Raw genomic sequence first — 1,153,433 nt, forward strand, 5'->3', positions numbered from 1 at the left:
TGAGTGTGAGATTTCCATAATGTCAAAGTGGAGTGGATGTATCGTTGGTGTGGGTGTCAGAGGAGTTATGGTGCCATGTTAGATATATTGTGTCTTTTAGATGGTATAGTAATGGCCATCTTTGACATTCTGCCTGTGTGCTTGACGTATTTCTGGCTATATTTTGCATAAAGGTGTCCTTGGGACACTGATACATATTTCTAATGAAAATCCCTGCAATATAATGGGGATCCCCGGTATTTGATGATGATACTAAAAATTTTCAAAAACAACAGAAGAGTGTGCCTCTTTATTAAATATATGAATAGAGCACAAGTGAAGAATCAGAGTAGGTCCTTAATAAAGCCCTCACTCACCAACCTGGTTGGTGACATGCTTCATCATCGGGCCCCACCAGGAAACGCCGAATGCCATCCTGGTGTGCTTCAACGCCAGAATTACAGCGGAGCTGTTTTTTTGTGTGTTCAGTGCAAGTGAAAGTGAGTTAAAAATGTCTAGATTGTGTCACAAAATAAATGTTATTAATAGCCAATCAGACATATACAAAAACAGAGTGTGGTATATAATTGCTAAATAAATTGTTCAGCAATATCCACTAGTGTTTGATCAACATGTTTCTGCTTATGTGTAATCATTAATGAGGGATTCGTCAGGACCGGAAAAAGGTGAACCTTGGCGGTGTGGGCGCGCTAAGGCCCACCCTGACCATAGGTTATAAATGTGAAAAATATTAACACAAAAATCGTTTTAGTCGGACTCGTGTTGCGAGGAGCCGAATTCACTAGGATCTCATATTGAGAGAAACCGAGTTTATCATTGGGTGTAATCATTAAATACACCATGGGTCTTGGGAGGGGGGTGGTAGCACAGTGGCACACCCCCTTCACTGCTAGGCTCCCGCTCGGTACCTGCGCAATGTCTCGTGTGACCAGACCCCGATGATACTAAAAGAACATGAAAAAGCGGACTATGTATGACAGTAGTACATAAAAGTGATTGTGAAAGTGGCAAGATGTTCTCAAAGAACAAACTCACTATTTCCAAAAAGAATATTAAAATCTGTTCTTTTTGTTAAAAGAATATGCTTCTGTTGGGGTAATTGAACTTATTTGTGCAAAAAGGAAGTTGGTTATGTCATGGTAAAATGTCTGTATTTTTGGAAACTTACAAAAAGATGTTTCAGACAAAATTATTGCATTTCTTAAAAATACTTCATGTTGTTATTGAGGGATCATTTCTGCTGAAATCGGGAGGCATACAGCTGATTTGTATTGCTTGGTACCAAAGTAAATTTAATGTTGTGGCTATTTCATGACCTGTTTTGTGTGGAGGTATTTCATCATGTATATGGATAAACCTTTTTAACTAATGCTGTCGTAGGCTTGGCCATGTGCAATTGGTCTAACTTGTCTGATCCAGTTAGATTTAGTGATGGATTTGAACAGCAGCATTGTATTTTAAGCCAGTAAGACTTGTTGAGCTTGTGTTTTTTGACCTGTGGTTGTGAAATTGGTATTAGTTGATTGTTCTATTTTGCCCCTTCTAAGTAGAAACTCAGTCATATTGAACATCTACACAGAAGAGGCAGAGTGGGAAGAATAACTAAAGCAAAATGCACCACTATAAGCCACCTGAATTTGCAATCCTATATTGCTTTAAACTGCTTTTAGTACATATAGCTCTTCAGGTAATTTTAGGGTAATTTTGCTGAAACATATATCATTTGTTTCAACACTTTCTCTGGAAGAAGTTCTCTTACTACCATTGCCTTACACACAACAGTAATGGAATTTTTCATTCAGGTTCTCCAAATTATTTAGCCAGTTTATTTGAAATTTGCATTGTAAAACGATCTGTTTTAGCCTTTTTTATTTTTGTTTTATTTGCTTAGAAGGAGAACTCCCCATTGTCTAGAAGAAGCTGGGCTTGTTCCCTTTGCTCACAGGCTCCATCCTATCTGAGATAGATGATTACGCCCAACTAGTTTTAAAGATCACCAGCTGCCACTGCTAGGGCCTACCTGAGGGGTGACTTATATGTAATTAAAGGGAAGGTTTGGGCCTGGCAAACTTGCCTGGTCGAAGTGGCAATTTAAATCTGCACACATAGGTTCTGCAATGGCAGACCTGAGCTATGCTTAAAGGGCTACTGAAGTGGGTGGCACAATCAGTGCTGCATGCCCACTAGTAACATTTAATGTACAGGGCCTGGGCACATATAGTGCATTTTACTAGGCACTCATAAGTAAATTAAACAGAGCATATGCACTTTAACACTTGTTAGCAGTGGTAAAGTGCCCAGAATCCTAAAGCTAGTGAAAATGAAGTCAGTAAAACAGGAGGCCAGAAGGAAACAAATTCAAGAGAAACCACACCAAGGAAGCTAGGTCTAACAGAAGTGAAGCTTGGCAGAAAGTTGGATGGACGAAGGGCAGCCAATAAAACCAGAGGGCCGTCACCTCGCCTGGCTGCCCCAGGTCTTCACTGGCATGTTAGGAACAGGCTAGGGTGGTAGCAGAAGTAGCGAATATCCATCAATGCAAACACAAGGAGATGATGGACGGAGTGCTGAAACTTTTCAGACACTCACCCCCAGTCACAGATCTGGGTTGAATCCATCATCGTTCTTTAGCTCAATTCGTCACCCCAGTTCAGACACAGCCATATGAAAATCAGTCTTGTCCCTGTGCCTCTTAGGAACAGTCCACATTTATTTATTTTATAAAGGTACTCATCTCAATGTAGACTGCCAGAGCACTTACATCACAAACATTGTACAGAGACAATAATTGTACAAGTGTGTAAATCAATGTATATGAAATGTTACTTAAGACAATAGGGACTAAAAGGTGTGCATTAAGAGTGCTTGGTCTTGAGAAACAAAGGGGCAGGATAACTTCATTTTTATGATGTAGTAAACTTACACTACTGCATGAAAAGGAGCGACCACAACAGCACCTTATCTTCTAAGATGTGGTTGGTTGCTCTCGCCTCTAGTGCTGATCTACTTAGGCTGTCTTGTGCCAATGCACACACTCTTGCTGCACATTACCACGGTGTTTTTGTAATGTCAAGCTTAGGTTTTATACTGGAAGGGTTCCCTTTCAGCATAAAATTATATGCTTTGTAAAAGGTGACCCTTTACCACTTTGATTGTGTGCTGTATAGGGCAATGTTGAAAAGCTTTGAAGAAAAGACAGATTTTTTCCAACTTTACACCTGCCTTGAGGAGATGTAATTTTTTATGCCAATCCCTTTCTACCAAAGTTAATAGATATTGCGTAGCATCAAAATCCATGGCTGACTGCATGGCAAAGTCCCTGTACCGCCCATGCTATGCATCCGTGATGTATAGTAGCGCACAGTGCTTCTTTATGTTACTTTAGGGCTATTGTCCAAAGCAGGATTTGTACTGGAAAGTAAGCCTCACAACAAGATTTTGCACAAAGTTTGCATCACTTTTGTGTTCGGCGTAAAGTGATAGTAAATCCACCTTATAAACATAACACAATGATTGGGATGTACTATTACAATAGTATTGAAACCCAAAGGAACCCTTTTTAGCAACCTTAGAATAATAAATCATTGAGCGGAAAAAAGAATAAGGTTCTAAATATGTGCCTTTAAATGTGCATGCATGACTTTGATGCCAGTTCAAACCCAGCCGCGGCCGGTAGTGGGAGTACCGGCCGGGCGGTGAAGTGGGGAGGGGGAGGGGCAGCGTGGGGGGTAGTAATGTATGGATTACGGACTTTAAAAGGTAGGTAAACATTTTTAAAAAACGAATTTCGTTGCACACACTGCATCGCATTTGGTGATGCAGTGTGTGCAACGAAATTCGTTTTATTTATTTTTATGTTTACTTACCTTTTAAAGTCTGTAATCCATACATTACTACCCCCTACCCTGCTCCTCCCCCTCCCCACATCACCGCCCGGCCGGTACTCCCACTACCGGCCGCGGCTGTTCAAACCTCAATGTGCTATATTGCAAAGATTGTTATGTATGACCACTAAGTAACCAAAAGAACTCTGCGACAAAAGCAAACAACCCACTGAGCTCTCAACATAAAATACTAATCTGTTGTCTGCATGTCACGTGTTTTGCAGCAGGAACATTAACCCTCTATGCTACTACATCATGAGTCAAAACTGTGACTAGACACATTAGAGATCTTTCCCTCAAGTGCATTAACCAACTGAGTTATCTTGCCGTTGTAATATTCAATGAAAAATTATGCCCATAATTTGATCTCTACCGGCTGCTCTTATCTCAGTTCAGCATGTCATGCAGAGGGCGTCCCCTTGACCTTGGTGCCCGGGGCGATGGCACCAGTCGCACCGCCCTAAAGCCAGTACTTCCTGTTAGCTAAAGTATTTAGTAACTGTACTTTTGGTTGCAGAAGTATACTGCCGTCTAGCTTGCTAGCAGTGGTGTATTCACACTGAAGGGGGTGGGGTAAAAAAATCATTACGATCTAACAGTGGTCACCCCGCACATTTCTTTGCTGTATGCAGTAGACATCAGACATGAACGGTATACATTTCTCTGCCCAGTACTACACGTGGGTAAGAGAGAAACGTTTTCGAGCAAGATATCTGTGGACTGTTTGTGCTCTGGGAACCTACGACCTGGCCAGTGTTGCTTTTGGCACTCCCCAAGTTCTCACCACCCTAGATAAACAACTTTTCTTGCCATCGCACTAATTTGAGGTTAGCATTTAATGCGGATGTAACCTTCTTTAGTGAAGTGTAAGTGGTGTGCGTCATCTTTCCTCGAAAAAACACCCCGTATAAAGGCACCTTGTCTTCCGTCATGTAATGGTCCTATATCCTAGCAGAGAACAGTCCGTGAGAAGCAGATCAGTCTAGAAAAGTTGTTTATTTTTAAAGGAAGTATTCATCCATACTTTCAAAGCAGGTCAGTCTTTTCTGGGACAATTTTCCCCAAAGGAAGTGTGACAAATACATTGAATCAGAAAACATAACAGGTGTACATTATACCCTAACTATTTGCATTCTTTGTAAAGGCATATAACATGTTTTGCAATGCCTTAAATTACAGTAAATCATAAGCTTCCCTTTAACATGCCAGGGCTTATACTGATGTGGTTTAAGGGCTAGAGCGGCCTACTTGGCAGCTGGCGAACCAGCTTCGAGTCTGTCAACAGACAAACAATTTTTGTGATTCTGGGCAAATCACTTAATCTCCCCCTACCTGAAAAAAAATATGAACCTGTCCGTCTGTAATGTAACTTCTGCTCATGTAAAGCTCTCTGATACCTGCTGGTCGAGTTCGTTCTGTGTAAAACGGCAAAAAATAAAATCGCATCCTAACTTCTGCAACACTTTTTATACGCTCTATGAGTAGGTGAGTGGAGTGCATATACAACCAACCCACCAATATCGGATCTCTAGTTGTTACCAGTGTCTGCCCCCCATTTAATGTGTTGATTCACTACTCCTGGTATGTCTTAAGTGTACATTATTTATGCAATAGTTTCTTTGGTATATTTCCTTGTATGCTTTTCAGCTACTCTTAACCTTACAACGGACTCATTTGTTGGTTCGCTGAAGAGTATTTTTTTTTATTGGGTCATGTGATTTTCAAATGAGGAATATCCGTTACTTCCTGGTTCATGTCCCTCATCCCTACTACATCTTTGTGTGGCTGGACTAAAGCTGGCGAGTCAACACGTGCCCTACTTGAACAGTCCCGTCATATATACCCGATTTAGGCGGAAGACTAAGATATTTGATGCCAAAAAGCTGTTACTTGCTTAAAATTGCCCCTGCTTTAATATAAGGGATGTATGACGTTACAACGCAGGCTATTACAACGCCTGCCTTTACAACGCGGTTTTTACATCGCATACCATTACAACGCATAGCGCTTTTGGGTGTTGGAGAGTGAATAGTTTAATTTACTATTCCAACTCCAGTCCCCGTGGACACTAGGGAAGGTTATTGGATAGTAAATTAACCTATTCCCTATCCTAGAGCGCCCCCCAGCGCAATGCGTTGTAATAGTTTGCGTTGTAATGACCGCGTTGTAATGGTAGTGCGTTGGAAAAGTTTCGTTGTAAGTGATGTTTACCAATATAAGTCAATAGTGAAAATACATTCCCACGATTCTTCTTTCAAAATCTCCCATACTCCAAATGTTAGCATTTATGGTAATTTGCCTATATTGCTAGGAAAATTAGCCTTGCTGAGTCTGTGTTCCAATTTTTTCTTCTTTCTTCATGGCCAAGACCTGCAGGAATGTGTTTTTAGGTATTGTTCCAGACCTACCCTATTGGTCCCGCTTTCAGTAATTGTATTTCGCAAGGCAGCCATTTTAGGGTGCCAGCGTGCTGTATACTCCTGAAAATGGCCTACTTTAAAGGAGCATTTTATTCGTTTTTTCCCTACCTCTCATGTCTGGAGGAGGGGATTCAGGATTAACACTTAGGCTCTAAATCGAGAGACAAAGGGCTTGAATCTTGATGTCTCCGTGATTTTGTTGGTATTGTGCTTGCTGAGAAGAGTAGGTGGCTGAGACTACGATAAGGGCTCCTGGATTTATGTCATTCATGTTTTTGACATTTTTGTCTCTATTTATCTATAGTTATTAGGAATTGTTGCTGAAACTGGTATATTTCTACATTTATTTAACCTATAAATGTACACTCGTACTTGAATGCCTGACGGGCTATAATGATATGGACAGCCTCAGATGATAAACATAAACAAAGAAGAGCACTGGGTATGAGGCAACAGCGACTGCACCTATCAATGATATGGTTTAAGTAATGACAGAATTAGGGTGCTATGGACTTGAAGCTCAATACCCTTAAGCTCCCAAGGGAAAATCCCACAATTTACAATAGAATACAATAGTCCAGCACTCCATTCAAACAATAATTATTAATGAGCAAAGTGTCACAAAAGTTATAGTCCATTGAGCAGATCTTTATGTAAATGTTCTTTATTTAAATTCTTCTTTAGGAATCACAAGGCAGTAGCCAACGCGCTTCGTCCATAAATACTTCTTCAGGGCTACAAGTAAGTATACAAAATATACATTATATTTACAAAACTATATACAAATATACAATTTAAAATCATACACTCTTTTTATATACAATCTTAATATATACAGTTTAAATATTCCTATATCCAGTATTCAAGTCACTGTTGGCATTTCCTGACTGTGTATATCATAAATATATGATACATCCCTAATTTATACAATTTTATAAAATCAGCTGCTAAATGAACATTTTCGAAACCATAGGTTATTATAACAGAAGGGATACAAAAGGAGGGGTATTCCTAATTCAGTTCACATATTCAGTTCATAATTCTACATTCTTTACGAATGAGCTTATAACCTGGAAGGTACTTCACTAAACGACTGAAAAACACTGCATTGCTAATCATGAGCCATCCATTCCCTGCTTACCGAAAAGGTGAATTTTAGGTATTATTGACTGTTCTTTTAACTTCTTCTTTTAGCTTGTGCTTTTCTTTGTTACGTAGCCACCTAAAAACTGCTAGCAGAACAAGAATACATCATTAGTCTCTAGTCCCTCTAGTCCCTATCTATTACTAGGTCTTTATATGACCAATTATTCAGTTAGTGACATTTAACTTACAGGCTCCAGGTCCATTTTGTGTCCTATACTAGGGGCTTATACATGAGTTGAATTTACCAATTAGGAATACACCAATTCAACCATGTCTAAAGGGGGATCACAGTTACTTTACTACTAGTTATCAGGGGTAAAATGCACATCAAACTTATAGGATCCAGTGAAAGGCAAAAAAAACAGGTGAGGCCTTGGAGAAAAGATGAATTGCCTATAATTATTATCCTCCTGGACTGTGGTGTTGATGCCAGAGATCTTGTGCTAGAGTAGCTGAATGGAGGGTCCATCCCCAACATAGCACATCAAGATTTGGCTGAAGGCATGCTTACCAAAAGAAGACCTCTCACCCTTCTTCATAGTTGACTGAGCTCCTGGTTCACGACCTGTAATCCCCAAGGTGCTCCACTAAAATCCTTGTTTGCAGAAATATTCAACTTTGCAGACAGGGATGAGACCTTGAAGGCAACCCAAACCATGCAAGACCTCCAATATGGTGCAACAAAAGGGAAAGTCATCCTGAACATAAACTAAAAGTCCAGCAACAATGTGTTTGGTCCTGGAGGTGAAACAGAATCTAAGGTCAATGCAAGTCAAGTATATGCTCCTGTTCCCAGCCAGGCTTAAAGTAATCTACAAACATAAAATATACTTCTTTGATGCTCCTGAGAGTGTCTGAGACTGGATCAAGGATCAACCTACACTGAAAATGAACAGGCCCGCAAAGACAGCTTCTCCCTGGACGAAAGAGGGGACAAAGGATTGGAAGCCAGAGGAGATAGAGACACCAGCCGGATGACCCAACATGGAGAAGTACTGAGCAACACCGCTCTCTCTCGCTAAGTGGAGATACAGCCAATGACAGCGCTGTGCCTTCCCAGCATAAAAGAATGGGTTGAATATAAAGAGACATTTAGTCCCAATTGAACACAGACAGACTAAAGTAAGATGTGTATCTGCTTCTCCACCCAAGAGTTTGATCTATTGAGTAAAATGTATTTCTCTCTGGTGTTGTTTTCTCTTCTGTTCTTTAACGTTTACCTGAATGGGACTCAGTGACAGATGCTTCAATATGGGAATTATGCCATGAGGTGAGTCGGGTAGAATGAGTCCAGGTTTCGAAGTTGGTTACTTGACACATTATCATAGATATCCCAGTATTCAGACCTGCAAACATCACATAGAAGATGGTAGACTTAAGTAGCAGGATAGATCGGGAGGGGTACAAGCTCTTATCCTTGAATGTAAATGGTCTAAACAACCATATTGAAAGGGAGGCGGTCATGCACTTTGCTAAACGACACATGTCTTATGTCCTGTTCCTACTGGAGACACACCTTTTTAGAAATAATATGCTGTTGTGAGAATAAATCTATTTTAGAGAGAACAAGGGGAACCTAATAAATGGCCTGGGACCATGGGTATCAAATATTTCAAGGAAAACAAGTGGTCCCCAGCATAAACAAAATAATTTTAGCAAAATAATATATAGACCACAATGGGCTGCTATATAGTATACAAAATCCCTTGCCCAGCCGGGCAGGGAATGTTTATTCAAGTAATAATCTGTCTAAATGTATGAATAAAACAAGTAACCAAAGACATCAAGGTTACTGTAAGGCACAGTCCTGTGCGATACAAAAAGGAAGAAGTGAAAGAGGACAGTGAGTGCAAACAATATCAGGCAAACAAAGTGAGCTAGCAGGCCACTGACATAAATTGCAATCAACAGTGTGACCTGGAGTTAGTCAACCATACGCTAATGCAATAAATTTCAAATATGGGACACTCTTAAAGCAGTCGACGGACGTTTCGATCCCAAGCTCAATTATAAAGGGATCATCTTCAGGACTTTCGTAATCAAAACTTTTGCCTGAATATAACCTTTTGACATAAAACCGCCAGAATTGTATCTGTTATTGGGGTTTTTTCATTGGATGTCTTCAATAGTTAGGGCAATAGCACGATATCCATGTTTAAAGGTTGGATTCCGAGCTGGACTTCAAATAAACACAGCAAGGATGAGGTTCTGGTTGTGGCGCCAATTTCTGGGGTCTGGTTGGACTTGGAATCTAGTCCCTCGGGATTTGTAATACTTGTCCCAGTGTTTTTGTGCTTTAAAAGGATTTTCTGCACAAAAATAACTTCTGTAAAGGGGTTGCAATTCGGAAATCAGCGCTGGTATTGGGAAGCAATCCTGCTGAGCACAACGCGCCATCGATGCACGAAAAACTACCGGTACCTCGAGCGGACCTTTAATTTTCGGGCCCCAACGAAGGATACCAGCGCTGATTTCCGAATTGAAACCCCAATTGGCGCCACAACCAGAACCTCATTCTTGCTGTGTTTATTTGAAGTCCAGCTCGGAATCCAACCTTTAAACATGGATGTCGTGCTATTGCCCTAACTATTGAAGACATCCAATGAAAAAACCCCAATAACAGATACAATTCTGGCGGTTTTATGTCAAAAGGTTATATTCAGGCAAAAGTTTTGATTACGAAAGTCCTGAAGATGATCCCTTTATAATTGAGCTTGGGATCGAAACGTCCGTCGACTGCTTTAAGAGTGTCCCATATTTGAAATTTATTGCATTAGCGTATGGTTGACTAACTCCAGGTCACACTGTTGATTGCAATTTATGTCAGTGGCCTGCTAGCTCACTTTGTTTGCCTGATATTGTTTGCACTCACTGTCCTCTTTCACTTCTTCCTTTTTGTATGGCACAGGACTGTGCCTTACAGTAACCTTGATGTCTTTGGTTACTTGTTTTATTCATATATTTAGACAGATTATTACTTGAATAAACATTCCCTGCCCGGCTGGGCAAGGGATTTTGTATACTATATAGCAGCCCATTGTGGTCTATATATTATTTTGCTAAAATTATTTTGTTTATGCTGGGGACCAATTGTTTTCCTTGAAATGTTGTGAGAATAAATGGCTTTAACTGAGTGTTCTATGCTGGATTCACCTCGAATTCTAGGGGGTGGTAATTCTCCTCCAGAGATTCTTCTCTATGACAGTGGACTGAGTGGTGCTAGACAATCTCAATATGTTCTGATATCGAGTATGATGCAGGGACAAGACTTGGTGTATGTCCCACCAACGTTATTAGACAACAAGATGCAGAGACAAGACTGGATCCTACTCTCAGTGTATGTCCCACCAACCTTATTAGACAACACCTTTAATCACCTTACCTCCCTGGTGGAAAATCCTTTCCCTGGCAAATTGATAATCGGTGGAGACATTAATGCTGGCTTGGATCCTGAAAGGGCCTGAGGATCCTGAAAGGGCCTGATGGGGCCTCAGTAACACCTGGCGAATGGCATTAAGGAGGCAGGCATATATATATTTTCCCATAGTTCATAACTCATTCTCATGGATCAATCATTTATTTTTCCCTTCAATTGATACTCAGTGTATAACAGCAGTAGACATCCTGCCCAGGGGAATTTTTGACAACTCGCCAGTCCTGCTTCATTTTTGAGGAGCACCAGCTTGCCCTTGAGTGTCTGGTGGCTTCTTGACAGCGACCTGATTGGAGATCTAAGAAACAATATAGAGGAATACTTCACACTTAACGAGCACTCTATTCACTCAGCGCTTATCCTTGGTAGGTTTATTAGAAAGTGGCAGGAGGGAAGGCCATGGCCCATGTTAAAACTAAAAGGAGGCTGAGTATCAGGGACACTACTCAGCAGCTAATGTAAATTAACTTCCAGGAGCTTCAATTAAAGAAGTGGTACATTTCTAAAAATTGCTTTTCTTAAATATTCATTAAAAATTCAACTTCACAAAATAATTAGTTTCCTAATAAATATGAATAACATTCTTGAACGACTATTTTAGCCATTTCCTGTCAAAAGTTATGAATTAAAGTTTATAATCTGTATGTTGACATTTTCTAGGAACCAGCCAGCACCTGCAAGTCAAAACAACCTTTGTGGTTTAGTTACTAGTAACATGGCAACTTAACTTTCATCCATGTTCCACTTTTAATATCAGGCACCCTACATTATGGGCGACAAGTTGTACTAAGTGGTGACTTATTCATATTTAAAAGTAGGGTTTCTTGTCTTTCAAAGAGGGATATTGTAAAAGGTTTGACAGCAGGTTATTGCTACAGTCATGTTACAGAGGGAGGCGTGAAGACATATTTTACAGGCCCTCTCTGTAGATGATACAATATGTGCTAGAGTTTACAGGTAGCATCTAACTTCCAGGCCCTGAGTGTATTTCTCACACAGTATAATAAGGAGTTACAGGCAAGTTAAATATGCCAATTGAGGGTAAGCCAATGTAACCATGTTTATAGAGCAAGCACAGGCACTTCACTCCTGTTTAGCAGCCCTAAAGTACATAGAGTTTTAAAAAGCTGCAAAAAAAGGTTCCAGAAAAAAAAAGTACTGGAGTGATCTTGCAGAGAAAGTATATTTGCTACAACGTGTGAAAGCTATTGTTTTCACCACAAAGTCGCCACAAGTTCAGTCCTTTTTACAGAGTGAAAAAATTGATGTTTTATCATTTTCATCTTTATTTCTGACTTCTGTTTTGCTCTGTAAGGAAGGTAGAACCATGGGCTTTTCCAGTGCTTGGGAAAACTGCAGAGAATAAGTAATAATAGTGTATATAAGACTTTGGCACACTACAGGAGCGAATCATCATGTTTTTGGCATTATTTGAGAAGGAGAATTAGTGTCAAATGACCTTTACATTTGATTGTATTATTGTGACATTGGCCCTGAATGCCATAGTGTGACTGAACTGTTTACAGTTAAATGTTTGGAGATGATACCACTGAGACAAATTGATATTGTGTTTTTCAGATAGGGGTTCCATTTGTCTAAGCGAGAAAACGTACTTTCCAGCATTATCCTTTTTAAAAAAAGTTATCTTTATTGACATTTTTCTCCCATTTTATGCAAGAAGAGCAGAAAAAATCATAGTATAGCTTTTACATACGCTAAATCACATAATACAATGCCAAATCATAGAGACACATATATAATGCAGTAATAAGAATAATACAGTAGATGATAAAGAAGAGAAACTTAAGCAGCCTAGTCTTTAAACCAATCCGTAACTGGTGCCCATATCTTCATACCCATAGCCCTTTTTTTTCTCAACCTTTCGTCCTATATATAGCAATTTCCATACTATACGTAGCCAATAGGCGGGCACGCCATGTCTCAAAGGAAGGAGGCGCTGGACTAATCCAATCATGCGTAATACAAGTACATATTAACGCCATACAGATAAATAAAAAGCTTTTCCTCTCTCCAGGAAGTATATCCGAAGTTACAACAATTAATACCAATTCCCCCGTTAAAGTAACCGTTGAACCCAGGAGTACAAGCAAGAAATTCTCACTAGAAGAAGACCAGTTTGTCAGTTGTGAGCATAAAAAAAACATAGGTAATGCATCAGCTGCAAATTCCCCACATCTGCTACACGAGGTGCCCACTGTCGTCCCCCATTTCGATATCTTAGAGGGGTTATAATAGAGGTCATATAAGGCCATAAAAAGCTGTGAGCGTGATCTCCCTGTAATCAATATTTTATTTGCTAAGCTAATGGATTCCTCTATATTAATTACCTCCCTGCCTAACTTTGTTGCCCATTTATTTTGGTATATCTCTATATCATCTGGACATGATAAAAGAATCAATTTATAGTAATGTCCTATCAATGTTTTACTAAACCTACTATCAATCAGGGGGATTCTCTTCAATTGAGATTCCGCTTGCACACCCAAGGAGTTAAAGTAACTGCGGATCTGCAAGTACTCAAAAAAATCATTTCCTGGCAATTTAAACTTATCTTGTAATTCAGTGAAAGAAACAAGATGACCATTATTCAAAACATCACCCAAATACTGGATTCCACTTATACGCCATCTATTCATTACAGAATCCTGAAAAATTGGGGGAAGGATTCTTGGAGCAGCGAATGGTACATAAGGATTAATTTTCCCTATACCAAGTTGTCGCTTAATTATTCTTCAGACAGTATAAGCTGATTTCAATATCTTGAATTTTTTTTTTTTTTAAATAACTAGGTTCTATTACCTTAACCAAACATCCGCGACAATCCTCCCCAATGCAAACTCGTAGATAGAGGGAGAATGACACAGTGGAATCTGTGCCCTTTCGCCGATTACCAGCGGAATGATAAACTATAAAACAGAAGCCAAATAATAAAAGAGAAAGTGTGGTATACCCCAGCCTCCCCTGTCCTTAGGCAGTATCATCTTTTTTTGTGCCCTTCTCTGGCGGCGATAACCCCATAAGAATCTTGCTGACATTCTTTCCAGCTTTTGAAAAGAACTAGAGGGAAATTCAAGAGGAATAGCACAAAACATATACAAAAACTTGGGAAGTACCAACATTTTTAAAACATTGGCACGTCTGAGTAAGGAAAGATGAAAATGATCTATTCTCTCCAACGAGGAGTTCACTTTTTTAAAGCCATATTTAAATTTAGTTCCGGAATTATAGAGACTGGTGATGTAATTTTAATACCCAAATATATAGCTTCTGTCACAGTTTTTATTTGAGCGGGAGGATCCTGTCCTACACATAGTATTTGCGTTTTAGAGATATTTAGCTTATATTCAGAAAAGGATCCAAACTGAGTTGCTAGATCCTCGATTATTGGAACTGCCCTCTGAATGTCTGTAGTTACTACGATGATGCCATCCGCATAAGCGAGTGCCCTATAATTCATACGAGAGACTTGTACAGGTGAGATATCTTCAGCATGATTTAGCTTATTTAAAAATATATCGATATATAGGGCAAACAATAACGGGGAACATGGACAACCCTGCCGTATTCCTCGAAAGATGGACAATAAAGCAGATTCCTGCCCAGCTAGTTTGACGGAAGCTACTGGGGAAACGTAAAGGGCCTTCAACATGGAAATAATCCTTGGTCCAAATCCCTTCTGATAAAGCAGATCCCATACCCTGCTGGATGCCTTTTCGGCATCCAGCAGGGTAATTCCCATTGCCGTCTTGGTCGCCTGAGCCCAGTCCATTAAAGCGATCAAGCGACAAATATGGTCGGTAGTATCCCGATTGGGAATAAAGCCATGCTGAGAGCAAGAAACAATAGATGAAATTATGCCTGACATTTGAGACGCTAAATTCTTTGAATAGATCTTGCTGTCAGCATTAATTAAAGATTTGGGTCTATAAGAGGCCGGAAGGGAGGGTGGTTTATCTTTCTTCAGAAAGGCCATAATTATTGAATGCCGCCAGGATTCCGGTGCATTACCTTTCTGCGCTTCTTGAAAAGTTAACAGCAAGTCCTCCTTTAACAGATGACGAAATATCCTAAAAAATTGCAGTGGAATGCCATCCGACCCCACAGCTTTTCCTAAAGCAAGAGAAAGAATAGCAGCTTCTATTTCTTCCCATGTTATGTCTTTCTCTAAGAATAGAGCTTGTTCCATAGTTATTTTAGGTATTCTCACATTACTGCTGAAATTCAAAATGCAATCTGATGAATAAGCTATTATTTCATCCTTATACAATTTACTGTAATATTGTCGAAACACCTCAAGAACCTCCTCTGATTTTACTTGACTTTGACCTGTCTCATCTTGAATGCTATCAATACAATTACTAACCGTTTTTTGCTGAATCTTTTTGGCCAAAATGCGACCTGCACTTTCCCCTACCTCATAAATTTGTGTGCGATAAACTCCTATCAGTTCCGCTAATTTCTTAGCAAAGATCTCATAAAGCCTCTATTTACATGTGGCCAAATCTGACATTATTTGTTCCGTGTCTAGAGATAACCTGATAGCTATTGCAAGTTTAGATTCACATTCCTTTAATTTCTCAAAATGAGCTGCTAATCGATCGCGAGATTTTCTTTGGTTGTTAATTGAATAAGATAGCGTCTCCCCGCGCATCCCTGATTTAAAAGCATCCCAGACCATTTGGACTGATGTGGATCCCCGATTAAACTCCAAAAATTCAGTTATCCACTTTCCCATATGTCCAATATATAGCGAGTCAGCTAATAATTTTCGTTCAAACGTCCATGAATTTCCTTTAGGGGTATAATTACAATTCAATTTTATCTCCAATAAAATAAGGTTATGATCGGAGATTATTTTAGGAAAAATCTCATACCTCACATTCTTAAGCAGCCTAGAGGGAATGAAAAATTGATCCAGACGAACAAACTTCTGGTGAGGAGCTGAAAAAAAGTATAGCCAGGGCCATCCATACCTTTAGCATAACCCACATCCGATAACCCAAATTCCTGCACTAGCCCACTCAAAGCTTTATAAACCTTCTTTTTTCCCCTAGATATATTCTGGATAGTCCAGATTAGAGCCATAAATAGAACAAATAGTCCATAGAGTGCCTGCAATACAGATTTCACATATCACCCATCTTCCATAGGTGTCAGTTTTTACCCGTTTACAGCTCCCCGCCCCCGTTATTTCAAGATTGCTACTCCTCTTGTAGTGGTCCCTTGCCTAGTACAACCCACTATGTCCATGCCCATATCATTAAGACAATGTCTATTATTCCACATTAAATGTGTTTCTTGTAAACACAAAATGTCGATTCTCATACCCTGAAGAATCTGTGATGCTATTCCTCTTTTCTTTTTATCATTCATCCCACAAATATTCCAGGAGCAAATTCTTAGTTTAGCCATCATCATAACTCAGAATATTTCTTAACAGTGAAACGAAAACAAGTTTTCTCTCTAACAAAAATAACGTAAGCCTCCACAGTAGAGAAATGTTTACTTGACGAATTACAGCAGTTTCTTATATTTAGAAAAACTGTTCTGCTCTTACTTGCCCCACCACCTACCCACCCCACACCCCCTCCTGTGCCCGCCCTCAACCCTCCTATACCCACCCTGACTCCCACCCGAAGAAGGCAAAGGGACTGTAAAGTCCCTCTTGGTGATGGAAAAAGAAGCATGATGCGTCTTGCCGTTCGCACCCAGCCCCCTGACTATACCAAAGCAATAGTCTCAAGGTAAAAAACAAAAAAAAAATAGAAAGAAGGAAAGAAAAAGGCAATCTATATAGTTTTGTTACACAAGCGTCTCGCACACATTTTACTAAATAGAAGCCAATAATTCTTTAGCAGTTTTCTCCGAGAGCATGTAATGTGTTTTCTCCTTGTGTATTATCTTGAGCTTGGAGAGATTCAGAAGGTATGCCTGTGCCCCTTTAGCCTGGAAGTGGGGTTAAAGCTGATGCAGCTGCCATCTCTGCTGGACCGTGGCCTGGCAATAGTCAGGACGAACAAAAAATTCCAGCCCTTTCCCCTTTCGTTTGCGGTCAGGCCTGGCTAAGTCATACAGAGCTTCTCGTGCAAGAAAATTATTCAAACAAATTAATATAGCTCTTGGCTTAACATTTGTAGCCCCTCTGAAATTCCTTTGTTGAAAGGGGAATCGGTGAGCCCTTTGTAATTGTATGTCCCACTGCCACTGGGTTTGTTCGGGAAAGGCTTCTTTAAAAAGTTCCGCAATGTATTGTCGGATATTAGTTCCCTCACTCCCTTCCGGAATACCCAGGATTCGCAAATTGTTTCTTCTCGATCTATTTTCTCGATCTACTAATTTCCAGTTAACATCATCGCGTAATGTCTCTAAGGAAGAGATCTGAGTTTTATATTGAACCATCTCGTCTTCAATTGCAGAGATCCTTCCTTCTGCCTCTACTACCCTGCTCACCATCTCATTACAAGTCTTAACCACTCGACGAACATTATTTTGAAGCCTTCGCACCGCTCCTTGAGTGCGAAGATTCTCCGCTTTCGTTTTTTCGCGATGCTGTAGCATTACTTGATATATGGTGTTTAGTGAAATTTCAGGGTCTTGATGTATCTCTGCCGCATCGGATACAGCAAAATGGCCTAATATTGGTGAGCCTTGATTTTGTGCTTCTTCCCAGACCCCCAGAGGGAGCCTGCCATCGCTCTCTGCAATTTTGCGTACCGTACTTTCCTCAGCCCCCCATTCTCCCCTCCTGGCTGGTGAGGCGTCCTCCTCCTCATCCTCTAGCTGTACAGAACTCATTGAATTAATCTAACTCCTATCCTCCCTCCACTCCCCCTCCAGGCTCTCAGAATCCAGAGCATTTTATAAGTCTGACATTGAGTAAAAATTGCCGGCGGAGTCTATAGATTCAGTATCTCCAATTACTTCCAGCGACTCAGTAAGTTCAGCCACTGTGCCACCTTTTTTAATGATTGCCAAGCCTTCCAAACTTTCTGCATCTCCGCGTCTTTTAGAGGTGATACTAGGTTGTACCAATACTGGGTGGCCCTCTCCGCCCTCCCCTAATGATATTTCAGCTCCTGACTGACTTTCTGGGGTCACAACAGTCATGGTGTTAACAGCGGTTACATTTCCATTAGTGCACTGAAGAGGGGGCAAAGCCTCTGTAGATTGGAGCCTACCTTTAGCTGTGTTTAAAATTTTCTTTTTAAACATACCTGGGATTCTGGGCGTGCCTCCCGCCACTCCGGTACCGCTGGTTTTACCCGTTGCTGCAGCCGCTACTGGAACTGCTGACGGATCCAATATCGAAGCCGAGGCAATATCTGCAATCTCAGCGCTCGTGGCGCTCTCCTGTACCACCAGAGTCTCAGGGGGCCCCTCCATAGCATCAGTCGTCGCACGCGTCTTAGGTTTTGGTTCCTTAGGTGGGTTATTAGCATTTTTAGGTGCCATTCCGTTTCGGCGTCCGCGGCACCTCCGAGCAGCCCGTTTCGTTGCTCTGTGAGAGCCAAGGGCCGCCTCCAAACCACGCGAGCCAAGCACAGCCCAGCGTAGCCCGCTGACTCAGCTTACGACCGTTCAGTTGTGAGACGCTGGAAACGCCAAGCAATTTGGGGAGCCCAGCGATAGTACCGGCACAAATCCAGAAGCATTCCCGAGGGCACAGCAGTTATCGAGGTATCAGACGTGCCTCACATTGGATCGAGGAACCGCCAGGTGAGAGGGGGAGTGAACGTCAGCGAGAAAGCATCCCGCGCTGCTAACTCAGATGCAGATGCATCCGCCATCTTGCTCATGACACTTTCCAGCATTATCAAGGAATTAAAATGTTCATAGAATGAAAGGAGGTATGCTTGTCTTTATGGGGTTTTTAAGAAGAACGTTGAGAGTACATGTTGTTTTTTGTAGCACAGCTACTTGGAATTACCATCAACTGTTGAGAAATTTGCCCAAATGCTGACAGGGCTCTAAAATTTTCCAAATCTATGCACGTATGACTTAAACTTGCCAGGTTTTTTTCTTGGCACCTCCTAATTTTCAAGAAATTCCAAAATGTATAACACCAGCCTGATAGGCCGAGGATGCTAAACCTTCACTTTAAGGAAATCGTAATATGCGAAAAATATAAGTCCCTGAAAAGCAAAAGAACCCGGTCCAAAAATTATTCATCAAAGAAAATGGTAGCAACATTCTATAATTCTTAAAATAATAGGATTTTTGTAAAAACAAATTTATAGAATAAATGGGAAAGGTGGTTAAGAGTGCTTAGGATGTCCTAGGATGCTTGTTTCCGGTCCAGGGAGGAACTGGCTTGGCAGTTCGGGCTGGACTGTTCCCATGAGGCAGAGGGTCAAGACTGATTTGCATATGGCCAGGTCTAAACTGGGATGGCATGGTAAGCAAAATAATGATTGATTTAACCAAGATCTCTTGACTCAGGGTGAATGTTTTGATTTGTTCTGCATTCCGTCCATCAATTTTTGTGTCTTTTGCTTTCTCGCCCTAAGTGCACTGGGTATGGCCAGGCGTGGGTCCCGGGCTCACTATGCCACTGGAATCAAGCTATCCTGGCTAAAGAGTGGTCCTAGAATGCTTGTTTCTTGTCCAGAGAGGACCTGGCTTGGCAGTTCGGGCTGGACTGTTCCCATGCGGCACAGGGTTAAGACTCATTTGCATATGGCCAGGTCTAAACTGGGGCGGCATGGTGAGCAAAAAAATTATGGATTTAACCCAGATCTCTTGACTGGGGGTTAATGTTTTGATTTATTCTGCATACTGTCCATCAATTTTGTGTCTTTAGCTTTCTCACCCTAAGTGTGCCGGGTATGTGCAGACGTGGGTCCCGGGCTCACTGTGCCACTGGAATCAAGGTTGCCTGGCTGAAGAGGGGTGAAACCCCGAAACCGGTCCTAGGATGCTTGTTTCCGGTCCAGGGAGGACCTGGCTTGGCAGTTCAGGCTGGACTGTTCCCATGAGCCCATGAGGCACAGGGTCAAGACCGATTTGCATATTGCCAGGTCTAAACTGGTGTGGCATGGTGAGCAAAAGAATGATGGATTTAACCCAGATCTCTTGACTGGGGGTGACTGTTTTGATTTGTTCTGCATTCTGTCCATCAGTTTTGTGTCTGACGAGTGCATGAAACACAGGGTGTGGTATACTCCTTTTTATGTCTAGTGTGAGCTGGATGGGAAGGAGCTCCAGAGGCCAGGCAGGAAAAGACAACACTGAAGTACTGGGTTTTTCAGAACCGGTACTGAACCGGTAACCCAGCGGTCCCAGGGACACACCCTATGACTTCGGGTCCTTCCTGTTTCAGACTACAGAAACTCAGAGTCTTCGGGTGAAGTCAAAGATCGAGTTTATTGGCTGCAACCAAGTAACAGGCGTCCTAGAAGTACAACACGGTGTATATTCTCAGGAGACTGCTCAAAATTACAAAGCCAGCCTTCTCTTTTTATACAAAATATTACGCTTTAGGCAAACATTCTTTGTTTTACAGTTGATCATTCACATATTTTCACTACAAAGAAAAAGCAGAGTCATGATAACAAGCCCATATATCAGTTTGTTCAGCCCACAATCAATTACCCGGCAAGGCCCAGTATTTTCATCAGATATCGACGAAACCCCAATAAAAACGGGCACCTCCTCCTAGTAAAGCAAGTCATAAAGAAAAAAACAGAGGCAGGTGTGTGTAAGATTAGGGAGGGTTTGTGTGCGATGAAAGAGTATGGCATGTTGTGCCTTGATACTATCTCGCCCGGCCACTGGGAGAGGAACTGACCAAACAGGTTTTGGCCTTGGGCAGTGGAGCCAGCTTGCCCAGGTCGTGCAGGAGTCAGCAAAGGTGTACGTGTCCTTCAGACTCGTTTTGGCCTTAGTCACCGGCCTATGTGAGGGCAATCACAAAATGGCTGCCGTTCACAAAATGGAACCCAAGGGTTCAGGACGAAAATGACGATTTCAGGGTGAAATCGTCACTCGAATATGACGAAAATGCTTGTGCACAGTGTACTAGCCATTCTCAGACTTCTGATATCAAAATCGTCATGATACGATGATGTTTATAACATGGGTCCAGAATTTCAAGTACTACAGCACACAAAAAAAGAAAAAAAGAGGCAAAGAAGAGGGGTTTTGGGATATATTTACATAGGGGGTTGGAAGACAGAGGTTACCAATAGTATACTGGTCAACAAAAATGAATAGGAAAAGGATGCAAGTAGTGGTCAAGGAAAGGAGGGGAAAAGGAGAGCATCGTACAAGAATAGCTAGGGAGGCATTTACAAATCAACCAATAAAATTGGGGAACAGTAAAGGGGCGTTCACAGTGGGAGTTGTTTATCACTCTACAAAGGGAAAAGAAGGCAGCGGATTGAGACGAAGTTAGAGAAAATCAAATATGTAGAAAACGCTTTTCATGGAGAAAAATATGAGAAGCCTGGACGTGAGTCACTTTAGATCTAGAAAATAAGATCAGATACAGATCCTATGGTTTGTGTAAACAGATACGCTGAATTAAAAAACGGGCACACCACATATGTCAAATATATGTTTTGTAGTTTCTAATCTAAATTATTTTGTGGGCAAATAAACTGACGTAAAGTCAAGTTTAAATGATTCTTGACTACTGAATGCATTTATTGAGAGCATTAGATCCCGCTTATCCTCTTTCTATAGATGCCTGGGCTGAGGCTTGTCTTGTCAATCCATGGTAGTGCTAACTAGAGATGATAGAGGTATTGATGAGGTTTCCATCCAGATCACCTGATCAAAAAACACAAAAGAGTTTGTGCAAAGAATGCTGTAATTTAAAAACAGTACAACGACAGCATCACTTTAGACAGGCATAACTAGTATAGTGCCCACATACCCCCTACACCTCACTGTGAGAACGGCAGTTAAGAAAGATTACGTGCTGAGATGTGATCAGCGTTAGTTACATTGAGAATAGCAAACTTTATTCTTGATTTTCAGTGTTTTTTTTTAAGTTTAGAAAGCTTTATTGAGCAAGATAAACCAAGTAAAACATCATTACAGAATCACAATCAATGAAGAAAAAGGCATTATAATAAGAAAGTGAAATATAAAAGGAGCAAAAACCCCAAAGGGGGAAAATAAACAATATACTAAGGGAAAAAGCATTTTTTGAAATTTTATGGAAATAGAAGAGGAAAGAGAAGGGGGGAAAAAGAAAGAAAAGGAAAAAAGGAGTGAAAGAAAGGCGAGAAGAAAAACGGGAAAGGAAGTGGGAGGATAGAAAGAAGGGAGGAAAAGAAGAAAAAGGAGAAGAGGCATATTAGGATAGGCGTCTAGAAAGTAAGTCTGTTAAGGGTAACCATAACAGATCTCTTTTGATTAAAAGGGAGGTGGTTGTAGCATGTGCACGATCAAGTCTGTGATGATGACATAATAAATTCCACCAGGCAGTAGAAGTGATCTTTGAAGTGTCTTTCCAGTTAGATGTGATAATCTGCAAAGAAATAGCTATAAACAAATCTATAAAATTGCGAACATTGCGTGAAACACTCCAAATAGGAGAGGAACCACCTTGAAAAATATGAACAATATCAAAGGTATGGTTTGAGTTAAGAATTTCATTCAGCTTGCACCAAATATGTTGCCAAAGGGAAGCTACCAAGGGGCATTGAAAGAACATGTGAAACAAGGTGCCATCAGGGTGAGAGCATGACCAACAATGACTGGACTCTGGGACCTTGAACTTAAAAAGGTCATGTGGAGTAAGAAAAAGTCGATTATAAAAGAAAAAAAGGGTCTGGGTGGTGCTAGCGGAACGAGAAACTGTGTGGATTTTAGACCAGATAGACTCCCACATAGGAAAGGAAAAATCCTGTGCTAGATCCCTTTCCCATGCAAGTTCAGGTTTGGATTTGGGGCGATCAGGAATAGGTCGGGAGAGGATCTTATAAATGGTAGCAGCTTTGAGTGGGGAAGTGAAAACTAAGGGAGTGGAGTCAGTTGGGACAACATCAGATAAGGTGGTATGAAATGAGGAGAGTGTAGTTAAAGATATGGTGAAGTCAGAAAATTGAGAAGAATGAGTGTTAGAAATATGAGATGAGGTGCAAAGAGTGGGTAAATCCAGTACAGAACCATCGACAAGGAGATCATCCAAATACATAATGCCCTTGTCAATCCATTCCTTCCAGAAGAGGGCCTTGTTATTAATCTTAAGAGAAGGATTATACCATAACGGGGTAAGGGAGTGTAGGTGCGCCTGAGAAAATGTAGAGCGAAACAGCGAAAGAGAAAGTGCCCTAGAGAGCTTAAAGGTGGGAGAAAGAAAATGTTTAGGGGGTTGAGACAAATGAATAGCAGCAGAAAAAGGGAAAAGCGATAATTGGGCTTGCTCTAAAGCACTCCAGGCAGTGGGAAAAAGGGGAGGCAAATCTGCAAGAAATGGCCAGATTTGTTTTAAAGTGAAGGAAGAATGGAAGCGAAGAATGTTGGGAACATTTACACCACCTAGATGCTTTGGCTGTTGAAGGCGGGAGATGGATAACCTGGGTTTACGGTTATTCCAAAGGAAACGAGTGAGAACACGATTAATCTGAGTGAAAAAATAAGCTGGAAGAGAAATAGGCAACATAGAAAGGTAAAAATTGATAATAGGGAGAAGCATCATTTTAACAGTCGCCAAACGACCCCACCAAGATAGGAATAAAGGGGACCATCTCTCTATTAAAGTATCAAGCTTGGAGATAATATCTTTAAGATTAATCTTAACAGAATCTTTAATGGACGAGGAATATAAAATACCTAAACATTTAATACTATTAGGGTTCCATGCAAAGCCGGAGCCATGAAACATATGAGCCAGACAGAACTTATTTAAGGGTAATACTTCAGATGTATCTATATTTAACTTATAACCGGAGACAGAAGAATATTCCGCGAGTAAAGAAAAGAGCGCTGGTAGAGAGGTGGCTGGATTAGATATATAAAGTAAAATATCATCAGCATAGGCTGTGAACTTGATATCTAATGATTTATAAACAAAACCGGTATAAGAGGAAGAAAGACGAATCTTCTCAAGGAGGGGTTCTAATGCTAAAATGAAAAGAAGGGGGGACAAGGGGCAGCCTTGTCGAGTGCCCCTGTGTAAAGAAAAATAAGACGACTGAGAACCATTAACCCAAATGTACGTGGAAGGTGAGGAGTATAATAATTGTATGAGTTTAATGATATGAGGGCTAAATCCATGCCAACGAAGGGCCCCAAACATAAAGTCCCAATTAACCCTATCAAAAGCTTTCTCAGCGTCAAGAGTGATAACTGCAAGGGGAGTTGTCATTTTGGAAGCAAGATGAATAATATTAAGGAGAGCTCTAGAGTTATCTGTGATTGATCTACCCTTAACAAAGCCTGACTGGTAAATGTTAATGAGGTCTGGGACAAAAGTAGATAGACGAGAAGCTAAAATTTTGGCATAGATTTTACAATCAGTATTGATTAGGGAAATGGGCCGATAATTCTTGCAAAGGGAAGGATCTTTATCTTTTTTGGGAAGTAAACATAGCATGGCCTGGGTAAAGGAGCCTTTAGATTCGCCAGCAGTAAGAAAAGAAGATATCAAAGAGGAGAGGTGAGGTATCAAACAAGTCTTAAACTGAAAATAAAAACGGACAGTAAAACCATCAGGACAGGGAGATTTGTCTTTGGGTAAGAGAGTAATTGCTTGTAATATCTCTTTCTCGGAGATGGGAGCATCCAGAGAAGAGAGGTCGAGAGTAGAGGAAGCGGATTTGGGTATGTTGAGAAAAAAGGAATCAATTTGAGAAGGGGTCGGGGTAGATTCAGGTGTATATAAAGTAGAATAGTATTGAACAAAGCAATCGAGGATCTTGTCATCAGTACAATGACGAATTCCGGCAGCATCTGAAATAACAGCTATTTTAGATTTTAGTTTTTTAATTTTAAGGTAATTGGCAAGCGACCTGCCCGCTTTATTGCGACCGCCATACATTTTGGAATTAAATTTTAAAAGATGATTACAAGCAGAGTCACAAGAAAATTTATTGAATTGGAGTTTAGCTTTAATAAGAGAAGAAAGAGCCTCGGGGGAGTTAGACGTATAGAAAAGGTGTTCTAGGTCTTTGATTTGTTTAAGGATAAGAGACGATTTAGATAAGGTCAATTTCTTTCTACACGAAACAAAATCAATAATGAAGCCTCTGGCCGAAGCCTTAAAAGCATCCCAAACGAAGTGGAATTGAGAGGTGGAGTCAAGATTAGTATGAAAGAAATCGTCCATAAAAAGGGTGAATTTTTCAACAAACTGAGGGTCCAAAAGAAGAGAGTTATTGAAGCGCCAACGGCGAGAGCTAGGAAGAGGGGAGGGTAAATCAATGTCTAGAATGACTGGGGCATGATCGGAAATCAGAATGGAGCCAATTTCAACGTTTGTCATGAATTGAAACATGTGTTGGGTGAGAAAGATATAGTCAATGCGAGAGTGTGAAGCATGAACAGGGGAAAAAAAGGAAAATTCCAAGGTGTCGGGGTAAGAGAGCCTCCAGGAATCAATTAAGCCTCTAGAGGAAATTGCAAGATAAAAGGACTTTTGCATTTTGTTAGGGATATACCTGGTCTGGGATTTGCGGTCCAAAAAGGGGTCCATTAACTGGTTACAATCACCTCCAACAATTAACTCGACATTAGTGTGCGAGGAGAGGAACTTAGAGAAATCATTCCAAAAAGCAGGATCAATACCATTTGGACCATAAACATTGCAAGAGGATAAATCAGCATCATTAACTTTTGACATCTAAATACAACCATCTACCATTTGAATCTGAAATCTCATTTATTAACTGAACAGACAACGATTTATGGAACAAAATGAGAACACCATTCTTATTATCAACTGACGGTGAACAGAAAACATCACCCACCCACTGTCTGCGTAAAGAGGAAAGATCTTTTTGTGATAGGTGGGTTTCTTGCAATAGAGCAACTTGGCATTTCAGTCTGGCTAAGTGTGATCAAACCCTTTGTTTTTTAATCGGGTTACGAAGGCCTTTCACATTCCAAGAAATGACTTGAAGACCATTCATTTAAAAATAAAAAGGAGAGATAAGCATAATTAACCTAAAAGTAAGAAGGACAAAAAAAAAAACCATAGCGCAATGTGAAGAGAGAAGAAAACAAATGAGAATGAAGACAATGAAGAATGAGCACAAAAAGATGCCTTGAAGAAAAGGAAAGAGAGAGGAGAAGAGACAGTAGAGGAGAAGAGAAGTGGGAGTGGGAGAACATAGCTCCCCTGAGAAAAAGAGAGAAGAGAAGTATGGCAGGAAACCAGAAGGGCTTCAGCCATACAGGATAGATAACGTGAAGAGCAATAGAGTGAGAGCGGGAGCAACAGGAAAAGATGACCGCACAATAAAATAAGACGCCAGAGGCGTGGTCTCAAGAACACTTAATAAGGAAAAAAACCAAGAAATAATACAATCAGAGGGGGAGACCAAACATGACGAAAAAAAACAAATGAAGGAAACCTTACCAAACATTTCTGAAGGGAGAGCAGCGAACTGGAACGAATAAGACGAACAACAGCACGGTACAGTAGGGAACGCAAACAAAACCAAAACACTTGGGAAAGAGACCTGAAAAACAAGATGGGAGAACAATAACACATTATATTGAGTAACAAAAAGACCAAAAGTCATACATCAACAGGAAAGGACATTAAAACATTAAGAACTGCTATGTTCCATGGAATCTTCTTTGTGGGTGTTGATGAATTTCCGAAGGTCCGCCGGGTCGTCAAAGCTAAAAGTTCTTTCTTTATAAGTAACCTTGAAAAAGAACGGGTGTATGAGGCCATATCTTGCATTCATGGAACAAAGCGTGGGTCTCAAATCCAGAAATTCCTTGCGTCGAGCAGCGGTCAGTTTGGAAACATCCTGAGTGAAAAAAAGTTTGTGACCAGACCAAAGAAGATGTTTATGTTGCTTAGCAGAATGAAGGATGGTCATGAGGTCAGAGTAAAGGAGAAAATATGCAATGATACCCCTAGGTTTCGAAGAGCTGGAAGATGATGTAGGACCAAGACGATGCGCCCTCTGAATGTTCACATCGAGGTGTTTTGGCAGTCCAGTGACAGGCAACAGCTGTGTTTTCAAAAATTGGATAATGTCGGACCCCTCCGAATTCTCCGAAACACCATAAATGCGAAGGTTATTGCGCCTATTTCGATTTTCCAAATCCTCAGAGGTTTTCTCGAGAAATTCGACTTCCTTAGTAAGGCTAACAACCTTGGCAGCAACATCTTGAACATCACTAATCTGTTGTTCAACGTCCGTTACCCTCTTATCCAAATTGGACCATTTATCGTCCAGACTCTGAAGAGTGGTAGTGGTGTCAGCCATAAAGGGGCGTATAAGGCGTAATTCCTCCATGATATAATCAAGGGTGACAGGAGATGGAGATTTAGATGGTGAGGGAGGATCCTTTTTAAGACGCTTACCAGGGGCAGCAGAGTCTTTGCGCGTGTTAGAAGCTGAGTTAGATGCCTTTGGGTGCTCCATCTTGACAGATGTTGAGAGAAGCAATGTAAAACAAGAAAGGAGGCAACTCGCAAAATGTAAAGTCGAAGAAATGCCCCAAAAAGTCACAACATTGTAGCAGAAAGTTTCGTAAAGAAAGATATGAGGCTTGAAAAGGCAGGCACCAACAGCGAATAAAGTGCGCACAATGCTGAGTGGAAGGATGTACCTCAAAAGCCAGTGACGCACTTGAAAAGTAAAACTTAGGTAAAAAAGAAGGCAAATTCAAGAAGAAACCATGTCACAGGCGCAAAAAAGCCTCCAGGGTCCATCATAAGAAGCAAAACACAGAAAAAATAAGTCCAAAGGACCAAAGTCAGGCATGAAGGGTCGAGTTTGACTAAAAAACGGGTGGAATGAAAAAACAAAATGGCGGCCGTAATGAAAAGTCAGCTTATTCGCATTTTTCAAGTGAAAAAAAAATGCGCAGATGAAGAAAAGCATACCCAGGCTAGGAGCAGCATTTCCGCCGCCAGAATCAGCCGTTTGCAGCCAAATTCGCTGCCTGGAAACGGGACCTTCGTAAGAGAAGCGCCCCCCCGAAATCGGGGAGCTCAGGGGGAGCGGCCATCTTGTCCGCCGCGTCGCGCGCCCTCCTTAATTTTCAGTGTTGGTGCGAAAAAATGTACAATTTTTCCCATGCCTTATCTGATGCCTTTCCTCCCTGTTCTCATGTTTTTTTCTAACCTGTAAAGTTTCTTTACTATCATTTTCACTGGAGAATTCTTTATGTCCACTGCTGATTTGGGTGGATATATTTTTTTTTATTTCCGTGGGATTGCATCACTTTCCTCCATCTCTCCACTGCCCTCCCCCAATAGAACCATTTTTTATTAAATATGAATAGGCTTCTGTGCGCATGCATGGATGCGCCTACATCGTAATACACTAGTGGCAATTTCTAATTTGCCATTATAGCATGGCCTGCTGCCGTTTCAGAATGGTATATTAAATATGTATTGGAAACGTTATTAAACCTTTCCTTTGATACCGGCTGCTAACCTATTGGCTTTGGCAATATTCTTTTATTTTTATTTTTCCGGATGGCAGCTGTGAATGTGCACACATGATTGGTAGTCATTTGTGGAAAAAAACATTTGTAAAGCAAATAGGTTGGCACACAGTAGGAAAAGAGAGACCTATTGGCTTTGCCACTGATTGTTTAACTCAAACATTTGTATGAGATTGTCAAGATTTTAGTTGCCATCCATGATTTTCTTTAGTTACTAAGTTTAGACATCCTAATTATTTCACTGAATACAATTTAAGAAGGAAAAGGAAATCATACTCTTTGTTTTTTAAGTTTGATCGGTACCCAACAAATACTTACACGTGAAGCACTTATACTGTTTAAAGTTCCACCATTTCTGTCAATAACACTTGCTGAACTATTGCTGCTGCGCTTGTTCCACTGTTTTTAGATCTGGCTACAGGAAGGTTTAGCTGTCTGACAAGACCCATGTTAGCATGCTGCACACCATATAGAACAAGATAACATACAGAAAGGGGCTTGAAACACTTGTCAGTTATTTTTATGTCTAGGCAAGCCCACTAGAGCGATATCTCTTTGTCCACCCTCGCAGGGGCATCAAAACTATGACCTTGATTTAGGGCCAGATGAACGACCGGGGCATTTACCGACTTGCAAATAGTGCTCAATTGCGAGTAGCAATTGGAGAGTCGCTAAATGCCATGTACAACAGTGTCAGAGATACTGTTTGCGATTCCCAATTGGGTCGCAAATTGCATGCCTCATCAATATACATGAGGCACTCGCAATTTCCGACCCCATTAGGAATGGCTGACCCTCCCAGGTATGGTGGCCTGCTGGGCTCAGCAGACCTCCATGTCTGGGACTGCTTTTCAATAAAGCAGGCTTTTTAAAAAAAATGCAGCCCGTTTTCCTTAAAAGAAAACAAGTTGCATTAAAAAAACAAATTAAACGTTTTCGTTTCATTTTTTAAGGGCAGTAGGTGATCCCTGGGACCACGGCCTGCCACTAAAAAATATTTTACCCTGCATTTGCATAGGGGAAGGGGTCCCCTTACTAATTGCGAGTCGCAAATCCTATTTAGTGATTAGAAAATAAATTGTGACTCATTAAATAGGGTTTGTACATGGCTCTATTAGTTTTTACATTTGCAAACAGGTCGCTAACCCGTTTGCGCATGCAAAAATAGGTCGTACAACTGGCCCCTAGAGTTTAACAGAGAAAGTACTCTATCACAAGTGTGACAGAGTACCCTCTCGCCAAACCCTCGATCCTTCCGCCTGATTTGCAAGCTAGCGCACCGGAAGTATGTCAGCCATGGCACTTACTCCTGCTCTGTTGCTGACAAACTAATCAGATTACTTTTTGGAATACAGGCAATTGGAAGTTTACATATAATGCCATCCATCCACTTTAGTAAAAAAAATATAATCACCTTTCACACAATAGGTAACAATTACTATAGTGTGAGGGTCATTAGCTTTTGCTTTTTTTCAAAAAATTTGCTTTGGAATCTTGTTTTAAAAAAAGAAAAAACTTGTTAAAAGTTTTTGGCAGGCAGCCAGCAAGTTTGACGGAGCCATCCATCAACCTTTAACAAATTGACCGAAACCACCATGACATCGGTTCCTGCCAATGTCCAGATATGTCTGCAGGGCCTGCGGACATCTATAAATGCGGAGAATGGGTGCTTCCTCAAGGCGATGGAGTATTTTACTCCACCACCCTGATGGAGTACTAGCCGTACTTCATGATTTAAATCAGACCCTCTCCTCGGGGTTCTGAACATGAGGGTTTTGGACTTGGCGTAACAGTGATCTTTGCTAGCAGCGGGAAGGACTCATGATTGTCTCCAGGGCTTGTTCTCTGGACACCCTTCCTTTAGCACCGTATGTGCTGCTCTGCACTGTGCACCACCTGTGCCTTTGATCCTTCTTCTGTGACTTCTGTCCTTGTCCGTGACTACACTTTTGGATGTAATAAGATGTGGGCAGGAGGGGCCGATGCTCCATCCCCAGTGCAAGGATGCATGGCTTCCTCAGCCTGAGGTTCACTTCTTCCTTCTCCCTTCTCCCCTCCTCACCCTCTCTTTTTCCTTTAGGATGCTCTGTGCAGAACGTCACTCAGTTATTGGTCCAGGGTATCAATCCAAAAAACAGTGTCATCACTGCCTAAGAAATACAAGCGCACAAAATCCAACTGACTTGATAATGAGAAAAAAAATTCCAAAAAGTTATTTGGGACACTTGTCAAATGATTTCATCCCCTGTTATGAAAAAAATAGTGGAAGCAGTAGAAGTATCTTTATCCTGCAGGTACATTCAGCATTTTGGGTGTAAGTGAACATTTCTAAAAGTAACTGGAAACGAAATTTCAATTTCAATGTATAAAAACTTAAAGTTATTTATAGTGGGTGGAGCTGCCAAAGAAACAACGGTGCAAGTGGGTGAGTTCGCAGCCTGTTAAAGTAAACCAAATGGCACATTTGTGACAAGACCCATATCAAAGCACTGAGGTGGGCAAAAGTGTCAGTAACCTGTTATTTATAGAGGCAGGGAGCCTAAAATACACCTTTATCATTATTGTTATTTTGATTATTATTACAATTATTATTATCATCTCAAATATACGTGGATAATTTGTAGATTACTTTCATTTACAATTTTTGTCTAGCGCTGCAAGTAGGTCTCAAACAGCCTGAAAACAAGGAAATATCATGTTCTCCTCTAAGCATGTGTCAGCATTTAGTACTTCTTGGTCACAATAGGATGATTTAATGCCATGGCCTGTATTTTAACAAACTAGAGCACCCTCCCTTGGAATGAGTGACTAGTGCATGAAAAAGATCATGGACTGGTGAGTGGAATACCATTTTCACTAAAAATAAGCATTAATAAAGCCTTTAGGTTTGGCATTTTGAGTCGTGAGCTAAATCCTTAAAATAAAGCCTACTACAGTGGAAAAAAAATTGCGAAAAAGAATTGCTTCCTGCATGCATCTATAAGGGACATAATGAAATGTGTCGTGATTAGGTGTACATTGGAGATGTAAAATATTCCCTCATGCATTGCAATGAAAGTGTTGCACAGGAGCCAGAATGATTAAACCAGCCAGTAGCTTTTAGTGAGGAAGAAGGGCTCCTCTGGGCGCAGCCAAAGTTGTGTCTATGAATATTTTAAAGAATTAGTAATGATAGATCTTACAGACAACTGTGCTATTGAGCCAGACCTGAAAAAGAGCAAACATAATCCTTTCCAACACTGATTCCAAATACTTCCAATGAAACATCTTGATGGAAGGGGCTGCCTGGACGCACTTCTCTATTCAGAACAACTCTGAGGTGTATTTGTTATGGAATGTTCTTAAAAGTTTGAGAGTCTAGGTGTGAGCCATAGCTATCAGACATGAACGCCTGGTATAACAGGGGGATATCCACCCCCCAGCAGCTTGAGAAACAGGGCTCTCCACTCACCTTCGACACACTCAAGCACCTGCACGACCTCCCAGACATGGAATTCTACGCATTCCTAAAAATTAAATCAGCAATAGCCAAGGCAAATCTTAGCTCAAACCCCCCATCCATCCTCGGACACATGGCGAACTTAAACAAGACGGGGCATCGGACAGCCCACCTTTACAAACTACTCAGCCCAGCTACATCGAGACTGAACAGCAAAGCCCTTGAACCCTGGGAAACAAAGCTGGGCAGAAACTTCAGCGACAGGGAAAAAACATCCTTATGGAACTCGGCAGCCAAAAATAAAGTAACACCCCAACTGGCACAAACAAAATACTGGCTGCTACACAAAGCTTTCTGGACTCCGGCTCGCTTAGACGCAGCAGGAATCCGGGAGAACGACACATGCTGGAACTGCCACAAGGAGAAGGGAGACCTCGAACACCTGATCCTCAACTGCCCCAAAGTCAGGGCTTTCTGGTCCAAAGTAAGAGAATTAATACGTAACACAGTAGGCTATCCCATTCAGGATAACTTCATAGGGTTGATCACAACATTCATGGCCCCAGAACCCCAATCAATGGAGGACAGAGACCTCATTGACCTCCTGCTCACCGCTGCAGTGAAAAGAATCCTCACAAACTGGAAGGACACCGGGAAGGCCACCTTTAAAAGTTGGCTTAACTGGATCACCTTCCTCATGGGGGCAGACAACATAACGGCAAACTACTCACCGAACCACTCAGCAAGAGGTGATATGTGGAGCGCCCTTGACAAACACTTGATTTCCTTCAAACCCCTGCAGGCGCCCTACTCAGTCACAACACAGAAGGCAGGACGCCTGAAAGGCAAAGATAAAACTGCCTGCTCTGTGTTCCCCCCGCCCCCCTCCCACACACCCCCTCCTTCTTTCATTCATTCTTTCTTCCTTACCTACCTGGGGGTAGTGCTGTAAATCGCCATAACTCGCCAGTCAGCTCACCGCGAAGGGGCACAAAACACAGCCCAGCACCATGCTCCTAAGATACGCCCAATGTAACCATAACGGCGTTGATTGCACAGCTGTACTACCCTCGCTGTATATACACTGTATTGTAATTATAATAATCTGTCAATAAAATTGTTTGAAATAAAAAAAAAAGTTTTGTGAGTTGGGCATTCCTTACTATTAGAGAACAGACTACTTAAAGTTTGAATCCTTTGTATGTCTGCTCCTTCTTTTGATCACTCAAGGTCCATAAAATGAGTACCATTGGATTGAGAAAGAATAATGTCCATCATTCTGGTGTTTAGAAGCAGTACACATTGCAATGAGTTCTATGTGAAATGTCTAACACAATTGAAAGTTACAATGCCACACTTTTTTCGTAATGATTGGTCTATCCTGTTGTCTTTAGATGTAGGCCGCTAGTGACATTTGGCACGTCCAAAACTAAAAATCTCAAGAATGCCTTAACAAGACACAGAAATAGTTTTTTGTTCTAAGTTATGACACACACTACAATTGTAATTTAGGAAAAAGCAAGAATTTAGGCATATTTAAACCTTTGAATGCGACAACTTCTGTTTACTTTGTAGGTACTAGTGGTGCTTTTCTATTTTTATTACACTGTTGTGAACCTAAAGGTGTATTTCCTATGTACAGAAAAGTGGTTTTGTCTCGTTGAAATAATTTGGCTCTGTAAATTGAAAAGCAGTATTTGTTTACTAAAGGAGGTGTGAAACTAGGGCCTAAATCTTGTGAGTTGCTGCTCTATCTTTCTGGTATTCGTACTTAATAAAATAAACAACTAGAAAGATAGTCACAGAAAGAAAGGTAACCAATGAGTCTCAAAGAGACCATACATTCAGTGTGCTTTAGAAGACAACATGTGATTTAGTGCCAGTGAGAAAAAAAGACTGCTCAGAAATTCACAGCTCCCCACATTCCTCTCCTAGGTACTTCTGTTTTAGGGACAGAGAAGGAGTTTCTTTAGTTTTAAAAGAACAAAAGTCTTCATTAAGGAGAGAGACAAAGGTTCCAATCTTCTTTTTTAAATCAGGCTCGACCTTTATTTAGACAACCTTCACGTTGACATTAGGCCCCACAAGGTACCAGAGGTTGAGACAGAAAGAAGGTGACACAAGCTTATAAAAAAAGGTAAAAAATTACTGACACAGGGCAGCGCTCCAGACTGATTGAGTCTGGCCCCCAATGACTTGTGGATAGCAGAATCTAGAAATTTCATAATGTAAAGCAACTACTTCAGATGCTTGGAAACTTAGTGTAATTTTATCAGAATATGCAACTCAGAGAGGCAGCATCCGAGACCCTCCCTACTAATGGGCCCTCTCAATCCCTAAGCGGGAATGACCTGCCCAATGGATCAACTGGACGTACTACCACCCCTCTTTCAAAAGTTGGGATTCCCAATGAACAATTGCATGGCTTGCCGACGCCCCTGATCCTCTCCGACATAGTCTCTGCTCAAAATAACACATCCAAAGTCGACTCCACTCTAATGACAAGCTGACACCCGGAGTATACTTCCCAAGGCTATTATGACATTTTGAATCGAGTAAACACCGTCAAACCTCCGGCCTCTCACTCAAACTTTCACCATTTAAACTCTAACAATATCGTGGGCATCCAATGTGTTCCTTCAAATATATTAGCCCATAAGGAAACAACAGCTGTGACTTGTTGCACTCAATCAATATGTGAAAATCACAAGATTTTAGAAGAATGGAGTATACTGATAACAGTCCCAATATGGCCCTGATAGCCACCAGCTCTTATTGAGAAGGATCCTGAGTGTGCTAACCACCAGACCCCCTTTTATCATGACAAATCCTGAAGCCTCAGCAGGCCAGCAAATCCCTAAGCACATCATCTCTTCTCAGAAGCGCAAGTGGCCCCCTTAACTCAAAAAGCCGTTATCAACTCACAGGCTCTAACCATTTCCTTCCATAACTAAGCAGAGATACACTGCCAGTTCCCTACTTCTCCAGCGGAAATGCCTCAAAAGGACTGGTGTTGTTGGCTTGCTGCCACCATGGCTGGACCCTTATACAACTGACTTGCATTTAAAGGCTATACCTGCGGCAACGCCAAACTTGAGGAATGAGCCCAAGTTCATAAGTGTACTTTCCTGGAACGTGGCTGGCCTTCAAAATCTCTTAACAGATTTGGACACAATGTCCATTTTTAACCTTCTTCTCTTCCGCCTCTAGACAGACCACCAATGGCCAAGCAATGGGCAGCCTGTCTAGCTTTGTGTTGGCCCACTGGGACTTTGCAGCCCCTGTGTTCGCCACTCAACTTTTCAGGTATAGAAGTCAAGAATTGGAGCCAGAATTCGTAAAAGGACATACTATTCTTGTTTCTTTTTAAATGGGTACATGAATCCGACAGACTCAGGGAAAAAGCAAAAGGCGAAGGAGCTGGAACTCCTAATTTCATAAATATGGTCCATTCATCCTAAAGCTCATCTCCTTTTAACTGGAGATTTTAATCTAAACTTACGTCACCATTTTTTTGCAGCCTCTCCACCAAAATAGCGGACTCTCAGTGGTTGATTCCATCGCAGATAACAATTCCAAAAAATCAGACTTAGTAGGTCATACTCTGATAGCTGCCTTAGAAGGGATGTCCTTGCGCGAACTGAGCGGGTGCTTCCCTGAAGATCAACCATCTCATTTAACACATTTTTTCCCAGTAAGGATCAGCTGTCTTAGATTACACCTTCTGTTCAAAATGACTGATCAATGCAATCAAGTCTTACTCCATCATCTTGCTCTGTGAAAGTGACCATAGGCCACATGTATCAAAAGTCCATTTTGCATTCTTTAAATATCGAAGTTTAGATAACACTATTTAAGGAATGCAAAATGGTATGTACGAAAATAGCGATGACTACATAGCGAATCCTAAAGATTTGCAATCACAATTTGGTAATCTCTATTAGGTAATACAACTCCATTCATTTCTACAGTATGAATGCTTTTGCATTACCTAATTTGGGGTTACCTAATTTTTAATCACAAATTAGGTAATGCAATACCAAGGCCCCCCTGAAGCACCCAAAACAAAGTGCACATGTAAAGCGCACACATTCCCTAGGGGCATGTGTACGCTACATGCCCCTTTAAAAAATGCATTTCTGTGCATTTTTCAAAATTTGCACATGGTTACCATCGACTTGGAGTCAATGGTAATAGCATTTCCTAAATGCACAGTTTGCATTCAGAAAAGGCTTAGTACATGTGCTAAGGGGATCACAAATTGTGGTTCCCTATTTATGGTCGCAATTTTAGGTAATCCTAAAATTGGAACTACAAAACTTATTACACATCTTGAAAAGCTATTTTGCGCTCACAAACGGGCAAATTAGCCGGCAAATTACCAATTTGCACTGTTTGCGAATGCAAAATTGCTTCATACATGAGGCACTGTTTGAAAGTGGATTATTAGTAGGGGCAAATATCACTGGCATTAAGGCCACTAACACCGTTTAGGGCTCAGATTAGGTCTTAAAAAATTATTCCTATGCATTTCAGTAAATAATTAAGACACAATGCCCAATAAAATTTGTATCTTTAAAATGACACCAAAATGACACAAATCCAATGTAAGGAAACGGATATATGAATTTTCAAAGATATAGCAATTTCTAGCACATAGAAACCTATAGCGCCTTATCGGGACATCTGGTCACGAAAGGCTGACCACGATGGAGCCCTGCTCGGCTATCCCTTGCAGTAGGTCTCGGTCACAGATTTTACCTTCGAACTTAGAAACTTTTCTGGAGCTTTTCTTCCCGGGGTCTCACGAAGCTCTCAGCCAGTCCGGATTCAGTGAGGCTTCGCCGGATTGCTTTGTGACGCGCTACCAGTCAAACTTATTAAAGTCTGACCTCCGAAGCGTTCCAGTGGGAAAAACCAAGGATCCAGGATAACATGCAGTTGAAGGCAGGCGGCTTGGCTTTCGCGGTTGCTCCCGGTCATCTTTTCTTCGTTCGGATTTAGAAACTTTTACAGAGCTTTTTCTAGGCCAAATTCTGTGAGGGTTTGCCGGCCTTGGATTTTGGCTACTCCAGGTCAAACTATGGAAGAAGGACCTACGGAGCTTTTCAGCAGGGCAAACCTGGACGGCAGGCCAGCTCACGGTTAAAGGCAGGCGACTTGGCTGGCCAGGTTGAGTCGGTCCCCCGATGGAGCTTTTTTTCCAAAGTTGCTCCAAAGATCCTTAATCTTCTGGAACTTCTTCCTGAAGTTCCTCAAAGGGTCTCAAAGTGTCTCAAACTCACTCCAAGGCTCTAGAAACTCCAAGATGGTCCTTGAAAGTTGAGGACTTCAGTTCCCATAATCCACTTGGACAAAACCCTTACAAATCCACTGGTAGTTCTCCAGGTTGAGGATTCTTGGTGGTTATGTTCCAGGTGAGCTCTGTTAACCTGTAGCTTGCAGGGAGTCCACTCTTTAGTACATTTACAGCAAGGTAATCCACAGGCTGAAGTTTCAGATGGTGCAGAAGGTGCAGTCTTTAGCATGCAGGCCCTAGGAAATGCACATTAAACTTCCAGGATGGCCGGTCCTGCTTTCTTAAGTTTCAAGCAGAAGATCTGAGGGACTCTGCCCTTCTCAGATACTTATTCCAATTTCTCTGGGTCAAGCAGGAGGACACTTCTATCCAATGGGCTGCAGGGTACCACCCAAAGATCTGACCAATTCCTGCAGAGTGTGGCACTATTTTGTCCCAGAGTGCACCAATTCTTCCAAATTCATATTGGCTGATTTTCCAGCAGGGAGAGAAGACCTGGCTAAACACACCCCTAGGATGGCTAATTTCCATAGTCTCTCCCCCTTGCATCTGCTCATTCGAGTTGTAATGACACATGTGTCTTCCCCTTCCCTCGAAGTCCAATGTTTATGACTCCTCCCCCTGCTCTGGCATTCCGGTGTAGCAGAACACTGCCCTCCAAGCAGAGCTGGTCAACCACAGGGGCTCTTTGTCACCTCTTCAAACCAGCCTGGCTAATCCACTTAACTCTGACCAATCAGGACAGACCACTGAAAGACTGAATCTGGGCTTACACACAAGAACGTCTTATAACTTCTTGTATGTACATTTTAGCAGAGATTCAACAATATCATATTGTTGAGTTTAATAATACTATTCTGGAAAGTCTTTGAATGGGACTTTTAGCCTTCTCCTATCAAGAGTTATTAGTTAATAACTCCCTGCCATGTTAACCTATGTGGCAGGGGATTTGCAATGGGAAAAATCACTTGGGACATTTTTCCAGCACCAGGGTGTATACAAACATATTTTATAAGTAATCTACATATATCAGCAGGTCCCCTACCCCAGGAACACCTATGGGAAACTGTAGAGGTTCTGAATATGTAAAAATATTGCAGCTTAGCCCTCCCCAGTGCTCCTACCACCAAAGTCGATTTTGGGCAGCACTTTATCATAATGTGGGGAGTGAAATGTGCAATTTCACTTAACCCAGGGCATACAAAACTCATTTTATAAGGGTCCCCCGTAAACATACCTGATTCTCCACCCCTGGGACATATGCCCAAACATTGTAGGTCAACCATTTTTAAGTGCCCCAAACACCAAAGTCGAGGCTGTGCACAATTTACTTTTTAAAAGCAGTCCGCCAACACAGAGCCACTTTTGAACTGATCTCAGGCTTCAGCAGTGCAAGAATGCAAGTGCAGAAAGGACTGCTGGCCACTATACTGCCATGCCCTATTATATACAAGGGATTGATAGGTAGTTTCAATATCCCTGCCCTATTATGTACTAGGGCCTTATAGGGTAGGTCATACTCCAACCCATAGTGTACCCAAGTGTATGTAGGTGTTTACACTGTATACTAAATGTGTCTCTTTCAGCATAGCACTGGCCCTGGGCCTGGTTAGGCAGAGCCCAGGGTCAGTCATAGTCAGTTACCACCAGTACCAGTCAGCAAAAATGTGGGTTGCCCAGGGCACAGGATGGGTTTCCAACAGGCCCCATACGCCCCAAAGCTTGTTTATAAAACATTAAAACAAAATGCACAACAATTTACGGACCACAGGCTCAAATGGCACTCACCAAAACTGGAACCTAATCAAATAGTGCTTGAGAAGACACAGTGAAATACATGGCATGGTAAACAACGTTGCTTAATCATAGCACCCTTTTGCGGCATACAATCCATGACTGGGAATTCTTCGTACAACACCTCCTCTCTGCCCTTGTCGAAATCTAACAGCTTTGTCCACCACCAAGGATCCCTAGACCTTCTCTGTTGCATCCCTGGTTCACAAAAGATCTTAAGATCCGGAAAAGATATTTGTATAAAATGATCAGATCACTGAAATATGTGTCTACCACCATTTCCCCAGAGGAAATACACAGCCTACGTGGAAGTTACACAAAAAAAGCGATATGAGGAAGCATTGCAGATTGAGCTCTTCCTGGCTTGTCAAAGCAAAAACTCAAATGAGTCTTGGATCATTGTGAATTGCCTCAATAGTGAGACCGAAAGCATTAAATTAAAATGGAAACAAAGTCACCTCTGAAAATTGGTTCACACATATTAGCGCACTTTGTAAAACCAAATCTGAAAGCTCCAACCTGAAACTAGGCGATTGAAAACTCAGCCTGGTACAGGGAAATTCTGAGGTAGCAGAAGCATAAAGCCTCTAATGCACTTCTACCATCTCGGCCAAAAGAATAGCGACTTTGATTAAGAATAGCAGAGCTGATGATGCCCCTGGTCCAAAACGGCACCCCCGCCTGAGTATACAAGCAGGACGCTATGAACTGGTCCAGACTGATAGAACAGCTGTTCATAACTTGCCTCACCACTGATACCATGCCCTCGTCCTGGCAAGGATTGATATTGCTTTCCATCTATAAAAAAGGGTCCAGTAGCGAGCCCCAACAGATATTGTCTCATAGCCCTTTTGAACATTGAAGCAAAATACTTGGCCTCTCTACTCCTGGAAGATCTGGACGCATGGGCAAACTCAAAACAACTGATCTTTCTCAACCAAACTGGATTTAGACCCATTTTGGATACCACCGACAACCTTGGGGCCATCAGAGTGATGGCGGCAAAGCAGATAAGGAAAAAACAGCTACCTTACTGTTGCATTGTAGATTACAGCAAGGCTTTCGATCATGTCAACCGCCAGCTGCTCAGGTCAAAGCTCAAACCCTAGGATATCCCTGGGGCATCACTTAATGGCATTCAACTGCTCTGCTTCAACACCTGGGCCAGACAACAATGGGAAATAACTCATCAGTTTCGGAAAAGATACAAATGGAGCGAAGCCTTAAGCAAGGGTATGTTTTTCCTCGATCCTTTTCAACTTACTTATGTGCAATTTGGTACCTGTGTTGGATTCAGTAACCAGCAACGCCCCTAAAGTGGCAAATCACCCTATCACCTTCTTGCTCCAGGTTGATGATGGAATCCTCCTAAGTCAAACAGCAATGGAGCTTCAAAGGCTGATTGTCGTTCTACATAAGGATAGCAGCACAAATGGAATGAAGGTAAACTTAAAAAATATTAATGTTGTGATATTTGGCCACAAAAAGAAAGAGAATGGAACTTGGCATCTGTTCAACAGCCCCCTGATTACAGTACACAAATACAAATATCCGTGATGCTGGCTGGACGACAAGGAGGCTACTTGGCCCATTTAAATTCACTAAAATCAAAATTAGCTTTATTACAATTCGCCTTTTAAACCATTCTCAAATGAACAAAACAGCCTTCCCTTGAACATCATTTGAAGAAAGTGAAGGTCAATCTCATCCCCAGATTGGGGTACCTCACAGAAGCTTTCTTTTGGAAACTGGGCCTTTTTCTGAACCATGCCCAGAGTGCTGTTTTCAGATCACTGCTTAAGCTTCCTCATCACACTTCTGCTGTCCAGATCAGGCTGGAATTCATCCTGAGCAAGCAACTTCTAGTACAGAAAGTAAGCCTCCACAACTATATGCACTCAGCATGTGCCGCAAAAGAAGGCTCACTGAAGAACCAAATTTGTCTGGAAGTGCTATCACTGAATAAGTTGGTGCCTAAAAATCTTTGGAAGATAGCTCTTTCTAAAGCCCTGGAGCTCAAAGGCACAGCAGCCCTCTGGAAAATAAATCCCTCTCACCAGCGGTTCAAAATCGCTTCAAAAGTAGCAGTTCATGATGAATCTTTTGAATCGGACCGTTGGACCCTTATGAGCAGAAAACATGTGGACCTTGGTATTAAGAACTACACCAAAAGAGGAGTCTAAAAATACATTATTGATACATTCCCCTCATACTACAAACCTACATTTTGCCTTATTCGCATGGGCAGCTTCTCCTCATTGGATCTTTTTCCTCCATGGGAGAGCCGCCCCATTAGTAACAACTGCATCTCCGCAGCTTGTTGCAGGAGTCACTTCTGCACTTGCTCGGTATCCGTCTTGTGCTTCCCAACGACCGCAGAAGGTTCCTCCACCATTTCCTGATTCAACAAGGGAAATAAACAATACAGGCAGCCATTGACTTCCCCTTCAACAATGATTATCACCAAGTAATTGTCGGCTTGATAAAATTTCGAGACAAAGCAGATAAATTGTTAATGAACTCAGGGCCATATGTATCAAAAAAGAATTTTGCGATTCTCAAATTGCGATTTTTACCGAATCGCAATTAGAGAATCGCAAAATGCAATGTATGTAGGATTTGCTAACATTTTGCGAATCCTAAATATTTCTTATTTGCGAAACGCAAATTGAGATTCGCAAATAAGGAATACCTTCCCATTCATTCCTATGGGCTAGGAGGCCCATAGGAGTGAATGGGAAGACATTCTCAATTTGCGATTACCAATTAGAGAATCGCAAATTGAGAATGCAATTTCAAGGTTGCCAAAAGGACACCCTGCTGCACCCCTGAAATATGCATGTGTGAACATTTTGCGCACATACATGCCCTGAGGGCATGTATGTTCTAAATATGGCACTTTTAAAAAATAAAAAAAGTGCTTTTTAAAGAAAATCGCAAATTACCACCAACTTGGAGTTGGTGGTAATTTGCACTTCCTTAAGGCCAAATAGCAAATTTCTTGTGCTTCCAGAATTGCATTAAAGGAATCGCAATTTGCAATTCCTTAATTGTCTTTGCAAAACCCAGAATCACAAATTTTGCAATTCTCTATTTTGCGATGGCCTTTTTGGGTGATACATCCCAAAAGGCTTTTTCCAATTCGCAAACGGGCTGATTCTGAGAACCTGCCTATTTGCAAACAGGAACAAGGCTTGATACATACTCAGTCTCATACCAAACTTCCTCAGGTTCATAGGGTTATGACCGTGGAATGCGCCGGTAGCATGAATTCTGTCCAAATGTGCTCAGAGTGTGTAAGTCTTAAGTTTGTTCACGAACAAGAAAACAGTATGAGCAGGATGCTAGGCGAACTCGGCAAATACGACACTGGTATAAGCTGTGTCTTTCCACCATTGCTTCTTGTTCTCAGTCTGAACTTTGCTTATCCTACCCTTCTAGTTTTCCACTGCCTAGTGCCTGATGTTGGTACCAGTATTTTTATATTACTGCTGCTAGTGTAATTATTCAGCACTTTTTAGCACATAGCACTTTTAATCTTAGCATTTTAGGAAGAAAGTCCTGGCAGTTGACCAACTTTGGTCTCTAAGCTGTATCAATATCCAGAAAACAGTATTAGGTTTGGTTTTAGCATCTTTACACCTACTGTCTGTATTTTGGATTGCTACCCACTTTTTACTATTCTCCCGCGAATGTTGATTACCCATCTCTCTTGAATCTTTCTGTTTATATCCCGATGTAGACAAATACATTTTTTAGTCCTGCTGCTTACAATTATTGCAAAAAGAACAATTGATGGACAGAATGCAGAACAATGTCATACATTCACCCCAGTACAGAGATCTGGGCCTAAATCCATGGTTTCTTTGCTCATCTTGCCATTCCAGTTTGGACCCAGCCATATGCAAATCAGTCTTGACCCTGCACCCAATGGGAGCAGTCCAGCCCTAACTGCCAGGCCAGGTCCTCACTGGACTGGAAACAAGCATCCTAGGACCGGTTTCAGGCTTTCAGCCCTCATCAGCCAGGAAAGCTTGACTCCAGTGGCATGTAGAGCTGGGCCCAAACTTGGGTGGTGTAGTGGGCAAAAGAACAATGGATTTAACCCAGATCTTTTGACAAGGGGAGAATGTTTGCATTGTAAGCATTCCTTCCATCATTTGTTTGCTGTAACACTTTTCGCCCTCAGTGTGATGGGTATGCCCAGACGTGGGTCTCTTGCTCACTGTGCCACTGGATTCAAACTAGCCTGGCTGAAGAAGGGCGACATACCCTGAAACCGGTTTCAGGATGCTTGTTTCCGGTCCAGGGAGGACCTGGCCTGGCAGTTCGGTCTGGACTGTTCCCATAGGGCACAGGGTCAAGACTGATTTGCATATGGCTGGGTCCAAACTGGGGTGGCCTAGTGGACAAAAGAATGATGGATTTAACCCAGATCTTTTGACTGGGGGAGAATATTTGCTTTGTCAGCATTACGTCCATCATTTGCTTGCTGTAACGCTTACAATTATAGGGTCGTTAATAGCACATGTCACTTTACGAATAAGCACTTTATCTTAGTTGCCTGGCCTCGAATCAATGTTTTAATTTAGTGCATTAACATGTTTGGAACACCTTGTAGCTTACATCTAGATGCTTAAAAGAATAGCAGTCACACAAGAATCCGCTGCAGGTCTTCAGGAACAGTATTTGGGATGTGTATTGTGCACAACAAGTATGACTTGGTCTGTCTGCTCTTATCGTTCTGTCATAATTTCACTGATAAATTTCAAGATATGTTTTTAGGTAATATGTATGTATGTATATATATATTCACTGAAAAAACCATAGGTTATAGACCATATATAGTTAGGAATTAGCATTTAAAAAACCTTATTTTACTCACACAAAACCATTGAAATTCCATATATAGTTAGTTGCACTAACTATATATCGCGCACCCGCAATCCACTGCTGATGATGTCACATATTACATCATTCATGACATGGTCAGTGACATCACTGATGACATCACTGATGACAACATCCAGTGATTATGTGTTTCTGTAAAGTTTAAATATGTTTTACATATTGAAGAATGAGTGGATGTATAAGTGTCTGAATGAAGGTTTTAGTAGGTGCGTGATTGACTGTATGAGTGAGTGATTAAATGCGTCTTACTGAATGCACGGGTTAGTGACTAAACTGTCTGAAAGTGTGCATCAGTATGTCTGTTGTTGTGCAAGCTGCTGCATGTGTTGATCAGTAGCTATATAAGTAGCTATATGGGTTATTGATTGGTTGCACAAGTATTTGTATGGGAGACTGAGTGTGTGTATGGCTGGCTGGGAGGTGTGTGACTCTGTGCAGATCAATGTGTACTTGTATCAGTGATTCTATAAGAGAGTAACTATGTGTTAGTATATGTTTCAAAAATGTAAGGTGTTCTGTGTTTAACTGTATAGATGAGAAAATGGAAGTGTGATTGATTCTTTTCAGGACTGACTAGGTGTGTGAGTAACTCCATGGATGAGTGGCAGAGTGTGAGTGTCTGTATAGGTGTATGAGTGCATATGATAGTGTTGTAAAGATGAGTGATTGTATGTATGAATGATTGTATGAGTGAATGTGTGTGTAGACATAGGAATCAGTGAGTGCGTATGTAGTAACTAGTATTGGTGTGTCAATGGTTTCAAAAATGATACTCTATTTAACACTGGGTGTAACGGAGGTTATATTACAGTGTGAGGAGATGCATTGTATTATCACATGAATGATATCATCAGTGATGTGATCATTGATGTAAAGTGAGATGTCATCAGTGATGTCATTTGAGATGTCATCAGTGATGTCATCAGTGATGTCACTGACCATGTCATGAATGATGTAATATGTGACATCATCAGCAGTGGATTGCGGGTGCGCGATATATAGTTAGTGCAACTAACTATATATGGAATTTCAATGGTTTTGTGTGAGTAAAATAAGGTTTTTTAAATGCTAATTCCTAACTATATATGGTCTATAACCTATGGTTTTTTCAGTGAATTTTCAAGGTTTTGTAAATGCTAATTCCTAACTATATATGGTCTATAACCTATGGTTTTTTCAGTGAATTTCAATGGTTTTTTAATAGCAAATATCATAAGCTGTCGAATGTCAAGTACGTGGTAAGTAAAAACATTTTCGTGTTTATGCACACTGATCTGCTTTGAATGCTGCCCCCACCCCTCATTTCTATTAGGAGTACTCTCTCTTTGCAGATAGTGAAGGGTAGTTAACGCAGCCCTTTGCCCCCTTTGTAATCCGTCGTGCCTGCTTCTCTCTCCATTTGATTGATTGTTCTCTTTGGTTCATTCTCTATTTACAAACAAGCACAGAGTCAAAATACTCTGTTTAGTCTTTGCAGATAGCGAAAAACCGTGTAAAAAAACAAAAGGAATCGAGCAAAATCAGTAGGCCACTAATGGGATCTCTTTTTGACCTCGCTAAAATAGAAACATTAGGAACAACCTGTTGAAAATAGCAATGCGTATGTACATAAGCGGCGTTCATTTGTGTTCACAGTACCCCTTGTTGATTGTTTGAATCGAGCATTGAATTGTTCGAAGTTGGTTCTCTTAAGGATCTTCTCTGCCTGCAAACGAGGAAGAATAGGAATATTCTCTCTCCCTTTGCAGATAGTGAAGGGTAGGTAACGCAAGCCTTTAACACGTCGTACCTATTTCATTCCTCATTGATTGATTGATTGTCCGAACATTGACTGTTTGGGAATTAGTTCTTTTTGGAGGTATTCCCTGTTTGCAAATAAACGTAGGAAAATCTTTGCAAGTAGTGAAAGGGTACGTAATGCGGACCTTTCTCCCCCGTTGTAATCTGTCATGCCTATCTACTCCCCACTGATTGATGCACCTGTTTCACCCGGACCATTTACTAGACATACGTCATCTGGCCCGACCAGAGAGCACCCCTAGTGAAAAGGACATATGCAATAATAACGAAGTGATCACTGTATCCTGTTAACAGAAACTTTAGCATGAAACAACCTGGAAAGAAAAGAATAGGAAATCGAAAATCAGTAGGCCACTGATGAACATGAACTTTTATTAAACAACGAACAAAGAAACGATAACATAACGTAATGATAAAACCTATTAATGTCCTAGAAACAAGAAAACGTTAGAAATATGCCAGTGGTGAGAGACCAGAAAAACAGTAAGAGAAACCAAATCACCCCTCGCTGTCCCACCGCCTGCCACGCCAAAAAAATCGATAGACTAGGGAAAATGCAAGTCAGTAGAACATCCGCCCCCACTCTGGAAACTTCCAAGGTGAGGCAGGGTTCCGGCTACGCCCAGCCGGGAGCAGCCCATATAAGGCAGGTCCTGCTGCCACGCCTCGGCCAGGAGATCCTAACGTAGGGTGTAGCCGGAGGAGAGGCCGAGACCAGCGGGACCCGGCCAGGGGATTGCCTTTACAACGCTGAACAGTTGCAGGGGGGGGGGAATGTCTCCTCGACCCTCCCCTCTCTCTCCCAGTCCGGCCGCGGTGGCCCTTGAGAGTTGCAGGTAGTCCCGCCACATGCTCTTCCGGTCCGGCCACCAACGGTCGGGGGGCCGAGGCCAACGGGATCCGGCTGCAGCCAATAAACCAAGAAACCCGTTCATGGGGCCAGAGCCAGGGGCGTCCGGCTGACATCTACCGGAAGCCCGGCCCGAAGACGGACGGGACACTTCTTCTTTCTTGTATAATTGCTGCAACAACCCTGGGGGGGGATGTCTTGCACATGCCTCCGACCCCCCCCCCCCTCGTCCTCATCGCCTGGTCCGGCCATAACAAATCTCAAGCGAGACGCCGTGGGGTGCACTGGGAGGGAGAGACGGTGCGAACAGGCCTCTCCCGCCTCCCCAGGTGGAGGCTTCCCAGCTGCACCCTCAGCGCTCCAGGCGCCCGGAAAAGGGTTCTTCCACTGTGGCCATGCTGCAACGTCTCGCCCGGCAGGGTGGAGCCTGTCCGCTCATTTGACCCCGCGATCGCCAGTAGCTACCGAACTCTCAAAATGGCGGTCGACCTGGCAAGAGCGGGCCCAGCATAAAGAAATGGCCCGGTCACTGGTTGACTCCACCACCGTAGTCCTCCACGACCTTGAAGATTCTAGAGGAGCCGCGGGAGTCTCCGACCCCCGATGGGGAATGACTGCCATGATCACCCGTGGAGTGACGAAACTGTATCCGCGGGACGTCGGCGCCAGCCTCACTTTGAATTACTAGAATCCTGCAGACCTCACTTCCGGTGAAAGCACAGTGTGACCCGGTAGGAAAAATTGTTGCACCCCCTCCCCTTTTTGACTGATAATTCAAACCACCGATCCTTTCCTTTGCCCTTTTAACGGAACTTTGGACTGCCTCCCCCTCTTTTACATTTTCTAGAGAAAACAAAACATTAACCACTACAATAACATAGCAGTTGACACCAGAACTGTTTTCAAATTGAAAACCAACAACATCTTCAACAGAATCCTTTTTGTTTCTGCTGTGACCCTGCTACAGCACAGGCATTGTCCCCAGCAGTAATTCTGCAATGCCGGTAAGAATAGCTGTGGTGCCTACTGGACTCACTCACCCCCGCGGCGCCCCACGCCGTTATTTGCTGGGCGGCAACTTGCTAGACATCACTTTCGTGCCATCTAGATTTCAGCGCGTTCTGCTGCCTTGGAACTATTCGCACAACAGACCGCTACTGACAAGAATATTTCATTATTGGTGCTGTCAATTTCAATAAATCTATTGGATAATTCAAAAGAAATTGCCACGGTCTCTTCGTTGTTTAAATGTTTTTACTGTTTTTGTTTTGTTGTATATATTTATATGTTATTAAAGTTTTATATTCCTACTACTTTGTTGGAGTGCTATATATTTTTAATGTGACACATAATTGTAAAAACTTTGATGTACAAAGAGTGATTCCTGGAATCTTCCGCTTCAGGCTCGGTCCCCTCCCCAATCACAATACAGGATAGTTTTCAGATAGTAGGAACACGTGTGGTGTGACGGATCTCATCGGGTGTGGGCCTTGATCTACTATAACTCCTTTGAAGAGGGGTGATTCTTTACAGCTGGGGCCATAAACTACATCTGCAGGGCTAGCTGATAGCCTGGACAATCGGACACAGAGGAAGAGGAGTGTCAGAGGGTGCGGTAGTGAATAGGGCGAAAGGGAGGTGTCGGGCGGGCACAGTGTGATTCTCAGGGAAGAGCAGCGCAGATGGGGGGAGGTTTATTGCCCATGCATAAGACAGAGAGCGGGGGTGACCAGTGCCTGGGGAAGATGCTTGCGAGGGTGAGGAGCCATGCTACGAATCGACAGCGTGCAGAGAGTGGGTCTGGTCAAGACATCTAAAATGGCTGCCGTGCACGACAAAAGTGTGGCATTTCAAAAAAGGCAAGATGGCGCAGACAATGTTTTTCAACACTTCCTCATTTCCTTCGAATCGAACGTTAACAGACGTTGGGGCATATTACCAAAGTTAAGCGATATTTATCGCTAACGATGCTTACCAACGAATTTTTTACCGCTAAGCATCATCAGAAATTATCGAAGATAAACCTTGCTATTATCAAGGTTTATCACAAATGCGATAATAAACGGCCGCAATGCATGAATATCGCTAAAAACTCAGCGATATTCATTCATTACCGAGCTAATGCTCTTAGCCATGTTATCCACCTCCCATTGGATAACATGGCTAAGAACTGCTCAGGGCAGGTGTTACTTTTTGGAGATATTCGCGCTTAGCGCGAATATCTCCAAAAGTTGGTAATAGGAGATAGATATCTTGCATGTTGTAATGCCAGTTATTGTGGTATATGGAACTCATACCATAATCTCTCAGGAAAGCAGAAACTGATCCTTTTGGGACCGCCTAAAAAGGCCTAGGGGGTGAGGAGTACTCTACTTTGCCCCCTTTTCACGTTCCGAACTATTTTATTTTACTCTCTTCTGTAATTACACAAAATAGCAGCGATAAGATGCATCGGAGACACACAGTGAGAGAAAGGAGGCCGGAGATGAAGAAGAGATGTCAAATACACATTGGAGATAATATAGTGGCAGAAGGGAAGTAAATATGAGTAAACTTACCATGTAACATAAAAATGTTGCACTCTATACTATAAGTCTCATTTTATACTACAATCACTTCGCTACAACCTCATAAATTAAAAATAAAAATGAATAATGTCTCAAACAATTTTTGATTTCTAAATATAAATTTATTCTTCAGAATTTTCTAAATTTGAAAGAACTAGTAACATGTCCTCATCAGCAATGTCCTCATGAAAAGTCTCCAATAATGATTCTTGTAACTCTATGGTCTCCAAACACTCGATAAATTCGCCATCAAGAGATTGATCAAAAAAATCATTCAAGTCATCTACTCCTTCTGACAATATTTCATTATTGGTGCTGTCAATTTCAATCAATGTAGTGGAATCATTCAAGTCATCTCCTCGTGACAATATTTCATTATTGGTGCTCTCAATTTCAATCAATGTAGTGGAATCATTCAAGTCATCTCCTCCTTGTGACAATATTTCATTATTGGTGCTGTCCATTTCAATCAATCTAATGGAATCATACAAGTCATCTCCTCCTTGTGACAATATTTCATTATTGCTGCTCTCAATTTCAATCAACGTAGTGGAATCATTCAAGTCATCTCCTTGTGACAATATTTCATTCTTGGTGCTGTCCATTTCAATCAATCTAATGGAATCATACAAGTCATGTCCTCCTTGTGACAATATTTCATTATTGGTGCTCTCAATTTCAATCAATGTAGTGGACAATTCAAAAGAAATTGCCACGGTCTCTTCATTGTGAGCCATTTTATTTTGAAATTGCTTGCTGTAAATTGCAGAAAAAAATAATCACTTTCATTTATCGTTTTTAGTAATACATAATATAAAACTAACTTTATCAAGTATTTAGTATAACAGAAGGACTGCAAATAAATAACAGAAAACATTTTTCAAATTATCTTCAAGTGTACAACATAGTTCCCCTTACAAATTAACAACTCACCTTTTTAAAAGTAGGAAAAGTGTTAGTACTGTGTAAATCAAACACCAGAAATTCACCACCAAAAATTCCTCACAAATGTACCTCAGACAGTAGTATCACAAAATGGCTGTGGTTTCCTCTCATTTGACATATATACATAACCAATTAACTTTCATCACACACAAATACAAAACCAAAGTAACATTTTAATTGGTTCTAAATTTCAACACTTTCAAATGTGTTTTCCCCATGCAATTTTCCATAGGACATTTACATACGTCTACAGCCTGAATGGCTGAACGGAATTACACCAAACTTGGCAAAATGGTACATCAAACCTAAGAGGTCAGGAAGGATCTACTATGCCCCCTTATGGTCATTTCCCCCTTCGCTTTGACCTCCTCTTGTCTCTCAATCCTACCGAGAGACAAGATGGCGGCCGCTACGGACTGTTTGGAATGTTGACAGACGCCGGAGAACCAATCAGCTTCGCAAAGCTCCGTAACGCGAAAAGTACGCGAAGCGGAGCGCTGTTACAGATATATATCTTTTTTTGAACGTTAATTTCTCAAAATCCACTGGAGCACATATATTGAGACCTAGCAAAGGCACATCGGGCTACCAGTCCCTAATATTTTACCAAGTTTCGTGCAAATCCATTCAGCCGTTCGATTATTATTATTATTTTTTTTTTTTGCCCCGCGGGGCCCTTTTAAAACCTCCACATCAAACCTAGGGGGTCAGCGAGGATCTACTATTCCCCCTTATGGTCATTTGCCCCTTCGCTTTGGCCTCCTCTTGTCTCTCGATCCTACCGAGAGACAAGATGGCGGCCGCTACGGACTGTTTGGAATGTTGACAGACGCCAGAGAACCAATCAGCTTCGCTTCACAAAGCTCCGTTGCGCGAAAAGTACGCGTCCTGGGCCGCTGCCCGGTCCGCTGTTACAGATATATATCTTTTTTTAAACGTTAATTTCTCAAAATCCACTGGAGCACATATATTGAGACCTACAAAAGGCACATCGGGCTACCAGTCCCTACAATTTTGCCAAGTTTCGTGCAAATCCATTCAGCCGTTCGGGCTAAAAGTGAGGCCAACCTACCTATGGAAAACTCAATGTTAAAAACACGTTTTGGGACCCCCCTTTTTTCTCGGCCCCCACTGGACGAACCCCCCCCAAATTTTCAAGGGCTGCTCAGAAACAAAATGTGCCATTTTCCTGAAAATTTCAGCCAATTCCGTCCACAAACGCCAAAGTTATTAGACATAGAATTTTCAAAAAACCCATAGAGAAAAAATCCTAACTATATATACCTACTGGCGACCGCCAGTAGGTAATATATATATATATATATATATATACATACATGACAGAATGCCCAAGAATTAACCACTAAAGTGCAGAATTCCCAAGGATTTTCTACTTAAGTGAAGATACAATTATGGAATGAGAAATCTAAGAAAAAAGGTTGAGGCGTTTCCCACATAAAATCGAACGGGCGGCCGGTAGACCCTTTTACTTGCTTCTATTTGGGGGTTACACAGAGAAGTACTGGGGATGTGAGAGGGAGATATCTGGTTTGGATTTACTGATGAGTTCCACCGAGCTGGAGGCTTGTACAAATAAAAATACTTCTTATGATCTCCCTCTTGCCCACCACTGTAGTAAAAGCTGAGGCTACAGGTAACCCAGGGTTATCCTGTTGATCCTTTGATATTTCTTTTTGTAGAACTATTGCCAGTGAGGAGGGGTGTGTACGATTTTTTTTAATTGCTTGAATGTCTGAAAATGTTGCATTGAGTCCCCACTTTAATAGTGTTTGCTAGCACGAAAATGTAGTGCATGGAAGTAGTGTGCACAGAAGTAATATTTAGTTTAGCTATGTATGTAAACTCATAAAATAAAATTCAGATTTTGCAGAGGGTTTTGACATCTTACTCGTAATTTTAGAAAATAATGAACAAAGGATGTATATGACCATATTAAGGAAACGGGAAATATTGTTTGTATAAGGTCAGGAGACGCCAAGAACTTTTTAACATACATCAATTGGTATTTTCTTCCTTGTAATGCATGGTCATACAAGTATTCTTCCCCCAAAAAGCTTAAATCCTTAATCTTTTTCTCCTTCATATAGCGTGATTGCAGAAAGTCGGAGGGATGGTCGGAAGCAGAAGCGAGGAGGCCGTATGGGGTCAATAATGGGAGTTTTTATTAAGGACTAAATACAATGGTTGGCAAAGAAATAGTTTGGTTAAATCAAAGAGTTTGGTTGTGTGGAAAGGAGGCTGACTCTGTGATACCAGGGTGTTGTAGGAGTGTTTCTCAGGGTCCTAATAGAGCTTGATGGTAGTTCTCCCCTCGTGGACTCAATAAACCTATTACGGGTTTCTCGTCTCTCCTGGGGTGCTCAAGAAACCTATTACGGGTTTCTCTTCTCTCCTGGGGTGCTCAAGAAACCTATTACGGGGTTCCCTGTTCTCCTTGGGTGCTCAAGAAACCTATTACGGGTTTCTTTCGGTAGGCTGGGATCCCGGGGTAGCCTCGAAAATAAAAAGAAAGAAGCCGTCAGAACCTTGATCCTTTTTTATCAAAGGATACCTTCACCAAACCACGTGGGGAACTTTAAGTAAGGCAGTGTTGGGATAAACAGGGTTAACATGGAGTCCTGAGGAAGGGTCAGGGCACTGAGGCTTCGGGCTGGGCGTGCATAGAGATTTGCAATTGTCACATCTATAAGGGGTAGCCTTGTATTAAGAGCACTCACCTACCCCGATTACTATCGTCTCTCGCTGCCCGTTTATCCTTCCCACCCCCTCCCTGAGTCCCTCCGTCTGCCACGTACCGCTAAGAGCCACAACTCTCCTGAGTTGTGGCGGCTTGCTCGTTCTCTGGGATCCACCACTCCTCCGTTCACGTCTTGGGGCTCTCCTCTTCGGTTTCTCCCACTCCGGCGTATGCGTTGCTATTCCCCAGCTCCTGGGTCCTTCGGCAATCTTCTTCCGTGTCGTCTCCTGCGATCGCGCCTCCTGTCTCGGCTCCGTCCTTTTTCTGACGTCCTCGACCTCCCAGCATGGCTCTGGATTGGTCGAGGGAGTATCCCGTCCCATCTTCCAGCTGCCGGACTGTATCCGGGTCGGCGTTCTGCGGGAGGAGGGAAGAGTCGGCTGTTAGCTGTGCCAGTTCCGCTGTTTCATAGTCCTCGCCAGGATAAGGAATCCATCCCATAGTTTGTGGGGTTTTACTGTTATGGGGGGGGTGCGCGTTCTGCCTCCCTCACATTGAGATACAGAAAAAATGCAGAATTTGTCGTGTGGAATTAAACACACTAACATAAAGCTAGTAAACTGATACTAAACATATTACCGTCAGTTTAATGTACGTCAAGTTAAAAAATAGATTGTTTATAATTTTGACTGCTGTAAAGCTGGTATTGAATTGGTCCTACAGCTGTATGGGAAATTAGGTTTAAAAAATGAGATAGTGACAATGCGATGGCAAATGAAGGTTTCGAGAGCTCATGGGGCCTGATGGTGTGCCAATCTCACTTATCAAATTACAATCTGAGAGCTGAGCTAACGTTTTGGAGAAACCTTTCGAAGAGTTTTTTCAGTCAAAACATTTACCAGTATCTTGAAAAATTAGATTTATAGTTCTGCATATTTTTTTTAAAGAGCTGTAGATGATCCTGCAAATTCTTAGATGTTTCTGGACATTTTTTTAATGAATGTGTTATTTAGGTAAATAAAGAATGGGCTGATAAGATCAGTTTGTTTTCATGGATTTTCATGAACGATGTTTTACAGTAGACAGTTCATTCGCTTTGAGGCTATTGATTGATAGATTTGTGGGTGGTCAGACACTATAGTTAGATACAGCATTCAGAGATTTTTTGCAGAAGATGTAGGGTGCTTTTATGACCGAAGTTAAATGATGTGAGAGTAGATGGCACTCTAATGGGACCACTAATTGAACATACAGCGGAAATTATGGTCAGATTCTGGCAGACGGTTCAAATAGAGATTCAGACAAAATTAAAATTGGTAAAAGTATTAACCTGTGTTGCACCTTGGTTCTTCTTTTATAGTAACTATGGGGCTTAGTTACAAGCCCTTTGCGACACTTCTGCGCCACCATTTTGTCACTTTTTGTGATGCTGCGGCGTCGTAAACAATGCACCAGGTTGCACCTTATTTACAAAGTTAAGCATCTAGGCAGATGCACCACCTTGTAAACCCCTGCTCCACATAATACCTGCCTCAGGTATAATGTATAATATATGCAGGGAAGGCGTTCCCCCGCAAGAAAGCCTTGTAGAACTGCGCCACTTCTAGGACGTCACTGTGTCAATACCTTACGCCTGCTTGGAGCAGGAGTAAGGAGTGACGCAGTGCAATAAGGATAGACCCCCCCATGAATTGCTGGAGTTGCATCAGGCATAATACAAAACTCCAGCAATGCGTGTGTTTTGCGCCGACAGGTACATCAGAATTTCTGACGCATCTGTCAATCCTCACGCCATAGTGTGCCATATTGTAAACACATCGCATCCATGATTGCACTAAGGTTTCTTTCGCAGGCACAAGAAAAATATTTCATTGCTGCTTTAACGCAGCAATATGTCAGTTTCTTGTAAATAAGCCCTTAAATACTTACAGGTTGGGAAATGTTCATGCTTTTCTCTTTATCTAAGGGATAATGCAATCATCATACTTGTGTATGCAGACAGCTTGGTTCTCATTGATTTGACACAGATAGACAAGCAAAAAATGAATGATTTGTCACAATATAATGAGCAAAACAATCTAGAAATAAATGCTGTGAGGAGGAAAGCAATGTGTTTTGGAAATGGAAGCAGGAGAATAAAAACTAATTAGTGGCTGGGAACAAATAAAGTACATGTGTCCAATAAACCAAATATTTGGAGTTGTTTTTGATTCCAATGTTAGACAGAAAATGCAATCACTCCTGGTTTCATTATGTGTTATCTTTTGGGGAAGGGCTCCTTTTCTTCCGTGGGGTAGAGACAATCTGGTTCACCTAGATATGAGTCAAAAATTCCTCTAGTCCTGTTATTTGGTTCAGAATGCCTACCGGGACAAGAGTTGGGAGTCTATACCAAGTTACGTTTTCGATCTGGGAACTATATTTAGAATAAAATTCTATGAAATTAGTTTCTTACTTTTAAATCCTATTTCTCAGCATTAGTAGATTTCTTTGATTCACATGCCTGCATTATTTCCTGTCATCATGCTGGGAATTCATGGGACTTTTAAAATAGCAAAAACAGTATTAAAATGGTCATGGGCCCAACAAGTGGTGTTTGTTTAGTAGCACGTCCACATCATTGTCCAACCAAATGTAAGTTAATAAGGTGGCCGTCCTTACCTCTGTACCCCCCTAGAGCTCACCATAGCTTCAATTACTTAGCAAAAATTGGAAGCATACCAACAATAGGGAGAGAGACTCTGGCCGGGGAAGAGGAAGGGTCGCATGTTAATTGATGAAAAATACCAATGCTGAAAAACGGGAGGTACAGGAAAGTAACACATTTCTTCTCCATCTTTGAACTTTTCAGAACATCACATGCTTGAATCAGAATAGCAAGCAGCATAACAAATATCTAACAAATGGGAAGTTGTCTCACATACAGTGAAACATGTTGCTTAGGACTACTTGACCCGCTAAAGTATCCCTGCTGTACTTAAGTCCAGGCAGTATTGCTTAGTGAGTGTATGCCTCCTCTACCATGAAATTGAACTTCAGATGTCTGCTAATATGTATCGGGTGAAATGCATGCTCACTATACCTCCAAGGCGGTGCCACTTCACTTTCTTGTGGCAGAAAGTGAAGGATGGAGAATCATCAGATGTTTTGAACTTAGATATTGCAACCAGATTGATCCTAACTGTGGTGTAATTTTGGCCTTACCTAGCTCTGCTTGAGTTACTACAGTAGAACTTGGTGTAGCTGTACTCTTGCACTGCTTGAAAGAAACGTTTCCTCTTGATGTTGTAGGTTTTAGTTGTAGTTGTAGCATGGGTATGTGCATGCACCAATATGTCCCTGCAATCTGAGGAAACATTTAAACGTCTGAAATTTAGGGGGTCATGAACCAACCTGCCAGATTCATTAACTCAAGTTGTGGTACAAGATCTTAGGTTGAAATGGGGGACCTGTATTTAGGTTGTCTGGGACTCCCTATCACAGCAGAGCCAGATTAAAGACATAGCCTCATGACCCTGTTACTTACTACCACTGGAGTTCTAATTCATGTTAGATCCTTCTCTTTAGATTGCAGCAGAAAAGAGTGAGTCCTATGCAGGGCGACATCACAACCGGAAGCATCTTGAATTTTCTTATTGATATTGTATTGTGCCTGCAGAAGTTTGTAGTCATTATTTCTGCTGGTGGTAATGCCTAGTTGATCTGTGTGTTCAGAACTGTTCCCTGATATTGCTATAATGTAGTTGGGGGTAGATGGACAGTTTTTTCCAGGCTTGAGTATCAAGTTGAGTCAAACGAACAGAGTAATGCAAGTTGTCATGGAGGTGGGAGTTTCCTTTGCTGAGTAGGATTTCACTAGTCAGTCATCCAGGATTGTGAATATGTGGTGGCCCTGCCTCTGACGAAATGGCACCACATGGACTAGACACAACAGGAATATCCAAAGGACAGTGTTACAATTTCCTTCTGTGGCAGCTGAAACAGCAGTTCCAGATGCAGAAAGACAGAAGAAATGAAGTCTTTGTGTCCCTGAGACTTCAGAATAGGAGGCAAGCTTTATTTAAAGCCCTTGAAGATGTTCTTCAAGCAGGGGACACAGCAAAAAGCAAAGACCTTCTCCTTTCCTTGGCAGCAAGTAGCCACTGCAGGCCAACACCAGACAGCAAACAACACAGAGGCAGTATTCCTCCTGAGCTTCTCGAGCTCTTCTCCTTGGCAAAGGTTCCTAGTGATTCCCAGAAATGGTCTAAAGTTCTGGGGTCTGGGCTCCAATATTTATACTACAAAATCCTGTGTTCACTGGTGGCAGAGAAGCCCTGTGCTCAGTAAAAACCAGTTCAGTCCTCTCTGGTGCAGCTTCCTGGGAGGAGGTGGAGCCAGCATTCTCCTTACCAGATCAGGCCCATTCAGGGGAAAGGACTTCTCCCCCCCCTACTCTAAATGCAGCCCAGGTCTATTCAGCCCAGCCCCGACTCATCAGGCTGTCTAGAGCCACTGCTCAGCCTTAGCCCCTGTCATCCAAAAGCTAGACATGCAATACACAAACCTAGCAGGGGCACACTGGATGGCTAAGCAAGAAAATTCCTACTTTCTAAAAGTGGTATTTTCAAACTCAGAATGAAAAAATCACCCTCACTAAAAGATGTCTTTCAATATTTTGAGTTCAGGCATACTAAACGTTATTTTTATAAGATGTTATACGCAACCTCCCCATTCTGTCCAATGGAAACAGGTAGCCTTGCAATGGTGACAAACAAAATTGGCAGTAATTCACAATCAGGACATGCCACAAAATATCAGGGCATGTTCCTACCTCTCACATACACTGTACCTTGCCAATAGGGGTACCTTGGGCCTACCTTAGTGGTGACAGACATATAATAAAAAGGAAGGTTTGGGCCTGGCAAGTGGACGTACTTGCCAAGTCGACATGGCAGTACCAGACTGCCCACAGGCTCTGCAATCGCAGGTCAGAGTTACATTTACAGGCTGCTTATGTGGGTGGCACAAGCAGTGCAGCAAGCCCACTAGCAGCATTTGATTTACAGGCCCTGGGCACACGTAATGCACTGTACTATGGACTGACTACAACATCAAAGAGACAATCATAGAAACACTAATCCATATTAATAATTTACAAAGGGAGCACTTTCACTTTGGCACTGAACAGCAGTGGCATCAGGTCCAAAGATGTAGACCAGCAAAACGGAGTCCAACACACAGCAAAAGACAGGAGGCAAAGACACAAAATGCAGGGGAGACCCACCCCAATGCTGCCAGGACTAACAAGTGTCCCCTCCAGCTGAAATGTAGGGAAAACTACCCACCCTCTTGGTAGTTCTCTTCACTAAGGTGGAAACAACTGGACAGACTATCAACATTGACGTGCTCTGCACCAGGGCAGTGTTCCACCATGAAGTCCATCCCCTGTATGGAAATGGACCACCTCAACAGCTTTGGATTCTCACCCCTCATTCGCATCAACCATCTAAGGGGCCTGTGGTCGGTCTGAAAAACAAAAGTGAGTCCCAAACAAGTAGGGCCTCAGCTTCTTCAGCTCCCAGACCACAGCAAATGCCTCATGCTCAATCACACCCCACCTCTGTTCCTGTGCAAGTAACCTCCAACTAATGAAGGCACATGTTGGTCTTGGCGATCTTCATTCAGCAGTCATTCAGTCCCCACACTATGCTCTGAGGCATCTGTCTGCACAATAAATTCCCTTGTGAAATTGGGGCCCTGAGCATGGGTGCTGTGCACATGGCAGATTTTAGGGCATGAAAAGCCTTCTGGCAGGCGTCAGTCAAGTTTACCTTCCTGGGCTGCAAGTCAGCTCTGTCAAGAGAGCAACAATGGTGACAAATCTCCTGTAATACCCTGTGAGTACTAAGAAGGCTCTCACCTCTCTCTGGGTCTTGGGTGGTTCCCAAGCCAGAATGGTATCAATCGTGGGTTGTAGGGGGTGCTACCTGGCCCCTCCCCACCTGGTGTCCCAAGTAAACCACAGAACCCTTCCCGATCTGGCACTTACTCGCCTTGATCATGAGGCCTGCCTTCTGCAGAGCCTTCAACACTTACCAGAGGTGGTGCAGATGTTCCTCCCAAGTGGCACTGAACACTGCAATGTTATTCAGGTAGGTGGCACTGAAATCCTCCAGTCCAGCTAACACCTGGGTCAACAACCTCTGAAAGGTGGCAGGGGCATTCTTCAACCCAAAGGGCATCACCCAGAATTGGTAGTGCCCCTCTGGTGTTGAGAATGCTGACCTCTCCTTTGCCCCATTAGTTAAGGCAAACTGCCAGTATCCAGACGTGAAGCTGAAGCAGCTCCCAATCAATCTATGAGCTCATCAGCTCTAGGATGGGGTGCACATCAGTCCTGGTGACCAAATTGAGCCCTCAGTAGTCCACACAGAACCGGAGTTCTGGCGTGGCACCGGGTGCGGAAAACTGTGGGTCCAAGCTGGCACAAGGGCTGTTTGAGGGCTCAATCACTTGTAGCGCTAACATCTTGGAGACCTCCTCCTTGATGCAAGCCTTGACCCTGTCAGTCACTCTGTAAATGTTGTGCTTTACAGGAGGACTGTCCCCAGTGTCAACATCATGGACACACCACTGGGTGACACCAAGGGTCAGGGAGAACAGAGTAGCGAACTGTCCCAACAGTTGGTGGCAGTCACTCTGCTGTTCAGGGCTCAGGGCGGGGAAGAGTGTTACACCGTCCACTGACCCATCGTGTTCCTTTGCAGACAGGAGGTCAGGAAGAGGCTCAGTCTCCTCCTCCATTCCAGCATCTGTTGCTAGGAGCATGCCTATTTTGGCCCTCTCCAAGTGGGGCTTCAGGCGGTTCACATGCAAGACCCGCAAAGTGTTCCTATGAGACTGCAAGTCCACACTTTACTCTTGCGCTCCACCACCTCAAATGGTCCGATCCACTTATTTTGGAGTGCACAAGGCTCCGCTGGGGCCATGACCCACACTTTCTGTCCAGGCTGAAACTCAATCAGAGTGGCATTCTGATCATACCAACATTTCATCTTCTCCTGGCTGGCTTCCAGATTCACCTGAGCGAGTTGTCTGAAGTGCTTAGTCTGGTTCCTGAAGGCCAGCATGTAGATCCTGGGGAGGGTTACTGGGAGCTTTCTCCCAGCCTCATTTGACCAGACTAAGACGTCTTCCTACAGGATGCCTATACAGAAGCTCAAAGGGACTGAACCTTAAGGACATCTCCTTTACATCTCTGTAAGCAAACAAAACGCATGGTAAGAGGTCGTCCCACTTACGCCTCATGGGTTCACCAAGACCTATAATCATGCACTTCAGGGTCCGGTTGAGTCTCTTAACCAGCCCATTAGCTTCCGGGTGGTCAGGAGTAGTGAACTTGTAGGTAACACCTCACTCCTGCCACAGGGACTTCATATACTTAGATATGAAGTTGGTATCACGGTCGGACATCACCTCTCTGGGGAACCCCACAAGGGAAAAATTCCTCATCAATGCACGACCCTCCACGGGGGCTGTCACAGTCCAGAGAAGGATGGCTTCCAGGTACCGGGTGGAATGGCCTGCCAAGACCAGGATAAACCTGTTGCCCACGGCTATCTTGGGTTCCAGAGACCCCACAATGCCAATACCCTTCCTCTTAAATGGGGTGCTGTCCACAGGGAATGGTTGGAGAGGAGCCTTACACTTCCTGCCACTTGCCTGGCAAGTTTGGCAAGACCGACAATGAGTATCAGAACTCTTACGCATTTGGTGCCAGTAAAAGTGGGTGACAAGCCTTTCAAAGGTCTTGTCTTGCCCCAAATGGCCTGCCAAAGGCACATCATGAGCCAGACCCAGTAGGAAGGCTCTGAAGCGCTGGGGTACCACGAGCACATGGTCTGACCCAGGCTCAGCAACCTTGGCTCGGTATATAGGAGACCATTCTCCCAGTAAATCCAATGTGATCCAGACTGATCACCTGCTGCCTGGTTTGCAGCCTGTTGCCACAAACTAACAAGAGAAGGGCACTTCTGCTGCTCCTTGCAGAATTCCTCAATGGTGGGGCCCCCTTCCTGCTGCCAATGTGTCAGCTCAAGCAGCTTCCCCAGTTCAGCCACTTGTTCCCCTGTTGGCTGCAGGGCATCCCCCTCAAGGTTTGCCTCCTCCTGGACCATGGGAACGTCGGGCCAGTTTCCCAGTCTCCCTGCCTCTTCTCTTTCTGGCAAGCACCTGAGCCACTGTTTCAGGCTCCAGGTCCTCTTGAATGCACCTACCAGCTAACATTGACCGAGTGGTTGCTCGCCCACTCAGGCAGACTCAACATCTCTAAATGAGATATCCGCTCCACCTCCACCCTAGGGGAGCTCTCCAAATCATTGCCTAGCAGATAGTCAACAGGCATGGCTGGCCTCACAGCAACTTTAAGATACCTGAGGACCCCCCCACTCAAAGGGAAACTGTCACACTTTGCAAAGGCACTACGAGTTGGGGACCACCTGCTCCTCAGACACCAGCCAACACCAGCTGTCCCACTGGCTCTGGTGTCTCTCAGAGCTTCCACACTATGGCCATTAATTGTCATCCACTGCCTGTACCTCTTAGTGTTATCAGGCAGATCACTGTCTCCGAAAAAGACCAGGGACATTTCTGCGGGACCCCACCCCTCTTGGTCACCCAACTCCTCCCCCAAGGCTACACTAGCCATTTCCCAGGGTGGTGCACCAGTGGGTGTGCTGGTAACCTTTTTGGGGCCCCTAGGATCCCCTTGGAAGTGGCCCACCTGACCATAACCAAAACATGCCTTGGAATCCCTATGAACAGGCTTACTTGTTGGGGCCCATGGCTTCTCAGTGGAAGGCTGGAAACCTTTACCTTGGTTCCCTTGAGGATTACTTTGGGGCTCTATTTGGAACTCCTTCTGTTTACCCTTGTCCCCCAACTCTTCTGTTGGGGACTGTTAGAAATGGGCATCTCTAGTTGGCACTGGCTGGCGCCACTGTCCCAATAGGGACTCTTTTTCCTAAGTCAGGGCAAGTGAGTCACCCCTTTCAATAACCCCTGCTCACCCCTGTGGTAATGTAGCACGAGCAGTTAGGCCTATCTCAGAGGCAGTGTGTGAAGTGTTTATTTATGACCACGTACAATAAGGCAGTAAGGACACCGCAAAAGGACACAACTCAGGTAGGTATAGAAAAATAATATCTTTATCTAACAGTTTAACTTAACTCTCAAAGCGCTTCCACAATGACAATGTTCATCAACCCGTAGGGACTCAAAGACATATCCATCAAAACGTAACACTGTCTGAGTTCAGGGACGGGGCCTACGTGACCCATTGTGCCCCAGATACCTGTTGTTTCAAGGGGGGACAGCATGCAGCTTCTCAAAGAAGCGGAGAGAGTGACAGGCGGACTCCAGCGACCACAATACGGGGCGGCAGAGGTCCGCAGCGTGCACCCACACTGACTCGGGCACTCGGGGACGGGCGGGCTCTCAGCAGCAGCAGCACGTGGCTGCGGTGGCCTGGGTTGGGGGAGGCAAGGACTCTCGTCGTGTCACTACCTGGTGGGTGCACAGCAGGAGCAGCTCTCTCTTAGCTGCGGCGGCCCACAGGACAATTCTGGAGGGGATGCAAAGTTGTTAAGGGTGCGGGCGCTCAGCAGCTGCAACTCTCAGCTGTGGCGGCCCTCTGGGCAATTCCAAAGGGGATGCAAAGTTGTCAAGGGTGCAGGCGCTCAGCGGCTACAGCTCTCTCTCAGCTGCGGCGGCTCGCGGGACAAATCACGATGGTGCACAGTAGCAAAGGATGTGGGCACTCAGCCACTACAGCTCCCTCTCGGCTGCGGTGGCCCACGGGACAAATCATGATGGGCACAGTAGCAAGGGGTGTGACACTCAGCGGCTAAAGCTCTCTCTCGGGTGCGGCAGCCCACGGGACAAATCACGATGGTGCACAGTAGCAAAGGGTGTGGGCCCTTAGCGGCTACAGCTCACTCTCTCGGCTGCGGCAGCCCACTGGACAAATCACAATGGTGCATATTAGCAAGACGTGTGGGCACTCAGCGGCTATAGCTCTCTTTTGGTTGCGGCGGCCCACGGGACAAATCACGATGGTGCACAGTAGCAAAGGGTGAGGTCACCCACCGGCTACAGCTCTCTCTCGTCTGCAGTGGGCCACGGGACAAGTCACGATGGTGCACAGTAGAAAACAGTAGAAAAGGGTGTAGACACTCAGTGGTGGCAGCTCTCTCCCTCTCCCACCTGGATCCTGCGGAAGGTTGGAGGGTACAGATTTAGGAGGGCTCACAGCGGTGGTGGCTCTCGTCTTAGCTGCAGCGGCCTGCACAGGTTCAGCAAAGAAAGGTTCAAAGGTTCAGAATTAGGCGGGCGCTCAGCAGCGTCAGTTCTCTCTGAGATGCAGCGGCCCGCACAGGTTCAGCAAAGAAAGATTCAAAGGTTCAGAATTAGGCGGGCACTCAGCGGTGGCAGTTCTCACTGAGCTGCAGCGGTCCGCACAGGTTCTGCAAAAGTTTCAGAAGATGCCCAGTCCGCGGCCCTTACAATAGAACTAGAAGCTCCTTGTTACTCGATGGGGGCCTCACCTGCAAGCAGAACTCCTCCCACGGGAATTCCAACAGCAGACTGGGTGAAGTCTGAAGTCCTTGAGATTTCGGCAGGAGGCACCCTCTATTTGGGCCCTCTGGTAGTTTCTTCGGTAAGATGGGTTAAATTTGCAAAGTCCTTTTCTCTGTTCACTCAGAGTCTCGTCTTGACATCAAGAAGGAACAAACTTGGCCAAAGTTCCAGCGCAGCATTTTATTCCTAAAAAGTCTTTGTTCTATAAGGTTGCAAATCACTGACTCCAGTCAGAACCAGATCGGTGGGGTCGGGGAGCACTTGGTTTATGAGGCGACATCCTGCCCTTTCAGAATGAGGGGGTCTGCTATCACACACTCAGTGGGAGGTAGAGCCATCATTCACCTTGCCAGGCACGACCCTTCTCCGATCAAAGTGTCACCCCTCCCCACGCTTAGAATACCGATCTCTCTCTCCAGCCAGGCCTGACCCAGCTGGCCCTGCTGCTCCAAAACCAGACGGCCAATATGCCTACTCTCAACAGCCCGCAGTAAAGCTTTAAACAAAAACACTACCACATTTTCAGGAAAGGCATTTCACAACATAAAATACCTAAACGGTCCTTACTAAAAGGTGGTCCTCGCCGGCCTGATCATAAACAGTAGTTCCTATCAGGTCCTAGGCCCAGATAGGGTGATAGAAAATAATACTTAACAAAACAGGCTATACTAATGTAAGCGTCAGAGTTATCCTTATTCACACAGTCATTTACATACATGGAGCATTCGCGCTGTGGCACTGAGTAGCAGTGGCAAGGTTCCCAGAACATCTATATCCAGCCAACATACAAGACAGGAAGAGTCGCAGGGGAAAGGAGACCTACGCCAATGATGCCAGGTCTAACAGCGACCCTGCCTACCTTTGGTGGGTTGAGTCTCCCACACAACCTTTTTGGACCCTGGTGCTGACCCAGCAGTCCGCCTCCTCAGCAAGCTGCCTGGGCTTACTGTCAATCAAATGCTGGGGTAACTCTGGAAAACAATTATCTGACAAGTGCTCCCATTTAACCAAATCATAGAGCGCCTGCAAATCATTCACCTTGCAACCCTTCACCCAAAAACTCCAGTGCTCTGCAAAAATAAGACCCATACTTGACTCCAGCTTCTTGCAATTTCTAAATTTCTGCCTGTACAGCTCTGGGGACAACCCATATCTTGCTATTCAGACTTCCTTCATGGGTGCATAGGACATCTGATCCTCAGTGGGCAATGCTAGCAATGTCTCCCTTCTTTCACTGATAAAGCGGCCCCACAACCCCGCTCCCCAATCTCTCTCATGGACTGGGTGGGACCTCATTGCTACCTCATAGGCCTTGAATCACTGACCAATGTCTTCATGCTTCATGAAATCCTTGGCGGTGTATACCTTCCCTTCTCCAGGCACTGATGGTGCGCTGACACCATTGGGATTGATCTCTAGACTTTTGGCTTTCAGATCCAACCCCCTCAACCCTCTTTCATGCTGTAAGAGTATCTTCTTTTCTTCCATGGCCAATTTCTTACTCTCCAAATCCAATTTCTTACTCTCCATGTCACACTCCTTCCCTTCCCCAGCCTGAGCTTTGCATGCTCCATCTCATGTACTCTACTTCTCTCCCTGTTCTACAACTCCTCTGTAGACAGACCCTTTGAAGACACACGGCTGCCCCCCTGGAAGGCAACTTCTCCCCAGTCATGCCCAATAGCCCCCCCTGCTGCCCATCTAAATTCTCTCCCTCCACCACAGGCTCCTTGGTATGCTCATTGGCATTCCTTGATTCCAACCAGGCCCTGACCGCCTTTTGGTATTCCTCCTTCCTGGTGAGGCCTCTCACAGAGTTTAAAAATGTTTGGCAGACAGCTTTAAGTTGTGGCACAGTGTAGGTAGCAACCCTTTCCTCTTTAAATTAAATATCCACAGATGCAAGTGATGCTGGCATACTCATGGTGAAAATTTACAGTTCTCAAGATGCAAAAAATTCCAAGGAAAAAAACTCTACCAAATATATGTGGTCACGTAATAGTCTGCACTCTACTAGTAGTATACACCAATCACTGTATGAAAGTCACAAATGCAAGTCCAGATCCTCACGGCTGACCACCAATGTTAGAAATGGGGATTACTAGTTAGCTTGATACGAGCAGAGAGGCAATGTGTAAAGCATTTGTGAACACATATGGTAATACAGTGAAAACACTGCAAATGGGCACCACAACAGGTTAGGGAAATAAGTAATCTTTATCTAAATCAAAACAAGACCAAGCGACAAAGATCTACAATACAGTTATCAAGATAAAACCAAGATGGATCGCACACCGCTAGCCTCTCCTCCGGGTCGCCCCTTAGCACTCTGGTACATGTAGTGCATGTAGATGGACGAGTAAAAAGTAGTTCACCACAGTTGGTGCGAGTGGTTACTTGTTATCCCCAAGATCTCTGGACCCGAGACATGGCCCGGGTTTCGGGACAGTTTCCCTCGTCAGCAGAGCAGTGTTTGGGGTGGATGAGAAGGCCGCCAAGTAACCGTCACAGGCCATGATGCCTCTCCGGCGCGCAGGTGCGTCTCCAAGAGCTCGTCAGCTCAAGGCTCACGGGAGCCATTTAAGTACGACGCACCTGCGTGCCGGTTCTGGCATCGAGGCCTTTGACTGTTGTGTGGCGGCCTTCTCTTCCACCCCTAACGATCTTTCTCTACTGATGAGGGAAGTTATCCCGAAACCCGAGACATGTCTCGGGCGATATCCTAAAACCCGGGACATGTATCGGGTCTAGAGATTCATCAGTCCAACAAGTACCGACTTGCACCCACCTGGGTGATCCACTAAAGAACTGCAAGTACCAGAGTCCCGAGGGGCGATCCGGAGGAGGGGCTAGCGGTGTGCGCCCCATTGATGACTAAACAGTTATCAAGATATCCTTAAAAATAGTTTATTCACTCAAATACATTTTGTAGCAACAAATAACTCCAACTGGAGTTATTATGACATTGTGGCAGATGAAAATCCCAAAGTACAGCGTCAACCGTGAGGTGTGCTGCTCAGGCACGGAGTCAAGCAGACCCGCAAAGAACAGGAAACTATTAAAGTAAAGATGGTACACAGCATTGGGGAGGTGAAGCTTTGTTGGTGCTGGGCGGCGTCGGTTCCTTACGACCCCAGGGGAGGTGAAATCTTGGTTCCTTACTGCAATCTCTGGACCCGAGACATGGCCCGGGTTTCGGGACAGTTTCCCTCGTCAGCAGAGCAGTGTTTGGGGTGGATGAGAAGGCCGCCAAGTAACCGTCACAGGCCCTGATGCCTCTCCGGCGCGCAGGTGCGTCTCCAAGAGCTCGTCAGCTCAAGGCTCACGGGAGCCGTTTAAGTACAACCAAGATGGATCGCACACAGCTAGCCTCTCCTCCGGGTCGCCCCTTAGCACTCTGGTACATGTAGTGTATGTAGATGGACGAGTAAAAGGAGTTCACCACAGTTGGTGCGAGTGGTTACTCGTTATCCCCAAGATCTCTGGACCCGAGACATGGCCCGGGTTTCGGGACAGTTTCCCTCGTCAGCAGAGCAGTGTTTGGGGTGAATGAGAAGGCCGCCAAGTAACCGTCACAGGCCCTGATGCCTCTCCGGCGCGCAGGTGCGTCTCCAAGAGCTCGTCAGCTCAAGGCTCACGGGAGCCGTTTAAGTACAACCAAGATGGATCGCACACCGCTAGCCTCTCCTCCGGGTCGCCCCTTAGCACTCTGGTACATGTAGTGCATGTAGATGGACGAGTAAAAAGTAGTTCACCACAGTTGGTGCGAGTGGTTACTCGTTATCCCCAAGATCTCTGGACCCGAGACATGGCCCGGGTTTCGGGACAGTTTCCCTCGTCAGCAGAGCAGTGTTTGGGGTGGATGAGAAGGCCGCCAAGTAACCGTCACAGGCCCTGATGTCTCTCCGGCGCACAGGTGCGTCTCCAAGAGCTCGTCAGCTCAAGGCTCACGGGAGCCGTTTAAGTACGACGCACCTGCGTGCCGGTTCTGGCATCGAGGCCTTTGACTGTTGTGTGGCGGCCTTCTCTTCCAACCCTAACAATCTTTCTCTACTGATGAGGGAAGTTATCCCGAAACCCGAGACATGTTTCGGGCGATATCCTAAAACCCGGGACATGTATCGGGTCTAGAGATTCATCAATCCAACAAGTACCGACTTGCACCCACCTGGGTGATCCACTAAAGAACTACAAGTACCAGAGTCCCGAGGGGCGATCCGGAGGAGGGGCTAGCGGTGTGCCCTCCATTGATGACTAAACACAATATGGCTCCCTTGAGCTTTGGGCCGACGGGCTCTTGGACGACGCACCTGCGTGCCGGTTCTGGCAGCGAGGCCTTTGACTGTTGTGTGGCGGCCTTCTCTTCCACCCCTAACAATCTTTCTCTACTGATGAGGGAAGTTATCCCGAAACCCGAGACATGTCTCGGGCGATATCCTAAAACCCGGGACATGTATCGGGTCTAGAGATTCATCAGTCCAACAAGTACCGACTTGCACCCACCTGGGTGATCCACTAAAGAACTACAAGTACCAGAGTCCCGAGGGGCGATCCGGAGGAGGGGCTAGCGGTGTGCGCTCCATTGATGACTAAACAGTTATCAAGATATCCTTAAAAATAGTTTATTCACTCAAATACATTTTGTAGCAACAAATAACTCCAACTGGAGTTATTATGACGTTGTGGCAGATGAAAATCCCAAAGTACAGCGTCAACCGTGAGGTGTGCTGCTCAGGCACGGAGTCAAGCAGACCCGCAAAGAACAGGAAACTATCAAAGCAAAGATGGTGCACAGCATTGGGGAGGTGAAGCTTTGTTGGTGCTGGGCGGCATCGGTTCCTTACGACCCCAGGGGAGGTGAAACCTTGGTTCCTTACTGCAATGCAGAGGAGGAGAAACGTCAGTTCCTTACGGATGTATGACGTTACAACGCATACTTTTATAATGCCTACCTTTACATCGCAAGTTTTACAACGCATACCTTTACAACGCATAATGCTTTTAGGCGCTGGATAGTGAATAGTTTAATTTACTATTCCAACTCCAGTCCCCGTGGATAGTAGGGGAGGTGTTGGATAGTACATTAAACCTATTCCCTATCCTAGAGCGCCCCCCAGCGCAATGCGTTGTAATAGTTTGCGTTGCAAAAGTTGCGTCATAAAGGCACTGCGTGGTAAAAGTTGCGTTGTAAATTTTTATTAGGGAGATTTATAGAGCGTCTGGTTACGCACACCGGCGTGTCCCCGCGCTATGATAAGTGGAAGTAAACAGTCCAAGCCACCCTCAAAGTCGCCTACCTCCCGTATAAGTGAGTTTTACGTTTTTTCCTGAAAATGGACTCTGACTCTGAAGGCTCCAAGCGTAACTCCAAAGGTAGGGCAATCCAATGCTTGGCGGCCAGATATCTAAAAGACCTCCCCCCCATTCGGGCCTTCTTTATTCTTGGAACCTTCAGTAACCCTGTACGGGAGGAGCGTAGATCACGCAAAGGCTCATAGCGAGTCACCAAATTCTGTAGTGGAGCGGGGGCTTTACCGCTCAGGATGCGGTGACATGTAAAGAGTGCCTTAAACTCCACCCTTCTCCCGACAGGGAGCCAGTGTAATGCGTGGACCGCTGCTTTAGAGGGAGATCTCTTAGGGAGCCTCAGGACTAAGCGAGCGGCTGCATTTTGCAGCACCTGGAGGCGGCCTATGGCCTTTCCCGTGGCCCCAAGATACAGCAAATTGCCATAATCTAGGCGCGATGTGACTAGGGCATGCACCAGCGTTCGGCGCGCTGTAATAGGTAGGAGATCTAATACCTTCCTTAAGGTTTTCAGGACACCGAAGCATACCCCTGCCACCCGGCCAATCTGGGGGCCAAAGGCCAGGTCAACATCCAGCCACACTCCGAGATTTCTTGCTTCTTGACAGGGGACTGGTGTTTCTCCCAGGCAGGAAGGCCACCATGCCGACGACCAATCAGATGGCCCTCCCCCCACCACGAGTACCTCGGTCTTGCTACCGTTTAGCTTCAAACAGTTGGCGGACACCCAGGTTGCTAGTTCTTGCATGCAAACTCTGAAAAGGTCCGCCGCAAGACCAGGCATACATGAGAGGGAGATGACCAACTGCGTGTCGTCGGCATAGGACACTAAGCGCAGACCATGTCTTTCTACAATTGCCGCCAGCGGGGAGAAATAAAGATTGAACAAGGTCGGGCTCAGGGACGAGCCCTGGGGCACGCCCTGGCCCAAACTAATCTCCCTGGAAAGGATGTTTACCGTTCCTTACTATGTCAGGGAGGTGATGTCCCAGTGGCGACGAGGTGTCGGTTCCTTACGGCGGTGCAGTGTCAATGGATTCAGGAGTCAGACAAGTCTAGTATCGGATCCGCGATGTTGAAGTACCGGCATCAGTGAAGTCGGGGCTGCAGTGTGAATCGGGACAGTGCGGTGTGGACGTCACTAGCGGTGTCGTCGGCTCCGGTGTAGGCAGTGGCCGCGGTGATGGCTTCGGAGAGGATCCGGCACAGTGTCAGCAGGCGTCCGGCCTACGGTGGAAGTCGGGGCGGTGTGTCGTGCTCTTCACGAGTGGTACCCACGGCTTTGGTGCAGGTTATGGCCTCACACACCAGCGTCAATGTTGCAATTACCTTCTGTGGCAGCTGAAACAGCAGTTCCAGAAGCAGAAAGACAGAAGAAATGAAGTCTTTGTGTCACTGAGACTTCAGACCAGGAGGCAAGCTGCTCTATTTCAAGCCCTTGGAGATCTTCCTCAAGCAGGAGACACAGCAAACAGCAAATTCCTTCTCTGTTCCTTGGCAGCAATAGCCACTGCAGGCCAACCCCAGACACCAAACAGCACAGTGGCAGTATTCCTCCTCAGCTACTCCGCCTCTTCTTCTTGGCAAAGGTTTCTCTTGATTCTCAGAAATGATCTAAAGTTCTGGGGTCTGAGTCCCAATATTTATACTACAAAATTATTTGTTCTCTGGTGGCAGAGAAGTCCTGTCCTCAGTCAAAACCAGTTCTTTCCTCTCTGGTGCAGCTTCCTGGCAGGAGGTGGAAACATCATTGTCCTTGGCAGGCCAGACCCATTCAGGTGAAAGGGAATCTCCTCCCCTACTCTAAATGCAGCCGAGGTCTATTCAGCCCAGCCTTGACTCATCAGGCTCTCTGGAGCCTTTGCTCCTCCCCAGACCCTGTCATCCAAAAGCCAGACATGCAATACACAAACCTAGCAGGGGCACACTGGATGGCTAAGCAAGAAAATACCTGCTTTCTAAAAGTGGAATTTTCAAACACAGAATGTAAAAATCCCCCTCACTAAAATATGCCTTTTAATAGTCTGAGTTCAGGCATACTAAACTTTATTTTCCTACCTTGTTCCCAGGGGTAGGTATGTTTATAAGATGTTATACGCAACCTCCCCATTCTGTCCTATTGGAAAGGGTAGCCTTGCGATAGTGAAAAACGAAATTGGCAGTAATTCACAATCAGGACATGCCACACACATCAGGGCATGTCCTACCTCTCACATACACTACCCCCTGCCCATAGGAGTACCTTGGGCCTACCTTAGGGGGGGTCTGACATGTAAGAAAAGGGAAGGTTAGGGCCTGGCAAGTGGGTGCACTTGCCCAGTCGACATGCAGTACCTACCTGCCCACAAGCACTGCCATGGTAGTCCAGAGTTACATTTACAGGCTGCTTATGGGGGTGGCACAAGCAGTGCTGCAAGCCCACTAGCGGCATTTACAGACCCTGGGCACACACAGTGCACTTTACTAGGGACTGACTAGTAAATCAAATAGCTAATCATGGAAACACCAATCCATAACAATAACTTACAAAGGGAGCACTTGCAGTTTGGCACTGAACAGCAGTGGCAAAGTGCCCAAAGCATCTAGACCAGCAAAACGGAGTCCAACACACAGCAAAAACACAGGAGGCAAAGTCAAAAAGTGCAGGGGAGACCCACACTAATGGTGTCAGGTCTAAGAATACTGCAAACAAAAAACATGAAGCTGCGCCCCTGCCTAAGAGACAAACCTGCTATTGAGGGGAGAAGGTTGTTTGCTAGAATACCAGAAGCAAATCCCTCCATAGCCCATCAAACCTCAGGCTCTCAAACAATACTTCACAAACAGTCTCCCTGAAACAAATGGGCTTGCTCTCACTAGCCCTGCCCCCTGTAATGATATGTAGATTTATTTCTTATGCCAGAATATCATACACAGAAATCTCATTTGACATCAATATTACTTTCTAAACATTGTTTACAAAACAACCATTCGATTGAGTGCACATTTTTAATTGGTCTGACGCGCTGAAATTGTTGTAGATGGTAATCAGAACACAATATTTATGTTAGAGGATATTCTGACCATGATATTCTGCTTCCACATCCTCTAGACACCTTCTTGCATGTGACTGATGTACGGCCTGCTCTCTAATTCTAAATATTTACTTTGATGAAAATCACTCTTACAGTTTATAATGCTACTGAAAATATAATATGAAATGTACATTTAGTTTTTTTTTTGCTGTGCTAGTAATCTGGAACATTCAGTTGTGCTCTTTGGAAAGTTTACCATTGACACTTACAAATGTTGTTGCATTCTGTTAAGATTACATTCACAATCACCTGACATATATTAAGTGAAGTGCTCTGCCACACCATTTTCCAGCCTGAAGAAGGAATGATTTCTTCTTAAACAAAGGTGACCGTGCGGGGCGCTACCGGCCCGTTCGTTTCTTTTGTGTATATATGTATTATATATTTATTTTTTTCAGGAACTTTCCTAATGGATATTTTTCCAATTATGACCAGAATTTTTTCTAAAAAAGCTCATCCATACGTGCCTAACCCCTTAAAAACCGCAACTTTTAACAAAACATGTGGCAGTGTGTGGCTCACTGGTTAGAGGCGGCAGGCCTGAGAGCAGAAGTCAGCCTGGGACCAGGGTTCAATTCCCGACGCGGCAGGGTCGTGGACCTTGGTCAGCGGACTCGATAATTCTCGCTTCGGTGCTTACTCTAATCAGGGGTTCCACTCGGCAACTCTGGGCATTAGCTTGCCTAATCTCCACAACGGCCCCACCAATTCCGGGGATGCCTGGCTCCACCTTGGGGACTCCCAGCAAGGGACCATCCCACAGGGAAAGCCAGGACGGGTTCCCCAGAGTTATACAGCGCCGGGACGCCCCGTTGCTGGGGCAGCTGTGCGCTTTACAAGTATACTACATTTACATTTACTACCTGCCCAGTTCTGACTCCTACCCCTTCTGCCATACAGCTCAAGCATGATCATCCTGTTCTGTTTGAAACAAAACCCCTTTTTTTCAGAATGCTGACTGATCATTTAATTTTCAAATGAAGCCCGTTTTTTTCAAATACATCTTTTTTACAACCATTAGTGTGATACCAGCCGGGTAGCAGGCACGAACCGGCAAAGCGAAATACGAGTAATCCAGGAAGTTGTGCCACCAATGGGCCGATATCTTGATTGGTTAGCGGTCTAGTTTACCGCTAACATGAGTACGCCGAGCACGAGACCGCCTGACATTTAACAGGATGGTCTCCACTCTTACATTAATCCATGGAGCCATGGGCACGCAGAGTATGCAGGGCGAGGGTGCAGCTCTGAGGATGTGAGTACGGCAGAGGCGATCTCCTTTAGACAACAAGCATTTTTCTTTTGAAATGGAACAAGCATATCTTTAAAAGTCTAACCAGCTTCTCGATCACATTGAAACTTTCCTTCTCTTTCAGTGTGTGACTACAAGCACCTCTTTCCTCCCATGCTGAGCTCATGGGGCAAAAAGTAGGCAATAATCATGTAGGTTGAATCAGTACTTAAGGTTCTTTTTCCACAAGAAAAGTGTGGAGAAGTGTGGCTCAGGGGTTAGAGGCAGCAGAGATCGGTCCTGGACCAGGGTTCAATTCCCCGCCTCGGCGGGTCTTGGGCTAAAAATTCCACGGACTCGATAATTCTCCCCCCGGTGCCTCCTTGACTCACAGGTTCACACTCTGCGACTCTGGGCAATAGCTTGCTTAATCTCCACAACGGCCCCTCGCGGCGGGATGCCTGACTTTCACCTTGTGGATACCCTGCTATCTCACAGGGGAATACCAGGAAGGGTTCCCTAAGCAAGCGCCGGGACACCCACTGCGGGTAGCTGTGCGCTATATAAGCTCAACTACATTTACAAGCACACTGTTTTATTTCAACTCGACAATTTGCTCACTACCAGTCATACATCCAACCTATTACACAGATGTATGGAGTAGCTACCCTATGTTCTCCTTTAGCAGATATAGTATACTATCTCTTAGAGTGTGTGATTTATTTTATATGTACTGTATTGTCTTGTTTGTTTTTTTCCTCTGGCAACACGACACTACAAAGGTTAAATGCAAGGATTAGTCATGCACGAGTGAAAAATATATCACTTTTGTTCCACAAGTTGGGGATGAGTTTTTTTAATACAACTTTATTGAGAAATTAACAATGACATAATGTCCTATCTCTCCAGATCTTATTCAAGAAAAATACCTACTAGGTGTTGTATTTGCATGATAATATTTTGTTTCACCTTAATATTGATTAATTGATTAAGAAAACCAATAGGGTATTGTTATAAGATTAGCACCAGGGATCATTTATTCTGGTCCTGATAAAAAGCCTTATGGGATAGGCTTGAAACATGTAGATCAGGAGATACACACCCACCACAGTGTGTTTCTCCTCTTCCTCCTTTTTGATAATAACAGCTACAGGATTTAATAAAACTTAGGAACCACGTAGCCAGGTATGTTTTAACTCACTTGTCTGACCCTTTGACTTCCATATCACTCATCATTTTATAGTCCACACCCTACAAAGTGCTTCCACGTCTCCGTCAGTCATAGAACGCCCCGTCCTTCAGTTGGGCGGGAAGAACCAGATGACGAAGCTTGCCACCAAGAGACATTTTGGTGGGTGAGGTTTATTTTTAGAAAACTTATTGTTTTTCGTAATACCATAAAGGTCTCTGGAAGGATAGGTATTTTCTTTATGGGTGATATGTATATTAAGATTCAATATATGAATGGGACGCACACCTTTTTTGTTGCTTTTTTTCTTTTGCTCTTCAAATTTATCCACCTATTCCTTTGAATGCGTGCAGAATGGTAAGTGCCAGCCCGTTGTGACACCAGATCAAGAACAAAACATATTTGTGGGGGCGTAGATGCACCCCCAACCACTCGCACAGCTCAGGTGGCCATTTTGGCCTTCATCCTTTCTTTGTTCTCATCAATGTACTCCTTACATGCCTTCTTCTTTTCCTCCTCTTTCAACATTTATTTAGGTAATCATCCACACGTGGAATTATATGCCATTATCCAAGTTTCTAATATTTATGATGTGTCCCTCCGGACCTCTCTACATAAATACGACTGAAGAAGGTTCGTCAAAAGGCAGCTTTTATTCTAAAAAAAAAATGCATTTCGGGTTGTAAGCTCCCTTCTTCGGGGGTCACTATAAAGAACAATAAAACATGAATGAATTTCCATTATGCCATAATATTGCATTTTGCTCTGTTAATCAACACAAATGAATATACAATTTATTGCAATGACAGTTAATATGAAATCTTTACTTGAATGTCTCCTTAAAAAAGCATCTAAAAGCAATGCAGCTAATTGCCCTCCGTTATCTAAACAAACCAATATTTCTGAACTCCATATTTCCATCATCCTTTCCCCTCCCTCCCTCTAGTTGTACCAAACGATTAGCTTTTCCCTACTTGCTACCGTAATTAATTCCTCACAGTGCTGTTATGATATGTATATTGTCACAGCATATGTAAAGTAAAACGTTGCTTACCTACAGAAACTCACCTTCACAATATTTTTGTCACGATAATTTGTCCCACGATATTTCTGTTTCCTATAGTCTGTTTAACACCGAAGGAAGCAAAGGGCTGTACCAAATCCTATTCCAATAAAGAAGTGTTCTGACTTTAGGCAGCACACATTCATCAGTTGTTATGTTCACTGACAAAATAAAAGCAACTACCATTGATGTTTTATGCATGGGCAATCATGGTTGACTATGGTTTACCATTGTTCTAGTTTCCACACTTGTTTTAGCTTTCACACTTTCCAAAGTCATCCTTAGAACCAACTTCTGGATTGCCCTGTTTTGATTTAGTCTCACTCTCTGGAGGTAATGGAAAAGAGGGATCTGCACATTGATTTGTAGTCCTGAACTATCACTGGAGAGGAAAGAGCTGAACTGCCCTTAGAAACACAGAAAAACACCTGAGGGTTGAAGCAGGCGAGTGGACAACTCTACGGTTCAACCTGCATGGACTTAAACCTTCTCGCTATCTCTATCGTTCAGTTCAATTTGCGCCTGTTATTAGTATTCTGTGTTGTTTTGCTTCAGCTCCCAGTCCTGTCATGGATTCTGCAGTTCCCAAATATTGACAATCACACTGACGAGCCTGTTGTGCAATTCTCTTTAGCAAAGTATGTCGATCACAGTTTGAGTAGTTCACCTGAGATGCTTGAGCCTCAGGCAATGCAAGAAATAATACCCGAGCCTAGGCTCTGAGTAGTGAGACTGACAATGACAGTATCAGGTGCAGGGTCACCAGTTGCATGTGAGGGAGATAGAGGTGTATGAGGATGATGAAGAGCCTGCCAGAGGAGGTGGCGACGAATTACATGGCTCAGCTTTTCAATAATACTCATCTGAGACTGAGACTTGTGCACCAGTATACAATGGATCCTGTGGGTTAGCACTTCCTGATCAAAGGGGGCTTAGTCCAAGCAATATCCATCTCTGGGCGGCCATGCGCAGGATGGATGTTATATCAGTAGGGAGGAGCAAAACATGAATATACAACCAAACCACATAGCGAACAATCAAAATGGAAACTCAAGCACCTGTTCTGGAGAACATTGACCTGTCTAAATACATCTGCGCTAAGGACTAAATTAATTTTGTAAGTGTTGGAGTATGGCCTAAGGTCCCAAACAAAGCATGCTGTAACTGTGTCTCTGAATGGAAGGTCCATCCAAGTGCTACAGGATTCCAGTGATACAATTATCTTAGGTGATACATTATCTCTAAGGAATGCAATACTAGAGAGAATAGATGGGGCGTCAAAAGCTAAAGAGAGTAGAACAAAGCTGATTTAAACCTGGTGCAGGTATTGAAGATCCAAGATGGGAACGTGAAAAAAGCATGTATCAGGGTTAAATCACATAGGGGAGGATTCACAATGTTATTATTCTTTGCATGCGTGTATTTACACCTGGTTTAGGCTAGGCTTAATCCTGAGTTCCCAGAAGTTAAGTCAAAGGGCTCAAACCAAGGCGGTTTAACTACCAGTGAGAACATCGGGCCTTGCATTCAACAAGCCAAAATACTGCAGATAATATTATCATCTCCTTTCATCGTAACCACCAACCACACTGAGCTCTGATTGCAGAGCTTCACCTAGTACCTTAACACTCCTTGGTTTACTCATAGGCTGCATTTATTAACAAATCTGCAACAGAAAACCCAGAAGGACTGTTCCTGTCACTGGAGCACATCACCTCTGGTAGAGAAGGAGCACACGGCTGATTAAATAGACAGTAACGTGAGAAGGCTAAGCAAACACAAGCTCTGTTTCCTGACCTGCAAATAAAAAGTTGAAGTAATAATTGCAAAGAGGTGTCCATCCAATTCACACTCACCTATGAACATAGCCTAGCACTGCACATGACGTAGGTTTGCACCTTCCTGGAACACCTTCACCATGGAAAATCATATCACCTGAGTAAAAGTTAGGCCTGGCGGGGTGGTCCAGTAGTGTTGCTGCCTTTGTAAATGCTTGTTTTATTGGAAGCTATAGTCCCGACCACCTTTCGCCAGGCAGTAGATGCAGTAACCACAAAAACTATTATATGGCACAAGGTACATTTGCAAAATTCAGTAGCTCAGCAGGGCCCAAAATGCTGCTGTGGTTAACACTTTATGACAAGTAAGCAGAAACAGTACATCAAACACAGAGCTTTCGTGTACCAAGGAACCGGTTGTGTACTCAGTGTAGTCCTACTACGCCTTCACCGCTGTGTGCAAAGCAATTTCGAGATTCGCTCAGGACGAGGGGAACCAGTTGGCACCATCCAATGGAAGTAGAATTAAAGTTCAAAACTGTATTATTTGCGAAATAGAGTTTCTGCTTCCAAGTGCCAGATTCGCTGGAACTCTTTTACTCATTATAACATATTCACAGGTGGATAACACAAGTGATTACGTTTTGAAGACATAAAAGAAGACAATCTAGTGAGATAGGTATGGAATTTGCTGCTCCTAGCCCAATTCTGGCACCAGGTCGAAATTCTGAACATGCACATGAATAATGAAATATAGATGTTACTAGTAGTCTGGCAACATGTAATATTGATGTTATTTCAATAGGTTTCCTGCAGCTCGCTCTACATGTCCTTGTCCTCTTTGGGCCTTTCAAATAGGAGTGATGCTCGAGAAAGACAAGTACTGATTACAGCCAGGTGTTACTTCACACACTTGTCACCACTGCCTATTGTCTCAGGGAATACTGAGTGGATTCGATAACTGGCTTGCTATGGAACAGAAGTGGCTACACCAACCATGGCCTCCTTGGTGGGTTTGTACTGAAATTGTCAAGGTGGGGGTATCACATGTGGGTGTCACAGTTAGTAAACGATTTTAAAATGATTCAGAAAGGCGGAATGGGTGGAGACAGTAGGGAGCAAGCCGTGCCTTATTACATCTTACTGTCCATTCAACTCACTGTCTAATGTAAGAAGACATGTTTTCACGCTCATTGTAGGTCAGCAGCCAAATAACTATGTTCAAATTCATGGCCCAGGAAGGATTGCTAGGGCCACCAAAGCCCTTCCCCTGCAGTAAAGATGTGTTTTTCCACCACTCCTCCCTATTCTTCTAGAAAACTAAAGAAACTCTACTCAACGATGCACACATTGATTATCGTATTAGCACAACATTCCTCCCTGCTAATATCTGTCCAAATATTCATGTCCTTCGATCTTCAATTGTGTTGATTTCTTAAGCATCTTGTTATTCACTGACACTGATGAATTTTCTCTTGAAGCATTTGTTGCCTCAATCACTGGCACACACATGGCCATCTCTGCTGCCACTGCTACTTGTGACAGGCGTTCACTGGTCTCTACAAACAATTCTCCCGTTATGTGTTGTCCTCTGCTAGGAGTTAATGCTGCTAGCAGAGACTGAATAATGTGGACCACTCCTGTGATGTGTATTTCTATATTTTAAATAAACTGAAAATGGCAATCCACATTCACCACTTTCAGGTAGGCCAGGGCCAGGTCACTGTTCCTGAATAATCCAAACTAAGCCTTGTGATGCATCTGAGCAATTACAGCAACGCAAGGGTGATTGAGCACAGCGCTAGTAAGTACTGTTTTGTCACACAACATTTCCACAGTTATTGCCTTCTCCCAGCACTTTAGTTATTACTTTAAACTGATACCCACGTTAAGGTCACTCAATTTATTCAGCATAAAAGGATAGAAGTCAGAGTTGGCCTTGTAGGAATTCGAACTGAGGCCAGCAGGCCACTGAAGATATTAGCTCACTGAACAGTCTCGCCAGAATATTCAGATGTTTTTCTGCCAAAGTTGTTTATTATTTATTTTAAACACTTTAACCCGTTCCATGCTGATGACGGAACCGCTCCGTCATCAGCTACGGGTGCGCTGTGCTGATGACGGAGCAGTTCCGTCATGGCCCGCCCAGCTCGATAGAACGCTCATGCGCGGCGCGAATTCCGCGCCTGCGCTGAGGGTTCTATTGAGCGGGGCGGGCCGTGACGGAACCGCTCCGTGACGAGCACAGCTCGATCGACGCTGAGCGGTTCCGTCACCAGCATGCGGCCGCCCCGCCCCCTTAGCACTGCGGCGGAATAGCCGCCACAGTAAAGGGGTTAATAGTGCGAAGCTTGCTGTAGCATCCTCCTCAGCCTGGGTATCGGAAAATGACTACTCCATACATGGACCTTAGTATTACACGTCTTTATTTGTCTGCGTGTAACAGCGACCTCAACATTCTAAACCTGCACTCACTTCACTACTCTCTAACACTTACATCAGAGTTCTACAGAGTCCATCAGGAGCCAAAAGGGTTCCGTCATTGCTACCTCACAGAACAATACATCTCCTCTTCTACTAAATAAAAAACGACACATTTCTTACAAATATATACACAATTTATAGCTCTTCAATGAGTCTTTCTTGGCACTCTGATTGCAAGCCCTGACCGGACCTTTGGAAATTGGGGAAAGGCTGTAGAAATGTCCGTGTTGGTGTATGTACGAACAATAGCAGTCAGGGGGTTTTCACTTGTCCTCTTAGACCCAATCTCTACATTGACATCAATACCTGACAAGTGATGAGCCACATGTTAGAAGTCCTTCATGGGCCACTTCAATAATCTGTTGTTGCAGACTCTCTGAAATAACATTTATTGAACCTCTCAGGATAATGCCTTCTTGAGTAACAGATAGTTAATCTTTGACATTTTGAAACTTCTGGTACTCACTGCCACTGGTAAGAGTTTGAGTGTGCTGGTCTCAAGGCTGAGGAGCAATAATGTTGTTTAGTTTTAAAATGACACTATCTTGAATTGTATAGAAAGCTGTTGTGCTATCGCATCCCAGACTCAAGCTGCACTGCCCGTTTAGGCAAAAGCTGGTAGTATTAAACTGTAGAGCCATTAAACATGTAGTAATCCAAAATAATTCACTTTAAACCAATTTCATAAATATTCACACTGAAGAATGCTGAATGTTGAATGCTGAAGAAATGCCCATCCAGGCTTTTTTCTGGAACACATTAAAATTCACTTTTACTTCTGGGTAACCATGCGAACATTTATCAAGTGCATTTTGGTCTGAACGCTCTTAGTCAGGGGTTACTTGGATGGAAAAGGGAAGCTCATCAGATTTATGTAATTGCATCTTCTTAAACATAAATTCACCATGAAATATGAAATAAGCCTCTATTCATCACGAATCATACTGAAATTGAATCTGGCATTAACTGCTGAAAGGAAAATTGTAATGCTAAACAGCGCAAACCATACTCAAATTTAAACTAACATGTGACAACAAAAAGGAAAATAATAATAATAAATAAATATATTATTTCCCTCGTACAAAACTGAATCATTAGTGGTTTAAGCTAAAGCAATAAAAAGAATAAAGAAACTTACATGACAACAAAATAAATGATCCTAATCTAGAGTGAAGCAACATTGTGGCCATCAGTGTGGCCGCTTCGTTTGACTTATAACCAACAATGTGGTACACAAACGCAACGAGTCCTTGATAGACCGTTGTGAACCCCTACTGAGAAACCCATCCTACATACCATGCTCATCTAGAAAACGTAAGTCCTGCTCATAATCAAAGCCACTTAATACATGTAAATGCACCATCAAAATAAACTCATAAATTCAACTGTAAGGCAAAATTACATATTCATGAATAAAATATTCTAAATGAAAAACAAGTCATGTGTTTTAAAGACTAACATCATCCTAAAAAACAGTGTTCTTGGCCTATGGCAGGGACAATTTGTTCCAGCAAAATAGTAGCTGGCAGCTGAATTTCACAATGAAATGTATTTAGTCATCGGCCATCTTGAAAGGAGTACCATGGCACTGTAGATTCACTTGTGAAAAGTAGTCTGCAAGCTTTTGGTCTTTCCATGGACGGTACATGGCTGTGTTGGTGTTTTCTTGGAATCATAGACCCCAACGTTCAATGTGAGGAGGCATCTCTGTCTTTGGATTGACAAAGATGGTCAACAATGCTTGATGATCTGTTACAAGCGTGAAATGCTTTCCATATAAAAATACATGGAAATGTTCACAAGCCCACATGACTGCTAAACATTCTTTCTCAGTTTGTAAATCAGCACATTCATCTTGGGACAAACTTCTACTTGCATATGACACAAGATGTCTTCAGCGGTACAAAAGGGGGTGGTGATGGACAAAGCATCCGAACCAATAAAACACTCACACCCAGTCAAAAGATCTGGGTTTAATCCATCACCGTTCTTTAGCCCACTCTGCCACCCCAGTTCAGACATGGCTATATGCAAATCAGTCTGACCCTGTGCCTAATGGGAACAGTCCAGCCCGAACTGCCAAGCCATGCCTTCCCTGGACCGGAAACAAGCTTTCGAAGACCGGTTTCTGGCATTACAGCCATCTTCAGCCCGGCTTGCTTGAATCCAGTGGCAAAGTGAGCAAGGGACTCATGCCTGAGCATACCCTGCCACACTTAAGGCGGCCAAAAGCGGTACAAAAAGGGGTGGTGTCCCATATCCGCAGCTGTGCTGTATCTTGAAGTACATGAATGGGTGTTTTTACTTTTGCTCTCCTGTGTTTCATCATTGCTACAAATGAATCCTGACTTTTTTAACTGTGTCGCTCAACCCATGTATACGCTTTGGTGTTCAATGGCGTAAGTCATGGCAATGGAGATAGTTCACTGTATTTCGCCTCAGGCAAAATGTTTAACGATGCATCACTACAGATAATAAAGGTATTGAGAAACCGTTTACATTTACTTTAATCTTCAGATAATGTTTGAATGACTTAGGTGCTTTTCCATTTTGACTTTTCTTTTCATTTTTTTACACATGGGCCAGACAAACATGCACATCCCTTTGCCGGGGTAAACATCGACATTGCAACCATCTTCTTTACTTTCTCTGGACTATGATACTAAAAAACTGTTTGACAATGATTTAGATGACGATCAACTCTGTTTGGTGTCACTTGCCTCAATTGGTGTTGTCGCTTGGCCATATGGGCGTGCATCAAACGTCACTTCTGGAACGTTCGAGCAGCCATTTTGTCCTTGAGCCGTGAAGCACTTACTTTCTCCTTCACCTTACAAACCATTAAAGAATGATTTTCCTTCCCACAGCCTTTGTATATCTGTCCAATGGTGGAACATTTACTTTTGTGTGGAAACAAAAACCCCACCTGAAGCACAACTTCTTTTTCCTTGGAAAAATCACTCTGTGTCCTTCCGCCAGATACTTTTGCTTACTTTTGACTTTCATGACTGACTCACTCTGGGCACCTCTGGCTTCCATTTTAGCAGCTTGTCAATCATCAAGTACTTCAGCTCTGAAAGCCATGAGAACTCACACCAGACTAAGAGTTTCTCTCAGCATTTCCCGTCTGAATGATTACGACAGTCATCCCTCAATAACTCGGAGACGTATAGCTTCCTCACCATGCAATTAATTGAACTTACAGTATTTGATGAACGTATCCAGTCTCTCAACAAATTTGTCAATGGTTTTACCAACTTCCTGTCATTCTTGACTGAAAATTTACCTTTCGTAATCTGCACATAGCATTGAATTGAATTTGAGATTCAAGGCTGCTTTGATTTGACATTATGTAATTTCGGCAGTTCGCTGCATTACCTTTATGACTTATTTCACACCTTCACTAGTAAGTTTCTTAAGGTTTTTGATAATCTTCTAGTTATCTGCTTCTTCTATCACATCAATAAAATCATCAATGTCTCTATCCAAGCAGTCCATCTGTCACCAATATTTTGCTTTTTGACTGTATCGAATGGTGGTGGTGGTTTTAAGGAAGGCGTCAACATTGTAACCATTTATGAGATTGGCTGCCACTGAGAGTGGAGTTCTCTCTCACACTGTCTGCTGTCCACTAGGATAAGCTTCATCCATACTATCTCCAAGATGATGTAGAGGCCAGGCTATGCTGGCCTCTAAGTCATCTTAGAGAGTCTGTGGAACCTTAACGTCCCTCTTAGTCTCCATTGGAGTCCTTCACTTTTCTGGAGACCATTGAAGTTGCTCTGAGCTGCCACCTGGCAGCTTTGGTGGTGTGCTGCTTCATGTATGGACAGCACCGAAAGCACAACCGCTGGTACTTCCTCTGGGGCCACTCCACCCAGCGCTGTGGTATGATGACTCTCTTTACTCTGTTCTGGTAAGCTGATGTCACTTTCTTGTATTTGAATGTCTTGGCTTTTAAGTGTCACTAAGTACTGTCTGACATCTGATTGATCTCTGCCTCACAAAGCTTATTATTGCAGCGTTATCTAGCAATTTGCTGTCGCTATTTGCTGCACTTTCAAAACCTGGTTGTATCTGTATTTAACGTTATCACTTTGTATGATGTAAAGCTTTAGGTTGTGTAGTAGAGCGGAACCTCTATTTACGGCCTTCCCAGCAGGTTTTTTGCAACAATGTGTAGACTTTTCAGTGAAGCGTTTGGTATATTCAAACTGCCTGGAGTTGCGCTTTGACTCCATATAAGCCAAGCATCGATTCTGCACTTCAACTGAGGCACATGTGGCTCGCATGAGCAGTTTGCTGGACCATGGCAAACTCTCTGGGACAGTACGGTTGATCTTTGAGTTTTTTATTGTTAGAATAGGGCTGTTTATGTTTACGCAGTACTTTGTGTAAGTTAGCATGCACTACACCATTTTCTATTTAGTCGCCATTTTAAGCTGTTCGAAACTAAACTTGTCCCTTTTCATAGAAATGGCCCCCATTAGGTTTCATTTCTCTTCTTAGGTTTTGCTTCAGTAATGAGCACAATGTTCATGTTAGCACATAGTTTTCTCATAAGACTGAGGCCCTCTCCCCCTTGTCTGGTGCCAGGCTCCGGATAAAACGGCCTTGGACTTCGCCACTTTGTGTAAGCTATTTTTTCTGTATTCCGCAGTTTGACTGCACCTGGTTCAAAAATTTCACTGTGGGCGTGTTTCCGCCTGGTTATGAAGCCTACCTAATGTTTCTATATGCTTGTCGATTTCAGTCCTCTCTGTAGCACTCTTAGCGACTGGACAGAGGAGACTCCATTCTGAGTGTATCTGAATAAATAATTATTGGTTTGTATTCTCTACTGTCCGACCAACTCTTCGTTTAGTACGGAAGGCTGAGAGGTGGTCTAACTGACCAGGGTGGCCCAAATCGGGTAATTTCCTTCAGTTGGCGATGGAACACGGACTCTTTCAGGTTATGCCCCACCCCATGTCCCTAGTCGGAGGGGACTACGAGAGCATTGTCAGGTCGGACTGAAGGCTCAGGGATACCTGCACAAACGGTTTGGTGCTCACAGCTGCACCTTCTGTGCTGCCGGATGGTGCCTCACCCAGAGGTCATCCTGACTGGAGTCCTGAACGGCGGAACCCTGGGATCTGACCGTTTGGGCTGAAGAGTCGGCTGTCAGTCAGGTGAGTATTTTTTGGTTCTTTGTGGAAATGGTACCGTTTGGGTTTGAGTTTGGTATGGTCTGCATGCTGTTTTGTTAGATAAAAGTTTATGCAAATACTTTGCCAGGTAACAGTATTGACTTTGTTTCTGTTTTAAAATGCCTGGGCTAAGCAAGATTTGGAAGTTGTGTTGTCGTTGTTGTTCTGCAGATGCTCGATTGGAAGAAGCTCGGCCTACGCCTCCTGAGGGCAGCCCTAATTATGGTACGTATGTGAAACATGGCCTTGGCCCTATTATGTTTAGTACATTATGGCACAAATATACGAGGGACACTGCCGAATTGCAGAGGTCTTTGATTGGCACCTTGTATAAAAAAAAATTATGTTTCTAGAGGAACAGTTATTTAAGAAAAGAAGTAGACAGTTTAAGTTTGATTCCCTCAGAACTTGCCAAAAGGAAGCTCAACAGAGGTGGTTAAAGATGGAAAGGGACGCACGAAAAGGGAAAATGCAAGCACTAACACAGAAAGCTCTTGTATCTTATGAAGCAAAATAGGAATCAGGTATTGAATGTGAGAATAGAATATTTTGGGTTGCATATTGATAAGTCCTATTTGGTTGAGTTGATGCTTTTGTAGAGGAGTTGTTAGACACCTGACCTCCCCTTCTTATGCCCTGCAGAGGAAACATCCCATTATTCCTTTGCAACTGCAGCCATCAGTTTCATCTGTTGTGGTTGATCCCGTATCTACGGCTATTACTGCTACAACTTTGGCCACTGCACCCTCGGTCTTTCTTTGTTCTCCCCATCCCTGACGACTGTGACTTCTAGTACTGCTACTGTTTCAATGCCTGTGTCCTCTGTTTTTTCTCCTCAGGTTCAACCACCGGCTACAATTGTGCCTGTCGGGTCTGTTGCTTCTCCTACTGTGGTTATTCATTCTACATCACTTTTGGACGCTGCCACACCAGATCGGTGAGACGGTTAGAGGGAAAAGACTGGGCGAACTTCAGGGAGCAAATGGGCCTGTTAATACTATCAGGGGTAAGGGATGAAGAGAAACAAGTAATAGCTGAACAGGCAGCATGGTGGGTTCGTAATGCGATCTATAATGTTGAAGATATTTGGGAAGTTATGCGAGATTTTGAACCCTTCATACAGCAACATGCCCTTAAACACATGTCAGCTACATTGATTGATCTCTGGCAAACACACATTGGGATGGAAGCGCCCCAAATTTTATTTGATATTAAAAATTGTGCATATGTTGCTGATTTGGAGCACGGACAAGTGTTTGGGAATATCACCACTTTAGTTGCCTATTGGGGTAGATTACATGAGAAGAGCCCTACCCCGGTAAATCAGTTTCTGATGTGAGAGGTTCATCCTATTTATCACTCGGAGATACCTGAAGTGATGGACCCGCATGGTGTTGTCACTCGACCCTCGGTGGTGGCTCATTTTTAGGAGCAATGGATTTATACTCAGTGGAAAAGGAGTGAGGTTTTAGCCAATAAGGCTAATTTGCCTGATCCTAGGAAACATAATACAGCATATTATAAGGAGTTAACAGAGGCTGACTCTTCTACTGTAATGAACCTCGCTGATAATTAAATGTTTTTTGGCCTTCTTGTTTCAGTTGATGTTTGGCAACAGGTTCATACTCAAGATCATATTGCAGAGTTAGGCAGTACATAGGATGTAATAAAAGGATGGGATCAGAAAAGGAAGCCAAGTGATACAACTTGTGCTGAGATACTTGACTTTGCCAGGTCGTATTATTACATATATGCATCCACTTATTCCACCTGAGAAGGTAAGCTGAGACAAATTGTCAGCTTATTGTCAGAAGAAGGATGAGAGTGTGTCTGATTTTTTTGCTTGGTTTGAAGATACGTTTTTGGATTAAAGTGGACAGGATATGCCTATTGAGGGAGGAGTCTGATTGTTTGTTGACATGTTCCTTTCCAATCTCCTTCCTGAAATTATGACTAATTATAGGCATCTGAGAGTACTTGGTCCACGTCTTCCCCCTCTGTTATTTTGAATATGGCCCAGTATTACAAACACCAAGATCAGGAGGAAAAGGATAGAACTGATAAGAAACATAAGGACTTGAAACCAAAAGTTTTGTTGTAGCAAGTGTTTAGGGGAAATAGTAGGGGAAGGGGTGGTCCTTCCAGATAGCTTCCACATACCAGCAGGCAGCCTTCAACGACACCTTTAGGGCCAAATCAGTGTGCGTATTGTAAAGAGGAAGGCCATTGGTGCAGCGAGTGCCCTGTACTTTTGCAGTTGGTTTCATCCCCACAAGGACAGGGTTCTGGTAATAGAGGTCATGGCGCAGGCAGACAACAGTATGATAATACAGCTTCCGTGGCCCGTTCTGACAAATATTTTGATAATGCCAAGAATGGTCAGTATTATAATGATGATTGTGACTTTGATGATGCGACTGGGATGTCTTACAGTTACGACAGCCAGGGACAGAGTGAGGGTCCAGTACCAATACCTGTGGATCAGCGCGGTCCTTATGTTAAGACAGATTTGCAGGGCTCACCTAAGAATTTCTGGTGGATACAGGTGCTACTAAAAGTTATGTTTCCCGCCATATGATCCCTGGGGCAGCTCTGTCTGGCCAGAATAATGTTTCAGTGGGTTTTTCAGGACTACCCGTTGTAAGCCCAATTTCATGCCCCGTTGCCCTTACCGTTGGTCCATTTACTGTAGATTCGCCGTTTCTTCTCAATTCTGACAGTGGTGAAAATTGATGGGTTTAGATTTGCTAAGAAATTTGCATGCTACTATATTATTGTTCCCCTGCAGTTGTTTATTTGACTATGGGACTGAACGCTAAGCAATGATTGTCTAAGGATGCGCCCCTTCCAGTTGAATTTCCTCTGGTACCACCCACGCTATGGGCTACAGGTGAAAAAGACATGGGTGTTGCATATACCACCGGTTTCTATATAAGTTAAAGAGAATGCTATTTTACTTTGTATTCCTCAGTGTAAAATACCGCAAGCAGGGGAATGAGTCCTTCTTCAGATTATTCAGGATTTTATACAGAAAGGAGCAGTTGAGGAGACATCTGCCAACATTTGCAATAGCCCTATTCTTCCGGTCTCTAAGAGGACACCTTCGAGTTCCCCTGCTGTCCTTGATGATGTTTATTGTTTCATGATTCATTTGCGAGGGTTAATAAAATTGTGGTTTAGCAGTTTCCAGTGGTTCCTGACATTACTGCACTCTTAACAATGATCCCGTCTACTGCTAAGATCTTTTCTGTTATTGATTTGAAAAATGCATTCTTTAGTATTCCTATTCATCCGGTTAGTAGGTATTTGTTTTGAGTTATAGTGGCCGGCAGTAGCTTTAGATTCTGTTGTGCTCCTCAGGGCTATACGCAGAGTCCTAGTATTTATAGTCTATTATTAAAAAGTAAGTTGGATTATTTCACGCTTCCTTCAGGTAATGTATTGGTTCAGTATGTCTAACGACCTGTTGATCGCTTTTATACGGAGCAAGATTGTCAGAATAGTACAGTTAAAATATTGCTACATTTGGCCCATCATGGACACAAAGTATCCCTTTCTAAATTTCAGTATTGTCGACAGGAGGTTACCAATTTATGTCACCTACTGCTGAAGGAGGGTAGGAGGTTGACCCCTAAGAGTATTGGCACTATTGTTAAAATGCCCATTCCACAAACTCAAAAAGATGTGCGCGCTTTTATAGGTATTACTCCTACTGTCGCCAGTGGATCCCGAATTACTCGCTACTAATCAAACCTTTGCTTGTACTAACAACAAAAGCCGTGAATGAGTCTTTGCCTTGAACGCTCGAATGTCAGCAGTCTTTTGAGCATTTGAAAACTGCGCTTTGTTCGGCTCCGGTACATGGCACACCTAATTACAATAAACCGTTTGTGCTTTACGTCCATGAGATGGCTGGCTGTGCACTTTCTGTCCTAACACAGAAATTTGGTGATAAACAGAGGTCTTCTGCTTATTTTTCTGCTGTGCTTCACCCTGTTGCTAGAGCCCTCCCGAGTTGCCTGAGAGCTGTCGCAGCTGTGGCCATTTTGATCAGGCAATCAGCTGGACTCATACTCGATACTGACCTCACAGTTATGGTACCCCATGCTGTGGATACATTTTTTAATAAGACAAAGTCACAGCACCTCACCAGTGCACTTCTTACTGACTATGAATTGACATTGTTTGCTAAACACATTGCAATCAAAAGATGTGCCACTCTGAATCCAGCCACGTTACTACGCCTCCCTTCTGAGAATGATGCAGTTGACAAACATGACTGTATTTTTCGGACGGAAGAGGAGATGAAAGGACGTGTAGACCTGACTGATGTTCTCTTATCTGCCCCCTAATGAGACATCACGTGTTCCCTATCAGTCAGATCAATCTGTGGAGCTTGTTACCCTTAACCGAGCTTACGAGTTAAGTAAAGGGTTGGTTGCCAATATTCATACTGACAGCCAGTAGGCTTTTGGGGTTGACCTTAATTTTGGGCGGCTCTGGGCAGAAAGAGGGTTTTTTAACTCCCATGGCACCAAGATCCAGCATGGGCACCTTATATCAGGACTTTTGTCCACTTTAACGCTTCCTAAAAAATTGGCAATAATCAAGTGCAGCGCCCATAGGAATATTACAGATGATGTGGGCAGAAGAAATGCTTTTGCATGTCAGGTAGCTAAGGAAACAGCTAGAAGTAAAATGAAACGCATGTTTGTTGCAGGTCCAGCTACGTGGGTTCCAGAGGTTGTTATGTTTGAAAATACCCTTGAAAGGAAATACAAGGTGAAGCCACGATAGAGGAACTAGTGAAATGGCAGGAGAGTACAGCACAGTTGAATGAGGAAGGGTGCTGGATTGATAAATCTGGAAAACAGAAATGGATGTTGCCCAATGCATATGTCCTCCCTGAGGTTACTATGGCACATGGTCCAGCTCATATTAGTGCAAAAGGCATTTGTAGATTATTAGTCCCTGTGTGGCATAAAGACAACATCTCAATGGCAACCGCACATTTGGTGAAATATTGCCTGGTCTGCATAATCCAGGGAAGTGTACCCCTACACCGCCCAGTAATTTTGAACCACCAACTTTTCCCTTTGAAGTCCGTCAAATGGACCATAGTGAATTGGAGAGATGCAAAAACCTGAAGTATGTTCACGTGGTTGTATGTGTATTTCGTAAATGGGTTGAGGTCTACCCCACAAAAGACAATGCAGCCATTACGTCTGCAAAGGTACTCCTGAAGGAGTTTTTTCCTCGCTTCGGCTTGCCCCGAGTTATCTGGAGTGATAATGGAAGTCATTTTAATGCAAGAGTGATTACATTGATTTGTAAGGGGCTGCACGTTAAACAGAAATTTCATGCTGCCAATCATCCACAGTCAGTGGGTTTGGTTGAGAAGTACAAACAATGGTCGCCCGACAAATGTCAGGGGCATTCGGCGGCCTCACCAGTTTTCTGATATTGAATACCCTGTGTTGTTTGATTATCTTGGCCAGTTAACCGAAAGTTCACATTCTGTTCACCAACAGGTGCGGGAGTCCCTGCCGCCTATACCAGAGGGACCAGGCCACGATATTCAGCCTGATGACTTTGTCCTTCTTAGGAACTTCCAGCGCAAAAAGAGTTTGGAGCTGCTCTGGAAGGGTCCTGAACAGGTTCTGCTGGTGACTTGGATGGCTGTAAAGGTTGCAGGTCGGAAGACCCAGGTGGCCTTAATCGGTTAATTTCCTTCACTATTCCTTATCTCGTCGACAGTTGTAGCATCCTCCCCAGCCTGGGTATGCACCAATGACTATGCCACACACAGAGCTTAGTATTTCATGTCTTTATTCATCTGCGTGTAACCGCAAACTCAACGTTCTAAACCTGCATTCACTTCACTATACTCTAACACTTAAATCACAGTTCTACGGAGTACATCAGGAGCCAATAGGGTTCCGTCATTGCTAAGTCACACAACACTACACTAGCCTCAAGGTCAAGGAAGCACTTATAATTAAGTGGAGTAACACTGCATCTTATGCACAGAAGTAGGAGTGAAGGTATAATTAAGAAAGACAATTAGCTAGAAATGCCAATAAAAAATAAAAATTAAAAAAGAAAGAAAATTAGCTAGGGAGGAATAGTTTCATGACCTGAATGTAAGAAGATCAGGATTCAGAATGATGGAATACGTGATCATGTTTCACCATATTGAAGCTAGGCAACAGAAGGGCAGCTTTGATTTTGACCTTAGCCTTTTCACATAGTAGACGGTTTGGTTACTGTGTTTCTTTTACAGTCTGTAATGTGATGTTATTCTTTCAGACAAGATGGTAGGTCAGTATATGGAAAGTTTTATATGTTACACACGGTATCTTGTATTTAATTCTAGTTTCCAAAGTTAAGAATATGGGCTGACCACCACTTTTGCAAGCCTGGTATAGCCTATAAAGAATGTGTCAGAACTTAGATATTTATGGTCAGATGTAGGTGGCCAAATACCGAGCGCCAATGCTGAAATTTGCCTAATTTCAGCGTTACCGACTGGTAAATAGCTATGTACAATGTAGGTAACACCAAACGCTATAGCAAAATAAGGAATCGCTAAAAATAAGGGAAACCAGTTAGCGATTCCTTAATTTGCAATTAGTACACACCGAATCCCTAAATACCGAATCGCTAAATAAGAAATCCTTAAAAGAATTTGCAAATCAATGTACCAAAAATCGCTATTAGTAATTTTTCAAATATTTATTATTTAGGAGTCGCAAATTACCACAGACTCAAAGCAGGTTGTAATCAGGTGCACTGAATTTAAACAGTCCCAAAATGCGACAGAGTGAACACAATGGCGGCCCTCTTTGTCATTGCAAGGTGGCTTCGGATGCAAGCAGCAAGACTGAGGATCTGGAGACGGGAGGAACACGTGCACAGACTGCGCATAACAATATTCCAACTGACTGAGGCTGAAATCCATGAGAGGTACAGGCTTATCCCACAGACCATCCCAGACCTGATACGGAACCTGCACCCACTCCTGCAGCATCAGACACCAAGGGCGCACGCTATACCACCACATGTCCAGGTGCTTTGTAGCCTGTACCTACTTGCATCAGGTGGTTACCAGGGTGTGATAGCTGTGGCAGGTGGTGTGTCACAGAGTTGTCTGTCCCATTTCTTCAACACTTTCCTGGATGCCATGATGCAAAGAATGCGCCACTGCATACGGTTCCCCAGCACACAGGCGGAACTGCATAAAACCAAGATGGATTTTTATCAAAAGGCACAGTTCCCACATGTAATAGGGTGCATTGATGGGACATACATACCAATCCGCCCACCTGCAGCTACAGAGTAAAAATATCGGAACCGCAAATCTTCACATTCCATCAACGTGCAGGTAATTTGTGATGCGGACCACATCATCACCGACATCGTACCCAAATTTCCAGGGAGCACCCATGAACTCTACATATTCAGGAACAGTGGGATCTACACACGTCTGGCTGGGGGCAAATTTGGGGAAGGATGCCTGCTAGGTAAATCAATGTGACACACCCTGATGTATAACTTGGATGAATGAGTCGGGGACTGTTATTAACGACTCTTCCTTTCTCACTCAGGTGATAGTGCATATGCCGTGCGGGCATTTATCCTGATTCCATATCTCAACCCATCTACCCCAAGTGAGAGGAGATACAATGTGGCACATAGATCTACGCACAATGTTGTGGAGCGCACATTTGGCCTCTTAAAAAGCAGGTTCCGCTGCCTCCACAAAAGTGGAGGTGCACGGCAGTACCGCCCTATCATCTGCTGTAAAATAATAGCAACATGTGCCATGCTGCATAACCTTGCCACAAAGAAAGGAACAGCAGTGGAACTAACTGACTCAGAGGATGAGGGTGAGGATTGTCCACAGCCAGAGCCCCACGCAGCAGGTGTGGCAGCAGCACCAGATGGGAGACACAGACGGGCTGAGATCACACGCAACTATTTCTGAGTAAGTAATGAGACAAAGCCAGTAACTGTAAATGCGTGACGGTGTTTTATTAACATTAACTCAGGCAATAGTACAGCACACCGCCACACCAAGAAAGCCTCAACCTGCCATGCCAATATGCACTAAACCTTCAAAATGTGGGAGGAGGAGCCTAGCTCGCGCCTAAGATGGCTGCGTAGATGAGCAGCTCTGCCGGGACGGAACTCTCACCCCACCATCCTGCAACTATCCTGACGCGCTGTCTCGCGTATAAGATGGGGGAACCCCGCGGCTGCATTTTCCTGCAACTCCGGTCCCGCTGCGATACCGGGGACCAGAGCACCACGCCTCACAATTCCTGGCCTCTGTGGAGCCCTAAGCCTGGGACTCGGGTTGCTGGTCTGGCCAGCCGCGAGTTCGTCAACACCCGCGGCCGTGACCGGAAGTGACCCGCTGTCCGGAACTCCGCCCGGCCAATTTCTGCTCCGATAGAGGCAGACCTCTGTGCACTGCTGGGGACCCTTCCGGGCTGCACCACTGCTGGCCAGAATATTATATGAGCGCAGGGGCGCCTTGCCGGCCGACTGGAGGTATCAGACAGTGGCGACTGGGGCATTGAGGCTCCGTGACGGGCCGTGAGGGTCGGGACCGGGTCACCGGTCCCGCTCGCTGTGCGGCTGTGCCCTGAGGCGCCCCCCCCTGGTGCGGACTTGGTCTCGTTGTGTTGTGGAGAGGCACCATGTGAGGACGTTGTGGGCCCACTAGATGCCCTAAGCCAGGGGCTGGATTGTGGGATGCGGCTGGCTGCGGCTGGAGGTGGCCGGTCCCCTTGAGGCGTGGTCGCTGCGGACACCAGAGTGAAGAGGGGCATTAACCGGGCTGGTTTGGGGGCCCCCGGGCCACGCTCGATTGCGGAGACACTGTTTGTAGACACTGGTGGTGCCCTGTGTGACGACTGGGCGAGATTTACCTGGCAGTGGCTGGAGCTTCGGGGCGCAGCTGTGAGACGTTATTGCAATCGCTAAGGGCCCCTCCTCGCAGGAAAAGTGAGAGCTGTGACGGTTGGGGAAGAGCCATGTCCCCCTGTACGGGGGAAGATGGGGGGCCCTAGGAGACGTTGCCCTGGCATTGCATGCGGTGCGCTGTAGGGGGACTCCGGCTGGCGAATGTGGCCCCTGGGGCGTGGCTGCACCTGGAGGGAAGCTTCTGTGGACTGTTGTTTGGAGCGCCTCCCCGGCGAGACCACTGCTTATATCCTGTCCCCCTCTGACCCCCCCTCCCGGATCACCTGGAAGAGAGCACTGGGTACCGGTAATGGATCAGTGACGATTCTGTTTGTAGATTATCTGATAGGATACCGGTTGGTGACTAGCCGTGTGTCGGGGGTGACGCCGGCCGACTGTCCCTTTGCCCTGGGGCCGAGGGTGCAGAGGGGCTGGGGCTCCGGACATATCTGCAGTGTTTGCCGGTGAGGCGGTGGATGTGCTGTGTATTGATTGACAGGAGTCCTGGTCAAGGTCTAATGTTGGCATCCAAACCTGAAATTGAGAATCTCCCATCTTGATCTTCCAGGGGCTCTCGCTACGTCCAGACAAACAAACTGGACTGCCACATGACGGCCAAGGGGTCCCTACAAGACTTGAGGATGATGCAGGACTCAGGAAGGAATCACATGGCCCGCTGACAGAGCCGACGCTTCTTGATGTTATGGCAGCTATAGATGGGGTCAGAACATCCCTGGGACAGAAAATGGAATCGCTTGACCATAAGTTGGATACAGTCTCCATCGAAGTCAATCTCATCCATGCTGATCTCACCAAAACCAGTGAGAAGGTCAAGTCCCTAGACATCAAAACAACGAGTCTGACAGACGACGTGGCCTCATTGCAGCTGGAGATGCGGGAGCTTAGGCGGGCTGGAGAGCTTGCCAGCCGGAAGCTTGACGACTACGAAGGGAGGGCTCTGAGGAACAACGTCAGGATAGTGGGGGTCCCCGAAAAGGAAGAAGGCCCGGCCCCTGATTTATTCGTGGAGTATCTTGTCCTTAAACACCTTCAGCCCAAAGGCCTGAGTAATTTCTTTACTGTTAAAAGGGCGCACAGAGTCTCGGGCGGAAGGCCGCGACCGGGGGCTCCCCCGCGCCCGCTGATCACGAGAGTACTGAATTTCAGAGACCGAGACACTATCCTGCAAGCCTCCAGATCGGGAGGCCCACTGAAATTCGAAAATGCTAATCGCTCCTTCTTCCCCGATTTCACACAAGCTGTCCAGAGACAACGTCAGGGTTTCCTGGGCATTAAAAAGCGGCTCAGGGAAAGGGGTGTGAAATACGCCATGATGTTTCTGGCCCGACTGCGAATAGAGTTTCAGGGGAACTTGTGGTTTTTTGACAATCCTGAAATCGCCTCGGACTGGTTGGACCCGCACCCTGGACCGGAATCTGAGACACCGGGGAACATGGAAGGAGATGAAGTGTTGGAGCAGGAATAGGGGCGGGCCCCTGAGAAGGTCCACGGGGTCTCCGATATATGTGTCTTTCATTAAGACTACCAGAGATGTGCGTAATCATTGAATTAGAGTTTAGGGGTGGAGGGGGGGGGGGTGGGAGGATGTCCGTCGGGGCTGTCTTCCTCCTCATTACTACCTTTAGTTAGTTGGTTAGTTAGAGTGTGGGGCGACGGGCACACTGCAAGTTGGGGTCAGGCGTAAGCCAGGAGCAGGGGTGCAGGTTGGGGGGAGGAGTGCTGGGAATGTTTTTTATTTATGTGTTTTCGTATTTGCTGTTGTAGGATTAGGGGGGTGGTTTGTTGTTATTTTTTGAACTCAGGTGATAATATTGTTGCGCTTTGTCTTCAGCATGGGCCCGGTTGCACAGAATAACTGGGGGTCGGGGATAAGAGTGTTGAGCTGGAATGTGAATGGATTGGGTGACAAGATTAAAAGGGGGATGGTTAGTCAACTTGTTAGGCGTCATTCCCCGGATGTGATTTTATTGCCAGAGACGTATTTGGTCGGGAATAAGTGTATGGCCCTCCAAAAGGGAGGATATAAGTTGGTGGCACACGCTGGATTCACTACCGGCTCTAGAGGTGTTGGTATCCTGGTCAAGAACTTGTTTCCCTTGTCGGTGCAAGCCACATGGATTGACCAACGGGGCATATATGCCGGTATCTCCGGACAGCTTGGGGGCCGGACGATTACCTTTCTATCTATTTATGTACCGCCTGGCCTTCAGACTGAGACCTTTCGGGATTTGAGTACTATATTCCTCACGCTGCCTCTTGGTGGTCTAGTCTTAGGTGGTGATTTCAATTCAGTGATTGATGGGGAGGTCGACCGGAATCCACCCCGGGCACTCAGACAGACGCAGAGATGGCTCTCAGAATTTCTTGACACGCTGGGACTGGTGGATAGTTGGCGGGTACGTAATCCGTCATTGATACATTACACCCATATTTTGGCTGCTCACGGCAGCCTGTCTAGGCTGGACTATTTGCTGCTCCCCGTGGGGATGGTGTCCATGATCCAGGAAGTGAGGTATCTCGGACCGGGAATTTATGATCACTCCCCGTTATTGCTTTCCCTCACCCTTGATATACCGACAGTGGGTATAGTTGCTCCCTTCGGTGCCTGGCAGCTAAAAGACCCTGTTATTAAGAAGGAGATTCTCCGGATGTCAGACCGTTATTTTATGGAGAACAAGGGGTGGGTGGATTCTGCACAGCCCCTCTGGGAAGCATATATAACGGTAGCCAGGGGTGAAGTGCTGTCTCTGGTGTCCGGGAAGAAGAGGGCGGGCCAGGAGGAGGTGGCACGGAAAGAGGCCGAAGTTATACTACTTGAGGAGAAGGTAGCTAGGTCACCCACATGTACGGAGCTCCATTTGTTGCGACTCCGGGAGGAGGAGTATACAAATCTTATTAGCGATAGAGCGATGGCTCAGCATAATGCCGTCCAGAGCCGTATCTATGAACATGGCAATAAAGCAGGTAAACTGATCGCTTGGCTCGAGCACCGGGAACGCGCATCTAGGTTCGTACCGGGGCTGGTAGGGCTAGAGTCACGCAGGATCACAGAAACGCAGGCTGTGGAGGACGAGTTTTCTGACTACTACCGGAAGGTATATACGGCTGGCGGTGACTACTCGGAAACCGAAAATGTCGAAATGATTAAAGACGTGGTTATGCCACGTCTGGAAGTGGAAGACAGGAGCTATCTTGATTCGGCATTAACTGACAATGAAGTGGCTCAGGCAATTCGGCAGTTGCGGTCGGGTAAAGCAACGGGCCCCACTGGGATACCCATTGAATTGTATAAGTTGAACGCTAATAAACTTGCCCCTTATATCCGTGCTATGCTCGTGGAAAGTAAAGAAAAGGGGGAACTCCCCTATGACCAGCGGGTGGCCAATATAGTGGTCATACACAAAACAGGCAAGCCTCCGACACAATGCTCCTCCTATAGGCCCATATCGCTTTTAAATGCGGAACCAAAGATACTTGCTAAACTCCTAGCCACTAGATTGATCAAAGTGATTACCACCCTGATCCACCCGGATCAATCCAGGTTTATGCCACGCCGTACCACGGCACTGAATTTGCGACGGCTGCATGGAGTCCTCAGAGGCTCCTCAAAAATTCATGAGCCAACGGTGTTGGTTTCTCTTGATGCCACAATGGCTTTTGATAGGATGGAGTGGAGTGATTTGTTTGCGGTGTTGGCTAAGCTGGGCTTCGGAGATGAGTTTGTCGGTTGGGTGCGCCTGCTGTATGCAAACCCCCTGGCGAGAGTGGTCGTTAACAATTGTAATTCCAGTGAATTTCCGTTAGGGAGGGGCACCAGACAGGGGTGCCCACTGTCACCACTGCTCTTCGTGCTCGCTATGGAGCCGCTGGCAGCCTGGGTTAGATGGGATAGGTCGATACGGGGTCTGCGGTGGACTTCTGACTGGGAAGATAAGATCTCCCTATACGCGGACGACGTTCTGCTTTATCTAACTCACCCCAAGGAATCCTTTCGCAACTTTCTTGATGTGCTTGTTGTTTTTGGCAGTTATTCTGGATTAGTTATTAATTGGGCAAAGTCGGTGCTCTTTGTGTTGGTGGGAGACCCGCCAGTGATCCCTGAGTCGTGCCCTATTCATATTGAGACGACAGCATTCAAATATCTTGGTATATATATCACATTGGACCCAAAGTTGCGGTATGATAATAATCTGGCTTCTCCACTGAGTAGATGCAGGAAGGATGTGGAGCGCTGGAAGGCTCTTCCACTCTCCCTGCTCGGACGGGCCGCCCTCTTTAAGATGATGGCTTTGCCTCGATTCTTGTATGCCTTGCAAAATTCGATGGACCCAGTGCCGGCCGCGTATTTCAGAGAAATAGAGGCTCTTCAGAGACATCTCCTCTGGGAAGGTGGGGCCCGAATCGCCTTCAATAAACTGACCCTCCCGTGGTATGATGGCGGGATAGGGCTTCCGGATTTGCGAAAGTATTATTGGGCCTCGCAGCTGGCAGCGGTAAATAACATTGTTTACGGACTTCCGGGTGATCTGGGATACGCTATGGATCGAGGCCAGGCCCAGGGTGGGATGTTGGATCGAGCTCTGTACACTAAGCCTGGGAGATTTCCCTTGACCGGCCCGACTGCACACGCGACGCAGGTGTGGCACACAGCCAACAGGTTTCTAGGGTGGGAGGGCAGATTGACACTCGCAACCCCCCTCTTAAATTCCAAAAAGTTGGGCAGTTTGTGGAGGACTAAGGAATTTAACAGATGGTATCTAATAGGGATTACCCAGCTTACAGATGTATGGGGTAAGAACTCAGTACTCACGTTTGAATCCCTTGCAAAGCAATATAGTTTACACCATAACGAGTACTTTCGTTACCTTCAGGTTAGACATGCTCTCACCACTCATGTTCCCAGGGGCACGGAACTTCCGGAAGCATCTCCTCTTGAGGACCGAGTGCTGGATGGGCTTATTCCCGAGAAAACCATCTCGTTGATATATAAGAAATTAGTCAATAACTCAGAGGACCCATTGGTGCGGCTCAGGTCTCAGTGGTGTGCAGATGGGCTAGAACTTGACGATTTATTTATTTATTTATTTAAGTAGCTTATACAGCGCACGGCTACCCCCGAAGGGGTGTCTCGGCGCTAAGACAGAAGGCTCAGAAATACGGAAAAGGATCAAGACTAAGTTCAGGCCTAAGTTCAAGACCTAGAGAACAGCCACGTTTTTAATTTACTGCGGAAGAGGGGTTCAGACGGGCAGAATCTAAGGTCAGATGGTAGGCTATTCCAGAGTTTGGCAGTCATTACGCCAAACCCTCTGACACCCATTCTGGATCGTCGGAAGCGTGGCACAATCAGGAGGCGTAGACTATTAGATCTCAGCGATCTGACTGATTGGGATACCACCACTCGCTTTTTCAAGTATCCTGGACCGAGGCCAACCACAGCACGAAAGGCGAGGGTAAGGATCTTGAATTGAATGCGGCTTGCAATGGGAAGCCAGTGTAGTTTTTTGCGATAGGAAGCAACCGACTGCCTATAAGGGATGTTACCAATCAGTCTTGCCGCCGCATTCTGCACAATCTGAAGTCGATCAATCAGATATTGGGGGGCACCGGCGTATAAGCTGTTGGCGTAATCCAGGTGCGAGGTAATAAGAGCCTGAGTGATGGTTCTGCGGGCATCTAAGGGGAGGTATGGAAAGATCTTTTCATTCATGCGAAGTTTCGCAAAACAAGCTGCAGTGACCTTATTAATTTGGGCTTTACAGGAGAGAGAATCATCAAACTGAAAGCCAAGGTTGCGTGCTGATTGAACAGGAATGGGCGGGGGGTTAAGCACTATGGGCCACCACAGACTAGGGGACAACAGAGTTTTCTGGTTGAAAAATAAGACCTCTGTCTTATCGGTATTAAGCCTAAGATGGTTGGTGGTCATCCAGGCACATATATTGTCCAAACAGTGACGGAAGTTGGCAAAGGTGGAGTCAGAGTGATCTCTGAAAGAGAACACCAGCTGAGTATCATCAGCGTAAGAGATCACTCTGACCCCACAAGACTCCACCACTCCAGCTAAAGGTGCAAGATACACATTAAAGAATAGAGGGCTCAGGGCAGAGCCCTGCGGGACGCCACAAAGAAGGGGTTTACCCTCTGATCTAAAAGGCCTGAGGACCACCTTCTGAGATCTGCCCATAAGGAATGATTCAATCCAGGACAGTACATTGCCACCAATTCCAGCTTGCCTCAGACGATCCAAAAGAATCTTGTGTGAAACCGTGTCAAAAGCGGCGGATAGGTCGAGGAGGACCAACATGGCCTCCTCGCCCCTATCCACACACTCACGGATCGTCTCGGAAACCTCCAAGAGAGCAGTCTCAGTACTGAAACCTGCTCTCTAAAACCGGATTGAGAATCGTGGAATAAGAAATTGCTTTCTAGATATTCTGTCAATTGCAACTGTACGGCCTTTTCCAAAATTTTTGCAGGTTTAGGGAGGAGGGAGATGGGGCGATAGTTACTAAATTTTGCAGGGTCAGCGTCCAACTTTTTCAAAATGGGGACCAGCAAAGCCTCCTTCCAAGCAGTCGGAAATTTGCCCTGATAAAGGGAGGCATTCCATATGGAAAGAAAGGGTTTGACCAATAAAGGGGCCAAGTCACCCATAACCTTGGCAGGGATTAGGTCAGAGGGGGAACCAGATTTGCACTGGGTGAACAACCTTAATGCGGTCTCAGAAGTCAGCTCGTTAAAAGACTGTAAAGATGCAGTTTCCGGGTCCCTAACAATAGGAGTCGGAGAAGTCTCATCAGTAGGAAACGAGGTTCTGATCTTATCAATTTTCTCTTGGAAGTAGTCGGACAGGCCATTACATAGTGCCTGGCTAGAGGGGTTCTGAGAGGCCCTGGCGGGAGGGTTGACAAAGTCCTTAACAATGCTAAAGAGGGTTTTTGAAGAATTTTTAGCATTAGTAATTTGTAGAGAGAAAAAGTCTCTCATAGTAACTTGTTTTAGTTTAAGGAACTTTTTTAGAGCAAACTTATAAATCGTTTTAGATTCAAGGTCATAGTTCTGTCGCCATTTACGTTCTAATATTTTGCAGCAGCTTTTTTCCTCACGGAGGGCCGGAGAGAACCAGGGAGCAGAGGGTCGAGTTCTAGCAGAAGTAATGGGTTGTAAATGGGTGATGGAGTCAATAGCAAGAGACAGCGCGGAGTTAAGTTTGGATACATTTTCATCAATGTCACCAGACAGAAGATCCGGCTGGTAGCAGAATAAGGGGTCCAAAGCCATACAAGTAACTTTATGCCATTTTCTTCCCAACTCTTTACCAAGAACAGCAGGTCTAGGTCCAGAAAGTAGATCTAGGTCAAAAGGAACAAGATGGTGATCTGACCAAGTAAGCGGGAGAGGAGAATGGACCTTAATATTCGAGAAGTTAGAAAAAATTAGGTCAAGTGTATGCCCAGCTTTATGGGTTGGACCCTTAATCAATTGAAGCAAATTCAGGCTCTGCATAGATTCTAACAAGTGATTGGCCTGCGTACAGAGTGAGTTATCCACATGAAGGTTAAAATCTCCAAGCACTATAAAGTGTTGGTGTTTAAGGGAGAGATCAGCCATCAGGTGAATTAACGTGGTTAGTGAGAGGTTCGATGCAGTAGGCGGGTTATAAACTAGAATACCCGCAAGGATTACCGCCGCTGCATCAGCAATGGTAAAATACATAGCTTCAATCATCCCCGTATCCGTAAGTTTGCTAATGGTCAGATTGAGGTAAGATTTTAGGATAATGGCAAGGCCCCCTCCTACTTTACCCCCTTCTCGATTGATACCCTTCAAAAGATAACCCGGTGGGGTAGCCAAATGGATATCAGGGTTAGAAGTGTCCCTAATCCATGAATCTGTAAGAAACAGAATATCCCAAGCATCAGAAACAATGGACGTCCAAATCTCGCTGGCATGGCGAGGCAGAGAGCGGCAATTAATCAATCCCGCTTTCAGCGTCGAAAGGAGAGTCGAACGCTTGGTCAAGCTGGGAAATGGTGAGGGGCGTATGCACCAGGGAGGGAGAGTGAAGTTACATTGAAAGCAATTGAAGGGGGCGTCCTCTAGGTGACAAGGGCAACAGCGCGTAGTGGGCAGACATGTCGCAGGTTTCAGTTGAAGTAGCTGGTCTCTATTCCAGCGAATACTACTGGTGTCCGGCCGACAGACAGGGGGACTGGCCCTAGGCACCGGCCAGGCGCGGACGGGCGCAGACGGGCTTGCCTTAGGCGCGCCATCGGCGCGCCTGCTGCGCCCGCCCGCTGCGCGGACGGGAAGCCCATCTGTTTAAATGCATGGAGAGGAGGGTGGGAGGCGTCCAAGAGCTGGACCGCTACCCTGCCTACCCCAAAGATGGCGGCTGTCCCTCTGTGTACCGGCGTCAGCGCCTGACTCGGCTGCGCCGGTGTGCAGAGCCCTGCCAAGCGACTTCAGTCTCGCCTGCAGGATCGCCTCGCTGAGTGAGATAAAATCGCACTATTTAAAATATTTACAGCTTTTAAAAAACGCTAACAGCTCACACGCATATCCAATGTAAATAGAGGGAAAGTAAGAGTGCCCCCGGCCTCCGCCTCAGGGGAAAGAGAGTAATCTGTCTACCAGTATTCAAAAGTTACCGCCTTAAGTAGCAGGGGAGGGCGGGAGGCGTCCAAGAGCTGGACCGCTACCCTGCCTACCCCAAAGATGGCGGCTGTCCCTCTGTGTACCGGCGTCAGCGGCTGACTCGGCTGCCCCGGTGTGCAGAGCCCTGCCAAGCGACTTCAGTCTCGCCTGCAGGATCGCCTCGCTGAGTGAGATAAAATCGCACTATTTAAAATATTTACAGCTTTTAAAAAACGCTAACAGCTCACACGCGTTTCCAATGTAAATAGAGGGAAAGTAAGAGTGCCCCCGGCTTCCGCCTCAGGGGAAAGAGAGTAACTGGACGGAGGCGGTGTCGTCCCCCAAGGTCGTAGCTATCCAGATGCGGCTCCTGTTGGTGCAGTTAAAGATTCTACATAGATCCTACATAACGGGGCCTCGTCTGGTACAAGGAGAGTGGAGTTTGCAGAAGAGGTTGTGGGGAGGTCGGTACGTTGATGCATATCCTATGGCATTGTGATGTTATCCAGACATATCGGGTGAAAGTTCATGAGAAGTTGAGAGGGGTTTTGGGAGCGGTAATGCGACCAGAGGCCCGGAGATGTCTGCTGAATGTGTGGGAGCCAACTGATTTAAATGAGTATCAGAAACAATGGGTGACTCTGGCTTATATGGTGGCCAAACGTAATATCGCTCGACTCTGGGGGGCCAGTCAGCCGCCCCAAATTAATCAATGGGCAGAGGATCTTGATTGGCGCATGTTCCGGGAGAGATCGGTGTATGTGGCTAGGGGTTGCCCGCAGAAATGGAGGAAGGTTTGGGGAGCGTGGAATAGTCACTGAGGGGATATTTGTGAGCCACCCGTGACGAGATCAGACTTAGAAGCACAGGAATCCCCTTGACCCTAACGTTGATTGTTGCTATTTGATCCTGTATTGTGTTGATTTGCTCCATGCTTTGGAACTGAATGCAATCACCTGAGAATTGATATTTTTTTCTTTTTGTAATGTTTCATTGTTTAATAAAAAGAAATTAAAAAAAAACCATTCAAAATGTGAAATGGGTTACATCACCCGTCTCACAATGCCGGGTGATGGCTGTCATGATTTTCTGCGCCCAGGCGCAGCACTGCCACGTTCCTTGGGCAATCTCTCCTCCCTGGCGGTCTGTCCTGTGGCAGCTCCGTGCCTTTCACTGCGCCTCCTGGACCCAGTTATCGGGGGTGTGATGCTCCTGCGGCTAGTTGCTTCCTCCCTCCCCCCCATCCCCTGCACCTGTTGCGGCTATTTTGTGGTCTGGAGCACTTCCAATGGAGAGGCGGTTCACCGCCTTAGTGTAGCCATCCAATTTTTGTCGGTCCTTGCGCCTCGCCACATGATCTTCATCCAGTTTGCTGCACAGCAGCCTCACAGCCTCTGATATGTCCCTCATGCCCTCAGCCACAGTGCTGTTCATGCTGTTTATGCCCTCCCTAATTTCCAGCATGTGTCTGTTCATGTGGACCATCTGGCTTTTCACTGATCTAATGGCTTTGCCTTGCAGGCGCTGTACCTTCAGCATATTCCCCTCGAGAACGGTGAATACTCTTGACTCCTCACCCTGTCCATCAGGACTGGCTGCCCTCGATCTGCGGCGTCTGACACCTGTGTGGGCGCGCTCTGAGATGGACTGTGTCCCTGCACTGTTATCATCCTCTACCAACGTGGAATGTTGGCCTACCGTGCTCTCCTCCTCGGACACCTCCATCTGCTGGAGGCTAGCCACTGTATGCCTCCTGCCTCTCGGTGGTGGTGGCGGTGGTGATGGTGGCAGTGGTGATGGTGGTGATGGTGACGGTGGTGGTGGTGGTGGTGTGTGCTCAGCAGGCGACAAGACCTCCTCATCCTGTGTGTTGTCTCTCCTGGGTACCTTTTCTGTGTCCCCTTCAGAAGTCTGGCATGCTGCCTCACCTGTGGAGACAGAATGTACATTTACTCACTTGTCTGGCAGCATTGGTGTAATAATAAATGTCATGACTGCCATTCAAACTGACTGTCTTCCGCTTGCTAATTACTGATGTGTGTCACATGCCTTTGGGTTCAGTGGACTACTGTATTGATATGTGTTACTTCTGACTACATCTCCCATAATGCAATGCTGTTTTTTTGGAAAACATGTACTGGAGTGGGAATCATACTGCCTCATTGGGGATTGAGGATTGGGGTTAGGGAGTGGGGGGCACAGCATGCTGTGCATGCATCTTACCTTGCCTGTTGACAGCTCTGGCTGAGCTGTCTGCCTCTCCAATCCCACTCACGCTCTCCGGCTGGAGGGTGGACTCCACCAATAGATCCAGGGCAGTTGGTGCAGGCGCTGTAGATCTCCCACCACCTGTCTGCCTCGTTTTCCTTCTCCTGTTGTCCATTTCTTTTGGGTGTGTCTGCAAGATGTTTGCAAAGCAGCTCCTGTGTTGTAAGGTCTGCTCCCAGCCTCTCCCACAGCTTCAGCCACAGCGTAGCAGCAGGTGACAGGCAACTTCCTGCTTGTGATGTCATCAGAATGCTCCGGAATGGCAGTTCAAATAGTAGCGATTTCCTAAAATACTGATTTGTTAATACCGATTTGGTGATACTTAATCACTATTTGCTAATCGGTAAATCTGATTCGGTATTTAATTTTACCGATTTTTCCCGATTTGCTCTTTTTTAACGAATTATTACCTACATCGGAGTTTGCCAGTTCTTAATAGCGAATCAGTAAAAATCGATATGAAGAACTCGCAAATTGTGTTTTACCTACTGTTAGATTTGGGGGTCTCTAGTTGGCACAGGTAGGTACTTGTGAAAATAGAGACCCTTGCCTCTAGTCAGGGTAAGGAGGTACACTCCTAAAATAACCCCTGCTCACCCCCTTGTTAGCTTGGGACGAGCAGACAGAGGCAGTATGTAAAGCTTTTGTGACCACATACAGTAACCCAGTGACAACACTACAGATGGACACCACACAGTTGTGTATTAAAAATAGTATTCTTTATATAGACTTAACACAAGACCACACACAACAAAAATCCACAATACTGTACTTAAAATGGTAGTTTTAGCTTAGTTCTGTTCAGTTATTAAAATGCGACACTTTAAGTCAATGTACCTTACGATGCGTTACGCTTCCACAACAAAAGTGTTGCAGAGATGGAAATGCGGCAAAGTTTCGGTGCAAAGAAATAAAGAGGTGAAGATCTTCCAGATGTGGCACGCTTCTCCGATGTTGCGAGAAGTCTCGGCTCGATGCGTCAGCAGCAGCGGCGACACCTTTGTTCAGAGATGCGACGACGATGGCTTTAGTGGCGACACTCTTCTCCCTCGATGCGAGACGCTTCCGCTTGATGCGACAACTGCAGCGGCGACACCCTTGTTCAGAGATGTGACAACAGCGGCTCCAACGGCGGCACGCTTCTCCATGGATGCGAGACTCTTTTCTTGATGCGGTGCAATGCATCGTCTACAGCAAAAACATCCTTGTTCAGAAATGTGACAGCAGTGGCTGCGATGGGGACAACCTTCTTCGGTGCAAGACGCTTCTCTTGATGCGGTGCAATGCATCAGCTACAGCGGCGACAACCTTGTTCAGAGATGCAATGGCAGCGGCTGCAACAGCAACAATTCCCAAGGAACTCTGGGGAGCTGGGTGTTGAAGTCTGTTGTCCCTGAGGCTTCAGCAGGAGGCAAACTCTGTTCCAAGCCCTTGGAGATTCTTACAAGTTGATGAAAGTACACAAAGCCCCTTTCTCCTTTTTTTGGTAGTCAGGCAACCACTGCAGGCCAATCCACCAAGCAGCACTTCAGCTTAGTCTCTCCTCAGTTTCTTCTTATTCCACTCTTCAGCAAAGGTTTCTTCTTGTTGTCCAAAAGTGATCTAATTTCTTGGGATCAGGGTCCCAATATTTATACCCCAAAATCCTTTGTCCTCTGAGGGCAGAGGGGTCTTTGCCCAGTCCAAACCAGTTCTGGAGCACTCTGTTTACATGACTCTTTCTTTCCTTTCAGAGTGCAGGGCAGAAACATCAGAAGCCCCACAGGAGGAGGAGCCAGCATTGTGGAGGAAAGGCACAGCCCAGGAGCACTCTGTTGACATGATTCCTTCTCTCCTTTCACAGTGCAGGGCAGAGACATCAGATGCACCACAGGGGGTGGAGCCAGCACTCTGGGGGGCAGGAACAGTCCTATTCAGGTCCAAGGTGCAACTCCTCTCACCCATCTAGATGAAGATCTCTCTATTCACCACTGGGCTGACTCATTCTGTCTCCTGGAATCCCCAGGCCTGTCACACAAACTTCAGACAAGGAATACACAACCTAGCAAAGACAATACCTACTTTCTGAAAGTGGTATTTTCAAACACAGAATGTTAAATTCAACTTCACTGAAAGATGTATTTTGTCATTATGAGTTCAGGCATACTAAACTCGAATTTCTACCATGTTCCCATAGTCAGTTAGGATTATAAGATGTAATAATCTAACTGCTCATTCTGGCCTATGGAAAACAGATAGCCTTGCAATAGTGAAACACAAAAATGGCTGTAATTCACTATTAGGACATGCCACACACAATCAGGGTTTGTCCTACTTTATACTTACAATGCACCGGGCCCTTGGGCCTAGCATAGGGGTGTCTGATGTGAAGAAAAGGGAAGGTTTAGGGACTGGCAAGTGGGTGCACTTGCCCAGTCAGCATGGCAGTACCAGACTGCACACAGGCTCTGCAATGGCAGGCCTTAGACACACTTTTACAGGCTGCTTCTGTGGGTGGCACAACCAGTGCTGCAACCCCACTAGCGCATTTGGATTTACAAGCCCTGGGCACACTCAGTGCACTGTACTAGGGTCTGACAAGTAAACCAAATCGGCCAATCATGGAGTCACTAATCCATACATCAATTTACAAAAGGGAGAGCATATGCACTTTAGCACTGATCAGCAGTCCAGAGTCATAAAACAGCCAACAACAGGTCAGACAAAATAGAGGAGGAAGGCAAAAAGTTCAGGGATGACCCGGCAAAAAGGGCCAAGTCCAACACCTACATATGGCCCTTAATGATTTTAAACACTATTATTGTCCATGATCATATTAGACCAGTACTGTACTAGACCTACTCCTATTCTTTACCTAAAGATCAATGGAAATATACATTGTGCATATTTCTTGTTCCTGTTTTTCAAGACAATTTCTTTTCTCATATGGCAAAATCATTTCCACTAAACCTCCTGACATTTTTTGTTTAGTACATAATCTTACCCAAAATTTACATTTACCCCACGCTTTGTTTTGAGTACATTTACACTGCAAATTTACAAATGAAAGGCATTAAGAATTTTCACAATACCCACAAAGTTATTACATACTAGGTGTTCACAGTGCTCATAATATGCTTTTACATCTCCCATGGGAACACATATTGGCATCTGTTGGACCTGGACCTCCCTTTGGAGTCGCCACCAAACCATTTTCCTTCATCCCTTCTGTTGTGCTGTATTTGTTTTTGTTTTAGGACTCTGTGCTCTTTATCACTGCTACCCAGTGCCATAGTACTTGTGCTCTCTCGCTAAAACATGGTAAAATTGGCCTACATCTGACTGGCACATTTGACTTATTTATAAGTCTCTAGTATATGGTACTACATGTACCCAGGACCTCTAAATTAAATGATACTAGTGCACCTGTAGCACTCCTTTTCTCACCCACTAAAGTAGCCCTTTAAAACGTGTCTCAGGCATGCCACTACCGCCTGCAGTGCAGTTTTAAACTGCCATTTCGACCTGGAAAATGAATATTTTGCCAGGCCTACACTTTCCTTTTAAATACTTATAAGTCACTCCTTGGGGGGGCCCTAAAGGCTCATGGGGCAGGGTGCACTGTATTTAAAAAGTAGGACATGTGTGTTTAGGTTTTACATCTCCTAACAGTGAAAAACTCCTAAAGCCATTTTGACTGCTGTAAGGCCCATCTCTGCCATTGACTAGTGCTGCGTAACCTCATTACATTTAATTAATGCTAACTTAATGCTAACTTTAGATTTTAGTAGATAGAGATATACTGTGCACAAAAAAATTAATTTGACTTTAAAATCCTTGTATTAGACCTGTCATCCTTATGGTGGCCTGCCCTGTTGGAACTGTGGTCGCCAATTCCAACACTGTAGCTTCGCGTGAGGCAGGAGGGCACCCGAAGGCAATGTGTAAAGCAGTGGTGCAGCGGCAGTGAGTAAAAAGTAAAGTCCACATTTGTAAAGCGCACAATCACCCGTAAGGGTCTCTAGGCGCTGGGGGCCGTCGGGAAGATTAAGCGAGCTATTGCCCAGAGTCACATGGTGCTGGGCTAACCTGCCGCCGGAGCCGGGGATCGAACCGTGGTCCCCAGATTCCAGCGTCAGTCGCCCTGGCCGCGGCGCCACACCTCTTCCAGTCTGGGGCAAATAGCGCTTAGAGGACACAGTGCTTGGCGATGAGGGCACCAGCAGGGCCTTGATTTGCCCCACAGCAGCGCCAGCAGGCAACGGCAGAAGGGCACAGCCTGAGCGCTCACAGGACACAGTTCTTTCAATATAGCGCTTGGTAGGCACAGCGCTTTACCTGGTGATCCCCCAGTAGCAGTAGCGCTCACAGGGTCCTCAGCGATTCAGTCCTAGTGCAGGTGGTAGTAGATGTTGGCTGTGGTTTCCTTGGTTGCAGTATCTTAGGGGGGAAGATGAGGGTTGAGTTGGCAGGCACAAGAGGCAGGGTGGTTCCTGCAGCACACTGAAGTTGGTCCCCTGGGTTTCCCCCTCACTGGGCAAGGTCAGCAGGCTGGCAGAGTCCCTCAGCTATCTTGGGTACAGCAGGGCCTAAGTTCAGTCAGTCTCAGTAGTGTAGGTTCCCCCCTAGGCCCAACCACCTATACTCCGGCAGAGGTCCCCCAGGTCCAGTGGTGCCCCAACTAATTAGTCAGGTTGCCCTCCTTTCCTTTTATACCCCTAGGTCAGGTGACCCTCCTGAAAGGCGGCAAAGCATAACTCCTCCCTGGGCTGGAAGGTTCCAGGAGCTTCTACATGTCTGTCTATGGGACAAACAGGCGGGACGGCAAGGATACAGTAGCGGTATGTCCCAGCCTGCTCCTAACTACTGGTGCGTGCAAGTACAATGGCCACTCCGCAGTAGCAGGGGCCTGTGGCAGCCATGTTATTAGGAGAGAGCACCTGCACCTCAGCACTGTTTGGCAGTGGTATGGCGCCCAGAGGCCTAGGTCCAACAACAATATGGTGGCAAAAATTAGGCGAAAAGGGAAAAAACGGGGTAAGACCACCCTAGGGCTGACAGGTCTAACATGCGTCCCCCCAGCCGAAAGTGGGGAGAGCTACCCAACCTCTAGGGAGTTTTCATCACTAAGGCGGAAGAACCGAGAGAGACCATCAGCCGTGGGGTGGTCTACTCCGGGTCGGTGTTCCACCCTAAAGTCCATACCCTGGATGGAAATGGACCACCTCAACAATTTGGGGTTTTCGCCTCTCATCTGCATGAGCCAGTGAAGGGGTCGGTGGTCGGTCTGAATAAGGAAGTGAGAGTCAAAGAAGTATGGCCTCATCTTCTTCAGGGCCCAAACCAAGGCGAAGGCTTCGCATTTAATAGTACTCCACCGCTGTTCCCTGGGAAGTAGCCTTCGAGAGATGAAAGGCCACTGGCTGGTCTTGGCCTTCCTCATTCAGTTGAGAGAGCAAAGCTCCAATGCCATGCTCAGAGGCGTCTGCACAATTAATTGTTTTCCAAAGTCTGGAGTCCTAAGCACCGGAGCAGTGCACATCTTGTGCTTGAGGGTGTTGAAAGCTGCTTGACAGGCAGCTGTCCAAATGACTTTGCGTGGTTGCTTTTTGAATGTTAGTTGGGTCGTTGGGGCCACGATGGTTCCATAGCCCTTGACAAACCAGCGGTAGTAACCCGTGAGGCTGAGAAAAGCCCGGACCTCCGTTTGGGCTTTAGGGGCTCCCAGGCCAATATGGTCTCGATTGCAAGTGGCCTTCGGGGGTGGAGAACGCAGTCTTCTCCTTCGCTTCGTCCACCATGGCAATCTGCCAATATCCTGATGTCAGGTCGATTGTACTCAAATATCGAGCTTCTCCCAGTCGGTCTGTGGCAAATAAATAAATAATACCCTATTTTTGAATGGATGAATGAATAACAGATAGCTCAATAAATAAGAGTCAAGATTCGAGGTAGTAGGAGTTTTGCAGGTTTAATACAGCATAAGGACAGGAACAGGACAACCTGCACGGGAACAGAATGGCAAGCCCTGGCAGCGCTGCCGGGTCAGGATCGGGGCAAGACTAACTTTTTAATAACAGTACATGAGCATATATACATAACGCAAACACATAGCATTACATTGCAATAGGCGTAGCAGTGGGTGGAGCAGAAGGCGTGACGCGTAGCAGTCGCGAAAGATAAGGGTGAAAAGAGGTGTAACAGGGCGTATACATAGACATGTGATGCAAACGTAACAGAATATGTCATGGATGGGGCGGAAACCATGGAGGGGGCTACCTGAGGAGCCGGGACCTCTAACCTGATGGTGCGCGCAAACTGGCAATGACGTATCACTAGGAGAAGCTGGGGGCTATGAACTCTGTGCTAGGAGCAGAGACTGAAGTCTGGAGAGTCAGGGCGACATGTACCTAAGCAGTATCTAGTATCTGATGTTTAGGGAACATGTTGATATAAACTAGAAGTCAGGAGGGGAAAGGCTAACAGACTCTAAGACTGGAGCATGCATTATTCTACATGTAGTGCGTGATGAAGAATATTAAATGACCATTAAATGCAGTATTTCTCTTACATAGAGACGTAAAAGCTAGACAATGACGGAAACTATTGATGCGATTCAGTAGCTTAGGAATGCAGAGAAGGAGGACTGAACTGATAACTGGAATCATAACATACTCTTGGCAGACTCAGAGGCAGAGCCAGGCTGAACCGGGCACTGTGAGGCAGGAAGTAAGTGAAGGGTCGAGGATACAGGTGGGGGCTGCATCGCTCCTCAGCGAGGGCTTCAGGAGACAGGAGCTGAATCTGGTGTCCGGGCCCTTTTGAGGCCTAGAAACAGGGACTTTACAATGGAATAACGTGCACACTGAGAAACGTGGCAACGTAGCTTTACATAGGCCTAATATTCGTAGTATTCACGAGAACTGGAAACTGGCATACTAGAGGTGGACACAACTATAATTGCGTCTTTAATCAAACATGGGGAATAACATATGCATATTAATCATGCACATATAACATATGATGGATGACACGTAGGGACACAGAACATGGCAAAATTTACTTTTCCACATTCCCTCCTTGTCACTACGTTTCCATCAGGAAACATCAATATTCATGATACCATCTATCATTTCATACAGTATCATTTGCTCGTCTCGAATTCTCTTGGAACGGGATTTAGAACGGGGCTTGGGACTAGGAATACATGATGTAGCACAAATGCCGCAAATCGCAGGGCCACATTGTATACAGAGGCAGCAGCTGAATATGATCGCTACTGCAATACCTAGAAAGGACAGGACTTTCCATCCCCAGACGGAAATTATATTCCAGAACCAACCGGACCATGTCCAGGTGCCTGGATTTTGGTGTAACAGATGGGCAATTTTATGAAGTCTGGTTATAGCTGAATAAACAGACGGCGCGTTATTTGGAATGAAAATGCAGCAACTAGATCCGATGACTCTACAGGCCCCGCCCCTATCGGCCAGTATGACGTCAAGGACGAGACGATTTTGCAAAACTACAAATCTCATAGCAGATTGCTCTTCGGTTAAGTTACCTAGAGCAGAGGCAGTCTCATTTACTACAGCTTCAAGGGTTCTGGTTAACCTGCGGATTAGCTTACTATTCTGGATAGGTCCTATAAAGAAGAAGAAACCTCTATTGAAATCTGTATACTGTTCTAGAGCAGTTTCAGTATAATCGACAATTGGGGACTCGATCTCCCTCCTATGTCTAATGTGTACTAGATGTGTGTTTCTATGATAATCAGATGGGGCTAGGAAAACAGGTGGCAGTAGGAAGGCAATGTAACAGGTACCCTCCCAATCGAGGGGCAGACGAATATATGCGGTTTGACCACAAATAAAATATGAATGACGTGAAGCTTTGAAAATAGATTTCCCACTGTCACTATAACTGACAATAGTAGTACAATCACTATGTCCCACATGTATGGAACCATTATTTCGGACACATAATTCGCCTTTGACTGGTAGTACTGAAATAGCAGGTAAGTCTGGAGTAGTATCAGACTGAACATTCAGGACCATGAAATTCGAAGAATAATTACCTAAATTGTAAACTTCATTTTCTAGATCTAACCCGGTTCTGTGGGGAAGACCTTGCTTGTCTGGAAAACATGTACTGTTAAGAAAAGACATATCTGTTGAGGATGACGTTAACGTGGACCATGCTCCACACGAACCATTATGTGAAAACGGATAAGGAAAGAGTGGCAGAACTCCCTTCGGTATCTGGAAAGGGGGGAGTCGACCACATACCCAACAATTAGTGGCATTGCTGGTCTGGTGTGAATGATGTAACATGCGGATAAAAGTATTATTACGCATAGCGAGGCGGTAAGAGAGTTCATGAGGAGGCAGATCACTAAACGTGTGCTCTACTGTAACATTAGAAGACTTATTTACATGAGGAACTGGAAGATACAGGTAAAATGCATAACTGGTGCAGGAAATCATAATGCTGAGAAATAAAACGAAACTTAGAAAAACGATACATCGGATTGAGTTTTGACTAACTCTCTCACTATGGGGGTCTATTTTATACATGTCAGAAACAGTCTAACCGTTTCACCTAGGGGAGGACTTAGACAATCAAACTGGCTGACTTATTTTACTAGACCGGAGTTTCAACTTATACTCCTGTTGCGGAGTTTTCTCTAACGGGGAGGGTGCAGTATCATTGTTCTTTGCGGGACAGTCCTTAAGAATAGTACTTTGGCAGTCCTTCAAATCCTGGGAAATGTTCTTTGAGACGGGTTTCAGTCCATAAAACTTCTTTACGTGCGAAAGGTGCACCCAGCCTTTGCGACCCTCCAACTTCACGGCTGTACGGGTGGCGAGGAGGACCTGTCGGGGCTCCTTCCAGCGTGGCTCCAGCGGACTTGAGCGATCAAAATTGCGAATTAAGACCATGGATCCGGGAACGATTTCATGCGGTGCCACCTCGGTATTGTCTGGAAATGCGGCGGCAACCTGTGAACGACAAGAGTTGAGGGCAGACATCAAGGAAGCTAGGTAATCTGTCAGCATATTACTTGAAACATCGGTAATACTTCGGGGTCTAGGAGTACCCCACATGTTAGGGGGGCGGCCGAAAACGACCTCGTACGGGGATAGACCTGATCTGGAATGTGCGACCATGCGCATATAGAACAAAGCGACTGGCAGAGCTACTAGCCAGTCCACACCTTTCTCTTTACATACTTTGGCGATGCGAATTTTCAGGGTCTGGTTATGTCTCTCTACGAGACCTGCTGCTTCAGGATGGCGTACACAATGGAACTTCCACTGGTATCCTAACAAAAGGGAAACGTGCTTCATTAACTCTGAGGAGAATGGCTGGCCGTTATCAGAATATACGACCCTAGGGAGTCCGTAACGGGGGAAGAACTCACGAACCAACTGCCTGGCAGTGGTCGCGGCTGTGTAATCTGGGACTGGATATACTTCTGTCCACCTGGACAAGGCGCATACAACTACAAGAACATACTTGAAACCTCGACATCGCTCCATCTGAATGTAATCCATCTGCAGGACTTCAAAAGGGTGGTCAGGAGGCTGGAATCCCCCTTGTTCCACCGGGACACTTTTACCTGGATTAAACTGACAACATATCATACAGGTACGGACTTTCTGCTTGGCTGCAGCTCGTAAATGCTTATTGAACCAAATGTTCTGGATACTGTCTAACATAGCTTTTTCTCCTAAATGTGCTGGACTATGTGCGGTGTTGATAATGACTTGAACCATAGAGTCGGGGAGAAACCATGTGGCTCTACCCTTCGTCACCCATCCTTGATCTGTCTGGACCCCTCCTTGTTCGGACCATTTCTTGATCTCATCGGAAGTAGCATGTAACTGTATGTCTATGACATCCTGAGTAGGGTCCTTAACTGTCATACAAGTAGTCGGTTCTAGAGTGGATGTCAGTGTCTTGTTAACTGGAATGTCTGGAGTCTGTGCTGTAAGCTTGGCTGTGCGATCTGCTAGATCATTACCCTGGGAAATAATGTCAGTAACTTTCGTATGTGCTTTGCATTTCATGATAGCAATGGATGTCGGTAAATGTATTGCATCTAACAGAGCTTGAATAAGGAGACCATGCTGAATCTTGGTTCCATGAGAAGTCATGAAACCTCTCTCCTGCCAGAGCACTCCAAAGTCGTGTACGACTCCAAATGCGTAGCGTGAATCTGTGTAAACATTAACTTTCAGGTTCTTGGCGTGTATACAGGCTTGAGTCAGAGCAACTAGCTCTGCTGCTTGAGCGGACAGAGTGTCAATACGGTGTGTCTCAATAACTTCGGTGTCAGTAGTCACTGCATATGCGGCGACTAGTTCTCCTGTACTTGTTCTCATACATGAACCATCCACATAAAGTGTCAGATCGGGATCTGGTAACGGAATATCTGTCAGATCTTGTCTTGGCTTTGTCGTAATATTAACTACTTCCACACAGTCGTGTGTGTCCGGACTTAAAGTAACTGATGGTAACAGTGTAGCAGGGTTCAGGATGTTGCAGCGTCTGATTTCTATGTGTGGCTGGAACAGTGTCAATTCATAACCTGTTAAACGTGCAATTGTCAAGTGCTGAGTCTGTGTTCGGTTTAAAAGAACTTCCACGGAGTGTGGGACTTGTACTGTCAGGGAGTGTCCTAATACTATGGAATCACTTTGTCTGATAGCTAGTGCTGTGGCTGCAACTGACTTGAGGCACGCAGGCAGAGCCTGGGCTACAGGATCTAATGTGCTCGAAAAATAAGCACATGGCTTGTATTGTCCTGCTTGATCTTGTGTGAGAACAGATAATGCTGTACCTTCACGTTCTGTGACGAAAAGTGTAAAAGGCTTACTGTAGTTCGGTGTGGCTAGAACTGGAGCTTGGCATAAAGCCTTCTTTAACTCATTGAAGCTAAGTGTATGTTCAGATGTCCAAGGGAGAACAGTCGATACGGCTGCCTCCTGTGTTGTTAACTGTATCAGTGGCTTGGCTAGAAATGCATATTGAGGAATCCATTGTCTACAATAAGAAGTAAGGCCGATAAAAGCACGTACCTCCTTCTGGGTCTTGGGCTGAGGAAGACTCGCTATTAACTGGATACGGTCTGGTGTCAACTGCCTACCCCTCTTGGACAGTAAGTGTCCTAAGTATACCACTTGCTGGACACAGAATTGAAGCTTCGAAGGGGACACCTTGTGCCCCATCTCGGCTAGGAAATACAGAACCGTCAGTGACGCTCGCTCGCAGTCACGTTCAGAACGGGCTGTGATCAGTAGATCATCGACATACTGGAGCAGGGCAGTGTCAGTTGGCATGTGAACATTATCAAGTTGTCTCTTAAGTGCTTGACTATAAATACTAGGACTTTCTGTGAAACCTTGAGGAGCTCGTGTGAACCTATAGCTCCTTCCATTTAAACAGAATCCGAAAAGAAACTGGCTGTCTGGATGAATGGGAACACTGAAAAATGCGTTCTTGAGGTCGATTACAGTAAAGAACGTGGCTTCGGAATCAATGGCTGTCAATAGGGAAGAGATATCTGGGACAACTGGGTACTGAGGAATAATACATTTGTTAAGTTCTCGTAGGTCAATCACTAATCGATATACTGGGGGTGCATTTGGATCAGTACGTTTCATGACTGGAATGATCGGAGAATTGCATACATTGGAGTCAGTTTCTACAACTACTCCTTGAGCGATGAGCTCGTCAATAATTTTGGATAAGGCTGCTACAGCCTCAGGTGGCAATCTGTACTGTCTGATTCGTGGTAACACTACACCTGGCTTGAGAGTCACACGATGGGGTGTGATTTGCATGTACCCTACATCAGTTGGACCTTGCGCCCATAAATGCTGCGGAACATTAGACAATCTGGGATCAAAATCTCGTAATACATAGTGACCCTTAAAGTCACGTAGGAACAGACGTATTCCCTCTGGGGAACAGCATATAACTGCACCTAACTCTTTCAGTGTTTTAATGCCTAATAGTTTTTCTGGACATGACCTAGTAAGTAACAGATCAGTAGTACGGGACAATGGACCTACTTCTAGAGTAACTGGCTTTGATATTTCATTTACGATGGGTTTTCCTGAAAATCCAAGGGAAACATTTCTAGAGCCTGAGAGCGGAGCCCCTGGAACTTCGGCATGACTAATTGTGGTCCTACTTGCCCCTGTATCAATCAAAAACTTTCTGTCTTTCCCTAATACTTGACTGTGAACATAGGGACCTTCTTGATCTACAGGTATCTCGATGAGAGGCAAGCCTACCTCCCTCTCTAGGCTGTTTCATGAATACTGTTGATACTCTGGATACTCGGACTGTGCATACTGATACATTTGCTGTGTAACATGCTGTGTTGCAGCAATAGGCTGCGGTACTGTAACTGTCTGTTGTGCATTCTGTGGCTGAGGAGTCTGTGAAACTTGTTCTTGTCTAGGCGGACGTGGTCTTTCTTTAGTCTTACCGGTAGCTATGTTGTGTTTCAGAACTGCACACTCGTTTATAAAATGACCTGGCTGTTTACAATAATTGCAGTTCCCTTTAACGGGAGCTGCAGGATGACTGGCTTGATTCGGACCCCTCTTCTGACTGTCTTGAGGAACAGATTGTGCAACTAGTACTTTCATTTTCGTGTCTTTCATACGTTTCCTTTCGTGGTCCTGTTCTTCTCTGATTCTATTCTGGTGGTATTGGAGCATCTGTAACATCTGGGACGGGGTATTAGCTTGCCAGGTACTTTCGACTTTCAAAACTCGATTCTTAATTTGTGGACTTGAATTCTCGACTAATTTAGTAACAAAAAGGTGAGGGTATGACTCACTACTTGTCTTGAGGCCACTGTTGATGCTAAAACATTTCTCAAATCTAGAATAAAAATCACTAATGTCTTCGTCTTGTTTCTGTTTACAGGCTGAGATTGCATCCCAGTCTTCCTTTTTCGTTGTTAACAATCTGGGTAAAACTTGAATCAATAATTCAGGTAATTCTTTACATTTCGCTCCAAGACCGGTACCTGGTACTCGTGCCTTATCTTCAGCTTCTAGAACTGCCCAATCGATCTTTTTCTCTCCCACCTCCCATTCTTTTTCCTTGAGCTTTTCATACACCCCTGCGGGCAACAGAACTTTTAACATTTTAATTATATCTGGATACGTGTATTCTCCCATACGGAGCATGTCTTTTAATTCTCGGTGGAACCCTGCTGGATCTTTATCATGACAGGGAATTAATTTTTTCATCTCTAAGAGTTCCATCTTTGTGATCGGAGTGTAAACAAACACTCGTTGCATTTCGCCACCCGTTCCTCTAACTGGGTGGACTTCTCGTAACGGGTTCTGTCTGTCTATGTAAAAGGGTTTACTTTCTGGGGGTGAGACATGAACAAAATGCGGGTTCAGAAACGTTCTATATTTATGGCGCTGCTCTAAAATGACACTAATTAAATCGGTACCTAGACCTTTCCATCTATACTGGAGTAACTCGTTCAGGATATCATGTAACGGACCTGGATCAGAGTGCTGACCCTCATACAATGTAATGAGGTGCTGGATCATATACATACCCACCAGTCGTTGCTCGGCTGGGGGCAGTTTCAGAAACATTTGTGCCACTATTTCGTCTGGAAAAGTGGTAGAATCAGTAATCCATCGGACTGCTGATCGGGCTAGTTCTTGTTCATGCATGGTACTTAACTCACTGTAACCGATTCGTGATTTCAGAATGTGATCGGTGGCTTGAAACACTTGTTCTAGAGAACCTTGTTCTGGTGCTGGGTGATGGAAAGTAGACTTGTGTTCTAGGCGTAAATGGCGATCTGGAAATCTAGATTTTCCTACATACGCTATTCTGGCGGGATTCTCGTCCTCTACCTCTTCAGTATCAGAGTTACTTTCTTTCTCGCTTACTTGTACTGCTTTACGCTGTTCGTGTAACTTTATTATTTCTTTACGGATTTTCTTGTACATACTCTCCATAGCACCGACGGTCTTGTGCTTACCCTCGGCTATATTATCACTCCACCTTGTCAGGATTTTCATTTCGGCCGGATCTTTAGACGGGTAATCTTGTTCTCTTATTAGACAGTTAATCAGAAACTTTAATATCATGAGCTGGATCTCGGCTTTCCTTTGAGACATGGCCTCGCTAATGCTTTCTGGATCATCCCCTGTACGGATGAAACGATATATTCTGTCTAGGTCTTCTTTCATATTCGGTAGGGTGACTAGATACTCGGCCACCTTTCTTACGCGGAATGAATATAAAACCATATTATCCTCGCCTGGGACTGGATCATAGCCGCATTCATTAAGGGCTTTTCTTATTTCTGCTACAGACTGATGTCTGGGCGTACGCTGTGACGCTTGTGCATGTAATTCGGCTGACGTTAAACGCTTGTGTGGCGGCGGGGTCTGAGGAGGACCTCCTCCTGCGGCCCCTAAACTAGAATCGTCGACTGATCCTCTTCGTACTAGTGTGGCGGGAAATTGAAATGCGGGCTGAACTGGTATGGCGGGCTGGACCAGGGGGGCCGTAGCAGGTACTGCAAGGGGTGCCCCGGTGTCTGGAGGAACGGGAAGTGCCTGATTTACAGGGACTGGCGGAGCGCGAACAGGATTTGCATATTCTGGGACTGTGTCGTCCAAATAGGACGAAATAAAAATATCAGCTGCGGTCGGTTTGTGACGTAGCTTGGTCGGAACTAATAGTGGCGGGAAATTACTGGATGCCTCCGGGGTCGCTTTTGGCAAACCCTCGGCAAGAAGAGGGTACATACCCTTGATAAGGGCATTCCTCCGTCTGTCTGACTGTTCAGCTTTAACTTGTTCACCTATCTCGATTAATTCTTTTTCTTGGGCTTGCTCTTGAGATTCTCTACTTAATTCTGACTTTCGGATTTCTTTTTCGGTTCTTTTATGAGCTTCTTTGCGCCATAACTCGATGGCATCTTTCTGTGACTGTCTGGCTTTCTTTTTCCATAATGCCTCTTCTACTCTCATGATGCACTCGGCATCCCACGTACCTGATACGGGCCATCTATACTTTTCTTCCAACTCTTTGGTATACTCTACCCATAAATCTAGATATAATATGGCACTTATGCCATGCTTCTGATACATAAAATGACCTGGACTGTCCCTAGGCGGAACTGGAACTGCTGCTTCCAGCAGACCCTTTCTAGTTTTTAACTGACGTAACTTAGAAAACAGGGGCATGACTGAACTGTAATCTAGACACAATACAATACACAATGAACACAATAATTACTTCGCACTCATACCACGACATAAAATACATGAAGAACATTTAAAATAACAGTTCGGACAGAATACTACCTGGAATACGGAACACAGAATACATGAATTTTCTCGAGAACAGAACTGACTAGAACAGAAACTAGATGCACTGCTGAAACAGTACGAAACTTACCGGTCTCACAAAGAGACACGTCAGGACCCGCATCCACCGAAGTGGACACTTCGCTTGTGGGTCTGTGTACCACCAACCCACAGACCAGAGTCAATTAGATTGACCCTGTCTAGATACTACCCCAGTAACGGTACTCACCGGGCAGCAAGAACGGAAGGCCTCGGACTGGACTGGACTGCTACGACGACGGACGACGAACTTCGGACTTCAGTTACGGGTGGACCTCCGGATACCTCGGACCTTGGACTCTCGGCTTGGGCTCTGGTCGGGACTCGCCGCGTTCCTCCACCGTCTCGTCTGGATGCTGGACCGCCTCCTCCGTCTCCTCCGTGGGCCTGAGGGATACTTGAAGCAGAAATATCTGCCGGTGCGCAGAAGAGTTCCGTCACGACTGCAGAGGGTCAGGGGGTCGGCGTGGCTTCACCGACGCGTGGGGAAAGGGCAAGTCCCTATTCGGGCGCCATTATGTGGTAAATAAATAAATAATACCCTATTTTTGAATGGATGAATGAATAACAGATAGCTCAATAAATAAGAGTCAAGATTCGAGGTAGTAAGAGTTTTGCAGGTTTAATACAGCATAAGGACAGGAACAGGACAACCTGCACGGGAACAGAATGGCAAGCCCTGGCAGCGCTGCCGGGTCAGGATCGGGGCAAGACTAACTTTTTAATAACAGTACATGAGCATATATACATAACGCAAACACATAGCATTACATTGCAATAGGCGTAGCAGTGGGTGGAGCAGAAGGCGTGACGCGTAGCAGTCGCGAAAGATAAGGGTGAAAAGAGGTGTAACAGGGCGTATACATAGACATGTGATGCAAACGTAACAGAATATGTCATGGATGGGGCGGAAACCATGGAGGGGGCTACCTGAGGAGCCGGGACCTCTAACCTGATGGTGCGCGCAAACTGGCAATGACGTATCACTAGGAGAAGCTGGGGGCTATGAACTCTGTGCTAGGAGCAGAGACTGAAGTCTGGAGAGTCAGGGCGACATGTACCTAAGCAGTATCTAGTATCTGATGTTTAGGGAACATGTTGATATAAACTAGAAGTCAGGAGGGGAAAGGCTAACAGACTCTAAGACTGGAGCATGCATTATTCTACATGTAGTGCGTGATGAAGAATATTAAATGACCATTAAATGCAGTATTTCTCTTACATAGAGACGTAAAAGCTAGACAATGACGGAAACTATTGATGCGATTCAGTAGCTTAGGAATGCAGAGAAGGAGGACTGAACTGATAACTGGAATCATAACATACTCTTGGCAGACTCAGAGGCAGAGCCAGGCTGAACCGGGCACTGTGAGGCAGGAAGTAAGTGAAGGGTCGAGGATACAGGTGGGGGCTGCATCGCTCCTCAGCGAGGGCTTCAGGAGACAGGAGCTGAATCTGGTGTCCGGGCCCTTTTGAGGCCTAGAAACAGGGACTTTACAATGGAATAACGTGCACACTGAGAAACGTGGCAACGTAGCTTTACATAGGCCTAATATTCGTAGTATTCACGAGAACTGGAAACTGGCATACTAGAGGTGGACACAACTATAATTGCGTCTTTAATCAAACATGGGGAATAACATATGCATATTAATCATGCACATATAACATATGATGGATGACACGTAGGGACACAGAACATGGCAAAATTTACTTTTCCACAGGTCAATAAGCTCATCCACCCGAGGGATCGGGTGAGCATCCGTCTTGGTCACGGAGTTCAAACCACGGTAGTCCACACAGAACCGAAGTTCTGGTGTGGTGCCCGGTGGGGCCGCTTTCAGCACCAACACCACAGGACTAGCCCAAAGGCTGCTGGAATGCTCAGTTACCCACAGCTCCAACATCTTTGCAACCTCACTCTGGATACTGGTTTTGACTTTGTCCGACAGCCGGTAAGACTTAGTTTTTACGGGTGGGCTGTCTCCTGTGTCAACATCATGGATACACAGGTGCGTGATCCCATGAGTGAGGGAGAACAACGAGAAATACTGCTCCAATACCAGGCGGCAGTCCCTCTGCTGCTCAGGGGTCAAGGATGGGGAGAGGACCACTCCCTCCACCGATCCATCCTTCTCTTGGGCCGCCAGAGGGGCTCGTTCTCTTCCTCTTTGCTCCCATCCATCAGCATAGGAAGAGCAAGCTCTGATCGCTCATGGTGCGGCTTCAGGTGGTTGATGTGGAACACCCTATGGGGTTGTCGGGGGGTCTTTGAAGTCTACTACATAAGTGGTCTGGCCTCTTTTCTCCAAAATTTCGTATGGTCCAGTCCACCTGTCCTGGAGGGAGCTAAGCTCTCCGGGCTCTAAGACCCACACCTTATGTCCAGCATCCGACTCCACCCTCCGAGCATTCTGGTCGTACCACTCCTTCATGACGGCTTGACTGGCCTCCAGATTGTCTGAAGCTGCCTTCCACAGCTTGGCAATCTGGCGGTGCAATGCACCCCACATCACGGGGAAGCTTCTTGGAAGACTTCTCCCACCCCTCCTTCACAAGACTGAGGGGCCCCTTAACAGGGTGCCCATAGAGCAGCTCAAAGGGGCTGAAACCGACCCCCTTCTGCAGGACCTCCAGGTAGGAGAATAGCAGACAGGGTAAGAGGATGTCCCACTTCCGTCTCAAGTCCTCTGGCAGGCTCCGGATCATCCCCTTCAGGATCTTGTTGCAGCGCTCTACAAGCCTGTTAGTCTGGGGGTGGTAAGGAGTGGAGAACCTGTAGGTTACTCCGCACTCCTCCCACATGGCCTGCATGTAGGCTGACATGAAATTCGCGCCCCTATCTGACACCACGACCTTGGGGAAACCCACTCGGGTAAAAATCCCCATCAAGGCCCGCGTCACCGCAGGTGCAGTAATGGTCCCCAAAGGGATTACCTTTGGGTACCGGGTGGTGTGGTCCATCAACACCAAAATGAACATGTGTCCCGAAGAAGTCGGCGGGTCCATTGGCCCGACAATATCAAGGCCTACCCTCTCAAAAGGGGTACCGACAACCAGGAGCGGTTCCAGAGGGACCTTCAACTTAGTCACAGTCATGCCACTCGCATGACAAGTCTTACAGGTCTTACAGAAGGTGTCATAGGCAACTTGCATTCTGGGCCAGTAAAAATGTGGGACCAACAGAGCAAAGGTCGTATCCTGGCCCAGGTGTCCTGTCAGCGGTATCTTATGTGCCAATTCCAGCAGGAAGGCTCGGTAGCATTGGGGGACCACTAAGGCCCTTGATGACCCATGCACAGAGCCTTAGGCTCACTGTAGAGGAGGCCATCCTCCCAGTAAATATGGTAATTGCTGGTTTCCTTGTCAGTCGCTTGGGCTTCGGCCTGCTGCCGCAAGCCTTCAAGCGTGGGGCACTTTCTCTGCGCTTGAAAAATTCCTCCCGGGTAGGCCCTCCTTCCACCTGCCACTCAGCAGGGGTTGGCAAGTCCCCCACGGGAACAACATCCACCTCCCCGGACTACTGGGTCACCTCTGTGGGCTCTCCATCCATCTCGCAGGGTGTGTCCTCCAAGACGTCCTCCTGTCCAGCATTGGGCTGGGCCATTATTCCAGGCTCCAACCCGGGTTGAGTTCCTTGCCAGGCAGCCATGGACCGCATGACCACATAAGTGTATCCTGGTAACCCCAGCATTTCGGTGTGGGCTTGGAACTCCACCTCCTTCCAGGTGGTATACTCCAGATTGTTTCTGAGCAGACACTCAACTGGCATGGCAGGGCATACTGCGACTCTCAACAGGCCCTACACCCCTCCCCACTCAAAGGGAACCTGGGCCGCAGGGTAGTGACCCACACTGTTGTCAGCCAACACAACCGGGTGGAATACGTCAGGGATCACTTGCTCCGGGGACACCAGCTGTCTTTTTACCATCGTCATGCTGGCACCCGTATCCCTCAGAACCTCCACCTCCTGGCCGTTAACCCGTATCCTCTGCTGGTACTTGGCAGTATTTGAGGGTAACTGCATCTCTGGGACCATCTCTCTATCCCCCAGTGAAACTACGGTCTCGCCTGTTCACTTACCCCCTCATCTAGGGACAACTCCTCCCCCAGCACTACACTAGCCACCCCGGGGCTCTTACCCCCTGTGGGGGCTGGGCTTTTCTTTTGCAACACTGGGGATCCCCCTTGTAGTGTCCAACCTCCCCACACTCATAGCACCGGAGAGTTCTGGGCTGCTGGCTCTTGTCAGGGTAAGTGGGTTTCTAGAATCCAGATTGGGGTGGGGAACCTACCCCTTTCCCATGCAGTCTATTTTGGGGGCCTTTAAAAAATCCTTCCTTTTATCTCCCCCCTCTCTCTTCTGGGGAAAACCCTATCCACCTTTCGGGGTGTGTCCCCCGGGTCCCTTGTCGGACACCCGAGTGCTGACCCAGGTATCCGCCTCCTCTGCAAGCTCCCGCAGATCGGTCAGCTTGCGGTCCACCAGATGTAGGCGCAGCTCTGGAAAACACTTATCAAGAAAGTGCTCCCTTAAAAACAGATTGTACAGCCCTCCATAGTCACTCACTTCGCTGCCACTCACCCAATCCTCTAATGCCTTCGAGCATAATCCAAAACATCCACTCAGTTCTGTGTGGGAAGCTTATGGCTGTTGCAGAATCTCTGGCGATACTTCTCTGGAGTGAGGTCAAACTTTTTAAGTAGCGCCTCCTTCATGACAGGGTAGTTTGTCTGGTCTCCTTTGTCTAAAGTTGAGTGTGTCCCTTACCACCGGAGGTATGTACCGATACAGGCCACCCCCCAGTAACTCTCGGGCTCCCCATGGGCCACCAAATACACCTCATACACCGCCAACCACTTATCTATGTCATCCCCAATACTAAAACTGGCCACCACCTCCTTAGGTAGGTAAAACTTAGCCTCTCGTGGAGCATCAGCGGGTACGCTGCCACCATTCATGTTGCCTTGCGCCCCCATCTGCAATGCTCGGAGCTCCAATTCCATGCGGAAGTCTCCCCTCCTCCATAGCTAGCCTCTTCTCTTCTCGCTCCTTCTACATTTTAGCAAGCTCTCGCCTCAATTGCCTCTCCTCCCTCCGGTCCTTATACTCCTCCGCAGACGCACTCCTTCCTGACCCAGTACTGCCTGCCCTGGAACCTCTTCATGGCAACACATTCTCACTGAGGTCTGCGTGCAATAGGTCTAGCTCTCCTGGAGTGCCCAGCTCCCCCTGTTCCTCATCCACTCTCCTCTCCGGGTGGGCCAAGACCCATGCACTCAAGGCTTTCTCTCTTGGCGCCTCGCTTGACGGACACCTCCATCCCCTGACAGAACTCCCTCAGATGTGCCACCGTATACATTTCTAGGTTGGCCAGCTCGAACTCCATCCTGACAGGTGGGGCCCCAGACAACTTAAGGGAAAATCACTAGGACGTAGGCAACAGGTTTAACATAGGAGCCTGTGCAATCAATCAGGCAATGAAGGGTGAATTATTAGGCTTGCGTTACAATAGGTATCCAGTTGCGGCGCACAATGAATCACTGGAGGGTGCTGCACAACCATAAGTCCTTATCCCGCAGGTGAATACTAATGGGGTCACCAATTCCGACACGATAGCTTGGCGCGAGGCAGGAAGGCGTCCGAAGGCAATTTGTAAAGCAGTGGTGCAGCGCCGGTGACTCTGGGGGAAATAGCGCTTAGAGGACCCAGCGCTTGGCGATGAGGGCACCAGCAGGGACTTGGTACGCCCCGCAGCAGTGCCAGCAGGCAGCAGCAGAAGGGCACATCCTGAGCGCTCACAGGACACAGTTCCTTGAATACAGGGTCCTCAGTGCTTCAGTCCTAGCGCAGGTGGTAGTAGATCTTGGCTGTGGTTTCCTTGGTTGCAGCATCTAAGGGAGGAAGATGGGGGGTTGAGCTGGCAGGCACAAGAGGCAGGGTGGTTCCCTGCAGCACACTGGAGTTGGTCCCCTGGGTTTCCCCCTCACTGGGCAAGGTCAGCAGGCCCTCAGCTTTCTTGGGTACAGCAGGGTCTAAGCTCAGTCAGTCTCAGTAGTGTAGGTTCCCCCCTAGGCCCAACCACCTATACTCTGGCAGAGGTTCCCCCAGGTCCATTGGTGCCCCAACTAACTAGTCAGGTTTCCCTCCTTTCCTCTTATACCCCTAGGTCAGGTGACCCTCCTGAAAGACGGCAAAGCATAACTCCTCCCTGGGCTGGAAGGCTCCAGGAGCTTCTACATGTCTGTCTATGGGACAACAAGACGGGACGGCAAGGATACAGTAGCAGTATGTCCCAGCCTGCTCCTAACTACTGGTGCGTGCATGTACAATGGCCACTCCGTAGTAGCAGGTGCCTGTGGTAGCCATGTTATTAGGAGAGAGCACCTGTACCTCAGCACTGTTTGGCAGTTGTAAGGCGCCCAGAGGCCTAGGTCCAATAAAAAGATGGTGGCAAAAATGAGGCGAAAAGGGAAAAAACAGGGTAAGACCACCCTAAGCATGTAATGACATGGATGAGTTCAAACTTTTTAAAGATAAACACAGAAAAAACGGAGGCCCTAGAGTTTGGGCAACTACCCTCGCTATGGAGCCAAGCCTGGTGGCCTCCTGAAGCAGGCACCTGTCCAGTCCCTGTGCCCAAGGTTAGGAGCCAAACCTGGTGGCCTCCTGAAGCAGGCACCTGTCCAGTCCCTGTGCCCAACGTTAGGAACTTGGGATTTGTGTTTGTCAAGGACCTTAAACTTGCCTCACAAATAAATCAAGTTTCCTCATCATGCTTTTTCACCTCTAAAATGTTACTGAAAATTCTGCCCTTCATTCCTCTGTCACTTTGAAAAACAGTGGTCAGATCCCTGGGTCTGTCACGAATCGATTATTGTAATGCCCTATACTTAGAGTTGGCAAGGGACAGACCAAAAAACTTAAATCACTCCAGAATGCAGCAGCTCAGGTTCTACTTGGCCTACCCAAATATCACCTAACACCAGCGGTGATTAAGGAGTTACATTGGCTCCCAGCCCATCAGAGAGTGAACTTTAAAGCCCTATGTCTACTGCACAAGGCTATATATGGAGGAGGGGCTGGGGACATTCAAACTTTGTTCTCGGTATACCAGCCCCAACGCTCTCTCAGGTTAGCCAATATAGGATTGGTTTGTGTCCCTAGAACAAATAGAGTTAGATGGGGAGGAATGGGTTTCTCCTACCAAGCGTCCTTCTTATGGAACTCCCTCCCCGTGACATTCAGGTTAGAATCCAATAGGGCAGTTTTTAGAAAAATGATAAAGACCTGGCTCTTCTCAAGGCTTTAAGATCTGGTGTTGTCTGCATTATATTCACCCAGCGCCAAGACGCCTCGGCATAAGAGCGCTTTATAAGTCTCTCAGTCAGTCAGTTAGGGCTGACAGGTCAAAACATGCCCCCAGACATTTTGCCTTTTAACTCCTGTTTTTGATGATTCCTTTCGGTGCCCATAGGACTCTTAGCACTTTACCACTGCTAACCAGTAATAAAGTGCACGCCCCACCCCCAAACATGATGACATTGGTGTATACCTGATTTGCATACTTGATTTACTAGTAACACCCTTGTAAAGTGGTATAACATACCATGGGCCTGTAAGTCAAATGCTACTAGTGGTCCTGCAGCACTAATTGTGACACCCACCTTTCAAACCTGTCTCAGGCCTGCGATTGCAGTGGCTGTGTGTGCATTGTACTGCCACTTGGACTAGGCATTTAAAATTACATGTCAAGCCTCAAACTCACTTTTTATTATGTATAATTCACCCTTAAGGTAGGCCCCAAGTAACCCTATAGGCAGGTTGCCATGTTTGTGTTTAATCTTTGTATGCCCTGTTAGTGACAAACATCATATTTCAATCTTCACTACTGTGAGGTATACTTCTCTCATAGGCCAGCTTTGAGAATTACTCAATACACTTTTAAGCTGTAATTCCTGATGTGAAAGGAGTTGCTTTTTCATGTTTCATATTTTTGGAATAGTAATTATAAACCTTTCTTACTCGTGAAGTTAGATTTAACATTGCTCTTTTAAAAATGCCAAGTTTAGAAAGTGTATAAAAAAAACACACATAAGTGCCCACACTCTCTTTGTTTATACTATACTTTTCATTGCGCAAATTACAAATGAAGCAAATGAATGCTTCATTTGTAATTTGCGCAATGTTCGTTTTGTTTTAAATGTAATAGTTATAGATGTGTAAATAGTGATTTTTGTGTATTGTACATATGTAATCCTTTCTTGCCTAGAAAGAAACTCTAGATAAAAAGGTTTTGTTAAAAAATAGAAGTGAAAGGTATAAATAAAAATACCTGACCAGATTTAATGAACTTTTTTTTCTGTCCGTATGAAAAGTATAGTATAAACAAAGAGAGTGTGGGCACTTATGTGTGTTTTTTATATATAGTTATAACGGTCAAGCCCACCCTCAGTCCCGACTAAGGACCTAACTTCTTTGTGTAAACAAGTTTAGAAAGTGGACATTTCACTGCACTAACTGTTCTGTGTGCCTGACAGCCTATTTACAATATACGTATGGAGGGGGGTTGACAGCTACACTTTGTGCATTCCCTCCAGACCGCTACAACACAGGAAGGATAGGTGTCTCTTAGTACACATCAACATACTTCTGCATTCTGATGGGCCTACCTGGGCTGGACGGAAAGGTGTGGCTAACACATCATTTGAATAGGCTGTGTCTTGTACCCACAAAAAAGACTGATTACCCCCCACAGATAGCCTGGCAGACAGGACTGGGTTGAAAGGGATCCTTTTGCACTTCCGAGAGCTGCTTTGAAGTCACCCTCCATATCAAAGCCAATTTTTGGTATAATTACTCGGTCTCCGACCCCAAAAAATCTGAAACTACTGGACTTGTTTTGTAACAATAGCTCTGCCAGAAGAACTGCTGCGCTGCTTAAAGGACTCAACTGGACTGCTGATCTGGAAGGCCTGTTTTCTGTTTCTTGCCCTGCTGCCTGCTGCTCTCTGAATTTGCTGAAAGAGAGCTGCCTTCTCGCCAAATAATCTCAAAGGGCTTGATGGCTTGCCTCCTGTTGCTTGAGAGTCAGGGATATGAAAGTCTCTGCACCTGCCATTAGCACACTGGAAGTGGCACAGGTACTTACAACATGGATTTCAACGTATCTCCTGTCTGCGTGTATCAGGACTGGTTCATTGACCTGGTTGTGGGTGTGGAAGTAAAATTGGCACTTTGCAACAGAACCAGCTCTTTGCCTCCAGAGATCGACTCTTTTTACAGCATATCGCTGCTGCTGCAACTTGGTGAGATTGGCACATCCCTTTGACTGTGTGGCAGAATCCAGCGCATCACTCAATGCCTCTCGACTCTGCACCCATCTTGGGAACTGACGCATCGCCTTCACTACATGGAGAAGATCAACACATTCTGCACCTGCAGGCCTCGACAACAACCCATCTTGATGTTTGCGACCAGGAAAGGTACTTGGCTTACCAGGGCCTGCGTGGTTCATGTAGCTCACTGGTGCTCCATCGCAGTTGGCCTGAACTTTGACTTTGCCTCGATTCAGCGGGCCTTGAAGTAACCTTTTTAGCACTTTTTAGTTTTAAGCGCTTTACTGCATTTATTCCTTTAAAATTCAGTATCTCAACGTCTATACATCAGAGTTTTGTCATTTTGGTCTTGTTTTGCTCGGAATATAATAATCTATTTTTTAAACCTATGTGGAGTCTTTTTGCGGAGTATTCAATATATTACTGTGTGTGTGTGTTGCACAAATACTTCACTCATTGCCTTTTTAGATAAGCCTCACTACACTCTGCCAAGCTTCAGAAAGCGTTAAGAACATGGGCAGCAGCCAAACCAGAAGGAGAAATGGATGAGGAGAAGGGATCTGAGTCTGACAATAGATCTGAACGGGACCTGACAAAGAGTCTTGCCAGGCAACCTAGAGGGGGGGGCGGAATGTTCTCCCAGGAATGGAAGTCTACTTTAGACCCGGCAGCAGTATTTCCTCAAAGAAACTGTGTACAGAGGGGCTGGCAGACAGGAGCAAGGAGAGGAAACTCAAACTAGAGCTTGCCAAGAATGATGAGGAGCAAACCCTAGGTAAGGTAGAGAAGGAGCAAGCTCCGGAAGTAAAGAGGCTTGCCATGGAGGAAAGAAAGATCACCAACGATTATAGCCTCAGAGAGCTGGATATCAGAGCCCTCCAAGTGGGGTCCAGCAACAACAATATTGGTGGCAGCATACCAGCAGTGTCTTCATATGAGTCCAGATTTCATATGCCAAAAAGATATGGTGCCCAGTTATGGGGGATGACATAGATAAATCGTTGCCAGTCTATGAAGTGGCTTTGAAAGTGTACAGGTTCACAAAGGAGTTCTGGATGTCGGTAGTTTATGGTGGTACATGCCCACAGTGAGAGGGATGCACTCCCTACATTAGAGGTGGGGTCTAGACCAACTACACTGTCATCAAGCTATTTTAGTCAGAAAGTTTGGGCTGATCCCTAAGAAGTACAGGCAATTGTTCAGGGCCAGTCACAAACTCTCAACACAAATATGGGTGGATATCTCGCACTATGCTGGTAAGGCACTAAATGTCTGAGTGAGGTGCAGCAAAGTTATTGATTAAGAAGGGTTGTACAAATTGTTTTTAAAGGAGCACCTTTTTGATACTTGTTTTCCAGACTGCGCCAATACATGGTTGGTAGAAAGCTTACTGACTCTAGGAAGCTTACTGAGGAGGCGGAACTCTCTGGGTCAGCACTAGAGTGTCCAGAAAGATATCTGTGGGACTTCCACCAAAAAAGGTAGGGGGAGAGAAAAAAAAGGTGTTCTCTTCAGACCCCCAAAACAACTCACAGGGGAAAGGGTCTGGTTCACATTCACAATGTGGCCACCAGAAGAAAACTTACCCTGACAAAGGTCAGTAGCCCAAGGTCGTTAAGTACTATCAGTGCTATGAGTATGGACACTACAAAGGGGATCACAAGTGTCCAAAAAGAGCACCAACTCCCATCGGAGAAACGATTCCAGGGGTGGCTAGTTAGTGCTTGGGGAGGTATTTGTCTAAGTTAATGGCAGTAGTATAGTGGGGTTACCCTTGTTTCCCTGGTAACAGTGAGATAGTTCCAAAGATCCAAGTGCGTGCAAATACAACAAAGTATAGGCAATGGGTCACCATTAATGGGCAAGGGTTTGAGGCTCCGAGGGATTCAGGAGCCAGTATGACTATGGTAAATTGTCAGCTGGTTTCCCCATAGTAGGTCATTCCCTTAGGTAATTCCCCATGCATTCACTTTTAAGCTGTAATTCCTGATCAGACAGCCGTAGCTTTTAACATTACTGTTTTAGAAATGCCCGTTTTAGAAAGGACTCTGTGTGCCCCCACATCAAAGGCACTTTTAGGCATAAATACTGCTGTGCTGCTTAAAAGACTGCTGAGCTGGAAGTCCTGCTTTTCTGTTTGTGACCCTCCTGCCTCTTACTCTCTGACTTTGCTTAAGGAGAGCTGCACTCTGCCTTCAATGCAAATGATCTCCAATGGTTTGTTGGCCTGCCTTGTGTTGCTTGAGACTCAGGGATATGAAAGTCTCTACCCCTGCTCCTGTGCCTGGGTCACTGGAAGAGATCCAGATACTTGCAACACAGATTTCCACGCATCTCATGTATGTGTGTAGCAGAAGCAACGCAGTAGTAAAATCTGCACATCACTTCGGAACCGGAGCTTTGCCTCCAGACATCAATGCATACACATCATATTGCCACTGCTGCAGCTTGGTGAGAGTGACGCATCCCCTCGAGTATATAGCAGAATCCGGCATATTGTCCGTCGCTTCCCAACTCTAGGCACCCGTCTTTGGAACTGATGAATCACCTTTACTGCAAGGAGAAGATCAATGCATCCTGCACGTGAGGGTCTCAACATCAACGCATTTAGATGTTTACGACCAGGAAAGGTATTGCGTGGTTTCTGTAGACAGCCGGTGCTCCTTCAGTTCAGCTCTAACTGTACTGCATTTGTTCCTTTAAAATGTAATATCTCAACTTCTAATTAGGGTTTTGTCATTTTGGACTTGTCCTGTTCAGAACATAATAATCTATGTTTATAAACCTGTGTGGAGTCTTTTTGTTGTTTATTAATTGAGTTCCTATGTGTGTGTGTTGCACAAATACATTACACATTGCCTCTTATGATAAGCCTGACTGCTCTGTGCCAAGCTACCAGAGGGTGAGCACATTTTATCTTTTAAAGTGGACTTAGCCTGCCCTGACTAGGGTGTTGGTTCCTGTCTGAACTGCCTGGGTGCATATTCCAGCCAACCAAGATTCCCAGGTCTAATGCCTCTTCTATGGTAAAGTCGGATTTTGAGTTACAAATCTGAAAATGCAACTTTTAGAAATGGGATGCAGCTCCAGTAATTATCAGTTGCTTTGATTAATTGAAGCATTCCACCCATCACCTTTTGTACACCTTAGTACTTTTAGAAAGTTCCCATGTTTTTATCCTAACTATTTGTGCCTTCTGACAATGTCCTGGGTCATATGACAGTGATGAACTCTATTGTCCTCCTAGACAGTCACACAAAGAGGACTAGAAGTGGGCATGATGGCAAGGGGTGGGGCTGGGGCCTGCCCAACTTGCACAACAAAGGGCTTGCCTCCAGCACACACAGAGGAACCTGACACAAGCTTTTTGTCTGGAAAGGTAGAACTTTCAAGAACAAGATGTAGGGGTAGGGCAGGATGTCACCCCACACACAAAGCATGGTACCAGGTATAAAGATTGGACTTCCAGAGCCACTATTCAGTACACTCCCAGACCTGTGGATATTGTAGAAGAAGAACTGACTTGCTGGGCTTGACTCTCCTGCTGCTTAAGGACTGCCTCGCTCTCTGGGAAAGAAAACAAGACCTGCTTCCCTTCATCCAGGCTAACCAGAGTGACTCCAAGGATCAGTTGTCTGATCTCCCTGTCTGAGCTGCAGGGACACAATAATCTTCAAAGGCCTACTTTCAACTGCCCAGCTCACCTGCTGCAACTGAACCTGCCTGAGTCCTGCTACTGGTCTCTGCCTGGAGAGAGTCCTGATTCCTAAGAGGTGTCCCAAGGGCCCTGGACTCTTGGCTGACATCAGAGTGTATTACTCCCTGCCTAACTGTGGGTTTCAAAAGAGCGGCTGCTGCACAATGCAACTCAAGCAGAACCTTCCAGCACAGCTCCTGATTGGTGGACTCATCAGAACCAAAGCAGCGCAACATAACTCGACGCAGGAAATTGCATTGCAGTTCCTTATCAGTGGCCTCATCTAAACTGATGCAGCAAAACAACACTCAATAGAGGACATCTCATCACAACCCTCACAGCTCCTCATCAGAAACAACACTGTGTGATGTAAATCTCACATCAAGCACATAGGGTACAATTCTCAGCAGGACTAACTTGATCACTATGTCTGGCGTACACTCCACTGCAGCCGGCCTGAGGTATTTTTACCTAAAACGTTTAAATTACATATCTCTGGTACTACTGATTAGATTTTTGTTCTTTCTGGTATAATTTAATTTGTTAATCTCTAATCTGGTTTCTAAATTGGTTTGGGATTTTTCTTCTGTTTTGTTTTTCACTTTTAAGCACCAGTTATTTTAGTGACTTTTCTGGTTCACTCTGATGAGCATTGTGGTTGTTGCGTGAGTGGGGCTTCCACTCACCTTAATCTATAAACCAATTACTTAAAGTATCTAGGTTCCAAAGCTTAGAAAAGTAAAAAAAACTACAAATTTAGCTGATGTTCATTTACCACAGATTTAATTCACAATTAGTAAACTTCTAAATCCAGCTTTATAATCCATATGTGGGAATTTGGACAAACACAATCCATTTTTTCAACCCTGCGTTGCATCATTGATCAGAAAAAGTGTTGTGAATTGGATCATAAACTCACTCACTTATGGCTGTGTTATCTTTTATTTATTTAATCATTCAGAGCCTCCTATGCATGGATGGAGCGCTCCACTCGACTGAATCAGCCCTCCTTTTTCCCACGGAACTATTAAGGAGTAGAGTTGACGAGGGGAAGACAGCCGCGCTCCTTTTGTTAGCGCGGCATTTGACACCGTCTCCCACCCCCTGTTACTCTCTCGTCTTAGCGAGGTTGGTATTGAGGGGCTGGCTTACGAGTGGATGCGTGCATTCCTGGCGAACAGACAATTTCAAGTCTGTTGCCCACCTTTTAAATCTAAGGTGCGTTCGCTCAAACATGGGGTGCCTCAGGGCTCTATTTTGAGCCCGACTTTGTTTAACCTTTATATGGCGCCCCTAGCCAAGTTGGTTGCTACATACGGGGTTGAGATAGTGTCATACGCTGATGACACCCAGCTGGTATGACACTGTCTCAGCCCCCGGAAGAAGCTGCAGCCAATTTTACAGCCTGTCTGAGTGGACTAGCGGGATGGATGAACACTAATTGTTTACGCCTCAACGCCAATAAAACCGAACTTCTGGTGTTGGGGAAATCCCCATCCATCTGGTCGTCAGCGTGGTGGCCCAAAGAACTTGGTACTGCTCCCAAACCATTGGAACGGGTTAAGAATTTGGGGGTCAAACTGGACGAGACTCTATCCTTTGAACACCACACTAGAGGGGTAGCAGGGAAATGCTATGGGATCCTTAAGACCTTCGCAAGACCCTGGACCTGCTCCCTGCAGTAAATAGAAAAACGCTAATTCATACCCTGGTGACGCCCCATCTCAACTATAGTAACGCTTTGTATCTAGGTTTGAGTAAGAAGGGTCTTCACAGGCTCCAGTGCGTTCAAAACGCAGCAGCTAGACTGGCGCTTAACCTCCCTAGAAGATCTTCAGGGAAACAAGCCTTGATGCACCTCCACTGGCTTCCCATGCGAGAGCGCATTATATTTAAAAGCATGTGTATAACCCACCGCATTGCCTATGATAGAGGTCCTGTATATCTTCAAAAATTACTCACCAAGTACTTCCCTAGCCGCTATCTACGATCTCAGGGCTGTATGCTCTTTCGGGTGCCCAGAATCCAGCGGGCTCGGATGGGTGGTAGGTCCTTTAGATACCTTGTCAGTAAACAGTGGAATGACCTCCCCATTGAGCTCCGAATGGAGCCATCTGAGGGAAATTTTAGACGCAAATTGAAAACTCATCTCTTTCCTAAACTCTGAGGTTCTGCACCCTTTCCTTCAGCGGTCTTTTCTTCGGGGCTTTTGTACTGGCAATTAGTTTTTAAGCGCGGGGACACACTGTGACTAGTGTAACCAGGCGCTATATAAGTGACATTATTATTATTATTCACAGTCTCCTTTGCTCAGTTACTGAATCGGATCACTGACATAATATCGACCTCACAAATATCGAGATACAAAAATATCGAGTCAAAAATATCGATTGACAAAATATCGACTCCCTATCTTCAAACAGGTAAGTACCAAAATATCGACTTACAAAAATATAGACTGTCAAAATATCGATTTTTTTAAATGTCTTAAAATTAAGTTAAAACTAATATAGTAATAAATATATTTAATATAAACTTAGAAATAATTATTAAAAAAATGTAATTTTAATAAATAATTTATATAATTAAAAAAATTATATCACCAAAAATAATACATATATATATATATATATATATATATATATAAAAACATATTATTAAATAAACATATATAACATTTTTAGCGTAGCATAGAAAATGGTTAAAATTTATTGTTACAACTATAGTGAGTTCAACATTAGCAAAAGTGTTGGATAGCGTAGAGGTAAAATTTACTATTCCCACTCCAGTGGGTGCAACAGTAGGGAAAGCGCTGGATAGCGTAGGGGTTAAAATTACTATTCCCACTCCAGGGATGTATGACGTTACAACGCATACTTTTACAACGCCTACCATTACAACAAAACTTTTACAACGCAAAAACTTTTACAACGCATACATTTACAACGCAAGATTTTACAACGCATATACCTTTACAACGCATACCATTACAACGTAAGTATTGGTAAGTATATAATAATTTGTTAATATAAATTAATTAAAAATATTATAATATAATTTAATTTTATTTAATTTTATTTAATAAATTTAATTTAAATGTAATTTTACTTTATTTTTACAAAGTACCCCAGTACCCCAAAAACCCAAAACTGACCCTGAACCCTAAAAATACCCCTTTACCCAAAAACTGAAAACTGACCCTGAACCCTAAAAATACCCCTTTACCCAAAAACTGAAAACTGACCCTGAACCCTAAAAATACCCCTTTACCCAAAAACTGAAAACTGACCCTGAACCCTAAAAATACCCCTTTACCCCAAAAACTGAAAACTGACCCTGAACCCTAAAAATACCCCTTTACCGCAAATACTGAAAACTGACCCTGAACCCTAAAAATACCCCTTTACCCAAAAACTGAAAACTGACCCTGAACCCTAAAAATACCCCTTTACTCAAAAACTGAAAACTGACCCTGAACCCTAAAAATACCCCTTTACCCCAGAAACTGAAAACTGACCCTGAACCCTAAAAATACCCCTTTACCCAAAAACTGAAAACTGACCCTGAACCCTAAAAATACCCCTTTACCCAAAAACCCAAACATATAACATTTAAAAAATAATTATATACTTACCAATACTTACGTTGTAATGGTATGCGTTGTAAAGGTATCTGCGTTGTAAAAACATGCTTTGTAAATGTATGCGTTGTAAAAGTTTTTGCGTTGTAAAAGTTTCGTTGTAATGGTAGTGCATAGTAAAAGTTGCGTTGTAAACGTTGCATACCCACTCCAGTGGGTGCAACAGTAGGGAAAGTGTTGGATAGCGTAGGGGTTAAAATTACTATTCCAACTTCAGAGAGTGCAATAGTAGGGAAAGTAAATACTTCACAAATAGATATAAATAACATAAATAGTAATACCAATTACAAATAATTAAAATATTTTACAAGTGTATAAAATATATTAAATATTTATTTATAAATACAAAATAAAATTATCTAATTATAAAAATTGCCTACTCATACTAATTAATTACCTATTAACAATAAATTAATTTACAATTTAAAAATTAATCAATTAATTTTAATTACAAATTATATTTTAATTTATTTCCTATTAATAATTAATTAACAATTAATTCAAAATAAATACCAATAAATTAAATGACATATTTAATTAATCAGAATTAAATTACTTCCCACCCTATTCCCCTATAAACCAACAACCCGCTACAGAAAATAAATTAATGAAATTAATATATTTATCAAGTAATCAATTAAAATTATTTACCAATTATATTTTAATTAAATACCAATTATTATTTAAGTAACAATTAATTCTAAATAATTAACAATGAATTAATTAACATATTTAATTAATTATAATTAAATTACTTCCCACCCTATTCCCCTATAAACCCACCACCCGCTACAGAAAATAATTTAATAAAATTAACATATTTATAAATTAATCAATTTTAATTAATTACCAATTATATTTTAATTAATAACCAATTATTAATTAATTACAAATTATTTCTAAATAAATATCAGTAAATAAATAAACTTAATTCCCACCCTATAAACCCACAGCCCGCTTCAGAAAATAAATTACCAAAATTAAAATATTTATCAATTAATAAATTATAATTAATTACCAATTATATTTTAATTAATTACCAATTAATAATTATTTAACAATTAATTCTAAATAAATATCAATACATAAATTAACATATTTAATTAATTATAATTAAATTACTTCCCACCCTATTCCCCTATAAACCCACAGCCCGCTTCAGAAAATAAATTACCAAAATTAAAATATTTATCAATTAATAAATTATAATTAATTACCAATTATATTTGAATTAATTACCAATTAATAATTATTTAACAATTAATTCTAAATAAATATCAATACATAAATTAACATATTTAATTAATTATAATTAAATTACTTCCCACCCTATTCCTCTATAAACCCACAGCCCGCTTCAGAAAATAAATTACCAAAATTAAAATATTTATCAATTAATAAATTATAATTAATTACCAATTATATTTTAATTAATTACCAATTAATAATTATTTAACAATTAATTCTAAATAAATATCAATACATAAATTAACATATTTAATTAATTATAATTAAATTACTTCCCACCCTATTGCCCTATAAACCCACAACCCGCTACAGAATAATATTACACAAAAAATTAAAAATATTATTAACTTACCTTAAATTGGATATTTTTGTCGTCTATATTATGTCTAGTCGATATTATGTCCATTCTATATTTTTGATTCGATATTATGTCCATTCTATTCGATATACATTTTTTCTAGTCGATATTTTTGTTGTCTATATTATGTCTAGTCGATATTTTGTCCATTCTATATTTTTTACTCGATATTCTGTTCAGTCGAAATAAAAAACTCGATATTATGACTGCCCACCACTGAATCATACACTCCTTTACTCACTCACTAATGACTGTCTGCTTTGTTGCTGACTCACTCCTACACATTCACCTATCCATTTACCCACTTACTCCTCCACATACTCACTCACTAGCTTCCTTACTCACTCACTAATGATTGTCCTGCTCTAAAACTCACTCACTCACATTTATTTATGCGCTTGCTCACTCCTTCATTCACCCACTCATTCAGACAACAAAGTAGCATAAACTGTTTTCTTTCATTAATAAAAAGGTGACAGAAAGTGGTGGTGCTGTTATTTTTTCTTACACTTGGAGGCATTTATGGTGATTTTTTTTTACCTTTTAATTCCAAAGCTTTTTGCTTTGGCACATGGATTCGGTGGATATTATGGATGTATTCCTTATTCTTTTTCAGCCCTTGGTTGGGTCGTTCTTTTGTAATAGTTACTGGTAATCCCGACATTTATGTATGTTATTATTTGAATTGCAAATTCTTTGATGGTTACTTTCAAATATTTGTCTTGTTTCCTGAAGATGATGACATTTGAGTGATAAGGTCAAAACTCCGTTGACGTTCCCTTTGGCAATTCAAGCCGGCACAGTCACTGTATTATTGATCCTGTAATTTAGTGGGCAATTGGTTATTATTCATCTGCCATTGTGTATGTTTGTATACACTGTAATTTTGTTTTTTATATCTTGATTATGTTTAACTCCAAGAACATCATGTTACATGTTTGTACTATGTGAGATCTTTATGTGATTTGCAATAAGTTATTTTAACAAGAAGTTGCTTTGAAAAAAAAATACTTTGTCTGTGGGTGTGTTTCATTAAAGAAACAATGAACAAAGTGTTTTTTTCAGCATTAAATTTCAAGTATGCAGCTTTCAAATCAGTTTTCCTTATCAAATATTTCCATAACAGGGGTATGATGGTTGTAAGGTTTATTTATCCGTACAAACAATGCATACACAAGACTGTATATTGTTTGAAGACTGCAATAGTTTTCTAAATTTACCATCTTTATAACAAAATGTAACTAAATTCAACATTTATGAAAATATAAATCTCTGTGTGGGTATTCCTTCCCAACAATACAAAGTTTACATAAAAACATTCAATAGGATCTATTAGTTGCAGACAAGATAAGAAAATCATTCAGTTCACTTGATATACTATATTGTTGTTTCAACAAGACATTCACACACTACTGTATCCTAGCTTGGCATTCAATTGTTAAGGTTCTACCAATTTGTGGCACATAATTCTAAACTTCCATAAAAACATGTATCACATGAAAAATATAGGAAATCTTTTAAAGGACATGCCTATGTTGAAAAGGTTGTGGACAAATTTTTGTTAAAATTCAAAAGTATTTTTTGCGTTACGTTCACTAACATTGCATTACGAGTGATAATGCTAGTCAGAAAGTTGGTAACATTCCTCACACAGGAAGTATAAATAAAACACATATAATAAGTTTTAGAAGAATCAAATTGGAATTCAATAGAACCTTTGGATATCTGTAAGTTTTCACTGAAAAGTTGAGGAAAAATACAGGAATTCTGCTAGTCCCAGAGTGTTTGATATTCTGGTCTGTGTACAACACAGGAAAGTACAGGAGTAATACTAAGGCAAATGTCTTCAAACATGATGTGTCAAGAGGCTCTCTTTCAAGAAAGCCTCACATTTTCAGGGACTTTTAACATATCATGTTGCAGAATGACACAAGAGGTCAGCAATTGAACACAAACATCTAAGTGGACAAGTGTTTAACTGTTCATCTGCAAACGTTCTTTCTCTTAGAAAACACATTTGGTACATCCAATTCTCATTTGCACTGTGCAATGCACAGAAGTATGCAGCATTACTGAGGAGCTCAGCAAGTATGGTCTGGTAAGTGTTTGAGTATCTGCTATCAGTCAGAAACTAGAAACCTTTCCATGAAATTCGGCAACAAACAATAGTATTCTGTAGAAGACTTGCACTTGCTGTGCTCCTCTCCGGATCACTCTTCGTCTGTATTACACTGCCTCTTTTCACTTATTCTTCTTTAATGCTGCATTAGGTGGAAAGACTGCCGCATATTTGCCATTGTGCATCTTCCCCCAATATATCTCTGCATCTCTATTACACACAGCTACATAATGTTCACCCCCATTGCACACTACTTGGTGGCTCCACTTCCTGAAAGCAAACAGCTGAACTGAATAACTTCAGCATGGTTCACCTTTCTATTTTCATGTATAGAAGTTGCACCTTTGGTAACAAAAATAAAAATAAACAAATAGATACAATGTGTCACACTGCAGATGTAAAAAAAACTATTGCTAGAACGTATTAGGGCATTGTCCATCCATTATTAATCTCTGGCCCAAGCAGTGCTCAAAATGTGGAAGGAAATTCTGCTGTCCAGTCTTTGAAGAAACGTAACTGTGTGTGTGTGTGTGTTTTTGTTTGTCTGTGTGCATGCATGTTCGTGCATGTGTGTGCTTGCGGGCATGCATGTCTACTTGTGTGTGCAAACTTTTTTGTCATTACTATAGGAACAGCTTGAGATACCAGTGCATCACTCGTTGTAGTCCTTAGACACAGCAAGTTTCAACAGGGCACATATGTGGCAATTCAACATATCTACTCAAGATACATTATGGGAGGATGCCATCAGTTGTCAGCTGTAACAGCATGCCCTCTGCAGTCTATCGCAGAACACATTTTATCATAGCAATAGTTGTACTTTTTGGATGGTGTTGTGTCTGCTGCCTCTCCAGAATCAGATACAGTAATTGGGCTATCCCTAGCAAAGACTTCAGTGGACTCTCTCCAGAGGCAGTCTGCTGTTGTCTTATAACTGTAATGAGTACACTTTGGTCTTGCAAGTTGTGTTTTGTTGCTGAAAATTTGGCGGCTGTTTGAAGTAGCGATTTTAATTTTCAGTGCAGCATCGACCCTATCTACTACTGTGTAGATGCTAATGCTCCCATCATCAAAGCCAATGATGATGTTTAAATGTCTTTGTGAGAGGGCAAGATATGTGGGGGTTTTGTAAAGGGAACAAGCACCTATACTCTTACCATCAGCAAGCCTCATAACGATTAAACTAGAGACGACACCATCATCCTCCTCATCTTCCCCAGAGCAATAACAAATATACACCAGGTAACGCCCATCTGGAGAGAGTTTCTGTTGCCAGATGATTCCCGACGCATGAACCACACGAAGTTTGCCACTGTGCAGATCCAAGACATTGATATTTTCATCCCCACGAGCTAGAATTCCTAGTTTTCCATTGGGAGATATTAGGAAGTCCTCCAAATTTTTCAAGAAGTTACTTGGAAGCTGAACTCTTCTACAGACTGCTTCTTCTGCGAGGCTCCATATATTCACAGTCTCAGTAGATGTTATGAAAAGCACTAATTCAGGACAGTCAGGGATCAGTTTGAAGTTGACAATAGTTGTGCCATCATCACAACAAAATTTCTTGGTAATGCTTCCTGTCCAGAGACTTACAGCTAGTAATTTATTCTTTGTCATCCCCACTAAAAATGTATTCGCTGATGTTATTGAGGCATTCTGTAAGGCTGTTAAAATATTGCAAACTTTGTGCCCTGTGGCCAGTCTCCATACCCTTGATGCATTTTGCTCACAAAGTGAAACCACAAACTGATCATTATGGGTAATCAGCAGCTGGGATATTCTTTGCCCGTTTATGCGGAAGAGATTTTCTCCGGTTGCAGTGTGCCACACATACTGGCTACACTTGTCATCTGATGTCACCATTAATTCACCAGATGCTGTTAACACACAATTATCAACAACACCTTCATGCTTGAAGATACTGTCAATGTATCCTGTACTAAAGTTCCACTTATACACAGCATCAGACCCATCGAGTATATAAATGAAGTCTCCTCTCCCTGGCAGAACCACTCTTTGGATAGCTTTCCCAGTTTTATCGATGTTGGACATAGCGGTTATGATATCCACATCCCAAATAGAAAGGACACCACTGGTGGTTAAGGATAGCAGCATGTTGTGATGATTTGATTTTACCAATTTGATTATGTTTCCTGAGATTTCCTGTAAACTTGCCATACATTGCCCTGTGTCTCTCCTCCAGACAAAAACAGATGAGGTATTTTCCATGGAAGCAATTATACAGTCACAGTTCTTGGACAGCACTGCAGATATGAAGCGCTCATTGCGTCTTGCTCGAAACTTTTCAGCTACCTTCCACATGCTAGTGTCCAGAAGTTCTAAACTCAGTGCCTTGCAAATTAAAATTGCACTTTGGTCTTCGGAAAGCTCGATGCTGACAACTTCGCTCTCTTCCCTCCTGCAGTCAAAGTCCTCTGTTAGTTGAGGGTTTGTTATTTCATCAGTATTCCAAACTGAAAGGCTGCCCTCATTGTCCACCATGACAACTTCTTGGGCAATATCGAGTACAAGAAGGTATTTCACAAATCCACCTGAAAACTCTGATGTCACTGTTGAGAGCTTTTCTCCACTCCCTAAATTAAATATTGTGGTGGTGTTGAGGTATTGTCCACAAAAGGCATACAGTCCATCAGGAGAACATTGAACACATGTAACCTCATACCAACAGTGGAAGTGGTACAGAGGCCAGCCATAAAGGAGGTCTATGACAGTCACATCTTTGCTTGCCTCAAGCCAAGCCAGTGCATGGGTGCTTGAAAGAGTGAATCCATTTATTACAGTGCAGGTTGCGCCTACTGCACCATGTTTAGACCCCTTTATTTCTACTTCCGATAAAAGACATGAATTCAAGTTGTCGTATATCAAAAGTGTGTTATTTGTTGTGGAAACAACAAGATACTTTTCATCCATGGTGAGTTTCATACCTAAAATCACAGACTGAGCTGTTGTAATTTGCCTTAGCAGCTGGCGGGACTCAACATCCCAGGTGCTGATGGACCCATTCTCCAGTGCTGAGATGATAGTACTTGGGTTATATGTTGGAAGAACCTCGGTAATATGCAAATGGCTGGATGACAGAGAGAGACGTTCAGGGCTGTATGTTACATCCATAGAAGAGTGCAAAGGAACGATCGAACAGTACTTGGGGCCGTCCTTATCACATTCCAAAAGCAGTTGTCTAAATTTTGGTAGTGAACTGACAACTGGAAGGAGTCTTTGCTGCAGTTCTGCAGAGAGTGAACCTGGAGATTTCAGTATCTTGAACTTTATACTGCGAAGGGTGGTTGCCAGAAATTTTAACTCTTTCTCTTGTGAGTAGTGGTATGCCATGTCAATGTCAGAAAGTGCTTTTTCAAACTGACCTATTTTGATCATGGTATAAAGCCAGCTAAAGTTCATGGTAATGCCGTACAAAAGATCATCTGTTTTTCCACTTCTTGTCAGGTGATGTAAAAGTTCAGTCATTTTTCTGTGATTGACAAAAAAGATATCTGGCTCTAAAGGATTGCACTGGAAAACCCAAGGTTGATCAGGGGACTGTCTGTCAAAAGATGTTTGATCATTATATGGTGTGTCTGGATCATTGGTACTTCTGCTTTCATTGTCGATGAAGTCATTAAAATACTGGGGCTCGTTGTAAAATGATTTGTTTCTTCCACCTGACCAAACACCTAGGAAATATTCAGCCATAATACTATGCATCTCTTGTAAATCTAGGTCATTGCTCAGATACAGTTTCTGGGCAATAAGATGAAGATGCCTATTTGCCCAGACAAGAAGAGTCACGTTTCGTATTTGCCGTTCTATGAGATATCCTGTTAAATCCTCTTTGAGCGTTGCAATGATTAGATATGGTATTCTCAATGGATTACGTGGTTTGACACTTGACAGCAATTCATTCATAACACTATTGTCAAGGGCTAAAATGTCCTCCAGTTCGATTTCACTAAGACCTGTTTTTGCCATAGTAATATAACCAAGGGCCCTTGATACCAGCCGTGGCCCACACTTGTTTTCAAGTGATATAAATAATTGTTCAATGTTTTCATGGACAGTGATACAAAGTGAAGAATCATCAACATCCTTATGAGATCTCCAGGTCCTAACTTCCCTGAAGGTTAGATTCACAAACATAGGCAGAGTGCACTTGGAGAATGCTTCATTTACGTAAATTTGCTGTCCGGAAGTGACCTTCCTTTTAACACGTAGCAGCTGATGTTTGAGTATTTGACTGCACATCTTCCGGTCTCTTGGAATCAGCTCTATATAGTTATCATCTTCGTGTATAAGGCACCTTAGTTTTTGCAGGATCCCATGTTTGTTTGGCAGTGTAGACAAGATGATCCGTACCGTTCGAGGCAGATGACTTGGAAGCCACCAAAGTTTTCTAGCATCATCAGCCTCTGGAAGCTGCTCAAGGCTGTCAAATATCAGGACAAGTGGTCTGTGAAACGAAGACTCATTTAACAAGTTTATGAAAAGTTCTCGAAGTTCCAGGATCTTTTTAGGGAAGCACTGTACTAGGCAACGATAGCTAATCGACAATTGTTCACAGATGCTTTGAAGTAAATTCTTCAGGTCTGTACACAGGTCTGTTGATCCAATAAATCTCACAAGCACGACCGGGTCAGATTCAGGTCCCAATTCATCCTGAAGCCAGGAATACGCCTGTAATACAAAAGAGAAATATCATTTGTTGCATACTATGTGCGTTAAGATTACAAAGTTATACAGACCAATCAGTATCTATACTTTAGTTTAACTAAAGCTTTATATATATATAACAATGTACATTTAGAGTAGTGCAAAATAATCTGAGAATAAGACTATACTCTCATCTGCAGAAAAAAGTGATGATACAGTTTGTATTGTTCTGAACGTGGACAATGCTTTTCTACTCATTTGAGGTTGTCTTATGAACCCTTCAATATCCTGTATAAATATATGGTCTGCATATATTATATAGGGCCTATGTACTAAAGGTCGGGCAGCAATGCAGGTGATGTTTTTACACAGCCTACTTTGTAACGCAATCTTCATTATATACTGCAACTGATGTACACATCTGTTACATTTCAATATGACCACAGAGCAGGATTCTCAGTACCCTGCCCTAATAATATTAAAAATGGAGGATTCATTGTAAGATCCACTGAAAAGGCTACAAATGGAGAGATGGATGGGTGCAAGGGACAACAGACCTCCATCTCTGCATTTTTATTATGCCTCTTTTTAAAATTCCAGCCCATATACCTGAAAAGAACAGGGATACACTCAAAAATAAAAGAGGCATTCTGTAAGTGTAATCAGGAAATATGCAGCTGTCCCCAGGACAGCTGACTTCAGCCTTTAATGCTGATAGCCCACATTGAGAAAGTAGAATCTGTTTCTTTGGGATGGTTTTTACTTTGTGAATGAATACTTCTAGACATTTGGGGGCAGATTTACAAGCCCCTTGCGCCTCATTTACGCCGCTGTTGTGTCACTTTTGTGACGCAGCGGCGGCGCAAATCCTGCTCCATGGTGCAGGGATACTTACAAAGTGACGCATCTGGTAGATGCGTCACGTTGTTATGCCTTGCTCCACATTGGCGTTCCTGTGCAAGGGGGGGCGTTCCGGCGCAGGAACGCCTCCTAAAAGTGGCTGAGTGAAATCTACAAGATTTCACTCAGTCACTTTTAGGCCCATGCTGCGTCAAAACCCTGCGCCTGCCTGAAGCAGGCGTAAGGATTGACGCAGCATTAACTAGATAGGGCCCCCAGAGCATTGTTTTTGCCCCATGGTGCTCCGCATTGTAAATGTGGCGCATCCATAATGGCGGAGCTGTGGCGCACAATAACCGGCGCATCCCTGCTGATTTGCAGGGATGCGCCAGTTATTGTAAATATGCCCCTTGGTTGTTAGTTGATTGGGGTTTGAGCTCTGGACAAGCAGCACCACAAATCTAGTCAGAGTAAGAGGAGGCAACACCTAAATTAATCCGTGCTCACCCTCTAGTAGCTTGGTACAGAGCAATCAGGCTAAACTTAGAGGCACTGTGTAAAGTATTTGTGCAATACTTCAACCAGTAAAATTGTGAAAACACCATTCACAAAGATCCATACCAGGTTTATATAAACAGTGTAGATTTTATTCAATAAAACAAGTGACAAAAAGACCAAAATCTAATTAGTAGAACTGGAGATATTGAATTTTAAAGTTCATAGTGAAAAACAGCTCAAAAAGAAAAAAAAAGCTATTGAAGGATACCTGGTAATGCTGGACCAGGAAAAAGTCACAATGTCCGACGACCACAATGGAGTGCGGGCCAGCTACAAGGACCCAGTTAAGCCCACTGTACAAAGTACCTTTAATCCTGGTTGCGGAGCTTTGTGTTGATTTGCTTTGAAGATTCATCAAGCAGCAGAGGCGATGCATCAGTTCAGAGATGCAGCAAGACAGTGGTGTGAGTTGACATCAAGGATCCTGTCAACGGGTCTTGTGATGTGAAGTCTGATGTTGAGGACACAGGGCACAATTGAGGTGATGAGTTATAACAAATATAAATGTCCAGTATTTGTAAAGTGCGAAAAATTACCCAAAGGTGTCAAGGTGCTGGGGGGCCTTGGGAAGATTAAGCGAACTATTGATCAGAGTCACATGGTGCTGGGCTGATCTGCCACTGGCACCGGGGATTGAACCGTGAGCCCCCGGGTTTTGACGTCAGTTGCCCTGGCGGCTGCGCCACACCTCTTCCACTTGGTTCCGATGAGCAGTGATTCTGCGACACGGAATTTCTGCGTCGACGAGGCTGCAATGGACGAAGGATGCAGGGAGCATGCCCTGCAAAAAGCGCATTGCAGCAGCGGTTCCAAAGGCGATGCTTCAGTCTCAAGATGTGAGAGGCTGCGGTGATGCAAGTCTATATCGACGAGCCCAATGCACACAATAGTGGTGATGCATTGGTTCTGCTTGGGGATGCATTGCTCAGCAGAGAATATGAGTCAGTTACGCTGGTAAACACCTTAGGCCCACTTAAAAGGGTCCAGGACTATATTGGCACCACTTGGCAGGGTAGACTCACAGATGGCAGAGTCCAAGTGCAGGTGTTGGAGGCCTGTTATGTCCCTGAGGCTTCAGATCAGGCGGCCAGGCAACTAGCCCTTGGAGTCACTCTCAAGTGCACTTGGACTCTGCCATCTGTGAGTCTACCCTGCCAAGTGGTGCCAATATAGTCCTGGACCCTTGTAAGTGGGCCTAAGGTGTTTACCAGTGTAACGGATTCATATTCTCTGCTTAGCAATGCATCCCCAAGCAGAACCAATGCATCACCACTATTGTGTGCATGGGGCTCGTCGATATAGACTTGCATCACCGCAGCATCTCACATCATGAGACTGAAGCATCGCCTTGGAACCACTGCTGCAATGTTCTTTTTGCAGGGCATGCTCCCTGCATCCTTCGTCTATGGCAGCCTCGTCGACGCAGAAACTCCGTGTCGCAGTATCACTCTCAAGTGAGTCATGTCATGTCCTTCTCACCCAGGCAGGGGGGTAGCATGCTAGCAGGCCAGTACAGCAAAGCAGGAGTTCAGTCGTGTACTGAAGTGGTGGTGTCTGAGGACAAGTAAGTATACCCAGTGGTGCCTTTGAAATGGCAGTGACTTCAAAGACATGCCTTTGAAGTGCTCAGAGACCCTTACTTCCTGCCCTTCCTCCAGACTCACCACAGAGGGGTATGCAGCCCTTTGTGTTTAGACAAGACAGAGCCTATTCAAGTGTAAGTGAGGCTGTTCACAGTTCCTCCCTCGATCCTGCCAGAGATTGCCCATTGACATACACCTAAGCTCCCGTTGTGTGTGGTGTCTACGAGGAACACACAAGACCAACTGCCAACTACACCTAGTCATATGACTAGAAACAGGCTACAGGCAATGAATGGCTAAAGCAGACCTTTTCAGAATGGCAATTTAAAATCCGACTTCGCCATAAGTTTGGATTTTAAGTTGTGATTCCAGAGACACTAAACGAGAACCCATTATAGCTTACAATTTGAAAATTACACTTAAAAAATGTAATAAGGTAATCCTAACATTATCGTATGGGAGATATAGGCCTTGCCATAGAGAAAAACGTTTTGATTTTTTTAATACCAGCATATGTAAAACTTAAAATAACGTTGTGCTTTTTAAAAACATTGCACCCTGCCTTTTGAGCTGACCAGGGCATACCCTTGGGGTGACTTATATGTATTAAAAGGGAAAGTTTGGGCCTGGCACGAGGTTTATTTTACCAGGTCGAAAAGGCAGTTCAACTGCACACACACAGGCTCTGCAATGAAAGGTCTGATTGCTGGTAAGAGGGCTACTTAAGTGAGTGGCACAATGAGCGCGGCAGGCACATTGTTAACATTTAAACCACAGGCCCTTGGCACATATAGTGCACTTTACTAAGGACTTACAAGTAAATTAAATATGCCAATTGGGGATGAACCAATATTATCATGTTTTGCAGACAGAGCACATGCACTTTAGCACTGGTTAGAAGTCCTAAGGGCAATGAAAATTTTAATATTGAGAACGTTGATATAAATATGAATATCAATACATTCATTTATAAAAACGAAAGTGCTCTTTATTTATGAGTTTGCCCATTATGAACTCCACGTCAGCCATGAATCAGAAACACTAGTTAGGCAGGCTCTGAGACCCAGGCTTGAGGCCACTGATTGATAAGTCAAGGGTGGGGTGGGGTGGCACATAGCAGAAAAACACACGAATGGGAAATCCCAAATCAATCCCATGGACAGTGATACCGCAGTGGTCCAGGGAGATTGGTCCCAGTAAAGAACTCTTGTCTGGAGGGGTATGTATGCTCCCAAGACCCCATAAAGTCAGATGCCACATAAAGTTAGGAACACATAGCCAATCAGGACACAACACACCCAGTACACACAGTGATCATGTGCCCCCCATGCTGGACAGGCTGATATTATCCACTGGCCGCATTATGTCCACGCAAGGTCGAGGTCCACCTGGATTCTCCATCAAATAAATCAGTTTATGCCTCCAAAACAGCAGTTCACATTCTTTACCAAAAAAGGTTCGCCAGAACTGTTTATTACATTCAATGAATTTTATACAAACCCATGTCAGATCTATCGTAAGTTGAGACAGTCCTCAGATCCAATGCCTATTTTTCCAAACGCCTCTTGTCTCTTGTTTTCCTCAAGTATTTCATGTTAAAGCAATAAACATACATTCAGCATAAAGTAGAAGGAGGAAGGCAAAATGTTTGGGGGTGATCTCACAAAAGGGGCCATTTTCCAACACAACCCCTTCCAGCTTTAAGGATGGGTAGACTAATCAATACCTTGATGGAATTCCCTGCTTAGTTGATAAAACGTGGACAATGGCCCTCTACTGCAGAGGAACTTGTCAGTTCTTTGCCCCTCTGAACTCAGTTTGATCCCTAAGATATACTCTCCTGAGCCACTGAACTGACCCAAGGAGAACCCTACTCCTCATGTATGGACCCCATCTGTGCAGCACCTAACCTGAACTTGCTCACAGATGCATCCCAGTAGGCTGACAGTACCACAATGGCCAACAAAAGTGATGTGGACCATTCCACTGCTTGGATTATATTTTGTCCCCAATCTAACGAAAGCTCTATCCATAAGGAAAATAACTAAGGGGGAGAGGATGTGGCCTTACAGCCAGAGCTGGTGACTTTAGAGCTGGATAACCAGGTTCGAGCCTCAGAGTTGTCTCAGCATCCTGTGATTCTGGGCACATCACTTAACCTCCCCACACCATTTATGGGATTCCATGGCCATAGGGTGGAAGAAGTCACCCTCGTGGTCCTGAGTCACCATAAACACCTGGCCGGTGTACTGTCTGGGGTCACTAGCCTTTCCACTACCATAGTCTGGCTAACACTGGTGTCCCTCAGAGCAGTGACTGGGACCCCATTCTTTTCCACCTGGTGGAAGAGACAACTCACACCCTCAGGGATTTCAGCTAAATGAAATGAAATGAAATGAAATGAAAAAGAAATTTCTAGAGCGCACTGCGGCCAAGCGGCTTCCTGGCGCTAAGGAACACATCGGTATCTGCCAAGGGCCCCAGGGGGTTTAGTCAGGGAAAGCCTGGAGAAAGAAGAAAGTTTTGAGGGCTTTACGAAAGTGTGAGAAGATGGGAATGGAGCGAATGGAAAGAGGGAGATTGTTCCAGATCTGGGGGGCCCGCACCGAGAAACGGGTGCCCCCAGTGCGGGACTTGCGGAAGCGGGGGACGTGGAGAAGAGAGAGGGAGGAAGAACGGAGAGAGCGACTGGGGGCATAAGAGGAAATTAAGGAGTTGATAAAGAGAGGGGCAGAACGGGCATGCGCCCGGAAGGCCAAGCAAGCAAGTTTAAACTGGGACCTGAAATGAACGGGGAGCCAGTGAAGGGTTTTGAGGGCAGGAGTGATATGGGAAAACTTGGGAAGGCGGAGGACGAGACGGGCCGCCTGGTTCTGGATGGCCTGGAGACGGCGAGCTTCGTAGGCAGGAATGCCTACGTACAAGCCGTTTCCATAATCCAGGCGGGATGTGATGAGGGCAGAAATAATGATTTTAAGGGCGTCAACAGAAAAAAAACGGGAAATTTTACGAATGAGGCGGAGGGAATGGAAACAGGAGGAGACAACGGAACTGATATGAGCATGCATAGATAGATCATTGCTGATCTTGATGCCCAAAGTCCGGACAGAGGGGACTGGGGAGGGGGGAGGACCAAAAGAAAGGGGCCAGTGAACTGAGGACCAGGGATTAGAGGGGCCACCGGTGAGGACGAGCTCTGTCTTGTCGGGATTGAGCTTCAAATGATTGAAGCTCATCCACTGGGAGATGAAGACAAGAGTGGAGCTGAACTTAGAAAGGGAGTCAGTAGAAGAGGAGAGATCGAAAACGAGCTGGAGGTCATCTGCGTAGTTATACACCGAGACCCCCAGCTCGAGAAGGGAAGAGACAAGGGGACGGATATAGAGATTAAAAAGGAGGGGAGAGAGAGAAGAGCCTTGGGGAACCCCACAAGTGACCGGGAGGGGGGGGTGCAGAAAAATCAGAGAGGTGAACTGCCTGTGATCTGCCCTGAAGAAAGGACGCGATCCAGGAGAGGGCAGTGCCCTGGATGCCCGCTGCGCTGACCCGGTCGAGATGAATGGCATGATCGATCGTATCAAACGCAGCGGACAAGTCCAAAAGGACTAAGGCCTGGGGGAGGTTGCTATCGGCCTTCCCTTTCAGTTCATCCAGGACCGCAAGGACCACACCCTCAGTAGAGTGGCCCGGACGAAAGCCAGCTTGGTGAGAGGCCAGGATGTTGTTCTCCTCAATGTAGGTAGAGAGGCAGGATGTCACGTAGCTCTCAAGAATCTTCCCTAAATAGGGAAGAAGAGAGATCGGCCTAAAGTTCGATGGAAGGGAGGGATCCAGGCCGGCTTTCTTCAGGATAGGAAGAACAATGGCAGATTTAAAGAAAGAAGGGACAGATCCCAGAGCCAGGGAAGAATTGAGAAGGGTCAGGGGAGGGGTGGGACAGCCAGTGTATAGAGTTCTGAGGATCCGTGCAGGTGCACAATCCGCAGGAGAGCCAGACTTGACCTTGACAAGAAGGTCAAGAAAGAGGTCAGGGGAAAGGGGTTCAAAGTGATCCAGAGCAGAAGGAAGAGAGTAAAAAAGATCCGGCAAGTCAGGTTGGGGCACGATCGGAATGTTGGCCTTGATGGTAATTATTTTATTGATGAAGTAGTCATTCAAAGAATGACAAAGAGATTGAGAAGGAGCAGGGGAAAGGCATGCTCGGTCAGAGGTGGCAAGGCTACGAACCAGTGAGAATATCTCACGCGATTTATTGGCCGAGAAGGCTACGCGCTCTGAAAAATATTTAGATTTGGCCGCTAAGATGGCCATTTTATAGTTATTAAGGAGGGCTTTGTAATTAAGGCGGAGGGTAGGACAGTAGTTACGGCGCCAACGACGCTCAGACCGCCTAAGCTCTAATTTCAGGGATCTGAGGTCGTTGGAGAACCACTTGTGGGCGTCATGAGTGCGGGCTGATCTGATCTTTTTAAGTGGAGCAGCCCGGTCACAAGCCGAGGAAAGCCAGATGTTAATGGCATCCACCTGATTTTCCAAAGAGAGGTCGGTCAGGATAGGAGCCGATGAAGACAGAGAGGAAGAAAGAGCATTAAGATCAGTCTTGTTCCAGCTCCGAGCCCAGATGTTTTTGGGCAGAAGGGCTTTCTCGGTTTGACCTAGGTGGATGGAAAAGGAGATCGAGAAATGATCTGACCAGACACAAGGGGAAATAGAGGTGGCCGAGAGATTACAACGTAAGGACCAGATCTGGTCCAAGATGTGACCGTGGGTGTGGGTAGGGACCAGGACGTGGGGTAAGAAATTAAGACAGCGAAGGGTGGCAGAGAAATCTTTAGAGGAGGAGTCCTCCCTCGGATCACCCGGCCAAAAATTGAAGTCCCCGAGCAGGAGAAGCGAGGAGTTATTTACAGACAAAGTGGCCAAGAGATCCTGCAGGGTGGACACGAATGATGGCATATTATGAGGGGGGCGATACATGAGAATCACCGTAAGGGGTACCGGGAGGTTGAGAGAGCGGGCCACCAGAAAATCAACACCAGAGAGGGAAGGATGCGGGAGAAGCTGGAATTGCAGAGGGCGGCGAACAGGAGATCATGGCATGTTCTATGACCTGCCCCATGGGACTACTAACCCCTAGAGCCATAATGGTCACCCTATAGCAGTCCCAGTGGTGTGTTGGTACTTTGGACAAACAGAACCCCCCTACTTGTGTCCTAACTGGAAGCACTCAAAGCAGCTGGGTTGGAAATGGGATACTCTAGGCTACCGCTTACTGAAAACACCCCATGTTTCTAAGATGGGGTAAGAGGGCCCTTTGTCCACCCTTACTCTGTTACTTGTCTGGGTAATTTCTAACCTCCACTCACTCTGCTGGATGGAACCTGAACCCCTCTTCTTGGGGTCGCTACCAAGTACCATCTAGGAAACCATGGTGGTAGCCTAGAGGTCTACCTACTCAGCAAGCTTCCACGGGGTCTGTCAGCTTACTGTCAAATAGGTGCTAGTGCAGCTTTGCAAAACAAAACCTGAGCATATGCTCTCTCATAATTAGATTGTACAACCCATTACATAAACATTTACTTTGCAGCCCATACCCAACCATTCAGTGCCTTGCTGTAGTAACCCACAAAGTATACCCGGGACTGGTTGGAGAGCTTCTGTCTGTCCCTGAACCTTTAGCAGTACTTCTCAGGGGTCAGCCCACACTTTGCAATCAAAATAGCTTTCTTTGGCGTCCCCAACCTTTTAGAAGTGTGCCCTGTTCCACAGTAGGCATGTTCTTACACAGAAAACCCTCCCCAATGCTCTTCTGGGAAATTGTGTACCCTCAGGGTTACCTCGTAGGCAGAAAATCATTTGTCTAGGTCATCTTCCACCACATATATAGGTGCCAGATCCCTTGGTGTACAAACTCTTTTGTCTCCCTTAGACACTGCGGGGATGCTGTCCCCATCACTATTGGAATCTGCCTGTCTGGCTTTGCTGTCCACCTCTTTTAGACTCAGTTCATGAGCCAGCAAGACATTCTTTTCCTCTATGGCTCTCTCTGCCTTTGCTTTTTTTGCCTCCAAGGGCTGGTTTCTTTTCCTCCGCCTCCATGGCCAGTTTATTTTCTTCCATCTGCAGTTTGAATTCCATCTCTGCCCTCCTCTCCAGCAGTTCATCTGGGGGCAAGTTTTGGGAAGATCCACTACTCCCTGCCTTGAAAGGGGTCTCCACTTCAGGGGTTATCTCGTTACCTTACACTGTAGGTGGTTTCTCAGAAGGGTCCTCCTCAGGCCCCCATCTCATCATCTTCACCTGTTTTTTCAATCAGTGTGAGGTGTGCTTCTGCCCAGGCCCTCAAAGCCTTTTGCAATTGCATCTTCCTGTTGGTGCACTTAGCAGAAAGCCCCCTCTCCTTGCAGAATTCCTTGAGCTTGGCCACTCTGTAGACGTCCATGTTGGCCAGCTAAAACTTCATCCTAGCAGGGGTAGTTTCGGGTCCAGCAGAGAGAAGCACAATTTTTGGAGAACAATCTGCCAATCAGGAAGAATTTTTAATTCAAATTGGTCTTGGATATGGGATGGTATTTTACACCAAATCACTTTATGGCACGGCAGAAACACAAATCCTTATCTAACTGCTGAACACCAATGTTAGAAATTGGATAGTTGGCTTACTGGGGTATAAGCCCTGGTCAAGCAGCAACCGCAGTCCTAGTCAGGGTAAAGGCCAGGAAAACCCTAAATTAACCTGTGTTTACACCCTGGTTGCTTGGTGGCAGCGTGTAAAGTATTTGTGCAACACTTCAAACGTTAAAATAGTGTAAATTCCACATAAAAAGAGATGCAACGCTCAGGAAAAGAAATGCATCAGTTCTGCTGGAAAGCAGATTAGGCCAATTGAGACACACCTAAGCTCCCTTTGTGTGTGACTGCTTAAGAGGAATACATAAATCCCAACTGCCAACTACAAGCAGTCTTGTGATCAGAGACAGGCTACAGGCACCAAATGGCTAAAGCAAGAAAATGCCACATTTTTAGAAGTTTAAACAGGCAAGAAATGCAAAACTGAACAAATCCTTTTCAATTTTACTTCATTTGTGACTGCTTTAATCAATAATAATGGTCACCGTTTATTTCTTTATTTTTAGGTATATATATATATATAAATATAATTCGACCAGATGCAAGATGCTGAGAGCAGCTCATGCAGGAATAACGTTTGGATGGCGGTTCTGCTGTAAACTCTGGAGGGCATAGACATGGTGTAATGTCTGGCAAACTGACTAAAGTCGCACCTCCAGGGCCCTCTACCTTCCATACTGTGGAAAGTACAGGTGTGCTTGACCTACATAACCTGGGGCTATGCCCTGACGTACATTAGCACACATCGGCAAATACCACACCAGAGGAACGTTGTTAGAGGAGATGAGAAAAGCTGGCCTTTTACTCCATAATAGCAAAGTCCTGGCCTATACACCACACCGTAATAATTCAAACTCAATGCTTAAACTTCCTGGCAATAAAGAGCAAACTTTGAGGCATGGCACCAGTCCATTCTCTTGTTCCCGACAAAACCAGAAGTGCAAGTAGACAGTAGGAGGTTTTTGGATAAAAGTAGGGACACATGGGGGCAGGCAGAGCAATATGGGGATGGTCATACTGGAAATGTTGATGAGTGGACAATTGCAAGCAAGTGGCACTAATAGCGAAAGCCTGGTTGCTGGGGAAGTAGCAGACTACTACACAAAGAAATAAAAGCAGGAAAAGTACCTGTCTTATCAATGACAAGTGCATCCAAACATACACGACATAGGGTTGGACTCTGGCTCGGAAATTTCTGCGCCTGAATCAGGCCAGTGAAGATGAACTGATGAATTTCATGCCTAGGACAGCTAATAATGTGGTATGAGAAGTGTGGCCTCGCTTCTTCTAGGAACGTGACAGGTAATGCCTTGCAATTGGTGGATTTAATTTAATTTTATTTAATTGCGGGTTTATATAGCGCTAGGAATCGACTCCCGGAGGAGTATCTCCACGCTTCGACCGCTGGGGAACCCGTCCTGGCTCACCCTGAGAGATGGTCCCTGATGGGTATCTCTAAGGTGCGACCAAGCATCCCCGGCGGTCTGGGGGGGCCGTTGTGAAAATGAGGCAAGCTGATGCCCAGAGTTGCCGAGTGTGGTTTCTGACTAGAGTAGGCACCGAGGCGAGAATTATCGAGTCCGCTGACCCTGGTCCACGACCCTGCCGCGTCGGGAATCGAACCCTGGTCCCGGGCCGTTCTCTGCTTACGGGTCTGCCGCCTCTAACCAGTGAGCCACACTTCTCCACCTACATGTGTGACATATGTCAAGTGTAAAGAACAGAGTGCTGAATTGTATCTGATGAGCATCTTGTAGTACAAGAGAATCATTGAGCTTTAGATATTAGCTACTTATTGGGAGGGATACCATTGTTTTACTGCTACAGAGGGATACTGTTGCTTTTGTTTTGTTAAGAGGCCTGGGGCTAGCATTAGACAAACTTTGGGGCAATGATCGCTTTTTGATGTAGAGATGCATAATGCTGTGAGACTCATACTGGATAGTGGAACTGTCACTGGAATGAATGGTGGGGAAGCAAATAAGGAAAGCTAACACTTGAAATACAGAAATATGTATTTATGACATGGAATATTCTGGGACTAAAAAGTGCAGCTAAAAAGCACATAGCTTATAAGTACAAGCATGGAAGGGCTCATCTTATTTTCTTGCAAAAACACATAACACTGAAAACTCATGTATTAGTTTGAGAATTCGATAAATGGGACAGATTTTTAGAATGCCATATTCTGCATATGCAAGAAGGGTTCTGATATGGGTGAGACGTGGCACACCATTTTTAATGTGTTATGCATATATTTACCATGATGGGAGATTTGTGGCAGTTGTTTAGAAGTTGTATGGTATTGATGTATTGTTGGCTAGTATGCACGACACAAATACCAATCAAGCACACATTCTTGATTATTTTTTAACATCTTTACCAACATTCTTAGCAGCCCATGCACATCTACTAAAAATACTGGGAGAAGACTATGGCTGTGTTGCTGATGTGACTATGGACGTGTTGCACACACCATTAACTGCTTCTTCAGTGATACAGTGAGTACCCTGAAGGAATGGTTCTATGAATATAGCTTTTGTAGACTGGTGGCAAAGGCACAATCCACTTGCAAGGGAATAGTCTTGCTATTCACATGCCCATGGCATGTATGTCAGGTTGGACCAAATGTATTATACGCTATCATTCAGTATATTGGGCTTATCTATATAGACCTATATCAGACAATAATCCCCTACTCGAAGGGATTACATAAGCACCCTTCAAGACAACATTCCTTTTATTGTGAATGCAACCCAAATCTCTAGAAGCCCCAAAATCTATGGGTATAATCAAAGAATTGATTCGCCGAGTGAATCATAGGAATTCTTGACTGGGAGACATTCAAGTCAACAGTATTCACAATTGAAAGGGAACTGTTGTCCACACACAAGAGATTGATTGTGTTTTATATAAGTATTATTCAACACTATAAAAGAATGACAGAGCTATTGATGGACAAGACATAAAGGAATTTGTAGACTGGTTAGAGATTAGCACTCTTACCCCTCAACAGACTGACTTGTTGAAGCCCCCTTAATAAAGCAGAAACTTTAAAAAAAACTATGAATGAGGTGCATGTTGGAAAACACCTGGTGCAAACACACAGTTTTATGTGACATGTATTGATTTGCTCTGAAACTACTGTAGATGTGCTTGGCAGCAAATGCTACCACCACCTTCCACTACAGAAGCAGTGATATCATCACTCTCGAAGCCAGATAGATATACCCAGGAGACAAGCTGGCACATGCATCAACATAGGTTTTTGCGATTCCTTAGTTGCGATAATTAAGGGATCGCAATTAGGAATCGCAAAAGCCTATGCATGTAGGAATTGCTATAACAATAGTGATTCCAACACATTCCTTAATTGTGAATAGCAAATTGCTAGTCGCAATTAAGGAATGCTGTCACATTCATTCCTATGGGCCTCCAGGCCCACAGGAATGAATTGGAGATTGCATGAGCAATTTGCAAGTACCAGGAGGTACGCGCAAATTGCTCATGCAATTTCAAGGGTGCAAGGGTGTCAAAATGACATCCTGTTGCGCCCCCTGAAATTGATCTGTGCACATATGTTGCACACGCACATGCCCTCAGGGCATGTGTGTACGCAACATGAAACTTTGAAAAATGCACAAAAGTGCATTTTTCAAAGTTCTTGCAAATTACCATGAAGTTCAACTTTATGGTAATTTGCTACTCCTATTAGTGAAATCGCTAATTTTTTTTACTTTAATGCATTGCATTTAAGGAATCTCAATTTGGGATTCCTTAAATGCAATTGCAATATAAGTAATCACAAATTATAGATTCCTTAAATTGCGATTTTAGCATTTGGAATGATGCATCCCAAATGCAAAAATACCGGTCGCAAAGGGGCAGATTCTGAGAATCTGCCCCTTTGCGACTGGTTTTTCCTTTGATGCATGTGCCTGTAAGTCCTACAGACTACTCTCCATGATCATTATAACATTTTCAGAAAAGTATTAGCCAACCTCTTGCTCCCCCTACTTTCTAAAATGGTGCATGTAGTTCTGAGGTGAGATACTGGGATGTAATGTGGCTTTATTTATGTGATGCAAAAAACTCCATCTGCAGTGATGTGGCAAGCGACACATTTGATTGGTTGGATACAGCTTTCTTCACTGTCAACTAGAAGTATATGGACAAATTACTCAAATGATTGCAAATTGGGTAAACAATGTTCTACTGGTTACCCCTTCCCTTTAGTGACCTGGTGATCAGACTCCATACTGGATATATTGCTTCTGAAAGATACGAGGTGGATAGAGGGATGCAGGATTTGCCATAACACTTTTTTGGGGGAGTTTTATATAGCGCAAACAAGACTCAAGACATTTGCGTATCAGAGCGCTTTACATGAGCACCAGTTTCATTACAGAAGGGCACATTCATTTTTGTTAGGCACGGGGAGATGACGTGATTTACATAGAATCTCAGGATGTTGAGCATTGTTGCCAAGACTCGAACCCGGTTACCCAGCTTCGAGGTCGACCGCTCTAGCCACAAGGTTACATCCTCTCCCCTAACTTTGTTCTTTACTCTTATCATGAAACACATTGGAAACTTAGTACGCAGTATGGGAAGAAAAATTGGAATTACCATATCAGGCACACCACAATAAATGTCATTATTTGTTGATGAGCGCATTGTGAAAGATCTACAGCTATCAACAGATGGGCTAGAATGATTTGGCAATGTGTCTGGGCTTTTTTTATATATCCGGTCAAGCATACACGGCTGATCAAATACCTTCCAAGGCATGTGACCTAGTCCACTGGAAATGGCACTTGTTTTAGTACTTGGGGTATGAATATTTTACAAAACATCTGACAGCATAGAGGAAAACATTGACAGAGCCTTTGGGACTAAATTATAGTATTCTGGGGATCACTTCCAATACATTATTTTACATTGAACTTATCTTATGCCATAGTGGATTGGTGCAAAATTGCCCCAGATGTGATCAATTAGGCTTGTACCATATGATGTCGACTTGTAAATGCATAGGAAGGTACTGGAAGAAAACCACCATAACATCAGCATGGTAACAGGGAGACTCAAGATGTTCCAGAACATTGTTTACTAGTCTTAATTTTTAGGTAAAAAAGTTAAGTCGTTATACAATGAATGGATTTAAAGGAAATTATGGCCAAAACAAACAGGATAGAAAAATGGAAAGCCATGACTGCCCCCTCAGTTGAAATATTGAAGAGAGAAGTGATATACTGGAAAAGATTGAAAACATACTTTTAAGCATAAAAAGGAGGAAATGGAATGTAAGGAAGGAAGCTGTGAAGGCCTAAGAGGATATAAAACTGACACTGGCAAATTGAAATCATGATTTCACAGCTCTCTGAACACTAAAAACACTAGGTAATTGCATTGTGTGATTTAAATGATTAAATAAACGTGGCCAGGCCACGCTGACACACCCAATCTTGATACCTGTGGAAATGGCTTACAGCTAATTCGAAACATAAAAGTAATAAGACGCTACGCCAAAACTACCGCACAATATGCCAATGTCTCTTTTGGCATACATTTGTCATATGAGAGTCCCTATCACAAAGGACCTGATTCTTAAAGGTAAATATACCCTGGTATATATTTGCTCTCATGTATATTTACCTCTATACCAAGTGGTAACTCTAAACTTCTTTGCTATTTAAAACTCCGAGTGGAAATTACACCTAGATGGAGAATTACGTCTCCACCTTTGCAAATGAAGAGATGGAGCCTCAAACAGCAGAAATTAATATCGTAGTTTTTAACCTGGAGAGTTCTGCCACCGGGGCAGCTATCACCCAATGGGAAGGTTTAGGGAAATTGAACACAGTTTATCATAAACAAAAACGTAGACTATGTTACTATATAAAGTATATGTACATTCCTATAAATTATATATCACTAACTTTGAGATCCTAATATAAAATATTAGATAAAATGACCTTACAAATAAAATTAAATAATTTAAATACGCTTATATAATTTATAAATATTATTTTGAAATAACATTTTAAGTACAATTTATGATCCTCACTAACATTTTTATTTTAAACTCCGTAAACTTGCTTAAGCGTTTTATGAATGAATCGTTTTAAATTTTTCTAAAAGTTTAATTTATGTTTACATTTTAAACTATGTTTATTTACAAAGTAAAATGGTTACTTTAACATTTGTTACTATGGGGTATTATTGTAATGCCTTATCTCTATTGTTTCTATGCGAGTGTGTTCCAATACCAGTTGACTATGTGGTGCTCTACTCACTCAAAGGCTGGCCCAGAGTACATTTATACCTGTTTTGATACCTTTAGGGATGTAGGCACTTTGCTGTGTTATTTTGTAAATTGCAATGTTCTTCATTTTTGTGGGTGTTTTGTATTAGCATTATCTTTCCCAAACCCCTGCTTAAATGTTCATAAATGCCTCCCATTTAGTAGTGCCATACCTCTCTCCCTGGTCTCTCCCACATCTTCTACTAATGCATGTGCCATTCTGTGAGGCAGTCTCTGCCACCGTGGTTGATATCCTTGCACAGAAAAGATTGGCAAGGCAGAGGTGGAGGACAGAAGTTGTAACCAGACCTTTTAATTTGTGTCACGAAAGTAGGGGCCTACTGACCCACTCATATAAAGTTCTGCATCTATGAATTAGCCCAGATACTTGTGGTTGTATCCCAAGGCCATGTGGCATGTGTGTGGATGAGTAAGCTGGAGTAATGGAGGCCTCGTTGTTCGACTTTGGAAGCCCTTGGCTTGCCTTTGCACACACGATAGAGGTGACATTTTTTAGCCAGACAGTGAGAGTGTATTGCTGACATTACTGAAGCTGGAAGTTGGAGACCTAGACACTGAAGTGGGGAAAGATGAGCCTGAGTGCCTTTAGAATTTACACCAAGATCTCGTTTGTTTTTGGCCACTGTAACCTTTGGATCGATACTCACTGGCCTGCCAAGATGGGACGGCATACGAGAATCATCTAACACAGAGAAGAGTCTAGGCATTAAGAATGATAGTCATCCATTTTTATCAGCTCGAGTCTCACCAGACTCTCCTCTAGCTCATATCATATATCATATCAACTTAGGTCGCTGAGAAGGAATCTTCCTGTCTTATCCTCTGAGGAAAAGCAGGTGAGAGGTGCTTCTCTAAAACGCTCCCACATAGATTATACTAACTCTTCAGAACCTGCACTTCCTCAATATCCTCTTCAAAAAAATGCACGTCAAGCAAAAAACTGCCACTTTCCTGTCCATATTGTTTTATGTATGTGGCTTGGTGCTCTGTAGCGTTTTTGAAGTCTAGTATCATACATATATGGTTGCTATATCAGTGCTGCGTAGTTAACTTTTACAAACATACTCCCTTGAATCTCTTCCCTAGAGACTAATGGCTTGAAAATCTTGATCATGTTTGCATTCTTGTGACTGTTGAATATGCGAATAAAATATGGGAAAAAGGACATCGCGATTTTACATGAAAGACCCTACCAGGAGTAGATAATACAGAAAGCTCAACCCTGGTCACTCTGCTCACTGCCAGCAAATAAAACTACATCATCTTGACTTTCTATGATGTCATGGACGAGCTAGAAAGCAAGACACCACTGAGTCTACACTGACATAATTGAGATGTTTGTATGTGTTTCAGAAGACATTCGTACTTAAAGAAATTGGTTCTGATTATTTTTTTTCACTAATGTTTTTAATCGGTTTGATTAAACGGATCAGGAGAAAACAGTATTTGAGAACTATTTGTTTGTATATGTTTTGTAAACTTCTTTAAGGGGGGACTTCACCCCCTCTTAATATCCACATTTTTTAAACGATACTCCCTTTTCCTCCCTCCTATCTTTCACCTCACTTTCCCTATCTTTAATTGTAATACGTCTCATAGCCTTAAACCCTCTTGCTTTACATCTATTAATTTTACATAGATTTTACCCATCTACGTTTCCCTCATGCTCATCACACCCTCCATGTTACCTTATTTCCTTTCGCTTGATGGCATATACCTTTTGCATTATAGCACAATATTTTTTGTGGAAAATGTAATTTGTCATGTTGACATTTCTCCAACATGATTTTTCAGCAGCTTGATTTCGACAGGCTAAATTTCTTCAGGATGGAAAATTGTCAAAATGGCGTATACCATCAAAACATATCAGGAAGGCTTTCGACCTGCAGATATAAACTCTAAAAAAGCTGCAACGTAGAAGTGTGCAGTCAGTATGCTCTAAAAATTTCAAACATCACAGTGGAGCTTATTTACTAGCCCCTTGCACGTCACTTTTTCCCATATTAAAAGTGATGCACCCGCGGCGCAAGGGGCTTGTAAATAAGCCCCACTGGGGCTTACAACCCGTGATCACCCACTCATGGTATCGTGCACACCTCACAGCAGCTCATAAGTAACATTTTATTCAGGTGTGGGATTAGTGAACTTTTATGTTGCGGATGTTTTGTGAATAAAATGTTTGGAAATGTAAAAGTGATCAATCTTTTATGTCTGTGAGTCGCAGAGGCCTTGCCTCTGCATTACCTTTTTGAAAAAATATCAGCACACCTAACCATTTAGCAAAACTAAAGGTAACATAGTACTTCTCCCCATTGGTACGACGATACTACAGAAAATGTTTCTAATTTGCGGGATGCCAATTTCCCGTATGTGTCTTTTGGAGCATAATAAACATTTACTTCTTGAAGAGGAGATTCACATATATCTTCCTTTTAATGAAACTCCTAGCAGATTGGGATTTATAAATGCAATCTTGATTCTAGTTATTGGTTCTTGTTATAAGGCAGTTCTGACACTCTGAGCCGCCTGAATTTTGCGCTTTTTGAGCACCTATTTGTTGAGCTTTTACTGTGGGAGAGCTTCACAAGTTGGGATTCACCCACAGTGAACGCATGATGAAAGAGACTGCGTGTGGATTTTACTGGTGTCCCCCTAGCTTGACTAGGCCGCTGCGCAGCAGCTGGAGTAAGGTGTAATGGGCTGGTTACATGCAGACACATGTGTACATGCATGTGCACACGTGTGTGGTCTGCGCAGGGGAGATTCCTGGTGTGTGCAGTCAAGGAGCAGCTACAAAGTGAATGGTGTGGCAGGACGTATGCAGAATTGGGTGGTGACATGGAATAGGCTTTATACAGTGGGAAGAAACATGCCAGGGAAGGTCAGTGTGCTTTACAGTGTTTATTCCATTATTCTCTTATGGGGATAGGGAGCACATTGGCTAGTTTTACTTTCCTAGGACTTACAAATTCCCGACACTCACCAAAGTCCACTGTAACCATGTGAGAAGAAGTATTCTGCAGAGTCCAAAGTCATATTTGTACTGCTTTTGGGTCATCCAGAAGTGTGATATTTCTCTGAGTCAGCTCATAAACTGGGCCTGGCTGAGGGCTGACCCCAGAAGCCCAGATTGATGACCTTCCCGCCAAGGAGAGAAAGATGGGTCGAGCTAGAGGCTAATCCATCAGCAGCTGACACCTGGTGCCAGGCACCTAGCTGCGCAAGGGAAAAGGCAGCTCTGGGATGAAGGGACTTTCAGAGACCATGTGGCAGGAGACCCTGGATGACACATTTTGAACAAACCCAGAGACCTGGGCAGGAAGGAGGGAGCAGGGGCAGAGAAGTGATGTGTCGCTGGGTGATATGGCAAACACAGACTTCCTTCCAGCCCCCTCCCAAAATCTTGCACAGTAAGAGAAGCTCTCTCTGGGGAGTGGTCTGCTGAGGCAGAGGGTGCTGGAGCCTAGCGCAATGGACAGTTGGAAGGAGGTACCCCCTGACTGTCCCAGGATCCTGAACAGCGCCAGGAGAAGAGACCAGGACCAGCGCGCAGAAGCAGGGGCCTCTGCGCCGGGAGAAGAGAGGCCCAGGAGGAATGCCAGGTGAAAGACTGGTGCAGGGAGCCAGTGAAGCAGCTCCCTGCTGAATGCACCCTCCTTGAGACCAGGAGGGCAAAGGAGAGTATTCCCAGTGGCTGGGGAGCGCTACCAGGAGCCAGAAGAGGCCAAGGTCTCGACAATCGGATGCCTGGGGGCTGAGATAGGACCCCTAGAAGGTAGTCGACCTATGACCCTTGGTCTACCAACGACGAAACACGTGGGGCTCCGCCGCCGGTCCAGAAAATGCCCTGGGTAGGTCAGGTCCCGGGGGCTGTCCCCAAGAGAAGATAAGTTGGGGAGCGCCATCGCGCTCACCGTAAAGGTGCCCCTGCGGGGGGCCAGGAGCCCACCCTGGCCCCCGGCAAAAATTAAGCCGGGGAGCACCGTCGCGCTCCCTGTGCAGGGGGAGGGGCCCAGGATCCCAACTCCGGGCCCCGTGTGCATGAGGAGGAGGCGGCACACCCCGTGAAAATGTTCCAAGGGGGCCCTGGACCCCATCCCCGGGCCCGAAGAGGGAGAAAATCAGTCAGGGAGCTCCGCATCAGTCCCCTGTGAAAATAGCCCCGCCCTGGGTGCCAGGAGCCCACCCTGGCCCCAGAGGTCTCTGGAGTGAGGGGAGCGCAGTCGCGCCCTCCTGATAGATGTTTGGGGCCGGGGACCCCATCTTGGGGCCCCAAATGGAGAAAGGAGGAGGGGGGAGTGCCGTCGCACTCCCCCAGAGACCCGCTGGGGCGGGGAGGCAGCCTCTTGTCTGCCCACCGGAGCGGGCAGACCAGAAGACGGGTGTGGGCTCCTGCGACAGCACGCAAGGGTGCTGGCCAGTCAGGGAGCAGGCGGGAGCCTCTGGGGTGGGCTCCCCTAGTGGCTTCCCATTGAGCCTGCAGTGAGGGGCCTTGTAGCAGCCAGGGGTAGGCTCCCCAAGCTGCCGTTGCTCACCTGGGGGTCCGGGTGGGACTGGGCCCCCAAAAGGGAAAAACAGCAAGAGCAGCCGGGGTGGGCTCCCCGAGCAGCAGGACTCACCTTGGGGTCCGGTGGGACCGGGCCCCCCACTGAAGCTGGGAGGATCTGCCCGAGGCCATCAGGGGCAGCGCGGCTCTCCCCGGAACAGCTGGCGCGCCGCTGCTATAATATGCAGCAAGACAGGCAGCAAGGAAAGCAGGCTATTCCGGTGTGTGGTGGCACCGCTGTTGGTGTACAAAGGTAAAGGGGGACCTGCAGGAGTACGCAGACTCCCCAAACCCGCCAAGGAGAAGGTCCTCCATAAGTCTCTGGGGACTAGGAAGTAATAACCCCTCAAGGGCTCAGCCAGCTTTTTAACACCTCCTGGGCTGGAACGTTTGTTCTGCAGCTGGGTGTGTAGTGAGAAGTGCACCAAGGGATGAAGAACTGAACTGGGGATGTCTGGAGCAGGGTATCCTCTGGAGGTGAAGAGGTGTAATTGCACCACAAATGTATTTAACCACGTTATTTCTTTTAGGGGGACTAAAAGTCATATGTGTAATGTGAAGTACCTGTGTAAGGTGATGTCATAAGCAAAGTGGGGTTATGTTGCCAGACATTCCTGCTAGGGTGTCTGGCTGTATAAGCTTAATCCTGTGATTTCATCTGTGATGCCTTTAGGGGCTGTAATTGCAATGCATTCTAATGACCAGCCAATGTGAGTACTGTCATTCTAAAGTGATGCTTAAACATGTATTCTTGCTTCTGCGCTTAGGTGAAGAACAATCCAGACTGTTCACCCCTAAGATGTAGAGGTGTATCCTGTATGGTCGGTGGGAAATGCTCAGTCAGGATTATGTGTCACCAGGGCAGGGTTACCTATTTTAAATGCTTGTTGAGGTAATGGGGTGGGTCGCCACTCGGATGGTGCCAGTGCACAGGGCTCTCGCTCCAGGTTATGTTCAACTACCTGCATTAGGGGGCAAGATGATGTGCATACATGGGAGTTGTGGCACTGGACCCCACCGCCCCACGGAAGGGGTGGAGATGTTATGCAATGTCACAGGCCTTGTTTAGGATTGTTAATGATCTTTCCAAGCCTGTCTGCGCCTCGAATACCATCTCGGCTTCTCAGGCTTTATGCGACGCTTTGGCAGCCGCATTTGAAGCTAAGATAGCTACAATATTGAGCGGTCTTACTCCGTCGGACTCCCAGCCCCGGCCACCCCGGGTTTTTCCATCTACCCTGGCCGACACAGAAGATCTGCTGGCCCAGCCTAGGTTGAGCAGCTTCTCTGTTCCCAATTCCGATGACTTTTGCCGACTAGCACTGACGGTGTCTTCGGGCTCCCCTATGGACCCGCTTCCTCATAAATTTTGGAAGCTTTTTCAGAAGGAACTTTTTTCCCACTGTATTCCATCTGTCTCCAGTCCTTTGAATCTGCTTTGGTTCCGGACTGTTGGAAAACAGCAGTGGTGTCTGCCCTCCTGAAAAAGCCCACCCTGGACCCCACCCGCCTGGAGAATTACAGGCCCATCTCGTTACTCCCTTTTCCGGTTAAAATCATGGAGAAGGTGGTTACCCAGTCTCTGTCCAGATACCTGGAAGATAACAACTGCTTGGACGTGGCCCAGTTTCGGTTCCGCCCAGCGCATGGGACGGAGTCGGCTCTGGTTGCCGTGCTGGACAAACTTCGTTCGCGAGTCGACACTGGTCGAGCAGCCTTTCTGGTGCTGCTCGATCTGTCGGCCGCGTTCGACACGGTCAGCCATCCGATTCTTATCAGGAGACTGGAGGAGGCTGGAGTAACAGGGCGGGCTCGAGACTGGCTAGTCTCGTATCTCCGTAATAGGCAGCAAGTGGTGGCCTTGCCGCCATACAGATCAGGCGTGCGGAAGGTGGGGCAGGGGGTGCCCCAGGGCTCAGCCATTAGCCCAATACTGTTTAATTTGTACCTTCGCCCTCTAATCCATCTTATCGGTACCTTTGGTATCTCGGTATTTAATTATGCCGATGATACCCAACTGATTTTCTCGCTGGAGGGCGGAGAGGCGGTTTCCTTAGAGACCTCTCATCGCTGTATGTCAGCTACAGCAGACTGGTTGTGTTCCAACTCACTCCAGTTTAATAGGTCTAAAACAGAGGTGCTGTACTGCTCCACTGATCGGGTTCCACGCTCCCTGCGACTCCTAACTTCTGTGAATACCAAAATGAATAAGTGCCTTCTGTGAATACCAAAATGAGTAAGTGCCTTCTGTGAATACCAAATGGTAGTAAATTTAGGATTTTGTCTTAAGTTAGTTCTGTGAATCGGGCCCTCTGCTTGGCTCATTGAGGCACCAGGCGTGAGGATAAGCAGAGGGTGACCCTCGTGGGAAAGGGACTGCCTCATCCTCCTGCTGGGAATCCCCACATCATCGCATGGTGGACTGAACCCATGCTCAGATCCTGGTAAGCCCGGTGGGCTCTGATGCCCAAGGGGTCCCTATTGCGCGGGTGGGGCCCAACGCTAATTAAGGAGCCGAAACAGCGGCGTGACAGTAGGAGGAGCAGCATGAGTGGGGGAGGCCCCTAGACTTCCCACATAGAAATACCTGGCTGAAAAGGAGAGGAGGCATCTGGCCCAGGGAGACAGTAAGTGGTGACATGCGAATACAGAAAAGCCATTCGTAATCCTGTGTGTGAAGGGCTCATCCCAGCGGTTAGACAGCCCAGGCAGAGCGATAGCAATGGATGGCCTAGTTGAGGGCAGGGCTGGGGGCTCATAACAAATATAATGCCCAGCGCAGCAGTGGCTTCCTTGTGTGGTGAGGTCCAGTGGGGGCCCCAGACTCTGCTGTTAGGAGCATGCCATATGTATTGTCCAGCGGGGAGCCCTATGGTGGTTTTGTATTCCTCACTATGATGTCAGCAGGAGAGCCAGCAGGCTGATGGACCTGGGCTGGGAATCGCCATCTTGGGACCTTGGAGTTCAGTGGGGCGGGACTGCCTGGGGACCTTACAGGCGTCGGACACACTGCCAGATAGAACACAAGTGCTGGGCTTGGGGTCCAGTTGCTGGAGGGTGTCTCCTTTTCATTCCCAGCAGGTGGCCATTGCAGTTGGTCCCTCTGGATGGGGATATTGGCCTTGAAGTGCCCCTATCGGTGCAGCCCGTGATTCAGGGATCCGACTGCTCGTGCCGCTCCATTGAGAATGCAGCGGTGGTCTGACGGTTTGGCTGCAGAGTGGAAAGTTTCAAACAACTAAGGAGAATACTGGTGACACCTGAATGGGATGGCCAAAGATAAAGCAGCACCAGGTGCTAATCAAAGCATGCCAGACAAATATGTACAGTTGAGGGGCCCGCCTCATCAGTGGGGATGGATGGACAGTCAAAGTCAATCAAAGATAATGTAGCACTTTTGGCAGCTGTTACACAGTCACAGGATGCCCTTAATGCCAAGATAGGCGGCGTGGGCTCGGATGTCACCGGGCTCTGCCAGGACCTATGAAATGGGATGTAAGACATTACAACGCATGCTTTTACATCGCAGTTTTTACAACGCATACCATTACAACGCATAGCGCTTTGGGGTGCTGGATAGTGAATAGTTTAATTTACTATTCCAACTCCAGTCCCCGTGGATAGTAGGGAAGGTGTTGGATAGTAAATTAAATCTATTCCCTATCATAGAGCGCCCCCCAGCGCAATGCGTTGTAATGGTTTGCGTTGTAAAAGTTGCGATGTAAAAGCACTGTATGGTAAAAGTTGCGTTGTAAAGGATGTTTCCCTATGAAATGCAGTGGAGCGAACTTACAAGGTGGAGACCTAAGTCTTGGTAGTTGAGGACTCAGTAGTGTCCCTGCAACAAACAGTGTCCAAACTCACCTCCTTCATGAACAAGGAACTCGCAGCACGGGTGGAGGATGCAGATAGTAAGGCACGCCACAACAACCTTAAATTCATTGGCTTTCTCGAGGGGAGTGAAAGACCCTCCATGGAATGCTCCTTGACAAGTGGCTACATGAAAATATACCCATGGAGCCCTTCTCCCCATGTTTTGTGATCGAGCTGTCACACATGGCTCTGGTGAGACATCCTCTCCCAGGGGCCAGGCCCGACCAGTCATAACAAAGTACTTGAACTATATGGACCCTGACTCCATCCTCAAACACACTTGGCTCCAAGGCAAAATCCAGTATCAGTCACATACAATAATGATTTTTCCAGATTACACCTGATTGGTGCAGTAACACAGTCTAACCATCAAAGCAGCCAAACTTGGGGCCATATGTACAACCATTTTCAGTGGTCACAAACAGCTAATCGGGCCGCTTGCGACAGCTTAAACATCCTGTAGCATGTATAAACCCTATTTTGCGAGTCAGGAACTTCTTACTGAATTTCAAAATAGTGTTTGCAAGTCACCATCAGGAAGGAGCATTCCAAGGGCATCACTTCCTAATAGAGAGTCGCAGGGGGACGTATGATAGTTTTGCAACTGGAATGTGGTCGCAAAATAATCGCAGTTTACAGCCTACTTCAAGTAGGTGGTAAGTCAGTCGCATACAGGAAGGGGTCCTCCGTGGACCCCTTCCTCTTTGTGATTGGCAGTGAAAACGTTTTATAGGAGCAGGCAGTGGTCTCACTGATGACTGCCTACTCTTCAAAAATAAAACAAAAACATTTCATTTTTCTATTTTTAAATGGATCCTGTTCTGCTTTAAGGAAAATGGGCTGTATTTCAAAATGAAAACTGCTTTATTGCAAACCAGTCACAGGCATGGTGTCCTGCCTCCTCCATCAGGCCAATATCCCTATGAGTGCCAGCCATTCTCAACAGGTCGCATATAATGAATATTAATGTGGCAGGTCCCTTATGACCCATTTTGGAATTGCAAACCGTGTCTGAGGCACTGTTGTACATTTCGTTGGGAATGAGGTCCTGTGTCTGGCCTTGTATGGGTACACACAGGTCTATAATGGAGGATTTGTAAGGGGTACATGGGGCATCAGCATACTGATTAAAAATACTGTCCTGTCCCCCCGCACCAAGACATAGGTGAGATAGATATGGTCGATACATAGCCATGACGGGCAGCATCTATGGCGAGACCCATACACTTTTGAGTGTATTTGTCATACCCCGGGCAATCCTATATTGACCCAATGACAAGAATATGGTGAGACCTTATGGGTGGATAGGTGGCACTTATAGGAGAGGCCCCCGGATACTTGGCGGACCCATCTATCCTCCTTTATAGCAGACTTGAGTTTGACAGATGTCTGGTGCGCTCATCATGCACTCGAGGGAGGTTACACATTTTTTTGGTCACTCACGGCTCCAATTCCCACCTTGATTACTTTTCAATTCCACGCTCATGTGTACACAGGATATCAGACATTATGGTGTTGTCAAGAGTCCTGTCCGACAACTCCTCAGTGGTGCTCGGTCTCCGAATGTGCCTCTGATGCCAGACCTTACTCTGGCACCTCTCACTGTGGACTTTCCGGAGTCCAAAATACTGTGCGCTCATGGAGCTCTCCATCTACCACTATTTTACACATGTTCGGGGCTCCCGCTGTCGATGAATGGACAGTCAGTCATATTTAAGATGGTGTCTCTACCCAGGCTCCTTTACCAACTAGAAAACCAACCATATGATGTTCTGCAGCGGTTGATCCGTGAGCTAAACTTAATACTTAATGCTTAATGCTTTCTTGTTTATGCCTTAGACAGATGGGTGATTGGGGGTGCTCCACTTGAGACCTGTATGATGGTGGAAGGATCTTCCCCAGCAACCAGGAACCTGTGGCATCCCTCCCTCCAGTGCATGAAGTGGTGGGGTAAATTGACAGAGCAGACACCTCTGGCTGCTTTCTCCCGCAGGTGGCCACATTAGAGAGATTCTGGAACTGGGAGCTTATCGGGATCTCCACCTTTGGGGACATGATGCAAAGCGCAGTCCTCAAAACGTTTAAGTCCCTACAGTCCGAGTATCAGTAACATCATAGTCAGTTCCAAAAATATCTTCAGCTCTGCCATGGACTGTCAGCTCCTGATCACTAATCATCCTGACACATTAGGTCCCCTACACACGGCATGGGAGGCAGACATAGGGGAGTAGGAAAACAAAGACTGGACAGAGATCCAGGGCACACCATGGGTGGTGGTGTCCTTGCCAAGACTGATCCAATTAAAATATATACACAGGGTATACTGCACACAACATAGGCTTTGGAAGATGGGGGTACTTGCCTCAGCTGCTTGCCTGCACTGTGGTGTGACAGAGTGCACCTTTTTCCACACTTTGTGGAGCTGTCCTGACTTTGACAACTGTTGGTAGGGAGTACTGACAAGCATGGGTAGGGTACTGTTCTTGCAGATTCTGAGGGACCTGCATCTTGCTCTCCTCCATCTGACTGAATACCTTGGTGGAGATAGGTACAAACTGACCCTGCTTTATCTAGGTCTGATACTGGCTAAACATGATATTGCTAGGGAATGGAGGGCGGCATCCCCCCTCCTTGGTCGGGTGGAACAAAAGGATAAACCACTGTATAGAGATATAAAGAGACCAGTTTACCCCATAAATACCATAGGATCCGGGGCCAACTATTTTCATTGGCACCTTACCTTAATTGACAAAAATGATGTTATATTACCACAAACTGAAGGGCAGATGGCAAAACCACAAGCATGGGCTGGCGCTGGAAGCTGCCTAGACGTGGGTGGGCAAGGATGGGCTTGCCTTTGGTGCGCCTTTGGGGCGTCAGCGGTGCATCCGCAACAGTGTAAATTAAATGGGCTGCAGAGGGGAAATAATCCCCACCCACTCTAAAAAGAGGAGCGCCACAACCACAAAATGGCACTTAAAAAATGTCCCAACAAGCAAGAATGAACTGTGAAGCAAAATTGTACCACACACGTTCCCCTTGTTGTAACAAAAAGTCCCCAGCAATTACAACTAAAATCACATTAAAATCAAGTTTGTAAAAGTACATCAGATTTAAAATTGCTGGATTGTCTGACACCCTTTGTCTCTGACCAGCTCGGAGTAGCCTATCTTTATTAATTAATTAATTCATTAATTAATTTACTTATTAATGACATTTTGTGGTTCAGCAACAGGGGATAAAGACATGAGAAGATGTTAGAAGACTACAGATAGATTCTCATATCTGGCAAAACATCATTTGCACTATGGCCAGTAATTCTAACAGGAATTCCATCTTCTACAAAGGTATGCCTGAGAAAGTCAATGCTGAAACAGCTTTTTGTTTGCCATTTGGCGTTATTAAAATAATTCAATAGTCATGAAAACCCCTCCAATACATTTTAAAATGTCTTCAATGCTATTTTAATAAAGAAACTAAGATCTGATCTGATAAAATTGCGTAGTTCATCAAAGCTGAAATCCTCTGCAAAATCACAACCGTTGCTAAAAAAGACTTTGTTAGACATGATTCTCACCTTCTTTGCGACTTCTGCTAGTAAAAGTGTTTTTCCAGTGCATGGACCTCCATAGACAACAAGAGGGTTGATATGTCCTGATTTGCTGGGCAAAACGTATTTCTGCACAAGGTTGAGGGATTCACACCTATACTCATAGAAGGAAGAATACGTCTTGCATAAGGACAAGTGTTGCAAAACTTCATCATAAAGTGGATCAGTTTCAGTATCAAAATTTTGCTGCACAGTTGCTTGAATTATATCAATCATGTCTTCGTAAAACTGTTTTCCAAGACCCTCTACATAATGGTTCTCTACATCTTGTGAATAGCCGAGCTTCATGTCACAATGAGTGACTGACGTATATACTCGAAGATTAGATGACGCTACAATAGTAGGAATAAATTCATCTCGAAGTTTTATCAGTTTCTCCAGAGCATCTGGATCTCGGGCCACCTTAGCGCTCACCGAAACAACGTCCATGTATCTTTCCATTTCTGGGATTTTAACATAGCGGTCGAGATTCGAGATTTTTCGAATGTAGCAAACACACTTTTTTAGGAATGCTGGTGTTTGTTTTCCCAAAGCAAAATCAAATTCATCTTCAATTGCTGAAAAAGACAGATGGAAACAATTGATGTGTTAGGTATATAATTATATTCAGCATCAGCATACAGTATTCAAACACGTTTTGAGTGCTAATATGAGTGAGAAATATCAAAAGGACATACTAAATTTGTATGTGTTAGAGCCACATGAGACCTAAAGAAACTGATGGAGCAAGGTGGAGAAAATAAATTTTGTGTACCCCTTGTGAAGTCACACTTCAATAACGTGTAACCTGAACTAATGGAGTGGTGCATGGACTAAACAATCTAGAATAAATCGTCACACACACACACCAACATGCGGGAAACTAATTCTTGCTTGTGTTGCAATCATAATGTACTAACTGTGTAATTTTGTCGTGTTCGGTATTAATATGCTGCTTTAAAATAATAGAATGAAGCGTAAATGTGCTTTTGTCCATGTACATGTGGCTGAAATTAGGGCTAAAGGTAAGTATATTATGCATATATGTAGCTTTTGCTAGGTAATTACTAATAGGGAAAACCTTAGCAAGGGGCGAGGTAAACAGAAGGGCAATTTTTCTCAAATGTAACGTTTATTTGTGTTTGTTTCTATGATAGTTCTCATTCTGGCTCGTAAGGCCTATTTAAAAAATGGAGTCGCTGGCCTGCTTTTACAGTGAAAGACAAGACGCATGCGCATCAATGATGACAAGAATAAATGCGAGCCGCCTGTGCCTGTGCGGAAGAGAGTTCAAGGTCGTGGTGGCCTGGAAGTCTAGATGGCTGCCAAGTGATGAGAACAGTGGTTCTGAACGTGAGAACTATACCCGAAGTTACAAAATGAAGAACTCGACTAGGCCGGACTGTAGAAAACAATGTGGGCATTTAAAACCCCTGACAGGAAGAAAAAAGTATAAATTGACGATGAGGTTATGCTCATCCACCCCTAAATTGACCAATGAGGACTCGACTTTTCTCCAAAAGTTACTCTTTTAGGTAGATAGAGCTTGTGAAAAAGGTATAAAAAGTGCAGATTTTACAATGGAAAAAAAAACGCTCTTTCGATTTCCTACTAGACATTCTGTCGGACTGCTAATTATTTGGACACGTAAGGAACTTGGGAAAACTTTAACTTTTCCTTTTCAGCAAATGCACTTTAATGAGGGATTCTAGTTAGAGAGGTTAGGAAAATGGACTTTGAGAACTATCAGTCTTTGCTAAGACTTGTGTTATGGACCTAAATTGCTAATGTTTATTTCTGATATTTTCTAAATAATGCTAATTAACTGTTTGAATAAAAGTTTTGTCTAAATGTCATTTGAAGAGCTAAAATAAATAAAGAAGATAAGTTTGGACATGTTAAAACTGCTTGAATAAAATTTGATAAATTGGAAAATTAAGCTGGCCTTGAGTTTTACTACGCCTAATTTCTTACTAGCAGACCTGTCGACCCTATGGCGATATGTCTAAATGTATATTTTCTGATGATCAAACCATGGTAAAATTCTGAAAACTGCAGATGTAAATAGTATAATGTTTAGTTTTAATTAGACATCTCGCTAACTGATACAGCAGCTCTCCATTAGATTCACTGATCCCTAGAATAGTGAGAAAGTGTGCGTGAGCAACTCTCAGTGATATGGGCCTCACTGGTGAGTAGCTGTATGTTCTGGTGTCTCAGGGATAAGTTAAATGGTTTCAGAGTTTATTTTTGGAGTAGCGCTGCATCAAAACCATAACCATTAACCAATACACCTCTTTACAGGCTACAAAGAAATATCCTTTAAATTGACGGATTCCCATCACTCACCATTGTGACATGCTTCATCATCTGGGTCTCTTCCCAGTAACACACTAGTGTCACTGAGGGCTGCAACCCTTTCAGAAGAAAAGGGTAGCTTGCGGATGTTTTTTTGCTATTCAAATGGTAGCGATAAAACACGCTCTTGTTTGTCCTACAGATGTGAGCAATCAATTCGTGTAGAGGTGATGAATGCAGTACAAATAATGAAAGATAGTGAGTTCAAATTGAACAGTCCTCCCTACTAGGCTCAGTGCCTTCCTTCTGGATGTTTAATTTTATTGTTTTAAGTGTGTCCGAGCACCCTAGCTCTTGAACTCCAACTAAGGGAACTAAGGGTGGCAGTTGAATCGGATTTTGACAATGCTGGAAAGTCAGTCAAAATACAACCGGGATCTTCTCCTGCAACTGTATGCCCAGAAACTGAGGGTTCTGCTCCTTGAGATGTCATTTCACTCACAGGTAGTAGCCTGAGTGAGGATGTAGATTCCCCTTCGATGAGAGCAGCCGGTATTTCTGCACAGACGTTTAGAATGAGAACTGGTGTCTTTGGTTGTGTGGTTGCACAACCAAAATAAACATGTGCACACCATAATATGTAATCATGCCAAATTTAAATGAAATATGACTTCTGGTTTTCACCCAATGCAAAATGTAAAAGCATACATTAAATATATTTGATTTGAGCATGTTTTGGGCCCCCCTTTTTTCTTTACACCCTCTTTAGCCAACCCAGCAAAACTTCTACACTTTCATAATCAAACCACTGGAACAATCTGTTAAAATGTGTGTGCATTCCTCAAAGGAGTGCAAAGTTCTTAAGCTTTGACATTTCTAAAAATCTACAGGTCGATAATGCATAGATTTTTCAAAACAAAAAAACATGAACCTATTACTAATTCATAAACGGTTAACAGTAATAAAACATAATATTTACCTATATATAACACCCTAACACAGAAGTCAATGAAACGCTGGCTGTACAATAATGCAAAATTGTCATAAAAACTGCATGGCTGATTTCTACCTTTGGTAAACACAGCCATCAACCAATCACATCACCAGTTCTAGGTCCCATGTACTGTGGTATACCATAATCGTTGCATGGTATACCATAGCACAATATATAACTACGTTTTATACAACGTATAAGTTTACAATTGCTTACGTTATTCATATATAAGCCAGGAATGTAACATGTATAATAATAATAATAATCCACATTTGTAAAGCGCGAACAATCACCCGTAAGGGTCTCCAGGTGCTGGGGGACGTCAGGAATATTAAGCAAGCTATTGTCCAGAGTCACATGGTGCTGGTGCTGGGCTAATCTGCCGCCGGTGCCGGGGGATCGAACCATGATCCCCAGATTCCAGCGTCAGTCACCCTGGCCACGGCACCACACCTCTCCCTTTAGATATTAAAAGTCATATTTTTCAGATATAACATTCACATAATTTTACAGCACCTCTCCCATTTAATTATACCATCCACCTTCTGTCACTCCAGTGTATAACATTTGACTATATGCCACTGCACTCTACGCCATTTACTGTATGCCACTCCACTTGATAACCCTCCAGTATATGCCATTAAATTGTACGCTAATCCACTGTACTTTGCTCCACTCTATTTCACCCAACTCCACTGTACGCCACTCCATTCTACACCACTATACTCTAAGCTATTATACTGTTCAACACTGTATTTTATTATAACCCACTTTATGGTACACTACTGGAGTGTAAACTATTCCAGTGTATGCAACTCCACTCTACAATACTCAATTATACTAAATCGCAGTATGTGCCACTGCAGTGTACCACAATGTACTGTATGCTTTTTCACTTTACAAAACTATATTTTGCACCACTCCACTAAACACTTCAGTGTACGTCACTAGACTCTACTCCATAACTGCCCAATTGAATTGTACAAGAATCTATTGTATGGTTCTCCAATTTAAATCACTACACTGTACGTCTCCATCTACATTATTACAGTAAACACTACTTAATTGTACGCTACTCTATTGTATGGAACTATACTTTAGGCTACTTGAGCAAACACGATTGCACTGTACCCTCTTACACTGTAAACCAATGTATTGTACAGTATTCCTCTTTGCACCACTGCACTGTAAGGCACTCCAAAATTCACCACTCCACTTTACACAATTGTACTTTACAACACTAGACTGTAATTTATGTAAGCCCACTGTTCACCACTCAAATGTACGCCACTCCACTGTATGGCTTTCCACTGTATCCCACTCCAGTGCACGCTATTCCAGTTTACGCCACTCTAGAATACCACACTCCACTGTAAGCCACGCGACTCTGTGCTATTTAAGTGCATGATATTCCAATATATGCCCCTCCACTATACAACACTCCACTCTATAACAATCCACTGAATGCCACTACAGTCTATGCAAATAAACTCTCCAATATTTACAGGACATATATCCACTTTACCACACTCCACTCTATGCGATTTCACTGTATAACACTTCACTGTGTACCACTACACTCTGTGTCACAACACTCTATGCCACTACACTCATTACCACTGTAATATACACCACTCTACTGTTTCCGACTCTCTTTTTACAGATTAATAATAAATAATAAATGAACACATGAAAAACAACTCTAAACAGTAGATTAAAACAAAATATAGAACTATAGTAATAATCACGCACTTAAAGAATAGGATTATTTATTGAAATTTAATACGATACAATAGTAAAAATTCTGATTACTCTCTTTCCAAAGTATAATTACTACTTTCATGTAAAAACACATGAAAAGTATGCTTTTACAATTTTAATGAACTTGGTGGGAAAATGTCTAAAAATGAGAGTCAGAAGAACTGAGGAGACAGACAATCGAATTCCCTGTCAGAATAATTTCCGCACTAAGGATTCAGTTATTTTACCATGTATACACTTTAAAAAAAACAATTACTTAAAAAAAATGTAGAAAAAGATCTGTTTTTGTTTTTAAACAAACCCTAGAAATTCACTAAAAAAACAAAGGCTAAAGTAAAGTTACAGTTAGGTAAATTTGTTCATGACAATATTAATGTTTTGAACTAAAAAAGACACAGTAATTCACCAGTTATAGTTAGCACTTCAGCTGCTGTCTTAAATGTTTCAGGCTGATTCACCAAGCGGGAGCTGAGAAAAATGGGGGGTCCCAAAACACATTTTCCACATGCAATTTCCTATGGGGATTTTAGACATGACAACAGCCAGAACCACTGAAAGGAATTACATCAAATTTGGCAGAAAGCTAGATCTTGGTCTGTAAACATCTCTTTTTGTAATCTGGTGTAAATCTGTTCAGTAGTTTTGGAGTTATTAAAGAACAAAGACTTATAGATATCTAGGAATGCAAATCTTCTGTGGATCTGACAGATCTCATTGTGAGATCTGAATGGCTGCCAGCACTTCAACCAGGAAGTGTTGGCAGCCATCTTGGTACTCAGACTCCCCCGACTGCCAACAAAAAACCCAAACAAATACATAAAAAGGCTGGGTATTATACTCTGACCCCTAGGTCTCGTGGTGGCGTCCCATATGGACCCTGCATGGGGCCAAAACTGTTTTTTTTTAATGTTACCACAAATTGGCAGAGAATCAGTGAAACCGCTGTAACATTTTTAAAAAAAGAACATGTGGACTCCCGCACTTGTTTTTTTCATGAGGGTGGGCCATGTCCCTATATAATAAGCATTAGAATTATATAATATGCATTAGAATTTGGGGAGAGGGGTTCATGTGGCCCATCCCCCCAGGCCAAATTCGGCTCCAGGGCCCCCTTTCCTGGGGGCCAGACTTAATGTAAAGTGGAAGGGGGCATCTGGCTAAGCTTAAGGACAGCTTCGACCCCCGAGACCAACACCACTCGGGGACCCGGCCATCAAAAATTAAGGAGAGGGAGGCACGAGGCCCCCCTCTCAGACCGATGGCCCCAAGGACAATCCACCCCCTGGGGCACCGCAGTATAAAAGGAAGAGGAGGAGAAAATGAGGCCCCCCTTCCTGGCCTTTTTTTGGCCCCTGGGACCCAGAGGTCTGCGGCCCAGCCATGTAAACAAATGGGAGAGGGCAATGCAGATCCCCAGCTGGAGAAACTAATGGCCTTGGGGAACACATACCCCAAGTCCGGCTCAAGCTATGCCCTAAGGTGTCCACTCTTTCTTGCACTTCGCTGCCTTATTTGCACTTTTCTCTCTCTTTTTGCCTTTTTCCTTTTGCCTTTTTTAGCCCGTTTTTCCCCGCTGCTGCTGCCCCTGCGGCCCCTCCCCCCAGCACAACCTGTGCGACCGGCCCAATCCAGCTCCTCACCCCGCTCCCGACTCCCAGCTGTCCAGCCTTCCCCGACCTCTACTTAATGGCGGCCACCGGGGCGCCAAAGGCAAGCCCGTCTGCGCCCGTCCGCAACCCGACTGCGACCAGCGCCAAGAACTCTGGATCTCTGCACCGCCAATGCTATGGCCCAGCGGCACTCCACGCTCTCAACCCAGGCCGCAACAACAACTTCAAGCTAGCATCACCAGCCGACACCTACGGAACCTTCAGCTGTCACCGCTGCCGGCACACCTGCAGCACTGCCAATACCACTGACCCGGCGCAATCCGCTTGCAAGAACACAACCAAACCGAAGACCCTGCAATGCATCCTCCTCAAAGTCCGATCCCTCCACAAACACGCCACTGAAATCTGGGACCTCCTCGACAGCACTACCCCGGATGTAGCATTCTTTACCGAAACCTGGACCAACACCACCTCGGGACCGGACATCTCCATTGCCATTCCCCAAGGATACAAGATCTCCAGGAAGGACCGCCCCACCCGGCATGGAGGAGGAATCGCCATTGTCCACAAATCCACCCCCCGCCTGAGCACACTACCCGACAAGCCCACAGACCTGATGGAACACCTTCACTGGCCAGCCCTACCTCCACCCTCTGTTGAAGCCTCTTCTACCAACATCCTGGACCCCGCAGACTTTTTGCCAACTCCATCACGGACATCATCTCCCCGCATGCATTGCGTCCACCAACTGCACCTTACTGGGAGACCTCAACTTCTACCTCGACAACCAACTGGACCCTAGCACCACATCCCTCCTGGACAACCTCAACAACACTGGACTCCGCCAGATCGTGACCAAACCCACGCACTCAGCAGGACACACTCTCGATCCACTCTTCACAACAGGAAACTCCATCACCTTCAGCCACACCCCCAAACTCCCATGGACTGACCATCGATGCGTCCACTTCACCTTCAGAACACCCACCATCCACAGACACCAGCACCTGCTCCCACGAAGAAACTGGACCAGAATCACCGATGACCAGCTAACCTTATCACTCAGCAACTCCACCCCCAACCATCGCTGAAAACGACGACGCCAACACCGGAGCCGAACCCTGCACAGATGGATCTCTGACAGCACCAACACCATAGCCCCCCTCAAGAAAAATAACAACACCCAAGCCAAGAAAGCTAGATGGTTCACCATTGAACTTCGAGAGTCCAGATGCACTTGCATCCACCAGGAAAAGGCCTGGAGGAACACCAAATCCACAGAAGCCCACAGCAACTTCAGAGCCGCCTCCAACGCCCACCACAGACTCATCATAAAAACGAGGAAAAAAGCGATTGAAGACAGAATCTCCACCCATGCACACAACAGCAAAGAACTCTTCAACATCATCGAGGAGTTCGCCCAACCCACTAGCGACTCCACTGACATCCCTCCCTCACAAGACCTCTGCGACAAACTCAGGACCTTTTTCCACCACAAAATCAAGAGCATCTACGACAACTTTGACGAAGACAACCAACACACTGAACCCTCACCAACCACCCCAGACACGCTGAAGCCAGCGATCGACAACTGGACAGCCCTCATCTCCGAAGACACACTGAAGACGATGAAGTCAATCCATTCCGGGGCCCCCACGGACCCCTGCCCCCACCACATTTTCAACAGAGCTGCCAACACCATCACACCCATGCTCTGCCACACCATCAACTGCTCCCTGGCAACCGCCTTGTTCCCTGGCAACTGGAAACACGCTGAGATCAACCCTGTCCTGAAGAAACCCTCGGAGGACCCCACTAACCTCAAAAACTACAGACCCATCTCCCTGCTCCTGTTTCCAGTGAAAGTCATCGAGAAAGCCATCAACAGCCATCTCGCCACATTCATCGCAGAGCACAACATCCCTGACTCCTCCCAATCCGGCTTCAGAAAAAAACACAGTACGGAAACCGCCCTCCTTGCCGCAACAGACAACATCCGTACCTTACTGGACAAAGGAGAAACAGCATACCTCATCCTCCTTGACCTCTCAGCGGCGTTCGACACAGTCTCTCACCGCACCCTAATATGCAGACTCCACGACACAGGGATCCAAGACAAGGCCCTCGACTGGATCCGCTCTTCCTCTCCGGCAGAGCACAGCCGGTCAGACTCCCCCCTTTCCTCTCAGACCCTACACCTACCATCTGCGGAGTCCCCCAGGGGTCCTCCCTCAGCCCTACTCTCAACGTCTACACGGCTCTGCTCACCCCCATCGTGAGAACCTTCGGACTCAACATTGTGTCCTACGCAGACGACACCCAACTCATCCTCTCCCTATCCAACAAACACAACACTGCCAGACACAACTTTCGAGAAGGCATGGAAGCCGTCGCCAAATGGATGAAAAACAGCTGCCTATAACCAAACACAAACAAAACTGGAGTATTCATCATGGGAACAAACCCAGATGCCTGGAACGACACCTGGTGGCCCCCCGCCCTCGGAAGCCCACCCACCCCCTTGGACCACGCACACAACCGGGGAATCATCCTGGACTCAGAGCTCAAAATGGACCACCAGATCAACTCCGTCTCGTCCTCCTGCTTCCACACCCTCCGCCTCCTACGTAAGACCTTCAAATGGATCCCCCTCGAACACAGAAAGACCGTCACTCACGCCCTGGTCACCAGCAGGCTCGACTATGGCAACGCACTTTTATGCCGGAATAAACAAAAACCTCACCCACAATCTACAGAACATCCAAAGCGCCGCTGCAAGACTGGTCCTCAACCTGCCAAGCCACCACCCCATCTCCCAGCACCTGTACACACTCCACTGGCTCCCCATCAAAGCTAGACTCACCTTCAAGATGTTAACCCACTCTCACAAGGCCCTCCACAACACTGGACCAGCATACCTGAACAGCTGACTCAAATTCCACGCACCCCAAAGGACCCTACGATCAGCCCATCTCTCCTACGCCGTAGTCCCCCACACCAGAAAGACCAGATCGGTAGACCGCTCCTTCTCCTTCCGTGTGGCCAGTGCCTGTAATGATCTTCCGCTCCACCTCAGACAGATAACATCGCTACCCAGCTTAGCAAGAAACCTCAAAACCTGGCTCTTCCGGCAGACCCCCTTCTTGATGGACTGGAACCTGCAAACACACCCCCAGCGCCTTGAGACCCTTACGGGTGAGTAGTTGCGCTTAACAAACACCTGATTTGATTTGATCTGATTTGATTTGGACCTTGAAATATGCTGCCATCGGCACATGGAAGGGGCTGCGTGTCCTCTCCCACATAAATCCAGTGGTGGGCCCTGGAAGATGGGGTCCCTGGGCCCAATAAAGTCCAGAGAGGGGGCCAAGTACACCTTCCCCTAAAAACATTTGGTAGGCCCCAGGGGGTGTGGTCCCTGGGGCAAAATGTGTCCAGGGAGGGGGGCTTCATGCCCTACTCCCGCCTTGGCTTGCCTTTGGGGAGTTGGCTAACCCCCGCTGTACATGGGCAAAGATATGTGCTGAGTGGGGTTCGATGCATGTGAGGGGTTGACAACAAGGCAGACCCTGTGACCAACCCCCTGCAGCACATGGGCAATAGCTGTGCATGGCGTGGGGTTGGATTAATGTATGGTAATTAAATATTACTCTAAGTTCAAATAAACCTAGAAGTTCACTAAAAACAAAGGTTACAGGGATGTTATAGTTAAGAAATAGCATAAAAAAAACAAGAAATTTACTGAAAAAAACAAAGGTTACAGGGACGTTATACTTAGGTTCAGATTTTATACACATAAAATCATAAAAATTCAGCAGTTCAATTAAAAAATTTATTCGGCAGTGTTTGACGAACAGAACAGAACTCATGCACTCAAGTAAGTAAGGTAAGTATAACTCGCGCTCTTGCCATGTATCAGTCATGACAACTTCTATGACATCATTGATATTATCACTGCAACATTTGCAACAAATTATTGATGAGAAACTGTGCATGGTGCAAGTGCAAGTTATAATTACCTTAGGGCAGGAATTATAATTTCTTGAGATAACTATAATTACAACTGCTGAATTTCTATGGTTTATGTGTGTAAAATCTGAACAAACCTATAACGTTTATCTTGGGAATACTTGCTTGTTATCACAATGTGTTCAAATCTCAGTGATGTGTTTTGTGTTGTTGATCTGCCAGTTTTCACAGTGTAAAAATCTCTTTGAAATCTTTTGGCCCTGGGGGGGATTGTGCTGTGTTTATGGAAGAGCGTGTAAACAGAAAGAAAAATGTATTTTTCTTTGGAGAGAGGCCCGGTAGCTCCCCAGCACGCTACTACCGACTGCTCGCTGCGGATTTCTTTCATTTTCTCCTTTGTTCATGATGCCAGCTGTCGCTTCTCCTAGATGAAATTGTTTTGAGCAGTCTGGACTTTCCTTCAACCATAGCGCTGTAGTTATTCAGTTGGTGGAAGCTAGGAGTTTAATGCTGGGTTTTCGAATCTCAACTGAGGTGCTTACTTTACATAAAATACTTTTGAAATCATTTAGATCATTTGGATCTTGTGCTCTGCTTTTTGAAGCAGTTTATAAAGAATAAACACACATCCTGCGCAGAACGCACAGCAGTATATAACACTCAGGCCCCTCCCCTCACCAGTGGCGTAACGAAAACTGAGGGGGCCCCTCTGCAAGGTACACGGAATGGGCCCCACTCTGGATTTAATCCGGAGCTTTATGGCCTAAGCACTGGGCTATGGGGTTCTCCTGCAGCTCAGGGCCTCACCGCACCGCAGGGGATGCGGGGGCCTGTGTTACGCCCCTGCCCCTCACGGATTCTATTGCTGAGCCCAGATTCATTGCCTTCCTCGCCTGTGCTGCAAACATACACAGATGCCATTTAACCGTTTCTTCCATAGCATGTTGGCGTGCTGACTGTATTACTTGAGAGGGATGTCTTAACGTACCAGTAGATTACACACCATCTAGTCTCCGCGTCTGACCAGGTAACATGTTTCTGGCTGCATTTGGAGCCCTAGTTATTGCTGCATTATGGATCCTGATGAAACTTACTTGTAGCAGATGGCCATACTCCTGCTCAGTAGCACGGAGTCCCAGGCCGATTTGCTGCTGTTTGTTTTCACCTATGTGTGTAGTCACTGATGGATGTGTACTCGTCAGTCAAAAGGGCCTGGCAATGTAACCTCTCTAACTCGGCAAGTCCTTTATACTTTTTTGGTTCCAGTGTTGTGACACAAGCCAATGATGCACAGGGGGACATCAGCCATTCAAGGCGCCTCCGACCCCTCAGGGGCCCCACTGAACACAAGGCCATTAAATATCAGCATGATCCATGAGTCTGAGGAGTTCATAATCATATTTTGCAGTGGGAGCCTCGTTATTCCTTACAGCAATGTCTGGCTCCTGGCCAGCATAGTAAAGCCAGGCTAACTGGATAATTTTAAAAATGCTGTGCACCCATCCCTCTCATTCCCTGGATGTTGGTTGGCCAAAGAAGCATCATCAGATAGTTGTTGAAGATTTTAGATCAACTTCATCTATGTACAAGAAATTGCCCAAGTCATAGCTCTAGCTTCACACAATCTCTGCATTTTCGTCTCTCTCCTTTACCCTCCCTCGTCATATGTATGTCACCTTTTCTCTTCCTTTTTCTTCCTGTCTCAGCTTCTCTCTTCCATACCTTTTTCTAGCTCTATCTCTCACTATTTCCTACTGTTTGTCCCCATCTATCACTTTCTTTTCTGTCCACAAGTCACATATTCTCTCATTTAGTCCATAAGAGCAGTTTTTATGTTTTCTCATTCATTCTGAAATATTTTCTCATTCCCTCACACTCTCCTTCTCCTACCCCACTTTCTCTCTCTCACTTTCTTTCCGCCTCCTCTCATTTTTTTCATTCTCTCTTCAGTGTCCGTATCAGGCATTCACACACTCCTTCCTATCTCTTCGACTCACTCTCTTCCCCTATTTCCTCTACTCCTATCTCTCTTCCCTCAGTCTTTCTCTTTCTTCAGATCTCTCTTGACTTTTCTCACTCTGCCTTTACGCTGTATCATATTCTTTCCCACCACCCCCTCCATACACATGCTCTTGAATGAACGAATGATTGAAAATAATTTATAACGCGCAAAACAATAACCCGAAGGTATCAAGGCGCCTAACAATAAAATCAAAAAGTAGAACCATTCATCCACTACACATAGGCTTGCCGGAAGAGGCGAGTTTTAAGTGCACCACGAAATGCCTGTAGTGTGGGTAGGGACCTGAGATCAAAAGGGAGTTCGTTCCACCATTTAGGGGCAAGTGTGGAAAAGGCCCTGCCGCCCCATTTAGCTTTTCTTATACGAGGGGCTGACAAAAGCAGTTTCCCGGAGGAACGCAAGTTCCTTCCAGGGATGTAGTTAGAAATGATGGAGCTTACTCCCGAGTCACTATTTTTTGAAATGACTCTATATGTCATGTACAGGACCTTGAACCGTACTCGGTATTCTACCGGAAGCCAGTGCAATGTTTTCCTGGCTAACGTAGCCGAAGTACATCTGGGGGCGTCCAAGACAAATCTTGCCGTGGCGTTTTGGACCACCTGTAAGCGCTGCAGGAGGCTCTTGTTCAGCCCCGCGTACAGCGCGTTACAGTAGTCTAACCGCGAGCCTATTAATGCCACAGCTACCTGCTTTCTGGATTGAAACGAGAGATATTTCCTGATCCTCCGCAGGGTGTGGATTAGGCCCCAACAGGTGGAGATGGTTCTGCTCACCTGTCCGTTCATATCCAGGACTGGATCTATCATCACCCCCAGGTTCTTAGCAGAAGTAGTGGGGGAAGGGCAAGCTCCAAGCGAATTGGGCCACCAGCTATCTGACCAGATGTTATTGTTCCCTCCAAACACCATCACCTCAGTCTTCTCCCCATTCAGTTTAAGAGAGTTCTGAATCATCCAGTGACCAACCGCCTCCATACAAGATCTAAACTTGGAGGCGGTCTGCACGTCTGAATGGGAGAGAGAGACGAGGATTTGGGTGTCATCAGCATAGGAAACTACCTCCATCCCGAAAGATCTTATAAGTCTGGCCAGTGGGGTCACATAGATGTTAAACAGGGTCGGACTAAGAGCCGACCCTTGAGGGACCCCACATAGCACAGGTCGGGATGGAGATAGAAACTCACCCAGTTTGACTCTTTGCTCCCTCCGAGCAAGGAAAGAGGTCAGTAGATCCAAAGCTGCCTCCCCCACCCCCACGTCCCTCAGACGAGATGTAAGTACTGAGGGGGAGAGGGTGTCGAAGGCAGCGGTCAGATCCAAAAGGACCAGGAGGGTGGTCTGGCCCCCATCCACTGCCCTACGGATGTTATCGAGCACAATGGTGAGGGCCGACTCAGTACTATATTCCCTCCTAAACCCATGCTGGGAGGAGTCCAAGCAGCCCGAGCATTCCACAAAAGCCGTAAGATGCTTGTTCAGATGTGCTTCAAGCATCTTAGACGGAGCGGGAAGCAACGAGATTGGGCGGAAGTTTTTTAAGACCTCCGGGTCAAGGGAGGCCTTTTTTAGCAGTGGTTTTACCACTGCCTTCTTCCACTCCAACGGGAAGACACCATTTCTTATAGCTAGATTCATTATCTCCAGCAGCGGTGGTAAAAGGGTCTCCCTACACTGCTTGATGATTTTCAGTGGGCAAGTATCCATGGAGGAACCGGATTTGATCTTATTAGTCAAGATCCTCAAGAATAAGAGGTGGTAAGGAGTCCAAGGAGCCCAATGAAGAAGAGTCGGTGGTTAGCATATTTATCTCAGCCATGACAGTGGGCACACTAATGCAGGCTCTTTGTTTTTCCAGAGCTAGGTGGATGTCCTCTATCTTAGTGTGGAAAAAAGAGGCAATCCTATCGCATAAGTCCTGCGAAGGTATGACAGGGTCAGGGGTCTGTAGATTGACGAGGGAATCAACAATTGTAAAAAGCTCCTTCGGCGAAGAGAGCGAGGATGTCAGGGTCACAAAGTAATCCTGTTTAGCCTGCACGATCTCAGCCTTATATTTCCTAGTAAGGAGTTTGTGAGCCTCTTTATTCTGGAGGTCCCAACTGGAGTGCCAAAGCCTTTCCTTCCTCCTTACCTCTTGTCTGAGGAGCCTAAGGGAGTCGGAGAACCACGGGGCAGATGGTTTCTTCCTAGCTCGGCGGCGGGTCAGTGTAGGGGCCAGTTCATTCATAGCCTCAGTGATAACATACTCAAAATGACCAGCTGCGGTCTGTACATTGTCCATGCCGGTGGTGGAAAGGCTAGCAGCCCAGGGCTCAAACGAGTGACTGTTAATATTCCTGAAGGTTCTAGCCGTTTCCACAACGTGATTTCCCTTTTTGCCTCCTTCCTCCCTGTCATACTGCAGGTGAAATGGAACTGCAAGGTGGTCAGACCAGGACAAGTGCAGCGGATCCTTTGTGGTAAGGCGGACGTCATTTGAGAAAATTCCATCTAACATATGGCCTGCCCGATGAGTGGCCCCGCGGACTAACTGCACAAGTCCACAGGACGCCAGCCCTTCAGTAAGATTTAAAGTATCGGAGACATCATGTCGTTCTAGGTGGTAGTTAAAATCGCCAAGGATGGTGAAATTCTCCCGACCAAAATATGGTTCCAGAACCTGCAAGAGACTGGAGGTAAAGCCAGTTCGCGGGCCTGGTGCTCGATATAATAGGATGCCATTAAGGAAAGGGCGTTGCACTTCCTTTATAGAAAAATAAAGTGCTTGAAAACACTCTGGGAAATCAAGGATGGGTACAATATGGCATTGTAGAGGATCTTTATAGAGGATCGCTATGCCCCCTCCCACTCGGCCCTGCCTATCGAGTCTAGCCAGGCAGTATCCTTCCGGGACAGCTTCGATTAAGTCAGGGCCAGACGACTCTTTAGCCCATGTTTCGGTGACAAATACAAGGTCAGGCGTTCTATCCGAAACCATCTCCCTGAACATTATCTTATTTTTAACAAGGGAGCGGGCATTAACCAGAATGCCTTCTACTCCCTTGCTCCTAGGTCTAATAGGATCCGAGAGACCAGGGGGAGAGTGTTGGGGGGGGGTTGATAGACCTAGGGTTGAGATAACAGCCACATTGTAAGGGGGAGCGAAAGTCAGCAGGTTCAAAGGTATGCATACATCCTGCAAACATATGCATACATCTTGCAAACTCTTCATACACATGCAGTCTCTCTCTTTGGGAAAAAAGCCTTTGCAACATGGGTATTGAAATATATTGACTTTCCCACACTTCTATTACCAATGCAAACCTTTAATAAGCATAGCCTTTAGAATGCAAGCCATTATCAATAATATCCCTTTACAGTACATGCCTTTACATCAAATACGTGTGTGTGTTCAAAAATATATTCACTGGAAAAACTAACTCACCCAAATAGCTACTCACACACCCACTTATATGCCTATACAGCCACTCACACACCCATACACAGAAGGTTACATAAGTCACACAGCCACTCACATGAAGAATGTTAGAAGTAGTATCACTCAGTAGTAGTGCACCTAGTATACTAATTTAACTTTTGTAGTAGGTTAGTATATATGTTTAACACCCATAAACGCTTAAAACACTTACACTCACTTGATGATGTCATCAGTGATGTCACTGACCATGTCATCAGTGATGTAATATGTGAGGTCATAAGCAGTGTATTGCGGGGTGTAAGTTAGAGTTAGCTCAGAAAACTGTAACTACTGAAATTTTACGGTTTTGTATGAGGAAAATCTGAGTCAAATTTTAACGTCCCTCTAACCTTTGTTTTTTCAGTGAATTTCTATGATTTTTAAATTATATGTCCTAACTATGGTAGTAATTGTGTTTTTTTAGTTTAGGGGTGGGTAGAGGTATTTTGTGGCAAGGGAGTCTTTATGGATTAGGGGTGGGTATGGGTATTGGGTGTTAAGGGTTTAGGGGTGGGTAGGATTATGAGATGGTAAAGGTAATTAAAGAATGGTGGTGTTTGGGGGGTTTCTCCCTATCAATCTATCGATCTATCTATCTATCTATCTATCTATCTATCTATCTATCTATCTATCTATCTATCTATCTATCTATCTATCTATCTATCTATCTATCTTTCTATCTATCTATCTGCATTGTAAAGGCTTGTGTGGTACAGGCATAAGCCTGGTACAAGCTTCTGTTGTAAAGGCAATGCGTGATAAAGCCACTGTGTGATAAAGCCACTGTGTGATAAAGCATACATTGAAGGGGCTTGTGTAGTTAACTCCATGCATGCGGTGCATTTTCCCGCAGTGCGCTGAAGTTTAAAAAAACCCGCGGTTCATGACGAGCTCAGCTCGTCATGAGTATACGAGAGGTGTACCTCATGACGAGCTGAGCTCGTCATGAGCATCGAAGGGGTTAAGACATACAAACCCCTCTTCTTCTCTCTTTATGACTATTTTTATCTTCTCTATCATGTGACAGTCATTAAGAACACTGAAGCCCAGATTTACTAGGAGTTTACACAAGACAGGACAGGAAGCAAAGTTGCTGTGCTGCGTTTCCTCAATAGAAGAGAGCAGAACTACGCTATATTTATAAAACAAATGGTGCAGTTCAGTTCTCTCCATGTAGTGGAACACTTTCTACAGCCATGCACCAACGCAGACACCTTTGTACCATAGTGCATGGATGTCTGAATTGTGATCTGCATAGTTTTTATACATGAAGATGCAGCGGCGGCTCATACAAGTAACAGAGGTGGGGCCAGGTGGGGCCAGGTGGGGCCAGGTGGGGAGGGACTTCGACAGACGACGAGGGAAAATGAATTATTTAGTAAATTTTTCCTCATCATCGTCTGTTGAAATCCCCCCCACCCAGCACCACCGCTCTTACCTCCACGAGCCACGGCTGCTTTAAGGCTATTTACTCTTAGTATGTGTGCTGCAGAACGTAGCACACAATAAAAAAGATTGAATTAGGACAAATAGAAATAATGCTACTTGCTACGCCTGCCTTGGGGAAGCACAAGATTTTGGTGCAAATCCATGTCTACAAGTCTATGTAGATACAGATTTTTCATCAAAATTCGTGGATGGAAGCAAGAGAACGCCAATGCACCACCCATGGAATGCCTCCTTGATGCAAAGTAATGCAAGTCAGCATATTGCAATGCGTTGCATTACATTTAATTACAACCCAATGCAAATACACATTGCTGTGACTTTGTAGATACCTATCAGGATTTTACGTCTGGTTTGTCTTAAAAAAGTAATGCAAACCGCTGCAAAATCTTCATATATCTGCACCTAGATATATGTCTTGGAAAAAAAACTGGGCCTAAATAAAAATAGGCATCAATGAGGACCCTTGTCAGGCATCTTCTAAACAGCCTGCCAGTTACTTCTGTGACTACAGCATCTTCTTTAAGCAAACACTTTTATACACCATGCTTTTAAATTAGAGACCAGCCCAGTCTTATGTAGTCCATGAGGGCATATCACCTATCCTTCTGTCTGAGGTTCATAAAATGAGTACCCTGACATTGGGGATATCACATCTACAGCACTTAAAAAATGCCTGACATTAGGTATAAATTGCACACAAAAAATAAGAAGTTATTGCCACTCCTCTTGCCAATTACCATTGAATAATATGCAATATATGTCAGCAGGGACTGCATTAATAATCTCCCCAGCTGCTAGACAGCACATGACAGCACATCCCTTCAGTTAACACTCTTCCTCTGGCTGAAAATAAAAAGATGTGGCAATTCTTTGTTTTTGCTTTGCACATTGCTACTGTCCTCTGTGTTGAATGGGGTGGAGATGCTCGGCTTACCAAAAACTGTGTAAAGTGCTCCATTTCCTGACCCGTTTGTCCACATCAAAGAACCAAGTACAAAAAAATAATAAACAAGGAGACCTTTCACCCTACATGTACTTGCCCTTTAGGTGGCCTTTGTCTGAGGCCAACCTGAGCGTTGTAAATGGATGGCTTCCAGACAAGGATAAACAAGTACATCAAGGCATGTCTCAAAGCAACAGCAACATAGTCCCAAGGAAGTAAGAACGTAGCTACCACATATTATTATTATTATTATTATTATTATTATTTTTATTATTATTATTATTATTATTACATACTGACTGCTGGAGAAGTATCTGTGTGTGGTGTGTGCATGTTCCATTTCTCAGATACTGGGGCCCAGATTTACAAAGGGTTTGCATTGGGTGTGTGTAACGTTTCTAATGCTAGTGTTCAGGTGGGAATTACTATCTATTACAACTTACTATTGTGCTGGATAGTGACCCAAAGTAACGCAAAGTTGCTCAATGCACTGCCTTGTGTTACTTTGCATCAACGGGGCATTCCATGTGAGCTGCAAGGGTGTTCCCAGACAACCACCCATCAATTGTGATGCAAATCCCTGTCTACAAAGAATTGTAGACGGGGATTTGCTACAAAACCCTGCACTTCCTCCAGGCAGGCATAGCAAGAAGAAATACTTTCATTATTTCTCTTTGAATGTGCGCGGCATTGTACAGAACATACACAAAGTGTGAAAAGCCCTAGAGGATGGTTTTTGTATTGAGAGGGACCTCTTCTACTACATAAACTATACTCAGACAATGAAGATGCCCTTGGACTGTGGTGCAACGGTACCTGCATTGGAGCATAGCAGAGAAAAGTGCACCAGAGCAGGGAGAGAAGAGAACCGTACCACATCTTAGTAAATATTGTGCTGGTCTGCTCTGTCCCTTTCATACAGTGCAGCACACCAACCTAACTTGCTGCCCTACATTGTGTGACTTCTATGAAAATCTGAACCTTGCTGTGTGTGTGTGAGGATAACTTTAATTATGCTCCCACCTTCATCTCATCACAACATAACTGCAATTAGAGCCCACACACAATAATGATCTTACACTCATTATACAGCACCCATTTCTGAGATGTTCTACTCATTATTCTTAGTGCTAGGTCTGTGCTATATTACATAGGTAAATAATTACCCAACTCCTTAAATACATACTCCTCACCCCGGCAGCTAAGAAGGACTAACCTCTGTCAGACTCTTTATTTCGCATGGAAAATGGCAGAATTGTTGGATAACTGGCTATTGAGTGAATGAGTGACTTCTTAATCCATCAGTCACTGTCTTACCCATCCATGCACCCCCTTATCCTTTCAGTATTTTTTCTTTCATCCATTCACTCACCCAGCCACACAAATGCACATAAACTCTCCTATGAACATGGCACTTCCGCTTATTTAAAAAGGCCAGACATATTGGCTTTGCCAATGCTTGTGTAGAGGTGTTTACTCTGTTAAGCACCAATATTACTTAATTTTCATAACTGTTGAAGCCCCCTTGAGTAAGCGTTGCAGGCCCCCAGGGGTCTACACACCACAGATAAGAACCATTGTGCTAGAATAGTGTGTTGCTTGTGTGCAGTTTCGATCAAGTTACTTTTTATACCACATTGTTGCAGAAATCAGTCAAATAAATGGAATAGTCATTAGAATTCAGGCACTAGCCACATGGAAGAGATTCATCCATATGCCACAGAAATGAATTGCTATGCACCAGCAGAGACAGACCATGACTTTGAATTGATGACGTGCAAATCTATAAAAAGTATAACTTTGATCACTGAGGTCGTCACTCTGCTGAATGCTTCCTCTAATTAACATTACGATAATAGAAATGAAAATGGACCATAATTGAAACTCCCATAATTGACTGCCAGTTAGTGTTGGTGCCAAGACTGAAAAGGAATACGTAATATCTATAGAAACCGACATGAAATACAATATGATCCGGGATAGTACAGGCTTTCCATGCTGAATTTAATTACTGGCTACAGTAAGAAGTGTCTTTCTGCGCAGATATTATGCCCAGGAAGGCCCTGTATACAGCTCAGAAGAACATTAATGCAAGTTTTTAACTTAGGACCAAAAGGAAATATCAATTGCACAAAGCTTAGTGTACTTGCCTGGGTCTGTAATTATGGCTTGATTATGCACATTATATATTAGATATAAAATGTGTTAACAAATGAAAATAGTTTATTGAGCCATAAATATTAATTGTGGGGTCTATTATATCATAAGCAAACAGTGTATTGCACTACAAAATCAATATCTATTGATATAGATTTGCAAGCAATTTCCACAACTAAAAGTGAGTATGCTCCTATCATAGACTAGATGGCTTAAAGGCTGCGGGAACACGTTTTGCCCTTATTCTACTCTTATACAGACACGGGGTACATGCTCACTTTATTTTAATGAATGAATGAGTGACCAACTTGTAAAGTACGAACAAATGCCCAGCGGCATCAAGGCTATGAACCACTGTCAGATGAATGAAATGAAAATTGGTTTTATATAGCACACTTCTACCCTGAGGCCTCGTGGTGGTCAGACCAGGTGGGTGGAGAACATAGCCAGACCATGCATGATTAGTGGAAGAGAAAGGTTTTCAGGAGTCTGCGGAAGATCTGTAGGTTAGGTTCACTGCATAGAGTGAAAGGCAAGGAGTTCCAGAAAATGGAGGCATTCCCGGAGAATGAACGTCCACCCCATCTGGCTCGGCGTACTTTCCTTGTAGTAGCCAGGAAGGCCGTACTAGAACGTAGGTTTCTAGAAGGATGATAGGGGATGACAAGAGAGCGAAGGAGGTGTCAAAACTCTAAGAAAGTTAAAGGGCAAAGAGCCAGTTCTTTAAAGATTTATGGCAGAGAAGGTGTGACTTGAGACAAGAGATCGATATAGAGAGGGTGTTCCAGAGATTAGATGCAGCCACAGCAAATGTTCTTCCTCCCCACCTTGCCCGCCTAAATCTGGGCACAACTAGCCAATTTTTGTAGGCAGATCGCAGCTGTCTAGTAGGGACGTAGCTTTGGAAGAGGAGTTTGATTCTTACTGGAACACTGAGTTGTGAAGTGGCCTATGAACAATACATAGGGCCTTCAACAGAATTCCTTTCTCAGATGGAAGCCAATGCAATTTCCGAGTGGCAGCAGAAATCGAGTGAAATTTGGGAAGTTCCAAAATAAGTCTTGCTGCGGCATTCTGGACAAGTTGCAGCTTATGGATGGGTCCCCTGTTAATGTCCAGGTAAAGAGCATTACATTAATTCATCCTGGACAGAATCAAGGCAACAGCTACTTGTTTTCGCAAAAAGAGAGAGAGAGAAAAGGGAAGATCTTTTCTCGAGGCCCTAATAACCCAGAGACAGGATGAGACAGTTCTATTAACCTGGGGATCAAAACTTTATTTTATCGAATAAGAAGTTATTATGTTTTAAGATTGTTTAATTCTAACATGATACTACCTGCTCAAAGCTGTCTTTCTAAAGTATAAATACTTGAAGCCGTTTTATGTTAAAAAATTGATACATTTGTTTTTTTACCGCAGAAAGTAGCAATGTCACTGATGTATTTTTAAAAGAGAAATATTATTCTTTCCACAGTTCTTTATTTGTTATTTCAAATGTACTTCTTATGTTTTATTTAGTGCCTTGAAAGAATTATGATTGCCTTGAAACTTTTTCCTGATAATATTTGAGCACCCAGAAATTATAGTCTGATGGATATCTATTTCAAGATGCAGTTAATAGCATATGTAGCATGTTATGCATTATGTAGAAACTATTATACTGTGGGTACTCTCTTCGACCATCCCTTTGTACTTTCACTAGGATGCTGTGGCTATCCAGTCCAGAATGCACCATAACACATAACTTGAATTACCATTCTTAAATATGTTCTAGCAGTTATATTAGAGACAAATTTTAACAATTCAGTACACTGGTGACAATATTATTATAACGCACTTGTAAAGTTATTCCTGTAAATTTTAATGTCAAATGATAAACTAATTAAGTGCTACATTGTGTATAATAATGCGCTTCCATGTTGGTCTTGCACCATAAAATGTGTTTCATATAAAGGGTAGCCCTCTGATTACTCAACTGTCCATAAAAGAGAAACTAGGTTATGAATGGCTTTTCCAGGTGTTTAGGCAAACTAATTGTTGGCCTGCTTCCTCTGCCCAGGTCAGATGGTCTGTGTCACATCACACCATGCTTGGCAGGTTCTCTCCAAGAGGTCAAAGCAGTTTCCTTCTTGTGGTGCTTTTGGGACCAGGTTCATAGATGTCATTCAGCAATGGTAGATAATCTAGTGCTAGAATCCATTTTACATGCATGCTGATAACAATGTGGTAACACCATGGAGAAAAGGCAACAAAGTGAGTCAGAGTTCCATTAGATTAGACTTTCTATCAGTTTGCATTTGAACTGACGGAGTCACAGACTGAGGACCGGATTTAAAACTCGGCCGACAGGTTACTCGATAATGGATATTCCAGTTGCCGAAATACAAATCCCATAAAATGTAATGGGATTATATTCCAGGGGACGGGATATCCATCACTCTTGTGAAGGAGTAACTCATCCGCCGAGTTCTAAATTAGGCCCTAAGTGCCTGATTACAGTCTTGACAGACAGGGTTAATCCGTCACAAATGTGATGGATATCCTGTCGGCCAAATCACATTTCCAAAATATCCTATGGAACTTGTAATAATGCCGATAGAATATCCATCATGGATAGTACATTCAGGTAGTGGGTGCTATCAGCATTCATTCACAAGTAGTCAGGACCCAATCATTGGTATAGCATGTACCTATCAGGTAGCTTCACCCAGGGACCACCTGGTGTAAGATAAGTATTCCAAAAATGTGACCAAAGGTAAGTACATAAAATCCTAGGGTAATGAAATCCCAAATTCTGGATTCACGTTGTGGATACAGGAAGTAAAGTACTGGGTTTTTATAGTATTTTCTTCTTTATTGAAAGCTAGTAAACACAAGAAGAGTCGACAAGTGTTTCGCCCAAAGGGCCAGCGGGCCAAGTGCTTTTGCAAGACAAGCTATGACAGCTTCTGGATGTAGAATCGTAATGTCACCCCTTAGGTATCTTAGGCATCCCAGAATGAGATGTGAAGGGCAGTAGTTCAAAATACTGAAACTAATATTATTGCATCTTTAATATCAATTCTATGTCCCCAAAAATTCGGTTAATGAACCAAGAGTAATAGTTATTCATAGGAGTTCTCAGCTGCTCAGCTGTAGTTTACCTCTGCTGAATTAGTGGTAAGTCTTAACAAGGTAAAGCACAAAAGTGAATTCACTCATAATTTATACTTACACTCTGAAAATGTTGAATATTCAGCATGCAGAACCAGATCTTCGTATAAAAATACATGATAATATATTTATGCATGAGGCATTTCAATTTACGAATGTGGGCATTACACAAGTGTGCGACTTTTTTGACAGGTCACAAAGGCCAATTAGTAGGTCCCAGAGAGTACCAGATGAGTGGTACTTTCCAGTGAGGGGACCATTCAGAGTTGAAATGAGTAAAAATACTTAGATCTCTGTAGCGCAGAGATATGTACATCCCTATCCAGTGAGTTATGATCCAGGCCTCTGGAATTATGGATTCAGCGGCTGCCACTTTTTGGCACATTTATAAATTTGCCACATTGGACACATAAGCCATCATCTCCTGCATAATCTTCACATTGTGACCAATTTGTGCGGAGTCAAAGGACCTTCACAAAGGTTAACTAGGCATCTTTCAGCTGCCTATTTCTGTATTTGGTTGTTAAAAAGGTACTAATAAGTTGAAATATTTATCCAGAATGTATTACCATGTGTACAAATCAATGCCCTATTAAAATAATAATTGTCTGGGCAGTGCTACCCACAGTGCTCAAATTGTAAAAGATTAAGTGCAGGGGCCCAAACCTTTTCTCAGAAGCCCACAGCTAGCGCTACTGAATGTTTGTTTGTTAAAAGTTGTGATTCAGCCTCATTCCTCATTAATCCAGCACCAGGCACTGGCTGCCCCTTTAATTCATTCTTGCAGGTTGCTGCATTCCGCCCTTTTTATTATGTTTTTCCATATTTCCCTTCCTACTTCCTTACCCCTTGTATCTTTTTCTCTCTCTTGCTCGTGGTAAAAGTCTGATCAGGAAAGGTGTGCGGGTCCCCCAAAATAAGTGCAGGTGGGCCCCTACAGTAGTGGAACAGGGAGGCAGTCATGGATGGTCGTCACTGTAACGCGTAGATTAGGCCAGGCATTGCAGATGAACTTTGCTGTAGAGCGAAGATCCTGTTGGTGTCCCAGAGGGTCGTTGCTGGAGCATTGCATTGGCAGTAATGCATGCTTTCACAAAGTGCAGATATCTCACATTGCTGGTCATAGCTGGCGGTCGCTGTAGCATGAAGAGTTGGTTCACTGGAGCTTCGTGTTTGTGATTGCCCCATGTGGTAAGATTTTGGTGCGAAGAGGTCTTTTCCCAGATGCGAAGAACCCAAAACTTCAGGATTTTTCTTTTCATATAGGAGGAGCTCCACTGAAGCCAGAGCAAGGTTCCAGGACCTGAGGGGCACCTCTTGGGAATCAGGAACTCAGCAGAGGCCCGCAAGGCTCAGGCCAGTCCAGTTTCAGGTTCAGTGCAGTAGGTCCGCTGGAACGTTGCAAGGAGCCCTCTGGAGTTTGTTGCGTTTTTGTAGCTCAGAAAAGGAGGTCAGTCAGCTGATGTACATGGGAATTTCCTCTTGGCTTGTATTGAGGAATTGGATTAAAGTGGACCAGATAAAGTTACGACCCTTGGATTGGACATTAGGGGCCTCATTTATGAAAAGTGACGCATCGCTGCATGAAAACAGCGATGTGTCACTTTTCAGAGCGCCCTCCTTGCGACACCAATGATGCTTCATATTTACAGTATGAAGCATCATGGCGCAAGGAGTTACAGATACGTCAGTATTTCTGACTATCTGTATGGCGCAAAAGTGACGCATTGCTGGAGTGTGTCACAAACGTGACGCAACTCCAGCAATGTGTCCTTTCACATGTGACAGGGTCTGCGTCAGTCTTACGCCTGCTGTGAGGCGTAAGAAATTGATGCATTTGTGTCCTAGAAGTGGCACAGTGAAATCTTATAGATTTCACTGCGTCACTTCTATGACCCTTTCTTGCGTCAGAATGCCCCCCCTGCATACATTATACCTGGTGTAGGTATAATGTAGCGCAGGGATTTACAAAGTGACGCATCTACCTAGATGCGTCACTTTGTAAATATGGTGCAACAAGGCACATTTTTTACGCTGCTGGTGCGTCACAATAAAGTGACGCACCGGCGGCATAAAAGGGACGCACGGCATTATAAATGAGGCCCTAGATTTGTAATACACGTGGAGTGCTCAATCAATCAATCAATCAATCATTTGTAAAGCACACTACATACCTGCGAGGGTCTCAAGGCGCTGGGGGGTGGTTGAACAGCCAGGTCTTGAGTATCCTCCTGAAGGCCAGCAGGTCTTGAGTCTGTCGTAGGTTCAGTGGGAGGGTGTTCCATGTCTTGGCCGAGAGGTGGGAGAAGGATCTTCCACCGGTGGCTGTTCTTCGGATGCGCGGGATGGTGGCGAGTGAGGGGTCGGCGGAGCGTAGCTGGCATTTGGGGATATAGAAGGAGAGCCGTCTGTTGAGGTAGGCTGGGCCAGTCTTGTGGAGTGCCTTGTGTGCGTGGGTGAGAAGCTTGAACGATATCCTCTTGTTGACGGGGAGCCAGTGCAGGTGAGGGGTGATGTGGCCGTGGCGTGGTACGTCGAGGATCAGTCGTGCCAAGGCGTTTTAGATGTGTTGTTGAGTCTGCTGCTGACGAGGGCCTGAGTGACTGTCTTTCTTGTATCTGTCGGGATCCATCTGTCTATCTTGCGGAGCATGCATAGGGTGTTGAAGCAGGAGGAGGAGACAGCGTTGACTTGCTTGGTCATTGAGAGTGTTAAGTCGAGGATGATTCCCAGGTTGCGTGCATGGTCAGTGGGTGTCGGGGCTGCCCCCAGTGCCGTCGCCCACCAGGAGTCGTCCCAGGCTGAAGGGTTGGAGCCGAGGATGAGGACCTCCGTCTTGTCCGAGTTCAGCTTCAGGCGGCTGTTCTTCATCCAGTTGGCGAAGGCCTTCATTCCTTCATGGAGGTTGGCTTTGGCTGTGATGGGGTCCTTGGCGAGGGAGAGGATCAGCGGCGTAGGAGATTATGTTGAGGTCATGCTGGCGGGCTACGTGTGCCAGCGGGCCATGTAAATGTTGAACAGCGTCGGGCTGAGGGGGGATCCCTGGGGTACACCGCAGATGATCTCGGAGGCTTTGGAATGGAATGGGGAGGCGGACGCTCTGGGTTCTGCCGGAGAGGAAGGAGGTGGTCCAATCCAGAGCCTTGTCTTGAAACCCTGTGGCGTGGAGGCGTGTGCGTAGTGTGCGGTGGCAGACGGTGTCGAAGGCGGCAGAGAGGTCTAGGAGGATGAGTGCTGTGGTCTCGCCGTTGTCCAGCAGGGTCCTGATGTCGTCGGTGGCGGCGATGAGGGCAGCCTCGGTGCTGTGGTTGCTGTGGAACCCTGACTGGGAAGGGTCCAGGATTCTGTTTTCTTCGGGGTTTCAGGTTAGCTGTCTGTTGACGGTTTTCTCGATGACCTTGGCTGGAAAGGGGAGCAGATAGATGGGCCACAAGTTCTTGAGGTCTCTTGGGTCTGCCTTAGGTTTTTTGAGTAGGGCGTTGATCTCGGCTTGTTTCCAGATCTCTGGGAAGGTCGCGGTCTCGAGGGAGAGATTGATGACGTTGCGCAGGTGGGATGCGATGGTGCTGCTTGCTCTGTTGAAGACGTGGTGCAGGAATGGGTCCGACGGAGAACCTCTGTTTACAGTTAACAAACCCCCTTTTGGAGGGTTACAATTGGGTTGTTTTGGTAGCTGACCCTTTTTCTAGCGCACCAACAATATATGGGACAATTTGCTACTCTCTCCCTTACATTTTGTAGAGTGCCCTGTTCTCTTTTAGCCTGGCTACCAATTTCCTGTTGTTTTTTCATTGAATGCCTAATGGTTTTCCCTGTTCCAGGGAGATTAACATTCACCTTGACCACTTGTTTTAGGCAGGTGGTAAAGGGGAGCTGGGTGGAAGGTGCAGGGCTGGATTGGAGGGAAAACAGTTTGGAGAGCATTGCAGGAAAGGAGAAAAGGGTGCCATGGCAAGAGGGAGCATTGCATGCTCCTCTCTTGCCTAATACACGCAGAAACAGGAACAGGGACAGGGACTTGACTGCTCTTGTAGCCAAAGCCATGTGTGATTTTAATGCCCTGACTTACCAGCTGGTATTTCTGGGTCTGGTGTTCATGTGAAAACCAGGTGCAGGAACATCAGGCCAGTCATGATCAGGTGAAGCGATATTCCACCGGGGCATTTTATTCCACATGACTCATAATGGGGGCCATAATGAGGAAAAGCTCAACACAACATCATCACATTACAATAACGTAGAACACATACAAAACAGAAGACAAAATACCAGAAAATATCATTACCACAACAAAGTTCCACTCAACAAATAAAAATGCTTTGTTATGCTGTTCCATGTCAGAACAGATAACACAGAGGGGACTGAGTATGAAAATCTATCAAGCTACCAAAGGTCTTTTACTGAGTGTCACCTAGATGTGTTATCAGTTTAATATGGAGATCTAGAACCCAAATACTGATTGACAGATTCAAGATTTAGGAATGGCCCACAGTATGGAATATTTTCTGTAGTTGCCTGTTTATGGGTAGCAGTGAGAAAAGGGAAATGTAGGGGAGTGTCAAGATGTGTGGCCATAGAAATAGACTGGTGCACACTTATTTGGTTTGATTATAACAAACCTGGAGGGCTACAGTAATCTACTCCTTCAAAAGAGAGTTTCAAGGGTTGAAAGAACATGTAACACTTCATTATTCCATGGTAGTGCAAAGGGCATTTTTTCACCTTAAAAAATGTTCTAAGTGTGAGAGCAAAAAATAAAAACGTACAAGTGATGATGTTCTTATCCGCCGTAGGATTCCCTGAGGATTGTTCACACTATATTGGCCATTTCCCTGGTGGGCTGAAGCCACTGGAAACCATTTTAAAAGCCCATGGTCACGACTGTTTCTTCTGTCTCTTTTAGCAGCTCCGTTAGGACACTTGCATCAAGCATAGAGGGGCTTTAAGTGAGAAGGAAAGAGGAGGAGAAAAAGAGTTCAGACAGGGGAAAGGTAGATGGAAAGAAAAAGAAAGAGAGAATGGATGGATGGAGGGCGAGAGAGTGAAAAAGAGCGAAAGAGTAAGAAGGAGAGAGAGGGACAGACAGAGAGTAAGAGAGAGAGCGCGAAGTGAGGAAGGTAGCGGGGCTTATTTGAGCCGTTTTGCTGGTCTGCTGTTGGTTTCCTAGCCCAGCCCTGGGGGTATGTATAGGTACGTAGGAATAGGCATGACAATGTGCAATTCTTTTGTTCTTTATAACGCCTAGACAAGTTGTACATTTATGTAAATTCTAGGAACAAACGTTTGATGCATAGATTTCAGAATTTAACAAATACTTTATAAATCACCCCCTTAAATGTATGTGGTATAGTAGACAATGGGTTTTATTTGGTGCTTTAGTGATTTGCACTTTAATCCTTGTAGGATTAATAAAACGAATAGTGTTGACCTGGAAATAACACGTTGTATGCTTACAAGAGACAGAAGACAAACAATTAGATTGAGTGGATTGAGAACGGTGAGAGCACAGGTAAATACCACAAGCCACATATGAATAATTTCAACAATAGGTTTGCATGACTTCCTAAATGATTTTTCCTTTTGATTGGGACTATAAAAGAAGAGTTCCAGTTAGTCCCTGGGATACAGCATTGACATCTTATTGAACCCGAAGGATAAAATGTTTTATTTCTTTCAAAGCCCTGATTTCCCAAAGTTCATGCTTCTAGATTTATTTAATGTTTTGCACTTTACTTCAAGTCTCTCCTTTTCAATGTCAGGCTTGAACATCCTTAATATGTCAGCAATTAAACATGTTCAGCTCTAACCATCTGCCAGTGGTATGTCAAGTGACTTTTGTTTCTGAGGTATACCCTCGGGTACAATTGTCACTCGAACAGCAAGTAAAATTGATTAAGTGAAGTTGGTGTCGTTTTCACAAAATTATGAATATTTTCTCCAAAAAAGTTTGTCATTTGTTCCCATTCAATGTACTACCCTTTGAGTGTGTATCACATGTATGTGTTGGAATTGAATGTTACCTGAAGACAGATATCTCTTAGTTTGGTTCAATTTCATTTTTCCATTTTCGTGCAGCATCGTAACAGCAGTCTTAAAAATCTTCTTTATCTCATCTGATATGTCTCTCCATTTCTTCTCATTCACAGAGTTTACGGAAGAATCCATCTGCAATAATCATAATCCAATATAATTTTAAGTCATCTGTTACTACACTTTTAAATTTATATCTGCTATAGTCCATAAATTGGTATTACAATCTTAATGACATTACTGCATTTCTCAACTTTTCCCACATACAGAGATATACATAAAGTATTCAGCCATTTCAGTGCAGAATGGCAAATATCAACAGCTAACTACCATCAGATTGCTCTCGTGGATGCACTGGGAAAGATCTTCACAGCCAGCATACTTGAACATCTTCAGGAGTGGGCAACTACCAAAGGAACTATCACAAAAGAACAGGCAGGCTTCAGACCTAACCATTCGGTGATGGATAACATTACATTGGGCAGACCCTAGTAGACAAATATAGGGTAAGAAAAATCACAAATCTTGTATAGTGCCTTCATTTATTTCTTGAGGACATTCGACAGTCAGCAGGCAAACACTCGGGAAGAAACTTAGCTCATTGGGCTTCCATCCGAGCTTACTGAGACTAGTTATAACACTACATTCCTATACGTGGAGTAGAGTGTTAATGAGAAGAAGTAAGGATCTAACTCTAAAAATACTGACAAAGAATGGCCTGAAACAATTTGAAAATGTACATATTTTTCCTCCATATGTCACATCTTATAATTTGCATATCCTGATCTATGCATGTGATGCGGTTTTATTTGACCTCACCTCACTTGATCTATAGCGTAATTTGAAAGTTTTGAACGAGCACGCAGGGAAATATCACTTAAAAATTAACATCACAAAGACTGAAATAATGGCTTTTAAAGAAATTATGCACTTATGGGCATTTAGCTGGCATGTTAGGGGAACACACTTGTAAATGGTAAAATTATACACGTATTTAGGAAAATAAATTTGCCAAAATCTCGATAGTAAATCTCACTACACACATTTGGGAAACAAGGCTATGGGGCACGCAGCTTTCCTGAACCAATTTAATAAAAACAAGAAAGAGGCATTTTAAGTATCTACAAAAAATATGTCCCCAAGACTTTTGCCAACTCTCATATATACTCTTGATTACACACCTATAAAGCAATGGTAATTTTCGGACCACTGTGAAGGGAAAATTCTCCATAAATTCGTTTCAGTAAGCCATTCAGTGCCTGTTCAGGCATTGCGCCCTGAATTTGACCTTACGAGTGCCTATACCACTGAAATGGCAAATATAGTGTGTGTGGCCTATAGTCTATGTCATGAAACAGAAGGCAAATGTAGGGATATCTTGAGACAAGAAATCTTTTTAAGACCAAAAAAAGATAACCTGTTTAATGAAACTTAAAATTGGTTGTAAATAATTAGAATGCAGAAGTTGAACTTCATGGTAATTTGCAATAACTTTGAAAAATGCACTTCATGTTGCGCACACACATGCCCTTAGGGTATGTGTGTGCCCTACATATGTGCACATATCAATTTCAGGAGGTGCAAAAGGGTGTCTTTTTGACACCCTTGCACCCTGAAATTGCATGCACAATTTGCGAGGACCAATAGCGCATGCAATTTCCCATTCATTCCTATGGTCCAGTAGGCCCATGGGAATGAGTGGGAAGCCATTCCTTATTTGCGACTCGCAATTTGTGACTCGCAAATAAGGAATGTGTAGAAATCGCTATTTTTACAGCGATTCCTACATGCATAGGCTTTTGCGAGTCCTTAATTGCGATTCCTTAATTGTCGCAATTAAGGACTCGCAAAATCCTACCTTGATGCATGTGCCTGGTAGTCATAATTTTGAAATATGATGTCCCAACAGTCTAGACCACAGACTTTATTTGGGTATAAGAGGAATTATGAGTGGACAGACCTTACAGTGACCTGGAACTATATGATATTTTTCCTAACAGTTTTTACTAATAAAATGCATAAATATAAACATTTTCTTACTGATACTATTTTAAAAAGTGATGTCTTAAATATAAAAGTACAACATTTCAAAGCATTTATAGGTGCAAAAATTGATTGTTTTGCATGTTTCCCAATTATTACATTTTTCATTAGTATACCTTTACATAGAGGTTAAAATATATTTCATATGGGATATACACTAACCATGCTATGTAAATTATAGGAAAATTATTATGAATTCAATTTTACACATATTAAATCACAAAGATTTTTTTGTACATGTATATTCGAACAATAAAATACACTCGGGGCATATTAACAATAACTGGCGCATCCCTGCAAATCAGCAGGGATGCACCAGTTATTGTGCGCCACAGCTCCCCCATCATGGATGCGCCGCATTTACAATGCGGCACACCGTGGTGCAAAAACGGCACAGATGCGTGACGCATCTGTGCCGTAAAAGTGACGCATTGCTGGAGTTGCGTCGTAAGCGCGACGCAGCTCCAGCAATGCTCTGGGGGTCCTATCTAGTTAATGCTGCGTCAATCCTTACGCCTGCTTCAGGCAGGGGCAGGGTTTTGATGCAGCATGGGCCTAAAAGTGACTGAGTGAAATCTTGTAGATTTCACTCAGCCACTTTTAGGAGGCGGTCCTGCGCCGGAACGACTCCCCCCCTGCACAGGAACGCCTACATGTGGCGCAGGGCATTACAACGTGACGCATCTCTCAGATGCGTCTAGTTGTAAGTACCCCCGCACAATGGAGCAAGATTTGCGACGCGCTGCGTCACAAAAGTGATGTAAGGGTGGCGTAAATGAGGCGCAAGGGGCTTGTAAATCTACCCCTATGTTTTCTACATGGGCAAATAATTTTTCTATCTTAAAATAATGTTCCTCAACACACCCAGTAATGTGTGGGGCTATCCCCTGTCATGTAGCTCCTGAATATCCTTATATCGTGTTAAGTTAGCATAGGCACATTTGAGGTTTAAACGCCATTTTCCATTTTTGCAACTTCTGCACACGACACTTAATTGTTGACTTAGCTTTCAACCTAGTAGTTTGCTGTGGTTTATGTGAGAATAATATGTTATTGCTCTGATATCAGCTTTGCTTAATAAACTATGTCTGCACGAAGAGTGCTGAAGTTTCAGGAACAACACGATATGGAATTGTTATGAGGTCTGATCTCCACGCCTTCATAGTCATAACACAAGTGCAGCCTTTGCCAACTCTGGCTTCAGGCGGGATTGATATTGCTTTGCATGAGGCACATAACAAACACTTGATGCGGTGCACATGCAGAGAGAGCTGGTGTATGTTGATGTGATTCCTTCATGCTAGGACACTAAGGTATGGGCCCGCCCTAAACCAACCCAAAGAGACCTTCTTAACAAATAATATAATATGTGTGTTAGGGAGGGTGAGATATAAGTGTTGTTAACTCTTATTCATTACAGCATGTTAACATGCTGTCACCATTCGCTTTTTATGTATTAGTAACTATGCTGGTAATTTTGCTACTGATAATATGTATACTTGTATTATCTAAGATACTGCGCCTGAGAAGACGGCATTAGTAAATAAACATTTCAAATGCACATGTGTTCTTCTTTACTCCATGTTCTGGTTTGTAATGATAATATAACGAAAGAGTGTTCATGAGTTCCACGTATCCTGAGGTACTGTAAGTTCATGTTCTGGTTTGTCTAAACATTGGGAGTTTGATAAGACCAATGAGACACTGTAGCTAGCTCGGTAAGGGGTAAGTTGGGTACTAAGGTGAGTTTTGGGTCACCCTAATTCGCCGAGGTTCCAATCCTCTGTGCACAGTTCTGTGTGAGAACAGAAACCCTGCGACATGGCGCCCAACGGTTTCGGTGGTCTTATATCATGACACTCGAGTAGTATATCGTTCAAACCTTTACCCCTTCACCTCCGTTTCCGGAAAACGGGGTGTCGGTGAAACCTACCTATTTTTTGAAATAGGTCTTATTCAAGCTTGATTCTTCTTAAACGGTTTCTTTGAATTGCTACCCAGTTGTGCTACAAAGTATTCTTTGTATTTTCTTGTTTCCAGTGTTATCATGGCGGCGGTGGCCATTGCGCAACATAGTCGCGTAGCGGTGCGCGCACATCTGCAGACGTACCAAGTCCCGGTGGACGGTATGGCTGTGATTTTAGTGGTGAGTGCAGATCCGGCGTTCCCTTTTGAGTTGTTTTACTCTTGGGTTACGTTTCCGGCAGTGGACGCAATTTCTGGTTTGTTCCACTCCTACACCGCCTCCGCTGTCCCGGCTGAATATACTCCGTACAGGGCAGTGGAAATACCTATTGATCATTGGCAGCATCGAGTTTGGTTTGATGGCGCCCTCCCCCACTCTTTGTCCGCTGCGAGGTTAGGTCCACTCTCAATTCCAGGTGCAAACTGGCCTGCGTTGGGTGGTTTTACCCCGCACCCGGATCACGGCGCTTGTACCCTTGCAGAAGTTCGTAGGCTACATGTGGTTTCCATTTCCGTGATTCGAGCATTAGTGCAATACATCGGTCGACATCTACCTGGTGGTCCCCAGGGGGGTGCGGCCGTTCCCTTAGATCGAGGCGGTATACGTCTTAATCCGGTGATGGTAAATTCGGTTTTTGGTGCGCGTCCAGTTGACAACGATGACTTCCCATTCTGGCTAGCTGAGAAGTTTGATCAACTGGAGGCGGTGTTTTCGAATTCTACTCCTGCTGATAAACATAGAATGTTGACGATCACTTTACCAAAGGATTTAACTCCTGAGCTTGTTGACTGTGAAAGCTGGGGGAAAACGTTTGCGGCCGTTTATACGAGGTGCTTTGGCACCCCGTCTATGAATGCACTGCCTGAGATCATTAAACGTGTTCAGAATGATCACGGACCAGAGGCAGCGGTTGAGTTGGGTATGCGCCTGTGTGGTTCTTTTGAGATTGTAAGTGATCTCATACTCTCCAATGTTAAAGGAGATGCGGTGAACTTTCAGGTGTCGAATGCTTTGGCTGCTCTGCCCGATGCCGATAAACCCCGACAGTTAGCAAAGATAGTTGTGGCCGCTTATAAGACAATTGGCCGCACAAGTAGAGGTCTGAAATATTTTTCAGTAAAGGAGAAAAAAACAACCTCAGGGACAATCTGCAGTGACAGATGTCCAGCCCAAGTCCAAAAAACAAAATTGGCCTAAAAAACAGACACAGGGGAAGCAAAATAAACAGACTCAGGATTCTTTTCCTGCACTACAAGTTCCTGCGCCGACAGAAAAAGTTTATGATTTGCGCGATCGCGCGATGATTAAATCACCTGATCGATTTCAGGTTTCTGATCAACGCTCTCCTCGTTCCTTTCAGGACACATCGGCCCCGAAGACCGGTGGAGGAGGAGGTGGACGTGGACGTGGTGGCCAACAAGGACGTGGCCAGCCCCGCCAGACGGACGGCGTAGTGAAGCAGGAGGATTCTACGCCTAAGCGTCCGCAGTTTGCGAAAAAGAAGGTCGCAGCCTTAACAGCGCATAGATATGCCACAGATAGTGAGAACGCGGCTTCGGAATCTGACGTGGGCTCTGACCTTGCTGGACAGCGCGGCGGAGATTACCATAGTCAGAGAGGCGCTCCGTCCACTACTGAGGGTGACAGCGACTGAAGTGTTCGTTGTAATAGAAACAGCCGATACGAGACTAGCTCCCCCTGAAAGACTTTATGAAATTGTCCTGTTAATTGAAGGTGACATACAGCGTACCGTCAGAGGGGTATTTTGGGAGAATCTTTCTTCTACGTATGACATTTTGCTTTCGGAGACTGACTGGCCCCCACCTTTTGTGCTCGCGGCGCCGCGAGGGGAGGAGGTAATCCTTCCCAGTTTCCCGAAAACTGTCTCTACAGAGCATGCGCAGCATTTTGCAGAAGAGTGGGCTAGGGCTCTTGCGCCGGTTCTGTATCGCAACCAATGTGGTTGGGATAAATTGTCTCCTTGCCACGAAATTCCGTTGCGGTCTCAGCCGCAGCCTCAGCCTCAATATCCTATACGGCGTGAAGCAAAAGCTGCCGTCGCAGAAATCCTTGAACAATTGGAATATCAGGGAGTTATTGAAACGTGTGTGTCACCGATGAATAATCCCCTTTTTACTGTGACCAAGCCTGACGGATCATATCGTTTGGTATTGGATTACCGACATTTGAACTCGCATTGCCGTAACTGTGCAGTACAGAATACTCACGGCTCTGCTCTAGTGGATAGTCTAGTGCGTAAGCGTTTCAAGACAACGCTTGACATTTCCAACGGTTTTTATGCCCACAGATTGGATAGCTTTAGCTCCCAATGGACACGTTTTACGTCCGCTGGTGTGCAAAAACGCTTCCGGCGACTCCCGAAGGGCTACAAGAATAGTCCTGGAGTTTTCAGCTCCCGAATAGTCACTCTATTAGAGAGTATCGATCCGGATGCATGTTCTTATGTGGATGACATTTATCTCACAGACGAGATTTGGATGCATCTGTGTCGTGTAAATTCAATAATTTGTAACTTTGCAGATATGGGTTACAAATTTAATTTTGCAAAATCGCACATTGCAGAACACACAGTGTTGTTCCTCGGATATGAGCTGAACAATGAAGGTCGAGGATTGGCTCCTCACTTCTTGGAGAAATGCGCACAGTTGCGTGCTCCTACAACACTGAAAAAATTACAGTCTTTGCTGGGCTTCTTGAATTTCGGCAGAACTTACATTCCGGAATATGCCCAGCGTATCAAGCCTTTGTATGCTTTGATACAACCAACTTTCTCAAAATCATGCTGGCTGCCTGAGCATGTGGCCATTTTGCAATCATTGCAGTCTGATCTGCCCGCCTCTAAATTCTTACTGACTCGTGATAACCACACCAACCTGGTGATAAGAATAATTCCAGGGGCGGTGGGTTTCACGTCCTTGACTTTTAATGAAGGTGACACAGTACCTATTGCTTACAAGTCACACTTGTACACTTTGGCTGAATTGCGGTTTCCCACTGTGGAGAAAGTTTTAACTGCTGTACAGATGGCGATTCTTAAAGAACGAGCTCTGTCACAGAGGAAGCGCATGTTGGTGGTAACACCCTGTCCTCATTTGGAGGCAGTCACGAAAGCCAGTGTACCGAATTCTAAAGCTTTGCACCCACGGTGGATTCAATGGGCAGCGTCATTGACGTCCACGAATGTCACGTTTATTTTTGACGCCTCATTACGGTCGCAAGAGTAGTTGCAGTATGAATTCGTTCATCCTGCTCCTCTGGCTATGCGACCTTTGGAGGACTTCCATTGCATCATTTACACTGATGGGTCGGCGCAGGTTGCGCATGGCTCTAAACATGCCTACGTTTCCGCATGCGCTATTGTGGTTGGTGCTATGTTGAACGATGAGTTCATTTCCAGGGAAGTACACACGTTGCCCCTGGGCGATTGCACTGCACAATTGGCTGAGCTTCGTGCTCTTTTACTAGCGTTGGAGTACGCAGATCCAAGTGTTACTACTCTGATTGTAAGTGATTCTTACTACTGTGTCCAGTCTTACAATGAGAACTTGTTCTTTTGGATTCAAAATGATTTTCATGATTCCAAGGGTAGCACAATAAAACATAAAATGATCTGGGTTCGAGTGGCAGAGCTTAAGGCTATGTTGCCACTCGTTTATGTGATTCATACTCTCGGTCATCAGCGCGTAGGAGTTCACGCTGTTGGCAATTCGCTTGCTGATGAGGCGGCGAAATCTGCAGTATCTACATACTTAGTTGCAGCGGTTACTAGATCCAAAACCAAGATTGATAGCGACATCTTGGCGGCAGTTGCTGCCTCTGAGAAGGGAAGTAAACATCCTGCGGGATTCCCTTCGAAGTACAAATACCACTTAAGTCCCGAGAAGGTTCCTTTTGTGACAATTCCTGAAGTTGGGGAACGGCTGATTCCCAACTCGGATCGCAGAGCAGTCTTGATTACAGCGGCACATGAAGGTGTGGCGTCTGCGCATGCGGGCGTCTCGGCCACTGTAACTCAATTACAACAACGTTTCTGGTGGCGGGGACTGTACAAACAGACGCGTGATTATGTCCTTCTTTGTGACATATGCCAGCAGATTAAACCTTCGACTGCTACGCGTCCGCCACAGACTCAGTTGTACATTTCTAATAAACCGCTAGGTTGTGTTTATTTAGATCACTGCGGTCCTTTTTCATCTGATACTGCGTATAAGTACATCTTAGTAGCAGTTCACTCATGCACACGCTTTGTGTGGGTATGGCCACATCGCAGCGCTGATTCACGGACTGTCATTAGAGATTTGCGTATCTTTATTGGGATTTTTGCCTGTGGTACCTTCCATTCGGATCAGGGTCCGGCTTTCGCCTCTAAGGCGTATAAGGATGCCATGACTTCGTTGGGGGTCCAAGTCAAGTTTTCGTCTCCCTACAGACCTGAGGGTAACAGTGTAGTTGAGCGAATGAACCGTGATTTAAAGCAATCTTTGACAGCCCGAGTTATAGGCACTGGCAGAAACTGGCTGGCTCACCTCTATGGCGTGCAGCGTGCTCTTAATAATCTCCCTAGAAGGTCTCTGGGTGGGCGAACCCCATACGAAATGCTCTTTGGCATCAAGATGTACGTCCCTGACCTTGACGGTCTAGACTGTGTGGTTTGCGCCACTTCCTTTGACGCAGATGAACATTGCAATGTTTTACAGAATCTACAAAAGACCAGAGACAGTCTTGCAAAGGAACATTTGCCCTCCACGTCGGATGATGCGTTGCAGATCCCCGTAGTTGGCTGGCTACCCCAAGTTGGCGAACTGGTTCGAGAGAAGATCGATAACAAGAAAGAATTTGGTCCTTCCTATCGAGCTCCGGTTCCTGTCCTTGGAGTGAAGGGCACAAGAACAGTCATTTTACCACCACTTCCTGGTCGTAAGGAAAACAGGTTTATTTCAATTAACAATGTCAAGATACACAGAGTGGCCGATTCTTCTTAGCATGACACCGGCTGTTTCCTGTCCTTCCATTGTGAGAAATTCAGTTATGCCCACTGCTTCTAATATTGAACCTGAGGTGGCCATCGACTTACCTGCTCTTTCCAGTCCTTTATTAAATAATTTACCCGGAACTAACATTGATGAGATAGACTATGCCTACCCCACTGATTTGTCCATGCTTGACCTGCAAGCACGTTTAGCCACGGAATCCAGATTTTCATTTGACTCTGCTTCCCTTGCCTCGAAGAAACCCTCTCGAATTGCAGTTTATGCTAGCCTGTTTAAAAAACATTTTTTGATTCCCCCTTGGACATACATTTGGCTGGTCCTTTTTTCAGTTTACCTTTTTATGTCAATTGGTTTTGTGTTTTATTTTTTTCGAATCATCAATGGACACTATGTCGAGGAAAGAACATGCATTACTCATTTAAATGGAACTTTGGCCCCGCTTTCCTCGTCACATTCTACACACAGATTTAAAAGAGACTTGACTTTGGTTAACATCACAGCATGGCCTGTCCTTGATGGAATCGTGTGGGATGCAGTTCGGTTTCAGATTCATGGCCCAACGGAAGTCGTTAATGTTCCTAATGTACTTAGAGTGAATATGGGGGATGTGGTGAAACAGAACATTCGTTCTGATGACTGGGATGTTAATGCTGTAGAAAGTTTGTTTTCTGATTTACAATTCTATGCTGCCTTTGATGCTGAAGATTTATATTTAGAATCTGCTAATTATGGTGAATTATTCTGCTACCAACATTATGGCAATCACTTCTTACACAAAACATCATCCCGAAGGGATACTGTTAATTTTACTCAGTGGGAACATTGCCCAGCACCTAAACAAGGGAGTTCAGAAACATTTCTGAATAAGTATACTTATTTCACTGACTTTAACCAGTCCAATCCCGAGTCCTTTTATTTTAAATTTCATAACAAGCCAATGTCCAAGGTTAGACTTACCGATACTAAATTGTTGTATTCGAAGGCCTTCCTTGATCAATTAGTTACTGGAGGCTATGAGCTATGGAAGGAAACAATAGACCTTAAATCAGTTTGGGGTTCAAGGGCCTGGCAGGTACAAGGCACTGAGGCTTTGCACCGTGCATGTCTCATCCCGAATCATATGTTGTTTTTAAATGAAACAATTTCCCAGACTACATGCTTTGGATTGGCTACTTCTAAAAAGTTAAACACCCCTACTTTCCCGGAGTTGGAGGAATATGATGGTTGGAGTAATTTTACTCAGTTGTCCATTAGAGAATTACAGGCTCTACTCCTTAATTCCTCCTTTAACATTTCCAGTATGAATCCTAAGGGTTGGCTGCTTTGGCACCGTAGTGCTGATTCTTGCCAAAATAGATTTTTGGGTTTAACTGACGGTTTTAAAACTGTTAGATCTGATCCCCGGTTTGACTTGGTTCACACTGTCACCTCTTATTCTGTAGGCAAATTGTGTCAAAATTGGCTGAAACATTCAACTTTACCTGCGGTTAAGAGTCACCTATCTAAACTGAATGCAGACGTGGATTTGAATGATTTCATTAAAGGCCCGGCTAGTGGCAGGTCGAAAAGGTGGTTATATGGGGTTTACAATGAAATTTGGAAACTATCACAGATTGAGGCTGCTACACGCCTTAGGGCTATTGATCAGGCGAATCTTGAGAAAGTGCTTGCAGTTGTTGACAATAGTATTAACGTGCTTTCCTCTAGAATTTACACATTGGATAATATTGTGTCGTCAGTTGTCGATATTGTGCATGATGAAGTGTCAGTATTATACCATGGTCAGAATCAATTACGATCAATCATGCAGTTTGCATGGACCGTTCAGACTCTGAAGAATGGTAAAGTTCCCTGGGGGTACATGAACGTTTCTTCTTTATTTGCACCATTTAATTTGACTGACAAACAACGCTTGCTTTCAATGCGCGATGCTTCCTTTTCTATGTTACATATTGAAAGGTTAGAATCTTTACCTTTTTCCGTGGCAGAAGCCACTGCTGCAACGTGGCTTATCCACGGTTTAATAACGCTGCCTTTTGCTTTATATAAGTTTTCAAATTGTATGAAATATGTACCCATTGGTCGTTATGAACCTTTAGGTAGCGGTTTCCTTCATGAAGTCTGGTCGCTTCCATACACATACAGATGTTTCAAGGATGACCAAGAAGTTTATCTGAATGGGGAGGAGTGTACTGAGACGCCAGATCATTCTTTAATGTGTAGACACATACAGTTATACGGTTCATGCAACAAAGACCGACCGAATATGGCTTGCGTTTTACAAGGCACGCCAGTTCCTGCTATCATCCCCACATTTAAATTATTAGAAAATGGTAGTTATTTAATGCTCAATAATGAAGACTGTTGTGGGTTAATTAAAGGTATAGCTTTCATCGTAACAGTAAGTGAGCGGGTTATTTGCTGCAGAAATGTGCTGTATCCTCCCGCACATGAACATAGGGAGTCTTCCATCTGGCCACAGATACCAACCTTGGGAGCAGAATTCAGCGGCATGGCAAGAATAAGGGCTCTTTTGTCCCAGAAAGAGGTGGCCTTGAGCTCGGCCCGTGAAACTTTCGTGCTTCACATTGCGAACACCCGTACAGAGGTTCAGGCTCTTTTAAATACTGATTTGCCTTTGCATTTCGGAGCGATGGTTCGTACTATCTTTAACGCATCCTCCACAAAAGGCCTAAGACATTTTTTTAAAATTGTTAGCAGTGGTCTCGTGACTTCCTTTGAAAAGATTTTTGGAGTCATCCCTGCTTTCTTCCATTCTATTTTTTCATCGTTGTTTGGAGGATTCCCATTTTTACTTGCATTAGCGGCTGGCGCTCTAGTGGTTTTCTGTCTTTTTAAATATGGATGTCCTTCCTGTGCAAGACCCCGCCCAACAGCTACTGACGCTGTTTCGCAATCGCATGCTTGAATATTATGGCACACTGCCGTTGGCGATATTGAGCGCGGCATATGGATTATCTTTTCGATTCTCCTATGTCACATGTGTCCAGCCTGTATTTCACTGCCTGACCTGTGATTTCCATTGGGCCATTGATTTGTGTCTCTGCGGACCGGTTTCTCCTGACGTCGATTTTAATCAGCTGATGAGTCCTATCATTGCTCACGAGTTGGTTTGTTCTGACGAGAGGATTATGGCCTTAGCAGTGGCGCATGGACTAATTGGTCCCTGGGATATATTGTCGGCAGCACAGAATTTCTTGGAACTGAGTTTTCTTGAAAACCCACCGAGCTGTCCTCTGATGGTTATAGAGGATCCGGTGCTGGGAGAACACGTATGTTCTTTTCATCTTTTAAATTGGATGGCTGAACTGTTTTCGAATGAAGACGGTGATTTCCTATTGGAGGCTGTTGCTACTTACTTTGCATATACAGTTTTGTCATAGACACTGCCTCGGATTGACATGCTGAGCAATAGCATTTCATTGATTTTATTGACTTATTTGTCAAGTTTTTTTATTATTTCCTTGCCTATTGGCTTGAGCCACTATATATTTTTGGGCTATTTTTTAGCATTAATTTTTTTCGATATTTTTAATGTTTAGTTTCGGATCATGCTCATTTACTGTTGAGTTCTGCTCTCATGAGATGGCACTTCTGTTATCATATTTAGTCCATTCTCGGATCAAGGGGGGGTGTCGTGTAGCTCCTGAATATCCTTATATCGTGTTAAGTTAGCATAGGCACATTTGAGGTTTAAACGCCATTTTCCATTTTTGCAACTTCTGCACACGACACTTAATTGTTGACTTAGCTTTCAACCTAGTAGTTTGCTGTGGTTTATGTGAGAATAATATGTTATTGCTCTGATATCAGCTTTGCTTAATAAACTATGTCTGCACGAAGAGTGCTGAAGTTTCAGGAACAACACGATATGGAATTGTTATGAGGTCTGATCTCCACGCCTTCATAGTCATAACACAAGTGCAGCCTTTGCCAACTCTGGCTTCAGGCGGGATTGATATTGCTTTGCATGAGGCACATAACAAACACTTGATGCGGTGCACATGCAGAGAGAGCTGGTGTATGCTGATGTGATTCCTTCATGCTAGGACACTAAGGTATGGGCCCACCCTAAACCAACCCAAAGAGACCTTCTTAACAAATAATATAATATGTGTGTTAGGGAGGGTGAGATATAAGTGTTGTTAACTCTTATTCATTACAGCATGTTAACATGCTGTCACCATTCGCTTTTTATGTATTAGTAACTATGCTGGTAATTTTGCTACTGATAATATGTATACTTGTATTATCTAAGATACTGCGCCTGAGAAGACGGCATTAGTAAATAAACATTTCAAATGCACATGTGTTCTTCTTTACTCCATGTTCTGGTTTGTAATGATAATATAACGAAAGAGTGTTCATGAGTTCCACGTATCCTGAGGTACTGTAAGTTCATGTTCTGGTTTGTCTAAACATTGGGAGTTTGATAAGACCAATGAGACACTGTAGCTAGCTCGGTAAGGGGTAAGTTGGGTACTAAGGTGAGTTTTGGGTCACCCTAATTCGCCGAGGTTCCAATCCTCTGTGCACAGTTCTGTGTGAGAACAGAAACCCTGCGACACCCCTTTCCCATTTCACACTGTAAAAAGATTTACTCTTTGCCCTTATCCGAGGAGTAAAAGGATTAGATTTGTGTTGAAAACACATGCATTTGTACGTTTGTTTGTGTGCACAAACTACCAGGCATCCCTACCATGTAACAGATACTCCCCACCGACTTGAGTGGACACACTTACATGTAAACGCCAATGTGAGTAAATCAGTTCTCAGGTTCCCTAAATTGGACAAAGAGTTTTGCACTTATTAATCAGGCTATTTGCACATGTAAATTTAACTTCAATGCGCAAATAGCTTCAGGAATAAGTAATATTATGTTCAAATAGATGCCCAATTTGCTAAATGGGCCAGCACAGCCCAAACCAAGTGTTTAATTTCTAAAAAGTAAGTGTCAGGGCCCAAGGTATTTCTTAAGAGGTCATTGCAGCCTGCAACAGTCACTGCCACTGCCAGAGGTACTAAATGTTCATACACACACAACTACTAGCCACCACCCTCGTAAAAGTGCCACCCAAAGCTGTAAGAAATATCTGGGAATGCTGGCAGTATCCATTTTTATGTATATTTGTTAAATACTCTGCTGATGTATTCACTTCAAAAAAAGACAAACAGTCCCATAATATGGTCAACTGTAATAAACGCTGGTCTTGAGAATTAAGTGGAGATGCAAGCACCAGCAAACATCAGCTTAAATTAAGCACTGGCCCGAACACTAATAGAGGCAGTAGCAGTCTAAAGCAACATGATGATTTGCATTCAGTTAAACATTCCAAACTCCTAGAAAATCATTTGAAATGTTTTCACACAAACTAGAGACTCAGATGAGTTTGGCAACAAATTTGATCAGGGCAGATGGAATTATTAACTTAGTGGTTTCTAGAAGGTGGTGGAACAAATAGACAAGTATTCTGATGATATAGGCTGTCGATCCAAAATGCTTTTCCAGACAATAGCCATGTAAGCTACAACTGCATTCCTTCTGTGCCACTGGTTAACAGGGCGCCCAGTCAACATCCATGAGATGCTATTTTACAACAAATATCACACACGCTATAGAAGTAAGGACCTTAGATGTACACAAAAACATGCTGAGTGAGGTTTTTTAAATTAAGAGTTATGTCTTTTAGGATGTCTGGGGATAATGGGTTTAGAAAGCAAAGGGTCTGGTTTAGAGTTTACTAAACAGGCTAATCCACTATAAATCATGCAGTACAATTACATATATAGTTATATTGGGTCATGGGATGAGGAAGTAGTCTGGCGACGTTATGGTTGGGGAAAGAAGTAAATGGGATCTGTTGGTGAAGGCCCATGAAAAGATGGAGGTTTACTAATGACGATGCCTCTACAGCACATAGGGGTGACATGAGACTAGTAAATTTGTATGAATAACAAATATGTCAACTACAAAGCTGAAAACGAGCATTTCTCTCTTATTTCTCTCTAGGAATTAGGCTAATTGCATCATATTTGCATGATATACTGCATCTGGGGGTTGCAGCTTATATATGTGATATTGATAAGGTATACAACCAGCAATGATGTTGGTACTTTAGGTCTCACTGAGTAGGGGGTTCTGTGTCAAGGGGCTTCTGCATTGTTGTGAGCAGACCTGCCTGTGGTTGCATGGTTGAACTGATGCTTTTCAATAAACTTCCACTTGTATAATAAATCCTAGTGTTTGGCCTCAAAACTGGTGACAAGGATGGGATCCGACAGTTTAAGGGAAGAGGGCAACTGAGAAAGAGCATTGTACAATATTTGCAACCCCAAATAGTGGGTAGAGAATGATGTGAAAGCAGTAGCGGTCGGCAGTCGGTGTTTCTGTAGGGCGGTGACGTGGGCAGGGGGAGGGGCAGGGTGGGGGGAAATAATGTATGGATTACGGAGTTTTACAGGTAAGTAAACATTTAAATAAATAAAACGAATTTCGTTGCGTGCACTGCATCACCAAATGTGATGCAGTGCGCGCAACAATATTTGTTTTATTTATTTAAATGTTTACTTAAATGTAAAACTCCGTAATCCATACATTACTAACCCCCACACTGCCCCTCCCCCTGCCCGCGTCACCGCCCTACAGAAACACCTACTGCCGACCGCTACTGTGTGAAAGGTCTGCAGAGGTGAGTGTGGTACACTGCTTTAAGCACAAAACGTTTGCGGAGTCCAGAGACGTAAGGCACAGTGTGTGGGCAAATGTGGAGCCCCTAGGTGGAGTGGTGCCAGAGAACCATTGGCACCATAATTGGAAGTTGCTGGGTAGCCATGAGCCAGCAGCTGCAAGCAATCAAAGTGATCATGAGGAACAGCTGAACAGGTTGCATGGCGTGAGTGTGGTCACTCAAACCATCAGCTGAATCTGTGGTGCTGAGTCACGAGCTATTGTGGTTGCAGTTGTGGAGAGCAATGGGGAGCTACTCCCTGCATCTTGTGCTAGTGCACAGTTGAGCAGTGCAGCTGGGAGGTTACTCATCCCATCATGTGCTGCTGGTTAGACAAATGCCAGTGACAGAGCTAGCAGCAAAGAAGAGACAGCTGAGAGAGCTGGGTGCTGCACAGAAAATGGTCGTGGCAGTGCCCTACGGATTGGCTGAATTGTAATAGGTGGAACCTCTGGTCTTCCTGGGACAAACATAAAGGAATGGCAAAGCAGAGGCTGGAAACTAAGAGCTATTGACAAGGACGAATGACTATGTTAAATAGGAGGAAAAAAATTATATGCGAGGAAGAGAGAAGCTGAATGGGATTGTGGTGACATTGTGAAGTCTATTGTTTGACGATGGTGACTACTTTGTTTATGTTGTGTGAAAGATTAATGGAGTAAGAATGTCAATGCATACTTTTGCTGTACCTCCAATGTTTTTAAAGGAACCCCAGCTTCCAGTTATGGCTTAGGAAGACTGGAGGAAGCATTGAAACATATCTTGAGGCCACTGGAGGAAATGTGTATGTGGCAAAAGGGAAATTGGACATGTTAAGGCATAATCTTGTGTAGAAGGAAGGAGGGTTTTAAAATGTAAATGTAAATGTATTGCGACTTATATAGCGCACGTATCACCCGAAGGTATCAAGGCGCTTGCTTAGGGAACCCGTCCTGGTATTCCCCTGTGAGATACCCCGGCAGGGTATCCGCAAGGTGAAAGCCAGGCATCCCGCCGCGAGGGGCCGTAGTGGAGATTAAGCAAGCTATTGCCCAGAGTTGCAGAGTGTGACCCCGTGAGTCGAGGAGGCACCGGAGCGAGAATTATCGAGTCCGTGGAATTTTAGAGCCCGAGACCCGCCGAGGCGGGGAATCGAACCCTGGTCCACGGCCGATCTCAGCTTCCGGGTCTGCCGCCTCTAACCACTGAGCCACGCTTCTCCACTCTGAGCCACGCTTCTTACCTGTGCCTATAGATGAAAGTGAAGAGTAAGATTAAGAGTCAGGAGCTGATGAGGTGTCTGGGGACGAGTATACAAAGGCCATGAGAGCTTAGGAGGCTAATTATGGGAGACAAATAAGCATAGTTGTTGAAAGACATACATTCTTTTGTCATGCCCAATTCCTGTGAGAGACCATTGAGCAGTATGTGGCAGTTCTAAAAAACCTAGCGGCCTGTAAATTTAGGGAATTACAAATAGAGATCATTAGAGAGTAAATGATAAATAGAACAAGTAACATGAAAATTCAAGAAATGTTATTAGGCATGAAAGATCCTTCCCGGAAAAAACAATTAGTATAGCAAAATGTATTGAAAATACATCTCATTATTTTAAAGAGGAAAATGAAGGGCAAGAGGATACTAAAATGTACAATGGGAAAATTGTTTGTGCTCTACAGAAAAAGGATATCGATAAGGTGTTAAGGACTCACTAGCTGCCATGAAGTGTATGAGACACAGCAGAATCCACTGCATGTCTGGCTGCTAAAGCCAGATGGTACAGGTGTAAAAGGTTGGGAAATTTTTCCAAAGTTTGCAAGGTGAGTGTGATGGATTCTGGTAAGTCTAAAATGAATTTGTTTGAAAATTATCAAAAAGGCAAAGCTGATGAGGCTGGGGACACCGATAGTGATGAAGTGAAGCTGCTGGTGTTATATGATGTTGACACCCAGGAGGAGTGTGTAATTCAACTCTGTGAAGTGTACCATTCATCTAAATCCATCACTGATTATAATGGAGTTGGAATTACCATGTGGGTGGATTTATGTTCTCCACGTACCTTGATCGACAAAGGCGACTGCGAACAAACCTCCACAGATGCAGAATCGAAAGGGTACTGTGGGATCAAACAGCTGGTCAAGGACTACTTTGATGCAATTTTGCTGTACACAAACAGAAAAGCTGTTGGAGGGTGTATGCAGTAGAGAAGGGCAAAACTCTGCTGGGCTGAAAGGATCAACATGCATTAGGGATTGTACTTGATCCTAATCATCCAGAGCAAGTGTTACCACCTTGCAAAACACAGCGTAGAAATGGAGATCTGTTTCCCAGGTTTTTTGCCCAGAAGTTAGGATGTTTGCAAAAGTTTGAAATTTTCACATTTTATTGGAAAGAGGAGCAATGCCTAAAGTGCACAGAGATGCAATGTTCCTTTGTTGTTTAAATCAGTCAATTAAAAGAAGAGTTGGGCCATTTGTGTAGAGAATGGATTATAGAGCCAGTGGAATCTTCGGAGTGGCATGGAATTCCAAAGGAAGTATGTGGAAGTGTGTGGAACTGAGAGATCTGAATGAGAGTATTTGGGTGGACAGACATCGCTTGCCCGAATCAATGAAATGTTGGCGAATGTGCGAGTGGACAAGTATTTTTCATCAATGAATGTCTATCACCATGTGTGGTTACATCCAGATTACAAGCAGATTACATCTTTTATCACACCTGAAAGGGCATTCCAATTTGTACGCAAGCCTTTTGGTTTGGTCTCTGTCAACAGTTTTTCAGAGGATTATGCAAGGTGTGTTGTGTGGGGCTTCAAATGTGTTTTGTTTCCAATATGAAATTTTGGTTTGGGGTTCTAATAAGGAGCAACATGACTCAGCTTTAGAAAAGGTACTGAAGAAGTCGGAACAAGCTGGGATGACCATTGGGGTAGACAATTGTAGGTTTGAGGAAGAGGTGGTAGAGTATCTGGGACACACATTATATTTTCAGGGGTTAAACCTAAGTTAAAACTAATGGAAACCATTAAGAAAGCACCTGCACTGAGGGAGAAAGAACAGTTAAGATCCTTCTTAGTATTAGCAGAGTACTACTCTAAGTTTGTTAAAACCTTTTCTGAAAAGGCTCATATTTTGCACTCCTTGAGTGAAGTAGGCAGCCAGGTCTGAATGGTCTAACGAGTGTCTAGTAGCATTTCAAGGATGCTTCTATTGTGATGACAGATACCACTGTGTATGGGCTTGGAGCAATGTTAATGCAGGTGGCCAAATGCTGTGAGAGAATTGTGGCATTTGCGTCACGTTCATTAAGGTGGTCTGAAAGAATGTGTTCTACCATCGAAAAAGAAGCATTGATGTGATGGTGGGGTACAGTATTTAAGAACATATGTGTGGGGTGCTCACTTCAAATTATGTATGGACCATTGACCCTTGATTGATCTGTTCACCTTAAAAGGGGCTAAACATAGCAAAATGGCTTTCTCACCTGCAAGAATTACATTCACTATCAAGTATGTACCTGGATCTAAAATATCAATGCTGATTGTTTGTTTCGGTTACTCTTGTACGACGATACCCGACTTGAGGAGGATGAGTGGATGGTTGCTGAAATCGATAATGTCTGTAAGGGAGGGTTCTATGACAGAAGCAATCATGGTTAAACCATGCATGCCTCAACAACACAGAGGCAACAACGAATGTGTCTTAATCAAGTATTCCTTTACTACGCATGCCTTTACCACGCATGCATTACAACAAATGTTGTTGTAAAGGCACGATTGCTGAAGGGATATGCATAGTAAATTACCACTACCCTGACCCCCTCCCCACCCTGAGCCCTAAAATCCTGCCCCTTCCTCACCCTCTAAACTACCCTTCCCCTGCCCCACCCTGAGGCCTAAAACCCTGGCCCCTGCCAAAAACCAGACCGCAGCACAGCGCAATAGAAAAGGGATGCATCCGACCGCCTAAACGGCTGTCACATCCTAATCTGACGGGTGGCACCTCCGACTACATGTCAGGCGATTCCATTCCTGCTACAATGGTGTTTGGGCGTTCGTCCGAAATTCATCGTAATCAGGCCCCAAGTGATACACAGCAAACCCAAGGAGATGATGGATGGAGCGCTGAAACTTTTCAGACACTCACCCCCAGTCACAGATATGAATTTTAATTCATAATCCTTCTTTAGCTCACTTTGCCACCCCAGTTCAAGTGACACACTCCACAAGTGGCATTTACCTTCCATGCTTTTGGTGTATTTTCTTGCATCGCATACTAGGATCTTACTATAAAGTTAAATAAGTCAATTGTGAATTTGCCAATTATACCATGTTATAGCACATGCACTGAGGTTAGACAGAAGTGCCCCAGTGTGCGGAGTTTAAATATCAGCAATACCAGTCAGCAAGAAATCGGGGTGCCGGTCCAAAATGAGACACTTTCTTGTAAAATATGTAGATGTTCATGATATTAATAAATGGATGTTAGAACAGTAAATCACTTTGCTGTTCCCAAAAGTGTGTCTTCTGAGAGAACTTACCCAAATGATCAAATATGCAAGTCAAGTGCATCTTTGCTCCTCAGAGCCCAAGAGAGAGTGGTCTATACTCATAAAAGAAGCCATCCTCTATTTTTAGTTGGTTGTTTAACCCCAAAAATATAAGTAAAGGAATAACAGAAGGAAAAGTGGTGGACTTTGGTGGGGTCAGATTTACTATTCCCACTGCATCGCAAGGAAAAGTAGGAAAATTGTTGGACTTTGAATGGGTCAGATTAAAACAGCACCTATATATTACGGGGAAAATTATATTCCCCATCACCCCCACATCCATCTGTTCCGGTGGGAATTTAAAATCAAAATAACACCTGGAAGACATGGGGAAACGCCACGAACATTACTGCTAAACTACATCTCCCGTCATTCCCGGTGCTTCATTATAACTCCTGGAAGACACAGGAATTGCTAGGAACACAATAGCGAAACTACATTTCCCATCACCCCCATGTCCGTTTCTTCCAGTGCGACATGACGCCCCAAGCCGGGCCGGCCGATCACGTGGGGCGTGAGCAAACGCAATCCAGGAAGTGAACAGCCCTTTTAAGATCGAGAACACAACCCGGGCGCTGTCTTCACGGTGATTCGGATTACAGGCCGAGACGGCAGGGCAAGCCCACGGAACAGTAAGGAGATGAGAGGGGGAAGGGGCACCACTGGGAGCGGTAACAGGCGCCTGAGGGCGTCGCTGTGTTGTGTTGGTGCCACAAGCGCGGACTAGACTATCAGTCCGGCATTTGCGAACAGGGGTTTACCGCTATATCCTTTTCTTACACTGCGATATAGGTTGTGCTCGTGGGATACCCTCCTGCCGGACACCAGTTCGAGTTTATACATTATATAAACTCGGTGAGTACTGATGCGGGCATAGTTGATTATGCCCGACTTTATAACAACGTGACAGGGAGCTGTGTGATTTGGGAAAGAGACGAGGGGATATGCAGTGTGTGTGTATTTATGCAGGATTTTTTGGCAAAACACCAGTAATAGCATTTACTGACTGTTTCGGATTCCGATACCCGAGGGACCATTCTCAAACCCGGGCCAGGAGTCAAGAGGGTGCACTTTCACTCCTCTGACCACATAGAGAACTTAAACAGATGTTTTTTGAAGTACAGGGATGAGAAGAGATCACCTGGGAGTGTAGCATGTCTATACTATCTCTTTTTGTTCTCTACCAGTTAATGTTCTCCCTGACTATTGGGAACATTCTCCACACATGACTAAAGGAGCTAGGATCCAAGCAGACCGGCTCTGACTTCGTGGCATACTAACCGAAATACGGTGGGGCCAGAAGTGGTACTGGATGCGACATCAGTCCTGAAGAAGACCAGGGTGACCTTTCGAGGCACAGTAAGTCGGTCGAAACATGTTGACCAGGAGGGAAGTCTTGAGAAGCCTCATCTTCTTATCAAGACATTACCCATCCTTTTTCTTTTTAATCCTGGTGGGGGAACCTTGAAATACATTTTTTGGTTGGTATCCTTAACCCCTTCTATGCTAATGACAAGGTCAACTCGTCATGCAGTACCAGTGGAGCTGTGCTTATGATGAGCTGACCTTGTCATGAACAATGGGAAAAACGAGTATTCAGCACCGGAGAAAAATACCCTGTAGCATACTAGCTGCACTTTTTTGTCGCATTATTAGTTTCAGTCACTTGGTGATTTGTACTGCTCTATCACTTTGTATGTTACGAGGATTGCGGTGAGTAGGCGGCTGCCTGACCCCCCAACACCCTCTTTGATTACCTTTTCGTTGCCTGACCCCCCAACACCCTCTTTGATTACCTTTTCGTTACGAGGATTGCGGTGAGTAGGCGGCTGCCTGACCCCCCAACACCCTCTTTGATTACCTTTTCGTTGCCTGACCCCCCAACACCCTCTTTGATTACCTTTTCGTTACGAGGATTGCGGTGAGTAGGCGGCTGCCTGACCCCCCAACACCCTCTTTGATTACCTTTTCGTGCTCTGCACACTTTTAACATTGGTGGCATTACTTCAGAGTGAAAAGCGCACAGAATTGATAGAATATGTTTTAAAATGTTGTGAAATGAATTACGATTTTTAAACTTCATTTAGAACTTGATTTTAAACTGCTATTTGCACAATACATTTCTAGTGCTTGGCTCCCGCCTCGTTCCCCGCAGCTCTCTGCTGTTTGAGTGGAGGGCGTGGAGACCTGCACCAGAACGTGCAGGGCGGTTCCGGCACCACATGGGGCGGAGCTGATTGCAAGCTCCGCTCGGCATTTAAGCTTGGTAAACTTCACTGCTCACCGAGGATTGCGGTGAGTAGGCGGCTGCCTGACCCCCAACACCCTCTTTGATTACCTTTTCGTGCTCTGCACACTTTTAACATTGGTGGCATTACTTCAGAGTGAAAAGCGCACAGAATTGATAGAATATGTTTTAAAATGTTGTGAAATGAATTACGATTTTTAAACTTCATTTAGAACTTGATTTTAAACTGCTATTTGCACAATACATTTCTAGCGCTTGGCTCCCGCCTCGTTCCCCGCAGCTGTCTGCTGTTTGAGTGGAGGGCGTGGAGACCTGCACCAGAACGCGCAGGGCGGTTCCGGCACCACATGGGGCGGAGCTGATTGCAAGCTCCGCTCGGCATTTAAGCTTGGTAAACTTCATTGCTCACCGAGGATTGCGGTGAGTAGGCGGCTGCCTGACCCCCCAACACCCTCTTTGATTACCTTTTCGTGCTCTGCACACTTTTAACATTGGTGGCATTACTTCAGAGTGAAAAGCGCACAGAATTGATAGAATATGTTTTAAAATGTTGTGAAATGAATTACGATTTTTAAACTTCATTTAGAACTTGATTTTAAACTGCTATTTGCACAATACATTTCTAGCGCTTGGCTCCCGCCTCGTTCCCCGCAGCTGTCTGCTGTTTGAGTGGAGGGCGTGGAGACCTGCACCAGAACGCGCAGGGCGGTTCCGGCACCACATGGGGCGGAGCTGATTGCAAGCTCCGCTCGGCATTTAAGCTTGGTAAACTTCACTGCTCACCGAGGATTGCGGTGAGTAGGCGGCTGCCTGACCCCCCAACACCCTCTTTGATTACCTTTTCGTGCTCTGCACACTTTTAACATTGGTGGCATTACTTCAGAGTGAAAAGCGCACAGAATTGATAGAATATGTTTTAAAATGTTGTGAAATGAATTACGATTTTTAAACTTCATTTAGAACTTGATTTTAAACTGCTATTTGCACAATACATTTCTAGCGCTTGGCTCCCGCCTCGTTCCCCGCAGCTGTCTGCTGTTTGAGTGGAGGGCGTGGAGACCTGCACCAGAACGCGCAGGGCGGTTCCGGCACCACATGGGGCGGAGCTGATTACAAACTCCGCTTCCTATATATCCAATGTGTTAGAGAACGCGCAGCGGGCGAGCGCAGCGGGCGTGCCGATGGCGCGCCAAAGGCGCGCCTAAGGCAAGCCCGTCTGCGCCCGTCCGCTCCCGGCCCGCGCCCAGCGCCGGTCACTATGCCCAAAATAACTCAATGGTACGCCGGTGCTGGTCTAGAGAAAGCCTTCTAGCTCTCAGACCCTTATCTGTTGATGACCACCCGCGGTACAACCCATCGCCAATGCCGCAAAGTTACACTTGCCCCAAATGCCTTTTTACCCTGCAACCGACGATCAACAACTCATGCAAGATTACCAACGAGAGCTGCCACTGCTCCTTGTTGCGTGAAGTAAAAGCGTGTCTAGTCAACTGCCGCTCCTTGCCTAAACACGCTAATGACATCTGGCTCTCCCTCTCAACGAATGCCTGGGACATGTTGTGGCGTCGTGCCTATGATCCACGTGCCAAAACAACGTACAGAGGGGCACTAAAAAATTTCAATAAACTTAAGCAAACGACCATGAGAGAATACTTTGCTAGTAAAATCAAAGCGGCAGATAATAGCGCCAAGGCACTCTTCCAAGTTGTAAAAAACTTCACTAACCCCTCGGCCCTTCTACAAAAGACAGAGCCGTGTCAAGAACTCTGCGACAAATTATCCAATTTCTTTCATGAGAAAATTTCTCTCATCTTTGCTACTTTTAACACAGGACTTAGCCCTGCTACGGATGTCACCCCCCTCACTGACATCAGCCCCGAGGACAAGAGACTCATGGCGTTCAAACCCATCACCTTAGATTCTGCACTATGCAAACTCCATCTATGCAAATCAGGCTCCCCCCTGGATCCGATGCCTGCTCACGTTTTCGCTACAGTTGCTCCTGCGATTGTGAATCCCCTGCTATCAATATGGAACTCCTCCCTTAGAACAGGACAATTTCCGGACATCTGGAAGCAGGCAATTCTCGTCCCCCTCTTAAAGAAACCTGATGCGGACCCTGCTGTTCTCAGTAATTACCGCCCGATTTCCCTGCTTCCAAAACCGGCCAAAATTTTGGAAAAAATAGTACAGGAACAACTAGCAGACTTTATTGAGAACCAGGACCTGCTGCATGACTCTCAATCCGGTTTTAGGACCGGTTACAGCACTGAGACGGCACTACTAGAGGTGGCGGAGACCGTGCGGGAGACTGTGGACAGGGGAGAGGTGGCTATGTTAGTGCTCCTCAACCTGTCTGCAGCCTTCGACACGGTCTCCCACGCCATCCTCTTGGGGAGACTCCGTGACATGGGGATTCACGGCACCCCTCTGGCCTGGATCTCTTCCTTCCTTACGGGCCGCACACAACAAGTCTGGTGCCGCCCGTTCTGGTCCAGAGACAGGAAACCACTTGACTGCGGGGTACCCCAGGGCTCTGCTCTCAGCCCCCTCTTTTTCAATATCTATGTTGCTCCCCTAGCAAAGGTAATCGAGTCCTTGGGGGTAAGAGTGATATCGTACGCTAACGACACTCAGCTTATATTTTCTTTTAAAGATCACTCACCCTCAGGTTTCGACAATTTCAGAAGCTGTCTTTCCAACATCGTGGCTTGGATGACCTCAAACACGTTAAAATTAAATACGGAAAAGACTGAGGTGCTATTCTTCAATCAGACAATCCCCCTACCCCCCTCTACATGGTGGCCTAGGGAACTTAACCCTCCACCGGCTCCGGTGAGGGTGGCCCGCAATCTCGGAGTTCAATTCGATAACGACCTATCTTTTAAGACTCAGATTCAGAAAGTCACCTCAGCATGCTTTGGGAAACTTCATATGATAAGAAAAATCTCCCCCTTTCTTCCTGCTCTTATCACGTCACACCCAGACTACGCGAATAGTCTGTACGTGGGACTTCCCGCCTACCTGCTTCACAAACTGCAAATTGTGCAGAATGCTGCTGCCAGGCTGATTTGCAAAGTCCCTTATCGTCACTCAATCTCCCCCCACTTGAAGAAATTGCACTGGCTACCGATCACGGCCCGCATTAAATTCAAGGCCCTGACACTCGCCTTTAGAGCTCTTAAGGGGAAAGGCCCAAAATACCTGAGCCTCAGACTAAAACCAGTGCACTCCACTCTTAACCTCTGATCGAATCACCTTCACCTGCTGTCAACTCCCCGATTTCGTTTTGCGAGAAAGGGTGGTAGAGCCTTCACAGTGGCAGTATCTAAACTGTGGAACTCTCTGCCCATCAGTCTCAGGATGACTGACACTGAATCTCAGTTCAGGGGCAAACTGAAAACCTTTTTATTTTCAGCCCACTAATGTCAATAATATAAATAAGCAACGGCCACACCTTCCTGCATTCCTCAGCGCCGGGACACCCCCGTTGGGGGTAGCTGTGCGCTCAATAAATGTCAAATAATAATAATAATAATAATGTGTTGAGTTCTGTGGTCGTACGTTGTGTGGTGTGGAATTTATTATTTTTTCCCCCTCCCTTATGCTCCGCCCTGAGTGTGGCTACACCAGGGCGTATTGTAAGCAGGCCCTATGATGAAGCATGTCACATACCTCAGTATGTGAGTGAGGGCAGTTTTTTCAAACAGATGAGTTTGTCTGTTTTGTTATATGTTCTGTTTTGTGCTCTCCACCCCTGTTGTGTGTTTACTTGAGAATTTATGGGGGTTCGGGGTGGTAGAGTATATTTTTAGACCCTCTCCCCTTCTATGTGTAAAGTCAGATTTACTATTCCCACTATAACCTGAGAAACAGTAGGGAAGGTGCTGGACTTAAGAAGGATCAGATTCACAATTCCATTTCCAACCTAAGCAACAATAGAGAAAATGTTGGATTTTGGAGGACTAGTGCTACTATTCTCTCTCAAACCTGGGCAACAGTAGGTAAAGTGTTGGGCTTGAGAGGGGTCAGATTTACAATTTAAACTCCAACCAAAGCTACAGTAAACAAAGTATTGGATTTTGGATAGGACAGATATACTATTCCCAATCTAACCTGAGCAACAGTAGGAAATATTTTAGTCTTTGGAGGAATCATATTTACTACTCCCACTTCAACGTATGCATCAGTACAGAAAATGTTTGATTTTGTAAGGGACAGATATAGTGTTCCCAGTGCAACAAACAGTAGGGAAAGTTTTGAACTTTGGTGGGGTTGCATTTACTAGTCACACTCTATAACATAAGCAAGGGTAGGGAAAGTATTGGACTTTAGAGGGGTCAGATTTACTATTTCAGCTCCTACCTGAGAAACAGTAGGTAAAGTATTACACTTTGGAGGGGTCAGATTTACCATTCCCCCTCTAAGTGTAGCAGCAGAACGGAAAGTATTGGACACTGTAGAGTTCAGATACAAATCCCACTTCAACCTAAGCAACAGTGTGGAAAGTGTTGAGTTTGGAAGGGACATATATACTGTTCCCACTGCAACGTATGCAACAATAGGGAAAGTTTTGGACTTTGGTAGTGTTACATTTACTATTCCCGCACCAACATAAGCGGGGCAGGGAAATGTTTGCATTTTGGAGGGATTCTCAGCTAAGTTTCAGCAAGAGAAAGCCAGAAAGGAAAATGTTAAACTTTAGAAAGCTCAGATTACATTTTCCCTGTTCTAAATTAAGGCAAAATAAAACAAATACATACATAACAAACATAAATTATATTTCCATAAATACCTAAAATATTTTTAGCATTACATCATTTATAGAAATTATTAAAAATACAAACACATTATTAAAAAATAGGATTAAACATTAAATTATATTTAAGAATAATATAAATTGACAGTTTAAAAAAATAGAGTTTAAATGCTTCTCAACATATCACCCTGAATAGTGAACAAACACAAAAAAATATTAAAAGAATAACATAAATAAAGAACAATGCACATTATTTAAAATAAATAATAACAATATTAAATTTAGTGCAATGCAAAACAAACTAACAGTATATAACATGTTATTTAGCAAATGAAATAAATATTTCAATCAATTATCTAATTAACCAAATAATAAAAAAAATATTTCCAAAAATTAGATACTAAATACCAAAAGATGTTTGTACATAAGCAAATACTTAATTAGGAACTTAAATCCTATAAAAATGTATAATCAATTACAAAAAATAAACATTTAAAAAGTTCCCACCCCATTCCTTTATAAATCCAACATGCTAGAAATATTGACCTAAAATTAACAAAAACTTAAAATATATGAACAAATTAACATTAATATACTTAACATTAAAATAATAACATAACACAAAAATGAATAAAACAACTCAATAAATAAAATACAGAACATATGTACAACTAAATTAGAAAAGAAACCTATACATAAGACTTAAAAAACAATATCCTTACCTATTATATTCTGTGCCACAATATTTTTGACAACACTGTATTAATGATGGACAAACATGTCTCACAATATGTTTGAAACAATATTTGGGCACAATACTGATACGGTGCTATGCATTTCAGGTTTATATAGCAAAATATGAAGATCAGGAAGATTGCTTACCAGTTTTCGAACCTCTTTTTGACAAATTTCCAAGGGTTTTAGTTTTTAATCATAACTATAGTACACCTTCAGCTGAGGATTTCAGGGCCATTGCTATGTTTTTTTCTTAGTAAATATGCTTTGATCTGAGTTCCTTGCACTGTTGGCCAGCGTATATGTAAATTATAGTGAAGGACAGGCTGAAGAAACATTTTTTAAATTATAATGAGTCATTTAGACTGCATATTTTCGTGGCAGCCGGGGTAACAGGAGCACAGCAACTGCTATATAAAATGCAAAGTGACATTTAATTTGTAACTTCCGATCAGATCAAAAACAAATTTGCAACATAGGCTAGCCTGATCTGAGATGATTATTGATGAAGTTACATTGCAACGGTCTTCTGCATGTTTTATTGAGTCACAATATATATTTTGCTTTCACTCAGTGGCAGTGCATTCTAATGAAATCCAAATTTCTGCATGTAATCACCCTCAATTTACACTTTAATTGCGTTAATTGATGCATTTTCAATGGCTCTATTTAATACAAGGCACAGGATTGATGGTGGTGGCTGCTCTGGGCTTGGCAAAAATCCTGTTAGTGAGTGTGTTCATCTTTAGTAGAATATGTCCTTCTGATTTGGCCTGATGTGGGAAGCATGGACCATGCGATTGCTGAGGGGGATTTTATCGGTGAGCTTTTTCAATGGGATGAACTGGGAAGGGCATAGAAATGCTGAGAAGAATGTGACAGCTCTAAACAGCTGAAACAATATTTCACCAATATAGATTGTAGATACCTTGAGTTGTGGGATGGATTTCATTCAACAAAGGGCCTTCCTACTGATCGAGCTTGAAAGCTGGTTAGTCTTTACATGACATGAAAATCAAACATGAGAATAAAAACACGTGCACACGTTTTAGAGAATGACAAAGATTTTGAGCAAATATTAGTGAAAGCACTGTGAAAGAGAGCTTAGATGTGTCCAAATAGAAACCCATTTTGCACTATATGTTTAAACTATCTAATAGTTGATTTTCAGATAAGAATTTAAAAATAAACTCACAAAAATGTATTTTCTGCAATCACTAAGAAATTAATATATGGCAAGTGCATTAATCAGCTTTATTTCCAAACTGTACAAACTCACATACAAATATATATCAGCTTGAGAAACTCTCTAGTTTTTAGTCTCATTATTATGCAGCACAGACTTAGAAAAGTTGTTGCAAAATGTATATGCAATTAGGAAGATGAAACTTTATTTAATGAATCTTTACATATAGTATCTTTGATTTCTTAAAATGAACTTTCTAGAAAGATGGGATTCTATATGCTACACATATACACTTTGGTAATGTAGTAGTATTACATACTTACTATTGGGCAATTTCATAACACGCCTTATGACACTTGACTACATTGATAAGTATGTTTACTGAAATTACTTTTGCTTATATCCACAAATATGCACACATAATTATGATGCACTGTCATTTGCTGCCTAACTTTGACTTTATTCTCTAGGCCTACACTTTCTCATGAGATATGTGAGAAAGGATCTTACTGTAACTTTACTCATGTAACTTTCTTGTAATTTTCCAAGACATTCTGGAGAGTTAAATGATACATTTTGCAATATCTATATGCATACTACCATGTGACATGAACTTTTGACACTAGCACATGGGAAGCTATAGCAATGAATAGCTTATTGTGGACTAACCTATGTGTCCGGAACAGACAATTGAACCCCATGTTTCGGGATGGGAAAGAATGTGTATTTTGCTACTTTTGCACCTTGTGAGCAGATGCAGACCACATGGGATCGGACGATGATGGCATTTCAATTGATGTGATCTCCAGACTTGTTGATCTATATTATTGAACCCATCCCTGAAAGGGGAGGGCAAGGAGCAGCAGAAGAGAGAAAAGTAACAGCAGAGGGCATACAGAGATTCGGCTGACGGACTGGTGACACTTGGACTCACTCAAGCACCTTCTCCTTTTTCAAGTGAGTAACTCTACCATTTAGCCTTACTGCCCTCTGAGTTCATGCTGGTAAACTTGCTGGCTTCCCTGGTCTGCCAGTTGCTAAGTTCTCTTTCCCTTGCCCTTAACTTGACTCTAGAACTTTGTGGACTTTTCCCTGCTGCTGGAAGGAACCCCTTGTCTAACGGACTCCTTAGTCTGCACCATAAATTCCCAAATGCCCTGTTGCAGCCCGATGTGTACTTTTTTCACTACATGTGTAACGGTATTTGTAAGACTCTTGATTGAGCTAATCGATGCTGGTTAATGCTAATAACTGCTTTTATTAATATATAAAATCCATTGAAAACTTGCAATTGTGTGGGTCTTTTGGGTTATGTTAATGTTTTTCCATGGAGACTGTACACACAAATCTGAGTTTCTAATGTATAGTCATAGATTATTTTCGGAACACCTAGTGCTATGACTGATGCAGAATTACTGATCTGCATGATATTGGTCCTACTAAACTTGTTCAGGAGATTTGGACTTCCCATTTTCATCCTCTACATTCACAGTATGGTCCTAAGAGTGATATATTTGAACCAAATTTCAAATCTGTAAATTGGCTACCAGTTATTGGTCCTTGTTAGGTGGCCAACATTCAACACTCTAGTTTACTCACCCCTCAATGCGATGAGCAAGATCCATTGGAGGACCAAGGCCACAATGGGTTTATTACATAATTGAAACAAGATAGACAGAAAAATAAAGGGGCCGATTATGATGGCAGACGGACCTGAGTCCGTCCGCCACCATAGAGTAGGAGGGACCGTCCGCAGGGGCAGCGGCGGTCCCTCCATACAGATTAGGATGTGACCGCCAGGGTGGCGGTCACATCCTCTATTTTTAACATTGCGGCAGGTGCAGCTGCACCCGCCACAATGTTAAAAATGCATGCACGGCATTTGCGTGCACAAAGCAGCAGGCACCGCGCGGTGCCTGCTGCTTTGTTCACACAAATGCAGGGGGCTACCATAGGTAACCCCCATGTGCACCCCCCACCCCCCTTCATCCAGGGGGCCCGCAACGGGCCCCTGAAGTGAAGGTCCGTATGCTTTTCCATGGCGGAAAAGCCGCCGTGGAAAAGCATACTTTTTACTCTATCATAATATGGCTGGCGGTGTCTGATAGACACCGCCAGCCATGTTAATGCTTTTCCGCCGCGGTCGGAAGGCGACCGCGGCGGAAAAGCGGTGGACAGATTCAAAGACCCACCAGCCATCCTAATTTGGCGGTGGGTCTTTAAAGCATCCGCAGCGGTTTTCCCGCATCCTCCGGGCCGGCGGTGGCTTCCGCCGGCCCGGAGGATGCGGGAAATCCGCGATCCTAATGAGCCCCAAAATGTGGGTCTGGTATCGTGCTGGATCACTAGAACAGGAAGTACATTGCATTGCTGAAGATTTGAGATTGGGAAGAGTGGGAATTTTATAAAGTCTGACTAACTATTGCCATCAATAGCCAAGTGATATATCCATTAAACTTGCATAAGCAAATGGTGAACCTACTTGGGGCAGATGAAGATTTTCCTTCTTACTGTACTAAAGAATTGCTGGCTGTCTGATAGAGATCATGGGAACTGTTGCCTCTAGGACAATTTTCCAGAATTGATATTCCAGGGAAATATCTTTGGATACACATGCTCCATTTGAACTCTCTTCTCAGAATATCCTCCCTGGTGGAGAAATGTGCCATAAGAAGCCTTAATGCTGTAGAACAGTGGAGAGTTTGCTTGGTATGAATATGTGATAAGTTGCTTAAGTACTGAGGGAAGTAATATGATCCTGTGCCCATACAGAGCTGCTCTGAGAGGTTCCAAATGTGGTGCTTGAATAGGTAAAATTAGACATGAAGAAATGGTAACTTGCACAGTGAATATTCCATTCCGTCTTTAAAAATAATAATGCTTGTGCCACAATGCCAATATGTACTCAGCAACCCTATTGCCATGTCCACCTTTTATGAGGTACTGAATCAGCAAGAGGTACTTGGCCCTACTCAGAGTGCACTGCATCCCTTATACAGGAGTTTGTATAACAGAATATCAAACAAAGAAATATCACCTGACATAAACAATGTGTTCTAAATATGGTTTACAAAAGTACTATCCAGATCATTCCTTGGAGTACGAAGGCAAGATGGCCGCTACAACGCTGTAGGGAGAAGTCGCACCCTACTCTCTCTCCTGCCCTCACAGTAAGATGTGGGTAATGGGAACGAAGTGATGTTCGCGCTGGATGGTCTGATCCAGGTTATCACAGACAGCGGCACTAGAAGGAGACGTCTCATACAAGCGGCGCTAGTGAACCTGCGAGGTTGGAGGAAATACTGGACTGATAGAATTGGAGTCTGGAGAATACCGACTGCCGCTGCCGTCATGACACAGCGAAACAGGGACAAGGAAAAGGAGAGGCTTGCACAGGCAGTCGGGATGAGCAAAGGACCAACAACGCGGGAAGCAGCCTCGGCTACAGGAGCAACGCCGAAGGTAGCTGTACCGGCAAGCAAAAAGCAGGCACTGGCGGTTACAGTGACAAAAAATCAGCAAAAGAAAAGCGAGGTCTCGGAGAGAAAAACCGAGTCATTGGGGATCGGCGCGGCTCAAGTACAGAAAGAGGCGCCGCTGGTTAATGCTCCGCTGGTGAAAGAGAAACACAGATTGCAGCGGGCAAACCCCCTCTCCCTCCCCCCCTCCAAAGATGGGTCTGTCATGAGACAGCCTACCCTTATTGAGTCCTTTTCCACCAGACCCGGTCCTGGGCTCGGCATGCAGATGCAGGCAGAGAACGAGGAGGTAACCGGCATCAAGATCCTGACGATACGCCGAATGCGGAAAGACTGGGAAACGTCCTCGAGGACGCAAACACCGCAGTTGCCGTGCAACCACCGGAGCCCCTACAAATTACCACGCATTATGCGGAGACTGCCAGACTGGAAACAGAGGGGACTCCAATATTTACGGTGAGCGGAGAGAAGACTGGGGGGTTGCAGGAAGAGGTGGGGGTGCTTGAAAGGCATAATAACATACAGATGATGGATGCACTGCTGTCAGTAGAGGCTGGACTAAACCTGGAGCCCAATATTGCTTCTAACAGTGCTACCAGCAAATCACAGTCAACAAAATGGGGAAGTCTGGCAAATTTAGACTTACAGCAGCAGGCAGAGATCAGAGGCGCTAGAGGGGGGTCTCCCGAGTTTTATTCTGTCAACGAAGGATCAGACTCTACAGATTTAAGCGATCAAGTGGGGGACAGTACAACGGAGCGTACCACCACTGGCTCTGGCTCAGACTCAGACAACTCTAGGCATTCAAGGGGCAAAAGCACTCAAAGGAAAAAGAACTCGGGAGCAAGAAGAAACGGAAGGGGCTCCAAGGGTGGCAGAAATAAAAGATTGTCACGGGAATATTCCGCCACCTCAGGGGTGTATCAAGAAACTGGACAAGGAAATGGGGCAGGAGCTGGTTCAGCAGGGAGAACTACACCTCAAAATATAACGATGGAGATGATGTTTGGTACCCTGAAGCAGATACAGTCTGAGGCTAGGGTGGAAAGTCGGAGAGCAAGGCGGGACACAAAGAAAATACAGGCATCAGTCAGGAAATTAAACAGGAAGTACGAGGTGGTTGAGGAGAGGGTTTCAGAGGTGGAGCAGAGAACGGGGAGAATGGAGGACGAGATGACGAATTAGCAAGGGAAAAAAATTGAAGATCTTCAATGGAAGCTCGAGGATTTTGAGAACCGTCAAAGACGGAATAATGTAAGACTCCTTGGTATAGAGGAAGGGGTGGAGGGCCAAGATCCGAGGGGGTATGTTATTAAACTCCTGAAAGGGGCCTTCCCTGACTCTCAGTGGCAATGGGAGTCTGAAGTTCAAAGAGCCCATAGATTTCCACTCACAATGAAGAAAAATCAAGGGGCTCAGCAGAATGCACTACCAAGAGCGATGCTTGTGTTTTTGGGGAATTTTCTTGCTAGACAGGAGATTATGGACAGAGCCAGGCCAGACAATAGGAAAAACTATGAAGGTGTTACATTCTTCGCCAGGCCTGGCTTCTGTCACGTGACAGTTGAAAGGAGATGGAAGTTAAGGCAATTAATTTCCCCTTTTCAGAAACAAGGAGCAGAAGCATATCTACTCTACCCAGCAAGATTAAAAATCATTAAACAAGGGCAGACTAGGGTGTTTGTGTCAGAAATTAAAGCGGGAGAATTCCTAGCGGAGCTCACGGAACAGAGCAGAGAGAAGAATAAAAGAGGGAGAACCCCACCAAAAACACCTTAAAAGGAGAAGGTATTAAGCAGTAGGCAGGGGCAGGAGAGAGAGGCGATGCTACAGCTATAGAGGTCACACATAGGTCAGGATTGACCTATTTGCCTGTAGATGGGGGAGGGGGGGGCACAGAGGGTGGGGAGAAGGAGAAGGGAGGGGGGGTGGGAGGGAGGGGCAGGGGGGGCGGTCACATGGTTGGTGAATACAACACACAAAGAAGAAACAATTAAAGATAAAGCACTTGAGATAAGAATAGTACAAGCAGGAGATAGAGAGAATAGAATCTGGCATTATAGTAAGGAAAGACACAAGATTACGCAATGACTTTTAGGATTGCCTCTATTAATATCTGTGGTCTAAATAATGGGGGAAAAAGACAGAAAGTAGCCGCATTGCTAAGAATGCTGAAACTAGATTTAATTTGTCTCCAAGAGACACACATAGAGGGAAGTAATAAATATCTACTCGAACAGATGGGATTTGAGGTATTAGCCTTTACCAAACAAGAAACGAAGACTAAGGGGGTAGCTATACTAGCTAAAAAAGGAGTCTTCAAAACAAAAAGAAAAAAAGAAGATCAGAGGGGGAGATGGGTTATAATTAATGGAGAAACAAATGCAGGACGTTATACTATAGTTTCTGCTTACGGATCCACAGAAGACGACCCAGAGGTCCTCGAATTTTTGGATCAGGAACTGTCTCTATGGCCGGAGCCAATCATATGTTGTGGGGATCTGAATATAAATGGGATGAATGGCTTGGGCATGAAGGGCATGACGGGAGGGGGGATGTATGCGGGGAGGAAAAAGAGGGTTTGCAAGGCTGTATGTGATCTTATGAGACATAATGCGTTAGTTGATTTATGGGCGCAGAGAAATCCACCTGGGACAGGCAGAACGTATTATTCAGCACCACACAGATTGGTTGTTAGACTGGATTACTTCCTGATTTCTAGCTCTTTAGCAGGTGTTGGTCAAATAGAGAGGTTACCTAGAATTTTATCCGATCATAATCCGCTTGTACTGACACTTCCACGGGTTACTGCAGGGGAAAGGAACTTCTATAACAGGACCTTTGAGAGAGGACTCTTTAAAGATGAGTGTTACGTGAACAGAATGAGGATTTGGATTGGGAAATTAACAGAGGAACAGCAGTATCTGGCATGGTTTGGGATACCTTTAAGGCGGGCATTAGGGGGGAAACCCTATGTTTTACGCTGCAAAGGACTAAGAGGGAGAAAGACGAAATGGAGATAAGGATAAGGGATTTAAAAGAACTAGAAGACTGTTTAATATTGGCAATTAGTAACCAAGATCCTTTGGAAGATCTACTGTTAAATATAGAGCTGAAGAAGGCAGAGGTAAGCAAAAGGGTTGTAAGGAGGGCTGCGGCCAATTACTTAGCCAAAAGAGAGGAAAGTTACGAGTATAACGAGAGAATCGGGCACCTTCTGGCTATTAGAACTAGGCAGAAGTTAGCAGCGGGGGAGATCAAGGAGATAAAAAACGAGGCAGGAGAAGTTGTAAATAAGGTAACAGATATACGGGATGTTTTTAAGAGGTTCTACATTAACCTTTATGAACAAAATATAAGCAATTCAAAATTAGAGATTACGGAATATCTTAAAACTATAACACACCCAGTGCTAGAAGATGGTGAAAAAGAAAAATTAGACCTTAAATTCACACTACAGGAAGTTTAGGAAGCTGTGAACAGCCTCCCCTCTGGGAAAGCTACCGGCCCAGATCAGATACCAGCAGAGTTTTACAAAAAATTCTGGGATATATTAGGGAGAGATATGTACGAAACTTTTATTCAGGCACAGAGGGGAGAATCTATACCACAATCCTGGGCAGGGGCTGATATTATTGTAATATTAAAGAAAGATAAGCCCCCCTTAGAACCCGGGTCCTATCGTCCAATAACACTTATGAATGCGGATGCTAAAATATTCACAAAAACACTTGCACATAGACTAAGCAAGGTTGTAGAGCACTTGGTTAGTACATCACAGCATGGGTTCATTCCAGGGAAGGGGACCACACAAGCAAATGATCACGATCTTGGATGCTATGGGGGTTGCAGGAGACCCTGTCGCGGTCATATTTCTGGATGCGGAGAAGGCCTTCGACAGGGTCTCTTGGGACTACCTATGGGAGGTAATGGAGTGGTTTGGTATTGGCAGAGGGTATATTAGAGCAATATAGGCAGTATATTCTAACCCCACGGCCAGAATAAGAATCAATAAAGGATACACTGAAACAATTCAGATAAAACGAGGGACACGACAGGGATGCCCAGCATCTCCGCTGCTCTTCGCCTTTTATATTGACCCCATACTACGAAGACTGGAGAAAAACAATAGCATTGCCCCAATCGAGCTATATGAAAGAAACCATAAAGTATTTGCGTATGCAGATGATGTGGCTGTTATTACCAACAATCCAGCCATAGCATTACCTGAGATAGAAAGAGAAGCATTAAACTTTGGGGCACTCTCAGGATACAAAATTAATAGTGGGAAAACCCAAATAGTACAAAACGTACACATGATATTCCAGGACACTAGAGTGGTTAGGGAAGCAACATACCTAGGTATAAAAGTTACGGCAGACCTTGATAGTCTAGTAGACCTTAACATTAGACCCCTATTAAATAAAATAAAAGAGAACACAGAGAGGACACACAGATTACATTTGACGCTGATGGGACGAATAAATGTAGTAAAAATGATTACATTTCCTAAACTACTATATTTGTTCAGAGCTATACCATTATACTTTGAACATATATGGTTTAACAAGATAGAAGCTACAGTAAATAAATTTATTTGGGCACATGGCAAAACTAGAAGAGCATATCGACATCTTACACTGCCAAGGGAAAGAGGGGTTTGGGGGGCTCCTGATTTTAGGCTTTACTATTGGGCCGCAGCTATGCAGTATTTTCAGGGATTAATTGGTGGAGGTGGTACAGAACGGGGAGCTAGTTCACAAGGGTTTCACAATGCATACACGGTGGTGATGGGGATGGGGCAGTAAATGGACTTTTGAATACTATTGATTTCAGTTAGTTTAAACACACAAGATTTAAATCTCTTAAAGCTGCCTACACTATCTGGAAGATGATCTCAAAGAAAATAGGCTTGGGAAGGTACAATATATATACACGGTTGTATACTAATAGATCTCTACCTGGGGAGATATTTAGGGATTCGGTGATGAAGGAATGGGATAATAAAGGGATTAAGAAAATTGGGAATTTATTGGACCAACAGGGGGGAATGCTGCAGTTTCATGAGATCCAAAGTATGTTTAAGGTAGGAAATAATAGTTTTTTTAAGTATCTTCAGATTAGAAGCTATTTCTTAAATAAGCAAGGTGGATCTTTGGGTTTTGGCTCATGCCGTATAATGGACTACATTGAGAACAGCAGACACTGTACAATCCGGTGCCTATATGCAGAATTGGGTAAATACAAAAGTGATGATAGAGACAAATTTACTAGGAAGTGGACGGAAAAAACTGATTTACAACCAGAGGGTTTCCAGCTATCTCTAGACTTGGGTCGAACAATTTTATGCTCTGCGACCCTACAGTCACGGCACTATAAGACCTTGTATTCATTATACCACACCCCAGCGAGGATTGCACAATGGGGGGGCACCACAGGCACTACGTGTCCCAAGTGTGATGCCACTGACGCAGATATAATTCATGTATTCTCAAAATGCCCTCAACTATAGTCCCTGAAAAAAGATATTGAAAAATGTATTGATGTATCGCTAGGATATAAGATCAAGCTTACTGATGAATTAATATTGCTGGGGGTGGTGATGGGGGAAGAGGAGATTCCTACTGAGTTTTTGTTTATGGTATCCGCAGTATATCGTATATGTGTTGCAACACTATGGCTTGATAGAGCACCACCAACTTTTCAAATGTGGATTGCACGGCTATTGTCAACCTACAACCTAGAAAAAGCAATCTATGGTAGAAAGGGTAAAAGAGGTAGATCTCTGGGTAAGAGGATTTGGTATCCAGTTGTAACCTGGAAAAACGGGATGATAAATCAGTAAGGGAAAGATGTCGTGAGGGTATATATATAGTCAAAGATACAATCTGAAAAGTATTATTAAGATAAAACTGCATTATTAATATGTCTTAATTTTCTTTGTATTTATGTTTATATTTCTACTTTGCCATCAAAAGAATGATGTTAGAATTGTAAGTACCTAAAAGATTGATGCGTGTTGTAACCCATTTATGTTTTCTTGAGAAAATAAGTAAAAATAAAAATATTTTAAAAAAAAACAAAAGTACTATCCAACTGAGTATATACTTTCTATTAGTAACTCTTTAGAATCATCTCTTCCATGTTTTTTAATGACAGAGCTGCAAGGCTGCATTCTGCATCTTGGAGCCCTCTACCTATTAACCTGACATCATTGATTTAAAAGGAACTATACGTTGAGCGTAACTGAATCTCTAGGTTAGTAGTGACAGGTTTTGGCCCTTCTTTTGTTCAGGCACTAGCCACGAATGTTTGCTTTACCAAACACATTCTTAATAAATACATTCATATACATGAGCGGATTTTAGTCAGCCTTCTTCATCCATTGGTTTGTTATAATATGATTTATATTTTTGCCCCACCAACCACATTGTACTCCGTGAGACAACGGATGAACCCACTTGAGTCATTGCCTCCCCTCACTGTGAATGATGGCATTTAGTTTGTGCACAATGCACATGTCTTCAAAAAAGGTAGTCCTCTTCGGTGCCAGGGATATTCTTTTTCCTTTTTAGGTCAAGCTTCTAACAACCTGTTATATCTGCTCTGTGGGGTTAGGTACACCCACCAATTGCCATTGGTTGTTTTATGTGGCATTCAGAAATGTCTTGTTATTTGGGTGGGACATTTCTGCAAATGTCCCTCCTTTGGGTGCTTCGCTCTCTTTCAAGCAATTTCCCTCAGAGAACATTGTGGTTGGCCATAACACTGAACAGCGTGTGATAGCCCAGGGCTCGAGAAATCTGAAAAATGGTACTAGTCCTGCAGGTCTAGTACTTTTAAAAAAACTCCTCGACCTAACAGTAACCTACTTGACCTCCGTCTCTGAAAGCAGAGCAAATGTGACAAGATAACAAGATTTAAAGGCATCTTTATTGCTCATTTGCTTTGTGAGCTATAAAAATAGCCTTTAAATCTTGTTATCTTGTCACATTTGCTCCGTTTTCAAAGATGGAGGACAAAAGTTAGTATGTTTTCCTACTCACCAGAAAGGGCGAGTAGGACTTAAAAACAGCTCGTCCTCATCAAATTTACCTCACAAATGCGAGCGGTCGAGTGGATTTGTCGAGCCCTGTAGCCCCTCCTCCCTTTTCCTGTATGGGCATTAATATTTGTTAAAAAGGATACATTCATTTTTGGTAGGCGTGGGGAGAAAACGTTATTCATAACGCATGAGTGGGTGAAGTCAGGACTGCTCTCACTACCTCTGTGACTCTAGTTGCTGCTCCCGCATTTTGTATTGCTTGCTGTGCCCACCCTGCTGGTTCGCATGGGAGTCTGCTCTTTCTTCACAAGGGTCGAGCAAGTACTGCTCTATGACCCCACTGCCGGACCCAGAAAAGACCTGGCAGTTCTTTGCATTTTTTTTTTTTTTTTTGATAGGCGCTATCTCAGTCCATAGGTATTGGAGTGCTTTACATGTGCACCACATACGTTACAAAAGGACACATTCATTTTGGTAGGAGTAGGGAGATTCAGTTATTTGTGACACCTGAGTGGGTGCAGTCAAGGATGCTCTCGCTTCCTCTGTGATTCCGGTTGCCATCCCCTTGTCGGGTATTGCTTGTCGCCCCCACCTTGCGGTTTTTTAGGGGCAGCTGGCCTGTCTTAACAAGTCCAGGTGAATGCCTTTCTATTATCCCGATGCCAGACCTGGAAAAGACCTGTGGGTTGTTTGTATTTATTAGTTTTTTTTATATATAGCGTTAACTCGATCTGTAGGTGTTGGAGCGCTTTACATGTGTACCAAATACGTTACAAAAGGACACATTCATTTTTGGTAGGCGCGTGGAGATACAGTGATTCATAATGCATTAGTGGGCAGAGTCAGGGCTGCTCTCACTACCTTTGTGACTCCAGTTGCCGCTCCCACATTTGTATTGCTTTTACATGATTACCATAGGTCTGGACTTCCTAAACTGTACAACAATTAAACATCATTTTAGCATCTTTGACACCCAAGCCTACTGTTTTTTTATTGCATATGATGTTCACAATCACTTCAAGCACGTGTTGTGATCATACTGCACTGCAAAGGATACATTTATTTGCAAGCAGTGGGAAAGTTGGCCCTATTTCGATGTGTCTAATTGAATGCTATCGAGTGATTATCAGTGTGTTGAGTCAATGTGAGAAGATACAACAAGAGATTGTACAGAAAAATACTGTTTTATTTTGGCAACAGAGTGGGCTTACATGATCAATTTGAGGCTCCTTTCATGAAGGCGTGGCCAAGCATTCACCCAGGGTGTGAGTCAGAGGAGGATCAAACAAAGACAAAATGGGAAGGTACTCATTCATTTGGCTGAGTATCCAAGGTACTGCATTATATTATATTTGTACCTACCCCTATGTTGGTTAGTGAATGAGAATTTTTAGACACGTGGAGCTAATGCAGGCCACACCTATATTATGCCTTTTGGTCGATCAGAGTGTGAAGAAACAACTTTAGATCAGAGAGAGTCTATTGTGTGCTTTCCCATTTTATCATACTATTGCCTGTGCAAGAGGACTGTGACCCCAAACTAATAAAGTAGCTATGTGCACTGGCAATTTTCCATACTACATCCAGTGGATGAGGATGTGGGAGAATATCAAAGTCTGACCACCATGTTGGATGGCAGGGAATGTGTGTTTGCTGCACATTCTTTGTTCCCCACCCTCCTCATTCATATTGTTTGCAAGACCTGAATCCACCCTGCTGTTTTTGCACTTCACGTCGCACAGCAGCACAGTCGGTACAGTTACGAAAAAATCATATTATGCAGTCAATGCTGGGCGCATTGTAGCACATTTTTTACTTTTTCATTATTCATTAAGTTGCTGTTCTGCTCTTGTCTACAATGCATGAATTGTCTCCATATATAAATATATCTGTTTGCTGGGTTATAACCCTTGAGTCTCAATGGTCAGTCAGATCACAGGGAGGTGTAGCAGCATCTGACACTTCAAGCATCTATAAAGTCTTTATATATTTATGAATATTTATACCAGTACGCTTTAGCCCAACCTCTTTTGGAATCGGGTTCAAAGTGTGTGATCTTCAAATCTGCTCAAAACAGATCTTCAGTTTACAGTGGGACTATATATAATCCCATACCATCCATTGCCAGCTCATGATCCTGTCAGTCAGGTGTTCGAAAGGTGCAAAACCACTCTGTGTTCCATAGACTTCTGAAATGGTAGTAGATTAGTTAAGGCAACTAAAAAGTCACTCTGAAATATTATTCTTATTTGTTTATTTTGCCCCGAAATCTTATATAAAAGCCTTCAGCCACCTGTGTGTGGTTATATATATATTTTTAAAAATAGGTAGTCCCTTTCACCTCCTATACATTCCATCCTACATTTTAAGATCCTTTTTTAATATGTGTATTCATCCATTCATGCCCCTTTACATTAACATAGCCATAGATTTACTGTACAGTTGCTATGAAAGCTTATATTATGGTATAGGGTGCACTTTAAAAAAACATTTACAAAGCCAAGAGCTCCAAGTCCAACAAATGCGAAACCTATTGCATTACAAATGCTTCTTTTATTTATTTATTTTTCTAAGTGAGAACTTATTAGCTTCCTAGACACTGCTACGAGGCATTCACTTCTGCTTACAACAGGACACATTTAAAACTATTGAAAGACGTCTGCTTGTGTTTGTGCATGCATGCATGAATGCTTGCACTAACAAGGGTCACCATCTTTGAACTATTTTTTGTTTTACCTTATCTAAAACGAGTCAACGATGGCCACCCGTGCTTGTGCATAAGAGTAAGATTACCAGCCATTATGATGCCCAAACTTAGCACATGTTATTAATACCTGGAGTACTTGGCCTTACTTATCACTATCTGGAATATGTGTGCTGCACCTTGAGATATAATGAGACTACTGCAGCAGACAGCAACCTTTCTATGCCACTATACTGAACTTTTCTACTACACATACATCTGCATGTTCAAACATAGATTTGTAAATAATATATCCAAACCTGGTACACAACAGCAACACACAAAACACAACAATCAACAAACATTGACTATCTGGGAAAAAACAGAAAAGAAGCAGAAAAATCCGAGTAAATGATAAGTTGTCTGACAGAGTGCCTGAGAAGGTTCAGAGAGGCAAGAGAACATTTGTAATCAGGCTCTAATGTAAATATATATTGATTTATTTACTTGGTTTTACGGGCTCAAATATGACTTCACGTGGGTTCTGGCTGATTTCATTAGCATACTTTCTAATATGCCGATTCAAAGGAAAAGGGTAAAACATATAATTCACCATTTATATAATCAATAGATATCTCTTGGAGTAGGAGTGTCTAATGCAATCACTGCTGAATTTACCATTCTGTGCTGAATGGAAGATGGGGTTAGACCTCGTTAACTCAAGATTGTTAGCCACATACACCCGGTTATGAACAGTTGATTCTTCTGGGTAACAAGGCTGCACATTCAATTTGAGAGTAGTCTCCCCACTACATCGAGTTCAGACTGGGATCTGAAAAGATTGCAAATGATAACTGTAGCTTGACCCAGAGGAGCTTGCTTTAGGTCACAGCCTAAGGGCAGGGCAGGGCAAAGGCTACAGGGACCTGGCAAGGGTTCTGGCTTTGAGGGCCAAGGCTCTGCCTGGGAGGGACTTGGAGGAGACCACTGATGGAGCTCTGTCCGTCAGCTTCTTTCTTTTTCTATCATTTTTGTCCACTTTCTGTGCTTCTGTCCTGATTTATTTCGTCTCTTTTCAACCAAGCCAACCTTCTTGTTGCCCTTACTTTCAGTTCTCTCCCCTCTATCCTGTTTGTAGTTGACCCTGGTCTTCACCAATCCCTTTTAGGGGACAATGTTTTGCTCTGTTGCTGTCTCTGTATCCCTGCTTTCATATGCTCCTACTGTTTCTATATAACGTGATAATACTCTTAAAAATCCACCAGATTTCAGAAATGTTAATTAAATCGAGGAAGCATTTTAAGGCAAAACTTTATAAACTCATGACATTTTTAAAATGACGTGTTTCTCTCGGCGTTGTTCTCTTTATTACATGCTCCTGCTGCTATACCAATAATCAGAAATCTTTAGAATAAGTGAATTGTGCAGGGAATAGCCTCTAAATTAAATTATTAGATATGTATAGCAGAAAGGTTGATGTATTATTGAATATGCAATTAGTAATTCGATGGTTTAGAATATAACAATGACTGAAAAGCAACCTACTGTATTATTGCAGTTCCTTAGCATTTCCGACTTTGCTTTCAAGTAATACGCTGGCGGCACAGCATTCTCATCTCTGCAGTACCATTCCTCCAAAAGCCTTGTCTCCAGTTTTGCCTCGATGGCTGCATCCAGGATCATTTCAAACTCAGAAGACTCAACCTCGCCAGGTATCCGGATGGTGCCGTATTTCTCTCCCAGAAGCCCCTGCGTTTGTAAAGAGAACATTTAAGAGTTACAGTAATTCACGACGGGGGGCCCAGATTGACAAATGCAGTTATTTCTGACCACTACTTATTCTAGAGAAGCTACTTTTTTTTTTAGCATGTAGTTTAATAGTTTCACATAGTTTGCAGAATGTAATTAAACAGATGTATCAAATAAAGACAATCGTAAACCCTGATTAGCATGCGAATTCGAGGGTTGCTCGTTGATGAGACCTGCATGGGCAATTTAAAAAGTCACTCACGCAGCTAGGATCAATTGATGTGCAAAAACGAGTACATTTGTCTGTGCAGAACCTCAAGGAATTAGTAATGGTGGCATTTCCCCTGACAATCTGGATTTCCGTACACAAAACTTCTCCAAGTATAAAGGACTTTCCATGTGAGAAAGTTGAATTCAAGGGGCATATTATCAAGACAGGCGATAAAATTATCGCCGTTTTAGCGGCAGAAAACTGCCGTTAAAACAGCGATAATGGGCTTGATAATACGCTCTATGGAATTCCAATTAAAAGCCCATGTTAAATGTGAAGGACATCTATCAAGGGCTTCAATTGGAATTCCATAGAGCATATTATCAATGCCTTATTCCTACCCGTGTGCCGCTCTAGGGTAGGAATAAGGCATTGAATTGAATCCGGTAACTCTACCACGTGGAATACCCTTCGCCTGCCAGCTCATGGGGCAAATAACATTTGTCGAACGAAGACCAAAATAGGTCATTATTTTTCACGATTCACTAAGGGCCAACTCAAGCCCAGAAGCCCAAACAGATGGCCGATTTTTGCTACCTGTTTGTAGGACAATAGGCATACTACTTTAGAACTGAGTACGAATTGGTAGGGACCGCTAGAGGTCCTGATGAATAAGCAGTAGGGGACTGCTTATGAAACATGTCGACCAGGTAGTGAGCTAATGGCCCTACCCCACAAACCCCTTTTTTAATGTTCCCAGCCAGAGAAGTTAATAAAATATATTTTTTCTACTTGCCAGGGAATTTTTACTTTTAATCTTGCACTCACTGAGTTATGGCCCTACACTCCACTGATCACACATACACTGCACTAACACATAGCCTTTGTCACAACAAATTAGTGCTCCCGTGTAGTTCGTAGGTCGTAGCACGCCCCGCCCCGTAGAGGGACGGGAAGACCCCAATGATGAAGCATGACACTAAGGGATTCTTAGTGTGTGAGGGGTATTTTAAAAGCACATAGTGCCCTCATCTTGTCACTCCAAGAGAGAGCCTAGTTCGTAATTCACGTATTAGATATTCACCAAAAGGTAAAAATTAAAAATTCACCACTACACATTGATAGAATCTCTTTGTTTATGTATACTAGTCAGGAGGGTGATTCTATCATTACCTCTACACTCCCTCTACTGTTGTTTTTAAGTTAATAGATCCACTGCAGAAATGGGGTTAGAGGTCCAATATTTATACCTAGTACCCACTTTGAAGTGGAGGAAGCCTCTAGAGGTTTTCACCCCTGAGGTGTCAGGCATCTCCTCCTCTTTGTCTTGACCACAGCTTGTCTGGGTTCAAATTGTACTAGTGACAACCCCTTTGTGAGCATGCTCGGGCAGAGCTTTTTTGATTTGAAGTATGGTAGGTGACAGCTCCTCCCCCTTGTTAATTTAGGCTGGCCCATTCTGCCCACACCTACGTTCCTTTTGTCTCACTGTTTAGCAGCAATGCACAAAGTAGGATAAGTAGAGAAGGTCCCTCAATCCAAGGGGACAGGACATGCTACTCGACTATTAAGTCAAAATAATCTGCCCTTGGAGTACAAACAAAAATACAAGTACTTTCAACTTTCACACCTCTCACCTTTCAACCTCATCCAGCCCTTTTTTTCAACCCCCAACTTCACGGATAATAACAAGGAATACATCCCCCCAATGGTGAATTTCTTGGATTTTTTTAGAGTTTCAGCGGCCATTATTTTATCAAGTGAGGTATTCCCCTAATCCGTTGTATTAAAAAGTCTCTGATTTGAAGATATTTAAAAAAAATCCCTCCATTCCAATTGATATATCTCTCTTAAAGTTTCAAATAATGTAACCCTTCGTTTGAAAAGAAACATCCGATGTGCGTGATTCCAGCTGTGATCCATCTATCAATACAGGCACCTTTAAAGATTTCAGGAAGGACCGGGTTATTGCCTAAAGGGGAAAAGAATGAGAATTGCCCTATACCCAGCAATCTCCTCACTGCTTTCCATGCTTTAAACCCCCCCAGCATGGTCTTAAGGCGGACCTTTTTGTGGTAACTGTCATAGAGAAATCGCCATAAATATCCCTTACTTTTATTGCCCAGTAACAGCTGATGAATCGAAGGTTGGGCCACCCCTGAGGTTGTCTCTGTGTTATCTGAAAGAAAAAGTTCATGATTGTATAATAGCATAGATGCCCAATAATATACTTTAAGGTTAGGGAGGGCTAGGCCTCCTTTTTCTTTGGGAAGGGTCAAGAACTTGTAGGCTCTTCGGGGTTGTGAATACGCCCAGATAAAACTCGTAAAGGTACGTTCCATCTGTTTAAACCAGTGTTCTGAGATTTCCAAATTGATTGCCCTGAACATATAAAGTAGTTTAGGAAAGTAAACCATTTTTAATGCATTTGCCCGGCCAATCAAGGATAAATGTCGGTTGTCCAAACGGCGGAGATCGTTCTTCATTTTATCTAACAGGGGAGTCATGTTTACATGAACCAATTCATCAAGCTTGGATGTGATACATACCCCCAGGTAGGTCGCTGTGGTTGTCACACATGGATCTAGCATAGTGCATTTATCATTTAAGACCACCTGGGTTTTACTCTGGTTGAGAGCGTAGCCGGCAACATTGCCAAAGTTTTTCGCCTCAGTTTCAATGATAGGTAAGGCTGATACCGGGTCAGGTGTGACTATGGCAATGTTGTCGGCATAGGCAAGGGTTTTGGTCATATATCCTTGGGTCAAGATGGGAATAATACCAGCATTGGATTCCAACCTACGAATAAAAGGGTTGATGTAGATTGCGTACAGCAGTAGGGAGCACAGGCATCCCTGCCGGGTTCCCCTTGATATTGTTAGGTCCTTAGATAACTTGCCATTTACCATTACCACAGCTTTAGGATCGGTATATAGTTTTTGTACCGCTTGGATAAATCCCTGTTTAAACCCCAATCGACCCATTGCCATCCACAGAAATGACCAGGAGACCCTGTCGAAGGCCTTTTCGGCGTCCAGGAGAATTAACGCCATTTGGTCTCCCGTAACCTCTGTGTCGTCAAATAGGCTGATCACTCTATGTATGTGATCTGTGGTTCCTCGTCCGGGCACGAACCCATGCTGGGATTTCGAGACAAGTTTGTGGATTAATGGTGCAATACGGTTCGCTATTAATTTGGAATACATTTTTGAGTCCACGTTGATTAAGGTAATGGGGTGATTGGAACCCATCTGATCTGGTTTTTTTTTTTTTGAGGAAGACTACTATTTTAGCTTTTGACCATGATCTTGGTGGTTGTCCCCCCTGAAATATGTGTACACAGAGATCTAGCAGAATTACTTTAATTTGATCTAGAAATGTAATATAAAATTCTAGAGGGATGGAGTCCAAACCTGTTGCCTTTCATCGAGGTAGAGCTTTAACTGTCTCTAGAATTTCTTCAAGAACTGGGGTCTCTTCTAGAGCATCACAGTCCTCTTCGATAAGTCTGCTCGGTATATCTTGGTCTAGGTATTTGCTCGAGCCGTTTATATCATACCCTCCTTCCTCTGAGTATAAAGTGCTATAAAAGCGCCAAAATGCTTCTCTAATCTTATCACTTTCTAAGATCAGACTGACCACTGGATCTGCTATTTCACGTATGAGATTTTGAGATGTTTGTTGTCTCATACAAATATAATCCTACTCACAGTGAGTAGGATTCTTTTTGTTTATGTAACAGTGCCCGTGGAGTAAGAATCCTACCTCTTTACTCTACCTCCCTTCTGTTGTTATTTTGTCTCATACAAATAGCCAATTGATGACCAACCAATTTGCTTACTTCATAGATTTTCTCACTATGAGCGGTGGCTTTTTTTACTGCCTTGGTGGTGAATGTATTCATGATAGCAGCTTTATTAATTGCCACCTGATATTGAATTGTTGTCAGTTCTTCTGTCGGTAAGGAGTCATGGGTTGCCCGAATAAGTTCTTCTTCAGATCTCGTTAGTTTTTCCAATAGCAGTCTAAATGAGTCTCAAGCCAATTTTTTCACCCTCATTGAATATTGTGTGGTTTCCCCGCGGATCCCTGCTTTTAGAGCATCCCAAACCGTATCAATGGTAGTACTCCCTATATTATCTTCTAAAAAGTTAGGAATCCATGCTCGCATATGGTTGCAATAGTCAACTTCATGGAGCAGGGATTTCTCAAAGGTCCAGGTTCTTGGTTTATTGCCGGTTTGGGTTAGCCCCAAAGTGCATACGAGGGGATTGTGGTCGGAGAGCACGCGGGCAGTTTTTCTATTTGTGTAGTAGATCTTAAAGTCTGTGATAAAAGAAAAAAATCAAGTCTCGCATGGACACGGTGTGGGTTTGAAAACAAGGTATAACCGGGATCCTGAGAATTGGATATTTGCCACCCATCCAGGAGTGCGTGTAAATGGCAGAGATTTTTTAAGGCTTTAAAAACTTTAGGTTTCCGTCCATGATACACCCAGTTATTATTAATTGACCAATCGGAGGGTAGGTTAATGTTGAGGTCCCCACAGATGAGCAATGGTAGTGGCCAATGTGCGAGTTCATTAGAGATCTTGTTGATCACCGTGGGATCATCACAATTGCTCCCATAGATTGAACAGATTGTGACAAATTGTGATTGTTCAATCTGGCATTCTGCTATTGCCCATCTGCCAAATTTGTTCGCTTTGCATCGGTTGAAACTGAGGCCTCCGCCTCTAGCTAATATTGCCACCCCCCTAACACGTGCGCCCTGAGAGGTGGCACAGACCAAATTGTATCCCAATGATTTTAAAAGGTGTATCTGTGAGCCCTCAATGTGAGTCTCCTGCATGCACACAATATTGGGGCCTATGGTTTGTAAGCCTACCGCAACAGGTTGTCTTTTTTTGATGTCATTTAGGCCGCATATATTAAGTGACATAATCTTCAATGCCCCCTTTCGTTTATCCAAAACATCCTAATCAAACATTCCTTAATCCAAGACCTCCAGAAATGACATTCCCACAAAGACAGAGTCTTAATTATGCTTTTATAGTTTCCTTTTTTATGTGATATTTGAAAATCCTGTCTAACCTCCCCCATGAACCTCCCACCCCTGAACCCCACCCACCCACCACGACCTCTGGAGGTTACCTGGCCCCAGAAGGGCCAGGGACGTGACATCCGCCGAGAGCACCCCAGTGATACCGCCGACCTCCCCCTAAAAAAAAAAAATTGCGAGAGAAAAGCACATATTTCCTTTTGTCAATGTCAAACCATTAGTGCCTATTTCAAGTTATTTAAAATTTCCCTATTTTCATCAAAGGTCTCACCAATTACACAGGACAGGCATCACCACCCTCAGTGAACCCGGGTCCTCAATTCAATTTATTCCCGGGGCATATACACATAAAATACTCATCTCTTACTCCAACACTTAAACAGCATGGGGGAGATCATTGATGACCTCTGGATTTGAGAGGTAGGGGCAGGGACACATGATGGGGCCAGGGGGGCTGGCATGAAAAGGAAAAGGCAGATCTGTACTCATTCCCCCTTCTATACCTCTTTTACAGTGCTTCCATTCCCTTATATATTGTCTCTGGGACTACACAGGATTGAGAATCCATGAGGTGTACAGTGATTCATCTGAAAACACAGTAAATGAACCCACATACCAGAAAGAGTGGTGAGTGCTGTTGCTTAAGACAATAATTTAGCTCAACATTTATGACATAATAAACCATGTCTGGGATGTGAGTGAATGATATTGCTCAGAAAGGTTTTTTATGGGTAACATTCAATGAATGCAGAGGATACAAACGTTGGCTGTGTTGGATTACCATGCTGTTGGAGTGTTGGAGAAAGAGAGACCTCTGAGAAAACTAGGGAAATTTTGCATATCTGAATATAGGCAATATTAGATTTGATATTGATGAAAGGAAATGTATTGATGCGGTAACCTTGGGTTTGTTGTTACATAGGAGCAGCTTATTTTTAAATATAGGCGTGTGGGAGAAATCTATCCATACAGAAGGAGGTGTTCGAAGTGTTGGGCACCCACTGAAATGTGACAATGCACAAATGGAGCTAACTCTCACAGGCATTGAGACAAAGTCGATGTTGGCTATCTGGAAATACTATGGGGCATATTATCAAGGACAGCGTTAAAAATTATCACCGGTTTAGCGGCAGAAAACTGCAGCTAAAGCGGCAATAATGGGCTTGATAATATGCTCTTGAGAATTCCAATAGAAGTCCATGCTTTGGTGTGAACATGGACTTCTATCTGAATTTTCCAGAGCATAATATCAAGCCCATTATCGCCGCTTTAGCGGCCGTTTTCAGCCGCTAAACCGGCGATAATTTTAACACCGTCCTTGATAATATGCCCTGCATGTGTCCTTAACAATGACCAAACAGATTAGTAACTGTAAAGACATATGTGTTTTCTTATGTGCTCTCCCAATTTGTAAAACTTTGTGTCTATGACTGTTGTTTTAAAGAAAAGGTCTTGTTTTTTTAATATATGTAATTCAAATTACTTTTAAATGGCTGCTATAATTTTTTTTAAATACTATACAATTCAATTTATGATGTGTAGGTGTAGTTTCATGACTGCTTTTTATATTGGATGCATTTATTAAATGGAGCATTAAAGATTTTTTCAACTGCATATAGGTGGGGTATCTACCGTCAGTGGAGTTGGGGGTACAAAAAAAGTGCTGGATTTTTTGAGAGACAAGATGTGTGAAAGTCTGAAGTACTTGTTATATTTTTGTTCAAACCTTAAGGGGAATTTGTTTTGACTTAATAGCAATTCACAAAGAGCAATTGCCAGATACATCTAGGCATGTGACTGAGGATCAGGCTACAGGCATCAAATGGTTAAGAAAGGGAAATGCACACTTTCTAAAAGTGGTATTTGCAGATAAGTGACTGCACATCTGACTTCACCATTAAAGAGGGATTTTAATTACAATTCCATGGACACCAAACTTCACAACTCCACCTGCTCCCAATTGAAAGTTATCACTTATTAAATGTAACGGACCCCAAAGAGAAGAGCCGTCCTCGCTCAGGAACGAAGAAGCACCCATGGTAGAACATAAATCAAGCTCGAGAATAATGCCGTATGACAGCCAAGAAGTGGACGAGGGACAAGATATCAGCCCCCCTACACCACCCTTGAGTAGAACACCACCACCATGCAGACGCTCACCCATAAACGCACCCTTGACAACACACTACGGAGCGATCAATGACGACACCCCCAATAGTAACGGAAGGAATAATCAAACAGGGGTTACAAATGAAAGGGATACTGAGAAAAGAACAGATCCAATAAAAAGAAGAACAAAATACAAGCTCCGGAACAATAGATCTGCCTACCCTAAGAAATCACACCAGAACAGGAAAGATGTTATTATGCTCCAGAATCTGGTAAACAAGATGGCACAAATCACTATAAATACCTCACAGACAATGGTTAAAATTGAGGAGACAATGATGAACATTCACTCCAAGGTCACGCACATCCAAAACGTGATACACCGCTCACAAAGAAAGAGTAACGAAACGATCTGGCAGTTGAAACACAATGACAACAGACCGAATAGGGCAAAACCGTTATCAAAGGAGGAAACTCTGGCCTTAACACGATCGTATGGAATACCGGAACATGAGAGAGAGGAAAGAATCGAAACAGTACCACTTGACTCAAACAGAGCAACGAGAAAGAAGGATAGAACATCTAACCCTCATAATCTACGACAGGTACAATTAACAGCCACAGAGAATAGGAATGGAGACCTCAGCAACATAGAAAAACCATTGACATGTCTACTACTCAATTGTCGGTCGGCAACAAAACATGCGTCGGATATAGCTGACCTCATCATCAACAAGGATATTGATGTAGCAGTCCTTACTGAAACATGGCTTACGGAATCCTCATCCCCGATCATGGATCTCCTAGTACCACCCCAATTCAACATTCTGAGACTCGATAGACCCATAAAGTTAGGAGGAGGCATAGCCTGCATTCACAGATCCGATATTGAGGTCAAACAAATCCAAGCTGACCCCTTAGAATCAAGCGAATACCTAGGTCTTAATCTCAGAACAACTACCAAACAAAGATTTAACCTCCATTCTTTTTATCATCCACCAGGAGACAGCGAAAAGTTTACAGAGGAGCTAATGGAGATCATAACGACCAACTCTAATGACGGCGTCAATAATATATTTCTTGGCGACTTCAACTTACACTGGGAAGACCACAACGACAAACTGGTCAAATCGCTGAAAGATTTCCTTGCTGAACTGAACCTTACTCAACTATGCACACAACCCACACATTCGAAAGGAGCGACATTAGACTGGGTTATTGCGCGAAACAAAGATACAACAATCCTCGCTATAACACCGTGCGACTGGTCGGATCATCATGCCATAACTTTCACGATACCTATAATGGTAAAAGGCACAACCAGACAACCCCTCAAGACCAAAAAATGGGTTAGAGACACAAGAGATGCAAACTTAGAGCTACTAGTGGAAAGCTGTGTAAGAGATCTAAAACCTCATAACAACCTGCAGAACGTAAACGAACTGACCGAACATTATATAACAACGGTCGAAAATATTGTCAATAACACCATGCCACTAAAACTGAAAAATATCTCGGAGAAGACAAAAAATCCATGGTTTAATGAATCGCTAAATGAAGAAAGACGTAAATTGAGAATGGCCGAAAGGAAATGGAGACAACACCCTTCATCCCCAGAGCTGAAAGCACTCAGAAATATCAGAGGCCAATACAATAAAATGATCATCAAATCAAAACAGGAATTCATTCGGTCTGAACTGGACAGTGCTAAAAACAGACCACGAAAGCTCTTTGAAATCCTAAAGCAACAATCAAACAAATTAGCCAAATCTGCCCATGAGAACTCAAAAACACCCTTAACTTGTGAAGAATTCTCTACATTTTTCACAGAAAAGGCGAAATCACTAGAAGTAGAGCTCAAGGACGCCGTGACAAACACTCCCACTGAACAAATACCTACCGCCGTTACAACGGAGAGCACCATAACAACAAAAAATGAGGCAAGCTGGGATACGTTCGAACTATATGATCAGCACAGTATCGCCAAAACGCTATCCAAAATAAAACCAAACAATCACTATCAAGATCCCCTTCCCGCAAAATGTGTAAATGAAATCAACCACGTTGTGATTCCAATATGGACCGAAATTGTAAATGCCTCACTATCACAAGGGATCCTCCCAGACTGCCTAAAAACGGGTCAAGTTGCCCCCATAATCAAAAAACCCACAGCAGATAGATCAGACCCAAACAACTTTCGCCCAGTGACCAACATCCCACTACTGGCCAAACTAATAGAAAAATGCGTACAGAACCAACTAAGCCAACACATCACCAAGTTCTCATTGCTTGACGAATGCCAATCAGGATTCAGAGCCGGACACAGTACGGAAACAGCGATCCTTCATATTGTTGACGATGCGCTACAGGCACTTGACCAAAACAGAGCATGCCTACTGATTCTCCTCGATCTATCGTCGGCCTTCGACACCGTAAATCACGAAGCATTATTGTCCAGGTTACGGGACAGGATGGGTCTGACAGGAATTGTGCTGAAATGGTTCATCTCTTTTCTACAGAACAGATCACAACGATTCCTGGTCAACCAATCACTTTCACCTCCATGCCCTATTTCAATCGGAGTCCCTCAAGGATCAACGTTATCCCCAGATCTGTTTAACCTTTACGTTGAACCGCTCACAGAAATTCTCCAACAAGCACAGATATCGTATCACATGTATGCAGATGACACGCAAATATATCTAAAGATCTCTTCCCTAAAAGATCTGGAACGAGTGAACAAGGCTTTAAAAATGGCTCTGCAATGGTTAATCACCAACCAACTGAAACTTAACGCCAACAAAACGGAGTTCCTACTAATCTCACCAGCAAGGAGCCGTACGGAAATAAAGGAGTGGACGAAAGTGGTAACTGCACTAAACTGCACCCCAACATTAATCAAGTCAGCGAAATCTCTAGGAATCACTCTGGACGAGAATTTAGACATGAAAGCCCACATCAACTCAATGGCCAAGAATGCCCGATTCCACCTGAACTACTTAAGGAAACTGAAACCATTCATCTCAGAGGCGGATCTCAAATTAGCTATCCAATCCTTAGTTATTTCTAGGATTGAATACGGCTGCACCACCTTAGCGGGATTACCAAAAATGTCCACAGCACCACTGAAAGCATGCCTAAACGCTGCGGCAAGAATTATCACCGGATCCAGGAAATATGACCATATATCGCCACACCTGAAAGCTTTAAATTGGCTACCCTATGAAGCAAGAATCCAAATGAAGATAGCTTGTATCACCCATAAAGCGCTACACCACAACACTCCAGGATACCTAGCGAAGAAAATCGAGCTATCGGGAGGGAATCGACCAGCGAGGAGTACTGGAGAATTTCTATTACGGCCAGCCTTTTTCCACAAGAAAAAAACTTATGATAGAGCGTTCTCAGGAGCTGCCCCCAGAATATGGAATTCAATTCCTCCTATCATCAGGAAGATCCAAAATGTGGCATCATTTAAGCGAGAAGTAAAGAGCTTTCTGATGAAGAAATACACTACCTAGAATAGATCAGTCATGATCTGACAATTGACCTAAATTTCATACTTGTTTACACATTCTATCTCTGATAGAAATAGTTCCACCTCTCCCTTTATTTATCATTTACCTCTTATTATCTACCTCTTACTTGTTTTCCGTATAACTGTCTGATATATATGTCTACCTAGAATAGATTGATCACGAAATGTCAATGACCCAACTAATGTGATAGAAGTATACCCACCATTGACTATATTCATCATCTACCTCTTATCATCTACCTCATATTTGTTGTCTGTATAACTGTTGATATATATGTCTTTCCCTACGCCTTCATATGTTATTCGTTTTGATGCCCATATAACTGTTTTAGATACATGTCTGTTGCATACGCCTATATGTTAAGCGCTCTGATACCCACGGGTCTTGTTCGCGCTATACAAAACTTTCTAATAAAATAATAAAATAAAATAAATAAGGAAACCCAATCTTATCCTATGGTACCGGCATGCCTTGCAGTGGTGAAAAACGAATGTAAGAGTTTTTCACTACCAGAACATGTAAAACTTAAAAATACATATCCAACTTTTTAAATACACTGCACAATGCCCTCTGGGCAGTTCAGGGCTTATCTTAGGGATGGCTTATATATATTAAAAAGGAAGGCTTACACTTGGCAAAAGGTTCATTTTGCCAGGTCCACATGGCAGTTTAAAACTGTACACACAGGCTGCAATGGCAGCCCGGGACATGTTTAAAGGGCTACATTAGTGCTACAGGCCCACTAGTAGCATTTAATTTACAGGCCAATTGTATGTAATCCAATTTCTGCCATGTTTTAAGGAGAGTGCACAAGCACTTTAGCACTAGTTAGCAGTAGTAAAGTGTACAGAGTCCTAAATGACAAGAAAAACAGGTTCAGGAAACAAGAGGGTGAAGGTAAAAAGTTTGGGGTTGACCCTGCAGAACTGGCGAAATCCAACATATCTATTATTTCTAAATCCAACACTAATAAAAGACATACAATAATTATTACTAAAACAAGTAAGCATACATGGTAGTACAAAATCAAGCACAATTTATAGCCACAAAGCAGACCTCCCTACCTCACACAGCACATTTGGGATATCAAGACAACTTTGGGGGGACAGGCAACGTCCTTCCTTCTCCAGAGAAAAGCCCAAAAGCAAGAGAGTCCCTTCCGCCTTGCAAACTGGGTCATCTCCTCTGAAATGACACCCACATCCTTTGTAATCCCTACTATATCACACTAACACATTATATCACAATTGAGGAAGGCATAAGTAAGAGCTTTGATTACGGTTCAGAGGGAACTGAAGGATGTGACACCCACTTCTGCCAGGTACTAAAAGCATTCTCACTATGGAGTTAACTCTTGGGGAGTGAGTCACCTCCTTAGAAGAGAGCGTAACAGGAAGGGCTTGACAAACCTCCTGACTGATCTTCGCTTTGTTCCCTCAATAGAGGGGGGGGGGGTTCTTCAGTCGAGAGGGATTCTTCAGACCTCCCTTCTTGAGTGTGACTTTTTTTGGCATAATAAACACCGTGGAATGTGAGGGACTGCTGTGCATTGTGAGGGCATACCTTGTTTTTGTGTCAATGCAGATTACAAGGGGGCCATGTAGTGTAAAGCAGTGGTATGCAACGTAAGGGTCTGCCTTGCCAAGTGAAAGTCTTTTGTGTAGTGTGAGGGCATACCACCGTCTGTTTATGGTGTTTAAGCATAGGGATACTATAGTAATGACACAGAAACAACCAGTGTGAGTGCTCTCAAATCCTCAGTCTCAAAATCACACTTAACAGATATGGGGTACACTGGAGTATACAGGCCCTGTGGTGACTATGCCGATACATGGGATATGATGTGTACGTGTATCCTAAAAGAAATGCACTATATTCAATAAGAAGATTTTAAGCCCTGAAGAAGTTCCTACAGAACAAAACACATTGGCTTTGGCTACAAGTGAAAATTTTCTGGAAATGTATTCATCAATAAAGAAAGACTTATTAATTGAAACTGGGAGCATTCTGATGCTTTTTGGAGACTATATCTTATTGTTGTGATATGTTCCTCATCTACTTTGTCTGATAATATAGAATATATAATTAGTACAAAATTATGACAATGAGATAGGGTGCTGGGCCACGTCCGTGTATAATTTTGTATTCCTCAACCAAGGGAGATATATAGTGTCTGCCTTCTCTGGTCCAGGTGCATCTAATGTGCATTGAAAGAACTGATCTTGGGGACAGTGGCATGAGCAGTTTTTGCAAAGCTTCAGTCATTTTTTGTAAATCCACCATTGCATAAAGCACATTATAGACAAAGTTTAGCAAAGCCAATAGGTCTGGGATTAGCTACATATCTATTTGCATTGACAATGCTTGATTCATTTAGAATTTGTTTGTAAAACTTTATTACAAATTCATTCAAAGATGTCCATTCATGTGAGCACACACAAGTGCATGCATGTCTGGTCATCTTGGAATGGTTTTTGTAATAATGTTTTGTAAAAACATGGATGCGCGTGGACAGCTATCTTGGAATGGTTCTTGATAAAGAAAACCAAAAAAGGTTCAGAGCAGGCCACTCATGCACATGCACTCACTGGCAGCCAGTTTTAATTGGCTTACAAAACTATTTTTAAGAGAATGATCGCTTGCAAAGCGCATGTGAGATGTGTCATTGAAGGCCTGTTAGCTGTGCCTCCGAGGTGGCTCATGCACAAGACAAATAAACGTTAGAAAAGGAAATATTTTATTTCAAAAAAAGGAAAAAGGAAAAAATAAGCCACTAGTTCAGCAATCGAGGGATCTATTTTCTGTGTGATTGATGGCATTGTGTGTGGGCAGGATGCCAACACTCAAACAGAAAGCAATGAAAGGTGTGCGACCCATACATAGGATATAATATGAGAAATCACAAAGCAAATGACATTACAACATGCCAGTAGATGAGGAGGACTGTCTTAAAGCACATTAATGTACTTACATTTTTGTTTTTTAAACAAAAAGACTTCACTAACACCATACCTAAAACCATTGGGCATATTTACGAGAGAAGTGGCGGAGCACGGCATTAGTCTTCTTGGCTTAACGCCAAGCTCCGCCACTTCTGAAATGCAGGGCTGCACCGTATTTACAGAATACGGTGTAGCCAAGAGTTTCTGCCTGTGCTGGTGCTAATTTAGCTGCCTAGCACCAACGCAGGCACCCTTGCACAATAGTGCAAGGGTGTCTGCGTTGCAGGCGAATGATTGTTCATGTGCAGGAAGGTGTCCCTTCCTGCACATAAACAATCAGTAATGGTGCCTTGTAACATCTGTGTGTGATGCTTAATGCAGCACACATAGAAGTTGCAAAACATCATATTTTTTCAATGATTGTGTATGTGCAGGAAGGGACAACTTCCTGCACATAAACAATCAATGGCGTTTTGCTTTTTCTATGTGTGCTGCACAACCCAGCACACATGGAAACAACAAAAACGAGGAGAATTAAAGCATTTATCCTCATTTTACCTGTTTAAGACCAGGTTTTCCCTGGTCTTAATTTTGGCGCTGTCTCCGTTTTATGCCACCTTGTAAATAAGGGGTAGCCGTTAAATCAATGGGTGTTGCGGTAGAATGCCAAATGCAACACTCATTGTTCTCCCCTTTCACCCTAAGTTTAGCATGAAGGGGGCCTTATTTACAAGGCAGCAATAAGCCACATTAAGTGGCTTAATGCTGCCTTGCAAATAAGGTGAAGCCCCTATCACCACCACAATATCTGAAAATGTGACATTATGGTGGTGATAGGGGCTTGTAAACATGCCCCATAATAAAAACATGAATATACAGGGGAACACAGTCGTGATAACTACAAAACGCTGACTAGGGGTGCAACACCACTGTGTGCTTGGAAAGTGAAGGAAACTGTTAACTGTCTGCTTATACATCTGTGGAAAGTTGAAATACATGTGCAGCATGTACTTGTATGTATTTGTATAGGGATTTGTAAAGCGCACAAATCACCCCCAAAGGGTTATATCCGCGCTAAAGAAGCAGGTAAGTCAGATAGTCACGGGCAGAAAGGTTTATGCTGTGAAAGATTCTGTTTTCATGAGTTTCCTGAAGCAGAGTTGATTGGAGCATCTGCGCATGTTCTCGGGCAAAGTGTTTCAAAATTTTGAGGCTAGATGGACAACGGTTTTGCCTCCGGTTCTAAACTTCTTAAACCGGGGTATTACCAGCAACCCTTTACCTTCCAATCTAAGATGGCGATTCGGACAGTAGATTTTAAATTTGTCTGACAGGTAGCTGGGGCTCGCACCATATAAAGCTTTATGGGTGAGACAGCAAAGCTTAAAATTTGTATTCTCTGGCAGATGGGGAGCCAGTGAAGTTGTTAGTAGGGACATATTTGCAGATGCCATTAGTGCATTACAATAGTCTAAGCGGCCAATGATTGAAGACTGAATCCGCAAGAAATAAAGATACATAAATAATACCACAAAAACACAGCTCATCAGGATATTTGCCATGTGCAACTCTATCCATTTCTCTGGAAGGCCCAAATCTTGCTAAAATTCAACAGCTTAAGCTTCGAAGCAGGCAGAGGAAGAACACCGCTAAATATTATCAATCAAGCACACAACCACTCATATTTTATGCGATATTAAGGCAGCAGAAAAACAGTTTCGGAGCTCAGTAGCTTGTCCTGTCCAAGCTTTGAATGCTCTTCTTTCTAGAAATAAGGGCCAACAGCAAAAAACCCAAGTAAGCTAAAACGACAAATAATGCTCGGTCTAGTGAAAAGGAGGTGATCGACCAAAAACCCTGTGATTGTTTAATTTTGTTTATATAAACCGAGCGGAAATATACAATTTGAAAGTATACATTTAGCTGTTCTTATTTCCATAATCCTTATTAAAAAAGAGAAAAAAATAAGCAACACACTTACCTAAAGGAGCACAGTGTATAATCTGTCCATAAAAGCATATAGTTAGCCTATATATGGATGTATGACGTTACAACGCATGCTTTTACCACGCATGCTTTTACAACGCGGTTTTTACATTGCATACCATTACACCGCATAGCGCTTTGGGGTGCTGGATAGTGAATAGTTTAATTTACTATTCCAACTCCAGTCCCCGTGGACACTAGGGAAGGTGTTGGATAGTAAATTAAATCTATTCCCTAACCTAGAGCGCCCCTCAGCGCAATGCGTTGTAATGGTTTGCGTTGTAAAAGTTGCATCGTAAAGGCACTGCGTGGTAAAAGTTGCGTTGTAAAGGATGCTTCCCCCTATATATGTATAAACACACACAAAGAATACCATTTCAAAAGTATTACTGAAAGAATGATATGTGTAATTCAGCCACAAGATGGCAGAATTATCCATTATATTCGAAAATAACTCCTATACTGTAGTGGATTTAAACCATTTCTTAAGTTTATTTCTACAGCCTTTTAGAGAAAGAAAAGAGGACTAAAATAGGCAATCATGAGCGCGAATGTAAAAAAATAAACATATATTTTTTTTAAACATCGTTTTATTAAAAAATAAACATATTTAAATGCACTTGAGACGTTTTGTCAGCGGTGAAAGTTTATTAGGGAATGCATGATCTACATTAACAGCTGATTGGCTAAAGTCAGCAAAGGCTGCTAATTGGATTTTATTATTTGGATTGGCCTGTTTGAACAAACCGGGCTATAGGAAAATTGTATAAAAGGTGGCATAAAGGAATAGCAAACATTGGCCAAAGTGAACATAGTAAGTTTGTTTTTTGAAGCTCGAGCACGGAATCACTTTAGGGAGTGTGTTTAAATGAGATGTTTTATAAAGCCGTCTTTCAGACAGTTTTACACACATGAACAATTTGCGCTATCAGTTGGCGATGATGGAGCAGGGTTTTGGGTAATAAAACCTGCTCAGATCAAACTTCTCATTGTGTGGATTATTAACAAAATGGTGTGAAAATTAACAGTGTAAAACTAAAAAAGAGGAGATGGAAGGAATCAGTATTTCCAGAGCTGTTCTTGTAGGTTGTAAATGTGACTGATTAATGCAGAAATAAAAGCCAAAGAAAATAATGATAGATGCCATAACTTTAAAAGAAACATAGTATTTTCCTTTTCCCTGTTTGAAAATTCACATAACGTGAAGAGAAATGCAAAACATTTATAGAAGCATTAATAGTGTAGTTTTGTAAAGTGACAACGATCATCACATGTGCATTTGTTTTTCCTAGAGCACATTTTACTGTTGGCAGAGAAGGCCTCAAGAGTCTTTTTAGGTATAATTTGTTTTCTAAAATGTAAGCTGCAAAGAAATGTGTTTTGTCCTTCGGGAGTTCCTGATGATGGCCAAAGCTGTGTGGAGGAAGTAATGAACGTTATTAATGGAATTTCCTTGCCGACCGGAGTATGGGGACACTTGTGCTGCGAGTTTGATACATTAGCGAGTTGGAGAAATGTGCAAGCCACGGAAGAGATTATCAGAGTTTCCTCTGCTGAAGGACAATGATGAAAGTTCTCTAAAGACAAAAGAATAGTTGAAAATTAGGTACACTGGAGTGGAGTGATTGGACACCAATTTTGTGGGTTGTTATAAATGAAGGGTTGGATATGTTGTGAATTATTTGGGTATAGTTACTACTGTTAGATTTTTTTGTTACACAGGCTTGGGAGTGAGATTTTTGACTTTGTGAGAGAAGAGAGTCGTGTTGCTGTTTCCTACCTTAACTGGCTGGTTGTTCTGCTGATCCTGATTCTTTGACTTTGCTTCTCAAACCTTCTGGCGGGGCCCTAGCTTACTCTTCTGGCCGGAGAGTAGCTTTTCAAACTACTAGCATTTTGTGATAGGTTCATATGATATTCTGAATTTGCATTGATCTTATTTGTAAATGTTCCTTACCCTTTTGTCACTTTACCTTTCCACTCTATCATGACACAGTTTTAAGAATGATATTAGGAATTACAGTATTGCTATTCTCTTGTGTGATGATCTATGATTCGAACTGTATTGTACTTGATAAACATTCACATTAATTTAGATAAAAGCATATTGATAAGTAATCAGAGTCTGTCATTATTAATGTCATGTGGGTAATATTAAATGAATTATTTCTTTAGTTAGGTCCTCATAGTTAGAATTCTGTCAATCCTTTGCCAATCCCTGTCAATTATACAAGATTCATCGGAGGAAGAGAGGACCAAAATAGATCATATAAATTTGGTAACATGTTTTAAACTCATGGAGCATGAAAGAGACTGGTATTAAATTGGCTCCTGATGGTAAATTTTGGCAAAAGCCTCTTCCGCTGCATCAGTGACAAGGAACTAAGTAAAACCGTACTTAAAACCGAAATATTATGTTTGGTTTATTTCAAGTGTAATACCTTTTGCGTATGTCTCACGGTGAAGTTTAAATCGAGTACCAACATGCTGGATGATTTATGTCACCATAAGTATCACTTACTTTCTCGACATCTTCAAAGCATTTTACAAACACTACAAACTCAGACGTTATGAATGAAAAATCTTTTTTCTTCTGGTTTAGAGCTAAACCTGACAGGTACACTTCTGAAGAAGAGCAGACCTATAGCTTTGTTGCACCCTCTTGCATCCTTGTTTTCACGAGGCCAAGACACAGAAGGGCATATTTACAAGGGAAGTTGCGGAGTGAGGCGTTAGCCTTCCTGGCTCAATGCCTCACTCTGCCACTTCAGAAACATAGGGCTGCACCATATTTACAAGAATATGGTGCACCCTGCGTTTACCCCTGGCTGGCTCTACACTTACTGGCACATGCATCAACATTGGAGTTTGCGATTCTTAATTGCGAAAAATAAGGAATCGCAAACTGCAATGCATCAAGAAATTGCTAAATAAATTGCGATTTCTTAAAATTCCTTAGTTGCAATTCTCAATTTAAGAATCGCAATTAAGGAATCCCTTCCCATTCATTCCTATGGGCCTATAGGCCCATAGGAATGATTGGGAAGGCATTCTCATTTTAGGAATCGCAATTAAGGAATCGCAAAATGAGAATGCAATTTTAAGGGTGCAGGGGGGGTCCAAAGGACACCCTGTTGCACCCCTGAAATTTGCCATTAAGTACATTTTTCACACACAAATGCCCCACGGGCATGTGTGTGTGTAAAATGACATTTTAAAAAATGCACTTTTGTGCATTTTTTACAGTTTTCGCAAATTACCAAGAAGGTCAACTTCATGGTAATTTGCACCCCTTATTTGCGAATTCGCAAATTTAAAAAATTTGATGCATTGCATTTAAGGAATCTCAATTTGAGATTCCTTAAATGCAAATCCGACAAATGGAAAAGGTACTGGCAGTTATAAAGACCAAAAATTAAGACTTAGAGTTGCGCTCCTGGCGCAACAACCTAAGACTCACCGGTTTGCTCGAGACCACTGCTATACCAAATATGGAACCCGACATAGAAACTTTGATGCGCGATCTATTTGGCTCGGTGCTGTCTCCCGTTATGATTATGGAACACGCACACCGCTCGCTGGGGCCCAGACCGCCTGTGGGAACTGCTCCGCGGCCCATGATAGCACAGCTATTAAATTACCGGGATTGAGATGCTGTGCTGAAGGCGGCCAAAGACCATGGCCCTATTACCCACCAGGGTAACTCCCTTTCCTTCTTCCCGGATTACACACCACTGGTGCAGGCCGCCCGTAAAGAGTTCCTGCCGGCAAAGCGCATCTTACAGCGGGCTTAGATCCAATATGCCATGCTTTACCCTGCCAAACTAGAGATTACGCATGATGGGGAGCCCCACTTCTTTACTGACGCCAAAGCAGCACTAAAATTTACAAAGCACATAAGTGCCAAAAGCAGTCCACCCGTTCCTCTCAACAACCTGGATCTGAGCAGGCTCTGAGTGACAATGACTGAGTACACCAAGGTGTGCCTATGGGTGCTTCTCCTAACTGTTCTGCACTACCAGTAGACTTATCTTGTCACTTCACTCTATTGTACTGTGCGTGGTGTAAGCTGGTGGTAATAGGCCTCTGTAACATTAACTTACCTGCAGCTCTGTTAATAAAGATTCCGTACACCTTAACATGACCCGCCGACCCTGCCATTAGGTAGGGGTGTATGATGGCTACCCAGGTCCCGCTAAGAGAACTCACTTGTTTCTTGATGTTTATTTGTACAAGGGAAGTACAGGTAGGGGTGGGCAGTGTAACACAACCTTGTAGGGGGATTGGTGTGGGTGGGGGGTGGGACAGGGTAGTTATTGAGTTTTTGGGAAGGGGGTGTTAATTCCGTCACAATCGGTTGAGATAGACCACAAACCAATCTACCCAGGCATGACGCACATTTTGTACCACAATCTGCTTCAAAGTGGCAGCAAATTTCTGAAATTAAATGTTCATCTTATTCTGCAAGGCTGTGCAGCACACAGCTCTCCATATAGCACAACAACCTTTACATGACTGAGGTAAAGTTCCTCACTTGGAACATAAGGGGGCTGAATGACTTCAGGAAAGCTAGACTAATACACCCATATCTAGGTAGGCAAATAACCTATATATGCTTTTTACAAGAAACGCATCTGAGGGTGGGAACAGACTCTAACATGAATTATAGTCACTGGGGGCACACTCAGCACCCTACTCCAACAACGCTAGAGGAGTGTCAATACTGATAAGTCGAGGGTTTGGCTGGACAACCTCCCACACACTAATAGACCCAGTGGAGTGGTACGTCATCCTAAGAGGTACACTGATGACAACCCAGGTGACGTTGGTGGCTGTCAATGGTCCGAATATGGATGATCCCAGTTTTTTTGCCAAGGTATGGTCTAAAGTTGTACTGCTGGGCAATGACACAGTGATATGGAGGGGGGGGTGACTTTAACACAAGCCTGCAGGACTCACTGGACAGAGTGGGATCGGCCCGTAAACTGCACCCCAGAGCCTCTCAGCAAATGCTCTCTATTATACATGACAACGGACTCATCGATATATGGCACCGTTGGCATCCGGACACTAGAGAAGGTACATGCAAAACATTGCACCATCGCATCACGCATCACTTGGTCCAGACTAGATTACTGGCTGGTATCTGGCAATTTTGCGGCATGGACCACGGACACTAGACACCTGCCACACACATTATCAGACAATACCCCTGTGCTGTTAAGCTGGAATGTGCCACACCCTCTCCCTTGTGCATTTAGCTGGCATCTCCCCCACATGCTCTACATGACACAGCCTTCAGAGAGGAGATACGCAGCAAACTCACCCAATATTTCTCTACCAATGAGGAATCGGTGGAGTCCCCTTCCACGCTATGGGAAGCCTTTAAGGCAGTAATAAGGGGTGCATGCATTGCTAAGCAATTGGGGGTCCTAAAGTCAATCAGACATAAATTGGTTAAACTAGAGCAGGACATTTGCGACGCCAAACTCCTATATTACCAATACAGTGCACCTATACATTTTGCAACACTGAGAGGGAAAATGTCAGAATTAGGGAAGGAGGCGGAGAGGGAGACATGCTTCCTGAGCAAAGATGCCAGAGCCCAGAGTTATGGAGAGGGCGACAGGCCAGGCAGAGATTTGGCAAACACGCTTAGGCAGCAATCATCCTCAGCATACATAATCAAACTCTTGGACATGGATTCCACTACAATTAGAGGACAATTGGCCACGCAAGTGCTTCTCACTAACTTCAATTCCTCACTATATATAGCAAACAGACTGACCCCCACCCTGGGCTACACACATATTTAGAGTCCATTGGGTTGATTTGGTTCAGCGAGGCCCACCTGGCCTATCTGGAAGAGCCTTTCTCCATGGAGACATTATACAGGTCATACGTAGTATGCCTAAAGAGAAAGCCCCTGGTATAGATGTCGACCTTATTCTATAAAACTTACGCAGACAAACTCACACCCGCCTCCTAGCAGTCTACCAAGAATTTCTAGATCGTGGTTCCCTGCCACCCACAATGAAAGAAGCAGCGATCACCTCGCTCCTGAAACCAGACAAGTCTGCTAATCTTTGCGATTTGTACTGCCTGGTCTCGCTCATTAACGTCAAACCCAAAATCCTCACCAAGTTAATCGCCAACAGGTTGCAGCCACTCCTTTGATATTTATGGGGTTTTATAAAGCGCGAACATTCGCTCCCAGGGGAGCATCTTGGCGCTGAGCTTGCGAACAGTAGGTAGATGAAAAATGAAGCAGGTGAAACGATGAGACTAAATGGCTGCCAGTACGAAGGTATCTGATTGTTGGTACACCCATGTCTTGAGGAGTTTTCTGAAAAGACCCTCCTTTTCAGTCAGTCTGAGGTTGACTGGTAGGTTATTCCATGCCTTGGCTGCCAAGACAGTGAAAGTTTTCCCACCCTTGGTTTTGTATTTAAATCTGGGAATCAAGATGAGGTTTGTCCCAGATGATCTCAGACATCGCGGAGGATTATAACGCACAAAGCGATTTGTAAGGTAGCGGGGACCTGTGTTTTGCATGGATTTAAAAACGGTGAGAAGCAATTTAAAAAGAATTCTTTTATGCAATGGTAGCCAATGCAGAGCTCTTAATGCTGCTGAAGCTGATGACCTTCTGGGAAGTTGTAGGACCAGTCTCGCCGCTGCATGTTGTATACTCTGCAGCTTCTTAAGGGTGGACTTTTTCACTCCAGCCATTAATCCATTGCAGTAATCAAGTCGGGAGAGTATTAAAGCTACCGCGACTGATTTTCTAGCTGCAATGGGGAGGAAATCAAAGAATTTTTTCAGTGATTTAATGAGACCAAAACAGCGTCCAGCCGTAATCCTGATGTGGTCATCGAAAGAAAGGAGTGAATCAAATTGCACACCTAGATTCCGAGCTGATGCTACTGCACTGGGGGGGGCCTCCGATCCCAAGGGCCACCAGTCTTTCGGACAGAAAGATAGATCTTTACCCAGCGGTATAATTTCCGTCTTCGCACTGTTGCATTTAAGATGGTTTTTGTTCAACCATTGGAAAACATCCGAGAGGCAGTTTTTAAAACGAAGGTCTGCATCCGGCCACTTTTTATCGATGGTAACGACAAGTTGTGTATCGTCGGCATAAGACGTGACAAGGATCCCATGAGATTCTATCACAGCGAGAAGGGGGGCCATATAGATGTTAAAAAAAAGACGGCTTAATATGGACCCCTGTGGCACTCCTGATGAAATTGATTTTTCGCTGGATAGATAGGGACCCAAGGACACAGTCTGGGACCTATTGGATAGAAACGAAATTACCCATGCCAAGGCTGTGTCTGTCACGCCAATCTCTCGCATTCTGTTAATCAGGATGGCATGCGAGATGGTGTCGAATGCTGCTGTCAAGTCAAGCAGGATGAGGACTGTCTGCCTTCCCTCATCCTGCAGAAACCTGACAGAGTCAGCTAGTTCGATCAAGGCTGTTTCGGTTGAATGGCCGGAACGAAATCCCGACTGCTGAGGATGCAGAATATTGTGGGCCTCTACAAATGTTTTGAGCTCATCATGTACTAACCGTTCCATGATTTTACTTAGAACAGGTAGCAAGGAAATGGGACGCATATTGCTAAGATCCGTGGGCGATTTATTCTGCTTCTTCATCAGAAGCTTTACAATGGCCTTCTTCCAATCATTCGGCACTAGCCCAGATTCAAAAGATGCATTGATGAGACTATTTATGTAAGGATTTACTGTCTCTATCAAGTGATGTAAAATGATAGGGGGACATAGATCAGTGGGGGCTCCAGATTTACAAGCCAGAATTGCCTTGCTTGTTTGTTGGAGAGAAACCGGTTTAAAAGCGGAGAGCAGAGGGTGGTTGTCAACAATCTCTGGGAGCTTATTGCCGCTTATTGCCAGAGTGGACCAATCCGGATTCATACCCGGCAGATCCACGATGCACAATCTGCGTACCTTCTATTTGGTTTTTACACCAGATCGATCCACAACTACTGGCCCTCGCGGCCTTCCTTGATGCTACAAAAGCATTTGATTAATTGGAGTGGCCATACCTGTTCACTATTTTTCCCAGGATGGGTTTCAGTCCAAACTTTAACAAGCTGATATATCTGCTATATACCGAGCCTATGGCGAGATAAAAAGCAAATGGGCTATTGTTGGAACCATTCCAAATAACGCATGGTATTAGGCAGGGATGCCCTCTCTCTCCGCTACTATTTGGGGTAGCCATGGAGCCCCGGGCAGCCAGAATATACCAACACCATACGGCGAGGGGTTTGGGTTCAGGGACAGAGGCCTAATAATATCAATGTACGCAGACGACATCCCGCTATACATTTGTAAGCCAGACAAGAATCTAAACCCAGTGCTGAGGGAGGTTCTCCAGTTCGGTGGTATGTGTGGAGTGAATGTGAATTGAGTCAAATCGTCGATTTTGCCCCTGACAGAAGCCCTGCATGCTACAGAGCTATAGTTCCCACTAACGTGGGTAGACGGATATGTGTAATACCTGGGCATATGGCTCAGCAGAGATACACTAGAAATTTGGTGTATGAATGATGGCGCTTGATGGAGTGACTGGAGCATAAGATGATGCTCTGGTCTCCTTTACCGCTGTGCCTGGGAGGCAGAATAGCCATAACGAAAATGATAGTCCTTCCCAAGCTACTGTATTTATTTGCAAACGTCCCAATCCCCCTCACACAAGCCTTCTTCAAGTCTCTCCACTCCAAGATGATCGCCCTGGTCTGGGCTGTGAAGCAGCCGCATGCTAATTGGGAACTACTGACACAACTACTTTTGCGTGGTGGGCTGGGTGCTCCAGACTTTGAACTTTATGCACTGTGCGCACAAGCTCAACATCTCCACTTTTGGGTGCACACGACCCCCTTTCAGCCACATGTGGCGGTTGAGAAAGAAGTGCTGGAGCCCACCCCACTACAGGTAGCTCTATACGAACCTTATCGCAGAACAAACGGGGAGATGAATACTGTAGAGATGCTGCGTTGGGCGTGGGAGGGTCTAAGTAGGCGTACTGACCCCCGTCGCTCTATGCGACCTCCATCCCACTGGTGCATCACCCACTCATCCCCCCTTTACAAGATAGAAGCGCCATCAATCGCGCCCACACAATAGGTCTTAACATACTAGGCGATCTATATCCAAATGGTACATTTTTAGTGAGGCCTCAAAATCAAGGGGATGCTCCAACACCCATTCTAGAAATGCTCCTTTGTCACCAGCTCAGAGCCATATGCAAAACACTACACATCTATTTTCCAGAAGCCCCAGAACAATGACAACATTAGGGAATGTATTAACTACCTCTTCACCCCGTACGCTAGTCACAAGGCTCCACAATTTAAGGCAAACAGCCACACCTCTCACCACATCTCGTGCGCTGGCGCAGTGGCGGGCGGATCATTGTGAGTACGCCACAGACGACCAGTGGTTCTACTGCTGTTCTCAGCTCAGGCACCTATCACCGAACTATAAGCTGAGACTCATCCATTTTAAATTCTCACACAGGTTGTATTTTATTTTATTTATTTATTTTTTGCTATTTTTAAAGCGCGCAAATACCCGTACAGGTGTCTCGGCGCTGGTGATCACAGAAGCTCCCTACACTTTGACGGGGTGGTTAGGCAGAAGAGAAAAGCCATGTCTTGAGGCTTTTTCGGAATTTAAGGAGCGTGCGGGCAGTTTTGATATGGAGTGGGAGGGTGTTCCACAATTTAGCAGTGGCTGTGGTGAAGCACCTGTCTCCCCAAGTGGCCTTTTTTGTCCGAGGGACATACAGCATGAAAGCTGTGGAGGATCGAAGGGTTCTGCGTTGCTCCAATGGGCGAAGAGCTTCTTTTAGGAACTTAGGCCCTGAGTTGTTAAGGGTCTTATAGGCTATACAAAGAGCCTTAAACTTTATTGGGCTCCTGATTGGGAGCCAATGGAGCTCTTTGATGTGATGGGAGACAGATGTGAATTTGGGGATAGAAAGTAAGGTTCTGGCCGCCGCGTTTTGCACAGTCTGGAGTTTGTTGAGAACTCCTTCCTGAGCATTAAGAAGCAGAGAGTTGCAATAGTCCGTTCTTGAAAACACTAAAGAACTAATAAGTGTTTTGCCGGCTGACTGTGGTAGGTAGGGGAGGATTTTCTTGATTTTTTTGAGGGTGTAGAAGGCGGATGATACGACAGCATTGGCGTGATGGTGGAAAGTCAGTTTATTATCAAAGGTAACCCCCAGGTTGCGGACCTTAACCACCGGTTGGGGGGGAGATCCCAGCTCCGGTGGCCACCATTGTGGGGACCATGTTGGTCTCAAGCTCCCGAATGTCATCACCTCCGTTTTATCGGAGTTAAGTTTGAGGCAGTTTGATGACATCCAGGAGCCTATTGCCTTCATTCCCTCCTGGAAGTTGGCTGCCACGCTAGCTCCATTATTGTACACCGATAGTACTAGTTGCGTGTCGTCGGCGTAAGTGGTAAGGGCAATACCATAGGATTTTATCACCCTCGCTAAGTCCGATACATAGATATTAAAAAGCGTCGGACTTAGCGAGGAGCCCTGTGGAACGCCGCAGGGAAGTGAGAAGGTCTGGGAGGTGTAGTTACCCATTTTGACAGTCTGTGGACGATTGGCGAGGAACGAAGCAATCAGATCTTTAGCTGTTCCTCCTATTCCCAGAGCTGCGACACGGTCGATCAGGGTAGTATGATCGACCGTGTCAAATGCAGCGGAGAGATCTAGGAGTATCAAGACGGCCGATCCTCCCTTGTCCATGGTTGTTCTGATTTCGTCTGCGGCTTTCAATAATGCTGTCTCTGTCCCGTGTCCCTGCCTGAAACCGAACTGTGTGTCATCGAGCAAGTTGTTGTCGTTGATGAATTTTGATAGTTGCATGTTCATGGACTTTTCAAAAATCTTTGCTGGAAATGGGAGACAGGCGATGGGTCTATAGCTTGCTGGGATAAGAGGGTCTAGCGTTGGTTTTTTCAGCAATGGTTTTATGATCGCCTCTTTCCAGACTGAGGGATATATACCTGTTGCGAACATAGCATTGCATATGGTCGTCAACGGAGGGGAAATTGCTTCCGGAATGCGGTTGAGAATGGAAGGGGGGCATGGGTCAAGGGGGGAGCCGGATTTAGTGCTGGCTACCAGACGTAGAATGTGATCCTGGTCCACTGAGTTGAAAGATAATAAGGTTGGGTGAGTGCTCGTAAGAAGAGGACTCGAAGATGGTAGGGGGGCAGAGTGAGAGAAAGTCTGGAAGATGGAGCTGACTTTTTCCTCGAAGAAGCTGGCCAAGGCATCTGCCAGTGATTGAGAGCCTTCTAAGGGCGGCGTAGGGGGGTTGGATAGATTGGCAACTACCCTGAATAGTTCTCCTGACGAGTTCTTTGCCTGATTGATTTGAGTGATAAAATAATGGCTTTTCTCAGTGGTTATCGCTCTTTTGTAGATGGAGAGGGCATTTTTATAGTTGGATTTGTCTGTGGGGCTGTAGTTGCGACGCCATTGTCTTTCGAGGTTCCTGCAGTATTGTTTCTGCATGCGTAGGGCCTCAGTGAACCATGGGGCTGAAGGTATTTTTCTGTTACGATGTGATGATTTAAGTGGGGCTAGCTTGTCGCAGGCCGTATCTAGGCTTGTCTGGTAGTTTGAGGATGCTTTAGTGGGGTCATGCTCATTGGGGGTATGATTATCCTGCATCATCTCTGCTAATTGGGTTATGTTAATGTTTTTCCAGTCTCTATATGTTGAACGAGCTGGTGCAGTGAGGCTCGGTTTAGTGGAGTTTGTTTGGACTGTAAAACAAATAGCTGAGTGGTCTGTCCAGATTAGTGGAATTATTTGGGTGATATTTAGAAGAGGACTGTTAGTAAATATACCGTCCAGTGTGTGACCTGCCTGATGAGTAGGGGAGTTGATAAGTTGCGTTAGGCCTGCAGCTGAAAGGTCTGCGAGAAGCTGCATGGTATCGTGGTTATTTGAAGTCTCAAGGTGAAAGTTGAAATCACCTAGTAGCGTAAAATGAGGGGCGTCGGCAACTGCTTCAATTATACTACCTATGTTTGCTAAAAACTTGGCTCTTGACCCTGCAGGGCGATAAATCAGCATTCCCTTGAAGGATGATTTTGCTGATAGGCCTAGAGTAAAGATGAGCGACTCATATTCTGGGCATGTATATGGTTTAGTCGTGAGTTTGAAGCGGCTTTTGTGAATTATGGCGATGCCGCCACCTCTTTTTAATGGTCTGTCTAATCTACAAACATTGTAGTTGATTGGAGTGGCTTCTGCAAAGTCGGGTCCTGAGGCGTCATCGCCCCATGTCTCGGTGACGAACAGTAGGTCCAGATTGTGCGCGTCGATCAGATCAGCGATTTCTATTTTGTGTTTGGGGAGGGATCTGGCGTTTATTAACGCTGCTTGAATTAATGGTAGGTTATTTGTTGAAGGTTTCCCGGTGCATTTGTTGCAAGTAGGGCATAAGAGTGGGCCCAAGATGTGATTAGAGTAGCTTAAGTGCGGGGGTGTATGTGGTTGGACCGCTAAATGCCTCAGTTTTAGTAGTTCGTCGGTGGAGTAGTTTAATCTCACCGTGTAAGTAGAAGGCTGTGGTGCCGGAGTAACAAGGGGGGTGGCCGTTGGCCCGTCCTCGGCGCGGACGAGCGCAGACGGGCTTGGCTTTGGCGCGGCTTCGGCGCGCAACCGGCGCGCCCGCTGCGCCAGCCCGCTGCGCCGTCTGGGGGGGTGACACATGATATAGGAAGGAGGAAGGGCGGGAGGCCGGCCCGACTTGAGCGCTGACCTCGCCTTCCTCACTCAAGATGGCGCCCACCGCCGAGTGATGGGAAATACAAAGCGGTTGGGCTGAAAGAAGAGGAAGTGAAGGTGTGTAGAGTGTCAGAGTGCCTGTTTACTCAATTCCCCTTATAGTAACAGCCCCCATGGTAAAAATACGGCGGAATTACCAAACATTAAAAACGCTCCAAATTATATTTTACAAAGGCTAAAACAATGGCTAAAACAATGCGCATAAGATCGTAATTTGTCCTGGCTCTTCAGACGCTCGCAGCCCCAGTTCCCCTCGCTAGGGAGAGCTTCTGTAAGGCAGGGAGCGCTGGGAAGGGCGCGTCTAAATACAGTGGGAGGGCGGGAGGCCGGCCCGACTTGAGCGCTGACCTCGCCTTCCTCACTCAAGATGGCGCCCACCGCCGAGTGATGGGAAATACAAAGCGGTTGGGCTGAAAGAAGAGGAAGTGAAGGTGTGTAGAGTGTCAGAGTGCCTGTTTACTCAATTCCCCTTATAGTAACAGCCCCCATGGTAAAAATACGGCGGAATTACCAAACATTAAAAACGCTCCAAATTATATTTTACAAAGGCTAAAACAATGGCTAAAACAATGCGCATAAGATCGTAATTTGTCCTGGCTCTTCAGACGCTCGCAGCCCCAGTTCCCCTCGCTAGGGAGAGCTTCTGTAAGGCAGGGAGCGCTGGGAAGGGCGCGTCTAAATACAGTGGGAGGGCGGGAGGCCGGCCCGACTTGAGCGCTGACCTCGCCTTCCTCACTCAAGATGGCGCCCACCGCCGAGTGATGGGAAATACAAAGCGGTTGGGCTGAAAGAAGAGGAAGTGAAGGTGTGTAGAGTGTCAGAGTGCCTGTTTACTCAATTCCCCTTATAGTAACAGCCCCCATGGTAAAAATACGGCGGAATTACCAAACATTAAAAACGCTCCAAATTATATTTTACAAAGGCTAAAACAATGGCTAAAACAATGCGCATAAGATCGTAATTTGTCCTGGCTCTTCAGACGCTCGCAGCCCCAGTTCCCCTCGCTAGGGAGAGCTTCTGTAAGGCAGGGAGCGCTGGGAAGGGCGCGTCTAAATACAGTGGGAGGGCGGGAGGCCGGCCCGACTTGAGCGCTGACCTCGCCTTCCTCACTCAAGATGGCGCCCACCGCCGAGTGATGGGAAATACAAAGCGGTTGGGCTGAAAGAAGAGGAAGTGAAGGTGTGTAGAGTGTCAGAGTGCCTGTTTACTCAATTCCCCTTATAGTAACAGCCCCCATGGTAAAAATACGGCGGAATTACCAAACATTAAAAACGCTCCAAATTATATTTTACAAAGGCTAAAACAATGGCTAAAACAATGCGCATAAGATCGTAATTTGTCCTGGCTCTTCAGACGCTCGCAGCCCCAGTTCCCCTCGCTAGGGAGAGCTTCTGTAAGGCAGGGAGCGCTGGGAAGGGCGCGTCTAAATACAGTGGGAGGGCGGGAGGCCGGCCCGACTTGAGCGCTAACCTCGCCTTCCTCACTCAAGATGGCGCCCACCGCCGAGTGATGGGAAATACAAAGCGGTTGGGCTGAAAGAAGAGGAAGTGAAGGTGTGTAGAGTGTCAGAGTGCCTGTTTACTCAATTCCCCTTATAGTAACAGCCCCCATGGTAAAAATACGGCGGAATTACCAAACATTAAAAACGCTCCAAATTATATTTTACAAAGGCTAAAACAATGGCTAAAACAATGCGCATAAGATCGTAATTTGTCCTGGCTCTTCAGACGCTCGCAGCCCCAGTTCCCCTCGCTAGGGAGAGCTTCTGTAAGGCAGGGAGCGCTGGGAAGGGCGCGTCTAAATACAGTGGGAGGGCGGGAGGCCGGCCCGACTTGAGCGCTGACCTCGCCTTCCTCACTCAAGATGGCGCCCACCGCCGAGTGATGGGAAATACAAAGCGGTTGGGCTGAAAGAAGAGGAAGTGAAGGTGTGTAGAGTGTCAGAGTACCTGTTTACTCAATTCCCCTTATAGTAACAGCCCCCATGGTAAAAATACGGCGGAATTACCAAACTTTAAAAACGCTCCAAATTATATTTTACAAAGGCTAAAACAATGGCTAAAACAATGCGCATAAGATCGTAATTTGTCCTGGCTCTTCAGACGCTCGCAGCCCCAGTTCCCCTCGCTAGGGAGAGCTTCTTGTACCGTACACCCTTACAGTTACATAAAATTGGTTTACGCCCAAATGTGGACTTCTGGAAATGTAAACAGGAACAAACAACATTTCTACATGCCGCATGGTCCTGTACTCCCCCCTCCCCCCATATCCCGATGTTGGGAGAGAGTCTACGACATCATATACGAGGTCACAGGATTTAGACTGCAATGCACACCGCTGGTTGCTCTGCTGGGACATGTTTGGGGGTCCCACCTGGTATGGGTCGACTCACAGCCATGATGCTGCTGCTCGCCAAACGCCGGTAAGCAATACACTGGGGTGCTAAAAAGGTCCCCAAAATAGATACTTGGATAGAAGATATCACGGTCAAGAACAGTTGGCTGCCTTTTGGAACCTAATGCCCCTAGCTTCTCGCCCGAAAAACATCTGGCAACTATTTATGGCATGGGCCAGGGAGCAAGACACAACACTTTCAGACCCCCACAAGGTGCAGTAGATACGTGGCAATCAGTACTTCGGTGCTGGATGCCGCTAGCCTGTCCTCTAGCTGCAGAAGCTCCCTGCGTGTAGCAAGTCACATTAGCCCATATCAAGTCTAAACGTAATACCACACAAGTTCATGCCTAATGCTTTGCCTGCGTAGTCTGATGGCTACTTTAACTGTTGCCTGAAAGTACAGTTTCGCCGCCTCTAAACAGCGGGTGCAGTGTTATTGCCCTTATATTATATAGCAATTATTCTGCAGCCGACTCACGTGAAGTATGATTATGATCGTTTAAGTTTTGCTCTACAATCAGACATGTTATACCTTGCTGTGTATTGTTACATGTAACATTGCGATTCAAACTTGCCTTGTAATGTTTATTCATATCTATTAAACAATAAAAAGAAGCTTAAGAAAAAAGATACATGCGTTCCAGTTGTGAAAGATACTTTCGTGTTCCAACTCGTCCCCTCCAGCCTCTCAGAAAGAGACGTGGAGCTCTCTCCGTTACTTCTGGGCAGCTCTTTTGCAGGGTGAAGACAGCCCACTCTACAGTTTTAGCGGGATTATTTTACTATCCAATTAGCCTTCCTTTAATTACAGAAGAATCATAATATAAAGCATTTTTATTGACTCCTGGGTATGTAGATAAATGCACTTCCTTTAGCAGACTGCAGTAATTTAATTAGCCAGTAGATGGCAGGCTTGCAATATGAAGATTACATCCGCTCATAGAGACCAGAATATTATTTTATCAATTACACACCCTCTCCAAGCTTCAAAAGATTAACTCTGCCCACGAGCAAAACACTTTTCTCTTAATTTCAGATGATACAGATTTCTTCAATGATGCAAACAACTTAGTATCAAATTAGCATTAAGTGAATTATTCTACCAAGTGCGTGTTTTTCAATTTAACTATTTGGGTGCCAGGGTGCAGGTTCACTCCCGTTCTTGGCTGGAACCTTTTGGTCTGGCTATAGTCAGCTTTAGCAGTGTCACAGAACTCATTTAATTAACAGGAAAAAATTGTGGGGAGGGAGGCAACCCCTTTATCCATTTGTTGTTTGGGGTGCGACCAGCAAGTGTGATTTTCCACTTAAATGTGGTTTTCTTCCAAAATCAGGATTTCATCTTAAATGCGATTTTGCTCCTAAATATATATATATTTTTTTTATGATTTTGTACGAAGTGTTATTTTGCAGCTCAATCTGTGACAACCAAATAAGATGTCCTACTGGAATATGTGACAGTATTCCGAGTGCGTTTACATAACAATTTACAACTGCACTTTCAGTCTGTACCTCTCCTAATTATCACCAACACAACCCTTGGGGAATTAAAACAGACACCATAATGTATGCATAAATAAAGGTAGTTGGATGGTATAATCTGGAACAAAGCTACTCCCTTGGTGAAGTGCACTAAATTACTGTCAAAGATCAATCTGGTGGTCCTTCCGGAAGCCATCGTGGCCCCTCCATAAAGCCTATCTTTGCCAGCTAACCTCCCAATTAGTTCGGCAACAGCATTACACAGAAGGGTTCCTCACAGAAGCACCTGATCACTCATTGCCGGGTTCTCCAAAGTCGGTCCTGGAGGAGGGCGGATCCATGCCAGATTTTTAAGATAACTACATTTATTTAAATGGGGATATTCTAAATATCTGGCATGGATCCAGCCCTTCAGGACCAACTTTGGCGAACCCTGACTCAGAAGTTTGACTCACATGAGAGGTGCAACTACTTGCATCATTACAGCCCACCACTGTTGTAAAGAGCGCTAATCGCATATCCACTCCCCAAAATGAAGTCACTGACATCAAACTGAGGCTTGCTCACCTGCGTGAGATTCAAACAATGCTGTAGTTCTTTCTTTGCCATAAACACTGTCCTCCTAGGCTCACATCCGCCAATACACTTCACTCGACGCACTTACCACAGAAGAGCCAAGCAGATCCCCCAACCTCAATACTTTGCATCATTCTTCATTGCACCTTAGCCGTAATGTCCCCCACACATGCAAATGTTTTCCAATTACAAATTCCACAACACATCCTATTACCACAATCTTGCAAGGTGGTATACATAAACACATACAAAGGTGACTGCTTAAGCAACAATGGAGGAATCGCCTCTCAGCTAAATGAATCACCCCCCCCCCCCACAATGAAACAAAATTGCCCTACTAAATTGTAGATATGCATTTTCTCATGCAACTTTAATATTTTCCTTGATCCATGACTCTGGCTTTGATGCAACCTGGATCTGCTGCTCCTTTTTACCGCGACCTTAACACCAGGATACAAGATCTTTCACCTTGATAAAGAAGGAAACACTGATGGACTGTTGCCTTTATCCACAAAAATTCCCCTAAATACAAACTGATTAACTCAATAAATTCCACATTGTTCTAATGTCTCACTGTGGAAATTGCACATTATAGCACTGATCAACTCATCTCCTCTTGCGATAAGATTTTCCAGAGAGATTTACCTCAACTGAAAAAAGTTACATGTCGCCGGTCATATCCTTTCTATTGGACAGTGACCTCCTACGACATTACACTTTCACTACTCACAATAGGGGCGGTACCCTGGGCCTGATTTTCATAAAGAAACATCAGACATTACAGGCCCTGAGCACACACGGTGCACTGTACCAGGGTCTTACTAGTAAACCAAATATGCCAGTCATGGATCAACCAAACACCAATACAATTTACCCAGGGAGCACTTGCACTTTAGTACTGGTCAGAAGTGGTAAAGTGCCCTGTGCCCTAAAACAAGCACAAATGAAATGCAGTACACAGTTGAAAACAGGAGGCCAGACCCTAAATAGACAGTGAAATCACGCCAAAAGATGCCAGGTCCAACACTGGTCATATCCTGTCTATTGGACAGTGACCTTCTATGGCATTACACTTTCCTTTCTTGCAATAGGGACTGTACCTTGGGCTTGATTTTCATAAAGAAACCTCAGATATTATGATCTGAAACCTCAGATATTATGATCTTAACACATTCGCCCACGATAAACTCAAGAAAGAAATGGTAAAAGCTAGTGATATCAAACAACATGAAAACATGCATTGTAAAAGCCATCGGTTTAGTATATAGGCAGATATGCAGAATGTAATAAGTTATTTATTACTATTGTTGAGAGTGTAAAGGGACAGTGACTCGCAAGAGATGAGCCTTGATTGGCTCATGATGCCTCTTCCCACCCTCAACAATGGTAAGGTAAAGCATGATAGGTTCTGAGCATCTGCAAATATGACTTATGCTACGACATTTTCAAGTTTATTTGTTTTAAAAATGCAATTAACAGAAACAAAGACATAAGGGATTAAAGTTGCTCTTGGGAGAGCTGTTCGGTTTTTCGCGATTTTTTTCTTTATACAGAGTAATGGGAGCATTGTTTATCCTCTTGTAAATTTCGCTGTACTGTGGTAATAAACTGGAATTACACCTTCTCGCTGTAGTCATAAATGTCTGAGATTGTGCATTTATTAGTACAGTCACGATATATACCGTGAGTACTCGGAATACATTTATTTTCACGCCATGGATAAATATGTAAATGGACTGCCTCGCCTTAGCCTAACAATTTTAGTTTTTTCCCACATGGGCTTTCGCCACTACAACAGCGTAAAATATCGCTCATTTCATTCCGATTAGGTGACTGATTAAAATGTCGCTGATGGTTGCTGGCAGCACGCACCAAGCTGTGGGACTAGTTTTAAGGGAAGAACGGTGGATATGGCCTACCTGGATTTCAGCCAGGCTGTTTGCACTGCTGTTCACTGATGGCCAATAATCAAGTGAATACGTCGCTGTGTACGTCACACATTGATGGAATGAGGTAGGCAGCAGCTGGGTTGCCATGGAATGTCTGACCTACTAATTTTTCATTCACTTGAGTGAAAGAGAGAAAAGTGACAGACAACATTAAAACGTCTTCATTGGAATATAAGGGGCAAGACTTTCCACCTCTACTATTGTGAGCATCTTCAGGTGGTGTTTAATGTTTATACGTAGTTTTCAAATTAGCCTCCAGAAAAATTATCGCTTAGAAATAACAGTCACTGTCGGCACTTGTAGATGTAACACTAACAAATGCCAGTTAGAGACTCCTGAACTTTGAAACCAATTTTTACAATTTAATGTATGCATTTTACACAAGGAGACGGTCCATGTTAGTACACTCGTGTAAACAAATGACCCTCTTAAACTGCCAATCTATGTGCTTGTATTTGTGTGCATGCGTGAGTGTGTGCCAGGCAGTGCTGAGCTGAATGAGTGAGTGTGGAGTGGAGTGGATTGTATGAGTGTGGCAGATGGTCATCGCTCATAGAATACAGTGGTGGCTCCTTCATAGGAGCGTTTGGGCATCACCCCACTATTTATTTTGCCCAAGGGCCAGGGCCCGGGCCCATGAAGTTGTCAGGTAACAAAAATATGTGTAATACTTACAATCACTCAACTCACTTAAAAACAATTCCGCCCGCCGCAGTCATCTGTTTTCTAAGCCGCGGGCATTACATCACGTCACTTAGTCTGCCTGCCGGCAGCTGGTTTAGTGGGTGGGATTGGCCGGAGTGGGACTAAACCAGAGGGTCAGAGCAGGCAGGCAGCCATGTGCATGTCAGGTTGGCCGGGTGCCTTTACCTGGCCATCCCGACATGTGCACTTGTAGAATTCTTTGCCTGTAAAATAAAGGATCCAGGGGGATCGAAGCCGCAGCCCCTAGGTGTCCTAAGGAGCGGCGAGTTATCCTGCCCAGGCCAATCCAAGTGCTGCTTTATCAGTGCCTGGATTGGCTGCTTCAGCGTCTGCATCTCTAGGCAGAGTACACAGAGCCTGTGACTGGGCATTGGCTAAGGAGCATGGGGACATATTCACCAACACAGCTTTATTGTAAAGCCGTGCAGTGATTGGTCCTTTGCTGCTACCCTGGTTCAGCTTCTCTCGACTGCTCTCCCCCACCCCTCTTCATGTGTGCACGCCATGCCCATTGCTGTTTGCCCACGGAAGGGAGTGGAGAGAGAGTCGGGAGGCGCACTCAGGAGAACTGAGCTCCACCTGACCTCGTTCCTGCAGCAGGCCTGAGGCCTCACGCACACTCCTGTAGTGTGCGTCACCTCCTTATTGGCAGCGACAGGCTGCAGGCACCTGGGCAATGTGAATATTGTCGGATGGATGTCCGACCTACTCCGAGCGAGGTTATGTATTTTTGTTGTTGTTGTAGATATGTTGATGCGACATGTGAGCGACGCTGTGTGCTCTGACGTTGAGCCATCGGAATCATGGCCGTAATGGTTGTCAGAGCAGAGCTGCCGACTTTGGTGACTCCAGTGCTTTAAATGGGTAAAAATAAGTTTAGGTACTCATTAAAATAGAGGTGTGACAAGTGGGCCGGGCTAGGGACGGGGCAAAAGGCAAAAGTATGATCATACATAATTACTTCTGTACCAGCTGCAGCACATATTAAAACAAAAACAGATTAACTCCTTACACAAGATAAAAGTCATGATGGCACTTTCACCCGAATGGTCGCTCGCACCTGAGTCACAGTGCAGGGTCTGTATAGAGACCCTGTCCTGTTAACACAGCGTGACACAAGCCCTCTCAACCCCCTGTAGTTTGGCCCATTCAAATGGGCGCTGCTGTAATCGTCGCCATCAAATCTGCATAAGGCTGCTTCAGCCGTGTTAATTACTAGCTCCTCAGAAGCAGAGTGGCCTCTGCCCTGGAGGAGAAACCTAACCTGAGCCTGCTGTGCTGTCGATCAGAGTACCGGTAATCTTCCTGGCTCCAGAGAAGTGCGGTACTGACGGCAAAAAAATTCAGAAGTGCCAGTACTCAGTACTGGCGAGTACCGGCCCATTTAAAGCACTGGGTGTCTCCAAAGTTGGCAGCTCTGCTCTGGCCATTACAGCCATGACTGCAGTGTACACAAGTCGCACACACACACTCTGCCCCCTTCAAATTCAGCAGCTCAGCTGTACTCTGACCAGCATTACGGCCATGATTCCAATGGCTCAACGTTTTATTGTGCGACCAAGTGTGCAGCAGGGTTCATGGGAACACAGACTGATTGGAGCAGACACTCGGAAATGTTTTGAAGCTAGGCCAGTCCTGCTGGCATGCTGCTGCATATGCTTCAGAGGTGCATGGCAGGGCCTAGCTTCAATCTAGGCCCTGCCGCGCACCTCGCTTCCGAAACATTTGAGAGTCTGTATCAGTCAGTCTGCGTTCCCACTAGAGAAGAATGTCATTAACACTCATTGAAGTGCAGAGTGACTTATTTAGCGGGAAACTCGAATCGGACTTCTGTTCCAATCCTCCCTCGCTTTGATGAATGTGGCCGCAGACCGTGCAATATAAATGGTGCTTGTGTAAAGCTGAGAGCCTCCACACCCATCTCTCTCCCACTCTCTTTCGTACTCTCTCTTACTACGGCAACTAGCCATAATATCGAAAACAATATAGAATGGACATAATATCGAAGTGCAAACAGAGAATGGACAAAATATCGAATGTACACAATATAGTAGTTAAAATACCGAATTGAATGTAAGTAATATCGATTGTCAAAATATAGAAGTCAAAATATCGAAGTATATAATATAGGCATTAAAATATATCGAATTTTTAATAATATCGAATTTTTAAAAGTGTTTTGTATGTTAGTATATGTGTGAAAAGTGTATAATATTTTTGTAATGTATGTTTGATTTATTTTAAGTAATGAATTTTAAGTTATTTAATTTTAAGTTATTTAATTCTGCAGCGGGTTGTGGGTTTATAGGGGAATAAGATGGGAAGTAATTTAACTATATTAAATTAAATATTCATTTTTTAGAAATTATCAATTATTTTTAATTTAATTTTGATTTTTAGTTCTGTAGTGGGTAGTGAGTTTATGGGGGAATAGGGTGGGAAGTAATTTAATTGTAATTAATTAAATATTTGTATTTATTTATTGGTATTCCTTTTGAATTTAGTGTTAATTAATTTTTAATTGGTAATACATTTTTATTAATTGATTAATGGATAATTATGTTAATTGTATTAATTTATTTTCTGTAGCGGGATGTGGGTTTATAGGGGAATAGGGTGGGAAGTAATTTAATTATACTTAAGTAATTCTTTTTTTATTTATTGGTATTGATTTGTAATTTATTCTTAATTAATATTTAATTAGTAATTCATTTTTATTGATTGATAATTCATTTGTATTCATTGATTAAGAATTATGATGATTGTATTAATCTATTTTCCATAGCGGATTGTGGGTTTATAGGGCAATAGGGTGGGAAATAATTTATTTGTAATTAATTACATGTTACAAATACTTTTTGTGTATTGATAATTAATGTACTGTTAATTAATTATTAATTGGTAATACTTTTTTTATTATTAATTCGTTTTTGTTATTGAAAATTAATTCGTTGTTTATTAATTGTGAATAGGTAATTACTTTGTAATAACTAACATTTAATTGTATTTCTAATTGATTCATTATTCCATAATATTACATTAGTAATTTATTTTAACACATTTTTTATTGGTATTGATATTTAATTAATTTTTATTAATATATTAAATCATTACTTTCCCTACTGTTAAATTCACTGGAGTGGGAATAGTAATTCAACATTTTCCCTACTGTTGCACTCTCTGGAGTGGAAATAGTAATTTTTACCCTCCCGCTATCCAACTCTTTCCCTACTGTTGCACTCACTGGAGTGGGAATAGTAATTTTTCCCCTACGCTATCCAACGCTTTCCCTACTGTTGCACTCACTGGAGTTAATAGTAATTTTTACCCCTACGCTATGCAACGCTTTCCCTACTGTTGCACTCTCTGGAGTGGGAATAGTCATTTTTACCCTCCCGCTATCCAACGCTTTCCCTACTGTTGCACTCACTGGAGTGGGAATAGTAATTTGTACCCCTACGCTATCCAATGCTTTCCCTACTGTTGCACTCTCTGGAGTGGGAATAGTAATATTTACCCCTACGCTATCCAACGCTTTCCCTACTGTTGCACTCTCTGGATAGTGGAGAGTAATTTTTACCCCTACGCTATCCAACGTTTTCCCCACTGTTGCACTCTCCGGAGTGGGAATAGTAATTTTTACCTCTACTCTATCCAACGCTTTCTCTACTGTTGCACTCTCTGGAGTGGGAATAGTAATTTTTACCCCTAGGCTATCCAACGCTTTCCCTACTGTTGCACTCACTGGAGTGGGAATAGTAATTTTTACCCCTACGCTATCCAACGTTTTCCCTACTGTTGCACTCACTGGAGTGGTATTAGTAAATTTTACCCTCCCGTCCTATGGTAACAATGTTGTATATTTTTTATTAATATAACGTTAATATATATATGTGTATTAAAAAATAAAATTGTATGTTTATTTTTTTAACTTACATTAATTATTTATTAATTTTAAGGTTATTTAAGTATTTTTAAGTATGTTTTAGTTAATTAGATTTATTATATAATTAATTTTAAATTACTTTTAAGACATTTAATAAAATTCAATATTTTGACTGACTATATTTTTTACAACTATATTTTTGATTCAATATTTTTGTACTTACCTGTTTGTAGATAGGAATTCGATATTTTTGCATTCTATATTTTGTCCACTATATTTTGGTAGGTCGATATTTTGGCATTCTATATTCTGTCAGTGATCCCTCTCTGTACCTCTCGCTTCCACTGCCTCTCTCACTCTCTCGGTCTCTCTCCCTCTCTCTTTCTTTGCATCGCTCTCTCTACTTCAACTTCCTTTATATGTTTCTCCCGCCCCCTCTCGGTTTCTCTCTCTGTGCCTCTACCCTTATCTCTCTATGGCTAGCTGCTATTACCCTTTCTCTCTTGTGTGTCTCTAATAATAAGTGCATTTTGGGAGAGTCTGACTTCTGCTTGTATAGCTAACTTGTCAGCTTTGAGTTGACATGTTCTAGCATGCACCGGCTTGCTTTATACCCGTGCCAGCATCTTTCATGCCACAGAACAACATACAAAGCTGTCATGTGTTTTGTTGACTACACAGAAGTCCTCCACCACGGGGCCCTAAACCGCCCAGTTTAAAAACAAATAAGATTTCTTGTGGATAGAAATGTTTCTGAAGCAAGGCCCTGCTAGCACACACCCCTAGAGGTGTGTTCCAGCAGGGTCTAGCTACAGAACCATTTCTATCTACAAGAAATGTTATGTTTCTAAAGCTAGGTCCTGCCAAGCACCTCTGAAAAGCATACACGCTGCGTGCCAGCAGGGCCTAGCTTCAGAGACATAACATTTGTAGATAGAAATGTTTCTGAAGCTATGCCCTACTGGCAAGCAGTATGTATGCTTCTCAGAGAGGTACGCAGAGAGTTTTCCAGCTCTATTCTGCAGTTTTGCCCTGATGACCTTCATAAACAGAACTTTTTGAATGCCATTTTCTTTACATTTATTTTTAATGTAGGTTATGTGGGAGACTAGCCTAATACAGACATTTTGCAGAGAAATTCTGTTTAGTTTACGTTTCATGCAACATCCTTAAAAAAGTTACTTTCAGATCCGAAAACAGTACCTCACACAAATGAGAAATGTGAGGGCATCATACATAGATTATTTGCATTATTATTAGTGAGCTGCTGTTGTCTTGCAAAAATGAAAACAGACATCATCACTATCCATGAATATTATATAGATGTAAACACACCTAGAATTTTGAAGGAGTGGCTGTTCACTGTCAGTGACCTGACAGTGCACAGCCACTTCAGAGGGCATGAAACAGTTAAAACTGGACCGTGTATTGAAAGCTGTGCCCCCTAAATACGTTTGATCCGGGGTCCCCAAAATCCTTAAGATGTCCCTGGTGGTTACCATTTGCACCCTAAGCCCACTTCCAGCATGTGGAAGTGTGTGTGCAGCCATTTGGTGAAGGTCTTTGGTGTGGTCTGTCTGCCATGATTGAAGGCTGCAGTGCTGCTGGAACACTTTTAAGAGTGGCGCCAATGTTGCATAACTGACTGAAATCATAGGGTTTGTGAAAATTACAAAGAATGAGTGTTTCTAATTTATGTGTTTGGTTGTCACTACTACTAATTATGTTATATTTTCTTTTCAGCATCTTGTAAAGGCAATGTGACATACTCTATAAAACTTTTGGGCAAACAACAAGAGGGTCCTGTACAGAACCCAACTTACTTTGCTGCTCTTGCACCCCGAAAACACAACTTCAGTGTTTAAGGTTAGAAAACTGATGCTATCTTTTTTTAAATAGTAGTTAAAGGCTATAAATGCAGTCTACATCGTGGGTGGGGTGGGTGCACAATCATCAGTATCAATTTGAGGCATGGAACTGTGTAATCAGTATTAAAAGATGGATTGGAATGTTGCGAGTTCCACTGAAAACAGTAAAGTGATTCAGGGATTATAATGGTAGGTGTCAGCTTTCAGCCTCTACTTCCCAATTCTTCTTTTACTGTTCCTCCATTTTTAATATTGAACCTTCAGTGGAAGGAATGTAATAATATGTTTACAGCCCAGCTGTCTCCGGCTAAACCATTTGTTAAAGGCCCTCTCACTTGCCTTGTTATAGACCCTCAACCTGTTGCACAAAATATGTCTGCTTCAGGGCCTTCCGCAACTAGTATGGCACACAGAAGCAGCAGGCTATAAGACTGTATTTTTAACAGTCATGTTGTGCAAAGGGGGCAGAAGATATGTGTTTATACGGAAATTTGATGTTTTTGCGCCAAACCTGAAAGGTAACTTTAATATTGGTAAGACACCAGGAATACTGAAGAGCAGCTTTTGCAAGGCCATTCGTTGGACTGAGACTTGAAGACAAACTAACTGTAAAACGATTAGGACCTGATTGGCCTCACCTAAAACTACAACAAATTTCCCAAGACAGAGGGAAGACTTACAATGTACATTCTCAAACACCTGGTACACAAAAGTTGATTGACTTAAAGGTTGTACTTCAACAAATTCTTGTTCTGCTTTCCCTACTTGCTGTTTGGTGGTGACATTCCTTGGACCAAAAAAGGAGTACCAGACTTGAAGCATTTGTCGTAAAAAGTAAAGAAGCATGCACACACAAGAATCCATATGGAAAACCTGACAAGATTGGGAATGTTGGGAGACACACCGATTGAAGCCCACATAAGCGACGCAATCCTGCAAATCTATACAGAAACAGAATGAAGCAGTTGATAGAAAATGACACAGAGCCAAAAATAATTAATTGCATTTGTTTCTGTGGTGCTTTCAAACTAGCATTACGAGGGCATGATGAATCTGAAAAATCCTTAAATCCTGGTATATTCAGAGGCCTTGTGGATTTAATAGCAAGCATGGACAATGAAATGGAAGCATATTTAGCATGTGCTACAGTCTTTAATGGCACCTCTAAAATGATACAAAATGAACTCCTTGAGTGTATGCTAGAAATTATGAGAACCTATATTGTCCAACAGTTCAAAAAAACAGACTTTTTAGCTATTCAGGCTGATGACACCACTGATGTGGCCACAAAAACACAGTCCACATTAGTCTTTCGGTACCTTGACAATGACAGTAACGTTGTGGAGTAGTTCTGTGGTTTCACACATTTAAGAGACTCTACTGCAGGAACCATTACTTTAGCAGTACTATGTGAACAGAACATGATTTTTCCAGAGCAGCCTCAAAAGCAAAAACTTATTAGACAAATCTATGATGGTGCATCAGTAATGAGTGGAAGCCTTGGTGGAGTACAGAAAAGAATTAGAGATGTGTACCCTAGTGCATATTATGTGCACTGTTAAGCCCGTCAACGTAATCTTATTATGCAATAGGCAGTATCAAAGATCTCAGAGGCACAAATTTAATTTTTGTATGTAGGAGGCATGCCAGCATTCTTCTCATGATCCCGCAAAAGAACGGAAGTACTTTAGAACCGTGTGGCCAAAAGGCTTCCAATGGGACCCCCAAATTGTTGGACCTTTCACACAAGTACAATCAACCTAATATTCCAATATAGGGATGATCTTGAGAAATGTTTTGACACCATGGAAGCCAATGCTGACTTTCAATTCAAAAGTCGGAATGAAGCCTGTCGCTTTGCTGGAACACTTCAAGACAGAGAGTTTCAGTTTTTTCTGGTTTTATTTTTTTTATTTCATAAAATAATGCCTCATCTCGACATATTATACAGCCAGTTACAAAAATGAGACATCAATACTGTCTTTTTCCAAAGAGCTACCAGTCTATTTGTCACCAGCATGAGCAAAGTGAGAGATGGGGTTGACAATTTAGACTGCCAAAGGATTTTACTTTCTCAAACCGAAGGAAAAACATCAACAGAACCCCTCCCCCCCAAAACCCGTCTTAGGTCGTTCGGGCTCGCTCGACGCGGTAAACTCCGGCACAAATGTTATGCCTCACCATGTTCAAATGTCACCAGCCACCACTGATCAGATCATGCCATAGGATTGACTTGATTACCCAGCAAGAGAAGGGAAATTATTATGCACAATGCAGCACCTCTGTGGCAGTATTATCTTGCTATTTTGTCATGTTGGTGTAAAGTGTGCTAAAAAAATCCCAAGGCAATGCGCGATACTAGGATATTTTAAGAATGACAATACATTTGCCAGATCCTATTAAAATCTGTATTCACCAACAAATCATGATTTTGTCGATATTGAAGCATAGGCAAATCATTTTATTAACACCATTCCTTTACACTCGTGGAATAAATTGGTTTACGAAAAATAAAGGACGCTCATCTTTCACGTCCCTTTATCATAACTTATCTTGTAGGACTGTCACAAATTTTGAGTTGTGACAGATGAATAAATAATGGACTGCACGGTTTAGGTAAAAAGATGAGTGAAGAAACACTGCGTTTAACTGGCAGTCTCACAGACAGCTGCAAAGTTACTGTCTTCAGGGGTGTCCTGGAGCTCTGGAATGGTACTTATTCTGGATACCCACTGAAAACCGCAAAAATCCTCTTGTGCGTTCCATTATCAGGCATTCCAGGCCTAGTACACATCAATTTCTCTTTTGCAATGGGCTAAAATGGAAGACTCTGTATGGCCCTATTTTTCAAATATGGCAGCCTGACAATCCAGGAAAGAAGTTTGCCACAGTTGTTTTTCATAAGGTCTGCTTTCAAAGTTGGATTCACTGCAGAATGCATCTTTTAAAATAAATGTAAACAGAATGGGTGTAAAATAATTAATTAACTGTAAATCCTGGACAGGATTCAGTCTTCTCAGAAAGCTAGAAATGTAGGTAGAGGTCTTGTCTCCCACTAAATATCCTGTTTGCCTGTTTACAATGGAAAGGATCCTTGTGGATCTGCTGGATCTCCTTCTACCCTTCTACACTGGAGCACAGATTTCCCTGGGTCTACATTCGGGTTCAGCTGGGCTGCGTAGAAGGCTTCACATTCAAGGCAGTCAAATCCATGCATCACTTGGAGAAGAGTGCGCAGACGGGCTGGGGTGGGACATATGCTGGGGAAGAAAATGCAGCTTATTCTGCTTGAGAAGTGAGAGGGCAGAAAGGCAGCCATGAAAGAGGAGCATCCCTGATGAATTCCTGATGAATTAAAGTGCTGAGCTGTATAAATAAACAGGTCCCAAAAGTCAGATTGGGTTTTTAAAGGGTCTTTCTGCGTTAAAAGTTCGTCTTGTCACCTAGAACAGCTAAGGCAGATTTGCATTTTTATGTATTTGATACTGTTTATTTGCGATTGGATATGGATTTATTTCTCACTTACACTTTCATTATACATATTTTATGCTATATCAACGTGCACATTTAACCTATTAATAATTAGCATTTTTGTATTTTTGGCCTCTAAGGAACAGACTATATGCTAATCTAGGTCTACACTCGGATGAGTTAGCTTCATCATAAAATGTTTTTTGGTATACTTTGAATTTACATTACAGTGATAATTTGTAACAAGTTTTCCTGGCGTTTGCGTATATTTAAAAGTAAGTCTGAACACTTTGGTGGTGGCTCTGTCTACGAGCTGGTTGTGTTATACTAGCAGAGTTAGAGTTAGCAAGTGACCTCCATGCAAGAGTGGGATATATATTTTTTCTTCCAAAATGTTTTTTTCTTACAAAATGTTTTATTACTTATGTACAAAAATTCTAAAGAAAAAAAAAAGTCCAAATGATACAGCACAAAAATAAAAAATAAACTCATGACTTAAATATCTGTTTTTGCACAACTATTCGGTTATTTAGTGGGATATATGTATTTCAACTGCTCTGCTAACAAGTATACTTCTTAGCTAACCTGAAGAATGCACTACACTAATATTGGTGGTGGTGCTGCGAGGGGTACTAATGCCTAAAAAGCGCCCTACATGCACAGGGAACTAGACTGCGACAACTAAACTCATTTCACACAACAGTCTAACCAATTACTGTCAAGTGTTGGGATCGGAACATGCATCAACTGAGATGAAAGGCTTATGACGGACTGTCGTCGAAGTGCATTGGCTCTATAAATTCCCAGGAATAAGCATATTTTCAAATAAATAAACAAATAAAAAACCTGATGTATTTTTCATCACTCTAACATAAAATATTGCTTTATGGAATTAATACACAGACGATCACAAACATTGCAAATAAATGCCAGCCATGCTACACCAGAGTTATCACAATACAGTAACAAAATAATTCACAAATGAAAAGGCGAGTGATCTGGACCATAGAGAGCATAACGCCCTGCATAGAGAGATGCAGGAAAAGTGTGTAGGGAGCCAAGGCCCACCTAGATGAGCCTGGAGGGGAAGAGCAGACGCACCAGGATTGGCAGAGCGGGAGGTGAGGGTGGGGGAGAGGGGCGTCAGAGGAGCATAGGAGGAAGTTGCAAGGTATAAGCAAGGCTTCAGTGGGGCGGTATGTTGCTTTAGGGCACGTCCAGCGGTCACCAACACCTTTGACGGGTAGTAAAGAAACCAGCATCCCAGTGGCAGAGAAAGGTGTAGTATAATGGTACTTGGCTTAGTAGAGTTAAAAGGAAGTAGAAGTGAGAAAGGATGTGTGTGTCCAGCAGCAGATGGCCATCAACTACAGAGGAAGAAGACAGAGCAGCACCTGTTATTCACCTTATCAAAAAGCAGAAGAGAGTGTGTAAAAAACACGATAGGTGAATAACATATGATTTGGGTATATAGTTGACCAGCGGACCTTTGGAACGGCCTTCTATGAGAGGGACGTCACAATACAGCACAATAAAGGTCAGATGAGACCACGGGCGTAACACGCAGACCCTTGCAGCACAGGGGCCCAATCCCTCAGTGGGCCCTCATTCATCCCAAGACCAATGAATATCTGTGAGACAGAGGAGACTGAGGGCCTCATTTATGAGAAATGACGCATCGCTGCGTGAAAGCAGCGATGCGTCACTTCTCAGTGCGCACTCCTTGCCACATACCTGATGCGTCATATTTAATGTATGACTCATCATGTCGCAAGGTGTTACAGATTCGTCAGTATTTCTGACGTATCTGTAAGTGCAAAAGTGACGCATTGCTGGAGTAGGTCACAAAAGTGACGCAACTCCAGCAATGCGTCCTTTCACATGGGCAAGCCCCATGTGAAAGGGCCTGCGTCTGTCTTACGCCTGCTGCAAGGCAGGCGCAAGATTTTGACGCAACGGCGTCCTAAAAGTGACATAGTGAAATCTCATAGATTTCACTGCGTCACTTCTATGAGACTTTTTGCGGGGGCACGCCCCCCTGCATACATTATACCTGATGCAAGTATAATGTCGCGCAGGGGTTTACAAAGTGACGCATCTGCTTAGATGCGTCACTTTGTAAATAGTGTGCAACAGGAGGCATGTTTTACGCCACCGATGCGTCACAAAAAGTGACGCATTGGAATCGCAAAACTGACGCAAGGCCTCATAAATGAGGCCCTAAGAGTCCCTGCATCACATTCCGTGGGGGTGGTGAGGGGTCATTTTGCTTTACACCACTGGATGTGCTAATATTCACACCAAACAGGAACTGAATGCATTCCATTCCAATGAAGCACCGACATATTAATCAAAGTGGACGGACTTAGAACAATTTGTGTGTCAGACTTTCACATTCATGATTTAACTGAAAATCAAACTTAGAGCAACTCTTCCCTCCATGCTGCGGAAAAATCTGTCTCATCACCCGAAAAATGCCATTTAGCAAAGCTTAGCACCTGGCATGCTGTAAATAAAATGAACTGTTAGTGCTGGCGCAGAAACATTGTGCCATATCAAACACGATTACAATGGTTCGGATTTCTAAGTAGGAAACTCCAGTGACTGTGTTTAGGTACACGATTCAATTACATTTCAAGCCTGGTCGGCGGCCTGGTGTCTCCCGTGTGTGCGCCGGCACCTTGAAAAGGCCGGAGAGAGAATGCTGAAGACATTATTTTCTTTCCTTGGACAAGCGCAGCGCCGGAGCATGGCGGGTACGACGCGCCATGGTGCGCAGGTGGGAGGGGGCGAGGGGGCGCCCTCGTCTCTTAGATCAGATTGCTCATGGAGCAGAGCTGGCAGCTTTGATAACAACTTCCTTTCGGAAACGCTGTTTACATGGCCTATGGCTGAAGGCTAGTCACTGGACTGGATAGAAGACGGCACCACACTTACGATTCAGTTCAGGGTCGGCTATAGCGCTGGTGGTGCCCGGTGAAACACTATTTGTTGCCCCCCCCCCCTTCCCAAATGTCAACCTCCGACACGGATTCCCTCACGAACGCCCTTTAATAGGGTCCCTCAAGTCTCCCTAACCACTCTCTGATGCATTTAATTCGTTTTATAGGGCCACTCATAAAAGAGTAGGGTCTCAGAACACTTTACATAAAACATTAATTACACAGAGACAATCAATGTGGTTTGAGGGCTAGACTGCTGACTTTGGAGTTGGGAAACCAAGGTTCGAACCTTGTGGCCGACTCCACATCCTGTGATTCTGGGCAAATCACGTAATCTCCCTGTGCCTACCAAAACAATAAAAATAAATGAATGTGTCATTGTGTAGTAACTGTTCCTCATGTAAAGCGCTTCAATACCTTCGGGGCGAGTTCGCGTTATATAAATCTGAAAAGAAAAAATAATCTATTTTTGTGTATATCAGTGTATAAGAAATGTTACATAAGACCAAGGATGACAAGGTGTAAGGGTCACATGTCATCCATACTGGTAGACAGTATAGCTTTAGAGTGCTGGATCTGAGAAAAAAGCTTCATAATTTAAAATGTAACACCATGGTTGGAGGTTTTCTTTAATAATAAGAATTGATTTGAACACAATGAACCCTTTTTTTCAACATTAGGATAATGAAAGATGGGAAAAAATCATAACTTTCTAATCTAAAGCTCTGTGGCACTTACTGGAGGTACCTGGTGGGCTAGTTGGCCCCCAGGGACCCCCAGTATTGAAGGGGAATTAATTGCCCCATTTAAAACGCGCCACAGGGCACGTTTGCAGAGTGTTTCTGTGATGGGGCATGGCCTCTGGCACCTTTGCTGTCTTTTTTTTTTTGTAGAAGGGGGGCTGAGTGGCCGCCCCCTTCTTTTAACTCTTTTTGGGCCCTGGGGACCCCATCCCCCAGGGCCTTATCCCTTTTTACGAAAGAAAAATGAATGGGAAGGGGACCCCGTGGGCTCCCCTCCCATGGCCAATTCTGGCCCCGGGGACCCCATCCCCCGGGGCATGGCCAAACAGATAGTTTTTCTATAGGAAGGGGGGCTGCATGGCTCCCCTCCTAAGGCCTCTATTTGCCCCGGGGACCCCATCCCCCAGGGCCCACCTTTATTTAATCTTTTTTGAGGGGTCTGGCCATCCTTTTTTTGTGAGGGAAGCCGCGTGGCCCCCTTCCTCAGGCCCAATATGGCCCCGAAGACCCCATCTCACAGAGCCTGGCGTCTACTTTTATTTTTTATGAAAAAATAAACAGGGGAGGGGGGCCGTGTGGCCCCCTCCCAGGCCACTTTTAGCCCCGGTGGACCTCCTCCCCCGGGGCTGTTCCTCTCCTTTGGGGACCGTGGGGGGAGCCCCAATGCCCCCACGGTCCCTGACGGCGATCCGCGTCCTGCAAGAGCCGGCATTGCTTTTTCACATGGGGAGATGCTAACATGCTGCTCCCCACGTGGACAAGCAATCTGCTTTGCTTCATTGAAGCAAGAACAGGTTTCCCTGCTCTCGCTTCAATGAAGCAAAGCAGTTTGCAATGCTAGGGCAGGAGCCGTAATGCTCCCGCCCTGTCATTGCAAACAGCATAGTCCCGGGGTGGGCACCCTGGGACACTACAGGAGCTGGCCCTAAGGGGTGGCAGTCCCCAGGACCATCACTGGCTCCATGAGGGGGGTGGCGGTCCAAAACAGCACCTCCTTCTCTTGCAACAGAGCTGAAACGGGCACTCCACGGGTTTTTCATTTAAGTACACACACGTTTTCACAAAATATCGACATTAAAAGTGGACAATTCATGCTTTAAGGGGAGACAAGAAGTTTGGATAATAATGGCGCAAATTTTGAGCACTTTTGTATTTCACAAGTTGCACCTTATTCATCATTGTTAGTACATTTTATACGCCTTTTAATATGTTTTACCTGAATAGTTCCATACAAATGCATAAATTAAAATGAGCGAAATACCTTAAAAGGAAAGTTCCTATTTTTTAAAGTGCATATGTGCTTACTGTTCCATAGCTGCCAATTTCCACCTAGACTTTCTAAGTGTATCCTACAGTACTACTCTCCTTTACCTAAAGTGCCAGTGCTCATACAACAACCAAATTTCTTTTTCTAAATTTTCTAATTTTATACTTTTTTTTTAATGATTTTTTCTCCATTTTTTATTTTCTAATTTCTTAAAGTGCTGGTGCTAATTCTATTTGATAATGATTTAAAGTGCTCTCTTACTTTAAAGTGCTAGTGCTTATGGTCCTCCTCTACTTTAAAAAAAACTAACTTACTCTCTTGAGTGTGCAAGCTCTACAACAGTTTTCAATATAGGCATGTGAACAAATCCTTGTCCACATAAAATTAATTCAGTTCTTTGTTGTCCTGTTCAAGGATATAGTATGTTTCTAACTTTTGTAATTCCTTTTCCCTGTTTCCACCCCTCCTTTTTCTAGGTACCTGTACTATGCAACTGTACAGAATCAATGACAAATCGTTTTGGTGTTCCTTCTCAAAGTGCCTAGCAACAGGGTAACTATGGTCTTTACTGATTATCGCTCCTCTATGCTGTAATATCCTTTTTTGAGCTGGCAATGTGGTACTCCCCACATATATCTTCTCACAGGGACATTTTAAAATGTACACTGCAAAACTTGTTCTACAAGTAAAACAACTATTTTTCTCACAGTTTTATTAAAAACCGTCTTAAAGTTGAGAGATTCTCCTAATGATTATAAGCTATACACTTCAAACACTTTCTAAAACCTTCTCTTTGCTGTAACCAGGTTTGAGATTCTGTATTCCCTAGATATTCACTCCTTACAATATGATCCTTCAAAGACTTAGATTTCCTATATGTTATCTAAGGATATTTCTTTGTCTGTGGTCCTATTGTAGGGTCCCCTGTGATAAGGTGCCAGTGCTTCTTTAAAATTAGTCTCTGAAATATGTTTGTCCCAGTTTTGAAAATATTTCAACCAACCCCAACTGGTTTCTGGACTATCTTGGCATAGTCTGCGCTTTTCAGGGGCTAGACGCACAGCAGGCTGGTTTCACTGCGAACAGGATTTGCTTGAGACAGGGTTCCCCCGGTCACAACCCCTTCCATGAAATGGCTGCAATCCCTTTCTTGCTGCAAATGCAGGACCAAATGTTCTCTTGTGACATGCCCTTCTTCCTCTGAAGAATGAAAGCAGTGGATAGAGTAACTTGCGATCTGCTTATCATCATCATCATTATGTCTTTATTTCGAATAAAATTCATAAAAGACGACATACAATACTAATACAATTAAAAACTACTACAGACATATCCCCAATTGACTAAAAAGAGTATGGCAAGCAAACACATGTAATCATAACAATTAATTTAAAAATATGTTCAATTTCTTTGTGCAGATCAACCACGCCCAACCCAGAAATTTAGCTACACAAATCACAGACATTTCGTTCTAATATCACGTAGTTTCTGCAGGGCTTCCCGATGTCCCCCACAATCCAAAATTGCACATAAGGGTTTCAGCCATTTGATTCGAGGGGAATGATATGCTGGACATGCAAAAAACAAATGACCAATGCTTTCTACCTGATCGGGACACCAAAAACATTTAATGCTTGCATTCTTTGCCCACTTTGTAGTAAAAGAGTTGATGGGTAATGTACCTATACGAAACTGGTGATACAGTTTGCGGTCTAGGGTTTTGCAGATCAGATCCCAGTAGGGCTCAAGGGACGGAAAGGCCTTGTGTGTTAAAAAGAGTCCCGTTAAATTATTGTCCGAGGATAGGGTGACCAGTATAGATTTTTTCGAGGCCCAGAAAAGATCCTTAAACTCTAGTTTTGAAGGAAAACTGGAGCACCCAGGGTTTATCCATAGCTCGGGCAGGCCCATTGTGTACAATATTTGTTTGACTTCCCTGAGCCATGGGATTTTGTGAGCACCCCACAGTGATTTGACCTCATCCAGTTCATGGGCAAAAAGGCTAAGCTCTGGAGTCGTCCAAAGCCGACGCCATAGTGCCACTAGACGGAACTGTGCCAGCTCATCTAAAGGTCTACAACCAAAATCTAATAGCAGTGGTTTAATGGGTGAGGATTGTGGAAGCCCTACCAGGTTCCGAAGGAACCTGTTCTGTGCAGTGGCCAAAACTGACAAGTCCTTATAACCCCATATGTCTGCTCCATACAAGGTTGCTGCATTGACCTTGGCCTCATAAATTTTTAGTGCTGGAGTGAGGCGTTTGGTCAGGGATTTTTTTTGTTCCTGCAATAAGCAGCCTGTAAGGCGGACGAATTTGAGTTTTAATGTCTCCAATTGGGGGTTCCAGCTAAGTTGATGATCAAGGGTCACACCCAAATATGTCATGACCTTGACCTGCTCAATTGGGACACCATTCAAAATAACCGAACTTTTAGTAGGGGTTTTCTTGCTAAAGACCATGAATTTAGTTTTATCAACGTTGATCTGCAAGTCGTTGTTCTTACAGAACTCTGAAAACCTATTCAGGGCTACCTGTAACCCGCTCCGAGTTTTAGAGAGGAGCAGGGTGTCGTCGGCGAAAATTAACATGGGATATTTTAATCCGCCCAGGGTAGGTGCGTCAGTCTGTGTATTGTTAAAAAATTGGACTACCTGGTTGATGAAAAGGAGAAACAGGGTAGGAGCCAACACGCAGCCCTGGCGCACCCCTCGTTGGACTGGAAAGCTGTTGGTCACCTGACCCTGCCTCCCCCATCTTACCTGAGCAAAATTATCCTCATGTAAACGCCTGACTAATTCCAGCAATTCTAGGGGAAGACCCATTAATCTAAGAGCCTCCCATAGTTTCACCCTTGGAACTAAGTCGAAAGCCGACTTGAGATCGACGAATGCGGCATAGATAACTCCACCACCCAAGAAAACCACCTTCCAATAGAGCATGGTGAGTCGAAACACCTGGTCTATGGTGCTGGTGCCTGATCTAAATCCTGCCTGCATAGGGGAAAGTATATTATTCTGCTCAATCCACCCCTGAATTCTTACTAGGACCATTCTTGATACTAGTTTTTTGGATCGAATCTATCAGGCTTATGGGGCGATAGTTATTAGGCAGTGAGCGATCCCCTTTTTTATATACTGGCAGTATCTCAGCCCCTTTCCAGGATTGCGGAATCCTTGCCCCTGCTGCGATATTATTTGCCAATAGCGTGATGTATGGGACCCATAAATCAAGGTTTAATTTAAAAAGGTCCGCTGGTATAGCATCTAAACCTGGAGCTTTACCAGACTGGACAGACTCTAGGGCATGTACCGTATCTAAGGCAGAAAATGTGAGTCTATCCCCAGAGTTTATAGGTATTGCCTTCATCACAGGTTCGGTTATCGGTTTATGCTCGGCGCTAGTGTCTTTGAATTGGGTTGAAAAAAATTCGACCCAGTCCAGAGCAGAAACATGGTTGACCGATATTTGGGAGTCAGAGTCCCTGCCCCATCTAACTATCTTCCAAAATTTCGCTTGATTAGATGACTCACAGGCTTTAAGGAGATCTAACCAGTAGGAATTGTCCCAGTCCCGCTTAGCAACCCAAAGGACTTGTTTATAAAACTGCTTAGCTTTCCTAATATCATAAGTAATCCTAGATTTGACAGCTGCTATTAATTTGCTGTGAGCTTCTCTACAGCTCTTATTATACCATCTTTTATGTGATTTAACAATCTTATTATTTGATGGCTTGGTGAGGAAGTTTTTGAGATCCGTAAAACACTTCTCATGAAGAGTAATGATTAAGGGATCAACCCCACCAGAGGGGGATAATGCAATCATCCTACCCCTTATGTCAAGAACCGACTCCTCTATTTTACCAATAAGCACAGGGTCGTCTATAACTCTAGACCATTTACCTCGTCTTCTGTTGTCACACAAGACTAAGTCAGACGTTAAATAGGTTGTTTCCATTTGACGATCACCCAGTCCAGGAACCCTGAGCCCCAAAGAAAGAGGGTTGTGGTCACTCTCTGGCCTAGTCTCTACCACCATATCTATTACATGTGACCAAGATTCTATATTAACCAATATATAGTCAATGCGACTTGCACTGAGCCCATTATCAAAAGTTGGCTTCCCCGAGTTGTCAGACGGAGTGCGGCCATTCACTGCCCGAAGGCCCCATTCCAGGCAGAGTCCCAGCCAGTGGAAGGCCGCCTCCGTGCCCCTAACACCCTTGCTTATGGTTAACGGGGGAATATTCCAAGCAGTATCCTCTTCAATTCCCACATCTTCTGCCAGACTAAGGATAGGCTCAAATGAGCAGTTCAGGTCGCCTGCTATAATGACAAAATGATCGCCTTTAAACTTCTTCAGAAGATATTCTAAATCATTCAGAACTGGTTGCTTTCTCCCACCCTGACAGCCTCGGGCGTAGATATTAATTAGGAGAATGTCCTTGCTGTTATCCTTACTCAGGCTAATACATAGGAGGTCGGCATTCTCTACCAGAATTTCCTTGACACGGAATCCCAGGGTATTTCCAATCCACACCGTGAGTCCTCCTGAAGCCCTACCCCTAGGGCCCTGTATGGCCGGTTTATGATAATTCAGGTAGCCTACTCTAAATAGGGGGACAGTTGTCCAGGTTTCCTGGAAAACGATGATATCATATGTGTCGATGAAATCGACCCAATCATCGTTGTCCAGGCGACCCCTTAGTCCTGCAATATTCCATGAGGCCACCCTGATTGTGTCCACTGGGCTACTAGATGAGATAGTCTGCGGTAAACCCAAATCCCCTGTCCTGGTCTTAGTAGGAATATTACCAAGATCCAGATTTAAACCAGAACCTTTGGGAGAGGTTAAACAATCCATACAGATTACCAGGGGGGTAGGGGGAGCAGTCACCTGTGGGAGAGTGGGTTCCACAGAGTGCAATAAGGCGTCAGTCCCCCCAAGTCAATCAACCTCATCCAAACAACCAAACATATTAGAAGTGGGCACCCCTTGCCACCAGTTATGTTGGCTTTGCCCACCATCCCTTCGACCTTTCCATCTGGTGTTTTGAACTGTTGACCAAGACCCCTCCATCTCAAACTGCTGCCGTGGTGGATAGAAAAAAGTAAGGGGTCTGACAACAATGGAAGGGTTGACATCTCGTGAAGACCATACACAGAGATGCTGAGTTGTATGAGGATCTGCAAAGGATACTACTATACAACCCCCAGCAATGGACTTGTGTGTAGGGCCTACCCAAGGTACTCTACGTACCATTAAAACCCGACTTCTTTGGTGATTAGGAAGCTGTTTATTTTCATTGAGCCAGTAGATAACTTTTTAGGGAATGATGGTTCTCTTGGGTTTGCGGACCCAGTGCAGGCACTCCAGCTAATACAATAACATAGGGCCCAGCTTCGGGTGGCAGATCAATAAAACCCCCACGAAAATTTGGACGACTGGGTTGCCGGGGTAGTATATTCACAGTTTCTGGCTGTTTAAACTGATGTGGAGCAGCTTGTGACCTTAATTTGGATGGGGCTATACTTTGGGGGGGACGAATGCTTGGTGCTGTGGATCTAGGAGTAGTAGCAGTGGGGTTACAGACTATTGTACGGGGCTTTGGTATGGGTTTGAGTATTGGGGGGGCACGGGCGGGGGTTCTAACGCCTGAGCCTGTGGGGTACAATCCTCGCCCTGGGGAGACTTTGCTTCCATTTGTTTTAGACTTAGACTGGCCAAGGTGACTATAGTCCTATCCATTTCAAGGAGGTTGTTTTCTATACGGGAAAGCCTAAGTTCCAGGGGGGTGAGTAGCTGTTTTAGTGTACTCCAAACAATTTTAAGAAATTCTTCATCACCCCCCCTATCCTTCCCTGTTTCACTCATCCTACCCTCAGTTTGCCTCTCTTTGATCTTAACTGGAGAGGCTCCCATTGTAAGATCTAACACAGCACTACGTGAACCAGAATCATTTTCCTCACCCAGAGTGCAAATGTTAGTTTTAGAGGCTTCTTCATTGACCCCGTATGTGACCAGCGGTCTTCTACTATTAAAAAACTGGGACCTCGCAATTTTAGCCTTTTTACGTGCATAAATGGATCTAGCAAGACATTTCTTTTTGTTGATAGCAACTTTCTTAGCACTTACTGATGACGTAGAAAAATTAGGTTTAGTAGGGGAGCCTATACCTGCCTCGCGGACATATGGTGCAGACACCTCAGTGGGGTTTAAAGATAGAGATGATGGAATATGAAGGGGCTCAGGTAGGGATACGGTTGGAGCATGGTGGATGTCTGCCGATGTTAACAATGGGCGAGGGCCTGATGTACGCTCAGGAGTTAAAGCTGAGGCAATATTGCCCAGAGATGATTTTTTAGAGAAAGCTAGGTTTTCAGAAAGCCTTCGTGCGGCTTCTAATTCCAGCGATACCCTATGCTGCATTTTACTGATCTCCACGTCAATGGCCAAATTGGTCTTGGTGAGGAAATCATCTAGGGTTCCATTGGACTTAATCGCTCCCTTAGCGGTTTTGCTGCGACTACCCCGTGAGCACATTATAAAGATTAGAGTGTACAAAGTGGCAGGGATGAAATATATCAACAACAGGGCAAGGGGGGTGGCCCAGCCCAGACCTCTCTGACCTCGAACGGCCTCAAACGGCCCGCTCCCGCGCTGCGGGAGTACAGAGCCTAGATATAATGAACGTAGAGGGCGTTGGGCGGGCCAACAGGGAGAGCGGACCGGAAGCTCTCACACGGTCACGCAGGGACTCCTGGGCAATGGAGTCCCTGCAACGCTCGCAGCCCCGCTGTAGCCACTAGCCCAAGTCCTGCACTGCTCCCTGCAGCGTCCAATGTCCTGCCCCTCACAAAGGCGGCGAGGTTCCGTACGGAGAGGTGATGGCCCAAGAAAGCAAGCACCTCCAGGTAAAAGCGCTAGAAGAGTTTTGGCGTCCCAAGGGAGAAGAGATCACAGCGGTTTAAGAAGCCCTCCAGTGGGCGGTGGGCGGGCCAACAGGGAGAGCGGACCGGAAGCTCTCACACGGTCACGCAGGGACTCCTGGGCAATGGAGTCCCTGCAACGCTCGCAGCCCCGCTGTAGCCACTAGCCCAAGTCCTGCACTGCTCCCTGCAGCGTCCAATGTCCTGCCCCTCACAAAGGCGGCGAGGTTCCGTAGGGAGAGGTGATGGCCCAAGAAAGCAAGCGCCTCCAGGTAAAAGCGCTAGAAGAGTTTTGGCGTCCCAAGGGAGAAGAGATCACAGCGGTTAAAGAAGCCCTCCAGTGGGCGGTGGGCGGGCCAACAGGGAGAGCGGACCGGAAGCTCTCACACGGTCACGCAGGGACTCCTGGGCAATGGAGTCCCTGCAACGCTCGCAGCCCCGCTGTAGCCACTAGCCCAAGTCCTGCACTGCTCCCTGCAGCGTCCAATGTCCTGCCCCTCACAAAGGCGGCGAAGGGGCACCCGCGGAGCGGGTGCGGCGAGGTTCCGTAGGGAGAGGTGATGGCCCAAGAAAGCAAGCGCCTCCAGGTAAAAGCGCTAGAAGAGTTTTGGCGTCCCAAGGGAGAAGAGATCACAGCGGTTTAAGAAGCCCTCCAGTGGGCGGTGGGCGGGCCAACAGGGAGAGCGGACCGGAAGCTATCACACGGTCACGCAGGGACTCCTGGGCAATGGAGTCCCTGCAACGCTCGCAGCCCCGCTGTAGCCACTAGCCCAAGTCCTGCACTGCTCCCTGCAGCGTCCAATGTCCTGCCCCTCACAAAGGCGGCGAAGCGCGAGGTTCCGTAGGGAGAGGTGATGGCCCAAAAAAGCAAGCGCCTCCAGGTAAAAGCGCTAGAAGAGTTTTGGCGTCCCAAGGGAGAAGAGATCACAGCGGTTTAAGAAGCCCTCCAGTGGGCGGTGGGCGGGCCAACAGGGAGAGCGGACCGGAAGCTTTCACACGGTCACGCAGGGACTCCTGGGCAATGGAGTCCCTGCAACGCTCGCAGCCCCGCTGTAGCCACTAGCCCAAGTCCTGCACTGCTCCCTGCAGCGTCCAATGTCCTGCCCCTCACAAAGGCGGTGAGGTTCCGTAGGGAGAGGTGATGGCCCAAGAAAGCAAGCGCCTCCAGGTAAAAGCGCTAGAAGAGTTTTGGCGTCCCAAGGGAGAAAAGATCACAGCGGTTTAAGAAGCCCTCCAGTGGGCGGTGGGCGGGCCAACAGGGAGAGCGGACCGGAAGCTCTCACACGGTCACGCAGGGACTCCTGGGCAATGGAGTCCCTGCAACGCTCGCAGCCCCCCTGTAGCCACTAGCCCAAGTCCTGCACTGCTCCCTGCAGCGTCCAATGTCCTGCCCCTCACAAAGGCGGCGAGGTTCCGTAGGGAGAGGTGATGGCCCAAGAAAGCAAGCGCCTCCAGGTAAAAGCGCTAGAAGAGTTTTGGCGTCTGCTTATATTTTGCACATGATCCTTAAGCCGAAGCCCAAAACGCCTAGCTCCAGTGAAGGGGAGATGCATGGGTAATGTCTTTAGGGAAGCATCTGTCCCATTCTGTGTCTGATCTGCCAAGTATTGAAAATCCTTCAACAGGGAATGAATTGTGTAGTTTGCATAAGTGCAAGCACTGACCAAAACGTTTGAAGCTGCATATGACCATTTAATTGCTTCTTTCAACTCTGTCTTTTGCTTCAATCTTCCAAGATTATGACCCCTTAGGAGAAAAGACCAGCCATAAGAGAATCAACTTTACCCGTCCATGGGAATTTTTCAGTAAAGTTCTGTAAAGGGTATCTGTGGACCAAAAAACCTTGGAAACAACTGACGGTCAACTGCCTTCCATTCAGATCCCAGTACTCTCTTTATCGAACAATGTGCTGGAAGTGATTTATGCTACTTACATTTGTAGGGGCTAGAGAAGAATCAAGAATGTCCTGTACCATCAGATTCTACCTTAAATGCTGTAACTATTGTGACAGCGCCTTGAACAAAATGTCCTCCCCATCAACACAATCTTGAGTATCGTCAACAGTGTCCATTTTTTGTTGTTGCAAATTTTATATAGCCCAAACTTGACCCAAAGGTATGAGAGAGCTTTACATGAGCACCAGTTGCATTACAGATGGACACATTCATTGTTTCTTTAGGCACTGGGATATTAAGTGATTTGTGAAGAACTGAAAAAAACCGGGGGTCTAAAGGCCAATAATCTGGCCGGATAACCTGAACTCCTCATAAGTAAGTGGGTACCCAAGTCACAAACAAGCCCAAAAAAACAGAACTAAAAGAAGGAAGAGAACGAAAGAGTGATAAATGGTAAGATCCAAGCCCGTATGTCTGGATTGCCATCGACGTAGATTATTGGCCTTTAGACCCCCGTTTTTTTTCAGTTGTTCATATTATAGTATATGGGGATGTGAACCTGGGCAGGTCTTTAAAATTTCCCTATGACCCTTTCTCTCTTGGTATTGTTTTTGTGGTATTAAGTGATTTGCCCAGGATCACAGCATGCTTGAACCTCCTACCAGACTCGAACCTGGTTTCCCAGTTTCAGGGTCAGCCACTCTAACCATTAAGCCATGTTCACACCTTGGGTACCTTAGGCAAAGAGACCCCTTCTCTGACTGTAAATGCAGCTTCCAATGCACTTGCTATAATTTTTTGGAAAGTTTTTAAAGATATGGAGCTCTGTTGTAAAAACCTGGATGTATTTCCTCCATCCGTGTGAGGGAGGCTCCACATTCTTCATATTTGTGGTAACGTTTGCCTCCATGTTGAAGAATATCACTAACAGGAAGAATTACCTTGAATAATGGCTGCCTAGCAAATTAATCTCATGTGAAACAAGAGTTTGACAATTAAAGAAAGGTGGGCTCTTAACTGAAGCTTTATACGTGTGAGTCGAAGAAGAAACACCAGAGTGTTGAAAAGGCCACTTTAAGAAATTTGGGCCTCTCGCCAACCCCACATCTGAGACGGAACATAGAAACATATAAGCTCTGTATTTGGGTGTGGGCTGATGGTGGAGAGCCGAATTTTGTAGATACACTCGGGCATTATAGGCAGACCTTACTGCATTGATGGGGTCATGCAAATTCCCACCCAGTCGAATCTATGGCTTATAAAAGGTTTTTAGAGTGACATATATCTTTTTGGTCCTGTCAAATGACTTTGAACTTTATTCTTTTTGGCAGAAACATGTTGACCACATAAGATAGAGTAGTTTCATTACTCCTTCCCAATCAATCTTTATCTCTATCCAATGGGGTACAGTAGAATAAAGGATAATTTTCGCCCACCACAAGATAGTTTAAGCGACACTATCTTTGCACTCTGACTCTCGCTATAGGACCTTCTACATTGCTCATCTTGATATACAAAACACCTCCACTCCTCACCTTTTTTATTTTGGGAAGTTGTAGCCGACACTGGGTATCTTTCGGTCTCAGTGTGAGGCAGCAACCCAATGAGGAAGCATGTCACCTTAGGATGAGCAAGGGTTCTCACCTTAACAGCAAAGAGCTCTCTTGCTCTTTCAGGTCACCTCTTGTGAAATCACTATCCTTTCACACTCGCACCACCTAGGCGTACATATTGTGTGTTTGCACTTTAAGCATACCAGGCACTAAGTAGCTGAGAGTAGGCATGTGGTGAGAATGGGTCGGAGTATAAGCAGTCTCGATGATCCAGCAAGAAGGCTAATTGAAAATTCAGGTTTTCAGCTTCCAAGATTTAGCGGCTTGGTAAGAGAATTATCGACCTCCCGTTTTTTTTATTCTGTGGGTGTGTGCAAGTGTACGTGATGCTGAGCGAAGAATGTTTGGTGGATTGGTGGAAGTGAACCCAGTGATTGAGCTATTATGTATCATAGCAGGAAGCAGTAAGCAGCCATTTTGGTGGTTTTATATGCAGCTTGCAAAGCAATTGGAGACAGGATAGAGCTCCACAAATAAGGTCAGGGGCAAGGAAGAGAAGGAGGGGTGGGGTGGCAATGGAGGTGATATAGCGTGGGTGGCAGGCAAAAGCTCTAATAAAGCTTGCCTCATTTTGGGTTTGAAGACCTTGGAGCAGAGCCAGACCTCTGTCTTGAGCCTTAGGTGGGTCCCCCACCTCTGATTAGAAGCCATGTTACTTTTAAAGTATCTGCATTGTCTGCTCTCCAGAACATAAGCTTCAAAACAGAGGGATCAAAACCCACAAGCAACACATCTTTGATTCAGCAGCGCTTCACCCAAAGTGCTTTTAGCAGGGAGCATTATTCAGCCCAATCTCTAAATTATCCACAATCTACACACTGATATTAAGTGTCTGTTGACAGAATTATGATATGTCATCTAAGCAGCATGTGGTACCCATAGCACCAAATGAACAATTTTTAGACAGAAAAAATCTGTAGAAGCGGACACATTCTAGGGTTTAGGAGGAAGGACTACATTTAGGTTTTTCCAAGGAAAAGGGGAGAAAGGCAAATTTTAATATAGGAAAGGTTGATGAATTCAGATAGTTGAGGTTATAATATGTCACTGTGTGTAGAGAAACTGGGATTGAGGATAGATAAATGCTTAAAATGGGTAGAGCTGAGCGCCTATTGGCAGAGTTTTGAAATAGAGCTTGAGGGAAGCAGAGAGAAGTCCTGCTTTCCTCATATTTAAATACCTGCATTGCCATTGTCAATCCGGAATAGTTCCAAACCCGGGTCCCTTCATTTCTGGGCGGTGCGTCGACTTCACGGCTGGACCGGCCGTGTGAAATATTCCCCAAACTTTGCCCTGCAAACACGTCCGCACTCCAACCCAGGTAGGTTGAAATATAAGTTTTATTTTGGATAAAGCGAGCATTTCAGTCCAGAATTCTCCGTTTTAATCTTCCTGACGCATTTCAGAGATAACAATCACCTTTTTCAAAGGCGATATGAGGTCACAAATCTAATTGGGACAACATTGCACAGCAGAACCACCGGCACCACAATGCATTTGAAAACTCACCTTGAGGCCCACTAGGGGCGAAATGTATTTTAATTGCAAACAGGTGTCTGCTCTGTTTTCCATTGCCATACTCGACATGGGCTTGTGAATGAGAGCTGTGTAAGCTAGAAACGCGTAGGGCCTGACTCTTTGAATCTGAAGGTCTTTGCTGACTCTGCTGGAATAAAGAGGAAATAAACCTGTTTTGGGAGTGCACTTTCGTCGAGGGCAACCTTTTCTGAATAACTAGAACGGCTAGGTAAGCCGTGAAACTAGTGCACCACTGCGCAAACCAGCAAACCTTGGGTGGCTTTGATTCACAGCCACTTTGTGGGAGGACAGGCTCTGTGGAAAATTAAGCAAAACAGTAATGTATTTTGTGGTTCACCCACAGTTTTTTTTTTACTTTGTGCTTTATTTCATGTAGACTTTGGGGCAAACCTATTTGGGACGAAATTGCACATCAGAACTACCGGCACCACAATGCATTTGATAAACTTACCTTGAGGCCCACTGGGGGCGGAATGTTTTTTTAATTGCAAACAGGTGTCAGCTGTTTTCCATTTCCTCACTCGACATGGGCCTGTGAACAAGAGCTGTGTAAGCTTGAAGTGCGTAAGGCCTGACTCTTTGAATCTGAAGTTCTTGGATGACTCTGCTGGAATAAAGAGGAAACAAACCTGTTTTGGGAGTGCACTTTCGTCGAGGGCAACCTTTTCTGAATAATATATATAGGACCATGTTTTTTAGAATGGTTTTTATTTAAGATACACATTAGAATAGGTATACCTACAGCACGATGGATATTTACACTATCATGTGTCCATTTTATTGTTGCAAGGGGTGGAAATGTATTGTTTACATCAAAAAGTACTGTATGTGGCACTAGCACTTTGCAGATATTTATGCCAGGATGGGGCATTTAAACCGTTATTTTTTAACTTGGCAAACATCAGGGATATTCCCTTTTATACATATGAGATGTGTGTTTTAATAAAGACTTCAAAAAATTGCTCTTTTACTGTACCAAATAAAGGTTTATTATTAACCCCATGGTTAAAACACAACCTGGCACATGCATCAACGTAGGCTTTTGCGATTCCTTAATTGTGATAATTAAGGAATCGCAATTAAGGAATCGCAAAAGCCTATGCATGTAGGAATCGCTATAAAAATAGCGATTCCTACACATTCCTTAATTGCAACTCGCAAATTGCAAGTCGCAATTAGGAATGCTGTCCCATTCATTCCTATGGGCCTCCAGGCCCATAGGAATGAATTGGAGATTGCATGAGCAATTTGCGAGTACCAGAAGGTACTCGCAAATTGCTTATGCAATTTCAAGGGTGCAAAGGTGTCAAAATGACAACCTGTTGCACCCCTGAAATTGATCTGTGCACATATGCTGCACACACACATGCCCTAAGGGCATGTGTGTGCGCAACATGAAACTTTGAAAAATGCACAAAAGTGAATTTTTAAAAGTGTTTGCAATTTACCATGAAGTACAACTTCATGGTAATTTGCTACTCCTATTAGCGAAATCGCTAATTTTTTTACTTTAATGCATTGCATTTAAGGAATCTCAATTTGGGATTCCTTAAATGCAATCGCAATTTAAGGAATCGTAATTTAGAGATTCCTTAAATTGTGATTTTTGCATTTGGAATGATGCATCCCAAATGCAAAAATACTGGTCGCAAAGGGGCAGATTCTGAGAATCTGTCAGTTTGCGACCGGTTTTTCCTTTGATGCATGTGCCTGTACATGTTTTAAATTGTTATCGACTTGGTATTTGTACCTGAATAGATATCAAACAAAATTGTTGGACCTTGGTGGGGATTGACAGTCTACACTGTTTACATTGAAAAAGTACTTATGCAGCACTAGCACTCTGGGAATGTTTTAGCAAGGGTTGGGTATACAAACTGTTATTCTACAACTCGGCAGACATTAGGGATAGTCCCTTTTACACCAACCACATGTATATGTTATAATAAAGTCTTTTAAAATCTGCTTTTCAAAATCTTCTTTTTGTGCTGTACGAAATATTGATTTTTACTGACCCCATAGCCACAACAAGATATGCCTCTAATTGTTATTGATTTGGTATTTACACCGGAACATACAACCAACAATGCTGAATAACTAAGGTGGGGACTAACAGTCTGTTTTCCATGTTTATGCAACTCCTTGCACATTTCAAAGCACTTGTCACTTTAAGAGCAATAAAAAGCAAAAAAAAGAGAAAAAGAGTAAAAGAAATGCTGGTAAAACGAGTTATATAAACCAACCATGTAACGTAGAGTGTGTCATGTAATCAAGACCCATCGGGGTTGAAACACGTCATGCTGCTGTGTTTGTTGGAACTAAATAATATTTAAATCTGCACTGAATCGTGGTCCGTGCTCCTGTTTTGCCATTCCCTACGAAAGCGAATGAAGATTGGAGTTTCGTGGATATATATATATATAGTTGTTTTTGAGAAGGTCTGGTGGTTTAATAAACCCTGGATTACACTGTTTAAAGGCTTGCTGTAAAAAGATGGAACACCTATTTATTTATAATGTTAAGAATGTAAGGTTTACAAGGAACACACTTTGTCTTGCTAAAACACATTATTTCTGTAGAACAAGTGAGCCTGATTGCAATTACAAAGTTAAGGATTAGCTTTCATGAAGAACAGAAAACAGTGATGAAGCTCTACAGAGTGACTCTAAGCACCCATTAGCTAAATGCATAAACTGGAAAAAAAGAAAGAAATCAGAGTAAAACTAGTTCTCCTATTGGATGAAATCATTGTTTCACAGGAATTAGGCCATATTCATGAAATAATAATGTAATCCTTTTTGAGAACATTCTGGCTGCTCAGACAGGAATCATAATCATGTCTTTGGATAGGGCAGAGGTTCACGGACACAAACTATGCTATGGCTAGTCCCAAGCTATCACCAATGACCCCACCAATGTTAACAAAGCAATGCCAAAATGAAACATATCCAAGGCAAGCAAATTCCTCCAATATCATATACCCTGTCAGTAGGAAAATATGCTTTCAAATGTAATGTCTTGCGTTGGCAAGACCTTTTTGATTTTACTAAAACTATATGTATAACATACTTATGTTTAGGACTTTTCAGTGAGCCCTCTTCATCCATTGGTCTGTTATTGTCATTCTGCACCCTCTAAGGCCTGCAACATAGGGCAATAGGTCAACCCACTTCAGCCACTGGTTAACTTTACCATGAGGGATGTGCTTTCACAAGGAGCACATCCAGCCACAAAGTATTTGCCTTCTGTGCCAGGAATTACTATGGTAAAGTGTGTAAGGCCAAACATTATTTTTGCTTTTAGTCTAGTTTTTTAAAATGTTTTTGAAGGATGAGGACCCAACAAAAGTTTGCAAAAAATGTTAAACAAAATAAGGGTTTACAGATGATGGCAAACAATGCTAGCCCTATTGGATTTGCCAATGCTTGTTATACGAAAAACAGCAAAAAGCTTGGCTTTGCCATTGTTGGTTGTACTGGAGGTGGAAAACTATACACAACGGTATGTCTTGCATGATAGTGTACACATCCTGCAGGAATGCTTTCTGCAATGCAACCCCCAGGCTCTCTCCATCAACAAGAAGCTCGTGTTCTGAGACTGGAATCAGAACATTAAGGACAGACATTGCTAACTTCATTTCCCAGCCTAGATTGGGGCTCAAATATATTAGTCCAATCTGTATACCGCTTTTGATGTTGAGGCAGATGTGATCAAAACTGTACACGTAAGATAAAGATTAAGAAGCTTCTCGCTTACAGGATAGAAATGAATATCATGTTAAGTTGCTATTTTGCCCTGCTTTACTTAAGAAAATTGAATTGATTAATGTAAATAATATATTTTCTGAACATGTAACCAGAAGCGCTACAAAAACATTCTGAACATTTTGGGGGAGCACAAGAATTGCCTCTCTCCAGCCTACAGGATTTGTACTATTGGAGAAATTGCATTACCATGGCGATTCTATGCTGTTTCTTATGAGAAATAGTTGTTTCTGGCAGATTAATTAAATTAAAACATTAGAATGCCATATGGAATGTTAAGGTCTTTGAATAATGATAATACCATGCTGGGAAACTGAGATAATGAAGGCTGAATGATATTTTGCTTAATTAAAGAGCACAGTATGCAAAAAATCCCTACTGTGCACTACACAGTGCAAGAAATGTCACTGAGCTGCAAAGTAGCCACACTTCTGCACTGCAGACCAACTTTGACAGTAAAATGTAAAGTGGTAATGTCATTTAATAACAAGTAACACAATGAGAGTAATGCTTTTTCATATTGGAAAACAAATGTAATACTACAGAATAAGGTACTGCTTTATTTCTCTCTCTCCATATTGAAATAGTAATTTAGTACCAAACAGAATCCAGAAGTATTACTTTGAACAGCTTTCGTCAACTGAGTTTGCATTCCGAAAGAGATGGAATTGATACACCGGCGTAACGGAAAGTGAGGGGGGGTCCCCCTGCACAGTACTCAGAGGGGCCCCCTCTGGGCTCAATCAGGCGCTCTCCGGCCAGAGTGCAGTGCCAAGTGGCCTCATGGAGCTAGGGGCCCCCGCACCGCGGGGGCTGCGGGGGCCTGTGTTACGCCCCTGAATTGATACTTTAAGAAAATGAGTTATTGGTTGAGGGGAAAGGCGAGTCCTATTCAAACAAATATGTCAATACTTTAAACCTGAGCTCCCCCCATGGTAGCCACGAGCGGCTGTTGTAAACAGGCTAGGGGGTGTGGCCCAGCTGGCAGCAGGAGGAGACAAAAAAGAAAGAATCAACACAATGAAGGATGAAACAAGACAGAGATCTGGGTGGAGTGTATCACAGACCAGCGGACATTAAAGCATACATTCAATTACATTGGAACAAATTTGACAAAAACATGGATGTACAAATGAATGCACAGGTTGTTGTCCTCTTCTGCTGGATTAAGGACACGGTTTTGTTTTAAAACTAGCACAGAACCCACTAACATACCCGACGCTGGTACTGGAAACCAGGGTTCGAGCCTCAAGGTCGAGTCCATATCCTGTGATTCTGGGCAAATCACTTAATCTCCCCGTGCCTGAATGTGTAATGTAAATACAGTGCTCATGTAAAGCGCTCCAATACCTTCGGGTCGAGTTTGCGCTATATAAAATATGCAAAAAAAATTAAATAAATAAGACATTTTCACGGTTCAGGTAGAAAGGAAGGCATCTGATATACAATTGAGCGAGTTATTCAGTATTTGCTTTTTACCACTGCATCAAATTTTCAATGCAATTCATACATAGAGGCATACTTGTCTCAGCCTTTACCATAAAGGATGAATGGAATGATAACTTGAAAAGTGATGTAGACAAGAAACCCACTGACAACAAAATAAAACCTGCAAAGACTGTGTCTCCATGTGAGGCACACAAAGCCATCTATTGTATTCATCCTTAGCACCATCAAAAGCATGGTCAACCGATTAAAACCTACTTCCTAAGTCTCCTGAAAAGTGGACACATGAGTCAACAGCTGTTTTGGATAGACACTCTGATAATCATTGCTCAGGCCTAAGGAGCACTAGAGGAATCAATAAATCTTTTGCAATTTGACCAATAATGCTAAATCCATTTAAAATGTTACTGTTACAATTCATGCATGCTTTTGACTCCTGCAGGGACATATGCATAAATATACTCTAAACATGTAGTAATCATAACAATGAATAGGACAGTTATATCTATGGGCGACTGTCAAGTGACATGTTTAATTTCTACTGTTCATTTGAATCATTGATAATAATTAATAATGGATTTTTTAGCTAATATGCCAGCTATGCCCTAACATTTTGGGCTTACATTAGGTCAATGAAGAGCCATAGATTCTGTAATTGCTGCTTTAAGTGAAATATATATATATATTTTGTTCAAGTCATTTGTATTAAAGTTTAAAGAAGTAAACAAAATACAAACAAATAGAACAGTCACATGAGTGACAATGGTAGGTGCCAATAATCATACAAAATGGCAAAAATGGTAAGAATGGTGGCAACCAAAGTGAGAGACCTAAGAAGTACAAATTAAACAGGTAAGTAGATAAATACATAAGTAAATGATTAAACAAAGAAAAATATAAGAAAAAATATAAGTTGTTCAGGTGCCTAGCTATGGAGAAGAAAGATCAACGTGACATATGGTTAGATGAACATGCACAGGACGCCAGGGAGAAGTCAAACTTGCACAATACAGTGTACAGTACAAATGCAATAAGCAGATATATTATTATATTGACGTGAAGGCAGTAAGTGATACAATACGTTATAGGATTACCCTCGAAGATGCTGTTACAACACTCCTTTTCGATTGGATGGATGGTTCAAGTCAAGGTTTATGGAGGGTCTTATGAGAAGGATGAATCATCAAGGGACTTCCACAATTTTCTATGTGTGTTCCGCCAGGACGAGGAATGTAGCGCAACATTATCTGCTCCCCTGAGGAAAGATAACCATTCCTGACAGATTTTCAATTTCACCTCCTTGGAGTTTTTCAATTTATAAAGTATGACTTTAGAGGCTAAAGTGAGCATGAGGTCAAGCCAGAATGGATCATTTATATCTTCAATCTTGGAATCTAGGGCACCAAGTATATCATGAGAGAATTCCCTTGGAGGGGTTACGTTGAAGGTTTGACTTATACATTCAAAAATCTTATCCCAATATCTATCCAATGTAGGGCAATAGAACAGCGTGTGTGCACGGTTGCCAGTGTGGGAATTGCAATTACAACAAGTCCGATTTTTGCAAAGTTTGAGTTTGTAAATTTTTTCGGGTGTCCAGTATGTTCTATTTATTAGCATAAGTTTGGTTTGCAATAGTATTGGCGATATCTTATTAGAGAATGGGGAGGAATGTATTTTCTCCCATTCAAATGGGATATTACTGGAATTGAGTTCAGATACCCATTTTGTTTCGCATTTCAGGTGGGATTTGCATGGCTTAGGAGAAAGAAGCTAATATATTTTAAATACAGTGTGCCCTGACTTTAGTAGCTGTACTAATCTTGAGACTAGTGTAGGATCAGATGGTTAGATGGAGCGGTTCAAGAGGGGAGATTTTAGTTTTAGGAAATTGTAGAAATCTATTGGTTTTAAACCGTAGCGGGCCTGGAGGGCGGAAAAAGGTAATGGTAGGTTCTCCCTAAAAAGGTTTTTCACTAGGTTTATGCCTTTTTCTGACCAATGTTCCCAATGGAGCATTTCGCCATCAATCCTCAGGTTCGGGTTGTACCAGAGGGAGGACAGGTTAGATTTATTGATTTTTATTATGGAGAGGTGTTCCAGCCGTATTAAAGCGCTCTTAGTGTTGAGCAAGATGTATTTTGAGTGGGGAAGACAAGATATGTCCATGGTGAGGAGAGCAGACAGAGGCATATTATTGATGATCGATCTTTCTATGTCTATCCAAACTGGGGTGTAGTCCGTTTGAGGGACTTAGCAGTAGGAGCTTTGTTTGCAAAGATATGCGGTTTGGTAGTTCCTAAATTTCGGAAGACCCAGACCACCCGTCTCTTTTAGTAATTGGAGTTTTTTCATTGATATTCTGGTCTTCTTGCCTTGCCAGAGGATTGTATTAAAAAGCTTATAGATTCTGTTCAGAAAGTCATTGGAAAAGGTCATTGGTAACATGCTGGCTGGATAGTTAACAAGAGGAGCAATCATCATTTTTAAAGTCTCAGCTCTTCCCCACCGGGACAGGAATTTGGGCGACTAACCATCTAACAGTGTGGAAATTGTTTTATGAAGCGCGTGCTCATTAACTTGAAGGGTGGTGATCAGATCTCTAGTGAAGTCCAAGCCTAGATGTTTGAAGCATTTAGGCTGCCACAGGAGGCCGGGGTCACCAATAATCTCTTTCTTACCAAGGTTATTTATGAGTTTTACCTCAGTTTTACCTTTGTTTAGTTTGTATCCAGATACCACAGAAAATTCCTCTATCGAGGACAGGCGTGCAGGGATGGCGGTTTCCGCATTCTCAGAGACAACTAATACGTCATCGGTGTAGGAGGTTATCATAACCGTACAATCATCAAAACGAATACCTGAAATCTGGCTGTTGTTTTTGAGGTGAAATAAAAAGGGTTCAATTGCAAGGAGGAATAGGGAAGGAGAGAGGGGGTATCCCTGTCTAGTACCTTGATCTAATTTGAAAGAAGGTGGGAGGCATCCTTCCGCTCTGACCCTGGCTGTCGGCAGGGCTGGCTTTAGGGCAGTGCGACAGGTGCGGCCACACAGGGTGCTGACCAGTGAAGGGGTGCTAACTTCAGGGGGCTGCGCTGTTTTTATCAATAATTAATGATTGGAGAGGATGGGCACTTTTTCCTGATGGTAGTGAGAGAATCTGTGCAGGCGGTCATGGGGTGTGAGGGCGCCAAAACGCATTGTCGCACCGCGCCACCAGTGATAAAGTTGGCCCTGGCTGTCGGCGTTAAAATATAGTGCCATTACCATACGTATAAAACCTTCACCCAGGTTAAATTTATTCAATGCCGCTTTCAGATAGTCCCAGTCCACTTTATCAAAAGCCTTCTCGGCGTCCAAAGTAATAGCGACTTTTGATAGAACAGCATGTGTGCAAGGTTGCCAGTGTGGGAATTGCAATTACAACAAGTCGGATTTTTGCAAAGTTTGAGTTTGTACATTTTTTCGGGTGTCCAGTATGTTCTATTTATTAGCATAAGTTTGGTTTGCAATAGTATTGGCGATATCTTATTAGAGAATGGGGAGGAATGTATTTTCTCCCATTCAAATGGGATATTACTGGAATTGAGTTCAGATTCCCATTTTGTTTCGCATTTCAGGTGGGATTTGCGTGGCTTAGGAGAAAGAAGCTAATATATTTTAGATACAGTGTGCCCTGACTTTAGTAGCTGTACTAATCTTGAGACTAGTGAAGGATCAGATGGTTTAATGGAGCGGTTCAAGAGGAGTGATTTTAGTTTTAGGAAATTGTAGAAATCTATCGGTTTTAAACCGTAGCAGGCCTGGAGGGCGGAAAAAGGTAATGGTAGGTTCTCCCTTAAAAGGTTTTTCACTAGGTTTATGCCTTTTTCTGACCAATGTTCCCAATGGAGCATCTCGCCATCAATCCCCAGGTTCGAGTTGTACCAGAGGGAGGACAGGTTAGATTTATTGATTTTTATTATGGAGAGGTGTTCCAGCCGTATTAAAGCTCTCTTAGTGTTGAGCAAGATGTATTTTGAGCCGGGAAGACAAGATATGTCCATGGTGAGGAGAGCAGACAGAGGCATAATATTGATGATCGATCTTTCTATGTCTATCCAAACTGGGGTGTAGTCAGTTTGAGGGACTTAGCAGTTGGAGCTTTGTTTGCAAAGATACGCTGTTTGGTAGTTCCTAAATTTCAGAAGGCCCAGACCACCTTTCTCTTTTGGTAATTGCAGTTTTTTCATTGATATTCTGGGCTTCTTGCCTTGCCAAAGGATTGTATTAAAAAGCCTATAGATTCTAATCAGAAAGTCATTGGAAAAGGTCATTGGTAACATGCTGGCTGGATAGTTAACAAGAAGAGCAATCATCATTTTTAAAGTCTCAGTTCTTCCCCACCGGGACAGGAACTTGGGCGACTAACCATCTAACAGTGTGGACATTTTGTTATGAAGCGCGTGCTCATTAACTTGAAGGGTGGTGATTAGATCTCCAGTGAAGTCAAAGCCTAGGCGCTTGAAGCATTTAGGCTGCCACAGGAGGCCGGAGTCACCGATAATCTCTTTCTTACCAATGTTGTTTATGAGTTTTACCTTTGTTTAGTTTGTATCCAGATACCACAGAAAATTCCTCTATCGAGGACAGGAGGACAGGGATGGCGGTTTCCGCATTCTCAGAGGCAACTAATATGTCATCGGCGTAGGCGGTTATCATAACCGTACAATCATCAAAACGAATACCTGAAATCTGGCTGTTGTTTTTGAGGTGAAATAAAAAGGGTTCAATTGCAAGGAGGAATAGGGAAGGAGAGAGGGGGGGCATCCCTGTCTAGTACCTTGATCTAATTTGAAAGAAGGTGAGAGGCATCCTCCCACTCTGACCCTGGCTGTTGGCAGGGCTGGCTTTAGGACAGTGCGACAGGTGCGGCCGCAAAGGACGCTAACCTGTGAAGGGGGCGCTAACCTCAGGGGGGGTGCGCTGTTTTTATCAATAACTTATGATTGGAGAGGATGGGCACTTTTTCCTGGTGGTAGTGAGAGAATCTGTGCAGGCGGTCAAGGGGTGTGAGGGCGCCAAAACGCATTGTCGCACCAGGCGCCACCAGCGATAAAGCTGGCCCTGACTGTCGGCGTTAAAATATAGTGCCATTACCATACGTACAAAACCTTCACCCAGGTTAAATTTATCCAATGCGGCTTTCAGATAGTCCCAGTCCACTTTGTCAAAAGCCTTCTCGGCGTCCGAAGTAAAAGGACTGTTGGCATGTTGGTGAGTTTGGCTTTCTCTAAGACATGAGCTAAAATCCGGCTAATGTCACTAGATAATCGGAAAACAAAACATGAAAAAAGGGGTCTAAGGGGAGTCTTCAACGACCAGCTTGCATCCTATCCCCCACTCTAACTATCAAAAAACACATCAGGGATGCTAAGGGTCTCATGAGAAAACTACAATAGTCCAGTATACTCAAAAAGTAGTAAGTGTAGTAGTTTGTATAAGAAGAGAGAATAGATGTGTGAAAAAAGTGTGTAAGGATACCCATCAGCCCACCCATTGGCGGAGTCTCATCATCTGGGTTTAGTTTAGAACTGGTATCTGCTGGGTACCTCACTGATTATAAGTAGAGGAATACTAGCAACAGATCCACCAGTGATAGAGAGCCAACAGGAAGTATTGGCGGGTTGAAGGGAAGAAAAAGTTGCAGTGCTCAGAAAAAGTGTTAGGTAGTGAATAAAGTGTGAAGTGGTAGTTAAGATTGCCTAGTGTGATGCCAAAAGAACGTCTTTATTGGGGAGAGGTCATCATACTGGCAAGATTAAAAGCAGAGTGAGGATAGTGTGTAGAGCAAATATCACTATCAGTTGTGGAAAAAATGGTCAACATGTTTCAGCCTTACAAGGCTTTCGTCAGGACCCGTTGGAATGACACTACTGCAACCATGAAAAAGTGAAAAGTATAAAATAAATAAATAAATTAAATGACCTACCAGTAGTAATTTATTTGAGTGGTGGTCTCACATCATAAGAATAAATTCTCCTATACAAAAAAATATATACACGGATGTTGTAAGCACAAAACTATAGTACAAGTATGTGTATGATTGTCTACATTTCATTTCAAAAGGGAAAAAAACTCACCCATAATTTTTACTCTAGTGATTGTTCTTCAGTTATAACTTTAACAGAAGCATACTAATTGAAACAAAAACAACACACTCATAGTTGACCAGTATTCAGTGTTCAGTATTCAGTATTCCTTGCTCAGTGTTCGTGTTCAGTGTTCTTTGATTCACAGTATTTCACAGTATCTCACAATATTTAACACTGATTACATTGCCCAGTAATAGCCTACAAGGCCACAGCGTTCACAGTGCTCTCACAGTGTGCCTCAGAATCATCACCTTCGTGGTGTCATCCACAGTTCCATGGGTGTTTAGATCACTTACACTCTTAATCACTTAAGCGACAGCCATCTTAAAGTCAGGCATCAGGCTGCAAGCAAAGATGAAAGTGAATCATTGAATAATCAATACGGGTGGCGTCATGCAGCAATGAGGTTGAAGTTACCCTCGATACCGCGGAACCAATACAAGGTTCATGATCTATCACGATATTGACCATCCTCTTGGTAAGCCATTCATACCCGCACTCCACTGTTGTAAGATGCCACTCCGTCCGGTCTCTCACCTACTGCCCCTCACACTATCACCCCCTTAACTCTTCCAATTACGAGCGTTGCACCGCAAGCTAGCCGCTTCAACCTCATTGCTGCATGATGCCGCCCGTATTGATTATTCAATGATTCACTTCGGTCCCCGCACTTTAATCATACATGTTGTCACCTTCTATTAAATGACAATTGTTGCGCCGCAAAACCCCTTTTAATCATGTCACCCTGCAAACTTATTGCTGCATCATGTATGACTGGTTCCATACTATGCCAATTATCACAGTATTGTTCGGAGCTCCACTTGACCGAGGTTAAACCACTCTTATGTGCCTTCATTACCAATTCTTCACTCCCAGTATGTATGTGAATTCAATACTGCTATGCACCGACTGTGCATGGAATGTATCTTAGCACCAATTGTTGTCTATATGTATCCTTAACCGTCTCCCACTACTTTTAATGCGAATGCCCATTTGCCTTTTTTTCCCCTTTTTTTCCACCCATTTTCCCGGTAGGCATAAGAGGCTTCAATTATTAGGCATAAGAATTATGTCCTGATGATGATGATCCGTGTACCAAGTTAACGGATCGAAACACCGTCGACTCCAAATAACACCTTATACAAAACTAAATATGTACTACTAAATGTAAAGGTGTTGATTATGTTCTGATGTACCATGACACTGTGCAAATTCTGGTACCTCAAACCTCACGCTCTTGCCTACAAGCCCTTTTGTTCTAGTTTTGTCAATGTATGTCAGTTGCACATGTGTTAAGCTGGGTGCAGGCTTGTACCCTACGTTGTGAACTGTTGTGTAACATTCTTAACAATCATTTATAAGTAAACACTAGACCGCTGTCCGGCTGGACAAGTCCCTATCAATATAGCTACGACTGTGTCTATATTTATTCATTGTGTATATTCCTCCTTAATGGGACCACTGATGTTTGAATAACTCAGGGTTAATCCAGCAGTCAGGCAACACACGCCGATCCATGCCATCAGAGCTGAAAGAGCGTCAGGTAGGATTAAGCATTGCGCGGGCGCGGGCTCGGTAATGAACGTAGGTAGCAGGCAGTAAAAAAAACAGCAGAGCTGTCGCTGACCTCGTTCTTGGCTGGAACTTCCCAAAACTTGCACCATTACATACGCCAGTAATTCCACCACTGATTACCACTAGATATGATAAAAAAGCAGGTGAAAATGCGAGTAATGGCATCACCACAGGAGGAGACAAGGGCTCACGCTGCCATCTTCACTGGCATCCAAACCACACATATTTTATGCAAAATATAATTGCAGGCTCAAATGTGTGGTTTCTTTCTGGTAAGAACAACTCCTAAAGAGTTTTGACAAGGCTAATAAAATTCCTGAGCACAAGTTCATTTTAGAACTAGGACATACTATGCTGTTATCTTTTGAGACTGCATGTAAGAGATTCACAAAACAGCGGTTTGGCCTTAGAGCACAGTTAAATTGCTGGAGTAAATCTAATGAATATCCTGTCAAAAAGGCATGTTTCATTAGAGGGGTTTGGGGAATCAAGCACATTTTCTGTTGTGTCACCATTTTGTCTGAGAACACAAACCCTTATCTGGCTTATCCGGTTATGCATTTCTTCAAAAGTTTTTTTTCTATGAGTTTACCATATAACTTATGAGTATTTAAAAGCCCACACATCATTGCAAATTTCATTTCAATTCAGCTATCCAGTTTGTAAAAAAATATGTTTTGTACATAGAATAAGCCTCAAAGTTACTTTATATCTTGACCCATGAAGTGCCCTCTTTTATAGAAAATGTACTGGACCTTGGAACCTAATGCACTGCAAATGATCACATGTTATTATTAGTTATTCAAAATAGAGATCTCAACACTTGCAGTGTTTGGATTTATGTCACATCCAGTTATGTATTTTTTACATGCATCCCAGTTTTTTATTTTCCGGATTTTAATCTCTTCCTCAAAAGGAAAAATTGTGTGCAGTGATCCAACTTGGTTTCATATTTTTACTGCACAACAGACTACACGTTACCAGACATGCCATAATTTGAATTTATTCCAAGCCCTATGCATGACAGTAACTTCATTATATACATTTAAGACATACATAGCCTTATGGATTTTAAGGCTTTTTTTTAGTTCACTCAGCCGTTTTCTAATCCAGCTTGTCATTGTCATAATATACAACACTCCCCTGATATGTTAACGCTGCACTAGCGAAGTGTTAATCCATATCAATTCCAATATGCTAATGGACTTTTAAAGTTGCCATTACATTTAATACTCTCTTGGCAGTACATTTGCATTTCGAGGACAAAAATAAAATCAACACTGTCAACTGGCAAAGTAGCGTTAGGCGCTGTATATTACTAATATAAAAATGTCAACGTGGCATTGTGTCTATACGTATTATGGCTTTTTATAAGAAGCATGATTTAAGGAGGAACGTGCTCGTTCAATTTCCCAAATCTTGCACTACGTTAATTATTCATCCTTCTTGGTATGTATGCATTTGTTTTTATATATGTGAATTCATTATGAAGGCATTATGAAGGCAAATAAACTGCGGAAAGTATTACAACTATTCATTCTTAGAAAGGTTATGCCTCAAAATGGATGCCATAAAGTCCCATAAAGTCAATTAAAATATTAAAACACCCACCTACGTCAGCATTATTCCAAAGAGATAAAATCAAAGCGGATTTGTCATCTTTCATGCTGTAGGTTCAATCTGGTACCAGAGAAGGTGCCCTCTGTGTTTTCAGGACATTTTACCTCCTGGTTAGTGCTCAGTTTGAATGATGCTCTCCAGGCTCAAGGTATATCTAACAATAACAATATGTTCATCCTGCCATGCTTGAGACAAAAATAATGATTTAAAGTACAGCTTGTCTTTAGGACAGTTACAACTTTGCCTTGGGAGTCTGGGAGACTGACAATGGCAGACATCACTTGTAAAGGACACGGAGCTTTTCTAAGCCGTGATGAGGAGAGAGGGAGGTCTTCTTACTGCAGGAGCCGAGCGGCGACACACTAAGTCTTAAGGGGGCTTATTTACAAGCCCCTTGCGCCGCCTGTGCGTCACTTTTTCCCATTTTAGAAATGACGCACCGGCAGCCTAAGAGGCTTGTAAATAAGCCCCAAGGTATCCAGAAGTGCGGCGCTAGCTCGGCACAAAACATAAATAAGATGGTGAGATTCAGGGGGAAATCCTATGAGCAGGAAAGCAGGCACCAAAAAAGGCAAGACACAACTGTATGGATAAATATAATGAGAAAACGGGAAAATATATCGCAATTTGCGAGAGCTACCACCCTCTCACTGGTGGTTAGTACTTCTGTGGAGATCAGGCACGGAGCATTTATGTGATGCAGACTTTACTAGAAGGGGTTGAGAGGCCTACAATTAGATAAGAAAACAGATGAAAGAAACAAAACACATCAGGGAAGGTTATGGGGGTAACTTGGCTTATCACACGCACAGAATAAAACAGTGAGAAAACGTTAATGGTAATTTTCATCCTTACATATTAGTGATAACGTTAAAAAAAGAATGGTCAAAGCTAATGTTGCCATGCACCTAACAATATTTTATTCATCCCTTCCCCACCTCTCCTCATTTATACATAGCTAGGTCAGTGACAGCCAATGATCTCACTGCAATGCTCAAAGCAGGGCTTCACTGATACTCAAGTCACACATATTAAAGACCAGGCCATCACTTACAATTGTTCTGTTCATTTTTGGAATCATTTGATTACACAGAAACGATTTGCTTTTGTTGACAAAAAAATGTAGGGACTCAAGCATATCTTTCCATTTGGAAATTACTAGTATAAAATGTAATAAGGTAGCTCCAATGTTATCCTATTGGAGAGATAGGCCTTGCAGTAGTAAAAAACTAATTTAAGAGTTTTTCACTATCAGGATTTGTAAAACTTACAAAGTACATGCCCAGCCTTTGAAACACACATTACCCTGCCCTTGGGGCTGCCAAGGCCTACCCTGGAGTGACATATGTATTCAAATGGAAGGTATGTGCCTGGCAAGAAGCAGAACTTGACAGGTTGATATGGCAGTTTAAACTTCACACACAGTCCCTGCAATTGCAGGCCTGAAACTGGTTTGAAGGGCTACATAAGTGAGTTGAACAATCAGTGATAGGCCCACTAGCAGTATGTAATTTTTACTGGGGACTTATAAGTAAATTAAATATTCCAATAATGGATAGGCCAATGTTACCATATTTTAGGGTGAGAGCACAAGTACTTTAGCACTGGCCAGCAGTGGTAAAGTATGCAGAATCCTAAAACCAGCAAAGTGAAGTCAGCAAAATCAGGCGGTCCAAAGGCAAAAAGTTAGAGAAAACCACACTAAAGATGCCAGGTATAACAGTAGCTATGTTATGTCAGTAACGGGAAGGCAATAAAAAGAAAGCAAGCAACGCAGAAGAAGGGAATATTACAAAAAGATGATTAATGGCCAGAGACTATACAGAAATGAAATAAAAGGAGAACAGCGCAGATTGGATGCCATTACAATGAATTATAGCATATTTGCTGAAAGAGTGGGAGCTAAGGGAACAGAGTAATTAGGTCTGAAGTGCTTGTGTGCACGAGCCTTGGACGAGTGGATGGATTTGATTCACAAGTTTTGTGAATAATGAGTCCAGGTCTTTGTAATCAAGCTTAATTCAGGAAACCAACTAGCTCCCTGTGGTATCTAGCTTAAATGTATTGTAAATGTTTGAATGACTCCATGGCACTGCCTATGCTCACCGGTGCTTCTACATATTCCTCTGTGCCCCCTGTAACCCTTTAACTCTTCCTGCCTAACCAGCCTGGCTGCCTATATCCCAATATTTGCTCGACTGGAAATCCTGCACACAAACTCAAAGGTCAGTAAAAAGCTAAATATATGCATTTCCAAATTCACCGAACAGATCTGTACACGTAACCCTGCTGCCTGTGGAGCAAATTGAACTGCAGACACCCGTTTGCCATATGCTACATATTGTGACAGTGGGCAAGGTCAGTGGTGTGCACATTGTTTTTTCACAGTGGTATGCACACAGCTCTACATCTGCCACAGACCCCATTTCCTCAAAAATCAACCAAATTGAGATTCACTGTTCCCCTCAAATGTTCAGGCTGAGTTTTAGGGTCTGTGATGTTAAGACTTTCAACTTTATGATGAAACAAATAGAATCACCAGGGTCGCAATTTGTACAGGTAAAGGAATATCACAATATTCAAAGAAAAATTAAATTCTTAGAGTCATTCTGACAAGCCAACAGAAACATCGAGGAAGAAGGAAGCCACTGCAATACCACTGCAAAAAACCTAAGCCTTCCTTTCTGTATAACTAGCTGGACTGTGTAGTCTCTGCACCATACAACAGATAATAAAAATAAAGAAAGCATTATAATAAGCAGAACAATACCAAAACACACACACTGAAAGGAAATACATGGAGCAATGCTAAAAATAAACACTACAAAACAAAATAAGGGGCGAAAAGATCTCTGGGACCCAGCTAGTTCCTAACTTGATTTCTCAAATTTGACCACAGAAAGCTGTGGTTGGAGATGGAATGCAGCAGGTCAATAAAAGTGACCAATTTTTAGCAGAAATAGTAAGAATAAATGGCCTAAATGAGATATAAAAAGCGCCAGTTAACATAAACCCATTAAACCAGAACAGCACATACAAACCTTTTTGCAAGTACTGCAAAACAGTCAGGAGTCAACCTTCATCAGCAAATGCCTCCTGAATGTCCTTCAATGTTTTTCTCAGCTCTTTACTAAGTCTTCTGCCCTTGCTGGACAAGGGTCACAACCTTCTGCATGATGTGCCTTAATGGGAGAACCCGTGTTTACTTCGTCTCTGGCCTCAAGATGAAAAAGATTCAATATTATTTTGTCTTTACTCAATGGCCTGATGATATGTTCTTGTGAACTTGGTAAGCAAAGAACATCCACCTAATATGGTCTAGGATGATTTCAGAGTCATCAAAGTCTTACAGGAACTGCTGTAACAGTCACTGAACATGACCCTCAAACTCATTTGCTACATCTCGGTTGGTGCACATAATACAGACATTACTCAGTGCAAAATTAATCTCTCCATCTTCTGTTATATCCTTGTGCTGAGGGCGCTAGGTGGCGCACAAGCGGAATGGCTGCCACTCTGTGAGGCTCCCACAGACAGGCTTAATAATCTGACATTAATCCCGCTCCCAATGAAGCAAATCGCCTGAAATTGCATGAGGTATGCAACCCCAAAAATCAGGCATGCAGCGGTGCTAGGTTTTGAGATGTTCGAGTTATCTGGTGACAAGAATTGTGAGGGGAAAGTGTTGACCGAGAGCAGCGACTGGCGATCCTGGAGCCGCCGCGCTGCAGGGCGAAGTACGCGAGGACCATGGTCCCCACCAGGAGGAAAGTCCTGAGTGCGTCAGCGGTGAAGAGAATCGCATTCTGATCGCCCTTCACAACAAGATGTCAGTCGCTGACTGCCACCGGTTGGCTCTACATAACACAAGTAAGAAAGACGAGCAACTTAACGCTCGGACTCCAAGCAGCGGGAGAGGAAGCAAGTGCTGGGGAGCGCCGCGGGGACGCCTTCTGCACGGCAAGGCGGAGTGCACGAGGACCGTGATCCCCGTGAGACTGCAGGGCCCGAGCAAGGTTGCGGCAAAGGAGATCGCATATGGACTACCCCATGTCGAGACGCCAGCCACTAGTTATCTCATTGGGCTCCACAAAAATTAAGCAAACAAGGCAGGCACTGTGAAGCCCGAGCTGTGAATGCCGGGGGAGGAAGAAAAAGCAGAACAGCGCTGCGGGGATAAGGAGGGAAAGCGAAGAGGCCCCAACAAAAAAGGACATATAAAGACTGGCCTAATCTGCCCACACTACAAAGACAATTGGAAACACGCTATAAATAGCCTTCACATTCACTTGCAGAGGGTATCAATAAGACGCGAGAGCGTTCTGCGCCATCAACACATCGTGGGATTACTGTGAGACATCATCCCCCTTGAACACTAGCATGCAGGAACTAGACAAAGGTGCGCGTATCGGGGGGCAACATCTGTGATCAGCACCCAAACTCAGACCATACCGTGCAACCACTCCTCCCCCCCCTGCAAGCTTATATATTCCCGTTATTCAACCTAGGGTCAGGACCTCTGCAAGAACCCTTATTACACAGCCGCAGAACTGCGATACACAGCCCCGCATATTGCCAAATTGGACAGGCAGCCGTGACACAACATATAGCACAAACGCCTCATAACGCAGAAATCGGGCGCAGACAAATACAGATTGCCACCAACAGCGACAGAGCCAAGATGGGGAAGCCAGTTGCCCGTCAACCGTGCTTGACATTTGACTGCAAAAAGTCAACGTGGCAGCAGCAAGCGGAAGTGGACAGCGGGGAAGAGGGTATCAATAAGACGCGAGGAACACCAACCATCACAGGAAAAGATGTACACTCGATTCTACTGGAAGTGTGGCAAGGATTTGCAACCATCGCACCAAAATGGACACGATGACCACACGAATGGACGTGATAGCCCGAAAGATCGAAGGACACGAAACGCGCATAAAGGAAGCGGAACAACGCATCTCAGATGTCGAAGACACTGCGACCCAAGTACAAAAAACAACAATGCAGATAGACAAGTTGCTCAAGATCATTGCAGCCAAAAATGAGAACATAGAAACGTGAAGCAGCAGGAACAACATACGCGTTTTGGGTATACCAGAGAGTACGAACACGGGCAAGATGGAAGAGTATATTGAGAAGTTACTAGTAGCAGTGTTGGTCGCTGACCTGCTCTCCTCTTATTTCATAGAAATGGGTTCATTGATCCCTAGGACCGCGACCACCCCCTGGAAGCACGCCTAGACCTATCATCGCCCATCTGCTAAATTATCGGGACAGGGATGCTGCTCTACAGGTGGCCAGGAAGAAAAAACAGCTGAGCTACGATGGGTTAACCTTCACCGTATATCCTGACTTCACGATGCATGTACAGGAGGAACGCTGTAAGTTTCTAGTAGTGAAACAAAAACTGAGACAGGCCCAGATTGACTATGCCCTATTATATCCAGCTCGCCTCCGCATCACTCACCAAGGAACCCAAACTTTTCTCACAAAGCCTCAACAAGTGGAATAATTTTTGAAGCAACTTAAAAAACAGAAGAGATGGACACCGACACCTGAAGGCTCACCACAATCTCACTCACCAGAAGTAGAATGAACGCTGCTGAAGGCTACCTCCAGACTCTGACAAGACATATCTCACAACCAGTTGGCATGGTCACGTTCGACGGATATTTTGGTATACCCATGGTATAATGCAAAAGAGATATGAGACCTTAGTGCCGAAGCACACACCGTAGGGAGTGTACAGCCACTCTGCAGCCGGACACCCTCGAAATCTATCCAGGGACTAATGACACGATGTGCTACACCTGGACTGATAAGAGGTATTCGTGGGCCACCCACCTGCATTACCCCAACTGGGAGAACCCCAGTATCGTTCTCGTATTATTTTTGCTTCTTACAATTCTCTTCTTCAATTCGGAATGGGAAGGAATGGATCTAGTTGTTATGATGAAGAAGCTACTTGGTGTTGGGGAGGGGGAGGGTTACTTGCAACTGACATGTTTGGGATGTTTCAGTGGGAGGGGGAGGCACAGGGATAGGAATTTAACAATAACAGTGAAACGAGTGCATGGACTACTTTTGGTATATATGTCTCTTTGTATACACAAATGCCAATATATGTATGTTCACAATCTATTAGTCGGATGGTAACAAGTTGGCACAATGACACAGGAGGATAGAAACACACTGAGGGTGGTATCTTGGAATGTCAGGGGCCTTGGAGACCCGAGGAAGCAAAAACAAGTCCTGGCCTATTTAGATAGACAGCAGATACAAGAGGCTTTAGCACAAGAAACCCATCTTAATCCAAAGGCCCTAAGCACCTTTGCCAGCTGTCGACTTTTTTCATCCTATTCATCTTACGCCTGTGGCACTGCAATTCTTTTTAAAAAACAAACCCCTTTTGAATTTGCGGGGGTGATAGAGGACCCACAAGGTAGATATGTCATTGAATGGGGGCGATTAGGCAGAGACTCGGTCACAATCGCGAACTGCTAAGACCCAACACGGATAGCCCCGAATTTTTCACCAATTTGTGGGGCAAAATAATAAACATTGCCTCCACTCACATTATTTGGGGAGGAGACTTCAATGTCACCCTGAACCCACTCCAAGACAGGTCTAATGTGGCCACGCACCACTACCTCAACACACAGAAAGCGCTGCGGGGTATAATTGAAGAAGGTGACCTGATAGATAGCTGGAGGTACACACACCCACAGGCACAGGAAGGCACACACTTTACGTCCCACAGAGGAACATGGGCACGGATAGACTATTCCCTTCTTTCCAAGGGATTAGGGCCAGCCATATGCAATGTGCTGCACTTAGCTAGGACTTTCTCAGACCATTGTCCAGTGAAGGTGTCGCTCAGCCCACCAGGCTACGACAGACCCAGGCCGGGCTGGAGACTGCAACCCACAGCCCTGTTAGATATAGTATTTCAGGCAGAACTAGGTGAGGAAATCAAGGATTTTTTTATCAGAAACAAGGGGTCTGTGGATAGTGTTGAACTAATATTGGAGGCTTTTAAGGTGACGATCAGGGGCTTTTGCATTTCAAAGAGTTTTGGGGTACTAAAAGTTATACAGAACACACTATACAAATTGGAGCGAGAACTACGAGAACTGGACAGACAAATGGGGCGAGGAGAAGCAGGGCAAGTGCAAAAAGATTTCCGGGAGAAATTATCTGACTATGAGGATACGGCACAGAGAGAATTGAAATTTAGAGGAAGATAATGGGTGGCCCGTAAATATGGAGAGGGAGAGAGGCCGGGTAAGGCGCTAGCTGAGGTGACACTATGCCCCCGCTTTAACGCTTACATATTAGAGATATAGGGGGATGAGGTGCTGCCGCAACGTGACACACTAACCATTTTAGACACTTTCATCACACAATACAAGATGGTATATACATCCCAGAGACACGGAACACTAGAATTAGACGATTTTATGGGAGAAATAGCGCTCAGATGGCTCGGTGTACAAAGGGAATTCCTAAGTCTCTCAATTTAGATCGATGAAATCAGAGACGCCATCATGCAACTAAAGAACTGGAAGGCGCCAGGCTCAGATGGCCTACCAGCAGAATTTTATAAAAGCTACATTGACATCATGGTGCCAGTATTAAAAGAAGTATATGAGGAATCCCAAGAGGTAGGCATACTCTCCTCCTCGATGAGGGAAGCAATAGTAACATCACTATTGAAGCCCGGGAAACCCCTGAGTCCTGCGACTCATACCGTCCATTATCTTTGATAAATTGTGACACGAAAATCTTAGCAAAAATACTGGCCAATCGCTTAACTCTCTTAATGGACAAACTGATACTACCCGACCAATCAGGGTTTGTGCCAGACAGGAACACGTCCCACAACCTCAGAACTCTGTTCTCCTTGATTCAGACAGCAGCACCCGAATTCCCACTCGCCGCAATATTCCTAGATGCCACCAAGTTGTTTGATTCAGTGGAGTGGGATTACCTATTTGGTGTATTACAAAGAATGGGTTTCCCGCTTCTTTATTTGTCCTGGATTAAACTATTATACCACCAACCCACTGCCAAGATTTTGATTAATGGCCACCTATCCCAGCTGATAACAATCTCTTGAGGCACCCGGCAGGGGTGTCCGCTATCCCCACTATTGTTTGCCATCGCGGTAGTGCCTTTGGCTTCTAGATTACGACAAGTCCACAAAGACAAGACATTCCGCTGCTTCTTACGCCAAATATTATTATCACTATATGCGGACGCCATGACGCTATACATCAGAGACCACCAACAAAACATAAACCCTATATTGCGAGAATTCATAAGATTTGGCAGGTTGTCAGGTATTAACATCAATTAGGGAAAATCGCAAGTCTTTCTTCTCATGTCGGCAGTGACTAACTTTCAACTTGACTTTCCACTAGAATGGTGCGACACAGACCTACGATTTCTCAGTATACAGATCACCAGAGATAAGGAAGAAACAATATAGGCAAACTATGGCACGGCTATAACACGACTTAACACCAACATTACGCGTTGGATCTCATTACCACTCTCATTAGCGGGACGGACATCCCTTATAAAGATGGACGCCATTTTTTTCATTATTGCGCTCTGAATTAATCAGAGTGTTTTGGGGGTGGGAAACAACCAAGGCTTAAATGGTCGACGCTAATACGACAGTACGATCAAGGGGGATATGAAATATACTTTTTATGCGCACAAGCGCACTACACCTACTATTGGATACATCCCCCCCATTATATGCCACAAATAGCAGTAGAGGACTGGCTCGGAGACCCTGTACCACTGAATGGCCTGATACCTTGGCCCACTTGCACATGCATGGCACCACCCACCACTATCACCAGCACGGTTGATGCATGGAGCCAGGTAACCTCTCTATTGGCCTCGCCCGTCCTGTACTCCCCCTCGACTCCCACTGACTTATCACCCTAGTCTATCACTATTGCAAGAGAAGGGATTTCTAGGGCTCTGTAAACGAGCTCATATTGACACATGAGGAGACCTTTTTCATGCAGGGATATTTCGCTCTATTGAGCATTTCTCTCATGGAATACAACATACACCTTTGGACGCATTCTTTTACGTGCGTCTAAGGCAAGGAATATGATTGATCATCCCTGATTTCCCACAAGAACCTCTATACCTTATTCCGTTACACCAAATGTCGGGATCCACTGATGGAAAACATCTAGTGTCAGGCTTATACAACAATATACGGACACACAGAGAAGGAATCACTAGCTCATCTCGCTTACATTCGGGGGAGGACCTAGGGCGTGAAATAACCGATGACCAATGGCAATTTGCTATCAGAAAATATTCCCCCTTGACCTCTATAATTCTAGCGGGATACCTCCAACATTTTGATTTTTATACTTTAATACATATGGGCAAACATCAAATTTTTTTTGAATTTATAGTTTTATTATTTTTTTCTTTTAGTTATATTTCATAGTACAAAAATTTCTCGTTTATCATTTTATCATTTCAATTTATCTATTTTCAAAAACACTTTATAAAAAACACACAATACTACAATGCAATCAATAAAAACCATTCCATGCAGAGAAAACAATATATGCAAAAATTATACATTCTCACAAATACATACACCCCATTCTTATCATTCATACTACATTCATTCTTGATTCTGCGTCTGAGGGATCGCAGATTGAAGTGCGAATTGATACGCAAGGTCGACGCGTTTCGGCAGTATAGAACCACCTTCCTCAGGACCTGTCTTGCAGAATACTCATGTATTCAAAACGATATTTTATAGATCCTGCATGGTTGGGTATCTTCAAGTTATCAATGGACTCATACCCTGCTTCAGTCCCAAGCTTCAGAGCCTTTTGAGATTAAATTTATGGCGCTTCCAATTTTATCAATTTTATCAGGTAGCGACTCTTCCAGTAGTTGCAAATGTGCAGGACTGTTGTATTTCTTTGTTTTAAAACCGATGTCTTATCTTGTTATATGGGTGCTTTAAATTCCTCCCGAAAACGTCTTTTGTCGGCGGGTGATTAGTGCGCACTAAGTCGTCACCGCGCCCTTCATTATTTTATCTCAGGGAGATGTGAATTTTAGTTATTATAGTGTCTCTCCCGTGGGGTCCGTATGAGTCCAAACAAAGGTGCCCTCGCGCTGCTCCGGTATTGACACATGAGGAGACCTTTTTCATGCAGGGATATTTCGCTCTATTGAGCATTTCTCTCATGGAATACAACATACACCTTTGGACGCATTCCTTTACGTGCGTCTAAGGCAAGGAATATGATTGATCATCCCTGATTTCCCACAAGAACCTCTATACCTTATTCCGTTACACCAAATGTCGGGATCCACTGATGGAAAACATCTAGTGTCAGGCTTATACAACAATATACGGACACACAGAGAAGGAATCACTAGCTCATCTCGCTTACATTCGGGGGAGGACCTAGGGCGTGAAATAACCGATGACCAATGGCAATTTGCTGCCTACAAACGGCACAGATCTCGGAGAGCTGTAGGCTGCGAGTGATACATTATAAATATCTACACCGCTTATACTATACACCGGTTAAGAAATATAAATTCAAGTTACAGATACTGATAGCTGCGAGCGGTGCAAACAATCAGGGGCAGGATTCTTACATCTAGCATGGGAATGCCCAAAAATACAAGAGTACTGAGAACAGGTTTTCGTGGCGCTCGAGAAAATGACTGACAGAGTACTAGAAAGGGATCCTTTACTTGCACTCCTAGGATACACGGCACATATACCCAAAACTCACAGGAAATACCTTGCTATATCATTATTATTAGCCAAACTAAGAGTGGCATGTAGATGAGGGAGGGGTCGAACCCCGAAATGTAAAGAATGGTTGACAGATCTAACATATTGCCAAGACCAGCTCACCACTTAGGCTGAGACATTGCCGCATGCCTCTAAACCCAAAGACATTTGGGGACCTCTTCAAGGATACCTACTATCACAAAACTCCAAAAATATACCTCTCACATCAATTGCAGATACATAGACAACATTAGATACACTCCAATATCCGTCCTCTTAATTATGACACATGTCCACCAAGCTTACTGGTTCTGACGGGCGAGTGGTTACCGAATAGCGACAAAGGGGGCTAGGCTGCCTATCCTTATTTATTCATAACTAGCAGCTCTTGACTTGTCCAAGTATATCACCGTATATATTTGTATCCTGAATACCCTCTGTCATTTTTGAATGCTCAAATGTATTATTCCATCTAATGTGTTGAAATCGAGGCACTTGACCACAAAGAGACTGTTGCGACTCTATAGTAATTCACTGTAAAATGCTTTAATTTTTTTTTTAAAAAGACTGTCCTTGTGCTAATTTTTAAAGGTGGACAATGTCACAGAAAGTTCATTATGTTCATCTACCTGATAAAATAGATTTGTTTTGATATCCTCAAGCAGAATTTTTGCGTGCTGTAGAATGTGGTCCAGATCTGTTAACTTGGAAGACTTGGTGAAGTCCTGCTGTAGTGTAGATATGTAATTTTTAAATTCCCGGATCGGCAGCTGTATGTCTCCTTGAGTGGAGCAAGCCCGCAAGGCGACACCGGGACATCCCTTACAGATCGAGATGGTGAAAATGCGTACTGAGCATCCCTCCTGTTAGTCTTCTGCTCAACTAACATAGCTTTAATTGACAGAGCCTTGGGCCATTTCCACCGCCCAATTCACTAGAGGGTTACTCATATAAAGTAAACTGCCTACCATGTTCAGAGTGAAAATCAAGCCAGGGTCAAATATAACAGTTCATTAAGGAGTCAGGACAAGATCATATTCAACAGCACTGTGAGGCCAGCTGATGACCATTAATGTGGTGTACTAAAGGGCAGGGAAATAACCAGCACCACAACCAAAAATGGTGGCCACCCACACCACCATCGTATTTTACTAGGCCATAGTAGTCAGCACTAAGTATCAAAATCCCTTAGAGCAGATTAGAAAAGTGCCACAAAAATTTGTTTTTGAGGACCTTTAGGACAAACTCTTGTTCCCCCTGCATGTTGATGGTAGTAATTATTTATTAGTTCTCAATTGGCTTAGCATAGGTCTTTGTCACAGATTATAGATCGAGAGTGGCGTTTTCTACATTCAGTGTATGGTCAAGAAGCACTGCTTCTGCAGCTTTTCTGTGCCCCTTTCATTTTGTTTTTCCAGGATCCCTGTGTTCCATGCATATCACAAACTCTCAGTCCCTCTGGACTTCATGTTCAAAGAAATGCTCCAATGGCTATTTAAAGTAGAAGAAAGTAAATGCAACCGTCTTGCACTCATTTAACTATGTATTCATACATTAAACCAGTCAAAATAGTTCAAACAAAATAAACAATTGCGTTCAGCGGGAAAAGGCTCTGCCGGCCTTTGTGAATACAAGAAGAGGAAATGTCAGATGTTGATCTGGCAAGCCCGATGCACTGCTCAAATCACTCAAGATTGGGTGTACACAATTAGTTAATCACATTGATTCAATTTGGTATACATTCATAGTGCTATTGCTATGTTTTCCGTTCCACCTCGACCTGACACGAAGCCTTATTGTGCTTGTTTTTCAGATTCTTGAATACTGCCCGTGCATTGAGCACTTTCCTTTACTTCTTTCCCGTATCGTTCGCGTTTGGTAAGTCCAACGCCGTTAAGAGACCTCGGGTTCTTTAACTTTTTCCAGCACATAATCATGTTTCTTAAACACGTCCATTTTTTCACAGAGATGCGTGCATATTAGACAGTTCCCTACATGAGTCTCCATCGCTAGCATTCACATTTGTTTACTGGTAAGACCTGTCGGATCTTAACATGTCTCTCCCCCCTTTTCCTTTACCCCGTACTTGACCACTTCTTGCATGATTCGACACAATGCATGCGCTCACTATAATAATTTTTTATGCCCGCACTACCAGCAATTTTACTGATCTTGGCCCCCTATTTTTCTCTGCAGTTTTGGTTACTTTGATGGTTGCACTAACTTTGTCATAAATCTCCCACTTTTTATACAAGTATGGTCACTGATATAAAGCACCTATTTGTTACACTGTTGTATATATACCTGCTGTTTTTGTATATAGAATCTACACATTGTTTACATTATCTTCCTAGATCCCCTGATGAAGGGCGACTGTTTTTTGCCCGAAATGCATTGGGATTGCTAACTTGAAGGGATTGCTAACCTGAATATGTCTTGAACTATCATGGAACTTGATCTCTGGAACATGTGATATCTAACAATTATCCAGAACCTGAAGAACGATTATAAAGAAATCTAATTTAAAGATTATGCGCCAATGGCTATTTAGGCATGACCTATCCATCCCACGTGGCAAATTAGTTTATCTGACCTCCACAATTTGTCAACTGCACAGCAGATGGTCAGATCTATAACTGTGCTCTGCATTGCTTTCTCTTTCAAGGCTCATTGCTATATTCAATGTAATGTTACAAAGACACAAGATAGGGAGCTTTTACAGGTGCCCACAGTGAAGAGTTCAACAGGCACACATCTTGTCAAATTATCACTTTAAATATGCCACTGACATTGGTTATTTTTTACTTCAACCTAGTGTACCAATTCAATCTTTGGGACTAAAGGAAGGATAGTTATTGGAAAGTGTGTTACTGATTGAGGGGGTGAAACCCTACTAAAGCACCACCCACACTCTCTGTCAGGATGAGTCACAAGCAACCCCCACATTAACCTGTGGTCAACCCTCTGATAACTTGGCACAAAAGAAGTCAGGTTTAAATTGGAGGCAATGTGTAAAGTATTTATGCAGCCCTTCAAACAGTAATAAAGTGAGAACACAATAGAAGGAAAATCCCACACCAATTTAGCACAATAGAGAAAAATGTAATACATTATTTGAGACCAAATCAACAAAAATCCAATCAGGACAACTGGAGGTATGCTATTTCAAAGATTCCCAGGTAAATATAACTTCGAAAAGCACAAAGTGCCACTCGTGGTTATCTAGTTGTGTGAGACCAGGTGAAAATCAGACGTTCAGGCCTACGGCAATTAGCATGGGCCAGATAGAGGGACCAGGTTTCTCCTGCTGAAAGAGTTATCTTCAAAGTCCAGATTTCCATTCGCAGTGGAAGGGCAGGTGAGAAACAGGGAAGGCATCAAAGATGGTCATCGATCTAGCGCGAGAAGCAGGCCGGGCGACCCGGACCATCAACCCGGTAGCACAAAGATCTTGCCAGACCATTGTTGCTGGTGTTTTCCATTGGAGGTAACTGAGAGCTGTAGATGTTGTCGGGCAAAGTGCAGGTCTCGCACTGCCCGGCCTTATTGGCAGTCGCTGTAGCGAGAAGACTTGGTTTCACCGACACTTCGGGTAGGCAGGGGGCACGGGTGGCTAGATCTTGGTGTGAAGAGCCCAAAACCTCAGGATTTCCCTTTTTTTTGGGAGACAAGCACACCTAAGAACACAACAAGGGTTCGGAATGTGAGGGTTACCACCGGGGGGTTAGGAACTCACTCCAGTAGAGGCCAGCAGGGCTCAGGCAGGTCCAGTTGCAGGCCCAGGCAGAAGATCAGCTGGGCAGTTGCAGGGAGCCTCTGGAGCTTGTTATGTCTCTGTAAGTCAAAATAGGTGGTCAGTCTGCCTGCTGACTCTTGGAGTTACTTCAGAATGGAAAGAAGGGTGAATGTTCAGTCTTCCTTCTGAGCTAGCAGGGCAGCAGATCACAAGGTAGCATGGCTGTAGAGTGCTAGTCCTTCTGGCAGCAAAGCAGCACAGCAGTCCCTTTTCTGTAGCATCCACAGTTCCAGGAGTGTGCTGAAGAGTAGGGTCTTAGCCTCCAATATTTATATCAGGTGCCGACTTTGAAGTAAGAGAAGGTTCTTTGGAATTCCCTTTGAAGTCTTTGAAGTTTCCTGCCTTCTCAGCTGTGGCTCCAAGCAGGCTGCATGAACAAGGCAGTAGTCACAACTCCTTTGTAGGAAGGCAGGGCACAGCCTATTCAGTTGCAAGTGGGACTGTCCCAGATCTGCCCCCTATTCCTGCCAGTTGATGGCCTACCCAGTAACACCTAATCCCGCTTTTGTGTGGCTATCTGGGAGATAAAAACAAAGTCTAACTGCCAACTACACCCAGCCATGTAACCCAGGAACAGAATGCTAGCACAAAATGGTTAGGACAAGAAATAAAAAAAATTAAAAAGTCACATTTTCAGAATTGTGACTTAAAATCATCCAACATTACTATTAAGGAGGATTTTAAATTGAAATTTCTTATACAAAAACATTACATTTCTACCGGCTTCCAAACAGTGGATTTCAATTATTAAATGTAATAAGGTAACCCAATGTTATCTTTTTGGAGTGGTAGGACCCTCTGTAATGAAAAATGAATTTGAGAGTTTTTTCCTAACAGGACATGTAAAACTTAAAAGTACATGTCCAACATTTTAAACACAATGAACCCTGCTTTCTGGGCTCGTTATTACCTATTCTAAGGGTGACTTATGAGTATTAAAAAGGGAGGTCGGGGTCTCGCAAGAGGTTTATCTTGCCAGGGTGAAATGGCATTTTAAAACTGCACACACAGCTGCTAAGGTAGGCCTGAGACATCTTCACTTGGTTGCTTAAGTGGTTGACACTGTCAGTGCTGCAGGCCCATTGGTAGCATTTAATATAAAGTCCCTGGGTACATGTGGTACCATTTTACTAGGGGCTTACAAGTAAATTAAATATGCCAGTTGGGTGTAAGCCAATGTTTCTATGTTTAAAATAGACAACACAAGCATGTTAGCACTGGTTAGCAGTGGTAAAGTGTGCAGGGTCCTAGGGCCAGTAAAAATAAAATCAGCAAAAACAGGAGGCTGGAGGGAAAAAAGTTGGGGGTAAAACCATGCCAAGGATGTCAGGTCCAACAAAAGTTTAGGATTGTGTGGCACTTTTGGAACTCTAATGGTCATGTGCTTTGTTAAAGCTTAATGTGAAAGTATCTATCAGAGGCACTTTTTCATTAACTTGAAGAAATCAGACCTGCATGAAATCTGTAACAATGACAATAGATTTATTTTAGACTGATGTTGCTGGGTTTTTTACTCTACTCTCTGGGGCACTGCTAATCAGGCCCAGTGCATGTGCTCTGACTGCTAAAACCTGATGTCATTGGCTAACTCCTAATTGGCATATTTGACTGTTCTATAAAACCATAGTATATGGTACATGAGTTCACCGACTGCTTGGAAAGTTAAATATCACTTGTGGACTGCAGCATTATTATGCCACCCACCACTGCAACAAAGGAAAACATTACTTCAGGGTGGTTCTTATTCATGTGGTTAATTGAGGGTTTCCAAATTTAGCAGCAGCAATATGTAACGTCACATTTTATATTTCTACAAAAGAGGAAGCTTAAAACAAAATATGTATTTATATCATTAAAAAAATCAAAATTAGATTTAACAAAATCCCACAAATTCTTGGCCAATTAGCTACATTGTCTCAAAATGAATCTGCAGTATTTCTAACAGAATAACAGACTAGGATGACAAAGAAGGTATTACATCACTCAGAACATCTGGGTCCTGAAAAACTACATAGGTTCAACCTATGTAAAAGAGACTGTAAAGATTAACTGTGAAAGCTCATTTGTCCTCACAAATATTATTTGCTACTCTTAATAGAAATAGAGGTAACACAAGTGTATACATGTTGTTCAAGCCTTGTTAAACTCCTGTAGGAAAGTTTTAAAGATTTTACTTTAAGGAAAACTATAAAAACATAGGGAGAGAGTTTCATGATCCTTGAACCCCCAACTCACATCCATGTGAAATAAAGCTAGAACTCCATGACAAAAATACTGAATAGGCTGTCAATGGCATGTTCAAGCAGCATGCTGTCCAATTGAAGGATATTTTCAATTATAAGAGCAGTCAGCCTTGTGGTGGTCGTACCCCAAACCATCTGCCTTCATCCCCTCCTATTTTGAGGCATTAGTTTTTGTGGGCCTTAGGACTCTGTGCACCTTACCACTGTTAACCAGTGCTAACATGTGTGTGATCTCTCCTTTAAACATGGTAAAATTGGCTTACAAATAATTGTCATATATTATTTACTCTTACGTTCACTGTGAAGTGATATACTATAAACCCAGGGCCTGTAAATGAAATGCTACAAGTGGGCCTGCAGCACTTATTGTGACACCCACTTTAGAAGACACTTATGCCCAACGCCTGCAGACTGAATGCAGTTTAAAACTGCCAATGTAACCCCTTTGCCAAGCCTTACACTGCCCTTTTTTTGTGTATACATTGGCAGGGTGGATTGTAATTAAAATGTTGGACATGTGCAATTACGTTTTAGATGTCCAGATCGTGAAAAACTCTTAAATTTGTTTTTCACTGCTATGAAGCCTACCTCTACTATAGGCTAACATTAGTTGCCTTATTACATTTAATAAGTGCTAACATTAGATTGGGTACAGGTAAGCATTTCATGATTAGTGTCTCAGAGATTGTAATTAAAAATTATCTAAAGCTGGATTTTAAAGCAAAGGTTTAAAAATGCCACTTTTAGAAAATTGATGTTTTCCTGCCTTAACATAGTTGGTGCCTAAAGCCTATCCTGGGTCACATGACTGGGAGTGATTGGGAGTTGGACTATTTTTATTCCTTCCTGACAGCTGTACAATAGAGGGATTAGGTTGGGGGAACCATACACAGCACCCACTTGCAACTAAATAGGCTGTGCTCTACCTTCACACAAAGAACTTGTCACCCCTGCATTGTTCATGCAACCAGATTGGAGCCAAGGCAGGGGAGTCAGGAAATTTCAAGCACTTCAAAGGGAATTATCTAGAGGCCTCTCTTACTTTAAGTAATGCCCCTCCATTCCTGGATAGTTGGTTGCGGAGCTGAAAGTGCCTAGATAGCCAAAATCCCAAACTTGGATTTAGAACATTTCTTGCTACAAACTGCTCTGAGAACAGAGAAAGGGTTGGCACCAACCTGCTCATCTATTCACCCAAGATGCATCGCAGGTCAGCCTGATTTCGCGGCAGCTTCCGGTAAGTTCTTCTCCACAACAGCAAATCCTGTTCAGCAGTCCTGCCCCAAAGGGGTATCCGGTCCTGTGGAGCTCTCATTAGCTACTGCCTTCTGCCTCATCCTGCTAGAGATTTTTGACTTCCAAAAAAGGGACTAAATCTGAATGTAGAAACCTTTACTGCAACTTCATCTTATGACACCTGGGTGGAAAATGTCATAAGCTGGCTGAGATATATAGATGATCTCTTTATTATCTAGAGGGGGATAGAGGAGTCAGCTAATGATTCCTCTCACTGGTCTGAAGGAGCCAAAGAAAATCAGGAAGCTCATGAATTGTAATACTCCCTACACAGTGTACTTTTTTGTATGCCCCTGTAAACTTCGCTATGTGAGGAGTACAATTTATCCCACGAAAGTGCGGATACTGGAGCACTTAAGAGCGATACCAAATTTCAACAGCTCTTATTCAGTATCCAAACATTTCCAGCTGTACCACAATAGCAACAGGAATTTACTGCAATACTTCTGTCTGGACCATGTCCCATTAGTGGTTACCGGGAGTTGAAGCTTTGACAACTAGAATCCAGATTCATAATTGATTTGCAAACAATGTCACCAAATGGCTTGAATAAAAGTGAAGAACTAGCGATCCACCTGTAAATCCCAGTTGAGCAGTTGATTTTCAGTAAGACATAGTAGGACATACAACCAAAATTAGGATAGAGTAGTGTCTAAGGTGCACTTCAGCATAGGAGTGGGTAAACACAGACCTGTAATCAAGCCCAGCTAGGGCAGAATAGACATTTAGGCTTTGATTGAGTTAGCAATGCAGGAGATGGCCTATTGCCAAGGCCCATGTAGGGCATAGTGATTAAACATACAATGGTATTGAAGCGGAGCATGCCCATACAGGGTGATATAACTTTGATGGGAAAGGTTCAGTCGTTGGCAGTAGGATCTAAATATACCGCATTAATTATTGAATATATGAATTTTATTTAACACTTGACATGCAGTGACAGCGAGACGTTATATCGCTGCCACTGCGTGGTAATGTCCATATTTATGAAATACTTTAAATGTTTAAAGATGGCGCCTGATATCACGATAGTAGAATACTGGTATCCTGTAGTCCTATGTTTATCTCAATGAATGTTTGTTCAATGATTTTTTCCAAAGAATTTGACCCTGAAGTATAAATGCGAACATGGCGGCACGCTGGCTGACATTGATAAATACAGTTTTGCCGAAACGCGTCTGAGCTTCTTTTGTAGACAAAGTTCTGACTTGTACCCCTGGCGAGTGCTGAATTAAGTTTTTGAAGCTGTGATATATATATCTATATATATATATATATATAATATATATAATGACTATTCTCAAAACAGACAATCTCTTAAAAGTCTTCTTCATACGCAGTGTTCCAATTTTTATTTTCTGCACTTGGGGCAAATTCACAAAAGCATTTTGGAGTACATAAAGCAATGCTGCTGTAGCAGGATTGAATGTACTTTTACAGGCCTTTGTGCATTGGCGTCAAATATATTAGGAATATTCATAAACAACTGGAACGAACTGAAAAGACTAGGCAGCCCCTTGCTGCACTTTTACTAAAAGAGAGTTGGACGTTTGGGGCTGATTGATGGCATGAAAGCATACGTAAAAGACTACCCGACCACTTCCTATACTTACCAATGCCCTTGTGAAAGTGCCGCTTTGTGTTGTGTGATTTTTCATCCAAATTAGCTTTTATATTTCGATACATATTCTCACCTTGAAATCCGAAGACTGCATACAAATGAGTTGAATCATCAACAATGAATGGTGTATTTGCAGGACTGAAATTAAAGCTACTTCAGTGTTACAAATAGGAAATGGCGTCTGATTACTATGCACAAAGGAACTTAATTCACGTTATTCTATTTTTGTACGCAGACGCCACGGGATTTGTAAGTCTGCAGTCATTGAAATTCTACCTCGCTTTAACATCAAGAAGAGGTCATGGAAAAGTCCGTGTTTATTTTAGACTGTTTTGTAGATTAATAAAACACATTTGAAAAAATTACATATTGTAACTGTTACCGATGGACTGATGTGTGAACGCCCAAAGCGCTACTTCTTTAAAGCCTACTTATTTGTCAGCATCTATATAAAAGATGTACTTTTCCTTAAGTAACTGAATAGTTAAAAAACCTATAAAGCTGTGCAAGTCAAGATGAAGTGAGATGTCAAAGTTTAAAATCGAAAACAGTTTGGTGATTTTTAAACATCTCATGAAATGTTATAATAAAAGCCAAGATGTAGCACTTGTAAAATGCGGGGATCGTGGAGATTCAGAGCCTATAAGAAATTCTTATTCTGCAAAAATGAAAGGAAGCCACATAACCTTATCAACAGCTGGAATCGCGTAGAGCGCGCAGCGGAAGAACTATGGGAGACCACCGGTGCAGCGCCTTTGCAACCTTGCCAGGAGGAAAATGCTGACGACTAAAAAAACATCCATGCCTGTCAGAAAGAGGTGAATTTGTAAAGACGATTGGCATATCTTGCAACAATGCTCTTTAGAAACAGCTGAGATTGTGTGCTAAAAATGTATTTATACTCTGTCTCACTACTCGCAAAGTAGTGCGTATACGTTTTACCCATGATAAAGCAATGAACCCAATAGACGCATTTATTTAATAAATTAGGCTACATAATATATTATTATAATATTAAAGATGTGTTTAACTTATTAACAAATCTAAAACATCAAGTATGTCTAGTAATCTAGATCATTATTATACTTGCATATTAAATGTTTTTTTTCTGAATGAGGACGACGAGCCTGCACGTCTTTATTTTTTCACACTTCATATTTATATCTGCAGTTGCCTACTGTAATCAAATACATCTTCTCCAGCGTAACTCCACCACAGTCTTTCACAAGTAGAGAAGGATAGCGTTAGAGGAGAAGTCTCTCAGAAGTGTATTCCTTGTCTTCCTTGATAATGCTGGACGGAGCACTGAAACTTTTTAGAAACTCACCCCCAATCACAGATCTGGGTTGAATCCATCATTGTTCTTTAGCTCACTTCGTCACCCCTGTTCAGACCCAGCTATATGCACAGTAGGCTTGACCCTGTTCCTCGTGGGAAACAGTCCAGCCTAAACTGCCTAGCAAGGTCTTCCTTGGACTGAAAACAAGCATCCTGGGACTGGTTTCGGGGTAACACCCCTCATCAGCCAGGCTAGCTTGAATCCAGTGGCAAACTGAGCAAGGAACCCACATCTGGGAATACCCTGTCAACTTACGGCAAACAAAGCAAACATAAGGAGATGATGATAGAGCGCTAAAACGTTTCAGACACTCACCCCCAGTCACAGATTTGGGTTGAATACAGCATCGTTTTTTAGCTCACTTCACCACCCGAGGGAAGGAAGATAACCGAAGAAACCCACTAACCCAAAGAAATGATCACAACACTCCAACTGGTTCACAGTAGAACTGAAAACCCAGAAACATGACTGCAGACAGGGAGAAAGAAGATAGCACGCCAGTAAGACCCTCAAAGATTGAAAACAATTCAAAGATGCCCTTAACCCATACTTCCACCACCTTCCAAAAACACGGCCCTAGCCACCCGCATACATGACAGCTCCAACAACAGCAAAGAACTGTTAAACGTAATCAAGGAGTTCACCAACCCCTCTGCAACTGAAAACATAATCACACCCTTGCAAGCGCTCATGGACTTCTTCCACAGCAAATCAACACCATCTACCAAAACCACACCCCAACCCCCCGCCGAAGACAATATCTACCTCCTCATGCCGAACGACACCCACCCACACCACCTCAACTTGTGGAACACCCTTACTGAGAAGAAAATATCATCCATCATGAGATCCATCCGTTACGGAGCCCCAGCGGACCCCTGCCCCACCACACTTTTAAACTTGGAAATCGACCCATTAGCAAAGAACTCAGAAAGGTCCTCAATGACTCGATCACCATGACCCACATTCCCCAGAAATGGAAACATGCCATCATGAAACCATTACAGAAGAAACCTTCAGCAAACCCAGGAGAACCAAAGAACTACTGACCCATCTCCCTGCTTCTCTTCCCAGCCAAGGTCATCGAGAAAGCTATCAACATCCAGCTATCTAGACATCTGGAGAATCAACTGTCTGAAACTGAAGACAGACAAGACAGAAGTACTCATATCCGGGAAAAGCAAGGACACCCTCTGGAACAATGAGTGGTGGCCACCCTAGCTGGGCCCTACCTCCGAACCCACCAAACACGGTACAAACTCAGCATCATCCTCAACAGCCAGCTATCTATGAAGAAGATGCCGGTCAGCACCGTCTCCTCCAGTTGCATGCTCACCCTCCAAATGCTCAGGAAGGTCTTCAGATGGCTCCCACCCAACACCAGGTGAACTGTCACGCAGGCTCTTGTCAGCAGCAGACTCAACTGCAGCAACCCCCACTACATAGGAATCACGACCCAACTCATGAAGAAACTCCAGAACTTCCGGAACACAGCAGCCAGACTCATCCTCGACCTCCCCAGACAGACATCACCCCTCACCTCAGCAAACTCCATTGGCTATCAGTCGCTAAGAGATGCCAGTTCAAGCTGCTCACCCACGCTTGCAAATCACTACACAATAAAGGACTGGCATACCTCAGCAAATGAGTGAACTTCCACCTACCTACCAGGGAAACTCTTTTCCAGATCCCGCTCCCTAGCAGCTACCCAACAAATCCTCTGGGCAAACTGCGGAAGCCGCTCCAATTCCCACCTTGCTGCAAAGACCTGGAACCCACTTCCTATGCACATCAGAGCCTCACCATCGCTTCAGCAGTTCAGGAAGGACCCCAAGACCTAGATGTTCAACCAGTTGGAACAGGCAGCGTAATTCCTCAGCATGATCCCACAGCACCTCGAGACCCTCTCGGGTGAAGCAGCTGTGCTCTACAAATCCTGACTGACTGATTGATTGAAGGAGTAGGAAACTCTCCTGACAACACCTTTCATATTGTTCACTGGCTGGGGTGGGTCCCTCAGGTCGGATTGAAACCTCGCAAACCGTGACAAGAAGGGAAGGGTGGGATCAAAGTCAGTGTTTAAGTATCTCATTGTTGTAACCCTCCTCCTCCACATAGAAAAAAGAGGTTGCCGAATGATATTACTGTAGGGAGTGCTGTATTTGCATTCCTGATGAAGACCTAGCAAATGGATGCTATCAGATTTAATTGGCAATTAAGTAGGATCTGGCTGGCAAGGGAATGCTTCTGTCACAATAATTGAGAGAGTACTTGTTCCAAAGAGAATAACATAGCCAGAAACTTAATGGGACAGAAGAGAGCAAGAGACTGAGGGTCTTGTGGATGGCAGACACACAGGTAGCCATGAATAGGCAGAGAAAAGAATCGTTGAAGCCCGAGCCGGGGAGTTACTGAGAGATATTCAGGTTCAGAGTGTCAGAAGAATGAGTGATAAATAGCGCCTGAGGGACACACATAGCCTGATATGCTCGAAGGACACAAGAGTCCCACTTCTTATTTACATTGATTCCTGCTTTAAAAGGCTGGATACTATCTAGGTCTTAATCTCAATACTTCTTTCTTTGATTGCTTTGATTGATTTCTGGCACTTCTTAGCCAATGTTGAAGGCATGTCCTGTACCCCACTCTAGCTTGTGTCCAGTGAGTGTTTGACTTTGCGAAATTCCCTGATTTCCTGCACTCAAATTGCCTAGAGGGCAACACAAGTCTGAAGTAAACAGGGGTGGCTGCTGATGCCCTCTTCCAAGGCAGAGATGGTGTACAGCTTCCACTATTGTAATGTGTGTTGCAAGGGCCACTGGTTCCTCACTCTATCTTCCTACATATTCTGAAAGACGGAAGTTTAATGAGCCACACCGTGACTCGCTGTACTACCTGTGTGTGTGTACAGCCTGGAATTTTGCACCTGTATTACTTCGGGGCAACTTGAGATTTTCTTTGTGTTCACATGTGTTTGCTTGTATATGAGAGAGCAAGCATGTATGTACATGTGGTGGTCTGTGTAAGATAAAGAGTTTGAGAGACATGGTGCGAATAGTTTGGGGGAATGCAAAAAGTCAAACATCAAGCAGAAACTGGGACAGAAATAGGAGGAGCAAGAAATGGAGTAGAGGGGCTGATAAAGGGCTACTTTCAGAAATAGGGAAGCATTGTAGATAACAGTGATTAAAGAGAGGTTGGGAGGATATGACAGAAGAAGATAGACAGTGATGTGGAAGGGTAAAACACAGAGGAAGGAATGAATGAATGAATGACTAGAGTTGTAAAGCACTCAGCTACTTAAGGGTGTTCTGGCGCTGCAGCAAATACAGGTTATTTGCAGCATTTTCTAGGCTGAATAGATGGGTTCTGAACAACTTTCGGAAGGAAGTCTCATCAGGCATAGTTCTGAATTGTAGTGGGAGCTGATTTCAGATCCGAGTTACTCATACCGAGAAGGAGGAGCCACTCTGTTTCTTTTTGTTAAATGCATGGAACCACGAACAGCCAAGCTTCTCCTGAGCACCCCTAGCAGGGCAATATTCTTGAAACCTAGCGCTGAGGTATTTAGGTCTCACTCAATGGAAAGTTCGATGAGAAATTGTTTGAGCTTTAAATGTGATTCTTTTGCTCACCAGCAACCAGTGCAGCTGCCTTCGGTATAAAGAAACGGAGGCCCATTTGAGAGTCTGCACAGAAGGCACACTGCGGTATTCTGTACCACTTGGAGCTGGTGTATTAAATTCTCCAGTAGTACCAAGTAAAGAGCATTGGAGCAGTCCAACCTGGATAGAATCAGCATATGGGCCACTATTTTCTTGCTTCCCATGGGAGAAAGTATATACATTCTTTGCCATGTTTAGAATCCAGAAACAGGATTTCACTACAGAAGAATTCTGGGCTTTTTTCATTTCAAAAGATTTTATTGTTATAAACAAGCAAATGAAGATACAGAATACAAATAAAGTGATACATTTGAGAGCAAATAAAAAGATAATCAGAGGATGAAATCCAAAAATGATTCATATTAAATGCACCCATAAATAATAGTATTCTGCTAGAAATAGAAACATGCATTCATGAAGGCCAAGCAGTTAGCTTATGCGTAATCTAATCACAAAAGTATCACTATCAGCTGGTAGAATCAGAGGAAGAGAGAAGAGGAAAAAGAAGAAAGAAAAAAGAGTATAAGAGGAAGCAGATGGAAAAAAGAGGATACAGAGAAGAAAGAGGGGAGATAGGAAAGAAGGATTTTCCAATGAATAAACCCGAAAAACAATGAATAAACCCGAAAAACAGGACGCCATTCAACCAGACACACGAAAGGGATATTGGTCAACCAACCCCTGTGATGACAAATCCATGTAGTTGTCTAGAGCGGTCCAAACCCCACTCGCAATCAACGGAGAGAGATGAGCATGATCGACCGAGGTATGGGCACTTCGTAAGAAGGAAACCCACGCCCACCAAGTGTGATACGAAACAGAGGAGAAGGATTTCCAATCCATAAGAATTACTTTCACAGCAACGGTCAATAGAAGATCTAATAACTGTAACTCCATGGGATCCAAGGGGAGAGGAGTTGGAGCAGCGAGAGGACCTAATAAAATTAATGGGAGAGAAAGTTGAAATTGAATATCAAAAATGAGCATAATATGCTTATGAATGAGGTCCCAAGAGGGTTGGAGTAGAGAGCAGTCAAAAAACATATGTGAGAAGTCCCCTGGCGATAAGCCACAACTCCAGCAAAGATTATCTTCTTTGAGATTGAGCGAATGTAAGCGAACAGGCGTCCAATGAAGAAGATTGATAGAGAAAAATTTAGATTGCATTAGCGATGGGGCGATTTTATTACGAAGAGAAAGTTTACCAATCATCTGCCAGGTATCTGAAGAAATATGCTCGATAACACCATGCTCAAAATGATGTAACCATTTTTGTTGAGCAACCGTATGAGGGGAAGGTGGAGTCGTAGATAGAAACTTGTACATTTTTGAGGCTACATGACCAGATTTAGTCCAAATTTGAAAAAGAGTAATCGTAGAGGAATTAGGATGAAGACATACTTTAGCAAGTGCCACTTTAATTTTGAGAAAAGTATAAAAATCTAAATTAGTTAAGGAGAATTGTTGAGCTAAAGAGGAAAAGGGTAAAGGCTCATCATTAGGACCATAAAGATGCTTAACCAACGATATCCCCTTAGCAGCCCAGTAGGAAATCAGGGAAGGATCAGTATTAAGTTTAATTTTAGAGTTCCGCCAAAGAGACGACCATCTAGATTTATGAAGTGGAAGCGCCACCAACTTGTCTACCTTCCGTACCGCAGTCAGAGTGTCTAGTATAATAGAGCGGGAGAATGGGATAAACAGGATAGACGCAGTGCAAAAAGATGCAGTCGGTAATGGAGAAGCCAATTCCTGCTCTATTAACAACCAGGAAGGAACATGACTAACGGGATAAGAAAACCAAAGAGCACCCTGGGAAGCCAAAAAGGCAGTTTGATATTTTCCCCAGTCAGGCAAATTAACCCCTTCCATCTCATAAGGCTTCCGCAAAAATTTATAAGCAATTCTCGCTCGTTTATCATTCCATAAAAATGTAGACGTCAAAACGTCAACTTCATGAAAAAAAGAATCTGAAAGTTTCACCGGAAGCATAGAGGATACGAAGTTAATAATAGGTGTGATCATCATTTTGAGAGTCTGAAGACGACCCCACCATGAAATGTGTTTCGGAGACCAAGTGTCCAAAAGGCGGCGAATTTTAAGAATAGTCTGGGCTTCATTATAGGAAATTGTATCATATAAAGTAGAACAGAAATAAATACCCAAATATTTTAAATGTTTAGACTGCCATTTGAAACCAGCAGAACCCATATGTGTGGAGAAACAATAGGCATTCAAGGGAAACAACTCCGTCTTATCCTTATTTAAGGTGTATCCTGAGACCTTCGAAAAAAGGGAAATCGTATCCGAGATAGCAGGTATGGCCAAGGCGATATCATCTGAAAAAATAAGGACATCATCCGCGTACGCCACAGTTTTAATGCGATGAGGACCAAAAGAAAAACCTTTTATGTCCGGATTTAGTTCAATCAATCTAAGGAGAGGGTCAATGGATAACAGAAATAGGAGAGGGGATAAGGGACACCCCTGTCTGGTACCCTGGCGAAGAGTAAAAAAGGATGATGTAGCACCATTAACTCGTATGTTAGCTCTGGGCTGGGCGTATAAGGACATGACCATGTTGATAAAGGAGTCACCAAAATTATGTGCATATAAGACAGCCCGCAGAAATGGCCAAGAAACCTTATCAAAGGCCATTTCAGCATCAAGCGCCAAGGCCGCAGCTGGGAGATGAGAATGTTTAGCAGCTCCAAGAATGTGACAAAACATACGAATATTGTCACGCGCAAGACGTCCTTTTACAAAACCCGTTTGAGAGGAATGTACTAGAGTAGGAATGAAGGATTCTAATCTTTTGGCTAAAATTTTAGCAAAGATCTTAGCCTCCATGTTCAAAAGGGAAATTGGGCGAAAATTCTTGGGATCTGAATGATCCTTTCCCTCTTTAGGGATCACTACAATCGTAGCATCCGCCGCAGTAACAGAAACAGATCCATTCTGAATAAAAGCATCTAAAACAGACTGAAGCTTGGGAACAAACACAGGAAGAAAGGTTTTATAAAATAGAATAGGGTAACCATCAGGCCCTGGAGCTTTCCCTGAACGAATAGCCTTAATTTCGGCAGTAATTTTGTCAGTAGTAATAGGGCCACCTAAAAAAGTATTATCTTCTACAGAAACCGATTTCACTGGTACGGATTTTAAGAACTCTTGACATTGTTCAAAAGAGGCCTGATCAGAAGGTGAGTATAGGTTATTTTAAAAATCACGAAAAACTTAAAGAATTTCCCCCGTCTGAAATTTTTTAACACCAAGATGATCAGTAATAGAAGAAATTTGGGAAGACTTAAAGGAAGAATCTTGGAATTTCAACGTAGCTGCGAGAATCTTCCCAGCTCGATTTTTTAACAATAGCCTTTTGGATTTCTGAGCTTGAACCCCAATATAAGCTCTCTTGGTAACTATAGTGTTGTATTTGTATTTTAGGTGCTTAATTGATTGTAGACAAGATTTATCTTTAGAATGTCGAAAGGAAGATTCCAGATTCTTAATGTCATTAGCGATATCCGCAAGTTTTTTTTTAATATCAGCATTCCTTTTAGACATACATTTAATAGCCTGGCCCCTGAAAGTACATTTAAACGAGTCCCAGAGGACAATCAGGGAGGAAACTGATCCTTCATTCTCCAGAAAAAAAGTGTCGATCGCACTAGAGAACTCTTCAACCTGAGCAGTGTCATATAAAAGTTCTGTGTTTAATCTCCAGGAGCTAGATTTTGCTTTGGGAGCAAAGGACAACAGAGTAAAAGTAACCGCGGCATGATCAGAAATCAGAATAGGATGAATAATCGGAGAGGAGGAAGCAGGAACAAGGGAAGAATGAACCAATAAGTAATCAATACGAGAAAAGGTAGAGTGAGGTGAAGAAAAGAAGGAAAAATCACTACCAGTAGGGTTATGAAGACGCCATATGTCTTGCAGATGAGAAAGTGAACACATATTAAGCATTTGTTTATGGGATTTTGGAGGACGAAATTGAAAAGCTGAATTCCTATCAAGGATGGGATCCATCAACAAATTAAAATCACCACCAACAACAAGATTACCACAATGAGGCGTATCATTTAATTTTTTGGCAATTGATTTCCAAAAGGACGGGTCATCCTTATTAGGGGCGTAGATGTTCATAACATAAAGATCAGAAGAACCATCAGACAATTTAGTTAATAACCATCGACCGTCAGTATCGTGATCAGAAGAAATTATGGACAGCCCTGAATGCTTGGAAACTAAAGTAACAACCCCATTCCTTTTGCCACACGCATCAGAGCAAACAACATCTGAAACCCATTCTTTCTTCAAGAATAATGCCTCTTTGGTAGAGATTTTTGTTTCCTGAAATAGGACTAAATCTGAAGAGAGAGATTTGCAATAATCTAAGATCTTGGATCGTTTCACAGGATGATTTAAGCCCTTAACATTAAGGGACTACACATTCAAACCTGGCATATAGTAGTATAGAAAACAATAACATAAGCTATAGATAATAGACAGAAAGCAACCAACATGAAGCCAAACATCCAAACATCAAACATTAATGTCCAAAAAGGAAAATCCATTGGGGAAATCCGAGAGGAAAGAAGAGAAAAGGAAGAAGAGAAAAGGAAGAAGAACCAGCAGAGGGGGTCTGAAAAAGACCAAATTCATACTAGGGGGAACGTGGGACGACCAGCAAGGGAGCCGTCATAAGGAGCAAATATAATAAAAATCAACAATCTACAACCCCAATATATAGCAGGACTAAGTATAATTAAATAGGGAAGAGAGACACTTGAACTATGGAATAGAATGAAGTAGATTATTATAAAAGAACTCGACATGAAAATCTATGAAAACAACCTGCGAGCAACATGCGTGCATCAATGTAATGGACAGGTATAAAGACATGTTAAGAGTAAATAAAGCACATCCAGAAAAAACAATAGAACTATCAGGGAAGAATAAATAGGAGGAGTTATATTATATAAGCAATATGCAAAAAGCGAGAGAGAAAAGCAAGTAATCAATTGATTGACGTAAGATACATAGAGCTGGTTGTGTTTAAGTTAGAAACACATGTAAGAGCATGCCAAATATATCTGAAAATACAGTAAAATACTAGGGAACTATATACTGCACTATTGACATAATCATTAGATCTAGTAGGGTGATACATTAAGGATAAGAAATAAGTAAGCAATCAATGAACAAGCATGAAATAAATAAGTGAATTAAACAAGTAGTAAAAGCTTAACTCTGGATACATAACTGGAAATAATAGATATCAATGAAGCAGTTACTATATCAATCCATAAGACAGTACCAATATGAAATAAATGATGAAAGATTCGAAATAAAGACCAGCAGGATACACACAAACGTATACCAATCAAAGTCAAATCAGATGGAGTGAAGGGAAAGAAAGGTCAGATACGAAAATGAAGACAAAGACATATCATGTACACTACAGAGAAGGTATGACCCGAGGTATAAATGAAGATAGGAAAGAAAAAATAAAAGCTGAAGCAGACCAATGGGAATCAAAAAGAAATAAGAACATGTAAGCACTAACAGGACAACAAGATTTAAATGCAGCTTAGAAAAACAGGCAGTACTACAAACGAATCGAAAAGGCATAAAGAAGGTATACCAAACACATTGACAGCCTACAACATAAAGGGGACAGGGGAACAGATAAGAAAAACGAAGAAAAGAAGGAGAAACACACCGCCGTAGTAAAGTTACAACTTCGTACAGAAACTAAGTAACAAAAAATAAAGAACAATAATTGTGTACGCTAATACCACCACGCCGATGAAAGAGACAAAATTAACAGATCTTAAAAAGAGCAAACACATTACATGTATAGGAACCGTCTCAGGTACAAAAGCGCCAGGAGTAAACGAAGCCTCCAGGTGCAGATCAGTCTGCAACAAGAAAAAGATAGGCACAGAACTAACAAACAAAATAGAAGCAATATAGAGAGACAAGCAACCCACAAAAGAGCAAAGAGAATATTGAGAGAATATCTAAAACGTGGTGGCGAATGAAACATAAGAAAGGGAAGAGGAGCAGAGAGAATGAAGGAAGGGAACATATCGCACAATGAAATGGCAACGTCAAACAGAAAATAACAGAAAACAGAAAAACAGTAAGAACGGTGGATCATCCTGCCACCACCCAGATCTAAAAAAGATAAACTTATGAGATCTGAGAGAGAACAAACACATTAAAGGCATGTAAATCCATCTCAAGTTCCTGAAGCACTGGGATTACGCGACGCTTCCATTTGAAGATCCATCTGTAGCTCCATCTGATTGTCCAAAAAAGATGCCAGGTCAGCAGGCTCATCGAAGATTCTGGAACGGCCTTTGAAGGTAATTCGAAATTTTGAAGGACCAGAGAAGGAAAAGGGGATATTCATCTCAGATAAACGCTTCCGTAGGTTTAGAAAACCTTTCCTTCTTATCACCGTGTCTCTGGCAAAGTCTTGGGAAATGGAAATACGATGGCCATTCCAGGAAACATTCTTAACCTTCCTCATGTGCGCCAAAATTTGCTCCGGGTGCTGATGACGCAGTGGCTTAAAAATTACAGCCCTTGATTGTGTGGCAGATTTGAAAAGGAAGGTGGGGACATGATGTGTCCGTTCTATTTCAAAATCTCTTTGGAATGAAATTTGCAACGTAGCAGGAAGCCAATTACATAAAAAAATCAATCATAGAGAGAGCCTCCTTCTCAACTTCCTCAGGAAGGCCAAAGATGCGTAGATTGGATCTGCGATTGCGATCCTCTTGCTCAGTGAGGTCTCTCCGCAATGCCGCCATTGAACGTTCTAGTTGGCCCAGAGATCTAGATTGTTTCTGCATACCATCTTCTGCACCACTAATACGTGACTCTGTGGCGGTGACACGAAGGGAGAGAGCCTTAAAATCATTCCTGATGGCAGACACCTCGACTTGCAGCATATCCGTGTTCGTTTTGGTAGACTGAGCAATGTCGTGAACATCATTCAAGCGCGTCAGAATAGTCTCTAGCGTGGACGCAGTGTCCTTCTGAGAAGACTCAGGCGTGGGAGAAGGTTGTTTCAATCTCTTTAAAGAGGCTTTAGTATCTTTTGTATTGGAGGGCAAGCCCATATTCTCAGCAATATAGGTAATGTTCCAAGAGCGATAAAGCAACAAGCACTGCAGGTACTCAAGAGCAGCAAAAAGATTAAGGAGAGTGGGAGGGAGCCCACGACAGGCGAATAAATTATCAGTAAAAAAAAATAGCAAAGCGCCTCCACAACCAACAGGGCAGAGCAAAATATACGAAGAAACTCATGTGAGGAAAAAAAAGAGAAAATAGAACATAACACCTCAAAGATATGCCACTGCGTACTAAAATAAAGCGCTGTCACAATGCAGCAGCTGAAAGGTAAAAAAGCATTGAGCAGATGAGAAACATTGTAAAAACAATGAAAAGAGTCATAAATAACCAACCAGTATCTGTTCAGACGTATTTCTGGCAAGTTTGTGACAAGCGCGCTGTCAGCTGAGGAGAAATTCCGATCTCCGTCACAGGAATGCAAGATGGCGGCCGCTCGTAAGGAATACCGAGCAGTGCTAACAACCGGAAAAAAACATCGCTCCAGCAGCTGTCTAAGACAGAGAAAGTCCGTAAACTGCACACGACGTGTTCATGCAGGCAGAGAAGTCTCTCTCGGAAGATGGGGCTCCTGAAGTCCGCCTAAAAAGCTCCGACGGACCTTGTTCGTCGCGGAGCTCAAGCGCAACCCGCCATGTCAACGCGGCGCGCAAGCCACGCCCCCGAAGAATTCTGGGCTTTAAATGAAAGATAACTGTTTAATAACACACCCAGATTCCTTTGCACTTATGTTGGGGAGAGGGGTGAACATTTACTTGGTTAGCAACCAGACCATCCTGGTGGTGGGCGTTAGCCAAACAGCAGAATTTATGTATTGTCTGGATTACATTGAAGGTTATTGTCTATTAACCATCTCATAACTGCCTTTATACATGGTGAAACAGTCTCCTTAGCTGCGGAAAAGAATAGCAACCTGATTTAGAGTTTGGCAGACAAGGTATTTTGTCACAAATAAACACCTAAATAAAGGGCTTACATTATTTCTATCTCTCTCCTTTATTTATCCATAGTCATCTTTTAGTTTGGTGACACAATCAAAAGGTAACTGAATTCAGCAATCCTAATATTCATCTCTGTCTTGGCAACAAGATTGGGCAGAAATACATATCCTTCAATGAAGCAAACCCACACATATTAACGCAGAGAAGAAGGCTCATTACAGTAATTTGGGTGTATATTTTGGGCTAACAAGCCTTGCACTTTACTCGATGGTGAAAGATGTTTTCTCATATGTGAATTTAACGTGCCCAGGCAAAAACTCAAGGAAGGCAATGGGTACAGAAAGACAGTCTTAGCACTTCAAATTATGAAAATATAAAATTTAATATATTGATGGGTAGTTCTTACAGTAAACAATTAGTACATTTCATCAACAGTATTTGGAATTAAAATATTTCAAATGTTCATGAGAAATTAGATAAAACAGCAGTTTATTTGGTGACCCAATGAATGTGGGAAAAACCGGGTGTCTTCATCAGGACAGAAATCATCTTAAATTGATAATCTAAAAATAAACGAACAGACTTTAGAACAATATTTTGACCTAGTCTAGTGCATAGGTGACTGTCTCATTCAAATGCAATATTACATATAACATTACATATAACATCGCCTTTGGGTATGATAGTGGTACATGATAAACCGCTCTGTTATATTATAGAACAACACATCCATCCATAAATAAATTGAACCTTGAGATATGGGGTTATACATTTTCTTTACATGATCATACATTTTTTATTTTTCAGATAAGGTGTGTGTACCATCTTAATTAGAACATATGATAACTGCACAACTGAAGAAGTAAAGAAACAAGGGATGAACAAGCATAGAAGAAAGTTAAGTAGAATTAGAAAATGGCTCAACTCCTAGCATATTCAGATGAAATCTCAGTGTGTGTTAACAGAAACACAAGGAAAGAACTATTACCTGCTGAAAATTGCTCGTAATAGTTCGTAGGAGCTACTGGTCTATTGGATAAAGTGGGTCCGAGTATACGATGTGTGGAGCTAGCTGAAATATAGAATAACACAAAAGGATTTGTAACTATGGAAAGTAATTGTGTGTCTAGTTGATGTGATAATGCAACACTTTTTATTTACCGTAGGCAATCTTATGCGCCAATGAAGGTTGCAGGGTGGCCGTCAAAAGCTATAAAGGGGGGTTGTTCTTATGATTACAGCAAGGTAGGCTCTGTGGTATGGAATAAAGTGTATGAATTTCAATACAGTGCACTTGTTTAACTGGGCTTGACATGAAAGAGACGCAAACATACAGAGCACGTATATTCGTGTTTATTTATATTACATATTAAATTGCAGGGCATAGTTTTCCAGTATTATGCATTAGAACGATGATGTACATGTTTTGTGAAGAAACTAGGTTAGAGGGTACCTTTCCGTGAAGGAAACTGTTCCGTAAAAGAAACTGGATGGGAATCTTGGCTAACTTGTAGTAATTATTCCATTCGGTTACTCATTGTTGGTTGTTGTTAGGGTCTAAAAAGATAAATAAAGTCCGCGAGTATATGTGGTAGCATGCTGTCTTTGTATTTTACATAACTGCAATTATAGGACTATCAGGCATTTTTGACTGAGGCATTCTCACCTGCATTCGTGGCTCTGCTTATTAGAGGAGCCGTAATGTGAAACTAATTAGTAACGACCGGGATGCACTAATTTTTGGGTGTCGGCAGGGATCACGTGGGTGAAGTAACGTGGCCCACTATGCTGAACCTGAAAAAATTGGGATGCATGTTAAATAATAAAACCGCACTGGAAACTGATATCGGGTCAAGGAAACTAATGGCTAGGTGGAGGATGGTGAAAATGCCGTGGTAGAGAAAAATACCTTGAAATATTCGAACTGAGATCCTATGGATACTTCCTTCTTTACGTGGGTGGAGTGACGTGGCCCGCTATGTTGAACCTAAAAAGATTAGGGCGCGCATTAAACAGGAAGACTGCATCAGAGACAGATATCGGGTCAGAGGAGCTAGTGACTCGGTAGGGGATGGTGCAAATGCCGTGGTAGAGACAAATACCTTGAGATACTCGAGCCGGGATCCTATGGATACTTCCTTCTTTACACGGACCAGCAGCGAAAGATGTGAGGTGGCTTATTGGCTGGTGGCTGGTTGGTTTATATACTGGGTGCATTGATTGGGCCTAATGACGGGTCCTATCTGGATTTAAAGCGCCAGATACCCAATGGGGCCGTCTTACATGGTAATGTGAAGAAGGTATAAAACCCTAATTGCTTTCGTAAATAAGAGTCATAGGTGAATAGACAATTCATTCTTTATTTTGTGGATGGTTTTATATGCAGAAAAGTATTGTAGGGGCGAAAATCAGCGTAAGGGGGAAGGAGATTACAAAACCTGTGGTTATAATATAATTATAATATTGCATTCTCCCATGGCAGGTCATTATTAAGGCCATGATGGAAAGTGTCAAGGGAAAAGATCCAAAACACTTCCCTTTTCTTTCGAATTTTATCACCTCCATTATTGTCAGGCGTATGGATCTTTTCCAAAATTCTCCATTTAATGTCCGTGGGTTTATGTTTGAACTGTACAAAGTGGCTGACAAGAGGTGCCGTCAGTTTGCCTGTCTTGATGGCTGACCTATGTTCATTGAGGCGTGTTTTGATGGCTCTGGATGTTTCTCCGACATAGCCGAGGTTACATGGACATGTAATAAGGTAGATGACATTACGCGTATCACATGTCCATAGTTCCTGAGCACAGATTTTAAAGTTGTTAAACATGAGGATCTCACCAGTGAGGATGTTGTTGCAGGAAAGACAAGAGGCACAGCGAGTGGTGCCTCTAACTGGGTTTGAGCCGTCTATCGTTTTTTGGATAAATGGAAGGTTAGTACAGTTCCCTGAGAATCTAGATCTTACTATGATGTCTTTTAAGTTTTTGTTGCGGCGATGGGCGAAAAGGGGTTTCGGTATCTTTTGTTGACTATGGTTCACATTCAAGAGATGCCAAATAGAGTTAATGACTTGTTTAACAGTAGAGTCTAGTGTAGAGTGTTTCGTGATGCATACTAGTTGGGGATCTTGTATGGGTTTAGTGGAGTTTAGAAGAGAATCCCTATCAAAGAAACGTGCCCGTTTATAAGCTTCTCTAATTAGACGGTGCGGGTAACCACGGTCTAGGAATTTCTTCTTCATAGCTACTGCTTGGGTGTCATAATCTTTTAAATTAGTACAGTTGCGTCTGACTCGAAGAAATTGAGAGAACGGAATGCCGTTCTTTTGATTTCTGGTGTGGTAGCTATTAAAATGGAGGAGGGTGTTCCTTGATGTTGGCTTTATGTATAGATCAACCTCCAAGGATCCGCAGTTGTGTTTGATCATTATGTCAAGGAACTCTACTTGCTGATGGTCAATGTGGGCTGTAAACCGGAGATTGGTATTGGTTAAATTCAGCCAAGTTAAGAATTCCTGCAGAGTCTGTTCCCCATCGGTCCATATAAAGAAGATGTCATCAATATATCGGTACCAATGGGAAACAGACTCGTAAAAAGGGGCAATTTCATTGTTGATATGCATGGATTCAAAAAGCGACATATAAATGTTCGCTATCGAGGGAGCAACTGTGGCTCCCATACTAACTCCTTTTGTTTGGAGATACAGAGTATCTCCAAATTCAAAAGCATTTTCCTTTAACACCAAAAGGAGACATTCTCGAATAAAGGGTTTGGAACAGGGTATATGGTGTAGATCAATGAACCACTCGACTGCATCTATCGCCTCATTTTGAGGGATGTTGCTGTATAGCGATTCAATATCTAGGGTAACTAGAATTTCAGAGGAGGGATTGAATGGAAGATGTTCAACTTTTGATATGATGTCTCCTGTATCTTTGATATAAGAAGCACTCATAGGGATATATGGGCTTAGAATTGCATCTACATATTTGGAGATTGCTTCAGTTGGGGTGCCTATGGTTGATACTATTGGGCGATAGGGGGGGTCTAGTTGGTCTTTGTGTATTTTAGGTACACCGTAGATGCATGCGATTTTCTTATCTGATTTATTGAGGAAATCATATTCTTTGTTGGTTATGGTTCCTTGTTCCAACGCCTTAGAGGTTATATTCTGAATTGTTTTGACTATTCTTTCAGTAGGTCTAGTTGTAATTTTTTGGTAGTAGGCTTGGTTATTCAGCATTTTTAGCATATTTTTTTCATAATCGGTCGCATCGACAAGGACAATGCCACCACCTTTATCGCAGCATTTGATTGTCAGAGATTTATCATTCTTTAGCGATGTTAGAGAGTTGAATTCATCTTTAGTGATATTATATCTAGGCTTCGCGACGAAATGAAGAGCTTGCTCTAGTCTATTTAGGACAACCTTTTCAAAGATTGCAACCTCAGGTCCTATTTGTTCCAACGTGGGAGTAAATGTGGAAGGGAGAGCAACTATATTGTTGGTAATATTATCTGAATCTAGATTTTCATTATTTGCGAAAAATTTCTTTAGTCTAATCTTCCTGAAAAAGGAGTGGATATCTTGGTAAAGTTCAAAGATATTGGTGTAGGAGTGGGGAACAAAAGATAATCCTTTTGATTAAAGTGATATGCTGGCCGTATCCAAATTATGAGATGATAAATTGAAAATAGGTATTAGTGCATTTGTTTCCAGTATTGCTTGTTGCGAGTTTCCAGATATTGCTGGGGTTCGGGGGAATATTGCTGGTTTTGGTAGTGGCCTCTGGACTGATTCTGAAATCTTACTCTTTGAGGTCCCCGTCTCGCACCGCGTTGGCCTAAAAAAGGTTGGCGGGTGTTTTTGCGACTATTTTGGGGGGTGTAAGATCCTGCATCATGATAGTTGGTATTTCCTTCTTCTTCTGACTCAGATGTTTCAGAGAAGGTATTAATTTTATGGAAATTAGAGTTAGGTTCTTGTTGGTAATGATCCTGTTTATAAAAGTAGTCACCTAGATATGGATACGTCCGTTCAATAGTATGGAAGCTTTTGTCTTTTATGAATTTGTCAGTTTTTCTTTTAGACAAATATTCAATAAAAGACAGAATGTATTTTTTGGCGTCTTCCAATTGTTTAGTAGCTTCATCTAGGGTATTTGATTTTTTTATTTTTTCTTCAGTTTCCTCTATTTCCTTTTTTATATCTACGGCTAGTTGTTTTGAGGTTTCTATGATGAGGATCATGAGATCTCGCGAGCATCTGCTCGCTATCATGCTCCATTTATGTAGAAATTCTTTAATGTCGACAAATAGGCCTGGAATATTCCGGACTCGCAGTCCCTGTGGGATGACACCAGCTTTTAAATAATTAAGCATGAACTCTCCATGGGCTTCTATTCTTGCCAGCTTTTTTTGGAGGTTCAGTAATTTATGTAGGTCATCACTACTGTGGGAATTAGTTTTAAGACTATTGCTAAAGGAGTTGCTTGTTCCTACTAAGGTAGCAAAGTGTTTTCTCTACAGCAGCATCCTATACAGATGGTAACTAAACGGCGACAAGATGGCCAGCAAGTGTCCAGTTACAGAGGCAAAGGCTGCTGAGGCATCGAGCCAGAATTGGTAAGCATGTCTGCCAGTGTGCAGCAGCCATCTTTCCAGTGCAAACATGTAGACCTGTATGGCTGCCATTTTGTAGTGGGCAGTACATTACATTGCTATCAACCCCACGGAGAAAGCATATAAATGGAAGATGGGGCAAACCCAATATTCTTAGGGACCTGGGTAGAACCTAATAGTTAAGGAAGGGGTTCCATTGAGCGCTCGAAAGGAGCAATTGGATTTTGAAACAAGGCGTCCTGAGTTTGTGTAAAACATGCAAAACCCTGTTGATTGTAAACTATTAGACAATGTGATTCAGTCAATGAAACTGTATTGTACAAATTGTAAACTGCTATAAAACAAAGTGAAGAGCTGGTCAAGTACTCATGTGTTTCATAAATGAACAATGGAGTATAGAACAACAGACAATGGACTAATTGTTGCCAATTTGATAAAGTATGAACAAAGTACATTTGTAATGATTTGATGACTAATAATATGGTGATCTAAATTCAGCAACACCTCTCATTGTATGCAGAGGCAATCTAATGGCATGTAAATAGACATGTGGACCCCTAGGCTGGTGGGTTATTTAATTGGGATCCTTGTAAGTGCATCACCCTCAAAGGTAGAAAAATAAGTTTTAACCAAAGGAAGTATAAAGTTACTATAATGACTCACACATTATGAAGTACTCTATAACACCTCAGATTAGACTCCCTTATGAAGCAATAGTCCAAACAAATTCCTAACTGGGTTCTGGGTAACCATTCGAGTCCTTCTAGATATCCTAGTTTGGATGAAGACCCAAAAATAATAACCTACATTCCTAGGGGTCAACTCCTTTTAGTTTTACTGTTCACATGATCAAAAACAGCATAGACATCTAGGAAGCAGCAGTACAAATCAGTTCCCTGCTGCCTCATAGAATCCTAGGTGCAATGTTCTAGCAGCACTCATTGGTCAATAGACAAGAGGGTTTTTGTACAACTTGTCAGCTCCATAGGGATTTTGGTCGAACAGTACCATCAAGTTCAATAGACAAATCTTACAGACGTCCTTGCCAGACAATTCAATAATGCGATTAACCTGCATTGCGGTTGTTTAGTCTTCTTAAAATATTGGATTACAATGCTTCCCATTCAGGAATCTGACACTACACCACCAAGATGTTATTATGCAGCAGAATTAAATTATATATAACTTAGTCCACCATTAAGAGCTATTCAAATGAACATATGAAATTCAATCTCAACCTAGACTGCCAAGCAATTTAGAGGCTCAGTCAGGTCCTGTATTTTCTTTATTTTTACTGACAGTTGAGGGAGGGTCTCCCCTCTCACAATATAGCCCCGAGAAGTCCCGAAGTGATAAAAGATATATGAAATAATATAGACACATTTACGCGTCTCATGTTACAAAATGTCTACAGCAACCATGATTAGTCATGCTGGTGAAAAAATTTAGAATTTACAGCAAAATATAATTTTACTTATTTGACTAGATCCCTAGGAAAGATATATTTATTTAAGAGAAGGGACAGGTACGACCTTAACTTTCAAGGTACGTAACAGAATTCAAATCATCAGTATCATTAGACAAAGACTATTAACACTGCCAGGCCCCCAAAAGGGTGACCCTTACAGTGATGTTTCCTACTCAACTGGGACACCACCATTTTACTTGAACAGTAGCGAAGAAATATCACATTGCTTGAACAAAAAAGAAATCATGTCAAATGAAATAGACAAGTAAATCTCGACAGCCCTCGTGTCTTTCCACCCTTCAAAAGTCCATAGTAATATATCGATAAAACAGAAGTTCTGCTGCTATGAGTCCTTTTCATCAAACAGAGGATCTTCACTCTTATCATCTATTCAATTAGCAAACCTACTCACTAGGCAGTTCCTGTTAACCTGTGAACTCTAATAAAATGTGCACTCTGAAGAGAGTGAACTTGTGCATTTGGAATATCCATTTCTAGAATGGGTCACAGAATTATCTCTATATCCACACTGTATTGCAACGACCCAGAATTAATCTAGTGAAAATCTTTCCTTCTGTAGAGATAAAAAGGCTAATGAAGGTTTTTGTTTTACGGCAATGAATTCCATGGTGAAACCCAAAGTAAAAAGCATACCACCAGACACCGATAAACAATGAAGACATGAAAAAACAACAGAGTTTTTTCTCTGAGGAAGCCTATGGATAGCAGAGACACCTCCAGCGAGGGACCATACACGCCTTTTCACCATGTATAATTCAAATCTTGGTGATACGTTAGAAGATAGACTGAAAATCTTCCAAAACAGATGCAAAACTTGATAGGGTTAATGAATAAAGATTGAAGCAAGTTGGGGGTGCAAGTAGATAAGAAGTCTGTAAGCTGCTGATGTAAGCTAAAGTGTATCTGGTTTATAATCACATTTGAATGTTCCAAAACTTGCATTACAGGTAGACAGGCTTTCGCATCCAACTGCCCTAAACCCGCATCGATTAATATGTAGTGAAAAGGGTAAACAGAACTTCTGCAGGTTTTTGGCAGATGTCCTGCAGAACTGATAACCCAAAAGGCAAGCGGAAATAGTGTGGCCATAGGGATCATTAACATTCAGAAACTTTGAGAAGCAGGATGATGTTATTAGAGCTGCAAGACTGAAGAGTCCACTGTTCTTTCAACAAATCAGAACATCAACAGATGAAATCAAGCCAACAGATGAAGGCAAAAAGAGCTGACTGTGACCTAACTGTCCTGTGATTAAGTGATACTCAGGTGAAATCTTTTCACTGGTGGAGCAAGTTGAAGCTCCACCTATGGTTTCCTGCAGTTCTTCCATCTCTAAATGAGTTTTGGAACTTTGGGTTTGACGGTTGGCTAAAAGACTTACTCCATTATACTCTAAATGAACCTCTAATAGTGCTAGTGTAAAGAAGGGTGGAAAATTCATGGGTAACCATTGCCTATTAATATGTTCTGAGACGTTTGTATTTGTTTAACTGCAATAAAAATTTTAATCTAAAAAATGGAGTTCAAGTAAGTGAACATTTCCTGGCCAGAATTTGTGACCTTTGTTGTTGATTGACAACAAACCTCAGTACAACTCAAACCACTTATGTATGCGGTGAAATGCTATCATCAATGTTAAAAGCATAACACTCACATCGTTCACAAATCTTCATTCCACCAAACTCCTGCAGGCTAGAAATAGCCCACTACATTCAAGATGGTGAACATCAAATCAACCTATGACATATATGCCACCACACATTTTTCCCAAACCTTCTCTGGCATTGTAGCCAGCTCAGAGTCCCATAGTGATATGATGTTCCTCCAAAAAAAGTCTTTTTAAACCAAAACAACAGAATTAATGAATTCTCCTCACACTGAATCCATCCTTGAACAATGCCTGATACCTCCCATGTCACATTTCACTCCAGTACACACATCTCCAGCCCAATACTCACCAACCTCCAAATAGGAATCAGATCAATCTACTATACATATACCTCCTCCTAACCCACACCACATCACTCTATAATCCCTAGCAGCTAATCTCGAGAACATCTCTCTGAAATTTTTATTTGGCACTCCTCTATAAATCATCTAATTTGCCTCCAACTAAAACAAATTCAATAGATGAACTTCCACTTTACCCAGATTCAGCGCACATCCCAGTCATTTAATATCCAAGACACCATCACCAACATAGCACAACACAATCTCAACTTTAGGTGAGCACTCCTAAATTGCAGATATATAGTTGCAAATTGCACCAAAACTGCAGCAACCATTCTTAATCATAACCAATATGTCCTTTGTCCAACTTCCATGTGGCTGAACCACACTGCCGAGCACCTCATTTACATTATCAGCCACCTAATTACTTGATCCTAAGAAATTTATGTGAAGACCAAAATGGAGGTCAATCAACCATCACCCACAAATCACGTTCCATGAGTCTGGATCAAAATTTCAAATCCTTTGAAATTCTACAAATTGAGGGCTTGTGCTTTTTCCCTCTTAAAACTGTGATTTGTCACCCTCTATCACCCTGAGGTAAGAATACCTTCTTAAGTAACTGAACTTTTCACAGCTAACATTCTCATCTCCACCAATACAGTTTTCATTGATGATTTCAACGTTAAATAAATCTTACATGGAACCATACTATAGAGGCTACTGTTTCCAAACGTTCATTATTTTGTTTCCTTTTGTGAAATGCCTGTCACAATACCGCATGAAATCTCCACATGTCAAATGAGCTGCACATTTTCCTATAATTCCTATCCAAAACTTAGTACAAGTATCAAATCCGATCCAAATAGACTGACTTGACCATTATTCAATTATCACCTTTACCGTTTCAGGACCTGAACTGTCAGAACACTCCCAATACATGTGACGATATTCCTGAAAAGCAGACAAAGACAATGAGTTCCAAGATTTCTCCCTTTTAGCATTACTCATTTGCCTCAAATGATGTACAGCCCTCTTCCAGGAATACATGCATCTCGATAGGACATAGTAATTTGGAATAAACTTTCATGGGGAAAATTATCAACAGTAGCAAATCCTCCATATGGTTTTCCATCACATTTAGGTAAGATAGACAGAAATTTAGAAAAGCTGAAAAAACATTGAAACATTCTACTCCAACAACTTTTCTTAATTGGTCCAAATGATAGCAAATCTATACAAAACACTGTCCACGTACTCAACGCCTTCTGTCTTAACTCTTAAATGAACAGACAGGGACACAGTCATTTTAAATGCAATGACTTTGCATCAATTTTCTTTTAAACCAAAGATGACTTCACAAACTCAAAGAATATAATCCCTAATACCTTTTCAATCAATCCCTTAAGTAATGTAATACTTGCAGTTCTTTTACCCTATTTTCATTGAACGTAGTTATTACTATGATTTATGAAACAAAGCCTTCAGTGTTCAATCATGACTTGCCCCTCAGCACAGAAATGTGCCAAAATGTGCCAAAACATGCCCCCAAAGTAGCACCTACTGACAAATGGCTCACTCCAAAATGACTTAGTGGCAGAATTTCTAAAATCAGGACACTCCTGAAAACAGCCAACCAATTTAGGGACTCCCTTTTATGACCAAAATGAATAAAAAATAGATTTCTTTATAATTGAAAGATAACATCCATAATGATGATCTTCTTGGAACATCCAAATCCATGTATATACCTGTGTATAGAACAGCAAATACCTTACTATAAATCATTGATGATATTTTGATGAGGGGCACCCCAATCCTGCTCATTCTATCAGATCAAATATTAGCCTACTATACCAAATTCCACAAAATCCTCATGGACACACTGGAAAATAAAATGGAAATGATTGGGAAAATCTTAAATGGTTCACAGCTTCTTGTCGTTCAAGACCTGTCAAGTTCAGAAAATCTTTTTTTCTGACAACATTCATGTGCCATATGGGTTGCATAAAAATCCATCATGTCACCCATACTTTTCAAGATCTGAAAGCGAGTTAATATCTGAACTCAATGTCGTCTTTTATCAGCATGCAGACAATATACAGCTGTATCGAAAACTTAAATCCCGAGGATCTGGCACAAAATTAAGATTGCTGTTTAGACACCATTCAGCAATAGACAGAACAAAGACATCTCAGATTTAGAGTTGCGAAGACCGAATTTCTCCTGATGATGAATCTCTAAAATAAAAAAAACTCTGCATACCACCCCAACAGACTTTGAAAATTGAAATTTAGTAGTCAAAATAGCTACCTTTCCAAAATTCCTTGGCTACCTACTCCATGAAAAACTCCACTTCACAAAACCCTTATAAGCAACAGCAAGGTCAGCGAGATGCAACATACATCAAGTAAAGAACCTCATACACTTCACTTCCCAACAATACTTTAAAAGAGCAATTGAAGTTTCAATCAATTCCTAATCAAAACACAATAACAGTGAGAATCCCTGCTCTACCATGCCTAAATCGGTTGCCTTTTGAAGCCAGATGATCCTCCAAAACAGCTGCTTAATTTACAAATTTCTCCACCTAAATATCTAAACAAGAAATTCAAAATATCAATATCTTACAAGCAGAAACAAACCCCGACTTTACACACCACATGTCAAAGATTATCCAGAGCAAAATACCACACAAATACGAAATCGTACTCCTAGACAAACCAGAAGTGTATACTCCTTCCCCATCATCCAAAAGGTACTGAAACACCTTAAAGCAAGTAGATAATCACCTAATCCCTGTTGAAATTCATTTTCAGTATAGAGCCTATCATTTTCAGCTGTCTGTCTCTCTTTCCTCAGTCAGTCCATCTCTCTGAAGCTGCCAAGTGCCAAAACTGGGATGCATTTAGCTGAGGAGGCTGAGTGAGGCACATTGTGGTTACTGATTAAATAGCCTAGTTTTGATTTGACTCTGAAAGTGTAGAACATTTCGTTGAAAGTTTATCTTGCTAAGAAATCTTAGAAGGGAAATTATCTTAGAAACTCACCTTGCTTCTAAAGAATCTTTGTACTGTAAATAAAACCATGTCCCAAATGAGGGGTTGGGGAGGGAAAAACCTCAACGCTTAAGTAAAGAATGACTTTACACCACACCTTATGTGAAAAACCTGAAATGTGAAAAAGAAGATGGTATTAAGTACAAGGAATAACATATTAATAGAAAATGTGTATTGTAAACTGCACTTGAGCATCCACGGGGTATTTCCAGTCTTATAGTATAAAACCCTCAAGGAATGCAATAACACTCCACATGTATTGCACACCCCTCACCCATCCAAGCATTTAACGCATCGCCTCTACTATATGAAGTCCTCCAACCCCAGAAAAACATCTCCAACAACCCCCCACCCCAAACCCTGCCGTGCTCTACCCTCTCTCTCCCTGCCAACTGCTGTGCCGGGTTATGTGTAATGGGCAGAAATCCTCAGATCCGAACAGAGACAACCTTGCCGGGCACACCTATCATTGCAAACCTGCTGCGTATTCCGACCAGCCCCGCAGTGGCAAGGAACCACTAGACCAACAGACACCATGTGGTGTTTATGTAGTATTTAGTTGGAAGCTTATTCTACAGACTTTTAATGGAATGTTCAGGTTTCCTAGGAGCCTGTATTTTGTATATTGTAGTGTTTAGAATGTGTTGGGCAAGAGATTAGAACACCAAAGTCAGTTGATGTTGTTCATGTGAGCCTTCATTACATGTATCCTGTTTTTACCTCATCTACAACATTAAAATCTACATGCGACTTAAGAAGACTGTTGGGAATTACTTCACACACTACCAGTTCCAAGCCACCACCTAGGCCTTTATAGCAACTAATCTGTCTCACCATCCCTGTCATTGTCCTCGCCTGCCTTCATTGCATCATTTAATGCCTCCCAAGCCGGTGCAAAGGCTATAGGCCTCTTGCCCTGGTGCGCTTCCATGAGCAATAGGCCCCCTTCCTAGTCCAGATCAGCACTCCACCTCTCAACTCTGGGGCCAGCAATGTCCTTCGTTATCTGCCGCTTGGCAAGCACCAGAGCCAAGTCAATGTACCTGAAGGTCCCTCTATGTTTCCCCGGTCAGGCATAAATCTCCAGCAACACACAGCCTAGGGGAGAGGTCCAGCCATCCATATGTTACCTCGGCAAGTAGTCGCAGCACCTCGGACCAATAAGAGGACACAGCTCGATAACATGTGAAGTTGATAACCACCACCCATGTAGCCCCTGGAGCATGCATGAACAGGAAGTAGGTATTACATTTTTGGGGTGTCAGATATGCCAGATGTACGATGCAATAGTAAATATTATTTATAATAATAATAACAATTATAATAATAATAATACTACGATTTATAAAGCGCATAGCTACTTTGTGCGAAGTGTCCCAGCGCTCGAGAAAGAGATTGCCCACCAAGCTGAATCAGTTCTGAACAAGACCCAAAAAGCCAGGTTGTGGATTTTCCAGAAAACAATTGTAAAAGTAAGAGAGTTACAGATTTTTGGCGCATTGCAGCTAAAAGAGCTGCCTCCACTTCTGACCCTTTTAAGTTTTAGAATAACGTTCCATTTCACTTTGACCGATCTCAGATTTCTGGATAGAACATAAGGTTAAACCATCGAATTAATTTATTATGAACCTTGAGAGGAAAGAGCCTTATAGCAGTAGCAGAATGCTTTGAAGGTGATTCTCTGCCTTACCGGGAGCCAGTGCAATTTCCTAAGTGCAGTTCTGATAGAGGCACATGTAGGCAGAATGAACAATACCTGAGCTGCAATGTTATGGACCCATTGAAGCCTGCTAAGGCGAGATTGAGACACACCTAATAGAAGACATTGCAATAGTCCAGTCTGGATATAACTATGGTCTGGACTACACTTTTTTGAACAGACACAGGTCACAAAAACTCAGGGATGGGTGATTCAATAGGAACCTGGCGCTCACTGGAAAGTTGCGCAATATCTAAACTGGTCTGGCCTCCCAAACGCGGTGCTTCTAAAGGAGGGAAGATTCACCTCACTCAATCACAAGATTGAAGGAATAATCATACAGCCTTTTGATCAAGCAACACAATTCAAATGATGGTGCTATATATAATCATCAACAACAGAATTTCTTTGATGGTTTTATTTTCAGCCCAATGACCCATTCTTTTTAGCTAACTTGTGTTTCATTGTAAATGGGTGTTTACGATGAAACACATGTTGGCTGAAAAGAAGGGGCCAGTGAGCCGAAAATAAACCAACCAGAGAAATACTGCTGTTGATGATTATGTCTTATACCATCATTTGAATGTTTTGCGAGGGCTTAAGGCGGTATAACGACTGGTAAAAAGTGGAGAATTTTCTTCAGAGATCTCAGCATACCAAAACATTTCCTTGCAAGTGCAGTAGTCTAGATATCAAAGGAAAATCTGTAATCTAACCAGATACCCAGATTCTTTACCTTAGACTAGGGAGGTGTGGGGTGTTTAAGGAACCAAAACTATCAGGCCACCAAGGGTGCATTGACGATCTTCTTTAAAGATCATGGCAATTCCAACTCCTCTCTGTGACTGCCTATACTGCCTAACAATAGAAAAGTCTGGTGAGATGGCCTGCAATATGTCTGGAGAGGTGTCCTCCTTTAGCCATGTCTCAGTCAGAAAGACTGCATCATTCATGCGCTCCTAAAGAAAGTCATGCATCTCCAGTCTGTGCTTTACCAGCGATTTACAATTATAAAGAGAAAGGTTTAGAGGAATGGTGAGGTTATGATGCAATACTTATTTCACCTAACAGCATCATGGGGGCCGGGACCAAGAAATCGCAGTGTTTATAACGTAAGTCTGCATTTCCAAGATACAGAAGTGCACTGCAGACATCAGGCAGGGTTAGTAAGAGACCCAACAATTCCTGTCTGGTGTATGAAATAGGCGCTGACCTGAAACGGCCAGGAGTCCTGGCCCCTGGCATCATCCTGGTGCAGCCTTGGGTCCACCAGTGGCATGCGGTCATGCACCCTGCATCTAAAAATAGCCCACCTCCTAAAAAGGGGTCGTGGCTAAGGTGTGAATACAAGCTGAAACACGGGAGGGGAACATAAATCTAAGGGGAGGCTAGCAACTCCCCTCCATACTGGAAGGCTTCCCCTCCAGGCAGGAGTACTGGTAAACAAATGTACAAAAATAGAACAAGATGGAGAGAAATGAAATAAAACATAAAATGAATGAATTTCTCCTGATGATGAATATCTAAAATTAAAAAAACTCTGCATACCACCCCAACAGACTTTGAAAATTGAAACTTAGTAGTCAAAATAGCTACCTTTCCAAAATTCCTTGGCTACCTACTCCATGAAAAACTCCACTTCACAAAACCCTTATAAGCAACATCAAGGTCAGCGAGATGCAACATACATCAAGTAAAGAACCTCATACACTTCACTTCCCAACAATACTTTAAAAGAGCAATTGAAGTTTCAATCAATTCCTAATCAAAACACAATAACAGTGAGAATCCTTCTCTACCATGCCTAAATCGGTTGCCTTTTAAAGCCAGATGATCCTCCAAAACAGCTGCTTAATTTACAAATCTCTCCACCTAAATATCTAAAGCAGAAATTCAAAATATCAATATCTTACAAGCAGAAACAAACCCCGACTTTACACACCACATGTCAAAGATTATCCAGAGCAAAATACCACACAAATACGAAATCGTACTCCTAGACAAACCAGAAGTGTATACTCCTTCCCCATCATCCAAAAGGTACTGAAACACCTTAAAGCAAGTAGATAATCACCTAATCCCTGTTGAAATTCTTTTTCAGTATAGACCCTATCATTTTCAGCTGTCTGTCTCTCTTTCCTCAGTCAGTCCATCTCTCTGAAGCTGCCAAGTGCCAAAACTGGGATGAATTTAGCTGAGGAGGCTGAGTGAGGCACATTGTGGTTACTGATTAAATAGCCTAGTTTTGATTTGACTCTGAAAGTGTAGAACATTTCGTTGAAAGTTTATCTCGCTAAGAAATCTTAGAAGGGAAACTATCTTAGAAACTCACCATGCTTCTAAAGAATCTTTGTACTGTAAATAAAACCATGTCCCAAATGAGGGGTTGGGGAGGGAAAAACCTCAACGCTTAAGTAAAGAATTACTTTACACCACAGCTTATGTGAAAACCTGAAATGTGAAAAAGAAGATGGTATTAAGTACAAGGAATAACATATTAATAGAAAATGTGTATTGTAAACTGCACTTGAGCATCCACGGGGTATTTCCAGTCTTATAGTATAAAACCCTCAAGGAATGCAATAACACTCCACATGTATTGCACACCCCTCACCCATCCAAGCATTTAACGCATCGCCTCTACTATATGAAGTCCTCCAACCCCAGAAAAACATCTCCAACAACCCCCCACCCCAAACCCTGCCATGCTCTACCCTCTCTCTCCCTGCCAACTGCTGTGCCGGGTTATGTGTAATGGGCAGAAATCCTCAGATCCGAACAGAGACAACCTTGCCGGGCACACCTATCATTGCAAGCCTGCTGCGGATTCCGACCAGCCCCGCAGTGGCAAGGAACCACTAGACCAACAGACACCATGTGGTGTTTATGTAGTATTTAGTTGGAAGCTTATTCTACAGACTTTTAATGGAATGTTCAGGTTTCCTAGGAGCCTGTATTTTGTATATTGTAGTGTTTAGAATGTGTTGGGCAAGGGATTAGAACACCAAAGTCAGTTGATGTTGTTCATGTGAGCCTTCATTACATGTATCCTGTTTTTACCTCATCTACAACATTAAAATCTACATGCGACTTAAGAAGACTGTTGGGAATTACTTCACACACTACCAGTTCCAAGCCACCACCTGGCTAGGCCTTTATAGCAACTAATCTGTCTCACCATCCCTGTCATTGTCCTCGCCTGCCTTCATTGCATCATTTAATGCCTCCCAAGCCGGTGCAAAGGCTATAGGCCTCTTGCCCTGGTGCGCTTCCATGAGCAATAGGCCCCCTTCCTAGTCCAGATCAGCACTCCACCTCTCAACTCTGGGGCCAGCAATGTCCTTCGTTATCTGCCGCTTGGCAAGCACCAGAGCCAAGTCAATGTACCCGAAGGTCCCTATATGTTTCCCCGGTCAGGCATAAATCTCCAGCAACACACAGCCTAGGGGAGAGGTCCAGCCATCAATATGTTACCTCGGCAAGTAGTCGCAGCACCTCGGACCAATAAGAGGACACAGCTCGATAACATGTGAAGTTGATAACCACCACCCATGTAGCCCCTGGAGCATGCATGAACAGGAAGTAGGTATTACATTTTTGGGGTGTCAGATATGCCAGATGTACGATGCAATAGTAAATAATATTTATAATAATAATAACAATTATAATAATAATAATACTACGATTTATAAAGCGCATAGCTACTTTGTGCGAAGTGTCCCAGCGCTCGAGAAAGAGATTGCCCACCAAGCTGAATCAGTTCTGAACAAGACCCAAAAAGCCAGGTTGTGGATTTTCCAGAAAACAATTGTAAAAGTAAGAGAGTTACAGATTTTTGGCGCATTGCAGCTAAAAGAGCTGCCTCCACTTCTGACCCTTTTAAGTTTTAGAATAACGTTCCATTTCACTTTGACCGATCTCAGATTTCTGGATAGAACATAAGGTTAAACCATCGAATTAATTTATTATGAACCTTGAGAGGAAAGAGCCTTATAGCAGTAGCAGAATGCTTTGAAGGTGATTCTCTGCCTTACCGGGAGCCAGTGCAATTTCCTAAGTGCAGTTCTGATAGAGGCACATGTAGGCAGAATGAACAATACCTGAGCTGCAGTGTTATGGACCCATTGAAGCCTGCTAAGGCGAGATTGAGACACACCTAATAGAAGACATTGCAATAGTCCAGTCTGGATATAACTATGGTCTGGACTACACTTTTTTGAACAGACACAGGTCACAAAAACTCAGGGATGGGTGATTCAATAGGAACCTGGCGCTCACTGGAAAGTTGCGCAATATCTAAACTGGTCTGGCCTCCCAAACGCGGTGCTTCTAAAGGAGGGAAGATTCACCTCACTCAATCACAAGATTGAAGGAATAATCATACAGCCTTTTGATCAAGCAACACAATTCAAATGATGGTGCTATATATAATCATCAACAACAGAATTTCTTTGATGGTTTTATTTTCAGCCCAATGACCCATTCTTTTTAGCTAACTTGTGTTTCATTGTAAATGGGTGTTTACGATGAAACACATGTTGGCTGAAAAGAAGGGGCCAGTGAGCCGAAAATAAACCCACCAGAGAAATACTGCTGTTGATGATTATGTCTTATACCATCATTTGAATGTTTTGCGAGGGCTTAAGGCGGTATAACGACTGGTAAAAAGTGGAGAATTTTCTTCAGAGATCTCAGCATACCAAAACATTTCCTTGCAAGTGCAGTAGTCTAGATATCAAAGGAAAATCTGTAATCTAACCAGATACCCAGATTCTTTACCTTAGACTAGGGAGGTGTGGGGTGTTTAAGGAACCAAAACTATCAGGCCACCAAGGGTGCATTGACGATCTTCTTTAAAGATCATGGCAATTCCAACTCCTCTCTGTGACTGCCTATACTGCCTAACAATAGAAAAGTCTGGTGAGATGGCCTGCAATATGTCTGGAGAGGTGTCCTCCTTTAGCCATGTCTCAGTCAGAAAGACTGCATCATTCATGCGCTCCTAAAGAAAGTCATGCATCTCCAGTCTGTGCTTTACCAGCGATTTACAATTATAAAGAGAAAGGTTTAGAGGAATGGTGAGGTTATGATGCAATACTTATTTCACCTAACAGCATCATGGGGGCCGGGACCAAGAAATCGCAGTGTTTATAACGTAAGTCTGCATTTCCAAGATACAGAAGTGCACTGCAGACATCAGGCAGGGTTAGGAAGAGACCCAACAATTCCTGTCTGGTGTATGAAATAGGCGCTGACCTGAAACGGCCAGGAGTCCTGGCCCCTGGCATCATCCTGGTGCAGCCTTGGGTCCACCAGTGGCATGCGGTCATGCACCCTGCATCTAAAAATAGCCCACCTCCTAAAAAGGGGTCGTGGCTAAGGTGTGAATACAAGCTGAAACACGGGAGGGGAACATAAATCTAAGGGGAGGCTAGCAACTCCCCTCCATACTGGAAGGCTTCCCCTCCAGGCAGGAGTACTGGTAAACAAATGTACAAAAATAGAACAAGATGGAGAGAAATGAAATAAAACATAAAATGAATGAATTTCTCCTGATGATGAATATCTAAAATTAAAAAAACTCTGCATACCACCCCAACAGACTTTGAAAATTGAAACTTAGTAGTCAAAATAGCTACCTTTCCAAAATTCCTTGGCTACCTACTCCATGAAAAACTCCACTTCACAAAACCCTTATAAGCAACATCAAGGTCAGCGAGATGCAACATACATCAAGTAAAGAACCTCATACACTTCACTTCCCAACAATACTTTAAAAGAGCAATTGAAGTTTCAATCAATTCCTAATCAAAACACAATAACAGTGAGAATCCTTCTCTACCATGCCTAAATCGGTTGCCTTTTAAAGCCAGATGATCCTCCAAAACAGCTGCTTAATTTAAAAATCTCTCCACCTAAATATCTAAAGAAGAAATTCAAAATATCAATATCTTACAAGCAGAAACAAACCCCGACTTTACACTCCACATGTCAAAGATTATCCAGAGCAAAATACCACACAAATACGAAATCGTACTCCTAGACAAACCAGAAGTGTATACTCCTTCCCCATCATCCAAAAGGTACTGAAACACCTTAAAGCAAGTAGATAATCACCTAATCCCTGTTGAAATTCTTTTTCAGTATAGACCCTATCATTTTCAGCTGTCTGTCTCTCTTTCCTCAGTCAGTCCATCTCTCTGAAGCTGCCAAGTGCCAAAACTGGGATGAATTTAGCTGAGGAGGCTGAGTGAGGCACATTGTGGTTACTGATTAAATAGCCTAGTTTTGATTTGACTCTGAAAGTGTAGAACATTTCGTTGAAAGTTTATCTCGCTAAGAAATCTTAGAAGGGAAACTATCTTAGAAACTCACCATGCTTCTAAAGAATCTTTGTACTGTAAATAAAACCATGTCCCAAATGAGGGGTTGGGGAGGGAAAAACCTCAACGCTTAAGTAAAGAATTACTTTACACCACAGCTTATGTGAAAACCTGAAATGTGAAAAAGAAGATGGTATTAAGTAAAAGGAATAACATATTAATAGAAAATGTGTATTGTAAACTGCACTTGAGCATCCACGGGGTATTTCCAGTCTTATAGTATAAAACCCTCAAGGAATGCAATAACACTCCACATGTATTGCACACCCCTCACCCATCCAAGCATTTAACGCATCGCCTCTACTATATGAAGTCCTCCAACCCCAGAAAAACATCTCCAACAACCCCCCACCCCAAACCCTGCCATGCTCTACCCTCTCTCTCCCTGCCAACTGCTGTGCCGGGTTATGTGTAATGGGCAGAAATCCTCAGATCCGAACAGAGACAACCTTGCCGGGCACACCTATCATTGCAAACCTGCTGCGGATTCCGACCAGCCCCGCAGTGGCAAGGAACCACTAGACCAACAGACACCATGTGGTGTTTATGTAGTATTTAGTTGGAAGCTTATTCTACAGACTTTTAATGGAATGTTCAGGTTTCCTAGGAGCCTGTATTTTGTATATTGTAGTGTTTAGAATGTGTTGGGCAAGGGATTAGAACACCAAAGTCAGTTGATGTTGTTCATGTGAGCCTTCATTACATGTATCCTGTTTTTACCTCATCTACAACATTAAAATCTACATGCGACTTAAGAAGACTGTTGGGAATTACTTCACACACTACCAGTTCCAAGCCACCACCTGGCTAGGCCTTTATAGCAACTATTCTGTCTCACCATCCCTGTCATTGTCCTCGCCTGCCTTCATTGCATCATTTAATGCCTCCCAAGCCGGTGCAAAGGCTATAGGCCTCTTGCCCTGGTGCGCTTCCATGAGCAATAGGCCCCCTTCCAAGTCCAGATCAGCTCTCCACCTCTCAACTCTGGGGCCAGCAATGTCCTTCGTTATCTGCCGCTTGGCAAGCACCAGAGCCAAGTCAATGAACTTGAAGGTTCCTCTGTGTTTCCCCGGTCAGGCATAAATCTCCAGCAACACACAGCCTAGGGGAGAGGTCCAGCCATCAATATGTTACCTCGGCAAGTAGTCGCAGCACCTCGGACCAATAAGAGGACACAGCTCGATAACATGTGAAGTTGATAACCACCATCCATGTAGCCCCTGGAGCATGCATGAACAGGAAGTAGGTATTACATTTTTGGGGTGTCAGATATGCCAGATGTAGGATGAAATAGTAATTATTATTTATAATAATAACAACAATTATAATAATAATAATACTACGATTTATAAAGCGCATAGCTACTTTGTGCGAAGTGTCCCAGCGCTCGAGAAAGAGATTGCCCACCAAGCTGAATCAGTTCTGAACAAGACCCAAAAAGCCAGGTTGTGGATTTTCCAGAAAACAATTGTAAAAGTAAGAGAGTTACAGATTTTTGGCGCATTGCAGCTAAAAGAGCTGCCTCCACTTCTGACCCTTTTAAGTTTTAGAATAACGTTCCATTTCACTTTGACCGATCTCAGATTTCTGGATAGAACATAAGGTTAAACCATCGAATTAATTTATTATGAACCTTGAGAGGAAAGAGCCTTATAGCAGTAGCAGAATGCTTTGAAGGTGATTCTCTGCCTTACCGGGAGCCAGTGCAATTTCCTAAGTGCAGTTCTGATAGAGGCACATGTAGGCAGAATGAACAATACCTGAGCTGCAGTGTTATGGACCCATTGAAGCCTGCTAAGGCGAGATTGAGACACACCTAATAGAAGACATTGCAATAGTCCAGTCTGGATATAACTATGGTCTGGACTACACTTTTTTGAACAGACACAGGTCACAAAAACTCAGGGATGGGTGATTCAATAGGAACCTGGCGCTCACTGGAAAGTTGCGCAATATCTAAACTGGTCTGGCCTCCCAAACACGGTGCTTCTAAAGGAGGGAAGATTCACCTCACTCAATCACAAGATTGAAGGAATAATCATACAGCCTTTTGATCAAGCAACACAATTCAAATGATGGTGCTATATATAATCATCAACAACAGAATTTCTTTGATGGTTTTATTTTCAGCCCAATGACCCATTCTTTTTAGCTAACTTGTGTTTCATTGTAAATGGGTGTTTACGATGAAACACATGTTGGCTGAAAAGAAGGGGCCAGTGAGCCGAAAATAAACCCACCAGAGAAATACTGCTGTTGATGATTATGTCTTATACCATCATTTGAATGTTTTGCGAGGGCTTAAGGCGGTATAACGACTGGTAAAAAGTGGAGAATTTTCTTCAGAGATCTCAGCATACCAAAACATTTCCTTGCAAGTGCAGTAGTCTAGATATCAAAGGAAAATCTGTAATCTAACCAGATACCCAGATTCTTTACCTTAGACTAGGGAGGTGTGGGGTGTTTAAGGAACCAAAACTATCAGGCCACCAAGGGTGCATTGACGATCTTCTTTAAAGATCATGGCAATTCCAACTCCTCTCTGTGACTGCCTATACTGCCTAACAATAGAAAAGTCTGGTGAGATGGCCTGCAATATGTCTGGAGAGGTGTCCTCCTTTAGCCATGTCTCAGTCAGAAAGACTGCATCATTCATGCGCTCCTAAAGAAAGTCATGCATCTCCAGTCTGTGCTTTACCAGCGATTTACAATTATAAAGAGAAAGGTTTAGAGGAATGGTGAGGTTATGATGCAATACTTATTTCACCTAACAGCATCATGGGGGCCGGGACCAAGAAATCGCAGTGTTTATAACGTAAGTCTGCATTTCCAAGATACAGAAGTGCACTGCAGACATCAGGCAGGGTTAGTAAGAGACCCAACAATTCCTGTCTGGTGTATGAAATAGGCGCTGACCTGAAACGGCCAGGAGTCCTGGCCCCTGGCATCATCCTGGTGCAGCCTTGGGTCCACCAGTGGCATGCGGTCATGCACCCTGCATCTAAAAATAGCCCACCTCCTAAAAAGGGGTCGTGGCTAAGGTGTGAATACAAGCTGAAACACCGGAGGGGAACATAAATCTAAGGGGAGGCTAGCAACTCCCCTCCATACTGGAAGGCTTCCCCTCCAGGCAGGAGTACTGGTAAACAAATGTACAAAAATAGAACAAGATGGAGAGAAATGAAATAAAACATAAAATGAATGAATTTCTCCTGATGATGAATATCTAAAATTAAAAAAACTCTGCATACCACCCCAACAGACTTTGAAAATTGAAACTTAGTAGTCAAAATAGCTACCTTTCCAAAATTCCTTGGCTACCTACTCCATGAAAAACTCCACTTCACAAAACCCTTATAAGCAACATCAAGGTCAGCGAGATGCAACATACATCAAGTAAAGAACCTCATACACTTCACTTCCCAACAATACTTTAAAAGAGCAATTGAAGTTTCAATCAATTCCTATCAAAACACAATAACAGTGAGAATCCTTCTCTACCATGCCTAAATCGGTTGCCTTTTAAAGCCAGATGATCCTCCAAAACAGCTGCTTAATTTACAAATCTCTCCACCTAAATATCTAAAGAAGAAATTCAAAATATCAATATCTTACAAGCAGAAACAAACCCCGACTTTACACACCACATGTCAAAGATTATCCAGAGCAAAATACCACACAAATACGAAATCGTACTCCTAGACAAACCAGAAGTGTATACTCCTTCCCCATCATCCAAAAGGTACTGAAACACCTTAAAGCAAGTAGATAATCACCTAATCCCTGTTGAAATTCTTTTTCAGTATAGACCCTATCATTTTCAGCTGTCTGTCTCTCTTTCCTCAGTCAGTCCATCTCTCTGAAGCTGCCAAGTGCCAAAACTGGGATGAATTTAGCTGAGGAGGCTGAGTGAGGCACATTGTGGTTACTGATTAAATAGCCTAGTTTTGATTTGACTCTGAAAGTGTAGAACATTTCGTTGAAAGTTTATCTCGCTAAGAAATCTTAGAAGGGAAACTATCTTAGAAACTCACCATGCTTCTAAAGAATCTTTGTACTGTAAATAAAACCATGTCCCAAATGAGGGGTTGGGGAGGGAAAAACCTCAACGCTTAAGTAAAGAATTACTTTACACCACAGCTTATGTGAAAACCTGAAATGTGAAAAAGAAGATGGTATTAAGTAAAAGGAATAACATATTAATAGAAAATGTGTATTGTAAACTGCACTTGAGCATCCACGGGGTATTTCCAGTCTTATAGTATAAAACCCTCAAGGAATGCAATAACACTCCACATGTATTGCACACCCCTCACCCATCCAAGCATTTAACGCATCGCCTCTACTATATGAAGTCCTCCAACCCCAGAAAAACATCTCCAACAACCCCCCACCCCAAACCCTGCCGTGCTCTACCCTCTCTCTCCCTGCCAACTGCTGTGCCGGGTTATGTGTAATGGGCAGAAATCCTCAGATCCGAACAGAGACAACCTTGCCGGGCACACCTATCATTGCAAACCTGCTGCGGATTCCGACCAGCCCCGCAGTGGCAAGGAACCACTAGACCAACAGACACCATGTGGTGTTTATGTAGTATTTAGTTGGAAGCTTATTCTACAGACTTTTAATGGAATGTTCAGGTTTCCTAGGAGCCTGTATTTTGTATATTGTAGTGTTTAGAATGTGTTGGGCAAGGGATTAGAACACCAAAGTCAGTTGATGTTGTTCATGTGAGCCTTCATTACATGTATCCTGTTTTTACCTCATCTACAACATTAAAATCTACATGCGACTTAAGAAGACTGTTGGGAATTACTTCACACACTACCAGTTCCAAGCCACCACCTGGCTAGGCCTTTATAGCAACTATTCTGTCTCACCATCCCTGTCATTGTCCTCGCCTGCCTTCATTGCATCATTTAATGCCTCCCAAGCCGGTGCAAAGGCTATAGGCCTCTTGCCCTGGTGCGCTTCCATGAGCAATAGGCCCCCTTCCAAGTCCAGATCAGCTCTCCACCTCTCAACTCTGGGGCCAGCAATGTCCTTCGTTATCTGCCGCTTGGCAAGCACCAGAGCCAAGTCAATGAACCTGAAGGTTCCTCTGTGTTTCCCCGGTCAGGCATAAATCTCCAGCAACACACAGCCTAGGGGAGAGGTCCAGCCATCAATATGTTACCTCGGCAAGTAGTCGCAGCACCTCGGACCAATAAGAGGACACAGCTCGATAACATGTGAAGTTGATAACCACCATCCATGTAGCCCCTGGAGCATGCATGAACAGGAAGTAGGTATTACATTTTTGGGGTGTCAGATATGCCAGATGTAGGATGAAATAGTAATTATGATTTATAATAATAACAACAATTATAATAATAATAATACTACGATTTATAAAGCGCATAGCTACTTTGTGCGAAGTGTCCCAGCGCTCGAGAAAGAGATTGCCCACCAAGCTGAATCAGTTCTGAACAAGACCCAAAAAGCCAGGTTGTGGATTTTCCAGAAAACAATTGTAAAAGTAAGAGAGTTACAGATTTTTGGCGCATTGCAGCTAAAAGAGCTGCCTCCACTTCTGACCCTTTTAAGTTTTAGAATAACGTTCCATTTCACTTTGACCGATCTCAGATTTCTGGATAGAACATAAGGTTAAACCATCGAATTAATTTATTATGAACCTTGAGAGGAAAGAGCCTTATAGCAGTAGCAGAATGCTTTGAAGGTGATTCTCTGCCTTACCGGGAGCCAGTGCAATTTCCTAAGTGCAGTTCTGATAGAGGCACATGTAGGCAGAATGAACAATACCTGAGCTGCAGTGTTATGGACCCATTGAAGCCTGCTAAGGCGAGATTGAGACACACCTAATAGAAGACATTGCAATAGTCCAGTCTGGATATAACTATGGTCTGGACTACACTTTTTTGAACAGACACAGGTCACAAAAACTCAGGGATGGGTGATTCAATAGGAACCTGGCGCTCACTGGAAAGTTGCGCAATATCTAAACTGGTCTGGCCTCCCAAACACGGTGCTTCTAAAGGAGGGAAGATTCACCTCACTCAATCACAAGATTGAAGGAATAATCATACAGCCTTTTGATCAAGCAACACAATTCAAATGATGGTGCTATATATAATCATCAACAACAGAATTTCTTTGATGGTTTTATTTTCAGCCCAATGACCCATTCTTTTTAGCTAACTTGTGTTTCATTGTAAATGGGTGTTTACGATGAAACACATGTTGGCTGAAAAGAAGGGGCCAGTGAGCCGAAAATAAACCCACCAGAGAAATACTGCTGTTGATGATTATGTCTTATACCATCATTTGAATGTTTTGCGAGGGCTTAAGGCGGTATAACGACTGGTAAAAAGTGGAGAATTTTCTTCAGAGATCTCAGCATACCAAAACATTTCCTTGCAAGTGCAGTAGTCTAGATATCAAAGGAAAATCTGTAATCTAACCAGATACCCAGATTCTTTACCTTAGACTAGGGAGGTGTGGGGTGTTTAAGGAACCAAAACTATCAGGCCACCAAGGGTGCATTGACGATCTTCTTTAAAGATCATGGCAATTCCAACTCCTCTCTGTGACTGCCTATACTGCCTAACAATAGAAAAGTCTGGTGAGATGGCCTGCAATATGTCTGGAGAGGTGTCCTCCTTTAGCCATGTCTCAGTCAGAAAGACTGCATCATTCATGCGCTCCTAAAGAAAGTCATGCATCTCCAGTCTGTGCTTTACCAGCGATTTACAATTATAAAGAGAAAGGTTTAGAGGAATGGTGAGGTTATGATGCAATACTTATTTCACCTAACAGCATCATGGGGGCCGGGACCAAGAAATCGCAGTGTTTATAACGTAAGTCTGCATTTCCAAGATACAGAAGTGCACTGCAGACATCAGGCAGGGTTAGTAAGAGACCCAACAATTCCTGTCTGGTGTATGAAATAGGCGCTGACCTGAAACGGCCAGGAGTCCTGGCCCCTGGCATCATCCTGGTGCAGCCTTGGGTCCACCAGTGGCATGCGGTCATGCACCCTGCATCTAAAAATAGCCCACCTCCTAAAAAGGGGTCGTGGCTAAGGTGTGAATACAAGCTGAAACACGGGAGGGGAACATAAATCTAAGGGGAGGCTAGCAACTCCCCTCCATACTGGAAGGCTTCCCCTCCAGGCAGGAGTACTGGTAAACAAATGTACAAAAATAGAACAAGATGGAGAGAAATGAAATAAAACATAAAATGAATGAATTTCTCCTGATGATGAATATCTAAAATTAAAAAAACTCTGCATACCACCCCAACAGACTTTGAAAATTGAAACTTAGTAGTCAAAATAGCTACCTTTCCAAAATTCCTTGGCTACCTACTCCATGAAAAACTCCACTTCACAAAACCCTTATAAGCAACATCAAGGTCAGCGAGATGCAACATACATCAAGTAAAGAACCTCATACACTTCACTTCCCAACAATACTTTAAAAGAGCAATTGAAGTTTCAATCAATTCCTAATCAAAACACAATAACAGTGAGAATCCTTCTCTACCATGCCTAAATCGGTTGCCTTTTAAAGCCAGATGATCCTCCAAAACAGCTGCTTAATTTACAAATCTCTCCACCTAAATATCTAAAGAAGAAATTCAAAATATCAATATCTTACAAGCAGAAACAAACCCCGACTTTACACACCACATGTCAAAGATTATCCAGAGCAAAATACCACACAAATACGAAATCGTACTCCTAGACAAACCAGAAGTGTATACTCCTTCCCCATCATCCAAAAGGTACTGAAACACCTTAAAGCAAGTAGATAATCACCTAATCCCTGTTGAAATTCTTTTTCAGTATAGACCCTATCATTTTCAGCTGTCTGTCTCTCTTTCCTCAGTCAGTCCATCTCTCTGAAGCTGCCAAGTGCCAAAACTGGGATGAATTTAGCTGAGGAGGCTGAGTGAGGCACATTGTGGTTACTGATTAAATAGCCTAGTTTTGATTTGACTCTGAAAGTGTAGAACATTTCGTTGAAAGTTTATCTCGCTAAGAAATCTTAGAAGGGAAACTATCTTAGAAACTCACCATGCTTCTAAAGAATCTTTGTACTGTAAATAAAACAATGTCCCAAATGAGGGGTTGGGGAGGGAAAAACCTCAACGCTTAAGTAAAGAATTACTTTACACCACAGCTTATGTGAAAACCTGAAATGTGAAAAAGAAGATGGTATTAAGTAAAAGGAATAACATATTAATAGAAAATGTGTATTGTAAACTGCACTTGAGCATCCACGGGGTATTTCCAGTCTTATAGTATAAAACCCTCAAGGAATGCAATAACACTCCACATGTATTGCACACCCCTCACCCATCCAAGCATTTAACGCATCGCCTCTACTATATGAAGTCCTCCAACCCCAGAAAAACATCTCCAACAACGCCCCACCCCAAACCCTGCCGTGCTCTACCCTCTCTCTCCCTGCCAACTGCTGTGCCGGGTTATGTGTAATGGGCAGAAATCCTCAGATCCTAACAGAGACAACCTTGCCGGGCACACCTATCATTGCAAACCTGCTGCGGATTCCGACCAGCCCCGCAGTGGCAAGGAACCACTAGACCAACAGACACCATGTGGTGTTTATGTAGTATTTAGTTGGAAGCTTATTCTACAGACTTTTAATGGAATGTTCAGGTTTCCTAGGAGCCTGTATTTTGTATATTGTAGTGTTTAGAATGTGTTGGGCAAGGGATTAGAACACCAAAGTCAGTTGATGTTGTTCATGTGAGCCTTCATTACATGTATCCTGTTTTTACCTCATCTACAACATTAAAATCTACATGCGACTTAAGAAGACTGTTGGGAATTACTTCACACACTACCAGTTCCAAGCCACCACCTGGCTAGGCCTTTATAGCAACTATTCTGTCTCACCATCCCTGTCATTGTCCTCGCCTGCCTTCATTGCATCATTTAATGCCTCCCAAGCCGGTGCAAAGGCTATAGGCCTCTTGCCCTGGTTCGCTTCCATGAGCAATAGGCCCCCTTCCAAGTCCAGATCAGCTCTCCACCTCTCAACTCTGGGGCCAGCAATGTCCTTCGTTATCTGCCGCTTGGCAAGCACCAGAGCCAAGTCAATGAACCTGAAGGTTCCTCTGTGTTTCCCCGGTCAGGCATAAATCTCCAGCAACACACAGCCTAGGGGAGAGGTCCAGCCATCAATATGTTACCTCGGCAAGTAGTCGCAGCACCTCGGACCAATAAGAGGACACAGCTCGATAACATGTGAAGTTGATAACCACCATCCATGTAGCCCCTGGAGCATGCATGAACAGGAAGTAGGTATTACATTTTTGGGGTGTCAGATATGCCAGATGTAGGATGAAATAGTAATTATTATTTATAATAATAACAACAATTATAATAATAATAATACTACGATTTATAAAGCGCATAGCTACTTTGTGCGAAGTGTCCCAGCGCTCGAGAAAGAGATTGCCCACCAAGCTGAATCAGTTCTGAACAAGACCCAAAAAGCCAGGTTGTGGATTTTCCAGAAAACAATTGTAAAAGTAAGAGAGTTACAGATTTTTGGCGCATTGCAGCTAAAAGAGCTGCCTCCACTTCTGACCCTTTTAAGTTTTAGAATAACGTTCCATTTCACTTTGACCGATCTCAGATTTCTGGATAGAACATAAGGTTAAACCATCGAATTAATTTATTATGAACCTTGAGAGGAAAGAGCCTTATAGCAGTAGCAGAATGCTTTGAAGGTGATTCTCTGCCTTACCGGGAGCCAGTGCAATTTCCTAAGTGCAGTTCTGATAGAGGCACATGTAGGCAGAATGAACAATACCTGAGCTGCAGTGTTATGGACCCATTGAAGCCTGCTAAGGCGAGATTGAGACACACCTAATAGAAGACATTGCAATAGTCCAGTCTGGATATAACTATGGTCTGGACTACACTTTTTTGAACAGACACAGGTCACAAAAACTCAGGGATGGGTGATTCAATAGGAACCTGGCGCTCACTGGAAAGTTGCGCAATATCTAAACTGGTCTGGCCTCCCAAACACGGTGCTTCTAAAGGAGGGAAGATTCACCTCACTCAATCACAAGATTGAAGGAATAATCATACAGCCTTTTGATCAAGCAACACAATTCAAATGATGGTGCTATATATAATCATCAACAACAGAATTTCTTTGATGGTTTTATTTTCAGCCCAATGACCCATTCTTTTTAGCTAACTTGTGTTTCATTGTAAATGGGTGTTTACGATGAAACACATGTTGGCTGAAAAGAAGGGGCCAGTGAGCCGAAAATAAACCCACCAGAGAAATACTGCTGTTGATGATTATGTCTTATACCATCATTTGAATGTTTTGCGAGGGCTTAAGGCGGTATAACGACTGGTAAAAAGTGGAGAATTTTCTTCAGAGATCTCAGCATACCAAAACATTTCCTTGCAAGTGCAGTAGTCTAGATATCAAAGGAAAATCTGTAATCTAACCAGATACCCAGATTCTTTACCTTAGACTAGGGAGGTGTGGGGTGTTTAAGGAACCAAAACTATCAGGCCACCAAGGGTGCATTGACGATCTTCTTTAAAGATCATGGCAATTCCAACTCCTCTCTGTGACTGCCTATACTGCCTAACAATAGAAAAGTCTGGTGAGATGGCCTGCAATATGTCTGGAGAGGTGTCCTCCTTTAGCCATGTCTCAGTCAGAAAGACTGCATCATTCATGCGCTCCTAAAGAAAGTCATGCATCTCCAGTCTGTGCTTTACCAGCGATTTACAATTATAAAGAGAAAGGTTTAGAGGAATGGTGAGGTTATGATGCAATACTTATTTCACCTAACAGCATCATGGGGGCCGGGACCAAGAAATCGCAGTGTTTATAACGTAAGTCTGCATTTCCAAGATACAGAAGTGCACTGCAGACATCAGGCAGGGTTAGTAAGAGACCCAACAATTCCTGTCTGGTGTATGAAATAGGCGCTGACCTGAAACGGCCAGGAGTCCTGGCCCCTGGCATCATCCTGGTGCAGCCTTGGGTCCACCAGTGGCATGCGGTCATGCACCCTGCATCTAAAAATAGCCCACCTCCTAAAAAGGGGTCGTGGCTAAGGTGTGAATACAAGCTGAAACACGGGAGGGGAACATAAATCTAAGGGGAGGCTAGCAACTCCCCTCCATACTGGAAGGCTTCCCCTCCAGGCAGGAGTACTGGTAAACAAATGTACAAAAATAGAACAAGATGGAGAGAAATGAAATAAAACATAAAATGAATGAATTTCTCCTGATGATGAATATCTAAAATTAAAAAAACTCTGCATACCACCCCAACAGACTTTGAAAATTGAAACTTAGTAGTCAAAATAGCTACCTTTCCAAAATTCCTTGGCTACCTACTCCATGAAAAACTCCACTTCACAAAACCCTTATAAGCAACATCAAGGTCAGCGAGATGCAACATACATCAAGTAAAGAACCTCATACACTTCACTTCCCAACAATACTTTAAAAGAGCAATTGAAGTTTCAATCAATTCCTAATCAAAACACAATAACAGTGAGAATCCTTCTCTACCATGCCTAAATCGGTTGCCTTTTAAAGCCAGATGATCCTCCAAAACAGCTGCTTAATTTACAAATCTCTCCACCTAAATATCTAAAGAAGAAATTCAAAATATCAATATCTTACAAGCAGAAACAAACCCCGACTTTACACACCACATGTCAAAGATTATCCAGAGCAAAATACCACACAAATACGAAATCGTACTCCTAGACAAACCAGAAGTGTATACTCCTTCCCCATCATCCAAAAGGTACTGAAACACCTTAAAGCAAGTAGATAATCACCTAATCCCTGTTGAAATTCTTTTTCAGTATAGACCCTATCATTTTCAGCTGTCTGTCTCTCTTTCCTCAGTCAGTCCATCTCTCTGAAGCTGCCAAGTGCCAAAACTGGGATGAATTTAGCTGAGGAGGCTGAGTGAGGCACATTGTGGTTACTGATTAAATAGCCTAGTTTTGATTTGACTCTGAAAGTGTAGAACATTTCGTTGAAAGTTTATCTCGCTAAGAAATCTTAGAAGGGAAACTATCTTAGAAACTCACCATGCTTCTAAAGAATCTTTGTACTGTAAATAAAACCATGTCCCAAATGAGGGGTTGGGGAGGGAAAAACCTCAACGCTTAAGTAAAGAATTACTTTACACCACAGCTTATGTGAAAACCTGAAATGTGAAAAAGAAGATGGTATTAAGTACAAGGAATAACATATTAATAGAAAATGTGTATTGTAAACTGCACTTGAGCATCCACGGGGTATTTCCAGTCTTATAGTATAAAACCCTCAAGGAATGCAATAACACTCCACATGTATTGCACACCCCTCACCCATCCAAGCATTTAACGCATCGCCTCTACTATATGAAGTCCTCCAACCCCAGAAAAACATCTCCAACAACCCCCCACCCCAAACCCTGCCGTGCTCTACCCTCTCTCTCCCTGCCAACTGCTGTGCCGGGTTATGTGTAATGGGCAGAAATCCTCAGATCCGAACAGAGACAACCTTGCCGGGCACACCTATCATTGCAAACCTGCTGCGGATTCCGACCAGCCCCGCAGTGGCAAGGAACCACTAGACCAACAGACACCATGTGGTGTTTATGTAGTATTTAGTTGGAAGCTTATTCTACAGACTTTTAATGGAATGTTCAGGTTTCCTAGGAGCCTGTATTTTGTATATTGTAGTGTTTAGAATGTGTTGGGCAAGGGATTAGAACACCAAAGTCAGTTGATGTTGTTCATGTGAGCCTTCATTACATGTATCCTGTTTTTACCTCATCTACAACATTAAAATCTACATGCGACTTAAGAAGACTGTTGGGAATTACTTCACACACTACCAGTTCCAAGCCACCACCTGGCTAGGCCTTTATAGCAACTATTCTGTCTCACCATCCCTGTCATTGTCCTCGCCTGCCTTCATTGCATCATTTAATGCCTCCCAAGCCGGTGCAAAGGCTATAGGCCTCTTGCCCTGGTGCGCTTCCATGAGCAATAGGCCCCCTTCCAAGTCCAGATCAGCTCTCCACCTCTCAACTCTGGGGCCAGCAATGTCCTTCGTTATCTGCCGCTTGGCAAGCACCAGAGCCAAGTCAATGAACCTGAAGGTCCCTCTGTGTTTCCCCGGTCAGGCATAAATCTCCAGCAACACACAGCCTAGGGGAGAGGTCCAGCCATCAATATGTTACCTCGGCAAGTAGTCGCAGCACCTCGGACCAATAAGAGGACACAGCTCGATAACATGTGTAGTTGATAACCACCATCCATGTAGCCCCTGGAGCATGCATGAACAGGAAGTAGGTATTACATTTTTGGGGTGTCAGATATGCCAGATGTAGGATGAAATAGTAATTATTATTTATAATAATAACAACAATTATAATAATAATAATACTACGATTTATAAAGCGCATAGCTACTTTGTGCGAAGTGTCCCAGCGCTCGAGAAAGAGATTGCCCACCAAGCTGAATCAGTTCTGAACAAGACCCAAAAAGCCAGGTTGTGGATTTTCCAGAAAACAATTGTAAAAGTAAGAGAGTTACAGATTTTTGGCGCATTGCAGCTAAAAGAGCTGCCTCCACTTCTGACCCTTTTAAGTTTTAGAATAACGTTCCATTTCACTTTGACCGATCTCAGATTTCTGGATAGAACATAAGGTTAAACCATCGAATTAATTTATTATGAACCTTGAGAGGAAAGAGCCTTATAGCAGTAGCAGAATGCTTTGAAGGTGATTCTCTGCCTTACCGGGAGCCAGTGCAATTTCCTAAGTGCAGTTCTGATAGAGGCACATGTAGGCAGAATGAACAATACCTGAGCTGCAGTGTTATGGACCCATTGAAGCCTGCTAAGGCGAGATTGAGACACACCTAATAGAAGACATTGCAATAGTCCAGTCTGGATATAACTATGGTCTGGACTACACTTTTTTGAACAGACACAGGTCACAAAAACTCAGGGATGGGTGATTCAATAGGAACCTGGCGCTCACTGGAAAGTTGCGCAATATCTAAACTGGTCTGGCCTCCCAAACACGGTGCTTCTAAAGGAGGGAAGATTCACCTCACTCAATCACAAGATTGAAGGAATAATCATACAGCCTTTTGATCAAGCAACACAATTCAAATGATGGTGCTATATATAATCATCAACAACAGAATTTCTTTGATGGTTTTATTTTCAGCCCAATGACCCATTCTTTTTAGCTAACTTGTGTTTCATTGTAAATGGGTGTTTACGATGAAACACATGTTGGCTGAAAAGAAGGGGCCAGTGAGCCGAAAATAAACCCACCAGAGAAATACTGCTGTTGATGATTATGTCTTATACCATCATTTGAATGTTTTGCGAGGGCTTAAGGCGGTATAACGACTGGTAAAAAGTGGAGAATTTTCTTCAGAGATCTCAGCATACCAAAACATTTCCTTGCAAGTGCAGTAGTCTAGATATCAAAGGAAAATCTGTAATCTAACCAGATACCCAGATTCTTTACCTTAGACTAGGGAGGTGTGGGGTGTTTAAGGAACCAAAACTATCAGGCCACCAAGGGTGCATTGACGATCTTCTTTAAAGATCATGGCAATTCCAACTCCTCTCTGTGACTGCCTATACTGCCTAACAATAGAAAAGTCTGGTGAGATGGCCTGCAATATGTCTGGAGAGGTGTCCTCCTTTAGCCATGTCTCAGTCAGAAAGACTGCATCATTCATGCGCTCCTAAAGAAAGTCATGCATCTCCAGTCTGTGCTTTACCAGCGATTTACAATTATAAAGAGAAAGGTTTAGATGAATGGTGAGGTTATGATGCAATACTTATTTCACCTAACAGCATCATGGGGGCCGGGACCAAGAAATCGCAGTGTTTATAACGTAAGTCTGCATTTCCAAGATACAGAAATGCACTGCAGACATCAGGCAGGGTTAGGAAGAGACCCAACAATTCCTCTCTGGTGTATGAAATAGGCGCTGACCTGAAACGGCCAGGAGTCCTGGCCCCTGGCATCATCCTGGTGCAGCCTTGGGTCCACCAGTGGCATGCGGTCATGCACCCTGCATCTAAAAATAGCCCACCTCCTAAAAAGGGGTCGTGGCTAAGGTGTGAATAAAAGCTGAAACACGGGAGGGGAACATAAATCCAAGGGGAGGCTAGCAACTCCCCTCCATACTGGAAGGCTTCCCCTCCAGGCAGGAGTACTGGTAAACAAATGTACAAAAATAGAACAAGATGGAGAGAAATGAAATAAAACATAAAATGAATGAATTTCTCCTGATGATGAATATCTAAAATTAAAAAAACTCTGCATACCACCCCAACAGACTTTGAAAATTGAAATTTAGTAGTCAAAATAGCTACCTTTCCAAAATTCCTTGGCTACCTACTCCATGAAAAACTCCACTTCACAAAACCCTTATAAGCAACAGCAAGGTCAGCGAGATGCAACATACATCAAGTAAAGAACCTCATACACTTCACTTCCCAACAATACTTTAAAAGAGCAATTGAAGTTTCAATCAATTCCTAATCAAAACACAATAACAGTGAGAATCCCTGCTCTACCATGCCTAAATCGGTTGCCTTTTGAAGCCAGATGATCCTCCAAAACAGCTGCTTAATTTACAAATCTCTCCACCTAAATATCTAAACAAGAAATTCAAAATATCAATATCTTACAAGCAGAAACAAACCCCGACTTTACACACCACATGTCAAAGATTATCCAGAGCAAAATGCCACACAAATACGAAATCGTACTCATAGACAAACCAGAAGTGTATACTCCTTCCCCATCATCCAAAAGGTACTGAAACACCTTAAAGCTAATAGATAATCACATAATCCCTGTTGAAATTCTTTTTCAGTATACAGCCTATCATTCTCAGCTGTCTGTCTCTCTTTCCGTCAGTCAGTCCATCTCTCTGTCGATGCCAAGTGCCAGAACTGGGATGCATTTAGCTGAGGAGGCTGAGTGAGGCACTTTGTGGTTACTGATCAAATAGCCTAGTTTTGATTTGACTCTGAAAGAGTAGAAGATTTCGTTGAAAGTTTATCTCACTAAGAAATCTTAGAAGGGAAACTATCTTAGAAACTCACCATGCTTCTAAAGAATCTTTGTACTGTAAATAAAACCATGTCCCAAATGAGGGGTTGGGGAGGGAAAAACCTCAACGCTTAAGTAAAGAATTACTTTACACCACACCTTATGTGAAAAACCTGAAATGTGAAAAAGAAGATGGTACTGAGTACAAGGAATAACATATTAATAGAAAATGTGTATTGTAAACTGCACTTTGAATACGAAGTCTTGTAATATATGCTCTTTTGTTTTTGTAAACAGACTTTATTGTAGTGTGCCAATCTGCACTCAACAGACATAGTAGAGCAAAGTACATTATACAGCAAGGGAGCACACATCTCACCACGGGGTATTTCCAGTCTTATAGTATAAAACCCTCAAGGAATGCAATAACACTCCACATGTATTGCACACCTCTCACCTATCCAAGCATTTAACGCATCGCCTCTACTATATGAAGTCCTCCAACCCCAGAAATACATCTCCAACAACCCCCCACCCCAAACCCTGCCGTGCTCTACCCTCTCTCTCCCTGCCAACTGCTGTGCCGGGTTATGTGTAATGGGCAGAAATCCTCAGATCCAAACAGAGACAACCTTGCCGGGCACACCTATCATTGCAAACCTGCTGCGGATTCCGACCAGCCCCGCAGTGGCAAGGAACCACTAGACCAACAGACACCATGTGGTGTTTATGTAGTATTTAGTTGGAAGCTTATTCTACAGACTTTTAATGGAATGTTCAGGTTTCCTAGGAGCCTGTATTTTGTATATTGTAGTGTTTAGAATGTGTTGGGCAAGGGATTAGAATACCAAAGTCAGTTGATGTTGTTCATGTGAGCCTTCATTACATGTATCCTGTTTTTACCTCATCTACAACATTAAAATCTACATGCGACTTAAGAAGACTGTTGGGATTTACTTCACACACTACCAGTTCCAAGGCACCACCTGGCTAGGCCTTTATAGCAACTAATCTGTCTCACCATCCCTGTCATTGTCCTCGCCTGCCTTCATTGCATCATTTAATGCCTCCCAAGCCGGTGCAAAGGCTATAGGCCTCTTGCCCTGGTGCACTTCCATGAGCAATAGGCCCCCTTCCTAGTCCAGATCAGCTCTCCACCTCTCAACTCTGGGGCCAGCAATGTCCTTCGTTATCTGCCGCTTGGCAAGCACCAGAGCCAAGTCAATGAACCTGAACGTCACTCTGTGTTTCCCCGGTCAGGCATAAATCTCCAGCAACACACAGCCTAGGGGAGAGGTCCAGCCATCAATATGTTACCTCGGCAAGTAGTCGCAGCACCTCGGACAATAAGAGGACACAGCTCGATAACATGTGAAGTTGATAACCACCATCCATGTAGCCCCTGGAGCATGCATGAACAGGAAGTAGGTAATACATTTTTGGGATGTCAGATATGCCAGATGTAGGATGCAATAGTAAATATTATTTATAATAATAATAACAATTATAATAATAACAATACTACGATTTATAAAGCGCATAGCTACTTTGTGCGAAGTGTCCCAGCGCTCGAGAAAGAGATTGCCCACCAAGCTGAATCAGTTCTGAACAAGACCCAAAAAGCCATGTTGAAGATTTTCCAGAAAACAATTGTAAAAGTAAGAGAGTTACAGATTTTTGGCGCATTGCAGCTAAAAGAGCTGCCTCCAATTCCGACCCTTTTACGTTTTAGAATAACGTTCCATTTCACTTCGACCGATCTCAGATTTCTGGATAGAACATAAGGTTAAACCATTGAATTAATTTATTATGAGCCTTGAGAGGAAAGAGCCTTACAGCAGTAGCAGAATGCTTTGAAGGTGATTCTGTGCCTCACCGGGAGCCTGTGCAATTTCCTAAGTGCACTTCTGATAGAGGCACACGTAGGCAGAATGAACAATACCCGAGCTGCAGTGGTCTGGGCCCATTGAAGCCTGCTAAGGCGAGATTGAGACACACCTAATAGAAGAGATTGCAATAGTCCAGTCTGGATATAATTATGGTCTGGAGTACACTGTTTTTGGACAGACTCAGGTAACATAAACTCAGGGATGGGTGATTCAATAGGAACCTGGCGCTCACTGGAAAGTTGCACAATATCTAAACCGGTCTGGCCTCTCAAACGCGGTGCTTCTAAAGTGGGGAAGATGCACCTCACTCAATCACAAGATTGAAGGAACAATCATATAGCCTTAAGATCAAGCAACACAATTCAAATGATGGTGCTATATATAATCATCAACAACAGTATTTCTTTGATGGTTTTATTTTCAGCCCAATGACCCATTCTTTTTAGCTAACTTGTGTTTAATTGTAAATGGGTGTTTACTATGAAACGCATGTTGGCTGAAAAGAAGGGGCCAGTGGGCCGAAAATAAAACCACCTGAGAAATACTGCTGTTGATGATTATGTATTATACCATCATTTGAATTGTTTTGCGAGTGCTGAAGGCGGTATATTGACTGGTAAAAAGTGGAGAATTTTCTTCAGAGATCTCGGCATACCAAAACATTTCCTTGCAAGTGCAGTAGTCTGGATATCAAAGGAAAATCTGTAATCTAACCAGATACCCAGATTTTTTACCTTAGACTAGGGAGGTGTGGGGTGTTTAACAAACCAAAACTATCAGGCCATCAGGCCGTGGACCGGATGTTAAGGTCCTTACACAGAACTAACACCTTTGTCTTCCCTGCATTCAGCTTTAGGCACTTTGAGTCTATCCCTTCCCTTCCTCTTAATAGACCCTCTTTGTCGCTACCATCCACTCCTCCTCCCTCCGTGGCCATCTCAGATACTGTCATTATACCCTCACCTCCCCCTTCAGGGATTACTACCCCGACTATATCGGCCTTTTTGTTAAATACCCGATCGGCTGTTAAACATCAGTCAGACCTGTTTATTTTTTTGGACACCTACAAACCGGACCTAATGTGCCTAATGGAAACTTGGCTTCGCCCTGAATCCCTGCCTAGCTTAATGGCAGCTCTGCCCACTTCATACTACGCTTTGCAAGCAGACCGGCCTTCTGGCAAAGTAGGAGGAGGGGTGGCCTTGATTGTCCGTTCTGGTATTCAGTTCCAACTACTTTCTTTTCCTTCGATTTTAGATGTTCATTTTCTGGTTGCCCGTTCTGTGTCTTTCCAAACTCCTATTACTTGTGTCCTGATGTATCACCCACCCCAACACATGTCCCATTTTCTCCCAGCTTTCCAGGAATTACTAGCTACACTCGCAGTAAGCCACTCATCGGTCCTGGTGCTTGGGGATTTTAACTTCTGGCCTTCCGATTCAGCGGAAGACGCACCTTCCAGGGACTTCACCGAACTGCTTGGCAGCTTAAATTTCATCTCACACGTTCATACCCCTACTCATGTTCAGGGCCATACCCTGGACCAAATCTGGTCCCTTAACATCCCTATCCCTGTCCCTATTGTTACCCCTTGTTTGTGGTCTGACCATTACTTGATCTCCTTCTTCCTGGATTTGAGGTCAGCTCAGAAGCCATCCTTCCCAAAGAACACCTGGGCGCGTAATTGGGGTAAAGTCGACATTCCATCTTTGTGTTCCTCTCTTTTAACCTCAAGCCCAGCCATTGATAACCTCTCCACTTCATCTCAAGTAGAGGCCATTAATAAATGGCTGTCTAGGACATGTGATCAGGTAGCTCCCCTTAGGCGTGTTAAGGTGAAGCGCACTCACTATGCGAACAAGGGGTTTAGCCAGGAGCTCAAGGAGAAAAAATGGCGGCTCGCCAAGCAGAGCATGCCTGGAGACGTACCTATAGTGAGACTTCTAAAATCTTGTATAACTCTATCCAGGCGGAGTACAAGAAAGCTATTCTTAAGGCAAAAACCTCTTATTTTTCTGGCAAGATTCTCCAGGCGGAGAACAAACCGAGGGAAATTTTTGCCACAGTGTTCGAATTGGCCTCCTCGGACAGAACAACTGCCAAATCGGTTCCCTCTCAACAGCTGTGCGATTCCCTGAATGATTTTTTCATCAGTAAAATCGAAGATATCAAGTCCAATATCCCCCCCCATTTCAGCATTCTCTGATATTGTCCTGCCGCATAACACCTGTCATTTTGACCAATTAACTCTGTTATCTGAGGAGACTTTTTTTTCTATTCTCCTTAGTGTTAAATCTGGTTCACCTGCAGATGTCTGCCCGGCCTATATTATGCGTGACATCTTTCGGAGTTGCCCTCTCCCTCCCCTTACCTTCCTCAATGAGTCCCTTAAAGCAGGAACTGTCCCCCTCCCTCACAAGTCAGCCACGATTGTCCCCATTTAAAAAAAGTCTGGCGGAGATCCCATAGTATTAGCAAATTATCGTCCCATTTCCCTCCTCCCCTACCTGGCTAAGGTTTTGGAGCGGCACATCACTATAACTCTTAGCTCTTTTATTGAGTCCAGTGGGTTTCTTGCCCCCTCTCAAGCAGGTTTCCGCCCCCTTCATTCCACGGAAAAGGTGGTGGTATCCGTTATGGAGACACTCAGAGAGGGGCTTGATTCCAATCTCCCACAGGCGTTGATTCTCCTCGATTTGTCTGCCGCTTTCGACACGGTTGATCATACCATCCTTCTTTCCCGGAGCATGCATGAACAGGAAGTAGGTAATACATTTTTGGGATGTCAGATATGCCAGATGTAGGATGCAATAGTAAATATTATTTATAATAATAATAACAATACTACGATTTATAAAGCGCATAGCTACTTTGTGCGAAGTGTCCCAGCGCTCGAGAAAGAGATTGCCCACCAAGCTGAATCAGTTCTGAACAAGACCCAAAAAGCCATGTTGAAGATTTTCCAGAAAACAATTGTAAAAGTAAGAGAGTTACAGATTTTTGTCGCATGGCAGCTAAAAGAGCTGCCTCCAATTCCGACCCTTTTACGTTTTAGAATAACGTTCCATTTCACTTCGACCGATCTCAGATTTCTGGATAGAACATAAGGTTAAACCATTGAATGAATTTATTATGAGCCTTGAGAGGAAAGAGCCTTACAGCAGTAGCAGAATGCTTTGAAGGTGATTCTGTGCCTCACCGGGAGCCAGTGCAATTTCCTAAGTGCACTTCTGATAGAGGCACACGTAGGCAGAATGAACAATACCCGAGCTGCAGTGGTCTGGGCCCATTGAAGCCTGCTAAGGCGAGATTGAGACACACCTAATAGAAGAGATTGCAATAGTCCAGTCTGGATATAATTATGGTCTGGAGTACACTGTTTTTGGACAGACTCAGGTAACATAAACTCAGGGATGGGTGATTCAATAGGAACCTGGCGCTCACTGGAAAGTTGCACAATATCTAAACCGGTCTGGCCTCTCAAACGCGGTGCTTCTAAAGTGGGGAAGATGCACCTCACTCAATCACAAGATTGAAGGAACAATCATATAGCCTTAAGATCAAGCAACACAATTCAAATGATGGTGCTGTATATAATCATCAACAACAGTATTTCTTTGATGGTTTTATTTTCAGCCCAATGACCCATTCTTTTTAGCTAACTTGTGTTTAATTGTAAATGGGTGTTTACTATGAAACGCATGTTGGCTGAAAAGAAGGGGCCAGTGGGCCGAAAATAAAACCACCTGAGAAATACTGCTGTTGATGATTATGTATTATACCATCATTTGAATTGTTTTGCGAGTGTTGAAGGCGGTATATTGACTGGTAAAAAGTGGAGAATTTTCTTCAGAGATCTCGGCATACCAAAACATTTCCTTGCAAGTGCAGTAGTCTGGATATCAAAGGAAAATCTGTAATCTAACCAGATACCCAGATTTTTTACCTTAGACTAGGGAGGTGTGGGGTGTTTAACAAACCAAAACTATCAGGCCATCAGGCCGTGGACCGGATGTTAAGGTCCTTACACAGAACTAACACCTTTGTCTTCCCTGCATTCAGCTTTAGGCACTTTGAGTCTATCCCTTCCCTTCCTCTTAATAGACCCTCTTTGTCGCTACCATCCACTCCTCCTCCCTCCGTGGCCATCTCAGATACTGTCATTATACCCTCACCTCCCCCTTCAGGGATTACTACCCCGACTATATCGGCCTTTTTGTTAAATACCCGATCGGCTGTTAAACATCAGTCAGACCTGTTTATTTTTTTGGACACCTACAAACCGGACCTAATGTGCCTAATGGAAACTTGGCTTCGCCCTGAATCCCTGCCTAGCTTATTGGCAGCTCTGCCCACTTCATACTACGCTTTGCAAGCAGACCGGCCTTCTGGCAAAGTAGGAGGAGGGGTGGCCTTGATTGTCCGTTCTGGTATTCAGTTCCAACTACTTTCTTTTCCTTCGATTTTAGATGTTCATTTTCTGGTTGCCCGTTCTGTGTCTTTCCAAACTCCTATTACTTGTGTCCTGATGTATCACCCACCCCAACACATGTCCCATTTTCTCCCAGCTTTCCAGGAATTACTAGCTACACTCGCAGTAAGCCACTCATCGGTCCTGGTGCTTGGGGATTTTAACTTCTGGCCTTCCGACTCAGCGGAAGACGCACCTTCCAGGGACTTCACCGAACTGCTTGGCAGCTTAAATTTCATCTCACACGTTCATACCCCTACTCATGTTCAGGGCCATACCCTGGACCAAATCTGGTCCCTTAACATCCCTATCCCTGTCCCTATTGTTACCCCTTGTTTGTGGTCTGACCATTACTTGATCTCCTTCTTCCTGGATTTGAGGTCAGCTCAGAAGCCATCCTTCCCAAAGAACACCTGGGCGCGTAATTGGGGTAAAGTCGACATTCCATCTTTGTGTTCCTCTCTTTTAACCTCAAGCCCAGCCATTGATAACCTCTCCACTTCATCTCAAGTAGAGGCCATTAATAAATGGCTGTCTAGGACATGTGATCAGGTAGCTCCCCTTAGGCGTGTTAAGGTGAAGCGCACTCACTATGCGAACAAGGGGTTTAGCCAGGAGCTCAAGGAGAAAAAATGGCGGCTCGCCAAGCAGAGCATGCCTGGAGACGTACCTATAGTGAGACTTCTAAAATCTTGTATAACTCTATCCAGGCGGAGTACAAGAAAGCTATTCTTAAGGCAAAAACCTCTTATTTTTCTGGCAAGATTCTCCAGGCGGAGAACAAACCGAGGGAAATTTTTGCCACAGTGTTCGAATTGGCCTCCTCGGACAGAACAACTGCCAAACCGGTTCCCTCTCAACAGCTGTGCGATTCCCTGAATGATTTTTTCATCAGTAAAATCGAAGATATCAAGTCCAATATCCCCCCCCATTTCAGCATTCTCTGATATTGTCCTGCCGCATAACACCTGTCATTTTGACCAATTAACTCTGTTATCTGAGGAGACTTTTTTTTCTATTCTCCTTAGTGTTAAATCTGGTTCACCTGCAGATGTCTGCCCGGCCTATATTATGCGTGACATCTTTCGGAGTTGCCCTCTCCCTCCCCTTACCTTCCTCAATGAGTCCCTTAAAGCAGGAACTGTCCCCCTCCCTCGCAAGTCAGCCACGATTGTCCCCATTTAAAAAAAGTCTGGCGGAGATCCCATAGTATTAGCAAATTATCGTCCCATTTCCCTCCTCCCCTACCTGGCTAAGGTTTTGGAGCGGCACATCACTATAACTCTTAGCTCTTTTATTGAGTCCAGTGGGTTTCTTGCCCCCTCTCAAGCAGGTTTCCGCCCCCTTCATTCCACGGAAAAGGTGGTGGTATCCGTTATGGAGACACTCAGAGAGGGGCTTGATTCCAATCTCCCACAGGCGTTGATTCTCCTCGATTTGTCTGCCGCTTTCGACACGGTTGATCATACCATCCTTCTTTCCCGTGTCGAGGCGGCAGGCATCGGGGGTTCCGCCCTGGCTTGGGTGAGTTCATTTCTTAGTGATCGCACTCAAGCCGTCCATCTGGCGGACTTCTCCTCTATGGCCCACAAAGTGCAATGTGGTGTTCCCCAGGGCTCTTCTCTTTCCCCTCTCCTCTTTAAGCAGGTTTCCGCCCCCTTCATTCCACGGAAAAGGTGGTGGTATCCGTTATGGAGACACTCAGAGAGGGGCTTGATTCCAATCTCCCACAGGCGTTGATTCTCCTCGATTTGTCTGCCGCTTTCGACACGGTTGATCATACCATCCTTCTTTCCCGTGTCGAGGCGGCAGGCATCGGGGGTTCCGCCCTGGCTTGGGTGAGTTCATTTCTTAGTGATCGCACTCAAGCCGTCCATCTGGCGGACTTCTCCTCTATGGCCCACAAAGTGCAATGTGGTGTTCCCCAGGGCTCTTCTCTTTCCCCTCTCCTCTTTAACTTGTATATTTTCCCACTTATTTTTGCTTTACAGCGGTTGGAGGTCACAGTGTTTAACTACGCTGATGACCTCCAGCTTATTTTTACTTTGTCAAATTCACCCTACTCCATTCACAACTTCCAGTCAGTGATGGTATTTATCAGGGATTGGATGAACTCTAACCATATGAAACTCAACCCTGATAAGACTGAGCTCGTCCTGACTGGTGGTAAACTTAATCCTTGGTCTTCTGCTTTTTGGCCTTCTTCGTTTGGTTCCTCCCCTCTTCCCTCTTCTTCTGTCAAAACCTTGGGGATCACTCTTAATCAACACCTTACTCTTCACTCGCACGTTAGCACGGTGGTCTCTTCTTGTTTTTTTGTGTTGCGTACTATTCGCAAGATTTCACGATTTTTTTCATTTTCAGCTCTTAAACTTATTGTTATGGTGATGGTTCTCTCTCGCCTTGACTATGGTAACGCAGTGTACCATGGCATTCCCAGTTTTGCCCTTCGCCGGCTCCAGCTAGTGCAGAACCAAGCCGCTCGCTTGGTTTTCAGCTTACCTAGGTCTCAGCACATTACCCCTTTTCTCTGCTCCTTACATTGGCTCCCTATCAAAGAAAGAGCCCTGTTCAAGCTTGGATGCCTGACTTTCCAGGCTCTTGCCGGGACAGCTCCGGCTTTTATCAAATCTAACATCCATCATTACATTCCTTGCAGGCAATTACGCTCCTCTTCCCTATCTCTTCTGGTGGTGCCCCGATTTAAGAAAAGCAGGACAGGAGGCTGTAAGTTGTCTGTTCTTGCCCCGTCTTTTTGGAACTCCTTACCTCTTTCTATTTGAACATCAGCGTCTTACATGGAGTTGCGCGGGAGACTGAAAACTCTTCTGTTCTCACAGGCCTTCTCAACTTGATCCAACTCTGCGCCCGCACTTGAAATTGAATTGACCCCACAGCGCCATGAAACCGCTAGGTAAACATGCGCTATATAAATATTTTTAAATTCAAATTCAAGCAGCAACCTCTGAGAGGCATAAACAAAGAGAAGAGGCCATATGTTTGCTATTCTGAGATAGAGTGATGACAAGTTGCGTGTCATCCATGTATGAGATGATGAGAAAGTCATGACACTTAATGACCTTACCCAGAGGGCGAGCTTAGATATTACAATATTACATAGGATTTGACTCAGTGAGGAGCCCTGAGGCACTCCCTGCTGCAAGGGAGGCACAGTCGAGTGGAATGGTTTTGGGAGACCTGAAAGGTACTCCCCTGCAGAAATAAGGCAAGACAAGGCAGCGCTTTACCGCCAATACGGCAGCCCCAGAGTCTCTTGATCAAAATGTTGCAAGATACATTAAGATTGCTGCAGTGCCGCCGTCATCTATAATCTGAAAAGCTGACTCAGAGGCTAACAACAGGGCTGATTCAGTGATGTAGGAAGGACGAAGATCTGGTTGCCTCCTATGAAGGCAGTCATTATCTTCCATAAAACTAGAAAGCTGCTCATTCACAAGCGTATCTACAATCTAAGCGAAGAGTGGTAGCAGCGAGACGGTTGATAGTTGTCAGTCTTAGAGGGGTCAAGTAAAGGTATTTTTAGAAGTGGAACCACCATTGCATGTTTCCCATGCTGGGGAACACAGCATTTTGGTATGCCGCAGAGTTGGGGGCTGATGTCACTGCGGTGGTTGCTAATTTCGTTGATGGAGACCTTTGTGTGCTTTGAAATAAACAAAGGAAAACAAATTTCGCTCAGCACACGCAGGTCCCCATCAACGAAATCAGCCCCCAGCTCGGCAGCATGCTAAAACGCCCGGTAGCCAGTCCGGCCCTGCATAGAACAGGCTGTATTATCTGACAACCCTGCTCTAAGATGGAAGGAGATACTGGGTCTAACAGAGAGCCAGATTTGATGGCAGAACATAGAGACGTCAGCTCCTTGAGTTGGAAAGGACCGAACTGCAGGAGCTTAGAACTGTCAGCTGATGAATCAAACCATATATTTAGCCCAGGATAGTTTCTAGCCTCAGCCAGGAAAGAAACATAGATGTTCTCCACTTTTTTGGAGAAAAAAAGGCTAAAGCATTACAACTCTCTTCTGATGCAGAGGATGAAGGTGAGACTAAGGATAACAAGGTAAGTGATTAGACAAAATATACTATTTTGAGTGACATGTTACTGTTAGATTGAATTACCTTAGTGTAATAATCTTGGTGGGACTGGTTAATAGGACAGTGATATATTTTTATTGCCGTCATGTAGTCTGCTCTACAAGCTGGGTCATAGGCTCTTCACCAGAGGCGCTCAAGATGCTTACACTTCTTTTAAGAATAGTAAGTTCATTGTTAAACCATCCTGCTGAAGGCTTTGCCTGCTTTGAACTTGCTTTACAAGAGGGGCAATTTGAATTAATGCTTCTCTAAGTCGCCGTGAATTGTACACTGGCCTTTGTCTGCACTATTGTCCAGTGTGGGCGAACGGTTTTCAAGAGCTTGAACTAACCTCTCAGGGGTCACCTTCATCCATTGCCATGCCCACATTGAGGTGGAAGCGAGGTTCGCTGGCGCCTTATGATGGAATATATAGATGAGGATGGCAAGATAATCTGACTAGGCTATTGGGAGGGCGGCTGAGTTTCAACAAACACAAGATTTGAAAACACGGGGTCAAGAATATGCCCTAATCTATGGATAGGGGTAACAACTGCCTGGGACAGTTGTAGGCCTTCCATGTCACCTACTAGCCCTTTAATTGCTGGACAGCTGGTATTGTCAAAGATGTTTATATCGCCAATCACCAACAAGTTGGAATAGTGCAGAGCTAAAGTGGACACTGTGTCAGCTAGTAAGGTGGAACAATTAGACAGGGGACCTGGGGGCCGATAAATTAGATCTCTTGACACAGGGAAGTTGCTTGAGAGAGCCAAGGGGAAGAAGGATGCTTCGCAACCATCAATAGAGAGTTCAGAAAGGGTGCATTGACGATCTTCTTTAAAGATCATGGCAATTCCAACTCCTCTCTGTGACTGCCTATACTGCCTAACAATAGAAAAGTCTGGTGAGATGGCCTGCAATATGTCTGAGGAGGTGTCCTCCTTTACCATGTCTCAGTCAGAAAGACTGCATCCAGCATGCGCTCCTCAAGAAAGTCATGCATCTCCAGTCTGTGCTTTACCAGTGATTTACAATTATAAAGAGAAAGGTTTAGATGAATGGTGAGGTTATGATGCAATACTTATTTCACTTAACAGCATCAATGGGGCCCGAACCAAGAAATCGCAGTGTTTATAACGTAAGTCTGCATTACCAAGATACAGAAATGCACTGCAGACATCAGGCAGGGCTAGGGAGAGACCCAACAATTCCTGTCTGGTGTATGAAATAGGCGCGGACCTGAAACGGCCAGGAGTCCTGGCCCCTGGCATCATCCTGGTGCAGCCTTGGGTGCACCAGTGGCATGCGGTCATGCACCCTGCATTTAAAAATAGCCCACCTCCTAAAAAGGGGTCGTGGCTAAGGTGTGATAACATGCTTAAACACGGGAGGGGAAACTTAAATCTAAGGGGAGGCTAGCAACTCCCCTCCATACCGGAAGGCTTCCCCTCCAGGCAGTAGTACTGGTAAACAAATGTACAAAAATAGAACAAGATGGAGAGAAATGAAATAAAACATAAAATGCATAAAACGCTATGGGCAGCCTCTCCAAAATGGCTCCCAAAGATGCTGGAGCCAGGCACATCCAGCGCGGAGAAGGCACGTACAAGGAAACCAAAGGCCACAATCTGGCAGCTGCTTTTTACAGAGTAGCTGTAGGCAAGCACTCCTCAGGGGAGCCTGAGTTTGAGGCGAGCATAGCGGGACACACTCACTAGGGGCAACCTCCTACATTTGACCCAAGTAGGTCTCCCTCTTCTCTCGCAGTTGAGTAAAAGGTATCAGCATGTCCGCCCAGAAGGCCCCATAGAGTGCCCCATAAATCCCCGACACCAGTCTTGAGTGCTGGGAGTATCGCAAATAAATTGGCAACTAAGGTGCGTCAGGGGTTCAATATTTATCCTCCCCCAGAGTCTCCGCACAGCTGCAATCAGAGTACCATTCAGTAGAAATTGTCCCACCGGGAGGTCAAACTCTTCTCGCAGGTCGTCAAAGGAGCACAGCTTTCCATCTTCACAAAGTGCACCCAAAGTATCTATACCAGCTGCTACCCAATCCTACAGGTGATTTCACTCGACCCGCGTAAGCAATGCCTGAAGTGTCAGCCTCAGGTAATATGGAGCACTTTGTAGAGTGCCTTCAGCCAACAGTTGCGGAGCAAATCTAGGTACTGCCGGTCTGCAGTAGGTGTACTTTTAGGCTCAAGCAACCAAGTACAAAGTAGGGCCCGGTCAGAGGTGACTGGCAAGTGAACCAACTCAGCATTCTCCAGCCCCCTAAACAACCCCAAACACCCCTGCAGCTGGGATTCCAGAAATTATGATTCAAAGTCAGGGGCACTCATCTCCCCATCCATAGAAACACACCAGTGCCACCAGCTGCTGACCCCTGTCCCATATCAGGTCAATCAGAATTGTGTCTAATTGCCAAAATATGCAGAACACAAAGTATCCTCGGGTCTGACGTGTTCAAATGGCACTACAAAAAGACACAAGCAATGTGACCTAATTACTACTAGAGGAGTCCTCTTAATTAGGACAAAAGCTCATCACCCACCGAGGTGGCATGCTTCATCATCTGGGATTCTCCTCATCCCAGATGATGAAGAATGTCACCTATAGTTCGGGCTGGACTGTTCTCATGAGGCACAGGGTCAGTACTGATTTGCATATAGCTGTGTCTGAACTGGGGTGGCAAAGTGAGCTAAAAAATGATGATGGATTCAACGCACATCTGGGATTGGGAGTGAGTGTTTGAAAAGTTTCAGCACTCAGTCCATCATCTCCTTGTTTTTGCTTTGTTCGCCCTAAGTTGCAGGGTATGCCCAGACGTGGATGCTTGTTTTCAGTCCAGGGAAGACAAGGCTTGGCAGTTCAGGCTGGGCTGTTCCCATGAGGCGCAGGATCAGGACTGATTTGCACATAGCTGTGTCTGAAATGGGGTGGCAAAGTGAGCTAAAGAATGATGATGGATTCAACCCAGATCTGTGACTGGGGGTGAGGGTTTGAAGAGTTTCAGCACTCCGTCCATCTTCTCCTTGTGTTTACTTTGACCGTCTTGTGTTTGCTTTGACCTTAAGGTCCTCCCATTCACTGAGCGCTGAGGATGGCAGCCCATTATTCTTGGCAAAATAATTTTGGATTCCATCACTGATGGTCTCCCAGAATGCTGGGTCCTCTAAACTGTCGGCTTTCAGTCAACTGACAATCAGTGAAGAGTATGAAAGCCTTCCCACTGCAGGGATAAGAGAAGGGGGTTATGATCAGAAATAGTTCGAGCTAAGTACTCTATGCCCATTATCACACCCAGTAGATCGGGCGAGCACAAGAAGGTATTCAGACAAACATGCGTGTTGTGCAAGACTGAGTGGTGGGAGTAATCCTACTCCTGAGGGTGGTGATGTCATCCCCCATCTACAAGCCCCCAATGGTGCTGCGAGTTGAAGAACTTCTCAGCCAGCCGGACAGCAGGGGAGTCCCTCAGCGGGAGGTAGGAGTGATCCAAGTCATTATCGAACTTGCAATTAAAGTTGCCTGCAATAAGGAGTGCCTTCGGCATTAGGCGAACTAGAGTATGGGACAAGTCGTCAAAGAACACTGACTGGTCCAAATTAGGGGCCAAAATATTGACAATGGAAATAACCCAACCCGCCAAGCTGCCTGTTATGATAGAATATCTTTCTTCTGAATCCACATTATCACTAGTGACCAGTAAGGGCACAACCAGCTTCACCTATATTAGTGTTCCTCTAACAAAGGCTGAGAAGTAGTGTAAACAGCATGTCCACACCATCTCTTACACAGCACCACTCCCTCCTGAGCATCCAAGTCAGTCTCTTGCAATAAAGCTATATGGACCCCTCACCGCCGCAGCCACGCCTTCAATTTCAGCCGTGCACATTCTCTGAGATTATTTTGTTTGTATCAGAGCTACAAACCATCGGTAACCCTCACCCTCATATCCTCAACCACCCTGTGTAGTATAATCACCATGCCATCTTCCAACCCGGCAGGATGTGAGGCAGACTACCCTAACGTTTTCAAAAACAAAAACCCCAACTCCCACACCTCATGACATTAAGGCAACATCCCTCTTACAAACATGAATACACAAAAAAGCAAACCTGTAGGCCATGGAAACCACCTACACCACCACACTTAGGTGGCCTGAAGACCACTGGCGTGCACCAGCGCCGCCGACGAGCGTCTTAATTAATTCTCCTCAGCTGATTTTGAGCTGTAGCTCTTCATGATTTTAATGTTTTGTGTGCACTGGAGCTGATTACTAGCTTCAGCGCACGTTTATAATTGTTAGCACTGTTACTGTGTGTTGAGGCTTACAGCGCTAGCTTAACTCATGCTGTGACGCTTACTTTTTACTTACCCGCTCCTGACCCCGGTCCGCCCGGCTGTGTGCCGTTTGTTGCGGAGGGTCCCTGCAAGAGCGCCACTTCCGGTTTTGCAGCACTTCCGCCCTGCCTCCAGACCGCGCAGGTGAGCGGTCTAGTGTTTGCTGAACCTAGGGTTTATCTCACGCTCTGCCGACCCCGCAGGTTGACTTAGGTGGCCTGAAGACCACTGGCGTGCACCAGCGCCGCCGACGAGCGTCTTAATTAATTCTCCTCAGCTGATTTTGAGCTGTAGCTCTTCATGATTTTAATGTTTTGTGTGCACTGGAGCTGATTACTAGCTTCAGCGCACGTTTATAATTGTTAGCACTGTTACTGTGTGTTGAGGCTTACAGCGCTAGCTTAACTCATGCTGTGACGCTTACTTTTTACTTACCCGCTCCTGACCCCGGTCCGCCCCGGCTGTGTGCCGTTTGTTGCGGAGGGTCCCTGCAAGAGCACCACTTCCGGTTTTGCAGCACTTCCGCCCTGCCTCCAGACCGCGCAGGTGAGCGGTCTAGTGTTTCACGTTGACCAGTATAAATGGCTATCTGGAGGAAGCGCAGCGGACGAGCGCAGCGGGAGCGCCGACTTCGCGCCGAAGTCGCGCACAAGTCAAGCCCGTCTGCGCCCGTCCGCGGCCGACCGAAGCCCGGGGCCACGCATGCTGCGCAACGTCTTATCTATTCTTCACAAGCTCTCCGCGCCCTATCCCACTGTGTCCCCCTTGCCCCTCATGTTATTGCCACTGTCCTGGAAAACAATATATTTTCCCCTTCCCCGTCCATTATTCCTTTGGTCCCTTCCCCTCTTATTTCTCCCCCCACCTCTGTGGCCCCTCTGTTGACTAAGTCTAGTCCTTGTGGTAGGGATCCCCTCTCACTAGTCTATCTCAACACCCGCTCCCTTCCGAAACATCAACTCGATATATACCAACTTCTAGAAGGCGGCACTATTGACATCTTGCTTCTCACTGAAACTTGGCTAAATGCTGACTCTTACCCTGACATTTTGGCCGCCATACCTTTGGGTTACTATATTCTCCACTCAAACAGGAATTCTGGTAGGCCTGGCGGTGGAGTCGCCGCCATCATTCGCTCTCATTTACAATTCACCACTCTCACTACCCCATCTATAGCTAACTCGGACATTCTCACGCTGAAATTTACCTCTCCCAATTCTTCCTTTATTTGTATGTTAGTCTACCGCCCTCCTGTTAATATGCCTCTTTTCCCATCCCTATTTAGTAACTTAGTTTCGCAAATAGCCATCAATTCCGCCAGGGTTCTGATCATAGGCGATTTTAACTATTGGCCATCAGACCCCCAAGAATCCTCCCTTTCTCGTGAATTTTCTGGTTTATTACTTGGTCTGAATTTTTCCCAACATATTTTTGCTGCTACACACAATAAAGGTCATACCCTGAACCAGGTATGGTCCATTAATTCTGATATCTCCCCTCCTCTGGTTTATCCCTGTTCCTGGTCCGATCATTTCTTTATTTCCTTTTCTTTACACTTATTTCTCTCTACTTGCCCTCCTGTCTCTCACAATTTCAGGGCCCGTAACTGGAAGCATGCTGACATTCCTTGTCTTCATTCGATCCTTGCTTCCACACTTCCCCCTGACCATCTTGACCTGAACCTACAGGCAACCTCACTTGATCAGTGGCTGTCCGCAGCCTGTGACGTTGTCGCCCCCATTAAAACTGTCAAGTCCAAACGTCCCCACGACGCTCAGCGTTGGTTCACTTCTAAACTGAAGGCTGACAAACTCCTCCTTAGACAAGCTGAGCGCCGTTGGCGGCGTAATTACGATTCTTCATCCAAGTCCATTTATATTGATTTATTAAAAACCTATAAAAAGTCGATTATTTCGACTAAACTTTCCTATTTCTCCCAGAAAGTCCTGACTTCGGCATCTAAGACAAAAGAAATCTTCTCTATTGTGGCCGAACTCTCCCTCCCTGATCGAGTCACACCCCAGCCTTTACCTTCACAAGCCCTGTGTGATTCCCTTAATTCTTTTTTTCTGATAAAATTTCCATGATTAAAAACAACATTCCCCCCACCACTTTGTCCCACGATTCTGTTCTTCCTCCTTTGAACCCTCACTCCCTGCTTGAATTTCCTCCCATTTCTCTGGATACTTTTCTTTCATTACTTCAGGCTGTGGGCTCTGGCTCTCCTAACGATTGCTGCCCTCCATCTATTCTAAGAGATGCCTTTATGGCCTGCCCCGGCCCTCCTCTCGACCTTTTAAACCGCTCACTCTCTTCAGGTTTTGTCCCCAATGCTTTCAAAAGCGCCGCGGTGGTCCCCATTTTAAAGAAACCTGGGTCTGATCCTGCCACGTTGGGCAATTACCGACCCATTTCCCTTCTCCCCTATCTGGGGAAGGTCTTGGAGACCTACGTCACCCGCTGCCTTAGTGCTTTTATCGAGGAAACGCATTTCCTTGATGATCGACAGGCAGGTTTTAGACCTGCTCACTCCACCGAGGCAGTGGTGGTGGCAGTTATGGATACGTTGAGACAGGGGGCTGATAAGAACTTAGCCCAGGCCCTTGTACTCTTAGATCTTTCGGCCGCATTTGACACGGTCGACCATGGAATCTTGGTCGACCGTGTCAGAAATGCTGGCATCTCTGGTCTGGCCCTATCGTGGGTGGTATCCTTTCTCCAATCCCGCTCTCAATCTGTTCGTCTATCTTCTTTCTCTGCTGCTTTAATCTCACTTTCCTGTGGTGTTCCCCAGGGCTCCGCTCTGTCCCCGCTTTTGTTTAATCTTTACATGCAGCCCCTCCTTGCCTCTCTTCGCCAATTTTCTGTTACTGCCTTCAACTATGCAGATGATCTGCAGCTTATTTTCCCTATCGACTCCTCTCCCCCTTCCTGTTCTAATTTCCAAAACACTATGCTCTTTATCTATGAGTGGATGAATTTCAGCCAGTTAAAACTCAATCCTAGCAAAACGGAGCTGGTTTTGACTGGCGGCCCTCAAACTCCCTGGTCCTCCAACTTCTGGCCCACCGCCCTCGGCCCCCCTCCTTGTCCTGTTAATACTGTGAAGAGCTTAGGTGTTACCATCTCCAGCGATCTCTCAATGCGGCCGCATATTAACACCGTTACTTCGGCTTGCTTCTATCATCTCCGCCGTATCGGGAAGATTCGCAGGTTTTTATCCCAAGAGGCCCTTACCATTGTTATTCTGGCCCTAATTACCTCACGTCTAGACTATGCCAACTGTCTATACGTGGGGGTTCCTGCCTGTCATCTTTCCCGACTTCAACTGGTACAAAATCAGGCAGCCAGACTAATTTTTCAGCAGCCTAAACACCAGCATGTCACTCCACTGCTGAAGACTCTACACTGGCTTCCAGTTGCGCAACGGTGCGTCTTTAAAATGGGCTGCACCATTTTTAAATCTCTGTTCGTTCACGCTCCTGTTTTCATTTCCTTGTGTTTGCATGCCTATGACCCCCTCGGACACCTCAGATCTTCTGCCCACAATCTTCTGATCACTCCCAGGTTTAATCGCAAGAAACACGGGGGTGCTTGTTTCTCTTTCCTTGCTCCATCCACTTGGAATTCCCTTCCCCTTCCCATTCGTCTGTCTACTGACTATTTTTCTTTTCGTAAACTCCTAAAAACGTACTTGTTCCATCTTGCTCATGGCTAGCTGTCCTAACCTCTTTGCTCTTCTACCCACCGGTCTTGAGCGCCAAGAAACCAATTGGTGTATGTGCGCGGTACCAAATCTCTTTTAACATAACATAACATAACATAACTGTATGGGGTAACAGAAACAGGACACAGTCCCTGCTAAGAGGGGATACCCCAGCATAGCAACTCACCACATGGCAAGGCTCCCAACAGGGAAAGCATCACCCCCATATCAGGTGCCACCCCTGGAATTCACCATGTATAGACACAGGTTAGGGTAAACCAGGCACCCTCCTAGTCTCCCACACCCCCCGGGCACAGGCCAAACCTTAAGTGAAAATCACTTGCTGTTTACAAGGTGACATGAGGCAAGTTCCCACTATGGATAGCGTCTAAGCTGGATTCTGAATCTAGCCCTGAGTGTGTATCCCACACAGCATCATTTGATGGTGGTTGCAGCCTCTCTGAGTCAATCGTCATGAGCTCGGCAACTGCCTACATCACATCCTGGTGATCATGATGTACCTGAGCCACCGCTGGTGCACTGCTTCTCAAGCTTTTGACATGGGGTCAAGCCAGGAATGTTGCTTGCCTCCCTCCTTCGGTCACATCTCAAGCCAGTCTCAGACCTCCAGTGGGTCAGAGCAAAACGTAGCCCCTGGTTAGTGGCAACCCATGGTCTTGTGGGGTACAGTAAATCATATTTAATATCTCAGTCAAAGAGCTTATGGTTGGCCTCCATAAATGAGGCTCATTGTTTCTGAACTGCTAAGGCAAATAAAGTCAGGGAAAATTATCACGTTACTGTTCTCATCTCAAGTGCACGCAATCTTTTGGGTGCACTTCAGAGTATGGTCACGATCCCAAAAAGGAAAGAGGTGCCAACAGTTGGGCGGGGCACCCTACACAGTGACGGGAGGTGTGATGGCACCCTATGCACCTACAAGGCAAAGATTCAACCAGGCAAGCTTGAATCCAGTGGCAAAGTGAGCAAGGGGCCCACGTCTGGGCATACCCTGCCAACTTAGGGCGAACATGCGTAGGGGTTGAAAAAAAAACACTCACACTGCTCGATGGTACTCATTTTGAATGGACAACACGTCTTCCAGGGCGGCACCTCTCAGCCTGCCATGAGTCCTGCACCGAGCGCGGCAGGGCCTGTGTCCCTGTGCGCCTGCTGTACCCTGGGCCACTGGTCCCCAGACCCCTCATGCCTGCCCCAGCGCACCAAAGAGGCTCTGCTCACCTGCCTACACCGGCATATGTCAAAGAGGGCCCACCACGTGCCAGTGCAATCTCCAAGCTCCAAACCCGCGACCTCTGCAGCCTCCGCAGACCAGCCCTGGGCCCTGATGCTGGCCCACATTACTCCTTTCTCATTTACATACTTCACAGGCGTCCTCATCGGCCCAGTAGGCCTCACATGTGGAACTGTGTCTTGAGTCCTGACTGGCAGTGTCCCCAAGTCCGTAGCAGCGGGCACAGCACAGACCCCCTTCGATCAGTGAGGCATAATTCCATATAGCAAACCGGTGACACGTGGTGCTACTAACCGTGTGCAACACAAGCCGGCCACACGTGGTGCCACTAACCCTGTTCAACGCAAGCCGGCAACGCGTGGTGCCACTAACCCTGTTCAACTCAAGACGGCGACAAGTGGTGCCACTGAACCTGAACTACGCAGGCCCGTGGGGCCATCCAACCTAATCCGGCGACCGCTGACTCAGGCCTACACTGCGGTTGAGTAAGTCACACACAATTTTGACTTCTGCCTTGATTCATTTATGGCAAACTTGATGTCATTGTACAGGCCTTATCGTAGACTGCATCTCCTTCCAGCCCGGTGCCACTGAGTCTGTTTCCCGAGACCTACGACACATTCTGATTGGACTCCTAGGGCGACTGAGTTCATGGACTTGGGTTAGTCGTTGCCATCATGTCAGTGATACTGTCTCTGTGGCAAAAACGATGCCGTGGCAATCCACTCCTCCATTTGCTGCTTCGGGATAGCCTCCACCCTCTGCAACATGCCCTGGAGGACACCTTTCAATGTCTCCCACAACCCTCAGCTACATACACCTCGGACATTGATGAGGACCCGTCCAAGTCGCCTGGCACATCTTACTGCACCGCAAGCCACCGTCCCATGGTAGTGTGCCTGTTCTGGCCGCAGTGCATCCTGAGCCACTGACTGTGCTGGTCACGTCTGGGACCCCTTCTCCTGATATATTGCATGACCTCTGTGACAGTGGTATTGGGGTCAACACCATGTGTCTGTGGCCATGTGCTGACCGCTGCCTCAGGCCTACACTGTGGCTAGTAGGTCACACATGTGGAACTGTGTCTTGGGTAAGATGTGGAGAAGTCCACACCATTGGACATGCCTCATCGCAGGCGGCATACCCAACAGCACTGGTGCCACTGACTCTGTGCGCAATGAGTCATGGGGCCTTTATGGTTGTATGGTTATGTCCTTTAGGATGTACACTGTTGTCGATTTCTGTCTGCACCAGGCAGGTATGTGTGCCTGCTAATAAATGTGAAAAAACCACCACTGGGTCAGGGTTCCCAACAGCAAGGCTTAGCCACAAGCATTAAATAACAAAAGAAGTGCCAGTACTGTGAATGATTTAAAGCTCAATAGTCTAAACACATCTGAACTAAACAAGATGTTTTGATCTCACAAAAGTGAGCAGAATTAATCCTTGTTGTGTATATAAGGTCTTAAAACTCGTAAAGTTGGTGAAATCATAAACCAAACTTATGTAAAAATGACTTGTTAAAAAATAAAGGATTAATCCTGCTCACTTTTGTGAGATCAAAACATATTGTTTAGTTCAGATGTGTTTAGACTATTGAGCTTTAAATCATTCACAGTACTGGCACTTCTTTTGCTAATAAATGTGACCGTGGGCATGTAGTCATTGTGTCAGCATGATGGGTACTGGTTCTGCAACGTCACAGTCTGCTGTCGGCAGCTGACATTAACATGTCACCTCAGCGTTGGCAGTGATCCTGGACATGTTGCTGCGCATGCACCCGCCTGCATGCACAAGAGGGGTGTGCTGGTCCGGCATACGTCAGGTCATCGCAGGGGTGTGCTGATTTGGCTGGGGCACCAGGGCGTGGCTCAGACGTGGCCTCGTGCAGGAATTGTGGTAAGTGTTACTCTGTGTTGGGGTGTAGTTGCCACCAGGGCCACAGTAGTCGATGTTGCAATGTACCATGCACCAGGAGGGCGGGCCCGCACAGACGGGAACATGTAGGAGCGCAGCGCACGCAAGTGAGGGGGCTCGTGGGAGGGAGGGGCAGCTATCTGGCAACCTAACACACAGTGGGGCCGCTCATGTGCCATGTGCTGGGCATACCATCCAAGAATCCCAGGGTCGTAGACATCCCACCACACCCACAACAGGCTTCTGTACATCTCCTGTATGCATGCAGATGGTGAAGTTAGTGTAGGGATGGAAGGTCCTTTGTCTGCACTATCAGGCGGTAGCACATCTGCAGCTCCGAGCAGGAACTTGCATGTGGGCAGCACCCCCTGACAGATACAATAGCATCTGCTTGTGACTCTCACACTACTCACTGCCCGACATGGGCCCTATGTGTACACATCCCACATGCAGGAGTCCTTGGTTGTAGTCAGCGTGCGTGAAATGGCCTTCACGCATACTCCCACCCCACTCCACCCCAGGGCTGCACCCCTTTGCATGCGGACACTGCTCATTGCAGCAAGCTGTGCCATTTCATTCACAGGGGTGGCGCAGGGCAAGCCAGTACCGCTTCAAGCAGAGCCACTGACGCAATGGCAGGCCATCCCGGACACATGCTCGACTCCAGTTATATGGAGCTGTAGCGCGCTCGTCTGCTGCATGTCCTGGGGGCACTGACCTTGGCAGTGCTGCGGATAAGTTACCAGTTGAGCTTCTGCCTTGCGACGTCTCCTGCATTCAGCCTGTGTTACATTGTCGCTCGTGCATATTCGAGTGGTCCATGGATGTCTGCCTCTCCAACGTCACAGTAGCTGACCTGGACTTCAACGTGTGTGTGCGCCCCCTGTTGACCCATGACCAGGAGTGTCACCATGATGCCTGTTTATGTCATGCATGGATGTTTTGCATGCAGGCTGGGAACTGGGCCGGGGAGATTGCACGTTTCGTCATGTGCAGTGAGCACATTGAGCCACTACCCGATTGGGCTTTGGTGCACATTGGCTCGAGTGGTTGGACTCAGCACATCTGTCCGGGTCAGCTGATGGATTACGTCGACAACATGTTGGACAATTTCGCTCATTGAAGCTGTTGGCCTACGCTGCTGCACTCGCGTTTATGGACGAGTGACAAGGCACCTGCAGCCACAACTGAATGTGACCCGTTGCACGTGTCCCGTTGCCTGTTTGCAGGTGGTGGATCTGGTTACATGTCCGAAGACAACAGTGGACATGGCTGCATTGTCCTGGACACATGATCCCGATGTGGACAACCAACGTGGGTTGGCACTGACTTTTGTTGGTGGTGGACATGGGCGCTTACCTACGTTCCTCATTCGGGCATGCTGGGGCATTGGTCTGCATATTGTGGCACTTCTCTTGGCTGCACTGACATGCACTTGTTGATAAAGTTTGAGCACTGTCTCCAACTGTGTTTTGTCTTGATTTGTATGCCAATGTGTGTGTCACAGACTCTCTGGCTCCCTGCATTACTACCCCATTAGTACTGTGAGTTTGTACTTGTGCGTTCTTGTGTGCCTGTTTCGTACTTTGCCAGGTGCGTATGGCCGTTTGCCGGCCACAGGCATGTGCACTTGTGTCCTGTGTTCGTTCGTTTGTGCAAATGTTGGTTTTTGTACCACATTGTGTTCGATGTTGGGGTGCTCTACTTCCTATGTGTGTGTGCTGCATTGTGTGTGGGATGTCCCTTCGGCTCTGATTTGGCTCATCCTTCTCCCTTTCGGGCAGTGTAGTTTTCACTTCTTTGTGTGTCGTGGGCCTGGCGGTGCTTATACCTGCCTTCTTCATTACAAATGGGCTCATCGCACGTTGTTTTGCGTTGGAGCTTGTGTTTTTATCTCCGTCAAGGTGGTTGTATCACGGACATTGGCCATGTTTTCGGCGAACTATCACATGGTACCGCGGTATTGTGAATTCCACGTTAACACTGGGTTATTTTCCTGCGATCGGCTGCAATGTGCAAAGGTGCCTTAGCATTTTTTGGTGATATTTAGCACACGTTCTTGTTAATATACCCCCCAGTGTTTGCCATTCATACGTCAGTAGGAATCAACAATTTTTTTCCTGATGCTGACAAACTTACAACTTACTCGCAATATTCTCCTGCATATCTCACAACAAATGACAACACAGAAATTGTTTTCCCGCAACTTGACGAACCTTTCTGAAGCAATTTACATGAAGTTGTATTATCTACACTAGCAATGTTTCAGGCATAAGAGTTAATATGTACTAACCTATGGATCTTTTAAATGCCTGCTTACCTTTATTCACTGGTAATGCTCTGCCACTAAAAATGTGGGGACATATTATCAAGAAAGGTGATAACATTATCGCCGCTTTAACGGCAAGAAACTGCCGCTAAGGCAGCGATAAGGGGCTTGATAATATGCCCTAGAGAATTCCAATAGAAGCCCAGGTTCTGGTGTGAAGGACCACAAACCTGGGCTTCTATTGAAATTCTCGAGGACATATTATCAAGCCCCTTATCACCGCTTTAGCGGCAGTTTCCTTCATCTGAAGCGGCGATAATGTTATCGCGGTTCTTGATAATATGGCCAGTGGTTTCTTGCATTGGTGTGCTGAGGAACTTAATTATCTGGATACATCAGGTCAGAGAGGTTGTTATCTGTGCAAATATGGAGTCATTCTTGAGGCCATAGCTGACCACGTCTTCAGGTGGATGTTGCTCCCGCTCTAGGTGGCTGGTCGTGGAGGGCTCATTAAGATGGTGCCATTCCTAAACTGCTCTGCTTGTTAATAAGCATGCAGCTTCCACTGAGGACTGCATTCTTCGCAATGCTTAAAATTGTATTAGTTCAATTAACCTGGGCAGGGAAACAGCCATGGATAACATGGGAAACTCTAACACTACCATCCAGTAAAGGGGGAGATGAGGCTCCACACCTAGAACTCTACTATCAATACATGCAGGCACATTTTGCATTTCACTAGCACTGACGTACGCCTTCCTCCCTGTTGTTAAACGTTTTGCCTTCCTCCTAGACCTTTTTCTGACATTATGTTGCCGACTTAGATGCTTTGGGCGCTTTGCCACTGCTGATTAGTGTCAAAGTGCAAGTGCTCCCTGTATAAAGTGTTATGGTAATTGGTTGTCCATAATTGGTATGTTTGCCTTACTAGTAAAGTCTCTAGTAAAGTGCACTATGTGTGCCAGGGTTGGTACTGCAAGTGCTACTTGTGGGCCTGCAGCACTAATTGTGCCACCCACACAAGTAGCCCTAAAGAGAGAACTCAGGCCTGCCACTGCAGTGCCTGCATGCAATTTGCTAACTGCCATGTTGTCCTGACAAGTGCACCCACTTGCCAGGCCTTACCTTCCCTTTCCATGCACATCAGACACCCCTATGGTAGGTCCAAGGTACCTCCCTGGGCAGGGTGCAGTGTCTGTGGAAGGTAGGACATGTACTGAGGTGTGTACCATTTCCTAACAGTGAAATACTCTCCATTTTGTTTTTCACTGTTGTAAGGCCATCTTGCCCATAGGACAGAATTGGGAAGGCTGTGTAATATGTTTCCAGCCTATCTTTCCATAGGCTTAAGATGGAGAGGTGAAACATAGTGTGCCTGAACTCACAATTTAATAACACATCTTTTTGTGAAGGTGGTTTTTGCATTGTGTGTTTAGAAACTGCGCTTTTAGAAGTGGCTGGTTTCTTTGTTCTAACAATTCTGTGTGTCTCTGCCTGGTTGTGGATTGACAGTCTGGATCTGGGAAATGTCTTGACCCAGGGGAGGAGGTGAGATAGTAACAGGCTGAACTGCATTTGAAATGTAGGGGGAGGAGTAGCCCCTGGAGGTGAAGAGGCCTGGGCTGCTGCCATAAAAGAATGGCTCCACCTCCTGCTGAGTGATTGAGGAACCAGACCCCCACTAATCATAGGAAGATGGTGTCACTGGCAGGGAGACACCCAGAACTGGTTTGGACAGGGGTCAGTGCCCCCTGAGCACAAAGAATTCAAAGACATTTAGAGGTATAACTATGAGAGCTGAAACCCCTGAAGGTTGGACTGAACAAGACTGAAAAGGATTGAAACTACTTTGTGGTCAAGAAGAACCTCTGCCAAGGAAGAACAGCAGAAGACACTGAAGAGAAGGACTGACTCTTGCTGTGTGTTCTGGGCCTGGCCTGCAGTTTGCTGATTTAACTAAGGAGAAGCTAAGGGACTTTTCTGTGTGCTGTGTCTCCCTGCTTGAAAGGACTTTGCTCTGTGCTGTGTCCAGAAGTAACTTGTCCCCGAGGGCCAAAGGAGAGCTGGCTCCCTGTTGTGGAAACTCAGGAACATCAAAGTTTCCAAGTGTGTCTCAGCGGCGCTGTGTGAGTGTGCTTTTTGCAGCCTGAGACCTAAACATTGTCCCGTGACTGTGTGGCCCGAGACCCAAGTGAGTCTCAGCGACGCTTTGTGCGTGTGCAGCCTGAGACTGTCGTTGGGGTCCGTGGTCCTGGTTGGAAAGTGGCTGTGACTGCAGTGCCCCCGCAGCGTGAATTATCGTCCACGCTGCTGTGAAGTTATTTGTAGCCCAAGCCATCATTGTAACGGAGGATGTGGATCAAGATCACCGCTGCCGGCCTGACCCGCATTATGCTGAAGGATTTCCTAATGCTAAGAAAGTCGTGAGGTAATCGTGATTGTTATTCACAAGAGGAATCTGTCCAAGATCGTCAGCAATGGAGAAGGCAGCGCCATAACCTGTCCGGCTACAACATCGTCTTGTATTGGAGCTGCTTCCTCATTGGGAGTGCCTAGCAGGACGTCTGATGAGCAGATTGAGAGAGAGAGCAAGGCAGCACATCCCCCAGGTAAGGCTTGGACTCTGGTCGGGAGCGGCAAGCGTGTGTGGCCTGGGGAGGCACAGGAGGAGTACAGGAGTGCTCCAGTCACTCTCCCGTTGAATCGCTTCAGAATCGCTGAGTCCTCGAGCGGCCTGGACCTGCCGGGCAGGACTGGGACCGCCCTTGGAAGTTCAAGACTGTTGTCTGTGGTTGGAGCCTAGCGGTGCCCGTGCTAATTGCGTCGATTGGCCTTTTATTAATCCTGCATTACAACTACCTTATTACTTGCATTGCGGTTTGTATTATTCCTGCATTACGGACTGCCTGATTAAGTGCATCGTGGATTGAATTATTTGCGCATTGGGAACTGCTGTATTACCTGCATTAAGGAATGCGTATTACTTGCATTAAGGAGTGTGTTATACTTACATTAAGGAGTGTGTTATACTTGCATTACAAACTGCCTTTTTACGTACTTTGTGGATTGAATCATTCTCACATTAACAACTGCCTTATTATGTACATTATGGATTGAATTATTCTCGCATTACGAGCTGCCTTATTATGTGCATTGAGGATTTAATTATTCTTGCATTACGAACTGCCTTATTACTTGCATTAAGGAGTGCGTTATACTTGCAATCTGAACTGCCTTAATATGTGCATTGAGGATTGCATTATTCTTGCAATACGAACTGCCTGATTACGTGCATTGAGGACTGCATTATTCTTGCATTACGAACTGCCTGATTACTTGCATTGAGGATTGCATTATTCCTGCATTACTAACAGCATAGCATTGCACTAGGACTGCATTTGAACATTGTGAACTGTTCTTTAATACCGCAAGAACCTGCAAGTGTTTGTTGGCCTAATAATAGGTGAAGTATTACGAATACGCATATGTTGGATCTTTATCGTTTGGTCTTACCGTATTTTTCTTCTTGATAAAGATACCTCTATTTTCATATATCAGTGGTGTCCATTTGTGGTGCTATCACTGTGTCACTGGGAGTGTGGTTGCAAATACGTTACACATTGCCTTGAAAATAAGCCTGGCCGCCCATGCCAAGCTCCAGGGGAGGAGCAGGGCTTATCAAAGAGGGTGTCCCTCCTTTCTCTGACTAGAAGCAAGGGTTCCTATTTGGACTAAGGTAACTGCCTCAGCCAACTAGAGACCCCCAGTTCTAACACTCCCACACCAGGGAGTTGAAGCACATACGAAACCAGTTCCAATACATTGACTCATATGCACCCTTCTCTCCATCAACTCCAAACATGCACTACAGTTGATGCACTATCAAAGCACTTCTGATCAAAGAGAAAGGATCACTTGTCCTGCATAACAAAGGGTATGCGGGAGTGTTTCTTACTAGTCCCAATAAAAAACCCTCATACACGTGTTGGAAAATTACGATGTTTTAGCGGTATATCTTGGTTCTCCGCTGTCCCTCACACGTGTTCGCATAATCATGGGGTTTAGTGGTTTATGCGGCCTCCAACCAACCAGGAGGCATTACCCTTGTTAAAAACAGTAGTGATCAGAAATCGTGATAGTGAGGTGAAATAGTGAAAATAACAATAAAAATAGCTCTCTATGTCAGACAATTATTTTAATGTTTCTGATCTTTAGAGGCCCATATTAAAATTCAAAGTGGGTGAATAAGAGCGATTATGACTCTTTCACAGAAATTACGTGGTATAGGTCGACATGTTTCAGCCCTCCTGTCGCCAAAAGGTCGGTGGGGCTTTCATCAGGACCACAGTGCTCAAGTGAATAGAGACCTCTCACGTCTCTATATGTAATTCAAGAATTCAGTAGAACATATCATTGTGTTGTTCTTTGACAGGGTCAGGGAGTACCTGTGGGGTTAAAAAGACAAACTAGACAAGGGAAGGGTATTTGGAATTAACACTTAGGACTAGTTAACTGGTATTCAATCACCAGGAACTCGTATTTAGCACAATGGCTATGCAACTGGAAAATGGCAATACTTTAAAACTGACCGCCCTAAGTCTCGATAGGGTCAACTCTCTCAAAAAAAGGCTACTTCTGCTATAAAAATGAAAATGAATGCGGGCCTGAATCAGTTGGTTGTGTGGCCCATCGATTAATTATCTCACAATCAGAATTAGTATCTGCGGGTAATGGGATTCTGTCGAGCAATTAGTCTAAAAACGTGGTCAAGTATTTATCAAGCTGAAATGGTAATTGCGTACTCATATTACCTGATGCTACTCATTTCACACATACATTCATTCATTGAACATACCTTGTCTCGTGGTTGTAATAAACCTGAACGGGATCCAGCCGGGTCAGGGAGATACACTATGACAACAAGTAATGATTTAGAGGCTGGTCTAGGAACAAAAGAGTACATTACGATTATCGCCGTCTTTCTGCTACCTCTGTGGCTCCGTCAGGCTGCTTGTGCTGACTCTGCCGAATCTGGTCCAGGAACCAGAAAGTACTTCCGGGAGCCTGTTTAAGTTAGAGTTAAAGGTACAGGGACAGAAAAAAGACTGCACACTGAATCGTAGTCTGTTTTTTAACTAGATGTCCTCGTATACTTCAAAGATGTATGTGGAAGGCATCGTTTTACGTCTGATGAATCAAATTACTTTTAGAAAAGGCAAGCAAATAAATGAATCGCATCTACATGATTAGGGAGAAATTCATTTTTAAGTTCGTCCCAAGAACACGTATTTCTATTAATTGTAGTACAGGTATTGGTGGCAAAAAATCTATCAAGGGTTTCGTGTCATTCAGCCATGGTTTATAGGTGGTGACAGTGATATTATCACTTTTGAACACTCATCTGTAAATATTACCCCAAAGTATATTATCATTTAATCCGTTCTGATCTGTGCCAAGTCTATGAACCCACCTTTGTTCTTTTTTGAAAAGGATTCTCTCGGCGTTGTGATCTTTGTGTACCAAGGTTTCCAGAACGACCCATTTAAGGTCGTTTATTGTATGCTGTGCCTCCAGAAAATGATTTGACATTTTAGTTGTCATCTTCTTACATTTAACGTTGCTTCGATGTTCACACAGACGTTGTTTTATCTTCCTGCAAATCATCCCTATGTAACGTTTTTCACAGGGGCAGGTAATCATGTATATAACATGACTCGTGTTGCAATTCGTGTGTTGTGTGAGTCTCCATTTGAAGTTCGAAAGAAGCTGTATCTCTTTTGTCATTTTTGTAGGATGACAGACCGAGCAAGATCCGCACAGATAGTGACCTGTCACTGGGCTATTATCCCACGGAGAGTTTGTGATTGCCAGTGGTTTTCTCGGAGGTGGTCTAGTGTGGACCAAAATATCTTTTAAATTGCGTGTTCGTTTATTTGCAAAGCGTGGTTTTGGCCACTGTATATCAGCTGATGTTAGTATCCTCCAGTTTTTATTCACAATCTTTTTTAGTCTGTTACTAGCTGGGCTGTAAGTTGTGACACAGGTGGTAATATCCGGATTTTGTTCTCGCTGGCTTGTCTCCAAAAGGCAGTCTCTGTGTTGATTCCGAGCTCTTTTTTTGCACTTTTCAACAATTCTTTTTGGGTAGAGTCTTTCTTTCAGTTTTTTGCTAAGGTCATCCGCTTGTTGTTTGAATTCTGTTAGTTTACTGCAATTTCTACGCAGCCTAAGAAATTGACTGTAGGGGAGATTTTCTCTTAGTGGTCTTGGGTGGTAGCTCTGGAAAGAAAGTAGACTATTTTTAGACGTCGGTTTATAGAATGTCTTTGTGTGTAAGGTCTGTCCCACCGCATAGATAGTGATGTCCAAAAAGTCTATTTGTTTTTTGTTGGCAGTGTAGGTAAACTTCAGCCACTCGTCACACGTATTAATCCAGGTATGGAAATCAGTAAGGCTCTGCAGATCACCTTTCCAAATTAAAATGACGTCGTCAATGTATCGACGCCAGAATAGTATCTGTTCTTGGTAGGGATTTATGGGGCTATGGATGTAATTCTCTTCAAAGACACTCACATATAATCCTGCTACGCTTGGCGCAAATGTACTTCCCATGGAAGTTCCATGGCATTGTTGGAACATGGTGTCATTGTATTTAAAGAAATTCTCAGTAAGAGCCATCCTACAACATTCTAGCACGAAGTGTCTTGGTGTTTTGTGATCCCAGTTGATGTTATACACTATCGTCTCTAGGGTCTCCAGTGTCTTTTCTTGAGGCAGACTAGTGTAGAGACTCTCCACATCGAGTCCTACTAGGATCATTTCCTCTTCGGAATAGTTAAAGTCTTTCAGAAGGTTTAGGAGATCTCTTGTGTCCTTCAGATATGTAGGGGTCTTCTGGACTAGTGGTTTTAGGTACTGATCCGCAAATTGCGATAAAGGTTCTAACACCGAACCGATACCAGACACAATCGGCCTTCCAGGTGGTGGTGTACGAGGCTTATGTATCTTCGGTAAAGAATAGAAGTATGGTATTCGTGGGTTAGGAGTCTCAAAAAATTCTGCCTCCTTTTTGGAGATCCAATCATTTGTCTCTGCCTCATTTACCATCAGTGAGATTGTCCTTTGTAGTCTAGGGGTTGGGTCGAGACTTATTTCTTTGTAGAATTTCTGGTCAGATAGGAGATCTAAACATTGTTGGTTGTAGCCGTCTTTGGTAAGGATAACTACCCCGCCCCCCTTGTCTGCTTGTTTGATAATGATGTTTTCATCGTTTTTCAGCTCATTCATTGCTATCGTTTCTGATCTGGACAAGTTCTGAAAAGGTTTACTGGTGTTATCTTTTAGGCCGTCAATTTCTTTCATGATGGCGTTTTCGAAAGTCAGTATCTCAATCGGCACTTGTGTGTTCAGCGGACAGAAAGTGGACTTTTTCCGTAGAGTTGTATCCCCATCCATTGGTTGGGAGGTCTGGTTGCTGAAAAAGGCTTTTAACTTTAACTTTCTACAAAATTCTGCGACCTCACATTTCATCTTGAAAGTATCCAGGTTCGGTGTAGGGACATAGCCTAGGCCTTTATTGAGAACCTCTTCTTGATCTTTGGTTAACACCTTATCTGTCAGGTTCACGATGAGGGTGTTGTGTTCGTTCCTGTTTTTCCTCTGGTCACACTCCTGGTTTGTACTTGGCGTGCTTGATCTTGCCAGGTTACACCTCTTTGTTTGGGACCCCGACTGTTCTGGCCTCTTCCTAAAAAAGGCTGTGGTCCTTGTTGGTAATTGCTTCCCATTGGTTGTTGCATTTGATGGTTCATTTGTGCGGGACCTTGAAAATATGGGTCTACCCAACCTTGGAAATGGGCATTGAAAGGTGGAAATGGAAACATAGGAGGATTCATCTGATAGTTGGGCGTCCGCCAATAGTTGCGGCGGCGACGGTTTCCTCGTCTGTTGCGATTCCTTCCTCTTTGATTACTTGTAAAGTCATCGCCACTCCAGTCAGAGCCATCAGTGGAGGATCCACTATTTGATCCGTCATTAGACGCGTTGTCATTTGGATTGAAATCTTTATGGCTATATGGGTGGATCTTCTCCAAAGAAAATTTCTTAAGTTCTTTTGCTAGTTTTTGTAGTTTCTGCTGTGTCAGAAATTCTTGAGATTCACTCATTTCTTTATTGATTTCTTCCAGTCGTTGTTTGTATACAGTCACGTGGACCATGTTATTCAATTTCGTCTCGATGATTTTGATCTTTATGGTCAGTTCGTCTGTTATCTTGGTAGCTGTTTTAATTATAAGTACTAGGTAATCCCTAGTACATTTCCAAGAAATCGCTGACCAGTCTTTACGAAATGCTAGAGCTTTGAGAAAAATGCGCGGTGCATTTGATACCCATAGACCTTTAGGCGCGGCGTTCACGCTTAGATATTCTGTCATAATTATGCCGTGTACTGCAGTCCTTACTTGTTCTTTCTTTAGCTCTGAAAGTTCATCCCATTCTTTATTGTTCGCCAATGTTTGTGAGAGGTCCCTCTCTAAAAGTAGTGGCGGTCGAGCGAGTATTTCTTCAATTTCTGCTGTTGAATAACTCAATCCAAGGTCGTCTGCCATGTTGAAGTCCCTTCGTTTATAGAAGGCAGTTTACCATGGTGACTGGAGGGCTGAAACATGTCGACCTATACCACGTAATTTCTGTGAAAGAGTCATAATCGCTCTTATTCACCCACTTTGAATTTTAATATGGGCCTCTAAAGATCAGAAACATTAAAATAATTGTCTGACATAGAGAGCTATTTTTATTGTTATTTTCACTATTTCACCTCACTATCACGATTTCTGATCACTACTGTTTTTAACAAGGGTAATGCCTCCTGGTTGGAGGCCGCATAAACCACTAAACCCCATGATTATGCGAACACGTGTGAGGGACAGCGGAGAACCAAGATATACCGCTAAAACATCGTAATTTTCCAACACGTGTATGAGGGTTTTTTATTGGGACTAGTAAGAACCACTCCCGCATACCCTTTGTTATGCAGGACAAGTGATCCTTTCTCTTTGATCAGAAGTGTTATCATTATAGGAAATTGATTTGATCACGTATTCCTATCCTCCCCCACCATTGATTTTGTGCACTATCAAAGCATGCAACAGACTAAGAGGAAGAACTCATGTACGGTTTCTTTACTCCCCTTATCTGCTGCCAAATTTGCACCCACTTATACCAGTTAAAAATGAGATATTAGTTCAGTCACACTTACATGAAAGGGGTCTGAGACACTGGGAATACCTATACAAACAAGGAACTTTACTAATGATGGAAGAGTACCTGGGGGCACCCTGTGTGCTCCCATTGAGGTTTTTCACAAACAATTGTATTCTAAGGAGATATGGGAATGGGATTCTAGGATTGCCTGATGAGCCCCCGACCTTCACTACATAGGGTAGCCTAGCTGAGACCCAGTCCATGAGGCATCTGATTACTATACTTTATCGCAAAGCTCAACAAAACCTACTACACCCCCAAGAAACTACACAGATCTGGCACAAGATAACATTATTGTTTTTTGCGATGCGGGAAAACAAGTTATAACATTCCTCCTCCTGCCTCTTCTACATTGTCCTACAATGTATAAATACTGGCAGGTGGTCTTTGCTGTCCTATCCACAATGACTGAATGTGAAATCGTTGCAAACCTGTGTGGGCCTACTAGGTTATGTAAAAGAAGTAGTAACAGAAAATATGACATTTGTAGCGCTGGTTTTGCTGCTAGAAAAATTACTGGTAGCCTGCAGATGGAGCAGGGGATGGGCTCCCAAGTTCAAACAGAGGATTAAATACCTAGTATAATGCAATGAACAACTAGAAGTATATGTGGACATGTTGCCCCGTTCTCCAGATCTAGGGGCTTATGCCAACCCTTAAAAACATATCTCCTATGACATGTTGACGACACAGGTATGGCACACATTCAAACCTAATGGAGGTGTTGGTCCTTTCTGCAGGGTCATCCTCAAACCTTTTGCCTTCCTCCTCCCCTTTTTGCTGAATTCATTTTTATTGGCTTTAGGATTATGTGCACTTTACCACTGCTATCAAGTATAATTTTCAAATGGAAAGAGATAACTTGTTCATGTTTGATGTCTCTGGAATCCTAATTTTAAATAATAACTTACGGTGAAGTCAGATTTTAAATTGCAATTCTAAAAATGCCACTTTTAGAAAATTGACATTTTCTTGCCTTAGCCATTTAGTGGCTGCAGCCTGTCTCTGCCACTTGACTAGGTGTAGTTGGCAGATGGGCTTCATGTATACCTTCTAGACAGCCACACTCAATGGGAGCTTAGTTGTGACTGGTAGGGCCATCACTGGCAGGATGGGTAGATGGGGCAAGCCTCACTTACACTTAGTTAGACTGTGTCCTGGCTTCACACAAAGGGTCTAACAATTCTGCATTGTCACTTCAGCCAGCTTGAAGGAAGGTAGGGAATTCCGTGCACTACAAAGGCACTGTCAAGAATCTTCTCCCACCTGCCCGAACCAGGGCACCAGTATAAAACTCAGACACCAACTCTTCAGTACATTTCTGGACCCGTGGATACTCTGTGAAGAAGACGGACTGCGGTACTGCTGAAACGACTGTCACTTGGCTAGACTGCTACCTGAAGGAGCTGCTGCCCAGTTGTGCTGACCTGCTGCCTGCTACTCTCTTGACCAGGGAGGAAGAACTGGACCTGCAACCCAGCTTGAACCCAAGACTCCGGAGGGACTTAAAGGGCGTGTCTCCTGGCCTTCTGATCTGAACCTCTGGGAAATAATAGGTTGCCCTACAGCTCCTGGACCCGTCTACAGCAAGTTCCTGACCCTCAAGTGGTGCCCAGGTCCTGTACCCTTTCCGAGGCTCAGTGGGCACTTAAATCAAGCTTTTAGGCTTTTTGTGATCGCGAACCGGCCCGCTCGTACCACAACAATGCCGGTTGCACCAAAAATCAGAGCGAGCCGCTGCCAGCCCATATCTTTACACAACAAGCATCAATCACCGTGGAGGACCGCCAATGTGAGGCTCCAGTCTGCCCATCCGTGACACCTGACCTGCTCCTCTTGCCAATGTGACCACTGCCAGTGAAGCCCTCCTTGCTCCCTGCGGACCTCTCCAATAGGAGTCGGACGCTTGACACAAAACCTTAGAAGGTAAACCTTCAGCGGGCCTAATCTAGGACTGTATCCGACCTGCTCTCCCTTACAGTTGGCCTGAACTTTTGACTTTGACCTGGGCCAGCGCGAACATATTCTTTAATAATTCATAACTCTGGTTCTACTGATTGGATGTTTATCATTATAGTCTTGTTTTATTTAATAAATGTAGTTGTATTTGTCTGATCTGGTGTGGGGTCTTTTTGTGTGGTGTTTTTACTGTTTTACTGTCTGAAGCATTGCCCAAATACTTTACATATTGCCTCCAGGTTAAGCCTGACTGCTTTGTGCCAAGCTACCAGTGAGTTGAGCACCGGTCAATTTGGGGTTTGCTTGTGCCTTACCCTGACTAGTACTGTGGTTGCTCCTTGACCACGGCTCACACTCCAGTCAACCAGTAACCCAATTTCTAACATCAATATTGCTCCTTTTCACCTTCCTTCTCTTAAAGGATACTTTTGGCTGAATTTTCTGCACAGCTTGTAGTTTTGTTTGAAGAGCTAAATAAAATAATCGAAGAATGAGCCTTCTAATGAATACATAGTTTTCTATTGGCATCAGTCTATTGTACATCATCACCAGATGATATATGATGACTATTATCCAGCACACTGCCCTTGATAGATAACTTACTTCTTTTTCCACCTAATTCTGTTAGAAAACACAATACCAATTCTTCTCATAGCTCCAAAACCTTAACTCGATCAATCCTTATTTATGGTTTTAAACACACCCACAGAATCCATCCTCCCTTAGACCAATCATAACTGCAGCACAGATCTAGGCTGCACTTTATTTCCCCTTTGAGAAAAGCCAGGCATCGTGAAATAGGTGGCCCTGAAAAGACCATTATGTTACAAAGTATCTGGGAAGGCTCGCATATCTAGACATTGTAGACAAAAAGTAGACTCTTTGGTATTACTTGATATTAAAAAAACTATCCGATGAAAGCAGGTCAACGGACATTTAATTTCATATTTGTACCAAGACTTGAAATAGTCACGGTTTGGATTGCAACAGATGGTTGGTATCCCAAAAACGACATATTTAGTATAGGAAATAAAAGGGGTAATCCTGTCCAGCACTAGAAGTGCACCCCAGAGTGTTAGTTTCCACTGCCACCAAAAATTGGATTTCAAAAGGCAATTATAGGAGGAGTCTTGGAAGAAACCCAAAAACAATTGCTCTTGAGTCTGATTTGTGAAATTTTATTTGAATTAAAGATAATTAGCATGTTGCTATGCAATGTACCACAGAGTCTGCTATAACATTTCTGCAAGCTATCTCAATGAAAACAATATGCGACCAACAGTGAAAGAATCAAAAGGGCTTGTATTTTCAGTAGTATGTATAGAACCTTCCTATCTGCTGATCAACTTTTATAAATGTCAACCATGCTTGCCAAAGCAAGGTGGGTGCATGCGGTGCCTAATATATGAAACGTATCAAAGCAGAGAGTGGATGATCATACTGGACGCATTATGCTTTATGGGATTAAACCCAAATCACAAACACCCAATATTGAATATGCAGAAGCCTTTTTTGGGGGAGTTGTTGGTAAAAGATTTCAAAGGGCACATAGAAGCTAGTTTATTGGGCAATGGCAGTGTAAATTCTGGTGAGAAGTACTGAAAAGATGGCATGGAAAAGGGTATTGCCCAAGCTGTTGTAAATAAAATACAGGCCCCACAAGGTCTACGATCAGCATATGGGACATATATCACCCAGAAGAGGATAAATACTCTGTATAGTACATCTTTGAGATTTGCATAATACCTACAGAGGTAAAACTAGCCTAGGTCTAATGTACCCTCTAAAAACAGGGTTTACTGAAAAACTAAGTGCTGGTACACAGACAGAAGATGTAACATGAATTCAAAATGCGTGAAATCGTAGTTTCTTCAGTCACAGTCCTCTGTCAACTTTGTGCTGTTGCTGTAACAGCAATTGAGCATACTTTATGAATGTCAATGCATTTAAAAATAATAAACATTAATAATTTAGCAAAAATGCATAAAGGGTCTAACTGAATGAATAAAATGCTGTTAATATTTAAGCCCTTTAACATGCAGAATCTTCATTTACACTTTAATATTGAGAGTAAAATGAAACATTGATCAGCAAGCAAAGTGTGGGCGCAGGTAGTAAAGAGACACTGAAGGTATAAAACTATGCGCCTGCTAGTGTAAGAATATTTTTGACATTGCAAATCTTGAAAATATAATTTTAACGCAATGCAATATATTGATATTGCGCAATGATCACAACTTCATAATCAGGAATTATTTAAAAGGTAGAACTCAATAAGGGAGTGTAGTTTCAAAAGCCTTTGAAAGTCCAATGCTATACCGGATAAAATAAAATTCACAAACACTGCAGATTCTTGCAAACATGAAATTTGAAACTTACACCTATGGCTACACAACAACTACGAGTCATAAAATAGAGAACACAAAATATTAGTCACTAATATGTGGTCAATTTACAAATCCAGAACAAATCCTATATGTTCACAGAGCCAAAATAACCTAACCCCAATTAATCAAATACTACAGAAAATATCTAAAATCAATATGCAAATCATCACAGTAAGGCCAAATCGAAATCAAAGTACATGGAATCATTATAGATTTGAGCTGTCCATGGCTCCATGAAGTCTAGGTCAATTGTTCGTAGCGATCTCCTTTCACTGCCAGTCTTTATAATGCAAGAATCTATAATTGTGTTATTTGAAAGTTTAACTTAGATGAAAATATTCATAGTGCATAATATTAATATAACACATTTCTTTGCATGACCAAGACCACTGGACCAATGACTAGCGCCGACCTCATTTAGTTGAGGAATTTTATATATTGTTTTACACAAAATGGTTTATAAAATGGACAACATTGTATGACCTTCATTATATACCTTTTTGGCCATAACAACATTTCTAATGTGATGTGGTCTAATCAGTTTTTCAGATAGCAATAGTACAAATGCTTCATCCCCAGACAGTTTCTGCATCTCATTTACATATCTAGCTTAAACAATTATTTTTATTAATGTTTGCCTATGTTCCTATTAAGCCAAGCAATGCCAAGTGCTGTAGCCTAAATCCCAGAAATGTATTATTCTTTTTCAGCCACACAGGCTTACATCAGACTTTCAGGATTTCCGGGGCTGAATCATACAAAGAGCCCCGGGGCTCTACAGGTGTGAGTACCGCTTTCTGTGCCCCTGGATACTCCGGCATTACAGAAGGGGTTATCAATGCTTAGGGGCTATTTCTGTCATAATGATAGCAATGTCGCGCATGTAGCGCCTGCGCTTTGTTGACAGGGTGTTCCCTCATTTGCATCGGGGTGTGTCCCCAGGCAAATGAGGGAATCGGATTGCCTCTGGATCTACCTGGTATTATGGACATGGACGCAGAGGCAAACAGGTCCCTAGAGAGCACACTGACTGTGCGTCTCAAACAATTGGTGCACTTTCAGTGCACCTTTTGTAAGGCCTCCCTCTGGAGGTGAGAAAAGGGATCCCCTGGGCCCTTAAACATCTCCATGAAGGTGGTTGCAGTCACTCACTGCCCTAGCCTGCAGGGCGATCTCGGTCCCTTTTGTGCACGTGGCTGCCGAATGCACTGTCAAACACTAAGGAGCTTGTAAGAGGTGGTTTTGTATTTCACTGTATGCATTGTCATCAGGGTAGGCGCAAGTTTGGGGCTGCTGTGAGGGCAGTGCATTAATTTTAATCAGGGACACTGTCCTTGTTTATGCCCTGCACACCTGTTTAATGGTGCTATAACCACCCCTGTCTATAATAAGTGGCATGGTAGCCAAATTAGATCCGTTTTAAACTTAATTATTACTGTTGTTGTAATAACTGAACAACAAGCTCTTTTTTTTCTTTAAAACTGTGTATTAGCCTTTTTTCATTCTCAAATTACTGAATATAGACATCAAGTACTAATAATAAAGGAGAAAAAGCAACATGCACATTGTCAGAACTGTCTATTACATAGATCAGGATGTGCATAGTGGCTTTAACATTTGAATTACAATAGAACTCCGGGAATTATGATATTGAATAATACCCTTGCATCTTGTTAAGATGTATGCATGGTAGGTGTACAGCACACATTTATGAAGCTATTGGATTATACCTTTTACACTTATAGGTATAGAGAGAGAGAGAGAGAGAGAGAGAGGGAGAGAGAGAGAGAGAGAGAGAGAGAGAGAGAGAGAGAGAGAGAGAGAGAGAGAGAGAGAGAGAGTACAATAACTTAAATCAAACTTCCTTGCTGAAGAAAGGACATACTGGTTAACAACACTTCAAAGCATTAGTCAACATTATTTGCAGAGTATCTTAGACGGCATAAGGCTTCACGTTTTGAACATGAAAGCAGTGATTTGGTTAATCCTCTGGGAAGATAAGCATAGAAGTATCTAGATTTTCAAATGTTAACAGAGTCTCATCCCAGAGAGCTGTAAGAGGATTCCTGGGGTGTACCTTCTTTCTATGGCATGTAAAACTATATTTTCGGAATGAGTCCAGAGTTTAAAATTCTTCCTCCTTCTGTCCAATGGAGGTGGAGATAGAAATGTCCAGTGCTTCACAATGCTTTGTTTAACTAGGACCGGCACCATGTCTAAGAACGCATTCCCAGCATTTCTACACTTAGGTCTCAGAAAATCTAAACAAACAATCCCCAGGAGCATGCAACCCAACTCTGTTGAGGAGACAGCTAAGCCAATCTGTTACTCCTTTCCACTTCAATTGGACAGATGGGCATAGCCATACAATATGATAAAAATCAGCATCAGTAATATTGCATGTAGGACGAGATATGTCATTACAAACTTAAAAACACTTCAGGTGTTTCAGGGGGTCATATATTTCCTATGCAAATAATTGAATTGAGTTTATTTAGATCTTATATTTCGAGAAATCCATTTTGTGTACAGCAAAGTGTTGTCCGAGTACTTATCAATTAAAGGTTTATTTTGACCATGTTCCCATTGTTTTCTGAGTCTTTTCACCCGACCCTTGACCATACCTAACACAGATTTATAGAGCCAAGAGATATAATGCTGAACATTTCCCATTGTAAAACCTAGTTGGATTAATTAATGGGTATGAGGCTTAGTGAGTCCTATTCCCCATTTTGTTAGAAAGAGTGGACAAAGATGCATACTTCGGGAACTGTGTTGAGGAAAGTCCACAATCTGCCATAGGAATACAATAGCTGTCTGCAAATAGGTTGCCCACTGTAAGAAAATGAACATATGCCTATCTAGCCAAAGCAGAAGCAGAGTGAATTCCTGACCAATTTGGGGTAACAATCAGTGGAATCATAAGAGGCTATTGGAACAGCAAGCTCTATTGCTTTGTTGACTTCTGTGCCTCATAGTTGATATTTTTTATTTTTCCTTTTTATGAGCTGGGTGTTGGTAATCTTTTAAAAAAAAAAATGCCACTTAAAGAATGCTGATTGCCTTTCATTGGGCTAAAATAGCTTTAAATAATCTGAAAAAATGGAGCGGTGCACTACCCGGATGTAGTAGTATTCAATAATGAAGCACGATCGGTAACTTCGTTGATAATGTCTTTATTCAAAATAGATCCAAATCAATGGAAAACCGACAACAGCCAACGCGTTTCGTTCAAGGAGATGAATTTTGTCAGGGCAGAATGTGTACGTTTGCAATTTTAAAAAGAGGATACAGTTAAGTCCAATAAACCCAAACTGATGGTCAGCAGCAAAATTCAAGCAAGGGCCTCCATGATAAGGGCCAGCTGCGAGAACCCTGATGCAGAACGACCTGAGCGTGGTGGTGCTCAGGTTTGGGTTTATTGGACTTAACTGTATCCTCTTGTGAAAATTGCGAACGTACACATTCTGCCCTGACAAAGTTCATCTTCATGAAGGAAACGCGTTGGCTGTTGTCTGTTTTCTATTGATTTGGATCTATTTTGAATAAAGACATTATCAACGAAGTTACTGATCGTGCTTCATTATTGAACACTACTACACCCGGGTAGTGCACCACTCCATTTTTTCATTTTTTCTGGTTCCCAAGGCAGCGGGTTGCAGCTTCCAACGGCAGCTGCAGGAGCAAGTTGTGCACGCCACCAAACAAACTGACATTCGATTATACCTAGGGTGATTATACCGAGACCGGTGCGGCACTCGGAGTCCGCCGTTGGTTCTTTGTTCTTATAGCTTTAAATAATCTATTTTCAGTGGTGAATAGCATGCTAATTCAGAGCCCCAGCTGTTGTACCTGTTGATTGTTTTTCCTGTTTACCAATAAGAGAATCGTGCCTCTGGTAAACTGTAAAAAGGCATCATAGGTTTGCTCCATTGCATGATAAATTCTCTATGTTTGACACACCAAGGTTAACTTTGACAAAATCTTATGAACGGTATTCCGTCTTTTCAGAGGACCTTTCTGGATGATGAACATATATGTCAGTAGTTGTTTCATCCCCTTTGCTGTGAGTGATTGATTACTGCATTCCCCATTCAAGTGAGTATAACGTTTTGAAGAGCTGTCTAATTTTTAGATAGGATGACTATGTTATCGTGTTTGGATAGTATGCATTCGGTCGTTGATACAGGTGTGCGTATCTCATCATCACTTTTCATACAGCTCTGGGTTTATTACTTCAGCTTTCCAGTGGCATCGAGCTTGGGCATGACTGCATGGTACTATAAGTAAATAACAGGATTTTTTTATACACATTCATATTTTGACTTACTATTTTAAAACATTTTCACACCTATTCCATCATTCTGATCATCTGGGTTTATAGTAGGCAGGTCAATGTCGTCAAACACTGGTTATTTAATTCAAGCAATTAACTATTTTAACACCCACCAAACTTCTGCCTTAATAATGATGGTCGACACCGAGAAGGTATTCGACCTTGTGAATTGGGGTGCACTACTTTACGGCCTTGAAAGGTTTGGGTTTCTGGCGCAAACTATTGCTATGCTCCAGAATATATACCAAGGAGCTCAGGCTCAGATTAGGATAAATTCAAAAGCGGCAGGCACAATAGATAGTAGACGGGGGACCCTACAGGGGTGCCCATTGTCCCAAAGATTTATTTACCTCATTCATTGAACATCTGGCTGTTAGGATTCAGGATAATATAGATATTAAAACTCCAATAGAGGGAATGTTGAAAATAAAATTATTCGCAGATGATGTCATACTTTATCTTAAACCGGAAAAACGAAATATTGATAGGATTTTAAGGGAATTCGCTGAGTTTGAGGCGATTAGGGGGATATAAAATCAATCATAAAATAACCTGAAGTATTGGCGTTAAATGTCTGCTGAAATTTTCTCCCAGATAATTTAAAACAACAAGCTTATTCTCCTGAGCCGATTCGAAATCTGGGAATTTACGTCTCAAACCAATATGCAGATTTATTTAGGTTAAATTATAAAGCAACATTGAGTAAAATTAAAGATCTATTGGAAAAGTGGATACTTCTTCCCCTTACTTTGATAGGGGGAGTTGCTCTAATAAAGATGTCAGTATTACCCTTATTAATCATTCTTTTCTCAAATATCCCGATCATAGTCAATGCAGCTTATTTTAGAGAATAGGAAAAATTATTTCGCCAGTTTATTTGGAATAATAAAGCATCAAGGTTAAAACTATCAATCCTTCAACTGTATACTAGCTGGGGTGGGCTGGCACTCCCCCATATTCATACTTATTATGAAGCAGCATTAATGGATATAGTGGTTTGGCTGCTTGATAATAAGGGATCTCTAGAAATCTTTTTCCTCAGTAACCTCCTATAAAAGTAAGATACAAGACGCTTCAAGCGCTTACTAGTAGACTTCACAAATGTTATTCTCAAAAGGCCCAGTCTTCGGGATCTGAATATCTGGGCTTGACAGAGGCCAGAGGTTTGGGCCTTTACATTCGCAATAGCCATGTTAAACTTTGGGAATTAAAAGGCTTTAAGGAGCTAAGCCACTTTATATTAGGAGGTAGATGTATTAACTGGGAGGAGGTTCAAGCTAGATGTGGTACACAGAGCAGGCTACTCGTTTTTAGCTTCCTCCAGGTTAGATCACAGATAAATAAATATATACCTCAGGAAATATAGGTACCCCCTCAGTCCTTGCTGCTGTGTTTAGAACTGAAATGCGAGGTATAGGGAATTGGTATAGAGTTTTTCAAAATCAAGGGGAACCCCTAGTCGTTACCAATTTTCTGGAAAAAATAAAACAAGAATTGTCTTGCAATTTTTCAATTAGAGATTGGCAAACTATTTCCCAACACGGTAGTAAGGCACTGAGAGCCGCAAACTTCAAAAGAATGACGTTTCTGTCTCCATGGACGGCTTATTACACCCCATATGCTTTGCATAAAATCTATCCAGAGGTTGAAAATAAGTGTTTTCCCTGCCAGCAGGTCAGGGAGAGTGGCTGGTTACATATTTCTTGCACATGCTCAAGGTTACGCCAGTTTTGGGTGAAAATGTGTGCTGAGCTTAGTAAGATACAAACCTGAGCCGGAGGTGGCATTGTTTGGTTTATCAAAACAGAGCCAAATCCAGGTTTTAACAAGAGGGGCGGGATGTTTTTTTTCAATCTCTTTTTTGGTGGCACTTTCACTGATTCTCCAGAATTGGAAAACAACTAAAGCCCCGACCTTTCTCGAATGGTATAACAAAATGAAACGAGTAAAAACTTACGAAGAAGCTTATGCAAAAAAGGTGGGAGCTACTAGAAAATGTATTTCAGTCTGGAAGTATTTTGATCAAATGGAAAGGGATCTCCAGGGGTAACATATATGTCGGATTTATGGCACTTTAGCACTGGCACTTTAGTTTACATGAAATTATCTTTTTTTAATGTATAATATTTGTGATGATTACATTTTCTCCGTAATGAAAGGGGTTGTATTTTGATCAAATGGAAAAAGGATTTCCAGGGGTATCATATCTGTAGGATCTATGGCACTTTAGCACTTGCACCTTAGTATTTATGAAATTATCTTTTTGTAACACATAATATTTGTGATGATTACATTTTCTCTTTAATGAAAAGGATTGTATAGTATGAATTGTATGTTGATCAAATGGAAAAGGATTTCTAGGGGTATCTAGCGTGCATCCACAGGTCTGAGATTGAGGTCAGCCAATTCCAATCTGACCCCCTAGAGTCCTGTGAATACCTTGGTCTTAATATAAGATCAGCAAACAACCAAAGATGCAACATACATGCGTTCTACCACCCTCCTGGAGATAACGCAAAGTTCTCAGAGCAACTCATGGAGATCATAACAACCAACTCTAACCCTGATGCCCACAATATATTCCTTGGTGACTTTAACCTCCACTGGGAGGACGGCAATGACAAACTAGTTAACTCACTTAAAGACTTCCTCATCGAGCTAAACCTTACACAAGCTTGCTCAGTTCCCACTCACTCACAAGGAGGGACCCTAGACTGGATTATCTCAAGGAATAAAGAGACTTCAATTCTCTCTATTGACCCGTGTGACTGGTCCGACCATCACGCCATAACTTTTGCGATAACCACAATGAAAAAGGGCAGGACCATACAACCCCGCAAGGCCAAAAAACTGGTCCGAGACACAAAAGAGGCTAATATTGAACTATTGGTGGAAAGGTGTGAGAAAACCTTGAAGCCACCTAACAACAGACTGAATGTCAGCGAGTTAACAGAGCACTACTTAACCTCAATAGGAAATATCGTCAATGACACCATGCCACAGACACTGAAAAGAGTATCTGAGAAACCTAAAAATCCTTGGTTCAGTGAGTCATTAAATGAGGACAGGCGCAAACTGAGAATGGTCGAAAGGAAATGGAGGCAACATCCCTCCTCTCCCGAGTTGATAGCCCTCAGGAACACCAGAAGCCAATATAACAAGAAGATACTAAAATCCCAAAAAGATTTTATAAAAGCCGAACTTGACAATGCCTCAAACAGACGTCGGAAACTCTTTGAGATTTTAAAACAACAGTCGAATAAGCTAGCTAAAACAGTTCACGAGAATCCAAAAACTCCCTTAAGTTGTGAGGAATTCTCTACATTTTTCACGGAGAAAACCAAACTGCTGGAAGCGGAACTCGCAACTGCCGCAATTAATATCTCGTCCCTTACCTCACCTACAAAACAGACCAAGGAGCCAACAGAGAGTTCCCAAACAAAAAATAAGGCAAAGTGGGACACATTCGAACTTTATGACCAAGATAAGATCACCAAAACGCTAATGGAAATCAGACCGAACAACCACTATCAAGACCCCCTACCGGCAAAGTGCGTAAGAACAATTAGCCATACCCTAGTTCCGATCTGGACTGAGATAATAAATGCCTCACTGACCCAAGGGACTCTGCCCGACTGCCTAAAAACAGGTCAGGTTGTGCCCATCATCAAAAAACCGACAGCGGATGCAAATGACCCGAACAACTACCGACCAGTGACCAACATACCTTTATTAGCCAAAATTATTGAGAAATGCGTACAAGGTCAACTGAGTCAACACATCGCTAAGTTCTCATTACTAGATGACTGCCAATCTGGATTCAGAGCTGGGCACAGTACTGAAACTGCGATCCTGCATATCGTGGACGACGCCCTACTAGCCCTTGACAGAAATCAAGCATGCCTACTGATTCTCCTAGACCTGTCATCTGCATTTGACACGGTAAATCATGAAATGCTGATGAACAGGCTACAAGAAAGGATGGGCTTGTCGGGAAATGTGCTGAACTGGTTCAGATCTTTCTTGCAGAATAGGACTCAACGTTTCCTGGTCAATCAAGCGACCTCTTCGCCTTGTCCTACGGCCGTCGGGGTCCCACAAGGTTCAACGTTATCCCCAGATCTATTCAACCTATATGTTGAACCTCTCACGGAGATCCTTCGGAGCTCACAGATACCCTATCACATGTATGCAGATGACACGCAAATATACATAAAGATCGCCTCCCGTGCTGACATTGCCTAATGAACAAGACACTAAAGAGAGCCCTACAGTGGTTAACCACGAACCATTTGAAACTAAATGCCCATAAAACAGAATTCCTGTTAATTTCACCGACAAAGAACCGTCCCGAGGTAAAGGAATTGACGAAACTGGTGACAGCACTGAACTGCACCCCTACCCTAGTTAAGTCAGCTAAATCACTTGGAATTACCTTGGATGAGAACCTTGACATGAAAGACCACATAAACTCAATGGCCAAGGGTGCCCGCTTCCATCTGAACTATCTAAGAAAACTGAAACCGTACATCTCAAAGACGGACCTAAAACTGGCTGTACAATCCCTAGTTATTTCGAGGATTGAATACGGTTGCACTACGTTAGCGGGTCTACCCAAAACGTCCATAGCACCGCTAAAAGCCTGTCTCAATGCAGCGGCAAGACTGATCACGGGATCGAGGAAATTCGACCGCATAACTCCTCACCTGAAGACACTAAACTGGCTACCCTATGAAGCCAGAATTCAAATGAAGATTGCTTGTATTACCCACAGAGCAGTTCACTTCAACATGCCGAGATACCTTGCCAAGAAAATTAAGCTATCGGGAAGCAACAGACCAACGAGAAGCGCTAAAGAACTGCTACTGAGGCCAGCCTTTTTCCGTAAGAAAAAGACCTACAACCGAGCGTTCTCTGGAGCCGCCCCCAGAGTCTGGAATTCATTACCTCCGAACATCAGGAAGATTAAAAACTTGATATCATTCAAACGCGAACTGAAGAACCACATGATGAGCAAATACCTCTCTTAAGAATGAGTACTGATTACCGTTGAGAATATCCTCACCAAAGAGAGACGGCCTTGACTGGACCTTCTTGAAGATCAATTATCTGTTAACAGATTGATTTCATGTTTATACATTGGCCACACATGTTACTACTACCTTAAATCAAGGGAACTCGAAACCCGTAACTCTCAGACAATACGATATACCTACTACCTCACTTTGTTTTAGTGCCTAGGATCCCGGATACATGGCAATACTTTTTATTCCTAATGCTATTTACACACGATATTTGCAATGTTATGCTATACAACCCTACCTCACTCACCTCCTAATACTAATTGGATAGGCTGAAGAACTCTTACTTATAATCCCCCCTACAGCCTATCGCCTTAGACCTTATACTCATGTATATCTTATAATACCCCTTATCCCACGATATTTGCACTGTTTTGCTATACAACCCTACCTCACTCACCTCCTTAAACTAATTGGATAGGCTGAAGAACTCTTACTTATAATCCCCTTACAGCTTATCGGCTTAGACCTTATATTCATGTATATCTGTGTTTCAATTGCCTCCATAATGTATGTAACTTATCCTACATGTGAAGCGCTCTGATACCCACGGGTCTTGTCCGCGCTATACAAAACTCTATAAATAAATAAATAAATAAATAAATAAACATATCCGTTGGATCTATGGCACGCTAGCACTTGCACTTTAGTCTATATGAAATGATGTTTTTCAAATACATAATATTTGTGATGTTTATATTTTCTCTTTAATGAAAAGGATGGTATAGTATGAATTGTATTTTGATCAAATGGTAAAGGATTTCTAGGGGTAACATATCCGTCAAATTTATGGCATTTCAGCACTTGCACTTTAGTCTAAATGAAAAGATCTCTTTCTAATACATAACATTTGTGATGATTACATTTTATCTTAAATGAAAAGGATTCATAGCATGAATTGTATCAGTATATCTACTTATATTTTTAACTGCCTTCTTGTATGTTTTTTTATTCTGCTCAATAAAAAAATAAAAATTGCTATAACACAATATTACTTCATATCACAGGCAATGAATGCATATCATATGCTATATAATACAAAAATCAACAAACAATCTGACATGGACTGTGACTCTTTATGCCCAAGTGATATTGAAGGCAGCTATTAAGAAGGTTTATATGCTTCAAATAAAATATGCCAAAAAACAGTCTTCTAATATACAAGAAAAGAGCTTAGTCATTGGCATCAATGTCACCTAACACTTTTTTATGTGCACTCATTAATTTAGAAAGAAAGCGTATTTTTTTGCTACAGTAGAGGGGGCTGAAAGACTGCCAGCTTCACTGTGTAGGGTTTGCCGTATTGTAAATTATGTGCCAGTTTGTGCCATCTATCCATATTTACTACTGATTTTGAGAAAATAAAAGAATTATGACGGATTGTGGAAATTGGAGTATGAATTATGCACGAGGAATAAGAGAGCATTAATCACATGTAAAGCCTAACTGTAGCGTAAAGATGTATTGCATGCATGCCCAAGAGAAATAATACGCAACTCACATTTCCATCTGCAAAGCACTTTTATGGCAGCTATAAAACACACTGGCAGTAAACTAAGCAAATTAAACACAAACAGCTCTGCCCCTTTTACTGATTAGTAATCAGTCCTTCCAACACAGTGATAATATGAACTTGGTTAAATCCCCTACTGTGTCACTACTGTCATTCTTTTGAAAAATACATGCTTAAAAGAAAGTAGGGCGCTTCCAGGTTATTTAGAATGAATAAAACGGTGTTCACTCTGGAGAATGTACATGTGCAAAAAACAAATTAACAATAAATACTAAATCAATATGAGCTTTGTGAAACTCTTGCAAGATACTCTCATTATGATTATCTGCAAAATACACTCACTAATGTTTTATATAGACAGAATTAATCTTATACATCCCCTCACCTAAAGATTAAAAACTGAAATCGACCACTCATTCAGAATACCAATTGAACCTCTCTCACAGCACGGAAATAGTTTTCAAACATTCAAATTAAAAATGCAAGATATTTCTATTTTGAATGTCAATGGAAAATTGTGTCTCATTTTATGACATTTAGGAATGAAACAACAAGAGTGTGGGCATTAAGCTTCAATTATTTTAGCAACTATATAAAAGTTGACATACACATTCTGTGTCATTCTTTTTAATGGCGATGAAACTAGTGATTGGATGGTCATTTACTCCTAGATGATGGCACACATTTATGGTTATTAATAACTCTCGAAATTCCACTTTGAAAGAGAAAGGATTATTATCCAACCTATATTAACAAGATTCAGTGTGACACAGTACGTTAAGATATAATTTTTCTTCCAGATAAGAATGGTTACCTCAGAATTTGAAAGTGAAGTTCAAGAAACGTGAACAGTCTTAGGGGCAGCGTAAAGTAATCCTGAATGAAACAGGAGTATGAACTATTCACCTTAACAAATAATTCTGTTTAGATATATAATTACAACAAAAACAAGAGTGACCCATTTGTCCTTGCGAACTGGGCATAGCTAAGCAGCCAAAATACAGTTGTTCACAAGGAACTCATTAAATCAAAAGATACAGTTTTAGCAAGGAATTTCGTTTCTTGGCCGATTTAAATATAAATTTGTATGCAATGGAGTAAATTAGTGTATCATCCAAGTAATGTCATTTCTTGGATTGTAGGGAACGTATATAAATCAGGAGAGAACAGCCCACAAACAAAATACTTCTGCTACACGAACCTCAGCTGAAGTGGGCCTATTTTATTTGCAATAGCAATTTGATAGAAATAGAAAATAGACTTCTGCTATGTATTCACACTACATACAATTTCATATTGAAACGTTACTCATGTGACCCCAGTTAAGTGACCATAACCAAAATTGTGAAGTAGCTACAGTGGCAATAATACAAGAAGTGATTGGTTATTGGAATAAAAAGGGAAGTCCTTCGGATATCTGATTCAATCATTCATTCTAGAAAATATTTCTAGCATCCTGGGCTCTCCCCTTCGTAGTCGACAACGTTTCGACCCTCTTGTGTTACAGGGTTTCTTCAGGTCGGGGATTCTGGTAAAAGGAACCAATTTCCAATTCTCTTTCTTCTGGAAAATCTTCCCCCTACTTTAAACTCTACCAAGTTGAACTGCTATGTGATCATGACTAATGTGGGCTACTATATGTAACCTAAAATGGACTTTCTAAAATCAGACTGCAACAACAGCAAAATTAGGTGTCCAGAGTGAGTCTATGTGTATTTGAAATGGGAACACTTCTAGATAGCCCTGAAAGCTCTCCATTGGCTTCCAGTTGAATTCGTGATCAAGTTCAAAACACTCTGCATTATGCACAAAGCCTCCTGGGACAGAGGTCCTATCTACCTTCTGCAGCTGTAGCGTCACTGCTCGTCTGCCAGGATCTTGCATTGCTACTCGGCTGACCTGCTCAAACAGTGTGTTTTTCAGAGGCTAAAGTATAGTGAAAGATATTATGAGGTGAATGTTCTGAAACTTTTAGAAAGTTTCAGAATTTGACTCTGAAAGAAAGCTTGCCAGCAGAACGTCAGTAAATGCCAAAAAAAGATATTTCAATTAGTCCAATACCTACATCAGTGATTAAACATTATGTGATGGAGTTTCAATCTGATTCTGGGCAGCGCACCCAAACCAAACCAACGAACCACGCACGTAACCTGGGCTTCATCCTGGACTCCTCCCTCTCGATGACCAGACAAGTCAACGCCGTCTCCTCGTCATGCTTCAACATCCTACGCATGCTACGTAAGATCTTCCGGTGGATCCCCACCGAAACCAGGAAGACAGTCACCCAGGCCCTCGTCACCAGCCGACTGGACTACGGTAACTCCCTCTACGCCGGAACCACAGCCAAACTTCAGAAAAGACTCCAGCGCATTCAGAACGCCTTAGCACGACTCATACTGGACATCCCCCGAAACAGCCACACCTCCGGACAACTGAGAGACCTGCACTGGCTCCCCGTCAGCAAGAGAATCACGTTCTGACTCCTCACCCACAAAACTCTCCACAACCAAGGCCCCAGATACCTCAACGACCGCCTGACCTTCTACACTCCCACCCGCCAACTACGATCGACCAGCCACGCCCTCGCCGCCGTCCCACGCATCCGAAGAGCGACGACGGGAAGAAGGTCCTTCTCCTACCTGGCTGCCAAGACGTGGAACTCCCTCCCCATCCACCTCCGCCTGACCCAGGACCACCTCTCTTTCAGGAAGCAACTCAAGACCTGGCTATTCGAGCAGTAGAGGACCCCCCCCCCAAGCGCCTTGAGACCCTCCGGGTGAGTAGCGCGCTATATAAATGCTTTGATTGACTGATTGATTGATTAATTGATTCATTCATCTGGCTGGACCCATAATTTCCATGTTTTTCAGAACTGCACTATTTTTCAGAATTTTCATTGTAATATTTCGATCCTGCTTATTGGTGCTCTGTAGAGCCATAGGGCCCCATTAGGATGTCGGGCGGATCGCCACCGCCATGCGGGCGGTGGCGATCCGCCCAACATCCTTTCCCGCCTGCCATCCATTTCCTCCCGCCATATTACTATGGCGGGGTGGACCGCGGTGGAGGGAAAGACCGTCTGACCGGGCAGAAAAGGGTTTCATATGGTGGCGATGTCTGTTAGACACCGCCATCCATATTAGGATGTGGGCGGGAACATGCTCTTCTGTGGTGGAAAGGCATGCAGGAATGTCTCGTGGGGGCCCGTTGCGGACCCCGAGGGACTCCGGGGGTGGAGGGTTGACATGGGGGGTACCTATGGTACCCCCTGCACTTCACTGTACAGTGTGGCAGCTGGCACGTTGGGCATTGAAGTGCGCAATGTGCATTTTTAGCATTGCGGTTGGCGGTGCTTTCTGCACCACCCGCCGCAATGTTAAAAATGCGGGATGCGCCGCCAATGTGGCGGGCGCATCCTAATGGCCTCCACGGGACCTCTGCCCTTAGGGCGGGCGGTCCCGTTTTATGATGGAATGGCACATCCTAATGGGCCCATAGTTTCAGGGTAGCACATTATAAAATACATTTAAACATCGCAAAACACAGAGTGGTGAGTGTATTCAAATTAATTTACAGTTTAGCCTGTTTGGGGCCACGTTTTTTTACAGCAAAAGAGCCTATTAATAATTCTATTCAAATGTACAATTTTACCTTATGTGCAGGCCTCTTAAATTAGCTCTAGTCAGTGTGACTTGCATTGGACTTGGTAAAGAAATCTAAGTCTGTTTCAAATACTATTCAGCTGTTCCACGCTTCACTATGCACTAGCTAGTGCAGTTTTTCTACCCTTGCCTCCTAGGTGAAAACCACACTGTCCAAGAAATCTAGATCTTTCCCTCAACTGGAAAGACTTCAGGTACTGGAGGGTTCAATACTGAAAGTGGGTCAGACAAATTGCCTGGTTAACTTTTAATACGAAAACAGGGGTAGATAAGACCCTGTTAACTCTGTACCTATGCTCAGAAATCTGTCCCTGTGTCTAATTTATGTCGCCCCTTTTTTGCATCCCCTCCATTCCTTTCCTTACTACCTTCTCAGTATCTATTTCTACTTCACTGTCTTACTCTTGATTCTTCATCCCTTCAATCACACCTGTTAAGAGTCCCTCCTTTCGTATTATCTACAATAACTGAATCCTTTTGCTTCTAAACCTCAAACAAACTTTCCTTTTCCAAGGTTTTTGTGCTACCCTCTTTTTGTTTGCATGCACCATATGCTAGGAGAGAAGAGAACAACAGACAGAATTGCATGGACATCATTTAAAGTAGGTCTTAATGCAGGATCATCTATGGAAACTGTCTCAAAGATTAAAGGAAGGAGATAGTCCATTCTGAATTCCTATTTTCCCCTATTAAGTTCCATATTGGGACAGACAATAGACAGCAGCACTGCACAAGGTATTTCTGCTACTCACTGATGTATTTTTATTCATATATAAATGAATGAATGAATTTGCTATTGTGTAAAGGAATTCTGCATTTTTATTAATGAAGATTTTAGTCAGAAAAAGTCTACTTAAAAGTTGTGTTCAATCTAATCCACATTACAGAAGCACTTTACCATCAGATGGAATATCAGTGGATTTTGGCTGGGAATGGTCTATTAGGTAGTTTTAGTTATTTATTTATTTTCTCAGCTTCCCTTGACAATTCAAACACACGCGGGCCTTAGTGGGAATGAGGAGACGTGATTAAGAACACGCCAATGTTCAATTGACTTGCAGTATATCGCAAAACACAACCTTCCGAGTTAGCAGTTTGCTGACACCATTAAAATACGGAGTCGGTAAGAGTCATTTTTTGAGCGATGTCACAGGAGACAAAACTTTCATTGCTAGAAACATTATAACGCACTGGCGCAGTGAGTACATTTGAGAAGTATCTCTCACTCATACACGATACGGCATGTAGCACAAATAGGGTGGGTTATGCTTTGGACAATATATTACGACCATGGTTAGAAACAGCTATTTTTCTTTAATAGTAAATGGGAATCACCTTTTCTTATCTGCAACATAAGACTCATGGGGTAGAACCACTAGCCCTTCTATCTTGTTATTTCCTTCTCTTTTTTCGTTTCTTTCAATTGAATATGTGCAAATCCTAAATAAATATTGAATGTATGATACAATGCTTAAGTGCCAAGATCATAAGCAACTTTTTTCTACTGTTTGTATTGTTGTGTCCGCCCGCGGGACTAAAAGTCAGGAAACTCATATGAAACACGTGATTGTATAATAATCGCTGAAGAAGGGTTTATTTAAACCCGAAATGCATTGGGCTTTTATGTTGAGAGATTTGATAAGTGTACGATAATGTGTAAAACATGTGATTATGTTAACAACATGTTTAAAAAGTCGTTGAGTATTTTTGTTTATTTAATTATGACTGATATAAAGGTTTCTTTGATACATTAAATGATTATTTTGGCATATTATTCACTATAACGTTTCAGAGTAAACATAGTAAAATGATATGGTGCGAGTAATGAAACCCTAGGGACATTTGGTTGAGCACCTTGCAGACCTGGGCGTTTCCAGGCCTCGACAGTGCAGTTTTCAATAGGGTGTTGGGCAAAACCCGTAGCAGGTTTGCTCCCTAATCAGCTTAAGTCAGGTTTAAACATTTGATTACACATCAATTGAATAGGTGTGCGGGTCTCCTACTTATAGAGCTATCAGGTATCACCCCACCGTGCAAAGTTAAAACTTAAAAATATTTTAGAAGACTGGGATGAATTGTCAGTTTATCCAAATCCCTCAAATGCAGTCTTCATGAGAAGATCTTTCAGTTTAGCTCTAAGGAACAATCCTAATCCCTGAATATAGTAAGTTTAAACTCTGGCAATGGTCCTGTGGTCTTAAGATGTATGTCTTGTGATGATTTCTGGTCAATGTCAAATAAAACAATGCGTGTTTGGAAAACACATGAGCATTGGTGATTTCGCACAGGAACTTTTCCAATGTAGTCTATATCGGTGACCCTCCTTAAATGCTTTAAGGAGGGCAGAATCAGGCAGCCAAAGTGTGCCTACGTTTATGACAACAAAGCCATTTCCAGCCAGCCCTGAAAGTAGTCACCGGTTTCCACTGGAATCCAAAATAATCATTAAAACTGTCTGGTCATGGACAAAGTTTACTGGGGCAAATGTTATGGTAGCCACAAAAGTTGACGTGCTCCTACGTGCATTCAGGAGCATGCATTCAGCTTCTTCACAGATGGTTCATCAATGCTCCCTCAAGAGACTACAATATGGAGGAAGGCCCAAAATTATGGAACTCTCTAAGCCCTAAGCTAAGTGCAAGTACTTTAAATTCAGAAAAATGTTGAACACCTATCATTTTCAAACAGAGTTGGATTAGAAACACTGACATCTGGGTAGTGGTTGAAGAATATTGGATTCAAAGCCTTCCCGTACATCTGGGAGAAGTCTAACAAGACTATTTATCTCTTTCTAAGCTTCTGTCATAGGTCTCTGATGGCACTTATGTTACATATATATTCTTTACGAAATTGAACAAATCAATATAAATAGGGCATAACAAAGGTATCCAATTGAAGTGAAGTAAGCTTTATACATTCCCAAAAATAGCAAAGACGAAATAGTATTTTTACAGAAATGTATTCCCCACTATATTTAGGGACACCTGGCATGTTAATTTAGTTGGAAGTTATTTTTACATTTTTTTCCAAACTATCCTACCTTTTGTGATGCAAGATAATTTTACACTGCCCAGAAAGCTAGTCATCACTGTTATTTTTGCTACAGACAATGAAACAGCTGAAAGTTCTCATTCCCAGGCGAGTCATTATACTCATAGAGAGCACTGGGGTTCTGTTGAAAATACATACAAAACCTCCTTCTACAAAGGACTGTATAATTGACTTGGAGTTAAAACTACAAGTTGCTTTTTAACGAGCAGTACTAAAGATGACAATGCAGTTTCCATTGCTCGTCGCAACACCGGAAAATGGCGGTATAGTTGCTACATTTCAAAAGGAATGAGATGAGAAAATATAGCAATACAATATGTTCAAAGCAAGTTCTTTCGTGCTATTTTTAAATAAATTATTAAACCAAATAACAATGACACTTCTCTTGTGATATTTGCGTGCTGGAAGCCCCTTTCAGGGTCTAACCACAGCAGTGGAGGTTTCCATCTCAGTTTTTCCATATCCTGAGCTCCGTCAATAACTTTATTGTACATCACACTCAGAAAGAACACTGAGTTAAATAAAAAATACTATCATGGAAAATGCAGACCGTACAGATGTATAAATCATTTTAAAAAGAAAAAAATAGATATGGAAACATTTTTCAGCCACTTTCAGGGTTGTGTGTCTTGTTGGTATTGTACAATTTGTGTATTCTTTACAAACAATGAAAACAATTACCAGAAGAACAAAAAGTCATTCAGATGAAACGTCTGTTACCTGTCTATTTTTGATATTTTCCAAAATAAAAGCACATATAGTGCAGCTATTCAAATTAGTTTTCAATGTGAAAGCGTGCATGTGCCTGGTGAAAGTCACGAGAAAGAGGAACATTCATATGAATTACCAGGTGGAACAACACAATTACAGTGCCTGATAACTTTAAAATATTCGTGCAAAGCAGGTCAAATAAACCACATACGGACCACTCCGAAATGTACCAATTTGAAGCAGACCTTGGCCCATTTAGCCTTCCCATTTCACTATCTATTTAGAAGATCATGATTGTAGTAAAGGCCTCATTCCCTTCCTGCAAAAAACTTGATTTAGGCAGCCACTCAAGTTTGAGCCCGAATTAGGATTACAACTGGTACAGCCCATGATAAAACCTGCCACAAAAAAGTGTGGACAAGCACTGTACGTTCTGATTTTGAGAAAGATCGGAATGGGGAACCAAAAGCAGGCCTGGTAAAAATGCTCAAACCAACCCCACTCCTTTCCACATAATCCATCCGTCCTCACTCTCCTTCTACCCTCTCTCTCTGCTCCCTCTCTGATTGCCTTTTTTCTATATCCCCACCCAGTGGCGGCTTGCATAGGGCTTGCTGCAGGGCGGTGGGTGCGGCGGGGGAGGGTTAAAGTGGGGGGTGTAGTAAACTCAGTCATACGACGGAACAGAGGAAAGTAATTATTACGTTCCTCCATTACGTCGTATGTCTGAATTTACTACCCGCTCACCCTGACCCTCCCCCGCCACACCACCCTGCAACATGCCCTATGCGAGCCGCCACTGCCTCGCCCAGCTCTTTCTTGCTCTTAAAAACTCTCCTGTTCACCAACCTACAGGTGAAATGCATGATGGAATGAAAGGACTGTCCGGCCCTGATTGTGAGAACCATGAAAGGAGAAAAAAACAGTAATGCTCCCTTACCTGCAGTTCTGAAACTCAGAATGGTGCGCTCTGTGCAAGCCTAGTAAATACTGCATCCTGAGATATTGGTATTAACCAGATGGTCAATTACCACTCCGGTTGCGTAGGAGACAGAATGAGCCCCTCAATGCCCAGATCTGTCAAACTTGTATGTACCATTTCAGGCTCAATCATTTGTAGATTTCTTCAGGCTTTTCTCTGCTCCCAAATGTAGAAGATCTATTTTCTGCATGTGCCCTTTCTGATCTGTGTTATACTAGCATTGTCATTGGACAAATGCAACAGTGATGACAGAGACGTCTAGTCTGTGTTTCCTCTGTGGTGCACACTTGTATGCCCATGCAAATGCTGCCTTCTTCCCATATAAAAAGAGACCGAGAGTCCATTAAAAGCCATAAGCTGGGGGAAAACCTTTGCTGTGTCTGATATCTTATATTGTCAATGCCCTGTTGCTCACTGATAGTTTTCTATTCCATTTTCAGTTCAGTACACTATCATCATTTGTTTCGTGCATCTGTCATTATAATTAGTATACCACAACAGAAATGTTTAGTTCATATGTTAAATATAGTTTTGGTACATCATAAGCATACACTTTTTCTAAATGCAGGTATTTTTCATTTAATATATGTTAAAATATTGAACAGGTTTCTTTTAAAATGTACGTTTTATTCCAATTCATAAACATTTTAAGCAACAGACACACCCATGAGGAATATTATATCAGACACAAATGTTTTCATTATTTTTTAAAGAAGAGAACACACAAAAATCCAATAGGTCTGCCCTTAGCAAGCTGGCACAATGGTTAATAAAAAATATTTCAAGAAAATGCAATTGAATATACAGAAAAATAAAGGGAAGAAAAAATAGACACCGCTTAGATGTGTAATGAAAGTCTTAAAATCAAAAAATAACCATTGCATAAAGTTTTAGTTGAATAGTACCAGGGTTCTCATCAGGCAGGTATAAGGAGTACATGTATAGAGACCTTTTTTGGTTTCAATGTATATGACAGTAAAAAGGTTTCCTAGTTCTGCAAAGAAAAGTGACCATTGGGTTTGAATAAGTGAAACCTGAATATCTAGTTTAAACACAGAAGGATGACTTATATAAACAGGATAAAAAATGTAAAATAAATAACATTTGGTAAATAAAGCATTGCCCCATAACTGAAGCACCCTTCTTTTTAGATGGATATGCACATTTGATGAGGTGAAACACAGTCAGTCGCTGAAGGGGCCTGACCCACTGCCCTTACCTGTATTGTATGGTGAGTAGAAGGAACATGTGAATGAGAGTGGGACAGACCAATTAATTGAAAGCTGACCCAACGCCAAAGCATTTAGTGTTGAGGTTGCTTAAACAGTGCACATACACCAAAATGTAACGGGTCTATATAACCTAACATACCAGTGACAGTTGCAGAAGCTAATTTAAGAATAAAATAGTTTTCAGGTGGTTTCTGATATAAATGAGTAAAGTTTCTGTATGAATGCATACTGCTAGAGAAAGCCACTTCCTAGAGTCCTCAATTGAAATGGCAGTGTTAGAACGGGGGTCTCTAGTTGGCAGGGGTATGCACCCTAGTCCAAGTAGGGACCACCGCTTCCGACAGGGTAGCTTGGCGCAAAGCAGGGAGGCTTAACTTCAGAGGCAATGTGTAAAGTATTTGTGCAACGCACCAACAGTTCACAGTGAAACACGCACAAAAGAAAAAAACACTACACCAAATGAATTATAAAATTATAAATATCTTTATCTCAGTGGTCTGCTTTTTCACAATGCTGTCTCCACTTCCTGCCAGGAAGCTGCACCAGAGAGAACAGAACTGGTTTTGACTGGGCACGGGGCCCACTTCCGCCACTGATGCTCCCATGCATTCGTCTACCTAAAAATTTGTCATTTTTAGTGCCAGGACTAGTAGGTCAAATTTAGCTTTTGTTTCATGCTTTAATAAAAAAAAAATATTCCTGCAATGCTTTATTTTTAAATACCTTTTTTTCACAATTATGCAGGTCAGCTTTAGACAGTGGTATTTTTCTTTTTATAACTTTCACTCGTTTAATATCTATTGAATATGTTTGCATAAAAGAAATCAACAAAACTTTGACGGCTTGCTAAAGTTAGGCCTATTTACATTGCAACTGGTTGTTTAATATTGCAATGTGGTTTCTAATAATATTGTTATACATAGCAATAGATCCCTCTAAATCTGACAGAAAACAAAGTAATGAGTCTACACTAGTCGTTCTGGGGTGGCAGACATCATGTCTTAAAAAAAAAATTCTAAACTATTTTAGCTTATTGCTGAGTGCATTTGATACGAGGAACGCATATGAGTGACGCACACATGCATACATTATGCATCTATATTTTGACTTACATTAGAAGAGTAGGCAAATTTATCGGAGTGAGTCAGAAAGGTGGTCAAAATATTTTAAATTAGGTTACCACCCTCAAATTAGTAGCATTTTTTGTATACGAAAAAATAAAAATTGGTGCCCATTTTACACTTACACTGATTAAAACACAGATAAAGAAGAAGGAAGTGATACAATAAGTGAGGAAAACGTTATCTCTATGTCCTGTTTCATGGGATGGGTGTTTGACGGGGTACCATGTATTTGAATAACTATCTTGGTAACAAGAAACAAATGCATTAAACTCAATACCATGGTCCATAATTGTCCTAATACTATATATGTGTAATGTATTCAGCTCATGTGTAGAGTTTAAAAAAAGTGGAAATCACCATTATGTGTGAATATTAGAGTTCTGGGTGTACTTGATGACACATATATTTTATGCCTTAACCCCAAGGGAATGTTGGTGTTTAACCAAAAGTTAGTTACCTACACACATTTTTAGAAGACAACGTATGCATTGTATAGTTTACGGAATTATCTCTCCATCTTTATGAACTGGGCCTTAAACTCATACAGACCACAGAGCCCAATCTGTATTTTCTGCCTGTCCTTTTCCTAAGACCAGGACCTGGCACCTCATGTCACCACATACGTGTGCACGAACTCACACTTGCACATACAAACACATTGAAAGTGAAGCGAGTTCACATTGGGAATCCACCACATGCAGTTCAATTTTGTCTCTGTATATTAAGACCTGCCTTTAAAACTCGTGCATAAAAAAGTGGTTCTCTTCTATATAGTTTGTGACAAAAGTGACATGTACTCAAAGCAACACGTACAACTGTGAATAACCCCCTTCTTCTATGTGGGTGAAACTGCAGTGTAGAGTTTGCAACTAGGTCTGTAACGCCAGTGGTCCTCGTTCGAGTCTTAGAGTGAGGGTGCTGTCCAACAAAATCTGCCAGAAGAAATATCTCTTAAAGGACTCCTTTAACTTTTTACTTGCTATCAAAGCTCCTTCACGTTGTATGTGTGCTGCAGCTCCGCCTCGCGCACACCTGGTTCTAGAGCCGCTTGAACCTCTTGACAGAAACTACAATTTCACAGCCAACCGCACACTCGATGTGTTTTCTCGGCTACTGTTTTTAAACTCTGCACGACCTATATGTTAAATATCAGATGCTGAAATAGCATGCAAATGTATACCCTCGGATGAAGCACATGTTCCCATTATAGGATGTTGCGTTGCTTTAATAGACTAGAAGCTCGGATGGTGCACACGGGGAAGCTCAGCTATGACCCCACTTAGCTCTGTCAAACTTAAACAGTCTCAGATGGCGTTACTTTATTGGCAACTTTATTACAAGTGAACCGTGAAGGGTGCAGACATTATTAAACGTGATAAAATCCGAGGTGGTAGGAATTTATAATACACGATATTAATCACCTATTCTGATTTTTCGGGGGGAAAACATGCAGATGTTTGTGCTTCCTGCATCTAACTCTGCAAGTCCTGATAAATATAATTCCCTGTATCCCCTGTTAAATCCTGGCAAGTTTATCTTGCTTAAATGTAAATAAGGGTGGGAAGTTTATCCTCGTCAATAATACCCTGATGTGGTAAACAACATTCTGCTTATAAATAGGTTCCCTGCTCAAACAGGTGTTGGAGCATCGATCGCAATTAACCAGGCAGTTGCAATCAGGTCTTTTGCAGGCCTCCTGGGCTCCCGTTACGAGTAACTATGTGATATCGTTCGTACCTGATAAAATCATACTCTGCCCTATTGAAATTTATCAGGTGCAATAGATGCCAATAAGGACTTTTGGGGAATAACATGCAGCCTTTTGTGCTTGCTGCACCAAACCATGTTCCTATAAATATTGGGGGGCAAATTTACAAGCCCTTGTGCCTCCTCGCGCTGACATTGCGTCACTTTTTTGGACGCATCGGTAGCGCAAACAATGCGGGCAATTTACAACGCGACACATCTAGGGAGGTGCGTCACGTTGCAAAGCCCTGCGTCACATTATACCTGCGTCAGGTATAATGTATGCAGGGTGGGCGTTCCCACATTCTATACCCTCACTGCGTCAAAATCCCTACGCCTGCTCAGACCAGGCGTAAGGAATGACACAGGGCTTTTTGAATGGGACTCACCTATCTGTTGTGGCACATTGCTTGACTTGCGTCACTTTCATGGGCAAATCCAGCAATGCATTACTTTTGGGCCAGCAGATGCATCAGAATTTCTGACGCATCTGTTAATCATTGCACCATGGAGCACTGTATTGTAAATACAGCGCATCCATGGTGGCGCAAGGACATTTTTCGCTGCCGTACGGAAACTGACGCATCTATGCAGATGCATCAGTTCCTTGTAAATCTGCCCTAGGGAGTTTCCCCCCCAATACATATCGGAACGTTTGACCTACTCATCACAACAACAAAACCTTCCGGGCCTCTCCTAATGAGGACCTTTGCTCATTGTAGTTTAAAACTAACTCTTTCAATGACATTTTAATTAGGGCATTTCAACCTGCACTAAAGATGTCTGACTTGTGCATATTTTCACTCTAGAAGCACCATTTCAGATTCAGTCATTCCAAGCTGAACTCTACACAGCATCATTTACGTGAATGCTTTGGTAAGACATAAGAAAGCTTTGTGCAGCAACATGGCAGCACTTTAAAGCGATTCTGCGGGGATGCAATACATGCATCCTCCATTACTTCAGATTAATACTACCATCTCATTATATTACTAAAAATACCTTTTACAAGTTTTCAAAGTTACCTTTTGTGGCATGACCTGGGATGCAAGTGAAAACATGTTTGGAAGGACATGACAGTAAGACAGCAAAAATGTGTTTCCTTTTATACATACACAGACGACCGCATCCATACATCATGCAAGGAAGCAAAAACACACAAAAACATTTCTGCGCATACACACGTACATTACAAACGCATTTAAAAATAGAGCTTTATTTGTTATACCCACAACAAAACATGGACCTGCAGAGGTTCTCAGGCACTCTTCCAACAGTCTCATGCGTGTCCTCTGCAGATCAGGGCTGTCCCATTCTTCCGGGTCTGTTCCCCAGTACAAGTCCACGACCTGGAATTAAAGGGAAAAAGCTCTTAACACCACTTTATATGACGCACAAGATCATCTCCACAATTGCTTAGTTTCAATAGTTGTATTTTCTGTACACAATTTTCTTTGGCTGCTGTTGTACTCTGTGGGTTTGTTATTTCACAGTAAATTTGTATCTCAAAACTAAAGCAACTTGAGAAGAAGTTAACACAGCCTGTAGAAAGGTGTACAGGCATTTTATTAGCATGCTCAAAACAAATGGAGTCGGGTTCATTATTTTCAGTTCATTAGTGGTTGTTAAATTTGTCAGACTTAGGGTGATCTTTCCCCAAATGTTTTTCTTTTACTCCTCCTGTTTTGCTGAATTTGTTTTGTTGGCCTTGGGGCTCAGCACACTTTACCAGTACTAACCATTGCTAAAGTGGTTGTGGGGTCTCCTTTAAACATGGTGATATTGGTTTACACCCACTTGTCACATTTCATTTACTTGGAAGTTCCTCGTAAAGTGGTACTACTGGTACCCAGTGTCTGTACAATAAATGCTACTAGTGGGCCTGCAGCACTGATTGTCCCATCCACTTAAGTGGCTTTTCAAAACATGTCTCAATTAGGACTGCCATTGCCGCCTGTGTGTGCAGTTTTAAACTGCCATTTCGACCTGGCAAAATACAACTTTTGTGAGGCCTAAACCTTCCTGATAACAACTCGTGCTTTTAAGCACTATTTTGACCTAAATAGTTAAAATTTCTCAGGTTTTATTGATGGATTTTTTTTCATGATGATGTCATTTTATTTATTGAATTTTACTATATTTTTCTAAATTGGTGTGAAATTTTTATTGTGTTGTGTTTTCACTGTATTACTGTTAGTGTGCTGCATAAATACATTACATCTTGCCTCTTAGTTAAGCCTGACTGCTTTTGTGCCAAGCTACTAGAGGATTAAGCACATGGTCACATGGTTCATTTTGTGACTTTTGTGGTTCACCCTGACATGGATTGTGCCTATTGCTTGATAACAGCTCACACCCCCTCAACCAACAACAAACCAATTTTTCAAATTATTCATATGCAGCACATTATTCATTTTCGTGTTTGACACAAAAACTGTGATAGCAAGTACATTTTCTTTTTTACTTTGACATTCTGATAGTATAGGACCAAGTGGTAAGATAACTTTGTTATTTAGTCAGGGTTGCAGGCAGTAATGTGAACAATGTTTTGCCAATATGGAATGCTTCTTTGCATACTACACAATAGCCATTGCTGCAATGCTCCCTGCAAAAAGGTAATAACAAGTAATAATTAACCTCAGAGCCTCATGATCTATCACTAAAATATTCGCTTTAAATGTATTTTGAAAATGCAGCCATTTTTCTCTAAACATCAGTTAATAAGCTTTGACAATACACACTTTTTCATCTTGTATTTTGGTAAACATATATTAATGTAACCTAGCAAAAGCTTTAGTAAGCTTAGCTGCACAAATGAGAACTACGTATAGGTTGTTGGGGTGCTACCAGTAAATAACAAGCTACTCATTAGTGTAGCCTGATTTAAACATTGCTGAATGAGCACTGTAGTATCAAGCATTATATATAAACAAAGCTGAAAACTCTTGTAACAAGCCCAAGCCCAAGTAATTAAACTGCACTTATAGAGTATAAACAATATTTTTACTCTCTAACTTGTAAACAAGTTGACTGAGCCTATTTGTACCCGTTTTTAATGACTCTTAAATCCAGGCAGTTGTGTGCAATTAGGTATATCAGCTATATATATATAGCATTATCTCCTACGCCGACGACACCCAGCTGATCCTCTCCCTGACCAACAACCCCGCCGCCGCCAGAGCCAACCTGCACGAAGGGATGAAAGAGGTAGCCGAGTGGATGACGACCAGCCGCCTGAAACTAAACTCGGACAAGACGGAGGTCCTCATCCTGGGCTCCTCGCCCTCCGCCTGGGACGACTCCTGGTGGCCCCCCGCCCTGGGTACCGCACCCAAACCGACGGACCACGCACGCAACCTGGGCTTCATCCTGGACTCCTCCCTCTCCATGACCAGGCAAGTCAACAACGTCTCCTCGGCGTGCTTCAACATCCTGCGCATGCTACGGAAGATCTTCTGGTGGATCCCCACCGAGACCAGGAAGACCGTCACCCAGGCCCTCGTCACCAGCCGGCTGGACTACGGCAACGCCCTCTACGCCGGGACCACCACCAAACTCCAGAAGAGACTCCAGCGGATCCAGAACGCCTCAGCCAGACTCATCCTCGACCTCCCACGAACCAGCCACATCTCCGGACATCTGAGAGACCTTCACTGGCTCCCCGTCAACAAAAGAATCACGTTCCGCCTCCTCACCCACGCACACAAAGCCCTACACAACCAAGGCCCGAGCTACCTCAACAGCCGAATCAACTTCCACGCTCCCAAACGCCACCTCCGATCAGCCAACCTCGCCCTCGCCGCTGTCCCCCGCATCCGAAGAGCGACATCAGGAGGAAGGTCCTTCTCCTACCTGGCCGCCAAGACCTGGAACTCCCTCCCGACCGACCTGCGCCTGTCCCAAGACCACCTCTCCTTCAGGAAGAAGCTGAAGACCTGGCTATTCGAGCAGTAGCGGCACCCCCCCCCCCCCCCAGCGCCTTGAGACCCTTCGGGTAGGTAGCGCGCTCTATAAGTGTCATTGATTGATTGATTGATTGATTATATCGACCTAAGTCAGATACATTTTAAGGCATAGGCAAAGTGGGCAGTTGCCAGTGGCTCAACCTTCCAAGGCCTCCTCTCCCCCTGGCAAGAGTGAACTTTATAGTTGACTTCTGTATATTCTCTTTTGTTATATAACACTCTCTGCCTACCTTTAGTTTTGACTCTGTCTCTCTCTATCCAATGTCATATTGAGCATTGTTGGGGTCCCAGAAAAGACACATTTCAACATTTAATGTTGTATTGTTTGCTTTTTGTGGGTTTGAATTATCAGGAAATTGGCCATAAAGTTCTATGTATTTCGGAACAGGGGCCCCCAAAGTATGTCTTGCCCAAGGCTAAAAAATCCTTAAGATGACACTAGCTTAAATGACAATGACGTCTGGACTTTGAGAAAAAATAAGGGAAGATTGAGAAAAAATAAGGGTATGCGTTCTTTTTCCAATCATGTTAATCTTATGATTAATTTTAAAAGTATTTCCAAAGCTTCTTTTCCTTGAAATCCTCTCCGAATGAGGACCCATCCATGGTGCTCATTTTTAAATGGTTTTGATAAAATATTGCAAAATTCAAACTAAGACGACGATCATGGATACAAATGTATTCACAGTGGCTACCTTTGAAAGCATTTCTTAATATTTTATTATTATAAGATGGCTAATGTGGATGCGCATGCATCTCCGGTGGCCATTATTTCAATGGATGTCCTTAAAAGATAACAAACAAGACGCCTTCTGCTGGAACTGTAAACGGGCGGAGGGCGACCTCGCACACATTATTCTACATTGCGACTGTGTTACCCCATTTTGGGACAAGGTATTTGCCTTCATCAGTAAAGTTTTCCCCATCTCCCCGTCCAGAGAACTTCCTTACCTAGCTTTTGGTTTCACCCTAGAACCCTCCCTCCATGCCGACGACAGGGCGCTTTTTACCCCTTTTCGCTTTATTGTACTGTACTGTTCTTCTGTAATTTTGTATGTTTTTAAGTCTGTACTATGTGTATTTTATATACTACTGAAACTTCCAATAAAAACCTATTTGAATAAAAAAAAAAAAAGATAACAAACGTCATTAGGAGATGCCCACTGCAGATAAGTGTACATGTACACAGCCTGGTGGATGATATTTTAAGGGGAGTACTGTAGACAGGACGGTGGGCAGCACATAAATGAACAGGATACTGCGGAAAGAAGAGCATTCTAGGTGTAAGGTTGCAAAGATGTGGGCATTAAAGAGAGGAAAATGGGGAGAAAACGAACAGGAAATGAGTGAGCAGTGATAGGTGAGGAAATAGTGTCTCACACACAGTGCAATGCAAGGTCTGACAACAGTGGAAGAATAAACTACTGAATCAAAGGATAGTGAGACCATAATGCTCATGGGTTGAGTCAAATACCCATTTAGGGAGGAAACATGTCAAATCAAGAGCATGAAAGAGAGAGAAACAAAAAAAGCATCCAATGAGGAACATGGGTTTGAACCAAAGCCTACTCTATATGTAACATATTGGAAACAATAGAACTTCAGCTATGAGCTATCTGTAGTTAAAATCTGAAAGGGAACACAGTTGGAGCTTAATGGTAGGACTCATAGTATAGTCTGACGCAGAATAACGTAGAAGAGACGGAATATCATGTATTCTTTTTCTGCCCAGGATATAAGAAGGTGAGATAACGAAGGCTGATCCAGCTATGTAGAAACCTGGTTACCAGGCACTGCATAGAGGCTTATAGGATATTGAAATATGATACACGTCTCCCTGTTGCATTTTCGGTAGCAGGCTTTTTATTCTCTATGTGGTGCACTCGCTGAGCTCTCTTGAAGTTGACCCCCATAGATTTTGGCTGATTACTCTATAACATTTTTACTGAACTCTGAATGTCTTTTTATCTATATGAAATATTTGTTATTTTAATGAGCTCTTTTAACTATATTAGTGATGTATATTTGCTTTTATGAATATTGTACATGCAACTAACAAGATGAAAGGTGGTTTCTGGGATAGGGCGTATGCCATGTAAACAGTTTACAGTTGATAGGCACTAGCCATTTAAAAAAAAAAGCTACTGCAATGGAGGGCCAGTGGGCTTGAGCTCGCCCTTACGAGGATTACTGTGTGTTTACTTATGCTCACTTTCTATATTGCACATAAATTGCACATGCACTTTAATTAAGTTTTTGTGTTCTCGCTGGCCAAAACACATTTCGTTTCCATGTCATATTTATGTGCTGAACATGCACTCCTGCGAGATTAATGGATTTCCTTTTACTATTTTATCTTTAAATCAAATGAAATGTAGTGTATCCTTTTGTGGTCATATTGGACGAAATAAAGTTTAAAAGAAGAAGACTTAAAAGTTTACATATCAGAAAGAGATTCTCAGTGGATCCTTAGTGCAAATCAGCTATCCTGAAGGTAGGTATGTATTTAGCCGAGAATGCAATTTAAGATCTTGTGATTACTAAGTAGTAAACGTTAACCATACTTCTAATGTTCTGTAATGTCTAACAGAGGCTTCAGTGCCAAAATTAGATACATTGCAGGAATAGAAGGAATGGCAATGATACTGAAGTACTTGGTATTGTTAGTAATGGGGTCGCAAGTTGGCAGAAGTAGGTACCTTTGTCCAAATAGGGAACCTTGCTTCTAGTCAGGGTAAGGGGGATACACACTTTGGATAACCCCTGCTCACCCCCTGGGTAGCTTTGCACAAGCAGACAGGCTTATCCCAAAGGCAGTGTAAAGTATTTGTACATAAAACACACAGAAGTACAGTGATAACACCTCAAATGGACACCACATCAGTTTAGACAAAAATCTGACATACATGTAATAAGAATATAACTTTTCAAAGGTTTCAAACAACTTGGTCCATAGAAAACTATAGATGCGTGATTTCTCACAAAGTACCTGTAGATGTGTCAAAATTCACATGGTCAAACAGCCGCAGAAATGGGAAGCGTCGAGAAACAAAGAGATGTGTTAGTTCCTGAGACCTTGGGGAAGCGATGCAGCAGTTCTACTCCACACAGGAGAAGTGATGCATCGAATCCAGTCTGTAGGGGGAAGTGATGCATCAACTCCAAGATGATTCCGGTCCTCGAGTGATGTGTCAGGAAAACTTGCCACACAAGATGTGTCGGGGATCGATGCGGTGGCGACAAGCGGTGCTGCATCAGTTTCTTCAGCCGCGGCCCCCCCCTCGAAGCCTCAGTTCTTGCAGCCGCAACAGTGCCGAGTCGGTTCGGCAGTGGCACAGCAATGCGTGGAGATTCTTCTTGCAAGGCGGTGCTGCATCAAAAAAGCAGCCGTAAGAAGGGTGATCTGTCAATTTCTTCAGTTCTCCTTGTCTTCCAGCTCCTAGCATCTGGGACAACCTCCAGAAGCCCGCAAATGGAATAGGCACCTCCTGGCAGGTCAGAACTCTCAGCAGCAGAGTTCAGGGGAGCTGAGGGTGAAGTCTTTGTGTGACTTCAGATCAGGAGGCCAGCACACACAGGCCCTTCTTCTTCAAGCAGGTTCACAGCAAATTTCCAGTCTTTGGCTTGTCTTTTCCATGGCAGAAACAGCAACTGCAGGCCAATCCCACACAGCACACAGCAAAGGGTCAGTACTCCTCCTCACAGCTCGTCGGTTCTTCTCCTTGGCAAAGGTTCCTCTAGAGTCCAGAAGTGATCTAAAGTTCTGGGGTTTACGTTCTACTACATATACCCCATTTTGTCTTTGTTCTCTTTGTACAACGGTCTCTGAGCCCAGTCCAAACTAGTTCTGTCCTCACTGGTGCAATATGACAACAGGGGGTGGAAACAGCATTGGGAAAGGGAGACAATCTCTATTCAGGTGCAGAGAAATCTCCTCCCACTACTCTAAATGTGGCCAGGCCCCATTCAGCTCAGCTCTGAGTCATCCAGGAAGTGCCAGCACCTGTCACTCCAAAACCAGACAGTCAATATTCAAACAGGCAGAGGTACACAGAATGGTTAAATAAGAAAATGCCTACTTTATAAAGTGCCATTTTCAAACACATACTGTAAAAACCATCAAGATGTGTTAATAAATTCTGATTTCAGAGGGCCTAAAGTTTATTTCTCAAACTTGTCCAAATGAGAAGTTATACTTGGAAGATGTTACAACATATTTCCCATTCTATTCTAAGGGACAGATAGCCTTTCAATAGACATCTCACACACACAAGTACATGTCCTATCTTTCACATACACTGTTCCCTGCCCAGAAGAGTACCTTAGACCTACCATTGGGGTACCTTCCATGTAAGAAAAGGGAAGGTTAGGGCCTGGCTCGTGGGTGCACTTGCCAGGTTGACATGGCAGTTTAAAACTGTGCACAGACACTGCAGTACTGAGATACTTTTTGAGGGCTACTCAGTGGCACAATCAGAGCTGCAGGCCTGCTAGTAGCATTTGATTTACAGGCCCTGGCACACTTAATGCACTTTACTAGGGACTTACCAGTAAATCAAATATGCCAATCAGGGAGAACCAATTGTAATTGCCATTGACACAGGGAGCGCTTGCACTTTGACACTGAATAGCAATGTTACAGTGTCCAGAGTCCTATAGCCAACAACAACAGGTCAGGAAAAAATAAAAAGCTATCTTGCCCCTGCCATTTATTGTGCCCATGTAGCATTTATTAAAGTTAATAAAGTGAATAGTGGACTTCAGCCTAACATATTAAAGGATGTAGAGGAAACCCAGATCATGCTACATACATCCTCACAAGAACTCCTGAGGAAAGTATTTTATTACAGATTAGTTTGAGGGGAACAAGTGCAACAGTGAATGCAAATCAATATGTTGTGCCTAAAACGCAGAATTCCTGTTGTATGGTGACACATCGTATGTGCTAGTCCCACTTGAAGGACCTGGGTTGTCATATTCAGACGTCTTGTGTAAGGCTGCTTTTTTAATCCATTTTAGCATTTGGGTCACAGATTTTTAATTTCATTGCAAGACATCCCTCCTTTCCTGCTGCATCGTAAGCACAAACATGCACTAATGCAGGCATTTGCTTTCTGAAGAATCCATTAGCGTGATGCAGTATACTTGGCTCTTGGCAGGAGTTTTGCTAGCAGACTGCAAGGAGTACAGACCAGAATGATGAGGGTTGAGTTTGTCCTAGAATACTCTGGTCGTACAGTAAGTCACGAGCTATCCTGAAATGACTCCTGGTAAAAAAGGTGTTTCAAAATCCAAATAAGCAGAGCGTCCATATCTTTGTCTGAATTTGACAGTCTATAACCAGTTCATTATATTTAACAAAAGAAATAGAAGAGTACAAATCTTGTACACCAAAAGAGATCTGGAAGGCACATGTACTCTGAAAACATATTATAGCAAAAGCTAAAAGCTAGAATTTATATGAGTAACTATGGAATACACTACAAATTACCCTGAAATATATGGTTCTCAAATATCATACAAACTCTTCGAAAATTCTGCTGAATATGTGGGTGACATTTAACATTTTATGATAAACGCCATTATTTCCCTTTTAGGAATTACATACAGGATAGGGTCACAGAACCTGATTCTTAAAGATAAACTTAAACATTTGTGTAAGTTTGCACGTATTCAGTTTTCACAAAACTGCATTTTAAAGTAAGTCTACGAGTGTAGAGACTCAGCAGTCAGCATCTGCGGCCGCTGCAGGTAGGGGCGGTGGGGCTGGGTGGGGCGGCTTTTGAGAGAAGACCACGAGGGAAAATTCATTATTTATTTAATTTTCCCTTGTGGTCATCTATCGTAATTCAACCCCCAGCCAGTCCCACTGTGGCAGGCAGTTGGGTTTGTGAACTCAACACATAGAAAGACAGGCCCGTCCTATCTTTCAATGAGCAGAGTGCTGCCTCCGGACTGTGGAGTCTCCTCACCTGTAAACGTACTACTAAAATGCAGTTTTGTGAATACTGAGAGCCCATAAACTTACGCAAACGAGCAAGTTTACCTTTGTGAATCAGACCCATTGAGTTTATAAGAAAGCCTACATGCAGGTCCCAGTGCCAGCTCCCGCCACAGCTGTGGTCAATTGCCTTCAGCTGTATGTTCCTTTTTGCCTAATTACACTGTGGTAATGTCATCCGTCACTGTTTTTGCATAGCCTCTACCTTTGCCTATTCCCGTTGTTTCACTGTGTCTCGTTAGCCAATAACTGCACCACTTTCTTTATAAGCCTCTTACAGTAACTCTGTTTCAACATTGTTTTATTTAGCCTCTAATAGCCGATCTCTAGTTGAGCTCCCCGTCCACTGCTTGTTTTCCTGCCTTTTTACACCACTGCTTCCCTCCTGCTTCCCTCCTCCCAGTACTCATTCCAGGACCTACTACATGGAGGCCACACCACAGATGCACAGCCTGCGTGCCAAAGGCAAGCCCGTCAGTGCCCATCTGGACCGCACCGAGCACCAGGAACCTTGGCTCTTCCACCCCGCACAGCTACACTGCCACAGACCTCTGGGCCCTGGATCCCAGGCACATCAACAACAACTGCTGCCGCACATCTCCACACACTGCCAGGGGACAGTTCACCTGCCAGCATTGCTGCTGCACCTGCAACACGGAAGCAATCACCAACACCGAAGACACTGCAAGAGCAAGTGCATCTACCATGCCGACCGAGACCACCGAGGCACAACTCCGGTGCATTCTACTCAGCGCATGATCACTCTGCAAACATGCCACACAGATATGGGACATGATCTCATCAATCACCCCGGACATCATTTTCCTTACAGAGATCTAGCTGAACTCCGCCTCTGCGCTGGACATTGCCTACGACACCTTGAATGTTACAAGAGAACACACTGGGACTGAAACAACAACCATATTGGTGGAATCCCCAACATCTACAAGGACACCATCTGCTGCTCAACCTCCCCAGACAACTTCACTCTAATATTTCAACTTCCAACCAAACACAGATGGAAAAAGCACCATCAGAGGCACCCTCGCCTTCAGACCACCAGAACCTCTCTCCAGCTTCTGCAATGCTTCCCTGACCTTATCGCCTCAGTCGCCACTGCCTCCAAGCGCTACATTTCTCTAGGGGATTTTAACTTCCACCTCCACGACCCTATTGACAACAACACAACCGACCTCCTGGAAAGCATGAGCAACATCATCCTCAACCAACCCACATCCCACGACACATTCTCAACCCCATTTTCATGTTCAGCAGCAGAGTCAAGTACAAACATGTCTCAAAGCTCACCTGGGCTGCCCATTACAGCACCCACTTCACCATCTCAGGTCCTATCAACAATGGCACCATGCCCCCCAGCTCAATACACAGAAACTGGAAAAGGACATCAGAGGACCAGTGGAACAATGCTCTCAACTCCCACCTCCCGGACACAACATTCAACCCAGAACAGGCAACGAAGAATTTCTTCCAGTGGATCACAAAATGCGCCAACACAATCGCTTCACCAAGCCAGCCAAATTCAAAGGACCTGCCAGAAGAACCTGCTGGTTCACCACAGATCTGAATTCCATCAAATACAACTGCCAACAACTAGAAAGGAAGTGATACACCAGCAAGGAGACAGCAGACCCTACAACCTTCAAGACAGCACTCAACCAGTACCACTGCCTCCTGAAAAAACCAAAGTAGAACACCCTAGCTGACTGCATAGAAGCCAGCAGAAACAGCAGCAAGGATCTCTTCACCACAGTGAAGGAGTTCTCTAGCCACAGTCACTCCCTCCCAAGAACTGTGTGACACCCTGACAGACTTCTTCCATGACAAGATCCCAGTTATCTACAAAAACTTCAAACCTCAGCCCCGGCCCCGGCCACAAACAGCATTGGCCTGTAAAAAACCCTAACACCTGCTCACTCATTGAAACCCTCTCACAACTCAAGCCATCATCTCCATCATGACCTCAGTGCACTCTGAAGCACTCACGAACCCCTGTCCTCACCATGTCTTAAACCTCAGGAGCATGACGATTGACAATGAGCTCAAAAGAATCCTGAACACCTCCATCACCTTGATATATAAAGAAGGGAACCCTCTCTGATTATACGATTGAGGTCTGGGAGAAAAGGGGGACAAATAACACCTAAAAACACTGTCAAAAACTTCCCAAGTGAGCTATGTTTCTTTTCTATATTAGAGACATGGTGAATGCAACAACTGTTACTTTATCAAAAATATTTGTATTTTTTTTTTTTAAATGTGCATGATTTATTTCATTATTTGTATCAAAAGAGTTCAAAAAACATACATTGTATTCCTAATGTTTGTACTGACCTCTCGCATCCACACTCCTACTAGCTCATGCCATCCACACCAACATCAACACCAACAACCCACCCAAGAGCACATACACATAATGGTCATACATGGGACAAAGATGTTTAAGTCTCCGTGACCGTGTTATGGGTTGGGTTCACCTTGACCTCTTTCCCTGAGGATTGGAAGATACTGAAGTGAAGCCTCTCCTGAAGAAACCATCCACCGACCCAGCAGAACCGAATCACTAATGGCCTATTTCCCTGCTCCCCAGCTAAGTTTCTCAAGAAGGCAATCAACCAGCACCTCACTGAACACCTACAACACAACAACCTCCTGGACCCCTCTCAATCTATAGTCCATGCAAACCAGAGCACAGAGACAACTCTGATGATGCAGCCACCAGCAACATCAGGGCCCTGCTTGACTGCAGCAAAATGGCATCTCTCATCCTCCCATCACATCTTAATCAACAGACTTCACCACATTGGAATTCAGGGATATGCCCTCAAATGGATTACCTCATACCTCACCAGACGAACCCAGAGAATCTGTCTACCACCGTTCACCTCAGAACCCAAGAATTTCATCTACAGCGTTCCCTGAGGATTGTCCTTCAGGCCCATCCTCTCCAACACATACATGACCACCCCAGCCAACACCATCAGAATGCACAGACTCAACATCATATTCTACGCTGACAAGAACCAGCTGATCCTCTCGCTGTCAGAAGACCCCTCCACCACCAGAGCCAACTTCCCAAGATATATGAAGAACGTTGCCGACTGGATGAAAGACAATAGTCTCAAGCTCAACACAGACAAGAAGTACTCATCTTCTGGAACAACACCTCGCTATTGGATTGATGTATTTAAATCAAAGACACCTGAGCACACCAACAATAGTTACTTTCATCCTGCGTGCATTTTGCTCTATCGAGAGCAAAGTCATTCTACACGAAAGAGTCCAACAAAATTAAGTGTCACCGTAGCTGTAGATCAATTCCCAATTCAAATTTTATTTCTTTACATAACACAGCAGCCGACACGCGTTTCGTCCTCCCGGGCTTCCTCAAGGCTGCAAATTACATATAAAAACATTACTTGTAACATGTAAACCCTATAAACTTAAAAAACACAGCATCAAAACTGAGTTTTTTTATGTGTAAAACATAATCCATTTATCAGTGAATGCTAATATCATTATTAAGGCAACCAATCACCGAAAGGGAAAGAAAGATGAGGACAATGCATTCCCCCTCAGTGAGTCTAAATCACTCAAAATCAGAACGTGCAAATTCAATGCACCCAAAGGAGACGTTTACAAGCCACCACATCCTCCAACATACCATGTGTCTGATTATATACAGAGAAACTAGATACCATTTACATCCATCATAAACAGTAAGTTAAAAGGAAAAGATAAAATGAAATTCCTAATCTTCTCACCTTGCTAATGTAGTCGTTTTAGCATTATGCCTCCAATTAACAGAGAATGTTGTTAAAATTCCAAATTATAGTCACACAGATCCGAAGTGCTGAAAAAGATTTTTGAAGGTAGAAATCCTTATGTGACATCCAATCACAAATGCTAGCCAGCATAGCAGAACACACAATCACATAATGAGAACATGCATATACAAGGGAATTCACCTCTTACCTACAGTCTCGTAGTCCTCCTTTCAACGTCTTTGATGTCATAGTTAAACTCACAACTTTGTGTGTAATATGAATCCTCCTTTAAAAAAGTCTATTGTATTGATAAAACCATGATACGTTCCATCTATCAAAGAAAATATATATATGGGCGGGTTTAAGTTTTCAATTCTAACTACGATCCCCACGGATCCCATTTAAACCACCTCCTCTGCCAGAATGTTATAAAACAACTTGACGGTGTTCAATCTTACTGGGAGTTCCGGTACGTTCTAAACTATATAGAACAACACATGTGCCAGGACTGAGACTAACTGAAACAAAAAATCATCCAATGACACTTATGAACAAAACATAAATGTCTGCTTGATCATTTGCACCATTTAATGATGTAATTTACAATTTCGTTTTTGTATCTTTTTTCAAAAAACAATATTCTTTGTGCATAATATCCTTACGAGACAAACTGCAAAATATCTATACAAATATATACAAAATATACATAACATTTACAATTAAACACATTTAGCCTATACCACATACACACCTCTCTCAAACATCAGACATTCATACTACACAGTGGTCCCAGAGTACACAATGAAAATATCAACAACAGGAAAAATGACCAGGTCACACCGACTGAGAATTAATTGGTTATTGTACATTTAGCTTTATTCATAGCCAAAAAAAGACAAAATTCTTGTGAATCTTCTTGAAAATTTGTTTCATTTTTCCTGTTGTTGATATTTTCATTGTGTACTTTGGGACCACTGTGTAGTATGAATGTCTGATGTTTGAGAGAGGTGTGTAAGTGGTTTTCCGCCTTGGAAAAGCATGTTTCCCCATGCATCCTAATATGGCTGGCGGTGTCTAATAGACACCGCCACCATATTAGAGCTTTTCCGCCGCGGTCTCGCGGCGGAAATGCGGCGGACGGTCTTACCGTCCGCAGATGAACCCCCGCCATCCTAATCTGGCGGGGGGTCATTTCTTTCACCGCAGCGGTGAATCCGCATCCTCCGGGCCGGGATGCGGATTCACCGCAATTGTAATCGGGCCCTAAGTTAGACAGGGGGAAAAATAAAAGTCACCCCTTCCCTTTGCTCCTTTTCCAAAGGGCAGGAGAAACTTCCTTGTAATATTTCAACTTCTGAGGAAGAAATAGCACTAGTGGGGAGATAAAATGCAACCTACAGGGTTATCGGTTAGGGGAGAGGGGATAGTGACACAACATTGTTTTCATGCACTAGTGACAGAAAACCCCAAAGGGGTGGGGGCAGACCCCCAAGAAGTTCTCCAGGAAGGCTCAGAGGTAGACGGGGTTAATACACCAGAGTGGGTGTACTTGCCTAGTCAGCATGGCAGGACCAGACTGCACACAGGCTCTGCAATGGCAGACCTGAGAAACAATTTACAAGGCTTCTTCTGTGGGTGGCACAATTAGTGCTGCAAGCCCACCAGCAGCAATTGGGTTTACAAGGCCTGGGCACACTCAGTGCACTGTACTCGGGTCTGACAAGCAAACTAAATCAGCCAATCATGGAGTCACTAATCCATATATCAATTTACAATAGGGAGCGCATATGCACTTTAGCAATGATCAGCAGTGGTAAAGTGCCCAGAATCATAAAACCAACAAAAACAGGTCAGACAGAATACAGGAGGAAGGCAAAAAGTTCAGTGATGACTCTGCAAAAAGGGCCAAGTCCAACAGGCAGTAATCAAAATTAAACTATTAATCCATATATTATTGCCGGGTATTATGGCCAAATACAGATGACCCAGCACGCTTCAATCGTTATATACCCAATTAATTAACGTATCCGTTCCAATTACTTTGGGAAGAGATTTTAATCTAATATTAGAGCCTAAGAATTAAAGACATCCTCCAGGGAAGGCTTTGAATCTCCCCAAAATTAGGTAATGGCTGAATAGATTTAGGGAAGACCGGGGCCTGGTGGACGTTTGGAAGAGTAAAGGCAATCAAAATAATAAATGTACTTATAAAAACCATAAGTATGGACATGCGTCAAGAATTGATTTCTTCTTGATAGAGAAAATGCTAAGTAACAACGTAATAAAAGTAGAACATGTACCTTCCCATCTATCCGATCACTCCCTAATCTACATAGAAATAAGCCAGGACCCTCTCCAAGGTGAAACAAGATGGAATTTAGATCGTACACTTCTTTTAGATGAACAGGGTATTGATAGATGATTAAAATTCATAACAGAGGATTACTTTCAGAATAACTCTAACACAGAAGTATCCACACAGGTAGTATGAGACGGATATAAAGCGGTTTTTAGGGATAGTCTGATTGGCCTAGCTGCTGTAAGAAATAAGGAGATCAGACGTACTATAAATCAACTAGAGTCAGATATCTCAGATCAATATAGAACTTATGAATTAGCAACTTCCAGCTCAGAACAAAAAAGAGTAAAGGAAGAAATTTTCAAAAAGAAGTGCGATCTGTCAAACTTTTTGGAGGAAAGGGTAAGAAAAAGGTGGGACGCCAGAAGCTTATTAAATTACAAATATGGGGAAGGCAGCGGGAAACTTCTTGCATGGAAAATTAAGACCGACTCTAACAGAAACAAAATCATCGCAATACAAGGAGATTCCACCAGGTGGACAGGTAGTGGACGGTCAAGGAATAGAGAAAGCTTTTACAGACTTCTTTCAATCCTTATATGATGATGACTTAGTGGTCTCCAGTACCTTAGCGGACTCTTATCTTAAAGAATCTGCAGTTCCAAAGCTAGAGGCTGAGTCATGTGAAATGCTACATGCAGAAATTACATTAAAGAAGTTTTGGGTGCTTTAAAAAGATTGAAAAGAGAGAAGGTAGCAGGCCCAGACGCACTTCCAAATGAGTTGTACATGGTTCTAAAAGAAATACTGGCACCCAGATTAGTGGATCTTTTTAACACTATCTTTAGTGAAGGTTTAGCACTCCCAAAATCTTGGAATATTGCCACCATTAGTTTGATTTTAAAGCTAGGTAAAGATTCCTTGAAATGTGAGTCGTATAGACCTATATCTCTTTTAAACAACGATTATAAAATGTATATGCAGATTCTGGCAATAAGACTAGGGAGTATAATAGACAAATTAATACAAAAAGACCAAAAAGGCTTTATTAAGGGGAGACAAATGCATGACCCCACACACCAACTAATTGGAGCCATTGATATTACCTCCCAAGAAAACATCCCACTCGCAGGGCTTACATTCGACGCCGCAAAGGCATTTGACCGAGTAAATTGGGTGTTTCTGCGTAGAGTAATACTTCACTTTGGCCTAGGTGATAACTATTTAAGAGCTATAACGAATATATATGCTGCCCCGGTGGCAAAAATAGTTATAAATGGCAATCTAATGAAAGAAATTCAAATCAAAAAAGGCACAAGACAAGGTTGTCCCCTTTCCCCTCATTTATTTAATCTATATATAGTGCTGCTAGCAAACATAATAAGATCACAAGAAGTCATCTCCTTTAAATTTAAAGGATGGGTTAAGAAAGGGGCTTTATACGCTGACGACTTGATGGTGTTTACAAGCGACTTAAACGTATCTCTCCCCATCATCACAAACCTGTTACATGATTTTGGTGAGATCTCCGGTTATCAGGTAATCATCAGAAAACAGAAGTAATGCAACGGAGCTCCAAGTCACCAACAGTGGCAATAAAAAATAGAATTAAATATTTGGGGATAGAGATCTTAAAAAATATTGATGAGATTGCCTGAGTTTATTTTGACTTAAAAGTGAAGCAAACGAGAAAGCTGTTAAGATTTTGGAGCAGTCTATCCCTCTCATTTATGGGGAGATCAAATATTATAAAAATGCCTATTCTGCCTAAATTCTCCTTAATTTTTAATGCCATACCACTGGAGTTTAAGACTCAGTGGATTAAAAAGATCCAAGGTGAAATTAATGGGTTTACATGGGCTTCAAAAGGCCTGAGGATAGTGTGGAAAAATCTACGCAGGAGGAAGAATCAAGCTGGCTTCGCAAGCCCCGATATCCTTTTCTAATATAGAGCTTTTCATTTCAAGAACATCAGAATACTTTTTAGAGTGCATTCTTTATATACTTCATACTGGAAAGCTGATACAGACGAGGACTATTGCCTATATAAATTCAGCCACCCAAAACATTTTAAGAAAATAAAGTTAAAAGTATTAAGCGCAGCTTGCAAGCTTTGGTATGATGTAAGACAAATTTGGAAGATCTCTTACTATAGACGCCTAGCACCTATTTGGAAGTCACCTGACCTCCTGAATGCTTAAAAGACTCTCTAGCAGGTTCATTGAAGGAGGCAGGAATCACAAAATGGAGGCAACTGTTTCAAGCAGGAGCTAACATATTTTGGGAAGAAGTGGGTAAGATTATCAATAAAGTTTTAGAGTTGAGCATTGAGGTAAGCACATTTACTGTTATTTTTGGTGTGATAGAAAGTAATTTTTCCCCTCTTGTGTAAAATAATAACCAAAAACAACTATTATTTATGCTAATTTTATTGGCTAGATGAGATATTTGTTTAAAGTGGATAGTGGTCTTCTGTAGAAAAGTTTAGAATACAAGTCAAGTCTAGAGGGAAAAGTAATAGGACCAGATTCAGGGAAATATGGAACAAGAGCATAAGGTAGGGCAGGGAGGGATGTCCTATGAGTACATTCCATGCGACAAAGCAAATTCAAGAGGATCATCAAGGTGGCTCTGTGAGTGATTACTTCAAGGAATTTGGAGGTTTTAAGACATGATCTCACTACAGTGAGGGAGGGCTGTCCCCTTAGTCGGAAATGTGAGAAAAATCACCAACCTGAAACTTTTCGAAAGACGGGGATCTTGTCTACCCATACCTCAAAATGGTGAACCATGCATACACAGCCTTGCACAGTGAAGGACCAACATACATCAACAAAAGCATGACCTTCCACCAACTGACTGGACATCTATGATCCACCTCCTTCTTCCTCACAAACACGCACCAGATCCGCTGAGGCAACAGCAGAGGATGTTCCTTCTCACACCTGGTGGCCAAAGCTGGGAATAACCACCCCGCACCTAAGGACTGTCTCTTCACTCCAGCAATTCAGGAAAGGACTCAAGGCCTGGCTGTTCAAATGAACAGATCACCATGCAGCAGCTATCAACTACAGCGCCTTGAAACCCTCACAGGTGATTTCCTGTACTTTATAAATCGTTGATTTATTGATTGATGTATTTCTTCCAAAGTCTCAGGGTCTTTTAATTTGCTTAGGAAGTAAAAATAATTCAACTGAAATACATTGCCAGGTATGTACCAGTAGATACTAACAATCCCAGATGGCCCTCATCACACGGACGGAATGCCCAAAACGTTACAAACTAAAGAACACTTGTATCAAAGCAAGACACTGGGGTCCGTGAGCCTGATCTACAAATATGTTGCTGTAATTTACTCATGTCTTACTCCAGAATTCCAGTATGTGTACTGCTTAATGCAACACACATGGAAGTTACAAGATGTCATGTTTTAAAGGATTGGTTATGTGCAGGAAGGGTCACCTTCCTGAACATAAACAATTCAAGTCATTTTGCAATTTCCATGTGTCCTGCACAAGGCAGGACACATGGAAAAAGCAAAAACTAGGAGAAATAATTAATTTCTCCTTGTTTTGCCAAGTTAAGACAGGTTTTCGCTGTTCTTAATTTTGGCACTGCCTCCTATTTATGCTGCCCTTGTAAATAGGGGGCAGCCTCAAAATCAATGGGTGTTGTGGTGGCTGTTCCACCGCAACACCCACTGCCCACTCCTTTTACGCTAAGCATAGCGTGAAAGGGGGCCTTATTTACATGGCAGCGGTAAGCCAATTTAAGTGACATACCGCTGCCTTGTAAATAAGGCAAAGCCCCTGAAATGTCACAAAAGGTGACGTTTCCGTGGTGATAAGGGCTTGGACATCTGCCCCTAAGTGTGCTAAACGTTCTGGGAGTCGCCTGTGTGTGCTATGCAGACCAGCCATCTTTTCCAAGCAGCGTGAGCTAACTAAAAGGAATAGATATTGGATCAGAAAATCTTTTATGTACGTTAGAGAGAGGCAAATGAACGTGGTGAAACTAACTAAGGGCCAGATGTAGGTCGGTAGGTAGCGGCCGAAAATCGGTATTTTCGGCCGTTACCGACCGGTAAATCAGAATTGGTATGTAGGGCCCTGAATTTTACAGATTCGGTAAATTTACCGATCGGTAAATTTACAGAATCTGTAAAATACCGAATCGGTATTTTTACCGATTCGGTAATTATGAGATGTAGGTGGGACTCTTCAGAGTCCCACAAGCCTTACAGAATCGGTATTTTACCATCAATTCTATTTGATGGTAAAATACCGATTCCGGTGTGCATGCACATGTGTGCATGCACACCTATGCCATATGACAGGCAGACCTGCCCTTAGGGCAGGTATGCCTGCCACATGGCACCCGAACATGTTTTGGGGGTGCTAGAGGGTGTCAAAGTGACACCCCCTGCAACCTTGTGGAATTCGGTATTTACCGATTCGGTAAATACCGAATCGGTAATGCCCATTCTTTCCTATGGGCTTCACAGCCCATAGGAATGAATGGCCATTACCGGTCGGTATTTACCGAATCGGTAAATACAGATTTTTACCGATTCGGTACAAAAAACATCTGGATGGACCTACATGTCCACCCTTCATATTTACCGATTCTTAATTACCGAATCGGTAAAATTCGGTAATTAAAAATCGGTAAATGATTCCTACCTACATCTGGCCCTAGATCCCAAAACTATGAATACATCTTGATACCAACTTCATTGGGCTAGGAGCTGTATATTGACCTGCTGACAAATACATGGGATAGGATGCCCCTGACTAGATTTAGATTGGGGACTATAAGATCTATCCTTTGTTCCTTCTAGGACAGTACAACCTTGTTTAATCTTGTAATGAAAGATACCCAACAGAGCCTGCTCCATTTTAAATTTTTCTGTAAATGTTATTGTCCATTTGCAAGGACATTTTAAAATCTTGTTCTGATGGGTCCGGGTCTATCAAGGTGTAGACACACTTTGTAATATCTTCAATTGCTTAACTCCTCAGAGGTATGCTCAAGTGTTTTCACCTTTTTTAAACTTGCATTGAGCTGCAGGAAAAAGCTCCTTTTTTGAGAACGGTATGAGAGGCTGACTTTTCATCTTATTTCAGTGATTTTTACGTTTTTCTCCTTATTGAATGTATTGTCCCATGATGAAGAAGACTCCGTAATATTTTGTTATCATGTATTTATGGATTTTATTTGCATTTATGATTATTATTAAATGATTGATTAAAGCGATTGATTAATTGATATACATACCCACATCATGGCATGACCTAATGTTACCATGGCAATGTCATCAACTAACCGATGCAACTTAATGGCTGTGGAGTTAACAATGGTTATATTAATGTTACCATGGATGTATCAAGTTACACATATACAGCAGTTCCTTCGTCAGGGCTCCATTATTGGACATAAGATTCAGTTTCTCCATTTTATGTCATTGGCTGAAAGCTTCTCTTCCAGTGGGTGAACAATTTTGTTGCAATATACTGCAGTCAAGCCTTTAAGTAAATCACACGCCACACATGGTCACTCACATATTGTAAGGAAATCATACAAAAACCATTGGAGGTAAAGAATAGCACTACCAGTTCAAGGCCCAATGACTAAACAAAATACAAATAAATAAAGGAAAATGGTCATAAAAGTTTGGACATTGTATACACCCATCTACATCACATTGTGTGTACTAAGGTTAACCCGGTAACACCTGTAAAGATCACATTATAAAAATGTAAGCATTAAAGATGCACATATATAGAAAATTACACATATTCAAATGGCTAAGGACTTATAATAAAAACGGACTCATTTTACATCTAGCACTGCCCCAAACACAGTGAAAGATATGTTCTTAAATATTCCATATCTCAAACACACACATAGACGTCACACAACACAACTGAAGCTGGTGGCTGATCTAGAATGCAGCACAGGAGGAATAACAGGGCATACCACCTATTGATCTGATTCCACTTGTAATGTTTGTACGGTGAGTATTATTTTATGCCTGTGCCTGTTTACCTAATTTTTCCAATTTTGTTTTCTACATAGCATTGGAGGAGATCTCAACCTATGCTATAAAGAACTATGTGTGGCTGAATTATGACTAAAATATGGCCATATCAACTTATCTTGATGTCTACGTGCTCCAACCCACTCATATAAGGGGGTGGGACACATATTCCTTATACTAGTCTTAAATCTCTGACTGGACCTAATGAATTGTATTTAGATGGAAATTCATGCCTAGGCTTTGTGATGAATCCAAATACATGAAAATGTCCACCCATAGATTTACCTTTGTGAATTTGGCCCTCTGTGTGTGAGTTATAGGCCGTCCTTTAACTGATATTGTGGAAAACAATTTACTAATTTATTTGGATTTGTATTTCACAGTGGAAATGTATAGACATAATTTCTGATAGACTGTTGGACTACATATCTTATTTTTTGTCAATAAAGTGCTAGATTATGTCAAGCAATAGTCATAGCATAGTGACTAAGACGGCAGATTCACAGGGTCACTCATAAAAGGTATGAGTTATATAAAGCTGTATTTCAGCCTCATTTGTATGCAATGTCCCAAAAATCAATAGCTGGCAGAAAGGGCCTGCATTTGTATTCATATGAAGCTTTTACTTAGTCAAGACATATTAGAGTATGCTTTAAAAATGTAATTTACTCTTCTAGTTAATGACCAACAGATCAATGCAAAAAGCTAAATCTAATTTTCTATGGCTTTCAGAATTGAGCAGTTTATAGCTTGTCCGTTTACTGGTCCTTTCCGTCTGCCCTGTCTGATAAACAGGTTTGTGCTCAGAACTGAAGTAAACAATATCAACATTCACAGAAAACAATAATTTATAAGTACTGCAATGTTATTTGATAACGATTTTGTGGAAAGCACATTCAATGTTTCTTAAAAGAGTGTTTCAAGGATTTACATATCTTTATCCCACTCTATTAGTCAATATGTGATATAATTAATTTGTAGATCACAATTATCAGGTTATACACATTGGGCATTGCTTTGTTTCTTCCATGTGTGCTTTTTCTTAAATGATCACCCGTGAGAGCTGATTAAGCAGAAAATGATTCACAGTATCTGTGAAACGAGATATGTGTCTTGGCTGCATGTGCTGTGATGGCAACATTCACTGCATGTCTTTAGAACTTCTATAAAAAAAACAATGAGCAGATATCTTGTGCGACTTTTGTATTTAAAGGCATAAGTCACATATGACCACCCAAGTGTGTTTAGTGCCATTATGGTCAGGGGCCTTCAGCATGGGTGCTGTGCACATAGCCTTCTTCAGGTCATCAAAAGCATTCTGGCATGCCTCTGTCCAGATCAACTGTGTGGCCTGCTTCTTGATAGTCAGTTCTATCAAGAGTGCAATAATGGTGCCAAATCCCCTGACAAATCTCCTGTAGTAACCAGTAAGGCCTAACAAGGCTCTCACCTCTGTCTGGGCCTTGGGGGATTCTCAAGCTAGAATGGTTTCAATCTTGGCCCGGAGGGGATGCACCTTCCCTCCTTCCACTTGGTGTTCCAAGTAGACCACTGAATCCTGCCCTATCCTGCACTTGCTGGCCTTCATAGCCCAGCCTGGCCTCTGCATAGAGTGAAGCACTTCCCTGAGGTGGCACAGGGCACAGATTGACCTCCCGGCTAGAACTGTAGACTGCAGTTTCACCAAAATAGGGGGCACTGCAGTTCTCCAATCCAGTCAGGACCGGGTTGGCCAATCTCTAGAAGGTGACCGGAGCATTACCCAGAACTGGAAAATTCCCTTCTACGGTATAGAACGTGGACCTCTCTTTAGCCACCTTGGTCAAGTCAATCTGTCAGTACCCACATGTTAAGTCAAATGTGTGCCGAGGAACTTTGCAGCTCCTAGCCTATCTATGACCTCATCAGCTTGGGGAATGAGGTGTGCATCAGTCTTTGTAACTGCATTTAGCCCCCTGTAGTCGACGCAGAACCGGAGTTCAGGGGTGGCACCTAGGAGTGGGCCCCTTGGGGACCAGCACCACTGAACTGGACCAAGGGCTCTTTGAGGTCTCAATAACCACTTCCTCAAGCATCTTGGATACCTCCTCCTTGATGCTGGATCTCACCTTATCAGACAGCCTGTAGAGTTTAGTTTTCACAGGTGTGATGTTCCTAGTGTCAATATCAAGGACACACCATGTAGTAAGACCTGGGGTAAGATAAATTACCCCAACAACTGGCGGCAGTATCTCAGTTGCTATAGGGTCAGGGTAGGGTGACAGGCTGACATCTTCCACTGGCCCCTCCTGTTCCTTGGAAGAAAGGAGGTTTGAGAGAGGTTCATTCTCCCCCTCCACCCCATCATCTGTGAGCAGGAGCAGGGTTACTTTGGGCTACTTGAAGTGGGCTTTGAGGCGATTGATGTGTAAAACCCTAAAATAAAAGGTTTAAAAAGGTTCCTCTGAATCCTGAGGTCCACCAAATAGTGGACCTCACTCTTGCACTCTTTCAACTCATAGGGCCCGACTAAGGGTCTTGCAGGGTCCTTGACTCCATAGGCTCCAATACCTACACTTTTTGATCAGGCTGAAACTTGACCAGAGAGGCCTTTTGGTCGTACTTCTGCTTCATGACCTCCTGGCTGGCTTCTAGATTCTCCTGAGATTTCTTCCGGAAGTGCTTCATCTGGATAAGGAGTGCCAGCATGTAGCTGACCGTATCCTGAGGGCCTTCCAGGGAGCTTGCTTTCACCCCTACTTCCCTAGACTGAGAGGCGATTGCACTGGGTGCCCATACAGTAGCTCAAAGGGAATGCATTTGAGGCCCACCTCCTCTGGGGCCAATAAAAGTTGATGACAAGCCGTTCAAAGTTCTTGTCTTGCCCTAGATGACCTGGGAGGATACATCATTATTCTGCTCCTGGAGGAAAGCCCTGAAGCACTGGGGAACCACCAATACATGAGTTGTTCCAGGCTCAGGAGCCTTAGGCTCACTATATAGGAGTCTATTATCCCAGTAGATCAGGTGAAAACCAGAGGTGTCGCCAGCTGCCCGGTCTCAACCTGCAACCATAGGCCCTCAAGATTAAGAGGCTCCTTTTGCACCTTTCAGAACTCCTCCCTGGTGGGACCTTCTTCCTGTAGCCAGTTGATCAGTTCAGATAGGTTCCCCAGGGTGGTAATGTCCTACCCTGTAGGTTCTGGGGCATCACCCTCAGGTTCAGCCTCCTCCCGGACCATCGGAGGTTCAGGAGCGAATTTCCCACACCTCTTACCCTTCTGCCGCTCTTCCAGGTCCTCCTGACTACCCTCTTGGGCGGCCAGTGACGTCGTGATCATGCACACTCACTTAGGCAACGCTAACATCTCCAAGTGCGATCTCAGCTTATAACAGTTTACAATAACAGCACTGGAGGCATATAATGCGTTAGGCAACCCAAGGGGGCTTGGTGTGCTACCCGATAGTGAGACAAACGGTGACGGTGCGAGTGACATATGGGTGAAAACAGCAAAAGACGCAATTTGACAAAAAATGAAAACACAATATATACAAAGTTGTTGGTTCCTCTTGAGTAAATAGGTATTGGCAATTAGTTTGGGAACCAAAGTAGGTAATGCGCCATTAGTCGCGCTGTATTGTGCGTCAACGGCGTTTCGATCCTATTGATTTAGGATATTCATCAGGACCGGGTTGCCGATTTTAGACGGTGATGCTGGTACAGGCACATATACAGAGCCCCGTTATGGCCGGAGGGGGAGAAGGTCAAACGTGGGTTCAGTTGCTTGTGGGTTCAGTTGCTTAGTCCAGAAGTTTGTGTAGGCTCGAAGAGTCGTGTACAGGCACAGGAACGGAGCCCTGTTCTGGCCACGTAGGTAATTGTAGGCAGAATAATTGATGCAGCAGGGTCTCGGGATCCGCTGCCAACCTCCAAGTGTGGGAACCGTGAGGGAGATCAAGAACGTCAAAGGCCGGTTTTCTTGAAGCGGTCGTCGGATCTGTTCAGTAGACTGCGATCCGCGTTAGTACTGCAATGACGGAATGACACCACCATGAAAATGGATGTTACCCCTTTGACTTGCATAGGTCCCTGAACACATCAAACGAGCATACACTACTTAATGTTTTATCAATTACATTATAAAAACAAAAAATTGGCCATAAACTGCTAAATAGAAGAAGCACTTTGTGTCTAAGTAAAGAACTGTTAGACCTAGCACGTTTGGTGTGATTTTCCCTCTAAACATTTGCTTTCAAACCTCCTGTCTTGTTGACTTCGTTTTTGCTTGCCTTAGGACTCCTCTCACATTAAAACATAGTAATATTGAAGTATAGCCAAATGGCACATTTAGTTCACTTGTAAGTGGTGCTACCTGTGCCAAGGCCTGTACATTAAATGCTACTAGTGGGCCTGCAGCACTGATTGTGCCACCCACTTAAGTAGCACTTTAAACATGTCTCAGGCCTGCCACTGAAGTCTGTGTGTGCAGTTGTAAACTGACATGTTGAGCATGCAAAATTAACCTTTTACTAGGCTTAAACCTTCCTTTTGAATACATATGTCATCTCGAGGATAGGCCCTGGCCAGCCCAGATGGCAGGGTGCAATATATTAAAAAAAGTTGTGTATGTACTTTGAAGTTTTGAATGTCCTGGTAGTGAAAAACTCGTACTCATTTTTCACTACTGCAAGGCCTACCGCTCCCATAGGATAACATTGGAGTTACCATATTACATTTTATAAGTGTAATTTCTAAATGGGAACAAATGAACAGTTCATGTTTGGTGTCTTTGGAATTGTAATGGAAATCCTAACTTATGGTGAAGTCTGATTTTAAATTACAATTTTGAAAATGCCATGTTTAAAAAGTTGTAATTTTCCTGCCTTAGCCATTTGGTGCCTGCAGCTTGGGTCCTATATGACTGGGTATGGTTGACAGTTGGGCTTTGCGTATTCCTCCTAGACAGCTACACAAAATAGGTGTGCCTGGATGGGCCGTATCTGGCAAGATGGGAGGGAGGCGCTGGACCCAGCCCCACTTACACTTGGATAGGCTATGCCATGTCTCCACACTAAGGACTGCACACCCCCTGTAGTTATTCTAGAGCTGGGGTCAAGAAGGCAGGGCACCTGTGCACTTCAAAGGCATGCCTCTAGACGCTTCTCCCCACTTCAAATGCACTCCTGGGTATAAATACTGTACCTGGTCCATATTCGAAAAGGTCTGGTGCCTGACTTTGGTGTGGGAGATGATATTAACAAGTGGTTTGAATCTTAGGAGATTGCCTTACAGATGCATAAGATCCCGGATGAAGATTGGGGAACTAGTCTGTGAAGGCATGCCACTAGTAGGGGAAGGCACACCCTACTTGCCCTATAGAAGGGAGAAAAGATGACGCATCCCCCCTAAGAAGGAAACATTTGCCATGAAGTATGGTCTGACCAAAGAGAAGTACGGAAAGAACTTTAGAGACAGCCAGAAACCGGCCCATATGACCTGGGTGAATTGTATGGATTCCTTTAGTAAGACAATGAATGGTTGGGTGAAGGTCAATAAAGTAAAGAATGATTAGGGACTATACAATTTGATTAAAAAGAAGCACATGTTCAGTCTTTGTTTTGCAGATCTGTACCAGCACCTGATTGACAATAAGCTCTCTGACCCCAGGTCGCTTGCTAAGGAGGCGGACAGCTGGGCCAGCACAAGGGTTCCATTAGAAGGTTTCTGCAGGGGATCACCACAAAGCTGGACAGGGTCCCCATCAGACGAAGGAAGGGGAGGAAAACATAAAAACAAGAAGTTCCCTAAAGGGCCCCAAACTAGACCCACAGGTCAGGACTCCCATACCTCAACTGAGAAAAAGAATAGATGTTTCTCTGACAGTAAGTCGTCAGGGAAGGAACCTCCTAAGTGCTATGATTGTCAACAAGATGGGAACTTTAATGGGGATGCCAAGTGCTCCAAGAAGGCAGGGCCCCCACCAGTGGGCAGTTACTGGGGTTGGCTAATGTAGCGCTTGAGGTGGAGATTGTCCCAGATAGTGTGAGGGACTGTGTAGAGTTTTCCCTAGTGCCCCTGGGCGACAGAGAAATCACATGCCTAATAACACCAAGAAATACAGAAGTGGGTCATCTTCCTTTTAGTAACTGTTAACTTCAATTAGTTTTGATTTCTGAATGCTTAGTTTAGGATCAACTTAATTTTTGATTTTGTGGAGATGGGTGTTGATACATTGCTGACTAGTATATCTCCATTTTCAATATATTTCTGATTTCTGTTATCAATGTATGTGAGAACTGTTGGTTAGGAACCCTTGTTTTTTGTACTTTTTTCGAATGTTTTGAATATAAAACAGACTATTTTTTAATACACCCGGTTACTGTCATTTATTTACTGGATTAATCGTGAAATTTTTATTTCAAATGTTTTGAGTTGACACTAGTAGTCACGTAACAGAAGACACATGGAATAGTTTCAAACATATTTTTGAGAATAATTCCCTAATTGGCAGCTCTAGTTGTTTAACTTTATTACCCAAGCCCACAAGAGTATATTGGGTCACCATATTTGTTATAACGTTACAATTGCCGCTAGGCATTAATAAATCCCAATATGAGTGTGAAATCACAGTTTGCAAAGTGTAAAATTGAATTTGTACTTGTAAATCAAGGCATTTTCATGCATAAATTGAACAAGAAATGGCTCTGTGAATCAATGTTTTGTCTGATACAGCAAAATGTTAGCACCTATAATAAAGCTAAGGCTTATACTGCGTACAGACACTAAACTGCCATGAACATTCAGTTCCACTTTCCTCTCCAAAGACTCTTCAGTGATGATATAAGAAATTGAGACTCACGATATTGCACCCCCTGCACAAGAGTATTCAAATCACAGTTCACATCTAACAGCCATATCCAGTTTCAGCTTAAGAGGAGACATCATAAATCATACATCCTATATAAAAAAAGACATTGTGAAACCCATGATATATGCACTTTGAAGGCAGAGGAAATGTATACATATTCCGATGAATGTGGGGAAAGCATGAGCTTGGCACTTTATGAGCCAAGTCAATACTACAAAATTTTGGAAGAGGTTAGCTAATTGAGGATGTTAGAAAGAATTTACAACTGTGGTGAAAAGGAAATAATGCAGTTGTATTGTCGTGCTATTGCTGCCTCGCCCCCCTGCATACTTGATAGTTTTTGTGTGAATGGAATGGGATGCCTGAAAGATATATTCTAGTCTTTAAGAAAAATTATAGTAGTAAATAAGTCATGCTTCATGGTAAATGAGATACATTAACTGGGATTTGTGAATGTATTAAGTGATAGAACTGTATAATTTGTTTGAAAAAAATTTAATAGAGGACAAAAAGATAACAATGATTCTCTTCCTTATCTGTCAGTAGAAATTACCTTGGGTGTATTGAAATCTGTGAAAATAAATCATTTAGACAGAAGAAATGATTGGAAAAGTCTAAATTTCTGAGACGAGGGCTTGAATAATCTCTGAACAAGTAGGCCTACCCCATAAACAGAACTACTTTACAAGAGTTTTTTAATTTTCTCCTACAATGGAATGAGGGATCATAATGTAAAAGTGAACACAGAGCTGCAGACTAAGTAGAGGCTCTGAGGATGCAGCCAGTAGGCCAATGGTTACACAGGATGGGTATGATGCTGTTGTTAAAGAGCACTGGGGTGTCAAATATGGTATGCCTGTACATTATCGGAAATCTCTAGAAGGATCATTAACTGTAATGAACACAGCTATGCATAGTTTAAAATGCCTCTTTGTTGGACTTGGCCCTTTTTGTAGGGTTATCCCCAACCTTTTTGCGTCTTCCTCCTATTTTTGCCTGATCTTTGTTTGTTGGCACTTTACCACTGCTAATCAGCGCTAAAGTTCATATGCTCTCTGGGTAAACTGTTTATGGATTGGTATTTCCATGATTGGCTATTTGACTTATGGATAAGTTCCTAGTACAGTGCACTGTGTGTGCCCTGGGCTTGTCAATCAAATGCTACAAGTAGGCCTGCAGCACTGATTTTGCTGCCCACAAGAGTAGCCCTGAAACTGTAACTCAGACCTGCCACTGCAGTGTCTGAGTGCAGTTTTGAACTGCCATGTAACCTGGCAAGGGCACCCACTTGGCAGGCCCTAACTCTCTATTTCCTTACATGAAAGACAACCCTATGGTAGGCCCAAGTTAATCACATGGGCAGAGTGCAGTGTAAGTGAAAGGTAGGACATGTACTGATGTGTGTGACATACTGCCAGTTTTGATTTTTTACTGTTGAAGAGGCTATATGCCCATAGGATAGAATGGGAGATACTTTGTAAAATCTTACAAGTATAACTTCCCACTGGGACAAGATAGAGAAATAAAGTTTAGGCTCTCTGAACTCAGAATTTAATAACACTTCTTTTAGTAAGGATGGTTTTTAAATTGTGTGTTTGAAAATGCCACTTTCAGAGAGTAGGCATTTTCTTGTTTAACCCCTTCCCTGCTGCCAACTCCTGTTGGCCGTCGCAAGCACTACCTCGCTGGTGCTGCGAACGTCCAACGGCCATTGCGGCCCCGCCCAGTCCACGGAACCGCTGCACTGCCGTGAAATAACGGCCGTGTTTAAGGTGTTAACTATTCTGAGTGCCTCTGCCTGTTTGTGGATTGACTGTCTGGTTTTGGAGTGACAGGGACTGGGGATCTTCATTCAATGCAGATAGCCACTGGGGAGAGTTAGGGGGTTGAGTTGTGCCTGGCCCTTCCTGGATAACTCTGAGCTGAGCTGAATAGACCTTGACTACATTTAAAAGAGTGGGAGAAATTTTCCTTGCACTTGAATGGGGCTTGTCTCCTTTGTTTCCTAGAAGCTTTATTTTTCAAAAATGTGTTCGAAAGTTATATCTGATTACTGGTATTTTGGGCTTTTGTCGTTTTGGTCTTGTTGAGTTTAAATAAAGATACTTTATTTTTCTAAACTGGTGTGCTGTTATCACTGTATTACCGTGTGTTTTGAGTAAAAATACTTTACACATTGCCTTTACGATAAGCCTGTCTGCTCGTGCCATGCTACCCAAGGGGTAAGCAGGGGTTATCTAAAGTATGTATCCATCTTACCCGGACTAGAAGCAAGGATCACTAATTGAACAAAGGTACCTACCTCTGTCAACTACAGACCCCATTTCTAACACCCTTATAGATGAAAATTTGGAAAAATCTTATGTTATTGCTTGACCCCATGATTGGAAGCAGACACACATGTCAGTGGCCCTTTTACAACCAGATTTAATGCTCTCTATTAATTTTGATACACAAGCGTGTCATTGTCACTATGCCCAGAGAGAGAGAGACACTTGTCTCACTTAAAATGACTGGTTAAAAACATGGCTTTGAAAAAGCTTGCCACTTACAAGCTGTCTAAACAACTGCCCCATGCCACCTGCGCTCAAAATTGATTTTTATCTTACATTCTCCACTTTTATTCTTTGACTTCAGATATACAATTTTGCCAGGAAATACAGTCCCACCATTTGCATTTCGCACTATGACTATAAAGCAAAAATAGAAACTTGTTCTCGAAATAAAACGGCGGTGTGAGCTGGGAACTCTAAATACTGTTGTTTTCATTTGCTAATTGTTTATCTCACCATGCAGCGTGCAGTTGTTTTGACCGAGGGCGCATTACTGTATACAACTCCCATAACCTTTATCAGATTGGGCTGTGGGGGAAAAGCTCTCACGTGTAATTAGATATGGACTGAGGGAGAGCCAAGAAGATGAAAATCTCCCGGTTTGAGCGGTCTCATCTGCAGGAGAGCTGATTATCCCGGCAAGGCTGTCGAAGTTTAACCCTGCAATGTCATGTGAGATTGCTGATAGGAGTAATGCCACTAAGTGATTGAAAATTGCTTTAATTTTCTGTGCTCATCCTGGTGTATGCTTTTGGGCACTTGGCTGGTTATTAGACTCCTTGAGGTTCTGCTGCTTAGTTTAAGGTTAATGAGCTGAAAAAGCATTCCCAGTGCACAGAAATATTTCAAGAGCCGCGGAAGAACGTTGTGTTGTTTATTAACCAGCTAATAAAACAACAATATCAATGACCAAATAATGTAAAAATATTCATATTTCCTCCTAAAGTCTCTGATTTTGTCTTGAAAAATGTTCCTCTCCTATTCCTAACATTTTGCTCACTGTAAAGGTCTTCTGTAATTCCATTTAAAGGTCAGTCAGCCCTTTCCGAATCCCTAGGAAGAGGATTGCATCTTGCTTCCAATGGCAACCGCGGTGTGCTTTAAAGACACCATTCAGAAGGCATTTCTCTCAGGGCGGCAGCACATAAACATGCAGCGATATCAGGGCACCCGAAGGCGCACATTTAAACGCAAGGCGAGCAAGATGTTGCAAACACCATGCCATCGTTTCAGACTATCTGATAAGTGCAGAATGAATTTCTTGACAACGAGCTGCAGCACATTACCAGCGCACGGGCCATCAAGTGGAGCCGGGGCGGACACACAGTCGTGGTACTCGGCGCTCTGCCGCCTTTGACCCGTGGCTCCCACTGGGCCTCTCGCGGGGCGAACTCCTGCGTTCTGTATTGATCTCTGTGAGCTCCAAAACAGCTGCTCCAGGTGTGCACTGGTAAAAAAAAACAGGTATTGCTGTGTACGAGCGTTGAGAAGAGGGGGAAGCTTGGAAAGAAGGCTGTGCGGGCGTTGCTCCGGTTTGAACTGGTGACCTTATCAACGCTTTGTTCTAGAAAGAACGCCCGACTCATTAGCGATCTCCAAGTTGTTGACTTTTTTATTCTCAGTTGGAAGAACAGTAAAGCAAGCAGGGCCCATTTAAAAAGTTAACACTTATTTGTTAAATATAGCATGCGCTAGAGTACAAATTCAAAAACAACAGTTGATGGACAGAATGCAGAACAATGTCATACATTCACCCCAGTACAGAGATCTGGGCCTAAATCCATCGTTTTTTTGCTCACCATACCATTCCAATTTGAACCCAGCCATATGTAAATCAGTTTTGACCCTGTGCCTCATGGGAACAGTCAAGCATGAACTGCCAAGCCAGGTCCTCCTTGGACTAGAAACAAGCATCCTAGGACCGGTTTCGGGGTGTCACCCCTCTTCAGCCAGGGTAGCTTGATTTCAGTGGCATGGAGACCACGGGACCCACGTCTGGGCATACCCTTCCCACTCGGGGTGACAAATGCAAAAACAACAGTTGATGGACAGAATGCAGAACAATGTCATACATTCACCCCAGTACAGAGATCTGGGCCTAAATCCATAGTTTCTTTGCTCACCATGCCATTCCGGTTTGAACCCAGCCATATGTAAATCAGTCTTGACCCTGTGCCTCATGGGAACAGTCAAGCATGAACTGCCAAGCCAGGTCCTCCCTGGACTGGAAACAAGCATCCTAGGACCGGTATCAGGGTGTCACCCCTTTTTAGCCAGGATAGCTTGATTCCAGTGGCATGGAGAGCACGGGACCCACGTCTGGGCATACCCTTCCCACTCGGGGTGACAAATGCAAAAACAACAGTTGATGGACAGAATGCAGAACAATGTCATATATTCACCCCAGTACAGAGATTTGGGCCTAAATCCATCGTTTTTTTGCTCACCATGCCGTTCCAGTTTCAACCCAGCCATATGCAAATCAGTCTTGACCCTGTGCCTCATGGGAACAGTCCAGTCCTAACTGCCAAGCCAGGTCCTCCCTGGACTGGAAACAAGCATCCTAGGGCCGGTTTCGGGGTTTCACCCCTCTTCAGCCAGGATAGCTTGATTCCAGTGGCATGGAGAGCACGGAACCCACGTCTGGGCATACCCTTCCCACTCGGGGTGACAAATGCAAAAACAACAGTTGATGGACTGAATGCAGAACAATGTCATACATTCACCCCAGTACAGAGATCTGGGCCTAAGTCCATCGTTTTTTTGCTCACCATGCCGTTCCAGTTTGAACCCAGCCATATGCAAATCAGTCTTGACCCTGTGCCTCATGGGAACAATCCAGCCCGAACTGCCAAGCCAGGTACTCTCTGGACTGGAAACATGCATCCTAGGACCGGTTTCAGGGTTTCACCCCTCTGCAGCCAGGATAGCTTGAATTCAGTGGCATGGAGAGCACAGACCCCACGTCGTGGAATACCCTTCCCACTCGGGGTGACAAATGCAAAACCAGAAATTGATGGACAGAATGCAGAACAATGTCATACTTTCACCCCAGTACAGAGATCTGGGCCTAAATCCATCGTTTGTTTGCTCACCATGCCATTCCAGTTTGAACCCAGCCATATGCAAATCAGTCTTGACCCTGTGCCTCATGGGAACAGTGCAGCCTATACTGCCAAGCCAGATCCTCCCTGGACTGGAAAAAAGCATGCTTGGACCGGTTTCGGGGTTTCACCCCTCTTCAGCGAGGATAGCTTGATTCCAGTGGCATGGAGAGCACGGGACCCACGTCTGGACATACCCTTCCCACTCAGGGTGACAAATGCAAAAACAACAGTTGATGGATAGAATGCAGAACAATGTCATACATTCACCCCAGTACAGAGATCTGGGCCTAAATCCATCGTTTTTTTGCTCACCATGCCGTTCCAGTTTGAACCCAAAATGATGGATTTAGGCCCAGATATCTGTCCTGGGGTGAATGTATGACATTGTTCTGCATTCTGTTCATCAACTGTTGTTTTTGCATTTGTCACCCCGAGTGGGACAGGTATGCTCAGAGTCCCGTGCTCTCCATGCCACTGGAATCAATCTATTCTGCCTGATGAGGGCTGAAAGCCCGAAACCTGTCCTAGGATGCTTGTTTCCAGTCCCGGAAGGACCTGGCTTGGCAGTTCAGACTGTACTGTTCCCATGGGGCACAGGGTCAAGGCTGATTTGCATATGGCTGGGTTCAAACTGGAATGGCATGGTGAGCAAACAAATGATGGATTTAGGCCCAGATCTCTGTCCTGGGGTGAATGTATGACATTGTTCGGCATTCTGTCCATCAACTGTTGTTTTTGCATTATGCACTAGAGTACAGGCGGGGTCGGCACAGGTAAGGCGAGGAGGGGGAAAGTGGGTGAAAGTTTTCAGACAAGGGGATAGTTAATATTACATGCAAAAATAATAAAACCACTTTCCTTGTGCTCACTGCATCACCGAGTTGGTGATACGGCGAGCGCAAGTTAAGTGCTTTTAATTTTTTCATTTCATTTTACCCATCCTGTTGACATCCATTCCTCCCCACTGCTCTTACCTGTGTCGGTCGCGCCTTCATCCCACTTGGGTGAAAAATGTTGTAAGTATCCTGCTTAAATTGAGTGTTTCACTGGAGAGATATGGACATTACTGCCCGGGGCCGTGGCTTTTTCAGGGCCTCGTGCTCATGCTGCAAAATGCATTTAAAGATTTTGAAGCAAACGTGCCCTCCTTATTGATGATGGAGCTAACACCGCAGTATCATTAGATGGCGCCAGACTCTTTAGCTGCCCTGGATGGAGAACTTTTATATTTAATTTAGAATGAAGTGCTCGTGGTATGTGAATCCAGGAATAAGATGACTCACTGCACGAAATGTCTGGCTGTGTGAGGTGTCCACCTATACAGCTGCAAGTGTCAGCTGCTTAGTGTGCCCTTCAGAGATGGACGGTGCTCCACACAGGCACCTCCCTGTGCCGTAGTTCGATTCTTGTCCCTGCGGGAAGACAATGAAGCCTCTCACTCTCAGAGACGTTTTAAGGCATCGGAAAGTGTGCTCTGGCCTAGGGCCCCAGCCTTTCAGGGGGCCTGTGATAGAGCCAGTTCTGTTCAGCAGAGTCTTGCCCTGATGACCTTGAACAATTCTTAATCAGCTTGTTTAAAATACCATTTTCCTTTAATTTATGTTTAATGTGGGTGACATGCAAGAGCTCATTACAGACATTTTGCAGAGAAAAGTTGTGTTTATGTTTCCTGCAACATCCATAAAAATGTTCTTTTAGATCACAATAGGACCTCACATATGAAAAATGGGAGGGTCACAGAGATTATTTGCAGCAATAATATTAGTTAGCTGAGGCTGTATTACAATATTGAAAACACAGATCACAATCTCTGAATATTAGATATGAACGCATTTAGAATTTGGACGAGGATGCCTGTACACTTGCAGTGACCAGGCCAAAGAGGGCGTGAATCAGCTGAAATTAAATCATACATTCAAAGCTGTTCCAAAAAGGGGCCCCCAAAATATGGCTGTCCCAGGGAGCCTTGCGTGATAATATTGGCAATATCCCTGGCAACACCCAATGCATTTCGGTATCAACCTTCGTCAGGGGAATAACTGCAAATAACAAATGTAATCTATGACTAATTGGTCGTTCATTTAAAGGAAACAACTAATGTACAATAAAACAAGAGATAGACCAAACCGGTTACATCATGCAGGTGTAGAAAAAGTGTTTATCATGCTCACAAAACACCATAAAAAATCTCCACAAGTGCCTAGTGAATACACTGAATTGTGTATATGCCTTAACTCCCAATGGTTGTATCATGCTAGGGCACCAGATGCTCACCCTACCTTGCCTTTGTACAAATGCTGCCCGAAACACACGTGTGTCAGACACCTAGGAGTTACTCTGTGTGAAAAAACCGAAAGAAAAAACAACCTTTTTAACTGTATCTCTTTAGAATAAATAATAACCCTCTCAACAACTAACTGTTTCACTCTCTTACCTCATAAAACAAATGCGAGCCCTCCTGTATGACAGTCGTATCTGTACGCAAATTCTGTAGTATTGAGCCTCTACTGAAAAAAAGCAAAAATCGAACGCCTAAGTAAACTGCCCAAACTCTGCTCAGTGCTCAAACAACTTCTAATACTCCGTATATATCCGGCATATAAACCTACCATAATCCGAAAGTCGAAAACCAATCTTCCTCCACTCGGCGTTCTCCTCACCACTTCTCACCACTTCCTCCTTACGCGCTTGCTCAAAACACGAACGACGTGTACGTGCTGCCTACTTAGTCCCCTTACTATTTCACTCACTCGGCAATGAAAATCAATGATGGACTACAAGTACCGAATCTTACAACTTCAAAATGGCCACCTGTGCAATACTATAGTCTGTACTCGAATGTGCAAACTTAAACAAGATAAGAGATAACAGCAGACCTTATGGTGATATCTAATAAATATAAACTCCCTCTTACCGAATTATAAAATAATACCCAAATGAATAAGATGGTTCAAACAAAAACTGTTCTAGATACAGACCATCAATAATCAAAGAACCAACACGGTAAAGTCTAATAGTCATGATAGGACTATATATTCACCTCAACTAATGTGTGTACACCTGGATATTTTGTGAGCTTGAGAAACTGCGTGTGCAGATGTATCAGTATATTTACAGTAATTACAGTAAACAACATTGCAAAAATGTGCTTCATACAAATAACAGGTTATAAAAAACATGACATCTCAATCTTATCATTGAGTCCATGGGGAATAAGTGTTCTCAATGTCCGTATCCAATAAGTTTCCCTTTGTGACAATGAACGGGTGACGCCAACATGTCTAGACTCCAACACTCTCTCTAGTACTGTGAATTTCAACTGAGGTATAGTGTGACCATGTTCTTTCCAATGTACAGCCAAACAAGATTTCATATTAGCTGTTCTTATCATGCTTTTATGTTCTGTCATGCGAACCTTTACTTTTCTAGTCGTCCGCCCAACATATACAAGCCCACATGGGCATTTGATTGCATATACCAACATCTCCGAATTACAATCAGAAGTATGTTTCAGTGTTATCTCTTTGCCTGTATGTGGATGCGTAAACTTATTTCCTACTAAGACGTTCCCACAATGTCCACAATTATAACACTTCATCATTCCCTTCTGTCCCAAATCAATCGTAGCCTGTTTGCCTTGTTTAAGTGTCTCTTTCAGATTCTTAGATCTAGAATGTGCAAACTAAGGTTTATCCGTGAATACTTGTGTGAAATCAGGCTCTTGTTCTATCAATTCCCACCTTTTCAAAATGCAGAATGTTCACTCCATCAATTCTTTTTCATACCCTCTTATGTGCCAACCCCTTTTCCAGAGATGTTCAGGGCTTCCACATACATTTATATTTAATATTTTCTTTTTCGGTGCAGAAACGTGCTTTCTCATGTCGAGTCTTGCCTTACACGAGGAACGTGGGTGCTGCTGTAGAAGAGTTTTTGTATTGGGTTGGATCCTGTCACTTTAAGTGTGTGAACTATAGTGAACCAGTGTAGAAGCTGTCATAGGGAGACAACAGCAGGATGGTTTGTTGATAACATTAATTGTGTTCAGTGAGCGCACCTTTCACATTGGCCAATTTGATGTTGCATCAGGCAGGAAGTCTTAAGTGTGACATTCTCTGTGTGTAAGTCCATTGATTATTGGATTTCGTACCACTGATTAGTTTGAGTAATTGATTGGAACAGTGTTTCCTAAACTGTGGGTCCGGCAAGTCCAAGCAATTATTAAAGATGCCTTTAAATTCTGTATTTATCTGTCACTTTTGCCGCATTCCAAAGACAGAGGTCAGATACGAGGCTATGTATTATGCCAACTTGCTACTTATTTTTTTCATCATGGGGGATGGTGTTGACACACTCCTCTCACTTTGCAGTCAGAGAAAAAATGTAAAGTGAATTATGTGCTGTGGTACAGGCGGTGTGATGGGAAAGGCTGTAGGATGGCATTGTTTGCAATACACAGCAAAATGTAAATACTGTAAGTAAACTGTACAGGTTAAAAAGATATGAAAGCAAAAATCAAGCAAATTATTCTTGTAATTCTGAAACGTGATGGAAACAAAATGTTAATATTATCAAAACAATGTTAATAGTATCAAACAAACCAAGATATTTTACTTGGCGATGCACAAATGGTAAATATTCACTGAAACCCTATTTCCACACATTATTATTTGTGTGCAGTAAAACAGTAAATTTGTGCAAATATAGTGCCATTTCAATGGGAAATGTGCTGTCTCTCAATGACAGTCAGCTAACACCACAAGATGTTTAATAACAATTAAAAAAGTGCACACCTCATGTCCATTAAAGCTAGGTAGGTCGCAAACATTTTCCTTTCTAAAAATCGGGTTGAGGTTCTAAATAGTTTGAGAAACACAGGATTAGAAATAATGATTACTGGGGTTGGCATAGAGATAGAGGTAGCTAACTTCCCAGCCTCATGTGATCTAAAAAGTGAATGCATAATATTCTAGTAATACTACATACAGACAGGATCTTTACATCAACCTTTTTCAACCATCAATCAGATGGAATGCCATTAAGATTTTGGTGACAGAATACACAGAGTCTAAACAGTGTCAAACTCATTTTGGATCAGGCCACAGAACAGCCCTTTGGTAATCAGAATGCCAGTCAGGATGTGAGAGGACATTTTTCTTGGCACACTAATAAATTCTTTGGGTACCATAAAAAGAACATATTTATAATATAGGCGCCTACCAGCTCTCGTCCAAAGAAGGCACTGCTCAATATTGAGAATTATTTATCTACAGCTTGATGCTCTAGCTTGTTAATTGCTCTAAGCACTATCGCCGGACAGTTGCTAAAATGTGACTCAAGATTGAACATATTTACACTGAAGTACTGAGACTTACAACCAAGAATAGAGCTCTCAAGTTTTGCTGATCCATGCATGAGTAGTTCCCCCTGTCCAGGTTTTTCTTTTGCACTTTTTGACATGTATTCCTATTTATCTCATTATTATATCAGGACTGCAAGTCCAAGAATGTATAGCAAAACTCCCGGACTCGATGAGCTACTCAAACATGGACCTGGATATTTATTTTTTTATTTATTTTTATTTATTTTTAGAGTTTTCTATAGCGCTAGCCAGACCCAAGAAAAGGTATCAGAGCGCTTCACATAATCAACAATATAAGATATCACATATAGTGCACATGAGGAATACAAAAACATGTTATAACTGTGATCAATACAGTTAACTTAGTACGAAGTAATAGCAGAAAGAAAGTAATTCTGAGCGATAAAAGTCATTTCGAGATTGTGCAAGTCTTGGAATCAAACTATCTGTGGAGGCGAGTGTATTTAAGTTTTGAGGTTGTGAATTAGAGTGGTGATAGTCCAGGTTTAAGTGAGGAGTTTGTTCATCAGGAATAGTTTTGCTTCCTTTTTGAAGAGAGGTATTGGGACGATTTTTCTAATTGATGGCGGAAGTGAGTTCCAAATTCTTGGTGCCGCTCCCGAGAATGCTCTGTTGGATGTTTTAGTCTTGTTGAACCGCGATGGTTTCAGGAGTAGATTGTCTGCACTCCTAGAGTGTCTGTTTCCTCCAGATAAGGTAAGTTTCTGAGCTAGGTCTTGTGGGGTGTTGTGGAGTAATGCCTTGTGCGTGATGCGAGCCATCTTTAATTGAATACGAGCTTCATAAGGTAGCCAATTGAGTGCCTTTAGGTGTGGTGATATGTGGTCAAATCTTTTCGATCCTGTTATAAGTCTTGCTGTGGCATTGAGACAGGCTTTTAGAGGGGCGGTTGAGATTTTTGGCAGCCCTGAGAGGGTAGAACATCCGTATTCCAGCCTTGATATAACTAAGGACTGGACTGCAGTTTTGAGGTCCGGGTTTTCGATGAATGGCTTCATTTTTCTGAGATAGCTGAGGTGAAAGTGAGCATTTTTAGCCATCAGGTTGATGTGAGTTTGCATGTTAAGGTTCTTATCCAGTGTGATTCCAAGCAATATTGTAGAGTCCACTAATGTTGGTGTACAGTTCAGAGCAGTGATTATTTTGGTCCATTCCTTTGTTTCCTGGGAGTTGTTGGGGGGCGAGATTAGAAGGAATTCAGTTTTTTGTGAGTTTAGCTTGAGGAAGTTGTTTGCTAACAACTGGACTGTTTTTTCGAGAGCTAGATTAATTGTCTTTATCTCTTCGATGGAGGTACTCTTGATGTAAAGTTGGGTATCATCTGCGTACATGTGGTAGGAGATGTTTGCCTGCTGAAGTAGATCGGTAAGGTGTTCAACGTTTAAGTTGAATAGAGTGGGGGATAGGGTGGAGCCTTGTGGTACTCCTAGTAAGTTAGGTGAGGAGAGTGAAAGAATCTTGTTAGACATGAACGATTACATTCTGTTTTCCAGAAAAGATTTGAACCATAGAAGCACTGTGCCAGATAGACCCATCCTCTTTTCTAGTCTTCTTAGGAGTTAGTCATGATTGACCGTGTCGAAGGCTGAGGAGAGGTCGAGCAGGACTAATAGGCAGGTTTTATTGCTGTCAAGGGCTAAGAGGGCGTCGTCTACTATATGCAGGATGGCTGTTTCAGTGCTATGACCAGGTCTGAACCCTGATTGGTGGATGTTGAGTAGATTGAAATTTGTGATGTGTTGGTTCAGTTGATGCTGCACACATTTTTCAAAGACCTTGGCTAACATGGGAATGTTGGTTATAGGTCGGAATTTGTTGGGGTCTGAGGTATTGGCTGTCGGTTTTTTGATGATAGGGGTGTCTTGTTCGGTTTTGAGGCAGTCCGGGATGTGACCTTGTGTCAACGAGGCATTGATGATTTTGGTCCATAGAGGGGTGATGATATGGTAGATGTGGGGTAGGCAATTTGATGGGACAGGGTTGTTGAAGTGGTTGTTGAGTTTGGTGGTCGTAATAATTTTCTTGATGTCATGGGAGTCGTAAAGTTTGAAAGTAGACCAGTGAGAGTTATTCTTGGGTAGGGTTAGGTCATGTTGTACCGGATTGACGTTTAGGGTGATAATTGGGGCGGCTGAATTGCCTACCCCCATACTTAGTTTGAGTAGGAGGGAATTTGTTTTTGCTGTGGAGAATGATGAGAACTCTTCACTACTCGGCTGTGCGGTTGAGATTACGAGTGCGAATTTAGTGAGTTTGTTTGATTGTTGTGTCAGAATTTCAAAGAGTTTTTTGGTCTATTTTTCGCATTCTCTAGTTCTGATTTGAAAAAGTATTTTTTTGAGTGTAGAATACTTTTATTGTATGAGTTTCTGGCTTTCCTGAGTAGTTTAAGATGGAGGGGGGAAGGGTGTTGCTTCCATTTTCGTTCCATTGATCTGAGTTTGCGTCTCTCTTCATTTAGGGCTCCGCTGAACCAAGGATTTTTATCCTTGTCCGGAGTTCTTTTGAGTTTTAGTGGAGTTTTAGTGGAGCCGCTTGGTCGAATACTTTGGTCATCATGGAGTTATAGTGAGCAGTGAGGGCATTAACATCTGATATGTTATTGGGGAGGGTAAGAGCCTCCTCGCAGTGGGTGCAAGGTTGTTCCAGTCAATGTTCTTTGTGTCTCCTATCCATTTTTTTTCCGGCTTGGTTTGCTGAGAGCAAATTTTCGTGATTTTGGAGGGAATTTGGAAGGTGATAATGTGGTGGTCTGACAGTCACAAGGGATGATCGAGATCAATTCAATAGTACTTTGTTTAGAGATGAGCCAGTCGAGAGTGCCACCCTTTATATGAGTAGGATCTGAAATAGCTTGGATCAGGGAATGGTCAGCAAAAAAGGTTTTGAGGGCAATAACCTGTTTGTCCAGGGGGTTCTCCCAGTGGAGATTGAAATCTCTGAGGAATATGTCATTGGAATTAGGGGAAGAGTTTGCAGTGATGATTTCCATGAGTTGTTCTGTGAAAATTGTGCTCGAGCCTGGTGGGTGGTAGAGTATATGTAGTTTGTGACAGTGGTTACTTGAGGATTTGACAGAGATTCCAAGGTATTCACATGATTCCATGTGTTCAGACTGAAACTTAGATATGGAGATGTTAGACCGATGTATGCATGCTAGGCCTCCGCCTGTTTTTTGTGGTCTGTCTAGTCTAATGATGAGGTAGTCTGGAGGGACAAGTAGGTCTAGGCAAATTGAGGAAGAGTCCTTGAGCCAGGTTTCTGTGAGGATGATAATGTCCATTTTCGTGTTAAGGATGAGGTCAGCGATGTCAGATGCGTGTTTAGTGGCTGATTGGCAGTTTAGTAGAAGGCAAGAGATCTGATTTGAGGAATCATTTGATGTAGGCTCCTGACTATCGTGGTTTGAGGTTATAGAGTGGAGATTATTCCTGTTTATTCCTCCATGGATAGGATGGGATGTTCTGAATGGGTTGATGGGGATTGGGAGAATCGGGTATTCCTCCTTCTCTGTGGTCGGGCAGTACGGAACTTCATATAGCAATAGAAGTGATTGAATTTCCTGCTCTGATAAGTAGTTGGGGAGTTAGTGTGTGCGCAGGAGTCGATTGGTTAGCGGCAGCGGGACAGTTATTGTCACGTTGTCTGCTACTGGCGAGTTTTGAAGATGCTTTAGTTTAGCAAGAGATTTTTCCGCCATTTGTAGACAGGTTCTGATTTCTATGATAACGTTTTGTAGATTCCTGGAGGTGAGGAAGTACTGGGTTTTGGGTGATTTTTGTATTAATAACTAAAAGTATGGAGTACACAGGGAGAGACTTGGACCAGTCACTGGCCAACTTTCGTGCAAACTATTAGTCAATAATAGGCTTTTAACCATCCACAAACTGTACCAATGAGACTAAAGTAAGGGTGCAGGGCATATAGAAATGACGAGTAAACCAAAGAGGATATATGAAGAGAAGTTAAAATCTGTCAAATGGATATTTGTGACTAAGCAACAGTTTGCATGGATTTTAAGGCAGCTGGTCTTACATACATTTGAGTAAAGCACACATTTACCCAGAAGGGTATCTTGGCACTGAAATAACAGTTGAATACTATTACCCAACTCAATGGCACTAGTTTTATTGACCGGTGAAGTATAAAAGGGTTATTGGACCTGCCGGAATTTGAATCTGTGCCCATGAGGCCAAACACAGATCCCAGCAGGGATAGTGCCATTATTAGCAACATCCCCACCCACCGTCTGAGCATGATGAATAAATAAATACAAAAGACAACTTTTGTTATGGGAAAATATTGCTGCAGGTTTATTCCATACAAAAGTATGCAATATGGTGGGTTATCCTACGGGCGATCCAAGGGCAAGCAGCTGCACCAACCTATCTTGCCCAGCCCCCCTGATGAGCCAGCACTGTGGGTAACCTAATTAGTGCTACACTTTTTGGGTGATCCTCTTCCGGATCACGTGACACATTGGTCCCTTATTACTCGCGCCCCTTTCAGGGCGGAGTGTAGCAAGGCAAACCCCCGGTTGGTCAGGCCCCGAACTGCCCGAAGGACTACTGGGGTGCTGAAGCGGTTTTCCAGGAACCTGCCTCGAGGCTCCTGGTCTTTGGCTCTGGCACCCCTATTGTCCTCGTGCAGAGGTACCCTTCTGTACCCATATGCTCCCAGATCACCCTGTAACTCCGCCTGCAACACAAAAAGAGAACATTACAACGTTCAAAGTAGCCTGCCCGTCGGGTAAGCGGAAGGGTTGGAGATGGCTTGGCTGGCACAACTGTTAAAGATTGCAGGAATTGCTATTAGCATGAGCTAAAAGCCATTTTGTACTTGGCAGCCAGTTTAGTTAGCCATGTGCTCGCCATGTGCTTTTTCCCTCTTCCAGAGCCTTGCACATGCTCAGAAAGACCTCTAGCTGCCAATACCCCTGTTCCAGTATGTATCTGTCTGGCTGTTCTTACTGATGTAAGGAGAAATGTCTACCCTCCCACTTTGTTGAGCTAGCAAATTTTGTATACCCATATTAGTCAATAACCATGCTTGTATGTGCCAGGACCTCCCCTTGGTTTATGCTGACTATGTAACAAATGCATATATAAGGCCCCTGTTCTATGTACTCCTTAGACTGTCTCATGCAGAGGCCTGAGAGTACTGTATGACACAGTCTCCCTCATGTGAGGGTAATAAATGAATTTTTTTTATATTGCAGCTTCCGTACCAATCTCTTCTTTGTTGGTTTAAAGGACCAGGTGTATCAGTGAACCCTTAAAAAGGGTTTTTATTTCTGCACAACAGAGGACACCAAGAAGGCGGAGAGAGGCATATATACTCTCCCCTCCACGGAGCTCCGGAAGTGACGCACCTGACGCGCCAAGAGGGAAGACTCCTAACCTGAGTGCAAACACTAGGAGGGTGGTGTCTGTGCCTAGATGGCACTAAAGGGCCACCCTCTGAGGGTGGCCCACTGCGGGGGCCGCAGGCAGCCACGTAGTGTCATTATTGGCAACATCCCCACCCACCATCTGAGCATGATGAATAAATAAATACAAAAGACAACTTTTGTTATGGGAAAATATTGCTGCAGGTTTATTCCATACAAAAGTATGCAGTATGGTGGGTTATCTTATGGGCGACCCAAGAGCAGGCAGCTATACCAACCTATGCTGCCCTGCCCGCCTGATGAGACAGCTCTGTGGGGAACCAAATCAGTGCTACACCTTTTGGGTGATCTGCTTCCAGATCATGTGACACATTGGTCCCTTATTACTCACGCCCCTTTCAGGGCGGAGCGTAGCAGGGCAAACCCCCGGTTAGTCAGACCCCCAACCACCTGAAGGACGGACAGGGCGCCAACACGGTTTTCCAGGAACCTGCCCTGAGACTCCTGGTCTTTGGCTCTGGCACCCCTATTGTGCTCATGCAGAGGTACCCTCCTGTACCCATCTGCTCCCAGATCACCCTGTAACTTTGCCACAGCTCTGGAGGCGGCCACCATCGTCGCCAGAGCCCCCCCACCATCACAGCTATATTCTTGCCTGCAACTTGCCATTTCCAAGACCTCCTGCAAATCCAAGCAGAACGGATCCATCCCCACAGAAGACAGGTGTACCTTATGTTTCTCAAAATAACCTTTAACATTAGCCTGAATCATTTCATGTCTGATGAAACCCAGACCCATCTGGTCTGCAAACTTACACATTGAACTGCTCAATCTCTTTTGGGAATGTTCAACAGCCTCCTCTGACTTAGCCCTGTGCCACACTCCGCGGGGGATCATCCAAGACCACCAGAGCTTACATTGACCCATGTATTTGCTGATCTCACCTAAGTACCTTCATTGCTTGCAACAATGCCCCCCTACCCATGGCAGTGAGGTCATAACCTCCTAAGTGGATCACTAAGATGCTAGGGAGACCTCCCCCTCAGACAGTCTCTAATCCAATCTGTTCGGAGTCACTCCATCTCATTCCAGGGGACCCCATCCAGACAAACTGCGTCTGGGAAAACCGCATGGAACAATTTATCCTTCTCTGGGAAGAGCAACTGCCTCACATTACCTGTAGGAATGTGATGACTTCTCAGGATGGAACTGTACTCTTTCTAAACCCTGGCGAACACAGTAACGGTGTCAAAACTGGTTTGAGAGAATATGTATATGGTACCTGTTATTAGAGACACCGCACCCTTTCGTGGATAGACAACTTAAGCAGCTGACCATGCTTGCTGAACTGTCACCCGGTCACCGCTACACAGTCCCTGCTATCCACCTATGACCCTTGATACTTACACCAGTAATAGTGTTGGACTCCAACATTCCCAGTTACCTGTTTTGCTGCATACAACCTTTGGTGGATCCACTGGGACCCTTTTGCATCCCTGCAAATGCCTTGTCATGAAATACAGCCCTTTAATGCCCTTGCCCGTCCCTCAAAGACACCTGGCAGCATGATGCCCCTGCAGCTTTGGTGAGGGGATGTTGGGCCCAGCGCAGCCCAGCATTTATCCTCCCTAGAGGCTCCAGTTAGTGTGCAGTGTCTATCACTGTCCTGGCAAGGCATGCCAATAGCCTATTCCCCCTTGGTGACTATCCTGCCATGGGATATGTGACATTAAGTACGGGTGTCCTCGTGTACCTGACGTATAAGAGGGGAAAAACATGTATGACTACCTTCCCTTTCTTGAGTAGTGGGAATGCCAAATGTTTTTCAATATATTGTAGCCAATTTGTGCTCTGACCCCATGTTCCTCCCGGCTTATTGCACAGCAACCCACTTTTTAGATGACAACTTCCACAACAAGCCTCGCTGCCAAGGCTATACGGCGGGTGTTTTTTGCCTCACATGAGCAACTGGTAAGATGCCCTTGTGTACAGAGTGCACCTGCTCTTCTGAACCGATCAGACATTTGCGCAGGCAGTTTTGTTGTTTAACTGTGGACGAACAAATGAATGGTGGCCCTCTGAGTTGTGTGACTTTATCTGTTGTGCGCCTTCCACTGGGTGCCCTGATATGATTTGGGTGTGAGGCCACACCCGCTTGCAGACTACCCTGCCCCCTACCTGTGACACTTTTGTCAGATCAAGAAGTGTATAAATTAAATATATGCCTTCGATGGATGAGGGCTTCAGGAAATGCCTGATCTCTTGAGGGAGAATGATGCTCAGTTGAACTGGTGGTACAAAAGGGGGTGGTGATGGACGGAGCATCTGAATCAATCAAACACTCACACCCAGTCAAAAGATCTGGGTTTAATCCATCACCGTTCTTTAGCCCACTCTGCCACCCCAGGTCAGACATGGCTATATGCAAATCAGTCTGACCCTGTGCCTCATGGGAACAGTCCAGCCCGAACTGCCAAGCCATGTCTTCCCTGGACCGGAAACAAGCTTCCGAGGACCGGTTTCTGGCATTCCAGCCGTCTTCAGCCCGGCTTGCTTGAATCCAGTGGCAAAGTGAGCAAGGGAACAGTTGAACTGGTGGCCATTACCGTTACTCACGCCTGCATATACTATGCGTGGAACAGGCAAACCTTGCCCTATAGTTCCCTGTATTCGTGCCTGGCATTCTTCTATACCCAGATATACAAAGCGATAATGCTCTACTTGGCCATATTGACCTCAAAAGACACCTCAATCCTGCAGAGACAAGGCAAGGTAGCTAACCTGTCCCCAACTCTGCTTAAATAACCAATTATAAGCCGAAGAATAATTGTCAGGGGCAACTATGACTTAAGCAAAACATCTCTTCTAAGTGCAACAAGTATGATTTGCGCCAGCCAACTTGCCTGTTGTTCAGGTCATCCCCATTTGACTGCCACGAGGTGCCCATGGTATATTCAGCAGTGACCTATAAAAGTAGTTTGTCATGCAACCAGGTGGCCTGACGATTATGGCCCACATGGTTCTGTCCCCTCTGATATATGTAGCCCTATATTGTAATAAACCCTAAACATTACTTCCACAGCAAGCCAGGGCTATTGACCTTGTAATGGTTGTAAGTTGCTTAAGGGTAAAGCCAAAGCTAGTGACTTTGTGGTGAGAATATTGTCCAGCTGTATCACAAAATACCTATACCTGCAAGCTAGTACTACTGGCTTTGCAGATTCTGGTTAGTTGCCTAAGATCACTGAGCCCCCATTATGGCTTTGTTGCCTGGCATATAGGGTGTAACTTGTTCCAATATTTTGAATGAGTAACAAATTAAGTGAGGAATCCTAAAGGAATGGTTGCCTTCCTTCAGTTAGTGATAGTAGTGTGGTGTCGTATCCCCTGGCCTGGTGACCCCTCCAACAATCTACAGTTATCTAATGGAATATGGAAACCCGCGCTCTGAAGGGTGTAAGTGCAACCTGCGTGCCATAAGTGAGGACCTGTTTTGATCTACAAGAAACATGTTTTTTTTTGGGGCCATTGCCTGAGACACAAACACCACAACACCCGACGAGGACAGGGAGGCAGAGCACCATCCTCCCGACTGCCACTGTAGAAAACTAACAAGGGCAATCTGTTGCTCCCCGCCGCTGGGGCTCCATGCACTTGACGCCACACCAGCGACCGGACAAGCTGCGATGACCTCGTGCACACCCCCACCAATGCCTGTGGGATGCACTGACCAACAGCGCTGTGAGCAGAGACGCAAAATTTCCCAAAGCCAAAGAGTTGCACCCAGTGCCTCTGCACTAGTTCGAGATACATACACCCCAGTGGGATCGGCATCCTGCCAATGCATAGCAAACCTTCGGAGCCAGACTCTTTGCTCCGCCATCTTATGCCCGACCAGGCGAGCCCCGAGGCGGCTGAACCAGGACCAGTAGTCTTGACATGAAGCACCACCAGGGGAACTTCTGTGACGACACCGCCACACTCTACCCTCGCTGCCTGGCAAAACACGGACACGCAGACCTTTCCGAGATTACAATTACAACGTCGTACGCCTAGCAACGTCCGGACGCATCCCGCCGTCCAGCAAATAGAAATGCCGGTGGTGACTAGAGACTAAACCCGAAACAGACAAGTGTCACTGATACTAGGGTCATCACTAATACAGTACCTAGACAATGCGCCAGTGGAAATAGGCTAAGATTTCCCACCTCCGGTCACAAGACCCAGAAAACGTTGATTGTGTTGGACAAAGCATTAGCACCACCGTGTAAACTTTGCAAAACATGCAAGAAGGCTTCAGGAACCGAACACGAAAGCCATAATTGTCTCATTGTCGACTCACCACATCACTGGCCTATTTCAAAAACCACTGCCAGCCGGGCAGCCCCTGGTACTGTACAATAAGACCTGTGTACAGTAATCTAAAGGCCTTACAATTCATTGCTCTGATTGGTTGGAGTATTGTGACCCTTACTAGCCTGCCCGGCTAATTGTAACCCTAAAGATGACATGACTTCCCACATTCCTGGCTCATGGACCCCACCCATAATCCAACTCATGCAAACAAAATGAAAACACTGGCGGCAAATTGCTCCTTTAAGTGGCAATCCCATAAGAAAATTGTGCTCAGATTAGAGTTGCGCCGTTCTTCCTAAATAAACTACTTCCGCATTCCTGCCAATTGGAAGAGGCCAATGCTTCTCAAATTAAGTGAGTAGTCAGTGACCTGCCCTCTAACGTATAAGAACTCGCACCCCAAACATATGCACATAGGAGGGGCAGAGTTGAAGTTTCAGAGCAAACCTCTTTGGGACTGAAGGGCAGCGATCTAGGTTTGATCTTAAGCCCCTGTGCGATCGCCGGAGGGTGAGTGCTTTATCCCGGATTAAGCAGGTAAACTGTACTCGTGACCCCTGAGGTATTCAGACCTTTTCAGTACTGCCTTATTGGTCAAACAAATGATTCTATCCTACTCCATCGGTCTGGGATAATGGATTTCTCACTCCCTCTAGCCTGTCAAGGACCCCCGAATTAATAAACAACAGCTTCTAATAGTGTAAAGATGCTGAAAGATGCTGTGGCAAAGTGTCAGAGCCACCCGCAGTTACAAAGATGGCTGTGCATTGACAAACAGCGAGATGGATTAGCCAGTACTGGTGAGCCCAGGCAAGACCGGGTGCCCTATGCATCCTAAAAGCGGTAACCAACTTAGTCCTGGCACATACTGGAGCCAAGGGTATTGGAGCACTTGTGACCACCAGTAGCAATTATCCTAGGACACATTCCTTGTTAGTTGGCACAGGGAAATAAGTGATTTGCGCAGTGTTACAGGTTGAAGTGTTTGCTATGCGAACCAGGTGGACTTCCCATTGTCGCCAATATAATAAGCCAGCATCACAACAAACATGTCAGCCCTCATCCGAGCAACATTTCCTGAGCCCATCAAGAACAACCTGCACCCCGAGTGCCGGCTCCCCCGGAGTGACAAGGTAGCAGGCGGGGGGGTTGGGGGGGCGCATCTAGCCACAATTGGAGCAGCCCCCTGGGCACCCCAGCCAGATACTCCTGGTGACTGAGGCAGCCTGTGCATGACCAGAGGTGCCCATATAGTACGTTCGCCTTTAGTGGACCTCCGCCCTTGATAATTATGTGCAAAGACAAGGCCTCATGGGCGCCTGTCTCAAACACCATTATGCAGTGCACCACGCCAGGGCAGCCCCCCCACAGATTAACAAGTCAGTTGATGCCCCCCTGCAATGGGGGATTCTTAGAGAGGGGTATAAGATCCCACACTGCTCTGGAACACCAGCTATAAATGGTCTCTTTCGGTGTCTGGCCAATGTAATTAAGGTTGTGGCTTACACACGTAGGCTAAGAGTCTGTGCTTAGACTAGTGTGCCACCCGACTTGCATAAGGCTGATTCTTTCATTGCATCAGGATTATGATATAACTAGTAAGATCAATACTACCCCAAAACAGGACTGTTGACTTTGTCGTTGGTTGCATAAGATAATAAGCAGCGCACCGGATGGGCCTGACTCCAGCTAGAGCAGACCAGGGCTGGGACACGAGCCCACATCCTGTCTCTGCTGCTGGGGATGGAGGTGGCAGACAGATACGGCACACAACCATGCCCACTGTGCTGTGTGGACACGACGTGTCCAGCGGAGGACAAGGGTGACGTAACTAAAATTTCATGCCCGTCGGAATTCGCACATACGACCTCACCATCTATAAACCCTCGCTAACACTGTGTTGACCAGGCGGGGTGGAGCAGGGGAGCGATATTGCGTGCCCTGTGCCGCACCACCACGGCTTCCCATGCAATCCTGGAGGCCCAGACCACAAACCCTAGCTGCCAGGTAATGGGTGGTCCGACTGGTCTCAAACAACCCCGCTAGACACGTTGAAAAATGGGAGGGGCACACCACAGTAACCCGCAGCTGCAATCCGATGGGCAAGTGCTCATAGTAAGAAGCCGCCAAATGCAGGGGGGAGGGGCGGGCTCACCGCAGTAATTCGCCGGGACAGCGCCCCATACACACCGCTACACCACACAAAGATTTACACCTCAAACTTAATCTAATTGACTTAATTGACATTTGACATGATTAGGGCCTGAGGGGTCTCCTCGCAGACGCATCAACTTCACGGCTCCAACAATGAAGTATTCCACCGGGCCCGCAGCCCTGGTGGGAAACATTAGCTTCCTGTTGGTGCTCCTGCGCCGGCCAGATACACCAAGGAATTGGGGACCAATTGAGGGCAATGTATAGCCCTCCCACATCACTTCACCCGCCGATCCACCTTGCACCGCCCCCCACCCCTGCTGTGCGCCTGTCTTGATTGATTGACCCAGTCGACCTAATATGCCGCCCCAGCCTTGCCAGGCTGGGGCAGTGCGCTGCCACTCTGTGGCCAAACGGAAGGGCCTGCACCCTCTCCCCCCTCCACGGCTGCCATCTGATCGGGTACCTTGCCAGCGCACCCAGTTGACCCATGACCATGTGCATCTCCTCAGCATTGCACATAGCTGGGGCGGTGTGCTGCTAAAGCCAAGCCCCTTCAGGCCATACAGACAGTTCACGGGACAAACGGCCGCCCTGTATGCCCCAAGCACCTCTGTGTGAAGTGTGCCAGGGGCTACGGCATACACACCACCTCCTCGAGGAACCTCCGGGGCCCAGGACCTGAGCGGCAGTAACCACCCTGCTGTGCCAGGCGGCTCCATGTGGCCGCCCAGTGTGCACCATGCTGCTGGGGCAATGGAAGGCCACTGTCACCCCGCCCCACAACTGGATGCTGACCAGTTGTTGTATGCAACTTTCTGTGCCTGACGGGCATCCAACCGAGATGTGGCCCGGGGGGAGGGGGGGATGTGAGGGGGGTTTGTGTCCCACAAAGGGACAATTGGCCTGAACTCACCGCAAAGTGATGTAAGCGGCTCTGCAACCCGACATGAGGGACACGTTCAGACGGCTTGGCTGGAGTAACAGAGGACGCTAGGAAGGCGGGGGAGGCATATATACCCTTCTCTCCACGGCGCTCCAGAAGTGACGCACCTGGCGCGCCGAGAGGGAGGACTCCTTACCTGAGTCCAAAAAACTAGGAGGGTGGTGTCTGTGCCCAAATGGCACTAAAGGGCCGCCCTTTCAGGGTGGTCCCCTGCGGGGGACGCGGGCAGCCGTAAAGTAATAGGCTGCTGAGACACCAGCCCCAGTTTTTGTTTGTACAATGGTGAACTCATCCCAAAACACTTATTTGTAAATTGCAAGTTCACTTCTTTGGGCTTCTTGGCGCTGAATAACAGATGTTCATTGAATGTTGACAGTGCCCAATTAACATAACTGGAGCATGCAAATGAAAATACTGGGATTACATATTGTCTAAATGAACACAATACAAAAAGTATATGTTCTAATCATTTTCAGAGTGATGTATAATGTGAGCAATCTTCTGTTTGAAGTTTGAATTTGTTTTGATATTGAAGCTCCTGTTTCACGAAGTAGATAGAGAAAGGGGCAGGTATGGTAACTCGAAGCCGGCAGTACAACAATACCATTGCCTAATCCTCAATGGCAGTAGGGTGGCCCTTTAAATGGCATTCTACCTAATTCTCTAAAGAGCTTAAAAGGTCAAACAAGAAAGAAGATATCAATGGCAGCACAACTCCTTGCGGTTCTCTGCAACGAGGCTTAGTCAAGGGTGTAACAATCCGGCCCGATTTCCCTCCCAGACTGCTTTGCAAGTAGCCCTGGGAAGGCTGACAGCTCTGTTCCGTAGAACCGATGTCTCTGTTATCAATGGAGCCAGATGAGTCAGAGGAAACTGGAGCACTGAATACATTATCGAGGTCAACAGCTCGCAAAACAATTACAAAGTCTCGTCACGTGCCGCTGCCTGACCTAATCTAACACGGAAGCCTGTCAAGGGGTCTGCAGGAGCTGCATAATGCCCACTTCCGGATTCAATCAGGCTCAAAGGCAATCTTTGGAAACGGGGTCGCATCCAAAGGGGCCAATAGTATTACACGAAACTGAAGCTTTACATTGGAAATGAATGTTGAAATAAAAAGACATTTCTTCCAGGGAGAGAACCGCTGTTAGCAACACGGGCGGTTTATGAAATATTCGAGCTCCCTACCATTCATGGGGAAACATGATTCATTGTTATAGCTGCTCCTTAATACTTTTCAAATGATACCAGCGAGCTGTGACCGCCGCCGTCTATGATATACAGGATATATTTATATGGGATAAAGTGCCTCTTACTAAACCAATCAGGGCCCTGCAAGACCTCTGGCCAAGTGTTTTATAAGGTCATGGAACTCAGATGTTACCTGCAAGATCATCATTACAAACATGGAGAGGCGGGAGCGCCTTGTAACTTGTTACTTGAGCCCTCAAAAACTAGATTATGAAATGCACAGAAATATAACAATCACGCAACTCTGCTTGTGCATCTAATGCTTACAGTAAAATCAGTGCACGTCAAATATAACCACTAATAAAAGAGGATAGCTTTCAAATATATATATCTATACTACTATTATAAAGGAAGAACTTTGAACCTTTGAGGCGGGTAAACTCGGGAACCACAGCGCCAATCCACACACCCGATATATCGTTGTAATCGTCAGGGTGTGCAGATGGACATAGGCTATATAAACCTAATAAATATACGTAATTTAAAAAATGTACCCCCCCCAAAAAAGTAGTCCATTGGAAGAAGCGCAGACCACGACGTGCGTGCTGACGTTAGGAGCGCGGGGAGGAGCGGCGTACAGGAGCGTGAAGAGGACCGGTGGACATGAGCGCGGGGAGGAGCGGCGCACAGGCGGGGAGGAGCGGTGGACAGGCGGTGAGGAGCGGTGGACAGGCGGTGAGGAGCGGCGGACAGGCGGTGAGGATCGGTGGACAGGCGGTGAGGAGCAGCGGACAGGCAGTGAGGAGTGGCGGACAGGCGATGAGGAGCGGTGGACAGGCGGGGAGGAGCGGTGAGCGGCGGATGAGGTAGGTTATTTATTTATTTATTTAGGAGCGGTGAGCGGCGGCAAAATACAAAAGCAAACGTTACATTAAATGAAGCAAAAATGACAATCGTGAGCCAACAAAATACAAGAGGAAGCAAACGGTGTATTACAAAAGTGAGCCAAACGGTGCATTACAGGTGGAAAAAGTGACGTGTACAGGTTACAAAAGCGTACAAAGTAAGCAAGCGTTACATTAAATCAAGCAAAAATGACAATCGTGAGCCAACAAAATACAAGAGGAAGCAAACGGTGCATTACAAAATTGAGCCAAACGGTGCATTACAGGAGGAAAAAGTGAAGTGTGCAGGTTACAAAAGCGTACAAAGTAAACAGGTATAATACTGCATTACAGGAGGAAAAAGTGATGTGTGCAGGTTACAAAAGCGTACAAAGTAAACATAGAGGTATAATACTGCAATATCTGGAGGAAGGCTCCGGGGGACCCACGGACAACGTCGGGCCGGGCGGGGGCCCTGAAGCCTAATTGCTCCCGGACAACGTCGGGACGGGCTGCTAGTATATATATATATATATATCAAAGAAAATATATTAGAAAAGGGAAAAAAGATTTTCAGCATATTGGCCTGAAGTGTTTATAGCAGATCAGGTCGCAATTTAAAAGGATAATATCAATGCATTTTTTCCCATATAAATGAGAGTTCTGTGTTTTAAAAAAAACTTTCTTAGCCATGTATAAATAGGAAATAGCGTTTTGCTGTTAGAGCATAGGCACTCTTTTCTTTGTAACACATTAGACACAGGCCGAACGTGTACAAGTATACTGTTCAGCTGTACTGGAATGCTGACCCACCTCCACATGCCGGATTAGAAAACATTTTTGACTAGTGCTATTACGATTGTGATTGCAGCAGTTTAGCGTGGGTTGCTAGTGCCATGGGCAGGGCAAGTATCCTTCCACTTTTATTTTAAACTTTTGCACCCCTAAGAATACCTCTAAGAATTTTGCACCCGGGCAAAAACCCCTCTATTATGAAAATAGGATTTTGGAGGTGGTTATGTGTGACAAGAAACGTTGTGCACATTAGCTGTGTGATATTTTGTTGTGCTGGAGATATGTTATTTTGTTTTTGTGCTGCATTACTGCATTGTGATTGTGTACCGGTGTACTACAGCTTTTGTGTTTTCTGTTTTGACTTTTATTGTGATGTTCCATGTTATGTTTTAACTGTGATATGTTGCTTTGTGTATGTTATTGTGTTATGTTTAGTTGTTTACTTTAGTTATGCCAATACATTCTGCTATAGTTTAGCCAGAAGCAGTATATTGCTTTGAAAGTTCCTGTGACAAGCAATCATTTCCCACTGTCTAGAGAGGTGAATTAGAGCTGCAAAAGCTCTTCAACGTTCTAAAACACCAAGTCAACCCCAAACTGTGACCGCTGATATTTTATATAACGCTGCCCCATCTGTTTAATGCGCTGGATGAGATTGATCAATGGGGTTCTAAAACACCCAAAAAAGATTTTTTGCAAAAAAAAGAAAGTGTGCAGCAGAGTACTGATTCAGGATTTTGCAAAGGTACCACAAATAGCAGTGGTGCACATTTAGTCGCTCCAATGTGAACGTGAAGGCAGCTGGCCATCTTGTAGGCCTGGATACATTCTCTACTTCCCTACTGTGCTCCTGAGTTAGTCCCATGCTGTCTTGTTCCTGCTGTTCTACTCCAAGCACTATCTGACTCCGATGTGGTCATCAGGGGGTGGGCAGTGAGTATAGAGACCTGTACCATCCTCTGTGTCTCATGATTCCCTCTTGGTCTCATGATCCCTCATGGACAACGGCGCTTCAGGCGCTGATACGGATAAGGCCATAGATGGAATACAGGTTTGTAAGTCCGTCACCAGGCAGGAGATGTAGGAACCAGACTTAGAGGAGTGTGGAGGGTAGGTAGCCTCTGATCCAGGTGTTTTGTCTAGATCCATTTGTTCATTACACCTGAGCTCAGTTAGGGCGTTGCTTCCCTTTTAAAAAAATGTGGAATATAGCATTTTCTTTTCATTAACAACAAGCGATTGATAAACTGGCCACCTAGTATTAAGTACTCAGCCCATGATAATCTAGGCTGGACAAGCAGCCCAGCGGAGTGTTCTGTCATCTTTGCAAGGTGTGGTGGAGGGTTCCATTTATGTTGGGCCCCATCCTTACCCCTTCACAACGCAACCACATCAAAGACTACATTTCGGTCAGTGCCTAGGTTTGTGGGGTTCACTCCTGGGGAGAAAACTAGTCTTCATTTTATCAAACACTACTCCTGTATATGGGAAACAACAGCCATAGACTAATCTTCAAGCCCTCTAAATTTTACAGCTAAGGTGAAGGTTCAAGCCCACTATCACCATGCTACAGTGTTTCCTAAAGGGCTACCAATATCGGTGGTGTCTTAAAGAGCTATTTAATAAAGTAAAGGCATTTGTTCAGAAACAGTATTTGTTCGAGACAAGTCAGACAGTACCTCAGCTGCTTAATGCACACATTGCCGAATTCGAATTGTTAAAAGATTTAGGTTTGCATCACTATCTGAGGACAGCCTTGCACAACATAATGGTTGGCGCTGATTCTCAGTCCAAGGGCTATGGATATTGGACATATAGGAAAGAGCATGGGACAGGGATCAGATCAGCAAGGATGGCCCCCTAAGGAGGGAAAGGTTATAGGTGATATTTTCTTGAATTATTGGACAGTGATATATTGTTCGAACACCTAAATGGGAGAATGGTTCAGCAGGATTTCTTTCATCATTCCTCACATTGTTTTAGGTTTTCCATCACAAATACGAATACAGATGAGACTAGCTTTTGAATTTTAATGATTGTAAAACGTTTTTAAAGCAATATCACGGCACACTTTTAAAGTGTAAGGTATGTATGAGAAGTCTTTCTTTTGTTTGTGACATCCATGATCCAGAGGAGCAAATCCCTTAGAATGGGCTGAGTGAGTGCAGGGAAAAGAGTGTCAATGGTGGGGTTGAATAGGATTCAGCAGCGGCGGCACCAAATGCTAAGATAGTTGGAGAAGGAACATTTTATCAGTGAGAGAACCATACCATCCAGATAAGGGCTATGTTACAACTATTCTGTCTTTTCTTGGTCATTGTTTCAATGTTCTCAATCGATTCTAATTTTGTAGGATTATTTATATACACTTTAAATTTTGTAATTCTATCTTGAAATAAAATTAAACACAGCACTTGCAAAAACAATTTAGATGAACACTGTCCTCTTGTTTTCTCACTTTCATTCCAGCTTTCTCACACTGAAGGATTCTGAGAATCAAAAAGAGGGACTAAGTCTGAAGATAAAACCTTCAATTGAGGGAAGGCAGCACAATCTATCTGACCTGCAAAATGACTGTGGTGGCTGAAAAATCCAGCTTTGTGCATCTTGGGGCTTTTGGGGCAAAAACCAATGGCATCAAAAGGAGCTTAAAGAAAAGGTATCCTACTTTGAGGGTCGTTAACCAGCTACAGCCTTGCACCTTGCCCTAATGAAGTATTTTGGCTTTCATTTCAGAGACCGTGTCAGAAGAAAAAATCACTAATGACTGCGATAACCGAGTACCCGACCTTTTACACTATTTTTCTAAACTGGTTAGAGGAAGGTTTTGTTTGGTGTCCTTTACTTTGAAATTATTGGTACTGCTTGTACTTAACACATATTTCTCTGGGGATTACCTGCAGCTTGAGACATAGCTTCCAGGGGTTGAATAGAAGCACTATAAAAGATGTATTTTAACCTAACTTGATGGTATTTAATAAGTTGGTAAGGGGTCACCCTCATACAAATTAATAACCCAAATTTCAAATAGCACCCACCTACAACTTCTGGCTGAATGAATTCTGTAAATATTTGAGCAACACGATGTGAATAATAGTCTCCCCTGACCTTTTTGGCTACCGACCTCCTGTTTGGAAGTTGTTGTGCTGGTTTGGGACTTTGAGTGCAGTTGACACTGCCATTCAGTGCTGAAGTGCTGTGCTCGTCATATACATGATTGGCTGCATCGAGTTAGCTCTAAGAGTCCTGACAAGTGGTAACACATCTACCCAGGACATGTATATCGAATTCTCCTCCGTAGGCCTGCAGTACTGGTTGTGCGTCCACAAAGCAAGCTCATCAATTGTGCCACTGGTTTGCCTTGGTGGGGCCTGTTTGTGCGGGTTATTATTACTCAGCGTGGCATTTAAAAACCTATGGGCCAAGGTTCTGCATGTCTCTTGCTATATCCGAGTACTTCCTGGTGACAGGAAGAGGTAAAGCATGTGCGTGTGTGCGTTACATGCAAGGACCAAGAATGGCACCAGATGGAGTGTTCAGTACAACGTAGCCTGCTTCTCCCATTGGAATAGCATGGGGCAATGTAGCAGCATTTCCTACATGCAAAATAGTCGCAGTATAGTGTTTGATATTGATGAATTCTTAATGGTGAATCCCCACCCACAGTGCGAGTGGATCTGACATTACATATGTGGAAATGTCACTTTGGGAAAGTGGGTATTTTGATACTCGTGGCTCTGTGTGCCTGTCTCCACTTAACATCTGGGTCCAGGGGGACAGTTACAGCAGTGCATTCCGATAGAAGGCCATAAGCTAGGAGCTCAAGGGAAACTGCAGACCTCTAACTCTGAGGAGCCTTTCTGGGACGGATGCGTGGGGGTGGAATTGGCACCTGCATTCCAAGGGGTAGGGTCTTGGCCTCACTAAATATAGTGATCAAAGCTCCCGAGGTAGGATGGCAGACAGGGAGAAATTTAGATAGGGCCTGTGCATTTCAAAGGTGGCCTTGTGAACTGATTGCATCTTCAAAGGCCATTGTGGATATCACTACTAGTGCTCTGGCCTCATAAATTTGAGACACTTTTAGATATGGAACCATACTATGCTTGTTTGTTGCTCAGACATCAACACAAGGGACCTTTAGGGCAGGAGGGACTGCAACTGGATTATCCATAGACTTGTGGTGGCCTAGGGCTTGTCATGCTCCTGGAAGGGAACTATCACTTGGTGGATTTTGCCGGGCCATTGCTGGCCTACAGCTAAGTGCCAACTGTTGTGGCCTAGATCCAGAAGTACTATCCACAGGCTGCTTAGCTGGCCTTCTGTTCACAAGATCACAATGACACAAAGGATCTCACCATTTCCACAAGATTGGGAGGACTGCACTGGGTGCAGCAGAAATGTGAGGTGCAGAGACATGAGGAGTTTGAGTACTGCGGGGGAATCTTGCATAGTCCAAGGGGCCCGTCCTTGCAACCAAGGCGACCTATGCTGGCTTGCGCTCCAGAGCGTGTGGTGTCCGAGGAGTGTTGGGGAAGCTGAGCCGGGAGCTTAGATTGTCTTTGACCTCAAGATAGGGAGGACAGCTTCTCTGTCCGTGGTCATTGGCTCCCTCTCCCTGGACCCACATCACAAGGTACTTTGTTGTGGAGAACACCGTGATGAAGCCTGTAGTGTTTGTGTGCCTTGTGGGCAGCTGAAGCTGACTGTCAGGAGTTACGGCAGTTCACAACTCAATTTAAGGACAACAGCATATAATTTGTCTTTTTATGCTTTTACTGGTGAAGAAACTCCATAAGTTAAACAACAGTGAAATATGTTGACTTTAATTTTAAGGTACCTTTATGCAGGACCACTGGAATTATGTGCCTCTGGCTTTTCCGCATATTTATGGATACGCTCTATTTATCACATCATCCATTATAACTGCTATTCTAATAGTACTTATAGTAAGCTGGCTGCAATGTTAGAGTGTGTTCATCCTATAAATGTCAGCCACACTTAATAAATCAAATAACACTTTACATACACTGTCAAGCACATCTAACACTAACGGTTTGTCTCTGTTCTAATAAAAAATTAGCTTGAAGGATTCATGATTGTGTAAAAGTCTGAGGTGAAGCGGAAGTCTGATCCTACCTACACTGTCCACTCTGCCTACACTGCCATCTCTCACATGTAGCCCTCACATTCTGTTAATGCAGCAAGCATCTGGATGCAACATCCTTACTATAACTGCCAAATAAGTTCCTTATTGCTCAATCTACCAGTAACTTTTGAATATGCTAGCTCCACAGGTAATTCATTTTCCTAAGAACACTGCCTGATCATTTAAATGTTTTTATGGCAATGGCCACAGAATATACACCATTCAAGTTACTTTCCCTACAAGATTAGTTTATTGCACAATGATGCCTTCAAAATTTCATTGTGCAGGGAAAAAAGAAAAACACATCGCAATTTTCCCTTATGTGGGAATTATTATTATTATTATATTAGCATCTCTTAAAGTGCTCAGCTACCCACAAAGGGTTTACCAGCGCTAAGCAAAGGTAGGGCAAACCAGACTATTAGATTAATGCATTCAGGTCTTCAGATTCTTACGAAACATGGATAGTGAGGTACAGCTCCTCAAGGACTCAGAAAGGGCATTCTACAACTTCGGGCCCAGCTATGTAAAAGAAAGGCCTCCCATACGAGCCAATCAGATTCTGGGCACAGTACACGGGGCCTGGTTAAGTGATCACAACGCATATGTGGGCTGATAAGGCATACCAAGCCTTGGATATTTTGTGGGCATGCGCCAGATCTAGCCTTGTGCATATAGCACAACATTTTTAAATTGTATTCACCTTTCCACAGGGAGTCAATGAAGCTAGTGGAGGAGATTCGAAATGGAAGCTTCTTTCAGAAGGCTATACAAAAGTGTGGCAGAGGAGTTTGTACTACTTGTAGGTCTCAGATGGGGATGTATGACGTTACAACGCATACTTTTACCACGCCTACCATTACCACGCAATTTTTACAACGCAGGATCCATTACAACGAAGTACCATTACCACGCATGTATTTACAACGCATATACCTTTACAACGCATACAATTACAACGTAAGTATTGGTAAGTATATAATATTTTTTAAAATTTAATTTAATTAAAATTAATATAATGTAATTTAATTTAATTTAATTTAATTAATTTAATATAATTTAATTTAATTTAATTTAATTTAATTTAATTTAATTTAATTTAATTAATTTAATTTAATTTAATCAATTTAATTTAATTTAATTTAAATTTAATTATATTTAATTTTTACCCTGTACCCTTTTACCCAAAAACCCAAAACTGACCCTGAACCTTAAAAATACCCCTTTACCCAAAAACCCAAAACTGACCCTGAACCCTAAAAATACCCCTTTACCCAAAAACTCAAAACTGACCCTAAACCCTAAAAATACCCCTTTACCCAAAAACCCAAAACTAATCCTGAACCCTAAAAATACCCCTTTACCCAAAAACTGAAAACTGACCCTGAACCTTAAAAATACCCCTTTACCCAAAAATTGAAAACTGACCCTGAACCCTAAAAATACCCCTTTACCCAAAAACGTAAAACTGACCCTGAACCCTAAAAATACCCCTTTACCCAAAAACTGAAAACTGACCCTAAACCCTAAAAATACCCCTTTACCCAAAAACTGAAAACTGACCCTGAACCCTAAACATACTCCTTTACCCAAAAACTGAAAACTGACCCTAAACCCTAAAAATACCCCTTTACCCAAAAACTGAAAACTGACCCTAAACCCTAAAAATACCCCTTTACCCAAAAACTGAAAACTGACCCTGAACCCTAAAAATACCCCTTTACCCAAAAACCCAAAACTGAGCCTGAACCCTAAAAATACCCCTTTACCAAAAAACCCAAAACTGACCCTGAACCCTAAAAATACCCCTTTACCCAAAAACCCAAATAATATTTTTAATAAAATAATATACTTACCAATACTTACGTTGTAATGGTATGCGTTGTAAAAGTACTTGCGTTGTAAATACATGCGTGGTAATGGTATGCGTTGTAATGGATCCTGTGTTGTAAAAAATGCGTGGTAATGGTAGGTCGTTGTAAAAGTTGCATTGTAAAGGTTGTATACCCTCAGATGGATGCCTTATCTATTTTTAGATATAGAATAATCCTATAGTCTGTTCTTGAAAGTATCCAAACCTTGACCACTGTCTTTTGGCTAACTCATTATCCTTTTCAGCACTGCAAAGCAGGTGGATTCTAGCTGACCACCCGAGGCTTCATCGAAAGAGTCTCGTCTAGCCAGAAGCCAAGATTCTTTACCTTAGGGAACAGTTTGGGGCAAAGCCCTAAAGACTCCGGCCAATGTTGTGAACCCCAGAGCCGAGAATTTTCACCCAAGACCATTATCTCGGTCTTTTCGCCATTGGGGTTGAGTGAATTGCTGTTTATCCAAATGGAGATCCGACTCATACTTCAATTGGGAGCCCCAGAGTTGTGATCCTGTGCAGATGAAAAGGAGAAAATATTTTGTGTGTCATCTACATGAGAGAATAGAGTTAAGCCACAACTTTACACCATGTCTGCCAATGGGCTAACGTTGACATTGAACAGCATTGGGTTTAGGTCTGAGCCCTGAGGAACTCCATAGGCTAGACCACACAGCTCTGACGTAGAACTGGCGGAGAAAACATGGAATGTATGATCTTTCAGGAACTAGGGGCCCGATGTAGGTAGGACTTATTTACCGATTCCTAATTACCGAATGTTACCGATTCGGTAATTAAGAATCGGTAAATAAGAAGGGGGGACATGTAGGAGCATCCAGATGTTTCTTTTACCGAATCGGTAAAAATCTGTATTTGTCGATTCGGTAAATACCGACCGGTAATGCCCATTCATTCCTATGGGCTTTAAAGCCCATAGGAATGAATGGGCATTACCGATTCGGTATTTACCGAATCGGTAAATACCGAATTACACAAGGGTGCAGGGGGTGTCACTTTGACACCCTCTGGCACCCCCAAAAGAGGCTCGGGTGCCATGCTGTCATATGGCATAGGTGTGCATGCACACATGTGCATGCACACCGGAATCGGTATTTTAACATCAAATTGAATTTGATGTTAAAATACCGATTCTGTAAGGCTTGTGGGACTCAGAAGAGTCCCACCTACATCTCATAATTACCGATTCGGTAGAAATACCGATCGGTAAATTTACCGATCGGTAATTTTACCAAATCAGTTACACATGCCCCTACATCCCATTTCTGTAATACCGGTCGGTAACGGCCGAAAATACCGATTTTCGGCCGTTACCGACCGATCTACATCGGGCCCTTGGTCATCCAGGCTAAAGCTGTTCCCTTGAGACTCAAAATGTCTGCGATCTTTCCACCAGAATGGAGTGGAATACAGTGTTGAAGGCCATGCTAAAATGTAACAAAATCAGTGCGGCTGTTCCACCCTCATTCAGGAGTAGTCTTAGATGTTTGTTGACACCTAGGATGGCGGGTTCAATGCTCTACCCAGGCCTGAGGCCTGATTGCGAGAGGATTAAAACGTTTTGGGCTTCCTCAAAGGTGGTGAGCAACAAATTAAAGTTTTTCCAAAACTTTGGAGATGATGGGCAGCATAGAAATTGATCTAAAGTTCACCCAGTTAGTAGGGCCAAAGTTATGCTTTTTTAAAGTGGTAATAGCATGGCATGCTTCCACATCTGTGGAATATAACCCTCCTGTACTGAGGAATTACGAAGATTTACAAACAATTGTACAATTGTAGCCGATCAGGATTCAAGTTAAGTCAAAGGCGATCTATCAGGGAACCTGATTTAATCGTCTGTAATATAGTTAAAAAAAAGGAGAATGTACAAAAGAGACACATTCTTCATTTTAGGAGCCATAAAACACATATTCAGGGTATTGTGTTCCCCCATTGGGACAGGCTTCCATGTGCTGGTGCTGGTAGCAGAGTCAGCTGACAGTCCTGGGTCGTAGAAGACATCTTTAGGCACAGAGCAGCTGCTACCAGAATTATGGTACCACACCTTTGTATTTACTTTAGAGACCCATATAGAAGCATTCTGCTACATCGCTGCCTTTATTTTGATATCTAGAACCACCGGCGATACTTCAATTTTCTGTTAGTTTCAGAGGGACCTGCTCTAATGGCCCAACGTAAATTACCCTTTTCGCAGATGTGTCAGGAGCCTCTAGTAATGATCTTAAGGGTGATCTCTAGAAATGACCTTGTGGTATTGCATGTGTACCTGCTGATATCAGAGAGATTTCTAGTAATGGGCTGTGATACTGCACCCTTGTGCAGCTGTTAGGATAAGGAGGAATAAAGACATCACTGCTGGTAAAGGATGGGGAGAGATGTTGTATTATCAACCTAGTTACTGTGTAGTTTAAACATAAATCTCCTGTATTAATATCATCAAAGGGATTAGTGAGCGATGGTGGAATGCATCAAAGGCATTGGGGAGAGGATGTAGCCTTACGGTTAGAGCTGTCGACCACGAAGCTGGGGAACCGGGTTCAAGTCTCGGCAACGACACTCAACATCCTGTGATTCTGGACAAATCACTTAATCTTCCCGTGCCTAACAAAAATGAATGTGTCCGTCTGTAACGAAACTGGTGCTCATGTAAAGCGCTCTGATACCCAATGTCTCGGGTCTAGTTTGCGCTATATAAAACTCTTTAAAAGAAAAAGGCTAATGTGAATATATGTTAGGTATAATGAATGATAGTGCAAATGTGTCATGCAAATAAGTCTTCTAAGTATGGAAGCAAATCTAACTTACGCTTAAAATGTCTGATTGTAATTCAAAACAAACACTAATGGCTGCTGACTGTTGGGGCAAATCTAAACATGCAGTTAGGATTATTGAGTGATGGGGCAAATCTAAACATGCATAATGGTGGTTATTTGTAACACATTTCAAATCAAGATGGGGAGAAAGAGGCAGAGGTTCACTCTGCTTCCTGTTCATTTAGATCAAAGTTAATGAGGGGGGTATTGAACCACCTGTGTCTTTTATGCCAGAGTCTCTAATAAAGTGTTCTTGAGACCCTCATCCACACTGTCACAGCCTGCAGTGTATGTTTATCTCTACTAGCGTGATCTGGTGGCTAGCGCCGTCATCGGGTCTTTATCACTTGAGTATCCCATTCTCTGAGTGATACTACATCCTCCATCAGGAGGGAGACTTTCTGTGTAATGACAGTGGCATGTGCTTAAAATTACCTGTTGTCCAGTAGGAATGTTTTTAATAAAAAGCTGGACAAGGAGAAAGTTAAAAACGGTGCAGTGTTTGATGTGGGCCACAACACCTGGTAATCAGGTCGACATACTTCTGCCAATACAGGCCCTAACGGATCTCGTGGCTTTCATCACGACCTGAGTTGTTGAAGTCCTAAATTTTAGGGTGCTTCAATAACATGCACACATTATGGGCAATCTTCTTCTTTGAGCACACTTTGCTCCGAGTACAAAACAGTTACTGGTTCTAGATTAGACCTAGAACTGTTAGGGGAACCCCACTGGACAGGGGGAACGCTTGATGTAATGTTCTGGTGGATCGGGCTCATCGAGGCGTTCCTGTTGTTACCGCATCACCCGCATGTTCCGAAACATGTCCTGATGAATGCCACAAGACCCGTTAAGGCCACAGTTCCCTCTAAGGTCCGCGCCTGCGCATCTTAATTCTTGATAACACGCAGAGATGGATTTACAGCACGCACACTTTTCATGTAGCAGATGACTGATAACTGCTTCTTTTTCAGCATTCTGTCATTTGTTTATGCAAGCTGGTTAACAGTTCCGCATTTGGCCAGCTTTCCTTTTATTTAAACTGTAAAGGTATCAAAGGTCAGAAAGGAAAAGCAGCATGGCTAGTTTCTAAAAACTTGCAAAGTAACATGTTTTCATTTCTAAGTACACAAATTGGATTTCGGGTGTTTCTTTGGAATGCTGATATTTCGCATTAAAAAGCTTCTCTGTAAAACAAACATGCATTCTCATTTCTTTCCTTCTGACAGAATACTTGTTGACTCCTTTTGAATGTTTTAAGTGAAGTTTATTTAAGCTTTTCAAAATAAACTGAAGAAAGGGGGTGCTGATAAGAAGTTTTGTTTTGCCTCGGATAGGCAGGCAGAAAGATATGTGGATAAACTAGTTTGATGTCCCAAAAAACACGGTTCTAATTATGTTGGTGCTAATTAGTGCTGAAGACCCTTCACTGCTACGTCAGTCCGGACCTGCAGCAAATCCATTTTTCCCAGCACAAATAGCACATACTATTCTGCCAATGTAAATACGTACTGACCAGGAGGATAGCTGAATCCTGACTACTGATACACAGGCAAAGACACATAATATACTATGAAAAGGTATTAGAACCTGCTACTGGGGTCAGACTCAGCTCAATTCTGCACAAAAAGTAAACTTAATATATGTCCATGTCAATGTATATAACCCTTCCCATGTCTTTGATAATCTATGCCTAGGAAATTGTACTTTTGAGGATATGGTAACTGAGACACAGTGAGGTAAAGTGACTTGCCTAGGATCACACAGTGTGGTGTAGAGGAGAATGTATGACTAAAGATAACACAAATCAGTCATAAAAAGTGAGTATGAGTGGAGGTGAAAGAGTGAATATTGGTGTATCATGGCAATTAGCTATGGCTTTCAGCATTTTCCTTGTTGGCGTATTTTTTTATTTTTCTTTACTATTTTTGCTTTAATCTTCAACCGTCTGTACAACGCCCGCTTTCTTTAAACTATGAGGTGCTTTATAAACTATAACATTAAAAATGATGTATGTGTATTAGTGTTTGTCATGTGTGCATCAGTTAGTGTTTTTAGGGATGCATCGTGCTTCTATCTGCAGTTACATAATTCTAAATGTGCTATGTGTTTACAGGCCAAGTTTGTCAATGCGCATAGGGACTGAGGCAGCAAAAAAATTAAAACATACATAGCTCACAACATAGACAAGACGCTCGCTGTTTACACTGCCCATAGGTATTTCAAGAATTCTGATATGTGAAAAGGAAATAAAGGAAAATTGTGTAAAGTGATTTCAATGGAAGAGAGAAATGAAAGAGGAAGCCAATTGTAACAGTAGGATATAGAAGAGGCATTCAGGACCAGTGGAAAATCCATCTTTTTCCAAATGGTTTGCTCCACTGTAAGCTGTGCTTATTTGTGCTGATGGTTGCAGGTGGTGCTCACCATCACTTTGGTTTGGGGACTGGAATTTTTTTTTGTAAGTTTCAAAAGGTACGTTTATTAACAGTATGTAAAAAAAATTAACAAAAGCACAATAGCACGTAACAAATCATCAAATGTAAAGAGTACAAGACACACTATTAATGGCAAATAAGCAGGTGGTCATACAATAGGAAAGTAAAATAAAAAGGTCTATGGCAGGGGCAATAAAAGAAAAGGGCATGGAGAAAAGAAACCAGGTACAAGATTTAATGATTATGCAATTAAAGCAAAGTTTTTGGTTTTGTACGAGTGAAATGTCCAACTAACTATAATGTCCCTGAAACCTGTGTTTTTTCAATGAATTTGAAAGGTTTTTTTTAAATACTAATTTCTAACTATAACGTCCCTGAAACCTGTGTTTTATTTCAGTGAATTTCAAAGGTTTTTTAAATACTAATTTCTAACTATGCCTTCAGAGGTAGGACATGTGCAGGAAGAGGAAGAAAGGCGAAGACAGGTGCAGAAAGAAGCAAGAGATGTGCATAAAGAACCAACAGAGGAGCAGAAAGAGGCCTTGTTCTAAAGTCATCCTGTGCCCCCAACTTTTACAAAGAGGCAATTGAGGTGCAGAAAGAAGCAAGAGCAGTGCATAAAGTACCAACAGAGGTGTAAAAAGAGGCAAAAGCGGTGTAGAAAGGGGTAGGAGAGGTGCACAAAGAGGCAGAAGAGGTACAGAAAGAAGCAGAAGGGGTGCAGAAAGAAGGAAGAGAAGTGCAGAGAGGCAAGAGAATTGATGAAAGAAGCAACAGAGATGTAGAACGAAGCAAGAGAAGGGCAGAAAGAGGCAAGTAAGGTGCAGAAAGAAGTAAGAGCAGTGAAGAAAGAACCAACAGAGGTGCAGAAAGAGGGAAGAGGGGTGCAGATAGAGGAAAGAGGGGTACAGAAAAAGGTAAGAGGGTCACAAAGAGGCAAGAGAGGTACAGAAAGAGGCAGGAGTGTGCAGAATGAAGGAAGAGCAGGGCAGAAAGAGGTAACAGGTGCTGAAAAGGCACAAAGGGTGCAGAAAGAGCAAGAGAAGCGCAGAAAGAGGCAACAGAGGTACAGAAAGAAGCAAGAGAGGTGCAGAAACAGGCAGGGAAGGTTCAGAAAGAGGGAACAGGGGTACAGATAGAGGCAAGAGAGGTGCAGAAAGAAAATAGAGAGTGCAGAAAGAGGCAATAGATCTACAGAAAAAAAGCAACAGAGGTGCTGAAAGTGGCAAGTGAGGGGCAGAAAGGGCAAGAGATCTGCAGAAAAAAGCATCAGAGGTGCTTAAAGACTCAATTGAGATGCAGAAAGAAGCAAGAGAAGTGCAGAAAGAGGCAATGGAAGTGAAGAAAGAAGCAGCAGAGGTGCAGAAAGAGGCAAACGGGGTGCAGAAAGAGGCAAGAAAAGTGCAGAAAAAGGCAACAGATGTACAGAAAGAGGCCAGAAGGCGGTCTAGGGTCCAACTTGGATCCTTTTTCTCAAACGTGGAAAACGATAAGGGAGTCCCCCAGGGATCAATATTGAGCCCTACACTTTTCAACTTGTACCTATCTCCACTGGCCAAGATAATCAGAGCTTATGGGTTCGAAACTGTGTCCTACGCTGATGACAACCAGCTGTTAATCACCCTAGGTTCAAACCTTACAGGCACTAAATCCAGATTCCAAGATTGCATGACCTCTATAAAGGAGTGGATGACCAACAACTACTTGATGCTTAACGCCTGAAAGACCGAGATAATGCTGTTTGGAAACGCACACCAATACTGGTCATATGAATGGTGGCCACCAACATTAGGCCCCTGTCCTGCCCCGAAGAACTCAGTTCGGAATTTGGGAGTCACTATCGATAATAAACTGTCCATGTCAGCCCATGTCAACAAAGTAGTACATACAAGCTTTGAACTGATGCGCAGCCTTAGGAAGATCTTTAAGTGGATCCCTTTTTCATCCCGCAATGCAATACTTGCCGACATCAATGAAAGTCTTTTGACAAAACCTCAGACCCTGCAAAATACAGCTGCCAGGCTGGTTCTTGATCTCCCCCCGCACTTTATCTGCCCCATGTCTCAGAAAGCTACACTGGCTCGCTATAAAAAAACGCATCATATTTAAAGTATGTTGCCCAATCCACAAAACTATCAATGGCCAAGGACCCAAATATTTGAAAAAAAACCTCTCTGATTACTGCCCGACTAGAACCCTCCGCTCCTCATACAAGCACCTCCTAACTGTCCCGAAAGTCCACACGGTCAGAAATGGCGATAGATGTTTTTCTAAAATAGCCCCAGAAACAAGGAACACTCTACCCCTGCAGATTAGAACAGATCCTAATCACAACACATTCCGTAGAAACTTAAAAACCTGGCTCTTTTAGGTCTACTCTTTTCCTCTGTCGTCTCACTGAATTTCTGCAAGCGCTATGAGACCTACGGGTGATATACGCGCTATACAAATTCAATTTCAAATTTCAAATTTCAAAGAGGCAAGAGAGATGCCGAAACACTCATGAAAGGTGCAGAAAGAGGGACAAGAGGTGCAGAAAAAAGCAAAAGAGGTACAGAAAGAGGCAAGAGATCTGCAGAAAAAAGGAACACAGGTGCTGAAAAGGCAAGTGAGATGCAGAAAGTAGCAAGAGAGATGCCGAAAGAAGGAATAGAAGTGCAGAAAGAAGTAACAGAGGTGCTGAAAGAGTCAAGAGAGGTGTAGAAAAAAGCAACAGATGTGCTGAAAGAGGCAAGTCAGCTGCAGAAAGAAGCAAGAACGGTGCCGAAAGAGACAATAGAAGTACAGAAAGAAGCATCTGAGGTGCCCAAAGAGGCAGGATAGGTATAGAAAGAAGAGAGGGAAGTGCAAAAAGAAGCAAAAGAGGTGCTCAAAGAGGCAAGGGGATGCCGTAAGAGTCACAAGCTGTGCATAAAGAACCATGAGAAGTGCAGAAAGAAGAAACAGAGGTACAGAAGAAGGCAGGAGAAGTGCAGAAAGAAGAAGAGAAGTGCAGAAAGAAGCAACAGAGGTACTGAAAGAGGCATGAAGGGTGTAGAAAACATCAGTAAAAGTGCACAAAGAAGCAACAGAGGTACACAAAAAGGCAAGCGTTAAGCAGAAAGAGGGAAGAGAGGTGTAGAAAGAGTTGCACAAAGAGGGAAGATGGGTGCAGAAACAAGCAACTGAGGTGTAGAAAGAAGCAAGAAAAGTGCAGAAAGAGGCAAGTGAGATGTAGCAACAAGCAAAAAAGGTACAGAAAGAGGGAAGAATAGTGTAGAAAGAGACAACAGGCTGCAGAAAGAAGCAAGACAGATGCAGAAAGAAGCATACAAAGGGCAAAATGAAGCAACAGGGGTGCAGAAAGAGGCAAGAGTAGTGCAGAAAGAAGCAACAGAGGTGCAGATAAAGGCAAGAAAAGTGCAGAAAGAGGCGAAAGAGGTGCATAAAGAGAAAACATAGGTGCAGAAAGAAGCAAGACAGGTGCTAAAAGAAGCATGGAAAGTGCAGAATGAACCAACAGGGGTGCAGAAAGAGGCAAGAGGAGTGTAGAAAGGAGCAAATGAGGTACAGAAAGAGCCAACAGAGGTGCAAAAAAGAGGCAAGAGAGGTGCAGGAACAGGCAAGAGGAGTGCACAGAGGCAAAAGAACTGCTTAAAGAAGCAACAGAGGTGTGGAAAGAAGCAAGAAAAATGCAGAAAGAGGCAAGTGAGATGCAGAAACAGGCAGAAAAGGTACAGAAAGAGGAAAGACGAGTGCAGAAATAGACAACAGGGGTGCAGAAAGAAGCAAGACAGGTGCAGAAAGAAGCATGGAAAGTGCAGAATTAAGCAACAGGGGTGTGTGGGGGAAGCCCCAATGCCCCCACGGTCCCGCTGGCTCCCTGCCTCCTGCAGGTGCCGGCATTGCTTTTGCACAAGGGGAGCTGCTGACATGCAGCTCCCCTTGTGCAAAAGCAATTCTGCTTTGCTTCATTTAAGCGAGAGCAGGGTTTTCCTGCTCATGCTTCAATGAAGCAAAGCAGAGTTTGCTATGGCAGGGAGGGAGGCGTGCTCCCGCCCTGCCGTAGTAAACAGCATTGTCTGGGGGTGGGCACCCTGGGACATTGCAGGAGCCGGTCCTGAGGGGTGGCGGTCCCTAGGGCCATCAAGGGCTCCAGGAGGGGGGCCGGGTGGCCCCCTCCCAACTATTTAAAGTCACGGGAGGTGGTGGTCCCTGAGGCCCGGGGGTCTGCTAAAGACCCCCACATTAGAATGAATATGTGCCCCAGGGAGGTGGTGGTCCCCGGGGCGTGTAGGTGGGCTCTTGCCTCCCCCACACCTACTTTTTATTAAAACCAGAGCCCCGGGGAGGTGGCGGTCTCGGGGACAGCATGGGGGGTTATTGGGACCCCCAAACATTTATTTTTAAAGCCCCAGGGAGGTGGCGGTCCCTGGGACGTATACAATTAAATAAGCCCTGGGGAGGTGGTGGTCCCTGGGGCTGCAAGGGCCCCTGCGGGCCCCTGCAAATTAATTGATTAATAAAATAAAATAAAACTCAATAGAGAGCATAGGATTGGGGGAGGGATAGCCATAGTTCATAAAAACTCTGTGAATATCTCCAGCCTAGACCAAATGAGTAATGAGCAATTAGAAATACTGATTTTTAGCTTTAATTTACAGCACAACATGAACTGGAAAGGAGTGTTGGTATACCGCCCACCAGGACCCCTTACCAACACTTCTTCGCAGCTTATTGAATTCATTGCCCCCTACGTCATTGCATCTAGGAATTTTCTGCTTCTTGGTGACTTCAACATACATAGTGAGATCTTAGATAACCATGAAACTTCATCTTTTCTTATGGAGTTGGCTGCACTTACCATAAACAAAGATCCCACCCACCAGGCAGGGCACACTCTAGATATCATTCTAACTAATTCTCCTGACATAGCATATATGGCCACGACCCCTTTGATCTGGTCTGATCACTCTATGGTGGAATTCCAATTTAACACCCATGAGGCTCCCCCCTGTCCTAAACACTTACTAATGAAAAAGTATAGGAAATGGAATCTGGTCTCTCCTGAACATTTCTCAGATACCTTTTGTCCCCCTGAGCACAAGGATTCAGACAACGTAAATGAACGCCTTGCCTCTTTCAATTCTAACTTATTGGCTACTCTAGACAGATTAGCCCCTCTAAAAGCATGCCCTTCTACCACTAAACGTCACCAGGCACCATGGTATTTGGCACCCCTGCGTCAGGAGAAAGGCTTGTGTAAAAGATTAGAGCGCCTTTGGCGTCGATCTCAACGCTCTACTGACAAAGAAAAATATAGAGAGGCTCTCAAGCTGTATCACCGTAACCTAAATAATGCAAGGAAAACACATATAGCAGCTACTCTTATACAGGCCAGGAGCTCTCAGAAATGTCTCTACCAAACCCTAAAATCTTTTACTAGCCCAGCAACCTGCGCCACGTCCTTTTTACCTACTCAAACACAGTGCGACAGCATTGCTAGTTATTTCATTGAGTAAATTGACATGATTTATAACAATATCATTTTGACTGGCAATCTCCATTCTTCAGCTGATATGGTGCTCGAACCAACCCCTTTAGCGAATAACTCTCTTGACAATTTCCCTTTGCTTACGATCGAAGAGACGGAAATGCACCTTAAAAATGCCAAATCCGGATCTCCGCTTGATTTAATTCCGGGGGAAATAACATCCATTTTGGCTAAACAGCTGGCTAACCCCATATGCAATATTCTTAATTGCTCCCTGACAGAAGAAGTCCTTCCTCCAGCCTGGAAAGCTGCACAGATTCTGCCTATTAAAAAGAACCTAAAAATTCCCTCAGAAGACATAACAAACTACCGCCCGATCTCTTTGCTTCCTTTGCACACTAACATTCTTGAAAAACACATTAACACACATCTTTCTCAATCCGGCTTTCTTCCTTGCTATAGTACGGAGTCATCTCTAGTGGCAGTTACAGATACTATCAGAATGCTGCTGGATAGGGGGCAGGCGGTACTGTTGGTGCTGCTTGACCTTTCAGCAGCATTCAACACATATCCCTCCAAATCTTGCCCAGAAGACTGAGTGATATTGGTGTTACTGGGCTTGCCTGGAATGGCTAACCAACTTTCTCACGGACAGAACACAGACTGTTAACTTAGGTCTTTTTCATTCCAAAACTTCCATGGTCACCAAGGGAGTGCCCCAGGGCTCATGCCTGAGCCCCACTTTGTTCAACGTTTATGTGGCGCCCCTAGCAAGACTATTGAGAACACTGGGATTCATCCCCATATCTTATGCGGATGATACCCAGCTACTCTTGCCTCTAGATAAATCTAACCCTAACTGCCAAACCATCTTTGGCAACGGTATGAAATCTATAGCACAGTGGATGAAAGACAATTATCTCCAGCTGAATGCCACCAAATCAGAGATAATGCTTTTTGGAGAGGCTACTTTGATTTGGTCACCCACTTGGTGGCCAGAGGAACTGGGCCCTACCCCCTCGCCTAAATCAGTGGTGAAAAATCTTGGAGTTCGCCTTGACCAAAGACTTATTTTGAGAGATCATGTCTCCACGACTGTCGGAGCCTGCTTTCATGTTCTTAGGATGCTCAGAAGAGTATTCCCTTTTTTTACCCTTGTCCGCTAGGAAAACCTTAATACAGGCACTAGTGCTTAGTCGCCTAGACTATTGCAATGCGCTCCTTATATCAGCAACTGAAAAAGACATCAATAGACTGCAAGTAGTTCAAAATACAGCTGCTCGCCTCGTGGCTGATGTCCCACGCAGAACAGCCTCTCTGCCTCTGCTCAAGAAAGTTCATTGGCTGCCTATACGTAAAAGGATCCATTTTAAAATCTGTTGTATGGCCTTTAAAGCGGTCTACAAACTAGGGCCCAGCTACTTGAATGAGAAATTTGTAAACTATGTTCCCAGTAGATTGCTCCGTTCTGGAGATAAGGCTCTGATTAAGGTTCCTTGTATTAGCAAATCACGACAAGGAGGCAAAGCCTTTTTCCAACTTGGCCCCCGGCTTCGGAACAGCCTACCTATCCACCTGCGACAGTGTCCTGACCTCCTGTTATTCAGAAGACAACTGAAAACGCTTCTCTTCTGATATGTCTGATGGAGTGTCATTGAGTCCTAGCGCGGAGATACCCTTATGGGGTGAGTCATGCGCTCTATAATTTCCAACTTCCAATTCATATACAATTTAATAAGCCCTGGGGAGGTGGTGGCGCCCGGGGCTGCAGGTGCCCCTGCAAATTAATTGATGAGTGCCCCCAGGACCTGGCCTACCTGGGGGCTTTCACAAACTAAGCTAGCGCAAATTCGGACAATTTGTTTAAAAAAATGCTTTTTTGGGTCCTGGGGGTCCTAGTGGGACCCCCTGAGCAGGCTTAGGGGGTCAGGGTGTTTGTACCTTGCCCCCTTTTCTTGTTTTTCACCTTTTCTTTACTCTTTTCTTGTGACTCGGTTACCGAGTCACAAGATGGCTGCCAACTCTTCCTGGTTTGGAGTGTTGGCAGCCAATCAGAGTGAAGCTCATGCATAGGAGGAGTCACAACTCCTCCTCGGTGCTCAGATACCGATATTTTTCAATTTTTCAATTGCTCAACAACTATTGAGTGTATTTACACCATTTAAAAAACAGGGATCTTTCTGAACCAAGACCTACCTTTTTGCCAAATTTGGTGTAATTCTGTTCAGTCTGATGGAAATTAACATGAGGAAAACGTGTATTGCAACCCCCTTTTTTCTAGGCCCCTGCTTGACGAATCACCCCGAAACTTTTAAGACAGGAGCTGACTGTAGCGGGCCATCTTTTTTTAAACTTTCGCAAAGATTCGTCAAACGGTGCCAAAGTTATTGGCAAAACAAAAAACGTTTTTCCTATGGAAACTGGGTTCTAACTATAACTACTTACTCGCAGCCAGTAGGTAATATATATATGAAAAACCATAGGTTTCAGGCACATTATAGTTAGAAATTAGCCTTTAAAAAACCTTAGAAATTCACTGAAAAAACCAGAGGTTTCAGGGATGTTATAGTTAGCTGGACATTTCACTCGTACGAAACCATAGAAATTCCCCCATTATAGTTTGTTCAGCTAACTATAACTCGTGCCCCTGCAATGCACTGCTGATGACGTCACATATTACATCACTCATGACATGGTCAGTGACATCCCATGATTTTTTTGTCCCTGGGGGTCCTTGTGGGACCCCCTAAGCAGGCCCAGGGGGTCAGGGTGTATCTACCCTGCCACCTTTTCTTGTTTTGTGCCTTAGTTTTTCTGTTTTCTTGTGCCTTGGTTGTACCGAGGCACAAGATGGCTGCCAACACTTCCTGTTTGGAGTGTTGACAAAAAAACAGAAGAGTGGAAAAGGGTCCAAGGGGAAAGTGTTTTTATAGACCAAATAGTACCTTGTCCCCCAACTAGACAATTAAACACACGGAAGGTACCAGAAGTCTCAATTAACTAGATTTAAAGGAACCTCAAAGTGTCCCACATTCATACTGAGACCACGAAGTTAGTCCAGAGAGGTAACATTGTTATACCAATAGGAGAGAGAGAAGATACAAAGTATGAAAACTAGAAAAAGTACCCATCAGCCCACTCAAAAGTGGAATTTCGTCATCTGGGATATTTGCGTTGGAAGATGGTGTCCTATAGGTTCCTCCTCAGAAAAAATCTGAGGCTACCTAATATTGGACCCACTGGTTGAACATTCAACCAAAGAAGATGACAGTGTGTAAGCTGAAGGGGCAAAAGTTGCAGTGCTCAAAATAGAAAGAAAGAAAAGGAAAATGATCCAAGTGATTTAAAAATACCTACTTTGATGTCATAAGAAAAACTTTATTAGGGCTGTTCATCAATGCGGTATGATTAAAAGCAGTGTAAGAATAGCATGCAAGGAATTGCTATTCACCATGTGTGTTATTTGGTCAACATGTTTCAGCCTTTACCGGCTTTCGTCAGGACCTATGATGTACTACTGCAACACTTACTTAATATGATGTGATAGAAAATCTACATCCACTCTCCAATTTTCAAAAGAAAATTGGTGTATCTTCTCCTGTATGTACAATATGGGAAACAAAAACAAAACAGGGTTAGAGATATAAACAACTGTCACATATTGCTATGTAAGTTGTGTGTTTATTTGATAATGTTCACTCACCCTAGTTGAAGGGAGGAAGAACCTCACCTCACCTGGCAACCGCTCAGGGTAAAGGAGGCCACGCACTAAAAATAAGCGCATAGATCTGAATATAACTTCAGATTCAGACTAAACAAGCAAAAAAGGAACGTTTCATCAGTGTTAGAAAAATGGCAATATGGCAGGCCGTGATTTTATGCAAAAAAAAGGGGAAATTCTTAAGATAAAGATATGTCTACCACAACTATCTGGTTTAAATCAAATGAGCTGCCTCGCAAGGTAATTGGAGCAGCAGAGTACCTCACTAGGAGCCATGGAAGGTACATCATAAAGTACAAAGTAATTCTTTTAACAAATATCCATGTATACATCTGTCTATCTGCAAGCCCGCCTATTTCTATGGTTTCGAACACACAGCAATCACTCACCTCTCCGTCGTTGCCTCGGGTATGAAACTGAGCCGAGGGGGAGGTGGTGACGCAGTGTAGTGCACGAGATTAAGTAAGTGCGAGGCGGACCTTGGAGAAAGCTCTCAAGAGCGGTACTGTGATTGGTTCAATAAGTTATTGTGGTCTAAACCAATAATAGCCCTTGCTTCATGTTAGATTTTGTGCGTGCTGGGCGGACCTTGGAGAAAGCTATCCATAGCGGTACTATAATTGGTTCAATGGGTTGTTGTGGTCTGAACCAATAATAGCCTTTGCTTCATGTTAGACGGACTACGAGGAGAGCTGTCAAAAGTGGTTCTATGTTTGGTTCAATGAGTGGTTCTGATATGGACCAATGAACACTCTTTCCTCATGTGCCGTTCGTCTGGTCACCACGAAAAATATTCAAGACATCGTCTTCAAAAGCTTGCGAGGCGGGGGTTGTTATTATGGCCCCAGCGCATGCGTAAGCAAGCGGACTATTCTGATTGGTTAGCTCCTTCCGGACGCGGAAATAAACTATCCCTTGTGTAAACAAACAAAGACACAAGCGATTAGCAGATATTGCGCATTACTCTTGAGACAACCATATGTGGCCGTGCGAATATGTTCAATTGGCTCACATAGGACCAGGGAAGGGAAAAAAATGGAAAAGAATATACACACTGCGTTAGCCTCGCAGGGCGAGGAAAAAGGGAAGCAGGTGGGCAACGTGCGATGCTTAAAGGCACGGTACCAATTCTCAGTATGTGGGTTGTCATTTACAGATGAACCGATGTGAGTGCGTAAGTAAGGTACCAGATAAGGGTCGGCTGATCATACAAGTATAGAGTATGGTCTGAGATGGTGATTCAGTGGAAAAAGATTTAGTCTCAAACGGTGTCGGGACCCTTGTGTGAAGTCCAGCCAACCGCTTTGAGGACCCTATGTTGGTACTTACAAATAGGGACTATGCTAACCCTACCGTTGGTGTAGGAGGAGCCTATAGTGAGCCTCGTATTGTGTGGTACAGGATCCTGTCAGATGTTGCAAACTTGAAAGGTTGAACATACCTTAGAAGTAGAAGGTGTGGGTATACAAAGGTTGACCAGAGAGGCTCACAGCTGCATCCATGGGATGTCATCATTCAGTCCCTCTGTGTCGCTCCTTAATTTAAAGACCCATCTTTGTTCTTTTCGCAGTAAGAATCGTGAGACATCTGTGACATGATCAGGTATGTATGGTTGTTCTAGAATCAGCCACTCCAAATCATCAGGATTGTGTTTTTTATCGAGAAAGTGCGAAGTGAGCCGGGTCGCTTGCTTGTTGCGCCTGATTGTGCTCTTATGTTCTTGTATATGCAATTTAATCTTTCTCGTGGTCATTCCTATATACCTTAAGCCGCAGGGGCAGGTGATCAGGTAGATGACCTTGTCACTGTTACAGTTGGTGTGGCGTTTAAGTAGCCACGGTCGAGTGGTACCTATGTCAACTGAAAGAGTCTTTCTTGTTTGTGGACACACCGAACAATTCCCGCATGGGTGATGCCCTTGAACTGGCGGGAGATTCCACAAAGTGGATGTGGGTTCTTCCACACTATGTCGAGGTCTTGTGTGGACCAGTTCATCTTTCAAATTCATGCCTCTCTTAAATGAGAACAATGGCAGAGGGATGGTCTCACCAGAACTGTTTAGAATCCTCCATTTCTGTCTTATTATTTTTTGGATCTTGGAAGCAATTGATGATGTGGAAGAGGTACATTGATGACATCTTGGTTGTCTGGCATGGATACGTTCAATCTCTACTGTCTTTTCAGGAGTGGTTAAATGGTTAGAACCCCTATCTAAGGTTTACATTAGACTACAGCAGAACCGAGCTTCCATTCTTGGACCTTTTAATCTTTCCACAAGAAGGGCACCTGGCTAGTTCCCTATACCGTAAACCCATGGCACGCAATTCATTGTTGAGATTTGACAGCCACCATCCCCGTTCCCTCCGGGAGAACCTCCCGTTTGGTCAGTTCCTGAGGGTTCGGAGGAATTGTTCAAATATAACAGACTTCCACTCAAAAGCAAAAGATCTCTCAACAAAGTTAAGGATGCGGCGCTACCCCAACACTCTAGTCAGAACATCTCTGAAACGAGCTGCGAACAACCATCGCGAGGCATTGTTGGAACCTCCAGTCAAGAAACCATCATTGGATAGGCTGGTATGTGTGACCACCTACAACACCTCCTCTTCCAAGATCCAAAAAATAATAAGACAGAAATGGCGGATTCTAAACAGTTCTGGTGAGACCATCCCTCTGCCATTGTTCTCATTTAAGAGAGGCATGAATTTGAAAGATGAACTGGTCCATACAAGACCTCGACATAGTGTGGAAGAACCCACATCCACTTTGTGGAATCTCCCGCCAGTTCAAGGGCATCACCCATGCGGGAATTGTTCGGTGTGTCCACAAACAAGAAAGACTCTTTCAGTTGACATAGGTACCACTCGACCGTGGCTACTTAAACGCCACACCAACTGTAACAGTGACAAGGTCATCTACCTGATCACCTGCCGCTGCGGCTTAAGGTATATAGGAATGACCACGAGAAGGATTAAATTGCGTATACAAGAACATAAGAGCACAATCAGGCGCAACAAGCAAGCGACCGGCTCACTTCGCACTTTCTCGATAAAAAACACAATCCTGATGATTTGGAGTGGCTGATTCTAGAACAACCATACATACTTGATCATGTCACAGATGTCTCACGATTCTTACTGAGAAAAGAACAAAGATGGGTCTTTAAATTAAGGAGCGACACGGAGGGACTGAATGATGACATCCCATGGATGCAGCTGTGAGCCTCTCTGGTCAACCTTTGTATACCCACACCTTCTACTTCTAAGGTATGCTCAACCTTTCAAGTTTGCAACATCTGACAGGATCCTGTACCACACAATACGAGGCTCACTATAGGCTCCTCCTACACCAACGGTAGGGTTAGCATAGTCCCTATTTGAAAGTACCAACATAGGGTCCTCTAAGCGGTTGGCTGGACTTCACACAAGGGTCCGACACCGTTTGAGACTCAATCTTTTTCCACTGAATCACCATCTCAGACCATACTCTATACTTGTATGATCAGCAGACCCTTATCTGGTACCTTACTTACGCACTCACATCGGTTCATCTGTAAATGACAACCCACATACTGAGAATTGGTACCGTGCCTTTAAGCATCGCACGTTGCCCACCTGCTTCCCTTTTTCCTCGCCCTGCGAGGCTAACGCAGTGTGTGTAATCTTTTCCATTTTTTTCCCTTCCCTGGTCCTATGTGAGCCAATTGAACATATCCGCACGGCCACATATGGTTGTCTCAAGAGTAATGCGCAATATCTGCTAATCGCTTGTGTCTTTGTTTGTTTACACAAGGGATAGTTTATTTCCGCGTCCGGAAGGAGCTAACCAATCAGAATAGTCCGCTTGCTTACGCATGCGCTGGGGCCATAATACCAACCCCCGCCTCGCAAGCTTTTGAAGACGATGTCTTGAATATTTTTCGTGGTGACCAGACGAACGGCACATGAGGAAAGAGTGTTCATTGGTCCATATCAGAACCACTCATTGAACCAAACATAGAACCACTTTTGACAGCTCTCCTCGTAGTCCGTCTAACATGAAGCAAAGGCTATTATTGGTTCAGACCACAACAACCCATTGAACCAATTATAGTACCGCTATGGATAGCTTTCTCCAAGGTCCGCCCAGCACGCACAAAATCTAACATGAAGCAAGGGCTATTATTGGTTTAGACCACAATAACTTATTGAACCAATCACAGTACCGCTCTTGAGAGCTTTCTCCAAGGTCCGCCTCGCACGTACTTAATCTCGTGCACTACACTGCGTCACCACCTCCCCCTCGGCTCAGTTTCATACCCGAGGCAACGACGGAGAGGTGAGTGATTGTTGTGTGTTCGAAACCATAGAAATAGGCGGGTTTGCAGATAGACAGATGTATACATGGATATTTGTTAAAAGAATTACTTTGTACTTTATGATGTACCATCCATGGCTCCTAGTGAGGTACTCTGCTGCTCCAATTACCTTGCGAGGCAGCTCATTTGATTTATACCAGATAGTTGTGATAGACATATCTTTATCTTAAGAATTTCCCCTTTTTTTGCATAAAATCACGGCCTGCCATATTGCCATTTTTCTAACACTGATGAAACGTTCCTTTTTTGCTTGTTTAGTCTGAATCTGAAGTTATATTCAGATCTATGCGCTTATTTTTAGTGCGTGGCCTCCTTTACCCTGAGCGGTTGCCAGGTGAGGTGAGGTTCTTCCTCCCTTCAACTAGGGTGAGTGAACATTATCAAATAAACACACAACTTACATAGCAATATGTGACAGTTGTTTATATCTCTAACCCTGTTTTGTTTTTGTTTCCCATATTGTACATACAGGAGAAGATACACCAATTTTCTTTTGAAAATTGGAGAGTGGATGTAGATTTTCTATCACATCATATTAAGTAAGTGTTGCAGTAGTACATCATAGGTCCTGACGAAAGCCGGTAAAGGCTGAAACATGTTGACCAAATAACACACATGGTGAATAGCAATTCCTTGCATGCTATTATTACACTGCTTTTAATCATACCGCATTGATGGACAGCCCTAATAAAGTTTTTCTTATGACATCAAAGTAGGTATTTTTAAATCACTTGGATCATTTTCCTTTTCTTTCTTTCTATTTTGAGCACTGCAACTTTTGCCCCTTCAGATTACACACTGTCATCTTCTTTGGTTGAATGTTCAACCAGTGGGTCCAATATTAGGTAGCCTCAGATTTTTTCTGAGGAGGAACCTATAGGACACCATCTTCCAACGCAAATATCCCAGATGACGAAATTCCACTTTTGAGTGGGATGATGGGTACTTTTTCTAGTTTTCATACTTTGTATCTTCTCTCTCTCCTATTGGTATAACAATGTTACCTCTCTGGACTAACTTCGTGGTCTCAGTATGAATGTGGGCCACTTTGAGGTTCCTTTGAATCTAGTTAATTGAGACTTCTGGTACCTTCCGTGTGTTTAATTGGAGTGTTGACAGCCAATTAGCATGAAGCTACGGGAAGGTACGGGAGAAATAATGAGTGGGCGCAGTTCAGACAGCCCCCGACTGTCCTCCATACACGCCCACTGTGATGTCGGCCGGCCGGAAGCCGTCCAATGCATTGAACGAGTTAATATTAATGAGCCTCTCGCAATTTGCAAGCCCATTGTGAATGCCAGCCCTCCAAGGGATGGTGGCCTGCTGGGCTTAGCAGACCACTTTGTCTTGGACTGCTTTTTAATAAAGCAGTTTTTTTAAAATTTAAATGCAGCCCATTTTATGAGGACATGTTTTCTATAAATTCTCAAATATTTTACACATCAATGTCAGAAAAATCTGCCATTCTACTTGAAACATGTACTACCAAAAACAGCAGCAGTCTGTCAGTTAACTCCATAGTTATCTACTGTAGCTTCACCAAACATCCTAACAAACTCAAGTGTTATCATTCTGTATTCAAGACAAAATGATGGAATTCCTGAATACACTTTTTATTGGATTTGGAGCTATTGAATCTAAAGCTTGAAGTAAATAAGCATTGAAGTGCTTTGAAAACAGTTGCTAAAAACGTGAAGGGAAGTATGGGTTTTTAGTCATTTGAGGTGGTGCAATAAGTTTTAAGGAGCTGAAAACAGCTAAAGAGAAGACCAGCATCCTGTTTCCATGTCTATCTAATCAGGATACCCATCTTCTCTGTCACTTAATATCTCCGGAAATTGTTTTGGTAGAAATCTAAGTTTTTCTTACTCTGTTATTTAAATGTGTGTGAGGAGTTTTATTAACAGGTGTAGAATACTATTTACAAAACAATCGCATATTTAATTGGAAAGTAATAGATTTGTGGGCCAATAGGCAATGATACACTCTGAAGTAGTTGCTGCTAGGGCATGTATTTTTTCTTTGAAGGTTTTTTCATTTCCTGTCGTCAGTAGTTGTATCTACCTTCCTGAATGTGCATTTGCTTCAAATTAATTTTGATTGTGAGCTAAATATATGGAACCTATCAAATACACACACACACACACACGCACAAATACATACATATATATAATTATATATATATTATTTTTTTTAATTGTCTTTCTGTATATCTTATAAAGGAGAGTGTTTATAACCTTTGATGAATTATGAAAGTGATCAATTGTAATAATTAGAGATCAATCATTTTTGTCTCTATATAGATTTTAACTTGTATATACTTTAGGAATGTTATGTGTACTGTATGAGATGTAATGTGCCTTAATCTTTAGGTGATGTATTATATATATCCATGTATATTTGTTTGTGTATTTTTTTATATATTGTGGTGCTCACTTTATGTATTTTCGATCTTGCATGTATTATAGATGTGTTGTGATTTTCTCTTACTTGGATAATAATCTTTGTAAGATTTATACCCTATATGGGATAAAAACTATACTTGATTTATCTACTAATAGAAACAGTAAAAAAACAAAAAATACAGGTAATTTGTTCTACGTGGCTATATCATTTTACTGCATGAAAATCAATTGGTTACCATGGGGACCTTTATTGCATTTTTGAATATTTCTCTGCCCTTGGAACCATGGTTTTTCACCAGGGGGGTCCCTATTACTCTACATTAACGTATAAACTTTTATATTCAATGATAATTAATTAAAACATATTTTAAAATAATTTATGTTATAAATCAGACAATAAAACAATGATGGTACTATTTAAAAACAAAGCGAAATCTGTCATAGACAACATGGTAAGGTAAGTAATTAAATAAATAAAACAATTCACCTTGCGTGCACAATTATTTAATTACTTACCTTACTCCTGTCCATCATATGTCGGACTCCACTTCCCTCCATCCTGCCCCTCCCCCGTCCCACCGCCCCACAGCACCCCCTCGGCGAGCTGCCACTGGTTACACAGCAAATGTCACAATTAAAAAAGAACAAATCAAGATAAAAAGAAGAATTGAGATACATAGCAGCATTCAAAAAACATCCTGACAGTAGAACAATATTAGAAGCAGTTAGATAAAACAGATAATAAAACCACTCCATAAAAACAATTCTCTGTGCTGAGAGAAACCTATTGCAGCATTCAAACAAAAACGCACAGATGTACACAGAATGAGTAGCAAAGGTAAAAGAGCATAGTGCTATGGGTCGGTAGTGGGATGACCTGCAGGGCGGTGACGTGGGGAGGGCGAGGGTGGGGGCTTGTAATGTATGGATTACGGAGTATTACTGGTAAGTAAACATATAAATAAATAAAACAAATTTTGTTGCGTGCACTGCATCACCAAATGCGATGCAGTGCGCGCAACGAAATTCATTTTATTTATTTATATGTTTACTTACCTGTAAAACTCCGTAATCCATACATTACTACCCCCCCCCCCGACACTCCCCCCCTCGTCACCGCCCTGCAGGTCATCCCACTACCGACCGCGGCTGCTCACAGCAACTTTTAAGAAAGAGCTGATGCGCATAATTACAATTTTAATAAGCATATGCAAAAACCAATAATACATAATTATTCAGAAAAAAATAAAAAACATTAACAAAGTCAGTGGTTAGTTAAAAACATACAGTAGGCATAATTACAACCCCAAGGATTTTCTAGTTCTTACAGGTGATTTAAAAAAGGTGCAGCATACGTCAGTGGAATCCAGTAGTTGGAGATGTAACATAAATGCCCCATGCTCTTTAGCAACGGCTTGAGAAAGTGCCACGGTGAAAAGCTGAAAAAAGTACGAACGAACATGAAACGCAGCTGTTATGGTGTATTGAAATGTAGGCGGAAACTGTTGAGCTTGTCTCAAACACTTGCTATGAATCTCGGGGATATAACGGTTGGCTGGCTAGGAGCCAATCAAACTGCAGCATTTTTGGTGGTGCCCAGCTGTCTGATTTATAATAAGATAACTTAGGACGCACTTGATATGAAAAGTGCTGCTTATAATATAACATAAAACAATTCACAATGCATATGATTGTCTACAATTTTGTTTCATGCCAGATGAAAACCGGTACGGATACAGCCTCTTACTTATTTAAAACCATTAGCAGGGTATTTTGCCATATTCCTTGATCCTAAATGAGTCATACGTTCATAAAAGCCAGGGTGCTGAATGGAGATATGCTTCCCGTACCCCTTTCTACAGTATTGTGTGAACCGGTGCCAAACATTTCATTTCCCATTACTATAATTGCCAGCACTTATTAATAGTGAAAGGAAGGGTTCCTGGTCTGAGGATTAAAAGACTGCAGTAAAGCTAACGATCTGGAGACTGGCCAATGTTGTGATGTTATTTTATTATTTCAGAGCTTCTGTGTATTCCCAGGCACTTACCTTTATTTTATTCTTGAGTTGTTATCATTAGTGGATTCTGCCGCTCTGTATCCCAACCACTAATGTCACAGAAAGGTCTGTCTCCCTCATAGACCTCTGCTTGTTATCGCCTCACTTCATTCCCTGCTACCAAAGTCACAGCAGGCCTCCTGACACAGAGAGACTCCTTGCAGCCAACTTGTCTCCTGGGGCCACTCAGCAGTTATCTCTAACTCCTCAGTTGTCAACTTGAACCAAGCTACACCCACCAAAGTAGCTCAGCTTGTAAGGTGCGCATATCACCACAGCCTTCCTAGTCTCACTTAGCAAGTCCCACACCTCAGTCCAGCATAAAGCTTGCAGCCAATCGGGACATCACAGCGGGGTGTGGATGTGCCATATATGAATGATGTTGAGGACCAGAAAATTCAAGGCTTGGAGCCACAGGTCTTAGTGAAGGAGAACATTGTTTCTGATATTTCTGATATCCCCTAAGGTATACATGCAGTGGTCTTAGAATGGGTTGTGTTCGATTCTGTTTCTTTGTTGAGGCACATTTTGTCCACCTGATTTGTATTTTTCTAATCTATGAATGTGAGTAATATATATTTGTATGCTCATGAAAGATGTGTTATAGTGTAGTTAGTTATACATGCCACGCATTGGAATCATATAAAATCTATTCATCATGTAAATGTATTTTAATTAACTCATGAACTCATGAAATATTGCCAAATCTCGAAGTTCTATATGAGTAGTATTTTTTATGTGAATTAATTATTTCAGCAACTTTGTATGCAATGGTTTTTAATACCTGAGCATCTATAAATAAATAATGTTAATATTTTAATTAATATGAGTCAGGCTGTTTAGTTACTGGTCTTGACATGGAAAAATCTAAACTTGTATGTAGATGGGAAAACTACAAATGATTAAATCGAGAGCTATCATTTATCAAATATCTGCTGGCTTGCTGTTTCTTGATGCAACTGTTGCATTGCAAATTAAAAAATCAAATGAAATCCACCAGGAGGTATAATCCTTTCAGATATTACAGTCTCATTTAGAGCACTGAGTTGGTGATCGTTTGATTCTTTGAAGTAAGGTTTCAGCCAAGCAGCCCACTAAATAGTTCAACTTGCACCCATTAGATAATAATCTTGAATTATTTATTATACCAACCCTTAAAACTTGTTTCAATATATACTTTTTTCTATGCCTGTTTCTATTTAGGTTCTCCGCAGGTCGAAGACCGAGACCCAATGGAGGCTGACCTCGCAATTGTTGCTAAATACGTAATAGTGATTTTTCACGTTCATGTATCTTTAGAATTTACATTTTGTGTTTTAGGGAGTGTTTTCATTCGGTTTTCTATGTTTCTAATAAGTTATTAAGATCTATTAATGTAAGATATGGTCAATAATTATTTATTTAGTTTAAAAAATATATATTATATGTTTTACAAGAAAGAAAAAATCACGTGCCAATGCAATGCAACTCACTTTACAAATGAATCGGGTACGTAAGGGGCTACTACGCATTGATAAAAAACCAAAGCAATGATAAAGCAGTAACAGCAACTCCCCCCATGCTCCCTTATTCTGATAGGCAAGTCCCACACCTGCAAGTACACATTATGTATTTCCTTTATCCCATTGTGTTTGCCATTTGCGTCCTTCATTATATTTTTCATGACAATTTATTTATTTATTTATTTATACTGTCCACCGTATATCATGCAGATATACAGGCAGTTCATGGACTATATGCAGGGGCCTCCTAATCAAGCAGATAGCATGTTTAATATAAATCAATCCAGAATCATGCAAAATTATACAACCCAATCAACAATGACTCTGCCCTGTTCCACTACCCTTAACTCGGGCCAAGAGATATTTCCCCATCGGTACCCTGATCCACCCATTAGTTTAAGGGTTTTCCCTCTGCTATATTCATTGAGGTCTGGTTCCCAGTGGGTCAGATAATTGACAGAATAACTCAGCCTATTCCACCAAATCTTCCACAAGTTTATCATTCCTCCTCACTTCTTTCCTCACGAGGGTTTCTTCAGGCACAGTCCATTCCATCATATCCTGAACCCAGTTATCAATTCTCAGGGGCCTAGGGCTCAACCAATGCATTGCAATTAGTCTCGTGGACAATATTGTTTCCAAGATTTAAAATGTCATACTCATTTGCCCCTATTCCTTTTATTTTGTTGAATTATTATCAGCAAACATTGTTATAATATGGGTGGTCGCATGCATCCTCTCCTTCTTCCAAATCTGCAGATAACCTCTTCCCAGAGTCTCTGTATCATTGGTAAGTCCCATATAAAATGTATAAAATCTGCCCCTCTGTATTAAATCTGGCCCAGCTAGAGGACTTGCCCAGGTACATGACACTCAGCTTTGCTTGGATCATGTTCATCATGTGGAGGTAGTTATAATGAATTAATTTGAAGCAAGCATTACTAGAATCGGTTTTCATGCCCTGCCATGTTGACATCCATGTCTTGTCAGTGAGCTCTCCATCCAGTTGCATCTGCCACTTCCCCCTAACACATAGGGTTCTAGGCAGCCTACCCATTCTCAATGCCTTGTAAATAGTAGAAAGCAATTTTCTACAGTGTGGCAGGGACAACAGCATTGCCATCATTCGCGTAGGCTTATGTGCCTTGTGGAATGTGGTCCACATTTCCCTTGCAGTGCAAGCTATGAGGTCATACTGAAGGAACCGATCCCTACCAACACCAAAACAATCTTGTGCACCCCCTAAAATCAAACATCTATTCTTGAGGTATAGATCAGCCAGCATCAAACAACCCCTCCACGTCCAACTCTCCACTGACATAATATGGGCAATGAGGGTAATTTGACGAACACTCCACGTTGAAATGTCAGGAGTGAGTGGTGGGTGCCTCAGGACAGTTTTAACCCCTCTATACCATATTGTGCAGATGTGCATGAATAGATAGGGCAAAGAGGTCAGGACACCCCGGCCCCTCATGAGCAGGTTCGGCAGATGATCGTTCCCATGGGTTCCTTCAGTTGCTGTCCTACCTGTGATGTGGAACCTCTGCTGGCTACCATGCCTTTTTCTGCTTAACAAGACTGATTACGGCAAGAACAGCATTACAAGCACAAGCATGCTATAGACAGGGACTCCTGAACCTGTACGAGTTATATTTCTTTGAAGATATTTCGTCAAGATAAAGAGAAATTACCATAATATGCTGCTTTCAAGAAACTCTACCGAGATGTACTGATTCTTGACTATTACTCAATGTTTGAGCCCTGAAGAAGTCTCAGTGTTTGAGACGAAATGCGTCGGCTAAGAAGGAAATCCAAATGTGTTCTTGGATTTTTTCTTGTCCTGGATTACCACAATAAAGAACCTGAAAAAGAAAATCTTGCAGAAGTCCGGATTTATTTATTACAAGATCGTGCACTTTTATATGTACTGTGGACATTTGAAACTACTGAAAAAATACCTCTTGGATGGGTGCTGATTTCTTACCATTTATTCCTTCTAGAAGCTGTTTATCCCAGTTCTCCCCTTCATCCAGCCAGTGTACTGCATGCTGTAACTAAGCAACTATGAAACATACCCCCATATCTGGCACCTCCAGCTCTCCATTCTGCCACTCACATTTCAGGGTGGTGAGTTTTAACTAGCTACTCTTGCAGGTCCATATCAGATTCACCAGAGGTTTATCCAAGAGCTTGAACACTCCTTGCGGTATCACATGAGTAGCCCACGGCAGCACATATAAACACTATTACAGAAACATAATTTTACTCTGCCCATAACTGAGAGGAGGAGTGTGCTCCAGAACTTAATCGAGGCTCGAAGTCCCTCTATCACTCTTTCTATATTTAGTCTGTGACAAATTATACCAGTCCTGGATATTTCTTTCTTTCTGTTGTGAAGTAAAGACTCATATGTTATGTTATTGGCTCTTGTATAACGCGGCAACTCACTCCTGGAGGAGTATATAGGTGTTTGCTACTTCAAAGGGGCTTCATTCATCCTCTGACCCCCCGGATTCATGCCGGTTCTTTTGATCCCCAATCATCGGGTCTGAATCTTCGCAGGAGTATACGCTGCTTAAGTCAAGTCTGAGAGCGCTTCCCTGGTATCCCCACACCACTTCCATTGATGTGGACGTTGAGCCTTTGAATCGATCTTACTTAAGCCATTCAACGCTACCTTCACCTAGTGGACGCTCCACTATGGCTCCAGAAAAGTGGAATCCATCCCTTGGACTCTCGCCTTCGCCCCCCCATGCCTCCAGAGCACACTTCTAATTGTGTAACCATCGTCCTGATGATGACCCCAAGTAAAAGAGGTCGAAACGCCGTTGGCTCGACAACGCCATTAGCGGCAACCTAAGGGTCGTTCGCAAATATTGAAATCATGTTTTAAGATTGTAAATACTTTTGTTTGATCTACTGCTTTGTTGTCGCCGCCTCACGTTGTTTTCCTAATCACTTGTGTGAGTGCGCCATTTATTCACTCTAACACTCCCAGTGCACATTTGGTTGTTATGATTACTGCAATTTAGTTGTAATTTGTGCTTCTATATGCAAATAACAACCCTTCCACTCTCACCTGGTCTCCCTTGTACCCTTTTTGTGCTAGGTAATTGATACACATATTACACAGTCCTCTTGTATGATATACCAGTTGAGACATTGTCCTATTGTTATATTATTTGCCCGGTCTCAGCTGGGATAACGGGTTTACTCCTGTTTCTGTTTACTTGCTACTTATCAGCGGCACAGTAAAATTGGAACAACCACGTTTTTAATAGTTTTTTTAATGGTCAGGGCAGGTGTGAATATACAGAGGAAGTTTATTCCCGTGAAAAGGATCTCCCCACACATCTGGCAGTGCAAATGCAATAGATCCTTAGAAGTGTTTTGTTTGTGGACCTAAGCAATCTAGTGGTTGGGTAATGAAGGAGTCTGGAATATAGATAGGTGGAAAGTGAGTAGCTTAGTGCTTTATGCTTGAAGCTTGAAGATGACACATATTCTGATGGGCAACCAATGTAAAGATTTTAAAATAGGTGTGGAGGAAGACGATGAGGGGAGGTTGCAGATCAGTTGTGCTGTTGTATTCTGTACTACCTGCAGAGTAGACAGCAGGGAGATTTAGCTGCCACTAGCAGTGCCTTTTCTTAATTGAGGTGAATAGTGATTAGTGCCTGGACCGAGGTGTTTTGAGAAGTTTAGGAAAAATAGAGAAAACTTTTTTTTTTAGGAGATGCATAGTGGCAAAACAAGTGCCACAAGTAGTGCTAACATGGTCTTTCATGGAAAGGGTTTGGTCAAACTTGATACCCAAATTCTTTACAACCTGTTTTAGAATTGGGATAAGACCAAATTCCATGGACCTCCAGTCTGCCGACCAGAGCGCCTGCACTTTTCCACATAGTACTATTTCGGTTTTCTTGCTATTCAGAGGCAGTTTTTGGTGATCCAATTTGCAACTGCTTTCATACAGCTGGCAAACCGAGACTTAACTAGTTCCGGGTCCCACGTGATCTTATGTTGTGCGCCGGAGGGCTACATAGACAATAATGTCGGGCTCCGGGAGGAACCCTGTGGAATTCCTTTGTTGACTGGCAAGGTACCAGTTTTTAAGGAGTCTTAAAAGATGGTTTAGGTTTAATTATTAAGGAAGTCCCTGAAACAGTGTGGCGCACTACCATATATTCCTGCGTCATGCAGTCTGCGGATTAAGATCGAATGAGAGACCGTATCGAAGGCTGCAGATAAATCTAGTAATACCGACATGACTGGTGTGCCTGTATCTAGTGCTAGCCTGATGGTATCAGTGTCTGCCACTAGTGTGGTCTCAGTACTGTGCATAGAGAGTATCAGACAGATGAAAAAGGAAGGACTATTTAAATGAATGCTTAGAAAAGCTAGGTCATCAGCAAGCAAATATTAATAATGTGCTCATTGGCTTTGAAATGTTGGAGATACTCATTCAACTGTTTAGCAGCCAACTCAAACAAGAATTGACAAAGACTATAGGTTTGGCTTTAATGGACAAATGTATGCAAATAGCATGTGTGCCAACTAGTAGCTGGTGATACCATAATAAAGTCATTCCTATTGTATTTCCAAAGTGTTTTTATCATTGCGAAATGAATTGCTCCAGCAAGGACAATGCAAGTCTTGATTAAATCATTAAAAAGCCAGCTGCAGTACAAAAACAAAACATAAATTATTGGTTACTACAACGATGCTTGTATGACACAAGGAATGTAACCTGGGTGTGATGATTTTGTGCACTTTTTTAATGTAAAATACTCCTTTGTGTATTGCAAGTAAAACACAGGATGTGGATGATACACTAAACAGTGAATAGCATGAGACGAAGGAAATACTCATTTGGGTGAAGCCAAAGTACACAGTCTATGGACCTTGTTTACAAAATGTTGCTGTAGGGCAGCACCGCAGTGTGAAACAAGAAGGGAGTGGCCCCACTCACCAAGAGACAGGGTACCAAATACACTTACAGTATAAAGAGGAATTTCTCTTGGCTAGTAAATCATAAGGATCAGACTATACTACTTTCAACCATGACAGAACCCTAAATACATATATACAACAATACTAAATATACTCAAAAAATAGGACCCGTAAATCAGTTATAAATACACAGAAATACTGAATTCAAATATCACAGAGATTCATTTATTAAAATCACAGTTCATAAAGTTAAAAACCAAATTTTGAGTCAATAAAAAACGCATATCAACAAATTCATATACAAAACAATCAGAAGACAAACATAATACTTAGAGGCCCATTAGAATGGCGGGCAGACTTTCATCCGCCCACCATACTCATGGTGCTGAGACTGGTCGCCAGACGTTCGGCGGTCCTGCACCACTAATTAGGATGCAACCTCCACCCTGGCGGTGGCATTCCGCATATTTGACATTGCGGCGGGTGCTGCTTACAGCATCACCCGCCGCAATGGCAAATAAACATGTTGTGCATTCCTATGCACAACGTGTCAGGCACCACGCGGTGCCTGCCACCTTGTGCATGTGAATGGAGGGGAGTACGTAAGTGCACCCCCCCCACTCTCCTGGGGGCCCGCAATGGGCCCCCAAAGCACATGCCCACCAGCCAATGCCGCCATGGAAAGGCCAGTGAGAACATGCATCATAATATGGATGGCGGTGCCTTCTAGGCCCAGCCAACATATTGTGCCCCAGCTCCGGCGATACCCCCGCCATAATAATATGGCGGGGCTTAAATCAGGTTGAGATGGTGGGCGGATTGCCCCTGCCAGCCTGGCAGTGGCGAGCCACCTGCCATCATAAACACCCCCTTAGTGTATACGAAAGAAAATAAACTGAAATATTAAAAAAACATAATGACTGGGTTAATTTGATTGAATCAGTTCTGGTCGAGCCTATCAGTTATGTTATGATTAGGCTCAGACGTTCCTCGAATTTAACCTTGCAGGAAAGGCTATTGACGCGTTTCGGTGGATTCTATCTTTTTGTAAACCACCTTCTTCTAGACAGTTATTATTATTGTCTCTCTTAATTTTGGTGCACAAACATATATGCCTATTAAAACAAAAAAATAAAATATGAAATATGTATCAAATGGCATAATGTCATTCTATGTAACATATAACAAAACATACATTACATTATCATTGTTTAAAAACATTCAATTGTTCTAAATTTAAAAACCAAACAGCACTTATGTTATTAACAAGCAATGTCATATTATAGTTTAATATCTGTTTTGGGGGCTCAAACAACTATTCATCAACACATTTAATACCACCACTAACTCTACACTATCTATTTCATTAAATATATTTCTATCAGAAGATATACAATATAACTATCTAACTGGCATTTGTACGGTATAGATAAACCTGTACAGTATAACACCCTTCTCAAATTATGCCATATATTGAAGGGGAGTCAACTCCAAGTAATCATCTTTGGGTTATTTTTAATTTCATGGAGGCAGCTGTAAGGTGTTCCTATATACCAGGTTTGAATAACAGTCATAACATACTCATAGTTAAAATAGTGTGCTATGCCTCCTATTATGCTCATGGGGTATATATTTTATTCAATCCATCCTGACAAGGAAGACTACAAATTTTCAACCTTTGTTTACGATATATAAAAAGCATCTTCTGTTTTATAAAGAGAAGGAAAAGTTAGTTCAGAAGGTGCAAGTGGATTAAGATAATCCTATTAAAAGGCCCTCGTGCTGTGCTGCCCTATGGCAATAGAAAAGGGCAGTAATGCGCCGTCTCTATCAGATATTGTGCATTCCTTTTCTTTTTCCCTGTGATAGTGCTCAATGGGCTGCCATGCACCAGCGCAGGCACCCTTGCAATATTTTGCAAGGGTGCCTGCGCTGCTGGGATTATTGTTTTTGTCCCTTCCTGCACAAAATCAGTCACAAGAGGCTTTGCCCTCTTTCTATGTGTGCTACTGAATAAAGAAAAACGAGCAAAGAGAATAAAAGAGGAGAAATTAAGTTATTTCTCCTCATTGCGCCTCCCTTATGCCTCCCCTGGGGCAGCGGGTGGGGTATAGGTTTTGGCACTGCTTCTGAGTTGCGATTCCTCCCAAATCTGGGGCAGTGTCAAAAAGTCATGGGTGTTGCTGGCATCGCCCACAGCAACCCTGATTGCAAGCCCCTTTAACACAGAAAACTGTGTTAAAGGGAACAATATTTACAAAGCCACATTAAGTCACACAAAGTTGCTTACTGCTGCCCGGTAAATTTGGAGCAGACCCCTGCCTGCGCCAACGGAGCATGGCAAAAAGTGGCACTCTAGTGGCATAGGCTCATTATATATGAGGCCCTATATTTAAAAAAAAATGATAACAGTAGTTCGACAATCAGCTCTTCTATCAAGCAAAACCAAAAAGTGATATAGTAAATATTATGTAATTTATGTATAGGTATCCCCACCAGAATTCTGTCACTTCAATGCAGGTGCGATATAGTGGCTTCTTATGAGTGTCATAATTCTTTCTCAGAAATTCAGTACAGACCAGGTAATGATACCACATTTACAGACATAACATGAAGACACATATATTTCAGAATAATACTCTAAATATACAGGCATTCATAGATACTACAGAGCTCATCTTATTGACATGATACATAGACCCATTTCATAGTAGAAGAAAATAGACATTACGGCTATAATAAACTCTTAAAGTTATTCAACTGGATTGAGGAAAATCTCCTTTTCACATGAGGACAAACGATCAGGATTCCTTTTAGACTTTATATATAGTTTGTTTGAAAATGATTATGACACAAATATATGATCACTCTACCTGGAACTCCAGTCCGTAGTTTTCTCTGCAGAACTCCCTCAGCTTGGGATACACATGCTCTCTTAGTGAATTTCTTTCTGCTTCTGTATCTGTAATAGAGAAACGTTTCTAGTTAATGAGCGAGTACAGAATACACTTCAACATAATGTCTCTGCTCATTAATAATTATTATATATTGGTGAAGGTAGGAATACTGGTGACAGGCCTAGGAATAGATTACTACTGTTTGGCTGGGCACACACATTTCTTTGCTACACATACATGCATTGCGCGTGGAATACTCTACATGCATGTGTATTGGTGGCACTAGTAGTTATTTAACCATATACCGGACAGTGAAAACACTGTCAATAGTACCAATGCAGAGGGGCAGGAAATGGGAGAAAAGTGTGGACTTTTGTATTTATTTTTGTAACACTGTTTTTCCCCTGTAAGTTATTTTCCATTGAAAATGTTCAAAACCACCATATTTTCAAAAAGTTGCAAATCCATGCAGGCATTTGTACTTGCCCATAAAGTTGAGATTTTACACTTTTAACCAATTCACAAATACCCCGACCATCGACCTTAGAACACAACAATTGACATAGATTCGCTGGTGTACATGTTTGCCCCTGCTCTGTGTGAAACAGTTTTCTTTCACTGCAGGATGTCCGCTAGAACCGGATAGTAGTTACTGTGAAATTCCACAGCAAGTGATTCATAAAGCTTTTACTGTGAGTAGTTGTGTCTTATTCTTGAGGTAGAGGTGATTTGCTTCTGGATTTTCTCGAAAAGGACACTCTGTCATGGGGAAAATGTTTGCTGAATCTTTTACTCAATGTTTTTTTTTTCCTTCTTTTATTATTTTAACATAGAAAACAATGTCTCATTCTGCAGACTCCCCGGGCCCCACAGCCCGAGGACTACTACAGATGAGATGGTAAAACCCTGGTGGGGGCTGCACCCTCGATGCATGGACTGAGTCATCATCTGTATTTCTAGCCCTTAAGGCAGCATGGCAGGAGCAGCAAACATTATGTTCAACAGACACACAAATTAGTTGCTGTTGCAGAAAAACTGTGTTCCTGGATTATATGCATATCTGTGAAATGCTGGGATATTCTTGTGGTTTTGGAATCTATGAAATATATTTGGAAAACTGTTCTGTAAACTGTTCGTTTGACTCATTTTATTAAGTGTAATTCTTAAGGAGAGAACTGAGTCATAAGCCCCTTAAGAAAATCAGACTTACGTACTGCACTTTGTTAAATATAGGAATGGCCCTGTGATGTATTCTTATAGGTTCTGTATCGATCCCCCTATTCCTGACCCTGTTCTGGTTAACAAGTTAACTAGCAGCCATCCCATGATGCAGAAACCGTTATCTGATTAAGCCACACTACGGCACAGGAACGTGTTATCTGATTAGGTCATAACGCATGCCATCTAATTAGACAAGCGATATTCCTCCAGCCCCTGATAAGGCATACGGAGTTCTCAAAACAAATCAAACCTATGACAACCTGGGAAAAACCCTGCGGCCATTGTTTTGATTTCATCGAGAACTTCAGCAAAAGAATGTGCTAACGACCAAGTCGTATGACATCCTTATTGACGTATCTATGTCCATCCTTACGTCAATCTCGGCACCTTACAGGTATAAATATTACCGGTATTGCCTTAAGCAAACACACGCGGTGGTGACGAGATCGGAGCAGCCAGACTTGCCGAAGCCCAGAGCAGAGCAGACCCCGCTGGCGCAGCCCCGCCTTCCTGACGCGCTGAGAACGAGACGCTGCTTTCTCCTGCCGAGAAATCCAGCTCCGGCGCTTCCGGGTAGCCCTCATAGGCAGCTGGAATATCGAGACCAGAGACGAGAGATACCATCCCTCATTCATCCTAGATTCCAGGTACAGAACTGAATAACCCCTTGCAGAGAATTCTTGAGTCAGTCACTTGGCAAAACAAACTTAACTTAAACTGCTACTTTCTATTCCCGCCCACGTATTAGGCTTAGGTCAGGTACACCGGGGTAGGCGTAGTTAGAAACACCAGTTGAGTACGATTAGTCAAATGTATATGTGTATGTATCTATTTTATCCATTTTAAACCACCTTATGGCTTAGAAACCATATAAATGTTTTTACAGTATTATTTTATACTTCTGCTTTTATTGTATGCACTTTACTTAACCATAAGTATTGCGATAATATCGACCCATTTCTCTTGTATGAGAAAAGAGACTGATCAATAAATAACATCTTTTATTGAACACGCCCGTCTCTTCCTTTTCTCTACAATCTGGTGAGACTAAGAATGCACGTACTGACTGAGTAAAATAAGTTGTCTTTTGTTTTCACACGACTCTAGAGATACACTCTTGATTAGGGGAGAGCAAAGTTGTCATGTTCTATGGTTGTCAGAAACTAAATCCCTTCTTGTCTATCCAGGGAGGTTCAACTCCTCCTTGCCTATTCGAGAAAGTTTCTAGTGAACTCTGAGCTAGCTGGCAAACCCAAAACTTTAAGTCTAATATCGACAATAGAAGACCTAGTTAACGTCTGGTCTAGGCCTATACTATTGAAGGTATTATTCCAATGCGCAGAGCCTATTGGGATAATAGGAACTACACTACATGGCGCCCAAACGTTTGGAAAGGCGATAAAACTAACGCAAGACATTAGAGTAACTCAGTCGTGCTTTTTCACTCAGACCCCTTTTTTCCCATAATACTCCAAAGACGTCTGGAGTGGGTGAAAGGTCATATCCGCCAAACCTCGCAGGAGGAAACTCCTATGTATGGTTCTTGGTTTAGTCAACGTTGAAGGATACACTGTTCCAAAATATTGTGCATCTAATCTTTGTTTCCATAAGAAACCTGATCTGCAAACAAACAAAATAACCTTCCTGACAGTAGAAAGTCAGACACTGAAGAAGAAAGAGAGATAGCTAGAGTAGCAGCTGAACTCGTAGCAGCTGATAATACTATGCAAGAAGCAGACCCGGATTTAATACTCATCCCGGTCAACATAAGAAAATCTATAACTTTAAAACTTATAGAAAATGGACTGACACCTAGAGGTGGCACAGTCATATTCGTAATAGAGGCACACGAATATCGGCAGACAGAGGTATTCTATTCATGGATAAACTTTCCAGCAGCAAACGCTGTAACAAAGCACTTCCACCATTACAAAACAGAGGAACATCCTGAAGAATACACTCCTTTCGAGGAGGTGGAAGTACCACTTAAATTTCAAGAGCACCTGCTCTTGTTTAATGGCGCCCTAAAACACAACAATCACATCACCAGGCTCGGTCCATTAGGTAGACCAGGAGCAACGTGGCCGGTCCTAGCCGGATACACACCACATCCAGACATCGAAAGAATGTCTGCAGCAGATCTTCTAATACAACTAAAACAATTAATAAAAGTACATAGACAATTAGTCCAATATGTAATGCGGACTTCAACAATCCAACCAGTAATTAAAATTCCACAGCTGACCCCTCATCAGGGGAACACAAATAAAATTACACCACAGAACATACAGTCCTGCCTAGGTAAAGTACCAGCTAAAAGGGAACAAATACCATTCTTGTTAGCACAAAAAATCACCCAAATAGAGGCGGGGTTTCCAGACACCACCCCTGTGGATAAACACAGGATTCTGACTATCTGTCTTCCAATGGGAATCGCACCACACGTGGAGGACTGTGACACTTCGGGTACAGTCTTTGCTTCCATCTACACAAAAACGCATGGTGTTCCATCCATCTCGGTAATACCAGATGTGCTAAAACAAATTCAAGACGAATACGGTCCAGAACCCGCTTTAACTCTTGGTATGAAATTACTGAAAGACTTCAAGCAGGTCTCGACTATATTACTAGCCAATATAAAGGGAGAAGCAGCAAATGTGGCGATCCGCCAAAGGTTAAAAGAAACAGATATAGCAGACCAACCAGCTGAAATTGCCAGAATTATAGAAAAATCCTATGAGGAACTAGGTAGAGATAGTTTAGGTGGAATACCAGTAAAACCCCAACTGACTGAAAGTCCTGAAAAAATATTTATTAAAAATCATCTAAACAGTCAAAAGAAGAACTGGGATGGAAACAAACAATCCAATCCAAAAGAAAAGAGATTCCAGTCCAGAGGAAGGTCTCCTTGGCGGAGAGAAAGATCTCCGGACCAAGGACCCAAGTCTCCCCAAAGTGAGCCCTCTGTGAAAAAATACAACCTTAGAAATAGGGATAATATAAAGAAACCGGATAGATATCAAGATTTTGATACACGTCCCTCTCAATCTTTTCAGACTTCCTCGCAGAAATCGGAAAGAAGAGGACGATCGGAACCCAGGGAAGGGCACGTCAAGTCCAAAGACAAGGAACCTGCTCATCCAAATAAGAAATTACAATTTCCAAAAAAGAAGGTAGCCAGTATTAAAGTAGTTAACAATGCCGAGAATACTGAGGACACAACTGAAAAACGGAGAATGGGCTCAGACAATGCTAGACAGCGCAGCAGAAGTGAGCATAGCTCGCAAAGTCCTTATGAATCATCTGGAGACAGTGGACACGAATGAATACCTTCAAGTGGAAACTGCAGACACCAGAGTTAGCAAACCTCACAAAATATATGAAATAACTTTACGTATAGAAGGGGATAAGACTAGAAAAATACGGGGACTATTTTGGGATAATCTCTCCAAGGGCTATGACATCCTTCTAGCTGAAAAAGACTGGCCACCAGAGTTTGTCAGGGACTGCCCTCATGGCGAAGAAATAATTATGCCTGCCTTCTCAAATCATATCCCAATTCATAAAAAATACACACTTGCTAGAAAGTGGGCAATAGCTCAAGCTCCTGCTTTATATAAAAATCACGTAGGATGGGATGAGGACTCTCCTCCTCACAAAATCCAGTTAAAATCACAACCTACTGCACAAAGACAGTACCCAATTAAGCAAGAAGCTAAAAAACAGGTAAAAGAAATCCTAGATCAACTAGAATACCAGGGGGTGATTGAAACTTGCACCTCACAAATGAACAACCCTTTGTTTCCTGTCTCCAAACCAGACAATTCATATCGTCTAGTTTTGGATTACAGACACCTTAACTCATGTTGCAAAACTTTTGCAGTGCAAAACTCGCATAGTGCAGCGCTAATGAATAACATAGTGCGCAAAAAATACAAAACAACATTAGACATCTCTAATGGATTCTTTTGTCAAAATATAACACCAGAGAGCAGATATTTGTCTGCGTTCTCAATAAATGGCGCTCAAAAACAATTCTGTCGGTTTTCCCAAGGGTTCAAGAACAGCCCAGGAGTATTCTCAGCGAGAGTAACAGAATTACTACAAACATATGATGACGAAGCATTATCTTATGTCGATGACACATACCTAACAGATGATGACTTGGATACTCACTTGAAGAGAGTGAACACCATAATACTTGGGTTCGCAGCAGAGGGTTACAAATTCAACTTTAAAAAATCTAGAATTGCCCATCTAACAGTCCTGTTCTTAGGATATGAATTATCAAGTGAAGGCAAAAGCCTGGCTGACAATTTCCTAGAGAAATGTGCCGTACTCCAAGCACCTAGAACACTAAAAAACCTACAGTCAATTCTAGGCTTCCTAAATTTCGGAAGAACATACATTGCAAATTACGCAGAAAGGGTCAAACCCCTTTACGATCTAATAAAACCAGATTTTAAAAGAACCAATTGGACTCAAACACACACAGAAATTTTGAGATCCTTACAAACAGACATGTTAATTAAAACAAAATTAGAAACACGTGATAACACACGCAATCTTGTGATTCGAGTCATCCCAGGAAGATGCGGATTCACATACCTGACCTCTAACGAGGGAGAAAAGGTACCAATTGCATTCAAATCACACTTGTACACAGAAGCTGAAAAGAAATTCAGCATTAAAGAAAACATTGTTCATGCAGTTCAAACCGCAATAGCTAGAGCAAAAGATAAAGCTGACGGTAGACACATCACATTCAGAACAGCAGAATCAGCCTTTGAGGCATTAACAACACCGTGTAATTTACCAACAACAGCATTGAATCCGGAATGGATACAATGGGTGAATTCAATTACAACGGACAAAGTAAAATACTACTTTGATCCAGAATTAAAAGAATTGAAAAATCTAGAATATGAAAGAACATTCCCTCTGCCAATCGACATTCTGCCCTTACGACAGTACGCTTGTGTAATCTATACAGATGGACATGCTCAACCCTCCGTTTGGGGAGAACAAGCATACAACCCCACATGTGAGATTACAAAAGAAGTGTGGCGCGGAGATAAACTAAGACCTCTATTAACAAAAACACACTCAGTAGAAACCAATTCAGAACAACAGACTGAAATAATAGCATTGAAAATGGCGCTAGATAATGCAGATCGCGAATTCCCGACACTTATAGTGTCCGATTCGTATTACTGCGTCAAATCATATAACAGCGATTTGCAGAAATGGATTCAAAACGGTTACAAAGATGACACAGGTGCAACAATAAAGCAAAAACTGCTTTGGGAACAAATAGTTCTTTTACAGAAAGAACTACCAAAGACTCACGTGACACACTCACTGAGTCATCAGCGTGATGGCGTTCACGTTGCAGGGAATTCATTGGCTAAGACAGCCACAGCGGTAGCAACTAAATCGGCTTCCGTAGCTAGAAAAAAGCGTACAATGAAATACATTGACGGTGAAACAGTGCTGGCGGTAAAAACGTCATCAAAAGGCGACTGCTCAGAGCTACCGATCAACTATCCACTCAATTATACATACATAATCGATGCAAACTCCGTCCCTTTTGCTCGAATCCCTGGAGTGGGGGATAGAGTAATTCCAAACATGGACAGGAGAACTTTGTTAATTGCAGACGCACATATGGGCGAGGGTCTCAGACACCTCAAACTAAAAGATTCTCTGGAAGAACTACAATCAGTGTACTGGTGGCCAGGCATGAGCCTGCAGCATCACATTTTTGTAAAAAAATGCCCGGACTGCAACAGAGATCGCAGTGGCGAGAGAAACGGTATACTACCGTGGCGTTTCACTCCAGAAAGGATCAGCAGTAAAAAGCAAAGCGTCCGATTAACATATACAGGCTAGTTTCCACTTATAATGTAGATCCCCAGCACTCGGCTGACGTCTGGACTGTTATACAAAGATTTGCGAGTCTAAATGGCATATACGCTAGGAGCATGCTACGTTTGACCAATGTTTTCACTTTAGCCCTCAAGCTTGTGGGGAAGCACGGCCAAATGAGCATAGCAATGCGGGATTCTTCTCACTTCCTTCCTGAGGGATACGGGATGGTGTAAAGAAAAAACCAAGGCATAAAGCTATCTATAACAGAAAGGATATTAGGTTCGGGAGCTGGGTGGGTCAAACATCTAATAAGTGTCCAACGTAGTCTAAATAACCTGCCAAGAAATTCTCTGAAGGGATTCAGTCCGTACGAATTATTGTTTGGAACTAGGATGTTAGTCTTAGATCTTGACAGTCAGACTTCAGTGGTAAAGGAAAAAAGCTTTGATATCAAAGATCGTTTGGCTATTTTGCAGGACTTAAACAAAACAAGAAAAGACCGGAGCAACATAAAGTTGAAACAGCAGCCAACAACCACTGAAGAACCACCACCTGTCCCAGCAAGACCTGTCTGGATTCCAAAAGTCGGGGATCTAGTCAGAGAAAAGATCGCGTTAAAGAAGGAATTTGGGCCTTCTTACAGAAAAGCAGTTCCTGTCTTGTCTATCAACGGGACAAGATCAGTTGTACTACCGCCGCTTGCTGGTAAAAAGGAGAACCGAGTTGTATCCATCGACCTGGTAAAACCACAATCATGTGGCCGATAACAAACAGTAGGCCAAGTGAACTCCCGATAAGTAGTAGAACACCAAGATTTGCTACCAATACAGAGGTCCAAACTAAGAGGCTAATCACATTCGAAACGCCTACAGAAGAACAACAAGGACTATGCAACAATGCATTGGAACTTAAACCTCTGAAAACCCAAATAAAAACATTTAGTAGAGACACACCAACCTACAATGAAGTAACAAACGAATATGCAAGAAACAGTAATCCTGAAGCAATTGGAACAATTGACAGAACTGCATCCGGCTACTTCATAAACTTCGATGATTCCTCTGAAGACCTAAGTGAATCAAAAACACAGCCATCAACAAAAACCTTTAAAGATAAAGCTAAAGGGCAAGATGGCCGCTAGGCTGCTGTAGGGTGCAGTCGCACTGACTCCTTCTCCCGGACCCATCAAGATGTAGTTGGCAGTCCATGGGAAACCTGTGTAAAGTATGCTGATTGTACCAAGAAGCCTGAGCGCCAAAAAGGTCCTACAGAAGGCGTTTACATTTCTGCAGCGCTACTACGGAGATCACCTTAGGGGAATCATTCAAGGAATCTTTACAACTTTAACAATGGCACATCGTACGGGAGCAATCCCAAAAACTGCAGCATCGACCAAGCGAGGAACCACGGCAGCAAGCAACGCTGCCCTAAAAACTCTGCCCAAAAAAGCTGAGAAATCAGAGAAAAGCCTTAAAGCAAAGGAGAAAGCAGAACCCAAGGCGGCGGCACAAGCGGGAGTCTTGGGGAACAAAGGGTTGATCCAACAAAGGCGCTCACAGTCGGACGGCGGTGCGCCGACACCTACAATCACAGTACCTGTCTCTGGGAAGGAGTTACGGCAATCTACCGTCACGGAGGCCTTTGCGGGTAGAATCCTCCCGATGATCACGGTCTCTGAAGACACCCCGGTCTCTCGTATGGAAGCAGACGCGGAAGCGGAGCTCACTGCACTCGCCGTCAGCGAGGACGCAGGCACGGCGGTTGCTAAGCAACTGGGGCCGCAGACGTACACGCTTCACGCGGGAGCGTCCCAGGGAGAGGAGACGGCCGAGGAGAATGGTGCGACCCCCGACATGGACGCAGAGGATACAGAGGTTACAGAGGCCGAGTCTCGGAGCAGAGTGGGTAAGCCAAGAGATGAGCTAAGCAGTGGGCAGATGAAAGCGACAGAAGAAATGGCTAATACCAACAACGCCCAAATGCTGGAAGCCTTGATGGAAGTGAACCTAGTGCCCACGCCTGGAGAGGGGGGTAAAAACATTATAGGGCAATCTAACTGGGGCAGCCTAAAAAGCCTTGAGAGCCGCACAGCGAAGGGGGCTAGAGGAAGGAGAGTACACTCTCATGAAGGGGAAAAATTTTATTCTGTGACTGAGGGCTCAGAGTCCTCTTTACTGGGCTCAGAGGAGGAGGGCAGCTCTACAGACCTCTCTTCGGGGACGGAGTCAGAAGGGTCCCATCTGAGTGATCTTAGAAGTAAGGAAACACAGAAAAAGAAAAGAAGAAGAACCATGATAAGGCGAGACAGAGACAGAGACAGAGACATAGACAGAGAAGCATCAAGTACAAATAGGAGATTGTTATGGGACTATGGTAGCACCTCTAAACTGTATCAGGAACAGGATTTAGCTGATGCTCCTGGGAATTATTCTTTAACTACCTCCCAAGGCTCTACGGATAATCCACCTCAAGCAACTTTGGAAGGGATGTTCACCATGTTGAAACAAATGCACTTGGAGGCTCGCATGGAGAGTAGGAGAGCAAGACAAGATACCAAGAAAATACAAACAAGTATCAGAAAAATGAACAGAAAATATGAAGAGGTGGAAGGTAGGGTGGAACAGGTTGAAGAGAGAACTGGGAGGTTGGAGGACGAGGTCACAGACTGGCAGGCCTCTAAAGCAGAACAAGGAAAGGTGATCGAGGACTTACAGTGGAAGCTGGAGGGCTTCGAGAACCGCCAGCGGCGGAATAACCTTCGATTTTTGGGCCTAGAGGAAGGAGTGGAAGGAAGTGACCCAAGGGGCTTCATGATTAAACTACTGAAAGGCGCATATCCAGAGGCACAGTGGCAGTGGGAGCATGAAGTTCAGAGAGCGCACAGATTCCCAATGACACAGAAGAAAACAAGGGGTACTAGTCAGAATGTCTTACCTAGGGCAATGCTAGTTTTTTTTGGAAATTTCCTGGCTAGGCAGGAAGTTATGGAAACTGCTAGACCAGATAAGAAAAGGTCGGTTGAGGGGGTTACATTCTTCACCAGGCCAGATTTTTGCCACACAACTGTGGAAAGGAGGTGGAAACTTAGGCAATTAATCACTCCGTTCCAACGCCAGGGCTCTGAAGCTTATCTGATGTATCCATCTAAGCTGAAAGTTATCACAGGGGGGCGCATCAGAATGTTTTTTTCGGAGATAAAAGCAGATGAGTACCTCACAGAAATTACAGAGTCGCAAAAGGCCAAAAAGAGTAAGGATTCTGTACCAGCATAAGGGTCATATGGGAAAAGACAAGGAAGTATTGAATATGGTGCTACACGGGTAGATGGGCAGGTGGGAGAAGGGAGAAGGAGGCGACACTGCAGCAGCAAGCAGCCACACATAGGTCAAGATTGACCTATTTGCCTGTGACAGGGGGGGGGACAGCAAGGGAGGGGGGGTTAAGGGGGGGTTGGGGGTGGTGGGGGGGCGGGACGGTGTAGAATTAAGGGATTGTACAGCACAAGCTATGAAGATGGCTAGGAATAATCAGGTGACAGTAAATACTCTGTGGAACAATCAGGTGGCAGTAAATATTCGGTGGAAAATGATTGCGGGCTCATTTTCACGGGGCAGATGGCGATAAGACTTGCTACCATAAATATTTGTGGTTTGAACGACGGTGGGAAAAGGCAAAAAGTTGCTGCCTTGTGCAGATTATTAAAATTGGATATTATTTGTCTCCAGGAGACGCATGTGAGAGGGAAAGATAAATATCTCATGGATCAGTTAGGGTATGAAGTTTTAGCATATACGCAGCAAGATGTAAAAACGAAAGGGGTGGCCATATTGGCAAAAAAAGGTTTTGTTACAGTAAAGAGAAAGAGGGAAGATAACGAAGGGAGATGGGTGGTGGTGGAAGGGGAAGCTGCTGGAGGTCATTATACATTTGTCTCTGTATATGGCTTTAATGAAGATGTGCCTGATCTTTTTGAGTTTCTAGATACCGAGTTGGCACTATGGCCAGAACCAGTGATTTTATGTGGGGACTTCAATATTAATGGGCTATCAGGGTTGGGTATGTCGGGAGGGAGGATGAAGGGAGATCGTAAGAGGAGAACACGGAGGGCTATTTCTGATCTCATGGCGAACAACGGGTTGGTAGACGCGTGGTCAGCACACAACCCTATAGGAACAGGTAGTACCTTCTATTCTGCTCCCCACAAAGCTATAGCTAGGTTGGATTACTTCTTAGTCTCGAGTCCTTTAATACCAGATTTGAAAATAGAAAAGCTACCACGGGTGTTCTCAGACCACAATCCACTGGTATTGACTATTCCTATCTCTCAGAACTACAACTCTATTTACAAAGAATACAATTGGACATTTGAAAGAGGGCTACTTAAAGAAGATGATTATGTCAACAGAATGAAGGCCTGGATCAGGCAATTCTGGGAAATAAATAGGGGGACGGCATCCATAGGTATGGTCTGGGATGCATTCAAGGCAGGGATTAGGGGGGAAACACTGGCGTATACTCTACATAGGAGCAAGAAAGAAAAAGGAGAATTAACCAATAGGCTAAAGGATTCAATGAAGCTAGAACAACAGCTCATACAGTCAGTTATAGATCAAGAACCCCTTGAGGAGATCCTATTAGAGATAGAATTAAAAAGGGCAGAGACTAGTGAAAGATTGGCAAACAAAGCGGCGAGTAATTATTTAACAAAAAAGGAAAAATGCTATGAATTCAACGAACGGGTAGGTCATATGCTAGCAGTCCGCGTCAGACAAGACTTGGCTGCAGGGGAAATTAAAGAGATTAAGAATAAAGGGGGGAACGTTGTGTCAAAGGTAGAAGAGGTGAGGGAGGTGTTTAGGGAATTTTACTCAGAGCTATATGATCAAGATTTGATAGCGAGGGAAGACGAGATAGAGGACTACTTAGCAGATATTCCTCATAAGGAATTGAACGTGGAGGACAAAGAAGCTTTGGAATTACCACTGACATTGGGAGAAGTACATAATGCAGTAGGGAAACTACCCTCGGGGAAGGCCGCAGGGCCTGACCAAATTCCGGCGGAATTTTATAGGACTTTTTGGGACACCTTGGGGGTTGATATGCTGGAAATCTTAAGTCATGCACAGAGGGGGGAAAATATACCACTATCATGGGCCGGAGCTAATATTATAGTTATCCTGAAGAAGAATAAACCACATTTAGACCCCGGCTCATACAGGCCCATTACGCTCATGAATGCAGATGCAAAAATCTATTCTAAAGCTCTCTCACTAAGATTAAGTAGGGTAATAGAGGGGCTGGTATATAAAACACAGCATGGATTTATACCGGGCAAGGGCACCACTCAGCATACAAGGAGAATGGTCACCATACTGGACGCTGTGGGCGCCGCAGGAGACCCTGCCTCGGCCATCTTCTTAGATGCGGAGAAGGCGTTTGACAGGGTCTCCTGGGGCTACCTGTGGAAGGTTCTGGAGTGGTTTGGGATAGGCACAGGCTATATAAATGCCATAAAAGCATTATATTTAAAACCCGTAGCCAAAGTGAAGATAAACAGAGGGTATACCGAGGGAATTTGTATAAAGCGCGGTACAAGGCAGGGCTGCCCGGCTTCACCACTTTTATTTGCCCTATATCTTGACCCTCTCCTGAGAAGATTAGAAGGGAATCTAAATATTCTCCCGATTAGCTTACACGCACATGACTATAAGACACTGGCATACGCGGATGACGTAGCGGTGGTCACCCCAGAACCAGGGTCAGCCATTTTAGAAATAGAACATGAGGCTGTACTCTTTGGTACAATTGCAGGCTACTCACTGAATAAGGCAAAAACTCAAATAATACTAAACAACTGGGTGAACTTTCAGGATGTAAGAATAGCACCTGAAGTGACATATTTGGGGGTAAAGATCACAGCTGATTTAGATAGGTTAGTTGAAATTAATATGGGTCCTCTACTGGCAAAAATCAAAACAAACACAGAAAGAATGAACAATTTACATCTGACCTTGATGGGTCGAATTAATGTAATTAAAATGATAACATTTCCAAAAGTGTTATATCTATTTAGATCTATCCCTTTATTTTTTGAGAATTTATGGTTTAACAAACTAGAAGCTATTTTGAATAAATTTATCTGGGTCAAAGGGAAGACAACGAGAGCCTACAGACATCTAACGGCAGATAGAGAAAAAGGGGGTTGGGGGGCACCGGATTTTAGGCTCTACTATTGGGCTGCCGTGCTGCAATACAGCAGGGAGTTAATAGGTGGGGGAGGTAAAGATCATAGGTGGGAAACCGAGATAGGACTACCTAATGTCTATACTACACTTCTGGGCGAGGAGGCGGAGAATGGGTTTTTAAACTCAACTGAATTCACCTACTTTAAACATACAAAATTTAAGACCTTAAAGGCAGCATATAGGGTATGGAAACTGGTGGCAAAAAAATTTGGGTTGGGGAGATTTCACAACTATACGAGGCTGTACACAAACTGCTCACTACCAAGGGAGATCTTTAAGGATGTTACTATGAAAAATTGGTATAATAAGGGTATAGTGAAAATAGGGAATCTATTGGATAGTCAGGGCAACATATTACAGTTTGAAACGCTAAAAACAATTTATGGGCTAGAGCGCAATACCTTTTATAAATATCTTCAAATTAGGAGTTTCCTAGCACAAAAACAAGGTGGCCCAGCAGGGTTGGGGCAGTGCAAAATAATGCAATATATAGAAACTATGGATAATTGCACTATAAGACATCTATATTCGGAACTGAAAGTCAACAAAGTAGATGAAAGGGCGAAATATTCACAAAAATGGATTGGGAAACTGGGGTCAGGGTTAGAAACCTTTCAGTTATCCCTGGATTTGGGCAGAACAGTGCTATGCTCCGCAACCCTCCAATCACAGCATTTTAAGACAGTGTTCTCACTTTATCATACCCCGGCCAGAATCGCTCAGTGGGGCGGTACGACGGGAATTACATGCCCCCGCTGCAATTCAAACGCGGCGGATATTGTACATATGTTCTCGCAGTGCCCACAACTGTATACTTTGAAAATTGCAATTGAAGAGTTTCTGGATAAGTCACTCAGGATCAAGGTTAAACTTATAGATGAATTAATTATCTTAGGGGTGGCAGACACGGTAGAAGATATACCAATAGAGTTTATCTTTGTTTCAATTGCAGTCTACCGCATTTGCATAGCAAGAAATTGGTTGAATAAGGCCCCTCCCCTATTCCAGGACTGGATTGCAAGCCTTCTCTCTATTTACAACCTTGAAAAGGCAATTTATGAGAGGAAAGGTAGGAGGGCTAAAGTATTAGGTGAAAGAATATGGCAACCTATTACGAGATGGAAAAATAGCAGGATAAACCCGGAATAACGTAGGAAAGTTCGCTACAAAACCATAACCATTGAAACTATATGTTCCTTTCGGTATAGCTATTTTATGTCTATTGTGTTAAAATGAGTAGCTTGCACTATACACATGTCTGTTTTTTTTTTGATTTGTTTAAGCTATATTGTACTGTCATGTATATAATCACCTGTGTAATTGTAATGTGCTGAAAACATATGCTGGAATATGTGGAAAAATTGCCGGAAAAATTTAATAAATACTTTAAAAAAATAAAAAATAAAGATAAAGCTAAAGAACTTTTGAAACAGCTGAAAGAAACATATCTGATTTCTCCATGGATTGAATTTTGGGTGGGCTTGAGGTTCCGTGACGATTTTACCCGTGTTTTAATCATTGTCGTAAATACATAATTTTGGTATCAGTGAACCGCAAATGATCCATTTAGTATATCCTGGTGTTTTCGCTATGCTACGAGCAAGAGCACTCCTGTTACCAACACATTTGTGATTTACCCATGGCATCCATCTTAGAACACGGAAGCCATTTTGTATTCCTTGCCCTCACATAGTCAATGGACACGCAATGACCTCTTTTTATTTAAGGACACGTAGGCCTTAACCGGCGATTCACCTTGCTAGTGACACGTGCACCTTAGGCCAGCAACGCTGTGGCAGCATGACTCGGCAAGAGCTGCCTCCCCAGCCTGAGGCCAGTCCTGCTATACTGGTTCTTGTGTTCGTTGGCCTGATCATGATTAGGCGGCCGAAGCTGGTAACCGTGCCCATTTACGACCCACAAACATTTCTTATCCTGTCTTTCTATCTTCTGCACCTGGCTCTGCTCCTTTCCTTCTGGGCCTTTATTAGGGGGAGGTAACGAAATTTACGATGAGGCGGTCCGGGTCTTGTATGAGAAATTGACATGGGATTATGATGGAATAGTGGGAACCCCTCATTCGTAATGTTTTGACATCAGATACTGTTGACGATTCCTGTGCAACGCCAAATATTTATTGTTTAAGACACGAATGTTTAGAACTGTGGTAACATGTAAAGAATTTGCCTGAAGCCCAATATTTAGTATATAAGGAGCAACCCTCTTTGTACAAATCGAACAGGCTCCTAGATACTGCCCATGTGTAGTTTCTGTGACTTCTGTGTCCCTGCAGTAATAAACCTTTGGTCTTTGACGCCACCATCGAGAAGCCCGTGTTTCTGTTTGTTTGTGCACCGAGACAGGTGGAACTCCGGGGTCTTCGGGTGTTATCCCTGACACCTCTGGACGGAACCAAAAAGTCCAGAACTCCAATTGGCGCCCAACGTGGGGCGACGTCATTCGGTACCGGTCCAAAAGCCTGAAGAGTTCGAGGAGCTTCGTGTGAAGATTTCAGAGGGAGGCGCCCCACTTCATCGATCCCGGCATATCGCAAAAGTGGCCGACGTCCTCTTCCACGAGGGTTCCCGTTCAGACGGCTGCAGTGGTCCGTTGCCTTGACCGTCGCCCTGTCTTGGACCCGAGGTGCAGTCCTCAGTACGGCGAAACGTGACGGGTTTCTCCTTGGTGACGTCTTCAGTGCTTCAGTGATTCAGTGGTTGCTAGTTGGTTATTTTGTAAGGGTTGCTCCTTGTGGAAAATTAGTGCGTTTTGGTGAACATTATCTGCGCCATCTTGCCTCTTCCCCTGATGCCACACTTTTGTCATGCGCGCCCGCCATTTTAAGATGCCCCGATCAGAACAAACCCTTTTGCATGCCGCTGGCCCCTGACATAGCCCTTTGCCTTCGCTAAGCCTGCACGCTGACCACCCCCTGCTTGCACCTGCCTTGAGTCATAAACCCCTCTTCGGCGCTGCTCTGCCCCAGGCCCTCATCCTGTTCCCAGCGCGACACCTCCCTGCTTTCCTTTCATGATCTCCGGCCCTTAGATGCAAACCCCTTTTTCCCCGTGTGCCCGTTTTGTCCTCCCCGTTCCCAAGCCGACACCCAGCTCTGCCGATACCATCCTTGCCCCTCCCCGTACAATAGAAAGCTTCCCCCATCAAAGAATCCCCGGGTTGATCAAAGCCCCCACCCCATGAGATCCGATCAAACTCCCCACATTCCGTGAATCGGCGGATTATCCAGCTGCGCGATGCTCATCACCTGTTGTGACTAGGGTGGGGACTTCAACTGTAAATGTGTGTGGGAACGGGCCCAAAGGGGAGTTCCGAGAATGTCTTTTCCGTACATCAAAGTTTTTACATGTATGTGTAATCTACAATAAAGTCATAAATGTGGGTATAAGAGGCCAGGCCTCAGAAAATACAGTTAGAGCACCTCAGAACGATACCTTCTGTCCGTTTTCGTTGTGTTCTCCTCCGGAGCGAATAAAAACCTTGTTTCCTGCTTTCCAGTCTCCAGCGCCTGCCTCTTCATTGATTTAAATAACTAGGGGGTCACAGAGGCAATACCGCCGGGCAAATATCGATTGTCCCCGACCCGATTGAACTTTTTACAATTGGCGTCCCAAGCGTGGGGCCCATCAGCGACTCGTGGATCCAGTGGGAGAGGTCCCGACGACAGAGTGAACGACTGCAACGATCGGGAGAGCTCTTGCCCAATAGACCCTCGTCTGGCAGCCGATCATCCGAACTTCACTAGTTCCGAACAGACCTCTCTCGAGTGATCTACGGTCCTGACTGGGAACCATCAGGAGTGCCGTGAGAAATACGAGAAAAAGAGGACGATCGGGCGCTGGATTCGGAAGACAAGAAACTGTCCACATGGTCCGGGTAAGGTCGTGTTGCCACGACAAGTTGCGAAAAAAAATTTGTTTGATTGCTTGATTGTTCAAAATACTAGTATTGCTCTGTTTATTTTTATTTGGAGATTCACTGTCTGCAAACGGAGAAACAACAGGCTCTCTCTCCCTTTGCAAGCAGTGGAGGATAGGTAGGGTAGCAGCCGTGCTTGTTCTTTTTCTCCCCCACTCAATAATTGCTTGAAACTGAACTGTTGTTCACAAAACTATTGTTTCCTGGAGATTCCCTGTCTGCAAGCAGGGAAGAGACCACCCTTTTTGCAGATAGTGAAAAGGGTAGGTAACGCAGATCTTTGCGGACCTACTCATTCTCCCCATTGTTATTTATTGGTCGTTTGGTTTTATATTTTTTTTTGATCCATGAGGTATTCACTACCTGCAAACAACGTAGAATAGAAATATTCTGTCTAGTCTTTGCACCTAGTGATAAGATAGGCAGTGCTGACTTTTTAGTCCCTCGTTACGAGCCGTCATGTCTGTCTTCTCCCCACTGATAAATAGCCTGTTTAGCCCGGACCGGGTGTTAGAGGTGGACCATATAGCTCCACTAGAAGGCACCCCTAATAAGGACATGTTCATAAACTATGGGTTAGTCACCATAGCTTATAATAAATTATGGCACAGGTATACCGAAGATAGCCAAGACAAACAGTGGCCACTGGCAGGATCCTTTGACCTTGATAAAATAGAAACGTTAGAAATAGCCCTTCGAAATAATAAGACGACGCCAATTATGCTCGACAGTCTCGGTATGTGGCGCAGAGAGGCTACGAAACGACAGAGAAAAGACGAGGATAAACCAAGTAGGGAAATATACCGACAGGACAACCCCAGGACACCGCTACCCACAACTTATCCCCCGACACTATGCAAAGGACGACCAGACTTAGGGTCAGACCAATGCGCTTTTTGTAGGTATGTCGGACACTGGAAAGCCCAATGCCCGACTCTACTGAGCGTGAGTAAAGGCAAAGGGCCGACAAGAACGACAGACCGACAGTACGAGAAAAGGCGCGAGACAGAGAAGAACCCGACTTACATAGACAGACCAGACAGAACCACCACGTTTGATTATGCCCGATGGCACAGATTTCGCCAGGAAAATCTCAGCGGCATGCTCAAGTTCTCCTAGGTCGGGCAATGTCAAGACGGGAACCCAGCCTCGTTTAAAAATTCACAGACGGAAAGAGATAATTATGACCAATAACTGTTTTTATATTTGTCTTGGGTCTTTGTATGTCGTACTTGTACTGTCCCCCGTCTGAGTTCGTGTGTATGTAATGTACAAATCTGCGTCATCCCTCTACACGTGTTTCCGTGTTACTCGACCCCTGTTAGCAGAAACTTAGCATAAAAGCAACCTGGAAAGAAAGAAATGATAAAACAAAATCCGTAGACCATTAATAAACTTGAACTTTTAATTTAACACAACAAACAAGGAATAATAACGATAAACTGTAGAAAATGAAAGTCAAACAGAACATTCGCCCCCCCCCCGTTCTGGAACCTTCCAAAGTAGGGCAGGGTTACGGCTACGCCCAACCAACGGCAACCCATATAAGGCGAGCCCCGCCGCCAACTCTTGGTCAGGAAATCTTAACGTATGGGGGAGCCGGAGGAGAGGCAGGAGCCCGCAGCCTGGGCATTTGCAGGTAGTCCCGCCACACGTCTCCTTGGCCGGCCGCAACGGGCCTGGAAAGACTAAGGTAGTCCCGCCACATGTCAAGAGGAGAACGAGGCACCTCTTCCTTTTCTCTTCCGTCACAGCCGCAGCAGTCCTGGACGGCGGGATGTCCTGCACGTACCTCCACAACAATTTGTCCAAGTTGGGCTGGGAGGGAGAGGCGACGCGGACGAGCCTCTCCCACCTCCACCGGTAGGAGGTTTCCCAGCCCCCGGCCCGACGCCGAACATCCCCAGTCAGGCGATGGTGCCCATACTTCCACAGCACCGGACACACCATGGTGGCACCCCAGTACTTGCGCAGCACCGAACGTACAATGGTGGCACCCCAGTATTTGCGCAGCACCGAACGTACAATGGTGGCACTTGGGGAACACCGGATGTGGAGAGGCCTTCATGCGGGGCGATGAAAAGGAGCGGCATGGAGTGCACCGGGAGAAGGAGACGATGTGAACGAGTCTCCCTCGCCCCCCCAGGTGGGGGCATCACAGCTGCACCCCAGCTGAACGTCCCGCTCTCACAAAACAGGGACCTCTTCCTTTCACTCCGAAGGGTCTCTTCCATTCTTGCAAACTCGACGAGAGTGGCCCCTGTAGGGCCTCAAAATGGCGTCTGGATCCGCTGGAAGGCGGGCCCCGGCCGCTAGAGTAACTTTGTCCAGCAATGTGACTCGAACATTTGCCCCCTGGAGCACGAGCCCCCATCTCCGACAGCATCTCCGCAGCCTTGAAGATCATACAAAGGTCCCCGGCGGAACCTTCGGCCTTTGCAGGTTTCCGGTAAGGGACGGCTGCCTCGATCGCCAACGAAACAAACATGACATTGCCACACCTTCTGTTAGCGTGAATTCTAGAACTGCCGAAAAGGACTCTGGTCCAAACTGCCAGTAATGGAAACATTTCCCCCTGATGCTGCTTCCGGACTGTGCCGGCCCCGCCCAAAATGGCGCTGGTATCAATCGGAACTTACGAACACCTCGTGGTGTTCCTTCGCACTAATATAAACTTGATGTTCTGAGATTTTATATGATCCTTTGTACACTTGGCTAGAAAAGACGAAGAGAACTCACTCGATGACTAGTGTGAAAAGATCCCCGTTACAAATGTTGATTACGAATGTACAATGTATTATATTTTTATAACTGGTGTAAACCCCATTTTACGACGCACACGTACGGTATGCATATAGGAAATCTGATTACAACTGTTATGATTATGCTTCTAAATTATGAAAATATATGCCCCCGAACCCCCCAGCCAATTAATAGACATTTTAGTCTCTTACAAATGAAGAGTAAAACTTTCCGATGTTTTTATTGCTGCAAACGACACCCCCCCACTGTACGCACTTTAGCCATTGCCACGACCGACCAAATACGACCGCACCCTCATAATCCATATGCTGAAATGATTTTGCAAAATAAAGTCTTTGAAACTATGGACGGGTATTGCATGCTTTATTTTAAAACAATATGGGATGGGTGGGAAAGTTCTTTTCTGTGCACCCTACTCTGCTCTCTCTTTAAGGTTAAAAGAAGATGGTTGCCCAGCCCTGGAGGACGGATCGGATCGACAACACGACACCCCGCCTTCAAAGTACGCGACTGACTCATGAACTCTCGCGTAGAGGAAGACCTTGACTTCCAAGGATGGGTAAAACGAATGGTGTAAATGAGGGAATGTAAAAGGAGGGTGAAATGAAATAATGTAAATATTATAAAGTACAACGTTCCAAAGTAGCAGGGACCCAAGAACCGAAGAACTTTAGAACGCCACGGCGTTGAAAGAGGTTTAAGGATCCCGATAGTGAGATATATCCTTTGACTAGATACCTCGCACTAGGCACCTCTGGTTTCCTTTTTATGTTTCCCCGCACACGCCCTACATGAACACACTACCCCCCCCCGACTCCGGAAACCATATCCCCGGGGACCCTGCCCCAAGGAGGAAAGACGAGTAAGAGGCAAGTAAAGGACTTATGAATCCATGTATTTGAATGCGCGCGAATGCTGTCTCCCCCACCCCCCCCCCTTTTTTCCTCCCTCTGCAGGTTACATCAGAGATTACAGCCAAGGTGTGGCGAAGATCTGAGACCTTGCCATGTCTAAATACACGAAACGGACTAGCGCCGCAGGGTGGTGTCTAAGCACGCCTGCAAACTACTCACGTATCGAACAGACCCGGAAAATTAGCACAACTTGATAGAAAGTGATCACCCTTAAACCAGACCGGACGAATGAACCCATGTCACGTATGATGCGAAACTGTGAGGGAATGTGTGTGTGTGTGACTGAGGCGTTGACCCAACTGGTCAAAGGACCGAGAATGCGAGAAAGCGCGACAAAATGGTACCTCCTTTTTTCCTTCTTTCCTTTTCTCAAAGCACGTCCCCTCTACCCTGTCTAATGCTCAAACTGCATGATTACAAGATTCTAACGCGGACTCGTGAATACCCTTTACTGTGTAATGCCCTAAATAGCCTTTCTTGAATACACTGCCACCCTCTCTGTTGCACGTGTACTATTTAGCCTGCCGTTGCACTCTCTCTCTCTCTCTCTCTCTCTCTCTCTCTCTCTCTCTCTCTCTCTCTCTCTCTCTCTCTCTCTCTCTCTCTCTATTTTTTTCACTACCACTCTTCCGAGTGGTTAGCCCCGAAATTGGCAGATTGCCACCCCTAGCACACCACCTAATTGGCTTCAAATACCGTCAGTATTTGCACAAAAACTTGTCTCTAATACAATCACCCTGAAGCCGCGTCATTACCTCTCCTTTTCCGCTAGAAGTCAATGAACCCAGGTTGGGCCGTAAGGGAAAGGACAGGTAAGACGACAGAGGTTCCCTAATCTGACCCGAAATAAGGGAACTACATGTCAACGGCTCCTACAGTATAAAACAAGGACCTCAGAATACGCGACCCTCCCCTCCCCGAATTGTCGCAATACCCAAACCGGAAAAGTGACCACCCCCGTTACCTCCCCTGTCTATGTCCCTGGTTGTTTCCCATAAAACCCCTGTCCTTCCTAGTTAAGTAACCGGGCTGTAAAAGGTTACGTAGGACCCAGAATGATGTTTTACAAGGTTAACAGACTAGACCAAGGTAAAGAAATCATCAAAATGAACCCCGCAGTAGTTGAAAAACAGGATGCACCGATAGAAAGGAAATGTTTAGCCATGTTCGTCTCTCAGCAAAATACCTGTGTAGTACCATGTTGACGACTCACTGTACCCTTTTGTAAAATGTGAAACTCTAGAGAACGGCATATCTTTGCCAGATTTGTCTCCCGAAGGTGGGTTACCATCAGATGAACTGTCATGCCTGTAATAAATAATTATGAAGGAAAGTCATAGTAAATCCAACAGGTCCGCCACCGGTCATTCATATGCCAGTTGTGAACATTAAATATAACGGACATTTTCATTCTTTGCCTGGAGCTGGGAGAGAAATAGACTTTTTGATTATCTCCATCTGCAAATTTTCTAAAGACTGTCTTTTCAAACTTGTTTAAGGGTACTGCTGTTGGAGGAGAGAAGGACCGGATGTGGGAGCACGAGGCCTGACTGCAGACTAAGGAACACCTGCGACATTAGCCAAGGCGAGACCACGACTGAAAAGAGCTGCAGGACGAGGCACTGTTTCTGACAACATGAGAAGAAAGGGTCGACCTGATGCCCCTGCTCGATGTCCAGTACTTGTCGACAAGTCCCCGCTCTCTGAATTCGGTCACATTCTCGCCTATTTGAAGTCTCTCGTTCTCCTAGTTTGTTCCTAATTTGGCCTTGCTCCATCCCCCTTTTCCTCTGACCTACCCTATGGACTGTTTTGTACTCTCTTCTTCCATCTGAACTCTCTGACAATCACCTCAAAGGACACAGGGCGAAAAGGACCTTTTCGACCGGAGACGCGAGGAAAGGGTCGTGCCCTGCAACGCAGAACTTAGAACAGAGCTGGACTCGTAGCTCCACCGCCGGTGCTCAACAGCGCCAACGAAAGACCACAAAGAACAATGAGAACTCGTAAACTTCGAACATTTGACATCCTCAACCACCGTTTTTGCTACGCCTCATTTCTCTCCCAGCCACCATTGTATTGATCCTGCTCCAATCCGAATCCGAAATATGTATTAACCTGCCAGTTCACGTTATGATATGTACTTGCTGCTCGCCGTTTTTTGTATTTCATTCCTATGACTTTCCTGCTGAAACAAATTTATCAAAGTTTATCAAATAGGTGCACCTCCTAAAAACTAGAAACCTCAAAATGTATTGTTTACAACTCTTTTCCATCTAGGGTTCCTACCGTTTTCTTTCTCATGCTCACCACAGTAGAACCGAATAGAAAATGAACCAGCAAGATGTCTTGAATATGTTAAAGGGAGGACTGTGGAAAATTAGTGCGTTTTGGTGAACATTATCTGCGCCATCTTGCCTCTTCCCCTGATGCCACACTTTTGTCATGCGCGCCCGCCATTTTAAGATGCCCCGATCAGAACAAACCCTTTTGCATGCCGCTGGCCCCTGACATAGCCCTTTGCCTTCGCTAAGCCTGCACGCTGACCACCCCCTGCTTGCACCTGCCTTGAGTCATAAACCCCTCTTCGGCGCTGCTCTGCCCCAGGCCCTCATCCTGTTCCCAGCGCGACACCTCCCTGCTTTCCTTTCATGATCTCCGGCCCTTAGATGCAAACCCCTTTTTCCCCGTGTGCCCGTTTTGTCCTCCCCGTTCCCAAGCCGACACCCAGCTCTGCCGATACCATCCTTGCCCCTCCCCGTACAATAGAAAGCTTCCCCCATCAAAGAATCCCCGGGTTGATCAAAGCCCCCACCCCATGAGATCCGATCAAACTCCCCACATTCCGTGAATCGGCGGATTATCCAGCTGCGCGATGCTCATCACCTGTTGTGACTAGGGTGGGGACTTCAACTGTAAATGTGTGTGGGAACGGGCCCAAAGGGCAGTTCCGAGAATGTCTTTTCCGTACATCAAAGTTTTTACATGTATGTGTAATCTACAATAAAGTCATAAATGTGGGTATAAGAGGCCAGGCCTCAGAAAATACAGTTAGAGCACCTCAGAACGATACCTTCTGTCCGTTTTCGTTGTGTTCTCCTCCGGAGCGAATAAAAACCTTGTTTCCTGCTTTCCAGTCTCCAGCGCCTGCCTCTTCATTGATTTAAATAACTAGGGGGTCACAGAGGCAATACCGCCGGGCAAATATCGATTGTCCCCGACCCGATTGAACTTTTTACATCCTGTTTGGATAATCCTTTTAGTTCTCAGTTCAGTTCAGTTCTGTAAGGTTATCACTGGGTATTCTGGTTACGATAATCATTCTGTTCAGTTCAGGTATCGATACAATTGTCAGTTCTGGTAGGCCTAAAATTCTTGGTTCGAGTGCGCATCTTTTCTATTTTGTGTTTTGTTTGTGTTGTGTTCCGGATTATAAAATGGTAAGTCGGAAAAATTGCATATTGTCTTGTTTTAGTTGCAACAGTGATTCCCAGTTGGAGGACTCGTGTTTGGTTCCTCCGATTGGAACTCCTCTTTATGATCTTTATTGCAAGTTTGGTGTGGGCCCTATCTCTTATAACGAGATATGGATCCACTACACAGAGAAAGATGGTGTCCTTAGTTGGCCACTACATGGTAGTTTTGAACCTGAAGTTCTCGATAATCTAGAAAGAAGGTTGTTTAAGAAGAAAGCCCGGCCGGCAATGTTTGATTCTTTTCGTTATTGGCGAAAAGAATCTAAACAGAGAGAAATTAAAAAGTTGAAGAAAGAACAGAAAGAGCAAGAGTTGACTTTAGAACAGTCTGCTAAGCAGCTGCAACTCAACGAGTCTGAGAAGGCGATGGAGGTGGCCAATAGAGAGCGTAATTTAGCGATAGACAAGTGCTATCCTGCTTTGCCATCGAGTACGGCTAAGATAGTAGAGGACCCTGAAAAGGATCCCCTGTTGTCTTACTTGTTACGATCACCCCCACCGTATGCACAGGGTGCTACGGCTCCACCTATACCGAATGTTCAATTACCGGTTGCTGGACAACCTGGTGTCCCTGTTCCCGCTCCCCCGAATCAAGTTCCTGTACCTCCTGTGGTCAATATTAATGTTCCTTTGCCAGCCCCTCTTCCAGGGTTGCCGGCTTCTTTACCTATGCCTGTGTCGCTCACACCTGCTAATTCACAAGCTATTTTGCCTGCTACTCCTACTGTTCCTGATCTATCTGTTCCAACTGCTACTCTATTTACTGCTTCTGCTAATATTATGACTCCGCTTTCTGTTCGTCGAAGAATCACTGATTCTGTCTCTAATATTCTATCTCCCTTCTATAAAACTCTGATTAAGACTCCTACCTCTGACTCTGTGCAGAGACGTAGTCAGCTTCCCAGTACTGAAGAAAGAGGAATATTAGATTCCACTGCTCTTAGATGGGTTTCGAAAGTTGGAAGATATAATGTACAAGATGTATTAGATACATTTATGCAATGGAACGAACCGACACAACGATATGTGTTCGATGAAATGTGTTTCCTTCTACGTGAGGAATTGGAAGAGGATGACCCTGAATCAAATCTAGGAGAATTAATTAATGTTCAGAAAGAGTTTGCTACAGGTATGATAGTTGGTCAAAATATAAAAGAAGCGATGGAACTGATTTTAAGTTATAGGAATGACACATCCCTTCGTTCACCAAGAGAGTTAGGGAAACGTAGTACGAAACAAAATCGTCAATATCCAATGAGAGAGGTTCCACCAATTTGGCGTGAAGCTGTGCAAGCTAATGCAAACCTTGGTATTGCAGCCGCTCCGGCCCAATTCCAGAGAGTATGGATACATATTCCATGGAAGCGAGCTGAAGTATTAGCAGTAAAACAGGCCTTGCCAGATCCGCGTAAAAATCCTGCAGGATACTACAAAGAGTTGGCTCAAACAGTTGACGCTTGTGTATTGAATCTTGCTGACATAGATCTGCTATTTGGTAATGTAGTACCGCAACCAATTTGGGCTAAAATTCGTAAAGAGAATCATCCAGTTGCCCTAGGTGGTGATTGGGCAGCTATAATTGCAGCGGATGGTCAACAAATAGGTGGTTCCAAACCTGAACCTTTAATTGCTAATTTGCCTGGTAGAATAATCGATTTAATGAAAACCTTGATGCCAGCATTGCGCGTTAACTGGGACAAATTGTCCGCGTGCAAACAAAAGAAAGACGAAAGCGTCTCCGACTTTTTCACAAGATTCGAAGAGACTTTTGTGGATCATAGTGGTCAGGATATGAGCACAGAAGGAGGCCAGAGATTATTTGTTGATAAATTCGTGCACAATCTGTTGCCAGAACTTAGTAGTAAATTAAAGAATTCTGAAAGTGCGTGGGCTGTCTCTACGACTGCGCAAATACTTGCGACTGCTCAGTACTATGAAAATAGGGATAAAGAAGAGAAGGAAAAATCAGATAAAAAGACGAAAGATTTAAAAACTAAAGTCCTTTTACAGCAAGCATATCCGCCTCGCACGAATCAGACTAACATGCAGCAAGGGTCTTATCAAAGAACGGATTATAATTTTCAAAGGCCACAATACCAATGGAATCAATGTGCTTATTGCAAAATGGAAGGTCATTACAAAAGTGAGTGTCCAGTTCGAACGCAAAATAATACTGCGGCAGCTCAGAGAGGTCGTGGTAGTTCTATGCAAAACTCTAGAGGTCGAGGACGAGGTGCTATGCCTCCACAGACAAGTGATCGCCCCTCTAATTATTTCGACCAGCGAAATGGTCAATCTGCCCAACAGAATAGGTCTCCACAGTATCATGTTGAAGACTATTATGAAACTAGTGAGGAAGTTCAGCAAAGTGAATACTAGGACAGCCATGGACAAAGAGAGGGAGTAGTATCAGTACCATTAGATCAGAGTGGGCCTTATGTCGCGGTAGCAACATCAGGTATAGTCGAACCGTTTCTGTTGGATACTGGTGCAGCAAAAAGTTCTATCATACATGCGAAACTCCCTGGCGCACCTTTGTCTGGCTCAACAAACGTTTCAGTAGGTTTTTCGGGCGCCCCTGTTCATAACCCTGTTTCTGGTCCTTTGTCTATTTCTGTTGGACCCCGTCAATTGAAAGCACCCTTGATTTTGACGACAGGTTGTAACGAGAATCTGCTTGGTTTAGACTTGTTAAAACGCCTGTACGCGACATTGTACTGTTCTCCAGCAGGAGTACAGCTTACGTTGGGTAAAAGAATAATCTCCCCGATGTACTTGTCGATGGATGCGCTCCCACCAGAGCTGCGTTCACTCCCTGATACTCTTTGGGCGACTGGTCCTAATGATGTAGGTCTCTTGGAAATTCCACCCTATGTAGTAACTTTGAAAGCAAATGTCAAACTTCCACGAATTCCGCAATATAGAATCTCTAGTGAAGGTGAGCGTGCGCTCCTACTGATAGTACAAGACCTGATCAAGAAAGATGTTGTAGAAGAGACTAGAGGAAATGTCTGTAATAGTCCTGTACTGCCTATTTTGAAACGAACTGACCCAACAAAGCCTCCAGTATATAGGTTCGTAATTGATCTTAGAGAGGTTAATAAAATTGTGATCCCACAGTTTCCTGTGGTTCCAGACATTACTGCATTGTTAACGTTGATTCCTGCTACAGCAGCATGATTTTCAGTTGTCGACTTGAAAAATGCCTTTTTCAGCATTCCGATAGCCGAGGAAAGCAGAGATATCTTCGGTTTCTCTCTAGGAGGACGAAGCTTCAGATTTAAACGCGCTCCACAAGGTTATTGTGAAAGCCCATCCATTTACAGTCAAGCATTAAAAAGCCAGTTAGATTCCTTTGTACTTCCTCGTGGTTCTGCTTTAGTACAGTATGTCGATGATCTTCTAGTGGCTGCCGATGACAAGGAAACTTGCAAAACAGCTACGATTTCTTTATTGCATCACTTGTCAAATTTGAATCACAAGGTGTCACCTTCAAAAATGCAATATTGCTACCAAGAAGTGACCTACCTAGGTCATCTCTTGTCAAAGGAGGGAAGGAAGTTGACCCCAGAGAGAATAAAAGCAATTACACAGATGAATGTTCCTAGCACGCAGAGAGAAGTACGTGCCTTTTTAGGTATTACCTCATATTGTAGGCAATGGATCCCGAATTTTTCTCTTCTAGCAAAACCATTGGTAGCCTTGACTGGGAAAGGTGTTCCGAGTCCGGTGCCATGGTCTGCTGAATGTCAGCAGAGTTTTTCTGAATTGCGAAATGCACTATGTTCAGCACCTGTATTGGGTACACCCGACTACAGTAAGCCATTCACGCTCTATGTCCACGAGAGAGAAGGTTGTGCATTGAGTGTTTTGACGCAGAAATTTGGTGATAAACAACGCCCTTGTGCGTATTTCTCATCAACGTTAGATCCGGTAGCCAGAGCGTTGCCTAGTTGCTTGAGAGCTACAGCCGCAGCTGCAGCTTCCATTCGACAATCTGCTGGTTTAGTAATGAACAACATGCTAGTGGTTATGGTTCCTCATGCTGTGGATACACTCATGAACCGAACCAAGACGCAGCACCTTACCAGTGCTAGATTATCAGGTTATGAACTGACACTATTAGCTAGTCATATTCAGATCAAGAGATGCAATGTATTGAATCCAGCAACATTGTTGCCGACTAGCCAAGAGTCGAGTGATTCCGAACCACACGACTGTTATTTCAAAACTGAGGAAGAAACAAAAGGACGAATCGATCTAAAAGACACTCCGTTATCAGATCCAGATGGCACGTTGTATGTTGACGGGACTTGCTTCAAATTGGAGAATGGTGATGTGACTGCTGCTTATGCAGTAACAACTTTGAGTACGATTGTGGAGACTGCAAGAGTGAGTCAGAATTCTGCCCAGGCTGCAGAATTGATCGCGCTAACAAGAGCGTGCGTTTTAGCTAAGGGAAAGAGAGTGAATGTGTTCACAGATAGTCAGTACGCGTTCGGCGTGGCCCATAGTTTTGGCCACTTGTGGAAAGAAAGAGGTTTCATTACGTCCCATGGGACTAAGATTCAACATGGTCAGCTAGTTAATGACTTGTTGGAATCTCTAACCTTACCGACTGAAGTTGCGATTGTGAAATGCAGTGCTCATAAAGCAATCACGGATGATGTTGGTCGTGGGAATGCTTTTGCCGATGAAACTGCAAAACAGACAGCTAGAAATATGGTGAGTAGAATGTATGTTGCAACGTCTGCAAGATGGATTTCTGAGTCTGGAATGTGTGAAGACACAGTGGAAAGCGTGAAAGAAATTCAGAAAGAGGCGACTGAGGAGGAAAAGCTTGCATGGAAAGAGAGCACGGGTAAATTGGACTCGAGTGGGTGTTGGATTGATTTGTCGGAACAACAGCGTTGGATGTTGCCTGATGCGTATGTGCTTGCAGTAGTAACGATGGCACATGGAACAGCGCACATCAGTTCAAAAGGGATTTGTAAGATGTTGGCTCCAGTCTGGAAGAATGATGGGATTAGTAAGTGTGCAGAGAGAGTGGTGAGAAATTGTATGGTATGCTTGATGCATAATCCTGGCAAGGGAATCCCCACACCTGCAGGTCACTTCGCTCCTCCTTCCTGCCCCTTTGAAGTGATCCAGCTAGACTTCATTCACATGGATCGTTGCAATAATCTGAAATACGTCCTAGTGGTAGTTTGTGCTTTCTCCAGATGGATCGAAGCATACCCACTGAAGGACAATACTGCCTTATCCACTGCCAAAATTCTTCTTAAAGAATACTTCCCCAGATACGGAATGCCACGGATTGTATGGTCAGACAACGGAAGTGAGTTCGTAGGGAAAGTTATGCAGAGTGTGTGTGTCGGCCTAGGGATTAGACAGAAGTTTCATAGTGCGAATCATCCCCAGTCCGCGGGTTTAGTCGAGGGTTACAATGGCACCCTTAAGCTGAAACTTGCTAAGATACAAGCGTCCACGGGTTTGTCCTGGCCAGACGCATTGCCTTTGGCTTTGCTATCAACAAGAGCAACTGTACATTCTAGAGTAGGGCTTAGTCCTTATGAAATAGTTTTTGGCCGTCCTGCAAATGTTTGGGGGGTACCTAGACCGAAAGAATTTAAGCAGCTGGAATACCCAATGTTAATTGATTACCTTTTCGACTTGACTGCTAAATTGAGTCTTATTCACCAACAGGTTTTCGATGCATTGCCAAAGCCACCGGAGAGTCCAGGCCATCAGCTGAAACCGGGTGATCAGGTGGTCATCAGAAATTTTGCAAGAACAAAAAATCTTCAGCCCAGATTCATTGGCCCTTTCCAAGTCCTGCTAGCAACGAGAACTGCTATTCGTGTGGCCGGAAGGAAAAACTGGATCCATACGACACATGTCAAACGTGTGCCTCTGCCACTTCCTTACGATAACTGGGTGAAGAAAGGAATCGGTACCTCTGAAACGGAACAAGTCCCCAGGTTCATACCTTTCAGCGATGCAAAACTAATCACTGATTCACCAAATTCTGACTCTCCTCCTGAAACTGCTCTTTTGAACGCTGAACATTTGCCATCTGCGAACGTGAACATTGCAACGTCGGCTGAAAATACACTGTTTCCAGATCAGACAGCTCCTGCAAAACTGAGATACAACTTACGTTCTCGCAATATGGACAAATAAAGCAGGAAACTGCCCATTTTATATGTTTAATTTTTGATACATTGCCTCCGGCCAGGAAGTTTGCTAATACTTTGTATTGTTTCTTTTTGTTTTAAAATTGCCTTGCCGTCTGGGTAGCCGTAGGGTCGTGGCTGTGTACCTAGTTGAATCTGCGGGGGTCAGACACAAGGTCGATCTTTCTGTTAGTTCTGGGAACTCCCAGGGCTGATAGAGGCATTTTCATCTACGTACACATCATCAGTGGTCGCGAACGGTCGTAGAAGATGGAGCTTCCTGAGCTGCAACGAGAGAATGTAATTTATGTTCGCAGAAATAGACTGTACAGAAAACTTCACAGCAAATGCTTTCTAATGCAATGTGCAGTTACATTTTTAATTGTTTTGATAACGTTGGTGGGTGGAATCATCTTTGGCGTACATTTGATCTTCATGCCAGTAACTACAGTACCTCCCCTTGATCCTACTACTTCAACTGTTTCTTCTATGCATTCTTTTCACTCATTCCCTGAACACGAACAAGCTCGACGCTCAGAATTTATTAACAATACATTCGTACAGCTCTTGCATCAACACCAACTGGTAGTTAACACAACAGACTGCTGGGTGTGTGGCCTGATACCCCACACTATGGATAAAGGCATTCCCTATCTAGTCTTGCCTTTCAGCTATAATGGATCATTTCAGGCCTTTCAGACCATTTTTTCATATGCCCTTGAAACCTATCCTCCGCGTCCACCACGATCCACTAAATACAATTCTGCCAATAAAGCTTTAGTTCAGGGAATCATTGACATGATTAAAGACGTCAATAATTCCCCATCTTACCCTAAAGACGAATTACGGGTGTATTTGAGTTGGAATTCTACAGAGTATCGTCTTAGTTTGGGAGAAAGTAAACGCAAAAGCTCCACTCCAGTCTGGGTCGTGCCTCACCGAGGTCAAGTCTGTTTGCAAGGAAATGGGAGAAATCCGAGAGCTCAGCTAGGGAGGAGTGAGTGTGTTGAGACTTACGTATTTCCGTCTAACTCCTCCCCTGCCTTTCTGACTGCTAGGGGTACCTACTTCATTTGTCAGGACAGAGCATATACATGGCTGCCTGCTGACTTTTCAGGTTCATGTTATATTGCCCGATTGTTGCCTCCGACATACACTGCCTCTCCAGACTATCACAAGACCAGATTAGCAAGAGGTGTTTTTAGCAAGGAAGACACAGCTGGTCAGGAAGCTGGAGACTTTTTCAAAGGTTTCCTTCCGTTTTGGGGGCCTATGGCCAATAGTAGAAATCTTCGTCAACTAACACGGGTAGTTGAATCTACTATTACAGAAACTGCAGGTGCCCTTAGTAACTTAACAGCTGAGCTTCAGGCGGATCGTCTCATGACGTTACAGAACCGAATGGTTCTAGACGTGATACTTGCAGATCGAGGTGGGGTATGCAGAATGATCCAATCAAGCTGCTGTGTATTTATTCCAAATAATGCTCCAACTGTCTATGAAGCAATCTCTAAGCTACACAAGATTTCCGACTCTATACACGTAGACAAGGGAAACTGGTCCTTCATGGAGTGGTTTTGGACTCTGATATCAGCGTGGGGATGGAAGGTTCTGATGGTCATTGGTGTCATCCTAGTATTTCTGTTCTCGTGCTGCCTCATTATCCAATGTGGTCCCGCTCTGTGTAGTCTCTGTGCTGCAACCTGTTTCAGAAAACCACCTACATTAGGAGAAAAGGCACGAGACAGGATGATGACGCAACAATATGTTGCTGACCTAATGAGCATAGAATTAGACTCAGACATAGACTGAGTAATTGCCTATGTAAGGGCAAAAGGAGGGTCTGAGGTTCCGTGACGATTTTACCCGTGTTTTAATCATTGTCGTAAATACATAATTTTGGTATCAGTGAACCGCAAATGATCCATTTAGTATATCCTGGTGTTTTCGCTATGCTACGAGCAAGAGCACTCCTGTTACCAACACATTTGTGATTTACCCATGGCATCCATCTTAGAACACGGAAGCCATTTTGTATTCCTTGCCCTCACATAGTCAATGGACACGCAATGACCTCTTTTTATTTAAGGACACGTAGGCCTTAACCGGCGATTCACCTTGCTAGTGACACGTGCACCTTAGGCCAGCAACGCTGTGGCAGCATGACTCGGCAAGAGCTGCCTCCCCAGCCTGAGGCCAGTCCTGCTATACTGGTTCTTGTGTTCGTTGGCCTGATCATGATTAGGCGGCCGAAGCTGGTAACCGTGCCCATTTACGACCCACAAACATTTCTTATCCTGTCTTTCTATCTTCTGCACCTGGCTCTGCTCCTTTCCTTCTGGGCCTTTATTAGGGGGAGGTAACGAAATTTACGATGAGGCGGTCCGGGTCTTGTATGAGAAATTGACATGGGATTATGATGGAATAGTGGGAACCCCTCATTCGTAATGTTTTGACATCAGATACTGTTGACGATTCCTGTGCAACGCCAAATATTTATTGTTTAAGACACGAATGTTTAGAACTGTGGTAACATGTAAAGAATTTGCCTGAAGCCCAATATTTAGTATATAAGGAGCAACCCTCTTTGTACAAATCGAACAGGCTCCTAGATACTGCCCATGTGTAGTTTCTGTGACTTCTGTGTCCCTGCAGTAATAAACCTTTGGTCTTTGACGCCACCATCGAGAAGCCCGTGTTTCTGTTTGTTTGTGCACCGAGACAGGTGGAACTCCGGGGTCTTCGGGTGTTATCCCTGACACCTCTGGACGGAACCAAAAAGTCCAGAACTCCAGGCTTTGGTGCATTTATCCTCATACTTTGGCTCATCATGGTACTAACTTTGGGACGCTTCATTGAGGGAAAATATGCTAAAATGGACACAGCAAGTCAGAAAATCAACTTGATCCTCAAGCCACACACATCTTCACACGTCGAGAAAAGAGAACTTTCTTCAGTCAACTTCACAGCCAATCCTATACCGGGTGGGGTAGCATGGGACAATACTGACTACGAAATTTATGGTCCGGTTGAGATCCTGAAATATCCACACCAAATTAAGATCTCGTTGAGTGACTTTGTAAAAACAAGCTCCTTTGCTGATGATTGGGACTTTGAAAGTATAAATAATATGATGTCTGACTTAGTGATGTCTGCTAAATTTACCAAACATGATTATTTGCAGGGTTCGACTAATCATGATAGTATGTACTGTTACAACCACTATGGTAACCATTTTCTACATAAATCTGCACAACCTAGAAATGTTTTAAATTATAATCAATGGGAACATTGTGCAACCCCTCCAAAAGGAAGCTCAAGAACCTTTTACGACAAATATTCATACTTTTCAGGGTTCAACACAAGTAATGCTGAAACATTTTATTTCAAATTGTCAAATAAGACAGGGACAAAGACCATGCTAACAAACACGAAATTGATATATTCAGACTCATTTTTTGAACAAATGAATACTTTTGGTTTTGATTATTGGGACAAAAATGTTGAAGTTAAAAGTGTTTGGGGTACAAAAGAATGGCAAGTACAAGGTATAGAATCATTGTTTAGAGCCTGCATGATCCCAGAACAAATTATATTTTTAAATGACACTGTTCAACAAACCACCTGTCTTGGCTTAGCCAAAATCAAAGACTTAAATAAACCGTCTATTCCAAAGCCAACAATGGACAGCAATAGCTCTACAGATGAAGAGATAGACGTAAACTATATATTAAACCAAAACAGAACACATCCTGATTGGAAACAGTGGTTGATCTGGCCCACAGATACTAATAACTGTCAAGACAGATTCCTGAACAAAAAACAGGGGTTCAAATTGACCAGGCCAGACCCTAGATATTCCCAAAGACAACACCCAGGGATAATAACCACCTACAGTGTGGGCAAATTATGCCTTCAATGGCTACAAACTTCCACACTGACAGAAATTAAGCAACACCTAACTTTACATACTGATGGTGCTGACTTGCGTGATTTCATTATGGGACCGCGCAAACAGCGTCAAAAACGCTTCATAGCAGCCTCTGTATATGCAGCTTACAATGAGGCCTGGAAGGTAACTCAAATTGAGACAGCAGAAAGTATACGGGAAATTGACCGTATTAATTTGGAAAAATCACTTTCTGTAGTGGACAATGGGTTAATGACTCTGTCCTCCAGAATTTTTTCTTTGGACAGCATTGTGTCTTCAGCAATCGACATAATATCGCAAGACTTACTGTTGTTACAACACGGTCAGTCTCAATTGCGTTCTATTGTACAGCTTGGCTGGACGTTACAAAATCTGCGTTCAGGCTATGTGCCTTGGCGTTTAATCAACACAACGTCACTATTCAATATCTTTAACCTTACTGATAAACAAATCAGTATGGCACAAAAGGGTGCTGATTATACAATCCTGAGCATTGAGAAACTCGAGAGATTACCAGTGACAATGTCAGAACGACCTGTCAGTGAATGGATAATACATGGGATAATTAATATTCCAATATCAACCTTCAGGTTTCAATACTGCCAAAAATATATACAGGCTGGCATGTACGAAAAATTGGGAAAAGGGTACATTAAGACAACATGGAACTTGCCCTATTCACATGCATGTGTCAGTAATAAAGGACAGAAAGTGTTTCTTAGTGGCAATAATTGTGCGATGTCACTAAGTGGTACACTTCTGTGTAATGGAATTAGTTTGCATGGAGCCTGTGAAGGGAACTCAAATAACCTTTCATGTCACCAGCTAGGCGCACCTGCAACAGAGATAGAACCATTCCTTAAAAGACTCTATAACGGGAGTTACATTCTAATTGTGGATCGCAGATGTTGTAGTCTTATGCCCGGGACTCCTTATCTCGTAACTACGACTGCGAAGGTCATGTGCTGTGGACACTCATTGCTCCCCAGCTCCTTTCCAGACAGGGAGGCAAGGGCATGGCCTAACTTGAAAATTACTTCTATTCGAATAGATACTTTAAGCAGAATGAAAACAGTGCTTCTTCAGACGCCGACCAGACTCACGTCATCAAAAGAAACGTATGATCTCCTAGTCGCAAGGACGACTGCAGAGATTCACTCATTGTTATCAACTAATTCCCCCATACATTTCGCAGAAATCCTGAATGAAATCTTAAATATTTCTGATACCAGTGGAGTCTCAAAAGTATTTAAGACAGTATTTTCGATGGCATTAACACCATTCAAAGCCATACTGGGTATTTTTCCAGATTTCGTCCATTCGATTTTTGGCGGACTTCCCCTCATTTTAGGACTAATTGCAGGAATCCTATTCTTGGTCCTGATATTTCGTTATGGCAAACCATGTCACAGACAAAACACCTGCGACAAGGGAAGAAACAATCCGAGCCTTTGGATACCGGGACCGGATATCAAAAATCCTGGGACTATCCCGGCTTAGAGACCTGAACATGACTTGGTTTCTTTCATTTCGACCAATGTGGCATCGATGTGTTTTACCTGTATTAAGGTGCTTGCTGTGCGGAGAAGAATGCGTGTTGGACACCTGTCTGACGCTACAATCGGATGCGCCTATGGATGCAGAAACATTGTTGGGTCCGATAAAGGCTCATGCTTTGTGCTGCCCTCAACGGCTGCCAATCCTGATGACGGCATTCGTGGAAACTTCACCACTACGATTAAGGGGTAGTGGAGTTCAAGATGAAAGCAGCATCGATCAGGTACGACCTTCTGTCAGCAATACTAATCAAAACGTCAATGGAGACAATCATGCGCACGAATGCATGGTTACACCTTTTTCCGAGTTAGTGGAACTCTCCCAGGAAGCTGTTGACAGCTTTTTTGACAGTCTAAATGATATGATGTTCTCACCAGAACAGAAATAGAGACTTTTAAGCAAGCTAGCACACGGCGTTCCCAACACCCTGAATTTGGCCTTCAACTTAATAGCAAAATAACATGAACAATTTTCCCTCCAGTTCACGGACAGCGATTTTTTCAGCAGCCCCAAAATATTTTTACGAATTTTCGGGACACTTATCTTCTGCTTAAAGTAAGAACTATTCTTAGAGAACTAAAATTTCTATTTTTAGAAACTTTATAGACATTAGCTGCCCGCTGGTATGTTCATAATTATTTTTATTCTGTGATGAAATGGTCTCGAACCTTTTTTCTTCTGTATTAAGAGCCATTTCATGTGTAAATTCTCATATACCAATTAGCAATAATGTATATATATGCGTGATTACTTTAGCATTATTCTACAGCTTGAGTGCATATAGTACATGTGAATATTTTTTTTCCGTATATTACATTATTCGAAATGCATTACATGTATTTTGGGGTGGTAAGGTATACACAATACTCTACAGTATGTTTTACTATGCCTAGATTCGTAAACATGGCCATAGTTAGCGTGGAGTGGGTGTGATGTATTCTTATAGGTTCTGTATCGATCCCCCTATTCCTGACCCTGTTCTGGTTAACAAGTTAACTAGCAGCCATCCCATGATGCAGAAACCGTTATCTGATTAAGCCACACTACGGCACAGGAACGTGTTATCTGATTAGGTCATAACGCATGCCATCTAATTAGACAAGCGATATTCCTCCAGCCCCTGATAAGGCATACGGAGTTCTCAAAACAAATCAAACCTATGACAACCTGGGAAAAACCCTGCGGCCATTGTTTTGATTTCATCGAGAACTTCAGCAAAAGAATGTGCTAACGACCAAGTCGTATGACATCCTTATTGACGTATCTATGTCCATCCTTACGTCAATCTCGGCACCTTACAGGTATAAATATTACCGGTATTGCCTTAAGCAAACACACGCGGTGGTGACGAGATCGGAGCAGCCAGACTTGCCGAAGCCCAGAGCAGAGCAGACCCCGCTGGCGCAGCCCCGCCTTCCTGACGCGCTGAGAACGAGACGCTGCTTTCTCCTGCCGAGAAATCCAGCTCCGGCGCTTCCGGGTAGCCCTCGCAGGCAGCCTGGAATATCGAGACCAGAGACGAGAGATACCATCCCTCATTCATCCTAGATTCCAGGTACAGAACTGAATAACCCCTTGCAGAGAATTCTTGAGTCAGTCACTTGGCAAAACAAACTTAACTTAAACTGCTACTTTCTATTCCCGCCCACGTATTAGGCTTAGGTCAGGTACACCGGGGTAGGCGTAGTTAGAAACACCAGTTGAGTACGATTAGTCAAATGTATATGTGTATGTATCTATTTTATCCATTTTAAACCACCTTATGGCTTAGAAACCATATAAATGTTTTTACAGTATTATTTTATACTTCTGCTTTTATTGTATGCACTTTACTTAACCATAAGTATTGCGATAATATCGATCCATTCCTCTTGTATGAGAAAAGAGACTGATCAATAAATAACATATTTTATTGAACACGCCCGTCTCTTCCTTTTCTCTACAATCTGGTGAGACTAAGAATGCACGTACTGACTGAGTAAAATAAGTTGTCTTTTGTTTTCACACGACTCTAGAGATACACTCTTGATTAGGGGAGAGCAAAGTTGTCATGTTCTATGGTTGTCAGAAACTAAATCCCTTCTTGTCTATCCAGGGAGGTTCAACTCCTCCTTGCCTATTCGAGAAAGTTTCTAGTGAACTCTGAGCTAGCTGGCAAACCCAAAACTTTAAGTCTAATATCGACAATAGAAGACCTAGTTAACGTCTGGTCTAGGCCTATACTATTGAAGGTATTATTCCAATGCGCAGAGCCTATTGGGATAATAGGAACTACACTACAGCCCTAAAATACTTCTTAAGACTGCTTTCAGCCCTTGCACATTCTCTATACTCCCTTTCCAAAAACAAAACAGTTCTATGCACATTCCCACACTACTGCACCACTTAGGCTAGGTCACCAAGATGTACATTTGGAAAAGCAGATAAGACGGGCCTAGTAAATGGTTTTGAGGATGAGTAGAAAGTTTTCATTTGCATTGTTCCTTACACTGGGAACAATTATTTCCCAGAGTCCTTGGAGGCATTTATGACTATAAACAGCAGTGGTGTAACACAAACGTATGGGGCCTGTTAGCACTGACAGACTTAGGGTGGTCTTGCCCCAACATATTTCGGGCCTCGCTCCATTTTTCTGACCTTGTTTTTGCTGGCTTTAGGACTCCATGCACTCTACCACTGCTAACCTGAACTAAATGCTGGTGCTCGCTCCCCTAAACAAGGTAGCATTGGTTCATACCCAACAGGCATAACTAATTTACTTATAAGGTCCTTGTAAATTGCACTACATGTGCCCACAGCCTGTAGATTAAATGCTCCTAGTGGACCTGCACTCATTGTGCCACACACTTTAGAAATCTTCTAACCATGGCTCAGGCCTCCCATTGCAGAGCCTGCTCGACCTGGCAAATTAGACCTTTTGCCAGATCTAAACCTTCCCTTTTTTTACATATAAGTCACATATAAATCACCCACGGGCAGGGTGCAATGTATTTAAAAGGCAGGACATGTACTTTTGAGTTTTACATGTCTTGGAAGTGAAAGACACCCAATTTCGTTTTTCACTACTGCAAGGCATTTCTCTCCCATAGGATATCATTCGAATTACCTTATTACATCTTTTAAGTGTAATTCCCAATTATGTAGAGATAGACTTTTCAAGTTAGGAGTCACTGGACTCACAATTTAAAATCCCAATTTATGGTAAAGATGGATTTTAAATTGAAGTTTGGCAAATGCCACCTTTAGAAAGTTTACTTTTCCAACCTTTAGAAAGTTTACATTTACTTACTTTAGCCATTTGCTGATTACTGTCTGTCTCTGTTCAGTCTGGGGTGGTTGACAAACGCAAAAAGAACAATTGATGGACGGAATGCAGAACTATGCTCTCATTCACCCCAGTACATAGATTTGGGCCTAAATCCATTGTTTTTTGGCACACCATGCCATTCCAGTTTGAAGCCAGCCATATGTTTGCAAATCAGTCTTGACCCCGCCCCCAATCCGAACAGTCCATCCCGAATTGCCAGGCCAGGTCCTCCCTGGACTGGAAACAAGCATCCTGGATGGATTTAGGCCCAGATCTCTGTACTGGGGTGAATGTATGACATTGTTCTACATTCTGTCCATCAATTGTTCTTTTTGCATTTGTCACCCCTAGTGGGACGGGTATGCCTAGACGTGGGTCTCGTGCTCTCCATGCCACTGGAGTCAACCTGGCTGATGAGGGCAGAAAGCCCGAAACCAGTCCTAGGATGCTTTTTTCCAGTCCAGGGAGGACCAAAGAAAAAGAAAGTTGGATTTAGGCCCAGATCTCTGTACTGGGGTGAATATATGACATTGTTCTGCATTCTGTCAATCAATTGTTCTTTTTGGGTTGGGTGACAGCTGGGCTTTGTGTATTCCTTCTAGTCAGCCACACACAAAAGGAGCTAAGATGTGTCTTGATGGCCCATACTGGGAGATGGGAGGGAGAAGCTGGGCACAGCCTCACGCTTACACTTTCTGAAAGCATATTACAGACACTTCTCACCCTTGTAAAATGTATTAGTGGAATAGGCTGTGTCCTGTCCACACACAAAGGACTGCATACCTTCCTCTAGTGAGTCTGGAGCCAGGGCAGGAAGGGAGGACCTCTGTGAATTTCAAATCTTTCTTTGAAGTCTACCCCATGTCAAAGACACACCAGGGTATACATACTGGGCCTCTGACACCATGACTCTAGTACACTTCTGGACCTGTGACAACTTTGCAAGGAAGAAGACCTGCTGTGCTGCTAGAAGACTGCCACTGTGCTGGACATCCTGCTCTGCTGGACTCTTGACTTGCTGTGCTCTTGCCTTGCTGAGCTGCCCTGCTACCTGCTGTTATCCTGCCTGGGTAAGAAGGAGGGGACCTGCATCACTTGCACTCAGAGTGACTCCAAGAGCTTGCCGGCTTACCTCCTGACTGAAGCCTCAGAAATTCAAAATACCTCCTACATTGCATGGAGAATATCGACGCATCTGGCCCATGAGTGGCTTGACCCCAACTCATCGCTTCAGCTGCACCTTGTATCTTCTGTGACGTTGACGCAAACCCAGATCGAGGTAGTGTTTTTCAGTGGATCTAAGTGGGTCTGTGTATTTGGTTTGTGCTCCATCAGGGTAAGCCTGTACTTTTGACTTTGCCACAGTCAGCGTGAACGGATATCTCATTTCAACACTTATTTCTTCTTAGCACTATTTTACAGTTTATTCTTTGAAAAATCATATCTTGACCTCTACTTGTTGGATATATGCCGTTTTGGTCTTGTTTTATTTATATTATTAGACTCTATTTTCCTAATCTGGTGAGGAGTCTTTTTGGCAAGTTTACACTGTGTTACCAAATTAAGTATTGCACAAATTCTTTACACATTGCCTCTTACAATAAGCTCGACTGCTCTGTGCCACGCTACCAGAGGGTGCGCACAGAATAATTGAGGGTGTTTTGTGACTTACCCTGACTATGATTGTGTATCTGCATACCTCTGCCAACCAGAAACCCAGTTTCTAAAATAGCCCCCATGCAGAACGTGATGTGGGGCCACTGAGTCTCCCATATATTACAGCTATTCATTGGCATTTGCCTGAATGTAGGCCCCCTAAAAGCTTGAGGTTCTCCTAAAGTGTTGGGCACCCTTATACCACAGGGGCTACAGAATATCCTACAAGACTCAATTAGAGCAGCTGCACCCCATAAAGTGTGGCAATTCTTGGGAGTAAGTCTGACCTACTCCTGGAAAAAAGTTGAGAATTTGCCTCCAAATGTACAACAGCCCATCCCTTAAAGATAACCTGAATTTGCCTGCCAAATAATTGAACAGTAAGTCTTCTAATTCTATGACTGGAAGTATACAAACATACAAATATGAAAAATATAAATGTTTATATAGCTTACGTTCTTGATTTTAGTGGCTTTGTTTAGAATCAAGTTGACAACTGTAACCTGTTTGTGCACTTGTTTTCCACAAAGTGAAATGACTTGCAATTTAAGGACACATTGAATCCCACTTGTGTGATCTCTGGTTTCTTTGGAGGGTTCTGCTTGCTCCACACACTGCATTAGCAGAGCACTGCTGACTATACTGAATGAAAGCTACATTTGGCACAGATTGCACAGTCCATCTGCTTGAGGGACGTGAAATAGAAATGGAAATTCATATTTAATGCAACATTTCTCCAACGCCTGAGACAAATCTCATGAAAATCTGCAATGCACAGTTTTGAAAGACTGCATGATTTTGTATAGCAGGCATACAAATCCTTGGGATGTATTCCTTATGGGTTTGAGCAAGTGATTTGGTTTCAATGCCTCAAAAATGCCTAATTCAGCATTACGGGTTAAATTCTCAAAAGCTTTTAAGAGTAGAAAGATGAAAAGTAGTACTGTTAGATTACTTTTTTTACATACTCCTCCATGTTTTTGTGAATCAGCTAGAAATGTCTAACTCCCTATTAGTAAAAGTGCAGAGTACGCACAATCCTTCTATTTATACGAATTGTATATATGTATTTTCTCTGACTATTTCAATTTTATCTCCATTTCTAGATGGTTTGGAACCAATTTAAATAGGCATGTGGCAGTGGAAGCATATGGGCCCTACTCACAAACTGCACTTTATACAATGCTTAGTAGGTCCACAATATTACTATTACATAGTACAAAATGCTATTCACAGACTTACATGCAGAAACCTCAGACTGCCTCTCCTTTCTTTTCCATTTGGAGATCCCCACCTGATCGTCGAGGTCTTGGTACACGTAGGCCAATATTTTAGTAGTAAATGTGGGAAGTATAAGGGAGTGGCTGGGATATGGGAAGACTAAGGGGGGAGTTTTGGAGGGCTAATGAAGTGCTCAGGGAGGGATAAACACCCACCCACATAAGAGCAAGCCTATTGCGAGCCGTAAACTGCACCTCTAAAACGACAACAGCCAAAAAGTCACAAAAATAGTAAATGTTCTCCAGGTCAAACCTGGAGTAAGTCCAGCACCACAACATGGGCAAGCATTGGAACTGGAACACTCATCCAAAGAAGATAATGCAGGGACTAAAAATAAAACCCCATGGGAAATGTTGATAAAATAAATTAACTTTATTTGACAAAATCTCAATGCATTTTCCATATACTTCTCTAGGCAGGGCTACAGCAAAAACTGCTGAACGGAGTTAAACCAAATTTGTCAGGAAGCTAGTTCTTGGCCCATAGATTGTGCTTTGGTGTAAATCTGTTCTGTAATTCTTGAGATTAAGGAGTAAAAAACAATTGCATATTTTGGCAGTTGGGCTCACGAGAGTTCCGCAGGCATCACGTGAGAGCGCAAACTCAAAAATGGAACTACTGTCAAGAGGCCTAATTTCTTGTGAGCCTTTATGCTCTCCAGAGATGTTTCTGCGAGTCGCCTGAGAGCAAACTCCCTGATTGGCTGTCAGATTTATTGTTAGAAATTAATTGGGCGCCATTACTGTTTACTGTGAAAAGTTGGAGGTGTTGTGAAAATTAAGTACAAAACTATGAAAGGGGGCAGCAGAATAGCATGCTGTCCCCCTAGATTTGGAGATGAGGTGTCTAAGGGATAACTACTGTAAAGATAATAAATGTATATTTCTTTTAACTAATTTTTATGCTCTTGTGGGCCTCTAGTGGGATTGTGAATTGTAAAATGGAGTAGATGAGTATAAGAGATAAGCACTGTGATGATGATGTTAATTATTTGTTTGTTAAAATGTTACAATCTTGTGAGACTCTCGCAGAATCTTGAAAAGTATAAAGGAGTAGGTGACCTTTGAATATACTATACTATACGCTCTTGCTACTAGAGGGAGAATTATTACTGGGGATGGTGTTTATCAGTGTGTACTATTTGCGCTCATTGGCATGGTAAGAGTTGTGAGTAGAGTACAGGCTCCTCTCAAACCATACTATGCACACCTATCATCAGAGAGAGGGGTGTTAGCAGGGAGGATAGTTCCTCTCTACTTACTATTAAACACACCTGTCATTTGGGAGAGAGGTGTGGTCGGTGAGGCCAGTCTCTCTGAACACACCCTACTATTCACACATGTCATCTGAGAGAGAGGTCTGAAAGGACGGACCTGTGATTCTCCACACACTACTATGTACACCCATCATCTGGAACAGAGGTCTGACAGGAAAGCCCCATCCCTCCACACACCTTCTGTGCACACCCATCATTCAAGAGAGGCATCTCAGTAGTGAGGGCACTGTCTCTCCACAAGCCCTACCATGCACACTTGTCATCCGAGAGAGTGATCTGAAAGGGGAGGCCAGTCTCTCTGAACACATCCTACTATGTACACCCATAATCTGAGAGAGAGGTCTGAAAGGACAGGTCTGTTATTCTCCATACACTACTCCACACACCCTTCATGTGAGACAGAGCTCTGTAAGGAAAGGTCAGTCTATCCACACACCCTACTACGCACACCCTTTCATCTGAAAGAGAGGTCTCAGCGAAGAGGCAGTCTCTCTTCTCACACCCTACCACATACACCTGTCATCTGAGGGTGAGCACTGGAAGGGAAAGTCTGTCCCTCTCCACTCACCACTACGCACACCTGTCATCTGAGAGGAAGGTTTCAAAGGAGAGTTTTCTCCATCCACACACCCTACTATGCACACCCATCATCTGAAAAAAGGTCAGAAACGAGAGGCAAGTCCCATGACACCCTAGTATGTACACCTGTTATGCAAGAGAGGGGTTTCAGTGGAGATACCAGACCCTGCACACACCCTACTAATCATGGTTGTTATTTGAGTGAGAGGTTTGAAAGGAGAGAGTAGTATCTTCTCATACTCCAGTATGCCCACCTATTATTCAACAGAGGGTTTTTAGTGGAGAAGCTAGTGCTTCCCTTATGCAAAAATGTCCCCACAGTTGCATTGAGGTCCCGCAAGAGTCTTGTTAGAGTATAGTGCAAGCTTCAAGGAGTAAAGCTTGCCGCATAAGGATCGTGCAATCTCACAAAACCAGCATGGAAAAATACTGAGCTTGTCACAATCCCACAAGCTTCTCATGAGACTTGCATGAAACATTACTGGGCCTGCCACAAGGTGTTTCCCAAGATCATATGGGAAGAAGTTTAAAAAAAGGCCAAGGTTCAACCAAAAGTTACCATTCCTATTACATTGTTGAAGAAATGCTGCCATTTGTTTGGGAGGAGAACCTAAGATAGTTCAGTTTGTCCTTGGTGCTTTGGAGGAGAAGGAAGTCTGTTTAATTCTTCTGAGCAGAAGTGTATTTAAGAAAGAGCTTCAAGTTCAGGTATTTAATAATATATTTTATATACTTTGTTGTGAAGTATCAGTAAGTGTAGTATAGTTGGTAACGTTATTCTGCACAGGGTTTACTGAGTGAAAAGTTGTTTGTAGCGTGTAGATTTCTCAATATAGTTTTTGAGAGTGAGACATTAGAATGTAGAGAGATATCAGCAAATATTACGGATTATGATAAAAAATGGTGTTCAAACTGCATGCACTTGTAAGTATTGGAAGCATTGTTTCTCAAACTATAAAAGAAAGATTGTGGGATGTGTTAATACAAGCCCTATCGTTTTTCATGAACCTCACAGTACATGTACTGTAGCCCTATGAGGTGATTGAGTGGTGATATTGCTATTTCTAGTGTGAAACAGTGTGGTGAGTGTTAGCAAAGTTATGTGAAGATGAATGTGATACTTTACAAACTATTATGGAAGCAGAGTTCATGACGTTATAATCAATTGTGAAAATATGAAAAAAGACTGATTGAGAGTGTGGAATTTTTCAGGGATAGGAATAACAAGTTACTTGTGTACTATATATAATAATGTGATTGTGGGTAAACAATGTAATAATGCTTAGACAGTATAGTGATGTATCACTGATATAAATTATTGATCAGTATGTAACTTTTATCATTTTTGCTATTTTCTCTTTTTTTAGGAGGAAATAGAAACTTGCCTCAGAGGAAATAATTATCCGCTTACATAAACAACAAAAAAGAGTATAGTTAACACAAGCAGAATTTTCCCGGTGTTTTACCATAACAACCCCTTCAGGCACAGTGTATTCAGGTTGGAAGGATGTGGAAGGGCTTGAACAGTTGAGCATTTTAGCAGCATGAGCTAACTCTACATGAGTTATTCTTTATGAACTATAATTCATAGATATGCTGTTTTGTTGAGACGTTCTTGCAACCTAGCCTAACCGAATGTTTTATTTTAATCATGGTATCCATTTTTACTGTTGCAAATTTTATGTATATATGATGTCTAAAAACCAGTAAGGGTTCAGCTTTGTTTGTTTGTGTATATAAATGAATTGTTGATTTTTAATATGCCTGTAAATTTTTATTGCCTTTTATGATTTCTTGTAAATCGAATAAAGTGTATTTTGACTGACTGACTGACCTAGCCTGCTATGATATACCAGGAAACTGACAACTCCTTGGCAGGCCAAGGTGGCTTAAAGATGGAAAAAGAAGCTCTGCATACATCAAATTCCAGTAAGCAAATAAAGCAAACAATGGAGAAACATTAACGCCTGCTGAGGAGCATCAGAGATTTAATTTTTATAATATATACTTTTTGTTTTGTTTGTTTAGTAATTGTTTATATAGTTTTTAACATAGTTTAGTTATTCTAGTTTAAAGTTACTTCTGATTTCTTTGTTTAACACTTATACATTTCAATGGTATTGCTGTATTGCGATATTGACTAAAACTGACAGCTTCCAACAGAGAGGATACTTAAGTTTATACTCTACTATGAACATCCAACACTACAAAGTTAGGTATGTGCAGAGAGAGCAGTACCTACCAACAGCCTACTTTGCACATGTGTTACTCTGAGGAGATGTCTCAGCTGAATGTGCAGTATGTTTTTCATGTCATAGTCTGTACAGTTGAATGCAAGACAGACTTGCCAGCATAGACGTAATTTCATCCCATACCTTAATTGTACATCTGTCATTTTAGGGAGAGTGGTGACCAAAGAGGTAAGTCTCTTTTCACACCCTATTTTGCACAACCATCATCCAAGACACAGGTCACAGGAGAGAGGCAAATCTCACCCAGTACTACTACACAGACTTATCATGCAAGAGAGATGTGTCTGCAAACAGGGCAGTTAGTCCCTACTGCCTACAATGCAACCTGTCAGCATGGGAAAAGGTATAAGCAGAGAGATAACTTTTTCTGAAAGCATATTACAGACACTTATCACCCTTGTAAAATGTATTAGTGGATAGCTCACTCCCTTCTCAGAACCCACTGCATATCCCTGGTGCTCTAGGGAAAGGTGTTAGTAGAGAGGCCACTGCTTGTTCACGCTGTACTGCTCATCAATGTTGTTCCGGAGATGGGTAATAGTCGACAATGTTTCCCTCCACACTACTGTATATATCTATCATTCTAGAGAGACCTTTGACTGGACAGTCAAATCCATTCACACACTCTAATATATATAGTTATATCTCTTTGGAGAACTCTCAGTGAAGAGGTCAGTACTTGTTATAGTTACTACTGAATAGTAAGGTCTTACATGTGAGGTGTGTACTTTATCCAACCTACAATGCATACTACTGAGGCTCGGGAAAGTTGTCAATGGAGAGGCAGTGTCTCTTTATACTCTACTCTACACACAGGTTGCCGTCATGCAAGATCGCACTGGAGAGGCCAGCTTCTCACCACAGGCTACTATACACAGTTGTTAGGCTGTGGAGAGTGAGATCACAATGCCTCCTTATAGCCTACTGTGCATTGTTGGTATACTGTGAAAAGGTCTCATTTGAAACCACCATATCCACACCCTACTAATGGAGACTATAAGGAAAGTGTAAATTCTTCCTGTAAAAAAAGGCTTATGATCTTGGGCAATCTTCTCCTGAGCAGACCTGCTTGTCTCTGCTGAAATAATGATGTTTGCGCAAGCAGCAAACTAGACCTTTGTTTTAAAAAAAAAGCTGGATTATTGTCCTGTTGTGCATTCAGAACCTGTGTGGGCACAGTATCTCCTGGAGCAAATTATGTTTAAGTGCCTGTAGAGTTTTATAGCTCAGCAGCATGTGCAATTCTGCGTGTGCAAGCTTTTGTGGATGCATTGACCTCAGGTGTGTCCACATAGCTGTAGTACTCAAGCTCTATTATTTCTGCTCCCCCAGCTGAACTCTTTGTTGCAAAGTTTACATGTAACCTACTTGCAAAAACATTCTTTCTACCTGGCCTCATTTCAAAGAATTACCACACCAAGGATTCCTAGGGAGGCTAAGATGGCTGAGCTGGTACAGCTGCCCCTGGCTGCTCATCAGTCTCAGATGAAGACATCTTTGTGAAGAAAGGCACATAGGAAAGGAGAGCAAGCCAAATATGTATGCTCTCACCAAAATAAAAAAAGGATGGAATCTTCTTCGTCTAAATAAAGACATCCAAATTAACCAATCACAATCCTTTCTTAGGGTGTTCCAGACACGCTTTTCAGTTCTACAGAAAAAGTCACCTACAGGAGGTAGATTCTATGGAGATGTTACTAACTTTTATAAGCTACCTTGAATTAATAGAGATAATCATCTTAGCATTACAATTTCAATGTAACACAGAGGACTGTGCACACCAGGTACTAACCTATGTACGTTGCTTATTTTGCTTCAGAAGATGTAAAGTTTTGTCCACAGTATGAAGGGTGCAAGTAGTATGTTCTTTAGCACCTTCAGATTATGGTTATTAGTAAATAATGTGTTTTGAAAACTGTTGCTTAGAGTGTACACTATTCTTCATAGATTTTTTTTAATACTCTGTAGTGCATTTTTCATGAGAGTTTCACTGCCTGAAAACAGTGTGATACACAGTAAACTCTCTCCATGGAGAATAATCTGTTTACAGTAACTACTTTTCGGCTCATCTTAACTTCATTTCTCAATGTAGGTTTGGTGAGTGTTAGGGGTTTTAAACAGATAAAAGCTGTCCATAGTAGGGTATTTGTTTTTGAACTGGCATTCAGTATTTTGCAGCTGTGGCCGGCACAGGTAAACGTGCTGTGGTGGGGCGGGGCGGGGTGGGGGGGGAAGTCGACAGATGATGGAATAGGTATAGTAAAATAAATAAATAATACCTATTCCGTCGTCTATCGGCTTCCCCCCTGTAGCGCTATGCCCCGCTCACTTACCTGTGCCGGCCGCTGCAGCTATTTTGCCTTTCTGTCAACAATTGTACAGCTATTAAAAACTGCAGTCAAGAAGCTAGCCGTGTGCGCTCCATTGATGACTAAACACAATATGGCTCCCTTGAGCTTTGGGCCGACGGGCTCTTGGACGACGCACCTGCGTGCCGGTTCTGGCATCGAGGCCTTTGACTGTTGTGTGGCGGCCTTCTCTTCCACCCCTAACGATCTTTCTCTACTGATGAGGGAAGTTATCCCTAAACCCGAAACATGTCTCGGGCGATATCCTAAAACCCGGGACATGTATCGGGTCTAGAGATTCATCAGTCCAACAAGTACCGACTTGCACCCACCTGGGTGATCCACTAAAGAACTACAAGCACCAGAGTCCCGAGGGGCGATCCGGAGGAGGGGCTAGCGGTGTGCGCTCCATTGATGACTAAACACAATATGGCTCCCTTGAGCTTTGGGCCGACGGGCTCTTGGACGACGCACCTGCGTGCCGGTTCTGGCATCGAGGCCTTTGACTGTTGTGTGGCGGCCTTCTCTTCCACCCCTAACGATCTTTCTCTACTGATGAGGGAAGTTATCCCGAAACCCAAGACATGTCTCGGGCGATATCCTAAAACCCGGGACATGTATCGGGTCTAGAGGTTCATCAGTCCAACAAGTACCGACTTGCACCCACCTGGGTGATCCACTAAAGAACTACAAGCACCAGGTTTCTAAGTCCCTGATTTTGGGGCTATGCAAGAGGAGTACACTCTGACACCAGCAACGATTTCCAGGACTACAGCAACAATACTTGGAGGTCAAGACTCACTCTAGCAAAAGCCGACAGCAGGGTCCAGGATAAGTCCATTTGAAACTAGCCACCTGGGTTCTTTCACAAAAGTAGGCTTCTTGCAGTGTTTGTGTCCCTGTAGGTTACTAGCAAGTCAGCTAACTGACCCTTCAAGTTCACTTCTTTGTCCTGGGTACAGGTGGGACCAGGTCTAGCCCTTAGGGTCCTCCTCACAAATCTCAAAAAAAGGTTCAGTTCTTCTCTCTTCCACAGCTCCAGTAATGTTCTGAGAAGGGTGTCTAGATGTGCCACATATATGCCTGGCAGTAGCTTGTGGGTGGGGTGACTGAGCCCCTCCCTAACCAATAGGGGAAAAGTTCCCAGGGGTATTCTTCATTTAAGGTATGAGCCTTATATTCTATTCCTCCTACACAGCCATGTTTGATATGACCCTCCATACATCTCAAACAATTGCAGCAGTATATTGTGATTTTACATGTAAGGCTAAAATAAATTACAGTACTTATCTGAGGCCAATTATTTTAGGCAGCCCAAACACAAATATAGACAGTCCGGGCTCTGTCCCCCAGACCCTTCCGCCTTTGTGGCTGATGCCTGTAGTAGCAGAAGACAGGGAAACAGTAGAAGGTGTGAAAAGGGGAGACTGCGCAAAGGTTAATGTCCAGAAATATTAAAGTTCTGAGCACACTGAAACAATGACTATGTTGGCAATGATGATCTTCTATGGTATGAGGTTAACAGTGCCAAGAAGTTGAGGAAGCGGGGAGCAGGAAGTGTGTTGCTCTACTCTTTTTTTCTGCAGGCTTTGCACAGGGCCACACTATACTAGCTACCAGTAGCTGCAGTCGGTCCTCCTATTTCTTGCATTTGAGTTTTTTTAAATCATTTTTCCTTTGAATTAAATACCCACTGTGTTTATCTTTAAGGACAGGTCTTCCCCATCTTTGAATTTAGGGTGTGGAAGTCTTTTCTGTAATTCTGAGATTCTGACAAGACAAAATGACAAAAATGAACTGTTATTTGTTGACTTTCGCTGGTCTCTGAGCCGCCCTTGTTTATAGAGGGCCGTCCGATTTAGAAGACTTACCTGTTGAATGCGAAAGCGCCTTCTAGTGAGACACGTACAACATATCTATAAAGGCGCTATACTGGCGCCGTGCATGGAGCTGTCCTATGCCCATGCGTGGTCGCAGCTCGCCTCAAGTTGGAGTTTTCTTTACTTTCTCCGACTTGTAGCGCGGGTTACATAATGGGACAAACAAGACTACAAGTCCCAGAATCCAGACAAATGAAAACACGTGCGCAGGCCCAGCTTGCTGCGCAAGGACGTGTGGTGCGTCACAGGGCTGTGCGTGGTTGTCCCTTACTGGACACTGGTGTTTTCTGAGACCACGTAGAGTGCACACAGACAGGGACAGCTCTAGGGCCGTGCAATCGGTGATACTGCTCCGGGCTCTGACTTTGAGGGGGCGCCATCTTTTCAAGTACAATATGGTAATAAAAGCACTGTTGCTGCGTTCCTTGCCTCCAGCAATTTTCAGGCAACAATAAAAATGTAAGATGACTCTGGTGATTAATGAATCTGCTACAGAGAGATGGGAGTTTTGTCTAGTGGAAGTTTTGACTCATCATAAAGTTGCACAGGAGGTTAAAATGCCTGATGCAAAGCATGTGTGCCATGCAGATGGTAATGTTCGTACAAAGTACATAGGTGCTCCTGACAGAGAAACCCTTCTGTTACCTGCAGTTTAACATTTTAAATCCTAACATAGAGCATTGAGCTATTAACTATCATCAAAGAGCTGCATGCAAACTGCAACGTATCGGTTAGAGCGTTAGGATTTTTCCTCCAGTTTTTTTTTACCTTAATGTTGCAAAAAAAGTATCACTTGGGTAGAAATCAATTCTTATTAGTAAAGCCTACCCTCAAACATGGTGTTATGTTTTAAATTCTGAGTTTGTGCTTCTCCAGACGAAGCACTATTATATTTATACGGTCTACATATGACACCTACATCTTGCAGTTCTCTGTCTTATGTGACACTTCATATACACTGATTTACACCTGTGTGATTGATCGTCTCTGTAATGTGTATGTCTGGTGCTATAAAAAACAAGCATTGGCATAGCCAATAGGTCTCGCTTTTGGGACCTTATAAGTATTTAGTTATGCAGCACAATATCCTTGGTGCAACAACATCAACTGTTGCTAAACACTAATAAGGTCCCAAAGTGAGACCTATTGGCTATGACAATGCTTGTTTCTGCTTACTGTCAGAATCCTCATTGAGTGCTCTGATTAAAAACTGCAAATAAAAAGGCATCCTAGCTCCTTGACAGCCTGGTGAGGCTGGTTATTTCATTCTCTTTTGACCTCGAAGGTCTGAGAGGTTGGATTGACCTCCCGAGCTTGACGTCTGTGACAAGAAGTTGGGCTGATTACCCGAGCTTGACGTCTGTGACAAGCAGGCTACTTTTAGATCTCTGATGGATACAATTGGGTCCAATGAACAAACTCACCTGCCAGCTACTTGTGAGATGCGCTGCCTAGGGAACCGAGTTTGTCTTGTTGCAGGCCATGAAAGCAAGTGTTCTTCAGCACAAGAGGTTAGGCGAAGGTCAGGATGGTTTCCCACCAAGGCTGAAGAAGGTATAGGATGTTGTTATGTGTTTGCTCATTAAATACCACAACAGGTAGAAAGTGAAGCTTTCAGTGAAGGCTTATTGGGCGGGGGAATATCTGTGTACATTTAACTGGAAATAGGAGAGGCTTCAAACTTTAAGGTTCCACAACCTCTCTTAAATTACCAAATCGCAAAGGAAATATATTTATTTGATCTAGCATCACTATAGCATTGAGATGATGTTAAACTAGCAGGTATGGAATGTTTAATTAAATAGTTGGCAGGTGTGAATTGCCATCGGTGGTGGTAGTAATGCATACTTTCATCATGACGCAAAGAAACAAAGAACAGTTCTTTAGAGATCATTCTCAACTGAAAAAAAAACCTGAAAAAGGTCACAGACTGGAGCTAGAGTGTAGCAGGCAGCGCCGAGGCACATTTAATGAGACTCTCACGGTTCTGCCAGATATATCATTTTGTACAAAGCAGCGAGGAGCGAACAATTCCCTTTTCAATTTCATCCAATTGTAATATTTTAAGACCTGCCCTTGAGTTCGTTTCTAAAAGAACAAGCTAATTTCAAACAGAGGACTACTGCAACGGAGATGCAAATGACAACACTTCCTAAAAATTCAGCAACGCTTAAAATACACCTTGCCAGTGAAAGAGGCAATAAGTTCTTCGGTTCGGTTTCTTAAAAATAATCTGCTTTACCACCCCAGTGGATTTAATATTTAGCTGACGTTGCTTCTGCCCACAGACTAGATCTAGACACGTTGAAAGGAACGAGTTCAAAATTGGAATGCAATACCTGTTTAGTCAGCATGCTCACTTTCTTCATATTCTGAAAACTTTGGTCGAGAACGTTCTTTAAAATGATGCACCAAATGTTGTATGTTAGTTGCAACGCACCTGTTTACACCTGCCTCCACAGAATTCTGATTGCAAACGTCACTGATCCAATTGTCTCCGTCAGCCGAATTTAACTAAATTAAATGCTGAGATTCATTATTCTATGAAGGTTTGACAAATAAAATTAGCGAAAGTATTTTTTATACTTTATTTCGTTAATTTTAATGGTGCTTTTTATGATAAAACTACAACATAAAGCATTAACTATTAAGTAGTAGTCTATTCTAAATAAAAGATGCTTGGGCAATAAGAGGATTTGTGTGGGTTTTCAGCACAATTATGTTTCACACGTAGACTAAAAAAGGCAAATTTCACCCAATTCACTTTTCAGCAACTTTGTGTTTGCCCAACACAACACACTACATATTTTTACCATTGAGGTACACACAAGCTATGGCATTATCTAATTACCCTGATTTCTTCAAGTACTTTATGAGTCTCCTGCCTTTTGCTTGTCACATCTTGCTCTTGATAAACTTTACAAATTGAAGGGCTATCGTCTGTGGCTCGATTATGAACATGTAAAACAGCTCAGTGGTCTCGGGAGATCTCATAAAACAACAACTTTGGTCAGGAGATTATCATTGCTTCATTCTGACAGATCCATTGAACAATATAAATTAAGCTAGAGACCACCGCATAAATAATATCGGTAAGAATCAATGACTATAACCCATAACCAAGATGCACGTCTTCCAGTCTATTTACACACTCGTTCATTGGCCATAATTCTGCATCATCCTACATCTCTTATCATCACTTGACAAGATCGAAATTTCCATAACATAAAAATCCATGAGACTATTTCACAATAGCAAAGCTGGGGTGATCCTTTCTTTAATCAACATTCACAATACATAATCATGGTACAATGATAGAAACTAAGAATATTCAGTGTAAATCAGTGAGTAGATCATCTAAGATAACAAGCATGATTAATTTAGCAGAGGGCAGCACTTCAGTATCACTTAACAGTTTAAGTTTCTTTAAAATATTGTTCCAAACTCCCTTAAGTTCTTGCTACCGAGCAATCATATCAACAGTGTGGATTTTGCAAGTCCACAACTTGGGCATCTTGAGACCTGGAGGTAACTGGATGTATATCATTTCTTTGGGTACAATTAAAGCTGTGTATAATTCTATAGTGCTTCAATTTAAAATTGACATGATTCAACATTACACACCCTCAAAATATAGTACCCTTTAGTTCCTTGACCCGTATTGTCTCGCTAATTCACAAACGTTCCTGTACATAGAATGTGGCAAACAGTAATAAACTGGAAATTTAAAATAAAAATGTATGGTGATGAAACAATATTTAACATACATTAAAAACAAATGCCTCAATAGTCAACAGTGAGTTTCAAAATGCAAATATGAACCTAATGCGCTTTTTGTTTTAAAAACAAACAGATTATGCACCTCCAAAAATAAAAATAAAACCTATTACTGAGAAGGCAGTGTTAAATGTGGCAAACTGTTAGGCCTAGGTTAAAACAATTGATGAATAATCATGTTGTCCGCTTAATAAAAGAGACACATTGGAGCTGTTTGGTTAGGAATAAAGAGATAAACTTTTCAGAACGTCTATAAGGGCTTATTTTTTGAAAAAGGAATAGATGTCGAGAAAATGAACAAACTTCCTGACAACTTGTATAATTGTTCTCTCACAAATGATCGCAATTACTTTTTAGATATCCCAATGTCCATTACAGTAATTGCAGAAGCCAGATTTCCTACACAGATTGGAAATTATCAAAGCCAAGATGTACTGAGAGTTGAATTCTACACTAAAAGAGGTATACAACAAAATTATTGCAACAAAGACAATTTTAACTGTTCATCGATATTTCCTTAAGATTTCCACATGGCTGTGGTTCTCAAAGGTTACATATCATTATAATTGTTTTGCAATCAGCTAAGCAATGCCCCATATCATTGCTCAACAGAGAAATTAATTCAAAGATCTCATAAAACGGACACATCAGCAACTGGATGAACGTCTGAAAAAAATTCTGATATGTCAGAGAAGAGCTTAGCTTCATTGTCAAGGACAACAACAAGAAGGTAATGGATGGAAAGCTTGAATTAATTTCAGCCACTGCAAACGCTCGGGCCGCATCTCAGTCCATCATTTTTCACCCAACATGCCACTTCAGTTTGGACCCAGCCATATGCAAATCAGTGTTGACCCTGCTCCAATGGAAACAGTCCAGCCCAAACTACCAGGCCAAGTTCTCCCTGAAATGGAACACAAGTAACTTGGGACCAATTTCACCCTGATTAGAGCAAATCAGCCAGGTACAGCTTGGTTCCAATGACACAGTGAGCATGGACCCACATCTCGGCATACCTATCGCACGTAGGGTGGCAACAGTCACAACAATAAGGTGGTGGATGGAATGCTTGAATTAATTGTGGGCACTGGCAAGTGCTCAGGCCACATCCCAGTCCATTAATTTTTTTTGCCCACCATACCACCTCAGTTTGGACTGAGCCATACGTAAATGTGAAGTTGACCCTGCTCCAATGAGGGTGAAGACTGATTTGCAAATGGCTGGATAATACTGAGGACACACAATACATGAACTCAGTTGATTAAATTGTTATGCTCTAGTGGCTTCCAGAACAAACCTCAAACTTTCTAAATTCTGTTCACTTTGTGATTGTAACTATGACTCAATTAATTTCCAACATATTCTGTGGGCTTTTTTTGGCTACGTCTGGCTCAGTCATGGGTTTGTCGGTGACTAGTTGAAGTTAAATCAGGAGATCTATGATGTGGTGTGCTAATATATAAGATTGCTTGTAGACCTTCTTTTTTGCATCTCAATCCCTTGCACCACCAATCATCTTCCTCTTCCTTCAGCATTGCAAACAGACGCAGAGGGAGAGTGTGCACATAAGTGCTGGGCTCCTAAGTGGGGACGGGGGCTTGACGTTGTTGTAGCTTGTGTGTAATAATAACTCATAACCAGGTTTAGATAAGGCAGAAGGATGGGTTGCAGTAAGGATCAAGCCTAGAATGAGATGTTGCCACTCCAATGATCGATTTGATCAAACCCCCATCAGGGACTGACTCATTCCTCTCATTAGATACTTCCTCTTCTCAGTGCAATACCAGACGTTTTCTACAAAGTATCCAAGTCGGTGTTGTAAATTGGGTTTCTAATTGAGGAGGGCGAAAGAACCCCTATTCAAGCAGCAAACACAATTTCTGTCAGGATAAAGACACATCCAAACCCCTACTTAACCTGAGCTTAACCCTCTGGTGGCTTGGTACAAAAGCAATCATGCTAAACTTAGAGGCAATGTGTAATGTATTTATGCAGCACTTCAAACAGTAATACAGTGAAAACAGCACACAAGAAAAATCCCACTCTAGTTTAGAAAAATGGCAAACATTTAAATAAATTATTGCAGAACAAAACAACAAAATTCTAATTGGTAGAACCAGAGATATGCAACTTTAAAGATTTAAGGGAAAACAGGACCTAGATAGAAACACAAAGTGCGGACTGTGTTCATCTGGTCACGCCGGACCAGGACAAAGTGAAACTTTATCAAAACTTAAATCCTGGTGCACAATCTGTGCAGCATTGCTTTGCAAGGCTTCATGTTGTCGTTTCCAATGAACTGGCTGATAGGGGAAGCTTTGCGTCACACAGCATCAATTCCGATGAGAGTGGCACCTGGGCATTGTGGCTTTGCCAGACTGCACCACTTTGTGCCTGTTTCAAATGGGGACTAGAACTGGACTAACAGAGCACCTTAAGGCTCGTTTCCAAGCATCCAGGACTACGGTGGCAAAACTTGGGGGTCAGAACTCACAGCAGGAACAGACCTGGTGATAGGTTGAATTCAACTGGAGCCTTTTCTGTCTCTATGGCACTAATCACGAGGCCAGCCAACTAGCCATGTGAGTCACTCTGGTCATCCTGGGTTCAAGATGTAGGTCTATTCTTTCTCACTGGGGCAGAAGGGCCACAGATTAGCAGGGCAGCAGAGTAGCAGTTCTTCTTGTAGCAGATAGGCACAGCAGTCCTTCTTACTCTTCCATAAGTTCAGAGGTGTACCGAAGAGTTGGATCTGAAGAGCCATTAATTATAGCTGGTACCTACTTTGAAGTAGGAGAATGTTCTGGAGGTTTCCACCCCAGAGGTGTTTGGAATTTCCTCCGTGCCTGCTCTGTACCCAGCTTATCTGGGGTCATAAAAGACCGGTGTCAAACCATTTGTGAGTGTGCCCATGCAGAGCCTTTGTGATGTGCAAATGCAGTAGGGGAGATTCTCCCCCTTAACAAGTCAGAGATGAGCCATCCTGCCAGCACCTATTGACCTTTATTTCACTGTCTGGGAGCAATACACAAAGACCCACGGTGATTTGATCCAGAATATAAGGTGCAGCCACCAAATTAGAGTTGTGACTTAAAATTGGACTTTACCATTAAAAAGGGCTTTAATTTATAATTGTTTAACCACCAAGCTCAATATTTCAAATTGCTTCCAATTGAAAGTTATCACATACTTCATGTAATAAGGTGATCGAAAGTTATCCTATGGGAGAGGTAGGCCTTGGTAGTAGTAAAAAATGCATTTGAGAGTTTTTCACTACTAGTGCATGTTCAACTTTTTAAATACACTGTACATTGCCCTATTGGCTATTTAGGGCCTACCCTAGGGGTGACATATGTATTAAAAATGATTTGTCTCCATGAGGACAGCGATGCCTAGGTGAGATGGGGAGCCCAAGGTCAGCTGACAGAGCAGATTCCTGTTGGCAGAGGAGTTAGCCAGGGTTGCGTGATGGCCTCCACCCTGTTTTCCTTATAAGTGAATAGGCTGGTGAGGTTTCTCCAGGAAGATCCAGCCGATGCTCCAATTCTGGCGGGTGATAAAGTGCTGACGCTCCTGTTGACTGACGACACCTTGCTGGTGGCTAAGACCCCAGCTGGGCTACAAAAATGAATGCACAATTACCAATCCTTCTGTGACTCACAGGGCTTAGTCATTAATACCACAAAGACAAGGCTCATGGCCTTCAACCCCCATAAATCTATAAGGAACAATCTTACACAGAATGGCACCACCCTGGAGAGAGTCGGGACCTTCGAGTACCTTGGTATGCGACTCTCTGATAAAATGCACTGGAGGCCCCACCTAGCCAAAATGCTTTTGAATCACAAATGTGTGACCGCGGCAATAACCAAAGAACATTGTTTTTCTTACAGCAGGCCAGTTGCCCAGGCCCTCATAGTTTATGATGCAAAGGCAGTTAGGGCGGCCCTTTATGGAGCCGAGCTATGGGGGTTTGAGAACGCCAAAGAAATCAGCAGGTCAGAGCACAAGTTTTTGAGGGACTTGGTGTTGCTTCCCTGTAAAACCCCTAATGTATGACATGGGCAGGCGGCTGATTAGGGATATTGCTAAGCTCCGCTCATTGCTTTTTGGGCTCGCCTGAGGAGCACTGCTGAGCTTGCCAAATACACCGCAGCCCTAACGGAGGTAATGAACTTAGATGTGGGTCACAGGGTAAAGTGGATATCATATATGAAGAAAACTATGACATTACTTGGCCTTAAAGAATCCTGGGACCCCCAAATCCCACCGAGCAAGGAGGAACTCAAGCGCCATTATTTGGATTAGATTGATCGACAGGAGTTTAGCAAGCCAAACAGGGGGAGATTAACAGACACATTTCTTATGGTCAAGCATACCAGAGACCTTCAGCCTGACCTAGATGTGAGCCAGGTCTCACGGGATAGGGCTCAGTACATCCGGTTCAGGTTTGGCTTGCTCCCTATTAATGCAGTAACAGCAAAGTGGCACTCAGTTAATAACAGAACTGTAAGATGCCCTTGTTGTGGAGCTTCGACAGAGTGTGTTGCCCATGTCATGTTCGCTTGTCCAGCTTATAACAACGGCAGGTCCAAATGGCTAAAGCATATTTGCAGTGACATGGGCACTCGCGACTATTGGGTTGCCCTGCGCATCTTAAAAACCGACCCTAGCATTCTTTTCTCTTGTGGGGTGGCCAAGTTCTTAAGCCATGCTTGGTTAGTCAGGTACAAAGCCTTACGTGGGGTGACCTTGCCCTAGGTCTTGTCCGACTTCGGAGCCAACAAAAATACTATGTGATGTTGCACTTAACAAAACTGCAGATGAGATTGTAATGCCTCCATCAATTTAGAACATTCCTTTTGATGGACACAGCACTAGCACTTTACACAAATACGACTGTGACGAACTGTGTTACTCATTACCCCTATTTCGTCACTTTTATATATCTATTTTGTATACTTGCTTGGGTATGAATTTGTATTAACTTGCACGCACAATTTTTAGATAGATGTTTTTAGCGTTTCTTATTTTATGCTTTGTATTTTAAATATATGCCAAAAATGTTGCGCAAACATACGTTTAGTGAACTCGTTTGTATTCAAAGGCTTTTTACAATCGAGTTTATGTTTTTATTTTTTGTACAACTGTCAAACAATGCTTTTATGATACAAGCTATTGATTGATTGATTGATAAAAAGGAAGGTTTGAAACTGGCAAGAAATATATCTTCCGACGCCGAAATGACAGTTTAAAACTGCACACACACTGCAATGGAAGGACAGAGACATTTTTAAAAGGCTACTAATGTAGGTGGCTCAATAACTGCTGCCCACTAGTAGCATTTAACTTACAGGCCATGGGTACATGTAGTACTTCTTTACATGGGGAGTAAATTTACCCTGGCAATTTGGTGTAGGTCAATTTTACCGTGTTACCATGTTTAAAGGCGACTGCACAAGCACTTTAGCACCGGTTAGCAGTGCTAAAGTGTGCAGAGTACTACAAGCCAACAAAAACTGGTTCAGAAATCAGGAGGGTAAAGCAAAACGTTGGCAAAGGAACCTCCAAAAAGTATCAAGTTCAACAATGTGCTTTTAGAAATGCATATCTCAGAAAATCTGCAAATAAAAAAGGAATGAAAAGCTCTCTCTATAATCAGGTGTAGCTATCAACAGGACCCTGGTGCCTGAGGTGGCCACTTCTCCGCAATTAGTGGCTACTTTGTACTACCAAACCAGGAGGTAGGGTGTCTTATTCCTGGCTTGCATTAGGACCAAGGACATCCTTGCTCCACCACTCTCTAAAATATCCATCTTCCAAGGGTGGAGAATAAAGACCTGCTGTACTTTTACAGTTTGTTATCAGGCTGTAAGGCTGCCAGAACAAAGGTGTTTGGGCATAATAGCTCGATGGCAGGGGAAGAAATTAATTATCATACAGATGGACAAACAAACACTATATGTTGCTGTTGTTTCACAGTACATGAAAGTGTGGATTGCCACAGGCATTACATGAAATGAGGAATCTTAGCACCCTTTCGGGAACCCAGTCTGTAAAAGCCTACACACCTGCAACATAGACTCACCAAATGTCGCCAGCACAATAATTCCATGCTGGTACCCTATCTCCTTTCCTACTTTGTAGCTATTTTTTCTGTGGGTATGACCCAACTCTGCATCCAGTCACTGCAGCTGTGGCCAGGATCACAACCTGGGGATTACCCCTTTTCACTGTTTGCAGTGTGACTGCAACCGCACAGGCACAGTGCTTCACCTCCATCGCACCGACAAGAGTAGGAGAAGCGAAGGCCATGGGGATGACATAAACGGATACTCCAAACTCATGTTGGAGCTTCTGATGAATTAGTGACAACATAAGCTTAAAAACTCAAGAACTGTTTTTTTTTTAAATGTACAGGTTTGATGCATGTACTTTGTCCGCTTTGGTGAGAATCCACCATATTGTTGTACCGTTTAGCAGACAAAGAAAAGCTGACCAATGTGATGGAGAGACTCGTTGACAGAAACAGAAAGTATAATTTGTACCTGCCAAACATTCTCTCCCAACAGTGCAACTGATCCGTCCTAACTAGTATGCGCTGCCATGGGATTACAATACAGGAAAGCAAAAGGTCTGAAGCAATCGATTTTAACAGAATTTCTGAACAGCAGTTACACATACTGACAATAACTCTCAACATCTTTAAATATGCAGATAAGACTGTGGTGCTGTTCATGTGTTTTGGAAATCCCTCTGCAACAGCATACATCTAGCAACTAACGAGCAAATGTCAGTGAGCAGAAAATTCAAGAACAGATTGTGGATGAATGATGGAAAAGTGGCATTTTAGAACCATTTCCAGAGGAAGAACCAACAATAGTGGATTAGGTTAGCCATCTGATTTGGGATTTAAAAAATGTGCAGCTAAACTGTTTTACAGTACCTGCTTCCTTCTCTGAAATGCTGGTCTGTCTATTTAAATGTGAGGTGTGGTATAATCTGACCATCTCCAAGTGCATGTATTGTGTTTGGTTTAGAAGAAAAATGTTAGTGTGTTGTGTTATGCTTTGGTACATTTATGTATTATAAGTTATTGATTCCCGTTTCAAATTTCTATGCCGACAGAAATGTTTTTGAAATAAATGACTTGAAGTAAGGTTGCATCTTGGCTGCTTGCTGTTAAATGTATACAAGGACACCACAAATGTTTGCCTGAATGGTTAACGTGTTTGCCTGTTAGGCTTGGGGATATAGTTTGATGTGTGCAGGTGGTGATGTGCTGTGTGTTTAACACACTTTGGTCAACAACAAATGTTACAATTGTGTTGGCTACAATACCAGTAATGGACAGTAACTGTGAGAAGACTAAACTCTCAGGGCCTTATTACAAGGTCCACGGACTGGCAGACTCGCAGGGGTGTGGAAGTGGTGGTCTTCCGACCGCCCTATTATGACTAGGGCGGTTGGGCCACCCTGTGACCACTGAAACAGCCAAGTCTCAGAGATCCCTGGCGGTGTTGCAGCAGGCTTGTGGCCGCCATATGCTTGGCGGGGCCGCTGCGGCTCGACATGCATATCACAAGTTTCCTCTCCGCCACACTTTTAATGGTGGTGTGACCAGAAACAAAGGACCCCCTGTTGCCTCAGGGCCATGGGGTGCATGCAGGGAGGCATGTTGTGCCCCCCTGTGTGCATGGATCCTAGTACCTGCATGGCATTGACTGCAGCAGTCCACTCTGTGCAGTTACTGATTTTAACGTTCCCTTTGAGGTGCCTATTTCATTGGCACAGCCGCGGGAGCTCCAACAAACAGCCCACCAGACAGGAGAAAACTCCTAAGCTTGCGGGCGGTTCATACATGGGTTTGGCAGTGCTTCAGCGGGGCGATCCCACTCCCGCACTGCCAAACTCCTAATAAAGCCCTTAACCTCTTCGAGGCTCATGACGAGCTGAGCTCGTCATGAGGCACAGTGGAGCTATGCTCATGACGAGCTGAGCTCGTCATAACGGCCGTGGAAAGCCCACGTGGGGCTAATTCCCCTCCTGTGCAGGCCGTTCCATTAAGTGGGCGGAGTCATGACGAGCTCAGCTCATCATGAGTACAGCTCCACTGTGCCTCATGACGAACTGAGCTCATCATGAGTACTGCGGTGCCATGCGCGGCCCCCCTCCCCTCGCGGGGGAATTAGCCCCACGGTGAAGGGGTTATGTCTTTGGCCACAGAAACTGCACACATCACTGGTTTGCTGCTAGTGCAGTTATGAGGAGTTCACCTTTATTTTCATTTAAAGGTTATTGTCACTCCTTTTATGAAGCACTTAGTCTAATATAAAGTACTTTAAGTGGGGACTGCATTAGGAAACAAGGACTGAGTACTTTCATTTTCTATATTGTGCATGTTTACCATTTTTACTTGGCTATGTATTGTGCATGTTTACCATTTTTACATGGCTATGTCCCTGAAGTTTGTTCCATTCTGTTACATGCAGCAATGATTTCGAAAGAATGATGAATTGCTACAATCATCATGCCTGCATCTTCATTCTATGCTGCGTTTGGTTTGCCTCTTGATCCCATGTTTGTGGAGTCAGCTAAATACATAAACTTCGTTGATTCCCCCTCTCCCCCTAAGGAGAGGAAGCGAATGCCTTATATATGGTAAAACACATCACATACACTAATAAAATAAAAATCCACTTCTCCCCTAAGCATTGCAAAAATGACACACTCGTAGAATTAGAAAGATTTGAGTGTCACCTATGGATATGAATAGAATATATTTAATTCAGCATAACTACGTTATGCATGAAGTGCAAGGCAATTCAAGCATATTCTTAAAAAGTAGTCAATTGTGCACGCATTACGTTAAATGAAGTCAAGAAAATTACCTAGCATTCGCAGCTAGTCAACAAGTAAGCTGTAGAACAGAAGTCCCATGGAGGTTACCACTTTTTTATTGTCCGATAAACTATGCCGGGCCTCTGTTCATTTGGATGGCACATTTAGTGAATGTAGATATCAATGTGGACTAGCTTAGTTTAGGGGGAGGGGGGATTTAAGTGACTCTGGTACGTCAGACAATAGAAAGGAAAAAAGCAATGTTTTCCTTATAAAGCCCTCACCCACCGACCTAGTCGGTGGCATGCTTCATCATCGGGCCCACCACAGTGGCACCGAATGTGCCCCGGGTGTGCTGCAACGCCAGGTGACTGCGGAGCTGGTATATTGCTGCGTGTGCAGTGAAGGAGTGAGAAGTGAAAGTTTAAAAAGCTATACAGGAGGTCCCAGCACCCGAGGGTTAACAAGTATTTAATAAACTGGGCCTCTGTTAGCTGTTTAAAAAGGCAAAAGGACAAAGTGGAGTGTATGATGACCTCCCGTGTCCAGTGTGGTCTACATGTTTCTGCCAGTGCCTTTGATATTATAAGCTGGCTTTCCTCAGGACCAAAGTGTAACGTGATAAAGTGCAGGTTAAATAATAATAAACTATATTAAGTGTGTGTGTCAATTCTTGACTATGTGTCGCGCTCGCTAAGGCGCTGTAGTTGTTAGAGGGGGATTCCCTCAAGCTTTTTCTGTTATTTCTTGGTAAAAAGCCTCAAGGGTCGCCTGGCAGAGAAAGAGACCGAGTAGTTCGGTCTGGTTCCTCCTTGGACCTATTCGTCCTTCTGCGGCGCCCGGTATGGCTGCACACGCAGCAATATACCAGCTCCGCAGTCACCTGGCGTTGCAGCACACCCGGGGCACATTCGGTGCCACTGTGGTGGGCCCGATGATGAAGCATGCCACCGACTAGGTCGGTGGGTGAGGGCTTTATAAGGAAAACATTGCTTTTTTCCTTTCTATTGTCTGACGTACCAGAGTCACTTAAATCCCCCCTCCCCCTAAACTAAGCTAGTCCACATTGATATCTACATATAACCCAGGGGATACGGGCTAGCCTACCTAGTCCTCTCTCTCTCTTTGATCTGTATAACATTTAGTGAATGAACAGTCCTGAGGAAGGTTACGACACATTCTAGGCCTGCACAACATGGGTCATCGCCTGTTGCAGCGCATACAACTTACAACCAAATGCACATAAACATTATTCAGTTTTATGGAGCTGGCAGATTGATGTGAGCTAAATTCCACAGATTTTTAACCAAACAGTGCTGTCTTTAATGCAGTTAGACGTTTTCAAGAGCACACATTTAAACCGTATTTACATATTACAGGCAGTGCTAGGAGGCAAATTATGCTTAAGGAAGAGCGAATGAACAGAAGGAGATGTCAAATCAAATCAGCAGAGATGGGAAGAAAAGAACCGTATCAAGACTTGGCTTTTGTAGAAACAGAAAAACAAGCACTAAACCTCCAAGACACGGTGTTTGTAAAACAGTACTCACAAAATGAGCCTCAGAAGAGCCATAGAACACGGAGCATTGTACACAAAGTCTCATATGCATTCTTTATTATTCCAGGGGGGAATCACCCCGTATTTTAGACCGAAATGCAAGGTGTTTTATTACATTACAGTGGCACTGCCAATGTATTCATTGGGCTTAATTATAGGCCTGAGTGTTTGATATCTCTCAGCTGCAATTAAAGCCCTCTCTGCCACTAAGAATTTTGTAATGAGATGTCTGCGAATGTACGTATGAATTTAAATCACAGCAGGACATTACACTAGAGAGACACAATAATTTACGCGCTGGATCATGTAATCCAAGTTAAAAACCTGGCACGTGCAATGGAAGCTTATGTGCTGCTTGGTGCCCACGCACTGCTTCCACTATATACAAATATGAGACTTATGAAAAATCCTCTGGAGGTTTATGAAATGCGTTTTTGGGAATGTAGCATTTCGAAGAAAGCACAACAGATGCAAGTCCTCTCCTCTGCAAGCGAGAGAAAGCAGAGCCAGCTCACTCCTTCAGCCCTTGTTACAGCTGCATATCAACTGCTCCATAACTGGTTGAATGGTCGTCGACTTGTTGCGAACTCTTAGCAGCTCGTGAGACCCACTTAACTGGGTAATTGTCACAATAGTAACTGTCTTTGACATTGCTGTATCCTCAGCCTACTTCCAGATGCTCTGCATACTCTGCAAAATCTTCAAGTGGCTCCCCTTCAACACCAGGAAGATGGCAACGCAGGCACTCATCACCACCACCAGACTGGACTACAGCAATGAAAGCTATGCAGGCAGCACCAATGGACTCATGCAAAGACTCGAGATGATCCAGAACGCTGCCACCAGAATTATTCTCAACCTGGCCAAGAGAACCCAGATCACACAGCACCTGATGAACCTCCACTGGCTCTGGTCCAGAAGAGATGGCAATTTAAGCTCATGACACACCTACAAAGCCCTCAATGACCAAGGACCCACCTACATGAAAACCGTCTGCACTTCCACTGACCCCGCCCCCAGCAACCTTCCCTTCACACACCTCTCCCTCACATAGATCCCACACAAACGCCGCTGCTGCACCAGAGGATGCTTTGTCTCTCATCTGGGCACCAAAGCTTGGAAAACTCCCTCTCCAACTTCGCACCTCACCCCCGCTGACCGAGTTCAGGAAGGGGCTCAAGATCAGGCTCTTCGACTGAGACCTACAGCAAGCACCTGGATACCCTCGCAGGAGACAAGCTGCGCTTTATAAATGCTACGTGATGCAATTTCACTTGCATTTCATTCAAGAAATTGCTTTTATATTTTTGTCACTGTAATTTGCACAATATTGTTGGTGCCGCACTCTGCAATCAAAAGACAATTTGTGCGTAAAGCTAATTTAGATACACATCCACTTGGCGGCCTGACTCTTGTTATTAGAATACCATTTTAGTACACTTTAATTTTAAATATTGTTTATACGGTGTGTCCTGGGTTGTTAAATGTCATTTAGCGCCTCGGCCTTCATGTCATTTTTGCACCTCTTTTCAGTGTACTTCAAAACACTTTTTGCAAAACAAACCCACGTTTCAAAGGTTGGTCTATGAAAAAAAATTGTGTACTACAAAGAAAAAGGTGGGCTGGCTATTTAGCCTGCCATGGCAATGAGGGTGGGCTGCCCCCATCCGTACGGGGTTATTTACAACAGAAGTGGGGGAGTGTGCCATTAGCCTTCTTGACTTAAATACACGCTCTGCCACTTCAGAAACACAGGGCAGCACCATATTTCCAATAATGTGGGCAGCCCTGAGTTTCCCCTTGTGCTGGTGCTACACATAGCAGTGGCATTCCCATGGCAATAGGGGCTTATAAATATGCTATATAAAAATAGTTTTTTGCTGGAAGCAGTTAATATTTGTCTGTGGAAGCACTTACGATGAAAACTCCACAACCCATCAAGCATTAAGACCTCATAATTTGCATTTGCAGAATGTCAAAGCGCAGTCATCCCTTTGGACTTAAAATGAAGTGCTTAGATTCGAGATTGTCTTCAAGATTTTGAGATAAACAGATTACTGCTGAGTTCATATTTCTTGCACAGGAAGTTAAACATTTTGTTTGTACAAATAAAAACAACGGTAGCAGACATAAATGCATTTTTTTGGAAAAGCAAGCAGATGCCATGTGACTCTGTGCTTGTGAAATGTGCCACCTTCCTGTTTAAGCGTTTTTGTGCAACACTATCCCACATAATAAAAACAGCGATTTTGTATACACACTTCTAAAAAAAGATCCCCCATTTTCTTTTGAAACTTCTGATTAGTCACTTAAAAACTTTTATTGTTCGACATAACTAGATTGCCCCTTCAAATATTTTTTATCTTCAGAGGAACAGAGGAAGCGGTAAAAAATGTGATTTAAATAGGCTGGACGAGTTGACAAATCTGATGCCGGATACAAAGAAAAACCCAATAATCACTCTACACCTAGACTAAATTCACGATCAAATCAAGAAAAGGTCGAAGTGGCCTACGACACCTGGATGGAGTCACAAGCATTCCAAGATAACAACGGAATACTTGACACATCCAGTACAAAGGCCAATTATGATAAACAAATCCTGGATATAAGACAAACTGTCCACGAGCAAATGAAAACAACTGAAAAGCTCACAACATCATCCAGTGACTTACAGGAAAAAAATCAAGCAGGCGGCCAACACTGCAAACAAACAACTTCAGAATCAGAAATGGATAATGCAATTGAAATATCAAGTGGGTTCGCACAGGTAGAACAAGCATCCACAGAAGCATCAATTAAAATATGTCAAGACGAAAGACAGGAGACAATAATAGAGATATCGAGTGTGGAACTGGCTGATCAAGCCCCCACAAAAGCACTTTACGAAACGTGACAAATATCAGAACCAAACTTGGAACCACGAGCCGACATGGCAAAGGAACACACGGTAGAAAACACAAATCGTGCAGGGCACCAATCCAACTACAACACCAACTGTTGTCAGCAGGCAGATAAACCTCTCAAGGGAGAACATGACTCTAATTACAACTTGGAATCTCTAATAAAACTACATGGTGCGCTGGGGAAAATACTAGAAACATCTATTAAAACGCTGAATATGCAGTCCGACAAACTTGATATTCAAATACATTTAATGAGTCTCATTGCCGAGCATATTTCAGACATGAACAAAAAACTGGACATAATGACAAAGTAATCCTTGGGTTATGCCCCGAAATTGTCTGTGTAGCCCCATACTAGAAAACCTAAGGGATCTACCATTAATACTCACAAATATATTACAGGAATGCAAACGTGCAAATTGTGAGTCGGTAAATACGGAGCAACACGTCAAACGTTATACATAAGATTTAAGAGACAATAATACAATAGAAACACGCCATGATGAAACAGACAAAACAGAAAACAGGGGAGAAAAATCGCCCAATAAAAGGTCACAAACAAAAGAATTAAATACTCTACAAAAAACGGGAAAAAAGATAAAAAACAAAGAATTAATTGAGGGTCAAATATCGCCAAATGATCAATTCCCGGGGCTGGCCAAATATAGTGACTTGCTGATCATCGAAATAGACCAACAAATGCATGAGCAGACTAAAACTATAGATTGCCATCAGCCGGTCTTAACCAAAAGACAAAAAAAGACGTGCTAGAAAGGCCAGAAATCAACAACTAAATAGCAGACTTACTAATAAGCAGGTCTTGGATATCTACCCAATTTTTAATCTCTCAAAGAATGTAAGTAATCCCCAAAAACAAAATGCAAAAAAAGTCAAAATCCAGACCACCTGTACTCGTGGGAAGGCAGTTGTGCCAAGCTTAAATACAACAGCATGTACGGAGGAGAGTATTGACAATGAACCAGCGACATACTCGCCCGACAGGAGTAGTATAAACAGGAGTCCTGAGAGTGGCGACCCCGAAACATCAAGAACATATAGTCCAGTAGGGAGCCCAATGGGACAATTGAAAATCATCGGAAACAAAATAAAACCTACTGTCCAGTCCATACAGCCTCAAAATGGTCACATCGCAGCTGATTCAGAGAATGATCTGACAACAGATAGAAAAATTACCAAATACCAAAATTCCGGAAGTTGCAAAAAATAATCACAAAGAGAGGCACCAAACAATGTCAAAAACCAAAAACAAAAAGTAAGCCTCATCCAGCATAAAATGGTCAGCCCTAGACCAAATGCTTCAAATTGCGCCATCAAAAACCCTAGGCAAGTAACAGTGAAAGTGGACCAGAGTCAGCAAAATCGGCTATTAGTTAACATTAACATGGAATATGATGGCCCAAAGAACACCAGAGGCACGGAAAAAGAAACTGCCTTTCAGATAACTAAGCAAGAACATGCTCCACCCATTAGGTTCAATGGCCCGAAGATAGATACTCCGAATGTTACAGCAATGGTAAATGAGTCTCGTGCAAAGACTGCGATGGACAACAACAGGTTCAACAAAAAAAGTCCACCCAATGATTCAAACAACAAAGATAACAAAGTTGCTCTAAGATTTCGGACAAATAACCAGGAATTAACTTTCCCCACGCCAAAAGATGCTAATACATTGAATGTAAAAGGAAGGATATTATTCATCCCAAACTATCAATCAAAAGGCCAACAAGACTACCTGAATAGAGGAAACATCTTACGCCTAATGGCAGAAATCCCAAGTTTACAATATATAACCACTGCTGACCTACTAGCTATAGAATTTGTAATTACAGGAAACAACCCAGTAAATGAAGGCACCCTAGCAACTTGTAGGAATGCCGAAATAGTTAAGGACATACTACAAGAAATCACAAAATGTGAAGAATGGGGAATTTCACTCAGGGAAGAGGTTACACCAGGCTACCCTCTCCCTTTCCTAAGGATAGGCGCCCCAACAGAAAAAATTACAGTAGAAAAAAATATCATATACTCAGTGTTGCATTGTGCCATGGGCACGGAAAATCTAAAATCTGATCACCAGTACAGAACGCACAGTGGTACCAGAGAGGAATGAAACCAGATCCTGGGAGACAAAACTGATCAAGCCCCCATAAAATGTTTATCCTGGAACATCGCTGGAGCAAAAGATATCTTAAGTGACAAAGGCAAGACTGAGTTCTGGGACTCAAATGAAATAATTGTATTACAAGAAACATGGCTAACTACACCCGTTGAAGTGCCAGGTAGAATAGGTCATCACGTCGGTGCAATTCGAACCCAGCAATACGGACGAGCCAAGGAGGGTCTGACAGGTATATCTCTACGGTGCTAAAAATCAAGTCCACTCAACTAACCACGACCCCCTCAGACATGCAAATAATAAAACTGGAAATGGGCCCATCCGCTGATATATATATAATCATACTTATTAACATATATGCGCATCCTTAAAGAACAACAAAACAAGAGCTTTTAAAAAAAGTCAGCATTGCTATAGCAGAACTTCGCTTCGAACATCCTACCTGGGAAAGAATTCTCACAGGAGACTTCAATTCTAACTTATTACATGCCCCTCAAGAGGAAGAAAACATAATTACTGCTAATGAAATATGGGCAGTAGAAATGCAGATAACACCATTGGCTAAACGAATAGATAAAAAGGGTCGGCAACTAATGTGGGACCTTGAGCAGTTAGGCATGCGCGTGTTAAATGGGAGAATAAATCCGGATAGACCTGCCAATGCACGTACATTGGCCCCAGTTCAAGCTCAATCTTGGACTACACCATCGTCACTCTTCCCCTCCTTGGGTTAATCACGAAGTTCAAAATCAAATGTACACCTAATAGCGATAATTCGGCCCAGCACATCGAACTTAAAATAACTTCTCAGAAACACCTGGAGGCCTCCATAATAGCAGGGGAAACCTCGACGATAAATTTGAAACGTTTAAGGTGGACGTCTGCCACACTACCACAAATAGCTTCAGACGCAAAAAATCTAATGTTAATGCTCTCCCCAGAAAACCAACCGACCGTTCAGACCTGGACCACCTTTCTGAATAAATTACCAAAAGTAGGAGTTAACACTAAAATGATGCAGAAAGGCAACAACAACATCCATCTCAGTCAGGCATCATGTGCCTTGAGAAACGCTTGAGACAGTCCTTGAGGAGAGCTAAAGGTCACAACTCCCAATCCAAATTATGGCAGGATGTACGCTCTCTAAAGAAATTATACAAGAAACAAATCTGGATTGAAAAAAAAATGCGGACATTGATTTCTGGACGAAAATAGTATATACTGCAAACAAATGTGACACTAGAGCATTCTGGTTGCAGATAAATTCAATGAATAGATCCTCAAATATCATAAGCATGACTTGCGATTCGGAGAAGGCATGGGTCCAACATCTAATTGATACATTCTCAATAAACCCCATGACTGAACGATCAACTGCTGTAATTGCCACCGACTCGAGACATTTACTGGATAAGAAAAACGAAGACTGGGGCCAAACCACTCAAGATAAAGCAGAAATGGAATTATTGCGAATGATAAAGAAAAGTAGGCAAGACAGTGCCCCAGGACCGAATGGTGTTCCTCAGGCAATTTACAAGCAGTATCCACATTTTTGGGCCAGCAATCTTAACAACTTGTTCCGGATGATCAATGTTGCCAGTAGTATTCTGGAAAGCTGTAGAGGTGCGATCATTAACCCGATATGCAAGGGCGGGATCGTAAGGACTCGGCAAATTATCGCCTGATTGCGCTGATAGACGCAGAGGCCAAATATTATGCCTCGTTGGTTCTAGCCGATCTCGTAAAATGGTCTGATGAAAATAACAAAATCCCTGTAAACCAGACAGGGTTTCGACGTGGACTAGGCACAATGGCAAATTTCATGACAATAAGTCTGATTGCCGAAAAAAGCCAACAAAACCATCATGCTTTATATCTATGGTTCGTGGACTTTAAGGCGGCCTTTGACTGTGTAAGTCGTCAGACATTATGGGCCAAACTAAAGCAACAGGGCCTGCCGGACATGATCTTAAACCCAATTATGGACCTTTATATCAACACCTGGATGCAGGTTAAGATCGACAATCGCCAAAGGTTAACAAGGAAGATCGCAACCAGTGAAGGATTGAAACAAGGCTGCGTTTTGGCCCCTTGACTATTTAATCTATTTATGGCAGATCTGACTCCAAGGTTAGACGGGGTCAACGCACATCCTCCACGGCTAGGAACTTTGGCCCTCACGCATTTATCCTACGCGGACGATATCGTCCTCCTCAGTCAAACAAAAATAGGGCTGCAACGCCTCATGCATGAGCTGGCCGGATACACCAAAAAAGTTAAACATTTTGTTTATACAAATAAAAACAACGGTAGCAGACATAAATGCATTTTTTTGGGAACGCAAGCAGATGCCATGCGACTCTGTGCTTGTGAAATGTGCCACCTTCCTGTTTAAGCGTTTTTGTGCAACACTATCCCACATAATAAAAACAGCGATTTTGTATACACACTTCTAAAAAAAGATCCCCCATTTCCTTTTGAAACTTTTGATTAATCACTTAAAAACTTTTATTGTTCGACATAACTAGATTGCCCCTTCAAATATTTTTGTACTTCAAAGGATCAGAGGAAGCGGTAAAAAATGTGATTTAAATAGGCTGGACGAGTTGTCTATTAGATGTTAAGTTATGTTTAGTTCAGCTTTACACAAATCCAGGCATAGATTAAAGGGATACAAAAATGAGGTATTAAAGATTAACAAACATAAAAAAGATTTTGGTGTAAAAATTCATGAACCTAAACTCATGAAAAAATGATGTTAAATGCACACGCTGAGCAATAGTCTACATTGAAATATTAATTATGCTTGTGAAATGACTGAAATTCTCGAATTTTCCACCATGTGAAATTTATCAAAATTTTACATTACGCAATTTCCTTTTTTGCCTGAGCTCATACAATGGATAAAGCGATCTTATGAAACACCAAAAGAAAACTGGTTCACACTGAAGACGTCAGCAACATTTTCTGATTGAACCAGTCTCCTGGCAGTATATTGTGATACCTTTTTACACTAATTGTTGGTTCCAGTAGATAAAGTGGTGCAAGATACTGTGGCAAAGATTTTGATACACAGTGGCGGCTCCTCCACTAAGGGGAAGGAGCATCGCCCAATGAACAAAAGGAAAAATACAATTTAATGTATTGTTATTATCATTTTAGTTTTCCTATTGTAGTCAATTGCTCTCGGGGCAGGGCTGGCTAGAGCAGGGGGGGAGTGGTTTGCACTCCTTAAGTGCGAAGGACTACTTGGCCAGCCAAACAGTCCTGCGCACTTTGCATCTTCCCCACCAGGCTGCATTACACAGCCTGATGAGGAACATGCCCAGCCTCCCATTCCCCATCTGAGTGCTGAACTACCGCGCTCAGACCAACCACTATGTTGCATTGCACCATTGTGATTTGCTCAGGAGAGCAAGGGAGCCTTGGTGCTTTCTGCTGCTGGGCGGGACTGCAGGAAGAAAGAAGATGACAAGGACAGAGGAGAGGTGACGGTCGGCTGTTCAAGGTACATGTTTTGTTTCTTTTTTCATCCGCCCCACCCACCCCACCACCCAGGTCCGATAGCAGCCGCTACTGTTGATACAAAAGAGCAATTTCACAAAATTTCATTGAAATTCCATAAAATTTCAGAAGACAGAAAATTTGAACTTAGCACATTCTTATGCAAGCAGCCAGGGAAATTGCTGGCTACCAAGGTCTAGCAGTCTTTTAACTGAGCAGATAGAGATATTTATGCTCAAGTAGGCTAATGATCCCAGAAACAACTCGATCATCTTGAGCAATATTCGTGAACTAACATGTGCTCAGACATAGTCTCATTTAGCAGATAAATGCCCATACACCTTTGCTTAAGTATTGCTTAATATGCCCAGAAAATGCTTATATACCCAGGTACCGGCACACAGGTGCAGAATCAAAACCCAGATGAAGCCATCGTATGTGAAAGGAAGCCTCATATGCACATTTATTAATACAATGTCAGATGCCGCTTAATGTGCCCAGGTACTGCCATAATATGCCATTTTCTAGCTTCAATAGCACAGGTGTATGTACATATGCTAAGGGTATGTATATATTTGAACAAGTGTTTGCAGTGAGGTCTGTTGAGTGGAAGGTGATCGGTGTATCTTAGTGCAAAAAAAGCCAGCTAAGCATATGATGGAGTGAAGAGACCCATAAGTGTATATTGCTACTCTCGTTGTAACTCAGACATCACAATTCCTACAAGTCACATGCTGAAAACAGTCATCAAGATACACTCGGCTGTGTATTTACATCTTGATAATAACAAACTAATATAACTCAGAATATGAAAACATAATCCTGCTAGTAAGTTAAGGAGCAGTGATAGAGCCTTCCACTGTTCTACAAAGAGCCCTGCGGGATAAAGTACAGCTGTGAGACTGGCATGGATTGCTGCCACTGTCAAGTCTTGACTAGTGCCATATAAGTTTTATATCCCTCAGTGTCAAGTCCTTGCAGTCTAATTCTCTGGTTCACTCATAACCAGCCACGGCCGGTGGTGGGAGTACCTGTCAGGCGGTGACGTGGGAAGGGGAAGAGGCAGGGTGGGGGGTAGTAATGTATGGCTTAAGTAAACATATAAATAAATAAAACAAATTTCGTTGCGCGCACTGCATCGCATTTGGTGATGCAGTGCACGCAACAAAATTTGTTTTATTTATCTATATGTTTACTTACCTGTTAAACTCCGTAATCCATACATTACTACCCCCCACCCTGCCCCTCCTCACCTCACCGCCCGGCAGGTACTCCCACTACCGGCCGCGGCTGCTCATGACTGCCCCCTTACAGCTGCTGGGCAGCACTGCTTTCGCACACAGCCAAACTTACAGGGTAAGCAGGCTGGTGTGGCATTGATTAACTGGTAACTCTGCACTGAGCCTTGCTTTCTGGGCTTTTCCAAAGAACAGGAAATTTTAGCATGCAATTTTGTAAAATGTCTAGGCAGCATAAGATGCTGGGCTAAGATTTGGCCTAAATCTCCTACCACAGAACAGGAGGGACGCCTCTGTAAGCCCTCTGACCATAAGTACTCAAACAATAAGTACCAAAGAACTCTTAAACCCACAGTGTGTAACCCTCTTTGAGTTGTTAGTCAGTAGTGCGGTCTGATGGGACACTCTTGCTCATCTAAGTGAACCATGAGCAATGCATGGAACGAATCAATGGTCCCCTGGTCTCGAAAGCTGGTGGAGGGAAAGACAAGCGCACAGCATCAGTGAAACTTTCAAATATTTATAGCTATCAACGATGGGCCTTAGAACGTGTGTTTTCTGATCAGACCCATCTCATGTACACAGTGTATGTACAGATATTCAGGGTGTAATATACTATTTTTTGTGATTGTTGAGTTTGGGATGGGGGCTGACTAACAAGAGGCAAAGTCTCAAGTGGGTTATGGTCCCCTCCTCGCTAACGAAAATAAATAACATATTTAAGGGCATTATACAGTATTTTCTGATGTCACCTACACAGAATTTAGTAATACATGTATGCATATACGTTTTAGTACATCTGCTCTAAAATAGATTTACAATGAATGAGGACAAGAAGTATTACACCTAAACCTAAAAAACACATGTAGTGGATTGTGATGAGGACTTTCTATTTTCCAATAGGAAAACACCTGACTCCAAAACCAACCCGCCCTCCGGCAATTCCAGCCAACCCACCATCTCCTCCTGGACAACGATCATGACTGAAGAGACCGCGTCAACCATGAGAGGCATCCACTCAGGGGCCCCTAGAGACCCCTGCTCACCACACATCTACCATAGATCCTCCATCACACCAAAATTACGATGCACCATCAATGCCACATTGAAGACTGGCACTTTCCCTGACGACTGGAAATGCGCAGAAGTCAGGCCCCTGACCAAGAAGCCCTCAGCAGATCTGACAGACCTCAAGAATTACTGGCCCATCTCGCTCCTCCCCTTCAAGGTGAAAGTCACTGAGAAGACTGTCAACGCAGAACTGACAAGGTCCATCGAAGACTACACCATCCTCGACCCCTCTCAATACGGATTCGGCAGCAACCACAGCACTGAGACTGCCCTACTCGCCGCCACAGATGACATCCGCATCCTCCTCAACCAAGGCCACACCGCAGCGTTGATTTTATTCGACCTGTCAGCAGCATTCAACACCATCTCCCACCGCATACTCGCCGCCAGACTACATGATGCCGGCATACAAGGAACAGCCCTTGACTGGATCCAGTCATTCCTCACCTGCAAAAGCCAAATGATCTGACTGGCACCCTTCCTCTCCGAACTCACAGTAATCAACTGAGGAGGGCTTCAGAGATCATCACTCAGCCCAACCCTCTTCAGCATCTACATGGCCTTCCTCGCTGCCATCGTCCGACAGCACAGCCTCAGCATAGTATCCTACAGTGACGACACCCAGCTCATCCTCTCCCTCACCGAGGACCCGACCACCACCAGAATCAATTTCCAGGAAGGAATGCAGGACGTTGCAACCTGGATGAGCAACAGCTGCCTGAAGCTCAACTCAGAGAATACAGAAGTCCTTGTCCTCGGAACCACCCCATCGGCATGGAACAAAAACCTGGTGGCCCACTGCCCTCAGCAGCCCCCGACCTCCACGGACAACACCAGGAACCCTGGCATCGTACTCGACTCCTCCCTCTCCATGAACCGACAGTTCAACGTGTTGCCTTCAGCTGCTTCAATACCCACTGCATCCTTCGTAAAACTTTCAAATGGAGCCCTCCTAAGGCAAGGAAGACAGTCACCCACGCACTCATTACCAGCAGACTGGACTACGGAAACGAGCTCTACGCCGGCATAAACCTGTCTCTACTCCGCTAGCTCCAGACGATACAGAACACCGCCGTCAGCCTAGTCCTTGGTATCCCTCGACACAAGCACATCAGCCAACATCTATTGAATCTCCACTGGCTCCCCGTCGAGAAAAGAGTCACTTTCAAGATACTCTCCCACCCCTACAAATGCCTACACAACAATGGACACCAATACCTCAACAATAGACTCATTCTCCACGTACCCAAAAGAAACCTCCGATCCGCCAACCTCATCCTTGCTGAAACCCCATGCATCCGCAGAGCCAAAACAGGAGGAAGAGCCTTCTCCTACATAACGGCCAGGTCCTGGAATGAGCTACCGATCAACATAAGACGTGCCCTCTCCCTCAACACCTTCAGGAAGGCTCTCAAGACCTGGCTCTTCAGCTGAACGGAACTGCTGACCCCCACCCCCAGCGTGTTGAGACCCTCACAGGTGAGTAGCTCGATTACAATTTCCTGATTGATTGATTGACATGGACAACAGGCTATTTTTAATCACCTATGTGTCCGCCAAAATTAAAGTTAATTATTTCAGATTGTTTACAGTGCTGCGTTTTCCACAGTTTAAAGATTCCTCAGATGGAAAGATTTAAAAAAATCGAAATATTGCAACATAGGACTATAATTTACATCATATTACTGTCAGTTGCCACCACGAAATTTCAATATCAATTCCGTTCCCCTTAAGTCCTGAAGTATTAGAGTCAAAAGCCTACCAAAACAAGCAGCACGGTACCAAACACAACCATATATACATTACAGTGAGTGTCCAGGGCGTTCAGTTGATATGCCCATCTGGTTTTTGGCCCTTGGGTTCTTCTGTTAGTGCAGCCACGTCTGTAATTCAAATTGTGCCAGCACTACAAGTGCCTAGAACAACTCCATGGGGGCGTGCCCCACAATGGCGATCCTTGAAAGGGGGAGAGGAGGTTTCCATAGACTCCCCCAGAAAACCCCTAGCAGGCTGATGCAGTTACTAACTAAACCTGCCTTCGGGGGGGGGGGGAGAAGGGGGTGATCTATTTTCCCTTTTGTAAGGGAGGTCATGCTGTTGCCTGCAAAATTAAATATAGACTGGCTGCCTTAAAGATCTGATCCCCCTTTTTAACTAATTTGCTGCTCCACAGTCAGGCGCAGGTTTTTGACTGCTATGGGGGGAGTGCATTAATTGTATTCTGGTGCTCCGACCATGTCTGCACTTGGCACAGTCATTTAAAGGTGTGCTGTGGTGTACACCAGGACAGTGCTCTGCACTTTGAACATTCATTTAAGGGTGTGCCGTGGTGCACACCAGGACAGTGCTCCTCATAAGTAATACAACCCCTAATCTCCACATCTTAAATGCATGCAAAAGTATGTTTTTTAGACACCAGAGAAACCATTTTGCTATTAAAAGTTCATTCCTCTTGACAAAGGGTCTCATTGACAACCACAGCATCAGTAAAGATAAAAATATAGAAAGTAAAAATCTGAGTTACGCAAAGGGACAATCTTTTAAAAATAATTTAGTGCAATTTGCACAGTTCCTGTATATACTGCACGCAATAGGTCAGTTGTTGCAGAAAGAAACATTGCCAGAGGTGTCTCAATCACGGGCAGTACTAATTGGCGTAGCACACAAATGGGAGGCACTTGCAAGACTCAAGTGACTTATGCCTACTTGGCATATATTAGGTAGGTTTTGTCAAACTGATATTAAAATACCCACACGTGTGAGATTAAAAAAGTGATATGTTAAGCTGCCATAAAATATATTGAGTTTGTTTAAGTGCAAAGAACTATAATAATTCCTTTAGCAGACAACACTGGGATTTCTGAGCACTAGCTTGAGAGGATGATGTATCTTTCGCCTAAATAGCCAGATCAGATTACTAGTTTCCACTGCACGGCTGCTACAGAAATCCTTCAATTTAATCTGACATCACCCTGCCTATTTGTATTGGGAACTATTTCAGCTATTACAATTCATGGGAGATGGTCTTGTGGCATTACAGGAACTTGGTCCTTTTAATGGGCGCTGAAAGAAAGAATCATTCTTTGCATTGGTATGTTGTCAAACTGTACCAAGGTGACTGTTTTACCATCACTGTAGCAATGGATCAAAAGGTGTCCCCTGTACTGTAGCAGCACCCACACGATTTGGAGGATGTTTTCTAGTGTGGTGCATTACCCCTAGTGCCATCAGTGGTACCAGAATCCACTCTAAAACTTATTTATGTCTTCATGAGAACTGCTAAGGATCTCAAATGCCCTTCCTGCAATACAACCCGAATATAACTAGGCTTCTTTTGTGTAGAGCTGTCTTGGCTTTATGATCTGTTTTGGACTGAGAGTCCCCATACTGTGATGAAAAAGGTTCAACATGCGACAATATCGAACTCACCACATTGACTACAACTGTATCTTCAAGGTAAGTAGATGAAGAGTGAAGAAAATTAAATCTAAACAATATTCTTTCTACCTAACTCCCTCCCACTATTAATGGGAAGTTGCCTGTATCTGCTTATTACTAGCTGTTGTTGTGGTGCACTTCAGTTGACTACATTGCAGTGGACTTAGAGTTTTTCTTCGCAGTGCCTTTAATCGACTTCCAGCCCTGTGTGTCTAATCACTTTATTTCTCAAAGTGGCAGATCCTCATTCGTTCAGGTGGAGGAAAAGGCAATGCAGTGCTTTGTATGATCACACAGAGTATGGTGATATGCTATGAAGTGGCCATTTAATGCACTTGTTTTATATAGTGCAAACTGGAGTCATTTTAGGTGGTTACATTTGGAAAAGATAAAGGCTAGAATCTATCTATTAGCATTTCAAATTGGTCCAAGTTTTAATAGTTTCAGAAAAGAAGAGCGATTTTGTTTTCTTAAAATTTTTACTAATCTACTCTCTCACTTTGTTATCATATTTAATTGATACGTATTCATAACACCTACATATGATACTATTTTCAATATCAGAAACAGGTAGAATTCAAGTAGATTGAGGCATCTAGTTTGTATTTTATGCTGATAGACATTTTGCAAAAGACACACAAATGATAGACGGAATTCAGAGCAAATCAAACATTCACCCCCAGTTAAGAGATCTGGGGGTGAATGATTCTTTTGCCCACAATGCCACCCCAGTTCAGACCCAGCCATATGCAAATCAGTCTTAACCCTGTGCATCCAGCCGAACTGCCAAGCCAGGTCCTCACTGGACCGGAAACAAGCATCCTGAGACTGGTATCGAGGCATCATCCCTCATCAGAGAGGCTAGCTTGAATCCAGTGGCACAGTAAGCCCGGAACCCATGTCTGGGCAAATGTGGTGTTCTTAGGGCGAGAAAGCAAAAGACACACAGATGATAGACAGAATGCAGAACAAATCAAACATTCACCCCAAGTCCAGAGACCTGGGTGAAATTCATTGTTCTTTTGCTCACCATGCCACCCCAGTTTACCCAGCCATATGCAAATCCGCCTTGACCCTGTACCTCATGGAATGAGTCCTGCCCAAACTGCCAAGCCAGGTACTCACTGGACCCAAAACAAGCATCCTGGGACCGGTTTTGAGGCATCTGGGTTAAATCCATTGTTCTTTTGCTCACCATGCCACCCCAGTTTAGACCCAGCGATATGCAAATCTGTCTTGACCCTGTGCCTCATGGAAAGAGGGCAGCCCGAACTGCTAAGCCAGGTCCTCACTGGACCCGAAACAAGTATCCTGGGACCGGTTTTGGGGCATCAACCCTCATCAGCCAGGCTAGCTTGAATCCAATGGCACAGTGAGCCTGGGACCCACGTCTGGGCATACCCTGCGCACTTAGTGCGAGAAAGCAAAAGACACACATATGAAGGACGGAATGCAGAGAAAATCAAACATTAACCCCCAGTCTAAATATCTGGGTTAAATCCATCATTCTTTTGCTCACCATGTCAACCCAGTTTTGACCCAGCCATATACAAATCAGTGTTGACCCTGTGCCTCATGGGAACAGTCCAACCCAAAGTGCCAAGCCAGGTACTCATTGGACCGGAAACAAGCATCCTGGGACCGGTTTCAGGGCATCACCTCTCATCAGCCAGTCTAGCTTGAATCTAGTGGCACTCTGAGACTGGGACCCATGTCTGGGCACACCCGCCGCGCTTAGGGCGCTAAAGCAAAAGACACACAGATGCAGTAGCAGTAACCATTTCTGAAAAAGGGAGAAGTTGTGTATTACAAGGTTATTCTGCTGAGGTAAATTATGCTGTACATTTCATTATGATCATAAGACAAAGCAATCAGCAGCTAAATCTGCCTGCTTTTCGCAGTCACACACACTTTGCCACTGTAAATTTAACACTGTTGTTTCAAATTATCTATAAAGCCAATGTAGAAAAGTTATGTTAAAATGTAGTTGATTTTGCCAGTTTTAACGGATCTCTAATCACAACTGTACAGGGTGTTACTTCAAAAACACCTTAAATTGTATATCGCTCAATTGCCTTCAGTTTACTTTATCTCATTTGCCTCCATTCATGGCCGTGTCAGTTCAGTTTAACATTTTTAACCATCAATTAGTTATCACATAGGCAGTAGTACAGGAGGGAAGGCAAGCAAATTTCATTAGTAGTGACCCATAACTTGACCTCATTACCAGATAGGTATGAATAAAGAAATGTAATATATTAATGGAGGTCGGAAGTTGTAGTGCGTTGGTCTAGTGTTCCGTGAAGGTAATCATCTTTTATGTCTGAAAGTTAAGGGATTCTGGTGTTGATATATCACTTAGTTCCTGTACCCTATTTTGCAGGAGGAGCCTTGGTCCCTTCAAAGTCTGTTTGTGAATGCCCTCAGGAGATTTAGGAGGTTAGTAAGAATTCTCTGTTGAACAGTCTAAGAACAGTTGATGATTAACCTTCTCAGTGTACTAGTATTTAGTATCTTTTATTAAATGTTCCAGTATTGTGACAGCTGAGGATCTACTTTCTTATTTCCCCTACCCCTTTACTGAGTCTGCTCTGTGGGAAAAAGCTTTTAAAAGATTTAGAAGTTCGACACAATATAAGTAAGGTGAATTCATTACTTCACCACAATTTTACAGCACAAGATTTCAGGTCTACTTGCATTTATTTGTTTGTGCATGACACCAATCTACAAATATAATCATAATCTTTATTCTAAATGATTAAGAAAAATCTTTAAATCTTCATCAACTTCTTACTTCAGTTCATAAGTGCAAAAACAAAAGTCTAAACCCGTATAAAAATATAATTTAAAATAAATAAATCTCATAGTGTACAATCTTGCAAGTGACCAGGAGCGGCTCCTCCAGTAGAGCGGAGGAGAATCGCCACACCAACTAAAATGCCCCCAAATGCCCCAGACATTAAAAATAAAATGATAATAAAGGTAATTTATTATCATTTTATTTTTCATCCACCCGTCCCGGACAAAGTGTCAGGACGGGGAGGGGCGGGACAGGGCTTGCTGAGTGGCAGCAGCAGGGAGGAGGGTGGGCTACCTGGGAACTTCAGTTCAAAGTGTGCATGTCCCTTTGTCTGCCCATTTTGCGACAGGCAGCTAGACATCCACACTTTGAAATCTCTCTAACCCAGCTGTCTTAAGACAGCTGTTTTAGACCAAACACAGACCTCCAGGGCCCAATCCTGGTGCTTCTCCCAAGCTGGTTAACAACATTAAATCAGGCCCAGGACTGGTTAAGGGAGTTGGCTGGGGCCTGTGCTGAACACTGGACTGCAGTGAGGAGGATTGCATGCAGCGAGGAGGAGGACATGTGCATGTAAGGTAGGTGTTTTTTTATTATTTTACTAGTGGCGTGTGGTATGATAGTGCATGCAACTACCCACTAACCATTTGCCGCCCCCACCACTCTCCTGAGATGCCAGCCCCCACTGGAAGTGACTGCTTTCTAAATACATAATCTAAACATTTATCAGTCAAACCATGTTAAAATGCAATACTGCCCTTAAATAATATTAATATCGAAAAGAATAGTTGATCCTAAAAATATTTCTATAAAGGCAAATATGTCTTTCACTATGGCTGCCCCAGAAACTGAAATATATATATATAATATGTCACTCTCGTACATGGCGAGTGCTGTGGCTCGCGAGTGGGGTCTCGCGTTGAAAGTGTTTCTCTCCGCACAAAGGAATGTTGCGGGCTCGGGAGCGATTATTAAAAAATATTTATTTCATTTTTAACACAACAACAAACCGACAGATGCATTTCGGCCCCCTGGCCTTTGTCAATGTCAGCATCCATTTTGCATCCTCCACATAAATACTCCAATAAAACTATTGAACGGCAAGAGTGGTGTAAAAACAATCGATGGGAATGCAAACTCTTTAAGCAACATACATTATCAAGGTGGTGACTTTGAAATATGTTAACATACATGATACATCACTGTCTTCAAACCTAAATATCATATTGTCTATAGCTTGGGTCCTATATTGTAATTTCTACGGTTCATAAAATACATTTAAATGCAAACTTCCATAAATACTTCTTAAGTATCACACCTAAAACATGTATTACATAAAATCAAATAACATATTCAGGAGAATAAAATATTAAATGCATTCTGTACTGGCTTATATTCGAACTTGTCCAGTTAAAACATGTTGTTCAATTGTGAAAAATTATAATGATAAATTTGTTTTTATATTAATACTGTCAATACCCGATAGGCATAATTAGGTTCATTACAGCCTGCCTGCATTAATACAGTACTTCAATCAATCAATCAATTCATCAATCAGGGATTTGTGCAGCGCGCTACTCACCCGTGGGGGTCTCAAGGCGCTGGAGGGGAGGCCTTGCAGTTCCGAATTAACCGAAGAGCCAGGTCTTGAGGCTCTTCCTAAAGTTGTGCAGAGTGGGGGAAAGTCTGATGTTCAGCGGAAGTTTGTTCCAGGTTTTTGCCGTGATGCAGGAGTAGGCTCTTCCACCCCTTCTGGCTGTGTGGATGCATGGGGTTTCGGTGAGGGTGAGGAGGCAGAGTGGAGGTTTCTCTTGGGTGCGTGAAAGGAGACACTTCCATTGAGATTTTGGGGTCTGGTGTTGTGGAGGGATTTGTAGGCGTGAGTAAGTAGCTTGAAGGTAACTCTCTTCTCGACGGGGAGCCAGTAGAGGTCTCGTAGGTGTTGAGTGATGTGTTCATGTCGTGGGATGCCCAGGTTGAGTCGGGCAGCAGTGATCTGGATGGTCTGGAGTTTCCAGAACAGGGATTTGTTGATTCCGGCATAGAGGGCATTTCCGTAGTCCAATCTGCCTATTCTTATGAGTGTATGGGTGATGGTCTTTCTGGATTCTGGTGGATCCACATGAAGGTCTTGCAAAGGATGCGGAGGGTGTTAAAGCACATGGAGGAGACGGCGTTGATCTGTCAGGTCATGGTGAGGGAGGCGTTCAGTATTATGGAGAGGTTCTGGGCCTGATCTGTGGAAGGGTTGCTGAGGGCAGTGGACCACCAAGTGGTGTCCCATGCAGAGGGGGTGGGTCCGAGGACAAGGACTTCTGTCTTCTCCGAGTTGAGCTTCAGCCAGTTGCTGCTCATCCAGGATGCCATGTCTTTCATTCCTTCCTGGAAGCTGAGACTGGTGGTGTTGAGTTGTCTTGTGGGAGAGAGGATGAGGTGGGTGTCGTCGGCGTAGGATACAATGCTGAGTCCATGCTGTCTGACAATGGCGGCGAGGGGGGCCATGTAGATTTTGAAGAGCGTGGGGCTGAGCGCCGATCCTTGGGGTACTCTGCAGTTGATCTCTGTAGGTTCGGAGAGGAAAGGCAGAAGTCTGACTCTTTGGGTTCGACCGGTGAGGAAAGAGCGGATCCAGTCGAGGGCAGTTCCATGTATGCCGGTGTTGTGGAGTGCGGTGGGAGATGGTGTCGAAGGCTGTAGAGAGGTCTAGTAAAATTAGTGCTGCTGTGTGGCCCTGGTTGAGGAGAGTGTGGGTGTCATCTGGGGAGGTGAGGGGGGCTGTCTAGGTGCTGTGGTTGCTGCGGAATCCGATTGGACGAGTCAAGGATGGAGTTTGCTTCGATGAAGTCCATGAGCAGGAAGTTGACGATCTTCTCAGTGACTTTAGCCACGAAGGGGAGGAGAGAGATGGTTCTGTAGTTTTTGAGGTCCGTAGGATCTGCGGAGGGCTTGACTTCTGTGTGTTTCCACTCATCAGGGAATGTGCCGGATTCGAAAGTGGCATTGATGGTGCATCATAACTCGGGTGCTATGCTGGTGGTGGCTCAGTGGAAGATGTGCCGCGGGCAGTGGTCTGTGGGGCTCCGGAGTAAATGTTCTTCATGGTCGTTGGTGGTGACAGGTGTCCATGCAGAGATGGTAGGCTGACTGGTGTTGCTAGGAGTGGGTGTGGTTTCAGAGTCTAGAGTCTGTTTGTTGAAGTTGTTGTAGAGGGACTTGATCTTGTGATGGATGTAGGATCCAAGTTTGTTGCAGAGGTCCTGGGAAGGAGTGACGTCCGAGGCTTCGCTGGGGGATTTGGTGAATTCCTGAATGATGCTGAAGAGTTCCTTTGAGTTGCTGCTGTTGGAGAGGAATTTGTCCTGGTTGAAGGTCCTTTTGGTGGATGTGATGTGTTGGTGGTATTCTGTCATGGTGTTCTTGTAGGTGATCTGAGCTTCTGGGGTTTGATGTCTATCCATACTTTATCTGCAGGTCTGGATTCTTGGAAATTGTTGCTGAAGCAGGTGGCTTTCATGGGCGCTGTCTGTCAGAGTTGCGGAGAACGGCAAGCTTGTCTGTGCAGTTGGTGATCAATCTGTGAAGTTTGTTGGCTGCAGAGTTGGTATTGGCCGTGGTGGGAGGGGGATCGTGGTTGAGGGTGGTGTTGAGGTGCTGCTCGGTGACCTTGCTCCAGTTGCTTCGTGGAGGGTGTTTTGTAGGTTGGTGAACAGTAGTTTTTTCAACGGAGAAGTGTACGCAGTGGTGGTCTGTCCTGAGGGGCTGGGTGGTGTGGCTGAAATGGATGTTGTTCCCTTCTGCAAAGATGGGGTTGAGGGTGTGTCCTGCCTTGTAGGTAGGGGTGGTGACGAGCTGTCTTAGTCCGATGTTGTCGACGTTGTCCAGGAGGGCAGTGGAGATGGGGTCGCTGAGCTGTCGAGGTGGAAGTTCAGGTCTCCGAGTAGTATGTAATATGAAGTCCTTGTAGGCGATGGCATGGGCCGCGATGAGGTCTGTGATGGTGGTGGTGAACCCAGTTCATTTTCTGTAGGCGAGGGTGCCACAAAGGTTTGTTCTGGGGCTGGTCTGGATCAGGAAATGGAGGTGTTCCTTGAGGAAGGAGGAGTCGTTTGTGCTGGAAGTGGTAAGTAGGAGGGAGTTATTGTGCGCAATGGCGAGCCCTCTTCCTGGGTGGTTGGGGGGGTGCTTTCTCTGGATCTTGCATTTGTCAGGGATGGTGGTGGCAATATCAGTGGAAGAGGTGGAGTTTGTCCATGTTTCTGTGAGGAAGGCAACGTCTGGTGAAAGGGTTTTGAGGAGGTCCCAGATTTCTACTGTGTGTCTGTGCAGGGAGCGTATGTTGAGGAGGATGCACTTCAGGGATTCAGGTGCGCTGGCGTCCAGAGGTTGGGCGGTGGCCATGGGAGTGAGGAGGATGGAGGAAGTTCAGCTGCAGTTTCGGCAGGAAAATTGGCCCTGGGTGGTGTCGGCTTTGACAGCTGGCAGTTGTTCTTTCTCCCGGGATTGAGTGCGTGAAGGGCAGATGAATCATAACGGTGGGTAGTCGGAGAACCAGGGTCCCTGGCGCTGGTCGCGGTTGGGTCATGGGCGGGCACAGACTGGCTTGCCGCAAACACCTACCAGAGAATGGAGAGGTGATGCGGCAGCGGCGCAACGAAGGAGCTGCACGAGGGAAGAGCAAAGTTCACTGACCAGGAGGTCAGAGGTCTTGTATAACATTACTGTCCAATATGGGCTATTTGATTGCATAGAGATAAAGTATTTTGTATTGTTGTTATGCCCGTAATGGGATTAAATTACCAGCCTAATGCTCCATTGAAAGTGACCGTGCCTCACCTTACAGTGACTATGTGCTTAACCATGAAGTTAAAAACTCATGCTCATAAAAAATCTAAATGTGTCAAAAAGTGACAGTGCTAATTTATGAAAGTCTTAACCTATATATGTCCACAGCTCTTCATCACTGTTTAAACCCCATGGAGTTCAGGTTCTCATCTAAATGATGTATCTTGATTCAAGTCATCTCAGTGCCCTGATTCCATCTCCTCTCTCTTCTTGAGGCAGCTGATTTACCCAAAACAAGTGTAGAAGGCTGCTGTCACTCTTGTGTTCTACACCACTGGGTATGTCTCAACTTTGTTTGTTATTGCCTGGGAGTGTTCTAGCACCCTTTTCTTTGCTGGATGCACCATGCTCCCAACATATTTCCTAATGAATTGATACAAGTCTACGCATGTCTGTGTGTAATCCCTTTCTGATGTTGGGCAAAAAGTAAGTCCCCTTTGCAACACTGAAGATTCCATTGTTGTGAGCGTTCTGTCTGATTATTATACAATAGTGAGATTCTCTTATTTCATTTGCGATAACCTCCTCTCTTGCTCCCGGTTATTCTCTGCAGGGCTGGCTGGTTTGTTCCTTTATGCCCCTCTTCTGATTTTGTTACCACTTATTCTGGTGGACGCATTATTTGGGGGAATTTTTCCATGATTCTTTGACAACTTGATACTCCTGTGGAAAATGCATCCCTCCACTTGACTGGGTCTTGGAAATTCCCTTGCCACTTCCTTTTCTGAGTAATAATTTTCCACCTCTCATTCTGAGGTATCTCTTGTACTTGCCAGATTTTGATCCTTGCAGCACCTTTCTTGGAATCTCAAATTGTTTAGCAAACGTTAAGACTTGACCTGACTCACAATCTTTCTGATGCCTTGTGTACTTATTCTGTTTATGTTGTTTGAAACTATTTTCATAAGTTGCCAGCCAAGCTTTTATAGCCTGTTTCAAATGTTCAGCATTCTCTCTTCCTGGTTCTTGTGCAATAATCTCCTCCAATTTCTTAATTTCTTCTAACAATTTGCTCCTGCCACTTTTGACATACTTTATTAGTGCCTCAACCATGCCCCTGGCTGAGGCTGTGGTATATTCCACCTATTCCTGGAGCAAATTAGGGTCTGGGTTCCTATATGATGGGATTGTGTATATTATCAATCCTCTTGGAATTCTATTTACATCCAGGTATTATTGTAAAGAGGTAGCCTCCTACCATTTCCATATCTCCTTCTTGTAGACTCTTTCCTATGCCTGAAAAAGCATTTTAAGTTGCTAGGAGTTGTGGTTCTGCCTCATGTATTACTGTCACCTCTTGTGCTCTGTGCTGTGTTACCAGATACTATCTCAGCCACCTCAAAAGGTTCAGCATCACTGATCATACTTACTGGATTATCCTGCTTTCACTTTACGGTATAATAATTTGTTTTACTGAAATCACCCTCCTACGCCACTGCCGTTTTCTCAAAGAAACATGTGCGTTAACCTCTGAGACTGGATCGGGGTACTCATCGGGGCAGTCTTCCTACAGGTTCTGGATCCTCAGATTCATATATGATCAAGACCGCGATGTGGCGGTCGAAATGCATCATGGACGGCATTTCCCTCGATTATTATGTATTATTGGTGAAACTTTGATTGATTAAAAGCACTTTTTCAAATTGAGCAACGTTTACTGGTTTGTTTTGCAGCAGTATGTTTCCATGTAGGTTTCGCAAAAAAAAAATAGCGATTCCTACATATACCTTAATATCGAATCGCAATTTGCAATTCGCTATTAAGGAATGCCTTCCCATTCATTCCTATGGGGCTAGAGCCCATAGGAATGAATGGGAAGGCATTTGCAATTTGGGATTACCAAATTGGTAACCACAAATTGCGAATTCAATTCAAGGGTGCAAGGGGGCCAAAAGACCACCCTGATGCACCCCCAAAAATGTAATGTGTGCACATGTGGTGCACACACATGCTCAAAGGGCATGTTTATGAGCCACATGGCACTCGGAAAATTCAATTTGATGCATTTTCAAAGGATTTGCAAATTACCACCAACTTGAAGTTGGTGACAATTTGCGATTCCTTAAAGCAAGGTTGCAATTTTTAAATGCTTCCTGCATTGCATTTAGGGAATCGCAAATTTTGATTCCCTAAATGCATTCGCAAAATAGATAGTCACAAAAATTGCGATTCCCTATTTTGCGAATGCCTTGTGGGATGATACATCCCAACAGGCTTTTTACCGTTCGCAAATGGGCCGATTCTGCAAATTGGCCCCTTTGCGACCGGTTAAAGGCTTGATACATCTGGCCCTTAGACTGTAAAATTTTGCAGCAGGGCAAGCCTCCTCAGTTATGCAAGACACAATGACTACTGCCAGCGAATACCTGCTTTTCGCAGCCATGGGCTGTTACATCGTCTTAGTGGGGGATACTGCTCTCATCGTAATAATACCACATTTTATTGATGTAACTCAACAGAAGGCACAGGCATATGTTCCTTTAAAGTGAACATTTCTGTGAACCAGATATGGTTATGACAACACGGAGTCAACCTGGTAACCCTCAAAATCTGGGTCTAAGGCAAGCGTATTTCCTAGTCTGTCAAAAATATATTTTTGGAAAGTAGATTCTTTCTTCTAAAGTGGCTTAACATGTCTTCTTGTGAGTGAATAAATGCACACCGAAAAATCACTTTGTAGAAATATCCATTTCAGTAATCAAAGCACAATACAAATTAAAACAACAGGGTGTTCCTTTAAGTGATCGTTATCGGCGCAGTGCTTGTGAAAGTGGAGTGATACAATACAGACCGCACATAAAGCTAAAAACTGCTTGTTTTTGATGCTTCAAACTGAATGTTCATATCACAAGCAGTCTGCTCAACGTATTGCCCATTCATTAGTGGTAACAATCAAGCAATTAAGGTATGACGTTGTCGTCGGTTTGAACCGTATAAGGTTAATTTAGGCACTGGGTCTTCACTAGGACAGAAATAACTATCTAAGAAAGAGAGGGCAGTGTAGGTAGGTGCTATACTACGGCGATGATTTTAAAAGTTCTCCATGTAGCTCTTACTGCCAATGAGGGATTATTGTGCGTGCAAACATTAGGCTACAGGTAAAGGCGGGGCAGGAAGGATTCCAGAGCTAGGCAGGGCAAGTAAATTTTCTCCTGTGGGAATGTATAAACATTATTCAATTAACACTCCTCCTTTTTTTACTCCTCCGCAGCGAGCAGCTTAGACACTGTCAGTGAACAGCCTGGTACCAGTTATTCTTTTCAATAATACCCAAACCCAGAGAGTAGTTATCAGGCATATTTTTTAGGAGAATGCAGGAGATAGACCAGGAAGTGTAGGTGCAAGAACAGAGGTACGGACGTTGCAAGTTCAGCCAGATTAATCACTTAGATGACACACAGGATGATACAATCCAGAAGACATTTTTGCTGCACTTACCTTTGTTGGCCTTAGGACTCTGTGCACCTTACTACTGCTAACCAGTGCTAAAGTGATTGTGCTCATTCCCTTAACACCTTCGCTGCGGCGGGGGGGCCGCGCGGCGCGCCCATGCTGGTGACGGAACCGCTCCGTCACCAGCCTCGGTTGAGCTGTGCTCATGATGGAGCGGTTCCATTATGGCCCCGCCCGCTCAATGGAACGCGCCGCGCAGGCGCAAAATCAGCGCTGCGAAGGCGCGTCGAGCGGGCCATGACGGAACCGCTCTGTCATCAGCACAGCGCTACCGCGGCTGATGACGAAGCGGTTCCGTCATCAGCACGGAAGTGGTTAAAACATAGTTACATTGGCTCATACCCAATTCACATATTTAATTTCTTATAAATTACCTTATAGAATGGTATTCCATATAACCAGGGGCTGTAAATTAAATGCTACCAGTGGGCCTATAGCACTCATTGTGCCAAAAACTTAAGTAGCACCTTAAAACATGTTCCATATCAACCATTGCAGCCTGAATGCAGTTTTTAACTGCCATGTCGACTTGGCATTAAAGTCGACTTGCCGTGTCTTAAATCCTCCTTTAATTATGTATGAAACCCCTAAGGCATGCCCTATGTAGCCCCTGTGGTAGGTTGTAATTAAAAGTTTGGTGCGTACTTCTAGGTTTTAAATGCCCTGGTATTGAAAAACACCTAGATTTATTTTTAACTACTGTGAGACCTACAGCTCCCATAAGAATACCATTGGGGATTCCTTATGATATTTAGTACACTTTAAATTCCAATTGGGAGCACGTAGCTATGTCATGGTTGGTGACTTTGGAATTGTGGTTAAAGGCCCTATTTGATAGTAATGTTCGATTTTTGATCATACTTAAAAATTCCACTTTTGGAAAGTTCATTTTCTGTCCTTAACTGTTTTGTGCATGCAGCCTGGCCTGGGTCATATGTCTGGGTGTGAATAACAGACTTATGAATTCCTACCAGACAGTCAGACGATAGAGGGATAAATTGGGCCTGAATGAACCATCTGCTGGCAGGATGGGAGGTCGGAGATGAGCACAGCCCCATTTGCAATTGAATAGCCTTTGCTCTGCCCTCACACAAAGGTCTAATGACCCCACGTTGTCACTGCAGTCAGTTTTAAGCCAGGTCAGGAGAGGCAGATAATTCCATGTACTTCTAAGACACTGTCTAGAAGCTTCAAGCACCTTTCAGAAGGAGGGCAACAGGATATAAAAATAGGACCTCAGACACCAGCTCTTCAGCACACTTCTGGACCTGTGGACACCCTGCCAGGAAGAAGTACTACCGAGTTGCCGGAAAGGCTGCCACTCTGCTCTGAAGGACTGCTTCCTCTAGACTGCTGCCCTGCTGGATTGCTGCTCTGTTGTTCTGCTGCTCTGCTACCTTCTGCCTGGTGACTGGATCTTCAACTGTCCCCGGACCTCCAGAGTGACTCACAAAGGCTAGTTTGCTGGTCTCCTGTTCAGAGCCACAGGAAAACAAAAGGCTTCATCCCTATTGAACCTGCACCTGAACCCAGCCTAGGTGAGTCTTTACCCTTCAGGTGGTGCCTCTTCAGTCCTGGACCCTTGAAATTGGTGCTAAAGGTGTCCAGATTGCCCAAACCCAAAGTTGGGACTTGGAAAGTTTTTGGCTAAAAACTACTGTGAGAACCAGGAGGAGACCCATACAACCTGGTCGCCTATCTGCCTGAGATACATCGCAGTTTGGATTGACTTGGCGGTTTCTCCCGCAACGTTCTTCTCCGAAGCAGCAAATCCATTTTTGCTGTCTTTCTCTAAAGGGGTATCTGGCCTCACAGAACTGCCTTCGGCTCCATGCCGCTGCCTCATCCACTAAAGATTTTTGACTTCTGTTTCAGAGACTAATTCCGAACTTAGAAATCTTCAGGGTGGCTTTGACCCAAGGCTATCCAACTACACTCCCTGCTGGGACACTACCTACAACATTGCCCCAATGAACTTCATCTTTTCAGGACATTTTTCTTACAAATCTTTCCATGTGCAAAGGTAAGTGCTGACCCGGCCAATCCAATTCTGTATCCGAAATTTGCTCCAACGCGGTCGGCCATATTTTCCAACTTGGACCTGGTCGCGCGTAGCTAAACATCAGCAGTTGTTCATAACTCCAGTTCCTCTAATTGGATTTTTTTTTGGGGTTTCAAATAATTTATTACAATGTACTTTATTTTACTAAGTTAGTTTGGGATTTTTCTTCTGTTGTCTTTACTCTTTACTGCTGTTTGTGTGCTACGTAAATACTTTACACATTGTTTCTAAATTAAGCCTGACTGCTTTTTTGTGTCTTTCAATCCCAAAACCCATTCATTAAATTAAGTAAATTTCATAATGTAACATTAAATGTTCCACACAAAAAGTCAAACTGTAAAAATAAGTATTTTCGACAGCATGTCATAAGCATAATTCATTAAATCCATAGACTGAAATAAACGTACCCTTGTAATTTTCCCAATTTTGGAAATGTAAATGTTTAATATAAGCATTGCAACCGATTGAAAATATAAATGAAAGCTTTTCAAATAATCTAGAGACATAATCTGCCTGCTAAAAATACCCTCGTATCAAATAAGTAAATAAAATGTCACCGCAAATATGACATAAACAAACTGATTTACAGACTGTAACAGATTTCCTGGCACAATATCAGACAAGGGAAAATAACGAGGGAAAAAGAATGAGCTGGTTCTCCTACACAGCAGACAAAGCTTGTTATTGAGCCACTGGAGGCATTGAATCAGTGACAATCAATAGGAGAACAAGGCATTGCAGACACTGTGTCTCACAAGTAAATATAAAGCAAAGTGATTCGGGGAGATGGATTAGACCTACTGCAGTCTTTAGCTTATAAACAATTCCAGACAAGAGCACAAAATTGTAAAAGTAAATACATATTTTTGTGGAGTACTACATTCCACAGGTTATAACTGTGACGGAATGTAACTTGATTTGATTACTTGATATTGACATAAATGTATCAAATGATTACTAAATAGTACATATCCAAGCTAAAGTAATTTCAAAGGGTACCTTAGCCCCTTTCTTTGCGCCATAAACACCTGTAAAAAAATTATTCATCTTTATTAATCTGCATATGTGTTAAATCCTCTCTGTCAAGAGAATTCGCTGACTCCTTTCCCTTATTATGGGTGCGTTTTGAAGTGGCTATCTCAAATTTATATTCGAAAGCAATGTGTTTCTTGTTCCATTTCGACACCCACAAATAACAATACACGTGGTAATATACAGTAGGTTGACCACATACATTGATGCTAGAGCAATAGTCACTGGAATATTTCCACCATCTGCCCTATGTCGAACATGTAATCTGTTTGGAGAGGCAAGCAGAAAACACCAATTATTTAGAACATTTTAGCAAGGCTGCATTTTCAACGGTGTACCTCCAGAGATTTCACAATTAAATGTTTTGATTATTGGTTGTATTTTGGCTTGCCAGTAAGTGCCCTAACAAATGTGCTCTGTCCAAATTCGTATAAAGTAAAATTGATAATACCCAATTGTCTTATGTTAGACCTTGCATCCTTGACGTGGTTTCCCCTGCTTTTTTTTATCTCTACCTCTTTTATTTTTGATTGTTTGCTGGAGTTTGTTTTTGTTGGTTTAGGTACTCTGGGCACTTTGCCACTCCTGATCAGTGACAATCTACAAGTGTTCCATATGTAAATTGTAATTCTGATTGGTTATCCATGAGTGGCATATTTGATTTACTGGTAAGTCACTAGTAAAGTGCATTTGAATGCCCAGGGCCTGTTAATCAAATGCTGTTAGTGGGTCTAAAGCAAAGAATGTGTCACCCACACAAGTAGCCTTTCAAATGTGTTCCAGACCCGCCACTGCAGTGTCTGTGCCCACAGTTTTTAACTGCCATGTTGACCTGGCATGTGCACCCGATTGCCAGGTTCTAATATTCCCTTTTCTTACATGTAAGTCACCCTTAAGGTAGGCCCAATGCACACCCCTGGGCTGGGTGCAGTGCCTCTAAAAGGTAGGACATGTACTGATTTTACAGTCCTGAAAGTGAAATACTGTGTATTTAGTTTGTCACTATTGCAAGGACTAGATGTCCAACAGCCCATCATTGGAGCTGCCTTGTAACATTTTATACGGGTAACATTCAGTTGGGAACAGTTAGAAATGTGGAGTTTGGGCTCTCTGAAATAATAACACACCTTTTAGTAAAGGTGGTTTTTAAATTGTGTTTTTGTAAATGGCACTTTTAGAAAATGGCCATTTTCTTGTTTAACCATCCTGTGTGCCTATGCCTGCTTGTGGATTCACTGTCTGGTGTTAGACTGACAGGGCCTTTTTGTGCATTCAGCCCAAACTCACACTGAGGTAGCTGAAGTGTGCCCTGCATATGCTGATGAGCCATCCTGGGCTAGAGTAGTGGGAAGAGTTGTCACTAGCACCTGAATAGGCTGAGGCTCCAATGCACAATGCTGTCTTCGCCCCCTACTGGACCAGGGTGGACAGAACAGGTTTTACTGAGCAAGAGAGACGTTCTGAACAAAGACATCAAAGAGAAAAAGGGTTATATGTCTTAGACCTAAAACCTCGGAACATTAGATTGCTTCTGAACTAAGAGGATCCTGACAAGAAGAGCTGAAGAGCTGCCAGGAGGAGTGCTGCCCCTTTGCTGTGGTTTCATTTGCTGGGTGAATCTGCAGTTGCTGATTCTGTCTGTGGGCAGCAGAAAGGACTAAACTTTTGCCCTGCTATGTTACCCCTCTTAAAAAAGATTCTCCAAGGGCTTGAAGTAGAGCTTGCCTCCTGTTGAGAAGTCTCAGGTACACAAAGACTTTAGGTGCGGTATCCATGAACTCTACTGCTGGGAGATCTGACCTGCATTGTGGTGCCAAAGCCAGTACTGGGCCCTTGGAGGTTGTTCCTGCTGCTAAGAACTATCAAGAACTAAAGAAACCTATAAAAACGACAGCTCGCCCCTCTTGTGGCTTTATTACCCAATGCAGCACCAATGTGTGGGAGAAATTACTGACGCACAGCCCTGTGTGACCGAAGAAATCCACATAGTGGCTGCCAGCGGCCCAAAGAATCGCCGCACACAGAGTTCAGTGCACCGGTCTCTGAAGTCTAAAATCACCACCCTGACTCTTATGCAGGCCCTGCCTTGTGGCTAAAAGAAACAATGCATTGTGGGACTACGGCTGAAGAAATTGGCGCTGCACCTGTTTGCCGCTGCTGCATCGAACTCCAGCACATCTGGAGTTCCACACATCGCACCTGTGCGGCAAGTTTTCCCGATGCAGCACCCACAGACCAAAACCATCTTTGAATCAAGGCATCAATTCCCCCTACAGTCTGGATTCAAAGCATCACTTCTCCTGCGTGCACTAGTGCTGTCGCATCACCTCCCAAAAGACTCAGTAACTGACGCATCTCTGTGTTTTCTGATGCTTCCCTCCTCTGCTGCTGTTTCGCCTTGTGGGTTTTGACCTATTTGAGCTGCCTTGTGTAAAAATCACTCATACATAGATTTCTATGGACAGAATTGCTTGAAACCTTTTAAAAGTCATATTTGGAATTGTGTATATTGTTTTCTTGTTGTTTTGGTCTTGTTTGGCTTAGATAAAGATTTTTTTTTTCTAAACTGGTGTAGTGTCCATTTGTACTGTTTTCACTGTGTTATTGTGTGCGCTATGTAAAAACACTTAACACATTGCCTGTGAGATAAGCCTACCTGCTTGTGCCAAGGGAGTGAGCAGGGGTTATCTGGATGTGTAACTCCCTAATCCTGACTAGAAGGAAGGGTCCCTACTTGGACAGGGTACATACCACTGCCAACTAGAGACCCCTGTAGGAAGGTGGAATCTGACTGCATTGTTACCTCCACCTTTTGCCTGATGTTTTCAACTTAGTTTGACTGGGATTCTGCTAATCAGGACCCCAGTCTATCTGCTTTCTCCCTAAAATGATTGCATGTAGTTTAAGTACACCACAGATTGGATTCTGTGGTACCCCTAAAAGTCTCTAGTATATGGTATCCTAAATACCCGGGGCATAGGTACCCCGGAGGCCTCTCAGGGGCTGCAGCATGTATTATGCCACCCCTGAGAGACCATTCAAAATGACACAACAGGTCTGCTACAGCAGCCTGTGTAAGGTGGTGTATGCACCCCTTACTTAGATATAGGTTTCCTATATCTATCCATATCACTGCACACATACATCTATCAGTCATCCCTATGGCAGGCCTTATCAATCCTGAAGGCAGGGTGCTGAGTTTTATGTGACAGGGTATTCGTGCATGAGCAGAGCCCCTCTGCAGCCTTCGGAACCTCTATTCTGCGTTTGTTTGTGATGCAGCCAACCATATACTCTTAAGTGCATTATAACCTTGCGGTAAATGCTAACTTTAAAAGGGCTGCATGGAAACATGTCGTGTTTGGTGTCATACACCTTGGAATCATACCTCCCTGCCAGTAAATGGTGGGGGATGTATGATTCCACCCTCATAGAGGGAGAAATATGACTACACCGGTACACCCGGTACCTGCTTCACAGAAACCTGGCATGACAAAATGGATCCTGCCAGCCACAGACACGAGTCTGCCCTACTGAAGGACCCCCCCGTCCTTCACCCTGACCCCTATCTCCCAACCCACCCCCTCGAACCCTAACACTCTCGGACCTACTGCGGACGCCCACATCCCCTTCCTTGAGTCCATATCAAAACGGCTCGCAGCCCTGGAAAACCAGGTCAACACTATCACCCATGGTTTATCAGAAATCATCTCTAACCTTGGTATAGTCTGTAACCCCTACAAACTCTCCCCCCGGACTACCCCCCACGTCAAAGCGTCAGCTATTTCTTCTCCCACTCCAGCGGGCTCAAATCACCCGACCTCCAGGCCGATTAGATCAGTAGCCCCTATGTCAGACAGGGAAGCAGCCTTACTAGCCGCCACCTATGACTCCTCCACTATGGAGTCACCCAAATCCAAAATCCAAGTTATCACAGGTCACCGGAAAGACCTCCCCATCGTCAAACCACAGAGATTACCAGTCCTCACCGCTATACCTAGAGAGACTAAAGACGGAACCACCAGTAATCAGGAGAAATTCACCAACTGTCTCCTAATCAATTGCAGATCGGCCTCACTACATGCAACGGACTTAGCCGAAGCCATCCCCACACATGACATTGACGTTGCGTTCCTCACGGAGACTTGGCTTAATAAGACATCCCTTCCCTGCCTAGACATGCTGGTTCCACCCGGTTTCTCCCTCATCTCCAAAGATAGGATTAAACAACGAGGAGGTGGGGTCGCTATCATCCACAAGGACAGCTGGAGCATCACAGAAACCTCCTCCTTCGAGTACGACTCCTTTGAATGCCTATCCACCGTCATCAAAACAAAAGACAATGACTCTCTACTGTGCCACCTACTCTATCACCCCCAGGCAGAAATAATGAGTTTGGAGAACAACTATCAAACCTGATTGCACAAGACGCACTTGGCGACTCCAAAAACGTAATTCTTGGTGATCTGAACATCCGATGGAATGAGACCCATAACCCTCTAATCAGATCGCTATCTAGCCTCCTTGATGAGAACAACCTCACCCAACACTGTACTGAGGAGACTCATTACAAAGGAGCCACACTGGATGCCATCATCGCCCAAAAGAATTCTATCACGGTCAACCACATACTACCAGTTGACTGGTCAGATCACCACATGATCTTATTCCACATCAATCACCCCATCATCTCGCTTAAACCTCCGCAAGACCCCCCTAAATGGTCGAGAAACCTCTCCCAAGTACCCCAAGACATCCTGGAAGGTCAACTAAGCGCACTTCTTCCAAACAACACACTGCACCTCTCGACCATCGACCTCGTCGACCACTACAACTCGGGGGTAGTCTCCATACTTGACAATCTAGCTCCTCTAAAGCTCAAAAGAAGCCGAGCCACTCCATCCAGAACCTGGTTCACTGCGGACCTCAACGCAGAAAGAAGAAACCTGAGAACCAAAGAAAAAAAGTGGAGAAACAACCCAACCGCCATTCTCCGCCTCCAACTAAAATCAGCCCGCAGGAAGTACAACAACCATATCAAAAACAAGAAATCCAGCTTCTTCCGCGAGGCATTGGTCAAATCCAAAAACAGACCCAAAGAACTCTACAACATAATCAGACAACAAACAACAAAGCCCCTGCCCTCAACCCTACAGGCTTCCAAAGAACTCTGTGACAACTTCGCCAACTTCTTCAACGATAAAGTCCTAAAAATCGAACTATCTCTAGACATCAACAACCCACACCTCCAGAAGAGCCACTCGGCCACCCCAGTGGCACTCCCATCCGACTCCTTTCCCTCCCCCTGGCTAAGCTTTTGCCCCGTCCAGGAAACTGAGATAATCGCGCTGATCTCGACCTCCAAACCATCAGCACACATTTCAGACCCCATTCCCCCATCTTTAATCAAAAAAATGAAGCTTACCTTAGCCCCCATCTGGGGAAGAATCATAAACAGCTCCTTACAAAGCGGTGTGGTCCCCGATTGTCTAAAAATGGGATAAGTCACTCCTCTACTGAAAAAACCCGGTCTCGACTCAACTGACTTGAACAATTTCAGACCGATATCCAACCTCCCTTTACTCTCGAAAACACTTGAACGCTGTGTACTCCTGCAACTGACGCAACATCTGGACAACATCAATCTCCTGGACCCCCTCCAATCCGGCTTCAGACAAGGCCGCAGCACAGAAACCGCGATGCTGAACATCATAGACGACGAATCTATGACATAATATCGAAACACACATTATCGTAGTACAAAATTATCGACACAAAAATATCGACATCAAATATATCGTCATCCTATACTTATTTAATCACATACACAAATATCGAAATTAAAATATCGCAATACATAAACATCGATATCAATTATATCGACCCCATATATATCGCAATATTTAAATATCGATAAATAAAATTTATAAACAGTACGTTAAAAATATCGAGAGTAAAAATATCGGCTACAATAATATCGTTATTTAAGCAATATCGAACAATTTTATTATTATTCTATAACACTTTTAAACATTAAAAAAATACTATTAGCACTACAATTCACATTTTACAACAATTTATAAATACATAATTTTTCACATTTAAAAATAAATGATTTACACATGTATAAATTATTTCTTTAACATATTATATAAAGGTATGTATGCTCAACATTAATTAGCGTTTACCATATATGGTAATTAATTACACCAACAGTTTTTCAAAAATACAAACCAACGAATCAAAACAGTACAAACATAAACTCACCAATAGCTAACTAATTACTAACTCCAAAACACTATATAAACAACTACATCCAACAAACAAATTACCTGAGAAAAGTAGAAGACAGGAAAGAATACTGTGGATACATTTGACGACGCCTACAAGAAAACTAAGATTCAACCTACCATTAAGAGGATTGAAAGTAAGTAACAAAATGTAACTTAATTAAAGGAACTGCTAAAATTACACATTTAGTAAAAAGGACGAATTACTCATACATATGTATTGTATATATCTCCTACCACTACAGAAAACTTCACTACTAAAGAACAGAAAAAACTAAGAAGAAAACTACGAAACTACTAACAAAGTAATCATTTTATATTTTTTCTCGAACAACATTAATTAATTGAAGCTTTAACATTAAAACAGCAAACAGACCTGCTTCCAAAAATATGTTTCTAAATATGGATTTTAATGAATATTTTGTTTTTTTTTACAGATAAAGACATCAAAGAAAAAAAAGAAAATACAGGCCACAACTGAAAATTGAACATATTGCCTTACACCTACAACAGCATTAAAACTCTGCATAACAAGCAACTAATACAAAGTAAGTCAATTAAATGATGTGACAAACAGTAACTCCTAAAGAATGAAAAATTGCTAACATATTGTAATAATTTATGCATATATCCTTCTTTTTTTCTAGCACCACTACAACATCCACTAACAACAAATATCAAAGAACAGAATTCAACAAACAAAGATACAACTACCAAAGTAAGTATATCCAAACACTTTTCAAAAAGATAAAATAAGTAAAAGCTTTAACTTATAGCAAAACATGTAAAAGCTACCCAAAAAAATATAACTAAACAATTAACACAAATAAATGTTTTTTTTCAAGCAAAGAAACACCAGAAAAGACAGACCACAAGGAAAAGAGTAAAGAACATCAAAATCACAGACTAAACTTCAACCAAAGGTAAGCATGCACAATATAAATATTTATAATTCCCACTTAAAATGCATATAACTATAACTATAATAACTATACCATATATTTCTAATAGATTTAAAAAGGAGAAAATGACAGAAGGAGCTGAATTTGTTACCAGTCAAAAAGGGAAACTATTACTCTGCTACATGGGTTATACTTATACCCAAGAGAAACAATTTGGGATGAAAGTAAATTGGAAATGTTGCAAATATTACTCTAACAAATGTTATGGAAGAGCAACAACTAGAGAAGCAACTGTCCTTTACACCAGGGAACACAACCACCCTCCAAATGTAACAGAAATAGAAGTCAGAACAGCATTAGAAAACAAGCTAGTACATGTTCCCAAAAACCTACAAGCCTAATTTTAAAAGAACAAATTCCACAAATCCCAAAAACAGCCACTACCCAAATGCCTAATATAATTTCTCTCAAAAGAACAATATCACGTACCAAAAAAGCAACTACTACTACCACTCCACCTCCTAAAACATATAGTGATATAAATTTAACTCATGACCAAACTATAACTTTAAACAAAATACCTTTTATAATTTACGACAATAAAAACAATGAGAAAAGAATAATAATCTTTGGTACTGCTATAAATTTAATAAAACTCCAACAATGCCAATTTTGGATGATGGACGGTACTTTTAACATCTGTCCCAGACCTTTCTACCAACTTTACACAATACATGGCTTATATCAAAACTGTAACATACCTCTACTATATGCACTGCTTCCAAATAAAACTAATTCAACATATATGGATTTATTAAACATTATCAAACAAAAAACAAATGACTATTCCCCTGAAAAAATTATACTGGATTTTGAACAAGCAATGCTCTCAGCTATTTTAAAAATACACCCCCATACCTGTATCCAAGGCTGCTATTATCATTTTAATCAGTGTCTTTGGAGGCATTTACAAAAAACTACTCTAAGCATAAAATATGCTACAAGCTCATCTTTTGCATATCAAATAAAAAAACTGATAGCACTAGCTTACGTCCCTGAAACAGATGTGGCCGAACACTACAACCTTTTAATAGACAGCCAATTTTACAAACAAAATGAAGCAAAGTTAACTCCTCTCTTAGACTACTTTGAGGACACTTGGATAGGTAGACTCCATAGATCTGGCCACAGGAGAAATCCTAAATTCTTAATACCCTGGTGGAATGTTTACAGAAGCACCTTAAATGGAGAATCTAAAACAAACAACGCAGTTGAAGGTTGGCAAAATGCCTTCCTCCAATCAACAGGCCGAACTAAACCATCATTAGAAAAATTCATTACATGCCTCCAAAAAGAGCAAAGTTATCAGGAATTCAGAATGGAGCAATCGATTACTGAACTAACTCCAAAAACATCCAAACAAACAAAACAAATGCACAAATACCTAGAGCAACAAGTAAAGCTGTACCCTAGCACAACAGGCATGGAATACCTCAATATAATAGCCAAAACACTACTGTAAACTACTCTAAGCCACAAACAATCTCAATAGAAAAATGTTCTAATACAATAATATTACATTCATATAATTTATCTCGAAAAAAAATTAATGTATGGAATATATATTATATAATTAAATATATATACACACATTAATTATGTTTGAAATAAATAAAACTAAACAATATTCATTAAAACATTACCCACCCACAATTATAAAAATGTAAAAAAACTTACCAAAGATATTCCAAATGATGTAGAATCCATTTCCACCAAAATAATCCAGTTTCGAATACCAGTTACCCAAAAAAAAAAGAAAAAATACAACTGTCCCAAAATAGATAAATCCATTCCACGAAGCTCTTTCGAAATACCATAAAAAACCCGAAAAATGTAAAAATGTAGAAAAAACGCTCCAGGAAAGCTGAAAAATTTGAAGAAGTGTCTACAAACTATTAGTTAATAAAACTAACGAACACTTCTCCCCAAAAAAAAACGCTTCCTTCGGACATCAGGAACTCCTGCAAGTGAAAGACATAAAAGAAATATTCCCACCCACATAAAATAACACATACACTCCTACTAAAAGTAATAGCAACATAATATTTCGAATAATAAACTTAAACATCGAAACACTAACTCTACACACAAGGCAATACAACACTAAAAAGTACGTTAAATGTACATCCGCAAACACAACATATCATAATCGCCAATACTTCTAAAAACACTAAATACGACCAAACTACTCTCAAAATTAATTCAAAACACAGTTAAAACATATTAAATAAACCTTACCTTCAGAGACGTGAAGTGTTTCCCAACCGCTAGCTGAACTTCCTCAAAATGACACAAAACGACCTAAAGCGGTTACAAAATAAAGGACCCAAAACTAAAGAAAATGATAGAAATTACACACTTATTATTTAATGCAAGCAAAGTATTTGTTAATTTAATAAACCAAGGAATACTATGAAAAAATAGTAATTTTTTATTTGTATTAAATTACTTAGAAAAATGTACACAATTTGTAAAATTATAAAAATAAATATTATAAAATACATAATATTTATTATTATAATTGTAAAAATGTTGAAATGGTGTAAAAAAAGTTAACAAAATGTTTAACAAAATGTATAAAAATAAATCTATTCTACAATATTTTCTTCAATTAAATTGTTTGTTACAAAATGTAATATTATATTTATATTAATATAAATACTAAACTATTGTTTACTAACAACATGTATTTGAATATATACATTGTATATGTATTTTTCAAACAGTATATTTTATTTGGATGTATGACGTTACAACTCATACGTTTAGAACGCATACCATTACAACGAAATTTTTACAACGCAAAAACTATTACAACGCATGTATTTACAACGCAAGTTTTTACAACGCAGATACCTTTACAATGCATACCATTACAACGTAAGTATTGGTAAGTATATAATAATTTTGTTAATTTAAATTAATAGAAAATAATATAATTTAATTAAATGTCATATAATTTTAAGTAATTTAATATCATTTAATTAATTTAATTTAAATTTTAATAATTAAAAATAATATAATTTAATTTAATTTAATGTAATTTAATTTCATTTAATTAAATTCATTTAAATTTAAATTTATTTTAACCCTGTACCCCAAAAACCCAAAACTGACCCTGAACCCTAAAAATACCCTATTACCCAAAAACCCAAAACTGACCCTGAACCCTAAAAATACCCCTTTACCCAAAAACCCAAAACTGACCCTGAACCCTAAAAATACCCCTTTACCCAAAAACCCAAAACTGACCCTGAACCCAAAAAATACCCCTTTACCCAAAAACTGAAAACTGACCCTGAACCCTAAAAATACCCTTTTACCCAAAAACTGAAAACTGACCCTGAACCCTAAAAATACCCCTTTACCCAAAAACCCAAAACTGACCCTGAACCCGAAAAATACCCTTTTACCCAAAAACTGAAAACTGACCCTGAACCCTAAAAATACCCCTTTACCCAAAAACTGAAAACTGACCCTGAACCCTAAAAATACCCCTTTACCCAAAAACTGAAAACTGACCCTGAACCCTAAATATACCCTTTTACCCAAAAACTGAAAACTGACCCTGAACCCTAAATATACCCCTTTACCCAAAAACTGAAAACTGACCCTGAACCCTAAAAATACCCCTTTACCCAAAAACTGAAAACTGACCCTGAACCCTGAAAATACCCCTTTACCCAAAAACCCAAAACTAACCCTGAACCCTAAAAATACCCTTTTACCCAAAAACTGAAAACTGACCGTGAACCCTTAAAATACCCCTTTACCCAAAAACTGAAAACTGACCCTGAACCCTAAAAATACCCCTTTACCCAAAAACCCCAAACTAACCCTGAACCCTAAAAATACCCCTTTACCCAAAAACTCAAAACTGACCCTGAACCCTAAAAATACCCTTTTACCCAAAAACTGCAAACTGACCCTGAACCCTAAAAATACCCCTTTACCCAAAAACTGAAAACTGACCCTGAACCCTAAACATACCCCTTTACCCAAAAACTGACCCTGAACCCTAAAAATACCCTTTTACCCAAAAACCCAACACTGACCCTGAACCCTAAAAATACCCCTTTACCCAAAAAACCAAAACTGACCCAGAACCCTAAAAATACCCCTTTACCCCAAAACTGAAAACTGACCCTGGACCCTTAAAAATATCCCTTAAAAAAAAACCAAACATATAAATTTTAAAATATAGTTATATACTTACCAATACTTACGTTGTAATGGTATGCGTTGTAAAGGTACCTGCGTTGTAAAAAAATGCATTGTAAATACATGTGTTGTAATAGTTTTTGCGTTGTAAAAATTTCGTTGTAATGGTAGTGCGTTGTAAAAGTTGCGTTGTAATGGTTGTTTCCCATTTTATTTACTTCTAACAATACTTATGTTTATTAAATATGTACTCTTTGAATTAAGTAATATTACCAATATTGTTTGAAATGTTTAATAAAATTTACACAAATTCCACTAATATATTAATAAATATAAATGTAAAAAATATATGTTATACTAATGTTTATTGTTGTTCTTTCTCATGTTAATAAAAAATTTAATTTGTTCCAAAAAAAACTACAGTATTTAATATTTTACTTCACTAAAATATTTATTTAATGACATTTCAATCTACATAACTTTACTATTCCCACTCCAGTCTACATTCATTTGGTGTAGGTGCTGGACACTAATTAAATATAATTTACTATTCCCACTCCAGTCACCATTAATTTGGGGTAGGTGCTGGACACTAATTAAATATAATTTAATTTTCTCACTCCAGTCTACATTAATTAGAGATAGATGGTGGACACTAATTATATATAATTTACTATTCCTACTCCATTCTACATTAATTAGGAATACTTTAGCACACTATTTACATATTCTTTTAAATTCCCACTCCAAGGTACATAAAATGCATGTATATATATGTTTAGTTAAATAAAAATACATACCTTAAACACTATATACAATAATAATGTTTAAAAAATAATCATTTCTAATTAATAATTTTTATTTTCACTATTCAAATGTAGTATAATATACAAAACTGTACAGCAATATAGATTGTTAACAATTTTACTCACTCCATACACTCAACAAACAAATATACTTATTCCGAATGTGTAAATATCAACTAAATGTAAAAAAATATTCCGATTATTTATATAAAATAAATTGTTAAACATATTTTAAAGTAGAACAATATTGTAAAATGTTATAGAAAAAATTTCGCAATTTATTTAAAAATTTTAGCGAAATTCGAAATTTTAAATTTGTATTTAATGTACATATTGGTTTTATAAATGTTTCGACATATTTTAACAAAACATTTTAAAATATATATTTTTAAATTATAAAATATTTTGTTTTTGTTTTTTTTAATTTTCCCAATAAATTTAAAATTTAAAACACTTTTTTTATGTAGAATTATTTAACCATTTTAAATTTTTTCTCTTATTTAAATATATTTATTTATAAACATTTTTTATATTATATTATTTTTAAATAATTATAATAAAATAACATCTATTTCAAATATCAAATTTCTAAAAAATATATTTTAAAACATATTTTTAAAATTTTGAATAATTTTAAAAAATATTAAATTTTTAATTTTGAAATGTTTTTTTAAATTTATTATATTTTTTCAATTAAATAAAAAAATATATATAATTTTTTTTAAAACACTCCCCACCCTTATCCCCTATAAACCCAACATCCCGCTCCTAAATGTATATATCAATTATTTAATTTTTATATAAAATTTATATTTGAATATTTTTTTTTATATATTTTCTAATTAAAATAAAAAATCTGCAATTTAATATTTATAATATATACATTTTTAATACACTCCCCACCCTTATCCCCTATTAACCCAACATCCCGCTCCTAAATTTATATATGTTTTAATTTTTTTATTTATTATATTTTATAGGTACACATTACTATTAATAAATTGTAAATATTATTAATTATTACACAACAATAACACATATTACTACATAATTATTACTATATATTTTTACTATTTATCGATATTTCTTTACAACAATATTTTTACTTAGATATTTTTGTTATCGATATTTCAGCACACATACTTATTACGATATTTTTGTAATCGATATTTGTGATTCCGATATTTTTCATCATCGATATTTAAACTTCGATATTATGTCCCTTCGATATTAAAAGTTCGATATTATGTCTGCGTACCATAGACGACATCCATGGATCTCTTGACGCTGACAAGTGCTGCCTCCTCATACTCCTTGATCTCTCAGCAGCGTTCGACACGGTGGACCACAAGCTCCTCATCATGACTCTTCAAGAAAGAGCCGGCCTTGGCGAGGTAGTTCTCAAGTGGTTTTCCTCCTTTTTACATAACCGTTCGCAATTAATAAAAATCAAGAACTTCACCTCCGATACCCAGTAAGTCAACAAGGGTGTCCCTCAAGGATCAGTGCTCTCCCCCCAGCTCTTTAACATCTACATGGAACCACTCGCCAAGCTACTCAGGAACGCCAACATCCACTTCCACCTCTACGCGGATGACACGCAGATTTACCTGGAAACCTCCTCTCTCAAAGACATCCACAGACTCAACGATGTCCTAAATGAAGTTCAAGACTGGCTGACAAAGAATCACCTGAAACTCAACCCCGACAAGACAGAAACACTCCTCATCTCAAACAAAGAAGATAACCCTCAAATCACAGAGTGGCTAAAGTCGATCGATGCTCTCAAAGGTAACCTCACGTTAGCCGACTCAGTTAAATCCCTGGGCTTCACCCTAGACCCCAAACTAACCCTGACAAACCACATTAAGAACTCGGCGAAAAGCGCATTCTTCAACCTCAGACTTTTGAACAAAATTAAACCTTACATTCCCAACAAGGACCTCAAACTAGCCACGCAATCTCTAGTTCTATCAAGACTGGATTATGGGAACTCTATCCTAACAGGCATCCCCAAATCGCACCTGGCACCACTAAAAACAACACTTCACGCGGCAGCGAGAATGATCACAGGCTGCAAAAAATCTGACCACATCTCCCCGGCATTCAAAGAACTCGAATGGCTCCCTGCGGAAATGCGAAGTACCTTCAGAACGGCCTGCCTAACCCACAAGGCCCTACACACCGGCAAACCGGAATACCTGGCTAACAAGCTCAAAAAAGCAGGCCAAGCCAGAAATTTGAGAAGCTCTAACTCCCTGCTGCTCATCCTACCAAAAACCAGAAGGAAGAGAACTGCGGACTGCTCTTTCTCAGGAAATGCCCCCAAAATATGGAACGCCATCCCCCCGCACATCCGAACCCTACCATCCTATGCAGAATTCAAGAGCCAACTCAAATCCTTGTGCCTTATCAGCTCCCTCGGTTGTGGATAACTTGGAGCTGCAAACGTCCCAGAATCCATGCGTTAATGTTGATTCCTATACCAAGTAGCCCTGTTGTCCGAACTTTTCTTCTTTCCAAATTGTCACTCGCTGATTGCTTTTATTGGGTTTGTTTCATGTTGTTCTCTTTGTCATTCCCTCTACTGTAAAGCGCTCTGATACCTTCGGGTCTTGTTAGCGCTATAGAAAACTTCTAAATAATAATAAAATAAATACTGCTGCCGGACGAAACTCTGGCAGGGGAGGCTGGACAATAGGTTTCCTTTCGCAGGGAGGTGTGACTACCTCCCAGACAGCCTTTAGTGTATTGGGGCTAGGTGGGTGCACTCTAAGAGTGCTTTGGTGTCTGCACTTGGGGCACATTTGGTGTCCCAATGCACAGTCCAGCTCAACCCGGTTGCAGGAGCTACCAACCCCTGCTACCAACCCCTGCTCTGGCATTTGGATTTGGAACACAGGAGGTGGGTCCCCAAGCTTCCCCGAGGTGAATCCTTGCTCTCAGCAAACCTGAGACCCGTAGCCCTCGTGGGGACCGTGCAACCCGAATGCCTGGACACTGTGAACATTTGCAGCAGCATATGCTTTTTGGTGATCCCTGGGGCTGTGCTTTGGGCTACTTGTAGTCCAAGCCCCGAGCAGCATTTCCACTGAAGATCACTGGCCTACACTCCACGAGTTCCGTGGGCTGGTGTTTTGTGATTCCTCTCGAGGCTCCTTTGCGATCCCTGGTCCGTCAACCAGTGGGTCCCCGAGAAGGTAACCTTAACTTTTTGTGGGCATTCCTGGTTGCTCAAGATGTGCCCTGACTCTCCATATCTTGGGGAATCGTCAGGACATTGCTGGTCTACACCGAAGCATCTTTTCTCTGGATGCATGGGATGCAGAAGCCAAGGCTTGTTGGTCTCCAATACGGACACTGACCCCCCAGCACTCGACATCCATCCTGGTAAAGCTCGCCTATGGACTTTGGTCATCATCAACATCTCCTGGTCCCCGTGGCTGTAGAGTCAAGCTTCATCTCTTTGCACCAGAGGCATCCAACATCGGTGGGCTTTCCTCTACCGAGCCCATGGTCACTGGCAAGTGACCCAAACTCTGTCCCTTCTGCTCCCAGGTTCTTCACATCTCCGATCCTGGCTTGTATCACACCGGTCACTTTTCTGTTCCACGGCAGCAGCACTTTGCAGCAACTCACCATTGAAAACAGCGAAGATTCCAGACACCATTTGACACCTATGCACCCGGCTTCCCTGGGTGAGGTAACACGAGTACTCTGGTGCTCACATGGGTGCTGGTCTTAGAACCGTCTAAGTCTAAAAGGGTTTGCTCCAAGTCCTCTCCGAAGTGTCCATAAACTCTGAAATTGCAACTGCAACTTTCCCATAGGATTGTACGGAGCTCGCGGCTGTGGTCTTACACTGCACGTGTCCCCCGTGGGTCCCCTGTGTCACTACCTGGGTGGTTCCTTGGAATCTCAGTGATTGTACGTGCTCTAGGCACTGTGTCTGGTCAAGTTGGGGTTGTTATACCACTTTCTTAATGTATGGTTTGGTCTCCCCCTGGGGCCCATTGTATATTGTGCTATTTACTTGCATTCTAGCGTGTTAATATTGTATGCCTTGCTCTCTAATCTCATAAAGAGGTTAGTAAAGAGTGTTTAGTAATAAATACATATATTTTATATATATCTGGTGTGGTTCGCCTTTAATTTAGTCATTCAAGAGGTAAACCAAGATGCTTTACACTCCTTCAAGACTTAGCCTGAAGGCTGCTCTCCATAGCTACACTAGGATAGCTTTCAATAAATGTTGTCTTAAACCTAATCATCAATAAAGGTTGGCTGGACTGGTACAAGGTGCCCACTATAACTAGTGGGCAGCATATACAAGGCCAACTTCTCACAACCCCCTTTCAGACCGCATGTTCAACTTTCCAGTAAAGTCATGTTAATTTGTTGCAAGAAATTCCCCAGATGAATGGAGGTTAATTGTCATGTGTGTTGCAGTTTATATTTACACCACCAGCATGTATGATGAAAAGGGTATCAACTTGTTTTTAATATTAGCCTTACCACTTCCAAGATTGCCAAGTGATCCTATACGTTTTAATGCACTATGTATAAAAGTGGGACATACTAAATTTCAAAGAGCAGGGGGTCCATACAATGAACAATTACCAAATGATGTTTGCCATTGAATAAATAAAGTGCAGTAAATGGCAATGGATGATTGTGGATAAAAGTATATTTTTACCATTTTTCCAAGAAACTGTCTTGTTAAATCACTTTTTTGTACTTTTCATCAACCATGTAGTTCAGCAGTGAAAGTAGGTTTTTCATTTCTTGAGTAGAAAGGTAACTTTTAAATCTCTTTATGCTGGAAGCTTAGAAGTAGTAAATCTGTTCTGCTAGCTTCCATTCCCATTCCGTTCCCAATTAGTTTTTAAGATGTACGCTTCCAGGAACAATACACCACCCTCTAAAGACAATAAAGCTATTGTGAGGTAATAAACAACCACTTAGCTAGAATGGGACATTTCGTAGGGATCATGAAACAAGCCTTCCTTTTGACCATGAAGATACCCCAGGAAGGCCCAGTTGACAGAAGCCTTTCACTAAACTATCCCTATCAGACATGTCTCTGCCCAGAGCAGCAGTGAAACGTGTTCAGAGATCAGGAAGGAGAAAACTTGGAGCATCTGAGAAAGGATCCTGACTTTTGCGGCCCTCAATATAAGCCTATGGGAATGTTTACAGTAATGTTAGGAAGTGCTGAAAATGAGAGATCGTTTTATGAGAAATCTACATTGCTGCCCTGTGAAAACTACCAGTCACTGGTAGTGCACTGGATAATAACTGCACCCTGTCCCCTGCTCCTCAGAGCATTACTGGCCCTAAATGAACATTTCAGAAGAAGGAATCATCCTGCCTGGCCTCCGAAAAGGCCTCAAGGTGTCTTTTCATTTGAACACAGAGATTAGATCTAATCTTCAAAGGTCAAATGGCCACCACCCCATATTTCCTCAGGGACACACAAGGTTGCAGAAGTGTCCAGCTATTGGCCCAGCCAGGGCTGGACTGAGCTGTACCTATTTGTAGCCATAGAAGCTTTTTCCCGAGAACCTGGGAGATATAGTAGAAATCAGCACTGACTTTCCAAATTCAAGAAGAATTGGCTCTTAGTAATTTTTCTTTCCTTGAGAGTACCAGGAGAAGGCATCAAAAGCACAGCCAACAAAGGTGCATCCTTACTGGTTAAGGATTGTTAGTTTGTGCCAATCTGAGGTTTTTTGTTGGGGTCTGTGGCTTCTTGGAGACCACCATGAAGAAGTGTCAACATTGTGGAGTCTTCCTCACCAACAGCCTCCTTCCTTGCAATTCTAGAGAAATCCGATACCCAGAAAAAAGGACTACGGGCGTCATCACAAGTGACCCTGTTACTGTCTCGGGGGTACCACTAACTCTGAGGGAGTGGAATTAGTGGGTATTTTAAAGGAGTTTATTTGACACTAAACTATAATTTGAACATCATATAAACAAGTTAACATGTTTTTTTATAATGAAAGAGTTACAAAAAGATCTTATCTTTCATACCCAATATTCTAGGCAATTGTTAGTCCAGGCATTGATTCTTAGCAAACTGGATTATTGTAATGTATTATATGTTAGCCAGCCCGTCGGTCTTATGCAAAAATTGCAATTATTCCAAAATGCTGCGGACAGCCTGATTATTGATATCCGAACGTTTGACAGTGTGTCTACCCATCTTCAGAAATTGTACTGGTTTCCAGTTCAGAAGCGATGTTGGTTTAAGTCTATATGTGTCACAAGTCCTTTTAAACTATAGCCCTACTGATAATTTTTGTACGATCGGAAAGTATGCTCCATCTAGGCTGCTTTGCTCTTTGTCTGCATACTTGCTCAATGTAACCAAGTTTTGAAGACTTAGATAAGGAGGACACGCCTTTCGGGTGATTACAGCACAGGCCTGGAACAATCTACCAATCACCTTACATTCGGAAATCACATTTTTATTATTTTGGAAACTTAAAGACTTTTTATTGAACATTTTGAAAAGTTAATATTCTCCCCTGTTCTTTATATTTGTTCTAAAAGTTGAATTGCAAAATTGAATACCCTAAGATAGCGAGAGGACACCCTTGGGTAATCACGTGCTCCTTAAAACTTATGACAGTATAGTAATAATATTCTAAGTGGAATTCTAAGGTATAGCTCAGAAATGGTGACTGCATGGAGAAATGGGGAATTATTAGACAAAAGAGCGGGGGCTGTTTCAATTAGTAATTACCCATTTCTCTATGCAGTTTCCCACATAGTATTCAGGTGTTTTGAAGAGCCAATCGATTGCACTAGAAAGAATTCAAGTATGTGAACCTCATAATTTCTGATGGGCCATTAATAGTTTTACCTACCTCATAGAAAGGTTTGAGGAAGTTCTAACAAGACCCAAGCTTGTAAAAGTGGGGGTGAGATAACAAATTATCCCAACAACTGTATGAAATTGGGTTATTAGTTGAAAGGGATGAGAGTCTTAATTAAGCAATAAATACATTCCTCGTCAGGGTGAATGACAAAAGTCACTAAATATACCTGAGCTTACCCCTCTGGTAGGTTGGCACAAAAGCAGTCAGGCTTACCTTAGAGGGAATGTATAAAGTATGTAGGCAGCACTCAAGCAGAAATAAAGTTAAAACACAACACACAAAAAATTCCTAACCAATTTAGAAAAGTAGGGTACATATTTATAAATAAACTATCACCGAAGCAAAAAATCCAATAAGTAGAACCACAGCTATGAATTTTTAAAATGTTGGGTAAAAAATAGCAACAGAAGCAAAAAAACGCCAATCGTGGCTATCTGGTCACGCTGAACCGTTTCAAAGTCAAAAGGTCAGTCTGACCGCAATAGAGTGTGTGTCGAGTACAAGGACGAGGTAGGTCCCAGTGGTAAGTTTACTTTTCCACTCAGTCCATTTCTACACAAGGTGCTTTGTGTTTGGAGGGGCCATGAGAATGTTATTGGTGAGAAGATCAGGCCACAGTCAGAGCTTCTTGTTTTTGGCAGATGCCGGCGGTCATTGCTGATGCGAAGAAAAGGATATAGCTGAAGCTTCACAATGGCAGGAGACTTACAACGTATTTAGTGTAAAAAAGTAATCACTTGTTAGTCTATGGGAAAGGTAGCCCTGCTACAGTGAAATTGACTTTATGAATATTTCATTGTCAGGACATGTTAAGCTTAAGAACACATGTCAACTTTTTAAATACCATGCGTTCGGCCTTATGAGCCTTTGGACCTACTTTAGGGGTGACTTCTGAATATTAAAAAGGAAGGTTTAGGCTGGGCAAAAGGTTTGTATTGCCAGTTTGAAACAGCAGCTTTAAAATGTACTACAGTCTGCAAGTAGCAGGCCTGAGATATCCTTTACTGTGATTACTTTAGTAAGTGGCACAATAAGCGCTCCATCCCATTGGTAGCATTTAATTTATAAACCATGGATGCATGTAGTATCATATACTAGGGACTTATATGTAAATGAAATCTACCAATCATGGGTAAGTCCGTTTTACGATGCTTAAGGGAGCAAGCACAAGTGCTTTACCACTAATTATCAGAGAAAAAAAGTTCAGCTCAGTAAGGCATACTATCTGGGAAAATATAAAGAAACAAACTGATCCAACATAACTCCTCTCTAGCTAAGAGCTAGGGTAAACTAATCAATACAGTGGTTGGCTTCCCTGCTCAAGCGATAGAACGTGGACAATAGCCTTCTTCCGCAGAGGCACTTGTCAGTTCTATGCTCTTCTGAACCTGGCTGGTCCCCTGTCAACAGTTTCCTGAGCTACTGGGCTGACCCATTGGGAACCCTTCTCATTTGTGGTCCCCACCTGTAAGACTCCTAAACTTAGTTTGTTCACAGAGGCATCCCAGTAGGCAAAGCTCACCACCGTGGCCCAAAAGGTGTTATGATCCATTCCGCCTCTTGGATCAGACTACTGTCCCCACCCCAAGCAAGATTCTGCCAATAAGGACAAAAAACTGCAGAGGCCTCTGACAGGTGTCATTGTCAAGAGCCAGGCCCAGCACCATTCACTGCAAGGTAGAGGCTCCAAACTGGAACCTTAGGCAGTCCTCACTTCCAGCTTTGGGGCGGCATAGAGTTCCCTACTCGCTACATAAGTTTCCAGGCCTATGAGGGTCAAAAGCTCCTGGTGTTAAGCACCCAAATTCTACTCTCCTTTCCACCAGTTCAGAAGTGATATCTTTAGACTGGCCTCACAGCCTAGGGTCAGTATCCTGAGGCTGACCAGCTGACTTGAAAGCCAGACTTCCACAGAGGAACCAGCCCCCCTCAAGGGTGATACACTTTGTGTCATGCAGGGGCCTGCCAGGTACAGGTCTCCTGTCTTTTGTCTCTGTGACAGCACGGCCAGCTCCTCCAGGTCAGAATTTGTCTTATCATAATACGTCTTGTGGCGCTCTTCTGTCAGAGCTAGAAAAATATATTTACTGACTACAAGTGGTTTCAAACCTACTACTTATAGGAAAAAACATACCATGTGATACTTCTAGGTAATAGGGGCATATATTATTCTTGCCCTTTTTATTTTATTATTTCGTTATTTTTCAAGGATTTGAACATGTCATGAAACGAGGGAAACTGAACGTTATCTTCACAATTAACAATTCCCAGTCATATATACAAATATACAATACATTTAGACAATACAGTGCTCACAAATCAACACTAACTTTGCAATATATACAGACTATTACTTCTCAAAAAATGAGAGAAAAAGCATGCGACTCACAAGACAATTTGATTGGAAACAAAACAATTATTTACAACCCAAGACCCAAAATGAATTCTATGGTCTTGCCAAGCAACTATTTGCTATCCCTTGTCTTAGTGCCGACGTGTTTCAAACTCGGTGTGATCAATAAACGAGTTCTCATCAGGGCTTGATCTCTTGCATATTTCTGTGGGCTAGCAGCCACCGGTCCGCAGGGACTTTAATTATTTTTCTTATCAGCTGGAGTCACTGGACCTTAGGGCTTCTGTCGCAGATATCTGGTTGGGACCTTAAGAGTGTCCTGCGCTGCAATCCACGGCGCTTTATCTGGCTGGCTGGCTGGTCGCACGTAGAGGCTGCAGTGTCTCTCACTCTGCCGTGCGCGCCTGCCTGGCGAGCGCGGCGTTTTTCAAAACGCTGCAGCGCTAAGAAAAACGCCGCGCTCGCCAGGCAGGCGCGCACGGCAGAATGAGAGACACTGCAGCCTCTACGTGCGACCAGCCAGCCAGCCAGATAAAGCGCCGTGGATTGCAGCGCATGACACTCTTAAGGTCCCAACCAGATATCTGCGACAGAAGCCCTAAGGTCCAGTGACTCCAGCTGATAAGAAAAATAATTAAAGTCCCTGCGGACCGGTGGCTGCTAGCCCACAGAAATATGCAAGAGATCAAGCCCTGATGAGAACTCGTTTATTGATCACACCGAGTTTGAAACGCGTCGGCACTAAGACAAGGGATAGCAAATAGTTGCTTGGCAAGACCATAGAATTCATTTTGGGTCTTGGGTTGTAAATAATTGTTTTGTTTCCAATCAAATTGTCTTGTGAGTCGCATGCTTTTTCTCTCATTTTTTGAGAAGTAATAGTCTGTATATATTGCAAAGTTAGTGTTGATTTGTGAGCACTGTATTGTCTAAATGTATTGTATATTTGTATATATGACTGGGAATTGTTAATTGTGAAGATAACGTTCAGTTTCCCTCGTTTCATGACATGTTCAAATCCTTGAAAAATTACGAAATAATAAAATAAAAAGGGCAAGAATAATATATGCCCCTATTACCTAGAAGTATCACATGGTATGTTTTTTCCTATAAGTAGTAGGTTTGAAACCACTTGTAGTCAGTAAATATATTTTTCTAGTATTATTTGTCCAACTGACTACACGTCCCAGGACCTAGCTGCTTTTTCTTCCTTCTGTCAGAGCTGACACCCGCTGATCTAGTGGTGCTCCCACTGTTGACTGTCTCCACCTCCTGCCCCTCCAACTGGGCCTCCGTACTGTCCTTTATGGAGTACAACTCCCCAGAGACCTGAGCTTTCAGGGAGCCATGGGAACCCGCCCCTCCCAGCTCTTCTAACACCTGTGGTTACTCATTTCCCTGGATGCAGCCAATGACCATCTGGGGACTGAGTATGACTCTCCTTCAGGTCACTTTCCTATCCCATTCAAGGGATACCAGAGGCATGTGGCAAACAAAGTCTAGGCCTTGGGCCTGGGCTACCTTACAAATCTGTCTGGTCAACTGATCTGGGGAACCAGACTTTCCCCCATCATGGTGTGCCTGGCACCAGTACCCCTTATTGCAGTGACTGGGATCCTATGTACTGTTATCTGATGGAAGTGACAACTCCCACCCTTAGAGATCACAAACCTACTTTCCGAGTCTATCTCCCAACTAAGGAAGACTAGGGCATGTTCTACCCTCTGCTCCTGGGGACTACATCTTATCATTTGCAATAGCCCAAATATCTTTACCTTTTCTTGAGGAAATGTTCACATTAATGCCAGCCAATAGTCCAGTACCTCTGGGGTATGTTTTTATTGGGGGGGGAGGGGGCTGCTCCAGAATAGGCCAGAAGCAGAGCTCAGGCAGGTCCAAACAGGTCCTGTTAGTGCTGGTCAGCTGGGCAGTATGATGGCAGTCCTCTAGAATCTGCTAGTGCCCTGTAGCTCACACAGGTGAGCTAACTGACCCCTGGAGGCACTCCGTATAGCCTAATAACAAGGCAAGCCGTTCCAATCTTCCTTCTTTAGACAACAACTCACTCCCTCAAGCAACAGGGCAGTCGCTTTGGCAGTGTAACAGCTCTTCTTCTGATTCTCCACAGGACCAGGAATGTTCTGAAGAGATGTTCTAAAAATTCCACATTTATACCTGGTACCAGCCTTTGTGTTGTGGAATTTCCCGACCTAGCCTCCAAACTGGTTATGGTCAGTTCATCTCCTCCCACTAGGTTTGACTCTAAACTGTCAAGGGTGACAAGGCCAAGGGATGACCTGGAGTTGGGTTTCTTTATGTGTGCTGCAGGGAGGGCACTGTAAAAGGTAATCAGGGCAGGGTGGAGCTCCTCTCCAGACATTCTGTCAAGAAGACCCTCTTCTTCACACCTAGGCTTCCTTTGTCGAACTATCCAGAAGCAATGCACAACCCCAACTGTAGAGCCTTTGAAGTCATGTGATACAGGACACTGGAAGAAAGGTACAGTTGGTTTGGAGAAGAAAAGGCATTTCTAAAAGTAGCCCTTTCAAAATCATAGCTTAAAATAAAGCTCCATCTTTAAAGAAGATTTTAAATTAGAATTTATTGAGTGTAAAGAGCATATCTGTATCTGCTCTGAATTGGAAGTTACCACTTAATGGGATTCGCGCGAGTTAAGATGGCCACCCCCAGTGAGCTCCTCATCGCGTCTGCCCGGTTTTTGATGAAACTAATAGATTAAATGCGTTTTTTTACCTTAAATTGAAGGTAACAGCTTCCTGAAGCCTTTGCTCTCCAGCGAGGTACTTGGTTGCCCTTTTTACACAGAGGAAGGTATTTATTTGTTCTTGAGCTTTCCCACCGGTCTTCTGGAGCAGGTACAGCCAAGTTTTCCAGTTAGGAGGTCGGAGCTACTTTCAGGAAAGGGCGAGGCTGTGGCCTAACCACTCCCACAGTCAGATTTAGCTGCTGCACCACCTTATTCTGACTGGCTTTCCTTCATATACTTATTTTCTGCAATTTATAATACAATCTGCAGAATTTTAATTTAAGGAAATATGGAAGACAAAAATACACATGTTCAACATAATAAAAGAAAGCAAAATATTTCTCCACCTCCAGTTACATCAAAATTGGTGGAATCTAATGAACCTTCTTTGGCTCTACTATTGGAAGAAATTCAAGCTATTCGTTCCAGCACACATACTATTGCTTCTGCAATAAAAAAATGTACGAAAAGCTATATCCAGTCTATCTATGAAAACATCTGACAATGCAATTAAAATACAGGATAATAAAGCTAAAATTTACAGCTTTTTAGTTTGTGACATAAATACCTGCTATGTCTAATCTTCTTCTTGACTTGGAAAGCCGTAATAGACAGTATACATTTTGCATTTTTAATTTACCAGAAGATGTGGAAGGTAACGATTGTCGATTATACTTGGAGAATTTGATAACTGCCCCCTTAAATCTAAGGTTTCCTGAGAAATTAGAAATTAATAATGCTCACAGGATTCCCTCTCATCGCAATCCTCACCAAAATAAAGTGCCACAAATAATTTTTAAAGTTTTACTTCATCATCATTTAGTGATGATAAGTTAAGCAGCACGTGAAATTCCTTGGTTAATGGTTAATGTCAACAAAATGTTCATACATCAAGACTTCCCAAAAGAAAATGTTGAAATTTGCAAAGACTTTTCTGATCTCCGTAGCCTTTGCTTCAAATGGTCTTTTTGACCCTTCGACTATGCGAATTTGGAAAGATGGTTTCTCTAAGTCCTTTCAAAGCCCTAAAGACCTTTGTCATTTTTTGGGATCAGCAATCACAGATTCCCATGGATAGACATAAAGCTGCTACCTGAATATATAATTTTATGATTTTTTCCGGCTAACCTATTTTTGAAATGTTTTGCAGGGCACTATTGGTCCGGTCATGCTTACTAAGCGTGTGTACGTTTCTACATTGTTATTAATGTTTAAATGTTGTCCTTTTTTATACTTGTATGTACCTTTACTTTTTCCTTTTTTCTTGTTTGTTATTAGAGCTACTTTTCATCTCTTCCTGTTTTATAATTCTTTGCATCTCTTCTCTATTTTCTGCATTCTCTACATTTTATTTTCTTTAACATGGCTAATTTCACAAATATTAACATTTTATCCTTAAATGTGAAAGATTTAAGACATTGTGTGAAACGTATCAAAATTTAAAATTATTTACAAGGTTATAAGGCAGACATTTGTTTTTTGCATGAAACACACAGATGACACAGTTTTAGAAAATGTGGAAAAAAATGGGTTGGTACTGTTTTATCTTCTGCTGTTCACAGGAACAATGTTGTTGCTACTGTTTTTGAATAACACTTACATTTTCAAATACTGAGCAAATCTTCAGATTCTGAAGGTTGGTATATTAGGATGTATGACATTACAACGCATGCTTTTACCACGCATGCCTTTACAACGCAGTTTTTACAACACATGCCTTTACAACGCATAGCGCTTAGGGGTGCTGGATAGTGAATAGTTTAATTTACTATTCCAACTCCAGTCCCCGTGGATAGTAGGAAAGGTGTTGGATAGTAAATTAAATCTATTCCCTATCCTAGAGCGCCCCCCAGCGCTATGCGTTGTAATGACATGCGTTGTAATAGTTGCGTCGTAAAGGCACTGCGTGGTAAAAGTTGCGTTGTAAAGGATGTTTCCCGGTATATTATAGTGAAACTCAAAATACAAGATCCAGTTATGTTTTTAATTAAAGTTTATGGTCCGACCACATACGGCCCCAATTTTTGCTCTCTTCTTACTACAGAAATACCAGTACACCTTATTACAGTGACTGGGATCCTATGTACTGTGATCTGATGGAAGTGACAACTCCCACCCTTAGAGATGCCAAGCCTACTCTCCGAGTCTATCTGCCAACTAATGAAGACTTGGGCATGTTCTACCCTCTGCTCCTGGGCACTACATCTCATCAAATGCAGTAACCCAAATATATTTACCTTTTCTTGAAGAAATGTTCACATTAATGCCAGGCAATGGTCCAGTACCTCTGGGTATGTTTTTTTATTGGGGGAAGGGGTCTGCTCCAGAATAGGCCAGCAGCAGAGCTCAGGCAGGTCCACGCAGGTCCAGTTTGTGCCGGTCAGCTGGGCAGTATAAGGGCAGGCCTCTAGAAGTTGCTGGTTCCTTGTAGCTCACACAAGTGAGCCAACTATCCCCTGGAGGCACTCTGTATAGCCTAATAACAAGGCAAGCAGTACCAATCTTCCTTCTTTAGACAGCAACTCACTCCCTCAAGCAACAGAGCTGTCCCTTTTGCTCTCTTCTTACAAAAGAAATACTCAAATTAGGCAATGCAACAATTATTGTTGGAGGAAATTTTAACCTCATATGTGATCCCTTGTTAGACAGAATTGCCCAAACTAAATAGCGACCGCCCAAAGTTTTTTTTAGGCTAGCGTCTTTTTCTTAAATCAACTAAGTTGGTTGATATTTAGCAGCTGTATCACCCTACAAAGAAAATGTTAACTTTTTTCTCAAACACTCATAGCCCGCACTCAAGATTAGATTATCTTTTGGTTTCTCGTCAATTAATTAACTCAGTTTCTACTCCACATAGCCATAATATTGATATTTCTGATGACGCTCTTATTTCTATGACCTTGCAACTTGGGTTAAACTATCAAGCTCAATCCAGAATACTCATACTGTTCTTAGTGAAGATAATAAACCAAGAATGTTATCAGCACTTCAAGATTATTATGATTTTAACCCAGAAGGCTTGACGTCCTTGGTAACTAGATGGAATGCCTTTAAGGTATAAATCAGAGGGCGATCCATCTCTATTATGGCTCATGAAAGCAAATCTTTCAAATCAAAGTTTAAAGACTTAGATAAGCAAATTATGAAATTTGAAAGACTTTTCATAACTTCTAATGATCCTCAAATTAAAATAAAATTGCAAAAGCTATGTTATGAGTTTAACTTCATATTAAGCTAAATGTTGCTTTAATGCTAATAGATCTGGAAGGCTCTTGGCAAACTATTTACGTATAAAAAAAGATAAAACCCAAATCAATTCAATCCATGGCCCAAATGGGAAGATTGCATTATCCCAAAAGGATATTGTAATGACTTTTTGTATTATTACTCAACTTTATACAAATTAACCTAACTTAGAAAACCCCTCCCTGATTGACTCCTTTTTACTTGAATGTGGATTACCTAAAGTTTCGCAATCAAACAAAGACAATTAGACTCACCAATCCTTAAGGAAGAAATTGAATTGGCTATTAAATCCATGAAACAGGGTAAATCTCCAGGTCCCGATGGAATTCCTACTGAATTTTATAAAGAATTTTCCTCACAGCTTATTCTTCATTTATTTAAACTTTTTACAATTGTTGGTGCCTCAGGTTCAACTTCTGGTTCCTTTACAGAAGCTTTGAATATAGTTCTTCCAAAACCTAATAAAGACTGTTACATTGTACTGAATTATCGCCCCATTTCCCTAATAAATCAAGATTGTAAACTCTATGCTAAAATTCTTGCAACCAGATGTACTTCGGTTTTAGATTCCCTTATACATCCTGATCAATCTGGTTTCATGAAAAATAGATATTCAGTGAATAATACTTGAACTTCACTACATGCTATTGAACAAGAGTCCTCCTTATTATTACCATCTGGAGTGCTTGCATTGGATGCTGAAAAAGCTTTCACTAAAGTCCATTGACAATTTCTATTTCATACATTATCTGCATTTAATTTAGCTGATCTATTCATTCGCATGATATTGGCTCTCTATTCTAGTCCTTCTGCTCGCCTATTCATTAATGGCCACATTTCTAATCATTTTTTCTTTTTAGAGGTACTAGAGAAGGGTGTCCCTTGTCACCGTTGTTGTTTCTCCTTGTTATTAAACCCTTTCTTACTACTATTATAAAATGTGTTAATATCACAGGTATTAAAATTAAGGATGTTACTATTAAAACATTAGCATATGCAGATGATATTCTTTTGTTTATTAGCAATCCCGAATGCTAATTCCCTCCATTAATAGATTGTATTTCATTATATCCGCAGATTTCAGGTTATAAATTAAATGCTAACAAAGCTGAATTTATTTCCTTTAAATTCTCTTTGTACAACTGATATGCTACCTTTACAAGAAATAATTTGGCAAAGGGATAAAATTAAATACCTCGGTATTCAGTTCACTAATTCTGTAAAAAAAACAATCTCATTAAATTGTGAATCTATTGTAAACTATATTAAAGAACATTTCTCCAAATGGTCTGCACTACATTTGTCATGGTGGGGAAAAATTGACTCATCATCATCAAAATTACTTAAAATTACAAAATTACATAAAAAGTACAGTTATTAAAAAACATCACAGTCTCAATAATAATGGTAATTGCCCCCAAAATCTTTTACTCCCTAGCTACGATTCTTAGTCAATTTCCTATTCAGTTTTTGGACTATTGATCAACATTTTTCTCTATTTCTTTGGAATCATAAAACATCCCGTATAGGATACAAAAAAATAAAATTAGCTAAATGTGATTGAGGGCTTGGGTTGCCTGATTTAATTATCATAAAGCGTTTATATTAAAGCAAAGTTCAATTTGGTTTGATCATTCCCACATTTATTTTCTCCCTACCTGGCTTCTTATAGAAAATAAATTGATAAAGCCATTTCCCTTACCTACTATATTAACGATGTCTAACAAGTCACTATTGCTTAAGAATTCTTCTATTTTGAAATCTACAAAGTTAATCTTTCATGATTTAGATGCTCTTTCCTAATCGACTATTTCCTATTCTATTGATATGTCATTATGGCACAATCCTAAATTAAAATTATTTCGCTTAGTAAAATATTGAAATTCCTGAATCAAAGTTGGTATTTTTTATGTAAAGGATATTTTACTATAATAATACTTTCTTATCATTTGATGATCTACATCATAAATTTAGCATGTCTCCTGCTGATTTAGTTAAACATGAAATTTTATGTAATTCTATTCTAGATTCCTTTCCTAATGCTTTCCCATTAAAAATTACTTCAGATTCCACGACTTATATGCATACAGTTTCTCCTTCATCTCATGCCGTCTCATTAATTTATAAACAATTGAATAATTTTCAAGGTAACAATATTGAGTTGATTTCATTGTTTTGGAATAATGAACTCTCAACATCTTTTTGTCTTGATATATGGAAAAAAATATGGTTAAATAATATTTCCGAATAGTTACCTGTATCACCATATCAAACAAATTATTGTATTCTTCTTAGCTGCTTATGGACTCCATTAAAGTTATTTGAAGCTAAGCTTCTACCGGATTTGAATTGTTGGCATTGTAATTTATGTTCAGGTTTGTTAAAACATATGATTTTTTTATGTAAATTTGTTTATTCATTTTGGAAGAAAGTTTGGAATGTCATGAAAAAATATTACATTTTTCTGAAACGCTTTCATCTAATATTTTGATTTGCAAATCCAATGCTCCTTCTACAAAATTGCCTGATTTAAAATGTAAACTTTTCATTTTTTTATTAGTGGGTGCTTTGAAGTCTATTACTGCATGTTGGAAAGATGTATCTTCACTATCGTGTCATGTTTAGTGGTCATGGATTATTTTCACTAGAAGAGGTGTTAATTTATCTTTGTCTGGCATTGTACATAATACTCCCACTTATCATTTTTTTCGGCAACTGATTGATGATTATATTGCTTCTTACCTATAATTTCATTTTCTCTATTAAATATAACTAGTATATGATATCCTTTTTTATCTACGTTATTAAGAAAAATGTATCATATAATAAATTTTTTTGTTTCTCTCATTTCTTTTATAATTTGTTATTCTTCTCACTATATTGTGCATCTTTTTTATATTTATTCTTGATAGACAGATTACTGAAGGTACTTTTTTCAGTACTCTTTTTTTGTATTGTCCTTGTTTATCATGAAATGCAATACATTATTTTGAACACAGGAGTTACCACTTAAGTGTTAAGATATCTCATGTTAGTCTTGGGAGAGACAGGACCTACAACAATGAAAAACATCTTCAGGAGTTGTAAAATTTAAACCGTTATGTCCTATTTTTTTAATTACCATGCATGTTAGGGTCTACCTTTAGGGGTGACCTGTAAGTTTTAAATAGGAATATTTTGGCCTGCAAAAGGTTTATTTTGTCAGGTCGAAATTGCAGTTTAGAACTGCACTCCAGGCTGAGGTGGGTCAATGATTGCTGCATCCCACTAACAGTATTCAATTTACAGGCCCTGGTTAAATGTAACAAGTAACCTCAATCTACCTATCAGATTTAAGCCAAATGAATCATCTTTACAAGAGAGACCACAAGTACTTTATTACTGATTAGCAGGGGAGAAGTGCATAGAATCCTAAAAGCCAACAAAAACGAGTTCAGTAAACAAAGGCAGAGGAAGGCAAAAAATCTGGGGTGAACCGGCACAAAGGGATAGGTCCATAAGTTACATTAAGTGAAATGTGCTTTGCAATAATGTCCATACAATATCTCAAATTCCAGTCTTTCACTCCCACCAATCTATATGTGTTGTACATATCTACCTCAGATGTGTGTAGTGGAGAGAATGAACATTTCCACCTAAGGTTAGCTCAAGATCATACTTTTATTAATGTAACAGAGAGGTATATCAAATGTTTGTCCCTGGAAAAAAGTCTTATAAGGTAGTCTGGGCATCAGAAATTCAATTACCCATCTTGGACACAAGATGACTACCGGGATGGATAGCAATTTCAAGTAGATCATACCTGTTTTGCTCACTCATGACACCCCTGGCCAGAAAATAAATTATAACATGACACAATTAGTGTGTAGTGGATAGGACAGGAGAAGACAGGTCTGACTACCACACTTTCAAACAACAAAACTGCAGCATCACTAGGAGGTCTAAGTCTATCCTTTGGAGGTCCTGGGTCAGTCTAATCTGAGCAATACACCTTGATGTAACCACAACTCCACTGATTAAGGGTATGAAGAGTTTTTCAACTAGCTTCTGGGTCAAATCTACTTTGAGTACTATCTAACCACTGTCAAAAAATGAAAGGGGATACCTGTTTAAGCTGTTAATCAAGTACCATCCCTCTCTTCTCTGGAAACCCAGTTAACTCTAATTTGATTTTGAAGCTTGATACCTTCATTCTGAGATAGATGAATGCAGTTGTTATGCTTTAGTATTTCAATGAATCGGAACAATAAGAAAAACTAATTTCCAATCAGAAAAGCTATAAAGGACTAAGATGCAAACCAGAACTACACTTTTCTTTGATTTCCATATGGAGAGATTCTGATGGTGGTATGAAATAGGGTAGTCCAACTGTGTTTTCACAACTGTTCTGCATGGTCACTTCTTTCAATCAGTACCCCAGTGGTTAAAACAGGTTGCTCTAGCCAAGATAGGCTTTAAAAGGATGAATACTTCATTACAGTGGTCCTGTGGTAGCTTTCTACCTACTATCAAAAAAGGTTCCAGAGGAAAAAACTGTGAAATCTTGGCCACCAATTTTCAGGAGGTTGAAAACATGCCTAAGTCCCAACTTCTGAAGATACTTGAAAACTCCTTCCTGGACACTTCTGCAGCCCCCAAACACAAGGATGAGGCTTCTAGGGTGCAGAGCCCTGGGAAGCAAGCTAAATCACTTCCTCCAGGAATGGCTTAAGCATAGTCCAACCAAGCCCACTCCGAGCTGACCAGCTGGTTTTTCCTCAGAGAAGCCCCTCCTTTTGGCTTATTATATCGAGGCTACAAAAGGACAGATGATCCACCCTTTGTGGGCACTTCCAGAGCAAGGATACAAGGACAAGCAGGATTACCTTCAAGTGCAGTTGTGCTGGGAACATTTCCTTATAGGGCACACTAGCCAGTGTGATTGGTGGCAAGTTGTAAACCAATCTTAAGAATTTTGTTCTGGCCAACACCATCAGCAGACCAAGTTATTTTATGGTAAATGAACCCAGGATGCCTTGCTGTTTGGGTCTTTTATATTGCATCACTCCAATGATAGTGTGTAGAAGTCAGTTTTACTATCCAGGGGATGACATATTTAAATGAGGGACCTCCCTTGAAATCCAATCTTGGATGATTCCGTAGTTAGCACTTACTGTTGGTAGCAGAGTCAGTTCAGGTGGGTGCAGAGCAGCATCACAGGGTCCTTCGTCTTCAGTACAACATGCTACTCTGGAACATTCCTGACAGTTCTTTGCCACGACAACCTAAACTACACCATGCTCTCCTCATTCCAAGATAAAAAAATTGTAATTCCTCCTTTCATCATTATTCCTATCAGGCTCAAATCTATTGATTTTTCCAATATATATCCCAAGAGCTAATCACTGGCACTGAAAGGAAGAGAGGTTTGTAGAACTAAATTAATTACTGCTAAGGCTCACAGAAAAACATATTTTTAATAAATCATCTTTGCCACATATTTAACGAAAATCTCTTTTGACCACTAAATAAAAAAAATTCTGCAAGTTATTTCTGTAGTTTTTACCTAATTTGACATATAGACAAATAGATGTATATTTGCTAACTGGCTTTGAAAAAAAAGTGTTTTGTTTTGTCTTACTACAAGGGCAAACCAATCTAAATAGTTGACATGTCTTAATTTTGGACTAGTGCACCAAGATCCGGTGGACTCCGAGATAGTACTTATAGGATACTTAGCTATTGTCAAAGTTAGATTCATATGACAATTGACATATGTCTTTCACAGTCTTGCTCACAACAGTTGTGGGCTGCAATGGCACTACTAAAGTCACTTATGTGCTTGTGCCAGCCAACATTTATTTCAAGGGTGCCATTGGGCATCATTGTACAATGGTCTTGATACAATATAAACAAACCAATTGGGGTTAGCCAAATCTGTTACCATGTTTAGGAGTTAGCGTACAAGTACTGGAAATTGTTTAGCAGTTTCACAGTGCTCAGAATCAAAACTGACCGATTGCTCCAGACTAATAAAGCTAAAAATCCAGAGAGACAACATTTTTCTAATATGTCTTCTTCATTGTAGAGCTGTACTGGAAAGAGTTTGAACTCTTTATCATATTTTACTTGCATGCTTTACCCTGTTGCTTGCCCTAAAACAGCCGTCTGCTAACTTTGGGGCTCCTGTTGTAGAGTAGTAAGAACAGGTTTGTTGCTGCTAGCAACCTTATAGAAAATGCAGACAATAGCCCTTCTCCAAGATACCTTTTTATTACTTGTTACAAATATTGCCCCAATACCATTGTGTCACATACTGCAGCAAATGTCATGGGTGTTTAATACATCTCAAACCCAAATATAATGTACTATTGGCATAAACATTTACGTTCTACAAAATAAAATCAAAATCAAGTATTATATTTTGCTTGTCTCTGCCATTACAGCCAGTGGACCGCTATATATATCTTATCGACTGCCATTATTCCTGCATTTGGATCACAAATCCTTCAGTAAGATCTCCCCAGCCAAGTGACATCTAAAGATGGTCTGCTGTAAGATTTTTAAGTGCAATAAGTGTAGCGTGAGGATCCTTCATAAACAAGGTTCACTCCCTCCATCTTCTTTGCTTTAATTTAAGACACTGATGTGCCTGTCTATGATTCTGAAACCCATCTGTTCTTTTCTACACAACTAAGAATTAAAGCTGATGATGGCTTTAGTCAATCCACTGGCTCCCTCTTGAAGCTGTTGTATAGTGGTGAAAGCACTAATATAGCCCCAAACAATGAGTAAACAACGGAGATGGAGCGTGTCCGGAGTTGCACAAATACATCAGAGTACAGAGAATGTGGACAGCATATCTGGCCGTGTTAAGCGCCTCTAATAATTCCGTGGTTTATAAATTCATCATTATGTAAATGCCATATGTTCCTGTCTGCTTTAGTTTTTAGGTCTCGCATAGCGTTGCAGCGCAACGCGCTGATCGCTTTGTGAGGCATGCAGAATGCACTATAGCTGGGGGAAGCTCTGCCCACTTTCCATCCATAATTTTCATTAGCTTCGATCATAAATTCCGCATTGTCATTGGTTTTTGGCTTCTTAGTCCCGCCTACTGACAGCCATGTCGTCAGTTTTGTTCTTCCGAGGTTATCAGCCCCTTCACTTTAAAAAACGTATTGTTCCCCTGTCTCACCTCTTTCCCTCCTGCAGTCCGTCATTTTTTTTACCACAATCATCCCCCTACCCCCTCCCATTCGTGGCTTCTTTAATGACAGCACTTCTGTCTAAAATGCAATAGGGCTCGCGTAAATAAGAGTCCTATTGCATTTACAGTGCTTGCTTGTTTCATGATTGGTGGCTGAATAAGAACTCTTTGTCTCGCATGCTCTCGATACCTTACATCGTACGCATGTGTGACAAAACAGTGGAATTTTACCAATTCACTGTGGGAGGCAGAGACAGCACAAGCAGCGAAGCGGCGGCCGGCCTGGCCAGTCACCGCATCGGTCGGCGCAATTTGTTTGTGTTAGAAACTATTATTTGTTGCTCACTTGCACAAGGTCGTGGTGGTATCTCCTTTTAAGTCAAAGGCTGATTGGCCACTAGATTCCGTCTGTGAAGAAAGAAAGTGAAGAGGAGAAGGGGCGCAGTGGCGCAGTGGCGGCATCACAACACTTCTCAGTGTCTTGTCGGCAGCAGGAGGGGACATCTTCCAATGAATTACTCTCCTGTCATGTAGCCAAGCTCCCTGGTAAGTGAGAGAGGGTGCCGCTGCTCTGGCAGGAGGCAGTTAGGCTGTATGCGTTGCTATGGAAACTACCTGCTGCTATAATTTCATTTTCACTATTAAATATAACTAGTATATGATACCCTTTTTCATCTCTGTTATTAAGAAAAATGTATCATATAATAATATTTTTTTTGTTTCTCCCATTTCTTTTATAATTTGTTATTCTTCTCACTATATTGTACATCTTTTTTATATTTATTATTCTTCATAGACAGATTAATGAAGGTAATTTTTTCAGTACTCTTTTTTGTATTGTCCTTGTTTATCATGAAATGCAATACATTATTTTGAACACAGGAGTTACCACTTAAGTGTTAAGATAACTCATGTTAGTCTTGGGAGAGACAGGACCTACAACAATGAAAAACATCTTTAGGAGTTGTAAAATTTAAACCGTTATGTCCTATTTTTTTAATTACCATGCATGTTAGGGTCTACCTTTAGGGGTGACCTGTAAGTTTTAAAAAGGAATATTTAGGCCTGCAAAAAGTTTATTTTGTCAGGTCGAAATTGCAGTTTAGAACTGCACTCCAGGCTGAGGTGGGTCAATGATTGCTGCATCCCACTAACAGTATTCAATTTACAGGCCCTGGTTAAATGTAACAAGTAACCTCAATCTACCAATCAGATTTAAGCCAAATGAATCATCTTTACAAGAGAGATCACAAGTACTTTATCACTGATTACCAGGGGAGAAGTGTATAGAATCCTAAAAGCCAACAAAAACGAGTTCAGTAAACAAAGGCAGAGGAAGGCAAAAAATCTGGGGTGAACCGGCACAAAGGGATAGGTCCATAAGTTACATTAAGTGAAATGTGCTTTGCAATAATGTCCATACAATATCTCAAATTCCAGTCCTTCACTCCCACCAATCTATATGTGTTTTACATATCTACCTCAGATGTGTGTAGTGGAGAGAATGGACATTTCCACTTAAGGTTAGCTCAAAGATCATACTTTTATTAATGTAACAGAGAGGTATATCAAATGTTTGTCCCTGGAAAAAGTCTTGTAAGGTAGTCTGGGCATCAGAAATTCAATTACCCATCTTGGACACAAGATGACTAACTGGATGGATAGCAATTTCAAGTAGATCATACCTGTTTTGCTAACTCATGACACCCCTGGCCAGAAAATAAATAAGTCCAGTGGGTCGCTCACTACTTATCCTACCAGCGTGTAGCCCCGATGCGTTGTGGTCCTTGTAGTCAGCATCAGCGGGTGCGCCTCTGCCTGGGTCTTGAGGAAAAATCAGTCGCGTTGGCCATCCCTGGACACCGGTGTTTCGAGGTTGTTGCCTCTCGTCAGCAGGGAGTAGAAAAGTGTGAAGGGGTGCTGCGTAGGCTGCCAAAAATATTTTCAGGTTTGGTACCGCTCGTGGCACGTAGGAGCGTAACCCGGGCTCGTCAGCCCCACCGGCTCAAGGGAGCCTGAATATACAAGTAAGTCCAGTGGGTCGCTCACTACTTATCCTACCAGCGTGTAGCCCCGATGCGTTGTGGTCCTTGTAGTCAGCATCAGCGGGTGCGCCTCTGCCTGGGTCTTGAGGAAAAATCAGTCGCGTTGGCCATCCCTGGACACCGGTGTTTCGAGGTTGTTGCCTCTCGTCAGCAGGGAGTAGAAAAGTGTGAAGGGGTGCTGCGTAGGCTGCCAAAAATATTTTCAGGTTTGGTACCGCTCGTGGCACGTAGGAGCGTAACCCGGGCTCGTCAGCCCCACCGGCTCAAGGGAGCCTGAATATACAAGTAAGTCCAGTGGGTCGCTCACTACTTATCCTACCAGCGTGTAGCCCCGATGCGTTGTGGTCCTTGTAGTCAGCATCAGCGGGTGCGCCTCTGCCTGGGTCTTGAGGAAAAATCAGTCGCGTTGGCCATCCCTGGACACCGGTGTTTCGAGGTTGTTGCCTCTCGTCAGCAGGGAGTAGAAAAGTGTGAAGGGGTGCTGCGTAGGCTGCCAAAAATATTTTCAGGTTTGGTACCGCTCGTGGCACGTAGGAGCGTAACCCGGGCTCGTCAGCCCCACCGGCTCAAGGGAGCCTGAATATACAAGTAAGTCCAGTGGGTCGCTCACTACTTATCCTACCAGCGTGTAGCCCCGATGCGTTGTGGTCCTTGTAGTCAGCATCAGCGGGTGCGCCTCTGCCTGGGTCTTGAGGAAAAATCAGTCGCGTTGGCCATCCCTGGACACCGGTGTTTCGAGGTTGTTGCCTCTCGTCAGCAGGGAGTAGAAAAGTGTGAAGGGGTGCTGCGTAGGCTGCCAAAAATATTTTCAGGTTTGGTACCGCTCGTGGCACGTAGGAGCGTAACCCGGGCTCGTCAGCCCCACCGGCTCAAGGGAGCCTGAATATACAAGTAAGTCCAGTGGGTCGCTCACTACTTATCCTACCAGCGTGTAGCCCCGATGCGTTGTGGTCCTTGTAGTCAGCATCAGCGGGTGCGCCTCTGCCTGGGTCTTGAGGAAAAATCAGTCGCGTTGGCCATCCCTGGACACCGGTGTTTCGAGGTTGTTGCCTCTCGTCAGCAGGGAGTAGAAAAGTGTGAAGGGGTGCTGCGTAGGCTGCCAAAAATATTTTCAGGTTTGGTACCGCTCGTGGCACGTAGGAGCGTAACCCGGGCTCGTCAGCCCCACCGGCTCAAGGGAGCCTGAATATACAAGTAAGTCCAGTGGGTCGCTCACTACTTATCCTACCAGCGTGTAGCCCCGATGCGTTGTGGTCCTTGTAGTCAGCATCAGCGGGTGCGCCTCTGCCTGGGTCTTGAGGAAAAATCAGTCGCGTTGGCCATCCCTGGACACCGGTGTTTCGAGGTTGTTGCCTCTCGTCAGCAGGGAGTAGAAAAGTGTGAAGGGGTGCTGCGTAGGCTGCCAAAAATATTTTCAGGTTTGGTACCGCTCGTGGCACGTAGGAGCGTAACCCGGGCTCGTCAGCCCCACCGGCTCAAGGGAGCCTGAATATACAAGTAAGTCCAGTGGGTCGCTCACTACTTATCCTACCAGCGTGTAGCCCCGATGCGTTGTGGTCCTTGTAGTCAGCATCAGCGGGTGCGCCTCTGCCTGGGTCTTGAGGAAAAATCAGTCGCGTTGGCCATCCCTGGACACCGGTGTTTCGAGGTTGTTGCCTCTCGTCAGCAGGGAGTAGAAAAGTGTGAAGGGGTGCTGCGTAGGCTGCCAAAAATATTTTCAGGTTTGGTACCGCTCGTGGCACGTAGGAGCGTAACCCGGGCTCGTCAGCCCCACCGGCTCAAGGGAGCCTGAATATACAAGTAAGTCCAGTGGGTCGCTCACTACTTATCCTACCAGCGTGTAGCCCCGATGCGTTGTGGTCCTTGTAGTCAGCATCAGCGGGTGCGCCTCTGCCTGGGTCTTGAGGAAAAATCAGTCGCGTTGGCCATCCCTGGACACCGGTGTTTCGAGGTTGTTGCCTCTCGTCAGCAGGGAGTAGAAAAGTGTGAAGGGGTGCTGCGTAGGCTGCCAAAAATATTTTCAGGTTTGGTACCGCTCGTGGCACGTAGGAGCGTAACCCGGGCTCGTCAGCCCCACCGGCTCAAGGGAGCCTGAATATACAAGTAAGTCCAGTGGGTCGCTCACTACTTATCCTACCAGCGTGTAGCCCCGATGCGTTGTGGTCCTTGTAGTCAGCATCAGCGGGTGCGCCTCTGCCTGGGTCTTGAGGAAAAATCAGTCGCGTTGGCCATCCCTGGACACCGGTGTTTCGAGGTTGTTGCCTCTCGTCAGCAGGGAGTAGAAAAGTGTGAAGGGGTGCTGCGTAGGCTGCCAAAAATATTTTCAGGTTTGGTACCGCTCGTGGCACGTAGGAGCGTAACCCGGGCTCGTCAGCCCCACCGGCTCAAGGGAGCCTGAATATACAAGTAAGTCCAGTGGGTCGCTCACTACTTATCCTACCAGCGTGTAGCCCCGATGCGTTGTGGTCCTTGTAGTCAGCATCAGCGGGTGCGCCTCTGCCTGGGTCTTGAGGAAAAATCAGTCGCGTTGGCCATCCCTGGACACCGGTGTTTCGAGGTTGTTGCCTCTCGTCAGCAGGGAGTAGAAAAGTGTGAAGGGGTGCTGCGTAGGCTGCCAAAAATATTTTCAGGTTTGGTACCGCTCGTGGCACGTAGGAGCGTAACCCGGGCTCGTCAGCCCCACCGGCTCAAGGGAGCCTGAATATACAAGTAAGTCCAGTGGGTCGCTCACTACTTATCCTACCAGCGTGTAGCCCCGATGCGTTGTGGTCCTTGTAGTCAGCATCAGCGGGTGCGCCTCTGCCTGGGTCTTGAGGAAAAATCAGTCGCGTTGGCCATCCCTGGACACCGGTGTTTCGAGGTTGTTGCCTCTCGTCAGCAGGGAGTAGAAAAGTGTGAAGGGGTGCTGCGTAGGCTGCCAAAAATATTTTCAGGTTTGGTACCGCTCGTGGCACGTAGGAGCGTAACCCGGGCTCGTCAGCCCCACCGGCTCAAGGGAGCCTGAATATACAAGTAAGTCCAGTGGGTCGCTCACTACTTATCCTACCAGCGTGTAGCCCCGATGCGTTGTGGTCCTTGTAGTCAGCATCAGCGGGTGCGCCTCTGCCTGGGTCTTGAGGAAAAATCAGTCGCGTTGGCCATCCCTGGACACCGGTGTTTCGAGGTTGTTGCCTCTCGTCAGCAGGGAGTAGAAAAGTGTGAAGGGGTGCTGCGTAGGCTGCCAAAAATATTTTCAGGTTTGGTACCGCTCGTGGCACGTAGGTATATCAAATGTTTGTCCCTGGAAAAAGTCTTGTAAGGTAGTCTGGGCATCAGAAATTCAATTACCCATCTTGGACACAAGATGACTAACTGGATGGATAGCAATTTCAAGTAGATCATACCTGTTTTGCTAACTCATGACACCCCTGGCCAGAAAATAAATTATAACATGACACATTTAGTGTGTAGTGGACAGGACAGGAAAAGACAGGTCTGACTACCACACTGTCAAACAACAAAACTGCAGAATCACTAGGAGGTCTAAGTCTATCCTTTGGAGGTCCTGGTTCAGTCTAATCTGAGCAATACACATTGATGTAACCACAACTCCACTGATTAAGGGTATGAAGAGTTTTTCAACTAGCTTCTGGGTCAAATCTACTTTCAGTACTATCTAACCACTGTCAAAAAATGAAAGGGGATATCTGTTGAAGCTGTTAATCAAGTACCATCCCTCTCTTCTCTGGAAACCCAGTTAACTCTAATTTGATTTTGAAGCTTGATACCTTCATTCTGAGATAGATTAATGCAGTTGTTATGTTTTAGTATTTCAATGAATCGAAACAATAAGAAAAACTAATTTCCAATCAGAAAAGCTATAAAGGACTAAGATGCAAACCAGAACTACACTTTCTTTGATTTCCGTATGGAGAGATTCTGATGGTGGTATGAAATAGGGTAGTCCAACTGTGTTTTCACAACTGTTCTGCATGGTCACTTCTTTCAATCAGTACCCCAGTGGTTAAAACAGGTTGCTCTAGCCAAGATAGGCTTTAAAAGGATGAATACTTCATTACAGTGGTCCTGTGGTAGCTTTCTACCATCTATCAAAAAAGGTTCCAGAGGAAAAAACTGGGAAATCTTGGCCACCGATTTTCAGGAGGTTGAAAACATGCCTAAGTCCCAACTTCTGAAGATACTTGAAAACTCCTTCCTGGACACTTCTGCAGCCCCCAAACACAAGGATGAGGCTTCTAGGGTGCAGAGCCCTGGGAAGCAAGCTAAATCACTTACTCCCGCAAGGGCTTAAGCATAGTCCAACCAAGCCCACTCCGAGCTGACCAGCTGGTTTTTCCTCAGAGAAGCCCCCCTTTTTGGCTTATTATATCGAGGCTACAAAAGGACAGATGATCCACCCTCTGTGGGCACTTCCAGAGCAAGGATACAAGGACAAGCAGGATTACCTTCAAGTGGAGTTGTGCTGGGAACATTTCCTTATAGGGCACACTAGCCAGTGTGATTGGTGGCAAGTTGTAAACCAATCTTAAGAATTTTGTTCTGGCCAACACCATCAGCAGACCAAGTTATTTTATGGTAAATGAGCCCAGGATGCCTTGCTGTTTGGGTCTTTTAAATTGCATCACTCCAATGATAGTGTGTAGAAGTCAGTTTTACTATCCAGGGGATGACCTATTTAAATGAGGGTCCTCCCTTGAAATCCAACCTTGGATGATTCCGTAGTTAGCACTTACTGTTGGTAGCAGAGTCAGTTCAGGTGGGTGCAGAGCAGCGTCACAGGGCCCTTCGTCTTCAGTACAACATGCTACTCTGGAACATTCCTGACAGTTCTTTGCCACGACAACCTAAACTACACCATGCTCTCCTCATTCCAAGATAAAAATGTTGTAATTCCTCCTTTCATCATTATTACTATCAGGCTCAGGTCTATTGATTTTTCCAATATATATGCCAAGAGCTAATCACTGGCACTGAAAGGAAGAGAGGTTAGTAGAACTAAATTCATTACTGCTAAGGCTCACAGAAAAAACATATTTTTAATAAATCATCTTTGCACATATTTAACGAAAATCTCTTTTGACCACTAAATAAAAAAAATTCTGCAAGTTATTTCTGTAGTTTTTACCTAATTTGACATATGGAAAAATAGATGTATATTTGCTAACTGGCTTTGAAAAAAAAGTGTTTTGTATCCTCTTACTACAAGGGCAAACCAATTTAAATAGTTGACATGTCTTAATTTTGGACTAATGCACCAAGATCCGGTGGACTCCGAGATAGTACTTATAGGATACTTAGCTATTGTCAAAGTTAGATTCATATGACAATTGACATATGTCTTTCACAGTCTTGCTCACAACAGTTGTGGGCTGCAATGGCACTCCTAAAGTCACGTATGTGCTTGTGCCAGCCAACATTTATTTCAAGGGTGCCATTGGGCATCATTGTACAATGGTCTTGATACAATATAAACAAGCCAATTGGGGTTAGCCAAATCTGTTACCATGTTTAGAAGTTAGCGTACAAGTACTGGAAATTGTTTAGCAGTTTCACAGTGCTCAGAATCAAAACTGACCGATTGCTCCAGACTAATAAAGCTAAAAATCCAGAGAGACAACATTTTTGTAATATGTCTTCTTCATTGTAGAGCTGTACTGGAAAGAGTTTGAACTCTTTATCATATTTTACTTGCATGCTTTACCCTGTTGCTTGCCCTAAAACAGCCGTCTGCTAACTTTGGGGCTCCTGTTGTAGAGTAGTAAGAACAGGTTTGTTGCTGCTAGCAACCTTATAGAAAATGCAGACAATAGCCCTTCTCCAAGATATCTTTTTATTACTTGTTACAAATTGTGCCCCAATACCATTGTGTCACATACTGCAGCAAATTTCATGGGTGTTTAATACATCTCAAACCCAAATATAATGTACTATAGGCATAAACATTTACGTTCTACAAAATAAAATCAAAATCAAGTAATATATTTTACTTGTCTCTGCCATTACAACCAGTGGACCGCTATATATCTCTTTATGACTGCCATTATTCCTGCATTTGGATCACAAATCCTTCAGTAAGATCTCCCCAGCCAAGTGACATCTAAAGATGGTCTGCTGTAAGATTTTTAAGTGCAATAAGTGTAGGGTGAGGATCCTTCATAAACAAGGTTCACTCTCTCCATCTTCTTTGCTTTAATTTAAGACACTGATGTGCCTGTCTATGATTCTGAAACCCATCTGTTCTTATCTACACAACTAAGAATTAAAGCTGATGATGGCTTTAGTCAATCCACTGGCTCCCTCTTGAAGCTGTTGTATAGTGGTGAAAGCACTAATATAGCCCCAAACAATGAGTAAACAACGGAGATGGAGCGTGTCCGGTGTTGCACAAATACATCAGAGTACAGAGCATGTGGACAGCATATCTGGCCGTGTTTAGTGCCTCTAATAATTCCGTGGTTTATAAATTCATCATTATGTAAATGCCATTTGTTCCTGTCTGCTTTAGATTTTAAGTCTCGCATAGCGTAGCAGCGCAATGCGCTGATCGCTTTGTGAGGAATGCAGAATGCACTATAGCTGGGGGAAGCTCTGCCCACTTTCCATCCATAATTTTCATTAGCTTCGATCATAAATTCCGCATTGTCATTGGTTTTTGGCTTCTTAGTCCCGCCTACTGACAGCCAGGTCGTCAGTTTTGTTCTTCCGAGGTTATCAGCCCCTTCACTTTAAAAAACGTATTGTTCCCCTGTCTCTCCTCTTTCCCTCCCGCAGTCCGTCATTTTTTTGACCACAATCATCCCCCCACCCCCTCCCATTCGTGGCTTCTTTAATGACAGCACTTCCGTCTAAAATGCAATAGGACTCGCGTAAATATGAGTCCTATTGCCTTTACAGTGCTTGCTTGTTTCATGATTGGTGGCTGAATAAGAACTCTTTGTCTCGCATGCCCTTGATACCTTACATCGTACGCATGTGTGACAAAACAGTGGAGTTTTACCAATTCACTGTGGGAGGCAGAGACAGCACAAGCAGCGAAGCGGCGGCCGGCCTGGCCAGTCACGTCATCGGTCGGCGCAATTTCTTTGTGTTAGAAACTATTATTTGTTGCTCACTTGCACACGGTCGTAGTGGTATCTCCTTTTAAGTCAAAGGCTGATTGGCCACTAGATTCCGTCTGTGAAGAAAGAAAGTGAAGAGAAGGGCGCAGTGGCGCAGTGGCGGCATCACAACACTTCTCAGTTTTACAGGGTCTTCTGCCATCTCAGTGTCTTGTCGGCAGCAGGAGGGGACATCTTCCAATAAATTACTCTCCTGTCATGTAGCCAAGCTCCCTGATAAGTGAGAGAGGGTGCCGCGGCTCCGGCAGGAGGCAGTTAGGCTGTATGCGTTGCTATGGAAACTACCTGCTGCATTTTAGGATCTTCGACGATGTTTATGGACGAGAGGCCCACTAACTTCCAATTCACCTCTATGGAGTTCTTTAATACACGCACTATCATGCAGTGTATTTTTGGCACCTTATCTCTCACCGGCTCAGAACTTGTAAACCATCCACGTACCACTCAACCGGGCACACTCCCGAAAACAAGCGCAAACATTGGCAAAACTGACTGTGAAATTTCACACACTATGGTCACACAGCACGGCGCATGTTTTAGTATTTAATCCCGTCTTGACTCAGAGGTAAGTACATATTTATGCGCACATTTATTTATTTACTCAGTACTCCTGAATGTAGTAGCAACTCAAACTTAAACACAAACCTGCAGGAAAAGTGACCTAGCCTGCACATCCCTCCTTGATTAGGAGTTCATATTTGGTTTCACATAGAGCTGAAAAAGGGTTTACTTATCTTTACAAATCTGAAAAGTTAAATTGAATAATAGCAAAGCCACACCCCCGCATTTACTCAGACAACCAATCTCTTAGAGTCAATCAGAGAGTCCTGTGCTTTTTCTTTTACTGATTTGTAATCAAAAGCAAGCAGGGCAGTCTGTATTTCCCTTGTGTTGCTTAGGTAATACTAGTGCCTTAAGTTGGATGAAAAATAAGTTGAGGAAGTCTCTAAAGCAGTGGTCTTCAAACTTTTCAATGCACCCTCCCCCCCTGAAGTAAAAGTAATTGGGCATCTCTCAGATATTGTCACAATTATTCTATTACAATGACAATATTTAAAAATGTTTAGACTTATTTGAACATTACAGTGATTTTCAGTTACCGTTTTAAAATGCATTTTAATACATGATTGCTAAACATACTGTTCTGGTCAGGCAGGCCTTACTAATTTTTAAAAGTATCCACAGTGTGATTAATAGAAATGGGGGTGGGGTTTTTGAAGAATATCTGGAGTCCCTTCCCTTTTGACACCTTCTCTCAGCCAGGATATAAATGACAAGACATGTTACTGATGGCACATTACAGAGCAACGTTCTGCCCCTCTTGTTTTTCTGCTTAAAACAAAGCACTGTTATCAGCATAATGCTTCTTTTAGCCAGAGCCTTGCACCCCCCCGGAACACTTGAGGCCCCCTTAGTGGGGCACGCCCCCTAGTTTGAATACCCCGGCTCTAGAAGGAGCACGGCCAAAGAAGTGTGGCCAGAAAATCTACCAATGGGCATGAACAAGTCAATTAAGGGCGGAGCTTTAAATAAGTAAAATAAAATCATGTGCTTCACACAGCAACAGCAGTTGGCTTTGCCAATGCTTGCCAGCTGTATTAGATACATAAACAATGATTTTGTTGTGAAGGCTTAGAATTGGAATTGTTTCAGTTCTGAAAATACAAGCCCCAGACTTAAAAAATTACTAAGCTGTATGGAAACCTATGTGACCTACAGAGTGTTTCAAACTCTCAAGTTGTCACCACTTTGTTCAACAGTCTTTGACTCTGCTTCTCTTAGGCCCTTTTTCTCCCCACATTTTTCTCAAATCCTCCATCTGCATATCTCACACTTTCCCAGCATTACAACTAGCACTTCTTGGACCATGGCTTTGTGCGCTACGCAGAGAGGCCTAGCACTGGATGTGCATGGAGTCGAAACACTTTTATGAGCCCCTTATAGTCAGTGCGACAAACTCACACTACCAAGTCTATCTCAGCTGAAACTCTGCTTTACTGACATCCTGTTTGCTGAGCAGTTCAATGAAATCCAGTAAAGCAAAGGAAAAGCAGAGACAAGCTGACTCTCATGTTTAGGAGATTCTACCTGCCTCATCAGAGAGGAATAAAATTGAGTGTGTACGGTTAATGATGCAACCTGCTTCCCAAGGTGATCCAGAAAGTAATGGCAGATTAGGTTTAGATTCTGTTAGTGATTCACTTTTCGGGCGGGAAAAATTGGTATCCTTTTCTGTTTCAATTGTCAGTAGCATGCACGCCATTTGTGCCATCTTCTGGAACCGTTAACTCTGTTAGCACCGAACCCCGACAGACCGTCTCTGAAGAGACTTCTGCTGGCAATTTGAAGCTTAAGAGGATGCATCTTCATGCTGTAAGTTGTTCGGAGGATGTGGCCGTTGCGATTTAGAATTCTAGGCACCTGGCAACCTTAAAGGTTTATGCTAGGCATTGGAGATCATTCGCTATATGCTATTTCTTATCACCTAGAAATTATGACCCGATAAAGATTCTTATATTCATAATAGACGGGCTTGCAGTTTCAAGACTGCTTAGCCAATAGGCAGCCATGAGAGCCTTTAGTAAACCAGTTGCTGAGAAATTAGATCATTGGATTTCCAGGCTATTCAGAGGGTATTTTCTTAAGCGCCCAGTGATTGATTGTCATCTTCCTACTTTGAAACTTCCAAAGCTTTTAAGAGCTTTCAATTGGCTCCTTTTGATTGATTAAAGTCAGTGGAACTCCAGTTTCTCTCTTTTAAGATTCTTTCCTGGTGGCTATTTCTTCAGGGTGAAGAGGTGGCGAGTTAGTAGCATTGTTTTGTTTTGACTCTTTTCTTCGTGTCCTTACAGACAAGATTATCTTGAAACCGAAGCATTCCTTTGTGCCTTAAGGTTCAATGGACTTTTATGTATCTCAAGACCTGGTTCTTCCAGTTTATTCTCCTAACCCATCTACACCTGAAAAGTAAACTTAAATACTCTTGATTTGCAGAGAGCATTATCAGTTTATGTTACAAGGACAGCATCTTTTAAAAAAGTGCAGTCTCATTTTGGCACATTTGGTTTGTCTTGCCACGGGTTGCAAGCTTCTTAAGCTATATTAATAATAATAATAGTTACATTTACAAAGCACCTGGTTACACTGAGGCCAGTGTGACCCCACGCTAAAGTAGCAGTCAAAAGAACCAGCAACAACCGGGACTAACACAGAACAAATTAAGGAGCAGGAAACAGATGAGTCTTCAGACCTTTCCAGAAGATAGATTCAGAGCACTTCAGCCGGAGTGCCTGTGGGAGCGTGTTCCATAAGTACCGGAACGAGCGGCCACCCATCCTGGCTCTCTTGATTTTGGGGTCATGCACCTTACCTTTCCTGCTTGACCTTAGCAGTCTAGTCGTTACATAGGGAGTTAGAAAATCGTGCAGATACATGGGCCCCTCTGCTTGGTAGATGGTTGAAACAAATGATTATCCTTGCATTTAAAATCTCTGACATGGCATTGCCAGGCTCAGTTCGAGAAAGGTTTTCAAGAGTCATGGAGTGTTCTTGGGCAATGGTCAAGTGAGCTTCCATAAAAGATATTTGCAAGACAGCTTCTTTTTAGGTCGAACATTCGAGACCTCTTGTATATACTTTATTAGAACATTGGAATGTTGGGAGCTCCCTAGAAGACAATGGAGTGTTCCCTGCTTCTACGGGCCGGTAAAGGCCCGCAGAGCAACATTCCAATATTTTACAAAGGCCTCTCGGAGCTCGAGTGGATTTAAATCCCCTCGAGCTTTGAGAGGCCTTTGTTTAATTTGTTAGAACATTCGGCCCTCTAGTGGCAGAATGTTCTAATAGCCTTATAGCCCTTCGTAGCAGGGCTAAACCGGCTATTAATGTCCCAATCCCTTGTTAAAGTCCCTCGCCTTTGGCTTGGGCCTTTAACGCAGGAGTGGGCCTTTAATAGCCAGTATAGCCCGCTATGGCGGGCTATAAGGCTATAGTATATACTTATATGTGTCTGTACTTTGTGGGCTCTGGAGATCAGCCCTAGGACTTGTCTGCTTTCACATAGGGACTTGTTTTTCTATTCAACTGCCTCTATTTAACTGTCTTGATAGAAACCGACAAGAAGACCTCAGTACAATACCAGAATTGTTTTCTGCTGATGGACTTTCTTTTTTTAATTTTTCTGGCAACTGCCTCTATTTAACTTTCTTGATTGAAGACGACCAGCATAGATCAGTAAAATACCAGAATCACTTTAGCATTCTCTAGATTCCAGTCCATAGAAATTGTCTTCCACGAGCACCTGTAGACAATAATATTTTTTTCAAATCTTGTATTTTGAGTGATATGACCAACAAAGGCCCTGATTTTATATTAAAAACAGAGCTTTGGACTATACCATTTCCCGCTGAAAGGCAATATTTATCTCCATGTGTTCCCATACCTGGCATGTCACACAGTTTGGTGCTTACTTTCCCTCCATGTGAAAGAACAGTAGATGTGTCAGCACCCAGGCTAATGTGCTGCATAGCTAAATACATATAAGGTCCCAAAGGCGGGACAGATTGCATTGCAAATTATTAACCTGACCCCCCTGGTGAGTTTCATGGCTTACACACAGTTTACAAAACATGCTTCCTAATTCCGTTCTATAATGATTGCTTTGACAGCTCTTTGCATAACCCCAATGATTACTTAAAATACTCTTTTCCCCAGCCTCCATATGTATGGTCCTAAAGTATTGAGTGCTGGTCTACTGTACAGTGTTTGGAGAGTTCGTATCATGTTTTTAATAGGAAATCACTATTTGTCTCCAAGAAAAGGCATTATTGAGTGTAAAATAAATAAAATAATGAAAATAGGACAATACCAGGGGTTAGGATACTGTGAAGGACGAGATAATTGTACAGTCACTCTTTAAAACAGACACCGTATTACACCCAATATGCTACTTATTAACAAATTGCCCCACATTTATAAAATAAGTAAACATTACTGTTAATATTCAGCTACATGCAGTAGAGCAGGAAAATCTGTTTTGTTCTTGAATGTGCAAGACTTTGCAATACGACGTGGCTACTTTTGTTTGTTATCTATGTTTTCAGGCTCTGGCCTGAGAGTACAGCTGCCGCCAGAACTTTTGAGATCATTAGAAAAAGAGCTTTATGAATCAATACTGAGAAAGGAGCTTAGGCTCTGCCAACATGTTGATCATCCTCCCTAAGAGCTTTTGATTGGACAGAATGTTATGAATGAACCACTCATTGGAAGAATGAATGCATGAGTGCAAGGATGACTGACATAGAGCATGATGTATGCAGTATGATGAGTTTATAAGTGCCTAAAGCCACCAGTGACAGAAAAGGCACTTTCAGATACACCAGACCTACCGACGTTGAAAAGGTGTGTTTTAAATATGGTGGTGTAAACAACTGATAAATGTATTTTAAAGAGGCCATCTTTGAAGAATTTCACAACTGATCTTAAAATCCCAATTAAGATCATCAAAAACATATACTGGCATGCATATAATTGGTGATTGCTAGATAGACGTGACTGGGCCTATCCTGGATGGCCTCTCCCTCATGCGGAGACATCACAATTTATTTTATGTGATGTTAATTTATAGAGATAATGGGTACAGTTCACCACCCCTTGAGTACACTTTCAACCTCCGTTAGCAGAGGGAAAGTTACATTTTCACTTGAACTCCATCGCACTGCAAACTAAGCTAAGATTGTTGCTACATATTACCAGTGCACCTTAGGGGAATGGCACATGCACGCACTGGTAGGCTACCACTCTCAATCACTGTTGTAGTCCTGAAGCACCGTTGTAAATGATTGCTTCCAACTAGCAATTACATTTTATAGCTTGTAATTACTCTTCTTAACGGTGAGCTCATACTTTACTGCAACACATATAGATAGAACTGCATTCTTTTTGTATCCTCGTTGATTTTTCTTATAAAAGCTCTGCACAAGCTGCATAACCACATCCTGTCTCACTTGAAACTGATCCTGTGCTTTGTATCTGTGGCAAAACATCATGAGACAGATTTTTGGAACAGCCGAAAAACAACAAGCCAACAAGACAGTCATTGTAAATGTGGTATACAGGTATCTATTTGCACAATTAGATAAGATGTAAAGCATGAGCAATTTAAATTTTGGGGGCTATCATTGAAAGTAATGTTATCTTAAACTGTGCAAGATACAATAGAATGTCCAGCCCCCCTCATTCAATTACATGAACCTATTGCCATAGCATCAAAACAGATCCCTTTGGAACCTTCAGATATCTGATATATAAAAATACAGAGGCAACTCTGAATTTAAATTGTAATAAACATATAGCTCAGTTCCAAGTACGATTGATTCTTCTAGTTATAATTTTGGTGTGCTCTGAGTCAGAGCAAGAGTTAAGGCTGCACAGAGCAGCTTGAACAAGATCTCCCCTTAGCTCCAGGAAATCATTTACTTCCTCCCGCCTGGATGTTTCTACCCACACCCAGTGACTTTACATTCACCCCCAGGGGCTCCATGCCTTCACCCCATGAGCTCCCTGCTTTCTTCCCAGGGTACCACTGGACCTGAGCGCTGCCTGGACCTGCTGAATGGGATATGACCAGTCAGACGAGAGTTGCCCAAGATGGAGGCTGCTGCACATTCTCAGGATTGACAACCAGAGCTTCTTCCACAGTTGTGCCCTGGCCTTTGGTGACTGAGCTGACCCTGCTGATCCTCCCATGGCTGGGAGGCGGTGTGGTGCAGGGCCCTTTTTATCCACACAGGACCCACTAGTCAGAGCAGACTGGGAGCAACTGCCCTAGGTTTTCTATTCACTGACCGAGGCCAACAACGCTCACACCTACTTATTGTTGTGCCCCAATGGGGGCCTAGACTGAATTCCTCACCACTGAAACTGGGGTGTGGTGCACTTCCCACCCCAAGACAGGGCTTACTTTTGCCACTCTCAGCACCTTTCTTTCCCCATCCACCTGAGTGCTGTGCCCACTGCTGGCTTGGACTATGGATGGACATATAGAGGTAATGAAGAGATGGCTGTCAATACTACTTCCCAACAGAAGTGCTTCTGAAGAGGTGTTCTCGTGTGTTGGTAAGTGGGTTATTAGTAGTAGTAAATAGGCATCTACCACTGGAAATAATACCGCTAACACAATATGGGGCTAAGAATAGGTCTTGGAAAATGATTCCCATGCTCAACCCTTGGTAGCTTGCCTGCGAGCAGGCAGGCTTAACTTCAAAGACAGGTATGGAAAGCATTTAAAAACAACAATTCAGTAAATAATTATGACACAACACACAATAAAAATCCAATGCCAATTTATAAAAATAGGAAATATTTTTATCTTTAAATTGACACCTAAACTACAAATTCCAATGTAGGGAACCAGCGATATGAATTTTTAAAGATTCACCACCATAAAGCAGATAGACACCTATTCCACCTATCTGGACTTCTGGTCATGCTAGACTCGGACAAAGTCAAAGTTTCAGGTCTACTGCGATGGAGCCCTGCAGTAGGTCTCTGTCAAAGTTTTTACCTTCTGACTTAGCAGTTTCTCTGGAGATTTTCTTCCTGCGGTCCTTCGAAGCTCTCAGCCAGTCTGGATTCGGTGAGGGTTCGCTGGCTTCCCTTGCGACAAGCTCCTGATCAAACTTATGGAAGTCAGACCTCTGGAGCTTTCTGGCGGGACAAACCAGAGGTGGCTTTGCTCTCGCGGTTGGTCCCACTCACCTCTCCTAGGTTTGGACTTAGAAACTTTTACGGAGCGTTTCCTACAGGGATCCCTCGCTGCTCTTCACCAAGTGTGGGTTCGCCGGCTTGGGTTTCAGCCAACTCCCGGTCAATCTATGGAAGTCAAACCGCTGAAGCTTTTCAGAGGGATGAACCTGGACGGCAGACCGACTTGCGGTACAAGGCAGGAGGCTTGGCTGGCCAGGTCGAGTCTGTCCACTTATGGAGCCTTTTTATAAGTTGTTCCAAAGGTCTTCAAGCTTCTGGAATATCTTTCTGAAGCTCTTTTGAGGGCCCCAAAGTGTCCAAAACCTACTCCAATGGTCTGGAAGCTCCAAGGTGGTCCTTGAAAGTTTGGGACTTTAATTCCCTCAATCCACTTGGACAAAACCCTTACAAAGCCACTGGTAGTACTCCAGACTGGGGATTCTTGGTAGTGGTCCAGGTGAGCACTAATAACCTGTAGCTTCCAGGAAGTCTTATCTTTAGTCCTTTTGAAGCAAGGTAGGTCCAGAGGGCTATAGGTACAGATTGTGCAGCAGGCACAGTCATTCAGAGTGTAGGGACTGATTGGTGCAAATCAAACTTCTGAGCATGGAGCCTTGTTCTTCTTCTTGTTTCAAGCAGCAGCTCTGAGAGGATCTTCCCCTATCAGATACTTATTCCAAGTTCTCTGTGTCAAAGCAGGAGGGCACTCCTGTCCAATGAGGTGCTGGGCAAAATCCTAAAGTATGACCATACCCTCCAAAGGGTGCCACAATAGTCTCCCAGGGAGCACAATTTCTCCAAAATTCAACATGTCTGATTTTTCAGCAGAGAGACAAGAACTGGCTAAACAAACCTTCAGTATGGTTCATCTCCATATTGTCCATATCCCTTACATCTGCTCATTTCTTCCTTAATCCTGCCATCTGAATGGGTTCAAAGAGTAGGGGTGTAAATGAAACTGGCCTCTCCTGCCTGAAGGGCTGTTTCTAGGTGTTTTGCCGCCCTAGGCGAGAATTCAAAAATGCCGCCCCCTCCCTTTTACTACAATCACTCACCGCCCGTCATTCAGGCTAGAAGAATTAATACATTAGATATAAAAGAACTTGGAAAGTTTGGAATTGACAAAATGGTTGTGCTTTGTCCAGAAAGCATATTAAAGCAAGATAAACAGCAGGTGCCACATTTCTACAGTGAACCACCTATATTTCCCAATTCATGATTACACTGGCATACATCTTGAGCTGCTCAAGTCACAAAGCTTACGATTCGAAATAGCACGCTCTTGTACCATACTGGTATACCTCCAAATGGTTTGCCATGGAAGGATGCAGCAGGGGACATTTATTTAGCTATGCATAACATGAAGCTGGAAATGTTTGACAAAAATTTTATAATTTCGATTAAAAAATGATATGCATCCAATAAAATGCTTTCTTCTTAGTAGCCCCCACCTCCATTTGGGATGGTTTGAATAAGGGTACATTTGTCCCTGAATATTAGCAGAACATAGAACGAACATACCGGCAGGCCTCAGTATTGTAGAGTAAACTTGACTAACATGTTACACAGAAACTTAAGCTGTTCATTTATGACAAGTGTATCTGAGTGCATCCCGTTTACTATTTTCTTTCATTTTTGTAAAGGGAAATATTAAAGAGTGCAGAAAAACATTGTTCTCTTAATGGTGTTGGCATGTTTGGGATGCATGCCTCACACTCACATACTCCATTAGTAAATGTGCATGACTATAAAAGAACGCTTTTCACTATCTGCTTTGCTAGACCTGGCATAGGAAATGATCTCTCAATCAGCATTCTTTTAACGCTATAAGGGAAGAGCGAGTTCCATTCTTTCCACGCTTATCAGGATAGAACTCTCATCTTGACGGAAGAGAATCCCAAGTACCCTCTCCATCCTGATTTCTAAGATTAAAAACTGTGTTTTACATCCCCCATGTTTAGTTCACCACCAAAAATGACCATCGGATCCTGTCCTTGTGGTTCGTCCTTCTAGTCCTGTATAAACAAGGACTGCAAGTCCTCGAGGGCACAGAACTTCCCAAAAGCAGAAAACTTTGTTTTATAGATATTTACGACAATGGAGAACAATGCTGACACATCTAGAAAAATAATTTAGAAATAGAGTGCGTTAGTATTCTCAAAAGGTACCCTCGCCAAACTGTAGTATGTCACTGCGCTCCAACGCACCAAGGAGCCACCGTTAACCCTTTGCATATACGTACTATACAGACACTGCAGTGTGTCTGGCAAAAGTTAGAGGGTTTCTAACTTTACCAGCAAGGGAGAAGGGAATCAGCCACCTGAATTATTTAGCACTGACAACTCCTGGGTGCTAGTGAAACAGAACACTGGGACCTGAACCTGGAGTAATGGGCTGCCTCTAATTTGGGACCATCCGGGTGACACACATAATTTACTCTATAAGAGAAATTCTTTCCTCTACGTTACCTCAATTACTTTTGGTATTGGGAAAAGATATTCGACAAATTGGTATTACTTGTGCACAAAAAAACACAGGATGCACACAAGTCCAGAGCATAGACCATTAAACTTGACATATTTCAAATACCCTGTAGCTATGACTCCATACCTGGCCACCTGCTCTGAACGTCTTAAAAACTACCTTTACCTCCTGTTGCAGCCAAAGCAGGAGAGAGTGATCCTAACGCCCTTACCGTATGGCTGAGATAGAATTGCACCCCTTAAGTGTTTTGGGCAGCGTGCCACGAAGCACACACATCACAATGAAGCAGTAGAAATGGGAGATCACAATAAAGAAAAAAACATTTTAGTGAAAAAGAAAACTTAAATCAAAAGAAAAACGTTATTTCTGCAAGTACCATTTGTACGTTTACTATTGTAAAGCTCACAGAATACAAATTGAATCTGGAACACATGCCTGAACTGGGGTAAAAATGAAGCACATATATACTGCGGATGTTTCTGAAACCAAAAATATACACACATTTATAAATTTATACAGTGCATAGGCATTAACTTGTGTATGGTAATAATGTTATTGTGAATCAGGCCCACTTGGAATATCCTCTTGGATTGCACCTCAATAGTCAAACCTGAACAAAAAAAGGAAATAAGCAAGCAGCGTTTGACACACAAAAAAACCAGATTATTGCTACAAACCGGGACATGACAGAAAAACAAGCCGTACAAGTACAATTGGGTGAGGAGCTTCGTGATTGAAAATGTTGATTTTTATTTATAGCTCCCACTTAATACTTTACATTTTGAGTTTCTGGTGGCTGTGATATGATTTTATGTCCAAGCTCGGCTAATGAAAGGAAACACTCCTTTTACGTATTTTGACCTCAATCAAAAAAAATGCTTACTTAACGAAGCATGTTCTGTGCTTTCTATCATTTGGACAAAGCACGTTAGCAGACAGCAGAAGGGAGAAGTCAATACTATCTTCGCAAAACTTTGTCCCGCAGTGTAAGGGAATGTTTGACATCGAGGCTCCAAGGGCAATGTCGGGACCACCATAATGAAAGCGCGCGACGGACGCTTCGGCTTCACCACTTACCCTAGTGATGATGACAGCATGTCCCCAGCGGCGAAAACGCAGGAGGTGGCCAGGAGCAGGGTGAAGAATCTCAGGTTTGTCATGACACCTCTGGCCGTGCTTTTTTAAAAGTGCAGCGAGAGAGCAGGCGTGACGAAGCAGAAAGGTAGCTTGGTGGTGTGCAGAGGCAGATGGGAGCCCTTTCTGGTGTGCGCAGGTATTAGAAATGTGCGCCTCACTCACTTTACACAACACCTTGCCACTGGAGGACATTTCCTAAGAGTGTGGACGTTTGTAGTGGCGGGCGCGCACCGTAGGGCCCCTGCCCGTGGTGCACTGGCGCCGGATGTGACGTGATGGCGCTTTCGAGGTCTGTTTGTTTACTTTTTCTTACGTGCAGTAACACTCTGCTTTTTGCCGCCCTAGCCCTTTTGCCGCCCTAGGCGGCCGCCTAGTCTTGCCTAATGGCAGAAACGGCCCTGCCTGCCTGTCTCCTTCTTCTTTTGAAGATTATTGTTCATGACCCTTCCCCCTGCTCTGGCATTCCTATGTAGCAGAACTCTGCTCTCCCAGAATGGCTTTCTAACCCCAGGGGCTACACTTATTACCTAATCAAAGCAGCCTGGCTAATCCCCTTAACTCTCACCAAATCAAGACAGACCACTGAAAAGCTTAATTTTGGCTTACAGACAAGGGAGTCATAACTTCCTGACTTTACATTTTATGATAAATTTATTAAATAGCATATTGTTGGATTTATCAATACCATTATAGGAAGTCCTTGAATGATATTAATATGACATCCTTGATGTTAGTTATTATTTAATAACTTCTGGCCATGTTAACCTATGTGGCTGGGGATCTGCAATGATGAAAATGAACTGGCCAACATACCTTACCCACACTACTGGGACACCTAGGGGACACCCTGAGGGTACCTAAAATGCCAGAACACTGTGAATTCAGATCGATGAGAAATATACCTTCCTCACCAATCCACAGGAAGTCTGACAATGGATTGACAAATATGACTTGGACATTCACAATCACCCGGGGCAGTGCCTTGTAGACATCACACGTGCAAGAGGCCCTGCCAGGGCTGGTGTGATAGGGGGCACTCCACACAGCAGCAGGCCCAGTTGGCAGCGATGGAGCACTGGCAGCAGCAACAAAGGCGCACACTGGCGGAAGTACCGGTATCTTACAGTATTGCAAAGTTTGGTTCATATAGGGATTATTATGTAAGCTGAATAAAATATGATGGGCAAACCATTGGACCCCATACCTTTCCCTAAACAAAGGACTTTATGGTCACCATCGCTCTTTGCCTAGAATGTCCCCAGGCAGGGAGGCCACGCTGCACCCGAGTCTGTGAGTCCCATCCGATATGACAAACATGTGTAAGTTTTGCATACCTGGTCATTCAGCATACAGTCAGATATAATAGTCCCAAAATATGTTGAGGTATCCTACTGCATTTAGCATTACTGAGCAATTTATCCAAGCCTACATGGAGAACGTGCATTCCAGAGTAATAGAAATTTTCCCTAAGTGCTGGATTGCACTCACTTTAAGCATCGACCACGCCCCACTCCAGCATAAAGCCGGGGAACAATTTAGCTGCAGCACAGATCAGGGAGGTGGGCAATGGTGGGTGTGATCTATCCAGGATTATATCTTCTGTACAGTTGACGTTCCCCCTACAGCCAGTGGGAAATATAGTGTTGTGGATATATGAGGGGACAACAATGTCAGCAAGGACTGCTGATCTACATTTGGATCCAGAAAAAGGGGTGGTGATGAACAGAGTGTCTGAATTAAGCAGACCACTCTTACCCAGTCCAAAGATCAGGGCTTGATCCATCACCGTTTTTTAGCTCACTGCACCATCCCAGCTCAGAACCTGGCTACATGCAAATTAGTCTGTTCCTGTCCCAGTGCATGATGGGAACAGGGCAAACCAAACTACCAAGCCAATTCTTATACTGGGAAGGAAACAAGCTTCCGGGGACCGGTTTCTGGCATTTCAGCCGTCGTCGGCCCGGCTTGCTTGAATCCTGATGGTGCAATGAGCAAGGGACTCACATCTGAGTATACCCTTCCACGCTTATGGTGGACAAAATGATTCAGAAAAGGGGGTGGTGATGAACAGATTGTCTGAATTAAGCAGACCACTCTTACCCAGTCCAAAGATCAGGGCTTGATCCATCACCGTTTTTTAGCTCACTGCACCATCCCAGCTCAGAACCTGGCTACATGCAAATTCGTCTGTTCCTGTCCCAGTGCATGATGGGAACAGGGCAAACCAAACTACCAAGCCAATTCTTATACTGGGAAGGAAACAAGCTTCCGGGGACCGGTTTCTGGCATTTCAGCCGTCGTCGGCCCGGCTTGCTTGAATCCTGATGGTGCAATGAGCAAGGGACTCACATCTGAGTATACCCTTCCACGCTTATGGTGGACAAAATGATTCAGAAAAGGGGGTGGTGATGAACAGAGTGTCTGAATTAAGCAGACCACTCTTACCCAGTCCAAAGATCAGGGCTTAATCCATCACCGTTTTTTAGCTCACTGCACCATCCCAGCTCAGAACCTGGCTACATGCAAATTAGTCTGTTCCTGTCCCAGTGCATGATGGGAACAAGGCAAACCAAACTACCAAGCCAATTCTTATACTGGGAAGGAAACAAGCTTCCGGGACCGGTTTCTGGCATTTCAGCCGTCGTCGGCCCGGCTTGCTTGAATCCTGATGGTGCAATGAGCAAGGGACTCACATCTGAGTATACCCTTCCACGCTTATGGTGGACAAAATGATTCAGAAAAGGGGGTGGTGATGAACAGAGTGGCTGAATTAAGCAGACCACTCTTACCCAGTCCAAAGATCAGGGCTTGATCCATCACTGTTTTTTAGCTCACTGCACCATCCCAGCTCAGAACCTGGCTACATGCAAATTAGTCTGTTCCTGTCCCAGTGCATGATGGGAACAGGGCAAACCAAACTACCAAGCCAATTCTTATACTGGGAAGGAAACTAGCTTCCGGGGACCGGTTTCTGGCATTTCAGCCGTCGTCGGCCCGGCTTGCTTGAATCCTGATGGTGCAATGAGCAAGGGACTCACATCTGAGTATACCCTTCCACGCTTATGGTGGACAAAATGATTCAGAAAAGGGGGTGGTGATGAACAGAGTGTCTGAATTAAGCAGACCACTCTTACCCAGTCCAAAGATCAGGGCTTGATCCATCACCGTTTTTTAGCTCACTGCACCATCCCAGCTCAGAACCTGGCTATATGCAAATTAGTCTGTTCCTGTCCCAGTGCATGATGGGAACAGGGCAAACCAAACTACCAAGCCAATTCTTATACTGGGAAGGAAACAAGCTTCCGGGGACCGGTTTCTGCATTTCAGCCATCGTCGGCCCGGCTTGCTTGAATCCTGATGGTGCAATGAGCAAGGGACTCACATCTGAGTATACCCTTCCACGCTTATGGTGGACAAAATGATTCAGAAAAGGGGGTGGTGATGAACAGAGTGTCTGAATTAAGCAGACCACTCTTACCCAGTCCAAAGATCAGGGCTTGATCCATCACCTTTTTTTAGCTCACTGCACCATCCCAGCTCAGAACCTGGCTACATGCAAATTAGTCTGTTCCTGTCCCAGTGCATGATGGGAACAGGGCAAACCAAACTACCAAGCCAATTCTTATACTGGGAAGGAAACAAGCTTCCGGGGACCGGTTTCTGGCATTTCAGCCGTCATCGGCCCGGCATGCTTGAATCCTGATGGTGCAATGAGCAAGGGACTCACATCTGAGTATACCCTTCCACGCTTATGGTGGACAAAATGATTCAGAAAAGGGGGTGGTGATGAACAGAGTATCTGAATTAAGCAGACCACTCTTACCCAGTCCAAAGATCAGGGCTTGATCCATCACCGTTTTTTAGCTCACTGCACCATCCCAGCTCAGAACCTGGCTACATGCAAATTAGTCTGTTCCTGTCCCAGTGCATGATGGGAACAGGGCAAACCAAACTACCAAGCCAATTCTTATACTGGGAAGGAAACAAGCTTCCGGGGACCGGTTTCTGGCATTTCAGCCGTCGTCGGCCCGGCTTGCTTGAATCCTGATGATTCAATGAGCAAGGGACTCACATCTGAGTATACCCTTCCACGCTTATGGTGGACAAAATGATTCAGAAAAGGGGTGGTGATGAACAGAGTGTCTGAATTAAGCAGACCACTCTTACCCAGTCCAAAGATCAGGGCTTGATCCATCACCGTTTTTTAGCTCACTGCACCATCCCAGCTCAGAACCTGGCTACATGCAAATTAGTCTGTTCCTGTCCCAGTGCATGTTGGGAACAGGGCAAACCAAACTACCAAGCCAATTCTTATACTGGGAAGGAAACAAGCTTCCGGGGACCGGTTTCTGGCATTTCAGCCGTCGTCGGCCCGGCTTGCTTGAATCCTGATGGTGCAATGAGCAAGGGACTCACATCTGAGTATACCCTTCCACGCTTATGGTGGACAAAATGATACAGAAAAGGGGGTGGTGATGAACAGAGTGTCTGAATTAAGCAGACCACTCTTACCCAGTCCAAAGATCAGGGCTTGATCCATCACCGTTTTTTAGCTCACTGCACCATCCCAGCTCAGAACCTGGCTACATGCAAATTAGTCTGTTCCTGTCCCAGTGCATGATGGGAACAGGGCAAACCAAACTACCAAGCCAATTCTTATACTGGGAAGGAAACAAGCTTCCGGGGAACGGTTTCTGGCATTTCAGCCGTCGTAGGCCCGGCTTGCTTGAATCCTGATGGTGCAATGAGCAAGGGACTCACATCTGAGTATACCCTTCAACGCTTATGGTGGACAAAATGATTCAGAAAAGGGGGTGGTGATGAACAGAGTGTCTGAATTAAGCAGACCACTCTTACCCAGTCCAAAGATCAGGGCTTGATCCATCACCGTTTTTAGCTCACTGCACCATCCCAGCTCAGAACCTGGCTACATGCAAATTAGTCTGTTCCTGTCCCAGTGCATGATGGGAACAGGGCAAACCAAACTACCAAGCCAATTCTTATACTGGGAAGGAAACAAGCTTCCGGGGACCGGTTTCTGGCATTTCAGCCGTCGTCGGCCCGGCTTGCTTGAATCCTGATGGTGCAATGAGCAAGGGACTCACATCTGAGTATACCCTTCCACGCTTATGGTGGACAAAATGATTCAGAAAAGGGGGTGGTGATGACCAGAGTGTCTGAATTAAGCAGACCACTCTTACCCAGTCCAAAGATCAGGGCTTGATCCATCACCGTTTTTTAGCTCACTGCACCATCCCAGCTCAGAACCTGGCTACATGCAAATTAGTCTGTTCCTGTCCCAGTGCATGATGGGAACAGGGCAAACCAAACTACCAAGCCAATTCTTATACTGGGAAGGAAACAAGCTTCCGGGGACAGGTTTCTGGCATTTCAGCCGTCGTCGGCCCGGCTTGCTTGAATCCTGATGGTGCAATGAGCAAGGGACTCACATCTGAGTATACCCTTCCACGCTTATGGTGGACAAAATGATTCAGAAAAGGGGGTGGTGATCAACAGAGTGTCTGAATTAAGCAGACCACTCTTACCCAGTCCAAAGATCAGGGCTTGATCCATCACCGTTTTTTAGCTCACTGCACCATCCCAGCTCAGAACCTGGCTACATGCAAATTAGTTTGTTCCTGTCCCAGTGCATGATGGGAACAGGGCAAACCAAACTACCAAGCCAATTCTTATACCTGGAAGGAAACAAGCTTCCGGGGACCGGTTTCTGGCATTTCAGCCGTCGTCGGCCCGGCTTGCTTGAATCCTGATGGTGCAATGAGCAAGGGACTCACATCTGAGTATACCCTTCCACGCTTATGGTGGACAAAATGATTCAGAAAAGGGGGTGGTGATGAACAGAGTGTCTGAATTAAGCAGACCACTCTTACCCAGTCCAAAGATCAGGGCTTGATCCATCACCGTTTTTTAGCTCACTGCACCATCCCAGCTCAGAACCTGGCTACATGCAAATTAGTCTGTTCCTGTCCCAGTGCATGATGGGAACAGGGCAAACCAAACTACCAAGCCAATTCTTATACTGGGAAGGAAACAAGCTTCCGGGGACCGGTTTCTGGCATTTCAGCCGTCGTCGGCCCGGCTTGCTTGAATCCTGATGGTGCAATGAGCAAGGGACTCACATCTGAGTATACCCTTCCACGCTTATGGTGGACAAAATGATTCAGAAAAGGGGGTGGTGATGAACAGAGTGTCTGAATTAGGCAGACCACTCTTACCCAGTCCAAAGATCAGGGCTTGATCCATCACCGTTTTTTAGCTCACTGCACCATCCCAGCTCAGAACCTGGCTACATGCAAATTAGTCTGTTCCTGTCCCAGTGCATGATGGGAACAGGGCAAACCAAACTACCAAGCCAATTCTTATACTGGGAAGGAAACAAGCTTCCGGGGACCGGTTTCTGGCATTTCAGCCGTCGTCGGCCCGGCTTGCTTGAATCCTGATGGTGCAATGAGCAAGGGACTCACATCTGAGTATACCCTTCCACGCTTATGGTGGACAAAATGATTCAGAAAAGGGGGTGGTGATGAACAGAGTGTCTGAATTAAGCAGACCACTCTTACCCAGTCCAAAGATCAGGGCTTGATCCATCACCGTTTTTTAGCTCACTGCACCATCCCAGCTCAGAACCTGGCTACATGCAAATTAGTCTGTTCCTGTCCCAGTGCATGATGGGAACAGGGCAAACCAAACTACCAAGCCAATTCTTATACTGGGAAGGAAACAAGCTTCCGGGGACCGGTTTCTGGCATTTCAGCCGTCGTCGGCCCGGCTTGCTTGAATCCTGATGGTGCAATGAGCAAGGGACTCACATCTGAGTATACCCTTCCACGCTTATGGTGGACAAAATGATTCAGAAAAGGGGGTGGTGATGACCAGAGTGTCTGAATTAAGCAGACCACTCTTACCCAGTCCAAAGATCAGGGCTTGATCCATCACCGTTTTTTAGCTCACTGCACCATCCCAGCTCAGAACCTGGCTACATGCAAATTAGTCTGTTCCTGTCCCAGTGCATGATGGGAACAGGGCAAACCAAACTACCAAGCCAATTCTTATACTGGGAAGGAAACAAGCTTCCGGGGACAGGTTTCTGGCATTTCAGCCGTCGTCGGCCCGGCTTGCTTGAATCCTGATGGTGCAATGAGCAAGGGACTCACATCTGAGTATACCCTTCCACGCTTATGGTGGACAAAATGATTCAGAAAAGGGGGTGGTGATGAACAGAGTGTCTGAATTAAGCAGACCACTCTTACCCAGTCCAAAGATCAGGGCTTGATCCATCACCGTTTTTTAGCTCACTGCACCATCCCAGCTCAGAACCTGGCTACATGCAAATTAGTCTGTTCCTGTCCCAGTGCATGATGGGAACAGGGCAAACCAAACTACCAAGCCAATTCTTATACCTGGAAGGAAACAAGCTTCCGGGGACCGGTTTCTGGCATTTCAGCCGTCGTCGGCCCGGCTTGCTTGAATCCTGATGGTGCAATGAGCAAGGGACTCACATCTGAGTATACCCTTCCACGCTTATGGTGGACAAAATGATTCAGAAAAGGGGGTGGTGATGAACAGAGTGTCTGAATTAAGCAGACCACTCTTACCCAGTCCAAAGATCAGGGCTTGATCCATCACCGTTTTTTAGCTCACTGCACCATCCCAGCTCAGAACCTGGCTACATGCAAATTAGTCTGTTCCTGTCCCAGTGCATGATGGGAACAGGGCAAACCAAACTACCAAGCCAATTCTTATACTGGGAAGGAAACAAGCTTCCGGGGACCGGTTTCTGGCATTTCAGCCGTCGTCGGCCCGGCTTGCTTGAATCCTGATGGTGCAATGAGCAAGGGACTCACATCTGAGTATACCCTTCCACGCTTATGGTGGACAAAATGATTCAGAAAAGGGGGTGGTGATGAACAGAGTGTCTGAATTAGGCAGACCACTCTTACCCAGTCCAAAGATCAGGGCTTGATCCATCACCGTTTTTTAGCTCACTGCACCATCCCAGCTCAGAACCTGGCTACATGCAAATTAGTCTGTTCCTGTCCCAGTGCATGATGGGAACAGGGCAAACCAAACTACCAAGCCAATTCTTATACTGGGAAGGAAACAAGCTTCCGGGGACCGGTTTCTGGCATTTCAGCCGTCGTCGGCCCGGCTTGCTTGAATCCTGATGGTGCAATGAGCAAGGGACTCACATCTGAGTATACCCTTCCACGCTTATGGTGGACAAAATGATTCAGAAAAGGGGGTGGTGATGAACAGAGTGTCTGAATTAAGCAGACCACTCTTACCCAGTCCAAAGATCAGGGCTTGATCCATCACCGTTTTTTAGCTCACTGCACCATCCCAGCTCAGAACCTGGCTACATGCAAATTAGTCTGTTCCTGTCCCAGTGCCTGATGGGAACAGGGCAAACCAAACTACCAAGCCAATTCTTATACTGGGAAGGAATTTTGTAATTATTTTGGCCACCATGAGTGTGGAAGGGTATGCTCAGACATGAGTCCCTTGCTCATTGCACCATCAGGATTCAAGCAAGCCGGGCCGAAGACGGCTGTAATGCCAGAAACCGGTCCCCGGAAGCTTGTTTCCTTTCCAGTGAAGAATTGGCTTGGTAGTTTGGTCTGCCCTGTTCCCATGATGCACTGGGCCAGGGACAGACTAATTTGCATATAGCCAGGTTCTGAACTGGGATGGTGCAGTGAGCTAAAAAACGGTGATGGATCAAGCCCTGATCTGTTGACTGGGTAGGAGTGTTCTGATTAACTCAGATACTCTGTCCATCACCACCCCCTTTTTGTAATGATCTACATTTGGGGCATGTAGCTTGAGCAATGCAGTGTCCGTCCCTTCCAGTTTATCCCAGATAATAAACCTGCCCTTGATGTCAATGATCTAGACCTGTGCAAAGGGGAGGTCTAATGGCAGTATTCAAATGATCACTCTTCAAGAAAAAGCAGAGTAGGACATAAAATAGATCCGACCCCCACCGCTTTTTTTGGAATGCCATCCCCTCTGCCTTGGTGAGGTGAGTTTCTTGTAGGAAGGTAACAATGCACTTTCTCCAATTCATGTAAACCGTCTGCCTGTACCTTTTGCTCAGGGAGTTAAGGCCTCTCTTATTCCAGGTGAGTAACATGATAGCGAATAGAGAGCTAGCCATGTCTGGTTAGAATCAACAATTCCCCCAGGCCCAGCACCCCAGCAAATGTACGCAATATATGAGCAGACACGTCCAGGTTAGTCTCCAGCAGGAACAAAGAACAATGAGTAAAAACATAGGGAGCAACAAAAAAATGCTTCAACTGAATCCAACCAGTACTATTACACTTATACATATTGTCCAAACTGTTCAACCAGATTTCAATCCAGGCACCATCTGAGGTGTGGATGAATTGCCACATGTCCATGGTATTGTGAAGCATGGGGAGGATACAGAAACCAAGGGTTGAGAGCCAATCCAGGACCCAGGTAAGTGATTTAACTAAAACAAAGGATAATCAAGCACCTGGGGCCATATTATGGTAAAAGGGCATTTGTTTGCGCCTCGGCACCTTTAAAAAATAGCGCCGGGCGCAAACAGTGAAAATGCACCCTATTACAATGAATGCGCTGCCCCCAGGGCAGCCGCGAACTTGTACTGCCCTTGGGCAGTCCATTCTTCTGAAAAATTGAGTGGCTGCTTTGCAGCTCCGCAGTGTTTTCACAGTGCAGGCGGCAACCCGTCTGCAATTTTGAAGGGGAGTAGAGATCCACTTGCTGCAGGGGGAGGATACCGAAACCAAGGATTTAGAGCCAACCCAGGACCCAGGGAAGTGATTTAACTAAAACAAAGGATAATCAAGCACCTGGGGCCATATTATGGTAAAAGGGCATGTTCATTGTTTGCGCCTTTGCACCTTTCCAAAAATAGCGCCGGGCGCAAACAGTGAAAATGCACCCTATTACCATGAATGCGCTGCCCCCAGGGCAGCCGCGAACTTGTACTGCCCTGGGGCAGTCCATTCTTGTGAAAAATGGAGTGGCTGCTTTGCAGCTGCATAGTGTTTTCACAGTGCAGACGGCAACCTGTCTGCACTTTTGAAGGGGAGTAGAGATCCACATGCTGCTTCCGCCTGCAAGGGGACGTCTGGGGGGCCCATGGGACCCCCTTTCCTTACCTCCAGCGGGCTGCCATCAGGGGGCACACTGACAGTGCACCACCTTTTAGATGGTGCTCTCCCAGTGCGCTTCATGAAGTCTTCTATGGCTCTGCACCCATGTCTGTCATACGGCACAGGTGCAGAGGCAAAGGAATTTCCCCATTTGCATGGGGCACACCCCCATGCAAATTAGGAAATGCCCCTGCAGATAGAGCTGGTGCTTTATGTGTGCCAATGCTATCAGTATTCCAGAAGGTGCCACACAAGCATCTGAGGCCCCTTCTGTAATACCAAAGTGCCCCGGGGCACTTAATGTAATATGGCAACTGGGCTACTGAGAGAAGATACAACCTACAAAAGAGGCAATTATCAGTAACATGACAGCTATTAAATAATGATGTTGGCCATGCCAGGGGTGACTTTCGACAGCAATATACTAGTGCTTGACCCACAGGCACTTCCAATAACCGAGTCTGTGCCCTTCTCTGAGTTAGTCATGGGTCCAATGGCTTGCCCATTACTTTTTTTTCAACTTGCATAGATATGTTGATCCCTGTACCAACCAAACTTTATAAAACTGCAAGAGACCTGGATTACCTCCCTCTCACCATGTGTGAGGCCTGGTTTGTTCCCCTTTAAAACAGGGTAAGAATGAGGAGCACATTTCGTCTTATCAACTGCACTGCATTCTGAATGTGGATTATAAAATAATGTACCCAACATCAGATGGCTGGTCCACATCTTGGACTCTCCTCTTCAGGAATATGCCATGGCCTTCGTTCAGATGGTTGACATAGAAAAATACTTTCTACACACAGGCATTGGCAGCATGGGGCTGGATAGTGGACTTCTTAATTAGAGTAAACTATTGAACATGGATCTGACTGCTTGTGTGGGTGGTAAGATGGTGGGAGAAAAGATAGGGTATTCCAGGGACGGAGGATATATGACTCCATCTCATACTATACCCCTCTTGCAAGTCGCAGGACCCTACAGACGTGACACTGCTTACTATGACATTGTTGGGCCAGACCACTACAGCTAACCTGTACTAGAATCATTTACACACATAATGTTATTGTTGATAACAGATATAACAGTGAGTTGAGAGAATTCAGGAGGAGTTCTGTCTGAAATGGATTCAGGGGACTGACCTTAATGGAGTTGAACCTTGGGTTCTTTTCTAGGTTTGGTAGGATATTGGATCGTTACTATGGGAGATCCCTTGACTACCCATCATGTCATTCAACATGCAACAATTACATTTCCTACATATTTATATGGATCTATCCATGCTCAGCCACAAATTATCCATATGTGCCTTCTGTTTCATGGCCAACATGCCTCCATGCCCTCATTCACCAAAATGTAAGCCTCTCTCTCGAATTGACTCTGGCACAATCAATCTGTCGTCTCTCTTTCTATTATCATTCTCCACTGACAATTATGACTAAACCAATTCATTTTTGCTAAACAAAACATCATTAATCCAATCTTTTTATCATCCACCAGGCAACTTTCCTTCACTTTGTTCAAATTTACAATATTATTCAGAGTGCTTCTCCATTCATGTTCACTAATGGCTCCACTCAATGGCAGTTCAACACTGAACACCATTAAACTCTCAATTACATAGTCTTCGTAGACAACAGAGTTCGGAACTAAAGGCAATCGACTTTAACATTCCTTATTCCCAGCACACATTTCACATCAAATGAATATTCCTGGAGTTTAAAAATTCACTTAGTCATTGGTGGAGTTGTTTTTGTTCTGGCCCTAGTAGTAAATACATCCACTAATGGTTTGCGATCCTTCGTTAATTCAAACCTTATGACCCACAAATAAGTCCAGAAATATTGAATATCCCACCAACAGGCTATTGCCTCTTTCTCAATAGCAGAATAACTTTCTTCAGCTCCACAGAATGGTCTTGATGCAAATGCTATAGCCTATTCTTGATGCAAATGCTTTACCTTGTTTGTGCCCTTGATTTATTTGCAATGGTACGGCATCAAGTCCATATGCACTCGCATCTGTAACTCAGGCCATTTTGTATTTGGGAATCAAACAGTTTCCCTAGTGAAGCCTGGCAATGCTCTTCTTGACACAAATGAATATTTACTTTAATTGGACTAAATGTATGTTCCACCCTTCTTCAATAATGCTATCATTGATTTTGTTAGATCAGAAAAATCATCAGTGAATTTGGTGTAGTACTCAGCTAAACCGAGAAAGGCCCTCGTCAGTTATTTATTAGCCAAACTGAGAATACATTCAATAGCCTATAGAGAAGTTTCAACTTAGATATAGTACCATCCACACAAATCAGATGGTCTAAATACACTTCAAGTACATCAAACGAATATTTTTCTACTCCAATAGTCAAACCGGCATTACATAATCTCTCTAGTATTAAGTTCAATATTTTATCATGGTCAATCTTCTCCATACCATAACCTAAGATTTTATCTTGGAACACAGTAACTCTCTTAATTCCCTTCAGTAGCTTCTGCATCACTATCTGAAATATGGTGTTGGCAGAAGGCAATCTGAATGGCATCCTCAAGTACCTAAGATACCACTCCGGTGTCACAAATGGCATTGAATGCCTATTCTTTGGATGTAAGACAATCGGATGATATGCATCAGACAAATCCAGCGTTGAAAAACATGTACCCTGCTTCAGTGTACTCAACATTTTAATTTATATTTGGTAGGGGATTTCGATCCACCCATATGCACTAATTTAAATCACATATTTCGACACACATTTTTATCGTCCAACCTGTTTTCATGTTAAAACAATTAGACTAAGCCATACGGATGACTCTATAGGCTCAAAACTTGCTCAGCACATAACTTATCTAGTTCAGACATCAACTCTTCTCTCACAGTCCAAGGAACACACCTGACCTTATGAACCTTGGGTACGGCATATTTTAGAATAATTCAATCAGAAAACCTGTTCAGTTTACACCTCTTTTCTCAGAGCACTCAGCAGAAAATTAATCTTCAATCTATCTTTCTCCAAGATGCTCATTACCAAAACCGGATCAGAATGGGTTAGTATTTAACGTTGTCTGTTTCTCCGTTCCAAAAGCAATCTGCTTTTCTTTACAATGTACAACTTTCCCTTGGCAGCCTTCCCCTTCAAATTTAGACGAATCAAAACAACCCAATAAAGGCAACTTGGTTCATCAGGATCCCATAAGAGTTACATTGGTAGTTCTAATTCAAGTTTAGGAAACAATAGATAACGTGTTCCAATTGATTAACAAATATGGGGCCCGATTCACAGAACTAACTTAAGACAAAATCCTAAACTTACTACCATTTTGGTATTCACAGACGGCACGTACTCATTTCAGTATTCACAAAAGTTAGGAATCCTAACTTTAGGACTTCTAAATTTTCTTCTGTGAATACCGAAAGTCTTAAAGTTAGGATTTTGTTCAGTTTAGGAGTATTAAAGTTAGGACTCCTAACTTTTGGACTACTAAATGCCTTCTGGGAATACCGAAAGTCTTAAAGTTAGGATTTTTTTCAGTTTAGGAGTATTAAAGTTAGGACTCCTAACTTTTGGACTACTAAATGCCTTCTGTGAATACCGAAAGTCTTATAGTTAGGATTTTTCTCAATTTAGGAGTCCTAAAGTTGGGAGTCCTAACTTTACTACCACTAAATTGAGAAAAATCCTACCTTTAAGACGTTTGGTATTCACAGAAGGCATTTAGGAGTCCTAATTTAGGACTCCTAACTTCTGTGAATACCGAAATGAGTAAGTGCATTCTGTGAATACCAAAATGAGTAAGTGCCTTCTGTGAATACCAAAATGGTTGTAAGTTTAGGATTTTGTCTTAAGTTAGTTCTGTGAATCGGGCCCATGGAGAATAGAAATCTGCCCACATGTCAACATTTACACCCTCTATGTTCACCATGCACTTAGGGGTATTTTATGATTCAGAGATATCAAGGACTTCATTTCTGTATCTGAACACCATCAATGCATCCTCATACTCAAAATACAACCTCCTCAACCATTTACACAGAACTTGCAGCCTTGCTTGGACTTTTCTTCACTTCATTCAGGGTTACATGTCATACCCATGAGAAAACCACTATTTTTCAATTGTAACATCATGCCTTGCAATACAGGACAGCTTCTAGAATTTGCTAAATGTTTAGAACTACCATATCAAAAACAATAACTGTTCTTCTTATATTTTGGTGATTCCAGCTCCCTACCTTTGTGCTCAGATTTTTTACTATTGAACACATTCACTTTTTTGGTTACTTGATTCATCATGTTTTACTTCTTGTATATTTTTTTTCATGTCTAAATTCAAAACCTTCAATTAGGACAAAGTATTTTCTACTTTCTTGGCAATTGCATTGGAATTTTCTAATATTGGTTGACCCATATTTGACAATTTTTTCTTAATTTTAAGATTATGAATGTCATTAATTAACTAGTCCCTTTCAATCTCATCCCTCAAATCTTTAGATTTTAATGTAGCAGCTAAGATTTTTAAAGAACCCACATATTGCTCCACACTCTCTCCAGGCATTTGACTTATAGAAAGACATGAAAGCATTTCAGCTAAAAAAAGACTGTGCCATTCAGTATGGGAAGGAAGCCCCGCCCACTCCTCCGCCCATATTTTTCATGGGTTTGTGTGTTTGTCCTTCCTAAATGCTGGCTTCTGATTGGTAAAGAGGCTTGTTAGTCCCTCCTTAGTACCAGGGCCGGACTGAGAACCAAAACCGGCCTTGGCAAAGTGCTCGACTGGCCCCCTGGGGGTGCGACCGAGCTCTTTGGCGGGGCCGGTTTTCGGCCTATTTTGTTACAGGGCCGCTTTTGCAGCTATGCTGCAAAAACGGCCCTGTAAAAAAACGCCCCCCTGGGCCCAAAATCAGCCCCCACCCTAGCGGCGCACCGGGGGATTGCACGGTGCCCGCAACGGCCAGTCCGGGCCTGCTTAGTACCCCAGTGTCGTCATTTCTAATGTCCCATTGCTACTGGCCCCTTTACCTGGTTGTCACACGGTAGGTGTTCTCTTTTCCTTAATGAGTTTCCACTCCAGTCTGGCTGTTCAGCCCTCACCATATTTCAGATGCCCCGCAAGCTTCGTGTGCTGTGGCGGTCTTCCGTGTGCAGCCGTCATGTTTGCGGGAAGCAGTAATGCCGCCATCAGCCTGCACAATCTACAGTTTACACTTCAGAGGAGCCCCGAACCCCCCGGGACGCGAGCCCAACGATCTGTGACCTGACAAGAAGCAGTGATCCGCAAAGAATCCACCTGAGATCAAGTATGAAGCTTGCAGTTTTTTACAGCGCAAACTCAACCTGCATGAACTGGAGTGCTTTACATGAGCACCGGTTACTTTAGACGAAACCATATTTATTTTCTCAGGCACGAGGAGAGTCAATCATTATTCTACAATGACGCAATGTTTTGCTGACGCCGATATTCGAACCTGGTTCAGCAGTTCCTAAGTCAGCAGCTCTGGTCATAGCGCCACAGAGAGCCAGAGAAAAGATGATGGGCTGGGTGACGAGGCGAGTCAGCCAAAACACGGGAAATGCCAGAGATTACAGGGGAAAGACAAAAGCAGTCGGGTGAATAGGGAGAGAGGGGGTTCGAAGAGGTCTCATATGATTCATATGTTAAACGGTGTGCAGGGTGAAGGAAGGCCAGATAAGTGGGCTGCCAACATTTCTTTGTAAGTGTTGATATCTGAAATCTTGGCACTGCCCATAGGTAGGAACGGTTTTTGGGTTTCTGTGGCAGCCACGTATGTTGGTCTTCGGACAGCATTCCAAATGGCACTGTACAGCTCAGGTCGACGCTTCAGTGAACTGATGCTCCCAATCCCATGCACCCTTGATGAGCTTGTGAAGAAAGGGAAGCAGCAAAAGCAGAACAGCTTTTTTTGCTCTGTCTTTACCCGTGCAGAGAAATAAAATTACAAATATAGTTAGGCATTGATTTTAACACACTAGCGACAAGGTAGTGTGTACATGTGCTTATGTTTGTTTAACTTCAATTACTTTGGCAAGTACACAGAAAGACAAAACAAAGGTGCTGCCCAAGTGTTCTCTAATAATTTCTTTTTAATAGGCAGGTGCCAGTTACAGAATCCCCTGCATCCTTATCGCACATTCCAGGGGCGTTTTTGCAGCAGCACGTGCAGCACCCACGTGGTCCCAGTTATGTTTTTGTCCTGAGGGAGAGTGGCAGCAATCTCCAATATACCTCTACTGCATAATTATACAAAATGAGATCCCTCATTCTGTCAGGGTCCTTGTAGGCCAGGCCTCGCCCCCAGTGTATCGCCATCCACCTCTTTGTCCAGCACAGAGCAATACACCCAAACCTTCTTACCTTCACTTGTGTTTCTGCCACAGAGACCAAAAACGTGAGTAGAGGCATTGTGTAGAAAGTTACTGCAGCCACCATGGGTACATTATCAATAGTCCCTGCCCAACAGCATACCTGCTTTCTACCTCGAGGCAGCCCCAGGCATGGTGCATGAAATCGCGTCAAGATGATGACAGCACCTGCAATTGACATCATCTCCCACAGCCCGCATTCATGTGGACTTTTAGGGGTGATCAATTTGATGAAGAAATGTATAAATAATTAGTCTGCACCAGGTATTCTTTGATACCTTTTCAGTTTCAGTGTGATATTTCTTTTCTGCTTCTCAAGTATTGTAGAAACTCCTCTTAATGAACGTAAGTGATGCGGTTGCATTTTTTAAGCGCTCTCCAGTGTCTGCATGTCCAGCATGAGTAGCATATCAAGCACTGTCTCACAGACAATTTTAGTGTATTCTAGCACCTGTTTGCAGCCTAACACTTCAACTGAAAGTGCAACAGTTTGCTGCATGGCTGAATACTTAGACCCCAAAGGCGAGACCGACTGCATTGCAAATGCTTGTTTTACAATAGTGTTCCTCCAATGTCCTCACCGCATCCCCTATTTGCATGATTGTCTTTATCCCATTCCATATCATCTCGTCTTGCGTATCAGGAATGGGTACATTTTGAAAACATCACCCCAATAGCCTCTTGATAAGTTTCAAAGGCATCTCTTCAATCTTCCCACAAATTGACCAGTTGACCTAGGTTCTACAAAGACTTTGGTTGTGCTATTATAAATTCATAATTATATAGCAAGCTTAAACTAAACAGAAAAAAATGAACAGAAGAAAAGTAGTCACTGTTGTCACTGGGGAGACAAGCGAATAATAATAACATACAAGTTAAAAAAAATACCAAAAAATGTGGTCACCCATGTCACTGTCAAATCCAGTTGCATGGACACAGAACTTTAGCTGTCAAGTCCCAATATCTCTGTCGATTCCACCATCATTCATCCAATCCACTCAGTAAATTCGTAGCAAGCAAATAATTTCTACTTGAGAAAGGCATAGGCAACGTCTTAAAAGCAATTAGGCAGACCACAAATAATTTGTGCGGTAACATTTCACAAGAGAAACGCACACCAAAGTCGAATCAAAATGGGCGCGCAAAGCTGAGCAGAGTGGCCATGCAACTGCTCCCTTCCTCACAGTTGACATGAGAAGTAAACCTGAGTGCATGTGCAGATCAGGATCTCACAGCTGATTCACGCTCATTAAGTAGCTTCCCAGGCAAGCACACACTCGTTCAGGGAACGCTTGCTGTTCTGTTTGATGTCACTGCTGCATTTTTCAACCACAAGGTCAATTTTTTTTTCCGATTCAGTTTGGGATTGGGATTAATGTTACAGCCAACAAAACAGAGATAAACTTCATTGTTGCTGCCCAAACTATACCAGTCAGCAACACATCACAATCAAACGCTAGTTGCCTGCAAAACATTTTCTAATTATGCGCTTTTAAGCTTATGAAAAAACAATTAGCATTTAAATTCAGTTTCCCATAAGCAAGGCTCATCTACAATTGCACAACATGTGTTAACCGAAGTCACAGCTTGCTGATGGCAGCACTGCCCACTGCTGATGGGGTCCTGTTGACCATAGTCCTTTGATATTCCGCATCCCATCCTCGTCGCCACAGAAAAGAAGGGCTCCTGATCATTTAGTAAAAGTGGATTTATTAAAATTAAGTGGGAAGTTAAAATTACCCAGTCAGTGCTCTTCAACTGCTCTTCTCAAGTTTTATCATAACATTCCACTACAGGCTACTGCCATGAACATTTGATTCCTAAAGCAACACAATATTAACTAGAATACAACAGTGCAAACCTTAACTAAACCTACCGCCCCTGTGGTGCTGAAAGTAAAGATCCGAGCTTGTGAGGTGCAGTGCCTTACACCAGTGCTCAGTGAAAGCCCTCTCGCACCACTCCACCTTTCTAAACTGTTTCACTTCCACAGACCCTATATCATCAAAATTGTATTTGCTTAGGCTTCTCATACCATTTTCTCATATTCCCTCTTTTTGTGTAGTGCTAGCACTGGCCTCTAACCACTTGAGTAGCACAAAATGCAGAAAAGTAAACCTAAAAGCTATCAATGTCCCCTTTTTATGGTAGCCTTCCTTAATCTGTTGCATTATTGTGCTCGCTCCTGTTTTAGAGGCTTTATACAACAGTATCTTGCACAGCCCCACAGCCTCCTATGCTGTACTACAGTGTTCTACAGTCACCCCCAGAAGCTCGAGCAGTCTTCTACAGTTCCAGTCTCCTACACAGGTACTGTTTAGGTCTCCCAAAGTTTCACAAACTGCCCTACAGCTTCCTGCAATCGGTCCCTAACGTTTTCAGTCTCCTGATGTTTAGCGCCTCCGGGGCTCACTCCATGCAGTGAGGCATGGGCAGGAAGGTAGAGTTACACATCGCAGAGTCTGTTTTCTCATTGTGGTGTTTTGTGGCTCTTCATCCTGCCTGGTGTTTTCCAAGTCTTCGCAGAGTCAGTGGAAGCCAGTGACATGAAATCCAAGTCTGGTTCTGTCTTTACTGAGTCAGTGAAAGCCATTGACGACAATCCCAAGGCTGACCTAGGAAAGCAGGGACAAGATCCTGTCCAAGAGTCTCAAGAGTTCCAGCCATGTGCTGCTGGGGGCCACCTGTTGACTCCAATATGAGCTTCTCAAACAAACCTGCTTACTTTGCTACATACCTAGGCATAACAGCTCACCACAGCAGTAGCCATTACTACTTAGTGTTAACATGCATTGGCAAAGCCAATAGGTCTTGCCTATCTGAGATCAATTGGCTTTCACAATGTCGTTTAACCCCCTTCTAGAGCAGCGTGCATTTGCAGCATGACTAAATGTTCTAAAGAAAGCGCTATGACATGGCCAGCGCTGGCTAGGCCTTGGCACTTCGTATTTATTATAATGGGCAGGCGGGGGTCAACACGGACAATGGTATCACAAGCAAAAAGGACATTAGGAGGGCAATGAGAGGGTTCTTTTGCAAATGGAGAGGTAACACAGACAATGGGAGGGAGGGCAGGAGTGAACAAGTAACACTGTCAATGGGAGGGTGGGAGGAGGGAGGGAACAAGCAACATTGACAATGGGGGTGAAAGGTGGGAACTAAGAAGCAACATAGACAATGGGAGGGTGGAAGTCGGAAGGAAAGAAGCCACACAGCCTTTTTTTATTGCTGGTAGGGATGTCAACACAGACCACAGGAGGGAGGCTGGGAATGATTAAGAAACGCTGGCAATGGGAGGGTGGGAGGTGAGAGGGACAAAGCAACATGGACAATGACAGGGTCAGAGACGGATCCTCGACGTGGACAGAGGAGTGTCGCCCCACTGCTTTGTCACCGTGCGAGAAGCAGAAAAATAAAATGGTATTTTAAAACCTATTTATGTTTCTGCTTCTCGCACTGCAAGAAAGCAAAAGGCAGGGTTTGGTTGGGGGCGGGTGGGCGGTCCTGCTCAATGTAGGGGAGGAGTGACTAGCCCACTGCTGTGGGCCCTTACCTTTGGTCGGCCCCAAGGCCGACCAAACCAGTCATGCACACTCTGCATTTTCTCTGTAACAGCCTGCCCATAGACGTCTTTGGGGTTGGCGTCCTAGCCAATCACTACACTGCCATTGCAGCATTGTGATTGGCTTAAAGGAGGGGAGGGAGGCTGCCTGCTGCCTGTTTGGAGAGGAGAGGGGAGAGAGGAGAGAGAGGAGAGAGGAGACGCGACGCAGGACCGGAGGAGATGGTAAGTTTATCATGTATTTCTTTTTAAATTAAATTAACACCATCCTCCCTGTACGACCTCTCCCCCCACCCCACCTCACCTGCGAGTGATGCCGGACGCGACTGGAGGGGGTGAGAGGTGGGATGAAAAAAGCAACATGGGAAGTTGGAGGGTGGAGAGGAATAAGGAACATGAACAATGGAAGGGTTGGGGACAATAAACAACATGGACAGCTGGAGGGTGGTAGGAAAGAAGAAACATGGACAATTGCAGGGGAATAAGAAAGAAAAAAATGTTCCTTAAGCACAGCATGAGAACACTAATCAAAATGAGTGTAGGAACAAGGGTCCCTAAACATAGCTAAACCTTGTAAACAAGAGGTTTACAAACATACAGGCAAGAAAGAGTGACCAATAATTATGTACAACTGTAATATACCATGTGGTATTACACCAGGCAACTGATTACCAGTTCTGATGATGATTCCATATTTGAAAGTGGTCGAAACGCCATTGACACACACTATGACCCGCTACATTATGTAAAAAATTCTTTTAGTTTTGGGTGCAGAAGTGAATTGTTTTGTCTAATAGTGACCTGAGTGTTGTACATATTGATTGGTCAGTGTTTCTTGCCTGTATGTTTGTAAATGTCTTGTTTTTTCCTTTTTTAACACCTGCTCTGAATACATTCCGGTGGGTGTAATTCTTACATATATTTTTTTTCTGTTGAAATTTATGCCTTGAAATAAAATGTGAAAAATATTCTGGTCATTGAAACCTTCCATGTAATTGATTATTTTATCCATAAATACCATCAAAGAATGTAGCTATGTCTAGGGACCATTGTTCCTATGATCACTTAGTACCCTTGGTCCCTAACGATCCCAGGGGTTCCCTTGTTTTTTTATACTACTAATCAAAATTAAGCAATTTGCACTTGGTCTATGCTCCAAACAAAAGAAGAGGAACTGAAACAGGCACACGCTGGCCAGTTAGGAGGCAGCAAATAAAAGTGACAATGAAGCCAATGAATGGTAATCATTGGGTGGGCGCTAAGCTCCTTTGAGTAAACTAAATATATATTGCATGCTTTTACTTTTAAAATGCAATCAATGCATGTGCAAAATTAAACACAACTGTCAACTGTGACCCTCCTGGCCCACTCTCCAGGTGCTAGTCACAGGAACTCGCTGGAAATATAAAGGAAACCATATGGAGTACCTTTTTGCTCAATCCTCTAACTCCACCACTATTAAGACTGAACATATTCTGCTGAAAAGCTAGACCCACCCAGAATTACATAGACTTTGCATTACTTTTTTGATACAGACCTGATGCAAACTCTTCTGGTGGGATTTACAATCCAATGTAAGTTGCCATTTGAGTTGGATTCTAACCCAAAATAAAGCAACACAGCACAATGTGCTGCCTTGTGCTACTTTGCCTCATAAGGAAAGTTTAGGTCTGGCAATGTTTTATTTTACCAGGTCGAAATGGCAATTTAAAATTGCACACACACAGACTGCAATAGCAGGCCTATGACAGGTTTTAAAAAGGTTACTTATGTGGGTGGCACAATAAGGCCCACTAGTACCATCTAATTTACATTTCCGGGGTGGATGTAGTACCACTCTACTAGACACTTACAAGTACATTTGAATGTGCCATTTGCGTGTAGCAAATTTTATACAGTTTAAATAAGAAAGCACTAGCACTTTAGCACTGATTAGCTGTGGTAAAGTGCACAGAGTGCTAAAGTCAACAAAAATGGGTTCAGAAAACTGGAGGGGTGAAGGCAAAAAGTTTAGGGGAGACCCTTCAGAGAGGGCCAGGTCCCACATATAATTACACATTCAAGTCATTAGCATCTCAGACATACTTGTGAGAAGGGCATGCTACTCTCAAGCACATTCTTTGGTAAAAATATATTCCAGAGGAACAGGTGACTGAAATATTTATTATTTTCAATTTGCAACCGTAATGCATTTCAGCAAACCACCTTTGAATTATTAAAATGGTTTGAAACACTAACTGCACTCGGCAAACAGGGCTTATGCGCATTTTTTTCATGTCTGTGTGAGTGCAGATACTGCGGTAAAAAAAGATCCATTATCCACGGTCTGATGAGCAATCACATTTCAGGATTTTCCAGAAAGAGACAACATCCAGCATGCACGTAAACAAGGTTTTGTACTTAAAAATATACACATTTCTTATACATAAGCACCTAATCAGTAAACTGCTTAGCGCATCGTTAAGCTCTATGCGTGCTCCAAGTAGTGTAGATTGCCACTATATCCCTTTAAAAAAGTGCTAAAAGGGATTACGTTGTTGAATTTAAAGATGATATGAAGCGAAATTTATACAAAGAGCATAAACTCTGAGACGCTGGATTCATAAACAAAAAGTGTATTTATGCTGGCACAGGCCTTACCTACAATTTGTGTAGATATAATCATATTCGGATTTCATAGAACTGGCAGTTGTATTGCTAGGAAAACTGAGCCCTAAGTCCTCAACTGTGTAGTGTCCACATTGGACAAGTTACATAAGCTTGTAGATAGCTTAACAGTGCACTGCAAATTTATTTTGTATCGACATGGAACACAGTGTCCATGTGAAGGCATGCCATTATCTACACACCCTACAAATTGATTTGTTTGGAAATTTTTTTTCACATTTATTGCATCGCTTGCACTTACTTGTCTTAGGTATAAACGTGGAAGTGCAATGTGTGTTAGAAAAATCATTGTCCGTGTTTGTGAATATCCACAATGTTATACAATTCCACTTTCTGTGGCACCAACTCCCATTGTGCAGTAACTTACTACCATAGCCAAACTGGGGGCCAGAGTTAGAAAGAGTTTGCGCAATGCATCGCAGAATCTAAAGTTGCTATACTAAGTTGCTTGAAAGAGAGGGAGCAATACTGCACCATAACTTGTAGGAAGTGGCACAGTCCTGCTTTCGCCCTGCATTGGCGCACTTTTGCCAGCAATTTGTCAACTCACACACCTTTCCGGCATAGTACAAATTTGTCTGCATTGTGTGTCAGCACATTTTTTGTGTGCAGGAAAGGGGTCAGAATTTGAGTTACAATTCTGAAAATGCCACTTTTAGAAAGTTAACTACCCTTTTATGTGCTGCTATCTACTTAGACAGACAGTGGTCCAATTTTTTATTTCATTGGTCCCGGGTATTTATTTAACCATTACTTCTTCATGTCATTATATCATTTTCTTCATTTCATAAAAGTCTGAAATGAAAAATACACTATTCGTTTCAGACAAGTGCAACACAGTGAATTATAAACATAACACACAACGTGCTCTACATTAAACACATGAAATGATACAAAGTTAATACAACTGAAAACAATGATACACCAGTCACGCTTCAAACATGTAGCAATCCTTTTATATGTGATTCATGTTGTCCTAAAATGGAATGCTAGACATTGGGAACAAGCATAACCACAGCTGGGGTTGAGTCAATGCTACATCTACCTCCAAGCTGTTTGTGTTCATAAATTGTCCGTTCCTCAATTATAGAAAGATTGCCTAAATGCCGATGTGTTACGAGTCCCAGTGATACTCGTGGGGCTCTCTTCAGGGCATCTGACTTGGTGTAATCTGGTCAGTGTGGACTCTTTAACTTCGGAACTGCCAAATTCTTAGTCTCAAATATTTCTTGAAAATGATTGGGGGGAATTCCCTATGGTTTTTGGTGAAAACGCTGATTATCTTTCTTTATTCTGGCAACTATCACTTGGAATTGATCCCCCATTGTGGGTTACTTTCTGCCTGTTTATCTTTCTTTATACTTTATGCTTTTCACATTTTGGCTCAAAAAGAGAAAGGATTCTACCAGAGACAAGGTAAGACCCGCGTTGAACAAGGCTCACTGATTTAATCAAGCAGAAAATAGCCCACAATGGGGGACCCATTCAATGTGATAACCATCAGGCTAAAGAAAGATAAACAGCCACACTGTATAATGTAATGGGTCTAAATTGGGAACAGACTGGAATAGATAGGATTGTAAATCTGTACAACAACAAAGAGATTATCTCTTTTGCAGGGCTAATACAAAGATATGGTGTTAACAGCAGAACACAATTCAAATACATACAGATCCGGGAATGTCTTATGCGCCATCCCAGCGGGTCTCTTAACCTGGCCAAAATACCAATTTTGGAAATAGTAAATCGCCGGGAGAGCAGGTTTAGGGACTACTACCAAGCTTTAATGGAGACCCTCCCCGATGACTTGTAAAAAACTGAGGCAAAATGAGCAGTAACGCTGGGTGATGGGGATGTTGACCTGGATATGCCAATTGAATTGGGGAGGAAGATCTTCTTATCAGCTAATCTGAAGGCCCAGGATTACAAAACTATCTGTAACTTGTAATATACACCAGCCACGCTCTATGGGTGGGGAAAGAGGGAGAATGATAGCTGCCCCTGATGCCAAACAGGTCCTGCTGATAGCACGCTCAAGTTTTACTCATGCGCTAAGCTCACTCCTCTGTAAGAAGGTATAGAGGACTGTTGGCAGCAAACAATCAGTAAGGCAATTACCATTAGCCCTGCTATGATGCTACTAGGATATGACAGTAGGGGTCAATTTAGATGAATCCCAGAGAGACTTTATATTTATGACACTAGCTGTAGCTCGATTATTGATTGCTACTGCATGTAAAGACATGGCCCCTCCCACATACCAGATTTGGCTCCACCGTCTGCTAAGCATCTATGTGCAAGCAACTGCATTATACAAGAGCAAGGGCCGACAGGCCAGGGAGAAGGGTAAGAAGATATGGGAGCCCTTGACGGCATGGCGCAAAAGCAGAGGAGGTCAGTAAGAGCTGCCTTAAACTAGATTAGCCTATTGCATTCCATGGATATCAAAGAACTAAGGAAACTTCACGAGTATATTGTATATATATGTATGTATTTATGTAACAATATGTGCAATAGGTACTATGCAATCTATTTATTGAAAGTATTATCTACATGAACTAAGCTCCGTTTTGTACCTACCTGGCTTTGAATACAAAAATTATAAAAAAATTAAAACGAAGCATAACCCCTCTATGAGATAACAATATTACCAGCCTATGTTTTTTATTTTGTATTGTATCTAGCAGTGTGACGACACATACTAAGACAAACCTGAGTTTGTCTATGATTTATGTAGAAATAACACTGTAAGCAAACACAGCAAACATAATGCCCATGACTAGAAAGAGAAAAGGAACAAACTAGGACAAAGGAAATAAAATCAGTTAATAGCTTATAGTTTTGAGTCTGTGGGTTGGCCATGTATTGGGCGGCTATGCTAGAAGTTAGAATCTTTGTATGCATTATTTAAGGAAGGATCTGCCCAAAGCCTTCTGATACCTAAATTCTCCACAAAATGATTTATCATGCCGCCCAAAGCATCACTAACGCTTTTCATGTCACACCGAGGCAGACATTAAGCACCCTGTAACAGTCACTGGAGGCAAATGACTGGATGCAGACAGGTCCTGCGGTTTTTGATTGACACCATTGCTTCATTCTCTGTTGGCTGGCATTAGATGACAAACACGTAAATACAAATAGATGCATATCTAAGTTAATGTGAGGTCACAGTTATGGATATAAAATTCGAATTTTTAGTCCTAGAATCAAGGTTAGTGAAAATGTGGGACTGTAAGGTGGTTTTCGTTATGGGGGTGTGATTGTTCTTATGTGGGGCAACATGCTCTATTAAATTCCCACAGACCGTCGGATTTGCGGACATACACATACTCATTTTTTTTCTGTTCTGGAAATTCATGTGAGTATGATCGTTTCGAGTGTTTAACGGTGATGAACACCTACAAACATAATTTGAATACAGAGGAAAAGGGTTATTCTTGGGCAAATATATTTTGTTAGTGGGAAAAGAAAAACGTCAGCTGAGCAAAGTCACAATTGCAGTAGAATTACGGAGGCTGAATTTTCCGCTTTCTACAAATTAAATACTGCATACATTATACTTATTGGAGCACTTCAGCAAGTCTCTGAGTATTACACATTTCCCGGAGTATTCCTCGGAGAGTAAATGTCTGACTTTTCTAACTGGACTTTTGTGAATTTAGCTCAATTTGCTAATTATACGCTTGAGTATACAAATTGCTTTGGTTTGAAGAACATAGTTTGTCCAAGCATACCTCTGCATCTATGTTGAAAAGAGGCATTAGATAACATAGGAAAAATGTTTTTACTAATGTAAAAACTTGTTAATGCTGCTAAATGAAATAAGGCAAAATAGATCGCTATTAACAAACATGTAATGCAGTGCTAATTGCCAATTTCCGGGTACGTTAGCAATACTACAAAATGAGCTACTCTAAGCAATGTATTAAATTGAATTTTATTTCAATAAAGCACCCCTAACAATACCTACAGAAATCACTAATCACGGACGTTTTCCATTGCCATATAAAGAAACAATGGTGCTGGCCTATTGCCCCTAGAAGTAGTGGAACATCTGAGTTAGCTTAAAATGTCAGCTGGGGGAGAGGCATGGCCATCCTTTATATTACATACCCTAGTGCCCCATATGATTTTTAGGTCACGGCTGTAAACAGTGGATGGGCGGGCTCGAATGGACATGCTGTATCTACTTTGTGGGCATCAGCCCGCCCATAGGCTTCCCGTTTGCTGACTCCATCTTCGCTCCTTTCTCCACATTTTTCCAGAGTTTAACCCTCCCCGAGAGCAGTGACCAGTTTCTCCTAAACATACGCTGCGGCCATTTTAAGACATTGTTTCCGGACTACATTTTTATTTCTTTAAGAGCACTTTTTACGAACGCTCCTGTTTTTACTCGAATAGATCCTTGTGTCCTGCTCCTGGACCTTGTGATTACATGTGTTTGGTCGGTAATTATATGTGTGCATAGCATACCTTTCAGATATTGACAGTAAGTTTAGCATGTCTGTTGGTGTAGACAAGATGCATGTGTTTGTCCGTCACTGCTACAGTTTTGTGGGTAGGTAGTATAGGTTTTTAGGTTTCTACTATGCATCGCGCATGCGCGGAATAGGCAAAAAGACCTTTAGCTATCGCTTCAGCTTTTCAGCCAAAAACGTGCCCGCGTTCCATTGCCTTCAATGGCAAAGCGTGCACATCTGGCGATTCACTTGCGGGAGCGAGCGCCACCATATGGTAGCAATTATCGCTCTCGCAAGGGAATTGCGCAACCCCCACCTCCCCTCTGCTGCCGTGCGAGGCACGCGCCTCTCCCTGCTGCCGCCCTTGTGCTTGTTATCAGTTGAATTGCTCTTTGCTTCAGCGTCCCCTGCTGCAACCTTAGCGACCCCTCTAGCATCAGCAAGTCCAGCCCCCACTGCAGGCAGTACTACCGATGCCCTCATAGTGAAGGGGACCAAAGCAAGGCCCAGCATGCTGCTGATGCCCCCGGTGGCGCTCTGTGCAAGTTGTTGACGGCGTCAGCAATGGCACGCAGCTCCCTGATGTGCCACACCATCGCCCTTCGCTTCTCAGCCAAGAAGCGCTTCAGCGTGCCCACCATCTGCAGACTCTTGCCCTCTCCTTGAGACCTTTAAAACGGAAATTAGATGTGGCATTAGAACACACAGCAGGTACAGACATGTCGCATCCACCAGTGGCCAGATGTACTTTGCATGCTGTGTGGCTCCATGCAGCAAGAGGCTGCACAGGACAATAGGAAATGGCTCCCTGTTGGAGGGAGGAAAATAACAGAAAACTATGGACCACTTGTAACAGAGGCAAGATCTGTGGCATTGCCAATGAGCGGCATGTGGCCGCCCACCAGCTCCGTCCTGTCCCACCTGTGGAGGGCTAATGTGCGGGCAGGCAGTTGTGAACTGCTATGGGTGTTGAAAGACCTCCACGCATGGTGCAGATCAGAATTGGCCTGCACTGCACAGTCCACCAATCACAAGTAAAGGTGCCTGATCATCTCAGCTCTCAAATGGACTGACACTACCTCTTAGCAAGAGGAAAGTATAATGGGCTGGGGTAACTGGAGACAGAAGCAAGACATAAAACATCCATTCTTCAGATACTCTACTCTCCTGTCCACTAGACAACAATGTCTTTCATTCATACACGTCACAATCCTTTATGAGCCACCGGCCTCAGTAAAGGGCATGCATGTCAAGTAATACCTTTTTAAATATTTAAAAACAACAGATTAAGGGTCCTTGTCTTTAATAGTTCTGCATTCATTAATATGTATAATCATGTTCATGAGCATTGTTATACATTTCATAGTCTTCTCTAAGGAGGGTTTCCATGGTTGGAGTGGGGGCATTGCCATGCATCCCCCATGGATTTTAGGGCATTCCCACATTTACAAAGAGTTGTAAACCGTGGAATTCACAAAAATGGAGCACCTCCCAGGCCCAGGAGAAACAAGGAGAAACATCTTTATTTCACCTTATTACTTCCTTGTCCTATGTATTATGCATTCCGTATGTGGTTTAATTCAATTTGTCACTCATTTCTAAGCACTCCCAATTTTAACAGACATGTCGACCTCCAGAACATGGGCATGCAGTGACTTGTTCATCATTATGCATTGTGGCGATGTTAAGGAGTAAGTTTCAGATCAGCAAAAGGTAGGTACCTTAAGTAACACTGTTATTACAGGCCAGTAGTGATGAAGGCAGCAATCACTGTGTACTATTTTCTGTCTCCTTCCATATATTTGTCTATTTTACAACATCAAGCTCCCCTACCAACAGGCCACAGTGAGCCTGTAAGAGAAAAGTTCTTAATGTTACTCTACTCCACACTCTCTGACATTTCCACCTATTAATGCATGGCTGAAGTTGGAAGTCTTCTGGGGGCTTTTCTGAAGGGAGAAGGCATCACCTATTGGCTGGATGGCAAAGGTGGATTATCTTTATGAGGATGCCAGGTACATTGTACTCTTTTTAGGTCAAGCCTTAGAGCCAGCACGCATGCGCTGCTCTAAGGATACGGCCTCTTGGAGCTGACCAGCAGTTTTCACAAGCTCGAGCTTGTGGCTATTTTTAGGTCTCGCCTGAGCTAGCACACGCGCTGCTCTGGCGAGACATTTAGTAACTGGGTTTTCAAAGTGCTAGTAAAGGCTTTTGCTGGCCTCAAGCATGCGGTTACTCGAGCGTGAACATGCACAGCTGCTATCTGGCTTTCTGTAATGGCTCATTAAGCCTTACAGCCTTACAGCGCGTGAATCCCCTACCCTACCGCCTCCCTTCTCCCACTCCCTCCTCATCAGCTTCATTTTCCTTTTCATTCTCCTCCACCCCCTTGCTCTTTGATCTTTCCTGTTTGTGTTCCCCTTCTTTCCGCCCCCCTTTGTTCATGTTCACTTGATCGCGATCAGTTTCACGGACAGCCCAACACTCTGTCTGAGCACACTCACTGAGAATGGGCATCCGCTTTTAAGCAATGCTTGTGTGCCTGGTCTTTCCTGTTCGTGTTCACCTTTTCCTGCCCCCTTTTTCTTCAATGTACATGCTAACTTGAGCAGATTTGTTTCACGTTCAAACAAAGGACCCCCAAACACCTGATGACGGAGCCCACACTGCGTGTAAAACCTCCTCTCGATCCTGCCTCTTCCCCTGGAACTTCTTCTACTACTCCCCACACTACTATTTGTCCCAGTACTAGTACTCAGGCGGTTCACTTACCTTCAGACGTGACCTCATGTTTATCCTAGAAGTTCCAAGGAATAAGTGATTTTTAAAATTTGAATTATTTCAGAGTTATTGATTGAGCTCATATTTCACGCTGATTTTGACCCAGGCCATGATGAGTTTGTAAAGATCTTATGGTGAGCTCAGGGGCACTCTTATGCCAGGCACTGTGCACACTATACCATAGTGTGCAGAAGGCCTTTTATTTCACCTACCTGACACCCATAGGGGGCTGGAACTTTCACTAGATCTCTTTGAGGAGTCTGGGGTAACGTCTGTTCTAAAAGTGAATGTGACTACATCTTGTGACTCCCAGACCAGCCCTGCACAGACATAAATGTTACATCCTATCCTGGCCCTTGCCTACGCGGCTAGCATCATGTGCTTTAATACCAGGTAATCCAAACACACGGTACCAGCTTTTATATAACAGACTGTAACCTTGATGAAGTGCTCCCTCTTTTGGAGGCGAAGTAATAGCACTGGCAAAACTAGGATTTCCACAACTGTTTTCAAACTCTGCGAAATGTAAAGTACAGATGACCAACAACATGTTCAAAGAATCATCGATAGAAGTAAGACAACTTTTACGCCAACAACTAATCATACAGCTGTTATTAGTATCACTAGTACTATAGTGGTCGCATCACTTCTGATAAGTGTATCCTTATTACTATGACTAGTGATACTGCTACTAGTACTTGTATTACTATTAACACTAGTGCTGCTGTAACTGCGATTGATCCAACTACAACAAGTATTGGCATAGCCAATAGGTCTCGCCTTTAGGACCATATAATTGTTTAGCCATGCAACACTTGTCTTTCCTTCCATCATGAATATTTTAAATTTTTCCTAAGGATTACCTACTTATCATCCGCATTTAATATTTGCATTCATCAGATAACTTCTGATTTTAATGTCGGTTTGGGCATTGACAAAACAGTCTAAAGTTGACCATAGCAAATTATGGTTTTGTTTGATGGGTCACATGGCATAGCCAATAGGTCTCGAGTTTGGGACCTTATAAGTGTTTAGCAATGCAACAGTTGATATTGTTGCACCAAGGATATTGTGCTGCATAACTAAATAGGTATAAGGTCCCAAAAGCGAGACCTATTGGCTATGCCAATGCTTGTTGTTATTTGTCCATGGGTGTATTAGAGCTTGCTTTTATTTGTACGTACTGAAGCCGCAGATATTCACCCATTCATGTAGCAAAGCTTGTGTGAATGTGTTCCTATGTGCAATGGAGGCACATGTATTCCAGAGCTTCTGGGTTTTTGTCCATTATGTGCTGCAGAGCTTTGATATGTTTGTATGTCTAACATAGCTTGTATGCATATGTCTATGTAGCGGAGTTTGTGGTTATTTTGCCATATGTGTAACAGCGCTAGTTGTAGTTGTCTGTCTGTGCCACACTTTCTGGGTACTTGTCAGTGTATATAGAAGAGCTTGCAGGTATTTTGCTGTGTGTTGTATCCTACGCCAGACAAATGGTATCTGCTCCGTCTCCTGCTTGATATAAATGAAACATTGTGAGAGCTGTGCGTGAACAACTTGAAATCATCAACTACAAGCGATTCTCCGATTCAGCTCACAGACTACAAAGCCTCCCACCTTGTTGCTCTCCCTGTTCCTCCATCCCCCTGCCTCATCTTACTTACTACCTCTCCTTCACTCCCTTCCCCAGCCATCAAGTCCCTGGAATCATTATCCTCATCCCTGCAGCCTCCTAGATGCAAAGCTGAGTCTGCTTTACAACAGCCACACAGCTTGGGAGCCCAGAGGAACTCAAAGTTACTGGGGATTTTTTTGTAGCATCCTGTGTGTCATAGTTACCCCACAGATGCCAAAAAATGCATCTGTGCGCACTTCCACATAAATTACTTCGGTGTGGAAGTAACTGCCAGGATGCCCGGGTACCAGAAAGTGCCACCGGTAAAGCAACTAACATCCAGGAGGCTGGAGTGCACAATGCGCTTTGAAGTGCATGATGGGATGACTTTTAACTATAGATAAATGATTTGTTTTTTTATTTTTTGTTTGACGGGTACGCAGGTTTGAAACAAATACTGATTAAACACCAGCAGTTTGAAAAGAAAAACTTTTAGGGTCAAAAATATCCAGCAAATAAACACAAAGCTAGATGCACGAGTGTGCTACTCACAGTCTAAATTTAACTAGCATACATTTTGAGGGCCGTGGAAAGCAAACACATAATGGCTCTCGATGTGCTTGGCTGAAAGCTCAAGGCAAAAGAAAGCATTTAAGCAACAGCGGTTTGTATTTGTGTCCTGGTAAACTGGACAATCAGAAAGCGGGCAATGCTGTCCAGCATACACAGTGAACACTTGACAGCTTCTCACCACAATAAACACCTACAACATGGAGCCTTCCCTGGAATTAGGATATCCCCAAACACCCACAGGCATCTAGCTTAATGGCTAAAGATTTCAAAACAGTTTAAAAGAAAAGTGCAACACTAAAATAATTCCCATGAATTACGCTGTACAGTGCTGCAGACAATTGGGAGCTGTGCGCTGCCCGCTATATTGACCGACTCCTTGCAGGATTCTTGGTGACTTCTTTTCTGGGCTCACACATTTACTTCACTATCCTTGAACTAAATACACACTCACGGGTACATCACATGTGCATGTGTAAAATCACACAAAACATATGCTTAAGTCAGCTTGAAGACACCCAATAGAGCACTATTACTGCTATATCACACAAACACTTTTGTGGTCACATAACACACAGGCACCCTCTAAAAAAAAAACAACTATCACATTCAAACACAGGCACTCATGACAGATCTGTAACCTCAGAAACATACGGCTAAAAACATTCACATTGACAATGCTAAATCTCGGACATTTCCTAGACATATTGGTTTTGCCAATGCTTGTTGTTATTGGCACTGGCTCCATAGTTGCAATAGTTGCTAAATTGGCATTCATCATGTTTGACACTTTGAGTTAGGTCTGTCTTTTTAACCAATGCAACTTTGCATGTTTGTTAAAATCTAAACTCCAGGTTCCAGAATATAATATGTTTTGTCAAAAAAAGTCACTGACTGAAGTCTCAGACTCAACATGTTATAACATCTGGCAGCTAGGCAATAGTAAGTAGACTTTAAGCAGTTAACAATATCTCCCTTCACGAGAGTAAAAAGTCAATTCACAGCTAAAGAATCTTTAAATGGTTTTCAAAACAGCCTATTCCAAAATACCCATTTGGGAACAGAGTTTGCCTTTCACAAGTGCTGCCATGCGGCGCCTTCCATTTTCTTCAGATTGAGCTGCTGTTCAATGAAAGCAGTACTGCTGCTTCAAAGAGTGGGCCAGCTCGGTGTGTCTGTCCATGAGACGCTCCTCTCTGTGAGGTAACGTCTAAAGTAAGAATAAGCAGATTGAGCGCCATGTAGAAGGGCCAGTAACTCATCCCCAGCACAGTCTCTGTGTGCTAAAACAGGTGGTACGAGTTAGCATTTTTTCTCTGCTTTTGGTGTACAGAGAGTGTGTTCTGATGGCGGCGTACTTTCTTTACTCGGTTTTCAGGGTACAAGTCCTAAAAAAATAAGTGGGGGGGGACGCTGTTACCGGACGTGACGTCACAACAGGAAGTGACGTCACGAAAGATGGCTCCGATCTCGTCCCAGAGAGGCCAAAAAGGTTAAGTCCAGCTGTTTGGCAGGGGGGGGGGGGCGTCCACCCTGTAAAATAAGTGGGGGGACGCCGTCCACCCGCGTGGTACCCCCGAGTCGAGCCCTGTACAGTTTTAGAGGGAAAATGGCACCCTGATGTGTGTTGCAGTGAAAACCGTGACATCGTGATGTCAAACGCAGTTTGGTATACATTATTAGAAGCGAGTAGTGACAGCCTATTCTAACTACTAGCACGTTCTGACGTCATCACAACTCCTTTAATTGGAAAATAAAGTATGCCAAATTACAAAGGAATCACCTTTTTATCTCATGTTCGTCTCCTGCACACCAGAATGGTTTGTTTCCTTTAGCTTTTCATTTCTGCATCGTCCATAAGCCCACTTTTCTTCTTTATATATGACCTTTATAAGGCTCTTGGGGATAAGAATTGACAGTATAGTCAATGGTGGATAGAATCTTCACTATGACAGAGGCTGCTCCAGACAGCCAGTGGCCATCAACTGCTGCATGTGGGAAGAGGGAGAGACAAGTTTGCCGAGGGTGTTTATGGAGAGGCACCTTGGTGAATGGAGATGCTTGCTTACTAAGATTATCTGTAAACAACAATCGCAGCCTGCATTCAGAGAAGCGCTATGGACATTGCCTTTCTGTCAATATGGGAAATGGGATATTTCAATCACCCAGATACTTTGTTTTAAACATCTGTTTATTGAGATTTACATAATGGTTGCGATACATAGCCATGTATATTCTGTCGGGTTTACAAACATTTCAATATTTAATGCATTGCCGAAACAAGATAGTTTATAAGAACAAAAACCAAATAACATAAAGAAGCACGTGTTGTTCGTACAATGCAGTGTCTCACAAAAGAGCAGTATTCAACGGCGCATTTTGCACGGGCGGGAGTTAAGTCAAGTCTGACATCATCCCCATATCGTATTCCAAAAGTTAATCATATAAGTAAGACATTTCAATTCAATTCAATTCAATTGATCTTTATTTCGGCACTACATGGCCATAAAAGATTTACACAGCATACACATTTCATTAAAAAAATACATATTAAATCCCATTTTTAGAACAACTGATTGTTATTGCCAGTAAAATCAATGTGAATTTATAAAAAAGAAAGACAACATACCTAGCTTATGAGCATTAGGACACGGAGCTGAGAAAATTACAATGAGAATACATACAATGAAACCACTAAACAGATAAAACCGAGTGAACAAGTGGTAAACGATTTTGCCCTTATAGCTTTAGGCCTTTTCTCCTGCGCACAATATAGATGGAAAGCAAAAATCGACTGACACTAAATACAATTATTTGAGTTGTATCAGATTTGATCATTCTTAGTGCCATCTTGCATGACCTTATTCCCAACAGGTTACATAGAGGTTTGATCCACTTTCTTCTGGCCGACACATAGGCTGGGCAGAAGAATAGGATGTGCTGATCATCCTCCTTGAGGTTACCCTCACACATGGTACATATTTCGCTAGTCGTGTGGTCCTCAACAACATTGCCCCTTCTAGACCAGCGTGCCAGGGTTGTGTTGGTCAGAAGGTTCCCATATCTAAATTTCATTAAAAGGGTTTTAGCTAGCGGGGGCTCAACTTCATCTAAAAAGTTCTCAAAGAATGGTTCATCCTTGAACCGTAGGAAGTTATTTACTAATGTCCCACCACTATTTCCATTAATCATTTGGTTATTAATAAAACCCCAAAAAGCCATTTTCACAATTTTTTGGGAATTATATGGCAACCTTTCCGGATTCTCCCAAAGTTGCGATAAGCCTATTTTAGTTAACCACAGTCTTACATGTTTTAGCCAAACATTGGAATTCGATCCGTCCATGCCCATTACCTCTTTTAACCCATTTCTGTAATCAAGCAGTTCTGGTGTTTGCCAAAGTCTTACCCAGAACATTAGCGGCTGCATGATAGTATGATGGTCAGTTCTTCTGACATTTAAGTCCAGCTGAAGTGGTACTAAGGGGGTGCCTTTTGGAGCCCTTATGAGACTTCTCATGAATTTGTTCTCGGAAGTTGTGAACACGTCCTTTGACATTGGCCCCCAGATCTCAGCACCATACAGAGCTGCGGATTGAACTTTAAATTTAAACAGTTCTAGTGCTGGTGACACAGCTTTGCTAATACTTGCACCCTGCTTCTTCAGAATGGGTATAGTGTTCTGGGTGAATATTAACTTACTTTTCTCAGTTTGGGGTCTCCACGTGAAATTGGAGTCAAGTGTAACCCCCAAATAGGAAAAGTTTTAGACAGATTCCAGTCTTTGGCCATTTAGTGTTAGATAACCTTTTTCCGGTTTAATAGGGTTTAGGGCCATACATTGTTTTTTTGGCATTCATTTCCAAACCTTTCTTATTACAATACTCACTAAATGAATGTAGTAGTGCCTGTAGGCCTTTCTTGGTTTGGGAAATTAGGATGGTATCATCCGCAAATAATAACGCGAGTACCCTTTCCCCATTTATTTTGGCGAGTCATTTTTGCAACCCTCCAAGTGAGCAGGAATATCATTCACAAAAATGGAAAATAAAGTGGGGGCCAGAACGCAGCCTTGGAGAACTCCACGCTCAATGGGTATGTTCTGGGTTAATTCCCCGTTTGGGCCCCATTTTACATTAGCAAAGTTCTTGGCGTGCAACCCAATTATCTGAACCAACAGACAGTTGGGCAGCCCTGCCTTATGAAGTGACCTCCATAAAAGATCTCTTGGCACTAGGTCGAAAGCTGCTCTGAGATCGGCGAATGCAACATATAAATGTCCCTTTTTAATATGAACATATTTCCAATAAAGGCAACAAAATCTGAAAACTTGGTCAATGGTGCTCACTTTGTTCCTAAACCCAGCTTGGAACTTTGTGAGGACCGAGTTATCTTCCAACCACAAGTTAACACGGATTAAAATATGCCTAGAATACATTTTCTGGAGAATATCCATTAGGCTAATTGGTCGGTAATTAGAGGGTTCCGACCGATCACCCTTTTTAAAAATTAAAACAATCTCAGCTCCCCTCCAGCTTTCTGGGAAATCTACACTACAAGACAACGTGTTGCACAAATGGTTAACATAAGGTGCCCAGACCTTTAGATCATGCTTGTAGAGGTCCCCAGGGATTTTATCTAAGCCAGGTGCTTTACCATTTTTCACAGAATTAATAGCTGCCTCGGTTTCCTCTAATGTAAAGTTCAGGTTAACGTCGGAAGGTATGGACCATGGAACCTACTCGCTGGTTACATTAGTGGTATCATCATATTTTTTATAAAGGGTAGTAAAATGATTAACCCACGTCAGTTCATCAAGGTAAACATCTTTGACAATTCTGCCTTTATGGTTACCATTTGCAACTAGCCTCCAGTAGCCTATATTGTGTTTAGCCTTTACAGCTGTCAGCATATCCGCCCAATTTTTCTCCTCCCAAGCTTTTCTTGAAGCAACCTGCACCTCTTTATATGATTTCCTTGCCAACCTAACATAGTCCGAAGATTTGGTTTTAATCGCCAATAGGAGACTTTCTTTGTGCTGTCTACATGTTTTATCATACCATGTTTTACCATGGGACAGATTTTGCGATTTCTGGTGGTTCTTTTTTGGCAATTTTGTAACTAGGAGTTTCAAAGTGTTGAAGAGCTCATTGTGAAGAGCAATAAAGCGACCGGGATTGACTGCCTCAGATGGCGACAATGAGCTTGCAAGTTGTAAATAAATTTCTGCAAGGATATCGCCATGTTCCAATATGTGGGACCACTTTAAAGCTCGTCTGTTGTTACTAATGAGAACCTCATCACATTGGCCACTATATGGATCAGTTTTCTTTACACTCCCAGCCCCCATTACCAAGCGTGCTTCTAGCTGTAGTTCCGAGGGACAATGGTCACTCTCTATCCTGTCCTTCACCTCTAGGTCAATCATATGTTGCCAGATAGTTAATGAAACGATTACAAAGTCTAAATTGCTTTTGCAACTGTTCCTATGGAATGTTGGCTTTTTAGTCGTATCTGACGGGAGACGACCGTTACAGGCCCTGAGACCGTATTCCACGGACAACTTCACTAATTGAACTGCCAAAACTGTACAATGTACAGAATCATTGTTGTCCAGCGAAGGAATGTTATTTGCCTGGTCTTCTTCATCGAAAACGTCACTCAGCCCTGGGATTGGTTCATAGTTGCAATTTAGATCACCAGCTATGATAACAGCTTCTTTGTCAACTATTCTACTTAAAAAGGAGTCCAACTTTGCCAGAGTTAATGATTCCTTGGATGCTGGAGCAGGTCTATTATAGACATTAATTAGATAAAGTATTTTACCTTCGCTGGTTGTAATTTTTAGTGCCAGTATGTCCAGCGAGCTAGTGTCTATAACTTCTACCTTAATCCTTAATGTTACTCTGACCCAGGTAATTAAACCGCCTGATGGCCTTCCTCTTACAGAGGGGATGGCACCAATTCCAAATGACTTATAGCCTACCCTATGAGGCGTATCAAGTGCCCATGATTCTTGAAGAAGGCAAAAATCAACAGAATCAGTGTACTTAGCCCAATCGGGATCCCTCAGGTTCTTTGTTACACCAGCTATATTCCATGATATTAGTTTCAGGATCTCATCATTACTGCTACTCACGGGTAACAACCCCAACAACAATCGCAGCCTGCATTCAGAGAAGCGCTATGGACATTGCCTTTCTGTCAGTATGGGAAATGGGATATTTCAATCACCCAGATACTTTGTTTTAAACATCTGTTTATTGAGATTTACATAATGGTTGCGATACATAGCCATGTATATTCTGTCGGGTTTACAAATATTTCAATATTTAATGCATGCCGAAACAAGATAGTTTATAAGAACAAAAACCAAATAACATAAAGAAGCACGTGTTGTTCGTACAATGCAGTGTCTCACAAAAGAGCAGTATTCAACGGCGCATTTTGCACGGGCGGGAGTTAAGTCAAGTCTGACATCATCCCCATATCGTATTCCAATAGTTAATCATATAAGTAAGACATTTACTCTATAGAACCTATTAACAACAGGAGCGCCTAACGTTAAGAGCAGATTATGTGTATTTTGGCAGGTAGTCTCGGTGGTAGGCTGGCTTCTATGCCCTCTATATATAGCAATGTTAGTGCAGAGGCGAGCTGAAGGCCACTCGGTGGGGCTACTAATTTCTGTCTGTGCATGGGACCCAGTTCTGGGTCGAGTTTGTTTATGGTGGTGAGGGGGCTCAGGGGGCAACAGGGGAGTCATTATCCTCAACTATATCTTTTGCCTCACTTACCCATACATCCACTAACACACACATTCACCCACCCATACAGCCACTGATGCACCCACTCGCTCACCCATACAGCCACTCACACACCCACACACTCACCAATACAGCCACTCATAAAGCCACTCACTCACCCATAGAGCTACTCACACACTCACTTGTTCACTCATGCAGGTTACTCAACACCCACTTATTCACCCATAGAGCCACTCATACACCTACTCACACATCCCATACAGCCACTCACACATGGATACACACAGTCACGCAGTCACACAGCCACTCACATCATATATGTTAGAAGTAGTATCACTAAATAGTAGTACCCAAAGTATCCTAATTTACCTTTTGAAGTACCTTAATATATTTGTTTAACACTGATAAACCTTTAGAAAACACACACAATCACTGGACGATATCATCAGTGATGTCACTGGCCATGTCATAAGTAATGTAATATGTGAGGTCATAAGCAGTGCGTTGCGGGGCATAAGTTATAGTTAGCTCAGGTAACTATAACTGCTGAATTTCTATGGTTGTATGTGTGTAATATGAGCCTAACTATGATGTCTGTGTAACCTTTGTTTTTTTTCAGTGAATTTCTAAGTTTTTATCAATTCTACTTCCTAGCTATAATGACCGTGTAACTTTTGTTTTTTGACAGTGAAATATCTCTTTCTCGCTCTCTCTCTCGCTCTCTCTCTATATATAATATATATATACATAATACACATATGTGCAAAATACATACATTTTCGTCGTAAAGTCGTGTGTGGTTAAGGCATATGCATGGTGAAAAAATTATTTGTAAAGAAAACATTTGTTGTAAAGGAGTCATTGTAAAGGTAAGTCGTGTTTAAGGCATTATTGTAAATGTTGTTTCCCTGCTAAAATACTCTATCCCAAACCAAGATATGATAAGTACAGTCAGTACTGGACTGGTCATTTATTTTATAGGTCATTTCCTGGGCTTTTGGTGCCACTGGAGGACGGTTTTTGAAAAGCCAATGTCACCTCTCACTCTCGCCAGCTTCAGTCGAAACAGAAATGGAGGTGAGGGATAGAAAGCTGAAGAAGAGATAATTGAGAGACATCAAAGAGAGAGGGAGAAGAGAGAAAGGAGAGAACAGGAAAGAGTCAGACAATAATGGATGGAGTGAGAGAGAGAGAGAGAGAGAGAGAGAGAGGGAGAAAGAGGGGAGGCAGGGAGCAAGGTTGGATTGAACATTTTTGTCAGGACTACTTTTTGTTCCTAGTCCAGCCATGAGCAAAGTAGAGACATACGGCCATGTGTATGAAACTTTGGATTTGCGGATCTCAAATAGCGATTTTTTGCGAATCGCTATTTGAGAATCGCAAAACGCTATGTATGTAGGATTTGCAAATAATTTAGCAAATCCTACATATTCCTTAATTGCGAATTGCAAATTGCGATTCGCAATTAAGGAATAGCTCCCCATTCATTTCTATGGGCCTGGAGGTCCATAGAAATGAATGGGGAGGCATTCTCAATTTGCGATTCTCATTTAGAGAATCGCAAATTGAGAATGCAATTTCAAGGGTGCCAGGGTGTCAAAAGGACACCCTGTTGCATCCCTTAAATGTGCATGTGTGCACATGTGGCACACATACATGCCCTAAGGGCATGCATGTATGTGCGCCACATGGCACTTTGAAAAATGCAAAAAAGTGCATTTTTCAAAGAAATTGCAAGTTACCACCAACTTGAAGTTGGTGGTAATTTGCGATTCCTTATGGCCAAATTGCACTTTTTCTGGGCCTCTTACATAGCATTTAAGGAATCGCAATTTGCGATTCCTTAAATGCAATCGCAAAATAGGGAATCACAAATTTGCGATTCCTTATTTTGCGTGGCTGTTTTCCATTCATACATCCCACTTAGCTAAATTGCGATTGCAAATGCCGAAATTCAGAGAATTTTGGCATTTGCGATCGCAATTTTGAATGATAACCATATGCCCATGGTCCTCTCTGGTAACAAAATGCTTAAAGAAGACTTGTGCAGAAAAAGGTGATATAAAATTGGAATTCATCAGAAATTAAAACCATACGAGCTAGAATGGAAAAAAAAGGTGTCTCATTTTTGTATCAAATATTTATGTGAACCCCTGGAACATAACCAGACATTAGCCAAGTAATCTTTCGGATAAATGGTAGTTGGAGATGATGTTCTTGGAAGTGGTTCTTGAACTTTATGTTGAAGTGCAAAACTCAACATTTATGGAGTGGGACAAAAATATTTTCGATATTTTTACAAACACAAATCAAACTGTGCCAAAGTGGAAGCAGTAGCTGTTCATCTGTATATAGGGACAAAATAAATGGGTGAGACAGACAGTGCTGACAATGATGGAAAATGTTGCAATGTAAAAGAATTGAATCTAGTATTTAAAACGATGTTGAGTGATACTTTATAGCTAGGCCTCTTGGTTTATTTGTATTATTTTTTGACATTTCCATATTTACCATGTGTATTTTTCTCACCTTAGTGATATTTACTCATTATTTTTGGGGGGTTCATGAAATCCTGAAATTTCAACTACATTTATTAGGGTACTAAGGACCTGATTTTGAGTTCAACAGACGTGTTGCTTTGCCACAAAGTGCATTAAATCCAATTGCACTTGCACTCCTGAAGCTTGAACCAGGAGTTGATCTACGTAATGGTACTTGCGGTGATTGCCTGTATTTTAGCCTGATATCAACCTCTTTATTTTCAAATGTTGAAAAAACTGTAAAATTGCGTTATTTGCACATTGGTATTTTGACTGATCTATAAATGTATAAACGTGGACCGCCATCTTGGGAGAAGGCAGGTCAGTGGGCTAGTCTTTCTGCCCCTGACTATACAAAAATGGAGGCTGGCGCGAGCGTGCAGGGGACGCGCACCGCGGGCAAACTGCTGGCGCGCCAAAGGCAAACCCGTCTGTGCCCGCCGGCGCTCGTCTCCCGCTCAGTACCAAGACAACACCAACAAACATACTGGTTGCTTATGTTTCCAACCCGGTAACGGTCACCCACACGCCCAGTTGATATGCCCTGATTGTGAAATTTGACTACCTGAATTTGTACTCCAGCCAGTCATATCCTTAATTAAAATCGGCAGGAATACAACAAGAACGGTGCACAACCAAGTTTTGAAGTGTGTCTTTCTTAACGCTCGATCTTTAGTCAAACAAAGTACTGAGTGTGTATCCTTAATTGAGGACGAGGAAATAAGTATTGTTTTTATTACCGAATCTTGGACGGACGATGACCCAGGTCCAGATTTGGTTAAATCCACACCTCCTGACTATCTCTGCTTTACATTAAACAGGCCAATCAGGAAAGGGGGTAGCCTCGTGGTTATCTACCACAATTCAAGAAGGGCATCTTTTAATCCACTAGCGAATACTGAATGTGAAGCTTTAGATTTTTGTTTTTATCTTTCACATCACTTTACCTTCAGAGGCACCCTCATATACAGGCCGCCAGGCCCTAAGAGTGAATTCTTAATGCAAGCTGGTTGCATGCTGGAAAATGGGCTAAGCGCCAACCCGCACGCAATACTGGGAGATTTTAACTTCTATTTGGAAGTACTTTCTGATACAGATAATTCAAATTTGCTGGACTTAATGAGCAATGCTGATCTAAATCAACGGGTGATTGGCGCCACGCACCAGGCTGGACATACACTGGACAGCATTTTTATAATAACATACAACTGCTCTTTACGGGTCTTTTCCCGGTAGTCTGGTCAGACAACAAGGCAGTGCTATTTGAGCTTACCGCTCCTGTCTGATATACTATGAAACCAGCAAAAAATAGCTGGAGAGCAGAGCCTGAAACAAGGTAGAAGCAGAAGAACTTCAGGAGTTGTTAAGTGTGATATCTCCCTTGTTACCTACAGATCTGGATGAGGCTACTCTATCATATACAAATTGGTTAGAGGCAGCAAGTAATAAGCTTGCTCCAAAAAAACTCCTCCACCCCAATAGGGCAAGTCCATCTTCCCCTTGGTACTCTCAAGAACTTAGAAACCAGAAACTGGTCTGCAAGCACCTGGAAAGAAACTGGAGGAAGGAATATAGTGATAGAGAAAAGAGCGCATACAAACAAACCTTAGCTCACTGTAAACATCTGCTTCAAAAAACAAAACAAGAGTTCTTTGCTAAACGAATTAATCTTGCAATAAACTCAACCAAAGAACTGTTTAAAAACTTTAACAACCTTGACACTCCCAGCATCTCCGACTATTACAGCCAGTCAGAAACTATGCGACAAAATTGCTCAATTCTTCTTCAACAAAGTTGAGTCAATCTTATTCATGTTTACGAATGTAATGACTAAAACTATCTTGGACCAGAGAGATGTTTGCAAATCAGGAAAGTGCTGTAAGGCACAGTTTGATACATTTGCCCCTGTAACGGCCGCAGAAGCTCTAAATGTCTTTATGACAGCTAAATCAGGCTCACTTATGATCCTTGCCCAGTTTCTATACTTAAACTAGCATCTGAGCCAGTTGCACATGCACTGACCTCCGTCATAAATGTTATGTTTTCGGAAGAGTACTTTCCCAAAATCTGGAAAAGCGTGTCAATACTGCCTCTGCTCAAAAAAACGAGTTTGGATCCTAAGGATCCAAATAAATTTAGGCCTATCTCTAGGCTCCCACTCCCTGTGAAAATTGCAGAGAAAAATTATGAACGGACAACTTAGCAAGTTCCTGCTAGAAACGCAGCAGCTGGACCCTTCCAGTACGGCTGCAGAGGAGGGCACAGCACCAAGTCCACTCTCATTAGGTCTACAGAAGAGATCAGGATTACACTTGACCGAGGAGGCAATGCTGTGATGATTATGTTAGATTTCTCAGCGGTCTTTGATACGGTCCATCACGTCTTGCTGCTGGACTGGCTGCCGGAGATTGGAATCCAGGGGACCGCCTGAAAACTACTTGAATACTTCCTCTTTAACAGAATTCAAACAGTTGCACTTGGTGAATTTTCTGCCAAACCATTCTCTCTACCTTGTGTAGTCCCTCAAGGTTCTTCCATGAGCCTGACACTTTTTAATATTTATGTATCATCACTGGCTCCCCTGATTGAATCTTTTGGTTTTAGTTTGACTTCTTACGCAGACGACACACAAATTGTGGTATCGCTGATGCCAGGATCGATTCTGGGAACAGCATCACGGCTCCACGACTGCATGACAGCCATAGGAAGATGGATGCCTCAAAATTGCCTTAAACTTTACTCCGGAAAAACGGAGGTTGTGTTGTTCGAGAATGACCCCAGCTTTTGGACTCCTGCTTGGTGGCCAGACACACTGGGGCATCTTCCCTCTCTCAACAAGAAGGCAAACAATTTGGGAGTTTGGATAGACAGCCTTAAAGATCAGTTGAATGCGGTGGCCTCATCTACTTAATACATCCTTAGATCCTGTAAAAGAATTACGTCATTCCTGCCCAAAGACAGAATACAAGCATTTATTACTGCCCTATCCATGTCTAGGCTGGATTATTGGGGAAACAGCCACTACAACGTGGCTGTTTCGACACATACCCTTACCCACGCATGCATTACAACGCATGCATGGTTACCACGCATAGCCTTTACCACGCACACCTTTACAACGAATTAAGTTGGAAAGGTATGAGTAGTAAAGGTATGTGTGTGATGGGTAAACAACCTTACATCACAAAGCCTTTATCAAGCATGCCTTTACAACTTAATTCACAGTAAAAGAACGCGTGGTGCTCTCGTTTGGAGACGGAAATGTCGCTTGCACAGAGACACAAAACATTTATTTGTAAGAGATGTGGAGGCTATCTACGTCGTTACAGGAAACGGAAAGATCCTTCCGCTTCCTCTTTATGATGTGCATCACGCCTTAGAAGAGCTAGGAGAAGAGACATCAAGGAGAGGTAAGGGGGATTTTAGTTTATAATTAAAATTGATTTAAGGGATGGGGGTTTGGTCGAGCAGGGGTCCGTTTTTAGGATTCAGGGCAGGAGAGGGGTATATGATAGAAGTGTTTGGGGGTGGTATTTCAGATGCAAGTAGTTCACGTGTGTGTTTTTTTTTTTTAATGCTTTGAGGTAAGTTCTGCTTAAAATATGGGGGCTGAAAAACTGAAAGTATTTCAAAAAAGTAAAGTTGTTGGTGCAAGCTGCGCAGACCGGTGTGGACTTTAGACTAGCTGATTTGCATGATCCAAAGTAGCGTTTCCAACATTTACAAACTTCGAAGCACATATAAATTAGGCATTCCTTTTATAGTCGAGAAATTAGTTTGACGCAATGATTGGGAATCACGCTGGGCTCCATTTTTATGTTTCAGGGCAGGGGTATTTCTTTGAAATGGGGAGACGGTCGCGCAGGGATATTTTTCAATAAAAATGATCTGGGTGCTGGGGGGGAGGGGCGCAAGGGAGCAGTAATAGGTCTTGAGGCAGGGGTCTGTGATAACCTTTAACATGAATATGCCCTTGCCATGCATTGTTTTACAACGAAATTCATTGTAAAAGTATGCCTAGTAAAGGCATACTCGTGGTAAAGGTTATGCGTGGTAATAGCATTCGCGTTGTAATGCATGCGTGGTAAAGGCATTCAATGCAGACGGAATGCATTGTAATGTCATACAACTGATTATTGCAATTGCCTCTACATCAGCCTTTGGGAAGGGCTTATGAACAAACTGCAACTTCTACAGAATGCAGCGGCTAGACTGCTTACCGGTATACCAAAATACGCCTCTATCTCGGCTGAGATTAGAAGGCTTCACTGATTGCCTGTAATGAAACATGTTCAGTTTAAAGCCCTGCGCATGGTCTATAAAGCCCTTCAAGTAGCTGGTCCCAAGTATCTTAAACAAAAAGATCACTTCGCCCAGCAGAGGCAAAACTGATATCAGTACCCAGGGTACAAAAAGACAGCTGGGGTGGGAAACATCCTTTACAACGCAGTAATTACATCGCGGGCCTTTACGAAGCAGCCATCACAACGCAAGTCATTACTACGACTTGCGCTGGATGGCGCTCTTGCTCAAGGAATAGTTTAATTTTCTATTCCAACACCTTCCCTACTGTTACGTGGGCTGGAGTTGGAATACAAAATTAAAATAATCCAGAATCCAGCGCCCTCCACCGCAAGTCGTTGTAACGACTTGCGTTGTGATAACTTCGTTGTAATGGTAGCGCGGTGTAAACACCCCGTCGTAATGACATACATCCGCTGGGGTGGCATATGTTTTGTGGTTCGCGCAGCTAAGGCCTGGAATGGCCTTCTGCTATATCTTAAAAGCATGACAAATTTACTTGCATTTAGGAAGGCTTTAAAAACATGGCTCTTCTCTACTTAAATTCCGAATATAGTCTCTCTGTCTTTAGGCCTCTGTAGGACTCCACACAGCGCCAGGACACCTTTGGGTGACAGTTGCGCTCTACAAATTTCAATAACATTAACATTAATATGGTGGACAGGATATCTGTCACTTTGATGATTTCATGATTTTAGTCCGCTAAGTAGCCACAATAAATCAAACAGTAAAATCAACTGAACAAATAATGTTATACTACGGCACACATACACATCTGCACCTATTTAGGCTTTCTTAGGAAGTGTCATCCTTTTTTAATCAATTCTTTATGCTGTTGTTTTGCAAAGCTACTGGCCTTGCAATGATTACAAACAGTATGGAAAGACCTTAAGATGTAATTTCTACAATTAATATTATAAAATGCAAACACGTGTAAAAAATTGTAAAAACGTAAAACTGGGAACCTCATTTATACCACCAAAATAGACAACTAGTGCATTTGTATGCATGTGTTTTTATCTAACAGTCCCCTATCATTAAAAGATACGGAAGATAAAGGCTGGTCCAGCGATCATGGGTACGCTGAAAGATGAAAAGCCAACAAAGAATGTTGGCAGCGGGTGCAAAGGGTAAATTGGAATTGGCTAATAACTACAACTACAATTTAAATATGAAAGCCATGAGCATTCTGAAAAGATAATTTGTGGAACTCATAGCGAAGAAAAGGATTTTTTTCCTGGCTTACATGATCGTAATTACAGCTATAAAGAGCGAAGTTTTTGAATTTAGAAGAATCGTGGGAACGGCTTGGTGCGCTGAAACATGAGGAAGCAAAGAATTGAAGGACAAGCAGCTTCATAAAAATCATGAAAACATCAAAGGAAACAGGAATAACCACACACAGGGTGGTGCTGTCTGAAAGTTCACAATGAAAAGTGCATGTGAATGAAGAAAGAGGGACTGAAAAATAAAACAATATATGCATATATTTATGTGCTATTTGTATAACATAAACCGGTCCCATATGTAGTAGAGTTCTATATTCAGACACAATATGCCGCTCTACATTCTCACCTCCCTGATATGGCCGGCAAACCTTATCCACCATGGCAAGTCTCATATTCCCTTAAAACCTTCAGGACTGACTGGAAACTGTATTTATTTCCCATTTGTAAAGCACAATAATTGATCAGGAAAAATTGGCGTCTTGGTGCTAAAGCACAAAACAACACCCTTTAGTTGGTCAGCCATGTTTTACTTTTCCCCCTAAATGGCAAATAATTAGCTTCTTTCCAATAGTAAAAGGCGGCTCATTCCAACAATTGACACAAGAAAGATCTTCCACCCATTTGAGCTCTTTTTAATTTGGGAACCTTGAGTAGTGCCCCGGAAGATGAGTGTATGGATCCCGAAAGGCAATGGGAGGTGATATAAGCTCTTAAATCCGATGGGGCCTTGCCAAAGCTTATTTTATGCTAAATGTGTAAAGCTTTACAAATGGTTCTTCTTGGAACTGTCTGCAAATGCAGGCCTTGGATATAAGAAGGGATGGATTTAGCAACGAAGAAGTCGAGCAGCATTATTTTGGACAAATTGGAGTCTGTTCATACAATGATAGGTAGTCTAATACATCGAGCATTACAAAACTCTACAATAAAAAAGATCACAGATTGAATAACTGTTTTTTGTTGCTCTATCAGTATAAAGGGTCAAATTTGGCGTAAAAGCTGCCGATAATAGACAGAAGTCACACTGACTTTTGAGATCTGTATCCTAACCCCTTCGATGCTCATGACGGAACGGTTCCATCATGAGCGTCGGTTGGCCTGTGCTCATGACGGAACCATTCCGTCATGAGCCGGTTGGCTCATTAGAACCTTCAGCACAGCGCGAGAATTCGCGCCGCGCTGAAGGTGTTAAAGGATCACTTGTTATCAAAGAACGTCCCCTGGTTCTTTGCTACCTTAGCGGGAATAGAAGCTCGTCCTAGATCTGCAGGGCACCAGGCCAAAGACCAGAGCAATAAGTACCCACTAAAGAACTCTGGGGCAAATTATCAAGGACCGGTGTTAAAATTATCGCCGATGATGGGCTTGATAATACGCCCTTGTTAATTCCCATAGAAGCCCATGTTCTGTTGTTAACATGGGCTTCTATGGGAATTAACAAGGGCGTATTATCAAGCCCATTATCGCCATTTTATCGGCAGTTTCCTGCCGATAAAACGGCGATAATTTTAACACCGGTCCTTGATAATATGCCCCTCTATTTCAGTTTAAGTACTGTTTAGTAAATTAATATGCGCCACCTATGAAAGACATGACTACAGGACGAAAACACAGGAGATACATTGTTGAACTGAAAGCAGTACGATAAAGGAGTACCTAAGACTATGTTGGGAGCTGCGTTTCTTGGAATGATCAAACATATAGAATTATAGATGAGTAACAGTGAACAATCGGGACGTTTTCCTCCAAGGGATTTTCAGTGACTTCAAACAGACTACCAGAGTGAAGCACAAGTTGTCTATAATGACACTCTGGGACCTCGAAATGAAAAATACAAAGTATCCACTTTTTACCCATCTATAATTGTATGTTACGTATTCACCACGAAATCATGTGCCTCTCTTTTTAATTGCTACACAGATGAGTGATTGGGAGACACATATAACATGTCCCCTCCTCCCTGTCCCAAATGTAATAAAAATACCTAGCCTTTCGCCATATACTCCTTGACAATACATGGCTTCCTTCTGCTCTTGAAGCGGTGCTCTTTGCTCTCTAAAGGGAGTGGAGAGTTGGCACAGTACTATGACAGGCCTGTCACTGGAACCTGGAATTCCTTTATGATGTAGCAACTGTGGGAAACTGCTTTGGTTTCCAGTCATTGCTACATCATTGGAGTGATGATTCAGAATTTGGTATTCATACTAGTAGCACTTAGTGTGAGCCATACATAACACATACTTTATGCTCTTTTTATAGAATTCTGGGCAGAATGACAAAGCATAAAGCCCAGTTTCTCACTATATATATCTCAGTATCAAATGCTAATGTGATATAAAACAAGTACTGGCAGAGTCAACAGATCTAGCCTTAATGTGCTAACACCTGCAAACAGCATTTGTATGTGCCTAGACGTGCATGCAGTAGCACATTCAAGACTGACTTCTTGGTTTTTCAATGCTTGTTCTGATGTGTTGCCCTTTGAAGAATACTACCAAAGTGATTCCCATTGTAGTGCATGGCCTACCTTCTTGTAATAGGTAGTGCAAGACTGGAGTAGGAGAACTCATTGTGGCTTATAATCTTGAAAGCCTTCTCTGCACTCTTCTTATAAACTTTCATCCATTCACCTGGCGACTGGCATGAGAGTGTCCTGCAGCTACTCTAGATTTTATTCAGGTAACATCACTAAGCCTGTAAACGGCAGGTATACTCACGTTCAAAATGACAAAAGTGAAAGTTAACGCCGAAGCAAACCAATACTGTTGGATGATGAATCAGGACTGGCTCAAAGTCACCTTCATGACATGTAGCCACACACACTGCATTTATTTCATGTTTCCAGGTTTATAAGGTGTCATTGATGCCAGTGGGGGACTCCGATGATCTTTTATCCTTTTGATCAAGCAAAGTATAAATGGAGCGGATGAAACTGAATCCATATCTGTAGAAAACGCATTTATGGACCGGCAATATTTCAATATGGATGTAACAGATGGTGATAGTAGAAAATGGAACTATGAAGAGTGTAGAACAGGGTTTTTAAGGTCTGTGTCTTTAGAGTGAATATGCACCATGTGCGTCTATTTGTTGTTCTATTTTTGTTGTGTTCAAATTTGTTTTTCATTACTACTTCTGTGATCCCCGTTACCACCTGCATTGTCTTGGCTGGCCTTGGTCTATTTTCTTTTTTTGTAGTTTAGCTTAATTCGTGATTTATCTCCTGCCATTGAATGCTGTACAAGGCAAGGTCATTTAGTGCTTTGTCAACATGCACTATACTGATATACTTTTGCTGTTTAATTATTTTTATAATCCTACCTCGATGAGAGAGTTACTCATGGAGTTTGTTTGTTTTAGTTTGGTTACCGAACTCGAAGAGCTATTTACTGGATGGTTCGGAACTCATGGAGAATACACTGTAATGCATTCACCATCAAGAAAGGTTTGCAATGCCTCAACCATTTGTCACATTTAATGACGCATTGTGCTGAGTTCAGTTTAAGCAAACAATGTTTTCCTTGTTCGAACATTTCAGTTGTTGACTCTGGGTGTGTTCGTCTTTGTCATACTAGGTTCTTCATCTTGTGTTTTTTTGTTCCGGTATCGGTGGTATGTTGTGGTTTGGAGTAGTGGTTTGGAGTAGTGGTAGCTCATAACTCAGTGCTTTGTTGTTCATGGGGAAGTTCTGAAAGATGTTTTTGAGGTACCCTGGCAGACAGTGCTAAGAACGACTTGGAATAAAAGTGTAACTGCTGCTAACACGTGTGACTGTACACCTTATTTGGAAAGTCTTATTTTGTTTGACTCACTGGCTAATAGGTGATCTCGATGCAGGCCTGGAGATTGACGCTCAGGTGACAACAGGATATTGCAAATAAAAAAGAGGTGAAACCACAATCGGTTTCCATGGACGTCCATTCTTAATTGTGGACTTTGCTGACCAGAGGCACAAAGAGAAATACCTGGAGAAAATAAAAGTAAGAATTATGATATTCAAAGACAGGAAGAAATGGTTACAGCTCACTGAGCTGGAACGAGAGACGATGTGGAAAAGACATCTTTTGGAAACGTTAAAAAAACTATTTCAGGAAAAAGGGGTGCAGATAGAACTGCCATCCTGAGCAATTTGAGAGCTATAAGCAAACACTCTATAAGTGGCCAGGAAAAGGCAAGAGCAATATTGACGTGTGCTCAGGACATTGGGTCCGATTCACAGAACTAACTTAAGACAAAATCCTAAACTTACTACCATTTTCGTATTCACAGAAGCACTTACTCATTTTGGTATTCACAGAAGACACTTACTCATTTTGGTATTCACAGAAGTTAGGTGTCCTAACTTTAGGTCTCCTAAATGCTAAAGTCCTAAAGTTAGGATTTTTCTCAGTTTAGGAGTAGTAAAGTTAGGACTCCTAACTTTAGGACTCCTAAATGCCTTCTGTGAATACCAAAAGTCTGAAAATTAGGATTTTTCTCAGTTTCGGAGTAGTAAAGTTAGGACTCCTAACTTTAGGACTCCTAAATGCCTTCTGTGAATACCAAAAGTCTTAAAATTAGGATTTTTCTCAGTTTCGGAGTAGTAAAGTTAGGACTCCTAACTTGAGGACTCCTAAATGCCTTCTGTGAGTACCGAAAGTCTTAAAATTAGGATTTTTCTCAGGTTACTAGTAGTAAAGTTGGGACTCCTAACTTTAGGACTCCTAAATGCCTTCTGTGAATACCGAAAGTCTTAAAATTAGGATTTTTCTCAATTTAGTAGTAGTAAAGTTAGGACTCCTAACTTTAGGACTCCTAAATGCCTTCTGTGAATACCAAAAGTCTTAAAATTAGGATTTTTCTCAGTTTAGTAGTAGTAAAGTTGAGAAAAATCCTAATTTTGAGACTTTCGGTATTCACAGAAGGCATTTAGGAGTCCTAAAGTTTACTACTAAATTGAGAAAAATCTTAACTTTAAGACATTCGGGATTCACAGAAGGCATTCAGGAGTCCTAAAGTTAGGACATCTAACTTCTGTGAATACCGAAATTAGTAAGTGCCTTCTGTGAATGCCAAGATGAGTAAGTGCCTTCTGTGAATACCAAAATGGTAGTAAGTTTAGGGTTTTGTCTTAAGTTAGTTCTGTGAATCGGGCCCAGTGTATATACAAAGGCAAGAGCATTATTAGATACAATGTTGATGGAAGAAGAGGGAGCCCTTGAATCAAACTGAATCAATTTGGGAGTCCAAATATAACTTGTAGCCACTCTATCAAGGTTTGTCCAGTGCCACACTGCTGGATGCAAAACCGTGCTAAGGAGTGGTTTCTCATCATTTAACCAACATCAAATAGCTTTCCACCTTCTGGCCCAAGACTTTTTGTGGGAACCCACCAAGCACCCAGTGACCACATTCTTTTTAAAAATCATAATTTTCAGATGGTCCAAAGGTCTTTCGCAACGAGGAAAGAAACAGCAACAATTACTGACTGCTGGAAGAAGGACCGATCGTTTTTAGTTTTGCGGCGCGCTGAGATTTCAAATTAGCATCATCAGGCTGCTTTCACTCTAGCCCTGTTCGGATACGTCTCCCTCATTCATCAGCCCAAATCACTAGAGCCTCGGTCTTTCAACCCTTCCAAGCAAGCCTGCCGCTTCCATGTTCACCTCCACTTCCATTCCCTTTGTTCTTGTTCTTTTGGATTTACGTCAAAAGCTCCGTTTGGTTTCAATAGCAATCTAGATAAAACTTTTAAAAAAAGAGCAGATGCCTTTGTTCTTCCGAATTGTGCCATAGGCAGCTAAATGAAAAGGCTTCGTTATAAATTGTATATCTATTATATTAATCTATGGAAGTCAAAGATCTGTTGGAAGCATTAATGAGATAAAAAAGCATACTTATCTTTGCTAAAGTAGCGAAAGAAAATCCTAGAAAGAAAGTGTTATTGGCTTTCTGTTAGTTTTATAATTAAACTTATATACTTATCAAATCTATTCATCTGGCCAAACATCCAGAATCACATTGGTTAATTGTTATTAGGTATATTACTTATTTATGAACTAGCTTGGCTCGTAGCTTTACAAGTAAAATAGCAGGTTTACTTTCATTATTTACTTGACGTTATTACCAGTAAAAATTTGACGAAAGGTGCTTTCTAACCACCAGTAATAGAAGTGTGTTTACAATACACAGCACATTTTATGGTTGTGCGACATGACACCGGTTTTTGCATTTCATGGATTATGTCCATTGTAATTTGTACTCCTTATTATCAGACGTTCAAAAGCACACACGGTAAATTGATAAATTGATGAAATCCATAATGTAGCCTGTGTTTCACCATTCCGCACCCATCCCGCCCCCTCCCCCCACCATAGCTGTTTGTGCTACCTGTCCCTGGTAATCTTCTGTTACTTTCTGGGAGAGCGTCAATGATGGGACGGTATATGTGCTGTGCCAAATTTTCTGAGCAGTGCAGCAGCGAGCTGCCTAACTTAATATCATGCAAACAGCTGCTTGTCTTTTGTATTGTATTGTAATTGCATTTATATAGTGCTTGCCACCCCTGATGAGGTGTTAAAGCGCATTTAGGTGAGTAGCTCGCCACTCCGGAACCAAAAAAGGATATGTGGAGAAATAGTCTGAGGAAATATGCAATTCATTTGAGCGGTGGACATGTTAGTCTGTTATTTGGATTGAAAGGGATTTTGGAGGGATGAGGTGTTGAAGCTTTTTTTGGTGGGTGACTTGCTACTCTAGAACCCAAAACAGGATTAATGGTGAATTAGTAAAGGGAAACTATAGCAAAACAGGTTTAGTAGCAAATTAGTATAGAGAAACTATACTAATTCACCACTGAAATTATTGGAGTGGTGGACATGTAAGTATGTCATTTGGACTGAAAAGGAATAGTGGAGGGATAGAAGAGGAAAGGGTCTACAAAGTTAGTTTTTTTGACACCTAACTGCACCTTTAGTACTTTAACAAATATGCTGATAATAAACGCTGTATTAAACTCTGGACTTGGCACCAACAGTGTCATACAGCTGGGGACAGCCTTCTTTGCATCTTGCTATCAGAACCACCCCACATCAGTGATCTAATGAGCATTTTGTAACTGTGGAACTAGGGGGAATGATTTTTAATCCTGGTCTACGAATGGGACTAAGTTGTAGATTAATTTTCTGTCGTTGATTATCTTTACAAGATTGGAAGAATTTAGAATTAGTCTTAGAGTTCTTAGTAGTGTGTAATAATACAACTGGAATGGAAACCAGCACAGTCTTTTGGTTCACTCATCAAAATGTAGTGGGAAAGCGAAGATCCTGGAAACAAGTAACAATTGTAGTTTTGGTTTTTCAGCTTCACCAAGTTGTCTGACCTTGTGTAGATATGAAGTGGGATGAATGTTTTCATGGTCGCAAACAGTCCAACTATCTGTGTACGCCTGCAGAAATGTTTTTTGCTATTAACTAAACCCATTTTAGGAATCACTAATATGTTAACAGCTTCTAAAATGAGTTTGGACTCCATATCAATTTAGTACTTGGAAGGGCCTATTGGTAGTGCCACTTTCAAAAGCCCAATTGATATAGGTTCAGTCCCATTTACTTTAAGGAAAATGGGCTGATGAATTAAAATAGTAATAATAATCTTCATTTGAAAAGCTATCAGGGACATGGTGGTCTGCTGCCCCTTGTAGATCATTATCCCTGTGCTTGTGTCCAATCAAATCGACAAATCGAGTCGCTATTTGCAACCTACTCATAAATATTATTTGTGACTCATTCAGATTTGGAATTTGTACATAGTTTGGGTCCACACAGGTAGGGAAAATACTGGTTGCAAATTGAGACTACTTTATGTGATGTAATAGTACACCTGACCCTTAGTTATCCCATTGCCTTTGCTTCTTTATCTTTTCATGAGAAGTTTGAGGCAGGCTCACTACCAAATGTGAGTACCAAGGAAACACACAGTTTTAAAATCCGACATGTTTAGAATGCTATTTTGTATGGCTAAAAGGGAACTGATGGCAGGTAATGACTATCTGGTACACCACAGCCCCTGGATAGTGAATCCCCATGAGTAGGAGAGTGCCCTTTTGCATGGTTTCCCCTAGCTTTTTGCCAGCTACCTGATGCAGTTTGATTGAGTGTGCCTTGGTCCCTGACAATCAGGTTTCCAGGGCCTGTGTTCTTTCCATAACCTCTAGCATTGTTTCCACAATTGGCACAGCGCTGGCCTACCTGCAAGTCCCTTGTAAGGGGTACCTATGGCACCAAGGGCATGGGAGCCAAGGAAAGGCCACGGAGGGCTGCAGCATGCATTATGCTACCCTCAGATACCTATCACCACAAACAGGCACCACTTCCATTGCAGCCTGCTTGTTGTGGTGCAACTAAAGGTAAAGAGTTGACATGGCACACATCCCTGTGTGCCATGCCTGCCAAGCACTGCATGAGGCCTAGGCAAGTCACCCTTAAGGCAGGGTGCTCTATACCTCATGTGAGTCCCTATCTGCATGAGCATTCTTAAATATTATTAGTGCCCTGTAAAGCCATTCTGAGTATATGGTCTAGAAACTGGTCATTAATAGTTTCCTGGCACCATTATGGTTTCACTGAATCTTGGGAGGTTTGGTACCAAACATCTCAGAATAATAACCCTGCAATGATTCCAGTGTCAGATGTACTATTCCATGCACTTAGGGGTCCCTTCTAGAGGGGATCCCTGAACCAAACCAACTGCTGGTGGATTCCTGACTGGTGAACACCAGCCTGCCTCCATGAGACAAGTTTCTGGGGTGGGAGACTTCGCTCCCTGTGCCAAAAAACAAAGCCTTTTTTGGTGGGAGGTGTTCACACCTCTTCAGGTAAGGTAGAGCCATCTGTAGCAGGGGAGATTCAAAAGCCTTGCCGCATTTGCAACACAACCCCCAACCTCTCCTGCTATCAGGAGCAGGCCCCCTTGCTGTCTCACCCCATTTTCAGTGGGAAGACTGGCAGAAAAAATCAGAACAGCCCAGAAGGTGTGCCTACCTCTGCCTACCCCACCCCTCAGGTTGGGAGTCAAGATGAAGCCTACTCTTCAGTGCCCGCCATCTTGCAGATGGCAGCAACCCTCCAATCAGGGTAAGGGATTGTGTCCACTTCTCCACGTGGGGTGAGCACACTAAGGGTGTATTCACCCTAAGGATAGTAGCCCATTGGCTACTACCTTGAGACCCCTAAAAACCTTAAAAACCATACCGCTTTGTCTTAATCGGTCCTGCTGAATACTTTGTAATCAGCCCTTAATGTACATCAATGCAATTGTTTGCATTCCTTCAACCCCCCCACACCGCCACCACCCGTCCCCACAACATAAGTCAAATTTTCTTTCTGCCCAGGTCGCTGCCCCAGTCTATCCTATTCAAGCTGGCCGTGCATTTCCCTCATATCCCACCCTTACACCGATTTTAATTTTTTTTGCAGGGAGTGCTCTGTCACATCCCCCCTTACCTCACTCCTTTATTTACTGCAGGGCACTTCCCTCTACCGAGCTGCACCTATCACGTATGCTTTTTATTAAATTAAGAGGACGCTGAGGTGAGAAGCTGGAGATGAATTCACCAGCAGAGATGAGGTGCCAGTATTAATACTATATCCTGAATCTCTGCATTGTATGTATTTGACTAGTGTAAGTAACGGCACCACTAGCAATAATTATTTAGTTACCAATAGATGGAAATTTTGCATAATGTTTACTCATGGGTTTAAAAGACGTTGAGCAGGTGAGCTGAAGATAAAGATTTTTAACTTGCCTTCCTGTGGTATGTGAATTCTTCCTGTGAAAAAGAAGCCAAATAAAGCTTGGTTGAAATTCCAGATCAACCCATTTGTGATCATCGCGGGCACACTCAAGGTCAGACTTGCTCCTATATTAGAATAAGTACCATATAGGTACCTGCAAACAGTTCCAACAGGGCAGAGAGTAGAGGTTATGCAGGTTCTATTGTGATAAACTCTCCCAGACCACACTGTTGTTAAGGCCTGCAAGACCACAGGCCAGTGAATACTTATTTTTGCAAGAATTTTAAGCCCACAAACAATGTTTTGGGATTTTTGCATTGAGATGTTTGAAACCTTTGGAAAACCTCATGGGCGAAAAAGTTATGCATCTACCCCACTACACGTGCCACTCTTTGCCTCCTTCATATGATAAGTCATAAGCCCCCTTTCCTTTTCATTTTCTCATCGTTGGTGAAAAGATACAGATTAAAAAATACTTGAGCCTCCCTTTAAAGGTGTATAAGAGGAAACATTTCAAAGTGAGCAAAAAGTAAAATTTCCCAAAGTTCATGGGATATAATTTATAATAATTTAAATCCATAGTCTCCCTTGTTTAATGAAAGCAAAACATTCCTTAAGTAGGTACCTACTCTGTTGGTGCTGAAAGGCATTATATTGGAAGGCATAGCAGTTTCATTAGCTCTACTCCTCAGAGATCCTTAGCTATGAGTCAAATGGCCAACTTAGAATCTAAGTAATAGAATGACAATGGTAGCAAAACCCAGCAGAAGCAGGTCCTGTACTTGCTGCCTCGGCTGGCAATACTCCAATTGGGATAGGAATAAGTATATGTGTACACTATAGGATCTTCTGTGGATTAGCATTTGCAGTGCAAGTGCAATTTCATCCGATGGTCCCAGAAGGAATACTGTTGGAAAACGAGGCAGTATCTGTGAGGCCTGCACAAATAACATGACTACATATGTCCTTCACTGGGAACCAAACACCCAATTGTAGCGCCTGACTCTCAGAGGGTAGTGATGCAGAGCAGTCTGAGGCTTGCTCAAGGGAGGTGGTGTGGGCTAGTAACCACCATTACAGGTGTGCATCAATAACACTCAATAATTGATTGTCCAGTCTGTACTTTGCTTTATAAAAGTAAAAGTACATTTATTAAACACACACACTACTCAATACTATGTACCAATTTACAAATATATATAAACTGTTGGAATTACTTTGTGACATTGCATAACATCTCCCCCCTCCTGCAGGGGGGTGGGGTCTAGTACCACCACTCCCATGTATGCACATCATACTGCCCCCAAATGCAGTTACTTGAACCTAACCTGGAATGAGGGCCCTGCGCACTGGCATCATCCCAGCGGCGACCCACCCAGTACTTCATCAAGCATTTAAAATAGGTACACCTGTCCTGGTGACACACAACCCTGACTGAGCATTTCTTACTGACCATGAAAGTATACACCCCTAAGTCTTAAGGGCTAAAAGTCTGAGTACTTCACCTAAGCGCAGCAGCAAGAATACATGTTTAAGCATCTCTTTAGAATGAGAGTACTCCACATTTGTTGGACATTAGAATGTGTTGCAATTACAGCCCCTAAAGGCATCACAGATTAGATCACAGGATTAAGCATATACAGTCAGACACCCTAGCAGGAATGTCTGGCAACATAACCCCACTTTGCTTATGACATCACATTACACAGGTACTTCATATTACACATGTGACCTTCAGTCCCTCTGAAAGAAATAACATTAGTAAATGCACTACGGGTGCAAATACACCTCTTCACCTCCAGTGGATGCCCTTCTCCAGACATCACCACCTCAGCTCTTCATCCCTTGGTGCACTTCTCAATACACCTCCAGCTGTAGAAAAAAAGTTCCAGCCAAGAAGGTGTTTAAATGTTGGCTGAGCCCTTGAGGGGTGATTCTTCTCAATTCCCCATGAGACTTAGGGAGGGACTTCCATTTTTGTGCTGGGGGAGACTCTGTTGCACCTGTAGCTCCCCCTGCACCTTGGCACACGTGTGGTAGCTACTTTGGAGAGAACCGCGCAACCTGCATTTCTTTGCGGGGGCCTGGTCCCACCCGGGCCCCATCTGCCTCACCATACTTGCTGGGGGGCCCGGTCCCACCCGGACCCCCAGGTAAGGGGTTGCGGCTTTGGAAGCCCACCCTCTGCCGCTCTGTGGGTTGTCGGGGGCCTGATCCCACCCGGGTCCCTTGCAGCTCCTCTCTCTGTTTTCACGGTCCCGATCCCACCCGGAACCCCCACATGCCTCCACATTGGAGGGCAGCCTAAGGAACCCACCCACGGCTGCCCCCACCGGCTCCCCGCATGTCCAGCACCCTGACGTGCTGCTGCAGGAAGCTGGCACCACATTTTGTGTCTACCCACTCCGGTGGGCAGATCCGGAGGCACGCGCCAATCTCATTGGCTTTGGGAGAGTGCGACGGCACTCCCCCCAACTTCTGGCAGCCGTGGGGGAGTGCGACGGCACTCCCCCATCCTCCTTCTGCACTTCGGGGGCCAGGAGATGGGGTCCCGGGCCTCCTAGGCACGTCTTCATGGGGAGCGCAATGGCGCTCCCCGGCTTGCCATCTTCACCGCCGGAGCCTGGAGTTGGGATTCCGGGCCCCTCATCTGACTTTGGCTCTTCTGTGGGGGTCAGGGTGAGCTCCTGGCACCCCACAACCACCTCTTCACAGGGAGCATGACGGCGCTCCTCTGCTTTGCTTCAGGCCTGGGGATGGAGTCCCAGGACCCTAGAGACCTCTTTGCGGGGGTGCGATGGCATTCCTTGCCTCCTTCTCGACACACGGGGCCCGGGGTTGGGATCCCGAGCCCCTCCCCTGCAATTATTCATGGAGAGTACACCTTCGCCGGGAGCCCGACGGAGCTCCCCGACTTCTCTTCTCTTGGGGCTTAGGGGCAGCCCCCGGGACCTGACCCACCCCGGGGGCACATCATGGACCGGCAGCTGAGCCCAACGCACTTCGTTGTTGGTCCTTTTAGAAGTCAAAGGTCCCCTAACTTCTGGGGGGCGTATCTCAGCCCACAGGGGCTGATCTTGGTGATCTTGGCCTCTGCTTGCACCTGGTGGTGCACCCCAGCCACTGGGAGCACTCTCTTTCCCCCTCTGGGTCTCACAGAGGGGGGATTCAGCAGGGAGCTGTCTTCACTGGCTCCCTGTACCAGCCTTTCGCCTGACTCTCCTCCTGGGCCTCTCTTCTCCCTGCACAGAGGCCCCTGCTTCTGCACACTGGTCCTGGTCTCTTCTCCTGGCGCTGTTCAGGATCCTGTGACAGTCAGGGTTTTCCTCCTCCCAACTGCCCATTGTGCCAGGCTCCAGCACCCTCGGTCTCAGCATACCACACCCCAGAGAGAGCTTATCTTCCTGTGCAAACACTTTTAAAGCTTGGAGAGGGGGCTGGCAGGAAATCTCTGTTTGTCCTATCAGACAGCAACACATTACTTCACTGCCCGTGCTCCCTCCTTCCTGCCCAGGCCTCTGGGTTGGTACAAGATGGCGTCGTCCAGGGGTCTCCTTCCATATGGTCTCTGAAAGCCCCTTCCCCCGCGCTGCCTTCTCCCTTGTGCAGCCTGGTGCCTGGCACCCAGAGACAGCTGCTGATGGATGAGCCTGTAGCTCCACCAATCTTCTCTTGGGAGAGGAGGCCTTTGCTCTTGAAAGGAAGGTGATTAATCCAGCCTGCTGGGGTCAGCCCTCAGCCAAGTCCTGGATATGGCTGACTCAGAGAAATATAACATTTCTGGATGACCTAAAAGCAGTACAAACATGACTTTGGACTGTTCAGAAAACTTCTTCTCACGCCAGTTACAGTGGACTTTTGTGCATGTCTGGAATTGGTAGGCCTTTGGAGAGTGAAAATAGCACGTGGGCCCCCCATCCCCAGAGGAGAATAATGAAGTGAAACCAGTAAAACACACTGATGTTCCCTGGCATGTTTTTTCCTAGTGTATAAAGCCTATTCCATGTCACCACCCAATTCTACATAAGTCCTGCCACACCATTCTCTTTGTATCTGCTCCTGGGCTGCGCATGCCAGGAATCTCCCCTGCGTAGCCCGCGCATGTGTGCACATGTGTCTGCATGTAACCAGCCCAGGCCCCTTACTCCATCTGCTGCGCATCGGCCTTGTCAAGCTGCTGCTCATTTCTTGCTTGCCACGTTGATGGAGGACGGGATACTGCCTGTCCTGGCTTTATATTGCTCAACCGGAATTTTATTACCTTTTCACTGATGAATTTACATTTAGTGTGTCATTCTCACTCTAATAGAACTCCCCTTCAATAAAACCTTATAGGAAACCAAAAACCCCCCAAAAAATTCGGATAAAAGTTGGAGTAATATGTTCGCGCACTTGAAGTATATTGTCCTGATGATCACCCTGAAAGAAATTTTGGGTTGAAATGCTGTCGACGCCTCTAACATTACCTAAATTCTAGAGGACACTATTGTTTGATTGTCTATTGTGTCAAATGTTGTATGTATATTTTCCTCTGACACTGTTTTTTGATTTCATACATGTCAAATATTTTTTTAGTGTATAGTATGAGTGTAATTGTTTGAGCACCCTTTGCTTTTCATTAAATTTAGTTATATAATCACTTATGTATATGGGTATCTGTGATATTATGTTTTTATAAAGTTTTCCTCCCCCTTTTCCCTTCCCCTTTATTTTATAGTTAATTTTTATTTTATTTAATGTTTATTTAGTTGTTTAGTACTTAAACACAGCTCAAGGGCCATTGTTTGGAAAATAGCTATTGTTATCCCTGGTTCTTGTTCTAGGGTCGCCCTTGTGGTTAGTAAACTGGCCAAGCTAGGAGGGCACCAATAAAATCCACATGCAGTCTCTTTTATCATGAGTTCCCTATGGGTGAGTCCCAGCTTATGAGGTTCTCCCACAGTAAAAGCCCAACAAATAGGTGCTCACAAAGTGACAAATCTGGGTGACCCAGAGTGGCAGAACCACCGTCTAACAAATACAAATGGGAGGCCACTTATTCTATAAATGGTTGATTCTCTGAAAAAGATTCCCGTTTCTAATAAGATATGGGATTTTTGCAATTACTCACAAACTGGAGTCGTCTGTGAAAAGAAGAACTAACTCTATCTTCTGACCTAAAATTTGGAATGGAAATTAGAAATCAGAATTCCAGAAAAATAAAGCATCACAGGGAGTAGAAATGAAGGGACCGAATAAGAAGTTTGATTCCTTGCATTAAAGATGTGAGTGCCATAAACAGTTACCAGGTGTTTTTGCAAGGAGCGTCAAGTGCATCTACTACAAAAATTTATCAGATTTAGAATGTACCATAGAGACAAAGGTTCTCCAGCATCAAATCTCTGGAAATGCCGGGGGGATGAGGGAAATACTAACCTAAGAGTATGTAACAAAAGTTCTTCGAGCGAGGGAATCCTTGTTGTAAATGAAAAACCTCGGATCCATTTGGTTGGTGTGCATCCATGAATTATTTATTTATTTATTGCAATAACAGTTTATCAGGATTAAAAACCAAATTAATGGTATTAACAATAGCTCGAAACTTTTCACTATAGCAATCATAGCTTGGTTCATATACAATATTTTCCTGGATCTGTTTTACATTGGCAAAGGGCCTGGAGAAGTTAATACCAAAATTTTATATGACTGATCCAAAACACTAATAGTCCCACTCTTCAATTTTAAAGTTCATACTTTAGAAATGTGAATTTAAATTTCTGCTGATAGTTAGGGTGGCAAATGACACCCTTCAAATAAGAAGTGTTGTAAGAACTATTTTGTAAGTATGCCGTTTTTTTCTGTGGTTACAAGTGGGAATCTTTGCCTTAGGTAATAGTATCTTTATTAAAATGACTGGTAGGAATATTATCATGAACTGGTTGTGTCATCTGCGGTATGCATTGTTCTCTTACCTCTGTATCTCTAAATGGGGTACAGCCAGGTTTCTACATGAATGCTAGCAAATGTATTAACAGCAGGTACGCAAGTAAGAGAGTTTCCCAGGCCTCCGTGGTAGCTGATGCCTGTCTACAAAAGTGATGTAGTCATGGGTATTAATGCATTGAGGGAGGAACAAAAAATCCTTATTCATGGTTGCCACTTTTTTTACATGTTATACGATAAGTACACTTGCTCATTTCCTATTTAAATATTGGACAATTCAGGAATATTTTGTTGAGTGAAATAACTGCTGCACAGGCATTGATCATGAGGAATCATATGCTACTTACCAGCCAAATCCGGAAAAGGTAAGAGGCTCAGACATAAAAACATGAATACTATGCTAAGACCAGGGGCCCTTGATTCAACACAATATTGTGATGTGAACTGATGGTAGGAAATATTCAACTGTAAATAGTTTGCATATTGTTGTCTAGAACAAAGGGTAAATGTATTTTCAAGATTACTGTAAACTGACCAACTGAGACCGTAGGATCTTCAGAAAAGTGCCCAAAGAATTGACCAGGCATGTCCCAATATTTTTGTTAAATTCCTACCTTAATATGACAAAAGATTACCATGGTGGGCTCGGTTAATTTCCCAAAGCTCGCAAAAAAAACAAAAAACAATTTAGGGACTTTTGCTTTAACAAAGCATAATCCCAACTCCAGCCTTGTAGCCCGGACATTGGACGGATTTACACAATTTAACAATTCCATCAAATAGAATGCCCTCTTCTTTATCCCTCCAGTTACATTTATTTGTGTGCTAGAGAAGAGCCCCATATAGAGGGATACTACGTTAACACTAAGAACTATGATTAAAAGATGGAGAGCGGTTCCACAGCTGGTGGTTAAATGGCCTATTTGATAACAATGTTGAAATAGCCTTTTTGCTTTTTAACAAATAAATCATACCTAGCGAGTTAGAAAGCAGGATGGAGAAAGCAAAGTCCAGTCCTTTCACCCCCAGGACAGAAGCAGCAGCGGCAGGCCAGCACAGCAAACAAACAGCAAAGTAGCAGTTCCTCCTGACAGCAACACAGCTCTTCTTCATGGCAGAATGTCCTCAATCCAGAATTCTTCAGAGTATATGGTGTCAGAAGTCCAGTAGTTATGCCCATTTAACCCTTTAAAGTAGACAAACTTCAAAGAAAGGTTTTTGTAGAGTAGAGGACCCTGCCCTTCCCTGCCCTGGCTCCAGACACACTATGGGGCGGGGGTAGAGACTGCTTTGTGAGGGGACAGACACAGCCCTATTCAAGGGCATGTATCAACTCCTCCCACCACTCTAGCTCATGAAGACCCATCAGTCTGATGATGGGCCATCAGGAAATGCAGGTCACACCTCAGCTCCCTTGGTGTGTGACTTTCTAGAGTGAATTCACTAAGCCCAACTGTCATCCATTCCAGACATGTATTTAAAGAGAGAGTAAGGTATCTTAATATGGGTGCACTGGGAGTGGGGATTCAGATACAGCATCGTGTAGTAAATTTACACAGCTCGTCTATGTTGGGGGGAAAGAAAACGAGGGAGCATTGGCCTACAAAATAAGCCGGTCTAGTGGCACTCATCATCAGTCTTTTAGGAAGCTAAAGACCAGAACTGGCTGAGACCAGCTGGTGTGTAATCACAGGCTTGAACACATACTGCTTATCACATTAATGCCCATCCTGTTAGCTTTACTGGCGACAGGGAGCAAAAGTGTCAAAAAACTATGCCTTTCCCTATACAGTGCACAGAGGAGACTTAATGTGAGACAGCGCAATGATTGAGGGCACTTTTCAGATGTAAAATAGTCCCTTATGCAGGAGAAAGATCAGTCAATTTATAATTAGTAACAATGACAAAGCTAGGTTATCAAGCTAGATCTAAACGTCGGGTAGAAGTTTCAGAGCGCCGATGATAATGAAAAGTTAAAGCCGGAGCCTCTTTTGGGGGGAATGTAACTGGCTGACCAGGGGAGAGGATGTAACCTTATGGCTAAAGCTACCGACTTTGGAGCTGGGAAAAAGTATTTGCTGTGCAATAGGTCTTGCATCTACATGAGTTTGAGCTATTGGCATTGTAAAGGACAATGCCGTTTATTTATGTTTTGGTTTCTAAAATGTAAATAAAAGGCATTGTCATTTACAATGACAATAGCTTAAACTTGTGTAAATGTGAGACCTATGGCATTGCAAAGGCTCGTTATGAATACACTACCTAATAGGTTAATAATTGTAAGAAATGTTCTTTACAAAAATGTAATCGAGAAGTGATAAGTCAACAATACACAATTAAGTGACCGTGGTTGCCAGCTCTATTGTCTGGAGCGCTTCAACTTCATTGTTCATTTGTCTACTTCTCAACAACATTAAACACCACAGAGCTATAGCTGAGCAGTTCCGAACCTTTTTGACTTCTGTTGAGCCTACTGAATGTCTGGGACCCCAGACTGAGCAATTGCTAATATCTCGACCTCAAAAATAAAGACTCAAGTATACATCAAACAGATCTACACATTATGCATTTCTTTAATTCACAAAAAATTAATTGTGCAAAAATTGAAAAGCCAATTCCTACTGGAAGGTTGGAGCTTTTCAAGATTTGGTTTTATTTCTAAAAAAGAAAAAAATCTGATGAAATCTAGCATATTGGAATGGAATGGAATGGAAATGGATTTGTAAAGTGTGTGGCTACCTGGGGGCATGCCAGCGCTGCAGATTTAGCCAGAGAACAACTGAGATTACGGTAAGAGCCAGGTTTTCAGGAGCTTGCGGAATTTTAATTGGTTAGTTTCCCTCCGTATGGTAAGCGGGAGGGAGTTCCAGAACCTGGTGCCGTTATAGGAGAAGAGGCGTCCTCCAGATCGCACCTTCTTTATTCTGGGGGTGTTGGCTAAGAGTCGGAACGGAGCTTTCTGTTGGGTTTGTAGGGTTTAATCAGAGCCCGAGGAATGGGGGGACCCTTGTCCTCGAGGATTTTGTGTGTGATACAGAGGGATTTGAAGTTAACTCTCTCCTGAATTGGGAGCCAATGGAAGATGTTTAAGGTGGGTTTGGCTGAACACCGATTTTTTGTGCCTGTCAGAAGTCTGACTGCTGAATTCTGGACAAGTTGGAGTTTGGAAATTACATTTTTGAGGGCACCAAGATAGAGGGTGTTCCCATAATCAAGTCTGGAAAGAATGAGACCCTGAATAAGGAGTTTTCTAGAGTGAGTTGGTAGGAGGGGGAGGATTTTGCGTATAGTTCGTAACAAGCCAAATCCTAGCCTGGGTTTGAAAGGCGAGATCTTAGTCAATCCAGTTGCCCAGGCTTTTTATTTCTTTTTTTGAGAGAGAGCTGGCCCCATACAAGTTGGCCACATGAGCTTAGGAATGAGATTAGATTGATTACCCAGTACCAGGAGTTCCGTTTTCTCGCCATTATGTTTAAGCTGAGAGCCATTCATCCAGCGAAAGATTTCTTTGAGACAGGAGGACAGGTTTTCTGGGGAATGGTCTGACTGATTCAGTGAGATGACGAGTTGGGGGTCGTCCGCATAAGTGACCAGTTTAATTCTAAAGGGGGCAACTCTTTCCACCAGTGGGGACATATACACATTAAATAGGGTAGGGCTCAGGGTACCCCACATTGGTGAAGATTAGCTCTGGAGCGGATGTTGCCTTTAGCTACCTGAAAGGTTCTATTTTCAAGGAATGATTTCAGCCAGGATAGAGCCAACCCTGTAACTCCTATCCTACTAAGCCGGTGACCCAGGATACGGTGGTTCACCGTATCAATGGCCGCGTTTAAGTCCAGGAGGATCACTGCGGCTGATCCTCCGGAGTCAATGATGTTTCTCGCTTTCTCTACCACTGCCATCAGTGCGGTATCAGTGCCCAGGCCAGGGCAAAAGCCTGTCTGAGAACAGTGCAGGAGTCCACCGAACTCAAGGAAGGCTGAGAGTTGTTGATTGACAAACTTTTCCGCCACCTTACTGATTACTGGTAGTAGAGAGATAGGCCGATTGTTGCCCATCTCAGTGGGATCGAGGTGTTTTTTTTTTTAACAGTGCCTTTACTATCGCTTTTTTCCAATTAGGCAGTACACTACCCTGTTCTAGGGAGGCATTGATTAGGTTTGGAAATGAGAGGGTTGATGTTGGATGCCACTGCCTTCAAGATGTTAAAAGGTGCCGGTTCCAGAGGCGAGCCACACTTGATTGATTCTAGAATTGGGAGGAGCAGCTCCACTGTGATGGGGGAAAATGAAGCTAGGCAGAGGGCGTTATTCTGGGGTTCTGAAGGGTAACGCTCTGCATAGTCAATCTTTGGGAGTGTTTTTAGGATATTTTGAATTTTAATGGCGAAGAATTCTGCCAATTTGTTGCATCAGTGACCAGAGGGATCGGGAACTGGGGGTGGGTCGGGGGTTTTCAAGCGTTCTTTAACAATGCGGAATGTTTCCTTGGAGGAGTTAGCGGCAGATACATTTTTTCTTCAAAGGTCACCTGAGTTTGTATTTTTTCTCCTAATGAATCCTCCCCAAGCTTCTCGAAACAGTATAAATTTATTTATTTATTTCAATGTATATAGCGCATTATCACCAGGGGGTCTCTAAGCGCTTGTACCAGGCAAAACAAAATCCTCTATTAGCAGGGCTTCAGTTTGAGGCTGTATATTACTGTTTGCTACACTTGTACTGCTCGCATGAATCAAGCTAAGGATATCAACCTAAATTTTAACCACAAATATCAAATTCCTTGGCATTTGCACATGGTATTAAAAATTTCAAATTTCTATGTGTATATTTTTCATTACTCTGCTAATTTTATTTAATTTTCTAAACAGCCACAGAGTCTGTGACAAGGAATCCTGGCTCTTGGGGGTCCACGCACCCCTTACTAATATCATTTAAAAATATCAGCTAAATTAGAAAATTATGATCCATAAAAAAACATCCATGGTGTTAAAATACACAAAATATAATTGCTTTTGGTTATGCAATAAAGATTCATATAGGAATCGGGTAAATAATCAGAAAACTGTAAATGTAAAGGCTTACTGACAGCACTTTCAAAACGTGCTGGGAAATTCTGAAACGTAAGTGAAATGAATTAATTTTAGAGGTAATGAGTGCTTCTTTTTTCATTGTCAGATTGATAGTTGCCTCATATCAATCTGTTGCACAGTTGTAAAGTGTTTTACGTTTTTTCCTCTTAAATGTAACACATTCTCTAAATGGAAATGATTAAACTATAAACAAGGCATCACTGTAATAAAGAAAATATGAAGGATAAGCATAAGGATTTAATTATGACATGCTCGTATGTACTGTCTGGTAAAGCCATTTAAATTAAGTTAAAATAACGCTAAGAGGAAGAATGACGTCATCCCTTCTGTGAAGAGAAATTCATATTTTACAAATCATAATATATTCATCACCGTGCGCATGAATGTTTTAAGACTATAAATTTGATGTTTGAAAGCATGCATTGAATGAATATAAGAAAGTGCTATTTTAAATAACCTATTTTCAGACTTCTTGAGCCGTATCAACTCAACTAGCATCTATAGCAACAGTCCTTGATCTTTCTTTCAAAACTTTCCTTATGATCCAATTTGTTTTTACTCAAACCTTTCAGTGAACATTGGTACAAACCTGTGTGCTTACTGTGTGTATAGATATCATTTACAGAACTACTGTCCTATCATTTCAATGTTCTGTGCCCTACAGGAAATTCATGCATAATGCTAACTAATGGGCCAATGCTTCTACTTGGCTAGTCTCATTAATGTACAAGGCCAGTTCTATAAAGTTATATGCGTACCCGACAATCCAAATGAGGGGGACATCCTAGTATTGATATTACTACTAGACAACAAGATGTATGCACAATATGTAACGAAAACAATAACAGAAAAAAGCATCACATTTAAGTATTGCTTGTGTACCCATGACAAGGCATCAGTTTGTAAGTTGTCGAAAGTACTGAACAAATTAACAATATTCTGTATTTTAAGTATTTAAAACAGTCAGTGCAGAGAACAAAAACCACGCTTACATAAACTTTCTGGTCACTTCAGCTCTTGCCGCCTCCTAATTTCTGGCCCCTAGATTTCCAAATGCTAAAATAAGGATGAGGTGACAGGCAGGGAAGCACTGATAGCTTTGAGCCCTCAGACTGTGGGATTAGCATTGAAATGGAGTAAATCATAATCTACACAGTTGATCCTTGGTCCCAGACTATGAGAAAATGCAACTTAATGGCAAGTGCTAGATGATATGCAGCACAGCTGATTAACGTTTCTTCCTGGCATTCAACCCCTGCTGCCCTTGAATGGATCCAAAGCATCAACTTACAAGTTTGAGTATGCGCTTTTACAGTTTTTAAGGCACACTCATACTGCTAACAGTTTCCTAGTTCTGAGTCAATAAAGATTCCACTCAAAGAGCGAAATGAGTGAAAAGATAAAACATCACATCTCATTGCACTAAAGCCACGGTTTGAGTCTCTTCCTGAAGGCGAGTCCATTATTAATAATTTTGATATCTTAATACGCAGTGATAGAATCATTAGGAGCTGATGATCTCACTGTTCGATGTGGGACAGAGTGATTTTTATGATTTCAAAAGAATTTTATTGTTATAAAGAGGTAAATGAAAAATACAGATCATAAGTAATAGTGATACAATTGATAGCAGATAAATAGTAATCAGGAGCTGACAATCAAAAATGAATCATATCAAATACATCCATAAATAAAAGTAGTCTGCCAAAAAACAGAAAAAAAAATGAGGTAAGGTAAATGCAGTAACTTAGGCAGAGTTCACCAACAAGAGTATCACTATCAACTGGTATAATGATGGGAAGCGAGGGAAAGAGCAAAGAAAGAAGAAAGAAAAAGAAAAAGAGTGAAAAAGAATAGAAGAAGAGATAAAAGACAGAGAAGAAGGAAAAGAAAGAAAGATAGACGGATTTCCAACAAACTAACCCTACAAACAAGACGCCATTCATCCAGACAAATCAAAGGGATACTGGTCAACCAACCCCTTCGAGGACAACTCCATGTAATTATCTAGAGCATTCCAAACCCCACTAGCAATAGATGGAGAAAGGTGAGCATGGTCAACCGGGGTATGAGCACTCCGTAAAAAGGAAACCCAAGCCCACCAAGTATGATAAGAAACAGAGGAAAATGATTTCCAGTCCATAAGAATTACTTTCACTGGGAGATCCAAGAGCTGTAATTCCATGGGTTCCAAGGGGAGAGGGACTGGGGCAGCTAATGGACCTAATAGGATTAATGGGAATGAGAGTGGGAACCGAATACCAAAGATAAGCATGAGGTGTTTGTGAATGAGGTCCCAAAAGGGTTGGAGGAGGGAGCATTCAAAAAACATATGTGGAAAGTCACCTGTCATTAAGCCGCAGCTCCAGCATAGGTTATCATCTTTGAGATTGAGCGAGTGTAAGCGGACAGGAGTCCAATGCAGAAGGTTGACAGAGAAAAATTTAGATTGCATTAACGATGGGGCGATTTTATTGCGAAGATAAAGTTTACCAATCATCTGCCAGGTGTCTGAAGAAATATGGTCAGTAGTACTCTGATCAAAATGGTGTAACCACTTTTGTTGGGCAATCGTATGAGTGGGTAATGAAACCGTTGATAAAAATTTATAGATTTTAGAGGCTACATGACTAGTTTTAATCCAAATTTGAAAAACAGTAATCGTAGGAGAAGTAGGATGAAGACGCACCTTAGCAAGTGCAACTTTGATTTTGAGAAAAGTATAAAAATCCCAATTAGTTAAAGAATGTTGTTGAGCTAAGGAGGAGAAAGGTAATGGCTGATTATCAGAACCATAGAAGTGTTTAACAAGGGAGATCCCTTTAGTAGCCCAATAAGATATCAGAGAAGGATCAATATTAATTTTAATTTTAGAATTCCGCCAAATAGACGACCACCTAGATTTGTGAATTGGAATCGCCACTTTCTTGTCCACCTTCCGGACCGCAGCCAGAGTATCTAAAATAATAGAACGGGAGAATGGGATGGACACGGTAGATGCAGTGCAAAAGGAAGCAGTCGGTAAAGGAGAAGCCAACTCCTGTTCTATTAACAGCCAAGAAGGCACATGGAGCGGGGGAAAAGAGAACCATAGAGCTCCTTGAGACGCCAAAAAGGCAGTTTGGTATTTTTCCCAATCCGGAAAATTACAACCCCCCATATCACAAGGCTTCCGCAAGAATTTATATGCCATTCTAGCCCGTTTATCATTCCATAAAAATTTAGAAGTCAAAACATCAATTTCATGAAAGAAGGAATCCGAAAACTTTACCGGGAGCATAGAGGACACAAAATTAATAATAGGTGTAATCATCATTTTAAGGGTCTGCAGGCGACCCCATCAGGAAATGTGTTTCGGAGACCATGTGTCCAATAGACGCCGTATTTTAAGAATAGTCTGGGTTGCATTATAGGTAATTGTAGCCGATAGGGTAGAGCAAAAATAGATACCCAAGTATTTTAATTGCTTAGACTGCCATTTAAAACCAGCAGAGCCCATATGCGTAGAAAAGCAGTAGGCATTCAAGGGGAACATCTCCGTCTTATCCTTATTTAAGGTGTACCCTGAAACCTTTGAAAAAAGGGTAATCGTATCCGAGATAGCAGGAATAGCCAAGGCAATATCATACGAGAAAATAAGGACATCATCCGCATACGCAGCAGTTTTAACACGATGAGGACCAAAAGAAAAACCTTTAATGTCTGGGTGTAGCTCAATCAATCTGAGGAGAGGGTCGATGGACAGTAAAAACAAAAGTGGAGATAATGATCCTTTCCCTCTTTTGGAATCACTACAATGGTAGCCTCAGCCGCTGTGCCAGAAACAGACCCATCCTTAATAAAAGTGTCAAAGACAGATTGAAGCTTGGGAACAACCACAGGAAGAAAAGTCTTATAAAACAAAATAGGGTAGCCATCAGGCCCTGGAGCCTTCCCAGATCGAGTGGCTTTAATTGCGGCAATAATTTCTTCAGGAGTAATTGGACCATTTAAAGCGTTTCTATCCTCCACGGAAACAGACTGCACCGGGACAGATTTCAAGAAGTCCTGACACTGCTCAAAAGAGGCCTGATTAGAAGGGGTGTATAAATTATTGTAGAAGTCGCGAAAGACCTCAAGAATTTCCTCAGTCTGAAATTTTTTAGAACCAAGATGATCAGTAATAGAAGAGATTTGAGAGGACTTAAAGGAAGAATCCTGAAATTTTAATGTAGCCGCGAGAATCTTCCCAGCTCGATTTTTTAACAGTAGCCTTTTGGATTTCTGAGCCTGAACCCCAATATGTGCTCTTTTGGTAACTATAGTATTGTATGTGTATTTTAATTGCTTAATTGACTGTAGGCAAGATGTATCCCTAGAATGTCGAAAGGTAGATTCCAACTGTTTTATTTCAGTCGCCTGATCTGTAAGTTATTTTTTAATAGCGGCATTTCTTTTTGACATACATTTAATAACCTGGCCACGGAAAGTACATTTAAACGAATCCCAGAGGACAATTGGGGAAGAGACTGAGCCTTCATTCTCAAGGAAAAAGGTTTCAATTGCACTAGAGAACTCATCGATCTGAGCAGTATCATGCAAAATTTCTGTATTTAATCTCCAAGAGCGAGCTCTTGACTTAGGAGCAAAGGACGACAATGTAAAAGTGACCGCGGCATGATCAGAAATCAAAATAGGGTGAATAAGCGGAGAGGAGGAAGATGAAACAAGAGAGGAATGAACCAATAAATAATCAATACGAGAAAAGGTAGAATGAGGTGAAGAAAAGAAGGAAAAATCACTACCAGTGGGATTGTGAAGACGCCATACATCCTGAAGATGAGTTATGGAACACATGTTAAGCATTTGTTTATGGGATTTTGGAGGTCGAAAGTGAAAAACTGAATTCCTATCGAGAATGGGATCCATTGGCAGATTAAAATCCCCACCAACAATAAGATTCCCAGAATGAGGTGTATCATTTAATTTTTTGGTAACCGTTTTCCAAAAGGACGGATCATCCTTGTTAGGGGCGTAAATGTTCATAACATAAAGATCAGCATTACCATCAGACAACTTAGTTAATAGCCAACGACCCTCAGTATCGTGATCAGACGAGATTATGGATAAACCTGAATTTTTTTAAATTAAAGTAATGACTTCATTTCTTTTGCCACAAGCATCAGAACAACCAACATCTGAAACCCATTCCTTCTTCAGGAATATCGCCTCTCTGGTAGAGACCTTTGTTTCTTGAAAAAGGACAAGATCTGAAGAGAGAGATTTGCAATAATCTAAGATTTTTGACCTTTTCACTGGATGATTTAAACCCTTAACATTAAGGGACAGCACATTCAAACCCGACATAGACATAAATAGAAAAAGATAACAGAATCCATAAATGAAAAACAAAAAGCAACCAGCACTAAGACAAGCATGCACACATCACCCATTAACGTCAAAGAGGGAGAGTCCATGGAGGAAATCCGAAAAGAGAAAAAAGACAAGAGAGGAGGAAAAAGAAGAAAGAGAAGAACCAGCAGGGGAGGCCTTAACGAGACCAAATTCATACTAGGGGGAACGTGGGAAGGCGAGCAAGGGGACCGTCACGAGGAAAGATCACAGTCGATATCAAGAACCCCAAAACAGTCCAGAACTGAGAATACTTAATTAGGAGAAAGGAGCATCTAAAATATAAAATAATACTAGTATAATACAACAAAAACAATTCATTACAGAAATCTAGAAAGTGAATACGCATATATCAAGTTACTATACATGTAGCATAGAAAGTAGACATCTAATAGAATAAATGTAATAGCAAGACTTAGTCATATAAATAGCTTATTATAAAGAAAGAAACATCAAGAATATCAGTAAAGTAAACGAAGAGTAGATAGAGCAAAGGTGAAACCATTAGTATAAATAACAGGAAAGAAAGAGTAGAAGAAAAACATTCTTCACGAGAAGACGATAGGGTGCAATATAAAGAAATAGATGAGATAAAATAGAGAAAGGCACTAAAAAGTGTACAATAGAACAATTAATGAAGCACCATGCTAGATGAATACAAGGAACTATACTATAATGAAGAAAACTATAGAAAAATGCATGATAAACAATTATTCAGCCGTCCTTCAATATGGAAACCTTGTTATAGTAAATTGATACAAAAATGCAGGAACATGTGGAATGTATAATAACAGAAAGTAGGATAACAGGAGACCAAAGAGTGCAATAAAAAGAAAATATCATATCATAAAATACAAGAAAAGTACACAGCTTGCAAGGAACTAGCACCGATAGAGGAAGATATTAAGTAGTTATAAGGCAGAACAAAGAGTGAAAGTAGCAATGTAAATTTATATCAAAACTATATATATAATAAATATGCAAAGGCACTTATAAGCAATTAATTATCATGCATAAGGTATATAAACTTCGTAATAGTTAGCTAAAGTAAACAGGAAGGAACAATGAAAAAATAATACAGCCATATATGACACTGAAATAAGCTAAAAATATAGTAGAAATGAAATCCACTACCTGAGTCCTAATATAGAAAAGCCAGTGATATTGGTAAAGCATTCTAAGCAGTAAAACAATAACTAATTAAGCAAATGAATAAATGCAAAATACAGTAACTGTAACATGGTGGGCGCAGGTAAACACCACTATCGATATTAGATAGTAATAAACCTATGACCAGACTTGTACTAGAATACGAAACAGTACAAGACACGTTGAAGTCAATAAGACGAAAGACATACAAGTAGAACGACCACACAAAACGGAAGAACCAAGTACAAATCAGGTGAGAAACTAGACTACGCAAAAAAAAAAAAAACAATAAGAAAACCACGGACGGGGGAAGAGAAAAAACCAAAACAGACGAGTACTACAGAGTGGAACAAGGAAATAGAAATGAGATATGTCCAATATAACAATAAGGATGGAGGAAACGAAGACAAGAGGAACAACCCATAAGAAAGAAGGAAGAACACTACCAAAGCGAAAAAACAACAGCAAGGTGAAGGGGAACCGATAAGAAACGAAAAGGCACAACTATACTGATGAGAAAAAGACGACAATTAGAAAAACTTAATGCGCCACCTGACACCATCATAGAAATGGAAAGGAGACAACACCAAAATGAAGGAAAAACACCATACAAAAACTTGACTGACAACACCAGTCACGAAAGAAAGCCATAAACGAACCAACAACCAAGGAGCACACAGGTCTAAAAAGGTAAGCTCAATAGACCCGGAGACAAGAAAAAATCAAGTAAAGCAGAAAAATCACATTAGGTGCCAGAAGCACCATGAACAAGCGGAGCCTCCATTTGAAGCTCCATCTGTAGTTCCATCTGATTATCCAAAAAAGAGGCCAGATCAGCAGGTTCGTCGAAGATTCTGGAGCTACCTTTAAAGGTAATGCGAAATTTGGAAGGGCCCGAGAAGGAAAATGGGATATGCATCTCTGATAGACTCTTTCGAAGATTGAGAAAGCCTTTCCTCCTTATCACTGTGTCTCTGGCAAAGTCTTGAGAAATTGAAATACGGTGGCCTTCCCAAGAAACAACTTTAATCTTCCGCATATGAGCCAAAATTTGTTCCGTGTGCTGATGACGCAGCGGCTTAAAAATGATAGCCCTTGGTTGCGTAGCAGATTTAGAGCGAAAAGAGGGGACACGATGTGCGCGTTCCAGCTCAAAGTCTCCTTGAAAAGAAATTTGCAGAGTAGAAGGCAACCATTGGTATAAGAAGTCAATCATAGACGAGCACCTTTCTCTGCTTCTTCAGGAAGGCCAAAAATGCGCAGGTTGGATCTCCGATTACGATCCTCCTGCTCAGTGAGATCCCTCCGCAATGCCGCCATTGAGCGCTCAAATTGTGAAAGAGTTTTAGATTGCTTATGTATACTATCCTCTGCGTCACTAATACGTGTCTCAGTGGCAGAAACACGAATGGATAGAGCCTTAAAATCATTCCTGATGGCTGATACCTCCACCTGTAGTAAATCTGTATTAGTTTTGGTAGACTGCGCAATGTCATGGACATCATTGAGACGCGTCAAAATAGCCTCTAAAGTGGAGTTAGCATCTTTTTGAGATAAATCAGGCTTCGGAGATACTTGTTTGAGTCTCTTAAGAGAAGCTTTCGACTCCTTTGAATCTTTAGCAGTCTGCGACAAGCCCATATTGGCCGCCATAGAGCTTCAACAACAAAGGTAGGAGAAACAACCACTTCAGAGAACTGAGGAAAGGCAGAAGGCACAAGGATATTGGTGTATTCAGAAGGCAAGGAGAGATAAACAAGAATGAGCAAAAATGTGAGAGCACAAAGTCAGCAGGTATCGCAAAACCATAAATAGCGGCGGGCTTACATGCACAAAAACGTGAAATCTCAAACACCGTAATGTCAGGATCCTGCCGATATGAAGAATACGCCTGCATAAACTAAGAAGACAGCAAATAGGGTCTCAAAGAGCAGGTAATGGTTTTGAAAGGCACCGTAGGCGCTCTGAAGAAAGGCAAAGTAAAATGCATTAAAAAAGTTTCATTGAAAGCCACACAGCATGGAGAACGTAAAAAAAAACGTTACCAGCTTGCAAAAGGTAATATTCGCCACCAACACCTGATTATGCGCATTCCGGATAAAATAGCACCATGGTACCTCCGTTTGTGAGGAGACTCGGAACTGCGTGCGTGAGGCGAGACAAAATGGGGGGCCGCTCGTAGAAACACCGAGCGCCACCTCGAAGAGTCAAAATAGCAGGCACCAGCAGCTCCAGGGCGCAGGAAGGACTTTCCACAGGCACACGGCACCTTCCGATATATGATGCTCCATTTCTGTTATTGTGGGGTCCCTGGAAACGGAGATGAACCTCCGACGGTCCTCGCTCGTCTCGGAGCTCAAGCGCAGACCGCCATTCCAAAGCGGCGCGCAAGCCACGCCCCCGTGGAACAGAGTGATTTAACTTCAAAACAACTGAATCACATCCACGTTTTGCTTGAAGGACCAGACACACCACTGTAAGTTCGTTTCTCTTATTTGCACAAAGCCACTAGAAGAAATAAAACAGTTGGCCAAAGTTTTGTCTTACTGAAAGTGTCAATAAATATTGATGAGCAAATATTCTGAACCTCTTGAAGGTGGTGAAACAGATAATTGGGAAGGCCAGATAGGATCTCTCCATAGTCAAGTCTTGGGATGAGTTTAGCTCTCACCGTTAGTTTTTGTAAGAGACCTTTGTGGTAGAGAAAAAGTAGCAAAGCAGTCTTAAATAAATAACTAATTTACTTGAGGGAGCAAGGACTTTTTTACTGAGCAGAACAACCTTCCTGTGAATATTAGAGGCAGAAAAAGAGAGGAGCATCTATGCTTTAAGTTTAGAAAGATGTATTCCTTAGATTAATTAGGCCAACAAAAATAATATATGAGTTTAAACCTTAAAGAGTTAGAGGCAATACCTAGCACCTGCAGTCTTGCCAAACAGTTTTTTTAAAGCTGATTCTTGTGTTTTAGGACTTCTTCCCAAGCCCAGAATAATTTGGATTGTAGAAACGTATGATCTGATAAGATGATGCAGAGTTTAATTGAGATAGTTGTGAACTGAACAGAAGTGAGTAGCTCTGTTTCAGCCGGCACCATTTTTCCTTTCTGTTGATGTGCCATAACCTGAATGCCATTGTGTTTGCCGGTCTAGTTTGTCTGTGCTAAAGATGGTATTTAATGGAATCGGCAGCGCATCAGCACTGTTGGCACACCAAAGGCAACCATGTCTGCACCTGTCCACGACTGGACCGCATCCAGGGACTAGTCATGCTGCTGGGTTTTGCCTAATTTTGGTACGTCTCCCATTTTACTGTCAATCACAAATACTTTCTGGCTTAATCTCTTTTCATCGTTGTATGAGATTGAAGAATGTTCAAAACCCTAAAAAAGGTAGACCTACTAGTTGACAAACTTCCTTCTTCCTTTCCCATGCCGCCTCTTCCTCAAAGTCACAATTCAGTAGTATGCAGTCCATTAATGAACGCTCGTTCTGTAGTGTGGAATGCTACTTCTTTTGAAAAATGGAATTTGGACCTAGCTTTTCTGACTATTATAGAAACTTGATTGACTGATTTTACACTAGATGTCTATGAAGACATTACAGCTAAAACGTTTTCAATTCGTGAATCACACCACTCAGGTGAAAGAGGTGGAGATCTCACCGGTGCTTAATTTGTAAAATATGAGGTGCAGGTGCTCCAATTTTTATAGAAGGCCACACCCACTTCTCTTGGCTCTACCCACTTTCACCAGTGGCCCCACTCACTGACTCTAGTTGCTCTACCAGTGCTTAATTTGTAAAAAAAAATAAGTGCCAGGATACTTTTCGGGAGATCACGACAGCCTGCACCGCCCATTGCCCCTGCCAGAGCTGCCAGTGACAGTACAGGACAGCTACATATCATCTCAGTCCTGAAAGTGATACAATTCAGACTATTTTTATGTATTTTTACTTATTAAACACATGTGTTGTGCTCTTGTGGGCAATATTTTACAGGCATGGTTGGGATTTTAATTTCAAGGTAAATAAAAATTAAGAAAAAAAGAGACAAAAAGAAAAAAAAAACTACGGAGGAAATCATCCAATACCGGAGTTTTCCCTTTTGTAACAAACACTTTAAAAAATATATATGTGCAGGAACTATACAATTCAAATCTGTTTTAGACCCACCTCATCTATCCATAAATTATTAGTAACACAAGTAAAGACAGAACAAACTTGTTACAAAGGTGATACAGAGGACTGTAAACAAGTATTGGACCTTCCAGAATTTCAAATAGCAAGAGAGGGGAGGAATAGAGAGAAAGAAGAGGGGAGAGATGATTGGAAAAGGACGACGGAGAATAGAGCACCTGCAAGAGCGAGAAATATGAACAGAAGTGGAGCGAGGTGCAGAAAGAGGAATGGGGGAAATTAAGAAACCTCGCCACGTGGCTGCGCCGACAGGCCCCAGAAATCCTCGAGACCCCTGCGCATAAAGTTAAGCAATGAGCACAATCCACCTCAATCGTATCCAGCAAAATATGGTTGTAACTTCAAGGCCTACTGGGGGCCCCTACTACTATGCAACAGTAGACCTTGGCATTGTATGGGCACATGGATGGTGCCGGAGGCATGATTGCTCGGGGCATGCCGGCTTGGACTCGCATGAAGTGAACTGTGAAGTCCACTGTCCAAGACCTGCCCTGAGCAATCATGCTTCCGCAGTCAGCCCTGTCCGTGTGCAAGTACAATGCCATATTAGGGGCCCCCAGTTGGCCGCATCGCCATGTTTTACGGTACCGCGGCAAGCCTAGGGGGAGGGCCCCAGGCTCACAGCCTTGACCCAGCGCTGCCTGGGAGGACCAGTGGCCCAGGTGAGGGCAACACGCAAAAAACAACTCTATTGACTGCCAGTGCCACTGCCAGTGCCAGGAGAAGGCTGGTCTGCTGGATGAAGGGAAGCAGGGTCGGTGCAGCCTGCAGGGCCTTTAAAGTTAACACCGGAGGGCTGGACTTCATTTCGCCTGTGGGAGCCGGAGCTAGCCTACGCCTACCATGCCCGTGACCGTCGGTGGCAGACAGTGTCACTCCACCCACCACGCTCCAAAATAAAAAAAAAGCAGCCAGAGTGGCTACTTACGGTTTGCTGGTGGTGGTGGGCGGACGGGCACTGGCCTGCCTCCCTTTATTCAATAGGCGGCCGAGGCCTACTGCTACCTACACGCAACGTCAGGCTAACCCTCTGCCTGTAAACCCTGAGAAGTAATGGCGAGGACAGGCATGCGCATAGGTGTGCTGAGGCATGGCATACTGACAAAAATACACGCACATGCTGCCTGCCGCAGAGCACAGCCCTACCCCTGAAAACCCAAACTCAGCCCCCTGCCCAATCAGTGTCCCAGGCCGTGGCCCGCCCATTGACAGCAACACTAAAGGGCCGCAGTCCAGCCGCTGTGGCGCGGCCCAGCTTAAAGCAAATTTGAAATGAGGCATCATTGGATTAAGTAAAATGAGTCAGACGGACGGTCTGTGGAGTCAGTAATATGAATCATATGTGATGCGCGCAGCGCGCCGCATCTGAGCCTGAGGTAATTTAAATGTATATACTGTCATTCACATTGCCTACCATATGACCAATTATATGACGTACAGAGTCAGAGTTGCAGACGCGTGGTGGTGTTATGTCGACCAGGCCCTGTCAAATAGGTTCCGGTGGTAAGCACTGCAAGCACCGGCACAAATTAAGCACTGGTCCTCACCATCATAATCAAATACTTCTGGAAAAGGTGAGCAGAGCCCAGGGCACAGATATAGTCAGAGAATGGGGCAAAAAGAAGAGGGACACAACATAAAGGTCCTGATTTCTCAGATTTACTTTGTGCCAGAGGCACTGCAACTATGACTATTACGTATTATTCATGTAAAGGCATTCCAAATTGGCAAACCCTCTTTAATTTACTCCTTGCAACCCTTCCTGATGCACTGAGGATGATCACTGCTGGTAATCCTGCATGGGGTGACCGCTAATAGAATCTTGTCTGGTGTGGTAACATTTAGAACACTGATAATATTAGTAGCTTGGGATGATTTTCATTGAACACAAGGAGCTCTTATTACAGAAAAGGTTGAAGATCCCTGTCCTAGAGGATTTTCTAGAATCCAGGGATAGCTTTTCTGGCCAACAAAATCCCAAGTTACACACCAATGCTCATCTTGCGGTCACAAATAATGGCTTAGTTCACTATTTCAAAATATATGGTAAAAAAAGCTGGAGGTAGAGTATTCAGGGTAGTGGCAGCTGAGTTATTAACAATAATTACTCTCCTTATACAACAGTAGCTAACAATTCTCAGGATCAGAAAAAAACAAAATAAAGTGGCTCAATATGATTGATTGGTAAAGTGTTACTGTTTTAAGAGAGTACTTTCGGCTTTACAAAGACATGTAACATAATCTAAAGCAACTTTTCTAGATACGATTGACAATGAAAGATGATAACTTGCTTTAGAAACCCAGCAAACAATTAAACAAACAACATAATGGACGAAAGCACAAACTCTGTGTCAGGAAATGTTTGTCTAGACCACAGCCAGCAATCAGTAGCCAGACAACACAAACTAGGAAGAAGGCAAAAGGAAGGTTTATTCGAATCACTGAAAGCACATAAAACTTTTCGGAAAAACAATTGCAACTGTGTTAGCAATAATGATGAAAGGTTTAAATGAGCCGAGACACAAATAGATGAGTCCAAAAGTACTCAGCTCAGGACTGTGTGTGTAAAATACTAACTCCGCTGGTAATGCTTTTCAAAACTGACAGAGCTTCACAAACTTCGGCAAAGTTTGCCTGCAGCTGAAGTTTCCTTCAAGAAAGTATTTGCTGAAAATGTTATTCCCACAGAAAATTAGATTTTGAATGTTTTGTTTCTGTTCTGTTCTGTTTGTGTTTTTAACTCTGGTAACTTAAAATTCATAAAGATGCAAAAAAGTCATCATAGTGAATCTCGTGCCCCCCAACAAAACACTTGAAAGAAGGCTGAGCTGTTCTGCGGTATGCGAAATAAGCTGTGACTCACACTGCTACAAACACATGCATTGCCCATTTCCAAAAGGCTTTTGTAGAGTAGCAATAGCAACTAGATTAGCAACTAGAAAGAGACAAATGGAAAAGCAAAAAACAGGTTCCAGACCTGTTCTAGGGTGGGATCTCATTTGGAGGAGACCGAGAGGCAATGAGCATGGGGAGTAGTACAGACTGTATAACTCAGATGTCCTTCTGTATTTGTGTAAAGGTTAGCACAAATGGAAAACTGGGAGTCAATTGACAACACGTTCTGGGCACTTCAGCCAACCTTCGGGCTCAAACAAAATGTTTGTCTTGTGCTACAAATAGCAGAATCTGATTCACAGAAGCAAAAGTGCAGACATGTATGCCTGTAAATGTAAAATAAAACGTTATTATATGCAAGTATGGTGTTATTTCCGCTTTTGGGGTATAAAGTTAGGGTTGGGAACATTGGAGGTTTGATTGCTTACAAGTAAGGATTTTTTGGTGAAGCGGCATCTAAGAGAAAAAAACAGATTTTGTTGCACTGAGTTAGAATAAATTAGGATTTTGTATCCGGAAAAGGACAGAATTGTAATTTGTGTCTCACTTGGCGAAGGAAGCATTTAACTTTGCCTCTGTGTAACCCAAATCCGAATAGTGTGAGCAAGTCAATGCAATGCAAGTAGATCCACATTTGTCGGAGTTGAGAAACATCTGATTTCTTCACAAGATTCTGAAAGAAAATGCTTTACACTTTCTTTGGAAGGCATAAACAAGTACTAAAGGGTATATGTGTTCTAGCCTCAGGCTAGGACTCAGAATGTAGTAGAAGCTTCTTCATCACCCTTCAACAGTGTCACCATGTACTCTTCTTCATCAATACCTGATTCTGCGATATCCTCCGTGCTAACTCCGTACAGGCACTTGCGTGGCAATGCAGTCATGAGGTTGAAACTCTCAGCATAGGTTGAGGAGAGAGCGGCATGGTAAGAGGTGACTATAAGGGTTGGGGAGACAGGAAGAAGTTGAAGAGGCAGAGAACACAAAGACAATTATATTGTATATGTGATGCGAAGAGGGGAAATATTGAGGGTAAACAGAAAAGAGGACAAAAGAAAAGACTTGTCAGACAACACAAAGGGGCTCATTAGGATGGCGGGCAGATTGCCCCCGCCAGGCTGGCGGTAGCCACCGCCGGCCTGGCGGGGACAATCCGCCCTCCATCCGCACCTAAAAGACCCCCCGCCATATTAGTATGGCGTGGGGACCGCGGTGGACGGAAAGATCGTCCACCGCTTTTCCGCCCCGGTAGCCTTGCGACTGGGGTGGAAAAGGCCTAATATGGCTGGCGGTGTCTAATAGACACCGCCAGCCATATTAGGATGGGCTGTTTCAAATGCCTTTCAGTGGCAGCGATGCCGCCACGGAAAGGCATGCGGACTTCACTTTGGGGGACTCTGCAGGCCCCCAGAGTGAAGGAGAGGTGGGGGTGCACACAGGGGGTACCTGTGGTACCCCCCAGCATTTGCATAAACAAAGTGGCAGGCACCGTGCGGTGCCTGCCGCTTTGTTTATACAAATGCGTCACATGCATTTTTAGCGTTGTGACAGGCAGTGCTGAGAGTACCGCCCGCCCCACTGCTAAATATGCAGGATGTACCCGCCACAGTGGCGGGCGCATCCTAATAACCCCCCACGGGACCCCCGCCCTTATGGCGGGCGGTCCCCATCACCGATAGAATTTTAAATATTGTGGGAAATAAACATCATAAAAAAATATGATTGCTACCAAAATACTGAGGGATAGAATATTGTTGGCAAGAATATTCTTTTTTTGTATAAATATTGATTATAAGAATATTGCTGATTTTAATATTGTTTTGTTTAATTAGTTGTAAAAATTATTTTAAAATAATTTATTGTATTTTTTTATATTTTACGTTTTAGGTGTTAGTATTGTCAGTATTCTTCACATTATTTTAAAAAATATAGGTTGGAAAAAATGTTTTAGTCATTTCTTTTTTTATACTTGATTAGCAATTTATAGTCAAGTAGAGGGTTGTTGGTTTTGTAGAGGAATAGGTTGGGAAGTTTATTGAATTATGAAAAATGTTAATAATGGTAATTTGTTTTTTATTGTAAATTAATTATTGAATCCGTTATTAAATATTTAAATTGTTTAGTTTAATTGTTCTATTTTTAGGGGGTTTAATTGGTTGATTTTCATGTATATTTCTAATGTATTATTAGTTCTAGTAAGTTATATTCTAGTAGTGGGTTGTTTGGTTTGTAGAGAAATATGATGGGAAGTTATTTAAAATTAAATGCACTTAAATTTAATATTGACTTGTTTTTCATGTTAATTAAATACTTAATTGTATTTTAATTATGCAAATTACGTAATTTTGTATTTTTTTTATTCTTATGTGTTTTATTTCTTTTAATGTGTATCTTAATGTTTATGTTTATTATGCATGTATTTTGATACTGTTCGTTTTTATATGTAAATTAATAAATATGTATAATGTTAGTGCTGTACTTAGCATTTGAAATAAAAACAAATAATTAACAGAATATTAGTTTTCTTTTTTTTCTGTGGAATATTTCTGTTAATAAATCTTATTTTTTAATTAATAATTCAAATTAAATATGTGCTACTAATTTTGAAATGTTGTCATTTTTGTAGCTAGGCAGGTGAATGTTAATATACGTTTTTAAATTATATTTAAAAAATATTTTATTCTTAAATAATATAGTATATATTTTTTCTATGCACTGTTATTTAGTATTTTTCATCAACTATTGAAATAAATGTAATAAATGATTTGGAGCTCTATTCTTCTATGTAGTCCCTTTGAAGTCCAGCACTTTACCTACTGTTGCATAGACTGGAGTGGGAACAGTGATGTTGTAAGATGTGCTATATAGAGAAGCTGCTTGCCACCTACACTTAGGCACTAACCAGTGTTCCTTGCGTCCCCATACATTTTTCCAAAGGAAAATTATACACAGCTAAAAGTAAAATGGCTGAACTGAATTACACCAAGTTTAACCGAAAGCTAGATCTTGGTCCAGAAAGCGTGTTTCTTGTGATTTTGTGTAAATCCGTTCAGTCATTTTGTAGGCTGAAAATATATAGAAATTTCTTGCCAAGAGGATCAGCTGAGCCAACAGATATTGGGATAAGATTTGATTGGCAGCCACCAATTCCCTGTGATTTGATTTGATTGGACAACTTATAAAGCATGAACAAATGCCTGAGGGCATCAGAGCACTAAAGTAGTTAGTCTGCCAGAGGGCGAGAGCATCATCCCTATATTAAGAAAATCTTACAAGGCAAAAAGCCAGATCTTCAAGGACTTACGGAAAGGAAGGTGCACTTCCAGGCAGGAGATGAATTGAGGGAGAGTAATAAAAAATATAAAAAACATATTTTCAGACAGGTTAGTGATCATCTTCCCCAAGCTAGGTAAGGATATCCCGGAAGGCTTCTCCACCCCAATGGGCAAAATAGTATGTTTTTTCTCTGTGCTGTGAATCCACAGAGGATTCACGATTCGCGGCAATGACAGAAAATACGTGGGCTACTGCCTGTTTACAAAATTAGCCACCCCATGCTGACCAGGGCCTGGGGGGTTGGCATGTGCACTTTTTATAGAGAGAGAGCATGTTGTCCTACACTCCAAGTTTTTTTCAGGACCCTGGTGCCCCGTCCCAATGGACCCCATTAAAAACCCTCCCTGGGCCTTATAGAGGCCCGGGACCCTATCTCCCTTCGACGATCCTGATAATTAGTAGAGGAGGGTGCGCAGACCCCCTCCCCTACCTCATTGAGTGCTTGAGGGCTCCATCCAAAGGGTAAAGACTGAAATGTTGGGTAAGAGGCAGGCACCCCTATTCCCTACCATTGTACTAGCCCCAGGACCCCATCTTCCAGCGTCAGAAACAACTCCAGTATCCCAGAGACCCCAACCCCTCGGAAGTGGTGTCTCTTTCCTTGAAGAGTGCAGACATACTTTGTCCACACTCTCCCAGGAAGGGATCACAACTTTGCTCCCGCCTAGACAGGAGCAGTGAATAATGCTACTCCCACCCAGAAGGGAGCAAAGTTACTAAAGCAGCTTCCGCTAGCACTACAATGGGTTCTGGCTGTGGAGATGGCAGGGGCCGTGGGGGCCTTGGTACTTCCCCTGCGCCCCCCAACTGATGGAGACATTGTGGGGTCCATGGGTGGGGATCATCTGCCAGGGTAGTCAATAGGTCCTGAGGGGGCCCTAAGGCTCACCACAGCCTGCAGACAATATGGAGATATGTATGTGCCCCAAGTGGGCACTGGGGAACCCACCACTAATTGAATTGGCAGGCTCCGACCAGGGGAGCTAGAAGGGACCACTGGGGCCCTGGGACAGCCTTCATGGCCCCCAACACAAATTTTTAAAAATGCTTGGGTCTTTAGAAAGTCGGATACCCTAAAAATATTATTTTAAAAATATACATAGATTAATAATTGAGGGTCCATAACCACTCATTTATTATTCACAGCTCTGCAAAGGAGCATTTGATAGACCTTAGGGTTAATTTTTTTTGTTATATTGTATGGTGGTTTTCTATCCTGGTCAGGGGCACCACCAACATGTTATGTAAGTGTTGTGTGGGCTGCAGGGAGTTCATCAGCCCCCCAGAAGTACTTAGAAAAATAACCATATGTTTCCTAGGATCTGTATTACATAATCCAACAAAAAGGTGATTATTTTTACGCATTTCCACGCTAGAGCTTTTGCCCTTCTGCTTGGGATGAGGGACCTTTTGTGGTTGATCTTGTAGCTGCATTATGTGACTTGAAGGATGTAAAGGAAAGAATTCCACATTTATTTAATATTGTTTGGATTGCAAATGCATTATTTAAACCTTTTTTGACAGACATTGCAATGACTTCTTGGAAAAACCATTACTCTTACTTTATATAAATTGACAGTGACTTACACTAAAAGAACCTTAGAATTTAACAGAAAAAAACGAAGGTTAAAGTGATGTTATAGTTAGGTGACAATACCAGTTGTAACATTACACTTTAAACTAAAAATGCGCCCTCGCCATGCACTAATTACCTCACATATTACACCATTCACCACATGTTCCCTGTTATCATTCATTACTTCACTGTAATATCTGAAATTACCTCATTGATGACAACACTGAGCATGGCAGGGGCACGAGTTATAGTAACTTTAAGCCATAAGGTATAGGTATTTCAGTTAGCTATAAATGGTGAATGTTACACCCAGCGGTTTCATGCTGGCTAAGAAGCATCGAAGCCAGTCAGAAGCCACCGCTCAAATAGTATGAGTACAATTCAATTGACCAATAATCTGTGCTCATTCTCTGGTAGCTTGGCGCCAAGCAGTCAGGCTTATCCTTGGGGCTCGAGTGTAAACCGTTGGCAAGACACCCCCCTCGCAACACACTGGGTTTGCCACAAAAAGACTCCACACCGTATGTATAAAAATACTTTTCTCTGTATTACATACACGCACAGAAATAATGTCTTTTATTCCTGCTGAGGTATGATCAATGCGTTTCGGGTCAAAAAAAGCCTTATTCATGATATTTGCTGTCACATAGTGAAATATCTTTCATAGAAAACTATCCATACACTTACCAGAAATATAGACATAAAAAAAGAAGATAAAGCATACGTGCCATCTTGTAACATGTTACAACTTCACGATTAAATAAATAAACCAAAATTCATCTCATTTAGTAAATACTTCCTGATTAAAGAGTTGCATGTCATCAAAATAATAATACATACCTATTTGTTATATGTTTAAGTAAATACTTAATACCTACATTGTGCCTTCATCATCGGGCTCGAATTCATCAACTAGCAAATAAAATTAAATATTTGCTCTGAGCATTCAAATTGTTGAGATTAAGCGCTGCATTCTTTAACCCACATTAAAATCATAATTATCATGTCTCCTGTGTCACTCTAGTGGGTCAATCGATCATTCATTCTGGCTTCTGCCTGTCCATGGTTTTGGTTTAACAGACTAATGCATTCTGGGAGTTGTAGTCCTTGTTCACTTCAGTTAATGTGCGAGAACTACTACATCTGTAATCGATGATTTGTAAAAAGAAAAGTACTGTGCCATTTGTGATATGGAGCCACCTGCTACCCTACCTCACTGCGATGCCATGAACGTTAAGCATCAAAAGTATTGCTTAACTCTACATTCCTCACTCGGCACCACAGGTTAGCACCTTCTTTAACAGCTCCACCCTACCTCCATTCCACCTTGGAGGTGAAGCCAATGAAAGACATCGCCTATCCTCAACATTTCCCGCAATCCTCTGGAGACATCAGCTGGATGAGGCTGCTGTGAGATCACACCCCGAGCTGCGTTTGTGTCCATTGCGGAGCTCCTTGATAGGAACCAGCAGGCAGACACTGCCTCGGCGGGCACGACATGAGCACATTACCCGCGTGGCTGGCCTGGCATCGATTAGCATCCCGTGTAAGCAAGAAGCAGGAAAGGCCTTAGCTCGCGCCTGCACACGCATGCAACAGCCTGGAGGACAATTCCAAATAATATGGGCCCCGCAGGGTCGGAAATCAAGAGACAAAGTATCACGTCAGGCACAATAGCATCAGCGTGTGTAAACAAGGGGGGCTGAAGCTGTGTGAAAATCACAGGAGCAAACCACACAGGGACTGCTGCCGTATGTGTAAATCACAGGAGCAAAGGTCACAGGGAATGCAGGGGTGTGTGTAAGTCACAACTAAGAAAGGACTGCAGCAGCATGTGTAAATTACAGGAGCAAATCAGGAAAGAACTGTAAAAATATGTGTAAAAATATCCCAAGAGCACACCAAGTAGAGACTGAGGTAACATGTGCAATTCACAGGAGCAAATCAGACAATGACTGCAGCAGCAGGTGTAAATCATGGGAGCAAGCAAACCACACAGGGACTACTGCTGCATGTGTAAATCACAGGATCAAACCACACAGGGACTACTGCTGCATGTGTAAATCACAGGATCAAACCACACGGGACTGCTGCTGCATGTGTAAATCACAGGATCAAACCACACAGGGACTGCTGCTGCATGTGTAAATCACAGGATCAAACCACACAGGGACTGCTGTTGCCTGTGTAAATCACAGGATCAAACCACACAGGGACTGCTGCTGCATGTGTAAATCACAGGATCAAACGACACAGGGACTGCTGTTGCCTGTGTAAATCACAGGATCAAACCACACAGGGACTGCTGTTGCCTGTGTAAATCACAGGATCAAACCACACAGAGACTGCTGCTGCATGTGTAAAGCAAAGGAGCAAACCACACAGGGACTGCTGCTGCATGTGTAAATCACAGGAGCAAAGATCACAGGGAATGCAGTGGTGTGTGTCAGTCACAGGAGAAAACTAAGGAAGGATTTCAGCAGCATGTGTAAATCACAGGATCAAACCACACAGGGATTGCTGCTCCATGTGTAAATCACAGGATCAAACAACACAGGGACTGCTGCTGCATGTGTAAATCACAGGATCAAACCACACGGGACTGCTGCTGCATGTGTAAATCACAGGATCAAACCACACAGGGACTGCTGCTGCATGTGTAAATCACAGGATCAAACCACACAGGGACTGCTGTTGCCTGTGTAAATCACAGGATCAAACCACACAGGGACTGCTGCTGCATGTGTAAATCACAGGATCAAACGACACAGGGACTGCTGTTGCCTGTGTAAATCACAGGATCAAACCACACAGGGACTGCTGTTGCCTGTGTAAATCACAGGATCAAACCACACAGAGACTGCTGCTGCATGTGTAAATCACAGAATCAAACCACACAGGGACTGCTGTTGCCTGTGTAAATCACAGGATCAAACCACACAGGGACTGCTGCTGCATGTGTAAATCACAGGATCAAACCACATAGGGACTACTGATGCATGTGTAAATCACAGGATCAAACCACACAGGGATTGCTGCTGCATGTGTAAATCACAGGATCAAACCACACATGGACTACTGATGCATGTGTAAATCACAGGATCAAACCACACAGGGACTGCTGCTGCATGTGTAAATCACAGGATCAAACCACACAGGGACTGCTGTTGCCTGTGTAAATCACAGGATCAAACCACACAGGGACTGCTGCTGCATGTGAAAATCACAGGATCAAACCACACAGGGACTGCTGTTGCCTGTGTAGATCACATGATCAAACCACACAGGGACTGCTGTTGCCTGTGTAAATCACAGGAACAAACCACACAGGGACTGCTGCTGCCTGTTTAAATCACAGGATCAAACCACACAGGGACTGCTGCTGCATGTGTAAATCACAGGATCAAACCACACAGGGACTACTGATGCATGTGTAAATCACAGGATCAAACAACACAGGGATTGCTGCTGCATGTGTAAATCACAGGATCAAACCACACAGGGACTGCTGATGCCTGTGTAAATCACAGGATCAAACCACACAGGGATTGCTGCTCCATGTGTAAATCACAGGATCAAACAACACAGGGACTGCTGCTGCATGTGTAAATCACAGGATCAAACCACACAGGGACTGCTGCTGCATGTGTAAAGCAAAGGAGCAAACCACACAGGGACTGCTGCTGCATGTGTAAATCACAGGAGCAAAGATCACAGGGAATGCAGTGGTGTGTGTCAGTCACAGGAGAAAACTAAGGAAGGATTTCAGCAGCATGCGTAAATTACAGGAGCAAATCAGGAAAGTACTGCAGCAATATGTGTAAATAAAATCACAAGAGCACACCAAGCAGAGACAGAAGCACCATTTGTAACTCACAGGAGCAAACCAGAAAATAGCTGCATCAGCACGTGTATAGTCCATAGCACACGAGCACTTCAGGCAGGAAATGCAGTCACAACAGCAAATCAAATGAGCATCCCAGGGCCACGGGGGTACTTGCAACAGCATGAGTAAATCAGAGGATCAAACTTGACAGGGACTGCAGCGGCAAGGGGGATTCACACGATCGCCTTAACGGGGAATTGCAGCAGCAAGTAAAATCACCGCGGAAATTAGGCATGCGGCATCTGAAAATCACATTAAAAAATTGGGAGTTGACTGCAGCAGCACGTGCACAGACGAGAACACCTCGAGCAGAGCCGGCAGCAGACAATCACAGGAGCAAACGAACCGACAACTGCCACAGCGTGTGCAGCCACAGCAGCACCTCGGACAGCGACTCCGGAGGCAGCCGCAAATCCTCCACGGAACAACGGAGAAGGAAATGCAGGGCACAAGAAGATACTGGCAAGTTCGGATCACATCAGCAACCTGGCAGTGTTTGCAGCAGAAAGTGCCAGTGATGGGGAAAACTGGCACTGCTGCAACAAGCTCAGATCACATGAGCAACCTGGCAGGGGCTGCAGCAGAAAGTGCCAGTGATGGAGACAACTGGCACTGCTTCAACAAGCTCAGATCACATGAGCAACCAGGCAGGGGTTGCAGCAGAAAGTGCCAGTGATGGGGACAACTGGCACTGCTGCAACAAGCTCAGATCACATGAGCAACCTGGCAGGGGTTGCAGCAGAAAGTGCCAGTGATGGGGACAACTGGCACTGCTGCAACAAGCTCAGATCACATGAGCAACCAGGCAGGGGTTGCAGCAGAAAGTGCCAGTGATGGGGACAACTGGCACTGCTGCGACAAGTTGAGATCACAATCTGGTAAGCAGCACGTGCCAGTGATGGGAACAAACTGGGAGTGCTGCGGCAAGTTCAAATCACACCGCAAACCAGGCATGGCTGCTGCAAGGAGTGCAAGTCAGAAGAAGAAACTGGCGCAAATTACAATTAAACGCAGCACAAACACTCAAACAGCAAGTGGAAATACATGTAAAACGAGGAAGGGACTCCAGCACTGAGTGCAGGTCAAAGGGAAAAAAAACAGACCGTCGCCCTTGCGACACAGAGACCACATCAGCAAGGGCAAGGCGCGGGAAGAAACTGGCACTGTAGAAACAAGTTCAAATCACATCAGCAAGCAGGCAGGGGCTGCAGCAGCAAGTGCCAGTGATCGGAAGAACTGGGACTGCTGCGGCAAGTTCAAATCACATCAGCAACCAAGCGGGGGCTGCTGCAATTGTCGCAAGTCACAGGATAGAAACTGGCACTGCAGAAACAAATACATTTCACATCACAGACCAGCAGCAGTCAGTGCAAGCCATAAGAAGAAACTGGGACTGCTGTGGTAAGTGTAAATTACAAGCAAACGCAAAGAAAGGACTGAAGCAACCAGTGGAAATTACAGGTGAAACCAGGAAGGAACTTCAGCATTAAGTGCAGATCATAGGACAAAACAGACCCTCACACCCGAAGCACAACGAAGTAGAGACCACAGCAGCAAGGGCAAAGCACTGGAATAAACTGGCACTGCAGCACCACGCTCAACCCACAACTGCAAGCCAGGCAGGGCCGGCAGGCTGCAGCAACAACTGCCCTTTAGATGAGCAAACCACCACGGAAGGCCTGCAGAAGCGAGAGCAAATCATAGGAGTGGACACCTTAAAACATAGGACTGCAGTACAAATTGCAAATCATAGGAGTACGCCGGGAAGGGGCTGATGCACCAGATGCAGGAAAGTGCAGGAAATCCAAAGGTGGGAACAACAGTAGGAAGTTACATTTCTTATTGTATCAATCTATCGGTGGATGGTGACAGTGGACCCAGCTTCAGTTCGCCCCACCACGCCCCCGGTTCCTAGGTCACTCGTACGGTTTGACAATCTATTGAGCATTTGGGAAGCGAGAAAAGTACACAAAAGAAATGTCAAGTCGGACCCTCGACACAGACGCACACCATATTAAATAAACACTGGAAGAAAAGCTGCCAGAAAATTTACTGCGAAGAGGCTGCCTTAGCTGCAGGCGCCCCGCCCGCCTGGGCCGACAGGTGCAAGGTGTGCCTGAGCAAGGCGCCTGTGGGGAGAATGCGAAAGAGAGCCCAGCTCTGGCAAACCCCGGAAGGATGTTTGTATTGAGCACATGTAGTGAACGGAAAGGGTTGAAGTGCACCTCGTGTCTGTAGATATATGAATTAAGGCACAGGAACTGCGAGGTGCCCACGATCACAAGCCCGTAGAGCGAAGGGAGCCAAGATTAAATGCCATGTCCCCTGTTTCACAAACTGCAGTTTAGCCACTGGTCCATCTCCTCCTCTGCCTGACCCCACAGATTCCCTCTCCCTATCCCTCACTCACCTTCGGGGTTGGCGCTGATGAAGACCCGCACACTCCGGCCTGTGGGCACCTGGTGAGCGGGCAGCGCAGCCAGGTTCCCAGAGAAGGCCGCCCGGCGGAGCGCAGAATCCCTGATCCCGGGCAGCCGGGTGCCAGGGGCGGAGGGCCACATCCTCCCTGGCGCTGACGGAAGCTTTCGCCCCGATCTCCGCAGCGGCGTGGATCCTGCTGCGGGGGGCTCAGACGGACCCCCCTCCTCCGGCGCCACCGGGGGCCGCGCTGCCACCGGGCGACGCGGCCATGGAGCGCTCCCGGCGTGTGCCCCCGGCTCTGCCCCGGTTCTCCTCAGTGTGGCTCCCGCTGGGCTGCTGCTCCGAAGCTGGTATGTGACGGCAGCGGTTCCCAGCTGCACCGAACTCTTGCAGCCAGTCCCTGCGGCTTCACACCGTACCAGTCAGCTCACATCAGGGTAATGTTTAAAGAAGAGTTCGTCTTACTCAGATGCTATACTCCTTTAGCTGCACCCTATGTTGTAATTGACTTCTATGCGCTACAAAGTGAAGGCGTCTGACTTTGATGTTTGTATCGTTCTTTAAAAAAAAACATGCTTAAAAATACAGGAATGGTGCAAGGATAAGAGCTGACTTGGCGCCAGGAAACTGCCCCAGTGTAAGAGGCGCTGCCCTGTCCACTTGACACCGTGCGGTATCACAGCGCCTATCCTTGCGTGCTACATGCACCAGACTTCAGCGGATTATAGTCTGCTCGGGGCAGAGTCTGCTGGAGGGCGCGAGCTTCTCCCACAGAGATGAACCTGTCTCCTCGCATTCCTGGACAAGCAGTGCCTGCGCGGTTTTTAAAGCAGCTCGTTGCCCACTTGCTCGACACGCCTTCGAGAGTTGGGGCAGCTGGTTCACGCTGTTTGCGGGGCTCAGACTGAGCAGGGACTCTGAGGGGGCGGGAGGGACAGCTGGAGATCCTCTGTGCGCCCCAGCAGCCGGGGGCTTCCTGTGTGACACTCGAAAGGCTTGCATGGAGACCTGGCTGCTGCCCCTGCAGTCCGGAAAGCGCTGTCCAGCAGAGAGGGGCGGACACAGAGGAGCGGGGCTCCCGCTCTCTGCCTGGGAACCTTCTGCTTCCTGTGCCAGGGATGAGAGAGGTCCTGCTGCCAGTCGAACCACCTCTCAGGCGGTTTCCGCTCCCACCGCCAGAGGCACAGCGGGAAATCAGTGCAGATGCACGGGATGAGCGCAGCTCAGCGCGGCTGCGCCCAGGCAGAACGCCCTCCAGCCAGCCTGTCAAGACGCGCCTCCTCTCTCTGCACTGGTCCTGCATCCGTCCCAGGGCAGGGAGCTCTCCAGGCTGACCGCAGGGGGGAGCGCGCAGGCGCTGGAGGGGCTCGGGGCGAACAGCAGCCCCAGCCCGGCAGCTACCCAGTGGAGACCCCTTGGGCGGTGCCTCACTTGCGGCACTGGGCGCGCCTGGTGTTCTCACCGGCCACTAATTCATTCCCTCAGTGAGCCTCAACTCTGGGCTGCGCAGGCAGGCTGCAGAGACACCCCTCCCCTCCGCCTTTCAGACCCCTTCAAGTGGCAGCAGCCGCCACCCCTGAAGGCTAGTACAGCACGGTGTGTGATGTGCCGAGAGCCGGAGCAGTGTCACCAGACTCCACGTGTCACTGGTGCCCTTTACGCGCAGCCAAACACTGCCTCTGGTCACTGCACGGCGACAGGTACCGCCGCACAGGGTAAAGCACAAGACACTAATCGGAGAAGGCGTCCCAGTGCCCAGCTACCTACAGCCACATCAGACCTGGTTCCTTTACCAAATGCGTGCAGGGCGGCCATACACAGTAACCCGTTATCGAAGCAGACGCCCACATGGCCTTTCCGCCTGGTTACACCTGCAGTGCAGACTTTATGGATTGTCTTCTCAAGTGGAAAGGTGACATTAAGTACTAATTATTACTTTTGAATGAGTCGTCAGTCCTGTTAAAAAGGCAGGCTTCCCAGCTCAGACAATCGTTCTGTGTTTTGTACTCGAAAGTGTTCTCCAAAACTGGAACCCATGCCCACAGAGAGTTTTTTTTCTTAATGACGCTTTACCCTATTGCTACACTAGTGACAGCTCCCCCTTGTGACCTGGTAGCGTCGCACACATCTAGGGGGACGGTCTGCGCGCGCCTCTCTCAGCTCTACCAGCAGGGCGCTCAGCCCCTTTAAAGAGCATCCCATTTTATTACAACTGAGACGAGCGTCTCCACACAGACAGCTCCAATTAGACAGAAGACGGCTTGTTTGGGAACACGAGTCTCTTCACACTTTGTGTCACAACGGAATCCCTTTGTACGTGCCTGTCACTTCCATCCGTGTAGGCAAATTAACGACGCTACACTGGCGGTGGGTTCATCTCACCGACTCCCACGTAAGCAGTTATCGTTTCATTCTACATCCAAAGATGCCGGCGCTTCCTTATCCACGACCGAGAAGTGATTAAAGCGTGTGCAAACAACGCACGTTTAAACCGAGCTCTCGCGCAGCGCCGACGCACCGCCAGAAGGCCTCTGTGTCACTCTCTGCTCCTGTTACTGTGCTTGACAGGTTGACTTGAGCGGCATGCTTTGACTAGCGGGCGTCGCTCGCTCACGTTCCCTTGCAACCATTTGCCGTTTTTTCAGTGTTCTTTCGTGTTTTGTCTAAACGCATCTGTTGTTATTGGCAGCCTTTCCATCTCCAAGGAGAATTACTGTCAGAGGTATTGTAGAATGAAAAAGGCTTGTTTCTTGGCGCTCTCTCTCCTCTTGTGGGTTGCAGCTCTGTTACTTATGCACATGCACTCGGAGGTGTAGTATATGCGGAATAATCGTATTACGATTGGGCAGAGTTAGAAAATAGTAAGTAGGTTTGAGATGCTTAGCCTCCAATCACTCCTTGGCTGCATCTTTGCTTTTGACTCTGTACTGCGCGGTGCTGCCCATTAGCAATGTTCGAACTGTACAAATACCACACAATTACACTACAGAGAATTACGCCAGTTATGCTCACCTCAATACATACTGTCACACGAATGTAGGCAAAGGATGAGCCAGTCAGCAGCCTTGAGCCATATTATGTATGGTGTCCCAGCTCAAGGAGATGCCTGCCCATTTGTGTCTCCCAGGGTACTGCTGTATTACAGAAGGGGATCATGGGCACAACTAGGTCTTAATTTCGGGGGGGGGGCTAACATGGCAAATGAAGGGGCGTGGCTAATGTTAATCAATGGGGCGGGGCTAAAATGGCAGATAATCAGGATCGATTAATGCTCAGGTCAAGCGGAGAAAACATGCAACCCTAAAATTACCCCCTCGCACCCCAAAACCCATTACCACCCTGAACCCTGAAACCCCTAGAACCCCAAACCCCATACCCGCGCTGATCCCTAAAATTACACCCTTACCCCCCAAAACTCATACCCACCCTGAACCCTAAAATTACCTCTGGCACCCCAAAACCCATACCCGCACTGATCCCTAAAATTACACCCTTGCCCCCTCAAATCCATTACCACCCTGAACCCCAAAATTACCCCTTAGCACCCCACAAGCCATACCCACCCTGAACCCTAAAATTACCCCCTGGCACCCCAAAACCCGTTACCACTCTGAACCCTAAAATCAACCCCTGGAACCCCAAAACTCATACCCGCGCTGATCCTTAAAATTACACCCTTGCCCCCCAAAACCCATACCCACCCTGAACCTTAAAATTACCCCTGGCACCCCAAAACCCATACCCATGCTGAACATTAAATTCTCCCCTGGCACCCCAAAACCCATAACCACCCTGAACCCTAAAATTGCCCCCCTGACACCCGAAAACCCACACCCACCCTGAAACCTAAAATGTCCACCCCTCACACCCTAAAACCCATACCCGCACTGAATCCTAAAATGAACCCCATGGCACCCCAAAACCTATTACCACCCTAAACCCTAAAATTACCCCGTGGCACCCCAAAACCCTACCCACCCTGAACCCTAAAATTGCCCCCTGACATCCGAAAACCCACACCCACTCTGAACCCTAAAATTCCCCCCTCACATCCTAAAACCCATACCCACCCTGAACCCTACAATTAACTCCATAGCACCCCAAAACCCTTAACCACCCTAAACCCTAAAATTACCCCTGGCACACCAACACCCATACCCACGCTGAACCCTAAAATTACCCCCTGGCACCCCAAAACCCATACCCACCCTGAACCCTAAAATTACCCCTGGTTCCCCAAAACCCATACCCACCCTGAAGCGTAAAATTACCCCTGGCACCACAAAACCCACACCCGCCCTGAACCCCTAAATTACCCTCCTGGCCCCCAAAACCCATACCCGTCCTGAACTATACAATTACCCCCTGGCACACCAAAACCCATTACTACCCTGAACCCTAAAATTACGCCTGGCACCCTAAAACCCATACCCACTCAGAACCCTAAAATTACCCCCTGGCACGCCAATCCGTAACCCACCCTGAACCCTAAAATTACTCCCTGGCACCCTAAAACCCACACCCACCCTGAACCCTAAAGTTACCCACTAGCACCCCAAAAAATGAACACTACAAACTTACACTACATTTGCATGTTCGGAGGGAACTCTCCTCTTTGACGTTTCCATATATGCAAGCCAAAAACAACATTCACTTAGAGTAACCTAGATATGCAGGCAGTAGGTAATGCTGTGCTGAAGAATGCATTAAAGTTACTAAAACTTACATAAAAAACGGCTGACTGCTCTTCTGATACTATTCAGTTGAGTTGGGCTGATCAGCAGCACTGCGTCCTGGCATCCAGCCCCTCCCGAAAATCTCACAATGTGGACAGGTGTGGGTCAAATGTTTCCTGGTTTCTCCTTGCCAGGGCCTCCTCTGCTTCTGCGTCGTTGGTGCGCTTGGATGCAAAAAGAGAAATGGCACTGTTCACCATTTATCTGGTGAGCAGCGCCCTGGATGTGAATTCCCTACAAGTGCACAGACAGCAGGGGGAAAGGGATGTCCAGTGCAGGTGAAGCTTTTCCTTTGTAAATTAATTCCTGCTGGCGTCATAGCCCAGGGTTTGCTGTCTGTGCACTTGTATGGAATACACATCCATACAAGTGCACAGAAAGCACACCCTGGGATATGACACCAGCAGAAATTCCTTTACAAAGGAAAAGCGTCACCTGCACTGACCGTCCCTTTCCCCCTGCTGTGTGCATCTTCCCACTCCCACCCCATGCTGAACACATCAAGTGCTTAGGTGAAATCCCTGCCTTCAGGCAAGGATATCAACTCAGTGCCACTCTAAAGGAAAACAAGAGGTGGGGGCAGGAGGTTCACTGAAACTGTTCTGAGGCTGGCTGGCTCGGGCTGCTGGGCCTCTCAGAAAGCATCATAAAAATGACATTCTCAGCTCCGATGCGCAGTCATTTCAGTGCGTGTCAAATTAGCCCGTGCTGAAGAAGACGACGGGGGGGGGGGCTGAAGCCCGGTGAGCCCAATGGGTGTTACGCGCCTGAAGGGGATACATATGATTGTGTGGCCTCTTCTGGTGCACATATAGCACCTACACTATCCTAAGAGAATGTTCCCTCTTTGCATGAAAGCCATGCAAACACTGTAATTACTTACCCGTAATTGCATTACTCGAGTACACTTTCACAATAACTAATTAAGTAATGAGGCTGCAGTGTCTCACAGACATCCTAAATTTCTAAAATGGTGACAAAAGCCCCTCCCATCCTCATCACCTCCTGTATAGTTGGCGCAAGCCCCCCACTCAATACATTTGGCCTGTTCATATCAGGGTGGGAGGGAGGAAGGGTGTTCCCTCAATCTAATAATGGAGGCCCAATGCCTTGAATAGGAGGAAAGCGCGGAAGCCCCCCTTGACACCTCAATGGAGGAAGAAACCCTATCAGAGACCTCCTTTGCCCTTAACACTGCCCTTTCAACCTCAATGCCTCAGCCTGAGGGTTCTTAAGGACCTGGCCTAAAGACAGGGAATGCTAGGGGGGATGAGACTACTGCAAGCAGAAACCCTCTCCTTACCTTTAAGGTTATTATGAGATGATCATAACTCACACAGAATATAGGGTAGCAATGTAAAAAGAAAGGAAACAGTGGAAAGGGGAAGGGCACAACAGTCTCTCACCATATCGGTTCCTCTTGGATACCACATCGTGGTGAGAGACTCTGTAGACGGTTGAGCTGGATTAGACACATTGATCTTAGAGCCTTCTGACCAATCATACTGATTGATATTCCGATTGATGGTCAAGAGTTGAGGCCTAAGTATTATTTTATTGTGGGTTTGTAGTTATTATTTTTGCACTATATGTCAGTATTGTGACTTATAGATACTGGTCCTGACGAATGCCATGAGTTTAATTGTCATCTAGGCAGAAACATGTTGACCACGCGATAGGGTGCATATCCATAACCCTACATCACAATGCTTTTATCCACTATCCCGTAGGATGGAAGAATAAAGTTGTTGACCCTATGGAGTTAGTTTTAATGCACTTTCACATTTTTTGTCTGCACTCTGCCCCTCATTGCCCCCTTGAGGTATTGAAAATAAACATGCTTTGCACTCCTCCTCTTTCCCTCTCGGGTAAGTTGTAGCCCATACGGGGTACCATGCGGTCCTCGTGTGTTGGAGGGAACCCAATGATGAAGTATGTTACCCTCAGGTGAGTGAGGGTTTTTGTCCACACCACTGTTGTGCCCTTCCCCTTTCCCCTGTTCCCTTTCTTTTTACATTGCTACCCTATATTCTGTGTGAGTTATGATCCATTGGAAGTAGTATGGGATAGATTCTTCTATGTTGTAGCGTATTCTTCCTTGAGACCCCCTTGTGGGAGATACACATTATGAAATTATGCCATCCTGGAGCAATCAAGAACACTATTGATTTCACTTGTTTGAGCCTGATCAAAAATCTCTGAAATAGAGGCAAAGGAAGAAAGGCATAAAACACTCCATTTGGCCAAGGGAAGGGCAGAGAATCCACTGTGCAAGCCTTATCCGCCTTCACCCTTGAACAGAAATGGGGAAATAGAGAATTCTGTTTTGATGCAAACAAATCCCCTTCTGGAGGGCTTCATCCTTGCGAAATCCTGAGATATGCCTGTCTGTTCAGGCAGAACTCCAGAGAGGAAGGAATCTCTCTGCTCTATTTGTTGGTCTTGAAATTCAGTTTCACATGAATGTAAATCGCCTTCAGACCTAGGATGTTTTTCCATGCCCATAAAAACATCTTGTTGGAAATTCTTGACAATGCAGGAGAGCTTGTGCTCCCTTGTTTGTAGAGGTACAAATTGACTGTGTTGTTGTCAGTCCTTACACGAATGCTCTTGTTCACTAGCAGATGAGTAAATGCAAATGGCGCCCGATATGTTGCCTGCAGTTCCTCCAGTTGGAGGACCTCAACTACTCGTTGAGGTTCTCCTGAACAAAGCCCCATGGCCAACTGAGATCCAATCCAGGTTCCCCATTCCGCTGAGCTGGCATTGGTTGTCAAGAAGATTGGCGTCTGGGATGTCAGGCAGATTCCTTTCCTTATGTTTGAAGACTGCATCTAACAAGAACGCTCCTCTCTCATGGCCACTGTCACAGGATTTCTTAAAGGCAAGTCCTGAGATACCATGGACCACTAAGCCAGAATGTGTCTCACCACCCTATTCTGATGAAACCTGGTCCAAGGTACCAGAGAAATTGTTGCTACAAGATCACCCTGCACCTGTAACCTGTCCACTGATGTTGGATTGTCCTGCAACATAATTTTCAACAAGTGAGTGTGAATCTTGTTAATCCTTTTGTCTGTCAGTGAAACCAATCTTACGTTGGTTAGAAATCTTTCACCAGTGAAAGTCTGGGCCTGAACAAGAATCAGGCGAGAGTTCTTCAGATTCAATAGAATTCCATGAAGTTCTCTCACTGCAAGTACTCTAGTGACTTGAGCCGCTGTGGTCCCCAGGGAGGAAGAGAACACTAGACAGTCGTCCAGGTACAAAAGAATTGCAATGCCTTTCTGTTGCAGCACTCTCACCAGGACTTTGGTAAAGACCCGTGGTAATGACTTTAGACCAAAGGGCAGCACAGAAAACTGGAAGTGCAAAGGGTCAACTGCAAATCACAGAAATTGTTGATGATGTTTGTAAATGGGGACATGGAGAAAGGCATCCCGAAGAACAAAAGTGGCCAGGAAGTCACCGTCTGACACTGAAAGGAATAACCTGTGGCAAAGAAAGTATTTTGAAATGGATTGTCTTTACCCATTGTTTCACTCCCTTGTCAGTCAAGCACCGGTCTGAATTCTCCGTTTGCCTTCTGCACCAGAAACAGCATAGAATAGACTCCCTTGCCCCTTTCTGTTGCAGCAGGAAATTTAACAATTGCCTTATTGTCCAACAGGGCTAGAACACTAGACGACAAAGCCTCTTTTCACATGATCCTTGGGACTAGACATAGGGAGTGTGCCCAACTCCAGAGGCTTTTTGAGAAACCCGATCACATAGCCTCTCCTGATCAACTGTGAGCACCCATTAATCCCCGATGGAATCCAAAAGTCTTCCACCAACTGGACATTCCTCACCCAGAAGGGAAGACTAGTCAGGAATTATTTGTGCCTGACCCAGCCTGTTTCCCAAACTCCTGAGTCTTTGAGGTATTCTTAGGCTAAAATCTCCTTCTGGAAAATATCCCTTAGCATACTTTCTAGAAAAAACCCAAGGCTCCCAGTTCCATTACTAATAAGGTTTGGAGACTACACCTTTAAAGGGAAAATGTGCTTTGTGTTCTTGAAAGACTTTGTATTTAGCATGTAGCTCCATGATACTCCAAGTACGACCCGGGGGTGTATGAGGCCCTCCTGACCTTTACATGTGGCCCTCTGAGCAGCAGCAGGACTGGGCTGCTGTTGTTGACTCAACATTAACATTAAAATATGTTAAATATACAGCAAGCATTTGATTCAGGGTTACTTGCAGCTAAATAAAAGGAAGAAACTAGGCCCTTAACTTTAGGAACACATTAATTTTTAAAGACAGCAAACGTGTAAAAATAGGATAGTCTTTTCAAAATTCAAAAAGTGTATTTCATTGACTTTAGAGCAATTTTACCTTAGTACATTAAATTATAGCAGTGGATTCATAAGTAATATTTTAAAGTGATGTTTTTCAAACATTGATTTAGAAACGATCATGCATCCCCCCCACCATGATAATAATGTCATTAGTGTTTACATCCAAGCAAAGGAGATGGTTTTGTACAGCAGGCATCCGGAAGTCATGTCTTTCAATGTCTTCATATATGTTATAATGAAGAGAAAGGAGGGAAATTGAAACTAAACAATGGCCCCGGGTGACACAATTTGGTCAAGTGGGGAAGCTGGGATTCATTCCATGTTTTCTGGTTGCCAGTTGAGTTCAGCCACTAGATACAGATGCTTCGCTTCCCCTACACTGACTTTACACTGAACCCCCTACCCCGCTGGTATTAGTGCGGCACTCGGTCTCGCCAAAGACCAAACTTTGCAGCCCCCGGGAAAATGTTTGTGAGTTCCCCTGATCTAGCTCATCTCCAAAAAGCTTCTTCCCCATAAAGGTTATTTTAAGGAGAAATCCTTTTCCAGATAGTTAAAAAAAAAACAAAATACACTTTATTGCTTTTTGATGGACGAATATTAGCAGAAACTACAAAGAAGTATAGGAACAAATAGCATAAAATGACAAAGTGGTAATTTCACCGTGAATTGTATATACTAAGGTTTGCAACATATTTAAGGTGTGCAACATATTTAAGGTGTGCAACATATTTAAGGTGTGCAACAAATTTTAAATACCACAGTGTTCGGATCTCTTACGAACGTATTATTAAAGGGTGTGTGGATCCCTTTTGGTGGTTGGTTACAGTACAAATACTCATTGAGAACAACTAATAGAGAAAAAAGAAAAGGAAATGAAGAACCCCCGATTGAACCCAAAAACTCCTCACACAACCCTGAGCTGTCATCTCAGTACTCTGCCTCTCAGATCTATGTTATGCCTAAATGGGAAGTTTGTGTGTGAGTGCATCATGTATTCACATCGAAGGTGAAGTCTCTACATCGGATTGAGTGGTGCAGCATATTAGAATTCCAAGGAATATAACTTGCAGTTGAGGATTATGGTGAATGTCAGTGGGTGTCATGAGGTTGCAAATACGTGGTGGTGTCTCAATAGAAGAGATAGGGCAGCCCCTGAGTTGTATCCATCCAAATAGGGGGAGAGGATTTTTATAGCAGTATGGAAAGGAGTTTACTCTGCATCCTCATTTTGAAATTCAAAAGTTTCAAGCATATCATCCCTCATCATGGCAATGGGGTATTTATGCAGGCTGCAGTATTCCTCCCTGCACAAGGTACAGCTGTCTGCCATGCCCCAACGTAGCACCTATTCCCGCCACTGAGATACAGCGGGGGACATTGAGGACTTCCAGCGTCTCATTATGAGATGCTTCGTTAATAAGAGTGCCAGATCAGCGAATCATGCCACAACATTAAAACGTTTAGGTCCAGGATATAAGCCCAATAGTTTAGTTTATTAAATTAGGACAGTTAATTAAAACCATTGCAATAAAATGTCATCATAGCGCTGTTACCATGTTAAAAGCAAAAACAAAAAAAACCATCACATTCAAGTTTGTATACATATTACTGACGAGGCAGTCTTGTAGTTACTATAATAGTCTTTTTACAAACGCCGGCCGCTAATTTCCAGGACACGCAAATCATCTGGCGGAAAGGGGAGTGCCCGATCCTTTTATGAGTGATAAGGACGGTGTAAACACTCGAGTTCCTACATTTGGGACAAGCTAATTTCACCTAACAGAGAAATTTATGAAGCGAAGGTCCCGGACAGATGCTGTTTTATTGCCTGAATAACATAATACAGGAATCCCTAAAAGTCAGAAACAAAGAATCAAGACGTACTAGGGTGATCGATTCTGACCCCTAGATAGATGGTCGGATTGCCTTTGTACTTTATTCAGACATTTGGCTGATCCATATGGAGAGACTGTTTACTCCTCCTTCTCACCAATAAAAAGGATAAATCTTGGGGAGATTTGCATTACTTGTATGTTAGCCTGAAGAAGGTGGAATATTGCCAGATACCACCGAAACGCGTCACTTCTGTGCCTAAGAAAAATCGTGTAAACAACTTCTGTTCAAAATATAGGTGGCTTAAGCAGTAAAATGTGGGTAACAACTTGGTCAAAACAAAGAGAAAAAACATTTTTGTGTGGAATATATGATGTTTGAATACACAAAGGGTTTTACCAATTAAGTGGTTTCCCAGGATGAACAGTTAATTGTGTAAATCTTGTGACCATTTCTTTCAAATATTCCCCTATTTTTGTGATATGAGTTTGAATACATTTTTAATGTATTAATGTTTTTATGCTGTTTGCGATAAGCTCTCAAAGGAGTGATTTTTTACCAAGTGATGATAGCTTTTTTATGTATATCTAATGAGAAATAAAGACATTTGTGATATTTTTTACATTATTCTCTTGAGTTCTAATTGGTGCTGACAATAGTGGTATGTGAGTGAACTATGATTGGAGGTAGAAAATGTGTGTGATGTGTTGAGAAAAACAGAAACCAAAAGGGATTGTTGTTTGCAGTGGTTACTATATTAATCACATGACAGGTTTCCACAGCCAAGGATAAAATAATTTGGTACAGGGATGCTAGGACAGAGTGCGAAAAAAGTCAATGATAAGTTTTTGGGGAGGTGGAACTGGAAGGGCGGGGGGAGGAGAGGGTGAAAACAGATTGTCCAAGAGTCTCACATATTTTCCAGACCTTGCAAGCACTTGATTGTCTAGGGAAGTAAAGCAGAGGACCGATGACTCCCAACATGTACTGATGCCCCTTTTTAAATATAATGGTTTTAAAAGAAGTCTTCTGGGAGCGTCATGGGTGGTACAACAGCACAGAAGATGCAACCATGATTCAGACCTGTAGTTGCACAGTCTGAGGCCCCCTCCTCACTTGTTGGAGCCCATCGGTTGAAGGTAGTGGAGCACAAACCTAAGAGACGCAAGAACATCCTATGATTCCGGGTTACTGCGTTTAGACTTTCCAGAAGGTAAGATTGAGGTACCCCAGGGAGGTATGAGTTATTCAAGAAAAGCAGGATAGTTGTTGTTTTTAGGACCTGGATGTCCATCTGGTAGGAAGATTGTGTGACCTGCTTGTTGATAACCCTTTTCCAGATTGTGTATGGAATAGTGTCTGCAGTTAGTGAAGATTCGTCGATGTGTAGCGTTCTTATGGCCTTTACAAGTTGATGGTTCCATGAATTCCCAGAGCTGGCAAGAGTTTCTTTTAACCGGGATTAAAGGGTGTTGTCTACGGCTTTTAATGTCCTTAAAAAGTATTTCAGGGTGTCAGCCTCACAGAAAATAGATTTTCTTTGAAGGCCCAGCTCCAGTTGTAGTCTTGCCCTGTGGATGTAATTCCAGAGATGGAAGATTTTTCATAAATGGAAACCTGGGCATGGTCGAGACTGTCCAAGCATGCGCCAGGAAAGGCCTGATCCCCGTAACTTAAGGCAGGGAGAAGAGTGGCTTTAATCACCTTCAGAATGGGTTCGGCAGAAGGATTACTCAGTGACTGGTTGAGTCGGGTCAGGTAGTATGTTATTGCTCCAGCTCTCTTTTTCAAGGCAGTCAAGTGGACTGATGATCTGGAAGACTCGCTAAACCAGACCCCCAGGTAATTGTATTTTTATGTTGTTTTGATCTTTGCAGGGCCAATGTTCCACGTTAAACTTTTCTTTTTGCTGCAACATCCGAAAATCAAGACCATGGCCTTATCCTGGTTAATTTATAGAGCGTTAGCAGTGTTATATTTGTGGAGCTTGCTCAAGGCTCTTTGGAGGCCAGATTTTGCCTAGTCCATTATAACAATGTCATCAGGGTATTGCAGAATGTGCAGGTTTGTTTTTTCAAGGCCCAGTTTTGGTGGTAGGAGACTGCTTTTCTCCAGGGATCTCCCCAGATCGGCGGCGTAAAGGTTGAACAAAAGGGGAGCAAAAACATATTGTGCATATAGTAAGTGCGGTCAGAGCGTTCCGTAAGAGGTCAAAGAAGTGCAAGTTATGCTGACTTCCTGCAGCAAGCTGTGGTAAATATTATAGTAATTTACCTTGATCGGAATTTCTATAATATCAATAAGGTCAAGCATGAAGAGCAGAGTCCGTGGTGGTTAGAATTCAGGGTCTTTATTCAGTAACTCGAGTTAAGGGAGAGCTCCGTCACCTAAGGAGGCTCGGGAATGGTCTCTACTTTAATCACAGAAAGTGCCGTATTTATGTACAGAAAAAAGGAAGGAGCTTCCCTTTAACAGTGTTCAGTTACAAAAATGTGGCAATCATACAAGAATCATGGCAGTAACAACGTAACTAAGTCATAATCGTGAGTAAGTAACGGCAGAAGCAGAGTGTTGAAAAATAACACTAGGCTGGTTCCTTAGATAAGAAATAGAGAAATGGTCGTGACAGGATGTCTGGTGTCATGTGTTTAGCAAACAGGAGCTGGTTTCTCGGAATTGGTTGTCGTGTCTTAGTAAACGGGGGCTTATTTCTCAGAATCGGTCTGACCATAAGCGGGGGTGGTTACAACGGGGGCTCGTTTCTCTGAATCGGCTTAACCATAAGAATGTGCAGTTGCAGTTTGAGGAAGAGATGTGTTTGCGTGCAACCTTACGTTTATGTGCCCGGGTTTTCTAGTTACCGTCATGATGAGCTCGAGACGTGAAAGAGAGGGTGTATAATGGGACATACATAACGACAATATTCTATTTTCCACATTCCCTCCTTGTCCCATAATATACCCTTTTAAGATTGTCTTTCTTAATCTACCTCTATGTTCATTAGGTTGTCCACTTGTTCCTGTAACATAATCTTTTCCTTGTTTTTCTTTCTAGTTTGGGGTCTGGGAATGCAGGTAGTGATACAGAAACTACAGAGTGCTGGACCGCACTGAATACAGAGGCAACAGGTGAAGAGAATGTTTAGAGCAAGACCTGTAACTGTAAGTGCCTTCCATCCCCATGAGGACAGGAGGCCCCAGAGCCAACCCGTCAGGGACCAGGCATCAGTGTCTGCATCTAGTTTTCTGGAAAGTATATGAAGGCGGGAAATAGCGGAATACACCGAGGGTGCATTATCTGGAATAAATATACAGCAGCTGGACCCGATCAGTTCACATACGCCACAACGGTCGGCCAATATGATATCTAGAACCATGCGGTTCTGTAACATCATGAGTCTGTCGGCAGCCATCTCAGCGGTGATGTTACTTAATGCACCAGCTGTTTCGTTTATGGCTCACTGGACTACACAAGTCAGTTGTCTTATGTGGCGGCTGTTGATCATGGGCCCCCAGAAAGGGATGATTCCTGTAAAGAAATCGCCAGCTTCTTGGTCCGCTGTATCTTCAGCATCTATGGCCCCCCTTCGCCGTCTATTAATTACGGTCGGAGGGTCACTTAGATGGTAATCTGCTGGGGCGGTGTAGGTAGGGGGGAGGAGAAATGCAATGTAGCACTTCCTGGACCAGCCTTAAGGTAGCCAAGTGTGTGCGTGAGGTCCACAGATAAAATAGGTGTTGGGGGCAGTGGCCATCGTTGGGAAATTTAGGTCAGGTAGGGTGTATGTCTTGTTACACTCACTGTCTCCCATTGTCTGACCCTTGCCCTTTCCTCTTACGCAGAATAGGCCCTTATGGAGTACGGCCCATTCTCCCTGCTCTGTCTGTCTCTTCTGGACTGAAAACGTTTCCCTAAAGGAGGTAGTGTCGTTAAAAAGGGAATAACTGGTGTTTTCACTATTGTCTGCTCGTCCCCATGTGGCTGTGAAATTTACCATCTTTTCAACAGCTCGTACTGGTTTTGTTTTTATCTCGTTCCAGGTACTAGCATTCTTGGCCTTGTTCTCAGGAATGTTTTTAACAGAAGCGGAGAATATCATAGAGAGAGCATAGGTAGATCCAGCATAGCCAAAAGGGAGAGGGATAAAAGGCATTCCTCCGTGTACGGAATGTGTCATTAAACCGCAGACCCAACAGTTGGTTTTGTTAATAACCATTTGGTGTTGGTGGAGCGTGGAGATGTAAATGTTATTAAAAAATTATTTTCTTCTGTTTTCGAGATGTGGAGGAAGATCTACATGTGAGTGCATAGCTGTGTTGTTCAAAAGCGTGGGGGAAGACGGTGGAAAAGCTAGATGAAGGAACCAACCTAGGCAAGCCGTGATACAAAAGATAGAAATCATAAAGAGTAGGAAGATAGAAACTTTGTTATGCAATAATTTTATACAAAATATATTTTCCATGTTTTGGCGGCTAGTCAGAGTCAATTTTGCATACTGACCGGACACTTCCCAGCAACCGCTTCACCAAAACTACGTCTTGGACTTAAATAGCCACCGGTAGGTCGAGGTCAGATGCAATGTCTCTAGCTTGTTTCTGATGGGATCGCAGCCGCGATCTGTACTCTTCTTGGGGGGAAAGTTCAGGAAGGGGTGAAATAAAGTCTGTAGTCTCAATGTCGATGTCCTTTGGGTTAGCAACAATGTTAGTAGGAGTTGGTCCGAAGAATTTCTTACAGTGGCTGGCGTGAAGCCATCCTTTTCGTCCTTCCACCTTCACTGCAGTTCTCGTCGTGAGTAGCACCAGCTTAGGAGACGTCCACCTTCTTTCCAGGGGACTGGCGCGATCAAAGTTCCTCACCAAGATCCAATCCCCAGGTTGGATGGCGTGTTCCTCGGGCGTTGTTTTGTCTGGAAAGGCTGCAGCCACCTGTGAACGACCAGAATGTAGTGCAGACATCAAGGAAGCTAGGTAATCTGTCAGTACATTAGAATCAATGTCAGTTAACTTTTTAGGGGATGGGACACCCCAGATATTCGGAGGTCTCCCAAAGGTTATTTCATAAGGTGCCAGACCCATCCGGGAATGTGCCACCATTCGCATGTAAAAAAGAGCAACAGGAAGGGCTGTAACCCAGTCTATTTGCTTGTTAGCACATATTTTAGCTAACTTGGTCTTTAGGGTCTGATTATGTCGTTCGACTAGACCTGCTGCTTGGGGGTGTCGAACACAGTGGAATTTCCAGGTGTATCCTAACAGTAAGGAAACAGCCTCCATCAGTTTGGAGGAGAATGGTTGTCCGTTGTCAGAGTATATGACTCTTGGCAACCTATATCGAGGGAAAAATTCCCTCACCAAATGTTTAGCTGTCATCTGGGCACCATAGTCTGGGACGGGGTATGCTTCAGTCCATCGGGTTAAGGTACAGACTACTACGAGGACATACTTATGTCCCCGACATCTTTCCATTTGTATGTAGTCCATTTGGAGGACTTCGAAGGGTTAATTTGGAGGATGGAACCCTCCTTGTTCAACTGAGACACTCTTCCCTGGATTGAACTTGTCATATAGTTAATGCTTATCTATATACCGTGTTAAGTTAGCATAGGCTTATTAAATGTTTAAACGTCATTTTTTCCTTTTGCTGCTTCTGCACACGACACATAATTGTTGATTTAGCTTTCAACCTAGAAGAGCGTTGTGCTTTACATGAGAATAATATGTTATTGCTCTGATATCAGCTTTGCTTAATAAACTATTTCTGTACAGAGAGTGCTGAAGCTTCAAGGATAACACGACACAGAATTGTTGTGAGGATTGATCTCCGCACCTTCATAGACATAACATAAGTGCAGCTCCTGCCAAATTCTGGCTTTAGGCGCGTTTTATATTGCTTTGCGTAGAGCACAGATACACACTTGATGCGATTCGCATGCAGAGAGCTGGTGGAAGCTGATGTGATCTCTTCACACTAGGATCTTGAGGTATGGGCCCGCCCTGCTAAAACCCAAAGAGACCTTCTTAGATATTAATATAATATGCTAGTTAGGGAGGGTGAGAATTAGGTGTTGTTAACGCTTATTCATTACAGCATCTTAGCATGCTGTCACCTTTTGCTTTCTATGGACTAGTAACTATGCTGATAACTTTGCTTCTGATAATATGTTTCCTTGTATTATCTAAGATACTGCGTTTGAGAAAACGGCATTAGTAAATAAATATTTCAAATGTGCACGTGTCCTCATTTACTCCACGTTCTGGTTTGAAATGATTGTATAACGAAAGAGTGCTCATGTGTTCCACGTGACCTAAGGTATCGTAAGTTCATATTCTGGTTTGTCTAATCATTGGAAGTTTGCTATGACCAATGAGACACTGTAGCTAGCCTGGTAAGGGGATTTCGGGTACTGAGGTGAGTTTTGGGTCACCCTAATTCGCCGAGGTTCCAAATCTCTATGCACAGTTCTGTAGGAGAACGGAATTCCCGCTACATGGCGCCCAACAGTTGGTGGTCTTATATCATGACACTCGAGTAGTATATCATTCAAACCTTAACCCCTTCACTGTCGTTTCCGGAAAACGGTGGTGTGGGACAAAACCTACCTATTTTTGAAATAGGTCTATTCAAGCTTGAATCTTTCTGAAACGGTTTCCTTGAATTACTACCCAGTTGTGCTACAAAGTTTGCTTTGTTTTTATGAGTTCCTGTGTAGTCATGGCCCAGCCTGTGGACATTCCGCAGCATAGCGCATTTCTTCTGCAGCGCTTTACCATTGTGCAGCTCCTGTGATTTTAACTATCCCCGTTTTTGTCATTTAGGTTGTATTTTTGCTTGGACCAATTCTCCCCTGTTTTTAATACTGCCGGCCACGCTTACCTGCACGCTGTCACTCTTACCTGCACGGTAATTCGGAAAGCACCGCATTTCGCGGGTCTCTCGCCACTGTCTCGTTGGCGGCCATATTGGGTGAGGGCTGAGCCACTTCGCGGTCTAGTCCTCGTTCAGGAGGCTCGACCAGCATAAATAGGAGGCAAACCTAGGCAAACGCCCTTTCAGCTTAGCGCATTTCTTCTGCAGCGCTTTACCATTGTGCAGCTCCTGTGATTTTAACTATCCCCGTTTTTGTCATTTAGGTTGTATTTTTGTTTGGACCAATTCTCCCCTGTTTTTAATACTGCCGGCCACGCTTACCTGCACGCTGTGACTCTTACCTGCACGGTAATTCGGAAAGCACCGAATTTCGCGGGTCCCTCGCCACTGTCTCGTTGGCGGCCATATTGGGTGAGGGCTGAGCCACTTCGCGGTCTAGTCCCCGTTCAGGAGGCTCGACCAGCATAAATAGGAGGCAAACCTAGGTGAACGCCCTTTCAGCTTAGCGCATTTCTTCTGCAGCGCTTTACCATTGTGCAGCTCCTGTGATTTTAACTATCCCCGTTTTTGTCATTTAGATTGTATTTTTGTTTGGACCAATTCTCCCCTGTTTTTAATACTGCCGGCCACGCTTACCTGCACGCTGTCACTCTTACCTGCACGGTAATTTGGAAAGCACCGCATTTCACGGGTCCCTCGCCACTGTCTCGTTGGCGGCCATATTGGGTGAGGGCTGAGCCACTTCCCAGTCTAGTTCTCGTTCAGGAGGCTCGACCAACATAAAAAGGAGCCATGCCTACGCGCAGCGTCATCGCGCAGCGGGATCGCCGGACTTCCGCCGGAGTTACGCCTGAGTTCAGCCCGTCTGCGCCCGTCCGCGCTGAGGACGTGCTGCAGGGCGGGCTGGACCTGGCGGGCTCCCCCTTTCCTTACTATGAGGTATCCAGGCAATATTCCATGTTGGAACTCATGGCTCTTAGACCATCAGTGCAACGATGTTCTCATCGCTTTTCTCCTGAAGGAATCCTACAGTCTCAGCGATGTCTTACATGTAGGGCTTCCTTTCGTTGCCTTGTCCCCCGACCTATAAGATCTTATCCACGCTCGGGATGTCTTTCTGTCCCGGTCTCTAAAACTGGGTTCTTAATTAATGCACGATCATTGATCAAGCATAACGTTGCCTTCCACGATTTCGTGGAAGAGAGACAGCCGGACTGGGTCTTTATCATGGAGACCTGGGCCTCGGAATCTTCCGGACACGATTTACTTCTGGCCATTCCTGATGGCTATTCTTTCCATAGGCAGGACAGACCACTTCGTAGAGGAGGAGGAATTGCTGTTCTTTTTCAATCATGGTTTTCCTGCACTACCAAATCGCTATTAAGGCCTGGAGACTGCTTTGAAGCATTCTATTTCTGTATATTGTGCGCTCCATCTGTCTCTTTCACTGGGATACTCATATACAGGCCACCTGGCCCTAGGGCGAATTTCTCTTCAGATTTACTTGGAATCCTAGAACCTTATTTTGGAAAATCCCATCTTACCATCCTGGGTGATTTTAATTTCCATCTCGATGATGTCAGCTCAAAGGATACCCTGACACTAATTGAATCACTCGGAGCCATTGACCTTGTCCAGTTGGTAAGCAGTCCAACCCACAAGGCTGGCCACATCCTTGATGGGATTTTCTTTAGTGACTCCAGGTTATCTATCGGTTCACCTTTGCCTTTGGTCTGGACGGATCATTTTGCTGTACCATTTGAACTTGTTTTTTCTGCCCCCCTTTTAGCCAATTCTGTCACTACCTCATTTATTCTTAGGAGAAACTTCAGAAATATCACTGACGATACTATCGCTTCTCATATTCAGACTCTGGAACCTCTTTCCCTGAAGGACGCGGATGAGGCAGCTCAAGAACTTACGGACTCCATTACTAATGCTATGGAAAAGCTTGCCCCCGCTTCCCTTCGATATGTAGCCCGGCAGAAACCTACTGCACCCTGGTTCTCTGAACACCTGAGACTCTTAAGGCAGGGCTGTAGGAGCAGTGAGAGAAGCTGGAGGAAATCCTGGGATCCGAAAGATCGAGAGACCCATAAGTCCGCCTTACGGGACTATAAACAAAGAGTCATAGTGGAGAAGCAGAAGTATTTTACCAATCTTACAGGTTCCCTAACTTCATCTAGGGAACTTTTCAAAATTGCTGATTCACTGTGCTCTCTTCAACTCCCTGATCCCGTAGTTAGTTCCCAGGATCTTTGCAATAACATCTCTGACTTCTTTCACAGTAAAATCGCGGACATCCACATCGCTTTAGAAGCTCAAAGTCACTCCTTGGATAAGGATATTCCTTCGGCTATAGCTAGCTTAGACACCTTGGGTGATCGCCCTTCCAAATTATTTAGGCAATTTCCTTTATTGTCTTTGGAAGGACTGAACCTCCTACTTGATAGGACTAAATCCTCCTCCCCCACGGACCCGCTACCGTTAAAAGTACTGAAGGAGTGCAGAAACAGCATTCTCCCTCCCCTGTTGGAAGTCATGAACAGGGCTATCATCCAGGGTTCCTTTCCATCTGTCTGGAAGAAGGCTATTGTGAAGCCTCTCCTAAAGAAACCATCTCTGGACCCTGGCCTTCTTAAAAACTTCAGGCCAATCTCTCTGCTCCCGGCCCCTGCAAAAATATTGGAGGCACACCTCAACCATTATCTCTCCACTTTTTTTGAGACCAGTGAGTATTTGGATAACACACAGCACGGATTCAGAAAACATCATAGTACTGAATCCGCACTCACTGTTGTAGTAGATAACATCCGACGCAAAGTGGATAGTGGCCAAACTACGGTACTTGTCCTATTAGATCTCACAGCCGCGTTCGATACCCTGTCTCCCGCCATTTTATCATCTCGGCTTAGGGAGGCAGGGGTTACTGGGCCGGCTTTGAATCTTCTTAACTCCTTTCTCCTTGGTAGAGAACAGAGAGTAAAGCTTGGAAATTTCCTCTCCCCTGCTAAGTCATTGCAATGTGGGGTGCCACAGGGGTCGGCCCTTAGTCCGACCTGGTTTAACATCTATGTGGCCCCCCTTGCTAGACTAGTAAGATCGCAGGGGATGGAGGTGGTGTCCTACGCCGATGACACCCAGATCATGGTGTCTCTGGCTCACTCCTCTGTCCATACATCTGCCATTGCCTTTAGGACATGCATGCAGCATGTAGCAGACTGGATGATCATCAATTCCCTAAAGCTAAATGGCGATAAGACAGAGGTCTTGGTCTTTGGGAAGGACCAAGACGCCTGGTCGAGCGAGTGGTGGCCTTCATCTCTTGGCACCTGCCCCACCCCCTCCCAATCAGCCAGAAATCTCGGCGTGGTCTTTGACACTTCACTCTCCATGAAGCTCCAAGTAAACAGGACTGTGGCCACTTGTTGGGGTGTTATTAGGATCCTAAACAGGATCCGTAACTATCTTTCTCTCCAGGCCCGCAAGCAGATTGCAGTCACCCTTGTTGGCTCAAGGCTTGATTATTGCAATTCCTTGAATGCGGAGTCCAACAAGGGTCTTCTCCATCGACTACAATTAGTGCAGAATGCGGCAGCGCGTTTTGTGTTGACCCTTCCCCTGGCATCCTCCGCCACGACAGCTAGGAGAGACCTTCATTGGCTCCTGGTCCAGCACAGAGTCTCTTTTAAGATTTTATGTCTTACGTATAGAGCTCTCGCGGCCGGTTCGGATGATGCACTCGGGTCCCTGCTCTTGCGTTATCTCCCAACTAGATCTCTCCGATCTGCTGGGTTATTTCAACTGGTAGTGCCCCGTACACGTCTAGCCAGATGGGGAGCAAGAGCCTTTTCTGTTGTTGCTCCTAAGCTCTGGAACTCCCTTCCAATTGAGGTTAAATCTCTACCCTCAATTGATTTGTTTAAAAAAGGCCTGAAGACGTGGTACTTTATCAAAGCCTATCAATGATGGACTGCTGAGTTGATCTGCGAGCTGTATTTTCTGTTTTAGGCGCCTTGACGCCCATTGGGCAAAGTTTGCGCATGACAAAACTTACATCATTCATTCATTCATAGTCGAATTGCGGTACGCAATCATATGCAGACTTACCAAGTCCCATTGGATGGCTTGGCTGTGATTTTGGTGGTGAGTGCGGATGCGGCTTACCCTTACGAACTGTTTTATTCGTGGGTGACGTTTCCGGCGGTGGACGCTAATTCTGGTGTGTTCCACAACTACACTGCCTCCCCTGTGCCGAATGAATATACTCCGTACAGGGCACTGGAAATACCTATTGATCATTGGCAGCATCGCGTTTGGTTTGGTGGCACCCTACCCCATTCTTTGACCGCTCCGAGGTTAGGTCCTTTGTCCATTCCGGGTGCAAATTGGCCTGTTTTGGCTGGATTTACTCCTCATCCTCAGTACGGCAATTGTACCTTGGCGGAGGTTCGTAGACTACATGTAGTTTCTATTGCCGTGATACGTGCATTAGTGCAATACATAGGTCGTCATCTCCCGGGTGGGCCCCCGGGGGGTCCGGTTTTTCCAGCGGGACAGGGCAGTTTGAAGCTCAGTCCGGTTATGGTCAATGCTGTGTTTGGTAAGCGTCCCCAGGAAAAGGATGATTTTCCTTTCTGGCTTGCTGAGAAATTTGACCAGCTGGAAGCAGTATTTCCTAATACAACTCCTGGAGATAAACATAGGATCTTAACGATTAGTTTACCGAAGGATTTGGCCCCTGAACTTGTTGACTGTGAGTCCTGGGGAAAAACGTTTGCGGCTGTCTATTCGAGGTGCTATGGCACTCCGTCTATGGCTGTACTGCCTACGATCATTAAACGTGTTCAAGATGATCATGGACCGGAGGCTGCAGTGGAATTGGGTATACGCCTGTGTGGCTCCTTTGATATAGTTTGCGATCTCATTCTTGCTAATGTCAAGGGGGATGTAGTGAACTTTCAGGTGGCTAATGCTTTGGCGGCAATCCCCGATGCCGAGAAACCCCAGCAGTTGGCGAGGATTGTTGTGGCTGCTTATAAAACAGTGGGTCGCAATAGCAAGGGTTTAAAGCCTTTTTCTATCAAAGAGAAGAAGCAAGCCCAAGGGCAGACTTCGGAGCCAGAAGTTCAGCCCAAGTCCAAGAAACACAATTGGCCTAAGAAACAGAAACAGGGTAAGCAACAACAGCAGACTCAAGATTCTAATCCTGCGACTCCGATGCCTGCGCAGATGGAGCGAGTTTATGACTTGCGCGATCGCGCGACGATTAAATCACCTGATCGATTTCAGGTTTCTGATCAACGCTCTCCTCGTTCCTTTCAGGACTCATCGGCCCCGAAGACCGGTGGTGGAGGAGGCGGAAGAGGTAGGGGTGGTCAGCAAGGACGTGACCAGCCCCGCCAGACAGACGGTTTGGGGAAGCAGGATGGCTCAACGCCGAAGAGACCGCAGTTTGCCAAAAAGAAAGTCGCGGCTTTAACAGCCCATCGATATGCCACAGATAGTGAGAACGCGGCTTCTGAATCTGACGTGGGCTCTGACCTTGCTGGACAGCGTGGAGGAGATTACCATTGTAAGAGAGGCCCTGCGTCCACTACTGAAGGTGACAGCGACTGATGTTTATGTTGTAATAGAAACAGCAGATACAAGAGTTGCTCCCCCTGATAGACTTTTTGAAATTGTCCTGTTAATCGAGGGAGACATACAACGTACTGTAAAAGGGGTATTTTGGGAAAATCTTTCGTCTACGTATCACATTTTGCTTTCAGAGGCTGACTGGCCCCCACCTTTTGTGCTCGCAGTGCCGCGAGGGGAGGAGGTGATCCTCCCCAGTTTCGCGAACACTGTCTCGAAAGAGCATGCGCAGCATTTTGCAGAAGAGTGGGCTAAGGCTCTAGCGCCAGCTCTGTACCGCAACCAGTGTGGTTGGGATAAATTGTTCCCAAACCACGAGATTCCTTTGCGGTCTCAGCCACAGCCTCAACCCCAATATCTCATTCGGCGGGAAGCCAAGGCTTCCGTCGCGTCTATCCTTGAACAATTGGAATATCAGGGAGTGATTGAAACGTGCGTGTCTCCAATGAATAACCCCCTTTTTACTGTGAACAAACCGGATGGAACGTATCGTTTGGTTTTGGATTACAAGCATTTAAACTCGCACTGCCGTAACAGTGCAGTACAGAATACTCACGGCTCTGGACTGGTGGATAGTCTTGTGCGTAAGCGTTTTAAAACCACGCTTGACATTTCCAACGGTTTTTATGCCCATAGATTGGATGGTCTTACTTCCCAATGGACCAGCTTTACTTCGGCCGGGGTCCAAAAACACTTTAGGCGTCTCCCAATGGGCTATGAGAATAGTCCTGGAATTTTCACTGCCCGCATTGTCTCTCTCTTGGAGAGAATCGACCCGGATGCTTACTCGTTATGTGGATGACATTTATCTCACAGACGACGATATTTGGGAGCATTTGTGTCGAGTCAACGGCATAATTTGTAACTTTGCGGACATGGGTTACAAATTTAACTTTGCGAAATTGCACATTGCAGAGTACACAGTGTTGTTCCTGGGCTATGAGCTCAACAATGTAGGTAGAGGTTTGGCTCCTCACTTCCTGGAGAAATGCGCACAACTGCGCGCTCCAACAAAACTGAAAAAATTACAGTCTTTACTGGGTTTTTTAAATTTCGGAAGAACATACATTCCCGAATATGCCCAGCGTATCAAGCCTTTGTATGATTTGATACAACCATCTTTTTCCAAATCTTGCTGGCTGCCTGAGCACTCAGTCATCTTGCAATCCTTGCAGGCTGATCTGCTCGCTTCTAAATTCTTACTGACTCGTGATAACCACACTAACCTGGTGATAAGAATCATTCCTGGGACGGTCGGTTTCACGTACCTAACTTTTAATGAAGGAGACACAGTGCCTATTGCCTACAAGTCACACTTGTACAGTTCGGCTAAAATGCGGTTTTCCACTGTGGAGAAAGTTTTAATGGCTGTGCGGATGGCGATTCTTAAGGAACGCGCTCTGTCACAGGGAAAACGCATGTTGGTGGTTACACCCTGTCCTCATTTAGAGGCAGTTACGAAAGCCAGTGTACCAAATTCTAAAGCTTTGCACCCTCGGTGGATTCAGTGGGCTGCTTCCTTGGCGTCCACGGATGTCACGTTTATTTTTGACGCCTCATTACGGTCGCAGGAGTACTTGCAGTATGAATTCGTTCATCCTGCTCCTCTAGGAATGCGACCTTTGGCGGACTTCCATTGCATCATTTATACTGATGGTTCGGCGCAGGTTGCGCATGGCTCTAAACACGCCTACGTTTCCACATGCGCCATTGTGGTCGGTGCCATGGTGAACGATGAGTTCAAGTCCAGAGTGGTGCATACGCAGACTCTAGGGGACTGCACAGCACAATTAGCAGAGCTTCGTGCTCTTTTACTCGCATTGGAGTACGCAGATCCTAGTGTGACGACTCTTATTGTAAGTGATTCTTACTACTGTGTCCAGTCTTACAATGAAAACTTGTTCTTTTGGATTCAGAATGATTTTCGTGATTCCAAGGGTAGCACAATAAAACACAAGATGATCTGGGTTCGAGTGGCTGAGCTTAAAACTAATCGGGCGCTTGTTTTTGTGATTCATACTCTCGGCCATCAGCGTGTGGGAGTTCACGCTGTCGGTAACTCGCTTGCTGATGAAGCAGCGAAATCAGCGGTGTCTAAGTATTTAGTTGCAGCTGTTACACGGTCCAAAAGTAAGATTGATGATGACATCTTGGCGGCTGTTGCTGCCACTGAGAAGGGAGGTAAACATCCTACGGGGTTCCCTTCGAAGTACACATACCACTTAAGTCCCGAAAAGGTTCCTTTTGTGAAAATTCCTAATGTTGGTGAACGTGTAATTCCCAACTCGGATCGCAGAGCTAGCTTGATTACAGCGGCGCATGAAAGTGTGGCGTCTGCGCATGCGGGCGTCTCGGCCACTCTAACTCAATTACAACAGCGTTTCTGCTGGCGGGGACTGTACAAACAGACGCGTGACTATGTCCTTCAATGTGACATTTGCCAGCAGATTAAACCTTCGACTGCTACGCGTCCGCCACAGACACAGTTGTACATATCTAATAAACCACTAGGATATGTTTATTTAGATCACTGCGGTCCTTTTTCCTCTGATACTGCGTATAAGTGCATCTTAGTAGCAGTTGATTCATGCACACGCTTTGTATGGGTCTGGCCCCATTGCAGCGCTGATTCACGGACTGTCATTAGAGATTTACGTGTCTTTGTCGGGATTTTTTCCTGTGGTACCTTCCATTCGGATCAGGGTCCGGCTTTCGCCTCTAAGGCGTATAAGGATGCCATGACTTCCATGGGGGTCCAAGTCAAGTTTTCGTCACCCTACAGACCTGAGGGTAATAGTGTAGTGGAGCGAATGAACCGTGACTTAAAGCAATCTTTGACAGCTCGAGTTATAGGCACTGGCAGAAACTTGCTGGCCCACCCCAATGGCGTGCAGCGTGCTTTTAATAATCTCCCTAGAAGGTCTCTGGGTGGGCGGACCCCATACGAAATGCTCTTTGGCATCAAGATGTACGTCGCTGACCGTGATGGTCTAGACTGCGTGGCTCGCGCCACAACCTTTGACGTAGATGAACATTGCAATGTTTTACAGGATCTACAAGAGACCAGAGACAGTCTTGCAAAGGAACACTTGCCCTCCACATCGGATGTTGCGTTGCAGATCCCGGTAGTTGGCTTGCTACCCCAAGTTGGAGAACTGGTTCGAGAGAAGATCGATAACAAGAAAGAATTTGGACCTTCCTACCGAGCTCCGGTCCCAGTCCTTGGCGTGAAGGGCACAAGAACAGTCATTTTACCACCACTTCCAGGTCGTAAGGAAAACAGGTTTATCTCCATTGACAATGTCAAGATACACAGAGTGGCCGATTCTTCTTAGTATGACACCGGCAGTCTCCTGTCCTTCCATTGTGAGAAATTCTGTTTTGGCCACTGCTTCTAATCCTGAAACTGAAGTGGTCATCAAATTACCTGCACTTTCCAGTCCTTTATTAAGTACTTTGCCTGGTACAGACCATGATGACATTGATTACACTTACCCCACTGATTTATCTATGCCTGACCTGCAAACACGTTTGGCCACTGAATCAAGATTTTCGTTTGACACTGTTTCCAATGCCTCGAAGAAACCCTCACAGTTTGCAGTTTATGCCACTTTATTTAAAAAACATTTTTTGATTCCCCCTTGGACATATATTTGGCTGGTGCTTTTCTCAATTTACCTTTTTATGTCAATTGGTTTTGTGTTTTATTTTTTTCGATTCATCAATGGACACTATGTCGAGGAACGAAGATGCATTCAACATCTCAATGGAACTTTGGCCCCCCCTTTCCTCGTCACATTCAGCACACAGATTGAAAAGAGACTTGACATTTGTTAACATCACTGCTTGGCCAGTTCTTGATGGAATTGTGTGGGATGCAGTTAGATTTCAAATTCATGGCCCTACAAAGGTTATTAATGTCCTTAGAGTTAACATGGGGGATGTAGTGAAACAAAACATTCGTTCTGATGTTTGGGATGGGCAGGCCGTGTAGAGTTTGTTTTCTGATTTGAAATACTATGCTGCCTTTGATGCTGAGGATTTGTATTTAGAATCTACTAATTATGGTGATTTGTTTTGCTTCCAACATTTTGGCAATCATTTCTTACATAAAACTTCTTCCAGAAGGAGTGCTGTTAATTTTACACAATGGGAGCATTGCCCAGCTCCTAAACAAGGCAGTTCAAATACCTTTTTGAAAAAGTACACTTATTTCACTGACTTCAATCAGTCCAATCCCGAGTCTTTTTATTTTAAAATGTCACAGAAGCCGATGTCCAAGGTTAGACTTACCGATAACAAATTGTTGTAGTCAAAGTCCTTCCTTGATCAGTTAGCTGTTGGAGGCTATGAGTTGTGGAAGGAATCTATTGACCTTAAATCAGTTTGGGGTTCGAAAGCGTGGCAGGTACAAGGCACTGAGGCTTTGCACCGTGCATGTCTCTTCCCAAATCATATGTTGTATTTGAATACGTCAATTTCACAAACAAAATGCTTTGGATTGGCTACTTCTAAAAAATTAAATACTCCTACTATCCCTGAATTGGAGGAATATTCTGGCTGGAGTAATTTTACACAGTTTTCCATTAGAGACTTGCAGACCCTTTTGCTTAATTCATCCTTTAACATATCCAGTATGGATCCAAAAGCTTGGCTGATGTGGCACCGAGGTGCTGATTCATGCCAGCACCGTTTTCTGGGTTTATCTGTTGGCTTTAAACAGGTCAGACCTGATCCCCGTTTTGATACTGACCATTCTGTCACAACATATTCTGTAGGAAAATTATGTCAGAATTGGCTGAAACATTCTACCTTGGCTGCGGTTAAGCTGCATCTCTCCAAGCTCACTGAGGATGTGGATTTAAACGATTTCATTAAAGGCCCAGCTAGTGGTAGATCTAAAAGAATGATTTATGCAATTTATAATGAAATCTGGAAGACTTCACAAGTTGAAGCTGCTACACGCCTTCGAGCTATTGATCAAGCAAATTTGGAAAAGGTACTTGCAGTTGTGGATAATAGTATTAACATGCTTTCTTCCCGCATTTACACGTTGAAAAACATAGTGTCCTCTGTGGTGGATATTGTACAGGATGAAGTATCTGCATTATACCATGGTCAAAATCAATTGCGTTCTGTCATGCAATTTGCATGGACCCTTCAGGCGTTGAAATCTGGCAAAGTGCCATGGACCTACATGAATGTTTCATCTCTCTTTGCCCCTTTTAATTTGACTGACAAGCAGCGCTTGCTTTCCATGCGTGATGCATCTTTTTCAATGTTACATATTGAGAGATTAGAGTCCTTGCCTTTTTCTGTGGCGGAAGCCACTGCTGCAACGTGGCTTATCCACGGTTTAATAACGTTGCCTTTTGCTTTGTATATATTTACAAATTGTATGCGATATGTTGCCATAGGTCGATATGAACCATTAGGTAGTGGGTTTCTCCATGAAGTCTGGGCCCTCCCATTTACTTACAGATGTTTGAATGACGGACAGGAGGTTTACCTGAATGGGGAGGAGTGTACGGAGACACCAGATCACTCATTAATGTGTAGGCACATACAATTGCACGGTTCTTGTAACCAAGACCGGCCAAATTTAGCCTGTGTTTTAAAAGGGACGCCAGTTCCAGCAATCGTCCCAACTTTTACCTTACTGGGGAACAGAAGTTATTTACTTTTAAATAATGAGGATTGTTGTGGGTTAATTAAAGGTGTTGCCTATGTGGTAACTGTATCTGAACGTGTGGTTTGCTGCAAAAATGTGCTATACCAACCCACGCATGGGAACGGGGATGTTTCCATCTGGCCGCGCATCCCACCCTTGACAACGGAGTTCAATGGCATGAGTAGAATAAGAGCTCTTTTGTCCCAAAAAGAAGTGGCCTTGAGTTCGGCTCGAGAAACATTCGTGCTTCACATAGCTAACAGCCGTACAGAGGTTCAGGCCCTTTTAAATACTGATTTACCATTGCATTTCAGTGAACTGGTTCATTCGATCTTTAACGCGTCCTCCACGACTGGCCTGGCGCACTTTTTTAAAATTGTTAGCAGCGGTCTTGTGACTTCAATTGAGAAAATATTTGGAGTCATTCCTGCTTTCTTCCATTCTATTTTTTCAAGTCCGTTTGGTGGATTCCCGGTTTTACTGGCACTAGCGGCAGGCGTTCTGCTGATTTTTTGTTTCATTAAACATGGATGCCCTTCATGTGCAAGAAGCCGCGCAGCCCCTCCTGGCGCTGTTTCGCAACCGGATGCTTGAATACTATGGCACACTGCCGCTTGCGACTTTAAGCACGGCATATGGATTATCGTTTCGATTTTCCTATTTCACCTGTGTCCAGCCTGTGTTTCATTGCCTGAGCTGTGATTTTGACTGGGCCATTGATTTGTGTCTCTGCAAGACGGTTTCTCCTGACGTCGATTTTAATCAGCTGATGGGTCCCGTCGTTACTCACGAGTTGGTTTGTACTTGCGAAAGGATTATGGCCTTGGCAGCGATGCATGGACTAATGGGTCCCTGGAACATACTCGCGGCAGCGCAAGATTTCTTGGCACAGAGCTTTCTTGAGAACCCACCGAGTTGTCCTCTGATGGTGATAGAGGCTCCGGTACTAGAAGAGCACGTATGTTCTTTCCCACTTTTGAATTGGATGGCTGAACTGTTTTCGAATGAAGACGGTGATTTCATGTTGGAGGCTATTGCTGCATATTTTGCATATTCGGTCTTGCCCAAAAAACTTTACATGTTTCGGTTCCCGCACTCTTGCTTTCAACTTAGATAACTTTTTGCGACTTTGGCAAGCTTTTTTTTTTCACCTCCCAGAACTATTGGCTTGAACATGAAGTGAACAAAGTATTGACATTTTGCATTTTTTTAAATTGAGTGATATCATTTTTTTGGTGCCCCAAAGTTTTAAATTGTAAAACTTTTCTCATAGTCCTTGAACTCTGCTTTCATGAGGAGGCCCTTATCTTATCTTATCTTATCTTGTCCGTGCTCGGGTCATGGGGGGGTGTCATATAGTTACTGCTTATCTATATACCGTGTTAAGTTAGCATAGGCTTATTAAATGTTTAAACGCCATTTTTTCCTTTTGCTGCTTCTGCACACGACACATAATTGTTGATTTAGCTTTCAACCTAGAAGAGCGTTGTGCTTTACATGAGAATAATATGTTATTGCTCTGATATCAGCTTTGCTTAATAAACTATGTCTGTACAGAGAGTGCTGAAGCTTCAAGGATAACACGACACAGAATTGTTGTGAGGATTGATCTCCGCACCTTCATAGACTCCTGCCAAATTCTGGCTTTGTGCGCGTTTTATATTGCTTTGCTTAGAGCACAGATACACACTTGATGCGATTCGCATGCAGAGAGCTGGTGGAAGCTGATGTGATCTCTTCACACTAGGATCTTGAGGTATGGGCCCGCCCTGCTAAAACCCAAAGAGACCTTCTTAGATATTAATATAATATGCTAGTTAGGGAGGGTGAGAATTAGGTGTTGTTAACGCTTATTCATTACAGCATCCTAGCATGCTGTCACCTTTTGCTTTCTATGGACTAGTAACTATGCTGATAACTTTGCTTCTGATAATATGTTTCCTTGTATTATCTAAGATACTGCGTTTGAGAAAACGGCATTAGTAAATAAATATTTCAAATGTGCACGTGTACTCATTTATTCCATGTTCTGGTTTGAAATGATTGTATAACGAAAGAGTGCTCATGTGTTCCACGTGACCTGAGGTATCGTAAGTTCATGTTCTGGTTTTTCTAATCATTGGAAGTTTGCTATGACCAATGAGACACTGTAGCTAGCCTGGTAAGGGGATTTTGGGTACTGAGGTGAGTTTTGGGTCACCCTAATTCGCCGAGGTTCCAAATCTTTATGCACAGTTCTGCAGGAGAACGGAATTCCTGCTACAAACTGACAGCAAATCATACAGGTTCGTACTTTTTGTTTGGCCGCTGAACGTAGGTGCTTGTTGTGCCATACCAAATTTAGACTGTCTAACATCCCTTTTTCTCCTAGATGTGCGGGACCGTGAGCAGTTTCTATGATTACAGGAACCATTATGTCAGGGAGAAACCATTAGGACCTATCCTTTGTTACCCAACCCTGATCTGTGTGAGAACCTCCCTCTTCTTCCCATTTCCTCTTTTCGGTCTCTGTAGCTTGGTTTTGGATGTCTACTACATCTTTGGTAAGGTCGATAACTGGATAAACAGTCTTGATGGAAATTTCAGTGTTCAGTGTTCCTGTCTGAGCAGCGTGTTTAGCTGTGGCATCCGCCAGAGCATTACCTCTAGTGATAGAGTCTATGACCTTTATGTGGGTTTTGCATTTCAGTATAGCTATTTCTGCGGGTCTGTGTATTGATTCTAGTAGGTGAAGAATAAGATCTCCATGCTGTATCTTAGTTCCATGAGAGGTTAGGAAACCTCTTTCCTTCCATAAAATAACGAAGTTAAGGACTACCCCAAATGCGTATTGCGAATTGGTGTAGATATTGACTCATTTTCCTTTTGACCATTCACATGCTTGTGTAAGAGCTATGAGTTCTGCTGCTTGGGCTGAATGCACGGGTATTCTAGCTGCCAGAAGGACTGTATTTTCTGTAGTGACAGCATAATCTGCAGAAAGTTTGCCTGTTTGGAGGCGCATACAGGAACCATCTACAAACAGTGTGTGGTCTGGTGCATTTAAAGGTACATCTACAAGATCAGACCGGGGCTTTGTGACTAGTTCGACTATCTCTAGGCAGTCGTGGGTTTGGTTGTCTACTGGAACAGTGGGTAATAGTGTAGCTGGGTTGAGGATATTGCATCGTTTGATGATAATGTGGGGTTGGAATAATGTAACTTCATAACCTGTGAGACGAGCTATGGTCAAGTGTTGTGTCTGTGTCCTATTCAAAAGTAATTTTACTGCATGTGGGACTTGCACTTCAAGAGGATGTCCTAGGACGATGGAGTCACTTTGTCGAATTGCCAGAGCCGTTGCTGCAACAGATTTTAAACAGGCAGGCAAACCTTGTGCAACAGGGTCGAGAGTACTGGAGAAATAAGCACAGGGCGATGTTTATTGGCCTGTGTTTGTGTGAGCACTGACAAGGCTGTACCTTCCCGTTCCGTGACAAAGAGGACAAAAGGTTTGGCATAATCTGGTGTAGCTAGGACAGGTGCAGAGCATAATGATTGTTTAAGGGTGTAAAAAGCAAATGTATGATCAGGTGTCCATGGCAATGGAGAGGAGGTGGCAAAATCGGAGGTCGTTAATTGTATCAGGGGTTTGGCCAAATAGGCGAACTGGGGAATCCACTGCGTACAATAGGAAGTGAGGCCAATAAAGGCACGGACTTCTTTCTGTGTCTTAGGGATAGGAATGTTAAAAATGAGTTGGATTCTTTCAGGTGTGAGTGCCCTACCCTCCTTTGACAGCAGGTGTCCTAAGTATGCCACCTGCTGTAAACACAATTGCAATTTAGAGGGTGACACTTTGTGGCCATGTTGTGCAAGGAACATTAGGACAATTCGTGAGGCCTGTTCACATTCTGGTTCGGAAGGTGCGGTGATCAGCAAATCATCGACATATTGTAACAATGTCGTATTGGAGGGCAGAACAATGTCGTCCAACTGTCTTTTAAGTGCCTGACTGTAGATACTGGGACTTTCTGCATACCCTTGAGGAGCTCTTGTGAAACAGAAACTACGACCTTTTAGGGAGAATCCGAATAGGTACTGACTGTCTGGGTGAATGGGTATACTGAAGAAGGCATTTTTAAGGTCAATCACGGTAAAATGTGTGACATCAGGATCTATAGCAGTTAGCAGAGTACTGATGTCTGAGACCACAGGGTAGTGTGGTACGACACATTTATAGAGTTCACGTAAGTCAACCACGAGTCTGTAAACTGGTGGTGCACCGTCATCAGTTTTCTTTCGGACTGGGAGAACTGGCGAATTACATATGTTGGAAGGTACCTCTCTGACTACTCCTTTTTGTATCAAGTCATCGATAATATGAATAAGGGCTTGTTCCGCATCTGGAGGTAACTTGTATTGTCGGACACGAGGTAGGACAACACCTTCCTTTAACGTGACTAGGTGTGGTGTAATATCCATGAATCCTACATCAGTTGGAACAGTAGCCCATAATGTAGCAGGAATGTCGCTTAATCTGACATCTAATTCTCGTGTGGTGAAATGACCTTTGAAATCTCGGAGGAATAGTCGGATCCCTTCCGGGGAACAGCATATCACAGCACCCAGTTCGTTTAATGTCTGGATGCCAAGGAGATTTTCGGGACAAGACTTTGTAAGTACCAAATCAGTGGAAATTGTAAGAGGGCCAACCTGAAGTGATACTGGTTCAGAAACTTTGTTGATGACGGGTGTACCTGAAAAACCCAAGGAAATACTATATGAGCCAGAGAGGGGTACCTTGGGAACTTCGATGTGTTGCACTGTCGTCCTACTAGCCCCGGTGTCGATCAGAAATTTTGTTTCTTTACCTAGGAGTTTAGCATGTACATAGGGACCCTTTTGCTCAACCGGGACCGGAATCAGTTGACGACTATCGTGTTCCTCCCAGCTGTCTCATGAAATCATGGGGAATTCAGGATAGGATGACACCGGATTCGCTTTTGGGCTGAGTGGTCGCTCCCCTGTGTCCCTGGCGACTTGTGGTATCGTTGTGCCGCGTTTACATCATAACTGCCTCTTAATTGCTGCCTGCAGTCTGCCTTGCTTGCCGCTTTACTTTATTTGCACTTTTAAATCGCTATTGTAACTTTGACTGTTATTGCGCGTTTCTCCCCAAGCGCTCTGCTGTGCTGACCCCTCCGCTGCCATTTTGTTTGTTGTTGTCGTCCTCTGGAGCCCGCCCCGCCTCCCAGCTGAGCCGCCCTCCCACTGAATACAAACAGCGCTCCGTTACCTGAAGGCGCTGTGACTCGCTTCGCTTTTGGGCTGAGTGGTCGCTCCCCTGTGTCCCTGGCGACTTGTGGTATCGTTGTGCCGCGTTTACATCATAACTGTCTCTTAATTGCTGCCTGCAGTCTGCCTTGCTTGCCGCTTTACTTTATTTGCACTTTTAAATCGCTATTGTAACTTTGACTGTTATTGTGCGTTTCTCCCCAAGCGCTCTGCTGTGCTGACCCCTCCGCTGCCATTTTGTTTGTTGTTGTCGTCCTCTGGAGCCCGCCCCGCCTCCCAGCTGAGCCGCCCTCCCACTGAATACAAACAGCGCTCCGTTACCTGAAGGCGCTGTGACTCGCTTCGCTTTTGGGCTGAGTGGTCGCTCCCCTGTGTCCCTGGCGACTTGTGGTATCGTTGTGCCGCGTTTACATCATAACTGCCTCTTAATTGCTGCCTGCAGTCTGCCTTGCTTGCCGCTTTACTTTATTTGCACTTTTAAATCGCTATTGTAACTTTGACTGTTATTGCGCGTTTCTCCCCAATCGCTCTGCTGTGCTGACCCCTCCGCTGCCATTTTGTTTGTTGTTGTCGTCCTCTGGAGCCCGCCCCGCCTCCCAGCTGAGCCGCCCTCCCACTGAATACAAACAGCGCTCCGTTACCTGAAGGCGCTGTGACTCGCTTCGCTTTTGGGCTGAGTGGTCGCTCCCCTGTGTCCCTGGCGACTTGTGGTATCGTTGTGCCGCGTTTACATCATAACTGCCTCTTAATTGCTGCCTGCAGTCTGCCTTGCTTGCCGCTTTACTTTATTTGCACTTTTAAATCGCTATTGTAACTTTGACTGTTATTGCGCGTTTCTCCCCAAGCGCTCTGCTGTGCTGACCCCTCCGCTGCCATTTTGTTTGTTGTTGTCGTCCTCTGGAGCCCGCCCCGCCTCCCAGCTGAGCCGCCCTCCCACTGAATACAAACAGCGCTCCGTTACCTGAAGGCGCTGTGACTCGCTTCGCTTTTGGGCTGAGTGGTCGCTCCCCTGTGTCCCTGGCGACTTGTGGTATCGTTGTGCCGCGTTTACATCATAACTGCCTCTTAATTGCTGCCTGCAGTCTGCCTTGCTTGCCGCTTTACTTTATTTGCACTTTTAAATCGCTATTGTAACTTTGACTGTTATTGCGCGTTTCTCCCCAAGCGCTCTGCTGTGCTGACCCCTCCGCTGCCATTTTGTTTGTTGCTGTCGTCCTCTGGAGCCCGCCCCGCCTCCCAGCTGAGCCGCCCTCCCACTGAATACAAACAGCGCTCCGTTACCTGAAGGCGCTGTGACTCGCTTCGCTTTTGGGCTGAGTGGTCACTCCCCTGTGTCCCTGGCGACTTGTGGTATCGTTGTGCCGCGTTTACATCATAACTGCCTCTTAATTGCTGCCTGCAGTCTGCCTTGCTTGCCGCTTTACTTTATTTGCACTTTTAAATCGCTATTGTAACTTTGACTGTTATTGCGCGTTTCTCCCCAAGCGCTCTGCTGTGGTGACCCCTCCGCTGCCATTTTGTTTGTTGTTGTCGTCCTCTGGAGCCCGCCCCGCCTCCCAGCTAAGCCGCCCTCGCCCCTCCCCCTCCACCATCCATATATGCCCGCTGCATTAACGTGCAGCGTTCACGCGCAGCGATCGCGCCCCAGTCGCGCCGAAGGGGCGCCAAAGGTAAGCCCGTCTTCGCCCGTCCGCGCCTGGACCGCGCCCAGCGCCCGTCCCCCTGCTCTATGCCGCTCCCAACCCCCCAGAGTAACTTATGATGCCGCTACTCTCCTCGCCCTCAACGCCGGACGCACCCCACTTTGCTGCAAAGCTACCCCAGGACGTACCCACGGCCCATTCTCCTGCCTCTCTTGTAAGTTCAACTGCGTCAGGACCCTCACCAAACACACTTCCTCCACACTCAGCTCCGAACCCAATGACTTGAAATGCATCCTACTGAACACCTGCTCGGTCCACAGACACGCAACCGAACTCTGGGACCTAATCGCCACTACGTCACCTGACATCGCCTTCCTCACTGAAACATGGATGAATGCATCTTCTGCCCCCGACATCGCCATAGCCATACCGGAAACTTACAAGATCATTCGAAAAGACCGCACCATTAACAAAACTGGAGGAGGCATAGCCATCGTCCATAGAAACACCATCAAAATTACAACCAGCTCTGACGACAATCTTGCAACCGCCGAACACCTCCACTTCCAGATCCACACCGACCCCAGGACCACACTTAGAGGAACCCTCATTTACAGGCCCCCAGGCACCCGATCTCAATTCAGTGACGACATCACTGACTTCGTCAGCCCGCACGCCCTCGCATCCGAGAACTACATTCTTCATGGAGACCTCAACTACCACCTTGACAACATTCTCGACAACAACACCACCACCCTCCTGGATAACCTGTCCAATCTCGGACTCAAACAACTTGTTGACACCCCCACTCACACAGCCGGACACACGCTCGACCCTATCTTCAGCTCCAGCAAGCACATCTCCTTCGATCACACTACAGCTCTCCACTGGACGGATCACAGCTGTGTTCACTTCAGCTACAAAACAACCCTGACCCACAACCATCCACAACCCATTCCCCGAAGAAAATGGAACAAAATCACCACCGACCAACTCCTCGCATCACTCAGCCAAAACACTCCCACCCTAACAACGGACCCAGACCAAGCGGCCACAAACCTCAGGCAATGGATCACCAACAGTGCGGACGAACTAGCACCCCTGAAAAAACACCAGTTGAAATCATTCAGCAAAAGGGCTCCCTGGTTCAATGACGACCTTAAAAAATCCAAGAAGACATGCCGCACCCTGGAGAAGAATTGGAGAAAAGAACCAACCTCAGACAACATGGCCTCCCTCAAGACAGCCACCCGCAAACACCACCAACTGATTCGATCCGCCAAGAAATCAGCATTTAAGGACCGTCTCGACAACAATTCTCATAACAGCAAGGAACTCTTCAATATCGTCAAAGAATTCACCAACCCTCCCGCAGCATCCAACGACATCACTAACTCCCAAGACCTCTGCGATGCGCTATCCTCCTTCTTCTACAACAAAATTGCCGACATCCACAACAGCTTCAAGAACACTCCCAATGACCAACTCACCCCACCCCCTTCTGTTCCCACCCCTCCAACTAACTACCTCAACTCCTGGAACCCAATCACCACTGAAGATACCATTCGCCTCATGAACTCAATCCACTCTGGCTCACCTTTGGACCCCTGTCCCCACTACATCTTCAACAAAGCTGACTCCATCATCGCTCCCCAACTCCGCGATGTCATCAACTGCTCCTTCAACTCCGCCACCTTTCCAGAAATATGGAAACACGCCGAACTCAGCGCCCTTCTGAAAAAACCAACAGCAGACCCCTCAGAACTGAAAAACTACCGTCCCATTTCCCTCCTCCCTTTCCCGGCCAAAGTCATCGAGAAAGCCGTCAACAGCCAACTCGCAGCCTTCCTTGAATCCAACAACTCCCTGGATCCCACACAAAACGGCTTCCGAGCCAAACACAGCACCGAAACCGCCCTCATTGCGGCAACCGACGACATCCGAGCACTCCTAGACAACGGAGAAACAGTTGCCCTCATCCTACTCGACCTCTCCGCCGCCTTCGACACGGTCTGTCACAGCACCCTCATACAACGCCTCAATAACATCGGCATACAAGGAAAAGCCTTGGACTGGATCATCTCGTTCCTAGCCGGAAGAACCCAGAGAGTCCGACTCCCCCCTTTCTACTCCGAGTCCACCGAAGTAATCTGCGGCGTACCTCAAGGCTCCTCACTCAGTCCCACCCTCTTCAACGTCTACATGAGTCCCCTCGCCTCCATCGCACGTCAACACAACCTCAACATCATCTCTTACGCCGACGACACCCAGCTAATCCTTTCCCTCACCAAAGACCCCAACACCGCCAAAAACAACCTTCACGAAGGTATGAAAGAAGTAGCCGAATGGATGAAACAGAGCCGCTTAAAACTCAACTCAGACAAAATGGAGGTCCTCATCCTTGGATCCTCCCCCTCAGCTTGGGACGACTCCTGGTGGCCTTCCGCTTTGGGATCAGCGCCCACACCCACAGACCATGCACGTAACCTTGGCTTCATTCTAGACTCCTCTCTCTCTAGTGGAGAGGTGTGGCTCACTGGTTAGAGGCGGCAGACCCGAGAGCAGAGAACGGGCTGGGACCAGGGTTCGATTCCCGTCGTGGCAGGGTCTCGGACCTAAATGATCAGCGGACTCGATAATTCTCGCCTTGGTGCTTACTCAATCCAGGGACCACACTCGGTAACTCTGGGCATTAAGCTTGCCTCATCTCCACAACGGCCCCCCACAAACGCCAGGGATGCCTGGTTTCACCTTGGAGACTCCCAGGAGGAACTATCTCACAGGGAAAGCAAGGACGGGTTCCCCAGCGGTCTATAGCGCTACGAGGCCTGCGGTGCGGGTAGCAGTGCGCTTTACAAGACACACTTTCTTTCTTCTTCTTTCTTCTCAATGTCCAGACAAGTCAACGCTGTATCGTCCTCCTGCTTCAACGTCCTTCGCATTTTCAAAAAGATCTTCCGCTGGATCCCCCTCGAAACAAGAAAGACTGTCACCCATGCACTGGTCACAAGTCGACTGGACTATGGTAACACACTCTACGCCGGAATTACAACAAAATTGCAGAAAAAGCTCCAGCGCATCCAAAACGCATCAGCGAGACTCATATTAGACATCCCGCGCCAAGAACACATCACCGGTCACTTAAAAAACCTCCACTGGCTTCCCGTCAACAAAAGAATCACTTTCCGCCTTCTTACCCACGCACACAAGGCCCTTTATAATCTAGGACCCGAATGCCTCAACACCCGACTGTCCTTCTACTATCCCACCCGCCAACTAAGATCATCCAATCAAGCCCTCGCCACAGTCCCGCGCATCCGAAAAACCACCATGGGTGGCAGATCCTTCTCCTTCCTGGCTGCCAAGACCTGGAACTCACTCCCCACCCAACTTGAACTATAGAGTTGTGTGGCTAACTTAGTATCAGCTGGGGTAGCTGATGGTGGAGCAGAGGGACGAGTGGTATAGGTGCGAGGTTGTGTCTTTCCAGTAGCAATATTGTGTTGTAAGACTGGACAGTCACGTACAAAGTGACCAGGCTTTTTGCAATAATTACAGGTAACCCTTTCTTGTGATACTGGAGTTTGCTTATGGGTCTTGAGGAAAATTGAATTTTGCCTTGTCATGTGTCCCTACGTGTTCCCCATTATATGTTATATGTGCATGATCGATATGCATATGTTCCCCCTTGACCGAATAAAGACGCAATTATAGTTGTGTCCAACGTTAGTATGCCAGTTATCCAGTCCTCGTGAAAGCAACGAGTATTAGGCCTATGTTGCCAACGTTTTACATTGTGCACGTTAATTCATCGAGTTGTCCCCGTTTCTAGGCCTCATGGGGCCCGGACACCAGATTCGAGCTCCAGTCTCCTGAAACCACTCCGAGGAGCGATGCAGCCCCTCCCGCATCCCTGACCCTTCGCTTACTTCCTGCCAAGCAGCGCGGTGCCCGGCCTGGCCTGCCTGCCTGTCTGCCAAGAATATGTTATGCCTCTAGTTATCAGTTCAGCTCCCCGGCTTAACATTCCTAAGCTAACGAACCGCATAACCATCTTCAGCTATAGTCTAGTCTTCCTGTCTCCATGCAAGAGAATTACTGAATTAATATCCATAGAAGATTCATAGCACACGCAATACATGTAGAATATATGCATGCACCAGCCTTAGTGTCAAGTAGCCTTTGCCCTGATAACTTTTAGATTCAATCAACATGTACTCCAAACACAAGATACCAGATATGCTATAGGTACATGTCGTCCTGACATCCCAGACTTTAGTCTCCTCTTCTAGTGCAGAAGTCAGAGCCCCCAGCTCTCCCTAGTTACACGTCATGGCCCGTTTGCGCGCACCAGTAGGTTAAAGGTTCCAGCTGCCCAGGTAGCCCCCTCCATGTATCCACCCATTCATGACACTTCTGTGACGTTTTCATCACATGTCTCCGGGCACGCCCTGTGCACGCCTTCTTTGTACGCCCATATGTTCTTATCTTACGTTTGTCACTTGTTACGCCTACTGTATGCAATGCAATTATACTGTTTTCCTATATATACTGTATGATGTTAATATGACATTGCGGCTTTACTTCCCTTTGTCCTGTGTCTGTCTCTTCCTGAGCCTTTGCAGGTGATGGAACCCGATGGTCCATTGGCTCGAGCCATCCGATTAAAGCCCATTCTGACTCAGATATCACGGATCCTGCCTCTTATTTATTGAGCTATCTGTTTTAGTTAATGCATAGAAAAATAGTACCGGTATTTAATTATTTATTTACCACATAAAATGGCGCCCGAATAGGGACGAGCCCCTTCCCCACGCGCCGGCGATGTAACGCAGGCCCCCTGACCCTTCTACAGCCGTGACGGACCTCTACTGCGCACCTGCAGATATTTCTGCTCAAGTCTCCCTCAGGCCCACGGAGGAGACGGAGACTGCGGTCCGGCATCCAGACGAGGCGGTGAGGAAGGCGGGTCGTTCCGACCAGAGCCCAAGCCGAGAGAGCAAGGTCCGAGGTATCCGGAGGCCCACCTGTAACCGAAGCCCGAAGCCCGAAGCGCATGCGTAGTGCGTAGCAGTAACCAGACATCGTAGCAGTCCAGTCCAGTCCGAGGCCTTCAGTTTTGTTTCTCGGTGAGTACCGTTGCTGGGGGTATCTAGACGGGTGTTCATTAATTTGTGCCCGGTCCGACGGGTTTGGGTACACAGATCCGGTCCGACGTGTTCACCTAGGTGGATACGGTATGACGTGTCTCTTTAGGAGACCGGTATGTTCTGTACTGTTTTAGCAGTGCATCCAGTAATTCTAGTAAGTCCGTTCTCGAGAAATTCAAGTATTGTGTCTTCAATGTATCAGGTAGTATTCTGTTCGAACTGTTATTAATGTGTTCTTGATGTCGTGGTATGAATGATTGTTTTGCTAGTCATTACTGTGTTCATTGTGTATTGTGTTCAAGTTCAACTACGGTTCAAATATGCCTCTGTTTTCGAAGTTACGTCAGATAAAAACGAGAAAAGGGTTACTCGAAGAATCAGTTCCTGTCCCTCCCAGGGACAGTCCTGGACATTTCATGTACCATAAGCATGGCTTAGATGCCATACTGTATCTAGATTTATGGGTTGACTACACCAAACATCTTGAAGAGTAATATAGATGGCCTGTATCAGGAACATGGGATGCCGAGTGCATCATGAGAGTAGAAGAAGCATTATGGAAAAAGAAAGCCAGACAGTCCCAGAAAGATGCCATAGAATTATGGCGTAAAGAATCCCATAAAAGAACCGAGAAAGAATTCAGAAAACCAGAATTAAGTAGGGAATCCTCAGAAAAAGCCCAAGAAAGGGAATTAATCGAAGAAGGTGAACGAGTTAGAGCAGAACAGTCAGACAGACAGAGAAATGCCCTTATTAAAGGTATGTATCCCCTTCTCGCCGAGGGTTTGCCGAAGGCGACCCCGGAAATATCTTGTAATTTACCGCCACCCTTGGTCCCGACTAAGCTGCGTCATAAACTGACTGCAGCTGAAATTTTTCTTTCTTCCTATTTACACGACACTGTTCCAGAATACGCTAATACAGATCCTACCCCGCCAGTCCAAGTTGAAGTCCAGCCCCCTGTTAATAATGTAATTCCTGTGCCTCCAGTTGTGGGTCCCGGGAATCCTGTTCATGTGCCAGTTCCCCAGGATCAACCCACATTACGTATCCCTACTGTGCCAGTCACGTTACCAGCACCCGCACATTCAGTATTAACTGATGATTCCAGTTCCGGAGGAGCAGGGGGAGGTACTCCTATCACCCCGCCTCAAACAAGGCGACGGACGCTGAGAGATGTAGCGTTACAGCGTACGCCAAAACTGGCTACGTATGACGCCCTCAGAAAGTATCTTACTGAGTGCGGTCCAGATTTTAGATATGACCCAGTACCAGGCGAAGATAGCATGTTAATATATTCCATACGTTTACGTCGAGTTGCAAGCTTCTTGGTTACCATATCGAATATGGAACAACATCTAGACAGAATATATCACTTTATCCAAACAGGGGAGAATCCAGAAAGTATTAACGAAGCTATGGCACACAGGAAAGTCGAGATTCAAGGCATGATTTTGCAATTTCTGATAAATTGTTTAATAAGAGAACAAGATTATCCTGATAAAAACAAGGAAGATATGAAAGTCCTGACAAGATGGAGTGACAATATATCAGAAGGAAAACACAGAACACAAAATTGTATAGAATCCATGTACAAAAAGATTCGTAAAGAAATTATAAGTATACACCAAAAGGAGGAAGAAAAGAGAGTAGCCGAGAAAGAGAATGACTCTTCAGACGAAGAGGTAGACAGCGAGAATCCCACCAGAATAGCGTATGTAGGTAGAACAAGACTTTCTGATAGACGCACACGCCTAGATTACAAGAAAGCTTTTCCTCCTCCCGTACCAGAACAGTGTTCTCTTGAACAAGTATTCCAGGCTACCGATAAAGTTCTGAAATTTCGAATAGGTTACAGTGAGCTTAGTACCATGCATGAACAAGAACTAGCCCGATCAGCAGTCCGATGGGTTAGTGATTCTGCCACGTTTCCAGACGAAGTAGTGGCTCAAATGTTTCTGAAACTGCCCCCAGCCGAGCAGCGACTGGTGGGTATGTACATGATCCAGCACCTCATTACACTGTACGAGAGTCAGCATTCTGATCCAGGTCCGTTATATAATGTATTAAACGAGTTACTCCTAAACAGATGGAAAGGTCTAGGTACCGATTTAATTAGTATCATTTTAGAACAGCGCCACAAATACAGAACGTTCCTGACTCCGCATTTTGTTCCTGTTTCACCCCCGTTCTACATAGACAGACAGAATCCGTTACGAGAAGTGCATCCAGTTAAGGGAGCGGGGGGGTAATCTCGAACGAGTATTTGTTTATACCCCTATCACGAAAATAGAACTACTAGAAATGAAAAAGTTAATACCCTGTCACGATAAAGATCCAGCAGGGTTCCACCGTGAATTAAAAGACATGCTCCGTATGGGAGAATACACGTATCCTGATATCATCAAAATGTTAAAGGTCCTGTTGCCTGCGGGCATATATGAAAAACTGAAAGAAAAAGAATGGGAGGTGGGAGAGAAAAAGATAGACTGGACCGCGTTAGAGACCGAAGATAATGCACGAGTCCCAGGTACTGGTCTTGGGGATAAAGCCAAAGAGTTGCCCGAACTGTTAATACAAGTCTTGCCAAGACTACTAGCCACGAAAAAGGAAGATTGGGATGCCATCTCAGCCTGTAAACAGAAACAAGACGAAGACACTAGTGATTTTTATTCCAGATTTGAGAAATGTTTCATTATAAATAGCGGTCTGAAAACAAGTAGTGAATCGTATCCACATCTTTTCGTTACCAAACTAGTTGAGAATTCTTTACCGCAAGTTAAGAATAGAGTATTGAAAGTCGAAAGTAGTTGGCAAGCTAATACCCCGTCCCAAATGCTCCAGATGTTGCAATATCACCAGAACAGAATCAGGGAAGAGCAAGAACACGAAAGGAGACGTATGAAAGACACGAAAATGAAAGTACTAGTTGCACAGTCTGTTCCACAAGACAGTCAGAAGAGGGGTCCGAACCAGACTAGTCATTCTGCAGCTCCCGTTAAAGGGACATGCAATTACTGTAAACAGCCAGGTCATTATATAAACGAATGTACAGTTCTGAAACATAACATAGCTACAGGTAAGACGAAAGAGAGACCACGTCCTCCTAGACAAGAACATGTTCCGCAGAATTCGCAGCAACCTCCGCAGAACGCACAACCGACAGTTACAGTACCGCAGCCTATAGCTGCCACACAACACGTTACACAACAGATGTACCAGTACGCACAGTCAGATTATCCAGAATATCAGCAGTATTCATGAAACAGCCTAGAGAGGGAGGTTGGCTTGCCTCTCATCGAGGTTCCTGTAGATCAAGAGGGTCCCTATGTACACAGTCAAGTATTAGGGAAAGACAGAAAGTTTCTGATTGATACAGGGGCAAGTAGGACTACCATCAGTCATGACGAGGTTCCAGGGGCTCCACTCTCAGGCTCAAGAAACGTTTCCCTGGGATTTTCAGGAAAGCCTATTGTTAATGAAATATCGAAACCAGTTTCCCTAGAAGTTGGTCCATTGTCCCGAACTACAGACTTGTTACTTACGAAATCATGTCCTGAAAATTTACTAGGTATTAAAACATTGAAAGAATTAGGAGCGGTGATATGCTGTTCTCCAGAAGGAGTGAGATTGTTTTTACGTGATTTTAAAGGTCATTATGTGTTACGAGATTTTGATCCAAGATTACTGAATGTACCACAGCATTTATGGGCGCAAGGTCCAACTGATGTAGGTTGTATGCACATTACACCATATCGTGTCACTCTGAAACAAGGTGTTGTATTACCACGAATCCGACAGTACAAATTGCCACCTGAGGCTGTAGCAGCCTTATCGAAAATTATTGACGAGCTTATTGCTCAAGGAGTGGTTGTAGAAACCGACTCCAATGTATGTAATTCTCCTATCATTCCGATTCTTAAACGTACTGATCCAAATGCACCTCCAGTATATCGATTAGTGATTGACCTCCGAGAGCTTAATAAATGTATCATACCCCAGTACCCTGTGGTCCCAGATATCTCTTCCCTACTGACAGCCATTGATTCTGAGGCTACGTTCTTTACTGTTATTGATCTCAAGAACGCATTCTTTAGTGTCCCCATTCATCCAGACAGCCAGTTCCTTTTCGGATTTTGTTTAAATGGAAGAAGCTATAAATTCACACGAGCTCCTCAAGGTTTCACAGAAAGTCCTAGTATTTACAGTCAAGCACTTAAGAGACAACTAGACAGTATTCAGATCCCGACCTGACACTTTACGTGGATGGTTCATGTATGAGAACAAGTACAGGAGAGTTAGTAGCCGCGTATGCAGTGACTACTGAAACTGAAGTTATAGAAACACATCGTATTGACACCCTGTCTGCTCAAGCAGCAGAGCTCATTGCTCTGACCCAAGCCTGCATACGAGCCAAGAACCTGAAAGTAAACATATATACAGATTCACGTTATGCATTCGGAGTCGTACACGACTTTGGAGTACTCTGGCAAGAAAGAGGTTTCATGACCTCTCATGGAGCCAAGATTCAGCATGGCCCCCTCATTCAAGCTCTGTTAGAAGCAATACATTTACCGAAAGCCATTGCCATTATGAAGTGCAAAGCACATACGAAAGCCACTGACGCCATTTCTCAAGGTAACGATCTAGCAGATCGAACAGCCAAGCTTACAGCTCAGACTCCAGACGTTCCAGTTAACACGATCAAGACAGATTTTCCAGATCAGACAACTTGTATGACAGTTAAAGACCCTACACGAGATGTACTAGACATACAGTCACATGCTACCCCAGACGAAATCAAGAAATGGTCTGAACAAGGAGGGGTCCAGCCAGATCAAGGATGGTTGACGAAGGGAAAAGCCACATGGTTTCTCCCCGACTCTATGGTTCAAGTCATTATTAACACCGCACATAGTCCAGCACATTTAGGAGAGAAAGCCATGGTAGACAGCATCCAGAATATTTGGTTTAACAAGCATTTACGAGCAGCAGCCAAACAGAAAGTACGTACCTGCATGATATGTTGTCAGTTCAATCCAGGTAAAGGTGTTCCGGTGGAACAAGGTGGATTCCATCCTCCTGACCACCCTTTTGAAGTCCTCCAGATGGATTACATTCAGATGGATCGATGTCGAGGTTTCAAGTATGTCCTCGTAGTTGTATGCGCTTTGTCCAGATGGACAGAAGCATATCCAGTCCCAGATTACACTGCCGCGACCACTGCCAGGCAGTTGGTTCGTGAGTATTTTCCTCGCTATGGTTTGCCCAGGGTCGTGTATTCAGACAACGGCCAGCCATTCTCATCCGAACTCATGAAACAAGTATCTCTTCTGTTAGGGTACCAGTGGAAGTTCCACTGTGTACGACATCCCGAGGCAGCTGGCCTCGTCGAGAGACATAATCAGACTCTGAAAATCCGCATTGCAAAGGTTTGTGCCGAGAAAGGCGTAGATTGGATGGTAGCACTGCCAGTCGCCCTTTTTTACATGAGAATGGTCGCTCACTCCCGTTCAGGTCTGTCACCTTTCGAGGTTGTTTTCGGTCGTCCCCCGAACATGTGGGGTACCCCTATGCCACGTAAAATTACCGATGTAGACAGTAATATGCTGACAGATTACCTAGCTTCCTTGATGTCTGCACTACTCTCTTGTCGTTCACAGGTTGCGGCTGCCTTTCCAGACAACACTCAAGTGAAACCGCACGAGGTCATTCCAGGCGACCTAGTACTCATAAGGAACTTTGATCGTTCAAGTCCGCTGGAGCCCCGCTGGAAAGAGCCGAAATTAGTTCTGATGACCACAAGGACAGCAGTAAAAGTGGAGGGCCGCAAGGGATGGCTCCACTCCAGTCACGTCAAACGTTTTCATGGACTCCGTCCAAAGACTTTTTTCAAGGACTGCCCCGATACTGACTCTAAACTCCCCCTGTTAGAGAAAACTCCGCAGCAGGAGTATAAACTCAAGCTCAGGTCTAGCAAGTCAGACAGTTTAATTGTTTAAGTCCCTCTCGGGTGAAGCGGTTAGACAGGTTCCTGACATGTATGAGATAGACCCCCATAATGAGAGAGTTAGTCGAAACTCCAAGAAACTACGTTATTGTAAAAATTTGCGCAGCAGATGCGTGGTTACTTTATTGTTTATGTTATTTCTGAGTCTTACGATTACATGCATAAGTTATGTTTTACATGTATATTTTCCTCCTATTGATTCACATGTACATTTGTTTTCTAATAATACAGTAGAGCACACTTTTAGTGAACTACCTCCTCACGAGTTATCCTACAGACTTGCCATGCGCAACAATACTTTTATCCGAATGTTACACTATTCACACCAGACTAGCAATGCCACTAATTGTTGGGTGTGTGGTCGACTTCCCCCCTTTCCAGACACCGAAGGGAGTTCTGCCACTCTTTCCCTATCCGTTTTCACACAATGGTTCGTGTGGAGCATGGTTTACGATAACATCATCCTCAGACGATAAGTCCCTTTTGAACAGAACATGTTTCCCAGACAAGGAAGGTCTTTCCCATAGAACAGGGTTAGATCTAGAGAATGAAGTATATGATCTAGGTAATTATTCCTCGAATTTCATGGTTTTGAATGTTCAGTCCGAGACTACTCCAGATTTGCCTGCTATTACAGTTTTACCAGTAAAAGGCGAATTATGTGTCAGAAAGAATGGTTCAGTACATCTAGAACACAGTGATTGTACTATTGTGGTCGAGTATAGTGACAGTGGGAAGTCTAATTTCAAAGCCTCACGTCATTCGTATTTTGTATGTGGTCAGACCGCATATGTTCGTCTGCCCCTAGATTGGGATGGAACATGTTACATTGCCTTCCTACTGCCACCAGTTTTCCTAGCCCCATCCGATTATCACAGAAATACACATCTAGTACACGTCAGACATAGAAGGGAGATCGAGTCCCCAATTGTCGATCAAACTGAAACTGCCTTAGAACAGTATACAGACTTCAATAAAGGTTTCTTTTTCTTCATAGGTCCTGTCCAGAATAGTAAGCTAATACGTAGGCTAACCAGAACCCTTGAAGCAGTAGTGAATGAGACTACTTCCGCTCTAGGTAACTTAACCGAAGAACAATCTGCTATGAGATTTGTTGTCTTTCAAAACCGCCTTGTCCTTGACGTCATACTGGCCGATAGGGGCGGAGCTTGTAGAGTCATCGGATCTAGTTGTTGCATTTTCATTCCTAATAACGCACCGTCTGTTTATTCAGCTATAACCAGACTTCACAAAATAGCCCATCAGTTACACCAGAATCCAGGCACCTGGACATGGTCCGGTTGGCTCTGGAGTATAATATCTGCCTGGGGATGGAAAGTATTGTCATTCCTAGGAATAGTAGTAATGATCATATTCAGTTGTTGTCTCTGTTTACAATGTGGCCCTGCGATTTGCGGCTTGTGCGCTACCTCTTGTATTCCAAGTCCTAAGTCCCGTTCCAAGAAGATTCGAGACGAGCAAATGATGCTATATGAACAGATAGATGGTATCATGAATATTGATGTTTCCTGAAGGAAACGTAGGGAACAAGGAGGGAATGAGGAAAATTGAATTTTGCCTTGTCATGTGTCACTACGTGTTCCCCATTATATGTTATATGTGCATGATCGATATGCATATGTTCCCCCTTGACCGAATAAAGACGCAATTATAGTTGTGTCCAACGTTAGTATGCCAGTTATCCAGTCCTCGTGAAAGCAACGAGTATTAGGCCTATGTTGCCAACGTTTTACATTGTGCACGTTAATTCATCGAGTTGTCCCCGTTTCTAGGCCTCATGGGGCCCGGACACCAGATTCGAGCTCCAGTCTCCTGAAACCACTCCGAGGAGCGATGCAGCCCCTCCCGCATCCCTGACCCTTCGCTTACTTCCTGCCAAGCAGCGCGGTGCCCGGCCTGGCCTGCCTGCCTGTCTGCCAAGAATATGTTATGCCTCTAGTTATCAGTTCAGCTCCCCGGCTTCACATTCCTAAGCTAACGAACCGCATAAACATCTTCAGCTATAGTCTAGTCTTCCTGTCTCCATGCAAGAGAATTACTGAATTAATATCCATAGAAGATTCATAGCACACGCAATACATGTAGAATATATGCATGCACCAGCCTTAGTGTCAAGTAGCCTTTGCCCTGATAACTTTTAGATTCAATCAACATGTACTCCAAACACAAGATACCAGATATGCTATAGGTACATGTCGTCCTGACATCCCAGACTTTAGTCTCCTCTTCTAGTGCAGAAGTCAGAGCCCCCAGCTCTCCCTAGTTACACGTCATGGCCCGTTTGCGCGCACCAGTAGGTTAAAGGTTCCAGCTGCCCAGGTAGCCCCCTCCATGTATCCACCCATTCATGACACTTCTGTGACGTTTTCATCACATGTCTCCGTGCACGCCCTGTGCACGCCTTCTTTGTACGCCCATATGTTCTTATCTTACGTTTGTCACTTGTTACGCCTACTGTATGCAATGCAATTATACTGTTTTCCTATATATACTGTATGATGTTAATATGACATTGCGGCTTTACTTCCCTTTGTCCTGTGTCTGTCTCTTCCTGAGCCTTTGCAGGTGATGGAACCCGATGGTCCATTGGCTCGAGCCATCCGATTAAAGCCCATTCTGACTCAGATATCACGGATCCTGCCTCTTATTTATTGAGCTATCTGTTTTAGTTAATGCATAGAAAAATAGTACCGGTATTTAATTATTTATTTACCACAGTCTGAGGAATTGTATTAGTCTGCGCTACCAATACCTTCATTTTAGTATCTTTTGTCCTTCTTTTCTCCTCTTCTTGTTCGTCCCTAATTCTGTTCTGATGATACTGGAGCATCTGAAGTGCTTGTGAAGGGGAACTAGCTTGCCAAGTGCTTTCAACTTTTAATACTCTATTTTTGATCATAGGTAAAGCATTTTCTACGAATTTTGAGACAAACATTCGACTATAGGCGTCTCCACCTGAGGAGAGGCCGCTATTGATAAGGAAACATTTCTCTAATCTTGTATAATAGTCCCCTACATCCTCATCTGGTTTTTGTTTGCATGCAGAGATAGCATCCCAATCTTAATAACAATAGGATACGAACAGATTCATGGGCGCTCAACCAAGTTAATATCAGGGTTACAGTATAAGTAATATAGTTAATTGGTGCCTCTAGAGAAAAGATGCGAATCCAACATCTACAGCTCTCAATTGAAAGCGACAAATTCTGAATTAACCTCTGAGCACACAAAGTCCAATTATATTTCTAACTAAACTAAAGTTATAAGGCAAGAGTCAAATGAGTCAACAAAATATTTTTCGCAAATTGAAATGTCCATAAATCAAATTTCAAAGTTCCTTGTTATTTATTTTCTTTCTTCAGTATTAGTGGTGGTACAACAGCCTTCTTCAGTATTAGTGTTGGTACAACAGCCAACACGTGTTTCGTCGTGTACAATATAACACACTGACTTCTTCAGGGCTCCATATCCACAGTTTCTCAAAATTCTAAAGTTGTCCAATATACAAGTTGAGTTGTGTTCCTATATTCACTTCCGTTCGAAATTTCTATAACCGATTCTCTGTCGTTCCTTCCAATAAAACAGCATGAGTCCAGTAATAGTAGAACTGGGATCAATATAGTGTCATCTTGATAGTTTCATTTGTCCTTATACATCCATATTCATTAAATTTAGAATGGAACTATCATATATTGCCCAATCTGTATCTTGTACTACCTATTTGGTAATTCTATTCACCTACAGATCCCCTTCTATGTAGTTTGCAAGTCGTTCATATCCCACAATCAATTATTAGCGAGTTAAAATGAGCAAATACGTAAACAGTTTTGGTGAGATAAAGTAAGAAGAGAGAAAGAAGAGTTTTGGTGTTAGTCGATTCAACACGAGTAAGGGGTGAATTTACATTCATTGTTATCCAATGTTCAAATTCCATTCTATGAATCAGGGAAATATAATCAATACAATATTCAAACTGATAATATATTCATCATAAATTACACATATGATAGACAAAATTCAGATCTAAAATATTCTGATTTGGCAGATATCAGACGATTTATCATGATACAAAAAATGCTCTTATATCCTTAGAGACTTCCATCACTCCAAATTGGATACTAAATCCTAAGTACATTGTGCAACTATTCATTACCTAGAAATAATTGATACTCATTATCAATATTAGGACCCAGTTCGACCACTTTCAGTTTCATGATCCAAATCACCTCTTTGCGTCTAAGTTTCAGTAATCTATTGCCTCCCCTGGGATCTGATATTACATGTTCAATCCCATGGTATCAAAACTGGTGTGCTTCCTTGTTTTCACTGTTTTGGACAAAATGTGCGGCAATTGGATATCTTGTATCCCCATTTTTCCATGCTCTTATATGTTCCATCATCCTGTCTCTAAGTCTGCGAATTGTGCTACCTACATAAATTTGTCCACATGTGCATGATATTACATACACCACAAAGGTTGTCTCACAGTTAATATAAGTATCAATCTTATATAATTCTGAACCATTATAACTGAAACTCAATACTTTCTTTTTGGCCCATCTGCAGCAATTACATCGTCCACATTTGTGTAAACCATTCATCTTGTTCCTAGGCCAAAAGCTCCTAGTTTTTATAGGGTAACTTGGGCTTAAATCATTTGCCAGGGTCTTCCCTTTTTTCTGAAAGTGATGGATGGTCTCTCTCCAATGTACGGTAACAGGTCTTTATCTGCCTTAAGTAGGTGCCAATGTTGATTAATGATTGAATACAGTCTATTGGATTCTGTGTTATAACCAGTCACTAGACGTACTTTCTGTTCTTGTCTTTCAATATTAGTTTTCTGTGTCAAAGTGTGAGATCGTCTCAATTTAATTACTCGTCTCCTTGCTTTGTCTATCACATCCTTATTATAGCCCCTGGATTCAAATCTCCTAGACATGTCATCAATATTATTCACAAATTCTGTTTGCTCAGAGCAATTCCTCCTTGCTCTTACCATCTCCCCATAAGGGATCGATTTGATATGGAAGCTCGGGTGGCAGCTGGTTGCATGTAGAATTGAGTTACAACTAGTTTCTTTCCTGTACATCCGTGAGCAAAGTTTATCATCCTGTACATACAATTCCACGTTTAAAAAGGTAATTTTCTTTTTGTCATAATGTGTTGTATACCGTAAATTAACTCCATTACTATTAGGAGAGTCAAAAAAGGCAATGAGGTCTTCAAGGGTACCAGTCCAGATCATGAGACAGTCGTCAATGTAGCGACCCCAATACTGTATATATTCAATCCATTTTTGACCGCGACGGCCCCAGATCCACTCCGCCTCAAACCACCCCATAAAGAGGTTAGCAAAAGACGGAGCAAATCTGGAACCCATCGCGGTCCCAAGACATTGCCTGTACCATTTCCGATTAAATACAAAGACATTGTTTTTGAGTACAGTTTGTGTCATATCCAGTATCATCTTCGTATGTTCCAATAATTCTACTGGTCTCTTGTTAAGGAAAGTTTCCACTGCTCTTGTCCCCAGTGTGTGATCTATATTAGAGTATAGGGATACTACATCTAGTGTGACAAGATACATGTCTTCTTGCCAAGTAATGTCTGACATAATATTAAGTACATGTTTGGTATCCTGAATATAGGAAGGCAAACTTTCAACAAATGGTCTTATAAATATATCAATGTACTCTGAAATCCTCTCCGTCGGTCCCCCAATACCCGAGATAATAGGTCTTTCGGGTGGATTCTCTCTGTTTTCATGTACCTTTGGTAAGGTATACAAACATGGAGCTTTAGATGTCGTTATAGTCATATAATTATATTCATCAGCATCCAATAATGTCATGTCATACCATACTTTCAGTTTCTCATTAATGGTGGACTTAAGTGCCTCCAAAGGATTGCTAACTAAAGGTTCATAATACCTAAGATCATCTAACTGTGACATGATTTCAGCATTATATTTTTCAGTATCCATTACGACAACATTACCACCCTTGTCTGCCACCCGGGTGGTAATGTCCTCGTTTGTCTTCAAAATTCTCAGGGCCACTCTCTCTCCCTGAGAAAGATTATCCGATTTCCAATGATATCCACCCTTGGGCCTCTTATCAATGAGTCTATCAATATCCAATTCAACAGATTTATGAAATACATCAATAGTGTTGCCCGTTCCCAGCTGTGGTGTCCATTTTGATTTAAGTTTTAGACCACTACTCTCACTGAGGTGTCTATTTATCTCTAAATCTTCCAATAGTTTAGCTAGTGTTACTGGATTATCTTCGTTCTCAGTAAGAGACAGTAGCAATCTTGTGGCATTTGCCCCCTCTATAGTCAAGTCACTCATTAGTTTTGCTTTCACAGTATTTTTATCTTTAGCTGGTGCATGAGCAAAACACTTTTTAATCTTTAGGAGTCTTACAAATTTATATACATCTATTTTGGTCATGTACCAATCCGGTACTACATTAGAACAAAAGCCCAATCCTTTCTTCAGCAAGTTGACCATATCATCCGAAAGTACAAAATTTGACAAATTAATGATCTCGATTTCACTCTCTGGATTGACCTGTGTCATAGTCAGTCCTTCCAAGATCTTGTTCTCATTCCCCTTCTTGCTCCCTGTTTACCCCTTGCCCCTGGATCCTCTCCTTGTCTTGTAACCCCACCACCTCTGCCTCTGACTGTGGAGTCCCGGTTCCCAATTCTGAGTCGTTTCACTTCCTCTAAAAAAGTATTCTCTGGTGCCCCAACCCCGGCTACCGACACAGCATCAACCTCTTCATTCTCACTACTAACTATAGATGAGGCTTCTGTATCACTAGCACTCACACTCGGTGTAGTCATCATTCTTTGTTTTGAACCTCGGGATTGTTTAATCAAATAATCAAAGTGCTTAGCAAACGTAAAAACGCGTCCCGCTCTGTAATCATTCTCATCCCTTTGCAGTTTCCTTGCTTTTCTGCATTTGATATCAGCCTGTAAATCTGCAAGGAAATTGTCCAAGATTGTATAATTTTTAACTGTTGCCTCAGGTACATTAAGTTCCTTCATCTCATCTTCAATTTTTTGAATTTCTTCTAGTAACTTCTTAATCTTTCTCTCTGCATTTTCTATGAGTATGTTTATAAGGTTTCTAGAAGAGGTAGTAAGTTCTTGCTCCCAGTTAGCTAATAAATCTGGCTCTAAGTCTTCATATGTAGGCATGATTTGAGATCTTAATCCCCTCGGTATTCTGTTTAGGGTAAGATATTGTTTGAGGGTCACAGCGTCCCACCATTTGTTAAGCTCTTATCTTTTCAAATTCTCAAGTTTCATAAATTTCTCCCTTAGACCTACATTTTTAGTGGGTAATGATACATTGACATTCTTGCCTTGTCTGTTACCAGCTTGCAGGTTACTAAATAGATCCTGTGCTTCCTGGTCTCTATTCATCATGGGAGTCTAAATAAACCAAACCCTAGCGGTGGCTGCTCCTGGCTGTAAAATACTAATAACGATAGGATACCAACAGATTCCTGGGCGCTCAACCAAGTTAATATCAGGGTTACAGTATAAGTAATATAGTTAATTGGTGCCTCTAGAGAAAAGATGCGTATCCAACATCTACAGCTCTCAATTGAAAGCGACAAATTCTGAATTAACCTCTGAGCACACAAAGTCCAATTATATTTCTAACTAAACTAAAGTTATAAGGCAAGAGTCAAATGAGTCAACAAATTTTTTTTTCGCAAATTGAAATGTCCATAAATCAAATTTCAAAGTTCCTTGTTATTTATTTTCTTTCTTCAGTATTAGTGGTGGTACAACAGCCTTCTTCAGTATTAGTGTTGGTACAACAGCCAACACGTGTTTCGTCGTGTACAATATAACACACTGACTTCTTCAGGGCTCCATATCCACAGTTTCTCAAAATTCTAAAGTTGTCCAATATACAAGTTGAGTTGTGTTCCTATATTCACTTCCGTTCGAGATTTCTATAACCGATTCTCTGTCGTTCCTTCCAATAAAACAGCATGAGTCCAGTAATAGTAGAACTGGGATCAATATACTGTCATCTTGATAGTTTCATTTGTCCTTATACATCCATATTCATTAAATTTAGAATGGAACTATCATATATTGCCCAATCTGTATCTCGTACTACCTATTTGGTAATTCTATTCACCTACAGATCCCCTTCTATGTAGTTTGCAAGTCGTTCATATCCCACAAACAATTTATAGCAAGTTAAAATTAGCAAATACGTAAACAGTTTTGGTGAGATAAAGTAAGAAGAAAGAAAGAAGAGTGTTGGTGTTAGTCGATTCACCATGAGTAAGGGGTGAATTTACATTCATTGTTATCCAATGTTCAAATTCCATTCTATGAATCAGGGAAATATAATCAATACAATATTCAAACTGATAATATATTCATCATAAATTGCACATATGATAGACAAAATTCAGATCTAAAATATTCTAATTTGGCAGATATCAGACGATTTGTCATGATACAAAAGATGCTCTTATATCCTTAGAGACTTCCATCACTCCAAATTGGATACTAAATCCTAAGTACATTGTGCAACTATTCATTACCTAGAAAGAATTGATACTCATTATCAATATTAAGACCCAGTTCGACCGCTTTCAGTTTCATGATCCAAATCACCTCTTTGCATCTAAGTTTCAGTAATCTATTGCCTCCCCTGGGATCTGATATTACATGTTCAATCCCATGGTAGCAAAACTGGTGTGCTTCCTTGTTTTCACTGTTTTGGATAAAATGTGCGGCAATTGGATATCTTGTATCCCCATTTTTCCATGCTCTTATATGTTCCATCATCCTGTCTCTAAGTCTGCGAATTGTGCTACCTACATAAATGTGTCCACATGTGCATGATATTACATACACCACAAAGGTTGTCTCACAGTTAATATAAGTATCAATCTTATATAATTCTGAACCATTATAACTGAAACTCAATACTTTCTTTTTGGCCCATCTGCAGCAATTACATCGTCCACATTTGTGGAAACCATTCATTTTGTTCCTAGGTCAAAAGCTCCTAGTTTTTATAGGGTAACTTGGGCTTAAATCATTTTCCAGGGTCTTCCCTTTCCTGAAAGTGATGGATGGTCTCTCTCCAATGTACGGTAACAGGTCTTTATCTGCCTTAAGTAGGTGCCAATGTCGATTAATGATTGAATACAGTCTATTGGATTCTGTATTATAACCAGTCACTAGACATACTTTCTGTTCTTGTCTATCAATATTAGTTTTCTGTGTCAAAGTGTGAGATCGTCTCAATTTAATTACTCGTCTCCTTGCTTTGTCTATCACATCCTTATTATAGCCCCTGGCTTCAAATCTCCTAGACATGTCATCAATATTATTCACAAATTCTGTTTGCTCAGAGCAATTCCTCCTTGCTCTTACCATCTCCCCATAAGGGATCGATTTGATCTGGAAGCTCGGGTGGCAGCTGGTTGCATGCAGGATTGAGTTACAACTAGTTTCTTTCCTGTACATCCGTGAGCAAAGTTTATCATCCTGTACATACAATTCCACGTCTAAAAAGGTAATTTTCTTTTTGTCGTAATGTGTTGTAAACCGTAAATTAACTCCATTACTATTAAGATAGTCAAAAAGGCAATGAGGTCTTCAAGGGTACCAGTCCAGATCATGAGACAGTCGTCAATGTAGCGACCCCAATACTGTATATATTCAATCCATTTTTGACCGCGACGGCCCCAGATCCACTCCGCCTCAAACCACCCCATAAAGAGGTTAGCAAAAGACGGAGCAAATCTGGAACGCATCGCGGTCCCAAGACATTGCCTGTACCATTTCCGATTAAATACAAAGACATTGTTTTTGAGTACAGTTTGTGTCATATCCAGTATCATCTTCGTATGTTCCAATAATTCTACTGGTCTCTTGTTAAGGAAAGTTTCCACTGCTCTTGTCCCCAGTGTATGATCTATATTAGAGTATAGGGATACTACATCTAGTGTGACAAGATACATGTCTTCTTGCCAAGTAACGTCTGACATAATATTAAGTACATGTTTGGTATCCTGAATATAGGAAGGCAAACTTTCAACAAATGGTCTTATAAATATATCAATGTACTCTGAAATCCACTCCGTCGGTCCCCCAATACCCGATATAATAGGTCTTCCGGGTGGATTCTCTCTGTTTTTATGTACCTTTGGTAAGGTATACAAACATGGAGCTTTAGATGTCGTTATAGTCATATAATTATATTCATCAACATCCAATAATGTCATGTCATACCATACTTTCAGTTTCTCATTAATGGTGGACTTAAGTGCCTCCAAAGGATTGCTAATTAAAGGTTCATAATACCTAAGATTATCTAACTGTGACATGATTTCAGCATTATATTTTTCAGTATCCATTACGACAACATTACCACCCTTGTCTGCCACCCGGATGGTAATGTCGTCATTTGTCTTCAAAATTCTCAGTGACACTCTCTCTCCCTGAGAAAGATTATCCGATTTCCAATGATATCCACCCTTGGGCCTCTTATCAATGAGTCTATCAATATCCAATTCAACAGATTTATGAAATACATCAATAGTGTTGCCCGTTCCCAGCTGTGGTGTCCATTTTGATTTAAGTTTTAGACCACTACTCTCACTGAGGTGTCTATTTATCTCTAAATCTTCCAATAGTTTAGCTAGAGTTACTGGATCATCTTCGTTCTCAGTAAGAGACAGTAGCAATCTTGTGGCATTTGCCCCCTCTATAGTCAAGTCACTCATTAGTTTTGCTATCACAGTATTTTTATCTTTAGCAGGTGCATGAGCAAAAAACTTTTTAATCTTTAGGAGTCTTACAAATTTATATACATTTATTTTGGTCATGTACCAATCCGGTACTACAGTAGGACAAAAGCCCAATCCTTTCTTCAGCAAGTTGACCATATCATCCGAAAGTACAAAATTTGACAAATGAATGATCTCGATTTCACTCTCTGGATTGACCTGTGTCATAGTCAGTCCTACCAAGATCTTGTTCTCATTCCCCTTCTTGCTCCCTATCAAGATGACAGTATATTGATCCCAGTTCTACTATTACTGGACTCATGCTGTTTTATTGGAAGGAACGACAGAGAATCGGTTATAGAAATCTCGAACGGAAGTGAATATAGGAACACAACTCAACTTGTATATTGGACAACTTTAGAATTTTGAGAAAATGTGGATATGGAGCCCTGAAGAAGTCAGTGTGTTATATTGTACACGACGAAACGCGTGTTGCTGTTGTACCACCACTAATACTGAAGAAGGCTGTTGTACCACCACTAATACTGAAGAAAGAAAATAAATAACAAGGAACTTTGAAATTTGATTTATGGACATTTCAATTTGCGAAAAATATTTTGTTGACTCATTTGACTCTTGCCTTATAACTTTAGTTTAGTTACAAATATAATTGGACTTTGAGCATCCCAATCTTCTTTCTTAGTGGTCAACAACTGAGAGAGTATTTTTGGGAGAAGGCGAGGGAGTTCCAGAACTGGAGGTCCCAGGCCTTGTCCAGGATCACGAGTAGTGTCTTCTTTCTCTAAATCTGCCCATGCTACCTTTTTACCTTTTTACCTTCAACCTCCCAATCTTTTCCTTTTAGTTTGTCGTATGTTCCTTGAGGTAGCAGGACTTTGAGGAGAATATTGAGGTCCTTATAAGTAAAGGAGCCCATTTGAAGAATATCCTTGAGTTCCCTATGGAATCCTGTAGGATCTTTTTCATGAGAAGGGACCATTTTCTTCATCTCTAATATTTCTAATTTTGTCAAGGGAGTATAGACAAATGTCTGTTGTAGTTTTCCTGCAGAATCTATGACGGGGTGTACTTCTCATAGGGGAAATTGACCTTGGCCGTACTGAGGGGGCTTGAGTCATATACATCAGAAAAGCATTGGACATAGCGTTGTCGCTGATCCAGGAAAATATTGAGGAATTCTTGTCCCCTTGCCACCCACCTCCCTTCTAGACAATCCCGTAAGAGAGGACGTAACATTTTGGGCAGGTAGCCAGTGTCTTCGTACAAGGTAATGAGGTGCTGAACCATATATATGCTGGCTAGTCTTTGAGATGTCATAGGGAGTGATAAAAACATTTGAGCAACTATGTCAGGGCCGTATATGGAGTATTGAGACACCCAATGAGCGCTTGATCGAGCGAGTTCTTTTTCTTGTGTGGTGAGTGGAGGCTCGTCGTCCATCCAATCATCCAAGGCTTCTTGTGTTTGTTGGAAAAATCTATCTGAAGAAGCTGACAATTTTTTAGTTTTATTCCTGAGTTGTCCGCTACCTAGTGAGCGAGGGATACGGGAGCGTACTTCTCCTTGAAAAACAATTCCTTCTTCCCTGTCTTTGTCCGTACCCTCATTCTCGATCTCCTGGGTAGGGGCATTTTTCTGATGTGAGTCGGAAACCTTACGATATATAATTTCCCGCTACTACTGCTTGATCTAGCTGAAGTAGGTCGTTGGGAACCTTTTTTCCAGCACTTGAGATCAGGCGGATGAAACAGGTAATCATAAATCGTGAGAGGCATTTTCTATGAGCTATAGGTCTATTTTTAATAGCCTCTTGTAGGACCTCTACATTTTCTCCTGTTCGGAGAGCCTCGTAAATTTTATTCAGACAATTTGTGATATTTGGTACCTCCCGTATGCTTTCTAGGGCTTCCCGTAAGCGATGGGAGACATCTGCTTGTGGGCCTTCCCCTGGAGTGGGGTCATACTCACTTTCTAACATAGGTAGAACACCACCCGAAGTGTCAGGGATGGGTTCCGTCTGGGTGACTACTCGTCTGTTTGCTATTTGGTTAGTATAAGCAGGAGGTGGTTCCATCAAATAGGTGGTAATGAAGTCTTCGGGCACGGAAGGAACCTTAGGACGTGGAGGTGCTGTGGGGATGTTAGGGTCTGAACTACCATCGGACCCTGTCTTTTGCGAGAGGACGGGATATATACCCGTCACGGAGGTCGAGACCTCCCTTTTCTTTTGTTCAAAACAAATATCATCATTCTGATCCTGTAACTTTCTCATCTTACTTTCTTCTGACATTCTCTTTGTTTTCTCCACTTTCCCTTGTTCTTTCTGTTCCCTTCGATGTGCTTCCTTTCCGCCATATTTCGACACTCTCTAACATCGAGGGTCTTGCTTTCTTTTCCCAACATTTCTTTTCAACTGCCATGATACAATTCAAATCTCACATGCCACTCTTTGGCCATCTAATCGCAATTTCTAAATCTTTAGTGTAACCTTCCCAAAGATCCAAATACAAGATGGCACCAATTCCATATTTCGTATACATGAAGTAACCAGGAGTATCCTTCGGGGGGACTGGTACAGGTTGTTCCAGTAACCCTTTCCGGGTACCCAGTTTACACAATTTAGAAAACAAAGGCATTTTCGTCAATAAATAAACAATTTACATTTGATAACTTGATATACCCTGAGTATCAGAGTACAAACATACCGTTTTCTAGAAACCTAGAACCCGTCTTGACCGTGCTCTGAAAATCAGAACCCGTCTTGACCGTGCTCTGAAAAAGATCAGAACCCGTCTTGATACACCCCCAGCAGTACTCACCGAAGTGCAGAGAACTTGAAGACCTTGGAAACCAGGTCACTGGACTTGTTGCGCTGCGCTCTTGATCAGGGGCTTGTCGGGGTTCTGAAGACCTCGGACTCGGCAACTTCACAATGTTCGGGCTCTGGGTCGAGACTTCCGCTGTCGTCCTCACCGCCTCGTGTGGATGGCTAGGCCGCGGCACGGTCCCTCTTCGACACGAAGGAGTTCATGCAGGAACACCCTGTAGTGTGCACTTGGAAGTCCGTCGGTGTCTGGAGAGACAGGTTCGGGTCTGCATCACCGGCGTGTGGGGAGAAAGGGAAGACCCTGTTCGGGGGCCAATTTGCTGTGGTAAATATTTTAGTTATTTACCTTGATCGGAATTTCTATAATATCAATAAGGTCAAGCATGAAGAGCAGAGTCCGTGGTGGTTAGAATTCAGGGTCTTTATTCAGTAACTCGAGTTAAGGGAGAGCTCCGTCACCTAAGGAGGCTCGGGAATGGTCTCTACTTTAATCACAGAAAGTGCAGTATTTATGTACAGAAAAGAGGAAGGAGCTTCCCTTTAACAGTGTTCAGTTACAAAAATGTGGCAATCATACAAGAATCATGGCAGAAACGACGTAACTGTGTCATAATCGTGAGGAAGTAACGGCAGAAGCAGAGTGTTGAAAAATAACCCTAGGCTGGTTCCTTAGATAAGAAATAGAGAAATGGTCGTGACAGGATGTCTGGTGTCATGTGTTTAGCAAACAGGAGCTGGTTTCTCGGAATTGGTTGTCGTGTCTTGGTAAACGGGGGCTTATTTCACGGAATCGGTCTGACCATAAGCGGGGTTGGTTACAACGGGGGCTCGTTTCTCGGAATCGGCTTGACCATAAGAATGTGCAGTTACAGTTTGAGGAAGAGATGTGTTTGCGTGCAACCTTACGTTTATGTGCCCGGGTTTTCTAGTTACTGTCATGATGAGCTCGAGACGTGAAAGAGAGGGTGTATAATGGGACATACATAACGACAATATTCTATTTTCCACAAACCCATCAGCTCACCTGGACCTAGGGATAACAAAAGTCAGACATGCTTGAAATGAATTCAATTAATAAATAAACAACACTGCAGTTGGTGCGACCTCCTGGGTGTCTTGAAGTCACAAATAAAACCGGAAGTGGTAAGGTTGGGTGAGACTTACATTTTAAAATTTAGGGTATGTTTGTGAGGTGTGGTGGCCTCATTATGTAATTAATTATGGTGAACACAGTACAAGGAGGAAATAAGGGAAACACTTTGCTTCTGTACCCATGCCATATTGCCATATTATGGTTACAGTTGCGGAGGCCAAGAGGCCATCATGATATGCCAACAACTGGCACAAGGGCAGTGCATCTCTTGATAGCAGTTCCATAGATGCACCCCTTGGAAGCAGGTGAAGTCATTCACTGCACCTGCGTGCAGGGAGTCTCTGTCCCCGCTTTGAAGTGCATATGGGTGTTGTCTGCAAGGTGAGTGACAGAGTGGCTGCTTCATACAGCTGCTCTGTCTTTCACTAATGTATTGCCCCTAAAACAGTGCAAATTTGCAGCTACCTTGGGGAAGAGCTTTACCAGTAGTAGAGTGCACTGACACCTGGGCTTTTTGAAGATGTACCACTGCACAAACAGGGACAGTGCACCCTATTTGTAATATGGCCCTTGGGCTCCAAGTAGTCAAGCCTGTGACATGGCAGTGTAAATAGTCATATTCTGGGAGAGCAGGTATTCAAGAAACTTTTGTTTGGCCCTGGTTACAAATGTCATGCCTGCCCCAGGTCGTGGCACTGGCCCCCATGCTGCTGTTAAAGTGTACTTCTCCTTTCTGCACTGAAAAAGCTGGGACTTAGAAAATGTTTGCCAACTTTCTGCCTGGCGAACCAACGAAGACTGTGTTTACCGCTGAAGGTAAAAACATGGACTTCGATTCGCTGGTCAGCCTCAGCTTGCTGGTTTGCCCCACTAATGGAGATCTGCTTTTCAGAAAAATCTCTAAGTCCGAACATAGAAGGCATCATCTGGACCAATGCTGAGCAACAGCTGGTTGAATTCGAGGCCTTTCTGGGCACAGACTTCAGACTTCATTTGATCAGGCCTTTACCACCATCATCAATGTTTCTTTGGTGATCTATAAATACGTTTATAGGTGACAGTGTGAGGCCTGGGGTAAACAGCACCAGATGCTTCCCCTTCTGATGGCCCTGCTTGTGGGAAGTGGCTTATTTTCCTCAAGGTCTTCTACAGTCTGATCTTAGCCATGCAGAACCTAGTGTAGATTCAGTCACCTGGCCTGCTACAGTCTGTCCACAGCCAAGCTACTGAACAAATAACATGAATTTTTGTTAGTTCTGTCTCTGGTCCTTGTGGTATGCTGAGTACATTAAGATGAATACACTGTAGGTTGTCAAGTGATTGCAAAGAAGCATGTTCCTAAATCCTGCCATGGGGTCCACTATGAATGGTACCCTATTGTGGGCACACAATCAAAATACCAATACATTTGTGTACCTCGGGTTCAATTTAGCATGTTTAATCCAATATTATATTCGGCTTACAGGTGTTTTGCACCGGGAAAGGAAGCTTTTCATATGTGTAAATAAAAAATAAAAATAATCAAATTGTAGGTGTTGCTTCTAAATCCAACGTTACCAAATTAGCAAATTAATTTACTCAATCAAATAAATAGAATTATAATTCTAAGAAAATGTGATACTGCGTGAAATTTCTTCAGCCTGTAGGCTTGCCTCTAACATGTTTGCTTTTTAATGTCAAGTCCAGGTTTATTCTGCTGGATACTTAGACCTAATAAACGTCCCTCATTCCTTTGTAGTCTCGCGAGAACAATAGCCTGACGCCTCCAGCACCTCATTGTACAGCAGGTCTAGCCTTTCTTAATGTCAAGTTACTCAGGCTTTAGAGTATTGCTATAGATAAGTACACTATTAGTTGACTACAGGTCTTTTGGAACTCCCCAGTATTGTCAACTGTGTACCATGTTAAGACACACTGGAGATGGCTGCTGTCCCCTTAGTGTGCCAGCTTGAAAATGAAACATCGTCCTGTCAAATCGATGAGATAGTACTTTCCCTCAATATAAAACAGATGATTAACAGTTTCATATGGTATTGGGGACAGTGGGATCATATCTCTAAATCTGAAAACTGAATTATAAAGGATACCTAAAGGCAATGTATAATTATGAAAGAATAAATATATTTTTTTACTTCCATTTAAATGTATTCCAAGGGACTTCTCATCTTTACACAGGAAAACATAATTTAATATTTTCAGTTGGCTTCCATGAAGCCATCTGCAACTCCCCCTATCAGCAGAACCACACACAAAAGTGCAGAGGTGAAAAAATATCTGTACGGCTTTGGCTGCAAGCATTAAGGATGTCTGAACTTTTTGGTCTAGATGTACGACCATTCCATTTTGTGAGTCGCAAATTGTGTTGAATTGCGACTCGCAATTTTCAACTCACAAAATCAAATGTACAACAGTGTCAGACACTGTTTGTGATTCCTAATGGGGTTGCAAATTGCATGCCTCATTAATATTCATGAGCCAGGTGCAAGTTGCGACCCTATTGGGAATGGCTAGCACTCCCAGGGATGGTGGCCTGCTGGGGTCAAGATACCACGATGTATGTGATTGCTTTTTTAATAAAGTAAAATGGGATGCATTTAAAAAAGAAAAATTAAACTTTTCAGTTTCATTTTTTTAAGGGCAGACTGTGGTCCCTGGGACCACTGCCTTGAAGTAGGTGGTAAACTGCGAGTGTTTTGCGACTGCAAATGCGTTCGCAAAACAAACATACCTTGCTGTTAGACTCGCTATTAGGAAGGGACGCCCATGGCACGACCCTTCCTAATAGCGAGTCACAAATCATATTTTGTGAGTTGGAATAGGTTACAGACTCGCAAAATATGTTTTTTGCATGGGGCAATCCAATTTTGCGGTCGTAAGTGGGCTGAATTTCGCTCGCAAAAAACTATTGTAATCTGCCACTTTGCCATCATAACCGAGAAAACAATGAATAGAGTCTCAAGACTCTCTGTTCCTATGTACTGCCACAGAACAGAGGTCCACTGAGAGAGGAAAATTGTAGGTGGATTAGGCTGGGATAGTGCGAGGAGGAAATGTAATATTGTACTCTTTACAGTTGCACGATACGCTTGACATTCTCACTGTGTTCCTGAGTTTACTGGTGGAAAAGGTTTGCCAACATGCAGACACTGCCATGCTCTGTGGCATTAGCAGTCTAATGGGCCTAGACGGACATAGTGTGAGAATTCTTTTACAGATTTGGGGGTAGAGCCTCCTAGAACTAGCTGGTGGAGTCTTTAAAAGAACAGTGGCAGATAGTCATTGTAGAATCTACAGGAGTTTGGAGATGAAAAGACGGTAGTACTTACCTGCTGTGTGTTTGATGTTTCTGGACTGTCTGGCGACTTACTTGAGCTTTACATGCTTCCCTTCTAGACTGTGCATTTCCCCAAAGATACACAGGATACCCATTGATGCAAAGCGTTTACTGGCCACAGTTGTCTGCTATTATTACTGCTATAAACTCTCCACAAGTGGATTATAATATTTTCTGCATGTTATAAATATATGGGAGTTTGTGCGCCACCTACTCACAAGGGGCACAGAATTATTACACAAAAATGCCCAAACAATGCATTTATTCTGTTCCAACATATAACACATCACAGGAGGACGACTCTTCTCACGTACATTTAAAAGAAATTATCTCTTTCTTACCATTATCTCATATAAATAGAGCTAGTAAAATAGTACAGTTGACTGGGAGTGAATATTTCAAATATTCTCTCTTTGGATCAACAAGATAAATTACAGTTCTTTAAAATGAAGTCCATAGACATTGGTTTATTGCAATTTGTTAATGCACAGGGTAAGAGAGACATGCACTCGTTTTTAAAAGTTTCTGTAGCAAAAGTACCTTTGGTACTATACAGCATTACTAATTCTAGCTCACTGGGATAATTTTTCTGGCCTATTGTCAAATTATTAGTTATTTATTTCAAATGTTCTGCAGTCCTGAAAAATCGCCGAACAAGGCTTATGGAGAGAACTCTTAGAGGATATGATTAGGATTTATACAATTGATCAAATTTATTTCCATAGCTTGAAGCAGATCTATTTGAACTGTGAAGAAGTGATATCATGTAAGAATAACAGTATACTGAAGTTTTGTTTAAATAGGGTCTTGAAGACAAAAAGTTTTCAGGGTGATGTGCAAAATTGTTTCCAGATAAAAAGATTGCAAATGATTTCTATGGAACCTATTCGGTTGTGATACAACTATAGGTAATGCAGTGGAGAACAAACCTGTCATCGCCTATCTTAGAAATAGGTGACTGAGGGACACTGTGTTTCGCAGTGATATTACTACTATTGCTAAAGATATCAATGAACAATGTCTCAACCTCACTATCTGTGGTAGTTGTAAGACTTGCTCCAGCAACACGAATCAAAAAGATTATGAAGTGCCACACACCAGACAACCAAAAACATCTCATAATTTCTAACGTGCAGCAGAAGCTGTGTTATTTATGTGTAGGAGTATCATGTGGCCTTAGATACGTGGCAGCACTTTCCAGTCAGTACGCTACAGAGTATTGGAACATGCGCATGCCATCTCTAACCATGACAAACATTGCCCTGTGGTGAGAAAATTCAAATAACACCATTTCAATGATTGAAACCACCTCAGATTCAACGGGATAGAAAAGGTTGTGATGGACTCACGGGGAGGTGAGAGAGTCCTCAAGCTAAGGAAGCATGAATCCTGTTACATAATTGACTTCAACTCAAAATCGCCAGTGGTGTAAACTCTGATGAAGAGTTATATATTCATCTAGACTGAATTCTCTTTTGGTGTTAAGCTGTTAGCCCTTTAGGATTGAAGCAAAATGTTTTACATTGAGTGATATGTGTTAGACTGCATTTTAATATTTCTTTCTGCTCTCTTTTATTTCAGGAGTAGAGGAAGGGACTCCCTAAACCTGGCAATGCTGGGATGGTAAGAGGTTGTCCAGATGTTCACCCTACCCTACTCTTCTGCAGAAGAATTGGTGATTCACATCATAAAGCTTAGATTTAGAGTCTGTTTTTTCTGGTTTTGTTTCACTTTCACTCCTGTGCCCTTGGGATTTAGCTAACAAGATGGCTAATGTGATAATTAGCCCACTTGGGCAACATGTGAATGAATGGTATTGTGTGATTCATGACATATACAGTCTTTGCCCACTGGGGAATTATTCTGTGGGAAATTCTTGTTCAATACCATGGGTGATGCCCATGTGAAACTTTTTAATATGCTTACATTAAGGTACAAGAATGGGCAACATGTGAACTAATTTTACTTTATGTGTTATGGGGTAGAAAACCTTTGTCCAGTGGGGCGTTACTATATGGAAAATGTAACTTTTTGACATGTTCTATGCCATGAGACACACCCATGTGAAACTTTTCGTCTGCCATTATTAAGGCATAAGAGTCGGCATAAGAGTCAGTACTATGGTTTCACCAACACTCATAAGATCTATGTTTATATTCTGTAATTACGGTACCAAAGGGGGTGGTGAATGCCAGAAACCGGTCCCTGGAAGCTTGTTTCCGGTCCAGGGAAGACATGGCTTGGCAGTTCGGGCTGGACTGTTCCCATGAGGCACATGGTCAGACTGATTTGCATATAGCCATGTATGAACTGGGGTGGCAGAGTGGGCTAAAGAATGGTGATGGATTAAACCCAGATCTTTTGACTGGGTGTGAGTGTTTGATTGATTCAGATGCTCCGTCCATCATCACCCCCTTTTGTACCGCTTTTGGCCGCCATAAGTGTGGCAGGGTATGCTCAGACGTGAGTCCCTTGCTCACTTTGCCACTGGATTCAAGCAAGCCGGGCTGAAGACGGCTGGAATGCCAGAAACCGGTCCCTGGAAGCTTGTTTCCGGTCCAGGGAAGACATGGCTTGGCAGTTCGGGCTGGACTGTTCCCATGAGGCACAGGGTCAGACTGATTTGCATATAGCCATGTATGAACTGGGGTGGCAGAGTGGGCTAAAGAATGGTGATGGATTAAACCCAGATCTTTTGACTGGGTGTGAGTGTTTCATTGATTCAGATGCTCCGTCCATCACCACCCCCTTTTGTACCGCTTTTGGCCGCCATAAGTGTGGCAAGGTATGCTCAGACGTGACTCCCTTGCTCACTTTGCCACTGGATTCAAGCAAGCCGGGCTGAAGACGGCTGGAATGCCAGAAACCGGTCCCTGGAAGCTTGGTTCTGGTCCAGGGAAGACATGGCTTGGCAGTTCGGGCTGGACTGTTCCCATGAGGCACAGGGTCAGACTGATTTGCATATAGCCATGTATGAACTGGGGAGGCAGAGTGGGCTAAAGAATGGTGATGGATTAAACCCAGATCTTTTGACTCGGTGTGAGTGTTTGATTGATTCAGATGCTCTGTCCATCACCACCCCCTTTTGTACTGCTTTTGGCCGCCATAAGTGTGGCAGGGTATGCTCAGACGTGAGTCCCTTGCTCACTTTGCCACTGGATTCAAGCAAGCCGGGCTGAAGACGGCTGGAATGCCAGAAACCGGTCTCTGGAAGATTGTTTCCGGTCCAGGGAAGACATGGCTTGGCAGTTCGGGCTGGACTGTTCCCATGAGGCACAGGGTCAGACTGATTTGCATATAGCCATGTATGAACTGGGGTGGCAGAGTGGGCTAAAGAATGGTGATGGATTAAACCCAGATCTTTTGACTGGGTGTGAGTGTTTGATTGATTCAGATGCTCCGTCCATCACCACCCCCTTTTGTACCGTATATTCTGTAATTAGCAGTTATGTTGTCCTAATTTGGCTAATTTATTTTGCATTTACATATATTTCATTATTTTGTGAATGTATTATTTTTTTATGCACTGTGTATTCACATCTGTATGTGCAATGCAGTTTCTTTGCGACGTTGTTGCACTAAAGATGGCGGCCGCATTCACAGGAATGATGACAACTTTCAAGTTGGTGCTTTGCACAAACTTGTATGCGTGATCAAATCCACGAAGGCTGAAGAGCGTTGCATATGCTGATTCCCTTTTGAAAATAAACTCATTTGGTATCCAGCCCTGAATGAATGTACATGTGTTTCAATTCTGAACGTCAGTGTGGAATACTTGATCGGGTCCACTCCCAATACTATGTTCCACCCCCGTTGAATGCAGCAGCATAATAGCAGACAAAATTTCTGGATTTATTCAATGAAAAAAACAAAATGTACAGGGGCATTATTGTGACACTCAGAATTCACTCGTTCAAAACCAGTGAGATTCATTATAGATCACCTGAGCTATCTATAATGTACGCTCCCTCAATTAATTGCTTATGTCCTCACATATTGCATCACTCATGACATGGTTAGTGACATCACAGATGACGTTTCAAATTACATCACTAATGACATCATCAAGTGAGTGTAAGTGTTTTGTAAGTTGATGAGTGTTCAACATATACACTAACCTACTACAGAAGTTAAATTAACATACTAGGTGTACGACTAATGATTAATACTATTTTTAGCATATGTCATCTGAGTGGCTGTGTGACTGTTTCTATCAGTGAGAGTGGGTGTCTGAGTGGCTATATGGGTATGTGAGTGGGTGCATGAGTGGCTGTATGGGTGAGTGAGTGGGTGCCTGAGTAGCTGTGTGGGGGTGTTAGTGACTGTGTGGGTGTCTGTTTGGGTGTGTGAGTGGGTATGTGAGTGTTTTATGGGTGTTTGAGTGGGTGTGTGAGTGGTTGTCTGGGTGTATGAGCGGGTGTTTGTGGTTGAATGGTTGTGTGAGTTGCTTTTGGGTTTGTAACTGGGTGTGTAAGTGGTTATAGGGGGTGTGACTGGGTGTGTAAGTAGATGTATGGATGTGTGAGGGTTTATGGGGTATACTGGGTGTGTGAGTTGTATGGGTTACTTAGTGCATGTGTGAGTGGGTGTGTGGTTGTGGGGTGTGAGTGTTTGTCTGAGTGGTTGTATGGATGCATGAGTGGGTGTCTGAGTGGCTTTGTGGTTGTATGGGTATGTCTGTAGTTGTATGGAATGGTAAGTGGGTGTGTGAGTGTCTGTGTGGGTGAATGGGTATGTGAGTGCATGTATGGATGAGTGAGTGGGTGAGGTAGCGGTTGTATGGTTGAGTATGTGTGTGAGTGCCTATATGGGTGAGTGACTGAATGTGTGAGTAGGTGTATAAGTGTGTGTGACAGTATGACTAGCTGTGTGATTGGCTGTATGGGTGAGTGAGCGGGTGCATATGTGGCTGTATCAATGAGTGAGTGGGTGTGTGAGTAGATATATGGGTCTGTGGATAGGTATTTGACTGCTTGTGTGGAGATATGAGTGGGTGTATGATAGGTTCCATGGGGATGTGAGTGGGTGTGTGAGTGATTATGTGATAGATGGCATCAGTGATGTCATTTGAGATGTCATCAGTGTCATCACAGCAGACAACACGCAGCTGGCCATCACTCTCACTGAAGGCCCTTCTACCATGGCCTCAAGATTTAGGGATGGTCTGGCCGCTGTAGCCCAGTGGATGACGGACAACTGCCTACAGCTTAATGCAGGAAAGACGGAGGTGCTGCTCCTTGGAAAAAACACCAGTTATTGGAACGAGCACTGATGGCCTTCGTCGTTGGGCACCATCCCATCCCCAAAATCCCTGGTCAAAAACGTAGGCGTCTGGATGGACTCCTCACCCAGTTTCCAGACCCACACAAAAAAAGTGGCAGCCAGCTGTGTGGGCCTGCTAAGGAGCCTCAATCCAATACTCTGATTCTTCGAATCCAAGGTTCGTCAACTAATCGTCCAAGCCACAATTCTCTCCCGCTTGGACTACGCCAATGTGCTACTACTGGGTGCCAACAAAGCGGAGATAGCACGACTGCAGCGCATGCAGAACACCACCGCAAGAGCCTTGGTCGGCCTCCCCCGCAGGTGTTCGGCCAGAGCTACAATTCGAAAACTGCATTGGCTACCTATCGAAGCACGAATTCAGTTCAAAACACTCATCTTGACATTTAAAATCCTTAAAACTGGACGCCCAGATCTACTCTGCCCACTCCTAACTCCTAACGCCATATGTGCCACAACGCAACCTCCGCTCACTAGGTTAACACCTACTGACGGCACCCCGGATAAAGCTTGCCCGCACTGGTGGACGCTCCTTTAAGGTGCTGGGAGCCAAACTATGGAACTCTCTCCCACTGAACATTCGCTCACTAGAAAATGTGTCTGCCTTCCGGAAAGCCGTTAAAACCCACCTTTTCCCCTCTCCCTAGGTCTCTTAGAAGGTCTCCTCTCTCCTCTGTTAGAGCTCTATGTGGTTCTCAGCGCCGGGACGCCTCTTTGCTGGGGCAGCTGTTGCGCTTTACCAATTGATAACATAACATAACATAACATCACTGGCTCAGTGATGTAATATGTGAGGTCAGAAGCAATGCATTGTGGGGACATAAGTAATAGTTAGCTCAAGTAACTATAACTGCTGACTTTCACTGGTTATGTACGAGTGAAATCTGAGCCTAACTATAACATCCCTGTAACCTTTGTTTTTTCAGTGAATTTTTTATTTTTTTAAAACACTATTTCCTAACAGTAATTTCCCTGTTACCTGGTTTTTTAGGGCAACTGTAAGGAGTTTTATGTTCTTTCCTAAATATAATGTCCATGTAACCCTAGGTTTTATTAGTGAATTTCTAAGTTTTTTCAATATATAATTTCCTAACTGTAACCTGTGACCTTTGAGAGTGGGTGTGCGGGTGGTTGTACAGGTTGGTCATTGGGTATATGAGTGGCAGTATGGATCTGTGACTGGGTAAATGAGTGGCTGCATGGGTGTGTTAGTGGGTGTGTGAGTGGCTGTATGGATCTGTGAGTGGGTGTGTGAGTGGTTATGTGGGTGTGGGTGTGTGAGTGGCTCTATGGGTGTGTGAGTGGATGTGTGAGTGGCCATGTGGGTCTATGATTGGGTATAAGAGTAACTGTATGGGTGTATGAGTGGGTGTCTCAGTGACTCTGTGGCTCTGTGAGAGTATGTGAGGAGGCAGAATGGATCCTTTTCCAGAATTTCTCCTTAAATATGGAACACACTGCCTCTACATCTCCAACTGGAAACCGATCACAAGAAATTCCGCAAAGCCCTCAAAACCTGGCTTTTTTTATCTCTGCCGCCCCACCTCTTCTAGTTTTTAAGTATCAGCTAGCGCTAAGAGATCTATAGGTGATATACGCGCTTAAGAAATACCAAATACAAATGGATGTGTCAGTAGGTGTGTGAGTGTCAGTGTGGGAGTGTCAGTAGCTCTGTGAGTGACTGGGCCAGAATAAAATCTCACCTGCCCGTTTATTGAAGAAGAGTCCACAGTTTTGCAAAAAAAGTCTACCTAACAGGAGTATTTTCTACTGGTTAATTAATAAGTGCTACAATGTTTGTTAATCACTAGCGCATATTCTACACTACAGCTGCGTAATGGACCAGGAGAAAATATCACCAGCGACCTTGTGTGCATTTCAGCAGTGTCTTTATCCAGAAATCTGTGATAATATGAATCTTCATATAGCCAATATAATCAACCTATCATATTCACACTTGAGATCACAAACGTACCTGTACCACAGGCTAGGGTGCCCCTTTTCTTTCCAGGTTAGCAGTGGAGACAAACTCATCTTGGGAAATGTTTTTATCTGCAAAGAACACATCCTAGCCTCATCTCTCTAAGACAGTGTTAGATCGACCAACCTCTGGAGTAGGTTCAGATTGATTCATTTTTTTTATTTTCTTTTTTCTTCTTTTTTTTATTTTGTACTCCCCAGCCCACCCTCCCCACCCACCCCAATACAGGCACGTTTAAATCATACTAATATCAAAGTCAGCTTACATTGAAAATACTAAACATAATGAAAAACTATTACAGAAAAAACAAAACTGATATTACCATCTCGGTACTAAGAGACATTACTGTTCTAGACATTCTATCCAATGCTTAAGTGGGTACCAATTTTCTAGTCCTTTCTTTTTCTTATTAATACCCTTCCTACTGTATAAATGCGATTTCCAGGCTATAAGTTGAAAGTAATCGTGCCCGCAATTGCTGGAAGTTTGGAGGATCTGGATCCAACCAGGCCGAGGCCAGATAGATTCTGAGCACTGCCATTGAAACAAACAAAAGTCCCTTTCTATTATCTACTTGAATATCCCTGTCAACCCCCGATATTATTTCTGCGGTTGTGATCTCAGTTTGTGCCTCAAATATCTCTGAGAGGAAAGTAGAAATTTCTCATCTAATGGTGCTGAGTGCCCCACATGTAGCAAACATATGTATTAAATCTGCTTCTTGCATCGCGCATCTGGGGCATGATGTCCCTTTGCCTGTACTCCATTTTGCTAACTTGTAGTGGGTGTAATATAAATGAAAAAAAGTTTTATAGAATTGGGCTTGCAATTTAGAAGACATTAATAGTGACTGAGAAGACTGAAGTGCTTTCTGGATAGAGATTACTGGGGTTCCGAGTTTGTTCTGCCAGTAATATATATGTTTATCCAGGTCGTCGGGAAAGCCAGTGATTAGGTTGTTATATAATGCCCCAATTTTAACTCTACTACAATGAACCAATGTTTCGATTAACTCATTTTTCTGAAATACTACCCTACCACCCCCCTTTTTCAATATAAAGTCCCTGACCTGTAGATATTTGAAAAAGTCCTGGTGTTCTAAACCAAATTTATTTTTTAAGGATTCAAATAAACTAAAACCCCTGCTGGTTCATACAAAGAGCCGATTTGGAATATTCCTAACCTGATCCACCGCGTCATACAAGTGTTGGAGAAGATCTCTGGGAGATTTTTATTGCAGATGAAAGTCGTATAATACGAAAACCTACCTATCCCCAAATGTTTGCGAACATAATTCCAGGCCGAGTAGATTCCTTTAAGGGTTTTGAAGCGCACTTTCTTAAAATGACAATCATAGGTCAGTCTACAAATGTGGGGAGCGCAGAAACTACGCTCCACTCCCTGGTGCACTGCAAGAACTGGATAAATTATCCAACATATTTAACAACGTTCCACATTTCTCCAGGTTAATCAAATGATAGACAGTCTTTTCATATTTGCGTGAATTCTTTGGTTGCAGGAAGCATTTGCTGAGCGACCATATGAAAAAGAGCTAGCAGTGACCCCCGACGAAGGGCTGATGCTACAGCCCGAAATGCATTGGGTTTGAAATAAAGAGATGCTGCTTAGAACTACCAGTTGTCGTTTTGGATCATATTTATGAAGAAGTCCGGATGGGCACACGCAAATATGAAAAGCCTCCGAAATGCATTTTGTTATGGATGTGGAGAAAATGAAAATTTTGAAAAGACTGTCTATCATTTGATTAACCTGGAGAAATGTGGAACGTTGTTAAATATGTTGGATAATTTATCCAGTTCTTGCAGTGCACCAGGGAGTGGAGCGTAGTTTCTGCGCTCCCCACATTTGTATTAATTACAATGCTAGGGCTTGCATATCCCTGGGTCGCACGCGATATGCTAAATAATGTTGACTATAAGATTCATCCTTCAATAAAAAGGTGTGCACACCACCCCTCTCATAATCATAGGTCAGTCGCCACAAATGGTCACCCGCTGCTTTACCAAGAATAAGTTCCTGAGGGTTTGGGACAGCTCTCTCTAAAATATCCTCTTGATTTGAGGTTAACAACAATCTACTATATTTAAGGATTGTCGCCCACCAATAGGCTTTAAGGTTAGGAAGTGCGAAACCTCCTCTGTCTGTTGGTAGAGTAATAAATCTATTAGCTCTGCTGGTTCTGCCATACCCCCATATAAAGAGGGCGAAAATACCATCTATTTCTTTCAAAATCAGTGGGTCAAAGTTTAAACAGATTGAACGGAAAAAATATAAAAATTTAGAAAAAAATAGCATTTGAAATAAATTACATCTTCCTATGATTGTTAAGTGCAGGTCATGCAACTTTCTTAAACTTTTTTCGGTTTGTTTCATTAGTGGATTCACGTTAAATTTTACCAGATTGTTTAGATTAGAAGTAAAATTAACGCCGAGATACATCGCATTATCCATCACCCTTTCATCTTGAAAGTTACATTTGCTATTGATTATAATCTGGGTTTTGTTCTGATTTAGTTTGTATCCAGAAATGTTGCCGAAAGTTTTTGCCTCTTGTTCCATTGCGTTGACAGTTTCGGTTGGATCGGTTGTGACAATTGCGATGTCATCGGCGTATGCCAAGGACTTAGTATCACCATTAGGAGTCTTAATTGGTGTTATAGATGGATTTATTTCTAACCTAAGGATAAAAGGGTCGATAAATATAGCAAATAGCAAAGGCGAACACGGGCAGCCCTGCCTAGTCCCTCTGGATACTTTAATGGTGTCAGAAGTTTCACCATTTATCATGACCACTGCTTCTGGGTTGGCATACATCATGCGGACCGCGTTGATAAATTCGTCCCCTATTCCACTCCTTGACATAGCAGTCCCTAGATATTTCCAGGAGACCCTATCAAAGGCTTTTTCGGCATCTAAGAGTATTAGTGCCATAGGGTCTCCTGTTACGTCTGCTATGTCAAAGAGTGTAATCACCCTCTGAATGTGATCGGTAGTAGATCTGCCTGGGACGAATCCGTGCTGCCTGACAGAGATAATTTTATGAATTACTGAGGCCAGTCTGCTAGCGAGTAATTTAGAATATATTTTAGCATCACTATTTATTAATGTAATAGGGCGATAGGCCCCTAATTCTGTTGGATCTTTGTTCTTTTATGGGAAAACAATGATCTTAGCCCGATCCCAGGATTCAGATGGTCGTCCTCCCTGGAAGACATGGTTCACCAGTTTAGTTAGAATTTCTTTTAATTGTTTGTTAAATCTAACGTAAAATTCCACAGGGATTCCATTTAGGCCCGTTGCTTTGCCAGATGGGAGGCTATTAATGGACAGGAGAATTTCGACCCATTGTGGTGCCCCAGCTAGGGTATCTTTGTCAGTTTGGGGTAATTATGCCCCCATAACCAGATCCAAATAATTATCTATTTTAGACTGGCTCTTACCCAACTCAGTATATAGAGCCTCGTAAAATTTTAAAACGGGTCTCTAATCTCCTTAGAGTCACAAGTGAGGCCATTGATTGGATCTCTAATCTTTTTGATTGTGTTGTCGCAGTTCTGCTGTCTTGTGCAGACTGCCAATTTATGTCCAACCTGCTCACTGAGCTCATAAACGTTTTCCCGGTTCAAGGTTGCTTTATAAATAGCTTTTGTAGTAAAGGTTTCCGTTATTAGATTTCGTGCGATGGCCACATCTCTTACAGCCCCTTCTATGTTAGTACCGCCCTGGACTGCTATCATCTTCTTTACTAATAAGGTTATCCTGAAGATGTGTTAATTTTTGTTTTGCGTCTTTATTATTTTTAATTGAGAATCTGAGAGTTTCTCCCCTTACTCCCGCTTTTAATGTGTCCCATACCACTTCCAGCGGGGCACTCCCCAGGTTGTACTTTAAAAATTCTGGGATCCAATTTTCTATACGGTTACAGTATTTTGCTTTAATCAGTAACGCCCTTTCAAACGTCCAGTTGCTACGGTCATTTTGTTGGTTCCCTATTTCTATGCATACCGTTAGGGGATTATGATCGGAAAAGACCCTGGGTAAACGGTCGACCGAGCAATTCGATATGATGGTATCTGATTCAAAAATATAATCCAATCTTGCAAATTTCAGATGGGGGTGTGAAAAAAAAGTATACCCGGGATTAGTTGGATATTTCATATCCCAACAATCTGAAATCGCATGCGTATTATATAGGTCCGTAAGGGCACTAAATGTTTTTGGTTTCCTACCCTGGTAGCTAAAGTTATGCCCGGATGACCAATTGGATGGAAGATTTAGATTAATGTCGCCACAGACAATCATAGGAGCTGGCCAATGTGCTAATTCGTTAGAAAGAAAGTTCAGGAGATCGGGATCATAGTTGACACACCCATATAGCGAACAAACCGTGAGTTTTTTCCCTTACCATATCGGCACTCTGAGATGGCCCATCGGCCAAATTTATCAGCTACAGATCTCATAAAGTGGACCCCTCCCTGTGCTAAGATAGCTACCCCTCTAGTTTTATTTGTCTGGGTTGTAGCTGTGACAACTCTATATCCGAGTGTGTTCAATAAATGTGTTTAGGACCCCTCAACATGAGTTTCTTGCAAGCAAACAATGTCTGCCCCAATTGATTTGAGGCCTATTGCAATTCGTTGTCTTTTATTTCTATCATTTAGCCCGCAGATGTTGATGGTCAATATTTTCAACTTAGCCAATACTACCTATAGGATCTACCTTGTCTTCTAGGACAGCTCTCTTAACAACAGATCGAGCTATAGCTTCTACCCTGATACCTTGCCTGTATATCCACCCCCCCACCGCTAAAAGCCACCTCCCCCCCCCCACCATATCTTCAGACTTCCTGGGTCATAGGGCCCCCAGGTGTGGCCGTCCGAGTGCTCCGTACGTCACAGCTCGCTCAGTTCGCCTGACAAATGAAACTAAAAGTGAAGTGGATAGAAAAAGGCTGATGGGTAAGTTATAAAACTAATTACGTCTGTAATTTCACCATAGCTTATTGTATTTTTCCTATGTACGTAACAAAAAAGAGCAAAAAAAGGGAACTATCTTTTCCCCATCCTACTTCCCCACCCCCTTTCCTGATTGTGTCCCATACGTTTTTACATATCTTATATATAATTATCTATTGTTTTTTAGATGTTTATTACTATTTATCCTTATTTTTCCCCAGTTTTCCTGACTCTGAGAGTTCTTGTAAATAAGCGTCCGCATGGATTTCACTTGTAAAGTTCTTGGTTACTCCTTTGTAAATGACTCTTAAGCGTGCTGGGTTTTGCAGGTAAACCGTTGCTCCAATATGCTCAAATGCGGCAAAGAGTTGCCGCATCCTCCAGCGGCGTTCCACCGCGGCGTGAGCAAAGTCTGGATGAGCAAAAAAACCAAATCCTTTAAGTTCTCTTTTGCTTGTTGGTCGAGCGATATCATAGATAACCTCTCGTAGGAGAAAGTTTCCAAAACAGACCAATATAGCCCTCGGATATTGATTGGCTCTATGAGAACTCCAAACTTGGGAACTGAATCGAGAAGTCCAACGTACTCATCGCTTTCCTTTAACACTCCCCAAACATTCTCATAGAGGTTCAGATTGGTTCAATTAGAAATAGCATCACAACAGAGGAAATACCCACGGACTATTCACAAGAAACAAAACAGCAGCAACCGATTCTCCCCACGCCATCTTCAGTTCCCCTCCATATGAATGTATAAGCCATGACAGTGAAAATAAATGTAGCCTGAAAACGCATATGTTGAGAAACTGGACTAGTATTTACACGTTTATTACTACAGTACAAATGTTAAAGTGATAATACTCACATCGTAGCCTGACGTTACTGTGGCTGGTATAAGTTTCTTGTTTTGTACTGTATTTTTACAATAATTCCTGAATTATGGTGTTACTGAGCTTAACATGAACTCAGGCATGCCCATGAACATACCAAATTCGTACTGCATAACTTGCTTTAATGTACAACTATGGACACAAAACATTACACAATGCACCTACTATGTTAATAGACATAAGGGCATCCTGTTGAGGTTTAATTTCAGAACATCAGGGCCAGATGGTGTGCCAAAACCTAATGCGGGGCCTGAGCAGCCCCCCTCCATGGTCCGATTTAGGTCCAGGGACCCCATCCCCCAGGGCTTGACTAAAACTTAATGGGTGAGGGTGGCAGCATGGCCCCTCCTCCACGGTCGAATCTTGGCCCAGGGACCCCATCTCCCATGGTTAGACAAAGAAAGAATGGGTGAGGATGGCAGCATGGCCCCCCTCTCCAGGCCAATTTTGGCCCTGGGGATCCAATCCCCCGGGGTGCCCAGACCCCATCCAGGAAAACCAGTGTGCTTTGATGGGGACAGCGGGGGAGCCTAAATGCCCCCACCGGCCCCGATGGCTTCCTGCCTCCAGCGGGAGCCAGAATTGCTCGCACTCCCAGGGAGCTGCTAAATATGCAGCTCCCTGCATGCTGGAGCAATCTTTCATCTGTTTCCCTGCCCGCAAGGCTGAGGGCAAGGAACATATGAAACTCTGCTCCCAGCAATCCTGGAGCAGTTTGAATGCTCCTGTTTGCGGCTAGACGGGTCACCCCAAAACTTTCCATGAACAAGACCCAACTTGACACTTGTTTTAGAAAATTTTGTAAAGATTCGTCAAACAAAGCAAAAGATAAGGGCAAGTCATATGGAAACTAGGTCCTAACTATAACTATCTAGGATCATGTTTCCTTTGCACACACCATTTTTGTGTTGCTAATAGCTTTAGTGCTGTTTGATGAATCTTCCAGAAACTTTCCCAAAAAAGTGCTACTTTTTGACTAGTTTGTTCTTGGAAAGTTGTGGGGCAATCTGTTAAGCAGGGCAGAGAAAAAGGGGGGTCTCAAAATGTTTCTTCCCCATTCATTTTTCTATAGCGACCTCAGAGACATCTACTGCCCAACCCTCTAAATGGATTTACACCAAATATGGCAGAAAGCTAGCTCTCGGTCCAGAAAGAGTGCTAATTTTGATTTGGTGTAAACTCGTACAGTAGTTTTTGAGCAATTAATGCCCGGTTGTTCCTTGGTGGTTCCCACAGATCTCCTGCAGAGATCTGATTAGCTTCCACCACACCAAACAGGAAGTGATGGCAGCCATCTTTGGACTCAGGATTCAGTCCTGAGCTATATTCTCTGTAGGCTGCGCTCAACCAAGCTTCTTCCAGTGTGCGCTCTCACTGCTCCCAGACTTAAAAGAAATAAAAAGGGAAGTGTGAAAACTCCCTTTGTCTTTTTTCGTGGCTAGCGGGGCACCAGGAGGCTTAGAAAAACCACCAATGACAAAAGGGGCTGATTCTTTGATTTTAAGTCGGAGTGCTTCATAAGGCCAGAAGCAGGCATTGTGTAATAAATACACGCGATTGTGTTTCACATCGCAATGAGAGAGTGAGTATGTGGAATTACTTCCAGAGCTGCTGACTTCGGAGCTGGGGAACAGGTTCTACTCTCAATGCTCAGGTAAAATGCTCTGATTCTTTCCAGTCAGGATGGCTATTAAAAACTGCAGACACTTTTTAACCATCCTCTTTTTTGTTCATCTTCACATATGAGGGCACCTTCAAATACATGAGTTCAGGCTGTGCACTGCACAATACTTCTGTTACTTATATTTGATGTAACTGCCTATAAATTGGTCCATCTAAAATTAGAATCTAGGCCAGATATAGGGTAAAACATGATCCCTGAATTGCCTTTAGTTCACAAATAGCATTGCAATAAGGTAGTCAGGAACATTTCTCAGTTCAGTTTAAAAACTCTACTTAGCACATAATCTGATGTACTAAGGTCCGGGTCACTAGAGTTATGCTGCAAGCAAGTACCAAATTATGCAGAATGGTTGACTTACTTGTGCTGCAAGAAAAGGCTAATTGCGCAGCATAATGCAGCACATTTTTTGATAGTATTACTTCATTGTTTTTTCATTTTAAAACATGTTTACACATGGCAATGTCTGTGCAAATATTTCACCTCATTACTACTAGTTTAACAACCAAATGCAGAAACATGCAACTGAAAGATGACCAGTTGATCTTTAGTGGAAACATATGTAGCCACATTTTTAGAAACTTTTGATCCATTTGAGCTAGAAACAAATTATTTTTGTTTAAATCTGCAGATTATAAAGAAGATGATGGCTCATGTGGCAAATGGGAAAAATCAATAATTATGAGAAAAAAGCTACAGCAGCAGAATCGCATAATTCCAGTGGCCCTGGCTAAGGTGAAATAATAGCATATTTTAATTTTTTAACTTTAGAAGACACCTTATCCCATTCTCACATGACCTGTGCTTAACATGGAGGCAGCCGCGAGGAAGAGACCACCCGCGTAGGAGCATAGGAAGGCAGTATGCTTCTTTGAAGATTCTTAAGAGCGGAAGCAATCTAATTAAAAAATACGCTGGCTGTACCCAAAGTTCTCTTCTTGCATTAAAACCGAAGGGTCCAATTTGGCAATACATTACAGGGGACATATAAAGGTTCAGACAATTGGATGAGTTGATTTTTAAATGCCCCTGGCCATTTCAAGCACATTCATGAGTGTTTTTTGGTTGTTTTGTGTCACCCATGTCCTGATGAGGCCCGAACTAGTGAGCCAAAACAAGTCGACCAGAATAAGAGGAGGAGTCCAATGAATTAAAATATGTGTAGAGGAATGTGACAACACACACAATACATGGACTGTGTAGAGGAGGAGTTTCCCTCTGATTCTTTGTGTGTAAAGGATTACCTCCCCTCGGATTGCTTATATGTATGTATTTTATCACAACTTGGTCAAAATGGATGGGTATGGAAAGGTCTAGGAGTTTTTTGTTAGATTATTGAGTTTTGTATGTACAATGTTTTTATGTCATAAAAAGTATATATTACCTATTGGCGGTCGCCAGTAGGTAGTTATAGTTAGGACCTAGTTTCCATAGGAAATCCGCAACATTCTATTGGGAATAACTTTGGCGCCGGTGGACGAATTTTCTCAAATTAGATGGCCCGCTCCGCTCTGCTCCTTCCCTGAAAGTTTGGGGGGGATTCGTCAAGCGGGGGCCGAGATAAAAGGGGGTCCCAAAACGTGTTTTCCCCATGTTAATTTCCATAGGGCGGTTGGACTCACTTTTAGCCCGAACGGCTGAATGGATTCCCACCAAACTTGGCAAAATTGTAGGGACTGGTAGTCCGATGTGCCTTTGCTATGTCTCAAGATATGTGCTCCAGTGGATTTTAAGTAATGTAGGTTCAAAAAAATATATATATCTATAAACGCGCCCCGGTACGCGCACCGGGGAGCGCACCGGGCGCGCTACACGAGTACGCGAGCGGAAAGCTGATTGGCTCTCGGGTGTCTGTCAACATTCCAAACAGTCCGGAGCCGCCGCCATCTTGTGTCTCGGTAGGATCGAGACACAAGAGGTGGCAAAAACAAAACGTGAAATGACTAAAGGGGGCAGTGTAGACCCCCCCTGACCCCATAGTCAGGGGGGGTCTGGAAAGCAGAAACAACATGGAGGCAGGAGATGAAAAAGAGATGTCAAATACACATTGGAGATAATATAGTGGGAGAAAGGAAGTAACTATGAGCAAAATTACTATGTAACACAAAAAAGTTGCACAGTATACTATAAGTCTCAGTTTATATTATAATCATTTTGGTACTATTTCATGAATTACATATAAAAATGAATAATGTCTCGAACTATTTTTAATTATTAAATATTAATTTATTGGTGTGATTTTTCAAAATTTAAAAGAACTTCCAACATTACATCATCTGGAATGTCCTCATTTTGATTCCATGATTCTATTGCTTCAACACAGTCAAGTAATTTATGGTCCAGAGACTCATCCATAAAGTGAAAGTCATCAATTTTTTCTCAGCAATATTTTCCTCAGGATTGTTCTCCAGAATAATTTCGAAAGAAATGTTAATTTTGTTTTGTTCTCCTTCCATTTTCTTGCAGTAAGTTGTATAAAGAAAAATATATCAGTAGAGTTAGGGCACTGTTGGGTTTAAGTTCAGACAGGTACTTCTGAGTTTTTAACAGTGAAGTTATCTTTGGGCAGTGTATGGTATCAGGCAGGAAGTAGAAATATAAAAAAGTGCATGTGAAGAAGCCTAAGTAAATTCATAATTATACCAGAGAAGCCTAACCCAATCTATAACTATAACAGAGAAGCCTATCTCAATCTATAACTATAACAGAGGGACAGTAAATAATTATCAGAAAACGTTTTTACAAATTAACTTAAAGTGCCCCTTACAAATTAACAACTTACCTTACAGAAAGGTGATGAAGATAAATGAGAAAATCCTTTAAAGATGTACCTCAGGTAGTTGTAGTCAAAATGGCCGTGTTTCCCTCTCATTTTTCATTTATATTCATGTACATAACCAATCAAATGTCAGGAAATAAAAGTAGAAAATGAAAGTAACATTTTAATTGGTTGTAAATTCTAACACTTCATATGTGTTTTTGTCATGATATTTAGACAAGGCTACTGCCCAAATGGCTCAATGGAATTCCACCAAATTTGAGAAAATGGTAGGGACTGGTATGTAGTAGGGCCTATTCTATATTTGGTGAAAGTCTCTCCAGTGGTTTTTATGTGAATTAACTTTAAAAAAAAATTGGGAGCGCTTACCGGTGCGCGCCCCGGGACGCTCACCGGCAGCGCTACGGGAGTCTTCCATCTTGTATTTCGGAAGAATTGAGACACAAGATGGAGGATAAACAACGTTGGGAATGGGTAAAAGGGGGCACGGTAGACACTCCATGACCCCCTAGGTTTTCTGAGGGGGGCTTAGGAGGCCCATATAGGCCCAAAAATTAATAATTTTTTTAAAATTTTCGCGGGGGGAGCGCCCAGTACGCGCACCGGGGAGCGTATCGGGGAGCGTACTTTAGTGAAAAACAGTGAAAAAAGTTAGAGTAAAGTAATCGTTTTGAGTGATCAGAGGTAGGGTAGCCCTGAAAAGAGCTTTTAGGTTCTGTGGCTGATTTAGGTACCTACAAGTAGGTTCCAATGCACAGTCTTAAATTCAGGAGGAATATTCTATTCCCCTCATCTGAGAAGTGCACACCATCTCCTCTGTAGATAATGTGCATGTTGTAACGCAAGTTATTGTTGTATATTGAACGCATTCCATAGTCTCTCATGTAAGCAGAAACAGATTTATTCACATGTTTCCGTGCTTTCTCAAATTGTGGACAAAATTGGTTGGACCACTTCCATTTCTGTCTTTGGCATATATTGGAATATACCAAGGCAGTTTGTGGAAAAAGTGTCATCAATTGCCCAAAGGTGTCCTTTAAAAGCATTTCCAGACCTACCCCAGTCAAAGTGCCTAGGTCATTTCCACCACAGTGCAAAATTATGAGGTCAGGGTGTGGCAGATGGTGAAAGGTTTTCACCAATGGTATCAATTGATGACATCTCAATCCTCTCTGGCCAATCCACTTGATGTCCACATTTGGTAAATCAAGGTTGTGAAAATTTCTGATAGCTGCATACCTTTGAGCCCAGTGGATGTAGCTATGTCCAATAATCCAAACAGAATACATGGTGAGAGGAGGTTCTGGTGCAGTCAGATGAAGTGTAGGAATTAAATGGCAGTTGGAACAGTAGGAGTTTGCAAAAAAAAACTGTGGAGTTTCAGTGCCCTTAAATCACAAGCAATGATTGGTGGATTTAGATAGTTGAAAACTGAAAGTTAGGGTGCATGGTTCTGTTCTGTGAAAGAAGTAATTTGAATGGTTAAGAAAAAGTCATTTAAAGAAACATTGTGCCGGATAAGCTGGTGTATTGATAGGTCAAACATCCTTGCTGAGTTCATTTGCAACATTGTAGAATAAACTTTTAAACCTGAGAGCTCAGTGAGGAGGGAGTTGCTATGGTAATAGGTAGAAAGGCCTGAGGGGGGGAAGGGTGTTGGTTTGAAAATAGACAGGGAAGAGTTTTAATTGGTTAACATGAGGGATATGTGTGTAGAATTAGAGGTTTTCTGTGCCATTCATGGTTGCAGTGCCTGGAGTACATACCTGTTGCTCTGCTAAAGAAATATTGGTGTGTGTATCTGACACTGTTCTCAATCTCCCAAAGCATTTGTAAAGGTGAGTAATCATTCATTTAATATAGATAGAGACTTGTATACTCTAAAGAGAAGATTTGGAAGCAAATTGTGGTTTTTTAATGTTGCTTTGTGTCATGTTTTTTGAAAATGCTTGCTAAAAAGTTGTAGCTGCAAAGAGGAATTGTATTTTGTAAAATTGTGAAGTTTCAGTAGTGACCTGGAATGCTTGTACATAGGACCTGCGCTCTGTTTCTAAAATGTTATTTAAAAAACGATTTTGGGGCGAATCAATGGCTTTTACATTTTTGAGAAGGAATAAATAGTGTCTGCATGATTAAATAAATATATTTGAACCTTTCACAATGATGTCACCTGTGTTACCTCAGATTAGGAAGCACATTGAGCTTCTTTGCTGTTGGTTTGTGTCATGTTTTTTAATAATGCTTGGTATTAACATTTGCAAGATAGAGGATTTGTATTTTGTGAAATAGTGAGGTTTCAGTAGTGAAATTGAATGCTTGTACATAGGACCTGCGCTCTGTTTCTAAAATGTTATTTAAAAAACGATTTTGGGGCAAATCAATGGCTTTTACATTTTTTAGAAGGAATAAATAGTGTCTGCATGATTAAATAAATATATTTGAACCTTTCACAATGATGTCACCTGTGTTACCTCAGATTAGGAAGCACATGGAGCTTCTTTGCTGTTGGTTTGTGTCATGTTTTTTGATAATGCTTGGTATCAACATTTGCAAGATAGAGGATTTGTATTTTGTGAATTAGTGAGGTTTCAGTAGTGAAATTGAATGCTTGTACATAGGACCTGCGCTCTGTCTGTAAAATGTTATTTAAAAAACGATTTGGGGGCAAAACAATGGCTTTTATATTTTTGAGAAGGAATAAATAGTGTCTGCGTGATTAAATAAATATATTTGAACCTTTCACAATTATGTCACCTGTGTTACCTCAGATTAGGAAGCACATTGAGCTTCTTTGCTGTTGGTTTGTGTCATGTTTTTTGATAATGCTTGGTATTAACATTTGCAAGATAGAGGATTTGTATTTTACGAAATAGTGAGGTTTCAGTAGTGAAATTGAATGCTTGTACATAGGACCTGCGCTCTGTTTCTAAAATGTTATTTAAAAAACGATTTTGGGGCAAATCAATGGCTTTTATATTTTTTAGAAGGAATAAATAGTGTCTGCAAGATTAAATAAATATATTTGAACCTTTTACAATCATGTCACCTGTGGAGGAGGTGAGGCCTGTATCCAAGAGTACAGTGGAGAGGACTCACCTCCTCTGACACTTGGACAAGCCTCACCTCATCCGTGCCCCCTGGACAGGCCTCAGTCTATTGGGTATAATAGATGGTAACAGGGTGCAGATAAGGTGAGGCCTGTCCAGGGGTGGAGATGAGGTGAGACCTGACCAGGGGTGCAGATGAGGTGAGGCCTGTTCAGGGTTGCAGATGAGTTGAGGCGTGTCCACGGGTGCAGAGGAGATGAGGCCTGTGTTCAAGAGTGTAGTGGGAGAGAGGCCTGTCCAGGGGTGCAAAGGAGGTGAGGCCTGTGGCTAAGAGTGCAGTGGGGTAGAGGCTTCATGAAGTCCATTCCACTGCCCTCTTAAACACAGGCCTCAACACCTCTGCTCCCCAGGACAGGCCTGACCTCATCTGTACTCCTGGTCAGGTCTCACCTCATTTGCATCCTGTTACCATCTATTATACCCAATAGATTGCGGCCTGTTCAGGGGGCACGGAGGAGGTGAGGCTTGTCTAAGGGTCAGAGGAGGTGAGTCCTGTCCACAGCACTGTTGGACACAGGACTTACGTCCTCTGCACCCCTGGACAGGCCTCACCTCATCTGCACAATCTGCTTACTAATCTGAGGAAACACAGGTGACATGATTGTGAAATGTGCTAATATATTTTTTTAATCATGCAGATACTATCTAATCCTTGTCAATAATGTAAAACCAATTCATGTGCCAGAAATCTTTTTTTAAATAACATTTACAAAACAGAGCATAGGTCATATGTATAAGCATTTCATTACTCTACTGAAACCTCACTCATTTAGAAAATACAATTCCTTTATGCACTAACATTTCTTTACCAAGGATTATCAACAATGTATTAGTCTCTATTATATTCTCTTCCTGACTTACTTTATTTTTCCACCTGTCCCCTTCTAACACCCTCTCTCTGACCTATTCCTTTTTAGGTCTCGGCTAGAAGCGAGCGAAGCTCGCTCTCGCCAGAGACCTTATTGTTAACGGCTCAGCTTCCCAGGAGGACAGCACTGGCCGCGCGCGCCGATTTGTTAAGGCCACGCGCACGAGAACACGCTCGCGGCCAGGTGCTGTCCTCCTCGAAAGCTGCCTCCCTTCCCCGTGCAGGGCGGGCCGCCGCGCTGCCTGCGGCGACCCGGAAGCATTGCCGGCCAAACCGGAAGTAGGTGCTGTCCTGCAGAGCACCGCTTTTCAACTCTCTGCTCCTCATTGCCGGAGACGGCTTTTCAAGCTCCTCGTCGCTAAGTGAGTAGCTGCACTACCTTTTTTTATCCTTGCTGCGTGTACAATTCTAAACTCGGGAGCATCGTCATAAATAGAACTGGTGTAATGACAAGCTACTGCGCTAGTAGTTCTTAATCGGTGCCAGCCACATGTCAGGTATTCATTTAATTGTACTTCAGTGCTGCGGATTTGAGGAAGACGCTCTTATGGCGAACATATGGCAGAAAACGTATTTTTTTGCTTTCACTCGTGTGGGTTAAACGACCAAACAATTAACTAGAGTTAATCTTGCTATGTCAACACCTATTTTTTTGGTATGTGTATAGGCAGGCAGGCAAAATTCCTAATGAATTCGGCGTGAACAGCAGGAAACTACATTAATAACTTAAAGGTTATGTATACTATCCTCTAACTCCTCCACCTCTTGTTCATGCCCTACTCGATACATACCCCCGATCTCATTTCCGATCATTTGCCTCACCTGCCTGCAATCACTGTGGCTTGGTTTGACCATACCGCTATGCCTGATCGAACCGGTGACCCGACTCACCCTCCAACCGCTACAACCCGCCAAAGAATGGGAAGCTTGGTAGAAGGGACGGTGTGGCCTTGATACACCATCATCCATTCTCTGGCCATTGGTCTGATCTATCGAGCACATCAAGCCCCCGTTATTCACGGTGAGCCCTAGTGGACCCGCATCTCCGGTGTGTTCGGCGATTACAGTTCCTTAACAAAAGTCTCTGCTTTTCTTTCAAACGTCGCTGGTGATACCAAACACACATTCTCCCTTACATTTAAGCCTGCCTCCGAGTTCTCTGAGGAGGTTATTCAATTCAAAGTGAGAAACAAATTGGCAGGTGACAACTGTTGCAGGGCACCTTGGCAATACAGAGTGAGCCAAAAGTTTATCTATAGTCTGAGATATTAGGAAACACTGGCGAATGTTTCCTAAAGATGGAATGATTATATCATGCTTGGATATGGAGGTATTGATTAATCTGACGATAGGTGGCAGAAGTGAAGCACTCAAGCCAACACCTTTAGCCGTGCAAACATTCCAAGTTGAGCAGCATTTTTGAAGGGGACCATGATTTTCTTAATGTTACCCCTGCTGCTCGTGTAAAAGCAGGACCATGTTGGATAGGACGGTGCTGGTGGCGTCTTCATGTCCTGCTGCTGGGGAGAAAGGCCTCCAACGAGAGCTGTGATTTTGTTGATAAAGAAGGATAGGAAATTTTCACAAAGGTTATTGAAACTCTCCAACATGCTTGCTGTTAGTTTGGCTGGGGTTGAAATCATTGTTTGGTCGAGTTGTCAGTCTGAGGAGTATGCTTTTTGGCTACTTGAGTGCACTTCAGTTGCAGATTGATCAGATTGCATTTTATTGTAATTGCATTCTATAGCATCTCATACCCCCTGACGAGGCACCGATGCGCATTATTGGATGGGTAGCACATAAACCAGAGCTGGGTTGGGGAGGTGTACGGGGATGGAGCTACAGTGCTTATATGGAGGAATGTTCAACTCATTGGAGTGTGTATTCCTTTGTGAATCATGCTGATTGATCATTGTGCTCTTATCTCTGCTCACAGAGCCATAGCATATTCTGTCAGGAAGAGGAGTGTGGTATGGGCCTGAGGTACTTAGCATTAATTTAGTTTTTATAAATGAATGAATGAGTCTGTAAATAATGCACTCCTTCATCCACTATACCCAGTACCTATGCACTGGGTATTGGCATTCATGGCAGATACTGTATATGTTCCCTGCAGTGATAGGTGAGTGACCCACAGGCATGGACTGTGTAGAGCCTGCCAAAAGTAAATGATTTCAGTTCAGTATAGTAGCAGCATGCAGGGATGTTAAGGAGAAACCGCCATAGCAAGTACTGATAAGGGACTATTATCCACGAGCAAGAGTGTAGGAACTAATTTACAGGAATACTGAAGTAAGATTTGATTAGATTCGACCAGGTCTGTAGCGAGAGCGATCCATGGCATTCAGAGATTAGATGTAATGCCCTAAGAAGCTGTTCACCCAAGAGCAACAGAAGTAGCTGCTCACTGCATACACTGCAAATAGGTTGCCATGTTAAATGATCCAGGGTGTCTGTGCTTGGCTGATGTAGAGTAACCTGTAAGCTGCACTGAAGCAATTCAGTCGTAGTAATTATTTTCTAGATTCTGAAGTCATAGAGGGCAGTCTGCTGGAACGCCCTGCAAGTAGGCATGCGTGACTCAAGCTCACAACCTGGTGTGCATGTCCACAAAGAGTGTAGAAAGGTAAGCAGATGAGATGAGTCACAGATCAAAGTGACAATGGCTTTATGGTACAAAAGGCATTCACCACTTTGTCGTCAGTGGTGACTTCTTGCCTGTTGATGATAGGGAGGTGTTAGTAAGAAAAGACCCCCCCGCAACTGGGAGTGAGTTCCTCTAACCATAGAAATGTAATCAGCAAACAGTATCCTAAGGCAACTCTCATTTATTCATATAGACCAAAATTCCGAAAATACATACGCGACAAAGTGAAGGAGGGCAACAGAGCAAATATGCAAGAGAATAGATACCTATAAAAGCAAGGTAACATGAAATTGTTTTCTTATATACCTTGCTTTTATCGGTTGACTGAACTTTTTTTAATGGACTATGGTGCTTTCTTTCTTTCCTCAAGTAATGCCTGCACAGATGGTCTCCACTCCTTCACCCCTCCTAAACTCGGGAGGTTTTTATACCAATTGCAAATTCAAGAAAAAAAATTAATGCAAAGCATTGTCATTTACAATGCCAGTAACTCAAACTTTAATGCTGCGAGACCTATTGCATTGCAAATGCTTGTTACATCCTGACTCTGTGTTACACTCTGTTACACTCTCTCTTTGACTTACTTGCTCTTACACCCTGTCTCTAATTTATTCCCTCTCTCTCTTTTTTACAGCAATTTGTAAGTCATACTTTCTCTTACATCCTCTTCCTGATTTACTCCGTCTTACAACCTTTCTCTTTGTAACATTCTCTCCCAGAGTTACTCCCTATTACACCTTTTGTCGGTTTTATATCCTCTCTCCCTCTTTCTGACTTTTTTATTCTCTTCCTCTGTTCGTGTTACACCCTCTGTCTGACTTACTCCTTGTTACATCCTCTCTCTGATTTACTTCCTCTTACACCCTCTCTCAAACTTACTCGCTCTCTCTCCCTTTTACAGCCTCTCTCTGTTTTAGTCTCTTTTACATCCTCTCACCTTCTAACACCCTCTCTCTGTCTTACATCCTCTTACACCCTCTCTCTGTCTTCCACCCTGTTACACCCTTTTTCTGACTTACTCCCTTTCTCCCTTTCTTTGACTTACTCCCTCTCCCTATTACATTCTTTCTCTGTCTTACAACATATTATACACTCTCTCTGTCTTACTCCTTCTCTATGTTTTACTCCCTCAACCTGTTTCTTTGTCTGACTCTCTCTGTCTTTTTGTGTTAGGTGCTCTAGCTCTTTTTCTCTGTCTTACTCCTAGTTACATAGTTGCTGTGATATAAACTTAGATATGTTGTAAACTAGTGTTTATATCGTTTGCTTATTGTCATTGCTTTGTTGTTTGGTAATAGTGGTCTATAATGTGTTATTTTTTTCCTTTAACACAGATTGAAATCAAGATTTCAATAGTAAGGAAATATGCCCTCAAGGCAGAGGAGAAGAAATTATGCCAAGCGGAAAAAATCAAAAACAGCAACGGAATTAAAGCACTCCTCTACAACAAATACTTCAAAAAACAGGAAAAAAGCTCCTAGTAAGAGAACTAAGTCTTTCTTACGGAACATATGTAGATCAAAAAAAAATGTTGATGAGAATGTGAATAAAGGGAAGGCGAGAGCAAATTTGAAAAGGAAGGAGAGGCCCCCCAAAAATGTTACTACTGGAGCAGGAGAGAATAATATGTATAGGAATAGAAGGCAAAATCAATTTAGGGACATTCGTAAATGAATGTTTCGCAATAGGGTGGTTTTAAATTTGTTAAAAAACATTAAGAGAGGTAAACAGAGAGCTGCTTTTTATAAGAAAAAGAAAAGTGTAGAGAAGATTGTTGATCAGGCTTTTGAAGTTAAGAAAACATTATTTATTTTAATAATCAATAGAATTAGGACACTTAACAAGACAATTGATGTTTTCAAATCAAACAGTAGATGCAAAAGAGTAATTAATCGGACTAATTTTTGTAAAGTTTTTTCTGGAGAATGGATGCATAGTTCAAGTTGTGAGCCATTTTTTAATGAGAAGAGTTACTTCCAGGAGAATGATTTGGTGCATGCAGTTGACACCAGTGGTCGAGCATATGAGGTGAAAGACGGTTGTCCGATTGAAAAAGAGAAACTTGTGCCTAGAGATGCAGAAGAGGTGTTAACTGATGAAGTTTTAGGGAGACGTACTAAGGGTCCAGTGTACACTTGGAAGTGTAGTAGTATTTGTAGTGTGCGACAGGATTCAATCGATTCGTTTCGTAATTTCTTACGTACATATAGTAAGAAAAGTCTAAAACAGAATATTAAGATGTTGCAAGACTTAGATCCTTGCAGAGTGAGAGAAAACACAGGTTTGCAAGGGCATTCACTGGCTTGTCTTTCTAGAAAAGTATGTCAGAGTGTTTTTCATCATTTTAGGATGTTAGCAGTGCATCATAACAAAATGAGGAAATTAGTGAGAAGGTTGTATTATGCAAAAAGTCCAGCACTTAAGCTTAAACAATTAAACAGTGCTCTTTTGCATGGAACTGAATTAGATGTGAAGAAGATTTGTGAAGAAATTGAGATTTGTTATTTTGGTGAAAAAGAGGACAGTGTAGAAATTGACACAGAAATTCAAGGTAATGTGGAAGACAATGTACAGATTTCAAGTACAGAAAAGTTTGACCAGGAAATTACCAAGTTTAAGGTGAAATCAAGTGAAAGGCCTAATTTTACATGTGTGTGTTGTCAACGAAGTCATTATAAGCATCAAACTAGATTAGTTGATTTATACGTAAAAAGTGAAAAGATAAATCAGACCCTCCAGGATATCGCGATTTCGCGATTTGCCGCGAAATCGGCACTTTCTTAAAAATGCCGCGATTTTTACAAAAGTGCCCGCGAAATCGGCACTGTTGCAGAAATCGCGGCATTTTTACTAAAGCCGCTATATCCTGGGGGGTCTGATTGCAATCACTTCTCAAGTGCTGGGTTTCTCAGCCCTCTGTTCAGTCGCAGGAGCATATGAATGGAGGGCTGGTCGGAGGTGGGGGCGGAGAGGCAGAGAGGGAAGATTGGCAGGCCTCTCGACTTAATCCTATTTATGGAAGTTTCAGTTGTCTGCAAGTAAACAGGCATCCTTTTATACGCCGTCCGATTTGGGAAGCCAAGGTGTTAATGGCATTCCGTATTGTGATTTGTATGCAAATGCTTCTCATAACTAACGAATGTCAAACCTGGCGCTCCTGTTTCTAAACTCCTGGCCTGGCAGCCATGTGGCGGCCCTGCTCGGGCCTCCAGGTTCCTCCGGCTCCTCAGCACAAATTAAAAGTTAATGCTTTGAGGCAAAGTGTGGTGTGGGGCATTTAATTACCTCCTGAGTTTGTCAATTGCCAGTTGGAAATCGTCTGCAGCAGAGCTAACTACCTGTTTTGCGGATTGCAACTATGAGACAAAATAAACAAAGATAAGACGCCTTCAAAATTCATCATAGATTATTGTATTTTATAATACCCCTTATTATCAACAACTCGACTAAATTTTCTGTCAACTCGCCCTATGAGCAGGGCCGGGCTGAAAAATAAAATCTCTCTGGTCATTTTTTATTTAAAAAAAAAAAGCTGAACTCTGTAGGCGGCCTCACCCAAAGCGTGGCATGAGTACTGTGCACTGTGCACGACGCCTCGTTAAGGTAGTAAGCGCTATATCTATCCAATTACAATACACTACCATGGCTCCTGCCCTCCCCTCAGTGATGGCTCCTGTCCCCCCATGTGGTGGCTCCAGTCCACCCCCCGCCTGTGATGGCTCCTGTCCCCCAATGTTGTGGCTCCAGTCCACCCCCGCCTGTGATGGCTCTTATCCCCCCCTGTGGTGGATCCTGTCTCCGCCCTGGGTGGCTTCTGTCCCAGTCATGGAACGGCCCCTGCAGCGAGGGTGAAGTTCTTGATGGGCCTCTTCTCAAAAGGGCTTAGCTCAAAATTAATTTGGAAAGGTGGGCGAGTAAGTAAGTGAAGGGATGGGTGAATGGCTGGATGAATTAGTGAAAGGGAGAATGGATGAATGAAAGATTGAAAAAAATGGATAATGAGAGAGGATGGATGGATTGATGAGTGAGGGGAAGGATGGAAAGAAAATGTAAATAGCTGGATGAATGGGTGGAAGGGTAGCTGGATGACGGATGAGGGGAAAGATGGATGAGGGGATGGCTGGATGGGTGAGGGGAAGGATGGATGATGGATGAAAGGAAGGATGGATGAGGGGAAGGATGGATGGATGAGGGGAATGTTGGATGGATGAGGGGAATGTTGGATGGATGAGGGGATGGATGGATGAGGGGATGGATGGATGAGGGGAAGGATGGATGGATGAGGGGAAGGATGGATGGATGAAGGGATGGATGGGTGAGGGGAAGGATGGATGGATAAGGGGATGGATTGATGGATGAGGGGATGGATGGATGGATGATGGAAGGATGGATGGATGATGAGGGGAAGGACGGATGGATGGATGGATGGATGGATGATGGGTGGGTGAAAGGATGGATGGATGAAGAGTGGGTGGGTGAAAGGATGGATGGATGGATGGGTGGGTGGGTGGATGGTGGGTGGGTGAAAGGATGGATCAGTGGATTGGATGGTGGGTGGGTGAAAGGATGGATGAGTGGGTGGGTGGATGGTTGGTGGGTGGGTGGATGGTTGGGTGGATGATGTGTGGGTAGGTGGATGAGTGAAATGATGGATGGATTGATGGATTGATAAGTGCAAGGGTGAATTAATGGACATATGAGTGAAAGGGTGGATGTAAGGATGGATGAGTGAGTGAAAGGGAGGGTAGATGGACAAAAGGATGAATAGATGTGTGAAGGAGTGAAATGATAGATGGATGAATGATAGGGTCAATGGATGGATTAATGAGTGGATGAGTAGATGGATGGATGGGTGGGTGGATGGATGGAAGGAAGGATGGCTAAGTGAAAGGGTCAATGGAGAGAGAAAGGGAGGATGGATGGATGACTGAAAAGAGTGGATGGGTGGAAGGATTAGTAAGTGAAAGGATGGCTGGATTGGTGAAAGGGTAAATGGCTGAATGGATGAGTGAATGGATGGATGGCATGAAGAGTGGATGGATAGGTGTACAGATGGATAGGGTGAAAGGTTGGATGAATGGATGGATAATGGAAGATGAGTGAAAGGATGGATGAGGGGATGGATGAAGGGATGGATGAGTGAAATGATAGATGGAAGGATACATGATGGATAGGTTTGCAAATGGTTGAACATGTTTGGAAATGGCTGGGCTTACTTATATACTATTGCGCGACCTCTGATGTGTCTGTAAAACGTACCTATTGTCCTGAAGTTTTGTCCTGAATTTTGACCTCCTGTCCTGAATTTTGACCCTTTGTCCTGAATTTTTACTCTCACCGTCCTGAATTTGCACCAATGCCAGTTGGTCACCCTATACCATGCACCTATGTTGCTGCTTGCAACTACTGTGATTTTATCAGCCTGGCTGTTGGTGATTTAAAAGTCCTTATACCTTTGGCTTTTGTTCGATTCGGCAGCTGGTTATCTGTATTTGGTATAGACACCTGTTTATTAAGACGCTGCAGCCTCGAGGCCTATCACTAAGGTCATTCAGTGCCCCTTTCTGAGATGGCTTCAAGGTCAAGGAGCATGTGATGTCATTTTCGCTGTCCCTAACTATAATCAAGAGTGTTTCTATGGAGGAATGCTTACATTAGTATACATACATAGCTTCATGTTGTTAAATAACAAAAAAAACGAAGATATCTGTGTTTGTTGTAGGAAAAATGGCCAAATAAAATGCCGCAAAATTGCCGCTAAATTTCCATATTTGTGCCGCTAAATTGCCATTTTTGTGCCGCTAAATTTCCAACTCCATGCCGCTATATCCTGGGGGGTCTGATAAATAATTATGAGTGGAAGGATTTTGCAACTTATTTGTTGGTGGCGAATTCTTTTGATTTGAGTTCTGATCAGCGTATTTGTAAATATTGTTATAATAATTTAAATGAAAACAGAATGCCTGCTAGAGCTGTTCATAATAATCTTGAGTTGGTAGACATTCCTCCTGAATTGATGGATTTAAATACATATTAATCTATTTTGATTTAATGTGTCCATCCTTTTCAGGCAATTGTTCGCATGGAGCCTAAGATAGGGAAATTGCCTCCTTCAGATTTACAGAGAGGATGAAAGGGAAGAGTTGTTTATTTGCCTCTAGATTTGAAGAAAAATATTGATACAATTGGTGTAGAGAAAGTTGAAGAGGAACCTCTGGTTATTCTAGTTAATGGGGTTCCGACAAAGAGTAAGAAAATCTGGCAAGATTTAGTGGATGTTAGGAAAGTCAAAAAGGCAACTTTGTATTTGGTCAAAAACAATGAGTACTACAAACATGTATGTGTTGGAGCAGAGGAAACAGCTGCAGATGAAGACAGTGATTGTTCAGCTGGCCAAATTGAAAAAGTTGATGTGTCTAGAAGTCAAGAAATATATGAACATTATAATGTTCATCCTTTGCATTCCAAAGAAGTAATGGGGAATGCAATTGACTTGTTTCAAATGAAAGCAGCAAAAGGAAGTCCCATTATTGTATGGGAAGAAAGTTTGGAAGCTCGTTGTTTTCCACATTTATTTCCAACAGGTCGAGGTGGATGATATGACGATCGACCAGTTCAAATTCCTGCATCTGAATATCGAACTTTAAGATTATATGCTGAAGATCCAAGGTTTTGTCAATGCATTCCATATTTGTTTCATCTACTGTATGAAAGTGACTTGTCTGGGCTTTCTTATGCAGCAGACCATATACTGAAAAGTGGAGCACATCTGCAAAATGTTTCGGCGAGGGACTTTATGGAGAAAGTCAATCTGCAAGATAATATTTTGGAATCTCATCTAATCAATCTCATGGCATGTCATCGTGGTACAAACGAGTATTGGTACCGTCGTCATGGGGAATTGAAATGTATGCTAAGAAACTTAGGAACTCCTACATAGTTCCTCACTCTTAGCTGTGCTGAGTATGCATGGGACAACTTACTTTAATTTCTACGAGTATAGAATTCAAAACTCCTGGAGAACTGTGTTCTTTGGATCCAGTGAATGTATGCAGATATTTCAATCATAGATTTGAAGCTATTACCAACCAAAAAAATCCTCCCCTTGGAGAGGTTTTGGATTTCTTTTGGAGAAAGGAGTATCAAGCGAGAGGTGCTCCTCACATACATATGTTGTTGTGGATTAAAGATGCACCCAAATTTGGAACAGATTCGGATGAGACAGTGATGAGCTTCATTGAAGAGTATTCAACATGTGCTGTTCCGAAAACTACCGAAGAAAACAGTTTAAGGCAACAAGTTTTACGCTTTCAATCCCATCGTTGTGGAAAGTACTGTCGTCGAAAATTCAGAAACAAGGACAAGTTCTACACAAAATGTCGTTTCGGGTTTCCACGACCAGTGATTTCTAAAGGAAGAGTAAATAATTTGATGTCTTCTCTGCGACATACTGTGACGAGGAAATCACCAAAAAATGCATACAATTTAAAAAGAAACGAAGAGTCCAAGTACATCAACGACTACAACCCAGTGATTTTGTCCATGTGGAATGCTAACATGGATATTCAGTTCCTTGCTGACAACTCTATTGCTGTGGCTCAATATGTGACGTCTTACATCACAAAAAAAGGAAAAGACAGAACTGAAGGAGATGTGGGAGGACATTTCCCATGAAAAGAGTATAAGTAAAAAATTATACAGTTTCAGTCTGAAGATGTTGTCGCATCGAGAAATTGGAGCATATGAATGTTCTGATCGGTTATCATCAGCAAGTCTCTACGCCAAGTCTAGAACAATTATTTGGGCGAGTCTAGGTCTTGCTACAACACGAAACCGAGTTTTGAAATCTGTACAAGAAATTGAGTATTTGGCGGAGAAAGAACTAAACAGTACAGATATTTTGAAGACAAACATGTTGGATACATACTATCCAAATAAAGGTAGTCATCTTGAGAACAGTTGTTTGTATGAAGTTCTGCAAAACTATATTTATAAGAGGAACATCAGAGAAGATATCAATAATGGAATATATGCTGTCATTGGGTGTGAAGGATGTCTAGTGAAGCAGAGAAAAGGCCATTTGATTAATCATCGAAAATTGAGTTTCGAAAATCCAGAGAAAAGGGAATTCTACTATGTAGCTCTTTTGCAACTCTTTAAGCCATGGCGTACAGAAGAGGAACTACTTGGAGATTTTCTCTGTTACGAAGATTCTTTTAATGCAACCAAGGATACCATAGAATGTCCTGTTTTTCCAAATTATCTGCAAATGTTGAACGAAGAAATAGAGCAAGAAGCCACAATTGCTGTAGAGATTGCTAGAGACAGTTCTCAAGACAGTCAGAGTTCTACTTCATTGAGTCAGGATCCACTAGGAGGACCAATTATCCAAAATGAAGCTGCCACTGCCATGGATGAGGTGGAATGAGCTATGGAACAAGCTCAAGATGATGTAGTTAACTTAGAAGATTTGGTGAAACAACTAAACCTTGAGCAGAAACAGATATATGACGAAGTCACAGAACAGATTGAACATGGATTCAGTCATGAGAAAAAAGAGTGCTCATGTACATCATTTAAGCCTGTCCGACTGTACGTGAGTGGAGAAGCGGGAACTGGAAAAAGTTTTCTGATTAAAGCAATTGCAACTTATCTGCAGAAAAGGACTGAATCACCGCTATCTTGTGTTGTTACCGCTCCAACTGGGCTGGCAGCATATAACATTAAAGGGATTACTTTACATCGTTTACTGATGCTACCAGTTGAGCATGATAACAAATTGCAATACCACAAGCTATCTGGAGATGTGTGTTCCGAAGTTTCCAGAGTCCTGAAGAAAATGAAACTTCTTATCATTGATGAAGTAAGCATGGTCTCAAATCTAATGCTTGCTTTTGTGCATTTGAGAATGCAAGAAATTCTTAGAACAGAGTATGATGTGTTATTTGGAGGGAAACACATTATTGTTTTTGGAGATCTACTGCAGTTGACTCCAGTGAAAGAACAACCAGTGTTTAAAATGGTCACGCAGGAAGATACCAGGAAGTGCCTAGGAAGCATTGGAAACGTTAATATATGGTTACATTTCAAATATGCAGAACTACTTCAAAATATGCGACAGGCAAAGGATGAAGTTTATAAAAATATTCTACAAGATGTAAGAATCGGAAAAGTAAGTGAGCATGGGAAAGAAGCTTTACATGCACGATTAATTTCAAATGTGTATCCAAATGAAAACATTCTTCCAGAGAATATTTTTAAGAAAATTAATGAGAACAAATCTGGGATATGTTTGATGCCAACTCTGCAAGAATGTTCCATCTTCAACAACAAAATGTTAAAGTTAGAAAATGAACAGATAGTGAAACTGGAAGCTATAGATAAAATAGAGCATATGGGAGCAACAATTATTTTGTCTGAAAATTTGAAATCAAAATTGGATTCATTAGAGAAGACTATATCTAAAACTGCTGGTTTTGAAAAGACTCTGAATGTGTGTTTAAATTGTCGTATCATTTTGAGAAGGAATTTAAATGTTGAAAGAGGTCTGGTAAATGGAGCAATGGGTCATGTTGTTGATTTTGTGAATTACAAAAATAGAGATGGAATTGTAATTTTAAAAATTAAATTTGATGGCTTTGACGAAATAGAACAAATTTGTCGTTGTTCTGCTAGATTTTTGCTTGTGAAAGACTTATATGTTCGCCGAAAAAAGTTTCCTGTTTGTTTGGCATATGCGGTGACAATTCATAAATCTCAAGGTTTAAGTGTAGATAGCGCTTTGGTGAACATTGGAAGTTCTGTGTTTAAAGAGGGTATGGCATATGTGGCATTATCACGAGTCAGAACTTTATCAGGATTGTACTTGATTGAGTGTGATGAAACAAAGATTTGTGCAGATCTAGATTGTGTTAAAGAATGCAATAGGTTAAGAAGAGAGTATGCTCCACATTTGCCTCAATATCCTCTGTTTGAAAAACGTGTGGTAGGCCGAAAAAGAAGAAATGAGAATAATTGCAGTGAGGTAGTAGCAAAAAGACAAAAAGTAGATGAAACTGTAATTGTAAGCAGAAAGAAAAAGGATTATGTTGAAGATGTTGTTGGATTTCAGTTTGAAAACAGTTCTGGTGTCAACTGCTATGCTAATGTAGTGGTTAATGTTGTGTTTTTTCTTCAAACTTTACAAGAACAGATTGTTGAAAATCGGGATCAAAGATTCTGTTGTTTATTGAATTCTGTGTTTGAGAAATGTAGCAGTGATAGAGCAAAAATAGAAAGTGTTTCAGAAATTCGAAATCTTTTAGACATATGTTCTGGTCAAAAACAATTTTCACAGAATATTCAGCAAGATTGTCAGGAATTTTTAATGTATATGTTTGATGTATTGGAAGATGAAGGTGTAGATATAAAAAATCTTTTTAGCCTTTCTTATCAATGGCAGCATGACTGCGACAACTGTAGTTTATCAAGTACTACTACAATAGACACCAAAAGATTTATATATTTGACTTTACCAGACTGCAAATCAGTGCCTTTTAATAATCTAGTTAAAGCAGCTGATCACAATATGGTGTGTACCCAATGTAAGTCTGCAATGCTGTCCACATTATTTATACAAAATTATGGTCAGTATGTCATTTTAATGTTCCAACGATGTAGACCTGATGGAACTAAATTGACAACTTCTATTAAAAATTTCGTGGCTTCTCAGTTATCAATTTCAGGAAGAACTTTTGCAACTGTAGCTATTATTTATCATGACGGTCCTTCAAAAACATCAGGGCATTATACAATTTATTTAAAATGTCGAAAAGGTTGGACTAACTGTAATGATACTCATTTGACTTTCAAACAACGTTTGCCTTTTGACTTAAAAAATTCATACCTAGTGTTTTTACAACCAAAATTTAAGTAAAGGTAATTGGCCTATGAAGACGGGAGCAGTTAATAAAAGTTAGTCTGCTGTTTAAAATTATATTGTGAGTAAAAGTGTTCAAGATAATATAAAAATTCTAGTTGTCATATAGGTACTGTAAATGGATCTCATAGTAAGTAATAGCAGTATTATAGGAAATGTTGAATATCAGTGAGCTAGAGATGAAAATATGAATATTTAAACATCGTGAAAATGTTGTAGGAGCTTTTCTTTCAGAACGTTGGGAAAACGGTAATTTCAGACTTTGTTTTGAGTCATTTGAAAACATACTGATACATCTGACACTATTTGGCCTCATGGAAAAGTGAAGGAATAAGCAAAGAGTCATGACTGAACACAAGAAGGAAATGAAAACATTGAAAAATATTTCACATGTTCTTGGAGCTTTTCTTATAGAAAGTTGATGAAATGGAAGTTTTAGAGAACAGTAGAGTATTTTCCATAGAAAAGGACCTTCAAGATGTACTATTTGGCTTAAAAGAAAAGTAAGTGAATCAAAGATTAGTGTACATATGTGATTTGTAAGTTTATATGTTTTTTTTTAAACACAATCTTTTAGATTGTGGTTTTTTTTTCCCCGTTGTCATATGATTATTAAGCTATTAAGCTGTTTTATAGCGCGCTCAATTACTCCGGAGTATCCTGGCGCGAAAAGAAAGAGGACAGTAGCAGCAGAGCCCTAGACCAGCCAAACGAACTAGACAGCTATTCTGAACAGATGAGTCTTCAGCGCTTTCTTAAAAGCTAGTAGTTGATGAGTAGTTTGAAGTCACTATTTTTAGTGAAATTCAATATATTCTGACAGCAGCAAAAATAAACTATGTAACATGTTGTACAAGTTATTCTATAGTTTGTATTGTGTAATTTAAATTCTCATTCTGTCTGTTCCACTGCTTTAGTCTTCTTCTAATCTCTTTTCTTCTTTTGCTCCCTTACTCATTTTCCTTTCCTCAATCATTGTAGTCCACTTCACTCAGTCCTTCCCTTAGTCCCTCTGTCTACTAACTTCCTCACTCCTTTTCCCTCAATCCTTCTATATTATCCTCTCTCCCTTCATCCCTTCAGTCTGTGACTCCCCTTCACTCATTCTCAGTCATCTTCCATTTCTCATTCTTGTAAATGCATCCTCAATCAGACTCCTTTCCCTCTCAGTCATTCCCTTTTTACTTACTCCTGTTTCCTGATTTAGTTTTGCTAACTCACATTCTTTTAGTATCTTTCTTACCTTCAGTTCATTTCTCTCTTCTTCTCTTCCTCTCTGTCACTGAATGTATCTGCCTTACTCTTAGTAATTTGCTCTCCTTCTATTTCTTTTTCCCTGTTTTTGTCCTTCTACATTACTTTATTTCCCTTTGTGTGTCCTTCACTCTTACTTTATTTCTTAGTACACATTTATGATTTTTAACCTCTTGACTTGTCTCTTCTATTTTAAAATATATATTTTACTAATTATAACTTATTTTTTTTCTCTCTTTCACAGATACAAAGTGTAGTAAAAACATGTAATTAAATTTACATTAATTACATGGTAAGTGTTACTATAAAAATGTAGTTTGTCATCACCCGGTGCTTTAACCTCACTACTATTTTCTCACCCTACCTCACTCCACTTTCCTTACTCTGCTTCCCTCACTTATTCTTATCCTCCATGTTTACTCCTCTTTCCCTTACTCTCCTACCGCATTCAACTTATTTCAGTCCCCCTGCTTTACTTCCCTTACCCTCTGTTCCCTTCCCTCGCTCCCTCACTCATTCCCTTACTCATTTACTTCACTCCTCTCACTCCTTCTCTCAGTCTCTCTGTCCTCACAGTTCCTCACTTCCTTTACCTCACTCTGTCTCTCTTACCGTCGCTGTCTCTGTCCCCTCACTCTGTCACTACTCTTTCGTCATGCTCACTCCCTACAACTCACCCAGACTCCCTTACTTAGCTTTCTTTGCTGCTTCACTCAGACCCTTTCAGTCACTCCTTCCTTTACTCTCTCTGTCTTTTCTCTCTGTCACTCCCCATGTCTTAACCTTATTCTCTTTTATCCACCCTCTTTCACCCCTCTTTACTTACACTCACTGCTCTGTTCTCACCCTCCCTCACCGTTGTTCCTTTACTCCGGTTCCGTCACTACCCCTCATTCCCAATCCTTTACTGTCCTTCCTTTTACTTTCAACACACACTCACATTTTCCCAGAACCTCTGCTTTAGTCTTCTTCCTCTCACTTACCTTCTTTCGCTCCCTTATTCATTTTCCTTTTCTCACTTACACCCTATTACACCTTCTCTCTGTCTTACTATGTAATAAACAGTCCCTCTGTGTTGCTCCCTCTAGCTCTCATTCTCTTAACATCACTCTCTCTGTGTCTTTCCCTCATGCTCACTCCTTTATTTATTTTTTTTTTTTTTTTTGGTGCTCGCCCCGGTACGCATACCGGTGCGCGTACCCTAGAAAAAAAAGAATGACAGAGTTTTTTAAAAATGTAGTTTTTTTTTATAAATTGGAGGTAGTTCTAAAAAGAACAGTTTTTTTTATTCTTTTTGTTGTTTTATATTTTTTATTGTTTTTTTTAACATTTTTTACTTTTTTTGGCTTTTCTGAACACTTTTATATTTTTTTGTATTTTTTATGGGGAGAAACATAAAACAGGGAATTGTAAATGGCTCAACTGGGGCAAAAAAAAACAGGAAAAAATTAAGGTTTCTTTGGGCACTTGTGGTTAGCACCAGCAACATTGATGAGATTAATACTTTGCTCACCATACGTAATTGTTTTTCCACAAAATATACAAACAATTTTGTATCTACCAAAGTTGGTTTGAATGTTTGGGATCATCTCCCTTGCCTCTGGACCCGATGGAGTGGGTTCTTTACTTGTTGAGGTTCTGGAAGATGTTTGGGGAAGGTTTCTGGCCAGTTCTCTCACCTCTGCCGCAGAATAGTTGTTCGGATGCCTGCGTTGCATGTGGCGAATCATGGTGTGATTACCAAAAGAATATTTTTTGGTAGGGTTCCCCCTGGAAAGTTCACAGCCACAGATGAGACAGGTCACCTTTGCAGCATTTACTTTCTTTGCACCCCTTGGGATTTAAAAAAACTCCCATATAAAGTGCGCCCTAGGTTTATATGGGGGATTGTCTTCAGGCAGGAACTGCCTTCTCTCCTCCTCCTCCTCCTCCTCCTCCTCTTCTACTTGACCACCAATGTGATGTTCTGGTGGTCCTTGTGGTGGTGGTGGTGGTGCAGATGTTCCAGCTGTTGCTGCTACTGTAGCCATTTCTCTATCAATAGAAGCAGGTCTTCCTCACTCAAAGAACAAAGTGAGCATGAGCAAAAAAGGTGGGGGCTTTCATCATTTGGAAAACAAAACTGTTCTGAACCAATGAAAAGTGTTATTTTCAGGTCACATGACCCGGTCTTTCATCATTTGGAAACCAAAAGTGTTCTGAACCAATGAAAAGTGTTATGTTCAGGTCACATGACCCGACGCGCTTACGCTACGCGCCCCGGTGCGTGCCCGGGTGCGCGCCCGGCGGCGCTTACGTTGCGCGATCGTATGCGCTCGGGCGCTTCCGAGTGCGCTTACGTCGTGCGTCATAAGACGCATCACGCGGCTACGCGATACGTCACGATGATGTTTTCGTTCGCGGCAATAGCGCTAACGGGACGCTCACCGGTACGCGCACCGGGGCACCCCGGAAGACTGCGCTTACTGGTGAGCGCACCGGGAGCGCCCCAGGGCAAAAAAAAAATAAAAAAAAATAGTATTACATAAATATACGATATAGGATTCATTATAAAATAGAAATTAGCTATTAAAAAACCTATGAAATTCACTGAAAAACCCATAGGTTTCACACCAGTTATAGTTAGGAATTAGCATTTAAAAAACCTATTAAATTCACAGAAAAAACCATAGGTTTCACACCAGTTATAGTTACCAGGAAATTTTACTCGCATAAAACCATTGAAATTCCCACGTTATAGTTAGTTGGACTCACTATAACTTGCGCGTGCAATGCACTGCTGATGACGTCACATATTACATCACTCATGACATGGTCAGTGACATCACTCATGACATCACTGATGACACCATCCTTGTGACAGAGTGACAGACTGCCGCCAGTGACTCGGCACGGCCCATGTGATCTGGCCTTGCCTGCCACGTACTCGCTCACAAGTGGCACGGCATGCGGCAGCACCGCGGCTGACTGACTAAAACCGCCAAAGAACACCTGAACCCCAAATTGCAAGCAATGAATTCTCCTCTTTCTTCTGTGACAAAATCTCTGCCCTAGGAAATGAACTTAAATCTGCAACCCTCCACCAAAATCTAAATCAACCAGCTCCACCTCTTCCCTCCGCGTTGTCCTCCCTAACCTCACCCAAAAACCTAGCGCACTGGTCTAACTTTAAAACCTATGACGACCATCCTATCTCGAGAATTCTTGCCTCCTTAAAACCGAACAATCATTTTAACGATCCTCTCCCCTCTAACTGCCTAGCTGCCGCTTCTCAGGCTATCTTCTCCTCCTGGACCGCAAATAATCAACGCCTCCCTCCTACAGGGCTCAATTCCTGATTTGCTTAGGACTGGCCAAGTTGTGCCCATCCTAAAAAAAAACACGCTGGACCCTGCCTCCACTGGGACTACAGACCCATATCCAACATCCCACTCGTTGCCAAAGTCCAAATGTGTACAACAGCAGCTAAGCCTACATATCAACAACTTTCACCTGCTAGATGACTTCCAATCTGGCTTCAGACCTGGGCACAGCACGGAAACCACCCTCCTCCACACTGTGGATGACGCCCTCCAAGCCCTAGACCTAGGCAAAACATGTCTCCTAATCCTTCTAGATCTCTCCTCCGCCTTTGATACGGTGAAAAACAAAATTCTCCTAGAACGCCTCAAACTCAGGATGGGATTGAATGGCACCGCCCTTGAATGGTTTAGAACCCTCATCCAAAACCGCTCTCAGAGAGTCCTCATCAACGGTGATCTATCTGCCCCCTCTCCGGTTTCATTTGGAGTCCCCCAAGGATCAACCCTCTTCAACCTTTACCTTGCACCTCTCACCGAGGTGCTACATGCCGCCAACATCTCCTACCTTATGTACGCCGATGATACTCAGGTCTACATAAAACATCTCTTCCCCTGAGGACATTCTCTCCTTCAACGAGGCCCTGAGACTGACAGTCCACTGGCTCACTGCCAACCAGCTGAAACTCAACGCAAATAAAACCGAATTTCTTCTGATCTCCCCTCCCAAACCCAATCCAGACTTCCAGGAATGGATCAAGACAATCACGGCACTAAAGTGCCCTCCTACCATTGTGGACTCAGCAAAATCCCTTGGTATAACCCTTGACGGCAGCCTGAATATACAAGGACATATACACTCTATGGCCAAAATGGCTAGATTCCACCTGAGCTACCTAAGAAACCTAAAACCCTTCCTTGATGCCTCCGACCTTAAACCGGAAACCCAGGCCCTAGTCATTTCCAGACTTGATTATGGATGCTCTACTCTCGCAGGGCTACCCAAAAACTCTCTGGCCCCATTGAAAGCCTGCCTCAACACTGCCGCCAGACTCCTAACGGGCTCAAGAAAATTTGACTGCATCTCTCCCCACCTCAAAGGTCTGAACTGGCTTCCCCTAGAGGCCAGAATACAATTTAAACTAGCCTGCATTACTCCCAAAGCTCTATACTCGAATTCCCCTAAAGTTCTCGCACAAAAACTCCTGATATCCGGAGGAGACAGAAAATCCAGATCCGCCAAAAACCTGCTGCTGCAACCAGCACGCTTTCGGAAGAAAAAAAGCTACAATCTGGCCTTCTCTGGGGCGGCACCAAGAATCTGGAACTCTCTCCCTCCCTCCATCAGAAGACTTCTGTCCCTGGCACACTTTAAGAAGGAGACCAAAACCTTTCTAATAGGAAAATACCTCACCTAAAGAATACTTTTCAATCACCTCATCGACTTGTTCCACCCTCCTCTTCGGCATTATACACGACCTCCACCGATGACACATTTTTCAACACTCCGGGGCATTCCCCCATTAGATGAGACAGCGTGTATATTATACCTACCTGCTTTAATTTTTATCTGCTTTAATTTTTTAACCTACATGTAGATTGGACCTTTAACTGCATGCACTTCCTGTATATTCTGCTTTAATTTGATCCCACATGTAGCTTGGACTTAAGACTGTGTGCTCCCCCCCTTACAATGTATGATTGGCTCTCCCAATGTGATCCCTCCCATCCTCACGACTTGTATTCCTCCCCCTCAAGTCTGTAAAGCGCTCTGATACCCTCACGGGTCTGTTTCGCACTCTATAAAACTATAAAATAAATAAATAAATAACAGGCTAGAACACCTGAGGCCTGGGAGAGACAGGTGTGGCAGAGCGTAAGTGGAAAAGCTCTACAGCAGAGCCTCAGCAGCAGGAGGTACAGGCTGTGTGAGAGGCGCAACGTGAGGGCACGGCTTTAAGGCCCACCATGGCAACTCCCTCACTGGCCCGGTCGGCAACCTGGAAACGACCGGAGATCCACGCCTGCAGGCCTCAAGTGCCCCAACTGAGGTACTGGGAACAAGTAGGCAAGAGAAACAGATAAAGAACAGCAACAAAAAAACAAAAAACAAAGTGGAAGTGAAGAAATCAAGCGTAAACTGCACACAACTGGTGCAAGTGCCTGCAGTCAGCCCCAGCAACAGGTGCCAGTACCAACCAGCACAGCCATCACAAGAAGGGCACTGGTGAGAGTTAGCCCCAACAGCCTGCAGGTCAGTCGCGGCAGTTGGGAGGAAGCACTAAAAAGTCCCAAAGGGGCGCACTCCAGGCACAAGATGAGAGGGGTAATCTTCACAGGAGGTAGAGCCGCCATGAAACACCACGCTTGGTGCTCATCAGTGCATTCCCCACCAGGAAAGACCATGCCAGGCGCATCATGGGAGACCCTCCCCCACCAAAGCCACTGACACATGCGCCAATGATGCCATACTAACACGCATCTGTCACACCAATACCCCCATTTAGCCAGCTTGCGGACACGGCAACAGCTGCGTCCAGATGGAAGCTCTGGGTAGGTCGCCTAAACCACTATTTCACTGGGACCAGAGAGTCCAATGGGATGGTGAAAAGCTCCCTACTGATGCACTTTGGAGGCAACGAGCTCTATGAGCTGTTCGAGACACTACCCCAAACAGGAGCGGCCCATGAGTACGATGCGGCCATGGCAGCACTTAACAGGTACTCCCACCCACAGATTAACCCCGACTATGAGCGGTTGAAGCTACGCCACCCCCCGGCAAACCGAGGCAGAAACGGTAGACATGTTCTATGCCCAACTCATGCTTGGCAGTTCGGGCTGGACTGTTCCCATGAGGCACAGGGTCAGACTGATTTGCATATGGCCATGTCTGAACTGGGGTGGCAGAGTGGGCTAAGAACGGTGATGGATTAAACCCAGTTCTGTTGACTGGGTGTGAGTGTTTGATTGGTTCAGATGCTCCGTCCATCACCACCCCTTTTGTACAACTCAGGAATTTGGCGCACCAGTGCACCAGCATTGACCAAACGAGGAGATCATGGCGCAGATCATCCAGGGGTGCAAGTCTGTCACGCTGCAACACCAAATGCTTTGACAGCTGGGGATATCTCTGGATGAAATCCTGGTCCTGGCCCGCTCACACGAACTGTCAGACAAAAGGGCTGAAGAAATGAAGGCCGTTTGAGTTAGAAATACTCCATCCGCGTCACCGTAGAAGATAGTCCAAGTCAAGGTAGAGACGGTGGACGTCATGCAGAGACGCCCTGAGCAAGGACAGAGGTGAGACACCGGGAGCCAGCCAAGTGGCAAGTGTGGGCATTGTGGATTTGACCACTGAGAACAAGATAAGGACCCAGCGAGAGGACAAACCTGTTCCAAATGCGGCAAAGGCCAATCACTATGCCAGTGTGTGCCGCAGCGGCGGGGGCAACCTCAAGGAGGCACTGCCAGAGGGTGCCCAACGCCCCTTTGACACCTCACGCTCAAAGAGCATGACATCCCAGGGGTACAATCAGAATAAGGCGCCACCGCATTTATGAAGACGACAACATGTCTGTCATCTTATTCGCTGGAAGGCCAGGACGCAAGAGGCACCCACCCCGATGTGCAACATCACGTTTAATGGAACGTCTGTACACGCCCTGAAAGACGCGGGTGCATCAGTGAATGTGATGGACTCAGATCAATATGAGCGGTTGACACCCAAACCACGTCTGGCACCCAGCTCAGCTAAAATTTACACCTATGTAGGCACAGAACTGTTACCTCTCAGCATAATGGTGGAAGTCGCAGTCTCGAGCTCCAAACCCTCAGTAAGAACCAAATTCCACGTGACGGAAGTAAAGAAAGGGATGCTGCTGGGGTGCCACACCGCAGAAGACCACGAGCTGGTATTCTTTGGCATGCAGGATCACGACACACATGCAGAAGACATGCTGAGTAAGTTTACCCAGCTCTTCCAAGGTTTGGGCAAGCTAAGAGGGCGCCAAGTGAAGGTACATATCGACAAGGCAATCCAGCCATGAGTACTCCGGCACAGACGCATCACTTTTCACCTCCGCCGCTTGGTGGAAAAAGAGCTGCAGAGCCTCAAAGACTTAGGGGTCATAGAGAAGGTTTTGGGGCCCACCCGAGGGTGTCCCCATTGGTAGTGGCACCAAAGCTGAAGCAACCTGGCGTGATTCGACTGTGTGTTGACATGAGGCTCCCCAATTAGGCTATCCGGAGGGAACAACACCTAAGTCCGACGATGGATGACATTGTGGTGGACCTGAATGGCCCACAGTTGTTCTCAAAACTCGATCTAAACTGTGGATACCAACAGTTGGAGCTGGCACCAGAAAGTAGGTACATCACTACCTTTTCCATGCACATCGGCCTCCAACGGTATACCCGGCTCAGCTTTGGAGTGTCATCCGCCGCAGAGGTGTTTCAGAACGCCATCAAGGAAGTCTTCTCCGGTCGGGTCGGAGTAATCAACTTGAGTGACAACATCTTAATATATTCACACAGCTTGGAGGAACATCATGTCCGGTTAAGGGTGACCCTGTAGAGAATGTCAGGCTGTGGACTCAAGCTCTACAAGAAGAAGTAAACGTTCTACCAAGGGTCGATAGACTTCTTCGGATATATCTTCTCAAGAGACGGACTCCACGTTGACCCGTGCAAGGCTGAAGCCATCAGGAGCACCCTTGTCCCGCAAAATCCCATGGAAATACGGAGCTTCCTCGGGATGGCGACGTATTGTGGGAGGATCATCCCGAACCTCGACACCATATCGGAACCCCGCCCCAGCAGCTGACAAAGACAGGCACACCATGGGAATGGACACCCCAAGAAGAAGACGGAACTTGTGGTCGATGCCAGGTCGGTCAGGCTCGGGCAGTCCTTCTGCAGGAGGATACCAGGGGAGTCCACGCCCTGTGGCATTCGCCGGCCAAGGGCTAACCCAGATACATTTCCATTTGTACCTTTGCGGTCATCCTTTCAGGGTGATAACCAATCACAAACCCTGCCACTGTTCAGGGGGTCCTCACATCTAGCGCCCCCAAGAATCGAGAGGTGGGCAACCATCTGCGGGCGTACTCGTTCCAATTGCTGTACAGACCAGGAGCGGACAACTTCGCTTACTTTGTGTCAAGACACCCCATGGTGGAGAACAGTGAGCTGACACAGGACGATGCCGCTAACACTGAGGCATTGATAAAAATGGTGGAAGACAACGAGTGCCCCGTGGTGGTGACGAAGAAGATCTTCGCGATGCCACAGATGAAGATGACACCTTGAGAAGAGTGAAGGAGGCTTTGGAAAAAGGACAAGGGCACTGGTTCTTAGATGGAGTCTTCCTGCTCACCGCTGAGGATCAGAACTACTGACGTCAACTCTAGAGGGTACGAGATGAACTCAATGTCAGTGGGTCTGGACTCATATTTAGAGGACAACACATCCCAAAAACCTATGCCAGCGTATGGTCATGCTCGCACATCAAGTACATCAAGTCACCCCCAAGACCAAGGCCAGGCTACGTGCGAAGGTGTGGTTCCCCAACATGGACGACATGGTGGAGGAAGAGGTCAGGAACTGCCACCCATGCACCATCACTGGAGGGGAACCCGCTCCAGCGCCTGTGATCCCCGAAGAACCATATTGCACCCCCTCGATGAAGATCAGTATCGACTTCTGGAGCTTCCCAGATGGGCGGCACACCGAGGTTGTAATGGATTCCTGCTCAAAGTTCCCCATGGTGGATATGGTGCGGTCAACGGTGTTCACCCATGTTGAGCCAGCCCTGGAGAAGACATTTGCCATGTTCGTGCTGCCTGAGGAAATAAAGTCCGACAACGGGCCACCATTCCAGGGCCAAGACTTCCATGATTTCCTAGGGCGAAAAGCCATCTGACACCGTTGAATCACACCTCAGTGGCCCCAAGCCAATGGCGAGGTAGAGAGGTTTATGAGGACACTAAATAGAGCCCTCTGAATTGGGGTGGGACAACACCAAGACCTGCCTGCACCAGTTCCGGCTCGCATATCGACAAACGCCTCACTCAAAAACTGGGTGTGCCCCAGCCTCACTCCTGCTCAGGCGGTCACCACGAGACCTGATTCCAGAGGACCCAGGGTGGAGCCTCCCTGCCTGGACGGCAAAAAGGCACAGCAGAAGCAAAAGACGACCAAGAAGAAGGCGACAGTGAGCCGAGGAGCCAAAGCTCCAACAGTGCACGTGGGGTCCAAAGTAGTCATCAAGGTTAGGCACCCTGGTTAAAAGTTTTGCACGCCCTATGAACCCAAGGTGTGGACGGTCACCTGGGTAGATGGCACCATGGTCATGGCCTAACGAGGCAGAAACACCATGGTGATGGTTTAAAGAAGCACAGGGTGCACCAACCGTCGACCCCTCATCTCAGGAAGATGACGAAGAACTGGAGAACACGTCAGTGGGAATACACACGGAGGTTGACCCAAGTTCCGCACCCGTAGCTGCACCGCCCTAACACAATGTGTCCAGAACCAGCCCCCTCGATCTGGCTGTGCCCGAGGCGCAGGGTGGATATCCCAAGGACACCACCGGTGAACCAACTGGAGGATCCACCCGAAGTCAAGGATACATACTCAGACTCAATCCAGCACCCAGTCAAAAACTGAAAGTCTTGGCATGCTGATGGGCCTTCGCACTCGCAAGCCCAAGATAGTGACCTTCAAAACAGGATATTACATTGTACAATATACTTCTGTTCCTTTCCTCTTCCTTTCTTCATTTTCCTTTTCCTGTTCGCATTTGCTTATCTAAAAGAAAGGAGGGATGTAAGGCCACCCGGCCGATACAATACAATGTATCATGACCGGGTGTGGTCCGAGGGTATAAATAAAGGAGTATGAGGTCTCACGTGACCTTCGGCTGAACAGCATACCGGTGTATTGTGTATGTGTTCCTGCAGCAGGCTGCTTATGCCCCTGCTCCATACCTGGTCATCCACCACTACAGAAGGGAGATGAAGAAAAGCCACCTTCTTCAAATAATCCACCTTCCAGTCACAGACCCAAAGGTTACATCACACTGAAATCAATGCACCCAAAGCCTCTGCAGTAGATGCTCGAGTTGCAACAGGATGTCAACACAATATGTGCGTTACTGTGTAGCCTGTGATAAGAGTTCAAAATAACGCACCATAGACTGGACAGCACACGCCCCATAAAGCACTGCTTTCAAAGTAAAATTGTTTGCTGCAAAAGATTTTTTCAGTGCACTATCAATTTTTTGATCAACAGTGTCCGAGAGAGTGCAATCTGCAACAAAAGCTGATCTACCCATCAAGGGAGCCAGTATAGAGTACACGCTCACATTGGGTGGGATAACCTCCTCCCCATCTAGTAGAGCATAATCCTTAACTAGAAACTTTGGACACAGGTCCAAATCTTTCCACGGTCATAAGATTAAATCCTTAATCTTCTCATGGAAAGGTAATTCGGAGGTTTCACAAATTGTGGAAACAAAATATCTCCATCTTTCTGTAAAGGAGTACTTTAAAAACCCATGTTGTCTCTAATCTGATCCAGAATTAAAGCCACATCCTCTTTAGCAACATATTTTCCTACAGCAGCAATGCTCAGACCTTCTTCTGCATACCCCGAATCAACCACCACTTCCGTCTTTGTTGTGGACTGCCTCTGGAAGCCTAAATCATGTATTTCACCACAGATGCAGTCAGCAAGACTGGACTTTAAGAAGGTTCCGCTCTCTTGTGGCTCCTCATCACTACTGCCAGAAGCTGAAGAGGAAATGAGCTGTCTCTTCATCGGCCATAGCAGTGTACTACTCATGCCACCGGTTCAAAACACTAACTTGTACACACACTGCGTTTTATACAAATAAGCGACTCAAAATACACCAATAGGTAGCAGAAAGAAAGGGTTTAAAAAGACAAACACCCTTTGCGCTCACTATTATCTGTCACTGGGACCCAGGAGGATATAGGAATGTGGTATACCCCCAGGCATTTCGGGCGAGCGGTGTTGCCATAAAACACAACTCGGTGTCATTCGTGGGCACAACCTGGGGGCGGGATTTAGCTAGTGTTAGAGGGGCATTGGGTTTTTGATGGCCTCTTTGGCTGCCATCACAACCAGGGGCAAGTCAGGAGATAATTTTGTCAATTTAAGGCAGGCCTAGAATACTTTGTGCCTCTTAATGAGTATTAGCATATTTTTATTGTATTGAGGATATTATTATTAAAGTGGTTAAGATGCTGAGCATTAGATTAGTGCATGCTTTATAAATGTTGCAGGAAAAGGGTGGAAATGGAGGATTATTTGCAGAAAGGGGTTCTTCAGCAGGATTGGGTCAATTTAAAATGGCCTAAGAGAGTGTCTGCTGAAGGTGTACCTGTGGCGGTGTTGGTTTGTTCTCCGCCCCAGTAAAAATCATCAAAATGTAAGGGGAAACCTGTGAGGTCTGGGGGAGGTAAATTGGTTATAACCCGTGCCTCAGATTTGCAAGAGGGGCCTCTAACTGCGATTGCTGCTGCTGCATCTTCTGTGGGGTCCTGGGTGTCTGTACAGTGAGGCGGTCCGAAATTGTGTTGTCGGAGGAGAGGCTGTCTGTGGGATCGGTCGGTGAGACGGGGATGGTGTTTTTTTTGTTGGGTACCCACATGGGTGTGGTGCCTATTTAGTTGCAAAAGGGGGCATCCAACTTGTCATTTTTCAATGAGTTGCTGGACGCATTAAAGGAAGGCCATTGCACTTCCTTTAGGGCAGATCAAAGATGGCGGCGCCTGTATTCTATCAGAGAATCCGAGCGTTATATCGGACTTTGAATGTGAAGGTGATTTTCCTGTTGCACATCCTCACATTTTAACTAATTTTGGGCATATTGAAAAGCAGTTGGAGGCAGGCCCAATGACTTTGGGGCAAGTGCCTTTAGTTTCTAGCTGTTTGTCCCCTACGGTAAATAAAGTATAGAGGTGGCATGTTGAGAATCAGAGCATAGCTTTCATTAACTCAAGGGATTGTGGTTTGCATAGGGAGGAACAGCAGGTTATTGTTTTTCAGAGTCATAGCAGTTCCACAGCAAGGGCACAGGCTGGAGAGTGGGTGTGTGTTCCAGGGGCTTTGAATATTTCTGAGGAAAAGCAGTCTTGGGCCCCTGGTTGTGGCAGCCCAGATGTAACATGGTAACATGACTGGCGGCACAGATGGTTTGGCTGCCTCAAAGCTGGCAGGTAAGGCATGTGTTTGCATCCCACCCCAGGCAAACCTAGGGCGGTTCGTAGACAGCAGGCTGAAGAGATGGATGGGGCCGGAGTGACAGTCCGGATATTTGCTCAAGATCACTTGGACCATGTAATTGATGATGGTGGAGTCAGCGATGGAGAACTGCTGAGCACCAGTTCCTGGATGAATGTGGTGCTTGATGTGATGAAAGGAGTTGGTGATGTGACTGCGGATTATGAAGAGGACTGTGATTCCTTAGGAAAAGGGGAGATTGAAGATGATTGGGTGACAGCTAGACTTTCTAAGAATGTTGTGACTGTATGGTGCGAGAGGGCTAACGGTAGTCGTGGAGTTGGTGTTTTGGAGGATCAAGCACCTCAGTGGGATTTGTTGGTACATAAATACAGATACAGATCCAGGATGATGAACAAGGAACAGCATTCCCATTTCAAATCAGGCAAGGTGAGGGTTACTTTTGTGGTGAGAAAAGAGTGGAAAAGAGTTTTGAGCTTGGTTTCTGTTGAAGAAGGCAATGGTCCAGTGGGGAGGGATGTTGTTATGCCTCAGTTAAAAGTTGCCAGGTCGGTAAGTATTGGGGAACAGGTTAGGGTTCAGAGTTCCAGTGATCATCGCTCAGAGATTTAAGAACATACAGTACAAGAAGGTAAGAACTCTGCCGGAGATAAAGAAACACGTACATCTGAGAGTGTTAATAATTCAAGATTGCGTTATATGGGAATTTCGAAGCCTTTGCATGCTCCTTTATCTCAGGCCACTAAATAAAGGATTTGGAAAAAAGAATTTGTTGATATTTTGAAAATATTTACATCAGGAAATTCAGGTGACAGAAGGTTCTAGGGAAGAGGAGTTGCAGTTACCTAGGAGACCCGAAGTGCCTACTAATGTTGAAAATTGGACATCTGCATTTTTAATTTACGAAGTGTTTTTTGTTAACACCATCCTGAGCGGTGTGTTCTGTTATTTAACTATATGGATGCTGTGAGAAGGAACTGAAATACAGAAGTGTGTAGTTCCTTTGACACATATAAAGTATTATTAGTGTGTCAAGTAAGTGCAATACGCTCAATAGAAGCAAGTGCCCTCACACTCCCCGAAAGATGTCATGCTTCATCATCTGGTCATGCTCCTCATTGGGCCGGCACCCATGAAGGAGATCTTTGCCAGAGATCTTTTGATTTATCCGTTTGATGAAGTGTGGGTATGTGGGGTGTGAGGTGTGTGTAGTGTGGTGAAAGTGAATTAAAATAGGTCTAGTGATGCTTGGTGAGAGCAAATTTTACTAGTGAAGCTCACTATCCTAATTAAAAATAGTGGTGCTCGTATGGGATACAATGGTCCTAGGCAGCCATTATGATTAATTTATTTAATGTGAGGTCAACATGTTTCTTGACTACCACACCCCAATGGGTCTGTTGGCAATTCAATGGAGCCATGGGCAGGCTGTGTTTCTGGGGTGAGAGAGATGCTTTGATGAATGTTTGAATACAAGCACTCATCCCCTCCCTTGTTGAAGCTCATGGGACCCCAATTAGGCAACCTAAGTATCGTTTTTAACAAATTACGAATTTGTTTGTGAAGAAATTACCAAGCAGGTATAGAACAAATGAATTTTGACATGGATGCATATTAGCATACAACATTGACTAGGCTGACAGCACCAGGTAGTAGTCAGAGTGTAACAGGGATCAATTTACTAGGTCCTGAAGAGAACCTTAGGGGTAGGGTTCGAAACATGTAGACCCATGAGGAAACTGCTCATTATAGCACTTTTTCCTCCTCATTTCCCCACATTGTACTAATACCAGCTATAGGGAGCATTAAAGTTTAGTTTTTCTATGAAGCCAAGTTTTTTTTAATTCACTCATATCCTGACCCTTCCACTCTCACACCAAACACATAACTTCACTTCACTTAAAAGTGCTCCCACGTATTCATAGGGCTTAGCACGTCCCGCCCCGCAGCTGGGCGGGACGAACCCGATGATGAAGCATGCCACAAAGGGATCTTTTGGTTGAGGATTGTTTTAGAAAACTTATCGTTTCTCCCAGGCCAGAAACCAAATGGTTATTTTGGGTTTAGTCTCTTCTTGTAAGGATAGCACATTTCTTTGTGAAGTGGAGTGGACTCTTTTTGTTTTTTCATAGTTTACAGGGGAGGCTGAGTCCACGACTTACAATATCTCTTCACTCCCTTCCTTGTTTTTTGGCAATTCATCAGGACCAGGAAAAAGTAACCTACACTACTGCATGACTAACGGAAAACAAACAGAGCACAGAGGGTTAGGTGCAGAGGTGCACAGAACTCGGCCAACGAGTCGAAGATGAGCGGTTCGCTCCATTTGTCTTCAGTTAGACCGATACTGACTCAAGACGGATCAGTGCAATGAACAAGGTAGAATTATGCTTTTTTTTATTGTTGTGACTGATTACTAGGAATCCAACAACAAACCTTTGAATTCGTCATGCAGATGATGAAGCATGACATCTTTTGGGGTGTGTGAGGGAACTTGCTCCTATTGGAGCGTATTCTACTGACTTAACACAGTATTAATGCTTTATCTGTGTCTAAGGAACTGCAGACTTCTGTATTTCAGTTACTGTTACAGGGAATGTGTGTGCTAGACCTACTCAAATGCTCCTGGTTCCTCTTATTTAAACTGCTGTAAGAAGGACCCAGAGGGATTATGGTGGTTTTGAATGGTTTAGTTATGATGAAGAATTTTATGCTCGATTTGCAACGAATCCTGATAACGAATTGTGGATGCAGGGGATGGGATCAGCGGAGTCGGTCCCTTTAATGCATACTGCCAGTGGGTTACCAGTCCCTTATAGGCCCTTTCGAGGTTATACTGACACGTTTGGGGTGGGATCAATGGCAAGAGGTGATCTGCCACAGAATGGAGAATGTTGGGCCTTCAATAGGAGTTGTGGCATGCAAGCCCACTGGAAGTTTGGACACAATTTTGAAAAATTGTGGAGGAAAAGACCCTGTCACCAAGTGCTTTGGCAACTTGGCACGGACAAGGTAGGGCTCAGCAGGCGATTATAGGAGAATGGCACTACACCAACTAAATTGGAGGTTCAACAAAGTTGGCTGTCCCACTACCGTAACAGGGATGAAGTAAAAGCTTTTTTATGGGGTTTTAAAAATAGTTTTAAATTGTGCTTTCAATGATCACAGGTGAGACGATGGGCAAAGAATTTGAAATCTGCTGTGGAGCATGAAGAAGAGGTCAGATCAAAATTAAAGAAAGAAGTTTTAGAGGGCAGTATATTGGGCTCATTTTATGAATGGCCACTAGCGACTCTTACGATTTCACCATTGGTCGTGGTGCCCAAGAAGCAGCCTGGTGAGTTTAGGCTATCCACCAGCAGGTGAGTCCATTAACAATTGTTTTGCCAATGATATGAAGATTCTGGGGTGAAGTATGCTTCAATTGATGATGCCATTATGTTGGTAAGGGATTGTGGACAAGGAGCAGAATTGGCTAAGTCAGACATCAACTCAGCCTTCAGGTTTCTCCCAGTTCATCCATATGATTTCTCACTTTTAACTCTATAGTTTGATGATACAATTTATGTTGACAGAATGTTACCAGTGGGTAGTTACAGTTCTTGTTTAAATTTAAACTGAAATGTATCACATTTTTCAAACGTTCCATTAGTAAACTATGACGCACTCTAGTGTGCCTTGAACCCACAGACATGTGAATGTTTGTAAGGACAATAAGCATGCTGCTCTCTGAAAATCAAGTCTGCAGACACTAAAATCTGCCAAATTGGCATCATACAAGTAGTACTGAAGTGTTTCAAATAATTTTAAAAGGTGCACCAACAATCTATTGTGTTATATTTTTCAGACTGGCCCTTCAAGTCTTTAATTTTCTACAGTGACTTGAAACAAGGTGCCCAGTACTACTTCTAAGTTCCCTGGTTTAGAAAATAGAGAGGGATCTAGCGTCTTGCCATCTGATTCAAATTATGCTCCCAGGTATAAAGTTAATGCGCTTGCTAATCACACTTCAGTGCACCAGATTTTTAGGTGGGGAAAAAAGAGAGGCAAAGCACCCAAAATAGCCATTATCTTAGTCCCTATTACTTGCGTGGGCAGCAGTGAGGATGCACTAGCAAGTGCGCGTGTGCACAGTGCAAAATAATCAGAGGCAAAAGAAAATATTGACACTTCTTCTTACCTACTTGCTGCCTCGCTGAACTGTCTTCCATTACCTTAACTGTGCAGTCAATGTTCTCTTTGTCAACTTGTTGATGATCAGTCCGATGCGGGAGGCTGTTGATGCACCTTGGCTGCTAATGATGGTATCCAGACACGACACAGCCTGCAATTAACAGCGCGGGAAACACACCTCAAGTCTGTGCAGTGAGCCTTCAAAAGTCCTGAAGACAAACTGAGCAGACTAACATTTTCACCTTCCCGCGCAGTCTGCAGCTTCTACCTCACCCTATCACACCTCGTCACGGGATGGACCTACCCCTTGTGACGAGTTGGAAAAGGGTGGGCTTGAGGTTCAGTGGTTTTCGGGACCGGACTCCATTTTGTTTGCGTTGTTCGAGACACCATTTTTGTGTTGCCCTCACGTAGGCCGTGGAAGTAAACGAACGAACAAAGTTGCATGGGCTTCGTTGTTCATGTACATATTAACATGGCCTTTTCGACTTGCGAGTGAACTGTAAGATGCTGGCCCCGTCACCTGAAACAGACCCTTCCACAAAGCCAATTTCTCTAGTAGATTGTTGTCTGAAATTGGCAATGAATGTTCAGGATATCATTAACTTTTAGTTTCTTGCCCATATCTTATCCTACTCAACATCTGAATTGCTCTTTCCTTATGTCTTTTTATTACATGGGTAGTGCTTTCAATTATGGGTTTGTCTGGCTCGTGATAATCGAATTTGGGACAGTCCTAATAATTAACTTGTGGGTTGGTACAATGTAAAGTGAGCTTCTTGGAATGTAATAATGTGTGTAAAATGTACTTGATTCGTCAGAATTTGCCACAGCGGGTGTGCATTTGTAATGGGCTAAAATTGTGAATATAAGGTGATGTCTTGCTCTACAAAAATTGAGCAGTTTCTTGAGTTGTACACCGTGTTGTATTGCTTGGTTTACTGTTACTAGCTGCAGCTAATAAATTTGATCTTTGACGCCACCTAGAAGTATTCCGTGTCTCTGTAGTCCAAGACAGGTGAATCCGAAGACTTCGGGTGTGTCCCTGGCACCGCTGGGTTCTAAGTAAACCCGGTTCTTCAGTTGGCGCCCAACGCGGGGCGGCATCAAGCGGTACCGGTCCAAGCCCGAGGATCGTGAGGAGCCACGTGAGAAAATTCTGGAGGAAGGCCGCCACTTCATCGACCCCTGTATGTCGACGTGGACCGAAGGTATTTGCTGCGAGGCTTCCCGCTTTCCGATGGCTACGAAGGACTTCTGCCCTGACTGTCGCCCTGTCTTGGACCCTCGATTGATTCTTTGTAGAGCGAGACGATAGACGGCTTCTGGTGGCGTGACAGATATTTGGTTAAGTATAAGTGGGTCGCTCCCTCGACTTTGTTTTGGTTCTTGGTTTGGTTTGATTCGGTTACTGCAGCAATAGAAGTCGAGGGGCTTGTATATTTGCGAGTGTATCGATAGTTGATAACCCCTTGAAGTTTGAAGCTAGATTAGTGAGCTATAAGATGCCTGGTCTTAGCAAAATTAGGAAATGGTTTAGTTGTGGTTGTAACAGGGATTCCCGATTGGAGGATTCGTGTCCGATACCTCCGGTTGGAACTCCAACTTATGAGCTCTATTCAAAACACGGAGTGGGTCCTATTACTTATAATGAAGTGTTGGTCCGCTATACTAGGAAAGATGGTGTCTTACGATGGGCCCAACATGGTAGTTTCGAATTAAATATTTTAGACAATCTGGAAGTTGCGCTATTGAAGAAGAAAGCCCGGCCGGCAATGTTTGACTCTTTCCATCTCTGGCGAAAGGAGGCCAAACAGCGAGAAATTAAGCAAGCAAAAAGAGATAGGGAAGATAGGAATATGTCAGTACTACAAGCTGCTAGGCAGTTTAGGGACGATGGAGAAGAGCGTGCGAGTGAAGTCTCAGATAGACAAGGTTGCATGGCCATAGATAAATGTTATCCTGCCTTGCCGTCTTCTCCTCCGAAAGTGATTGAAGACCTTGAGAAAGATCCTTTGATTTCTCATTTACTGAGATTACCACCTCCTTATGTGCAGGGTGCTACTGCATCTCCATTACCCCCGGTTATTCCACCCTTTGTTGTTCAACCTCCTGCTGTTGTTCAGCCACCTGTTGTTCCCCAGATGGTTTTCCCTTCTACTGTGCAACCCACTCTAGGGTCGCCAGCTTTGCTACCAGCTTTGCCTCAAACTCCTTTGCCTTCTACTTCTGAATCTTCGACTTCTACTGTTCTTGTCCCTACACCTCTTTTGCCTCAAAATACTTATTCTCCTGTACTTATGTCTACTTCTTCTCCTTCTGCTCGAAAACGAATGACTGAGACTGTGGTTAATCTGTTGTCTCCATTGTTTGGGTCATTGAATATGACCCATGTTTCGGAACGTAAGCAGAGTCGTATTCAGCTTCTAGTTCCCAGGAATGGACAGTTTTGGATTTGTTGGCTCGTAGGTGGATTATAAATGCTCCGAGATATGATTTGCCAGCGGTTATGGATGTTTTCTTTCAGTGGGAACCGCCTAAGCAAAGGTATGTTTTTGATGTAATGTGTACTTTTCTGCGTCAAGAATGGGAAGATAATGAGTTGGGTCCGATTCCGCAGGTTGTGCTCGATGTTCAGTAAGAGTTTGCTAAAGGGATAATAGTAGAATCTGATGTTACAGATGCCTTAGAGAAGATACTTGCTTTCAGGTCTAGGTTACCGCCTCAGCCATTGTACGAACCTGATTCCTCCGTTAGGAGAAAAGTGAAGCAGTATCCCATGAGAGAAGTTCCTCCTGTATGGAGAGACGCAGTTCAGGCTGATGCCGCTCATGGTATTGTGGCTGCACCGGCTCATTTTCAGCGAGTATGGGTACATGTTCCTTGGAAGAGAGCAGAGGTCTTGGCTCTTAAGCAGACCTTACCTGACCCTCGTAAGAATCCTGCTGGTTATTACAAAGAATTGTCTCAGACAGTAGATGCGTGTGTTATGAATTTAGCCGACATTGATATGTTGATGGGTAATGTAGTCCCTCAACCTTTGTGGGCAAAGATTCGTCATGAGAATCATGCAGCAGATACGTGGGCGAATATTGTTGCTGCAGATGGTCGATAGGTGGGAGGTGCTAAACCTGAACCATTAGTTGCAGAATTACCTGGTAGGATTAATAATTTAATGAAAACGATGATGCCTGCATTACGAGTACATTGGGATAAGTTAGCAGCATGTAAGGAGAAGAAAGACAGAATGTGTCTGATTTCTTCACTAGGTTTGAAGAGACGTTTATCGATCATAGTGGTCAAGATATGAGTACAGAAGGTGGTCAAAGGTTATTTGTGGACAAATTTGTCTTTAATTTGCTTCCCGAACTTTCTAATAAGTTGTAGGACTCTGAGAGTTCATGGGCTGTTTCTTCGTCGGCCCAGATATTGGCTACTGCACAATATTATGAGAATAGGGATAAAGATGAGAAGGATAAAGCGGAGAAGAAAACTAAAGATCTAAAGACGAAAGTTCTTTTGCAGCAAGCTTATCCACCTCGTACGAATCAGCCTCAGTTTCAGCAACCTCCACAGTTTCAGAGATCGCTACAGAAGCCTGAGCCTTATGCTCCGCGATTCTTTCCTGGTCTTAATCAGTGTGCTTACTGCAGAGAGGAAGGTCATTTCAACAATAATTGCCCGGCTTTGCTACAGCGTGCGAATGGTGTACATGGTCAGAGAGGTCGTGGTGGTTTCCAGCAAGCTCCTAGAGGTTGGGGACGTGGTGTGTTTCCCCAAAATGAGCGTTCCTCTCCCCCTCAGAATTCTGCGAATTATTTTGACAGACAGAATGTTCCGAATGGTCAGTCTGCCCAATACTATGTTGAGGATTACTGTGTTGAAGGTGAGTGTGTTGGTTATAATGATAACTAGGATAGCCAAGGACAAAGTGAGGGAGTAGTGTCAGTTCCAGTAGACCAGAGTGGACCTTATGTTGCGGTGAGTACATCAGGTGTGGTAGAACCTTTTCTTTTGGATACTTGTGCGATGAAGAGGTCTATTATGCACTCTAAACTTCCTGACACACCTTTGTCTGGCTTGACCAATGTTTCAGTAGGATTTTCAGGCGCCCCAGTTCGTAATCCGGCTTCTAGTCCTTTGTCCCTGTCTATTGGTCCTTGTGAATTGGAAGCTCCACTTATGCTAACGACTGGTTGTGGTGAGAATCTGTTGGGTTTGGACTTACTGAAAAGATTGTATGCGACATTACATTGCTCTCCTTTGGGAGTACATCTTACCCTAGGTAAGAGAGTGATTTCTCCGATGTATTTGTCTAAAGATTGTCTTCCACTGGAATTGCGTTCTCTTCCTGATACACTTTGGGCTACGGGTCCAAATGATGTTGGCCTTTTGCAAATTCCACCGTATGTTGTTACCCTCAAGTCGAATGCTGGGCTACCTCGTATTCCGCAGTATAAAATATCGAGCGATGGCGAGAAAGCTCTTTTAGCGATAATTGATGATTTGGTTGAGAAGGGTGTAGTTGAAGAAACGAGAGGTAACGTGTGTAACAGTCCTGTTTTGCCTGTTCTTAAGCGCACTGATGCTTCTCAGCCACCTATGTATCGGTTTGTGATCGATCTTCGAGAAGTGAATAAAATTGTTGTGCCACAGTTTCCTGTTGTTCCTGATATCACTGCTTTGTTGACTCTGACTCTGATTCCAGCTTCGGCTGCTTGGTTTTCTGTCATTGACTTGAAGAATGCTTTCTTTAGCATTCCGATTGCCGAGGAGAGTAGAGATATTTTTGGATTCTCTTTAGGAGGACGAAGCTTCCGGTTTAAGAGAGCTCCCCAAGGTCATTGTGAAATTCCCTCAATCTAAAGTCAGGCGTTGGAAACTCCGCTTGATGGTTTTGTGTTGCCTTCTGGTGCTACTCTTATTCAGTATGTTGACGATCTTCTGGTTGCTGCTGATGATGAAGAGATTTGTAGTAAAGAGGCTACTCTTTCTTTGTTGCGACATGTGTCTGACCTTCATCATAAAGTATCACCTTCGAAGTTACAGTATTGCCGACAAGAAGTAACCTACTTAGGTCATCTCTTGTCGAAGGAGGGACGGCGATTGACCCCAGAACGAATTCAAGCGATTGCGCAAATGAGTGTGCCATCCACACAGAGAGAAGTTTGTGCCTTTTTAGGTATTACTTCGTATTGTAGACAAAGGATTCCGAATTTTTCCCTACTAGCGAAACCTCTGTTGGCATTGACTCTTAAAGATACTCCGCATCCTCTTCCTTGGTCTGACGAATGTCAGAAAAGTTTTTCTGAATTACGTGATGCATTGTGTTCGGCTCCGGTGTTGGGTACTCCAGACTACAGTAAACCTTTCACGTTGTATGTACACGATAGAGAAGGTTGTGCGTTGTTAGTATTGACACAGAAATTCAGAGACAAGCAACGTCCATGTGCCTATTTTTCAGCGACGTTAGATCCAGTAGCTAAGGCGTTACCGAGTTGTTTGAGAGCTACAGCGCCAGCTGCTGTTTCTATCCGACAGTCTGCTGGTTTGTTATTGGATAATACGTTGATTGTGATGGTCCCACATGCAGTAGATACGTTGTTGAACAGGACCAAGACACAGCATCTTACTAGTGCACGTCTGTCAGGTTATGAGTTGACACTGTTGGCTAGCCATGTGCACATTAAGAGATGTAATGTGTTGAATCCAGCTACGTTGTTGTTGTAGAGACAGATGCTCAAGAACAGCATGACTGCTTTCTTCGTACAGAGGAAGAAACGAAGGCTAGAGTGGATCTAAAAGACACTCCTCTTACGAATGTTGATGGTACCCTATGGGTAGATGGTTCGTGCTTTAAGCTTCCGAACGGGGAAACGACTGCAGCGTATGCGGTTACAACTTTTCCTACAGTTGTTGAAACAGCACGTATAGCACAGAATTCTGCGCAAGCAGCAGAATTGTTTACACTGACTAGAGCGTGTATATTGTCAGAAGGAAAGCGAGTGAATGTCTATACTGATAGCCAGTATGCGTTTGGTGTTGCCCATAGTTTTGGACGTTTGTGGAGAGAAAGGGGATTCCTTACTTCCCATGGTACGAAAATTCAGCATGGGCAGTTAGTGAATGAACTTTTGGAATCACTTACTCTCCCAAAGCAAATTGCAATTGTGAAGTGTAGTGCGGATAAGAAAGTTGTGGATGATGTAGGTCGAGGAAATGCGTTTGCAGATGAAGTTGCGAAGGAAACGGCGAAAGATATGATGAGCCATATGTATGTTTCAGGCCCCGCAAGATGGGTCATGGCAGGTGGAATGTGTGAAGACACAATAGAAAGTGTGAAGATGATTCAGGCTTAAGCGACTGAGAAAGAAGTGAGTACGTGGAGAGAGAGTACGGGTATGTTGGATTCGACAGGTTGTTGGCTTGAGTTGTCGGAGCACCAGCGATGGTTGTTGCCAGATGCGTATGTGCTCCCAGTGGTTACTATGGCTCATGGAATGGCTCACATTAGTTCGAAGGAAATATGCAAGTTGTTGGCTCTAGTATGGCAGAATGCTGGAATTCCGAGATGTGCTGAGAATGTGTTGAAGCATTGTATGATTTGTTTGAAATACAATCCTGGAAAGGGAACTCCAACTCCAGCTGGTCATTTTGCTCCTCCGACGTATCCGTTTGAGGTGATACATTCACATGGAGAGATGCAATAACTTGAAGTATATCCTTGTGGTTGTTTGCGCCTTTTCCAGATGGATAGAGGCCTACCCCCTAAAGGATAATACTGCCTTGTCTACAGCCAAAGTTTTGCTCAAAAAATATTTCCCTAGATTTGGTTTGCCGAGAATTGTATGGTCGGACAATGGGAGTGAATTTGTGGGTCAAATCATGAAGAAAGTGTGTGTTGGTGTGGGAATAAAGCAGAAATTAAACGCTGCGAATCTCCCCCAGTCAGCTGGACTTGTTGAGTGCTATAATGGCACATTAAAATTGAAACTAGCTAAGATTCAAGCGAGCACTGGTCTTACATGGCTGGATGCCTTGCCTTTGGCTCTTTTGTCAACAAGGACGACTGTACATTCTCGTGTGGGACTTAGCCCATACGATATAGTTTTTGGTCGTCCGGCGAATGTTTGGAGTGTGCCTCGTCCCAAGAAATATAGCGACATTGAGTACCCTATGTTGGTGGATTATTTACATGACTTGACTGCTAAATTGCGTGTTCTCCACCAACAGGTCTATGACAGTTTGCCGACAGCTACTGCAGATCCAGGCCACACGATTCAACCTGGACAGTATGTGCTAACCAAGAATTTTCAACGGACCAAGAATTTAGAACCAAGGTGGACTGGACCTTATTTAGTTTTATTGGTCACTCGGACTGCTGTTAGAGTAGCTGGCAAAAAGAATTTGGTGCATGCCACCCACTGTAAGAAAGTTCCTTTGCCCTTACCGTATGATCAGTGGGTGAGGGAGGGAATAGCTGATTCTGATTGTGAAAGAGTTCCTAGATTCGTACCATTTAGTGATGCTCATTTGATATGGACTCAGGCAGAACGTGCAGATGACGACGTTCTTCAAGCTGCTGTGCCGCCCCACATGAGAATCGACACTACGAATCCAGAGGTCCTTTTCCGAGACCAGACTGTGCCTGGTAAAGAACGCTACGATCTAAGACTGCGAAAGACTGAATAATGGACTAATAAAATTGGAATTTTTTTATACAGTGAGTTACACCTTGTCAGATCAAGAAACTTTTTTTTCTTTTTTCTTTTTTGAGTCACCATCCGGACTCCGCTGCAGGGTCGCGGTACAGCCTTAAGGGGTGAACCGCGTATTGACACAAGGTCTGTGGTTCAGGGTCGTTAGTACGATCTTGGCGCACACTTAAGTGAAGAAGGTAATAGCCGTGAGCAGCACGTTAGAGGATGGAGTTTTTTGAGTCTGATAAGAGTGTTGAGAAAGTTAATACTAAAGTGAGAATATGTATCTTGATTCGTAGCAAATGTTTTTTAATACTTATTTATTTATTTATTTATTTATTGAAGTTTTGTATAGCGCTAGCTGGACCCGAAGGTATCAGAGCGCTTCACAACATGTACAAATTGTGTGCAAACAAGATCTGAACGGAGAATAGGAGCAAAGAAGAAAATACAAACAAAGCATCTTTAGTCAAATAACTCTGCGGCAGAATGACAACAGTAACGGAGCGTGACTCCCGGTGGTGGGAACTCAATAGAAGCCTTCTTCAGTCCTTTCTGGGTTCCTCTTTATGGTCGAGAGCGCTCTAGGAAGAGGGCTTTTAGAAGTATCTTGAATTTCGGGAAGGAGGGGGTCAGTCGGATGTGGGGAGGGATGGAGCTCCAAATTTTGGGCGAGTTCCGGTTTTTTGTTTCCGAGCTCTTAGTGGGATGAGTAGAAGCGTGTTGGAGCTTCTGAGGTTCCTGGACTGACCGGCCCTTTTGAGTTTGGCGGCCAAGTATTCAGGTTTGCCTGTGTGCAGGGCTTTATGGGTGAGACAGGCTGCGCGAAAGCTGGCTCGTTGGTCAATAGGAAGCCACTTCAGTTCCCTAAGTGCCGGAGAGATGTGCTCAAACTTTTTCGTTCCTGTGACCATTCTTGCTGCTGCATTGAGGGTCGTGGACAGGGGACCTAAGTGAGATCTTGCTGCACCGGTCAAGGTTGGGATTCCATAGTCGATTCTGGAAAGCACCAACGCATGTGTGGCCTGTTTGAGATCTTTAGGAGGTAGGAAGGGTTTTATTCTGTACAGGAGCTTCAGGTTTAGGAATGCGGATTTTGCGGCTTTTGAGATGTGTTTTTTCATGTCCAGCTTGGAGTCGAGGGTAATCCCTAGGGATTTCACAGAGTCCGTTGGCGTGAGAGCCCCATTAAGGGTGTCTAAGGCTTTGAGCCATTCTTCGATTTGAGGGTTTTTGTTTCTGTTTGACATGAGGAGAACTTCTGTTTTCTCTTGGTTGAGTTTAAGGTGGTTAATTGAGAGCCATTGCTGGACCTCTTTGAGCGTGGCGTTTAGTCTGTGGATGTCTTCAATCGAGGTGGTTTCCAGGTAGAGTTGTGTATCATCCGCGTAGAGGTGGAAGGGAATGTTAGACTTCCTTAGAAGTGTGGTAAGGGGTTCCATATATACGTGGAAGAGTTGAGGAGAGAGAACTGATCCTTGAGGGACTCCTCTACTGACGGGCCGTGGGTCGGACTCGGAGTTGTTCATTTTTATGCTTTGTGAGCGGTTGTGAAAGAAGGAGGAGAACCATTTAAGTACCGTCCTTTTGATGCCCGCTCGCTCCTGGAGGGCTTTGAGGAGCAGGGAGTGGTCAACTGTATCGAACGCGGCTGATAGGTCAAGTAGGATGAGAAGGCTGCATTGGTCCGAGTCGAGAGATATGTGAAGATCGTCTAGGACGTTTAAGATTGTGGTTTCGGTGCTGCATCCCTTTCTGAATCCAGATTGGTGAGGGTCGAGTAGATTGATATTCTCTAGGTGTTGGGTTAACTGAGGGAGAACACATCTTTCGAGAATTTTAGATAGGAGCGGAAGGTTGGACACCGGTCTGAAGTTGTTCATGTCCTCAATGTCCAGACCAGGCTTTTTTTAGTAACGGCGTGACATGGCCTACTTTGAGGCAGTCAGGAATGAGTCCCGTGCTCAGTGATCTATTGATTATCTTGCACCAGATTGGGGCTAGGGTGAGCTTCATGTCTTTAATCAGGTTCGAGGATAGCTGGTCTAGGGAGTGGGATGAGGGTTTAGCGGCGGCTAGCAGCTTGATTATCTCATCTTCCTGGATTGGGCGGAATGAGGACCAAAGTGTAGGAGGACTCACTAGAGGGTTGCTTAATGTTGCTAGTGTCGAGGTCCCCATGAGAGAGGCAGGGTCCGTGCTGAGAGCCAGATCAATTTTGGCGATTTTATCATTGAAAAAGCTAGCAAAGTTGTTACACAGCGATTTTGACGCCGTCATATTGGATGTTGACGGTTTGGATGTTTGGCTCCTAATGATGTTAAAGAGTTTGTTGGGACGGTTTTTAGCATTTTTTAGGGCAAGGCAGAAGAACGATGATTTTTTGTTCATGATGTGCTTATTGTAGTTTCTGCGTGCTGCCTTGAGTTGATCGCGATGGAGGGAGGAGGGATTATTCCTCCAGGTTCTCTCAACAGTTCTAAGGTGTCTTCTTTCCTCATTGATGTCAGTGGTGAACCAAGTCCTTGAGGGTGTTTTTCTAGGTTTTTTTTGTTTCAGGGGAGCCAGCTTGTCCAAGGAGAGTGTCAGGTTAGAGTGGTAGAGTGCGGTTAGTTCAGCGGTTGAGAGGTGCTCCACTTCGATTGGAAGGAGCGAGCTAAGCCCTTCTTCTAGTTTGTCTCGAGGGACACTGGATGTGTTCCTGACCCATTTAGGAGGAGCCAGAGTGGGGGGTTTGGGAAGGGCTGGATGGTTGATATGAAAAAGAATATTGTGGTGGTCGGACCAGTCGACAGGAATGATGTAGTCAATAGTGATTGATTTCTTGTCCGAGATGATTGCATCTAGGATCGCTCCTCTGTGGTGTGTTTCTTCTAGGCAGTGTTGGAACAGACCGTTATCTAGCAGGAGTCCATTCAGAGATTGGATGAGTGGGTTTTTTGATTCATTCCATCTCAGGTTAAGGTCCCCCAGAATTAGGCTACTATCGTTGCTGAGAGCGCATTGGGTGATCAAGTCCTTGAGCTGTGTTCCAAATTCGTTGTGGTTACCGGGAGGGTGGTACAGGAGATGGCAGTGTAGTGGGCTATTAGTACTCGATTTGATGATGACCGATAGGCAGTCGAAGGAATTATAAAGGCATGAGGAATGTTCTGCGATGGAGAGGTCGCTCTTGTGAATGATAGCTACACCACCCCCTCTGTGCTCAGGTCTGTCTTTATGGATGATTGAGAAACCTGGAGGCACCAGCATATCCATGTTGGGGAGCGACAGGATATTAAGCCATGTTTCTGTGATGAAGGCTACATCCAGGTCATGTGAGAGGATGGCTTCCGCTATTTCAGTAGCGTGTTTGGCAGCGGATCTGCTGTTGATGAGCATACATTTAAGGTGTGGTTCTTCTTTAGGCTTCTGCATGTCAGGGAGGGCCCTGGGTTTAGAAGTTAGGTGCTCTGGTGGTCAGGGGGGTCTACATTTGGGAGGGTCCCTACCCATACCCGTAATAACTTGGATTGCGGATTTGGGTGAAGATGATAGAGTCGGGGTTTGCGCTAAGGTGGGCGAAGTTGATATCTGTAGATCGGGAGCTAGCTTGTGGAGGGGGATGGTAGGGTGGTCGTAAGATGAGGCGAGTGTGGTCGCTTCCTGGTGGGACAGGTTGGGAATCGTTCTTCTGGGTCTCTCTGGTCGTGAATCCACCCAGGGTTTCTTAAGTGGGGGCCGGGGGCAAGCATGAGCCATGGTCTGGGTGGTGGGTGGTGAGTCAATTCTGTTTGTTAGCGAAGGAGAAGGTGGGTAGCCAAGACTGGGGTTGACCGCTGTATTTTGCCTAGAGTGTAAAGAGTTTCCTTTAGGCCGTGAACTAGGATCCCGAGCTGAGCTTCCAGCAAGTCAAAGCGTTGCATCAGCTTGACTGGAGGGGCGGGGGAGGGAAGGGTAGAGCCCTGTGGTCGAGAGGCTGCTGACCGTGTCGATTCTAGGGGGGATAGGAGGGGGCTCGGGAGCTGATTCTGGCAAGTCGTCCAACTGTGGTGAGGCAAGGGGGAGGGGGAGGAGGCCTAGTTGAGGATGTGGGACAAGGTCCCCTTCACTGAGGGAGCTCTGTTCTGGTTGATTAGGGGTTAGCTGGGGGACGGTTTGGAAGGAGGGATGGCTTAGAGATTGGATTCCCTCTTGGGCGGGTGAGAGAGAACTGGGTACAGACTGGTTAGTGGGAGGAGAGGGACTGTGGAGCAGTAGTGGATGAGAGGGGGGCTCTGGATGTTGGGTTGGGAGGGTGAGGGGGCAGGGGAAGGTGGTCAGATGGGCTGCGGTTGCGGAGGAGTCTAGACTAGGGAGATCTCGTAACAAGAAGGGGAGGTCTCTAGGATCGGGCCCGATCGGGAGCAGGAGGTTTAGCGCTTGAATTGGGTTGCTTAGGGAGGTGAGCCTTCCCAGTTGTGCGTTTTGTGATGCTGCTTTCTTTAGAGCAGGGAAGATGGAGTCGAAGAATTCAAGGTTTTCGTCCTTGGCCTGAATTAGTATGGTGCCGTTCTCAAAGATTGTAATCGAGTTGTCTCCACTTAGGGACTGGTATTTTAATAGGGAGAAGGTTAGTTTGTGACTGTGGGATGTAATGGTAGTTTTAGAGATGGGGAGGTGAGAGTTGAAGATTGTGACTCAGACGTTACTCCTGTCAGTGTGGAAGATGAAGTCCATTTTTCGCTGCCCTTTGGATGAGCAGTGATAGATGTCAACAACTAGTGTTTCGGGGTGTCGTCTAATTAGTTTGGACTTGAATAGTTTTTTTGCTTTGAAGGAGAGAGTGTGGGGGAAAGATATCGCGAAGGAGTTAGGTCCGTGAGGTGTCAGGAAGTTAGGGGTGGGGCATGTGTGCGTGACCAAATGCGAGGTCGGAGGCATCTTTACAAGACAGGGGGAAAATGCGGTAGTCAGGAATGGGGGTTGGGGAATGATGGGACGGGTGATGGCTGGGTTCTTCGGGGGGTGTTAGTGTGGTCGAGCGCTCAGAGAACTCTCTAATGACGCGATCAGTTAGCTCTGAGGGGAGGGGGAGAGGGAGGGGTGCAAGGAGGGGCGTGCAGTTAGATCAAGTGCTAGGAAGAGGCCTCTCTATGGGCAAGGCGCTAGGAAACCGGGCGTGTCGAACCCTTGGTTCTATTCAAATGAGGGAGAGACGCAAGGTGCTGGGCTTCTCTGACCTAGGCTGGATCTCCGTGGGCTTCAGGAGCTTTATATTTGACTCATAGTTGATTCTGCTGGTGTCTGGGTGCAGTGGTTATTATAGGGACAGGCTCCCTTCTAGCCGGGACGTAAGCTCAGTTGGGCTATTCTTTTAGGTCCAGGGGGGGTGGGGGGAGTGGCGGGTTCCGATCCCACTTGAGGGGGCAGCCCCAGTCCGGGGAAGGGGGTTGCTCCAGGCCTCCACCTTTATGAAGGGCCTCAATAGGTTTCACGCTCCTTAGGGCAGGGGTGGATGTCCGGGCGGAGCGGCCATTTTGGGGTCAGGCGGCCTCTATGTTAAAAGTATTTCTTCCTTCGGAGTTGACTTGGGGGACTATAGTCACACAATGTAGCCTGCTGTGTCCACGAGCTAGGGGGAAAGACTGGCGGAGTTAGCCGACATTTTAAAAGACGACCTTTCAAGACGGGCGGAGTTGGCCGACATTTGAAAAATGAGTAATACCATGCGACAATTGAATGGGTAGGCGAGTGGTAGCTGCGGCGCAAGAGGAACCTGTAGGCACCAATTGTTTTTTTGTTTTTATTGTTTATAACTGTTTGGTCCATATAACTCAAGCTCTTACTTTGTTTTCTAATGCTTTTGAATATTACGTTAGCTTGTGTGGGTTGGATTTTCTATGTCACACAAAAGACGCTTGCATCTACATCCCAACCTACTCTTTTTTTCCTACTGTTTCTTCACATGAGTTTCATACGTTGCCTGAACATGAACAGACGCGAAGATCAGAACTTGTGAACAATTCGTTTATACAGATGTTGCATCAGCACCAGCTAGTCATAAATTCCACGAATTGTTGGGTTTGTGGTCTTATGCCACATACGACAGATAAGGGAATGCCATATTTGGTTTTGCCTTTTTCACCTAATGGGTCAGTATGGGCACTCCAGTCGATGTTTATCTATGCGAATGAAGCATCTCCTGTACGTTCCGTTGAGGATAATGTGAATAACAATGCCTTGATACGGGGAATAGTCGATATGATTAGAGATATCGACGCGTATAATGCTATCCTTAAATATGAGGTACGAGCATACGTTGGTTGGAACAAGACGAGATATAGTATTAGTCTGACTGAAAAAGAGAGACAGAAAAGGTCTCCTCCTATTTGGATTGTACCCCATCGAGGTCATTTTTGTCTGCAAGGTAATGGTCAGAATCCGAGAGCTCAGCTTGGTAAGAGTGTGTGTGTTCACACCAATGTTTTTACGTCCCAGAAATCTCCACCGTTCATGCCAGCCAAAGGCACGTATTTTGTTTGTTACGACAGAGCATATACATGGTTGCCATCTGATTTTTCAGGCACATATTATGTGCCATTTTTGCTTCCCCCTACATACACAGCTGCTTTCGATTACCATACGGCAAGATTTGGTAGAGGTATCATCGATGCGAAAGATACTGTCGCACAAGAAGTTGGAGACTTCTTTAAGGGTTTCCTACCCTTTTGGGATCCTATGGCTAATAGTAGGAATATTTGTCAGCTTACGAGAGTGGTCCAGGCCACTATAAATGAGACTGCAGGTGCCCTTAGCAATATCACAGCTGAGCTCCAAGCGGATCGCCTTATGACATTACAGAACCGTTTTGTTTTAGATATTATACTTGCAGATAGAGGTGGAGTATGCAAATTGATCGGATCTAGTTGCTGCGTTTTCATACCAGATAACGCCCCGACAGTGTACCAAGCCATCTTGAAGTTACATAAGTCTGCTGAGTCTATACATGTAGACGAAGGGAACTGGTCATTGATAGGATGGTTTTGGGAACTGCTGTCCAAATGGGGATGGAAGATTCTGATGGTTCTTGGTATGGCTTTAGTGATCCTTTTCTCGTGTTGCTTATGCATCCAGTGTGGTCCCGCCATTTGAGGCCTTTGTGCTACGATCTGTGTGAAGAGACCCGTCCCGAGAGAAGTGAAAGATAATAGGATGATGTTACAGCAACACCTTGATGATCTGATGAGAATAGATATAGACCTGGATTCAGATTGACGTGAGTTTAGGTCATTGCCTACGTAATGGCAAAAGGAGGGTCTGAGGTTCCGTGGTTTTCGGGACCGGACTCCATTTTGTTTGCGTTGTTCGAGACGCCATTTTTGTGTTGCCTTCACGTAGGCCGTGGAAGTAAACGAACGAACAAAGTTGCATGGGCTTCGTTGTTCATGTACATATTAACATGGCCTTTTCGACTTGCGAGGGAACTGCAAGATGCTGACCCCATCACCTGAAACTGACCCTTCCACAAAGCCAATTTCTCTAGTAGATCGTTTTCTGAAATTGGCAATCAATGTTCAGGATATCGTTAACTTTTAGTTTCTTGCCCATATCTTATCCTACTCAACATCTGAATTGCTCTTTCCTTATGTCTTTTCATTACATGGGTAGTGCTTTCAATTATAGGTTTGTCCAGCTCGTGATAATAGAATTTGGGACAGTCCTAATAATTAACTTGTGGGTTGGTACAATGTAAAGTAAGCTTCTTGGAATGTAATAATGTGTGTAAAATGTACTTGATTCGTCAGAATTTGCCGCAGTGGGTGTGCATTTGTAATGGGCTAAAAATGTGAATATAAGGTGATGTCTTGCTCTACAAAAATTGAGCAGTTTCCTGAGTTGTACACCGTGTTGTATTGCTTGGTTTACTGTTACTAGCTGCAGCTAATAAATTTGATCTTTGACGCCACCTAGAAGTATTCCGTGTCTCTGTAGTCCAAGACAGGTGAATCCGAAGACTTCGGGTGTGTCCTTGGCACCGCTGAGTTCTAAGTAAACCCGGTTCTTCAGTCTGACCATTCTCTACACTCCCTGACTGAGGTGAAGCCCCTGACTCACATGTCATTAGGGGGTGGAGACTGGTCCTTGAAGATACGTCTTTGCAGAGCTGATGACCTCACAGGCCTCAGGGCTGTGAGCTCGTCAGCCCGGCAAATACTATTGGATCAGGTCCATAGGGAATGTAATGCAGCAGCGTGATGCTGAGAAATTAATATGTGTCATGTGACTCATAACATCATCACTGCAACAAGCCCCGGCCCCAAGCAAGAGGTGAAAGTATATTTTTTTACAAATACTTTGTTGACCCTGGGGGGGTTAAAGTAAAGTGAGCTGAGCCCTGACACCCTCTTTCACAATCCACCGCTGGCAAGATACATACCGGGAATTGATAATAATAATGCGGAAGCATTGTCTCGTTCACAGTGGAAGAGGTTCCGATGGTTTGCACCTAGAGCAGATGCGAAACAGATGAAAATACTGCAGGACTTTGGCAGTTGAGCAGATGAGAATCCTGGATCTGATTAAGAAGTCGTTGGCAGAATACACCAGAAGAGCTTACAGACAAGCTTGGCAAGAATTTCTTGTTAGTGGTGCTCCTAAGAGTTGTAGTGTATCACAAGTTAAGTTTTAGGCTGGCTGATGCTTTGTGATTTAATATGTCCCAGAACCGTGCCAGTTAAGCGGCAGTTACTATCTCTAGTAAATTGGTTGGGATTGCTTTTTATGGGAAATGATTTTGGGACTACGATCCCATGGAAGTTGGGTTTGTCGTAGATTGATAGCAGGTTGGGTGAGGGAAGGTGGGTGCTAGAATCAACAAAGGGAGGCCTATATCATCTGACACGTTGTTAGGAACTTTGGTACAATTGCCAGAGATTTGTTTTCTCAGCCTTGGAAGTTGCTTTAATTTCATTGTGCATGGGTTGATTGTTTCATAGGGCTTTCTGTATTTCTGAATTACTTGGCTTGAGGGGGGTGGGCTGGTTTTGTGAGGGAACATGTTTTTCGTTTTTCCTGGCTTCCTGGCGTATGGTGGCCTTATTGTAAGACAGACCAGTTAGGCGGAGGACAGGAGGTTGTTTTAGTTAAGTCTAGAAATGTTGCTATGTGCCCATGGCAGAAATGGTTGGATTTTCAGTGATATGTTGGAGATAGGGTAGGTCCTGTATTTGTGCAAGGAGAGGGTTCCTTTTTAACATCTTTTAAGATTTTAGGAGGTTAGAGAAAGGCATTATCAGTTTTGAGTTTTCCGCCAAATCAGTTTGGAACACATTCATTTCATATTGGGTGGCTACTGAAGCCAAATGGCAGGGATTGTCAGATGAAGTGATAAAAGCAAAAGGAAGATCTTGTTATAAACGTTACATGAGGTTCGGAAATGTGATGTCTACTTCACTAAATTTGAACTAATTACTTGTTTTTTCCCATGTTGTCGGCCCAACCCTCTGTGCGCTTTCTTAAATGTATGGATTGTCAGCCATTCCTTCGTCCTTTGGGCTGCCATAGAAGCAGAGTTTTTTTTGTGTAAGGCAGTTAGGACTGGCGGGGTCAAGGGTGATGCTTTCTTGGTGGCAAAAACGTGATATGCATTGGGGTGAATTGTTGGGTTTATTATCTTAGCATTTAAGCAGGAAATTGTGTCCAGATTTGCTTGTAGTCTATTTGGGGTCAAACAAGCATGTCAAGTTGTCTCATGTCACGCTATTGAAGGCAATGAAGATAGATTTGTCTCACATTAAGGAGTCCTGGGTTGGGACACATGTGGGGAAGACTGTGTCAGTGCAACATTGAACTTGGAGAGGTGCCATTAAGCCCAGAACCATTGAAAGACAATGTTGTAAAGTAAGCAGGGAGGTGTTAGAACTGGGGGTCTCTAGTTGGCAGGGGTAGGTACCACTGTCCAAATAGGGACCCTTGCTTCTAGTCAGGGCAAGGAGGAAACCCTCTGAGATAACCCCTGCTCACCCTCTAGGTAGCTTGGCACGAGCAGTCTTAGGCTAATCAGAGGCAAAGTGTAAAGTATTTTTACCAACACTCACAGTAACACAGTGAAAACACCACAAACTGACTCCACAACAGTTTAGAAAAATAAAGGTATTTAATCTAAACTACACAAGACCAAAATGACTAAAATCCAACATACACAGTTCAAGAATATGGTTTCAAAAGAGTTCTTAAGGTTGCGATAAAATTCTTCAAATTGCGATAAACTTCTTCAAGTTGCGATAAAATAATCCACAGATGCGTGAAAAGTTCACAGTTGCGTCACGTTTACTCACAGTACCTTTTAGTTGCGACAAAGTTCCAAAAGCAGAAGCTGGTGCGGTGGAAAACAAGCGATGCGTTGCTCCTGAGACCCTGGGGAGGCGTTTGCGGCAGCCCCGCTACAGCAGCGGGCATGTTGCGATGAATCCGGTCTGTATGGGGAGGAAGGCCACTTGAATGGATTCCGGTGCGGAGGTTCCGTAGGAAGTTTGTTCTCGCAAAAGGCACGATGCGACGATCTTTGGAGTTGCCACGATGCGTGGACCAGCGGTGATCTTCTCTCTCGCAGCTCCTCGACGCGATGGTTTCTGCGACGACACTCGCAGCGACGTGATACGGTCCGCAAGCAAGCGGTGCGGCGATCTCACCCAGCGACGACAGGCTCTGCGACGACACTCGCAGCGATGCTAGACTTTCCCGCACCGGTCTGGTGCGTCCCACAAACGAAGAATGCGACGGCTCTGGCAGCGGCAACATGTGCTGCGGCGATCTCGGCCTTCGTAGCGGCGGGAATTTCCTCACACTGTCGGGGATGCGATCAGCAGCGAGCGATGCGATAACTTTTCAATTGCAAAAGTCTCTCAAGCTTAGTTTCAAGCTTTCCAACACAGGTACAACTTCCAGAGGCCCCACAACTGGATCAAGCACTCTAGGATGGACAGAACTCTCTCAGCAGAGTTCAGGGATGCTGGGGGTGAAGTCCTTTTGTTCCTGGGACTTCAGAACAGGGAGGCAGCTCTTCTCAGGCCCTTGGAGATTCCTTCAAGACAGGGGACACAGCACAACATCAAAGTCCTTCCCCTCTCCTTGGCAGCAAAGCAACAGGTCAGTCCAGCAGAGCAACAGCAGGACAGTCTTCCTTCTTCAGTGTCAGCTTTCTCCTTGGCAGAGGTTCCTTCTTGATTCCAGGATGATCTAATTTTCTGTTGTCAGGGGTCCTGTACTTATACCCCTAAAAGTCTTTGTTCTCTTTGTGCAAGTGGGCCCTGAGCCCTGTCTGAACCAGTTCTGGGTGTTGCTTGAGCAGTTGGTTTACCTGGCTTCTCCTTTCCTTTCAGAGTGAGGGGCAGGGTCGTCAGCCACCCAGCAGGAGGTGGAGCCAGCATTGTGGAAGGCAGGCACAGCCCTATTCAGGCCCAGGTGCTACTTCCTCCCACCACTCAATTTGCAAATGCAGTCATTCAGCCCAGGGCCGACTAAGCCAGCCTCCTGGGGAATCCCCAGCCCCTGTTACTCTCAAACCAGACAGTCAATACACAAACAGGCCAAGGCACACCGAAGGGTCAGACAAGAGAACAGCAACTTTCTAAAACTGCTGTTCTCAAACACAGGATTTAAAAACAACCTTTCCTAAAAGATGTGTTATTAAATTCTGAGTTCAGGGATACTAGACTCTTATGTCCTATCTTGTTCCTATGAGAAGAAATGCTGGTAGCCACTGTAGCCAGCATCCCCCATGTTAATCTATGGAGCAAGATAGCCTTACAATAGTGAAAAACGAAAATGGCTGCCATTCACTACCAAAGCATGTCATCTGCACCAGTACATGCTCTACCTTTCACATACACTTCACCCTGCCCAAGGGGTTACCTAGGGCCTTCCAAAGGGGTGACTAATGTGCACAAAAAGGGAAGTATTAGGCCTTTTCAGTGGGGACACTGACCAGGTGGACATGGCAGTTCACAGACTGCATGCAGGCACTGCGGTGGCAGGCCTGAGACACCAGTTTAGGGCTACTCATGTGGGTGGCACAATCAGTGCTGCAGGCCCACTAGTAGCATTTGCCATCACCAGCCCTGGCACACCCAGTGCACTTTACTAGGGACTTCATGGTGATACAAATATGACAATCATGTATATCCAATCACAATATCAATTTACACAGAGAGCATATGCACTTTAGCACTGATCAGCAGTGGTAAAGTGCCCAGAGTCCTATTGCCAACAGCCACGGGTCAGGAAAAATAAGGAAGGAAGAAGCAAAAAATTTGAGGATGACCCTGCAAGAAGGGCCAGTTCCAACAGGAGGTGAGAAGTTTTTGTAGGTTCATGAGTATCTCTATTCTGAAGCAGGAGGGGATTGTACAAGAGGAAGAAGCTTTGTTTAGACAAATGTAGTTCATTTATCCACGTTGGGGATGGAGTATTATTTAATGCAGTTGAGGTTGCTGTTGCTCCAGTTATTAGGGGAAAGGTTGTGGTGTTGATATTTGTTTTTCTAGTTTTTAGAAGTTTTGGGTGAGGCTTGAAAACACCTGCAGGTTTTTCTGGTTGGTGGTGTCAGGGCACTTTTTGCTGATAGCGGGGTTCTCAAGGTGGATGACCACAGCACAGGGACGTCAGGGATAAGGTTCACATCCAGACCCATTACTTTGGCATAGGGGGTGCCGCATGGCTCAATCTTGAGCCCAACGCTTTTCAATCTATATGTTGCACCCCTGTCCGACATTGTGGAAAAACATGGAGTTTCAATTATGTCATACACAGATGACACTCAGCTAGTGGTCACTCTGGCTCCCAATTCTCCTCAAGCAGCTAATAGTTTTGCAGCCTGCCTGAAAGACCTGGCAGGATGTCAGACAACTGCCTAAGTCTGAATGACAGTAAGACAGAGGTGTTAATAGTAGGAAAGTCTCCATCTATATGGTCGCCGGTCTGGTGGCCAAACATGCTAGGACGAGTTTCCTCCCCGAAGAGTGGGGTGAAAGATCTGGGAATATAAATGGACTCTAAACTATCCTTCGATGCCCAGATCAAAAGAACAAGAGGAAAATGTTTCAGAATCCTGAAAATCCTCAGGAAAACCCTGGACATTCTTCCTATTTCTGCCAGAAAAACCTTGATTCAAGCTCTTGTTATGACAATATTGGACTACGGGAATGTACTGCTCTTGGGTGCAACAAAAAAGGGTCTTCAGAAGTTGCAATCCATTCAGAATGCAGCTGCCCGTCTGGGCTGAACCTGCAGAGAAGGGCACCTTCTAAGAATGCATTGGGAACACTGCATTGGTTGCCTGTTCCAAAACGGATTACGTTCAAAGCACTGTGTTTTGGCCATCGTATTTTGCAGGTAAAAGTCCAGAGGATAAAAAGAGCTCGCATGGCCGTGCGCTTTTTCAGATACTTGGCAGCAAAGAGCTGGAATGAGCTTCCCATATCCCTTCGGGAGGAACAATCACATATAGCTTTCCACAAGAAACATGGCCTTTCACACAGTAAACCTGAGACTAACACAAACTGCAAACAAATAATTTTTTTAATTGTCAGTTGGAATGAAATAGCGTGGGGACACACCAGCTGGTGTAACCAGGCACTTCATAACCCCAAAAACAAAAACAAACAAAAAAATTCAGGGAGCAAGAGGATGTATTGGCCAAAGGGGACAGGGTAGAGAAGGGTGACGTCAGAGGGTGCAGGATGATGAGGACAGGTTTGGGGGAGTACCGAATAGGAGGGGGGAAAGGAACTTTTTATTAAGGAGGTGGGGTTAGGTTGTTTTTGGTTCTTGTATTAGTGAGGTTTCTTAGTTTTGTAAGGCACTTTGCCATGGAGTGATGTTTAATTTGCAGACCTGTTATATTAAACTGGTCTTTTACCCCATTTCAAGTTGTAGTGTGTCTTATTGGTGCTATCTGGCCTGATAATCCCATGCTCCAAGATACTCCATTGCTTCTTCTCTGGTGGTGTCATCACAGGATCCATGCTGCTGGAACCCAGAAGATGGTCAACACGCATACATGAGTCCCCACGACTCCCTCTGCAAACCACACATTGAGCGATTTGAACAACAAGATAACCCACTCAAACTGCAATCCACCCAGCTGAAGAAAGACTACTTTTGTCACGCTGCCATCTTGTCTTCAGTATGGTGAGTGTCTTGCAACACAACCAGAAAAGTAGGAAGTGGAGGGGTGGGCAGAGTTTTTATCTTTTTTTTTCAGTTGGTGGGTATGTCTGAGGCTGAACACCTTTCCGAAGTAATTAATCAGGGCAAAGGACCTTTTAGGCAGTACTAATAGAACACCTTTTTGTGCCCCTTGTGTAATAAACCAATAGGCCCTGCATTCGAGCAGTCATTATGTGACCATTTTAATGACATCGAAAAAAGTATTATTATGATTAATTAAGACATAAAGCTAACCATTTCAAACAAGTATTGGCAAAGTCAATAGAACTGGTGGTGGCTACCAGTCATTTAGCTATGTCAGGGCTTATTTTGTTATGGCATGGGTTGTTAACATTTTTTTTGCCGAATGGGCTGCCAGGCCCTCACCAATATAAACAATGGCTAAAAGAAAAATATTTTTGGGTCTCAAAAAGCACACACTGCTATAGTTGTTCTTGGCACTGAAGGGAATTACTTTGGATGCAAATATGCTCTTTGTAAAAGAGCAGAATGTTGTCACTCAGTGAAGTAAGCCAGTGTCTGATATGCCCCAAGTTGTATGCTCAAGTGGATGATAGAACAAACATGTTTAATGCAATTGGTCTCGCATTTGTTAAAGCTAGAACTGTTGGCATTGAAAAGAACAATGTTTTTTACTTTTGTTTTTTTATTTGCAGTGGGGTTATTATATTTGCATAGCACTATTGCCTAGGCTATGGTATGAAAGAGCAAAAGTAAAAAACATTGTCATTTTCTACGCCAACAGCTCTAACTTTAAAAAATGCGAGACCAATTGCATTGGAAATGCAATCGGTCTCGCATTTGTTGGAGTTATTGACATTATAAATGCCAATGTTTTTACCTAGCCATGTTGCAGGGTGCAGGGGCATATGTGGCCAAAAAAGGTCCCTTGGGACCTCTTTTGGCCACATATGGTACTGCACTCTGCAAAGTTCGAGTTGTTGGCATTATAAATGCTAATTCTTTTTACCTAGCCATGTTGCAGGGTGCCGTACCATATGTGGCTAAAAGAGGTCACATGGGCCCTTTTTTGGCCACATATAGTACTGCCCCCTTCAGAAGATATAGGAAATCCACCCTACCTATATTGCATTGCATGCAAGACAGTACCACAAGTGCATTGAAATAGATATGTCCATATATACAATTAGTAGCTTTGAAATGTGACAAAGAATTATTATACTAATTCTGGATTAGGTTGTACTCTGTGTTGAGCTGATAAAGGGAAAATTATATAAGGTCTCATTTAAATATGAGATGTGCTAGTGAGTAAATTATCCACTGCCAGTCTTGCTTAGGACCAAGCGTGTGTCCTACCGGAAGCCCTTTAAGAAAATAGTGCTCTGAGGCTGTATTTAAAACCTAGGGAGTAACAACACATGTAACAGGGGGTATCCAATGGGAGGTTACAAGTAGAGAGAAGGCAGTACTAAGGAGGCACTACTGAGTCTATCGACCAATAAGAAATGCCCCCATTTACAAAAGACAGGGAAAGGACTTGATTGAAAAATATGGGTTTAAACTGGGTGGAGCTTTATGCCCATATCCTGAATACAGCATGTTTTGAAGAGACAGCGCAAGCGCTGCCTAGGAAAGACCTAAAAATGAGAGTGACACCAGAAAAGACTAATTGATAAAGAGGACTTTCTGAAAGTCCATACAATACAACTATTTTACGTATAATTGTAGCTGAAACGGAAGGTCTTGGTTTACACAGACATAAGAAAAAGCAGACTAGCATTTTTTTTTTACATTTGAGTTTATTGAACAATAGAAAAAATCACAGAAGATAGAAATACATAGGAGAAGAAAAACGGTCAAAAAGATAAATCATCAAATTACACAATCATGGGGAAGAGGGACAAAAGTTGTACCATGAAATGAGAAAATAAGCCATATAATTACAGAGAAATCAAATAACTGAAAAGACAAAGTAAGCCTAATAGATTACATAATATACACATTATATAATATGAAACATATTTAAGGTGGTTTGCGGACCTCAGTGGAGTTAACATCATGTGTAACGGTTGAAGGGGCAGATGAGGAGAGGTAAGTCACTAAGGGGATCCAGAGGAGATCTCCCTTAATTGCTAAGGAAACAGGGGAGACAAAATTGGTGTCTAATCTATGATGGAAGCAGACTGCATTCCACCAGGAACGGAAAGAGACATTTGAGGATTCTGCAGGGCGTCACCCCCCCTAGGGGCATGGCGCCGTTAGTGGCAGCCAAAGGGCCGCCCAATTAGGGAAGCACTTCCGGGTCACTCGACCTGGAAGTGCCAAGCAAAGGACGGGCGGAAGTGCGTTTGTAATGACCCGGATTGAGTCATGGGGCGCGAGGCTTAAAAGCCTGCGGCCATTTTAGTGACCCCCTCTTTTGTCTGCTGACCGCCCAGGAGTCGGACGTCGCAGAAGGAAGTCAAGGACCGTCGCGCCGAAACTGGTCGGCGAGGTTTAATCCGACTCTCTGGCAGGTAAGTGGGCCTTGCGGTGTATGTGTACGGCATGTAAGTTCAGCGCGTGACTGTAGCGCGAACGAGAGCATGGGGCAGGGAATGCCTGACGCGGGTGCGAGTGCGAGGGAGCGTATGCGGGGGGAGAGCCCAGGGGCCGAAGAGCGGCCGCGGTAAAGAGAGAGCGGGCGCGGTGTTTGTATGTATAGCGCTCTTCCTTTCTCGATCTCCCGGCGAAGTTCTGAGGCGGCCGCCGTTAATAGGGGCGGCCGCGGTAAAGAGGGAGCGGGCGCTTTAATCACTGATCTAGCCCGCTTCCACTGGTAATCACCCGGTCTGCAGCTGCCGCCAAAACGGGTTGAACCTCGGCGGCGGCCGCGGTAATGAGGGAGCGGGTGTTATTTGTCAATTTAACCCGCGTCCTTTATATTCATCCGTTTGAAGCTGCCGTCGCTTATGAGAGCAAAACGAGTTGAGCCCGGCGGCGGCTTCTAAGCTAGATGCATGACTCCTGAAAAGCTACGGCACAGGCTTTCTCTGTTTTCCCCTCAGAGCCGGCAATTGATGAAGGGTTTTTTAATACAATTGCATGCACGGATTATACCGGCAATGTGAGCGCTGCCACAGGGGTGGCTTTTAATGTAAACACATGTAGGGACAGAGGTTAAAATACCGGCAGTCGAGCTAACAATGCTCGTTAAAGCCTTGAGCCAATGGCAGACATGATAGATCATAAAGGTGGGGGTTTTTAAGGTGGGCTATAGGGCGCTCATTTTTTAAAAACCTGTGGATGTGGACATGAGCAGACTAGGGATCATGGGGTTTTAGTGAATCCATAGGGCTGACAATGTGTTAAATAAGTCAGGCAATTTGAGACTTAATTGATGGTTATGGGCAAACTAACATATGATTAGTGTTTCTCAGGTGTGGGTTAGTCCGGATGCACATATGTCAATCATGTGGTATTAATATAACTTTCTTTTAAGTACAGAATGCCGCCAAAACGGCCGACGAGGGGGAAAGAGGCCCCGGCCAAAAGAGATGAATACCTTGCACTTACAGAGATCATGGAGTTTACGAAAGAGAAAGGCGTGGATTGGGCCCTAAAAGCTATGAGAGAAGGGGCTAGATCTGACGCGAAAGAACAAGAGGAGAGAGGGAGAGGCAAGAGAACGAGGCGTACGCCTGAAAGGTTTAAAGAGACGTCGAAGGACAAGAGGCCCAGAGCATCCGAACCCCAACATGCATCAACAGGTGAGAAAGAGGGGCTAGAGACAATAGATTTGAGCCCGGACTCGAACAAGGACAACGAGGATCCTGAGAGAAACAAAGATAATTCTAATATAGCGCAATTAGGGGGAACGCCCGTCGCTACTGCGGAGGCGCCCTGCGCTCAAGTTAATTTTCCGCCAGTGGTGGTGCAACCGGGTAGCGGAGTGTCACAAGTTTGGGTGCAATCTGGAGGAGTAGCGCAATTACCGGGGATGCAGTTATACAATTCACACGGACAGGCAATCAGCAATGGCCCTGCAAACACGATGATACCCAGCACAACATACCCGGGAGGTGGAGGGCAGATAATGACGAACACTTACCCGAATATGGGTTGGCTACCACAGTCTCCAGCAGCCAACACCGCCGTTAATTTGGCCGGGCCAGCTAATACTCAGATGCAAGGGGGGGCTGGGATGCAGGCGACAGGTCATCCAATGTTAGCATACAGCCCTTTAATGTTCGGTTCCGCATCCATGACCGTATCGCCATCTACGGGGATCACTTGGCATGTACCCGCAGACATTAAAGAAAAGGTACTCAGGGGCGAATACATTGATGTGTTCGATCTCATTAATGCTGGGGTGTCCTCAGGTAAAGCCAGAGGAGGTAAGGAAGGTGAATATAACCAAAAGAAGGCATGGGTAGAATGGTCCAAGAAGAATTGGATCACGGGATTTGCCATTTACTCCGCGATTATGTTGGAAAAATACCCTGGGTTGGGCCCTCAAATGATGAGTTACATATCCTTGATACATGGGGCGGCGGCCGAGTTCCCAGGTGGGGGATGGTTAAAAAATGATAACCAATTCAGACAAATGAAAGCAGTGCATCCAGGGATAGCATGGGATCAACGTGAGATCAATCTATGGCACACAGTCTTTTATTCCTCCCCCCCCGCAACGTCCAAGACCAGTACCCCTGCTCAGAGCCAGTCCTTTCGGAGCGACAAAGGGGCGGGAGATAAGAAACAGGCCTGCAAGCTGTTTAACAAAAACGAGTGCACCAGGGGGTCCTCGTGTAGGTTCAAACATTGCTGTTCCTACTGTGGGGGACCATCCCACCCAGAAATCAGATGTTTCAAGAAATCTGGAAACCCAAAAGAACAGCCGCCCCATACCACTCCAAAAGGGAAACCACCAAAAACATCCGACAAGCCTCCCAACTCCCATTAAAAGACATGTTGTGTTACCCACTGTAGGTCTCGCTGTGAAAGCGCCAGGATACTCTTTTTGAGTCGCTGTGCGCTATAAAAATAAAATGTAACATAACATAACATAACACCTCCTTAGCAAATATGGCAAACTAGAGGAGGCTCAGTTCCTGCTTAATGGTTTTACGTTAGGTTTCCGCATCCCGTCTTCAGCTACCCCTTCCAGCGTCCCGCCTCGCAACCAGAGTTCGGTGCTCCGGAATATGGAAGCAGCACAAAACAAGATCATGAAGGAAGTTTCTTTGGGGAGGGTTGCGGGTCCATTCAAGAACCTCCCAAACCCGGATTTGGTCTGCTCACCCCTGGGTCTAGTTCCTAAAAAAGAAGAGGGCAAATTCCGCCTTATACATAATCTGTCAAGCCCTCCAGGGTTGTCTGTCAATGACAAACTGGATCCAGATCTCTGCTCAGTGCGCTATACAACATTTGACACAGCAATTGAAAATCTGCAGGCCCTGGGAGAAGGAGCGTTAATGGCCAAGTCCGATATCGAGTCAGCATTTAGGCTACTCCCGGTTCATCCGGAGGACACCAAGTTCTTGGGCTTCCATTTCAGAGACAATTATTACATAGATCTGTGCATGCCCATGGGATGCTCTATTGCTTGCGCTGTATTCGAGACTTTCGCCAGGTTCGTAGAATGGGCACTTGAACAATTCCTGACCTCAGACAAATCCCATGCAGTTGTACATTATTTGGACGACTACTTATTTATGGGTCCTAAAGGGTCACAGTCATGCAGGAAGGCCCTGCTGGGCTTCCAGCACCTGCCGAGGCCCTCGGGGTACCATTATCAGCAGAAAAAACAGAAGGCCCTACTACATGCTTGACATTTCTGGGCATTGATATCGACACCAGAGAAGGCGTGTGCAGGTTGCCCAGGTCAAAAGTGGCTGCCTTTGGGGCGGCGATTGACGAATGTTTAAAAGCAAAGAAAGTTACATTACACCAGTTACAAGTTCTGGTAGGGCAACTGAACTTCGCCTTGAGGGTCATACCAATGGGCAGGGCATTCTCCAGGAGTATAGCAAGGGCAATGTCCGGGCTTCGTGCAAAACACCATAGAGTTAGACTTTCTGCTGAGGTAAGGAAGGACTTGAGTATCTGGAAGTCTTTCTTGCAGGATTTCAATGGCTCGGTGCTATGGCGGGCAGCTAGCACCGCAAATGCGGACCTTGAATTGTTCACTGACGCAGCTGGGAGTGTTGGTTTTGGAGCAATTCTGGGCTCTAAGTGGTGCATGCAGTTCTGGCCAGAGGAATGGGCACAACAGGGTTTGACGCGTAACGTCACTTTCCTAGAATTATTTCCCATAGTGGTGGCTTTACAGTTGTGCGGTGATACGCTCGCAAACAGACACATTGTATTCTGGTCAGAGAGCATGTCGGTAGTAATGGTGATCAATAACCAGAGAGCGACTTGCACATGGGTGCTGCGTTTACTAAAGGAACTCGTATTGCAATGTCTGCGTCACAATGTACATTTCACTGCAAGACATGTCCCGGGGGTGGAGAATCAGGCTGCTGACGCTTTATCTCGTTTTAAGTTGACAGAATTCCGTGCTCTTTGGCCACAAGCAGAGAAGGCAATGACAACATTCACCGCGGAGCTTTGGAAGCTTGGTGCCCCACAGCCTCCGAGTTGATAACTGCATCCTTGGCCCCCAAGACGAAGAGTATGTATCAGAGGTCGTGGGATTGTTATCAGTTTTATTTAAGGGAGGTGGGCCTAGTGGATGCTTTTGTTCCCATGAGTATTTTAGGCTTTATAGTACATCAGAAAGAGAGTGGTAAATCAGTGGCATTGATGAAGAGACAGCTGTCAGCACTGGCATTCTATGCGGGCTTAAAAGGGGTTACAGATCCAACAAAGGATCAGAGGGTGAAGAGGGCCGTGAAAGGATGGGAGCGCTTAGTACCAGGGGTGAAGGACTCGAGGAGGTCTATAGATGTGGGGAAGTTGGTGAAGATCTTAGAGACCCTGCCACTCGTGTGCTTTTCCCCATACGAAACTCACTTATTTAGGGTAGCATATGTGCTAGCTTTTTGTGGAGCGCTCCGTATCTCAGAGTTGCTACCGGCCTCTAGGGCGGATAGGGACGGCGGTATAAGACGCACAGACATTATAGAGTCAGAAGATGTTCTGAGAGTCAGGGTTAGAAGGTCTAAAACAGACCCCTTAGGCAAGGGGACTTGGCTGCAGCTAGGCAAAGCGGCGGGGGAGTCCTATTGCCCAGTTAGGTTGATGAAGGAGTTCATGCAAATCAGGCCTCAAGGGGGCGATGACAGAGTGCTGCTCCATAGGAACGGCTTACCCCTCACCAGATTTGAGTTCACCAGGTTGGTAAAAATGACCTTGTCAAAGATGGGGGTTGACCCGGCTGACTACACTTCCCATTCCTTTCGTATCAGGGCAGCCACCACGGCCGCTGGCCTGGGGCTACCGGAACAGACTATCAAGAAATTAGGACGTTGGAAGTCTACATGTTATGTACGTTACGTGCGACCACATTTGGTATGAAAGCCACCCTCATTACCTCCCCCTCTCTATTTTCAAAGGTTCTCACCAATTTTCTTTCGATATTTACCCTAGGTACTGCCTCTCAAAGAACACAAATATGTTGGTGCGGCCACTCCTTTATTCGCAGGGCGGGGTCGATCTTCCAGGAAACTCTCTGAGGGAAGGTGCACAGGGCGCAAGGATGGGACCATCATTGGGTAGGAATAGGTGGTCAACATTTACCAGACGTCCCGAACGATTTGAGGGCGGCTTTAGGTAGAGGTATGCCCTACCCCGATGTTTTCGTGTTACACTGCGGAGGCAACGACATGATCCCGGCTGGAAGGAGAGGGGTTAAAGATCTGTTGTTTACTACGCTAGCAGCAGTCAGAAATATCTTGCCAAAGGCCATCTTGTTATGGTCTGAAGTCATTCCGAGACAGACATGGCCGCGGGGTGCACCCGCGAAATCAGTGAATAAATCAGTCAAAAGGCTGAACCAGTCAGTGTCAGAAATCCTTCAGAAGTCTAGCATTCGGACCATTCGTCATAAGCTAATACAAACGTCCAAGCCCGAATTATACGCGGTGGACGGAGTACACCTGTCAGAGGCGGGCAATGAAATTTTCATACAAACAATCCTAGGAGCCGTTGCCGAAGTGTTGGAGGGCAGGGGGGGAGGACGAGTCCGCCAGTAAGCGCCTCGCCCTGTGGCGGGGTCCTGGACAAGAATATCACGGGAACTTCTTTGGGCAGTGCCCGTTTTTACCTCAGAACAGGTTTTTAAAGCATCATGGGCTCCGGGCTGGCGGGAGAGTTGGGGCTGACCTGCTGGTGGCCCTGGCTTCTCTAGCCCTACCCTGGAAGCCGCTGGTTGCCACAAGTGGTGGCAGATTATTTACCTGCGGCTCTGTTGACCAGAAGGGGGTTAACTTAAGGAGAGCAGGCTAACTTGGTTGTGGCCTACTGGCGCAACCCGAGGGTCAACCAAAAGCCCATTGGAGAACGGGCGGTAAAAGAGTAAATATGTATATAAGTGTGAGTATCTTAATACTGTGATGTGGAATAATTTTGAAGTGAAATAAAGAAATGGAGGTCAATGAAGTAATTGACCAGATAACTTGTTTTAATAAATATGCACACTGCAGAAAATCAAACAAGGCTCAGGTGTTTAATTGGAGAGGGGGTTTTTAAAGGGTCGGGGAGAGTCCATGTTTCTGCTATTGTGATTAGGAACTTATGTAGCTTTCTTAGCAGACCTCTTGAATCTCTCTGGGAACCACCACCACTGTAAATCTGGTGTCAACCATACTCTGCAGGGTCGGACTGGCCTGTGGGGCAATCCGAAAGTGGCCGACGGACCGGTCTTGAAGGTCAATCTGGGGGCGATTTTATGTCTGCGTGTGGGCCTGTTTTATGGTCTGCTGGGCAGTGTTTTACTGTTAGTTTCCCTGATATAAAAACAAAGATTGTCTGCAGCTAGCTAAAACACATGCAGTCTTTCATACCTTACACAGCACTAGTACAACATGTCCATACGAGTAAAAACTGACCCAATCTACAAATATGGGTCAAGTTTTGTAGCTTTGTAATTCACTAATGACGGCTACTTGTATGTTGGTGCCCGGGCCTAATTTCTGTCCCCCAGCCATGCTAATACCCACAGTGCACTCCTTTACTGTCTGGAATAAGGACATTTTATAAATACTGAGTTATTGTCCGGAAAGCACCCTGTTATGACCCATTAAGTTACCATTAAAAACATACATTTTTTTCTATATTTAAAAAAAATCTATTCACACAACTGAATAGTCACATTGGAGCGCTGTAGCTACAGAAGAACTAACATTCGAAGAGGTGGAAGTGAAATCACGTGCACCGGAATGTTGTGGGACCCAAACTACGAACCCTTAGATGTCTGACCAGATGTAGCATACAAATGAAGCATTTAATATTCCTTTGTTTAAAACATTATTTATTTATTTATTTATTTAAAAGGTTTTATATAGCGCTACTGGACCCAAGGGTATCAGAGCACTTTACAGGGTAGTTATACATATAAGACAAAATTAACAGTGTACATTTAATCATGCATGATAAAAAACATAGCATTCAAATGAGCAAAGGGGTCCGAGAGGCAAGGTGATCATCAAGGGGACGGGTAAAGTCGAAATTCAGAGAGAGATGGGAGTATAGACAGGAGGAGGGGAGGTATGAAAGGTGGGAAGGGGGTATGATGGGGAGAGAGCAGGGGAGCAGGAGTGAACATAGTCAGATTCAGTGAACATTGCGTACCCCAATATTTGTTGAGAAGAAGAAATTGTGCAGTTGGGATGTATGACATTACAACGCATGCTTTTTCATCGCATGCTTTTACATCGCAGTTTTTACAACGCATACCATTACAACGCATAGAGCTTTGGGGTGCTGGATAGTGAATAGTTTAATTTACTATTCCAACTCCAGTCCCCGTGAATAGTAGGGAAAGTGTTGGATAGTAAATTAAATCTATTCCCTATCCTAGAGCGCCCCCCAGCGCAATGCGTTGTAATGGTTTGCGTTGTAAAAGTTGCGATGTAAAAGCACTGCGTGGTAAAAGTTGCGTTGTAAAGGATGTTTCCCGTGCAGTTGTGCTCTCTATTATTATTACTATTATTATTAGAATTAAACTCTAGTTTAAGAGTCTACTGGTAAATAAGTGTTAACATGCTTATGCTCTTGGAAAGGTAAAAGGCTTATAAAGCGGTTTCGGGAGCATCCATTGGCTTTTGTTGTGGTAAAATGGCGCCACCTAGAATCGAGATAGCTCCTGGCAGAGACTACCGTTAGCAGTGCGCAGGCAGCGCTCGGTAATGAAGACAGCACCAAGCATCTGACTAAGAGGCATCTACAGAAAATGTTTAGTGGGTATCATTATTCTCCCAAAGCAAGCTGCTTATCAGCAATCCACAGACGCCTCCGAGAGAGAAAGCGCATTCTCCATGCTCACAATAGTCCGGAATATTAGAACAAATTACGCTGATTTAGAACTCTTTTAGCGATTGACATTTTGTGTGATGTGATAGGTACAGATGGGATTCCAAGCAAACCCTCCTTCAATTTAAAATACCTATTATAGGACCAAGAGGGGTGTATATGATGCGTTAGACAAGCAAATGGTAATAGATTTATTTGACACAAAGCCCCCCTGTCATTCTGAAGCCATGGAAGGTTCTGTACAATAGACCGTATTTCACTGCGCAGCGTGGGGTTATGTTAAACAAATATTTATTGTGTCAAGAACTTTTCTTTTCTGAGACACCACACATCAAAGCCATCCAAATGTTAATGCATGTTTTAGCGCCACTGTCCGGACCTCTTCAAACACCTGGGCTCACCCTTTCGCTTAACTAGAGAATGTTTTTATTCCTAATTGAAAATAAACGGCTTCCAGAAAGCAACTAAAACTTGTCTTTTCACTCTCGAACTCTGCCCCATTGCATTCTCTAACTTTCTACAATAGCGCTGGGACACTCCTTCGATTAGCTGTGCGCTTTAGAAATCCAGAATTCATTCATGCTAAGCATCTTCCAGGGTTCTTGTTTAAGCACTCCTGTGATAGGACTAATCCTCTAGGCTTGACCTAGGTACTTCTTTTTCTCATTGTAAACTGCTGGCATTGAGTCTTTACAGTCTTTAAGGATCACATACATCCCTGTCACCTCCTACAATAACCTGGGTCTTAGAGGTATGAGAGGCCAAGGCTCTTGGATGGAGCGTCCAATGAATGAGTTTGCGGGAGGGGTTGGAGGAGACTCTGGCAGTAGGTGTATTATGTTGGAAGCTGGGCCCTGCTTAGGGGCATAAGAGGAGGTGAAGCTCACACAGTCCTGGAATGGACTGCAACAGGTGACAAATTGTTAGATATTATGTTCCATTTCACCGCAAGCCCCCACGTCACCTTGAACCACACCACCGAACCCCACTGAACCGCCCACCACTGCATCCACTTCACCTTCAGGAAGCCCACCACGCACCACCGCATCCAACAGATGCCTCCACGCAGCTGGAGCAAAGTCACCGAAGACCAGCTAACCACCACCCTTGCCCATTACCCACCCGCCGACTCCACCAACCCAAACACCGCCTCCCGCAACCTCAGACAATGGATCGATAACTGCACCAACACCCTCGCCCCACTCAAGACACCCTCCAACAGCCACACCACCAAGAAAGCCACCTGGTTCACCAAACACCTCCAGGCCTCCAAACGAACATGCCGAAAACTGGAAAAGAACTGGCTCCGTGAACGAACATCGGACAGCCACGCATCCCACAAGAACGCCACCCGCAGGCACCATAAACTCATCAGAACCGCAAAGAAGGCTTCTTTCAAAGACCGCCTAGATAACAATGCACACAACAGCAAAGAGCTCTTCAACATCATGAAAGAATTCTCCAACCCCAGCTCCAACACCAATGACATTCGGCCCTCGCAAGACCTCTGCAACTCGCAGGCCACCTTCTTCCACCGCAAGATCGCCGACATCCAGAACAGCTTCAACGCCACGACTGCCCCGACAACCACCGCCCCCACGACGACCACCCACACCAACAGCCTGCTCTCCTGGACCAGCATCAACGACGAGGACACCAAAGAGATCATGAACACCTTCCACTCTGGATCACCGCTAGACCCATGCCCTCACCACGTCTTCAACAAGGCCTGCACAGCCATCGCATCCCATCTCTGGAAAGTAATCAACATCTCCTTCGAGACAGCAACCTTCCCGAAAAGCTGGAAGCACGCCGAGATTAACGCCTTACTCAAGAAACCCAAGGCAGACACCAAGGACCTCAAGAACTTCCGACCCATCTCCCTGCTCCCGTTCCCAGCGAAGGTCATTGAGAAAATGTCAACAAACAACTGACCTCAAACGCTCCGTCCATCATCCCCTTTCGTATCACCTCGAGGAGAACAGCATCTTGGACCCGTCCCAGTCTGGGTCCGCAGCAAGCACAGCACCGAAACCGCCCTCATTGCCGCCACTGATGACATCAGGTCCCTGCTTGACAACGGAGAAACAGCGGCCCTCATCCCCCTGACCTGTCAGCCACCTTGGACACAGTCTGCCACTACACACTACACACACGCCTCCACGACTCCGGAATCCGGGAGAAGGCCCTGGACTGGACCATGTCCTTCCTCTCCGGCAGAACCCAAAGCGTCCGCCTCCCCCCCTTCCGCTCCAGTGCCACAGAGAACATCTGCGGCATACCCCAGGGCTCTTCCCTCAGCCTGACGCTATTTAACATCTACATGGCACCCCTCGCCCACGTCGCCCGACAGCACGACCTCAACATCATCTCCTATGCCGATGACACTCAGCTGATCCTCTCTCTCACCAAAGACCCTCACACCACCAAAACCAACCTCCACGAAGGCATGAAGGCCGTCGCCTAATGGATGAGGAACAGCCGACTGGAGCTGAACTAGGACAAGACTGAGGTCCTCATCCTCGGAAACACCCCTTCGGCCTGGGACGACTCCTGGTGACCGACCGCACTGGAACTGCCACAACACCCACCAACCACGGACGCAACCTAGGGGTCATCCGCGACTCCACCCTCTCCATGACTAAACAGGTCAACGCCATCTCCACATCCTGCTTCATCACCCTCCGAATGCTCCGCAGGATCTTTAAGTGGATCCCCACTGAAACTCGAAGAACAGTCACCCAGGCCCTCATCACCAGCAGACTGGACTACGAAAACACCCTCTACCCAGGAACGTCGGCCAAGCTCCTGGGACAACTGCAACGCATCCAGAATGCCTCGGCACGTCTGATCCTTGACATCCCCTGCCGCAGCCACATCACTCCCCACCTGAGAGACCTGCACTAGCTCCCTGTCAATCAGAGGATAATCTTCAAGCTCCTCATCCACGCACACAAATCTCTCCACAACACCGGCCCACCATACCTCAACAGATGCCTCAGCTTCTACACCCCCACCCACCAGCTCCGCTCCGCCGACCTCGCCCTTGCCACTGTCCCCCGCATCCAAAGATTGACTGCCAGTGGCAGATCCTTCTCCCACCTCACCGCCAAGACCTGGAACACCCTCCCCACCAACCTACGGCAGACCCAAAACCAACTGGCCTTCAGAAGACTCCTCAAGACCTGGCTCTTCGATCAGTAGCAACACCCCCCCCCCCCCCCCCAGCGCCTTGAGACCCTCACGGGTATGTAGTGCACTTTATAAGTATCTTGATTGATTGATTGATTTTTGATATTCAGAAAGAATTCCAAAACACATAATTCTGTATTGTCTAAAGTGATTTCTCCTATTCTGTTTACTTTCTGATTGGGTTAGGGCCAACTACATTATAATACAGGTTGGATACACAGGTTGGACTGATCTCAGTTGGAAAGTTACTTTCACATTTATAAAATTTGAGTCTTTAGGTCGACAAGGCTGCAGGCTGGATCTTGGTGAAGCTGTCAAAAAAGGCAGGAAAAGCTCTAAGTGAGAAACATCTGGAGTGCAGGTACAGGAAGCCGTCAATGTCAATCAAATCTGCTGATTGTCAGGCCTGGTGAAGCTTTCTACCTTCAGACTTACACTCTTTTCTGGAAATCAGGTTTCCTCAGCAGGGCAAATCTGCAAGCTCTAGTCATGGAGGGTTTGAAATCATTGAATGCTGGCTGGTCTTGTGTCTTCTGAAAGGGATTTGCTGCCTCCAAAAAACAAAGCAGGAGCTGCAATGAAGACATGTCCAGTGGTGATGCACCCTCAGCAGATCGGCTGGCTCATTGGTCCCAGTCCCTTGACAATTCTCCCGGCAAATAGTTAGCAAAAGGTTTATCAGTTCCAGGTTTATGGGTTTAGTTAGGAGGAATACACTCCCACACCAGTCAAGGGATTAGGCTTCTAAGGAACAGCACTTGGTGGTCAGGACACACTCCAGCAGAAGCCACCAGCAGGCCCCAGGGTCCAGGGAAGGTCCAGTTGGAAATGATTAGATGGAGTCTTCCAGAAAAGTGGCCTACTTGTAGCTTTTATTTTCCTATAGCTCAACAGTAGGTTAGCCAACTGATCCATTGAGTCCACTTTTCTGTGCTGGGAACACGTGGGATCAGACCCCGCCATTGGGATTCACATCACAGGCATTAACAGCAGGTGCAGTTCTTCTTATGTCTTCCACAGCTCCAGTAGTCTTCTCCAAAGGGTACCCAGTGTGCTAAATGTATGCCTGATGCTAGTCTCTGGGCTGGGTTGACTCTTGGCCCTTCACTAACCAATTGGAAACACACTCCAATTGGTAGCCCACCCAGAAATGCAGCAGTTCTTGTGTGCCCTACTGCAAAAAATCTCACAGTGCCGATCTCTACCTAAAACTAAGATGGCAGAACCTTTCTTTCCCATGGGGCAGTTCCTGCAGCTCCTCTCCCACTAGGCCTAGCTCAGGGGACAAAGGAAAAGGGAAGGCCCAGGTGTTGGCTACATCTACCTGTGATAGGATAGGCTTCTTTACATTAAATTAAGGTACTCAGCACTGCTCAGATGTCCATCCTGTCAGAGGAAAAGAACACCTCCCCACACCCAGGCCTTTGTCTCAGCACTGGGAGCAAGTTCACACTACACCAAAGTAGCTCTTCAGGTCCTAAGTAACTCAGACAAATGGGTCTTGAGAGGCTTTGGGCAGGTTAAATGTTACTTATTAAAAGTACCCTTTGTAAAATATTTAGGCCAAATTACAACTTTACCAATAAATTGATTTTCCAGCAAATAATTTAATAAGTCCAATAATCAACTTCTTAGCTAGTTCCTAGGAGGAGATACATTTATTAACTTTCATAATGTATTTCAGTGCTTTCCTATGGAACTGCTAACCCTACTACATTGAAAATAGCTTTTTGGACCCTGTCCCAGTAAGGACATGTTTTATTTTAAACATTTACAAGCCCTACGTTTGCCTTATTGGGCATTAAAACCTATATATAGTGTCATCTTCAGGATTTTGGGGGACCGAACTAGACATATTTCGGGGCCCCCTGTATGGAACCGATTTGACTTATATTATCCATTTCCTGCTATTCAAGCTTGCATGATGTCAAACAATACTGAATTATATGTTAAAAATATGCAAAAAATAGTTGAATTATGTCTTGGTCGAGACTCCAAAAATCCTTAAGGTGACATTAGGTAGCGAGACAGTCATAATTGGATGTAGGCAGACAGGGGGTGTGGTTTAGAGGGAAAATAGAATAGACAAAGGTTTGATAGAGAGAAAGTTCACTTTCCCAGGGGACCCCTAGGAAGATTTTGTCCATGCCCTAAAATGTCTCTGCCTGCTTAGCGGTGACTTGTTAATATTTAAAAGGAAGGTTTAGGTCTGTCAAAAGGGGTTATTTTGACAGGTCCAATTTGCAGTTTATCCTGCACAGCACTGTCACTCATCAAGTTTTGCACTGTCTCTCTAGCAGTGGGACAATGTGTGCTCCAGTCCACTAGTGACATTTTACTTACAGGCTCTTGATACAAATTGTGCCATACACTATGGACTTACAGGTAAGTAAAATAGTCACAGTAAAGCCAATTTAATCATGTTTTAGGGGTCAGAGCTCATTCACCAGGGCCTGGCTGAGTCCGAGTGCACAGAATTAAAAAAAACAGCAGCATCAGTTAAAACAGTTGGGGTAGATTATACTAAAAGAGATATTTTCCTACACTGCCACAATCTGTCATATTATATTGCTAAGAATCCCTATGTGCAGGTAGCCTCCCATACAGTCTAGATCATTTTGGTGTATGTTTTCCAAAGTTTCATCACACATGTTCTCTCCCATCGAGGAACTACTGGTGTTAAGCTCTCCTTAACTTTCATCGGATATGGGAGTCTTACCTTTTCCAATATGAACTGAAACTAACGTTTGCGGAGGGATGTATACTTTATATGCTCCCCTTTTTTTTGGATACTCTACATACACAGTCCTGTAAATCTTTAGGGTGTAAGAATGGGGTCTGGCATGAACTGATGGCTTCCTTTGTTTGCCAGTGTCTTTTTTATTTTAACATGGGCTTATTTTTTTCCTGTTCTCAGTTATCGGACCTTGTGGTGTAGAGAAGCCTTAGTGTGGTCTTTAGTGACTGCTGCCACACATAATCCTGTTCATACTCTACTGATCCCGCTAATTTATACTCTTTTTTCCTCTTATAATAGATTCAAAAACATCGTATTGAGCTTTTTTAGCTATTTTAATGGGCTTAAGTGATAGTGATATATAAAGCGTTTTCTAAAGCGTGCAATTGCAAAGGCGTTTTAGTGCTAAACATTTCTGCTAAAAGACCATCATTAATATAGGTTACAGATTATGACGGCTGGGATGCAAAAACATGTTTTCAATAGTTTCTAAAGGAGGATAAATTCGACTGAGATCTCAACACAAGAGGCAGGGAGAACAAAGTGGAAACACGTCTACGAGCTTGGCAGTTCCAGATCTTAAGTTTTGAGTGGGCACATCATGGCAAGAGACTTTTTTCCGCATAGACATAGGACCTCCATTGTGCAAAGCTTTATGGATGATGCAGAGTGCCTTGAATCTGCCTTGAATCTGAATCTATTAGACACCCACAGCCAATTTAAATCATCGATGTATTTAGAAATTGAATAACACTTTGTAATCCTCAAAAGAAGGTGAGCTTCCACATTTTGAAGTGACTGAGCTTTAGCAAAAGTTTTTTCTATAAGCCCAAATGCAGGGCATTACAGTAATCAATACATGATAAAATTAGCGGAACAACAAAATTCTTGCACGTCCACAGGAATAAAAGGAAAGATCTTTCTCGAAGTCCTTAAAAGGTAAAAGCAGGTTAATGTTACTTTGTTTATTTTGTCTGAAAAAAAAAACGTGCCTACAACAGTAAAGGTCATTAAAACATTGCTTTTTACTTGGTTTTAGGTGACTTTGCAGTGGTAACAAATACTTTAATATGGAGCCAACAGCAAACTTGGATAATTTGAAAAACAATATTACTTGAGCACCAAAAACGGACAGGCCTGGTACTTGTTCTCGACTTTGGAATAGACTCAAGTTCACTTCTAAAGAGCAAATCCTGATTTACCATTTCACTATTGAATGTTTTAGGGTAACTACTGTCAGACATTATGGCTGTAGAATCTTTTCAGAAAGATTAAGTAGAACTTACCTACTCATGTACATAATGTATTGATTTTAAGGCCACTTTCGCCCTTGGGCATCTTTGCGCTGATAAGAGATTCTTGTTGTTACCCATCTCAAGGGTATGCTGTCTTTTATGTTCAAGAACCCTCTTCCTGATTGATTTGGCTTGTCGCTGCAACCCTTGCTTATGCCCTTCCTCCACCTGCTGTTGTCTTTCTTTATCTCCTGCTGTGGCATTTATGTTTTTTGGTGTTCCCAGATTGACCCTTTTCCCCTTCCAAGGAGGCAGGAGTTCACGATAAGGTGAAGCTCTGACTTTAGTAAGTCTGCAGATAACATTTTTAAGAGACAGAATCCTGAGAGAGACAAGACCTTTGAAAATGGTGAGATGAATATCAGGTCATCATTAGCATCCAAGCCATACCATTCTCAGCTACATATGTCTGACTGCTGCCCCCCAACTCCGTGCCTACACAAAACTATCCATGCTGCCTCTGTTTGAGCACGTGATAGCCTACAGAGTCTGCTGTAATATAGTCATCTGCAGTTTTAAGAGGTAGCAGTACTTGCCCTCCATATTGTCGGAGTTGTGTATCTCTGAGAACGGACTGAGCATTTGTGGCATGCCTTTTGTAACTTGAATACTTCTGATGGAGAGTAAAAGTTTAAAGACGATTGCCTCCATCAATTCTCACTAATTCAATGAGATTTACAATACAAATATTTATAAAATGTGCAAAATAGATAATGACGAACACCATGAGATATATTACAGCATCATAAAAGCATGAGTAGGTGTTCTGAAACCCTGAAAATATGAAAAACATAAATAAACAAAGAGAAAAACTATTATTTGCTTATGTAATGTAAACACGCATTTAAGAAATCAAATATGGTTAAGTCAGAAAATGTGCTGCATATTACTGCATATTACCTAATGTAATAAGTGTAAAGAAATGCTTACATAATGAAACACTTGAAAATGACTTAAAGGTTTAGTTCAAAGATGCTTGAAAGTACAAGAATTAGCTGTTTTAGTCTAGTATTATGTGAAAATAAACGTGAATAACAAAAGCGACGCATAATAATCTGACTGAAAAATAAAAATGAATGACATGTTTTTTTAAGTAGTACCTAATATTGCCATGTAACTTTTGGAGAACAAAATATCAATTGAATTTACTAAGAGAACTGAATTATTCATATTAATGTGTAGTTTGTTTTCATTATTACGTGATAATGAGTTAACAAGTTTCATGTAGGCCTCAACTGCCTTCTTTTCCTCTTTTCGAAAAGCACAATCTAGCTGAAGTAGTAATTTCAGATGCTATGAGAACTTTACTGTGTGTTTCTTTTCATGCTTATGAACAATAGACCCTTTCCTGATTCAGCAACAAGTTTGATAGAAATGTATCTATACAATTGCAAACCCAGAGAGAGCATCTGGGAACGGACAGACAGTGAACAAATGAATTTTGTGACTTCTGAGGAAAGGACGAAAATTATAAAGTTGCTGAAATTGATGATTTAGCAAAAAGGATTACTTAATGCTTTCGGATTTCTTAGTGAGGTATTGATCATTCCATGATCAGCCCACTGTGGACAACCAATGAAAACCATAACATACGATGGAACTGATACTTTGTGGGCGTGAACTGAGAACTTTTGGAAGTTTAATTGCCTCCTTGGAGGAGGAATCGGGGCAAGTTATCATTTTCAATTTCCCTCCCTGGTATGCTGTTGGACAGAACTCTGATTCTAGTTCCTATGTCAAATCCTGTTGAACTGGCTCAATTTGTAGTTTGCCAGCTGCTAAAGTGTGCAGGTATAACTCTTCAGCTGGAGAGTTTATGGGCTCATTCCTGTGACTAATTACACATCAACTCTGCAAATTTGATTTGTATAACATAAATGTTGAACTTGACCTTTCCATATGTCTCTCTCTCTCTCTCTCGCTCTCTCTCTCTCTCTCTCTCTCTCTCTCTCTCTCTCTCTCTCTCTCTCTCTCTCTCTCTCTCTCTCTTCATATCCCCAAGGTGATCAGAACATGTTAATTGCCTGAATCTGTATGACATATTGTAACTAATTGTACTGAATGATTTCCATAAAAACAAAGCTAAAATGTGAAGTGGTGTTTCTTGACCATTTAAACTGAAGCATAGATTAACTATTTGATGAGAAATATTCATATCTGTGTTATCCTTGGTGTGGAAACTTCTTGTCGTAAGTTTCATCAATGTATGTCTTCTTGAAAGGTTGTTTATTTGTCAGAACAAATTTGGCATCTTCTCATTCCAGGTCCTCATAAGGATTTGCCACATTTTCTCTTTATATCCAAGTCCCTGTTAACTCATATAAAAGATCCATTGGAGGACCTATGGCTGTTAAGTGGTTTGATATGGGCCCAGAGAGGAAACAGTCAGAAAAGGTATGAAAAGTAAGTATATGAAACTAGTTTTACATAGCTTCCACTGGATCAGTTTTCTGGTAGCTTGACGGATGGTTAGTTTGACTAATTAAACTAGGATATGAAGAAGCATGATCAAAAGTGATTGGGTTTCATAGTGTGAAAAGAATATTAGGCTTTTGACAGGGGATTACGTTTCTACATTGACAAAAAGATTAAAATGGACTTGTGATCACAGGAATTTTGTCATTTTGCAAAAATTGTATGTTTATGTTGTGGTCCGTCGCAACCTGAAAGAGTACGGGTCCATCGAGACCTAAGATCTCAGGATAAGCCTTTGGCCAGTCTTAGTGTGGCTTACACTAAGTTTGTTTGTCTGCTGTTTTGTGAGTACTGTGCATGAGACGTCGTCTGTACTGAGAAAGGGAACTAGATGAATGACAAATTGGAATTGTTGAGATTTCTTTGGGAAGCACACCGAGAGAGATCTTAAGAGTTTTTACTTAATTAGAGTGAAATTGAGCTGGGCAAGGTCTTCACAGGAAGTAAATGAGACGTTCTGCATGAAAGAGTAGCTATAATTCTTTAAGTTGAGCAGAGAATGTTTTTTTATGTTGTATTGTTTTGTAAAGTTTGTTTAAAAGGATGAGAGAAAAGAAGGAGAACAAATTGTGAAGGGAGGGTCAGTGCAGAGAGGATTTAAACTGACATCATAAAGTGACGTACTGGTAATGGTGGTTGGTGTAAAGCAGCGCTGGTATTGGTGGATGAGAACAAACAGTGATTGGTAGTAGAAAACAAAAATACGGAAGAGAAAGGAAAGAAATCGTGACATTTTTTAAGTTATTAAAGGCTTTAGTGCGAAAAGATGAGCCAATACCAACAAGGGAAGGAGTTCCTGCATCTCCGGAAGGTACACCTGCTTTGCAGATGTTATTAGAAAAAGGATGGCACACTTGTATATGGTTAGAGAACTGGGTAAAATACACCGAGAAGGATGGTCCCTCAGCGCTTCCACAGTATAGGACATTTAATTTTAGAAATTTAGAGAATTTGAGAAGACAGATGGATGATCTAAAACCTAACCATAGGCCTACACAGTATGAAGTCCTTGAGGAGTGGGAGCATGAAGCACATCGGAGAGAAAAAGAATCAGTGAAGATATAGAAATACGGCAAAGTGGGATTATCAGAAAAAGATATGGAGACAAGATGTTGCTTTGGGAGCCCGAATGTACCCTGTAATTGTAGCAGAATAAAAGGAAGGAGAGAAATGTAAGAAAAAGAGAAAACATTTAAAGGAGCAAAAGGTTCAAGTAACCCCTGGGGAAGATGAGAATTTAGAAGATATAAATGATGTGTTGTTTAATGAACTTTTCATGAATAGGCCCCACCTTATAATGAGGAGCAGAATAGTTCAGAGACTAATCAGTTTGGAGGTTTCAGGCCAGAAGCTCCACCTGCAGATTTAAATCCAGCTTATAAAAAAATATTTTGAGATGAAAATCAGACCCCTGAGAGAGCAGGATTTTCAAATACAGTCATGACAAATCACCCTGACGCATTATCAGTACCTGTAACAACTGGTCCAGTCGTTCCTCTTTATCAGACAGGGTGAGGAGTTTCACAGCTTCATGCAATAACAGTCCCAAGTGACAATGTAGGGTAAATACATACGCTACCTAGAATGAGAGAAATTGTGAAAAATCAGGGAACAATATGTACACCAGTAAGAGTAGAGAATCATAAAAATAGCGTAGAAGAGTATATTAGAATTAATTCCACCTTGGAAAGCGGAACTGAGATATTGATAAATATATCAGCGAAAATGTTTGAAACACTGGAGGACAGGGAATGACTACCGGGAGAGATTTACAAATGGACAGTCAGAAAACAGATTCACGAGTACTGATGAGTCCAGTAGAGATTAGCAGAGAATCACAGTGATCAGAAACGAGTACCTCGATAGGCCATCCCCAGGAGAACTTGATGATTGGATTAGAGACATAGGGCCAGATGTATGTAGATAGCATTTTGTGATTCCCTAATTGCAAATCACAAGGATTCGCAATTAGGAAATCAGCAAATGCAATGTGTGAAGGTTTTAGGACACCTTTTGCGAATACTAGGGGGTGGCAAAGGAGCTACCTCATGAATATTAACAGGGGTGGTCGCAATTTGAAACCCCCTATCTCATCTCAATAATCACGGGGATGGTGGCCTGCTGAGATCAGCAGACCCCCATGTCTGTGATTGCTTTTCAATAAAGAAATCTTTTTTTTCTGTACAACAGCCTGTTTTCCTTAAAGAAAAACGAGATGCTTTTCAAAACGAAAAATGAAAAGTTTTCTTTTCATTATTTAAGAGCAGGCAGTGGTCCATGCGACAACGGCCTTCTCTCAAATATGGTTTTACAAACATTCACAAAGGAGAAGGGGTCCCTTGGGGACCCCTTCCCATTTGCAAATGGGTTACCACCTACTTGAAGTAGGTGGTAAAATGCGAATGTTTTGCTACCAAAATTGCAGTCACAAAACATTCCTACATATTGATGCAATTTGGTATTAGGAAGGGATGCCCTAAAGATGCCCCTTCCTAATACCGAATCACAAAACTCATTTTGAGATTCAGTAACAGGTTTGCTCCATCGGAAAAGCAATTTTTGCATTCGCAAACGGGCAGATTCTGCTAATTTGCCCGTTTGCGAACACATAAATGCTTGATAGCATTTGTACATTGTACAACAAATGGAGCAATTCATTTTGCGCAATAAATCTCATCCCAACAGATTCACTGGACTGGATCACACACTGCAAACTTATGCATCTCATCAAATGTTCCAATCTATACTTGCACTGGTTCTGTCAGACTGATTAAGTCTAGACTAGCAAAGGTGTGTGAGCCAACATCCCTGAAATGGCCCGATGCATTGCCTCGGGTGCTGCTGATGAGTTTGTGAAATATCTCAGACAAAAGAACTGGGCTGTCCCCTCACAAAATAATTATGGGGAGGGCTATGAGGCAGCCTACTGTCCCAGCAAATCAGCCTGTGAATATTTTTGATGACTTGGTACTGGATTATTGTAAAGGATTGGCTGATGTGGTATGTTCTGTGTCTCACCAGGTTGGAGAAGTCACACTACTGTGCAACAGGAGCAGTGCCATGATTTGTGCCCAGGTGACTGGGTACTCGCTAAGAAGCAAGTGCGAAAATCCTGTTTGGAACCTTGTTGCCGTGGGCCTTATCAAGTGATTCTTGTAATCACAACTGCTGTCAAATGTGGTGGTCTACCTAATTGGGTGCATGCAGCCCACACTCATCGAGTCCCATGTCCCCTTCAAAGTATAGGGTCTGTGTTGGACGAACCGGTGGTAACAGAGAAATGTCCTGTTCAGATTGAGCACAGAGTAGAGAGGGTGCTAGCTACTGGGTCTCGAGACACTTGTAAATGAGAGTCAAAGAGAGGTGATTCCGGTTGGTATCGAGGGTTAAAGAGAAGGGGATCCAACTGAGAGAAATGTCATCTCAAATGATGTGAACAGTGTACCAGAAAAATTAGTGCAAAAAGGAGACCATTGGTCCAGAAATTCTGAAAGATTGAGACATATACTGACTGAAGGAAGAATACCTTCCACTGTGATTGAAGCCTGTAGTCAGTCGTAACAAAGTGACACTGATGGAGAAGAGCCTACAGTCCAAAGAACAAAAAGAGCACGGACGCCGAGACAAAGATATGCAGCTCCAGAGTGGACATATTTAGCTGATGCAAATGACTGGGAAAAAGAGTTCTTCACATTTACATCTCCTCCCTCCTCAAGCAGTCGAGCCCACACAGGATAGTCAGGGGAGTCACGCTTTAATATCATGCCGGAATGACGCGTTTCGGCGCAATGCCTTTCTCAAATGGTGCATACAGGTGAGTATTTCTCTGTTCCCTTCATTTAAAATACCAGTTGCCTCATTACGATTGGGAGAGGCAGTAGTGGGAGGGGGTGATGTTTTTACGAACCCAGCAATTCAATTTCACGCGAAGCAGCCCCACAGTGTCAGTGCATCCCAAGTGGGCGGGGACTGCATCCTCTCTCCGCCTGCCGGAATCGAAGTCAGGGAAAGCACAACTTCCCTGTTCCTTTCATCCCGCCGCAAGAGTCCCTTTGATTCCCCTGAACGGGCCACTTAAGTAAGTCCATATATATATATATATATTTATATAAAAAAATATATGAATGCCTCTGATCCAGAGATGGAAAAACAAAATCTAGATTCACTAAAACGTATGTGTGCTTGCTTCTTAATACTTTTGTCTTAATTCTTGTTCTGTTGTTGATAATACTAAATCTATCTTTTCATGTTTATTTGACTAAAAATACTAGTTTGCATGTGTCTACAACTACTGAAGTGACTAAACTGAGAGTAGAGACAACTAAAGATCTAGTGATGATCTACATCATGATCGTTCAATCAACAATTTTTCACTAACTGTGTTTACTAAATTATATATAAATATGTAAATACTATGGATGCGAGAGATTTTTATGTATGCTTGCAATTATCAACTTCTGTGTCTGATGGAGTGATATACCATCACCTTCCTTTAAAATATGGTATATCTTTTAGTATATTAAAAAGTTTGTTTTATGGTAAAGGACAATTTCAATATTACTATCCTAATTATGATTTGATTTTCTCCGACGTTCTGGTAAAGAAATTCTCAATATAATGCCTGATGCTCGAGATGCTGAAAAAATGGGGGAAATATTTCATCCTACATCATCTATAGATAATGTATATGTGCATCGACACAATCTGACCCGTGCTTTACTTAGTGTAGAAAGGGAATTTATAAATTCAGTAGAAGATCGTAGGTAAGAAATAAAAAAGAATTCTGAAAAACAAATGAAAACACCTGCATGGGTTCATAGGGAGGGTGATTATAAAAAAGGAGATACATATGCTGCAATGATTCTAGATTGGCAACACAAAGGAAAGATTCGCATACTAAGACACAAAACAGAGCATAATAATAAATTCATTGGTTCCAGTGAATATGAACACACCTTCCCACTTATGGGAGGATGGGTATTATTGTTAGCAGGATCGGATTCAGTATTTCCTGGAGTGTATTTTGTGTGTGGGAAGAATACTTATTACAAATTGCCCAAGCATCGGTATGGCTGTTGCTAAATGGGAATAGTTTTTCCTAAGAGCTACCATGTTGATGAAAATAATGGAATCAATGAAAGAAAACATGCACGCTTTAGAAGAGGATTAAGTGCTACGGAAATTATTGGGGATATTTTCAGAGCAATAATACCCTCAGTTGGGGTAATAATAAATTCAAAAAAAATTAGAAAACTATCAACAGTAGTAGATCGATTGTCAACATGCTGCTAGGGAATTTTAGTAATCGATATGGAAATGGTTGCCATTAGGTCTATGGTTTTTCAAAGCAGACTTGTTTTAGAAGTACTCTTAGCAAAAGAAGGCAGAATCTGTTGCATGCTGAAAGTTCCACAATGTTGCACTTATATCCCGGACAAAATTAAAGATTTGATGGGATATATAAGCAATATTACTAATTTGGGAAAAGATTTACCAGAATTAAAATCAGATGGTGCGTGGAAGAAAATTGGGAGAGGATGTACTTCTGCCTGAAATTGATTTGCAGCACTGGGAAAAAGTTTAGTGGTAAAAATAGTAACTCCAGAAATAACAATTGCAATTGTCTTACTATTAATGGTACTAATATATCGATATTTTAGATATCAGAGAAGCTCTAAAGAGACTCGAGGGTGAAAAGAAATAGAGCAGAAATTGAATTGGAAAACAACAGAAGAGATTTTAATGATGAGATGAAAATCTTGAAACAAACGAGACTGATACAAATGAAGACAACCGCATTCTAATGTAACATCAGACAAAGATAAAAGATAAGATAACATTTTGTGATGGCTTAATTCGTCATCAAAAGGGGAATTGATGGAGCGTTAATGTTTAAAGATGATTGCCTCTATCATTTCTCACTATTAAATAAGATTTACGATAGTAATTAAAAAAAAAGTTTGAAAATGGATGATGACAAAAACCATGAGATCTTTTACTGCATGCAGAAGTGTTCTGAAACCCTGAAAATGTGAAAGACATAAATAAACAAAGGGAAAAACTGTTATTTGCTTATGTAATGTATACACGCATTTAAGAAATCAAATATGGTTAAGTCAGAAAATGTGCTGCCGATTACCTAACGTGATAAATATAAAGAAATGCTTACATAATGAAAAACTAGAAAACAATTGAAATATTTAGTTTAATGATTCTTGAAAGTACAAGAATTAGCTGTTTTATTCTAGTAATACATGGAAATAAACGTGAATAACAAAAGCGACACATTGTAATCTGATTGAAAAATAAAAATGTGTATCATGTTCTTTTTAGTAGTACCTAATATTGCCATGTAACTTTTGGAGAAAAGAATAACGAGTGAATAGAAACTGAATTATTCATATTAATGTGTGTTTTGTATTAACTCTAATGTGATAATGATTTAACAAGTTTCATGTAGGCCTCAAATGCCTTCTTTTCCTAATTTTCGAAAAGCAGAATCTAGCTGAAGTAGTCATTTCAGACGATATGAGAACTTTACTGTGTGTTTCTTTTCATGCTTATGAATAGGCCCTTTCCAGAATCAGCAGCACTTTTGATAGAAATGTATCCATACAACTGCAAACCCAGAGAGAGATCTGGGAACGGACAGACAGTGAACAAATGAATTTTCTTACTTTCAAGGAAAGGATGGAAATTATAAAGTTGCTGAAATTAAGGATTTAGCAAAAGGATTCTTAATGCTTCTGGATTTCTTAGTCAGGTATTCATCACACCATGAGCAGCTCACTGCGGACAACCAATGGAAACCATAACGTACAATGTAACTGATACTTATTTGGGCATAAACTGAGAACTTTTGGAAGTATAATTGTCCCCTTGGAGGAGGAGTCAGACTGATTATCATTTCCAATTTCCCTGCCTGACATTCTGTTGGGCAGAACTCTGATTTTAGTTCCTATGCCAAATCCTATTGAACTGACCTTTCTGAACGGACTCAACCTTAACAACGTAAAAACATCCCTGTGCTCCACCCTCACAGCCAGGGAGTTGTATGCTCGCATAGAGACCAGGTTCTTTACATGAGGAGGCACCTCTATGATGAAGCATGACACCTCTGGTGTGTGAGGAGAACCATCCTTAAAAGAGATCCCCCTCGAGCACAAGGTTGATTAGGTCCTCTTGCACTTCAGACTTCTCCCCTGGACCTGTGGACTCTTTTTGTGTTAGTTATTAAAAGTGGGGAGGTTCCGCACACAGGTCCTTAAATCTCCCTCAGCCCTCCTAGTGTGTATTAAACCTGTACTTTGATGGTAAAGTGTGCAGGTATAACTCTTCGGCTGGAGAGTTTGCGGACTCATTCCTGTGATGCCTTACGCATCAACTCTGCAAGTTTAGTTTGTATAACCTAAATGCTGAACTTGCCCTTTCCATATGTCTTTTTCTCTCTTTCTTATCCCCTAGGTGATGAGCAAATGTTTAACGCCTGACTCTGTATGACATTGTCTGACTAATTGTACTAAATGATTTCCACAAAAAAAGCTAAACTGTGAATTGTGTTTCTTGGCCATTCAAATTAAGGCTTAGATAAAATATTTGATGAGAAATCTTCATATCTGTATTATTCTTGGTGTGGAAACTTCATCTTGTAAGTTTTGTCAATTTATGTTTTCTTGAAAGGTTGTTTATTTGTCCGAACAAATTTGGTATCTTCTTATTCCAGGTCCTCATAAGGATTTGCCACATGTTCTCTTTATCTCCAAGCGCCTGTTAGCTCACATAAAAGATTCATTGGAGGATCTATGGCTTTTAAGTGGTTTGATATGGGCTCAGAGAGGAAACAGTCCGAAAAGGTATGAAAAGTTGTAAGTATGTGAAAGTAGTTTGACATAGCTTTCGCTGGATTACTCCTTTCACTGGAGTTCCCTCTTTGAGACCCTGCAGGTCAGCTGAGATGCCCTTATGGTGTCCAAAGTTGCTCTGAGGGTTCTTGTAACCCAATGACCTCTGGATGTCAAAGAGTGGATAAAATTCGTCCGGGGGCGGCTGGTGCATAGAGGGTGCTGGAGTGCAGTCTCACCAACTAAAACACATATAAATGAAGAGCAGGGACACACTGGCCACAGCAGGCACTGGCATTTTCTTGGTGGCCAGCCAAAGTGGGGCCGTTTTCAGACTGGTGGGGGGCCATTTTTGTTATTGAGGGCCAGTTTTTCAGCATGGCTGAAATATCGGCCCCCGGCCACCAAAGGGGCACAAAGATTTCCACAAGCACCCCTCAGAGCCAGCCGAGCTCTTTGCCATGGCTGCTTTGGTTCCCAGTGCAACCCTGATGGAGAGGTTGCTTTTTGTAGCTATGGCAGCAGAAATGAAAACAGACTAACAAGCAGACCTGTCTCTTTGAGTGCTTTCATTTCTGTTGTCTGTGTAGTGATAGCGCCAAGTATGTATGTCAGCAGTAAAAGTTAAAGGGGTATCAGCAGAGCTCAGGGGAGAATGCATGTGTGAGGGGGGCTTCACATTTCAGCTTCAATTAAACATTTACAAGTCATAGACATGTTGCATATGCCCAAATAATCGGAAGATGTCTGAAGGTAGAAGCCTGCTCAGGAGCTGATGCTTTTCAGCCCAGTTCCAGCACCTTGCCAGAAGAGAGGTTAAAGTGGGGTGAAGTTGGGTCAGCCAAGACCTATCCTGGCTTTCTGATGAGGCTTTCAACAAACCTGTTTCCAGCTGGATAGATGGATAGACCCTGACACCAGACACCTACAGCAAATATCTGCGAAGTGCATGTGTAGCAGTAAAGGTAAACATAACAAACCGCTTGCTGGCTATGACTGTGTGCATTATTAAACACTGGACCTCCAGTGAGTAAAGTTCACTTTAACAGTTGTAGATTCTGGTTTATGTCTCACTCGTCACATCCTTTCCCTGAAATAATGTTTGTCTGTTCCTATGTACCACTAACTACTCGTGGGACATATGCTGACTTTCAAACCAGAAGGCCTTGATTTTAATCCCAGCACACCCACTTGACTGAATTGTGTGACCCCAGGCAAATGTTCTGCTTCATGTTCCATTTCTCCTAAGTACTATGACCACTGACAGGCAGTACAGTTTTCACTTTGTGTCATGCAAGAAACATTAGTTGTAGTAGAGTTTGGTTTATTTTGTGTACAACCATTTTATTCAAGATATTTACAAATAAAAATGCACACTAAATCTAAAAATATTTGAACTTTCCTAGCGAAGGTGTCTTCCCTTCAGTGGCGTAGCTTTTAGTAGTGCATTAGTGTTCCTAGTGTCCTTCAAACCACTTCCCTTGGCTAATTTTCGCACATATCTGTGACAAAACTCTATCTTTACGTCACTATGATGCAGTAGATGCCCTAATAAAATGGCACCAAGTTACAGCAATAGTCCTCAAAAATTGGGGTGACTGAGGAGTGCCAAGATGGCATAGATAGTTTTAACAACACGGAAAGTTAACAAAGGGCGCCAGGCGGCACTGCTATTGGAGAATTTTACCAAATTGAAAAGACTTCCAGGACAACACCGCTGAGCAAGGGTGTTTTACCAACTGGAAAAAAGCACACTCCAAGGCTACACTGCTGGTGCAGGGAGTTTCAACAAACCCTAAAAGTTATCCCTGGTAGTACTGCTACTGCAAGGGCTACATTAACCCCTTAAATGTCCTCCTTGTCCCAGTTCTGACATTAGTGAGGCGATATCGCCTCCCAACGGGCCATCCATGAAGCTACTATTTTTTTTATGGTAACTATATAAACCCCTCCCACCCTCCCCCATGCCTGCTTTTTTATTGTCCGACTGATAGGCTGTGCTGTCGGAACACATGGTTTGTTGCTTCTGGGTGATGTAAGTGTTTTTTTATTTGGTGTTTTGACATGTGAGGTCCTCACTATTGTTAGGACTGGGACGAGGAGGACATATGAGGGGTAATGTGCTGTTACCTAATGGTAATCTTCATCACCCCGATTAAGGTCCTCCTCATCCAGTCCTGTTCCCTCCTTCCCTCCCGCTATGGTTGTGTCTGGTCTTGTTACTAACAGGCACGGTGGTAGATGAGAGGGATTTATATAGTTAACATAAAAAAGACTAGCGTTCTAGATGGTGTGGTGTTGGGCCCTAGGCCCGCATTACGGCGCTCTTGGAGACACGGACACAGGGTAGTGGGTTACTAAACTGGCCTCGAGCACGAGCGCCCGGTCCCCTTTATTAACTGGGTCACGTGACTCGTGACACCAGTGGTGGGTGGGTGTAGAGTGTGGGTTACATCCTCCAAACAACTAGACCGTGTCCAGCAGGACACTACATTCCTCCCCAACTTTAATGAAAGTTGAGACAAAATAAAGTCCGAACCTGTGGGAGGAAAAATACAAAAATATGCAATCTAATAACTTTAGAAGAAGTCTCTTCAGCTGCTTGCTAGATGATGAGGGTGGAAACTTTCAGCTGAAACGTTCGTTCTCTTGGGCTCAACGGCCTGGTCCTCGGTGGGCGTGCTCTTCTGGACTTGCGCCATGGAAGTGTGTTCTTCAGTCCATTGAGACCTTGCTTTTGGGGTGACACCGAACAGGATGACCAGATGGTAGATTATTTTTTTTTATTATTCATTTTAAACCTTTATTGGCATCAAAAGGAGAGACAAGTCGAGGCCTACAACCAAGCCGGCCGGCCGCAATGTGCAAAGCAATCAGAGGTCTCAAGGCAAATATTACAGAATCAGTCAGCACAAAGCAGAGGCTGTACAATCGTAAAAGGGGAGAAGAGACGTAGGAACCAAAGGGCCAGGACACAGGAGTAAATAGGGGTTAATTTTATAATATGGGGAAAAGGCGTATGACAGGCTCACTTTCAGTATGGAGACATCCGATATCCCGTAACCAACCTCAGCATCAATAAGGGGGCATGGGGCCGCAATACAGGGGGGACAACACAATGCACTCAAGAAAGGCAGGTAATGTGAGACATAATCGGCCCCTGAGCATTATCCTCGTAACATGCCCGCCACCCAAGACACAACCAAGCCAAAACAGAGGGATCGGAAAAACAGTGCATCAAAACCAGCCCGTCATAGTAACCTCTAGGAAACAGGAAGGAAAAGGGGAGGGGACGAAGAAGGGAGGGGGAAGAGGAGGGGAAAGGAAAGGGAAGGGAGGACAAGGTGAAACAATGAAAAAAGGAAGGAAATAGAAAAACGAAAGGAAGAAGACACGTCGACACAGGCCCCCCGTGGCGGGAATATAGGAGACAACAGGAGTAGCAGCACAAGTGAGGGTATGGCGATCGAGGAGAAAGGCAGCCTAATCATAGCAGGAGGATTAACGACGCCACACACCCCACCCGAAACACCCCACAGGAGGTCGGGACAGACGCGGCCTCACGAAAAAGAGATACAAAAGGGCCATAGAACCAGAAGACAAACAACAAGTAGAACCCAACCCACCCGTCCCACCCTGCACCCCTGTAGAAGGCTATGGCCTACCCTTCAAACAGCGTGCCTGTCGCCCTAAACCAGAACCCGAAATATAGCAAGAAGAAAGAAAGAAGAACGAGACAAAAAGGGAACAGAAGCAGAAAGAAGAAGACAGGAGGGAGGAGCATAATAACAATAATCAGAATGGTCGGCCGCCGCCCTCCGCCCAACCAAACAAGCACAGCCAAAAACAGACCAGGACGACACCCCATCACGCACCACAAAACATACTGAGAAGGGGACCTCCCACCTTTATACGGGTAGAAACAATTGTGCTACTAAGTCGTATACCAGGAATCAAACAGGAGTCGTACATATCACCCCCAACCCTTACGAGCGACAAATCCCACCCACCACATGTCAATGTAAAACCAAATACTAAATACGAGACCAACATATAATCGAGTAGAATGGTGACTAGCATAGCTACATGGGGGGTAGATCGATCCGCAAGGGAGCAGAAGTCCAAACAGAAAGTGTAGATGCATCAACAACCGCAGTACGAGTAATGAAAAACAGGAGTTCAGTTTCGCCACTGGAGCGGGCGAGGTGGTCTCTATTATAGACACAGGCAAAGTCATCGGAGCAGGCACAGGAGGCAGTTCACCAATAGTTCCAGGCATCAATGTCGAACAGGGCCGCGGCACAGCGTCCAAGTCCCCGGGGCCCGAACCCCGAAAAACAGGGCGCCCCAAAGTCACCGGCACACAACACGATCTTCGATCAGTGGTGGAGACACTCAAGTCAATCGAGGGGGGCGAGGCAATGGAGTTGTTGAAACAAGAGGGCGACAAGAAGAAACGGCCGCCCAAAATGGCGGCAGATCGTGGCGGACCCACCGAGACGCCCGGGGCCAGGGATGCGTGCAGGGATCTCAGGGCTTCCAGGATATCTCTGACCGTAGGCTCACGCTCACCAGATCCGATCCCCGCACAATTAGGAAACACGAGCCCGCTGCCACAGGGTGATTCTTGTTCCAGAGGGTCGGCCGCCATTTCGTGAAATCAGCCCAGTCGCCGCCCACCAAGACCCCCGGAAAGAACAGTTCGAAAATGTAGGACTTTTCAAGCTCCGGGGGTCCCAGCAAGGGCGGCCTCGATGCCAAAAGGATGTCTGCCCAAGACGGGTCTCTGCCAACACCAGCAACGGCGCCCCAAACAAGCGGAGTCCGGGCACCGAGGACCAGGGCCGCCGGACAAAGCAGCGGCGGGGGGAGACCCCTTCACAGAATCAGGTCCCGGGGCTTCTCACCCACATCGGCCGCGCGGCCACCAGGGCAGGCCCGGATCAGGATCGCCGGGACCTTCGCACAACGGCTCCCATCACTGGTTCACGCTCTCGGCCGGGGCCGAGAGCCGACGGATCCCACCGGCTAGGTCCCGGTCTAAGTTTCACGGAGGCCCCGATCTCGCAGAGGACACAACTCCAGAGCCGCTGCACACCGAGACCCCGGGGCCAGATGGTAAGTACAAACAAGTCGTTCTGTTTCCAATTCCCCAAAAATGTGTCGTCCCCGGACAGGATAGAAGACAGGATAGGCAATCAGGCCGGAGGGCTGCAGGAGCCGAGCTAAAGGGCGACCATTACGCTCGCGGGCTAGGCTCCTCCCCCCCAGATGGTAGATTTGATGGAGGTTGTCTTTTACTAGTCGTTTGGATTTCTTCACTGTAGGCAGCTTGGCTTCACATTGCAAAGGAGGGAGAGGTTGAAAGGACCCCTCTCACTGGGACGCCCCTCTCGCGGGTATTCTCCTGCCACGAGATGTCCCGGAGGCCCTCTTCTTCAGGTTTCCGCTGGGCAGGGTGTTCTCTGCAGCGTTGCTCCAATTCCACAAGCCGGTGTGAATGGAGGAGGCGATGAGATTACTACCATGCATCCGTAGCTCCGCCTGGAGGGTGGCTGTTGACTCTTTCCTTTGCGCACAAGTTACTCTTCTTCCTGGGACGTGCAGGGTAGACGGCGATGGATCCATCTCTCGTGTCGGGACCCTCTGCCACCGGTGTCCCTGAGGCCTTTGCCCCTTGGATATCCACGGGCTGGTGTGGAGTGGTCAGTTTTCTTTCTGCCGGACGTCTGAGCGCTCTCCGCATCCAGGCTTCCGCTCAATCCCAAAGGTGGGTGTTGCCAATGGTCCAGCCTGTCCATTCCTGCAGTCGACGGGTTGTTCGGGGAACTTGTAAATAGATGCCTGTTCTGTTTCTAGTGCCATCAATGTTCTCCTGGACATGTGGGTCACTGTACGCGGTGTTGTGGTGCGTGTCACCTCTTCTTCTGGTGGGTGTGTAGACTTGTCACACCTCTCCTCACCTTTCTGATGTTGTTGTTCTTGATGGCGTCATGCCAAATGACTCCTTTCTTCTTCTCTTTCCTTCATGGCGTCGTGCCCTTCTTTTCTGTTTTCCTCTTCACGACGTGGTCTGGTCATCTCGCTGCTTTTGTCCTCTTGACTAGGCTTCTCAGAGCGGCGTGCACTCCGCCCGTTTCCTTCTGGTCTTGTCCTGGCTCTAGGACACTGTCTTCTTTTCCACTCTGTGACTGGACCAGTCGCTGCGACCTTCTCCTGTTAATGGTTATACTTCTGGTTCTTGAGGGTGTCGAAGTTCGTTGGTTCCTTGGTCGCGGACCACGTCTTACTCGAACTTCTTGAACCTCTTGCCAGTCCACACTGCCGGTCTCTGGCAGTGGTGTTGATTGGCGCAGGTGCTGATGGCTGGGGTGATGGTGGTTGTCAGCCATGTAGGGATTCAGGATGAAAGGTGTTGGTGACTTGCTGGGAGTGTTGGATGTCCGGAGAGATTTAGCAGCCTTGTGCCTCCGCTTTGTTGATGTTGACCTTAGGTGGCGGCTTGACACGTAGAGTGTACGGTTCCTCTCTTGCCTGTTGTGGGGCCACTGCCAACTCCATCTTGAGGCGGCGAGAGGGCGGCCGCTCAGTGCTGATCTTCGCCCTTGGCATCTGCGTTCGGGAGCAGGGATGCCGACTGACTCAGACTGCCGACGCTCGGGGATGGACGGTCGCCTGGGGAAGCGTTGGGATGAGACGTGGACTGCGCTTGCTGCGGCTTATGTTTGGTTCATCCGTGGGGCTGTATCCTGGGACGTCGGTCCGCCTCGGTGGCTGTCTGGCGTGTCAGGGTGTGCTTCTTGGCTGGCTGTGCGTCCTCGGTCTTCTCCCTTTGTTGGCTTGTTCAGCCCACCTGTGCTCATCCGGTCTTCGGGGTGACAGGGCTGTCACTCTTCTTCATTTCTTCGAGGGTGTTGCGTTTGGACCTCGAGGCGGCGCTATCGTGGCGCCGGCTTCTGCCTTTGTGCTGGTATGTTTGGCTGGGCTAGTCACTTGGTGAGGTGCTCCTTGCTTGCTGGGCGACGTGACGTCTGGTTTTTGTGTCGCTGTTCGTTGGAGCACACGGTGCTGTGGCGGCCTGCCACGTGGGGTGTGCGACTCCTCTCTTGCCGATCTTGGGTCGTGGCCGACTCCGTCTTGAGGCAGTGTGAGGGAGGACACCGTGGGTGGTCTTCGGCCTACTGTAGGGCTTTGCTGTGGCGGTGGAGATGTGTGTGCTCTCCGACCTGTGTTCAGCAGTGTTTTTGCGTGGAGAGGTTTCCTGGGTGCTGACTGCGCAGTCAGGTTCACAGGCGCAACCTCCTGTGCGCTTTTTGCTTTGCGTGGTCTTGCGCCTTCATGCCGTCACTTGATTCCGTTGCAGTGCTTCTGCGTTGGCGCTTTTGTCTGCGCTCTTCATGTGCTTCTCTGTGTCCGGAGGGTTGCATCACCGCTCCTGTGACTTTCGCTGGCGTTTCCGTATGGGGCTCCAGGCTTTGGTGTCCGTATGGTGCTTCAGGAGGGTTGCATCACCGCTCCGTTGACCTTTCCTTTTCGCGTGCTGATTGCTGTGTTTCTTGCTTCTCCGTGTTCTGGTCGCTTCCCGTTGCTTCACGGGGTGTGCTTGCTTTCTTTCTGGGACACTGGAGCAGTGTCGGCTGTTGTTGCGCTTCCTCACTGTGTCGCACTTGCCTGGTGGGGAGTCTTGGGACCACTGTGTCTTCTTGTGGTGGTGCTCCTTTCTCTTCCTGCAGTGCAACGACAACCTGTGGCCATCAGGTGCCGTTCCGCCTTCAGTTGGTCTCCGTTTGGCTTAGTGCGTCCGGTGATCTGTGCTACTGCTCCGTCGTCCTTCCTTGTGCGTGGAGTTCCTTCACTCCTTGGGCTTTGCTTGTGCAGTGTTGTGCTGTCCTGGTGTGTGGAGTACCTTCTGATTTCTGGTGGTGGCGGCAGCACCACTGGCAGACGTGGATGTGGCTTATCCACTTGCTTCTGTGGCACTTGGTTTAATCACTGCTTGTTTATTTGCTGTGTGTGAGTGCAATGGTGCTGGATGGCCACTAGGTGGCAGTGTAGGGTAGACTGTGGAACCTGCTTCCACCTTGCTCTCTGCTGGTCCCGGCTGCTCACGGTGCTTCAGGCTGCCCTCTTCACAGCAGCCGGGCTCCTTCTCCCACTCCTCACGGACGTCTCTCGAGGCTGCAAACTTTTATCCCTATCGTGGGGGGGGTCTCTTCCCCCTTGCTGGACTCTCGCTGTGCAGCAAGACTTGTCTTCCGGTGAGTCCGTCTTTGATAATATTTATTTCCCTGGGCCATGGAGGAGGGCCCAATGCACTTTCAGTGCTTTCAGTGTTGTGGGGGGGCGAATGTTTACGCTGCTGCTGGAGCGTGCCTGCTCCATTTTGGGCAGTCTTCGACCATGCGGTCATGTCGGGGATCGTCGGGTCGCGGGGCAGACGCTACTTTGCCACTCCTGTGTTCGCCCTGCCCGCAGCCGTCTTCTGGGTCACACACTGCGCGGGGGCAATTGCGGGACACTTCGTTGCTTCTCTCGCTGCGATGTGGGCTCCGCCTCCAGTGCACTCCCGCCCGGCAGCTCTCCGGCACAGGGGACGTCAACAGGCCGGCCGTGGGTGGGCTCCGCTTGGCTTCTCTTCCACGCTCTCTCACCCCGGCAGCGGCAGCCGCGCTCCACACATGCTGCGCTGCGGGGGGGGGGTGAAGGCAGGAGACGCTGCAGGCAGGCCGCGGGTGGACTCCGCTGGCCTCGCTTACTTGTCGGCAGCTTTCCCTGACAGCGGGTGGGCTTCGCTTTACTTCTCCAGGGATCGGCAGCCTTCCTTAGAAGTTTATTCACACCGCCGCCGCACTTCACCCACGCTGCGCGGCGGGGGACGCTGCTGGCAGGCCACGGGTGGGCTCCGCTGGCGCTGCTTTCTTCAATGTTCATGGGGGGGGCCGCCATAACTGTGCGGGTGGGCTCCGCTTAATGTACAGTTAGGTGGGGGGGTCGCTTCTGGCTTGCGCGCCCCCCAGGCAGCATGTATCACCCGGGTTCACCTCCGGCCTGCAGGCCTTTTTCAACTCCGTCGCGGCTGATGCGGGCGGGCACCGCTTGGACTCTCCGTGGCGAGGGTCAGTGGCGGCCGATGCGGGTGGACTCCGGTCGGTCCACTTGTCTTCAGGCTCACATGCGGCCGGTACAGGTGGGCTCTGGCCGGTCCGCTTGTCCTCTTGGGGGCACCGCCACGGCAGGGCGGCATTCAGCAGGCAGGAGGGGTACGGGGTGGGTTCCCGATCACCTCCTCCTTCATCCCCAGGCCCGGGGCTCGTCACACGCCCTGTGGGAGCACCTCGGCGGCCGGCTCACTCCTTAGGGGGTGTGCCTTCACTGCTGGTAGCTCCCCTTTTCTTTTCCCCTCGATGTTTATCTCTTGTAGCTGGCACGCGTGGGCATCGCGTTACCGCCTCGTCGCCAATGTGGTGTTGGGCCCTAGGCCCACATTACGGCGCTCATGGAGACACGGACACAGGGTAGTGGGTTACTAAACTGGCCTCGAGCACGGGCGCCCGGCCCCCTATATTAACTGGGTCACGTGACTCGTGACACCAGTGGTGGGTGGGTGTAGAGTGTGGGTTACATCCTCCAAACAACTAGACTGTGTCCAGCAGGACACTACAGATGGCCTGTCGGGAGGCAGAATATCCTCAGTACTAGAATGAGGAGGATCTTAATTAGGGTTATGAAGGCTACCAGTAAGTTACAAAACTTTAGGGTTGCAAAGAGTTTCAACAATTCAAATGTGCTGCATTATTGGTTCACTGATTTACAACCTAAAAGTTTACCCTGTGCTAGACTGCTAGTGCTAGAGTATTGTCCCAGCCCAAAATTTACCACTTGGCTGAGATACTGGTGCAAAAAGATTTAACAGCTCAAAAAAATCATCAGTGGGCAGCACTGATACTGCAAAAGGTGTTTTACCAACTCGAAAAGGAACCCCAGACTGCCACAAAATGCGTAGCAACCGCTGTGAAGGAATAGCAAACACATTATCACTCAAACGATACGTCAGTTTCAGTTGACTTAATTTTCTGCTTGTAAATTGTTCTTTTCTGTGTTTTTGTGCCTTTCTAACCTTCATTCCAACAAAAGTTATCAGCTTTTATCTCGTATGAATGCAGGAGGCTAGTGCACTGTCCACAAAACAGTTAGACAAGTGAGGAAGAAAAGCCTGCAATAATGACTCCATCTAAACGTCTAATTATGTGCTATTTCTACAGTAGAGGTGGACAAGCCACTATATTTACAAGGACCTCTCTGGCAGCTTGAAATCATGAAACAACCATAATAAAATGTGAAAAGGTGCTTTCAAAATTAAAAAAGTGAACTTCTGTAACATCAGGGGCCCTATTATAAAAAGTGCCTTGGGCGCAGTGGGCATATTTGCTCACTTTGCATTTCCCCGGGACATTTTTGTAATACAGATAGCACTGGTACACATGTAGAGCCAACGCTATCACTAGAGGGTGTTCTCAGCATGGAGCTTATCCCCATGCAAATGAGGGAATCTCTTTGCCTCTGTGCCCGTGTCGTATTATAGACGCAGGCACAGATGCAAAGAAGCTGTTAGTGCCCCCCAATGGCAGCTCTCTAGAGGGGTAAAGTGGGTCCTATGGAACCCCCTGATATTCCCTCACAGCAGTGGTGGCACCTCCGCTAAGGTGGAGGAGCATTGCCCCACTGTGCAAAAAGGAAAAATAAAATGACAATAACGTATCATTGTCATTTTATGGTTCTGATCGCGTGCAGTCAGTGGCCTGTGTGGGGAGGTGCAGGGCTGGTCAGAGCAGGGGAGGAGAGGTTTGCATGCCCATAGTGCGCATAAACTGCTTACATGCTCCTACCAGGCTGCATTACACAGCTTGGTCAGGAACTTGCATCGGCTCTCTATTTGAGTCTGAGCGCCAATCCACGGTGCTCAGGCCAATCACATTGACTCAGGGGTGCCTGTGTGACAGTTGTTTCCTGCTGCTAGACAGGACTGGAGGCCGAGAGATGAAGAGGATGCAGAGGAGGCAGCAGCAGGCCGGCTGGCCATTCTAAGGTAATTGTTATTTTTGTTTATTAACCTCCCCCGCCTTACTACCCCTGTCTGGTAGCAGCCACTATTGCCTTACAGGGGGGTGCAGTCACTCACTGCTCCCGCCTGCAAGTGAAAGTCTTATCCCTCTTAAAAGTATCGTCGGGTTGCCTCCTGCACAGTTAAACTCAGACTGGCTGCTTCAAAGCTGCAATGTTTTGCACTTCAATGTGCTGCCTCCAGGGCAGCACAACTTCACAGCTGAACTGGAGGCACCTCATTCAACATAATAAAACGCACTCTTCTTGTTAGTACAGAGCACACCTTTGGTAAGGTGCGCTCTGCACTAACATGGAGAGTGTGCTGTACTCTATAAAACGACTCCTCAAGTTTATGCTCTTAGTACACCAGATTATATCTTTGCTCTTAGAAATATGTATTAAAAGAGAGAGTTTTTAAACATGTGGCCCCCACTATATTGGTATTTCTTTCCATCATTAAAGGTGAGGTGCATTTTGGAGGATGAGATTAGAACTTGTTTGACAGACCAAATACACACTTTCTTTTTGGCAGTTTTCAAAAGCGGGAACCTTGGCAAGGAAGGACATCTTATTGCTTCACAACAGACATGCACTATGTTACATTTTTTTTTGGTACAGTGAGATTTGCCAGGTTTTGAACTCTTTTCGCATGTTGCACGGTCAGCAGTAATAGCCAAAAGACCACATTGCCTCCCCTCAAATATCAGCTTGTTTTTGGATTAAGGTTCCAAGAGCACCTCGAGCTGACTCGAGTTAGGCTTCGGGCTCAAACTCTCAGTGACTTGCCCTCCTCCATTTCATTTAGGGCTTTTAACACCTAGGGCCGTATTATCAAAGTGCCCCTTTGGCACAACAGGCATTAAAGCCCGTTTTGCATGCCCCGGGGCACTTTGGTATTACAGAAGGGGCCGAAGGCACTTGTGCGACCCCTTCGGTAATACATATATTACTGGCACACATATAGCCCCAGTGCTGTCTCAAGAGGTTGTTCCCTCAATTGAAGGAATCCCTTTGCCTCTCCGTATTATAGAGGCGGGAGCAAAGACAAAGAAGCCGTCAGGAGGTACACTGACAGTGCGACACCTAAAAGGTGGCACACTGTCAGTGCACCACCTGATGGCAGCCTTCTCGAGGGTGGGAATGCCGAGACATCCCCTTGCAGGTAGGTGCAGTCACTTACTGCAACCTCCTGCAAGGGGATCTCTCCAGCCTGCACAGTTAAACCTGGAGCAGCTGTTCCAAAGCTGCTCCGGTTTTGTTATTTAATCACACTGGGAATATATTTCTTTTGACATTTTCAAGAGAAACCAACCATCACAAAATTCTTTCCTCCAATACTTACCACTTAAACCACGCTCCTTCACAACCCTTTTTCACCCTCCTCTTTTCACCCCTGGACACCAACAATTTGACTGTGATACCTTGCTAGGTTTCTCTTGAAAATGTTAAAAGAAATATATTCCCAGTGTGAATAAATAACATTGGTTGAACATTTTTTTTTCCCTTGTCGCATAATCTTCTGATTTATGCTTCTTTTAATAACCAAATTTGTCCTTCCCTATTTTGTTAAAGCCAGTAAAACACTGGGACCACTTCAATAGATACTGAGATGAAGGTAAGCAGGTCTGTCTTTCTTCTCGGACTGCAAGGCAGTCCTTAGCAGTAGGGCAATCCTTCTTCTGTAATGTCCACAGGTCCAAAAGTGTTCTGAAGTGAGGCTCTGCAGCCAGAGCCAGCTTTAGCATTGGTGGCGCCTGGTGTGACAATCTTTTTTGGTGCCCCCACCAAGACCTACTCCTTGGATTCCTTCATTACCATGCAGCAAAAGTGCCTCTCATCTCTCTATAATCTCTCTCTCACATACATTTCACTTCTTTTTGAGCACTAGTAAAGGCTGGCTACACAGCTATGTATAAACAAACAATAACTGTGGGTCTGACGAAACTTGAGGTCTCTGTATTCAAACGGTGTCTAATCTACTATGAAGTACATCGGGACTCATCACAATGTGATATGTATTCCCATCAGTTACGCACTCTGAACCGCCCTTGTTGTCATCATTTGGGCAATTTCACAGGGTGGTATGTCCACATCGTACATACAACTATTCTAAATAGTGGTAACTGGAAGCAGTGCTGAACAAAAATCTGTGAGTGAAAGTGCTATGGTTAAAAATTGATAGTGGATGCACAAAATAACTTTAATGAGAAGCAAGCCACTTCCAAGATTAAAAACCTAAAGTGCAAAGTAACAGTAGTTTGTAACAAATATCTACTGCATGTATTAAGAGGTCGACATGTTTAAGGGGTTATAACTGTGTATTTGGTCTTTAAATATTTCCTTGGACCCTACTCCCTCCGTGTTTGTTATATTATATGGCTACACAGCTAGCCACATAAAATACAGATCTTTTCTCTGCAGCAGGCATATTAACCATCTTTGCTACTTTATGGCGAGTCAAAACTGTCAATAGACAAAACTCTGATCTCTCTTTCTCTCTCTAGTAGGAACGTTAATCACACAAGTTATCTTGACATTTTTATTGCTGCCTGACAGCTGGAGGCACAAGGAATGCTGCAGCAGGTGCTTTTAAATCATAAGTTTTTGCTAAACACAGCACCTAACTGAGGATAGTGCCCCACCTCCAGGTCAGCACCCAGTGTGGCCACCCCAGTCGCACATCCCTAAAGCTGGCCCTGTCTGGAGGTCCAGTTTTTGTACTGGTACCAGCCTTTTTGCGGGGGTATTCCCTGTCCTACCTCCACACCTGGTTCTAAAAATGTTTTCCCTGTCAAGCCTCCAAGAAGTCTGGGGTAAAAAAAAGGACAGCTCTAGTGTCAGATTGATTGGTGTGTGAAGAAGGCAAAACCTTTTGAAATGTAAATGGGGCTTGGTACAGCGCCTCCCACTCATCCTGCCAAGATGGCCCATCCTGTCCACACCTAAGTCTCCTTTGTGTTACTATCTTGAAGCAGTACACAGAGCCCAACAGGAGCGCCATTTACAGCCATGACACTGACAGAAGGCACAAAAGGTTAGGACAATAAAAAGCCAACTTTTTAAAAATGGCATTTTCAGAATTGTGACTTAAAATCCAACTATAACATTAAAGAAGATTTTAAATTATAATTCATTTGATTATGAACAGCATATTTGTATTGGCTCTCAATCCAAAGTTATCATTTATTAAATGTAATAAAGTAACCCAATCTTATTCAAAGAGTAAGATAGGCCTTACTACAATGAAAAACCACTTTAGAAGTTTTTCAGTGCCAGGACATGTAAAATGTAGCCGGTTCTGTGCGTCTGTCGGGCAGGAGCCATCCAATGCAATGGTGCTCATGTTCGTCAGACGGCCCCAGCGCGTCCGAGCCCATGGCACAGGAAATCCCTCTGGTGCGAACACCAGAGTGATTTCCTTTATTCCAAAACAGCTATTCCCCAGCTCCCGAGGCTGTTCTTGGGTTTGACGGCGCTCTGACCTAATTTCCCTGAAAATGACAATGAAATGAGACGATCACCTCATTTCTCTTTTATTGCCTATGTGCTTGAGGGCCTATCTAAGCCCCTGAACAGGTAGGCAGATGGGAGAGGTATCATTGGAAAGGGGAGAATCTCCCCTGTCCAATGGTATCCCTCTCAAGTGGATCCCTGCTTGGAGCTCACTGCAGGTGGGCTATCCCCAAGTGGGGATCTACTCATTAGGCACCGGGGAGGGGGGAGAGCTCCTTGGGTAAGGGCTTTTGTTCTCTACCAACCTTTCAATCTTTGAGCATTCCCTGGGGGGCAGATGGGGGCAATAGCCCCCTATCTGCCCTTCCAGGGGATAGAATGCCAGGGACTATTTTGTTATATAGTTCAGGGGTAGGGGCCCAGAATGGGCATGCAAATACCTCCACCCCCAAGAAAAAGCGCCACAGTCGTTCTGCCCCCCCTGGAGGCAGATGGGACAATATCCCCTTATTTGCCCCAGGGGGGCAGAAAGCCCACTAGGTAACCAAGATTATTTATTATTTTATATGAAGGGGCTGCCCAGAATGGGCATGCCAATGCCCCCACCCCAAAACATTTAGCTACAGTCTTTCTGCCCTCCCCGGGCAATAGCCACTAATCTGTCCCCTCGGGGGCAGAAAGCCCAATAGGCACCTGGGATTTTCTTTTTCATGTAGCGGTGGGCTGCCCAGAATGGGCCTGCCAATGTCCCCACCCCCAAAACATTAGCCACAGTCTGTCTGCCCCCCCCCCCATGAGAGGCATATGGCAAAACCCTCTGATATGCCCCGGGGGAAGCAAACAGCCCACTAGGCGCCAGTGATTTTTTTTTTATATGTAAGGGTGAGGGCTGCCCAGAATGGGCATGCCATTGGCCCCACCCCACAAAACAATTGCCAGTATTTCTGCCCCCCCTCCCCCCAGGAGGCAGAGGGGGTCAAAAAGCTCACTAGGCACTAGGGATTGTGTTTATGTTTTTATATGTAGGGGTGGAGGCTGCCTAGAGTGGGCAGGCTATTGCCCCACCCCTAAAAAACTTGCCACAGTCTTTCTGACCCCCCGGGAGGCAGATAGGGCATTAGCCCCTGATCTGCCTCCGAGGGGGCAGAAGGCCCACCAGGTGCCAGGGATATTTGTTTTTTATACATAGGGGAGGAGGCTGTCCAAAGTGGGCAGGCCAATGCCCTCACCCCAAACACAAAAGGGACAGTCTTTGTGCACCCCCCTGGAGAGGCATATGCAGGTTATTACCTCAGATCAAATCACACTAGACAATAAGGATTTCTTTTGTAAAAGAGGTATAGGGGCTGCCCACAATGGCCTTGGCCATTCCCTCGCCCCACATAAATTGGGACCACAGGATTTTGCCTCCCCCAGGTGGTAGGTGAATCAATATTCCAATATCTGCCCCCCCCCCCGGTGGCAGAAGCCTACTAGGCACTAGGTATTATTTGTTTACTTAGTGTATGTGTGGGGCTGCCCAGAATGGGCATGCCAAGGCCTCCATCTCCTCCATAAAAATGGGCACAGTCTATCTGCTACTCCAGGGGCACATGGGAGCAACAGCCCCCGATCTGCCCCCTGAGGGGGCAGAAAGCCAGCTTGGCACCCAGGATTCTTTTTGGTTTCTTAGTGTAGGCTGGGGTCTACCCAGAATGGTCATCCCAATTTCCTCGCTGCAAAAGAGATGGCCACATAAATTGCCCCCCCCCCCCCTTGGGGGCATATCGGGGCAATAGCCTCCGATCCTCCCCTTACAAGGTGACAGAAAGTCCACTTGGCACTGACTTTTTTTTGCAGTGTGCCTAGCTGTGGATGTTGGGCCCTAATTCAGCCAGCACCTAGGGAAACTTAGCAAGCCTGTACATTTTTACAACCTAGACACCCAAGGGAATCGAGGATTGGGTGACTTGTCTAGCTCTTAACAGGTTCTGTTACCCAGAATCCCTTGCACACCTCAAACTTAGTCAAAACAAAGCATATTAGCCTCACATTTCTGTGATGGAATGCTATGGAATGTGTGGGGTGCCACAAACTTCCACCCATCCAGCATTCCCCCAAGTCTCCCAATAAAAATAGTACCTCACTTGTGTGAGTAGGCCTAGTGCCCGCAATAGGAAATGTTTTGGAACCTGCGGTGGGTCACAATACTTCCACCGTCCCAGTATTCCCACAAGTCTCCCGATAAGGTGATACCTCACGACCTCTCCGAGGAACAGTCGACACTCACGGCGAGGCCAAAACAGCCTACCAAGAGGCCTGTGGTGACCTTCGTAAGTATAATTTCAGGACTTATGCCACCCGGATGCATAAAGAAAGAGATAAAACGGGCACGATGCTCGCCTGGCTAGCACGGCAGGACACAGACGTTAAACCGATTACTGAAATTATCAACCTTGGAGGCACCCTGGTGCGCTCCCAGGACGAGATCCTTTTAGCGTTCCAACACTATTATGAGAAGGTATACAGCACTCCGACCCCACCCTCACAGTCCTTAATAGACTATTTCCTCGATCCTCTAACACTGCCTACAATCACAAAATCAGATAAGCTAGCATTAGACGCAGCGATAGTGTCCGCTGATATCACCCAAGCGCTACATGCCCTATCCCGTAACAAGGCACCAGGATTGGACGGACTCCCGCTGGAGTATTACACAGCCTATTCCTCCCTATTAGTCCCACGGCTAACACTGATGTTTGCGACGGCCCTCAAACAAGGGATTTTACCCAAATCCCTTAGGGAATCTATAATTGTAACCTTTTTGAAGCAGCATCGAGATCCACCACTCATGGCATCATATCGTCCCATTACACTTCTCTCCACCGACTGTAAAATTCTTGGGAAAATATTGGCCGACAGATATATACAAATAATACGCCCCTGGTTCATCTGGACAAATGCGGGTACGTCCCCGGCAGAAACACATCCCAGAACATTCGTCGCATCTTTCACGTGCAGGATCAGGTGAAAGACACGCACCCCCGCTCAGCCTGTCTCATCCTAGACCTTGAGAAGGCTTTCGACACCCTCACCTGGCAGTATATATTTTCCGTCTTACACCGCATTAACATCGGCCCCGTTCTTCTGGCATACACGCGACTATTATACACAGGACTTACCACGCGGGTCCGATTAGGGAGACGCATTTCCACAGAATTCGAGGTCCGAAAGGGCATGAGGCAAGGTTGTCTCCTCTCACCCCTCCTTTTCGCCCTTGCAGTCGAACCACTGGCTATAAGACTACGGCAGGAGGGCATACACTGGGGTGTCCTGGAGTACGGAGGCTCCCCGGTACCTTGGGATCCGTCTTTACCATTCCCCAACTGATATTTTTGAGGGCAACTATTGCAGGGCACTTGCTAGCATCAGGTCAGCAGTCGGATTATGGAACAGATTCCGTTGGCCCCGATTGGCCGAGTGGCTTTGGCTAAAATGATAATGCTCCCCCGGCTATTATACCACTTCACAAACCTACCGGTGATCCAACCAAGAACCTTCTTTCGCTACCTTAACTCCCTTCTTGGCATGTTAATTTGAGGGTCGGGCAGATACAGAATAGCACTGAAGACATACAATTGCCTACTACTCAGGGAGGCCTAGGAGCCCCGTCCTTTGAGTCTTATTTTTTAGCGGCACAACTTCAATGGCTATCTTACTGGACGGCGGGCCGACACACAAATGAGACACACACCCTGACAGGCAGGGTTCCCACTCCGGAACTTACTCGTCTTCTCCTCCCCGGCACCAAACCACGGCATACTTACCCCTTACAAGTAACGGTGGCACGCCAATGCATGATGCGAGTTCACCGCATTTCGCCCAGGACGCCCCCATACTCCCCATTGTTCCCACTGGTTGGCTGGCCTAGTCACGAAACACACTATAAGGCCAACATGCTAACGACGTGGACGGCATGCGGGATCACAGGCATGGAGTCCCTCTTTGAAGACAGGCAGATTAAACCATTCCAACGCCTCGTGGACGAGTACGATCTCCCCCCGGGTCAGTTCCTACAGTATCGCCAACTCCTCGAATGCTTTCGCCCCCATCACAACCTCCTGGCCGGGGAACCAAACACACACCCAGTCATACATACAATCTTACACATGGGGGTTGGGTGACACTTAATCACCTGGCTATACAGGGCGCTTAGAGAACTTGAAAACACACCCCTAATGACTTTACGCACCACCTGGGATGACGAAATCGGACGTCCACTACATGAGACGGAATGGGCCAGAGCCATTGAATCTCCGAAAAATTTGTCCAGGAATGCCCGATTTTAAAATATACAATTTTATATACTCCACAGGGCGCATCTGACACCGACGCGCTTGCAAAAATTCTACCCCGACACACAGTTCCTCTGTCCCAGATGCCATTCCCCAGAAGCTCACTTTCACCACATGTTCTGGAGCTGTCCCACTCTTCGGTCCTTGTGGCAAACTGTCCATGACACTCTGAGAGACCTCACGGGACTCACAACCCTGGACACCTGGGAAGCTAGCGCGCTGGGCATATTCAGGATACAGGAACACCTTAAAGCGCACAAGCGTTTTATCTCACTAGCACTATTATTAGCCAAAAGGAGTATAGCCATGCACTGGCGATCCCCCACGGGCCCCTCTTTAGCGGCATGGGTAGGAGCGGTATACAAGTGGACGGCTGCGTAGGAAGTAGCACTGCGCGAAGAAGAGGTCAAGGGAATCCGTAAACACCCCATCTCAATGGAGTGGGTCATACTGTTACACTGCTTTAAACAATCAACAAGCAGTGAAGAGCCGGATGCCGGCCCGTCCAACCCCACTACCCCCTACCCACTAACACAGGCCACAACTGCAGAACTTGAGCCCCCCGACAGCACACTTGTGTTGCTGACAGATGCACCCTACATCCTGTCGTACTAGACAATTGAACCCCGTTATTAACCCAATGTAGCCCCTCCCCACGCGGCACTGGTATGCTGCTGCACAACTCAGCGAGACGTACACTACCCAGACCCGTATCACATCTCCTATACCCGCACTTTGTACACACATGCACCACTCCCCAGTTTATGCCCCGTTTCCAAATACTACCGTTGCATAAAGCCTACAGATCCGTTTCACACGTCACTGATGTCATAATGGACTAATACAAATGCAGTATCTTTCATTGCTTAAATGTCTTGATACATGACTTGTTATGCTCAAATTATGAAATGCCAATAAAAACAAGTTTTAAAAAAACCAAAAGTGATACCTCACTTGTGTCGTTAGGCCTAGTACCCATGACAGGAAATGTGCCAAACATACAATGGATACTTCAAAATAATTGCATTCTTCATTATTTTGTGCATTTTACCAAACAACAAGAGCAATATTGTTGCTGCCACTATTGAGAAAGCAAAAAGAACAATTGATAGACAGAATGCAGAACAATGTCATACATTCACCCCAGTACAGAGATCTGGGACTAATTCCATTGTTTTTTGCTCACCATGCTATTCCAGTTTGGACCCAGCCATATGCAAATCAGACTTGACCCTGGGCCCAATGGGAACAGTCCAGTCTGAACAGCCAGGCCAGGTCCTCCCTGGACTGGAAACAAGCATCCTAGGACTGGAATCAGGCTATCAGCCCTCATCAGCCAGGATAGCTTGACTGTAGTGGCATGGAGAGCAAGGAACCCACGCGTAGGCATACCCGTCCTGTGGTAAATAAATAAATAATACCCTATTTTTGACTAGACATATATCATAACAGATAGCTCAATAAATAAGAGTCAAGATTCGAGGTAGTAGGAGTTTTGCAGGTTTAATACAGCATAAGGACAGGAACAGGACAACCTGCATAGGAATAGAATGACAGGGCCCAGCAGCTGCTGGGGCTGGGTCTGGGATGAGCGCGCTGACTTTTAATAACAATACATGAGCATATATACATAACGCGAACACATAGCATTACATTGCAGTAGGCGTAGCAGTGGGTGGAGCAGAAGGCGTGACGCGTAGCAGTCGCGAAAGATAAGGGTAAAAAGAGGTGTAACAGGGCGTATACATAGACATGTGATGCAAACGTAACAGAATATGTCATGAATGGGGCGGAAACCATGGAGGGGGCTACCTAAGGAGCCGGGACCTCTAACCTGATGGTGCGCGCAAACTAGCAATGACGTATCACTAGGAGAAGCTGGGGGCTATGAACTCTGTGCTAGGAGCAGAGACTGAAGTCTGGAGAGTCAGGGCGACATGTACCTAAACAGTATCTAGTATCTGATGTTTAGAGAACATGTTGATATAAACTAGAAGTCAGGAGAGGAAAGGCTAACTTGATTCTAAGACTGGACCATGCATTATTCTACATGTAGTGCGTGATGAAGAATATTAAATGACCATTAAATGCAGTATTTCTCTAACGTGGAGACGTGAAGGCTAGACAATGACGGAAACTATTGATGCGATTCAGTAGCTTTAGGAATGCAGAGAAGGAGGACTGAACTGATAACTGGACTCATAACATACTTTTGGCAGACTCAGAGGCAGAGCCAGCTGAACCGGGCACTGCGAGGCAGAAAGTAAGTGAAGGGTCGAGGATACAGGTGGGGGCTGTATCGCTCCTCAGCGAGGCTTCAGGAGACAGGAGCTGAATCTGGTGTCCAGGCCCTTTTGAGGCCTAGAAACGGGGACTTTATAATAGAATAACGTGCACACTGAGAAACGTGGCAACGTAGCTTTACATAGGCCTGATATTCGTAGTATTCACGAGAACTGGAAACTGGCATATTAGAAGTGGACACAACTATAATTGCGTCATTAATCGGACATGGGGAATGCATATGCATATTTAATCATGCACACATAACATATGATGGATGACACGTAGGGACACAGAACATGACAAAATTTACTTTTCCACATTCCCTCCTTGTCACTACGTTTCCATCAGGAAACATCAATTTTCATGATACCGTCTATCATTTCATACAGTATCATTTGCTCGTCTCGAATTATCCTGGAACGGGATTTAGAACGGGGCTTGGGACTAGGAATACAAGAGGTAGCACAAATGCCGCAAATCGCAGGGCCACATTGTACACAGAGGCAGCAGCTGAATATGATCGCTGCTGCAATACCTAGAAAGGACAATATTTTCCATCCCCATGCGGAAATTATATTCCAGAACCAACCGGACCATGTCCAGGTGCCTGGATCTTGGTGTATCAGATGGGCAATTTTATGGAGTCTGGTTATAGCTGAATAAACAGACGGCGCGTTATTTGGAATGAAAATGCAGCAACTAGATCCGATGACTCTACAGGCCCCGCCCCTATCGGCCAGTATGACGTCAAGGACGAGACGATTCTGTAAAACGACAAATCTCATAGCAGACTGCTCTTCGGTTAAGTTACCTAGAGCAGAGGCAGTCTCATTTACTACAGCTTCGAGGGTTCTGGTTAACCTACGGATCAGTTTACTATTCTGGATAGGTCCTATAAAGAAAAAGAAACCTCTGTTGAAATCTGTATACTGTTCTAGAGCAGTTTCAGTATAATCGACAATTGGGGACTCCCTTCTATGTCTAATGTGTACTAGATGTGTATTTCTATGATAATCAGGTGGGGCTAGAAAAACAGGTGGCAGTAGGAAGGCAATGTAACAGGTTCCCTCCCAATCGAGGGGCAAACGAACATATGCGGTTTGACCACAAATAAAATAAGAATGACGTGAAGCTTTGAAAATAGATTTCCCACTGTCACTATACTTGACAATAGTAGTACAATCACTATGTCCTACATGTACAGAACCCTTATTTCGGACACATAATTCGCCTTTAACTGGTAGTACTGAAATAGCGGGTAAGTCTGGAGTAGTATCAGACTGAACATTCAGGACCATAAAATTCGAAGAATAATTACCTAAATTATACACTTCATTTTCTAGATCTAAACCTGTTCTGTGGGGGAGACCTTGCTTGTCTGGAAAACATGTACTGTTAAGAAAAGACATATCTGTTGAGGATGACGTTAACGTGGACCATGCTCCACACGAACCATTATGTTAAAATGGATAAGGAAAAAGTGGCAGAACTCCCTTCGGTGTCTGGAAAGGGGGGAGTCGACCACACACCCAACAATTAGTGGCATTGCTGGTCTGGTGTGAGTAATGTAACATGCGGATAAATGAGTTATTTTGCATGGCGAGGCGGTAAGAGAGTTCATGAGGAGGCAGATCACTAAACGTGTGCTCTACTGTAGCATTAGCAGACTTATTTACATGAAGAACTGGGAAGTACAAGAAAAATGCATAACTGGTGCAGGAAATCATAAGGCTGAGAAATAATATGAAACATAGAAAAACGATACATCGGATTGAGTTTTGACTAACTCTCTCACTATGGGGGTCTATTTTATACATGTCAGAAACAGTCTAACCGTTTCACCTAGGGGAGGACTTAGACAATCAAACTGACTGACTTATTTTACTAGACCGAAGTTTTAGCTTGTACTCCTGTTGCGGAGTTTTCTCTAACAGGGGTGGGGTTGTAGCAATGTCTTTTGCGGGACAGTCCTTGAGAACAATATTTTGGCAATCCTTCAAATCCTGGGAAATGTTCTTTAAGGCGGGTTTCAGTCCTTTAAAAAGTTTAATATGAGAAAGGTGTACCCAGCCTTTGCGTCCTTCCAACTTCACGGCTGTACGGGTGGTGAGGAGGACCTGTCGGGGCTCTTTCCAACGAGGCTCCAGCGGACTTGATCTGTCAAAGTTGCGGACCATCACCATGGATCCTGGGACGATTTCGTGCGGTGCCACCTCGGTATTGTCTGGAAATGCGGCAGCAACCTGTGAACGACATGAGTTGAGGGCAGACATCAAGGAAGCTAGGTAATCTGTCAGCATATTACTTGAAACATCGGTAATACTTCGGGGTCTAGGAGTACCCCACATGTTAGGGGGGCGGCCGAATACGACCTCGTACGGGGACAGACCTGATCTGGAATGTGCGACCATGCGCATATAAAATAAAGCGACTGGCAGAGCTACTAGCCAGTCCACACCTTTTTCTTTACACACTTTTGCAATTCGGATTTTCAGAGTCTGGTTATGTCTTTCTACGAGACCGGCTGCTTCAGGATGGCGTACACAATGAAACTTCCACTGGTACCCTAGCAAAAGGGAAACATGCTTCATGAGTTCAGATGAGAATGGCTGGCCGTTGTCAGAATATACGACTCTAGGGAGTCCATAACGAGGGAAGAACTCACGAACCAACTGCTTGGCAGTGGTCGCGGCTGTGTAATCTGGGACTGGATATGCTTCTGTCCACCTGGACAAAGCGCATACAACTACAAGGACATACTTGAAACCTCGACATCGCTCCATCTGAATATAATCCATCTGGAGGACTTCAAAAGGGTGGTCAGGGGGCTGGAATCCACCTTGTTCCACCGGGACACTTTTACCTGGATTAAACTGGCAACATATCATACAGGTACGGACTTTCTGCTTGGCTGCAGCTCGTAAATGCTTGTTGAACCAAATGTTCTGGATACTGTCTAACATAGCTTTTTCTCCTAAATGTGCTGGACTATGTGCGGTATTAATAATGACTTGAACCATAGAGTCGGGGAGAAACCATGTGGCTCTACCCTTCGTTAACCATCCTTGATCTGTCTGGACCCCTCCTTGTTCGGACCATTTCTTGATTTCTTCAGGAGTAGCGTGTAACTGGATATCTATGACATCTTGTGTAGGGTCCTTAACTGTCATGCATGTAATCGGATCTGGAGTGTGTGTCATGTTAACTGGAATGTCTAGAGTCTGTGCTGTAAGCTTGGCTGTGCGATCTGCTAGATCATTACCTTGAGAAATAATGTCAGTAACTTTCGTATGTGCTTTGCACTTCATGATAGCGATAGCTGTCGGTAAATGTATGGCATCTAACAAAGCTTGAATAAGGAGACCATGCTGAATCTTGGTTCCATGAGAAGTCATGAAACCTCTCTCCTGCCAGAGCACTCCGAAGTCGTGTACGACTCCAAATGCGTAACATGAATCTGTGTAAACATTAACTTTCAAGTTCTTGGCGTGTATGCAGGCTTGTGTCAGAGCAACTAGCTCTGCTGCTTGAGCGGACAGGGTATCAATACGGTGTGTTTCAATAACTTCAGTGTCAGTAGTCACTGCATACGCGGCGACTAGTTCTCCTGTACTTGTTCTCATACATGAACCATCCACATAAAGTGTCAGGTCGGGATCTGGTAACGGAATATCTGTCAGATCTTGTCTTGGCTTTGTCGTAATGTTAACTACTTCCACGCAATCATGTGTGGCAGAATTCGAAGTAACTGATGGTAACAGTGTAGCAGGGTTCAGGATGTTGCAGCGTCTGATTTCTATGTGTGGCTGGAACAGTGTCAATTCATAACCTGTTAAACGTGCAATTGTCAAGTGCTGAGTTTGTGTTCGGTTTAAAAGAACTTCCACAGAATGTGGAACTTGTACTGTCAAGGTATGTCCTAAGACTATGGAATCACTTTGTCTGATAGCTAGTGCTGTGGCTGCAACTGACTTGAGGCACGCAGGCAGAGCCTGGGCTACAGGATCTAATGTGCTCGAAAAATAAGCACAAGGCTTGTATTGTCCTGCTTGATCTTGTGTGAGAACAGATAATGCTGTACCTTCACGTTCAGTAACGAAAAGTGTAAAAGGCTTACTGTAGTTCGGTGTAGCTAGAACTGGAGCTTGGCATAGGGCTTTCTTTAACTCATTGAAACTAAGTGTATGTTCAGATGTCCAAGGGAGAACAGTCGATACGGCTGCCTCCTGTGTCATTAACTGTATCAGTGGTTTGGCTAGAAATGCATACTGAGGAATCCATTGTCTGCAGTAAGACGTGAGGCCGATAAAAGCACGTACCTCCTTCTGGGTCTTGGGCTGGGGAAGACTCGCTATTAACTGGATACGGTCTGGTGTCAACTGCCTACCCCTCTTGGACAGCAAGTGTCCTAAGTAGACCACTTGCTGGACACAGAATTGAAGCTTAGAAGGGGACACCTTGTGCCCCATCTCGGCTAGGAAATACAGAACTGTAAGGGATGCTTGCTCGCAAGCACGTTCAGAACGGGCTGTGATCAGTAGATCATCGACATACTGGAGCAGGGCAGTGTCAGTTGGCATGTGAATGTTGTCTAGTTGTCTCTTGAGTGCTTGACTGTAAATACTAGGACTTTCTGTGAAACCTTGAGGAGCTCGTGTGAACATATAGCTCCTTCCATTTAAACAAAATCCGAAAAGGAACTGGCTGTCTGGATGAATAGGAACACTGAAAAATGCGTTCTTGAGGTCTATGACAGTGAAGAACGTGGCTTCGGAATCAATGGTTGTTAATAGGGAAGAGATATCTGGGACAACTGGGTACTGCGGAATAATACATTTATTAAGCTCTCGTAGGTCAATCACTAATCGATATACTGGGGGTGCATTTGGATCAGTACGTTTCATGACTGGAATGATCGGAGAATTACATACATTGGAGTCAGTTTCTACAACCACTCCCTGAGCAATAAGCTCGTCAATAATTTTGGATAAGGCTGCTACAGCCTCAGGTGGCAATCTGTACTGTCTGATTCGTGGTAACACTACACCTGGCTTGAGAGTCACACGATAGGGTGTGATTTGCATGTAACCTACATCAGTTGGACCTTGCGCCCATAAATGCTGCGGGACATTAGACAGTCTTGAATCAAAATCACGTAATACATAGTGACCCTTGAAGTCACGTAGGAACAATCGTATTCCCTCTGGGGAACAGCATATAACTGCACCTAACTCTTTCAGTGTCTTAATGCCTAATAGATTCTCTGGACATGACTTAGTAAGTAACAGATCAGTAGTGCGGGACAATGGACCTACTTCTAGAGTAACTGGCTTTGAAATCTCATTTACGATAGGTTTTCCTGAAAATCCAAGGGAAACATTTCTTGAGCCTGAGAGCGGAGCCCCTGGAACTTCGGCGTGACTAATTGTGGTCCTACTTGCCCCTGTATCAATCAAAAACTTTCTGTCTTTCCCTAATACTTGACTGTGAACATAGGGACCTTCTTGATCTACAGGTATCTCGATGAGAGGCAAGCCTACCTCCCTCTCTAGGCTGTTTCATGAATACTGCTGGTACTCTGGATACTCAGACTGTGCATACTGGTACATCTGCGATGTAACATGCTGTGTTGCAGCAATAGGCTGCGGTGCGGTAACTGTCTGTGGTGCATTCTGTGGCTGAGGAATCTGTGAAACTTGTTCTTGTCTAGGCGGACGTGGTCTTTCTTTAGTCTTACCAGTAGCTATGTTGTGTTTCAGGACTGCACACTCATTTATGAAATGACCTGGCTGTTTACAATAATTGCAGTTCCCTTTAACGGGAGCTGCAGGATGACTGGCTTGATTCGGACCCCTCTTCTGACTGTCTTGAGGAACAGATTGTGCAACTAGTACTTTCATCTTCGTGTCTTTCATACGTTTTCTTTCGTGTTCTTGCTCTTCTCTGATTCTATTCTGGTGGTATTGAAGCATTTGCAACATCTGGGACGGGGTATTAGCTTGCCAGGTACTTTCGACTTTCAGAACTCGATTTTTAATTTGTGGACTTGAATTCTCGACTAATTTAGTAACAAAAAGGTGAGGGTATGACTCACTACTCGTCTTGAGGCCACTGTTGATACTAAAACACTTTTCAAATCTAGAATAAAAATCACTAATATCCTCATCTTGCTTTTGTTTACAGGCTGAGATTGCATCCCAGTCTTCTTTTCTAGTTGTCAATAATCTAGGTAAAACTTGTATTAATAATTCTGGTAATTCTTTACATTTATCTCCAAGACCGGTACCTGGTACTCGTGCCTTGTCTTCAGCTTCTAGAACTGCCCAATCGATCTTTTTCTCTCCCACCTCCCATTCTTTTTCCTTGAGCTTTTCATACACCCCTGCGGGCAGCAGAACCTTTAACATTTTGATTATATCTGGATATGTGTATTCTCCCATACGGAGCATGTCTTTTAATTCTCTATGGAACCCTGCTGGATCTTTGTCATGACAGGGAATTAATTTCTTCATCTCGAGGAGTTCCATCTTTGTAATTGGAGTGTATACAAACACTCGCTGCATTTCGCCACCCGTTCCTTTAACTGGGTGGACTTCTCGTAACGGATTCTGTCTTTCCATGTAAAATGGTTTACCTTCTGGAGGTGAGACATGAACAAAATGCGGGTTCAGAAACGTTCTATATTTGTGGCGCTGTTCTAGAATGACACTAATTAAATCGGTACCTAGACCTTTCCATCTATACTGGAGTAACTCGTTCAGGACATCATGTAACGGACCTGGATCAGAGTGCTGACCCTCATACAAAGTAATGAGGTGCTGAATCATATACATACCCACCAGTCGTTGTTCGGCTGGGGGCAGTTTCAGAAACATTTGTGCCACTATTTCGTCTGGAAAAGTGGTAGAATCAGTAATCCATCGGACTGCTGATCGGGCTAGTTCTTGTTCATGCATGGTACTTAACTGACTGTAACCGATTCGTGATTTCAGAATGTGATCGGTAGCTTGAAACACTTGTTCTAGTGAACCTTGTTCTGGTGCTGGAGAATGAAAAATAGACTTGTGTTCTAGGCGTAAATGGCGATCTGGAAATCTAGATTTTCCTACATACGCTATTCTGGCGGGATTCTCGTCCTCTACCTCTTCGGTATCAGAGTTACTTTCTTTCTCGCTTACTTGTGCTGCTTTACGCTGTTCGTGTAATTTTATTATTTCTCTACGGATTTTCTTGTACATACTCTCCACAGCACCGACGGTCTTGTGCTTACCCTCGGCTATATTATCACTCCACCTTGTCAGGGTTTTCATTTCGGCCGGATCTTTAGACGGGTAATCTTGTTCTCTTATTAGACAATTTATCAGAAACTTTAATATCATGAGCTGGATCTCGGCTTTCCTTTGAGACATGGCCTCGCTAATACTTTCTGGATCATCCCCTGTACGGATGAAACGATATATTCTGTCTAGATCTTCTTTCATATTCGGTAAGGTGACTAGATACTCGGCCACCTTTCTTACGCGGAATGAATATAAAACCATATTATCCTCGCCTGGGACTGGATCATAGCCGCATTCGGCAAGGGATTTTCTTATTTCTGCTACAGTCTGATGTCTAGGCGTACGCTGTGACGCTTGTGCATGTAATTCGGCTAACGTTAAACGCTTGTGTGGCGGCGGGGTTTGAGGAGTACCTCCCCCTGCGGCCCCTAAACTAGAGTCGTCTACTGAGGCTCTTCGTCCTGGCAGAGTGGGAAATGGAAATGCAGGCTGGACTTGTATGGCGGGCTGGACCGGGGGTACCGTAACAGGTACTCCGGTGTCTGGAGGAGCGGGAAGTGCCTGATTTACAGGGACTGGCGGAGCGCGAACAGGATTTGCATATTCTGGGACTGTGTCGTCCAAATAGGACGAAATAAAAATATCAGCTGCGGTCTGGTTGTGACGTAGCTTGGTCGGAACTAATGGTGGCGGGAAATTACTGGATGCCTCTGGGGTCGCTTTTGGCAAGCCCTCGGCAAGGAGAGGATACATACCCCTAATAAGGGCATGCCTCTGTCTGTCTGACTGTTCGGCTTTGACTTGTTCACCTATCTCGATTAGTTCTTTTTCTTGTGCTCGTTCTAAGGATTCTCTACTTAATTCTGACTTTCTGATTTCCTTTTCAGTTCTTTTATGAGATTCTTTACGCCATAACTCGATGGCATCTTTCTGTGACTGTCTGGCTTTCTTTTTCCATAATGCTTCTTCTACTCGCATGATGCACTCGGCATCCCATGTACCCGATACGGGCCATCTATACTTTTCTTCTAACTGTTTGGTATACTCTACCCATAAATCTAGATACAATATGGCGCTTATGCCATGCTTCTGATACATAAAGTGACCTGGACTGTCCCTCGGCGGGACAGGAACTGCTTCTTCTAACAAACCCTTTCTAGTTTTTAACTGACGTAATCTCGAAAAGAGAGACATTGCAAACTTGAATCGGAACACAATACAATACACGAGAAACAATAACAACTGGGAGAACAATTCAGGCATACCACGACATTGGAAATACATTGAACAACATCATAACATAACAGTTCGGACAGAATATTACCTGGAATACTGAGAACAGAAACACAAGAATTTCTCGAGAACGGAACAGACTAGAGTTACTGGATGCACTGCTGAAACAGTACGGAACATACCGGTCCCATAAAGGGACGCATCAAGACCCGTATCCACCTAGGTGAACACTTCGTTTGTGAGTCTGTGTACCACCAACCCACGGACCAGAGTCAATTTAGATTGACCCTGTCTAGATACTACCCCAGTAATGGTACTCACCGGGCAGCAAGAACGGAAAGCCTCGGACTGGACTGGACTGCTACGACGACGGACGACGAACTTCGGACTTCAGTTACGGGTGGACCTCCGGATACCTCGGACCTTGAACTCTTGGCTTGGGCTCTGGTCGGGACTCGCCGCGTTCCTCCACCGTCTCGTTTGGATGCTGGACCGCCTCCTCCGTCTCCTCCGTGGGCCTGAGGGATACTTGAAGCAGAAATATCTGCCGGTGCACGGTATGGTTCCGTCACGGCTGCAGAGGGTCAGGGGGTCGGCGTGGCTTCACCGACGCGTGGGGAAAGGGCAAGTCCCTATTCGGGCGCCATTATGTGGTAAATAAATAAATAATACCCTATTTTTGACTAGACATATATCATAACAGATAGCTCAATAAATAAGAGTCAAGATTCGAGGTAGTAGGAGTTTTGCAGGTTTAATACAGCATAAGGACAGGAACAGGACAACCTGCATAGGAATAGAATGACAGGGCCCAGCAGCTGCTGGGGCTGGGTCTGGGATGAGCGCGCTGACTTTTAATAACAATACATGAGCATATATACATAACGCGAACACATAGCATTACATTGCAGTAGGCGTAGCAGTGGGTGGAGCAGAAGGCGTGACGCGTAGCAGTCGCGAAAGATAAGGGTAAAAAGAGGTGTAACAGGGCGTATACATAGACATGTGATGCAAACGTAACAGAATATGTCATGAATGGGGCGGAAACCATGGAGGGGGCTACCTAAGGAGCCGGGACCTCTAACCTGATGGTGCGCGCAAACTAGCAATGACGTATCACTAGGAGAAGCTGGGGGCTATGAACTCTGTGCTAGGAGCAGAGACTGAAGTCTGGAGAGTCAGGGCGACATGTACCTAAACAGTATCTAGTATCTGATGTTTAGAGAACATGTTGATATAAACTAGAAGTCAGGAGAGGAAAGGCTAACTTGATTCTAAGACTGGACCATGCATTATTCTACATGTAGTGCGTGATGAAGAATATTAAATGACCATTAAATGCAGTATTTCTCTAACGTGGAGACGTGAAGGCTAGACAATGACGGAAACTATTGATGCGATTCAGTAGCTTTAGGAATGCAGAGAAGGAGGACTGAACTGATAACTGGACTCATAACATACTTTTGGCAGACTCAGAGGCAGAGCCAGCTGAACCGGGCACTGCGAGGCAGAAAGTAAGTGAAGGGTCGAGGATACAGGTGGGGGCTGTATCGCTCCTCAGCGAGGCTTCAGGAGACAGGAGCTGAATCTGGTGTCCAGGCCCTTTTGAGGCCTAGAAACGGGGACTTTATAATAGAATAACGTGCACACTGAGAAACGTGGCAACGTAGCTTTACATAGGCCTGATATTCGTAGTATTCACGAGAACTGGAAACTGGCATATTAGAAGTGGACACAACTATAATTGCATCATTAATCGGACATGGGGAATGCATATGCATATTTAATCATGCACACATAACATATGATGGATGACACGTAGGGACACAGAACATGGCAAAATTTACTTTTCCACAGTCCCACTCGGAGTGACAAATGCAAATTGAACAATTGATAGACAGAATGCAGAACAATGTCATACATTCACCCCAGTACAGAGATCTGGGCCTAAATCCATCATTTTTTTGCTCACCGTGCCATTCCAGTTTAGACCCAGCCATATGGAAATCAGTCTTGACCCTGCGCCCAATGGGAAGAGTTCAGCCCGAACTGCCAGTCCAGGTCCTCCCTGGGCTGGAAAGTAAACACGCATCCTCAGACCGGTTTCGGGCTATCAGCCCTCATTAGCCAGGATAGCTTGACTCCAGTGGCATGGAGAGCACCCGACCCAAGTCTAGGCATACCAGTCCCACTCGGGTGACAAATGCAAAAAGAACATTTGATGAACAGAATGCAGAACAATGTCATACATTCACCCCAGTACAGAGATCTGGGCCTAAATCCAGCGTTTTTTTGCTCACCATGCCATTCCAGTTTGGACCCAGCCGTATGCAAATCAGTCTTGACCCTGCGCCAAATGGGAACAGTGCAGCCCAAACAGCCAGGCCAGGTCCTCCCTGGACTGGAAACATGCATCCTAGAACCGGTTTCGGGCTATCAGCCCTCATCAACTAGGATAGCTTGACTCCAGTGACATGGAGAGCACCCGACCCATGTCTAGGCATACCCGTCCCACTCGGGGTGACAAATGCAAAAAGAACAATTGATGGAGAGAATGCAGAACAATGTCATACATTCACACCAGTACAGAGATCTGGGCCTAAATGCACAGTGTTTTTTCTCACCATGCCATTCCAGTTTGGACCCTGCAATATGCAAATCAGTCTTGACCCTGCGCCCAATGGCTGAAGAGGGGTGAAACCTAGGATGCTTGTTTCCGGTCCAGGAGGACCTTGCTTGACAGTTCGGGCTGGACTGGTCCCATGAGGCACAGGGACAAGACTGATTTGCATATGGCCAGGTCTAAACTGGGGTGGCATGGTGAGCAAAAGAATAATGGAATTAACCCAGATCTCTTGACTGGGGGTGAATGTTTTGATTTGTTCTGCATTCCGTCCATCAAGTGTGTGTCTTTTACTATTGAGAAAGCAACGCCCATGTAAATATAAAAAGGGCATGAGATATTTGTATTCATTGGCCTCCATTGACATCTACCCTGCTATTGGAAGTTTTATTAGGGAGGCCCTCGTCATTAGAAAAAAACACTATGGGCAAGATTGTTAGGGCAATGATGATCTAGCCCACTGTTGCACAATGTTTGAACAAGGTCTCAACTAGGCCCATTCTATATAACAGCTTTAGGGTTGTATCTCACTTTTATATTCCTGTGTACATAAATGGTTTGAATGCTGGGTTTACATTTCTGGTACGAGGGCTCTCATTGTCAGAAGATTTTACCAAAACATTTTCATAACGATTGGAATCGATAGGAGATATTCAAATCGAACATTCCATAGTATAAAAAATTCATCTGCTCTGTATAAAGACCGAAAGAGCATCATTTCATTTTAGACATCCTATAGAGACCTTGAGCTGCCCTCATTTGAAAATAATATACAAAGTCTAGGTGACATAGTGGACCCCTCAGGAGAACCTTTTCATGGCTTCTCTTGTTAAAGTTTTTTCCCCGCTGGTTCTGCTCTTAGTTTTTGGAGCAGCTTCTTCTTAAATGATGTATTATGACTGGAGTTTTCCTGTTAATATTTTATATTGCCATTGGGATGCGTTGAATATCTATGATTTTTTATGTATTTTACATATCTTTGTACTGTGCGCTTTTATGGTTTGTTGAACCAAAATAAAGTTGACTGACTTCAAAAATATTGATCACAAAAAGACTTTGTTTTGCCAATGGAGTCACCTGCATTTTTGGTCCTGGGCTCTGTGGGTATCTAGGGAGCACTACCGAACCCAGACATTTATGAAAACTGGACACTGATGGAGTAAAGAGAAGTGTGACTTGCAAGCATCTCCCAATGTTTTTCTACACAGAATCTCCCTTCGTTATATTATACTCTAGAGCTCTGCATTGGTGGATGCCTAGAACCATGGAACTCATGTTCCTTTTGAACAGTGGGTTTTGATATTTTTAGAAACAAAGATTTACATCTAGGCTTTATGTAGGCCCTAGCATGTCATTTGACAGTTGCTGAAGCTGCAGGAATGATCTATATGACAAATGGTTAGCACTATGACTAAAGGCACTGTTGACACTGGTAGCAAATGTGCCTTTTTCTGAACTATAATTTTTGCCAGTATTAGGATTCTAATGTGTTCTATGGCATTGCTATATATTGCTATATTTTGGCAGTACATGTGCTTTCAACCTAAAATTCGCATTACTCAAATTGGTTACACCCAATTGGCCTATTTAACTGCCATGTATGACCATTATATATGGTGTTGAATTATACCCATGATGTGGAAGTTAAATGTCATATGTAGGATGCATTATGAATTTACATCACACATCAATATTACAAAAATATATCTGCCAAATCACCACTGTGCTCTAGCTGGGCTGTACTTTAAATGCACTGCAGTGGCACATTGCCATGTAGCAAAAGTCAATTTATATATATTGATAAGTCACCCCACTGAGAGTGTCAACCACCCACTCACAGACCCACTCAGATACTCACGCACCCACTCTCAGACCCGCTTAGAATCTCACACACACACTCACAGACCTATTCAGATACTCACTAACCCAGTCATAGACCCACTCAGACACTCATGCACCCAGTCACGGACCTACTGAGAGACTCATGCACCCCCTGATAGACCCACCCTGACACTCATGTTCCCACTCCAGGACCCACTCAGGCACTCAGTCACAGACACACTGAGCCACTCGTGAAACCACCCACAGACCCATTCAGGACACTTATGCACCCACTCACAGAGCCACTCAGAGACTCACAACGACACTCACTGACCCACTCAGACACTCACACACCTACTCACAGACCCACTCAGAGACACACAAACTCAGTCACAGATCTACTCTGGTACTCATGCACCCAGTCACAGACACACTTAGACACCCATGAAACCACTCACAGACCCAATCAGACACTTTCACATCCACTCACAGAGCCACTCAGAGATTCACACACATACTCACTGACCCTCTCAGACACTCACACACACACTCAGAGAGCCACTCAGAGACTCATGCACCCACTCATTCATACACTCTGAGACTAATGCATCCACTCACAGGTCCAAATAGGTATATAGGTACCCAGTCACTCACCCAGTCATAGGCTCATACAGCCACTCATGGACCCTCCCAGACTTTTATTCACCCACTCACAGACCCACAGAGATATTCATGAACCCACTCACAGATCCCCTCAGATGCTCACAGCTACTCACAGACCCATTCAGACACTCAGATTCCCACTCAGAAACATTGGGACTTGTAAAGACACTTTAAGATGTAGTTACTTTCATGTGCCCACTTACAGACTCACTCAGACACATACACATCTACTCACAGACCCACTCAGAAACTCACACACCCACTCACAGACCCACGCAGAAACTAACACGCCCACTGAAAGATCCACTTATACACTTACAAATCCACTCAGAGGCCCACTCAAAGACTCATACATCCACTCACAGTCTCATTCACGTACATAGTGAATTATGAATATGCTAGTATCTATTGAATGTCTACTTTTGTTTAACGTATTCGCCACGTGTTCACAAATTTTGAAAAGAACTTAAACATTTTTTTTTTTTACCAAATGGACAAGATTTTGAAAATAGGGTGGCACTGAAAAGAACTTTGTGTTTATATTGTGTTTATGAATACTACACATAACACAGCATGCAGTGTTTGCAGTTGCTGAGAAATATCTTGTTGCCTTAGTCTGTGAAGTGAACTCCATCACTTCTAAAGATTCCATCCATGTCAAAGTTCATGTTGGTGTTGTAGATAGAGTCCATGTTATGGTCTCTGATAAGTGCAGAAACAGTTGTATTAAGATGTATAATGGTGCTGTCTTTCTGTGGACAGAATTCGCTAGACCACTTCCATTTCTGTCTTTGGCATATGTTGGAGAACATCAAGGCAGTCTGAGGGAAAAGTAACATTAATTGAGGAAATGTATATTTCATTAGGATTTCCAGTCCTACCCCAGTAAGCGTGCCCTGGTGATTGCCACCAAAGTGCACAATCATGAGGACAGGGGGTTGGCAATCTATAATGCTTTCAACCAAAGGAAGCAATTAATGTTACTTTAACCCTCTCTGGCCAATCTAAGTAATGTCCACATTTGGCAAAGCCAGGTCCCTGCCAATGCCACTCTTTCTGGCATACTCTCTGGCCTAAACTACAAAGCTGAGATCCACAATCCTTACTCTAACCATTTTGAAGGCAAGCAGGAATAGTACACAGGAGAAGACTGGAGCAGATTGAGATAGTTTTGAAAATGAAAGGCAGTAAAAATGGAGGATAGGAGTTGTTTAAACAATATGATATATTTAATTGGATGTGTAAATCAACAGATTCTTAAAGTTAGGTTGTGAATTTTAAGAAGAAGTAAGTATGTCTGTGATTGGCTATGGTTAAAAGAAAAAAAATTAAAGGGGTCTTGGATATGCTTACAATTGGGAACAGTCAAACAAACCTGCTGCAGTTGAGTTGGAGAGTAATATGCAGTTTCTAAAATGTGTTGTGAACTTCCGACCTACTCGTTCTAGTTGGTTGCATGGAAACTCTGCTAAGAGAGTATTGGGGGAAGAGTATTAAACAGAGTGTAGTCTGCTTTTTCAAATTATAATTGTTTAGATTCATTCTTAAAGAATGAGGGAATGTTTTCCTAGTGGTGACTTACTTATAAAATGTAGTGTAGTATCAAAGTAATAAAACTACTAAGCTAAATATGTATTTAGACCACCATACTTATTTCATAAATTCATCACAAATTTATATGGAGGGTAGAGCCGATGGTCACAACAAAGTTGTGAATATGCACAAATACCCTACCATATTGAGCTTCTTCACAGAAGTGCAAGAAAGATTTAACAAACACTAGCCATTGAGAAGTTGAGTAACAAAAGTAAAATATGAAAAGTATGTTTTGATTTGAGCCCTTCATCAGTATCAGAGAGTGGAAAGTTGAAAAGGTTACCATCAATAATTGCTTAGTATGAGAGTGGTGTGCCATTCTTATGGTTAGTCTTCACATTTTGAGAGTTGACTCTATCTAATAAGAGCAAACAATATATATTTGACCAGCAAACTCTATTTTCAGGTATGTGAAATCGATTGAACTTTAAAAAAATGTATGTGAGGTTGATAAAAGTGAGTATGATATATACAAAAGTATTGCAAATTTATGAGGGGCTTGTGAGTGGTTGTGTGAGTGTTTTTGTATTTTTATTAATGGGTGAAAAGCTCTCGTTCTGGACGTGGGAATATGTAACTGCATATCTGGGGTGTGAATAGCTGTGTGATATTTTGCTTAACTATGTGTTGACTGGGTCCTGTAGAATGTATGTGTGTTATTTTACTGCGTGGTCTAGTTGGTATTAAAAACTGCTTGCCAAGCTTTAAACTACTATTAAACTATGTACTAGCCGCCCTACAAAGTTTCACAGGTTCACGCTTCAAGTGCTGCTCCAGACCAAATGAAAATAAAAGAATATTTATAAAGGACGGCTAATACCCGGAGGTGTCTAGGCACTAGCTTCTGAGGTGCGATAGACGTAATGAGAGGCCCATGATAAGATTACTGGTTGAGCAACCAGGTTTTTAGATTTTTCCTGAATGCCAGCAGATCTTATTCATAGGAGGTAAAGAATTCCTCAGCCTTGTAGTACTTGTGACAAAACTCCTCTCACCCCATCTGGCAGTTTTAAATTTGGAAATGACAATGTTGCCACCGGAAGAAGAGCTGAGAGATCTGGACCGAACATAAAGGCAGAAAAAAACTGTGCTAGTTGGACTGAGCCCAGACCCTGTAAGGAAATGAAGGCTATACATATGGCCTTGAACTTAATATGCTTTTCAACCAGTAGCCAGTGTAACTGGACTAGAGCAATAGATGCTGATTTATGTCTAGGAATATATAGGAGAATGCATCAAGTTGCTTTCTGAAGGGTCTGTGCTTATTTAAGCCCTGTTTTTGGGAACTGGTGAATAGAGCGTTATAGTAATTAAGTCTAGCTGCTATAAGTGCAGTGACTACTGTTTTCTGCAAGGCAGATGGGATGTAAGGATGGCCTTAATAAGTATTTTTAGAATGCAACAGCATGAGGACGTGATGTGGTTGATCTGGCCCTCAAAAGATAGTATTGTATCAAAGATCACCCCCAGGTTCTTAGCCTTAACACTTGGGGTTGGAAGAGTTCTAAGTCTAGATGTTCACCACTTGGGGTACCAGAACGATGGATTGCTGCAGAATAGTAGGATCTCCATCTTTGAGGAATTCAACTTTAGATAGTCATCCCTCATCCAGGTACCTATGTGGAACATAAGGTTATGGAACTGAGTAGCTGTTGTTTCAAGAATACCTGCTACCGACACAAGGATTTGAGTATCATCAGTGTATGAGACCAGGGAGAAGCCATAAGATCTGATAATGCCAGCCAGTAGGGTTTGTCTTAGAAGTGTGGGACTCATAGTCTTCTTTATTCAAATGCAAAAGAAGACTACAAGGAATGCAGAAGCAGAAACATAATTCATCCTTAAGGTAGCCTATAGGTAGGTCATAGGGTAGGATGTGTGGCAGCCTATCCTATGACCTACTGGCATACTTACTTCAACATCTGGTAGCACATCCATAGATGGACTGATACACTCATTCAGATATGTGATCAAGGAGTGTGAGACCTAGATACCCATCCAGACAAGTAGCTCTTTAAACATGACTTGGGCCTAGTACTGCAGACCATGTTTGTGCAGTTTTATGGCCAGGCCGACATGGCATTTAAAACAAATTTGCCAAGACCTAAACTTTCCCTTCACAACATATAAGTCATCCATAAGTCAGGCTCTAGGTATGTCATAGGGTAGGGTGCTTGGCAGGTATGTACTAGATAGGGTGGTGGTAAATCATAGAGCAGGCTTGTATGTGCTTAGATGGTAAGACATGCCTTTTTAAGTCATATCAGTCACATGTATATTTTGAGACCCTTAGGCATAGTTAAATATGCAGTGTTTCACTCAAACTAAAATGTATATTCATATGTAGAAAATAATTGTTACTTGCCTAGCCTGAGAGAGAGAGATACAGAGTTAAGTAGATATTCAGTGACATGCTCATACAGCACTTATGTTTGCAGCAGTAACTACATATCACTCATCTCTACCGTAGACTGTGGATAGGGTATAGGGCATGGTACTTTGTGATTAAATGTTGTTTTAAGTTTCACAGAGTTATTTGTGTACTTACAGACCCATGTGCATAGCAAAACATCCAGTCTTCCACCCATACTGCAACTCACATACCTATTCACAAAAGCATAAAGCCACTCAAGCACCCACTCAGACAACGACAGAGGGACTTATACATTGACTCACACACCTACACAGTAGTTATGTATTCAGCAATACCAGAAGCAGTTTCACACAGAGTTACATACCCACAGATTCACTAATTCAGCCAGTTGCATACACATTTAGATACAAATAGAATTACTGAAGGAGCAAGTGATATACTGACATACTTACTTCAACATCTGGTGGCACACCCATAGAGGGACTGATATGCTTATTCAGATACGTAATCAAGGAGTGAGAGACCTAGACCCCCATCAAGACAAGCAGTCCTTTAAACATGGCTTGGGCCTAGTAATGCAGAGCATGTGTGTGCACTTACAGACACATATGCCGAGCTAAAACTCCAGTGTCCCACCTATACTGCAGCTAACATACATATTTAGAAAAGCAAGAGGCACTCACCCACCCACCCAGTCAGAGACAGAGACACTTACACATTCAGTCACTCCCAATACAGCACTTATCGATCCCACAGTGAGAGAGCCAGGTACACACATACCTAAAACCCCCAAAACTCAGTAATATAGCTACTCCGTAATCCATACAGACAGTTATACACAGATATATAGACCCATAGAAATACTAAGACAGCTTGTCATCTAACAACATAGTCATTTATACGTGCAGTGACACACCCGGAGAAGGCCCTATATATTTATTTAGATATGTACGAGGACTGGTACGGATAAACTGGCGAAAGCTCACGAAAGAATCTACGGATATTGCTGAAAAGAAGGAAAAGAAGAATGACAAGAATAGTGTTAAGAAGAAACAAACTGGAGAATGAGGGAGATATTGTGGGTTTCCAGTTGTCGAAAAATTCTGGTGTCAACTGCTATGCAAATGTTGTTATCAATGTACTGTTTCATTTACCACATCTTGTAAATGCAATTTAACAGAAACTACAGAATAGATTAAGTTCTGCACTCTGTTGTTTGCTGAAACATTTACGTAGTGATAGGATTGTAATACATTGTCATTCAGACAGTTGAGACGTAGTAGACAGCCGCGGCCCGTGGAGGGAGTTCCAGTGGGGCAGGCAGGCGGGGCGGGGGAGGGGCAGGGTAGGGGGTGATAAACACTGGAATATGGATAATTGCAGGTAAGTAAACAATTAAATTAATAAAACGAATTTCGTTCCGGGCCCTGCGTCGCAAAATGCGATGCAGGGCACAGAACGAAATTCATTTTATTAATTTAATTGGTTACTTACCTGCAATCATCCATATTCTGGTGTTTATAACCCCCCACCCTGCCCCTCCCCGCCCCTCCCCGCCTGCCTGCACCACTGGAACTCCCTCCACGGGCCGCGGCTGGTAGCAGATATATGTAGTGGTTCAGTAGCATTTAATCTCGATTCTCAACAAGCTGCAGAGGAATTTTTAATGGTCATCCTTGGAGTTTTAGAAGAAGATGAAATAAGTATTGGTGACTTCTTTGGATTGAGCTACACATGGAACTGTATTTATTTACAACAAGGGGTGGTGATGGACAGAGTCTCTGAATTAAGCAGAGTACTCTCACTCAGTCAAAAGATCAGGGCTAGATCCAACACCGTTTTTTAGCTCATTGCACCATCCCAGTTTCAGAACCTGGCTGTATGCAAATTAGTCTGTCCCTGGCCCAGTGCATCATGGGAACAGGGCAGACCAGACTACAAAAGGCAATTCTTACACTGGGAAGGAAACAAGCTTCCGGGGACCGGTTTCTGGCATTCCAGCCGTCTTCGGCCCGGCTTGCTTGAATCCTGATGGTGCAATGAGCAAGGGACTCACATCTGAGTATACCCTTCCACGCTTAGGGTGGACAAAATTATTTACAACAAGGGGTGGTGATGGACAGAGTCTCTGAATTAAGCAGAGTACTCTCACCCAGTCAAAAGATCAGGGCTAGATCCAACACCGTTTTTTAGCTCATTGCACCATCCCAGTTTCAGAACCTGGCTGTATGCAAATTAGTCTGTCCCTGGCCCAGTGCATCATGGGAACAGGGCAGACCAGACTACAAAAGCCAATTCTTACACTGAGAAGGAAACAAGCTTCCGGGGACCGGTTTCTGGCATTCCAGCCGTCTTCGGCCCGGCTTGCTTGAATCCTGATGGTGCAATGAGCAAGGGACTCACATCTGAGTATACCCTTCCACGCTTAGGGTGGACAAAATTATTTACAACAATGGGTGGTGATGGACAGAGTCTCTGAATTAAGCAGAGTACTCTCACCCAGTCAAAAGATCAGGGCTAGATCCAACACCGTTTTTTAGCTCATTGCACCATCCCAGTTTCAGAACCTGGCTGTATGCAAATTAGTCTGTCCTTGGCCCATTGCATCATGGGAACAGGGCAGACCAGACTACAAAAGCCAATTCTTACACTGGGAAGGAAACAAGCTTCCGGGGACCGGTTTCTGGCATTCCAGCCATCTTCGGCCCGGCTTGCTTGAATCCTGATGGTGCAATGAGCAAGGGACTCACATCTGAGTATACCCTTCCATGCTTAGGGTGGACAAAATTATTTACAACAAGGGGTGGTGATGGACAGAGTCTCTGAATTAAGCAGAGTACTCTCACCCAGTCAAAAGATCAGGGCTAGATCCAACACCGTTTTTTAGCTCATTGCACCATCCCAGTTTCAGAACCTGGCTGTATGCAAATTAGTCTGTCCCTGGCCCAGTGCATCATGGGAACAGGGCAGACCAGACTACAAAAGCCAATTCTTACACTGGGAAGGAAACAAGCTTCCGGGGACCGGTTTCTGGCATTCCAGCCGTCTTCGGCCCGGCTTGCTTGAATCCTGATGGTGCAATGAGCAAGGGACTCACATCTGAGTATACCCTTCCACGCTTAGGGTGGACAAAATTATTTACAACAAGGGGTGGTGATGGACAGAGTCTCTGAATTAAGCAGAGTACTCTCACCCAGTCAAAAGATCAGGGCTAGATCCAACACCGTTTTTTAGCTCATTGCACCATCCCAGTTTCAGAACCTGGCTGTATGCAAATTAGTCTGTCCCTGGCCCAGTGCATCATGGGAACAGGGCAGACCAGACTACAAAAGCCAATTCTTACACTGGGAAGGAAACAAGCTTCCGGGGACCGGTTTCTGGCATTCCAGCCGTCTTCGGCCCGGCTTGCTTGAATCCTGATGGTGCAATGAGCAAGGGCCTCACATCTGAGTATACCCTTCCACGCTTAGGGCGGACAAAATTATTTACAACAAGGGGTGGTGATGGACAGAGTCTCTGAATTAAGCAGAGTACTCTCACCCAGTCAAAAGATCAGGGCTAGATCCAACACCGTTTTTTAGCTCATTGCACCATCCCAGTTTCAGAACATGGCTGTATGCAAATTAGTCTGTCCCTGGCCCAGTGCATCATGGGAACAGGGCAGACCAGACTACAAAAGCCAATTCTTACACTGGGAAGGAAACAAGCTTCCGGGGACCGGTTTCTGGCATTCCAGCCGTCTTCGGCCCGGCTTGCTTGAATCCTGATGGTGCAATGAGCAAGGGACTCACATCTGAGTATACCCTTCCACGCTTAGGGCGGACAAAATTATTTACAACAAGGGGTGGTGATGGACAGAGTCTCTGAATTAAGCAGAGTACTCTCACCCAGTCAAAAGATCAGGGCTAGATCCAACACCGTTTTTTAGCTCATTGCACCATCCCAGTTTCAGAACATGGCTGTATGCAAATTAGTCTGTCCCTGGCCCAGTGCATCATGGGAACAGGGCAGACCAGACTACAAAAGCCAATTCTTACACTGGGAAGGAAACAAGCTTCCGGGGACCGGTTTCTGGCATTCCAGCCGTCTTCGGCCCGGCTTGCTTGAATCCTGATGGTGCAATGAGCAAGGGACTCACATCTGAGTATACCCTTCCACGCTTAGGGTGGACAAAATTATTTACAACAAGGGGTGGTGATGGACAGAGTCTCTGAATTAAGCAGAGTACTCTCACCCAGTCAAAAGATCAGGGCTAGATCCAACACCGTTTTTTAGCTCATTGCACCATCCCAGTTTCAGAACTGTGACTGTGAAGATTGCTCCTTTACCTAACCACTAAAATCAATTCTGAGTGATTTCTGCACTTAACAATACTTCATTCCAAAACTGTGCCTTTTGACAGATTGATTAAAAATGCAAACCAAAATTGAGGATCAGATGTTATGTCTACATTGCACATACCAAGAAGTGGAAAATACTGTCTATTAATGTTACAACGATACAGAGCAGGTAGAACTATATTGGAAACTGAAATTACAAACTTCAAAGCTGGACAAATATAAATTTCTGGAAAAATTTATAATACTTCAGCTATTATCTTTCACAAATGAGTTAATGTTACATGTATACACTACACTGCCTATTTAAGAGTGAAACTGGATGGACGGAATACATTGGCAGGAACCATATATTCAACACAAAACTGCCTTTCAAGCTACAAAATTATTACTGGAAAAAAGTAATGTATGGTGTTTCGTCTATGTGGATTATCAGTGTTTTAGACATCATTCTGCCTATCAGGTGTAATGTCTTTAAAAAGTCTCCCAAAGTTCAAGAGTCCTTTTATCTTCCAGAAAGGAGCTAATATAACATCTGGATACTATAGTTTCTAAAGAGTAAAACTGGATAGACACAATACGAACACAGCAACCTTAAATTGAAACAAAAACTGCTTTTCAAACTACAAAATTGTCACCTTTTGTTTCTTCAACCAAAGTTCTATGTACTATTTCTAGAAAAAAGATAATGTATGGGATTTTGTGTACGTGGATCATCAGCGTTTTTGACCTCATTCCGCTTACCAGGGGTGATGTCTTCAAAAAGATCTCCAAAATACAATTCTCCTTCATATGTATTAGTACTATTCGACCAGTTATCATAATAAGAGCATTATTTTTAGGAGATGTTTGTGCAGGTTAGTTTAGAAATTATACGTAAAATAATTGATTAAGTGTTTGTAGTGAGTGCAATGTATAGTGTCACTTATTTGTAATGACATACTGTGCAGTTTTAGAGTTTATTTCTACAATCTATGAGATTTTTCTTTTCCCATTGCACATTGATGAACCTTTTAACACAACATCATTTATGCTATACAAGTATAAAAGCTGAGAACTGGAGAATGGAAATGAAATGTTTTCCTATATTATAATTTACTGTTTCAACATACGTAATGTGCACTGTTTTGTGTGTGGAATGTTGTAAATGTAATACTAAGTTATATTTATGTTCTTTTTATTTTTCAACAGTGGTTGTAGGTATATCTCTTCAGTTTTGTGAACATAATTATAGTGCCACATGAGTATTTGTTTGAGATAATCCTGGAGAGGGTATTTTTTGCAGAAGTAGTACTTGATATGGTTTGGATTATTTTCTGTTCCCTAGAGGGCAACTCCTATGCAGTTTATTGCCACTTTGCTTGGGGTTGGTGCTCCAAAGAATTATGTTCAAAAGGGTGTGGCAACTGATTCTCATTGACACCAGATGCCATTTGATTGGCAAATGATGGGAACAGTGCCCACATTTGATATTGAAAAAGAAAACAGCAGGTGCTGAATTGACAAGAGGTTTTTATTTTAACAATCTTTATGAATATTTTCCCCCACTGTTCAAGGATGAAAATGTATACAGTACATTCATTATGATGTAGAAGTACAAAAGCTGAGAACAGTAAAAAAAAAAGGTAAAATAACATGCTTTTGTAGAATGAGAAATGCTATTAGAGCATAATAATATGTTTTGCTTGGTTTATACTATGAACTTATGTAGAAAAAAGGGTCAGGCAGATCAGGTAGATTACCCCTTTTCAAGGTTTGCCCGGCGTTAGCCGCCTCTCACCCAACTCACGGTTACCAAATAAGGAGGCAGGCGCTGGAGACTGGAAGGCAGGAAACAGGAGTTTATTCCGACGGAGCAGAACACGTCAAATCAGACAACAGGGTATCTTCTCGAGGTGCTCTAACCGCATCTCTGAGGCCTGGCCTCTTATACACAGGTTTATGGCTTTATTACATTTGTGACATCCGTGGTATTGCTTTGAAGTACGGAAAAGGCATCTTTGGAATCCCCGGTTCAGGCCCGTTCCCACACGTATCTACAGTAGGAGTCCCCACCCCAATCTCAGCATGATGGCTATCGCGCAGCTGGACATTCCGCTGGGAACAGAAATGCGGGCGATCGGTCGGATCTAGGGGTGTGAAGGCATTGATTAATCCCCGCTCCTTTGATGTGAGGCGAGGTCCAACTGTAGGGGGCAATAAACTGCATCTGTTGGGCTAGGTGATGGCCTGGGATCAGGCTGGACAATCGGGCAAGGAGGAAGAGGTTATCAAAGGGCCTGTTTTATGAATGAGATGAAAGAGTGTGGGGGTTCAGCACGGGATGTGGCTCGGAGGCAGGGTCGCACTGGAGGTGCGTTTATGGCCCAAGCAGGAGAGACCGGGGGCTGTCAGGGCGCGGGGGATGCTTGCGAGGCCGGGGAGTGAGGGGGAGAGACGCGCTGGCTATCGGCAGTGGGCAGAGAGGCCATGGCACACAAAATGGCTGCTGCTTACGCGCACACATAAGTTGGAAAAGGGACAAGGTGGCGCCGATAATGTTGATGCCGCAATCTAGATTTTAACAGTCCTCCCTTTTCAACATATCTAGCCAGCTTGTTTAATTCACGTCAATCCCCATGATATTGCGGATTTCTACATCATACAAGGCTTTCATGCGTTCGGCTTCAAAGTCCAGAGTCTTGCGGCAGATGCAATTTGCAATAAGCGAACACAAAGGTGGCAGACATTGGTCGCCTAGGCAAAAACCACAAATTACAATGATCAGTATCAGGATAATCATAAACAACCTCCACCCCCAGTCTTTTATTGCACTCCAGAACCAACTCCCAAGCGACCATTCTTCTTGTTCCTGATGAACCTCGGAGGAAAGTCTGTGGAGATGTTCGATGGCTTTGTACACTGAGGGTGAATTGTCCGGTACGTAGGTGCAGCAGCTGGACCCAATGATGCGGCATGCTCCTCCACGATCTGCTAGAACCACATCTAGAACAAGGCGGTTCTGAAGAGCCACCAAGCGGACCGCTTGAAGCTCGGCTGTGTTATTTGTGAGGATGCCAGCTGTAATGTTCATGGTTGTTTCAACTGCCTGGGTCAAATGTCGGATGGCACGGCTGTTTGCCATTGGACCCCAGAGTGGAACAAGTCCCTTCATTGCGTCCAGGAACTGTGCTCCGGTAGAGTCGGCTTGATCAATGTCTCTCTCTCGTTTTTGTTGGTGGTGGTTTGCAGATGCCACATAGGTCGGAGGAAGGATGAAGGCAATGTAGCAGGTACCTCCCCAGCCTTTTGGGAGCCAGGTGTAGGCTTTCGTACCGCAGACAAAGTACATGTTTGGAGAGGTGACAAAAGAGGGTGGGTCAGTTGTGTCCAAAGTTCTGGTGATGTTGCAGGCACTGTGACCTACAAATTGTGTCCCAAGGCCTTCGATGCATATAAGGCCCGAGACATTGACAACAGATAGGGCCACAGTCAGGGTGGCTGCTGTTCGTTTCCGGAGGTAGGAGAAGGTAGGTCTGGCCGGGTTGTTGAACACCGGCATTTCGACACGCTCTTTGGCTGGGATGTCCAAGTGAACAGAGGTGTTGGACGTCAGTGGGCAAAAGGGTGCAGCCGCTCTTTTTGTTTCGTTCAGCCAGACCCCTTGATAAAAGTGAGACATGGTTTCGCTGGAGATTGCTCTATCTCTGTAGCTCTCCTGCAGAAGAATCAGTCAGGCGAGGCAGGAGCCGTGAACAGAGAATGGCGAAGGAATGAATGGGATGGAGTGTCCGGTGGCGTGTGGCAGCAACCCACAGATCCAGCAATTGGTGGCATTGGCGGCAAGGTTGTGTTGGTGTAACAGTTGTACGAAGGAGTTGTTCCAGAACTCCTTACGTCTTTCTCGGAGTTGAGGTGAAAGAGAGATCAAGTGGTGTTCTTTCACAGTGACAGGTAGTACAGTGGCTAGAAGTGTCTTATGTGCTGGCGAACCTTCTTCCAAGATCCAGAGGGTGGTCATGAGGAGGAAACAGAAGAGAAGGGTAATGAAGAAGGCAATAGTCTTTGAGCTGTGCATTTTGTCAGTCTTTGGATTGCGGTAGTGGGTCTTTGGGTATCCGGTTGCTTCCATCATCTTCAAGTCGGGTGCTTCCATCATCTTCGTATCGGGCGCTTCCATCATCTTCAAGGGGCTCGGTAGCGGGCAGAACCACAGACTTCGTTTGGCTTCTCTCCTGGCAACCTTAGTAGTGTTAGGTCACCACTCTGAGAATATAAACTTAGTCAGTGGTCTACTTAGCCGAAGCTCCCTCCTTTCGTCGTAGGTTGTACCCTTCTCTGGATGGCACAGTGGGATCGGGAAATGTTGTCAGTTCAAGCGTGTCTGTTTCCGGGTAGCAGTTCAGAGATGGTCGATCTTGGTTCAGGAGCTCTTCTTGCGTGGTCACGTTTTCGGTCATTGTCAGATTCGGCGAGATCTTCTTGCAATGGTGTGCATGCAGCCAATTGCGCTTCCCCTCCACTCGAAGAGCTGTTCGGGTGGTGATCAAGACTTGCCAGGGGCCCGTCCAGCGGGGTTCCAGACTCTTCGCACGCTGGAAATTCCTCACTAGAATGAAGTCGCCAGGCTGGATGGCGTGTCCGGGGCCCCTGGAAGCATCGGGGATGGCTTGCAGCACCTGATGATGAATAACAGACAGTGTTTTAGTCAAGTTATACAGATAGTCGGACATTAGGACGTCCGGGACGTCGTGAATAGATGTCGGTTTGGTCGCAGACCAGATGCTCATGGGTCTGCCAAAAACGACCTCGTAAGGGGTCAAGTGGTGTTTGGTGGGGGTGGAACGTATTGACAGCAGTGCCAGGGGGAGAGCGTCCGGCCATTTTAGGCCTGTGGTAGCCACTATTTTTGCCAACTTAAGTTTCAGAGTGGCGTTGTGTCGCTCGACCAGTCCAGCAGATTGGGGGTGGAAAACTGCGTGGAACTTCTGTCGTACCCCCAACCCCTTTACAATAAGCTGGATAACTTCGGCTACGAAGTGGGGGCCATTGTCACTCCATAAAATACGACAGAGGCCGTAGCGAGGGAAGAACTCTTTCAGTAGCACCTTTACAGTGGCAATAGCAGTGTTGTCACGAGTCGGGTAGGCTTCCACCCACTTGCTAAAAGCGCACACAACAACAAGTACATACTTCAGTCCTTGACATCTCTCTAACTGGATATAGTCCATCTGTAGGACTTCAAATGGATGGTTGGGGACCCCAAACCCTCCCCGGGGTACGACAGTTCCTTTCCCAGGGTTGTGTTGCAGGCAGACTAGACATTGCTGGACTAATCGTTTGGCTGAGTCTGCAATTTTGTCGTTATGCCAAACTCTGGAGACAAGTTCGGTCATAGGGGCAGATCCTATGTGTGCAGGGGAATGAGCCATAGTTAGTATGGGGATCAGATACGAGTTGGGTAGCAACCATTTGTTTGTGTCTTTAGTCGGCCAGCAGCCTTCACCGTCTTTCAATCCCACCCGTGCCCATTCAGTCAATTCGTGTAGTGAGCTGGCCATCTGGATGTCCCTAATAGTCTCCCTAGCGTCCGTCCATTTTTCAGCTTGTGACCTAGTCACGTACATGTGAGTCGTCATCCTATTTTCGGCTGTGGTTCGAGCAGTGATGTCGGCCAGTGCGTTTCCCTGTCCTATGATGTCTGTCACCTTTCTGTGTGCTTGGCATTTGATTACGGCCAGTTGCTTGGGGAGGAGAACTGCTTCAGTCAGAGCGGAGACTAAATCTCCGTGCAGGATGGGTGTGCCATGAGATGTCAGAAATCCCCTCTCCTTCCATAAGAGCCCAAAATGATGAACCACCCCGAAGGCATACTGGCTGTCCGTGTAAATGTTTGCAGTCGTCCCCTTTGCTAGGATGCATGCTCGTGTGAGGGCAATCAGTTCTGCTGCCTGTGCGGATCGTTGCGTGATGCGGGCGGTTTCAACTACAGTTCGGGCTGTGGTAACTGCATAGGCAGCTGAGGTGGTGCCGTCGGGGAGTTTTATGCAAGAGCCGACTACCCATAGCTCTCCGTCAGGGTTTGGGAAGGCGGTGTCTCGGAGGTCAACTCTACTCCTAGTCTGTTCGTCTGTGAGGGTCACACAGTCATGTATAGGGGGGACATTTGGGTTGTTTTCGGGCAGAGGCAACAAGGTGGCTGGGTTCAGTGTGGTGCATCTTTTCAGCGTGATGTGGGGTGCAAGCAGAGTCAGTTCGTATCCAGTCAGTCGTGCGCTAGTCAGGTGTTGCGTCTAAGTCTGGTTCAGGAGGGTGTCAACAGCATGGGGCACTAATACCGTGAGGGAATTCGAGAGTACGATCCCCTCACTTTGTCGGATAGAGACAGCAGCGGCAGCTACGGCTCGAAGGCAGGCAGGCAAGGCTCTCGCTACGGGGTCAAGGGTGGCAGAGAAATAGGCACATGGTCGTTGCTTGGGGCCAATGGTTTGAGTCAGGACAGACAAAGCGCACCCCTCCCTTTCGTGAGTGTAGAGAGAGAAGGGCTTGGTGTAATCGGGGGTTCCTAGGACTGGTGCAGAACAAAGGGCGTCTCGAAGTTCTTTGAAGGAAGATTGGCATTCGGGGGTCCAAGGGAGTGGGAAGGGACATCTTTGGTTAGTAGGGAAAGTAGTGGCTTTACAATGAGGCTGAAATTTGGCAACCACTGCCGGCAGAAGGAGGTGAGGCCTACCAGGGAGCGGACTTGTTTCTGGGTCTTTGGGACAGGGGTTTCTAGAATGGCCTGAATTTGATCGGGTGTAAGCTTTCTCCCGTCTTTGGACAAGAGGTGGCCTAGGTAGGTGACCTGGGGTTGGCAGAATTGCAACTTTCTCTTGGAGACCTTGTGGCCATTTTCCGCAAGGAAGTGCAAGAGTTGGATGGTGGCTGTGACTGCAAGTGGAGTGGTGTCGGCCGCCAAAAGGATGTCATCGACGTACTGTATCAATACCACTCCCTCCGGTAGCTGAACGGCGTCCAGCTGTCTCTTGAGGGCCTGGCTATAGATGCTGGGACTTTCTGTGTAACCTTGGGGAGCTCTACAAAATCTATATGAGCGGGATTTTAACGTGAAGCCGAAAAGGTAGCGGCTGTCTGGGTGGATGGGATGGAGAAGAAAGCGTTCTTGAGGTCTATTACAGTGAAGGTGGTGGCTGTGGAAGGAATCAGGGTCAGAATGGTGGCGATATCTGAGACTACGGGGTACTGAGGTACAACTACCTTGTTGACCTCTCGAAGGTCGATGATGAAGTCGTACGCTTTCTCATCTCCCTCGCCCTGCTTCTTCACAATGGGTAGGATAGGGCTGTTGCAAATATTGCTGACTACCACTCCTGCCTCTACCAGGGACTGGATTATCATTACCAATGCCTTCTCACCTTCGGGCGATATCCGATACTGTCGGAGTTTTGGGAGTATCGCATCTTGGCGAACAGTTATGTGCACGGGGTCGATCATCATTCGTCCTACGTCAGCGTCAGTTTTAGCCCTCAGATACAGAGGTAGAGAGTCAAGTAAGGATGCGTCAGCGTCAGAGATGGAGAACATGTGTCGTGCGGGATGAGGTCTGAGCAGAGTCGGGTTATCGTACAGAATGACTCGAACTCCGTCCTGTGAACACCTGATAGTAGCTCGGAAATGCTTCAGTAAGTCAAGTCCCATAATGGCATCGGGGGTGTTGGAGGAAAGCAGAAACGTCGTGTCAGTGGGGTTACTGTCCAAGTCGAAGGAAACCGGTGCGGATAAGGGGTTAGTGGAGGGCGTTCCTTCAAAGCCTTTTGATGTTATGTGTGAGCCAGACAAGGGTGCCCCTGGAATCAGTCGTTTAGATAACGTACTACGTGTCGCGCCAGTGTTTACCAGAAATGGAGACCTCGTACCTAGGACCGTAGCGGTGACATAAGGACCTTGCTGGTCAACATAGAGCTCGACTGGATCCCTCCCTTGACCTAGGCAGTCCTATGCAAAGTCGCGGGCATCGTCACAGTCAGTCTGCTGGCATTGGTTCTGTCGGGGGTGGTCAAAAGTGTTCGGTCTGCCTTATCTGTCATTGCTGGCGTCGTTTGCGTGCCCTCGTCCCTGTCCTCTATTTTTCGGCCCACCCGCTACGTCTTTTGCGTCCCTATTTTTGTACATTTCTAGCAGGACCGGGCACTGGGACTTCCAATGCCCAAATCCTTTGCAAAACGCACACTGGTTCTCATCGAGGTCTGTTCGTGGAGCGCCGGGTGCGGGTGTGCGGTCTCTAGGGGGTGGATTTCTAGGAGCATTCGACTGGTAGTTTCCTCTATACTGTTCCCTTCCTGTCGTCACTCCTTGCAATTGAGCAATCATCACTCGTTCTTTCAAGTCCTTTTTCTTTTTCTCAGTCGCCCTATCGTTCTCGTTCTTTTGCCGTTTGTAGTATTGAGCCATCTGAAGGATAGCCGCGGGTTTGGAGGCAGCCCAACTACTTTCACTAGTCTGCAGTTTTTGCGAGACTTCTGGTGTCAGGCCTTTTACAAAGTTCTGGACGAACAAGGGATGTCCGGTCGCAGAGGTCATGTCCTGGCCACTGTAATCGGAGAACACCGTTTCGAACCGGGAGAAATATTCTGAGGCGTCTTCCTGTGGTTTCTGGCAGCAGGCCGTTACTATCGACCAGTCCACCTTCTTTTCTGGTACTATGGTTTTCAGTTTTAGTACTATTTTGTCTGGCAGGTCTAGAATCGATTTCAAGGGTTTCTGTCCGGGCTCTCGCTGTTTGTCTATGCCATCGAGTTGTGACCAGGTATGTCCGAACAGCTCAAGGTGGTCGACTTTCCGGATTTGCTTCCACACATCAGCTGGCAGACATAGCCCGAAAAACAAGTCGATGTCCGCTAGGGTCATAATCGTCGAACCCAAGGCGGTACCTAATTCTGTGTAGAAGGCAGTGGGGTTCTTTTGTAGATCGTGCAAGGACTTTTGGAAAGTCAGGATGTCTTGCCGATCCCAGGGTTGGTAGACCCAGTTGTACACTACCCTCCCTCTCGCATCTTGGGGGTTAATATCGTCGTGTGTTCCCTGTCCTCGTGAGGGGACCCAATAAGGTGCCGCTTCTCTTATTGGCATCATGGTGTCAGTTCTCTCGGTTTGAGGGTCAGTCGCTACAGGGGTCGTGGTGTCGGCTTCTAATCTTTGTTCAGTGAGGTGGTGGAAGACTTCAAGCGTGCGCGTGAAGAGGTCCGTCACATCACCCTCGCCCTCGTCTCCAATGTCGACTTTTCTATACAGAGTCGTTAGGCTTTCAGGACCTTTGTTACGATACCGGTCTTCATAGGCGTTAAGGGTGTGGTAACAGAAACGTGCAACAAAGTGTTGTTTGTGGTTATCAGCATATGTATTGCATATATCTGTCACGTAATCTTCGTTTTCTTTCCGTTCTACTAGCGTCTTTACGATCTTATCAATCCCTGCTCGTTCATTCTTACTCAATCGATTGAGTCTAGCAGAGTCTTTCTTCTCAGTTTCGGGCTCATCTAATGTTGCTGCTTGCGCTGCGCTGAGTACAAGGGGCTCGGCCGGCGCGGAGGCCGTGAGGACCGAGGCTCTGGCACTGCTCTCATCTGTGCTAGGGGGCTGCGCGCGTTGCACTAAGGGTTGGGAAGGGGCGTATGGAGGGGGCATGTAGATGATCGGGGGACCTAGCAGTAGATCATCGTTCGCTCGCTGCTTCGAATGTAGTTCAGGGTAAAGCGTAGATGGTGTTCTAACGGGACATTGGCTCGATGTCTCGGATTCTTGCTTCAGTCTACCTCCCTCTCTTTCCTTTATCTCTTCTTTCAACTTGCTCGCGGCTAAATTAGCTGCTTTTCGCAATTCTTTCTCTAGTCTGACTTTGTTTCTTTTCTTTCGTTGTTCCGTCTCCTTGCGCCACATGCTGAAACTATCAAGCATAGTGGGCGTTGTTTTATTGTTACAAAGGGCTGTTTCCAGCACGCTTATTTTTGCGTCATCGAAGGATCCTATCAGTGGCCACTGACTTTCCGGATCCTTTTTAGTATATTTATACCATAACTTACTATAAGCTACGGCGACTAGTCCATACTTTAAAAACATATCCTTATTAGGGGTGCCCTCCAGAGGAGCCGGATGATCCACCTCTAATAAGCGGTCCGGGCTGAACCAACTACTGAACAATGGGGAGAAGATAGGCATGACGGGTTACAATGGGGACAAAAATCTGCACTACCTATCCTTCACTACTTTGCGAAGACTAGACAGAATATTTCTATTCTACAGTATTCGCAAATAGGGAATACCCAAAGAGAGAACCAATTCCAAACGGTCAATGTTCGGACAAACAATCAATCAATCAAATGAGGAATAAAAAGACGCGACGGGTTACAACGGGGGCAAAAGCCTGGGCTACCTACCCTTTCACTGCTTACAAAGACTAGACAGAATATCTCTATTCCACGTTATTTGTAAGCAGAGAATACCTCCAAAGAACCAATATCGAACAATCAATGTCCGTTCAATCAAACAATCAGTGGCGAGAAAGAAATAGGCACAACGGGTTACAACGGGGGCAAAGGCCTGCGTTACCTATTCTTCACTATCTGCAAAGGAGGACAGAATACTTTTATCCTTCCCCGTTTGTAGACAGAGAATTCTCGAGAAAACAATCCTCGAACAAACAATGTTCGGGCAAACAATCAATCAGTGGGGGAGAAAGATAGGCACGACGGATTACAACGGGGGCAAAGGCCTGCGTTACCTACCCTTCACTACCTGCAAAGGAAGAGAGAATACTTTCTATTCCTCTCCGTTTGCAGACAGAGAATCTCCAAGAGAACCAACAATTCGGAGAGTAATACTAGTATTTTCCAATCAATCAATCAAATATTTCACAGTTTGTCGTGTTACACGACCTTACCCGGACCGCATGGACAGTTTCCTGTCTTCCGTTTCCAGCGCCCGATCGTCCTCTATCTTCTGTCGTGGCACTCCTGATGGTTCCCAGTCAGGACCGTAGATCACTCGAGAGAGGTCTGCTCGGAACCAGTGAAGTTCGGATGATCGGCTGCCAGACGAGGGTCTATCGGGCAGGTGCACTTCCCGATCGTTGCAGTCGTTCACTCCGTCGTCAGGACCTCTCCCACTGGATCCACGTGTCGCTGATGGGCCCCACGTTTGGGACGCCAATTGTAGAAAAAAGGGTCAGGCAGATCAGGTCGATTACCCCTTTTCTAGGTTTGCCCGGCGTTAGCCACCTCTCACCCAACTCACGGTTACCAAATAAAGAGGCAGGCGCTGGAGACTGGAAGGCAGGAAACAGGAGTTTATTAGGACGGAGCAGAACACGTCAAATCAGACAACAGGGTATCTTCTCGAGGTGCTCTAACCGCATCTCTGAGGCCTGGCCTCTTATACACAGGTTTATGGCTTTATTACATTTGTGACATCTGTGGTATTGCTTTGAAGTACGGAAAAGGCATCTTTGGAATCCCCGGTTCAGGCCCGTTCCCACACATATCTACAGTAGGAGTCCCCACCCCAATCTCAGCATGATGGCTATCGCGCAGCTGGACATTCCGCTGAGAACAGAAATGCGGGCGATCGGTCGGATCTAGGGGTGTGAAGGCATTGATTATTCCCGCTCCTTTGATGTGAGGCGAGGTCCTACTGTAGGGGGCAATAAACTGCATCTGTTGGGCTAGGTGATGGCCTGGGATCAGGCAAGACAATCGGGCAAGGAGGAAGAGGTTATCAAAGGGCCTGTTTTATGAATGAGATGAAAGAGTGTGGGGGTTCAGCACGGGATGTGGCTCGGAGGCAGGGTCGCGCTGGAGGTGCGTTTATGGCCCAAGCAGGAGAGACCGGGGGCTGTCAGGGCGCGGGGGATGCTTGCGAGGCCGGGGAGTGAGGGGGAGAGACGCGCTGGCTATCGGCAGTGGGCAGAGAGGCCATGGCACACAAAATGGCTGCTGCTTACGCGCACACATAAGTTGGAAAAGGGACAAGGTGGCGCCGATAATGTTGATGCCGCAATCTAGATTTTAACACTTATGCACTGCAGAAACTAAAGGTTTATCAAAGAATTTTGCAAAAGTAATACTAACAAATATTTATGGTCTTTTTCTTTTTAAACAGATGAATTGCGCCATCTATTGACTTAAAGTAATTTGATACTTACTTTTTTCCTACTACTTCTACGAATTAACAATAAAAAAGTATAGACCAAGGTAGAGTTTCATAGAGCCAGTGAGACATCCAGACAGACACTGATAGAGGCACTCATGCTTCTAGCCACTCACTCATTCAGCCATGCAGGAACCCACTAAGTCACTGATATAGCCAGTAACTAATTTATTCACTTACGAATACTTCTATTACTACATGCACTCACGTACCCATACAGATATCCACACACTCACTAAAAGAGGATCTAACACATGGATTCACTCAACCATACAGTAACTTATACAACCACTCAGCCATGCATACAATAACTAAAACATTTATTCACTATCCCATATAACTTCTAATATACTAAATCACTCACCCATACAGCTAGAAAGACATCCACTCACTCCTCTGATCAGTAGGGCATACACTTACTTATTTAACGATGCAGCTACTAACACAGCCAGTCAGCTTCCTATATAGCTACTATCATACATATCCAGTATTATATATAGGCACTGACTCAGTCACTTACTCACCCCTAGAGACACTCACAGATCCCCTTACTCACTGTTGCAAATACTCACACACCCACTTACTCACCCATATAGATACTCACATACCCATTCACACACAGATACAGACTCTGACACACCCAGTCACACACTGTTGTCTGCACTATCACACACAGGCACACACTGATGCAGCACTAGCACACACAGGCCCACACATACAGTAACATACCCAGGCATACAGTGATGTATACACTAACACACCCAGGCACACACCTAAGTATACACCCAGGCACACACTGTTCTATACACTATCATACCCAGGCACACACTGATGTAGACACAGAGACACGTAGTGATGCATATTCTGACACAGCCATTCACTCACCCATACAGCTACTTACACACACACACTCATACACCCATAAAGGCACTCACAGTCCTTATTCACCCGTAGAGTCCCTGACAGAGTCACACATTGATTAATACAGCTAATCAAATACACATCCACTCATTCGGCCATAGAGGAACTTACACACCCATTAAATTACTCATTTGGTCATTCACACAATCACTTACTTGCCCAGACACTTACACAGTAACTCACTCATAGTCTCTCACAGAACCACTCTCTCTTATGCAACCACACACACAGCCATGCAATCATTCATAGAGCCACTCACACTCAGTGTCTCACTCATAGAGCTATTCACCCACCCAGACACTCACTCATACACCCACTGACACAGCCATTCAGTCAACCATACAGCCTCTCATACACCCAGTATCACACTCATACAGCCATTCATGCCTCCAGTCGCTTGACCATACACTCACTCACACAGCCAGTTAGCCACAAATGCAACCACTGATACAGCCACCCACACACTCACCCACTGACTCATAGAGCCACACAGTCACCCAGTCACTTACTCATACAGCTCCTCACACATCCAGTCAGCCACCCATACAGCCATTCACATATCCAGTCGCTCATGTCTTTATTATACATACAAATGCATACAATGTATCATTTTTAAACTATGAAAGGTGGTTCTAATGAGAACGTTTATTTATGTCTGTTTACAGAACTTTTTTTGTTTTTATAATATTTTGTATTTTTGTGTGTTTTTTTCAGCAATAAAATGGCAACTGGAAAAAAAATATTAACTGATGAAACTCAAAAATAGGATGGCAAGTGTCATGTTTGCAATAATAAAAAAAACAATTAACAAGTGTGGTTCTTGCTGCTTGCAGAACTGCAACAACTGATTGTTCCTCACTGTTAGGACTTTCTTGCTGTCCAAACAAAATGTTCCTATTCTTCTTAGTTCTGGGGACTTCTGTGAGAGACGTTGCTTCAATTCAGTGGGAATTGGCTTGACCGGTGTAATTGGACTTGCAGTAATAAAAGATGGTTATCTTGCACTGCGCCCCCTCTGCTCCCTTTTAAAGTCCTTGCTGTGGTGTGTCTTCAGGTAGGTCAACATACTTGTAGTCCCACAGGAGTACTTTTTCGATGTTCCCCTAGAAAGAGTAATTCCGCACAACAAGCACTTCACATGCTTGGCCACTGTTTATTTCTCCCCAGAGGGGATATTAAAGAAATCCCAGGTGATGGATTACCACTTTACTGAGTGTTCCTTATTAGAAAAAATGGCGTCTTCAGGGTGTGGCTCTTGCTACTTACTTCCACCAAATCCCATTTTTTGATATCAAAACAAAAAAAGCTCAAACTACACTTCTAGCATTAGAAACTAGTAGAGTACCAAAGATACTTCCAATCTCTCCACTGGAACTGTGAAAAAGAGAAAACTAAGAGGGGACTTCCTTTCTAGAATAATGAAAAGTGTGTTGTCCAGTAACATCCGTTTATTCCATAGTCATGTGAATGCCGACGTATTTGTGAAGACTGACATATTCACAATCCCGGGAAATAGAATAAAACAGTGTTCAACCATAAAATTACTTAGGAAAATCTTAGGAATCTACCATTCAGAAATATTAATTACAATATGTGTATATATGTTTTTAGGCTTTCGAAAAATCACACCAATTTCACGAATATCCATGGTAGCAAATTATACAAATCATAACTTTTCACAATTACTTTCCAAATATAAAAAAAAAATCCCCCAAAAAAGAAAAGTCTTCTGGACACATCTCTTCTTTATGCTGAAGAAAATGATTGTGCATTCCTGGTGCCCAAGAAATTTAGGACATCTCCACCAAACAGACAGTACTTGCTTCATATAGTTAAGAGGAAGTACCCTTGTGTGGTAGAGATGTATCTCTTTGCAGTTCAGAGAGTTGCGCTATATGAAACTCCGCAAAGTGGAAAAAAACTCTGCTGTGCTACGCGGAGCTCCGCAAGCGGCGGAGTGCGATTGAAAAATGCTGTTTGCGGTGATAGCACAGTGCCGGATGCTTGTTCGCACTGTGCAATCATTGCAAACCGCACCATGCACAGCGCAAGCTTTCCTTTTCTGCGCTCGAGTAGATTTGTACTCGAGCTGCAGCTTTCTCAACGCGAACGGACAGTTTCACAGCACGAGTGGTCGCGAGCATACGTGACCACACGCAATGAGAAACCTGACCCCCCGCATTGAGAAATCTCACTGGGAGGTTTATTTTCCATGCTCGCGCTCACCAACTTGATGTTGACGATCGTGAACGCGGAAAAATCTCACCGGGAGGTGGATTCTACTTGCTCGTGCTCACCAACTTGACGTTGGTGAACTCGAGCAAGGAAAAAACTCTGCTCCCTGAAGCAGAGTTTTTAGAATCTCCGCAAGCTCTGCGTAACGCGTAGTGCAGAAAACTCTACAAACTCCGCGTAGGGAGTGGAGTTCACCGCACAGGGTTACTTCACTATGAAAGGATTCATGTTATCACAGATTTCTTGATGAAGATGCATGAGAAACAGCCATGTTGCCAAAATGCACACAAGGTCACTGGAGAGAATTCCTTGTGGTCCATTATGCCAATGTAGTGTAGGAAATACTGTAGATATTTACCCATCGAGGTAGTACTTACTAATTAACCAGAAGAAAGTACTCCAGTTGTGTAGACATTTTTGTGCAAAGCTGTGGACTCTTGTTTGATAAAAGGGATGGTGAGGTTCCATTCTGATGCAGTCACTCACCCAGCTACTGATACACCCATATGGACACTCAGACACCCACTCACACACCCATTCTGTCACTCTCACATCTACTCACACAACCAAACATTCACTCACACACTCACTCACAAACCAAAACAGCCACTCACACACCCAACACCCTCCCAACCCACTCTCCAACTTATACAGCCACTTATGTACCCACTCTCAAAGATTACAGGTTAGAGTTTCGGAAATAAAAATGTAAAAACCTTCGCAATTCAGTAAAAAACCCTAAGGTTACAAAGTCCATTTTAGTTAGGAAATAGCATTTAAAAAAACTTGAAATTTACTGGAAAAACCAAAGGATATAGAGAGGCTATAGTTAGAAGTAAAATTTAAAAAAAAAACTTAGAAATTCATTGAAAAGAACAAGGTTACAAATACTTCATAGTTTTGGAAATAGAGTTTTAAAAAAACTAAGAAATTCTCTGAATAAAAAAGGTTACAGGGATGTTATAGTTAGGCTCAGATTTCACTTGTGCAATACCAGTACAATTCATCATCAATACTTGCCTTGAGTCCATATTGGTATAAGCATATTCCTCAATTTCCGTGATTCCTTTTGCGTGGATTCACCTTCCCATGGAGTGAATCATATTTACTCACTCAGACTGTCATTCACTAAAGAAAAAATGTATTTATTGGATGCTTTATCATTAACATTGTTTGTCCTGAAGATCACAATTTAAATTGAATGTGATTGAAACGCTGTTGATGCTCAGAAGTGGCCTTGATTGACGAGGACACATTCTTTGCTGTTTCTGTTGGTTGTTTTGTCTGAAAAAATGTTGTAAATATTAATTTTCTCCTCAGCCACTGATCCTTGTTTGTACTGTCCATTGTGTTTATACTGTTCATTGTGTAAATAATTGAGCACCATTTCATTGATTTTATATTACTCTATTGTGTTTTATGTGAGATCGTTTGTTATCCTTTGGGTTTATGGTGTATGCAATGTATTACTTGAACCTTTGTAAAGATTCTATTCTTTACATATGTAGAAGGCCTAAACTCTATTGACCAGAGTAATAAAATAGCTCCTCTAGGTATTAGTAAAAGTGTTTTAGTATCAAGAGAAATATTACGCCTAGCAGTTGACCAGATACGTAACTTCTAAGCCTGATACAGCTATTTTTAGAATAAATTGCATATGATTAGCCATTTTCAAGACAATATGTTCTCCTGATAAGCCTAATCATGGAAATGGAAGACAGACTCAAACTATGGCATGAGCCGGTCCGTTGCATTAGAATTATTTCAAAAGGGGTGGCACAAGAGAAAGAGATGTAGTTATGTAGAAGAAATGGTAGTTGGCGCTGCTGGGTTTTTTGTTCAAGGTGACACGCTGACAGGATGGGAAAAGAGAATTGAAGACTCCAAGTACATGGTAGTCACAGGAGATGTAAAGAATAAGGTGGTAGTTGTCTCACATTCAAGCAGTTAAAATATACCATAATTTCAGAATATGATTGGATGTGCAAATAGAGGGATAGTGTAAAATAACAAAAGTCTGTATAAATGAACCCGGGAGCATGAGGAGAAGAGCATCAACACAATATTCCAAGCTGAACATTAAGTAAAAAATAAGAAGCATAAGCAGAACTACTCATGTGGTAAGGAAGTAGGTACTGATTTTGGAAGGATATACTAGCCACATTAAAGTACGGAATTTGGACCAGGAGTAACAGATTGAGTAATGTGAAACAAGGTTTGAGTATGGAGGACTACGTATAGCAGGTCAGTAAGGTATTATGAGATGCGCTGAATAAATTGCAAAATGTTTGCCACAAATTCCATTGTGGATGGGGGCTTCCTCCAAGTTGCCTACAGTGACGTACGTGGCAATAATCACAGTGCATATTCAACTGAAGGATGACCAAAGCAAATTGTGCCATGCATTCATTATATAAACGCTCACGTTGAGAAACTTTCCACCCTTGCCCTGGCAGAGCGGGGACTTAATTGCGATTCCCTACCGTCCATCCGATTATATCATCGATGAAGTGCATTGCTGTTTTATTTTCTTACAGCGACAGCTGTCAGGAAAGGAAGTTCAGAAAAAAACTAATGAGTTTTGAGGAAACCTTGCTCACAAGTCGCCAACCCAGCTGTAAAATGTTTTCAAACTTAAAAGTGCCGTGGCTATGACGTCTGAAGAGATATTTTAGGTGACAGTGAAACGAGGGACAGCGCATACTCATTCTTAACCAGGAATGTAGTGACCAAATCATGAAATTTCAATGCAAATGCTGCGATTCACATTCCAATCAGAGCGAACTAATTCCGCATTCAGGCCCCACATTTCCTGTGCGGCTGTGCTTTAAAAATGAATGCATTTTGCCCATTCCAAATCCAGAACACAGACAGTAATCTTAAAGACAAGTAGTCTGAGCAAAGGCCAGTGCCAAACCACGGCAGAGTACCAGATGCATTGTAGCAGAAACGAATGCAGCTAATTCCTGCCTCCGGTCTTCTGAATGCAGCAGTGTTTACAAATTGAAGAAGGGAAAATCAGTATAATCAACTGTGTGGTCTTTTTATGTAAACAACGTGTGTTGCTCATTGATTGTGAAGCGTGGGGAAGCGTGGCCTAGAGTTTGCGGTTGATCTTCATCAGTGCCAATAATGAAATTACCTGGTGCAATCTGTTATGTTTCATTTCGAGTGTGATGGTCAGAAAATATTTCAAATGTGGTGGTGTGGTGGGCAAACAATATTTCAAATGTGGTGGTGTGCTGGTCAGAAAACATTTCAAATGTGTTGGTCAGAAAACATTTGAAGTGTGGTTGTGTGGTGGTCAGAAAACATGTCAAGTGTGGTGGCGTGGTGGGCAGACAATATTTCAAATGTGGTGGTGTGCTGGTCAGAAAATGCTTTTCAACCGGAAAAGTAGAAAACCATTGCAACTATCAAACCACAGCAACGAAATGATAAAATGACAACAGCTAATGCTAATGCTGTGTATAATAATATCACCAACAGCTGTGAAGTGGGTAATTAGGCCATCACAGTTTAAGCAACGTAGCTGCGCAAACTTTAGCTAAGTATAAAAAGTTGCAAACAAAGAATTGTTTCAATAAAATGGTTTATACAATATTGGATTCTCTGGAAAGAGTTAATTTAAAGGTGTGTATTCTGTACAGCGTTGTCACGCTTTATTTAGAGTTTTTGTGGAGAGAACAATGGTGTAATGGTTTCCTCAGAAGCTCCCCTCTCCGGATGTCATTTATTAGTTATTGCTGCACGGCACTCTGTTAGTAGTTTTCAGCAGGACACAAGAAACTATGCCACTGCAACAGGTATTTCTAGAGAATGTTAGACACTGATTATGTGTAGGGAGGTATGCAATTTCTGCATGGTTTCATTTTGTCCTACCGATTATAAGCTCCTTCGCATCTTTAGCAATACCTGTAAATACTGATCAGTAAGTTCACCTGCCAATTCTCTGCATGCAAAAAAGCACCTGAAATATCCACAAATAAAGCTGCATGCAGAAAACTAAAAACTGATTTTACAAGATCAGTGGTAACTACAATCTAAATTCCAATGCCTGAACACAGCAAACAGGGCGCACATAACAACACACAAAAATAATTTAAATATAAAAAATAAAAATAAATAAAATAACCAGGCACAAGCACAAAGCAAAAAAAAACTATGCCACTGCAACAGGTATTTCTAGAGAATGTTAGACACTGATTATGTGTAGGGAGGTATGCAATTTCTGCATGGTTTCATTTTGTCCTACCGATTATAAGCTCCTTCGCATCTTTAGCAATACCTGTAAATACTGATCAGTAAGTTCACCTGCCAATTCTCTGCATGCAAAAAAGCACCTGAAATATCCACAAATAAAGCTGCATGCAGAAAACTAAAAACTGATTTTACAAGATCAGTGGTAACTACAATCTAAATTCCAATGCCTGAACACAGCAAACAGGGCGCACATAACAACACACAAAAATAATTTAAATATAAAAAATAAAAATAAATAAAATAACCAGGCACAAGCACAAAGCAAAAAAAAATATCTAGGTACGTTGACTCTAATATGGCCAATAAAATGAGTGCGCTCTCATTGCCTCAATCTCCAATTGCAGACTGACCACGGACAATGAACACACAGCATGCTACTTTGACCTAAATGCAATCTAACTCATGAATCAGCAGACCATCAATTCAGGTGCAAGAGGAGGATGATGAGCAGCTCCAAAGGCGAATTCCACAGCCCTGAGGCACGGGAGAGGGCACCGGATTCCCAGGACTTGCACAGACCCCATGACATGGATCTTTATTAGGCCTGGGAGAAATGTTCATTACTCCTGAGTAATCAGGGTAATTTCAGTATTACACATTACTCTTATGATGCAAAATTACATAAAGTACATGGTTATGCTAGTTTGAGGAATTATGAGTAATATGGGGCAAAAACTCTATCGCATGAGCACAGGAACACCGAACTTAGGAGAACAAGCGGATATATGACGTTACAACGCATGCTATTACAACGCATGCCTTTACGACGCAAGTTTTACAACGCAAGTCGTTACAACGACTTGGGTTGGGGGCGCTGGATAGTGAATAGTTTAATTTACTATTCCAACTCCAGTCCCCGTGGATAGTAGGGAAGGTGTTGGATAGTAAATTAAAACTATTCCCTATCCTAGAGCGCCCCCCAGCGCAAGTCGGTGTAATGACTTGCGTTGTAATGGTTGCGTCGTAATGGTAGTGCGTTGTAACAGTTGCGTTGTAAAGGATGTTTCCCGAGCAAGCAGATGTTGGCTACTGCTGTTTATTTCCAATAGCATTTAGTGCTATTTTCTTATTTTGGATGTGAGGGTGCATTTTGCACCAAGAAAATAGTACTAATCTGCTAGATTATGTTCCTCAGATAATTACTCATAATTATGAGTAATTGTGCAGTAATTATGAGTAATTATGCTAGAGAGAATTATACCAGTTAAGCCCACCCTTAGTCCTCATCAGTCAGGAAGTATACTGGCCTACTTCCTATAAACCATGACGCAGAGGAAGACTTGGGGTACAATGAAGAAGATGTTCATGTTGGTGGACGGCATCAGGAGCTAGGTGCCCATGCTGCTGATATTAGGGGCTACCTTGTTCACTCTTATTTCTAGATCAAGTAAATATACATATAACAATGTTATATTGAAAACATGCTTTCAAATTTCAGTTAACAGTGATTTTATTTCACCAATACAACAAACAGTAAAAACTGTGAAGTGATGGTATCACACCCTGCAGGGTAAATCCTAGGAGGAAAAGGTGCTTGGGAAAAATGTGTTTATTTTAGGAAAACATTTGCTTACCTAGTGGAATCCTTCATGTTGCCTTAGCTTTCATATAGTTCTCCAGTTCTCATCATTCCCAATCCAAACTGGTAGGTGTAATTCAATTCAATTACCTTTGTAAAGCACATGGCTAGCTCAACTGGGTTACCCAGCACTAGTTTAACAAGAAACAGAAAAACCCAATTGATGTTTCTTTTTTATGTTTAAAAAGCTTTATTTGAAAAAATAATAAGAAATACAAAAGACCAGCAAAACAGACTAAACATATTAAAATGGAAACATAAGGGAGGAATTGGCTAGTGCATTGATAAAAATGAAAGCTGTTTAAATTTTATAAGTTGTAAGGAAGGAAAGTGGGGGGGGAGAGAAGGGGAGGTGAGAAAGGGAAACATTCTTGTACATTGGTATAATGAGATAACGCATATTTACAAAGTAATGTGAATAAAATCTTAATTAATTAATAAGTACAATAAGCCACCAAGGGTAAAAAAGCGAAGAACAGAGAAGGTAAACATTCAAGGAGGTTTAACGTTTTCAGAATTTAAACGGGACGTATCTGCTAAAACAAGTTTGTCTAAATAAGTAGTAAGAGGTAACCAAAAAAGATCTCTATTAACCATTGGCTTACAGGAGGAGGAAAAAGCAACATCAAGTCGATGAAAATGGCAAAGACTAGTCCAACAGTGTTGGACAGAGAGTTTTGCAAGTGTTTTCCAGTTGAGAGAAATGTGTTGGAAAGTTAGGGCAAGCATAAGGTCGAAGAGACCATGATTATGAGAGGATAGAGCTAAGGAATCAGATAGACTTCCAGAAAAAAAGAAGAGGAATGGAATAAAAAATGGAGATACTAAACAGGCAAGAAATATAGGGGCAGACTTTACCCCAAAAGATAGAAACCGAAGGGCAAAGGAAGAGAAGATGTATAAGATCAGCACTAGGAAAACCAAAGGTCCAACAATTGGAATCAGTGGAGTGAGAAAATATAGCTATAGAGGCAGGGGTGAGATAGAGTTTATGATAAAGGAAAAACATAGATTGGGTAAGAGAAGCAGAACGAGAGATTTTGAACGGGACCAGAGTTTGTTCCAGAGTTTGTTGGGAGAGGGGTTGGCCTAACGGCTAAGGCGCTCGACCTCGGACCTGGGGATCTGGGTTCGAGTCTCGGTAAAGACGCCAAAAAACCTCCTGTGATTCTGGGCAAATCACTTAATCTCCCCGTGCCTAAAAATGAAAGTGTGTCCTCATGTAACGTAACTGGTGCTATGTAAAGCGCTCTGATACCTGATTCGGTTCGGGTCTAGTTCGCGCTATATAAAACTCTGCAAAAAAAAAAAAAAAGATGGTGTTCCATTCACATCCCAGGTCAAATTCCCAAGAAAGTTCCAATTTGGTTTTTGCACAATCTGGATTAGGAGCTGAGAAGTATTTATAGATGAGAGAAGCTTTGGGTAAGGAGAGAAGTATCTTAAGAAGAGAGTTTTTAAGCAACAGGAAGAGGTGAAGAGGGAAGAGAGTAATAGGTATCAAGAATGACTGCCATAAGAGTAGTGAATTTCTGTAAGAAGGACCGGGGACACTGGAAAAGAGCTTGACATTGGGGAAAGGAGCATGGAGATAATCCATCAAAAAGGTGTTTGACCCAGATAATACCTTTTAATCTCCAAGCTTTCCCAAAAAATGGTTCTGTTATGAATGAGAATAAAGGAATAATGCCATATTGGAGATTCTAAAAAGGAGTCTCTAAAGATTAGGTTAGGTTGCATCGATGGCCTCAAAAGGGAACAAGTGTGTTTAAACAAGGGAAGAGAGATATAAGGGGTATAGGCAGAAAAAAGAGTAGGGTAATAATAAGGCTTGTTCAATGGATAACCAAAGAGGAGTGAAGGAGGAAGGTTCAGAAAGGAGCTATTTCGAGGCCTGATGAAGAGAAATTGACTTATGATATAGACGAAAGTCAGGAAAATTCACACCTCCATTGGAATTTGCCTTGGGAAGAGAAGATAAGGAAATCCTAGCTTTCTTGTTCTTCCAATGAAATTCAGAAAGACAAGAGTCTATACGTTTAAAATAATAGGTAGGAATATGGACAGGGAGCATGGAAAGCGTATAAATCAAAATGGGGGTAATCATCATTTTTTTTGTCAAATCTGTTTTTATTGATTTTAGTTTTCACATAGTCATGACAGGCATCTCATATATAAACTTACAATCATGCATAAGGCTGCTTGCCAACATTTGGATGTGTAGCAACATAAGATTCGCATGCATACTGACTGTACTTTAATTAGAAAGAGGAGTGCTCACGCATAAGCAGGGTTAACTTAGATCCGAAAGTCGTGATGCAATCTCTGAAGTTACAATGTAGAAGCAGTGTGTTAATCTCCTGACAGTATGTGTGGTTCTGTACTGGCCATTCAACTCGGTCATTTAAACAGATGGTTTACGTATAAAACAAAGGAACCATAACAGTAGCAGCATAACCAGTGTATGTACATTTAACTCCCACTCCCCTTCCCCACATCCCGCCCCCGGGGCCCATTATGTGTTTGGCGGCTGTGACTACATTAGCGCGGCTACACGTGTACAGGAATTAGAACAAGGGAAAAGTTTTATTGGAATATCATGTCAGTGCATTAGTAGATGGAGTGTCTCCGCTTGTGTGATCATTATCCGTTCCCTCAGAGTGTCTCTCCTATCCCTCCCTCTCTATTTGCTGAAGCGCACAAAATATCTGCTCCCAGTGAGCTGCTATAGGCTCCTTCCGCAGCCCCAATGTTTCCTCCCTTCGAATTGCAATCCCCTCTGCCCTAGCCCATGCCTGAAGTGAAAAGCTCCATGCCCATGTAAGCGGTGGGTAATGCGCCTTCCACCTCTTTGTGAGGAGGGGGTTTCCAACCACTAGTCCCTTGATCAAGGAACCGGGACGTTACATTGTGCTTAGGGGTCCTCCTAAAGTGGCGTAACAGGTGCTCGGGCCAGTCAAAGGGTATGGTACGACCTGTGCAACCCTGCAACAGCCCACTGATTGTGTGCCAGTATGTACCTAGCCTAGGGCAACTTCATAGCATATGTAAAAATCCTGCCCCCTGCTTGCTACACCTAGGGCACAGTGCATCATTACGATGAAAGTACCTGTTAATCGGCTCGGGTGTGAGGTATGCCCTATGGACAATGAATAGCTGGATTTGGTGGAACCGTATGTTTTTAGGTATACGCACGGGGCTTTTGAGCATCCTTTCCCATTCCTTATCCGCCAATTGTTGCCCCAGATCCAATTCCCATTTGCCGCGGAGTAGGCCTAGGTTGAAGGCCGCATGTTTCCGTATCGACGCCGCAAACCAGCGGACCAGGTGCCTGCCTTTCCCCATAACGTGCAGATACTATATGGTTAGATGCTGACTGGGCTCCATGGTCATATCCCCCCATTTGGCAGTCAGCTTCGCTATCAGGGAGCGATGCACTAAAAATCCCCCGGGCGGGAGCCCCTCCTCTGCCACCAGGGACTCGTATGGTATGAGTGCACAGTCCCGGTATAAATCCCCGAGTGTGTGAATATCAGCCTCCTGCCATTCTGCAAGTGTACGAGACGTTAGCACCCCTTCTCCACTGGGAGACCCTTCCAGAGGTATTGCAGGTGCATAAGGGATGATACTTTTGGTGAGATATAGAGCCCTCCGAAAACATTTGTATTACACATCTAAGAGGAGCATCGTCCGCTGCACACAAGTGGCGGCAGGGTGAAAGAGTCTGGTTATTTGTTCCAGCAAGCATGGTGGCAGTATTGTGGCTGTGTCTTCTCTACCCTTGTCTGCCAGCCAGCGGGCGACCCACTGCAGATTCCCATCAAACAAGTTAGTTGGATGGCACTAGATTTGTATCCCCAGGTAGCAGAAGCTACCCTCCCTCTACTGAACTCATGTACCGCCAAGGGAGTACCCCGGGTCGATAATACCCTCTCCAAAAGCGTAAAGGCAGGATTTACCCGCATTCACTCGGAGCCCTGAGATGGTGGCGAATGTCTGTAGCAGTTGGGCTAGCTGTCCAGGTATGTGTCCTATGTCCTTCACATACACCAACAGGTCGTCTGCGTAGAGCAACACTCAATGGACCGCATCCCCCAGCGGTGTGCCATCCCCCAGAGTCGCACACATAGCAGCGGCTAGGGGCTCAATTGCCAGTGCGAACAGAAACGGGACAAAGGGCACCCCTGCCTGGTGCCTCGACCCACTGGTTTGGCATTAGAGACATATGGATCGAGCCGTACTCTGACTGTGAGGTTTTTGTACAGCAGATCGACCATTTGGAGGAACCCAATGTCCAACCCGTATCACAACAGCACCTATGTCTGGGGCCAATTCCTCTGGCTCTGTATAATTTTGTGTAGTGGTCGGTTAGAATTTGGTGTATCTTGCGCTGTGTATACACTAGAGTCCCCTCCGCCGTGCAAATTGCTCCTATCGGGGAGCAAATTCCCTCCTGTCGTAGCAGCCAGGCCAGCAGGCAGTCCGCTCTATCAAACCTGGCGTGGGTACGGGCCGTGTGCACCATGTAATTGTGCCATCGCAGATGTTCCAGAAGTTCCGCGTGCTGGGCTCGGAGGTCATCCAGCTGACATGAATGCCTGCCCCCTTCTCCTTCACGCTCATATTGTAATAGCTCGACTTCTAAGTGTGCAAGGGAGGTTGATAGCGTCTTACGTATATTCCACGTGGCTCCCAGGCAGTGTCCCCTGACAGTCACTTTGTGGGCGTCCCATTCTACAAGCGCATTGCTTTCTGTCCCTTCATTTATATCAAAATACGTTAAAATTGCCATTCCCAGAGACAAGCGAAACTCTAAGTCCTCCAGCACGCATGGCTGGAGTCACCATGTGGGCACAGACAGGCGGTCTGCCTCCCAACTGATTTGGAACCATAGGGGGTTGTGATCGGAGTGTGTCCGCCCTAGATATTCTGATTGTGCGACAAGCGGGAGCACAGACTGTGAACCCACCGGCCTGTCCAACAGGACATGCAAATCATGGACTGCTGAATAATAGGAGTAGATTCTTTCGGTCTGGTGGAGGATGCACCACAGATCTTGTAGCGCCCAGTTCGAGAGTCAGTCCCCGAGTGCCTACGCACTGGACACCGCTGTTGTCGTGCAGAGAGGGGGAAAGACCTGTCTAAGTGAACATCCAGCACCATATTAAAGTCCCCGCCAAGCAGCTAAGGGAGCCCTGTGTAGGGGGTCAAGACCTGTGACAGCTGCTTTTGAAATGATGGCTGATCAGTTAGGGGCATATATCGGCCCTAGTATTATTGTTTGATCATTTCATTTCCCACACACAAAGGTGTACCTGCCCTCCCGGTCCGCTACCACCTCTTCACAAATTAAAGGAATGCCTGCCCTCACCCAGATTAGTATACCTCGCGCATGTGCTGAAAAGGTAGTGCCATAAAGTTGCCTTCTCCAACGCCTGCGAAGCCGGTCAAGCTCCGTCGGGGTCAGATGCGTTTCCTGCAAAAGGGCGATACCCACTGAGTGCCGCTGGAGGTAAGAAAAGATAGAGTAGCACTTCGAGGGTGTGTGCATGCCATGTATATTCAAGGTTGTCATGTTAGTACGTGTCATTCCTAAGCTGATTAGTCAGTCGCAACGTGGAGCGCGGAGGCTGCACAGTGAGCTAGTGCCATGGTCAGGGGATAGTGTGTCGGTGTGCTGCAATGAAAACAACATAACAACTGCAAAGAATATAACAGTTGGGGAGTATGCCCGGAGGGGCATCCGTCTAAACCTCAGTAACAACAATTAAGTGTGAGCTAATCCAGTGTGATGCCTGGTGGGGTACGTGTGGTGACGATGTCTTATCTGCACTATCTCCCCCCATTAACTCCAGTGTGTATGGGAGGGGCATCACCGTGCCATGGTCTAGAATAGCATATAATTCTGGTGTGGGCCACGGTAGAGTGTCTGTAACCACAAGTTAATACAGCACTGAGCGGGGCACAGCCAGGCCCGCGCCCAGCCAGCTGACTCCTAGAGTAACGCACGTGCCTCCTTAGGTCTTGGTGTCGCCACTGATGCGTGTGGAGAAACAAGAAAAAACAAATCTCTACTTGCGTAAGTTGACCATGTCTAAGTTCAGCACAGCTTCGTAATACCACATAATCTGATCAGCAGTCTGTGGGATCACCACTGGTATGTTTGAGTCCTCAGAAGTTACAGTGGACAGAGATGAGGAGCCACTAGTTCCTGGAGCACTTTGTATGCAGGCCTCCTTGCAGTCGCTGCTGTGTACAGTCCCAAGGGTTGCTACCGCCTCTAAAACTTCCTGACGTTCCATCCTGACTTTCTATGGACTGGGTGCAACTGGACCTGGCCTTGCAGACTGGGGTGTCCTGTGCCACTTTCTGCATCAGGGTCTCCGCTCCATCAGGCTGCCAGTGTTTGCACCCGGGGGTTGCTTTCATGTCCCCAGCCCCGACTCCTCCAGCCAGTCCCACACTTCCGCTGGGGAGTCGACGAAGCGGGTCCCCTCTTTGATGACCACTCTCAGTTGGGTTGGGAACAGCAGGGGGTAAAGCAACTCCAGTTCCCTAAGTTGATGCTTCACTGGCATTTAGTTGCTTCTGAGCCACTGCACAATTGCAGTATAGTCAGGGAAGAACATGACTTGACTGCTTCCCATGGTCAGATTGCCTGACTTCGAGTTTCACGCAGCACCACTTTCCTGTCCCTGTAGTTGAGGAGTTTGAAGAGGAACGGGCGGGGCCTGGCTCCCGGCCTGGGCTTCTGTGCTGGTACCCTATGTGCTCTCTCCCCTACAAACTGCTGTGATAGTGCCCCCTGAGGAAGCAGATCTCGTAGCCAGCACTTGAGGTATTGCTCCGGGTGTCTGCCTTCCTCCCCCTCTGGAAGTCCCACCACACAAATGTTGTTGTGGCAAGAGCATCCTTTCGCATCCTCAACCCTGTCTTTGAGCGCAATCTTTGAGCAATCATGTCTTTTAGTTCGGCAGTATCCATCCGTGTTTCCAAGGACTCCTTGGTCTGTTCCAGGGTGGTGCCAATCTTTTCCACTGCTGCAAGCACTGAATCCATCTTGGCCGCAAGAGCCGCTGCCTGTGGCTCCATGTCCCCACCTTAGTGCGCTTGTGGGGGGTCCAGGCTTCCCGCACGTGGCTGTCCTTGTTGTGACTTGTCCTGCAGTCGGCCCATCGCAAGCTGATGTGCCATTGACATTGCAGGCAGTCCGCAGTGTGGGAAAGCTCCACCAGTAGTAGGCTACTGATCTAAACCCCAGGGGGGTTTCTGGGCTCACTTGTAGTCGAAAATCCCTCGTGCTACTCGGTTAGAAAAGCATGCAGAAGACGATCCTCCCTGTGAGTGACGTCTTGATTCTGTGGCTGGTTTCTCAATGAGTAGGCCGTCTGTCCCTGCAGTGGGGAGGGAAATAGCCCATGTCGCGCCAACCATAGCTGCTGGGTGTGTCACCTGCGGGCTGCAGCGTGTAGTCTGCTCCCCCGATGCAATGCAGAGATCCCCTAAATCCTCCTCACTGGCCCAAGGGCACTGTAATGCTGCTCTTACGGATCTGATTTACACGTTGTCGTGACCGCTTGTGGTTTCACGGCTGGTGTCTGATACAGGCAGCACAGGCATGACGCGGCCACGCCAGCAACACAGGGTAGATGTCCGTCTGTCTCCCAGGCTGCTAAGGGATCACTGGACACCGCTTCCCTGGCCCACCTCTGGCGTGTGCTACACAGTCCTGCTTATGCAACACCTGTTATAGATCTGGCCGCTATTGCCACCAGTCTGTGTTCCGTGGGGGCCACGCTCCTAGCCCCACAGGTGGGCGCCGCTCTCCTGGTAGTACTCCAGCCAGCTGGCAATCACCACATCAGTCCCTGGGCTCCCTTGTTGCTCTGCGGGAGCCCAACACCTCTCAGGCCTTCTTGTGAGTGCCCCACTGCCGATCTCCAGGAATCGCCCCTTGGGCTCGTCCCTTGCTTCTGGGTCTGCTTCTTGTGTCATGGACGTGCCACACAGGCCTCTGCTCCACACAAAATGGTGCGTCCCCTAAAATGGCACCCGTCCACAACCTCTCCGAACCTCGGGCTCCCAGGCCACTTCAGCGATTGCGCATCAACTGCTCCAAGCCGGCCTCTGCTCTCTTGTGGTCACACCAGGTGTACCGTCTCCCAAGCTTCTTCCACCTTGGAAAACGACCCTTGGACTTGCCTCCGCAGTACATCCCTGGCGTACCCAATCTCACACTCTGCGGCACTCTGCCCAACATCTTTCCCGGCAGGAAACAATCCTCAAGTTTTGCCCCCACAGTATTCTCCTGGCATGCACAATCCCGCACTCCGCAGCAATGTCTTCTCAGGTGCCAGCCTCTCCTTTCCTTCTCAGCGGTCAGCCACCTCTGGAGTCGCCCAGGGCCCTGCCATTCGTGTTACACTCTGCCGCAGGCCCACGCCTCACTTGGGCCGCACCTCTCACCTCGGTGCCCGTAGACTGAGCGCGGCAGATCGGCCCGGGTCTCCAGTGCACAGCAGGTTTTGGAAGTTTGCCGCTCATGCACCAAATCTGGGGGTCCACGCCTCTGCAGGGTCTGTGTAGAATCAGGCCCTCATTTCGCCACCAGCAATTCCACGAAGTAAGCAGCACGGGGAATGCAGCCTCAGGGGCCGGAGGCAGGCGTCACCGTGCGGGGTCACTCTGAGCGTCTTCCCCTCCTGGGCCTCACTGCTCTGCCAGGCCACAGCACCGACTCAGCACCCAGCAATCAGCAATCTGATAGGCTTTACAGACGCCTCTCCGTTTTGCCGCACCAGTTCTGTGCAATTTGGGCACGGATGGCACCTTCGCAGGATAAATGGAGGATATCAGCCGGAGCGCTAGTAGCTCTCGTCCGCCATGTTGGCTGGCTAGCCACGCCCCCCTCGAGGTAATAATCATTTTGATTGAGTCTAGCCTGCCCCACCAAGAAAGAAACAGTGGTTCCAAGAGGAAATTAGTTGGTCAATTCGAGAAGGGACTGCAGACATATTTAATTTAATAGAGGAGGCGAGAACCATAAACCATGCAAAACCAGTGGAAGAAAACGAATGAGGAAGACAAAATTTAGTGAGGGGGAGAATTTCTGTTTTATTTGAGTTTATTTTATAACCAGAAACAGGGGAAAAAGAGGCAAATTCATGTAATAAAGTGGAAATAGAAGTTTTGGGCACAGAGATAAAAATAGAATATCATCCGCATAAATGGAAAGTTTTAAATGATGGTCACCATAAGAAAACCCAGAGATGGAATCATTATTTCGAATTGAGGATAAGAAGGGTTCAAGAGCCAAAATAAAGGGGAGAGTGGAAAGAGGGCAGCCTTGGCGGACTCCGCCCTGAAGAGGAAAATAAGATGAGACTCAACCATTAACTAATCCCGAGGCTCTGAGAGCACAGTATGATAAAGAGACAAGTGAAATCAATTTGGGGCCAAAACCGTGCCACTTCAAAGATGGAAATAAATCGGACCAACCAACTCTGTCAAAAGCCTTTTAAGCATCAACAGAAATGGACACTAAAGAAGTAGAAAGGGAGGGGATTTTGAAGCGTTAAGAAAGAGACGAGAATTATTTGAAGTAAGCCTACCCTTGACAAAACGACATTGCTCCTTACCAACCGAAATGGGCATAAGGGGATCTAGATGCAAAGCAACAGTTTTGGCAAATAGTTTATAATCATCATTGACCAGGAAGATAGGGCGATCATTTTTACAAAACATGGGGTCACGATCTTCCTAATGTATGAGGCACATTGTGACTTCCTGAAAAGTACCTTCTGTCTTACCGGCTAGAAAACATTAATGGAAAAGATTTAAAAGTTTAGGGAGTAGTAAATTAGAAAAATGTAAATAAAATTCAACAGAAAAACCGTCTGGGCTGGGAGTCTTTTCTTTCTTTAACGTAGTTAAGGCAGTAGATAATTCATTAAGGGAAAGATCTGTTTCAAGGTCAGAAAGGTTAAGGTGAGAATTGGACAGGGTTGGGAGTTTAGATGGGTACGTTTGGATAAGAGAGGAGGAAGGAGGAGATTCTGGGGTATAAAGGTCCTTGTAAAAAATCTTAAATTCATTGAGAATATCCTGATCTTTGTGAATGAGAGAGCCATCTGAGGAATAAATAGAATGAATTAAAGTATGTTCCTTAGGTGACAACACTAAAGCAACAGGGGTATAGGGCAAAAGATGACTGCACTTTATCCAACGTTTTATGGTCTATTTATTTTCAGAGAATTCTGGGTGCCAAGAACCTGAAGTCACATACCCCTAGACTCCCAAGGGCAATGCCCAAAAAGCTTTGCAATGAAACACAATGGTTCAGCACTCCCCCGCAATAAACAATAACAATGATAATCAAAATCATGATTTAAGGAATCAGTTCAGTAGGACTTAAAATTTTCATTTTTTTTTAATTCAAAATCTTCATACAGAGCGTAGCCAACGCGTTTCGTCCAGAGGACTTCTTTAGGGCTACAAAAAATGAGTATACAAAAATACATATATTATACAAAACTATTTACCATATAAAAACAGTTTATGATACATCATAATTGCAAATACATCATGTATATACATTTACAACTGGACTCATAAACATGATTCACCTACTGACAACATTTACAGTCTATCGTCTATTTATGTCTTCTTCCAAGAAGATGTCAATAAATGTTTTATGAGAATCAAAAGAGGGAAAGAGGTCTAAGAACAACATGATGCTTAGTACAGCCGGTTAACCCCTTCCATGCTCATGACGAGCTCAGTTCGTCATGCAGTACACTGCTTGTGTGCTCATGACGAGCTGAGCTCGTCATGAATAATGCACTTCAAGGATCTGCAGCACAGAGGGGGAATTGCTGTAGCATTGATAGTGTTAACAAGTCAGATTGATACTCTTTTTGAGCAAAAACAATGTCATTACACATAAGACCATTTATATTTCTAAACGGGCATTTTGAACCGAAGATGGGGCGGATCATTTCATTCCTATATTATGACTCAATCTAAACATGAGATGGAGTTAGTAAGTTCACTGCTTTGTCTTACCGAAAGATACGGAGATTCTGTCGGGTGTGTTCCAGAAATATGTTATTCCAAACTTCAAGTATGTATCACAGTAATCGCCTATTACAAGAGGGAAATATATTGTGTTTTTATGCCAATTTCCACAGCTATAGATATGCTGTTACTGAATTTAACACAGATACACTACATACCTTATTTTTAATAGAACAGGCCAATCCTTCAAATTAAATATTCATCTTTATGGGCGGTCAGGAAGGATAATTTTGAATGATGCCAATATTCGCATCCAATCACTGTGGCGTCTGTATTCGCCTTGATTGAAAAATCAAAAAATAATAAATATATTAGATCACATGCTTAATAAAGCATAGATCACATATAGCAACTATATTATGTGAACAAATACAGTTGCCACTAGGCATAGGGTCATCAGGAACCATGCCATGATATTCCCCCAGTGTCCAAGCTAGATTTCAGGAGCCATATTAACCAATGATCGAACAGCCTCCATAGTGCATGTAAAGGCATTCCGCTATTCGGAGGCAGCTATTTAGTAGCTCAGTTACACCCAGAAAGAAACACAGGGGCCCAGCGTCAATTAGTTAAAGTCCCCTGCTTCACTTACAGCCAATAAGTGTCCGAATAAGAACTACAGCGATGTGCGGTATAAAGTATACTACGCACCGATAAAGTGCCTAGTGACAGTCTTTAAAGTTAAAACAGAAGCAGAACAGCAGGTCTATTTCACTAGTCCCGGAGGTCCCCCAACCCTTATTTTTACAACGCCGTAAACATTATCAAGAAAACGGAGATGTGGCAACCCGGGCTATTAACAAGTAGGCCACCCCCCTCAATCATTACTTACTTGTATACAAGCAGCGTGTCAGCTCAACCCCGGTGTCAGCTTCGAGTTCGTAGATACAATGTTAACGGAGAATTGCAAGTTTAAATAGCCCGCAAATAGTTGGCAGCTGTGTCTAATTTGTGTAAAGGACGCGGGAGACCAGTTGACCGCGGCCGCCATCTTGGAGTGGGTCAATTCTTTACAATGGCTACCTAAGTAATGTCCAACTACGAGATATGAGCGAAATTCTTGATGAATATCATGTTAAAAATTACGTACTTAGGGACTCCACATTTGTATAATTAATTATAAACGAGAACACTGTCTGTTTAAATAAATCGTTTTACACATTATTTGTGAAATCAATATGAACGGTGTTATATTCGGCAAGTCACATTATGATTTCGATAAAAGAAAAGTTTAATCATGATGATAAAGCCAGTTTGTATTATGAGTCATTTATGAGTCTCAGTTTTCCATATCCAAAAAATCCTACCACGTCCTCCCGTTTTCGGCGCCATTTTTAAACGGGGAAATAAATATGTGTGTTATAGTTATAACATGAGTGTTTCAGACCTATAAGTCTGCCCTAACCCAATATTGTGAATAGTTGATAATTCAAATCTATATCGTTAATATACAATTTCAAGACTATTATATGTGTATAACATGCTAGATACTATATTTAAGATCACTCGCTTTTGAATCCCTAATGTTCGTGGACAAGTCCTGACAGGACCATCACATTCCCAGACGCTATTTTTACACGTGCAAAATTACACAAGTGTCCCAAAGAGAATCACATCGATATAGTGCATTTCAACAATTTTGTTGGACCAAATGATAGTATGTAAATGTTTCCAACATACCTACATATTCCGTTTTCAAACGTATTATTTCACCAATATAGTAGTAACATCCAATCGTATGGACGTTATAAAAAAGCACAGATTATATTTAATCCATCTCCAGATTTACTATTTAACAAGATGACACGGGCACTCTGTTACCGCTGCGCGACCTGAAATGTTTTAAGCTTCTTGTGTTTTTGATTTAAAAAAATTTACAGATGCACTTTCGTTTAAAAAATTTTAATTGTAAATTCACTGTCTCACTCTAACCTTACTGCTCACTTTTCGCCTCTGCAGCCCCGTTCCACCGCAAGCGTTAGGCTTGATTGACGTGGAGGGTGCAGGGCGGTACTTTCTTCCGGGTTCCCTCCCTGTGCTGTGCAGTGATTGGGTGAGTGTGTGGAGGCGGAGCTGACTGCTAGCCCGTCCTCTACAAAAACCCATTGACAGGCAGCTTTCTCAGATTACACGCGCACTCTGTGTTACCGCCGTGCGACCTGAAATGTTTTAAGCTTCTTGTGTTTTTGATTTAAAAAAATTCACGGATGCACTTTCGTTTAAAAAATTTGAATTGTAAATTCACTGTCTCACTCTAACCTTACTGCTCACTTTTCGCCTCTGCAGCCCCGTTCCACCGCAAGCGTTAGGCTTGATTGACGTGGAGGGTGCAGGGCGGTACTTTACTCCGGGTTCCCTCCCGGCGCTGTGCAGTGATTGGGCGAGTGTGTGGAGGCGGAGCTGACTGCTAGCCCGTCCTCTATAAAAACCTGATGCCGCCAAATATGCGCAGCAGATGCGCGCAGCGTCCGTGCCCTATCCGCGCCGAAGACAAGCCAAAGACTAGCCCGTCTGTGCCCGTCCGTGCTAGGACGGGCCACAGGGCAGGAAACCACGCTCAATAGAGGCATTCTCCTCTAGCCAGCTAAAGCTGCTGCGTCCCCCCAAGCAGGATGGCTGCACCACACTCGAGGTGCACCATGCAGGAAATGCTACCTGCCCAAACTGCAATCTCTCACTCACAAATATCCAACCATATCCTGACAAAAAGAAGGGGCACAGAAAGCGAGAGCAGCCATCTGTTCCTAACGAGCAAGACTTTCTGTTCTATAGTGTAAACTGCCGCTCGTTACCTAAGCACAAATTGGATATCTTTAACCTCCTATTAGAAGAACAACCTAGTGCACTCTTCGTGACAGAAACCTGGCTACAAGATAGTGCTGGCCCTGACATAGCCACAGCTCTCCCCTCAAATTATGCCATTGTGCAGAGAGATAGAGTGGGGAAAACAAGAGGTGGCATTGCAATTATTTTCAAGAGGCAGCTTAAATGCAGCCTCGACCCTGTTGACATCCCTGCCTGCGAAGCAGCCTTCTTTAAATTAAATATGAATCCCAACTTCACTCCTTCTGGCATGTTGATTTACAGGCCCCCTGGAAATTCCACCCAGTGGGCATCTACACTGGCCAACTATATCACCCCTTTTCATCTGGGCTCAAAATTTTTTTCCTTGATTGGAGACCTAAATCTGCATTTAGAGGACGTATCTAATACCTCATGTACAAACTTGCTAGACGATCTAACAGCATTGAACATCAAGTTACTAAACGCAGGCCCTATGCACAAGGCAGGGCATCTACTGGATCCTATTTTTTCGAATCTTAATGAGTTAGTATGCAACCTCCGTTTGTTGGTCGGACCATTATTTAATTAAGTTCAGCCTTAAACTACCAGCAGCGAGCTTTTCACAGTCCACTTTCCAAACTACGTCAAGCAAAAATTGGAAAAATTTAAATATCTCATACTTCAATAAGGCACTGGGCGAAAATCCCCCTCCAAAGGGTCAGAACATGGAAAGTATAGCAAAAGCAACTCATGAGTGGCTTGGCGATGCAGCCCATGTATGCCTACCCACCCCCATATAAAAGGAAAAAATCACCGTCCCCCAGCCCCTTGGTACAATGATTCATTGAAAATTGAGAAAACCAAATGTAAATCATTGGAGAGACTGTGGCGGAAAGACTATGCACCGGACAAAAAAGCGACATACAACAATGCAAGGAACAAATATCATGCTGCTTGCATGAAAGCTAAAGCCCTGTATGTGTCAAATACCATTATGGAAGTGACAAACCGATCAAAAACTTTGTTCAACACGGTCAAGGAACTGGCCGGTACGCAGACTACAGCAACTGCCCGACTGCTAAATGAGAAACAATGTCAGGATCTCGCACAGTTTTTTACTGATAAAATTGACAATTTAATCACAGAAATAAAAAGTAATAAGACTGACAGCCCCATCCAAGTTGACTCAGACAGCGTCCCTATTGCCAAGGCTACTCTGGAATACTGGCCTCCCATTACAACAGATAAACTGAAGACCATCCTTAAGACCATTAAATCAGGATCTCCTAGTGACCCAATCCCTATTAATGTACTAAATGAACTGGACGCTCCGTTTTTGGAGATAATACTAGACACTTTAAATTCCTGATTTGTACATTCTACGGTTCCTACGCTGTGGAAAACGCAATGATAAACCTTCTACTAAAAAAACCAACAGCGGATCCTGAAACACTGTCCAATTACAGACCTATATCGCTTCTCCCTGTTTTCTCAAAAATATTGGAAAGACATGTCCACTCGGTCCTAACTCACTTTACGGAAGAGAACAATCTCCTTCACACATCACAATCAGGTTTTCGAGATGGTTTTTCCACGGAAACAGCACTGTTGGGAGTCCCGAAAAAATTTGGAAACTCCCTGATGATGGTCAAACGGTAGCCCTCATTTTATTAGACCTGAGTGCTGCCTTCGACACCATATCACACGAAAGGCTGTTAACCACATTGGAAAACATTGGGATCCGCGGTAAAGCAATGAAGTGGATTAGTTCTTTCTTGGAACACAGGACATTCCAAATTATATCAGCCTCAGCTTGCTCAGGAAATTTCAGTGCACCGCACGGAGTCCCCCAGGGCTCAATTTTGAGCCCGCTATTTTTTAATCTGTATGTCAAGCCTCTGGCTGACCTGGCTGACAAAGTAGGACTTACCTTAATGACCTACGCGGATGACTCACAAATCATCTTTTCTCTCTCGGAATCCAGCCCACTATCTCCTTCTCATTTCAAACAAGGTCTCAGTGACATATGCGACTGGATGACAAGAAACCAGTTGAAATTAAATGGAGACAAGACGGAGGTCCTCATATTGGGAAAACAGAAAGACCTGTGGAACTCTTCCCACTGGCCTACCCAAATGGGAAATCTCCCGGTACCTACCACCCAGGTTCGCAACCTAGGGGTCATCATGGACAGTACTCTTTCTATGAAACAGCAATCCGGCAAGGGAGCAGCCTTATGTTTTACCATCTTGAAATGGCTTAGAAAAATTCTCAGGATGCTGCCCATTTCCACCCAAAAAACCGTAGTCAATGCCCTCATCACATCCCGGCTTGACTACGGTAACATCCTGTGCCTGGGTTCAAATAAAGCCGTAGTGCGGAGACTGCAACTAGTCCAGAACTCAGCTGCTAGGCTGCTGTGTAAAATTCCAAAAACCGCCAGCATCTCGGCTCATCTGCAAGACCTACATTGGCTCAGGGTGGAGAACTGTATCAAGTTCAAAGCCCTGAGCTATATGTTCAGGATAAAAGCGGGCACAGCGCCTAAATATCTTCAAGCTTTAGTCCAACCTTATACACCTAAGCGTAGTCTACGGTCACAATCCGCAGCCAATTTTTGCGTGCCTAGGTTCAAACTATCAAGAATGGGAGGCAAATCATTCTCACACTTAGGTCCATCTCTCTGGAATGAGCTACACCCCCATATACGCAAGGAGGTAAACTACTCGAGGTTCCGTAAAAACATCAAAACCTGGTTGTTTGATCAATAACAGCTCCTGCCAGGTCCCATGCCTTACCACTGTGCTACGTCATGGCGCCGGGAAACCCTTGTTGGGTAGCTGCGCCCATTATAAGGTTAACAAATAAATAAATAAATAAAATAAAATAATGAGATCCGATCCTATTTCAGATATACATTATAAAAGCACAGGTTATATTTAATCCATCTCCAGATTTACTGTTTAACCAATATCATAATCAGATCCGATCCTATTTCAAATATACATTATTACATTGAAAAGACTTTGTGTTCAATGCCAATTAAATTGATCAGTGTCTACCCGTTCAGATAATGCACATTTGTACCTGCTAGTTATGTTACGAAAATGTTATAGATATATATTTACACCATACATTACAGTACAATTTTCAATTGAATGCCCACCAAGCCTGGCGGACAAGACTAGTATGTCCAGGAGATAAATGATTTTCCAGTATAAGCTAATTTATTGAGTGCAATAGTGCAAAACCATTCACACTCATGAGACAATGCTCTTCTTTATGATGTTACTAAAAGGTCAACTAGGCCAGACAGTTAGAGTTGGCAGCCTCTTTATATATCAATAAATTAACTAGTCAAATTTAGACCATTTTAATCTGTAAATGATTACTATATTGTCCACTAAGCCTAGCGGGCAGATCTAACCTTTTTCATAAACTTACAGAAATTTATCATTTTCCTTGGTATACAGGGAAATGGCATTTTTTCTTTCTTTTCTCTTTAAAGACATTATTACAGAAAATGATAGAGTTCATTATTGATGTTAAGACCATTTGACATTCTGCGAAGACGACAGATCCACCCAGCTTCGTTCTGTGTAAGCACCTTGGTTCTGTTTCCACCTCTCGCTAACGATTTCACCTGTTCTATACCAAAAAAACATATTTTGGATTCCTCGGGGTGATTTTCATGAATGTGTACAGACACAGGATATCTTTCATCCCTATTTTTTATGGCCCTCACATGCTCCTGTATATGGGTTTTCAGACTTCGAATGCTGCTGCCTGTATATATTTTATTACAGGCACAGATAATGATGTATACAGTATGGGTGGTATTGCAGTTTATAAATGAGTTTATAAAAAACTCTTTCTCAGTATTGTGTTTAAATTTTGTTTTTCTGTGTAGGCCAAACTGACATACATTACAAGTCCTACATGTGAAGAAACCAATGGGTTTCTCAGGTAACCATGTTGTTGTGCCTTTTTTCAAATCCTGAACATAACTTGGGCAAAGCATGTTTTTAATAGTTTTGCCTTTTTTATACGCTATCTTTCGTTTTGCAGTATTAGTCCCCGCAGGCAGCTTAGCTGATTGTAATAGGTGCCAATTACGATGAAGGATGTTATATACATGATGACTCTGCACATTGTATTGAGTTATAAAGGACACACTTTCGGTCTGTGATGTAAATTTGTCCTTAGGTTTCTGAATAAGAGTACTTTGTCCATCCACTTTTTGTATTTTCTGCTCTGCTCTTTGTTATATTCTCTTTGGAATAGCCTATTTTGGTAAAGTTGCTCTTTATTTAATCCACATTGTCCCTAAATGATTCGTCAAGGCTGCAATTGCGCCTGGCCCGAACCATTTACCCATAGGGGATAGCTTTGATGGTACTTGCTGGATGAGCACTTTCGGCATGTAATATACTGTTACATGAAGTGGGCTTTCTAAACATAGTGCTATGTATCTTTTTATTCATGTGAAATAATTTTAGATCTAAGAAATCAATGCTCTCCCTTGAGTATGACATAGTTAGTTTGACATTAAACTTGTTATTATTCAGATGACATTGGAAAGCAACCAATTCCTCTACACCTCCATTCCAAATGAGCAAAATGTCATCTATGCACCTAGCATAGAAAATGATGTTATTCATCCATTGCATGGTCCCTGGTCCCCAGGCATTCTCCGCCTCATACAGACCCATAAATAGGTTTGCATAAGACGGAGCAAACCTGGATCCCAAGGCCGTTCCACGTTTTTGGAGGAACCATGTGCCTTTGTGAAAGAATACATTCATGGTTAACACCATGTGTGCCATGTCCAACAGCATCATTGAATGGTCTAAATGAGAAGCACTTCTTTTGTACAGAAAGTGCCTCAAAGCCTTCAGACCACAGTCAGTATAAATGCAAGTGTATAGGCTTTCTACGTCCATGGTGACAAACATCAGTTCATCACTATTCCATTCAAAATCATCAAGTTTGCTTAAAACATCCCTGCTGTCTTTTAAATAGGCTGGTAAGTTACGCACTAGCGGTTGTAGAAAACTATCTATATACTTGGAAAGATGCTCTGTAGGACATCCATTCCCTGGAATTATAGGTCTACCCGGGGGGAAACCCCCTCCCCTTGTGTAACTTGGGTGGTATATAGATACAAGGGTGTCTGCTGTCCTTAGCCTGTAAATATTTGTATTCTCTTTCCGAGATCAAGCCTGTTTCGTGCCAATCTTTTAGTCTGGCATTGATGGCACTTTCAATTTTAGGGATGGGACATTCCTTTAGGCGTTCGTAGCATGTTGTGTCACTCAGTTGTCTATCTATTTCTCCCAGATAGTCTTTGAGATCCATCAACACAACATTTCCTCCTTTATCTGCCTCACGCACAACAAGCTCCCTATCTTCTTGTAAATTTTTTAGGTGGGACATATCATCTTTAGAGAGGTTGTAGTGATGTACACAATGAGAATATCTACCATGGTTATCCTCTAATTGGTGTAGCTGAGATGTTACCTTCTCCAGAAATTCCTCCAAATGTATATCCTGTACTCCTGGTGGTAAAAATGTAGACCTATTTCTCAAGCCACTTTCAACTGTTGTATCCTCATGAATATCAAGCAAACCCGCCATCTGTCTAATGTTGATATCTAGATCGTCCTCATCTAGAGTAGCTAACAAATGGATACCATCTAAATCACAGATAGTCAATCCATGCGCATTATTTGTGTTTCTTGGAACATTAGTGGTAACAGACTGATGTTCTGCGAAGTATTTCTTTAATTTTAGTTTTCTCACAAATTTGTACAAATCGGCATGTAATTCAACATAATTACAGTTTTTACTTATACAATAGTTTAAGCCCTTCTGCAAAATACATGTCTCTTTTTCGGTCAAACTTTTAGATGATAAATTTACAATGTTTAATTCATTGATAACAGGACATATAGCATTTTCAATGGAACTCACATTTTCTATTACATTATCTATTTCTTAGACATTGTCAATTTGCTTTGTAGGCGTGTTTGCACACCTGCTTTTCCGTTTCTGCCCTACCCGCCTGGTTCTACGTTTAGATTTTTTCGTCGATTCCCCAGCCTGTAACGTTGGACCTCTTGTAAAAAAAGGGAGGTTTGGGGAGTGGCCACCATACTACTCATGCCTTCCCCTGGGCCACTCTCAATGGATGACAGGGAGCTGTTGCTAGTTGAAACATTTAATGGTGTTTCCACAGTTTTGTTTATAGTTGTTTGTTTAGGGTTCACGTCATCATATTTTTTAGCAAACGTGAAAACCCTGCCTCTCTCGTAATCAATTTCATCCCTTATGATCTTTTTCTGTTTTTTATCTTTAAGATAAATCTGATAATTCACTAACTCTTTCTTCAGGATTTCATAGTTCTTCTGTGTGTTATCTTTCAGGTTCATTTCTGAGATTTCCTTCTCCAATTTCGCAATTTCTTCTCTAATTTTTAGTCCCTTTCTTTCAGCGTTAGTTATTAGGATTCGCATCATGCGAAATGATGAATCGTACAATCCCTCTTCCCAATCTTCCAACAGGTCACTATCTAAATCCTCATAGTTAGGAAAGATCAATATTCTTAGGCTGCGGGGTATCTTTTTGTTTTCAACATATTTTTTTAAGGTAGCCCCGTCTCACCACTTTCCCAATTCTTGTTTTTTTAGTCTTTCCATGCGAATGAATTTCTCTTTTAATCCCTCATTTTTCTGAATTTTACTTTGTACATCTTTTGTTGGTGAGCTCTTGCCTTTTTTAAAAAGCTCCCCCAGCATTTCTTCACGATTATCTTCGAAATTCATTATAATTCTCCGTATCTTTCGGTAAGACAAAGCAGTGAACTTACTAACTCCATCTCAGGTTTAGATTGAGTCATAATATAGGAATGAAATCATCCTCCCCATCTTCGGTTCAAAATGCCCCTTTAGAAATATAAATGGTCTTATGTGTGATGACATTGTTTTCGCTCAAAAGGAGTATCAATCTGACATGTTAACCGGCTGTACTAAGCATCATGTTGTTCTTAGACCTCTTTCCCTCTTTTGATTCTCATAAAACATTTATTGACATCTTCTTGGAAGAAGACATAAATAGACGATAGACTGTAAATTTTCTCAGTCGGTGAATCATGCTTATGAATCCAGTTGTAAATGTATATACATGATGTATTTGCAATTATGATGTATCATAAACTGTGTTTATATTGTAAATAGTTTTGTATAATATATGTATTTTTGTATACTCGTTTTTTGTAGCCCTGAAGAAGCCATCTGGACGAAACGCGTTGGCTACGCTCTGTAAGAAGATTTTGAATAAAAGAAAAAAAGAAAATTTTAAGTCCTACTGAACTGATTCCTTAAATCATTATTTTGATTATCATTATGTTTCTTAGGTGTTTTGAGGTAATTTGCTAAACGCTTACCTGCATTATTACGACCACCCTAGTAGCATGCACTACGAAGAAGAAGTATTGAGGATGCATTGTCGGTCATAGTTTTAGTGAATGCTAGTTTGGCACGTATCAAGGCTGGTGAGACCGAATCCATCAAATAACATAGAATTTATGTTCTAAAGTCTTAATAGTAGATAAAGTTGTATTTTGTTGCAAGAGGAAACGTTTCTTTTTTTTTAGACAACATCTATAATAAAGCCTCTCGCAGTAGCTTTAAAAAAATCCCATACCATATGGGGAGGGACATTAGGGCCACTGTTAAATTCAAAAAAAGTAATTAGCAAAAGTAGTGAAAGAAGAAGAGAAAAAAGCGCCAAGAAACGCCAGTGGGAGGATCTGAGATGTAGAGGGAGCAAGTCAAGATCTGTCACAATTGGGGGGGGTCAGAGATGACAATAGGTTCAATAGAGGAGGATATCAGATTTTGAGATAAAGACTGAGAAAGAAAGACATAGTCTAAAAGAGAGAGGGAATTATGGGGAGGAGAGAAGAAGGAAAAGTCAAGAGTATCGGGATAGGAAAGTCTCCAGGAGTCTACAAGGTGTGTTTGAGAGGTAGTGTTGAGAAAATGTTTATGGGTTTTATGAGGAGTGAAGCAAACCTGGGATTGACGGTTGAGAAATGGGTCGACAACTTGATTGCAACCGCCACCTAATATAAAGAGATCATCCCTAAACTGATTACATTTCTGTGTAATCAGAGGCCAAAATAAACAATCAGGATGTGTAGGGCCATAAACATTAAAAACATTTAAAGAAACATTATTAATTAACAACTTAGCTAACAGCCATCTACCTTCATTATCAATTTCTTGTCATATAACTTTACAGTTCAATTTCTTATGGCATAAAATTATAACACCATTTTTCTTATTGAAAAATTGGAATTTCTTATTGGAAGAAGGGGAAAATAAAACGGAACCCACCCAGCTTCTTTTCAATGTTAAGGCCTCAATTTCTGTAAGGTTGGTAAAATAACTAAATCAGGGTTATAAGAGACAGGATGGGAAAGAATTATTTGTCTAATAATTGGATTAACAAAACCTTTCACATTCCAGGAGACAACTCTGAATGTAAAACCAATAAAATACATAAAGAACCAAATATGTGATAATAAAATGGAGAAACAAGAAATAGGAGGAAAAAAGGGGAAGAAGACAAAGGAAACAACGGGAGATCAAAAGAGGAGGAGAGAATGCATGCAATAGGGAAGAGAAGAGCTGAAGTGAAGAAAGAAGCATATAAGAACAGGGAAAAGATATCTCCAGAGGGAAAAGAAAAAGGAATACAATAAGGAAGAAGAAAAAGGAGGAAGGAGTAAGTAAAGATGAGAAAAGACAGTTCATGTCAACAAAGACGACTGTAGTACATACCTTACATGGGGCAAAGGGTAAGGGTGAGAGGCGGCACGGACAACGAAGATAGCACAACCAACAAAGGGCAACACATCACATCCGGACATCAACTAGACATGAACAGGAACAGGAAACAATTTTGGAAGCAGAGCACAATTAGGTGAACCTGTAAAAGAAAAAGTTAATTATGCAAGTAAGAACAAGTAGATCAATGAGAATCAGGAATATGAAAAATATAACACTAGAATGTTAATTGGTGATTAACACCACAGAGCGAATGGTAAAGTCAAGGTATCGGTGGAGGTGCAGCAATCTTCATGGAAGATGTGGAGTGTGACTGGATGAAGAAAGTAGAAGTTTTGTGAAGAAAGGTGACTTTAAAAAAACATGGGTGAAATAAGCCGTAGCGTGCACCAAGGGTTCGAAGAGCCGGATGGATGAAGGTCCAGGATTTCTTTACGTCGTGTGGCGGTGCTTGAAGAGAAGTCTTGTCAAATTAATACCTTAGTACCAAGCCATGACAACTGTTTCTTAGTTTTAGCCGCATTTAAGACTTGTAGAAGATCCGTGAATTGTAGTTTGAATTATAGTTAGAATTATGGTTTGAAGGTGGGAATTTGTTTCTTCGATGAAAGGTCTCAGGGCGGGAATTTCTTCCAGAACTGTATCCAGAGAGACTGGAGAGACTGCTTTAGGAGGAGAAGAAGGGTCTTGTTTCAATCTCTTAGCAGTGACTGAGGGAGTTTGAGATCTAGTTGCCATGGTCGAGTTAACTGTGGAGGAGGAGCGAGCTCCGTCCGAAATCTTGGAAATTGAGGAAGAAGAAGTGGGAGCAGAAGAGGTATCACACTTGGTAGTACAATTGGTTGTCGAAACGTTGGATGCCTGCTTCTTAGTGGAGGGAAGAAGATATTTGCTTCTACCCATCAAGTAGAGCGCGAAGAATCTAAGGAAGCATCGTAGAAGTGACAAAGTTACCTCAGAAACACATCCAATAAATAAAAAACAAAATATCCATTGCTGATAGAAGATCCAGTAGAGAAGATGGTGACAAAAATGTAAGAAAAGATACTTCAGCGTAACATGAAGAGTCAAATGAGGAGAAATTCTGAAGAGAAAAAACAAAATGGCGGCCAGAAAACAGTTAAAAAGTCACCTGTAACATTTCTGTGAGAAATCCTCAAGGGAATGCATGGAAAAGGCATATTCCTGTAGCGGATGCACTCCAATTTCGAAATATGATCACATGGTGGTTGTAGGATCTCTGGAACAGCAAAGAATTGGTCGCGAAGTCCGACACTACGCGGAGCTCCAATATCAGGTGGCCATCTTGGGTCTTAGTGCTCGCGACTTTCCCCCAATTGATGTTTCGATTTGCCAGGAATTAAGCATTTCCTGAAAGCACATTAGCGTTACATGAATGCAGATTGAGCGGCTAGAATTTCCATATCTTTGGCCCCAGAAAGCAAAGGACCAACCTCTCTGTCTATCAGGTCTAACTTTAGGGATATTAGCTTACGATGGAATTGTCTGAGTGGAGTTCCCACATAAGGGGCATTGGGGTGGATCAAAAAATGTATGTATAAAGAGCCAGCCTGGCACATGGCTTAATGTAGGTAACACAGTGTCTTAAACTAAGTGTGTTGAGAAATTGGAATCCAACGCAGTTGACAAAGATGTTAGGAGACTGATGCATTGTGGGGAGTTTGGCATAATATCAAGCTGCAGAATTCTGAAGAGTATGCAGCCACTTTAGCCAGGACTGCATGGCACCCAGACATTACATATTGCCATAGTCCAGTCTGAGGATTATTAAAGCCTGCACAACCGTCTTTTGAATATCCAAAGGTAAGAACCATAGGATCTTTCTTAAGCATCTAAGCAAAACAAAACAGTGTGCCTCTACATCTGTAATTTGCTGATCTATGGTCAGTCTGTCATCCAGCCAAAAACTTCTTAATCATCAGACTAGAAGTTGAACAGATGCCTAACTCCTTGGCCAACAATTGGTACCCCACAACTGATGTTGGTTGCCCAGTATTAGCATCTCCATTTTACTACCATTTATTTAAAGACATTTGAGCTGCATCTAGTTTGCCACTTTCTTGAGGCAGTGAGCCATGCTGGGAGAGGTGCTGTTGTCCATTGCGGAAAGCAATATCACAATTTGAACATCATCCACATGGGAATATAGGAAGAAGTGATGTCAAGTCAAGTCAATAATCTGTATTCGGATATTTCGTTATCCATAAAAGTACACATATACTCACGTGCATGGTCATAATAATAAAATCACATTAACCCTTGACTGCGGTGAAAATTCCGCCGCGGTGCGGGTGATTTACGGCGTGGGCGTGGTTCGGATGGCCCCCGGCCATCCTCCGCACACGCCCACCGTGACGTCGGACGGCCGCCGGCCGTCCAATGCATGGAAGGGGTTAAAAGTAAGATAAAAACGTTGTTATGTTTTCCATTTCATTGGCAACAGCAGCAATACTTGCATGACAGTGTGAAAAAGTGCATTATTTCCCAGAGTATCACCAGCTTTCAGGTATATTTCTAAAGCAGCATCAGAATAAAGTGCCCATGTGCAGAAATCACCTTTAAGATAGCAGCAATATATACATAGTACACAAATACTCATAGCATCAGCTACAGAGCAGTTTACTAGAGCAATTAGCAGCACTGTCTAAAGTGCTAGTTTTGTAAAGTGAATAGTTCCCGTTTAAAAACCGTTTAGATTAAGGTGCGAAATACAAGATTTCCCATGGAACATCTGAAAGAGCAGATTACTGTAGCTCATATAATTAACAAATAGCAGCGTTAAATAAAGTACGACTGTGCAAAGTGCAAATATGCAACACCTCTAAATACAACAGACATTAATTCATAGAGGAACGAGAACGAATAGCCATTTTTAAAAAGGTGCACACACGATATATTATGTCATCATCTCTGAGCTGGAAAACAATTTTATAGGCCACTTCAAAATCCTTTATACCTTTAGCTCTGAAGAACGGTATCAACAAGAGCTTACTATATTTTTGATAGAAGGAGCAAAAGAACAAAAAGTGCAATATAGATTGTTTCCCTGAGTTCCGACATGGGCAAACCAAGTTCTCAATGTTAGGTTGATAGCCTATAGGGAAACACAATAAGTATTGTATAGATCCTGCTCTTAATCGAAAAAGAAGACTGCGCTCCCAACATGTAATATCTTTGAGGAGATAACCAAAGGGTAAACACGAAATGAACTCAATATCGCCTTCCATCTGAATGTACTGTTTCACAGAGCTTTTGACAGATTCTTGCTTATATCTAATCTCCCCATAATGTTTATATAGGATGTTCCGAATCGTCTTCCCGTCAATCCCATCTAATTCATCAGGTTTATCAAAAATATACTCGAGATTGACTGCTGTCAGGCTCGCCCGTACTTGGGCCAGCCAGGGAATTCTAATGCCCTGGTAGAATTTTAAGCAGTCAGCCAGGATTTCCCTGGTCAGGAGGGCTTCAGGGATTTTCCAAACCTTTAGCCAAAACAAGACAGGACAAGACCTGATATAGTCCTCCAAATAACACAGTTTTAGTTCAGTATGGCTTACATAAATAGGCGATGATATTGGTATTCCCAGAAGCCTTCTGCAGAATCTATTTTCCTCAACCTGTACATTTTTTAAATTTATATATCCCCAAATTTAAGCCCCATAAGTCATAATTGGTACGCATTGTGTCCTATAGATTTTTAATAATGACAGTACCACCTCTAATCTTTTTGGCTTAGGGAGGTTCAATACTGAATTTATAGCTTTAATGAACTTAGACCTTCCATAAGCCAAATGTGGGGTCCATGAGCTATCTGAGAATTGCATGCCCAGGTAGGGAAAAGTGCGAGTGCATAACAGGGAGTCTTGGTCCAAAGTGATCCTATTAATGTGGCGTTTATTAGGGCCACAACACATTAAAAAGATTTTTTTAAATTAGTACAAAGATCAAGACTATGCATAAAATCTACAAATCCCCTAACTAAAATCCTCAAAGCATTCGGTGTGCGACCCATTAAAACAGCATCATCTGCATAGAGTAAGGAGGGGAGTTTAGTCCCATTTATTATTGGGACGTCGGGAGTTTGATTAGACAAAACATTGTGGAGTCGTTAATATATAAGATAAATAAGAGAGGGGCAAGCACGCACCCTTGTCTAACACCTCTACCGACCGTTATGTCTCCTGACACTGCTCCATCCATGCTAATCCTTACTCGAGCTTTCAAATCTCTATGAAGGTAGGCTAAAAAGTATACCAAATTATTGTCCAGACCATAATCCAGGAGGCGTTGCCAGAGCCTTGATCTGTTGACTAAATAAAAGGCGGACGAGAGGTCCATAAATGCCAGGTAAAGTGGACTGTGTCGATCGATGGTATACTTTCCTATTATTAGATTAAGGTTCAGACACTGTTCCACTGTGCCTAAGTGGCTCCGAAACCCCAACTGGCATTTATTCAAAATGTTTCCATCCTCTGCCCATGCCCTGATCTTGTTCAATAAAACTCTCCCTAATATTTTAAGGGTATTATCAATTAATGAAATGGGCCTATAGCAACTAGGGTCGGATCTAGATCCTTTTTTAAAAATCGGAATAATTACAGAGGTTGACCATGTACTGGGGATTTTAGTTGTAGTTAAATTATTAAAAACATTTAATAACAAAGGGGCCCAGAACTCCGGCTCTAATTTTATAACGTCAATAGGTAGCCCGTCCAGGCCTGGGGCTTTGTTACCCGCACTCTGGAATATTGCCTCCTCTACCTCACTTAGAGATATTTTAATTTGAGTGGGCGGGAGGTTTTCCAGGGAATTGTCACAATATAGTTGGGAAGCATATATCTTTGAAAAATGGGCAACCCATGCTTCACTAGAGATATTACAGTCGAGAGGGGTAGAAGGATTCCCAAAAGTTCTCAGAGACTTGGTGGCTGACCAAAAAATATTTGTGTTGTTAGTTTTGGCAGCACAGACCAAATTGTCCCAGTGTTCCTTCAAGACCGTGTCGCGCCTGAATCTTAATTCCCTTTTATAGTTAGATCTTAATACACGGATAAGGGTGAGATCTCTAGGTTCGGCCGACACAGCTGCTCTCAGTTCCCTATTGGCTCTGGAACAGGTGTTGTCAAACCATTTGGGATCTGATTTATGTGCGCCCACTGGTCTAGAGATCAAATTTTTAATGCCCACATATAATTCAGCGAAAGCATAAATTGCCTCAGGATTAGGGTCTGCCAGAACGAGACAAGTCTCACATAGAGAGGGATATGTTTTTACCATCCTTATAAAAATATCCCTATAATCCATGCCCCTCCATTTAACTCTCAAGGTGTCAGTTGAGAGATGTAAATTACCCGCTCCTAGTTCTTTCCGAAAATCGGAGCGTCGTGCCACTTTTAACAGAACAATTATAGGGTTGTGATCTCCAAAGGTGGACGGCTTTACATCGGCCCCAAAAAGATAGTCTTGTAAAGAGGGGTATATAAATACATAGTCAATAATGGAGGCTCGTCCTAGACCTCTGTACGTGGGCAGTGGATTATCAGTGATGTTTAAGGGGGCAACATCCATCACATTTAAAAGACTGGAATTTACTAAATGATCTAATAACTCATATCCTCTCTTGCATGGGTTGTGTGTGATTAGCTGAGGGGAGTTCCCATTAAGTCCTTTTCCTATCTTGGCGTTGAAATCACCCCACAGACAAATCCCCGCCAATTTATACTTTCCCATAAGTTGTCTCGGTCCTGGATAAAATTAAAAAGTTGTACAAAATTAGGATTGGGTGTAGTTAAAAAATCATTAATATAAAAATTAATAAAACAGATTGAAACACCCTTTGTGTAGATTAGGACTTGAAAATTAATATTACCAGTAGGGATTACTTTAGCTCTGCCCCCTGAGGCAATGCTGACCCATATTGATAAGCCCCCGATGGTCTACCATGTGTCGGATTGGGGGGAATAATATTAAAACATTCGTACCCTTCAAGATATAATTCTTTAGTGGCCCAGGTCTCTTGGAACAAAAGGATATCAAATGTGTTTATCATATCAACCCAATCCACTGAATTTAGATTTGAGGCTAAGCCTGCCACATTCCAACTCAAAACCTTTAGTGTAGGATCAAAACTATCAATTGGGTGGGAGTGAGGCGCTCCAGGGCTATCACGAACAATCTCCTCAGTATCCCTGCGCACCACCAAACTGTTAAGGAAAGTTATGTTTGAGGGTCAATCAAGGGTATCTATGTCAGAGAAGGGGGAAGGGACTGGAGAGTGGGTGCTGTGTCGGTGGACATTTATAAAAATACCCGAGGGGTAGGGCACAAATATTAGTTGAGAAAAGACTGTTAGTTTCCTTAACTGCAAGTATGGATCCAACAGTCCTTGGGCGTGAAAAATTGATAACGATACAATCACCTCTGATAGTTTTTGTTGTGGGTCCCACCCACCGCAACCTGCGGACCATTAAGATTTCACGCATATCGGGCCTCCTGTACCTTTTATGTTTAGCCATCCAGTCCACACATTTATTTCTTAATTGTAACCATGACTCTGGTGTATTTTTCTCTAATGGGGGTACCCCTACAAGGACTAACACGTATGGACAGGAAGCAGGTGGTAAATTCAAAATGTCCTTATTTGATTTGGCTTGCCCCTTATGGCCGACCACAGCAGTACTAGTAATAACTGTCACGTTACTATGTGCAACATTTGAATTAATAATATGGGATGTGCCAGGGCGTATAGGTTTATTGCAATTAATAGTGATTGGCACTAATTTTACAATTTGGGGGACTGAGGGTACAGGAGGAAGTGGTTGTGTTACTGACGGGGGATTTTCCTGGGTATTTACCTGGTTAGTTGTATCATGGATTTCCCTACGGGGCAATGTAGCTTTAAGAGTTAGGGTTTCCAAACGATCTAAACGTTTCCACAGCTTATCAAAGCTTATGTCCACTAGCCCTTTAATACGGTTGTACACTGTGTCGACAATGATATCAATACCAGTGTCCCAAAGAGTAAAGTCTGAGAAGCCAGTTTGTGTAGACTTCGTCTGCATAGTGTTACATTGTGTGTCCTCATCAACTACAATGATTGGGTCAATAGAATTACAACATGGGTCGCTGCTTTGGATTGGATCAACGGTGGTTGTATTGCCCCTGAACCACTTATTTAATGTTGTGCTTTGACAGTTCAAGCGTGGAGGCTGTCTTCCTTTGGGTTTAGGGCAGGGTGGTTTCGATGCCTTCCTCTTCTTTTTTGTCCCGCATATTTCTGGATCAGGCGACGGGAGCATCTACTGTGGTCGGAGGATCGGTCGAGCTTAGGTCGCCCTCGGCATTAACAACTAACCCAGTAATGTCGAGTCCTTCCATGTCTAATGAATTCTCTCCAATTACGATTTGTGGTGAATGTACAGTTGCTATATGTCTCAATGACTGTGCCAAACTTATATCTATGGTATCATGATGATTAATGCATGGTGGTTTAGAAGGGCCCACATACAGTCTTCTCTCAGCCAGCTGGATTTCTCTACTCACCAAGTTCATAGCGTGTTCCAGCATAGTGCCGCTGGGATAATGGCACCGTTCTTCCCCATTTTGACCAGTTGCCCACAAATTATTCTGTCAAACTAAGGTGCCACTCACCGCTCATCTGTTGGATTCAAGGTGTTAGGGGAGTCGCCCGGCCCGGCCTCCTCTGGCCACAGACGGCCCGCCCTTTGCCCGGGCTTCACCCGGCGCGACCCGCGCGCGATCCCGCGACGCGGGGATATGACCTTTAATTTAAGCGCCGCCTGGTGCGGATTTCACCGTGGTGGCTTCCGGCCGCAAGAGCTCATGGACCTCGCAGTCCCTCGCACTCGTGGTCTCCTCCCCACTGCGGCCGCGCTCCTATGGGAAAGAGCTGCAGCGGCGGGGGAGACCGGCTGTGGCGATACTGGGCAACGGGACAGGCGAGGGAACAACAGGCTCCGCTGAAATGCCCCCTGCAGCTCAGGAGCACAAGCGCGGAAATGACGGGCTCAACAAACGTGTCCCCAGCAGCTCCGGGACACAGCCAGTGGATGCAGGTAAAAGTGATGCTTTTCCTCTATATCTGCCAATGAGCACGCATATATATGAATAGACAAGGGATCAAAGATGAGCCATGGGGAACTTCACGGGATGGACTATACAGTGTAGATTTGTGAGGTTTTGCTATTGCCTGAAATGTATAACCTTCGAAAAATGACTGAAACGAGGAAAGAGCTAGGCCTTGGACCCCAACCTCTACTAATCTCTGGGAAGCACATGATTGGAAACAGTTTAGAATGCAGCACTTAAACCCACGAAAATCGGGGCCAGTGTTCCTGCTGTATCCAGCTCCTGCCTGAGGCCTTCATTGATACCTAGCTGTTTTAGTGCTGTGCTCCAAACAAAATCCAGATTGAAAGCGATGAAGTGTGTTGTGGGCTTCTAGGAATTTGGAGAGCATGCCATTAATATGCTTTCGTAATAAATAATTGGTAGAGGGTCTGAGGGGAAAAATATTTAGAGACCAAAGTGACAGAAAAAAAACCCTATTCCCATTAATATGCTTTTCCAGGATCTTGATGTTGAGAGGTAGAAGAGAAAAAGGGCAATAGTTGGACAAGTCCGATTGCTCCAAATTGCTTTTTTTTTAGTAGTGGTAGTACCACAGTAAGCTTCCATACCATAGTAACCTTCTCACAAACTACAGAAGTATTCAGCAGATCAGTCAGGATCAGGTAGAGTGTGTCACTCATCATGCTTAATTTATCCTGTGGTAACGGGTCAGAAGGTGAACCTGATTTAATAGCCTTAAATAAGGCCAAAAAGTTTGTGGTTTCCAGTTGCTGATAGATAGGCAGTCTATTTGAAGGAACCTTTGTAGTGGTTGCAACATGTTGTAAAATAGATGAGTTATCGAATGTTGAGAAAATAGCAGTTACTTTGTTGCAGAAAAATTCAGCCAATTAATAGCAGTCCTTTTGAGAGAGGAGGAGACATGGTGACATGTGAGAGGGATCCAATAAAAACTTTACAATCTGTAAAACGTCTTTAGGGAAGTTGCTAGCTGTCTCAATTCAATTCAAGTAGTAAGCTGCATGGGCAGATCTGCAGACCATGTGACAGATTCTGGTGGCCTCCCTCAATCTTAATTTATCTTCTGTAAAATAATGCTTGCACCACAAATGCTCCAATCACCTGCACCTCTTTAAGACCAGGACCACATCCATAAACCATCGAGCAAGAGAGTGCAGCGGAAGTGCTAAACCCTACTTGGATCTAATCCAGGAATCTACCATGCTAGTGGGCGAATCCACAATTCCGCTAGTGTTTTGTAGGCAAAGATTAAAGCCAGTCAGATCAAACTTAGTGCAGCTCCTGTTGAGAGTCACAGGAGCCTTTCTTTAAGCATGTGTACCTTAATAGAGCAAGAAACTGCAAAGTGATTGGTCCAGCTAAGGGGAAAGGGGCACTCTATAAGGGTGCCAACTACATTAGTTAATATCGGATCTAACAGTTCTAGCCACAGCAATTTAAAAACGCCAATGATGGCAGAATCTATGTTACACTTTCTATTGTCAGATTGAATATTAAAATCACCTAGACTGATGAAGTTAGCACATTTAAGGAGATAGAGTGAAAGGGCATGAGTTATCCTGGAGCTTCAATTGCCAGCTGGACCAGGTGGTTGGTAAACTAGGGACACTGAGATAGTAAAATTCTAAGACAGTATGGATAGAAAGGTTGGGGTTCCTGAAAGAGACACCAGAATTAAAAATCAAAGCTAACTCACCGCCCCTTTTCCCAACATGGTCCTACCTAATAATGCTGTAGCAAGTAGGAAGGGCCAATGCAATGTTGGGTGATACATTCTTGTGGAGCCATTCTGCCTAAAGAAAACTACATCATGCTTGTGGTCCATTAAGAACATCAACAACCTCTGAGTCATGATGTGTCAGTTAAAACTGAAGAGTTGATAAGTAGCTAGCTTGTTCCTTTCTGGGCCACCTACTCAAGGTGGGCATCTGACTCCACTGCAGTGGATTCTTGTGACTGCTTCCCTACCAAAATGGCTTCTGTAGTTCATGTGTTATCACTTCCTACTTTATGTAATCTTCAATGCCCCATAGTATTCCAGGTAGAGGTGGAGGAGATCTACATCTACCTCGCCAATCCAAAACAGTGGGCACCATGAATTCTTATGACTGTTTCCCAATCCATTTTTGCTCCTGTAGTTCCGTAATGTCATGTCCAGCCTCCTTAGGAGAAACGGCTGCTGAAAACAGGGGGAGCTATGTTAAACTAGAGGTGATATTAATTTTGGGTCATGTTCTTCGCCCCTTGCTTTAAACCTTTGTCCAAGTTTTTTCCACAGGAATTTCTTTTGATTCAAAAACTTTCTGCAAGTCTCCTGGTTCCAGATTCCGCACAACTTCATCTTGGTTTAAGTGTCTTGATAATCATCTTCGCATATTCTTCTGATCTGTTTCCTCAAACATCTTTTCCCTCTGCCCCTGGAGGTTTTCCCCCTTTCGTTTTTCCCTTGTGCCTTGTCATGAGGGTAGCTCCTAACCATGCACAGTTTGCTCTGGTAGTTGGCACCATAGTTATTAAAAACAGTAGTGTTAGCATGCGGCAACACTCAAATCAAGCGAGAAGTCTCAATCCAAAACATAACAATACACCACTTTTTACCATTTCCAAACACTGCCAGTAACATGTGTTACTGTCACCAATTATTCACTGGTATTCTGCGTATGAATTACAGAAAGATAAAAGGCTTATGGTCTTATTTTTAAAACTTTGATGCAGTGCAGAAAGACACCTTGCATCGCTGTGTGAAAGACAAAGGGCAGGAATGCTCCATTTTTACTATTATGCGATGAAGACAGGATTGTTTTTGCAGAGGAAGGGGCACCTTCCTGCGCAAAGAACAATTCTCCGAGGTCTTTTTGTCTTTCTATGTGTGATGCAGAATGCAGCACATATAGAAAGAGGAAAAAACAAGGAGAAATATATATTTTTTCTCGTTGAGCCTCACCTGGGGAGGTGTCTAACAATTTGACTCCTTTCCAGGTCTACCAGAAATGTAACGTCTGGGAATGTGTCAAAATCCATGGAGTGCGTCCCTGGGGTAGAGTCACGCAATGCAGCACTTTGCGCTGCTTTGCGTGGAATTGCACTAATCTAGATTTATCAAGTCATGTAGGGTCATGCAAGGCCGTGCATGGCTTGATAAATCTAATTTATGCGGTGCAAGGGCGATGCAACTGAATGATAAATATGCCCCCAAGTTTGCTGTAAAAGGATTCAGACATATGAACAAGTATCTACTTACTTGTGAAATATTGAGTAAAGCAAGATGTGGGCTTCGGCACTGTAGTGGCATGATTCACGAAGGTAAGTTACACTTTTTAGTTTGTTTTGAGTACATTTACTACTTTTGTCTATTCACAAAATCTGAGTGTATATCACTACTAGAAAAACAGTAGTAAGCCAAGCAATACACCTGGCTCGCCACTCGTATTGCAACAAACTGCCATTGAAAAAAATGGAGGTAGTGAATTAAAATAAAACCTGATTGAAAATAATATTAAATGAATGTAACAACAATCTTTATTAAAAAATAAATCAATTTTAATTAATTCTATAATCTTTATTCTATATCTTTTAATAATTATTAATGCGTAGTAGAAATAGTTTTCTGGTGCACATTTATTTTCAATTTCAAATTCCCAAAAATAATTTTAATCTGTTATATTCTCATTAATTAAAGATTTATATCAGAAATAAGTTATTACTCTTTTAGCATATTTTTAAATAGTGTTTTACATTTAAAAAAAATATATATAATTCATTTACATTAATAATTGATATAATAGTTGTAATATTTGTTTCAAGCTAAATAAATATTTTATTTCTCCCTATAATTTACAATGGTGAGATCTCCACCCCTACTGCAGAGTCTCCATATGGTAAAATACCATTCCCTTTCAGGCTTAGAGTAAGCTAAGCAACATCTTGAAGCTTATCCTATGATTAAGGACTTTGCTGAAAAAATGGCAAAGCCCTTGTCACCCCGTAGGTCTGCATGGCTGGCATTGTGCTAATCCTATATTTAAGAACTCTTCTAGAGAAACAGACATTTGATGTGAGAAAATTCAGTGTCAGTAGTTTAGTAGGGTGCTCCGTATAAGGAAACTGCTATCCACCTAAACTTGAGAACTACCCAGAGTTCCCTGCTCCCTGTTTTGCATAATTTATGTGGCACTCTAAGCCTTAAATTACATTGTCTTGAGGTATACTGGGTACCCCCCTGTGTCTAGATAAAGATATAATTCTCTGATGATCTCTAACTAGAGTGAAACACATACGTCTGGGTTGCTTTTATTTATTCAAATTGGCTTGAATTGTATGTTACCAACCCAAAGTTGTAATACTGTGCATGGGGTAGTATAAGACTTTTGTCATTTTTCAGCTAGGCATGGAAGGCACTTGCTAATAATATGGTTAAAGATCTTTCTGGTAAAACTGACAGAAAGAGTTATCGCTCTCTAGTTCAGCATGGATGGCACTGTGCTAATCCTATGCTTACCTCTGCGAGAGCAACTGAAATTGGAAGTGAGCAGATTCAGAGTGTCAGTGGTTTTGTATGGTGCTCAATATAAACATATAGAGGAGCTGCCTTCCACCGTCAGCGATGCCCAGTAACCCACAAACTCCGTCGTATTTCTGTTTCCTCGCACAGAAACAACGGTCCACGGCACCACATCTGCTTTCAGGAAGAGTTTATTTAGATGGCAAACCCTCTACGCCAGTGTTTCCCAAACTGGGGTCCGTGATACATTCCCAGGGGGTCCTCAGGCAACAGTTTTAAAAGCACAGAAAAGTTTCTTGTATAATTAGCAGCTTTCCAGCAACAATAAAAGTGTCAAGATAATGCCAGTGATTAATGTACCTGCTGGAGTGTGAGGAGAGTTTTGTTCAGTGGCAGCTTTGACTTAACCAATGTAGCACAGAGGGTTAATGTGCCTACTGCAAAGAACATGTAACATGCATTTTAAAAAGCAGTATTTTATGTGCATAGGTTTGTGGTTACTGCTTTTGTCACAGAGATTCTTTCGTTACTGTGCACTTCATAAGTGACAATCGTAATGTAGCAGAGGGACCTATAAACTGTCATCAAAGAGCTGCTTGCAAACTGCAAGGTACAAGTTAGTGCTAGCCACTGTTATCTTCTGAATCCTGAGTATGTGCTTTTCCAGACCAAGCACTCATTTTATATACACACTGATTTACATGTATGATTCAATGTCTCTATATGTGTGTGATGTAAAGTTCTCTGACATCCTACAATGGTATGAGAGATGCTATAAAACAAATGAAATACATGTGACAGAGGGGCTATTACTTCAATATAAAATACTAAGGGCCAGATGTACGATCTGTTTTTATATGCGTGAGCGAACGGGTTCGTGAACCCGTTTGCGCATGCAAAAACCTATTGGGCCATGTACATTGCCTATTTCGAGAGTCGCAATTTGTTTGCGACTCGCTAAATAGGTTTTGCAACTTGCTATTTGGAAGGGGCATTCCCTTCCAAATAGCGAGTCTTATAACCATGTACAAATATTTTGCGGTCGCAAAACACTCGCAATTACCACCTACTTCAAGTAGATGGTAATGCATTCGCAAATTGGAAGGGGTCCCCAGGGGACCCCTTCCCCTTTGCAAATGCATGCACAATTATTTTTTAAGAGCAGGCAGTGGTCCCAGGGACCTCTGCCTGCCCTTAGAAAATAAAACGAAAACTTTTCATTTTCTTTTTTTTTAAATGTATGGTAAACGGCCTGCATTTTTTTTAACTGCTTTATTTAAAAGCAGTCCCAGACATGGTGGCCTGCAGAGCCCAGCAGGCAACCATACCTAGGAGGGCTGGCATTCCCAATGGGCTCGCAAATTGCGAGAGGCTCATTAATATTAACGAACCTTGCAATTTGCGACCCCATTGGGATTCCCAAACAGTGTTAAACACACTGTTGTACATTTCATTTAGCGACTCGCAATTTGCGACTCGCAATGTGTCGCCAATTGCGAGGCGCTAAATGAAATAGTCGTATATCTGGCCCCAAAATCCTTAGTACTTTGAGTATTTGTTTTGTGTGCACACGTGTGTCTTTTTTTCAAATTACTGTTTTAATATGTGAAATTTAACTCATACAAATTGCTTGGGGGTCCCCAACTTCCAGTGGTGACTCAATGGGGGTCCTCAGGAGTCAAAGGTTTGGGAACCACTGCTCTACGCGTTTCGGAAACCATGTTTCCTTGTTCACGAGTAAGAGCGATATGTCACCGATGGTATTCAAATAAACAACATGTGATTAGTGAAAAGTTAATAAACAGTGAAAACAGACCTCTACCAGCACATCACAATACATTTTGTCACAGTTTTTCATTGTAATTATCATCACGTAGAGTTTAGCATTTACACTGTGTAAATAAGTGTGTTAAAGCAGCGCTTCGGGTAAATTTAAATTAAACATTCGCCTTCGGCAAAAACGTTATTGTTCCCCATTTCGTGGCGAGCCTTCAAGGTACTAAGCAGCCTAGAGCATGACACGGCACCAAAATATGGCTGTGTGTCATACTGCCCCCAACCATTAGTGCAACGGTAATGGGTCCCGATATTAAAAAGGATCCTTTTCGTCATACGGGGAACAACAATAATAAAAATAGAAAATTAAATCAATCAATCAAAAGGACCTCGAGTACGCGCAAGTGCGCTATAATTAGAAGTATTCCAAGCATGATATATATATATTACCTACTGGCGGTCGCCAGTAGGTAGTTATAGTTAGGACCTTGTTTCCATAGGAAATCCGCAACATTCTATTGGGAATTACTTTGGCGCCGGTTGATGAATCTTTGTGAATTTCTCAAAGAAGATGGCCTGCTCCGCACTGCTGATTCCCTGAAAGTTTTGGGGGGATTCGTGAAGTGGGGGCTGAGAAAAAAGGGGGGTCCCAAAACGTGTTTTCCCCATGTTATTTCCCATAGCATAGCATAGCATAGAACTCACCAAACGATGCCCACTCAATCAACAGGGGAGTACATTGAAGAAAAATAAAATCAAAGCTCTCTGGTACACGCCTGATTTAGCCTCCGCACATCTACTCTGCAGGAAAGCTGAACGCAAATGGCGCAGAACCTACGATAATGGCGACCGTAGCACTTATATTCTGCAGAGGAAAAACTATCTCTCCTCCATCAAATTGGCTAAAAAAACTTACTACGTAAACGCCATTAACGAAGCCAGCCAAAAGCAAAAAACCCTGTTCACAATAGTAAAAACTTTTACCAACCCCAAAGCTCTACAGCCTGAAATCCCCCATCCCAAGAGCTATGTGACAAGATCTCTGATTACTTCGATGATAAAATTACCTCCATTCAAAAAGACTTCCCCCCTCCCCCCCATACATAAAATCCCCGACTTGGACCAACCGTGTCTGACCGCGAATAGTCTCAAAAACTTCACTCCAGTGACTCTGACCCAGACCAGAGAAGCCATTCTTATGTGCAAATCTGGCTCCCCCCTTGACCCCTGCCCCCCCAAGATTCCTCACCTCATCATTAATGAGGTTAACCCTTTCATCAACGAAATAATCAACCTGTCTCTCAGCTCTGGTTCTGTTCCTTCTGTATGGAAAAAAGGCATGGTTAAGCCACTTATGAAAAAGGCAAACAAATCCCCAATGGACTTGACCAACCTCCGTCCCATCACCCTGCTGCCCGCTCTGGGTAAAATAACAGAACAGCTAGTACACAAAGAGCTCAAGACTTTTCTTGACTCCCATAATTTACTCCATCCCCAGCAATCCGGGTTCCGGTCCAATCACTCAACTGAAACCGCCTTAATCGAACTGACCGATACTATTAAATCCCTACAAGATCAAAGGAAGAAGGCTATTTTAATCCTTCTTGACCTCACGGCAGCTTTCGATACCATATCCCATTCCATCCTCATCAATAGACTTATTGATATCGGCATCACCAACTCAGCCTTATCATGGATCAGATCCTTCCTTAGCGATAGGTCCCAAACTGTTACCCTTGGCTCCTTTCAATCCAATGAGAAAAAGGTGTCCTCCGGAGTCCCCCAGGGATCCATCCTAAGCCCCCTCCTCTTCAACATTTATCTCATCCCTCTTCTCACTTTGATAGAATCATTCGGCATAACCGTAACTTCCTATGCCGATGATACTCAGTTGATCATCCCCCTAGACGACAACTCCAACAAAGCAGAGCTCAACCTCAAACACTGCCTAACGGCAGTTTTCCAATGGATGGACGCCAACCATCTTCGCTGCAACTCAAATAAAACTGAGATCCTCCCCATTGGAAAGAATGCCTCGTTCTGCCCTGCCCTGTGGTGGCCTGACAACTCGGTTGCCCCCCCTCAGACGGTCACCTCTGCCAGAAACCTCGGGGTCACTTTTGATTCTGACCTCTCATTCGATCATCATGTCACGTCCGTAGCAGGAAAATGCTTCGCATAATTAAATCTTTGAGGAAGTTCTTTGATTTTCTCCCCCTTGACTCCAGAAAGACAGTTACAGTAGCCCTCATACTCTCACGAGTGGATTACTGTAATGGTCTTCTGGCAGGGACTAAAAAGTCCACTCTCTCGAAACTTCAAAGTGTTTTACACACTGCCGCCCGCCTTGTTCTAAAACTCCCACGCAAATCATCAATCTCCACAGCCCTCAAGACCTTACATTGGCTCCCCTTGCACAAGAGAATACTCTTTAAAATCCTCATTGTTGCTTTTCGAGCCTTCAACAAAACAGGTCCCGCTTATCTTATCAGACGTTTCCCTCAATATAATCCAAGTCGTTCCCTTCGATCCTCACAAGAAAACCTTATGACCTCCACCAAGTTCAACCTGAAGTCTAAAGGCGGTAAATCCCTCAGCACCCTGGCCATCAAAGCCTGGAACAGCATGCCAAGACATCTCAGACTTCAGACCCTTGAGAAACCTTTTAGGAAACTCCTCAAAACCTGGATTTTTAATCTCCCGACGACTGGACTAAAGCCGCTATCTAGCTCCCCCCCTCCCATCACTCTGTGATTTGGGCTCAAGGATTCACAGCGCCATGATGCTCCTTCCGGAGCGAACGCCGCGCTTTATAAATACCCCTCCAAATACTCCAAATACTCCAAATAGGACGATTAGACACGGCTACAGCTCGAACGGCTGAACGGAATTAAAAGAGATTTGGTAAAATGGTAGAGTCTGATTCGCAGATCGCCCTTTTGTTTAAATGGTGTAAATCCATCCAGTAGTTGTTGAGAAAATCAAATGTGAAAAAATTTATACATCTATAAGCGCACGCACGGTGCGCGAATTGAGTGTGCGTGAGCGGAATTCTGATTGGCTGTTAGACGTCTGTCAACATTCCAATCGGTCGAAATCAGGAAGTGTTGGCCGCCATTTTGTGTCGAAGGCTGAGGAGAGCTCAAAATCAAAAGTGGAGACATGAAAAGGGGGAAGGGTAGAGACTCCCTGACTGCCTAGGTCTTCTCAGGGGGTCCCTGAAGGACCCCTGAAGGCCCCCCAATTTTATTTATTTTTTTTAAAACGCGAGGTGTGCGCACGGTGCACGCACCCTCGAGGCAGAAGAGAGTCAAAATCAAAAGTGGAGAACGTGAAAAGGGGGCAGGGTAGGGACTTCCTGACCCCCTAGGTCTCCTGAAGGACCCCGAAGGGCAAAAAAACTTTTATTTTTTTTTAAATCGCGAGGTGCACGCACGTTGCGCGCACACTTCAGCCGCTATTTTATGTAGTTTCAGAAGAGAGTGAAAAACGAAAGTGGAGAACGTGAAAAGGGGGCAGGGTAGAGTCTCCATGACCCCCTAGGCCTTCTCAGGGGGTCCCTGAAGGACCTCGAAGGGCAAAAAACCCTATTTTTAAAAAAAAATCGCGAGGTGCGCTCACGTTGCGCGCACCCTTCAGCCGCCATTTTGTGTAGTTTCAGAAGAGAGTGAAAAACGAAAGTGCAGAATGTGAAAAGGGGGCAGGGTAGAGTCTCCCTGACCCCGTAGGCCTTGTCAGGGGGTCCCTGAAGGACCCATAAGGGCAAAAAAACTTTTTGTTTTTTTAAAAAATCGTGAAGTGCGCGCACGTTGCGGGCACCCTTCAGCCGCCATTTTGTGTAGTTTCAGAAGAGAGTGAAAAACTAAAGTGGAGAACGTGAAAAGGGCGCAGGGTAGAGACTCCTTGACCCCCTAGGCCTTTTCAGGGAGTCCCTGTAGAAACCCGAAGGGCAAAAAAAAATATATATATATTTAAAAAAAATTGGTGAGGTGCGCGCACGTTGCGAGCACGTCAAAAAACCCCAAAAAATAAATAAATAACTAGTTTGAGTGTTTAGCTGTTGTATTATATTTATATTCATGTAAAAAACCATAGGTTTCACACACCCTATATTTAGGAATTAGAATTAAAAAAACCTTGCAAATTCACTGAAAAAACCATAGGTTTCACACACGTTATAGTTAGGAATTAGCATTTAAAAAACCTTGCAAATTCACTGAAAAAACCATAGGTTTCAAACACGTTATAGTTAGGAATTAGCATTTAAAAAAACTTGCAAATTCACTGAAAAAACATAGGTTTCACACACGTGTAGTTAGGAATTAGCATTTAAAAAACCTTGCAAATTCACTGAAAAAACCATAGCTAGGTTTGACACACGTTATAGTTAGGAATTAGCATTTAAAAAACCTTTGAAATTCACTGAAAAAACCATAGGTTTGACACACGTTATAGTTAGGAATTAGCATTTAAAAAAAACTTAGAAATTCACTGAAAAAACCATAGGTATTATCAAAGCAAACCACATTCACTGGATGATGTCATCAGTGATGTCATCAGTGATGTCATTTGAGATGTCATCAGTGATGTCATCAGTGATGTCACTGACCATGTTATGAATGATGTAATATGTGACATCATCAGCAGTGGATTGCGGGCGCGCGAGTTATAGTGAGTACAACTAACTATAACGGGGGAATTTCAATGGTATTGTATGAGTAAAATGTACAGCTAACTATAACTGGTGTAAAACCTATGGTTTTTTCAGTATATATATATATATATATATATATATATATATATATATATATATAAAGCAGTTATAGTTTGGGCCTAGTTTCCATAGAACGCCGTCCAAAGAATCCTCACAAAGTGTTCAAAATTAGTTTGCCACTCACTTCAGCTGCTGTCTCGAAAGTTTCAGGGTGATCTGTCAAGCGTGGACGAAGGAACAGGGTTTTTTCAAAACACGTCTTCCCATGAAATTTCTCATAGGGACTTCAGACACAGCTGCAGCCCAAACCGCTGAACGGAATTACAGAAAATTTGGAAGAAAGGTAGATATTGGTCCAGAGAAGTGTGTTTTTCTAATTTAATTTACATATGTTCAGTAGTTTTAGTAATATTAGGGGAAACCCAAAGAAATGCAGCTCATCCTCGGATCCCCGAATCCACATGCCAACAGATCCCTGTAACTTTGTTTTTTTCAGTGAATTTCTATGGTTTGTTTTTATTGTATTTCCTTACTATAATGTCTCTGTAACCTTTGTTTTGTTTGTGAATGTCTATGGTTGTTAATGATATTTCCTTTCTATAATGTCCCGGCAACTTAGGGGCTTGCGGGGTTATGTAGCAGGTGTGTGAGTGATTGTGTGGGCGTGTAAGTGGATATGTGAGTATGTGCTGGGTGTGTAAGTGGATGTGTGAGTGGTTGTATTGGGGTGTGACTGGGTGTGTGAGTAGGTATGTGAAAGCTTTGTGGGTCTGTGAGTGGGTGTGTGAGTGGTTTTGAGGGACTGTGAGTGGGTGTGTGAGTTCCTGCATGGGTGTGACGGAGTGGTGTGCAGGTGTGCAAGTGGGTGTGTGGAAGCAGTGTTGGTCTGTGAGTGGGTGTGTGAGTGGTTTCAAGGGTCTGCGAGTATGTGTCTGAGTTGCTGTATGGGTGTGTGAACTTTTGTGTGGGTGTGTGAAAGCTGTGTAGGTGTGTGAGGGAGTGTGTGAGTCATTTTAACGGTCAGTAAGTAGGCGTATGAGTGTCTGAATCGGTCTGTGAGTGGCTGTATATTTCAGTGAGTGTGTGCATGAGTATCTGAGTAAGTGTTTGAGTGCATCTGTGAATGGGTGTGTGAGTGTCTGAGTGGGTCTAACAGTGGGTGTGTGAGTGCCTGAGTGTCTGAGTGGGTGTTAAAGTATCTGCATGAGTCACAAAGGGACCGCACCTGGCCATTTATCCGGAGTCCACGGTTTTGCACAGAATATCAATATCTACTCAAGTTGAGTTCTTTCTACTCCTTGATTACTTCTTAATTAGTAAGTGCTTCCTCCTTTGGTAAATGTCTAGTACATATTCTGCACTGTAGCTGCATAATGAGGTAAATCGCCACCAAACAAGGATCCTTCTCCTTAACTGTATGAAGTAAGTGCTTCTTTCTTTGGTGGAGATGTCCTAATTTTTCTCAGCATCAAGAACACATCACTAAAATTGGTAAGAAACATGCCGGAGGGCCGCTTGTTAAGCTGTTCATCATCCTGACAAAAGGCAGGAAGACCTTTGCATACTACTAAAGTGGACAGGGTGGGGCCAAACAGAAGGAGCTTCCAAGTGATTTTCACATTTGAATACTCATAGCAATTTAAAGGGAGAACCTTGGACTCTGCTCTCACCAGGACAGGACAACAAAGGACCCACTTGTCACAGTCACCTACTAATATCACTCCAATTTATCAACAACGCAGTCACCTCCTCCAAGGATTTCAGATAGTTTTTCAATTTGGAATTGCAGAGAAACCATACTGGTGTTGCCTTTGTCAAGCGCAGGAGTTAGGATCATTTGTTCTTTACAAAAGTGAAGCTTCAAAAAGTGAACCTGGTATGTTTATATTTTTAAGTACCACCCATTGAAGTTTCATTCCCCTGGGGCTCAGCTGAAATTTAATGGAAGAGAGGGATACCCTGCCTTATTCCCTGGGCTGATTTTGACCCGGAGAACCCCTTTTCTTGAGACCTGCCCATGTCTCCCTTAATGCCTTGGTCCAATCAAGGGAACCCAGTGTGCTATTGGACTGCAGGGAGAACCTCAAAACCCCATGGTCCCAGCCGGATCCCCTCCTCCATGCAGGGAGCTGCTGGAAATGCTGCTCACTGCATGCAAGAGCAATAATTTAATCTCTGCATGTCTGCAGTGATCCACTGGCCCGGGTGTCCTCATTGACCCACTCTATAGTTTTTCATGTTTCCCCAGGGTGTGGTGGTCCCCAGGGCTTCCAATTGCACTAGGAGGGGGGATCTGTGCGCTCCCTCCTTTTTTAAAGAAAATCCCCAGAGAGGTTGTGGTCCCTGGAGCATAAATATGCAATTGGAGGGGGGGCCACATGCTCCCCCTCCATTTATTGAGTAAAAGTCAGCATGCCCCTGGGCCCTGGCCCACCTGTGGATGTCTTGAAAAACAAGCTCGGGAGACAGCGCTTGATTTAAAAAAAAAAATAATGCCGATATTCATAAATATTCATGAATTTCGCCATGAATTAAAAAAAAACATTTTCCCCCACTGGATTAGGTTATTTGTACCCTGCCTCCATTTCTTTTTCTTGTGCTTTGTTTTGGGACTCGGCTGAAGCTGAGTCCCAAGTTGGCTGCCAACACTTCCTGGTTGAAGTGTTGCTAGCCAATGATAACTCTGTAGATCTCTGCACAAGCTCATTATTATTCAGGAAGGCTTTGCGGTTGTAGATATACAAATTTGGATTTCCTTTAATTGCTTGCAAACCACTGAATAGATTTATACTATATAACCAAAAGCGTAATCTGTGAACTGAAAGCTACCTTTCTTTCAAATTCGGTGCAAACCCATGCAGCCATTCTGGTTGCAGGCATATCTAATCACTCCATGGGAATTACCATGAGAAACACACTTTTTGTGACACCCCCCCCTTTTTCTCAGGTCCCGCTTGACGAATTGCCCTGAAACTTTCCATGCCCAACTAGAATCACCAGGGTACTTTTTTGTAAACTTTTGTGTAGATACGTCAAACTGTGCCAAAGATATAGGCAAATCAAACTCTTTCCCAATGAAAACATGTTCTTAACCACCGGCAGCTGCATTGGGAGATGCAGTGCAAAGGTGTGAGTGGCAGAGGAGAAGGATGTGGGATAGGAGGGCAAGCCAGGGAACAGCTGCAGTGCTTGGTTGTTTTGAAGAGTGTTCTTCTAATGGCAGCTTAAATTATGAAATTTGTTGTACTTCTCTCTGGCTGATGTGATTGTTGATTTTGTGCTATGGAATGTGACTTTAGTAGAGTGAGGTTATCGAGGACTCTGTCTTTCTTCTAATTTTTGTTTTCCTGCCTGTGGATGGAGGATTTATTATTGCCGAGGTTGTCAGCCGCGGTCGGTAGGGGAGTACCTGCCGGGGCGGTGATGTGGGGAGGGGGAGGGGCAGGGTGGGGGTTAGTAATGTATGGATAATGGAGGTTTGCAGGTAAGTAAACATTTATATAAATCAAACGAATGTCGTTGCGCGCACTGCATTGTATTTGGGGATGCAGTGCACGCAACGAAATTCGTTGTATGCTGATTACAACTAAATCCGCATCCCAATAATCAATAATTCAGAGAGCTAGAGAAATATTTTGACATGCCTAGGCAACGCCTTCCATTGGATTTCCTTTAAATGAGAGAACAGAGGTCCTGGTGTAGAAGATTGTTTTGGGTGTATATGTTTGTGCATCATTAAAAATATGCTGAATGTATTTTTACTCTAGATTAGACATACATGCACTGATATAATACAATTGTTTTTAAAATGAATTCTCCGAAAATGACGTGCAGAAATGCGTTTTCCTGGTAAGTGTTTACTAGGTTACAATACAGATATGAACACCATCTTTTCTTAGATGCAAGTCATCTCTGTTACTCGTGTTCTTTTCCTTCCCTGCCCACTTCTCTCCTCACAAATTCTGCAGCACAAGATCAAGCCAAGAGGTTTTGGCTTACTTTCACTCTTATTGTTATTCTGCTCTTGGTAACCTTTCCCAAGCACGGTTTCAAACATCACATTTCCAAGGTCGTTCCATTCATTCATTGTGCCTATTATTTATATAACAGATAACAATGTTATTGTTCATGTATCTAGTTTTGTTCCAGCGCCTCTGGACAACATTTCCATAGAGGGTGTTGAATAATTATTCATGTAGTGGGATAGTGCTCAAATTCTACGACAACATGGCATATATTTTTCATGTGCTTTAATTTGCTGATGAAATGCTACACTTGTTCACGTTGCAATGAGTATGTAGATTCTGTAATTTCAGATTACAAAAATAATGTGTAAAAACCATCCATTTTGGGTGTGAATCAGAAGACATTCCTGTTTTATCAGGGATGCAGTCTATTACTCTCTTGGTTTTTGCTGTCCACTTGGGACTTAGAATAGGGTCTGATATTGCATTCTCAGTGTAACCTTACATTGAGAGACTTCACAGCATTGACTCTGTATCACCTATTTTTTAATTTATAATAAAAACCTTTAACTTTTATTTTTACTAGAACTCAGTTATTGAGAGGGCCTATTTGCCCAGTAAATGGTATTTCTGATGTTGATGTTTTGGGAGGTGCCTTAAGGAGTTGACACATTGCCTTATGAACTTGAGAATTAACATTGTCTCTGATTCAATGAAATCTGCACATTCTGATTTAGGTAAATTTTGGGGTGTCCAAAATTGTGGGCTACCCCGTGCCCACACTGGTACTAAGAAGCCCAGAAAACAACAAGCTTCCTTTGGAATGACCTAAAGTCCTACTGTCCCTACCTCTAACAAAATTCAAAATATAGAGAACATTTTGATTCAAATCTAATATTATATCATGCTTTAGTCAGTGACACAATTTTTCAGTAGTCCATGTCGATCCTCCTGCTAACGCAAATTAATTATCAAGTGATCTACAGGGCTCTTAAAACCGCTCACTGATTAAAAAGACAACATTATTTGGCCAAATCCTTTTGAATTTTAGAAATAGGACCATGTGAAATTGGCAATGAAAGGCCTTGTTTTGGCTTCAGCTGGATTGATGGGTCAAAACAATAATCATATGGCCCATCCACAATGTCATTTTAAAAAATACAAACTCTGACTACCCATTTTGGCTAGGAAACCTCAATTTTCACACATCATCAACCAAAGAGACTATCAAATGTTTTAAAATCCTTCAAAACCCAGATCAGCTCTTCTTTAGAGAATTCTGGAACACAGAACTATTTAGGCGCCATTGTGTTGAACATTGACTATGATGTGTTCAGAAGTGGAGGGATAATGAATATGGTTGCCATGTCATACATTCAATTGGGTTCTGTGTAATGGGTTCCTCGAGTATTTCAGCGTCCGTTTGAGCCAATTGGCCCCATAGAGAAGCTGGGGGTCCCATATCCATCAAAGAAGAGCCCCCAGTATCGTTCTCTGTATATAATTCTGTATAAAAATTATGAAGCACTTTAAGGATTTCCTGGGAATCAGACACAATATCCCCACCCGAATTCTGAATCCCCGGTATTCTTTGTTTGGCCTCTTTTACTCGCAATTTCTGGGCTAGACATTGCCCTGTGTCCTCGCAATACTCATGGCACTCTTTTCTTAAAGTTTGGTATTTTATAGCAATCTCCTTACTCCATTCTAAATTAATTTTAGCCTTACATCTCACTAACTTATTCTGGCGTGCTGTTGTATTATATCCTGCAGCTAACCCATTAGCTAATCCCTCCTCGGCGATCTTAAGCTCATCATATAAAGCCTGCAATGTCTGTTTCGCTATTTTAGATTTTAAGAACCCAATTGTCTGTGTTTCCCCTCTAAATCCTGTTTTAAGTACTTCAGGAACCCATTTCGTTGGGAGAATTAGAGCAGGCCATAAACTCTCTTGCAGTAGGGAAAGCTGTGGGACTGGACATACTCCCCTTGGAAGTGTTCAAGACCTTTTTTCAAGAGATCAAAAATGATATGCTTAAAGTTTTTCAAACTGCACAAAAAGGGGAGATTCCACGAACCTGGTCTGAGGCCAATATTTGTGTGTTTAAGAAAGAGGGGAAACCATCTGAGCTACCGGGGACTTATCGGCCAATCTCTCTCGTGAAAGCCGATGGTAAAATCTACGCAAAAATCTTGGCGACACGGTTGGCAAAAAAATATACTATCAATAGTATCATTAAAACAACACAGCTTTATACCTGGGAGAGGGACGGTAGACCATATTGCACAGGCAGAATCTCAAGAATTTGTCCTGATTTTTCTCGATGCCGAAAAGGTGTTTGACCCGGTTAAGTGGAATTTTCTGTATAAAGGACTGCTACAATGGGGTTTTGGGCAGGGTTATATATGTGCTGTAAATGCCCTTTTTCATCTCCTCTCAGCGTAAATTGGTTCAATGGGGTATTCCTCAGAGACTATCGTGATCTCTCGAGGCACACGGCATGGTTGTCCTTGTTCACCACTTTTATTTGCTTTATATATTAACCAGTTTATTCTTATGTTAGAACAAAGTAGAAAGATCTTGCCTTTTATAGTACAACAAGAGCGGTACTCGGTAATGGTGTATGCTGACGATATTGCGATTGCTACTTCTAATCCTTGTCTCGCTATACCTGAAATAGAATCCTTGGCGCAGAAGTTTGGGGTAGTGTCCGGTTACAAGCTTAATATTGCTAAAACCCAAATTTTATGTACAAGCCAAGCTATGGATGGGGATTCTAGATCCGTTAAGGAAGCTACATATCCAGGTATTAAAATTCGTACCTCTGTTAAAAAAATCGTGGCGGTTAACTGGGGCGATATTATGTGGGGAGTTAAATTCTCACTTGAAAGGTGGGAGAATCTTCATCTCTCATTAGTGGGCAGAGCTAATGTTCTGAAAATGAATGTTTTATCATGAGTTATGTATTTTTTAGGGCAGTGCCCCTGGAGTTATCCGCTAAACAAATACAATATCTACAATTTCTCTGTGCTCGGTTTATGTGGGCCCCGGGGACACCTCGTACCTGATTTTGCTTTGTATTATTATTGGTGTATTTTGGCTAATGCACATATTTTACTTACCGGAGAAGAGATTAGTAATCTTGCTGAAGCCACCTCAATTTATCAGATGATTGTGGGGTCGGAAACTCAACATTTTTTATTTAAAAGAGTGGATGGCAGTTATTTTAAAGGAACGCTATTCAAGGTATTAAATGCGGTCTTTAAAGTATGGCAGACTGTTCGGAAAAGTTTTAAGATTCCAGTACTGTCTATATATACCCCCATTAATGCCATGGGATTGTTACCTCTGATTTTTGGGGATTATGTGGCTTTAGGCTGGAGAAGGAACGGGATTACCCGACTTGGCGATTTGTATCATGATGATAGGCTATAATATCTGTTTGCGGAGTTGGTGGATACATTCCATCTACCTATAACTCAATTTTTAAAATATTTACAAGTCAGAGATTTTTTGGGAAAACATTCTATCTCTGTTATGAATTTTAAAATTGTAGAAATAATTAGATGGCAAGCAAATATTGGGGATATTTATAAAACACTGTTAGAGGGTAGATCGGATGATCTAGAAAAATTCAATATGATATGGAAGACCTGGTTGGGAAATCCCGAAATATCATTGGAAAAATCTTTTGACTTGGCAGGGAGGATCTTTCCTGCAGCTATTCTTAAAAGTCAGCTTTATAAAATGTTATTTAATTTATTTCATACACCGGTTAAAATGATGAAGTGGGGGCCAAAATGATGGGAAGTGTTTCCGCTGTGGAACGGAGAGTGCAGACATCATGCATGTGTTCTTCGTGTGTGCTGTTTTGGATTCTCAGATAGAATCTATAGAGCGGTATTTATCAGAAATAGCCGGGGACTGTGTTAACATTTCTCAATCCATGATGTTGCTTGGTATCGGGGAGGACCTCCGTCGGGGACAGCTATTATATAAACACCGTTATTTAAATTTTATGGCCACTACGGTTGCTTGGCTGACAATTGCTTCATTGTGGCTACAGAAAGAGGCCCCACCTTTTGAGATGTGGCTGGCTATGTTTCTAAATGTATAAAATATGGAATTTAGCTTATTTGCCGTCAAAGGATATAAAAAAAGGAGATTAGGGTTATTGATTAGGGGGGCGGTGAGGGATTATATAGTGGGGTAATTAATTGCTTTATTATGTACAATATAGTTTATATCGTATGTTAATTTGTGTCGGAGTTGTAGGATCGGATGGGGACTTATATGCAATGATGGATGTCCTGATATATGTGTTATGCAATGTCTTATGTATTATGCTGCTATGGAATTCCAATAATAAAAAAAAGCAACAAAAAAAATGCAACAAAAACAAATTATTGGGTTCTGCGTACCCGTGCTGTGATCTTATTTTGTTTTTTATAGTCTTTCTTTGTCTCAGACAGTGCTTCGAGTGAACACAAGATACAAGGCTAGTGATGTAGAAAGACCCTCAATATATAAATAAATAAATAATATAGGGACTGAAGTACTCCTCCCACCTGCACACAAGGTATGTGCGTTTCCACATCGACTGATATGGGAATACAATTTGCATTGGGAAGGTCATTTGCAAATTGTGCATTCACATGGAGATGAAACACGACCTGCCTAATGAAAATTAATTAGAAAGGTCACATTTTGCCTCCATCCCTGCATTTGCACACTCAATCAAGAAATATTTTTCTTAAAGGTATCCAATGTCCATAAAAGGGAAAATCACAAATGTAAAATAAATATTTTCCTTTGGAGGAGGTGCAGCAGGCATTTGTCCTTTGGGCCACTGCGTGCACAATGAGGCTATCTACTGGGTTCTATGCAACCAGAACAGCTTCCTCTTTGCGAATCAGTTACCATCCCCCCTCCACAACTTGGGGGGTAGTAAAAATGATAAATCATTTGCAACCACATTTGTGGTCACATACAACTTACTATTATATATAAAATACCAAATACAAGGGGACACTTCTTTCAAGCCCTGCATATGAGATTATATGGATTTGCAGACGCCCTTTCATGCTGACTCGCAAATGGGCTTTGCTACATTTTAAAAAGTGGTATTGCGGATCTAAACTCTGTGTTTTTGAAAATCAAAGGCTTTGAGGAGGCACACTTCTTTTCTTCATGAGTCCCTTAGACAATGTTCATATCAGGCAAGCAGTGAACTCTCTGTGTATTGTCTCCATCATTTTCAAAAACATAAACATGTTTTTTCACAAATAGGACATCGAAAAATAATACAATCAAAGAAGCGTATATGATAATCCCATATATTTTTTCATTTTGGTGCGTTAGTATTTTCAATATGATCTAATGTTTGAAATAGCATTTATTTGAGACAACGTAATGTTTTTTTCTCTAGTATATTTGGCAATACCTATTAAGGTGCGCGCTCAGCCAGCACGCCTCCACAGGGGACACGTGGGGCTAGAACACAGAGCGGCAAATACCATTTTAAAAGGACCTGTTCTGGATATTGATTTGCTTCCTTCAAATCAAAGGGTTTATAAAGGATTAAAGGAGACGGTATTTCTTAATCCTTCCTAAACGGTTTCCTCTAAAGCTTTGACGACAAATACCATCTATCAGAAAGGAGCAATTGTAGTGCTGGGAATCGTATCCCACTCCCTCTGAGTTGCTTAACAGCGAGCTTTCCATTATTGACTGCCTCTCTTTCTTATTTTGTTCAGGCTCAAGATCTCAGCATCCTTCCTTGTAAACTAATGCCTGGCGAGCCTAAGTGACTATGATTATATCCTGGAGTTTAAAAAAACATTTTCTCACACTGAGCCTGATACTGTAAGATGCGAAGAGGGGAGTAAAGCATGTGGAGATGTTGTGAAAATAAGTCAGTGAAATCCAACGTGATGTGGTTCTGTAATTCCAAACAGAAAAAAAGATGGTTTTCAGCATACAAACATGCGCAGTAGAAAATGCATATCCACCAAGGCCTCGCGTAGTTTTCCTACAGTCCTATCCCAAAGTCACCCTAGGGCAAGAGGGAAGCAGAAGTTGTTTGTGCCAGTGCTGCTGGCATAATTTTCAGAGTGAGGGTGCTGGCATCAAAGTTTCAGCACCATGATTGTGAAAAATGCAAGCATCGCACAAAGAACAAGTGTAGCAAATGAGCCACGCCTATTCAGCAGGAGAGTATTGCATTTTGGAGCATGCTGTTGCAAATATATTGCACTTCAAAATTACAAAAAGAGTACTTCATTTGTGCCTTTTAGCTGCTGGTGTATTTTGAAATATTTGTACTCTATATTTACAAGAATTAAAATGTGTTAGCAAAATAAGTGCTTGTTGATCTGAGCCTTACTATCTAAAGGAGGAGGCATGTGAGACCTGGAATCCTTGATGCAGTTTTTCTCCTAACCCTTTGTCTTCAGACGTCCTGTTTAGCGGACTTTGCTTTTGCTGGCCTTTAGACTCTGCACACTTGACTATGGCTAACCAGTGCTAAAGTGAATGTACGCTCTCCTTAAAACATAGAACGTGCATGGAGAAAAGAGCGGACTGATGAAAATCGGAATGATTATAAGGCAGGGATGAGGAAGTATAAAGTGGCTCTGAAAGAGGCTAAAAAGAGCTTTTTTAGTGATAAGATTGAGAAGGCAAGCAATTCTCCAGGGGAATCCTTTAAGATCTTTAAAGAGCTGTTGAAGGCTCCGGTTCCCCCAGTGGTTCATGACAACCCGCAGGAGAAATGTGAGGAGTTGGCTGACTTCTTTCACTTGAAAATCGAGAAGATCTTGTCCTCATTACCAGCGATGTCACCAAGCGTGGAAATGGACGTCAGCCCAACAACAAGTTCTGTTGAGCTGCTCTCGTTCGGCCCATTCTCAGAGGAGGAGGTCGAAAAAGTCCTGGAAAGGATGAAGAGTGGGTCTCCAAGTGACCCGGCGCCCATGAAAATTCTTAAACAGGTGGCAAAGGTTCTCTCCACTCCGCTTGCGGATCTTATCAATCTCTCGCTTGCCCAGGGCATAGTGCCCCTAAGGTGGAAATCCGCTGTTGTTAAAGCTTTATTGAAGAAACCGGGACTAGACCCATTAAATCTGGCTAATTTCAGGCCCATTTCACTCTTGCCCGGTTTCTCTAAAGTTGCAGAGAAGCTGGTCAATTGTCAGCTCTCTCACCATCTTGAAGCCCACCATCTGCTTGGGGACTCCCAGACTGGTTTTCGCCCTGGTCAGGGGACAGATACAGCCTTACTGGCAGTGGTGGAGGAAGCAAGGAGCATTCTTGATTCAGGGGGGTCAGTGGCAGTGATCCTCCTGGACCTGAGTGCGGCATTTGACACCGTTAATCATCAGGTGCTCCTCCAACGGCTGGCAGAGGTGGGTGTCAAAGGGATGGCCCTGACATGGCTGAAATCTTTCCTCTCAGACCGGTCTTATCAAGTATGGGAAGGGGGAGAGCAATCCATCGTGTACCCTCTTCAATGTGGAGTCCCGCAGGGCTCATCTTTGAGCCCTACTTTATTTAACACCTACATGGCTCCACTTGAAAGAGTGGTCTCCCCTTCAGGAGTGAAGATCATCAGTTATGCTGATGATACTCAGCTGGTTGTAGGCCTTACCCAGTTGGTAGAACAACCTGAAGTCCTTCATGACTGTCTCTCGAGCGTTCACCGCTGGATGTCCCAATCCGCCTTAAAGCTCAACGGCGACAAGACTGAGCTGATGGTGTTGGGCAAGGCCAGTCCCTCTCTTATCACCAGCTGCTGGCCTTGTTCCCTGGGCGATCCGCCTTCCCCCAAGAAGGAAATTAAGAGCTTGGGGGTTTGGTTAGAGGAGGATTTATCCTTCAGGACACATGCTAAGAAAACCGCGGGGGTATGCTTTGGCCTGCTGCGTTCTGCTCGCAAGGTACTACCTCTGCTCCCAAATCCATCTAGGAAGCTCCTGATTCACGGTCTGATTTTGTCGCGGCTCGACTTCGGGAATGTGCTTTTTCTGGGCGCACCAGAAGCAACTTTTAAAACTCTCCAGCAGGTGCAGAATGCGGCTGCGAGGGTTTTGATGGAAGTGCCGCGAAGACAATCAGCTGCCCCCGCCCTGAAAGCGCTGCACTGGCTCCCTGTTAGGGAGCGGGTGAAATTTAAGGCGCTATGTACGGCCCATAAAATCTTGCACGGTAAGGGTCCTGCGATTCTGTCCTCTATGGCTCGCCCCTACAAGCCCACACGCCCATTGCGCTCGGATCAAGGACATCTGATGCAGACTACAAGAGTGAAAAGAGCCCGTTCTGGGGGCCGACGATTTACGGTGCAAGTGGCGACACACTGGAACTCTTTGCCCCTTAAGATCCGCGCTGAGCCCAACATCCGGCACTTTAGGAAGCTTTTGAAAACACACTTGTTTCCGGTGTAGGACTGAGCGAGAGCCTTTCTTTTCTGTGTTCACAGCGCCGGGATGCCCCTGGGTAACTGTGCGCGTTATAAATTTTATATAATAATAATATATAATAAGATTGACTTATACCCAATTGGCACATTTAATTTACTTGCAATCCTTAGTAGAGTACTTGTGTCCGGAGCCTGTAAATTAAATGCTTCTAGTGGGCCTGCAGGACTGATTATGCCACCCACTGAAGTAGCAATTTAACCTGTCTCAGGCCTGACATTGCAGCCTCTCTGTGTACAGTTTTAAAGTGCCATTTCAACCTTGCAAAATATGCATTTTGCCAGGCCCAAACCTTCCTTTTTAATACATATAAGTCACCCCATGGGTAGGCCGTGGAAAGCTAAGAGGACAGGATGCAATGTATTTAAAAAGTAGGACATGTACTTTCACATTTGACATGTCCTAGTAGTGAACAACTCTCAAATTATTTTTTCACTACGGCAAAGTCTATCTCTTTCATAACAACAGAGCTGCCTTATTACCTTTAGTAGCTGCAATATCAAAATGGAAACAGGTTCCCAGTCATGTTTGGTGTCTTTGGAATTGTAATAAAAAATCCTAAATTATGGTGAAGTCATGTTTTATATTATAATTTTGAAAATGCCACTTTTAGAAAGTTCTAATCACCAAAGGGGATAGGCCCAAATTGGAGAGGGGACAGGTAGGGCCGTTAAATTACAAACACGAAAAAGCACCTGGCCCAGTTCTGCCTTATGCTTATCAATCTTATGAGCTACAACCTGACAACTACTATATCTGTTTGCATGGATTATTTATTTATCCACTTGTATTCAAATTGTTTTCTCACTAAAACATTTTTTACAAAAAATGTATTGTACAGAAAAGAAAATGCTTCAATTAACATTTCACATCAACTATCCAATATATTCTTAACAACGCAAATTACATTAATACAGACAATAATTCACAACCTCCACTCACACATTTCACTCATGAACATCATCCACCCTACAACTGAAGCTAATCTATCCAACGTCATCCACTCACTCCATTACACACGGGGAAATAATATTCAATGCAACTGGGGGGTACAATTCAGCACCATCCCTCTCAGAATGGACAAATGAATTAGTTTTTTAAAAACCCTCAGTGGAAAATTTGCCAACGCGTTTCAAGACCCTGGCACCAGCTACCGGTATTCTCCTCAGGGCTGCCTCTTAGTGGGAACAGGCCTTAATATCTGAATCCAAAACTCTTTGGAAGGTAAGGACTTTTAAAACCTGTTTGTGAAAGGTGCGCTCTGCACAGGGAACACGGCAGCACCTTGACTGTGAGCAGCTGTACCGTCCCGGCAGCGCCTATGCGTTCCCGCGCACACTCGCACCCTAATCCTCTTCATCGCGACATTTATGTTATAAAGTAAATTCCTTTTCAGTCGGCGCCCGCATGCTGTTTTCAGAAATGGCGGTTTTGCAGTAAATGGATGCGGAGCTTCCAAAAATATAACATTGAGAAGTCGTTGTCAAATTAATTTGTGCATTCTGAGAGGGATGGTGATGAATTGTATCCCCCAGTTGCGTTGAAGATTATTTCCCCATGTGTGATGGAGTGAGTGGATGACGTTGGGTAGATTAGCTTTAGTTGTAGGGTGGATGATATTCATGAGTGAAATGTGTGAGTAGAGGTTGTGAATTATTGTCTGTATTTTTTTTTGTATTGAGAGTTCATAGACATGAATGTTACGCACATAAGAATCTCATGTAAAATTACACATTCCAAAACAATTGAGGACAAAATGATTGGCATAATTAAAAATTGCTAAAGTTATCAGAACACATTTTAAATACTCATTTAAAAGGGTTCAACAGTGCAATCACAATTCCTATAATACAAAAGGAAGATCATATTCATTTAAAGTGCAAAGTGCCTAATCAAAATACATACATAAATATTATTTTTTTTCTTATTTTTCCTTTTTTTTTAAATATCCCAGACACTCCAAGAGTTTTGATAAAGATCATATTAAAGTAAAGTGCAAAGTGATAGCTAAGGATATGTACATACAACTATGTCCTATTTTTTTTATCCCAGGTAGAGGATGTTATCCTATGATACAAATACGCTCCAATATTTCTCATACTTTCTCACTGCTCCTGATCTTAGTGCATATTTCTTTTCTAACTCTTGTACTTTAGACAATTTTACTCCCCATGCATTCAAAGTAGGTACTTTCTCTGTTCTCCAGAGTTGCAGAATTTAAGATCTTGCTATTAAAGCTGCAATAAATAAACTTTCCTCATGTGAAGAGATGGCAGAAGATCAGCCCAGAACTGCGATAGATTCATTAAGTGAGATTTGGGGATCTATTGTAAATCTCTTCCCACAGATTCAGAATTTTGGGCATTCCCACTTAATATGCGTCCAAGTGCCTTTCTCTGCACAATGAAAACATTTGTCTTCTATTTGTGGGTATATTTTATGGAGGAAAGAGGGTGTTCTATAAAACAACCATTTAGAAAAATATTGCATACGTTTATAATTTGCCCCTTGGAATATAACTGCATTGAATTTATTTAATTTATTCCAGGTTGGTTTACTAATCTGTATGTCTTCTCTTTTTCTCCATCTATCCCTAATCTTTTCGTACAATAAAAGAGATTTGTTCTTGTCAAAGATTTTAATCCAGTTACTGACCTTCCGTGTAGGGGGCAATTAAGGGATTCACTAATGTTAGTTTTATAAAACAGTTTTTCCATATCTAGCTTTTCCAGTATATAATTTAATCTAATAAATGGCCACTTTAAAATTATATTAGAATGTTGAAGCCCTGTTTCAATCTCTTCTCATGTTTTCCAGCAATTCCCCTTAATAAAATCCTGGATCTTATCATACCCATTTTCTTCGCACAATCTCAATATATTGCTCTCCAAGATACCCATTTCTCTTGTATATATATTCGCAAGCCTGGTTGAGTTATTAATTCTTAAAATATCGTAGTATGCCAGAAGCTGGGATTTTTGTTTAAGTAGCCATTGTAAGGTCTTATAGCGTACTTTCTTAGGGTACTCGGTCACTCTTGTAGGGTTGATGATATTATGTTCCCTTAAAATCTTTTTCATAAAACAAAATCCAAAGCTTCCAATAAAAAATCTGTATTAGTATAAAGCTGTCTCCCTGCTACAAACCCGCACTGATCTGTCCCAATAAGTGATCCTACCATCTTATTTAATCTATTTGCAAGCAGTTTAGTAAAAAGGTTATAGTCAGTATTTAAGAGGATTATTGGCCTATAGGAATTCACGTTTTCACTATCTTCATCTTTTTTCAAAATACTGACCACCACTGCAGTACGAAAGGATGCTGGCGTCCCACCCCCTTTTAGTAAGTAATTGGCAAGTGTTAAAAATTCAGGGCAAAGTGTTGTAGAAAATGCTTAAAAAAATTCCACAGAAATACCATCCTCCCCAGTGGCTTTACAGTTAGGCTGGGAGCTGATAATTACATTTAGTTCTTCTTTCGTAAATTCGGCTTGCAACAGCTCTTTATAATAACTTCCTAACGTTTGAATTTGCAATTCTTGTAAAAAGTTGTTGATTGTTTCTAATGCGACCTGGTGAGATGTCTGATGAATATCTTTACAATGTTTAAGGAACACCTCACCTATTGATGATGTAGTCTTCATACGGGCTTTAGTTGATTTATGTTGTATGCAATCAACTCTATTACGGACTTGGTTCTCTTTTGCATGCCAGGCTAGCAATCTCCCTGTATACTCACTTTCTTCATAACTTTCTGAAGGTACAACCTACTTGCCATATCCCCTAGTTCATGGTAAAATTCTCTCATTTTTGTTTTAGCATTAAGTACTTCTTGCCTGGTGGCTGGGGTCCTATTTCTATAATATTCTTGATTTGCATGGGCCAGCCTGGTTTCTAATGCCGTTCTCTCCTCCCTTTTGACCTTCTGTTTTGGTATCTCTTTGGAGGTGATTATGCCTTTCAATGTAGCCTTAAAAGCATCCCATACTATGTTAGTTGGGGCAGAACCCTTGTTTACATTAAAAAAGACCCTTATCTCCTTCTCGATTTCTGCACACCATTGCTTCTCTGCTAGATTGAGTTTGTTGAAGTACCATCTTCTTGATACTTCTTCATCTAGCTTTCCTAGGATTATTTCCGTCTTAATGAGTGTATGATCTGAGAATGCATTATCTAAATGCTCATATTTACTAATTTCGAGATTATGTGAAGTTGAAAAGAAGTCCAGCCTAGATGATGAATCATATTTCACGAAGTGAAAAGAGTATTCACGTTTAAGCTAGTTTTTAAAACGCCAATTGTCAAATATATCTAGATCTGTCTTACAACCCCGCAAAGCTTGAGGTTCATTTTGTCTTTGATCATTTTTGGTTGAATCAACCGTGGGATTTTGTAAGAAATTAAAATCACCTCCCCAAATTATTTGACCAGTTATGCCTGACAATGCTTGCTTTCATTGTAAAATATGGAGCGGGTCATCTATGACTAGTGCATAAATTGTAGCAAGTATTATATTTCTCTGATTTATTTTCCCATGCAAGAATGTCCATCTACCACTCATATCTGAATGTGATGCTTCAACAAGAAATTGAATGTGCTTGCCTTTAAAGATACGCACACCCTTCTGCGCGGTCCCTGATACAGATGAACAATAAAAAAACGCCCAATTTTTAAACATTTTACTAGAATCTGATAGGGCTCGATGGTGTGTTTCTTGTATAAAGATCAGATCTGGGTGGTGACCTTTTAACCAGCTCTCTATTGCACAACTTTTACGTCTGTCATTCAACTCATTAGCATTTAGAGACTGGAATGTCAACTTACTCCTATTCATAGTGTATTAAAGAACCCAAAGTCATTGCTTGTTTTTGTCCACAGGTTACAGCTGATACCAGCTAAAGTGCAGTTTTGTGCTCTATGTGCAAAAAAACGCTTTTCTAAAGTGCGACTTGTGCAAAATATGCAAAGTATTTTTCCTACTAATATTACAACAATACTAAATCTACAATAGATAGATAATATATGTTCTACAAAACAAGTAATTTCAATTGTGCAAATTGAGCAAGTATTGAACCAATAAACTGCCATAAATAGTATAGCAATTGTGCAAAATAACATTAATGTGCAAATAGCGCAGTTGTTATATCAGATGTGCAAGGAATATTTAAAGTGCAAGTGGCGGAAACATTAGAGCAGCATACTGAATATAGAAACTGTACGCTAAAGTGCATTAAAGTGCGATATTCAATGTGCAATATACCATACATGAGTTAAGCAAACACAGTGCGTCAGAAACCAACTTTCCATGGCAACATTATGCGTCCTACTAGAAAAAAAACTTTTCCCTTTGTCTATAAACTCTCTTTTTCTAGCTGCTTCACCCCCACCACCACCACCCCCTTTCTTCCCCGGAAGAAGGGAAAAGCCAAATTGTCCCACTGTCCTTCCCTCCTTCTCCTTCTTTTTACTGGATGCCATCTTATTGCATGGCTTTGATATGGCTGTACTTAAGATTTGCTCTTTTACTCTAATCTGAGAAATTTATTGAAATTGTTCGTGGGTACTTGAGATTGGCAGGTCTGTGTGCCGGTACCCTATGGGCTCTGGTGATTGTAAGATCCCCTTGCAATTCAGGTATTGCCTTTTTCAACAATGTTTCAGTCAATTTTACCATTTCCACACTTTCCAGGCCCTCTGATATGCCCACCAGGCGTAGGTTAGATCTCCTGTTGTAATTCTCTAAGTCTTGTAGCTTTGATTCCATCTGCCACGTGTTTTTATTCAACACCTGGAGATCTTTTTGAATGGAGATGATGTTATCCTCCATAGCTGAAACACGTGCCTCCACTTCTTTAACCCTTCTAGATAGATTGCATACATTTTCCTCCATCTTTGTGAGTCTGTCATGTAGCTGTGATATTTCATGTGCTTGCGACGCCTTCATATCTCTTAGTTCTTGCAGGATAGTTACAAGCATTTCTTGTACTGGGATATCATATTCGACTCCTTTTTTACCAAGATTGCCATCAGCTCTCACCGCAGTAGGGCCTACTTCCTATTCTTTTCTGGGTCTGATATTAACACCGATTGAGATATAGAGTCCAGCTTATCTACCAGTGCCCCATTTCCGTCTTCCTTTTGCAGTATCTGGTGAAGTATTTGAGCTCCTGGAGTTGGAGGCTGACTGGCCGAGGGACCCATATTTGTCTCTTGTGACTGTGGCTGTGCTACCAGATCTGAAACGGCATGGGCAGAAGTGGGTGATGTTCTCTGGCCTCCCGTATCTTGTAGGCATGTTTGTTCTCTCGCTTTCTCCTCCTCTCTGTTTACCTGTGGAGTTCTAGTAGATTTACCCCGTATCACAAGGGGCATACTGAAAAGGGGATACTGTTTAGATTTCAATAAGTTTTCATCTCCCGTAATTGGGTTTGAGGCATCCTTTACTCTGTCATCCTCTCCTTCTTCTTCACCACCCACATCTGACACATTCAAATCAGCTGAAAGATCAGATAGAGTCTCCTCTTCCTCTTCCTCCTCCAGGGACCTATCTGAGACATTTTGACCAGCCTGTTTATTTTTCTCAGCCAGTGCTAGAGCTTTTGCTTTTAAATCCATTCTCTGCTGGGCATTTCTTTTTCCTCTTCTAACACCCTTGGACCCTAGTACGGGCTATGGAGGTGATTGGCCAGATTTGAGGAACTCTTTTACTGCCCCAACTTTGGACTGTTTACTGCGCATCTTTGCTGTCTTCGAGACTGACATATTTTATTATTCTCTCACCAACAGATGGGCACTTAAGATGTGCAGGGAGATGTGCAGGGAGATGTGCAGGGACCCTGCAGGGAGCCTGCTGTAGTGACCATAGTGCCTTCCAGACAGTGCCTTACAAATGTATATGGGTGTTGTGCAGTCACTGCACCTCATGCCACTTACTATAAATCCTTGACAGATTCCAATTCAGTTCAGATTCATGCTCCCTCCCTCGTAGCCCCCTGTCATTAGGTCAGCCTCTTACTTTCGCCCGTTTTTTTTGGGGGGGGGCAGTCCTGACCCAGTTCTGACGTCGGTGCAGAGCACAGAGTTCTATCCTTAACCCCCTTGTAGCCTCTTATTTTTGTCAGTTGTTTTGGGGGAGGGGGGGTCTGCCGAAGGGTGCAGAGTTCTATTTTCAAACCCCCGCTGCCCCGTGCTTATCACCGGGTCCCTCGCTTAGTCCTTGCTGGTGGCCGCAGCATCCCGCAGTGTCTCGCAGCCTCTCGCAGCCTCTCCCCGCAGCATCCCCAGCAAGGCCACATCGCACGGCCTGTCAAGCAGAGCCAAGGCGGCAACGACAGCGGTTGCGTCAGCAGCGCACAAGACAGTGGTGAGCGGCCAAAAGTGGGGGGGCAACGCAGGTCAATGCAGGCCTCGTGTGGTTTAGCGGCTGATGGAAACAGAGACGGAGTCGCGGCCATCAGCAAGCAGCTCCTCTCATGGGTGGGCGGGGCAACCAGGGAACGCTACGGCAGCGTGCGCGGGTCACATCTGCCGTCAATTATTGTCTGTATTAATGTAATTTGCGTTGTTAAGAATATATTGGATGGCTGATGCGAAATGTTAATTGAAGCATTTTCTATTCTGTACATTGAATTTTCTGGAAAAAAAATTCCCTGAGAAAACAATTTGAATAAAAGTGGATAAATAAATATTCCATGCAAACAGATAAAGTAGTTGTCTGGTTGTAGCTCGTAAGATTGATGAGCATAAAGCAGAACGGGGCCATGTGCTTTTTCGTGTTAGTACTTTTAAGAAAGTTGGCATTTTCCTGCCTTGGGCATGTGGTGCCTGCAGTCTGTTTCAAGGTCAAATGACAGGGTATATGTTGACAGTTTTGCTTTGTGTATTCCTCCTATACAGCCCCACACAAAAGGGAGCTTAGGTCTGCCTGGATGGGCCATCACTTGTAGGATGGGAGGGAAGAGATGAGCACATCCCCACTAACACTTGAATAGGCTGTGCCTTGCCTCCACAGAAAGGGCTACATACACCCTGCATTTAGTCTTGAGTCATGGTCAGGAGGGCAGGTCAAATGCTAAGTACATAGTCATGCCTCTGGAAGCTTACTTCAGAGGCACAACTGAAAATAAATAAAGGACCTCAGACATCAAGGGGTCCATTAGGATGTCAGCGGTGGCACCACCTTGTTGCTGGCGGGGCAGAAAAATGTCTTTTTCCGCCCGCGAGCAGCGGTACTCATGCCCGCCTTATTAGTATTGCAAATCATAGGTCATTTCCCGTCCGCCGTGGAGCGCCGCGCACCACCATCAAAGTGCGCTCGCCATCACGGCGGTGGGAGCCAATGGAGACTCACTGTCGTGCGGAATGACGTCTGCCCCGCGCCACAAATTAGGATGGCACAAACAGGCAGACGCACCGCAGCGCAGTGGAGACACCGCCCAACCAGAGACAGCGGAAACTCGACAGCGGAGCGCGATAGCAGAGACCCGGTCCTCTCTACCCGGTCATGAACGCCACGGACCCAGCCCTACATATGCATCCGGTGATGTACCTGCTTCAGCACTACCATCAAATGGGCCGCGGCGGACTACGCCGAAGGTACGCAAATACACAAATACAACACACAACACACGGGCTGACACAGGGTCCAAAACCATAACAGACACCCTGCTGTGGGTTACAACACATCCACAAGGGCACCCACATATGACCCACCTGCCACCAAGTCACCCCTCTGCATCCGGGACACACATCAACCGTGAACTAGCAGCAGCGTCCCGTTCCCGGTCACGTCACCGCCTCGGTTAACACATGCGCACAATGCAGAAGGCAGGGCCACTACAAGGCATGGGTAGGGCACAAAGACCACAGGGACACACCACCCCCAACCACACATCAACACACCCCATCAAGTCACAGGCCAGGTGCCCATCCTGCGCACCATCATGCACAGCAACAAGCAGCAAGCACAGCAACAAGCAACCACAATACACACCCTGCACCACACAACAAACAACCAGGGAGACAGCCACTGCAGGAGTTGCTGATAAGGAACACAAAAAACACCAGTGCCTCACACACTGAAGGCTGCCAATACTTCCCAGCACATATACACACAAACAAACACACACACTGGGTGTAGCCACAAACAGAACACACACACAGGGAAGCCTGAACAGATGCTTGCCCAAAAACAGCACACAAATACCATAGGAACACACACAGAACCCCAACAGAAACAGACATACCCTGTCAGCCAAACTGTGAAAAGGCAAAGGGAGTACAAACACAACATGAGTGCAACACATCATCACTCAAGAACAAATCAATCAATCAATCAATCAATCAATCAATCAATCAATGACATTTATATAGCGCGCTACATACCCGTAGGGTCTCAAGGCGCTGGGGGAGGGGGGTGCCGCTACTGCTCGAACAGCCAGGTCTTCAGCTTCTTCCTGAAGGAGAGGTGGTCTCGGGTCAGGCGCAGGTCGGACGGGAGGGAGTTCCAGGTCTTGGCGGCCAGGTAGGAGAAGGACCTTCCTCCTGTAGTCGCTCTTCGGATGCGGGGGACGGCGGCGAGGGCGTGGTTGGCTGATCGGAGGTGGCGTTTGGGAGCGTGTTGAGGTAGCTCGGGCCTTGGTCATGTAGGGCTTTGTGTGCGTGGGTGAGGAGGCGGAAGGTGATTCTTTTGTTGACGGGGAGCCAGTGAAGGTCTCTCAGGTGTCCGGAGATGTGGCTGGTTCGTGGGATGTCGAGGATGAGTCTGGCTGAGGCGTTCTGGATCCGCTGGAGTCTCTTCTGGAGCTTGGCGGTGGTACCGGCGTAGAGGGCGTTGCCGTAGTCCAGTCGGCTGGTGACGAGGGCCTGGGTGATGGTCTTCCTGGTCTCGGTGGGGATCCACCAGAAGATCTTCCGTAGCATGCGTAGGATGTTGAAGCAAGCCGAGGAGACGTTGTTGACTTGTCTGGTCATGGAGAGGGAGGAGTCCAGGATGAAGCCCAGGTTGCATGCATGGTCTGTCGGTTTGGGTGCGGTGCCCAGGGCGGGAGGCCACCAGGAGTCGTCCCAGGCGGAGGGTGAAGAGCCCAGGATGAGGACCTCCGTCTTGTCAGAGTTCAGTTTCAGGCGGCTGGTCGTCATCCACTCGGCTACTTCTTTCATCCCTTCGTGCAGGTTGGCTCTGGCGGCGGCGGGGTCGTTGGTCAGGGAGAGGATCAGCTGGGTGTCGTCGGCGTAGGAGATTATGCTGAGGTTGTGTTGGCGTGTGATGGCCGCGAGGGGGCTCATGTAGACGTTGAAGAGGGTGGGGCTCAGCGAGGATCCTTGGGGGATGCCGCAGATGACTTCGGAGGCCTCTGAGTTGTACGGTGGTAGGCGGACTCTCTGTGTTCTTCCAGCGAGGAAGGAGATGATCCATTCCAGTGCCTTCTCCTGGATTCCGACGTTCCTGAGGCGTTGCACTAGGGTGCGGTGGCAGACAGTGTCGAATGCTGCGGAGAGGTCTAGGAGGATGAGGGCCGCAGTTTCTCCGTTGTCCATCAGGGCTCGGATGTCGTCGGTGGCGGTGAGGAGGGCGGTCTCGGTGCTGTGATTGGCTCGGAAGCCGGACTGTGAGGGGTCGAGGGATCCATTCGTCTCGAGGAAGGCGGTCATCTGCTTGTTGACGGTCTTCTCGATGACTTTGGCGGGAAACGGGAGGAGCGAGATGGGGCGGTAATTCTTGAGTTCGGTGGGGTCCGCTGTGGGCTTCTTGAGTAGAGCGGTGAGTTCGGCGTGCTTCCAGCTCTCGGGGAAGGTGGCGGTGTCGAAGGATGTGTTGATGATGTCTCGCAGGTGGGGTGCGATGACGGCGTCGGCCTTGTTGAAGACGTGGTGAGGGCAGGGGTCGGTCGGTGATCCGGAGTGGATGGAGTTCATCGTGCGGATGGTGTCTTCAGTGCTGATCGGGGTCCAGGCGAGAAGGGTGGTGGTGGGGGGTGGTTGATCGGTCTTGGTGTGCGTTGTTTGGGTGTTGAAGCTGTTGTGTATGTCCTTGATCTTGTTGTGGAAGTATGAAGCGAGGGAGTTGCAGAGGTCTTGCGATGGGGTGATGTCGTTGTTTCCTGCGCTGGGGTTGGATAGCTCTTTCACGATGTTGAAGAGTTCCTTGTAGTTGTGTGCGTTGTTGTCCAGCCGGTCCTTGAATGCAGTTTTCTTGGCGGCGCGGATCAGCTGGTGGTGCTTCCGGGTGGCCAGCTTGAAGGTGGTCCTGTTGTCTGGTGTAGGATCCCTTTTCCAGACTTTCTCGAGGGCTCTGCAGTTGTTCTTGGAGCTCTTGAGTTCGTCGGTGAACCACGGGGCTTTCTTGCTGCCGGGTCTGCTGGGCGGGGTCCTCATCGGGGCGAGCTCGTCCGCGCAGATGCTGATCCACTTCGTGAGGTGCAAATCACACACAACATACCACAAATCACACAAGAAGTGCACCTGCACAGAACTACACTGCCACATCAAACCAAACACACATACACATGAAAGCAAAAATCAACAAACACCACAGGACATCAGGGGATGCACATCAGGCAATGCCAAGCCCACATACACACAGCACTGTATGCACAACAAGCAGTCTGTGCATACCAAGCACAACAGCTACACACAGACATGACTGATACAACCTCAACACACACACCACAAATCAGCACAGCACAATACAACAGCACACACAGGAAGTGAAGCAATACCACAGCCAACACATATACATCCAACACAACAACAACAGGATGCACCACTCTGGGATACAAGAGCAGAACCATCTTCACCAGAGCACTGGGCAGCACACACAGCTGAAGTGCACATGAGCAATCCTCACTGATAAATAGCTCAAGAACATCACACATAAACCATTTGGGCAATGTCCAGAGTGGAACTTCACTCTTGGTCCAAGAACTGCACCACAAGGCACAGTGTCACAAATGAAGTGATGGGGAGGCACATACACATGTAAACCAAGGGGACAGCGGACATCCAAGTCAACTGACTAGCCTGTCAGTAGTAGACATGTAAGGTGTGTACAATACACAAATAGAGGGAGTGCAGACCCACAATGGCTAAGCACAAGTGGCACACATAGGTGATGGCATTACACCACACACACACCATGCCATACAGAAGGAGAAAAGGCATCATGTGCCTGCAATGCATGACAAACACATACACAATGCCAGTGAGGAGTAGCAGGGTCACACAGTCTACACAAACACACTCAAGATACATTGATGATCAAACAAACACAACACTGATGTGCAAGTCACCCACATTGCACCCTCAAAAGTGACCAAAACAACAAGGATGAGTCACACAGAACTGCATGGACACACCAACACACTGCACAGTGCAGAACAGACAACTCACACAAGTGCATACAATCAATTACACAGGGCAGGACAATCCAAACAACAGGCACACAACTCCTGGGTGACACATGTGTCTCTATCACAATCCAAGGGCATCCACACATCCACAACCACTACAAAGTCACACCCTTCACACTGCACACCTCTTCACCACCCAAGTGCACACATCTCATGTAGGCCAGGGGACCAGGATCAGAGCCAACACAAAATGACCACACACATACACAGCTGGGCACATATACAGGAATAACACACATACATCATGACATTGCCCAGCCTGCATGCAAACCTGTGCCCAGCATCACACCCTGTGCTGACAGTGTACCCCAAGCTGACATGGCAACAACATAGCCAACAATAGCACACCACTAAAAAGAAAACTGCATGACAGGCAAAAGAATCAACACAGATAACACAAGTATCAGTGTCTGAATGGACTGAAGACCCTGTCACCTCTGTCTAAAAATGTGATGAGGGCAAAGAGCTTGGCAATGTTGAAGTGACACATAGAGCATGGGGCACAGTCAACCAAATGCACACACCAAAATAACTTTAATCAACAAGGACACTGAAAAAACACACAACAGGAGTAACTGTCTTTATTCACATATTGCACAGATGTGACAGTAGAACAACAGTAGACAAGAGCAAGGCACAAAATGCTGATCATATGCAAGATAATATGCACAGGCAAACTCCAGACAGGAACGCCAGTGTCCATGGCAGGTGGCACAACAAGTACATGAGAGGCTGAACAGGGGAGACTCCAACACAGCAGAGAAACAGGGCCAGTGTCCATAGCAGGTGGCACAGCAAGTACATGAGAGGCTGCACAGGGGAGACTTCCACACAGCAGAACAACAGGGCCAGTGTCCATGGCACAGGTGAGAGTGCAACACAGCAGTGAATGACAATTTAAGTTGCCAGGGAGAAATGCAGAGTCAGGACATGAGAAGCTGCACAGTGAGTGTGCTTGACTGTACCCTTCCATGACCAGCAACACACCCAGGTGCCAAACAATGGGCAGGACTAGCACACTTGTATGAGAGACTGGTGTATGAGGGGGACTGCCATTCACATTTGCTGTCAGGCGGATCTGGAGATGGCTGTGTGTCGGGGACAGCAGGAACACTTGACTGGGGAGACAGAGGCCCAGGTGATGTAGGGCTATCAGTGGTTTGGCATGCTGGAGGGCTGTTTGGACCAGGTGGTATAGTGGCATGTGGAGGTGGAGTCATGCAGACCTGTGACACAGTGTGGGTCGGAGAGGTTGGAGGGGTGCACTTCCACTTCTTGGGAATACAAAATGGCTTCCCTGTTTGGGGGTTAATGGGAACTGGTGATGGCACAACAGGCACACACACCAACTGTCCCGCATCAGGTGCAGACACTGGCACTCCCTCTGGTGATGTGCTGGATCCTGTGGGACGCTTTGTCTGGCTATGCCTCTGGACCTCCTTCCCCTGCTTGCCAGGTGCCCCACTTACAGTGACCTCCTTTGCCTCTTTGCCAGGGGTGACCCAGACAGTGCCCTACTTTGCCTCTTTGCCAAGGGTAGCCCCTACAGTGCCCTCCTCCACCTGCTTCACTGGGCTTGGAATTGGAGTTGATGTGGTGGGGGGATGTGGCCCTGTGCCCTTCCTAGGTGTACCCTTGCCATACAACACCTCCTCAGTGGGAACAGACACTGCACGTCTAGCTCTGCGTGACGTTTTAGGGGCAGTAGAGTCCTTTGCTGGTGATGCCTCTGAGGCATGTGAGCCTGATGTCAGCCTCATTGCTTTTTCTGCCTTGCTCTTCCCTAACGGGCTCTTGTCTTTGGATTCTGGGCTGGCTCTGCTCTTCTATGGGGATGGTGTCTGTGGGCGGGACCGCTTGGGTTGTGTCTGCTGTGTGCTCCCTGTGCTGTATCGTGCCTGTGATGTGGCCACTGACTTGGGGGTGAACAAAGGCACCTGAGCAGGAATGGGAGCATGTGCCTTTTGAAGGGCAGACGTCACTGCGGATGACAAAGCCTGGACTGTACGGTGTAGCCCACCCACGTCAGAGTGTATGCCCTCTATGTAGGCAACCACCTGGCCTAATTTCTTGTCATGCTCACTGAAGGCATTGAGCAGGGCGGTCTGGCCCACACAAAGCTGGGGCAGGAGAGCTACAGACTCTGCACTGAGGGCAGCAGGGGGGACAGGTGCAGGCTCAGCGGTGCCAGGTGTGAATGTAACTCGTCCCCTCTTACTGACACGGACACGGGCAGCATCAGATGAAGTCGATGGGAGGCTGGGCACTGGCCGCTGTGTGGGAGATGATGTTGCAGACTCGCCATCCCCTGTGCCTGCCAACATGGATGCATCACCGCTGGCATCAGATGATGTAGTACTCTGTGTCTCAGCCACGGATTCCTCCTGCATACTACGGTCCCCCTCAGATGCGCTGGTGAGCTATGTGTCACTGGCCTCCGGTGCAGCTGTGGTGCTACTCTCGCCGCCACTGGTTTCCGGCTCCCGTTCCTCTGTGTCCACTGGTGATTCTGCATGAGAGACAGATGCAGGGTTGTGTTAGTGCCATCATCAGGACAAAGCAATCCAATCAATGTAGTACAGGAGATGCCCAAATCAACATGGTGAAAACCAAACCCTGCAATCACATTGCAGGAACACACTACATAGACAACAACAGTGCCTGTAATCCTGAATATCTGCCATGACTGAGCCATGTTGAGGCCACACAGCACAACACCCTGCCCGTGGATGAAGTGTACCAGACACACAACTTGCCCTTCCCACACCTAGGGACATGATGTGGGGACAACACTCATTGCCACTGACAGACCTTCAGGGAACAGGAGAGGACAACACACACACCTATTAGGACATGACAGTTCACAATGCCAAGTAGGCCATACCAAGCACCATGTGGTACTATGGGGCACCTTGTTGTCAGATGTGTGGGCCGCTCCGATCATGGTGCATGCAAAGTAGGCACACTCAGATAGTGGACCCTGCTTGAGGGTCGTATGCGAGTGAGGCTTGTATGCGAGTTCACATGCCTCTTGTGTGTAAAAAAGGTCAGAGACCTATCAGAGCAGAAGATGAGGAGAAAGAAGCTCCTGGACACAGGAACTGCACGGGGATTGTGATCGTGAAAGTGAAGGATGCAGAGGTCTCTATCCAGCATCACAGCAGGCTTGTATTACAAGCCCGCAATCCCCATGCAGTTCCTGTGTCCAGGAGCTTCTTTCTCCCCATCTGCTGCTCTGATCGGTCTCTGACCTTTTTTACACACAAGAGGCATGTGAACTCGCAGAGAAGCCCGTCCGTTTGGCCCCTCCCACACACTAGCTGTGTGCACCGTCTTCCCGCCATTTACCCACTATGATGGACAGCTCACTCAAGGGACCCCGGCGCTGGGCAGGTGTGCTTTCTCCTCATATCTACTGTTGAAAATGAGCTGTGAGGCTCGATAGAGGCCTCTGCATCCTTCACTTTCACGAGCGCATTCCCTGTGCAGTTCCTGTGTCCAGGAGCTTCTTTCTCCTCATCTGCTGCTCTGATCGGTCTCTGACCTTTTTTACACACAAGAGGCATGTGAACTCGCATAGAAGCCCGCCCGTTTGGCCCCGCCCACACACTAGCTCTGTGCACCGTCTTCCCGCCATTTACCCACTATGATGGACAGCTCACTCATGGGAACCCTGCGCCCTTCGGCGCAATGGCATAGTAACACACACATGGTCACTGGAGACAACTCTTCTGGCACTTTACGCAGCTTTTTGGGCAAATCCGCGAGTTCGTGAATTTTTTCGCGAACTCGCCGATTTCGCGTGAATTTGCGGATCGCAGATGCACAAAATACACCCATACTTATTTGTAAGGCCAGTTTGGCCCAATGCCTGACAATGGCACACATCTCAGCAGCCACTCACATGACACAGCACAGCACCACCACATGAACATCACATGGGCCACCGCTGCAACAGGCCCTGTACACATGCATCCGCTCCCAGCCAAAGTCACCCTACACAAATACTCACCCCTGCCTTGCTGGCGATGCTCCTTCAGACATGCATCCAGCTCCGGATTAGTCACTGCCAATATGCGTACCATCAGTGGTGTTATGTTGCGCCGTGCCAAACACTCAGTGCGCGGTAGCAGCCCCAATGTCATCTCTGCCACGTTCTTTGCCAGCCGGCTGATGTCGTCCCACCTCTTGTGGCAGTGGGTGCATCGCCGGTTGGATACCCCCAGGGCTCGCACCTTTGCTGCAATGGCCCTCCACACGTCATTACGCTGGTGTACCTTGAGCTTCAGGAATGGGAGAAAAGAAGGGTAAAGGACCAGTTACACAGTGTCATGTACCAACATCTATCAGAACAGTAGCAAGACACAGACTCAGGACCTATTGTAATCTCCATCATCCCAAACTGGGGGACACCTCACAAGGGCACTCTGCATGGGCCAAACAGATGTGATTGCATGCATACATGAGGGCGTGGAGGGTCCCTGATAATCTCACACACATGCAGGATGACTGCACTGTACCCCCTCAGTGGCTTGCAGACATCACCAGTAACATGCATGTCTGCCCACTACATACCTCACATATCTACCTGTGTCTTTGTCTAGAAGCACTGTGTGCATGACTGGGCAGCATTCAATGAGCATGTCCTGTGAACCTATGTGTTTGTAATGTGTATGGCCTCGGGGCACATGGACTAACCAACATAATAGCCATCAACAGAAGTGTGTTTGTGTGCAATTATACAGGGCTGAGATGGTGCATATCTTCTATTCAGTGTGAATGAACAGCAGCAAGGACCATGTAAGTTCGGACTCGTTTGGGTGGGCAGGCACTGGGCCTAGTCTGTGGGTTCACACTGAGTCGGACAACAGAGGCACACAGAAACATTCACCCGAGCAATTACTGTCCTGGCACCTACATGTCCAACATCCTGTGGCTCTGTATGGCTGACAATGTAACACACTCAACTCACACATACAACTACAAGCAGGGGAAACAGTGACATTGGGACACACACACACTTTCTCGCCCTGGAGACAGCTTGTTTGTCAGTGTATGACACAACCCCACACCCTCAGGTATATACTGCAGCAGCACAACTACATGTCTGACACCTCCCCTGCCCTCCAGCTCCCTTAATGATGACTTACCACTACATTGGGACCACCATACAGCCTTGGGTACTGTGCCAGCACCTCGTCCACTAGAACCTCCAGCTCCTCGCTTGTGAATGGACTGGCACAGATCTTCTCGGTCCTTGCCATCCCTGTGCACATGGATCACCTGTGGTGGAGGTGAGTGGTGAGGGGTCCCAGGTAGCAGGCACTTGAGGCAGCAGCAGGAGAGGGTCCCTGGAAGCAGGCTCTGTGCCCCCTGGTGTCGTTTGTAAGGTGCAAAGCTGCAACAATTGGTTGTCCAAGTCTATCTCATTCAAATGCATCCAATGACCGCCTCCGCAGTGGCAGAGCACGACTTCCATAATTTTCAAAACTGCATCATTCCACCGCAATCATCGCTCCCATTGGCTGTAGGCAATGCTCCATGGCAGTGATGCACCGCAGGGGCCCGGGGTGCGCTACCGCGATGGTGCATCGTTAAAATGCATCCAATGACCTCCTCCGCGGTGGCGGAGCACGCCTTCCGCGATACTCAAAACTGCATCATGCCACCTCCATCATCGCTCCCATTGGCTGTAGGTAATGCTCCATGGCGGTGATGCACCGCAGGGGCCCGGGGTGCACTACCAGGATGGTGCATTGTTCAAATGCATCCAAAAACTGCCTCCGCGGTGGCGGAGCATGCCTTCCGCGATATTCAACACTGCATCATGCCACCGCAATCATCGCTCCCATTGGCTGTAGGCAATACTCCATAGCGGTGATGCACCGCAGGGGCCCGGGGTGCACTACCACGATGGTGCATTGTCCAAATGCATCCAATGACCGCCAACGCGGTGGCGGAGCACACGTTCCGCGATATTCAAAACTGCATCATGCCACAACAATCATCACTCCCATTGGCTGTAGGCAATGCCCCGTGGCGGTGTCGCACCGCCGTGGGCATGCGGTAGCTACCGCGATTTGGGTGGCGGAGCATGCCCACCGCCATCTACCCATGTCTCGATGCCAATGGCTACCGCACATGTGAAGGGGGTGGTGCTGGTGTCACACCGCCGTGGCCAGGCGGTAGCTACCACGATTTGCGTGGCAGAGCATGCCCACCGTGATCTACCCATGTCCCCATGCCAATGGCTACCTCACTTGTGAAGGGGGTGGTGCTGGTGTCACCCCGCCGTAACCGGGCGGTAGCTACCGCGAATTGGGCGGCGGAGCATTCCCACCACCATCTACCCATGTCTCCATGCCAATGGCTACCACACTTGTGAAGGGGTTGGTGCTGGTGTCACACCGCCGTGGCCAGGCGGTAGCTACTGCAATTTGGGGCACATACAATGGCAATGTCCATAGTGAACACTGCATCAGTACACAGCAGCAACATAGTTAAGGGCACATCATTGGGCACACAATGCCATTATTCCATATAAGCCACAGGTGGACACACGTTATGTGTGACGCACATTGGTCTGTGGTCCCTGCCATGTCACTTATGCATTTGATGGTTGAAGACGCTTCACAGTGTTAAGCTGGTGTGCATAATGTGTAACAAATCAATGTGTTATGGGTCTATGCTGACCTTGGCAAGGCTTGTCTCACTGTATGGTGTTGTTACTTACTTGTGCTTTCATATCAGCTCATGCACACAAGTGACAGTTTTCCAGCTACTGTGATCATTGGGTTGTGGATCTGTGCCAAGTTCACATGATGCATTGAGGTGTGACAGGTACAGCACATGGGTATGAGACAGTCATGGTCATTTTACACACATTGGTGGATGGTACAGTACGAGGCGTGTACATGTGAAATGTGGGGTTCAGTATGTGTGCATTCACATTGACCTATGTTTTGTTTGCGGCACTTGTGTTTTGTAAATGGAGAGGTGTGCCCTCTGTGAGTCTCAAATGTCCACCCATGTAACCTGGTGAGCCACGCATCTCTCATGGCAGTCTTTGGTTTTCCGTGACATCCATAACGGTATGTGCTGTGGCCATCTCATGATGGTTGTCATTGCCATTTTTCCATTTACATCTCAACAAGGAGGAGGCCTAATCTCATACGTCACCTGACAGTGTTGGAGGACATGGAGGATATAGCAATCATTCGCAAATTCTGCCTCGACAGACCGACACTGAAGAACCTTCATGATCATTTGGAGCCCCACCTGTAGCCTCGTCGCCACTACCCAACAGCATTCACACCCACATACAAAGTGATGGCAGCCCTCCATTTTTTTGCAACTGGTTCCTTCCAGGAGACCGTGGCCAGCAATGCAGGGATGTCGCAACCCATGTTCAGCCTGGTTATGAGAGATGTTCTTGCAACCATGATGATATATAAGGATCGATACATACATTTCCCCAGGGTAGCAGAATTGGCCAGTGTGAAGGGTGACTTCTATCCCCTTGGGCACATTCCCCATGTTGTTGGTGTCATCCATTGCACCAATGTAGGTCTGGTGCCACCACAGGGGAGTGAGCATATTTTTAGAAATCGTAAACATTATCATTCAATCAATGTGCAGGTGGTGTGCCTTGCGGACATGACCATATCACATGTGTGCAAGATTCCCCGGCTCAGCCCATGATTCGTACATCCTGAGGAACAGCATGGTGCCCCGGATGACGGCAAATCTGCTTCCCGAGCGTGCTTTGATTGTGGGTGAGTATGCCTAGTGATATGGCGTGCTGTGTGTGTGACCTGCAGCCCTCTGCCTGGGTAACATTGCAATGTGTGTTTGTGTGGAGACGCCACCGTCCCTACCCCGTCGGTGCGGCGTTTCCGACAAGAGTCCTTCCCCACAAAACGGGACGATGCCTCACTTACCCCGCGGACCTCTTCTCTCTCTCTCTGCCCCCAGGACTTGGCAGCCCTCGCCCCGACCATCGGACCGGAAGTGCCCGCAGCCGGAAGTCAGGCATCGGTCGATGACCCAGAAACAGCCTCTACCGACCCCGGAAGCCCTGCCTGCGACAACAGACCGGAACAGAGAAAAGCCGAAAGGAAAGGAGGAGAGGGGTTCCCACCGGCGGACTCGTGGCAGGAGACAGCGGTAGGCGAGGAACCCTTGACGGAGAGCGGAGCGGAGACGGAGCGAGGAGAGGAGGAAGCAGAAGACGACGTGTGGTCGGAGGACTGGTGGCGACCTCCGGAGGTGGCTGGAGAGCGGCCGTAACTCGGATGAGAGTTACGGCGGGGCACGTTAGTGACCTCTATCCTTTTTCTCCGTGTACCTTTGTAGATAGTTTGTATATAGTGTGTAAAATCCACGAGCACCCCTTCACTAGTACTAGAGTTCTATAAGTCACTGGCACTATAGATATACCTGAGCACAGACCCTGCCACAATCAGCACTCTTTTGCCCTTTCCTGACCCTGATAAATCCCTTCCCCTCTTACCCCTCCCGCCTTCCCCACGCTCGTTTTTCGACTCCCTCACTCCCTGGTGCTGGTGGAAGCACTCAACAGTCCGGAGCCAAGCAGGACTAACCCCTGTCTTCTCTCTCCCTTGTAAACCTCCGAGGAGTACCAGCGTCCGGCACTCACCGTGACGACCTCAGCCCAGCAGAGGACTACAACCCGGAGCCTTCCCTACCTACGCTACCCTCAGCCCTGCACATCCCGCTTGGACTCCCTCCTTCCCCGCTGTTGATACGGACCTTGTACTGTACCTGCCAATAAACACTAAGCATAGCTCACTATATTCGTCCTCCACGCCTGTTATTCCGGTCCGCCCTACCCACAAGCTCACAGGTGGTGTCAGAAGTGGGATCCACCGGAGGCATGGAGGCCGCAGTAAAGAAGCTCGCGGAGACCCAGGAGGAACTCGGGAAAATGATGGAACGTTTCCTCAAAACCGCAGAGGACGACAGAGGACAACTCCATGATGTCCTGAAAGGTCAGGGAGTTTCACAGGATCAAGCCCTAGAGAAACTGACCACTGTCATGGGGCAACAAAGACCTGTAACATCCTTGCCCTCAGTGGTCCTACAAAAATACGTACCGGGGGAAGACCCTGACTATTTCTTCACGAATTTTGAGCGCCTTGCCCAAGCGGCAGCCTGGCCTGTTGACCGCTGGGGTCACTACCTGGGTCCCCTGTTAACTGGTGAGCTCCAGGCGGCCTACCAACAGGCAAATATACAGGGACAGACCCCCTACAACGACATAAAAACGTGCATTCTGGAGCGTCTGGGGATCGACGATGAGAACTACAGGGTACGTCTATGTCAGGCTAAGGAAGGACCCCAGGAAACGCCTCGAGCTCTCTCATTCCGTATACAGGACCTGGCTAATCGCTGGCTGAAACCGGCCACATCTACCAAGGAAGACAACATGTCCAAGATATACCTCGAGCAGTACTTAGCGTCCCTACATCCAACCACTCAAAAATGGGTACGCCAACACGCCCGCCTAACTCTTGACAGCGCTGTGGAAATTGCCAGTGCCTACAGCCGAGCCCAGGAATCACAGCGCATCAAGGAGGAACCACATCTGCGTGCTCCACATGGCAGTCATTCCCGGCCCCAAAGACCGCCTATCGCTACCCGAAGAACGGACCCAGTCCCCTTGTTCCCCTACCCGGTTATGCCTCGGCCCAACCCTCCTGGACCTCAGTGTTATCACTGTGGTGGGTACGGACACATAGCACGAATGTGCCCTCAAAAGGAAGAGCCTATGGACATAGGAATGGCACGAAACTACGTCTGTCTCAATGTTGATGCAACCCCACCGCCTTTCCACTGTCCGGTACGGATCGAAGGTCACCATATGTTGGCCCTGGCTGATACGGGGTGTAGACAGAGCGTCGTACGACCCCAGGAACTACCCCAACCGGTCGGTGCAGTGACCGGAACAGTCGCTATCAAATGTGTCCACGGTGACACCAAGAGTTATCCGACAACCAGAGTGCGGGTACAACACCCCTCGGATGATGGAAGTATGCTAACCGTCGGATTGATACCCACTCTCCCTGAACAAGCCATTCTGGGTAGTGACTACAGCGGTCTTCCCCACCTCCTCCAGGACACTACCGACTCCCTAAAGAAATGGTGGGCAGAAGCTCCTCTTCCTCATGTGCTTCCCTCTGGGGACTCATCGTCAAAACCCGGAAAGACCAAGAAGCAAAAGAAGAGAGAAAGAAGGAACTTCGTGCCTTCCTAGGCTTACTGGGATACTACAGAAGATTTATCCCCAACTTTTCCCAAACCGCAGCCCCCTTGACCGATCTACTAAAAAAGACCACTAGAACAGAGGAAAAGTTTATGCATCCCACTCCCGGGATGTTAAAAGCCTTCGACCGGCTCAAACAGTCCCTGCTGTCCGAACCAGTCCTGATCAGCCCGGATTATACACAACCCTTCATACTGCAGACAGACGCCTCCGATCAGGGTTTGGGGGCCGTCCTGTCACAGAAGGATACGGCAGGGGTCGAGAAACCGATCCTGTACCTCAGCCGGAAGCTCTTCCCCCGCGAAATGAACTACGCTGTTGTTGAGAAGGAGGCCCTGGCGATTAAATGGGCCGTGGACAGTCTCCGGTACTACTTAGAGGGACGTGAGTTCCTCTTGTATACGGATCACGCCCCCCTTGAATGGATGGCTCGCAACCGGGGCCACAATGACCGAGTCCTTCGGTGGTTTCTCTCTCTACAACCCTTTCGGTTCAAAACACTACACCGGAAGGGGTTGGAACAGGGCAACGCGGATTACCTCTCTCGGTATCCGCCCCATTCGGACCCTACTAGTAGGACAGCTAGGGAAAGGGGATGTGGAGACGCCACCGTCCCTACCCCGTCGGGGCGGCGTTTCCGACAAGAGTCCTTCCCCACAAAACGGGACTATGCCTCACTTACCCCGCGGACCTCTTCTCTCTCTCTCTGCCCCCAGGACTCGGCAGCCCTCGCCCCGACCATCGGACCGGAAGTGCCCGCAGCCGGAAGTCAGGCATCGGTCGATGACCCGGAAACAGCCTCTACCGACCCCGGAAGCCCTGCCTGCGACAACAGACCGGAACAGAGAAAAGCCGAAAGGAAAGGAGGAGAGGGGTTCCCACCGGCGGACTCGTGGCAGGAGACAGCGGTAGGCGAGGAACCCTTGACGGAGAGCGGAGCGGAGACGGAGCGAGGAGAGGAGGAAGCAGAAGACGACGTGTGGTCGGAGGACTGGTGGCGACCTCCGGAGGTGGCTGGAGAGCGGCCGTAACTCGGATGAGAGTTACGGCGGGGCACGTGAGTGACCTCTATCCTTTTTCTCCGTGTACCTTTGTAGATAGTTGTATATAGTGTGTAAAATCCACGAGCACCCCTTCACTAGTACTAGAGTTATATAAGTCACTGGCACTATAGATATACCTGAGCACAGACCCTGCCACAATCAGCACTCTTTTGCCCTTTCCTGACCCTGCTAAATCCCTTCCCCTCTTACCCCTCCCGCCTTCCCCACGCTCGTTTTTCGACTCCCTCACTCCCTGGTGCTGGTGGAAGCACTCAACAGTCCGGAGCCAAGCAGGACTAACCCCTGTCTTCTCTCTCCCTTGTAAATCTCCGAGGAGTACCAGTGTCCGGCACTCACCGTGACGACCTCAGCCCAGCAGAGGATTACAACCCGGAGCCTTCCCTACCTACGCTACCCTCAGCCCTGCACATCCCGCTTGGACTCCCTCCTTCCCCGCTGTTGATACGGACCTTGTACTGTACCTGCCAATAAACACTAAGCATAGCTCACTATATTCGTCCTCCACGCCTGTTATTCCGGTCCGCCCTACCCACACGCTCACAGGTTGTCACTCACAGGTGACTCTACATATCCCAGCCGTCCATGGCTGCTGACCCCACTATAGAATCCCAGGACCCCGGCTGATGTCAGGTACAATGAGGCCCATGGCAGCACCCGAAGTGTCATTGAGCGGACTTTTGGCCTACTCAAGTCAAGATTCCGCTGCCTTGACAGGACTGGAAGTGCACTGTCATACTCGCCTGGTAAGATCTGCAAGATCATTGTGGCATGCTGTATGCTGCACAACATGGCCATTCACAAGGGGATTCCCCTGCTCCTGGATGATGCTGAGGACCCAAGGCATCAGGGCCCTGAGTCCAGTGATGAGGACAGTAGAGAGGAGGATGGGGTTGACTTGCGTCAACAGGTCATCACCCACTACTTCACGTGACGAGGTATGACTTGTACATTGTCTGGTGTGATTGCTATTGTTGTGAAGGGTTATGCGCGGATCGGATGGTACAGACAGGCACATGTTGAGTCACCTGTGTGTGGAAATGTGGCAGTGACATTTCACATGTGAACGTATACAGAACTCTGTTGACACTTGCTGCACATTGTGTTGTCTGCCTGTAGACTTATGTGGATGTTTTGTGTAGTGTTATGTCTGTGATGCCACACTAACGCCAGTGACTGTTGTTCTGTTGTGTCTCCCTAGGTGCCTCGAAATTATCCCGGCCTACATACTGTACATCTTTTGGATACATCATGGACATTTTTAACACTGTAAATATTGCACTAAAAACGAAACTGCACAAATTCAAGTGTGTAAGGAATTTTATTTACAAAGTTGACATGTGAGGGGTGCGGGCATGTTTACATGAAGGTGGTGATGGAGCAGTGAGTTAACAGTCATGGTAGATGAGATGCAAGAGTGGACACCACATAGATGTGTTGACCCAGTCCAACAGACAGGTGACATTCACAAGGCAGTGTGGGGAAGGACAGTCCAAACAGTCAATGCAATGGAGAAGAGGGTTGCCATCAGGGCTGGCTCCATGACTGGTGTGTGGCTGGTGCTTTGCTTCCAGTGACTCCTAGGCTCTTCTTTGGATGGATGCCCTCTTGATCGCTTTGGCGGGGGGGGGGCTGCTGCATGGCCAGCGGCGTCTGAGGACTCACCCCTCTCTGTGGCTGCAGACGAGGATGGTACACTGACATCCTGTCCCTCATCCTGTCCCTCAGTAACGCCACTTGCTGGGCCATGAGGTCCACCATTTGATCAATGCGTGTGTCGATGGACCTCATCAGCAGGATGAGCTCACATATTAGTTCGTCAGACCGGCCATTTTGTCCTTGGACCTGTATGTATGCCCCGATGAATCTGGAGAAGTGGTCCCTGGATGGTGTCTCAACCTCCTGAGGTCTGGGCGTGACCCTGGCCCTCCCACGTGCCCTGCTGCCATGGACCTGTTGCCTCACCACTGTGGGTCCACGCACACTCACCCTGCCCTCCACAGTTGTTGGTGTGTCCTGGTCACCCCCTGGGACAGGGAGTGTGCTGCAGGTGGTACTGGTGGTGGTGGTGGCGGAGGTGGCAGCGGTGGAGGCACAGGCCATGACTGCAGGGGTCCGCTGTGCTGTTGTTGTTGCAGCAGACGTGGTGGTGGGGAGGATGGGGGCCTGGGACCTGTTGGATCCTGGCAGATCAGATGGCCCGTCCTGGAGCTCAACGTCCCAACTATCCTGGGAGTCAACATCCGAGAGTCCATGTACCGTGGGTGGAGACTAGCTCTGCTGGTTGTTGTCCTCAGCAGTGAGTTCTTCATCACCTGTGGATTAGATGAGGAATGTTCAGTGTTGGGCACTGTGCAAGTATTCTGTTAGCTGCGTGTCATCGACTGTCTGTACACTACAGAATTGAGACATCTTCACTATTATTATTAAGTGCAATACTGGGCTTAATTACATGGTGCAGAGGAACATCAATTACTCGTACTTGTCAGGTATCGATGCATTGCATGCAATTGATGCTGTGTGTAGTGATGTTGGACTCCCACCCACAAACAGCCAGACCAGTGAAGAAGGCTAACTACCTGTAAGTTTGTTTGGTGGAAAGTGCACAGGGGGCATGGTGGGAGCCGTGGTACAGGCCTCCCACCCCCAAACAAGCCTCCCAAGCAAGATGGCTACCTACCTGGTAGGTGTGGGTAAACAGTGCAATGGCTGACACATGCTTCTGGGTGGTGTTGGGGGAGAGCTCCATCTTGGTAGGCTGTGGGACAGGGGGTATGGAGGGAGTTGTGGTACAGGCCTCCCACCCCCAAACTGGCCTCCCAAGCAAGATGGCTACCTACCTGTTAGGTGGGTGAGGGTGAACCGTGCAATGGCTGACACATGCTCCTGGGTGGGGGAGGCCTCTATTCTGCTGGGGTGTGGGACAGGGGGCATGGTGGCAGTCATGGTACAGGCCTCCCACCCCCAAACAAGCCTCACAAGCAAGATGGCTATCTACCTGGTAGGTGAGGGTGAACAGTGCAATGGCTGACACATGCTTCTGGGTGGTGTTGGGGGAGGGCTCCATCTTGGTAGGCTGTGGGGCAGGGGGTAGGGTGGGAGTCATGGTACAGACCTCCCACCCCCAAATAGGCCTCCCAAGCTAGATGGCTACCTACCTGTAGGTGAGGGTGAACAGTGCAATGGCTGACACATGCTTCTGGGTGGTGTTGGGGGAGGGCTCCATCTTGGTAGGCTGTGGGACAGGGTGTATGGTAGGAGTCGTGGTACAGGCCTCCCACCCCAAAACAGGCCTCCCAAGCAAGATGGCTACTTACCTGTTTGGTGAGGGTGAACAGTGCAAAGGCTGACACATGCTTCTGGGTGGTGTTGAGGGAGGGCTCCATCTTGGTAGGCTGTGGGACAGGGGATATGGTGGGAGTTGTGGTATAGGCCTCCCACCCCCAAACAGGCCTTCCAAGCAAGATGGCTACCTACCTGTTCGGTGAGGGTGAACAGTGCAATGGCTGACACATAATTCTGGGTGGTGTTAGGAGAGGGCTCCATCTTGGTAGGCTGTGGGATGGTGGTATGGTGGGAGTCGTGGTACAGGCCTCCCACCCCAAACAAGCCTCCCAATCAAGATGGCTACCTACCTGTTAGGTGAGGGTGAGTAGTGTAATGGCTGACACATGCTCCTGGGTGGGGGAGGCCTCTATCCTGCTGGGGTGTGGGACAGGGGGCATGGTGGGCATCGTGGTACAGTCCTCTCACCCCAAACAAGCCTTCCAAGCAAGATGGCTACCTACCTGTTAGGTGAGGGTGAACAGTGCAATTGTTGACACATGCTCCTGGGTGGGGGAGGCCTCCATGCTGCTGGGGTGTGGGACAGGAGGCATGGTGGGAGTCATGGTACAGGACTCCCAACCCCAAACAAGCCTTCCAAGCAAGATGGCTACCTACCTGTTAGGTGAGGGTGAACAGTGCAATGGCTGACACATGCTCCTGTGTGGGGGAGGCCTCCATGCTGCTGGGGTGTGGGACAGGGGGCATGGTGAGAGTCATGGTACAGGCCTCCCACCCCCAAACAAGCCTCCCAAGCAAGATGGCTAGCTTCCTGTTAGGTGAGGGTAAACAATGCAATGGTGTTTGGGTTGTGCAAGGAAGTACTTATCAGTGTGTTGGTTGACATGTGTTTGTACTTACTAGCCTCCATTCCCCAGGATTCTCCTGTGAGACTACCAGGATGCAGTATGGCAAGCACCTTCTCCTCCCATGGTGTGAATGTTTTCAGTGAGATGGGAGGGCCACTGCCAGTCCGGTTAGCCAGCTCCCCAGTTCTTGCTCCTCCTCTCTTTGACAACCCGCTTCATGATCTCCTTTGTGGATCGCGGGGTGGTCCCTATTGCATTGACCCTTTGAACTATCCTTTCCCACATTTGTGTCCTTGTGGCTAATGGTGTCTGTTGGACCGGGCTACTAAACAGTTGTGGTTCCACTCTCCCTATGACTGTCAACTCACTGTCTGTGAATTTGGGCATTTTCAGTGCTGCCATGGGCATGGTTTGAAGTGTCTGTGGGTACAGGGGTGTGTGTGGTGGATGTGGTGTTGATGCGTGAGATGTGTTGTGAGGTGGGGGATAGTTGGTGCTGGTGTGATGGTGGTAGGGATGGTGATGGTGGTGGTGGTGGTGGTGTGTGTGCTGTGTTCTTTTGCCTCTCCTGTCAGATCTGGTGTATGCCCTTCTCTTCTGGAGTGTTGCAAAGGATTGTGGTCAGTAAAGGGGCTGGTTTTATAGCTGTGTGGGTGTGTCCAAATGGGATTTTACTGTCAGGTTTGTTGTGGGTGTTGTCCTTCGAATTGTATGTATTTTTTTGGGGCATTTGTTTTTTCATTGGTATGTGCTTTGTGTGTTTGGAGGGCATGGCTACTTTGATTTCTGCAAAGTTTGGCATCGTTGCGGTGTTTTAACATCGTCTGCCATGTTTTTCATGTACCGTCCACTGCGGTGGCTATGCTGCAGCTCTTCCACTGTCTCTCCCATTCACTCCTGTGTGCAACCGCGGTGGTTGGAAACAGCGGATTGTACCGTGGGACCATCGGGGATATCCTAATTTCCCGTGTGGTGTCTCTGCTTTGCTTGCGGCGGGTTGTAGCTTTTCCGCAGCGTTTCCGACTGCTGCGGTCGGTTTTGGGACGTCACTTCCTGTGTCGGGTGTTTTTTTTGGGCGGTTGGTCCTAATTTGACCGCCGGTTTATCCGCGGTCCCGGCAGGCGGTTGTTTCCTGCCTCCATGGCAGTCAGGGTGATTTTCCGCCCGCTATCCTAATGGGGCCCCAAATCTTTAGTACACTTCTGGCCCTGTGGATACTCTGCTTTGAAGAAGGAGTGCAGTGCTGTTGAAAAAACTGCCACTCTGCTGGACTGCTGCTCTGAAGTGGACTGCTGCCGACTGTGCTGTCCGGCATTCTGTTGCCCTCCTTCCTGGGTGAGAAGGACTGGGCCTTCATCTCGAGGGCTAATTGGCAGGCCTCCTAATCTGAAGCTGCAGGGACACGTCAGGTTTCCAACATCCTTGCACCTGCACCTGGACTCAGACATTTGTAAGTTTACCCTTCCAAGTGGTGCCACCCCAGTCCTGGACCATTGAGAGTGGGCTTTAGCTGCTGTGCATCCTTCAGAACCAATTTATCTCCTCTGCTGCACTGAGCAACCCCAAGCAGAATCGACGCATCACCGCAGCTTTGTGGTTTCGACCTGTTGCAAAGACCCGCATTGTGACCACAGCCTCTTTGGATCTGCTGCTGCGTGCCACATCCTCAGTGCAGGTCCTTGCATGCCTCATCGATGGCAGCCTTGCCGAAGATGCCAGACTCCAAATCACAGCTCTGCAGCTTCTCAGAACTGGCGTATTGCCAAAACTGTGCGATGCATCCTTGATGCCTGACTTCACATCACAAGCCCTCATCAATGGGATCCTCAACGAAGATGCAGGACTTTGCATTGCAGCCTCATTACACCTCTGAACCAACACATTGGTTCAGCTGCACAATGCATCCTCGAAGCAGATTCTCTCACAGCTCTGAAAACCAGGATTTAAGGTACATTGTTCAGCACCCTAGATGAGTCCCTTTAACCAGCCCGTGCTCCATTGTGGCCAGTCTGAAATTGTGTCTTTGTCTTTGTCCGGTGCGACCAGATATCCACAGTTGGCAATTTGTTTTTTGTCATTTGAGATGTCATCATCAGTGATGTCATGAGTGATGTCACTGACCATGTCACGAGTGATGTAATATGTGACGTCATCAGCAGTGCATTGCGGGCGCGCGAGTTATAGTTTGCTGAGCTATCTATAACGGGGAAATTTCTCTGGTTTTGTTCGAGTAAATGTCCAACTCACTATAACGCCCCTGAAACCTATGGTTTTTTCAGTGAATTTCTAAGGTTTTTTTAAATGCTAATTTCTAACTATAACGTCTCTGAAACCTATGTTTTTTTCAGTGAATTTCAAACCTTTTTTAAATGCTAATTTCTAACTATAACGTCTCTGAAACCAATGTTTTTTTCAGTGAATTGCAAAGGTTTATTAAATGCAAATTTTTAGGTGTAAGAGTTGTTATACCTATTTTTTGTACTGATTTTCTACAGTTTTTTAACTGCTTATTTATAAATATTTTATTAATTAAATAACATATAGTTTTCTGAAAATTGAAAAAAAAAATGTTTTTTTAATTCAAACTGAAATATTGTTTTATTTTTTATTTTAATATATCTATAGATATATTTGTTTCCTAATTGTTTTCGGAGTCGCGCACCCAAAGCGTACACATCACTGTGGGTGTGCGGATTCTAGCCGCCATTTTAATAAAGTTGTGAAGGATCCGCGTATGGTTTGCGACGGTTACATCATATACATTTAATATAACGTGATGTGCGTGATTGGTATGCGACCAGTCCGCAACTCCTGTTCCCGCACATTTGCGTTACATGCGCATTACGGTGCGTGACACTTGCGCGGTGGTGGGACCTGACGTCATATACGTGCTGGGGCGAAACCCCCACATTTTTTTATATTCTAAAATTATATGTGTGTGTCTTTAATATACATATTTAGGCAAGAGGTTATCTAAGATATTCATAAAAATAATATATTTGTACTTATAATAATAATTATTTTTAAATATATTTTCCCGAAGTCGCGTCGGGTCCGTGCTTCGTGAGCGCAGAGTACTCATGCTGTGACTCAGGCCTTAGCACACAGAGTACTTCAAACCCCTATCCACTATGCATGCAGTACTCAAATACCTACACACTACTCTTTCACACCTTCAATTCCCCAGTCAGTATCCATACACTTCCAGCAAACACCCTGACACTCCCCTTGCACTCCTCTAGTGACCCATTCAGCACCATGTACTTATGTGCCAAAACCCAACCACTTATAAATTCACCGAGGCATTCTCCTTGCAGTACTCTAATCTTTCAGTCAGTACCCAAGTACTCATGCAGTAGCTCAGGCCTTAGCACATAGACTGCTGCAAACACCTATCCACCATGCATGCAGTTCTCTAACCACCTACACATTTGTCTTTTACACCTTCAATTCACCGGTCAGTGTCCATTCACTCCAGCAAACACTCTCACACTACCCTTGCACTACTCTAGTGACCCATTCTGCACCATATACTAATCCATTCACTGCACCAAAACCCAACCACATATAAATTCACTCAGGCATTCTCCATGCAGTACTCTAATCATTCAGTCAGTGCCCAAGTACTCATGCAGTGAGTCAGGCCTTAGCACATAGACTGCTTCAAACCCCTATCCACTATTCACGCAGTCCTCTAACCACCTACCCATTTGTTTTTTACACCTTCAATTTCCCAGTCAGTATCCATACACTTCAACAAACACCCTGTCACTCCCCTTCCACTCCTCTAGTGACCCATTCAGCACCATTTAGTAATCCATTCACTCTGCCAAAACCCAACCACATATAATTTCACCCAGGCACTCTCCTTGCAGTACTATAATAATTGATCCAGTACCCAAGTACTCATGCAGTGACTCCGGCCTAAGCATATAGACTGCTTCAAATCCCTATCCACTATGCATGCAGTCCTCTAACCACCTACACACCTATCTTTCACACCTTCAATTCCCCAGTCAGTTTCCATAAACTCCAGCAAACTGCCTGTAATTCCCCTTGCACTACTCTAATGACACCTTCTGCACCATGTACTAACCCATTCAATGCACCAAAACCCAACCACTTTTAAATTCACCCAGGCAATCTCTTTGCAGTACTCTAATCATTGAATGAGTACCCAAGTATTTATGCATTGATCCAGGCCTTAGCACATGGACTGCTACAATCCCCTATCCACTATGCATGCAGTTCTCTAACCACCTACACACTTATCTTTCACATCTTCAATTCCCCAGTGAGTATCCAAACACTCCAGCAAACACCCTCTCACTCCACTGGCACTCCTCTAGTGACCTATTCAGCACCATGTACTAATACATTCACTGCGCCAAAATGCAACCACTTAACAATTCACCCAGGTATTCAGTTTGCAGTACTCTAATAATTGAATCAGTACCCAAGTATTTATGCAGTGATCCAGGCCTTAGCACATGGACTGCTACAAACCCCTATCCATTATGCATGCTGTCCTCTAACCACCTACACACTAATCTTTAACATCTTCAATTCCCCAGTCAGTATCCATACACTCCAGCAAACACCCTGTCACTCCACTTGTACTCCTCTAGTGACCTATTCAGCACCATGTACTAATACATTCACAGCGCCAAAATGTAACCACTTATATATTCACCCTGGCATTCTCTTTGCAGTACTCTAATCATTGAGTCAGTACCAAAGTACTCATGCATTGAGTCAGGCCTTAGCATATAGACTGCTTCAAATCCCTATCCACTATGCATGCAGTCCTCTAACCACCTACACACCTATCTTTCACACCTTCAATTCCCCAGTCAGTTTCCATACACTCCAGCAAACACCCTGTAATTCCCCTTGCACTACTCTAATGACACCTTCTGCACCATGTACTAACCCATTCAATGCACCAAAACCCAACCACTTTTAAATTCACCCAGACATTCTCTTTGCAGTACTCTAATCATTGAATGAGTACCCAAGTATTTATGCATTGATCCAGGCCTTAGCACATGGACTGCTACAATCCCCTATCCACTATGCATGCAGTTCTGTAACCACCTACACACTTATCTTTCACATCTTCAATTCCCCAGTGAGTATCCAAACACTCCAGCAAACACCCTCTCACTCCACTGGCACTCCTCTAGTGACCTATTCAGCACCATGTACTAATACATTCACTGCGCCAAAATGTAACCACTTAACAATTCACCCAGGTATTCAGTTTGCAGTACTCTAATAATTGAATCAGTACCCAAGTATTTATGCAGTGATCCAGGCCTTAGCACATGGACTGCTACAAACCCCTATCCATTATGCATGCAGTCCTCTAACCACCTACCCATTAATCTTTAACATCTTCAATTCCCCAGTCAGTATCCATACACTCCAGCAAACACCCTGTCACTCCACTTGTACTCCTCTAGTGACCTATTCAGCACCATGTACTAATACATTCACAGCGCCAAAATGTAACCACTTATATATTCACCCTGGCATTCTCTTTGCAGTACTCTAATCATTGAGTCAGTACCAAAGTACTCATGCATTGAGTCAGGCCTTAGCACATAGACTGCTTCAAATAGCTATCCACTATGCATACAGTCATCTAAACACCTATACGTTTGTCTTTCATACCTTCAATTTCCCAGTCAGTATCCATACACTTCAGCAAACACCCTGACACTCCTCTTTCACTCCTCTAGTGACCCATTCAGCACCATGTAGTAATCCATTCACTGCGCCAAAACCCAACCACTTATAAATACACGCAGGCACTCTCCTTGCACTACTCTAATAATTGAATCAGTACCCAAGTATTTATGCAGTGATCCAGGCCTTAGCACATGGACTGCTCCAAACTCCTATCTATTATGTATGCAGTCCTCTAACCACCTACATACTTATCTTTAACATCTTCAATTCCCCAGTCAGTATCCATACACTCCAGCAAACACCCAGTCACTCCACTTGCACTGCTCTAGTGACCCTGACTCAATGTCAAGTTTATTGTATGATTCATTAAAATCGTTACAAATATCCCAACAACAAAAAATTCTTTACATTCACTATTAAAAACCAGACAACATTAATATTGTCCCATTGGTTACAAATGTAGGTGCTTAACATAAAATATGTGAATACAATAATTAAAATTAAATCCAACTTCCATGATCCTACTAACCAGAGAGATTCTTAATATGTTTTACTTTCAGTCCATTTATTACGCAGCTGGCTGCGCTGGGCCCGTGCCCAGTCAGTCTCACCTCTCAATTCTCCTCCAGATCGGCTTGCCGTAAAAGTTTTCTTACCTCTACCAGGTATTATACTCCCCGGCAGGCCAGAATTAAGGAGGAACCATCCAGCCAGCGTATTACAGCTTGCCTACACGTGTGGATATTCAGTTAATTAAAAATGGCTTTTAAGTACTGTTTCCTCAGGGCCATAACTGCTGGGCATACACATAGAATGTGGATTAGAGATTCCTTATGATAGCCACACAGGCGGCACTGTGGTGTTTGTTTGAAATGTTTCCAGAACGGCTGTATGTCTTTCGAATCGTGCAAGCCCATCCTGTAGTCTGTGTAAGTCTTTTTTAAATGGTGGCTAAAGTGAGATGTTAGATATGCTTTCGGTTTTAGTAATTTATAAGAGGTGATAACCGTCCACCCGTGTCGACGTTTGGAAGTTGTATTTTTTTCCTCCATGAAAGATTTATTTTTTGCTGCGTTGTTAGCTGCTTTGCTGAAGCTTGCTTTATCTGCCCTATTTTCCCATACTGCTTGTATTTCCAGGTCGGCCAAACAAGTTCTCAAATAGCTTCCCCATGAGCTCCATGATTCTTGGCCCATCTGGTGCTTAATTTATTCCCAGCATAAGCTGTCTATTGTATCTCGGTCTGGAGCGAAATTTCTGGCATAGCTTTACAAAACCACTCATGGCCCTAAATTTCTGGTTTTGGAGACCGAATTCAAGCCGGACTTGCGATGGGGAGGCAGACTTTGACAGATTGAAAACGGCCTTGTAAATCTTTGTCTGGAGATCATTTAGTAACTCAACCTCCTTGCCACACCAAGTGACTACACCGTATGATAGAGCGGGCAAGCTTTGCTCAGCCTTCACCTTTAAGAGATGGTTATGATTTGGGCAGTCCAATTTTGTTTTTAGTTGTCTATGCGCAAAGATTAACGATTGGGCTTTGGCTTTTATGGTCAGTTTGTGCTCCTTGTGTGTTATACCCTGCCCTATTGTTATGCCAAGGTATTTATATGACCCTTGCTCTTCAACCTTCGTCCCTTTTACTGTCCATTTGAACTTCATTTTATTCAAATCCACTAAGCGGACAACTTTTGTTTTTTCTTTATTTAGTTCCACATTTTCCTGGTCCAAATAGGTTGCTAGATTATTTATCGCTCTTTGTAGACCAATGGGGTTTTAGCTTAACAGTATGATATCATCCGCGTACTGTAAAACGGAAATCGACTTGTTGGCCATATTCGGCCGGTGGCAATCGGCTGCTTCCATGTTGTTACTGATGTCTGAGAGAAACAAATTAAATAGGCTTGGTGCTAACACGCATCCTTGTTTTAAACCTTGCTGTGTGTCGATGCTCGAGGTTGTACTGCATCCATCGGCTAATTTCACTCTTACCCAGGTGTCACTGTGTAGGGCAATTATTGCATTTAGTAATTGATTTGGCAATCCCCATGCCTTTAGCTTTTCCAAGAGACGACTTCTGCTCTCTCAATCGAAGGTGGATTTTATATCGACAAAACATGCATATAGTGGTGTTCTCTTTTTTACTGCCTTTTCGGTTAAGATTGCCAAGATTGCCAGGTTTGTTATTGTGCCCATCCCTTGTCTAAAACCTGTTTGGGAATTGGGAATTATGTTCTTATCGTCCATCCAATCTCGCAGCTGAACAAGGAGGCAAGAAGCGTAGAGCTTGCCCTCAACATCAATTAGAGATATCAGCCTGTAAATCCCTAGTTTACGATGGTCTCCCTGTTTAAATATTGCATGGATTATGTTCCCTTTCCAAGAATCGGGGACGTCGATGTGTGTATAAATATTATTGAAGAGAGGCGTTACATTTTACAACCAGAAATCTGGATCATTCTTGAAAAGAGCATTGGGTAGCCCATTCGGACCTTCCGCTCCTTCTGTCTGAAGCTTTTGTATTATACCTCGTAGATGTTTAGTGTTGGTCAGGTTATTTTGATCATTACCATCTTTCTCTTGTTGTGGATCTTGCCATTCCATGTTGTCCTGACTGGATTTTGATTTAATTTTTTCCACTTCCAATGATGGCCCTCGGGAACCTTCTATGGTCCCAAATTCCGTACTACAGTACATATTCCTTTAGTGACCCATTCAGCACCATGTACTAATGCATTCACTGCACCAAAATGCAATCACCTATAAATTCACTCAGGTATTCACTTTGCAGTACTCTAATAATTGAATTAGTACCCAATTATTTATGCAGTGATCAAGAACTTAGCACATGGACTGCTACAAACCCCTATCCATTATGCATGCTGTCCTTTAACCACCTACACACTTATCTTTAACATCTTCAATTCCCCAGTCAGTATCCATACACTCCAGCAAACACCTTGTCACTCCACTTGCACTGCTCTAGTGACCCATTCAGCACCATGTACTAATGCATTCACTGCACCAAAATGCAATCACCTATAAATTCACCCAGGTATTCACTTTGCAGTACTCTAATAATTGAATTAGTACCCAAGTATTTATGCAGTGATCAAGAACTTAGCACATGGACTGCTACAAACCCCTATCCATTATGCATGCTGTCCTTTAACCACCTACACACTTATCTTTAACATCTTCAATTCCCCAGTCAGTATCCATACACTCCAGCAAACACCCTGTCACTCCACTTGCACTGCTCTAGTGACCCATTCAGCACCATGTACTAATGCATTCACTGCACCAAAATGCAATCACCTATAAATTCACCCAGGTATTCACTTTGCAGTACTCTAATAATTGAATTAGTACCCAAGTATTTATGCAGTGATCAAGAACTTAGCACATGGACTGCTACAAACCCCTATCCATTATGCATGCTGTCCTTTAACCACCTACACACTTATCTTTAACATCTTCAATTCCCCAGTCAGTATCCATACACTCCAGCAAACACCCTGTCACTCCACTTGCACTGCTCTAGTGACCCATTCAGCACCATGTACTAATCCATTCACTGCGCCAAAACCCAACCACTTATAAATTCACGCAGGCATTCTCCTTGCAGTACTCTAATCATTCGGTCAGTACCCTAGTACTCATGCAGTGACTCAGGCCATAGCACATAGATTACTTCAAACCCATATCCACTATGCATGCAGTCCTCTAACCACCTACACACTTATCTTTAACATCTTCAATTCCCCAGTCAGTGTCCATACACCCCAGCAAACACCCTGTCACTCCCCTTGTACTCCTCTAGTGAACCATTCAGCACCATGTACTGATCCATTCAATGCGCCAAAACCCAAATACTTTTAAATTCACCCAGGCATTCTCTTTGTATTACTTTAATAATTGAATAAGTACTTATGCAGTGACCCAGGCCTTAGCACTTGGACTGCTACAAACCCCTATCCACTATGCATTTAGTCCCCTAACCACCTACACACTTTCACATTTTCAATTCCCCAGTCATTATCCATACACTCCAGCAAACCCCCCTGTCACTCCACTTGCACTCCTCTAGTGACCCATTCAGCACCATGTACTATTTCATTCACTGCACCAAAACCCAACCACTTATAAATTCACCCAGGCACTCTCCTTGCAGTATTCTAAACTTTCACTCAGTACCCAAGTACTCATGCAGTGATCCAGGTCTTAGCACATGGACTGCTACGAACCCCTATCCACTATGCATGCAGTCCTCTTGATGGAGCAAGGATTCGCACGTAAAGCGACTTGCTTGTATTCATGAACCTCGAATAACATTAACTAACTAATCAATATGTTTGTCTTATTATTTTGCCCCTCTTTTCGTCAATTTTGTGGGTATCCGAGTGAAGCTTGCTTATGTGTTTTCTAATCCTAATACGCTTGCAAATAATATGGCTGCTGCTACGCGGGAATTTCTACTGCGCATGAGTCGGTCATACCCATGTGACGTGACGTACTCGCAACTTTGGAGGGAAACTGTTCGCACTTGCGCACTAGAGCTAAGATAGCTGCTTTGTGTTCTCACATGCAAGAAGCTTGCACTGCTGCTTTTGCTAAGCTGTTCGTTCTGCCTAATCCTAACGCTATAGTTTATTATAAAGTAATGGGTATAGAGTAGAAGTTCATGGTATACAGTCAAATCATTTATTCTGTGTTCTAAAACTGTTTCCTTTCATGCATCATAATCTTTGGGCCGGAGGGACGGGGATACTCCATTTTGAAAATCCTTTTGCACACGGCACTCTACAAGAGGAGGGCTGAAGTAATTTGTCATTGAAACCCAGCCAACTCGGTCACAGCCAAGATGCGCCTAGGAAGCTGAGCTCTCCCCTTGGTCGAAGAAGCCAGAATGTACCTGTTGAATTACAATGTATTTACTAATAAAGCGACCATTGTGAAGTGAAATGCAGATGTAATGTGAACCTGAAAATGATGGGTGGGAACGTAAAATTAATATTCCATGCTGAAGTATCAAATATTTGGGTGATGTGTCGACCTCTCCTCCTCTCTTGTCCAATCGAAATTGGGGATCCTTACACTTGCAACATTGGGGCGGGGTACACTTACCTGGAAAATAGTATAACTAGCGTAGGTTTAGCTAGAGAAATTGTCCGACTTGTCCGAATAGCTGATCTGTCACTGACCCAATGCACTCAATAGCTGAATGAGAACAGAGGTGCTGCAAAGCACTCAATCAGAAGACTTGCTGACCCAATCGGGGTTCTGGGACCTGAACTGCTGGCAAAGCACTTTGCTGGGGAAATTGATAACCCAATCGGGGCTTTTGACTGATAGCTGCAGAGAAGGAGTAGCGCAGGCGTTGCAACTGAACTGTGGGTGCTGGTCTCAACTTTCGGTGGTCCGGTTCTGATCCAAATCTGGCTTTCCTGTCCTGATTCTGACCTGCACTTGCTGGCCTACTGGCGTTTGCAACTTTCGGGGTTTCTGTCCTTAACTGACCCGTGGCCAGGGTTGGTCTTCACACCGTTCTAGGTAAATATAAATCTGTGTGGGAAACAAATAGTACATTTGTGTCCTTTTTCTTAACCGTCCTGAATCTTGCTAAAGTCATAATTGCATATGATCTTTTTTCTTTCCCCCTCCTTTGGGATAATTAATAAAATCGTGATTCTTGCTATTTTAGCATGACCCATTTTTTTCCCCATCCTTTAGAATTGAAGATAGAGAACTGTTCATGAAAATATAGATGGTACCTTTCTGTACCCGCCTTTTAATAAAAGCTGAAGTGGTTATCCTGAATTATTAGAATGTTCAATTTTTCTTACCTTCCCTATAGTTACATGGCAAACTCAGTTACGTCATTATAATTTGTGTTCCTTTTCTTACCCACCCTCTTGAAGTGATTAAACTGTAACTTCTAGCATGTCCCTTATTTTCCTCATCCTTTAGAAATTACCAGTTTACGTTTTGATTCTATAAATTCAATCCAGTATGTTCCTTGTTCTTACCTTCCCTTTAGACTTCTAAATGGTTGGCATAAAATATATTTTGCATAGTTACACGCTTTTCATGATTCTGATTATTGATAGCTTGCTTACTGTAAACCTTTGGCTCTCAACTTTGGATGAAGATTAGATAAAGGTTTTTCAAACTTCTCGGGTCTGTGGTTATTATAAATGAGTACAAATGTTATGGTATTTTGACTGTTTGCCTATCTTTACAACTAACTCCCTGATCCATTGTGGTCATTGGTACAAGTGACAAGGATTGGTAAGTTAATGGTATAGGAATCAGTAGTATTTATTAGACTGGTAGTAGAGTGTAGGTTACCCGATTGAGTAAATATTGTGAAATTGAATTATGGGCCCAGGTGAATATTGATAAAATAATAGTCGGGGACCTGCGCGCTCTATCACTCTAACCACCTACATACCTATCTTTCACATCTTCAATTCCCCAGTCAGTATCCATACACTTCAGCAAATACCCTTTCTCTCCACTTGCCCTCCTCTAGTGACCCATTCAGCACCATGTGCTAATCCATTCACTGCGCCAAAATGCAACAACTAATAAATTCACCCAGGCATTCTCCTAGCAGTAATCTAATAATTGAATCAGTACCCAAGTACTTATGCAGTGATCCATGACTCAGCACATGGACTGCTACAACCCCATGTCCATTATGCATTTTGTCCTCTAACCACCTACACACTTTCACATCTTCAATTCCCCAGTCAGTATCCATACACTCTAGCAAACACCCTGTCAGTCCACTTGCACTCCTCTTGTGACCCATTCAGCACCATGTACTAATCCAATCACTGCACGAAAATCCAAACACTTATAAATTCACCCAGGCACTCTGCTTGCAGTACTCTAATCATTCAGTCAGTACCCAAGTACTCATGCAGCGATCCAGGCCTTAGCACATGGACTGCTACAAACCTCTGTTCAAATATGAATGCAGTCCTCTAACCACCTACACACTCATCTTTCACACCTTCAATTCCCCATTCCGTGTCCATACACTCCGGCAAACACCCTGTCACTCCTATTGTACTCCTTTAATTACCCATTCATGACAATGTACTAATGCATTCACTGCGCCAAAACCCAACCACTTATAAATTCACTCAGGCACTTCCTTTGCAGTACTTCAATCATTCAGTCAGTACCCAAGTACTCATGCAGTGACTCAGGCCTTAGCACATGTACTGCTTCAAACCCCTATCCACTATGCATGCAGTCCTCTAACCACCTACACATTTGTCTTTCACACCTTCGATTCCCAAGTCAGTATCCACACACTCCAGCAAACACCCTGTCACTCCCCTTGCACTCCTCTAGTGACCCATTCTGCACCATGTACAAAGCCATTCACTGCGCCAAAACCCAACCACTTATAAATTCACGCAGGCATTCTTCTTGCAGTACTCTAATCATTCGGTCAGTACCCAAGTACTCATACAGTGACTCAGGCCTTAGCATATAGACTGCTTCAAACCCCTATCTACTATGCATGCAGTCCTCTAACCACCTACACACTTAACTTTCACACCTTCAATTCCCCAGTCAGTTTCCATACACTCCAGCAAACACCCTGTAACTCCCCTTGCACTCCTCTAGTGACCCATTCTGCACCATGTGCTAATCCATTCACTGCGCCAAAACCAAACCACTTTTAAATTCACCCAGGCATTCTCTTTGCAGTACTCTAGACATTGAATGAGTACCCAAGTACTTATGCAGTGATCCAGGCCTTAGCACATGGACTGCTACAAACCGCTAACCACTATGCATGCAGTCCTCTAACCACCTACACACTTATCTTTCACATCTTCAATTCCCCAGTCAGTATCCATACACTCCAGCAAATACCCTCTTGCTCCACATTCACTCCTCTAGTGACCGATTCAGCACCATGTGCTAATCCATTCACTGCGCCAAAATGCAACCACTAATAAATTCACCCAGGCATTCTCCTAGCATTACTCTAATATTTGAATAAGTACCCATGTACTTATGCAGTGATCCAGGCCTTAGCACATGGACTGCTACAAACCCCTATCCACTATGCATGTAGTCCTCTAACCAGTGACACACTTTCACACCTTCAATTCCCCAGTGAGTGTCCACACACCATAGCAAAACCCTGTCACTCCCCTTGTACTCCTCTAGTTACCCATTCACAACAATGTACTAATCCATTCACTGCTCCAAACCCCAACCAATTAATTCACTCAGGCACTTCCTTTGCAGTACTCAATCATTCAGTCAGTACCCAAGTACCCATGCAATGACTCAGGCTAAACCACCATACTCTTAATCAGCCTCTGAGTCTTGTAAGTGCTCTTCAGTCTCAAACCCACGTTGAAATACTCAGCCTTCCTAAACGCATCAGAATGTTCTCTGCCTTCTGCGTCTTGCTGGGATATTCATACAGTTAATAATTTAAATGCACACTAGTTCAACTACCGATGGCACAATTAGGGCGCATATATTTTTGAAGCTGTAGGCCAAGTGACAAATTGAAACATTGTCCCAAGCCCCCTCACAGCCAGACTCATTAAAAACACATCTATCCGCTAGCTGTGAGGACACCCCCTCCTAACTGGTACCCCATGCAGTGCCCTACATTGTATGAAGTATAAGGGTGCCCTGATAGAATAGCATTTAATAAGCTTGTGCATCATGTAGAAGTGTAGCTAATGTCCTGACGTTCGAAAACTAAGATAAAGTTGAGCGCAATAAATAGTGCACGAAAAACATAAACATAAAAACGTGTGGGGCAGCTGCTGAGAGTTGTGCCCGTTTGATGGATATTTTAGCTGCAGCAGTCTCCAAGTGCGCTGATTGACAGCATACTCATTATTTTATACAGAGAGAAAGAGAGATGCGATCGACAGGTGTAAATGTTTTGCAATACAAAAGACGAGTGTGCAATACAAAAGACGAGTGTGCACTACACAGGACGTGTGTGCACAATTTTCATTGCCTGCTGTGCGATTTAATGTTATGGGTCACCTTGGACAACATGTGTGCGACCGTGTGTTAGAATGTCATTCAGTGCCTGTCAGTGTTCACCTTACACATTCTCCACAAATAAAGGAAAATATAATATTTACTATATGTGCTCACAGAAAAATGCATGAGCAGTTTACATTTTCCTCTTGCGGGTACAACAGAGGCAGGTGAGTGACGTGGATCCATTGGTAGGATTATGCAAAAAACGGTTATCTGGAATACGAGGCCTGCACCTAACTCAGCTCAGAGTTGCCAGTAGTGTCTTCTGTGATTCAGTCGTGATGTGATTGCCCTGACTTAAGCAGCTTGACAAATTTTACAATTAAAAAATATATATATTTGTTACTTCATGCTCTTCACTTCCATTGTGGCAGTCGTGAGACCCCCCGACGAGCATGAGGGGGACACGGATAGAAAAACACGGGCAGAGCTACTCATGTCCCAACAACGCAAGCACTATCACCCTAGCCTTAACTATGTATATGCCTTAACCACGCACATGCGAGGTTAAGGCAGTGCGTGATCTAGTTGCCAAATGGATGGAAGCAGGAAGGATCCAGAGAGGACATGAAGCAGTAGGTGGGGTTGGAGCAGTGGTCGAAGTGGGGAAAAAAAAGTAGGGGAACTGTGGGTGGAGACTCAGGGGGCGGGAATAACCAAAGATTGGATCAGTGGGCGGAGTCAGGGGTGTGGCTAGAAATAGCAAAACATACCATTTTTAGTACGTTTACATTTCACTGACCAGTTACAACTTATAACGTTATTTCATTCAAACAATGGATAAACATGTTTATTTGAGGTTTAATTCAGGAAAAAGCAAACACTCATAGGGAATACAGGTTTATGTAAAGCGTGTGAAATATAAGCAGGAACAACATGTTCCCTTAATGCTTTTACTCTCATTGTTCAGAAATCCATGAGTATTTTTTGTCTCAAACGTTGAGGACATGAATGCGGGGCTCCTCCTTTACACATGTGTTAAGCAGGGCGCAGAAGAGAAAGGGACTGTCAGGAGAATCTAGACTCACGGAAACCCACAAAGGCTCCTTCATATTCATGTCAGCCAGCTAGCTGCTCAATCATAATATCATACGTTCACCCCAGTACAGAGATCTGGGCCTAAATCCATCGTTTTTTTGCTCCCCATGCCATTCCAGTTTGGACCCAGCCATATGCAAATCAGTCTTGATCCTACGCCCAATGGGACCAGTCCAGCCCGAACTGCCAGGCCATATGTATTCAAGTGTCCTTTCATTCGGGAAGTGAACACAAAGCAGTACCCACTGAACTATGCACATAAAATATTGCTCTTTGATATGCATGGTACACGTTCTTTCCAGCAGGCCTATTACCCCTCTGCGCTACCTTAGGCGAGTAAAACAGCTACTAGACAAAACATGCTCCCATCTCTCTCCAGCAGGTACATTGATCACCAAAGTTATCTTGGCACTTGTATTGTTGACCGAAAGCTGCTGAATATACAAATAACTTTGCAGTGTTTTTAAAACTCCTGCACTTGTACAAAACCGGCCCCCCCCAAACTAAACTTGCCCCCTACCCTTCCAGTCGCCCAGGGAAACGCCTGATGCCTGGAATGGCCAGTCCGGCATTGTTACCTTTTTCAATGCAGTACTGCAGATATGTATGCTTATTAGATATAAATGTCATGGATCACTATGTTTCAAGTTTAGGGTGCACAGTTTGTTAAACTAATTTGTGTGCCTCCCTGCACCACAGCATCCTCTACACAGATGATTTTACACTCCTTGTTTTGGAATCCACTGCTAATCAAGAGCCGATATTGCATTGTCAACAGTCTGCTCTGCTCTGTTGTGTCACCAGTTAATTCACAGTGGTCTGATGGCCCTTTCAGTGTTGCTTTGCAGGCCCCTAGATAGAAGGGAAGGGGGAGGAGGTCGTGGGCACTGCAGAGTAGGGTGGCCAACTGGCATGGGTGCAAATTTAGAATGGGGAATGTAAAAGTTCAGGACAAGGGGTCAAAAATCACAACAAAAATTAAGGACAGGAGGTCAAAATTCAGGACAAAAATTCTGGGCAACAGGTATGCTTTGCAGACACATCAGTGGATGTTATGCAATAGTATATAAATAAATAGGCAAGGAACATAAGTACAAGTCACTTCTCCTGCCCTGTCACTTTCTCCTGCCCCGTCACTGCTCCTTCCCGTTCACTGCTCCTGCCCCGTCACTGCTCCTGCCCGTTCACTGCTCCTGCCCATTATCTGTCCTGCCCATTATCTGCTCCTACCCGTTATCTGCTCCTGCTCATGCCTAATCACTTCTCTAGCCCGTCACCTCTCCTGACCCGTCACTTCTCCTGCCCTGTCACTTCTCCTGCCCCGTCCCTTCTCCTGCCCCTGTTCACCGCTCCTGCCCTTTTCACCGCTCCTGCCCTGTTCACCGCTCATGCCCTGTTCACCGCTCATGCCCGGTTCACCGCTCATGCCCTGATCACCACTCATGCCCTATGACTGCTCCTGCTCATGCCTAATCACTGTTTCAGCCCAGTCACCTCTCCTGCCTGGTCACCACTCCTGCCCGGTCACCTCTCCTGCCGGTCACTTCTCCTGCCCGGTCACCACTCCCGCCCGGTTACCACTCCTGCCCACTCACATCTCCTTTCCTGTTGCCTCTCCTGCCCCGTTACGTCACCTGTCCGTCACGTCACCTGCCTGTCACTTCTGCTGCCCTGTCACCTCTCCTGCCCTGTCGCCTCTCCTGCCGCCTCTCCTGCCCTGTCGCCTCTCCAGCCCCGTCACTGCTCCTGCCCACTCGCTTCTCCTGCCCTGTTCACCGTTCCTGCCCCGTTCACCGCTCCTGCCCCATTCACCGCTCCTGCCCCGTCACCTCTCCTGCACCGTCACCTCTCCTGCCCGGTCACCACTCCTGCCAGGTCACCACTCCTGCCCGGTCACGACTCCTGCCCGGTCACCACTCGTGCCCGGTCACCACTCGTGCCCACTCACCTCTCCTTTCCCGTTGCTGCTCCTGCCCTGTCACTGCTCCTGCCCCGTCACTGCTCCTGCCCCGTCACTGCTCCTGCCCCGTCACTGCTCCTGCCCCGTCACTGCTCCTGTCCAGTCAGTACTCCTGCTCATGCACGATCAACGCTCCTGCCTCATCAATTTCGCTACCCCCTCCCTTCTCCTGCCCCGTCACTTCTCCTGCCCTGTTCACCGCTCCTGCCCTGTTCACCGCTCATGCCCTGTTCACTGCTCATGCCCTGATCACCGCTCATGCCCTATGACTGCTCCTGTTCCTGCTCATGCCTAATCACTGCTTCTGCCCAGTAACCTCTCCTGGCCGGTCACCACTCCCGCCCGGACACCACTCCTGCCCGGTCACCACTCCTGCCCGGTCACCACTCGCGCCCGGTCACCACTCGTGCCCGGACACCACTTGCGCCCGGTCACCACTCCTCCCCACTCACCTCTCCTTGCCTGTTGCCTCTCCTGCCCAGTCACTGCTCCTGCCTCGTCACTGCTCCTGCCCTGTCACTTCTTCTACGCTGTCACTTCTCCTGCCCGTTACTTCTTCTGCCCGGTCACCTCTCCTGCCCCATTACCTCTCCTTTCCCGTCGCCTCTTCTGTCCCATCACTGTTCCTGCCCTGTTCACTCTGTGTACAACATGGACAAATTACACAAGGGGGCAAATTCCCCCAGAGTACTCTGTTTGGGGAAAGCTCCTCTGTCATTACTAACTCTGACCTCATTGCAAACAGGAAAGAAAACGCGTTGTACCACAAATTCCCTGCATGTGCATCTTCCACCGGACTGTGTTAACACCTGGTGTGCATCGTGTTAGAGGTTTTTTTGTAAGCTTGAACAATAAGGGCACCTTGTAAACTGTGGTATATTTGGAAGATCTGGACTAGAGGTTTTTACAGAAAACATATTATATCCTGAAAAACGATCTATTTAATTCACTGATGACGCAGTATCCTAAAAGTGAAAAGGTCTTCACACCAGGACACTCAAAGGAGGGGGATTTGTCTCGCAGAACACTGTCCCTCAATCTCCAGATCCACAAAAGATCGGCACACCATCGTCAAAGGCAAAGGGCGGTCGCATTGTCATTCGAAAGAGGCTAATCAGCCTCAATCAGAATGACAATGGGCTGCCTACGGTCTGTGGGGCTGAGGGAGGGGCTGCTGCAGCCCTCTGGAGTTCACCAGAGAAGTGCGAGCAGCCCCTGGAAGCTGAATGAAAAAGTTATCGTTAAGAAGGACTATTCTTGCCGTCCCGGGAAGATTTTTTTAAAGAAAGAAGTAGGGGAACGGACTGAAATAGTTTGTAAAAGTTGGGGCACGCCGTGCCCTTCCGTCCCCGCCCAATTCTACCGCTGGGTTGGAGCTGGGTTTTGAGGGGGTGGGGTAGTTTTCAAGGGTTGGGTAGTTTTCAGGGCTGGGGGGTCAGGGTTGTTTGCAAGGTGGGGGTCGGGCCGTTTTTAGGATTCCTGGGGTGTGGGGTAGCTTTTACGTGGGTGGGGGGGTGGTTTTGGTAGTTTTTAGGGCTTAGGGTTGGGTTGTGGGTAGTTTTTAGGGCTTAGAATTTTAGGGCTCGGGGTGTCGGGCTCAGGGCCGCACTGGGAACCACAACCAGCCCTGGCAAAGTGCTCGGCCGACCCCCCTCTCCCCACCGGGGGGGGTGGGGGGGGGAGGGGGTTGGAGGTGCCGCCGAGCTCTTTGATGGGCCTGCAACAAAAACGGCCGCCAGGGGCCCAAAACCGGCCCCCACCCATGCGGCGCACCGGGGGGATTACCCAGTGCCCGCTATGGCCAGTCCGGCCCTGGTCAGGCAGTTTGTAGGGTAAAGGGGGGGGGAGGGAGTTATTATGCTGAGTGAACCTGTGTCCCCTCAGCACACTTCAGCCAGCCAAATCACTTTCGGTATTGTTAATTTTGACTGATCTCATCCTAGTCACCTAGAAAAAGCAGAATTATTTATAGTAGTAGTCAACAAAACCTTGTAAACCACTGCTGAAGCTTACTTGTCCTTTCCATATGTTGTATACCTTACCTTCCTGCAAGTAATGTCCATGGTGTTAAAAGGCAGCCTTCTCCAAAGTTCATTTTTGTTATGTTTGCTTGTTAGCATGAAAGGCATACTTGCCGACCATGATTAATAAAGTAACCTTTATTTTTCATGTATTTATTTTGCAGATTTACATGGGGCATACTAGAATGAAGAAGCGTGCTATAGAGCTGTACTCTTTAAATAGGCGCACTATTATGCTATTCTTCCGCGACAAGTGAATACTATAAAAGCATATAATATGGAAATATTGTAGACAGAAAATATATTGCAATATTCTCTACGGACATTATAGCATGGAGGATAAACCAAGATCAAAACAACAGGCTAATGTGCATGGAAGCATACATTATTTGTATGAACAGAACATCTATGTGCACGAGCCCTTTCACTCACCAAGCATTGCTGCAATAATCCACTCGAGGCTTCACTCTGCTCATTCATGCACAGAGGGCACCTAAGTGTTAATAAGTGGAAATATGTACAATATGCCATCTACATTTCCCGGGAATGTGAAGTGTCCACAAATGCCGTGTTGTGACACTGACGCGAGTGAGAAAAAAATCTATATTGTTAGAACGCGGCGTTGAGTGCTGTACACAATGCAACGAAAGCATGGCAACCTACCGATGCTCTTTGTATTTAATGTTTGCTGTACATATAATACACTGTAGTACTTTTTCAGTGCATAGGGTGACCTAACTGTTCCTACTGTACCCAGCAGACAAGTTAAAACTAGTTGTATATGGTACGGTATTTAACAGTGAGTGAAGTTAATCTGTGTTACACTATTGTGCTGCCCTTTTATTGACAGAAAGTGGGGGCTTTACCCAGAAACTGTTCATAACACCGGCTATGTGGGAGGAGAGGGTTAGTCTGTAGGCAAACCTATCGTCATCATATTACATATAGAATCTTCCAAGGGTCACAGGAATTCCATATGGAGTGGACTGGAAAGGTATTTGCCGTTCCTGCAGACTTCTGCCGATGTATGACTGACACTCTGTTGTGACCGTCTGCAAATCTATCCAGTTCTTAGACAGATTTGAAGTCTCTCCACATTAATTTTTCAGAGAATGAAAAGCTTTTCTTTCCTTTCCTGAAACTAATGTCGTTTTAATGTAGAATTGTAATAAAGTGCTGGTATAAAAAATTTAAAGCACATATTCGGAGCACGCGTTTTCCTGTCGGTGAGGAAATATTGACGATTTAGAAAAATATTAGGCATTCACAGGATTTCTTTAAACTCAAGCATCCCACCTATACGGTAGCATCACATCTGGGGGGGAAATGGCGATGTTAACAGAAAATTGTTTCAGTTTGTGGCTCATCAGGCTCACAATCAGACCCTTTTGCTGGAATTATACTCAAGGGCAATCCCCATTATTAGCACAGCTGTTATTCCAGCCCACTTCATGGATACACTCCAGGCTGCCTATATGAAATCCACAATAAAAAGCCATTTGATGCTAACAAACTGCTTTGCGCTAAACATATGAAAAAGGAGGCACTAGTTTGAGATAATTGGACTACCTACAACCTCATCTCCATCTTTCTAAATGAACTTGCCTCACCTCCAAATCCATCATGCCAATAAAGGATTTTAGTAATGATTCTGGACCTTAACCTCTCACTGATGCCTCAAGGGACTTTAGTTAGAGTGTGTTTGTTAATGTAAAGCGTGGAAGTGATTATCAATGTAGTACTACATCCAACCCATATCCTTATGTTCATTTGAGCCTATATCCAATTCATTTGAATGCTAAAGAGATTCTAAACTGTAGATGTAAAACAAATCACAAACCTGAACTAGCATATCATCATACCTTCAATCACTTACTGATTGGCTGTCTGTGGCAAGATATATCACTTTCAAGGTAATGGAGCCAGCTCACAAAGGTATTCATGAGTACATGAGGTAGAGCTCCTGTGGTACTAATTCACTCAGTCATAAATGTCTTTAAGAATTGGCCCCGTAGATCAGAATACAGACATGTATGAAAAATAGTTTTCATGCACACCACAAGAGTGTTCACAAAAATACAGAAGTCACTAAACATGAATTTAGGATTAGCGGAAAGATTATCTGCAATGGGATTGATGAGTATGTGGAATAGTACTTCAGAAATACTACTTCACACAGTCATGACCCCAAATTACATATATAGCTCAGTGTGCCCTTCACAGTTCTCTTTCTCTAGCAAAAACTCTATATCTTTCACCAATCTATACCTCGTATGCCAATGTTGGCCCTCCCCTCAAAAGTCTTTCACAAGTAAAAAGTCCTTATCAGCCCAGACGGCTAAGACATAGAACTAGTTCTTGGCTAAAACAAGAATGATTAACATCTCAAATGTCAGATAGCATTAAACACCTTGGACTAGTTATGCTCATTACTGTTATGAAACTCCTAAATTATAAATAAGAAAGGAAAATTTTGACTAGCAATCATCAATTGTTAGATGAGGCAATTGCCCACTGTAGTCGGGTTTTGAACAAAGTCTGCATTACTAGATAAGGTAGAGTTTGAGACAATCCTCTATAGAACTGAGCTTTTTTTTGAAGTTGCAGTGTTGGGTTTAAGTGAAATACCCAAAACAGTATTTTATATTTTTCTAATTAATGGAATGAATTTTTAAATGTGACGTTTTCTCGTCTCTCCCTTCGAGAAATATGGGGTATTTTGCGTGATTCCCAGCACTTATTAAATTACAATTGAATGACTGGATGTTGGACTTGGCCCTTGTTGCAGGGTCATCCCTGAACTTTTTGCCTTCCTCATAGCTTTTTTTCTAACATGTTGTTGGGGTTTTTAGGACTTTGGGCACTTTTGGCCTGTTTAGCAGTGCAAAGTGCATGTGCTCTCTGCCCTCTATAGGCTAACATTGGGACCCCCCCCATGGTATGTGTGGAATGGAAATGAGAGAGCGCCATTTACAGTGAAATTCGTAGGGGTGCAGCATATGTACAAGTAGTCAGCACCCGCATATGTAGAGGACTTTTAATCATGTTTAGATGCAATGTATGACAAAGTACTAAAGTAAATTGGTATCAGAAAATGTGCAGAACCAACATTACAAAGTGCAAATCCATACTTGCTGCAATATAGAGATGCTTTTGAAATGAAATCTTTCACTATTGATAAGAGTGTTTAATTGATTTACTAATGTGCCTTCAGATTGACTAAATTGAAATGTAACAGACTATATATATATTCCCGATAATTAGCTTAAAGTAGGAAATGCATTTGCTGTTTAAGGTTGGAGGCCTAGTGAACTAAGAAGAAGTGCTAATGTAAAGCGTTGGGCCTATAACAAGCTGAGGCCTAGTTCATAAAAATGGTGCAGGCCTGTTGGAAATTGTCTTGTTTAACATTTAACTGTAGAGATGTTTTATAAAAGAGCTTTTCAGAAGATGTTGCAACATTTGTAGACTGTGAGCTATTTGCGTGTATTCCTTTGCAGGCGCCTCATCAAGCAGATAGTAGAGTAGAAGGGCCCATTGTGTATGAGCGTTAGGATGCTAGACTCAGACATGGAGGAGTAGACCAGGAATTCAAAGAAGCAACTTGAAAGGATGAAGAGTCTGGGACTCAAGGACGTTTGAACGGAAAAGGATGGACCAGCGCCATGCTGGAAATTTCCAGAACCCAACAACTCTTGGAGGGGCGTACCTGAAGGCGTGTCATTCACTTTGTGGGGTTTGATATTAGGGACAGTACCCCGAGGGTGGAGGCAGTGCGGACAAGTGGAGGAGCTAGAGAGAACGGTAGTTTGAGCAAGGAGTGTAGTTGCAGGCAGAGGACTATAGTCTACAAGAGAATGTGGGCGAACTTCTTTTGGAAGTCACCACGGCTGACACCTTTTGGTTAGGTTGGACTATTGTTGAGTAGGGATGTCACCTAGCATAGTGTAGGGACAGACTAATCTGAATTTATGTCTATTATCCTGATGAGTACCAGAACTCAAGTTATAGCAATCTTGTTTAGTCTGATGATCCTGGAATTGATTCTCGTTCTATTCATTAGCCGTTTGAGACTTTTCCGTAGGATTATGTTTGTATTAGTACCTGTTTATCTTTTGAACCTCTTGCTGAGGTGCCTATATCTCCAGTTATTTTTGGTTATGTAATAAACCTTCTAAATTCAGTCTTTAGTCAGTGGTTCTTTGGGGAAAGCAATTGGGTATTTTGAAATTGAATTGTTTAGTTGTGACTAGGTTGCCTAATCCACTCTCAGACAGGTAAAAAGGTCCAGTCGACCTGTGACGGGATTATGGAGAATGGTAAGCAGACTCTAGAGGTAAAATCCTGCCTTTCCAGTTGGTAGCAGAGTAGGATGGTTAATCTTCTGGAGTAAGGGTAATCTAGAAGTAGGTTGAGATTTCCCCGAGGCCCATAGAGAATAAAATGGAGAGTGTCCAGAGAATCGCGGAATGGGGATGGCGTTCCATGGAAACTGACGGAGAGTAACAGTGCGGCAGAAAGCAGCAGGTCGGAGGAGAGTGAGTATGAAAAGGGTCATGCGTTGTTAGATTACTGTGTTATGTTGTATTGTATGTGTATTGTCTTGCGGAGTGAATGCCTGTAGTGTGAAAAGAGAACAGGTTGTGAGCGCGCGCAACCGGTGAAAATCTTAAGCTCAAGGAGAGTTTAAGTGGTTCGGGTGTATCGAACACCCAAAGTAATTGTCGACCATTGTGAAAGGGGGTCATGAGGTACCATTGATCGCCCGAAGGACCGAGATAGGGGGAACGAATGTGTGAGTGCGTGGGTGACGGACGCTGGTCGGACGTTACCGTGAGCTTGTAACCTATCAGTGTGGCGATTGTCCGGTCGTTCGCGGACGGACATTTGCCAGTTGGTGACAATTACAGTTAGACTGTGGCTGTACAGTCAGGGAAGTGGTTGCTTGGTCGGAAGTAATCATTTTCAGTGTATGATTGGGACGCATGCGAGACCGTGAGAAGAACGGAGAGAGGAGGGGAACTGCTGCGAAACGGAGGCGAGTGACGTCAGAAGGAGCCACGCTGGGATAGGGCGGTTAGTGTGAAGCCGCGCTGGGATAGGGCGGTTAGCGTGAAGCCGCGCTGAGATTGGTGGATTGTCATCAGGAAGTAAACGAGTGTTGTAAACAAGGAAACATTGTGGTTTTCATCATGAAATGTTTTAAAGTGTTGCGGAATTGTTTCAAAGGCGAAAAGACAATAGAACCTCGGGGTGGGGAGGAGGCTCCACCCGAGGATACTCCAGCTTATTACATGGCAACGAATGTTGGGTTGCATACCATATTGTGGCTTGATAACTGGTGTAAAATGACAGACGGAAACGAGGAATTGACATTTCCTAAATATGGAACGTTTAGATTAGAGGTGTTATACCAGTTGAAATCGATTATGGCTGCATTGCGACCTTTGCCCAGACCAACACAGTTTGAAGCGCTAAATGCATGGATCAGGGAAGCCCACGACAGGAACAGAGATAGGAGACAAGAAAGAGTGAAACAATCGGTAAGGGCGGTCCAAGATGCGAGATGGGATGCCATGGCCAAGAGATGGAGGGTACAGACCATTGAAGGGGATAGGTTGTATCCGTTGCTGGAAAGTGCAGGGGATGGGCAGAAGAAGAGTACAGAGGATGAGGACAGCGAGACAGACGACAGCCTGATAGAGAGGCTGTTGTCAGAAAGGCCACCCCCATACAATCCAGAGCTAGAGGGAACGCAAACATCGGCAAAGCACTGGGAAGCACCAGTAGGGGAAGGCGGGGTTCCAATGGGGAACGGATGGGACACCCCAGGGGACAAGTATACCCCAGAAAAGGGAGAAAAGGCACCCCCACCCTCCCCAGTGACAAGAGTAGTGGGAAGGTTTACAGTACAAAAAGTTCGGGTAGAAGAGGGTGTCCATTCTCAGAAACTGCCAGATGCCCTTACGGTACCTGTTACCATAGGTCCTATAGTATCAGTGTACAATCCAGAACAGACACAAGGTGAGAGTCCACCACGGATGGGGAGTGAGAGGAGTGCCAGTGAAGGCAGAACTAATGTGGCAGAAGGGTTGAAGACATTACCCAGACCAGTGGAACGGAGCACCCCTTTGGTGGCATCAGCAGACTCCTCGGAAGAGCGAGGGGGTTGGAGGGGATCAATGGATCTGAGAGGACCGAGGCCGAGGTCGATGAGGGAGCTAAGGCCAGATTTGAGAACTTGGGAAACAATTGTGGACACCCAGAGCGACAGATCAAGGAATGTGTTTGGGTCAGGGAATGAAGAGGATAGGATGGGTTCTCACTGTGCAGCTAGCGAAAGCAGGCAGAAATGGGAACACGGAGGTGTGGGAAGCAGGGGGACGTCCCAACACTCCTCCGGAGACAGTCGACAGGAGTGGGACTGCAAGGGTTGCGAAGGTAGAAGGGTTCCTCCTAACACACCTGAAGAGAACAGAAGAGAGAGTCAGGACGGTAGCGGGAGGGACTCTAAGGAAACTTCTAACCAAGGCACATTGAGAGCGGCAATAAAGGCAAGAAGGTTAGATGTGCTGAGACTGAAATCAGAAGTAGAGGAGATAGTGGAAGGTACACTGCCACTAGAAAGGATTGAACTTTACGAACCAGATGAGCTGTTGTTTGTGGCAAAGGATGTCACTCGAAAGGCTAGGACAGCTCATGAGAAACTCTCTGAATTAGCAAACAAGTATATGGTAGATTTGACAAAAACTAAAGCCCTACAGGGGGGCCACAGGTTACAGTACTCAGATCAAGATCTGGAAGAAAAGAGGGTGATCGGATTAAAAACCCACATTAGGGAACTGATAATGGGAATCCGGACATGGTCCCAGTTGGAGAAATGGGAGGAAAGGTGGTCAAAGAAAAAGACTGTTAGACGGAGTGTTATTGAGACATCCCCGGGAGGAGGGTTGATGCACGCCGAAGCGCACCCCTTGCGGGAGGTGGCTCATGGGGGATATGTACATGTACCCTGGAGCAGGGGAGATCTGGCTGCCTTTACGAATACATTTCCAAAGTTGAGAGAGAGTCCAGTGGAATGGTACAAGCAGGTAGAGAGGTTCGTTAAAATCTCTAAGGTGCTGTGGATTGATTTGAACACTCTGTTTGATATTGTGGTTCCAAGTGATTTGTGGATAGCATGCAAGGTCAGTGTTGAATGGCCCACGGCAGAGCCAGAACGTGATTCTGCCACGAATGGACCGTCACCTAGGGTGATGGTGAAGGACGAACAGGCGATCACGTGGCTAAAAACTAAAGTACCACCACAAGACATCGATTGGGTAAAGATAGATCGTACCAGGCAGGAACCAAAAGAGACGGTGCATGAGTACTATGAGAGGCTATTGCTGATTTTCAAGCAGTACAGCGGATTTGATGTGATGGATCCGAAGGATATGGGACAGTTCGTATCCAAGTTTGTGCTGGGATTGAGGCCTGATATCTGCCTTATGATACAGCAGCATTTGATCTGTTGGCAAAACAAGCCTCTAGATGAGATTTTGAGGTATGCGAGGTACTGCAGTGATGAGATAGACTCGAAGACAAAGAAGCTTAAGGATAAACTGATGTTAGTCCAGATGCAAGCGGGAGGACAGGGTCAGTCAGGTAATGGCACCTTGGGGAGGAAGTCAGGGGGACAGAAAAGGGACCATGAAGAAGGTCCGAGACCTAGGATAGATATAGCGACCCTGAAAAAGACGACCAAGTGCCATCAATGTCACGAGGTAGGGCATTGGAGACGCGAGTGTCCCCATAACCCTGACAATCAGATACAGGAGGAGGAGGAGGAGGAAGTCCAAGCCCCTCCGGTACGGAAGGTGGCAGTGACCAAGTTGCAGGGGACAAAAGGGGGGACTTCAGCCCCTAGGGCTCCGGTTCCCCAGCCACCAAAGATTTCAGTAGGGAACAAGGTGTACCAGCAGATGCCTTTCATAGTTGAAGGGGACGAGTGTTATCACTATGACCCAGTGACAGGACAGTACCTGGATGGGGAAGAGGGTTGTACCCTTGGAGCAGTACTGGATGTAGATCAGAGGGGACCCTTTGTAGAGGCTGACGTAGACGGACACCCCACCACCTTCTTGGTTGATAATGGTGCTTCCAGGTCTACTGTGCGGTCCGCAGTAGTCCCCAATTTGCCCCTTTCAGGACAGACTATTCAAGTGGTAGGAGTAGCGAACAGAAGAATGACGATCCCTGACTAAGCCAGTCCCGGTAAAGATCGGAAGTTTCAGAGATAGACACCAGTTTGTAGTGTGTGATTCCAGTCCCGTATGCTTGCTAGGAAGGGATCTTATGTGTAAACTCAATTGCACCATCTATTGTACCCCCAAGGGAGTAGAATTACAGACTAATGATGACGATGCTGATTTTAAGGTTGCTAACACACATGTGTGCATTGAATTGTACCCTGCTATAACTGTGGAAGAACTCCCATGGGATTTGAGAGATTCGGTCTCACCAGAGGTGTGGGACTTTACGGGGGAGGAGATCGGACTGATCAAAGGGGTAGAGCCTGTCAGAATTCAAGTGAGACCGAATGCTGAATTCCCGAGAACACCCCAGTACAAGTTGACCCCAGAGACACTTGCAGGTATAAGACCCGTGATTGAGTACATGATTAGACAGGGGATTCTGAAGGAGGTTATGGGCAGCCCCTGTAACTCTCCGATAATGGGCTTGCAGAAGCCGAATGGAAAGTTTAGGATAGTGCAGGATCTACGAAAGATTAACAACATAGTTGTCCCATGTTGTCCCGTGGTACCGAATCCATCAGTAATACTGTTTCAGATACCGTTCCAAGCTGAATGGTTTTCCGTGATTGATTTGTGTCAAGCTGTCTTTTCTATCCCACTGCATGAGGAAAGCCAATTTCTTTTTGCGTTCAAAATAGAGAGTCGCGTCCTAACATGGTGCCGTATCCCCCAAGGGTATACAGAGAGCCCATCGATCTTTAATCAGCTGCTGAAAAGGAATCTCGAGAGTCTGGTACTGCCGCAGAACTCAGTTCTCGTTCAGTACATAGACGACGTCCTTGTTGCGTCAGACACCGAAGATGCTTGTAGGATTGACACCATTACCTTGCTTAACCATCTGGGAGAGAATGGACACAAGGTGTCCCCCAGCAAGTTACAGTACTGCCTGCAAGAAGTGCAGTATCTGGGTCACAGAATATTGCAGGGAAAGAGGAAAGTATCGCCGGACAGGATTGAAACGATCATGAAAATGGCCGTGCCCTCGACCCAGAGAGAGGTTAGAATGTTCCTGGGCATGGTTAGCTACTGCCGACAATGGATTGCTAACTTTTCCCTGAAGGCGAAACCATTGCAGAAACTGACGCACAAGGACGTGAGTGATCCGGTACCATGGGACACAGACTGTATGATGGCTTTTCTTGAGTTGAGAGAGGACTTGTGTCGTGCTCCGGCTCTGGGAATGCCCGATTACAACAAATCATTTGCATTGTTCTGCTGTGAGAGAGAGGGATGTGCTTTGGCAGTTTTAGTGCAGGATCATGGAGGAGTCCGTAGACCAGTTGCTTACTTTTCGGCTACCTTAGACCCAGTAGCCGCAGCGTTGCCCGGATGTCTCAAATCCGTTGCTGCAACAGGTGTCAGCATTGAGAGATGTGAAAGTATTGTGATGGGATATCCACTGACAGTGCATGTACCTCATTCTGTGGAATTGTTGATGACCAGGACCAAGACGCAGCACTTGACCAACAATAGGCTCACACGCTACGAGCAGGTTATACTTGCTGCGGAGAATGTGACTCTCAGGAGGTGCTCTGTCTTGAATTCTGCTACCTTGTTGCCATTACCAAATGATATAGAAGATGATTGGGAAGACCATGATTGTCTTGATGTAACTGAACTATGCACCAAACCTAGGCCGGATATTGTTGGTGTGCCGTTGACAGACCCCGATGAAATTTACTTTGTGGATGACTCATGCGTAAGAGACAATACTGGTCAGTTGAGAGCAGCATTTGCTGTCTGTACTATTTCTGGAATAATTGAAGCCGCCTGCCTGGAAGGAGTACACTCCGCGCAGGTGGCTGAGATAATTGCGTTGACGCGTGCCTGTTTGGCAGCCAACGGGATTCGGATCACCATTTTCACTGACAGCCAATATGGATTTGGGGTGGTTCATGACTTCGGTCAGTTGTGGTCGCAGAGGGGTTACATGATATCATCGGGTTCCCCAATCAGGAATGGGGAATTCATCAGGTTATTGCTGGAGGCCTTGCAAGGTCCTGCAGCAATAGCAGTGGTAAAATGTGCAGCCCATACTCGAGGCCCTGATTTTGTGACAATGGGGAATCGTTATGCTGATGAAGTTGCACGCTATTGTGCGGAGCAGGGATACTCCTTTACTGAACAAAACATTGAGGGACCAAGGGAAAGAACCGAACTAAGCATGATGCTTGAGGTGGCAGACACGTGGGAAGAGTTGAGAGACATGCAAGGACAAGCGTCAGATTATGAGAAAAGGGTGTGGGAATTGGCTGGCTGTGTCAAGGGAGACTTGGACATGTGGGTTTCGGCTGATGGAAGAGCTGTATTGCCGAATGAGCTGGTGAGTGCGATGGCACGACAGATACATGGTCCTGTGCATCTGGGAAGGGATGCGATGTTGCGTGTGTTCAGGCAAACATGGTACAATCCAAAGTTTAGACAGGCTGCGGAAGCAGTATGTCAGAGATGTGTAACGTGTCAACAGATAAATGTTGGGAAAAGAACACCAGTTACACTGAGTCACATTGGAAGGTCCGGTGGACCTTTTTACGGGATGCAAATAGATTTCATTGAGATGCCGAGGTGTAATAGCCTCAGGTATGTCTTGGTGATTGTGTGTGTGTTCTCTAGATGGGTTGAGGCATATCCCACTCGTAGGTGCGATACACTCACGGTAGCCAAACTATTGTTGAGGGAATTGGTGCCACGATTCGGGGTTCCGACCTCTTTGGAATCGGACAGAGGAAAGCACTTTAATATCGAAGTTGTGAAGATGCTCTGCTCTGCCCTGAACATTGACCACAGACTGCATTGTAGCTACCGTCCAGAGGCTTCTGGCATAGTGGAGCAGATGAACGGAACGCTTAAAGCCCGAATGGCAAAAGTGTGCTCATCCACGTCCCTGAAGTGGTCCGATGCGTTGCCGTTGGTACTGATGAGTATGCGTAGTACCCCAGACAGGAGGACAGGGCTCTCCCCACATGAAGTATTGATGGGGAGGGCTATGAGACTGCCATCTATTCCTACAACTGCTTTGCTGAATATCACAGATGACCTGATTCTTGATTACTGCAGGGGACTTTCTGATGTCATTCGTTCTGTGTCCCTTCAGGTACAGGCTGCTGAAGTCCCGGCTGCTAGCGACCTTTGTCACGACCTGTGCCCAGGTGATTGGGTCCTGGTGAGGAAACACGTGAGGATGAGCTGCCTGGATGTACGTTGGAGAGGACCTTTCCAAGTGATTCTAGTCACCACTACTGCTGTTAAGTGTGGCGGATTGCCAAACTGGGTTCACGCTTCTCACACCCGACGAGTCCCAGCACCCCTGGAGGGAACAACTCCTCTCGTAGATGAAAATAATAACGAAGAAGAAGATCCAGCAGAGGGGACAAGTCAAGCTGTGGGGGTGCCGGTGGAAGTTGGGGACTCCCCTGATCAGATTGGAAACGACCTCGACGACAGCGACACTGAATCCGCCTCAGAAGGAGGAAGTGGCCGAGAAGGTGATCTGAGCGCAGAAGAGGCTGACAGTGGGGACGAACAGGGTGTGCAAACGAGAGGCCGACGAGCAAGAGGTGCAGAGGCTCATTGGCCCGAGAGACGGAGGCGAATGAATGTGAGATTGGCTTCCAAAAGAGAGCTTGCCCCTGTGTCCGAAGAATCAGATCCAGAAGTGGGAGAATCAGAACGTGGGCAAGGAGGTCCGAGAAGATCAAGGAGGGTAAGAGTACCTTGTCAAAGATACGCCACTCCTGAGTGGACCTACCCATTTGCAAATGCCAGGCGTACTGAGGTCCGGGAGGGTGAGGTCAGTGGCGGTGACCAGCACAATCCCCAATGTTAAGCTGGAAGTGATGCTGTTGGTACCTGGACTTGAAATAGAAGGTATACTGACACTCACCATTCCTAATCTCCCTCTCCTGAGCAAGATACGTGATTTACTCCTGGATAGACTGATATTTCCTACCTTTGTTCCGGACATGCCAGCCTATGATGAAGTTGTGCTCCGCATGGAACTTTTAGATTATGTGTTGCAGGCAATCGGATCAAGTATAATCATAGACTATTAAGAACTTTGAACTTTGAACTTTAAAGTTGCTTGAACTTTGAATTTGCTTTGAAAGACTTTGAAAAGACTTTGTAAATAGCTGTTAAAACTTAACCTAGAGCCAAGTGGAAGAAGAACAAATTTAGGGACTTTCCACAGAGGACGGAGAAGGGTTAGGGCTGTCTGTTGATTGAAGCAAAAGAAGAACTGAAACGGGACTTCAGGCTACCAGATGTGGTTTAAGAGACTCGAATAACAGAGAAAGAGACTTTGGGTGCTTTCCGAGAACGAACTACTTTGTGCTGAGACCATGGCGCCTGGAAACCCGAATCGTAGAGCCAAGTGCATAGTAGGCACCCTTTTAGCAGGAGTGATTCTCCTTATAGTTATAGTAGTTTCAGTTTCTTATTTTGCACCACACGAACAAGTAGAGAAGGCTGAGGGGACACCGACACCTACCACCCCTAGCCAGAAGGAAGAAAGAGAAAGAAGGGAGAAGGCCTTGCTGGCTGCAGAAAGTCGTAGATTACATACAGATCTGTCTAAAGGAAATTTTGGGCAGAACGCATATGCAAAGCTGCTGTATGAATACATTGATGCGATGGACGAGAAGGACTGTTATGTGTGTATGCAATTGCCAGCTTCAGTAGATGAGGGTATTAGATACCATCACCTTCCATTGACCTATGGAATTTCATGTAGTTTGTTGATTAGTATATTATATGGGAGGAATCATTTTGAATATTATTTTTCCAATTATGATGCTGTGTTACCAGAAGTCCCAAACTAAAAGCACTTGAATAAGTGGGACTATTATAAATCAGAAGACAGACTGGGATATTTTTTCATCCCCACACAGGAGCTAGACACCCCGTATGCACACCGACACAATTTGACTTGTTCATTGTCAGACGTAGAAAAGAAGTTCATTGAGCAGGTGGAAGATAGGTACTCGAAGCAAAAACAGTTGCGAGATTCGGGACAAGGAAAGGTAGATTGGACGGAAGAAGAGAAGAAGCACAAGTCAAGAGGGAGTTATGGTCCAATAGCTCTAGATGAGGTACAGAAGGGGAAGCTGTGCCTGCACAGACCACAGACATATTATGAGAACGTCTATGTAGGTCATACTACATGTGAACACACCTTCACATTGGAGTATTATACTAAGGATTTCTTGAAGAGCGTGGTGCAGGTGATCCTTACTGTATATTTTGTCTGTGGAAGGAATGCGTATGTGAGATTGCCAGAGAAGTGGTATGGAACGTGTTACCTAGCAATTATCTTTCCCAAAATTTACCATACTGAGGATTTTGCTCTCTTGGAGGGAGGGTCCCAGAGGAGGGTAAAGCGAGGGGAGAGTGCTGGAGCGATAATTGGAGATGTGTTTGGAGCAGCGATACCGTTGTTAGGAGTCATTTTGAATGACATCAAGATAAGGCGGTTAGCAACTGTAGTGGATGAACTGTCAATGAATACAGTCAAGTTATTAGTGTTGGTTGAGGGTGAGATGTTGTCGATAAGGACAATGGTTTTACAGAACCGTCTTGCCCTAGACGTCATCCTAGCAAAAGAGGGCGGAGTCTGTAAACGTTTGAAGATTCAGGAATGCTGCACTTATATACCAGACAACTCTAAGGATCTGGAGACATATATAAGCAACATTACTGCAATCCATTATGAGATTGAGGACTTGACCCAAGAGAATGCGTGGGAGACCGTTGGCAAGGGATTTGGTAAGGTTGGAAACTGGTTTGCCAACCTAGGGAAGGGTTTCCTTGGATTTGTACTGAAACCCCTCATCATAGCAGTGGCATGCGTGATTGCCTTGTGGGGTTTAGTAAGGATGTACAAGTGGTATAAATCGAATAGGTTGGCGAGATCAATGAGAGCCCAAGAGATGCGAATGGAAAGGCTGCAGGACAATCAATACCGCAGTTTGAGAGCATTGGAGATGCTCAAGAGAGGGAAAATGGCCACAAGCTCTGTTTAACTTAGTTCTTACCCTGAGGATGATGTGAGGGTGGTGGTGACACGGGTCATCAAAGGGGGGAACTGAGAGAGCGCCATTTACAGTGAAATTCGTAGGGGTGCAGCATATGTACAAGTAGTCAGCACCCGCATATGTAGAGGACTTTTAATCATGTTTAGATGCAATGTATGACAAAGTACTAAAGTAAATTGGTATCAGAAAATGTGCAGAACCAACATTACAAAGTGCAAATCCATACTTGCTGCAATATAGAGATGCTTTTGAAATGAAATCTTTCACTATTGATAAGAGTGTTTAATTGATTTACTAATGTGCCTTCAGATTGACTAAATTGAATTGTAACAGACTATATATATATTCCCGACAATTAGCTTAAAGTAGGAAATGCATTTGCTGTTTAAGGTTGGAGGCCTAGTGAGCTAAGAAGAAGTGCTAATGTAAAGCGTTGGGCCTATAACAAGCTGAGGCCTAGTTCATAGAAATGGTGCAGGCCTGTTGGAAATTGTCTTGTTTAACATTTAACTGTAGAGATGTTTTATAAAAGAGCTTTTCAGAAGATGTTGCAACATTTGTAGACTGTGAGCTATTTGCGTGTATTCCTATGCAGGCGCCTCATCAAGCAGATAGTAGAGTAGAAGGGCCCATTGTGTATGAGCGTTAGGATGCTAGACTCAGACATGGAGGAGTAGACCAGGAATTCAAAGAAGCAACTTGAAAGGATGAAGAGTCTGGGACTCAAGGACGTTTGAACGGACAAGGATGGACCAGCGCCATGCTGGAAATTTCCAGTACTCAACACCTCTTGGAGGGGCGTACCTGAAGGCGTGTCATTCACTTTGTGGGGTTTGATATTAGGGACAGTACCCCGAGAGTGGAGGCAGTGCGGACAAGCGGAGGAGCTAGAGAGAATGGTCGTTTGAGCAAGGAGTGTAGTTGCAGGCAGAGGACTATAGTCTACAAGAGAATGTGGGCAAACTTCTTTTGGAAGTCACCACGGCTGACACCTTTTGGTTAGGTTGGACTATTGTTGAGTAGGGATGTCACCTAGCATAGTGTAGGGACAGACTAATCTGAATTTATGTCTATTATCCTGATGAGTACCAGAACTCAAGTTATAGCAATCTTGTTTAGTCTGATGATCCTGGAATTGATTCTCGTTCTATTCATTAGCCGTTTGAGACTTTTCCGTAGGATTATGTTTGTATTAGTACCTGTTTATCTTTTGAACCTCTTGCTGAGGTGCCTGTATCTCCAGTTATTTTTGGTTATGTAATAAACCTTCTAAATTCAGTCTTTAGTCAGTGGTTCTTTGGGGAAAGCAATTGGGTATTTTGAAATGGAATTGTTTAGTTGTGACTAGGTTGCCTAATCCACTCTATGACAGGTAAAAAGGTCCAGTCGACCTGTGACGGGATTATGGAGAATGGTAAGCAGACTCTAGAGGTAAAATCCCGCCTTTCCAGAAATATTAAATGCTGCGCAATGGTGTGCACAGATTTATTTCCACTATTTTAGGAGTGCCACTTCTAGAAGATGGCATTTCTGTGTGCTGTGTGTCTGCCTACCTGCATGTCTGGTTCTAGAAGTGACCGGGGCTGGTGAGGTGTGGGTGGCTCCAGGGAGGGCAGGTGAGTCAGTCAGGCTGAATAGGAGATCTGCAATTGGAGTAGTGGGCGGAGAATTACCCTGCCCCTGAATAGCTCTGTGCCTGCCCTGTACAATGTTGGCTCTGCCCCCTGTGGTGTGTCTGATTATCAAGCCCCAGCTCACAAACGCAAGCCTGGTAACCAAAGTGCTCTACACTCCCCCACAACCAGTTGGGACTGGTTTCCCCAAAGACCCTTCCAGAAGCTTCTGCCCCTTTCTAGTAGCAGGGCAGAAAGGTATTTAAATACAGGGGCTGTGACCCCATGAGGTTGTTGTGCTTGTGCTTACTTTGAGGGGAAACTCTGCCAGGAGGAACCACCGCGGGACCCAGCTGCTGGCTCCTGAGGGTCCCTGCATGCTGACCTACCTGGCTGCACTCTGCTAGGGTCTCCCCAGCACCAAGGACTCTTGATCTCTGCTGGTCCAAGGAAAACTCTGCTGGAGCAGGGGCTGCTGTACTTCAGGATCGCCATCCTTGCCGTGTTTGACTGTTCCCCGGGATTCCTATGCTGCTGGGAAAGAGCAGCCCTGAGTTCTGCTGACCTCTGCCCAACCCTACTGCATTCCTAGACTCTAGCATCTCATGAGCGCTATTTTTAATTCCCCCAAGAAGAAAAGAGAGTGGATCTTGCACCTCGAGGCTGCCGACGTGATATAAGGGAATCCCGGCGTGTGGGATTCCCCCCTACGTCTCACCGGAAGAGCAGGAGCCCACCCTGCAATTGTGCCGTTCCTGAAGAAGCGGGAGCCCTCCCACTTTATACTTCAAATTAAGAGGGAGCCTACCCCTCATTGCGGCCAAGAGAAAATGGATCACAGCCGGCTCGGCACCAGAGTAAAGTACTGAGGGCCAGATTGCCGCATGTCCTATATAAAATCACTGCCGCTACCCGAGCTGCCTGCCTGAGGCCAGGTTCGTCGAGTAAAAGAGCTGCGTTGAGACCACATTGAAGCCGGAGGGTCGCCTAGCAACCGGGACTCAGGCGACTATGTCATCTAGCCGCAGAGCGGGAGAAGAAGGTCCCATCCCCGCCGGAGCCGGGCCACGGGAGGAGAAGGGCTCCTGTTGGAGGTTCGCCAGGAGGGAATCAAAACCGCAAGAGCAGACCCAGTAAACGCTCCCAGCCGCCCTGTGTCGGTGCGGGTCTGGGAGCGGGTTGAGAGCAGAAGGAGGGGGGCTGCGAGAGACTGGGCGGGTGCACAGTGTTTCACGACTCGCAGCGGGGGCATCGGTGACCCAAAGCAATCGTGAAGCACCCGGGCAGTCATGTCTACTTTCCATGAGCGGTCCCGCAGGAGCACGGGCCGCTCCAACATTGGTAGAATATTTTGACTAAGAGAGCCCCAGCGCAGGGCACCAGAAGTGCCAGTGCTTCTATCTTCATACTCACAGCTTCACCGCAGTTGCGGGCAATGGCAATATTTTGGAGCAATTCCTCTTTGAGAGTCCCAGCGTGGGGCTCCAACAGCACATTGTTAGGGCCAGTGCTTGGTTTTACAGCTGCACCAAGACAGCGTGGGCGGCTGCCACAATGGAGGCAATTATTTGGGGTGTTACTATGTTTTCCCTGCTGATTTCAGGTATGATGTATTAGTGATGATGCCTTTGTGCTGATTAGATGCCTAATGTAATTATAATGATTCATGCATAAGGTGGTTGATGCCTAATGAGATGCCACGTTTTATGCCTAATGTCATTATTGGGTTATGCCTAATGCAGTTGTAGAGTGTACATGAGGTTACTGTGATTCACCAGTGCTATAATGGTTAGGCCTCATTACATGTGCATAATGTATTTAGGCTGATGCTTGCCAAATGTGATTTATGCCCCATGATTGTGGCATAACGTATCTTTAGGCCTAATGATGGTACATTTATGCTTATGAGGATGCCTAACGTCAGGTTATTAGGTTCATGCCTGTGCTGATGTGTTTAGGCCTCATGCTAATGTGCCAATGCTAAGGTTTTGATCTTGCCAGTATGTACTGGTTGTGTTGCAATTATTGATTGTTTTACATGTATTACTTGTACTTTTGTGATGGTTCTGGCAGCGACCCGATTGGCACTGCCTTGTACATAGTCCTCTGTAAATAATCACCTGGTGCATGTAGGCACAGTGTATATATATTGGTGATTCTAATGTAATTTACATAATACATAGGCTATTTTTATATAACCTTTTGTGGAGTCTCTTTTGTAGTGTGCCTAATGTGTCGCCGCTGTGTGTGTGCATTGCGCAAACGCTTTACACATTGCCTCAGGGATAAGCCTGACTGCTCTTGCCAAGCTACCAAGGGGGTAAGCAGAGGTTATCCTCAGGGTGTAACTCCCTTGCCCTGACTAGAAATGGGGGTTTCTGCCTGGCTTTGGCGCAAGCCTTAGCCAACCAGAAATCCCATTTCTAACACTGGAGTATTGTAAAGATTTCACAGACAAGTGGTTCCGATGCTAACTCCACTCCTTTCTGTTTCAGTAAAATAAGATCTAATTGAACTCCAGAATCTGAAGGGATGGTATAGGGGCAAAGAGGGGCAGGAAGGTATAGAAATAAGGACACTCTGCCCTTTGAACTTAAGAGCACGGACAGGTGGCAAGTGTAGAGCAAGGACCCTCAATATGCTGTGGACTGACTGGTAACCTCTGGAATTCTATAAAACAAGGAGCCCTTCATCTAAATATACTTGCATACAAAAGGATAAAATGTCTTGTGCGTATCAGTAGAATTTATTATAAGAGTATGAAAGCGAAGAGGTCATGATTAGCCCCCATTTTTCTAAACTGGTGTGGTGTCCATTTGTAGTGTTTTCACTGTATTACTGTATGTGTTCACAAATGCTTTACACACTACCTCTGAGATAAGCCTGCCTGCTTGTGCCAAGCTACAAAGGGGGTGAGCAGGGGTTATTTTAGAAGTGCATCCCCCTTACCCTGACTAGAAGCAAGGGTCCCTATTAGGACAAAGGTACCTAACTCTGCCAAGTAGAGACCCCCATTTCTAATACAAATATTCATAGTGGAGGGTCTGGCCTGTTTCTATGTACACTAATGGGCTGAGGCAGCTGATCAGGGTATAGGAAAAATAGAGGAAGAAATGAAGGAACTTTGCATATCTAATATTAATTTACTATCTTTGTTCTCAACAAATATGAAAGCCTTGCATAGGTACTGTATTTAGGAGATAACAAGATAGTTATGGTGAACTTTTGTGTTTTATTCAGGGGTCATGTTATACATTATGCGCCAGGGGCACTGAGAGTGTGTGCACCCGCTTTGTGCACCCTCGATCACAATGATATTACAAAACGGGCATTAGATGCTTATGTAGCCCTCATGTAATATAGATAGTGCTGGTGCACAGGTAGCACTAGTGCTATCATAAGAGGACGTTCCCTCATTTGCATAGGTCATGGCCTCCTTCAAATAAAGGAATCTCTTTGCCTCTCCACCTGCGCAGTATTATGGATGCGGGCACAAAGCAAACAGACCCCCTGAGAGGCACACTCACAGTGCACCAGAAAATGGTGACACACTGTCAGTACACTTCCGGAGAGTAGCTGTATGGAGGGTAAACTGTGAAATTGACCCCTCGTGAGTTTCTCAGCTGCCCTAGGGACAGCACATTCGTTTTAAAAGGGGTTACTGTCCCTGTTTGCACCCTGGGCTACTGAATAAAGGTGCGCAGTGGCGCAAACAGGGACAGTGTGCCCTTTCCTTTCAGCCCCACATTGTATGAAGTCATTGCTCATAATTATCTTTCACTTAGTGCGCGTGTCTTTATCTCTGCACTTGATTTCTCCAAAATTGTTTCCAGGCTGCTCCTTCTACTTTCGACAGTTACCTTTCATGCAATTAACAAAAATAAGAGGAAACATATACTTCTTTTTGTCCTTTCTCTGAGACTATGAAGTAATATTCTCTCACCTCACTAGGCCTTCAGATTGTATTGCAAGCGCCGTGACTTGAGGTGATCAAAAAACCTCTAAAGGCTCGTTCTATCTTTATGGTCAGTGTAAAAGGTACCCTTTTGCTTTTACCAACATTGATCTTGCAGCAGTAACTCACACTGGCGTGGATTTTATGTGACCTCCTCGAGTCGCCCTTATTGATTAGAATTTATTTTAGAGCTTGATTTTCTAGATCACTGTTTGAGTAATTTATCCGCAGAGAATGGCAGTTTGGTTTCTGCCTGCAAGGTCCATTAATGTTTGAGATTTCTATTCTTATTGGGCTAGCGGGTCACAGAGATCAATAAATATGAATCAATAGCTGCAGTATGATGCATGGGACTGTGGGTAGTACTGACACTAAAGGAAAGCAGAAAATGCACTGAGATCTGCAGCACTGAGACCCCTGACATGCAAAGTAACCGTAGAAGAGGAGACCCGTTTTACCATAATGTTAAACGAAAAGGTTAAGTAATAAAGGCCACTTTTTCAAATAACTGTTAAATTGACAGTTATGCTAGCCTGCACCTCAATTAAGTGGTAAGTGCATACTGGAAGAAAAAAAAAAATATTGACTTAGGTGTTGTTTATCTGTGACACACATGGTGTGCTTGCTGTCTCAAGTGAGCATTGATGTTTATTGCTTTCCAGAGCTATTAAGGTGTTATGCCTCCTTGCAGTGATTAGCACGAGGTTCTACAGATGGTAGTGATTTTTGGTGCTGTCATAAACCTACCAACCTCTATTGCATTTGGACTATTTCTAATCTCTAGAGGACAGACACACAAGGCCGGACACATGTTAAATGGGATTTTCTCTAACTACCCAGACACAAATAAATTACTTTCGCTCCCCCTCACCTGGTCTGATCAGTTAACTGGCAGATAAAGATTAGGAAAACTACCAGACACAGAGACACATCACAACAAACCCTTAATAGAGCATGGCAAAAAATTCAGCCGGCCCAACTGGGAGATGTCCTTACTTCCATACCCTGCCAACCAACTTAGAACAAAGTGTTGAAAACTTCTTGTGCTGGCTAAAATCGATCCTGGGCACTTTAGCTTGGGTCAAACAAGAAATCATACCTAAGAAAGCATCCCAGCAATGGTACAACAAAGACCTTAGGGCATCAAGGAAGGACTGCTATAGGCAAGAACAGAAATGGACGAAAAAGTATGAGGTTGAGGAGAAAATCATTCATTAACAATAATAAAGTATCCGAACATAAACAATGTATCCTTACGGCAAAAACCTCCTACTACTCTGAGTGGACAAAAGCAGCCTGTGTGACGCTAACAAAACAGTTTCTTGTTATAAAAAAACTGGTGGTACCAGTGTGCCCCAACACTGCAGTAATAAATAAAACATCATGTGATGCTATGGCTAACTTCTTCCAAGAAGAGGTTGTCAACATCTTTAACAAACTCACTGCATGTAGGACAGCCAAGCAACCAGGTGAGCAATGTCTACATGCGACATTAGGTCAAGCAGATTCTCTTCCTTTAAGGACCCCTCGGAAGAACAACTCTCAAAGCTAATTCCTTCTATCAAATCTGGTTCACCGCAAGACCCCTGCCCCCCCAAAATAATGCACATGATCCCAAAACAAGTCACACAGAATTTGGGGCAAATTTTTAATAATATGTTTGCAGAAGGAACCTGCCTTGGTGCTGCCCCGGCTACAAAAGGACAATTTAAATCCCCTAGATCTGAATAACTACCGCCCTATATCCAATCTACCCTTTGCTGCCAAGCTTGAGTAGAAAGTAATGAATGAATAACTTTCTAAATACATAGAGGAAACTCTCTTTTGGACGACACACAGCACAGGTTCAGGAAAAACCTTGCTGGTAGCCACGGAGGACATCGAAGAAACTCTGGATAATGGCGGGTTAGCAGCTCTGATTCTGCTGGATCTCGCAGCCGCATTTGATACGGTCAACCATGAGATTCTGGTTGACTGTATGCAGAGTTTGGGGATCGAGGACACAGCAGTAGACCTACTCCAATCTTTCCTGACCAAGAGACAACAAAATGTGACATTGGTCAATTTTACTTCTAGGTTTTTCTCCTTGCCCTGTGAAGTCCCCCAGGGCTCAGCACTAAGTCCAACACTGTTCAATCTCTATGTCACACTGACAGCATCATCCGCTGACAACACGCAGTTCGTTATATCACTAGCTAAATTAATTATGGCCCTGCCTTTAGGACCTGCATGAGTAAAGTCAGCGATTGGATGGACAATAACTTTCTAAAATTGAATGCTGCTAAGACTGAGGTCATCACTTTTGGCAACAACCCTTCATTTTGGACACTGGAATGGTGGCCGCTCGAGCTGGGCCCACCTCCTGAACCCACAAACAAAGTAAAAAATCTTGGCTTTCTGCTAGACAAAGAGCTTAAGCTCATGGACCAAGTAAATAAAATCACTGCCGCTTCTTTCTGCTCCTTGAGGCTAGTAAAAAATTATTTGAAAAATTCCTGCCTCTGGAAATCCTGAAAACTGTGATTATTGCACTGGTACTACCAAGGATCGACTACTGCAACAGCCTCTACCTCAACTTGGCAGCTGGCCCCCTGAAGAGGCTACAGACTCTGCAGAATGCAGCGGCAGGCTTCCTTTTTAAACTCCCAAAATATGAATCTGCCAGAGGAGCCATTAGAAATCCCCACTGGCACCAGTCAGACAACGCTGTAGGTTCAAGGCCCTATGTCTGACCTACAAATCACTGCATGGACAGGGGACAACACATTTTGAGGAGAAGCTCAAATGGTATGTCGCAGGGAGGGCTCTCCGCCCAGATTAAACCATGAACTTGACTGTTTCCCCATTCAGGAGGACAACTAGGGGTGGGAAGCGTCTCTTCAGGACCACAGCTGTGCTCTGGAATAACCATCCCCTGTTTCTGAAAGCTGCCCCCTCCCTACTGGCATTCAGAAAGGCCTTGAAGACCTGTCTCTTTTCACAGGACTAGAAAGCACAAAACCATCTGCCTGAAATACTCCTTCTCCGACAGCTCTGTACTTCCGCCGACGTTCTATAGTGCCAAGATGCCCTGGGGCATTTGCTGCGCTTAACAAATCACATTTATATTACATAGTTATATTTATAGTTATACTTATGTTAAGAAACTAAAGTTATTTAACGGCATGACTTATGGTTTCTTCAATTAAGTATTACTATAAGTATAACTATAGCTGCTGAATTTCTGTGGTTTTGTGTGAGTAAAAATGGCAACCTAACTAGAACGTCCCTTTAACCCTTCTTTTTCAGTGATTTATATGTTTTTTTAACGTAAAGTAATATATATTTGGAATTCCCTAGATATACAAAGTTTTATTTCTTTATTAGCTCCAAAACTACAAAACAGATTTACACCAAATTACAAAAAGGGCTCCTTCTGGATCAAGAACTAGCTTCTGCCAAATGTGGTTCAAATCCGTTTAGCGGTTCAGACTGTAGCCATGTCTAAAAAATGTCAAAATCTCAATAGACATTGCATTGTGAAAAATAATTATGGGACCACCTTTTTTTCATGTCCCGGCTTGTTGAATCACCCCGAAACCTTCTTTGCAGAATTAGGAAGAATAGACCACTTTTAAAAAAAATATTTTGTGGTGATTTGTCAATCGGTGCCAAAGGTATGTTATGTTTTGTTAATGAGTATTTGGTATAGGGCACAACACATCCCGGAAGGGGCATCTCGGTGCTGAGGTGAGGGAGAAGTTAGGAGCAGTCATTTAAAACATCCAGGTTTTAAGCAGTTTTTTAAGCCTGTGAAGTCAGTACAAGCCCTATGACAAAGGGGAGTTTATTCCAGGGGTGAAGGGCCAGGTATGTGAAAGCCCATCCACCGTACTTAGATGTGTGGATACGCCGAGAGCAAAGCAGGAGCTGATTTCCTTATCTAAGGTTTCAATCCGGACGACAAGGTGCCAATTTGTGGTAGGTATTTGGGCTTTATGCTCCAGGCAGAAGAGTTTGAAAAATGATCTCTTCTTTATGGTCAGCCAATGCAAGCCTCCAAGCAGGCGGACTGAACAAGTGCCTGGTGGCTGTGTATTAACCAGTTAGGCTGCTGTATTTTGTACCACCTGAATCTTGGCATGAAGAGATGCATTTGATGCTGCCAGGAGCGCATTTCTATAGTCCAGTGGCTGATTATCAGGGCTTGTATGAAAGTCTTGCAAAAGTTATTAGCTAAACAAAAAAAAATGTCTATGGGAAAAGTTGTTCCTAACTGTAACTACATACTGGCATTCACCAGTATTTTTAATACACACAATTATTATACATAACAATTATATATATTTGCAAAACACTGACATATTTCACACACCACAAGGATGTTAGAGGGTTTTACACAAAGGATAATAATAGGATTGTGAATTGCTGTCCATATTTATGATTGCTAAGCAATGAAAAAATAGCGCTTAACCAGTGAGAATGTTGGCTGAGACTATGCACTGTATGCAGCACATGCACAATTTGACACAGGAGTGACTCCTACACTAAGGTGGAAGAGCGTTGTCCCACTGCTCTTTGAGCAGGAAAAAGAAAATGATAATAGCGCAGTTATTTTTCACAGGCTCGGTGCTGGCTAAAGGCGGGGCTGGAGGAACGGGAAGAGGAGTGGTTTGCACGCTCCAAGTGCGCGTGACTGCTTGGCCGGCCATCTAGGCCCTGCCAAACAGTCACGTGCAATTTGCAAGTTCCCCCATCAGGATGCATTACATAGCCTGGCAGGGAAAATGCCCAGACCCCTAGTCTCCATCTGAGCGCCGATCCAATCACAACGCTGCATTGCAGCATTGTGATTGCCTACAGGGAGCATGGCTGCTTCCTGGTTCCGGGACTCGCCATAAGCAGAGAAGAGATGCAATCGACGGAAGAGGTAAGTGGAATTTATTTGAATTTGTTTGCCCCCCACACCACTCCCCCTCTTCCCCCTCTTCCACCCCTCCGCCCTCATTTTATACCAGCCGCTACCGCTTTGACAGTGAGGGCTGCATATCTGTGCTAGATTTTGGTTAATCAATTGAAAGAAACAATCACAGGTAAAGTGTTTTCTTTTATTGCCAAGATTATTCTCAGTTTTTGTTCCAAGAAGGGTTCCTGCAAACACTGGCACAGCAGCAGTGCCAGACCTATGATCGTGGCCTAATTTCTTCCAAAGAAACGAGGTGTAATCTCAGCCTTCATACAAAACGCGGATATAATAGCAGGACCGTGAGGTCAGGAGCAGGATCATGTGAATGATCATGTGGAAACAACAACTGCAAGTGCGTGGCTCAATCTACACTGTGTGTATGTGAGTCTCCTGCCATTGCTAGGGTTTTTGTTCTATGCTATGTGTGTTCTTGTGAATGTCTGTGTTAGAAATGGGGTCTCCTATTGGCAGAAATTTGCACCCTGTCCAAGGAACAACACTCTTGACAGGGTAAGTTAGATACACACTCTAAAATAACCTGTGCTCACCCTCCCTCTGGTAGCTTGGCACAGAGCTGTATGGCTTACCCTAAGAGGTGATGTGAAAGTATTTGCACAACACTTAAATTACAGTAACTCAATAAAAACACCACTAAAAGACTCCACAAAGGTTTAGAAAAATAGAGAATATTTATCTGAGTAAAACATGACCAAAACAACTAACATCCAAAAAGTAGAAGTTGAGAAATTCATTGGTAAAGTATACATGTGAAAACAGTGCTTAGAAGTTACTAGTGGTCAAAAGGTCACTCGAGGTCATGAGGGACTGGTGCAAATTCAGTGTTCAGGCCAACTATCATGGAGGGCAGGCTGGCTACAGGACCTATGCACGTCCAGTTGCAGAAATACTTTGGATGGAGCTTTTATCCATGTCGAGAGCCAAATGCGTCATCGAAAAGTCGTGCAAAGGGTGTCTTGCATCATTGTCGAGCTCCGTTGAAGGGAATGCAATGCATATTCATCGTGCTGCACAGAGCATCTTCATCAAGCCACACAGGCTGTGTATACAATGTCATCTAGCAGCCTGTGTGACGGCGTCATTGGGTGGTGTCGCGGAATTGGTCACACAGTTGAGGCAATGCATCAGTTTTTGCAGAAATCAGCTGCTGAACCCACTTTTGAGGCCCAGGATTAGAAGGGCACCTCAGGCAAGGGTAGGTCTTTTGTATCCCTGAGACAATGAAGCTCCAGAGATCTCATCAATCTCTCCTGGTAAGAGCACAGATGTGCTTGAATGTTTGTCATAGGATTTTGCTTGGCTAAATTTAGCTACTGTTGAACCAAGTGCAAGCTGTGAATCACCATTGCTAATAGAAAAGAACAACTATCTACTGTTTTACTATAAGTTAAGCTTGTTAAGAACAATCAGGGTAGGATGACTGCAAACGTTTTTGAACATATTGTTTTACCAAATCACAACATTTGAAGCATTAAAAAGGCAAAAGCCTAGCTACGCTTCTTGAGCACAAGCTCAAGTGACTGTAATCAAAAACTAAAAAGAAAACCAGAAAGCAATTGGAGTACGAAAACTCAGATGCAAGCAGCTACTAACTCCCTGCTATGTTATTAAGCTCCACGGTTGTGGTATGTATCAGGTTTCAGAGTCTAAACCACTTAACTTGTTGAAATGCAATATGGTTCTATTACAATGATGAAGCTTAGTCCTATCTTCTTATTTTAACACATGTTTTCCCCAGTTTAACCTGAACATTATGGTTCCACAACAAGGGATAGACTATCAGATTAGGTAGTCCTTTCATGTATTCATTGATATAACTAAGTGTGGGAGATTTGCGGACAGGTATTGGTAATAAGACTAAGGTAAACATTTTCCTTTTGTTTTACAGATACCCCTCCCTACCGTTTCCTTCCCAAAAACCCTTTCCTTTACTTAACCACTCCAAGAATCTGTTTCACTATGAAAAGCAGACTTTGTGGTGCCTGAAGGTGGATTCTTGAGTTATGGTCAAAGTCCAGAGGAACCCAACAGCCTTGTGACCACCCACTCCCTGCTTAAAGACATTACAACACCTACCAAATACATCCAGTCTGAGCACATATAAATGAACTCTCACATGAAGCTGTTTTGCTGCATTTATTACGTTGGTGAATGGGTTAGTTGGTTTGTTCCTTGTTGTGAGGAATCATTTTGGAAGAGGAGAAAGAGGGTTTACAGGCAAAGAATCAATATCATTGAGATGTCCAGGGAAGCTGTCATTGCTAGGTTGCTAGGTTCCGCTTCTCCCCATATATGATCCTATTTTCTTTATTTTCATAAATGATTTTTATTGATAATTCATACTAGGATAACAGAGGTACAGTAATGTCCCTTACATGGCGGTACAGTACAAAATCATATCACAATTACAGTAGAAGAGGATAACAGTGGAGCATATTCCAGGTATATGTATATGACAGCCAGGCCTTGCCAGGGTGCAAAATTACTATTCAATATATGCGCTGATGTGATATATAACAGCAGACATCTACTAGTGTCGCGTGGACATAACAATACACAGTGTTTCCCCTTCTATTAATCCCCCTGTGCTGTTGTGTTGGGGTTGTGTTGCGGTATCAGTCACCTCCCGGATCATCAATAGGTAACTTTGGAATGGTTGCCAGATGTCTAGTGGTCTGGCAGCCAGTGGTTGCAGTTGAGGGTATCTATCACTAGTAGAGTTACAGTATGTCATGCTCTGTAACCAATCCTGTAAGGTGGGGGCACGCTTGCTATCCAAGTTAATGGCACTTACTCGCTTAGCAATAAGGAGTGCAATAGCGACAAAACATCGCTTAGATTTAGGAGGCTATATATAAATATATATAAACTCAAGTAATGCCATAAAAGTTATGGGTGTGACCTCAATCTTGACCAACAGGTTATTTCTACAAAGCCTGTCTGCCAATATTTCTCTGTCTTTGTGCAAGTCCATGTAATATGCTCGAAATTGGCATATGGGGAACCACATCTCAAACATACGTTGGGACGAGAGGAATCTATACAATGGATTTTACTGGGTGCCATATACACCCTCGAAAACTTTTTTTTACATTGAACATCTTGTGCCGATGGTTGGGGGAAACACAACATATTTGAGTGCAGTACTGGCCCCACTGCGCATCCGTGATTGGGTGCCCAAGGTAACGCTCCCTTGCCGCCTTCATACCTGCATCCCGACCAGGAAGCATAATGGCCACTGCCTTGTATATTCTCGCCATGAGATGGCTGCCATCCCCATCATTAATAACTCCAGTCAGTATTGAAAAGTCTGGTGATTCTAGTGGGTAACAGAGAATATTAGCTCGTAGTGCCCTCTGTATGCTGAGCAACACAAAATGGTCCATTACTGTAGCATCACGGAAACAGAGATCTTCACTGCGTGAAACAACGTGACCTTTGGGGAAAAGATTGCCAAATGTCACTAAGTGAACTTTGGCCAGTGAAAGCGTCATTAAACCTTCCTGTAATATAGGGATCCAGCCATTCCCTGCTAATAGCAATGCGGGTGAGTATAGCACATGGAATCCCATCAATATTTTCAGCTTCTGCCATGCCCAACTAGTCATGGATAATGTAGGAAGGTGGAATCTGACTACATGGTTGCCCCCAATTTTTTCTCTGTTGTTTCTGATGGTTTTTGACTTAGTTTGGCCGGAAACCTACTATCCAGGACCCCAGCCTAGCTGCTTCCTTTCTAAATTGATTTCATGTACAATAGGTACACTCCAGTTTGGTTACTGGGGTACCCTTATGAGCCCCTAGTATATGGTACCTTAGGTACCTAGGGTGTAGGTACCCCAGAGGCCTACCGGGGGCTGCAGCATGTATTATGCCACCCCCGGGAAGCCTTCAAAAATGATACCACAGGACTGCTTCTGGAGCCTGGGTAAGATGGTACATGCACCCTTTACTGAGATATAGGTTACCTATATCTACCTTAAATCACTGCACAAAGAAACCTATCAGTCACCTCTAAGGCAGGCCTTATCAGTCCTGAAGGCATGGTGCTTGGTTTTGTGTGAGAGGGTGAGGGGCA

General features: G+C 43.7%; 1 protein-coding gene across 1 annotated transcript; it reads right to left on the bottom strand.

Annotated features, from left to right (window-relative positions):
- Positions 1 to 139,446: 139,446 nt before the first annotated feature.
- NWD2 (NACHT and WD repeat domain containing 2) lies at positions 139,447 to 790,564 on the bottom strand. The gene is made up of 7 exons (XM_078678358.1): positions 790,051 to 790,564; positions 548,838 to 548,926; positions 454,963 to 455,079; positions 246,856 to 247,059; positions 202,869 to 203,013; positions 173,021 to 173,610; positions 139,447 to 145,109 (listed from the first exon to the last, which is right to left on the bottom strand). Exons 1-7 carry the CDS (start codon positions 790,199 to 790,201, stop codon positions 141,168 to 141,170), a joined length of 5,238 nt encoding a protein of 1,745 aa, XP_078534484.1. The 5' UTR covers positions 790,202 to 790,564; the 3' UTR covers positions 139,447 to 141,167.
- Between the last annotated feature and the right edge of the window lie 362,869 nt (positions 790,565 to 1,153,433).

Source organism: Lissotriton helveticus, chromosome 2_2 (genome assembly GCF_964261635.1).
Source record: "Lissotriton helveticus chromosome 2_2, aLisHel1.1, whole genome shotgun sequence".
Classification (NCBI taxonomy): domain Eukaryota; kingdom Metazoa; phylum Chordata; class Amphibia; order Caudata; family Salamandridae; genus Lissotriton; species Lissotriton helveticus.

What these genes read in the sequence shown, in the direction of transcription:
- NWD2 (XM_078678358.1), bottom strand. Translation starts at nt 790,201, where the DNA reads ATGTGGCCCTCCGCCCCTGGCACCCGGCTGCCCGGGATCAGGGATTCT. An exon ending in CATCAGCGCCAACCCCGAAG is followed by an intron (nt 548,927 to 790,050) that starts GTGAGTGAGGGA and finishes TCTCTATTACAG; the next exon opens with ATACAGAAGCAGAAAGAAAT. An exon ending in TAGCAGAAGTCGCAAAGAAG is followed by an intron (nt 145,110 to 173,020) that starts GTGAGAATCATG and finishes TTTGTATTACAG; the next exon opens with GCGTATTCCTGGCTTCAGGA.